The 957,205-nt window shown below is 38.0% G+C and overlaps 4 protein-coding genes, 1 long non-coding RNA gene and 1 pseudogene across 12 annotated transcripts; 4 read left to right on the top strand and 2 right to left on the bottom strand.

Moving 5' to 3' along the window:
- Window positions 1-150,366: 150,366 nt before the first annotated feature.
- Window positions 150,367-174,672, bottom strand: PUS7L (pseudouridine synthase 7 like). 4 transcript variants are annotated; one of them, XM_061129564.1, is made up of 9 exons: window positions 174,548-174,672; window positions 170,121-171,046; window positions 167,298-167,457; window positions 165,495-165,687; window positions 162,737-162,835; window positions 161,787-161,868; window positions 159,991-160,271; window positions 154,914-154,967; window positions 150,367-153,759 (listed from the first exon to the last, which is right to left on the bottom strand). In XM_061129564.1, the coding sequence occupies exons 2-9, from the start codon at window positions 171,031-171,033 to the stop codon at window positions 153,433-153,435; spliced, it is 2,109 nt and encodes a 702-aa protein (XP_060985547.1). In that variant the 5' UTR covers window positions 171,034-171,046; window positions 174,548-174,672; the 3' UTR covers window positions 150,367-153,432. The 4 variants fall into 4 exon arrangements, with proteins under 4 accessions (XP_060985547.1, XP_060985555.1, XP_060985540.1 ...); XM_061129572.1 differs by lacking the exon at window positions 174,548-174,672 and adding an exon at window positions 173,130-174,250; XM_061129557.1 differs by lacking the exon at window positions 174,548-174,672 and adding an exon at window positions 172,262-173,072.
- IRAK4 (interleukin 1 receptor associated kinase 4) lies at window positions 174,521-200,011 on the top strand. 2 transcript variants are annotated; one of them, XM_061129583.1, is made up of 12 exons: window positions 174,521-174,598; window positions 180,124-180,293; window positions 182,669-182,814; window positions 183,474-183,656; window positions 184,049-184,209; window positions 185,388-185,452; window positions 189,021-189,135; window positions 189,572-189,681; window positions 193,024-193,207; window positions 194,348-194,410; window positions 198,592-198,750; window positions 198,866-200,011. In XM_061129583.1, exons 2-12 carry the CDS (start codon window positions 180,133-180,135, stop codon window positions 198,899-198,901), a joined length of 1,383 nt encoding a protein of 460 aa, XP_060985566.1. In that variant the 5' UTR covers window positions 174,521-174,598; window positions 180,124-180,132; the 3' UTR covers window positions 198,902-200,011. The 2 variants fall into 2 exon arrangements, with proteins under 2 accessions (XP_060985566.1, XP_060985576.1); XM_061129593.1 differs by having other exon boundaries at window positions 174,594-174,714.
- Window positions 194,420-198,128, top strand: LOC133046687 (uncharacterized). Its single transcript, XR_009690543.1, has 3 exons — window positions 194,420-196,102; window positions 196,216-196,267; window positions 198,116-198,128. It is a non-coding gene; the product is annotated as an uncharacterized LOC133046687 (long non-coding RNA).
- A 14,759-nt stretch (window positions 200,012-214,770) lies between the features above and the next one.
- Window positions 214,771-227,645, bottom strand: TWF1 (twinfilin actin binding protein 1). Its single transcript, XM_061129535.1, has 9 exons — window positions 227,541-227,645; window positions 225,618-225,695; window positions 223,430-223,608; window positions 221,857-221,952; window positions 220,630-220,734; window positions 218,856-218,981; window positions 218,459-218,609; window positions 218,160-218,281; window positions 214,771-216,869 (listed from the first exon to the last, which is right to left on the bottom strand). Exons 1-9 carry the CDS (start codon window positions 227,563-227,565, stop codon window positions 216,699-216,701), a joined length of 1,053 nt encoding a protein of 350 aa, XP_060985518.1. The 5' UTR covers window positions 227,566-227,645; the 3' UTR covers window positions 214,771-216,698.
- Window positions 227,646-263,806: 36,161 nt separating this feature from the next.
- On the top strand, window positions 263,807-825,773 carry TMEM117 (transmembrane protein 117). Of its 4 annotated transcripts, XM_061129506.1 has the most exons (8): window positions 263,807-263,996; window positions 273,221-273,525; window positions 369,550-369,682; window positions 555,257-555,356; window positions 630,446-630,543; window positions 713,407-713,566; window positions 810,107-810,236; window positions 824,069-825,773. In XM_061129506.1, the coding sequence occupies exons 2-8, from the start codon at window positions 273,249-273,251 to the stop codon at window positions 824,713-824,715; spliced, it is 1,545 nt and encodes a 514-aa protein (XP_060985489.1). In that variant the 5' UTR covers window positions 263,807-263,996; window positions 273,221-273,248; the 3' UTR covers window positions 824,716-825,773. The 4 variants fall into 4 exon arrangements, with proteins under 4 accessions (XP_060985489.1, XP_060985496.1, XP_060985492.1 ...); XM_061129509.1 differs by lacking the exons at window positions 263,807-263,996; window positions 273,221-273,525 and adding an exon at window positions 508,314-508,384 and having other exon boundaries at window positions 369,567-369,682; XM_061129513.1 differs by lacking the exons at window positions 263,807-263,996; window positions 369,550-369,682 and having other exon boundaries at window positions 273,503-273,525.
- Window positions 825,774-928,455: 102,682 nt separating this feature from the next.
- LOC133042406 (E3 ubiquitin-protein ligase RBX1-like) lies at window positions 928,456-928,802 on the top strand (annotated as a pseudogene).
- The last annotated feature ends 28,403 nt before the right edge of the window (window positions 928,803-957,205 follow it).

Raw genomic sequence — 957,205 nt, 5'->3', positions numbered from 1 at the left:
TCCCTTTTCTCCACATCCTCTCTAGCATTTATGGTTTGTAAATTTTTTGATGGTGGCCATTCTGACTGGGGTAAGGTGATATCACACTGTAATTTTTAGTTGCATTTCTCTAATAATTAGTGACATTGAGCATCTTTTCATGTGCCTCTTGACCATCTGTATGTCTTCTCTGGAGAAATGTCTATTTAGATCTTCAACCCATTTTTGGATTGGGTGCTTTGTTTTTTAATATTGAACTGCATGAGCTGTTTGTATATTTTGGTGCTTAATTCCTTGTCATTTGTTTCATTTGCAAATACTTTCTCCCATTCTGAGGGTTGTCTTTTCATCTTGTTTATTGTTTCCTTTGCTGTGCAAAATCTTTTAAGTTTAATTAGGTCCCATTTGTTTATTTTTTGTTTTTATTTCCATTACTCTAGGAGGTGGGTCAAAAAAAATTTTTGTTGTGATTTATGTCAAAGAGTATTCTTCCCATGTGGAATCTAGAAAAATGGCACAGATGAACCTATTTGCAGGCAGGAATAGACACACAGATGTAGAGAACAGACATGTGGACACGACAGAGGTGGTGGGATGAGTTGGAAGATTGGAGTTGACACCAGGCTCCTCTGTCCATGGGATTCTCCAGATAAGAATACTGAAGTGGGTTGCCATTTCCTTCTCCAGGGAATCTTCCCGACCCAGGGATCGAACCCAGGTCTCCTGCATTGCAGGCAGGCGCTTTAACCTCTGAGCCACCAGGGAAGCCCACATATACACTACTATGTGTGAAATAGATAACTAGTGGGAAGCTGTTGTATAGCACAGGGAACTCAGCTTAGTGCTCTGTGATGACCTAAAAGGGTGGGGCTGGGGTGGTGGGTGGGAAGCCCAAGAAGGAGGAGATAGTGGTAATGTTAGTCACTCAGTCATATCTGACTCTTTGTGACCCCATGTACTGTAGCCCGCCTCTGTGGGCTACAGAATCTTCTGTCCATGGGATTCTCCAGGCAAGAATACCAGAGTGGATTTGTCATTACCTTCTCCAGGGGATCTTCCCAACCCAGGGATTGAACCCAGGTCTCCTGCATTGCTAGCAGATTCTTTACTATCTGAGCTACAGGGAAGATGCATACTTTGCAGAGGGACATCCAAATCATTTGGAAAGCTAATCTGATTTATATGTCTCATTATCACCAGGCAATTGTTCTGACTTTTGAGGAAAACACACGCTGCTTCTAAGAGCCTCCTCTGTTCTTTTCTTTCTTCATCCTCCTAACACAGTCTGTAGATCTTGTCAAGAAAGATTTACGGTAAGCAGAGTCTGTTGCATAAGACTGTATTGATAATAATATTTGTCTTTCAGAAAATACTGTTTCTTTCACTTAGCTTGTTTGAAACTGAGACAGGTCTGAAAAGGTGGCTGAGGTATAAGACAAAGTCATCCTAGGTGTCCATAAGTTTCCCAGCTGTTTTTTGAGAATAGGGAAGGGAGTGAAACCAGAAAGGAAGGTGATCATAAGAGAATTACTGAGAGGAAAATGAAGAGTGGGATATATGTGTATATACAGCTGATTCACGTCGCTATACAGCAGAAACTAACACAAAATTGTAAAGCAACTATACCCCAACTTTTTTTTACAAAGGATACAAAAGTGTCAATCAAAAATGACTGTAGTAAAGTTAAGAACTTTCATTAATCAAAAGATACCATTAGGAAAATAATGTGGAAGACATGCTTTGCAAATCGCGTGTGTGACAAAGGACTTGTTCTAAATATATACAGGTAAAAATTTTGCTTGGAGTTACAATAAAATTAAGAACTCCTGTTGGAGACACTATTAAGAGAATGAAAAGTATGGAAGAAATGATTTATAGTACATTTATCTGGCAAAAATTTGTAACCAGAATATATTAGAAAAACTTGATATAAAAAAAGACAACCAAATCTAAAAATGATCAAAATATTTTTAAAATATTTGGTTAAACAGTATATCAAAATAGCCAATAAATGTAGGAAAATGTGCTCAACGTCATTAGTCACCAAGAAAATACAGATTAAAAGAGAAAAACACACAATTTTAAAATTACACACTTTATCACATACCCACAGAATGGAAAGATTCAAAAGATGAAAAGTACCAAATGGTGATAATGACTTGATATACTCAGACACTGCTGGGGGTGCAAAGCCCTATGACCATTTTAGAAAGTTCTGAACATATGCATAGTATATAACTCTTGAGTATATTCTCACAAGAAATGCATTAGTGAATTCAAGAAGAGACATAAGAGACATGTACAAGAATGTTCACAACAGCACTATTTTTGCAATAGCCAAAAATGATAAAATACCACAAAATCAATCAACAGTAAAATAGATCAACAGATTGTGATATATGTGTCTAGTGGAATGCTAGACAGAATGAGGATGTATAATCTACAACTACATGCAATAACACAAATGAATCTCACCAAAACAATATTATTTAAAGAAAGACTTAGAGCCCCCTCCTCCCAAAAAATAGTGCATACAAAATTATTCAGTCTATTTGCAATATACAAAAGCAGACAAACTAGTCAATTTTATGAGAAGTGAGAAGTGGCTAATTTTCAGGATGGGGAGAATAAAGATTGAAGTAAAGATGCATGAGGTTCTAAGATGATGGTGCCTTTTTATTTCTTGATCTTTGTTCTAGTTGTACAGGTAGTTTGTGACATTTCATATATCTGCAATCTTGTGTATTTTCATATCATAATGACATGTATCATTTTTCTGTGTATATGTGATGCAATACATTCTATATAGACATTTTTAGAGTAACATGTTACTATAAAGAAACTTCACTATTTTTTTGCTATCTGGAAAAAAATTTGAAAGAAGTTCAGGTAATTAAATATTAAAATAATCTTTTAAGATAAATATTTAATTCCAGACACAGTGTAATCCAAAACTAAAGTCATAACTAGAAATCTCACAAGTCAAAATTGTCAGGAAAATTCTTATAAAAATAACTTCTGTTGGTTGTATAAACATTATAGGATTATTTGATAGAAGTATTTTGGACACAATGGGTTCATATTGAATACATTAACTGTGTTTCTATAGAGACAAATAATAATAGTCCATGAAAAATGGAATATAATTGGAAGCATCAACTGCTTTAAAAGGATGTAAGTTTTTCAAAACAATTACACAATTGTTTCTGTTTAAATGGCCTTTATAATTGGAATTCTTCAAAGTATTATGAATTGATGTGTCTTGCTCATGAAAGTTGGTCTTTTGGTCGAAAATTATTGAATGCAAGTTCTTGATTGTTTGTAGTATAAAGATACATATAAACAAAATGCTTCCTTCTGGACTTAAGTAATATATTGTTCATTTTGCTAATGAGACAAAATTCGAGCAATCTATTAGGGATAGAAAACGTCAGGAAAAATTATTTTCACTAAGCTTTATTTAAAATCCTACAGTAGAGAGCAAAGATAGACTACATTTAGAAAAAGTAAAAATAGCTTTCCTCTAAGGCGGTGTTAAATTGGAAATGAGCACTGTGGCATACAACCAGTAGTTTTTCACCAGGGAAAATAATGGCAGAAGATCAGAAAACACAGGAGCCATTCTTGAAGTTTACCCCGGTGACATGATTGAACGCCAAAGAAGCTGAAATGCCACCCAGATGGAGTGAAAATAAAGCAAGGAACCTTCAGCAAACCAATGAAGGAAAGGATGTTATCTTCCCAAGGGCAGAAGAAGAAAGAGTGCTCTTACCCAGGCCACCTTGAATTACAAAACTCTGGAAGCAAGGGAAGAGCTAATAATACAACTCCGTTCTAGCTGGGGAGGTGCCTGGAAACCCATCAGGCCAACAAGATGATGATCGAGTGTTTAAATATAAGACTCTACCAGTGTGTTTGCAAAAAGCCAAGTACAAGCCTGCACTCAGGAGAAAATGACTCTGAGCAAAAATCCATCTAGGCATTTCATTTCAACATACATTGTCACATTTTTCAAAAATTATAACCATTTATTTTATAAAAATGTGGACTAGTTAGACAGATACTCAAGAACAATGTCACAAAAAAAGAGCAAACATGTCAAATCTCTTTACTTAGGCTTTTGAGGTCTCTGTGTATTTTCTTATCAATAAATTATGAAGACAGGACTGGATAATTTTGGTGACCATTTACAAGCCTAACATTTTATGTCTCTGTAATTTTATGACTTAAAATAAAATATAAAAAACACACAATCACCAGGGAGTGAAAGAGTTTGTGGGCTAAAATAGGTCAATATGGATATTAGATCTTCATTTTAAAGGAAGGGTAGCAAAAATGGACAGTGCATTTGGGGATATAATACAGGAACTTGAAGAAATTCTTTACTCCTTTGTGAAACAAAATATGGTGGGAACCAAAAGCTAAAACCAATATTTCACCAGTGCAGGTCTGGTGCAGGTTTGTGCAGCTCAGATGAATTACATGTAGTCAACCAAGTTTCACAAACTCATTGAAGTGAAAAGAATGTATTTCACAACCATTTTTGAGATGTTTTATAGAAATAAGATTCCTGCACACTGATTTTTTTAGTTCCATCCTTTTACACTGCACACAAATACAGAAAGAGCTCCTTTAACTATAAGGGTAATAAAAACTGAAACAGACTCAACAGAAATGCAGGATCTCTGTTACTTCATATACTCATCTGTGTAAACTGAGACAGAAAATGTATTTCATGTAAAAGCATGACGTTTTTACAGAAAAGTTAAGAAAGACGTTATGAAGCAAGTATAATTCTATATTATTTTCTGGTTGTTTGCTTTTTCCTAATTTTGTCTGCAAGTGCCGGAAAAATGCTTGGAAAATGTACGTTTCAGAGCCCAGTTACGAGTCATATAAGAAAATCACTTTACCTGTTTTATTGCTACATACATTTTATTAACCCATTGCCCAAGTTACATATTTTACCAGACTTACTCCCAGTTGAGTAGTGAATGTATTGGAAATTCAAATACATGTTATGGCCTCCACTGGGGACCTTAAAATTTCTTTTGTAGTGGCTCCAAGAAAAATTCTTTAAAACTTATTTCAATCTGTTTTAAGAAACAGTAATAGTCCCTATCACATTGTGCAGTAAAAGCAAATATGTTTTGTTTAATATTTTAGGTGAAAATATTCTTATTTTTAGAACTGTGAGCATAACCTATCTATCTATCTACCACATAATCTGCTTGACCAAAATTATCCAATGTATATAATTAAAAGATAAAACCATCTTCTGTCAAGCACAGCTAAATTAGATGAACTCTTAAAAATCATGTTGAACATACATCTTCCCAAGCGATTCTTTGTATAGCTTTTTTTCACTTATGTGGCTTTAGGTAAATACAAATGGGTGCTGTTCTAATTTTCCATTACCTTTGAGGTAATGCTGAGAACACACAAAGTTTGTAGTATCCAGAACAGAAATGCTGCTGAAACGCAAACCAGATATCATCTCTCACCATCGTTTTCTCCCTTCTTCCAGAAGTAAACAAGTTTTCTAACATGCCTGCTGAGCTTGAGCCATTTGAAGTTGGAAATTTGGAAAATACCTAGATCCCTATTTCCTTGAGTGAATACAAAGTAAGGAATGGTAAGCTAAGTTACATATTTTTGACAGTGGTTTTCTGCAATCTGGATCAGAGCTTAAAGCACTGAAATATTTGTTAATTATTCTTGATAGTGCTTTGTCTCATTTAATGTAAGCCAGAATAGGAGGAGCAGGGTGGTGAGCTCTGCCTATCTGTGAAATCACCATGGAAACCACATCTATGACTAATCAGTAAGAACAGGCAGGCATGATTTTGCACTTATTATTACAAAGCCCCACATGTGAACTTATTTAAATTCCCTCTCACTTTGTCTCTCTTTTGAGTTAAAACAATACTCAGGGTTTTATTTTTTCCAGAGTAGTGCCTGAGTGCCATGTAACCAGAGATCCCCAGCAACCTCTTCTCTCAAAATCTGGCCCAACATTTCTCAAAGCATATTGAAAACATCTATCACCTCTCACCCTCTGTCTCTCTTTCCCTCTCCCAATCTCTTTCTTTCACTCTGCTCTGCCACCATATCTGTTTTTTAAATATAGTAACAAGCATAGAGATATGCCCACCTCGGCATGTTTGGTTCATCACAGTTGGAATTGGAATAAAGAGCTGTTGGGATGGTTCTAACTGCTGTCTTAAACATTACAGCATACTAACACATATATATGGGATTTAGAAAGATGGTAATGATAACCCTATATGCAAAACAGAAAAAGAGACTTCTGCACAGATGTACAGAACAGACTTTTGGACTCTGTGGGAGAAGGCGAGGGTGGGATGTTTCAAGAGAACAGCATCGAAACATGTATATTATCTATAGTGAAACAGATCACCAGCCCAGGTGGGATGCATGAGACAAGTGCTCGGGCCTGGTGCACTGGGAAGACCCAGAGGAATCGGGTGGAGAGGGAGGTGGGAGGGGGGATTGGGATGGGGAATACATGTAACTCCATGGCTGATTCATGTCAATGTATGACAAAACCCAGTACAATATTGTAAAGTAATTAGCCTCCAACTAATAAAAATAAATGGAAAAAAAAATATCAGGACAGAATGTTGAAATATGATTCAAAATTAGATTGCTTAAGAACCAAAGTATTTCCAGAAGGACAGGTGTAGTCAAGGAAGAAGGTCAACTAAAATGAGGAGTGATAAATATCTATTGGATTTCACAGAAAGGAAATCATCGACGACCTTCATGGAGTCACTGATGTAAAACTGGAGTAGGATTAATGTGGAGGAGGGGTGAGGAGGTGCAGACAGTGAGTGCGGAATGAAGTTCAAATAACTTCTTTGCAAAGAGAGAATGGCATCTGAGAGACGTATGCTTGAAAAGGGCTTTGTTTTCTAAACGTTTCAAAGGCAGAAGTGTCTTGGGTATGTTCAAACACTAACAGGGTGGAGCTAGTAGAGAGCAAACAGTTGAAGACAGAGAAGTCAGAGGCAGGAGGGGATAGTATCCTGGGAAGAAGCAAATGGACTGGCTGTGGGCAGAAAGAGATACCCAGCTGGTAAAGGGTAGGTTATAACCCAAATTAACATCTCAGTGTGGTGGCAGGATGTTAAGGGAATTCTACATTCAGACCTAGACTTTCACCCTAAGGTAAGTAACCAAGTCACCTTCTGAAAAGGATGGTCAGGAAGCAGATGAGAGGTGTCAGGTAAGTTGAGAAAGTCTGAAAGGTTTTGGTCTTAATGAGGGCACAGAAGAAGAATCTGGGGGAGATATTCAAGGATGGCCAAGAAACACCAAGAAGCCACCTAAGGCTGGAGAGGAGTCTATGGTGGCATCAAACCCATGTTTAGGCCACTTTCTTCAGCAGGACCTAGTCACCTAGTAGAAAAAAATATTGGGTGGGTGCTAAGTCGCTTCAGTCGTGTCCAACTCTGTGCGACCCTATGGACTATAGCCCACCAGACTGTTCTCCATGGGATTCTCCAGGCAAGAATACTGGAGTGGGGTTGCCATGCCCTCCTCCAGGGAATCTTCCCAGCCCAGGGATCGAACCTGTGTCTGTTATGTCTCCTGAATTGGCAGGTGGGTTCTTAACCACTAGAACCAATTGAGGAAAAGTAAAGTGGCCTTCTAAAATAGTCCTAAGATTATATCGCCTCTTAGAAATTATTTTTACCAGCCTTAAAGACCTATTTAAATACATGCATACACAACCTTTTGGACGGCACACCAAATTTCTCATATTTCTAGGAATTAATCACTGTAAGTCTATTTGAGGCCAGAGATATGCCTTTCTGACACTGTGCCCCAGGATCTAACAGGGCCAAGCACATAGCAGACAATAAATGTTGATAAATATTTATTTAAATCACTGCTATGGGTTTTGCTATGAGATGGGTTTCTTCAATATACTGTGAAAACAAAACACCAGTCACTTGCCTTCAAGACCAAAAGAAATCAGTATAAAGTATCAGTGTAAAAAGATCAGTGTAAAGTGCCTTCCCTGGTAGCTCAGACTGTAAAGAATCTACCTGCAATGTGGGAGACCTGGGTTTGATCCCTGGGTTGGGACGATCCCCTGGAGGAGGGCATGGCAACCCACTCCAGTATACTTGCCTGGAGAATCCCATGGACAGAGAAGCCTGGCAGGCTACAGTCCATGGGGTTGCAAAGAGTCAGACGCAACTGAACGACTAAGCATGCACACATATCAGTGTAAAGTAAAAGAAGGGTAGGTTACTTACTGGCAAATTGCATGTGGAAAGACATACATGTACTTTTAGTTTATTACTAAAGAACATGATTTAAAAGAGATCCAGGTACATTTGCTAAAAGGAGATCATCATATTTAACTATTGTGTCAGGAGAAAGTAGGAGACAGTAGCCAAATGACAGAGGGCTGACCTCAGGGAATGCAATCAGTACAGATACAAATTTCACACCCTCAGTTGATGATCCATGGACTTAATCATGAAACCAGAAATAACAGTAGTTAGTCATTATTAAAATAACATTCTGGGTTATGTATTATGTGCCATGTTCTGGGCTCAGCACTTTAGATGAACTCTCTAATCTTTACAACAACCATGGGAGCCAGGCACAGTTAGCACCCTCTTTTTGTACAAAGGGAACTATACTTAGAGAGATAAAATAACTTGCTAATGAGTACAGATTTGGTAAGGGTCAGGGTTCATATTGGTTTAGCTCCTTCTGTCACCAGAGTCTACTCTCTTCCCCATGCTGTCTTCTTGTCTAGTGCAACCCTTCATTTGTCTAATGTGGAAACCAAGGCCTGGGAAATAAAGTGAGTTGTCTGTATTCACACACTTTGTTAATCATAGACCCATGAATAGAACTCAGGTCTCTTCATCCCTAGCCCAGCAATCTCTTTTCCATTCTTGAAAGCCATAAACCCTGATACATTAATTCCATATTAATGTAATTTCATTAATTCAAAATACCATAATTTCAAATACCACCTCATTCCAATTCATTGACTCAATGAACAAAATTCACCCTTATCTAAGTGACTGGATCCATTTTTTATCTTAACAATTTTGACCAAACTGAAATGGATCTAGTGTAATTCATAACTTAGGAACATATTTTTAACTCAGTTGAGAGAAATTCTGTCATGATAACCTTTGCTATTATTCCATTATTGTAATGTGAGAGCAGCAAGAAACAAAGACCACTATAAGAAGAATGTGGGAGAATACCAAAAATAGAAAAAAGCAACAGTAGGTCCTAGCACTTCATAGCAAATAAGAGGAAAAGTGGAAGCCGTGACAGATTTCATTTTCTTGGACTCCAAAATCACTGGAGTCTGCTATCACAGTGGCTGTAGCCATGATGCTTGCTTTTTGTAAGGAAAGTTATGACAAACAGTGTATTAAAAAGCAGAGACATCACTTTGCTGACAAAGGTCTGTGTAGTCAAAGCTATGACTTATCCTGTAGTCATGTACAGATATGAGAATTGGATGATAAAGAAGGCTGAGTGCCAAAGGATTGATGCTGTCGAACTGTAGTGCTGGAGAAGACTCTTGAGAGTCCCTTGGACAGCCAGGAGATCAAACCAGTTAATCCTAAAGGAATTCAACCCTGAATATTCTTCAGAAGGACTGATGCTGAACCTCAAATACTTTGGCCACTTGATGCAAAGAGCTGACTCATTGGTAAAGACCCTTATGCTGGGAAAGATTATAGGCAAAAGGAGAAGGGGGTGGCAGAGGATGAGATGGTTAGATAGCATCACTGACTCAATGGACACAAATTTGAGCAAACTCTGGGAGATAGTGAAGGACTGGGAAGCCTGGCATGCTGCAGTCCATGAGGTCACAAAGAGTGGGACACGACTTAGCAACTGAATGACAATAGTAGCTAATATTACTATGGTCAAGCAATAACCTAAGCTCTTTAAATTTATTATTCATTTATTTATTTTTTATTTTATTTATTTATTCATTTTTTACATGACTTTGATAGGTAGTTTCAAGCCAATTACTCAGAGAGAAATTAGGAGAAATGGCTGAGAACTCAGCTTGAATATATCCATTCTAAATTTAGAATGGTTTTTAGGATGTAGGAAAGAATAACAGGAATGCAGAAATAATAAAAACATTCATAAAAGTAACTCTGAATATGTGTGCCTTGGGTCTTCAGAGTAGAAGAGAATTAAGAATACTCTGATATAAATTTATAAATATATATATATACATATATATATATAAAACCCTAACCCTAACCATATATATATATATATATATATATATATATATATTTATAATCTCACAATATTGTCTCACAGAAGATGGGAAAAAATAGCACTCCATTTTTCAGTTCAAGGAAGTGAAGTACTGGGTGTTCCTGTCATGTATCTAAGAAACAGCAGACTCTGAATTTGGATCTTGCCTCTCTGGCTCCAGAGCCCACACTCTGGAGAACATTTCACTCATATTCATATTTAGGCATGTGCTGATTATGCTTGTTCACTCAGTCGTGTCCAACTCTATGTGACCTCATGGACTGTAGCCTGCCAGGCTCCTCTGTCCATGGGATTCTCTAGGCAAGTTTACTGGAGTGTGTTGCCATTTCCTTCTCCAACATAATGTGCTTATTTTCCTATAAACATAATTTAAGCATATATTTAGTTACATAAAAGAGTAGTAAATAAGCCTTCTACAGCATTCTTGAGTCTTCAGCTGAGGTCCCAAATCTGAGGTCAATGGATAAAAAGTACTATGCCTCTGATCTAAAGGACTCAACATAACAGGACTTACCATAGCTATTCTGGAAGTCATCACTTCTAAAAATCTATGGAAAAAAAAAAAAATAAATAAAATAAAAATCTATGGAAGATCAGGATAGAGTTTCATTAGAAATTCCCTAGGGGTTTTAGCAAGATGAATTCCTAGCAATGGGAGAAAAGAGCAATCATTAGATAGATGCCACCTGATGGAGGTGGCATCAGTTCAGTTCAGTCTCTCAGTCGTGTCCAACTCTTTGCAACCCCATGGACTGAAGCACGCCAGGCTTCCCTGTCCATCACCAACTCCCAGAGCTTACCTAACCTCATGTCCATCAAGTTGGTGATTCCCTCCAACCATGTCATCCTCTGTCATATCCTTCTCTTCCCGCCTTCAATCATTCCCAGCATCAGGGTCTTTTCCAATGAGTCAGTTCTTCACATCAGGTGGCCAAAATATTGGAGTTTTAGCTTCAGCATCAGTCCTTCCAATGAATATTCAGAACTGATTTCCTTTAGGATTGACTGGTTGGATCTCCTTGCAATCCAAGGGACTCTGAAGAGTCTTCTCCAACACCATAGTTCAAAAGCATCAATTCTTCAGTTCTCACATCCATACATGACTACTGGAAAAACCATAACTTTGAGTAGATGGACCTTTGTTGGCAAAGTAATGTCTCTGCTTTTTAATAAGCTGTCTAGGTTGGTCATAGCTTTTCTGCCAAGGAGCAATTATCTTTTAACTTCATGGCTGCAGTCACCATCTGCAGTGATTTTGGAGCCCCCAAAAAATACAGTCTGTCACTGTTTCCATGGCTTTCCCATCTATTTGCCATGAAGTGATGGGATCTGATGTCATGATCTTAGTTTTCTGAATACTGTTTTAAGCCAACTTTTTCACTCTCCTCTTTCACTTTCATCAAGAGGCTCTCTAGTTCTTCTTCGCTTTCTGCCATAAGGCTGGTGTCATCTGCATATCTGAGGTTATTGATATTTCTCCCAACAGTCTTGATTCCAGCTTGTGCTTCCTCCAGCCTGGCATTTCACATGATGTACTCTGCATATAAGTTAAATATGTAGGGTGACAATATACAGCCTCAACCTCCTCCTCCTTTCCCAATTTGGAACCAGTCCATTGTTCCATGTCCAGTTCTAGCCGTTGCTTCTTGACCTGCATACAGATTTCTCAGGAAGCAGGTCAGGTGGTCTGGTATTCCCATCTCTTGAAGAATTTTCCACAGTTTTCTGTGAGCCACACAGTCAAAGGCTTTGGCATAGTCAATAAAGCAGAAGTAGATGTTTTTTCTGGAACTCTCTTGCCTTTTCAATGATTCAACGGATGTTGGCAGTCTGATCTCTTGTTCCTATGCCTTTTCTAAATCCAGCTTGAATATCTGGACATTCATGGTTCACATACTGTAGAATCTGGCTTGGAGAATTTTGAGCATTACTTTGCTAGCATGTGCGATGAGTGTGGTAGTTTGAACATTCTTTGGAGGTGGCATACTCATAAGTAAAGGTAAACGGACATCTCATTCTCCCATTGTATGCCTCTTTCTAAGTGGATAAACCCCTTAATTCATCCTGGTATAATACAAGAGTGAAGTAGAAGAGTCCTTGAGAGAACCTAGTGAATCTCTGGAGTTCAGAGGGCAGAGAGCCTAGGTATGAGATGTACCCCTGGAGCAATGTGGCAGTGGTATCTGGTGCAGTGGCCTTTGGCAGCTAGCTGAGTAGAGAGAAGAGGGTGGGGTAGTAGGAAAGACCAACTTGTGTTTCCAGAGTTTGGTAGAACCTGGATGCAGAGCCCAGCTCTGGTGGACCAAACAAATGTCACTGAAGTAAGCCAGATCCTAGCCTAAGAGAGTTGTCTGGTTAGGGGGTAGGAGTCCAGCAGAGAAAGACTTATGTCAGCTCTGCCTCCAGGACAGAGCTTGAAAAGCTGAAAGTTGCCCTGAAAGATAAGCTGGAGAAAGTATCACCCATGACAGGGGATGTTACAATATGGAGGTCCTGAGACCATTGGGGGTGGGTCTCAGAGGAGCCACAAAAGAGCCTCCAAGAGAGGAAAAGAAGCATTCAGGCATCTCCTATAGAAGCCCAGGTCTTTTCCCCACTTTTTGATTGGGTTGTTTGTTTTTCTGGCATTGAAGTGTATGAGCTGCTTGTATATTTTGGAAGTTAATCCTTCGTCAAGTGTTTCATTTGCTATTATTTTCTCCCATTCTGAGAGTTGTCTTTTCACCTTGCTTATAGCTTCCTTTGCTGTGCAAAAGCTTTTAAGTTTAACCAGGTCCCACTTGTTTACTTTTGTTTTTATTTCCGTTACTCTAGGAGGTGGGTCATAGAAGATCTTGCTTTGATTTATGTCATCGAGTGTTCTGCCTATGTTTTCCTCTAAGAGTTTTATAGTTTCTGGTCTTACATTTAGGTCTTTAACCCATTTTGAGTTTATCTTTGTGTATGATGTTAGGAAGTGTTCTAATTTCATTCTCTTAAACATAGCTGTCCAGTTTTCCCAGCACCATTTATGGAAGAGGCTGTCTTTGCCCCATTGTATAATCTTGCCTCCTTTGTCAAAAATAAGGTACCCATAGGTGTATGGGTTTATTTCTGTTCTTTCTATCTTGTTCCATTGGTCTATAATTCTCTTTTTGTGTCAGTCCCATACTGTCTTGATGACCATGGCTTTGTAGTATAATTTGAAGTCAGGAAGACTAATTCCTCCAGCTCCATTCTTCCTTCTCAAGACTGCTTTGACTATTCAGGGTCTTTTGTGTTTCCATAAGAATTGTGTAATTTTTTGTTCTAGTTCTGTGGAAAATGCCATTGGTAATTTGATAGGGGTTGCACTGAATCTGTAGATTGCATTTGGTAATATAGTCATTTTCACAATATTGATTTTTCCTACCCAGGGACATGGAATATCTCTTCATTTGTTTATGTCATCTTTGATTTCTTTCATCAGTGTCTTATAATTTTTGTGTACAGTTCTTTTGTTCCTTAGGTAAGTTTATCCCTAGATATTTAATTCTTTTTGTTGCAATGGTGAATAGAATTGATTCCTTAATTTCTCTTTCTGATTTTTCATTGTTAGTATATAGAAATGCAGTTGATTTCTGTGTGTTGATTTTGTATCCTGAAACTTTGCTAAATTCACTGATTGACTCTAGTAATTTTCCAATACTATCTTTAGGGTTTTCTATGTACAGTATCACGTCATCTGCAAACAGTGAGAGCTTTACTTCTTTTCTGATCAGGATTCCTTTTATTTGTCTTCTCTGATTGCTATAACTAGGACTTCCAGAACTATGTTGAATAATAGTGGTGAAAGTGGACACCCTTGTCTTATTCCTGATTCTGAAGGGGAATGTTTTCAGATTTTCACCATTAAAAATAATGTTTGCTGTAGGCTTATCATATATGGCCTTTACTGTGTTGAGGTAGGTTCCTTCTATGCCCATTTTTTGAAGAGTTTTAATCTTAAATGGGTGGTGAATTTTGTCAAAGGGTTTTTCTGCATATATTGAGATTATCATATGGTTTTTATCTTTTAATTTGTTAATATAGTATATCACATTGATTGATTTGTGTATATTGAAGAATCCTTGCATTCCTGGAATAAACCCAAATTGATCATGGTGTATGAGCTTTTTGGTGTGTTGCTGAATTTTGTTTGCTAAAATTTTGTTGAGGATTTTTGCGTCTATGTTCATTGGTGATATTGGCCTGTAGTTTTCTTTTTTTGTATTGTCTTTGTCTGGTTTTGGTATCAGCGTGATGGTGGCCTCGTAGAATGAGTTTGGAAGTGTTCCTTCCTCTGCAGTTTTTTTTGAGATAGTTTTAGGAGGATATGCATTAGCTCTTCTCTAAATGTTTGATAGAATTCTCCTGTGAAGCCATCTGGTTCTGGGCTTTTGTTTTTTGGGAGATTTATGATCACAGCTTCAATTTCAGTGCTTATAAGTGGGTTGTTCATAATTTCTATTTCTTCCTGGTTCTGGTTCAGTCTTAGAAGATTGAACTTTCCTAAGAATCTGTCCGTTTCTTCCAGGTTATCTATTTTATTGCCATATAGTTGATAATAATAGTCTCTTATAATCCTTTGCATTTCTGCATTGTCTGTTGTAACCTCTCCTTTTTCATTTCTAATTTTGTTGATTTGTTTCTTCTCTCTTTTTTTCTTGACGAGTCGGGCTAAAGACTTGTAAATTTTGTTTATCTTCTCAAAGAACCAGCTTTTAGTTTTATTAATCTTTACTATTGTTTCTTTCATTTCTTTTTCATTTGTTTCTGCTCAGGTATTTATGATTTCTTTCCTTCTACTAATGTTGGGGGTTTTTGTTCTTCTTTTTCCAGTTTTTTTAAGTGTAAGCTAGATTGTCTGTTCCATCTTTTTCTTGTTTCTTGAGATATGATTGCATTGTCTGGCCTGCAGAGTTTTTGCTGAAAGATCAACTGTTAAGCATATGGGATTTCCCTTGTATGTTACTTGTTGCTTTTCCCTTACTGCTTTTAGTATTCTTCCTTTGTGTTTAGTCTTTGTTAGTTTGATTCGTATGTGTCTTAGTGTGTTTCTCCTTGAGTTTACCCTGTATGGGACTCTTTGTGCCTCTTGGACTTGATTGACTATTTCCTTTCCCATATTGGGGAAATTTTCAACTATAATCTCTTCAAAAATTTTCTCATACCCTTCCTTTTTCTCTTCTTCTTCTGGGACCCCTATAATGTGAATGTTGGTACATTTGGTATTGTCCCAGAGATCTCTGAGACTATCTTCAGTTCTTCTCATTATTTTTACTGTGTTGTGCTCTTCAGAACTTATTTCCACCTTTTTATTTTCCAGCTCACTGATTCGTTCTTCTGCTTCAGATATTCTGATATTGATGCCTTCTAGAGTATTTTTAATTTCAGCAATTGTGTTGTTTGTATGTTTATTCCTTAATTCTTCTATGTCTCTGTTAATTGATCCTTGCATTTTCTCTATTTTGTTTTCAAGGATTTTGATGATCTTTACTGTTCTTATTCTGAATTCTTTTTCAAGTAGTTTGCCGATTTCTTCTTCATTTATTTGGACTTCTGTGTTTCTAGTTTGTTCCTTCATTTGTGTACTATTTGTCTACCTTTTGTGACAGTGCACAAGTGTGGGCAGCTGTGATGGCGCACAAGTGCAGCCAAGAGGAGCTACCACACGTCCGAGGTAAGGAGCAGCTGGACTTTGCGGGAGAAGCCGTGAAGAGATAACCCACATTCAAGGTAAGAGAAGACCAAGTAAGACTGTAGGCACTGAGAGAGGGCATCAGAGGGCAGACAGACTGAGACCACAATCACAACTAGCCAATCTGATCACATGGACCACAGCCTTGTCTGACTCAATGAAACTAAGCCCTGCCATGTGGTGCCACCCAAGGCTGTCGGGGCATGGTGGAGAGGTCTGACAGAATGTGGTCCACTGGAGAAGGGAATGGAAAGCCACTTCAGTATTCTTACCTTGAGAACCCCATGAACAGTATGAAACGGCAAAAGGATAGGACACTGAAAGATGAACTCCCCAGTTCGGTAGGTGCCCAGTATGCTACTGAAGATCAGTGGAAAAATAACTCCAGAAAGAATGAAGGGATGGAGCCAAAGCAAAAACAACACCCAGATGTGGATGGGACTGGTGATAGAAGCAAGGTCTGGTGCTGTAAAAAGCAATATTGCATGGCAACCTGGAATGTTAGGTCCGTGAATCAAGGCAAATTGGAAGTGGTCAAATAGGAGATGACAAGAGTGAACATTGACATTCTAGAAATCAGCGAACCAAGATGGACTGGAATGAGTGAATTTAATGCAGATGACCATTATATCTACTACTGTGGGCAAGAATCACTTAGAAAAAATGGAGTAGCCATCATAATCAACAAAAGAGTCCGAAATGCAGTACTTCAATGTAATCTCAAAAACAACAGAATGATCTCTGTTTGTTTTCAAGGCAAACCATTCAATATCACAGTAATCCAAGTCTATGCCCTGACCAGTAACGCTGAAGAAGCTGAAGTTGAACAATTCTATGAAGACCTACAACACTTTCCAGCACTAACACCCAAAAAAGATGTCCTTTTCATTATAGGGGACTGGAATGCAAAAGTAGGAAGTCAAGAATCACCTGGAGTAACAGGCAAATTTGGCCTTGGAGCATGGAATGAAGCAGGGCAAAGGCTAATAGAGCTCTGCCAAGAAAACGCACTGGTCATAGCAAATACCCTCTTCCAACAATACGAGAGAAGACTCTACACATGGACATCACCAGATGGTCAACACCGAAATCAGATTGATTACATTCTTTGCCGCCAAAGATGGAGTAGCTCTATACAGTCAGCAAAAACAAGACCGGGTGCTGACTGTGGCTCAGATCAAGAACTCCTATTGCCAAACTCAGTCTGAAATTGAAGAAAGTGGAGAAAACCACTAGACCATTCAGCTATGACCTAAATAAAATCCCTTATGACTATACAGTGGATGTGAGAAATAGATTTAAGGGACTAGATCTGATAGACAGAGTACCTGATGAACTATGGACAAAGGTTCGTGGCATTGTACAGGAGACAGGAATCAAGACCATCCCCAAGAAAAAGAAATGCAAAAAAGCAAAAGGGCTGTCTGAAGAGGCCTTACAAATAGCTGTGAGATGAAGGGAGGCTAAAAGTAAAGGGGAAAAGGAAAGATATACCCATTTGAATGCAGAGTTCCAAAGAATAGCAAGGAGAGGTAAGAAAGCCATCCTCAGCGATCAATGCAAACAAATGGAGGAAAACAATAGAATGGGAAAGACTGGAGATCTCTTCAAGAAAATTAGAGATACCAAGGGAACATTTTATGCAAAGATGGGCTCAATAAAGGACAGAAATGGTAGGGACCTAACAGAAGCAGAAGATATTAAGAAGAGGTAGCAAGAATACACAGAACTGTACAAAAAAGATCTTCACGACCCAGATAATCACGATGGTGTGATCACTCACCTAGAGCCAGACATCCTGGAATGTGAAGTCAAGTGGACCTTAGAAAGCATCAATATGAACAAAACTAGTGGAGGTGATAGAATTCCAGTTGAGTTATTTCAAAGCTTGAAAGATGATGCAGTGAAAATGCTGCACTCAATATGCCAGCAAATTTGGAAAACTCAGCAGTGGCCACAGGACTGGAAAAGGTCTGTTTTCATTCCAACCCAAAGAAAGGCAATTCCAAAGAATGCTCAAACTACTGCACAATTTGCACTCATCTCACACACTAGTAAAGTAATGCTCAAAATTCTCCAAGCCAGGCTTCAGCAATATATGAACCGTAAACTTCCAGATGTTCAAGCTGGTTTTAAAAAAGGCAGAGGAACCAGAGATCAAATTGCCAATATCTGCTGGATCATCGAAAAAGCAAGAGAGTTCCAGAAAAACATCTATTTCTGCTTTATTGTCTATGTCAAAGCCTTTGACTGTGTGGATCACAATAAACTGTGGAAAATTCTGAAAGAGATGGGAATACCAGACCACCTGACCTGCCTCTTGAGAAAGCTGTATGCAGGTCAGGAAGCAACAGTTAGAACTGGACATGGAACAACAGGCTGGTTCCATATAGGAAAAGGAGTACGTCAAGGCTGTATATTGTCACCCTGCTTATTTAACTTATATGCAGAGTACATCACGAGAAACGCTGGGCTGGAGGAAGCACAAGCTGGAATCAAGATTGCCGGGAGAAATATCAATAACCTCAGATACGCAGATGACACAACCCTTATGGCAGAAAGTGAAGAGGAACTAAAAAGCCTCTTGATGAAAGTGAAAGAGAGTGAAAAATTTGGCTTAAAACTCAACATTCAGAAAACGAAGATCATGGCATCTGGTCCCATTACTTCAGGAGAAATAGATGGGGAAACAGTGTCAGACTTTATTTTTTTGGGCTCCAAAATCACTGCAGATGGTGACTGCAGCCATGAAATTAAAATATGCTTACCCCTTGGAAGGAAAGTTATGACCAACCCAGATAGCATATTAAAAAGCAGAGATATTACTTTGCCAACAAAAGTCCGTCTAGTCAAGGCTATGGTTTTTCCAGTGGTCATGTATGGATGTGAGAGTTGGACTGTGAAGAAAGCTGAGCACTGAAGAATTGATGTTTTTGAACTGTGGTGTTGGGGAAGACTCTGAGAGTCCCTTGGACTGCAAGGAGATCCAACCAGTCCATCCTAAAGGAGATCAGTCCTGGGTGTTCATTGAAAGGACTGATGCTGAAGCTGAAACTCCAATACATTGGCCACCTCATGTGTAGAGTTGACTCATTGCAAAAACCCTGATGCTGGGAAAGATTGAGGGCAGGAGGAGAAGGGGACGACAGAGGGTGGGATGGTTGGATGGCATCACCGACTCAATGGACATGAGTTTGAGTAAGCTCCAGGAGTTGGTGATGGACAGGGAGGCCTGGCCGTGCTGCAATTCATTGGGTTGCAGAGAGTCAGACACGACTGAGCGACTGAACTGACTGACTGACTGAGCATTAGTTCCTTGGTTGTCTAGGATCTTGGAGCCAGTGCTCCCACTACAAAGGTCAGGGCCTGATCTCTCTCCAAAGATCAGCCTAGGTCCAATCTACCAAGAGGAATTTCACCTGAAATGAAAGGGCCTTTACTTGAGTTCCAGAAGCCAGTGTATAAGAACACGACAGAGATATTTGATTCAGCGTAAACTTGGTATTGCCTGCCACATGGACAGGCCTCGTTGGACTACAACAGATGACTAGAGGGTTTCCCTGTAGTTTCTTAACTGGTCACCTTATCTTCAGTCTAGCAGTTCTTTATCCAACATTTACATTGCTTTAAAAAATACTTTTCCAAAAGAAATATTACTTCCTTGCTCTGACCCTTTTTTTAATGCTTGCTCCCTCCCAGTTAAGATTGAATTCTTCAGTATTCATGGAAGGGATTCAAAAATCTATTTTCTGTATTCATTTTCCAACATATAAGTATTTTGACGTGTATTTGGACCCACTATGAAGAGGAAAATTTTAATAGATCTCTAAGAATACATTTTGGCCCCACAAAGTTCTGTGGATCTGGACTTCTATTTCGCCAAACTTAGGAATGTCACAACTCTGTCTCTCAAGCTGAAATGCTTCCATAACCCTAATCAAAATCCAACCACTCTTCAAAGTTCAGCTCAAATATCATCTTTTCTTAAATGTTACCTGATTCCCCCAGTTGGAATCAGTTAGTCCCTGGTCTGTATTCTCCTGACCTTTTCTGTATTCTTTTCATTTTGATCTTGTTTCATTCTGTTTCATATTATAGTTAGCCATGTAGAAAGGGTGCAAGACAAAAGCCCCAAATGTACATTCACTCCCAATTTTCAATTTATCAAGAAATAAAAAGATGAATTTATCAGATTCCAGTTACAAGAAGATTCAAAGAGTCTGCTTGAACGAGCAGTGACTGAGACCTTTGAACAAGTCCAGGGTCAAGCGAACCTAGTTACCTATGAGGAGTGTGGCCTGCAGATGAACCTGAGTGAAGAGTGTGGAGGTGGTAAGACTCAGTCATGAAGTACCAGCAGACATGCACCAGGGACAAATCCGAAAGATCCATAATAAATGGCACCAGTTCCCAACACCTGGGCTTAGAAACCTCAGGAGAAGAATTTAAGAAATTGAGCTTATGAAAGGATTTTTATCTCCAGAGCACTGCAATGATGCTATTTTGGAACCAGTTGAGAGTTTTTTCATATGGTTTCCATGGGGGGAAGTATAGAGGAAGGGATAGTTAGGGAGTTTGGGATTGACATGTACACACTGCTGTATTTGAAATGGATAACCAATATGGATCTACTGAAGAGGACATCAAACTCTGCTTAATGCTGTGTGGTAACCTGGATGGGAGGGAAGTTTGGGGAAGAATGGATACATGTATATGTATAGCTGAGGTCCTTTGCTGTCCATCTGAAACTATCACAAGTGTTACTTGGCTACACTCCAACATAAAATAAAAAGTTTTTAAAAATTATTTCACTGGAGGGAAGAAAGTTATTTCTTATTTCAGCTGAAGGTGAGAGTGACCAGGGACAAAAAGAAAGTACTGAAAAGCAGGAGGATATGGGCATGATATCCGAGGGAAGATGACAAACCCTGAATTGTGATTTGGTCTTTCCGTTATGGGTGCCATGAGAGGCCAAGCAGCACGCGTGTGGGCTCAGTGTGTGAACAGGCACAGAGGAAAGGGTGTCAACAGACCACACGTGACTGTGATACCATGACATATCAGTAAGTGGCCTCTGACAAATTACAGAATTACTTTGGAATTAGAGAAAAAACCTCTTATGGCTATAGGGGGACACCCTAATGTGACAAGAAGCTTGAGTAAATCACTCCACCAGGGAAAGGGATTTGCATTTGAGTTCCACCTACTGCTCACTCCTATATTCCAAGACAGGAGAAACTGAAGGTCAAGGGTTACAGTTGGAGACACTTAATAAATGTCCATTAAATAAATAATAAGGATATTGTCATGTTCTGTGGAAGATCTCATTATCAGTTCTTGCAAAACAGTGTGTCTGGCAATTCTCTTTGTATCCTTAATTTTCTGTAGAGGGCTTCCCTGGTGACTAAGACAGTAACGAATCCACCCGCAATGCAGGAGACCTGGGTTTGATCCCTGAGTTGGGGAGATCCCCTGGAGAATGGAATGGCAACCCACTCCAGTATTCTTACCTGGAAATTTTCATGGACAGAGGAGCCTTGCAGGTTATAGTCTGTGGGGTCGCAAAGAGTCTAACTTGACTGAATGACTAACACTTTTAACCACTGGTGGTCCAGTGGTTAAGACTCCACGCTTCCACTGCAGGGGAGACAGGTTATATCCCTGGTTGGGGAACAAAGATCCCATATGCCTCATGGTGCAACCAAAAAAATAATTAAATTTGTTATTTGGGGTTTCCCTGGTGGCTCAGATGGTGAAGAATCTGCCTGCAATGTAGGAGACCTGGGTTCAGTCCCTCAGTCTGGAAGATCCCCTGGAGAAGGGAATGGCTATCCACTCCAGTATTCTTGCCTGGAGAGCCCCATGGACAGAGGAGCCTGGTGGGCTACAGTTTATGGAGTCTCAAAGAGTCAGATATGACTGAGCAACTGACACTTTCACTCTCACTTTCAGCCACTTGTATCTTTACCTGCTGAACATGCCCCTTTCCCCTTCCTCAAGTAAATGCAGTTCTTCTTTGATGGACCTGATCCTCCTTGCTCTAAGTTTTGATATTAGTGAGGCTGCCAGTCATGGGCACATGAATCAGGCTTGCCATTCAAATGGTTCCATTGTTTTAGCAACAGGGACTGGTAAGAAGAATTGACACAAGACTCAAATTTTGGTGAATCAGCATTTTTCTATAGAAATGTCATATGCGGAAGCAGGGACCCTATCTTTCCCCACAGTAACAAAGCTACCATGTTAACAACATTGGAGCTGCGGCTCCCAGCCATGTTCACGATCATGTGGAGAAAAGGCCAGCATGGAGGAGAAGAGAATGAAGGCCAGCAAAGATAAGCACAGAGATGTGTGTGTGTGTGTGTGTGTGTGTGTGTGTGTGTCTAAGAGAGAGAGAGGCAGAGACAGTAGAGAAAATTTTTATTAAGAAAATAGTAATTATATTTTCAGTGTACATTTTCTTCATTAAACATTTTCCTGCTGTTTAAACAAAAATTATTTTTTGAAGTCAGAAGAAAACACAAATGTATATAATAAAACACATATTGGGAGGACACATGTGAATGTTTATCATCCTTTAGCTGATCTAGTCTCTCCAGACTTGCCTGTTTTAGACTGTTTATTTCCACTCTGTCACCATGTGTGACAGTAATGAAGATTCTGGCTTTATAGTCCATATGCTAGAAGCTGCATTGTTTTCGGTAACACTCTGGGACCCCACTATAAATATTTAAAGCATGTCAAGCTTGTTATCTACAAAGGAGATTCCGGGTAAGAACTGAGCTCTAAAGCTCTCCTAGAACATTAGCATGGGTTGAGAGAGTCATTATAAATCCATAAAGCTTTGTAAAATTCAGGCTGACTTCTTATTTTAGAAGTTGTCTTTGATTTTTCTCATATATCTTTCTTTGTATATCCTGTTTCTGACTCAATAGCCTTGCTTAATATTTATAAAGGAGATCATCACACTGATTCTTAAAATCAAAGAACTTAAGGAAGAGGAATTTAAAAAAACCAACAGGGGATGAAAACTAAGCATAAAATAAAATGTTAGGGAAAAGTAAATCAAAATTGTCATGAACCACCAACAGACTTGAAATTTGAATTATTCAAAGCGGCACATTTTCTGGATTCCAGCTCTATGCTGCAAGAATTGGAAACAGAAAACAGGGGCATTGTTATATACTTTTCACTGCCAGCCTTCTACTGCCACCACAAAGCACCCCAGTTCTGTCCTGACTGCCAGTCGGCAAGAACCTTGCATGGAAATTAACAAGCAGAGTCCCTGGTTTTGTTTTTAAGTGATACAGGTTCACATTTAGATTTCTTCAGAAAGCCTACTCCATCCAAAATTTTACCCAGCAAATTTGTCTAATAATCTATCAGGGAAGACTTGCTTTAATCATTTGCTTTAACATGGGGCACAATTGCAAATATAAAGACTGGATATAATAAAGCAGTTAATTTCCAAAAGGTGGATACAGATCCTATCATTTCTGTCCAACTTGTGATCTTTAAATTGACATTGCAGCATTTATCCTAAGATCATTTAAGTAATAGACCATCTCCAAATTTCTTACAAATTTGCTGCCTCCCAACTCCATATATTTTTTGATAAAAGACTTCAGCAAAACACTGCAGTCATTCTTTTTCTTCTTCCCTTCTTTTCAAATAAACTTTAAAAAAAAATTTTTTTTTACCTTCACTTTCATAGGACTATTCATGGGATTTATTTCTTCATGAAAGCAGAGTAGTCTCTGTGTGGTTTGAAGAGCCTTGCCCACAATACTTTTTTTTTTCTCTTCTCAGACTACTTTCTGTTAAGTCCTGAATCTCTGGAAAGCCACAGTAAGGCTGTTGAACAATGCCTGAAAGGAAAAGAGGAAGAGAGAAAGCTGGAGTGGGTTAGTCACTGTCTTGGAAGGGCAGGCTCAAAAAGGGAGTGTCATGGTGATGTCCAGCAGAGGAACACCTGAAAAGATGTAGCAAAGGAGAGGTGAATTTTGTTGCAGACAGGTGAAGTTTTAAGTCAACTTTTTCACTCTCCTCTTTCACTTTCATCAAGAGGCTCTCTAGTTCTTCTTCGCTTTCTGCCATAAGGGTGGTGTCATCTGCATATCTGAGGTTATTGATATTTCTCCCAACAGTCTTGATTCCAGCTTTTTCATCCAGTCCTGCATTTCTCAAGATGTACTCTGCATATAAGTTAAATAAGCAGGGTGACAATATACAGTCTTGATGTACTCCTTTCCCGATTTGGGACCAGTCTGTTGTTCCATGTCCAGTTCTAACTTTTGCTTCTTGACCTGCATACAGATTTCTCAGGAGGCAGGTCAGGTGGTCTGGTATTCCCATCTCTTGAAGAATTTTCCATCATTTGTGGTGATCCACACAAAGGCTTTGGCATAGTCAATAAAGGAGAAGTAGATGTTTTTCTGGAACTCTCTTGCTTTTTCAATGATCCAATGGATGTTAGCAATTTGATCTCTGGTTCCTCTGCCTTTTCTAATCCACCTTGAACATCTGGAAGTTCATGGTTCACGTACTGTTGAAGCCTAGTTTGGAGAATTTTGAGCATTACTTTGCTAGAGTGTGAGATGAGTGCAGTTGTGCAGTAGTTTGAGCATTCTTTGGGATTGCTTTTTTTGGGATTGGAATTAAAACTGACCTTTTCCAGTCCTGTGGCCACTGCTGAGTTTCCCAAATTTGATGCTTTTGAACTGTGGTTTTGGAGAAGACTCTTGAAAGACCCTTGGACTGCAAGGAGATCCAACCAGTCCAACCTAAAGGAAATCAGCCCTGAATATTCACTGGAAGGACTGATGCTGAAGCTGAAACTCCAATACTTTGGCCACCTGATGTGGAGAGCTGAATCATTGGAAAAGACCCTGATGCTGGGAAGGCTTTAGGAGAAGGGGATGACAGAGGATGAGATGGTTGGATGGCATCACCGACTCAATGGACATGAGTTTGAGTAAACCCTGGGAGTTGGTGATGGTCAGGGAGGCCTGGCGTGCTGCAGCCCATGGGGTCACAAACAGTCGGACACGACTGAGCAACTGAACTGAGCTGAACTGAACTAGGTGGTGTAGGGATTCCCGGTAGTTCAACTGGTAAAGAAAGTGAAAGTCGCTCAGTGGTGTCTGACTCTTTGTGACCCCATGGACTATACAGTCCTTGGAATTCTCCAGGCCAGAATACTGGAGTGGGTAGCCTTTCCCTTCTCCAGGGAATCTTCCCAACCCAAGGATCAAACCCAGGTCACCCACATTGCAGGCAGATTCTTTACCAGCTGAGCCACAAGAGAAACCCAAGAGTACTGGAGTGGGTAGCCTTTCCCTTCTCCAGGGGATCTTCTCCACCCAGGAATGGAACAGGGGTCTCTTGCATTGTAGGCAGATTCTTTACCAACTGAGCTATGAGGGAAGCCAAAACTGGTAAAGAATCTGCCTGCAGTGCAGGACACCCCAGTTTGATTCCTAGGCTGGGAAGATCCCCCAGAGAAGAGCTACCCTTTCCGGTATTCTGGCCTGGAGGATTCCACAGACTGTATAGTCCATGGGGTCACAAAGAGTCAGACACGACTGAGCAACTTCCCCTTCACTAGATGATTTGGCCTAGGAGAAAGCATTACTACACAGCTTGGCAGAAAGAGCTTTTGTATAGTGTCCCCTTTTCTGCCCTTATTCCTGGTTGTCCATGTAACACAGAACTAGCCCAATGGGGGACATAGCCAAGATCCACCCCCTCAAAAGACTAAATGTCCACATTTCCAGTTTCCAACAGATCAGATGTAAGCAAACTCAGTACTATGCTTGTCCTAAATAATGCATGTCTAATGAAATAAGTTTGGAAGGACTAAAAGTTCCCACTCTATCTCTCAGCTAAAATTGCATACAGATGCTGCTCCGTGCCTGTATTAACTTGTAACTGTGAACAAATTATAAGGTTTTAAGATCACAGAAAAGTTTTTGAAGTTGAAAATAACCACCATTACGGACAAAATAACCTGTCACTTCTTTTAGAGTTCACGGAAATAAAATGTTGGTAAGAAAATAAAACATTCTGGCTCCATGCCAGAACATAACATTATACTCTCATGCACTTCTAAAGTGCTTATCTTAAGTGTCAGCAAGTGGTTGTTTGTTGAAATCCATATTCCTTAAGCATATTTAAGATCTTTTTGATTGACAACACTGAGTGTCTGTTATACATAAGATTATATGTTAACTTTGCTCTAAAGAAATAACATCCAAACCTTTATTTCATCTGATTCAAACTTATATTTATTTCAAAACCATCCACAAATCATGGAAAGACAAATATTTAATATATTTCATGAAAGAAATAACTATTTCCACTCTGTAATGTCATTATCATTTCCTAGTTTTGATTATTTGAAGCAAATAATACATACAGTTTAGAATCTGGCTAGGAAAATTTTATATTTCTGTCTGGATACTAAATCTAATAATAAGAATAAGGTTTTTAAGACATGTGTAAGTTCGTAAAAATGAGGCTTAATTATAATTTTATGCTGTGGTTTTAATGGTTTAATCATAGTGGTTAATCATAATGGTTTAATCATAGAGAATAAATAACCAATATGAAATTTAAAGGGAAGTGGTTTTTACCAACACTCTGGTTAATCAGAAAATGTGCAATGTTAGGTCTTAAAAAGGAGAAAACCCTGTTCTCTGGAGACTTCTCTTCTGCAGTTGTATTATACAGAGGTCTAAAAATCACTGAACTGAATTGCCCCAAGGCTCAATCCAAGCTTTTTGTTTGAAGGGCACACTGAGGGTAAATTTTTGAGCCTAATTATTATGCCACTTCAAATACACTCCTCCAGTGGGATCAGTGGAACAGAGCCATCCACAAACAAGTTGAGCATCTCAAACGTCTATCCTTCTGACCCTTTTTAGCTCCTCTTCCTGTAAGCCGAGCTATTCTGGCTTTTATTTTCTTTTTTCATCTTTCCTACATTCAAAGAGAAAAAATGAATGTGAAAGGAACTGAGTCACAGTACCAAGTTCTTGGGCATATATACATAAGCAGGTAGATAGACTCTCTCATACTAAGATATTTAAACTCTGTGTGTAGTTTGTTTCAAATCAGGGAAATAACTTTTCACTTTCAGTAGCAATATAGGGCCTATATGACATGTCATACATGCCAGGGAATTCAGTGTCTGACAGCACCTTCTGAACAGTAGAATTGATACATCAGACCATTTATCAAACATGTTATAATTTAATTCTGCCTTTATGTTCATAGGTCTAATGTTTTCGGCTAATTTGGTATTAACTGGTCTAAAGGTCAGGAATTCTAGATTTTACCCCGCCTTCAGAACTCTTTGTTACCTTGAGAAATTCATGTAAATGACCTGTTCTAAATCATTTGTTCCCTCATCTGTGAAGTAAGGAAGTTGTATCAAGTTCGTTTCTAACCTGTGGGTCAAAAACTTATTAAGGGCAATGAAGTTACTAAAAAGGTTCAGATAAATCAAATGTACAACTGAATAAACCCTGCTATCACACTAACACATGTATTATTGTTTCAAATGTATGCATATACTGTTGCTTTTAGTAGAATATAAATTTATTTAAAAGGCTTACTAAATTCAGAAAAGCATTTTGTTATTTTGCATTTTGTATTAATCATCTAACAGTAAAATTACAACTGAAATTATGTGAGAGGTCCTACTAAAGTATCTGGTGAAATCTGAGATTATGCCAACTCTGAAATGTTAAAAATCCTTGAAAAAAATTCCATGAAAAATTCTTAGGCTGCTCTTTGGAAGGGCTATAGTAATGTAAAAATAGAGCTATTGGGCACCTCTTTATCGTGTTTTCTGCCTCACTATTAAGGTGACTCTTTCTGTGTGTATGGCTGTCGATTCTAACCACAGTGCCTTCAGACTCCAGCTTAAACGAGGAATACCAAAGACCGGAAAGATGTCTATTTCTTTTTTTCCAGGAAGATAATCTAGCCTGTAACAACTGCAACATTCTTCTTTGAACACAAAGCTTAGGCTGTGAAATTCCATATTAGAAAATAGTTTTGAGACTTGACATGAGAAAAATGAAATAATTCCTTCAGAATAAAAAAAAGAGATAACATACTTTGTTGGAGAGATAATATACCACAGAAACAGGAAAAACTGTATACTATATTCATTGTAATGCTTTGGACATAATACACGTATTATATAAACATAGCTTTTTTTTCCTTTTGTTTTCTTTCATTAGTCTTATAATATATGTATCTAAAACTGAAAGTGAGCTGAAGTTCTTACTAGGGATACCAACTGATCAGTTATCAAGATAATCAGAGTAAATCTTTCCTTCTTTAGTTGATTCTTCCATACTCTTTATCTCTGTTGCCTATATACCCTCACAATCCTCTTAATGGAATTTTCTGTTGTTCACATCTTGCAAATATCAGAGCACGGGGATTCCTCTCAGCATCACTCAGAAAGTTGGTGCTTACCTACTGTCTACACTCTGATTTCCCACAGGTAGAGTTCACTTTGTCCCAGTGAAACTGCAAATTCCTACTCCTGATTGATTCCAGGTCACTTCCTACACAAGTCTGTTCTACTCTGCCATCAAAATTGTTTTTCTGAAATAGATTTGCTTATATTAACAGCTGCACCCAAGTTTTGAAACCCCATTATCATAAAGAGACATTCTGCCCTACTTAATCTAGCCTACAAAGTTTCACAATCCGGATGTGAACCTCCTTTTTAGCCACATCTTGAACCAGCTAAATCTTACTATTACACTATGATTTTTGTAACTCATTGTATTTACTCTTATACTTAGTGGATCTAAATTATTCTCTTTCTAAAGTCTCCCCGATCCTATGTCCCTGCCTGTCAAGCTTTTATTCTTCAATATCCAGAGTAAATATCCACTTCTTTGCAGCTTTGTGTTACTCCTTTCCCCTTGGGAGAATGAACTGAACCCTTTGTGCAATAGTAACTGAACATCTATGTGTGGTATCATACCAGATACTTTGGGTACCAATGTTTATAATGAGAAAAACTCTTGCCTTCAGTGAGCTTTCAGACTAGTAAGGGATACAGTTCTGAAAGAAAGAAATGCCATTTAGTGCATCAGTTCTATGACAAAAATCTGTACTCAGAATGGTTGAACACAAAGAAGAAGGTGATCAGTTCTAGAAGGGGGTAAAGGGGGCAAGGAGGAATAGGTCCAAAAAAACATCATAGAGAAGATAGTTCCTGAGCTGAATCTTGAAAACATCAATGGGCATACAACAGGGGATAAATAATAATCAAGAGGAAAGGGAGAGTCTATACATGCAGTCATTCAGTGGTTCATTCAGCCATTTATTGAGTGACCATGATATGTCAAGCACTATACTAAGGGTTGAAAACATAAAAATAAATTAAAATACATTCTTATCTTGTAAAAGGCAAGCAAGTAAAATAAGCAATCATATGATAATGGATACAGTAGACAGCCTGTAAAATAGCCTCATGGAACAACGAATCTGACTTCAATTTCATTTTGCTCTTTGATTCCTGACACCTCTCATGTTCTATTCTCCCCCTTTCCCTTCCACCCATATCAGAGCAAGACAGTGAGAAAGCCTTGGGGCTCCATCCACTGGTTCCGGTGGAAAAGTTTAAACTATCCAAACTCCTTTCCCGTGGGAACCCTGACCAAGGCCCCACCTCCTCACTATAATAAAAACTAAAGCCACTGTCTTCTCTCTTCTCTCAAGACATTCCAGACTGGCTTTTATGCCTGCCCTACTTTCTTCAGAAAGACCCCATTATGTAAGAAATAAACATTTTTATACCATCTTGGTGCATATGTGGTGTCATCAGTCTGGACATGCCAACCAATTATGGGTGGGATTTATTTATTGCTGCCACAGGACAATCACAGAACATCTTCAATGATCTCAGCCTGGGTGTTCCAGGTCTTGTATAATCCCCTCCATTTGAATGTGCGCTGAGCCTAGTGACTTGTTTCTAACAGGTGTATCCTATCACTTTAAAGAAGTTGTACGCCTCTGTGCTAAGCCGTGTCTGACTCTCTGAATTTGCGACCCCAAGGACAATATCCTACCAGGCTCTTCTGTCCTTGGAATTTTCCAGGCAAGAATACTGGAGTAGGTTGCTGTTTCTTCCTCCAGGGGATATTCCTAACCCGGGGATTGAACCCTCATCTCCTGCATTGGCAGATGGATTCTTTACCACTGAGCCACTTGAGAAGTCCCTTTAAAGAAGTTTTTTTTGTTTTTTTTTCCAATTTCTCCTTTATTTATTTTTTTTTCCCCAGTGGGTTTTGTCATACATTGATATGAATCAGCCATAGATTTACACGTATTCCCCATCCTGATCCCCCCTCCCACCTCCCTCTCCACCCGATTCCTCTGGGTCTTCCCAGTGCACCAGGCCCGAGCACTTGTCTCATGCATCCCACCTGGGTTGGTGATCTGTTTCACCATAGATAATATACATGCTGTTCTTTCGAAACATCCCACCCTCACCTTCTCCCACAGAGTTCAAAAGAAGTTAAAGTAATCCTCTGTGATTAGAATGCAAAAGACTTGTTTGCCCCTGCTCATTCTCTCCTGCTGTCTTCCTCAGTCTGATGGAGACCAGTTACCATGATGTGAGTTACCTATAAGGTCCACATAACGGAGAACTGAAGGAGGCCGGTGTCAGAAGCCAGTGAAGAACTAAGGCCCTCAGTCCCTCAACCTATGTAGAACTGAACTGGCCAAGAGCAAAGTCAGTGAGCTTCATAGTTGATCTTCCCCTAATTGAACCTTCATGTGAGACCACTGCTCTGATCAACACCTGTTACAACCTTGTAAGAGACCCTGGATAAAGAACCCAGCCAAGCCATGACCAGATTCCTGACGCACAGAAATTATGGTCCAGTAAGTCGCCTACATACGAGCCTTCAAGTTGTGAACCTTCAAAGATGGAAGCATGCTTTCCATCAAAGTCAGATGTGAGTGAAATTGCAGTTTGCCCTCCATCTTCAATTGCTGACAGTCCTTCAGCCCTACCATCTCCCACCTCCTCTCCCTTCTCCAGTCAGTAACTCTTCTTGCCTTTTCATTTGATGCCAGCTCCTGTGTGCCAGCTTTAGTACCATACTACTGTCCTTTTCAAGGTACTGTGCTGGGAGATTAAAAAAATGTTTTTTTGTGTGTATGTTTGTTTTTTATATATTGATGTTATTTGTGTGAAAAGTATTATAAACCTACTACAGTATGGTACTATATAGTCAATTGTGTTTGTTGGGAACTTAGTTGGACTTACAAATAAATTGGACTTAAGAATGCATTCTTGGATCAGAACTCATTCATATGTAAGGGACTTACTATATAATAAATGTTCATTCATTACAGCATACTAACACATATATATGGAATTTAGAAAGATGGTAATGATAACCCTATTTGCGAAACAGAAAAAGAGACACAGATGTACAGAACAGACTTTTGGACTCTGTGGGAGAAGGCGAGGGTGGGATGTTTCGAGAGAACAGCATCGAAACATGTATATTATCTATAGTGAAACAGATCACCAGTCCAGGTTGGATGCATGAGACAAGTGCTCAGGCCTGGGGCATTGGGAACACCCAGAGGGATTGGGTAGAGAGGGAGGTGGGAGGGAGGATCGGGATGGGGAATACATGTAAATCCATGACTGATTCATGTCAATGTATGGCAAAACCCACTATAATATTGTAAAGTAATTAGCCTCCAACTAATAAAAATAAATGAAAAAAAAATCTCAAAAAAATACCCACATATAAATAAAATGCTGTTAAAGATGGAAAAAATATATATAATTGTTCATTGTTTTAAGTCACTAGGTTTGGAGATGATTTACTAAACCTCAATAGGTAACTCATACAAAAGACTGTTACAGTGGTGAAAATACATAAAGAAAATATGCTACTTCTGGGCATAACGGGTAAAGCATGCAGACATGAGAAGCTTGGCAAATGTATGAAATGTGTTGCTTAAAGTAATTCAGCATCACTAGACTAGAGAGTCTGGAGAAGGCAATGGCAACCCACTCCAGTACTCTTGCCTGGAAAATCCCATGGTAGGAGGAGCCTGGTAGGCTGCAGTCCATGGGGTCGCTAGGAGTCGGACATGACTGAGCGACTTCACTTTCACTTTTCACTTTCATGCATTGGTTTCACTTTCATGCATTGGAGAAGGAAATGGCAACCCACTCCAGTGTTTTTGCCTGGAGAATCCCAGGGACAGTGGAGCCTGGTGGGCTGCCGTCTATGGGGTCGCACAGAGTTGGACACGACTGAAGTGACTTAGCACCAGCAGCAGCAGCAGCAGACTAGAGAGTCAGGGTAGGGTTTGTCTCCAGCTGACCCAGAGAGATGTACTAAACCCCGATAGGAGAGTGCACTCTGAAGTCATGGAAAGTGGAGAGAAAAGAGGCATTGAAGAATTCTAAACAGCAGGGCAACACGATCATATTTATGTAACTTGAGCCTGTGCTGTTTTCTTCCTCAGATTCAGATATGTCTGGACAGGTTTTTGAGGTCTAAGTGGTGCAGACCCTTAGCAGTCTGTTTGCATGAGTGATCAAGAAACATCCTGGAAAATAAGTCAATCTATAAGAAGCAAGCGTTCCTAGGACTCTTAGAGTCAGTGACAGAAGAGCAGTGCTTTAAGCTTAGCAACGCAATGTCTGCAGCTCTGATTATCCTTAATTCCTGTCCCTGTAGATTGATGCCTGAGGTTCAAGAAGAAAGAACTGTAGTGACGAGCGAGGAATCTATAAAACTATTTCAGGAACTTCCCTGGTGGTCCAGTGGTTAGAAGTCCAGGCTTCTACTGTAGAGGGAATGGGTTCCAACTCGGCCTAGGGGAAAGATCCCACATGCTGTGTGGTGTGGGGGGAGAAAAAAAACTACAATTAAAAATAAAATAAATACACTTTAAATTTTTAAAAAAAAATAAACAAAAGGACTGTTTCACAAGATTCCCATGAGAATCTCAGATCCCAAGACAATACCATCAAATCAACAGCAGTGGAGTCAGTAGATTTGGCAGGACAAAAGGTACTGGCTGCTTTGCAAGGACATTGGAGCCTTAAACTTTGGACACCATCATTGGCATCAGTGCCCTGGCGAGGACTCCAGATCTTTCAGCAGAAAACATTATTCTCTTTTTTCTTTAGGAGGTAGAACAAGGGAGAAGGAAAATAATGGATGACCAAAAGACCACATACTTCAGAGTATACATGGAATGCCACCAGCGCTGCCCCCCCCCACCAGGCTCCCACATTTGGAGAAGAATTTGAGAGATCTACAGGTTTCTCAATGGGGAGGGGTCAGTGAAATATAGAGAGGAATACTATTTTTTATTAATAAACTTTATTCTTCATAACAGTTTAAATTTATAGAAAAATGAGCAGTTAGTAGAGAGTTTTCACTGCTTTCCCCTATTATTAACATCTTACATCAATACGGTACATATATTACAATTAATTAACCAATACTGATATATGATTGTTAACAAAAGCCCATAGTTTATTCAGATTTCCTTAGTGGTTACTGTATGTCCTTTTTCTGCTCTATGATCTTATCCAGGACACCATCTAGAATTACATTTAGTTGTCACATCTCCTTAGGCTCCTCTGAGCTGTGACATTTCGTCGAACTTTCCTTTTTTCAATGACCTTAACAGTTTTGAGGAGGACTAGCCAGCTAGATTATAGGACTCTCCTTTATTGGAATTTTCCCGATATTTTCACATGATTAGACTGAATTTTGGGGAGGAGAAAAACTATTTTGATATTGATGTTGTGCATATATTTATCTCTACTACTTTGGCCTGGGAAATGTAAAATGTATTATATCTGTATTTCAAAAAATCACTACTATAGAAGAAACTTGGAATTGGGTCAAGAAACTAAACAGTATGACCAATTTGAAGACTATTGCAATGATTCAGATAAAATACAATAAGGATCTGGGCCAAGGAAACTTTGTAGGAAAAGAGAAGAAGGGAAAGATATGAGATGTGTACAGAATCTTGAAATGGCAGAATTCTCTAGCCAACTGTATATGGATAGAAGGATCCTGCAAAAGTGACTGAGAAGAAATGGTTCAAAATGGGACAAAGAACCAGAAAGAGCAGAGTGCAAAAGTCAAAGAAAGAAAGTTTCAGGAAAGATGTAGTAAGTCAAATTAACGAGGACTGATTTGATCTTTGGACTTGAAAATTAATAGGGTTTTTGAAGTCAAGGCAGCAGTATGGTTGAAAGGGCTCAGAGTGAAATGAAACTGAAAGTGAAAGTCACTCAGTCATGTCCGGCTCTTTGTGACCCCATGGACTATACAGTCCATGGAATTCTCCAGGCCAGAATACCAGAGTGGTTAGCCTAGCCCTTCTCCAGGGGATCTTCCCGACCCAGAAATCGAACCAGGGTCTCCTGAAATGGAGGAGGATTCTTTACCAACTGAGCTATCAGGGAAGCCCTGAATTGAATATAAGGAAATAAAAAAATAGTGTCAATATTCTAAGTGTTCTGATCCTAAAGGAAAGGAGAATGACCAGAGTAGAAGCTAGAGAGATACACAGAATGGAGGACATTTATTGATAAATAAGACAGGAGCATTTATTTGTAGACTGGGGTAGAAGGAACAAATAAAAAAGATCAAAAATATAGCAAAATGAAAAACTGGTCTTATAGCAGATGAAAAGATGGGGTCGTTCATGATAATAACAATTATACATACTGAGTATTTACCTAACCATTCCAGGTACTAGGGTAGGGCTTCAAAGCATTTTTTGTATTAACCTTAACAACACTCCTAAGGGGTAAATGTTGTGATTATCCTCATTTTCTGGATGAAAACACTTAAGCAGACAGCAGTGTGAGTCAAGACTTGAACTCAGGCAGATTAACTCCACCCGCTGCTGTCCATGGGGTCACACAGAGTTGGACACAACTGAAGTGACTTAGCATGCATGCATGCATTGGAGAAGGAAATGGCAACCCATTCCAGTATTCTTGCCTGGAGAATCCCGGGGACAGAGGGGCCTCTGGTGGACTGCCATCCACGGGGTTACACTGAGTCGGACATGACTGAAGAGACTTAGCAGCAGCAGCAGCCTAATCACTCTTATATACTGCATCCCCAAAGCCAAGGTGGTAGTCTGAAACGGCAGAAGAGGTATCTGTACCATGGGGCAAAGCAGCATATGTGGGTGGCATATGGTGGTTGCATAATAAATATTTGCAGAATGAACGGAAGAATAACAGAGTGCAAGTATAAATACATAGCTATCGGGGCAGGAAGTTGATGGGGGTCACACTTTACAATGCTGATTACATCAGCATTGATGAATTTGTAACACTTCATACATAAACAGTATAGCACTTGTTTCATTATATTACAAATCTGTATTTCACCTCTGTGTCCTCACTTACCTGAATCACACCTCCTCAGCAAGAGAGTGGGTGGGGCTGATCTATCCCTTGGATTCCCTAGGGCAGAACTGGAAAAGGTTTCAGAAGATGTCAGAGGCAAGGAAGAAGCAGAGCACAATGAGAAATTGAAATCCAATGAGTTGAAAATTGGCGGTCTCCAAACAGATGGGAGGAGCAGAAGCAGGTTTGGAATCCAAGAGTGTGTCGCTAGGGATTTGGAATCCTGGGAGTCAAGAGCCAGAGCGGAGGCCTGGAAAAATGATTTCAACAGATGTGGGCTTTCTTTCAGTCTTAGTTTCAGCTGTCAGTCACAGTAATGAATGCCCAAATTGGCTAGTTTAATGGGCTATGTCTTTGTTAAGCATAATTATGTCTCTTGCATACAGTGCCTGGCATAGTGAATGTGGTTTGAAGCTGATAGGATATGTGGAGGGACTGATCAAGAACTAGGAGAACTAGAACTTAATTGATAATTATTGTTGATGCATGTCAGTATTCCTCAATCTCTTCCTATTTCTGGACATACAGAATGATTATCTCTTGAACTTAAAGTTATCTGACTTGCTTTGATCAGTAAAATAGGAGTGGTAGCACTTAAAAAAAAACTGAATGGGATGGAACACTAATCATCTGTAAGTTTAAGCTAGAAATTTTGGCTGGAGTTCTTAGTGAATATTTAAATAAGCATATTTGAATTTGAACTTGATAATTATGCTGTAATGTCACTTGGATTTTCAGTATGTCCCTGGCTTATCCTTGGACATTATTGACATATAATATATAGTCCTATTTAAAATGATAAATGATTACCCTTCAAAGGGAACGATAATAGAACTGTAATTCATAAGTGTATTAATCATTCTCTCTAATTGCAGGTATTCACAGTATTTCCAAACATTTTTATTGAGAACATACGCAACCCAGATGCCTCTCTCTAGTCTTCAGGTTTCCTCAAGCATATCAGTTAGCATTTGATCAGGGAAGTAAAAAATGCTATAACTGACAAAGAATAAGGGATTTTTTAAACTAGGGATTGGTCCTTAAGAAATTGTGGGAGCTGATGAAGAATTTAATGGAAGATACTTGTGCATCTGATGATGGGTCTGAAGTGCCAGCAGGTCAACAGTGCCCACAGTCTGCCCACGTGTGAAATGGGAATATATGTGAGGGCAAAATGGGCAAAAGGACAAACTGGAAGCCACAAGGACAAAGTAGATCTCACATCTGTCTCCCAATGTCTGCAAACTTGAGATGTGGATGACCTGAAGAAAGGGCTCGTCCCCTTCTCCATGGCGCTGCACACCCTCCTGGCCCAGGATGCTAAGAAGCTAAAGGGAGAGTTGGGGCGAACTGCGGGGCTGCAGGCCAGTGATGGCCCGACACCAGCACATTGGGCCCGCAGATCAGCAACAATGAACTGACACCCTCCACTGACCAGAGCGTGGTCGCCGCTGCTTCACGAGTGCCTTCCAGTTTCTCCCTGGCCAATCCTAACCTCAAAACATGCTGAGAAGGAGTTCTTGGGAACGTTATTTTATAGAAGCTGAGTTGATACAACAGAGAATCACCACATTAAGCAATGCTAGTGTGTTCTGCAAATCTGTGTCTCCCCTCACACAGGACCTCCCCTGCTCCAGAGTTTTGCAGGTCACCTCCTTTTGCCTCCCAAGTATTCTGTGAAGTTGTTCTCTTAGTATCCTGTTCCCACTCTTGGGTAGGCACGGCTAAGTCACTACTGAAATTATCAATACCCCAGAGTAATGGAAGTATGTGTGACCCAACACTAGAAGTGGCCGAGGCCACCATGCTTCCTTTTATTTCCACCCAGCAATGGGAAACTAGATGTCAACATCACCTCTGGTTCCTAGATCAACCACCCAGAATACTAGATGAAGGAAGAAGAGTTCAAATTCCAAACTCCATATGGCTCACATGCAGCTTCTGTTTCTGCCTCAGCCTCACCCTCCCTCAAAGCTCCCATGGGTACATTAACAGTGAGAACACACACTTCTTCAGGGAGAAACCCCCTCCTGCACTCAACCAGTGTGCTAGGGCCCCGTGGCCCGGAGAAGGGAACAACAGCAGGCACCCCAGCATGGTTCTCAAAGACAGCGAAATCCACCTTAAAAACACTCTGTATGGGATACCAAAGTGAAGCCAGGTTAGGGTCATGCTTTCCCTGCACAAAGAGGAAGAAATCAGGTCTGTACTTTTCTGCTACAGTCTAGTCTTATGGACCTTGTAACAGCAATGTTTAGGCAAGAAGAAAATTCTCTCTTTCTCTCTCTCTCTCTCTCTCTCTCTCTCTCTCTTCCCCCAAGAGTTATCAGTATTTTTAGGCATTTGGAAACTTAAAAGCAGATTTGGTGGGAGGGAGGAGAGATTCTGTCTTCAAAGTGGAATGGTCCTGCTGAAAGTGTCAAGTGTTTAGTACTGAATAGAACCCCTGACATCTCAGTGGAAGCATTATCTTTCAAGTTCATGGTTGGGTCACCATTTCTTCCCAGGAACATTAGGGGATATTTGTCTTATACTTGTGTAAGTTAAGCTTGGCTTCTGGTGGTTCCCATAACCTCCACCACCAAATCAAAATCTCTTCCACTGGTGAATTGACAGCTCCACCTCCAGATGGAGAAAATTGTGAACAACATGTAAAGGATTCTTTCCTAGTTAAAAGAATTAAAAGTTCAGATATTCCATTGCCTTTTCAATGCACCTCCCAATGAAGGAGATCTGTTAGCCTCGATTTATGAAATACTTTTCTTGACAGAGAATTATAAGAAATAAATGAGACGTTGTCTCTTAGCAAAACTGTCCATATAAGTATCATATTAGTATTGTAAGTATTAGTATTACATATTACTCATAATATTGAATTCATATGCATGTATATATACAAATATATATGTGTGTATATGAATACATATCCTTATACATCATTGCTTACATATATCAGGAAGAAATAATTAGTTTCCATATTGAGCACATATGTTAAAAGGAAAGAAATTCATCTCTCCAGGGAGTGGGAAGGAGAATGGAAAAGATAAAGAAGTATTGAGTGAGGAAAATTTCAGTGAAATAAAACAGACACTCTATAAATTAACTGTAGCAAAATCTCATTTATATTCCAATTTTGGATCTACCAACAGACATCCTTGAATAGTCTATATTATCTCAAATAAACTGAAATAAACATCCCTTGACCTTTATTCCTACTGTAAAAATTACTAAAACTTTTGAGGACAATGAGTTCTACCAGTTTTCCAAGGTTTTTCATAAGAACAGATGGTTGTGTATTAATTTTTCACCTTATTTTGAGCTATTAAATCATAGCATGTGTTTATTATGCTTAAATGTGCAAAGTTGAAACAATGTTAATTTTTTCTTGGCATTTTATATGCTTCAAATGTATTTATTGTTTTCCTAAATAAGACTATTTCAGTCATATGGAGGAATCTCTGTATTTACCAGGTTTTTCGCATTTAGCAAATTAATACAGATAATAAATCATTTGCTTCATGTCGCTAATGAATTCCTTCATGTACCCATGACTCACTGATTAATTTTTGAGATCATAATGAGTGCCAGGTACTGTTCTAGACCCTGAAGAAACAGAAACAAATCTTAGTTTCTGATTCAAACAGATTTATTGAGTCTGTTACCAGTGTAGACATTTTTTCAATCACTACACAACGTAATCAGAGGTAAATGTAAAATACTGTGTGGTAAGGAAGTAACAAGTGTTCTGTGGAGAACAGAGAGAAGTTAGAAAATAATGGTACGATAGAGGTGATATTTTAACTGGGTATTAAAAGAGAGGTTTACACAGAAATAGTGGAAGACGGTTTTAAGCAGAGAATAGAACACAGTAAGTGTCAGGGAGAGTGGAAAAAAATCACGTGACCTGCTGGGTTGTGGCAAACAAGGCCCAGGGGAGAGAATGAGTTGCAGAGGGAAAGCAACCCCGCAGGTACCTTTGGAAAGGCATTCTGAAGAATTTTCACTTGGTCCTGTCAGCACAAGGCCCCTTAAGGACTGACATAGTTCAAATATTCAAAAAGTGAAAATCAAAGAAAATGATATAGAACTGATATTTTCCTTGGTATTTCTTATTGAATTTTAACTGGACATCATATTATACTATGTTTCCAATCAGTTTGGAAAAGGTCTGTTAATAAACTATATGACAAAGTTTCAAAATCAAGAAAGTTTAACTGATGCGAGTCTGGGAGAAAACTCAGAATAGGATGCTACTTTCAGGTGAAAGTTCTCTCTTTCTGTAGTTACAGTGTGGAAAGTCTTAGTCCTTACACTGTGGAAAGAATTTGACCTGAAATATTCCCTTACCTCCTGGAATATTCAGGAGACTTTCTTCCAGCTTATCTATCATTAGTGATCGTAAGCTATCTGTAAAAATATATTTATAATGACTCATCACTGTAAACAATGTAAATTAATATTTTTAAAAATGTAAGATCAATATATCTCTTTGGGGAATGGTATATGCATAGGAGAGATAGAAGAAATAACAGACAGGATTTCAAGGAGACTGACTTATCAGAAGACATGAGAAGTTTTGTGTGTGGACATTTATATTGTGATACAAAGTCTTTGAATAAATAACAAATAACTCCAAGCAATGTTTAAATTAATACCAGAAGCTAACACTATCTAAAAAGAAGAAGCAGAATTTCTAAGAGCTAAAATAAGAATGATCCTTTATTAATTTTAATTTTATAGAAAAAGTCAAATCTATTTCAACTTATAACCATTTACAGCCATTGGCTCTTATTAATTGGCATAGATATGGTGCACATAGTTGTTATTAGACAACAACTGTTATTATTAGACAGTATACTCAAATTTGTATCTTCATTCACCAGTTCTTTGTATACGTATATTCGTACACAGTAGTCTAATTACTATAATGTATTATAATTAGGATCTCTACTTGAACCAATTGGAGAAGTAATTTCTACCATTTCCATCTAAAAAATCACCACCATTCATGATCAAGTTCAATTGCATTTGAAAATACACTAGACCAGGAATTAAGAAACCATATTTTAGTACCCACTGTACTATTGATAATCCCAAGTAGATTGCTACAAGCTATTTCATCTCCTTCAAACTCCATTTTTCCAACTATTAAGTAAAACAGTTAGAAGGAAGATGTAGGTATCTTCCAGACCCCAGATGCAGATCCTGATATATAGCATTCATTCATTCATTTATTCATTTATTTATCCATTCAACTGATATTTACTGGGTATCTTGTCTGTGTCAGTGCTGGAGATATAGCACCTGGGATACAGCAATGTGAAAGACCATCAGAAGTCCCTACTCTCCTGGAATTTACATATTCATGATAGGAGATAAAAAATAAATCAACAAGTAAATGCAGTAATTTCAGATAGTTATAAATGCTGGTAATATGTTTAAGAATATCTGATGAGGAGCAAGAATTTGGTTTAGGTACTGTGTACAAATTGATGTACAATACGTAATGTACCTTACCCCATACTACTTCATATTTGAATAATAATGTTTCTTGCAATTAAATTTTTGTACCCAGTGGTATAAATAGCAAAAATAGCTTATAGACATCTTATATATTGTTCTTTATAGATTAGCTGCCGAATTTAGTTTTATGCTCAGTCGTGTTCAACTCTTTGTGATCCCATGGAGAGTAGCCCACCAGATAGTAGCCCTCTGTCCATGGAATTCTCCAGGCAAGAATACTGGAGTGGGTTGCTATTCCCTTTGATCCTTTTTGACACAGGGGTCAAAATCGAGTTTCCTGCACTGCAGGCAGATTCTTCACCTGCTGAGCCACCAAAAGTCTCTTTTAAAACATGATTATAATCTGGAGCATTTAGACAGATATTACCATGGAAGTAAAAAGATATTAAAGTGAAAAGGATATGAGAAGAAGGTCATTCAGTTGTTCATCCTTGGGGCACCATGATAGATCAGAAGGTGGTTAATATTTTCCATGTCCAGAAGGGCAGCACAAAGCTAGAATCAATACAACTGTGAGTTTCAGGCTTATTGATATGATTTTTCATGGATTATGCACACTTATGTTTCCATTTTTCTTTTATTAAATGACAAAAATATTTCCCTTTCTATTTTTTTTTTAATTTTTTTATTAGTTGGAGGATAATTACTTCACAACATTTCAGTGGGTTTTGTCATACATTGATATGAATCAGCCATGGATTTACACGTCTTCCCCATCCCAATCCCCGCTCCCACCTCCCTCTCCACCCGATTCCTCTCGAAACATCCCACCCTCGCCTTCTCCCAGAGAGTTCAAAAGTCCCTTTCTATTTTATATAGGAGACATAAAGACAACTTTATCATTTCCTTTCATTTGAAATGCTGCTTGCTACCATGTGCATATTGAGTTTACAAAAAATATGTTCATCACTGAAGGAATCAGTATGTGCAATAACAGTCAAGTAGAGCTTTGTTAAGATGGGTTTTGAAAGCATTCATAATGTCACTACACAGTGATTGTTGTTTTTTTTTTTTTAATTCAAGTATATGCTTTAGGTCATAAATAATCCTTAGACTTGTTTTTCTCTTAGCTGATTTGGTGAACACATTCTGTATTTTCCAAACAGGTCATGTATAAACTACTATAAATAGTACTCTGCAAAATGGAACAGAATTGTAAAATAATGGACCAGTAAGTCAAACTATGGATAATGAAAGATACTGATGTATTTGTTCACATAAAAGATTTGGAAAACAATGTTAAATATGCCCCAGAATTCCAGAGAGGAGTGGATGAGGACCTTCCCTTTACACAGACATCACATCCAATGTAAAAAAATTAATAGGTCAAATTGTACCTCCTTTAAAACAAAGATGGATAAGACTCAGAATGCTAATCACATCAATTTCTCAGCAGAACATCTGCTGCCTGAAGATGTTCTGCGCAGTGCAGTAAGACAGGAGGAATAAGCTGGAATTGGCCAGAGAACTATAGCAATGTAACTGCAGGGGGAAAAAAAAAAAACCACTCAGTTTCCAAAAGTGACAGAATACTTTGAGAAAGTACCTCTAAGTAAAGTCAGAGTTGAAGATACTATCCCTACTTATTTAGACCTAAAATTTCTCTTTCACAGTATGAAAATAACATAGACACATTTAAAGCATTTTAGATTAGATTGATTTACTTGTGCAAAGAGTTTTTAATCTCAAGATACATATTTTTCAATCTGTTTAAAACAGTACATAACAACCCACTGCAGTCCATGTGGTCTCAAAGATTCAGACACGACTGAGCAACTGAACTGAACTGCACACAGAAGGCTATTGTTTCAATAGCCTTCTTTCAATCTTTGAAACAATTATTTGGTAATTATAAGTGCTATGAAAATAAAAGAAAATGTACTGTAAGGTAAAAGCTTCCAGTCATACTAGGTATCCTGAGATATAACAGGAAAACTTATTCCAATGTAAAAAAATATATGTGACACTCAGAAGTGTCACACTGGCTAAGTCATTAGAAACGCATTGTTTCTAAGAGCATTGTTCCGGGTGCCATTGTCCACATAGCCCCATGACAGGTTTGGTGTAACTGTGTTGTGACATCCCAGCTTTAAAACAAGACATTTGTCAGCAAGTGTTTCTTTTCTTTCAGTCCTTTGCTCTTTGCTCGAGGTACACAAGCCCAGCTGTCACAGCACAAAGCTGTAGACAGGAAAATGGCCTGGATAACGTCAAGTCAGCCATGCCATGACCAAAGATGGGGGAAGAGCTGTCCAGGCACAGAGGCCTTGTGACTTGACTATGATCCTTTTCAGACTGATGCTGAAGCTGAAGCTCCAGTACTTTGGACACCTGATGCGAAGAACTGACTCATTAGCAAAGATTCTGATGCTGGGACAGATTGACGGCAGGAGGAGAAGGGGACGACAGAGGATGAGATGGTTGGGTGGCATCACTGACTCAATGGACATAAGCGGAGCAAGCTTCCAGGAGTTGGTGATGGACAGGGAAGCCTGGTGTGCTGCAATTCATGGGGTCACAAACAGTCAGACACGACTGGGCAACCAACTGAACTGACAATCCTTTTCCCTCTTGGATCAAGAGTCAATTTGTATCTTGTTTTTTAGATTAAGTATGAAGTATGAATTTATTCAGTGGACACACCACTTCTGCTTCCAATCTGAGAGAATGCATTTTGCTCTAGTGGTCCTGTGAGCCTTCAAATTGATGTGAATGGCTATAATTCTGTGCATAGCAGTGATCCTCAGTATATGGCAATAAGAGGCTACAGTGTATTCTTCCCCAAAAGTGGATGTAAAATAAACAAATTGTCCTTCTAATCTTAAAATAATATCCTGTTTCACTGGCATGCAATAGCAGGAGATTAGCAGAGACAATAGCGGAGACCTGACCTCTAACTGCATTAAATCTACAGAGCAAACAGAACACTTAAAATATTTCTAAAATATGAGAAAAATATGTCTTAACTCTCAGGGTATAGCCAAATAATACTTGATGGTTGACATAGTGCAACTTTACTTACTCTTTTTTCTTTTAATTTATTTCCACTGTCTTTCCCCTTTTACCCATTATCTTTTTTAAAGTGTTCTAAACAAAGTGTTCACAGGGATCTAACAGTGACTCAGCTTATATGCTTCCTTAAAAACAGCATAATTGCTTTTAACTCATAGCAACCCTTATTACTTTTTTAATTTTTTTTATTTTTTTTTTATTGTTATTATTTTTTTTTTCCCAGTGGGTTTTGTCATACATTGATATGAATCAGCCATGGATTTACATGTATTCCCAATCCCGATCCCCCCTCCCACCTCCCTCTCCACCCGATTCCTCTGGGTCTTCCCAGTGCACCAGGCCGGAGCACTTGTCTCATGCATCCAACCTGGGCTGGTGATCTGTTTCACCATAGATAGTATACATGCTGTTCTTTTGAAATATCCCACCCTCACATTCTCCCACAAAGTTCAAAAGTCTGTTCTGTATTTCTGTGTCTCTTTTTCTGTTTTGCATATAGGGTTATCGTTACCATCTTTCTAAATTCCATATATATGTGTCAGTATGCTGTAATGTTCTTTATCTTTCTGGCTTACTTCACTCTGTATAATGGGCTCCAGCTTCATCCATCTCATTAGGACTGGTTCAAATGAATTCTTTTTAATGGCTGAGTAATATTCCATGGTGTATATGTACCACAGCTTCCTTATCCATTCATCTGCTGATGGGCATCTAGGTTGCTTCCATGTCCTGGCTATTATAAACAGTGCTGCGATGAACATTGGGGTGCACGTGTCTCTTTCAGATCTGGTTTCCTCAGTGTGTATGCCCAGAAGTGGGATTGCTGGGTCATATGGCAGTTCTATTTCCAGTTTTTTAAGAAATCTCCACACTGTTTTCCATAGCGGCTGTACTAGTTTGCATTCCCACCAACAGTGTAAGAGGGTTCCCTTTTCTCCACACCCTCTCCAGCATTTATTGCTTGTAGACTTTTGGATAGCAGCCATCCTGACTGGCGTGTATTGGTACCTCATTGTGGTTTTGATTTGCATTTCTCTAATAATGAGTGATGTTGAGCATCTTTTCATGTGTTTGTTAGCCATCTGTATGTCTTCTTTGGAGAAATGTCTGTTTAGTTCTTTGGCCCATTTTTTGATTGGGTCATTTATTTTTCTGGAATTGAGCTTCAGGAGTTGCTTGTATATTTTTGAGATTAATCTTTTGTCTGTTTCTTCATTTGCTATTATTTTCTCCCAATCTGAGGGCTGTCTTTTCACCTTACTTATAGTTTCCTTTGTAGTGCAAAAGCTAAAATTGAAGGCATTTCCCCTGAAATCAGGAACAAGACAAGGGTGCCCACTCTCACCACTACTATTCAACATAGTGTTGGAAGTTCTGGCCACAGCAATCAGAGCAGAAAAAGAAGTAAAAGGAATCCAGATAGGAAAAGAAGAAGTAAAACTCTCACTGTTTGCAGATGACATGATCCACTATATAGAAAACCCTAAAGACTCTACCAGAAAATTACTAGAGCTAATCAATGAATATAGTAAAGTTGCAGGATATAAAATTAACACACAGAAATCCCTTGCATTCCTATATACTAACAATGAAAAAACAGAAAGAGAAATTAAGGAAACAATACCATTCACCATTGCAACAAAAAGAATAAAATACTTAGGAGTATATCTACCTAAAGAAACAAAGGACCTATACATAGAAAACTATAAAACACTGATGAAAGAAATCAAAGAGGACACAAACAGATGGAGAAACATACCGTGTTCATGGATTGGAAGAATTAATATTGTCAAAATGGCTATTCTACCCAAAGCAGTCTATAGATTCAATGCAATCCCTATCAAGCTACCAACGGTATTTTTCACAGAACTAGACCAAAGAATTTCACAATTTGTATGGAAATACAAAAAACCTCGAATAGCCAAAGTAATCTTGAGAAAGAAGAATGGAGCTGGAGGAATCAACCTGCCTGACTTCAGACTCTACTACAAAGCCACAGTCATCAAGACAGTATGGTACTGGCACAAAGACAGAAATATAGATCAATGGAACAGAATAGAAAGCCCAGAGATAAATCCACGAACCTATGGACACCTTATCTTTGACAAAGGAGGCAAGGATATACAATGGAAAAAAGACAACCTCTTTAACAAGTGGTGCTGGGAAAACTGGTCAACCACTTGTAAAAGAATGAAACTAGAACACTTTCTAACACCCTTATTACTTTTAACTCTGTTGCAGCAGGTCAATGAATATCTTATAATTGCTACATGTCCTTGAAATATTTTTTGTTAAGTGTTCAAAGACAGAGCACCAGTAAAGAATGAAAGAAGGAAGAATGAAGCCATGTGCTTGGGTGAAGAATGCCAGTTGTGTGGAAGTCCAGAATCAGCTTGCCTGATTGCTGCTTTGACACCTGCTGTAGAGACATCACTAGTCTAAAGAGATAAGTGTCCACATACACATGTCACCAATTTGGGGTAGGAGGCATTCGGCATCCACTCTGTCTAGCCACGAGAGCTTTGACTTTGTTGTTTATGATGCTGCTGCTGAATATACTTATAGGAAGGGAGTCATTTGATACTTACTGAAATATATATTAGTTTTAAAAGAATCCAAGTATGGGGGACCAAACAGTGTATTGAGCTAATTATACAGTATAGCTGCTGCTGCTGCTGCTGCTAAGTCACTTCACTCATGTCCAACTCTGTGCGACCCCATAGACAGCAGCCCATCAGGCTCCCCCGTCCCTGGGATTTTCCAGGCAAGAACACTGGAGTGGATTGCCATTTCCTTCTCCAATGCATGAAAGTGAAAAGTGAAAGTGAAGTCGCTCAGTCATGTCCGACTCTTTGGGACCCCATGGACCACAGCCTACCAGGCTCCTCCATCCATGGGATTTTCCAGGCAAGAGGACTGGAGTGGGGTGCCATCGCCTTCTCCAATAGGAACTGCAGACATGCTTTATTCTCTAATGGCTGCTACTGCCGCAGCAGCAAGCGATTTTCAGGTGGTGCTTATAAAGGTATACAGAACAAAGCGGGCATGTGGCTAAGCAAGTACATCATGGCGCCGATGGGCATTGCTCTAAATGATCTCAGCTGTTAGCATAACCATGCAAAGTCATTGTTTACAGAATGTGGGGTGACAGCAAGAGGACATGGGGAGAGAAGATGACCACCACCATCTTAGCTAATTGCTATTCCTCTATATGGTAGAAGTCAAATGTGCATTTTCTGAGGATCTCATTAATGCAGGTGTTCTCCCAATGTCAGCCTTCAGTCCTCATTAATTCTCAACTTCATACTCCCCATAGGGAGTAGCTTCTGTTCTCATTGCTTCAGTTGTATCACTAAACTCACAATCCCCAAATCTTCTATTCAACCCAGTCCTCTCGCTTGGACTTCTAACCCATGTATGAAGCTACCTTCCAAATCTCCCGCATTTGTCCTACTTTTCATCTCCAAATCCAAATGAGTTCTTCCCCCTGTGCTCCTTTATTCAGTGTATTTTGTCCATTGAATGTCATCATCATTCATTCAGTTATCAAGGTCTAGACTGCAGATTCTGACTTCATCGCTGCTCCTTCCCTGATATAATTATTCCCTGACATAATCAATCCTGGTAGTTTTTTCTGTTTCTTTAATATTGTATCTATATGAGATGATGGATGGCACTAAACCTATTGTGATAATCCTTTCATAATATATGTAATCCAAATCAATATATTTATACCTTAAACTTAAACAGTGCTGTATGTCAATTATATCTCAGTAAAATATATAAATATATCAAAAATTTGAAAACACAATACCAGCACAACCTACTTTTCCATTATTATACAGTGATTCCAGAAGCTATCGCTCTATTCATCATGGATGACAACATTTTATCTATACAACACTGAAGTTTCAAGGACACTAAAGTAGGAAATTTATACCTATGGCTGATTCATGTTGATGTTTGGCAGAAACCAACACACGTCTGTAAAGCAATTATCCTTCAATTAAAAATAAATAAATTAAAATTTTTTAAAAAAGAAAAAAGTTACAAATAAATAGGGCTTCCCTGGCAGCCCAGTGTTTAAAAATCTACCTGCCAATGAAGGGGACATAGGTTAGATCCCTGGTCTGGGACAATTACGTGCAGTAGGGCAACTAAGCGTGTGCAATACAGTTACTGAGCCCTCACGTTCTAGAACCTGTGAGCTACAACTTCTGAAGCCTGGGTGCCCCAGAGCCTGTGCTCTACAACAAGATTAACCACTGCGGTGAGAAGTCCACACACTGCAACTAGAGAAAGTAGCCCCCACTCCCCTCAACTAGAGAAAGCTCGTGCCCAGTAATGAAGACCCGACATAACCAAAAACAATAAATATATACAATTTTTAAAAATTACAAAGAAATAGACAAATAAATAAATAAAAAGAATCCATGTGTTTCATTCTACCTATGCTAAAGCAGTAGAGGAACAAGGAAATCCTAAACCCACTTGTGACCAGAAGACACTGATGCACCAGATAGGGAAATTTCTGGCTATGGTTAAAGCTCATGAGTTCTCTATTCACTTTATTTGGTTATTATTATCTTAGAAAAACCCTAATTCCAATTTCTTTATCCTTATGGACTCAAGAAGAGCTCATTTAATAACCTAATGAAAATTCGTTTTAATGCTGAGTTTCTTTGTTAGTCTGGACAAATTTTGTATGGCTCTATCAGCTTATAGAACTTGTCATTTTGGCCAGGTTAGGAAAAACTCAAACCTGTAACAATTAATGGTATTCAGACTTTTTTTTTTCCCATGAGTTTTGTCTTTCTTTTTTTTTTTTTTTTTTTTCCTTTCTTCTTTCATTCCTTCCTATTTTCCTTCCAATTACTTCTAAACCATTAATATAGTATCTGTTTGTTTAGAACCATTGTGCAATCTACACACTGAGGAGGTATAATATCAGAAGTTCCTTTGTACATTCTTCAAGACTGGTGACCAATATCCTAAGAAAAGATGACTCTAATTTTCCTTGTATCTGATGAAATAAGTTGGGACTAATGAATGTCAAAGGGTACGGATCAAGGGACAGAATATCCATTTGCCAGAATCATTGTAGGAGTTTTCAAAGGGCAAATCTTTGTGTTGGACCCAACAGCCATTCATAAGAAACAGTAGACATCTTTTTTTGTTGCTGTTGATGATGATCTAATGGTGGAAATTCCCTGCATACTTGCCAACAGTGAAGAAATGTTGCTTCAAGCAGGATTACTGATGCTTTTCCATTATAACACATAAGACTGCCAATGTAAAAACTTAGCTCAAATTTCCTCACCCCCCAAAGAGAGAGATCATGTATCTTGAGAGCAAGTAAGGAAAGACAGAAAGAGCATTAACTACAAGCTGGGGACTCAGAAAGCTAGTTCTGGGCTCTGCAACTAGCTTCATGTCCCGAACCCTCATTTCTTCAACTGTGAAGTGAGAATATTGGATTAGATGATCCTTAAAGCCCCTTCTGAGGCAGCATGGCAACTCACTCCAGTATTTTTGCCTGGAGAATCCCATGAACAGAGAAGCCTCAGTTCAGTTCAGTCACTCAGTCGTGTCCAACTCTTTGCGACCTCATGAATCGCAGCACATCAGCCTCCCTGTCCATCACCAACTCCCGGAGTTTACTCAAACTCATGTCCATCGAGTCAGTGATGTCATCCAGCCATCTCTTCCTCTGTCGTAGTGGGCTACAATCCATGAGGTCACAAATGGTTGGACATAACTGAAGTGACTTAACAAACCCCTTACACCTCTAACACCCTTTGTTCCATAATTCATCATGAAAACGATTTCAAAGAAAAAAATAACAGTGGGGTTTAAATAAAATAAATGAATAAAACAATGAGGAATATGAAGGATAGAGTGAAGAGTATGATGAAATAGCTCCAAACTCCTTGACTGAATAAATACAGTCTTTTAAAAAATGAGTAAATGAGATCGATTTAACTGACAAATTCCTGCAATGCTTATATTCTACGAGTGTTCTAAGTAAGGAGGTATTTTCCCACTGCAGATCAGAACCTCCTCTGGTAATGAGGCTGAATTTCAGCAGTGAACTTGAGATTCCACAGAACATAAAGGATGTGTTTTAGGGAGATAACATGGACTCCTAGGAGGACTTGCTAGAGAAGCAAATATTCCTTGTTCTGTTTCACAGAAGCTGCTTGGCACCAAATCCACAGGCCCTAAGCTTACCACTTGCTTTTCCTCATACTCTCTCCACGAATGAAGGGAGCCAAAGAAATAAAAAGTACCAGTGAGAGAGTTCTGTTACTCACCCCAAACTATAGGCTTATAGCTTGATAGAAAAATGTAGTTTTTAATTTTATAATCTCATTCCTTGAGTCTCAGGGAAATGAAAATTGAATGGGAAGGGTGTTTCTTCTCATTTTTTTCTTTCAGTGTAATCATTTTAGGAAAGTTACTTTGCAATGCCAATTTTAAAACTTTCTCACTTAACTGTTCTTTCATTTCTGCAGTGCCTAAGCAACTCCCAAAGTTCAAAGATCACAGTCCTTTACAAGGCAGCTCAGTATAACGATTATGTTCACACAGAGCAATGAACGGCAGTATTTCACGCTCTTTCAGAGTGGTAACTGTTGGCAGGGCAAAACTATTGGTAATCCTTTCCACAGCTGCAAAATCGCCTCTGTGTATCATAACGCTAGATCTAATGGCAATCAAAATGCACACTACCTTAACAAATCGATGTTAAATTGTATTGAGACTCAAAAATTCAAGATGACCGAAATTTCACATCCTAACATCAAAAGATCTTTATTTATTTATAGTGGGTGTTAAATTTGTTTGCAACCTTGCATGAAATATGCATTAAATTTAACTAATTTCATCTGACAGTAGTTTATTTGGCTAGGATGCACAGTACGATGTATGTGCCAGGAAGATTGCTATTTAATAAGTGGGAAAAAATGGAGCTCATAAATGTTTGTGGAGGACTGGAATGTTCTACACTAAGACTAAATTTCAGTGATGCATTATTTAAAAATTATAACAGCACTTTGGAATTTGAAGTGTCTGATGTACTGTGTAATATAAAACTGTGTACAAATACCCTCTGTTTTGAGACAAATCCATTAGCTTCAGCCTCTCCACTGCCACCCAGAGGAGTTAAAAATCAACAAACAACAGGAAACATTTCTCCTGAGTCAGTTAGGAGGAGAAACCGAGTTTCTTTAGGAGTTTGTTTTTGGAGAACATCAGCCAAAAGATAACAACAACAACAACAAAACTTTAAGGGAAGATTTCAAGTGACCAAGAGATCATCAACTGGAATTCAGACTTAACAAATGTGCAGGGGCATAGGGTTTCAAGTCACAGCCCGACACAGGTTTTCCTGGTGGAGGGCAGAAAATAGAGCATCTCTAAGCATGACCCATTACTTAAATGCATAAAAGCACTGACTGGAACAGCTGAGTTTTTTCAAAGCTTTTACCCTTCAGTTAGTCTGGATAAAGTAACTTGTTTTAAAGTTAATTGTAGGTTACTTTTAAATACAGTGTGAGGGGTCTCCAATTTATGATTCTCCTTTTCATTTATTGCGAAGATAAAAGTGGAGTGTGTGCGTGTGTGTGCGTTTCAGTTGAAAGGCTTTATAAATTTATGTCCTGAGAGTACCCTGATGGTCTTCTTAGCAGAGATATATTTTTGTTTTCTTGATACATTTCTGGGTAATTTTCCATTCTTTCTTCATCTTAATATGTTTTATGCATTTTTGGTCTTTTTGACACTCTTCAGTAGATCTTAAATAGGAAAGGTGGGATAAACTGCCCCAACTTTTTTAGTCTAATAAAAGATGCTTTCATAAAAAGGCAGTAAAATTCCGTTACTGTCTCTGTTCCAGGTGAAGGGAAGACAGAGATACAAATGTTATGGTTAATTCTTACCTTCCATGAAGTTTATGATTTAATGTATACAATAAATATTAAATATGTATTTCTTTATATACATGCTATATGTATTTAGTATACTTCCCTAAAATTAATATTTTAGCATCAAATTCTAGTTTTGTTTTTTTTTAAGGGAGAAACAAGTTTTGCTTTTGTTTGTTATAGAGTTACAGGGAATGTCTACTGATATTGTTTCATTTTATAATTAAGGTATATAAGTGAGGTAAATCTTCATATATTTAAAGTCTATAGTTTGATTAGTCTTGACATAGTAACTGGTTCCATGGTAAAGAATCTGCCTGCCACTGCAGGAAGTGCCAGAGACGCGTGTTTGATCCCTGGGTCAGGAAGATGCCCTGGAGAAGGAAATGGCAACCCGTTCCAGTATTCTTGCCTGGCAAATCCCATGGAGAAAGGAGCCTGGTGGGCTACAGTCCATAGGATCGCAAAGAGTCAGACACAACTGAGTGAGCATACACGCACATACACCTGTGAACACCAAGATCAAAAAAAGAAAAAGAAACATTTCCATCACCTCCAAAAGTTATCATGTGACCCTTGGTAATCTATCCCTCCCTTCACGCAGTCTCCAAGGAATCATTGATCTTTCTGTCCCTATAAATGAGTTTGCATTTTCTAGGGTATCACACAAGTGGAATTATAGACCATGTGCCCTATTTTATCCAGATTTCTTTCATGCAGCATAACCATTTTGTGATTCACTATTTATGTGTATTGATAATATCTTCCCATTTTATAATTTTATTTATTTACTTTTGGTTGTGCTGGGTCTTCTTTGCCTTGTGCAGGCTTTCTCTAGGTGCCGTGAGTGGGGGCTACTCTTCCTTGCAGTGCATGGGCTTCTTGTTGTAGTGGCTTCTCTTGTTGCAGAGCATAGGCTCTAGGCACAAATAGTTGTGACACGTGGGCTCAGCAGCTGTGGTCCCTGGGCTCTAGAGCACAAGCATAGGCTCAGTAGTGGTGGCAGCATGCGGGACAACTTAGTTGCTTTGCAGCATGCAGGACCTTCTCGGGCCAGGGATTGAACCCGTGCCCCCTGCATTGGCAGGCAGATTCTTTACCACTGAGCCACCAGGGAAGCCCAAAAATATCTTCCTTTTTACTGATGAATAGTATTCATCGTCTGACTATACAAAAACTTCTGGATTTATTCTTTGGATGGGCATTTGGGTTGGTTCCAGTTTGGGTCAGTTCTTCAAATCTTAGACATTATTTTGTGTGAGTTCTCATTGTGGTTTTAATTTGTATGTGTTTCCCTGATGATTAACAACTTTGAGCATATCATCTTCCATTAAAATGTTTGTCTGTTGCTTACTTGAAACATTTCTTTATATATTCTGGATACAGGTTAATGTTTTCATCTACATTTTCTTATAGAAATTTTATCTTTTTAGATTAGATCATTTAGATTGTTTTTAAACTAATGTTTATGTATGGTGTATAGTAAGGGTTGATTATTTTTCCCATTCAAACTCTTGTTTTGTTCTGCTTGTGAATGTGTCTATTTTATCATCAATAGCAAACTAACTACAGTAAGTCTGGAAATTTACTAGGGTAGATCCTCTAACTTTCTTCTTTTTTATGGCTTTGTTTATTCTAGATCCTTTGCATTTCCATGAAAGTTCTATGAAAATGTGTTTTTTCCAAAAAAATTAAAAACTGGAATTTTGATTGGGATTGCATTGATTTTATAAATCAGTTTGTGGATCTTAAGAATATTTGCCATCTGAAGATTGTTTTCTTGAAGATTATTTAAAGTATTCATCAATGATATTGGCCTGTCATTTTGGGGCGGGGGCGGGGGGGGGGGGTTGGAGTGTCTTTGTCTGGGTTTGGTATCAGGATAATAGTGGCCTAATAGAATGAATTTGGGAGTGTTCCAAACTCTGCAATATTTTGGAATTGTTAGAGAAAGATAGGTATTAGTTCTTCTTTATATGTTTGGTAGAATTCCCCTGTGAAGCTCCTCTTAACTTTCTCTGCCTCTATGAATTTAGGTGAAATAGTTGCCTATTTCAGTTCTTAAAGGGATGTCTTCCCGTGGGAGTGTTCTACAGGCCGTGTGTGCTCAATGGGTGGGAGGCCTGGATTTGATGAGGACACCAGTTATGTCTTTTTTCCAATTTCTGCAGGCAGCTATCACGGTGGGGTGTGGCTGGGGTAGGGGGGCTAGTCCTTGTGCTGGATATGAAGCCGGACTTCCTCTCTGCTTATCGGCCATCACCACCCTCCAGGGGTGGAGTCTGAGTCCAGTTGTTGGAGCAGAAGCCCTGAGCGTCAGGCTTGAGCTAGCTTTGTTCCCTTTAAGTTTGGGTTTTCCGTCTCCCCACACCAGGACCTTTGCCCCAGGCGAGGGGAGTGCTGAAGCCAGTGCCCCCCGCCCCCCACAGACAGAGGTCCAGTGTGCTTCTTGTGTAGGCATCTGGAGCTCCATTCATATGCAGCCTCGGGTATAAGCCTCTTTTGTCTCCCATCGCTGCTGGTCACTGCCCCTGCCTCTGCCACCCCCACCCTTTTGTGAAAGTGCTTCGCAGGACTGGCAGGGACCCGCGTGAAATCTCAGCCTGTGTCAGGAGGTTAGCTGTGGGAGAATGGCTGCCATCAGGGATTTTGGCAGCTTCTGCGGTGCTGCGTAAGCACCGAAAATGGCGGCTGCTCTACCCCAACTCCACCCCGCGGGCCGGCTCGCCTCTGCAGCCCACAGTCAAGTCTTTGCCCTGGTTCTAGCCCCAGATCTAGTGCCACACTGTGGCTTGGAGAGAGTGGGATTCGCTCCGCTCGAGCTAAGGTGTGCAGAGTGGTAGTCACGGGAAGCCCAGCAACTGCTGTGGAAGACCTCTCTCCTAGGAGCAGAGTCCAGCTTTCTCCAGCCTTTCTAATGACCCAGCAGTCCTTCAACCAGACAACGGGACTTGTTCCTAGACGTTGGACCCCAGGATTAGGATGCCCAGACTGTGGTTCAACTCAGCCACTCCCCATAATGGGTGTCTGCTCATGCAGTCTCCATTTTCCTACCAGGGGCCTAGGTCCCTATGTGGTTACTTTTCTTCCCTTCAGACACAATTTTGTGAGCATCTTTCTTTCTTTGTTTCTTTGTAGTGTTTACTTATTTATTTATGGCTGGCTGTGCTGGGTCTTTGTTGCTGATCGTGGGCTTTGTCTAATTCAGGTGAGCGGGGGGTACTCTTCGCTGTGGTTCAGGGGCTTCTGTCCTTGAAAGCGCAGAGAAGGGCTTCAGTAGTGGTAGCTCATGGGCTCTAGAGTGCTAGCACAATAGTTGTGATGCACAGGTTTAGTAGTTCTGCAATATGTAGGATCCTCCTGGACCAGGGATGGAACCCGTGTCCCCTACATTGCCCAGTGGATTCTTTAACCCTGAGCCACCAGGAAAGCCCAGGTGTATCATTCTTAAAGCCTTGGTTGTGTAAGAGGTCTGCCAGTTTGGGGTTGGTTTGCAGTGCGAATTGTTCCACCTGGAGATACATTTGTGATATGTTTGTGTGGGAAGGTGAACTCTACATCTTAGTCTGCCAGCTTGATGTCCACTTTTCCATATTTGTAATCACAGTATTTTCTTTATCAGATGTTTCTTTTGCAAATAGTTTCTCCCAGTCCCAGGCCTGTCGTCTAATTATCTTTATATCATTTTATGCAGAGCAGAAGATTTTATTTTCAGTGAGTCCAATTGATCAATTATTTCTTTCATGAATTATGTCTTTGGTATTGTATCATAAAAGATCATCTAGATATTCTCCTATATTATCTTCTAGAAGTTGTGTAGTTTCGCATTTTGCATTTAGGTCTATGATCCATTTTGAGCTAATTTTCATGAAGTGTGTAATGTTTGTATCTAGATTGACTTTTTGTATGTGGATGTTCAGAAGTTCCAGTACCATTTGTTGAAGGACTATTTTTGTTCCTTTTTTGTTTACCTTTGCTCCTGTGTCAGATCTCAGTTGACTATATTTAAAGAAGTCTGTTTCTGTGTTCTCTGTTCTCTTCCATAGATCTATTTGCTTATCCTTTTGCCAACACAACAATGTCCTGATTACTGTAACTTTATTGTAAGTTTTGAAGTTTCATAGTGGCAGATCTCTAACTCTGATCTGCTTCAAAACTGAGTTGACTATCCTGGATTTTTGCCTCTCCATGCAGACTTTTAGAATCAGTATGTATATATCCACAAAATAACTGGCTGGAATTTTGACTGGGAAAATGTTGAATTTATAGCTCAACTTAGTTAGAACTGACATCTTGACAATAGTTAGTATGTTTTACTATCCATGACCATGGAATATCCCTCCATTTATTTAACTTTTTCTTTGATATATTTCATCAGCTTTATAGTCTTCCTCATATAGATCTTATACATATTTTGTTAGGTTTATACCTAAATTATCATTTGGGGGAAAGCTAATGTAAACAGTAATGTGTTTTTAATCCAAAATTACACTTGTTCATCACTGATATATAGAAAACTGGTTGACTTTTGTACATTAACCTTTTATCCACACCTTTGCTATAATCACTTATTCCAGCATTTTTTTAATGTTCCAGCATGTTTTTAATAATTTCTTTCGGATTTTCTACATAAACAGTCATTTCATCTACAAAGACAGTTTTATTTCTTCCTTCCCATTCTGTATAGCTTTTTTGTCTTTTTTTTTTTTTTTGGTAACTTATTGCATTAGCTAGGACTTCCAGTGTGATATTGAAATGCAGTGATGATAGGGAACACCCTTGCTTTTCTCTTAATCTTAGCAGGAAAGACACATTTCTCCCAGTTAAATGTGATGTTAGCTACAGGGGAATTTTGTAGGTATTCTTTTTAAGGTAGAAGTTTTCCTCTATTCCTATTTTGTTAAAAGTTTGTTTGTTTGTTTGTTTGTTTTTACCATAAATGGTTGTCAGATTTTACTGCTTTTTCTGCATCTATTCCACAAAATCCTGTGATTTTTCTTTTTTAGTCAGTTATATGATGAATTTCTTTTCAAATGTTAAACTAAACTTGCATACCTGGGATAAATCCCCCTTGTTTGTGATGTATAATCCTTTTAATATGTTAGATTAATCTGTTAATGTTCTTGAGGGCTTTGAACTACTATTGGGTTACTGTCAATTTCTTTCTTCATGTTTGTGAATATTTACTTTATGTATTTAGGTGTCTTTATGTTGGTTGCATATATGTTGTAGTCTTTGTTTTCAAGTCTATTTTATCTGATATAAGTAACACTACCTTTGCTTTGTTTTTATTTTCATCTGCATAGAATACCCTTCTCTATCCCCTCACTTTCAGTCTGTATCCATTCAGCTATCTTTTGATTGGAGCACTTAGTCCATTAACATTTAATATAGCTATTGGTACATATTCACATGTTTCCACTTTGTTAATTGTTTGTGGGTTGTTGTTATAGTTCTTTTTTTGTTCATTTCTTCTGTTGCTCTCTTCTTGTGATTTGATGACTCTCTTTCTGTTTGGATTCCTTTCTCTTCCTTGTGTGTATATCTGTTACAGACTTTTGGTTTGTGGTTACCATGAAGGGTGTGAGTGTGTGTGTGCGTATGTCTTAAGTTTGAAAGTATTCTAACAACCCTGAATTTTCCTCCCCTTCCATTTACTGTTTTTCACATCATATTTTGCATATTTTCATTTTGTACATCCTTTAACTACTTATTGTGGATAGATATGATTTTATTCCTTTTGTCTTTTAACCTTCCTAGTAACTTTACTACTGGTTGGTCTCTGACTTTTACAATATGTTCACCTTTACCAGTGAGATTTTTCTTTTGCAATTTTAATATTCCTATGTCTGTGATTTCTTCTGTTTATACAAGTCCTTTTAACATTATTATAAAGCAGGGTTTGTGTTATTGAAGTCAGTTAGCTTTTGCTTGTCTATAAAACTTTTGATCTCTTCTTCAAATCTGAATAACAGCCTTACCAGGTAGAGTATTCTTGGTTATGAGTTTTTCCCTTTCATTAATTTAAATATATCATGCCACTCCATTGTGACCTACAGAGTTTCTGCTGAAATGTCAGTTGATAGCCTTATGGAGGTTCCCTCGTATGTAATTTGTTGTTTTCCCTCTCTATATTTAATTTTGTCATTTTAATTGCAATATATCTTGATGTGATACTCTTTGGGTTCTTTCTGTTTGGGACTCTCTGTACATCTTGAACCAGGATGTCTATTTTCTTTCCTAGGTTAGGGAATTTTTCAGCTATTATGTCTTAAAATAAGTTCTCTGCCCCCTTTTCTCTATCTTCTCCTTCTGGGACCCATATAATGTAAATGTTAGTACTCTCGATGCTGTCCCTAAGGTCTCTTAAAGTATCTTCAATTTTTTAAATTCTTTTCTCTATTCAGATGCAGTGATTTCCACTACTCTGTCTTCCAGTTTGCTGATCTGTTCCTCTGTATCATCTAAATCTACTGCTGATTCCTTCTAGTGTATTTTTATTTCAGCTATTATATCTTCAGCTCTATTTGGTTCCTTATATTTTCTCTTTGTTAAACTTCTCACTTTTTGTGAGTGGTAGTTCAAATCTTGGTTCAGTTCTAAAAAATACATTCGATGTTTGTTTGAGCCTGTCTACAGTTAAAAAAAAAAAAAGAGCCCAAGATATCTGCAAATTTATACACAGAATTAAAGTATCTCTTCTCTGGCTCTCTCTGCTTTGAGACTATCTCCTCATTCTCCAGTCCCCAGAGCCTCTTGCTAGTTTTTCTGATTATAAGGATGGACTTTCTATTGAAGATTTAGCCCCTCATGTATCCACTCCATTATATGCTGCTCTGTGACTGGGATCTACCCTTGCAAAGCATAGGAGAAAAAAAAGTGAGAAATACACCTTGTGTCTTTAGTTTTTAATCCATTCGTCAAAAAATAAACTTTCAGAGTTCTCAGTATTTTTTTCCCCTGATATTTTAGTTGTAATTAGTAGAAAATATGGCTTTAGTTGGCTTACGTAATCATGCTGGACACAGAAATTCCATCCTTATTGTTTAAATCAATGTTTCTCAAATTGTGGATCGTGACCACTTGTCAGTCATATACTAAGTGTAGTGGATGTTGATTCACATTTTAAAAATTAAGTGTGTTAGCAACTTGTCTAGATGATATCAGATTGCATCACATGTAGTAAAACTAACTTATCTCATAAAATTTTTACTTGCTTTTTATTCAACAAGAATTTATTGAACACCAGCCAAGTGTCAAAAACTGTTTTTGATCACGGGGAATATAGTAGTGAACATAATGCACAGATATGCATTTAAAAAAATTTTTATTTATTAGATTGGGCTCAGTCTTCATTGCTGTGCATAGGCTTTCTCCAGTTGTGGCAAGAGGGGCCTGCTCTCTAATTGTGATGCATGGGTTTCTCTTTGTGGTGGCTTCTCCTATTGTGGAGCATGGGCTCTAGAGCACATGGACTTTCGTAGCTGTGACTCCTGGGTTCAGTGGTTGTGGAGCACAGGCTTAGCTGCTCTGTGGCATGTGGAATCATCCCGGACCAGGGACCAAACCTGTGTCCCCTGCATCTGCAGATGGATTCTTAACCACTGAACCACCAGGGAAGTCCCAATGCATACTTATTTTTAAATGGGTTTGAGGAAAAAATATTTCTTAAAAGTTAGTTCACTCTATAGTAGTTAGACAAATAAAAGAAAAAAGTCCACCTTACCTGTCTAGTCTTGTCTGAAGGAATTCTTTGGGGAAAGTGGAAATTGTACCCTATCACAAGAGACAGAAATCTAAGCTTCCTAGGAGGTGATCTGCAATAACGTGGACCAAATAAGGCCTAAGAGCAATTTTACAATAGCTACAGTATAGGGTTTTGTGGGTTTGGTTTTTTTAACAGAGCTTACATAAACAAGCGTCTTTTCCTCCAAAATGTTTACGCTGATTGTTTTACACTGTTTGTTTATGAACATAAAGATAAAAGAGCTTACGTTATGTCATAGAATGGAAACCTAGAACCATTGTTGTTAAAGATTCTACTGCCCCAGAATCAGGAATCCCCTATTGACTACATTTAAGTTGCAGGCCCCCAACATGGTGCCTGATCTCTCTCTTTCCTCTCTCCCGTATTATCTTCTCTACTACTCACCATCATCACATTCCTGCTTATTTCTTATACAGGATGGTGTCAATTTTCCTTTCTTTAACTTCTTGTCTTCAACTTCTTGCCTCAGATCTGATAGTATGTCAACCTCAGGACCCATTCTACAGCCTCTTATCACTCTACCCTCCTTAAGCTAGAAAGGCTATTTTTCCTTTGCATCTGGAGTCTTGTCATATTATTAGGAGTTTTATTTTGGATCTGTACTTGGGAATGGAGCAACAGAAGGCCCTATTGTCCTCATATCCAAATAGTCCCCTTGACTGAAAGTAAGAGAATGAGAGTATGCCTTTCCCACTTCCAAAGCCTCTGGTAACTTATTGGACAGTCTATATGTAAGTGGATCAGAGATTCATATGCAGTCATGCATGAGAGTATATATCAATACATAGAGTCATACATGCTTTATCCTATTCAAATTTTGTTTGTTACAGATATGTTTGTTTTTAGTAGAAATGTTCTTCATTTATTTCTGATATGGCATTAATATTGGGATGGGAGGCATAGCACCCATTCCATACGAACAGTAGAGATCACTAAGGAACAGTTTCCTATATCCCACTTCCTTCACTCTTAATTTTTTTCTCAAAACAGCCCTAAGTCAGCCACTGCCAATCAAACCATATTGAAACAGGAGATAAATTATATAGTCCCTCTCTTCTTTTGTTGCTGTTCAGTTGTGTCCGACTCTTTGCAACCTCATGGACCACAGCATGCCAGGCTTCCCTGTCCTTTCCTATCTCCCGGAGTTTGCCCAAACTCATAGTCATAACAACAACAACAAAAACTTTCCCAGAAAGTTGTGTTTTTGCCAATTTTCACAAATAAATTTGCATTCCTGTAAGGTAATTGCAGAAAGCAATGTCCATTCTAACTTGTTCCAGTTTCTCTAGGCACCATTTTCAACCAAAAGAAAATTAACTGAGCATACATAGCTAAAGAAAATGCACATTTAGACAAACACAGTGATTCTTTTTAAAGAACAAATATTTCTTTCTAGTCTGCTTCTTAAAATAAAAAAGTGCAGATCTGGAAGCAATTTGGTAAATTTACTGCATGTAAATTATAATTAGCTTTAGACAGAAATCATTTGTTTTCCTCAAACGAGGTAGATAAACTCAAGGACAAGGAGATCAGGTTCAAATCTTAATCCCAGAGTTAAGTGAGGCAGAAAGAGACCCAAAGTGCAATGTCAACTATAAATATATGCTAGGCTCTTTGAATTACTATGTTACTGTCTACAGTGTTGCATTACTATTTTGCTATAATGAAATCTTACACATTTATGGCTTTGACTACACAGAGACTTTGTGAATATGATTACTTTAGTTCAATATGCTTGCATATAAAATTAGAATGAATTAGAGGTTATATACCATAAGCACCAAGCCTGAAAATGCAATATCAAAGTTGGTTAATTTGAGTGTTAGTGAATTTAAAAAGGACACTGTTCAAGGAGTAAAATAAATGAGTTGAAGCAGATATTTAAATTCTGCTTTACAAAAACGGTGCTGTGGAATGTCTATTCTATCAGACTCTCCCCAGGAGGATCTTCTGTCTCTCACAGCTTTTACTGGGTAAACAACGGACCATATGCTTTTAACTCTTCACACCACAGATAGCTAGATAGGTGTCAGCAAGTAACACTAAAGTAATCCAACATTAAGTCCACCGAAGTCTATAACATGATTTGGTATGAAAGACTACACAGGAAAAGTAGAGCTAAGTCAATCAGATTTACTGTGTCAAGCTGAAAATAACAGATATGGAAGAGAATGCCAGTTGGTGGTGAGCTGTGAAGCTGGAAGGTTAAGTAGACTCAAGACTAGAATGTGCATTTAGACAATGAAAAATAACCAAAGTTAAATTTTGAGAGGAGGAAAGAGAGGGAAAAGAAGAAGAAAAGCATAGAGAAAAGCAGATAATTGAGCAACACTTAAAATAGAAAAACTAGTTGTGTCCCTCTGTCCATCAAGGAGTCTGAGATATTGACTTTTCCTGGAGACATCCCTCAAGGATGAGGTTTTGAAAATTGTATCTGTATTAAAACATACCTGAGCTGGGCAGTGAATAAGGTTCAAAGAAGTTGTTGCCGCTGGCGACTACAGTGGCTATATCAGCCTGGGAGTTAAGTGCTCTGAGGAGGTGACCACAGCCACCCATGGAACCATCATCCTGCCCAAGATTTCCACTGTTCCCTTTTCTACTGTATTTTCATATATTCACTTTATAAATACAGCACTTTGCTTGGAGAAGGCCCAAAGTACCTCTATCCTCCTATTCTGGGACCCACTCCCTTGTGTCCCCTTGGAACTAATTGCCTTATCAGATATGCAGCTCTTCACTCTTTTCACTCAGCCTAAATATCAATATACCACCAAATCTCTCATCTTAGCTCTGCATCAGCACTGCATCTTCATAAAGCTGACTTGTCTTTTCCCTTCCTTTCTCAGTTAAGCATTTTGAAAGCCTAGAGATGTATCTATACTTCACACTTTTCATTAACCCTTCAGCCTACTGTGAGCTGGCTTCTCAAATTGCCAAATATAATCATCTTTTTTAAAACCTGAGAGGAATATTCTTTACCCCAGCAGATTTACTCTCCACTCTTTCCCAATTTGCTTGTTGCTCAGGGAAGCTGACCTGGATGAACCTCCTCCACTGCCCTTCTTTTTTCTTTTGGCAACCCGTTGAGTTTTGTCAGTGAGAGTCCCTGCAGGAGACCAGAATATGTATGGGAGGTCTATGTCAGGGGGTTCTTTTCTACAGCACAATCTCTCCATCTCTCTCTCTCAGACACACACATACATACTTGGTAATTACCCCATTTGAAGGAGCCAGTTGTCTCCTGGTGAAACTCTGACTGATTCAAGTGCTAAAAGTCTTTGTCAAAATTGTCTTACAATGGAATTTGGTACTCTTAAACATCTCTTCCTTCTAGATAATCTCCAGTTTTTGAATTCTTAATTTTTGACTGCTCATTCTCAACCCAGTTTATCCATTCCTGTCTCTATGCTGCTCTGCTGTGGCTGCTAAGTCGCTTCAGTCGTGTCTGACCCTGTGCGACCCCATAGACGGCAGCCCACCAGGCTCCCCCGTCCCTGGGATTCTCCAGGCAAGAACACTGGAGTGGTTGCCATTTCCTTCTCCAATGCATGAAAGTGAAAAGTGAAAGTGAAGTCGCTCAGTCGTGTCCGACTCTTAGTGACCCCATGGATGGCAGCCAACCAGGCTCCTCCATCCATGGGATTTTCCAGGCAAGAGTACTGGAGTGGGGTGCCATTGCCTTCTCCAGCTTTCTATGCTACTCTTTTTATATTGGTGTTTCCCAGAGCCCATTATGTTTATTTCACATTTTCACTAGAATAACCCAATCCAATCCCCTACCTTTAATACTCACCAAAACACAGTGTTTGGTTTCTAGTAGGCACCCAATACATATTTGCTATGTGAGTGATTGAACATGTACAATGATGACTACCAGATCTTATCTCTACTCCTGATCTCTCCCTTAATCTTCTTAATATGTATTATTAGTCTCTACTAATTGTCACAATTTGGATACCTTCACAAACATCAAAAACTCAACATGTTCAAAACAGGATTAATTATCTTTACCTACAAATCTTAGTTTTTGTGTCCCCTATCTTATTTAATGCAAACCTATCCACCCAATTGCTCAATTCATAGATATAGGTGTCATCTAAATAACCATCTAATTCCACACTTTGCTCCCTAAATCTAGTCAGTTCTACCATATTAAGTCCTCTCTTCTTCATACTTTGTTCTTCATCTGCTACAATTTTCATCAAGGACCTCATGGTCTCTCATCTGACTAGTGCAATGTTTTCTTATCTGTGTCTCCTTGATTCCTGCTTTATTCCTTTCCAAGTTATCCTGGAAACAGCCTTCAAGGTGATTCTTTTATGTTACTTGTCTACTTAAAGTGATTCAGTGGTTCTCATTTGCATGACCTTCTTGGTCATGGTAGGTTTCCTATCTAATTTTCAAGCTTTTTATCTTTTACTTCCAACATGTACTTTACATTAAACAAGTTGACAATACTCAAAATAACTCTTATTGTTCTTTTGGTTAGAATTTTCTCCTCAATTTTATCTTTTAAGCATCTTCATATCATCTAAAACCTAAAGTGATCTCCTCACTGATACCTTTCTTTATTCTTCATTCTTTTTACCTCTCTCTTCTTCTTGTCTTAGTTAATTCTTTGAAAAGTATTATTATAGCTCTGAATAAATTGTGTTGTCATTACCTATCTATCTGTCTCACCCAAGAGACTGTAAGACCCTTGAAGATATATCTTTACTTAGTTTGATGTATTGAATATAAGGCTTTCTTAAATTAAAAAATGCAAAAAGATAAAGGAAAACAATGGATTGGAAAGACTAGAGATCTTTTCAGAAAAATTGGAGATATCAAGGGAACGTTTCTGCAAAGATGACATGATCAAGGACAGAAAAGTCAAGGACCAAACAGAAGCAGAAGAGATTAAGAAGAGGTGGCAATCGCTTCTTGGCCTTTTGGCTTAGATCATGTGAAGAAGAGGTGGCAAGAATACACAGAATAACTATATAAGAAAGGTCTTAATGACCAGTATAACCATGATGGTGTGGTCACTCACCTCAAGCCAGACATCCTGGAGTGTGAAGTCAACCGGGCCTTAAGAAACATTACTAAGAACAAAACTAATAGAGATGTTAGAATTCCAGCTGAGCTCTTTAAAATCCTAAAAGATGATGCTGTTAAAGTGTTATATTCAATAAGTCAGCAAATTTGGAAAATTCAGCAGTGGCCACAAGACTGGAAAAGTCATTTTTTCATTCTAGTTGCAAAGAAGAGTAATGTTAAAAAATGTTTAACCTACTGTATAATTGCATGCTCATCTCACATGCTAGCAAGGTTATGCTCAAAATCCTTCAAGTGAGCTTTCAGCAGTACATGAACTGAGAACTTCAAGATGTACAAGCTGGGTTTCAAAGAGGCAGAAGAACCAGAGATCAAGTTGCCAGCATCCATTGGATCATGGAGAAAGTAAAGAAGCTCCAGGAAAACATCTCTTTCTGCTTCATTGACTATGCTAAAGCCTTTGACAGTGTGGATCACAGAAAACTGTGCAAAATTCTTAAAGAGATAGGGGTACCAGTCCACCTTACCTGCCTCCTGAGAAACCTGTATAAAGTTCAAGAAGCAACAGTTAGAATCATACATGGAACAATTGACAGGTTCAAAATTGGTAAAAGAGTATGTCAAGGTTGAATATTGTCACCCTGATTATTTAACATATGCAGAGTATATCCTGGGAAATGTTAGGCTGGAGAAATCACAAGCCAGAATCAAGATTGCTGGGAGAAATATTAACAACCTCAGATATGTAGATAATACCACTCTAATGGCAGAAAGTAAAGGGGAACGAAACAGCTTCTTGATGAGGGTAAAAGGAAAATGGAAAAAGCTGGCTTAAACTCAACATTCAAAACACTATGATCATGACACGTGGTCCCATCATCACAAATAGAAGGAGAAAAAGTGGAAGCAAAGACAGATTTTATTTTCCCAGGCTAAAAAAATCACTGCGGATGGTGACTGAAGCAGTGAAATTAAAAGATACTTGCTCCTTGGAAGGAAAGTGATGAAAAACTAGACAGCACATTAAAAAGCAAAGACATCACTTTGCTGACAAAGTTTCATATTGTCAAAGCTATGTTTTTCCAGTAGTCATGTACAGATGTGAGAGTTGGACCACAAAGAAGGCTGAGTGCTGAAGATGCTTTTTAATTGTGGTGCCAGAGAAGACTCTTGAGAGTTCCATGGACAGCAAGGAGATTAAACAAGTCAATCCTAAAGGAAATCAACCCTGAACATTCATTGGAAGGACTGGTGCTGAAGCTGAAGCTACAATAATTTGTGCACCTGATTTTAGGAGCCAGCTCATTGGAAAACACCTTGTTGCTGGGAAAGATTGACTGCATAGGAGAAAAGGGTGGCAGATGATGAGATGGTTAGATAGCATCACCAACTCAATGGACATGAATTTGAGCAAATTCCAGGAGACAGTGGAGGACGGAGGAGCCTGGTGTGCTCCAGTCCATGAGACTGTAGAGACTGGGACGCGACTTAGCAACTGAACAACAGCAACAATATGAATGGAATCCAATAATGGAATTCAATGAATTCTTCTTTCAATTTCTGCTATTCTTATCCAAGGTTTTCACGGAAATTGTCTTATGGGTTAAATGGTTTCCCCATCAAAATACCTAATCCCCAGAACTTTAGAATGTGACCTTATTGGGAAACTGAGCCTTTACATAGGTAATCAAGTTAAAATGAGATCATTAGTATGGGCACTAGTCCATAAGACTCAGTTCATTAGCGCAGTCGAGTCCGACTCTTTGCGGCCACGTGGACTGCGGCACACCAGGCCTCCCTGTCCATCACCAACACCCAGAGTCTACTCAAACTTATGCCCATTGAGTCCATAATGCCACCCAGTCATCTCATCCTCTGTCGTCCCCTTCTCATCATGCCCTCCATCTTTCCCAGCATCAGGGTCTTTTCAAATGAGTCAGCTCTTTGCATCAGGTGGCCAAAGTATTGGAGTTCCAGCTTCAGCATCAGTCCCTCCAGTGAATATTCAGGACTGATTTCCTTTAGGATGGACTGATTGGATCTCCTTGCTGTCCAAGGGACTCTCAAGAGTCTTCTCCAACACCACAGTTCAAAAGCATCAATTCTTTGGTGCTCAGCTTTCTTTATAGTCCAACTCTCACATCCATACATGACTACTGGAAAAACCATAGCTTTGACTAGATGGATCTTAGTAGGCTTTGTAATATGCTGTCTAGATTGGTCATAACTTTTCTTCCAAGGAGTGACTGTCCTTTATTTTCATGGCTGCAGTCACCATCTGCAGTGATTTTGGAGCCCCCCAAAATAATGTCTGCCACTGTTTCCACTCTTTCTCCATTTATTTGCCATGCAGTGATAGGATTGGATGCCATGAACTTAGTTTTCTGAATGTTGAGCTTTAAGCCAACTTTTTCACTCTCCTCTTTCACTTTCATCAGGAAGCTCTTTAGTTCTTAGTCACTTTCTGACAAAAGCTTTAGCATAGTAAATAAAGCAAAGGTAGATGTCTTTCTGGAACTCTCTTGATTTTTTGATGATCCAATGGATATTGGCAATTTGATCTCTGGTTCCTCTGCCTTTTCTAAATCCAACTTGAACTTCACATTTCACATACTGTTGAAGCTGGCTTGGAGAATTTTGAGCTTTGCTAGTGTGTGGGATGAGTGCAATTATGCAATAGTGCAATGTGCAATTGTGCGATAGTTTGAACATTCTTTGGCATTGCCTTTCTTTGGGATAGGAATGAAAACAGACCTTTTCCAGTCCTGTGGCCACTGCTGAGTTTTCCAGATCTTCTGGCATATTGAGTGCAGCACTTTCACAGCATCATCTTTTAGGCTTTGAAATAGCTCTACTGGAATTCCATCACCTCCACTAGCTTTGTTTGTAGTGATGCTTCTCAAGGCCCACTTGACTTCACATTCCAGGGTGTCTGGCTCTAGGTGAGTGATCACACCATCGTGGTTATCTGGGTCATGAAGATCTTTTTTGTATAGTCCTTCTGTGTATTCTTGCCACCTCTTCTTAATATCTTCTGTTTCTGTCAGGTCCATACCATTTCTTTCCTTTATTGTGCTCATCTTTGTATGAAATGTTCCCTTGGCACCTATAATGTTCTTGAAGAAATCTCTAGTCTTTCCCAATCTATTGCTTTCCTCTATTTCTTTGCATTGATCACTGAAGAATGCTTCTTATCTCTCCTTGTTATTCTTTGGAATTCTGCATTCAAATGGGTATATATTTCCCTTTCTCCTTTGCCTTTAGCTTCTCTTCTTTTCTCAGCTATTTGTAAAACCTCATCAGGCAACCATTTTGCCTTTCTTTTTCTTGGGGATGTTCTTGATCACTGCCTCCTGTACAATGTCATGAACCTCCGTCCATAGTTTTTCAGGCTCTCTGTCTATCAGATCTAATCCCTTGAATCTATTTGTCACTTCCACTGTATAATCATAAGGGGTTTGATTTAAGTCATACCTGAATGGTCTAGTGGTTTTCCATACTTTCTTCAATTTAAATCTGAATTTGGCAATAAGGAGTTCATAATCTGAGCCATAGCCAGCTCCTGGTCTTGTTTTTGCTGACTGTGTAGAGTTTCTCCATCTTTGGCTGCAAAGAATATAATCAATCTGATTTTGGTATTGACCATTTAGTGATGTCCATGTGTAGAGTCTTCTCTTGTGTTGTTGGAAGAGGGTATTTTGCTATGACCAGTGCGTTCTCTTGTCAAAACTCTGTTAGTATTCATGTCAATGTATGACAAAACCCACTGAAAAAAAAAAAAAAACAACTCTGTTAGTGTTTGACCTGCTTCATTTTGTACCCCAAAGCCTAATTTGCCTGTTACTCCAGGTAGCTCTTGACTTCCTACTTTTGCATTCCAGTCTCCTATAATGAAGAGGACATCTTTTTTGGGTGTTAGTTCTAGCTAAAAGTTCTTGTAGGTCTTCACAGAACTGTTCAGCTTCTTTCACATTAGTGGTTGGGGCATAGACTTGGATTATTGTGATATTGAATGGTTTGCCTTGGTAACAAACAGAGATCATTCTGTCATTTTTGAGATTGCATGCAGATACTGCATTCTGGACTCTTTTGTTGGCTATGATGGCTACTCCATTTCTTCTAAAGGATTCTTGCCCACAAATATAATGGTCATCTGAGTTAAATTTACCCATTGCAGTCCATTTTTAGTTCACTGATTCCTAAAATACCAGTGTTCATTCTTGCCATCTCCTGTTTGACCACTTCCAACTTGCCTTGATTCATGGACCTACCATTTAAGGTTCCTATGCTATATCGCTCTTTACAACATTGGACTTGACTTCCATCACCAGTCACATCCATCCATAACTGGGTGTTGTTTTTTTCTTTGACTCCATCTCTTCATTCTTTCTGGAGTTATTTCTCCACTCTTCTCCAGTAGCATATTGGGCACCTACCGACTTGGGGAGTTCATCTTTCAGTGTCATACCTTTTTGCCTTTTCATACTGTTCATGGGATTCTCAAGGCAAGAATACCAATAAGACTAGTGCTGTCATAAAAAGAGAAATTTTGGATACAGATACAGAGATGGCCAAAAGATGAAGTAAAGAGAAGATGGTTAACTACAAACCAAGAAGAGAGGCCTGGGCACATCCTTCCCTCACAGCCTTCAGAAGGTACCCACCCTGCCAGCACCCAGATTTTGGACACAGTAAATCTGTTGTCTAAGCCATGTGGTTCTTTGTTATGACAGGCATAGCAAACTAATACACATTGCAATTCAGCAGTTATTTCTATGCATGTTTGTCTATATGTTTTTAATTTGCCACTTCTATTCAATCTTTAATACCATTCCTGGATGCTGAGCAATTTTCACTGAGCTTGGAGTTGGCAGTGTTTTCATTATTAAATGTTAATGGTATTCAGTTAACTGAATATCTTTTTAACTTAGCGAGTTAAAATGCAACTACTAATGTATTCTTGTTATGTGGTGGTGGTTTGGTCACTAAGTCATGTCCAACTCTTATGACCCAATGGGCTGTAGTTTGCCAGGCTCTTCTGTCTGTGGAAGCATATCTCTTGTTATACTTCTCCTATCAAACTTCCAATGGATCTTGAAAATATTTCATTGCATTTAAATTCATAACTATATTACCTGAAGTTTATTTTGCATTGCTCTGGCTCTACTAGTTTTTTCACCATATAGTATTTTCCTCTTAGATGTTTCCCCTCAAGTTAACCAGTAGATGTATACCATATAACTCCTCTCTCTGAAACCATACTGCTGACTCATTTCTCAGATACTAATTGAGACCTTAAAGGTTTCAACAAGTTGTCCAAAGTACTGAGGGGCATCTCAAGGGGGGAGAGGGAGTGGGAGAGGGATGGATTGGGAGTTTGGGGTCAGTGGATGCAAAATATTATATGTAGGATGTATAGAAAATAAGGTCTTACTGTATAGGACAGAGAACTATGTTCAATATCCTGTGATAAACAATAATGGAAAAGAATACACACACACACACACATATATACATACTACTATAAACTAAATTTTAAAAAATAAATAAAATTTAGATAGTAAAACAAAAAAAAGAAGAATAGAGCCATCAAATGAAGCCTTGACTACAAAAAGCATGCAAACTAGTATGAAGGACAAAATAAATAAAATAGATCTTGAAATTATTACACATGTGCCCAAAGACATTTGCTATCTCCAAATACCAGCATATAATTTCATTAGTGACTCCTAGCTAAAATTGATATAATGATACAAGAATTGCAGGGTTGTTTTGACAATTAAATGAAATAAGATATCACAGAGAGCAGTATTATTGCCTGAAGTCCACAGATTCTGCATGTCTGTCTAGACTTTCTTACCTGCTCTATGACTCATGCTCACACATCATCCTTGAAGCACTCACAATTCAAAATGATACCTCAGCAAATATGTGTCACAGACTTCTGTTTTCTTAAACTTGCTCAGATGCCAAGAGTTTGCCCTATTCAAATGGCCACCATTTAAGCAACAAAGAGGGATTCAGAGGAAGGAGAAATCACACCTGATTGCATTAGAAGATCCTGGGTTAAATAAAATAAAATAGCTATTCATACAGGAATTTCATAAGTTTTAATGCATGAATGTGAATTATTAATACTTCAGAAGGGTTAAGTATTATAGAATTTTCCCAATGTATATGATCACTAAAGAGTTGGACATGACTTAGCAACTAAACAACAAACAACAAATATGATCACAAAGACCCTTTTCATGGAAGAAAACATGGTAAACTATTGCTCATAGAACTCCAGCCTGGCAATTTTGGCTTATAAAATAAATCTGAAATTCCTGAGCATAAAAATCTTTTCAATTTTGCTCAATTCTGTCTTTTTATTATTGTCTCAGTATCTTATTTTGATTATCTTCACTCTAGGTTTGTAACCCTCTCTGTATTTCCACAATTTTTTTTTCCTACACTGTACAGCTCCTGGGATCTTTGTTCTCTGATTAGAGATTAAACCTGGGCCCATGGCAATAAAAGCATTGAGTCCTAACTACTGGACCACCAAGGGATTCCGTCTATACTTTATGTTCTTATTCATGAAGCTCAGCCTGCCTTTCCTCCTCTCTGCACACCCTCAATCTTTGGAGCACATGAGAAAATATTTCTTATCAGTCAAGACACTGAAAAAAAAAAATCATACCTCTTTTTTTCTCTGAAAACTTCCTACTTCCTGTACACTCAGGCAGAATTATTTTTGCTCTTTATGTTTTTGTTGTTCAGTTGCTAAGTCATGTCCAACTCTGCAACCCCACTGACTGAAGCACACCAGGCTCCCCTGTCCTTCACTATCTCCTGGAGTTTGCTCAATTCATGTCCACTGAGTCAGTGATGCTATCTAACCATCTCATGCTCTGCCCGCCTTCTCCTTTTGCCTTCAGTCTTTCCCAGCATCAGGGTCTTTTCCAACAAGTCAGCTCTTCGCAGCAGGTGGCCAAAGTATTAGGGCTTTAGCTTCAGCACCAGTCCTTCCAATGAATATTCAGTGTTAATTTCCTTTAGGATTGACTGGTTTGATCTTGCAGTCCAAGGAGCTCTCAAGAGTCTTCTCTAACACCACAATTCAAAAGCATCAATTTTTCAGTGCTCAACCTTCTTTATGGCCCAACTGTCACATCCGTACATAACTACTGAATAAACCATAACTTTGACTATTGAAATTTCCTACATTCCAGCATATTTCATGGGTAGAAAATTATTTGCTTGTGACTATTTTTCCTTATTAGGTTGCTACCTCCTTAGAGACAAGAACTGAATTGAATTTCTCTTTCCATAGCTAGGACTCAGCACAGTTGCTGGCCCATGTAGTATCTCCTCAATCCTTACAAATGAAACAATTAGATAATTGAAGCTAAATAATACAAGTGCATAGAATTCATCAGTCAGGTTTTGACTGTCAATAATTACCACCTAGCAAGTGGAAACTAAAAAAGGGAAAGTTAAGATCTGAGTGGGAATTGTAGAGAAGTTGTAAATGTCTGACTGAAATAGCTGGTCATAGGAAGCAATCTATAAAAAGAAAGATGGAATTAAAGAGATGATGAAATGAGAGAATTAAAGGAAGCCAAAGGATTCAAGAATCAATGGGTACTCAATGCAGGTTCAGTAGGTCCCCAAATTAGAAAGATAAAGCATTTCAAGTCAGAAACGTTAATTTTAGAGCTTAAGATTTAGAAATGAAGATAGAAATGCAACCCAATGCTTGCCTCTTTACAGAATGCATAAAAGTTTGAAGAAGCTGCAAAAGTTAGGATTGATCAGTGAAAATTACAGGAGAGGCAATTTCCAACTTCACTGTAAGTTGCCAACGAAGAATTATTCAAGCAAGAATTATTCAAGCTCTGTGTAGCTGGTTGGGGAAAATAGGATGGACATGTAAAATACTCCTGGAGATGGTGAGACGCCAATGTAATATATATAAAGTGGAGATAAGTACACTGTAATCTAACTACTTATGAAAGAAGAGAGGTTGTCCTAGAAGTTAATAGATGGTGTTATAGACAATATGAAAGTGAAAGTCACTCAGTCCAACTATTTATGACTCTCGTGGGCTGCATTGTCCATGGAATTCTCCAGGGCAGAATACTGGAATGGGTAACCTTTCCCTTCTCCAGGGGATCTTCCCACCCCAGAAATTGAAACGAGGTCTCCTGCATTGCAGGTGGATTGTTTACCAGCTGAGCCACCAGAGAAACCCAAGAATACTGGAGTGGGTAGTCTATCCCTTCTCCAGTGGATCTTACCAACCCAGCAAACTAGGGTCTCCTGCATCTCAGGCAGACTCTTTACCAGCTGAGCTACCAGGGAAGCCCATCTATATGAAGACGATAATAAAAGACAATGGTATAAACCTCAAAAAAGAGAAAGATTGTTTATTGATAGTGGCAAGGAGAATGTTGTTTTCTTCTTCAGGCCTGAAGAATTACACAGAAGAGGAAAATAATTCAGTTCAAGGGTCAAGGGCAAAAGAAGCTTATTAATGAGGCTTCTCTGAGGAAGTGAGAATTGTCAGTGGAAAGAAAACATGCAAATATACATAGCAAAATATTAGCAGGTTTGTGTGCATTGACAATGACAGATTTACTTAGGTGAAGCTGGAAATATTTTGTTATTGTGTATTAGAATGAAGAACTTGGAAGTGAATTTTTGCCTGTAAATGTACAGTGCAAAATAGAAATAGTATTCAAATACTTAATAGTAAACTTTAATAATTTTTGTTTATAAGTTACCTTTTGGTGTCTTGTTTTAAAGTCAAAGTACTTAGGTCCCTTAAAATATCTGAGGTTATCCAAAAATCTGTTATAAAAGCATTTATCATAAATGTAGAAGGGACACTGACAAATTGGGAAGTGTTTCTGGTAAATGTGACTAGGTTGAAAGGATCCAGGAAACAATGCTACATGAAAAATGATTTTGAAGTATCAATATATAATCTAGAAAAGTCTGAAGCAGAGGCATAATATGTCCCTTCACACACTTAAAGGACCTTTCTTGGAGAGAGAATAGACATCTGTAGACTCTCAGAAGATAGAAAAAAATATTTATCTATAGTAGTATCATTCCTATAGGCAGACTGGAACTTGAAAAAGAGAACAAATTAACTAAAATTTTTAAATTTTTTTTAAAAAGAAAAACTAGAAAGTAGCCAATAACAAATTGGCTATCTTGTAGGGTAGCTGGCTTCCTGAAGGGCGAATTGTCCAACAAAAAAGCCAAAACATGAGGGTTACATTATTATATGTTATTACATGGTTCTTGCATTGGAAGACAGATTAGATGACGGCTGGAGATTCATGACATTGTACAGGAGACAGGAATTAAGACCATCCCTAAGAAAAGGAAATGCAAAAAAGAAAAATGGCTGTCTGAGGAAGCCTTACAAATAGCTTGGAAGAGAAGAGAAGCAAAAATCAAAGGAGAAAAGCAAAGCTATACCCACTTGAATGCAGAGTTTCAAAGAATAGCAAGGAGAGATAAGAAAGCCTTCCTTAGCGATCAACACAAAGAAATAGAGGAAAAGAATAGAATAGGAAAGACTAGAGATCTCTTCAAGAAAATTAGAGATACCAAGGGAATATTTCATGCCAAGATGGGATCAATAAAGGACAGAAATGGTATGGACCTAACAGAAGCAGAAGATATTAAGAAGAGGTGGCAAGAATACACAGAAGAACTATACAAAAAAGATCTTCACAACCCAGATAATCATGATGGTGTGATCACTCACACTCACCTAGAGCAAGACACCCTGGAATGTGCAGTCAAGTGGGCCTTAGGAAGCATCACTGCAAAGCTAGCGGAGGTGATGGGATTCCAATTGAGCTATTTCAAATCCTAAAAGATGATGCTGTGAAAGTGCTGCACTCAATATGCCAGAAGATCTGGAAAACTCAGCAGTGGCCACAGGACTGGAAAAGGTCTGTTTTCATTCCTATCCCAAAGAAAGGCAATGCCAAAGAATGTTCAAACTATCACACATTTGCACTCATCTCACACGCTAGCAAAGCTCAAAATTCTCCAAGCCAGACTTCAGCAATACATGAACCGTGAACTTCCAGATGTTCAAGCTGGTCTTAGGAAAGGCAGAGGAATCGGAGATCAAATTGCCAACATCCATTGGATCATACAAAAAGCAAGAGAGTTCCAGAAAAACATCTACTTCTGCTTTGTTGACTATGCCAAAGCCTTTGACTGTGTGGATCACAATAAACTGTGGAAAGTTCTGAAGGAGATGGGAATACCAGACCACCTGACCTGCCTCCTGAGAAACCTGTATGCAGGTCAGGAAGCAACAGTTAGAACTGCACATGGAACAACAGACTGGTTCCAAATAGGAAAAGGAGTACGTCAAGGCTGTATATTGTCACCCTGCTTATTTAACTTATATGCAGAATACATCATGAGAAACACTGGACTGGAAGAAGCACAAGCTGGAATCAAGATTGCTGGGAGAAATATCAATAACCTCAGACATGCAGATGATACCACCCTTATGGCAGAAAGTGAAGAAGAACTAAAGAGCCTCTTGATGAAAGTGAAAGAGGAGAGTGAAAAAGTTGGCTTAAAACTCAACATTCAGAAAACTATGATTATGGCATTCGGTCCCATCACTTCATGGCAAACAGATGGGGAAACAGGGGCTGACTTTGTTTTTTTAGACTCCAAATCACTGCAGATGGTGACTGTAGCCATGAAATTAAAAGATGCTCACTCCTTGGAAGAAAAGTTATGACCAACCTAGACAGCATGTTAAAAAGCAGAGACATTATTTTGTCAACAAAGTTCCGTCTAGTCGAGGCTCTGGTCTTTCTAGTAGTAATGTATGGATGTGAGAGTTGGACTATAAAGAAAGCTGAGCACCGAAGAATTGGTGCTTTTGAGCTGTGGTGTTGGAGAAGATTATTGAGAGTCCCTTGGACTGCAAGAAGATCCAACTGGTCCATCCTAAAGAATCTCAGTCCTGGGTGTTCATTGGAAGGACTGATGTTGAAGCTGAAACTCCAATACTTTGGCCACCTGATGCTGACTCATTTGAAAATACCCTGATGCTGGGAAAGATGGAGGGCATGATGAGAAGGGGACGACAGAGGATGAGATGGTTGGATGGCATCACCTACTCGATGGACATTGGTTTGGGTGGACTCTGGCGGTTGGTGATGGACAGGGAGGCCTGGCACGCTACAGTTCATAGGGTTGCAAAGAGTTGAACTCAACTGAGTGAATGAACTGAACTGAAAGTTCCATTTAAGCTCAACTTCCCGGTTCAATAGTACTATATGTTTAGAAATCTATTTTACATTTTAAGCAAAATTAAATTAAGTCAAGAACCTTATGGAACCAAGTACATATTTTACAAGCTCCATTTTACTTTGGTGAAATATTTAAGCAGGTTGAAATATAAATAAGTGTTTTTAAAACACACTCGGTTTTTAAAAGAATATTTTTTCAACCATGACTGTTTTGTAAAAGAAGGAAAAATATTAGTGACTTATGTTTATTAAATGGATTTGAAGGACAGTAACTCATGATTCACTTAAATGAATTCAAAGAGGTTGACTAATGTTTTTATACGTTCTGTCTAGACTAGAAGCTTAAAAAACACACCTGTGACTCCCCAAGCCTCTGCTAAATTATGTCTGGTAAGACAGTTTTGTAAGAAGAAAAACTCTTCACCCACAATACCCACAAGTATGAATCTATAGATGGGAAGCCGAGAGTCATCATTGCATGTGACTTCAGCAGAGCTTCCCAAAAGCTTTTGGCCTTTGTGCAAATATGCAGAATGAATATTCCAGCAGGAGCTTAGGGAGGGCTGATTGTGGGAAGGAAAAAAAGTGTGAACCATCTGTTAGTTTCCACTCCATAAATTCTCACCACCCTTCTTCATAAATCAATTCCAGGGGCCTTGAGTCTTTCTCTCCCCTGACACTCCCAACGTTTGAGGGTCTCTCTTTCTCCTAGTTTAACATCTGAGAAAGACTGGTGTTCAATCAATAATGCTGAGTGTATTCATTGTGTTTTAAGCTAAAATGCAATCGATTTCTTTTATTTTATCTGATTGGATAACTACTGATTTATTAATCATTGGAAACTATTGGTTCTAAGATTGCCACATGATAGAAATGAGTAAAATAATCCTTTCAGTCATTAAAAATATTGATAGCAGTTTTTCAGCTTTGGTCTTCAGAGGCTGAACAGTTATATCCAAGAAATTGTACTGGTTCTTCCCAATTACAACTGTAAAAGGGGTCTGAAGTCCACTTACACCACTTACTTTAAATCACCCATTAGTTCCAGAGGCATCTCTGTGACTTAATAAATGAGGCAGACAGGCAAATAACTAATACAATAGAAGACAATACAATAAAATCTATTGGGAGCATTTGAACAAATATCACAAAGAATTAGCATTTGCATTGTACATTAAAATCAAACAGGGTTTTGGCAGAAAATGTGAAAGGAAAAGGAGGGCAAGAAGGTAAGTGAAGGAAAAGTTGAAAGAAAATTCACAGAAGCTTAGAAGTAGAAACATGTTTTAAGAACAAATCCCAGAATGTAGACTCTTTGTTCTTGGTTTCCTACAAGTTTTTTTTGTTTCTCTCTCCCTCAGGAATTGTTCAGCTAGGATGGACACAGCATTGCACAAAATAGGTCTGCAGGATCTAGAAAAGGCTTTTCCTCCGCTGTAAATAAACTTGTCATCCAAAGGGAAGCATGAGACAAGGGTATTAAGTATCATCAATGTTAATATAGATATCTGAGCACTTACCACTGATTCCAAGAGTCATTCAGAGGTAGCAAGCTTCCTCAGTTTGATTTGCTTATTCTTCTTTTACCATTTATACTCTCCTAGTCCCTGAAATTTTCTCAAATTGATAAGTTCAGAGGGAACAAAAGATATAATCAGATCGCAGTGTACTGGAGCTTTTTTTGCCTCTCAAGTGAAATGAAGGGGTTGACATAGAAGGTCATGAACACTCTTTCAGGTTGTAATGCTGTTGGATGCTACAAGTACAAATGTAGTCAGCACTTAATCCATCTCTCTCCTTTCCTCCCTCCTATTCTCTCTTTCTTTCTCAGTCGTAAATGTTTATTTTGTACAATAAAAATGACATACATTTTTGACAACAATGATTTTTAAAAACTACTTAATCTTTAGGCTCGTCTGACATTGTTATACAGAGGCATTTTATCCCTAAGTGAATATTCTTATAGTATATTTACATATTTAGCCTACTGATCAATATAAAAATATATGTCATGTATACATGTGTATGTGTATCATGGTACACGTATAAATCGGTTGTGAAGAGAGTCTATATAAAAAAGTGAAAGTGAAACTCGCTTAGTCATGTCCGACTCTTCACAAGTCCATGGAATTCTCCAGGCCAGAATACTCGAGTGGGTAGCCTTTCCTTTCTCCAGGGGATCTTCCCAACCCAGGGGTCGAACCCAGGTCTCCCGCATTGCATGTGCATTCTTTACCAGTTGAGCCACCAGGGAAGTCCCTAATACAAAATGGCTAATGTCAAATGTGATCAACATCCCCATTCAACCCAGAAAGAATATGAGAGTTTGCTCTGAGAAAGGAAAGTCTAATAGTTAATCATCTCAGTAGCGTTCCTAAGGCTCATTAGAGCTCCTCTTGCCTCCAGGACTGTGATTTAGAGCAGTGGTTAGATCAAATGCAGGGATTTTATTCTAATGGACACTGATCATTAGACTGACACTGACCATTAGACTAATACTTTAACGTAACACTTCCTCAGTCTTCACAGAAAAATTAAATAAATTTTTAGCACCCTTGAAGAAGTGGCAATCCTGAATCCAAAGTCCACAAGGGCTCCATGAAACTTTCAGAACTGGTTTCAGCAGGGTTGAGACATGTAAGTATAGTATAAACCCAGGCCCAGGCACTCTACTTCCACTTAGAAGTCCAAATACTCACTTCTGGGAGGCTGGACTCCACACTCTCAAAAGAATTCTGATTTGTGCTGCTTCTTAAATGCTGAATGTTTGGAAGGAAGGTGAGAATTGAACTATGCAAAAGTGAATATGCTGATCTAGCCCATTAAGTAGAAACACCCTGGAAGGTTGGGAAAACACAGGCAATAATAGGTTAAACAGGTCATACAAAATTAATCTCAAATAATTTTGTATTTCATACAAGTAAGGACATTTCTCTCAATCATGTTAAATGTAATCAAGAGTACTAGAGTGGGCTGCATTCCCTTCTCCAGGGGATCTTCCCAAACCAGGGATCAAACCTGGGTCTCCCGCACTGCAGGCAAACGCTTTACCGTCTGAGCCACCAGGGAAGCCCTGTTAAATGTAACTAACTCATTAAAACTATTTGGATAATATGGTGAGAATATTTGGATAATATGAGAATTAATAGCAGCAGACTAGACTGTAACAAAATGAACCCTTACAAAAAGGTACAGGATAATCTGTTTATAGGAAATTTCATAATCTGCAAGAAAGATTTATTTAGTAATGTCTGTACCACTGTAGAAAAAATCATATGGAAATCCTCATTCAGCAAATCTCAGTAGTCCAAATACTTGTAGATATATTAAATTTTCTGTCTCATTCAGAGTTTTAACAAACTTTGCCTTACATTCTAACATCTTGTATGTAGGTTAATAATATATATTCCTGGAGGAGATATTTAATTTTCACTAGAGCACAGCAAAAAAAGATTTTCTAATCAAACAAACCACACTATAAACATACCCTTGAAATTAAACTGAGCAAATTTTATAGACTTATCGAATTAGACAAGCCTTTAATTATAACAGAACTATTACTTCTCTGATGATTAAATTATGAGTTGTCAGCATTTCCTTACATTTAGTAATTAATAACTTGATCAGGAAATTTTACTTTCAGCTAAGGCTTGAAAAGGAAAGGCCATAATTTAATCATAACAGCAGTAACAACAACTTCATCGAAGATGCAACCAAAATTCCTAGAATTTTCCAGGAATTCAGTTTTTATACCTTTTTCAATGTTATCCATTTCAGGCTCATATTGGTTAATTTTAGGTTGTTAGTACTTGATACAGGCTTCTCCCGCACTTCTGTGGCACTAAAGAACCCAAATTCAACACACTAAATGCAGGAGACTTCAATCTGATCCCTAGGTCGGGAAGATCCCCTGGAGGGAGGGCATGGCAACCCATTCCAGTATTTTTGCCTGGAGAATCCCATGGACAGGGGAGCCTGATGGGCTATAGTCCACAGGGTCTCAAAGAGTCAGACACAACTGCAACAGCTAAGTATGAGCGCACAGAACATAATTCAAGCTGTGCTCATATGTCATTCATATTAAAAATCAACTTTAAAATAACTTCAAAAATAAGATTTTTATGTTTCCATTAACATTCTGTACACAGAAATGGTTAATAGTGACAAAGTAAAACTAGTAAAACTATATTATACATAGTGATTATGGAAAATAATAGATTATCAATTTGGTATTTCAAAGTCACAACCAATGTACTATTTCCATCTGTTGGATCGTTTATTTGATGAAACAATTGGCTTTTGAGCTTTTGTTTTAAAAAAAAGCATAATCATATGACAAAGTCAACATGATATTTGGAACACATTACTGTAATTTTTAAGGCAAGACTAATTTTAAACTTTAAATTACAAAATTATTTCGAACCATTTGAATTTCTAGGAAATATATATTTTTTAATTGCTTGTGAGTATGTGATAAATTACATATTCTCCCAGAGAACAATTGAAGTATTAGCTACATGTTTTAAACTAGTTTTCATAAGGATCAGATTAAACATTGAATAATAGAGGAAGGACTTCCCTGGTAGCTCAGCCGGTAAAGCATCTGTCTACAATGTGGGAGACCTGGGTTCAATCCCTGGGTTGGGAAGGTCTCCTGGAGAAGGAAATGGCAACCCACTCTAGGATTCTTGCCTGAAAAATCCCATAGACAGAGGAGCCTGGTAGGCTACAGTCCATGGGGTTGCAAAGAGTCAGACACAACTAAGCAACTTCACTTTCACTTTCAATAGAAGAATGATTTTATGTCCAAAGGTAAGGAAAATTATTTTTCAACTTCTCTCCTTTAATACCATAGTGAAAGTGAGTGTCTTAAATATTATTAAGTACTATCTTACAGAAATATTAGCTGTCTTACAGTCATATTTATTCTGTCCCACAGTTACTTTAAGAGGGTTTTCCAGGCTGCTCAGTGGTAAAAGAATCCACCTCCCAGGGCAGGAGATGTAGGAGATGCCAGTTCATTCCCTGAGTTGGGCAGATCCTCTGTAGGAGGAAGTGGCAACCCACTCCAGCAATCTTGCCTGGAGAATCCTGTGAACAGAGGAGCCTGGCGGGCTATAGTCCATAGGGTTACAAAGTGTCAGACACGACTGAGCGACTGGACACGCAGAGATGATAACTCCAAAATGGTGACTTAAATATCTAAATCTTAAAAGTTTGTGGTTAAAATTTAAATATGGTTGCCCTAAATTCTGAAACTATAGTTATTTCAGACAATTGAGTGAATTGCCCCAAATCAGTCATTGAATGGTCCCATGTATATGGAAATGAGATACAGAATTCATGCTCTCTTCCCAAAGTTTGCAAATGTTTCTTGATTACGTAATTCAATTACTTAGCAGTTTGGAGGATTAAGATGGTAAAGAGAAAGCTGCAGGAAGATACTTAAAAATATCCCATGCTAAAAAGATTATGTGCTTTAGGCTTGACAAATGTGAAGTGACATCTGCTGACCCTTTTGTAGAAAAAGATAAAGGAACTGGTTCATCAAGGAAAAAAAAGAATTCTTACCAGGAACCAGTGAGAAGAATGACACATCACCAAAAAGAAGCAGGGCTAAGCAAGTGATACTGCTTTAGGAGATGAAAGGCAATGGTTTTTAATGGTTTTTAATTCATTTTATTAATACGTAGACCACAGATAAAGAATCTTCTAGATCAAAGCCTAGAGACATAATGGAAACTAGTTGAATACAACTAGATCTAAAAACATCTGTCAAGGGCTTAATGTGCAAAAATGAAATACTTTGGTTCTACTAGATGATCTTTAAAAACTCTTTCAGCTCTATTGTCATATAATATTATATTATGAAACAAAAACCAAGAAGACATGTATCCTTTCATGCTAGTACTTTTTAATATTGGGAAAAGAAAGTGTGCCTTGCCTAGCCATGAAAAACTGGGCTCTGGCAAATGGCTGTAGCATAAGAACTTTAAATTACACAAGATTTTTGAATGCTGTTTCATTTTCAGGCAAGACTGCCTAAATTTTAACATTCAAATGTGACAATTATCAGAGAAAATGTTCACTACTTTAATGTTAATTGGATCATTGATCATCTATTAAAATTTGTCAACTAACTTAAAACTAACAGGCTCATATCTCTCTAATATTTTTTTCTCTATGTTAAAATTGCTTTACACATATAGCAAAGGATCCTATTAATGGTTGTTACCCACCACAGAATGAATAGGTAACTTTAGTGAAGACTCACTTAAGTGTGGGAGCCATGGTCCCCATTATTCTATCCAAAGGATAAGTTACTTGAAAGAGATAGATCTTCCTTATTCTGTGGAGAATCACTTACACCATCTCCCTTAGTTATGTAAATGTTTGCTTAGCCATGGTCCTGTCAGAAATATATGATAAAAGCATTTTTGGTTCTGAGGAGTTTTCTTAAAAGCAAGAACGTGTGCTAAGTCACTTCAGTTGTGTCCGACTCTCTGTGACTCTATCGACTGTAGCCCGCCAGGCTACTCTGTCCATGGGATTCTCCAGGCAAGAATACTGGAGTGGGTTGCCATGCCCTCCTCCAGGGAATCTTCCCCACCCTGGGACTGAACCTTTGTCTTTTACGTCTCCTGCATCGACAGGCAGGTTCTTCACCACTATTGCCACCTGGGAAAAACTACCCCACTCAAGTGTGGGAACAAGTTAGTTATGTGGGGAGATCTGGCCTTCAAGGAGGCCCCAGGATACTTGTAGAACCAGAAGACTCCAGAACTATGCTAAGAAGGAACTGGAGCCTTGGAGAGGGAAAGATTGATCCTTTGCACTTCCTTCTTAAAAGAGCTAAAATACTGCAGCCTGGGGACAGGCTGGAGAACGTTCTTTATAGCTCAGGAGGAGCAGAGTATGTATGACAAGCTCGGAGCCCTAGGGATGCTAGATGTGTATATGACCTGAGTGATGAGCACTGGGCAGCCTATCTATATACAAACGGGCAGATGCTTATTTTTGCCAGAGGAAGTGTTTTCACTGAGAATTGTCAGCCTTTCTGATTTTTTTCAGAAAACCCAGGAATATTCGTGTGAAAACTCTGTTTCCAAATGAAGCCAATGAATTTATGATTTTATTAAAACATTGTGAAGGGCCATACAAAGCAAGTCTACAGGTGGATTCAACTCTGAGTGGGGGCAGGGTGGAGGGGGTTGGTCTCTAATGAAATCAAGTCAAAACAAGTAAGAACAGAGCCACTGAGAGTGTGGCCTGAAAACAGCCACATTTATGTGGAAAGCTTTAGCTTAAAAAATTGCCTCCCCTGAGTTCATTTCCACTTCCAAGGTCAGTCCACATGATCTTAGTCGCTGCTGCTGCTGCTGCTGCTAAGTCACTTCAGTCGAGTCTGACTCTGTGCGACCCCGTAGACAGCAGCTCACTAGGCTCCACCATCCCTGGGATTCTCCAGGCCAGAACACTGGAGTGGGTTGCCATTTCCTTCTCCAATGCATGAAAGTGAAAAGTGAAAGTGAAGTCACTCAGTCATGTGAGACTCTTAGCGACCCCATGGAATGCAGCCTACCAGGTTCCTCTGTCCATGGGATTTTCCAGGCAAGAGTACTGGAAAAAAAAGAATACTGGAGTGGGGTGCCATTTCTTACTCCAGGGGGTCTTCCCAATCCAGGGATTGAACCTGAGTCTCTTGCCTCCATTAGCAGGCAGATTCTTTACCACTAGCGCCACCTGGGAAGCCCCACGGTCAGTTCACAGCCAATGACTAATCTACAAAGAATATAAAGATCTAGCCTCCTAGTGCCAACCCCGGATAATCTGAAGGACCACTTCAGTTCCAGAGCCTCCCCTGAGACTATCACTGGGGCCATAACATAGCTCAACTTGTTTCTCTGCTCACTTCTGTTTCTGTCACCTCCTTTTTCCCCAGAAGAATACTCCCTAATACTTATCCCATATACTAATCTCTTTTGAGTTCCTGGGGAACCCATTCTGAGATATAGATAGAAATAAGAATGATTAATTTTTGTGGATTTCATGGGCTCTTTTTTTTTACATTCCTGAGAAAATACTACTTAGGGAAAATTTTATAATACAAGTTAAGATGACAGTTTTAGAAATTGGTTTTGGAGTCTGAAGACTATTTGGTTTAGATTTAAATGATTCTAAGAGGAATTTTGGAAGATAAAAACAATTAGATTATTGTTTTCAATAATTCTAGATATAGAATACTGAGTTCGATTCCTGGGACAGGAAGATCTCCTGGAGAAGGGAGATCTCCCCACTCCAGTATTCTTCTCTGGGTAATCCCAGGGACAGAGGAGCCTGGTGGGCTATAGTCTACTGGGTCCCAAAGAATTGGACACAACTTGAGCGACTAAGCATGGACAAAGACATTGGTATAAGAGTATAAGGTTGACTTTTCAAAGGACACATTACAAATTTGAGGTTATGTCATAGAGCAATTTTGTCTAATGTACCAAGGAAAGGAAGAAATTTGCCTAGCCTTTTTATTTCCAATAATCTGTAATTTTACAAATAGACTTAATTGTATAAACTTATAATTGGACACACTTCTTGGATTTATGTTTAATTGGAGTTTTATAGGAGAAACTGATAATTAGGCAACTTAAATATAATTTCCTGAAATACTTTAAGTTTGTTTTTGCATCCTGGCAGTTTGAATGACCTTTGGTCAGATGGTATTTTCCTCAGGAACTTCCCAGAAATACTTTCTTTGAAAGAAATTGAATCTGTCTACTAATTGTGTCATTTAAATTTATTTCTTAATTTGTGGAAACAATTTTTGAAATTTTATGAAATGATGTTCACTTTCATAGCTCCTAGAAATGCATACTTTTTTCTAAAATGTTAAGTTCTGTCTGCAATATACATTTAAAAATGCAAAAAAAAAAAACATGCCCTTAAAATCATGTCTGCATTATCAGTTTAATGTTGATTTTAATTGTAATGCCTAATCATGCATCCATTCTTCTAATTAAAATAATGATTAAAACATGTTCTGAAAAATATATTTTTATACTTTGGTTTAGAGCAGTAAAGGTATGACTTTCTTAAAATATGGTGATTGAACTCTTGGACTATTTACATATTTGTAATATTTATGAATAATTAATTCAGATGAGATTGAATAATAAAATGAACTCCACAGTGGAGTTAAATTTTTATCACAACGTTGGATATACCATCCCATAAAAGAGTGAGACTGCTGGTGTGTCATGGAGAACACATGGATTTCACTACTTAATAGCTTTCTGAATGTGGGCAATTTACTTCAATTCTAAACCTCAACTTCTTTATACAGAGACTGTAGCTCACAATATGATGGTGAGATTAATTGGGATAATATTGATACAAGGAAAACGCTTAGCACATAGAAAATACCTGGCCCATAGTCAAGATTTTAAAAATTATAACAATCATTAACGTTTGCATCAGAACATCTAGATTCCTGTCTCTATCATTAGCTATGAGTCCTAAATCCTCTAACTTGGATTTTTGTCATGAGGAATATGAGGAATTAATACTACCTGGCCTTCTGTACAAGGTTGTCTTGAGGATTAAATGAGATAGTAGATATGAAAGGGAAATGTTTATCACAATGATTCTAATTTTTCAGATGAGGAAACTAAAGGCTAATTATTGGAAGCAAACTGTCAAAGGCTACATTTCTAGCAAGTATTAGAGCCCAGATTTGAAACCAAACCTTCAGTCCCTGAACCCAGGACTTGGTTCAGTTCATTTTATCACACAGCTGCTTCTCATAAAGTTTTCTTGCACTTTCTTTGCATAGGCCAGCTTATTCCCAGTGCCTGGGGTAGGATTAAGCCAAAAAAAGAAGTGAAAGAGCCTCAGCTGCTGGGGTGAAAGGGCACAGGAGTGGAGAGTAGGGACAGCTAATATACTAACCATTCTGTTAATAGTCAGTTCTATTAATAATAGAACTAATAATAGTTCTCCCAGTATCCTGAATTCAATGCTCTGAAGTCAATCTTTGACTTTCCCTTCATCACCCACAGTTGTGTTTCCAAATCCAGCCATTTCTTCTTTTAAAATGATTCTATTATCCATCTTTTTCTCCCCATTTCCACTGCTACCATTTCTACATATTGCTTTATGCCTAGATACAACAAACAGCCAGATAACTTCCTCTGCCAAATTACCCTCAGCAATATTGCTAGACAACTCTTACAAAGACTTCACGTATAAGAATTGTGAAAACTGGGATTATACAGGGATGGGCTGGAGCTGGCACACACCAGCTGGCAAGACCAGACTGTGCACATTTCAATTCTGAATTCAGTGTGAGTAGCTTGAAGCTGGCTATGGTGGGGGTATTTATGCCACAGAAGTCAGTGAATATTATTAATCAGGGCCCATTTCTCCCCCAGACAGCCAGTTGTTAAGCATTTAGCAGCCCTGACTACATCTGACATATCCACTCCTTATAGACCCTCTGAATAGTACTAATAAATACATATACTAAAGAAATTAAGGGCTTCCTTGGTGGCTCAGACAGTAAAGAATCTGCCTGCAATGTGGGAGACCCAGGTTTGATCCCTGGCTCAGGAAGATCCCTTGAAAAAGGAAAAGGCTACCCACTCCAATATTTTTGCCTGGAGAATTCCATGGACAGAGGAGCCTGGCAGGCTACAGTCCATGGAGTCACAAAGAGTCAGACACGACTGAGCAACTAACACACAAAGAAATTAAGTAAAATCACTCAGCTCCTCAAAAATATATACATGTTTATTCCTCACAGTCCATACTCTAACTCTGCTGCCTAACTTTCTAGACCTGTTTGATTTGGTTCTTTCTTACATGGCTAACCTTTTTTATTCTTCTGTAAGACCCAAGCCCCCACTGGCATTGGCATGATCTATGATGAGCCCAGTCCTTGGTGCCAGTACTCATGCTCTGACTCCCACATAGAAAGATTTCTCTTTCTCCTACTTTTCCAACTTTCTATTATTCTCAAACATTTTGATCTCTATAGAGTTTGTCCATTTATTTGGCATGTATTTCCTTTGTATTCTTTCATTCCTGCTAGTTTTATTTCTGGAGCTATAGCACAAATGGTTTGCAAACAGTGTCTATGTGGTTGTTTGTATTTCCAGAATCAGGTAACTTGTAGTCCAACTCAAGAAGCTCAGCTAGCCCAGTGGTTTCCAAACACTTTTCTGTGGTCTGATATTATTGTTCTGGTTCAAAACATTCTTCCAAGATAAATACTGGGCTTCTCATTTTTGAAGCAGTTGGTGGCCCCATCGCGCTCACAGTCCTCATGTGAAGAGAACCAGTGAGCCCCCTTCCTGCAGCCCTCAGTGGCCAGTCACCCCAGCATGTAACTCAAAGTATGGTGTGGACTGCCTCAGTTTTTCCATAATATTCCTAATAAAGTAAAATTGATTTTTTTCTAATTTTGGTCAGTGTTCTCATGTGAAATAATATTTTCTAAGTTTAACTATGAAAAAACTACATAATATGGGAAAAAGATTGGAAGAATAAGTTCTGCTTCATAATACATAGTAAAAAATAGATTCCCAAATTGACAGCTGTTCAAAAAATAATTACACATAGGAATGCCTTAAATATGTTATTATATTATATATTTATCCATTTTAATAACATTTGCCCTTTGTGTGCCCCATATACAATGTGAGTGACACTTCCTGGCTCAGTTCAGGGCAATATGAGGTTTATAAGGAAGGACTAGTAATTCATCTGCAAATAAGACCCTATTCAGACTGTAAATGGTTGAATGCTTACAGTGTGGTTTGCTAAAATCTCAAAGGATACAAAGATATTGGTTTGGCCAAAAAGTTTGTTTGGGTTTTTCCATAACGTCTTACAGAAAAACCCAAATCAATTTTTTGGCTAACCTAATAGATCAGAAAATGTTCTTTCCTCACACGTTTTACCATCTAATGAGGGAGACAGGCCAGGAGGCTACACAGTAACTGTAAAGTGAAGAGCTCACCATAAGTTCAGATTCACCAGGCCATCTTTCTTTTTTCTTTTTTTTTTTCACTCAAAATAATCAATAAACTCACCATCATTTATGGAGATGGAGCACAATTAGGCAGTTAGGAACACAGATGGAAGAGCTGGAATGTCAGCTCCATTGCTAGAGGGTTTATGAACTTTGCCAAGTTTTCTCAGCCTCTGAAATACCTACATTTCCTCCTGAGGAAACTGTGGGAAATAAAAACAGTATCTACCTCGTAGGGGTGTTTGTTGTTGTTATTCAGTCCTAGGAGTGTTAGGAGGTTCTAAATAAGTTAACATTAGAAAATGTTTAGCACAAGGCCTGGCACATGGTAAGTGCTAGATAAATGTTGATTAAGTACCTATTGTGGTGCTTAGAGTTTTTTTTTTTTTTTGTCCTGTTTGGTTTATCATTCTTAACATATTTTATCTATTTAGAAGAGTTTAGTTATTTTATGTTGATTTGGGTTCATTTGGGGATAGGATAAAGGAACATAGAGGAGAGAAAAGCATCTATATTTGTGTCATTGCTTTTCTTCACCATCAGTAGAATGAAAATGTAGTTTCTGGTTCTGGAAAAAGTGTAACAGACACTGGAGGTCCGTCACTTCCTGAAAACAACCACGTGCAAACATTTTTTTAATTGAAATGAAAATGAAATCCTTTCAGTCATGAAATTAAAAATTCTTAACCAACAGGTGAGGAAATCAAAGTCAAATTTAAAGCTAGGTGGGAAAAGGCTTGAATTATGTTCCAAATTCCATTTGCTTCTACTGGATTAGATGATTTACAACAAAAACTGGAAATTTCAGTGGCTCATAAACAACATAAAATCAAGGCTTTAGTGTATCTCATAATTATCTTCTGCAGTCCAAACACATTGACAGAATCAGTTCAGTTCAGTTCAGTCACTCAGTCATGTCCAACTCTTTGTGACCCCATGAATCACAGCACACCAGGCCTCCCTGTCCATCACCAACTCCCGGAGTTTACTCAAACTCATGTCCATCAAGTCGGTGATGCCATCCAGCCATCTCATCCTCTGTTCCCCTTCTCCTCCTGCCCCCAATCCCTCCCAGCATCAGGGTCTTTTCCAGTGAGTCAACTCTTCGCATGAGGTGGCCAAAGTATTGGGGTTTCAGCTTCAGCATCAGTCCTTCCAGTGAACACCCAGGACTGATCTCCTTTAGGATGGACTGGTTGGATCTCCTTGCAGTCCAAGGGACTCTCAAGAGTCTTCTCCAACACCACAGTTCAAAAGCATCAATTCTTCAGCACTCAGCTTTCTTCACAGTCCAACTTTCACATCCATAGATGACCACTGGAAAAACCATAGCCTTGACTAGACGGACCTTTGTTGGCAAAGTAATGTCTCTGCTTTTTTTTTTTTTTTCCAATTATTTTTATTAGTTGGAGGCTAATTACTTCACAACATTGCAGTGGGTTTTGTCATACATTGATATGAATCAGCCATGGAGTTACATGTATTCCCCATCCTGATCTCCCCTCCCACCTCCCCCCCCCCCACCTGATTCCCCTGGGTCCTCCCAGTGTACCTGGCCCGAGCACCTGTCTCATGCATCCCACCTGGGCCGGTGGTCTGTTTCACCATAGATAATATACATGCTGTTCTCTTGAAACATCCCACCCTCACCTTCTCCTACAGAGTCCAAAAGTCTGTTCTGTACATCTGTGTCTCTTTTTCTGTTTTGCATATAGGGTTATCATTACCATCTTTCTAAATTCCATATATATGTGTTAGTATGCTGTAATGATCTTTATCTTTCTGGCTTACTTCACTCTGTATAATGGGCTCCAGTTTCATCCATCTCATTAGAACTGACTCAAATGAATTCTTTTTAATGGCTGAGTAATATTCCATGGTGTATATGTACCACAGCTTCCTTATCCATTTGTCTGCTGATGGGCATCTAGGTTGCTTCCAAAAAATAAAAGAACAAACAGACAAATATGTAATCATAAGGGTAGATTTTAATACACTTAGCAACTGATGAACAGGACATACACAACAAGTGGTTGACCAGTTTTCCCAGCACCACTTGTTGAAGAGGTTGTCTTTTTTCCATTGTATATCCTTGCCTCCTTTGTCGAAGATAAGGTGTCCATAGGTTCGTGGATTTATCTCTGGGCTTTCTATTCTGTTCCATTGGTCTATATTTCTGTCTTTGTGCCAGTACCACACTGTCTTGATGACTGTGGCTTTGTAGTAGAGTTTGAAGTCAGGCAAGTTGATTCCTCCAGTTCCATTCTTCTTTCTCAAGATTACTTTGGCTATTCGAGGTTTTTTGTATTTCCATACAATTTGTGAAATTATTTGTTCTAGTTCTGTGAAAAATACCGTTGGTAGCTTGATAGGGATTGCATTGAATCTATAGATTGCTTTGGGTAGAATAGCCATTTTGACAATATTGATTCTTCCAATCCATGAACACGGTATGTTTCTCCATCTGTTTGTGTCCTCTTTGATTTCTTTCATCAGTGTTTTATAGTTTTCTATGTATAGGTCTTTTGTTTCTTTAGGTAGATGTGCTCTGCTTTTTAATATTCTATCTAGGTTGGTCATAACTTTCCTTCCAAGGAGTAAGTGTCTTTTAATTTCATGGCTGCAATCACCATCTGCAGTGATTTTGGAGCCCAAAAAAATAAAGTCTGCCACTGTTTCCACTGTTTCCCTGTCTATTTGCCATGAAATGATGGGACCAGATGCCATGATCTTAGTTTTCTGAATGTTGAGCCTTAAGCCAACTTTTTCACTCTCCTCTTTCACTTTCAAATAGATAGGTACAAATACTTTTAGAAATTTGCCCAGAGTCTAATTGGAAAATGTATTGGAACAATAACAAAAAAGACTTTGGTGTTTGCTGCATTGTCCTTATACTAAGAGAGAAAATAAGAACCAAGATACACAATAATTATGTACCCACCTTTGACATATTTAAAGGAGCAATTGACCCTTTATATGTTGAGATAGACACATGCACATTGTTCCATAATTATTTATTTAGGGATAACATAATGGTTATTTTGACTTCTTTTTTGTTTACTTTTTTATCCTATTGATATGAGGCAGACTTTTCATGTAAGAGGAATCCTAATCTTGAGTCGTTGGCACAATCAAGCAGTTATAATCTCCTCTCACTTTCAAGATTAAATCTGCATATTTAATTTCTGCCACAACTCCCTACCTGTTAGAAATGATTCTTTTGAAATGTGATCCAAAAAATAACTTTCATTGATTTCATGTGAAGGTACTAGAAAATGCTGTAATAAACTGTCTAAAATAACTTCTTAGAAACTCTGAGCAAAATAGACAGCTTTATTTTTACAAAAGCCATTTTAAAATACAGGAAAAAGAAAAAGTGATTCCATGGAAGTACCTGAGGTATAAAGTGAATCTATCTCTCATTCTTTTGCTTCTTACCTGCTGAGATTTTTTTAAAAAATGAAATAATAGCAATTACATGATTAACCCTAAAGAAAGAAGAAAGGGCTAATAAACACAGGAAAATAAATAAAAATATATTTAAGTGAAATATACCAATAATTAACAATGTAAAAGAACTAAATACTGCAATTATAACTCAAAAATCACTAGAATGAATTAAATAACAACTAGGTTCCAGAATCACTGTGGATGGTGACTGCAGCCACGAAGTCAAAGATGCTTGCTCCTTAGAAGTAAAACTATGACAAATCTGACAGTGTATTAGAAAACAGAGACATCACTTTGCAATGAACAACAACATATGCTTACAAGAGAAACATCAAAAAACACATAAACATCCAAAAATATTGTTTTTAAGTAGATAATATTATACCACACAAATATAAACTGTAAGAAGCAATATACTTGCATTGCTATACTTATGTAGCTGAATCAGACAGAATATACTTTAAGGCAGAACCTTTACTAGAAATAGAGACATTTCGTTATGGTGGAAGTGTAAGTCCACCAAAAAAAAATGTAAAATTCAAATTTTTTATGCACATAGTAACATAGCCTCAAAGTATATAAAGCAAAATTTGACAAAAATTAAAAGGACAAACAGACAAATATGTAATCATAAGGGTAGATTTTAATACACTTAGCAGCTGATGAACAAGGACATACACAGTGAAGTCATAGACAATTTGAATAAGACATTTATCAAATTGACCTAATTAGCATAACATCTCACCTCAAACTTCAGAATATGCATTATTTTTAAGTGTATATAAAACATTGACCAGACTGACAATATGCTAAGTAACAAAGCAAATCACAACAAATTTAAAATAATTGAGTTCTATAGGACTAAGCTGGAAATCAATACCAAAAATACCATTTTTAAAACCCCAGATACTTTGCACTTGGGAATACACTTCTAAATAGCCCATGGGTTGAACATGAAATATACAAATTTAAAAAATATTTTGAGCTGAATCATAATGAATGTATGATATTTCAAATCTTGTGTTATGCAAGTAGTGTGTGAGTGCTCAGTCGCTCGACTCTGCCACCGTATGGGCTATAGACTGCCAGGCTCCTCTGTCCGTGGGATTCTCCAGGCAAGAATATAGGAGTGGGTCGCCATGCCCTCCTCCAACCCAGGGATCAAACCCAGCTCTCTTGGGGCTCATGCATTGACAGGCAGGTTCTTTACCACTACCGCCACCTGGGAAGCCCCATTATGCAAGTAATGCTGTGCCTCAAGGAAAGTTTGTTGTTAAGTGCTTATATTAGAAAAAAGACTAAAATAGATTATCTAAGTATCCGTCTTAGGAAGTTAGGAAAAGGAATAACAAATTAAACCCAAAGAAAGTAGAAGAAAAGAAATAATAAAAATAAGAGCAGAAATCAATGAAATATAATAAACAAAACCAAAAGTTTATTTTTTGAAAAGACTAATAAAATTTGTAAATCTCTGAGAAGATTGACCAAGGAAAAAGAGAAAAAGATACAAATTGCCAATAACAGGAATGATTTCTATTTCCTACCAATATTTGAAGACAATAAAAATCATCAAAATATTTATGCCGATTAACTTGAAATTTTAAATGAAATAGAAAATTTCTAGAAAAACACAACTTATCAACACTGACAAAGAAGTAAAAACTTAGAGTCCTATATTTCTAAATATACGTATTTCTACATCATTACATGAATTAAATAATAATAAAAATCCTCTCAGAAAGCAAAAGGAAGGAGAAGTGAACTGGTGAACTGGTGAATTTTACTAAAACATTTAAGAAATATTAAACTTATCCAAGGGCTTCCCTGGTGGCTCAGTTGGTAAAGAATCTACCTGCAATACAGGAGACCCAGGTTCAATCTCTGGGTCTGGAAGATCCCCTGGAGAAGGAAATGGCAACCCACTCTACTATTCCTGCCTAGAAAATCCCATGGACAGAGTAACCTGATGGGCTATATAGTACATGGTGTCACAAGAGTCAGATGCAACTTAGTGAATAAACCACTACCAACAAAAACTTTATCCAAACTCTTCTCCAAAATAGGAAATAGGAAACACTTCCCAACTAAATGAAATTTGATTAAAAAAAAAAAAGAATGATGAAAATATTTTTAAAAATAGCTTGGGAAAGTATGCATCTTCAATAAACTTTAGATATAAATACACTTTTATGGTTTTTAGAAATTATTTTTCCTTGTCCTAATTTTGAATTTTAAACAGTTCAAAAAGAAACTGCTTCTTGGTGTAACTCCATTTGTATTAAAGGAATAAAGGAATTCAGGTCTTCTAAGTATTTGTTTTTTATTTCAACACTTCAATAAGTATTTATTTTTATTATTTATCTCCTTTCTTTTTACCTTCCCTTCTGAAGGTGGGCTTTTCTCTCCTGTGTACAAAACACTCAGTTACCTTCATCCCTAAAATTCCCCCTCAGCCCTATAAATTCCTGGTTCCCTAGCCTGTCTTTAACCAACTAGATTTGAAAAATGAACCCAATCTTCCGTCTCTAATTTTTCATATTCCATTTTGTCTTTCAGCCTCAGCAACCTGATTTCCAACTGCACCATCCCACTCAAATTGCTTTCAGAAAAGTCACCAATAAACTCCAAATTACTGAATGAAATCTAATCTTTCTGTCTTCATTTTTTTCTGGACCTTTCTGCTTCACTAACTCTACTCACTTCCACAGCTTCTCGACTTTTCTCCCTTGACAATAACCGCTTCTGGCTTTCTAATCATTATGTTTCTTTGGCGCCTTCCTCCTCTGACAATATATTTCTAAATAGATGCTCTGTTCCACTTTTTAACATATGCAATATTCTTATTTATCAAAATAATTTGCATATCCACAATTGCTATGCTAAAGCTTTAAAGAAACATTGTATTTTTTAAACTGGTTGAATATTGCCTACTATTTTTACTGCAAACATTCTTATTACCAAAAATTTAAATATTCTGTAAAGCTAATGTATGTTAGTATGTTATCACAAATTCTAATTCAGTGAATTTACCTGAAAATGAATTAATTAAAATTGCTGCCAACTCCACCTTCCATTAAGCTGAAACATTCTAAGTAATTTTGATGCATCTTAATGAGTTGTGTTTTGAAAGCAGAAATAGCTACAAATTTAACGCCTATCTTGCTCATGTTTTAAAAATGCGGGATCACCTTTTTGCCTTCAAGATAAATCACAATTTTCAGATTTTAGAAAATGAGTGACAAGGCTAGTAAGCTATCTGTTACTTTCTCTCAAACCCATGAAGAGAAACTTGATAACCCCTACAGCTTCAACCTCATATACAACATAGAGACTGGGATACCTTCTTTCTAGAAAAAATTCACAATTGGCCCTTTCTACACCAATAAGAACAAGATAGTAATCTTCGCCTAATAGCCCAAAGCCTTTCCTTTGTAGTCACTTTGGTCTAAATTAAACAACATATGAATATACAAATCAATAATTGGAGCTTGAGTACCACGAGAGTCCTGAAAGATGGTAGAAAATTAGGGCTTCTCTACAGGAAAGTATTAAAATTAACTTGTCCCTTTGGGTCAAAAAGTTGAGGAGCAGTTTTTGCATTTGTCAAACACTTGTCTTGGATTATAGTGAGCTATTCACCTCACTGTAAACTGTCAGTACATTAAATGTATTCTCAGATTAAGAAGAAAATGTAATATGCTAATTACCATCTGTTACCAAACCAAACTTGGGTTTACTTGCTCAACTTGCAGCAAAGCCAGTTTACTGATCCTAGGTTGTAATGAAGGAAAGTACAACATTTATTGTAAATTCAAACAAGGAGAACAGGCAGCTAATGCTCAGAATACTCAAACTCCTAGATGGCTTTCAGGGAAAGCTTTATAAAGGCAAGGTGAGGAAGTGCATCCCAGGGTACCTGATCAGTCCGTGGACATTCTTCTGATTGGTTGGTAGTGAGGTAACAGGGTGGTATTTTGGGAGTCAGTCCTCGACTCCAGTCAGTCTGGTTTTATGTATTCATTGTCATCATGCAGTTAGCTTATTCCACCTGGTATGATTTAAATATCTGCAAAACAACCCAAGGATTTGGCTCAGGACATTGCCTATAGCCCTTCTTGAGGAGGAACCAAAGGTCCTTGATTTTGTTTTATGGTTGAACTATTACTGTTTTGTCTTTCTTGTCTGCTTTCCCTTGTTTCTTCATTTCCCACTTCTGTGATTAAATTTGCTCTTTGGAGCTTGGAGACAGCCTAGGAGTCTAAAGCCTTTCTGCAAACAAGATACAGAGGACACAAAGATTTGCCCCCATGAAGGTCCCTCAGGGTCCTGCTCTGGTAAATTCCCTGAAATCATCATTTACAATCAAACTGTAGAAATTTACAAAATAGTAATACACATGTTGAATTCACCCAAATAAATCATTTCAATTACTATTTGTCTTTGCCTATGAATTATAATCCCACAGGGTCATTCATTGACTTGTCCCATAATTTGCAGCCTACTGGTTAATGATCTAGTCTACAAAATCAGAGAACACCAACCATTAAAATATAGAATTCTTGTTTTAAATTATCAAATCTTTCTAAAAATAATTTAAAGATGTTGTCTAATGAAAAAGTATATTCTTTAATCTTTAGCTGAATTTATCTCTAATTCTTATATAATCCTATCATTGAGTGAACATAAATCATTAAGGTATGGAAATTTTCTAAGTAGGAAAGAAGTCATGAATGAAAAAGAATTTGTGTGGAAAAGTTATTCTACTTGCAAAGGTAAAGTTAAGCTTTTAAATAAAACTTCATGTTTTAAAGGACCTATGATTAAATTGAAATAGAATCTGTAATTCCTTCATTGCATTTCAATTTAGATAAAATTTATTCACCAAATATGAGGTCTTTTAATTCTCTCTCCCTATATAAAATACCCAGCAGCCGCTTAAGCCCTTTAAGTCACTGTAAGAGAATGGATCTATGAGTCCAAGTTCGATGCATGAAACAGGGCACTCAAAGCCGGTGCACTGGGACAACCCAGAGGGATGGGATGGGGAGGGAGGTGTGGGGGGGCTCGGAATGGGGACACATGTACGCCTGTGGCTGATTCATGTCAATGTATGGCAAAAACTGCCACAATAGTGTAAAGTAATTAGCCTTCAATTAAATAAATTGATTTAGAGAAAAGAAAGGGAAAAACAAACAAAAAAGAATGGGTCTGTGAAGGGCAAATACATGCAGTGGCACATAACCAGATCCTAGGAAGGAACTCAGTAATTCCAATTCAGATAAGTCTTAGTAGAATAAAGCATGTTTTAAAAATGCTGTTGCCTTTTGAAAGGTCCACATCTCATAAGATAAAGATAGAATAAAGGATGCCGTAACAGTGCGTATGATGTCTGCCTAAGGTAGATTTGAGCATTTACAAGAGGCTTTTGGACTATCTGCTTCCCATTAGTGACAGAGCAAAGCCCAAGAGGCAGTACCACCTCTGCCTCCCTACCCACTGCAGTTCACCCCTGTCAATCTTCTCCGCAACACATCGCTCTCCTAACTGACATGAATAGGAGGGCTCCACTATGAAACCCTATCTTTTGACAATGGCTTTCTGCAAATCAAGCAGAACCAGGATAAGATGAATGAGGCAGGAAAGAAAATTGAATCAGAGTATCATTTTGCTAACCCTAGCCTTGCCTTCTTTCCAACCCAGGTTTCTTGTCTGGCCCTGAGCACAGAAGAGAAGGGGCTATATGTGTCTAGGGTTTCTTTTCATACCCTTTCAACTCCCACATTCTTCTCTCTCCCCATCTTACTAGTCGCCACACCACAACTCCCTTCAAGGCAAATCCCTGTTTCCCATTAAAAAAGACTTTCTCAGGTTTTGACTACCAACAAACTCTGAATTCTTCCAAAATGGCTAAATTGAAGTAATAACTGTAATAATTTAATCCATTCTAATGGAAATAGATAGAAAAGCCTGAAATCGCCTTCCATCCTCCTCAAATAAACACATTTTAGTAATAATTTGGAATAGTAAAAGATACTTTCTGGCCAAATAAAAAAGGAAAAGATAGGGAATTACACGGAACATGAATATCTTCTCCTCTTTTCTCCTCTTACAATATAACTTACATCTTTTCTATTAAGGTAGGCATGCTGTTGTAGAGAAGCTAAATACTAGAATTTTTTTTTCTTTTTTTCATTTATTTTCATTAGTTGGATAGAGAAGCTAAATACTAGAATTTGAAACCCTCTCTGTAACTCACAAAGTATATTTCCTAGAACAAGTCCTTATTCGTAAAACTTAAGTTCATCAACTATAAATGGAGTTTAAAAATTATCTAATCATAGAATTGTGTGGGTCAGGTTGGTTTTATGTAAATCTAACAAATCTTATAAAAATAAAAACTTTTCTTTTGTAATTTAAATAGTCTTGTCAGAAACCCCACTGGTGCCATTATCTGTGTCTGACTTATGGGACATAAGGATATTTTTTCTAGTTTTAACCAGTAAGCAATAAGATTCTTCGCTGCCACATTTTAAAATTTATTACAGTTTTCACTCTTTACAACTGAAAACATTTCCCTAATGACTACATGTGATACATGGTTTATAATAAATAACCAGGCAAGAATAACTAAAAGCAAAATCTTGGCATGTGGCCAAGCTGTCATCATTGAAACTGGGTTTAGCTTATGTGAAGAGAAATGGTTGAATTTCCAGACAGTCCAAGAGCAGATATACATTGTCCATATGCCAGGCAGGCAGCAAAGAAATTAAAGCTTAGTAATAATATACCTGCAACCTCTGGCATAACTGTGGGAAACATGGAAGAAATAGAGCAGATGCACTAATTCCAGGAAAGCTATTAGAAAAGAAGAGGTTAACACTAAATAAAATGTTGGAAAGTCATAATGTGGAAACATAAAATCATGAATAGTGAGTGATCAAATCTCTCAGCAGTCACAGTAGTGGCCCATGGTTAACACTTGACATGTAGCTACTATGAAAAGCATACAGGCATAAGCTGACCAATACAGCAAAGCTTACTAAGTATAATCACCTATTTTATTTTAAAGTCTCTGGCAATCATTTCTTCTCACTGATTATTAATCTAAATAGTTTCTTAGGCAAGAAAAAAGAAGTACAATGGCTGGTTAGCTCAAGGGAACACAATCCTAAAAAAAACAACTAAGAAGCAGATATCTTGTAACCATTTTTGATATTGCTAAAAGAGATAAGGATAATTGTATCCCCTTCAAACATCTTTCTTGTTTGGAACACATTCTTCACATTAATTTAAACATCTGTAATCATGTTAGATGCTGACTTCTGGCTTAAAAAACAAATCTATTATAGAAAAACATGATTCCATTCAAACGTTAAAGTAGATGAAAATTTATTTTTGAAATAGGATCTCCTTCACTATCTCTTATTTCCATGGTAAAATCACTTATCTTGAAAGGTCATGAACTCTTTTTATAAGAAAAAAGTTCATGAGGATTCATGTCATCATCTGTGACTCATTATCTTTCTGAAAACATACTGACAACTTTGCTTTGACTATGAGAGATCATTTCAACTATTGTAAAAGGATAGATTATAATAAGGCTAGATTAATGAAAAATGTGCGTGTAAAAAAGTTTCTTATAGCCTTTTTATAAAAATCAGATTGTGTTTAGATAATATAAATCTTACTTTTATATCTTATATCCAACAACTCCAATGTTAAAAATTATTGATTTTTTTTCCTTCTTATTTCTTCAGGTAGAACCTGAGGCCAAAGGATCTCTTCCATGCTAATTTCTGCTCTTTGAGCTATAAATACTGTCATACTTATTGTGGGAAATGGTTGTGTTCTTCTACTGTGAAATTTTAGGTTAATTACTTGAGTGCATTAAAAAACTAATGATTTACCAAAAATAGTGATTTTCTCCCAATACATAAGAAATATATCTCTTCAAATCTTGAAAATATACAATAAATTTGCAGATGTCTCAGGGAGAGAGAAAAGCTGACCTGGTGGATTATAAAGCAGAACAGCTATGAGATTTGGGTAGGATGACAGAGTTTAAAAAAATAGAATTAAGAAACAAGAAAATCAATAATGACACCACATCAAGTAAATATGCATTATTCAAAAATTCCTAGGATATTAGAACAGTGCAAATGTGGCCAAATAAAAAGCCAGTGGTCATCAAACACTCTCTTCCAACAACACAAGAGAAGACTCTACACATGGACATCACTAGATGGTCAATACCAAAATCAGATTGATTATATTCTTTGCAGTCAAGGAAGGAGAGGCTCTGTACAGTCAGCAAAAATAAAACCTGGAGCTGACTGTGTCTCAGATCATGGACTCCTTATTGCCAAATTCAGATTTTAATTGAAGACCATTAAACCATTCGGGTATGACCTAAATCAAATCCCTCACAATTATACAGTGGAAGTGACAAACAGATTTAAGGGATTAGACCTGATAGACAGAGAGCCTGAAGAACTATGGACGGAGGTTCATGACATTGCACAGGAGGCAGTGATCAAGAACATCCCCCCAAAAAAGAAAAGCAAAATGGTTGTCTGATGAGGCCTTACAAATAGTTGAGAAAAGAAGAGAAGCTAAAGGCAAAGGAGAAAAGGAAAGCTATACCCATTTGAATGCAGAGTTCCAAAGAATAGCAAGGAGAGATAAGAAAGTCTTCCTCCGTGTTCAATGCAAAGAAACAGAGAAAAACAATAGAATGGGAAAGACTAGAGATTTCTTCAAGAAAATTAGAGGTACCAAGGGAACATTTCATGCAAAGATGGGCACAATAAAGGACAGAAATGGTATGGACCTAACAGAAGCCGAAGATATTAAGAAGAGGTGGCAAGAATACACAGAAGAACCATACAAAAAAGATCTTCATGACCCAGATAACCACGATGGTGTGATCACTCACCTAGAGCCAGACACCCTGGAATGCGAAGTCAAGTGGGCTAAGGCCACTTCCCACTTGTAGGAAACATCACTACAAAGAAAGCTAGTGGAGGTGATGGAATTCCAGTAGAGCTATTTCAAAGCCTAAAAGATGATGCTGTGAAAGTGCTGCACTCAATATGCCAGAAGATCTGGAAAACTCCACAGTGGCCACAGGACTGGAAAAGATCAGTTTTCATTCCAATCCCAAAAAAACGGCAATGCAAAAGAATGTTCAAACTACTGCACAACTGCATTCATCTCAAATGCTAGCAAAGTAATGCTCAAAATTCTCAAAACCAGGCTTCAACAGTATGTGAACAGAAACTTTTAGATGTTCAAGCTAAATTTAGTAAAAGCAGAGGAACCAGAGATCAAATTGCCAACATCCATTGGATCACCAAAAAAGCAAGAGAGTTCCAGAAAAACATCTACTTCTGCTTTATTGACTAAGCCAAAGTCTTTGACTATGTGGATCACAACAAACTATGGAAAATTCTTCAAGAGTTGGGAATACCAGACCACCTGACCTGCCTCCTGAGAAATCTGTATGCAGGTCAAGAAGCAACACTTAAAACTGGACATGGAACAACAGACTTGTTCCAAATTGGGAAAGGAGTATTGTCACCCTGCTTATTTAACTTATATGCAGAGTACATCATGCAAAATGCTGGACTGAATGAAGTTCAAGCTGGAATCAAGATTGCTGGGAGAAGTACCAATAACCTCGGATATAAAAATGACACCACCCTTATGACAGAAAGTGAAGAAGATCTAAAGAGCCTCTTGAAGAAAGTGAAAAAGGAGAGTGAAAAAGTTGGCTTAAAACTCAACATTCAGAAAACTAAGATCATGGCATCTGGTCCCATTACTTCATGGGAAATAGATGGGGAAATAATGGAAACAGTGAGAGACTTAATTTTGGGGGCTCCAAAATCACTGCAGATGGTGACTGCAGCCATGAAATTAAAAGACGCTTGCTCCTTGGAAGAAAAACTATGACCAACCTAGACAGCATATTAAATAGCAGAGACATTACTTTACCAACAAAGGTCTGTCTAGTCAAAGCTATGGTTTTTCCAGTATTCATGTATGGATGTGAGAGTTGGACTATAAAGAAAGCTGAGTGCCGAAGAATTGATGCTTTTGAGCTATGGTGTTGGAGAAGACTCTTGAGAGTCCCTTGGAAATGCAAGGAGATCCAATCAGTCCATCCCAAAAGAAATCAGCCCTGAATATTAATTGAAAGAACTGATGCTGAAGCTGAAACTCCAATACTTAGGCCACCTGATGTGAAGAACCAACTCATTTGAAAAGACCCTGAAGGCAGGAGGAGAAGGGTACGACAGAGGATGAGATGTTTGGATGGCATTACGGACGCGATGGACATGAGTTTGAGTAGGCTCCGGGAGCTGGTGCAGGATGGGAAGCCTGGTGTGCTGCAGTCCAATGGGGTTGCAAAGAGTCAGATAGGACTTAGTGATTGAACTGAACTGAACTGAGAATGTAGTAAACCTTTTGTCTTTTTAGGAAGGTCAGATTAAAAATATATCTAAGGCCAAAAAAATATCACAAATTACAATTACACTCTACATTGTTAAAGGAGATTTAGCCTGATATGTCCTTACCTTTGTGACACTGATATTAAAAACTGTCAAGACTATGTGGCAGAGGAGATCCAACACAGAAATTTCTAAATGCATTTTAATGGAAGCTGTTATATCATAATTATGATATTAGAGGTAACTTGTTATAGGTTAATAGAGCATTTTTTGGCAGTCAATAGATATACGAGTTTTAAATCTTAAAAATAAAAGTCTGATAGATATTACAGTCAAGAAGTATGAAATGTCCAAGATTTTACCCTACCTGAAGCTAATAAATCAGTCTGTCACATTTTCCTGGATGCTTGTGGAAGACAGGAGTCTCTGGAGTAAAAGACGAAGTTCGCTGCTAACAGCAATAGCAGCGGGCTATATATCAGCCTTTTTCCTGTGTCCTTGAGCCCCATCTACGTAGGGTGATGTACAGAGAGCCAGTGATGTCTGCACATGTGGTAGGTTACATTACAGGACTGAAATCCTGAGCTTAGGGAATTCAAATCTATCATAATGGGCAGGAAGCCTGTCTGACCTTCTACCAAAGAATAACATATTTTTACATTGACAACAAAGAAATCTGCCTTTGCTTTAAGGGAGATACTATTTCTATCTCCAAGGCTATTTGCTATACTAGGTGTCAGCAAATTTTTTTTGTAAAGAAAACGGGTAGTAAATATGTTAGGCTTTGCAGACCATCTGGTCTCTGTTGCAATTACTCTACTGTTGTTATTATAGTATGAAAGCAGAAATAGACAATATGTAAGTAAATTGATGTAAGTTATAATAAAACTTTATTTACAACAACAGATGGTGGACCAAATTGATCCATGGGCCACATCTGGTGTAAAAGCATCCTTCAAAATTAAACAAAGTCCAATCATATTAAACAAAGGCCAATCAGTGTCTCTGCTCACAAGTTATACAAAAAAACTGGAAGCCTCCCAATGTTATGAAGCAGTTCTCAGCTCTAGTTTAAGGCTAGATATTTTAACTATAATAATTCCCCTACATACAAACCTTCAGGTTGCAAACTTTAAAAGATGTGGACATGTATTCCAGCCCTTGCATGTCATACTGTTGTACGGTACTACTATACTTTTCAAATAACTGTATCACAAGATTAAAACTGTTTTCTTTATTTTTTGTGATTTTATGTACGTATTATTTGTGTGTAACGTGTTATAAACCTATTATGGTACTGTTAGCTGATTGTGTTAGTTGGGTACCTAGGCTAACTTGTTGGACTTATGAACAAATTGGATTTACCAATGCATTCACAGAATGGAACTCATTCACAAGTAGGAGATTTACTATATTTATATATCTTGTGATACATACACACACAAAGATAATGATATATCAGAGAAAATATCACTGAAAATGACTGTATTAGCTGACCAGTCAAACAAATGTATTCAGTAACCATATACTGAGCATCTACTATGTGCCAGATTTTATTCTATGTGCTGAGATGCAAATGTGAACAAATCAATAGAATTTCTATTATAATTGCAGGAAAGAGGTTTTGAACAAGTGAGCAATTTAAGTGTAAACAAGTGCTCTGAAGAAGGCACTTAATGTGTAGAATGACTTAATATAAAATTTATCTCACTATATAGAATTAAGACAAAATAAACAGACTTATGCATATAAAATAAACTGCTACATGACAGAAGAAACAAATGGAGAAAGTGTGGCAGAGTTAATATGCAGCACTTGAAAACTGGCAAACAAAATGGAAAATAAAACTAATTTTACCTCAGTAATATATATGTCTAGATTAATAATCTCAAAAAAATGTAAGATATCTGAGAACATGAAGTATATACGTCAGGTTGTAGGGAAAGCTCTTCTTTCATACATTTTCAATAGTATATGTCCATACTGAAGGATGTCTGTATGAAGATATTGTATATAGCAGCAAAAATTAGAAATAAGTTAAACATCCATAAATAATAGGATAGATAAAATGTGGTACATATTAAAGGTGAAATGCTGTAATTTAAGAAAATAGTGTTTTAAAATTATATCAATGCAACTTCATCCCAAAAAATTTTTAGTAAAAATAAGCCAAGTTGAAAAAATGATCAGACTAGCTTTTTAACATTTTGGGTATTACACACAAAAATGTCCTACATTTTCTATGGATGTATTTGTATTGAAAGGTAAAAGGTTGTTAAAAGGAAAACAAACTAAACATGGTTGACGTCTAAGGGAATGTAGAAAGAGCTGGAATTGGGAGCAAATATCACATGGGATTTTAACTTTATCAACAACATCCTAAATTTTAACTTAAATGGTCTATATACTCATATGGTCATAGGTTGAACATGCCCCCCCAACCAAAGATATCAGATTTTAATCCCAGAACCTATAAATATTCTCTTATATGAAAAGATACTGAAGGTGTGAATTAACTGAAAATTTTGAGATGAAGAGATTATCTTGGATTATCTGGATGAGTTCTAAATGCAATTGTAAGTGTGTTTATAGGAACTTTCCTGACAGTACAGTAGATAAGAATCCACCTGCCAATGCAGGGGACGCAGGTTCAATCCCTGGTCCAGGAAGATTCCACAGCCACAGAACAACGAAGCCTATGAGCCCGCATGCTGCAACTACTGAAGCCCATGTTCCTAGCGCCCATGCTCCTCAACAAAAGAAGCCATCACAGTTAGAAGCCCACACACCACAACTAGAGAGCCTCACTCTCCACAAGTAGAGAAAGCCTGCAGGCAGTAATGACCCCACACAACCATAAACAAAATTAATTAATTAATTTTTAAGTGGCTAGACCATTTTATTTAAAAAAAGAAAAGCATGTTTATGACAGAGAGGTAGAAGAGATTTAACACAGACACCCAAAGATGGAGGTAATAAGAAGATAGAACAGAGGTTTGAAGAGGCTGACTTTGAAGACTGGAGAGACACAGCCACAAGCCAAGCAATAGCAGCCACTACCAGAAACTAGAAGAGACAAGGAATGGATTGTCACCAAGAACATCCAAAGGGAACATAGACCTGAAACTATCTTGTGTTTTTGGCCTGGTGGAACATGTTTCAGACATAGGTTCTGGAGAACTAAGATAGAATAAATTTCTCTCATTTTAATTCACCCACTTTCTGCTGATTTGTTACAGGAGCCACGGGAAACTAAAACTAAATACACAAAGGGAAAAGACCAAAAAGAAAAAGAAAAAAATCCCCCAAAGCCAAAATGTTAACGGCTATCAGTTCTGGGTCATAGGTTAAGAGTAATTATTCATTTCTTCCTTCTCTGAATTTTTAAAACTAAAAAAAGATACTGATAAACATCAAGACAAGGAAAATGCAAATCAACTCACTCTATGAAACTGTCAGAGGATTAGAGCATTTAGAAAATTTTACTTTGGAGCCAAAATTTTCAATTAGGGTATTACCTGTAGAAAATCAGTTTAAAGATTACAAAAATGAATTAATGTCACTCAATCTATGGCATAGCCTCTAAATTAATGTAGTTCATTCACAATTTCAAAGCCTCTGGTATACCTCAAAGAAAATCTAGGTTCTCTGGCATATTCTCCAGGTCTCTTGGTTATTTCCAGATACCTTCAAGTTAGCATTCTGCAGGCAACAAGCTCAGTCTAATAGAGAGCCTGAGGCTTGGGTTCAGAGAGCCTGAGGTTTGAGCTAAGCTTATACCTCTGTATGCACTACCTATGCTGGAGGCCGCTGTCACTCCTTGGCTCATAGCATCATCACTGCAATCTTCATAGATATATTTTAAATAATTGGTTACAAAAGGACTCCACACTGTCTCAAGACTCTACCTGAGAAAGTGCCTTTCATAAAAAGGCAAGTTTTTTCTTGCCCATAGCCCCTTTCATGATAGCCATTTTCCTCTTTATAAGGGAAAACATAATTCTCATCCATCCTGAGTCTTATTATAGTATATTGTTTCAGGAAATACACTTAGCATGGATAATTATCTATGGACACAAACTAATTAGTAGAGCTAGCAAAATTTCCATCTTATTAAGAGATACATTACCAATAAAAGTTTATTTTTGTATTTACCATTCATTATCAAAATATATGTACTTTATCAGTTTTATATTCATAATAATCATAATGAAAACTTAAACTATTTTTACTTAAAAGTTGTATGGTCACAGGACATAAAAATCTAAATTCCAATATATATACATATTTTTATGGCAAATAAGTATGAGAGGGGAGTGTTAGTTTGGGTCTACAAACCAGGAGCTTGAAGAAACCAGAAGCTTTTATTGTTGTTTAGTCACTCAGTCGTGTCCGACTCTTTATGACACCACAAACTGTAGCCCACCATGTCCATGGAATTTTCCAGGCAAGATTACTGGAGTGGGTTGCCATTTTGTTCCCCAGGGGATCTTTCTGACTGACGGATCAAACCTGTGTTTCCATGTCTTCTGCATTTCAGGTGGATTCTTTTACACTGAGCCACTCTGGAAGCTCATAAAACTTGTCATTTATTTATAAAAATTAGTTGCATTCACAGAGAAAAATTCAAACTTTATAAGCTTGATGTAAAATGTTACTCGCTTTTCTTATTTGAGAAAAACAGATCAAATCAAAGAGATCTCATTTTCATAATACCCTCATCAGTTCAGTTCAGTTCAGTTCAGTCGTTCAATCATGTCCGACTCTTTGCGACCCCATGAATCGCAGCACACCAGGCCTCCCTGTCCATCACCAACTCCCGGAGTTTACTCAAACTCATGTCCATCGAGTCAGTGATGGCATCCAGCCATCTCATCCTCTGTTCCCCTTCTCCTCCTGCCCCCAATCCCTCCCAGCATCAGGGTCTTTTCCAATAAGTCAACTCTTCGCATCAGGTGGCCAACATATTGGAGTTTCCGCTTCAGCATCAGTCCTTCCAATGAACACCCTGGACTGATCTCCTTTAGGATGGACTGGTTGGATCTCCTTGCAGTCCAAGGGACTACCAAGAGTCTTCTCCAACACCACAGTTCAAAAGCATCAATTTTTCGGCACTCAGCTTTCTTCACAGTCCAACTCTCACATCCATACATGACCACTGGAAAAATCATAGCCTTGACTAGACAAACCTTTGTTGGCAAATTAATGTCTCTGCTTTTTAATATGCTGTCTAGGTTGGTCATAACTTTCCTTCCAAGAGGTAATCATCTTTTAATTTCATGGCTGCAGTCACCATCTGCAGTGATTTTGGAGCCCAAAAATATAAAGTCTGACACTGCTTCCACTGTTTCCCCATCTATTTGCCATGAAGTGATGGGACCAGATGCCATGATCTTAGTTTTCTGAATATTGAGCTTTAAGCCAACTTTTTCACTCTCTTCTTTTACTTTCATCAATAGGCTTTTTAGTTCCTCTTCACTTTCTGCCATAAGGGTGGTATCATCTGCATATCCAAGGTTATTGATATTTCTCCCAGCAATTTTGATTCCAGCTTGTGCTTCTTCCAGCCCAGCGTTTCTCATAATACACTCTGCATATAAGTTAAATAAGCAGGGTGACAATATACAACCTTGATGTACTCCTTTTCCTATTTGGAACCAGTCTGTTATACATAACAAATTATTGGACACATCTGTACATATGGGTACACTATATTCTTAGAATATTTTTACAAGTAACTTAAAATCTGATTTGGCAAATCATTCAACTGAAAAGTATAGAAGAGCTATAATTCCATATGATTGTAATTATTCTTCATATATTCTAAATATTTACCCCTTCTCTTACCTGCTGGTGATTTAGTCACTAAGTCGTGTCTGACTCTTGTGACCCCATGGAATGTAACCTGCCAGGCTCCACTGTCCATGGGATTTCCCAGACAAGAACACTGGAGTGGATTGCCATTTCCTTCCCAACCAGGGGATCTTCCAAACCCAGGAATTGAAACTGGATCTCCTGCATTGCAGGCGGACTCCTGTGCCACAGGCAGACTTTACCAACTGAGCTATAAGGGAAGCCCTTATCTTACATAGGATTTACAAATATTTTCTATCATTCCATAGGTTACCTTTCAATCTGTTGATTGTGTCATTTGATGAACCCATGTTTTGAAATATTGATATATTCCCATTTGTCTATTTTTATCAAATAAAATCAGTCACCGGTGATGACAATGATTTTTTTTTTTAATTTGACACTAAAAGCAAAAGAACAATAGTGAAAAGAAACAAAAGGGACCATTTAAACTAAAAAGCAGAAGATTTTCACAGCAAGGGAAACCATCAAACAATGTAAAATCAACCTGGAGAAATGTTTAGGAATCTGTTTTCTGATATGGGCTTACTACCCAAAATATATCAGTACCTCATGCAACTCAATAGCCAAAACACAAAAAGATTAAAAACTGGATGGTGGACCTGAACAGACACTTTCCCAAAGACACACAAATGGCCAACAGGAATATGAAAATATGCTTTAACAAGGACTAAAAATCCAAATTATTTGGAGAAAAAGAAGAAAGAGGGAGAGAAGGAGAATGAGAAAGGGGCAGGAGGGCTGGATTGGTTGTGCCCAATCCCGAGAAGACACAGGATCGGTTCAGTTCAGCTCAATCGCTCAGTCATGTCTGACTCTCTGTGACCCCATAGACTGCAGCACACCACGCCTCCCTGTCCATCACCAACTCCTGGAGCTTGCCCAGACGCATGTCCATTGAGTCATGATGCCATCCCACCATCTCACCCTGTCGTCCCCTTCTCCTCCTGTCTTCAATCTTTTCAAGTATCAGGGTCTTTTCTAAAGAGTAAGTTCGTCGCATCAGGTAGCCAAAGTATTGGCTTCAGCTTCAGCATCAGTCCTTCCAATGAATATTCAGGACTGCTTTTTGGAATTTCAGGAGTGGTTTGATCTCCTGGCAGTCCAAGGGACTCTCAAGAGTCTTCTCCAACACCACAGTTCTAAAGTATCGGTTCTTCGGCACTCACCTTCTTTATGGTACAACTCTCACATCCATACATGACTGCTGGAAAAACCATAGCTTTGACCAAATGGACCTTTGTCGGCAAAGCAATGTCTCTACATATTTAATATGCTATCTAGGTTTGCCATAGTTTTTCTTCTAATGAGTAAGCATCTTTTAATTTCTTGGCTGCACTCACCATTTGCAGTGATTTTTGGATCCCCCAAAAGTAGAGTCTCTCACTGTTTACATTGTTTCCCCATCTATTTGCCATGAAGTGATGGGACCGGATGCCATGATCTTAGTTTTCTGAATGTTGAGTTTTAAACCAACTTTTCCACTCTCTTCTTTCACTTTCATGAAGAGGCGCTTTAGTTCTCCGCTTTCTGTCCTAAGGGTGGTGTCATCTGCCTATCTGAGGTTATTGGTATTTCTCCTGGCAATCCTGATTCCAGCTTGTGCTTCATCCATCCTGGCATTTCACAAGATGTACTATGCGTATAAGTTAAATAAGCAGGGTGACAATATACAGCCTTGATGTATTCCATTCCCAATTTGGAACCAGTCCTTTGTTCCATGTCCGGTTCTAACTGTTGCTTCTTGACCTGCATACAGATTTCTCAGGAGGCAGGTGAGGTGGTCTGGTATTTCCATCTCTTGAAGAACTTTCCACAGTTTCTTGTGATCCACACCAAGGCTTTAGCATAGTCAATGAAGCAAAAGTAGATGTTTTTTTGGAATTCACTTGCTTTTTCTATGATTCAACAGATGTTGGCTCTTTGGTCTCTCTCTGGTTCTTCTGCCTTTTCTAAATCTAGCTTGAACATCTGGAAGTTCTTGGTTCACATACTGTTGAAGCCTGTCTTGGAGAATTTTGAGCATTACTTCGCTAGCGTGTGAGATGAGTGCAATGTGAGGCAGTTTGAACATTCTTTGGCATTGCCTTTTTTTGGGATTGGAATGAAAACTGACCTTCTCCAATCCTGTGGCTACTGCTGGTTTTCCAAATTTGCTGGCATATTAATTCAACAACCTTGACTATATGAAAGCAAAACTGTACATGTACTGGCAAAAGGGCTGAGTTCTCCCAGCATCAAGAGAACTGACCTTAGATTTTTTAGCTATTCATTTCAATTTTCTATTGCTTAAGCACACAGGTCTCTCTGTTTGCTTTTCTTATTTGATGTATTTGCTATTCTAAAAAAAAAAAAAATCTCAGAAAAGAAATGTAGATCTAGTTTTAATTTTGCTCTTGCAAAATAGTTCATCCTCCAGACTTTATACTTTGATACTATAGTCAAACTTCTCTGTCTTTAGGAGAACAAACAAACCAAATTTACAGCCTTATGGATGTTTAAGGCTTTAGGAATACTGAGTGTTTCATTAATCCTAAACACTGCATTCAAGTATCCAAACATCTTGAATTATAAAGGGCATTTTTAACAGGAAGACAAATAATTACATTACCTTTAGTCTGGGCATTTGATCAAGAAGTTTCCTGTCACATTTAGGCAGGAATTTCTATTTAGATTACTAGTCAGATAGATGCCCTATCATCTTTTTAATCAAGCTAACAACTCTTCAATCAAGGTTTCAATGAAATCAAAACACATATAGGAACACACATTTTATAAATAGGAAAAATGCAGGTCATGACACAGTACAATTAACTCTTTGCTCTTAGGGGAAAGGCTCTCATTGTTTCTTTAATAAAATTTAAAAAGTAAATTAAAAACCACTATAATTCATTTCAGGTATATCTTTCAGGCATACAGCAACATGGTATTAGTCTATAAAGTAATTTACAATCTATGCATATTTGATAAAAAAGCTTCCTAAGTACTCTTGTGTGTTTTTTTAAATGATACCCTCTCATCTTTCTTTAGCTGCATGGATTCTCTTTTTTTCCCCAAAGTGCTCCATCTATGAAATTTTATACTCAAAGTCAGATTACGTAAATCATGTATTTCTAGCAGTAACTAGTCAGAATACAGCTAATCTTTTAGCTCTCCCACTGCTAGACCATGGCAATACTGATTAAAAAAATAATATAAAATAAAGGCCTTCCCGTTTTGAAGATTGTCCCTAGCTTCACAGATGCTGAACTGGGAGTTTGAGGCAGAAGTGCTTGCAGGTAAATGGAAGAGTGAAATAATGCTAATTTTGGTGTTTCTCTAAATATATCAACACTCTCGCATCAAGACATAGCCCAGAGTGTGTTTCCCTACCTCTTAACCCTTAACTAATTCTTAGCGCCAAAGATCCTGTGGCCTGGTTTCTATTGAAAAGTTGTTTAAAAATCCAGAGAGATGAAGTGTTTTCTTTTCTAGATAAAATGTTTAAATTTTTATTTAAAAAAATATTATTATTCTCTAATTTAAATAAACACTCAGGTAATTCTTAACTTTGAAAAGAAATTTAATTATCAAGGACAAAAGCTCCCTCTTTTTGTTGAAAAGCTGAACAAGTTTTCTACTGTTTCTTTTTAAGTGGAGGCCTCTCATAATGTTCCACCCTCAATAAGAAAACTCTGGGGTGGACCCATCAGCTCTGGGGACATCATTATTTTTCAGGATGATTGGTGATTAACAAATGCATTATATCATCAACTTGCATTTATTAAGTGCCCAAATGAACATAATGTTATGCTGCATGCTGTATGAGGCAAGTTAAATACACAGTCTCTACCCTCTAGAAGGAAATTATTTCTATTTATCAGATAGCAGCATGATGTAATCCATGGAGCATTGAATGAGAGCAGATTTTATTCATGAGAGTATCACTAACTGAAATATATCCTTTAGCTACTCCTTAGGCAAAAGAATGAAGAACTAGAAGAATTACTCCTGTTTTTTGTCTAGGTGTTCTAATAATGACTCTAAATCTCTGCTTCATATCACAAAGGGATAACCTAGCTACCTTAAAATAAAATTTAGGAAAATTTCTATTTTATCTGGTAAATTAAGGTGATATAGCAGAGATTCCCAAAGAGTAGCAAACTTGTCATTGTCTAAAAATAATTTTAGGGAGTACAAAAAAAAAACATTTTAATAATAATAAATTTATAGTAATACATATTAGAAGTGATTTATGTATTTGCTCCCTAAATCTTTGATATAAAATTTCCTTTTAGATAAATTTATTTAAGTTTAAAAAATGGTTATATTTTTTAAAATATGTTAAATGCCATGGAGATATGACAAGTCATGAAGGCAAAAAGGAAGACGATTAAGTTTGGGATACATTGGGTTAAAGTATGAACTTAGCATGTAAGTAGCAACAGAACAATACCAAAATAGTCTGTCTGGACTTTCACATAAAATTGTCTTGTTCAAAGTTGTGATGTCATTTTTTTTCATAGAAGCATAACAGCTAAAATATCATGCAATACAAACCCATCAAAACTGTTCATCAAATAATTCACAATTAACACACTGAGAAAATAGATACCATTCCAACTACAATATTATAAAAATTATAAAATATTTAGGATAAAAAATAACAAAGGAAAAGCAAGAGGTGTTCTGAAAACCAGAAAACACCATTGAGACATACTAAAGACCTAAAAAAATAGAAAGGTACCCATTGTTCATAGATTGGAAGACTTGATATTGTCAAGATGCAATATGCCCCAAATTGATCTATAGATTCAATGTAATTTTGGGAAATTCCCCAGTTGGCTCTAGGGAATAAGTAGACAAGCTAATTCTACATGGAAATTAGAAATTAGAAAATTTACATGGAAATTTTAGAGACCCGGGATAGTTAAAACAATCTTGGAAAAGAAGAAACAAGTTGAAGAACTCACATTTCCTGACTAAAATTACTACAGATTTACAGTGATCAAGACAATGTGGTGTTGGCATAGCTAGATGTATACCATTGGAATAGAATGCAGAGTCCAGAAATAAACCCTTACATGGACTGATTTTTGGCAAAGGTGCCACGAAAACTCAATGGCAAAAGAGTAGTCTTTTCAAAAAGTTTTGCTGGGACAAATGCAAATCCACATGTAAAAGAAGGAAGTTAGACCCACCTCATGGTGGTGGTGGTGGTTTAGTTGGTAAGTTGTGTCCGACTCTTGCGACCTCACAGACTATAGCCCGCCAGGCTCCTCTGTCCATGGGATTCTCCAGGCAAGAATACTAGAGCAGGTTACCACTTCTGACCCACTTCATATCATATTCAAAAATTAACTCAAAATTCACCAAAGAACCAAATGTAAGCACTAAAACTATAAAACTCTTAGAAGAAAACATAAGCACAAATCATTGTGACCTTGATTTAGGCATTGGCTTTTTAGATATGACAGGCTTCCCTGGTAGCTCAGCTGGTTAAGAACCCACCTGCAATGCAGGAGACCCCAGTCCAATTCCTAGGTTGGGAAGACCCACTAGAGAAGTGATAGGCTACCCACTGTAGTATTCTTGGGCTTCCCTGGTGGCTCAGCTGGTAAAGAATCTGCCTGCAATGCAAGAGACCTAGTTTTGATCCCTGGGTTGGGAAGATCTCCTGGAGAAGGGAATGGCTACCCACTCCAGTATCCTGGCCTGGAGCATTCCACAGACTCTATAGTCCATGGGGTTGCAAAGAGTCGGACACAACTGAGACTTTTACTTTCACTTTTAGATAAGACACCAAAAGCACAAGCAACAAAAGAAAAACAAAGATATATTAGACTTCACCAAAGTTAAAAACTTTTACACTAAAAAAAAGAAAAAGATAGTTAAAAAACAACCCATAGAATGAAAGAAAATATTTGTAAAGCATATATCTGATAAGAAATTTGTGTCTAGAATATAAAGAATACTTAACTTTAAAAATAAAAAGACAAACCACCCAATAAAAAAAAATAGCCAAGTAATTTGAATAGACATTTCACTAAAGAAAATATATAAATGGCCAACAAGTAGATGGAATACTGGTCAACATCATTAATCATGAGAGAAATGCAAATTGGAACCACAATGAAATGCCACATCATACTATAGAATAGCTATCAAATAGAGAGATAATAAGTATTGGCAAAGATGCATAGAAATCAAACCCTCATACATTGCTAGTGGAAATATGAAATGATGCAGTTGCTTTAGAAAAGTTTGACATTTCTTCAAAAACTTAAATATCGAGTTACCATATGCTCCAGCAACTCCAATCTTAAGTATACAACCAAGAGAAATGAAATACTATGTCCACATAAAAACTTACAGATGAATGTTATAGAACCTAATAACCAAATAGTATAACTAATCCAAGTGTTCATCAGCTGATGAAGGAATAAACAAAATGTGGTATATCTATACAATGAAATATTATTCAACCACAAAAAGAGGTGAATTATGAAACTGAAATACACTACATGTTTAAATACGTTGAAACCTTGAAAACATTATGCTAAGTGAAAGAAGCCAGAGACAAAAATACACATATTGCTTGACTCAATATATCAAATGTTTGAAAAGGCAAATTCATACAGGCAAAAAGGAGACTAGTGATTGCCAAGGGTTGGGATAAGGGACTGATTGGGAGTGATGGCTAATGGGAATATGGTTTGTTTGGGCAAAGATGATGATGATGATATTCTGGAATTTGATAGTGGTAATGGTTCTATAACTTTTTTAATATATGTAACAAAGTATATTTTGTATTTTATATTTTAAAAGAGTGAATTTTATGGTATATGAATTATCAGTTCAGTTCAGTTGCTCAGTCATGTCCAACTCTTTGTGACTCCATGGACTGCAGCATGCCTCTTTAAACAGTATATATAACTAAACTAGTAGCATTAGTTTCCATTTTTAAAAATATGCATTAGCTTTGTTTCTTGTTTCCCTAGAATGTTGTTCAAATAAAAATAAGCCAGAGTCAAGTACCATGAATATATAACTAGTCCTTATTAGTTTCTTACAGCTGCTATAACAAATTACCAGAAACTTTATGGCTTAAGATAGTCAAAATTTATTCTCTCATAGTTCCAGAGCCTAGGATTTCTAAATGAACATTTTAGGGAGACCATATTCCCTCAGGAGGCTCTAGGGGAGAATCCTTTCTCTTTTGCAGTATCTGGTGACTGACTATGCTCCTTGACTTGTGGACACATAATTCTAATATTTGCCTCCAGGGCCACACTGCTTTCTCCTCTTCTGTGTATAAGATTCTTCACCTCTCTCTTACTGGTCACTTGTGATGACATTTAGAGCTTATCAAGATAAAGCAGGATAACCTCCCTATCTCCCTTTTTCCATAGAAGGCAACACTCACAGGTTCCAGGCCTTAGCACTTGATATGTTTGGGAGAAATTATTCCATTCATTCTACCTCCAGTACATTGCAGCATTGATAAGTTTTAGTACATGAATCTGACCAAACTCCAGGAGATGATCAAGCACAGGGAAGCCTGGTGTGCTGCAGTCCATAGGGTCACAAAGAGTCAGACATGACTTAGCTACTGAACAACAACAATAATATAATCTACCTGCTGTTGTGCTATATGAGAGTATTACTTTAAAAATTCATCCTTTTTGGAATCTAGACTGCAAAAGAAGTAAACCTCTCACTGTTTGCAGACGACGTGATACTATACACAGAAAACCCTAAAGATGCCACTAGAAAATTACTAGAGCCAATCAATTAATTTAGTAAAGTTGCAGGATATAAAATTAATACATAGAAATTCCTGGCATTCCTATATACTAACAATGAAAAATCAGAAAGAGAAATTAGGGAATCAATCCCATTCACCATTGCAACAAAAAGAATAAAATATCTAGCAATAAACCTACTTAAGGAGACAAAAGACCTGTACACAGAAAACTATAAGACACTGCTGAAAGAGATTAAAGATGACACAAACAGATGGAGGGATGTATCATGTTCTTGGATTGGAAGAATCAATATTGTGAAAATGACTATACTACCCAAAGAAACCTACAGATCCAATGCAATCCCTGCCAAATTGCCAGTGGCATTTTTTCACATAACTAGAACAAAAAAATTCACAATTTGTATGGAAAGGCAAACGATCCCAAATAACCAAAGCAATTTGGGAAAAAGGAATGGATCTGGAGGAATCAACCTTCCTGACTTCAGACTATATGACAAAGCTACAGTCATCAAGACAGTATGGCACTGGTACAAAAACAGAAATACAGATCAATGGAACATGATAAAAACCCCAGAGATAACCCACACATCTATGGGCACCTTATCTTTGACAAAGGAGGCAAGAATATACAATGAAGAAAAGACAGCCTCTTCAATAGGTGATGCTGGGAAAACTGGACAGCTATGTATAAAAGAATGAAATTAGAACACTTCCTAACACCATAGACAAAAATAAACTCAAAGTGGATTAAAGACCTACATGTAAGGCCAGATACTATAAAGCAGAGGAAAACAGAGGCAAAACACACTTTGATAAAAATCACAGTAATATCCTCTTTGACCCACCGCCTAGAGTAATGCAAATAAAAACAAAATTAAGCAAGTGGGGCATATTTAAACTCAAAAGCTTTTTCACAGCAAAGGGAACTATAAACAAGATGAAAAGATAACCCTCAGAATGGGAGAAAATAATTACAGATGAAGCAACTAAAAAATGATTAATTTTCATAATATGCAAGCAGTTCATGCAGCTCAATACCAGAAAAACAAACAACTCAATCAAAAAGTGGGCAGAAGATCTAAACAGACATTTCTCCAAAGAAGACACAGAGATAAAAAACAAACTCATGAAAAAATTCTCAGCATCACTTGTTTTTAGAGAAATGCAAATCAAAACTACAATGAAGTATCACCTCACACTGGTCAGAATGGCCAGTATCAAGAAACTACCAATAATAAATGATGGAGAGCATGTGGAGAAAAGGGCACTCTCTTGCACTGTTGGTGGAAACTGATACAGTCACTATGGAGAACAGTATGGAGAGTCCTTAAAAAATTAGTAATAAAACTATCATATGACACAGTAATCCCACTAGTTGGCATATGCCCTGAGAAAACCATAGTTGAAAAAAGACACATGTACCCCAATATTCATTGCAGCACTATTTACAATAGCTAGGACATGGAAGCAACCTAGATGTCCATCAATAGATGAATGGATAAAGTTGTAGTACATATATACAATGGAATATTATTCAGCCATAAAAAGGAATACCTTTGGGTAAGTTCTAGTGAGATGGATGAACCTAGAGCCTATTAAACAGTGTAAATAAGTCAGAAAGAAAAAACAAATTTCATATATTAATGCATATATATGGAATCTAGAAAATAGTACTGATGAACCTATTTGCAGGGCAGAAATAGAGACAGACACAGAGAACAGACTTCGGACACAGAAGGGGAAGGAGAGGGTGGGACAAATTGAGAGAGTAGCACTGAAACATATACATTCAGTTCAGTTTAGTTGCTCAGTTGTGTCTGACCCTGCGACCCCATGGACGGCAGCATGCCAGGCTTCCCTGTCCAACACCAACTCCCAGAGCTTGCTTAAACTCAAGTCCATCAAGTCGGTGATGCCATCCGACCACCTCATCCTCTGTCTTCCCCTTCTCCTCCCGCCTTCAATCTTTCCCAGCATCAGGGTCTTTTCAAATGAGTCAGTTCTTCACATCAGGTGGCCAAAGTACTGGAGTTTCAGCTTCAACATCAGTCCTTTCAATGAATATTCAGGACTGATTTCTTTTAGGATGTACTGATTGGATCTCCTTGCAGTCCAAGGGACTCTCAAGAGTCTTTGCAACACCACAGTTGAAAAGCATCCATTCTTCAGCACTCAGCTTTCTTCATAGTCCAACTCTCACAACCATACATGACTACTGGAAAAACCATAGCTTTGACTAGACAGACCTTTGTCAGCAAAGTAATGTCTCTGCTTTTTAATATGCTGTCTAGGTTGGTCATAGTTTTTCTTCTAAGGAGCAAGTGTCTTTTAATTTCATGGCTGCAGTCACCATCTGCAGTGATTTTGGAGCCCAAAAAAATAAAATTTCTCACTGTTTCCATTGTTTCCCCATCTATTTCCCATGAAGTAATGGGACCAGATGCCATGATCTTAGTTTTCTGAATATTGAGTTTTAGCCAACTTTCTGACTCTCCTCTTTCCCTTTCATGAAAAGACTCTTTAGTTCTTCTTCACTTTCTGCCATAAGGTTGGTGTCATCTGCATATCTAAGGTTATTGATATTTTTCCCAACAATCTTGATTCCAGCTTGTCCTTCATCCAGGCTGGCATTTCATGTGATGTACTCTGCGTATAGGTTAAATAAATAGGATGACAATATACATTACCATATGTAAAATAGATAGCTAATGGGAAGTTGCTATATAACACTGGGAGCTCAACCTGGCACTGTGTGACAACCTAGAGGGGTGGGATGAGGTGGGAGGTTGGGAGGAAGGTTCAAGAGGGAGGGGACATATGTATATTTATAACTGATTCACATTGATGTATGGCAGAAACCAATACAATATTGTAAAGCAATTATCCTCCAATTAAAAAAAATTTTTTAAATCCTTTTTAACAGCCATAGCAACATTTACTTATTCAGGCAAAAGCTGTCTTCGTAAAAGTGGTCCTCTTGGAGCAAGTACACTCATTACCACTCTACTGCTCTCGGTCACTGTATTTTGGGACCATTTCTTGGGAATGTCTTTAGGACCACTTTATAAGTCACCAGGAAAATAACCTTACTATTGTATAAAATTACACTCAGTATAGCATTATCTGCCTTATCCATACTACTTACCCCTAGATAACTTCCAGCTCTTTTAAAATATTAAATTTCTCTGTATAGCTCTGTTGATTTTACATATTCATAGCAGAAAAAAAATTTAAGGAAAATTATTTCTCATCCTAGTCAAAAATGAGCTGCTTGGTATATTATAAATCCACACATTTTTCTGTGCAAGAATATATAAAAATATTATCAGTCACACATAGTCTTCTGTCACTAATAGGACAAATTATTTAAGTGTAAGTTATTATTATTGCTAATTGAATTATAACTTACTTTTTAATTTAAATATGAACATGTTTCCATGCTAATATTAATATACTAATATATAAAAATATTAATGCAAATTAATATTAGTGGTTGCATAATTTCCATTCTTGATTTTACTACAATTTATTTAATCAGTGCCTTGTTAGAAATTTGTGTGGTCCAGATTTTCTTCTACTGTTATCACTATGAGGTAATAAGCCACCTCAATTGTAAATCTTTATAAAATTATGCAGTTATTTCTTTTAAAATACTTGTGGAATCTAAAGAACAATACAAATAAACTTATCTACAAAACAGAAGAAACTTCAGAGATGTAGAAAACAAATTTATGATTACAAAGGGGAAGAGAAGGAGGAATAAAGTAGGAGTTTGGGATTAATAGATACACATTACCATATAGGAAATAGACACATATATAAACAAAGATTTATTGTATAGCACAAGGAAATATATTTAATATATTTATATTAATATCATTAATATATTATATTAATATAATATATTAATATTATGATATATTAATATCATAATATCTTATCAGGGCTTCCCTGGTGGCTCAAGAATCTGCTTGCAGTGTGGGAGACCTGGGTTAGATCCCTGGGTTGGGAAGATCCCCTGGAGGAGAGCATGGTAATCCACTCCAGTATTCTTGCCTGGAGAATTCCCATGAATAGAGCAGCCTGGCAGGCTACAGTCCAAGGGGTTGTAAAGAGTCGGACTCAACTAGGCAACTAAGGACAGCACAACATTGCAATATTCTATCATGAAAAAGAATCAAATATATATAAAACTAAATTACTTTGTTCTTCACCTGAAAGAATATTTTGTTCTTCCCCTAACTCAATATTATAAATGAACTACAACAACAAAAAAATGTTGTTAAGTATGTAGAAAAGAAATTGCTGAGACAAAGTTTGAAATTTTATACATCTTCCCAAATGGCCACCTATATTTATCTCTGAAATACTGAGTGCCAAGCATGTCCCTAGCTCTAGAAATAGTGTTCTAAGAATGTATGTGTTGTATATGGTATGATAAAGTCAGTGTAGCCACAAGAAGAAACAAAATGAGGCTTGGAAGGAAGTTTATTATATTCACAGAGAGCGGAGTTACCATATGCCTCTAGAGTCACAGGAGGAAGTACCAGTGTCAGTCAGGACAGGGGTCCCCAACCCCTGAGCCATGGACTGATACCATCTGGGCCACACAGCAGGAGGCGAGTGGTGGGTGAGTGAGCAAAGCTTCATCTGTATTTACAGCTCCTCCCCATTGTTTGTATTATAGACTGAGCTCCGCCCCCTATCAGGCCAGTGGCCACATTAGATTCTTATAGGAGTGCAAACTCTACAGTGAACTACATATGTGAGGAATCTAGGTTGTGAGCTCCTTAAGAGAATCTAATGCCTGATTATCTGATTCTTCATTATGTTGAATTGTATAATTATTTCATTATGTATCACAATGCAATAATACTAGAAATGAAGTGCACAATAAACCTAATGCAGTTGAATCATCCCCAAACAATCCCCACTGACCAGTCTGTGGAAAAACTGTCTTTCACAAACCTTGTCCCTGGTGCCCGAAAGTTTGGGGACCACTGGGTCAGGAAACAAAAAGCACAAAAGGAAGTGCTGGCTAGAGCCTTTATTGGGATTTTCTTGGGACAGGCAAGATGTGTACAAGATTGCCAAGATGACTGTACTCAGATAATTTACCCTCTGTTAGAATGGATACACTCTAGACAAATAAATAAAAGTATGATTTGTGTTTAAGAGAGGAAGTACAGGGTGTTTTGGTTGCCTAGAAAAGGAGGCTCTCACCATCTAGGGTTTCCAGGAATGCCCCACTGAAAGGTGTTTAAATTAAGACCTTGAATAGTAAGGATTATGCAGGAAGATTGGAAATGATACAGTTGATGAAACAGGGGCAAAGTAGGAAATAATTGGATTTTCATTTTGTAGGAAACAAATGGATTTGAATAAGACTATTGTATATATATCAAATAAAGGTTAATATCTTTAATATGGGTAGAATTCTTACAAATAAATAAGCAAAGCTGACCATATCAGGGGGATCAGGCAATTTACCAAAAAAGAAACTGAAATGTGAAATATTTTAGAAGTAATCAGTAAATAAAGATTGCAATTTAAAAAGTGAAAAAAATCTTAAAAATTATTTTGCATGTTGTACTAGAAATGCTTTAAAATAACTAGGATTTATAATTGGAAAGGGGTACTGTGGGTAATTTGCAACCCGCTCCAGTGTTCTTGCCTGGAGAATCTCATGGACAGAGGAGCCTGGCAGGCTACAGACCACAGGGTCACAAGGAGTCAGACATGACTGAGCGACTGAGCACAGATACCCGCACTCACTGTGGGTGATGATGCACAGTGCCTAGAAGCTTGGGCTGGAAGCTATATTGCCTGGGTTCAAAACTCACCTCTCACTTATCACCTGTATGATCTTTGGCAAGTTTAATCTCTCTTAGTTTCAACATATATAAAATAATTCCAGTACAACCTCATGAGGTTATTGTGAGGTGAGGATTAAATATTAAATAATATGTATCAAGTGATTAAAGCAGCAGCTGGTGCCCAGTAAATTGCTGTTGTTATTTTGTGACCCTGCCCAGTGATTTTATGTGGTACTGAATCCAAATACTGAATCGTCACAGATATCTGGGCTCATTTTCCATCGACTTGTCTAGTCTTACACCACACAATAGCACTTAATTTCATAATGCATATTCATATAATACATGTTAATTGCTGAATACTTATGTTAATATGTTAAAATATATGCTAATAATAGGATAAATTCTCTGGTTATCATTCTAATTTTGAAAACTTTTCTGGCTATTTTTGCATGATTTTTTTTCCCTAAATGTCCTTTAAAATCTTTTAAAATTTTTCAAATTCCAAAGTAAAATGCTCCAAAAACAAGGCATGGAATGAACTTAATTATAGATGAATGTGGAGAGAGAGTCCTCCTATCTATGTATGTGCTATTTTTCTTTATTTTACTCTTTCATCTTCCCACATGAATACAACCACGATAGTATGATTTTGTACGTTTTTTCACATAGGTCAAAGAAACAAAGATCTATGTGCATGCATGTGTGTTTGTGTATAGTATATATATATATATATTTATACACAAACACAATGTATTTATAAATCAAATTCTATGGGAAATTCCAAAACAAGTATTTCTATAATGTAGGAATAAGCATATCACTTCCAAAAATAACTCCATTAAAGGATAAAAGTATTTATTTTAAAGTAAAAATCTATTTATCTAAAAATTAATCCCATTTCTTTATAATTAAACTGTATTTCAATAACCAATATGTATAAAGTGTTAAGAAATTCTGTTTTTGAGTGAAAAGCCCTGCCAGTTAATCTGACAAAATTATCATATATATCCACACACATCAACACACCCAACTTTGTATTTCTTAATCCAGCTGTGAGTGCTCACATGTTGTACATGGTTATAGTCATTACATTTCATGGCATTTGAATTTCTATATACTTGAAATATTCTGTTTAATCAATACATACAGAATGAAGGGACACAATTACGATGGTTCTTTACAATGGGAAAATTATCCATTAATCATTCTCCTTCCAAAAAATCAAAGTCAAAAACACCTTACAATCTCTTATTATAGAGAAAACAAAAGGGCAGTTTCTAGATTCCAGTATATGGACCAAAACAGGCTCTTCAGCAAGAGTCCTAAGTCTGGGCCAGACTGCCGAACTTCTATTCTGTGAAATAACAAATTCAACACTTAGCCCAAAAAGTTCATTAAGTCAAATAGAGGACCAGGTGAGGTATAACACAAATCAGTGGCAAAAACAGCACAAAGTATAATACATACTATAAACAGCCCTGTGGACAAGCAAAGGCAAACTTACCATGAAGCTGAAGACACTTCAGGGCCTTGCCCTTGCACTGGCCACCTCCAAGACCCCAGAAGCTGCCGAATCACTGTGGTCATATGTTCACTTGTTTTATTTATGTTTTTTACACTTTTTATTTATATTTTTTAAACTTTTAATTATTTCTTTAATTTTCTTTTTGACTGTGCTAGGTCTTCGTTGCTGCACACTTGGGCTTTTCTACAGCTGTGGTGTGCAGGCTTCTCATTGCGGTGGCTTCTCTCGTTGCAGGGCATAGAGTGTGTGGGCATCCATAGTTGTGCATTGTGGGCCCTAGAGCACATGGCATGGGCTTAGTTGCCCCATGGCATTGGGGAATCTTCCCAAGCCAGAAATCAAACCCATGTCCCCTGCATTGACAGGCAGATTCTTAACTACTGGACCACCAAGAAAATCCTATTCACTTGTTTTAAACTTATAAAGGTATTTTGCCTTCTGATTCTTAAAGAACCCCCTCCTTCCCCTACTGACTATCCATCTTAGGGAATTCCCTGGCGGTCCAGTGATTAAGACGCTTTGTAACAACATGCAAACTCCAGTATTCTTGCCTGGAGAATTCAATGGACAGAGGTGACTGGTGGGCTACAGTCCGTGGGGTCGCAAATCATCAGACACGACTAAGCAACTAACAGCCTTAACTTAGGGAATTCCCAGGTGGTCCAGTGATTAGGGCTTGGTACTTTTTTACTGAGGAGGGCCTGGGTTCAATTCCTATTGGGGAATTAAGATCCCACAAGTCTACATATATATATATATATTCTTTTTATTTATTTATTTATTTTGGAGACTCTTCTCCCCTAAGTGTAGAGGATCTTCACTCTCTTGGCTTTGTTAACACCTCATCACTCTTGGACACATGCATCCTGTCCCCTCCAACCCTGGTACCCAAACAAAAGGAGAAGCGAAGGATAAATTACTTTTAATTCATTTAAACTTCTGCTCAAAAAGGAATAGTTTGGGGAGAAGCGAATTTTATTGCACAAAATGTTAGTGACCAACAAATAACACTTGTGTACTACAAAACCCATATCGACTTTTTAAATTCCTAGTGATGGTAGAGGAAGAGACCAAGAAAGCCCTCTTTGTATTATCGTCCCCTCCTTGTTCTAAGACATGGATGCTTCCAGAGGCAAAGAAAGGAAAGGAATGTGCAGTAGATGCTTCAAACTGTCTGTAAAGTTTTATTTTGGTTACATTTTCATTGCAGGAGAGGTGAGAAAAATGTTAAGATTAATAAGGAAACATAACCATTTAATAAATAACATCAGTTGGAAAATAGCCTTTGAAAATTCAGTCTTTTCAAGTGAAAAAACATTAAAAATCCTCTCAGCTTCCCTCCCCAGAGTAAAATATAAATCAAGCAGAGCATTTCTGGGGGGAAAAGGTGTAGCACATTTTTCATATTTTGCAAATGCAAGTGTAAAAGAAAAAGAAGACTGCGGAAAACAGGGTACTAATAATGAAGTAAGAGGTCACCAAAGTTGAAACATTCTTGAATTAATATTCTCTTTACGCATAGAACATAAGTTACTGGACATTTCTTCCTCATTTCATAATTTATTCATCAAAATATGCAAATATCAAAGAAATGCAAAATCTAACATTGTTACAGTCAGTATTTGTTGTAAATATTTGTCTGCAACACATTTACATCTTCTTAATTCTTTGAGTTTTTTCAGTTGAGCTATAGTTGATTACAATTATTAGTTTCAGGTGTACAACACAGTGACTCAAAATTTTTATAGATTAAACTCCACTTAAAGTTTTTATAAAGTATTGGCTATATTCCCAGTGCTGTACAATATATACTTGTAGCTTATTTATTTTGTACATAGTAGTCTTCACTCTAAATCCCTTACCCCTATCTTGCCCCTTCTTGCCTTCTTCTCACCACTGATAATCATTAATTTGCTCTTTATATCTCTGAGTCAGTTTCTTTTTTGTTATATTCACTAGATGGTTTTATTTTTTAGATTCCACATATAAGTAATGATGTACAATATTTTTTTTTTCTCTGTCTGATTTATTTCACTAAGCATAAAACCCTCCAGGGTCACTCATACAGGTACAAAGGAAAAATTTTCATTTTTAATGACTGAATAAGTATTCCACTGTACATATATATACCATACTTCTAATTCTCTTTGATGCTAGCCCACTGGCCCCTAGCTTCTGTTAAATGGTGTTCATCCGAATTTCTAGTTCATCTGATCTGCTTCAGGCAACTGTTTGTTCTCTTCATTTTTCCCCCATACTCAAAGCAATAATGTAGAAATATAAAATTACTAAAATGTTACTGTACTATGAAGTTTTATTTTAACTTCAGATAACTTTGAGCAGTTCTTTATACTTGACCTAATTTGGTATACTAACAATTAGAAGTTCTAGCTAATGTTACTCTTTTCACTTATTTTTTGTATGTTTAATTCCAAGTATATTTCAACTGCAAAATTGACATAATGCATAGTAGGTTATAATATATAGCCTTATTGTGATTTTTATATTAAAATTTTATAATAATATATTAAAATTTTGTAATAATCCCTAAATGACTAATCAAAGAAATTAAATATTTCAATTTTTATTGTTTCCAGAGAACCCTTAACCTAAAGTAACTCGTGCATGGTGGCAGAGATTCCTCCTTGCCTATTTACTCCCCTCTCCTCGTTGTTCAGTTGATAAATCATGTCCAACTCTTGCAAACTCATGGACTGCAGCATGCCAGGCTTCCCTCTCCTTCACTATCTCTCAGAGTTTGCTCAAACTCATGTACATTGAGTTGATGATGCCATACAACTATCTCATCCTCTGTCACCACTTTCTTCTCCTGTCCTCAATCTTTCCCCAAATCAGGGTCTTTTCCAATGAGTTGGCTCTATGCCTTAGGTAGCCAAAGTATTGGAACTTCAGTTTCAGCATCAGTCCTTCCGATGAATATTCAGTATTTATTTCCTTTATTGGCTGGTTTGATCTCCTTTCTGTGCAAGGGACTCTCCCAAAAGTCTTCTCCAGTACCACAGTTCAAAAGCACAAATGCTCTAGCGCTCAGCCTTCTTTATGGTCCAACTCTCACATCTGTTTGTGACTATTGGAAAAGCCATTGCTTTGACTATATGAACATTTGTCAGCAAAGTGATGTCTCTGCTTTTTAATACACAGTCTAGTTTTGTCATAGCTTTCCTTCCAAGGAGCAAGTGTCTTTTAACTTCATGGCTGCAGTCACTGTCTGCAGTGATTTTGGAGCCCAAGAAAAGAAAATCTGTCACTACTTCCACTTTTCCCGCTTCTACTTGCCATGAAGTGATAGGACTAGATTCCATGATCTTAGTTTTTTGAATGTTGAGTTTTATGCCAGCGTTTTTACTCTCCTCTTTCATCTTCATCAAGAGGCTCTTTAGTTCCTCCTCACTTTCTACCATTAGAGTGGTATCAACTGCCTATCTGAGGTTGTTGATATGGTTCATGTACTGCTGAAGCCTAGCTTGAAGAATTTTGAGCATTACCTTGCTGCTTGTGAACTGAGAGCAATTGCGTGTTAGTTTGAACATTCTTTGGCATTGCCTTCTTTGGGATTGGAATGAAAACTGACCTTTTCCTGTGGCCACTGCTTAGTTTTCCAAATTTGCTTGAATATTGAGTGCAGCACTTTAACAGCATCATCTTTTAGGACTTGAAATAGCTCAGCTGGAATTCCATCATCTCTACTAGCTTTGTTCATAGTAATGCTTTCTAAGGCCCACTTGACTTTACACTCCAGGATGTCTGGCTATATGTAGGTGATCACACCATTGTGGTTATCTGGGTCATTAAGGCTTTTTTTTTTTTTTTTAATGATTCTCCTGTGTATTCTTGCCACTTCTTCTTAATCTCTTCTGCTTCTTTTAGGTTCTTGCTGTATCTGTCCTTTTTGTGCCATCTTTGCATGAAATTTTCCCTTTGCATGAAAAATCTCCAATTTTCTTGAAGATACCTCTAGTCTTTTCCATTCTATTGTTTTCCTCTATTTACTCATATTGCTCACTTATGCTTTCTTATCTCTCCTTGATATTGTCTGGAAATCTGCATTCAGTTGGGTATATCTTTCCCTTTCTCCCTTGCCTTTTGCTTCTCTTCTTTCCTCACCTATTCGTAAAGCCTCCTCAGACAACTGCTTTGCCTTCTTGCATTTCTTTTTCTTTGGGATGGTTTTGATCATTGCCTCCTGTTCAGTGTTTTGAACCTCCGTCCATAGTTGTTCAGGCATACTACCTACCATATCTAACCCCTTGAATCTATTCATCACCTCCACTATATAATCATAAGGGATTTAATTTAGGTCATACCTGACTGGCTTAGTGGTTCTCTCTATTTTCTTCAATTTAAACCTGAGTTTTGTAGTTTGGAGCTCATGATCTGAGCCAAAGTCAGCTCCAGGTCTTATCTTTGCGGAATATGTAGAGCTTCTCCATCTTCGTCTGCAACGAGTATAATTAATCTGATTTCAATACTGACCATCTGGTGATGTCCATGTGTAGAGTCATCTCTTGTGTTTTTGGAAGAGGATGTTTGGTATGACCGGTGTGTTCTCTTGGCAAAATTCTGTTACTCTTTTCCCTGCTTCATTTTGTACTCCAAGGCCAAATTTGCCCGTTATTCCAGGTAACCTTTGACTTTCTATTTTTGCATCCCAGTCCCCTATGATGAAAAGACATCTTTTTTGGTGTTAGTTCTAAAACGTCTTGTAGGTCTTCATAGAACTGTTCAGCTTCCACAGCATTAATCACTGGGGCATAGATTTGGCTTACTGTGATATTGAATTGTTTGCCTTGGAAACGAACAGAGATCGTTATGTTGTATTTGAGATTGCACCCAAGTACTGCATTTTGGACTCTTTTGCTGACTGTGAGGGCTACTCCACTTCTTCTGAAGAATTCTTGCCCACAGTAGCAGATATAATGGTCATCTGAATTAAATTCTCCCACTCTGGTCCATTTTAGTTCACTGATTCCAAAAATGTTGATGTTCACTCTTGCCATCTCCTGCTTTCCCAGGTACAATTTACCTTGGTTCACGAACCTAACATTTCAGGTTCCTATGCAATATTGTTCTTTACAGCATCAGACTTTACTGTTATCACCAGACACAAGCACAGCTGAGCTTCATTTCTCCTTTGGTTCAGCCTCTTCATTCTTTCTGGAGCTATTTCTCCACTATTCCCCAGTAGCATATTGGCCATATCAACCTGGGGGCTCATCTTTGGTGTCATATCTTTTTGCCTCTTCATATTGTTCATGGAGTCTTCTCTTTCTCCATAACTAAAGAGCTTTTGACATTTTGGTTGGACTTATGGATGTCCAGAATATGAACCATATTTCCTGGTCTCAGTTGCTCAATGGGCAAGTGACTGAATTCTAGCTAATAACACGTAAGTTTCTTTAAAAATATTAGGCCATACCTTTTGATCCTCTCTTGGTCCTTTTTTCCCTTTCTGCCTTGAAAACATTTGTATAGCAGCCAATCTGGATAATAAGCAAACCTTGGGAATGGAAATCTGTGTATTACAAAGCAAGATAGAAGGCATCTAGTTCCCAAACACCTTGCAAGATAAATCTCTTCTACAGCATTGCACTGCCCATTTTAGAAATTTACTTGAGAAGTAAATTAATTACTTTCTTATTTAAACCATTGTTATTTGGGTTTTCTGTTACTGGCAACTGCACATTACCATATCCGACATTGGCTATTGCACCAACTAATTTTCTTGAATATTAGTGTTAAGTACTGAGATCTCTCTCTACCATGTATGGGCTATTAAAAATATCAGTGCGAGGTGCTAAGTCATCTTGAGAGGGACAGCATTTCTCCTCACACATAATGTGCAAGTTGTAGAATGACTAACTGGAGTACTTAGCCACAGTTTAGATAGAAATAAAAAAGGTGGAGTTTGCAGAGACAGAACTAGAAATGTGGTCGTAAGAGTCATCAAGACTGTGACTAAAGAAGATCTAAGCAGGCAAAGATCCAGGTCAACAAAATTAGCAAAGGTAGACTGGAGTTGGCAAGTACTAGGACCCTGATTAGAAATCAGTAGATCAGGAATATGTGAGGATTTGAAGATACACTAGAAGAATGACACCTAAGATTAGAGATTCTGGGCCATAGAAGATCAGAGACTCACGTCAAAGAGCTTAGCACAGCGGGCTTTGTTGTTGTTGTTTAGTTGCTAAATCATGTCCAACTCTTTTGCAACAGCATGGTCTGTGGCCTCCCAGGCTCCTCTGTCCATGGGATTTCCCAGGCAAGAATGCTGGAGGGGGTTGCCATTTCCTTCTCCCTAAAGGGCTTAGGTTTCCATTAGAAGGCTTTAAGCAAACAGTCACGGATAATCAACAGTAAAAATGAGGTCTATTATTGAGCTGAGGAGTCTGTAATTTTAGGGCTCCCCATATGTTTAACACAGGGCTAGAATTTATCTCATAACAAGTGACTGATCTGAAACTTCAGATACCCTTGGCTGGGAAGAAGGTATAAAAGAATTAAAGAATAAAGATATTCTTGATACAGGGATCCAAACTCCAGGTATGTTAGATTTTCTTGAGCTAATTTATGAGCATGATAGGATTTTATGAAATACAAGATCACAATAGTTGTCATGAAAATGTAGCCTCTCAATCATGTCTGACTACTTATGACACCATGGATTGTAGCCTGCCAGGCTCCTCTGTAGCATACTCCGGGCGATACTGGAGTGGGTAGCCATTCTCCTCCAGGGCATCATCCCGACCCATGTATCAAAGTCGGGTCTCTTACATTGCAGGAAGATTCTTTATTGTTTGAGCCATCAGGGAATAGGACCCCTTAAAGTCAAGAGATAAGCCAATTTAGTGAAGACCATGGTGTGACACTCTCACTCTGGTAGAATTAAGTATTACTGACTAGTCTTGCATTTTCTCAAGCATAATGCATAAACTATATATATCCTACATGGGAGCATGAAATAAGACAATTTGGTTTCATATATAAGAATGTGAAGTTTGTTTGTTTGTTTGTTTTCCTTTTTGGCTCTAGGCCTGATAACTAAACACTGAAACTGGAATAATCTAAGAAAGAGGTCGAGGCAACTTGGATCATCACATCCACCATGTTTTCATGCTGCTATGAGAAAAAAAAGCAATCAACACACAGAGATAGGCAATATCCTGATTTTCCTACAGAGATAAAGAGACAGACAGAGATAGAGAGTGACCAGCAGAGAAAGAGACAGAGGCTCAAATCTTTAACAGATACTGAGCCCCACATTTACACCAAAATCAGCTTATTTATTTTGATGCAATTTACCCAAGTCTTCACAGAAATTTCTACCTTACTCAAATTTTACCAACTCCTGAAATTCTATCATATTTAAAACAGAATAAAATCCTAGTTTTTAAACTTTAGATTGATAAAAAATGAAGAGGCAGAGATAGGGTTATTTTTCAATCCATATAGTTAGAGAGTGAACTCTAATTAACAATATGTGTGTGATTAACAGATAAATTTCAACTCGTTCTGCTACAGTGAGAAGAGAAAAATAGTAAAATTTGAACAAACAGTAGATATAGAGATAATACTATAAGAAAATCAACAGAACAAGATTCCTAAAGAGAAGAAAGAGAAAGAGAAGAAATCTAAACTAAAGGGGTAAAATTACAAATGGGCTTTCAGACAAGCTGTAAGTACTCCAGGCAATGAAGGATGATTGAAGACTGGAATTAAAAACAGATTCAAACAACAAGAAACATATTTTGTACAGAGGGACGTATGTAATGGCTCAAGGGAAAGAAAGGAAGTAAGCGATGGAGCAGTGAACATGAAAGAGTGATTCACTCTGCAGTCACAGCAAGGTGATCAAGAGATGAGGTTAGAAAGCACAAAATGACTTTTCAAGTCAAGCAGGAAATTTCAAATTAATTTCAGGGTCCGATTAGACATAGTGAAATGGTAGCTGATACAAAATTAATCCTCTCCTGTTCTTGAAAGTCTTGAAGTAGGAAGAGGGAAGTTTGTAGGGAAATGAATAGGGAGAAGTTCAAAGATATTAACAGTTATTTATATGTAAGAAATGCCCAAGTATGAAAAAATTTTTAGCAAGAGATAACTCATCAATCACCTAATTTAATACTATCAGTATGCAAAGTACTGTGGTCCAGATGAATGCCCTAAGGTTCAAGGCTTGGTTCCACCTCTTACATTATCATCTTATGCAACATCCTTGTTTCTTTGAATGAAAGGATCTTTGTCTATAAAATGAGGATAATAATGTATATTTAATAGAATATTATCAAGATTAAATCCAATAAATTGTGCTCAAATGCTATGTAAATAGTACATATTATTGAAAAATAGAAGTGGACATTTACTTTACAGTGGTTTTAAGCAGCAGAAGAAACAACTTAGAGAAGCTGTCTTTTGCTGTCAGGAAAATAGAGTGCAGGGATCCACTCAAAGCAATGTAACTAAAAAGTCTGTGATCCTAAAATACTTAGCTCTACTACCTCAGTCCCGGATCTCAGGGACTCTGCAATCTAGTTGAGGGGGAAATATGTGGAATGTTAAATAATGAGACAACAGAAAAAGAACTATCACAAAGAAACCCATAATTCATATCAGATGAGTGTTAGAGATACAGAGGTTTATGCTGGAACATTCTTAGAAGAACTTCCTGGAAGAGAAAAGATTTGAGCCACGCTTTTAGAATGATTGGAATTGACTGATCAAATGAGGAATAAGAAAAGAAGAAAATGGAAAAATAATAAGGCTAGAAATATAAAGCATAGATAGTCAGATTACTTAGCCAGTCTATGTTAGAGAAAGAGGTAAAAAATTTAAATGTAATAGAAATGTTAAATGTTGCTTACATGTCATTGAAACAGAGGAAAATAGCTGCAAATAATAATTTAACTCCAATATATAGAAATGTTAGATATAGAACTTATAGAATAATATAAAATAATTTTCTATTAATTATTAATTAATAATTAATTAGTAATAATTAATAATTAATTCTATAATTCTATAATTATATTAAAATAAATGTCTACAGGAGGAAAAGGGGATGACAGAGGATGAGATAGTTGGATGGCATCACTGACTCAACGGACATGAGTTTGAGTAAGCCTTGGAAGATGGTGAAGGGCAGGGAAGCCTGCATGCTGCAGTCCATGGGGTCGCAGAGTCGGACATGACTGAGCGACTGAACCACAACAAGAGGATATACTAAACAGAAACCAAAAAACAATAAAAAAAAAATGTAAGCCAAAATGAACACAACCATAATCTTGATAAGGCTGTATTTATTTAGACAAAATTTATTGATTTAGGCAAAATAATACTATAACACTAAAAAATAACATTATTTTAAAATATTACTTCCGGATTTTAACGCTTATTTCAGATTTAAGGTTTAGCAAATTACGTCCAGTTTCATTAAATGCTTGTTATCATTGGCCTTAAAAAAAGAGAAGTTAGAAAGAGAAAAGTTGAATCTTAGGACTTTTTTTATATACTATTGAAAAAATTGATAAATCTTACCACAACATGGTCTTACAAACTATAAAAACTGCATTGAGTCATCAACTCATTTTGAAAGCTCTAAGTTGAAACTCAAAAAGTAGAAACACAAATGTAACATGTGTGAGAGAAAAGGAAAATGTGCTTAAGTTACAAGGTGCTTCTAGGGAGCATGGAACTTAGAACAATTCCTGCTATCTTCATCTCTCTTCATCCCTCTTCTTCACCCTTTTGGCTCCTGCTGAAACTGTCACAGGGAATGCTGTTGCGTTAGAAATGTGAGCAACACTGTTTAAGTGGTCCCTGGGCAACTTTGGGGTGAGAACTTACCACATTGTTACCAAAACATTTTTTCCACTAAAGCATTTCTTATGAAAAATGCAAACAGTCTCTGGCGGGAGTAATACATTCCACTATTAAAACTGTGATGAGCATTTCTTTAGCAGCTTGGCTATCTGTTTTTCTAGTAGGACTTGTAGTCCTAGAGGATTTATTTGCAGGAATGGGAAGTGAGGAAGACCTTGGCATGGCTTGTGTATTATTTAGGATTCTTTAGTAACAAGCAACAGAAACCAAACCTGGCTAAATTAAGTCAAAAAAAAAAATAATGATATGAGTAGCATACATACCCTTAGGGAAAGCCGAACAAGGTCGGAAAAGTGGAACCAGACAACCCCAGAAGGTCTTCCCAATCCCGTGTGACCATAAATGCTCAAACATAAACAAGTTTTTTCTATCTCTCATTACCTCACTCAAGTACTCTGTTCCCTGGACAGCAACTGATTAGTCGTATTAAGACGCTTACCTTGCTCTTGACACTACTGGGGAAGGTTAGAGGAAGTGTTTGGCAGGAACAGTCAATGAACTTCTTTGTTTTCTGTAGGAATTAATCAAGCACTTGGGTTTCCATCATGGCAATACTTCACACAACAAAAGGTGGCTAATGTGAAAAGAGCAAATCAGAGTGCTATTAGGAAAGGGTAATAGAGTCTGGCAGCCAAAAAAAAAAGAAAGAATCAAATATTGAGTGGCTACAACAGAAAATTTCTGTGGAGGTTTTTCAAGTGAAGCAACCCTATAAACCAAATGGTCTAGAAAGAAATAACAGCTTCAAATGCATGTTCACTCAATACGTAGAAAATAAGTTATTAAAACAACTCAATAATTGCTATTTGAGTATTGGCAAAAATGATTGAATATAGAAAACACTTAGAAATCAAAACCCAGTAAAAATGGAATGCCAAATAAAGATAAAAGCTAACTAAAAAGAAGTTTAATGGATATTCTATCCTTTAAAAAAAAATACTACCTTTAAACACAAACTCTGGAACTAGCCTGATTTTATGACTCTGAAGGAGCTACTGTATCTCAAATAAATTGTATAACTTTGTATGCCACAAATTGTTTTGATCCCACAGACAATCCAAAATTCTAGTGGCATATGTAACATTTACAAATTGCCATGTAGACCTGGGGTACCTGCATGGGGTCACTTCTCCTATATTTTTCAATTAATTCCTTAAGCCCATATCTGCCTCTTCAGTAATGCAGCATCTCTCTTTGGGATCCTCCTTTCCCCTGAACTCTCCAAAAAACCCTGGCTTTACCCAGTAAAAAAGGGTATCTTCCACTCTGAAGCAGAGAGCCGGTTCTGCTCTTGTTTCTTTATGCTACCTGGTGCTACTGTTGAAATCTAGTGCAATAGACAGACTGTGTTCATATGACGCACACCCCTGTTCAGGTAGCCTCAGGTCAGGAAAAAAGTATGAGCTTTTCACCCAGGGAAAACCCCACAAAATTTGCCCCACACTTGATTCCTGAGTCACACAGGGCTGTTTCCATTCTTTATCACATAAAGGACCAGAATCACTCTCCTTTTTCTTTTCCTTAAGATGTGGGGGTATTTTGCTTTTAAATTCTACAAACTCAAAAACTCTTATTACGTCCTATTCCTCCTGAAAAGAAGTCTTCTCAAAAATTGTCCTAAGGACAGAAAAAGAGACACAGATGTATAGAACAGACTTCTGGACTCTATGGGAGAAGGCGAGGGTGGGATGATCTGAGAGAACAGCATCAAAATATGTATATTATCAAGTGTGAAACAGATCGCCAGCCCAGGTTGGATGCATGAGACAAGTGCTCAGGGCTGGTGCACTGGGATGACCCAGAGGGATGGGATGGGGAGGGAGGTGGGAGGGGGGATCGGGATGGGGAATACATGTAAATCCATGGCTGATTCATGTCAATGTATGGCAAAAACCACTACAATATTGTAAAGTAATTAGCCTCCAACTAATAAAAATAATTGGGGAAAAAATAATAAAAAAAATTAAAAGAGCGTAAAAAAAAAATTGTCCTAAGAAATGATATGCTCAGGTCTCCGGGGCATTTCCACCCCTTCCCCTAGCCCCACCCCACCCACCCCACCCACACCCACACACACACACACACACACACACACACACACACACACACACACACACACACAGTTCTGAAGGAGACCACTTTTAATGTCTGCAAAGCAATTCATCAACCTAAGGGAAACTACCCAGCTGATTATAATCACTTTCAGCTTCTCTATTGAGTCTATGTTTTCTTTGAAATCAGATTTAACCACAATTTCCTTACTTTATATTTGCTAAGAAATCTTCAACTGTGAATACCCATGCTAAGTTAGTTATATGAACTCCCATTAACTGAATTCTCAATGCATGCAGAATAGATCCATGGTCTTTAGGGCCTTATATGATCTGACTCATATCATCCTGAATCTTAACTCATACCATGTAACCCATAGCCCCAGTAACATTAGCGTTTTTTTCCCCTTGAATATGCTAAGCTCATTCATATCCTGCTCAATGCCTTCCACTCTGCCTTTCCTATGAAGGCTTTCTTTTCCATGACTCTTCAAATGTCCTATCTAACTCCTACCTTCTTAATTTCAGTGTCACTCAGAGAGTCCTCTCCTGAAGTCCCTCTGTTCACTAATTCCACCGCTTGATCATTTCTTGTCATACTAAAGTTATTAAAATTTGCTTTTTTACTTCTCTATTGTTTGCAACCTCCCAACTAGAAGTGTCCTTCTCTGTCTTGTTTATTGCATTTCCAGACCCTAGAAAAGTTCCTTAAATACAGTAGGCATTCAATAAATATTTTTTTTAATAAAATGAACTAATTTACATGAAACATAACTTTTTTATAGCTGTTCCTTTATTTGTGAAATGGAGATGACATCTGTGATTTGAGGACTGAATAAGAAAAGAGCTTATGAGTGCTGGTATAGTACTGCTACAAATACATATTAGAGTTGTGCATAAAATATTAGAAAGGGAATTGAGAATTTCTTAAGCAGTTACCTACCAGGTTATGGGCTCCTCAAGGGCAGGAATTCTATCTATTCCTGCTATCACTGTATATTTCATGCTTAGCATAGTGTTTGCAACTAAAGAAATATTTGTTGAATTAAGAGATGACTCAATTAAGTGAGCACAACTTCTCTCTGTTTCCAGAAAGACTTGCATCCAGAAGGAATAAATTTAGCTGTAATCCTTCAGAAGGAATTATGCCAATATTATTGTGCTCTGTTCTTCATTTGTTCCTTCATAAGAATCATTGAGGACCTACTATGTGCCACACAATGTGTGTAAGATATGAAGGATACAATGATACAAGTAAGCCAACCAATCAACAAAAAAATATTGCTCCTGCCCTCATGGATGCCATTATATGATGAGACATTAATCAAATAATCACAGAAATAAATTTATAGTTTCTTTTTTTTTTATTAGTTGGAGGCTAATTACTTCACAACATTTCAGTGGGTTTTGTCATACATTGATATGAATCAGCCATAGAGTTACACGTATTCCCCATCCCGATCCCCCCTCCCACCTCCCTCTCCACCCGATCCCTCTGGGTCTTCCCAGTGCACCAGGCCCGAGCACTTGTCTCATGCATCCCACCTGGGCTGGTGATCTGTTTCACCATAGATAGTATACATGCTGTTCTTTTGAACTATCCCAACCTCACCTTCTCCCACAGAGTCCAAAAGTCTGTTCTGTACTTCTGTTTTGCATATAGGGTTATCGTTACCATCTTTCTAAATTCCATATATATATGTTAGTATGCTGTAATGTTCTTTATCTTTCTGGCTTACTTCACTCTGTATAATGGGCTCCAGTTTCATCCATCTCATTAGAACTGATTCAAATGAATTCTTTTTAATGGCTGAGTAATATTCCATGGTGTATATGTACCACAGCTTCCTTATCCATTCATCTGCTGATGGGCATCTAGGTTTCAAATGAGATAAATGCTGGGAGTGGACTTGAGTTACTTTGGAAATATGCATAGCTATTTAAAACAGATGTTACAAAAGTTTCTCAGACAGAATATATACTTTGGATATTAAAGAAGATAACTTTTTGAAGAGAAAGCTGGATCCAAGAATATACAATATAAATTAAAATTTTTGTCTCACCTACAAAGTTTACTAAATTAACTATAGAATGATTTGCATGTTCAAATATTGTTTACAAGGAAAATTTCACCTAACTCTCTTCATCCTTGAGTTTGTCAGTTGCCTTTAAAAATTACCTTCATCCAGAATGCCTCCTTGTGCTGTAAAAATGAAAATTTCCTCTTCTTAATGTTTTGAATGCCTAACTTGATATTAAGATTATGACTTCAATTTGATATTAAAATCATGACTTCTTCTTTATGTTTGCATTTGCCTTTGCTCACAACTTTATATTCAACCATTAAAAACATTTGTCTTAGGTGAGCCTGTTGCATATAGCATAAAAGCACAAAGAGTGATATTTTCCAAAAAAACACTTCTCTGGGATTAAGCCAATATAAATGTACTGATAAATGTTTTGGGCCTCATTTCTGCTCCAGATTACTGTTTAACTGAAAGTTTGTGTCCAAAACCAAGATGGAGTTAGACATGCAAGAGATGACCAAGGATACTGTCTCTGAAAGCTAAGGTGAGAGGAAACAGAAATAGACTGGAAAAGCTTTTAGACCATGGTACAGGTCAGAAAATGGAGAAAAGAGGAGAAAGGAGGGACAGCTGGTTAGGAAAGAGCCTCAGGCTAACGCAGCTCCCTGAAAACTTTATGACCAGTCCAGAGAGAGTCTTCAGAGAGACTGCCCATTGAGGGGTCTCTGCTATCCATGTCATCCAAGCCACTGGCTGCAGTTGCAGACAGAACATGTCAGCTCCAGTGCGTCAGCACGTTCTGAAGATGCTGCAGCTGGAGGTGACAGGCTAATAGCTTGTCACATGGCAGGGTCACTTTTGAAGGGATAGCTGAGTGAAAGAGTTCAGTGACTGCCACAGACATGCTATTTTACTCAAATGTAAAATACTCATACTTAAATGTAATCCACATACTTAAATCTTAAATGTATACAGTCTAATGAGTTTTAACAAATTTATAAATCCCATTTATCCCATCCCAAATAAGATGTAGAAGCTTTCCTTTACACAAAAATATTCTCTCCTGGCCTTAGATCCAACCTCCCTCCCTTCTGCCCCCACCGCACACACATACACACCAAAACACCAACTGTTCTGAGTTTTATTACCACAGTTTATTTTGCATTCTTTGAACTTCATATATATGGAATCACAGCACATGTTCTCTTTGTTCCTGGCTTCCCCCATGCAATACAATACTTTTGATATTCATAAATGCCTTTGCATGTATCCTAAAGTTTTCCTTTTATTGTCTGAATACACCACCATTTCTTTATCCATTTTCCTTGTACAGATGTTTGGGTTGTTCCCAATTGCTGATTATTACAAACAAAGTCACTGTGAACATTTTTGTACAACATTTTGTAAAATTTTGTGGATGTATATTTTCATTAATCTTTGATAAATATTTAGGAACTGGACTGCTGACTCATATGATAGGATATGTTTAAATATATGAAAAATTGCCACATAGGACTCCAAATTATTTGTGCCATTTTTTACACAGTTGGCTGTGTTTTGATTATTATTTCATTAAATATACACACCAATTTGGGATGATCTGACTTCTTAACAAAATTGAGTCTTCCACTCAATGAATATCATATCTCTCTTCATTTTCTTAGTTTTTTTCCTCTCAGAAATATTCTCTTGTTAATGACATAGAGGACATGGAAGCATTTGTTAAACATATTCCTAAATATTTCATGTTTTTATGCTATTGTAAATAGTGTTGTTTCTAAAATACCACTGCTCAATTATTTATCACTATTATATGGAAAAAATTTTGACTTTTGTACATTGAGTTTGTGGTTTGTGAACCGGCTAAAATCATTTATTAGTTCCAGTTATTTCTTTTGTTCCTGTAGACTTCTTTGTATTTTCTAGTATGAAATCATATTGCCTTCCAAAGATAAAAATTTAATTTTTCCTTTCCAAACTTTATGCATATCTCTTCCTTGCTTTATCCATCCATTGCTAGAATGTCTAGTATAACAAAAGGAATGAGTGTAGATATATTACCATTTTTTTCTGATCTTAACAGAAACTATAAGATTTCACCACTAAGTTTATTCTTTATTATGACTCATATTTTCTGGCTTCATTGACTGTTTTATTTTTTAAAATTTCATCCCCAGTGTTATGTATAAAGGATCATCAGTATTTTTTAGATAATTTCCCAAACAGTATAAGTTCCTTCCTAATTTGGCTGTTGGAAAGAAAGGCTGTTTATTCTGAATCTTCCTGGGGCTTGAGTTGTTCTGAGGATAGCCCACAGTTTAATTAGAGTGGGTTTACTTACCCTCAGATATGGAAATAACATGGCTGTCTACTATCTATTAAGAACTCATGTCACCCCAGTACTAAGTCCATTGCACTTCCTGGCATACAGAACTCTTTCATAATTCCCTAGAAAAGCATAATTTTTATTTTGTCCCAGATTTCCTTGTCATCACAAACACAAAGGTTTTGGGCATCTTAACCACCAATACTTTGTCATTTCTGTGTGTATGTAAGTCTTTGAATATTTAGGAGAGTTCAATTTCGTTCTCCTTACCTTTTTTATCCCTTATATTCTTCTACTTGTCTACTGTTTTTGATACTTGCTCCAAATTCACCTTCATTTCTCTGGTGGTTTTGTTTTTGTCTTCTGCACCTTTTTTGAAATCTGCTGTCTCAGGTTTCTTCTCATCCTCCATTTATCATGTCTTATATTTCCTATGTTCTTTTCTTTCTTTTTATATTTCTTTTAATTTTTTGGCCACACCACATGGCATGTGGAATCTTTAGTTTCCCAACTAGGGATTGAACCAGCACCCCCTGCACTGTAAGCATGAAGTCTTAACCACCGACAGGGAAGCTCTTTATATCTCTTTTTTGTCTTCTTTCATAGAAGTGATTGCTTTACCAAAAAAATAAAAGTATGTGTCACAGTTTTTATCTTCTTTAAGGTCACTCTTTTGCAGACTGTTAGTAAATTTTGCTTCTCTTTTCTACACGGTTATCTTTTTTCCCCCACATATTCATCTTTGTATTGAGACTGTGACAGTTTTCTTTGTTACTCAGTATTGAATGACTTGAATTTTCTTGGGCCAGTTATTTGCAGGAGGTTCTTGGTTAGGAGGGTAAGGCCATAAAATGAAAAAAAAAAAAAAAAAGGAGGGTAAGGCCAGGATAATCTTCCCTGATTTATGACTCAAAGATTCTCTCTTCTGTTTCCTACAAATATTGATACAACAACATTATTTGAGATGATTTTTTTAGCCTCAAACCAGGTTTGGCAGTATTTTTGCCACCAGCCTACCTACTGAATTTTTCTCTTTAGGGTACACCCCTCATGTTTAGAAAAAGCATTTCTTGCTGTTTTTGAGATCTGCTGTTACTGAACTCTCTTGTCACTTTTTCCCCGCACTTCCTACCGTGCAACTTTTTTCAGGTCTGCTGCTCTTGCCAGTATTTACGTGTACTTTAAATTTACTTAACATATTGTTTGCTGATTTTAAAAAATGCTATTTTCCTTATTGCATATTGCTATGATTTCCATTCAGGAGAAGGGTGAAAAAGCCCAGTTACACAACCACATTCATATCACAAGTCACCTGAAGGTGTTTTGGCAGAGACTTAATGACTTATAAGACTTAATGTCTCTTGGATGACATTAAACCCAATTATAAAAACAGTAACTGAGGATTTAACTGTTAAGTTCTCTAATTTGCCGTATTAAATACATGTGAAATATTTCCTAATAGCTCCAACTAGGAGAAATTCTATTCCACTGCAATTACTAGAGCAATTAAGCTGATTATCAAATTGCTTTACTTGATTTGTCACCTAGAAAGTGACTGCATGATAAAAGTAAACATTCTAACACTTCAGAAACAGGCAGAGAAAATTCTGAAATAGTCCCCAGCTTTCCTTAGAGCACTGAAACACAGAGAATACTCAGTAGAGTTAGATGAGTGACGAAGGGGTTATAAGTACTAGGATATATTTCACTGTGAAATTAGAGCAGGCATTGAAGTTGACGGCTGTCTCCTACTGAGTTTTCTTCTGGGAATACTAAGAAACCATCAGTACAAAGGTCACAGAAGTATCTTATGAAGCCAACAACATGACTTTTTGTGTCTATGGAACTGATCAAGTCAGTTGTCAAATGTAGACTGAGAGCATGGGGGCATGAACCAAAGAGAAAGAAAAGTAAAGGAGAAACACAAGGAAATAACTATGAGTAGTCATATTTATAGACATATATTTTCTAATATTTTTTGTTTTTAACATGGCCTTTAAAAGGCAGAATCATCATACACTCCTCCACTTTCTCTGGCTCTATATAATATAGTGTTACCAGTCTCTTCTTTCATATGTAGAAAATATTTGTATCACACTAAAGTAGGCTAGAAAGAATTCAAGAGTATGAATTAATGAAAAAAATTATTCTCTTTATATAAATATAAGAAAAATAAAATACACATACTATGGAAGACAGTAAGTATTTAAAATATATAAAGGTTAAAATATTTTCAAAACTTTAATAAAGAATTTGAGCTTGCTTCTCTAATCATGTCTTAATCATGGATTTTGTGTGTGAAATAGCAACATCCACACACTTCCTGGTCAAACTTATGATTAAGAGAATAATAAGTGACAGTGTATAGAAATAGTAAATACTACATATATATATATATATATATATATATATATATATATACATTTTGTGGGGGAATTTTTAATATTTTTAAATCTTTTACAATCATTCAAACTTTCAGTTCAGTTCAGTCACTCAGTCATGTCCAACTCTTTGCAACCCCATGGACTGCAGCATGACAGGCTTCCCAATCTATCACCAACTCCCAGAGCTTGCTCAAACTCACGTCCATTGAGTCAGTGATGCCATCCAACCATCTCATCCTCTGTCATCCCATTCTCCTCCCGCCTTTAATCTTTCCCTGCATCAGGGTCTTTTTCAATGAGTCAGTTCTTCACATCAGGTGGCCAAAGTATTGGAGTTTCAGCTTTAGCATCAGTCCTTCCAATGAATATTCAGGACTTATTTCCTTTAGGATTGACTAGTTTGATCTCCTTGCAGTCCAAAGGACTCTCAAGAGTCTTCTCCAACACCACAGTTCAAAAGCATCAATTCGGTGCTCAGCTTTCTTTATGGTCCAACTCTCACATCCATACATGACTACTGGAAAAACCATAGCTTTGACTAGACGGACATTTGTCAGCAAAGTAATGTCTCTGTTTTTTAATATGCTGTCTAGGTTGGTCATAGCTTTTCTTCCAAGGAGCAAGCGTCTTTTAATTTCATGGCTGCAGTCACCATCTGCAGTGATTTTGGAGCCCAAAAAGATAAAGCCTCTCACTGTTTCCATTGTTTCCCCATCTATTTGAAGTGAAGTGATGGGACCAGATGCCGTGATCTTAGTTTTCTGAATGTTGAGTTTTAAGCCAACTTTTTCACTCTCCTCTTTCACTTTCATCAAGAGGCTTTTTAGTTCCTCTTCACTTTCTGCCATAAGGGTGGCATCAACTGCATATCTGAGGTTATTGATATTTAACCTGGCAATCTTGATTCCAGCTTGTGCTTCATCTAGTCCAGCATGATGTACTCTGATATAAGTTAAATAAGCAAGGTGACAATATACAGCCTTGATATACTCCTTTCCCAATTTGTAACCAGTCCATTGTTCCATCATATATTCAAAGTTTAAAATGCTTGAAATCATTTTTGAAGGAATTAACTCTTCCTATTTTTCTTTAAAAATTCAATGTTAAAATTTTTCATGACAATAGAAATGATTCTTGAATCTAATCCAATGTCTCTTATCAATTAATCACACAGCTCTAATCTGAGGAGCACACATTGTTACAGCAGTCCTCCAGCACCTAGTTTGGATGTTATGACTGTTTTTTATTCTTCTAGTGATCATCATAGACATTATACCACATCTTTCCAATTCATCAAAAATTAAAGTCAATCAATATATTTATCCATTTTTACAGATAAACTTACACTGTTGGTACATTTTAGTTCCCTCCCAGGTGATATGTTTTAATTTATCATCTTTTTTAACCTCGAAGATATTATAGACATCAGCATTTTATCAAGTCAACGCTTGGTTTTATTTAACTACATATTTACCACATTTTTTTGTTCATCACTTGTTGCTCTACCTTAGGCTTTTCATTTGGGATCTTCTATCTTCTGCTTGAGGATTATTTTTAATTTCTTCTGGTGATAAGCTTTCTGAGTTATTTCAATATATTTCATCACTACTCTGGAGTTAGCTATCATACCCTGAGAATAATCTTTACCTGGATGTTTTTAAGATTTCTTTTTATTACTGATATACTACATATTAACTATTATATATCTCAAAGTGGCTTTATTTTTACTATTTGGGATTTATTGGACTTCTTAAATCTGTATTTTACTGTCACATTAGCTCCAGACAATTCTCAGTTACTATCTGTTGAAGTGTTGTCTTTACCTTATTCTTTCTTTTTTTCAGATTCAACTCCTTCAGATTCCAATTAAATGCTTTTTGATTTTCTCACTGTAACCTTCATGTCTTATCTCTGCACTTTTTTGTTGTTGTTGTTAACCCCATTGTTCCATTCTGGATTTCTTTAGGCCTATATTTCAGTTTACTATTTTGTTATTTCATATCCTAAAGATGAGCTATGAAAGTTGCACTCAATATGCCAGCAAATTTGGAAAACTCAGCAGTGGCCACAGGACTGGAAAAGGTCAGTTTTCATTCCAATCCCAAAGAAAGGCAATGAAAAAGAATGTTCAAACTACCACCCATTACACTTATCTCACACGCCAGCAAAGTAATGCTCAAAGTTCTCCAAGCCAGGCTTCAGCAATACATGAACCATGAACTTCCAGATGTTCAAGTTAGATTTAGAAAAGGCAGAGGAACCAGAGATCAAATTGCCATCATCCATTGGATCCTAGAAAAAGCAAGGGAATTCCAGGAAAAAAACTACTTCTGCTTCATTGACTACGCTAAAGCCTTTGACTGTGTGGAGCATAACAAACTGTGGAAAATTCTTAGAGATGGAAACACGAGACCACCTTACCTGCCTCCTGAGAAATCTGTATGTGGGTCAAGAAGCAACAGTTAGAACCAGACACAGAATAACAGACTGGTTCCAAATTGGGAAAGGAGTACATCAAGGCTATATATTGTCATCCTGTTTATTTAACTTATGTGCAGAGTACATCTTGCAAAATGCTAGGGTGGATGAAGCACAAACTGGAATCAAGATTGCCAGGAGAAAAATCAATAACCTCAGATACGCAGATTATACCACCCTTATGGCAGAAAGTGAAGGGGAACTAAAGAGCCTCTTGATGAAAGTGAAAGAGGAGAGTGAAAAAGTTGGCTTAAAACTCAACATTCAGAAAACTAAGATCATGGCATCTGGTCCCATCACTTCATGGCAAATAGATGGGGAAACAATGGAAACAGTGAGAGACTTTATCTTCTTGGGCTCCAAAATCACTGCAGATGGTGACTGCAGCCATGAAATTAAAAGACACTTGCTCCTTGGAAGAAAAGGTATGACCAATCTAGACAGCATATTAAAAAGCAGAGCCATTACTTTGCCAGCAAAGGTCTGTCTAGTCAAAGCTGTTTTTTCCACTAGTCACATATGGATGTGAGAGCTGGATTATAAAGAAAGCTAAGCGCTGAAGAATTGATGCTTTTGAACTGTGGTGTTGGAGAAGACTCTTGAGAGTCCTTTGGACTGCAAGGAGATCAAATCAGTCAATCCTAAAGGAAATCAGCCCTGAGGATTCATTGGAAGGACTGATGCTAAAGCTGAAACTCCAATACTTTGGCCACCTGATGGGAAGAATTTACTCATTTGAAAAGATTCTTTTGCTAGGAAAGATTGAAGGCGGGAGAAGAGGATAAGAGAGGATGAGATGGTTGGATGGCATCACCAACTTGATGGACATGAGTTTGAGTTTGAGCAGGCTCCAGGATTTGGTGATGGACAGGGAATCCTGGCACGCTGCAGTCCATGGGGTCGCAAAGAGTCAGACATGACTGAATGACTGAACTAACTGAACTGATTTTGCTTTCGATTTTGTGTACTGTTATTAAACTCATTTTATTACATTTTTCACTTCTAGAAAGTATATTAGTTCTTTTTCAAATATGCTAGATAGTATTTTAATTTTCTTGTTTCCTGCCTATTTTCAAGCTTGATTGTTACTTCTTTAAAAGTAGTCAACATGAAGCCCACGTCCAGAATTTTGAAGGTCTATTTATACCATCTTTTGCTTCTGCTGACACTCATGCATGATGTATTGCTTCTTCTTCTTTTTTTTTTTTCTGTGCTGCTTAATGTCTGAACATAAATGGGAAACCTGGGATAAGTTTCTTCAAGAGAACATTTGTGCTAGCTTCTATGACATGGAGTCACTATCACTTAAGTTCAAACCAAGTTCATGGCTTAAGAGTCTCTGGATTCTATAAGAAAAAGTATCTGGGCTTCAGCTTTGGCTCCATGTTTTACCCTTCTCAAGTTTCTTAATTGCACTCTATCTCTGTGCCCTCATCTATAAAATAAAAATAACAGTACTTAACCCACAGGTAAGCACTTACTGGTAAGATGTAAAATGTTAAACACATAGTGCTCAATGATTAAAATCCCATTATCATTATGTTCCCCCAGGTTGCTTTAATGTCATAAAGCATTAGAAATATGCATGCATATTCAGAAATGGGAAGAAATTAATCACTAGTCAATAAGCAAAGTGCACTGAGGCACTTTGCACTAGAAGCCAGCAGAGCAAAGTACTTATCACCACGGGCTTGAAAACAAGGAGAGCCAGAGTAAATATTCTTTGAAAACTAGGGTAAGTTACTTAACCTCTTCAAGCCCTAGAATCTTCACTTGTAAAATGAGAATGGTTACATTCCCTGAGAGCTGGTTCTGAGTTGTAAGCGAAATTCTGCAATGCATTTAATATTTAAATCAAAAGTGGTTATTTTATAGGTAGTGATGACAAAGATGAAGAGATTAAAATTACTTTGGCAATTCACGCAGAAGTGGAAAGTCCTTATAAGGAGTTTCAATCCTAATACTCTAAATTTTCTGTGAGGATAAACGACTATTTTAGAATTTTCCTGAGACACATATACTTACCAAGTAAATTTACCTAGGTGTAAACTTTTAAGCCTGCTACATATGAGGCATGGATGGGTACCTGAGGTATAAAAATGAATGCCCTTGAAAATTTAGTATAGATGACCAGATATTCACTCAAATAAGTATAACATGGTGTAGGACTGTTGTAACGACACAGATTTCACAGATGAGACATTTATTTAGCCTAAACAGAGAGGAATGGGGAGGTTGAGAGGCAAAACATGAGAAAACTTGCTATATTTAGCAAGGAACAAACAGAACTTAACCAAAAGGTATGTTTCACAGAACAGGAGGCAGATGACACTTGAAAGATAATCTGAAGCCATACTGTGCAGGTCTACATGTGCTGTGTTTAGGAATTTGGATTTTCATTCCATTAATACTGGGAAGCCACAGAAATGTTATATGGTCTCAACACAATGACAGGATCAGATTTCTACTTTTCAGGCGGGGGAGGAGGGTAACTGACATTAGTATACAAAGATAGACCAGTTAGAGTGAAGAATGGGGGCAGTCAGTTAGAAAATTATAACAACAATCAAAACGAGAGACAATATGTACATTAAAAACACAAATCATCAAATGCTTCATATGAAATTAGTTTTCTCTTTCAATGCCTTGGAAGAATGCTCTTAGAATCAGAATAGCTGCTTCTGTTTGTCCATTGGTTTCTAAATGTAAAAAGTACATTGTTATTATTTACATATCATAAAATCTATTAATTTCTCTTAAGATATTTCACGGAAAAACTAGTTTCCTTTTGAAAATCATATGCAAAAAACCCAGCACATTTTATCATAGCCTAAGGAAATTATAAAGTTTCTGTTAATAGAAAGAGTCTTAACCTTCCCTTTTCAGAAACAAACACTAGCCCTTTATGACCAGGGGTGGGGGTGGAAACAATAAATCAGCTAAGATTAAAACCCTATTGTAGTGAAAAATTCAGAATTCTGACTTAAAGAGTCTAAGAAAATGGCAGTGAGGCTCACCAGAAAAGGGTGACTTGGAATCAAAGCAGAAAGAATCGAGTCCCTAACCCTCTCCACTCCCCACTCATCTTGTTGCTCAAACACTCTCAGCTGAGGAGTGACCAGTTCTTTGTTCTCTTCCCCCTAAAAACAACCAAATAGCTCTTGTTTTGACTCCGTGATTGAATTTCTCCTTTGTAACAGAAAATATCAGTAATTGAGTGGAGTATTTAGTAAGGAAACTGATAAAGGAAAGGCAATTTAATGTTTCTTTTATTTTGCCCTATTTTCCAATGTCTAAATATAAATAATTTCATGGGTATCGTGATTTCTCTCCATAAGTAAAATTTTCCTTTAGTAAGATAGGGTCTGTGTACACAGGCAGAGTAAATTAGCTCCTGCCTCCCAGTTGCTGAGAAAATGAATTGCTTAAGAAGATTAGAGTCATTTTCTTTACTTAAAGGTATTCCTGATAGCCCACACTGAAATTACACAAGATTAACTCCATTAACACCATTTTCCATTCTTTAAACTAGTAGCTTTCTAGAAGCAGCATCTAGACTGAATAGTTCAAAGCATATTTTAAGAGAGGATCTCACAATGCTCAGAAATGCTAATAGAAGTATCATTTAAGGATTCAGAATGTGGTGCTGAGAGGTCAAGAAGCCCATTATTGGTCCTACAGTGAGCCGGAAGTGATATGCAGACACCGCTTGTTTCTCTCTTCACCATCTAGTGGTCTGCATACTCTTTTTGCAGATGGCATTTCAAATCAAATGATATTGTCAAGGATATCCTTGAAAGGCAGGGATATTACTGATTTGTCTTTCCCCATTGCATCTTACAGAGTGCTGTGAACTTAGGGGCATGTTTTGTGGCCTATCAAAAATAGGCAAAGGGAGAAGGGCTTAGGAAAATAGATTAAAACAGTACCATGAGACATCAAGCTATCCTTAAGAATCTCTCTGAATCTGAAAGCAAAATCTATAGCACAGGTACTACATTTTAAACTATTTGTATTGGGAATTCCCTGGCAGTCCAGTAGTTGGGATTTCACGATCTCACTGCCGAGGGCCTGGGCTTGATCCCTGACCCAGGAACTAAGATTCCCACAAGCCATATGGCACGGCCAAATAAATAACTAAATAGATAAATTAATTAATAAACTATTTACATTAACCACCATTAGTATCGTGAAAATGTACAATGCATAAATTTCTGTCTCTCTAGTGATATATTGGCTTGAGCAACCAGATCATTCTGAAAAAATGCAATCACAATCCCTCAATTTCCTCACCTTACACTTGCTGAAATTTCAGTACTCTTTAAATATCCTTCAATTTCAGAAGTAAATAAAGAAAAAATACGACAAGTCCTATTTTTCTTCCTCTCCATATCTCCCTCCACCTCTTCTCCTATCCCAGTATTAACGCAAGAAAGTTTTCCATTGTCATATGCAGCTTCATTTCTTCTTTGTCTCTTAAGGGTAGTTCTCAGGTGGAAAATATTGAAGAACACTGACCCAGATAGTTCTTAAAGATCTAAATTTGAAGGAACTGCTGAATTCCCAGATTTAGAAATATGTAATTCTTTCTACTTATAAAAAATAAATAAATCTAAACGTGTGTTGAATTATAATCACTTTATGCTAAGACAGAGTCAGATCAGACCTCAAGGGAAATTCATTAGCCATTCAATTATAAAACTTTCAACAGAGAGCCCAGTAATGTAATATTAACTAAAATAACACTAGTTATATTTATCAAGAATTTGCTAGGTGCTTGACACTGTTCTTAGTGTTTCATAAGATTTTCTAAAACAAAATCCCTATCAGTACAATTTTAAGATACGACATGTAATCATTAGTACTTGTGCTTATAATATATTGAATTTGTGTATTTTTCATTATTTTGTTTGACGCTATACTGTCCTGGACTAGGAAATGATTACTAACATTATTTCACATCTGACATCACAACAGAGAAATTCAGTGGGTTACTAAAGTTACCACACTAACACAGTGACAGGCCCTCTCTGAGTTCAGGTACTCTATTTCCCAAATTTCAATCATTCATGTATTGCTGTTTTAATTACTGCTATATCTATACTAGTAGTTGCTTATTACCTTTACATCAATTTCCTCTTTTTAAAATTAAACTTATTTTTCAAAGAAACATCAAAAAAGTGGAAAACCAATATTATTTGCCATAAAAAAATATGTACCTAGAAAAATAAAGTCAATAAAACACAGCAGTATTATGAAATTCTCATTAGATATTATGGCCTAGTGGTACTCTTGGGCCTAGGGCCTGCACTTGCTCTGTTCAAAAGGTAAACCCAGCAAGTGAGATGTAAATGTGAAACAGTCACCTTTCTCCTTGTCTTAAACAGAACGGTTGATGAAAAGGTTGGAAGAGTACTGAGAAAACAAAGCAATTTTCTCACTGTACTTTTTATGAAATGTAATATTGTACCAGGTATCATCTAAAGAAACTTTCAATAGCCTATAATGGTGTTGCCTATCATTCAGATACAAGTCCCCAAATATTCTAGAAAACACCCCAAAATGATTTGGAAGTTCCCTAAATGGTCTCTGGGGTTGCACAGAGTCGGACACGACTGAAGCGACTTAGCAGCAGCAAATGATCTCCTATTACTTTTATTTTGTTCTCAGAATCTCAAAAGTAATTTTCTTTCTCTCAAGACATGCCCCAATATGCCTATTAATCAATATCAAGAAATATTAAGTTGGTAGAAATAGAAATTATTATTAACCAAAAACTTGTTTTCAGAAGGCAAATATTAAGGGGATGAAGGCAGTACTGATCTAGAAGCATAATAAAGTTCAATCAAATACCATCTTGCTTGAACTTGAACAGGTCAGTAAACCACTCAGATATTTTCTCACTTGCTAAAACAGGGAAAACACTACCCACCTACAGGTTGGAAACATGGATTACAACAAGAGGAGTGGAAGTGCCTGTCACAACACTCAGCAAATGTTGCTTGGATCAAAGTTGCATATGACTTTATTATAACTTAAAAAAAATCAAAGTGTTTTTATCTTAATAAAAGACCTAAATTTGTTTTACCTTAGTAAGCCTGAGTCACTCTTGCTGTTTCAAATATTACATTGAAGATTAAAGCTAATCCGAAGATTCTTCTGAGAGCCTAAAATGCTCCAGAAAAACTGCAAAACCCTAAGTGACTACTCTTCACTTGGTCCAAAGTCTATTATTCAAGTCCTTACTGGGAAAAAAAAATAGAAATTAACATGGCAAATATTGATAGTATATTAAATAATTTTCCACATGAACATTATCTGAATACATTTTATGGTAACTTGAAATAAGTTTAGTGATCCTTTCTTTACACAGGGCCAAAGTGCTAAATACATAGCTAAAATTATAGTGCCACCTAGAGGCAAAGAAAATACTGTCAATGATGACACACTTTTAATGCTTTCATATTTTCTAATTGCTACCCAATGTTTAAAAGAAAATTGGGATTTAATTATTTAGTAATTCACTTTCAGATTATATTTACAAGATATAATTTACCATATAAAAATTAAAACATTAATTGCTACCTAATACAGCATCATTTCATTTTCAATGAACATTAGGTAATAAAGGTAATTTTGAAAATCCACAGTATAACAATCTGCAATTTTTGTGTCCTGAATTTATTAATTATTAAAATATATAAAGACAAAACAGGAACCTTCTAGTATTAAAAAAATCCCAAACATTCTATGATCTTAACAGAATGACCTTTTCATTTCTTTCTGTTCCCTTCCAAACTTGGATTTGTGGACATTTATTTAACAGCAACTAAGTGCTAGGCACTTTTCTAAGCTGCTTTACATACATTAACTCAGAAAATCGTCACAATAATCCTAAGAGGTATGTTTATTACCATCCCTGTTTTTATAGAAGTTGGAACTGAAACACACACTCGTAAGGCAACACTGCTGTAAGTGGCAGAGCCAAGCTTCAAACCAGAGTTTGTCTCCAGTATCCATGTTTTTAATCACTATTCAGAAGTGCCCCCCCCCCGTGTAAAAGCTGCATTTAGTGTATACACTCCATTTGTGTTTTACATATACTTTTGAGGGGCAATATTTTCTCACATACATAAAACCTTCATGTTTAATACCTACATGTTTTGCAATCAAACTGTTCCATCTCATTTTACTTTAGGTTAGCTAATGCTGGACTTTCAAACTGATTCTTTCTATATATAAAAATGTTACACTAAGCAAATTCACATTGCATATAGTTTTTTTCTTCTTTTAAATTTTATTTCTGTATGTTAATATATCCAAAATGGTTTCACTGACCTAAATATATAAAAGTACCACATTACTAACATATAATACTCTCTACAGTATTTTAAATTTAAATCATTACGTAATGCTACCAGCAATAAAAGAATGCTCAGATTTTTCCAATCAGTACATTCCATTTCCTCCCCAATTCAACTGATATAAAGTGGTTAAAGAGATTTGTGACATGGAATAGTTAAACTAACAAATATTTAGAATTGAAAAAGACACAGTACCCCAATGTTCATTGCAGCACTATTTACAATAGCTAGGACATGGAATCAACCTAGATGTCCATTGGCAGATGAACGGATAAGGCAGTTGTGGTACATACACACATGGAGTATTACTCAGCTATAAAAAAGAATGCACTAGAGTCAGTTCTAATGAGGTGGATGAAACTGGATCCTATTATACAGTGAGGTAAGTCAGAAAGAGAAACACAAAGACAGTATATTAACGTATATATATGGAATTTAGAAAGATGGTGATGATGACCTGTCTCTCTGAAAGAGACACAGATGTAAAGAACAGACTTTTGGACTCTGTGGGAGAAGGCGAGGGTGGGATGATTTGAGAGAACAGCATTGAAACATGTATATTACCATATGTAAAACAGATGACCAGTGCAAGTTCATTGCATGAAGCAGGGCACCCAAAGCCAGTGCTGTGGGACAATCCAGAGGGATGAAGTGAGGAGGGAGGGGGGAGGGGGGAGGGGGTTCAAGATGGGGGGACACATGTACACCTATGGCTGATTCATGTCAGTGTGTGGCAAAAACTATCACAATATTGTAAAGTAATTATCCTCCAATTAAAATAAATAAATGAATACAGTTAAGACATATTTAAATTTCAGAATGGGTAAAATGTTTTCTTCCTCTAGAAACATTAAAAAGGTGGAGATAATTCTATTAGTTGTTGTTTATGAGGTTGGTGCCATCTTGATTCCTTAAATGAGCCTCAAAAAGAATCAATAACATTCAGTCACTAGTAAGTGTCAGAGCTGGAGTCTGAGCACAGATCTGACTCTAAAAATTTATGTTCTAGATGACAGAACAAAAATTACAAAAAAGTGGGGGGTCAGTATATGTCAAAATAAAGAAACTGTATAAAAATGTATTTCAATGTTCATTAAAAATCATTTATTTAATAAAGGGGATATCATACTAATACTACCCTGGAATCAGTTCAGTTTAGTTCAGTCGCTCAGTTGGTCCGACTCTTTGTGACCCCATAAACCGCAGCACACCAGGCCTCCCTGTCCATCACCAACTCCGAGAGTCCACCCAAACCCATGTCCATTGAGTTGGTGATGCCATCCAACCGTCTCATCCTCTGTCATCCCCTTCTCCTCCTGCCGTCAGTCTTTCCCAGCATCAGGGTCTTTTCAAATGAGTCAGCTCTTCGCATCAGGTGGCCAAAGTACTGGAGTTTCAGCTTCAACATCAGTTCTTCCAATGAACACCCAGGAGAGATCTCCTTTAGGATGGACTGGTTGGATCTCCTTGCATATCATATTAATAAATAGAGAGATAACATTTTCCTGAAGTACTATTCTGATCAATACTTTCAAAAATAGAAAAGAATGGCACTAATTAACAAAATGCTTCATCTTTCTCTCCAACCATATGTTTTCATTACAACTTAGTTTAATCTACATTTTAAGCAAGGAGTCTGGGGATATAAACATTACTCCTAAAGTTTTTCTTTAATGTTTCCTTCTATAATGTTATCTTGCAGTATGCTCCTAATAGTCCAGAAAGATTTTAACTTTTATAGCACAGAATAAAGGTCATTGAGACATTAGATAATAGAAAAAAACAAAGGCTTTGGAGTCTTAAGTTCAGATCTTGCCACTTACTAGCTATATGTCCTCTTCAATGTGAGCATCAAATTCCTACTTCATTGGGATGGTGTGTAATTAAAGGAGATAACAATGATAAATCTCCTAGAACATGGTAGACACTCAAATTTTAGCTCCCTTTTCACTTTCCTTTAAAAAGTGGCACACACATGACTATATCAAAGGTATCAGTTTTAAAAGTCATGCTTCATTATTTCCCTCAGACAAACTGTAGCATAACACGAAGCATCAAGATCAAAAGAGATCAAAAGGGATAAAGTTGCTTCATCAATGTGGGAACCTTCCTTCTTGACATCAATACCATGGTCTTCCATCAGCTGGTATGAGAGATTACAGGGATGTTTCAAAATCTTCCTATAGCACCCTGGAACATTCAGTTTCAGGGTAGGTATTTTAAATTTACATGTCTGTAGTCCATCTCTGCTGAGTACTTCCTGGTACCACTGCCCTAATTTGTTTTTAGGGTACTGAATGTTGTATCCAAGCACTGGAAGAACCACCTATGCAAGGGAAAGGGGGAAAAAAGGTACATGAAACAGCCTTCAGAAAAATATATGATCATTTCTCTTTTTTTTGGCCACCCTGCACAGCACATGGGATCTTACTTCCTTAACAAAGGATTGAACCCGCACCCCCTGCAGTGGAAGTATGGAGTCTTGAACACTGGACTGCCAGGGAAGTCCATATGCAATCACATTTTAAATTTACTTCTATGACTGGGACTTGACTATGTAAAAACACACTCAGAACACAAACATTACAATCGGTCTAAAACAGGCTACTGAATACTATACTATTTTGATTCTTTTTAATGCTGCCAGGCAAAAAGAAGAGCTAACTGAAATCAAGAAGGACTCTTAGTTAACAAGGTAACCAACTCAAGTCAGATATTGTTTGACAAATTGCTGCTAAGGTATAAGAAATGGAACAAGAAGTTGAGGTACATCTAATTACCCAACAGATTTAATCTTTGTGCAGTCACACAATGCTAAAAGCATATTCTTTCTGGAACAAAAAGAATAATCCATATACTGCTCCATCACATAAAACTTGACAATTTTACATTTTCCCTGCTTACTTATTAATAAAAACATGAAAGCACACAAGAAGCTGCAAGATTAATTTCTATTTTCTCAGCTGCTCATGAGTAAACTACATTTTGTGACTTCTAGATATTTTTCCTTTAACTGGAACCAATATGTAGTCAGGAAAAGGCACAAGGTAAAAAACTCAAATACACACAACATGAAAATTTCAAATTCATTATGCTCATTGGAAGAAGCCAGACACAAAAAATCACATATACTTTATGAATCCATTTCAATGGCATTCTTTCAAAGGCAAAACTATAGGACAGAAAATAGCTGAGTTGGGGCTGGGGCAGGGGTGAGAGGTGACTACAAAGGGGCACAGGAAGTTTGAGGGAGACAGGAAACTTCTTTATCTTGATTCTTGTGGTGGTCATATGATTGTCTACATTTATCAAAACTCATAGAACTATAAACTAAGAAGTGAATTTTATTATATATAAAGTATATCTGAATAAAAAGTGGTAGAAAAAAGGAGATGGGGAGGAGAAATGGTTAGTATACTATCTTTTCAGCACAATGTCTACATTTAAATCTAAATGATACTAATTTTTAAGCAAGTTTACCTGATGTATCGCATATGTGTTAGCTGATTCCTCTTCTTTGGTTACTAGATGAACCTATTTTTAAAAACATGATGAAAAATACAGATGATTCTCAAATGTTCCAAATTCCCTCAACTTTTCCTAACTCTGTTATGTATAATACAACTTCTTAACTGAATATACTCATACTCAAATAAGATCTTTTCACAGCTTGTTTCTATAGGAGCAGACTACTTAAAAATGAGAATGATTGCTTTAACCCGATAACTGCAGGGGAAACAGACTGGGGCAGCTTATCACTCTGAAGCAACACCTTCACCTCAGTTACCAATCATCTTTTTCTAAATCGCAAAGTATTTTTTTTTATTACACTGAATCAAAAATCTGTTTCCATGAAATCCCTCTCCAACCTCTGTCCCCAGCAGGTATCATAATACTCTACGAGAACTAGTGCTTCTCAAAATGTGTTTCATAGACTAGTAATAATTGTCACACGTACACGAGAAAAAAAAAGAAGTGAATGATAAGTTTGAGAAATGTTGCTCTAGGACGCAGAATAAATAATTTTGATTTCTCTGAGACATGAAAGCTCAAAAGTATAAAGGCAGCTACCATCACTCCATGAGGATTAACACAGTCTCATTTTCCTAAAGCATTCACCATATAATGCCTAGATCTTCTCTAAACTTGCTTGCTTTCCCAATTCTCCCTACTCAGATCAATAATATCCCTCCATTTTGGTTTTTCATTTTGGGTTTATTTGTTTGTTTACATGTTAATTACCCATTTTAACTGCTGAATTCAGAAATGGACGTAATACTCTAGATGTGATCTGACCAAAATACATGGGGCTATGATCTCTCTTGCATCATCAATTCCAGCTCTTTGCCTTTCACAAAGTCATAACCATTCCTAAAATACTACAATTTAAGCAATTTGTGAAAACACTGAACAAACATTTTCAAGTACAAAACACTGTAGCTCTCTTTAAAGAGCTCCCTCCATGCTGACATCAACTGATGAATTAACCATTCTTTTGTCATATGGCAGCTCCACAAAGATGAATTCACCTGATTTTCTCATTGTGTAATTCACATTTCTCCATCTTACTCACAAAAAAATTATGAGAATCTGCCAAGTCACCTGAAATTAAGCTACATCTGTAGGCCTAGTACTCTTGCCTGGAAAATCCCATGGACGGAGGAGCCTGGTAGGCTGCAATCCATGGGTCCGCTAAGAGTCGGACAAGACTGAGCGACTTCACTTTCACTTTTCACTTTCATGCACTGGAGAAGGAAATGGCAACCCACTCCAGTGTTCTTGCCTGGAGAATCCCAGGGACGGCAGAGCCTGGTGGGCTGCCGTCTATGGGGTCGCACAGAGTCAGACACGACTGAAGTGACTTAGCAGCAGCAGCAGCAGTAGGCCTAGTAATTCTATCAAAAAGGGACTCAGATTAGTTTCCTATAGTTTCCTACAATTTTTAATGTAGATGCACAACATGAAATATTCTACAAATATTAATTTGTCTTTTCCTTTTCTGTATTTTCCATATTTTATGTCCTGAGCCTCCAATTCTTGCCTTTTCTTTTCTCAGTGCTAATTAATAAAGTATAAATAATCGATTTAAAAAATACAGATACCTTTTGCTGCTAATAAAAGGAAACTGTAAAATGTGAAAGAGAAAATGTTTTCTTTTCTCCTATATCTCCTGAAGGAAAAGCAGACAAAATCCTGATCACAAAAATATGCTTGCAAATGTTATCTGGAACAAAGTCTTATCAGACACATGCATTATGAGACACATAGATTATTGCTATATCTTGTCAAAGTAAACTTGAACTTATGAAAATCTGAATTAGAAATGGCTGACTTACTAAATAATGTGTTGCCAAGAAATTAAAAGGACATGTTTTCTGAAAAGTATTAAAAATGGAATCAACTGACATAGCTCTTCTTCCATTTATATGAGGTAAAATAAAACCTAAGCTGCTGCTAGATTTCTTTTTATGCAGTTTCAGAATCTGTGTCTCAGTTACATGACCATTCTTAATGAAGCTCCTAGTGATCACTTTTTTTTTTCTCTTAATTTTTCTTAGATTTTATTGTTTGACTGTGCCGGGTCTTACTTATGGCACGCCAAGATCTTCGATCTTGCTGCAGTGAGCAGGATCTTTATTGTGGCATGAGAACTAGTTGCGGTATATGGAATCTAATTCCCTGACCAGGGATGGAACCCAGGCCCCCTGCCTTGGGAGCACAGTCTTAGACCCTGGATCACCAGGGAAGTCCCTCACTTTCTTATCTAAATATTCACAAGCCATTCATTTAATAGAATAGTAAAGCAGATCTCTTTGTTCTGGCTCACTCATCACTCAGCCTTGACTCCTTTTCTGATAGTGTATCTGCAATTTCCTGGGAGCTTCCCTCCCAGTTCTTGATTGTGGTCTGGGTGGGATGGTTGCAGGAAGGAGCTCTTGGAACAGAGGCTTTGCCAGTCACACACAGCAGTCCACAGTAACTGGTCTGGGCACATGGAATACAAACTAAGCCATTCTGAGACTCAATTCCATGGCTTTGACTGAAACTGTTAGGAAATAAAGGACTTCTTTTCTGAAGAAGAAACAGAATGGATCTAACAGAGGGGAAAGCAGAGCTGAAAGATGAAGAAAATGAGATGGATGATTTAGGACACTGTTTTAGCCCCTTGATACAGCTGTACCTGAATCAATCATGGACTTTCAGTTATGAGAGCCAAGAAATTCTTGTCTGCTTTCCTTAAGTTAGTCTGAGGTAGGCTTCTATCACTTGAAACAAACAAACAACAACAACAAAAAATCCTAACTTACACATCTAAAACTCTGCCGTTAATTTAGATAAATCATCCTTTATGGTAAATTCAGAGTCTATTTCTTCTCCATTTTTGAGAAATAGGACCATGCCCTATCTCCACATGTTGATACTTTTCTATACCCCATGATTTCTCTAGTAGAGACCAAGCTGGGCTAGGAATCAGACAACTAGGTCTTCTGAATTCTGCTACCTACACCACTTAACCTGTCTCCTCTCCAGCCTGGGTCTCAATTTTCATTTCTATGAAATTGGAATTAGAAAAGAAGTGTCTGGAGAGGGTGTGGAGAAAAGGGAACCCTCTTACACTGTTGGTGGGAATGCAAACTAGTACAGCCGCTATGGAAAACAGTGTGGAGATTTCTTAAAAAACTGGAAATAGAACTGCCATATGACCCAGCAATCCCACTTCTGGGCATACACACTGAGGAAACCAGATCTGAAAGAGACACGTGCACCCCAATGTTCATCGCAGCACTGTTTATAATAGCCAGGACATGGAAGCAACCTAGATGCCCATCAGCAGATGAATGGATAAGGAAGCTGTGGTACATATACACCATGGACTATTACTCAGCCATTAAAAAGAATTCATTTGAACCAGTCCTAATGAGATGGATGAAGCTGGAGCCCATTATACAGAGTGAAGTAAGCCAGAAAGATAAAGAACATTACAGCATACTGACACATGTATATGGAATTTAGAAAGGTGATAACGATAACCCTATATGCAGAACAGAAAAAGAGACACAGAAATACAGAGCAGACTTTTGAACTTTGTGGGAGAATGTGAGGGTGGGATATTTCAAAAGAACAGCATGTATACTATCTATGGTGAAACAGATCGCCAGCCCAGGTGGGATGCATGAGACAGGTGCTCCGGCCTGGTGCACTGGGAAGACCCGGAGGGATCGGGTGGAGAGGGAGGTGGGAGGGGGGATCGGGATGGGGAATACGTGTAAATCCATGGCTGATTCATATCAATGTATGACAAAACCCACTGGAAAAAAAAAATAATAATAATAAAAATAAATTAAAAAAAAAAAAAAAAAAAAAAAAAAAGAAGTGTCTAAAATATTTTTCTCCCCTTAAGTTCAATGATTTTATGATGTTACATACAAAAGCACTACTCAAATCCCTTCATTAATTTTTAAAATATATTTTTGAGATATAATTAAGATAATGATGAATAGTCTCCTCTTTTGGCATTACAATGCTATGAAATGAATTTCTTTATGTGATTTATGGAATTCAATTTCATTATTTAGGTCAAATCCACAGAGATTAAAATACCATAAAAATACTAGTTGGAAATACCAATATCCAAAATATCCAAAATACCATAGAGGAAATGGAAGGGTCAATTTTATAAGACAAATTATATTTCATTAATATAAATATCTCTAAGATACTGTTAAGAGAGAAAAAGACAAATTGTAAAACCACACTTATATAAAAGAAATGACATTTCATATCCTATATAGCATTATTATAGAAATTTTATTCTTTTTCCTTTTCATAGTTTGACTTTCGAGTCTCAAAATTCTGTATGTTTTCTTCATTCTTAACGAACAATAAAAATCTACTTTCTGTGGATATTTATGGGAAAGCATAGAAAATGGTCTAGAAGGAAATATGCCAAAAGAGATTGATTTTCTGACAGTGGCAGAGGAAATCACAATAAAGTGGTGGCAGGAATGACATCTCCATCTGCACTGTTTTGATTTTTATTTTTAAGGAGCCTGTTCCATGCATTGGGTGGGTGGTCAGTTGCTCAGTCTTATCTGACTCTTTGCAACCCCACCCTCTGTAGCCCACCAGGCTCCTCTGTCCATGCGATTCTCCAGGCAAGAATACTGGAGTGGGCTGCCATTTCTTCCTCCAGGGGATCTTCCCAGCCTGGGGATGGAAACTGTGTCTACTGCATCTCCTGCATTGGCAGACAGATGCTTTTACCAATGAGCCACTTGGGAAGGCTGATTCAAGAACTGCTTGTGTAGTTTTCTAAAGAACGTGTTCTTTTAAGGAAGGCTTACTATCTTTATAACTCTCACTTCACACCACTGACCATTTTTATACTTCTATTTAATGACATGTTAAGTGTCAGCTGTCAGCAGAGTAGAAGCCGATGACCAAATACAAGTTTTAAAAAAAAAAAGCATGTTTAGTTTTAAATTTTTTCTAAAATAAGAGTTTCTGAAAATAAGTGCTCCTTGTACATAACTACTCTTGATGAAATGATACTTACTTTACTACTCGGTAACTGCTCATTGTCAGTATCTTCATCCAAACAGACCAAGTCACCCTCCACAACTCTTGAGCCATAAGTTGCAAGTCTGTAAGATACTGCCTCATTCCAGATCTTGCTGCTGTATGCATGAACGTAGAATATGCGCATAGAATGGGGGAAGGAGAACCACGCCTGGATGCAGCCCTCCTCTGTCACGCCAAAGCGGTGCAGTGACTCTAGCAGTGCTCTCTCCCGAACTTTGAATTCGGGCATCAGTGAAAGTGTGCCTTTAGCATCCTCTGAAACAAAGAGATCAATCAGTTCCTTTTATTCAAAGGCTAGTTATTAAGAGCTTTACCACACTCTCTAAATGAATTGAGCTATCCTGGGAACCTGAATATGAAGATGAGGCTCAGCACCACCTATAAACCAGAGCTACATTTGAAGAGGTTTTTGTTTGTTAAAAATCATTACTCTTAGTTCATTCACTTTCCCTGCTTTAAAAAGAGCACATTAGTAACTCCAAATTCAAGATGGAGATGAACTAATTTGCAGTTATTTAGAACATTTTTTTAAAAGCATTATATAAGTCCCTGAGCTGAGATTTTTAAAGAGCTATTATGGACATTTTACAGAATTTTTTGAATAAGAAAGGGTTGACATCTGGATCCTTCAAGTATACCATTCAGTCTTTCTACTATTCAGCATGCTTTTTAAAATTAGATTACTGGACTCCATGGCAAAGCTGCTTATTCAGGTAGGGCCTTGGAGTAAGCGCTTTAACAAATGCACCAGGTTTCTTGCACACACTAAAGTTTAACAATCACTGCCATAAGGAAATTATTTTCTCAGGACCCACAATAGATGTAATTTTGAACTTTGTTTTAGTATTACTTAGATTATTCATAACAATGTGAAATGCTCATATGGATTACAGATTTGGGTGTGGCACAAAAATATTTTTCACCTATTAATCATTATATATATAATATGTACATAATTAAAGATAATGGAGATATTAGAAACTGATGTCCTTTATTTCTATGCAAGTGAAATTTAATATGCATGTATATGTTGATCATATATTTAATGAATCTAAAATTTTATGGTTGCTGTTACTACTTACATACACATAATATTTACTCAGTATTCAGAATAAGCCAGGCACTGTTTTAAGAGCATTAAATCTATTATTTTATTTAAATATTAACAGTCTTTTAGGTATCATCATTATTAGCTGTTCAATTTGCAGGTGAAGAAACTAAAGCAATGAGGCTAAATTACTTGCATGAGACTATATGCTGGGAAGTACTAAAGTTGATTATTAAACCCATGTAGACTGACTCTAGAACCACACTCATAACAAATTTTTTTTAGTGCTTCTCATTAAGTATTCTACAAATACTGAGCTAAAGTTTTCAAAATTAGCAATCAGGGCTAAATGGAGACTAGATCAAAAACAATGCACAAAGTACCAGATGTAACAAATATACTTTTATTTAGTTTATTTTTCAGTCTCCTGAGTGCAGGGAATTATACTTCTATCCATGCCAGTTTAGAATTGGGACTTCTGTCTTTTTTGAGGATTTAGGCCAAGAAAAACTCACAAAAACCCCTCACCCAACCCCGAAGCAAGAGTTATACAAAAGTCCCACAAAAATGGAGTCCCTAGGGCACATAATAAAAATGCTTAAATATACAATATATTACAGTCTATTTCTTATCACATTTATGTTGTAATGAATGCTATCCTGATGATATAACACTTATATATCTGCCTAGCTATATACGAGGTAAAGAAACTTTTAAAGTACCAGTCTGAAGAAAATATTTCTTTGCTCTATTTACAGGATCATCCAAATCTTCTGGTGTAAAAAACAATTTTACAGCCTTCACCTTTAAAGACCAAACAAGCAAATATGCATTAGATGAAAGTGACAAATTACTTACTTAAAAAAAAAAGGTACATCTTGATAGAATAGGCATTTAACATGATATTTGACATGACAATTCTATCTTTAAGCATTCTTAAGCTAAACAATTTAGAATTAACCTCCGGTGCAAGGCAACCTAATACACAGATTTAAAATCTTATGAACTGGAAAAGTGGACACACACCCATAGATCTTATTCTGTCATTTTTTGCCTCTATTATAGAAGTAAGAACACAGTATTAAGTGATGACATAAAACTCAGGCTTATCCAACACACACAACAAAAAAAGGGGATAGAACAAGCATAGGCAAGTGGCAAGTCACTAATTTCATTTGCGTTCTCAAGTTTCAGAACTCTTTGTCTTTGGTCTTAAAAATAAATTTTTAAAAAAATAAATGTAAATAAAAGTTTTTAGCATTCCCAACTTTAATATTTTCTTTTAAAACATAAACAGATTAAAAGATGTTCCTTTAAAAAAAAAAGATATCTACTAGTTCCGGTATTTTATCACTGTCTCCAGTACTACAACTTATTTCTAAGTATGCATCTTAGAGGAGGAAAGGATCTTAAAACAGGGCATTCAGTCTAGCCTCCAATTCATTCTTCTTTTACACTATTCATTCATTCAAACAAATATTATTCAGCACCTGCTTTGCTAAAAAGTGACATCATGAACATAGTGGCTGCTCAATAAACGTGATGTAATGTACAGTACATATATATGGGGGTATACATACATTAAATGCTGGGTTAAGAAAGCAATGAGCTGGCTCATGTAGTAAGTACATCTGACAAAACAGTTAAGTTCATATCTTTTCAGAATCCATACCGTTTCACTCTTCAGCAAAGCCAATCCAATTTGGTCTGTGTGAACTTTCCTTCCCATCCCAAATCTCTGTGGTCCATAGTAATTCACAAACCCTTTATTCTATAAACACACAAAAAATCAGTTAACTAAAAATATATTACTATAGACTCATGTCTGTGTCCTCCCAAAAGTCACATGTTGAAACCCTAACCTCCAATGTGATGGTATCTGGAGGTGGGGACTTGAAGAGATAATTAGATCATGAGGATAGCGGCTTCATGAATAGGATAAGAACTCTTTATAAGAAAAGGTGGCGGAGCTAGCCAACTCTCTTTCTACCACATGTGAATACAATAGGAAGACCAGGCAGGTATCCTGATCTCGGGCTTCTAGCGTCCAGAATTATGCTAAGTATTTTTCTCTTGTTTAAAAATCACCTTGCCAATGGTTCTTTGTTACAGTCTCAAACTAAGATAAATAAATACAATTATTGTGTCAAAATATGTAACCAAGTCTTTGTCTTTATTGTAATAAAAGAACCCTGTAATTGGCAATACACACACGGATACCAAGTGGGCTGAGAAACACTATATGGTTAAAGAATACAAAGGAAAAAAAATAAATGATTGAAAATTAGAAAATAAGTGAAAAAACTTTAAAAATATGTGACTTTTCATTCCCATTACTGAGGCATTTTCTGGCATGTGGGACTCTTCGTGCTAAAATCAGGAAAGTTCCGGGAAAACTGGGGTGAATTGGTTACCTAGTACTGCATCTGTTCTGATCCCTGAAGCTCCTTCTGATTTCAGGGATTCAGCTGTCTGCAGATGCTTGAAATACGAAGCAGATTTATTTTCAAACCCAGCAAGTCCTGGCTTTTTTGTGTATAATGGTTGGTTTTTTGATGATCTCAGTTTCTGAAAGTCTGGGCCAAGACAATGGCACAGCATCACTTCAGTAGGAACAGAAAATTGATATTTACTACTGCAACCATTGAGGACAATGGTGGATGGTTAAACATGTCCTCACAAAGCAAACAGGCCCATATGGTTTCCTGAAAGACAAAAGAGCTCTCTACACTCACTCTATGGGGGGAATATATTAATATATTCATTCAATGATGATTATCAAGCACCAACTTCAGGACTGTTCAATAAACGATGCAAATAAAAGATAATCTGTAATCAGCATGCTACACAACGAATTGCATCCTGACCTCATGCCACTAAGATCAACTGCAGATAGAATAAGTAGCCCTGTATTAAGTCTCACAGTTAAATACTTTTAACTATTTCAAATTTGGAAAAATAACATTAGACAATATCCTAAAAACACCAGAAGAGTTTTAAGTATCCCCGCCAAGTTATTCAGGGTTGATTACAATAAAATGTTTATAGCAATCCGAGTTATAACCCTTTAAAAAAAAACTCCAAAGATTTCTTATTTTCAGGACTTCTCAGGTGGCTTCCCCTCATCATAAGAACTAAAGGACAGTTGGCTAAATCTAAGTTTATTCCTATGGAGATTTAAAAATGTATATGAATAGGTACCAAATGAAAGATGGGCAGTAAATGACATCAGAGTTCAGAAAGCCCCACTCCCTTTTATAAGAGACATCTTTCTAATAGTTTAACAGGGGGAAAAGAAAAAAAAAAAAAAAAAAGAATCTTAGGTAGGTCTAGAGAAAAGGAAAAAATAACTATATGAGGATTTTAAATATCTTTGGGGAAAATATTTTCCTGACTGTTAGGTATAATAGTGATTAAAATCTGGTTTCTGTTTGTTTTCCTGTTGGAGAGGCATAAAATTGTACGAAAAGGTCTTCGTGGTCAGAAACTTGCAGCAGAGTTTCTCAATGTTAGTTGTGGAGTAGAATCACTTAGGGAGATTTTTTAAAATGCTAATGCCTAAGCTATATCCCCAAATTTCCTTATTCAATTAGTCTGGGAGAAAAAACAGATTGAGAATTTCTCGTCCAGATCAGGAGTTGGCAAGCTATTTAACTGGCCCACAAATCAAATCTGGCCCTGTAACCACTGTTTTTGTATATAAAGTTTTATTGGAAGACAACCATGCTCATTCATGTGTATAGTTCATGGATGCTTCCACACAATAGCACTAGAGGAGCTGCAACAGAAACCATTTGTCTACAAAACACGAACATTTCTTTTCTGGCCCTTTACAGAGAAAAGTTTGCTGGCCCACAGTCTATATGATCAGAATGAAGGCTATGGCTATATGTGCACATTTAGATGCCCAGCAAATATCATTTTAAAACTTACAATAAGTAATTTTTTTACTGTATGAATGATAAAATGTATATGATCTGCCATTGGCATACATTGAAACAAAATTCAAAATTAGATTGAAAAGACAAAACATTCTGAAAAGTAATATAAAAACTATTTACCAAAGATTTCTGAAAAGAAACGCTGAACAAAGTCTCCCCCCAAATTAATCTCTTTGCCTGTAATACTACTCTAAATGGCAGACGCTTAAAAAAAAAAAAAAGAATCTGTCCTTTTAAACAGATAGATTTTACCCTTCCAACTGGGGGAGTCTATACAACATTTTAATTACACTAAAGTTTTCTTTTTTTCAATACAAAGATATATACTAAGAAGAAAAATTAAAAATAAGTAAAATGGACCCAATTATCATTTTTTAAAAATAATTATACATACACATAAAAAGAAAATATACAAAAGAAAAAATTTCCCTTCATATCTCAATGTAAATAAAGATTTTCCTAAAATACTCTACAGTGCAGTTTTCTTACCTTAACATTTTCTATTGCCTCCAAAATTCTCTCTCTCAGGTTTGCAGAATCATTTATTTGATTTTTTAGATTTCTGATGACAATATCAAAGTGATTTCCTTTGAGCTGACCAAGTCTAAGGGAATCCTCTACAGACCGAATGTTAAACACATTCATTCTTTTCTTTTCAACTTCTTTTTCAATATTTTTCAACCTATAAATGATAAATCATTAATCATTTAGATTCAGTTAACTTTTACATTTAAAAAATGGTTTGTGTTTAAACTAATGTTAAAAATTATTAATATGTTCAAAATGTTAAAAATGTCAAAAATTAATTTAAAATAAAGTTTAAATGACAGATGGCAGACAACCACTTATACTGGAATACTGAAAACCTGGGGGGATTATTTCAAAAACATATCTTTCATTTATTTCAACAAATGTGCACTAAAAACCCTTTATCATAGAATTATATTAACAGAGTTATTCTAATAACTGGAACACATATTCCTAATGTTATCACTCTATGTAGCCTTCTGACTTCTCCTTAGTTCAAGTGATAGAACCTCTTAGCTGTTCTTTGCTCTTCTGTCCGTAGACTTTGCTCTTTTCCTCCTCAGTTTTTCTCCAGTGTTACCAAAAAACCACAAGCGCCAGAGGACTTTCCTAAAATTCTGTTCTGAACACTTCTTTACTCAAATTTTCAGTTCTTCACCAATATTAGATTCCAATTATCTTATCCTAACTTTTAAGATCCCATAAGAACTGATGTAAATTTTTCTTTACATCTATATTTTCTGTAGTCCTTAAAGGAACCATCTGCTTTATCAGGCAGACTGTTTAGCTTACAGGCCCTCCAAAATATCTTCAGATTTTCTGCATCTGCTAAAATCTTACTATTGGTAAAGGGTAATTAAAATTCCATATCCATAAGCCAAATCAAACTACTCTTTCCTCCTAGAAATTAATAAAATATTTTGTCTTTGGTAGTTAAAAAACAGTTTTTAACATCTAAATACCTTTCAACATCTAAAGTCATTCCTTCTTAGTACAGTACACTTCTTGACCACAAAGACAAAATCATAAACATTTTTCTGCCCCTCATATAAGAACTTAAAAATATCTACCAGAAAATAGGACTTAAATATCTGATGACTAAAGATTAATATATTTTAAATATGTCAAGTTAGGCAGAATTTTAGTCCAATGATTCAACTTTTTTGAACTTTACCTTAAGGAAAGCATCCACAAGGCACAGATTTAAGTGTAATAAAATTAATCACAGTAGTATTTATAGTGAAAAATTGGGACAAATTTCTATATCGCAAAATAGGGGAATGTTAAACAAATTAGTCCATATAATCAACATGACTTTGAAATATTTCATGACAAAAATTTTCATTAAAAATACAATTTTATTTTTATAAGTAAAATACAAATTACATATACAGTACGATTTTCACATATATAAAAAAGGCCTCTGTAGCATCTGCATATATCATAGTCTCTGAAAAATGTCTGAAACAGACCAAAATGTTTTTGTGGTTATTTCTGTGTAAGAGAAATTTTAGTGACATTTAATATATTTTTATATTTTTCTAAATCTTCTACAATAAACATGTATTACTTTTACAATAATAAAAGTCTATTTAGAAGATAATTATACTATTAATGCAGAATATGCTGCTCAATAAGCCTATAATCAATTACTATTGATAGTGAGGTTAATATGCTCCCAGCATTATTCTCAGTTTTTAACCTAGTATTTATTTATTTGATGCAATAAGAAAATAAAGTTCTATCCTTTAAACATCTTATTACCTCTCTGGTGTTACTTTTCTAACCACCATTGCTTGATAAGTGATGGCTTTCTTGTCTTTAAGTCCTGCATAACTAAAATCCGAAGGAATCACGCCAAGTTTGACAGCTAAAAAACCAACTGCTTCAAACATTTCTAGATTTTCTTTTTGTAGGGTAAAAGCTGAAACAAACAAAAAATCCTCAATTACAAAAAAAGGCAGCTAAATACATCATTTACATTCTTAGCAAACTGACAGATCATTATAGTGAATCAAATCATTAATTTAGATGAGTATTTTTTAATCAAAATACAATCAGTAAAATACAAACCTCACAGATTTCAGCTCTCATTCTTAAAATGCTAGTTGGTTCACTAAAGGCTTACAGAAAAAAAAATCCACATTCCCTGATTAGGCATTCATATTGGCCCTAATCCACCCCTCCAGTCTGTACTTGGGCTATCTTATATATCCTATAATTGTAACCCAGAGAACTTGTCACAACCCTTGGATGAACTAAAGCCTTCCACTGCTGTGGACTTGTGTGCATTGAGGTCCCTTGTCTAAAACACACGCTCCCTTCATTTATTATTTGCCACACTTCTTTTCATGCTTCAAGATCCAAGGGCCACAGCAATTTTGCCTCAAATTCCTTCCAGGTCCTCAAGGCTGAATGCTCCCAAAGTAGTGATCATGTTTGTTTTATTGACCATCACACCCTCAGGCTAACACATAGTAAGTATCCAAATATTTGTTGAATAGATGAAAACACGCACGTTACAAGGAGTTGATTACTTAAACCTACATGTCTTCGCAAGCTGTCATTATCTACATCATGACACTGAACACCATGCCATAATTTCTCTCTGTAAGTTTATGTACCCCGTAGACTGGGAGTTCCAGGCCAGGAAATCAGTAAATAAAACAGAGCTTGTTGCCTCATGGTAGATCCTTCAAATGTCTATGAGATGAGAAGATGAGAATGAGATCGCAAAAGTGGAAGGAGGAACAAGCCCAGTAACAATTACCACTAAGCATTAACCCCCACTCCCGCCAACTTGTCAGCCTATATAACCTGCCAACATTGACAGTAAGAAAATATTTCAGTCCTCGCTGCACCATAAACATATAAGACACTTCAAAGGACTGCCCTCTTCCCTCAGATCATGGAAAGGAAATTCAAAGTATTCTGCAGAATAATTTCTATTTTGCTCAACTCCTGTAACCATCATCAGGAGCTACAAGAGTCTCTCTGAAGAGCACTCTAAGAAAAATGAACATTTAACATAAGCCTGACTCACGAAGTAGAAGGGTGTGAAATCTATCTATCTCTGAATAAACGAAATAGCTAAACAAAAGCTTATAATATCTGTTCTTTAGAAATCATGTTTAAAACAAAAGAAAAGAAAGATCTATATGTTCTTTATATCTCTCTATGAAGAATCTCTAAAAACATGGAAACAGCAAGTTTCAAAAATATGCAGGGTGTGTATTATTTATGAAAAGTTTTAAAAATCTGCAATAATGATTCGATATTTGAACATATTATAAAATGACCACCACAATAAGTCTAGTCAACATTTATCACCACACGTAATTACAAATTTTTTTCCTGTGATGACAACTTTTAAGATCTATTTTCTGCAACTTTCAAATATACAATACAATATCATTGACTATAGTCACCATGCTATATAGGCTTCCTGATGGCTCGTTGGTAAAGAATCCAAAGGTTTGATTCCTGGGTCGGGAAGATCCCCTGGGGAAGGAAATGGCAACCCACTCCAGTATTCCTGCCTGGGAAATCCCATGGACAGAGGAGTCTGGCGGGCCATAGCCCATGGGGTCCCAAGGAGTCGGACACGACTTAGTAGGCCACAGCCAGACGGATTGCAGAGTTGGAAACGACTTAGAGACAAAACAATAACAATCATGCTGTCTGTACACTATATTCCAGGACTTATTTATTTTATAACTGGGAGTGTGTACCTTTTGACCACCTTCATCGATAAACATAAATTCATATTTTTAAAAATTCATTTTAAATTGCCAATAAGTTAAACATAATTACAACATAAGCAAAACCTGTTTGAGATCCATAATAATTTACAAGAACTATCCTAGTCCTGGAGCCCAAACTTTGAGTATCAATTAGCAATAATGTGAAAAAAAAACTAATAGTATTTTAAATATACCAAATCTATGGAAATAGACAGACATCACTAAAATATAAGTTTAGGAAGAGCCTGGCTAGGAATTGCAAACTGTGAAAAACAGACCAAGAAAGTGTATTACATAGAGTAAAAATCAGAAACTGATATCAGGGCTTAGAAATCTCTCAAAAGCTCTTTTGATGATAATAATGAATGCAAAATTTCAAGAATCTTTTCTTTAAAAGATGGACAGTGTCAAACAAAGGAACTCCCTGAAAGTCTGCAGGATTCTTTCCATCGGCTATGAAGTCCGGCTGTTCTAGATTACAAGGTATTCTCTTCACTTCCCCAAGTACAGCAAACATATTTTCCTTCTCTCCAAATACTTAAGGTAAGTTTCAAAATACAAAATCAAGATTCACCCCCGTGAGATTTATTGAACAAAGTAATTCTTTAACTTTATACATTTGTGACTACATTAACTATAAACATGTGTTAATCACACTTCCATCAATAAGGTTAATATTTTACAACTAGTATATTTTGAAAGGCTTATCTTCCACTTAAAAAAGGACCCATATATTGTTTTCAGGATCCCTCTGGACATGTCTATTTAATTCATTTGAAATTACACAGATTTCGCGCAATTTTATCTAAGTTTACCTAAGAAAATGGTAGTGATATTAAGTTACCTGTGTAAATATCTTTTCTTCCCTGGCATTCATGAAGAGACCTCTTCCAGTGTTTGTGTGCTTTTACCCGAAATCTTACAGTTATCACTACATTTGGATTATCAGCACTGTAATTCAGTTCAGGAAAGGATTTGGTTTCCACTAGATTTCCAAACTTTTTGTTGACAAAATGGTGGACAGCTTTCCTGTGTTCTTTGTTTGTATCAGGTTTAAAGGTAAATTTGGAATTTTCTTTCTTTGCATCCAAATATTTAAAAAAGTCAAATGCTTCCTCTTCAGATACCAAGTGACAAAGTTCTTTATACTCAAGATTTGGTCTTACAACAATTTCACTGTTTTTTCCTACAGTTATTAAAAAAGGAAATTTCTGCCTAATAGCACTATGCAAGGTAGCCCTCTGGTTCTTGTCAAGGATTCTGCCTAACGAGAATTCAGGAGATGGTCCAATTAGCTCAGTTTGAGAGTCCCACTTCTCTTTTATATCACAGGCAAACTGATTCAGTAATTCATTAGTTTTTTCATCTAACAAGGAGCCTAATACATCAACATTTTCTTCTTCACCTTTGGAAGTTCTATCTCTGACAGTATCTTCCTTTTCTGAACAAGGCACAAAATTGTGGTCATCACTGGAGCTCCCAGCCAAAGTACTGACTTCTTGATTGCTTGTCTCTTCAAAAGATAAAATCTGAAGATCTAGTTTTGCTTTTTTAGCTAAATTATTTGGCTCAGGTAGTACTTTACTAACATTGTAAACAGGTTTGTCACTGGCTTTATTAACTAACTCTCCCTGTTCATCAATCTCAATAACAATGAAGTCACTTGGTGAGCTTTTTATGGTGCCATGAAAACCAACATGATCAGTTATGAAACACAAAGAACTAAATCTGATTCTGAAATCTGTATCCTCTTCCATTCTTGAACAATGCCTACAAAAGAAACAGAGGTGATCAATTACCAGGAAGAAAAAAAATCTGGATAACAAAAAAAGAAATAGGTTTGCAGGATTTATTTAATTCTGCTTCTCTCTCTCCCTTCCAATTCTTAGTCCCCTTAAATAACATTACTAATTTATTTCTATATATCATGTGTATTTTGACTCTCCTATACCAAGATGGCATGTCTGGTGATTTGCATCTTGACTCTTCGCCCACTCCAGGCTTTCATATATTAAAATTCCAGGATTAAAATGGGTTAGTTTCAAGTTCACTTTTAAAATATCATTGGTAGACCAACAAAGAAGAGACTAGAACATACATTTTTTTTTACAATGATTTGTCTGAACTCCATCCCTGAAACCTAAAATTTCCAGTTAATTTCAGAGAATCTGTGACTAGCTACTTATATAAGGAGGGATAGGGGTAGGGAAAAGGCTGAGGAGAAGACAGGAAAAAAACAGTCCACACTGACATATAATGAAGTTCTAAAAACAATCTGCAGGATTTCCATGGTGGTCCAGTGGTTAAGACTCCAAACTTTCAATGCAGCGGGCACAGGCTTGACCCCTGGTCAGGGAACTAAGATCTGCTGGGCATGATTCCGAGGCACATGGCCAAAAAAAAATAATTAAATAAAACCAACATGCAATGTGATTAGGCTTCAAGGAAGGCTTATGTTAACCTTGGACCTTAAACCTTCATGAAAGCTCAGATACAAACTTTTTCAGTTGACCCGTAAGAAAATTACAACCATCTCTCTCTGGCATCAGAGAGAAGACACATTTACAGAGCTTCTTGAAATAACCTTCACTCTTCGCACAACCCATGGCTACCACATGGGGTTTCAGGAAAGATAAAATGCCCAAGGAACTGGTACTGCTCCATTCTTTGTGTTCATCACGCTCTCCAGGTAATACATCATCTGGACCTGCATCCTATTTCTACAGTGTATTCTATTCATCTGAACCAATTTAGAAAACCACTTCTACTCCATCCTTTCTGTCACGTGGAACTCACAGAAATTTCTTAATATTCTACTTTCCTAGGAAATAAATAGGATATATTTATTTTTCCTCATCTCTTAATTTCCTACAGTTTCTACACAGACTCCTCAGTTTCTTGCCTGAACTGAAACCTGGCTATTCCCCTCGGGCTGCTTCTTCTGTAGTCCTTCTATGTGACAGCTATTTTTCCTTTCATACCCACCTGGGGACCTGGAGGTTGTAAATATTTTCCTTGTTTGCCACTGCTCCTTCCAAACCACTTCTTCCTCCTCTACCTCCTCAAATCCCATTTCCTTTGAAGTTCATGCCATCAGGCTGTACTATTTGCTGCCACCCTCTCTCTGGTCCCAGGACAATTCTTCTTCACTCACTAATGACTTTAATACCTAGCTTAAAACCTACTATCCAGCATCACCTCCACGACCATCCACATGGATGATCCATTTAACATCACCGTCCCTCAGTTCCTTAATCTCAACCTCAAATCTTCCACTTTGTCTCGATCTTAGCTTTGATTTTCTCATCACCAGAAGTTGCATCACCTTTAAGCATCTGGCTCTCTGATTACTCCTACTGTCCGTTCATCACCTCTATTTTAATACATCCATTCCAGAAATTCTTATACACTGTGAAGGCCTCTAATCTCTGCTTCTATTAGTAGTCCACCATAGTCAATTTGCCACATGGTAACCAGAATGATGATTTAAAAAGGTAAATTAAATCATATCACAACCCCATTTAAACCCTTTAATCACATTTATAATAAAATCCAAATTACCCACCCTGGCTTCCAAAGACTTCTAAGATCCTGAACTCTGTTCTCCAAATTTATCCTGTACCCTTTCCCCATTATCCACTATACTCCAGCTACACTGGTCTTCTTCAGTTCCTTTATGCCAACTGTTCCTGTTGATTAAATCAGTCTCTCTTCAATAATATCCTTAAAGAGATCTTCCTTGACCAATAATCAGAAGAAACCAGCAAGTCACTATTTTTCATAAAATCTTATTTAATTTTCTGCATATCATTGCTATTTAATCATTTTACTTCACTATTTACTATATACTTACCCCAACTAGAATGTTTGCTCTATGAAAGTAAGAACCCTGTCTGCCTTATTCACTGATTATCTCACAATTAGAACAGAATCAAGCACATAGTAGGCACACAATCAAAACTGATTATTGAATAAATAAAATCACTAGTACAAAATAAGAGCAGTAAGAGTGAAGAAGAAGAAAGATGGGATCACTTTTGCCTAGAATAATCAGTAAAGCATAATGCAAGAAGTGGCCACATTTTCAAAACAGTTCAGGAGACAGAAATGAGGCAAAGACATAAGCAAACTATGCAACGTGTTAAGAAAAAACTGAACAGCCCAGATACAGAGCAGGAGGACAAAGTGTTTTCTAGCACAATTCTGGAAAATACGGCCGGATTAGTGCCGAACTAGGTAAAACACTTAATGCCCTGTCAGGGGCTTAGAATCCATTCAGTGGTTAATCGACGGCCACTGGAAGTGTCTGAGCAGAAAAATAACACAATCCTAAACGATGTTTTAGTAAGATGACTGATAGTACTGAGCAGGATCAATCTAGTTGAACAGTTAGAGGAGATCGAAAGCAACAAGACGTGATCAAGAGCTCAGCTGTAGGAAGAAGATATAAAAATATTCTGAGCGAGTGGCAAAGGAGAACAATTTGAGAATACAACGATGAGGGAATTACAACCAATCATCTTAGTAAGAGTGGAACCGTGCTGAAGGGCAGCAAGGAATCCACCTAGAGTTGAGTTCCCATGCAACAGATGTGTCGGTAAGCCTGCCGGGCGGACATGGAGAAGGCAGTTTGGCTGACCCAAGGCTTGGGAATTCGGGTTGTGGCTAAGGGCAGAGTCTAGGAAGATGTTAAAAAAGGACAGTAGCTCCTCCTGCTCCTTCCACCGCCAAAGCTCCACCTAATTCACTCCTACTTCCTACTTCTGCCACCAACCGGCAGGACTGTCTCCTGCAGCACAGACTTGAGGCGCTTTCAAAAGCACCCCCGACACAGCCATTGGCTCCACGGGCGTCTTCTCCTCCCCCATCCCCGCCTAACTCAAGGCGCGATACTAGCTCACATCGCGCTCCTCTTGGGGACAGAGGGTCAGGGTCTCAATGCCAATGCTGTCATCGCCCCCAGCACAAGCCCACGTGGCGCCAAGAAGCTCAGGCCGCTCTACCTCAAGTCCGGCTGAAGGGTTTCCTCCGCACCTCGCCGTGCGCATGCCCGGAAGCCATAAAATAGCTAGTCTCCGACAGAGAGTATTTAAAGGGACAGGCTCCCACTTAAAGAAGCGCCTTTCTGGGATTTTTCACGCAGTGGAGCGGCCAGGAAGAAGCACTAAGAGAAAGGGGGCGGAGCGGGGGCGGGGCATGGGCTTGGGGCGGGGCATGGGCAGGAGGGGGCGGGACCTGACGGATTGGGCACGCCCCGGCCCTTCGTAGTACCTGGGTCCTGAGGTCGCTGGCTCAGCCCCGCGGCGCCTCGCGCCGGGACAGGTAAGGGGTTCCGGACTTGCGCGCCACCTTCTCCGCGAAGTGTCCGAGGTCTGCGCCCTGGCCTCAGGGTTGTGGAGGGACTGCTCGGAAGGAAAATCGACTTCTCTTCGGCCCAAGTGAGAAAAGTTAGAGGGGAAGTAGGTTGCATGGGCAGCGCCTGCTCCAGGATAAAGACTTGGGTGGGTCCCTAGGGATTAGAAAATTGGTAGGACCGGTGGAGGACCGTGGGGCGAAGAGAGGCGTCACTCGGTGGCTCTGTCGGACCTCGCCTCGAGTTTCTCAACTCCCGGGCTCTGTTCCGAGAACCCCGTTTACGAAATGAAATCTCTTTTCCTGAGAACCAGGAAGTAGGACCAGCAACCAGCAAAGATGCTGTCCGCGTGGAAAGCATTCTGAACCCCCACAAGATTCTAATTAGCTGGTTTCTCAGGCTTCCGGGAAATTAGACAACGGAGCGGCATTGTCAGCACGTTATCTGATGGGGAAAGTGTACCGACAGCCTGGAAACAGAGGGAAAACGGGATGAAAAGCAACCTCAGAAAGCATTTTAGCCATTTAGGATGGGATGCTGGGAAAGATTGAAAGCAAAAGGAGGGGTGGCAGAGGAAGAGATGATTGGATAGCATGACCGACTCAGTGGACATGAATTTGAGCAAATTCCCAGGAATAGTGGAGGATAGAGGAGCCTGGTGGGCTATTTGGGGTCGCAAAGAGTGGGACGGGACTTAGCAACTGAACAAGTGCCTCAAAAACGTCTCTGCCTAAAGAGCTGAGAGCAGAGAATATTCAGATTTGCCTTTTCCCTTTCTGGGGGTAATCCTTGAAGAGACCTGTCAGAAAGTTAAGATTTCTTTTTTCTTTTGTTTGCATGCTAAACGTTCATTTGACGTTTGCTTACCCCTGTCCAAACAAATCCTGAACTTCCAGGCTAAACATGCTCCTTTCACAGTCTTCTCCATCTTATTGTAAAGGTCAGGAAGCTTGTTCAAGCCAGAAACCTTGGTGCCAACTTCTCACCTTTCATAGCAGCATGCAGGATTCTGTGTGACTTCTGAGGTGTCTACCTCAGAAAATATCCATCATCCTAGGAATTCTGCCTTCTTTGCTACCACTCTGATGGAAGCCACAAGCACCTCCCACCTGGATTATTGATGTACTCACTTAATTGATCTCTTCCTGCTTCTCTGCCCTTATTTTAATATGTAGTTTATTCAACAATAATTTAAACAGTGATTAAACACAATAATTTTCAGCAGCAGTCTCCAATGTCCTTTTAAGACACGAGTATAGAGCATGTCTGTCCTCTTCCGAAAATCTCCCCTGTCTTCTCGTCTCCCTCAGAAGATAGAAATGAAGTAGGACCTTAGGGGACCTGGCCCCATTACCCCTCTCTTCTATTCTGCCTTCCTGCTCCCTATTCTCCAGTCTTACTGTCCCCTTTATGGTTCCTCAGTGAGCCCATTCCAGACCCTTACATTCTCTATTGTTTTGCCCAGAAACTTTTACCACAGATATCCCAGTGGCTAGCTTTCTCATTCCCTTAAACCTTTAATCCCATGGCACCTTACTGAGGCCTACTCTGAGTACTCTATTTACAATTAAAACCCCTTCTGTTATTTTTTTTTCCCTTTTCATTTAGCATCATATAAAGACTTCCCAGTGGCGCTAGTGGTAAAGGACCCACCTGCTAATGCAGGAGACATAAGAGACTTGGGTTCAATCCCTGGGTTGGGAAGATCCCCTGGAGAAGGAAATGGCAATCCACTCCAGTATCCTTGCCTGGGATATCCCATGGACAGAGGAGCCTGGTGGGCTACAGTCCATGGGGTCACAAAAGAGTCAAACAAGACTATAGCGACTTAACAGAGCACAATATACTGTAGAGTAAATGCTTATTACCCATCTTCATCTATTAGAATACAAGTTCCATGAATTCAGTTAATTTTTTTTCTTATTTTCCTAATGCTTTATCTCCAGGGACCTGGATCAATATCCAGCACAAAATAGAGACTCAGTAAATATTCATTAATGAATAATATTTTGGTTTTTAAAAAATATATCCAAAATGTTTCAGATTACTTACCATTAAGTTAAATTGATTTTTGAGGATGGTATTAATATATTATGTTTAATTTATGGCATATTAGCAAACATCCCAATTTGAGAAGGGCAGCCCTGTATAACTTATTCGGTCTAGAAGGTATCACAGGCTTTTGTTCATAATGATGGTGTTGGGTTGTCCAAAAATGGACAACCACTTTTGATCTAGGTAAATGGTTATCTACAATACTTTACTGAAGAAAGCATGGGAGTGAATAATGTATTTTGGGAAGATTATAAGCGTATTAAGGATACTGTGCTTAGTAACATGACTGTCACCATGAAAAGCTTAGCTGTGTTCTCATACCTCTTATTTCCACTTCCTCTCCTTCAGTTGCCTTTCACTGCTGTTTTGAAATTGAGCCTAATTAAAACGCTGCATGTTTCTTTTTTTTAAAATGTGACATAAAAATAACTTCTGCCTTGCAATAATCATCACTACATTTTCTTTGATCACTTATTATTGATAGGATTAGGCATCTTTTGATTTTTAATCTATACAGAAACTCTTAGATATGACCATCTCCAGTTTTCATATGAAGAAGCCGAAGTCCAGAGAAGTTGAGTTATTGACACTAGTCACAGTTGGCTTGTGGAAGAGCTACATTAGAACCCGAAGCCTTCTTGGGAAATGTCTTTCTACCATGCACTCATTGCTCCACCAAAACTGTTCTTAAGTCACCCAGAGGTCTTTTGGTTTCCAAATTGAGCACACCATCAGTATTTATCTGATCTCTTAGGGACTTTTATACCAATCTATACCCCATTCTAGAAATCTCTGGTATGCTACTCTCCTGGTTTTCTTAACTTTCATGACTTATCAATACTTTTTTTAAAGTTTCTTTTTTTTCCTCTTCATTCCTCACAGTCTTTATATTCCTAATAGGCAGGCCCATATTTCTTGATGCTTCAGCCAACTATTCATACATGAATATGTGAGAATGCTCATACGTGAGGATTCATTACCAAAACTTCTACCCTAATCTCCAGACTGTATATTTAGCTACTTAGTGCCAGCTTCCCCAGATGGTGCTAGAGGTAGATATTTCACATTTAACGTTGACCAGAACTGAACACGGGGCAACCCACTCCAGTATTCTTGCCAGAAAAATCCCATGGACAGAGGAGCCTGGCGGGCTATAGTCTGTAGGGTTGCAAACTTCTGAGCGAGCACGCATGCAGAACTGGACACATTATTTCCTCTATCATCTACATAATTACCCAAGCCAAAAAAGTTAGGAATCAGCTTGTTTTCCTCAGTCTCCCATCTTTCTAATGTTGTGATTTTTCTCCAAAATTTTTGAAGCTGTTTCTTCTTCATTCCCTGACTGAATGCTGTATTAAGACTTTCATTTCTAGATTATTGTAAAGTTTTCAAACTGGTCTCTTTCCTTAATAGGCACCCCTTCAAGTTTTATCCAGAGGAATCCAGTTAACCGAATAAGATCACTTCCCACCTTTCCTTAAATTGTTCAGTGGCTCCCCTGTGTCTTTTAGTATGAAGTTTAAATCTACCATTGTAGTATATGAGGAGCATGATGACTTGGCCCTGCCTACCTCTCCAACTTCATACTTTACTGCTTAATGACATGTATCCTAGGGTCCAGCCATAGCAAACTCCTGGCCTTAGCCTAACCGGTGCTTTCCCATGCTAATCCTGCTGCCTGGAATTCCCTTTGGGATTTATCCTCATTCCTTCCAACTACCCACCCACCCAAATCTGTCTTCAGACTTCAGACTCTTTAGACTTCCTTCAATTGATGCTTCTCCTCATGGCCCCATTAACACTGCTCACACTTCTTGTAACATTTATACTGAGTGTAAATAGTTATATCCCCCATTAGACTGAGAAGCTTGAAAACAAAGATTTTCTCATCTCTGTAGCTCCTGTCACTTAGTGCAAAGCCTGACATGTATCTTTATTAAGTGTATGAATGAATGAAAGGAAATGACTGGTCTTTCTAGAAAAGAGAATGACATGAACAATGAATTGAATTAGAGAAACAGGGATATATGACATGAATTTGGAGTCAGACATGGGTTTAAGAACTAACTTTCACTTACTACTTTCATGAAATAGAGATGCCAACCCTGCCTTAGTCACTGTGAAGATCAAGTGAAATATATAAGTTACCTAGCATGGGCAAGAAATTCATTCATTTGTAATACTGAATACCAATTTCTGGGGTATGCTAGTAATTAGTTATATATCAGTGAATAAAATGAACATTACCTCTGAATTCATGGAGCTTATAGTCTAATGGCGGAGACCATTATAAGCAGCTAAACAAATAAATATATGATTACAAACACATTGTGCAGGGATGAAACATAATTAGGTTGAGAGTAGGTAGACCTCCCTAGATGTGATCAAAGAAGGCCGCAGAGAAGAGACTGCCAATATAGAGCCTAAGACACAGGAGGACTTCTTTCTTCTTACCCTTTTGTAGCATCTGAATTCATACCACATGAATCTAGTGTTTACTCCCAAATTAATTATATTGCACTTTTAAAATAAAAATATGTAAGGGAGCAGGAGAGTAATTGATAGGAGAATATTTAAATCTCCTTGTTTTGATTCATTAGAAGGAAAAACCACTGGCCTGCTGAGAATGAGTGAGGTAGAAATCAAATACATTATGGGGAGAGCTAAAGGTGTGAAATAGTCACTCGGGAGGATGAGCAAAGGCAAGTGAAAGGATAAACAGCAGTGTTGAAAAGGGGTCCCCTAAATTTGTACTCACACCAGTCTGCTCAGTTACTGGGTTCTCCACAGCTACATTCAGCAATGCTGGTATACAAGAAAAATTGTGAGGTTTGTCCCTAGCTACAGCTCTCCAGGATGGAGTAGAAGAATAGGGGACTGAGCAAATAAAGAGTAGTTAGGTGGTAAACCACAGGGTTCACCTTAGTAGGGAATGAATTATAATCAGGCAAGTCTGATGAACTCAAAAATTGTGGCAGAGTCAAGGAAGAACATGTTACATAAAAAGGTAGTGAATAGACCATCTTTGAATGCAATACAAATTATTTCAGGACTTTTTTTTTTTTAACTTCTACCAAAGAATGTTGCATAAATATTTACTAGTAAATAAATACTAAAATATTTTAAATTGAAAAATATTTTTCATAATACATTTGATTCCTGAATATGTTTACACGAATTTTTATGAAAAAGTATACTTGTTGCACCTTTTTGTAAATTTCACTTAGAAAATATCAATGTCAGAAAAAAATAATCCTGTAATTTTTAATTAATGTTTAGAAGTGGAGGAAGACTAAAATATCAATGTCTTGACCTTGGAGTTTTCCTTTATTACAGTGTAATAAGTTGCCAGCATTTCCTATGTTAGAGCAAAGTGTGATGTATAAGCTTATACATGTCATCACTAAAGCTACTGTAAAGAGAATTTTCCATATTTTAGGAATAAAAGATGAACAAACCCATAACAGCATCAACATATGTGCGCTACCTCAGTCTTGGACTAATTAGAAAGTTGTCTGATTTTATTGATCCTCAAGAAGGATGGAAGAAGTTAGCAGTCGCTATTAAAAAACCATCTGGTGATGATAGATACAATCAGTTTCACATAAGGTAACATAAAAATCTTTCTCTTTTTAAAGTCTTACATCACAATTTAGAATGATTAATAGGTACAAATACTGTCTAATGCTGCAGTTCAGAAAAAAAACCTCTCTCTAGGGGAGGTAATGGTAATAAATCTCCCCCTCTTTTTTTGTGTGTGTGACTTTTGCTTCACTTTCCAGTATATCAGCCAGGTCAATACTGTGATCTTGCAAGTAAGTTTTTATGGTTAAATTCATGTATGAGTCTCTAATGCACTTAAATGGCATATTTGGGAAATTCTTCAAATTGATGTTTTAAAGTTGCTTGTACATGTATACATCTGTAAATCTTAGTTCTTACCCTGGATTTTTCAACACTATCTTCAGAAAAATTCCATTCTATTTGTCTCTACTTGATTCAGTGTGAGATATAAGTACAAATTTTGTTTTTGTCAGTGATTCCAGCCCAAACTTATGTCAAAATATGTCTCTGGAAGCAAAGGGAAATAAATTTATGTGTGACTTTCAGCATTAACCTGAAAAAAATCTGAAACTTTAGTTTTCATTGTTAGTCCATCCAGGAAATGTTTTCTCATGTGAAGGATGAGCATCTTAAATTATTTGGAGGAAGCTTCAGTTTAAACCTCAAAAACCATTTTTATAGACAGTTTGTTGATATTAACTATTAAAGACCTTGGGAGAAGGGACTTCCTTGGTGGTCCAGTGGTTAAGAATCTGCCTTCCAAAGCAGGGGACGTGGGTTTGATCCCTGGTCGGGGAACTAAGGTCACACATACCAGGCATGGGGTAGTTAAGCACGCGTTCAGCAACTACTAAGCTATGTGCTCTAGAGCCTGTTTACTGAACCTGGAGAAGCCCGAGCACCGTGATACAGCACAGCCAAAAAACAAAAAAAAAAAAACATTGAGAGCATAGTTGAGGGAATGAGGAGAAAAGACTCTTCTTTACAGAATAATGGCAGCAAATATTGAAAGAATGAGAGAACTAAAAAATTACCAGTTTACAAGTACCAGTGAGTATTTGGTGATGGAGGGCTCATCAGTGAGTGCTGAAACGCCAAGGCAAAAGGGTGTTGACGAACAAGATACCCACATGATTTCAAAGTGTATTCCACAGATGATTTATGAATTGCAAAGGGGAAAGGTGCTTTTGCAGAGAAAAACATCTGCAGTACACCTCCTTAACCAAGTAATCCAACTGGTGTCATCAGCATTGGTACAGACTGCCGTTATGTGCCCCCGGATGTGATGCAGTCTAAAGGACACATTGTCATCTATGCAATGTTCTTACCAACAGTTTTTCATCTGAATTTAATTGTGAGAGAGTCATCAGACAAACCTAGACTGTGACAGTTCTACTACACATCTGGTCTAAGTTCTGTAAAGTGAGCACCCAGACAGAGATGAAGAGGGAGAGGGTGAAGCACAAACACGGTTAAACGTTACCTGGTCATTCGGTGAATCTAGATGGTTGCTCATGGTATTATCCTTTCAACTTTTCTGTAGGTTTCAAATTTTTTGAAATAAATGAATTTTCAGGAAAAAAACAGGGAGAGCTAAGTTGTTTAGGTTTTTAAATATTACTTTCAAAACTATTGATAGTTATTTTCTTTTTTATGTTTTTTTAATTTTTACAGTGTTGTGTTGGTTTCTGCCATACAACGCAAATCAGTCATAATTATACATATATCCCCCCTCTCTCTTGAGCCTCCCTTCCTTTCCCCCATCCCTCTTCTCTAGGTCATCACAGAGTGCCAGACTGGTCTCCCTATGTTATGCAGCAACTTCTCACCAACTGTTTAAAGACATTTTTCATGAAAAACTGATCTGTTTTTCCCTCACTTGAAATGGAATATAGTTAAGATCCAAGGAATAATTCTCCAAGTGTATGTATTCTCTATTTCTTTAAGCAGCCTGCTTTATTAAAAATCACATGGCTAGCAGTGTTAATAAGTCATGTAGGGAACTAGTATAGCTTAGCACGTTGAGAGTACACCTGTGTATTCAGTGAGATAGCAGCTTGAAATCTCAGGTTGTATATAAGTTTATTGGCTGTGTGACTGTGGACTGCTTACCTCTCACGCTTTCTCTTTAGTACATTAGCATGACATTCACAGTGTCTTTGAAAATCATATGAGTTCATGTTTTGCATCCTGTAGCCCACTGTAAGTACTGAGTGTCTGTCAACTTATCAGCACCTTCAGCATCTTTTCTTCCTTCTGCCCGTCTTTCCTGTTCTCTAATTCTTGCTGACTCTCCTGCCCCTTTCTTTTTTTAATCATAGGAAGTGCTGTGGACAAGAAGGGGACTGAGGGAAATAATACCTACTTATGTGTTAACTCTGCTTACATACTCATCTTATTTCTCTGTTACTTGCTTTAAGGAGATTTGAAGCATTACTACAAACTGGAAAAAGCCCCACATGTGAATTACTCTTTGACTGGGGCACCACAAATTGCACAGTTGGTGATCTTGTGGATATTTTGGTCCAAAATGAGTTTTTTGCCCCTGCAAGTCTCTTGCTACCAGGTAAACTGAGTGTGTCTACAGTATCAGTGACTGGGATGGAAAGACAAGTGACAGAAATAGGCATGTTTCTTCTCTTACTTTTTTATCAGAGTAGATGAACCTTACCCTTTAAGAGTCTTCATTCTTTCAACTCTCCCCAACTCTTTAACAAGCACCCCAGATGCTGCAAACTTGCTGCTGAGAAAATCCTGAAGCTGGTAAGACTTCAGGATTCAGTCTAAATGTGCAGTTAAAGTCAGGTAGTTTTATGCCAATAGGAAGTTTGCTTTTTCCCTTTGATGCTATTTACACCAGTAGTTCTCACCCTTCAGAGGGCATAAGAATCACCTGGAGTTCTTGATAAACATGTAACTTCCCAGGCTTTACTCCAGACCTCATTATCAGAATTCTTGAATTAAGTTCAAGATCAATATGTTAAAACAGGTACTTCAGTGCTTCTGCTGCAGGTGGCTTATAGGCCACTTTTTGGAAACACTGCCTTGCCCATCCTTATCGAAATTTACAAATTCTTACTAGGTAAATTCTTATGAGTGCTGTGAAAATATGGGGCTAATGGGTAGCAACTAGAATGATGTTAAGTAAATTGAGTTCCTAATTTAACTTTTTCACAAACATTTTTTCTTATGTAACAACAACTTGTATCTTATTTCACTTGTTAGATGCTGTACCCAAAAATGTTAATACACTGCCTTCTAAAGTCACTGTAACAGTTCAGCAGAAACCAAAGCCCCTCTCTGGCAAAGACAGGACATCTGTGATATCTGATGAGAATCTTGAACAAAACTATGTGCTACCTGACTCCTCAAGTCCAGAAAATACAAGTTTAGGTTTTAGTGATACACGTAAGTAATATTTACCATGCTTTCTGCTAGTGAGTTTGTCATAAGACCATCACTGCTTTAAAATAAAGCTCTTCTTTTGTCTATATACTCTGGCAATAGCTCTTCTGTGGTCTTGTTTTCCTCCTAATTTATTAGGCGGCGTCTTCATTGTTTTACTGTTATAGGTGAGTAGATGTAATAGGACATTTACATATGAACAACCACAGAAGCTGTGAAAAAAAAAATGTAAATATTGACATAGTTTGAAAGGATCATTTTATAAAGAAAATAAGTGACTAGAGTTTAAATATTTGCATAGGTATGAGATATCCAAATTGAGAAAATACTGGAATTACAAAAACCAATTTCTTTTTTAATGAAGCACTCTTTTTCTTATTCTGTTGACATTACAGGTTTTCACAGTTTTTCATTTTTTGAATTGAAGGATGTCACAAATAACTTTGATGAGCGGCCCATTTCTGTCGGTGGTAACAAAATGGGAGAAGGAGGGTTTGGAGTTGTGTATAAAGGCTACGTGAACAACAGGACTGTAGCAGTGAAGAAGCTTGCAGCAGTAAGTTATATTTTCTGGAAGAGAAAAACTTACAGGAACAGTTGTTCCATAGTGTGCTGTATGTGAGTGCGTGAAAGTTGCTCAGTCTTGTCCGACTATACAGTCCATGGAATTCTCCAGGCCAGAATACTGGAGTGGGTAGCCTTTCCCTTCTCCAGGGGATCTTCCCAACCCAGGGATCGAACGCAGGTCTCCTGCACTGCAGGCAAATTCTTTCCCAGCTGAGCCACAAGGGAAGCCCAAGAATACTGGAGTGGGTAACCTATCCCTTCTCCAGCGGATCTTCCCGACCCAGGAATCAAACAAGGGTTTCCTGCATTGCAGGCGGATTCTTTACCAACTAAGCTATGAGGGAATAATAAATATTAAATTAGTCTTTAGGAAACATATTATTTCAGTGTGTATTTTCTCTCAGTAAACATCATTCTAAATTGGCTGTTCTTAACATTTAAAACCTTGTTGAAAGCTACAGACACTCTCTACAAGAATGTAGTTGTTGAATACAATTATACACATAATTTGGGGAGATTCATAAAATAGAGAAGCCAAACTCTACACAATGCTCCATGTATAATCAATATTAAAACACTAAGATTCTAAGAAAATTTTATAAAAATATCTTCCTTACTTACTTTTCTCATTTAAAAATAAAGTTTAGAAAATATTGCAATAAAAATTTTTAAAAATTCTCATCTGCACCCTTTGTTCACATTTCTATTAGAATATCTTATATTTTAAATCTATTATTATTCTAAAATATCAATACAGTGCATTTTTTTATAATAAAGATCCCTTTGTCATATATGTTGCAAATACTTTTACATGTTCTGTTTTTCTTTTCGCCTTCAAAATTGCTTGTGTTTTCTGACACATTGAATTTTTTTTCAGAATGTTTGTACGGTAAAGTCTCATTATTTCATTTTGTTCCCATAATAACTCGCTGAAGTATATATAGTTACATGAGTTATATGGTTTTCTTCCTTCCACTTAACCAGCCATGAGACCTTGAGCAAATCACTAATATTTCTAGTTCTCAGTTGCTTATAAAATGGGGAGAATGATGACTTACATATTTTAAAAAAGCAGGACCTGCCAGATGATCTCTTGTACCCCTTCTAGCTTTAGGAGCCTCTGGGTTATTGTATGGTATTATATTGTATATTATTTTATATTTTTAGATGGTTGACATTAGTACTGAAGAACTGAAACAACAATTTGATCAAGAAATAAAAGTAATGGCAAAGTAAGTTACTTTGGCAGTATGGTACCATGGAAGAGAGCAGGACAAGAACGGACCTATTTCTTTCCCAGAGTGTGCCATGAACTGGTGATATTTTCAAATATAGTCTAAAATAGTTTAATGAACTTGACAGAACTTTGACTCTACAATTCTATGGCTACATATACTCACTCATATGTGTGCAGATTAAATAGCAGTCGTTATTCTAAATCATGGCAAAATTATATGGAATTTCAACTATCTGGATAGTTGATAATGGAACTATCATTCCATTATCATGTTTTCTGTTCCCCAAATTTATGAGCAGTAAATGATAGTATATTATATATACACATGTATGTATAAATACATATTTATATATTAATATATACATGGCAAATAGTCCATTTGATATGTTAACACCGTAAACCAGGGAAGTGTTATATGCAAAAATGTTTAGAAGCCATTGACTCAGTACGTTTGAAAATTGTCAGAAAGAGAAGGAAAAACAAATTGGGAAATTTATTCTAATAATTATAGTGATTGATACCTGAGTATAAGTTGTTCAGTTACCAAATCGTGTCTGATTCTGTGACCCAATGAACTGCAGCACACCAGGCTTCCCTGTCCTTCACTATCTCCCTGAATTTGCTCAGACTCATGTGTATTGTGTCAGTGATGCCATCCAACCATCTCAACCTCTTGCCCTCTTCTCCTCTTGCCCCTAATCTTTCCTAGATCAGGGTCTTTTCCAGTGAGTCAGCTCTTCACATCAGGTGGCCAAATATTGGAGCTTCAGCTTCAGCATCAGTCCTTCCAATGAACATTCAGAGTTCTATTTCCTTTAGGATGGACTGGCTTGATCTCCTTGCTTGATCTCCCTCAAGGGACTTTCAAGAGTCTTCTCCAGCACCACAGTTTGAAAGCATCAATTCTTCAGCACTCAGCCTTCTTTATAGTTCAACTCTCACCTCCATACATGATTACTGGAAAAACCATAGCTTTGACTATACAGACCTTTGTCGGCAAAGTGATGTCTCTGCTTTTTAATATGCTGTCTAGGTTGGTCATAGTTTTCCTTCCAAGAAGCAAGCATCTTTTAATTTCATGGCTGCAGTCACCGTCCACAGTGATTTTGGAGAAAATGAAGAAAATGAAGTCTGTCACTGTTTCCATTGTTTCCCCATCTATTTGCCATGAAGTGATGGGGCCAGATGACATAATCTTAGTTTTTTTAATGTTAGTTTTAAGCCAGCTTTTTTACTCCTCTTTTTCACCTTCTATACAATAGACCAAAAACTGTAATGCATTAACCAATTGTTATAACCACAGTTGTTGTAAGCACCCCCAATACACACACTTTTTTTTTCCACTGAGATACAGAAACATTAAATAACTTTATCCAAGGTCACTTACACATAAATATGTGGGTTTCAAATCCAGATCTGTCTGACTCCAGAACTTGTGTTTTTGAAATAAATAGGATTTACCAATTTATTCTCATTAGACCCATTGTTATAAATTACCAACTCTAGTTGCTTAACTTCAAGAAAGAAAGAATAGATTGGAATTAATTTTTTCAGTAAAAATAATGTACACTGAAAAAAATAAAAAGACTGTTCAGGATTTGTTTTTTCTACCCCTACCTCCACTCTCCAGTCCTAAAAGTAATTTGTTCAAAATAGATAATCTGGAAAATACAGGAAAATATTCATCCCTTGAATCTATCACTCAGAGATAACCACTGCTAGTATTTTGATGTACTTGCTTCATGATGAGTGTGTGGCATTTTTTCCATGTTGAAACATTTTAAATTATTGCATAACATTCTAGCATATATACAAATTATGTTTTATTTAATCATTACCCTTCCACTTATGTTTCTAATTTTCAGTATTACAAATTAAAACACCTTTAAATCTCTTTGTACATAAATATTTAAGCACAAATATGCTTTTTTCATCAGGAGACAGTCCTGGAAGAATTACTGGTTCTGAATGCATGAACTTTTTAAAGACTTTCTAAGTATTTGTCTAAATGACTTTGTAGTTATAATAATTTGGTGGCTCAGATGGTAAAGAATCTGCCTGTAATGCAGGAGACCCAGGTTCAGTCCCAGGGTCTGGAAGATCTCCTGGAGAAGCGCATGGCAATCCCCTCCAGTATTCTTGCCTGGAGAATCCCCATGGACAAAGCAACCTGGTGAATTACAGTCCATGGGGTCACAAAGAGTCAGACACGACTGAGTGACTTTCACTTCACATACTTCTACCAGCAGTTTATTGCAATTTCATAACTGCTACCACACTACCATTAAATATTATTGCTGTTTTTAAAATAAATATCAATCTCTGGCCCTTACTAGCAGAATGACCTCAGCCAAGTTTCTTGTCTGTTTTCTCATCTGTAAAATGGGATAATTATTTTAATAATGAAATGTTTCTTTAAGTTATTTTAAGGGTTAAGTAAAACAAAGCAAGTAAATCGAGTACCACATGCCTTGTTAGTATAAACTCAGCAAATGTTATCTACTCATTTTTAAAGTGTGCCAATTTGGTGGAAAACAGAATACTTGCTGTTTTAATTTGCACTGCATAGAATATTTTCTGGGCTCTCATATTTGTTGCTGTTTAGTCACTAAGTCTTATCTGACTCTTCTGTGACCCCCATAGACTGTAGCCTACCAGGCTCCTTTGTCCATGGGATTCTCCAGGCAAAAATAACTGGAGTGGGTTGATGTTTGCTTCTTCAGGGGATCTTCCTGGCCTAGGGATCGAACCTGCATCTCCTGCTTGGCAGGCTGATTCTTTACCACTGAGCCACCAGGGAAGCCAGAGGGCTCTCATATATATTTGCTCATTTAATTCTCACAGCATGTATGTTACATAATAGGCATTGTTACCCACATTTACCAGGGAAAGTTGCCAAGGCTCAGTGAGGCTGTTAACTTGTGAAAGGTCACATTTCCAGGAGGTGGCAGAGCTGTACTTTAAACTTAGGACTCTGAGCCCAGATTTCTTTGTATTTACTGTTCCATAGATGCCTGCAGTTTTGTTACATGTCACCTTATTTAGTCTTATTACTCTCAAGTATATAAAGAAACTCAAATTAGGTTATAAATAACCAGGTACTAGTAAAGATCAAAAATGTATAAATTAGATGTAATTGAAAATCAGGTATCTGTAAATCAGTGCTTTGAATGTGTTTGAGAATTCTTGAAAGGGTTGTCATACACATTTCAACACACTTCTTGAAATCCTGTTTGCGCTATCTTTAAAATTATGTGAAACAAAGGTAAACACCTACCTAGTTCTTAACCAAACTATTATATGTGAATTATTGAGCTTTAATTTTAAAATCAAAATTATGTTGATTAATATTGACTGAAAGGGAACTGTTTACAGAAAATTATAAACAGTTGTAATAAACACATATAAAGATTTAGAAACATACGTATCACATTGCAATAACGTATAGCATATAATTATTTCTTTCTCTTTTTTCTTTTAAAGCTCTAAATTGAATAACATAACCTTCAGGTAAATATGTGTATATATCATAATAATTTTGGATGGAAAATTATTTGCCACAGGTGTCAACATGAAAACTTAGTAGAACTACTTGGTTTCTCAAGTGATGGAGATGATCTCTGCTTAGTATATGTTTACATGCCCAATGGTTCATTGCTGGACAGACTGTCTTGCTTGGTAAGATGTTTTTTTATTATATTGTTTGGCTTCCTGTTTCTGTGTTGGAATTCTAATATTTTCTCTGTGACAGAATCTTTTAAACTGTATTAATATCCTACTTTGTGAAAACTATAGAGTTGTCATGTAAACAATTGGAATTCCCTTTCTATCAGGTGATAATCTAAAATGTAAAATTATCAGTCAAGGCTAGACTTTGAAGATGCTCTTATATATTTTTATTGTTTGATAAGAAATGCTAATTTCCATTTGATCTTATTTAGCAGCAGCGGCAATTATTGTTTAACAACTTAAAAAGTGGTAGTTCTAAATTCTTAGCAATGTAATCATGTGGTCAGTAGCTGCTTAGAAGAAATGTTCTGTTATATATTTTCTGTAGATTTTTTTTTTTATTCTCCACTTTTATTTTTAATTGGTTTGTTTCTTACTTCATAAGGATGGTACTCCCCCACTCTCTTGGTACATGAGATGCAAGATTGCCCAGGGTGCAGCTAATGGCCTCAGTTATTTACATGAAAACCATCATATTCATAGAGATATTAAAAGGTAAATGCTGCCTTTAAAAAGCTTTTGGAGAACTGTCTTTAAAGAGTAATTTTCTCTCTTTCTATTCACTATTGACATGAACTTCTTAACCTGGAACATGCCACGAAAGCTTGTCTCACTAAGGACGTCTATAATCTCCCTTATTTCAAACCCAGTGACCTATTTCTAGTACTCATCCCAAGTAACCTGTGTTTTTTTTGTTTGTTTTTCACAGTATGTTATTATGTTCTTCTTGTCAGAATTATTTTCTGGATCATCACTCTATTTTGAATCACTTTCGTTCTTCATGAGTACATTTCAGTTATCTTCCTTGTTATGTATTTATTTAATTAACAAATATTAATTGAGCATCCACTATACAACAGGTACTATGGATGATATAGTTAGCAAAAGTAGCACTTGGAGCATCTGTCAGCAATCAGATAATCACAAAATAATAGTAGAACTTTAGTGTATAGTCTATAGGATTAATATAAAAAAGAGTTCCCTGAGAAAATTATACTTAAGCAGAGATCCGAAGAATGAACAGGACATAAGTGAGTACAATTTGAGGACAGCTGTAGAATATGGGGAAAGAGTATTCTAGGAATAAAGGAAGCACATTTGTGAGACCAGTGTTCAGAGGGAGCATGATGGGTTACAGGAGGTTAAATAAATGACTGAAGTGCAGAAATTGAAGGAGTGATTGATAGATAAATAAGATAAAATTATAAAATAGGCAGAGAGCTTAGCCCTGTGTAGGACCTAATAGACCAAGATAAGAGCTTTAATTTTATCATAAGTATAATCAAATGCCATTGAATAATTACAAGGAGGAATGTGGCATCATAGTTAAGTTTTGAGAAGATCACTTTGGCTTGAGAATAGAGACTCATTTGTAGGAAAGGGTAGCTTGGAGCCTGTCATAGAAGATTTGGTGGTAACAGTTTATATGAAGAAATGTGAACAGATTCTTGCTTATTCTTGGCTGCAGGGTGGGTGGGTGGCATTCAGGGAGAGGGACACGTCAGGAATGACAGCAGGATTCATGGCTTCCAGAACCTCATTCTGGAATCGTTGTGGCATGATTCACTTACAGAGAAAGCAATGAAAGAGGACAAGGTTGGGAGTGGAATATGTGAGTTCTCTTTTGTACATGTTGTGTTAGAGGTTCCTTTAAGATACAGAAGTGAGTAGAGATGTTAATCAGTGTGGCGTACATGTTGGAGCTGAAAGAAGTCTGAGCTGAAGATATCTATTTGTGTGTGACTTATGTATAGGTGTTAATTGAAGAGCTAGCATATAGTTGTCTTAACTTTAAGAAAGATATAGATTAAGAAAAGATTCCAAGATTTGTCCTGAGGAACTTTAAGACTTAATGGCCAAGTAGAACAAAATGAGTCTTAAAAAGTAATCTAAGAAAGTATGCAAGGAAGCTGAAAACCAGGAGAGTGTGGTATCCCTGAGAACAAGGAAAGAGAGTTGCCTGAGAAGGATTAGTCAAAATTTTCAGTTGCTTTTTAGAAGTCAGAATGAAGGCTGAAAAATGACCCATTTAAAAAAATATTTAAATGAGGCATTTGATTAGTGCCATGAAGGTCATTAGTGACTTTCAGGAGATCTGTTTCCATGTAGTAATTGGGTCAGAATTCAGGTGGTAGTGAGGAGAAAGTGAAATGTGAGTATAGACAAGTCTGATGAGACACCTATTTAGCCCATGAAGGGGGATAGCTGGAAATCAATGTGTCATTCAGCAGACTTTTTTTTTTTTAAGATGGCAGACACCAAAGCATGCTTTTATGCCTGTGGGAAGAGGGACGTGATAGAACAGAAGAGAAAAGTGAGATAGTTTATAGAATATGGTTCCTGGGAATGTAGAAAGGAGTCCAAGTAGAGGGATCGGGCTTAGGAAAGAGAAGGTACACCCTCTCCCATCCATTACTCGTTGGTGTATTCTAACTGATGTGTATTCTAATTGAGTCCTACCTCATTGTCGCTTCTGTTAATCCTGCATGTTCTTGCTGAGGGATTTGTTGACTTCAACTGTTACCTCCGTGTGGGTGACTCAGACCTGTATCATTAGCCTCCAGTCCTATATTTTCAATGTCTCTAGACCAAATCACCCTACTACAATGTTCCATAGCAGTTCCTAAGTCAACATGTTGAAAGTCAAATTCATTTCTCTTCCAACCCAAATTCTTCCCTCTGTGTTTCTTTCCTGATCAAGTGAAGTCAGTATTCATCCTATCTTCCAAGCTAAAGACTTCCTCATTCCCCATACCATACAAATTACAAGGTTCTATTGAGTGTACCTCAAAATTTGCACCTCCTTTTCTCCCCAGCCTTCATTTACACTTTCACTATCTCTTATTTGCTTTTTTACAAACTTTTCTGGTCATCCTTTAACTGGTCTGTGCCAGTTCTTGTCTATGCTCTAATATACTGCCAGGTTGTGGTTCTAAAAATCAAGTTTGATAACATCAGTTCCCCACTATGAAACATTTAGCTGGCGTCCTGTTGCTCCCAGGATAAAGTTCAAGTTCTCCTCACATTCTATTGACACCAGTTACTTCAAATTGATCATATGTGTTTTTGTTTTCATCACTGTGTCCATGCTGTTCCATTTGCCTGAAATGCATTTCTTTGCCTCAGTAACCTCAACTTCTAATAATCCTTCAAGACTACACCCACTTTTCACCTTCTCCTTGGAGTTTTCTGCAGTTCTTCTGCACACACAGTTGTTCTCTCAGCATTTTGTACCTACTATCACCATTAGGAGTTTTTAAAAATTATTTCTATACCTTTGTCACAGACAAGATTCTAAGATTGTCCCCATGCCCAGCACTGAGCTTAAATACTGTAACACATTGCGGGTCTTGAATAAAGTTTTGTTGGATGAAAGTATGATTGTATGAGCAAATGCATAAAATAAATGAATTAAGATCTTTTAGCCATATTCTTTCCTCTTCAAAAGATTTCAGAGAGAGTACCCCCTAAGAAATGATACAGTTGAGATACTCTGGTTGGAAGTTTGTTTTTAAGTGAACTGAGAAATTTTAGGGGAGGCATTAAGAAGGGTGCTTTAGCATACTTTGAGGGAAGGTACTCCATAATAAATTATTTGTAATAAAAATATCACTAATGTGAAGAGTTTTACTTTACTTTTTTTTCAAATTTTCCTTACAGAAATAAAAAGGAAGACAGTCTTATTCTTCTTTAGCGATAATCCTTAATCCAGATTTATTTACATAAATTCAAGCTTTTATGATGTGTATTATAAAATGGTTACTCTGTAAATACATACAGTGATACACCTTTCTAAGGAACTGTTTGATTTGTCTAAAAAGAAAAACTGTTTTTCAGTGCAAATATCTTACTAGATGAAGACTTTACAGCCAAAATATCTGACTTTGGGCTTGCACGGGCTTCTGAGAAGTTTGCACAGACAGTCATGACTAGCAGAATTGTGGGAACAACAGCTTATATGGCACCTGAAGCTTTGCGAGGAGAAATTACACCCAAATCTGACATCTACAGCTTTGGGGTGGTAAGTTTCATATAAATGTATTTATGTATACATGTAATGGGCTTCCCAGGTGGTACTAGTAGTAAAGAACCTGCCTGCCAATGCAGGAGGTATGAGATACGGGTTTGATCCCTGGGTCAGGAAGATTCCCTGGAGGAGGATATGGCAACTCACTCCAATGTTCTTGCCTAGAGAATCCCATGGACAGAGGAGCCTGGTGGGCTACAGCCCATGGGGTCGCAAAGAGTCAGACATGACTGAAGCAACTTAGCATGCATGCATACACACTTATAATATATTATTATATATATTATAAATATATATATTTTACTATCTATATAATTAGTAACAATAATCATTCTGGTTGTACTTGTGAAATTGAAATAGAATATTTTGAATACACCTGTGTTGCTTAGCTCTCATATGTAAAGATGTAAATTGCTCACTTTAACCTCTAGTTAAATGAGAAAGTGATAACTTCTCTGAATTTGTAAGGCTTTTAAATTGATTTCTGAAATTACTGTAAGAAATATTTTTTTTGCCACATGAATTATCATGAAACTTAGTATATAAATTGTGTCCTACAGTATGCATTTTAGTGTCATATTTTAAAGAGGAAATTTTTGAAGGAAATATGTTGTGGCACTTTCTGATCTATCAGTTTGATAATAACCTTTTATGATGGCGTAAGGAGTGGGGTGGGAGTGGTTGAGAATTGGAAAATCCTTTATCTTTTACGCTCATTTGTGTTTCCTTTATGGATGTCTACTGTCATAACACTGTGAAGTTAAGGCACAAGTTCCTAGGATATGCCTGAGGTTTAGAAAATAGTATTCTCCTAAAAGCCAGAGAAAGTTATACTTGTGAAGTATCTTCTGCAAGGCAGAAAAAGAGTATGTCCAGAACACATATTTAGGGAGCTGATTGTTTAGTAAGTTGCCAGGATTAAAGAACTGCGTGTGGAGTTGGGTGGGTTCTGAGGTGTTAGGGAAGAAAGGGTGGCAAGAAATGACCACAGCCTGTGTTCTTTCCACTGTCATGCCTAAAAGGCATAATGCAGTGTGTGGAAATGGTTCATCAGATTTCATAATCAAGTGCCATGTTCCTTCCAGTTTCTATATGTTGTCTTGAGTCTTACTTTGAGTTTTACTTTCTTCTTAGGTTTTACTAGAAATAATAACCGGACTTCCAGCTGTGGATGAACACCGTGAACCTCAGTTACTGGTAATCGAAAGATTTCACTTTTCTAGTTCTTGTCTCTTTCCTTTATAATCTAAATTTATGTAGATAAATTTGGCATCTGGAAATGTCATTTTCTATTGGCAATCTTTCTGTTGGCAATTACATAGTGGCATATGGAAAAAGCATCAATTATTTCTAATCTCAGCTCTGCCATGAAATATTTGTGAAGCTTGGAAAAGACACTGATATATTCTATGTTCTAGTTTCTTTGTAGCTAAAATCACAATGAAGCTGTATGATTTCTGAGATCTCCTCTAGTGTATTTTTATTTTGTTACTTTCATGGTGATTACTAACACCATTTTCAGCTTAGAGAGGAAAAACAACATTGCTTCCTTTGAAATTTGTGTCAGACTAGAATTGCTAATAAAATTCTTTCTCCATCGCTCTTGTGGAATATTTTTTAATGAAGTTATTATAGAAAATTTTACCTGTGTATTATATAGGGATTCATTGACAATTATATAAATAGACTAACTGAATGCTATAACTACAGGAAAGTTATGCCATGCCTAGTTTTCCTGTATAATAAATTTTAAGAACTTACAGGGTCTTATAAAATAAAAAACTTACATAAATACTACCACATATGTTTTTCATAAAATTATTCAAATACCTCAATTCAGTTCAGTCACTCAGTCATGTCCAACTCCTTGCAACCCCATGGACTGCAGCACTCCAGGCTTCCCTGTCAATCACCAATTCCAGGAGCCTACTCAAACTCATGCCCATCACATCGGTGATGCCATCCAACCATCTCATACTCTGTTGTCCGCTTTTCCTCCTGCCTTCAACCTTTCCCAGCATCAGGTTCTTTTCCAATGAGTCAGTTCTTCACATCAGGTGGCCAAAATATTGGAGGTGAAGCTTCAGCATCAGTCCTTCCAATGAACACCCAGGACTGATCTCCTTTAGGATGGACTGGTTGGATCTCCTTGCAGTCCAAGGGACTCTCAAGAGTCTTCTCCAGCACCACAGTTCAGAAGCATCAATTCTTCGGTGCTCAGCTTTCTTTATAGTCCAACTCTCACATCCCTACATGACCACTGGAAAAACCATAGCTTTGGCTAGATGGACCTTTATTGGTAAAGTAATATCTCTGCTTTTTAATATGCTGTCTAGGTTGGCCATAGCTTTTCTTCCAAGGAGCAAGCATCTTTTAATTTCATGGCTGCAGTCACCATCTGCAGTGGTTTTGATGCTCAAGAAAATAAAGTCCCTCACTGTTTCCATTATTTCCCCATCTATTTTCCATGAAGTGATGGGACTGGATGCCATGACCTTAGTTTTCTGAATGTTGAGCTTGCAGCCAACTTTTTCACTCTCCTCTTTCACTTTCATCAAGAGGCTCTTTAGTTCTTTGTCACTTTCTGCCAAAAGCTTTAGTGTAGTCAATAAAGCAAAAGTAGATATCTTTCTGGAACTCTCTTGCTTTTTCAGTGATCCAGCGAATGTTGGCAGTTTGATCTCTGGTTCCTCTGCCTTTTCTAAATCCATCTTGAACATCTGGAAGTTCACAGTGCACGTTCTGTTGAAGCCTGGCTTGGAGAATTTTGAGCATTACTTTGCTAATGTGTGAGATGACTGCAGTTGTGCGGTAGTTTGAGCATTCTTTGGCATTGCCTTTCTTTGGGATTGGAATGAAAACTGACCTTTTCCAGTCCTGTGAACACTGGTGAGTTTTCCAGATTTTCTGGCATATTGAGTGCAGCACTTTCACAGCATCATCTTTCAGGATTTAAAATAGCTCAACTGGAATTCCATCACCTCCACTAACTTTGTTCATAGTGATACTTCCTAAGGCCCACTTGACTTCGCATTCCAGGATGTCTGGCTCTGGGTGAGTGATCACACCATTGTGGTTATCTGGGTCATGAAGATCTGTTTTGTATAGTTCTGTGTATTCTTGCCACCTCTTCCTAATATCTTCGGCTTCTGTTAGGTCCATACCATTCCTGTCCTTAATTGTGCCCATCTTTGCATGAAATGTTCCCTTGGTATCTCTGATTTTCTTGAAAAGATCTCTGGTCTTCCCCATTCAATTGGTTTCCTCTATTTCTTTGCATTGATCGCTGAGGAAGGCTTTCTTATCTCTTCTTGCTATTCTTTGGAACTCTACATTCAAATAGGTATATCTTTCCTTTTCTCCTTTGCCTTTAGTTTCTCTACTTTTCTCATCTATTTGTAAGGTCTACACTGACTTTATTCTAATTTCTGTGTTCTAATGGGACAAACCACTCTGACAAATTCAGACTTGTGTATACCAGATTATTTCCCTAGAACAAGGATTAGAAAGTCAAAAGGTATAATATATTTTCTCTAAGGCTTCATGCCATATTTTTAAGAAAAACCATTAATGTAATGTCTCTATATTATAATATTGCTACAGATATCCCTTATATAAGTATATATTATAAAGCTTTCCATCGGTTCTTGGATATGTATAATGAATATTGAAAAGTGAAAGTGAAAGTCGCTCTGTCATGTCCACCTCTGCAACCCCATGAAGTATATGGTCCATGAAATTCTCCAGGCCAGAATACTAGAGGAGGCAGCCTTTCCCTTCTCCAGGGGATCGTCCCAACCCAGGGATCGAACCCAGGTCTCCCACATTGCGAGCAGATTCTTTATCAGCTGAGCCACAAGGGAAGCCTAAGAATACAGGAGTGGGTAGCCTATCTCTTCTCCAGTGAATCTTCCCAACCCAGGAATCAAATTGAGGTCTCCTGCATTGCAGGCGGATTCTTTACCATTTGAATATTACATGGTATCTAATATTTTACAGTAAAGTATATATATAAAGCCTCCAATTATTGTGAGAAGTTAATATTTTCATAATATTTCATAATATTTTATACACTGTGAGTACATGCTCAGTCATGTCTAACTCTTTGCAACATCATGGACTGTTAACCCACCAGGCTTCTCTGTAGCACGTTGTGAAATTTTGTCTTTATCAAAGAAATAGATCCTCTGTTCCACTGGTTATTGAAGGTCAGGAAAGAAGCCTGGGCTGGAGTTACAGTTTTTGAGCCATTCATGTAAAGGCATACATAAAGCTTTGGATGTTGATTGTATTATACAGAGAAAGTGTATAGATTAAAAATATAGGAGGGAAAAAGATTACCACCACAAAAATAGGACTTTCAATGACAGGTTTACTCTCTCATAGTTCTGGAAACCAGAAGTTGAAATCAAAGTTTTGTCCAGGCATCATTCCCTCTGGATACTCTAGGGGACAGCCTTCCCTTGCCTCTTCCAGCTTCCAGTGGCTGTTGACATTCCTTGACTTGTAGCCACATCCCTCCAGTGTCTGCCGCTGTGATCACATTGTCTTCCCCACTGCGTGTGTGTGTGTGTGTGTGTGTGTGTGTGTGTGTGTGTGTGTGTGTGTGTGTGTATGTCCGTGTTTCTTTCTTACACCGATGTTTATCATTGGATTTAGGGCCTCCCTGGGTAATCCAGGATGATCTCATCTCAAATTGCTTAACATAATTACATCTGCAAAGACCTTTGTCTCCAAATATAGTTACAGTCACAGGTTCTGGGGATCAGGACTTGGACATTTCTTTTGCGGGACCACCCCTCAATCACTACAGCATTCTCGTTGTCCACCTCTCTCCTTATGCGGTACCTTTTCATCATGGCCTTGCCCCCTTTTTCCTCCTCCCTCTTTGTCTTGATTCAGCAATCTGAGTACCCATAGAGCAGTGTGCTTGTGCAGAGAGGAGGATCTACATTCAGAGTTGGAAGTGCGCCATTGGGAGCGCAGCAGAGGAGCAGACCTCACTGGGCCGGAAGCCTGGTAAGGGCTGCCAATGAGCATGTGAGAGGAATAGACAGAAACGGAAAAGTCAGGAGGCAGATGGCTGAACGTTTCTAGGAAGGAGATATGTATGGATGTATTAATATAAGTAAGTAAGTAAGTAAGTAGAATTTGTCCTAGATGTCCTCAGTTCTTAATAAGGTTACAACAGCAGACAGTAAATACGAGTAAATGTTATTATAATGTAGATTAAATAATTAAAATGTATTATTTTATAGCATAGTAATATTAATTCATTATACATATAATTTATATTTACTTACAAATACATTTATGAATTTACCTGATTTGTTTCTCTTTTATTTGAAGCTTTTAAAGTTTTAACTTTTGCCTTAAAGCTAGATATTAAAGAAGAAATTGAAGATGAAGAAAAGACAATTGAAGATTATATTGATAAGAAGATGAATGACATTGATTCCGCTTCCATTGAAACTATGTACTCTGTTGCCAGTCAATGTCTGCATGAAAAGAAAAATAAGAGACCAGACATTAAGAAGGTATTAATTTTTACATGTATTTAAAAAGTGAAGGAGGTGGGGTTTGTCATTTTTTCCCACGTGTACATTTCCAATCAATTATTTAATGCATTTGTTTTCTCTTTCTTTATAAAAGGTTCAACAGATGCTAGAAGAAATGACAGTTTCTTAAAACTTTACTGGAATAGACTCTTGGATTTTTATATACAGTTATCTAAATCATTTTTTAAACTAAAGTTTTTTTTTTGTAAGTATTCTTTATCTTTTATAAGGCAGCATGGTGAAATGCAGTGGTTATTAAAGCTTTCGTAGAACTCACATATAGAGGACAAACAGTAGCAGAACCGCTTTTGCAACACTTAACCCAACTTTCTTAGAGTCACTCTGAGTTCTTACAGTAATCCCTGAGATAACTCCTCGGAATCTCAGCAAACACGGTTTGAAAACTCAGAATTAGCTAAACAGAGGATAGGACTATAGGGTGAAAAGACCCTGGGCTGAAGGCTGACTCTACTGCTAATTTTCTGTAAAGATTTGGGAAATGTCTTAGCTGCTTTGAACCTTATTTTTTTCACCTATACTGTTGAATTAATATCTACTGTGCCTCTCTGACAGGTAGTCATGATGCAGAGTATGTACAAGCACTTTGTAACTTGTAAAGGGATATAAAATTTAATGTTTATATAAATAATTATAAAATCCTATTATAGTTTTCATTTGTTTATAGGGTCATGTTCACAGTGTGCTATTAGCAATCATTCATCATAAGCCAATTGTGCCCTGATGATACTCCCATGATAATGTGGCCATTATTAGCATATATTATGTAGCAAATTTGAAGGTGTTTTGAGATGCGGTTAAGGTCCCTCATCTGCTGACTTTTGAGTATCAACAAGAAGATACTGTTTTGGGGGCCTGACCTAATAAGGTTAGCTCTTACAAGAAGTCTGAGTGATCCTCCTGTGGATCTTGAGGTAAGCTATCATGTTGTAGGAAGGCCACATTGGCTATAATCTACTGGTAGCCTCTAGGAGATGAGAGCTACCTTCCAGCTATCAGTCAGCAAGAAAAATCTGGAACCTTGGTTGTGTAATACCAAGAAACTCAATTTTCCAAAAACCTGAATTAGCTTAGAAGAGTACTTCAAATTTCAGATATTACCATAGCCCCTGTTGACACCTAAATTTCAGCCTTGTGAGACCCTCAGTAGCAAACATGGATTTCTGTGCCTGGACTTGTGACATACAAAATTGTGAGATAATAAATGAGTTGCTATAAGCTACTAAGTCTGTGATATTTTTTTTTTTTAAGTCTGTGATTTTTTTTATGCAGCAATAGAAAATGAATATAGATATCCCCATGATTCTCCCATGGGGACATTCCACCATGTTCATAGGTTATGTCCACAATACCAGGTTATCTGCAATTACTCATTCATTCAGTAATCTTGATATCATTAGTCTTTCATTAACCCTCTCAAAAGAAGAATGGGCAGAGTGAGCTATAGTACAAGATGATTGTCCTCTATACTAGACTTTCCTAAATGCTTTCTTGAGAAACAAAGATAGTACACTTTTCAAATCACCTTTATAAACTAAGCATTTAAGCAAAAAGAAATGTTTGCTAGTGGAAAAGGAAAATAAATAAAATCACTTCATAACAGTCTCACTGGGAACCCACATAATTTGAGGTACAGTATGGCTTATAACTGAAAATTATGCTGTTTGAAAATATAATGAGAATTTAACTATTTCTTGAAATAAAAAGGTAAACGAGGAGCCAGGTTTCAAACCCACTCTCATATTTAAGTCTATGCTGTTAACCCCTCAGCTTTCTCTCTTTCTCCTCACCCTTCCCCCACCTCTCAACTAACTTATCTCATGGTTATTGGGATCCCAATGGTGCAATCAGTTTTCCTCCTAACTATACAGATGCTTTCTCACACTGATTTTTTTCATGATTGCTTTTTTACACAATTGAGTCTATTCTTAACTGAATTAGTTGGTCATCTTTTGCTGGTAACTTTAATTTTTATTCATGTCATCATACCAAGCTGGCTTGGTATCATTTTGGATAATATCTTCCCTAACATCAAGCTTCTGTGCAGCAGTCTTTGTCTAACCACCTCATGCACTCTTGAGTGGATTTTCCTCTGTGTCTTTGACAGTTTATGGATAAACAAAGATGTAAAAGAGACAGGATGTGTCTGAGTTTATTTATCCTGCCTTTGGCAAAGGAGTCTTTGTCTGCAAAATGAAAGTGGTTAGAAAGCAAAAATAGGATTAAAAAAAAAGAGAGAAAAGAAAAAAACAAATGAAGCCTGACTACCTAACCCTTCCTTATTTGTATTTGTTTTAGTATCGTGAAGTTGTGTTAAATAGTATTAGCTTCCTAAGAAATATTGATTTCCGGTTATCCTTTATCCTCCCTGTGGCACTTGACATTTTAATTGTCTTAAATTTTTTGGTGTACATCTTCTGGCCTGAGTGCTGCCAGAGGCAAAATATGTTTGTTTAATCCATTCCATTTGCATTGTCTCCTGGGATCCCGTCTGCAGCCTGAGGCTGGCTGGGAATTGGACTTGAGAAGACTGGCTTGAGTTAGATCCAGAATCATGTGTGATCCCATCATGAGTTTATTGGAATTTGTGTTGCATGTAAGGCAATCTTTTCCTGTTGTAAATCTTCCTTTTTTTATGTACATATATTTTGAAAAATATGAATAAACATGAAATTTAAAAAAAAAAAAAAAAAAGGATGCCTACAGTATAGATGTAGCAAGCTCTGTGTTGTATGCAGTTGAGATTTCCCACACCATTGGGACCTTAAGGACTGTGAGATAGGTTGTTTGAGAGGTGGGGGAGGCGTGGGAAGGAAAGACAGAAAATGATGCTCTACCCTTCAATTTCACTGTAAAGAAATTGTCCATTAAACCTGGGATCTGGGTTGTTCGCTAACCACCTCTTCAAAGCATGAATTTGCTCAGGAAATGGGCTTTCAGAGAGAAGAGAAGGATGTGCATTATTAGCTAAGACCCTGTCTCTCCCCAGGGAAAGAGCCAAAAGGTAGCAGAAATGATGTTCTTAGTTTCATAAGATTGCACAGAGTACCTGATCTGCTCCGTCACACTCAATCTCTTTTAAGTTGGCTTCCTCCACTGTGTTCTCTGAAAGCTCTCGTGTGGCAGGTTACCTTTCCTTTACCCTCTTTATCAGTCAAATAATTTCATAAGCATCTACTTTGTACTCAGCATTTTCCTATATACAGGCCAGTTGCCTGATGTGGCTTGGCTGATGTTTCAGGAAGTTTTCTTTGTTGTTGACACTGCTTAATGCTTTCCCTGGATGATCTGCTTCCATATCCAGAACAGTCTTACAAGAAAGAGTCTATTAACTGTGATTTACAAAAGAAAAAGCAGGCAGAGAGAGGAGAAATGACTTGTTAAAAAACACACAACTAATCAAGGGGCAGAGCGGGGATGCTCACCCCACTTCCTCAAATTCTAAAGCCTGTACATTTTATGACTATCAAATAGCAGAAAAGTGAATAGGAACTCCTCCGCCACTGTTCTTCCCATGAACAAAGTGGATTCTGTTGAGGAAAGGTAAACAAAGAAGAAAACTGCTTGGTCAAATAAAAACGAATGTCATTGCTTGGTTAAATAAAGACAAATGATATTACTAATCAGGTGAGCAGGATCTCCAATGATGCTGGGGGAAAAAAAAGGAAATCATTTATTTTCAGAAAAACACTAACTACACAAATATAAATTCTTCTGAGTAAAAATGCCAAGAACACTAGTGTTGTCTTCATCTTAAATAGGCCTTTTCTAGTTTGGCTGGCATTGAAATATTAGAATTTGATCTTTAGTCCTCCAGAAAAAACAAACGAACAAAAAAAAGCATATGTATAAAATAGCATGTATGTAAGGACTGTTATAGACTGTGTCCAAACTATATTAAAAATTTTACATGAGTAACCCATTTCACTGATTTTGGAATTTTCACAGTATAATTTGGTAGATATTTCTATTCCATTAAATGGAATTGATATCAGACTTACCAAAATTAGATATGGCTTCTCTTTCAGGATACGACTGTATATTAACTATTTTGAAAGCAGCAGTATAGTAAATCCAAGATTCCAAAGCAAGATTCCACACTGTTTCGTGGCCGATGGTTATGTGCTATATGATGGACCCCTGAGTTTGTGTGACTCTTAGCTCTGGGAATGAATGACAGAGAGGTTGCCCTCAACTTGCAGCTGAACAGGACTTGACTAAAGTTCTGAGAAGAACAATGTAATGTACAAGCTCTTTTAACTGTTTCCTCAAGGCAGAATTTAATGGCCTGTAGTGACATCTAGTCGAAGCATTTTATTAACTGCCTTTGGAATATGCTTCCCCCTAATCTTTTATAGAAACAAAAAATCAGACAGATTTTTGAAAGAACTGTTTGGTGGAGACTTTGATGTGAACTTTTCATGTTGCCTCCAACAACTGGTTGTGCAAACCAATAAGTAATGAGAGCAGGGTTGAGAACCAGTGGCCTGCCCCATTACCAGAAAGAAAAATTGCTTTTTTCTCTGTATTTTTGACCCATTGAATTTTGCCAACTAGCCAACTAAATTTTTAATTCTAAATTCCTCTAGGTTCTATGAGGAACAAGCAGATAATAGAAAAAAAAATAGTCAATGTTTTTCTTTACTTTTCCTGACATAGAATTAAGACCAATTTAAGACATTCTGAAGTATTTACTGGACTTCCCTGGTGGCTCAGTTGGTAAAGATCTACCTGCAATGCAGGAAACCTAGGTTCGATCCCTGGGTTGGGAAGATCCCCTGGAGGAGGGAAAGTCTACCCACACCAGGCAGTATCCTTGCCTGGAGAATCCCAGGGACAGAGGACCCTGGCGGACTGTAGTCCATGTCTTCGCAAAAGTCAGACCCAGCTGACCGACTAAGCAAACACAAAGCATTTATTGCTCTGTTCACCTTTTGGTTCTATAGCTATATAAAATGACTATAGTTCCCAGCTATCTATAATTCCTTTTTTCACTTTCAGAATAAGCATCAGTTCAGTTCAGTGACTCAGTCGTGTCTGACTCTTTGCAACCCCACGGACTGCAGCACTCCAGGCTTCCCTGTCCATCACCAATTCCCAGAGCTTATTAAAACTCATGTCCATTGAGTCGGTGAGGCCATCCAACCATCTCATCTTCTGTCATCCCCTTCTCCTCCTGCCCTCAATCTTTCCCAGTATCAGGGTCTTTTCCAATGAGTCAGCTCTTCACATGAGGTGGCCAAAGTATTGGAGTTTCAGCTTCAACATCAGTCCTTCCAATGAACACCCAGGACTGATCTCTTTTAGGATGGACTGGTTGGATCTCTTTGCAGTCCAAGGGACTCTCAAGAGTCTTCTCCGACACCACAGTTCAGAAGCATCAATCTTTGGCTCTCAGCTTTCTTTATAGTCCAACTCTCACATCCATACATGACTACTGGAAAAACCATAGCCTTGACTAGACAGACCATTGTTGGCAAAGTAATGTCTCTGCTTTTTAATATGCTGTCTAGGTTGGTCATAGCTTTAGTCCAAGGATCAAGCATCTTTTAATTTCATGGCTGCAGTCACCATCTGCAATGATTTTGAAGCCCAAGAAAATAAAGTCTCTTACTTTGTTTCCCCATCTATTTGCCATGAAGTGATGGGTCTGATGGCATGATCTTAGTTTTCTGAGTGTTGAGTTTTATGCCAACTTAAATAAGCAACAAAATAAGCATATGTTCTATTTTTTTTCCAACTTTATGGCAGTATAGTTGAAAAAATTGTGTATACCTAAGGTGTTCAACATGATGCTTTGATATACAGCCCTCAGTATCCCCAAGGCATTGGTCCCATGGCCCCATGGATACCAAAATCCATAGATTCTCAAGTCCTTTCTATAAAATGACATAATATTTGCATATAACCTATATACATCCTCCTGTATACTTTAAATTGTCTTTAGATTACTTATAACATCTAGTACAATGTAAACATGATGTAAATAGTTGTAAATACAATGTAAATAGGTAGGTAGTTGCCAGTGTGGCAAATTCATTTTGCTTTTTTGACACTTCTGGAATTTTTTTTCCCCAAATATTTTCACTTCATAGATGCAAAACCCATGGATAGAGGGGCCCAACTGTTCATTGTGAAATGATAACCACAGTCAAGCTAATTAACACATCCACCACCTCACATGGTAACCTTTTTAGTTATTTTGGTGTGGTGAGAATAATTCAGATCTAATATTTTAGCAAATTTCAAGTATATAATGCAGTATTACTAAGTTTAGTCACCATGCTGTACTTTAGAGCCCCCAGACTTACTTATTTTATAATCAAAACTTTAACCCTTTGACCAACCTCTCCCCATACTCCTTCTAAAGTTTGTATTATCCCACTATAAGAATGGACAGATAGGATTGGCTTTTTAATCACTCAAATTCTAGTCTCAAAAATAGTATGGAGGCAACCATAATGAATCTCCAAAATGAATGCTCAGATGAAATTAGGAAAACATGAAATATTCTCACCTAAAACAAAAATCATTAAATTCAACAAGTATTGATTGTTTTCTGTGGTACAGGCACTTAAAAAAGCAATGTATATATCCAAAGTCCTTGTTCTCAAGAGAAATTTTTTGTTCAGATAATGATAACATACAAGTAAATAAATAAAACAGCATCAGGTAATGAGAACTGTTAAGAAAACTTTAACACTATGGGTTGTCATAGACTCCCTTCACAAGGAACATTTAACAACACCCAAGCTAAAAAAAAAAAAAAGGAAAGAGAGAAAGAAAGGAGGCTACCAGTGTAAGTCTCAGAAGTTACTAGAATGTACTGTAACTTTAACAAAGATAATTGAAAAACCTAAACTGAATCAGTTTTTTGTTTTTTTTTTTACATTACTCTGTGTTATCAGAGACCTCTGGGTCTCAGTGAGCCAAGAAGACTTTGTTATAAAGTTTCTACTACTAATACTATCCTGGGAAAGGAATACTGTGTTTCAGATTATGTCAGATGTTTTCCTCTACTGGCTATTTATGCATCAAGGTAATTTGGAGGAGATAGTGGTTAAGGTCATCTATTCTGTATGCCTGTGTGCTCAGTTGTTCAGTTATGTCCGAGTCTTTGCAATCCCATCGTCTGTAGCCTGCCAGGCTCCTCTGTCTATGGGATTTTCTCAGCAAGATATACTGAAGTGGATTGTCATTTCCTCCCCCAGGGGACCTTCTTGACCCAGGGATCGAACCCATGTCTCCTGCATCTCCTGCACTGGCAGGAGAATTTTTTACCATTGAGCCACCTGGGAATCCTTTGCTTTGCACGAATACCATGTTTATCTGGCAGCCTTTGATTTTGATTTTTTGGTCTGGGTTCACCTTTTGGAAGATAATGTACAGTGACAAAGACTGTTGTAATCTACATATGTTTCTACTGTGGAATGATTTTTTTTTTAAATTTCATTTGTTTATTTATTTTGGTTGCATTGGGTCTCTGTTGCTGTGAGCCGCCCTTCTCTAGTTGCGGTGAGCGGGGGCTCCTCTTTGTATTGGTGCACTGGCTTCTCAATGCGATGGCTTCTCTGATTGCAGAGCACAAGCTCTAAGCACACGGGCTTCAGTAGTTGCAGCATGTGGGTTCAGTAGTTGTGGAACACAGGCTTAGTTGCTCTGCGGCACATAGAATCTTCCTGGAACCGGGATCAAACCTGTGTCCCCTGCATTGTCAAATGGATTCCTATCTATTGTGCCACCAGGGATGTCCAGAATGTATTTTTATGATTAGGAAAATCACATTCTAGTTTATAATGAAGTATTTTGAAAATTTAGGTAGTATGAATTAAATCTTCAGAGACTGATCATCTCAGGCTATTCCACAATACTGATATCTAAACTCTAGATTGTGACAGGCCCCTTCTTCTGCTACAGACATTCTAACAGCCAGATAGTGTCTTTACCTCTTTTAAGAATTAGAAAGGAGCTAACAGTATGGTGGTAATCATTTTGCAAGATGTAAGTGTATCAAATCACCATGTTATACACCCTAAACTTACACAATGTTATGTGCCAACTTTATCTCAGTAAACCAGGAAAATAAAAGAATTAAAAAGTTAAATGGAGACCTCATTCTTAGCCCATCCTCTCCTTTATAAAATGTGTTAATAATGATAGAACTTTTATTGTCAAGAAATCATATCCCATTATATATTTTAGACAAAGACTAACATCCTTTATAACCATAACAGAGTTTGACTATTATAAGTTAATGAATATTGACCTTAAAAATATTGACATGCTAACCAATATCTGTTTAAAAATAATATCACTTCCATTGTTGGCATTCATTGGTCAAATATTCTTAAATCAATTCTTACGTTAGTGAAGGGAACATGCTATTACTTACTCTGTTAAGCATATTAGGAAGCCCTGCCATACCAACATTATTCTTTTGCCAAGAAAGATTAATAATAGCATCAGCCCTTGAATATTCAGGCCTAGAAAATGACAAAGGAGCTTTAAAAATTCTTCTCCTCGTAGAAAAAATAAAGGCCAGCAAAAATGGTCAGAATTGACTTTTTCAGAACTGGAAATTAATGAAAGGCTTGCAGCAGCCCCATGAGCAGTTATTCAAGGAAAACAGCTGAATCTCAATAAAGACAACAAACTTTGTGGCATTTTAATTTACCCTACTCCCATCCCCTGCTTCCTAGCTCAGCAGTAACTTTAAAAAAAAAAAAATAGCCCACATTTTTGGTACCAGAGGGAACAGAACAGAACTGGAGTTCTTCACAGCCTGATTTTGAAAGAACTACAATTGTTTAACGTGTCTGGCGGTTCCCTGGAAGGCTCTCTTCAAAGGTTCATCTCTATTTGATGTGACTAAAGCTAACATATCACTAAAAGCGTTTGTGTGGAGTCATTGTCAATACCATTTATTGGGAAATTTATATATCAATATAGTATAATTTATTTATTTTTTTGGAATGTAATTTCTTTACAATGTTATATTCGTTTCTGCTCTACAACATTGTGAATCAGTAATATCATATGCCCTGTCTGTTAAGCCTCTCTTCCGCCTTCCCATTCTGCCCCTCTAGGTCATCACAGAACATCAAAATGAGCTCCCTGTACTATACAGCAGTTACAGGGGAGGAAGGGGGTGGGGGGTGAATTGAGGGAGTAGCATTGATTGATATATATATATAGTTTAGTTGCTAAGTTTAGTTTGCAACTAAGTCGTGTCTGACTCTTGCGACCCCGTGGACTATAGCCTGCCAGGCTCCTCTGTCTAAATCGGGAAGCTGGCAAATGTTTTAATCACAGCTGCCTGAAGTGAATAACCACTGGTGCAGACAATAGGCTAAAATGCTTCAAAGGAAAAACTGAGGGAGAAGACCTCCATTATGGCTTTGAAAGGTCTTTGACACATTCTTAGGGACGCAGAAAGCCATGCACATGTGTAAAGGCCATGTGCATGCTCAAAACATCTGTGATGGCCTAAGCTCTAACCTCTGGCTGACCTTCAGGCTCTGGACAAGCAGGAAGTGAAAACTAAAGCAGAGTCTAAACTGCCTGGCTGAGTGTGGAGGACGTGTCTCAAGGTGCACACGGGGCCTGTGGCAAAAACTGGGGGAGTTATCAGTGTCAGACATTAAGCAGTCTTTATCCATTCATCAGCTGATGACTAAGCTGAGTTGAGATTTCGGTGGCCACATATCATGAAGAATACAAACTTTGCAAAATTAGCTCATAAAGTCACTAAATAAACAACAACTCAAACAATTAGCAACAGCAACAAAACCTTGGGGAGTAGGCAATGTCCAGAGTTTCCACATTATATTATATTAAATTCCCAGCTTTCAATAAAAGTATACTAGACATGCAAGGAAACAGCAAAGTATGATTCATATCTGGGGAAAAAAAGGTCACTCGAAACTGTACTTAAGGAAGCCTAGATATTGTGCTTACTAGACAAAGATTTTAAATCAGCTATTTTTTTTTTTTTTAATCAGCTATTTTAAATACGTTCAAGAGCTACAGGAAACTGTGTATAATGAATTAAAGGAGAATGTGAGAACAATGTCCTACCAAATACATAACATCAGTGAAGAGATATAAATTATGAAAAGAAGGCAAAGAGACATCCCAAAGTTGAAAAGTACAATAACTGGAATGACAAATCCATGAAAGGGCCTAACTAGATTTGAGCAGGCAAAAAACAAAGAATCATCAATCTTGAAGAGAAATCAGTTGAGGAACAGAAAGAAAAAGGATGAAGAAAAATGAGCAGATCCTCATAAATCTGTGGGGCAGCTTCAAGGTGACCGAAGTATGTATAGTGAGAGTTCCAGAAGGAAAGGTGTGAAAGTGCTAGAAAGAATATTGCAAGAAAGAATGGTTAAAAACTTACTAAACTTGATGAAAAACATTAGGCCACTCAACCAAGAAAGTAAGAACTGCAAGTAGGATCAACTCAAAGAGATCTTACTCCCAGATATATCATAATAAAGACAATCGTTAGAGCTGCAAGAAGCAAGATATTTAGCAGATATAAGGGATCCTCAAAAAGATCATTATCTAATTCTTCAGCGGAAAACACAGACATTCAAGGACTGAAAGAAAGAGTGTCAACCAGTAATTCTAACAAAACAATTCTAAAGTACTGAAGAAAATAAGACATTGATAGATAAATGTTGAGAGAATTTATCAGAAGAAAATCTGCCCTTTGAGAAAAGAAGAAATCCTTCAAGTTGAAATGAGAGAATGCTAGAGACTAACTACAATCCACAGGAAATAAATAGAAATAAAAACACCAGTAAAGGCATTATACACATAAATGTAAGAGGCATCACAAATGTATTGTGTGTGTGACTAAACCAAATGATTATAAATGTCATAAAGCAATAATTATAAATCTGTGTTGGTAGACACACAGTGCATAAAGATGTAATTTATATGACAATAATAGTTCAAAGAAGCGGGCTGGTACAGATCTACACAGGAACAAAGTTTCTGTATATTATTGAAATCAGGTTTATATTACTTGAAACTAGATTTTTGTGTAAGTTGTTAATTGTAATCCCCAGGATACCACTAAGAGAATAACTTAAAAAATATGCTAAAAGAAATGACAAGGAAATTAAAATATTATCCAGGATATATATAAATATGTGTGTGTATATCTGTATATATAGTCCTTCAGTTCCTCCACTAATGCTTTTGTGTTAAATATATATTTATATATAGGATAATATATAGTAATGTTAATATTATATTGATATATAATAGTCACAATAAATATATATTATCCCTAATATTATATTATAATACATAATAAGTATATGCTTTCTGGGTGGCTCAGTGGTAAACAATCTGACTGTCAGTGCAGGAGACTTGGGTTCGCTCTCTGGTTGGGAAGATCCCCTGGAAAAGGAAATGGCAACCCACTCCAGTATCCTTGCCTGGAAAATCTCATGGACAGAGAAGCCTGGTGGGTTACAGTCTGTGGGGTCGCAAAGAGTCAGACAGGACTGAGTGACTTCACTTTCACTTGAGCAACTAAACAACAACAATCCTCATAACAATCCTATAAATTTGATAATATTATCCACATTTTATAAATGAGGGGATTGAAGTAAAGTAACTTGCCCAATATTACACAGCTAGTAAATTGCAGAGCTGGAATTTTAACTCAGACATCTGACATCGTCTGTGCACTTTTCTATGCTGTCTGTCATCATATTGATCATAATCATCTTCCCTGTCATTTGTTGAGGGCTAACTGTTGTGCCAACATCCGTTGGATCATTGAAAAAGACAGAGAGTTCCAGAAAAACATCCATTTCTGCTTTATTGACTATGCCAAATCATTTGACTGTGGGATCACAACAAACTGTGGAAAATTCTTAAAGAAATGGGAATACCAGACCACCTGACCTGCCTCTTGAGAAATCTGTATTCAGGTCAAGAAGCAATGGTTAGAACTGGACATGGAACAACAGACTGGTTCCAAGTAGGAAAAGAAGTATGTCAAGGCTGTATATTGTCACCCTGCTTACTTAACTTATATGCAGAGTACATCATGCTAAATGCTGGGCTGGATGAAGCATAAGCTGGAATCAAGATTGCCGGGAGAAATATCAATAACCTCAGATATGCAGATGACACCACCCTTATGGCAGAGAGTGAAGAAGAACTAAAGAGCCTCTCTTGATGACAGTGAAAGAGGAGAGTGAAAAAGCTGGCTTAAAACTCAACATTCAGAACCTAAGATCATGGCATCTGGTCCCATCTGCTAAGTCACTTCAGTCGTGTCCAACTCTGTGCGACCCCATCCCTGGGATTCTCCAGGCAAGAACACGAGTGGGTTGCCATTTCCTTCTCCAATACATAGAAGTGAAAAGTGAAAGTGAAGTTGCTCAGTCATGTCCGACCCTTTGTGACCCCATGGACTGCAGCCTACCAGGCTCCTCCGTCCATGGGATTTTCCAGGCAAGAGTACTGGAGTGGGGTGCCATTGCCTTCTCCGTCTGGTCCCATCACTTCATGGTAAATAGATGGGGAGACAGTGACAGACTTTATTTTTGGGAGCTCCAAAATCACTGTAAATGGTGACTGCAGCCATGATATTAAAGGACGCTTACTCCTTGGAAGGAGAGTCATGACCAACCTAGACAGCATATTAAAAAGCAGAGATATTACTTTGTCAACAAACATCTGTCTAATTAAAGCTATGGTTTTTCCAGTATTCATGTAATGGATGTGAGAGTTGGACTATAAAGAAAGCTGAGCACCGAAGATGCTTTTGAACTGTGGTGTTGGAGAAGACTCTTGAGAGTCCCTTGGACTGCAAGGACATCCAACCAGTCAATCCTAAAGGAGATCAGTCCTGAATATTCATTGGAAGGACTGATGCTGAAGCTGAAACTCCAACATTTTGGCCATCTAATGTGAAGAACTGACTCATTGGAAAAGACCCTGATGCTGGGAAAGATTGAAGGCAGGAGGAGAATGGGATGACAGAGGATGAGATGGTTGGATGGCATTACTGACTCAATGGACATGAGTTTGAGTAACCTCTGGGAGTTGGTGATGGACAGGGAGGCCTGGCATGCTGCACTTCGTGGGGTTGCAAAGAGTTGGATACAACTGAGTGACTGAACTGAACTGAACTATTATGCCAAGCATTATGTCTACAGCAGGATCACATTTAATAGCTCTATAATGTAGGTCTATTTTTTTTTCTTATTGAGAAAATTGATGCCCCCAAGTTTAAGTAATTTCTCACTCATTTTCATTGTGTTAGACAGCAATTCTGCACTCTTCCCTAGACCCACGCCCTTTGCAATATACTTCTGTAATTCTTCCCATCAAGAGGTGAATTTCATGTCTCCAGTCCTCGGATTCAGAATGGCCTTGTAACTTGCTGTGGCCAATAGACTGTGGACAAAGTGATGTATCAGTTCCAATCCTGGGTCTCCAGAGCCCCTGGGCACTACTTTTCTCTTTTCTGTCTCTTGAATCATTGTCCGCTGCCATGAGAACAAGAGCCAGGGCTAACAGGCTGCTGCTGAGACCGTACTGAGCAAAGACATCTCAGATGACATCATTCTAGACCAGCCAACCTGCAGCAGACCCCAGCTGTGAGAGAGGTGAGCCAACCAGGAGAGTGGTGGAAAATAATTGCTATTTTAAACCACTCCATCTGGGGGTAGTTGTAGCCACCATTAGTATGGTAGCAATACATAACTGATGCAGTCATGTAGCCAGAATGTGACAGCATCTCCCTCTCTCACACAAATACACACACAAAGACATGACCTGTGTGCTCTGATCCACGCAGCTTGATAATAGGAGACTAAGAAATTAATTTAACCCACCTCCATTCATGAAGCCATGAATGTGGAGGGGGCACAAGGAGACCCCCTGCCCTAGCATCAGAATTGGTCGAGTAAAAAAAAGAAAGAATTGGTCAAGTAGGAGGGAAGAGAAGGGGAGGGGCCTCAGAGAACTTTCCAGCCTCTTCAAACTAAGAGACATCTCTGTTTTCCCATCTCAGTTCCTTTCTTAAGAGACCCACCCCTCAGCCTGTCCCTCCTTCCTTCCCCTCTCCCTCACCCAGACCTGGCGGATCCTTCAGACCTCTTCCTCTTTCACTTTGCTGGCGCGGGTGCTATTTGTATGTGGAGAGTAGGTCTTTGAAGTTCCTGTTCTTTTCCTTCCCAAGTCTCTGGGGGTGGAAAGGTGGAAGGGATACCAGTTAACAGATTTTTAAAATATAAATAAAGGTTTATAAGATACTACAGTCTAACTGAATTCTAGCAAACACAGATGTAATGGATCAGCACTAGCTGTTGAGTAGAAATTGGTCTTTGGTCTTCACAGAGCAGTCCACTCAGGAATGGGTCAATACTGGAGTTTCCTGGGGTAGAAACCATGGTCTTCTGAAGGCAAGAGGCCAGGTCAGTGCTAGTGACATTTGCCCTGCCCAGAAATACAGCAGTGGAGGCCAGTGCCCCCGTGCTGAACCTATCACTGCTTCAATTGCTCCTTTCCCCACTGTCCAAGGAAAGGCAAAATCTCATTTTATTTATTCAACAAATGAAGTGTCCACTATGTCCGAGACACTGTTCCGGGTGCTGAGGATGTATCAGTGTAAAACCCATCAAACTTGTATTTTAGTGGAGACAAGCAACATAGATACATGTTTCTTAAGTGCTTTGAGGAAAAATAAAGCAGGATTAAGGTGTGAGGACAGGAAATACAGTCAGACTTGGGAGGTCAGGGAAGACCTTTCTAGACAGGTGACACTTGAGCAGAGGCCTGCATTAAATGAGGGAGGAAGGCACGTAGATCCTGGGAGAGAGGGTGAGGAACAGCAGTTTTCCTGAGGCAGCAGCCACGTGCTTGGTCCTTCGGCAGTCCTGCCAGCAGCTGAGTCGATGGGACTGATCAAGGGATGTGGAGAGAGCCATGGGCCAATTATCACCATTAATCATAACCACTATAGACCAACAGGTAGGAATGTTTTGTGGACTGGAGGGAAACATTCAACTTATATCATCTAAGGAAAACTGTATCCTGGTCATGGCTACCCATGAATCATTTGTGGAACTGTGATTCCTGGGCCCACCTACTCTTTATCAAAATCTCTGGAGATGAAGCCCTAGAATCAGTGTTTTGTTTTGTTTTTTTTAAAAGAAACAAAACCCCTCCAATCTTTCTAATGTATGATCGTATATGCAAAGAAAACACGTGAAAGGATGTATATACCAAGCTACAGTATAGGAACCTCAGGCATAAATGAGCAGAAATGCCTTTAAGAATTTAACTTTTTAAAACAGTTCTCAAAATTAGCCCTTTTAATGAAATTCTGTCTTGGTAAAACTGCTACCAAAAACATCAGTTTGTAACATAGCCCTAATAAAAAGGATCAATTTGATCCTTTATTGCAAACCAGAATGCACTCAGTATTTGTTGGATGAATGTCTCATAACAGCTTACTGTCAAGTCTGTTGGTCACCTTACCCTACTGGGTTGCTGCTATCACAGTAGAAATTAATAATGGCATTTATTATTGCTGCAGTAGTGGGAAAGTTCTCATCTATTAAGCACTCTATTGATACAACCTGCTTAGGTTTCAAACTAGTTAAAATCCTTTTTGATTTAGATAGGTTAATTAACAAACAGATGAATGGATTTCTAACCCATCAACAGGTATCGCATTATTTGAGTGAAAGTTGCTCACTCATGTCCGACTCTTTGCAACTCCGTGGACTATACAGTCCATGGAATTCTACAGGCCAGAATACTGGAGTGGGTAGCCATTCCCTTCTCCAGGGGCTCTTCCCAACCCAGGGATCAAACCCAGGTCTCCCGCATTGCAGGTGGATTCGTTACCACCTGAGCTACCAGGGAAGCCAATTGCATTATGTAGACTTATCCAAACATTAAAAAAGAAAGGTTATACTAGAAAACCAACTTAGGACGCAATTTAAAGAGAAAAATTTTATTGCAATATAAAACGCACTTATAAAATGTCCACAGAAGGCATTCTTCACTGCTATATAAATTTACTGGGAATACTTTATTCACTTTCTATTGTGATGACATCACCTAAAACATAAACGATGAGTTATACTCTATAACAAATGCATCATTGATTTTCAACAATCATTGGTTTAATAATTAGTTTAAGATTATATAATCACATCTATATTCTGGAATGTCCACTTTCATGTAGTGTAATAGAGTTTAAGAGTGTAATTGCACATGGATGGTATAGAAAAACATTCACTACTAAATTATTTTATACCATTATGACAGGTTAACATTCTTCCTGACAGAAAATAAGAGCTTCAGCAGCTTGGTCTATAGTCAGCACAGTTCCAGGATTCTCAATGCAGTAGTGTGCATGTGTTTGTGTGTGTGCACCCACCGAAAAACTTAACTCTTTCGTGAAAAAGTGCAACATTACCGTCAATTATTTTGCATGTTTAAATATGCAAATATGATTATTTGTAAACAAACAAAACCCCACACAAATACTCTTAATTCTAGAAAAAAAAAATCTGTCAACTCATAATTATTCTAACATGCTTTAGTTGAACACACATTGGATTTCTGAAAGGTGCATATATTACCTTAGATAATAAAGTGTAAAAATGACTTTATTTCATACTATGAAATGTGGATGTCTAATATTTGCTTTATGCAGCATTTAGATTAAGAAATTCTAAATCCTGGATCCCTACAATTCACTTAGAAAAGTCCTCAAAATTATGGCTCTTGCAGCAGGTTTATCAGATTACACATGATGAAGTGTTCTAGCTCCCTCTATTTCAAGTATTGAAGAAAATGAGGCTCAAAATCTCTGGAGGTTGTAACTAAAAATGTAAAGCTTTAGAAAAAAGTTAAATGTTTTTGAAATAAGATATAAATTGAAACATAATTTATCTGTGTTAGGCTGATGAGTACTAGGACTTTAAAATAATTTTATTAAATCTGAACATTCACTCAAAAATGATAAAGAACACAATTTGCCTATTAGTGCATGGTTTTAGAGAAATCAATCATGATGTTTAAAATGTTTTTAATATTGTTGACATCAGTTTTGTTTCCTTTTGAATATTAACTTGATATTCAATTAAACATAAATATTTTGCCTCACACTACATATAACGAAATGACTTACTTTTGAAATAGAAAAGATTTTATAGCACTAGAATGAGAATTTAACTAAAGTTATTTAAACATGTCTTTCAACATCATCAGAAGTCCTACAGTATAGAAAATATCTAGTACCCTTAAGGTTTCAGAGTGAGCTGATCTTCTGCAATTTTAAAGCCATTTAAAAAACCAGAAAGTCAAATAGAAAAGACTGCTGCAATAAAGCACTGTTTCTAAACATTGCAGATATGACCCCATGGTCTGAGTGAGCACTGCTCTTCAGAGCAAGCAACTTTCCACTTTTCCCTAGGCACATGAAGTTTTCAGCTTAGAAAATAACCTAACCTGGTCCTTAACATATTCATTAAGTGGAATGAATATTTTAAGGTCTTTCTCCCTTTAAAAAAAAAAAAGTATCACCAAACAGTAATAAGACTTGCATCTTACTTTTAGACATTAGCCTTTTCTGGAATTGGCCCAACTGTATAAAATTTTAACAATTATATGAAAAGTGTGGAATAGTCACTCTATGAAAACTGTGATGAAATTAAACATCATTATATTGAACTCTTTTCTAGATTTAACTCAGAAATCATAAGTCTTCTTTAACATTAATATTATAAACATACAGAAGTGAAAAGTGCTAATTTTCAAAAAGTACAATTTTCCCCTCTACTATATATCAACATGGAATGATTTCAGTTCTCCTGTACTAAAAGCTGGACTTTTAAAAAACTAGTGTTATAATAATTTTAATCAGTAGTAGCTTCAGTTTCAGCTGGACCCCTAATTATTCTTCGAATTCCTCTTTTTCCTGAAGGGCCTTTTGGTTTTGCAAAACTTTGTTTATGTGCATGCTGCTTGGGATGTACTTCTTCATAAAGGAAGTCTGCAGTCAACTCATCCCCATTGTCTATCTCGATCTGTAAGAGGTGAAATTAGCAAAGTGTGATGCAGTATGAAAAAACACAACATTCAAAACCTAATACAAACAACGTTTGCAGGTGTGAATGCTCACAGATAAATACATAATACCCATTCCAGCAAGAACGAACCCAGGACCATATGAAAATAGTTCACTTGAATCTTTTTTGGGGGGAGGAGGTGGGCGCTAAATGGAGTTGCCTGAATATATAATCCACTATATTTATTTTCTATTTGGTCCTTTCTTCTCCAGTTTAACGTTTAAAAGTAGTATAGTAGGAATCATCACTCAAGCTGTTCTGCTTTAGTACACTATATATTTTCCAGAAACATTACTAATGGCCCCTTCATCACTTGGGTCACTTGAAATCACTCTGTTACACAGGTTGGCAAACTGTGGCCTGCAGGACAAATCTAGTTCAAGTTACGAGTGTGTTTTATATTTCTAAAGGGTTGTAAAAAAAAAATAAAATGATAAAACAAAAATATATGACAAAGACCATATGTGGCCTGGCAAAGCCTAAATACTTACTATCTGGTCCTCTGGTAGAAAAACTCAGCCAGCCCCTGCTATAGAAGGTGATTCCTAAGAACTTTAAAAGCTCTTAAAATGCTCAGTACCTAAAACACTGGTAATTTGTAAGGACCTGTGTTTTAAGAGTTGAAGGGCTCAAGAATAAACCATATCTCACCTGCATTTAAGAAAACTTGTAACTTAGTTCCCCAAATTTATGTTATGCCCATTCTCTCCTTTCCCAACAACTGGAAAGATTCTCAACATCCCATGACTTAGTCATAAATGAAGACTGTGGTTTCTTACTAATAAAGTCTTGAGAAGATCAGAAATATGCAGCTTTAGTAGCACTGTCCAACAGAACTTCCTGCAATGTGGACTTACTCTCAAAATTCGGTGCCAAATACAGTGCCACCAGCCACATGTAGCTAAAATGAGCACCTGAAATGGGGCTAGTGTTTCTAAGGAACTGAAATTTAAATTTCATTTAATTTTTATTTGTATTTAAATAGCCACATGTACCTTGTGGCTAAACATTAGATCTACAGGGAGGCTGGGATCATAATAGACCATCCCCAAGGACTTAAGAGGATTTCCTAAGGATTCATGATAAGAACAAGAAAAAAAAAAAAAAACTTTTCATTTACAAATTACATCATGAATTACATGAAAAACAATAAAAATGTAATAAAAATTGAAGAATTTTAAATAGGTATTAAATATATCAATAAGATAAACTAGGTAAAATAAATTCGATAAATAATTAGGTAATTACCTTTCTGATGACATCCATTTGTAGTTGTCTTTCTACAATCTCTAGCAGAGGGCTCTTGCAGCTAGAATACAGCATTCGTTCTCTTATACTGCATGTGTATCCAGGCATTGAATAAATAAAAACTGTAGATTAAAATAATAATAAACCAATTAGCAGCAATATCAATTAAAGCAAATACTAAATCTTGTAAAACTACAACTAAGCCCTCTGGCCAAGAAATAAGAAAAAATATAGTGATGAAATGCCAATCAGCAAACAAAAAGCAACATGTTAAAAAAAAAAAAAAAAGTGCCATATACCTATAGACTCCAAATAGTCTCCTTCATGGGAATGTTTATACAGAAAGAAATGATAACGTGCTGCATCTTTGGGAATCCTCTTTGGCAAATCTTTTAGTTCTGTATTTATTGTGTTGGCCAAAATTATAATTTCATTTTTTATATCTATTTCCTGTCAACAGAAACAAAATACTTATTAAAATAGATACACAGAAATTTAAAATTTATAATTAAAAAAACAAGGAGATAAGGAGAAAGTCAATAATTTCTCTTTTTCCAATGAAGATATTTGCTTTTGTAAGTTTAAAAACAATGGATAAAAAATAAAGATTTAAAATCCATTAAAAACAAACCTTATATTAATATAAGCCAAAGGTACCAAAGAGAGAAGCCACTTCATAATAATCATGTCTCTTACCAATTGCACATAGTTCAGCTGTCTGTTATTCAATTTTTCCAAAGCTTGAAAAGCTTCTCGAGAAATAGGAAACGCTACTCCTTGTAGTGTTTGATGCTTAGTGTCCACACTCACGTCACTCTGTACCTAGTATGACAGATTCAATTTACTGATGAATTTTAGCATTAAGCATTGTCATATGGCAAAGAAAACCTAAACTCTACAGAGTGAGGCCATTCCACCCTTTTAATAGAATTAATTCTGCCCATTTTAATATAATGAAAAGTAACACTTAAAACACTATGAACTTAAAAGGGCAAACTGTTCACATTTGTTTCAGGTTCTGCTAGCACTGTGTCAACATGCAGAGTGTATGCCACATTTTGATGAAAAAGCCAAAAGTGAACATTTGAGTGAGTGTGCAATGTTAGCAGGGCTCTGTTTATATGTTTGGTTTGGCACAACTGCCACGAGCTATACAAGCTCTTTGAAGTATCTTCAGATTATACTTTTAATTATGACATTTTACTTGATAAAACTTATGACCACTGTGATATAAATACAGTATGTGTAAACTTTGTTCCGCTAGACATAAAGTGCAACACAAACGCCATGCAGAGTTGCAAGGAGTACAAACAATATACAAAGACACAACATAGCTCAACAGTTGTACTACTGCAGAAGTTCCAGACTTAAGAGCTTTCGTTCCTAAGAACGTGGTGTGCACGTATTGGAAGAAGAGTACTTCAAGAAAGCTTTCAATGCACATATTTAAGACTTTTATACTCAATAAATGACATTTTAGTATAGGGTCTCATTTGCAGTGTTGCAACAAAGTCAAAATTGAAAGTTTACTTAAAAAAAAAAAATGAATGGAGATTCTACAGCATAAATGGCATTGGATAATGAAAACATTATAGAACATATGCAAATGCATACCCCAATAAGATCCTCTGGGTTCTGATTGCAAGGAATAAAACAAACTATCAAACTTGTTAAAAAAAAAATCATGTAAAAATCCATACTCCAATAACTTGAGTTAAAATAATAATGATAGATCCTTGCTATCAGGTCAATATAAATAATATTCATTTTCCATGATTCTTATTAGTCTGTTACTCAGACAAGTGAACAGTAGTTTCTGCTACTTGTTCTTTTCTGTAAAATTCCAGTAGAACTACAGTAGCTATTCTAACTTAAAATTGCTGCAGTAAACACATTTAAATGATAAATTATAATATGGATAAAATTTATTGACTCATATGCCAAACAAGTACTCCTATAACCATCTCCCATATGTATATATATGTGCACACACCCATCCAGGCAGTGCCCATAGACAACTTACAGAGCCTCTAGAAATCCTAAACACACTATAGCATATATGTTTTACTCTCTTTAGTCATTAGTATTCTCTGAAATAACAAAACAAACCTTCCTCAGGTAACCTTATTAGATATTATATCCCTCACACTATGTAAGTAACATATACTTTTCCCTTTTATTTAGTATTCAAAGTATAAAATTAAGGAAAGCTGTACTTCTAAAAGGAGGATTACTAATCTAACCCATACGTTATAAAGACAGGAAAAAGCTATTTATGAAACTGACAAGAAATTTAATATTCACTTCCAACTTTTTCTAAAAACACATTGAACACAGTCTTGTCTCTAAACGGAACAGAATGTTAGCTATTCAACTTATTTATTCTCTAGTTACCTCTTCATCTAGTAATTAAAAATTACAATAGTTTTAAGCACTTAAAATCTTGCAAGATTTCAAAATGGTAACATACCTCATTAATTTTAATCTGTCGTAATTCTTCTTCAGCTGCAGTCAGCGGGGCAGGAGAAGACTGTGACAGCAAGTATTTTTTATACCCATGTAATGATACATCTTCCTGTAAGCACAGAAATTGTTACTAGCTGTGAGGCTACTTTAGGAAAAACAAAATTATTAATTTAACAAAAAAAATTTTAATTGACAATAAATGGTAACAAGAATCTTACTACTCTACTTTAAAAAATGTTCTATTCTACAGTTTTCAGAAAGTTTTAAGGGGAGTAGCTATGCTTCATTTCCTAAAGCTTTGTAATTACTACTCTTTTGTATGTGTAGTGGTGGAGACACATGATGAACCTGATCATGCTTCAAGTCTACAGGACAATTACTACTAACCTTCTGGGGAAGCCTTCCCCATAATTATTTAATAATCAACATCCTCAGATTATGAATTCTGTACTGTAATGACATATAATTATTTATAGAAAATAATTATAGTTCTTATTTAAAAGAAAAATTACGTCAAATAAATTTACTTCTCATCAACATTTTGTGGTTTGGAAGAAACTAGAATTGAGAAACCAGACCACTGCACAATTAATGTGAATAAGGAAGCATTCCCAGCTAGTCTTGTGCTCTAACCATCAGAATGTATTACTCACTGAATCACAATAAAAGCTCTGAATAACAACAAAAAATTTTTTCAAAAAATATACTGTAATTTTCTTAATTTGGGGGTATATGTAAAAATACATGTATTTACCATACAAATTTTAAAATGAAATAAATTCTTAATCATAACATATATATTAATCAACAATTACCCCAATCATCAATTTACCTCTCAATATTCTAGTTTAAATAATAGTTATTGCTTCTATATTATGAGTATTAATGTCCAAAATACCTAAAAACTACATTTCTTTTAAGTAGTCTCTCATTTTTCTGAGCCTATTACCTTGTCCTTAAAATGAAAAGGTCGAACTAAATGAGGGGTTGAACTAAACGATCTCTAAGAGACAATCTAGCCTTTGAAGACTGAGATGTCAACATATTTTAAAAGGGTGAGTATTGTATGATGTCTCAGTTAATGTGTACATCATATGAAACAATGTTTTCTCTTATTCTTATGTTTACAGATTTACCAATCAGAATTCACATTAATTAACCTATTACCTAGAAGTTCTTTAAGCATTTTAACTGCAACACACAGACTCCATATAAAATATAAGTTTTGTACCTTTACTGTTCCAAACACTTCATCTTTAATGTGGCCACCTCCAAACTCCTTTTTCAGAGTTGCTCTTGTTGCTGCATACAACATTTTTTGACGAACCTGGTAATTGTGAAAGTTTACTTGTAACTTTACAGGTGAAAACTATCATTACAAAAATAGCATTTAATGAATGTATTGAAACCGTCAAGCACATTAAAAATAAACTGTGACAATGTCCATCAAGTTTAACATGCTAAAACGTGTGTATACAGATAGGCATCATTACTTTGGCATCTAAAACATCAATAGCTACTAAGGTAGATATCAACTTATAAGTCATTTTTCAAAAAGTAGAAAAAGCTAAATTTTACAAAATCCTTCATTTTTTCAAAGTATAAAATGAATTCAAGAATTAAAAGAAGCTACTTAAAACACTACTTTAAAGTCATTGAGATAAAGTAATCTTGATAGTGACATTTTACTCAAAGCAAGTCTAGGTGAGATATTACTAATTAAAAATCAAATATTCACGGCATAACTATGGCATAAAACATTCTATGAAGGACAAAGATGAAAAGAATTACAAAATATACTATTATTAAAGAGTCTGATATTTATAGCATCTATGGGAAACTACTAAAGATAACTGCCAGCTAATAGAAATCATTTCATAATTCTGCACTGTCAAATCCAATATTTCTTTCAGACAAGATATACAGAGTTAAATAGGAGGGGATGACTTTTGAGAATGATATCTACAAAACTTTAAAAATTTTTTTTTTCTATAAGAGAGAATTAAGTCTTTAAAATATTGGGCTGTATCCATATATTAATTTTTTTGTTCTATCACTTAAGGGCTTCCCACATAGCTCTCCTGCCTGCAGTGCAGGAGACCCGGGTTCGATCCCTGGGTCGGGAAGATCCCCTGGAGAAGGAAATGGCAAAACACTCCAGTATTCTTGCCTAGAGAATCCCATAGACAGAGGAGCCTGGCAGGCTATAGTCAATGGGGTTGCAAGAGTTCAAGAGTCGGACATGACTTAGTGACTAAACCACCATCACTCAACTTTCCTAAAAGAAATACTTATCTGTATGTATGCTCATCACCTGAATGGTAGCTATTAAGAATTTCATATAATGTTCAGTTAGTTCTGTAAAAATTATATGTTATTATGCTCAGAGCAAAATAGTAACCTTTATTCTTCAGAGGTCCAGAGAGTCATTTATAATAGCCACAAATTTTTTAATTTAAAATCAATAATAATTCTTCTGATTTCAATCAAGGTCAATATTTCTGAATCTCAGTAAATTATCCCTGGTTCTACATTACCAATCCAGGGATGTTTTTCCATCGTCATTCCTTTCTATGAGAAAGACTATTGCTTCTTAACTTTTTCTTGGCCTAGGAATATTTCAGAAAAAATTTTTCTAGCTTTTAATGTTAAAGTGAAAGTGAAGTCACTCAGTCGTCTCCGATTCTTTGAGACCCCATGGACTGGGCTCCTCTGTCCATGGGATTTTCCAGGCATGAATACTGGAGTGGGTTGCCATTTCCTTCTCCATTTAATGTTAAACAAGTTACCAAAAAATTACTTACATGAGAATGATCAGGAGACCATGCAATGAATATCCATTCATATCCTTGGGCATTCTGAGAATCTAACCTGAATAATACATAGCATGGTTGTTTGTCCTCCAACAGGGGTAAAACAAAGGAATCATAATCCTGATCCCAGGAGTCTGAAGGCTCCCTACACGACCCAATCACAAGTTTCTCTGTGAAGAACAATTTTTAAGACACATAAATGGTTTGAAATACCAAATGGTAGAATAATGAAAAATAGAAGAATAAATTAATATGTAATTATTAATTGCTCTAGTCACATCAATATACGAAAAGGACCTTGGCTGTAACAATACAATATATAGTAGTATATAATACAATAGTAGTATATATGAAAATATAATATAAAGTAGTATTAAAAACATGTAAAAATTATGACCAGCACAGGTAAAATAATGTTATGAAAAACACAAGAAAGGAACATACAAAAATGATTGTAAATAGCTGAGTTGGATGGTTGAAGAAAGGGTAGTTATAGTCTACTTTCCAAATGTTTGTTATAAAGTATCAACAGAATGTATTTAACTAAGCATCCTACCACTCAAAGGTGTAATATCTGAAATTAACATTGAGTTGCACAGGTAAGAAATACTAAATAAAAACAGGTTTAGCTCCTACTTGTCCACAGTACTACAAATTTAAAAATCTGTCCACAAGCATAAATTGGTACAGTCACCTTGAGACATTATTGGGAGAATCAAGACTGTACTCAGCATAGAGAATCTCTTGCACATATACAAAGGTATTCACTGCAGCACTATAAAATAACAGTGGAAACTGAAAATAGCCCATATGTTCATCAGTAAGAGAATGGACATAAAATATGTGGCAGTCATAAGATAAAATTCTATTCATATTTAAAAAGAATTAATGAGCCTCTATAAAACTAATTATAAAAATAATATTTATAGAAAAAGAAAAATGATAATATTTACAGAAAAAGGAATGATGCAGAAAAAGACATCAGTTCATGTGAACTTAAAAACTCAAACATAGCACTATATGTTATTTAGGGATTGCACACACAAAAGAAGTTCCTAATATAGTTTCCTCAGAAGGTCGGAAAGTACAGTTGTTTAAACATCAAATTACAAAGAGTTTGAAGCAAATATGATAAAATGTTAGCAGTTATTAATTTAAGAAGAGATGAAAGTATTTGTCATTTATTCTTCATAATTTCCTTATTTAAAATTTTTTCTCAAAAAACCAGAGAAGTGACAGACAAAATATTGTCATTTTTCTGTTGTAGAGATGTGAGTTATATCAACTTTTCCATTTTACTTACTTAAGTAAGTCAATTAGAAAGTGGTAACACTTAAAAAATTTTAGTTCAATAGTTCTAAAACAGGCTACTTTACAGTATATGTTTATTCTCATTGCCTGTATTAACATATGTAGAACTGCATATTTTTCAAACTATTTTAGTATTTTTAACATATAAGAGAAACTGGAAACCAAATTAGATTTACTTCCAGTTTATGAAAGAACAAGGTATTTTTCCAAAGCAAAATATTTCAAGGTAATTAAGAAATTAGGCCAATGGGATGTTTTATCATATTCATTTGAGATTAAGTAATTATAATTTAATTATTCACATTCAAACCAGCCAAATTAAAAGACTGTCCCACCCAATTAATTTCCCTGCTTACAGCTTTATTTTGAAAGGATCAATTTACAGTTTATTATATTCTCAGAACTTTTTCCCATAACGAGAAAAGGGAATCATTTCTACAGCACACATTACAATCAAGTTGAGAAAACAGGCAGTTTAAAACCCTTTCTTTCTAATCAAACTAACTTTATTGAAAAATAATTCACAAATAACTGTTTATTTTTCAGATAATTGGCTGTTACTGATTTTCATTCCAGAGATGCAAGCACTGACATTGGATACAGAGCAATACAGAAAGTGAGACACAAAAAAGTGAAAGAGGAAGATGTCACACCAAAACCAACATCTTTTTGTTTCCCTGATGGTCAACTACAGAATTCAGAAGGTAAGCAGGGGCCTTCAGGAAATGCCCAAAATATAGAGGATCCAGGTTAACCAAAGGCAAGCTCTGAACCTGCTTCATATTTATTAACAGGCCAAATCACTGACAATGATTTAGCTTTAAAACATAACACCCAATAATTCAAGAACAAAAAATGTTTAACTAACCATTTTCAATAGATATCTTCAGAAGTCTGTATTTTCCATTTCTTGCTCTGGCAAAGATATCTTTAACATCTTCAGTTGCTGTGCAAAAAGATACAGAAAAGTAGTATTTATGCATTAATACTTTCTAATGCTACAATAATAATGCTAGTTGAATAAGGAAAACACGAAATACAAAGAAAATATCTTGAGTATGCAATATTTTCTTATTAACAGTCATTTAAATTATAAAACTTAAAAGGTATACCAGACACTGAACAGGGCTTTTGTTGCTGCTGCTGTTGTTCGGTCGCTAAGTCACGCATGTCTAACTCTTCTGCGATCTCCTGTTCCGTAGCCCGCCAGGCACCTCTGTCCACGAGATTTTCCAGGCACCATACCAGAGTGGGTTGCCATTCCCTTCTCCAGGGGATCTTCCCTATCCAGGGATCAAACCTGCATCTCCTGCACTGGCAGATCGGTTCTTTACCACTGAGCCACCAGGGAAGCCCCATATACAGCTAAGAGACATAAGTATGTTTTAAAAGTGTATTAATTCTAACCTGTTCTAGCTTTGTTAGAATTGGGAATGAATATATTAAAGTTTCTCAAACCCAATAATGAACAAATTACAAATCTGAGAAATACCTAATCGACTGTTTGAAAAATGCTGAAAATCTGCTTTCATTCTCTTCTGGTCCAGTTTCAAGTTTATGATAAATAAAAACACCTTCTTCATCAATTCATTTTCTACATTTTCATGTTTAAAGATGACAACAAACGTCAAATGCCCCATCCTGATTGGAGTCAATAAAATTCTTTGAAGTTTATACTTCTGGTCACACTTTTCTGACTCGTATTTCTCAAAAAGCTGGAGTAATCTCACTGAGCAAAGGTATACTTAATAAGCTATCCCTTGTGCTATTAAAACTTCAATTTCGTTCTGACTTTGTTCTTGGGGTGTTTATTGACAGCAAGAACCACATTTAATAGTGCTTGCTATTAGACTCAAGCATCAAAGTCAATAATTAGATATCCATGCATCAGAACTAACGCAAATGAAAGAGTGCTTTTAGATTTGAGACTATTTTGCTTTTCTTTGTGTGTGCAGGAGGAGGTATGGGGTGGTGTCAAAGACTCACGAACAAAACACAACTAGATGTTCATCTGGGGAAAAGATTCGTTGTCTATTAACAGCAAGACCTTGCGTTTATACTAGAACTCGTTAAATGATCGCGAGTAACCCCGGGACATATTATTTGATTCTGATGAGGTGAGAGCTTTCAGACTGCCCATTTGCAAACCAGGAAATAACACAGGTCAATTAAAATTGCACATTCAACTGCTTGAATGGGATAATTACACGATGCCACACAGATCAGACTTTTCAGTTCCCTGAGGAGCACCTAACAACGACCGAGACGCCTCCTACTCAGGATACATACAACGGTGCGGATGTTCCCATTTTGGAAGAAAGCGCGGAAGAGTTTGGGAAGCATTCTTAGTAGAAATGAAAAAGATTCCCGCATCTTTCTTTTTATAATTCAAATCCTGTAACAACTCTTCTGGACCGTGAAAAAGAAAACTCGCCTGTCACTCGACAATAAAAGGACCCCAGTGGCCTCCACGGCTCCAGGTCTTCCCAACCCGTCAAGTTGGGTTAAGGTCGGCTGCGGCTGCAGGCACGCCCCCTTCACCCCGGCCGCCGCCGGACCCACTTCCTTCGCTCGGCGAATTTCGGGTCCGTCCGCAACGTGGCGGCGGCCGGGCCCCGGCAGGGAGGGAGGCAGGCCGAGAGCGCCCGGGACACGGGAGCGCAGAGAGACTCAGAGGCTCGGCTCGCCCCCGACACCTATTCCCAGTGCTTCGGGCCCGACTCCGGCCCCGCCCGGCCTGCCCGGGGCCTCCGGGGAGCCCCTTCCCCAAGGGCAGTGCCGGCGCCGTTACCTTGGATGCCGGTCTGGTGGGACATGGCGGCGGCCGCGGGCTCCCGGCTCCAGCGCTGAGTGCAGCGAGCGGCCCCGGCCGGCGGCTCCAGGAAGTGGCCGCTCCTCCGCCGGCCCCGGCGCGTCATCGGCCTGCGACCCACCGCCGCCCCGCCCCGCTAGGCCCTCGGCGTCCTCGCGCGCCCCCGTCCCGCCGCCTCCGGTCACCTGGACGGTCTCCCAGCTGCGGGACTGCAGGTCCACGCCTTCGGCCCTCAAGTCCCGCTACTCCAGCCTTCTGCCGGGGGTCACTGTTTCCGGGGTCTACCGCCGCTTCTCCGGCTCCACCACCGTGAAGCACCCCAGGACTGGCAAGATAGCTTTCCCTTGTGGGGTCTGCCCTGCCAACGCCTTCCTCTGGTTCCTCAAAAGGATGCTCAAAAACGGAAACGAACGTTTTACTGAACACATGTTTTCAGCTTTAAAAATATGTGCAAGATATCCTTCTTGGTTTACGCTTTTGCTGTGTGTACAATTTAATGTAAAGGGTCCCGCTCCTCCCCATTTTAAAAAAAGAATTAATAGGCAGTTTCCCATCAAAATTTGAAAGGCTCTTAAATTAATTTCAGACTTACCTTTTCTTTCTTTAGTTGGGCACATTTAGAGACAAGGTTTTCCTTTCTCTTCATTCCAAAAAGAAACAGCCAGTGAGAGTAAAAAGATGAGCTGACTTGAGTACTCCTCTGTGGTCAGGTCCATCATTCCAAACTAATACTGCTCTGTTTTCTATTGGTCCTTTATTAAGGTGACTATTCAAGATTTATTTGGGAGGATAAAGTTGTAGCATATTATTAAAAACTATTTCCATTCTGTGCTTTTATGAGCATGTGTTTCCATTTCTAAGGATAATTTATTTATTTTTTAAATTCCTGGCTGTACTGGGTCTTTGTTGCTGCCCATGGGCTTTCTCTAGCTGTGGTGAACAGGGGCGGGGGGCGGGGGGGGGGGGGTGGGGCTACGTGTAGCTTAGTTGGGGTGCACAGACTTCTCATTGTGTTGGCTTCTCTTGCTGTGAGGCACAGGCTCTAAGGCGCATGAGCTTCAGTAGTTGCAGCATGCACGCTTTAGGGTGCTCAGGCCCCAGTAGTTGTGGCTCATGGGCTCTAGATTGTGAGGTCAGTAGTTGTGATGTGCAAGCTATAGTTGCCCACAGCATGTGGAACCTTCTTGGACAGGGATCGAACCCCTTTCACCAGCACTGGCAGACAGATTCTTATCCACTGTACCACCAGGGAAGTCCCTTTAAGGATCATCTTTGTAGTTACTTTTGTACTACTTTTCTAGGACTCCTGGATTGTAATTTTCTAGGTAGAAAGCTAGGTCTTTTATTTTTAGGGCCTTGAACTGACAACTATAAAAACGCACAATCTGATTATCAACAAATACTTTGTACAGACCAATAGTATAAGTACAAGTTAACAAAATCACTATTGAAATGTGACATATTTTTAATTAGCAGGTAGGTAATTGCTTTGCTTAATGGGGTTCACAGCAAAAAAAGATTGCTGTGTTCTGTTCCTTGTTTTTTAGGCTCTATTTCTCAAACACATCTTCATATTTTGGAATAAGCAAAATTTAATCTGAGCTTTAGAAATTGTTTGGATTTAAGAAATGTAAGGAGGAGTTCCATTCTAACCAAATTCTTCCTGACACGACAGTTCACCCTGATTTACCAGTTTTCATAGCATTGTTGAACACAGAGAGTGCCTCTGCAATTTTCTGACTCATGTTCTGGCGAGTAGGGAAAATTGCTTAAGGAGGTTGACATTACTCAAATGTACAGATGAGAAAAATTAATTTTCCCATATTGATCCTTAGAAAAGATCCCTGTATGTTCAACCCTGAAGAGGAGGAAAGTTCAGGTAGGTTGGATAAGACCACCATAGCATCTGCCAGATAATGCTTTCTTTTCTACCAGTACAGTAGTTTGAGTTAAAACTGCAAGGAACTTGTCTGCACTGTTTATTAAACAACAAAGTTCCCCTAGCAAAACAGGAAATCAGAGGAGGGAAGATGTTTGTTAAGATGTGAACAGCATGGCCAAAATGATTTTTTGTTTTTAACTGTCCATCAGCGTTTCTGCATGTAGTCAGATAATTTCCTTAGCAAATGGATTCTTGATGCCTTCTTTGGATGTTGTTTTATGAAAATGTTTCTGGTCAATATTGACAGTACACTTAAATGTCATAATTTATTATGTCTCATGATCATTTCAGGTTAGGTTATTGTACTAACTTTAGAGAAACGGTTTATTGAGCATGTAGAGTGCTAGTGGTACTTGTATTTACCTATTTAAGAGATTAGATTATGATAGAAATCTTGTTTGGTTAATCTCTCTTGCTTGCATCTTTAATATGATACCAATTACATGACTTCTCATCTTTTTTAAAAAACTGTGATAAAATACACACAAAATTTACCATCTTAATGATTTTTAAATGTTCAATTCAGTCATGTTAAATACAGCCGCTTGTTATGCAACCAATCTCCAAAATTCTTTGCCTGTTGCAAAATTAAAACTTCTTATCAACATTAAATAACTTCCCATTCCAACTCAACCTCCAGGCTCTGGCTTACATCATTCTATGTCTGTCTCCATGAATTTGACTGTTTTTAGTACCTCATATAATTGGAATCATACAGTAGCTGTCTTTTTGTGATTGGCTTATTTCACTTACCAAACTGTCCTCAAGTTTCATCCATGTGTAGCATGTAGAATTCCTTCCTTTTAAAAGCTAGATAATACTTTAGTGTGTGTATATACCATGTTTTGTTTATCCATTCATCCATTATGTCTTTCTTCTTGTTAGCAAAATCAATTGTATTATTCTCAGATATTTTTATCAGTTTCCTGTAGTTACTAATTAACAAATTAGCACAAAGTAGATGGCCTTACACAACAGAAATTTATCCTGCCACAGTTTTAAAGGCCAGAAATCCAAAGTCATAGCTGCCGTCCCTCTTGAGGCTCTAGGGGAGAATCTTTCCTTACTTCCTCCAGCTTCTGGTGGCTGGTGGCATTTTTGTGGCCCCATCACTCTAATCTCTGCCTCTGTGGTCACATTGATTTCCTCCTCGTCTGGGGTATCAAATCTTCCCCTGCTTTACTTTCATAAAGACACCTGCCATTGGATTTAAGACCCACTCAGATACTCTTGCCTGGAAAATCCCATGGACAGAGGAGCCTGGTAGGCTGCAGTCCATGAGGTTGCTAAGAGTCGGACACGACTGAGTGACTTCACTTTCACTTTTCACTTTCATGCGCTGGAGAAGGAAATGGCAACCCACTCCAGTGTTCTTGCCTGGAGAATCCCAGGGATGGGGAAGCCTGGTGGGCTGCCGTCTGTGGGGTCGCACAGAGTCGGACACGACTGAAGTGACGCAGCAACAGCAGCAGCAGCAGCAGATATTCTTGCTTGGAAAATCCTGTGGATGGAGGAGCCTGGTAGGCTAAGAGTTGGGCATGACTGAGCGACTTCACTTTCACTTTTCACTTTCATGCATTGGAGAAGGAAATGGCAACCCACTCCAGTATTCTTGCCTGGAAAATCCCAGGGACAGAGGAGCGTAGTGGGCTGCCGTCTATGGAGTTGCACAGCGTTGGACACGACTGAAGTGACTTAGCAGCAGCAGATAATCCAGGATGATTTCTTCATTTCAATAAACTTAATTGCTGCATCTGCAAAGATCCCTTTTCCAAATAAAGTAACGTTCACAGGTTCCAAAATTAGGATGTGGACATATATTCTGGAGTGTTGTAATTCAGCCATCAGTCCACTATAGATCCCTGAGGCTTCTGATACCCTTGATGATTGCTTCTTCTTGACATACTCCTTTTTCTCTTCTTTGACCCTGCACTTAACTGATCTTCTTCTTAACTTGGCTGGGCCACAGTATCCAGAGTATTATTGTCATACTTTAGTCTGTATGTTACTGTGAGGATGTTTTGGGAATGAGATTAACATTTAAGAAGGTAGACTTTGATAAAGCTGATAGTCTTTCATAATGTGATGGGCCTCATCCAATGAGTTGAAGACCTTATTATAACAAATACTGAACTCTAGAGCAAGAAGAATTTCTGCCAATCTGACTGCCTTTGGACTTGTATGGAAACTTCCCCCTGAATCTCCAGTCTGTGGGATTACCTCATCAGAAATTTTTGTACTCGTCAAGTCTCCACCATTGCCTAAGCCAATTTTAAGCCTAAGCTTAAAATAAATATCTCCTTTCATGTATACATACATCCTGTTGATTCTGCTTCTCTGGCGAACCCTAATACCCTTTAACTCCTCTCTCTTCTTTACCTCCTTTGTCAATATTTGTGAAAAATGAATTAATTATATCTTCATCAAACTAGCCCTACTTTAGACTTCAGTACTTCTCAATGTGATATCAAAACTTAAAAGCAGGTCCTTCTAACCTGCCACACAGCTGCCTCCAGACCTTGGAGACCTTGCTTATAATAATCACATCGCAGGTATCACACACAAAATTAACATAGTTGTTATTTAGTCCCTAAGTCATGTCCGACTCTTGTGACCCCATGGACTGGAGCCTCCCAGGCGCCTCTGTCTATGGAATTTCTCAGGCAAGCATACTGGAGTGAGTAGCCATTTCCTGCTCCAGGGATCTTCCTGACCCAGGGACTGAACCCAGGTCTCCTGCATTGTAGGCAGATTCTTTACCAACTGAACCATCAGGGAATCCCTCACTTATACATCTTTCAACTTGTCACATCCAATTATCTTCCAGTTCTTACAGACTCAGCTGGTTTTGCTCCTGAAAGCAGAACCCATTTTTAGGTTCCCTTTTTTTTTTTTTTTTTGTATTCCTTTTTTGTGTCTCGTTGCTCTACTCTTCTTACCTTCCCTTATTTTCTATATTGGCCCTATATGAACAAATCCACACTCAATTGTCAAGTTCATTTCCTGAAATGCTTTTCTGACTGGTCAGTCTCCCACATGCTGATTTTCATTGCCTCTCACTGCTTATAGAACATGGTCCAAACTCCTCATCTTGGCACCCAAGGCTCTCTGCAGTGTCTTTCCTAACAGTGTCCTATGGCCCACATTACATGTTGTCTTCTGCTGTTTTACTAATCTGGAAGACAACCCCTCACTCTCTAGCTATACGCCCAGATTCCGCTGTCTCTACGTTTTAAAAGTTAACCCATCCTTTGGAGTCCTATCAACCTCCATGAAGCCGTTTTTCAATCTAATATGTAAGAAGTCTTGTGTCTTCAAATACTTTTAGCATTTCATGTGTCTTTTCTAGCACCTCTCTTTTTCTAGCACCATGTCGTCACAGATGTATGTGAACTGACCCCAGTCTTCCTATTAGACCATGTAGTCTAAGGACTTTATCTTGCTGCTTTTTGCATCTCACATGTATCTGTTATTCATTCATTCAATTGTCCTTTCATTCACTACATTGTTTCTGAAATTGGGGATGTAATCATGATCACTGTGTTCTGTAAACATTTCTGGAATTTAAAATATCGTGATGATTTTCATTTTACATGTGGAAATGAATGTTGCTAAGTCACTGATCCTCAGTGGAATTGCAAAATGTGAGTACTGAGCAGTTTCTCAGGGATGTTCTTTTAGGTTATCAAATCATGTGATTCTTTGGTAATTAAAATGATTGTATATCTACTCAGTAAAACAACTGTTTGGAGACAGTTCCACTTAGTTCATCCAATTTAATGAAATTTCTTTTGAGAAATCTGTATTGTAATATTTTTCTTTTAAAAACCTTTATTTTTATGGTAATTATGTTTTCAGCAGTGACTACTCAGTTAGAAAAATTGCATACTCTAATGCTACCTCTTTCTTTAGAAACTAACATATAAAACAGTGGCACCTTATTGTTGGCCCTGTCAAATTATGTGTTCTTATTATTTATATATATGAATCCTCTGCTCTAACCATGAATATTTTCCCACTTTTTCTCATCTATTTTGTCTCCAGTTGTTTAACATTTATCAGAACTGTCATAATACTAGATTTGTAGAACAGTTTGATTTGTATAACGGTTTAAAGTTTTAAGGGGCTTCTCTGGTGCCTCAGACAGTAAAGAATCTTCATGCAATGCAGGAGACCCAGGTTCGATCCTGGGGTCGAGAAGGGATCCCTTCTCCAGGGATCCCTTCGCCCCTGGAGAAGGGAATGGCAACCCACTCCAGTATTCCTGCCTTAAGAATTCCATGAACAGAGGAGCTTGGCGGACTACAGTCCATGGGGTTGCAGAGTCGGACATGACTGAGCGACTAACACTTTGACACTTACAGTTTTGAAAGAAGACAAATAGCCTTGTTTGAGCACTGAAACAATCCTGTCTGACAGGCTGAATGATGTATTCTCAGGTTTTATTTTTTAACTTTCAGAGATTTGAAAATTGAAGCATAGAGAGAGGAAGTCAGCAGCTTTCAAGATGAGGGCAAATGTTTCTAAGAGACAGAAACCATTTAAGACAATGTATGCAAATAACAAGATTTATTATAAGGATACAGGGCCTGGCTTCATTTCTGCTTCTCTCTTTTTCTCTCTCTTTCCTAACAGGATCTCTCTATGCACTCAGTGATAGAGTATGGCCACTTACCCTTCCCAATTGACAGTCACAGTTCTAGCCACGTGCATAGATTAAATAGTTGTTTCTAAGTTCCAGATTCCTAGGGGAGCATATGATTGAGCCTGCTTGGCTCAGGCATCAAATCATCCTGGGCCAAGTTGGCTAGTTTAGCCAATACACACTGTTCCATGAATGAAATACAATTACTATAAGAGGGGAGATGCATCTTGGATTTGACAGTCTTAGAATTTCTGCTTTTTAAAATTTGGTGGAGCTGGTGCTTAGAACCTCAGTTAGAAGTCACAAACTCATAGCATCCCAAGGACAGTTAAACAACATAAATGAACAAAAAACAGATGGAGGCTGCAGGACCCAGATGGAGCACTGGCTCCATTGAAAGGGAGCTGCGACTACTCAGTTTCAACTGACTGATGCTCCGTGGGAGTCTGGGCCCTGATAACCAATCTTCTGATTTTCAAGTAAACTCGGAAATTGGGATTATATAAAGGTCCTGTTTAAATTTTTTAAATCCCAAATGAGTGAGAAAACAAAAGCAAACCAAAATCTGTGACTGTGGGTCATGGCTGACCTATCTGCCGGTAGTTTAAGACTTCTGACCTAGATCTGTCTGGTCAGTTGTCACATAATGACATGTAAGCTCTCACATCCTCCATGAAGTTTTTATGCAATGAAAGAGAAAACAATGTGTACATCATTAATGTGTATAGTCCATGCGTTTGTGTATGCTGGGCATACAGATAAAGCATAAAGCATCATTCATCTACCTTGTCTCTGAATGAGAAACGTGATGAAAGCATATCTTCTTCACTTTGTGAGATAATTTATTATAAAGAGCTGCACTATTTGCTTTAGGCTTTCCTAAAAAAAAAGATGATGCTGTGAAAGTGCTGCACTCAACAGGCCAGCAAATTTGGAAAACACAGCAATGGTCACAGGACTGGAAAAGGTCAGTTTTCATTCCAGTCCCAAAGAAAGGCAATGCTAAAGAATGCTCAAAGTACCGCACAGTTGCATTCACCTCTACGCTAGCAAAGTAATGCTCAAAATTCTCCAAGCCAGGATTCAATAGTCTGTGAACTGTGACCTTCCAGATGTTCAAGCTGGTTTTAGAAAAGACAGAGGAACCAGAGGTCAAATTGTCAACATCCATTGGATTATTAAAAAAGCAAGAGACTTCCAGAAAAACATCTATTCTGCTTTATTGACTATGCCAAAGCCTTTGACTGTGCGGATCACCACAAACTGTGGAAAATTCTGAAAGAGATGGGAATACCAGACCACTTGACCTGCCTCTTGAGAAATCTGTATGCAGGTCAGGAAGGAACAGTTAGAACTGTACATGGAACAACAGACTGGTTTCAAATCGGGAAAGGAGTATGTCAAGGCTGTATATTGCCACCCTGCTTATTTAACTTACATGCAGAGTACATCATGAGAAATGCCGTGCTGGATGAAGTGCAAGCTGGAATCAAGATTGCCGGGAGAAATATCAATAACCTCAGATAGGCAGATGACACTACCCTTATGGCAGAAAGTGAAGAAGAACTAAAGAGCCTCTTGATGAAAATGAAAGGGAAGAGTGAAAAAGTTGGTTTAAAACTCAACATTCAGAAAACTAAGATCATGGCATCTGGTCCCATCACTTCGTGGCAAATAGATGGGAAGCAATGGAAATAGTGAGAGACTTTATTTTTGGGCTCCAAAATCACTGCAGATGGTGATTGTCGCCATGAAATTAAAAGACATTTACTTCTTGGAAGGAAAGTTATGACCAACCTAGACAGCATATTAAAAAGCAGAGGCATTACTTTGCCAACAAAGGTCTGTTTAGTCAAGGCTATGGTTTTTCCAGTAGTCATGTATGGATGTGAGAGTTGGACTATAAGGAAAGCTGAGCACCGAAGAATTGATGCTTTTGAACAGTGGTGTTGGAGAAGACTCTTGAAAGTTCCTTGGACTGCAAGGAGATCCAGCCAGTCCATCCTAAAGGAGATCAGTCCTGGATGTTCATTGGAAGGACTGATGCTGAAGCTGAAACTCCAATACTTTGGCCACCTGATGTGAAGAACTGACTCATTGGAAAAGACCCTGATGCTGGGAAAGATTGAAGATGGGAGGAGAAGGGGACAACAGAGGATGATATGGTTGCAGGCCTCACCGACTCAATGGACATAAGTTTGAGTAAACTCCAGGTATTGGTGATGGACAGGGAGGCCTGGCGTGCTGTAGTCCATGGGGTTGCAAAGAGTTGGACATGACTGAGCAACTGAACTGAACTTCCTAGAGAGCAAACCTTGTTTTAGGAGAAAAAAGCCATGCAGATCTATATGTCCCTGAACAAAAATTTTAACTTGAACCTCATTTTTCTCTTACACCAATATCAATGTTTCATGATTGTCATGGATATATGTTTTTATAAAGCTTTTGACATATTAGGTGCTCAACATATGTTAGGCTTCATATCTGCTAGTCAGAATTAAGTTCAACACAGTACTTATTTTTAAAGCATACAGTATGAAACATGTAGTATGTTTCAAAATAATGTGATTAAAAACAGGGCAAGTAAAGTAATACTGAATTTTCAAACATCAGAAGCACTGACCCAATGTCAGTTTCTTATGAGTGCTGCTCAGTCACTTCAGTCATGTCTGACTCTTTGTAACGCTATGGACTGAGTCTGTCAGGCTTCTCTGTCCATGGCATTCTCCAGGTAAGAATACTGGAGTGGGTTGCCATGCCCTCCTGCTGGGGATCTTCCCAACACAAGGATTGAATCTGTGTCTCCTGCACTGCAGGTGGTTTCTTTACCCACTGATCCACCGTGTTTTCTTATACAGGTCCATAAAACCACAGTATCCCTAACTGCTTTGTCTTATTTATATTTCCTTAGAGTTATACAGCATCAAATAAGAAAAAGAAAAACTTATAAAAGAAAAATAAGGGTTAGGCATTAAGCAACTTTTTCATGCATGTAATTATAACCCCCTACAATCTGTAATAAATACCTGGCAAGATTGCTAGAACTTTGAACACAGTAGAGTATATTACAGAAGATTCTTCCATTTCAGTGGGGCTCTGTGTTTGAATGAGTCACCAAGGAAACAGAATAGTTTGGGTTAAAGATCAGTTCAAGCAAATAATATCTCTTTGTCAGTCTCCCTGAGTGAAATCTAGGCTGAAGTAATCTTACGCACTTTGTAAGGAAAGAAACAGTGAACACTCAGGTCCAAAAGAGCTGTTTATAATGATAAGGATCCATATTGGAATCAAAGTGCAGGAAAGCACCAAGCATCCAGCTTTTTAATGCATTATTTACAGTGGGATTTTCACCCCGGTTTGAAGAAGTGCCTTAGCAACGGGACCTTGAACCTCATTCTCATTATCTCTAATGTCTTTATGTGGGTAGGATGGTTTAAATGGCTAATGGGAGTTTTTGCAGACTCCTTTGAAAATAAAGTGCTCTCTCTTTCTTTCCCTGTTTCTCTGTCTTTTCTAGTGATTCTAATTAACCCCTAAAAGCTCATCTAACATTTAGCTTTCTAACATGAGAAAGCCTGTCTAATACTAATTCCAAGATGGGGGACAACCATCTATGTCCTTCTAAGTACTTTGGTAGTTGCAACAAGAGGCAACTTCAACATTTCCATATTAGAGGAATTTAGGGCTGGAATCTGCCGTCTGGCTGGAAAGCAGTGCAAGGCATTGTGAAGTTGAGCTTACTTAGCAGTCGGTTTTATGCTTGTGTATGTTTATCTGTGTGTGAAATAAATTTGAGAAAACTGTTCATATCAAGTAATTGGGGGAAGGGTGGAGGTGGAGCTGAGCAAGATTATGGGAGAATTAAGGCCTCTTCACCCACATCCTTAACTACCCTTTGGAGGTGTGTGAAAACCATAGTTTCCTGGTTGGAATCCAAAATGGATTAACCTTTTACTAAGTCCAGTTGCATAGCAAAGACTTTATACTAAAGCTTCAGTGCATCTATTCTGTTTTTTAGTGGTAGACTAAGTCCCATGTGGTGGCTTTATTTAGGGATGTTAGGGCATTAACTAACATTTTATATGTTAATGATGGGAACAGTCATACAATGAATTCCAGGAAAGGGATTGTTCAAAAGTCATTAAAAGAATTATATTGGATCATATGTATTTTTAATGCATTAATAATATATTTTGGTGAGACTGATGGGTATTAGACAATATTCTTCCTTAAAAGAAAGTTCAAATTTTATTGACATGGCTAGGTACCCAGATAAAATTTACATTTCCATCTCCCTTCCAGGTTGATGTGACTTTGTGATTAAATTCTGGCCAATGAGATAGAAAAGCTATTGGGTGAGTCTTGACAGGCTTCTTAAACCAAAGCTAAATAGCTGGTGATAACCCTTTTTAATTTCCCACTTCCTCCTGTTTCCTGCTAGAATAAGAATATGATAACTGAAGTTTTAGCTGCTGTATTGGACCTGAGGTAACCTTGATGAGAAAAGCCACAGATTTGGAGAGCTGAAAAGAAAGAGAGGAGCCTGGGTTCCTGTTGACTACGGCTTTCTCGTATCAGACCTAGAATGCCTCCCTTCAGAGTTCCTTTACGTGTAAGAATATTTAAGCCACTGTTATTGCCAGTCTTCATTATTAGCAGCCAAATATATTTCATAAGTGAGACAGTTCGCCTCACCAAAACTATTTCGTTTAGTTCACTGAAACCCAGGATAGCAGGTTTGTAAAGTAAGAGGTATTGTTATCCAAATTCCTTTGGTTCCTGAATTTTGGATAACAATTAGTGAGAATTTGGAAAGCAAGGGATACAGGTAGTTTTAAAGTGATATTATCGCTAGTTGGTGTTCTACATGCTCTGTAACCACAAGATGTGTCTGTGTGTTAATCATTCAATCTTGTCCAACTCTTTGCAACCCCATGAACTGTAGCTCGCCAGGCTCCTCTGTCCATTGGATTCTCCAGGCAAGAATACCAGAGTGGGTAGCCATTCCCTTCTCCAGCCAGGGGAGTCTTCCTGACCCACAGATTGAACCTGGGTCTCCTGCATTGCAGGCAGAATTGAGTGGAATGGGACCAAGGACTCCTCCGAGACGTGAGGATTCATCCTTTTTCTTTCTCTTTACTCACTGCCATGCAGCATATTTTAATACAAGTCAGGTGTACCTTGGATTTAATACAGTAAAAGGAAAGTTAAGGGTAGATTGGTATACCAGAGGTATACTAGCTATACTTTCTCTGGTATACCAGAGGAAGAAATGGCAAATTCTTACTTTTGTGCTTGCTATTCAATTATTAGGTTGGCCAAGGTTTCACTGGTTAATAGATCCTTCCATGTACTTCTCATTCCTACCTGCCAGTCCGTCACTAGCCCTTTTACTTTTTTATGTTTTTCTGGCTATGCTGTGCAGCTTGTGGGATCTTAGTTCCCCGATCAGGGATTGAACCCTTGGCAGTGAGAGTGTGGAGTACTAACCTTTGGACCGCCAGAAGATTCCCTGATGAATCTTATTTAAATTGGTTTACTTTGATCCTAGGGCTGGGCTGGTCTCCCATTAAGAAGCTGACTCTGCCACTTGGTTCCCAGGTCATTCAGCTTCGCTGTAGAACTGTTCTACTTGGAGTCACATGAGTCACTGGCTCAATGTCCATCCCTGAGCCGACACAATAATACTTTTACCAGCCTTCCCGATGATGCTGGGTTTCATTCAGGCTTTCTGAACTTGTTTTCCTTCTCACCTTTCATATCCTGAATTTTTTTTTTCCTGCCTCAGAAATAATATCCCAGCGTATTTCTTCGTACTGTAGCCCTTTGCCGTGGCAGCTCACATGAGCCCACAGCAGTCCCATTGCTCCTGTCAGGGTTCATTAGGCTCCCTCTCAGAGAAGCTCATTTCACAGCCCTTATTCTCTAGCTGTTGTTTCTTCCTGAACCATTCTTTCACAGGATGACAGGACAGGTTCAGTTAAGTCACAGTTCACTTTCCCTATCTCTAGACACAGTAACCTCCAACCCACTTTAACTTTGATCCTGTTCATTTTTTAAAGTTGTTTTTCCTCCCTCCTTCTAGCCTTTTACCCCATCTGCCTTCCTTCCCTTACTTCCTCATATAGCCGTTGTCAGTGCCCTGATGTTTTCATGTCACTATCCTAGCTTGTTAACAGTGAAGAGAAATAGAGATTCCCCAGTGGATCCCCTGGTAGATTCTTATTGTCGTGGCACATCTTAGATGTTTATTATGGTGCTAGAATAAGCGTTGTGCACTGCAAGCCCCGTATTTGCTCAGCCTGAAGACTGAAGGGCCTAGACTCTGAAAGAGCCAAGTTTCACGAGTAGCGGGAGCTTACGTGTCAGAGGTGAGGTCCTGGAGTAACATCTACCACGGACAGCAGGCAGGATATGCTGGCAGTCTTTGCTACCAGGGAGGGATGAAGTTATGGGGGAGCTGACATCAAGTTGACTCTTCAGTTACCAGGAAAAACAGTGGAGGAGCAGGCCCCTCACCCCCGCCTTTGATAAGCTATCATGGTGGAGACGTTCTGATCTAAAGATAGAAATACCTCTAGCTGGGGCCAAGAGCAAGTATGTTAGCATGTACTAATTAGGCTTTATGTTTAAAGAGGAAAGGTCATCCCTGTGAGTAGGGTGTAGGTGAGGTAAGGTCTGGTCAAGCAGGAATGGACAAAGAGCAAGAAAACAGCCACCTTGGGTAACCTAATTATATGGTCTTCAAGAGTATATAGATCTTTCTGTTCTACGATTCAAGTCCAGAAGATAAATACATTGAGATAATGGTAATGGGCATGAGAAAAATACAGCTCAAAGTGAGGTAAATTACATTTTAAGAATTTAAAGTCTGAATGTGCATATGGGAGGCTGTATTTCCCAGAGGGGAAAGCTCTGGTTTTAAGCTCTCATCCATGACTGCTTCACTGTGTGATGGCAGTGAGACACTGAAGCTGCTCAAGACATTGAGAAAGTGAGATATCGAAGCAGGTAAGGAAGGGTGATTGCCCTGTAGTAAGCTTTGAGCTACAACAGAGCCCCAAGTTGTTTTGGTACTTTCTTATTTTTGCTGTTTTTTTTTTTTTTTTTCCCCTTTCTGTTCTCACTGCTGTCCTCTAACATTGCAGTAATTTTGTGATTCTCCCCTGGTTTCTCTGGAGGGTGTCTCATGCGAGCCTACTGGTGCTGGGCCCTCTGCTCTGGACCGTACCACTCCTTCCTCCTACCCGGTGAATTTGTCCAGGCTGTCACTTGTTCACAATACTTGCCAGGTAACCGGAAGCCAGTCCGGTAAAGTAATTCACAGCAAGGTACTCGTTCACAGATTCATTAAACATTTACAGAGCCGTCCAGCTCCTGGGCTCAGCGTGAATGACTGACCAGGGCTGTTCAGCTGCATTATCAATGTATCCTGTGGCAAGCTTGGGCTTCGGATCAATCAGCCTGGGTTTGAATCACATCCTGTCACTTGCTAGATATCATCCTGAAAAAATTTACTTAGCCCTTCTGGAAGTCTCACTTTCCTCATCTGTATAATGGATACAAGACTATGATAACTCCTTGCAGGAGTTTTGGGGTTTTAAGGACAACTATATACAGTGGCTAGCTCAGAGTAGATTTTAAAGAAATAGTGACTTTAATGATATTATTGGTTATCCTTTCCAGATATCATTTATGGGGACCTTTAACACATTAAGTTTGGATGTAAATTGCCAGTGCCTTAGCAATAATGAGAATTATAAGTCATACATATAACAGGTTGTGAGAGACATTTAGGGAGTCAGAGTGTTTCCCCGCCTCCCACCCACACCAGTTGTCTCAGTTCTGACACTAGAATACCCAAGTATCAGCTGTCTGAGGAACTGAAGCGGAGTGGATTGCTGAAGACAGGAGAGGTGTTATACACAGAAGTATGTTTTCTAATGAGGCAGCCTGGCTGTAAAATGCCCGGAAACAGCAACAGCAGATGATGAAGTGAAAAACAGGTCACTTGTTTGGAGTCAAGGTGTCAGGTAGCATGCAAGGTGAAGAGCCCAAAGCCATAAACAGTAACAGGCTGTGAAAATTGCTACCGCAGCCGTAAACCAAATGGCTGCCTTCCCACATACACCCGATGGGTAGAACTGCTGGTCATGCAGTGTCTTTTTGCCACACTTGCACACATGCAAAACAACACCATCAGCCATCCGCAGCATCATTTTGAACAGAGGACAATGCTAAATCAAGAGACCAGACAGCTGGTTATGCAAAAGGGCAGGAGGGCAGAGCAAAAGAAAGTGGGAGTAAAGCTCTCCATTTATTTGGTTTGCCACCTAAATGTGTGTTGTACTTTTTAACTGTTTATGGCTTCAAGCTATAGTGTGTCAAATTTCAGGGTGCCTAAATGAGACATCTGCTTGTTTGCAGATTCTTAATACATTGAGTAAGCCTTCTACTGTGGTAGGATGCTTCTGTGTTGTGAAAAAAATTTATAAATACTTAACTCTGCATGCAGGTTGTAAAGGATTTTAAACTCAAAGCTGGGGGCTGCCACTTCAGATGGCATTTGAGCAGTCATCTGGGATTGTCAGCTTTGAGGGAAGGGAGGAGGTAAACAAAATGCTGTTTGGATGGTGAGGGATAACAGTGGGCTGTGCGTTCTGCCCCATTACATGCACCGTCATCCCACAGTTCTCTCTTCTACAGTATTCACCTCCTGCGCATTACCCATGACAGCCTAAAACTCTGGGGAGATGACTGAGATAGGAGTAGCTGAGGGAACAGCGATTTTGGTGAACCCTGGATTTAGAAGCTAGTTGCAAAGAAAGAAAAGACTTAGCTATCACATGGCTAGTGTCTTGCAAATTCTCCAAATTTCTTAAGCTTCTGAAACTAGCTACATTATGATTATTACTTTTTAAAAGTGACTTACCTATCATGAACTAAAGAGTTATTTAAAGTAACATATTAATATTGTTGAGCTTATGCCTCAGCCATGTCTGACTCTTTGCAACCCTTTGGACGGTAGCCCACCAGGCTCCTTTGTCCATGGATTTTTCAGGCAAGAATATTTGAAATAGGTTGCCATTTCCTCCTCCAGGGTAATGTTGCTGAAATTACTGAAAATAAATTTTCTGAAACCCAAACTGTGGTATGATGTTAGGATTATTTTCTCTGACGTCTGATATATGTTAATATTAATTTTATTGCAAAAAGGGTATAACTGAAATTTCACAAAACCTAAATTCATGAAGAGTTTAAAATAAATTGAAGTTATCTAGAAGCTAGGGACTGTGAAAGGATACAGAAATATCCTAGCTTCCCTAACCCTTTCAGTTGTCAAGGAGCACACTGGATTCTGGAGCATTTGAGCAGATAAAGGGCCTTTGAAAAGTCAATAAGTAAATGAATATAAATATTGGTTCAAATATGCTCTTTAAAAATAAGACTAATTGATTCAATTGAATAAAAATTCATATAACTTTAAGTTGCTGGAAAAAGCAATTTGTGTAGACAGTGTAACTGTTAACCTACTCTCAGCAAGTAATTTTAATGGATCTCTATCAAAGGCATTGGCTTTACCTGAAAGGATAACAAGCTGATAAGGGAAATATATTCCTGTTAGAGTTATGTTTAAAAAGTAAGTATTGAATAAAAATTCTTCTTGGAAGAAGAATCGAGAGTGGTTTAGGAGATACTCCCTTTGTTGTATGATAGAGAAGAATATGTACATGTGTTTATTTCCTTTTGAAGTCCTGACTTGACAAGGGCAAAAGTTGAGTGTATGGTCTTAAAGGACTGGAATGGGCTTAGGATTTTTCATGAATTTAGACAGCAACTAAGGAAGGCTTCCTCTCCTCCTGAAGGCAATGGAAACTATTTTAATAATTTAGAGTCAATGAACAAGGACTACACCATTCTTTTGAGCTTTTTTAAAAGTTATTTTTCAGACTATAAATTACGTTAGTATATGAACACAATTGTCTTGGGGTATTTTGGATGGAACACTCATTAAATTGTTTGATTCTGCTTAGCACCAGTGCAGAATTTATAAAAGCACAGTTTTTCCTAAACTCAGGCTGAATGTTGAATTATTTCTTTATTTCCCATTAGCATAAAATTTACTTATATCAGCGATATTAATGCAAACATAAGAGTTTTATTCTTCAGAGAGATCTAAATTTAGAGCTGCTTCTCAGTTTATCTCATGAGTGATGATGTTATTTAAAAAAACATAGAAGCAAAGAAACTTTATGGCCACTTTGCCTTATCTTCTTAAAGATGTGTACTTAGAGAACAGGTATATGCTTGCATTTAATTAGCAGCTCAAAAATACGGGAGAAGAAGGTCTTGCTTTTCAAAGATGCCTCTTTAATGAATTTGTAGAATCTGAAGTCCACCTTAAGAGTGCACTTAGGACTTAGATTTTTTCCTTACTTGCATTTTAAAACTTGCAGATAAGGTTATACAAATAGATTCTCACTTCTACCCATTTATGCATGATTAGTTCTAGATATTTGAGTGAATCAAAACTTCTGTGGGGAATAAAAGTACATAAAAGTATGTGCTGACATTTTTCAACATTACATAATGAAAAAAAAAATGAGCTTTTAAACAAATGTTTTCTAATTTATAAGGAATCTACGCTCCCTCCTCTCCACCTTCAGTTCAGTTCAGTTCAGTTGCTCAGTCGTGTCTGACTCTACGACGTCATGAATCACAGCACGCCCGGCCTCCCTGTCCATCACCAACTCCTGGAGCTTACTCAAACTCATGCCCATCGAGTCGGTGATGCCATCCAGCCATCTCATCCTCTGTTGTACCCTTCTCCTCCTGCCCCCAATCCCTCCCAGCATCAAGGTCTTTTCCAATGAGTCAACTCTTTGCATGAGGTGGCCAACATATTGGAGTTTCAGTTTCAGCATCAGTCCTTCCAATGAACACCCAGGACTGATCTCCTTTAGGATTGACTAGTTGGATCTCCTTGCAGTCCAAGGGACTCTCAAGAGTCTTCTCCAACACCATAATTCAAAAGCATCCATTTTTCGGCACTCAGCTTTCCTTATAGTCCAACTCTCACATCCATACATGACCACTGGAAAAACCATAGCCTTGACCAGACGGACTTTTGTTGGCAAAGTAATGTCTCTGCTTTTTAATATGCTATCTAGGTTGGTCATAACTTTCCTTCCAAGGAGTAAGCGTCTTTTAATTTCATGGCTGCAATCACCATCTGCAGTGATTTTGGAGTCCCCCAAAATAAAGTCTGACACTGTTTCCACTGTTTCCCCATCTATTTGCCATGAAGTGATGGGACCAGATGCCATGATCTTAGTTTTCTGAATGTTGAGCTTTAAGCCAACTTTTTCACTCCTCTTTCACTTTCATCAAGAGGCTCTTTAGTTCTTCTTCACTTTCTGCCATAAGGGTAGTGTCATCTGCATATCTGAGGTTATTGATATTTCTCCCGGCAATCTTGATTCCAGCTTGTGCTTCTTCCAGCCCAGCATTTCTCATGATGTACTCTGCATATAAGTTAAATAAGCTGGGTGACAATATACAGCCTTGACGTACTCCTTTTCCTATTTGGAACCAGTCTGTTGGTTAGCCTTCTCTTTTTAATTTTTTATCAGTTCTCTTAATCTTAACATTTTAATACCACCTTGGTGGGCTCAGTTCAGATTTTGATTTATTTTTTAATGGAGTGAGAAATAGAAATCAGAGGGATATATATGTCCATGATATTTTAAAGAACTACATATCTTCATAATATCTCTCCATTCTTGATTTTTTTTCATCACTTTCCCTTTCCTGCCTTGTCATTTGTTCTTTCAACTTGAATTACCTCTCAGTATGATGTTTCCTTAATTCCCCATAATGAACCATATACATTGAGAACACAAGGGTAACATTAAGCCAAAGACTGAATTGTAGGGGGAGAGGCAGCACTAGGTCACGGCCACTGATTAAGTCACTAAACAAGTTGGGGGAGGAGTCTTTGTTGAACCAGTTTGTTGACCTAATCATTCACTTTCTATGAAGTGGTGTAGACACAGTCTATGCCATGCTTTTACTTGTTTTTTTCTTAACTTTAGCGAAGGAAAAAAAGAATACGGGCCTTTACCTGTCTCTGAGTCTCTATCTACTGCATGCAGGTTTTTCTGATTTTCAATTCTAAAGCTTGATTGGTGGCAGACTCCACTGAAAGACGAACTTCCCTATCTTGTTTCTTGGAATAGTGTTGCATTTCCCCTTATGATATTTCAGAAGGCATGTTTGATCCAACAGCGTTGATTTTCTCTATTATCCTAGTTGTGACTGGGCGGTTAAATTGAAATATGCCTCATTACAGCACATAACTCTTTAGGCTGATGGGGACTTCTAGAAAGAGTAGTATTGTCATTCTAATCATTTTGTGGTCCTTTTCTATATGGAAGCGATCTAAGCTTATATTTCCCAGATAAAGGCAGTTGCATAAATATAGTAAGATAAAATTAGAAAAAGAAGAAAAAGCCTATGTTTATCCATTGCATATTTTTCAGATATTCCAGCTCTCTGGTTCTTATAAGCATGTAATTAAAGGAATCAATGTAGAATCAGTGCATTGCTGTAGAAAAATAAGGAACAAGCATTCTTTATTTTGCAGATGTGCAATTTCATGCATCTTGCCCATGTTATTGTCCTCATAATCAAAAATCACTGGGAGGAAGAGCACTGCTCTCCCATAAATATAAGACAGATTAACCTCAAATACACAGAGACAAATAAATGATTTAAATCTTTACCAAACCTGTCTATCTATGAGATGTTTAAAAAAACAAAATGAATAAAATTTGCATTTATTACCACTTGGTATAAATTATTTAGAACTATAGAATCTTACAGATTAAATAAGCTCAATTGTCTGTGTGTCCAATACCCCTATTGTTCACATGAAGAAATCTTGTGTATGTATGTTAGTAAAAGTGCACATAAGTACATGGAATTCCAAACCTGGGTGCCGTGAGGTCCTAAGGAACAGAGATTTATGAATTTATCCATGGTGATATAGATTGGCAGATCTGTATTGGCAGAGCTGACTAAACCCACCTTTCTTGGCTCCCTTCCTTTCTTTTTATTTTTTTTAAAGGGATGTATCTTTAAAAAAATTTTTTTTGTTTATTTTATTTATGTGGCTGCACTGGGTCTTAGTTGCTACATGTGGGATATTTAATTGTGGTTTGTGGGATCTAGTTCTCTGATAAGGGATTGAACCCAGACCCCCTGCATCACAAGGAAAGTCCCCTGGCTCCCCTTTTAATTCTCCTTTGTCATACTTCAAATGTGATTATTTGCAAGACTACTGAATTATTAAATCACTGTGTTTCATTAGTGGGGAAGGACAGGAATTTGGACCTCCTCAAGGAAAATAAATTTTTCTAGTAATTTATTTTGTGTATTTCTTAAATGTCAGCCATGAGGTTATAGAAGAAGACCATGGTGGGTGAACTAGATGTGGGTGTCCCCATGTGGGTGTGGGCTTAGCATGATTCTGTTTGTCTCTTTCATGGGACAACTACAAAGAAGTAAAAGATGATGAGCCTCATAAAGTTCCATAAACTTTAAGAGAGCTGGGCATTTGTAGATATGGAACTGATACTCAAGAATTCAAGACTTCTCTCTGAGCACACAAGATTCAGCCCACATGCTTATGTGTATCTTGGTTGTTGTTTAGTCACTAAGTTATGTTCAACTCTTTTGAGACTCCATAGACTGTAACCCGCTAGCCTCCTCTATCCATCGGATTTCAGAGCCAAGAATACTGGAGTGGGTTGCCATTTTTTCCTCCAGGGAATCCTTGCAAGCCAGGGATTGAACCTGTGTCTCCTCCTTTGGTAGGCGGATTCTTTACCACTGAGCAACCAGGGAAGCCCCATGTGTATCTTTACGAAGGGACAACTGTGAACTGATTTCTATGAGAGGCCAGCTGTGGAAAGATAGCCACATAGCTGTCTGGGTTGTGTGAACCCAGATAATCACCCACACTCACATTAAAACAAGATTTTTCTTTTCTTGCTCTTAGTCCTACAGAGAAATTCATATGAAGTAATAAAAACTTTGGTTTTGTAGATTTGGGTAAATTCATGATTACTGCTTGTTCAGTAGTGATAATATTGTAACATAAGCCAGTTACATGATAAAACTGACTTTAATAATTTTAAAAATGGCTATAATTAATATTTATAAAATTCTTAAAGGTCTAAAGAGCACTGTAACATTTTTTTATTATGTTTAACAAATATTTTATGAAAAAGTTATATGGTATGATATTTTGGAAATAGAATCTTTTTTATAAGTTCCCTGGATTTACCTCTCTTAAATGCAGTAAATCTATTTAGGGACAAGGCATTCATACACAAAGCAACCTATGGGTTCACAGAAAAGAAAACAAATTAATATAAAATAATGTACAAGTAAAATATTATTAAAATATTCTTTATTTGTAATGATAAAATTCTTTGCATAGTAATCTTGTAATGTCACCTGTTACTACTGTGAGTCCTATGTCTCTAGGCAAAGCTAGTGGTTCATAGACTACTCATTCCTCAGGTTCCATGTTGTAATAGAATGATAATACTGGTCTTTTTCTTTAAAAGATGAGCTTATATAATACATCTTATGTAAGATAATGCTATCTTAGTTGTTTCTACAGTACACAGTAAATGCTTGCTAGAAGAATGAATTAAAATATTGTTTGAAGTGGTGATCCATTAAAATTTGACAATCTATTTATGTACAGAGAATTCTATTCAATAGTGGTAATTATAACAATATTAGATCTATTGTACAAATTGAACCCATAAAATATATTAGAGAAACTGAGTGAACATCATGGACCCCAAGGGGTTGATGAACTTTTCCACTAAAATTTTGGTGAGATATTCATATAGGAATTTTATTGTAAAAATGTGAGACCTTTCATGAGATCTGTTATCCCTAGAAATGAAACTTATAAAGAAAATAATGGATGTACCAGAATATGCCAGATATTTTATTATTTTGTTTAGTTCACTGTGTTCCATAACTTACATATTATTAGCTAAATATTTTAGATAAGAATATCTGTTTTAGATAGAGTATATAGCAAAAATAAGATTTGAACTCAGGCCTGTCTATCTATTAATAACTCTAAAACCTCTACTAATCTTTTCTTTATTATACCTATTTACTCAAGGTAGGAGATGAGATGGTCAAAAACACTCTTTTGAGTAAGGCAGAAAACTATCGCAAACAAAATTGTATGAATAAGTTTTATTTTGAAAAATAAATATTTAGAACAAAATTTATTTTTTGTGTACTGATGACAAATAGTTGAAACACTTTCCACATCAGCTTAAATGCTAATTTTCAAGTTTTTCCCTGTTATTGCAGATAGAAAACACTTTGTGCCAGCTTAGCAGTTTTAAGTGACAAATTAATTATATTAATATATATATCCTCCCAGCACTAAAACACTAAAAATTATATGCAGACGTCTAGTATTGCTTTTTTCAAAAATAGTGACTAATTCATTAGCTGGTATTTGTGGATTTAAGGGAAACAAGAGATTTGAGGAAGTTCATTATCACAGAGTAGGCCGTGCTTCTCAAATTTCTCTTACCGAACCCAGCCTTCCAGGGACCTGAGGAAGCTTTCTGGTTCCACACCAGCGCCGCTCCATCCCAAAGAAGAGTGATTTACTGAGGGGAGGGTTCATTCCGGGGAACCCAGGTGTCGCTGATTTGCGGTGGCAAGGAGCCTGGCCTTGCTATAGAAGGCAGTGGTATCAATGTCGGTGTCAGACTTCACCTTGGCCTGAGGTGCGTGCTGCTCCCAGGACAGCTGCCCCACTTCTCTCCATGTGACCTGAGATGTTGGTGACTCCAGCTCCAGGAAGTGGCCTGTGCAGCAGAGGATAAAACCAGAAGGTGAGGGAGGGCCTGTTTTATGTGATTTTCCTATCTCTGTGCCATGCTCAGGGGGCTGGGGTCAGTGACAAGAGGTACTTGGAATTCGAGGGGACTGGTATGCAGAGGGTGGGGAAAACTGAGAGGATAAAGCCCCTTGATAGAGTATATTATAGGACTCAAAATGACTTCAGAGGTCAGGGGTCCAGGCAGGTAACTCAAATGACTAGAGAAGGCCATTTTGGAGCAGCTGTTTTGCCATTTAAGAATATAGGCGCAGCAAGGCCAGTTTTTTAAGTTTTCTGACAAGCTAGGCATTCATTTTTTCAAATGTGAAATCTATTTGTTTTTAAATATTTGCAACTAAGTTAGAATTTTTTGTTTTTTTGACCTCCTTATGTGGCATGCAGGATCTTAGTTCCCTGACTAGGGATGAATCTGTGCCCTATGCTGATGGAATCACAGGGTCCTAGTTGCTGGACCCCAAGTTAGAGTTTTAGAGTAGTGTGAGGTCAAAGAAACTAATTTAACAGGCCTAATTCTTCACCAATTTGCAAGCTTTGATATAGGGCAACTGTTTGGAACTCTGGAGGGATAGGACCTGCCACATTCCCTCTGATAGAGGGATTTCATTGGTCTGGGATGAGTCCCAAGCATCAGGTTACCCAAATGTGAAGTTGAGGTTGAGCCCTACTCACTTAATAGGTGGCATGAAGTGATGGAATTCCAGGTGCTGCAAGGCTATATCAACAAGGCTTCCCTGGCTGCCTTTTCTTCTGCATTCTCTTATGCAACTTCATCAACAGAGCTATAACTTCAATAATTCCCTCTATCTATGTTTCTCCAACTTCAATTGTATATAAGAATCACTCAGGAGCTTATTAAAATAGAGATTACTAAACACACTGCAGGAGATTCTGATTCAGTAGGTGGGTTCTGGAATTTGCTCTTAACACTCACATTAGTTTACTGTAACACAGATGGTCTGGAGACCACACTTTAGAAACACTGACTCATAATGGATACTGTTGGCTGGCACATCTGTTATTTCAGTCTGAGTTTCTTGCCTAAGTTATAGGTCTGCATACACAACTGCCTGCTGGAAATCATCATCTTTATCTGGATGTCTCAAACTTATTGTCTGAATCCAAATGTATTATTTTTCTAAAGCTTGCATGCACATTTATTTTTTTATTTCCTAAAATGTGTCATCATCAACATAGTTGCCCAAGCTAGAAATCTGCATTTGTATCTTTGGTGGGTAGGGACTAGCATTCAGGAAGCAAGGGTATATGGTGGGCAACGGCATGCCACCAATCAGCTGCTTTCCTATCCAGTTCTTTGCCTTGTCTGCTAACTATCCTCATGTGGCTTTCTAAGTGTAACCTAGTTCTTCTGGGACAAGCCAATAATAATAACAACTTTATTTATTGAGGTTTACTCTGTGCCAAGCACTATTCTAAGTGTTTCATATGTATTAACTTAATCTTTTCTTGAAGCCACTGAATTCTGTCTAGTGTTTGGCAGCTCCATAACATCATAAGGCTAAATCTGCTCCCCATCTAACCAGTTGCCAACTGGGATCTTCTGCTTCAAAATAGATATTGTCATCTTCTTCCCACAATCGTACCACTCACCTAACTACAGATCCCAGGACCTAGGATCCCTGCTAGAGATCCCCCTAGGATCTAGGATCCCAGGGATATTGATGGCTGCCTGAATTGAAATCATTTTTAACTATGGTGTAGTAAATCAGGTTGCCATGTCCTCTAAAACAGTGCAGTGCTAGAGTTGGGAGGGCATTCAGAGATTGTCCAGTGCAATTTCCTTATATTACAGACTTGGAAACTGAGGCTTAGGAGCTTGTAGTGGCTTTCTAAGGGTAAGAAAGATGTAGGAGAGCTGGAGATCAAACCCCAGGTTTCTGTTTCTGTGTCGAACGCTAGAATGCAAGTTCCCATCATTCTACGGGAGTTACATGATACAGGGGAGTTTTGCTATTATCTGTATCTGCCTACATGTAGAATAGTGCCTGGAACAGTGCAGTGATTGCAAATATATACACCACAGATGTATTGATCTATGCTAGGTTGGCAACACAGAAAACCCCTTTGACATGAAGAACTGTCGCTATGTTGCAGGAATATTATGTTTAATGTAGTATGTGGATTACTTAGCACCTCTAGCAAAAATGCAATGAAGGAAATAGACAGAAGGTTGTGGCAGCAAGGACCTACCTTAATTATTCTGCACAAATGTCCCTCAAGAGAAATCTGCTCTGGCCACCCTTTCTAAAATTTCCGTATTTTTCTCCATGCTCTGATTCTGCCTGTCTTTCTTTTTTTTTTCCATTGAAGTGTAGTGGAATATTGTATTAGTTTCTGATGTACAGAGCTGTGATTCAGTATGTTTACAGATTATACTCCATTAAAAGTTATTACCAAGATAATGGCTATAATTCCTTGTGCTATGCAGTTATCTTCTTGTTGCTTATCTATTTTATATATAGTAGTTTATATCTCTTAATCCCATACCCCTAATTTGGCCCTCCCACCTCTACCTACTTTTCTTAATAGCATTTCTCACTACCTGAAGTTGTATCATTGTGTTTACCACCTATATACTCACTAAAAGAAGCTATATGAGAGCATAAGCTTTGTTTTTTTCACCACCACATCAACAGAAGTATCTGACACAGTAGAATTTCCTGAAAATGATGGTTTTACATTTTGGAATGGAAACTTAAATAACATTCAGCACTTTGGCATTTAGAGGCATAATGCTGCTAAGTCACTTCAGTCGAGTCCGACTCTATGCGACCCCATAGACGGCAGCCCACCAGGCTCCGCTGTCCCTGGGATTCTCCAGGTAAGAACACTGGAGTGGGTTGCCATTTCCTTCTCCAATGCATGAAAGTGAAAAGTGAAAGTGAAGTCACTCAGTTGTGTCCAACTCTTAGCGACACCATGGACTGCAGCCTACCAGCCTCCTCCATCCATGGGATTTTCCAGTCAAGAGTACCGGAGTGGGGTGCCATTGCCTTCTCCGAGAGGCATAATGTACCTCTCCAAATAGAAGCAAAAAAGACGCAGGACTGTACAATGCTGGAGTCATAATGTGAGAGATTGGATAACATTATTCAGAGGGATATTTACAAAAATTACTTTATCATTAAGTAAATGACTTCTCCCATGTATTTTTACCCTATATTGGAGGAATAACCCAGTACTGCAAGTAAAACCATGACATTTGGACAGGGGATACTTGCTTATTTGTGAATACAAACATAATAGGTTGAATTCCTCCAAGATTCAGATTCACTTGGTAACTCAGAAGTGATTATATTTGAAACTAAGGTATTTATAGTTGTAATTAGTTAAGGATCTTGAAATGAAATCATGCTGGATTTGGGGCAGGTCCTAAATTCAATGACTGTATCTGATTTATTTATATTTTAAAAAGCTTTTCATCTTATATTGGAGTATAGCTGATTAACAATGTTGTAGTAGTTTCAGGTGAATGGCAAAGGGTCTCAGCTATATATATATGTATATATATATGTATGTATACATGTATGCATTCTCCCCCAAACCCTCCTGCCATCTGGGCTGCCACATAACACTGAGCAGAGTTTCATGTACTATTCAGTAGGACCCCATTGGTTATCCATTTCATGGAAAACATATATACACGTTGATCCCCTATCTCTCCCCCCGGCAACTGTTAAGTTCATTTTCCAATCCTGTGAGTCTGTTTCTGTTTTGTAAATAAGTTCATTTTGTATCATTTATTTTTAGATTTCACTTATAAGGATCCAATGACTCTATCTTTATAAGAGAAAAGAGAGGAAGACACAAAGACACAGAAGAGAAGATGCCATGAAGATGGAGGCAGAGATCAGAGTAATAGAGCTGACAAGCTGAGGGACACCGGGAACCACTAGAAGTTTCAGGTAAGAAAACATTCTCTCCTAGAGTCTTTGGAAAGAGAAGATCCTGATGGCACCTTGACTTCAGAGTGCTGGGCCCTAGAACTGTGAGAAAATAAGTATCTGTTGTTTTAAACCACCATTTGTGGTAATTTGTCACAGCAGCCTAAGAAATGAATACAATGAAGACAGGAGATAATTTGCTTATTGTAGATAGAAGGATGTGGATTGTACCATATAAATTAGTCTACAATATTTTGAAGTTAAGTATCATAATACCTAGTTCACTAAGTGAAGATAATGCTCTCTATGAGACTTATCCTTTTAAAAACATTAATTAACTTTTATTGAAATATAGTTGATTTACAATATTGTGTTAGTTTAATGTGCACAGCATAGTGATTCAGTATTTTTGCAGATTATACTCCATTGTAGGTTATTACAAGATAATGATTATAATTCCCTGTGCTATAAAATATGTCCTCGTTGCTTATGTTTTATGTATAGAAGTTTGTATGTTAACCTCATACTCGCAATTTGTCCTTTCTCCTCCCCTCTTCCCTTTGGTAACCACAAGTTTGTCTTCCACATCTGTGGGTCTGTTTCCATTTTGCATATACATTCATTTGTATTTTTTAATCCACATGTGAGTTATATCATACAGTCTTTGTCTTTCCCTGTCTGACCTATTTCACTGAGTATAGTATTATCTTCAAGTCTAACCTCATAAGGCTCCAGCATTCTCTTCTACAGTGTACAGGCCCATGTCAGGGATGTGCACGCTCAGTCACTCAGTGGTGTCCACCTCTTTGCAACCATATGGACTATAGCCCACCAGACTCCCCTGTCCATGGGATTTTTTCAGGCAAGAATACTGGAATGGGTTGCCATTTCCTACCCAGAGGATCTTCCCGACCCAGTGATGGAACCTGCATCTCCATCCACATTGCTGCAAATGGCATAATTTCATTCTTTTTATGGCTAAAATTCCATTGTGTACGTATACCATATATTCTTATCCATGTGAATTTTAGGATTATTTATTATAGTTCTGTGAAAGATGTCATGGATATTTTGATAGGGATTGCATTAAATTTGTGGATTGCTTAGGGAAATATGGCCATTTCAGCAATATTAATTCTTCCAATCCAATAGCATAGGTTATCTTCCATTTTTTATATCATTTTTGAAATCCTTCGTAAGTGTTTTATCATTTTCAGAGTATAGATCTTTCACCTCCTTGGTTTATTCCTAGATATTTTATTCTTTTTGATGTGATTTAAAAAAATTTTTTTTTTTTTTTAATTTTCTCATTCTGATATTACATTATTGGTATAGAGAAATTCAGCCTTCCCACGTGGTGCTAGTGGTAAAGAAGCCAGTTGCCGATGCAGGAGAGTTCAATCCTTGGGTAAGGAAGATTCCCCTGGAGAAGGAAATGGCAACCCACTCCACTATTTCTGCCTGGGAAATCCTATGGACAGAGGAGCATGGTGGGCCACAGTCCAAATGGTCGCAAAGAGTCAGACATAACTGAAGTGACGGAGCACATACACACATACAGAAATTCAACAGATTACTATAGATTAATCTTGTATCCTGCAACCTTACTGAATTCATTTACTCTAATAGTTTCCGGGTGGAGATTTTAGGGTTCTCTATATGGAATATTATGTCATCCTTAAATAGTGACACTTTTACCTGTCCTTGTTTGCACAGACTTATCTTTTTAATGATATCCTAAAACTCGGAGGAGTGGGCCAGGCAGGCCTCTGGGCTGAGCAGCTATGATGGAAGAGAGGACCTAGGCACTGAAAAAAAGGCTTGCAAAGCCCCTCCTTATCCTTCCAAAAGTTGAGACAGTCGAGGGTGGCGGGGATGGCTCCCCTTAACCCTTAAGGGAGGCAGGGAGAACAATCCTTCTAGTCTATGGGTAGAGTTAAGCTTCTGTTTTTCATTTCATGGCTACATGAACACATGGCTATTGTCTTAAAATACAGAAGTAAATCATTTTCATTTCTTAATTTTAAAAATTCCTGCTGCTAATTATTTCTCTTACCTTTTGTTTTACTCTCCCATATCCTATCTTCCTGCCCTGAGGCTCTTAGCACTAAAATAACTGGAACTGAAAAGTCCCTTTTCCACAAACTGGCTTTCCCTACTTCTTCAAAGACTTTATTCAGTACCGCATACAACCTGTTCCTGTGAATGGGCCATAGCGTTCCTGATTCTTCCAGCTTCTTCTCCATATCCCTTCTTCCCACTTTCTCTCCTACTGATCTTTTCTCTCTTTCTCCCCTGCTTCAGTGTGTACTGACTGAAACCCTTATGAGTAATGAGCATTGTTTCTGTGTATTCCCCTTTGCCTGGAATTTCTTCCTTCTCCCTTTTCTGCTTATCTAAATTCTCTTTATCCTTCATTGTTTGCTTCAAACATCTTCTTCCATCTGGTGTGATACAGCAATTGCTAAGGATGGCTTTTTTCTCCATTTCAAATTTCTATAGACCTTATGGTCAGTTAAATGCATTTGGCTTTCATCACATGTCTCCTTTCATTAGTATTTATGGTGATTTTAATCCATCTCTTGTCTGCTTATTTACATCCTGAGTTTCCTGAGGAAACAGACATGCTGTGTTTATCTTTGAAACCTCAGCACCTTGCAGTGCTTTAATGGGCTAGTTGCTTTGGATAGGTTTATACATTGGGTGGTGTATTTGATACTTTACATGAAATCAAGAGGGGTTTTTTTTCTTATTTGTTTCTCTTTCTTTTGTATTTTTTTAAATTATGATAACACATTTGCAGGAGACTTGGAAAATACAGAACATAGTCACATATATTCCACTATATATTACCATTATTTTTAAGTAGATAAATTAAGATTTGTAGTTGGAGTTTCAATATCAAACTCAAAAATTAACAGAATGAATATTTGGAAAAGTAGAAGGATATAGTAGATCTGAAAAGCACTATGAACCAATTCAACATAGTTAAGATTTATACAATTTTCACACAAGAGTAGGATACAAATTCTGTTCAAGTTCCCACAGACCATAAACCAGGAGACATTGGAACATTTCTAGGGACATAAAACAAGGTGCAAAAATTTCAGGCTCTAAAGGTATTGAAATCAAACAGAAACTGTTCTCTTATCACTGTGGAATTTTGTTAGAAATCAATATCAAAAGATATTTGAAAATAACCCACATATTTTCAAGTGCAATGTGACAGTTACCAAGAGAGATCTTTGACTTAACTATTGAAAGCCTCAATAAAGTTAGAAAGCTGAAAAAACACAGAGGGTGGTTGCAGGGAAGAAAACATTTAAATGAGAAATTAGTATCAAAATGAGAAATTAATATCAAGGATACTTAATAAAAAACATGTATTTGGAAGTTAAATATCCACTCTAAAATGATAGGTGTATCTAGAAGCTATAACAAAGAAAATTAGAAAATATTTTAACAGAATAAAAAAGAAAAGAGAATTTATCAGAATTTGTTGCATGCAGCTGAAGCTGCTAATCAAGAGTTTTGAAGTCCCTCAAATCTAGTCTCTCCCCCTTGGGCTGTCTATGAAACCTGTCTAAGTGGATCTACTGGAAACAGTCTGAAGAAGAAAAAAAAAGGCCATTTGTTTTATGAGAAATGAAGCAGGAAGAAAGTGAAGGTCAGCTCAAAACTTCCCAAAGGTAAATTTGCCATTTGAAACCAGCAGTCACATTCCTGTGGATGAAGTCATCCCCAACCTCAGTCAAGCGCTGCTTCCTGGAAATGAAGGACTGGTCAGTTCTTAGGGCCTCTGTATATGTAAGAGTGGGTGTGAGGCAGAGGGGAGAGATCAAGAAGCGGCAGGAAAAAACAATGAAAGTGAGTGGGCAGTGAAACAATTGACCCTCTCTGTCATCATAGCAGAAATGGCTCTTTGAAGGAATTGCTGCATTTATGCAGATTCTTCAGGATGGGCGTGAGACAGGGCAGATGCTGGTCAGCAAGCAGGTGACAGCTCTAGTCTTCCTATGACTGCTAGTCTACACGTTGTTTGCATGACTCTTTTGTTTTAAAACCTGTACAGAAAAATCCCTCTGCCAAGCCCTTTATAGGCTAAAGTGGGGGCTAGGTGAATCAGTCATTTGGTAAAAGAAACTCCATGGAAATATAAGCAGGGCAGGGAGGAGATAAATAATTATGATAAGAAGAAGATCATTATGGAGAACTTAATATGAACCAGGCCAAATGTTAAAAGTGTAAGACACATTATTTAATCCCTCTAACAACCTGTAAGGCAAGTACTACTAATGTATAGAGGTTCAGGAATTTGCTTATTATCACATTGCCACTATCTGGGCAGAACCAGGATACCACAGCAAAGGCTCTAATGGTCCAAGCAGTAGATATGTGATGATCATCTTTCCTCAAGCAAAATTCAGGACATGCGGACTAACTAAAATATATCAGAGTACACTGGGTACCATGGGGATAGACATTCACAGTTAGGATTGCTGAGAAGAATCCTGGCAATAGAGTCACTGGCCTTTAAATACCAGAAGAAAACTATGGATCAGCTTCAAACTTCTCTTCTTGCCTCTTTGGCAATAAGGAAATTATGCTGTTTATGTTTGGAATGTGCAATTAATATCATCCTGACTGACCTATTGGAGGTTAAAAATAGTTTTGCTTGGAGTTCATCAAATCATTGATGAAAGGATTTCCAGATACACTTGGTATGGATTACAGATGCTTCCTCCTATAGTTTCCTTTTGGTTTCAAAGGTCCGTTTAGAGAGGATCATTTGGTCTGATAAAACGTTTTCACCAAATTTTGAAATGTATATTGAATTTGTCTTTTTCTTTTTTTTTCAAATGGAGTATAGCTCTATTATTAGTCTAATGGGATGAGGTAAACAGTAAAACATCATCTCATGTGGTTACTTCTAATTTCTGCACTCGGTTGGATTTTACAAAGAAATTACATGTAAACAAGACACATTTTAAGCCTGTCTATCGGCAGGGTTGACTCTGCTTGAGGAGGTGGAGTAGGCAGATGATTGGAGAGTTTTCATTTGAGAGTTTCCTACTTTCACTATTTCTATCATTGCCCAGACATTGTCTGAAACTGGGGTCAGTTTGCTGCCTATAAAGAAAAGAAATGGAGTAGTTTGGTTAAAATATGGATGGGCTAATGGGAGATACATAGCCCTGCTATCTTGGCTTCTTTCTGGGGCTATACCATTTTCAAACACTGCTGGCCAACACTAGAGAAATGATTAATTTCTATGAGTAAGCAATCATCATCTGTGTACTGGACCAATAGACTCTGACCTGAAAAAAGGTTTTCATAGCACAATAAAGTTTGATGGGAAGGAAGAATGGCCTTTATTGAGCACCCATTATGTAACTGGTATTGTATAGGTGTCTTATACAAACTAAGGCATTTAAAACTCCCAGTAGGTCTGTGTGGTAGGTAGCAACTGGGATGGAAAGTGACTAGAGAATAAGGATAACAGTAACCTAAGGATGAAGAAAAGAAGCCCTAGGGATTCTTATTGTAATTTTATAGTAGCAATTTGCTCAGGGTGTGGCTAGGGTTGTAGTGGAACCAGATTCAACACCAATAGTCGCTATTCCAGATCTCCTAACTGTAAAAACCCATATCCCTTTTGAGGTACACAGGAGGAAGTATACGATGAGAGGTTGAAATGTGGGCTGATGCGATCCGTTGACTGGTTTCTGATCCTGACCCCACCACTCGGACTAGTCATGAGATCCAGTGTGAACTGCGCCATCTCTGTGTGTCTCTTTCCTCAAAGGCAACATGGAAGGGAAACTAACAGCAGCTATCTATCTCACAGGCCTGTTGCAGAGATTTCAACATTTTAATACATGAGATGGGTGTGGTGCACAATAAGCCTTCCATAAATCAAGCTTTTATTGTTGCATGTTAGTGAGAAAGATCAAATGTAGAGGCTATTGCCCTGTCTGGTTGTTAGGGCTGAACTGGAGATCCTGGGTGGCTTACCAAAGCAAAGAACACAAGCCTCTTGATCAGTGGTAAAAAGGGAACATTGTTATTGAAGAAAATTCTGCTCATTTCAATATTTTGCCTTGAAGTGGTTCTGGAGAACTGTATTGTTTAAAGCTTGAGACCTCTCAGTTAAGAACAACTAGTAAGCATTTGTTAATCTTATTCTTAAAATTATTATTAAAGGAAGCCAGACCATATGTTAAGAAGATAGGGATTTAAGGTAGGGTAACAGCACCATGTAAAAGAGGGCAGACATTTCAGATTAACTGAAGTTCATTCTAGTAGACACCTGTGTAATGCAACCAGTCATAGAGTGGAGCAAGTTCTGTCTCTCAAGTAATCTGATGAGAAGTTGCTCAATGATTTTCACCCCATTATCCTCTGAAATACAATGTGTTGTACACTCTGTCTTTCAGGGATAGGAAAAGTGCCTTTTGTTTTCATTTGGCTTGTTTTTGGGGGTGGGGTAGTTAGTAAGCCACAGGCCTCAGCATTATGCTGCACAGTTCTTGAAGTTTTAAGATTTTCCAGTTTTAATTGATTAAAGACTTCTTGCTCTAAATGAAGATGTAAGGAAAATATAACACATGGTGAAGATAAGGAGAAAAGGGAACTCTATTACACCGTGGGTGGGAAGGTAAATCAGTGCAGCTACTATAGTAAACAGTTCCTCAAAAAAAAAAAAAACCTAAAAGAAAAATTAGCATATGATCCATTAATCCCACTCCTGGGTATATATGTGAAGAAAGCAAAAACATGGATTCAAAAAGTTACATATACCCCAGTGTTCATGTACATGTTTAGTCGCTCAGTCGTGTCCGACTCTCTGTGATCCCATAGACTGCAGCCTGCCAGGCTCCTCTGTCCTTGGGGATTCTCCAGGCAAGAATCCTGGAGTGGGTTGCCATGCCCTCCTCCAGGGGGTCTTCCCAACCCAGGGATCGAACCCAGGTCTCCCACACTGCAGGTAGATCCTTTACGGTCTGAGCCACCAGGGAAACCCAATGTTCATAGCAGCCTTATTTACAATAGCCAAGACATATATGGAAGCAACCCAAGTGTCCATCAATAGATAAAGAAGATGTGGTATATATTTACAACAGTAAACTACTCAGCTATAAAAAAAAATAATAAATTTCTGCCATTTGCAACAGTGTGGTGAACCTAGAAGGGTATTACGCTTAGTGAAATAAGTCTAACAAAAGCAAATGTTGTATGTTGTCACCCCTACATGGAGTGGAATCTAAAAAATAAAGCAAACGGATGAAGGCAACAATGACTCAAAGATATAGAGAAAAAACTAGTGGTTACCAGTGGGGAGAGGGGTGGAGGGAGGGGAAACATTGGGTAGGGAATTAAGAGGTATAAACTAGTATGTATAAAATAAATAAGCTACAAATATATATTGTACAGAACAGAGAAATATAGCCCTTAGTTTATAACAACTTTAAATAGAGTATAATCTGTAAAAATATTGAATCACTATGCTGCACATCTGAAACCAATATAATATTGTAAATCAACTATAGCTAAAATATAGGACTTTCCTGCTGGTACAGTGGCATATATATGGCATATGGTGTGTGTGTGCTCACTTGTTCAGTCATGTCTGACTCTTTGCAGCCCCATGGACTGTAGCCCACCAGGCTCCTCGGTCCATGGAATTTCCCAGGTGAGAATATTGGAGTAGGTTGCCATTTCCTACTTTAGGAGATTTTCCTGCCCCAGGAATCAAACCCCCATTTCTTGTGTCTCCTGCATTGGCAGGAGGATTCTTTACCTCTTTGCCACCTGGGAAGCACCATATACAGCATATGGAGCTCATGTTAATTAGTTACATGGTTTAACAAGTTTTTTTTTTAAATATAAAAGGATGGTAGACTTGAATGGTTAAACTGTGGAATTAATCTGCTATTTATTGAACCATTACCATAACTCAGTATGTTCAGTATTGAGGATGCAGTGGTAAGATTTAGTCTCTGCCCTCAAAAGCATTTATAGCTTAATGGGGGAGGAAAAGACATAAAAAAGTACAGCAAATGTAAAAAATGTCACAGTAAAATGTACAAAGTGCAAGCATAGGAAACAGCTCTTCCTGGGAAAACATGTGAAAGCTTCACTATGCTGAGAGTTCAATAAGATGATCACAAACTGACTACAATGGGGATTTATGTGGTCATTCTCAGAAGCAGAACAAATGTCAAACAGTGAGAAGTATGGCAGTAGACGCCCAGTAAACCCTGTGTACACTAGCTACACTGCAGGACTTGGGAATGGCTCTCTCTAGCCCATTTCAAAATCTGCTGACATCTCAGCTCTCCCTCTTGCTGCCCAATCCATTCCTGAATCATGCTGATAGTCCAGGAGAGAGGCTATTCTCCTCCCAAGTTTGCTACTGGAAGTAGCTATAAATTGTCCCATTTTCCATTTGACTAGACAAACTAGTGACCACTTCCATTAGCATGGAATATCAGTAACCCTGACAGCAGCTTTTAATACATTATAAGCAACCTGTAAACTGAGGCAGCAGTTGTTATTGGGCAGGGAGAGAAACAAAGGCCACACATACATACAGTAGGAAAGATGGTCCATCAGGAAGAAAGGAACCGGTCAAATGTGGTCAGAGGGTCTTCCTCCTGCATGCTGCAAGTGAATCATTTAAGCACCACAGAATGTTAGTTTTCTGAGCCTCAGGCTGCAAAACTATGTGTATACACATATACATATGTGTATATGTATATACTCGAGAAGGACATGGCAACCTACTCCAGTACTCTTGCCTGGAAAATCCCACAGTCGGAGGAGCCTGGTGGGCTGCAGGCCATGGGGTCGCGCAGAGTCGGACATGACTGAGCGACTTCACTTTCACTTTTCACTTTCATGCATTGGAGAAGGAAATGGCAACCCACTCCTGTGTTCTTGCCTGGAGAATCCCAGGGACGGGGGAGCCTAGTGGGCTGCCGTCTATGGGGTCTCACAGAGTCGGACACGACTGAAGTGACTTAGCAGCAGCAGCAGCATATGTATATACACATATACTTCTATATACAGGTGTGTGTAAATGTACCTATGCATTTATATGTGTATATATTAATATATATGTATGCATGTGTACATTTATCTGTTCATTTCTATGTGTGTATGAATGTGTGTGTGTGCTTATAAACATGTGTATACATGTGTGAATATATTAGCGTGTGTGTGTGTAAGCGAGAGAGAGAGAGCAAGAGAGAAACCAGACAAGCTGGAAAGTAAGTTTAAGACTTTTTCACATCCTCTGGTCTCTGTCTCTCCCCATCCCCACTCCTCCACACCAATAGACAAAAGCAGAAAGGATGCCCTGTGACCTGACTGCATTAGAAAGTTTGCAGCTCTTAGGAGGACGTTCCACCTGGGAACCTCATTGGTTCCCCGCAGGATGGTGGGTTTTATAAGAAATCTCCGATTCCCCCGGGAAGGGACTGCTGCTGACCGGCTGGGCTGGAGCGCGGCCGCCCCCGGCCGCCACCCCCACTGCTCTGGGTACCAAAGTCGGCCCCCGCTCGCCGCCGCGCGCTCTGCAGAGGAGGGCCGGGCCGGGCAGCTCGGCCCCGGCGCTCGGCCCGCGGCGCGGGCGCTAGGGGAGGGCGCGGGAGGGGAGGGCGGGGGCAGGGGCGGCGGGAGGCCATGCCTCCAGCTGCGGAGGCTGCCGCACAGCTGGAGCCGGCGCGGTCATCGGCGCGGCGCCGTCGCCCTCGCGCGCCCGCTCTCGCTGCCCGGCCCGCGGCCGGCGGACTTTGCGGAGGGCGCCCGGCGTAGGCGGCGGCGGGTGTGGGCCGAGCCGGTATTTATAGCTCGGTGACAGCAGCCGCGGCAGCGACGCCGCTGGCCCGTCTCGCCGCGCTTCCCAGAGAGGCCGCGGGCGCGGCAGAGGGCTTCGCTCCCCCGGGTCTCCCGAGTGCGGACGCCCAGAGTCCGCGCGGCCCCCTCGGTGAGTACGCGGCCCGGGCGCCCGGCGCGCCTACCCCGCCTCTCGGTCCCGCCGCGGCGAAGCCCTCCCGGCCCGGCCGCCCGCAGCCGCGCCGCCGCCTCGTCCCTGCGCGCGACTGCGGCCCCGGCCGCGGCCCCCGGCCGGCTGCCCCGCGCCGCCTCTCCTTCCTTCCCGGGGCCGGCGTGCCGAGGGGTCGGCGAAGTGGCCGGGAGGGGAGCGCGCACCTGCCCTCCTGAGAAAGGGCGGAGGAGGCTCGGGGGAGGGCTGGGGCGGCGGTACCCTCCAACTCCGGGCTCCGGGGGGTGAGGGACGTCACCGGGGTGCACGGCGAACTTTCCTCGCTCCAGTGATTCCTAGGATGCGGACAGAGTGAAAGCCCCAGCATGGTGCGTTAATGAAATTAACAGGTTGTAGTTCAGGACTGTTCTCCTTAAAAACAAACCCCCCCCCAGACCGCACAAAACTTGAGCGCTTTTGAGTGTTTACTGCCTTCATCATGATTAATGAAGCTGTTTATCTGTTCCTACTTTTGACAATGCCAGAGGCCCACAAGTGTGTTTGACCCATGTGGGTCCACTTTGGCTCCCTTATTCATTCTACCCGCTGTGGAACAATAGGCGAGTGTGTGGGTATGAGGGATGCTAGTAAACATCACATGCTTGTTTTAGTATTTATGTGTAGATAGAAGTCTCATGATTGACTAAGTGTTTTTTTGAGTTAAAGTACATTGAATACATGTGTTTTCCCTCTAGTTATAAATGATACGTTGTTTGAAATCCAGAGAAGGACTTCTAGGAAGATTTCGGGGTTTTGTTTTGTCTTCAGAATAAAGTTCTTCCAGTTTTTTGAATGTAAAGTGTAGTAAGAGTCCCTGTAAGAGCTATTTCTGTTGTGAAACACTAAATTTTTGTCATGTTTATACTCTCTAACTCCATTCTTCCTTCCCCAATCTTTGTATTTTAAAGGTAATTATGGATTTTGACATTTTGGCTCAGATACTTATTCTCACCCCACTCCACCTTCATCTGAGCCTTGTATTCAGAAACCAGTACTTGTTTATTGTATTTAATTTGCTTCTTCAAATTGTCAGTCAGTTAAAAAGCAATTTTGGATATGAGTAAATTTTATTTTATTCATTAACTCTTACTTTTTTTGGTGTTGTGTCTGGAATATGATCATATTAATTCTTTATCAACACTTGTCTCTGAAGAGACAATCTGAATATTTTAAAAGAATTAATTGTTTATTATTTTTCGACTTAGGACTTGAGAAGGCTGTTTTTGATGGGAAAATTGGCTAATGTCATGTTTAGAGGGAACCCCAGACCTGCTCTGCTTTCAGGTTTTTCTATTTTAAAAACTTGCATTGGTTCAGTGCTTTGTTATCCCAAAGACTGGAGGGTAATAACAAGGAAAAAAAGTAATTTAAAAATTGGAGCAATGTGAAGAGAAAGTGTAGGAAGTGATTTATGGATGTGATCCTCTAAATTAGCTAGGGTACCACAAGTATAGACCTGATATCTGTGCAAAGCCACTTATAGTGGTTTCATTGATTGACTTAAAAGGTTGCTTTTTATTTAAAAGGCTGTGTGGTCTCTTGTATTGGACTGAAAATGAGAAGTTCCAACTTTACTTCTGTTGTTATTGCTGTTTGTATTTTTAAAACCTGTATTAAGCACTCGCATTACATAAAATACTATGTTATTTCCTCATGCTTGCCTTTTCATCTAACAATTCAAATAGTAAACTAAGACCTATTCTTACCTCAGGACTGGTCCAGGCAAATATATATATTTGGTTTTCTCACCTTCTGCCATTTCTCTTTTTACAGACTTGGATATCACATTCTCAAGAGTCTGCTCTGTCTGGTATAGAATCTTCAGTGCTTTTTTTTTCCCTCACACAAGTCTGGTCTGTTACCCAACTGTCATCCACACATTTACTTTTTCACTTATTCATCCATCAGCAAAGATTTTTTTGAGTGCCCCGTAGGTGTAAGTCACCACCTAGTTCCTACCCTTGCTTCCTTCCCATTGGTATTTTTTAGGTTACCCTTTTCAGTGTAGCGAATACACAATAATTGACTTTGGGGTCATAAAGAGGTGGTTCTGCCTGCTTCCCCCAGTTGGGAGCTGTATGACCTTGGGCAGATGACCTTTTAAAAACTCTGTTTCTTCACTGGTAAATCCAAAGGTTGGGTCTAAGGGCTGACTGAGATAATGCATGAAAAGTACTTGCCAAGAGCCCCAAATATAAAAAGCACTCCAAAATGTTAGTCATTATGTCACCTATATCTGCTCCAGAGGTATTCATCTCAGGAAATGCATTCCCTATCTCAGGAAATGGCAAATCCATTCTGGGGTTTGTCAGGCCATGTCCACATCCGGTCCATCAGTACATCTTGTCATCTCTTCTTTTTTTAATGTATCCAGAATCTGGTACATTTCCAAGCATCAGGCAGAGTGGTCAGATTGTGTCACTCTTCTGTCCCCCATTTGCACAGAGAGAAGCCCATGTGGTAGGATGGCCTCAAGGCCTGATCAGGATCCTGCCTCCCAGATCTCTAGTCCTTTCATACTCCCCTGCACCCACATACTGTCCAGTCACTAGTCTCCTGGCTTTTCCTTAAATGCTCTAATCATGTGCAGCACAGGCCTTTCCCTTTGTCTGGATCATTCTTTCCTCAGATGTCTGCTTGCCTGACGTCCTTCTTACACGTCTGCAATTGTCACCTGATAGACCTTTTTAACTTCCCTGACACCCCATGTGAACTTTTCCTTTTCTCCATCAACTTGTAACTTTCTAAAACACTGTCTGTTTGGTTTATTCTCTGTTTAATGTCTTTTTCTCTCAATCTAGATCCTAAAGTTCAAAGCAAAAGGGGTGTGGTTTGTTAGTAACCTTCATGTGTAGGCCAGGGCTTGTCACAAATATGCAACAGTGAACATGTGAGTAGTGACTAGTGAACAAATGAATGATGAAATCATGGAATTAGTATGGAATTAGCAAGTCTGGACTTCACCACTTTCTATGTATGATTTTGGACAAGTAGCTTGAGCTTTCTGAGCCTCGTTTTCAATATTTGTAAAGTAGGATGATATTCATCCTTTGTGTTGTTATGGTAAAATCCCGAGACACTGAGAATAGCATATAAAAACCACTCAGTAAATGTAATATAGAGTTGATGTTATTTCCATGCTCATGTTTAATGGGAATGACCAGGAGTCACTTGCATTTTAATAGTGGTCCTCAGGTAAGGAAGTGTCTGAAAGTGACCAGGCACTTACAAATGAAATCCCCTTTAGTCTCCACTGCCAACCTGTGAGAAAAGTATTTTCGTTAGGATTCTGCTGGTGAAGAAGTGGTATCTCAGAGTGGTTAGGGATTTGCTCAAGGTCACTGAGGTAGTGAGTAGCAGGTAGAAATTTCAGGTAGAAATGGACCATATTTCTCCCTTCACCATTTGTTTTGCCTTCCTGATGCTTTTGATCATTTGGGTAAAGTCATTCTAATGATGTGATTTCACCCAATAAAAACACTAAGAGGTAAAATGTGATATAAACATAGGCTATTGTTATTTATCTTTTAAGGAAATAGTATTAAATAATTTAAAGCTCTGTCTGCCCTTTTGATAGACAACTTTTGAAGTGATTATTTCCCAGGGAGTAAATGAAATGATTGTATCAATAAATAGTGTTCTGTCAACTGCAAAGAGCTTTGCATACATTAATATAATACTATATAGCTAGGTAACTGAAGAAAATAACCTTTAACTTTGTCTTGTACTAAAACAGCCAAGAAGTATCCCAAACACAGCTGTCTGCAGCACAAAGTGCATACCACAAAAGACAAAGTACAAGGAGTCTTTTTAACAATTATTTTTCAAGAAATTAGATTCAAGGTGCTGAAATAAAGTTCACACTTTTGGCAGGGTACAGACATGGTTATCTTTAATAAGCCCTTTGACAAGAGCTAAGAAGGATTTCAGGTGAATTTTCAGACAGAAATACCAAGGAGCTTCAAAACATTTGGAGAAATTCTTTTTTTTTAATCCTAGCACAGTGCTGCACAGTGCAAATGATGTTCATTTTACCTGGTTAGGTATCACTAGATGCTAAGACCCGCATTAGCAGAGCTGGACTTTGGGGGCACTTGGCTAGTAATAATGTCTTTTGTATAGCATAATTTTTTAGTTCATCAAAGACTTTGCCACATGAACTCATACTTTTTTTTTTTTTAATGGAAGTGATACACTCCATCTTGCTCATACTTATCATTATGCATAAAGCATCACCCGAGCCAGGGTTCCTGCTGAGGGAAACATGAAATTTGTACTCTTGAAGTCCTTGAGAGTTTCACTTATTTGGAAAAACCCCAGTAAGTCAAGAAGGCAGGGTGCTTTGGTCCAATCAGGTAAATGATTAAAACAATTATCAGGGCTTTGATGTTCTCCTGGTCCAGTACTTGATTATCTTTAATGTAAACTGTTGGAGCTGCCTCCCAGCGAGTGTTGCCGTTTTCATCATGCCTCTTAACCAGTTTGTCATTTTCCAAGTAGGCGGAGAAATCTTTCAAAATCCTGCTGCAAGCAATTGTACTGCTCTTCTGCTTTGAAGACTTTGATTCTGTAGTCTCTAATCAGTAAAATAAAGAACACTACTTTTGTGTAATCTTCCTTAAAATAGCCCCAGATTATCCTTAATTATCTGAGGGTGCCCCCAAGTGCTGTGTGTGTTCCAGCCACACAGAACTACTGATAGATCTCTCTGTCCCAGACGTCCTTTCCTGTGCCTTTGCTGAGCTCCTCCTCCCAACTTGCATGTAATTACCTACTTTCCACTTTTCCATTCTTAGCTGTTAGTACCAGGTGAAATGGGGCTTCCCTGGTGGCTCAGCTGGTAAAGAATCTGCCTGCAATGCAGGTGACCCAGGTTCAATCCCTGGATTGAGAAGGAAATGACTACCTACTTCAGGATTCTTGCCTGGAGAATTCCAGAGACAGAGGAGCCTAGTGGGTTACAGTTCATGGGATCCAAAGAGTCGTACACAGCTGAGCAACTGACACTTGCACTTTACTTCACCAGGTAAAATACTGGCCTGTAGTAAAATGCATGACATTTCTGATACCTACACTAAATACCAGTCCCTCTAGAGTGTAAACCATGACTGAAGGCCTATGGATTATCAGGCAGGGTGGAAAGTTTCAGCCTGTCACTGCTGTTATGTGAAAGCAGCGGCTTCCAAGATTCTGATGGTGGCATCTATCTCATGATTTTATTATTATGAGAGGAAATTGAATAGTGTGAATTAGTCTAGTTCTCAGAGGTGCAGTGTTCTGTATAAGTAGAGTTGGAAAATCCGAATAAATGTCAGTGATGCATTGCAAAAGGACAGTCAGATCAACTCAACTACTTATACTGATGCTCAAAGGAGAAGGGAAAAAATTAGAGCAATCCTGGTCAGTCACATGATCCCAGTGCTTTCCAATCATGGTATCAAGTCAGTTTGAATAGTAACAGTAGATTCATTTATCTTAGAAGTACTATGAATCTTTAATATCAATTGGCCTTATTATTAGGAACTTTCTAAACAACATGAAAAAGGCAAGATTTTGGAATCTATGTCTTTGTGTGGGGAAGATGTAGTATAGAATGTTGAAGGCATGTGGCTTGAATTTGAATCCTGGCTCTGGCATAGGTTTGTTCTGTTCTTTGATGCAAGCTACTAAACTCAGTTTAAACATTGCTTCCAATAGAGTATCTCTTCATTAGGTTGCTATGAAATTTGAATGAGATGTTTGTAAAGCCCTTCAGCATGGTGTCTGCGAAATGGTAAGTCTTTAGTAAGTGTTAACCTTGGTAATAATGAGACAGTGCAGAAACTGGTGCTGAAATGGGATGGTAGCTGTGGGGATGGGGTTGAGGGTGTATCAGTGCTCGTTACTGGCCCATCATTCTTGCAGTCTTTGGATTCAGCCGCTCTTCTCTTTCCTTAGTGGAAGGAATGGCAGGTTGCTCTGCCTTCCTCTCATCTCATTTATACAAGGGGGCTTCTCTTTTGTAGTTCCACTCAGTTTATCCAGTTTATTAATTGCCCACTATGAGGCCAGCACTGTGCTATGCCCTGAAAGTAAACAGCCCTTTCCCTGGGGACTTTGTGATCTAGGGAGGAAGACAAAAACATATTATTTCACCAAGATCTGCTAAGAGCTAAGATAAAAGCACATTTACTTAAGATAAAAGCTCAATATGGAAGCAGAATTGAATTTTAAAAAATTTTAAAAATGTTTTTAGACTGTGTATACCGTGTAGCATAGTCAGTTTGAACAGCCTAAATCCTGGATTAACAGTACAGTCACCGAACGTTTGTACTGATTATCAGAATGCTTTATGGGAAGTACAGAGGGGAAAGCAGTTTTGGTGGTCTGGACAACAGGCTGATATCACTAGGCAAACTTCTGTCAACCTCCTCATGTAGGGAGTCAGGAAGCAGAGATGAGCACTGTTGTTGTTCAGGTTATGTAAGTTTTGAAATTTGGGGCCCACTAGGATACATTGATTCCACTGTGGAGTATGAGGCAAGAATATATAAACATGTTTACCATAAAAGAAAAAGACCAGATGATCCCATTTACTCGGCTAGTGTCTAAGTCACTGAGTCTGTTAGGGGAGATGAAGCTGTAAACATGATTGGAGATATATTTGGAAACACTTCCAGATTTGTTGGGGTGTGTTAGAGAGCTCAAGGGCCAGGGATGGCTTTTGATTCAAGTTCTGGCTCTTCTGCTCATGGATCTGTTAATTAAATAGGCAGCACCTGCTCTGCTCCTGTGTTTTCTTTTATCAGTGTTATTATATGAGTTTATTCGTGGCGGCCCTGGATCTTGATTGCTGGGCACAGCCTCTCTCTAGTTGCGGTAAGGCGGGCTGCTCTTCATTGCAATGCGCAGGCTTCTAGTTGTGGTGGCTTCTCTTCTTGCAGAGCACAGGTTCTAGGCACACAGGCTTCAGTAGTTGTGGCTCCTGGGCTTAGTTGTGCGATCTTCCCAGACCAGGGATGTAAGCCATGTCCCCTGCATTGACTGGTGGACTCCCAGCCACCGGAGCACCAGGGAAGTCCCTGCTTTGTTTTCTTACCATTCATAAGGGCGTGGTAGTAGCGTGCATAGCTTGGCTGTGGGAGTTAGGACCTGTACTAAGGCGGGATTGTTGCTCAGTACTACAGTTCTCTCTTGAGACAATATAAATATTGGAGAGGAAGAGCTACCTCCAAATTTTTTTGAATGTTGTAACTCAGTTTGGACATGTGGAAATGACAGAGCCCACAAAGCAAGATTCTGAAGTTAAAAACAACAACAATAAAATAAATATATGTCTGCTTTCCACAAAACACTTATTTAAAAGTGAATCAGAGTTATATGTATTTAGTTGTCTACATCCGGCTGCCTTGCTTGTATGTGGGTGGCGAAGGGAGTTGATGGGGGAACCACACCAGAATTCCTCACTGGTAGGAGAAGTTTCAGAGAAACTAACTTCTTAACTGACGGCCCTGTCCAGTTCTGATGGGCATGTAGCAACTATTTCTGCTTCAGGACTCATTGGCCTTGAGGTGTTTCTGTGTATTCTCTTCTAAAAGTGGTGTTTGGACACTTCCAAAGATTTTGCATGAAATCGAGTTGACAGCTGGCCCCTTCTGGCATTCTTGCGTATTGAATACTGTGAAAATGCATGATGTTTGTCTTTGTTCTTAACCACTTTTATCTGCTTTCTTTGGTGTAAGAACAATGTAGGTCTGTAACTGGGTGATGAACCTCACATTAAAAAAAAAAATTGCCATCCGTTAGTGATTTGAGTTCCAGCCCTTAAGAACAGATATTTCAGAGTATTTATGAAGAAGGAAATTGCTTAAAAAGTTTTATGAATACAAGGCACAATGACTGTTTGTGTTGTTAAATTTTCCTGCAAGTCTTTTTGTGTGTTTCCATAACTTTTCTAAATAATTAAGCCAAGTCTTCATTAGCTTTGATTGTGGTCTTAATTGATATTCATCAGCCCAGAATGTTGGAGTGGAACTTGGGAGGCAGCCTTGGAGCCTATTCTCAGATCTTCTATTGACTTCAAGTTAATTCAGGCTTGTGACTTGATCTTTGTATCTTTAGCTACATGTAAAATGAGAATTTTATTATTATAAATTTAATCGGCTTTATTGCTGGATAAGAAAAGAGTTACAACTTAGTCTGAGCACCAAATGGGCTCACCAAGACTGAACCCCAGAATTAGATAAATTAGTCATCCAGTTCCAGCCCTGGAGGACCCAGAAAGGTTTTTGTTCTTATGGGCAGACTGGCCCCCAAAGAGGAAAGAGAGAGGAGCTGAGCAAGACTTAGGGGTGGGGCCTGGGTATCAGCATTTTAAGAAAGCTTCTGTACTTGAAGTGCACATCTGTGTTAGGGCCTAGCTCTTTAGGCATGTTACATATTTTGCAATGCCTCTGGACCCTTGCATAAACCTAGGTTAAGCATCTGTACATTCTTCACTGGGAAAAAAATTCTATCGATCCTCCAAACTCCAATTTGAATATGTCCTCCTCTGTGAAATCTTTGCCTGCCTTCTCAGTTCGCACAGAGTTGCCCAAGTTCTCCTGCGTGCAACTATTCTGCCAAAGACTTAGCTATTTCATGAAACTTATTCTGTGCTGAAATTATTTGACAAATAAGACTGAACATTTTTACAAAAGTCTGTACATGTGCACACATTTTTCAATGTAAAAAAAAAGATCTGAAAGTATATGGCACAAAATCATTAAGGGATCTTAACTCCAAGGAGAAGGATTTGAGCAGAAGAGGATGTTTATTTTGTGATAGTTTGTGATCAGTTTACCTCTGTGTTTCTTTAATTTTTAAATGATCAGTTTTATGATTAAACCATAAAAATGATAATCTAAATTAGGAAGAGTCATCATCCCAATGTCAGACCACATTCTGCCCTCTCATATCCGTTTCTGTCTCCCTACTCTTTTACTTCGCTTATATGATCAGAAGTATGATGAGATAACAGGGAAGGGACAGTATTTTCTATTCAGCCTCAGACTTATCTTGGTACCATAACCAGGAATTGGTCTTTTCCAAAGCCCTCTTTATTGAGTTGTTGTAAATCTGAACAGATAACAGAAAGAGAGGGACTACTTGTTTTTTTGCTCTAACCCTGTGTATCTTTTCTCATGCAGGTAACCTGTGGAAGTGAAGTTGTGAAGGATGGGTAAAGACTTTCGTTATTATTTCCAGCACCCCTGGTCTCGCATGATCGTGGCTTACTTGGTCATCTTCTTTAACTTCTTGATATTTGCGGAGGACCCAGTTTCTCATAGCCAAACAGAAGCCAATGTTATTGTTGTTGGAAACTGTTTTTCATTTGTAACAAATAAATATCCTCGAGGAGTTGGCTGGAGGCTTCTGAAGGTGCTTCTATGGCTACTTGCCATTCTCATAGGACTAATAGCTGGCAAATTTCTATTCCATCAGCGTTTGTTTGGTAAGTACCCATGAAATGTAATGTAGGTAATTATTAAATTCTATTCTCCAAGATAGAGCTTTGTTATTTCCAAATGCCAGTTTAGAATGCATTTCATTTGCCTTCCAGCGTTAATTTGCTATGTGCTGTGGTAGCTCTGGCTCTTCAGGTATTCTCTGTTGAATGGTATACTTGTCTATGGCCTGAGGAATATTAGCATGCAGTAAAATTAGTTCTAAACTTAATTAAAAAAAAAAAGGTGTTACATCTAAAATGAATGTGTGTGAAATCTTACTTAAGAAAGATGTGTAAATAGCTCTTTTCCCAGAAGTAGTACCTAAGTGTGATGTCATAAAGGGTTTGTAAATCATAAACAGAATGATTCCATATCATTAAAGTAGGCTAACCATTGCCCATATATTTACACCTATTGTTCATTCAGGGAATTAGAATGGGAACTCTAACTTGTTACTTCCATTTCTTTCTTTTTTGTTTTTATAATTTTGAATATTGGTTCTAGATGTTTATTTTGAGCCTTCTGGTCAACCAGAGACCAGTACCATAGTAAGGAATCTCTTGGTAGTAAGCAACAGAATAAGAGACTAAATTAGTTTATGTTTAAAAATAACTTACTATTTGGATTTTGGGATATTTCACAGAGACCAGGGATAGAATTTGTTTTGATAATTGCGATAAATGGAAACAGGGTCTTGAATTCTATCTGGATGATGAGACAAAGGATGTTCTTTGTCTCAAATTCTCTATCATATTTGATTTATTCTCCTTTCACCCTGAAATTTATTCACCTTTCATCCACTTAGAGTGTCTTGACTCTTGTTCCTGAGTTTAAACTTAGGTTTAAACAAAGTTGACTCAGTTTGGGTGTGGTTCCTACCTCTGGCCCAAACTATTTTGGCCAGGAGGTGGGTACTATTTATTCAACAAATTCATTGGTTACTTATTATGCCAGGCACTATTCTAGACTCTGAATCAAAAACGCAGGGTATCTACTCTCATAAACACATCCTACAGGAGGGAGAAAGGTTCTTATCAACTAAATGTATAAAATGCGAAGAGGTGGTAAGTGCTGTGGGGGAAAAGAAAGTTTTAAATGCTTCTGGGTCAGTTAGGAAGAGAATTTAGCAATGAAACTTTGAACTTAGCAATTATAAGATCATGGGTAACTTAGTGTGGGTATTTTCAGTCTGGAGGTTTGGTTAGAAACAGATGGCAGTGGTTTAGGAAATAAACAAAAATATATGTACCTACATACACATAATGTTACATATTATATTCTTCTCAATCTCTGCTCCTCAAACTGTAGCCATCTGTCTCTATTACATAAACATAGAAAATGTACATCTTTTATATTTATTATAAAATATGTGGTTTCAAGAAATTTGATGAGGAAATGGGAAGTAGCTAAAACTGGAAAAGGGGCCAAGGGGAGATTTTGTTGTTATTTCAGGTGATGGTGGTTTTATTTGAGAGGTGAGATTAATTGATCTGCATGTCATTGTGGGGGAAGAAGTTAGACTGAAGCACAGGTAAAGATATAGAAGGAAGACAGTATCTCTGAAGGTTTCTTTGGTTTGTGACTTAGGACCCAGGCACAAATAGTGGTCTTAGGACAGTAAGAGAGACTTGGTTCCTCAGAGAGAGTCATGAGTGAGATCAAGGTTGGTACTCTAGTAGGTACATTTGAGGCAGAGGAGTGGAGAGGTGACTGTCCTCCCACCTGGAGATTTCTGTTTCACTGTGAGGAAGGAAGAGCTTAAGATAAAGATGGAGGGATTGATGAACAAGGGGCTTAAGAAAGTGTTTTGTTTTTGTTTTTTTTTAAAGAAATCTTATTTATTTATTTGGCTGCATCAGGTCTTAGTGCATGGGCTTCTCTCTAGTTGTTGCTCATGAGCTTAGTTACCCTGAGGCATGTAGGATTTTGGTTACCTGACCAGGGATCAAACCCATGTCCCATGCATTGGAAGGTGGATTCTTATCCCAGAAAGTAGTCAAGTTTGAAGGAGTTTCAGTAGGGAATGTGGATGTGAGCTGACTACGACAAGGGTTACTGATGATTGCCGAGGGCTGCGGTGGTTAGTCACTATACATCTGAATGGCAGCAGTCTGAATAGTGGAGCAACTTTCTCTGTGAGAGCTCTGTCACCTGGAACAGAATTTGAGTGATTCATCTGTTTGGGGAATGCTCAGGCTTGCTGTATTAGAAACAAACGATGGAAAACAAATGGAGAGTTCTAGGGAAAGAGTTATTGATATGATTGGCAGAGGGTTCTGGCTGGACGTGGAAAGGAGGTGGGGAAGACAGTGGTTTGGGAGGAGTGGACAGGGGCCTGAAGATGTGGATGAAACCTAACTGATGAACAGGTACTCCTGTTCAGAGAAGGGGAAGGACTGATGGGTGTGGTAAGATGGCATGTTGTAACAGAAGTACAGCTGTGCTTTAGTGGTGGTTCCCAACTAGGGTGTGTTCTGAAGATAGTGGGTGCTAAAGTTAAATGGAGAGATGGGTCATTGACACAAAGGATAACTAGGAATTGGATATGCGCTGGGCCATCCACTGAACATTGAGCAGGTGTGGTGTTATGATACTAATCACATGGATATAAGAGGTCAAGAGGAAGGGTAAGCAGGAGATGATCAGTTTTCAAAGATGGATGAAAGGTGCTGGACAGACAGAACAATAAATGTCAGTTATAAGCAATGGCTGCATGTATCTGTAACCCATTCCATAAATTTGCTCAATATGGAAAACTAATGCAAATTCAGACCAGAATATCCAGTTTTGTCTGGATTATCTGCCTATATTATAAAAAATTGAATGAAAATCATAAGGTGAAAAAAAAATTATAGGTGAAGGTAATGGTTTTAATAATACAGGCAGATAATTTGGCTTTGTAATTATTACATTTTGTTAAGTTACTCTATTGCAGTCTTATCTCTTATACTAAAATTACATTTAATTATGGCTTTTTAATTCTCTTACTGATATAATTCACCCCTGAAAAAAAAATCACTCTAGATTTCATGTAGTTTATTGACTACAAATTATTTTAAAATAATGCAAAAGTGTGTCCTTGGTTTTTTTTTTTTTTGCTTACAGTAGGTAAGATTTTATAGAATAGTCAGCTTTCTCACTTCTATTTGGTAAGTTACTTTGTTCTTTTCTCCCCTTATTAAAAGTCTATGAAATTATGTGGGGTATTAGAAAAGGGATAATAATCTTCAGCAACTGTTGGTGATTACTGGATAAGATAACTGGGCTCCTGATTTAATTTTTTAATGAACTCCAGTCTCCTCCTCTCTTTCTCCATGGCAGTTGTTTCTTCCTTCACTCACAAACTCTTATTGGTCATTTGCTCCTGATAGTTCTCTCCTCCTTCAACTCATTCTGGATTTTGCTACTAGAATGAATATATATATGTACATACATATATATTTATTTTACGTGGGTAGATGGCTCCTATCAGCTACAGAAAAAAATCGGAACTTCAAAGCACATCATTGTCTGCTCTTGCCTGACTTGTAACTGGTCTCTTTCCACGTGCCCTGGGTCGGTTTGCTAGTTCTCAGACCTGCTGTCTGCTCTCAGCTCTCTGTCCCTTTGCATGCGTGCTCTCCTCTGCTCATCATGCTTGTCCCCTTCTTGTTAATTTGGCCAATTTCTCTTTTTCCTTCATATCCAAGTTCAAGTATTGTGTTCTCTGTGACACTCTCTCTGACTCCCTCCTATGAGATGAAGCTGTTTTCTCTCCAGCTCCCACTGTGTCCACTGGCACCAAAGCACGTTCAGGAGGGTACTCTGGAACCGAAAGCCAGGCAGCCCTGTGGAAAGAGCCCACATTTTAATGCAGGCACACTTGTTGTCCTCATGGATTTGGAATGTGATGAATGTTTTCATCTTTGTTCCCCTTTGTACATAATTCATTTTTTAAAAAGGCCATATTTAAACCTTTAACAACTTGTAGATGCAAGCTTGTGGTAGGTGGTGGTAATGGTGATGATGGTTGATGTATCTTAAGAGGTATGGGATTATTCAGTATAAGCACAGACACTTTTGTTATAGAAGTGGGAATGCTTTACAAAATGATCAAAATTATTGTTGACCAAGTAAACAGTTTCTTTTTTTGTAATTCTCTAATGAAATAAAAATAATAAATAGAACGTCTCTACCCCTTTCATTTCACTCATTTGTTGAATTTCCCCTCATTTATTTTATTATGAAAAGTCTCCTCTTAGTATATTTCAGAAGGCCAACACAATATTGCCATTTTAAAGTGTGTGTGAGGAAGAGTGAATGATGGTATGAGCACACAATTTAATCCAGTTCATTGGTTATAAATCTTATTTTTATGAGACATGAAAATTATAAGCAATTTAGTTCATAACATGAAACCCTGTCATGATTTATAGTTTGTAGTGGGATTTGTCCTAAATAAAAATACCGACCCTTGCAAATTGGAAACTGCTTTTTATCAGAGACAGAGATGATTACATGCATGGAAAACTGTCGCCTCTCACCTGTGCTGTATGACTGGAATAAAATGAGAGAGTTGGTTTTCCTCCTTATTAGCACTAACCTTGTAAGATTTCAGACTGGTCACAAATCCCAAATTTCCCAAATGTAGAACATAATTTAAGAGCACATGTGAAATCAGAATTAATACATTTCAATTAAATTTCTTTAGGTTTAACACAATCTTGTTGAGGTATTATATTAGGATTTACAAAAATTGGATTTCATTGGACTATCAGCTTGTACTTTTCCAGTGCCTCTGTTTTCCATTTTTCTGGATGATGCCATTGTTTAAAAAACTAAGCATGAATTTAAATAATATCTTTTATAGGATTGTACATTTGAGATATCCATGAATAGAGAAACCTAAAATTATTATGCCTGTAAGACTTATTATGCCCCAAACTCGGGGAGATGTGAAGGACAGGGAAGTCTGGTGTGTTGCAGTCCATGGAGTTGCAAAGAGTTGGACACGACTGAGCAACTGAATAACAACAAGAAGACGTATAAAAAGGGGAACTTGATTTTTTAAACTTATCCAAGAAAGTTTTTTATTCCAAAAAAAGGCACTGAAATGATTTACAAAGCATTTATGTTTAGCACATATGTTTTTAGAATAGAAAATCATTCCATAGAATCAAATATGTTTTGATTTCATGAGTTTTGCTACCTTGTAGGTTTTGCGCTTTCTTAGAGGCTGGACACGACTGGAGCGACTTAGCAGCAGCAGCAGAGGCTGAGCAAAAGGGAGTGTGTGACACATTATGTAGCTTTGGATATCAGAAATGATGCAAATTGCATTTCATAGGGGAAGTTTTCTGTGCAGTAAATTCTAGAATTTCTTGCCCTAAATTCTTGCAAGGAGTTTTTTTTTTTTTTTTTTGGTTTTTTTTTTTGTTAGTTTGTTTTTATAGAAAACACTGGATGATGAGGTGGCAAGGGCAGAAATAGATTTCATATTGTGTTTTAAAACGAACTTTCTTAAAAGTTTAGAGTATAACTTTTAAGCCTAAAAGCAGTTCTATGATATTGTATTCCCTGAAAGGAATTCTATGAAAGGCAAAAGTGATCAGTCTAAGTAATGCCTTCTGGTTGAATAGCTTTATCTAGGGATGGATATTAAAACATCAAGATTGTGACAGACTTATGCCTCAAACAAACCACTCCTACTATTTGTATTCCTTTGTTTCTTTTTGTTTTCTAACATCTGCAGAGAGCCTCTCTATTAGTTGCAATTTTCTTTTTAATTTGGATGAAGGGCAGGCAAAGTGGATGAAGTGAAGGTCCACTAAGAATGAACTGATGGGATAGTGTATAAAAATGACTCTGGGCCTGTTAATATTGTGTAGTTCCTTTTTTTCAAACATACATATACATAATTATTTGTATAAATTATTTATTAATTTTTTATTTCCTAGCCATACCATAAGCCTCACAAGGTCAAGACTTATACTTTGTTGCTTATTATTTAATCCTCAGTGCCTAAAACAATGCCTGGAACATAGTATTATTTGATACATTTGAATGAATAAATACATTAATTTTTTCGTCTTTTACATGTTATCTTTGCCAGTGTTGCCTTTTTATTGTAAGCTATAGAAGAGTATTCATTTGTTCTATTATAAGATATCAGACATGGTCCCTGCTCTCAGGGAATTTAAAATCGGGTTAAAGGTAAGATGCATATGCATGAAAAATTAATTACTCTGATAATACAGGAAATGCCTATCAAGTATCAGATGAATAGAACAGATAGAGCTGTGGGAATTCAAAAAGGGAGGTCACAGTGGACCAACAAGGGGAAAGAAAACTGCTGCCAATGTGAGATTTAAGGGAGTTTGAAACATGAGTGAGTTTAAAATGATCAAATATGAAGCCAAGGATTCATTACAGATTTCAGGTCATGAAGTAGATGGTGTAGGCAGAAGAGATGAGAACTCTTTTTTAGAGTGGAGGAAAACTGAGGAGGTCTTACTCATTTTGACTGGAATGAACGGTTTGTGTTAGGAAAGAACAGGAGATGCAGTGGAAAGGTAGGCTGAGTCTAAATTCTTTGTCTTATACAGTGGTCTCAGACTTTATCACTGCAATATTTGAATCAAGGAAAGTATCCAAACAAGATGGGAGATGATGACAGGATTAATCTTGAAACAGAATCTACTGGAAATTGGAGAGGGAGAGATTAGGGGAGTAGAAAGAAGTAGGAGAAGTATTGATGCTTTTGAACTGTGGTGTTGGAGAAGACTCTTGAGAGTCCCTTGGACTGCAAGGACATCCAACCAGTCCATCCTAAAGGAGATCAGTCCTGAATGTTCATTGGAAGGACTGATGCTGAAGCTGAAACTCCAATACTTGGCCACCTGATGCGAAGAACTGACTCATTGGAAAAGACCCTGATGTTGGGAAAGATTGAAGGCAGGAGGAGAAGGGAATGACAGAGGATGAGATGGTTGGATGGCATCACCGACTCAATGGACATGAATTTGAGTAAACTCTGGGAATTGGTGATGGACAGGGAGGCCTGGCATGCTGCAGTCCATGGGGTCGCAAAGAGTCGGACACGACTGAGCAACTGAACTGAACTGAAAGGAGTAAGAAAGTATTTTGGGAGCCTCGTGTTTGGGACTTCTCATTCAGGCCAATTTGGCATAGGGGTGAGATGGTGGGCAACAGAGTGGGAGGTACTGGAACCTTTTGCAGCTTCCATAGCTAATGAGATGTGAGGAGATGAGAGTAAGGGTGAGGTAATGGGGATCTAGGAAAGTTGGGATGGTTGACTAAGGGAGTGATAATCTTATTAGAAAAAGAAAGTCATTAGGAGAATCCAGTTAGAGTTCAGTAAAGGATAGGTTCAGGTCATGAGAACAAAGGTGAAAGCTAACTTACCTTGACCCATACTCAGTAAGCACAGATTGGATTCACTTTTCTTAATGCAGGCCCACCACTGCTTACCCAAACCTGGAGACCAGATGTGTTTAAGATTTCAGTGTTTGTACTTATGTTAATATTTAGTAGGTTCCCCTATGGGACTGAAGAAATACTCCATCATCAAATACATCAGCATATCTGTAATGAATGTATATGTAGTCACATGAAGTGGTATAAAGGCTATAAACACCCTCAGATCAGCTCAGGTTAGGTTTTGCTGCTAAGTTTGCTACGAAGTGAATTCAATCAAAAGGTTGAAGGCAAAAGGAAAAGGGGGCAGCAGAGGATGAGGTGGTTAATTAGCATCACCAACTCAATGGACATGAATTTGAGCAAACTCTGGGAGATAGTAGAGGACAGAGGAGCCTGGGGTGCTACAGTCCATGAGGTGGCTGAGAGTCGGATGCAACTTAGCAACTGAACAGCAACAAGAATTCAGATTTGGTCAGGTCTTGCCAGTAAATCAGTTGCAAAGATGGAGACTTTTGGTTTTAAGAATTACAAAAATTGGATAATGGATCTGTACTTGACTATAAGCAAAGTTTCATATAAATCTTTGTTTTCCTCAAGATATCTATCTGCATAGAAATCACAATTCTTTTTTCAAAGGTTGTAATGAAAAAAGTAATGATTTGACTGATAAGAAACAAAAGAAAAATACATGTTGAAGGTTTCTTTTTCTTGTGTTTATATTATGCAAAATATTAAGAGTTTGCTGTCTTCTGTGTACCTAGGTCTGTTTTAGTTTTAAACAGGAAGTTCTAAATAAAGCATTCTCAAAACATCTAGAAATTTGAGGAGACAAATTCTAGGAATTTTTTTCCTTTCATTTTATTTAAACAAAAGTCTGTCATCTATAAAATATCAAGTAACTCAACAATGTTTTGTCACTTAATGGATTTAATAAAGGTAAAAGCTTGTTTATTTTCTGTTGTCTTAGCTTTAAGTCTAATTTGAAATTTTTTTCTTTGTATTTGAGTTATACATATGTTTTTATCATTTCAAAATAGAAAATATTCAGACGTTTCAGAAAGTGTGGATAAGATAGTCCTCAGGATACAGGACTGTCAATAAATGAAGGAACAGATTTAATCAGATATCTCATAAGGAAAAAATTATTAATTTAATGCAATGATGTGAATATGACCCAGTCTCTTTTGTGCTAATTTGAGATCTCAATAGCTGAATGGTATAAATGACCCTGAAAGTTGATAGTAACTATCCTGATAGTTTATAGGACATTAAAAATATGTATATTTATTATTACCCAAAGTGATTGTCTGATTGACTTGTTTTTAGTATTGCATTCTCAGATGCTAGGTCCTTCATTTTGGAGGAGAACAAATGCCATACATGTAGCCAAATGCTATTTACATAGAATATCTAAAGTTTTCAACTTTGTCTTCTCAAGATACAAGATCATGTTTGATACTCATGATGGATACTGTTTAAATGTTTATCACCATCTTTGTTCTCAACCAGTATATACACAATGCCAGAGTCTTCATTTTTCTAGACACTTGAATTGTCAGCACACAATTTCCTTTTGCAGAGTAAAATAATTTTAGAGTCAGAGTGACCACAGAGTTCATATTGAAGAAAATGTTACACCATTGTGTGGAGTGGCATTTAATATGGGAGGAAAAAAGCAAGGTTTTTGATATGTGAAGTTAGGAAATGTAAGCTGGGAAAATGATTGACATTTAGCATTAAAATAACCCCCAAGAAACACCCCTCCTCACAGGGGAATTTGATGTTTGAGAGTTATTAAACTTGGCAGCCCTTTCCAAAAAACTTCTCCTATTACTTTAATGTTCTTCTCTGTCTTTGAGCAGGAAAGGAAGGTGAGGTTGGAGATTGCAAGTCTGTGGCCATTTCTTCCCACACCTGCCTCTTAGGTGCCTTCCCGTAGTTTGCAGTTTAGCCAGCTGTGCATCCATTAGCACCAAAGGGTGATCAGCCGCAGCTTCCAGTGTGTTAGGATCCTCTGGCTGCTCTGCTTCCCATAGGACAGAGGATACAAACACTATAAAAGATACCTCAAGGACTTAACTAAAACCAATTCAGTTTAGGACATGGTAATTAAGCAATTATTAACCAAGTACCTTTCTAGGTACTTTTTTACTGTACTTGGTAGAGATGAGTCATTCAGGGGCCAAGGCACTCTTTCCTTTCCAGAGTCAATAGTGGCCTCCACTTTCTCTTCTCATTTCCTACTTATGGGAGGTAATGGTAGAAATTTCTTATGAAAGCAACTATCAAATGGAATTGATTGCAGCAGAGAGACGCCCCCCCCCCCCCCCCACACACACATGGTGTTAAGAGAAACTGCTTCCACTGATGAGCGAAATATAACTAGCCAGTTAAACAATACTTAGTAAACTTTGAAGTGAAGAGTGCTTGATCACTTTTCATTTAGAATCACATTGCTGAGGTTTTGTTTTTCAAATAGTAAAATAGCCCTGGGTGGGAGAGGAATGTGATTTGAAAGAGTACTGACAAATAAAAAGTTTTCCCTTATTTGTTTCTTTTCTCTTTTATTAATACCTGTACCTTAGAATCATTTCTTGAATGTTTTTATTTTTTTACTGGGTCGAAGTGTTATGCTAGTTGGGAGGGTGATGAACTAACAGAGATGTTAACAGTTGACATCCTTGGGAGATCTAGGTTCCAAGGATAGGTGCTGGTGGATGGGAGAATGCTGGAGAGTGTTCTGATGTGGTAGGTGGGTTGCTGTGCAGAATTCTAGGTAGAAGAGGAGAAGAAAACCCATTAGAAAAACTGGAGGAACACAGGGAATCAGGCTGGAACATGAGGTGCACAGCCTTGCCAAAGACAAAGTGTAGTAGTTCTCAGTGGTAGACCTGAAACTGCACGTTTGATTTTGAATATCAGTGGTGGTTGAAGTAGTCCTCTTGTTCTCGGTATTTTTCTCATGGCTGAGACCCAGACTTATTGCTGATGGATAAACAGAAATGTTCAGGGTTGATTAGCTTGGCTCCAAGGTCACAACAATAGCCAGCTGTAAAATTGGAACATAAACTGAAGTCTTCTGGTGCCTGGACAGGCGCCTATTCAGGTTCCCAGATGGTGAACTGACAGCCTCGCCTGCCTCAGGACTGGTTTTTGCAGGGCCACTCCCCATGGCTTCGTTCCAGTTTGCCCGTGTGCAGGGATCTTTCCTGGCACCTCCTTCTGCCTGACCAGCCCTCTCTTTTGGACAAAAAATGTCATTTAGCTGATCCCGCAGAATGTCATGCAGTTTCCAGGGAAGAGCCTGTGGTTGGTGCTGACCTGGAAGATCTGAGCACGATGCTATCTGCTTATGCAGCCATCAGTAATCTCACAGCCTTGCTGGACTTCACTTCTTCCCCAGATTCCAGAGGAATGTGATCACATGTCAGGATTTCCCTAGGCTTGTCTGTGCTTGTGTGATTATTTGTGTGTTCTTCAGAACATGCCCATTGAAATGGAGAGACTCGCTAAGAGTAAGTGTGTGAGCAGACATGTAAACTTGGGAGAGTGAGTCAGAACTTCCCTTCCACCAGCCCCGGAGTGTTTGCATCGTAAGTTGAATATTTGTTTGTAAATTTTAAACTTCACATTCTCCTGCTGCTGCCACATTCCTGCAGACACTTGACCCAGGTGACCAGGGGCACCAGGGTGAGGAGGCTGGCCTCTGCCACAAGTCCCTCTTCTTGAACTCCCTGGACTGTGACCTGGTGACATTCAGTGAATGCATGCTCAGTTGCTAAATCATGTCTGACTCTTTGCGACCCCGGGACTGTAGCCCACCAGGCTCCTCTGTCCATGAGATTCTCCAGGCAAGAATACTAGAGTGGGGTGCCATTTCCTCCTCTAGGGGATCTTCCCTACCCAGGGATCTAATCTGTATCTCCCTTATTGGCAGGCGGATTCTTTATCACTGAGCCACCTGGGAAGCCCTAGTGGCATTCAAACACACCAGTAAAATCCATCACACGTTTTGTGTACCTGACCCTGACCCCCCTGTAAAGGTACTTGCCCATGGGTCCTTACTCTCCGCTCCCTGCCTGGCTGGTTGAGCCTGGTCCCTTGGCCTCCCATGCCCCTGTCCCTGTGTGGCCCCCTTGTGGCATGCAGTGACTGTCCCTCTAGAACATGTGAGTATAATGTTTTCCTGTGTCTCTCCTTGTGTTTCCTCTTGTGACTGCACCTGGCTGACCATCTCATGGGAGAATATAAAATGGTGTTTCTTGCAGCTTCTTGACCTATCCGCTCTTTCTTCCTGTGTGAACTGTACCATTTTCAGCATCATCAGTAATAAACATCATTTGCAAAGGACACTGCTAGATGCCACGAGACATTGTCTTTTAGGAGGTTGCAATGAGCTAAGAGATTAGACACATATATGAAAACATAGCTGTACTATAATAGCAGTCCCAGCATGTGAAAATTGCCTTGTAAGCAAGATGGGCAGTCTATTTTGAGGGGTCTATTCTAAACAGAACAGTCTATTCTAAACAGAAATGGTTAAAAAAGTCTCTGTAATAGAATTCGAAATTCACAGGGACCATAGAATCTTAGTGTGAATGGACTTAGTGAGAGCATCCTTTTTATATTTTCAGCCAGCATTTGAGCATCTCTAATAGTGGCAAACTCACCATCTCTCAGGAAGTGTGTTATCTGACCACATTTGTACAACAGTTCTTGATTCTGAATCTGAGTTTTCCCTTGCACTTCTGGTAGAATTCTACTGGATGGAGGAGGGCATTCCAAGCTGGAACAAGCACTACTGGATAGAGGAGGGCATTCCAAGTTGGGAATGGTTTTGATAGAGTGAGAATCTGCAGCAGCAGATGTGAGTTGACTGGAGGCAGGAAAGGGAAGTTGCAAGGCCAGTTGTGGAGAGTATTGAATTTAAAGTTCAGGAACTTAAAATTTACTTTGGAAACATAGCAAGTCATGGAGCATGTCCAGCCCATTTTAATTTTAAATTACACAGGTAGTATAATATTGTAGTGAGGAAAAACCCCAACCCCCAAAATATGTGAAATCAAAGAAGAAAATCAAACATTTTGATGACAAGATGACAAGATCAAGATACTGTTGTAGGAAGATGAACACAGGATCAGTTGGCCCTGAGGCAGGAGGTATGCTGCAAGGGCTCGGGTACACCTGACCTCAGATAAGCAGGGCTTGGTTTAGAAGTGGCAATGAAAATGGAGTATCAGGGAAGGACGGAAGAGAGGGTGTGAGGGAAGTCCTAGCCCGCTCACTCTTCTTTTCCTTTTAAAATAAAATCTTCATTTTAAGTACTTCTGTTTCCTGAGTCCATGCCCCATCATTTATTGAACATAAAACATATTGATCTATTTCTAAGATTGAAACTTAAATTATCATTAGATCACCCTACCTTCTTTGCTCAGTTTGCTGAAAGAAGTGAATGTATTTTTCTGGTTATTTGTAACATTAGAAGACCTTTAGGAAAAAATAGATTTATGCTTTTATATATATATGTTTGTGTTTGTGTGTGTGTGTGTGTGTGTGTATAAAGCTGTGAAGACACTTACAGCATTGAATTTCTGTTTTGAAGCTTAGTGTTTGCCTGCTCTTGTCTATCTTTTTGAATCATGCTCTTTGACTTGTCTCAATTCACTTGAAAAGTATAGCAGCCTTAATTATTTAGGGCTTGATTTTGTTTGTTCAGTAAATGCTTACCGAGCATTGTCTTGGCTCTGGGGATCCAGCATTGAGCAATACAAAGTCCTTGCCCTGGTTGAGTTTACATTCTAGGGGGAAAAATGTACAATAAGCAAGTTATTACATATTGTGTCAGAGGGCAGTAAATTCTGTGGCAACAAATAAAGCAGGAGATCTTTAGGGAGAGGCCTGGGAAGTTGCTGAAATTCCCTCTCTGTAAAGGTGGCATTTGGGCAAAGGCCTGAAACAGATGAATGAGAAACCCAAGAAGCTTTCTGGGGAGGAAACTAAAAAAGAAGAGAGCAGAGCAAGCCCCAAGGCAGTAGGTTATTTTGAGTGTTTGATGAACAGCAAAGAGGCTGAGCAGTGTGAGCAGAAAATAGGAGTGGGGTTGACATGTGCTGACAAGATTACAGTCATGTCATTGTAAACAGTCCTCCCTTAAGTAAAAGGGAAATGCTAATAAGCAGATACATCAGTGTAGCTTTAAGAATTTAGTTCCTAATATAGTTATACTGTATTTAAAATCGGTATTTTAATGAAACTCTTGAGCCCTGCTGCTTGTTTACTCTGAAATACTGCACAATCAATGACTTTTATTCTGTCAATTTCTTTACTCTTCTGAACTCCCCATTTTGCTCCTTTATGGGGGTACCCACCCCCCTCCAGTGGGATATAGAAAAGAAGAAAGCTGCTTTTTTCAAAGGATGGGTGAGTTTTTAAGTAATTTTAAAGGCACTCTACTCTGCCTGGCGTGCTGCAGTCTGTAGGGTTGCAGAGTTGGACGTGTCTTAGCCGCTCAACACCAGCTCTTGCCTGTTCGTATGCCTCTGCCGGCAGTGTTAACTCTGTGCTAGTGTTTTTAACAGTACAGGGGAAAGACATTACTGAAGGCATCAGTTGTGGGGCAGTCCCAGCTGTCTGTCCTAACTCTCATATTTCCCCCATAGAGTAAGAAAAAGCATCTTTTTTTTCTCTTGGGATGAATAGATGTTCAGTCCATATTAGGGGGTGGGGTGTTATCGAGCTGGAGGTTCACAGCCCTTCCCAGGTTTTTTCTGCTTTATAACCCCAGCCATAAGTCTGTTGGTTTAATCACATGAAAAATGACCCTACTCATTTATTCCTAGGTTGTTTTCCTGCTTCTATTGAGAGCCTAAACAGATCACTGAATTTTGTAAACATAAGCGTTTGTTTAAACCAAGACAGAGAATTTATTTAACAGCCAAATTCTAGATGGTAGATTAAATTGAAAATGAAAGAAGACTATTTTTACTCTTTCTCAGAAAACTACCAGCAGTGGGTGGAGGAAGATTTTCAGACAGAATACTTTGAGCAAATCTAGATTTTCTAGTCTTAGATAACCAAGAAAGATTAATAAAAGAGATGTTACATGTTCCTTCAAAAGATATTCCTAGTGTGCCTGTTATATGGGAGACCCAAATCTAGGCACTGGGGATACAATGGTAAGTAATAATAGAAACAAGAAATCAAGATTCTTATTCTCATATGTCATATACTCTGGTGGGGTATAAACAGTTGTGGTCATTCATGCAGTTCATCAGATGTTTCTGTCTCACCCTTCTCCATTGGGATTGTACTTTGTGGTCTTGTGATTAACTCTGTGATCACTCATGTTATTAACACTAACTAGTTAGTTGTAAGCAGGCATGGGGTGTAGCACTTCTGATCTAGAGCATTTGATTGCATGTGCAAGACCCTCCAGCTTTGTTTCCTCATTTCCTGAGCAAGCAGCAGTCTTCCAGGTAGCTGCTGCTCAGAGTCCCAGAGTGAAGGCAGTGTGGAATAGAGCTCTTAGCTTTCCCATAGTGGACATGTAGTTTGGGAAAGGAATAAACCTTTGTTGTTTAAAGCCATTGAAATTTTGAAGTTGTTTGTTGTCATTGCATAACCTGACTGATATAGTAATTTAAAAATAAACCCAATTTTACAAAGAGATAATTTCAAATAATGCTAATTATATAAAGAAAACAAGGCAGAGAGCTAATGGAGAATGCTTGGGGTGTGTGTGGGGCCTGCTTTAAATACAGTGGTCAAATTAGCTCCCTTTCACTAGGTTAGATTGGAACTAAGACCTGAATGGTGAGAGGGAGCTAGCCAAGGGAAATCTTGAAGCAGTGCACTTCAAATTAAAGGAACAGCAAATAAAAAATCAAAAATTGAAAAAAATCTCTTTTGGTATGCTTGAGAAACATCAAGGATGTTCAAGGAGGCTGAGGAGGGAGGAGGAAGAAGTAGGTAAGATCTAATGTTGTAGGACTTGGTAGGTCATGATAAAGAAATTTTATTTCATTTTAAGACTAAGCCAGCATAGGGTTTTGAGCAGAGAAATTGCCTTACCTGACTTAGGTTTTTATAGTGACTATTTGGATTGCTCTGAAAAGGATGGCTTTATGGACGAAAGAATGAAAGCAGGGAGACTAACTTCTAACTGGTAGTTAGGTGATTGCTTGCTGTATTGGTCCTCATGAAAAAATATGATGGTTTGATTCAGGACGACAGTAGTATGGAGACAGAGAGAAGTGGATGGGATTAGGATGCATTTTGGAGGTTGATCCTGTATGATCTGATGATAGATTGAATGTGGGTGATACTCATAAGATTTAAAGAGGGATCGTGTGTGTGTGTGTGTGTGTGTGTGTGTGTACATTTTTGAGCAACTGGATAGATTGTGTTGCTACTTAATAAGGTAGGGAGATTGGGGGAATAAAATATTTGGATATGAAAAATCATGTCTCTGTTTTGGACACACTGATTTTGAAATGCCTATCTATAATCATATTTATTCAAAACACATTGAATGTGTTTGAGATTCCAGTTCTAGTAATATGCAGTAGCTTATATCAGACTAACTTCCCTGCAGATAGAAATTCTAACTTTTTATGCTTCCTCCTCCCCCAATACTACTATTTTAAGGCACTGGAGAATTACCAAAAGAAGGCAGAAACAGGAGAGGAGGATTTAATCATGATAAAAGGGAGCCATACTGGTGAGATCCATGTATATATAGCTTTAATGCTGAAGGTATTTCTGAGTCTGTTAAGTGGGGGAAGAGCAATAACTCCGGTAGAAAGACACAGTTTTTTGGATTTGAGGATTCAGAATATGCCATTCAGGGCTGATAGAGCAGTTGCAGTGTAATGAGGGAAATCCTGGGAAAGTCATATCCACAGAGTGGCATGCCCTGTATTTTATGTGTAAACTATGCTTGAATGTACTCTGAGCTGTACATTCTGGAGGAATCTTCAAAAATCCAATAAAAGTACTATAGCTGGTGGGTTGAAGAGCTGGATGGAGATTTTACTGACTGTCCACCACTGGACAAAAAGTTTGGAATTTGAGTCCTGCTAAGTTAGAAGAAAAGAAATGCAAAAGAGCAAAATGGCTATCTGAGGAGGGCCTACAAATAGCTGAGAGAAGAAGAGAAGTGAAAAGCAAAGGAGAAAAGGAAAGATATTCCCAGTTGAATGCAGAGTTCCAAAGAATAGCAAGGGGAGATAAGAAAGCCTTCTTCAGTGACCAATGCAAAGAAATAGAGGAAAACAACAGAATGGGAAGACTAGAGATCTCCTCAAGAAAATTAGAGATACCAAGGGAACATTTCATGCAAAGATAGGTTCAATAAAGGACAGAAATGGTGTGGACCTAACAGAAGCAGAAGATATTAAGAAGAGGTGGCAAGAATATACAGAAGAACTGTACAAAAAAGATCTTCATGACCCAGATAATCACGATGGTGTGATCACTCACCTAGAGCCAGACATCTTGGGATGTGAAGTCAAGTGGGCCTTAGGAAGAATCACTACGAACAAAGCTAGTGGAGGTGAAGGAATTCTGGTTGAGCTATTTCAAATCCTGGAAGATGATGCTGTGAAAGTGCTACACTCAATCTGCCAGCAAATTTGGAAAACTCAGCAGTGGCCACAGGACTGGAAAAGGTCAGTTTTCATTCCAATCCCAAAGAGAGGCAATCCCAAAGAATGCTCAAACTACAGCACAATTGCACTCATCTCACATGCTAGTAGAGTAATGCTCAAGATTCTCCAAGCCAGGCTTCAGCAATACATGAACCGTGAATTTCCAGATGTTCAAGCTGGTGTTAGAAAAGGCAGAGGAACCAGAGATCAAATTGCCAACATCTGCTGGATCATCAAAAAAGCAAGAGAGTTCCAGAAAAACATCTATTTCTGCTTTATTGACTATGCCAAAGCCTTTCACTGTGTGGATTACAATAAACTGTGGAAAATTCTTTAAGAGATGGGAGTACCAGACCACCTGACCTGCCTCTTGAGAAACCTGTCTGCAGGTCAGGAAGCAACAGTTAGAACTGCACATGGAACAACAGACTGGTTCCAAATAGGAAAAGGAGTATATCAAGGCTGTATGTTGTCACTCTGCTTGTTTAACTTATATGCAGAGTACATCATGAGAAACGCTGGGCTGGAAGAAGCACAAGCTGGAATCAAGATTGCCAGGAGAAATATCAATAACCTCAGGTATGCAGATGTCACTACCCTTATGACAGAAAGTGAAGAGGAACTAAAGAGCCTCTTGATGAAAGTGAAAGAGGAGAGTGAAAAAGTTGGCTTAAAGCTCAACATTCAGAAAACTAAGATCATGGCATCTGGTTCCATCACTTCATGGCAAATAGATGGGGAAACAGTGGAAACAGTGTCAGACTTTATTTTTTTGGTCTCCAGAATCACTGCAGATGGTGATTGCAGCCATGAAATTAAAAGACGCTTACTCCTTGGAAAGTTATGACCAACCTAGAGAGCATATTAAAAGACAGAAACATTACTTTGCCAACTAAGGTCCGTCTAGTCAAGGCAATGGTTTTTCCAGTGGGCATGTATGGATGTGAGAGTTGGACTGTGAAGAAAGCTGAGCGCCGAAAAATTGATGCTTTAGAACTGTGGTGTTGGAGAAGACTCTTGAGAGTCCCTTGGACTCCAAGGAGATCCAACCAGTCCATCCTAAAGGAGATCAGTCCTGGGTGTTCCTTGGAAGGACTGATGCTGAAACTGAAACTCCAATACTTTAGCCACCTCATGCAAAGAGTTGACTCATTGGAAAAACCCTGATGTTGGGAGGGATTGGGGGCAGAAGGAGAAGGGGATGACAGAGGATGAGATGGCTGGATGGCATCACCGACTCGATGGACATGAGTTTGAGTAAACTCCGGGAGTTCGTGATGGACAGGGATGCCTAGCGTGCTGCGATTCATGGGATCGCAAAGAGTCGGACATGACTGAGCGAATGAATTGAACTGAACTGAACTGAAGTTAGACGAATTGGTAAACATCTTGGGCTTTCCACTGAAACTTCAGAAGGGCTGCCCCTTAGAAGGCTGTATCCTAGGGCTATGCGGTTTCTCCAGACCTGAGGAGGAAACCAACATAGACCTATCCTATCCAAGTATAAAATCAAACCTACAGAAGTTCAAGATAATTAGTCAATAATTTAAGTGAATGGTTGAACAAGAAATCAACACTCTTTAGAGGAAGATAGCAGAATGCAGAGTCTCTACAATGTATCTGTATAATGTCCAGTAAAAATAAAAATTGATTTTATTTACAAAAACAAAACCAAAACCCCAGCACAGTTTTACCCATAGTCCAAAGAAAAATAGAAACAGAAACCTAGATTGCCTAGAACTCAGTTAGCAGACAAGGATTCAAAGCAGTGTTTATGGATTGTTGGTTGGCAGGTAGGATAATACAAAGAAGACCACTAGGAAGTTCATAATCAAACTGCTAAAACCAAAGATAAAATGTTAATCTTGAAAGCAGCTGGCGAATAAAGTCATATTTTATGTAGGGGAATAATGATATGAATGATAGCTAACTTCTTGTTGCGAACAAGACCAGAAAATATCTTTAAAGTACTGAAATAAAAATTTCAATCCAGAATTCTACATCCAGCCAACATACATTTCCAAAATGAAGGTAAATAAAGACATTTCTCTCTAGCAGACCTTCACTATAAGAAGTGCTTAAGAAGCTTCTTTAACCTGGAAAGCAGTGAGAGCAGACAGACACTGAAGTCTACGGGAGACTGAAGAGTACTAGAAATCACAAATATGGGGATAGATTGGAAGACTGATTTTTTAACCTTTATTAATTTCTTTAAAGCTGGATGTATAAAGGAAAAAATACAATATTATGAAATTTTGTAAAATATATGACAGTAATAACACAAAGGATTGTGGTAAATGAAACTATACTGTAGTGAGATTCTCATATTTTACATGAGTTGGCACCGTGTTAATCTTAGACTACAGTAAGTTAAGAAGTCATGTTGCAATCTTTAGAACAATCACTGAAAAATAATACAAAGAGCATAGGTGAGAAATCTAAATAGGAAGTAAATGAAAATTAAAAATTTTTGATTATGCTAGAAGAAGACAGGAAAGAAGTAGCAAAGTATACAGGTGGGGTAAGGATAAATCAAATAGCAGAGTGGTAGACCTATATCCAATGATATCTATAATTAGATTCTATGCAAAAAGGCTAAACATTCCAATTAAAAGGCAGAGTTTGTCATTACTGAATTTAAAAAGCTTTATCCAAGCATGTGCTCACTGTTTGTAAGAGATGTACTTTAAGTATGAAGGCATAGAGCGATTGAGGTTGACAGGATGCAAAATGAATATATCATCTAAACAGTATATGAAAACTGGTGTGAATGTCTTACTATCAGACGGAGTAACCAAGGCATATATTTCAAAATGATGAATGGGTCAATTTCATCCAGAAGATACAGCAAATATATATGCACCCAAATATAGAGATTCAAAACACCAGAAACAAAAACTAACAGAATTAAAGGGAGGAAAGCAAAACTATAAATATAATTGTATAGATTTATTGTTCTTTTCATAATTTACAGAATTAGAATATTTCATAAAAATATAAGCTATTTTAAAACTAATATCAAGCATCAAACAGAAACCATCAGAATATACATTCTCTTCAAGTGGAATGGAATATTCACCAAGGTTTATTCTTCTCTAAGGAAAAGGGAGAATCAAGGATTTTTTATTTATTTAATTTATTTACTACTTGGAATGTTCAACAAGTTCAAGTTAATTTCAGAAGATACTAATACAGAGTATGTTTTCTGATCACAATGGAATTATAATTAGAAATAAACAAAAACACATAGCACTCAATGCAGACAGGAAATCAGAAGAGATTTGAAAATTTAAAAACATGCTTTAAATACCTATGATCAAAGAAGAATTTAGAAGGGAAATTAGCAAATATTTCTAACTGAATGATGATGAAAATATAACATCAAAGTTTATGGGATATAACAAAAGTAATGCTTAGAGGTAAATTTATATTTTAAATGCTTATATTAGAAAAAAAACAAAGATTTTTAATCATTGCATTAAGTTCCCATCTTCAGAGGTTAGGAAAAGAAAAACAAACAAAAAATAACTAGAAAGGAGAAAATAGTGAAGATAAGAGCAGAAAAGAAAGAGAAAAAGGACAAACAATGGACAAAATTAACAAAGCCAAAGGTTGATTATCTTGAAAAAATAAGACTTGAAGTTACACTAAGACTGATCAAGAAGCAAAGATAGAAAACAGTTTACCAATATCAAGAATTAAAGAGGGAATATCACTACAATTTCTAAACATGTTAAAATACAGGGAATATCAATTTATTTATGCCAATAAACTTCCCCCAACCCCCACAAAAGCAATGGATAAATTTCTTAATAGACTTAGTTTAACAAAACTGAAATAAGGATAAATAATCTGAATAACTTTTATATCGATATAATACATTGAATTCATTATCAAAAGTCTATCCACAAAGAAATTTCTTGGGTTAAATGTTCCCATTTCTTGTGGCCTTGAGGACTTGGTGTTATTCTTTATGCAAAAGAGAGATTCAAGGATTTATTCATTCATTTATTTAATACTTGTATAGTAGTTATGTGCCTGGCATTGTTCGAAGCACTTTACAAATGAGAACAAAATGTCAGATGTTTATGGTGGTAAGGACATGGAGAGATGAAGGAGAATTTCAGGAATTCTACAAATTCTACCTCCTACAAATGTGTTGTATAACGTAACAGAACCTGGCTGTTTTCCTCCCCCAAGTGACAGACACTTGTGGGCAACTGAATCATGCTTTCCAATGTCTACTCTGATACTGTGATCAGTCGGTCATTGTCTTATTCTCATTTTCTTTCTGCATGCAGAATAAAACACAATAGGTTAAAGTCTGAAATATGAGGCCCAGTGGTCTTCCTTTCTGTTCCCTGTTCTTGCCTCATCATTTTCTGCCTTTCGAAGTCATGCTGTCTGTTCCCTTACATCTCTACATGTCAAACCTTATCTGTTCATCACAGTTTATTTCAAATGTTGCCTCCTTCCTGATTTGTCTTTGTACAAACCCTTTGCATATTGCACATTGTAGGGATTTAATAAGCATTTCTTGAAGCACATGAATAGATGAGTGAATGAGGGCAGATGTCTATTATGTTAGATGATTCAAAGAAGCAACCTTCTCATTGCAGCTTCATCCTCATTGGTATCGTGCTTTAAGACTAAAAATTAACTCTGAATAAAATGTCTAGTTTGGCTGCACAACAGTGACTAGTGTTTAATATAGCTGTTTAGGCTGTTACAGAGCAATTTTGCAACACTTGAGAGCAGGTTGACTTGATATTGATTTGATTTTATAATGTATGTCAACAAGAAGTTAATGTTTCATGAAACATTAGTTAGAGGTATTTTTCTAAGCATTTATGAGGGATATGTTTTCCCTGTGTTCAGAGTACAGTACTAGGTCTTATTGGATCTTCAACAATTCATTCAGGTGTTGTTCTGATAGAAAAAAGCACCTTATCAGCTTTCTAGGTCCTATCTTAATTCCTTAATTCCTTAGTCAACATATTTGTTTATTATTAAATATGTAATTGGGATTAAATCATAAGTGGTAATTTCTTAAAGACTTGATGCAAATGAGTATAACAGTCTTTGCTATTTCATGGGGTGAGTTGTGACTAAGGCTTTTCAAAGTTCCCTATCTTCAGAACCACCTGCCACGTATACAAACCACAGGCTCATCATTTTCCATTTTTGGCTTACATCCTATAGTAATCAAGGATTGGCTTGAAAACAGTATTGGCACAGACAATCTTTATGAGCACAGATACCATTCTAAAAATAAATGAAAAAATTGTCGTAGAAAACCTGTGACTAAGGCATTGTACCTGTTTGGCCAATGGAGAACACAGTGACACAGCAGGTATTAAGAAGGAAGAAAATTCTTTTAGGCATCTGATTTGCTAATTTTTAGTTGAAAATTCCAAATACTTCTCATTTACCATGTATGACTGTTTTAATGTTACCAGAGAACTAGCTTACTCAAGAGTGAAAGATTATAAATCATTTTATGACCTACTTGAAGGGGTTGAGCATGATTTGTTGACAATCCCCCAGTTGCAAAGGTACTTTTGAATCTTTCCATCTTTAAATTATGACATTTAAGATAATAATGAGTTTCCCTACTCTACCGTCAAGTGTTACAGTGTGACCTGCTCCATGATGCAAAGAAATAATGTCATGAAGTAAATTTAGCCATCTTTGAATTCTTAATATCCTTGCAAGCATTCTGCAGTTTCTGTAATATCCACAGATTATAACCTACTTTTCTTCTTGTGGTTCTTTTTTGTCAAAGAGAAAGAAGGAAACAAATGACGATACAATTGAGGTATTTTACTGCATTGGAAAATATATTGAAATAGAAGATCATAAAGTCAGAGTCTAAAATGTAGGGGCAGTAGCTGAAGAGGGTGGAGGAAGACCAGTAGGGAATTCTTCAAAGATGCCATGGGAAACAAACATTTAAGAAGTGGGTGCTCAGTAGAGATGGATGCTTAAAGAAAGACAGAAGATGTCGCAAATAAAGAGTCGTTAAGTGTGCCAATAGTTTAAAATAGAGACGGTGTTTGTTATCAAAACTGCTTCTATTTTATCCTTTTTATGGAATGATAATGCTTTATAGATTTAAATTCTTAGAGTGTTATCCTTCAGTTTAAAAATGGAAGAAAATCTTACATTTCTTTTTAAAGAAGCTTCTTAGTACAGTATAAGCTGGCACATTTAGCAAGGGCTGTGTAGCATAGGAATTATTTAGAAAGTTAATTATTTAAGGATCTGCTTTAATCAAAACCTTTTCATATATGAGAGTATATCTATATATTTCTGAAATCTGTTAACTCTAGTGTGTAATATGAAGGAATCAAGCTCATCCAACACATTCAGATGTTCACAGTTTTGATGAAGCTCTAATTTATCAGTTATTTTTCATATCAAATTTAATAAAAAGTTTGAATCTGCTCTTGTTTTTGCTTATCATGGATATTAACTAAAATCAGACTTACACTAAAGCAGGAAAACATTTTGGTTAGTTTTATGTCATTAAAAAGAAGCTGCTCATTTTCATTTTAATCTTTTAAAGGTTTTTTTTTCTTGCTTTACTTTTCTACTCATTTTTACGGTATTCTTTTTTTTGTTAGCTTTTATTCCTTACCTTTTTTTGTCACTTCCTGTTTCATTCTGAGAGTTTGTCTCTTCTTGCCTTTTACCAAGATCAGTCCTTGAGTTTCTGCTATTTTGTTTTTGTTTCTTGCATGCTTTTTATTCTGCTTTAAAGTTATCTGCATATACTTGCTTTTGCCTTTATTTCTTTTTATTCTTTCAATAATTTTTCGTTATTTATCATTACAGCCAGTAATGAGTTATCATTGTTTTTGTAGTAGCTTACTTTTACTCTGAACTGAAAATTCCATGCATATCTTCACTCACTGTCCTTTCATCTGTTTTGACTTCTTTTCATTTCTTTATTTTACTCTTGTTTTCCTATCCTGGTTTCTCCCACTTTAGTACTTGTTGGTGTTTTTTCCTTTGGACTAATGGACTAAACTTTCTTAGTTCATAATTCTGTAGGAGGGAATGAAAATACTAAAGATTAGAGAAACTTAGTGAAGACTAAAGAGAACCTTTTGCTTTTCTGTCACAGTAAATAAGAAGGTATTATGGACTTTGTCTCTTCAGGGGTGAGAGGCCAGAAAGACTTAGCAGCAGTAGTAAATCCTGGAAGATAGCTTCATCTTGTCTGTTTCTCCAATCTCTATTCCCTCTTCTTGTTTTCAATCTAAGCAAGTTTTTGGATAGTTGATCCTGCACTCTTCGTGTTCTTTTTAATTCGACTTGTTCTTCAGTTTAAGTCCTTTGTTAGTACTTGGCACACAAATAACACACTGGACATATCAGTTGAGTTAATTTGAGCTCCTGTCTAATGTACTGGCTTTTTGTCACCACCTAAATACACACCTAAACCTCTAATTTCTGGAAGGGTAATGGTGATACCAAATTGGATCTTGTGGGATGGAGTGATGCCAGGATGGCCTAAACTCTCTGGGGATCCAGGAGGGAATTATGTTTTCTCACTAGTAAATAACATTTGATATTTGATAAGTTTTCTTTCCTGGTTTCTCAAGTAATGGAAGATCCCCAAGGGAGCTGGACTGGTTAATACCAACTGTGTTAATTCTTCTCTGTGAAAAACAAGTTACCTTCGATCATTTATTAGAAACAAGTTGCACCAAAGTATTATATAAATGATGTATTTTTTAAAAAAGAAATACATATAGTTTATTTGTATCATTTGCTAAACCCCAGGACAAGGGGTTGAAAGGAATGATGGGGAAGAATACATGTATGTGTATATGTGGAGTGTTTGTGGTATGGTGTACAAGGTGTACATAAACAGAGTTAGAGTCTAGTAGGGTAAGAGGATAAGCCAAAAGGGCTAATCTAAGGTTTCTAGGAGATCCAGTAGCTGTGTGTCTCCTACTAGACATAGACCTGGGTGCTCAGACCTGTGGACCAGATGTAACTGAGTTTTAACTGGAAATCCACATCTTTTCTTCTGAGATATGTTACTGCTTTATGCTTCAGTAGCTCAGGTAATTCAGTTTGGTTTCTGTGTTTCTCATTTCCATTCTAAAAGTCATGCTGGATTGTGTCTAATAGAGTTTCTTTCATAATTCATGTCTCAATCTCTTTATTTTATTTGCTCTTTCCCTTGACTGTGATTTTGGCTGGATTGATCATCTAGCTGCTTAAAATTCAAAGAATCTAATTTGGGACAGGGCCTAGAACAAAAGCATTTTGGGCTGCATTATACATTGTTGAAAAGAAGAGTGACAAATTATCATACCATTACTGAATTTGGGTAACAACGGGCAAGGGAAAAAACTGTGAGGAGGCCATTTTGCCTTGTCTTCATGTCTCATTCTTTTTTCTTTCCCTTATGTATTACTTTTTCAGAATGATGTGCGTCCACAGACCCAATCCACTGGAGCCTCTGCCTTTAGTCTCATTTGGTAAACTTACTCATGTGGAATAATTTAAACAGCTTAAACTTTTAGTCTGTTCAAATTCAAATACCTTGTTGGGGTAGTTTTGATTGACTTGGTCCCTTTGGGTAAACTCATTATTTCAGATTTCCTCTCCCTCTCCAAAATGTCATCTTGAATTATGATAGAGGAGCATGCCTTTCATGATCTGCATGGTGTCCAGTGGCTCATCCTGTCTCCGTGGCCTTGTCCCTTTCATTCTGGTTCTTGTTTGTCTTGCATGTATGGTAGATTAGCAGCTGATAAAACTCATGGTTTGGTTTCTCTTAGATTATTCAGGTGTGGCTGATTGGGCTCCCTGGGTCTTTGACTGGTTCATCTGCTGGCTCCTACCCAAAGCATTCCACCTCTTTCTCACCATGGCTGACCTCAGCCAGGTTTGGTCTGTCCACTCAGTTTCCTTTGGTGGTGTTCTGTCATCTCTAGGGTCATTCAGGAACTTAGGCTGATCTTCAACATATGGTTCTCAAGGGCACTCCTTTCACTTATATCCAGCTGTCAGATAGAGGACAAGAGGATGGAAAAGGCATGCTGTATTGTGCATATTTGCTCAGTCATGTCCGACTCTTTTTGACCCCATAGACTGTAGCCCGCTGGGCTCCTCTGTCCATGGGGATTCTCCAGGCAAGAATAGTGGAGTGGGTTGCCATGCCCTCCTCCAGGGGATCTTCCCAACCCAGGGACTGAACCCAGGTCTCCTGCATTGCAGGCAGATTCTTTACCAGTTGAGCTACCAAGTAAGCCCCTGGAAAAGGCATAATTCCTCTGCTTGGAAGTGGCACAGATTATTTCTGGTTATATTCTATTGGTGGGAATATTGGAATCTTAAGATCTGTCCTGTTTGTCCTATAAATTTGATTTTCAACTTGAAGTATGTTTATTAAAAAACAGTTGTACTCTGACCTATTGATTGGAAGAATCTATTCACTGATGTCTCAGATGGTAAAGACTGCCTGCAATGTAGGTGACCTGGGGTCAGTCCCTGGGTCAGGAAGATCCCCTGGAGAAAGGAGTGGCTACCAGCTCCAGTATTCTTGCCTGGAAAATCCCATGGACAGAGGAACCTGACAGGCTATAGTCCATGGGATCATAAAGAGTTGGACATGACTGAATGACTAATACTTTCAGTGTCACACTTTATACTTCAGAAATAAAACTGGCTTTATGTAAACATATGTTTGAAAATTTATGGGACTTGTAGCAACAAATAGCTGAAATCTATGTGAATGACAACAAATAAGAAAAAGTTGAATAAAATGTGGACTATCCATGTTACATAGTATTATGTAATCATTAAAATTATATCTGTTGACCCACAGTGATGTCCATGATGCTAAGGGAGAAATACAAGTTCCAGAATAATGTACGTGTAATTTTGTGTTTATAAAACCAAAAAGCACACACACATATATATACATATAATTACTTTGTGCTGTGCTTAGTCACTTAGTTGTGTCCGACTCTTTATGACCCCATGGACTATAGCCTGCCTGGCTCCTCTGTCCATGGGGATTCTCCAGGAAAGAACACTGGAGTGGGTTGCCGTGCCCTCGGGTTGCCGATTCCTCCTCTAGGAATCACACTTTATATGTATATATTTAAAATTTGTTTGAAAATAGAGTTGTGAAAAGATATACTCAGCTTTTAAAACATTATCTTTTTGTCACATGTTACAATAGGGAAATTTTACTTTTGTAATAAAAAGTTAAAATCAGGAAAACATCACAGCTCTGAGAAACCACTATAACTTTTATGCAAACTACTTTCTAGACTAGAGAGCTTCCTGCAGTCCCTAGAGGAATTTCAAAGCTTTGAAGAGTGTGCCCTGAAGTCGGGATGACTTTTATAGTTAACTTAATTGTTATATTATTTTACACAGGAAAACAGCTAAACTGTTGGGATTTATCCAGTTATTGATGTTCTCAGAAAGACTGCTGAAAAAACCTGCTTACATCCTGGCCTGGTTCATGTCAAGCAACCAGTTTTTCAGAAGTGAAAATAGTGGATGAAATAGCAGAAGTGTATCAATTTAGGAAGTTTTTAGAACTAATCTATAATTTTTGGTAGATAAATGGGAGGAACAAATTTTGTAGCAGCTAAAAATATGAGAATCAAATAGGGTGGAAACAATAAGATGTAGCTAAATTTGTGCTTTTGGTAACTCACTAGGTTTATGAGATTTTGATTGAAGTTTTATTTTTACATAGGAAAACAGTAAACAGTTAAAAGGGAAAATTTTTTGTATGTTTTAGAAATTTTAAAGCATGGTATTGTAGAAAAATCATTTTCAAATGAGACATTTTAGTAATTTAAAGAGCAAAGTACCTACTTTATTTAAAAAAATAAAATTGGTTATTGCTCATGGATAAGAGTTTGATAATTGGAAGCCCCTGAAGATACAGCACAGTGACTTATATATAATAGATGATCAGTTTAGAAATGTGTACCAGTGATACTCGATAGAAATGGGTCCCTGGAAAGCTGTGCTTATTCTTGATTAGCCAAAACAAAATATATTTGAGCTGAATTATAAATGATGATCATAAATGCTAGTCATACATACTGACTCATGAATAAGTTTGTCAAACATTGTTAGATTAGGGATCCAAACACTAGAAAGTGAAAAGTGAAAGTGAAGTCACTCAGTCATGTCCGACTCTTTGCGACCCTGTGGACTGTAGCCTACCAGGCTCCTCTGTCCATGGGATTCTCCAAGCAAGAATACTGGAGTGGGTTGCCATTTCCTTCTCCAACCAAACACTACCACTACATTATTTTAATATGGTTGTGTTTCAGATGCACATATAAATAGATTTATCCAAGGTATATGTTGAAATTATTCCTCTCCTGTAAGAGTTTCAGAATTTAAACTCTAATCGAACCCTGGTCTCCCATATTGCCGGCAGATTCTTTACATTCTGAGCCACTAGGGAAACTCAAGAATACTGGAGTGGGTAGCCTATCCCTTCTCCAGCGGATCTTCCCAACCCAGGAATCGAACCCAGGTCTCCTGAATTGCAGGTGGATTCTTTACCAGCTGAGCTACCAGGGAAGCCCCCATATGAGACATAACATAGGTTAAATGAATAAGGCAGATTTTTATCTTATATTTTGTAAAACTTTATAATCAATAAACTTTAAAGCATTTTTATTCAATAATTGTAAGGCATTTATAAAACTTTATGAACAAAAAATTTAAAGTACTCAATGAAATTGGTAAAATGGAAATGAAAATCTTCCATGGCGGTTGTTGGTGACACCATATATATCAGTATATAATTCTATCTATAATCCCATTGCTAGCTCCTCACATTGGTGAGGTCAGTGAGGGTAACACATCTCTCTGAAGCAAACTTTTACAAGCTGTGCCACTACAGGACCCCAAGCAGGAAATAAGTTACTTTTGCTATTTGGTGAGGCAAGTGTATCTGCAGTTAACACGCAGAGAGGGGCAGTTCTTACCTATTCCTCGTTACAGGTCTGATGTGGGCAATGGCTTTTCCATAGAGAGGCTGGATTCTGAATCATCATCTTTCACCCATTTGTTGTATTTTAAGGAGATCCCCGACTCCTCTCTGCAGATTTCATCAATGTATATTTTATCAGTATGCCCAGGTTAAAACATTCACTTATTCAAGTTTATCTAATTCAGCTAACTGTTAATTTGTTCCTACTGCATTCGGGGTAATCTATCCCCAGGCCTTTCTGTGTTGTCTTGAATAATTGAGAGCCTGCTGGTACACAGAGCCACATTGCTATAGAAGCTGCTGCCAAACCTCCATGGCTCGATTTAGAGTGATTCTGGCTGGCTGGAAAAATTGTACATGAAGGTTGTAACAGACCTTGAGAAAGGAAATCTGTTTTACCAGAATAGAAGAATAATTCATATATAAGGAAAATAAATGAAAGCTTCCTTCAAGTCACTGGAGTGCCTCCCTCTAGTGTCTGTAACATTTTTCAAGTGGCATTTTACTTTTTACATTCCTTATTTCATCAGCTTTCAGTAGGAGACTTTCTGAGCCTTAGTTTTCTCATTTATAAACTGAAGTAATAACTGCCTTCAGTTCTACAGTTTTGTGAAGATTAAGTAGTTAGAGGGATGTAAAAGCTCCTATAAATTTGTGTGCCACTCCAAGGCATTATTTTCTCAGTTTTTTTTTTCTTTTTATTACTTTGATAACTTCCTGAACTATATATTGATACTACTACTTGAATATAACATGTAACTAACCATGTTACATGGTTAGAGGATTATTAAAAATTTAATTTCTCACTAACTTGAATTTTTATCTTTTATTTTTTTCTGTGCATAAAGAAAATCAGCCTGCAGTCACTGATTTCCAATTTCAAAATTGTCTTGTAAAATTAAGTAGCTGAGGCTTTGCAGAAGCTTGGGGAGCATGAGGAACTGCAGATGAGTGCCCACTCGTTCTGGATGTTCAGATCCTAAGGAAAAAGTTGTATTGCCCAATTTCAGCTAGTTATGTCTTGGAACTGGGCTCAGAGGGCCCCTGAAGACTTGCCTGCAGGCCCAGAAGCAGTTCTTTCCTTCAGGCACTTTTCCATTGAGCCACAATGTGTGACCTCTTGCTGCTGCAGGTTCACAAAGAGATTGTATTTCACTGTGCTCATAAACCCATCTTGTAAAAGAAACAAGGTTGTCTTTTAAACTTGTGCTCCTGTTGACAAGAAAAATAAAACCCAGCCTACTTTCAGGCAGGACTCTAGGTCCTTAAAAGGATTCTTAGCAAAAATGAACAGTTTCAACTTCTCTTATGTCCTCATGAGAAGTCAGTCCTTTTCATTTTTGTTGAGAATACTTTTGTATCAACTTCCCATTCTTCATGTAGAAGTGCAACCTATTATGAAAAAAAAAAAAAGAATCAGGATTGATAAATAGGCCATTTATGCTTTTTTTCTGTCTGGAACTAGAAAGTTCCAACTATCAGGGCTGGTTAAATAGAGAGTTCTACAACCCATAATGAAAAGATGCTTGTTAAATTTGCTTTTTAATCCTTGATCTTTGTTTTTATTATTATTATAGGCATGACGTGTAATACCCATCTTATGTATGTGTAAATTTTCAACTATTTGCTCTGCCGTATCTTCCTAAATATTTTATACCTGGCTATGTCGGTAACAGATATTATTAAATAAGGGTAGGATCTATTTTGGGCTTCCCAGGTGGCCTTAGTGGTAAAGAACCTGTCTGCCAATGCAGGAGACATAAGATATATGGGTTTGATCCCTGGGTCAGGAAGATCCCCTGGAGGAAGGCATGGCAAGCCACTCCAGTATTCTTGCCTGGAGAATCTCACGGACAGCGGAGCCTGGCAGGCCACGGTCCATCAGGCATGGTGTCAGACACGACTTAAACAACTTAGTGTGCACAAGTTAGTCTTCAGTTCAAAGCTTATGGACATGAGGGAATTTAGATCAATTATTTTTATATCATTTTTAAAAAGAAAGCATTTGTGAATTTCTTTATGTCAGTAGTGAGGGTAAGAAATAATCTATTTGCATTTTTGCTTGTATATATTATTTGACCCTCAAAAATAGGCTGAATGTTTAACTTTTTAATTGTAAATTGTTTGGTTAGATTCTCTCTCTTTTTTAGAGCAGAGAAAGGTTTATTGCAGGGCCACGCAAGGAGAATTGGTGGCTTATGGCTCATGTCAAAAAAGCTGAACTCTCGGATGATTTTCAGGGAATAATTCTTTTGGAAAAGATTTGGGGTGAGGGCTGCAGGGTATGTGACATTTTTCTGATTGGTGGTGAGGTAATAGGGCAGTGTTATGGGAATCTTGTGCTCAATCTGTAGTTATAATCACTCACCTGGGTGGGGGCATTAGTAGCTACATGTGACAGTTGAACATCTGAAGTGAGGCTGGTACAAGCTGAGATGTGTTGGATGTTGTAAAGTGCACACCAAAATGAACACAGAAAAGATATAAAATGTTTCACTAATAATTTTTACATTGATTGCATGTTGGAATGATATTTCAGATAAATTAAGTAAGATATAGTATTACAATCAATTTCACTCTTAATTTTTTTGATTGTGATTGCTAAAACATTTACAATTGCACATAACATTCTTGAAATGGTGACATTACAGAGATGGATAACAGGTTAGTGGTTGCCAGGGGGTATGTATTCCCTTCAAAGTAAAAGTTATTTAAAATTTCTCAGGGGACTTAAAGTTGTCCTATTCAGCAAATTAATTTTTTGGTTCAGTAAATGTTTGAGAAAATCTTTTGTTTGCATCATATTATTTTGATACAGGGGATACGCAATCCTTGCTTTGAGAAATTCACTAAAATGCCACATAGGAAGCCTCTCATATGGAATTATAAATTGTTAAGCCATTTGGTGGGGAAAATGACCCACCATGTATGAGAGGCTCAAAGAGAGACAGGATATAAAAAAATAAAATAAAATACATGTGAGATTCTCATACTTCTATTGCACAGTACTGCTCTAAATAGTTTTGATACAGTTGTATTATGTTTAGCTCCTTCTCTTCACTGAGTTCCCTCATTTTACCCCTGAATTTGAAAGCAATTTAGGGAGATGGGCACTTTCCAAAGGCAGTAATTTTCATTGTTTCACATCAAGAATTGTATTATTTCAAGGGCTTACTCATTTCTTAGAGGTTAGCTATTCGACTTTAAATTCGCTTTGGGTCAGAGAGCATGAGCGTTCCGTAGTTCATTCAGCTGTGTACAGAAAGGAGGCTCTTCTTAGGGACAGGGCACCGTCTTGTGGAATGTACTGAGTATAGCAGCTTATTTCAGCCATCAGTTGTAGATTTTAAGATCCTGGAATAGTCAAGTAATTTATTTCAGACATTTGGAGAAAGAAACTAAGACCAACAATAAAGATGTCCACTTCTCTGTAGCATCTTCATTCATAACTAGGGCTTATTTAAGTTCTGGGACTGATTTTTCTTAGTTATGTGATACTGAAGTTGAGACAGAATAATAGCATTCTGATTTGGTGTGCTTTTTAAAAATATAAAGCTCTCATTCAAGTTCTTGAGCTATTTTTTCCTTTCTCAAATTTCCAACTGAGATATTTGTATCTTATTATAAAAAGAGTTCTATATTTTTGCCCTTTTTATTTGCAAAACAAAGAGTGCTTAAATTATTTGATCCAAATAAGTAAGCACTGTTGGATAATGGAGGGAGAAAAGATTCAAACAATTTATATTAAATTCTCTGAAACTGATTTTAGTTATTTGTAGACGTGAATTTTAAAAAGGGAAGCTATTGAAAGAGTCTGGTTCATATATTTATTATTTTTTAATGTTTCTTCTTGATGTATCATGTGTACATATAAAGATTAATTATTCAGTTTATATCTCTTCATCATCCCATTTCATATTCAAAGCCTGTCAAAAATAACTGCCAGATCACTGAGATATTAATACTGAGAACAGAATAGATTTCTCATGATTCAAAATTATAACCAAGTCTAGCAGAACAATTAGTAGATGAGGCAACATCCAGCCTTTCAGCTAACCAAAATTCTCCAAAGCTTTTATTGCCTTTTTAAGTTGATATAAGAGAAACTACATATAAAGAGTGGCTAGGAGGGAATGGGTCATTTTGATTTTCCTTTCATTTGGAGACCCTAGCAGCCTGTTTCTAAAATTTGCTTGTTTTATACATATTACATTTTTTGGAACCCAACAATTATATGAAAAACCATTCTGATTATGAAAATCTAACACAGATACCAGGACAGTTCAAAACCAAGGAACTAGCCAACCAAATAAGTCATAAGAAGGAAGCATAAGGTTGGCCTTGCCACATTAGAGAATGGAGACGTAAGTTACCCAAATTGACAACAAGGAGCTGAAATAATTGTTCCCTTCTTATGAAAATATTATTGCCATTTATTGCTTTATTAATTAAAAAGCCTTCCTAAATTTCAATGTGGGAACAGACTTTAAAATCACTATTTAATATTGCATAGTATTTATTTACTAGATGGATCAGTTCTCAATGGAATAAGAATTTCATTTTAGCTCACTTTCCCCAAAAAATCAACTTTTAAATTTACAATATTAGTTTTAATGATGACGATTGTTCAGTTCTGTGTAGCATTTCCAGAAATCTATGCTTGTTTCGTAGCCTCTAGTAAAAGTTTCTGTTGATGAGAGACCTTGACCCATGTCCTTTCAGGAGAACTATATATATTTTTTTTTTCTTTTTTTGGTAAAGAATCCATTTCAGTGGAGTTTTCCAAGCAACTGTTTCCACCATCTCCCATGTTCTTGCTCCTTTCCTACTGTTTTTGTTTTTCTATCCCATCCCCTTTGTGAAAGCGAGGCAGTGAGCCAACAGACACCTCATGGATTAGTAGCAATCTCAGTCACTTGAGCGCAGGGTGGCTGGCTGGCCTCTTTTGGCGTGCACAATTCAGCTCTGTGTGTGTTGGTCCTAGTTAGGGCAGGCTCTGTAAGGACACTGTTTGAGATCAAGGTGCCCCGTGCCCAGATAGGCTTGTTGTTGACACGTGAGTGCATCAAAGAGAACAGGATGCGGCTCCCCCTCACTGTTCCCTTGCTCTTGATAGAGATGGAAGGGACTCACCTATTTTCAGTGAGGAGGTGAATGGTTGCCCCTGCTGTTGTTCTCTGACATGACAGGAAGTTAGGACTACTGCTTGAAACAAAGCTAGAATCCAGTTCTCAGGAGGAGATTTCCTGGGAGAAAGTGTTATTTGGTATCTTGTAAATAGCTGTTCTCTAGGGAGAGTAATGATTAGTGCAGGCTAAGAATAAAGAATGTACTTTTCTGCCTGCTACTTTCTGCAATGTACACAAAACTGATTAAAACAGATTGTTGGAGGTTGCTGTTTCATGGTGCATGAAAGCATCATGAACATTTGAACAGTTGGAAGGCAACCTTTGGTGACAAATATAGGGGCTTCTACAAGAAACTAAACTAAATCTTCTCTTTAAAAAGGTGTAACTGGAGTCTGTTTAGTGTTTGGTCTACTTTGTGACCAGGACTTTGAGCCAGTGTAGACATGGGAGCTCAGAGCAGGGGCCCTCACAGTTCTGATCCCACCAGATCTAATGTGCTGCCTCTCACTGCCAGATCTGGAGGACCAGAAGGAATAGCAGAAATTACACTCATTTGGGATCAGAGGTGAGGGCTGCTGTAGCCTCACTACACTACAATGCCCAGATAAAGGTCAGTCTCCTCAAGGATGACAGGGGCGAGAAGACAGATTCCATGGACTAAGCATGGAAGCAAGGGAATGTGGGACTGAAGAGCAGAGTGAAGAGCAAATTGGGGATTAAGGATTCCTTCTTTCTGCTCTGCAGGCTGTGGTCTCCAAGATGACTCTGTGTCTTTGTATTGCTGGTATGCCAGAGGTCTGTATGGGGCAAATCTGTAGAAGAAGAGTAAAGCAAAAGAGATCTTACGGATTAATATAAATATCTATATGCAGGAAAACTAAGTTAAGTATTGATTCTACCTCTTAACAGATGGGTAATCTTGAACAATTTACTTACTTTCTCTAAGCATCATCAGTTTTGTATTGCCAAAAGGCATAATACCTACCTCATAATGTCTTTTTTTTTGAAGATTAAATAAAATATAGTATGTAAAGATAATCCAAACTGTACCTGCCATATTGTAAATGCTCAGTAAGTGCTAAGTGACTATTATATATCAGATTCTATATAGTATGAATACTGCTTTCTCATACCCTAATGATCAGCTGTATTATCCATGAACTATGCACATGATTCGTAGTTGCATGCTCTTAATTATTAGGAGTTTGTATCATCGGTGTAAATGCATGGCTGTTAAGGGAAAGCAACTCTGAGCTCCTGCCCCGTTGCTAATGAGTGGAGAGAAGGGAAGGGGGATTTGTCCAGCTCTTACTGTGTACTTTTGCATACATCCCCTTAGTTTACTTCTGCAACAATTTGGTGAGATAGGTGCTATTATCTTTTTTGTTTATAGTGAAGAAACTGGGAATCAAAGCGTTTTAAGTTGTTCAAGCTCACATGGATTAATGGTGGAACTGAAATAGTGGTTTTAAAAGTCAGGTGTATGCTTTTGCACTTTAATCATATTTAATTTTTTTTAATGAAAGAAATTTAGGAGGTGGATATACTTTAATAACCACTTTGATAAAATTGTTTAAAAAATAAGTGATACATAGATTCTATTTACATTTCATTCTTAGAACGACAGGTAAATCATTCACCTTCCAGGCAACCATTGGATGAGAGTGGGGAAGGGAGCAATTCCCTGGGTGAGGTAGCTCTTCATCAAAGGACCATTCTTCGAGAGGGTTGAGTTGGAGCTGGTGGCTGACAGCATTCCCAGCAGCTTGGAAAACAGATCCTTCAGTTTTGAAGGGGAATCTGGTATGTTTTCCTAGCATCCATGATACTTCTGGTGACATGTAACTTAGAAAAAGGAGAAAAGTAACATTTAATATGGGCTTCCCTGGTAGCTCAGTGGTAAAGAATGCCCCTGCTAATGCAGAAGACGCAAGAGATGTGGTTTTGATCCCTGAGTCAGGAAGATCCCCTAGAGTAGGAAATGACAACCCACTCCAGTATTCTTGCTTGGGAAATCCCATGGACAGAAGGGCCTGGTGACTACAGTCCATGGGGTCACAAAGAGTCAGACACAACTGAGTGACTGAGTACACACACATGGAATTATTTCCTATGTTCTGTTTTCCTACCAGTTATAAACTGTTTGAAGCTTAATTTCCTTTGTTTCCCTTTCAAATGGTAACAGTTCCCTTTCCAACTTCTATCCTAGGTTGACTGTTTCCACACTTTAGTTTTGCTTTGAAGACCATTGTTGAAAATCTGTTAATAAATCTCACGCCAAGAAGTGTAAAATAGTGTAAAATTGTTTTCCTCTCCAGGTTAAATGAAGGTCATTTGTATGTCCACCCATTCTGGATGGATTTTTTTTTTTTTTTTTTTAGTTGGAGGCTAATTACTTCACAACATTTCAGTGGGTTTTGTCATACATTGATATGAATCAGCCATAGATTTACACGTATTCCCCTTCCCGATCCCCCCTCCCACCTCCCTCTCCACCCGATTCCTCTGGGTGTTCCCAGTGCACCAGGCCCGAGCACTTGTCTCATGCATCCCACCTGGGCTGGTGATCTGTTTCACCATAGATAGTATACATGCTGTTCTTTTGAAATATCCCACCCTCACCTTCTCCCACAGAGTTCAAAAGTCTGTTTTGTATTTCTGTGTCTCTTTTTCTGTTTTGCATATAGGGTTATCGTTACCATCTTTCTAAATTCCATATATATGTGTTAGTATGCTGTAATGTTCTTTATCTTTCTGGCTTACTTCACTCTGTATAATGGGCTCCAGTTTCATCCATCTCATTAGGACTGGTTCAAATGAATTCTTTTTAACGGCTGAGTAATATTCCATGGTGTATGTGTACCACAGCTTCCTTATCCATTCATCTGCTGATGGGCATCTAGGTTGCTTCCATGTCCTGGCTATTATAAACCGTGCTGCGATGAACATTGGGGTGCATGTGTCTCTTTCAGATCTGGTTTCCTCAGTGTGTATGCCCAGAAGTGGGATTGCTGGGTCATATGGCAGTTCTATTTCCAGTTTTTTAAGACATCAGCCACACATAGTGGCTGTACTAGTTTGCATTCCCACCAACAGTGTAAGAGGGTTCGCTTTTCTCCACACCCTCTCCAGCATTTATTGCTTGTAGACTTTTGGATAGCAGCCATCCTGACTGGCGTGTAATGGTACCTCATTGTGGTTTTGATTTGCATTTCTCTAATAATGAGTGATGTTGAGCATCTTTTCATGTGTTTGTTAGCCATCTGTATGTCTTCTTTGGAGAAATGTCTGTTTAGTTCTTTGGCCCATTTTTTGATTGGGTCATTTATTTTTCTGGAATTGAGCTGCAGGAGTTGCTTGTATATTTTTGAGATTAATCCTTTGTTTCTTCATTTGCTATTATTTTCTCTGAATCTGAGGGCTGTCTTTTCACCTTGCTTATAGTTTCCTTTGTAGTGCAAAAGCTTTTAAGTTTCATTAGGTCCCATTTGTTTAGTTTTGCTTTTATTTCCAATATTCTGGGAGGTGGGTCATAGAGGATCTTGCTGTGATTTATGTCGGAGAGTGTTTTGCCTATGTTCTCCTCTAGGAGTTTTATAGTTTCTGGTCTTACATTTAGATCTTTAATCCATTTTGAGTTTATTTTTGTGTATGGTGTTAGAAAGTGTTCTAGCAAACAGAATCCAACAACATATTAAAAAAATCATACACCATGACCAAGTGGGCTTTATCCCAGGAATGCAAGGATTCTTTAATATCTGCAAATCAATCAATGTAATACACCATATTAACAAATTGAAAGATAAAAACCACATGGTTATCTCAATAGATGCAGAGAAAGCCTTTGACAAAATTCAACACTCATTCATGATTAAAACTCTCCAAAAAGCAGGAGTAGAAGGAACATACCTCAACATAATAAAAGCTATATATGACAAACCCACAGCAAGCATCACCCTCAATGGTGAAAAATTGAAAGCATTTCCCCTGAAATCAGGAACAAGACAAGGGTGCCCACTCTCACCACTACTATTCAACATAGTGTTGGAAGTTTTGGCCACAGCAATCAGAGCAGAAAAAGAAGTAAAAGGAATCCAGATAGGAAAAGAAGAAGTGAAACTCTCTCTGTTTGCAGATGACATGATCCTCTACATAGAAAACCCTAAAGACTCTACCAGAAAATTACTAGAGCTAATCAATGAATATAGTAAAGTTGCAGGATATAAAATTAACACACAGAAATCCCTTGCATTCCTATAAACTAACAATGAAAAAACAGAGAAATTAAGGAAACAATACCATTCACCATTGCAACAAAAAGAATAAAATACTTAGGAGTATATCTACCTAAAGAAACAAAAGACCTATACATAGAAAACTATAAAACACTGATGAAAGAAATCAAAGAGGACACAAACAGATGGAGAAACATACCGTGTTCATGGATTGGAAGAATCAATATTGTCAAAATGACTATTCTACCCAAAGCAATCTATAGATTCAATGCAATCCCTATCAAGCTACCAATGGTATTTTTCACAAAACTAGACCAAAGAATTTCACAATTTGTATGGAAATACAAAAAACCTCGAATAGCCAAAGTAATCTTGAGAAAGAAGAATGGAACTGGAGGAATCAACCTGCCTGACTTCAGACTCTACTACAAAGCCACAGTCATCAAGACAGTATGGTACTGGCACAAAGACAGAAATATAGATCAATGGAACAGAATAGAAAGCCCAGAGATAAATCCACGAACCTATGGACATCTTATCTTTGACAAAGGAGGCAAGGATATACAATGGAAAAAAGACAACCTCTTTAACAAGTGGTGCTGGGAATACTGGGCAACCACTTGTAAAAGAATGAAACCAGAACACTTTCTAACACCATACACAAACTCAAAATGGATTAAAGATCTGGATGGATTTAAGATAAAATTAGTGTCTTTTTTTCATCAGGTTTTAGGCCTAGGGATAAGGACTTTAAGGATTATTTTATTATGAATATTATTAAATAAAGCTGTGATTCAGTTCAGCCCAATTAGATATTATGTTACATATATTCTAAGAGTATTTTAGATTCATGTCTCTTTTTTTATCTGAAGAGGAAATCTGGGTAGAAAGAGAGTACTTTTAGTTACTCTCATTGATTTCTTAATGACTTTCCCGGAGAGTTGATCATGGACCTTACCTCTTCTCTTCCTGGGCCATCCTCCTCTAAACCTAGCAGCCTCTTACTGTACTGAGGGGTATGAGATAATCATTTTTGATGCCTCTCCATCCTCCCATATTTAAAGCGTTGTGTGTTTCTCGTATGACCTCTCATCTTTCTTGAGTAGAAGAATACATACCTTGTGTTAGGTCTCTTCTAGATGCTCAGAATATGCCAAAGAACAAACACTCTGAAGTCCCTGACCCCACTGAGCTCACAGAATAACTTACATATGTACTAAATAAGTCCTTATTTCCATTCTTAATTCCATCTCTTAAATATTTTCTTTGGAAAATACCTATTGCATCTTCAAGCTTTCTATATGTATACTGATATTCACTTTAATATACATATGTATGTATGTATGTATGTGTATATATATATATATATGTATATATATATTTATATTACAGTTAGGCTACCCTAAAACCACAATACTTTCTTAATTTTTCCCTCCATTGTCTGAGTAGTTTGCATCTAGTATCCCATTTTCCTTAGTTCTCCATTCCCAGTAATCTTGTAATCTAATATCTTATCTTAAAAGTTTGCAATTTTTTTTCTGGGAAATTACACTCACATATTAATCTCTTTTAGCTTCCACTGCTGCCACCTTGCCTTTTTCTTGGACCATTGAAGCAGATTCTTTCCTAACTGGCCTCTTTGCCCATAGTTACTTCAGTCCTCAAGTCCAGTTTATAAGCTGCTGGCAGAATATTCTTCATTGGGAAGTTCCCCGACACCAGCTCCAGTTTTGATGATTCACCAGGACTCAGAGACCACAGTGTGTACTATTCAATGGCTGTGATTTTGTCAAAAGGATACAAAGCAAAATCCAGGAGAGGAAAGGCTATGTGAGGCACAAACCTGGGAAACCAGACACAAGCTTCCAGAGTTCTTTCCCAGTGAAGGCATGCAGAACACACATAATTCTTCCAGAAAGGAGTTGTAACAACTATGTGAAGTGTTGCCAATCAGGGAAGCACATTAGAGACTCAGTGCCCTGAGTTTTAATTGAGGGCTGGTCACATAGGCACTCTCTGCCTCTGGCGCATATCCAAATTCCAGACTCCCACAAGGAAAGCATACTTTTAGCATAGTCTTATTATTTATGCAAACAGTTTATGATGAGACAGCCTTATTAGTTATAGATGATGGGAACTCTTCCAACATCCAAATTCCCATGTGTCAGCCCAGGGCCAGCTTTGTCAGCTGACCTTTCTAAAGATTGCTGTTCACGACTGCTATATTAACTCTTTTCTGCACACTCCTCCTAAAGAGTAGCTGTGATGTCCGTCATTCACTAAAAGCTTAGTAAATATCTGAAATGCATTACATACAGTGTTAGGTATTGGAGATGCAGTTGTGAGCAAAATAGATAAAATTCCTATTTTGGGTAACACAGCATCAGGTGGTAATCAAGGTTATGAAATACAATAAAGCAGCTTAATGAGATATAAAGACCAATGAGATAGAGTGGGTGCTATTTTAGATGGAGTCACAAGGGAAGTCCTGTCTGAAGAAGTGAAATTTTAGTAGAGACTCAAAAGAACATCTAGGCAGAGAGAATAGCCAGTGAAATGCCTAGAATGAAACCACCACGATTAATGTAGCTGGAGAAGAATGTGAAAGGTGAGAGAATAGAAGGAGTTAAGTTTGAAGATATAGTAACTGGATTATACAGGCTCTTTTCAGAGACCATGGTAAGAAGCTTGAATTTTATTCTAACTGTGATGGAAATTTCTTAAAGCTTTTGGAACAGTGAATAACATAATCTAACTTATATTTGTAAGTGATCGTATTAGTTGCTGTCAAAAACTAGGGCAAGAGTGGAAGGACACTCAGTTCTAAAAGTCTTAAGATGTCTTGGAGGGTTGCACTAGAGAGGGAGCTGTGGAGTGATGAGAAGATATTAGGACACTTTACTTCTTAAGAACTGCAGTCACCCAGTGGCTACAATATGCAGTTCTGATATCTTACTTTGGCCTTCAACACATTTTTTATCTTGAACCAGTCTTACTCCCACTAAAAATTTCTCAAAATTTCCTCTTATATATTCGATATTTATTTCAGCATAAGTCTCTGCCCATTAATTAAATATGATACATTTCCCCTCACTTTCATGATTGATTTTATACTCAAGTCTTCTTATGAAAAATTACGGTCCCCTTTAACTGTTCTTTTGCATCCACATGTTACTTATTCTTCAAAACTCCTTTTCTATGAATGCTTCCCTATTTTCCACTTTGGAATTGATTTTTCTACTTTATTTATTTATTTTTTTCACTACTTTATTGCTACCTAAAAAATCTACCTAAACTTGGTGACTTAAAATACCAGTTTTACTTTGCTCATGATTTGTGGGCCAGAAATGCAGAAAGGGCTCTGCTACACCATTCATCCAATGTGCCATCAGCAAGAGTTACTGGGACTCGAGGATCCATTTCCAAGATGGCTAGTTGACTCCCTCAGTGCTTCTTGGCTCTTTTCCATCTCCACATCCTTCATCCTTCAGCAGGGGCATCCATTTTTAGGTCTGATTCTTATAACTGTGTCTGAGGTGTATGGAGAGAACTTGCCATCCTCATATTACAGATGAGGACCAGTCAAGAGAACTTCTGGCAGATATAGGCCTGTAATTTGTCCTGTTCATTTCCAGGGCAATGATACACCATTTGAGGTTTAATGCCTAGGCCCTCCATAGGATAGTCATAAATCTACCCTTCCGTTTATACCTCTCACTATACTTTTAAGTGGAGTGGCTCAGATGGTAAAGAATCTGCCTGCAATGCAGGAGACCCGAGTTCAATCCCTGGGTTGGGAAGATCCCCTGGAGAAGAGAATGGCAACCCACTCCAGTATTCTTGCCTGGAGAATCCCATGGACAGAGGAGCCTGGTGAGCTACAGTCCATGGGGTCACAAAGACCTGGACATGACTGAGTGACTATGCTTTCACTTTTCACATGTTAGGTACTGGGTATTCTTGTCTTATCAACAGACTGAAAAACTTTCTCATAATTTTGCTGATATTTCCCTCTAGTTTCTTTTTATTTATACTTATATTAAAATACTAATATAGATTGAGATGCTACTTTGTGAGATACAAAGCACTAGAGATATAAAGGTGAATGGGAAATGTTCCTCACCCTCAAGGGATTCTCATACTAGCATTTAGAGATGGTGTCTCCTAGGTGGGGCCTCATCCCTCTTTCACTTCCTTTTCCCATCTCTTGTTAAAATCCTTACTCATTTTTCAGATGTCAGAAAAAAATGTCACCTGCTCTATGAAGTCATTTTTGTTTCTCTGGTCATCTTGTCATTTTTATATTGTATGTTTTGTATCATTCACAGTTTGTAATTGTATGGTTGTCTACAATTTCTTTGGGTCTCCTACTCTATTGATATTCAGCAAGAAGCAAAATTTGGGCTCAGTTTATAGTACCTAGTATGATATATGCACCCCTACCTGTTGGAACACTGATGACTTTCTAACAGCTACTTCCAGTTTGCCAGAAACAAACATATCTTTTTTGGTCCCTGCCTCCTACACAGGAGAATTCTGCCTCAGCCATGGCCTTTGCTGAAGGCCCTGGTGACTATGATTGTCTCCAGGGCCTGTGATCATTGTCACCTGTGACTTCCCCTTGCTGCAGTTGTTTGGACTAGGAAAAATGCACATGACCCAAGGCTGATGAACTCATTAGCTGAACTGCAGCTTATCAGCCTTTCAGATTTTCTAATGAGTTTGCACTTAGACTGGAAAGTTTCCATTTGTGGTAGATGTTTGCCCTATAATTTAATACGTTTTTGAGTCAAACGACCATATTGGTCTGTGCCCAAAGAGAGGGACAACAATTGGAGACTCTGAGAGTGTGGCTTTGGTTGTAGTTGTTCCACAGTTCAGTTTCCTCTAAGTCTGAACTTCACTTTATAGTTTCTTTCTTTATGAGATTGCCTCTCAGATGACCATTGATATCTTGATCTCATGGTCTTGATCTCATACATTCACTTGAGTATGTTTTGCAACCCAAAATGCTTTGACCAAAACATTGCCAGATTCAATCTTTTTTCAATCCACATTTTTCTGTCTCTCACTACATTTTAAAACTGATGGACCACATTCTGAAAAATGTTATGTTTTCCTTGGCTTTTAAAACATTGATTATTTTAACTCCTCCCTCACCTGACATCTCCTTCTGTGTTTGCCTTTCTTTTTGTCCTATGAAATACAGGCATTCCCAGTGGTTTTTCTTTTGGGTTTTGTTTTCTTTGCTCATACTTTCCTCTTGTTTTTCTGTTCCCATGGTATCAGCTGTCATCTCTATGAAGGTGACTATTAAATATACTTCATACACACATGCACACAGCCTTCATAGTCTTGACTTCTAAATTCCACTGTTTGCTTATGGGCATATGAAACGTAACTAGTCAAAACAGAATTCTTAATCCTTCCCTCCAGATGAGTTCAGACAGCTACTGGATAATTTTAAAATTAATCTTATGAATTTGAGTCCTCATGACTTTCTTATTCTCTTTTAATAGTGTTATGTTTCTCTTAGTAACGTAACAAGAATGTTATTTATACACTTCTAGGTTTTCAGTGTTAATCTAGACTTTCAGAATACATTATGATTAAGAATGATTGACCACAGACCCTACTTGAGTCATAATTAATAAGAGTAGACCCTACTTGAAGTTCACCTTTCTAGACCTGGCCTTTATCTGTCTACTGAGTGGGAGGCTATTTTCATCTCACCTGTAATCCATTGTATATGTCTGGGATGTAGGAAAATAGTGACCGCAGAGTCACAGCGGTGAGTTGACCTTGTTGACCTGATGCAGTGTCCGCCCGCAGTTCTGTGTGGGTGAGAGCGCCGTGTGATGTTGGTGTTGAATGACTGACTTCACAGCGTCCAGCACACTAGTTCTTTGTGCTCTACCAGACTGCTCCTCTTATACAACACTTCTCTTGAAACTCAACTCCTGAACTGATTTGTTAACCTTTGCAGTAGAACCAGACAGTCTGAGACCTGCAGAAGGTAGGATTGACTTCAAGATGAAAGCGGCTTTACAGGTAGTTGGGAAAGCAACCTATCTGACTAATTCAGGAACTTCCAGATTCTTAGTCCTGCCAAAGAAGACAGCAATCCTCTTCCGCTTGGCATGGAGCAGCTGTCAGTGAATGAGTATCAATCAAATATATGTGATAACTGAGCATTATATCTGTTATCAAAAAGATCTTGAGAATGAAGCCTCTGCCCCCATACATGAAACTTTCAGACTAATGAGAATTCAATGCAAGGCCTAATTCAACCACATGAGAGAGTTAATGATGGTGCTGTTTTTTGAAACTCATATTGCTTGAAGTCGGGTACCGAGTATGTTTAATTAAGAAACTGAAAATATTTTCTTTAGCTCCAGTTGAAGCCATCCTAATAGTAATGAACTTTGTAAGGCATGAAGAGAAAGTTGGATTGTGTAGAGCACAGTTTCCTGAATGTCTTTACTGATGGGTCCTCTGTCTAGACCACAGTGGCAATTTCATGATTTGTGCAAGATTCCAAACTGTCTCCTGGACTATCAAGAGACAAACTTATTTTCAGTGTATGTTAGAGAATTTTATTGTGAAACACATTGGTAGTCTATATTTGCATTTTGAAGTAGCAGTACGAAACAGCCTTATTTCCTGATCATTCTGAATAAACAGAAATTTACCACATAGTGAATTTTGCATATTGGACTCATGTGGAAAACTGTTTTGCAATGAATAGAGGCTAATTTAATGAATAGAAGACCTTTGAAATTCATTTTAGGCATATTTTTACCACATTTTAATTCTTTTTTGAAGTGAGAATGTACAAAAATCACTAACTTCCAGCGGCTGTAAAAATAGCTATCATTATCGAGCACTTGCCCAGCGCCTAGCACAGTTCAAGGTACTTTATAGTTGTTCTATCTCGAATTAGTAGACTCATTAGCTAAGTAGTATATTAGAAAGAAAATGAGCTTTGGGGGCCATCAGAGCTGGATTTACCGCTGTATAGATGTGTAACCGTATACAGCTGTTTTTCTTCTCTCTGGAGAGGTTTGTCATACCGTTCATGTGTACTTGTTTTATCCTCATATGTATGTTCATATAAAGCTGGTCAAAATCAACAGCACTCAGTAAGTGTTTATATTTAATCCCTGGGGTGAGAATTGAATGTGAGTTTTTATTTTGAAATTTGGAGCCCACCTACAGTTTTCTCAATCTGTTCTCAAGTTGTCTGATTTCTGCTAATAGCAGTAAAAATCTAAAAAATCTACTGGTGGGATCAGACAGCTGGAGCTTGCTACATTGTATTACATTTGAATAAGGTATTTAGATACAGTGTTTTTGGTGTATTTGTTTGCTTGCCTGCTTTTTTCTTAAGATCCTTAAGATCTCTGCTGGGCCTTAGAGTTCTAAGGATAGGAGCAGGTAATATACAGAGGCAGATTAAGAAGTTACAGACTGAGTGTGACTCTTTCTGGGAAACCATCCCTGTTAACAAATGAAAAAGAGAAATCAATTAGATTCTTTATTATACTTGAAGATACTCTCATGCTTTAAAAATAGTTTGTATTCTTTATATTTTTCTAGGTTAAGAGCAATACTTAGTATAGAACTTTTGATATCTATAGAACCAAATGTGCATGCAATAGAGAGGAAAGAAAATTAAATTCATCTACCATTCTACCCTGTTGATGGGAAAGATTGAAGACAAAAGGAGACGAGGGCAGCAGAGGATGAAGTGGTTAGATAATATTACCAACTCAGTGGACATGAATTTGAGCAAACTCCAGGACATAGTGATGGACAGGGAAGCCTGCCACGCTGCAGTCCATGGGGTCGCAGAGTTGGACACACAACTTAGCGGCTGAACAACCCTTCCACCAGTCTTGCCTAACCATATTACAATTTGGATCCTGATTGTTTTCCATTTTATTTTTATAAGATAACAATTTAAAAAGACTATATTGTTTCCTATCATACAGCTATCCTGTAATTTATTGAGCCAAATTTCATTGATTACATAGGTCATTTTTTTCTGTTGATATAAATGAGGCGTTTCTGTGTATAAATCTTTGCCTGAATGTCTAACATTTTAAGGGAAGACTCTTAGGGAATTATTTGAGTCAAAATAATTGAATTTTTTTAAAATTCTGAAAACAAATCATACAATAGCGTTTTGAAAAGGATGGAACAAGTTGCATTTCTGCCAGTAGCATAGTAGAGTTTTGTTTTGTTTTGTTTTGTTTTTCCCCAGATGCCTTCCTTTTTAACAGTATGTTGGTGAATTTACAGTTGGTTTTGTGTATCTTGAGACAGAGTCTGGCATGGCAGTGCTCAGTCCGTTGGACCAGAGGAAGTTTAAGGAGTCTGAAAGTTGGAACTAGACATGCCCTTGAGTGGAGGAGGTTGAGGTTGGGATGGGATATGGGACCAGGACATAACTACAGACATTGGGAGGATGTCCATTCAGGAAGGTGCTCTGTTGTATACAGAGTGCAGACATAATGGTTTTATCAGGACAGAGAACCAGGCACAGAGGGATGTGAGCAAGAGACCTAGTTACCACATCTAAAGGATCAATTGGGACTAGGTTTCAGGAACAAGCCAGAAGTCTAATTGTTAAAACTTTGCCAAAGGATCAGTTATCAGAGTTGGACTAAGAGTAAGTTTGACTTGATATCTAGTGCCCTACATTGAGCCAGAGTTTGTGTCTCATGAGGATGCTATTGGTCCAAAGCCTAAGATAAGACTGAACATCCAGGAGAGATTAAGTGGCTCCTACTCTGCAGAAAGGAGCTATGGGGTTGGAGCATATTGGAAGCAGACAGACCACAGTAATATCACTAAAGGTGACTATCAATGTTTTAGAAGACGTTAGAGAGATATATGGTGATGTAGAGGGGCCAGACCTAGATATAGTGCTATTTAACACTTCTCTTAAATTGATAAATTAGAGAACAAGCCATTCACTATTCAAATGACATTAAATAAAAATAGTAGCTTGTAATTTGGGAAATTAGATTTCAATATTATCTTGAAAAACTGAGTAAATAATTAAAACCCAGCAGTAGCTTGGCAAGGACAAATGTCCAACAATACCTATAAATAGAAAAACAAGTGCTACCAATAAATTATTTCTACTCAATTACAGACTAAAGGATTGAAGACCTTTATTTTCTAGTTGACCTTTTCTGGAAAACTCATGAGCTATTAATGGATTTTTAAATTGAGACATTAGTAACTTTAGTCTTAGCAGTTTTAATATCTCCTGAAATGTACTGGATTTTGTAGTGTTTGGTTACATTTAGAACAAGAATAAAATATGTATCAGACCTCTCTTTGGTGCCAATTGGCAGGTACTTTTTAGAATAAGTATTGTATTTTTTTGGCTCGACATCAAAAGAAAGTGGATACCATGAAATTATGAAAAGGAAAATCTGGTTTCTCTAGTGCTGGATGGGAAAAGGTCACTAAACAGTACTGATTACTGCTTCTGCTGCTGTTTTAATAAAAACTTCTTAAGAAATTGAGTGTTGAGGGCCTGAGGTCAATTGAGTACAAAAGGGAGTTATTGAATATAGAGCAGAGAAAAATACAAATTAGCTGAGGAGACATTGGAATGAGTCATCCCACTTTTTATAAATGGAAATATCAGTGCAGCAGGAAATTTTATTAGGATGATTTTCATGTGTTGCACTAATAGTGTGCTTTCAGTTTCATTTAGAAATTTTATAATACTTGAAAGCTATAACCCACTGATGTGGATTTTTAGATAAAGATGAAAAGGTTAGTGGTAAGGGAATGAGGGGACACTTATAGCCTGAGATACGGGCTTTTCAGGAGCCCTAACATTACAGAAAATGGAAAAATATCTGACATAACTGTGCTTTTAAAACCAGTTTCTGCCAGGGGGCTCTTTTACTTGCAGGTGATTCAAGCCAAGCAACCCTCTTTCTGGCAGCTCAGCTCAGCCTTGGCCACTTACATGCCTAGCCATGGGTATCTGGTTGTCTGACCTCTTGAAACAGGAATCCTATCCTTTTTAGTCTTTCTGCCACCAAGAGTGGTTGAATGAGTGTTAACTTCTGCCTCAGTGTCTCCTTTATGTACTCAAGTACCATTCTTCTGTTGTCTTAACTTCTCTTCCACAAAAGCTGAGTTCTTTAATCACTATCATATTTAATAATTATGCATTTACAGAGTATTGTGTTTTATCTAAGTGAATGCATGATCATCTTACTAAGTAATATAATTTAAGAAAAGAAGCAATTCAGGTTTTCTGAAATCAGTTTACCTGAGCAATTTAGCATCCTCACAGATTAGAAAGGATTATTTAAAATTATTTTTTCAAAATCATAGACTAAACCAGATTCTTTAAGTTGTTCACTAAAAGAAATTTTATTTCCTTAAAAACAACTTTTTAATTTAAAATCCTTTGTGATATTAGTGTTTTAAATATTTTCATCTTTTAAATGGGAATTTCTCAGTATACCCTGGATTGTTGGCAACTATTTATAATGTGGACAATTGGTTTTTAAAAGATTGGGAAAATGTCCCTTTCATTTGTGAGTGAAACAAGCATTGAAATTAGTGGAAAAAGTCATGGTTAGACAGAGAAGGCATTATCCTGTTTCTAAATCTAGATGGCAGAGGAGAATGTGTTTGAATCAGAAAGATTTGTTGATGATGACTTGATTTTAGAGTTGCCACTGAATTTCTATGGCCTGAAGAAAAATCTTTACTCACCAGGGAAATGATTTTCAGTTCCACCTGCATATATTAACCTACATTTAACTTCAGGCCTAAAGATTGCGTGAATGCATTAGATTACCTATAGCATGTATTAAAATAGATTTTGATAGTACTAGTCCTAGAGTCCTCACCATGTCCTTTCATAGGAGAGGTCCTGGCCAACCCTTTTGTACCATTTTGTCATCCGAGCTGGGTGTCTTAGCTTCCATCTCTCTAATCCTTTACCCATCTGAAGATGGAAAAGCAATCATACAGCTAATACTCTCTATATCCAAGAAAACCAACTTCTCCTTGTCATTATACCAAGCAGGTTAGTCCCTTTATTATTCTAGTTTCTTCATTCCAAAAATAGCATTTGCTTCAGTATTTGCATATCAAAATCTGTTTTTTAAGCCTCTGTCTCTGTGTGTGTGTGTGTCCAGTCTCAAGATTTCTAGCTCCCTAAAATTTGCAGTGAGATTTTCAAATGGTGGCTTCAGTTGATAGGCATCAGATGAGTTTCTTAGTACTCACATTAGAGTACTTGTTTTTCTCATCCCCAGTATGTACCCAGTTGAGCTTTTGAGGCATGTGATGGGAGGGTTCGATGCTATAAAGAGCAATATTGCATAGGAACCTGGAATGTTAGGTCCATGAACCAAGGCAAATTGGAAGTGGTCAAACAGATGACAAGAGAGAACATTGACATTCTAGGAATCAGCGAACTGAGATTGACTGGAATGGGTGAATTTAACTCGGATGACTATTATACTAGTACTGTGGGCAGGAATCCCTTAAAAGAAATGGAGTAGCCATCATAGTCTACAGGAGTCTGAAATGCAGTACTTGGATGCAGTCTCAAAAATGACAGAATGATCTCTGTTCATTTCCAAGGCAAACCATTCAATATCACAGTAATCCAAGTCTATGCCCTGACCAGTAATGCTGAAGAAGCTGAAGTTGAACAGTTCTATGAAGACCTACAAGACTTTCTAGAACAAACACGCAAAAAAGATGTCCTTTTCATTATAGGGGACTGGAATACAAAAGTAGGAAGTCAGGAAACACCTGGAGTAACAGGCAAATTTGGCCTTGGAGAACGGAATGAAGCAGGACAAAGGCTAATAGAGTTTTGCCAAGAGAACACACTAGTCATAGCAAACACCCTCTTCCAACAACACAAGAGAAGACGAGAAGACTCTACACATGGACATCACCAGATGGTTGACACTGAAATCAAATTGATTATATTCTTTGCCACCAAAGATGGAGAAGCTCTATACAGTCAGCAAAAACAAGGGACCAGGAGCTGACTGTGGCTGAAATCATGAACTCCTTATTGCCTAATTCAGACTGAAATTGAAGAAAGTGGAGAAAGCCACTAGACCATTTAGGTATGACCTAAATCAAATCCCTTAAGACTATACAGTGGAAGTGAGAAATAGATTTAAGGGACTATCTGACAGACAGAGTGCCTGATGAACTATGGAAGGAGTTTCGTGACATTGTACAGGAGACAGGAATCAAGACCATCCGCAAGAAAAAGAAATGCAAAAAAGCAAAATATCTGTCTGAGGAGGCCTTACGAATAGCTGTGAAAAGAAGGGAAGTGAAAAGCCAAGGAGAAAAGGAAAGATATACCCATTTGAATGCAGAGTTCCCAAGAATAGCAAGGAGAGATAAGAAAGCCTTCCTCAGTGATCAATGCAAAGAAATGGAGGAAAACAATAGAATGGGAAAGACTAGAGGTCTCTTCAAGAAAATTAGAGATACCAAGGGACCATTTCCTGCAAAGATGGGTTCAATAAAGGACAGAAATGTTAGGGACCTAACAGAAGCAGAAGATATTAAGAAGAGGTAGCAAGAATACACAGAAGAACAGTACAAAAAAGATCTTCATGATCCAGATAATCACGATGGTGTGATCACTCACCTAGAGCCAGACATCCTGGAATGTGAAGTCAAGTGGGACTTAGAAAGCATCACTATGAACAAAGCTAGTGGAGGTGATGGAATTCCGGTTGAGCTATTTCAAATCCTAAAAGATGATGCTGTGAAAGTGCTGCACTCAATATGCCAGCAAATTGGGAAAACTCAGCAGTGGTCACAGGACTGGAAAAGGTCCATTTTCTTTCCAATGCCAAAGAAAGGAAATGCCAAAGAATGCTCAAACTACAGCACAATTGCACTCATCTCACATGCTAGTAAAGTGATGCTTAAAATTCTCCAAGCCAGGCTTCAGCAATACATGAACTGTGAAGTTCCATATGTTCAAGCTGGTGTTAGAAAAGGCAGAGGAACCAGAGATCAAATTGCCAATATCTGCTGGATCATTAAAAAAGCAAGAGAGTTCCAGAAAAACATCTATTTCTGCTTTATTGACTATGCCAAAGCCTTTCACTGTGTGGATTACAATAAACTGTGGAAAATTCTTTAAGAGATGGGAATACCAGATCACCTGACCTGCCTCTTGAGAAACCTGTATGCAGGTCAGGAAGCAACAGTTAGAACTGCACATGGAACAACAGACTGGTTCCAAATAGGAAAAGGAGTATATCAAGGCTGTATATTGTCACCCTGCTTATTTAACTTATATGCAGAGTACATCATGAGAAACGCTGGGCTAGATGAAGCACAAGCTGGAATCAAGATTGCTGGGAGAAATATCAATAACCTCAGATATGCAGATGACACTACCCTTATGGCAGAAAGTGAAGAAGAACTAAAGAGCCTCTTGATGAAAGTGAAAGAGGAGAGTGAAAAAGTTGGCTTAAAGCTCAACATTCAGAAAACTAAGATCATGGCATCGGGTCCCATCACTTCATGGCAAATAGATGGGGAAACAGTGGCTGACTATTTTTCTGGGATCCAATAATCACTGCAGATGGTGATTCCAGCCATGAAATTAAAATATGCTTATTCTTTGGAAGGAAAGTTTTGACCAACCTAGACAGCATATTAAAAAGCAGAGACATCACTTCATCAACAAAGGTCCGTCTAGTGAAGGCTATGGTTTTTCCAGTAGTCATGTATGGATGTGAGAAGTGGACTGTAAAGAAAGCTGAGCACTGGAGAATTGATGCTTTTGAACTGTGGTGTTGGAGAAGACTCTTGAGAGTCCCTTGGACTGCAAGGACATTCAACCAGTCCATCCTAAAGGAGATCAGTCCTGGATGTTCATTGGAAGGACTGTTGTTGAAGCTGAAATGCCAATACTTTGGCTACCTGATATGAAGAACTGACTCATTGGAAAAGACTCTGATGCTGGGCAAGATTGAGGGCAGGAGGAGAAGGGGACGACAGAGGTTGAGCTGGTTGGATGGCATCACTGACTCAATGGACATGGGTTTGGGTGGACTCTGGGAGTTGGTGATGATGGACAAGGAGGCCTGGCGTGCTGCGGTTCATGGGGTCACAAAGAGTCAGACATGACCGAGCCACTGAACTATCTGATGGGAGTGTAGGAGGCAGTCCTGATGAGGAGTGGGGAGCAGGATCATCTTCCTTCTCTTCCTCACAGACTTCATGGGTCTAGAGTTTTCTCCCACTACAGTGCTCTTTTTACATCAACTGTTAAATCAATTCACATATACTTTTAAAACCACTTGTTTTTTATTCAAGTATGTGTATAAGAATAACATCAGAAAAATGCCATGTCTCGACTTTTTCTATGTAGTGTAAGTGTGTTAGAAATAACCTGAAATGTTCATATTAGAGAAGGATGAAGACTAATTTGTCCACTTAATTTAATAAAGTTACTTAGGCTTGGAGCAAAAACTTTCATTTTCCATGAAGATTTCCATGAACTCCTGGGTCTAGCTCTAACATCTTATTCTTTATAGAGAAGGGAGTGAACTCTGCCCCCAGTCTGTTCTTATTGACAGTATCGTTTTTTGTTCTCTGCATGTTTTCTTATGATCCTCTACTCCCAAATCCCTAAAAGTTTTTCTATTGCTTTTGTTCAGATCAGATGAGTGAATATAGTTAAGAAAGTATACTTTCTTAGCAATATCATGCTCATAATATCATTTATTTCTTTATTTTCATGTTGTGGTTACAATGATTCTGTTCATTTTTACCAAATATTTTTACTAGCATGTTAAGCATTACATTGTATTTTGGAACTACCTTTTCTACCTAAACAGTATTTTCTTTATAACATCTTTTCTTTTTATTTGTATTTTACTTTTACTATTTTATTTCTGTTAATACTTATTCATAGTTGATCTATGCATGCTGTTGTTATTCTGCTGCTAAATCATGTCCAACTCTTTGTGACCCTGTGAACTGCAGCTCGCCAGGCTTCCCTGTCTTTCACTATCTCCTGGATTGCTCAAACTCATGCCCATTGAATCAGTGATGCTCTCCAACCATCTCATTCTCTGTCATCCCCGTCTCCTCCTGTCTTCAGTTTTTCCCAGCATCAGGCTCTTTTCCACTGAGTTGGCTCTTTGAGTCAGGTGGCCAAATATTGGAGCTTTATTTTCAGCATCAGTCCTTCCAATGAATATTCAAAGTTAATTTCCTTTAGCATTGACTGAGCCCAAGGGACTCTCAAGAATCTTCTCCAGCATCACAGTTTGAAAGCATCAGTTCTTTGGCACTCAGCCTTCTTTATGGTCCAACTCTCACATCCCTACATGACTACTGGAAAAACCGTAGTTCGACTATACAGACATTTGTTGGAAAAGTGATGTCTCTGCTGATCAGTACACGTTAGATGAATTATTATATAAAGATGGTAAAATGGAAGCTCCATGAAGACTCGGATTTTTGTCTGTATTTTCAGCATTTACAAGAATGCTCAGCACATGGTAGACACTCAATAAATATTTGTTCAATGAATTAAAAATGTGATTTCCCCCCTGCCCCCCTTGGTTAATATTATCCTTAAGGTGCTGAGGTTTTGGGGGCTTCCCCCCAGTGGCTCAGCAGTAAAGAATCCCAATGTAGGAAATGTAAGAGATGCAGATTCGATTCCTGGGTCTGGAAGATCCCCTGGAGAAAGAAATGGCAACCCACTTCAGTATGCTTGCCTGGAGAATTCCATGGACAGTGGAGCCTGGCAGTTTACAGTCCATGGGGTTGCAAAGAGTTGGTGAGACTAAGCACATGTGTGTTTTAATGGTGGTTTTCCATGTGATTTTCAGTTAATATGTAGCCTTTCGTCTCCTGTATGTCCTCCAAGGAAATTAGTCTCATTTCTTTATATTTTCACTTCAACCAGAAATAAACTTCACAGTTTAAGTGTTTACCAGTCATTGTTTTTCACTATGATTTTGAATAACTTATCTTTCCCTACTCCAAGGAAAACTTGGCATCATTGAAATTATTCACAAAAGATGTCCTAGGCTTTGAAACATTCCAAAAGAAAAGTTCAAAAAATGTTTTGAGCAACTGGAAATGTTTTGAGAGATGGAATTCTTTTTAAAAGCTCCAAGTTTGTCGTTCTTAACCTCACTGGGGCCACCAATCCTTTTGAAAATTTGTTATCTATCAAACATCCGACCCTGCCAAATGGACTTACCAACATTTAACACACACACAGTGTGTTTGCCTTAATAAGCCTCTGAAAGCTTATTTGTTGCTCAGATGGTAAAGAATCCACCTGCAATGCAGGTGACCTGGATTCGAAAGCTTATTCATGAACTGTCTATGGGTTCTTGGACTCTGGTTAGATAACCTGACTTCAAGGGCATAACTGTAATACCAAACTTCAAATCTTTGAGCTCAGTGTCATTCTGATTCATCTTACACCACAGAAAAGTGCTTTATGCTTAATAAATATTAAGTGAAATTGTATCTAGTGATAAAAAAGTCATAGTTTTATGATCATATTTTAAACTTTTTACTATCAACGTGTTTACAGAAGTTAATAAAATTTGTCTTGGGTATTTGTCCTGTCATGTTGTAGTGTAAAGGACCTAATGATGTCCAAGGGGAAGAGAGCTAACAGAAGGACTTTTCTTTATGGAAAGCTGGAACTATCTAAGTGGCATTTGCGTGGGAACTGGACACAGAGGAGCAGTAGCAGTTAGAGGTATACTTGACCATGTGCAACTGTTACTTTAAATCTAAGACCCAGTTGTTCTCTTAAGTTTATGAATCTTACCCATTTTTGCCACTGTGTGACAAGTTGCCATGACTGCTTGACTATATTATCTCTAGGAAATCAATGTAAATTGGATTTGTGCAAGGCACATATACTTTGATATGAGAATAAAGGAAACTCTTGACTTCTGTTTTTCATTAAGCACTTTGTTCACTTCCATCATGGCAAAAAGAAAAATAATTATTTGTTTATAGAAATACAATTGAGAGCAGCAGTATTGCAAGTTAGAATATTAAATATATCTTGTCAAATAAGATAAAAGATATCATGAAATCTTCTATTTATAGTGATGCATTTCAATAGACTTAATTTTAATTCTCCCATGTTTTGAGGATGTTAGGTATAAGTACCCAGATTTGGAAGGTAGAAATGCTTTATCCTTTTCATTGTTTCTCTGGTGCATCCTGGGGTAGACAGGGGAACACAGGAGAAGTTTTGGGCTACATTCAATTTAGTGCAAACCCAGATCCTGCAACCTCATGTGTAATTGATGTGTGGGAGAGTGGGAGCCAAGAAGGAGGGTAAGGAAAAGATAGGTTTGGAGGGCTTGGTGCTAGCAACACTTACCTACAGAGGAAAATTGGAGTTAGTAAACTTGTTCTGACTCTGATTTGGTTTTACTCCTCTTCTTCTTCATAAGTCTTTTATTCCCCTTTTCCTACCTGCAGGTCTCTTAAGAATCTCAATGAAAATGAACACACTCCTCATTCTTCCTTGAGATTGTGATCACTTCTTATTCTTCCTTGCTTCAAGTATGATATGGTGATTACATGAACTAACTCATTCATTTCTCAGATCACCATGGAGCTCCTACTGTGTGTCAAGCACTGTGCTAGGTATTCGGTGGCGAACAGAAGAGACACAGTTCCTGCCATTGGAGCTCTAGGCCTCTGGTTAAATGTGTGATAGAGAGAAACATGGGGAACTGTGTGTTACCCTTACGGTCTCAAACTGATAAATCTCCATGTGGAAGGGTGCCAGGACTGATGAAACTGGGCAGTAGTAGGGGCTCATCTTTATTCTTCTTGCACTCATTCATGAAATCAACTCAATTTTAAATTGACTCTGTCTAAAAAAAATTGGGATATATGGGAATGTTGGGATCAAAAGGAGAGGAAGCTGAAAGCTTCAGATAGTAGGAATTTGCTCTTATTTGACTTGTTTATAATGTAACAGTTATGGATCACTTGATAATACTCAGTGATGTAAATTCACTCCCCCCTGAAAATATAAACTAAAACCAATTATACATCGGCATATCAGAAAGTATACAGCATCTCCTTGGGGAGTTCCTTCTCCTCCTGAGTTGCCAAAGAGCCCCAGCAGCTTATACTGTAAAACGATGGTCTGATTGACTTTCATCCCCAAAGCAAAGCACTGATACCTGAACAGTGTTATCGCCATTTCTTTTTCTGCTTCCACACCCTGTCAGTATTGAATGACAGTCCCTCTCAGGCCCACAGGCAGCCCTGTTCTGCACCGCCCTCGGGGTGCAGGTCCTCCGCATTGTCCTAAGAATGAGGTTTGGCCCACCCCTTGGTGACCTTTACTGAAGGAACTCCACACTTAGGTTTCCGCTTCGGTTAGTACTCCCGTGACCAGCCGTTGCCCCCGGGGGTCCAAGCACTGTGACCGGTGGCTGGAAATGGAGGACAGAATCACTCCTCTTCTATAGACCCTGGACATCTTTGGTTTATTAGCCCACAGTTCTCTTTGCCTCACCGTAATTTTGTTTTCTATAGCTTTATTGCTCTTTTTTGTCCCCTGACCAATTAATCTCCCTAACTTCAAATTCCATTAGTTTTTTGTACTAATTAATGTACATTCTGATCAACGATAACTCTGCAAAGCCAGACACTCTTGCTTGATCACAAAAGGATTTATTGCCCTTTGTCCTAGGATACTGGCTGTCTACTAGCCCTAGAATTGTCTAATTAGAGGATTGCTCAGGTAAGGGGGCATAAAGAATTGTTCACTTTCGTTATTAAAAGAAAGAAAAAAGAAGGAAGAAGAGGAAAGAGGGAAGGAGAGAGGAAGAGAGGAAGGAAGGAAGAAAAGGAGGAGAGGAAGGGAGAGAGGAAGGGAAAAGGAAAGAGAGAAAAATCCGGTAATGTTTACTGAATATATATTATATTCACATAGAAGGGGAAGTGAGGGTAAGGAAAAAGTTTTTTAAATGGGAGGATGTGATCACAATTCACTGTTGCTACTACAGACATTGTTACTTCCTGCCCCCATCACTAACAATTCTATTTGATGTAGAGAAAGAACTGCCATGTCCATTATGGTGAATAGTGCCAGGGAAAGGGTGAGGACTGGGTAAGGAAAAGGGGGAGGCCAAATTTATAGCTGCTACTAACTCATTCTTCTTTTTCCAGCTATATTTTGGGGCAACCTGATTGTACTGATCTCTTTGGCCATCAGAAGAGGGAAAGCCTGGAGGGAGAAAGGTTCAAGGGGAAATGGAGACGTGAGGGGGGATTCCCTGTCCCAGCTGTTTGCGCTTCACTGCCAAATGTTTTCAGTGACTTTAACTCAAACTATGTTAAACTTTTTATTTTCTTAAAAAAATTGCTTCAATTATTAAGCTAAAGTAAGACTATTGTATAGAATTTAGAAACTGTAGCAAGATTCAGAGAAGAAAGTTTCTCTTGTAACCCTTTCATCTAGAGACCACCTGTGTTAATATTTTGACATGTTTTCTCTGAATAAGCACGCACTTAGACTGTCTATTCAATATTTATCACAGTCCTACCCGTTCCAGGCCATTAAACATCATTTTTACACCCACCTTAATGGCTGCATGATTTTGTCACTTTATTGCACCCTGATATTGGTTGAACATTTAGGATGTTCATGAGATGCCACCTTTTTAAACTAGTTACATCACTCCAATGTGAACATCTTAGCCCATACATTTTTCTACATTGTTAGAAAGGAGAACCCAGTGAAGTGTTTGGCATCACTGCTGCTGGAATATGTAACTGCTGGGTCCTGGTGGGGCTCTCCCTACAGTTCCTGGGACTGAAAAATCAAAGATTATCTGTAGCAATTTTCCCACTCCCTCACAGGACTCATATGTTCCCCAGGGCTGAAGGGGCTAAACCATAAGTCAGGTAGATATACTGGGCAGAGCCTCTCCTTCCTTCTGATTTCTTATTGTCATAAAATAGATGCAGGCTTCTTCTGGCTGATACAATTTCAGTGTTATGCCCAATGCTTCTTGCCTGGAGATTCCCATGGACAGAGGAACATGGTGGGCTACAATCCATGGGTTGCAAAGAGTTGGACATGACTGACGCGACACTTCCCTCTGCAGCTCCTCCTAGTGGCCCATCCTTCTTTGCTGCTATAATTAATCCAAGTTAGGGTTGGCGCTTCCCAGAGCATATTCATATTATCTGAAACCACTTTTAAGACCTGTCTATGCTTAGTTGTAAATGTGGTGAGTTGCATACAGAGATCGAATGTGATTCACTGATGTACAGATAAAATAATAACTCACCTTGAGCACATGCCATGTATCAGGTACTAACAATCCCATGATACAGTTAATATTATTACGCTCATTGGGCATATGAAGACCCAGAGGTGGGGTGGGGTTACATAGCTGGCTGTAGGTCATCCCAGTGGGCAGTAAGTAAATCAGAATTCAAGCCTTTGTGGTCTGTTTCTTGAGCCCTCACCCTTACTCATCAATTCAGTTCAGTCGCTCAGTCGTGTCTGATTCTTTGCAGACTGCAGTCCGCCAGGCCTCCCTGTCCATCACCAACTCCCAGAGTTTGTTCAAACTAATGTCCATTGAGTCGGTGATGCCATCCAACCATCTCATCCTCTGTTGTCCCCTTCTTCTGCCTTCAATCTTTCCCAGCATCAGGGTCTTTTCCAGTGAGTCAGCTCTTTGCATGAGGTGGCCAAAATATTGGAGTTTCAGCTTCAGCATCAGTCCTTCCAGTGAACACCCAGGACTGATCTCCTTTAGGATGGACTGGTTGGATCTCCTTGCAGTCCAAGGGACTCTCAAGAGTCTTCTCCAACACCACAGTTCAAAAGCATCAATTCTCCAGTGCTCAGCTTTCTTTATAGTCCACTTCTCACATCTATACATGACTACTGGAAAAACCATAGCCTCACTAGACGGACCTTTGTTGGCAAATTAATGCCTCTGCTTTTTAATATGCTGTGTAGGTTGGTCATAACTTTCCTTCCAAGGAGTAAGCGTCTTTTAATTTGATGGCTGCAATCACCATCTGCAGTGATTTTGGAGCCCCCCCAAAATAAAGTCTCTCACTGTTTCCCCATCTATTTGCCATGAAGCGATGGGACCAGATGCCATGATCTTAGTTTTCTGAATGTTGAGCTTTAAGACAACTTTTTCACTCACCTCTTTCACTGTCATCAAGAGGCTCTTTAGTTCCTCACTTTCTGCCGTAAGGGTGGTGTCATCTGCATATCTGAGGTTATTGATATTTCTTACTTTTCATGATGATAATATTCATCATGTATATAATAAATATATGTGTATAATTTTTAGTTTAATTTACTTTTTTAAAAGTTCATGGGCTAAAATAAAACCAGAACATTTCATAATTCTTATCAGAATTTTTAAGCCAATTATTTTACTTGCTTCTCATATTAGGTTTCTTTTAAGACTTTTATCAGGCAAAAAAGCAAAAAGTTTCATGAGGACTTTTAAATTCAGAATGTTTCAGCTTGAGTGAGGAGTCTCAGCAATGCCCTTGTCCTATTGTCTGGTTGTATAGACTTAGGTTGTGATTTTAGACCTTGGCTGGTTGAGGTTGATTTAGATTTCTGCTCTGATCTCTATTCCAGTCTCTTGGTCTGTGGCACTGAGTCATCCTCACTGGTTTGATAGATATCTTACTCTTCTCTAGTGGGGAGGGGAATCCTTCAGTTTCCATTTCTGCTCCACCAGAATACTCTTATCAAGGACACAGGCTGTGATAAAACATAACTGCCAAACATACTCACATTGTTTGACAAAATTATGGCCTCCATGGTGCTGTAGGACTCCTGGCAAATCATAGACCTTACCAGAGACATCATTCTGCCCTTGCCCAAGCATTTCTTTTTTATTTTAATAATAAGTGACTGTGCCCTTTTTGTTTATGCAGGCTCCATCTGGTGTAGTCTGATGGAGGTTGATGGTTATTTTTATGTCATCAGCAATCATATTTTTTGTTCCATTTTTAGAACATCTCTTGCAGGCATTTTGAAAAAAAAAAAAAAAAACCTCTTTTTTAACTCATCGCCAAATTCCTGAAAAGGTTAACAGCAAAGTTTTTCAGCGCCAGCCTCACTTAAGAATTAATCACTGCCTAAACAAAAGGTTATTTCACCATGCCAATCCTTTTGTTTGGCTTTGTATAGTCGAGTAGTTAATTAGAAGCTGTTTCTGATTCTGTATTTCAAGATAAATGCTTTCTGGACTCTAGACCTGTTCTTGGATTTTTTTTTCCCTCCCTTCTCCCTTTCTCTGTCTCTCTCCCTCTCCTTCCTTCCTTCCCCACCTTTTTCTTTCTTCTTTTTTTAAACTAATTTTGATACTTGCCTGGTGCAGTCCTTCCTTCATGTGGGTCTGTTTGCTCTTGATTCTGTGTCAGCCTCCTGTACACAATTTTTTTTTTTCCTTTTGGCTGATCCACATGACTTGAAGAATCTTAGTTCCCAGACCAGGAGTTGAAACCGCATCCTCAGCAGTGAAAGCACAGAATCCTAACCATTGGATGGCCAGGAACACTGGGGATTATCCCGTGTTCTGCTGAGCTCACAGCTGTCTGCCTTAGCCAGCGCTCAAAGCCACTGCATCATTCTCACCCTGCTTCTGGAAATGCTTTCTTCAGTCTCAGATGACTATCTTCACACCAAATTCTCTTTCCTATCTTCATTCTTTTTAATTTCTACAAAATTCGATACTGTTCACCATACTCTCCTTGATATTTCCTTGTTTGATTTTCATAGTGAATGTTAGCTACTGTATTACTCTGCTTTTTCTTCTTTTTTGTCTCCATTTTTGTTTCTTATCTTCCAGTTTCCTATAAGTACTAAGGGAACTGGATGACATAGCTGTTTCCATGATTCAAAAACTCAAGCTTCTATGATTCAGACACTGGAGAGCATGCTGTGTCCCAAGCCCTCCTTTCCATTCTTTTCTTCTTTCCTCAACGGATGCTCTCTCTTTCAGTAACTTTATTTACTCTGTAGAATTCACTGATTGGCTCTGACTTGATGAAGTTCAAGTTTATATCTTTAGGTCCAATGGCACACATGTTATTTCTATCTCTTTTAGGACCTCTCCATTCTGAGATTTTTACTAGAACCTTGGGTTTCTCTCTGACAGCTGTCCATCTCTGCATCCTTCTCCTGCTACTGCCATTACCATTTCCCAGGTTCCTGAATTTGAAATGCTGAAACCATTCTCTGACCTCTGTCTCCTTTATACTCAATAGGCTATCAGTTGCCAAATTTTTTAGATTTTATCCCTTAAATGTTCTGTGCCTCTTCCTACCCCCTCCTTTTTTCTTTCTTTTTGCCATCATAGCAATTCAAACCTGTACTCTTTCAATAGCATCTTAAAATCTATTCTTTACAATGTGGATAACTTTGTATGAATGTATCTTCTGAAGCATAACTCAGAGAATGCCTCTTCTCTTTTTGGAAACCCAGTTATTCACTGTGTTTAAAATGAAACTTAGATAAAATAATACTTAGATGTTTGAAGTCTCCCACAGCCTGACTCCGGTTACCTTTCTGCTTTCCCTCCTGTAGCCTGCTTCCTTTATCTCATACTGCATTTAAACTATTGTTTTTGTTAGTCACTGATCTGTACTTGCTTTACATATCTTTTACTCCTCGTGTCATTCATAACTGGGGTCTATGACTCCTGTTATAATAAACCTGCCCACTTTTCCATCTTTTATTATGCTTTAGTTGGTTCTCTTAAAATAATGTCTCTATCCTTATTGGAGCTGTATAGAATTTTATGTTTTTTTTGTGCTTTTCTTACTTAGCTCTGCATTATTCCCATTTGCTGATCTGTCAGTCTCTCTTTACTCAACTACCTGTCAGTAGCCTAGAAGCTTCAAAAATGTAGCACATTGTTTTCTTTCTGATCATTTCCCCACAGCACATGCATACTTCAACAGAGAAGGTAGTTAATAAATACTTGGTGGATGCATAGATGAATGAATTATATTTTGCTCATTTTCCAATATTTTGCTCATTTTCCAATGCTTGGTTTTGTTTATATACAGTTTCTTATGTTGAAAAATTATTGTTTTAAAAGAGAAAGAGATTTGTAATCTGATAGAACTAGCTTTAGATTGCAGATATCTGATTTCTTGCATGATCTGGGACAATTTATGTAATTTTTCTGAGCCTTTACTTTCTCATCTGTTATTGGGGAAGAATCATATGTGGTGCTCACTATGACATTTGAGTGAGATACTATGTGAAAGACCTTGGCAAAGAGAAGAATCAGTAAAAGTTTTACTTTCCCCACTCTCTTCAATTCTTTCTTCTTTTTTTTCTCTATTATCATATTATCATGTTACTGTTTGTCTCATCTCCCCAACTAAATGTCAGGTACCTTGAGGGAAGGAACAGTTTTTATATTCATATCAGCAGTTAAGACTAGGCTCTATGTAGAGAGTTGCTCAATAAATATTCATTGGATAAATGAGGTTTACCTCTTTACTCAGTTGACATTCTTTCCATTCGATGGCTTTTTTATATTGGCTGCTTCTCCATCTTTTCCCCTGTTTGGCCTCTTTCCTCTTGTTATTCACACATCTCCCAAATTGCACACTCATACTTTTAAGGTAAGCTTTCTTCCTGAACTCTACTGTTGTTTTATTATTCATTTGCTAAGTTGTATCTGACTCTTTGTGACCCCATGGACTGCAGCTTGCCAGGCCTTCTGTCCCTCACCATTACCCGGAGTTCGCCCAAGTTAATGTCCATTGAATCAGTGATGCTATCCAACCATCTCATCCTCTGCCATCCTCTTCTCCTTTAGCCTTCAGTCTTTCCCAGCATCAGGGTCTTTTCCAATGAGTTGGCTGTTTGCATCAGGTGGCCAAAGTGTTGGAGCTTCAGCTTTAGCATCATTCCTTCCAATGAGTGTTCAGAGTTAATTTCCCTTAGGATTGACTGGTTTGATCTCCTGTCCAAGGGACTCTCAATAGTCTCTACTGTACCTAGTCCTAAATCTTTCTTTCTCCAAAGTGCCTACACTAGAACACCTCTTGTGAACAGGACCAGAAAAAAGCACAATATGGAGTCTTTTTGTTGGATTTAACACTGAATCAAATATATCTCACAAACTTTGGTTTCTCTCAACATTTACCTAGTTATTCCTTTTCTCTGGTGTTAGAAAGCAGTATGCTTGCAATGGATTCTGTCAATAGGAAGGACTGTATATTTAGAGAATGGCGCATTAACTTCATTGTCTGTAGAGGTTCATTATGAGCCTAATTCTTTCGAATTTTTGTTTGAACTTAAGGACTTTTTTGATGATTTCCTGATGGTGATGGAAAATAGAGAATGCTACAGAAATTAACATGCAGGCAAATCTAGCCTTATTTTTGCCTCTGGTTTAATTATACTTAATCATTTAAATGTCTGTGGGATTTTTTTTAAGTAAAGGCATTACAATAAAGTGATGAATTTGGTGGATTTATGTTAGCATGACATCGTCTTAATATTATGTTTCAGTTGGTCTAGAAATCAGCTTTGCTTTGAAGTTTTCTTGGTTAAACCATGTTGATTTATTAACCTCCCCTTTGCTTAAATTCTCTGAATCTCGTTATTGTAATTCAAACAGCTGAGGTAGTTTACATTAGTATAAAAGTTGAAATTCATGAAAATATTGATTGGTGTCTGAATGGTTTTATTTTGTCATTTTGTAGGGTATTTAGTTATTCTAATCACTGATGTTTTTAAATTCTTTAGAAGATCCAGGAAGAAACACCCCTCATCTCTGCCCAAGTTCCAAATCAATTAAGAAGTAAGACATAAATATTATGGTGATCAAGATATTATTTCTATTCTGGAATACTGTAAACTGAAGAGTATGTGTAGCTTGAATCTGCAGGCAAGGGGACTTCTCAACCCTTAACTGTAGAGTTAAGCAGGCTTCCCAGTCCCAGGCAGTACTGCACTGACATATCTCCCCTGGAGGAGCAGAGCAGAATTTGTTGTGCTCTCCAGAAGAAACCAGATCTCTAGAGAAAAGGCAGTAAACAATATATGCCAATTTTCTTCTTCCAAAATGATCAGTCAGAGAAGTCACTTCTGCCCTGTAAGTGGAGACAGGTTAGAAGTGGTGTAGCCAGTGGAGCATTCTCTACCTGGAAGGAAACAACCTGGGGTAGGGAATAGACATTCCCTCAACAGTGTTAATCATCTTGTGATAATTTGGTGGTTAGGAAAAATGGTATGAACAATGAAAATATATTTGTCTTGGAATATTTAATAAAAGGAATAGCCAAGAGTTCATGTATTATTTTGCATTTAACAACTACCTAAAAATATTTTTTTTCATGTATTTGATGTGCAAATTAGGGTGGCATCTGGTCACACATTTGCAATTACACAAATGATTCCCAATATGCTCCTGTAATAGGTATCACTGTTTTATCTAAGTCTTAATGATAAACCACAGTAGCATCTAGCCTGTTACAATATCAGTATTCATCATCACCAACACGTTGTAAGTTATTACTTCCCCTAGACACTGAGAAATAACTATTTTCAAGTCTGTACCAGAGACTAACTTAAAAGAGCTATTTGGAAAGATTTTCCTACCAGTATCTCTGAAACTGTTGGTTTGCATACTTGATTAAAAACAAAATTTCCTGTCATAATTTCAAGTTGATAGGCCATAAAAATAGTTAGTTTCATTTTGTATAGTCATGGAACTGCTTTGAGGACAAACAGTTCTTTGAATTGAAAGTATCAAGAAATATACCAATATTCTAACCACAGATTTTCATGCCTTCACATACAGAAAAAAAGAGTCAGTAATATTCTACAGTGATTAAGTCATAGAAACAGTTGTGATGTTCAGGATGGGAAATAAATTTGCATATACAATTTTGCATATATATTAATATTTAATATACAGATATTAAATATTAAATAATCTCCATCAAACCTTATAATAAAGCTACATAAATAACTCTTTAATAAAATACCTATAACACAGCCTTGAAGTCCATAACACTATGTATGTATCCACATATTATATAAGAACTAAATAAAAAGTGGATTCTATGGAAGTAGGACTTCAAACAAGAATGGAACAGTGGATTCTAATGGGTTGTATATGTTTAGCTCTTTTCTATAAAATGCATTTTGTTGCCTATCCAGAGTGTGATGTGGTTCCTTATTTGTTTTGCTTGTTTATTCTTTTTATATCAGAGATAAATTGTAAACATTACCAAATTAAAACTTAAAAGCAATATTGCTTGCATGCTCAAAGATAAAAAAGTACCCCTAACAGCTAAATTATAATGTATTATTATTCATTCAGTTTGCATGGACACTGAATGAATAGGTCCTTTAAAATAGCTAATCCTCTAAAATAATAACAATGAATAGATCCTCTAAAATATAGACACACATAGATCCTTTAAAATAACTCCTATATTTTTTATTTTATTGGTAATATATGAATCAAAACACTAAAAGGTTATAAAATATGGTAAGAAAATGACACATCATGTGAATTATAGTAGCGATCAAAAGAAAATATCATTAGTGACATTTTCTACACAAAGGTTGCCTTTAAAATTACTCAATTATTTCAAGACTTTCATGCTGTGAAGATTCTTTCCACAAAGTTTCTTTTGCTCTGTCATCATAATGTCAAACACTTTGTTAAGGTAAAGTAAGCATTATTTTCTATTTTGTGATATTAGATCTTTCATCATAAAATCATATATCTTATTAGGTTTTCTTATTTCCATGCTTCAGATTCTCCAGTGGCCCCTATTAGCTGTCAGAATAATTACACAGCTTAGAGTTTTCATTGCTAGGTAACAAACTATCCCAAAATTCAGAGGCTTAAATCAATAATAAATATTTTTGATGTCACAGTTTCTCTGGGTTAGGAATTTGGGAGGAGTTTGACTGGTTACACCTTGGGATCTCTCAGGAGGTTGTGTGAGTGTTTCAGCCAGGGCTACAGGCATGTGAAGGCTGCCTTGAAAGTTTTCTTCCAAGATGACTCTCTCAAGTGGATGGTGAGTTGGTGCAAGCTGTTGGCTGGAGCCCTCAGCTCCTTACCACTTGACTGTCCCCAGGACATGACAGCTGATTCCCCTAGAGTGAGCAATTCAAGAGAGAGACCAAGGTGGAAACTGCAGTGTCTTTCAAACCTGGTCTTGGAAGTCACTTATTGTCACTTCAACAATTTATCACCTGTCAAACAAGCCAGTCACAGTTCAGTGTGGGAAGATTCTACAGAAGGGATAACTGGCAAGAGCGGAGACTCGGGAGGAGCCATCTTTGAGTTTGCTGTCACAATTTACCAATGTTTACTTTGGTTAAAAGTATTAAATTGGATTAGAGGGTCACATTTATACACTCTGGGAAACAGTGAAGGACAGGGAAGCTTGGCGTGCTGCAGTCCATGGGATCGCAAAGAGTCGGACACAGCTGAGCGACTGAACAACAACAGAGGGTCATATTTATATGCATAAAACAATTTCGCTGGCTCTTTGAAACCTCTAATTTCTAAGCTGCTTTTTGTACACTTTTTATTTTGTATTTACAAAATACAATTACTTTGTATTAGCAATGTGATTAACAGTGCTCTGGTAGTTTCAGGTGAAGAGTGAAGGGACTCAGCCGTGCATATTCGTGTGTCCATTCTAGCCTTCTTCTGAATCTCAAACATTGATTTCTTCCAGTCCCCTGGGGCGTATCATAGAGGCTGATGAATCTACATTTTGTTTTACTGCCTTCGTGGATGCCCACTGCCTGGAGGTGGGGTGGGCTTGGGGCTGGCAGAGGCTGGTGCTTCTGTTGCTATGGCTTCATGTTGTAACCTACTCAGTTTGAGATCCATGCCTATCCTCTGGTTTCCTAGTGCTCCCAAAATTATAACCTCTCAAACTGCTAAAATAAGGATGAAATCCATGAAATCCTTCCTCTTTCAGATTTGTACTAATTTCCACCCAAGAATGGAAAAAATGTTTCTATTTGCATCTCTGAATTGCATATTATTTTATTCCTAAGTACCTGAAGAGCGTGATGCTTCTGTGTCTCACGGGGCTTATACTTGGATTCATGGGCTGAGCTTCATGGTAGTGTGTACCATGATGCTTTAGAAGCAGTGTTGTCTTGCCTATTTCTTTTTATACTCAGCTGGAATATTTCAAGAATATAAAGTTATTTATTAGAATTTTTTCCTTTAAATTCATCAGACCTCTCTGAATCCCAGCTTTAGGCTCAAACTAGTCACCTGCCGCAATCTGCACAACATGGTATGTGTTAAACAAATGTATCCCCAGTACTTTTAGGAGCTGCATAAACAATATTTTTGGAAAAAATACTGAAATTAGAAGATTGTTAACCTATGTGCTATGCTGTGCTAAATTGATTCAGTCATGTACGACTCTTTGCAACCCTACAGACTTTAGCCTGTCAGTCTCTTCTGTCCATGGGGATTCACCAGACAGAAATACTATAGTAGGTTGCTGTGCCCCCCTCCAGGGGATCTTCCTGATGGAGGGATCGAACTCTCATCTCTTACATCTCCTGCATTGGCAGATGGGTTCTTCAGGACTAGCACCACCTGGGAAGCCCTTGTTGATCTTTGTGGTCATTAAATATACGTTGAGAAAAATGAGATTTGGTTTTGTATATCTTGGAATTATTCATTGGAAACACCTGTCAAGGTATCTTTGGTACCATAATGAAATATTTAAATTTAAAATGGGCAGCGTGAAATTCTTACCTAAACTCAGGAAAAAGCACCTGGCATATCCCTCCCAAATATGGATAATTGATTTTTCCTACATTTTATGTAAAGTGCTATGTAACTATAGATTGAGCCCTCTTTTCCCCTCTTCTAACTGGATGTTTGTACCAAGCTTGTAGCCTATAGGATTTTAGGAACTGCAGTGCTTAAGTTCTTCTGAGAAATTTTTTTCATAAGCTATGAAATATGTCTGAGAAAAAATAACAACATCTGAATTTCCAGTTTAAATTAACATTAGACATCTTAGTCAATATTTACTCTCTTAAATAAATATTTTAATGAACTATAAAGTCCTAGAGGAAAGAATTTTTGAAAGATTGAAATTAATTGTTATTTGAATGTTTAAAAGAGGTCCTTATCAAACTGTCTGGATATGACATTCTCTTTATAGAAAGATATTTGAACTAAAGAATTTTTTTCATGGTTTTAGAATAATTCAAGTTTTATGCTTCCTTAATCAGTTTTGGCACATTAAATATTTTTAAAAAATGTGTTCATTTTGTATCCCATTTTTTTGGTGTTTGTGACTATGTGCCTTTTTCATTTCTGGTACTTTTTCCAGCCATTTCCTTGTTTTATTCATTAATCTGGTAAGAGAGCTGTCTGTTTTATAAAATGTCAACATTTTTGGCTTTGTGGATTCTTTGTATTTTATTTTTACCTCCAATTTAATTATTATTTGTTCTTGTCTTTGATATCACCTTCCAGGTATATTCTCTTTTCTTTATGTTGAATATTTAATTTATAGAGGTTCAGGCCTCAGTTCAGTTCAGTTCAGTCGCTCAGTCATGTCTGACTCTTTGCGACCCCATGAACTGCAGCACGCCAGGCCTCCCTGTCTATCACCACCTCCCGGAGTTCACCCAAACTCATGTCCATCGAGTCGGTGATGCCATCTAGCCATCTCATCCTCTGTCTTCCCCTTCTCCTCCTGCCCCCAATCCCTCCCAGCATCAGGGTCTTTTCAAATGAGTCAGTTCTTCATATCAGGTGGCCAAAGTATTGGAGTTTCAGCTTCAATATCAGTCCTTCTAATGAACACCCAGGACTGATTTCCTTTAGGATGGACCTCTTTGTGGTCCAAGGGACTCTCAAGAGTCTTCTCCAACACCACAGTTCAAAAGGATCAATTCTTCGGCGCTCAGCTTTCTTTATAGTCCAACTCTCACATCCATACATGACCACTGGAAAAATCATAGCCTTGACTAGATGGACCTTTGTTGGCAAAGTAATGTCTCTGCTTTTTAATATGCTGTCTATGTGGGTTCAGGCCTGCTTTTGTAATGTAAGCAATTGGTGACTAAATTTCCCATTTTGTAATGCTTTTTTTGGTATTCTACATATTTGATATGGAATTTTTTGGAAAGAAATCCTAGTGTAATTTAAATATTTGAAAACTGCCTTTTGGTACAATTGTTTATCTGTGTTTTCCTGGGAAAATGTTTTAATACCAGGGCTGCTGAGTGGTTTTCTCTTGTAGAGATTTTTTTTTTAATCTCCTAATTTGTGTAAAAGTTGTACCGCATTTTAGTTTACTGGATAAGCTTAAAACAGTATTGTAGAAAGCTTATTCAAAGCTATCCTATGTCTTCAAATATTATAGAAAATGGAAAATGTACAAGTAAATTCTGTTGAAAAAAAATGTTCAATTCTAAATATTTCTCCGCTTTGGTTAGAATTTTTGTTTTATGAGTGAATTATTTTGAAATACGTTTTAAAATTTTCTGAACTGTGAGATATAAAAATCATTAACTTTTTTTATAGATTGCTAATTAATTATATTGTGTTTGGAAGTGTGGTCTGTGTGATATCTAATCTTTGAATTTTGCTAAAATTTCTTTTGTAATATAATACATGATCAACTTGTAAAGTTTCAATTCATGTTAGAAGAGTATGCATTCTCTAATTGCTATATGCAGAGTTCAATATGTCTATTAATTCAAGTTTTAATTTTATTATTCAAATATTCTGTTTGTTTGTTAAAGTTTGTTGTCTACATGACCTATCAATAAATATCAGAGGGATGTTCAAATCTCATACTGTGTAATAGTTTTCTTAATTTCTCCATCTAGTTCTATCAGATTTTGTTTTATATATTTTGAATTTATCTTACATGATGTACTATGCCGGCTTGAAGATTATTATATTTACCTGGAGAATTTAATGTTTTTCACTGTGTAATATCCTCTTTAGTCCTAATATTATTTTTTCACTTAAAATCTATTTGTCTAGAATTCATACTCATTCTAGCTTTCTTTTGGTTAGTTTTGTCTGATATACAATTTTATACCTATTGCTTTCGACCTTACTATATTCTCATGTCTCTCTTGCAAGCATTCCATCTTTGATTTCATTTTTCTGTCAGTTTTCTGTCTTCTAACAATTATTATACTATATATGATCAATATATTACTTTTATATTGTGATCTGATTCTCCCACTTTTTTGTGTTTTTTCTTTTTTTTGGTTTCTACATTCTTTTTTTTTTTTTTTTTTTATTGTTAGTTGGAGGCTAATTACTTCACAACATTTCAGTGGGTTTTGTCATACATTGATATGAATCAGCCATAGATTTACATGTATTCCCCATCCCGATCCCCCCTCCCACCTCCCTCTCCACCCGATTCCTCTGGGTCTTCCCAGTGCACCAGGCCCGAGCACTTGTCTCATGCATCCCACCTGGGCTGGTGATCTGTTTTACCATAGATAGTATACATGCTGTTCTTTTGAAACATCCCACCCTCACCTTCTCCCACAGAGTTCAAAAGTCTGTTTTGTATTTCTGTGTCTCTTTTTCTGTTTTGCATATAGGGTTATCTTTACCATCTTTCTAAATTCCATATATATGTGTTAGTATGCTGTAATGTTCTTTATCTTTCTGGCTTACTTCACTCTGTATAATGGGCTCCAGTTTCATCCATCTCATTAGGACTGATTCAAATGAATTCTTTTTAATGGCTGAGTAATATTCCATGGTGTATATGTACCACAGCTTCCTTATCCATTCATCTGCTGATGGGCATCTAGGTTGCTTCCATGTCCTGGCTATTATAAACAGTGCTGCGATGAACATTGGGGTGCACGTGTCTCTTTCAGATCTGGTTTCCTCAGTGTGTATGCCCAGAAGTGGGATTGCTGGGTCATATGGCAGTTCTATTTCCAGTTGTTTAAGAAATCTCCACACTGTTTTCCATGGCGGCTGTACTAGTTTGCATTCCCACCAACAGTGTAAGAGGGTTCCCTTTTCTCCACACCCTCTCCAGCATTTATTGCTTGTAGACTTTTGGATAGCAGCCATCCTGACTGGCATGTAATGGTACCTCATTGTGGTTTTGATTTGCATTTCTCTAATAATGAGTGATGTTGAGCATCTTTTCATGTGTTTGTTAGCCATCTGTATGTCTTCTTTGGAGAAATATCTGTTTAGTTCTTTGGCCCATTTTTTGATTGGGTCATTTATTTTTCTGGAATTGAGCTGCAGGAGTTGCTTGTATATTTTTGAGATTAATCCTTTGTCTGTTTCTTCATTTGCTATTATTTTCTCCCAATCTGAGGGCTGTCTTTTCACCTTACTTATAGTTTCCTTTATAGTGCAAAAGCTTTTAAGTTTCATTAGGTCCCATTTGTTTAGTTTTGCTTTTATTTCCAATATTCTGGGAGGTGGGTCATAGAGGATCTTGCTGTGATTTATGTCGGAGAGTGTTTTGCCTATGTTCTCCTCTAGGAGTTTTATAGTTTCTGGTCTTACATTTAGATCTTTAATCCATTTTGAGTTTATTTTTGTGTATGGTGTTAGAAAGTGTTCTAGTTTCATTCTTTTACAATTGGTTGACCAGTATTCCCAGCACCACTTGTTAAAGAGGTTGTCTTTTTTCCATTGTATATCCTTGCCTTCTTTGTCAAAGATAAGGTGTCCATAGGTTCATGGATTTATCTCTGGGCTTTCTATTCTGTTCCATTGATCTATATTTCTGTCTTTGTGCCAGTACCATACTGTCTTGATGAATGTGGCTTTGTAGTAGAGTCTGAAGTCAGGCAGGTTGATTCCTCCAGTTCCATTCTTCTTTCTCAAGATTACTTTGGCTATTCAAGATTTTTCGTATTTCCATACAAATTGTGAAATTCTTTGGTCTAGTTCTGTGAAAAATACCGTTGGTCGCTTGATAGGGATTGCATTGAATCTATAGATTGCTTTGGGTAGAATAGCCATTTTGACAATATTGATTCTTCCAATCCATGAACACGGTATGGTATGTTTCTCCGTCTCTTTGTGTCCTCTTTGATTTCTTTCATCAGTGTTTTATAGTTTTCTATGTATAGGTCTTTTGTTTCTTTAGGTAGATATACTCCTAAGTATTTTATTCTTTTTGTTGCAATGGTGAATGGTATTGTTTCCTTAATTTCTCTTTCTGTTTTTTCATTGTTAGTATATAGGAATGCAAGGGATTTCTGTGTGTTAATTTTATATCCTGCAACTTTACTATATTCATTGATTAGCTCTAGTAATTTTCTGGTAGAGTCTTTAGGGTTTTCTATGTAGAGGATCACGTCATCTGCAAACAGTGAGAGTTTCACTTCTTCTTTTCCTATGTGGATTCCTTTTACTTCTTTTTCTGCTGTGATTGCTGTGGCCAAAACTTCCAACACTGTGTTGAATAGTAGTGGTGAGAGTGGGCACCCTTGTCTTGTTCCTGATTTCAGGGGAAATGCTTTCAATTTTTCACCATTGAGGGTGATGCTTGCTGTGGGTTTGTCATATATAGCTTTTATTATGTTGAGGTATGTTCCTTCTATTCCTGCTTGCTGGAGAGTTTTAATCATAAATGAGTGTTGAATTTTGTCAAAGGCTTTCTCTGCATCTATTGAGATAATCATATGGTTTTTATCTTGCAATTTGTTAATGTGGTGTATTACATTGATTGATTTGCGGATATTAAAGAATCCTTGCATTCCTGGGATAAAGCCCACTTGGTCATGGTGTATGATTTTTTTAATATGTTGTTGGATTCTGTTTGCTAGAATTTTGTTAAGGATTTTTGCATCTATGTTCATCAGTGATATTGGCCTGTAGTTTTCTTTTTGTGTAGCATCTTTGTCTGGTTTTGGAATTAGGGTGATGGTGGCCTCATAGAATGAGTTTGGAAGCCTACCTTCATCTGCAATTTTCTGGAAGAGTTTGAGTAAGATAGGTGTTAGCTCTTCTCTAAATTTTTGGTAGAATTCAGCTGTGAAGCCATCTGGTCCTGGGCTTTTGTTTGCTGGAAGATTTTTGATTACAGTTTCGATTTCCTTGCTTGTGATGGGTCTGTTAAGATCTTCTATTTCTTCCTGGTTCAGTTTTGGAAAGTTATACTTTTCTAAGAATTTGTCCATTTCATCCAAGTTGTCCATTTTATTGGCATAGAGCTGCTGGTAGTAGTCTCTTAGGATCCTTTGTATTTCAGTGTTGTCTGTTGTGATCTCTCCATTTTCATTTCTAATTTTGTTAATATGGTTCTTCTCTCTTTGTTTCTTAATGAGTCTTGCTAGTGGTTTGTCAATTTTGTTTATTTTTTCAAAAAACCAGCTTTTAGCTTTGTTGATTTTTGCTATGGTCTCTTTAGTTTCTATTGCATTTATTTCTGCCCTGATTTTTAAGATTTCTTTCCTTCTGCTAACCCTGGGGTTCTTCATTTCTTCCTTCTCTAATTGCTTTAGGTGTAGAGTTAGGTTATTTATTTGGTTTTTTTCTTGTTTCTTGATGTAAGCCTGTAATGCTATGAACCTTCCTCTTAGCACTGCTTTTACAGTGTTCCATAGGTTTTGGGTTGTTATGTTTTCATTTTCATTCATTTCTATACATATTTTGATTTCTTTTTTGATTTCTTCTATGATTTGTTGGTTATTCAGAAGCGTGTTATTTAGCCTCCATATGTTTGAAGTTTTAACAATTTTTTTCCTGTAATCGGGATCTAATCTTACTGCACTGTGGTCAGAAAAGATGACTGGAATGATTTCAATTTTTTTAAATTTCCAAGACCAGATTTATGGCCCAGGATGTGATCTATTCTGGAGAAGGTTCCGTGTGCACTTGAGAAAAAGGTGAAGTTGATTGTTTTGGGGTGAAATGTCCTATAGATATCAATTAGGTCTAGCTGGTCCATTGTGTCATTTAAGGTTTGTGCTTCGTTGTTAATTTTCTGTTTAGTTCATCTATCCATAGTTGTGAGTGGGGTATTAAAGTCTCCCACTATTATTGTGTTACTATTAATTTCCTCTTTCATACTCGTTAGTGTTTGCCGTACATATTGCGGTGCTCCTATGTTGGGTGCATATATATTTATAATTGTTATATCTTCTTCTTGGATTGATCCTTTGATCATTATGTAGTGTCCTTCTTTGTCTCTTTTCACATCCTTTATTTGAAAGTCTATTTTATCTGATATGAGTATTGCAACTCCTGCTTTCTTTTGGTCTCCGTTTGCGTGAAATATTTTTTTCCAGCCCTTCACTTTTAGTCTGTATGTGTCTCTTGTTTTGAGGTGGGTCTCTTGTAGACAGCATATATAGGGGTCTTGTTTTTGTATCCATTCAGTCAATCTTTGTCTTTTGGTTGGGGCATTCAACCCATTTACATTTAAGGTAATTATTGATAGGTGTGGTCCTGTTGCCATTTACTTTGTTGTTTTGGGTTCACGTTTATACAGCCTTTCTGCATTTCCTGTCTAGAGAAGATCCTTTAGCATTTGTTGAAGAGCTGGTTTGGTGGTGCTGAATTCTCTCAGCTTTTGCTTATCTGTAAAGCTTTTGAATTCTCCTTCATATCTGAATGAGATCCTTGCTGGATACAGTAATCTAGGTTGTAGGTTATTCTCTTTCATTACTTTCAGTACGTCCTGCCATTCCCTTCTGGCCTGGAGGGTTTCTATTGATAGATCAGCTGTTATCCTTATGGGAATCCCTTTGTGTGTTATTTGTTGTTTCTCCCTTGCTGCTTTTAATATTTGTTCTTTGTGTTTGATCTTTGTTAATTTGATTAATATGTGTCTTGGGGTGTTTCGCCTTGGGTTTATCCTGTTTGGGACTCTCTGGGTTTCTTGGACTTGGGTGGCTATTTCCTTCCCCATTTTAGGGAAGTTTTCAGCTATTATCTCCTCGAGTATTTTCTCATGGCCTTTCTTTTTGTCTTCTTCTTCTGGGACTCCTATGATTCAAATGTTGGGGCATTTCACATTGTCCCAGAGGTCCCTGAGGTTGTCCTCATTTCTTTTGATCCTTTTTTCTTTTTTCCTCTCTGCTTCATTTATTTCCACCATTTTATCTTCTACCTCACTTATCCTATCTTCTGCCTCTGTTATTCTACTCTTGGTTCCCTCCAAAGTGTTTTTGATCTCATTCATTGCACTATTCATTTTTAATTGACTCTTTTTTATTTTTTCTAGGTCTTTATTAAACATTTCTTGCATCTTCTCAATCTTTGTCTCCAGGCTATTTATCTGTAACTCCATTTTGTTTTCAAGATTTTGGATCATTTTTATTATCATTATTCTAAATTCTTTTTCAGGTAGATTCCCTATCTCCTCCTCTTTTGTTTGACTTGGTGGGCATTTTTCATGTTCCTTTACCTGTTGGGTATTTCTTTGCCTTTTCATCTTGTTTAGATTGCTGTGTCTGGTGTGGGCTTTCTGTATTCTGGAGGTCTGTGGTTCCTTTTTATTGTGGAGGATTTACCCAGTGGGTGGGGTTAGATGATTGGCTTGTCAAGGTTTCCTGGTTAGGGAAGCTTGCGTCAGTGTTCTGGTGCGTGGAACTTGATTTCTTCTCTTTGGAGAGCAATGGAGTGCCCAGTAATGAGTTTTGGGATGGGTCTATGTGTTAGGTGTGAGCTTGGGCAGCCTGTATGTTGGCGTTCAGGGCTATGTTCCTGCGTTGCTGGAGAATTTGCGTGGTATGTCTTGCTTTAAAACTTACTGGCTCTTGGGTGGCGGTTGGTTTCAGTGTAGGTATGGAGGCTTTTGGACGGTCACTTATTACTTAAAGTTCCATGTAGTCAGGAGTTTTCTGGTGTTCTCAGGTTTTGGGCTTAAGTCTCCTGCCTCTGGATTTCAGTTTTATTCTTCCTGTAGTCTCAGGACTTCTCCAACCATACAGCACTGATAATAAAACTTCTAGGTTAATGGCGAAAAGATTCTCCCCCGTTAGGGACACCCAGAGAGGTTCACAGAGTTACATGAAGAAGAGGAGAGGGAGGAGGGAGATAGAGATGAGCAGGAGGAGAAAAAGGGGGACTCAAGAGGAGAGAGACAGATCTACGCAGCTGTCTGTTCCCAGAGTGTTCTCCTTAGCCCAGACACCTACAAAGATTCACAGAATTGGATTGGGAAGAGAAGGGGAAAGGAGGAAATAGAGGTGTTCTGAGGTAGAAAACAGAGAGTCAAGATTGGGAGAGAATAATCTTCGGTTTAAAAATAGGGCTTCTCTTTTTTTTTTTTGTAAGGTTATAGTATATTGAAAATGAAAATTAAGGAGTAGTAGAGGAGTACTAGAGGACTTTAAAAGAGATAAGAGAAAAAGAAAAATAGAACATAGAAGAGAAAAAGGAAAGAAAAAAAGAAGAAAAAAGAAAAAAAAAAGAAAAAGAAAAGAAAAAAAAGGAAAAAAAAAATTTTTTTCCCCTAATTAAAAAAATCGTAAAAATCTATGAAAATGAAAGTTAAGGCGTAATGGGGGAGTAATAGGGAATTTTAAAGGAAAATAAAAGAGAAAAAAAAGAAAAAATAGAAAAATTAAAAAAAAATTTATTTTTCTTACTTAAAAAAAAAAAAAAAAGTAAAAGTATATCTAGGAGTTTCTCTGGAGCTGTTGCGGTCAGTGTGGGTTCGGCTCAGTTTCAGATAGCTCCTCGTTCCAGCTTACACTTCTCGCTATCTGCAGGGCCCTTCCGGTGTAATCTGTTAGTCCCTTCTGAAGGTTCCCTTTGTTTATTTGGCTTCTGTTTGCCGGTCTCTTCAGAGCCTCATTTCCGCCCTGACACAGGCGGGCGGAGGTGGACTCTTATTCAGGTAGCTAGTTCCGTCGCTCTGCGGGGAGGGGCTGGCGCCGCGGGGCGGGGCTGGCGCTGCCGGGAGGGGCTGACGCTGCTTTCTCCGTCTGCGCTGCTCAGGCTCCCGGCTGTTCTATATGGAGCGCGCCCCGCGCTACGCGAGGTTCCAGCCCTCGGGTGTTCCACAAAAGCGCGGAAGGAAAAGCTGCGCCTGCTCTCAGTGCCTTCCCCGTCAGAGCGGTCCAGGCAGCCAGGGGCTCGGTGGGCGCACTCTCCCCAGGTGTGGCGCGCCCCCTCCCTTCCGCGGACCCAGCCTCAGTTTCCGCTGGCGCCAGTCGGGTGCGCGCGCCTTCTGCCCTCCGCGTCCCCAGGCCCCGCCCGCGCCGGTAGGGTGCCTGCGCCCTGTGTCTCACCGCGACCTTCCCCTCCCCCTGCCTCCTGCCTCCAGCGGGGCTGGGCCGGTCCGCAGCCTGCGAGCTCCTCTCTGGACCCTCTCGGTCTCTTTGTCCTGCGAACGGCCGGCAGTGTGTTCGGGCCGGCTAATTTACTCTCTCTCCTTTGGTCTCCCACAGTTCATGTTGGCAACTCACAGAAGCTCCCTCCGATTGTCCTCAGGGCACTCAGGCCCGGACCCTACCACAAGCAATGCCGCCTAAGAGCTCCCGGGACGGATCTCCGTCCTTAGCTCTTTTGTCTCACTTTTTATCTTTTATATTTTGTCCTACCTCCTTTCGAAGACAATGGGCTGCTTTTCTGGGCACCTGATGACCTCAGCTAGCGATCAGAAGTTGTTTTGTGAAGTTTGCTCTGCGTTCAGTTATTCTTTTGATGAAATTGTAGGAGAGGAAGTGGTCTCCCCGTCCTACTCCTCCGCCATCTTCGGTTTCTACCTGTGTTTTTTCTATTATGTAACTTTTCCTTATTTTTGTCCTTTTTTGGGAAGGGAGGATAAACAAATTTTGTCCATTTTTCTGTTTCTTTCTCTTTTCTATCCCTCCCCTACTCCTCCTTTGGTTTATAAACTATACTTTCAGTACCTACCCTTTTAGTGTCTATCCTTGAAATATCACTATTTCAAGTAAAATTTAAAAACCTAGCAACTGTACAATTAATCAATATTTTAAACACCTCCAAAATGAAAAATTATTAGAATGTTTTAACTAAAGTCAACAGTTTCTTGTATGGGATTGTTGTTGAGTATTCTGTTCTTTTTTAAATTCCATGAAGTAGACATTAATATTTTTATTATACAAACATTGTTTAGATTTGATATGTGTTGATCAGTTTCTTTTCTCACCATTCTTTCTTGTCTCAGCTATTTCTTTCTATGGAAATGAAGTCATTCCCAGAGTCAGGTTCATTTTCCTTGAAGTACAACCTTTACAAATTTTTTGAAGGTCTGTAGAAGATAAACGCTCTCAATTTTTATTTTTCCTTCAGTTTTTAAATCCTTATGACAGTTGTCTTTTAATTACAATTTTAGTGCATTTGCCCTCATGTAATTACCAATACATGCATGTTTAAATCTATCATTTTGCTACAAACTAGCTTTTTGTCTAATATTTTCTAAGTTCTTTTTTTCTTCCTCTTTGCTTTCCTTTAAATAAATAAAACAATTTTTGTATTTTATTTCTTCTCATTCTATTTCTTTGTTTATTATACATATTTTATTCTTTTAGTGATCACCCTGCAGTGTAAATACATAATTGACTTATCAGAGTCTGTCTTTGATTAATATTGCCAACACTTTACAAGACCTTTATAGCTTTTAACTCCATGTATCCCCTCTGCCTTTAGACATATTTTTGTCATAAGTTCCACATATGTGTTAAACCTAAATGGTTGTATAATTATTGTTTTATTTAATTAACTAGTTTATTTATTTTGGCTGCACCACATGGCGTGTGGGATCTTAGTTCCCTGACTAGGGATCGAACCTATGCCTCCTGAAGTGGAAGCATGGATTCTAAACCAATGAACCTTCAAGGAAGTCCCTTGTTGTTTTATTTTAAAACAATATTATCAAGGTATAATTAGAATACAATAAAGTACATATGTGTAAGTGTACAGTTTGGTAAGTTTTGACATATGTCTACATCTGTGAAACTGTCACCACAGTCAAGATAAATGTTTCTTCATGAGCTTTTGTAATTATTTTTTCTGATCCCTTCAAACTCAAGCAACTATTCTGCCTAGTTTTCATTTTCTAGAAACTTATATAAATGGGATTATACAGTGTGTACATATGTGCCTGCTGTTTAATTGATATATTGGTTTTTAATTTTAGTCATTAATTTTTAGTTTTTGACTTTCTAGTTGATTTCAAAAATAGATGCCAGTTCTTTGATAAAAATCATAATCTTTTAATCTATTCTCTTGAGCACATTAATTACAGTTATTTTGATTTCTATGTGCATCATTAACCACTTTATATTATCTGTCTTTTCCTATTGGGTTTTAAGTAATTTTCCTCATCTTATTTTCCTGTGTACCTATTTTCTTTAAAAATTTAATGTCAAAGATAATACGTGAAGAATTACATAGATTCAGGAAGATATAATCCTACTAGGGAAGATTTAATTTTCTTCTTCAATGCAGATAGAAAACGAGTTTTAGACCTTGGACTGGTTTGTTTCTGGTTTGTCGTCTTGTGTTATAGTCCTTTACGTACCACATCTGATATCCTGGACTGCATTCAGAGTTCCTGGTGTATTCTGATTTGGTATATCCTGAATTCCAGCTTTTGTTTCATCAGCATTATGAGACTACTAGAACCTATATTTAGGGATTTTCTTGTATCAGTTATTCTTCACTTGGTCTTACCTCTGTCGACTTAAAAAAATGTACAATGTGAAAGTTGAGAGCTAAGTTTTCTTTGGGGCAAAATGAGGACTGCAGTCTGGGAGGCAGCGCCTCAGATAGTGCTGGGAAACCATCCCAGTGAGGTATGGGGGGAGGACAGTAGATATGTGATTTTGGTGAAGGCGGAACACGTGCAATCAAGCGTTTATTTTTCCTGAAGTTTTCTACTAGTCTTGTGAAATTTTGCTGGTCATGAGGAACAGTTGTCACCATAAAGGATTTTAGAGCTTTTGTAGATGTGGAGATATAAGTATTGGGCTCATAAAATCAACTCCTAAAAACATCTATCTATCTGAAGGCCTGTCTTGCCAGTTTTTCTCTGAGCACAGAATGCCTCATCTCTGTTCTCAACCCTAAACTCCTTTCAAGGGTTGTGAAAATCCGAAGCTGCAGCAGCACATAATTTAATCCTTGTAGAGGTAGATGGCAAGTGCCCATGACAAGTACCAGTTTGTAGTTGATACTTCTCATCTACATAGTTTAGGTGTCAGCAAATACTCTACAGGAAATTGTGCTAGAATTTGGGGCTTACTTTCTGAGTCTTTCTTTTTCTGGTGGTTGGTCCCTTGTGTTCTAGTAGTATTGGTAGCCAGAAATTCAATTTCTGTCTCACCCAGTGATTGCCACTCAGATTATAAGCCACAGTGTTCCATATGGTCCCTGAAAATCAGAAAATCTCACAAGAGGAAAAGACAGCAATAAGAGAGGAGCACAGAGAAATGACTTCAGAGATTTGCAGATCTCTTTTAAGTCTTCAATTGAGTCATGTTGAGCACATACCTGTGAGGAAACCACTCAGGGTAGGGAAGGAACCACTCAAAAGGATCAGGGGTAAAATCCTTGGCTCTCATACAGGGCCAAGAATAGTTTGTGTCCCCACAAGTCTGAGAGGCAGAGCCTTGGAATTTATGGTTCATCAGGTAGAGTGGAGGAGTGATAGTGGGACAAAGTTAGCCCTAGATTAAAGGCTTCTTTGATTCTACCTAACAAAGCTGAAAAACTAGGCTCAATAGGATCAAATGATTTCCAGGTAACTTAAATACATCTCAGAACAAAACCCGAAAGTACTTAATGAGAATACAAATATATCTAGCAGTTAATAAGATGAAAATTCATAATGTCTGGATTTCAGTAAAAAAAATTATCAGGCATGCAAAGATGCAAGAATATATGACCCATGATGAGAAGAAAAATTAACTAACAGAACAAAGCCAGAATTGACACTGTCAGCATAATTAGCTAACAAAGGTATTAAAAATATTACTGTAATTCATATGTTTAAGAATGTAGAGGATGCTAGCATGTGTTGAGACAGCCAATTTTAAATACTTTATGTTTGGTAATTCCAAAATCTGAAGTCCTTGTGTGGTCTAAATATTCTATTTGCTGTTTCTGTCAACTCATGCATGGTAACATTTCTTTTTGTATTTGGTGAATATTAACTCTGAACTCACATTTTAATAATATGATCTATGGGAATTCTGAGGATTTAAATTAGGCTTGTTTTCCTCTAGAATACATTTGGGTTTGCCACGTTTGGAGTCCAGGAGACACTATTCTTTTAGGACGACTGTAGACTCTTTGGAGGATACTGATTTACTGTAGAGATGCAAGTTCAGTTCCTAATATGTAGTATCTCCATGCTTAACGTCATTTTCTTAGCTCTCTTATGGGCCATGGCCCTAAAGGAACACCAGATTTTAAATGTGCTCACTAGTACCTTTAAATTTTAGCTAACTATACTTCTTCCTTCCTGGTCCCTTTGCAATACATAAAAATGTACATTTGTTGTGTTTTCACAATTATATTTATATTACATTACATTTATAGTACATAGCCAGACACATAGTAGGTACTCAACAAATGTGTAAAAAATATTTTTATTGTGAAAAAATATTACCAAGAAAATGAAGAATTTTCCATATGAACTACTAATATGAACATCAAAATCTGTTTTTGTCTTTGAGTATGCCTTGTAATTTTTTTAATAGCTGGACATGATGTACCAGCTATACATAGACCTTTGGTAATATGGCAGTAAGATGTGGAGGAAAGGAGGCATTTTATAGTTCTGTAATTAAGTCTCACTTTTCAGTGAGCCTATGCCCCTGTACTGAACCTCCATATGCTTTTTAGTTATCCCACGGTTCCCTAAGGTGGGAGAGGATAGCTTGAGAGGCCTGGAGTTGGGCATTTCCTTTCCTCCAGATCAGTTAGATTCTGATTGAAATTCAGCACATTAGGTGTGGTGAAGCAGCTTCTCCTGAGGGCAGTCCTTGTGAAGAAGAATAGAGTGTTCTGGAGCATTTTAAAAATGAGCTTCCCTCCCACCCCTGCCATGGCTAGGTGTCTGGAGTTTTTAACTTTCAGTCATGCACACATGGAGTATTCTTGCCTGGAAAATCCCATGGACAGAGGAGCCTGGTGGGCTATGGTACCTAGTGTCACAAAGAATCAGATACAGCTGAAGTGACTTAGCATAGCACTTGTACCCACTGAGCTTGCAGCACTAATTACAGTTCAGGTTTTCCTATGCCAGCCCTGCCTGGTTTCCAAGGCAGTTTTTTTGTGTTTTTTTTTTTTTTTTTATAAGTTTTTGCTGTAATCAGCTGTGACTCTGTACTCACCTGTCTGCCTCTATAATGGTTTGACCTCGCCTGTGTTACAGGTCTTAGAAAAGTTATTGAGTTTTCAGTCTGTTCAGCTTTTTGCTTAAGTGGCTACTTCCAAGCTTCTTATATCTGGAATTGATAACCTGTTAATAAATTTTTAGCTCCATTATTTAATTAATCTGTAAGTGGAATGGGTAGAAAAATAATGAGTTTGCAAATACATGCAACCAGTCTCAACGAGTTAGAGGACTTGTGAATGAGAGGAAATCTTTGAATGAAAACCAATTTCAGAATAGAAGGCAGAAGTCATGTATCAGTTCAGTTCAGTCACTCAGTCATGTCTGACTCTTTGAGACCCCATGGACTGCAGCACGCCACACTTCTCTGTCCATCACCAACTCCCAGAGCATACTCAAGCTCATGTCCATTGAATTGGTGATGCCATCCAACCATCTCATCCTCTGTCGTCCCTTCTCTTCCTGCCTTCAATCTTTCCCAGCATAAGGGTCTTTTCAAATGAGTCAGTTCTTTGCATCAGGTGGCCAAAGTATTGGAGGTAAAGCTTTGGCATCAGTCCTTTCAATGAATATTCAGGACTGATTTCCTTTAGGGTGGACTGGTTGGATCTCCTTGCAGTCTAAGGGCCTCTCAAGTATCTTCTCCAACAACACAGTTCAAAAGCATCAGTTCTTTGGTGCTCAATTTTCTTTATAGTCCAGTTCTCACATCCATACATGACCACTGGAAAAACCATAGCTTTGACTAGACGGACCTTTGCTGGCAAAGTAATGCCTCTGCTTTTTAATATGCTGTCTAGGTTGGTCATAACTTTTCTTCCAAAAAGCAAGTGTCTTTTAATTTCATGGCTGCAGTCACCATCTGCAGTGATTTTGGAGCTCCCCAAAATAAAGTCTCTCACTGTTTCAATTGTTTCCCCATTTATTTTCCATGAAGTGATGGGACCAGATGCCATGATCTTAGTTTTCTGAATGTTGAGTTTTAAGCCAACTTTTTCACTCTCCTCTTTCACTTTCATCAAGAGGCTTTTTAGTTCCTCTTCTCTTTCTGCCATAAGTGTGGTGTCATCTGCATATCTGAGGTTATTGATATTTCTCCCAGTGATCTTGATTCCAGCTTGTGCTTCATCCAGCCCAGCATTTCTCATGACGTACTCTCCATATAAGTTAAATAAGCAGGGTGACAATATGTAGCCTTGACATACTCCTTTCCTGATTTGGAACCAGTCTGTTGTTCCATGTGCAGTTCTAACTGTTGCTTCCTGACCTGCATACAGGTTTCTCAAGAGGCAGGTCAGGTGGTCTGGTATTCCCATCTCTTTCAGAATTTTCCACAGTTTGTTGTGATGAAGTCATGTATGCTGCTGCTGCTGCTAAGTCTCTTCAGTCGTGTCCGACTCTGTGTGACCCCATAGACGGCAGCCCACCAGGCTCCCCCGTCCCTGGGATTCTTCAGGCAAGAACACTGGAGTGGGTTGCCATTTCCTCTAATGCATGAAAGTGAAAAGTGAAAGTGAAGTCACTCAGTCGTGCCTGACTCTTAGCAACCCCATGGACTGCAGCCTACCAGGCCCCTCCATCCATGGGATTTTCCAGGCAAGTATACATGGATACAAATAATAGGAAACTTGGGGTACATGGTAGAATTTTGGCTCTTGGCTTTATTTTGGCTTCCCAACCTTCCCAATATGTATGGTTGTGGTAGGGCCAGTCCCTCCTGTCCCATCACCACCTATGATCAGGGAGCCAATGTCTGAGCCTCATATTGATCAGGATTGCTTGGAAAAATGGATCAGCCTTCAAGGGATTAGTCTTTTGACAGTTTAACCTTTCTTTTTCAGTTGGATCAATAGAATGCCCAACACTAAATTAAAACCTAGTTTAAAAGTATAAATGTTATTTTTTTTTTCAAAGCTGGTGTCCATATAATAATGATGATGCAAAAAAATTAATAATAGTGATGATACTGTCATTACAAAAGGAAATCATCCCTGAATATTCATTGGAGGGACTGAAGCAAAAGCTTAAGTTCCAATGCTTTGGCCACCTGATGTGAAGAGCTGACTCATTAGAAAAGACTCTGATGTTGGGAAAGCTTGAAGGAAAGAGGAGAAGGAATAAGCAGAGGAAGAGATGGTTAGGTGGCATCACCGATTCAATACACAAGAATTTGAGCAAACTCTGGGAGATGGTGGAGGACATGGTCTGATTCTCCTTTCCTTGTAGAACCTTTTGAAATGTACATTATAATGCATGTTACAATACATACATTATACTTATAATGCATATCATGATTTTTAGTTTCATACGCAATTATGTTTCAACTCACCATATTTGATTTTCTGTCAAACTCAATGAATCAAAAATATTTTCTGTGTAAACACCTACTTCTAATAAGGAATGATAGCCATCTGTTCAATGTTTTTAAATTCTTAGTACACTGAAGTAAGAAGATTTGATCTAAATATTAATAAAATGGTGTCCTCAGGGTAGAAAAGTTTCATCATTTTATACTTATTATATAAAATTATGTTTGCCTAACTAGAATAGCCTTCATCCTTAATGATATTCTGGTGTGTTTTGTTTTATAATTTTCTTTGTCGGGGTCCTATCCATGGACTAAGTCTCTAATTGTTGTTATTTTTATTCTGTTAGCATTTTAAAATTAATATCATTTTCTTATAAACTATACATTTATACAAACCAGTCATGAATTCTTCATATACTTATTTTAGTCTTATTAGAAGTGAAGTTCAATTAATTTTAAGTCTCTGATCCAATTTCATTTTACACTTTATCCTCTTCTAGACCTAAGAAATAGAACATATTAATTGTCAAGTATGCTAATATTTAAAATGTTAAATATTAATGTTAAAGAATCTTATCAGTGTGTTACTTTGGGTTCATTTTATATTTTAGAGAGGCATGCAATGATAGATAAAATATAAGAAGTAATACTTTGTCTTTTAACGAGTAAGACTAATTTCTTTTTGTAGCCTAAAGACTTTTGAGTTAGCAGACTTTGACCTAATCTCTCATTTAACAAAACAGTCCTCAAGATAAAAGTCATGTAACCCAACCCTTTACACTGTGCTTGACTATCATTGCATGCATTGTCTTCACTGGAGGAAAATTATCACCTCCTGTGAGAATCAATCCTGTAAGCTCTTCTGGCTATTACTCCAATATATGAAATGTTTGACAATGAAGGAGATTTCCTAGAGGAGATCATGTCTGACCTTAATTTTAAGGTCCACAGGAAATATAGGTGTTATTCAAGTGATGGAGGAAGAAGAATACCCCAAGCAGAGTGTTCAGCATGAACGTAGGAAACTGATGTCTGTTTAGTGTTGATGTAACTAGAGGGAAAGCTGGTGAGAGAGGAGAGATGAGCCTGGGTCAGGTCAAGCAATGCCTTCTATACCATGGTAAGGAACTTGCATTTTATTCTTTAGGTGAGGAGTGGTCACTGAAAGATTTAAAGTGAAGGGGTAGTATGACCATAGTTATGTTTTAGTTAGCTCTATTGTGGGTGGATTGAGATGGGAAAAGAGGCTGGAGTAAGGAAGACCAGTCAGATTTTTGCCACAGTCCCACTGCAACAAATTAAGGGAGAAGAGCATGCATGGAGGCTTATAAAATAATGAGACTGTTGATGGAAATGGAAGGTGTGCAGGAATCAAGAATCGAGAATGAATCTAACCTTGTCATTTTGAAAATGATAAGATGATGAAGTCAGAAGTAGGGGTGGATTTAGGGATGGGAAAGATCAGATTGGAGTCATAGGTAAACTGTGTGCTGGGACAAGAGGTGGAAATTTTGAATTCTTTTATTTTTTAATTAACTTACTTATTTATTTTTTGTCCGTGCTGGGTCTTTGTTGCTGTGCTCAGACTTCCTCTAGTTGCAGCAGGCGGGGGCTACTCTTCTGTGGTGCGCAAGCTTTCCAGTTGTAGTGGCTCCTCTCCTTGCAGAGCACAGGCTGAAGATGAGTGAGCGTCAGTGGTGGTGGTGAATAGGCTCAATATTCACGCATGGGGGCTCAGTAGTTGTGATGCTTGGGTTTCGTTGCCCCGTGACATGTGAAATCTTTCCAGACTGGGGATTGAAACCGTGTTCCCTGCATTGGCAGGCAGATCCTTAGCCACTGGCCCACCACGGCATCCTGGATTCTTTCTTGTATACTGAGTTTGAATCAACAGTAGGACATCCAGGAATACAGCGGGTAGGTTGTTCTTCCAGTCTGAATCTCAGGAGGAAAAGTCTATGCTGGAGATACTGGATATTAAACCCACAGAGTGAATGAGACTCTGTAGGGCTATGACAAAGAGAAAGACTGAGGACAGACCGTGGGGAATATTGTTGTTTATGTGACAAGTGGAAGAGATGCCCCACAAATGGATGAGAATAAAAAAGAAAGTAGAAAAAGTGCAAGGAATATTTGGTGCCAGGGAAACCAAAGAAGTAGAGTATCAAAAAGGACAGAGTGGATAACTGCTGTGTCAGATGCAGCCTGTAAATTGAAGGCCAGTTTATTTCTACTATATTTGGCAATGGTGAGGACCATTACCATTTGCCAGAACAATTTCAATAGTGCTTGCATTGTATGTAAGACCTCATGATGGGGACTGATGAAGATTACTCTCTTGAAGTCTGGATGAGAAGGGAAATTGTATGGATGATAGTTCAAGGACATGAGGTCAAGAAAGCACTGTTTTTAGGATGGACTTAAGAAGCTTAAGAGGCAGAGGGAAGAAAACCCATAGAGACAGAGATTGGACAGAAGAAGGAGAGAAAAGATGGTTGGTGAAACAAGAAACTCTCCCCAAAAGAGGGGAGGCTGTGGTTTTAAAACACATGTGATGTTTTTGCAGGAAGAGCACAGAGAAAAACAAAAGAAGACGGTAGGAATAGCAGAGAAAGTAGATAAATGGATGGATGGATGTGAGTGGGAACAAAGTTGAAGGAAGTCATATTAAGTGGTAGCAAAATTTGCTTGAGGTTGAGACTAAGGCCACATTCTGAGAGTGAAACTGGCTTAGTAGGAGCTTTGAGGTGTAATTTAAAATGGATGTGTTGATGTGCAGTGCTGTGGTAACAGCAGAAGTTGAGGGTCTTGATTATGTAGTAGTGCATCAACCCACTGGTGTATCTTTTCCCACAGAAGTTTACTGAAATTGGAGAAAGCAAATTGTAGCTCTGAGTCAGAGTTGGGGTTTTGTTGGGCAAATATCAAATAAATCTAGGGTGCACACGAAACAAGGGTGCTGGGGAGAAGAAAGTATGATAAGGAAACAGGAGTTTAGTGCTGAATAGGAGGGAACAGATCTCAGAACATGGTTAATTGGGATCTCAGGACATGGTTAATTGATGGGGAGAAAATGGGGAGGAGGTGAAGCTTAACCTACAGGGCTCCACAGGGCTCAAAAGGTGGGTGTAGTTTAGACACCAGATTTACGATGACGGGGGTTTTTAGTTGTATAGTGGAATATTGTTTGCTCATTTGTTTGTGTGTCCCTTCCTTTTTTAATCTATTGGACAAATATTTATTATTTGAAACGTGCCATGTGTCAGCGCCATGGAGACACCAGTGGTGAGGAAGACAAGCATGGTCCTCACTGTTTGCAACTTATACACAGGTGTGGTGCACGCACCACAGGCGGTAAGCTTCACAGTCTTGAGCATTAGGTTTTCTGAGGTTGAATTATCTGAGAGATGACTACGTCATCACCAACAAGATGCGTTTCCCTGCATATTGTAGAATTTTTTGGAGGACTTGATGGCAGATCTTAATTTTCCTTCCAGAATCTGCCCATCAGTATTTCATCCAATAAAAATATTTTACTGTGTGTTCTGCTGAATACTGGGGACATAAAGAAAGATAAGAAATAAAGATTCCACAACTTGGACCATTATAAACCCCATTCATTCTTTCTTACCTTCTCAGAGCCTTTGATTTACTGATCATCTTGTATCTGGTAAGACAACACTAGCTGCAGTAATAAAATCCTACAAAATATAGAATGACTATATCTCACTTGAATGTCTCACTCATATAAAGCCCAAAACATGGCAGATACTTCTGTCTGAAGCAGTGATTCAGGGACCCACGGACTTTTCCTCGTAGGGCTCCACCTTTTTCAACTTGTTTGCAATACTTGCCTTGCATTTGTGGATCAGTGTAATGCTAGGGAACTAATTTTGTCTGGCTCTGGGAGTGAAGCATATGACATAGGCTTAGCTAATCATTGCTTTTCATAATTCTCGCTATGGTTATTGGTTCAGGATCCAAACAAGCCCAGGTAGAGTTAATCACATGATTTTCTTGAGAAATGCTCCCACAAATCATTTCTCCCTAGACAAAAATGAAGACACATTCCTCAGGATTGCTACAGTCATTTTAAAATTACAAAAATTATGTGCAAATGTGTTGAAGGAGCTGGTTAGGATGGGACCCCACCCTGAAGAATGAGCTGGGAAACAGAGATAAATCAAGCCTTGGTCCGTATTGTTTGAGTGGGGGATCAAGCCTTTCTTGAAGTCATATTATTGTTTAGTTAAACTAAATCTACATTATTTTCTAAACATTTATAGTAAGGAGAAAATTATTTTTTGTTCAGGGAACAAATATCTTTTTTTTCAGAAAATGTGAGAAGCCATAAAGATCAACTTATTATAATTTAAGCTGATACTAGTTTTCTGTTTTATTTATTTAAATTTTACAATGGTATCTATTTAACATATTTTTTCTCTTTTTTTCCATTTATTTTTATTAGTTGGAGGCTAATTACTTTACAATATTGTGTAACACCATTTTTGGAGTACATCAGAAGCCCAAGTATTCCGTAGTGATAAAAAGCAAGGGTTTGGAACCATTGTTTTTGTTATTGGCAACATAGAATATTCTTACTGGTATGTAGGTTGCCTGCTGTGCTGACTTTGATTGAGTTTTGACTGCAGCAAATTAAATATATTCCTTTAAATAACTGCAAATTATGTATATCTGTATGTACATAATTATATACATATTATGTACACAATGTATATTATGTATATGTATACTTAATGTATGTATACATTATATGTATGTATACATTATATGTATATTATATGTATACATTATATGCATGTATACATTAAGTAGTTGCAGATATAAATTATGCGTGTAATTGACACATTGTATATAGGAGATTTTGGAGCAGAAGACTTAATGAATAGTAGTGTTAGCTTCAGTTTGGCATCTTCTTGAGGAAAGTGCCTCCTTTCATATTTCCTGGTCAGGATAGTATGTGTAATGCCACATTTTCTCCTCTAAATTAAATATCTTGCTCAGACTTCCTACTTACTGAGGTGAACAGAGAGTACAAAACTGGTAATTTTTAGAGCATCCTTTTTATCTCTAAAATTTAAAGCAGTCCCAAGGCTTATTGAGTCCTGGAAATAAACCCTTGAGTCTGCATTCACCTTTCCTTCCCCTCTCCTATTGCTGCTTCGGTGATGGTCTTTGGCACAATGATGCCATCTAAAAGCGTGTAGGTTTGCAACCTCAGGAACTTGCTGGTGAAATCTGAAACTGGCCCTGTACAAGGAGGGAAGGAACAGACCAAAGTATGAAGCAGACTGCTCCAGATTGGTAGGCTTAGCAAGCAAAGGAACTTATGTGTGAGGCTTGTCTTGAGTGGTCGCAAGACAGTAGATCTCTGCATCTACACACCAGAATCAGAGGTTTATACAGAGGTCTTCAATGGGTTCAGTCATATAGTCCATCCTAATGGTCTCAAAAACACGTTTCTCTCTTAAGACTGTGTTCTTGGAAATGGTTTCCATTAGGGGAACAGTGTGGGCTTCCCCAGTGACTCAACAGTAAAGAGTCTGCTTGCAGTGCAGGAGCCGAAGAAGATGCAGGTTCAATCCCTGGGCTGCGAAGACCCTTTGGAGGAAGAAATGGCAACACACTCGGTATTCCTGCCTGGAGACTCCCATGGACAGAGGAGCCTGACGGGTTACAGTCTGTGGGGTCGCAGAGTTGGACACGACTGAAGTGACTTAGCCTACAAGCACAGGGAGACAGTGGGCAGTGTATATCCCAAGCCCAGGATCGGGGGCGAGGAAACTCTCACTGCCCGGGTTCTGTTCCTGGGTCAGCCAGCAGTCATGTCCTCTTGATGACCTCCACCAACAGACTGCTGGAATCCTCCCCGGGCTGCTGTGTTCCTAATGAACGTGGGTGACTGCTCTACTGGTTGCTCTTCCCTTGAGGCCAGCTCGGTCTCTTTACTTGAATTCCAAGGCCATGACCCTTGATGCTTTGACCTTTACCAGCATCCATGGACTCAAACCCAAGTGAGGTTCTGCCACCTTGGAGACCAGAATCTTTGTATCCTCTCTGAATCTAGAAGCCCTCTACTCAACCTTGCTTCAACAACTTCCCAGGAGTACCCCCATCTCTTAACTGGAAGCACAAATGCTTCTCCTTCTCCTCTTAGTTTAGCTTAGTCCTTCTCCTCCGAGGTTGTTTAGTTTATTTCTTTGTTCAAGGTCTCCTGCTGAAAACTGCTTCTAAAGAAAAGGGACCCAGAACTTAGCATACAAGTCTGGCTGTGAGGTAAAGAGCAAATGTTCCTTTCTGTTCTTTTGCTGATGAGAACACAGCAACAAAAACAACCCAAGAAACAAAGTAGTTTCTCCCTAATTCTCTTACACCTATCTACTTCCATCTTCCACAATACATGTGAGCTCATCATATGTTTTAAAATTAGCTTTTAGGTCATTATCCTTGTTAGAATCTTATGTTTCCTAGTGGTTCTAAACCTACTGTATCTTCAGGAAAGATTCTGAGATTCTAGGCTATTTCGGTACTTTAAACAACATTTGTGACAGTTAATCACTGTACCCTCCAACCCTCTCTTCTAACGCATAGGCTTGTGTACCTCTTTAATGCTGCCGATCATTTTAAGATTTGTTTTCCAATTACCTTGACCATATCAAAGGTGATGGCCCGTACAGTCCAAGACACATTTTATTAGTAACATAAACATACAGTAAGATTTACAAATATACATATGATTAAAAGTCATTTATCACCTTGTCAGTGATGTATCCCTCTTAGTGATGTCTTATTTCAGTTGACTGTTTTAACTCAGGTATCTCCTGAATCTCCTCTGAAGAAGAGTGTTAAAAAGTTCTGAGTTCTTTTACCTATATGAAAGGTGGCATATAATTTACTGTCCAAACCGATACACTTCAGAAAGGAAGGGGACGCTCTAAATAATTATGCCAGGACAAGAGTCACAAGCCACTGCTGTCCCAGGGAAACCAGATGTGTGGTCACACCACAGGGTGGAGATAGGTCACTTTCATGTGATGTTCTTAGGTAACTCTCAGGTTCCTGGTTTGATTAAATTGATGGGGAGTCAACTGATGACAGTCTGTGTGTACATATTTCTAGCATTAGGATGGTCACTCAATGAGTTAACCTTGAAGTAGGTTATGGGAAATTTTTTTTTTAAATATGATTTGACTCAACATTTGGGTCACTCTGGTTCTGCCCTTAATATATTGAAGCTCTTTTATTGTGTGTTTCAAGTGAATTGCAAGTCGTGTTAACCTGCCATTTTGTTATAATGGCTGTAATGACTGAAATTAGTGCCAGGCAATGAGTTCGGCAATGACAGCATAAATGATCCTGTCACATCTCTCGTTTTACTAACTCTTTATTATTTCAGTTGCCATGTACAGTTAACCCACTGTATTTTATTTGCAAAGCACTCTTGAGTCTTTGACTTTTAAAGTATATCCATTAGTGACATTTTTGACATATGCATATGTTAAGAAAGAAATTCACATTTTAATTTCAAAGAACTCTAATTTCTGGTCTTAGCAGTTCTTCAACATATCAACTGCTGAATTAAATAAATAGATCAAGGCTGAAAGACTTGCAGCAAAGAGAACACTGAGTCCATCAGTCTAAAATAAGATCACATTTTTCATTAACTGCTCAAATGATGGCTGACTGAACATCTTCCTGACCTGCTCACTGCTGTACCTCTAGCCCCTTGATCCGCAGCTGGCATGTAAGAAACACACATTCAATATTTGTTCAAAGAATGAATGATATTCTTTGCAGTTTGCTTTAAGATATTGGTGGCATGGATTTTTCACTCTCAAGCATTCTCTGTTTAATATCTATTTATAATATTCCTGACAAGGTGTTGTGTGGAGACTTGCAATTCCCTGGATTTCTATAATTATTGATTCAATTATCACAAGTTGTGTAAGGCTGTAATTTGCAGCATCAGTATTCTTTGCTTCAGTAGAACATTTTCCACATTCTTCTCTCAGTTATAATTCACTTTCCCTCTGACTTTCAGATTTGTCCTTTGCTTCTCTTGTACAGGCCAAGAGACCAGATGAGGTAACCAAATCTCCCATATTTGCTCCATTTAAAGTTTTAGCTGGGGTAATGTTTCTGTTGGCCTGGTTTCCAAATGAAATCTAAAGTGCTCTTTTAGTAAAAGAAAGGGATGAGGGAAAATTGGTTAAATCTTAAAAGATGATTTCTTCCTATGCTCAGAAACCTATGTGAGAGCTACTGTCTGTTCCTAGAGAGATATTTTCCAGATGGAAATATATATATATATTTTCCCATAGCTTTGACATATCATCAAAAAGAAATATTTTCTCTCATGGAAAATTTTACTATAAGATTTCAGACCTACCCTATTTTAATTGTAGTTCCTATATGTGCATCATCTCTTTTCTCATTATTTGGATAAATTTTCTCTTAGGAGAAACCAGGATGGCCTATGTTTATTTTTTCTTAATCTTGTTTGTTTTTTTAAATCTTCCTCACCTTTCAGGATACTAGTGCTCTCAGTTCTCTTTATCATAAATCAAAATATTTATCTGGCCTATTTGTGATACCAGTAATTTTTACTTTAGTATTCATCTTAATACATTTTCCTCCTTGAAGTATTTGCATTTTAACATTTTCTCTTTTTTTATTGAAGTGTGGTTCATGTAGAGTATTATATGTTATAGGTATAAAATGTAGTGTTTCACAGTGTTTAAAGGTTATGCTCCACTTATAGATGTTATAAAATATTGGGCATATTCCTTGTGTTGTACAGGATATCCTGTAGCTTATTTTATACATAATAGTTTGTACCTCTTAATCCCTATATTGCCCCTCCCCTTTCCTTCTCCTCACTGGTAACTACTAGTTGGTTCTCTCTATCTGTGGGTCTGCTTTTTTCATTGTTATTATGTTTACTAGATTGTTTTATTTTTTAGGCTCTACATATAACTGATATCATACAGTATTTATCTTTTGGTCTGACTTTTATTTAGCGTAATACCCTCCAAGTTCATCCATGTTATTGCAAATAGCAAAATTTCATTCTCCATTATGGCCTTATTCCTTATGTATGTGTGTGTGTGTGTATTCATATGTTGATGGACACTTACCTTGTTTCCATATCTTAACAATTGCAAATAATATTACTGTGAACACTGGGATTCATGTATGTTTTTGAGGTAGTGTTTTTTGGCTCATTTGGTTATATACCCCGGAGTGGAATTGCTGAGTCAAATGGTAGCGCTATGTTTAGTTTTTTGGGAAACCTCCATACTGTTTTCCATAGTGACTGTGCCAGTTTACCTTCCCACCTGTAGTGTAAAGGGGTTCCCACATCCCTGCCAACATTTGTTATTTGTGTTCTTTTTAATAATAGCCATTGTGATAGATGTGAGATGATATCGCATTTTAGTTTTGACTTGCATTTCCCTGATGATAAGTGATACTGAGCATTTTTTCATGTGTCTGTTGGCTATCTGCATGTCTTCTTTGGAAAAATATCTATTCAGGTCTTCTGCCTGTTTTTCAATCAGGTTATTTATTTATTTATTTGATGTCCACTTGTTTGACCTATTTATATATTTTGGATGTTAACTCATTGTCAGTCATATCATTTGCAAATGTTTTCTCCCAAGTTGTCATTTTGTTTTGTTGATGGTTACCTTTGGCTCAGTCAGTTAAGATTCCACCTATAATGCAGGAGATCTAGATTCGATCCCTGGGTCTGGAAGATCCCCTGAAGAAGGAAACAGCAACCCATTCCAGTATTCTTGCCTGGGGAATCCCAGGGACAGAGGAGCCTAACAGGCTATGGGGTCACAAGAGTTGCACACGACATAGTGACTGCACCACTTCCACCTTTTCTCTGTGCAAAAGCTTTTAACTTTAATTAGGTCCCATTTTTTATTTTTGCTTTTATTTCCTTCAGTTTAAGAGACAGATCCAAAATTGCTACAATTTTAGTGAGACAGTATTCTGCTTGTGCTTTCCTTTAGGAGTTTTGTGGTTTCCAGCTCTACATATTGATCTTTAATCCATTTTGAGTTTATTTTTGTGTATGGTGTTAGGGAGTGTTCTGATTTCATTCTTTTATGTGTCGCTGTCCAGTTTTCCAAGCACCGCTTATTGAAGAGACTGTCTTTTTTCCGTTGTGTGTTCTGGCCTCCTTCGCCATAGATTAATGACCATTCTCTCCATTTTTAGTAATTATCTTTGTAAACAGATATTAGGCATGATTAGAAATCATGTTTTGCTGGGAACCACACTGACTCCATAACACATGTGCATGCTGCCAGACCCCACACACTTGTGCACCAGCCTGTATGTGGAATGGATATTTTAGCTACGAGTAAGGCTAGTAAGCCTTCTGACTCTTATGATAGAGACTTCATTTTTACTGTTTACATTTTCATGTACTTTAATATAAGTGAAATTTACCTATCATTTGACCAGTACTGGGAATGGGCCTGTGGGAGCAAAAGGGAATTAAGAATTCATGTAACATGTTTACCATTTGCCTTACTTAAGTAGTTTCAGTAAATGAACCAAAAATATGTTTCTGAAATAAAAAAATATAAGGTAAGTGTTCTAATTAATCTTATTTTCATGCCAGCATAATGAGCGCTCTCTGTACTAGATTTTCATGCTAGTATTTGCTCTAGGATGATGAGGTGGAGATTGTCTTGGACTTCATCATTTATTTACAAAAGAGCAATAAGGACCTTAGGTAGTAGTTTCTCTGTAAGACAAGTGCTAGGGTCTAAGACTTCAGAATACTAGTGAGATAAAAGAAATTAACTAAAACAAAGCAATGCTGTATGTATTTTGAGTTGCAATGTACACTGATGTCCAATAATAATTACATTGCAGGTCAGTTGCTCCGGTTAAAAATGTTTCGTGAGGATCATGGATCATGGATGACAATGTTCTTCAGCACAATTCTCTTTCTCTTCATCTTTTCTCACATATACAACACGATTCTTCTAATGGATGGGACAATGGGGTAGGTTATCTTTCGCCTTTCTCCTGTGGTGAGTGTTATATTTGAAACTCGTAAGAAGTCAGTAATTTTTTAGTTTGTGGTAGCCTGAATCTTCATTATGAATTTTCTATCTTAAAATATATTTATGAATTTTTCTTATGTAAGACATGTAGAGTCTTTTCTCCAAGAAGCTTATAGCATTTTATAATACTTACATTGTGTTCCTTATTCTTTAGGTCTTCTCTTGGGGTGGTTTGAGAGCAGGTAGTAACCTTACTATAGAGACAGAATATGAGAATCAGGAAATCTTGACTTGTTTATAGTCACACAATCAGTAGAACTGTGCTGAAATGAAGGTCTCCACGTTTACAGTTTCACTGCTCTACAATGCATGGCTAAAAAAAGTTTTTTTTTATACTGGTGGCATGTTTTTGTTTTTGTTTTTTTTTCAACTCTCTGGCAGTTCCAACAGAGAGACCTTTGTTATAAATGGGCCATTTTAAAAGTGGGCCACCGTGTATTAAGTCCAGGGTTGTAATCTATACTTATCAAATCACTAATCAAATCACCATGGCATGAAGATGTGCTAACAAGTAGATTGTAGATTTTTTTAAACTTCTCCAGTTATTGGTTCGCTCTTTTTAAGTTTTAAGGGCACAACACAAGGAGAATGGCTTAATTTACAGCGTTAAGAATTCGATTAGTGACAATAAGTAACCACCTTAGATATTTGTTGTGCACTGAAACAGTTCCTAAGGAAAGTTTTGATCTATTCTCCCCAATAGATTGGGAAGCCAGCTAATACCCTTTTCTTCTAAATGTAGTAAAAACACTTCTGTCGACCAGCTCTATAGTGCAATTGTTTTGATGTTATGTATAGATTTTAGCCACTACTGTTCAATGCTGAGAGGGATAGCTCAATTAAAACTTTATTAGTTTTTCCCCGCACCATTAAAGGAGATGAATAGTCAAGGAAAAGCAGGTATTTCACAAGATTTATACTTTAGTCCGTACTCACAAGCGGTAAATTCAAGAATGTGATTGTTTAATAGATCAAACATTCAGGCTTTAGGAAGCTATTAAAACCCATCATCTGTTAGTTATTTCTTGGGCTTCAAATGATGCCATTCATACTGGGTCTATTTTTAAATAGTGGAATTGCAGATTCTAACCCATGGCTAGTCAGAATAAGCCTCAGCTTTAGACCAGTACCTGTGTAATGAAACGGGTAATGGTGTTCTTGGAATTACCTAACCCAGTTGAAAGTCTCTGAATGGATGCATGTATATGTATGGCTGAGTCCCTTCACTGTTCTGAAACTATCACAGTGCTGTTAGTTAATTGGCTATACCCCACTACAAAATAAGTTTTTAAAGAAAAGTCTCAGGAGAATTGTACATTCTCACCCCTGGGACCAGAAGTGGAGGGGATCCATGTAAAACTTACTTTTTCTAAGCTGTTGCTGGAAATAAAATTTTAAATACCACTTGAATATAAAATATATCCTTTGCTTAGAAGTTGACTTTTCATTTGATTCTACTCTTTTTTTTTAAATGGAACTAAATGAGGTCTGTGATAAACAGAAGTGCTTATTCTGAAGAAAGAAGCAGATTTAAAAGTAATAAATGCAGCAATGCAGATTCCCTGGCACATTGTAAAGCACTCATAGCTAATAATAAAGCTAATTTTAGTGAGAACTAGCAAGAATCGACCACTCAGTAACAGACCTGAGTTGTTTCAGACCTCACAAGACCCCTCTAAAATAGGTATTTTTATTATCTCCATTTTACAGATCAAGAAACTGAGGACCAGAGAGGTTTCATCACTCAAGCAATAATAGAGAAGGTGTTGAGCCATTAACTAGTGAATTCTAGTAATACAGCCTGCCTGAAGGCTAGCACACATTTGAGGGATGGTTGATCCTGTTGTTCCAACACCATATGGAACCTTTCTTTGTACTTTTATCATTCAAACTGAATCTGAAAATTGAAAGAAGTAGTAGGTATGTGCAGGAAGAGAATAGTTTAGAATCTTTATGTGTATCTTAAGTACAATGGAAGGTGATTGTCTTTTATTCTCAGACTAAATATAGTATTTCATATTCTTCTGTAATTCTTGAACTCTTCACCAATAGGCTGCATCTTTGTTGAAAAGGATCTTTTCTTGAGAGGACATTTTTAATGGTACCACTGAAAAAGAAATCCAACCAAAGGAAAAATGGTTTAGTTCTGCAGATTAAAGAATTAAATCTCCATTTATACAAGATGTATTATAAATTATTTTGACATATGTCATTTGAACTAGTGAGCACTTTAATGTAGGACTGCAAACCTTGAGGAAAATCAGTTCTCAGAGCAGGTGGATACCACTGTGCCTTTGAGGTAGATGTTCCATGTTATCGGAGGCATTGCTTCTCCTGTTTAAGGCAGGGAGTGATGGAGCCAGAGGGTACAGAAAGGATAGCAGGCTCACAGATATCATGATTGACAGATTTTCTATCAGAGGATTGGTAGTGGTAGAGAGGAATTCAGGATTCTTTACCCTGTATCTGATTTGCATTGAAGATTCTTATGTGTACTGGTCTGTAGATCTTTCTAGGAATATTGGTCTAGAACTGTTCCAAAGAGGACTTCAAGGATTCTCTATGATGGCTAAGCTTTTGTTGATGTAGTTTAGAACTCCTTTCTAGAACAGAATCTGTTAGGCCTACAAAGAGTGAATTTAGGATTTAAGACAGGAAAAAAAGATGTTTCCCTAGAATGATTTGCTTTTTTCCTCCACCCTGCACCCCAATTTTATAATTGATTGTAAATCTAGGCTGAACCAGAGTCCCTTGATCCCTTATTACCAGGAACAAAATCCCTAGATTTATCTGATCAGAACCTCAATAGTTTTAGCCACAGCTTACTTGATAGTCAAGTTGCCTGCTCCTAGAGTTCTCTTTGCAATGAATTTCTTGAGGTATATACTCACTCATGGCTTCAGCTGCCTGTGGGGAGCTAAGCTGAGAGGCAATGAGATGAAGGGGGTAAGAGGAGAATTAGAGATGGGCTTAAGGGACCCAGGTTCAGACAATCCCTGTTCCTCTCATCTTTGATTCTGCTTCCACCGCTCCATGTCTCCTGCCACCGAAGTGCTGCTGTCGTAACCTCTTTTTTCTTTAAGTCACCAAGATGAAACTAAATTCATCTTTCATTAATGTGTGAGGTTGTAGGTGAGGGTTCTGCTGCAGAGAAGGCTCTCAGCCTGGGCAGAGTTTTACACCTAGACCTTTTATAAACAACTTCCTTTTTACAGGGTGGCCGACTAGCTAACCTGAAGCCTCTCCTCCTAAAAGACATTTAGAGACGCTTAAAAATTCATAACAGCCTTAGACCTTTCCCCCTCTCGTTTCATATTATTTGTTTATTTTTCTTTTTTATATGTGATTAACACTGACTGATTGAAATATAGTTGGCGGGTAATATTATGTCAGTTTCAGATGTACTGCCTAAGTGATTTGGCATTTGCGTACATTATGAAATGATCACCATGATAAGTCTAGTAACATCTGTCCCCATACAGAGTTATTACAGTATTATTGACCATGTTCCTTATGCTTTATATTACATACTTGTGGCTTATTTATTTTATAGCTGGGGGCTTGTACCTCTTAGTCTCCTTCATCTATTTCACCCCCATCACCTCCCTCCCTTCTGACAAACACCTGTTGTTTCTCTGTATCTGTGACTGTCTTCATTTTATTTTCTTGTGCCTTTGTTTTGTTTTTCAGATTGCACATAAAAGTGAGATCATACAGTGTTTGTCTTTCTCTGACTTATTTCCATTAGTGCAATACTCTCTAGATCCATCCATTCTGTTGTAGTGGCAAAGTTCCATTTATTTTATTAAGATTAACATTCCATTGTATATGTAATACCACATATTCTTTATCCATTCATATATGGATGGATATTTAGGTTCTTCCCATATATTGGCTATTAGAAATAATGTTGGGCAGTGAACATAGGGGTGCATATATCTTTCCAAATTAGTATTTTTATTTTTGGGGTATAGATACCCAGAAGTAAAAATGCTAGATCATATGGTAGTTCTATTTTTTTTTCTTTTGAGGAATCTCCATACTGCTTTCCATTGTGGCACCAATGTACATTCCCACCAACAGTGTACAAGGGTTCCCTTTTCTCCACTTCCTCATCAACACTTGTTATTTATTGTCTTTTTGATGATAGCCATTCTGACAGGTGTGAGATGATATCTCACTGTGGTTTTTTTTTTGTGTGTTTTTCTGATGGTTAGTGATAATGAGCATCTTTTCAAGTGCCTGTTGGTCATCTGTGTGTCTTTGGAGACCAAATGTGTATTCTGGTCCTTTGCCCATTGTTAAATCTTTTTTTTTAATGTTGAGTTATGTGAGTTCTTTGTATATTTTGAATATTGACCCTTTATCAAATATATTGTTTGCACATATCTTCTATTCAGTAGGTGGCCTTTTCATTTTGTTGATAGTTTCCTTCCCTGTACAAAAGTTTTATAGTTTGATGTAGTCCCATTTGTTTATTTTCACTTTTGTTTCCCTTGCGTGAGGAGACAGATCCAAAAAAAAATTGCTAAGACTTATATAAAAGAACATACTGGCTATGTTTTCTCCTGGGAGTTTTATGGTCTCAGGTCTTACACTTAAGTCTTTAATCCATTTTGAGTTTTTGTGTATGGTTTGGGAAAGTAGTCCTGTTTTATTTTTTTGCTTGTAGCTGTCCAGTGTTCCCCACATCCTGATAGACTCCTTATGAATGCATAGTTGTGCTTACCCAAAGATCAAGAAAAACCCTGAGGCCAATAATGAAGAAGGATCTGAACACCAAGACAGTGAGTCTGTGAAGTGACACTGAGGCAGTGACTTAAGGACCTGAGTTTTAACTTTCACGTTGGGATTAGAAACAAGGAACTCGGGTCCTATAAGTGAGAAGCTGAACTGGAAGCCTCCACGTTAGATGGTCCTGCAAGCTGCCTCTGAGAAAAAGGTGGGCTGGGAACACATGGCCGCTGGCCCAGGGAGCATCTTGGAAGTTTGATTTAGAGCCTTGGGTGGAACACAGAAAATCTGCCAAGAACTCATAGCCACAGGGGTGACTTACGGTTTTCACATACATTTTCTTTTGGATTTAGAACACCCGCCAAATCTCCCTGGCTGCTCTTTTCTCCCAATTTGAAGTTTCTGCTTCTCTCTGGAGCACCTCCGCACCCCCAAATAACTTCCAGAATGCTTCTGTTGGCTTATACAGAGCAATTTAGTTCCCTCTCTCTTCTCAAATTGTGTCCACTTTGATTTACTGGGGCTTTTCGTTTCATAACCAAAATCATACTGCTACATGTTCCAATCAAGAGAACCAGTGCTCTAAGATGAATGCTGTTGTTCTCAGAAATGAAGGGGCTGCGGACATGGCATTTTGCTGTGCTTTAAAAATAGCAGTTATCCTTTCTCCTTTCATTCAACTGTGTATTTAATTAACTTTCTCTTGGGAGAGAAACACAAAGATGCTCAAAGATAAATGGGGGCAAAGCAATCAACCAAGTTAAAATTAAGGTTATGTAGTAATCACATTCCATAGTATGCTGCCTTGTTTACATATAAGACTGAAGCCTCACAGCAGTGAGGCATAGATGGGAGAGAAACAGGAAACCCTTTTCTCCTATAGTTATAGGACTTGATTAAAAATGATTCCAAATGAATCTCTCTCCAGTTTTTTAAATTACGTGTGTTCATTAGGTGTGTCAAAGCCAATCTATTAGAAATTCTCTGTGGGCAGAAATGGAGGGCTCTGCTCTGGGTCCAGACTGAGGGTCTCACTAATAGAAACCGAGTGAGTCACGTAGTGCTGGGAAGGGTTTTCGGTGTTTGGACACTTCAAACCCCTTTAACGTTGTCTTTCTGAAGAGCTTCTTATGCATGGAATTTTTTTAGAATTGGAAGTATTAAGCCCTAATTTAGGGAATGCTTACCTGGTCTTTTCAGACCCCTCAAAGGTTAACACACATGGTGTTGTTCATTTGCTCAGTCCTACTCTTTGTGACCCCTTGGACTGCAGCATGCCAGGCTTCCCTGTCCATCACTATCTCCCAGAGTTTGCTCAGACTCATGTCCATTGAGCAGGTGATGCCATCCAACCATCTCATCGTCTGTTGCCCCTTTCTCCTCTTGCCCTCAATCTTTTCCAGCATCAGGGTCTTTTCAAATGAGTCAGTTCTGTGCACCAGATGGCCGAAGTATTGGAGCTTCAGCTTCAGCATCAGTCCTTCCAATGAATATTCAGGACTGATTTCCTTTAGGATGGATTAGTTTGATGTCCTTGCTGTCCAAGGGACTCTCAAGAGTCTTCTCCAGCAACACAGTTTAAAAGCATCAATTCTTTGGCACTCAGCCTTCTTTATGATCCATCTCTCACATCTGTACATGACTACTGGAAAAACTGTAGCTTTGACTATATGAACCTTTGTCTATAAAGTGATGTCTCTGCTTTTAATATGCTGTCTAGGTTTGCCATAGCTTTTCTTCCACATGTGTAATGTGTGAAAAATGAACTGGTGGGAAAGCAAAGCATTTGTACCAAGATTGAGGCTTATATTTTTTTGGGCTCCAAAATATCACTGCAGATGATGACTGCAGCCATGAAATTGAAAGACGCTTGCTCCTTGGAGGAAAAGCTATGACCAACCTAGACAAAATATTAAAAAGCAGAGGCATTACTTTGCCAGCAAAGGTCAGTCTAGTCAAAGCTATGGTTTTTCCAGTAGTCATGCATGGTTGTGAGAGTTGGACTATAAAGAAAGCTGAGCACCAAAGAATTGATGCTTTTGAATTGTAGTGTTGGAGAAGACTCTTGAGAGTCCCTTAGACTGCAAGGAGATCCAACCAGTGCATCCTAAAGGAAATAAGTCCTGAACATTCATTGGAATGATCATTCATTGATGATCCAATGAATATTCATTGATGTTGAAGCTGAAACTCCAATACTTTGGCCACTTGATGCGAAGAACTGACTCATTTGAAAAACCCTGATGCTGGGAAAGAATGAAGGTGGGAGGAGAAGGGGACGACAGAGAATGAGATGTTGGATGGCATCACTGACTCTATGGACATGAGTTTGAGTAAGCTCTGGGAATTGGTGATGGACCGGGAGGCCTGGCATGCTGCAGTACATGGTGTTGCCAAGAGTCGGACACAACTGAGTGACTGAACTGAGCTGAACTAAGGCTTATATATAAAAAGATTCCAAAAAGGACCACTTGATGGCAGCAAAGGGCACATTTTCATCACTCACTGCCAGTTTTCAGTGTATCACAGGCAGGCTTACTCCTTTGAAAAGAAGTCTCCTCCCTCTTCTGAATTTTTGAAACTTGGTGTTGAAATATTTGCCCTCTCAGTGGTTAATGGCCATTTTAAGAAATCCACATAGTGAGCTCTCTAATAAGTACCTGTTTTGTGATGTGTTTGGCCCCTTTTATGTTCTAAAGCAGGTATAATATAGTGTATATAAACATCTCTATGCACACATACACTTCTATGTTTATGAACTTATTCCAGTGTTACAAGGATAAATATTGTGTTTAGGACTGAAGAAATGAGACACTTGACTCACTGATAAAAAATTCCTCCATGAACTAGAATAAGTGTCTAAAGAGTACATAGTCTTTAGGGCAGGATATGAAGAAGCTGATGTTTTCTAGTGTTAATCACAAAGAAATGTTTTATTTTTCCTGATAGAGAGCCTTTTCCAGGGGAGTTTTACAAATATTAATTAATATGTTAATATGTGTTGAGTATTGCAATGACAGAATTTGATAAATAAGACTCAGTAATTCAGGCAATTTTGAAAATGGAGGTAAGAACTAGGTGGTGGGTGTGATGACAGTGGAAGAGACTGTCTCTCTCTTCTGTTTTCTTTCTTTACATTTTAATAAGAAATTGTCTGGAGCACTCACTGAATGAGCACGGTGAGCATTGTCCATGAGGGTTTGTGGTAAGGACAGTTGGTTGAGGGGAGTCGACAGGAGGGAATATTTGAAATGGACACTGTTTTAAAATCTAAGATGCATGGCTTGTATGTATAGAGGGGGCAGCAGAAGCAAGCAAGGATGAATCAGAGAAACAAGTGAGAGACTGGCCTAGACTTGTCTGTAGGTTGCATGAAATCATTCAAGATCTAATAATGCTTTGTAAAGTCCACATGTGCAGCTGCCCAAGGCCTTTGCCTGTCACCTTCTTATCCTTTTTTTTTTTTTAAACAATGACCATACTCTGGTTCATCAGGGTGTGCACACATTGCATCAGAAAAGACTCAGCTTCTGTTGCCAGGGATGTAGGTTGCAGCCCAATATAAAAAACCGGGGTGAAATTTTTTACTCCAGGCAGTACTTTTTTCTTTACTAAATTCACTATTTTTAAAACCTTCACTAAAGCTTTAGTTTCCTTGATCAGACTTCTTTCTAGTCACCAGTAGTCTAGAAGTAGGAGCCCTGTTACGTGTTTTTATTGTTAAGAACTGTGGTTTTCATTTGCTTTTCAAATACAAAGTTGGGAGACCTACTGGTAGCTGCATGCTATGGAAGGAGTATTTTTGTGAGTTTGTTTATCTGTTTTGAAAGATGATTAATTTATTTTGATAAAATGACAAGAAAAAATTTAAATAGTCTTTAATAATGTTAAACAATACAGTTTTCCTATAACCTAAACTGACAAAACTATTAAGTGCAAAGCTGTCCATTTCAACTGTAGTAAATGAAAAAGGGCCCTGAGACTCCTTTCAGTGGTATGTAATAAAACATTGAATTTAGGGATGGGTAAAGGATGGAGGCCTGGTGAAAGGTTCAGGAGCTGGGGCAGGGAGAAAGCCTAGCTGTACGAGGCTTTTAAGGAAGCCTGGAAGTGCTTGAATCAATAGCTGAAAAGCCTGATTGGCTGCTAATATAAGGCTGAATGCAAATTCTGCTGGAGTGGTGCTTTAGATAATTTGTTGGCTTCACTCTTAATTAGGCTAAACATTGACTTGCTTGTACATTTAATTCACTTTAATAGCACAATTAATTACTAAGGCTGGGAGGGAGGCACAGAGCTGGTTGCCTGGAATGGACTGGTGAGAAGAAAAGCTGCAAATGAAGACTGAGTCTGGTCAAGGGGGCTGACCTAGGGAGGGAGGCTGGTGAGAGAGACAGAAAGGGAGAAAGGGAGGGAGACTGAGAGAGAGAGACAGACAGACTTATTTAGCCAGAGGCAGTGTAGTAACAAGACTCAAGTGGCTGCTTTTAATACCATTGGTTGCACATTACTTAGTTTTGATAGTATTAATATAAAGGTAAAATAGTGCAGTGTGTCTAAATTGTCGCAGGTTTACCTCTAGTGTTGGTTAAATTGATAAAATTTTAAAACATTAATGAAAACCACACTCAATTTTGCATCCTTATTTAGCTCAGTTCAGTCACTCAGTCGTGTCTGACTCTTTGAGACCCCGTGGAAACATGCCAGGCTTCTTTGTCCATCACCAACTCCCAGAGCTTATTCACACTCATGTCCATCGAGTTGATGATGCCATCTAGCCATCTCATCCTCTGTCGTCCCATTCTCCTCCCTCCTTCAATCTTTCCCAGCATAAGGGACTTTTCTAGTGAGTCAGTTCTTCGCATCAGGTGGCCAAAGTTATGGAGGTGAAGCTTCAGCATCAGTCCTTCCAATGAATATTCAGGACTGATTTCCTTTAGGATTGACTGGTTTGATCTCCTTATTATTCTGTTGCATCCTTATTACTCTATGGGAGTGCGTTATCATCTGTCTAGAATTGACACTGATTTGACACACAGGTGTTCTGTGATCATTGTTCATAGTTGCTTATTTCAACTCTCTTGTTAGTTTATCAGCTTGTTATTCTTGTTGTTTTTGTTGTTCAGTCGTTCAGTCATGTCTGACTCTTCATGACCCCATGGACTGTAGCATGCCAGGCCTCCTTGTCCCTCACCATCTCCTGGATTTTGCCCCAGTTCATGTCCATTGCATCAGTGATGCCATTCAGCCATCTCATCCTCAGCTTGTCACTGGGGAAGAATTCTGACCCAGGAATCAGATATCTGGATTGTACCCCATCTTAGTTACTTACTGGCAAAAGTAACTCAAAAAAGTTAGTTCCTTTTTTTTTTCTTTTTTTTTTTTTAATAAATAGGTTGTTGTGAGAGGATTTTTATTATATTACTGTTATCACCTTCCTCATTATTATTATTAATCTGGGGGAAACGCATGCTTCTAAATTGGAGTAACAAGCTAAATTAAACATAAGGTTGCCAGAAATCTTGGTTGCCTTTAGTTTTGCTTGGTATGGAAGGCAATGTGGTGTAGTAGAAAGAGCATGGACTTTTGTCCTGACACCCTTTAACTGTGTCACCTTAGGTAAACTTTACTTACTGAGCCTGAGTTCCTCCAACATAAAATGGGGATATGTGTACCTACCTTTGTGTTGCTGTGACAATCAGAGATAACAAAACAGCTGATGTGGTGCCTGCTATCTGATGAGCTCCTGATAAATGCAAGCTGCTGTTAGAATAATTGAAAACATAACACTTTAGTTTCTCAGATCTTTAGCTCTCATTAAATATCAGTTGTTATAATAACAGCAAGTACTTTGGTTAATATAATGAAGTGATATACTTTATGGCAATGATCTTACTACATTGTCATCAATTATAATAATTACTATCAATTTCATAAAAAATACCCAAATCAGTGTTTGGCACCTGTAGGTTTTCAATAAATATTAGCTCCTATGTCATAAAACATCATACATAATCACAAACTTACTTGATTTAGAAGTGAAATCAGTGCATGTAATACATAGCACCTGGCTCAAATGCTTTTGGAACACATCTTTATGAATGCAATAAGCTATTCTTTTCTTTGTTTCTCATCAGTGATGCTCAAAGACCAGTCCTGATTTAAGCAACATATTAAATGAATGTTCTTACCCAATTAAAAAGATACTGTATTGCATCATTTATAATAAAAGATCAATAAAATAAAAAAATTTGAAGAAAGTAAAGGGGTATTAGATTTTAACTTATATTTTGTAGCCTATTATTTTAATTATCTCTCCTTAAAAATGCATATTTTAAAAAATTAGGAGGATGGTTCCTAGGTATGTTGAGAAGTGTAAAATATTAAACATCATGTGCAGTTAATAGGAAAAAATATATATTGCATATAAAATGATTGTATTCATCTAGCAAAAAAAATAATAGATTTGTTTGATTCATCTCTTCATATACTATTTTTAATGTATATTATGTTATTGTAATATATTTTAAAATATACATTATTTATAATAGATATTATTCAATATACTTCTATACATATGTATATATATAAATGTTAATTATTAATCAAATCTATTTATTAGTTAAGCCATTTACTTTTATTAGAAAATTTGATGTGCAAACTTTTAAAGTTAGGCACCTAAAATAATTCACTGATGATAAAGTTATGAGTAACTACCCAGGGAAGAGAAATTGTAGCAGTATGTATGTAATGAAGCTTACAACTATCCAGGGAGAAGAAATTGCAGCAGTATGTACAAAATGAGCCTTCCAAAGTTATCTTAATTGAATATGTGGATGTATATAAAACTGAGGAATAATTAAGATTTTGTAGGTGTTAAGTGAGCAACAGATGTGATATTTATGTGGGGATTATGTCAAGTTAATGCACATACAAGGTTCAGAAGAAAGGAGAAAGCTAAGTCAGCATCTTAATTTAAGTGTCTGGAGAGGATGGCGTTGATTATCATTTCCCTACACTACCTACAGGTGAGTCAGCTTAGGGTAAATTGATGAAAATTCAATAACCTAAACTAGTGAAGAAGCTAAATTTGTGCACCCATTTGGTGAATTGCTTCCAGGAAATTTGCTTATTACTTAGACCCTCAAGCTGTGGGACAGTTCTTAATTAAAATTCACAATAGCCATTTCTCTTTATGTTTCTTAGGAACAGGGTCTCAGACAAAACCAGACTATTGACATTGTTAATTTTCCTGAACTTGGCCTCATTGATTGAAAAATACACTTTTTGAGTACTTCGTTATAGTCCATGAGGTAGTAAAGAGTTCGACATGATCACTCACTCACTCACTTTAAGTAACCAATCACCAGTTATAGAGATTGATCTCCCTGGGATCAAAGAAGTTTCTAGAGCTGGTTCAGGAAGCAGGTTACAGACACATTCAATCATGGCCAGACAATGGGTGATGATGTATTACAAAGATAAGGTAAGAATCTTGGACTAGGAAAGCCAAGTCAAGGTCAGTAACAGGAGATTACCTGTCATGGTTGTAGACTAAATGTGTAGATTACTTAAGAATCAGCAACAATTTAAAAAAAAAAAATCTGCAACAAGATAGAGCTGACATCAGGAGTTTTGGGGAATCCAATGATCACTGTGGACCCTCTTCCCCAGAGTCTCAAATTTTGTGTATAATATGAGGAAGTTTATGGACTTCATTTTGAAAGCCATTGAAGTATGTGTCTCAGAAGTAGGAGACTAGATAGGAAACTCCAAGGAAAAGATCTTAAAGCTAAGATGTATCAGTCAGGGTAGATTAGTGTTTGTATTAGTAACAAATAAATTCTACTTAGTAACAAATATATCACATTTGTCCTTCCTATATGAAGTGCCTTTAATAGACTTCTCCACCTTCTAATGCAGCATCTTTCTTCCTGTGAAGGGAATAGATATAAAATGATTAAAAAATCATTATCTTGTAATTTGACATAAAAGGCATAGATGAATTTCTCATCAAAATCTAATACTCATTTGTATATGGTGATAATATTAGATGGTCAGTCAGGTTGTTAATGATTGATTAGAAGAGGAATCTATTTGATAGCAGGAAGGAATGGTACCAAGGTTCATTAGACTGATGGCAGCATGTCCTTGGTTCAGTTCTTCTTACAACTAGTATACCTACCAATTTGCTGAATGTATCCATTCTGAATGATACTTCTCTTGCTATGTCTGTTCTAAACACTTTGAATATCATCCCTGGTTAATAGAAATAAATGAGGTAAGTTAGTAAATTCAGGAGAAAAGACACAGGTCAGTGAGATCTTAGGAAGATATTGATAAAAGATATAATAAATCAGAGGTATCATGGAATTTTTTTTACATTTTAGGTGTACAAAATTGAGATGAGTCAAAAACACAGCTGGAATTCGATTAGTTAGTATAGAGGAGCCAACTGAGGCTGAACTTAAGCACTCCTGGTTTCCCTGGCAACAGGGCCCCCTTCCCAAGCAAGTAATATTTTAGTGTGAGTGAAGTAATAACTGGAAGTAGAAAAATATGTGTTCACGTCAACGCCTACTTCTGGGAAGGTTAGGGGAGGAGTTTGCTGAAGGCAAAGGATGAGGTCATGAGAGCAGAAGAATTTAAATTAAAAAATAAAAAAAAAGAATTAAATTAAGCTTGAGCTTGAAAGCTTCTGGACATAGCACTGCACATAGCAGTGCTTCTTCCTGACTTTGGTTGAAGCCAGGGTAGATAGTAAATCACATGGTTGCATATGTAATATATTATCTCTTCCATCATAGCCCAGAGAAAGTACTGGGCTGAGAAATGGTGACCTGTGTAAATTGGCTTGGATTGGAGCCATCTGCTGTATGGATTTCTCTGCCTGCTTTTATATGTACTTACCCAGGAAGTTCTCATTTGCCCAGATGGATCAAGAGGCAGTCAAAACAGATTTGCCCATATATTTCTGTGAATTTAGTTTACTTCGTTTTTAATGTTTCCATAAAGTGCTATTTTTCTTGCCAAAATGTATCTTTTCAAATTCTGCTCAATGGTCTGAACCTTTTCTACTTTTGTTAAATACCAGTTGAATTTGTAGCACTGCTTGGAGAACTGAGAGCCTGGGAAGAGTCCACAATGGGAACCTCACTGAATTCTATTTTTCCTTCTCTGTTCCAGAGGAAAGTCTTGACCTTGATGTGTATATTGAGTATTCCTGGTTGGAACTTATTTTCAGCCAAGTTCTTGGGCTTCCCTTGTGGCTCAACTGGTAAAGAATCCATTGCAATGTGGGAGACCTGGATTTGACCCCTGGGTTGGGAGGGTCCCCTGGAGAAGGGAAAGGCTGTCCACTTCAGCATTCTGGCCTGGAGAATTCCATGGACTCTATAGTCCTTGGAGTCACAAAGAGTTGGACACTACTGAGTGACTTTCACTCTCTGTTATAATAAGGACCATGAGATTATTTGAAGATTAAAGATCTCATTGCTCTTTTCCAGGAATAAACAGATATCAGGTTAAAATGTAGTAAGAATGAGTTCATAGGCAAAAAATGAAGTGATAGGGATCCATATTCACAGTGAAGCCTCAGAAAGGGTCTTAGTGATTGGCAAAAAAAAAAAAAAAGGCCACAGTTAAGGGTTGACAGACAAATTTGATTCCATTTTCTGCACCCATGGCTGTAGTTTAAGGAAGTTAAAATCAGTTCCATTTTGCTTCGGGAAGTATTATGAAGCCCCATTTTTTTTCTTTTTTGTTTTAAAGATTTTTTGATGTGAACCATTTTTAAAGTTTTTATTAAATTTGTTACAATATTGCTTCTGTTTTATGTCTTGTTTTTTTGGCCACAAGGCATGTGGGATCTTAGCTCCCCAATCAGTTATTGAACCTTCACCCCCTGCACCGGAACGCGAAGTTTTAACCACTCGCTGGACTGCCAGGGAACTCCCGAAGCCCCATTTTCTCCTCCCAGATCCCAATAATAGTAAATAAGTGTCCAAGAATATGATTGTAGCTGTGTGTGCAATCAGCAGTCTCTGACATGGTCCCAGTGACCCTCCTCCTCGTATTCAAGCCCTTGTGTTCTTCTCCCCTTAAGTGTAGGTTGAATCTAGCGGCTCACTTCTAATGAATTGAGTATGTAAAAATGATGGGTTGTTAATTCCAAGATTAGACTTCTGTATTCCCTCCCCTCCCCTTCTTGCCCCTCCCCCATCTCCTCTTTTCCATCCAGTCCTTACTCTGGGGAACAAACTGCCCCATTGAGAGTTGTCTTATGGAGAAGCCCATCTGGCAAGGAGCTCTGCCAACAGCAGGCAGCAAGGACCTGAGGCCTGCCCATAACTACGTGAGTCAGCTTGCAAAACAGATCCTCCCCATATCAAGCCTGGAGAAGATTATAGGCTCAGCTAATATGGTGATTATTACCTGGGAGAGACCCTCAGCCAGAAGACCCAGGTAAACTGTGCTCAGATCCCTGAGCCACTGAAACTGTGAGATAATAATTATTTGCTATTTTTAAATTGCCACATTTTGGAATAATTTGCTTTCCTCAGTAGATAATACACTGTTTAAAACAGAGGGTTATATGTGATGAAAACATTCAGAAAGAACGCTATATACACCCATGAATGCATGCTCAGTCGTTCAATCATGTCCAACTCTTTGAGATCCCATGGAGCATAGCCTACTAGGTTCCTCTGTCTGTGGAATTTACCAGTCAAGAGTACTGGAATGGGTTGCTATTTCCTTCTCCAGGGGATCTTCCCAGCCCAGGAATCAAACCCACATCTCTTGCACCTCCTGTATTGGCAGGTGGATTTTTTAACCACACACACGCATCCAGAAGGGCCACAAAATCACTGTGAATGTATGGTAGCTATGAGTTTTTTTCTATGCTTTCCTCCATTTTACCTTTCTCTGCACTAATTTTATTTTCAGCTATGTTTTTCTGACTGTATTCTTCCAAGTTGATGGTAGGGAGATTTTAGAACAGTCCCAAAGAGATTAGCAAATAATTAATGGATAATATCAGGCACAGCATGAACAGTGTGAAAAGGTAAAAAGATCAGACACTGAAAGATGAACTCCCCAGGTCGGTAGGTGCCCAATATGCTACTGGAGATCAGTGGAGAAATAACTCCAGAAAGAATGAAGAGACAGAACCAAAGCAAAAACAACACCCAGCTGTGGATGTGACTTGTGATGGAAGTAAAGTCCGATGCTATAAAGAACAATATTGCATAGGAACCTGGAATCTTAGGTCCATGAATCAAGGCAAATTGGAAGTGGTCAAACAGGAGATGGCAAGAGTAAGCATCAACATTTTAGGAGTCAGTGAACTAAAATGGACTGGAATGGGTGAATTTAACTCAGATGACCATTGTATCTACTACTGTGGACAGGAATCCCTTAGAAGAAATGGAGTAGCCATCACTGTCAACAAAGAGAGTCCGAAATGCAGTACTTGGATGCAATCTCAAAAAATGACAGAATGATCTCTGTTCATTTCCAAGACCAACCATTCAATATTACAGTAATCCAAGTCTATTCCCTGACCAGTAATGCTGAAGAAGCTGAAGTTGAACAGTTCTATGAGGACCTACAGGGCCTTCTAAAACTAACACCCCAAAAAGATGTCCTTTTCATTATAGGGGACTGGAATTCACAAATAGGAAATCAAGAGATACCTGGAGTAACAGGAAAGTTTGGCCTTGGAGTACAGAATGAAGCAGGTCAAAGGCTAACAGTTTTGCCAAGAGAATGCACTGGTTGTAGCAAACACCCTCTTCCAACAACACAAGAGAAGACTCTACACATGGACATCACCAGATGGTCAGGACCTAAATCAGATTAATTATATTCTTTGCAGCCAAAGATGGAGAAACTCTATACAGTCAGCAAAAATAAGACCAGGAGCTGACTGTGGTTCAGATCATGAACACCTTATTGCCAAATTCAGACTTAAATTGAAGAAAGTAAGTAAAACCACTAGACCATTCAGGTATGACCTAAATCAAATATACGGTGGAAGTGAGAAATATATTTAAGGGATTAGTTTTTTTTTTTTTTAAGGGATTAGTTCTTATAGACAGGTGCCTGAAGAACTCTGGATGGAGGTTTGTGACATTGTACAGGAGACAGTGATCAAGACTATCCCCAAGAAAAAGAAATGCAAAAGTGCAAAATGGTTGTCTGAGGAGGCCTCACAAATAGCCGAGAAAAGAAGCTAAAGGCACAGGAGAAAAGGAAAGATATACCTATTTGAATGCAAAGTTCCAAAGAATAGCAAGGAGAGATAAGAAAGCTTTCCTCAGTGATCAAAGCAAAGAAATGGAAAAAAATAGAATGGGAAAGACTAGAGATCTCTTCAAGAAAATTAGAGATACCAAGGGAACATTTCATGCAAAGATGGGCACAATTAAGGACAGGAATGGTATGGACCTAACAGAAGAGGAAGATATTAGGAAGAGGTGGCAAGAATACAGAGAACTATACAAAAGAAGATCTTCATGACCCAGATAACCACAATAGTGTGATCACTCACCTAGAGCCAGACATCCTGAATGCAAAGTCAAGTGGGTCTTAGGAAGCATCACTGCGAACACAGCTAGTGGAGGTGATGGAATTTCAGGTTAGCTATTTCAGATCCTAAAAGATGATGCTGTAAAAGTGCTGAACTCAATATGGCAGAAAATCTGGAAAACTCAGCAGTGGCCACAGGGCTGGAAGAGGTCAGTTTTATTCCAATCCCAGAGAAAGGCAATGCCAAAGGATGCTTAAACTACTGCACAATTGCACTCATCTCACACGCTAGCAAAGTAATGCTCAAGATTCTCCAAGCCAGGCTTCAGCAGTACATGAATTGTGAACTTCCAGATATTCAAGGTTGTTTTAGAAAAGGCAGAGGAACAAGAGATCAAATTGCCAACATCCATTGGATATTGAAAAAGTGAGAGAGTTCCAGAATAACATCTACTTCTGCTTTATTGACTACACCAAAGCCTTTGACTCTGTGGATCACAACAAACTATGGAAAATACTTCAAGAGATGGGAATACCAGACCACCTGACCTCCCTTCTGAGAAATCTGTATGCAGGTCAAGAAGCAACAATGATCATAAATGAGTGTTGAATTTTGTCAAAGGCTTTCTCTGCATCTATTGAGATAATCATATGGTTTTTATCTTGCAATTTGTTAATGTGGTGTATTACATTGATTGATTTGCGGATATTAAAGAATCCTTGCATTCCTGGGATAAAGCCCACTTGGTCATGGTGTATGATTTTTTTAATATGTTGTTGGATTCTGTTTGCTAGAATTTTGTTAAGGATTTTTGCATCTATGTTCATCAGTGATATTGGCCTGTAGTTTTCTTTTTTTGTGGCATCTTTGTCTGGTTTTGGAATTAGGGTGATGGTGGCCTCATAGAATGAGTTTGGAAGCTTACCTTCATCTGCAATTTTCTGGAAGAGTTTGAGTAAGATAGGTGTTAGCTCTTCTCTAAATTTTTGGTAGAATTCAGCTGTGAAGCCATCTGGTCCTGGGCTTTTGTTTGCTGGAAGATTTTTGATGACAGTTTCGATTTCCTTGCTTGTGATGGGTCTGTTAAGATCTTCTATTTCTTCCTGGTTCAGTTTTGGAAAGTTATACTTTTCTAAGAATTTGTCCATTTCATCCAAGTTGTCCATTTTATTGGCATAGAGCTGCTGGTAGTAGTCTCTTATGATCCTTTGTATTTCAGTGTTGTCTGTTGTGATCTCTCCATTTTCATTTCTAATTTTGTTAATATGGTTCTTCTCTCTTTGTTTCTTAATGAGTCTTGCTAGTGGTTTGTCAATTTTGTTTATTTTTTCAAAAAACCAGCTTTTAGCTTTGTTGATTTTTGCTATGGTCTCTTTAGTTCCTTTTGCATTTATTTCTGCCCTGATTTTTAAGATTTCTTTCCTTCTGCTAACCCTGGGTTCTTCATTTCTTCCTTCTCTAATTGCTTTAGGTGTAGAGTTAGGTTATTTATTTGGTTTTTTTCTTGTTTCTTGATGTAAGCCTGTAATGCTATGAACCTTCCCCTTAGCACTGCTTTTACAGTGTCCCATAGGTTTTGGGTTGTTGTGTTTTCATTTTCATTCATTTCTATACATGCACTACAAAGGAAACTATAAGTAAGGTGAAAAGACAGCCCTCAGATTGGGAGAAAATAATAGCAAATGAAGAAACAGACAAAGGATTAATCTCAAAAATATACAAGCAACTCTTGAAGCTCAATTCCAGAAAAATAAATGACCCAATCAAAAAATGGGCCAAAGACCTAAACAGACATTTCTCCAAAGAAGACATACAGATGGCTAACACACACATGAAAAGATGCTCAACATCACTCATTATTAGAGAAATGCAAATCAAAACCACAGTGAGGTACCATTACACGCCAGTGAGGATGGCTGCTATCCAAAAGTCTACAAGCAATAAATGCTGGAGAGGGTGTGGAGAAAAGGGAACCCTCTTACACTGTTGGTGGGAATGCAAACTAGTACAGCCGCTATGGAAAACAGTGTGGAGATTTCTTAAAAAACTGGAGATTGAACTGCCATATGACGCAGCAATCCCACTTCTGGGCATACACACTGAGGAAACCAGATCTGAAAGAGACACGTGCACCCCAATGTTCATCACAGCACTGTTTATAATAGCCAGGACATGGAAGCAACCTAGATGCCCATCAGCAGATGAATGGATAAGGAAGCTGTGGTACATATACACCATGGAATATTACTCAGCCGTTAAAAAGAATTCATTTGAACCAGTCCTAATGAGATGGATGAAACTGGAGCCCGTTATACAGAGTGAAGTAAGCCAGAAAGATAAAGAACATTACAGCATACTAACACATATATATGGAATTTAGAAAGATGGTAACGATAACCCTATATGCAAAACAGAAAAAGAGACACAGAAATACAGAACAGACTTTTGAACTCTATGGGAGAAGGTGAGGGTGGGATGTTTTGAAAGAACAGCATGTATACTATCTATGGTGAAACAGATCACCAGCCCAGGTGGGATGCATGAGACAAGTGCTCGGGCCTGGTGCACTGGGAAGACCCAGAGGAACCGGGTGGAGAGGGAGGTGGGAGTGGGGATCAGGATGGGGAATACATGTAAATCTATGGCTGATTCATATCAATGTATGACAAAACCCACTGAAATGTTGTGAAGTAATTAGCCTCCAACTAATAAAAATACAATAAAATAAAAATAAAAAAAAAAAAGAAGCAACAATGAGAACTGGACATGGAACAACAGACTGGTCCCAAAGCAGGAAAGGAGTCCGTCAAGGCTTATTGTCACCCTGCTTGTTTAATTTATATGCAGAGTACATCAGGCAAAATGCCAGGCTTGATGAAGCACAAGCTGGAATCAAGATTGCTGGGAGAAATACCAGTAACTTCAGATACGCAGATGACACCACCGTTATGGCAGAAAGCGAAGAAGAACTAAAGAGCCTCTTGATGAAAGTGAAAGAGGAAAGTGAAGAAGTTGTCTTAAAAGTCAACATTCAGAAAACTAAGATCATGACATCTGGTCCCGTCACTTCATGGCAAGTAGATGGGGAAACAATTGAAACAGTGAGAGACTTTAATTTCGGGGGCTGCAAAATCACTGCAGATGGTGACTGCAGCCATGAACTTAAAAGACGCTTGCTCCTTGGAAGAAAAGCTATGACCAACCTAGAAGGCATATTAAAAAGCAGAGACATTACCTTGCCAACAAACATTCATCTAGTCAAAGCTGTGGTTTTTCCTATAGTCATGTATGGACATGAGGTTTGGACCGGAAAAGAAGCTGAGCACTGAAGAATTGATGCTTTTGACCTGTGGTGTTGGAGAAGACTTTGGGAGTCCCTTGAACTGCAAGGAGATCCAACCAGTGCATCCTAAAGGAAATCAGTTCTGAATATTCATTGGAAGGACTGATGCTGAAGCTTCACCTCCAGTACTTTGGCCACCTGTGCAAAGAGCGACTCATTGGAAAAGACCCTGATGCTGGGAAAATTTGAAGGCAGGAGGAGAAGGGGATGACAGAGAATGAGATGGTTGGATGGCATCACCGTCTTGATGGCGATAAGTTTGAGTAAGCTCCGGAAGTTGGTGATGGACAGGGAGGCTTAGCATGCAGCAGTCCATGGGTTCGCAGAGAGCCATAAATAACTGAGTGACTGAACTGAACTGATCAGGTACAGAGACTGTATAGTGTATCATATGTTGGATTTTAGAGGCACTATTCATCTTCTTATGGAAGTCAGAGATAATTTTTCTATGAATTGTCATAGAGAAGACCCTCAGTGATCTTCTTAGTGATTTTCTTACAGTAACTAGAATAATGAATTTTAGTGAGCTGATTCTTTCCCGGTGTCTCAGTATGGTCTTTATTTCCAGTCTTAAGGACTAATCTCATTGTAGGTGTGGCATCCAAGTGGAAATCATTAGTTTCCAAGGAGAGCTTATTACCTATTGGGCTTTTTCAACAATATCAAGCATCATGGCAAAAGTTTTTGCCAAATTTTTTTCCTGCAGATGGATGGTTTCTTTTAGACATAAAGTTCTACTTGTGATCAAGGAAAAAGCAATTGTCAGGTAATATCTTAAAGTTTTCTAGTTATGTAATTCCATGATTTGTTGTTAGACAACCTATTTTTTAAGTGTTTGTTACTAAAAAGGTGTATATTTGGCTTGAAAACCTGGTGAAGGAAGGTTAATTCAAGGCAACTTCTCATTCTGTTCTGACTATAGGGGTAGCTAAAACTCTGCAGGACTTTTCTCTTTCTTTAGAGCAGTGTAAATTCTTTGAGTCATCAGATTCCAGGTGCCATATACCACTTTAATTTAGGAGTAATTGCGTAATGCCCTTTAAGTTAGGCATGAGAAAGTACCTGTATTTAAAACTATTTCCAGACGTGGCAGTTTTTACGGCAGCCTGCACTTGAGCAAATAAGTCTTAACTAAAATCACCTAACACTTCCTCGTGAGCATTGTGTGACGCACTGATATATATGTATATCCTCTTAGCAGGAAATGAGTTTCAATTTTACTTCAGGAAGTAAGAATTATATTATAAGCAGAAATATAAAAAGATATGATAAAATACTTTCAGCTAGTAATGTCTTAGCATCCCTAATCAGAGAAAGCACAACAGAGCCATGGGAATATCCTTTTACTTTGCAGAATGAAGCAGAAAATTCATGTAATGGTTTCAGGTAAAGATGGGAGCAGATACTCTTTGTGATAGATGTCTGTTAGTGGGCTGCAATTTATTATCATGCCTTTAAAAATTAATTTAAAGTTATACCCTGCCCTCATATAAAACCCCCATGAGGTTTCTGGCCCTCACTTTGGAATTCTTCCAACCTGTCATCTAGCAACTTGCTGATTATTCTCTCTTACTCATGTGAAAGGCTTTAGCACGCATCTCATCGGCTTGCTGTCTGCTGTAAATCTTGCCATTGTTTGGGTGTGTCCAAAATCCACATTATCACCTATCACCTCCTGTCAAACCATCTGATGGATACTTCTTAGTCTTTATTTTACTTGACCTCTTCCTCCAGCACTTGGCACTTAGGATCATTTCTGCTTTTTTGAGATGCTATATATTCTTGGTTTCTATGTCCGTATACTCCCCTCTTCTTTTTATTCTCTCCTCTCAAGTACTGCTTTTTAGTTTTCTTTTAGCTCTCATCAGCCTTCTTGTATGAGATCCATCCTCTTGGCTTGATTGACAGTTCTTACGTCAGTAGTTCTAGAATATTTATCCCTTATTTTTCTTGTGGGATGCATATCATTTTAACTGCCATAAATATCCACTCAAGCATCTCAACAGTATTTACCCTTGATAAATCATAAATTGAACTCAACTCAAATCCCGCGCTGCAGCCCTGCTTTGTTCCATACAGTGAAAGGCACTATTGTCTAACCAGTTGCTGAGTCCAGACACTTAGGTACTGTTCATTCTTTCTTGTTTTTGCTTATTTTATACATATGACAAGTCACAAAGGTTCTTTGATTATACCTGCTAAATACTTCTCAAATGGATCTACTTAGGTCTGTCCTTACTGCTACACTCTTATGGTTTCTTCCTTGGATTCTGCAACAACTACCCCTTCCAATTCATTCTCCACACCATGGTGATTCCTCTTAAAATGCAGACATTCCTGCTTACAGTTCTTCAGTTTTCATTGTCTTCATAATAAAGTCCAACTTCTTCCATGGCTTAAAGGCTCAAAATAATATGGCCCCAGCTTACCTTGTCATTATGCTCTTTTGTTACTTTTGCCCAAAGACTAACTTCTATTCAAAGCGAACTTTTAGTTCTATAAATAGAACATTATCTTTTTCACCTCTGGCTAACTCTATCTATTCAGGTCTCTGCTTAGATATCACTTCCTCTTACAAAATCTTCCTAACACTTAAAGGTCAGGTAAAATGGTCCTTCTTTATATTTGCATAACTCTGTGAATCATCCATATCATAATATATTTACCACACTGTTTTAATTGCCTTTTTACTTGTATATATTTCCCATCAAATTACAAGTTTTATGAGGCTGGTAGTTTCTTTTAAATTTTTTTTAGTTGAAAATGCACTTTATTGACATTTGTGTACATTATGAAATGATCATCATTATAAGTCTAGTAATCAACAATGTTATTACAGTATTATTGATCATATTGCTTATGCTATAAATTGCATCCTCATTACTTTTAAAATTTTCTAACTAGGTGTTTGTACCTCTTAATCCCCTATACCTATCTGCATCCTCCCTTCTCCTATGGGAGTCAACTGTTTGATTCTGTTTTAATTTTTTGTTTGCTTGATTTGGTTTTCAGATTCCACATGTAAGTGAGGTCATATGACATTTGTCTTTCTCTGTTTAACTTACTTCACTTATCATAGTACCCTCTAGATCCATTCATGCTATGACAAATGGAAATATTTTATCTTTTAATGGCTGAATATGGTTTCATTGTGTATACAGATATCACATCTTCTTTATTCTTTTATGTGTGAACACTTAGGTTGCTTCCCAGAAGTGAAATTGCTGGATCATATGGAAGTTCTATTTTTCAATTTTTGAGGAACCCCCATACTGTTTTCCATACCAGCTGTAATTTACATTCCCACCAACAGGGAGCAGTTTTTCTCTATGTTTTCACCAAGACGTTATTTGTTACCTTTTGGGTAATAGCCATTCTGACAGATGTGAGGTGGTATATCATTATGATTTTGATTTGAATTTCCCAAATGATTGCTGATTACTAAGTGAGCATCTTTTCATGTGACTATTGGCCATCTGTTTGTCTTCTTTGGGAAAAAAGTATATTCAGGTCCTATGCCCAATTTTTAATCAGTTTTTTTTTTTTTTTTTTTAAATGTTGAGTTGTATGAGTTCTTTGAGTGTTTTGGACTTAATTCCTTATTGACCATATCATTTGGGAAATACCACCTCCCATTCAGTACGTTGTCTTTTGGTCTTGCTAATAGTTTTCCTCACTGTGCAAAAGATTTTTAGTTCAATGTAATCCCATTTGCTTATTTTTGCTTTTGCTTCCCTTGCCTGAGGAGACAGATCACCAAAAATATTACTAAGATTGATGTCAAAGAGTTTACTGCCTAGCTTTTCTTCTGGGAGTGTTATGGTTTGAGGTCTTACATTAAAGTGTTTAATCTGTTTTGTGTTTATTTTTGTATATGGTATGAGAAAGTAGTCTGGTTTGATTTTTTTGCACAAAGCTATTCACTTTTACCAGCATGTATATTTAAGAGGCTATCTTTTTCCCGTTGTACATTCCTGTCTCCTTTGTTGTAAATTAATTGACTGTGTAGTTTTGCTTTATTTCTAGGTTCTCTATTCTGTTCTATTGATCTGTTTTTGTACCAGTACCAGAGAGTACAGCTGATATCAGGAGCCTGGTACCTCTGATTTTTCTTTCTTTAGTTAGCTTTGGCAATTCAGGGTCTTTTGTGGCTCTATTTCCATACAAATTTTAGAATACTTTGTTCTAGTTCTGTGAAAAATGCCTCTGGTATTTTGATAGCGATTGCATTGAATCTGTAACTTGCCTTGGGTAGTATTATCATTTTATCAATATTAATTCTTCCAACCCATGGGTACAGTACATCTTATTATTTGTATGTATTATGTTCAATTTTTTTCATCAGTGTCTTATAATTTTCAGAGTACAGGTCTTTAACCTACTTTTTGTTATAGTTGTTCCTAGATATTTTCCTTTTTGATACAATTGTAAATGGGTCTGTTTTCTTATTTTTGTCTTTCTGATAGCTTATTATTAGTGTATAGAGATGCAACTTATTTTTGTATATTAATTTTGCATTCTGCAAATTTACTGAATTAATTGATTAGTTCTAATAGTTTTTGGTGATGTCTAGGATTTTCTGTGTATAGTATCATGTCATCTATGAACAGTGACAGTTTTACTTCTTCCTTTTTAATTTGGATTTCTTTTATTTCTTTTTCTTGTCTGATTGTTGTGGCTAGGACTTTCTATGCTGTGTTGCATAAAAGTGGCAAGAGTGGGCACCTTTGTCTTGTTCCTGATGTTAGAGTAGATGCTTTTAGATGGCTTTGTCATATAGAGCCTTTATCACATTATGTTCTATATCCACTGTATTGAGTGTTTTTACCATAAATGGATGTTGAATTTTGTAACAAGCTCTTTTTCTGCATCCGCTGAGATGACTGTATGATATTTATTCTTTATTTGTAAATTTGATGTATCGTATTGGTTGATTTGTGGATATGGAACCATCATTGCATCCCTGGGAAAGGTCCAACTTGATTATGGTATATGATCCATTTAATGTATTGTTGGATTTGATTTGCTAACATTTTGTTGAAGATTTCTGTATCTATGTTCATGAATGGTACTGGCCTGTAAGAGTGTGTGTATGTGTATATGTGTATCTTTGTTTTGTTTTACTATTGGCCTGGTGCTTTGAAGGTGACTTCAGTAGCATTCTTTCCTCTTTAATTTTTTTGAATTGTTTGGGAAAGATATTAACTCTTCTTTAAATGTTTTTTAGGATTCTTCTCGTAAAAGAAGTCCTGAACTGTTTGGATGTTTTTAAATTACTGATTCAATTTCATTACTGGTAAATGGTCTCTTCATATTTTCTGTTTTTTTTTTTTTTCCTTCTGATTCAGTCTTGGAAGACTGTCCATTTCTAGAAACTACTCATTTTTTCTAGATTGTCTATTTTATTGGCATATATAGCTGTTTGTAGTAATTTCATATGATCCTTTGTATTTTGGGGTTGGTTTTCAAGTCTCCTATGTCATTTCTGATTTTATTTCTTTGAATTCTCTCTCTCTTTTTCTGTTGGTAGATTTGGCTGAAGGTTTATCAGTTTTGTCTCTTCAAAGAACACAGCTCTTAGTTTCATTGAATGTTCTATTTTTAAAAATTCTCTATTTTATTTCCTCTTTGATCTTTATTATTTCTTTCCTTCTATTAGCTTTGGGTTTTGTTTTTCTTCTTTTTCTAGTTCCTTTAGATGTAAGTTTAGTTTGTTTATTCAAGATTTTTCTTGTTTAAGAGGTAGGCTTATAATGCTAAAACTGTCCTTCTTAGAACTTCCTTTACTGTGTCCCATAGATTTTAGAATGTTGTGTTTTCATTTTCATTTGTTTCCAGCTATTTCTTGATTTTCTTTCAATTTCTTAAGTGATCCATTGGTTGTTTGGTAGCATGCTGTTTAAATTACAAGTATTTGGAGATTTTTTTTCTAGTTTTTACATGCAGTTGATTTCTAGCTTTATACCATAGTGGTTAGAAAAGCTACTTGATAAGATTTTAATCTTTTTAACTTATCAAGTCTTTTAAGAAAATTAGCATGCTATCTATCCTGGGGAATGTTCTATGTATTAAAAATGATGTGTGATCTGTTGTTGTAGAATGGAATGTTCTGTAAATATACTTATTAATTCAGTCCAGTCTAATGTATCATTAAAGCCAATGTTCTGCCTATTTTCTTTGCTGCGATATTGACAGCACCTAGTGAGATGTCGACTGAAGTGACTTAGCAGCAGCAGCAGCAGTGAGATATCTGCCTCTTGAGAAATCTGTATGCAGGTCAGGAAGCAACAGTTAGAACTGGACATGGAACAACAGACTGGTTCCAAATAGGAAAAGGAGTATGTCAAGGCTGTATATTGTCACTCTGCTTATTTAACTTATATGCAGAGTGCATTATGAGAAATGCTGGGCTGGAAGAAGCACAGGTTGGAATCAAGATTGCTGGGAGAAATATCAATAACCTCAGGTATGCAGATGACACCACCCTTATGGCAGAAAGGGAAGAGGAACTAAAAAACCTCTTGATGAAAGTGAAAGAGGAGAGTGAAAAAGTTGGTTTAAAGCTCAACATTCAGAAAACTAAGATCATGGCATCTGGTCCCATCACTTCATGGGAAATAGATGGGGAAACAGTGGAAACAGTGTCAGACTTTATTTTTTTGGATTCCAAAATCACTGCAGATGGTGACTGCAGCCATGAAACTAAAAGATGCTTACTCTTTGGAAGGAAAGTTATGACCAACCTAGATAGCATATTAAAAAGCAGAGACATTACTTTGCCAACAAAGTTCTGTCTAGTCAAGGCTATGGTTTTTCCAGTGATCATGTATGGATGTGAGAGTTGGACTGTGAAGAAAGCTGAGTGCCAAAGAATTGGTGCTTTTGAACTGTGGTGTTGGAGAAGACTCTTGAGAGTCCCTTGGACTGCAAGGAGATCCAACCAGTCCATCCTAAAGGAGATCAGTCCTGGGTGTTCATTGGAAGGACTGATGCTGAAGCTGAAGCTCCAATACTTTGGCCACCTGATGTGAAGAGTTGACTCATCGGAAAAGACCCTGATGCTGGGAGGGATTGGGGGCAGAAGGAGAAGGGGATGACAGAGGATGAGATGGCTGGATGGCATCATCGACTCGATGGACATGAGTTTGAGTAAACTCCGGGAGTTGGTGATGGACAGGGAGGCCTGGCGTGCTGCGATTCATGGGGTCGCAAAGAGTTGGACACGACTGAGCGACTGAACTGAACTGAACTGAGTGAGATGTCTACCTGGCACATAATAAGTACTCAGTGAGCATTTGTTGATTGAATGGATTACTGAATTTTCTTTCTAAAAGATTTATTATTAAACAGGCTATAAAGGTGACAGAATCACAGACAGCTCCCCAGGTGGCACAGCGATAAAGAATCTGCCTGCACTGCAGGAGATATGCATTTGATCCATGGGTCAGGAAGATCCCCTGGAGTAAGAAATGGAATCCACTCCAGTAGGAACCCACTCCAGTATTCTTGCCTGGAGAATTCCATGGACCGAGGAGCCCAGCAGGCTATATAGTCCATAGGGTCACAAAGAGTCAGAGATGACTGAAGCATGCACAAAGGTGACATTTTAAATGATACTACAGTGAATGGAAAACATAATTCTCAATTGCCTAAATGCTAGCAGAGAATGAATGTCCAACATACAGGAAATCTTATGAAAAGTCAGTGGCATAATACTGTGGCATTAATTTACTCATCGAAAAGTAATATGCTGATCACATGTTAATGAGATAATGTTTTTTGAATGATTTTTTTCTAGGAGTGATGTGTCTATAGAACTACTGTGTTTACTACTGGCATTTTACTTATTTAGTTCTTTAGATTTAGTAAACCTTTCAAAACTTTTCAACTTGTCATATTTTGTCAGCTTTCCTCCATGACTGGGAGTTTATAGATAGGATGAAAATATGAAGCTGTTTTTCAGCCAAAAGTTTTTATTCCAGGTTAAGTGATGGATGCACACTTTTTCGTTTTACAACATTGATTATTTTTTTAAATTTCACATCTTTATAACTTGATATCTGTCTGAAGGTGCCAGATGCAAACATGGCTATATGAAACCAATTTTTAATTTTGATTCCTGTGTGATTTTAGCTTGCTTGATCATGGATGGTGTTAATGTGTGCAGGGCAAAATTTGAAACCTTGTGTGAGTCAGATAATTACAGTTAGTACTCCTCACTGAAGCAGTTCAAAGGATTTGTTTGTGGCCACTTTGATCACCATGAGCACAAATAGGGCATGTACTCTGATATATTTTCTGTGGTGATTCTAGATTTCTGACCATTTCCGTGGGCTCTCTTGTATTTTTTTTTCCTTCATGGAGAAATATAATTTTTGTTATAGATAAACATGTTTGGGAAGTGTTACATTTTTCTTCATCTATTTCTTGCTCTTTTTAGAAAGTGAAAGCGTACCTAGAGGAACCGAGCAGATAAGACCTTGGAGCTGGAATAATGGACAGTGGTTGCAGGTTTAGGGGATTTGGAGACAAAGTGACTGTAACTGGGCAAATGTAAGTTTTTCAATAAGACGGTGGAGCTTTGAGTTTTGGCTCTGTTTATTAGTTGTCAGAGCTCATGCAAATTGTTTAAGTCTTTAAGCTTCAATGTACACATCTGTAGACTACCTTTTAGATTTGTTTTGAGAAGCATAAGAGATGATGATGGATTTGAAAGTGTTCACGTAATGGAAAGTGAGGTAACCCTTTAAATGATGATATTTTGTTGTTGGCAATTTGTTTTTCACTACGTTTTGTTGTTGTTTAGTCACTAAGTCGTGTCCGACTCTTTGTGACCCCATGGACTGCAGCACACCAGGCTTCCCTGTCCTTCACTATCTCCTGGGGTTTGCTCAAACTCGTGTCTGTTGAGTTGATGCTGCCATCCAACCATCTCATCCTCTGTTGCTCCCTTCTCCTCTTGCTCTCAATCTTTCCCAGCATTAGGATCTTTTCCAGCAAGTCAGCTCTTCGCATCGGGTGGCCACCGTATGGGAGCTTCAGCTTCAGCATCAGTCCTGCCAATGAGTATTCAGGGTTGATCTCCTTTGGGATCATCTCTTTTGATCTCCTTTCAGTCCACGGGACTCTCAAGAGTCTTCTCCAGCTCCACATTTTGAAATCATTTCTCCACATTATAAAGTAGTTAATACTTTGGAGTGCATCAAGAGTGAAAATCTGAAACAAGACCAGCAGCCCTTTGCAATGGCATGTACTTTGGGACTGCCGTATGCTTACTGCTGCAGAGCTTTTCATTCAAGCCTACTCAGGCAACCTTGGGTCCTTGGTTTGGGATCAGTTTCTGAGACGGCATTATTCTTATTGAGATACTTCTTTGGATGCCTGGCATTTAAAGGATACTGCAGGTGAATTTGGTGAACTATTCCTAAATCAAGATTATGGTCCATTTTTATATGCCGTAACTTAATGAATTCTAATTTTAAAATAGTGATATTTGCTTGAGTACTGAGGCACCTGTGAAGCCAAAAAAAGATAGTTTTGCATAATTTTGTCAGTTTAGGTATACTGAGCAAGAATTCTTATGGATTATAGAAGAATTCTGTGTGACCTAGTCTTTTCCACAGAACCATTCTAGTTGTCAGGCAAGAGAAATAACGGTTTAATTAAACAGAGTAAAGTAACTTTTTCTATACCCTTCAGTCATTTGAGTTGAAGCCACAATTGGAAGAATTTCCTGCCTTTGTTATACTCTAGAAAGATCCGTCTGTGTCATCCTGTCTGACATCACATGAGACAGAACTGTGGCATTTCACCATCTTTTGTCATTAATCTCAGTGTCTAGAGAAGACCTGATTGAACATTTCTGGTTGAGTCCCAGTATTAAAGACTTTAAGTAAGCTTCAGAATTTTAAAATTTGATTTTATTCAGAAACTTTTTTATTCTATAGGAGAATATTGATGTTATTGTTTGTTTATTGTTTTTGTTTTGTTTTAACATAAATTTATGTATTTTAATTGGAGACGAATTACTTTACAATATTGTAGTGGTTTTGCCATACACTGACATGAATCTGCCACGGGTGTACATGTGTCCCCATCCTGAACACCCCTCCCACCTCTCTCCCCATCCCATCCCTCTGGGTCATCCCAGTGCACCAGCCCCGAGCACCCTGTCTCATGCATCAAATCTGAACTGGCGATTCGTTTCACATATGATAATATACATGTTTCAAGGCCATTCTCCCAAATCATCCCATCTTCGCCCTCTCCCAGAGTCTAAAAGACTTCTATACATCTGTGTCTCTTTTGCTGTCTCGAATACAGGGTTATCGTTACCATCTTTCTAAACTCCATATATATGCGTTAGTATACCATATTGGTGTTTTTCTTTCTGGCTTACTTCACTCTGTATAATAGGCTCCAGTTTCATTCACCTCATTAGGACTGGTTCAAATGTATTCTTTTTAATGGCTGAGTAATATTCCATTGTGTATATGTACCACAGCTTTCTTATTAATTCGTCTGCTGATGGACATCTAGGTTGCTTCCATGTCCTGGCTATTATAAACAGTGCTGCGATGAACATTGGGGTACATGTGTCTCTTTCAATTCTGGTTTCCTCGGTGTGTATGCCCCGGAGTGGGATTGCTGGGTCATATGGCAGTTCTATTTCCAGTTTTTTAAGGAATCTCCACACTGTTCTCCATAGTGGCTGTACTAGTTTGCATTCCCACCAACAGTGTAAGAGGGTTCCCTTTTCTCCACACCCTCTCCAGCATTTATTGCTTGTAGACTTTTGGATAGCAGCCATCCTGACTGGCATGCAATGGTACCTCATTGTGGTTTTGATTTGCATTTCTCTGATAATGAGTGATGTTGAGCATCTTTCCATGTGTTTGTTAGCCATCTGTATGTCTTCTTTGGAGAAATGTCTGTTTAGTTCTTTGGCCCATTTTTTGATTGGGTCATTTATTTTTCTGGAATTGAGGTGCAGGAGTTGCTTGTATATTTTTGAGATTAATCCTTTGTCAGTTGCTTCATTTGCTATTATTTTCTCCCATTCTGAAGGCTGTCTTTTCACCTTGCTTATAATTTCCTTTGTTGTCCTGTTGTTTGTTTAAAATGAAAGAATATGAAGCTGGAATTATTTTTTGGAAAGTAAACTTTATGATGGACTTACTGTATTTCTGAGTTCTTGATTCTTTAACATATTTTTAAGAGTGCTTAAATACACATTAGACTGACTGATACCTGATAGTAGAAGAATGCTTCTTTCTGTTTTCTTGAAAGAACTGAATTTCTGTTCTTAATTCTCTTTGTCTTCTTCATTGAGTAACTAAGATAAACAAAATTTTGATCTCTCCCTCTGTCTTACCTTACCTTGTTCCAGATGAACATTTTTGTTGTCTTTTATCCCAGTTATCATGTATTTAATACAGCCTCCTCAACTTTATTACAACATAGAAATAGATATTTCTTTTACTAGAAAACCTAAAAGTAAACAATTAGGTATTTTTGTATCTTTATATTCTTCCTCCCCAGCTTTACTTAGATATAACTGACAGAAGTTGTATTATATTTAATGTGTACAATGTGATGATTTTATATACATAAACACTCTAAAGTGATTACTAAAATCAAGTCAGTTAGCATATCCATCATCTTACATAGTTACCTCTTATTTGTGGTCAGAATCTTTAAGATCTACTCTTTTAGCAAATTTCAAATGTATTATATAGTCTTATTAATTTTGGAGAAGGGAATGGCAACCCACTTCAGTACTCTTGCCTGAAAAGTCCAATGGACGGAGGAGCCCTGTAGACTACAGTCCATTAGTCACCATGATACATACTAGATCTCTAGAATTTCTTCATCTTGCATAACTGAAACTTTATGCTTTTTGACCAATGTCTCCCATTCCTCATCCTCCACCCACTGTCTCCAAACCCCTGGTAATCACCATCTTACTCTCTGCTTCTATGAGTTCAACTATTTAGATCCACATATTGGTGAGATTGGGCTTCCCTTGTTACTCTGGTAGAGAATCTGCCTGCAATGCAGGAGACCTGGGTTCAATCCCTGGGTCGGGAAGATCCCCTGGAGAAGGGAATGGCAACCCACTCCAGTTTTCTTGCCTGGAGAATTCCATGGACAGAGCAGACTGGTGGGCTCTGGTCCATGGGGTCACAAAGAGTCAGACAAGCCAGCAACTAACACATAGCTGAGGTTATGCAGTACTTGTTTTTCTGTTGGTGGCTTATTTCACTTAGCCTGTTGTCCTCAAAGTTCACCCCATTGTTGCATATGACAGAATTTCTATCTTTTTAAAGACTGAATAATGTTCCACTGTATGTGTGTATGTATATACATATACACACACATATTTATATGTCCTTTATTCATTCATCATTCTACGGATACAATTTGGTTCTTTCCGTATCTTGGTTACTGTGAATAACGTTGAAATGAACATAGCTATTTCTTTAAGATAATGATTTTCTTACCTTTAGGTACATACTCAGTGATGGAATTACTGGGTCATTAATGGTAGTTCTATTTTTAACTTTTTGAGGAACCTCCATACTGTTTTCTGTAATGGCTGCACCAATTTACATTCCTAACAGCAGTTTATGGGGGTTCCTTTTCTTCCATATCCTCAACAACACTTGTTATCTTGTGTCTTTTTGATGACAGCCATTCTAAGAGGTGTGAAGTGATATCTCATTGTGATTTTGATTTGCACTTCCCTGATGATTAGTGATGTTGAATGTTCAAAAATATATATTGTTGAAGATTTGTGTGTCTTCTTTTGAGATTTTTATCCTTAATAATATTGATATGTCTGTTATTATTATGTCATGCTAATGAATAATGAATTTAATGCATAATGCGTAATAAATGTGTCTTCCTAACCTTTAGATCTCTAGACCATATTCATCATGCATAACTGAAATTTTGTGTGCTTTGACCAATATCCCTCATTTCTCATCCTATAATAATAATAGACTCCCATAATAAATTTAGGGGTAGTCTAAGGCCCAGGAAGTTTAGACAGGTCACGAAAATTTATGGTAACCCAAAAAATAAAAATGTCACCCAGCATTTGCCCTTAAATACTTAATAGCAGAGGAATTGTTGCTGCCTCCTGAGCATCCCGCTTGGAGCTACTGCTTGTCTACCTCGTAGCTCATCTCGAGCTTGTGACCTGGTTCTTCGGTTCAGTTCCTCAGTTGTGTCCAACTCTTTGCAATCCCACGGACTGCAGCACGCCAGGCCTCCCTGTCCATCACCAACTCCCAGAGTCTTCAAACTCATGTCCACTGAGTCAATGATGCTATCCAACCATCTCATCCTCTATAGTCCCCTTCTCCCACCTTCAATCTTTCCCAGCATCAGTATCTTTCAAATGAGTCAGTTCTTTGCATCAGGTGGCCAAAGTATTGGAGTTTCAGCTTTAAAATCGGTCCTTCCAATGAATATTCAGGAATGATTTCCTTTAGGATGGACTGGTTGGATCTCCGTGCAGTCCAAGGGTCTCTCAAGAGTCTTCTCCAACACCACAGTTCAAAAGCATCAGTTCTTCGGTGCTCAGCTTTCTTTATAGTTGAACTCTCACATCCATACATGACAACTGGAAAAACCATAACCTTGACTAGACAGACCTTTGTTGGCAAAGTAATGGCTGCTTTTTAATATGCTGTCTAGGTTGGTCATAGTTTTTCTTCTAAGGAGCAGGCATGTTTTACTTTCATGGCTGCAGTTACCATCTGCAGTGATTTTGGAGCCCCCAAAAATAAAGTCTGTCACTTTTTCACTGTTTCCCAATCTGTTTGCCATGAAGTGATGGGACCAGATATCATGATTTTAGTTTTCTGAATGTTGAGTTTTAAGCCAACTTCTTCACTCTCCTCTTTCACTTTCATCAAGAGGCTATTTCTTCACTTTCTGCCATAAGAGTGGTGTCATCTGCATATCTGAGGCTATTGATATTTCTCCCAGCAATCTTGATTCCAGCTTGTGCTTCATCCAGCCCAGCGTTTCTCATGATGTACTCTGCATATAAGTTAAATAGCACGGTGACAATATACAGCCTTGACGTACTCCTTTCCTGATTTGGAACCAGTCTGTTGTTCCATGTCCAGTTCTAACTGTTGCCTCCTGACCTGCATACAGATTTCTCAAGAGGCAGGTCAGGTGGTCTGGTATACCAATCTTTTTAAGAATTTTCCACAGTTTGTTGTGATCCGCACAAAGGCTTTGGCATAGTCAATGAAACAGAAGTAGATGTTTTTCTGGAATTATCTTGGTTTTTCAATGATCCAGGAGATGTTGGCAATTTAATCTCTGATTCCTCTGCCTAGACCTTAGCCTGGTTTTTATCCTTAAGTTGTCACTATAAAATCTCTAAGTAGGCTATGTCTTTGGTTCCATTGTTTCTCTTACCAGCCTCAAAATCCTACTTTTATTTTCTGTGACATCAAATGATAGGATCAGGAAGACTGGTTGTATTTTCTAAGAAAAAAAATTAGTTATATGTGTCCTTGACTAGGCATATTTGTTGTAGCTTTGAGGTCAAGCTCTGCTTCAAATCCTGCCTCTGATGCTTTTCTATCTCTCTTGTCTCTGGCTATAATAATTATAGATAATGCTGATTAAGACTTTACTATTTTCCAAGTGCTGTGTTACATGATTTCTATGTATCATTTTATTTAATGCTCATGAAAATCTTAGAATAAGAGTTGGCTAACAAAGCTTAAGTAGCTAATATTGTACTGGACACAGAATTCAAATGCAGGTTTTCTGACTCCAGAGAACCTGCAGTTTTAGCAACATTGAGTTTTCCCAGCTATAAAATAAAAATAATAATACCTGCTTTATAGGATTCATTTGGTGATTATTAATATAATATATGAATATTTTTTTCATTTATTTTTATTAGTTGGAGGCTAATTACTTTATAATATTGTAGTGGTTTTTGTCATACATTGACATGAATCAGCCATGGATTTATATGTACTCCCCATCCCGATCCCCCCTCCCACCACCCTCTCCACCCAATGATAGTCTGCTATAATGCTTCCTGTACACTGCATTCTCAACTAAACAAAGATGATTATTGCCAGAAACCCAGTGCCTTTATGATAGCGATTCATTATCTTATACTTAAAAAAGTACATAAAGTGTTTCAGTTTTAGGATTACAGGGAGAGGCACATGTTAAAAAGACCAGTAGCCAGATGCCCCTTAGCAATTCTAGCGGTGCGCTACGGGGCTCTGGGTCTTCCCCTGGCCTGTCAGCCTATCAGTAGTGTAGATGATGGTAACAAGGCTGAGAAACTGAACCAAATTAAGAATCCTTGGGCTTCCCATATGGTGCAAGTGGTAAAGAATCCTCTGCCAATGCAGGAGACACAGATTCGCTGGGTTGGGACAATTCCCTGGAGAAAGAAATGGCAACCCACTCCAGTATTTTTTGCCTGGAAAAGTCCCTGGACAGAGGAGCCTGGCAGACTACCATCCATGGGGTGGCAGACTCAGACACAACTGAGCATGCACATATTATGTACCCACAGACTCGAGTAATGGGTTGAAAGTAACAAGAGGAAAATTAGAGACAACTTTAGATCCTACACTTGGATTCTACCAGAAAAATACAGGCTGTACTTTTAAATTTTAAATTTATTTATTTTTTTAAATTGAAGGATAATTGCTTCAGAGAATTGTGTTGGTTTCTGCCAAACATCACCATGTATCAGCTATAGGTGTACATATATCCCCTCCCTTTTGAACCCTCCTCCCACCTCCTCCCCATCCCACCCCTCTAGGCTGTCCCAGAGCCCTGGTTTGAGTTCCCTGAGTCGTATAGCAGATTCCCATTGGCTGTGTATTTTACATATGGTAGTGTCAGTTTCCATGTTACTCTCTCTGTCCATCCCACCCTCTCCTTCCTCCCCCCATCCACTGTGTCCGTAAGTCTGTTCTCTAGATCTGTGTCTCCATTGATGCCTGCAAATAATTTCATCAGTACCAGGCTGTGCTTTTAATGAAAGCTTGTTTAGTAAAGCTCTTAAGGTTTCAGCTGACTGGAGGCTGAATGGGAATCACTAGTGTGAAATGACTATTAGGAGAGCTCATGCCATAATACGTAGAGCTGTTTTCCAAAATAAGGAAAAGAATCATACTCAAGCAGGAGCAGGCCACGTCTCATACATTTTGATCAGGTCTCATTTCATATACTAAAAAGTTAATCAGCCATCTGCTTGTACTTGGAGACCAGACCAAACTAATAAAGAATTTTCCGACTGTTTGATTCGAGGAACTGTTAAATCTGGATTTTAGTCCTGGGAATGTTATCTCTGTCTTCAAATACTTGAAGAGCTGTCATGTACAGTTGGGAGTAGTCTTAATCTTTGAAGTGCCAGAGGGACAGAAAAGAGAAAAGATGAATGAATCACAGTTATAGAGAATCAGATTGGGTTTAATATAAGACAGAGCTTTTAAACTATTAAAGCCATTTGAAACTAAAGGGACTGTTTTACTTGGTAGAACAATGAGTTAGTTCCCTGTCAGGGTTCAAACAGCTATTAGTAAACCACTTGTCAGGGAGAATCCTGAAAAGATTTTTTCTTTGGGTGACTGGTTAAACCTGATGACCTCTAAGGTCTTTTCTAAGTCCAGAATCCTTTATTGTTAAGAAAAAAAAGGAGACATTAATGTTTGCAACAGAGCAAAACATTGCCTCATAAAATGACATCTAAATGAGGAGGAATATGAGTTCTACTATGGAAATTACCTTTTCAGGAGAATTAGCTTTTAATTTTTAAAATTTGTACAATTTTAAAATTTATTTTATATGTAGTTTTACTTGTACTAGTTCACTTCAGTTCTGTCCAGTCGCTCAGTCGTGTCCAATTCTTTGTGACCCCATGGACTGCAGCACGCCAGGCCTCCCTGTTCATCACCAACTCCCAGAGTTTACTTAAACTCATGTCCATTGAGTCTGTGATGCCATCCAACCATCTTCTCCTCTGTCTTCCCCTTTTCCTCCTACCTTCAATCTTTCCCAGCATCACAGTCTTTTCAAATGAGTCAGCTGTTCGCATCAGGTGGCCAAAGTATTGGAGTTTCAGCTTCAACATCAGTCCTCCCAATGAATATTCAGGATGATCTCCTTTAGGATGGTCTGGTTGGATCTCCTGGCAGTCCAAGGGACTCTCAAAAGCCTTCTCCAACACCACAGTTCAAAAACTTCAATTCTTCAGTGCTCAGCTTTCTTTATATAAACAGTACTTTTAAAAAATCTACAAGTAGGAATATGAATTTATCATTTTAGGACAAAACTACAAATGTCAGGAAAATTGGGTCAGCTTAAATAGTTTTCCTGAAGAATACAATATTGAATTCAAATTGTCAGAAGGATCCAGGGTGAGTGTGCACCTAAACAAAGGGGAGTAGGTGCACAACTGTTTACTTACATCGGTTCTAATGCCTCCATCTCCACAAAAGGGAGAGGTTGCTAGACAGACTCAGAAGCCCATGAACAGTTCATGAACCCCATGAACAGTGTGAAAAGGCAGACTCAGTAGACCCATTGACTTGACAGCTGCCCTCTTTACTAGGCATAGAAAAAGACAGGTCTTACCAAGAAATGCACACTCTTGTTTTCTGGCCATTTCCCTTCTAATTTAATACACTTAAAAGATGGTACCTTGGATCAAGTTATACTTAAATCCAGTAGGCTTGTAGTTAGTTATTTTAAGATACTTTTATTTTTGCTTGAACCCTCTATGTATGCTTTACTGCCCAGATTTCTCATGAAGTACATTATTATGACCCAATCTTTAAATTTTTTATTTTATAATTAATTAAAAATTACAGTATAATTGATTTATAATGTTGTATTAGTTTCTGGTATATAACAATGTGATTCAGTTACATATGTGTGTGTGTGTGTGTGTGTGTGTGTGTGTGTGTGTGTGTGTGTGTATATATATAAACTTTTTCAGATTCTTTTCCATTATAACTTATTATAAGATATTGTGTATGGTTCCCTGTGCTATACAGTAGGACCTTGTTTATCTATTTTATATATAGTAGTTTGTATCTGTTAATCTGAAACTCCTAATTTATCCCTCCCCTCACCCCTTCCCCCTTTGTTTTCTGTGTCCCACCCTAAATTTGTTTTCTGTGTCTTTGCATCTATTTCTGTTTTGTAAATAAGTTAATTTGTATAATTTTTTTTTTTTTTGGATTCCACATATAAGTGTGACCCATATTTTTAAACTGCCTATTTTGATCAGGTTTCTATAAAGTATTCAAGAAGCCCAGAGTGAAGTCTCTTTTTAAATTAATGGTGAACTTACAGACTTCGAGACTGAGCTTATGGTTGCTGGGAGGCCGAAGGATGGGAGGAAAGGCTAGTTAGGGAGTTTGGGATGGGCATGTGCACACTGCGTTTAAAATCGGTAACCAGAAACAAGGACCTGCGGTACTGCACGTGGAGTCGGCTCCATGCCCTGTGGCAGCTTGGATGGGAGCGTGGTTTGGGAAGGAATGGATACATGTCTACATATGACTGAATCTCTTCACTGTTCACCCAAAGCTATCACAACATTGTTAACTGGCTATACCCCAATACAAAATAAAAAGTTAAAAAAATTAATAGTGAACTTATTATGATTTAATTTTTTACATCAGTAAAAATTTTTCCCTACATATACTTGACAAGTTTTTGAAATGCCTTTGTAATGTGTTTTCACTTTGCTCATACTAGGGAAAGGTCTCTATTTTCTTTTAAAAATTACTTTGTCTGCCAAGTAGTTTCTTCAGGAAAAATCACACCACAAATTCCTCAGCTGCAGTCTCTCCTGGAAGTAACCTGGAAGTAAAATAATCTTTCTTTTACTTCCCTTGTGATATCACCAGTCAGAAAATAGAGAGCATTTACATATTATTAATATATATTTTGTTTAGGAGCTCAGCCATCAAAAACTTGAGCTGCATAAATTCTTGGAAAAAAAATAACATTCTTTGACCCCATTTCCCCTGGCTAAGGATTTCTTAATGTGTATCTTTTCAAGCAAGTTCTTATTTTTAAAATCTTACTATAAAAATGAGAACGATGAAGTTGAGAAAGCTGCAGAATAAACCACCCTAAAATTGAGTGGCTTAAAGCCAACTTACTTAATAGTTGCTTAAATGAAATAGCCATTTTATTTCTTTCTGTATCTATGGGTCAGCAATTCAGGGTGGATATTCCTTTGCCCATCTCATTCAGCTGTAGTCTGACATGCTTTAGGATGACCTTACTCATACATTTGCTCATTTCTGCTGTCCGCTGGACCACAAGTCTGCAGCCGACTTGTACGGGCTTGTTCACATGGTGGCAGCATTTCAAAAGTTGCAAGAGAGAGTTCCTAGTAGCAGGAAGAGAAGTCTGATGAAAAAGCAATTTTTAAACCTCTGTTTGTGTCACATTTGCTTAAATCTCATTGGCTGAAAGAAGGCATATGTTGGTAAGGAAGCGGATGATGCAGAGTCATGGATGCAAGGAGATGTGATTAATTAAGTTGTTTCTATAGCCAGATATCATATTTGTGTGTACATTTGTTTTAATTTTTGATGCATTTTAATTTTTTATTTTTGTCAATGTAATATGAGTGTAGACTCAAAGTAAAAGTGTGGTGTGGACAGGAGGGAATAAAATATTAATACATTGAGAGTTCATGGTCCTAAGAACTTCACATACTTTATCTCATTTAATTTTGTGAGTTGGAGTGAAAAACTAAAATTAAGAAATACAAGATTAAAAGCCTTGTATAAGGTCACAGTTAACAAGTCTATGGTCTCAAAAAGCATTTTTTAAAAAAAGAATAGAAAATATTAGTTATGATACATATTAAGGATAGGCACTCTTTTATAAACTATATTTATTCTTATGTGTTGGTTCACAATGCATAATAACATTCTTGTAATGGATAGGTTTTTAAAAAGCTTTCAAGCCATTCTATTAGCCCATATGGCCTCCCTTGAGTGTATGAAACCAGAATGCTCATAACCAGGGGGATTTAAAAATATACTACTATTTCCCATTCCTGCTTTATCTGAAAGGTGTACCTTGACTACTATATTACATTGACATAGTGTTTTAATCAGGTGACGAGCACCTGACCTTTTCCACTGCAGTTAATCTCTTTTTATCAGCATCTACCAACATTTCTTTGAGACTTAAACAAAATCATGACCTTAGGAAAGATTTGATGTTCCAGAGTGGAAGAGATTAGAACATAAATTTTCCTTATTGATAAACCCTTTTAGAAACCAATAAAGAGCAAAAGAGGCATTGAAATAGTTTGGATGCAATACTGTGGTTTGAACTGAAACATTTGTTACTCAGATTGGGTGTCTGAAAGAGGTGCGGGGAGAGCCTCCTATCACAATCTATTACTATTTCTTTGTTAATCTCATTTTTCTTCAATCGTACAAAATGAAATGTTCATTTTAAAATCAGCACACATACCAAAATGTCTTCTTTTATTTGCAAAATGGAACCTTTCTGTTAAACATGGGAAGAGAAAGAGATTTTTAAGGAAATTAAGAGCATTTCTATTAGAAGTTTCTTGAACTGAAATAAGTTTCTGCTCAATGAGTTTATTTGAAGCTTCTCCCTTTGAGATTATTTTTTTCATACTTACCCAACATGAGTAAAAATTGCAAATTAATAAACTGGAAATCATTTGATAGAAAACAATAGAAAGAAAATGTTCATAAATTCTTACAAATCTCTGCATGCAAAGAATTCAAACAGTAACTTGAAATTCTCAAGAGTGCTTTAGAGATTGATTAGAGATTTTTTAGAGCCATCATCTTCTGTGCCCTCCAAGTAAAGTGTGGGCTGAAAAGTTATCTTAAAGTCATTTTATTGCAAGGAAAACAGCAGGATTCTTCCAGAGCCCAAATGCTAGTAAAATTGCAATGAAACATTGAAAATTACAAGGTCAAATCTTTATATTTATATGAAAGCAATATTCAGACAAAAAAGGTGATATTTTTCTAAAATGTGGCATATTCCAAAGAGACGTGCTGTGTGTGCGCTAAGTTGCTTCAGTTCTGTCTGACTCTTTGTGACCCTGTGGACCATAGCTGTCCACACTCCTCTGTCCATTGGGTTCTCTGGGCAAGAATACTGGAGTAGGTTGCCATGCCCTGCTCCAAGGGATCTTCCTGACCCAGGGATCGAACCCATGTTTCTTATGTCTCTTGCATTGGCAGGCAGGTTCTTTACCCCCGGCACCTCCTGGGAAGCTGCACGTTTTGACAATTACCCCCAATTTAAGAAATACTAATGAAGAACATAATTTTAAAGACATGACATTTTTTCATTTTAAAAATGCTTGTGAAATGTAATTGTGGTATGATTATTTCTTATTGAGTTTATTTTCAGATACTGCTTTGTATTTGGAGTATTGTTTTGGAAGGAAAGAGTCAGCAATGACAATCAGCTTGTAATTAGTGCAAGGTATGTCAAAATGTTTTTAGCAAACAAATGATAGAAACTGAAAATGAAGGTGATTAAAAGAAGGTAATTTCCCAAACAGAGCAAGATTAACTGAGTATAGAACCCCAGCAGGATTCATGTTTTGGCTCTTTGGGCCACACTTTTGACTGCTGATAAAATAAGCTCCTCTGTGCTGGACCCTGGAGAAGGTAGACAGAGGAGCCTGGCGGGCTGCGGTGCCTGGGGTTTGCAAAAGAGTCTGACACGACTGAAGCGGCTAAACAAACAACAACCTATGTGGGAAGAGGGCTCTGCAGGGGGCTCAGTGGTAAACAATCTGCCTGCCACTGCAGGAGACACAGGAGTTGCGGATTCCTGCCGAGCAACGAAGATCCCCTGGAGGAGGAAATGGCAACCTGCTCCAATATTCTTGCGGAAAATCCCATGGACAGAGGAGCCTGGTAGGCTACAGCCCATAACATAGGGTTGCAAAAGAGTCAGACACAACTGAGTGACTTGAGCACATGCCAGGAGAACAAACCCCTAGAAGAGATCCAGTGTGGCCACTCCGAATTGAAGGTCCTATAATTTGTTGGTTTAGGCTTCCCTGGTGGCTGAGCTGGTAAAGATGTGCCTGCAGTGGGGGAGACCTGGGTGCAATCCCTGGGTTGGGAAGATCCCCTGGAGACGGGGATGGCTACCCACTCCAGTATTCTGGCCTGGAGAATTCCATGGACTGTAGAGTCCATAGGGTTGCAAAGAGTTGGAAATGACTAAGTGACTTCCACTTTCATAATTTGTTAGTTTAATAATATTTTGTTATTTATACAATGTTATAAATCCATTACACTTGAATTGCAACTCACTCTCCCACTTATCTTCAGTTGTCATTTTGGAGTAACAGATTTCATCAGATAAGAGTAAGAGCCTTTGAATGAATACTTATATGTTTAGGTTCTTTTTCTACTTTGTGAAATTGTGCTTTTCTTATAAGTACCTTTACTGTTTGCAAAGTTATACCAAACAGTAAACAACCCAATACACAACCCCCCTTGACTGTCCATCATTTAAGCATAAATGAGTCAGTTTTCTATTAATCCATTTAACATTTTTTTATCTGATGTATAGTGGATGTATAATAATATGCTAGTTTCAGGTGTACAACATAGTGATTTGACATTTGAATATCCTATGATAAGATCCCCACAATAAATGAGTCACCACCTACACATCTATTATTAAAGTATTGTTAACTATATTCCTTATGCCCTTTATTACATCCCTGTGGCTTATTTATTTTATAACTGGAAGCGTGTACCTCTTAATCCCCTTCACCTATTTCACCCAATCCCCAAACTCCCTCTGCTCTGATGACTGCCAGTTAGTTCACCCTATCTATGAGTTTGTTTTGTTTTTTCATTTGTTTTATTTTTTAGCTTGCACATAAAAGTGAAATCATATGGTAATTTGTCCTTCTTTGTGTGACTTATTTCACTTAGCATAATACCCTCTATATCCATCCATATAACCATAAATGCAAATGGTAAGATTTCTTTTTAATGCCTAAGTAATATTCCATTGTGTGTATGTATATACATATACATGCACATCACATTTTCTTTATCCATTCTTCTATTAATGAACATTTAGGTTGTTTCTATATCTTGGCTGTTGTCAATAATGCTGCAGTAAACAGTGATGAATTTATCTTTTCAAATTACTGTCTTTGTTTTCTTTGGTTAAATACCCAGACATGGAATTGTTGGATCCTATGGCAACTCTATTTTTAATATTTTGAGGAAACTCTATGATTTTTCATTGTGGTTATACCAATTTACATTCCCAACAACAGTGCATGAGGTTTCCCTTTTCTCCACATCCTTGCCAGCTGTTGTTATTTGTTGTCTTTTTGATGATGGCCATTCTGATAGGTGTAAGGTGATATATCATTATTATTTTGATTTGCATTTCCCTGATAATTAGTGACATCAAGCATTTTTTTTCACATGTCTGGTGACCATCTGTATGTTTTTTTATTGAAGAAATGTCTATTCAGGTCCTCTGCCCATTTTTAAATCAGATTATCTCTTTGATATGGGGTTTTGTGAGTTCTTTGTATTAATATATTTTAGCTATTAAGCTCTCAACATATACATCTTGCAGATATCTTCTCCCATTAAGTAGGTGGCCTTTTCATTTTTTAATGGTTTCTTTCCATATGCAAAAGGTTTTTAATTTGATATAGTCCTATTTATTTTTGCGTTTGTTTCCCTTGCCTGAGGAGACAGATCACCCAAAGCGATTACTGAGATTGATATCAAAGAATTTACTGCCTGTGGTTTCTTCTAGGAGTTATATGGCTTTAGGTCTTACCTTTAAGTCTTTAATCCATTTTTAAAATGTATTTGCTTGTTGTTATTTTTATCTTAAGCTGTGTTGGACCTTTGTTGCTGTGCATGGGCTTTCTCTAGTTGCAGTGAGCAGCAGCTGCTGTTTGTTGCAGGGTGTGGGCTTCTCCTTGCAGTGACTTCTCTTGTCGTGGAGCACAGCCTCTAGCCCCGTGGGCTGCAGAAGCTGCAGCCCAGGGACTCAGTCGTTGCAGAGTGCAGACTGCGGTGCGTGGGCTCCATAGGTGTGTCGCAGGGCCTTAGTTACTCTGTGGCGTGTGAAATCCTTCTGGGCCAGAGATCAAGCCTGTGTCCCATCAACCGGCTAGCAGATTCTTATCCACTGTGCCATCAGGGAAGTCTGTCTTTAATCCAGTTTGAGTTTACTTTTGTATATGGTGTAAGAAAGAGATCCAGTTTAATTCTTTTGCATGAGGCTTTACAGTTTTCCCAGCAGCATTTACTGAAGAGGCTGCCTTTCTCCCCACTGTATATTCTCACCTTCTTTGTTGTAGGTTTAGTGACCATATGAATGTGGATTTACTTGTGGGTTCTTTATTCTGTTGCACTGGTCTTTGTGACTGGTTTTGTGCCAGTACCATATTGTTTTCACTACTAAAGCTTTGCACTATAGTTTGAAATCAGAGAGTGTGATCCTTCCAGATTTGTTCTTCTTTTTCAAGATTGCCTTTTCTATTCAGGGTTTTTTGTTTTTCCATACACATTTTTGTATTATTCATTCTAGTTCTGTGACAGTTGCCATTGATATTTTGATAGGACTGCATTGAATCTGCCTTGGTTAGCTGGCCATTTTAACAATGTTAATTCTTCTAAACCATGAGCATGGAATATATTTCCATTTATTTGTGTTGTCTTCATTTTCTGTCATCATTATCTGATAGTTTTCAGAGTACAGGTCTTTCACTTTGTGGATTACTTATATTCTTAGATATTTTATTCTTTTGATGCAATTGTAAATTGTTTTGATAATTTCTGTTTCTGATAGATTGTTATTAGTATGTGGAAATGCAATGTATTTCTGCACATTTTATATCCTGCAACTTTGCTGAATTCAGTAATGAGTCTAGTAGTCTTTTGGAGGCATCTTTAGATTTTCTATATATAATATCATGTCATCTACAAGTAGTGACTGTTTTACTCCTTCCTTTCCAATTTTGATACTTTTTCTTGTCTGATTGTTATGGGTAGGGCTTTCAATATTACATTGAATAAAAGTGGCAAGAGAGGGCATCCTTGTCTTGTTTCTTATGTTAGAGGAAACACTTTCAGCTTTTCACTGTTGAGTGTTATTTTAGCCTTAAGTTTGTGTAAATGACCTTTATTATGTTGAGCTATGCTCCCTCTATACCCATTTGTAGACAGTTTTTAGTATAAATAGATGTTTAATTTTTTTCAAAAGGTATTTCTGCATCTGCTTGAAAGATGCTTCTTATTCTTCATTTTATTAGTATGGTGTACCACATTGATTGATTGGCAGATATTGAACCATCCTTGCATCTGGGATAAATCCCACTTGATCATGATACATGATCCTTTTAATGTATTGTTGAATTTGGCTTGCTAATATTAATGTTTTGTTGAAGATTTTTGCATCTCTGTTATTCATTGATATTGGCCTGTAAGTTTCTTTCTTTCTTTTTATTTTTTCTTCTTTTTTTTTGGTTATGTCTTTGATTTTGTTATCAGACTGACGCTGAACTTTTAGGATGAGTTTGAAAGCATTTCTTATTCATGAGTTTTTTCTAATCTGACAAGGATGACTTTAACTCTTATTTAAATGTTTCATAGATAGCATCTGTGAATCTGTGTGGTTCTGGGTTTCTTGAGAGTTTTTGAATATGGATTCAACTTATTAGTAATTAGTCTGTTCACATTTTCTATTTCTTCCTGATTCAGTCTTAGAAGATTGTATGCTTTTCAGAATTTATCCATTTCTTCTAGTTTGTCCATTTTGTTGGCATATAATTGTTCATAGTAATCTCTTATGATCCTTTGTATTTCTGTGGTGTCAGTTGTAACTTATCTTTCATTTCTGATTTTATTTTGGGGGCCTTTTTTTAATGAGTCTGGCTAAAAGTTTGTCAATTTGGTTTATATTCAAAGAACAAGCTTTTAGTTTCATTGATCATTTCTACTGATTTTTAGTCTTCATGTATTTCTGTTCTGATCATTACTTTTTTCTTCTTTCTACTAACTTTGACTTTTGTTTGTTCTTCTTTTCCTAGCTCTGTTTGATGTAAGCTTAGATTGTTTATTTGAGATTTTTCTTGTGTCCTGAGGTAGGTCTTTATATCTGTAAACATCCCTCTTAGAACTGCCTTTGCTGTATCCCATAGATTTTGGAATTGTGTTTTTATTTTCATTTTCCCCCTGGTATCTTTTTTTAACTTTCTCTTTTATTTCTTCAGTGATCCATAGTTTGTTTAGTATTATATTGTTTATATTCCACATTTCTGTATTTTTTTTGCCATTTTTTCTTGTAGTTGATTTCAAGTTTCATAGCATAGTGGTTGGAAAGCTGCTTGATATAATTTCAGTCTTCTTAAATTCTTAAATCTTCTTAAGGCAGGAGGAGAAGGGAGCAACCAAGGGGTGAGGTGAGATGGTTGGATGGCATCACTGAATCAGTGGACATGAGTTTGAACAACCTCAGAGAGATAGTGAAGGACAGGGAAGCCTGACATGCTGCATTTCATGGTGTCACAATTAGTCAGACAATGACAGTGATTGAACAATGATACCAAATAATATTCATCCTGGGGAATGTTCCATGTGCCCTTGAAAAGAATGTTTATTCTGCTTTGGGTTGTAACATTCTGTATATATCTAATAAGTTGATCTATGTGTCATTTAAGCTTAATGTTTTATTTTTGATTTTCTGTCTGAATGACCTGTCCATTCATTTAGGTAGGTATTAAAGTCCCCTACTACTATTTTGTTTTTATCAAGTTTTCCACTATGTCAGAAAATATTTGCATTACATGGTTAGGTGCTTGTTTCTCTTTTTCTTCTCCCAACTGGCTTCATTAAGTCTGAGTTTGCATTCTCTGGTGTATAGGGGCCTTTCAAATAGTTTCTGAATTTCTCACAAAAGTAATTTTTCTGAAAATTGTTGCTGAATTAGTGTTTGGTGGTGGTTGGTGGTAGGATGAACCAGCTTACAGTTTTTAATTAGTTTCCTGGGAGTCTTGTGTGCCCAGGTCAGTTTAAAGAATAATAATCCAATGGACAAAAGTTGAATCTCATTTTAATTTGTTTTACTTCAGGTACTAATGAGTTAGAACTTTTAATACACTTAGTGACAGGTGTCACTAGTGGTAAAGAGCCTGTCTGCTAATGCAGGAGATGTAACAGACAGGGATTCAGTCCCTGGGTGGGGAAGATCCTCTGGAGAAGGAAATGGCAACCCACTCCAGTATTCTTGCCTGGAGAACTCCATGGACAGAGGAGCCTGGCAGGCTACACTCCGTCAGGTCGCAGATTCAGATGTGACTAAAGTGACTTAGTGTAGCATAACATTGGCTACATGTATTTCTTCTTTTGTAAAGTTAGGGTGAGTATACCTATTATCTTTTGAAAGTAAAGTGAGTTCATTTATCAGCCTACATTCTCTGATGATTCAGGGTTAGCCATTTCTGAGTACTGTCATATCTGCAAGTTACGTCTTTCTTGGCCTCCTCCAGAAAGTTGAAAATTAAAATTCATTTCTATATTTGGCAGGAAAATACATGGGTGTTTAAAAACGAGGTGGAACCTTGGTTTCAACTGTCTTTAATACCTGCAGTTAATCATAGAAAACCACCAATTTCAATCTCTCAGGATACTGTACCATATTCTAATTTTGTAACAACTAAAATAGTATACTCCTTTTCCATTAAAACTCCTTTAGAATCTTAGTCTTAGGAAAGGTATTAGGTGCTTTGGAAAACATGAACTCTTGAAACATAATGGAAAAAGTTTCAGTTAAATATCATCTTATAAATGAATAAAATAAGATACTCTGTGGTAATAGATCTCGACAAAAAGGGCACGTAAGACTCACTTGTTGGTTAAAAAATATAGAAGATGCCTGACAGTATTTGCAAAAGTGAGATACAGGTTTATATGCTTGTGTTATTTAACCCTTGGTTTAGAATTACTCTTCACAAGAGATAAAAGAGTGTGAGTTACAAGGTTCAGCATATATAACTTCGATACATGTCACATATTTTTCAATTTTTAATGACTGAAAATTGTCAGTGTCATAATTTATGATTATACTACAGTAATATATTAGTGTTTTATTTGTTGTTGTTGTTTTTAGGAAAGCTATTGCTAAATCACTATAGATTTGACTGAAAGCCTTAAGGTTTGATGAAGTATGATACATTATAATGCCTTTAGAAATTCTATAAAGCATTACACTAAATATTTAACAATAGCTTCCAGTGGAATTACATGGGACATAGGTTGGGAGGTCAATTAGAAGTTGCTCAGAATCATAACTGGCATTTTTTCAAAACTGTTGTATGTATTTTAGTGTTTGTTAAGTGTGATACATAAGTGAAAAATCATTCCTTTTTTTACTTATAAGCAACTTTTTTTTCCATTGAATTTATAAGTTGGGCATGGGAAATAGATGTCACCTCAGAACCAATGTCACTTGATAGTTAGTAACTATGTGAGGGTGATGTTTTCAAGAGGATTCAAATACCCTCTCTAAGCAAAGATGTTCAGTGGAAAGTATCATTTTCCAACAGTGTGGGGTGTTTACTGACCCTTCTGCAGGTGCTAATAAGATAGCAAATGTTACAACCAATTTTTCATTATTTGGTCCTTATAAAATATTTTGAAAATATATTTACAGATGGCAAGTTTACTGCTGCCAACTTTATTTTCATATTTCTGGGATGGGTTTTCAGAATTTGTTATTCTTTGGCATATGATTGTTTTATTCATTGCTTTCCAGTCACCGCTCTGATTCAGACCTTACTGGAATTGGAATTGGGCCGATGGCACTTTTGCAGTTATGCTTTCCTAATAACTCATTTGTACTTGAAATTTAGTTTTGGGTTCAAAAGTGTAAGGTCTAGAATCTCTCTACTGCTATATTTTCTTTAACTGTAATTTTATTCAATATTCTACAGTTTATTCTACCCATGGTTGGTTTGTCTATCCTTTTTCAAAGCCTGGTTGATTATCTGTGAATGTAGCTTAACATTTGAGTATTGGAGATTTCAGCTCTCACTTAGAAGATTCCAGTCAGATTGATGACCCCCTTTAATTTAAATATATGTATTTTCTGGACAGTTGTCTTCTCTGTTAGGGGATTCTGCACTTAGCTGCTTAAGTCTTCTAAAATGTCAAACTCTTTTTTAGCAAATGCCAGCTCCATAGAATGTGTTCCTCTATTTCTCAAGTAGTAGTGGTAATAATAATAACAATTATTGTAATCATTTTGATTTCCACCTAAGATTTTATTCTTAAGAGTCAACATGGAATGATTTACCTACATTTATGAACTTAGATATTAAAATCTCTTTTATCTTCACCATCAGTAGCATTTCCTGACTCCCAAAGAAAGAGATTTTTATTTCTGTATTATATCTGAATACCTTAAAGGCAATATGTTTGAATGAGATAATGGCTATATTATATACTTGCTCTCAGATAGCATTTTAGGCTATATCTCCAAAATGAGAAACATGCCCTTCGGTAAGATTTAACCTAGTATATAAATCAAGGCCAGTATATCCTAATGTAGAAGCTGATCTGTCTTAGGAAATGTTAATTGTAAGAAAAATGATTAAAAAAAAACAACAACACAAAACAGCCTCTTAAAGGCAATTCTTGGAATGAAGGGTGTTAGAGCAATGGATCATCACCCACTCAGTCTACAACTCTAGCTTTCCTGGCAGTCGTTAACCCTCTGCCCACTTTAAATACACATGACATAGGTAGACAAATGTAGGTATTGAGGGTCAAGCAAATATGAGGTCTTTTCTTGTGCAGTTTCAGAAATTAGATTTGTAAACTATTTATCATCCAAAAATGACTTCAAGGTAACTCCTTATTTCCTTTTAAAATACTATCATGAGATATTTCACTCTCTTCTGGAGTTTTAGAAGATGAAATTTAGATGAGTGCTTTTAATTTAAAAGGTGAGAACATTTAGAAAATCATCTTGTATTTAAATGTTTTTATACCTCACACTGTAAAAGTTTTGTATAATGCTGTATATTATATTAATTCATTTGTATGCATCTTTTAGTTCATTTAAATTAGTTAGACTTTAATCTGCTGGATCTTTGATTCAAAAATCTCAAAGTATCTTGCCTGTCTGTATGAGCTTATTATTTTTTCAGTATATCCTGGTGAGGTAGTGGTTAAGCATTAGTCCTTATTTTACAAATTAAGTACAAATGAAGCTGAGAGAGGCTTAAGCGACTTGCTTAAAATCCCAGAGCAAGTTAATAGCAGAAAAGCAATAAAGGCATAGTTCCCTGACTTGAGAAATTTCCCATCTTTCCTCAAAATATATTCCTAATTCCACTCTAAAATGCTACATTTTCTATGAAAATTAGCATATTATTACATGCCCAATGCTTTAGGAAATTAAAATGTACCTAAGAGGAATTTAATATTGATAAAATATCTCTTTTTCTCTGTTACACTTTGATAGGATTTCCAAAGAAATATGTGTGATGTAAGTATCCTTATGTATACTGGTACAGTAAGATATTTTCTTTCATCCAGTCATATGAGGAGCACTGACAAAAGGCATCAGAAACAGTAACCAGAGGAGAAAATGGTGACTCTAAGTGTGTTTGAGATTAATGGTAATTTTTCTTACTAATGGGGAGTCTTAAAAGCTCAGTTATTTTTCTGTTAACTAGCAGGTGTTTGTCCTTCAAACTCACTGAGTCATACAGTCCTTGAAATGTTAGTACTATTGAGGGCTTTAGAATTTTCTGGAAGCTTACATAGAAAGCAGGATTTTGTTCTAAAACATGCTTGACAAGTCATCACACAGGCTCTGCTTGAGCACTTTGGGAGATGAAAACTTGCCTCTTTTCAAAAAACATTGTTTCACTAGTGAATAATTGTAATACCCAATGCACAAATATTTATTGGGCACCATATATATATATGTATATATTAACCTGTATACAAATTTATTTTATATATGTTACATAATGAAAGAAATAGAAGATAATGTCTGATTTTGAGGACCTTGGCCAAGTTAGTTTCTGAACCTCATTTTCCTTATCTGAACCTCAAATTCCTCATCTGAACCTCAAATTCCTCATGATGAAGAATTGTTCTGAAGACAAAATGAGTCAAACATAAAACATATGGGAGAGCGCCTGCTACGTATAGTAAGTGCTCAATAAATTTCAATTCTTATTGTTTTTTGAAGAGAAACCAGAGTATCTAGATAGCGTATTAGAAAGCAGAGACATCATTTTGCCAACAAAAATCCATATTGTCAAAGCTCTGGTTTCTCCAGTAGTCATGTATGGATGTGAGAGTTGGACCACATGTTGACGTATGGCAGAAACCATCACAATATTGTAAAGTAATTATCCACAAATTAAAATACGTTAATATTTAAAAATGTAAGGCTGAGTACTGAAGAATTAATGCTTTCAAACTGTGGTACTAGAGAAGACTCTTGAGAGTCACTTGGATAGCAAGGAGATCAAATAGTTAGTCCTAAAGGAAATCAGATGGTAATTGCAGCCATGAAATTAAAAGACGCTTACTCCTTGGAAGGAAAGTTATGACCAACCTAGACAGCATTTTAAAAAAGCAGAGACATTACTTTGTCAACAAAGGTCCATCTAGTCAAGGCTATGGTTTTTTCAGTAGTCATGTATGGATGTGAGAGTTGGTCTATAAAGAAAGCTGAGCACAGAAGAATTGATGCTTTTGAGCTGTGGTGTTGAAGAAGACTCTTTTTTTTGAAGAAGAAGAAGAAGAAGACTCTTGAGAGTCCCTTGGACTGCAAGGAGATCCAACCAGTCCATCCTAAAGGAGCTTAGTCCTGGGTGTTCATTGGCAGGACTGATGTTGAAGCTGAAACTCCAATACTTTGGCCACCTGATGTGAAGAGCTGACCCATTTGAAAAGACACTGATGCTGGGAAAGATTGAGGGCAGGAGGAGAAGGGGACGACAGAGGATGAGTTGGTTGGATGGCATCACCGACTTGGTGGACATGGGTTTGGGTGGACTCCAGGAGTTGGTGATGGACAGGGAGGCCTGGCATGCTGTGGTTCATGGGGTCGCAAAGAGTTGGACACGACTGAGCGACTGAACTGAACTGAAAGGAAATCAGTCCTGAGTATTCATTGGAAAGACTGATGCTGAAGCTGAAGCTCCAGTACTTTGGCCACCTGATGTGAAGAGCTGACTCATTGGAACAGACCCTGATGCTGGGAAAGACTGAGGGGAGAATGAGAAGGGGAAGACAGAGGATGAGAAGGTTGGAGAGCTTCACCAACTCAATGGACGTGAGTCTGAGCAACCTCTGGGAAACAGTGAAGGACAGGGAAGCCTGGCATGCTATAGTCCATGGAGTCACAAAGAGTCTGACATGACTTACGGATGGTATGACAATTGTTTTCTATGTATAAGATGACAGAAAGAGAGAGAGAAAGTTATTTATTTGTTCTCCACCCCATTGCCTTAAGTCAGCCCCTCATCACTTCTCACTGGAACTACTGAAGTAGCCTCCACACACTCTCTCTGTTTCTAGCCTCTAACTTTGCAGTCCATTTTCCCACACAGAAACAAAAGAGAAATTAAAATGCAAACTGAGCATGTTAATCACCTTCTTAATAGTCACTGCTCTGCATATACATCAGTATGAACTGGTTTGTATGACTGAGAGTGTCCTTGATCCAGCCCCTAACTGCTTCTTCAGATTTATCTATACTACATCTGTCCTCTAACATATTCCACATTCTGAAATTTAGACGATACGTCTGCAGGTCTCCAGGTCTCCAGGTCTGGCCTTGGCCTCCATTCTACCCCTTGTCTGAGCTGCAGTACTGTTCCCATCACCTGACCCTGTTTACTTCCTTCCCTAAGGCGTTGTTCCTACTCTCCTGTCAAGATTCAATTTATTCACCTCCACCAATAAGTAATTTGATCTGTAAAGTGCTCTCAGAGACTTTTATTCCTACATTCCTACCTACTTACCACATGGGGCTACAGTGACTTTTTGTCACTTCCTGCCTCTAAACTCAAGAGCCTAGAGATCAGGGACCATGTTTTATTTACTTGTCTTTCTCTAGGGTCCTTTTCTTGGCACATGGTAGATACTCAGCAAGTGTATGTTGAATGAACAATAGACAACAGAGTGAAACTGTTGCTTCAAAAAGAGTGTGATAAAAGTTACAGAAAGGGAAGACTGTGCCCTGACTTGTAGGCAGAGAAAGGAGCACAGAGATGAAAGTACTTGAGCTGGAAGATTTTTCTTTCTGGAGTGGAAGGCATTCAAATAAAACTCCAGGGCATCAGTTAGTCAAACTGTAGTCCTTGTGCCAGAATGTAATCCCTACTCAACTACTTCCTACCTACTTCCTGTCAGACATTATACATCTATACAGTGGATATTATAATGATATCTATTACTATCAATATTATATACCACAGCTCAATTACATATATTTTAACTCTTTTGAGAGCTAGGTTAAGGAGATGTAAGTTGTCTTCCTAAGCCTGATGGTTGGGAACTCATATGAGTTTTGTATATCATTGAGTTTTGTTATTTTTGAGGACCAGAGATTGGAAAGCAAGCAAACAGGCCTACACATAAGCAACAACTAGTAAAGTCCAGGATTTTGGAGATCAGCAATAGCTACATGGTCCTGCCATCTCATATTTTTCTTTCTTTTTTCTCTAGTAGTACATTTCAGTGCTCCTTTTCCTGTTCAAGGAATTGAAAGGCTTCTATTTCCCTTTGTCAGCAGGAATATGTGTGTTCAAAGGAAATCACATTTTGTATTTACTTATCTGACATATGGTTGTTAGGAAGTGGCCTTTGTTAGGACTGGGAGAGAAGAAGAGAAGGAGAGGGGTTGGGATGGGGCTTGAAGGAGGAAAATGGAGTTTTGATTCGTGCCTGGTGTGTCCCAGTCCATATGTATATTGCAGGTTTTAGCTCATTTATTTCATATAGCAGTCCTGTTGTATATTAGGAGCAGCATCTTTGTTATAAGTGAGAAAATTGAGGCTTCAGAAATCAAGGAATTTGCCGAAGGTCACACGGCTTGCAAAATTGGCCTTTAACCTCATGTTTGACTCTGAAGCCTCTAAGGCTTTTGTTTAACCCCCATGAGATAACCATTTTTGAAAACTGGTGTCTTCTAAAGGTTTCTTTTAGATGCCCTAGTGTTTTTAAAGAAACTGATAGTACCATTACCAGATAAACTGAAGCTATTTTCCCACACTCTTTGAAGAGCTGGAATAGCCTTCAAAGAGGAAAGCAGCCCCAGTAGTTAGTTGTCTTCTCATTAGCTAGTCTAGCTGGTAGTCTGGACTATAGAATACTGAATGATCCTAAGTCCCAGGCTGTTAACTCAAAAATCACCAAAGCATTAGTGGTAGCAGTACACAGCCAGATGACACTGGCAACCTGTGGGATTTTCATGGGTCGTCTCTGAAAACTTCATCTTGTAGGTCTCTCTTTAAATAAGTACATGTTCTCCAGATAATTTCACAAATCCTATAGAAGGCACAAGAGAGTTAATAAAACTTCTGTCTTAGGCTCTAGGGTTGTTACTAGGGTGATAAACTAACTGGGTATGAATGTGTCTTAGATACAGCAGAATTTAATCTGAAACATATATGGAATAGATGATATTAAATCAGCAATAATAATAACAGAAATCTTTTATTGTTTGCCCTCTGTGTAAGTAATAATAAATCCTGTTTAAGAAAAAATGTAGTACAGTAAAACATTTTTATGAAAATGAAAATTATGATTCTGTTATCTATGAAAAACACTGTTAATATTTTAGTGCATTTTTTTACAGTGATTTTAGTATATATTGTCTTCTAAAATCTAGATTGTGCTATATATATATATGCAATTTTATAACCATTTTTACTTAAATTTAATGTATCCCATTTCACTGAAATGTATCATTAAAATTTTAAAAACATTATTTTATAATTATTATTTTTATATTTAAGGGGTTTGAAAATATAAATCTATGGGGTTTCCCTGGTGGTCCAGTGAATAAGACTGTGCTCTCAATGCAGGGGGCCCTAGTTCGATCCTTGTTCTGGGAATTAGGTCCTACATGCTACAACTTTAAAAAAAAATTTCCACATGGTGCAACAGTTTGAAGATCCTACATGTGGCCCCTAAGACCTGGTGCAGGCAAATATATATATATATATATTTATATATATATATATAAACATATAAATTTAGTGGGTATCTGTGAGATTTTCCTCCTAGCATCATCTTGTCTCCTATTCCCAGTCCTCCACTGGTATAGGAGAAACCACATTCTTATTTAACTATATCCCACTGGCTTATTTGGTTCGACTAGGGGTATGTACTGGCTAAACTCAGCTAATTGGAGTGCTTCCCCAGGAAATTTTTAAACTTGGAATTGCTCTGGTAGCTGAAACCCTGGCAGCTCTCATTGGCTTTGTTTGTTGGGTCCTGTGTACATTGGGTGTGCACAGTCGCTTAGCTGTATCTGACTCTTTCTGACCCCATGAACTATAGCCCACCAGGTTCCTCTGTCCATGGGATTCTCCAGGCAATAACACTGGAGTGGGCTGCCATTTCCTACTCCAGGGGATCTTCCTGACCCATGGATCAAACCCTGCATTGGCAGGAAGATTCTTTACCACTGCACCATTGTTGGTCTTAGTAAGAAAAAATTAAATTGACAATGCAGAGAGCAGATACAAGAGTCAGAAAAAAGGACCCCACCAGTATCTCTAGTTTCACTTGTTCTTGAAACTCATCTTTATTTCTGACTTCCCATGACCCATATGTTCTAACTTGATATTGATAGCCTGAGCTCATTTAAGCTGGGTTTCTCTTGCTTTCTACAAAATATTTTGACAAGCACATTAACCTTGGAGGTTATAGATGAGAAAACTGAGTCTGAGAGAGCTTAGGTAAGCTGGAAAATGGTAGAATTGTGATGGTACTCAAATATATTTGACTCCAAGGTTTGCACACTCAACAATGAACATTCATATTCCTGGAATGGAGATTTTCTGGAACTTATTTCCATATGTTTCTCTCCCACAAAAATAGCAGCAAGAACAGGAGAAATGATACATAGGCACCTGTTAATTTTAGTTTAGTTTTAATTTTTTATTTTTTTTTCTTTTCTGGTACAGGGACAGAGAACTGAATATGAAACAGTGAAGAAAAAGTGCCTTTGTGTTTGTGTTTCCCACCTACTCTGTTAATGTGGGCTTCCCAGGTGGCTTTAGTGGTGAAGAACCTGCTTGACAATGCAGGAGACGTAAGAGACATGGGTTCTATCCCTGGGTTCTCCAATATTCTTGCCTGGAGAATCCCATGGACAGAGAAGCCTGGTGGACCATGATCTATAGGGTCACAAGGAGTCAGACATGACTGAATGATTTAGCATAGCACCGCACAGCACCGTCAATGTATGCCCTGCCAGGAATGACCAGATTACTTCTCACCCAGCTGGGACTGGTTGTCAACTGCTTTGTTAAAGATACTTGGCTTCTTGTTTCTTCCTTTGCCCTCCCCATTTCCCCATAACTCTGAAGTTTTAAAGATAAGATCATCTATGTGGACCCTGTGATGTTTCATCATCATCATCACTATATCATCACTGGTGTTAATATTTGCTGAGTGATTGTCACAGGCCTGCAGTAATTTAGGCACTTGATGTTATTTTCTCATTTAATTTTTACTAATGAGACTTTTTAGGTATTTCTACCATTACTCTTCTAATTGATGCTGTTGCTATTGTTTTCTCCATTTTACATATGAGGAATCTCTTAATAGATACCTTTTTGAAGGTCGCATACATAATTGATGGAGCCCAGATCTGAATTTGACTCAGTCTTCTCTGAAAGTCCATGCTCATACTCGCTCTAATACTACTGCTTACAACCTGACTCATTTGAAAAGACCCTGATGCTGGGAAAGATGGAGGACAGGAGGAGAAGGGGACGACAGAGGATGAGATGGTTGGATGGCATCACCGACACAATGGACATGGGTTTGGGTGGACTCCAGGAGTTGGTGATGGACAGGGAGGCCTGGTGTGCTGCAGTCATGGGGTCTCAGAGTTGGGCATGACTGAATGACTGAACTAAACTGAATTGAACTGACAACATATTCGGTGGTAGGCATGGTTCCCTCAACTTGTATTGGGAAAGAGAGGGTGATAAGGAGACTGTATTCTTTTTAGTAAGGGCTTTCCTGGTGGCTCACTGGTTAAAAATCCACCTGCAATATGGAAATATGAGTTTGATCCTTAGGTTGAGAAGATCTCCTGGAGAAGGCAATGGCTACCCACTCCAGTATTCTTGCTTGGGAAATCCCATGGACAGAGGAGCCTGGCGGGCTACAGTTCATGGGATCACAAAGAGTTGGACATGACTTAGCGACTAAACAACAACATTCTTTTTAGTAGTGTGACTCACTGCTGGGCCAAAGGGGTCAGTGTTTAAAAGGGTTGTGGAATCCAGTAGTCAAGATAAGATCGAAGATAAAAATCCATCTCAACTGGTATAATATTCAGATCACTTTCAAGGAGCACAGTGGTTCTGCTGTAAATATAGGATGTAAATTACTGCTTGAGAATTACAGAGACAAGGTTATCCAGACATTGGAAGAGAGAAAGGCAAGGACTGGAAAGGTGGTCAGAGCTCCAGCCAAGAGTATAGCTGTCACTGCAAATCTCTGGGCTTCCCAGTTAGTGCAGTGGTAAAGAATCCACTTGCCAGTGCAGGAGACTCAGGAGATGCTTGTTTGATCCCTGGGTCAGGAAGATCCTCTGGGGTAGGAAATAGCAATCCATTCCAGTATTCTTGCATGGGAAATCCCATGGACAGAGAAGTCTGGCGGGCTACAGCCCATGGGGTCGCAAAGAGTCAGATACGACCACTCATGCACACAGATCTCTAGATTCAGTCAAAGAATTGAAATGCATTAGGAAACAAAGTGTGGTTGTAGAAACTGACTGATCCCAAGCAGGGTTGAATGGGAAAGTTGGAGAAGTGAGTCTGTGGGAGCTGTGGTGTCACTGCAGATGTGTTAGCGTGTAGGTATGCTGTATTAGCCAGGGTTCTTCAAAGAAGCAGAACCAATAGGAAATACATATGTATACATATGAGAAAACATAAAAACTAGGTATGATATATGTGATAAAACATATATATATATATGTAAAAATGAGATTCGTTTTAAGGAATTGGCTCATGCGATTATGAGGCTAGGAGGTTTTATGGTCTACTCTCTATAAGCTGGGAAGCCTTCTGTGTAAATTCCAGCCCAGACCCAAAGGCCTGAGAACCAGCAGGGCTGATGGTGCACGTCTCAGCCCAAGAGTACCAGCCTGATGCCCCGGCTGAAGCAGTCAGGCTGGGAGAAGAGATTCTCCCTTCCTCTGCTGTTTTTGTTCTATTCAGACCTTCAACAGACTGGATGGTGTCCATCCGCGTAGGGGAGGGCCATCTGCTTGACTGAGGCCAGCAGTTCTGATGCTAGTCTCATCAGGAAACAGCCTCATAGACACATTCAGAAATAAGGTTTAAACTGAGCACCCCATGACATAGTCAAGTTGGTACATAAAATTATGCCAGACAACAGCCACTAGAAAGACTAATTTTAGAGTATATCAGCCAATGGGCAAGACCAACGATTTGGAGATTAGCCAACCCTTGCTTGCTGCTTGCTGACTGACCTTTAGCAAATTATTTCACCTCTCTAAGCTTGAATTCCCTTATCTGCAAACTGAGGATAAAAGTATCTATCATATACAGTAGCTAGGATGCCTGATCAACTTATAATTTACATGTAATAGAAGGCTATTTTCAAATATTAAAATGAAAATTCTTTGGTTTAAAGAAGTGAGAGTAGGAGGAGAAATATGTTAGGTTCTCCATAGGAACAGAACCAGTGGGGGATGGAGTGAATGCACACACATGTACACGCACATACCACACATACATGCCACAGACACACACACACCACACACACACCACAGACATACCACACACACACCACACACACATATACCCCACATACACATACCGCAAATATACCACATACACACACCACAAACCCATACCACATACACACACCACAAACCCATATACACACCACAAACATACACACACACACACACTCATGCATATACACTACACACACACCACAAACATACCACACACACCACACACACATATACCCCACATACACATACCACAAATATACCACATACACACACCACAAACCCATATACACACCACAAACATACCACATACACCACGCACACATGTATGCCACACACATGTGCACCCACACACACCGCACACACCCCTGTACGCTACATACCACTGCACATACTCAACCAAGGATTTTCTCATGTGACTGTGAGTTTGAAATCTGTAGAGTAGGCCGGCAGGCTGGAATGTCTTAGGCAAGAGCCGATGCTGCTGTCAAGAAATAGAATTTATTCTTCTTCAGCAAAATGTCTATGTTGCATTCAAGGCCTTGGAGAAGAATGCATTAGATGAAGCCCCCATACAATATTGAGACTAAGGCAACTGATTTTAGATGCTGACTATGTCTACATCTACAAAACACCCTCATAGCAACACCTAGAATAGTGTGTGAGTAACTGGGTTATTCAGATTGACTCAGAGAACTAACCATCACTGGAAGTGAGACAGTAAGACATCTGTGGATGATGGCCACTGAGAATGCCCAGGAGGCTTTGAAGGGGCGTAGCACAGGAAGAAATGTCTCCTCAAACACACTCGAGGACCTTGAAGAAGGGGAGCCCTATGTATTACTCATTGTGTACAGCCTGGGAGGTGGGAATCCGTGCTCATTAGCCTTTTCGTTCCTAGAACATAGTGGTCGCAGAACAGAAATTATTGCAGGTAGATGGGTCAAGGCAAGTGAATGGACAGGCAACCTTATAGAATTCCAGTGGGAACTCCGATGCAGAGAATAACAAATTCCTTTCTGCTCTTGCCTCTGACAGTGATGTGGACATGTTCCCTCCACAGGTCAGGTGAGATGGGGAGGATGAGAAGATAAGAAAGATGAGCAGAAGACCTTAGACCTGGGCCATTGAGGAACTGCATTTATCAGGACTAATATGAAGTTTCTGCTTCCAGGCAGAATATGAGTTAGAGGTGGGAATTTCTATCGCAGCAAAAATGAAGTGATATTTTTGCACACATGGGACTATAGACTAAAGCATTGTAAGCACAGTACTTGGCATAGTGCCTGTCATATAATGAGCACTCAATCAAGCAACACTAACCGTAGGAGTAACAGTATAGCGGTGAGCGGTGCTAATAGAGAAGTGGGCTGTTGGAGACGGTGATGGTACTAGTGACGTTGGTGCATGGATTACCAGTCTCAGGGTGGGCTCAGAGACTAGATGGACCGGGGGCGGGTGGTGGTGTTGAACAATGGCAGTGACGTTACAGCTTATCTTGGTCTCGGATATGTCAGGGTTCTATGTGGAATTTTTCAGAACACTCATCTACCCTTACCCTCCACCTGCAGCCTCATACAGTGTCCTAGTGAACCTCTGATAGTGACGGACATGTGTCCTTTCTTTCAGGTGTGTAGGTGTCAGCTGGAAGTCTGAGAGCTACACAGATTTCCCCTCATTTATTTACCTTATTAAAGGTTGAGGCAACTGTCCCTAAGGGCTCAGGGTAAAATTAATTGCTGGGACTGAACCCAGGCCCTCTGCTACCCAGTAGTATTTCTACCATACCCCCTCACTTCTCCTCAGGAGAAACACACAGCCACTTATGGCATGTAAAGGGCACATCTGTATATGCATTGAAGGAAATCAAAATAATGAAAAAATATGTAGAAATATACCGTTGGAAGAATACGAGGTTCAGTTTCTAAAGCTCAGCTCCATGAAACTTAAGCATAAAATATGAACTTTTCATAATGATGTCTACATTTGGTGAACAGTATCCTTCAGGAAGTCTTGAATATTTAGAAAGGGAAACTTCATAGGAAATTCTGTTTTTAGTGTGGTGGTGACGATAAGCTGCATTCCAGGGAATCAGATTGATGACTAGCAAAGTAGTCATGGTGAAACGGACTCGAACATTACTATTTAGGTTTCACAGAAGATGATATTTTGATGTCCTGAGGAAATATACATCGGGCTTAGTGATCCTTGTTTCTCAGACTTCTAGGAAATTGGTAGAAGTGACTTTCAGCAATAATCTCCAGGTTTTCTTGAAACAAGAACCTGAGAAAAAATAGTCGGGACCACTGTTCTCCAGTAATTGAGAGCAATCCCCTGTGTAGATTCACTTTACATAGCACACAGCAAAGAGCTGGATAAGACAAAGGGTGATGATGAATCAGGCCCCGAGTGGACGCAGGAACCATCCATCAGTGCTTGGGTCTCTTCTCTGACATCCCTGCTAAGCCTTCTTCATGTCTTTGCTCAAATGTCACTTAACCACTGAGGCCTGTTTTGGCCTTATTTAAATTCTATCCTGACTCATCTCCTGTGCTCCTGAACCCAAATATCCTGCTTGATTTTTTTGTTTGCATGGTTTATCATCTAACTTACTGAGAATTCCTTCATTTATTGCATGTTATGGGTTAGATTGTGTCTTCTTCATAAAAGATGTGGTGGAGTCTTAATCTGCAGAAGAATTAAGACCTCAGAAGGTAACCACTTGGAGAGAGGGTCTTTATAGAGGTAATTGAGTTCAATGAGATCAGTGGGCAGGCAAAATCCAGTATAACTGGTACCCGTGTCACAAAAAGGGAAGAAAGAGACACAGAGATAGACACACCTGGAAGGACGGTGATTGAGAGACACAGGGAAGAGACAGCTGTCTGCAACCCCAGGAGAGAGGCCGGGAACTGACTCCTGCCTTACGGTTCTCGGAAGGAAGCGACCCTGCTGACAGCTAGGTTTCAGACCTCCAACCTCTGTAATTGTGGACAATCCATTTCTGTTCTATAACCCACCCAGTTTGTGGTACTTTGTGATGGCAGCCCTAGGAAACTAATATAGTATGTTTACTATTTAAGGTGTGTTTTATTCTACTGGAGTTATAAACTCTAGGAAAGCAGAGATTTTTCACTCTTTTGTTCACTGATAGATCTCAAGCATCTATAGAGAACAGTTCAGTTCTTGGAACATAGTAGATGCTCAATCAGTGTTTAAAAATATGAATGAATGGGTAATTAGGCTTAAGCACGAGTAGTCTTAAGGAGCTTGCTACCTGTATCATCAGGTGGATATTACCGTCTTTTTTACAAAGGTGAGGAAACAGATGCCTAAGATCAGGCTGCTCAGAATCATCACAAAACTTAATACAGATTTTCTGAATTTCGCTTCCAATTAAGGTCAGTATTTGATCTACTATCACAGTGGCTCTCAGCTGTAGTTTGCATCAGAATCACCTGCAAGGTGTGTGAAGACCTAGATATTCAGATTGAGACAGTGTGGGGGGTGGGGCCTGAGAATTTCTAACGCGTTCCCAGACGATGTTGGTGCTGCTGGTTCTGGAGGAGCACTCTGGAAACCAAAGTACTATGTAACAGCCAACTTCGTAACCTAATGACATGGTAAGTATAAGTAGCTCAATGCATAATCAAAAGCTATGATACATTACCCATTACCATGGGTTGTGTATCTTCTGAAACCTGATTAATCACCTAGATGTTGCAAGGAAAACAAACACTTGTATTTCCATTCTTGGTTATTACCGTTTTTTCTTTCTTTAATGTTGTGCTTTCATGTTGGCTCTCTTCTTTTTTCCCTCATTTTCTTTGTTCTCTTTACTGTGATCTTTCTTTCAAAACCCAATTTGTTGTATTGTATCCTGTGAAATACAGTGATAAGTATGTGAAAATAATATAATTTAATTAAGCTTAAGATAAATTATCTTTCATTTAGCCTGAGGACAGCACAAAGCCTGCTATAGTTTCTATTATTAACTTCACTTCGGAGGTTTTATTTGTTGAGGGGTATCTGAAAAACCATGGAGACTCAGTTCAGAAAAAAGCAAATTGGGCGACTGCAATAATAATGTTTAAATCAGAGATCTGAGATTTTAGACACAGGTGATGAAGTTATCATGGAAAACATTTTTCCCCTTTGGCTGTTATTACTCTGTAACTAGCTTTAACATTTGTATGGGAATAGTGCATCATCCGAAGAAAGGAAACTGGACTTCAAAAAAACAGAAAATAGAAAATTCAAACCAGAAAAAAAGTCTGTCTTAAATTGCTTGTTGTGTCCATACTGATGTTCTTAATTAAATAGAACAAAACCGAGGGAGACCTAGATTAATTCCTCCAATAAAATATTTTTGTGTCATGATCAAGTGAACAGTGATCAAATTTTGAGTGTATAATAAATTCAAATGATATTTACTAGTGTTTCTCAGATATGAAATTCTTAAGATTGTATGGTTCTGAGATTTCTAAATACATATAGCCATTTCAAATATGGGAAAGGATTTGCTCAGAGAACTTTTTCATTTTTTTTGGTGTGTGTTGAAATGGCAATTAAAACCACTAGAGGGCACTGTGGATAAACACTTGTACCAAAGAGATCTATTCAGGAGCTTCAACTTGTCTGAATTTGATAGTACAGGAAGTCTTCAATTACCCACATGTACTGTTCCAAGATTCTGTTTTTAAATTACTACTTTGGAACTCAGAATGCAATTTTCTCATAGAATCAATAAAAAGAGTAGTGATATGTTCCTAAGTTAACCCCTAATAGTCCATTGAATACACATTGTAACTGAGATTTATTGGCTGTACAAAAGTAAAAATAACAAAACAACAGAAAAGCCCCAGTAAAATTATTCAACTCATTTATACGTCATGGGGTTAAGAAAAACTGAATGTAGAGGTTTTTGAGGGGCGAGGGGTCAATTTAATTACAGAAGCCCGCTGGCTTAGAAATATTACAAAGCTGCAATCTCGGCTCCTTCCGAAATGATGGAACAGAAATCGTCAGCAGTGAGCTGCTAATCTGCGGGTGCCCCCACTAGCTAGACAGCTAGCACTGGCCCCCTCTTCCCTTCTGTTGTGGCTGAGGGTGGGGTTGACTGTGTTCTGCTTCACTGGGAGCCAGATTAGCTACTTTGCTTTCTGATGACCACTACTTATGGGCCCTCTGCATCCCCACCTGGTATTCTTCAGGAGCATTTCTTCCTTTTTTTTTCTTCTATGTTAACAGGCAGCCATCTGTCCAGCCAGCTGTATGCGTGCAGCTATTTCCTCTTGGCCTCAAGCTAGTGAGGGTGATTTCTTTTAGCACCTGTCCTGGATCTAGTTTCAGGAATTCATTCAGCTCACGTCCCAGGAGGGCGTGGGGCCACCCCCTTGGCCGCAGCAGTCTCCCGTCTGTCCCTCTGTCCCCTGCACTGGGAATGGTTCCCTCTGCCACTTTTGTCCCCTAACTTAATGACTATTTCTGTAATATCCAGTTTTCTTTTCTCTAGGGCTTTCACTCCATTAGTCTACATTTTCAATCAGTAAATATTCTAACCTAGATGGGAAATAGCACCATTCATCCCTCTCCTCAGAGTTGAAAATCAGTTTTCTTTATTCTCTTCAGAGCTCATGGGGATGAAGATGGAGGAAAAGGGTGAGCAAAATGTCTGAAGATGTGTGGGTGAAAGGCTCTTCCTCTCTGGATGGTAAACACCATAACCGCCCTCAAAATTTAGGTTGTGTCAGTATCACCTGGGAGTGCTCATCAAAAATGCAAGTTCCCAGAGGTGTGGAGTGAGAGCCAGGAAGCATCCTCAATGATTCTGTGTGATTCTGAGGAGGGTGGTATTCAGGCCACACGCTGATAAATTATGCAGCAGGCCCTCCATCCTCAAGCCTCTTTCACGCGAATGTGTTGTGATTTCAGAGTGCAATCTTTTGTTTATGGGTTTTTGTTTTAGGGCAGCACATGTGTCACTATCACCAAGGAGACAGGAAAGGTATTTAGTTGGTTTGTTTGGTGAGGTTATGAAAAAATAATGTTTAGTGAAGATGGGCATCGATCTGATCTGCCCATTTAGGAGTATGCGTGTAGCATTTCCACTACACTTTCTACAAAAGGGGAAAGCATTATTCATGAAACCTTCTCCATGTATGTTCTTTTTAGATGATAAATAATTGAAAGTAAAGGTTGGCATCAGTATGCCATCTCAGGCTTTTCTTTTCCTTCTTTTTTTTAAGGGTAATGAGGAGACAGATGGTGTTTTTTTCTATAAAAGCCAAATAAAAAGAAAAGAAAAAAAAAACACCCCTCCCAAATCTCACAGTTGTGGAAGCAAGTCTTACAGTTTCCAAAAGCAGATCTCAGATCCTGCTGGCCCCACCTTAGCCCCCAAGGACAGTGAATTTCATGAACGGTAGATTTACATATTCTGAATATATGTTACTGAATTGACTAAACAGAGGGGGTTTTGGTTGAAATCAGGTCTTTCTAAGTACACAGAAAATAAACATCTAAGAAGTGAGAACCAGCTGTGTCCAGGTGAATAGTAGTGGCTACATTTCAAATATGCTGAAGTTTAAATGAGTAATAGAAATTACACTACCCCCCATACACATATCAAAATACTGTTTCATTTTAGTGCTTATAGCCTTTCACAACATCAAAAGTAACATTATTACTTAAATGGAAGAAAGAAAGCCATTTTGTTTTGACAAGACAGATGATGGCAAAAAAATTCCAACTCTGCTGCATCATTTTTAAATAGATCATTGAAATGACAGCACTTTGATTTTTTCAGTGTTCTTTTTAACATTTGACAAGTCTAAGCGCTTCTATCTACATAAGTCACATACTAATTAGCAATTAACCACTGTTATTTAATTAGACTATCTAGTTGGTGGATCACGCGTTAATCATTCCCAATTTGTTGTGTGCTGGCTGTTTGTGGTGACTGAGACCGTTCTGCTGGGCTTCGTTTCATGCTGTGAGAGGCAGCTGTGCCCAGACACAACCTCTTTCTGCCTTTGTCTTGAATTTACAGAAGTAACATCAAAATGTGTGGAATTGTGCTAACCCTAGCTAGTCAAGTAGACTTCCAGAAATGGTTACAAAAGACAAAAAGGAGAATCTGCTGATTGAATAAAGGAAGAACCGTTTCACTGAAGAGATTCATTATGTTTTCTTCAGTCCTAAGCATTGGATTTTCTCTCAGATCATTTGAAAATGACATGTATGCTTTAAGGAAAGGTCAAAATTGTATCTTACACTTACTGAATTTGTGGAACTATCTGTACAATAAAAACTCAAATTTTCAACACTTTTCTAAAGCTTTTGGTGAGTAGGGTATATTGGATGAAATATATTTGAAAGAATTTTAATTAGAAATGGCCAGAGTAATTTAGAGACACTTATTTTAAGAAAAATGTTATGATTAGACTAACTCTTTGTATTTTTATTCTATTGGTTGTTATATAAATGGGGACTTCTGCTATTATGAATTCTTTCAACAGCATATAATATGTCTTGAAAAACAGCTCGTAGGGCCTTATCAATTATTTTATCCAGAAAATACTCTTGATAATTAACTCTCCCCTCTTGTAGCTGCACTTAACCAAGAGTAGACTTCATCTAAGTCAGTGGTTCCCAGCTCTGGGCAAAGGTCAAGGAAGAAGATGATTTATGTATCCTAATTACCTGTGGAGGTTTCTGCTTGTTTAATTGTGTTTCTGTATGAAAGACTGTTGTTTCTGGTGGGGCTTTATCATGAAAGGTAGCCGTTTTTTCCCCCCAGATGGTGGGACAAGCTCATCTGGTGTGACGAGACTCATTGTTCCCCCAGAATGTGAAACATGCCAAAACCTAAGGCAACCATCATTTCAGGCAAATCTGACAGCAGTCTGACTTCCCTGAGTGACTGCTTACTGGCAGTTCTCAGCTGGAAGATCCATTATATTTCCCAAGCATGCGCACCTGCAGCAGCCCTGAGAGGGAGGCAGCGTAGAAACCACAGCTTTGAGAAGGTGTTGACTCATTCATGTTTGCACGGTTAAAAAGCCCTGGAATCAGGACCAGGACCCAGTTTTTTCCTACTGGTCTGGAAGTCTCTTCACTGTATATTTCTCTACCGTCTCCTCATCTTCCTTTTCTTCCTCTTTTATCTTCTTTCGGATAAAGGCATTTAAACAAAAAAATTCAAGTTTAGTGTGGCCATTATTTTAAGTTGTATGTAATGATTTGGTTCATAAACATAACTTGTGTTAACTTTTATTTCTTTAAAATGGCAGGTTCATCAATCAGCTTAAATATGTATAGATTATCAACTAGTTAAGTGTTACCTTTTATGCTGCATGCATTCCTAATTATTGAAAAGTGGAATTATATCTCTGGAAGTATTTTAATAAAGGTTCTGTAATCATGAATAATGAACCCCTCTAGCTGCTTTGACTTTTCTCTTTCCATGTATAACCCTCAACTTCAGAAAAAAAAAGCTTCTTTGGAACAGAATGAAGCCTCTCTTCTGTAAGCAGAATGAGTGCTGTTACATTGTGATAGAAGTTGATTGGTGATAATACTCAGCAAAGAGAAATCCTTCCTCCTCTACCACTCTGTAGCACAGGAAATATTTTAGTTGCTAATAAAATTTCCTTATAAATTTGCAGTTATTAGCTATACTAATTAAACATAAATTTAGAATTAAGAACCAACTGGGATTAAAGAATTCCAGGTCTTTTGGACAAATCCAGTGATCAGATCTATAATATATTCGGTAAGAGAAACAGCTTACCTCTTTTTAAAAAAGATTTAATGCAATTTTTAAAGGTTGCTTTCCATTTGCAGTTATTACAAAACATTGATTATAGTCTCCATGTTGTATGTACATCCTTGAGCCTGTTTTACACGCAGTAGTTTGTATCTGTAACTCTCCTACCTCTATATTGCCCTTCCCCCCAATTGGTAACCACTAATTTATTCTCTGTGGGTCTGCAGCTTAACTCTTTCAGTGAACATGCAAGCTTCTGTGTTAGCAGTATTCAGGTATCATAATCAATGAATCAGTTACTTCATGTTTTTAATTTACATGGAGCCCAATCTGACAAGAATCCATGTTCTTGAAAGAACACATGGTGTTCTGCTTCATATTACTTTTTGTATAGTCTTCCTCTGGTCAAAGACCAGCTGTGAGATTTATAAAGTGGTAGCATGGCATGGTAGAACTCAATAACTCATTTTGAATTCAAGATTCCTGACTTCTAGTCTATAATTGCTTACCATCTAGTGTTGTGATTTTGGGACATCATTAACTCCCATCTGTAAATGGAAGGAATTGGCCTAACATTAACATTTATGCCTTTTAATCCTAAAGTTTTATGTGAATATTTAAGCAAATATGCTTCAAACTCTGGGCAAACTCCCAGGCTATGAATGCTGATTGAAATCTGGGACTAGGGAGTTTCCATTTAAACTCTAATGATTTTACAAACATTCTTGAGTTCTCAATAGTCAGGGTATTTTATGGATATTTTTAAGGAGTTGGCAGTTTGCTAAAATTAGCTAGCAGCTAGAACTCAGCCTACAATCTCTGCTGTGTTTAGGAGAATGCTGAAAACAGAACAGAGGCTACGATACATAGAAATGGCAAAATCCAAAATTGTTCTTCAGTTTACTCATCCGTTTGTTAAACCAAAAATGTATGCCATGATTTCTAGTGATACTGAGGTTGGTGATAGAAACTACAAAGCTTGAAAAACCTAGACGTTTCTTTTTTTCTACTCAGAGTCTGAAATCAGAGGAAAACTTATCAGCTCGTTTGTTAAAAATATAAACAGGAGGAGAGCTCATGTATTTAATTTTTATTCTTTTCCACTGCACGAAGTAAATGACATTTAGTCTTTCAAGCGGAGATTTGTATATTATTATGTAAATGACCCAAAGATGGCATCTGTGTACGTATTAGCCTAACAAGGCCTCTATGTTCACATCATAGCAGGCTGAGATAGTTAGCTGGCATCAAACTCAAATTCGCGTACGTTGGGTTGCTTTCCTCCGTGTCCTGTGTGTTCCTCCTTGGGTTTATCCTGCCTGGGACTCTGCATTTCCTGGACTTGGGTGACTGTTTAATTTCCCACATTAAGGAAGTTTTCAGCTATCATCTCTTCAAATATTTTCTTAGGTACTTTCTTTCTTTGTCCTTCTGGGATGGATACCTATAATGCAAATGTTGGTGCATTTAATATCCCAGACGTCTCTTAAACTGTCTTCATTTCTTTTTATTCTTTTTTCTTTATTCTGATATGGGGCAGTGGTTTTCACCATTCTGCCTTCTGGCTCACTTATTTATTCTTCTGCCTCAGTTTTTCTGCTATTGATTCCTTCTAGTGTATTTCTCATTTCAATTATTGTATTGTTAATCTCTGTTTTTTCTTTAGTTCTTCTAGGACTTTGTTAAATAGTTTTTGCATCTTCTTAATCCTTGTCTCCATTTTTTTTTCTCTGATATCTTGGATCAGCTTTATTATTATTATTTTGAATTCTTTTTCTGGTAGTTTGGCATTTTCTAATTCACTTAGTTGTTCTGGGGTTTCATCTTGGTCCTTCCTATGAGACATATTCCTCTGCGGTTTCATTGTGCCTAACTTTCGGTGATTGTGGTTTCAGTTTCAAAGGTTGCAGGATTATAGTTCTTCTTGCTTCTGCTGTCTACCCTCTGGTGGATGAGGCTGTCTAAGAGTACTCTTGCCTGGAAAATCCCATGGACGGAGGAGCCTGGTAGACTGTGGTCCATGGGGTCGCTAAGAGTCGGACATGACTGAGCGACTTCACTTTCACTTTTCACTTTCATGCATTGGAGAAGGAAATGGCAACCCACTCCAGTGTTCTTGCCTGGAGAATCCCAGGGACAGGGGAGCCTCGTGGGCTGACATCTATGAGGTTGCAGAGTCGGACAGGACTGAAGTGACTTAGCAGTAGCAGTAAGAGGCTTGTGCAGGGTTCCTGACGGGAGGGATTCCACTGTTGGGTGGAGCTGTGTCTTATCTCTCTGATGGACAGGACCATCATCAGGAAGACTTTAAGCAGCTGTCTGCTGGTGGGTGGGGCTCCCTGTTAGTTGTTTGACCTGATTCATCTCAGCACTGGAGCTACAGATTGTGAGGTGGGGCTAATGGCAGCCTCTAGGAGTGCTCATGCCAGCGAATATGCCCCAGAATTGCTGCTGCCACCGTCTTTGTCCCTGCAATTAACCACAGTCACCCTCTGCCTCCACATGAGACCCTCAATACTAGAAGATAGGCCTGGCCAAGTCTCTTACAAGGTCACTGCTTTTACCCCCCTGGATTTTGGTGTGTGCCCTCCAGGAGTGAAATCTCTGTTGAGGAATGTGAGCATATTATGGAAGCAAAATGTTTCAGAGTAGATGATACTCCATTCTAAAAAGCCATTAGGACTTTGGGAATAGTTTAGCATTTCTGTGAAAGACAACTCTGAAAGTAAATAGTGTGAAATATTAAAAAATATAATATTAAAAAATAAAAATCCCTCTAATGATCAAAATAATTCTCATATGTCCATTTTTTATGGTTCATGTACACATAGTCTTCACATATATTATACTCATACCACGAAAATATTACCCAAGTACAGAGATGAATTTATAAAAACCAAGGAGGCTTCTTGTTATAATTTATTTTCTAGACAATGAATTGCATCAATGAGTTCTAGTATCTAGTAAAAACTACAAAAGAAGAAACAGATTAATTATAAGATTACAGTTCACTGGCTCAAATGTGATGCTGACTTTCGTGCTTTAATTCATGTTGGTTTGACAAACTCGATCCTCTTAACAGAAACAACAGACTGTGCTTGAACACCAACAGTAAGGTGACTTAGTCTTTCAAAAGCTGTCCTCATGAGGACAGGAAGCCCTTTCCAGAAGATTAGCATGGTAAAGTGGGATCAGAATGCACAATGAACTATTGACGTTTACTGTTTGTGAACCAATGCACAATACTGCTAAGCACAGCTATCAGGAGATGTGTGCAGTTGGTCTAGCACATGGCATTAAAGGGGTTACAACAAAGATAGAGCAACTAAAATAAAGACGTTAATTTGTACATCTACTTAGACTATATGCTGAGCCACAGAAATGCCAGTGATGGAAAATGAAGTCAAATAAAATAGGGTGACCTGGAAAATGTATACAATAAAAATATTATTGCTTGGTAGGCAGATGTGAAGGAGAACACTCCTCAACCTTGCAGTGTTGATTTCTGTAATGAATGATTTAGAGAGCATGGATTGACCATATGCACTGATAAAAGCAAATTATTAATAAAAAAGCAAGGAGATTATTTAATGTCTATTATATGACACACATAATCTTTTGGGGAAGAAAGCAGGATACAGCTGAACAAATGCAAGGAGGGAAATGAGGGAGAGAAGGATAGAAGGAGAGAGGGAGGAAGAAAGCGAAGGGGGGAAAACAAATAACAAATGAAAAGAAGTCAAGATATTATGGTGATTGAGAGGCAAATTTACCCAAACATTTCTTACTAGACTTTTCTTAACATATGGAAAATTAACCATTATTCAGTGTAGGTATAAAATATATACATACACATATATGTATATTTTTGGATATATATATATATATATTTATATGTATGTGTGTGTATTATATGTATATGTACATATGGCTTCCCTGGTGGCTCAGTTGGTAAAGAAACTACCTGCAATGCAGGAGACATGGGTTCGATCCCTGGGTCAGAAAGTTCCCCTAGAGAAGAAAATGACACCCCACTTCAGTATTCTTGCCTGGGAAATTCCATGAATAGAGGAGCCTGATGGGCTACAGTTCACGGGGATGGAGACATAACTTAGCGACTAAACCACCACTCTCTCTCTCACTCTCTCTGTGTATATATATATATATATATATATATATATATATACAGATTAGTTAAATTTCTGTTATAGCTAAAAGATGAATAGGTTGCTCCACCACTTATATAATAGGACTCTTATATAGTAACAAAAAGAGTGAATGACCTTGGATAAATAAGTTGATTTTGCTAGGCTCTACTTTCCTCTTGTAGAGAATGGGGATTGTAACTCTTAAATGGTTGTAAGGAGTAGATGAAAAAAATGCCTGTAAAATTTGACGTACATTAAAGATTTAATTTTTCATCAACATTAGCACACAATGAGGGAGAAGGCAGGTGAGCAGATACAATTTAGGAGCATTTGATCATCATAAGCAAGTAATATACGTAGATTCAGGCAATGCTGGTTTTCATTTAGGAAGGAACTAGAAAAGTTGAGATTTGTTTAACTTTTCATAAATATTCATCCTTGTTAGGCTTCCCCTTCTGAGAAGAAGGGGAAGCCTAACATAAAAATAGGCAGAGTTGAGACTTTAACTCATGTGTAAATTTAGGAAAACAAACTATGTGGGTAAATGAAAGATACGGAGAAATGAGTAAATGTTAAAATTGAATTTACCTATTTAAAGGTAGAAAACAAAGATGCAGAGAGAATTTCCTCTTTTTTTTCATTTCTCTATTGATATGTGTTAAAAAGGACTTTTCATGAGTTTAGGAACATTTAGTAATGAAATACTGGGACAATTTGTGAATTCAGATGTTGTATTTTAGGAAAAAAGATGATGCTGGCAGCCTCAATGATGCTGGAACATCTCATTTTTTATTCTACAAAATTTGTATTAAAGAATCTTCTTTCTTTGCGAAAGGAACATTTCTAGATTTCTGAAGTTTAAATATGGTAACAGATGGTGTTTCAAATCTTCTGTCAATTATGTATGTGATATAATTCCAAATTTAGATTCATTACACAGCTGCAATTCTGACTGAAATATTATAAAATTCAGGTTCAGTCAGAGGGATATCCATTCCCACATGGACCACTTGTATATATGTTTGGAGGAAATTTCAGATTGCTCGGGTCACCTGTCCTTCTCTTCAAGGATGATTCCCAGAGTGGTTACTCTTTAGTTGCCAACACAAATCAGTGTGAGACCAAAACCCTTGTCCACCCTTTGCATGATAAAGCATATTGACTAGTGTGAGGCTGTAGGTGACCCTGTTAGTCTATGACTTATCACTTCTTGGCTTGTGATTTTTCTGACTCTTTCACTTGAATGAGAAGCACTGGCTTTTTCCTTACTCTGGCTGTTTTCTAGTTGTCTATGATGGTATTCCTTTGTTTGAAGCTTGCCCATATGTCCAAAATAATACCATAGGCTATTCTGATTTTATACTTCTGCTGCTTTGGTTCCCTGCTGCTGCATTTTTCTTTCTGTCTTTCCTTATAGATTTAGACTGTAATCAAAAACCTGAGACCACTTCATGACCTTAGCACATGCTGTCCTATATACCTCGGGTGCTTTTCCTGAGGTTTCCATGTGTCTCTACTTATGTGTCCCATTCTCAGAAAGACATTCCCTGTCCTTTATATCATTCGTTCCCACTGATGGTTCCCACTGGTTCCCACTTCCCACTTGCTTCTGTTATTTTTTATTTAAGTATTGTGTTTTTTTGTAGCACTTATCACAGTTTATAATTGTTCTTGCTGTTGTTTAGTGGCTCTTTGTGACCCCATGGACTGTAGCATGCCAGGCTCCTCTGTCCTCCACTATCTCCCAGAGTTTGCTCACATTCATGCCCATTCAGTCAGTGATGCCATCCAACCAACTCATCCTCTGCTGCTCCCTTCTCTCCTCCCCTCAATCTTTCCCAGCATCAGGGTCTTTACAGTGAGTCAGCCCTTCGTATCAGGTGGCCAAAGTATTGGAGCTTTAGCTTTAGCACCAGTCCTTCCAATGAATATTCAAGGTTGATTTCCTTTAGCATTGACTGGTTTGATCTCCTTGTTGTCAAAGGGACACTCAAGAGTCTTCTCCAATACCACAGTTCAAAAGCATCAATTCTTTGTCTCTCAGCCTTCTTTATGGTCCAACTCTCACACCCATACATGACTACTGGAGAAACTATAGTTTTGACATAATTTATAATCATTTATTACATATGTTACTTAAAAAATCTTTCTTTCTTCTCTACAGTATTAACGTGGGTACCATGTCTACCTGGGACATTTTTATATTCTCAGACCCTTGAATAAGATATCCAGTTATTTTCTTTTCCATTTATTTGACATGCTTTAAAGCTTGTAAAGAAATTATAAAATAGTAGAACTCCCAGATATCTAGATTCACTATTAATATGTTTGCTGTATTTGCTCTATCATTTTATCTTCATATAACCCATTTTTATTATATGTAGACCTCCAAATACTTTGACTTACTTTCTAAAAATGTCTCTTTTAAACACTTTTTTGTTGTTTATAAACATAAGACAATTGTAAAAATCGGGTCACTTAACACTGATATGATATTAATGGTTACTCCACAGTTCGCATCCAAATTTTGACATCAGTTCCATTAACATCTATCATGGCAATTGTTCTATGAGTCCAGGATGCAAGTCTTGATCATGCATTGCATTTAGATACCACATCTTTCTATTCTCCTTTCATATCAAGTCCTTAGCTTTTTAAAAGCTTGGCACTTCAAGAAAGGATAGTTCAATAGTGTTGTTGAGTATCTGTAAATTTGGGTTATCTGATGGTTCCTCATGATTAGATTCATTTTTGTCAAGAATGTTACCTGGGAGGTGTTTCTGGCTCACTGCATCATATGGTGAGGCACATAATGTCAAACTCTATGTTTTACTCAAATTTCTTTTTTTTCTGAAAACAGTTAAGTTCTAGTCTGTTAGCAAATTTCAACTATACCACCAATGTTATCAACTATAATCACCAAAATTATATATTAGATCCTCAGATCTTATTCATCTTATAGTTGAACATTTGCACCCTTTTACCAACCTATTTCCCTCACTCTCTGGGCCTTGGCAACCACTTTTCTACTTTTTGTTTGTATGCGTTTGACTTTTCTTTCTTTTTTAAGATAATAAATATTGCCATGCAGTAATTTTTATCACTCTGGCTTGTGACATGCATGTATGCATGCTAAGTCACTTTAGTCATGTATGACTCTTCACAACCCCATCAACTGTAGCCCTCCAGGCTCCTCTGTCCATGGGATTCTCCAGGCAAGAATACTAGAGTGAGTTGCCATGCCCTTCTTCAAGGGATCTTCCCGACCCAGGGATTGAACCTGTGTCTCCTGTCACTCCTTCATTGTAGGCGGATTCTTTATCTCTGAGCCACCAGGGAAGCACCTTGGCTTATTTACACTTCCATCAAATTTCTTAACAGTGAATGGTGGCGAGTTACATTCTAGAACTCCGGACATACTGTTTGTCAGTATGCCTTACAAGTGGTATTCATGAAATTGTTGAAAACTAGAGATGACTGATGTGTGAATCCAGGCCTCTGGGCCCTCTGTCAAGTCTAAGTTAGATGTTACACACTATTAGCTTTTCTTTTTGTATTTGAAGTGTACCCTTGTTATTTACTGTCAGTAAGCTGTATGATGAGGTATGCTGCTGTGAAGTCACTCAGTCCTTCCTGTCCAACTGTTTGTGACCCCATGGACTGTAACCTGCCAGACTCCTCCTTCCATCAGATTCTCCAGGCAAGGATACTGGAGTGGGTTGCCATTGCCTTCTCCAATGATGAGGTATAGGTTATTGTTATTTTAAAAAACACACATTTCCATGCATGTGTCTATGTCTAGAACATAGGCATGAGGTAGATTAATCAATGAACCAGTGAATCAGTGTTCAAGGTTAGATTTATGCCATGGTATTATGCCAGTTCTGAAAATCGATCCTCTGATTGTCTCCATAATATGTCCTTGGTAGAACCATACCATGTCATGTCATTAGGGCATTTCCTGATTTTCCTCACACATTTTTCAGTAACAGGTGAAATAGCTGAGTTCTTAAAACTATGGAGTGGTTTGCTCAAGGCCACATACTGATGTGATTGGGATTTGAACATTTCTTTAACAATGACTTCCATATTTGGGGGTAATTCTCTTAATCTCTTCAACAGAAAGGATTTTCTAAATGTAGAAGCATATTTTGACATCAGTTTCTAGGTTTCTTCTTTCTCCTTCAAGGATGACTGAATAGAATCTAATAAAAATGCTTTTAATGTAGCTCTTCTTGATTGGAGCTGGGTAATGGACTAGATGGGGTTCTGCCAAATAGATGTACTCAACTTGCCTTCAGTTTAAGGATGCTGGTGATTTTCTCAGGATGGAGTCAAAGACCATTAATAGAACTTGATGTTTTCTTCCGTTCAGTGGAGAAAGATGTACTGATTTTGCTTTTTATTCTCATCTACCTTGTCAACAGCAAAAATCATTTGTGTCATTATTGTATTATTCATTCTTTTTCTGATGCTGTTAATCTTAGAGCACTGTGTGCATTTTAAAATCCCTCAACCAAAGAAAGATAAGAAAAATAAGGAGATGGAAAATGCATTCTTTCTTAGGAAAGGGGTTATACAGCTATTTCCTGCTTTTCTGAAGTTTGCTTTACACCACTTCACTTTAATGAAAGACCGACATCAGTACTTGTTTTCACTAACCGAAAGAAATCTTGCTTTTGTGAGGAAGGTGAAAGTGAAAATAGGGTTTAGGGTTTGTTCTGTTGCGCTGAGTCATTATGGAGACAGCACACCCCACATCATCATGAGAGCTGCTGCTGGACTCCTTCCCTGGGATCCATGGGCAGCATCTCAGCATCAAGCTGCCATAGCTTTGAGATGTGTCTCTGGGCATTGGTGCTTTTTTTTTTTTTTTAATTGTTTTGTCCATCCATTAGCAAAATATGTCCTAAGGTAACTACTCCTTCACTTTGCATTTTTTCAGCTTTTGAAAGGTTTCATAGGAACTCTACTTTTAGATAGTGGGAGAAACCTGTACTTCCACTTATTACATTATGATAGATTTTATATCAGAGAAATCCTCCTGTTACAAATGTCTAGAAATGCTGGATAAGATACAGCCAACAATGTTACTAATGTAATTAGTAGCTGTGGCCATAAGAAAGTAAAAGAAATTCACAGGGACCAAACATTGAGAGTGATGAAAACAGGGGCTCTGTCCTTGCTTTTAGTTGTGTCATGGGTAAATCAGTGACATTTGGCTTTGCATAGTATAGTATTGGTATTAGATTTGAATACTAATAGATATTAATAATAAAATAATGATTTAATCAACATAAATAGTAGTTGTTAAATTAGTCCAGATAAATTAAAATATATGTGTCACTTTTAGTGCAATTAAGTTTATGATGACTGCTCCTAAAGTCATGCAGATGCAGAATTTTAAGTTTTTGGTAGCTATGGTAGATTATAGTCTTGGATTGAAGAACATTGCTAAGAAAGAAGGCTCACATCACACTTTAGTGATTGAAAACCTACCAGGGCTGTTGATTCCACAAATCACACTCAAGTCAAATATTAAAAAATAAAAATGAATGATTATTTTATATTTTGGAAAACCTAAAAAATCAAGAGAATTCCAGATAAAAAATCTACTTCTGCTTCATAATCATTTGCTTTTCCTCATATATTATCGCATATACATCCTTTTTGATGAATATATTATTTATTTTTGCATTTATGGAACTTAATATGAAAAATGTATGTCTTAAGACTTGCTTTATTTCACTTAACTATTTGTCTGAGATGTATCTATATTGTTGTTCATGACTAAGTTCTATTCATTTTCACTGCTGTATTACATTGAGAAAAATACCACACATAATTTGTCCTTTCTGCTCTTAGTAGAAATTTTGGTTGCTTGTAGTCCTTTTGCCATTTCAAACATGGTTGATAAGAACATTTTTGTACGTGTCTGTGGACATGTATACAGCTAGAAAATATGTTGCTGTTGTTCAGTTGCAAAGTCGTGTCTGACTCTATGCGACTCCCATCAACTGTAGCACACCAGGCTTCTCTGTCTTCCGCTATCTCCCGGAGTTTGCCCAAATTCATGTCCATTGAGTTGGTGATGCTATCTAACCATCTCATCTTCTGCCACCCTCTTCCTCTTTTGCTTTCAATGTTTCCCAGCATCAGGGACTTTCCCAGAGAGCCAGCTCTTCACATCAGGTGGTTAAATTATTGGAGCTGCAGCATCCATCCCTCCAGTGAATATTCAGGGTTGGTTTCCTTTAGGATTCATTGGTTTCACCTCCTTGCAGTCCAAGGAGCTCTCAACAGTCTTCTCTAGCACCACAATTCAAAAATATCCATTCTCCTGTGCCCAGTCTTCTTTATGAACCAACTCTCAACATCTGTACTTGACTACTGGAAAAACCATAGCTTTGACTCTACGGACCTTCATAAGCAAAGTGGTGTATCTGCCTTTTAATATTCTGTTTAGGTTTATCATAACTTTTCTTCCAAGGAGGAAACATCTTTTAATTCCATGGCCACAGTCACCATCTGCAGTGATTTTGGAGCCCAAGAAAATAAAACCTGTCTCTGTTTCCACTTTTTCCCCTTCTATTTGCCAAAAAGTAATGGGAATGGATGCCATGATCTTAGTTTTTTGAGTGTTGAATTTCAAACCAGCTTTTTCAATCTCCTCTCATCACGAGGCTCTTAAGTAGGAATCAAATTGTAGGTTGTAGGTTATGTGTATTTCCACTTTGTCAGATACCACCAAATTATTCTCTAAATTGCCTGTTCCAATTTACACGTCTATCAGCTGTGGATCAACTTTTATTTCTTCACCTTCTCATCAAACTTTTAAACTTTTTCCCATCTCGTAGATATAATATGATACCTCCTTGGGGTTTTAATTTTCATTCCCTTGACTATAGATGGAGTTGAGTGTCTTTTTATGCTTAGTGATGTTTCATATTCTTCCATGGAAAATATATTTGTTGCCCCTACTCCACATTTTTGCCATTGAATTCATTATCTTATTAAATTTTTTATGAGTTCTTCAAGTGCTTTGGAGGTTAATCTTTTTTTCTAGGTATATGTGTCATTAATAATTTCTTTAAATTTATAGTCTTTTAGATATTTTATTATGAGACATTTCAAACATAGCAAAACTAGAGATTAGTGCCCTGAGCATGGGTACCATTGCTTTGCTACAATAGTATCAATTTTCTCTTGGTGTATGCTGTCTAGTTTGATCATAAGTTTTCTTCCAAGCAGTAGCATCTTTTAATTTCATGGCTGCAATCACCATCTTCAGTGATTTTGGAGCCCAAAAATATAAAGTCTGCCAGTTTCCACTGTTTCCCTGTCTGTTTGCCATGAAGTGATGGGACCGGATGCCATGATCTTTGTTTTCTGAATGTTGAGCTTTAAGTCAGCTTTTTCACTCTCCTCTCTCACTTTCATCAAGAGGTTCTTTAGTTCTTCTTTACTTTCTGCTATAAGGGTGGCATCATCTGCATATCTGAGGTTATTGATATTTCCCCCAGAAGTTTTGATTCTAGCTTGTGCTTCCTCCAGCCCAGTGTTTCTCATGATGTGCTCTGCATATAAATTAAATAAACACGGTGACAATATACAGCCTTGACATACTCCTTTTCCTGTTTGGAACCAGTCTGTTGTTCCACGTCCAGTTCTAACTGTTGCTTCCTGACCTGTATACAGATTTCTCAGGAGGCAGGTCAGGTGGTCTGGTATTCCCATCTCTTGAAGAATTTTCCACCGTTTGTTGTGATCCACACAGTCAAAGGCTTTGGTGTAGTCAATAAAGCAGAAATAGATGTTTTTCTGGAACTCTCTTGGTTTTTCAATAATCCAGCGCATGTTGGCAATTTGATATCTGGTTCCTCTGCCTTTTCTAAAACCAGCTTGATTATCTGGAAGTTCCTGGTTTATGTACTGTTGAAGCCTGACTTGGAGAATTTTGAGCATTACTTTACTAGCATGTGAGATGAGTGCAGTTGTGTGGTATCCATTGTTGGCTATCATTTTAAACATAGCGTGTTACATGCCCATCCCAAACCCCCTCACTACCCCTTCCTTCCATCCTTCACCCAGGCAGCCATAAGCTCCTTCTTAAAGTCAGTGAGTCTGTTTCTGTGTTGAAAGTTCATTTGTGTCATTTCTATTTGGATTCTCTTATAGCTTGTTTTTCACATTTTTGGTTGTTCTGTTGATACATAAAAGGTTTTAATTTAATGTAGTTGAGTTTATTAGCTAATTTTCTCCACATATTAATGTGTTTATAGTTCTTGTTTAAGAAATCCTTTGTAGCTGAGATCATGAAGACATTCTCCTATCTTTTAAATATTTTAAAGCTTTCTTTTTTCACATTTAAGTTCTTACTCAATTTGAATTAAATGTTTATGTATGGTATGAGATATAGGCCTGATTTTCTTTGTTCATTCATTTTCTTTTTAAAGAATGACTGTTTGTCTAGTAATACTAGGTCCCTTATGCCCTTCCCATCCAGTCTTTAATGCTATCGCTAGTATATATCAATCCTCCAAATTTGTGAAGATGTATTTCCAGGTTCTTTATTCTAACGTGGTCATGTTATCTTAATTACTATAACTTTATAATAAATTAGCATTAGTAAAGCAAAAGCTCTCAACCTTGCTCTCCTTCAAGAATCCTGACTATTCTTGGAGCTTTGCTCTGTCTTGTAAATTTTAGAGTTAGGTTATTAAGTTCTACCAAAAACTTTTGAGCTGTTTATTGGCATCACAATCCATGTATAGAAAGATTGGTGGTGAAATTATATATTTCAAATTTGGAGGTTAAAAACATGAATGTGTTATATTATTCCACTTGTTTAGTTTTTTTTTCCCTCTCTTTATTCTTTTCTTTAATTTTTTCCTTCACAATGAGGTTTCAGTTCAGTTCAGTTGCTCAGTTGTGTCCGACTCTTTGCGACCCCATGAATCGCAGCACGCCAGGCCTCCCTGTCCATCACCAGCTCCTGGAGTTTATTCAGTGAGGTTTAGCCTACTTAAAATTGTAATCCTCTTTTACTTGCATAGTGTTTAACCCCATATTACAAATTGTTAGAAGTGAGAGAAGACTTTTATCTGTTTGGTTATTTCCTAAAGATACACAGTAGGTACTCAATAAATTAATTTTTATAATATCCACCATAAATAGCATTTATATCTTTTGATAGATTCATTCCTTGGTTCAGTGATTTCCTGGTAAATGTTTCACAGTAGGTTTTCTGAGCTTAGGGGAGAAGAGGAATGGTTTTTAGAGATTGCTGATATTCATGGTATAAATTATCCTACCATGGCCAATTTCAGGCTATGGGGTTGGGTACAAAGTTCCTTCAGTTTTTAAGTAAAAATAAAAGACCCATTTTTCACTTTCACCCAGAACTTTATTGAACAATGTATTCACCATTTTCTCCCCCAACTTCTGCCATTTTTCAGGCAATTTCATAATTGTATGTCTTCAAAACTTTTTCACTCTCTGAGCAAAGAATGTGCCTGGGAGCTTTTTACAGTCTTCCAGAGAATTGAATATTTTTCCATTAAGAAACTTTTGTAAAGACTGAAATAAATGGAAATCCAAAGGTAAAATGTCTGGTGAACAGGTGAATGAATGAGAATTTCCCAGCCTAGTTGGAACAGTTTTTTGCCCGATCATGTAAGAAACATGTGGTCTTGTGTTATCCTGGTGGAAGATTATGTGTTTTCTGTTGACTAATTCTGGACACTTTTCATCAAGTGTTGTTTTCAGTTGTTCTAATTGGGAGCAGTATTTGTTGGAATTAATCATTTGTTTTTCTGGAAGGAGCTCGTAATAGAGGACTCCTTTCCAATCCTGTTGGGCTTCCCAGGTGGTGCAGTGATAAAGAATCTGCCTGCAATGCAGGAGACCAAGGTTCACCCTCTTGGTAGAGAAGATCCTTTGGAGAAGGGAATGGTTAGCCATTCCAGTATTCTTGGCTAGAGAATTCCATGGACAGAGAAGCCTGGTGGGGCTACAGTCCATGGGGTCGCAAAGAGTCGGATGTGACTGTGTGACTAACGCTACTACCCTTCCAATCCTACCATATACACTCCATCACCTTCTGAAGACCAGACTTTGCTGTGGTTGAAGTGAAGTGTCAGTTGGTCAGTCATGTCTGACTCTTTGCCACTCTATGGACTGTAGCATGCCACAAGCTCATCTCTCATGGAATTTTCAAGGCAAGAATAGTGGAGTGGGTAGCCATTCCCTTCTCCAGGGGATCTTCACAACTCTGGGTCTCCTAAATTGCAGGCAGATTCTTTACCGTCTGAGTCATGCGTGGTTGGTGGTGGTTTATTTCACTTCTCTTCTCCCCACAATCTCTTCCATTACACATTATTGTATAATATCCACTTGACATCACCCAGCAGTTTGTTTTTAAAACAAAATATTTTTGTTATGTTTAAGTATAGAATTGCATGCAGAGATATGGTCAAGAAGGTTTTTTTGCTTAACTTACATAGAACTCTAACATCGAAGCAATGAACATAACCAAGCTGGTGCAAATAAGTTTTGAAACTTGGTTTGGATATTTTGAATATGTCAGCTATCTCCTGCATGGTATAATGTTGATTGTTCTGAATTAATGTCTCAGTTTGTTAGCTATCAACTTCAACTGGTCTGCCTGACTGTGGAGCATCATCTAGTTAGAAATCTCCAGGACAAAACTTTGCAAACTACTTCTGACATGTTTAATCAGTCATAGCACCTTCTCCATACACTAAACAAATGTGTTTTTGCATTTCAGTTGCATTCTATCCTTTCTTGAAATAATAAAGCATAATATGCCAAAATGTTGCTTCTTTCCTTCCATCTTCAATGTTAAAATGGCTACACAAAGATTCACCAATTTTGAGAATTTCTTTAATGCATACTGATATGACAGCTGTCACAGTACAATCTAACAAATTTATTTCAGTGAAATTAAAGGCAACTAAGCTCTACTAGAGCCAGGTTATGGAAACACCTGAATGAACTTTTTGTCCGGCCCAATATTAATGTGAATGTAGAACTGGAAAGAGATGTGAAGTAACACACTATTGTGTAGTATTCCACCAAACAGAAATAGTAGATGTAAATAAACTCAAAGTCACGAATGATTGCAAAATGTAATAATGCAGCTAGGTATTTAATGGTATGCTTATATATTTTAACAATGGCTTTAACAGTTGACTTGCACAATTCTTGAAAATTTAGCGATGAATTTTTGCAAGCTGTACATAGTGACTGCAGAATACCACTGTCAAGATTCTTTATGTTTCGTGTGACTGTTCTAGATATCTTTTCTCACTTTGTAAAATTAAGTTTTCTGATACTTTTTTGTTGGTATATGGGAATGCAATTAAGTTTTATATAATGTCCTTATATTTGGCAAACTGATTATAGTCTATTCTTAACTGGAATAATTTATATGTACATTCTTCTAGGCTTCTTTGTAGACAATCTTATCATCGATAAATAATGACAGCTTTATTTCTTCATTTCCAGTCCTTATACATTTTATACCTTATTGCTCTATTATTGCATTGATGTGAACCGCCAGTACATTTTTGTGGTAATGGGAAGTCTTTTTCTTCTGATTTTCAATGAATGCTATAAGATTTTCTTTCTTTTTGATATCTTCTTAGACAAAAGCTTTGTATTATTCATAGTTATATGAGAATTTGTTTCCTTTTTTCATGAGTCATATTAAATTTTATATGATTATTCTGTGTCTATTGAGATGACCATTATATCAATACTATGTAACAAAAAATGTTTAACTTGCTAGTAGTATTTTGTCACATACCTAGTAACACAGTATCACAATACAGGGAACAATGATTGACAGAAGTAAAAGGAGACATGGAAAAATAAGTACACAGAAAAAATAAATGTATGTGAACATAATTACATACTTGATCTACTGGAAGAAAATAGAGCACTCCATTGAATAATATAAAAATACAGAATATTCTCAAGTCTCATGGAATGTTTACAAAATTAGTCACTTAATAGGTCAGCTATAAAACAAGTCTCAGAAAACTTTACAGAATCTATATCATGCAAGCAATTTTCTTTGACCACACTAACCTTCTTAACTACCTTTGAGTAACATCTTATTTATATTCCATTTCACTCATTCTCCTTTTAGCCACATGTAACTTGACTTTTAGTTTATTCATTTTTTTTTTTTTTGCATTTATCATTGTAGTTTTTAAGTCCTAAAGTTTTATTAGATTTTTCAGGAAATCTGCCAAAGTTTGTTTACTTATATTTAATGATCTCTTAAAATCTTGGCCAAAAAATTCTTTATATTAGATTACATGCTGAATATAATTTCAACATTTTTGTATGATTTTACTGTTGTTTTCTTCTATTTCTATATTCTGGTTGCTTATTTCCTCATGTTAATATAATATAGACTCTTGAACTTAGAATCGATGGAAGTTTTTGAGTTTTGCATTTAAACTGCTTTACTGCAGAGAGAAGGTGAGTTTGCTGCATGCATTAACTATAGCCTCTAGCAATCTTGTATTACTTGATATTAATATCTTGGCTTGAGATTTTTTTTTTTCATTTATTTTTATTAGTTGGAGGCTAATTACTTTACAATATTGTAGTGGTTTTTGCCATACATTGACATGAATCAGCCATGGCTTTACACGTGTTCCCCATCCTGATCCACATAAATATTGTGAATTCAGTCTCCAAATCCCTTACCTCTGTCTGTGTTCAAGACAATTTTTCTTCCTCTCATTTCCCTCTGTAGGGTGTATTTTATTTTCTAACTCATTATTTTGTAGAGAGTACTGTTGTTGTTGCTTAGTCACTCAGTCATGCCTGACTGTTTGTGACCCCATGGACTGCAGCACGCCAGGCTTCCCTGTCCTTCATCATCTCCCAGAGTTTGCTCAAATTCATGTCCATTGAGTTGGTGATGCCATCCAGCCATCTCATTCTCTGTCATCCCCTTCTCCTCCTGCCTTCAATCTTTCCTAGCATTAGGGTCTTTTCCAACAAGTTAGCTCTTCTCATCAGGTGGCCTATAAGTATTGGAGCTTCCGCTTCCGCATCGGTCCTTCCAATGATTATTCAGAATTGATTTCCTTTAGGATTGATTGGTTTGATCTCCTTGCTGTCCAAGGGACTCTCAAGAGTCTTCAGTCTTTCCCAGCATCAGGATCTTTTCTGATAAGTAGGCTCTTCACATCAGGTGGCCAAAATATTGGAGCATCAGCTTCAGCATCAGTCCTTCCAATGAATTTTCAGGGTCTACTTCTTTTAGGATTGACTGGTTTGATCCCCTTGTTGTCCAAAGGACTCTCAAGAGAGTATTACTTTTTCAAAATTTTCGCTTTTGTTCAGGAGTCTCTAGTTTTACTGGCTAATTTTCATACTCCATTGGCTTTGTCTACAATTCCTTACATGATTATACACTGTAAAGCCCAAAGTGCTAGGCTTTCAGGGAAAAATTCTAAATTGATCAAAGTGTACCATTACTGGGTATAGTTGACATATTTTGTTTAGAATATTTGTGTTTTTGTCCATAGGTGAAACTGACTTCTGATTTTCCTTTTGCATCAATTTCTTTTTTTTTTTTGGATCAATTTCTTATCAGAATTTAATATCAGTGTTACGTTGACCTAAAATAAGTTGAGAAAAGTTCCCTTTTTACCTGTTCTCTGGAAGAGTTTGTATAATGATTTTTTTTTCTCTTAATGTTAGTGGTATTCCTCTTTCTCTTTTCTATTCTGCTTTCTCTTTTGTATACATTAAAGGCTATACATATTCCTATACAATTATACAACAGCTGTAGAAGAATCTGACACATTTCAGTGTATATTGTCACTTGCAAATCTTTTTTTTTTTATCCTGCTGTTACGGATTAAAACTGTTTTCATAGCATAACATACAGGGCAAAAATAGAGGTCACAGTTAAATGAACAATAAGCATTTCAAAGCATCTTCTACTCCTGGCAAGGTAGTGTGCTCCATTGGTTAAGAAAATTTTTAACATGGTAAAGTCATACCAGTTGGCCAAAACCGTGCAAAGTGTATTTGTCCACACTAGCTGTTAATGGCTGTGAGCATGAACATTCAAAGCATGGGAAATATAAATACACACCATTTGGGGTGTTTTTTTTCTGGAAAAAATAACACTTCCAAAATAAATAGTATTATAACCAACCAGAATCTCATAGGAATGATGTTTAATGATGTACTGATGTTTGCCTTTATATTCTTTACAGCTCTTGGCACAGTACTGATATTTGAGTGAACAGTATTAGAAAATGTATATTAAACAGTGGATAATTCCATCCTAATTTTATTTTATTTTTTTTTATTTTTTTATTATTATTATTATTTTTTTTTTCCAGTGGGTTTTGTCATACATTGATATGAATCAGCCATGGATTTACATGTATTCCCAATCCCGATCCCCTCTCCCACCTCCCTCTCCACCCGATTCCTCTGGGTCTTCCCAGTGCACCAGGCCGGAGCACTTGTCTCATGCATCCAACCTGGGCTGGTGATCTGTTTCACCATAGATAGTATACATGCTGTTCTTTTGAAATATCCCACCCTCACATTCTCCCACAAAGTTCAAAAGTCTGTTCTGTATTTCTGTGTCTCTTTTTCTGTTCTGCATATAGGGTTATCGTTATCACCTTTCTAAATTCCATATACATGTGTCAGTATGCTGTAATGTTCTTTATCTTTCTGGCTTACTTCACTCTGTATAAGGGGCTCCAGCTTCATCCATCTCATTAGGACTGGTTCAAATGAATTCTTTTTAATGGCTGAGTAATATTCCATGGTGTATATGTACCACATCTTCCTTATCCATTCATCTGCTGATGGGCATCTAGGTTGCTTCCATGTCCTGGCTATTATAAACAGTGCTGCGATGAACATTGGGGTGCACATGTCTCTTTCAGATCTGGTTTCCTCAGTGTGTATGCCCAGAAGTGGGATTGCTGGGTCATATGGCAGTTCAATCTCCAGTTTTTTAAGAAATCTCCACACTGTTTTCCATAGCGGCTGTACTAGTTTGCATTCCCACCAACAGTGTAAGAGGGTTCCCTTTTCTCCACACCCTCTCCAGCATTTATTGCTTGTAGACTTTTGGATAGCAGCCATCCTGACTGGCGTGTAATGGTACCTCATTGTGGTTTTGATTTGCATTTCTCTAATAATGAGTGATGTTGAGCATCTTTTCATGTGTTTGTTAGCCATCTGTATGTCTTCTTTGGAGAAATGTCTGTTTAGTTCTTTGGCCCATTTTTTGATTGGGTCATTTATTTTTCTGGAATTGAGCTGCAGGAGTTGCTTGTATATTTTTGAGATTAATCCTTTGTCTGTTTCTTCATTTGCTATTATTTTCTCCCAATCTGAGGGCTGTCTTTTCACCTTACTTATAGTTTCCTTTGTAGTGCAAAAGCTTTTAAGTTTCATTAGGTCCCATTTGTTTAGTTTTGCTTTTATTTCCAATATTCTGGGAGGTGGGTCATAGAGGATCTTGCTTTGATTTATGTCGGAGAGTGTTTTGCCTATGTTCTCCTCTAGGAGTTTTATAGTTTCTGGTCTTACATTTAGATCTTTAATCCATTTTGAGTTTATTTTTGTGTATGGTGTTAGAAAGTGTTCTAGTTTCATTCTTTTACAAGTGGTTGACCAGTTTTCCCAGCACCACTTGTTAAAGAGGTTGTCTTTTTTCCATTGTATATCCTTGCCTCCTTTGTCAAAGATAAGGTGTCCATAGGTTGGAGAATCCCTGTGTTAGGCCCTATCCATGTCTTTATTTCTTTGCTTGTGAGAAGTTATGTGTGAGTACTAATAGACAAGTGTATATGTATTCATGCATAAAATATGGCCTTAAAATTACTTTACAAAATTATTCATCTAAAGTTTCACATTGCTTGTAAAAATAATGTTTCACAACACACATTCAGGTATAATTTGAAGAATTAAATAATAAATAGATGATTACAGTTTTGCAGAGTATTATTGTGGGATTCAGACTAGAAAGAGTGTAAACACCTGACATTTTTATATTTTTAAGGATTAATCAAAACATTGTGTTCAAAAATTATATATTATAAAACACAATTAAAACTATGGGAAACATAAAGGAAACGGAAACAAAATTTATTTTAAATATAGTTATACCATTTAAGAAATGTTAGAGTGTAATCATTTGTACCCTCATATAAAATGAAAGGCAAAAAAATTAACTTTTGATTTTTGTTACCTTGTAAATAAAAAACATTCCAGAGCAAATGATGATCAATGCTCAGTGAATAATAAAGCTTTATTAGGCAAGTTTTACAAAAAAGTTAACTGGAGTCAATATTTGATCAGCCAGAGGGATAGAGGGACAGGTAAGTCAAAGCAATCATTAGTTCACAGTTCTACTGCAGAATGAAGGCAGGTAAGGTGTGGAGCTGGAGTGAAGAATTGTGGAGGCCCTGAAAAGCTAGGAACCCAGCAGGGGCAGAGCTGCTGGGTAGGTGCGGAAAACAGACCGCAGCCTGTGTTTGCTGGATGGGGCTTTCCAAAGGGCAGCTGAAGCAGTGAGAACTTAGAGCAGGTCAGTCTACCTTGCTGACGTTAGGTACTGAGAAGTTGATACGTAGATAAACCTCTGTCCTGATTGTCTCCACCAGCTCTTTGTCCCCATCTCTCTGAATTTGTTTTTGCCTCTCCTTTAAAAATCTTTTTAAAATCTAATATTGATGGCACAAGCCTATTTTGAAGCACTGTGCTTGCTAGGTACATTATCTCAAGGAACTTTCAGTCTGGTAAGAGAACCCTTCAGAGATCTGCTGCTTAATAATATAGTTCTAAAGAGTAATTTCTTAAACCATTTTTATCTGTCACCTTTTGTTTCACAAAGGATGTCTTATATTCCCTTGAGTTAAGAATTTACATCAGTAAAGAGTGAAGATTTAATCTTGCTGACAGCCCCAGGACATTCAAGGGCGATATCACCCATGTTCTGGGAAGTTTAGGAGTGAGAGTGATGGCATGTATTAAAGACATTCAGATTGCTACTTCTTCTCAATGAAAATTTATTATTTCATTATTCCTGAGCTTTTATTTATTACGATCCTTGGGATTTGAGATAATTGAAGACAACAATAATAATCCCTTTATGTGTTACATACTGTGGAGTTGAAGGATTCCCAACTGTATCGCAGACTTCATACAAAGTCCAGGGTGGGGAGATCTGAAATGGTGAAAGAAATGCATACACACACACACACACACACACACACACACACACACACGGATGCCCTTGATGTCCTGAGGGGAACTTGCAGTTTTAAAATATGATAAACCCTGTGGAATGTTAGAGGTGTTGCAAACCCTCCCCCACCCCCAGCTAACAGGAGCTATAGCAATTTGATGCTAGAGGGAGGATAATAACAATGATGATGATAATAACAGATAATATCCACATTTGTTCTAATGAACAACAGTAGCAAAAGCTATGCTATACACACACACACACACACACACATATATGCAAGGAATGTCAAACCTCTTTTCATTTCTCAGGAATAAATGAATAATAAAGTAAACTGGAAGCCTGGAGGTATAATAATTAAAAATTATTGTAAAATTGGACCCTGGGAGAACTAATGTTGTAAGAGGAAATTTGAGCATTATGTATTCTTTCGCTACATATTTCCCTTCTTGTCAAGTGGAAAATCAGGTAACCACTTAGAAGCATCTATGGTATTTGGATTTTCTATAATCAAATTACTTGACAATAGAAATCATATCATCTTGATAAAGAAGCTGAAATCCATAAAATGGTAACTAATGACTAGGTGAATGGGAGCCGTGGTGAGACAGAGTTGGGGATAATGTGGGGGCATTAGTCCCTGAATGGCCATGTCCCACATGTTCCCCACTTATTATTCAAGTTAATAGAGAAGCAACTAACCTGAATATATAGTAGGAACTTTAAAAGAAATCATATGGACTTAATCATTCTCTGCTTCATCAATATGTTTTTAAAAATTGACATTCAGTTGGCAACCTAATGTGATACATTAATGAATGGCACCATCACTGCTGTCAAAATAATCTGGATTCAGATACCAGCTCTGTCCCAAGTCAATATGGAATACTGGTAAATTATTTCATTTTCTCAAGTTTCAGTTTCCTTATCAAATATAAAGATGAAAATAATAGTACCCATAGTTCATAGAGTTATCGTGTAGATAAAATGTGGGTGGCACATAATAAAGCAGTATATATTAGCAATGCTGGTAAATTTATAGGAAGACATTTATATCACTGAATGATTCATTTCCTTCAATATGTTCAAGGCATTTTGGGGGCAAGGTTCTATGGGATTTGTTCACCCATCCAATATAATAAATTCATTTGGCTACTTCTAGCCCTCCTTGGAGCAGGCTCATTGGGTCAGGGGCAATAATCAGACCCCCCACTGTGCTTAGTGGAAAGCCTCTCTCCTTCTGACTCGGGTTGCTTCAGGCTGACTGTGGGAAATAGGCAGTGGTTGGCCTCTTTGCTTCATCACCTAGCACTCTGATTTCTTTTCCCGATTTTCTCAGCTGCCTCTGGCTCCTCCGGCAAAGGAAGGGCAGAGAGGTAGGAAAGTCATACTTGACTCTAACTGTCATGGCAAGCTCTGTTGGCACACGCTGGGTGGTCATGAGTGCTCTGTGTTTCCTTGAAGACCCTGATGCAGCCTTGTTGGGAATTTCTCCCTTGTAGTTCCCTTGATGTGGATTTCTCTTTCTATCAATTCTGGTTCCACCCTCATTTCCCAGACACTTCTGGTCCCTCCATTCTGTCCCAAGGACTTTCTTGGCTAGAATCTAAGACACCTCTTGTTGGCCCTCTGAAGCATGTCCTTTATCTGACCCAGGGCAAAGAGCTACAAAGCCTTTAGCTTAGCTCATTCTGCAGCTGCGGTCTGTCCTCAGTGCAAGGAGCACTCTCAGCGAGGCTGTCGAGTCAGGTAGCCAGAGTCTCTTCCTTGTTAGATTTCTCAGGTGTAGACTGTCTGTGTCATCTTAGTTCTGGAAAACAGGTATGAATCTCTCAGATTCTGCTTTCCCAGGGCTTAACATTCAAGAACATCACTCCCTGATCTCAAGCAATACAAAGAAAGAGCTCTTGTAATTTGCAGCCTCTCATCTCAGTCTCTCCTGCCTTAGATGTGGGTGTCCAGTTCTGGGTTGTTGAGAGGTTTTTGATCACCTCCTTTGTAAGGTTTCTTTGCTGGTCTCTAACACTAACTGGGCATCCTGTAATTTAATTCAATTCAATTACTAACTATCCTAGTCAGCACAGGCCCTACAATTCAAGGGTCTGAGTTCCACATGCCTGTTCTCATTTCAAAATGCTAGCTGCAAGTCCTCTATTCCAATGCTGTCTGCACTTCTGTCCAATTTGGTTACAAATTCAGGAATTTCAATACTCCCCCTTCAGGTTTGAAAATCCATTAGAATGACCCAGAACTCAGGAAGGTGCTATACTTACAGAGACTATTTTATTAGAAAGGATACAAATGAGCAGTCAGGTTAACTTGATACTTAGAGTAGCAAGTTCTAGAAAGCTCCTGAGCACAGAGCTTCCAGGCCCTCTCCAGGCACATACCTACAGAACACATCAGTATGTTCACCAAGATCTCCAGTCCTCAGTGTTGAGAGCTGTCATCTAGATTTTAGTTCATTGATGTGATTAATTCATTGGCAATGTTATTGAACTCAGTTTCTAGTCCCCTTCCCCTCCCTGGAGGTTGTGGGGTATGGTTGAAAGTTCTAACCCTCTAATCCTGCGGTTGGTTTCTCTGGCAACCAGGCTTTCCATCCAGAAGCTACCTGGCCATACCCCTTCTCCCCCACCACCATGGGTCACTTTGCTAGCGTAAACTTCATATGGCCCAGAGTGGCTTGTATGAGAAACAAGAGGCTTAGGAAACCCAAAGATTTCTGAAACTTTGTGTCTAGAGCCTGGGACAAAGATCAATTTTTTTTTTTTTTTTAATTACACCATCACCTTGAAATTTGGGAGTGATTGGTGCCTATTGTTTAAAGCCCCAACCAGAAGTGAGACACGAAGAATCCCATTTTACGTTCTGTTAATAGTGAAATTGCAACAGAACCATGCTGATGTAAATGTTCGTTCATATAGCAGTGTGACCTTTACATTTGGGTGAGACCAATTTCAATGTTTTTGGAATTTTGTAATCATAAGTGGAAGAAATGATTCAGAATAAAGCACTTGCTGAAAAATGACGTCCTTGATAACTAGTGACATGTTTTTAATGTTTGCTGCGAACACCATGAAGGTTCTACATTTGGTGAACCAATTTGAATAGAGATTCCCTGGGCACCAAAGCATATATTGAGAAGAATATTTTATTATTTTGAAAGGTTTGTATTTAGAAAGAATCTATGTGCCTGTAAATCTTAATCAAGGATTAGAAAGGAATAATTTATCTGGTAATTTGTAAATTTTCAAACACGTCTGAGGGAACTAGTCTGCTTTGACTTTGAAGAACGCCTTGGGGTCATATTGAGACTTCTCAAAAGGCTGCCCTTTTCTATAATCTGAAAATTGATTTTCTTGCAAATCTCCCTGAATGTATGAACAATCAGTTTTGAAATTCAACTGAACTGCATCAAAGGGTTGGTTATAATAATTGTGAAAGCTGCATAGAGAGGTTATCTTAAAAACCAGATGTCATCTTTCAAAAAAGATGTCATAATATAATTTAGAAACTGGAATTCTTTGCAAGAAATGTTTAAAGATCAGAAGTACCTGTTATTACTTGGAGCACAAAGTTCTGTTAGCTTTTAGGCTTATGAGTTAGACTGTGTGATGAATGATATTTTAGATAACAAAAAGATTGTTGAGGTAGACCTGTCCTATCCTGTGTGCCCCTAAATACCAGCATAGTCTGTAGACCAGCCACACCATGAGCTAGCCTGTGTGAACCCTGCTTAGATATTTAGCAGATAGCCACATGTAAAACTGATGGTGATCGTCAATCAAATCCATTTCATCTGCCTTCACTCATCAGTGTTGTTTTAATTGTTGCTACAAAAGACTTGCATGTCCTCAAATGGGCACGTCACCTACATAAGAAGGTGTTTACCTGAATTGTTTTCAAGCAACTTGGAGTCAGTTATGTCTAGTTTGAACTGAGCTGGTTAAGACTGGATAGGATCTTTGACCCTGCAGATGGGTACGAGTGAGTGTCTGCTCGGTGACCTTTTGAAGTCAGGGGGCCAAAAACTCCACCCTCAGATCTTGCTAGTAAGCACCTCCTTTTTTGAACGTGTAGAGACCTGTCACTTAGCTACACCCCCACAGAATGACAATTATTGCACCCGTTTCCAGTCACTTTTCCCCACACTCCCCGCATTCCCCATACTTTAAACCTGTTTCTTTATTCTTTATCCCATAAATACCCCGAGCACCTTGCTTTCAGGGAGGCAGATCTGAGGCTTGTTCTTCTATCTCCTGGCTTGACTGTCTTGTGAATAAACCCTCTTTGCTGCAAACCTTGGCATCTCAGCCATTTGACCTGCTGCATATCAGGAAAATCAAGCCTGGTTTGGTAATGTATTTATTACTCTATTTATAATAGGTAGACAATGGTATGGTTTAAATTCATGCAGTTAACCTAGAAAACAACTTAGATGAAGGCAAGTATAAATCTATGATACAGACTAATTTACAAAGTTAGCAGGAAGCTTATTTTGTAAAGACAGAAAGATTCAAATTAGACACATGATTAAAAAATTTTTTTTAAATCTCTACTGATTATTTATATCTATGACATCTTTTTTTCATGAAAATAAATGCACATTTTGGGAAAGAATAAACATTTAGCTGTTGAGAACAGTTTTTCTACAAATAACAGAAATTCACTGTAGAAAAATTTTAAATATGGAGAGTCAAAGATAAGTTTTAGGAAAAAAGTCTAGTGAAAAGAGCGTGGATGTTGGAGCAGAACCCTTGAGTTCAAATTGTGGTGTGTCCACTTACTAACTGTGTGATGCCAGGGGGATTTGCTAACCTCTTGTGTTTGATGTTCCTCATTTGTAAAGTGGTAACAATAATAACAACGTTCTTATAGGGTAGATGAATATTAAATTAGTTGATATCTGTAAAGTGTTTAGAACAGTGTCTGAAATAAATTATGTGTGTGTGGGCTATGTTGCTTCGGTCGTGTCCAACTCTTTGTGAGCCTATGGACTTTAGTCCACCAGGTTCCTCTGTTCATGGGATTCTCCAGGCAAGAATACTGGAGTGGGTTGCAATCCCCTCCTCCAGGGGTTCTTTCTGACTCAGAGATCAAAGCCATGTCTCTATGTCTCCTGCATTGGCAGACGGATTCTTTACTACTAGAACCACCTGGATATTGAGTGCTTATATAAATGTATTTTAAATAAGTTATATATTAATACACATGCTCTTTGAGCAAAAATTTTGTCCTACTGTATATCTTGATCCTGTTTTTTTCATGTATGTTACCATTTTCATGTTTTAATTATTTTATGCAGTTCAATTATTAAACAACAATTTATTACACATTTAATCCAAAAAGTATATTACCTGTTATTATACTTTTAGCTTTGTTGACTGAAAGAAAATACACAGTATAAAAGCTGTGAGTCAAGTCTGTTGAGTGTCTTAGTGAAGACTGTAGCCCAGGAGACAGGCTCTCAGAGAGCTCTGAGAAACTGGTCAGAAGTGAGGGGTGAGGTCAGTCTGCATGGGATTTTGGTGAAGGGGTTCTGTGCAACCGTGCACACATGCCAGGTGAAGATTGCTGCTGGTCATGAGTGATAGGTATCTTAGTTAATGATTTTAGTGCTTTTCTAACTATGAGAAGGTGCAAGAATCAGGTTCCTAAAAATTTCCCCCTGAAAACTATCTGAAGACCTGTTCTGCCAGTTTTCCCAGAGCACAGAATGCCTTATTCCTGATCACCACCCGGAAACTGCTTCCAGTGTGTGTTGAAGGTCAGCAGCTACAGTAGCTGATGACTGACTTTGTTTGAACCACATGACAAGTGACATTCTTTTGTTGGCAGCTTGCTTCCAGCGTTTTATTTTTTAAAACAAAATCATAATCTATATTAGTGGCAGTCATGATTTACAGGTGGCATGGTTGGTAAAGAATCTCTCTGTCAATTCAGGAGATGCCAGAGACACGGGTTCCATCCCTGGGTTGGTAAGATCCTTTGGGAGAGGAAATGGTAACCCACTGCAATATACTTGCCTGGAAATTCCATGGACGGAGGAGCCTGGCTGGCTGTAGTCCATGGGTTTGAGATAACTGGACACGACTGAACACCCATGCACTGATTTTAGGATAAGTTGTAAGAAGTGGAATTATAGATGCATACATAAAAACACATACGTGAGCATTTTAAAATACATTAAAAAATTGTTTTTTAAATGTCCCACTAATTTTCTTCCCAGAATCAGAGAATGAGGTTATTGCTACCCCCTTTTAAACTTCAGTTCTCAAACTACCTGTTTATGTCATGTGGGAAAGATGTTTCCAACACAAACTTTATCATTTGTCAAACTAACATTTTAGCTTAAATTTTGACCTCTTTTCCTTCTAGAGATTAAATTTTTAAAGTTTTAATTACACTTACTTGAACAGAGAATTGGAAAAAAATTTGGAATTTTAAGCAGTTGTGGGTGTTAGAATACAGCTTTTAAAAAGTGTATGTGTGGCAACTTTAGCAGATAGCATGGACTTGAGCTTGATTGTCTCTTTTGTATTTTAACATAAATTTATACTTAAAAGACCGCTGTAGAAAAGTGCATGACACAGGAGGAAAAGTGAACAATAGGTTGTCCATTCAACCTGATAACAACAACTAACACTTGAGCCAGGCACTAACTGATGTGTATGTATGAATAAGTATAACTATAAATATACATAGCACATGTATTTTACATAATCTCAAGTCTTCATAGCTTTCTGGGACAAGTTGTATTATTATCCCAGTTTTGAAGACCAAGAAACTGAGCTACAGAGAGGTTTTGTAACTTGCTCACGTTTCCATAGTTATAAGTGATGGAGTCTCACAATTTAAACCAGGGATTCTGGTTCAGACTCTATGCTCAACACATATTACCTTTCCAAATCCCTTAAACCAGGAATCAAAGACAAGAAGGAAGCCACAAATTTGAAGTTTGGGGAAAATTGCCTTCAGAAAGTGGAGCTATAAATGGAGCCTATGTTGTGATTTCAAGGATTGAGAAATAGCAGCCTTGTTTAGGTGACCGAAGGCTCAATGAGTCAAGTATGGAATAAGGCTTGGACTTCTCTTGTGGCCAAGCTGGTAAAGAATCTACCTGCAGTGCGGGAGACCTGGGTTTGATCCCTGGGTTGGGAAGATCTCCTGGAGTGGGAAAAGTCTACCCACTCCAGGATTCTGGCCTGGAGAATTCCATGGACTATATAGTCCTTGGGGTCACAAAGAGTCAGACACAACTGAGCAACTTTCACTTTCCCTTCACTTTCATGGAGTGAGGCTTGGGTTGCTCTTAAGGTTGGCATGAGCTGTTACACAGAACAGACACGAGCAGGTGCCTTGTGTAGGGTGGAGGAATGGATTTCTCAGCTTGATCAAAGCCAAGTCTCGGGACTGTGAGTTATCTCAGACTCTCCAAGGGAAAGCCAGAGAGAACCTGTGCCTAGGAATATAGAAAGAAAAGGCTTTAAATAATGATTCTTTCATTTATACAGCTTAAAAATTCGTATATTACTTTGAAGTGTTAAATGTGGTTGCTGTACTATGTGACCCGCTGACTCCATTAGAAATGTAAGCTACGTGTCTAAATTACCAAGTTGGTAAGGGTGTTTTCTGAATGAATCACTTATTCAACAAAAAGTTTCTTGGTCACCTACTATGTACCAGTTACAGTCCTGCTGCAGTTCTGGAGATTTATGCCTAAATAAAACAAATATAAACCTTGCTTTTAAGGAACTTCTAGTGGGAGGCAAATAATATGCAAATGCACAAGATAATGACAGATCAGACAGGGAATAAGTCATTTCAGGAGTTAACAAGGGGCTCATCGAAACAATGCTATGTGAACTCCCCCAACATAAACTGCTTGTGTACAACACTCATATCTTGAAAGAGAGTAAAAGATGTTCTCCTCTAAATCAGCATATGGTGTCAGATAATGTCACAGTGGTTCTGAGAGAAAATTTGCCATAAAAAGTCAGTGCTAGGACTTTCCTAGTGGTCCAGTGGTTAAGACTTCACCTTCCCTTGCAGGGATGCGGGTTCAGTCCCTGGTTGGAGAGATGAGATCCCACATGCCTCATGACCAGGAAACTAAAATATAAAACAGAAATAACAATGTAACAAATTCAGCAAAGACTTTAAAAATGATCCACATCTGTGCTACAACTTTTTTATCCATTCATCTGTCAGTGGACATCTAGGTTGCTTGATGCCCTTGCTATTGTAAATAGTGCTGCAATGAACATTGGGGTATGTGTGTCTCATTCAGTTATGGTTTTCTCAGGGAGTTTTCCCAGTAGTGGCATTGTGGGTCATCTGGTAGTTCTATTCCTAGCTTTTTAAGGAATCTCCATACAGTTGCCCATAGTGGCTAGATCAATTTACATTTCCACCAACAATGCAAGAGGGTTCCTTTTCTCCACACCCTTTCTAGCATTTATTGTTTGTAGATTTTTTTGATGATGGTCATTCTGATCCGTGTAAGATGATACCTCAATGTAGTTTTGATTTGCATGTCTCTAATAATGAATGATGTTGAGCATCTTTTCATGTGTTTATTAGCCATCTGTATGATGAATGGCAGAAACCAACACAATATGTAAAGCGATTATCCTCCATTCAAAATAAATTTTTAAAAAAATGATCCACATAAAAAAATCTTTAAAAAAAGTCTATTAAAAAAAGTCAATACTATGATTATGTGTTTTGGGTAAAAAGGTAAAATATACATGGCCAGCTAATAGATTAGAAAACTGAATATTTGTCAAAAAAAAAAAGACAATTGCAATGTAAATTATTGAGGGCAACCTGAAGAACACTCTTCAGAGTGTTTAGAGATCTAGACTCTGGGCCAAACTCTGCCCTTGATGAGCTGTGTGACTGCAAGGGAATCCATGAACTTCTCTGTTTCTTGGTTTGTTTATCTAGAAATAAAATTATATGTATCAAGATAAAACTAAATAACAAAGCTTGCATGAAGCTGATTTGTTTTACATTAAATGGTGTCAGTGTTTTAAGCAGTAGTGACTGAATCTGGTCTATCTAATGCCTTTATAGGCTTCAATTCATAATGTCAGGATTTCACCAGTTTTTCCAATTTTGTTTAACCAAGGTTGTTCTATGTAAAAATAAATCATTGCTGAAACATTTATTTTATTCCAGTTGTGTTGATAATAAGCCATTTGAGAGCAGCTGTGTTTCATTGTTTATTTTGATTCAATATTTAATTTGGAGAAAACCAACAATATAAAGATGTAGGAAATAGAGGTGCTCTTTTCTAGAACAGTCATCATACTTGTTGTTGACATCATTTACTGGACAATTTTAACTCGCTCAAAATAATATATTCACTAAGAATCTCAGCAGCCTCTAGTCAAAAATGAAAGCTCACTTATACAACAAGAGATAGTCAAATCAGTATGACAAAATCTGAAACCTATATTTTCTCACTGAACATGATCTTCTATAATCACAACGGAAAGCTATTTCACCAGGTATTACCCAGGAAGGCACTGGTAGGTAATATTACCTGAATCAGTTTTTCTATGCTTTGAATACCAATGTAATCACTTTCTTGGGTTTTTGTATTTTTCTCCACTATCCATTTAAAGATGAACCAAGCACTGGTTCTTATTTTCAGGATACTTCTTCCTTTACATTGTTTCAAGCAGTTGGCAAATTCATATACTGAAGGAGTAAAAGTTGTCATGGTGATTTAAAAAAAAATCCACATAGCTACATTCATTCTAAAAAGTGTTCCTTCTTTGGCAGGGATTGGTTTCTGTGATGTACATACAGTTATTGCAGTAAACTGCAGTTGTGGATGTGAAGCTGTGTAGATTCATATGCATTCAGCTTTTAGATCTTTCCTTCAGCTTTTCTTGGTTCACTGTATTGCCAATGTATTTTGTACATTCTCCTTTGTCAGTTTTGCAGATCAGAGAAATCTTTGTATGAACTAAAGAAGGAAATAATGTATTTCAGTTTATTCAGAGCATCTACAGTATAGAAAGAAATTAGAATAACAGATACATTTATAAGGAAATGGCTTATTGATATCCACCTTCTTATCACTTTATCAAAATCTCTTTAAGATAAAGATAAAACATACAGATAGCTGTGGAAGAGTTATATATCACATTTTTTGCCAGAGTCCCCATTATTCTGAGGAGAGAAGCTCATCGTTTACGACAATTCTGTCAATCTTTGTACTAGCAAATGTATTTCAGTAGTTCAGAAATACGTGATAACCTTGCTCTTTCCGTTTGGGGAGGTCCTTACTTAAAAAAAAGAGTTTAAATGAGTCATGGCATCGTTTTGTAAGTCGTTTGCAAAAGTTTGCACCATTTTGTCTCTTGTCACATTGAAGAAATAAGGCATATTTTTCGTGTTGTCAGCAAATCACTCTGTGACAGGCAAGTACCTACATAGTGTATACAGCAACCTTCTCTAATGGATTGCATGCCCCACATAAGAACTTGCAGTGTGCTCATTAAAATTACAGCAACAGAAAAAGCAGAATAAATTGCCACCAAGTATTTGACTATGACATTTATGTGTATTTCTTCCTGACGTGCCTATGGGCATGTCACTGTAAATTGTCCATGAGGATCGTAGTGACAGCTTTATGGACTAAAGTTGCAGACCCATCCTCTCACTCCTCTAAATGGTGACAGTCTAAATAAGAAGAACATAGTGAGAATAGCTTATATGTTGCTATACAATTCTGTTATGGCACATTTTAGCAAGGGCTATCCCAAGTAACTTGGGGATCTGAGACATGAGAAAGTAAGCATCATCAAATGATTTCCAATTATGACAAATATGAAGGCTCCTAGCCCTGGAACAATTACAGGTGCAACAATGGTATCTACTTTTTAGGATTGTTGAGAGGATTAGTGAAAACTCCTAGCCCAGTGACTAAGATATAAGAGACTTCATAAATATTTCATTTTTTCTTCTTTTCTGGCATTGTCCCTCTCTTCCTTTAACAAACTATGTAAGGGAACTCATATGAGGTGCAAAAGTGTGGTATCAACAACATCCAGTGCAGTCATTCAGGGGGAAAGTTGGAGCAACTGAAGAAGAATCAAGGGAGGGGCAGTCTAGTATTTGGAGGGGCTGGGTATGTAAGTTAAAGTTGGAGGAAATGCAGAAATTATTCTGACAAGAGGCCCTGCAAGAGCAAAAACTGCACGGCAGGGGTTCACTTGATGTTTCTGACAGTCAGTGGAGGAAGAGCTGAGATTGGAGGCTAAAGGCAGAGGGCTTCAGCCTGATATACCCAGAAAACTGTGGACTTCATCTTCTCGCCATTGGGGAAGTAGTTGAATAATTTTACTTGCTAGAACAGTGGTGACATTTATAGAGAAACGTTTGTCTGAAGAGGAGCTGTTTTCAAAGGTAGGAGGATTATTCACTTTTAGATATAGGAGATTTTAAGAGAAGAAGGAGGCACAGTAGAAAGTGTAGGGCTGTATATATCAAAGCCATTTAGTTAGTTTTTAGAGACATACACAGCGATAGAGAGACACACATACATAAAGAAACACAGAGAGAGGTACAGAAAGGGAGGGAGGGATGGTCAGAGGGAGAGAGAGACACACAGGCTGACAGGCAGAAGAAGAGGAGGAGGACAGGACAAAGAGGGGAAAATACAAGGGCTTAACTAACTTAGGCATGTGCTCGCATTTAGCAGATGGGAAGAGGCAACACCAGTAAAAGAGAGTGAAAGAATGGTCACTGAGGGAAAAGGAGAAAGAAAAGCAGAAAATTGTCTACTGTGCTGGGAGGGATGACTTTCTTTTTACTAGGTTCAGTCACTGTATGGGTGACTTTAACTCACTTTATTTTTATAACAACCCAATGAAACACTATCACCAAATTCCAGAACAGAAAAAGAAGCCTTTATAATAAGGAGGTTGTTAAATAAGGCCATCCATTCGCTTTTTAAGTGGCAAAGTTGAATTTGCACCAGGGATTATCTGACTACGAGCTCTGCTTTTATGACCACATCCCCAAGGCGAGAGTTCAAAGAGGAAGGTTTTTAGTGGTTCTGAGAAGATACCCAAAAGAAGAAAATTACAGAAACCCATTGGCTTTGTTTGTTAAGAGGCCTTTGATGAAGGTCAAGAAAATAGTTTCAATTGAGAACTGAAAAGATTCATTGCATGGGAAATAAGGAGGAGTTCATGGTTAAAAATCAGAGTCTGAGGTCCTCTATTCTCTGGGGAAAGTGGGCAGTGCAGGAGAGAAATATGATAGTAGGTCTTTGGTGTCTGGAATCAGAGGAAGGTTTTGGGTAGTGACATGAGAGCATGTTATCATCTTAGCAGCTCATATAAGACCATCTTTGTAAGATAGGAAGAACTTCTCTGAGAAGATGATTGAGAGAAAGCTGCTGGAGCTTGGCTGGGCTATGTTTTATATTGGAGTGAAAAAAAAAAAAAGTACTCTGCAAGGTAAATTAGGGAGAAAGAGGAAAGGCTTAGTCTCAGCTCTTTCGAGTTGGTGGATTTCCTGGCAAGATATGACCCTTTGCCAGGGTCAAGAAAAGAGACTGAGAAAAAAGTGTGTTTAATGGAGGTTTTTTTTTTTTTTTTTTAGTGAAAAATCTATGCTTCATATGACATGACACCTCCTGTTATCCTTACACATGTCAGTAAAACTACAAAATTCAAAATATACTTGCTACTATTAGTTGTTTTTTTTTTTCCATTTATTTTTATTAGTTGGAAGCTAATTACTTTACAATATTGTAGTGGTTTTTGTCATACATTGACATGAATCAGCCATAGATTTACATATATTCCCCATCCCAATCCCCCCTCCTACCTCCCTCTCTACCCGATCCCTCTGGGTCTTCCCAGTGCACCAGGCCCAAGCACTTGTCTCATGCATCCAGCCTGTTTTTGTTTTCTTGTAAGATTTACATCACTGTTTGTAAAGTACTGAAGTAGTCATTTCATAAGGAGGAGGGCCCATATTTCATGAGCATTTCATTTGTTATGGTTGTTTCATATTGCTTTAAGATTAGTCGAACTAATAAACTTCTGGAGTAGAAGAAGGAAGTGGTAGAGAGAAGAGATCAAAGATGTAGTGTGAGATTAGATGGACTCAAACAGGTGTGAGGAAGCACAGTTGAATGTTGGACTTTGAGGAAGGCAAAAGTTTTGGCCCATATGAGTAAATAAGTGAATAAAATGATTGCTAAGGAACAGAGAAAGATAGTTTCCAATGCTATTGCATTAGTTTTATAAATTTTTCTAGCAATGTTGCCTTTTGAAGTACAAATGGATAAAGTCTAGGGGTATATTTAGGTAAGGACTATATGTTTCCTTCAAGTGTATCAGGAAGGTATATGACCGTTTTATTAAAAAAGAAATTTCCACTAAATGTAAGTGTCTTAGGGCACCTAATAATTTAAGTGTCTGTGTAGGTGTCCATATCATTTATGAAATACCTCCATTTTTTGCTTATGAGACTCTACCCTTGGTGGAATAATCCAAATGTCATCCACCCTCTGTATTGACTACTTCACAATTTTGCTCTTATGAGCTCTATTACATATGTTTCTTGTCATTTTCTCTACCTATTGACCCTTAGAAGGTGAACTTTCATGTTTAAAGTTCCACTGAAGGGATGGACCTGGGAGGCATGGTTTTAACCAGATTGAATCTTCTCTGGACTTCAACTGATTGGAATACGCGAGTCCCCTGACAATGCGACAGCTAAGCTGTACTTACTTGGTGACTTATGATCCATGGCCTAGCAAGAAAAGATGAGCTGGGCTGATATGTTTCTCTCTCTAGAGAGTATTATTTGATAAATGCTGTGACAAAAAGCTTCAAAAGGTTACTGAAATTCAGGAAAGAATGTCCTGAAATTTACTTGTGGCCATAAGGGTGGGGTAATCATGACTTTAGGTCCAGTTTCTAAAAGGGCTTTAAGATGTGACCCTAAAATATGATTTTAATACTTTGTTTTTAAAAAGCATTAACTCTCCTACTCATGGATCAAAGGGTGCAGTGCATCTTGCTCTCTGAGCTCTGATGTCCTCTCCCTTGAACAGTTGCAACATTTACCTGAAACTGAAACAGTATGGCCTCACTTCCAACAGAAATGACTGTTCTCAGAACTAGCAAAGAGACTCAGACTGCAAGTACTGTCTCCAAGAATCTTTGATCATTTTATTCACTAAAATATGAGGACTGTATATTAGTATTTCTTCAGTATAGATGTATTTCTATTTTGAAGCAAGAGGGAGATTTTTAAGAGTATGAAAAAATGCTAAAGATCCATTAAATCCCTCATTGACAGTTTGTTGTCTTGGCATAACCTTGAATATTTTATTAGCAAGGCCAGTTTGCTTTCAAAATGCAGTCTTACTGCTCAGAGTAATCTCTCATAGACTAGCCGGTTTAAAAAAATAGTTGTTATGCAGTTAAAGAGGACAAAAAATTGTCACTTCTGGTTTTATTTCTTCACTCTGTATATTGTTCTTACTTCATTTCAGTTTTGGGAAATATAATAAGGCCAATTAAAATTCTGTGCAATTTTCTGATGTTGTAAAGGTTGCATGACTCCAAGGGAAGAAAGTGGCTAAAGGTGGTTGCTAGGAGCAACCAAAGAAGAGGCTGTAAATTAATAGGCTTGCTCCTTTCAAATATGGCATTAGTCAGAAGGAAGGAGGGAAATTTAAAATAATTTCTTAAAGGAAAAACTGTGTGGTAGGGAGATTAGTAATATATTTGTATGCCAAGATGAATTTATGGGCCTCTTGGGAGCCTCTTCGAAGGGATTGTTGGGCGACATTTCTGAAGAGAGACCTATGACTTACTTGCTGGATCAGAAAAGAAAACCACAGAGCTTGAGGTGATTCTCTAAAAAGAGAGATGATGAGGAACTTCTGGAATGAAGCCAAAATTAGATATTGGGTGAAGGTTTTTCCTAACAGCCATGGAGACAAGGTCAATCAGTTGGCATTATTTCTGTTTTGCTTTGGAAAAAGTTTAAAGAGTTTCTGCTTAAATTTGATGCTGATTTTAAGTTAATTTAAACACTAACTGTTTGCATAACATGTATGTTTTTCACTGGAGAAGTGTTTGGAAGCTCATGCTAATTTTTCATTTCAGTAAAGTTTAGGACTTGTGATTTAAGTCAAAAACAATCCATGATTCTGCTACTAACATGCTAAAGTCACTTAATTGCAAGAGTATTTTGTCAAATGGCCCTTTGAAGAAGCTGTGTGCATGTTCTGCAAGTCTATTGGTGAAGATTTCTATGAAATGTGTTGTAATTCATAGGTATAATGACTCAGGTGATGAATCCATTTTTAAAACAGTGTTTTCTGTCCTGAATGGTATGATTTCCGATGTGATATAACAAACTACTCATTCTCTCTTCAGTTTTAAGCAGTAGTAGGCTTATGCTTAGTTGAGTGCACAACTACAGAATCCCTGTTATCTTAGTTTTAGTAATATAACCTGATAAAGATTAAAATTAAAAATAACAGTAAACTATAAACTCCACGGGTCTTCCCTGGTAACTCAGCTGGTAAAGAATCCGCCTGCAATGCAAGAGACCCTGGTTCGATTCCTGGGTCAGGAAGATCCCCTGGAGAAGGGAGAGCTACCCACTCCAGTATTCTTGGGCTTCCCTGGTGGCTCAGATGGTAAAGAATCTGCCTGCAATGTGGGAGACCTGGGTTCAATCCTTGGGTTGGGAAGATCCCCTGGGGGAGGGTATGGCAACCCACTCCAGTATTCTTGCCTGGAGAGTCCCTGTAGACAGAGGAGCCTGGCGGGCTGCAGTCCATGGGATTGCAAAGAGTCAGACATCTCTGAGCGACTAAGCATAGCACATAAACTCCTTGAAGCAGAGGCTTTGGTTATTTTCACCATTATCCTCAGTGCCCAGAATAGTTTCTGGATGTTTTTTGAGTCCAATGCATGTTTATTTACTTTTCAAAATATGATTGACCTACAACAGTTATGTTAGTTCCTGGTGTACAACATCATGATTCCATATTTCTATACATTACAAAGTGATCAACATGATAAGTGTAGTTACCATCTGTCACCATACAAAATTATTACAGTATTACTGACTATGTTCCTCATGTTGTACATTTCATCCCTGTAATTCATTTGTTTCATAACTAGAATTTTGTACCTCTTGATCTTTCTCACTTATTTCACTCAAGTCCTAATCCTCTATTCTGGCAACCACCTGTTTGTTCTCTGTATCTAGAAGTCTGTTTCCTTCCTGTTGGTTCATTTGTTTTGTATTTTAGAATCCACATATAAGTGAAATCATAAGGCACTTGTGTTTTTCTGTCTAACTTACTTCACTTAACATAATACCCTCTAGGTCCATTCATGTTGTCCCAAATGGCAATATTGCATTCTTTTAGTGGTGGAGAAGTATATACGCTATGTCTTCTTTGACCATTCATCTACAGCTGGGTATTTAGATTGCTTCCATATCTTGACTATTGTAAATAATGTTGCAGTGAACATAGGGATGTATAAATCTTTTCAAATCAATGTTTGTGTCTTCAAAAAATGTCCAGAAGTGTAACTAATTTTAATGAAACTCTGTACTGTTTTTCATAGTGGCTATACCAGTTTACAATCCCAGATGCAGTGCACAAGTGTTCCGTCTCTCCACACCCTTACCGTCACTTATTATTTGTTGTCTTTTGATAATAGCTATTCTTATGGGTGTGAAGTGGTATCTCATTGTGATTTTGATTATATTCACCTGAGGATTAGTGATTTGAGCATGTTTTCATGTATCTGCAGGGCGTCTGTGTGTCTCTGAGAAAATGTCTATTCAGGTCCTTTTTTAATCTGGTAGTTTTTTTTTTTTTTTTCAAGTTGAGTTTTATGAGTTCTCTGTATATTTTAAATATTAACTCCTTATCATATAGATTGTTTACAAATATCTTTTTTTGTTTAGCGGGCTGCCTTTTCATTTTGTTGGTGGTTTCATTCATTATGTACAAGCTTTTTAATGTAGTCCCGTTTGTTTATTTTCAGTTTTGTTTCTCTTGCCTGAGCAGACAGATCCACAAATATATTGCTAAGACTAGTATCAAAGTGTACTGCCTGTGTTTTCTTATAGGAGTTATATGATCTCAGGATTTACATTTAGGTCTTTAATCCATTTTGTGTTTGTTTTTGTATATGTTGTGAGAAAGTGGTCCAGTTTTGTTCTTTCACATGTTAAGCTGCCCAGTTTTCCCAACACCATTTATTGAAGAGATTGTCTTATTCTCATTGTATATTCTTGGCTCTTGGTCAGTTGACCGTATAACTGTAGGTTTACTTCTGAAATTTCTATTCTGTTTCATTGGTCTACCTGGCTGTTTTTGTGCCTGTACTATACTTTTCTTGATTATTTTAACTTTGTAGTGTACTCTGAAGTTAGGGTTCAGGATACCTCCCGCTTTGTTTTTCTTCCTAAATGTTTTCATTATTTGGGGTCTTTTGTGTTGCTGTACCCATTTTAGAATCATTTGTTGAATTTGGTTTCTTAATATTTTGCTGAGGATTTTTACATCTATGTTCATCAGTGTTATTGATCTGTGATTTTTCTTTTTATTGGTATATTTGCCTGATTTTGTTGTCAGGATGAAGCTGGTCACATAAAGTGAATATGGAAGCATTCCTTCCTCTTCAGTATTTTTGGAATAGTTTGAAAAGTATTGGTGTTAACTCTTCCTTAAATGTTTAGTAAAATTCACATATGAAGTTGTCTCATTCTGGACTTCTGTTTTTGGAAAGATTTTGATTATTGATTCACTTTCATTACTGGTAATTTGTTTGTTGTTTTCCTCCTATTTCTTCATGCTTCAGTCTTAGAAATTGTACATTTCTAGGACTTCATCAGTTTCTCTCGGGTTGTCCATTTTATTGACATATAATTTTTCATAGTAGCCTCTGGTGATCCTTTGTGTTTCTGTGGTGTCAGTTGTAACTTCTTTTTCATTTCTAATTTTATTTACTTCTGGCTAAAGGTTTATCAAATTTGTTTATCTTTTCAAAGAAGCAGATCTTTGTTTTGTTGCTAGTTTGTTTTTAAAGTGTCTATTTCATTATTCCCACTCTGATCTTTATTACTTATTTCCTTCTCCTAACTTTCAGTCAGTTTTGTAATGTTTGGCATCATCGTTTACGTCTTTTTGTCTTGTGTATCCCTTAACTACTTATTGTGGATATAGATGATTTTTACTAGATTTGTCTTTTAACATTCTTTCTAGCTTTGTATGTGGTTGATCTACTACCTTCCTGTATGTTTGTCTTTACCAGTGAGATGTTTCCTTCCACAATTTTCATATTTCTAGTGGTTTTTCTTTTCTGATTAGAGAATTTACTTGTAAAGCTGATTTAGTAGTGCTAAACTTGTTTAACTTTTCCTTCTCTGTAAAACTCTTTATCTCTCCTCCACATCTGAATGATAGCCTTACCTGGTATAGTGTTCTTGATTGTAGATTTTTTTTTCCCTTTCATCATTTAAACTGTATCATGCCACTTCCTTCTAGCCTGCAGAATTTCTGCTGAAAAGTCAACTGGTGGTCTTATGGGAATTCCTTTATGGATAACTAACTACTTTTCTCTTAGTTCTTTCAAGTTTCTCTTTTTGTCTTTAATATTTGCCACTTTAATCATAATGAGTCTTGGTGTGAATCTCTGTGTTTCCTGCATGTGGATATCTGTCTCCTTTCTCAAGTTAGAGAAGTTTTTAGAGAACTTCAAAAATTCTCCCCTCTTTTCTCTCTTTTTCTTCTCCTTCTGGAATCCCTATAATGCAAATATTTTTATGCTTGATGTTGTGCTGAAAATCCCTTAAAATTTCCTCATTTTAAAGAACTTTGTTTTGTTGTACAACTTGGGTGTCTTCCACTACTCTATTCTCCAAATTGCTGATTTGTTCCTCCATATTTTTTTGGTTATTGTATTCTTCAGCTCTGTTTGGTTCTTCTTTACATTTTTTCTCTGTTGAACTTCTCACCGTATTCATCCATTTTCTCCCAAGTTTGTCAAGCATTTTGTTTTCATTACTTTGAAGTCTTTAACAGATAGCTTATTTTCATTTAACTTTGTTCTGTTGGGATTTTAGCTTGTTTCTTTGTTTGAAGTATATTCTTCTGTCATCTCATTTTGTCAAAATTCTGTTTTTAATTCTATATTTTATGTAGATTGGTTATGTTTCCTGATCTCATAGAAGTTGCCTCATGTAGCGGACAGCCTCTGGGGCTCAGGAGCACATTCACTCTGGTCATCAGAGCTTTAGGGGTCCCCCTATGTGGATTGTGTGGGCTTTCTGCTGTGATGGGGCTGACGACTGTGGGCACACTGGTTAGTGAGCCTGGGCTCCTGCCGGGTTGGCTGTCAGACCCTATCTCACATGGTAGTTCCTGTCCCTCTGGTGGGCAAGGCTTGGTCCCAGTACATCTGGCTGCAAAACCTGGAAGCCTCAGGGCTGGAAGTCAGCCAGCTGCTGAGCAGATCTGAATCCTAGTTTGATGGTGACATGGGCCAGGATGTCCTGGGACTGGTGCTGGCCTGGTGGTGGGTGGACCAGGTCCTACAGCAGCTACCAGCAGTTCCGAGGGGGCTCAGAGATGTTGCCAGCTTGCTAATGAGCAGAGCTGAGTCCCTGCAAGACTGGCTGCTCAGCCCTGGGGAGTCCCAAGACTGGTGCCAGCTGGCTGGTGGGTGGGTAAGCCCCTGCACTGACAGACTAGAGGGAAGACTCCTAAATGTCACTTCCAGCACCAGTGTTCTTATGGTAGAAGAAGTTCCCCAAAATGTCTGTGTCCTCATGAGGAGTCCCAGTTTCCTCCTACATCTCCATGAGGCTCTCTAAGATCAGCAGGTGGGTCCAACCCAAGTTCCATATGAATTACTGCATATGCACTGGGTCTCAGAGTGTGTGAGATTTCCTATGCACTCTTTAATGACAGAGCCTCTGTTTCCTATAGCCCCCCGGCTCTCCTCTACAAAAGTTCCTACTGGCTTTCAAAGCCAGGTGTCTTTCCTATTTAAAACCACCAGGCTGGTGAGCCCAGTATGGGCTCCTGGCACCTTAAGGAGAACCTCTGCAATTGTGCTTATCCTCCTGTTCATGTGTTGCCTGCTATACTGGGTCTTGATTATATTGGGGTACATGTCTTGATTATACCAGATCTTTGTCCCTCCTACCATCTTATTGTGCTTCTTTTTTGAATCTTTGGTTGCAGAAAATCTTTTCTAATATTCAGGTCATTCTCATCAATAGTTGTTCTGTAAATATTGTTAATTTTGGTGTGCTTGTGAGAGGAGGTTAACTTAGCGTCTTATTGCTGTACTTCTTGGCCACCCAGTAATTATTTCTTGAAAAAAAAGGATTGATAGTTCATAGAGAAATGTATATATATGATTATATTTTTATTTAGATTAAAGTTAAAACTTCAAAAAATTTATAAATCTTATTTTGTAAAAATCTATGTAAATCATTCAGGGTAGGGGACTTCATAAAACCTTTTGAACTGAAATTTTCCTTAAAACCAAGAAAGAGTTTATATGGTAGGCAGTAGAAATGAGATAAAGAAGAAATCCCACTCTTGCATACATAAACAATTATAGCTGAAATTCAGTAAAGTTGTTACTGAGTCCAAGTTCATAGTGCTTACCTTCTGATAGGCTAGTAAAGTGAGAAACAAGTTGTTAGGGCAAAGAATAGTGACTTCATGTGGAAAGCCAGCACACTGGGAAGATGGTGGACTAATGTCCCAAAGAACCATCTTACCTAGTTAGAATTCAGGCTTCTTTTTTTTTTTTTTTTAATTTTTTTATTAGTTGGAGGCTAATTACTTCACAACATTTCAGTGGGTTTTGTCATACATTGATATGAATCAGCCATGGATTTACACGTCTTCCCCATCCCAATCCCCACTCCCACCTCCCTCTCCACCCGATTCCTCTCGAAACATCCCACCCTCGCCTTCTCCCACAGAGTTCAAAAGTCTGTTCTGTATTTCTATGTCTCTTTTTCTGTTTTGCATATAGGGTTATCGTTACCATCTTTCTAAATTCCATATATGTGTGTTAGTATGCTGTAATGTTCTTTGTCTTTCTGGCTTACTTCACTCTGTATAAGGGGCTCCAGCTTCATCCATCTCATTAGGACTGGTTCAAATGAATTCTTTTTAATGGCTGAGTAATATTCCATGGTGTATATGTACCACAGCTTCCGTATCCATTCATCTGCTGATGGACATCTAGGTTGCTTCCATGTCCTGGCTATTATAAACAGTGCTGCAATGAACATTGGGGTGTACGTGTCTCTTTCAGATCTGGTTTCCTCAGTGTGTATGCCCAGAAGTGGGATTGCTGGGTCACATGGCAGTTCTATTTCCAGTTTTTTAAGAAATCTCCACACTGTTTTCCATAGCGGCTGTACTAGTTTGCATTCCCACCAACAGTGTAAGAGGGTTCCCTTTTCTCCACACCCTCTCCAGCATTTATTGCTTGTAGACTTTTGGATAGCAGCCACAGGCTTCTTTTATACTAAAAGGGGAGGCAGGTAGTTGGTTGTTACAAACTTCTTGGTGTCAGAATCCTTTGTTCTTGCATCTGTCTAGGCTCATTAGGTCATGATGTTCCTGTAAACCTCTGAGATGACAAATACTATTCTCTGTTCTGCAACTCTTTGTTGTTCAGTTGCTCAGTCTTGTCCGGCTCTTTGCGGCCTCATGGACTGCCGCACACCAGGCTTCCCTGTCCTTCACCATCTCCCTGAGCTTGCTCAAACTCATGTCCATTACTCAATGGATGGTGATCCATTACTCAGTGATGCCATCCAACCATCGCATCCTGTCATCTCCTCCTCCCACCTTCAATCTTTCCCAGCATCAGGGTCTTTTCTAATGAGTCAGCTCTTTGTATCAGGTGGCCAAAGTAATGAAGCTTCAGCTTCAGCATCAGCCTTCCAATGAATGTTCAGAATTGGTTTCCTTTAGGATTGACTGGTTTGATTTCCTTACAGTTTAAGGGACTCTCAAGAGTCTTCTCCAACACCTCAGTTCAAAAACATCAGTTCTTGGGCATTTAGACTTCTTTATGATCCATCTCTCACATCCGTACATGACTACTGCAACTCTTTATGTAAATGGAAAAGTGTTACTCCTTTAAAGGTCAGAGCCTTGAGAATGGACTATCCTTTATACTTTCAGACTGTAAGCAATATTCTTAACTTGTAGGAATAGCAAGAGTATACAAAGGTTAAAATCAAAGAAATGGACCCAAAACAGAGTCAGATATATTCATCCCTATTACAAGGTGGGGCAGCAATTTACATTGTTACCCTTGTTACATGGGCCCTCTCTCCATGTTAATGAGGCTATAAAGAAAACATCACATGCAAATGAAGTAAACAGTAAATAAGTTTTGAGATCCAATTAGTATCTTTGAGAATGATGGGGGGCAGAGTCTGGCAAGGGTTTCAGGGATAAGTAAGTGAGATTATGGGAATGGGCCTTAACTTTAGAAGCAAAAGATGGTGTTCAAAGCATTCTCTGGAACTGTTGATCTTCCTACTCACTTGGTGAATCAGCATAAACAAGCTAACTATTTTGAGTTACTTGTGTCACCCGTTCTGATTTGAAGCCATTGCTTAATTGAAGGCAACCCCAGGCCTTGAAGAATATGGACTGTAAATATTTAGTGCAAACAGTTTTGTAAATTGACGTGAGTATCTAACATGTAAATTGGCATGACAGCCAGTTGTCAGAGTTGTTTTTCTTGATTCTTACCAGGGAGTTTGAGCCCACCCAAAGGATTTAAAATAAGTAAAATGGGGAATCACCATTTAAATTTCTACTCCTTATGACTTTTAATAATGCTTATTTATGTAATGGTTTACTATGTATGTGGCTTGTTTTCTAAAGTACCTCAATTTTTTTTTGGATGTCATTATGGCATAAATAATAATTTTTTTTAAAATGTTAATCTTTTTACATTTCAGAAAAGAATAAACCCTCAAGTATTAAATCAACTTTTTGAGTGAAACCTGTAGTTTTTGGGAAATATATGAATTTGTATTAATTTTAAACATTACATGGTTAAGTAAAACAAGGCTAGGCAGTGGAATTTTTTGCAATTTGGGTAGCAGAAAGGGCTTACTTAAAGGTAATAACATTTTAACAGAGACCTGGCAGAAGAAAGGGAATGAGCCTGGCAGATATCGATGGGAGGAATGTTCAGGCTGAGAAAACTAAAAAAAAAAAAAAAAAAAAGTCTTGAGGTAATAAAAATGTACTGCTGTGTTGAGTCAATACCAAAGAGTAGAACAACTCAGAGGAAGATGGCCAGCAATGAGATCCATGAGTTCAAAGGGCAGGGTGGGTAGGGCTTTTTTGGGCTTTGGGTGACATCCCTTTGGGCCTTTGGTGATAGATTATGGCTTCCCTGATAGCTCAGTTGGTAAAGAATCCACCTGTAATGCAGGAGACCCAGTTTCGATTCCTGGATTGGAAAGATCCACTGGAGAAGGGATAGGCTACCCACTCCAGTATTCCTGGGTTTCCCTCATGGCTCACCTGGTAAAGAATCCACCTGTAATATAGGAGACCTGGGTTCAATCCCTGGGTTGGGAAGATCCCCTGGAGAAGGCAAAGACTACCCACTCCAGTGTTCTGGCCTGGAGAATTCCATGGACGGTATAGTCCATGGGGATCACAAAGAGTCTGACATGACTGAACGACTCTCACTTTCACTATGGACAAGAATCGAGTAGGAGATGGTAACCCATTCCAGTATTCTTGTCTAGAAAATGCCATGGACAGAGGAGCCTGGCAGGCTACAGTCCATGGGGTCCAATGAGTCAGACATGACCAAGCGGCTGAGCACACACACATGGACAGCAAAAGATGTCACTGACTCTCACTTGTTATTTCTGGCACCTAAGTTTATTTTTTTTTTCATTTATTTTTATTAGTTGGAGGCTAATTACTTTACAATATTGGATGCATGAGGCACCTAAGTTTAGAATTGTTGTGAGAAGCCTGGCTTCTCTTCCCTGGCTGATGCATTGCTATATGCATCCAGCCTCTTCCAGTGAGACACTGCTGAAGTGCACCTGCTCTCGCTGAAGGGTTGTGGACTGTAATCACTCTGTAGCTTTTTTTCCCCTTGGTTACACAAGATCTGAGCTCCTTGGGGCAATGCAGAAAGTTAAGGAGTATGGAAAAACATTATTCTATAGACAGAAGAGGCAGAGTCAGTCTCCTGGTCTGTGACACAGTGGAAGAGTTGCTGAAAATTCATGGATAGAATGTTTTTTTTGGAAGAAACGTTTAACATGCACCAGGAGAACTTTTTGTAAAGGCAGTATCTTTTTATTAATTTTGTGAATTACATGATTATTTTATAAAGATAACAATTGCCCTTTGTCTTTGACTAAGTCTGTAGTTTTCTCTTGCTATAAGATGTGCTTGATGCTGGGTTTCTGAGTGGTTCTGAGAAGCAGAGCAGCCGCTCTCTGTGTCAGAAAAACATTTTTCCTCCTGTCTCAGAGTGGACGTAGTTGGCAGGGGCTCATGTAGCTCTTCAGCCTTAGATCCATCTTCTGTCCAGGTGTGCATTCACCCTTCCCTTTCACAAGGCTGATGCTTTATCTGAGAGACCTTGGGACTGAAATAATTAATAACCCAAGGCTCCAACTTGGCTAAAAAAGAACAGCAAGGCCCTCATATTAGATATAAGGAATAAAAATGTAAAAAACTATAAGGAATGGAAATTTTAACTTATTTATAATATTGAGAAAGCAAACTACATTTAATCCTTTCAACAATGTGTGAGATATTACTATGTTTTACTACTATTTGTGTTTTACAGGTAAAGAAATTAAACCATACAGATGATTAAATTGCTTAAAGTTACAACCAATAAGCAACCAAAAACTGAATTTTGGATGCAAGCATATTTTACTCATTTAAATACTAAGTTTTCTGTGTCATAAACACTCTGGCAGAAACAAACAAACAAAATGACTCTAGAGAAAAATTAGAAAAGGTGGTAAAATTCAAGGAAGTCTCAGGGACCGAATTCAGAAATAGGTAATCCTATAATTATCCTATAAATGAGATTTGTCATGGCCTGTTTTAAGGTCAGTGTGGTTGGGTCGCAAACATCTATGTGCTTAAAAATCATTTAGAGAGTTTCTTTTAAGATGCAGATTTCTGGACTGTAACCCAGAGACTCTGGTTAAGTGGGGGTGAGGCAGAGTCTGGAAATCCCCACTTGGTAAGTATCCAGATAATGTTGATGCAGATTCTCTGCAAAAACATTCTGAGAAATATTGCTCAAAGTGGAAATTCACTAGTCAGAACAGCACCAAGAAATCAGGAGGCTTCCAGTCTCACATCCAGGAATTGAGAGAAAACAGACTGATGCACTGCTCACAGATGAAAATAAACAGGTTTCCTCCAATAGAGACTTTTCCCATTTATTCCAATCTGACTTTGAGAATAAGAGAAGGTATAAAAGAAGTAAAGTAACTCCCTTTTTAGGTAAGATTACAAAAATTTAAAACAAATGCAGAAGAGGAAAATGTACAACATATTTATTATTCCCTCCCTTATTTTCATTCTGTAATTTTTTATTTCACTCACACAGCCCGACACACTAGAAGAGATTCTCAGAGGAAGTTAAAAATACTGCTCTTGTCACTAACAGACTTCACATCCCTGTTGCTTCTTTTTTTCTGAATCCTTAGTAGAGAAGGGTATCTTTTGTCTCTTGCCTTTTTTCTGACAAAAATTAGGTTCCTGGGCTCTGCATTACTTTTGTGATAGATTCTTGTCTCTCTGGCTAAATTCACTAGATCTGCATTGAGGCCAATAGTTTAGGTCCCTGGGATGTCTCTCAGGCCTGTCACTGGGCTCAGGTTGAGCAAGGGCTTTGTTTTAAATAGGGAGCTCAACCTGGCAACACAAAGAATAAAAGAGAACAAAAGTCCCGAGGCTGTAGTCTTGAACATAAGTTTGTTCCGTCATTCAACAAATGTCTATTGAGTGTTTATTGTCTGTCGGATATGTGCTGGGTGTTAAGCTGAGAAATAATTTACGGTTAAAAGAACTGATTTAGAAAACCTCATTGTCTTTGGTTTCCTGTTGAAAAACCTTTAAAATTTGTTTATCTATTCTGTATTATAAGCTTATCTAAACATATGATTAAATTACCTTTGAGCATTTATGATGCCTGTTATCTGGAAAATTCTATTTTCTGTGCCTGGAGAACTCTATGTATTTTGGGGTCATGTAAAGAAGAATAGTACTAAGACCATAGACTTAAAGAGTCAAACCAACTCTGGGTCATATCTTGCTTTTGATTCCTGTTAGCAGGGTGAACCCAGCTGAGTTATTTCTTTCCTCTGAGCCTCACTTTTGAAAAATAATCTGTAAAACTTTAGAGGCTTTCTGAAGAGTAAATAAAGAATATACAGGATTTGGCACATATTTAGTAGTTAATACATTTCAGTTACTATTATTATTGGGGCTTCCCTTGTGGCTCAGATGGTAAAGAATCTGCCTACAATGCAGGAGACCCGGGTTCGATCCCTGGGTTCAGAAGATCCCTTGGAGAAGGGAATGGCTACCCACTCCAGTATTCTTGCCTGGAGAATCCCATGGACAGAGGAGCCTGGTGGGCTACAGTCCATGGGGTTGCAAAGAGTCAGACACGACTGAGTGACTCACATTAACACTATTATTATTGAGATTTTCCTAAAATCTATGAGGAGCCTATGGTATAGACAGGGACACAGATACGTCTTTAAGGGTGAAAAGCAAGGCTCTGCAATGAGCACCATGGGTCAGGACAGCACCATCTGCTGTGGAGATGGTGGCTGGGAGAGGTGTTGGGAGCAGCCTCCTAGAGCCAGTCCCCACCATGTGGTGTGGACACAGCATGATGCCACCCTCTGGCTCTGTATTCAAATCGATCTTTAGTATGCAGTTCTTTATTTTGAGCTACACAAATCGAGAAATATTAAAAAAGCAAATAATAGAAGAAAAAGAACAATTATTTTTGTAAGGGAAAGTTAAAGGATGTGTGATTATTTTAATCTAGGAACATGGGTTCTTAATAGAGTTTCTGGTACATGGACTATTTTGGAAAGGCAAGAAAAAATACAAGACAAGAAGAAATCTAATGATAGAACTTTTGTTTTTCATTTTTATTGCCTTCTCATGCCTCACGAAGGAATTACAGGAAGCAGGTGCCAATTAAGTATGATGATGAATGAATGTTGATGAATGAATGAATGAATGATGAATGAATGTTATTTCCCTCTTTTCTGACTGATTTTTGCATCCAAAGCCATTAAACAAGAACAATTTTTGTTAAAAACAGCTTATCTGGAATGAGAGGACTGGTAACCTTTGAAGTTATACCAGTTGCATTATAGCCAGGGTGATCAAAACATCTGTCATTCAGAAGGGGATACTTTTGAGAATAAAAAGGGATTCTTTATTAATAACTAAGCTGAGATGCATGTCAACTGGGCATATACAGGGTAAATTGAATATATAGGCAGTATAATGATAGTTTTTATTTATTAAATATCCATCATTAGTTGTTTCTTAATTAATATCAGAAATAAATTCATAGATCCTATAAAACTAAGCTTAAAAAAACTCAGTCATGCAAATGCTATGAGAAAAGTTAAATGTTTAACATGAAGGAAAGAAATGAAGATTAATAGTTATTGAATGATTATTTATTAGGCATCATCTCACTCAATCATAGATATAACACCCAGAGAGATAGATAAATTCCTCAAGGTTTCATTGCTAGTAAGTAATAGATATAAATGAGGTTTTAATTTCAGATATCTCTGACTTGGGATTTTATCAAAAACTACATCAACAGGTTTTGTCTTAAAGCAGAAAGATGTTTAATAGCTGCATTTAAGTAAAAATTGTGATTCTTAAAATAATTTACAGTGTCTCAGAAACAGCAATATAATTTCAGAGGAAGAGGTAAATTGAATCTTTCTATGAAGGTTAGTGTCTCTCTTCCTGGAATCCTTCAGAACATGGGAGCACCCCTAATTTTGAGGTAATTTAAAACAAAAATATAGAAAGGGATGCAAGCTACTTTCCATGTACACTAATGCATTATTTTTTCCTCATCCATTTCTTCTATACTCCAAATGTCCATGCAACTTTCCCAGAAACGGAGTATTTTTAATTTACCCTTGCTTGTGCTTTCCCCTTGGTGCTAAGTACTGAGTTCTTAAACTGGCTCACTGGTGAACTTGTCTCTGTGTAAGAAAGTAGACCAAGGCTACTTTGTGATTCCCATCTTGAACCTGAGCTGTGCTGTCACATCTGAAGGGTGATGGTGATATTGCAAGAGGACTAGAGATCCCGGTGACCTTGAATCTGGGCACATAATGCTGGCTATAGTCAGACCTCTGTTTTCAAATCTCTGTGTTCAGGCATGCAGTAGCTGTGTGGGTTTGTGTAAGTTCCTTCACTTCTCTGTGCAGGGCTGGCTTCAAGGATGCGTAGTCTGCAGTTACTCAGCGCCTGGTCTCAGGAGGACTCCTTTGTTCTTGTTCAGTTGCTACGTCATGTCCGACTCTTTGTGACCCCATGGACTGCAGCACGCCAAGCTCCCCTGTCCTCCACTATCTCTTGGTTGCTCAAATTCATGTCCATTGAGTTGGTGATGCTATCTAACCATCCCATTCTCTGCCACCCCCTTCTCCTTTTACCTTCAGTCATTCCCAGCATCAGGGATTTTTTTTTTTTTTTTTTTTTTTACAGTGAATCAGCTCTTCTCATCAAATGGCCAAAGTATTGGAGCTTCAGCTTCAGCATCAGTTCTTCCAATGAATATTCAGGGTTGACTTCCTTTAGAATTGACTGGTTTGATCTCCTTGCAGTCCAAGGGACTCTCAAGAGTCTTCTCCAGTACCACAATTTAAAAGCATGAATTCTTTGGTGCTCAGCCTTCTTTAAAGAGGACTCTGCCCTTGGTTTAATTCTCTGCTGTCTCTATCTTGAAATTTGTAGTATTTTTCAAACACAGAGCTTTTGCATTTTCATTTGGCACCAGGTCTCACAAATTATGTAGCAGATCTTGTTTCTAATCCTTATTTTATTATTTTGTAAATTTATAAAAAATTTTAATAATTTATAAAGCAGGGATAGTTTTCTTCATCTTAGGGTGCATGGGCTCCTCCTAGGAAAGGGCATGCCAATGGGAAGGTAGAGTCAGGCAGTGAGCTTAATCCAAACTCTTTAATTTATTAAGGAGGAAGGTTGAACTTGGTCATCACATGGTGTTGACTGCTCTCAGTGTCTTTTGGTTTAGCCAGCTGTGGGCATGCGCCATGGGTGGGGGCAAATAAAAGTGCTTTTTTAAATGAGAGTATCTAGAAGACATTAGAAGCATAAGGCAAAGATGCATGGAACCATGGTCAGGTGGTATGGCATGATAATTAGGGAGAGTGTTTCTCTTTATGCCAGCAAAATTGGGCTGTGGTCCCACCATGTTGGTGCTAGCATCTTTTGGCATCAGGGTCATAGCTTAGGGGACTGGCATTGGCCAAGTGCCAGGGGCAGTGTTGACAGTGGTGATAAAGTTTCCTTTGAGGTTTTAAAGGGCCTCAAAGAGCAAGGAGCAAATACACTCACAGCCACTACCACCATGAAAATGAACTGACATTATCCTGGGAGGAAGTGGAGGAGAATAGCAGATGTCAGGTTCTTCCTTAGGCACTGTATGAAAAACACAGGTGAGAAATATTCTGCACATGCTAAGAAATAATTGGAATGGATTTTGTAAGGGGCTAGAGGTACTTTAAAAGCTAATGAGGAAGTGGCATCAGAGAAAGGTGGGTTGTTGAGAAAATTAAGACCCTATTCTGAGTTATTGTGGTCTGTGACATATAGGTTACCTTGACAAATGAGCCTCCTTTATTTTGTTAATTAATGTTGGGAATAATTGTATTTCGATTATGTATTTAAGGCAATGTAAGTGAAAGTGTTAGACATTCAGTTATGTCTGACTCTTTGCAACTCCATGGACTGTAGCCCTCCAGGCTTCTCTGTCCACGAAAGTCTCCAGGCAAGAATCCTGGAGTGGGTAGCCATTCTCTTCTCCAGGGAATCTTTCCAACCCAGGGATCAAACCCAGGTCACCTGCATTGCAGACAGATTCTTTACTGTCTGAGCCACTAGGGAAGTCCAATAAGGCCATGTAACATTCTAGCAAATCATAATCTGAACACCAAAAGCAAGGGAAAATAAACCTCAGTAGAAATGTTACTAATGCATCCCTTCTTTATAAAAAATAATAATGGATTGTTACTGTGGTGTTTAGGAAGGTTTTTATTTCTTGCTAACACCTCACAGCTCATGAAATTAAAGGCCATTTAATATGCAAGTGGTGGCTCAGATGGTAAAGAATCTGCCTGCAATGCAGGAGACCCTGGTTTGAATGTTCTGGATCAGGAAAATCCCCTGTAGAAGGAAATGGCAACCCACCCTAGTATTCTTGCCTGGAGAATTTCATGAACAGAGGAGCCTGGTGGGCTTCAGTCCATGGAGTCTCAGTCACACATGACTGGGTGACTAATATTCAAGTGAAGTGACTAATATGCAAGTATGCAAGTGAAGAAATTCTGTTCATAATCCTACATTTATACTGTGGAATTAAATATGGATAGCAAATCAGCACATATTCCCAGTTAGCCAATACTGCTATATAGTTGAGTAAGCAGTGTCCACAAAAATATCTTAATTTCTGGTAATGCATAGATTAAAATAGTTGTCTTCTTAATAGATGAACTTTGTGGTTGAGAGCAATGAGGACGAAGAGCTGATCATGGAAGACAGTACTTTCAGAGATTATTTCTATAGTTCATTAATGTGTCAACATTCGAATTATAGGGGTCCCAGAAGAAGAAGAAAGAGGGAAAGGGCCTGAGAAAATATTTGAAGAGATCATAGTCGAAAACTTCCCCGACTTGGGAAAGAAAATACTCAGGAAGTGCAGAGAGTCACATACAGGATATACCCAAGGAGGAATAAATGCACCAAGACACATATTAATCAAACTAACAAAATTTTTTTAATAATTACAAGGAAAGAGCTGACCGTGGATTCACTTGCCCAATGGAAGAGAGAAAAACAACAGAAACAAAAGCCACCACCCATTTCTAGGAAGGAAAGTAAAGACAGGACTTAAAATATTTGTTTGATACTTGGTACAGTGTATTTAAAAAAATGTAACACTGAGAAGCAGATTTCTCAGCCTGCAGTGCCTGCCATGGAGAAGAAATATGCCATTTAGCAAGTACCTCGCCCAGGTGTTTTTGCTCCTACCAGCTGGCAACTACAGAATATAACACCATCTTATACTCACCAGGAGACATTACAACAAGTTCCTGGGGAGTTAACAAATAGAAAATATCCAGGCATGCTCAGCAGGAATGAAGCTTTAATATTCTTAACCTGCTGAAGGCAGTGGAAAGTGTTCATTAGAACAGTTGCTTAAATAAGTCACATTTATATCGCCCTCTAACCTATTTCTTTACTGAACTATTCTGAAGCTGGCATTTAAACAGGTATAACAACTTGCTGCAAACAGGTCAAGAACTCTGCTCTGAATTTTTTATAAAATTTGGAGAGTTTTGTTTGCATTTAATGTTTGAAACATTTTGGTTGATAGCCTATGTGAGAGTATTTGCCGGAAGACTTTTTGGGGGGCTTACTTTGGAATGGTCTGAGCTAAATTTATCACTTAGAAACATTAAACAATAGCTTGAACTATATACTTTCTAGTCCCCAAAGTGACCAGTACAGTGTCATGCTTTAGTCCTGAGCTTTGTTAATTCACTGCGTCTTTATGTTGATTTGAAGAGAATGACTCCTGGAGGATTTTGTTCTCATTTTGAAATATCATCTGCTAAATTGCCAAACTATGCTATAAACATTTTTTTTAAAAAATGAAGATTACCTTCTAAGAACAATTTAGAAACATTAAGATAATTTCACTTGTAGTTGTGACCTTGAAAAAGTTGCAAAATGTTACTGCTTCGTGATTTTGGCAGAGTATTTCAAACCAAACTAATGATTCCAGCAGCACTATTTTATTATTCAGTTTGCTAACAATTCCAGGTTCCTGCTACATATCTTAAATTTTCTTATTCATAAAAAGTATTTTCTTCTCATAGACATAGCTTTAGAAATTTTCTGATACTGAAATATGTTGTTAAAATACACAAACTCGAAATTTGAGGGACAAAGCTAGTAATTCAAAAGAAATGTAAAATCAAGAGACAAAATTCAGAAGGGAAAATTGTAGGAATTAAATCACTGTAACTTCTGTGTTGATAAAAACTCAGAAAAAAGAAATGTTGTAATTACTTGAAATGTTTAACTTTAATAAAGGGAACACCATTTGTTTAAAAGACATGTTCATACTCTTAGCCCCCTTATTTTCCTTCAAGGAATGTTTTGCCAGAGCATTCCTTTGGAGCAGAGAGATGCACCAGCTATCCATAAATATTTAAGATCTCACAGAATTATCCGATTTCTTGTAGCAGTTAATAAAACTGTATCAAATAATTTAAAGTAGATAAGCTGGCTGAGAATAGATGCCATGCAGTACATATGAAAGAACTATTTAACATTCTAGGGAAGTGGCTCTCCTCAGCTGGATATTCCATTTTTACACTGTTTATCACACACAGCTGGTTCATCCATGGTGGGTCATTTGTGATGTACTCAGTGAAAACTCAAGAATGTATGCATGATTGGATGAACCACAGGGAAGGCACTTTGACTCAACTTACAATATATTTGCTTCTACATGTTTCATTTCTCGTGTTTAAAGATATATCAAGATATTTTGGATAAGGCAGATCTGATGAACTCAACATCAGATTTTATAAGACCAAAGGGAGACATTGCAATATTCATCATCCTCAGAGAGGTACTTTTAAAAATGAATTCAAATTAAATGCAACAAAGGAGTTTTTCTTGGAAGAATATTGAGGTTTGGTAATTCTATCCAAAGTACAATTTTAGAACTTTTAAAGCCATATAGGAAAGACAATTTTTTTTTTTCAATGTCATCCAAATGCTTTCCAAATAATTTTTGGAAAGAGGCTTTTCTTAAAGAATAACTTTATATTCTTACTGAACTTCAGGTTCAGTAAACTATGGCTCATGGATCAAATTCCGCCTAGTGTGGTATGACCCATGAGCTAAGAATGGTTTTCACATTTATTTTAAAGTTAACATTTATTAAATAGGTATTCCATACCAGGTGCTACATGTCTTAGCTCATTTAATCTTCCCTATCCTTTAATGAGTTTAGCATTAATTATCATAGTCCACACTTGTCAATGCGGAAACTGAAATGGAGAGAGCCAGAGTTGCCCAGCTAATGAGGGTCAGAGCCAGGAGATGGCAGTTTGACTCCAGAATCTGTGCTTTCAACCTTCATGCTACAACACCTCTGAAACACAAACTCCCTGATCTGTGCCCTTTTACCACTTGCTTTGTCCTTATTCCTCCGTAGTTCACTCCAGACGTCTTTGGCTCTAGACAAACTCTTTTCCATTCCTAATGTATCTTCCAATCCATGCAGGCTGTGGATTGTCACTGAAATTTGCCTTCTTCACTGAAATACTCTTAACCCATCTCTGTCTTTCCAAGTCCTGCCTGCCCTTTAAGAACTGTCACTAGTAATAAGCAACTGGAAAAATGCTCTTTTTATTAACACCAAAACGTTTAGCAAACAACTAAACAGAGGAGATATTTACAGAATCATAGGAGAAAATTTGAATAATTTGACTGGTATTCATGTATTTACATGGTTGAAAAAAGAGAAAAATAATATTTCCCGATATGTAGAGATTATGAGAATGCAATTTCAGTGCCCATAAATAGTGTTACTGCACTATAGCTATGCTCATTCATTTATGTATTGTCCATTATATATTTTTTGTTGTGTATGGATGCTTTTATGCTGAAATAGTGGAGTGGGGCTTCCCAGGTGGCCTAGTCATGAAGAACCCACCTGACAATGGAGGAAGGAGATGGAAGAGATGTGAGTTCGATCCCTGGGGTAGGAAGATCCTCTGGAGGAGGGCATGGCAACCCACTCCAGTGTTCTTGCCTGGAGAATCCCATGGACAGAGGAGCCTGGTGGGCTGCGGTCCATAGGGCTGCACAGAGTCAGACATGACTGAAGTGACTTAGCACCCACTCATGCAGTTGTTGCCACAGGGACAATCTGTACAAAGCCTAAAATATTTACTATTTGGCTCTTTACAGAAACATTTGCCAACTCCTGTTCTAAATTAGTTTCTGATTTTGATCTACAATGGTATACTGAAAAAGTACATCGTTTTTAATAAATTTGACTTTATGGCATAATTATTTTGGCATAATTATTTTGTCATAATTATTTATGAGCTAACATTGTGAATGAATAATCATAACATGTTTGATTGCACTAGCATTTGCATGACATGTAGTAGGTTCCCAGTAAATACATAGTTTTGAAGACATGTTTAATTTAGTCTTATTTGTCATCTCCCTGAAGCCATTAATTGCCATAAATTTGAAAACAATATATTTGTGAAATCACAAACCATATTTGTGTCTGATTTAACTCAGCTAAATGTAATCCTAATTAGATGCATGGTGTTCTAGCGTTTCTTGTTTCCAATTCATTTTTTATGGTTCCTCTGTGCCATGCAGTATTAAAAATATATGCAAATCTCTGTGACTGTTCTCACTGAGAGACAGAATTTTCTGTGATCTGTACTTGTCTATTTATACATAAAGAAATTGATTTGTAAAGAATCAATAATTAGATGGCCTTGGAATATAAATCTTAGCTTTCTGCTGTAGAACGGCTTGCTTCTGGTTGACACTTCTCTAGGTTCTGAGTCTGAGCCTTCCACAATTATTGATTATAATTATTTTTAAAGTTACTGACTCTCTTGTGACTTCTTTCAAGGCTGGAATAAGTCCAAAATGCAAAACTTCTGAGGGAGTTAGTAAACAAATAAATCTCTAATCCTATCAAGCAGGTGCTTTACTGGAAGTTGTGCTTATTAGAAACAGTGTCTCACAATTCCATTAATAAAGTCACATCAGCATAACGCAATAAGTCACATGTACAACAGTGAGGTTTTGGAACCAGAGCCAGCGTTACCATGAGAGGGAGTGAGTTGTATAAATCTTAATCTGAGAAACTATTAAAACCTTTTAGAACAGACAGGGATATGAGAAAAAGTTTCCTAGGTAAAGATTGACTTCTCTTTATGAAATAGTAAGCTGTATATTTGAAATATAAGATTGTTTGGACAAAAATGACTATTTGCTTACATGTAAAATAAGTAGAATAATTCTCTTAGAATGACATTGAACCATATTAATCTTTATTTCCACTGATACAAAATAAAAAGCTGTATTCATACCATTTATTATGTCTCCGATAGTGTAGAAAATTTGAGTAAGAGTTAGAAATGAACTCAGCAGTTAAATTTTTAAGAGTCTCCTAGTCTAAATTCAGTTTTTTCACTAGGAAAATTTGAAATATAATTGATACTTCTGATCACTTTACATGATCGCTAAGTGTGTATGAAGGAAATATTTTCTATAAGTTCTATAGCTACTGTTTTCCATAGGTTTTCTTTTTTCACATTAATCTGTCACTGACTCAATGGACATGAGTTTGAGCAAGCTCTGGGAGATGGTGAAGGGCAAGGAAGCCTGGCGTGCTTCCTGGCATGCAGTACATGGGGTCACAAAGAGTCGGACAATACTGAGTGACTGAACAACAATGAAATGATAATTATGTAACATGGTGTTACATGTAAATCTTTAAAGAGTTTTAAATATACCAATTTACAAATACAAAATAATGCATGTAACATGCAGGTATGTAATATGGCACAATGATATAAGGAACACCACTGCCCACATCAAGAATCAGAGCACTAGTATCCTGGATTCCTTCAGACATTATTTTGAATTTTGTGTTTATTATTCCCATGCTTTTATTTTAAAATAGTTTTACAGGGAATTTCTTGGCGATCCATTGGTTAGGACTCAGCACTGTTACTTCTGAGGGCTTGGGTTCTATCTCTGGCTGGGGAACTAAGATCCCACAAGCCATGGCTCAACCAACAAAAAAAACCAGTTTCATGTATCATAACTACCCCCCCCCCCCGACTATTGTCAATATTGCTTATCTTTGAACTTGTTTTATAATTTATTTTTTCTATCCATGATACTGTATCTGGCACTCTTTCATTCATTTTCTCTGCAGTAAAATATTCCACTGTGTGAACATGCCACAAGCTGTTTATTCATTATCCTATCTTTGGACATTTGGGCAAGTTTGTTTTCTGCCTTATTTTTCACTGTGCTGCTATTAATGTTAGTGTAAGTGTCTTCTGACATTTGCAAAATTTCTTTGTGGCATATAATGAAGAGTAGTTTAAGCATGGAAGATCATAGCTTATCCAAATAATGACTTTACTATATAGTGCCAAATTATTTTTACCATATGGCACGTTGTTTTTAAAATGCATATACAGATCTATTACTAGCAACATTTGATTTGATCTACATCCTCACTAGCGCTTGGTATTGTCAGAATTCTTAATTTGTGCCAATCTATTGTGTGTAAAATGATATCATTATAGTCTTGATTTTCATTCCCCTAATTACTAATAAGAATGAATATCTTTATATTTTTATTACTTTTTCATATTTCTTCTTTTATATGTCTTATCATGCCTTTTGTCCATTTTCCCCCTCTCTATTGGGTTATTTGTCTTTTTCTTATTGGTTTTTATTAAAATCCAATTTAAAATTATTCTCTCCACCAAAAGAATGCTCATTTCTGATTAAATATTCTGTTGAAAGGTAGATACCAGACTAAACCATATATATATATTATATTATATAGATAGTAACCTATATATATATACACATATATATATTAGCTGGAAATATGTTTATGTTTTTCAAACCCAGAGCTAAAAGTGAACTTTCATCCTAAAGCCTCTTAATTCTAATATGTCTATTATTGGGACAAGTTGAGTACTAAACTTGGCTTGACACTTTTATTTTATGCTAATTAATTATCATTTATATTATACCTGGTACTTTGAAAAGTCTTCCAATATTCATTGAATTAAAAAGTTCATCATGATAATTATTTAGGTCATTGCTATCATATCTGTAGGTCATTTTTATTTTTAAAGCCCTTCCTGGTAGTATGTCATTATGCCATTGTCAGTTATAACATTGTATCAATATAAAAGTTACTTAAACATCATTGTTAATTATTGTATCTATTTAAAGTGCAACTTTAAAGCCAAATTGTGCTTTAAAGTGATATTTCAAATGTAAGAGGAGAATCTATTCCTTGAAGTATGAGCTTTCATTCTTTTCTTCATCCTTATCGGAAAAGGTCACTATCTGGAGATAATTATTCACTTCATCTTTCCTACCTAATGTGATGACTTGAATTCCCAAATGTCTTTTCTTTTTAGAGCTCCTCACTGTACCTCAGGCCCCCCATGCTAAGTCTAATTTACTCGTTAACTTCATATGTTTACAGTAGCATAACAATGACTGTGTTGAATTACATGCTGAATATATTCTCCATGCTGTTGCTTTCTGTATAAAAGAGAACTCTATTTTGCTGGTATCATCAGACATTTAAACCAGTGTTCCCCAGGTAGGATGAGAGTTCATCTTAAATCCAGTTTCTGAGAAGTAAGGATAAGCTGGAACCAAGATTGCCAGGAGAAATAACAACAACCTCAGATCTGCAGATGATATCACTCTAATGGCAGAAAGTGAAGAGGAACTCAAGAGCGTCTTGATGAGAGTGAAAGAGGAAAGTGAAAAAGCTGGCTTAAAACTCAACATTTAAAAAACTAAGATCATGGCATCTGGTACCATCACTTCATGGCAAATAGATGGGGAAAAAGTGGAAGAAGTGACAGATTTTATTTTCTTGGACTCCAAAATCACTGCGGACTACTACTGCAGCCATGAAATTAAAAGATTCATGCTCCTTGGAAGGAAAGCTATGACAAACCTAAACAGCATATTAAAAAACAGAGACGTCACTTTGCCGACAAAAGTCCCTATGGTCAAAGCTATGGTTTTTCCAGTAGTCATGTATAGAAGTGAGAGTTGGACCATAAAGAAGGCTGAGCGCCAAAGATTTGGTGCCTTTGAATTGTGGTGCTGGAGAAGACTCTTGAGAGTCCCTTGGGCAGCAAGGAGATCAAACCAGTCAATCCTAAAGGAAATCAACCCTGAATATTCACTGGAATGACTGATGCTGAAGCTGAAGCTCCAATACTTTGGCCACATGATGTGAAGAACCAACCGATTGAAAGAGGCCCTGATGCTGAGAAAGATTGAAGGCAAAAGGAGAAGAGGGCAGCAGAGGATGAGATGGTTAGACAGCATCACCGACTCAATGGACATGAGTTTGAGCAAACTCCAGGAGATGGTGAAGAATAGGGAAGCTTGGCATGCTGCAGTCCATGGGGTTGGAATAAGTCGGACACGATTTAAAAACTCAACAACAAAGGAAACCTTATATGAGATAACTTCTCTGAGACTTTTGCTTCTGTTACTATCTAATATTAGCAGAACTTCTGAAAATTACATTCAGTAGTTGCTGTCTGTGGGATGAATACATGCCATGTGTAAGGTACCAGGAAAGATATATGGAATACAAAGAATGATAAGGGGCCCCCTGGACAATACTTTAGAAACTGCTTGTATAAAATGTGAAGTGGTAATAAATATTTGTAAATTATTAAACTTCACAAATTATTATGAAGTTTGCAATGCAGTTTAACAAATATTTTGCATTTGACTTCCCCACCAATAATACTGTGAGATGTCATTGTGCAGGTAGGAAAAAAAAATTACATTCAGGAAAATTAAGTGATTGGCTCAAGGGAGCTCAGAGTAAAATTAAATTCAGTTCTTGCAATTGCAGAGCCTATGCGTTTTTCATTATAACATATTTCCTTTCATACTTGTGTAACCTGAAAATTCTCCATGAAACTAGGTTAGTTGAGTTCAATCAGGTTCCAGCACACTCTCTAGAGCATCATTCGGTTGGAAGCAGATCTGAGTTCTCCATGTAACTTTAGAGATATCCTGTGATATCTGATTTAGCTATTGCTGGGTGACACTTGAGAGGTAGATTTTGTTCATGGGTAACCCACAGATTTGGAGGTCTTTCTTATTTGGATCCTGGGATTGCATCCATCATGAGTTTTACCTCTGAATGTACGTTTACATGTACATTTCAGAGAGGCCTGATAGGCATAAATAGTAATTGGCCACTACTCAAGAGTCAGTGGATACTTCACAGACTTGTTAAACTTCCCCTAGGCTGACCTGTAGCCCCAGCACTAGACTCAAATGACTGATGGCCAGGAGCAAAAGTATCCAATACCATTTCTCTGGGAGCTGGCCCTGGTGTATTTATCTCTTTGGAGGACTGCACTTTCTATGCTGTCTTTAAGCTTTAACCTTTGGGCAAATCAAAATAACACCATACACCCTGTAAATCCAAAAGGATGGGGTCAAAGACCATTCTTTATCTCTATTGCTGCTCGGGGCTTTGATTCTTCAAGTAATAAACATGAAGAAAATATGGATCACAGGTGTAAGGAACACAAGTATGTCCTGGGTAAGAAACTATACATAACAATGTTAAATTTTCTTTGAAGTGAATGGAAAGGAAGGACAGATTTATAGAAATGGTGTAAAAAGCTGATGGTTTTCCTTTCTCTGCAGTAAATTTATCTAGTTATATGAAAAATAATGACTGCTTTACTGAGATTAAAAAAATAGTAATATATTCTTGACTATGTCTTTAATTTGATTTACTTATCTGCTAAAACAAAGCAAAACAAATGATAATAGCTATCATAATAAAGCTCCTTTCTACTGACTGTGAAGAGAGAGTCCTCATTTCTCCACTTGGCATTTAGGTGCTTTGTTATTCTTGTACCCAACTCAAAACCACCATTTCGACATGGTCAGCACTTCTTCAAACAATCACCCTACCACCAGGGGGATCTCTCTATTACTTCAACCCACAGATGCCCACCTCTGTACTTTTGTTTGCTTGGTTGTCTCAGCTCAGAGTGTTCCTCCCTCATTCCTTCCTTCCTTCACTGGCTTCTGCTCATACTTTGAACCCTTCTTTACTTTGCCAGCGCAAAGCAATCTAGAAGAGTAGGGGTTGACAGACTTGTTCAGTAAAGACAGTAAATATGGTAGGTTTGGTGGGCCATAAGGCCTCTGTTGTAAATACTCAATTCTGCTATTGTAGCACAAAAGCAGTTTTAGATAGTATTTTTAAAAGTGAGCATGGCTATGTTCCAATAAAATCACATACAAATAATTTATAATAATTATTTATATAAAGGAGCCATAGTTTGCAAACTCTTGTCCTAAACATCTATTGTGATTTACAGTCATTTGTCATGCACTTTCTTTTTTTCTTACTGTTTCATGTGTTTATCCAATACTTATCCAGCTAGACCATAAGCTCTATGAAGACAGTCTTATCATTCTTTGTTTTCCATACATCTTTCCTGGTACCTTAAATATGGCATATATTCAGATATTTGTGATTTATTTAAACATCCTTTTAAATTGAGTAAAATGCCTGATTCCATCTTTACTTGCATTCTGTTGCCTTTTTGTGTGTGTGTGTGTACTGTTGGCTCAGAAGGAAAGAATTCACCTGCAAAGCAGGAGACAGAGGTTCAATCCCTGGGTCAGGAAGATCCCCTGGCAGAGGAAAGAGCAACCCACTCCAGTATTCTTGCCCAGAAAATCCCATGGACTCAGGAGCCTGGTGGGCTGCAGTCTATGGGGTCACGAGTCGGACACAGCTTAGAGACTGAACTATCACCATCACCACCACTGATTTTTGATTGGTTGGTTGGTTATGTGTTGGTTCTTTGCTGTGTGTAGGCACCAACCCATGCTGAGATGTAGTGTATTGCCTCTCTATGGTACAACATGTATTACAGATCAGGATAAATGCTTCGACATGTATTCTAAGAAAAGATTTTATGACTTACTTGCTGACAGAATGGTTACGATGAGACCTTTCGCCTAGCCTGCCAACACAGCCCTAATTTCTTAGGAGAACAGAGTATCACAGGTTGGCCTCCTGATAGAAAGCCTGCTGAGTTTCACCATTTAATAAAATAGAGTACACAGTGCAATTTGTACAATGTCAAACTTCAGAGAACAATTTATAACAATAATGTTTCTATTTACAGCATGCCACTAAGGAAGGGACAATAAAATGTCAAGTTTGACAATGCCCACTGATGGATGTTAAGGTCAGAAAGGAAAAGATTTCTGTTCTCAGCATCGCAGAGTCAGTTGGCACAAAAGAGGGCAGAATACAATCAACTTTGTATTCTTTTCAAAATTCAAGGCTTTGGGAAGGACAGCAGTCAAGATGTTATTTACCCAAGAGAAGCTTGAGTAGAAAAACCAGAAACAATTGAACATTGCATAGCACACGGTTTTTCTCCTCTCTGCTAACCTATAAAAAGTTCTGATAAATGTAGTCCAGTCGTCAGTTTTTATCCATGCCATGCTGTAACCATCTATTTGGATATGTTAGCTGATCCTTGCAAATGCTATACCCACATTTTCTGGCAACAAAGATGGGGCCTGAGAAGATTAATTATAAGCCATGAGATTTGTAGAACTGATGAGGGGGCAAATACAACCACCCCAAGTGACAGGGAATACTGAGCTTAGATGACTCATCTTGGAATATGAATTAGCATGATTCACTAGTAGCAAAGAATGGTTGGGCTGATCACAGTGAAGTATCTGATACATGTCAGCTACCTCTCTTTATAATAAAACAGCCCAAAGCTAAGTATAGTAGTAAGTCCTTCTCATACCACAGTGTGTGGGATTAAGCGCTCAACTTTGTGTAGGCTGTTGTTGCATTCTGGATTCTTCACATACGATAAAATTGTAGAATTTCTGAAAGTTTATTTCTCAATCACATCTCTTATCAAAATGTTGCTGTTTCAACCTACGGTACAGCTCAGGGAACTCTAATCAGTGCTGTGCGGTGACCTAAATGGGAAGGAAATCCAAAAAAAGAGGAAATCCAAAAAAGAGAGCTGATTCACTTTGCTGTATAGTAGAAATTAACACAACATTGTAGAGCAACTATACTTCAATGAAAGTTAGTTTTTAAAAGGGTGTTGCTGTCTCAGAGTGACCCAGTGGGCAGTGGAGCTCGGCACTGTGGCCCAAGTACCAGGCAGGGCATGGAACCTGGACCTGGAGGTTTTCCTGAGTGACTGGTGATGAAATCAGCTCACCCAGGAGGTGGAGGAGGATGTGCTGTAATGCTGCCTTCTGTAGATGACATGACTTTATCAGCACTTAGGGAACACCCAGAGGCATTGCAATTGCATCACCTTTTACCCCACGCTTAAGAGTGTGGTATTGCCAAAGGAATAGCCACTGTGGAAGCCAACTCTTAGGAACAAGAAGTACCGAAATCATTCAAAAGTAGGCAGACCACATAGAGAACCAGACAACTCAAGCTGTGTGGAAGAGCTTCATCACTATCCACATAGAGATTGAAAGACTGAGTTTTACTTACTTTTTTTTTTTTTCTATTCATAGCTGCTGAGCTTGAATACTGTGCCAGGGGACAGACGTGAACAGAATCAGACAGATGTTACCTCTGGGTGCTTTCCAGGCGGCTCAGGGATAAAGAACTCACCTGCCAATGGAGGGGCTCAGGCTCGATCCCTGGGTCAGGGAGATCCCCTGGACAAAAAAATGGCAACCCACTCCAGTATTCTTGCCTGGAAATTTCCATGGACAAAGGAGTCTGGAGGGCTACTGCCCAAGGGGTCACAAAAGGGTTGGACATGACTGAGCAACTGAACCAACAAAACCGTGTGCACATGGAGCCTGTATTACAACCAAGTAGCTTTGTGATTGTGATATCTTCAGGTGCTGCAAAAGAGTAAGGGTACTTTGAAAGTCTGTGATAAAGGGAATTGACCTGACCTAGTGTGAAGAAGGGTTGGGGGCAGGGAAGTTCCACTGAAGCAATGACATTTACAAGTTGTCATCTGAAAAATGATTAGAAGTTAGACTGTCATGGGGGAAAGAAGAGAGGACAAGTGTTCCAGAGAGAGGGACAGCCTATGAAAGTTCAAGGTGAGCATGATCTACAAAAATGCTGGTATGGCTTTGAGCTGGATTAGGCTAAATTGCTTTTTTCTGAAGAAAGAATAACAACAGATTTTCTCATATTATCCAAGTTAAATCAATGATTCCCAATGTCCTAAAGTATCAAGCCAGAAAATTCTTTTCTTTATCATTTTAGTATTCTAATTGTTACCACTTTCATCAATCCCATTTTTGTCATAAATCCTGCAATTGTATAGTTTTTATTAAGTTTATCAAATGTTTTTACATATATCATTCAATTCTCACAATTAATATGAGTCATAGAGACCAGAATACTTTTCTTTTTTTTAATTAATTAATTTATTTTAATTTGAGGCTAATTACTTTACAATATTGTAGTGGTTTTTGCCAAACATTGACATGAATCAGCCACGGCACACATGTGTTCCCCATCCAGAACCCCCTCCCACCTCCCTCCCCATCCCATCCCCCAGGGTCATCCCAGTGCACCAGCCCTGAGCACCCTGTCTCATGCATCGAACCCGGACCAGCGATCTGCTTCACATATGATAATATGCATGTTTCAGTGTTACCCTCTCAAATCATCCCACCCTCGCCTTCTCCACAGAGTCCAAAAGACTCCTTTTCATCTGTGTCCCTTTTGCTGTTTCGCATGTAGGGTCATCATTACCATCTTTCTAAATTCCATATATATGCATTAGTATACTGTATTGGTGTTTTTCTTTCTGACACTTGACTCTGTATAATGGGCTCCAGTTTCATCCACCTCATTCATTTCAGTTCAGTCGCTCAGTCGTGTCCGACTCTTTGCAACCCCATGAACCACAGCATGCCAGGCCTCCCTGTCCATCACCAACTCCTGGAGTTCACCCAAACCCATGTCCATCGAGTCAGTGATGCCATCCAACCATCACATCCTCTGTCGTTCCCTTCTCCTCCTGCCCTCAATCTTTCCCAGCATCAGGGTCTTATCAAATGAGTCACCTCTTTGCATTCAAGTGGCCAAAGTATTGGAGTTTCAGCTTCAACATAAGTCCTTCCAATGAACACCCAGGACTGATCTCCTTTAGGATGGACTGGTTGGATCTCCTTGTAGTCTAAGGGACTCTCAAGAGTCTTCACCAATACCACAGTTCAAAAGCATCAATTCTTCTGTGCTCAGCTTTCTTTATAGTTCAACTCTCACATCCATACATGACCACTGGAAAAACCATATAGCCTTGACTAGATGGAACTTTGTTGACAAAGTAATGTCTCTGCTTTTTAATATGCTGTCTAGGTTGGTCATAACTTTCTTTCCAAGGGGTAAATATCTTTTAATTTCATGGCTGCAGTCACCATCTGCAGTGATTTTGGAGCCCCCAAAAATAAAGTCAACCACTGTTTCCATTGTTTCCCCATCTATTTGCCATGAAGTGATGGGATTGGATGCCATGATCTTAGTTTTCTGAATGTTGAGCTTTAAGCCGACTTTTTCACTCTCCTCTTTCACTTTCATCAAGAGGCTCTTTAGTTCTTCACTTTCTGCCATAAGGGTAGTGTCATCTGCATATCTGGGGTTATTGATATTTCTCCCGGCAGTCTTGATTCCAGCTTTAGCTTCCTCCAGCCCAGTGTTTCTCATGATGTACTCTGCATATAAGTTAAATAAGCAGGGTGACAATATACAACCTTGACATACTCCTTTTCCTATTTGGAACCAGTCTGTTGTTCCATGTCCAGCTCTGACTGTTGCTTCCTGACCTGCGTACAGGTTTCTCAAGAGACAGGTCAGGTGGTCTGGTATTCCCATCTCCTGAAGAATTTTCCACAGTTTGTTGTGATTCACACAGTCAAAGGCTTTGGCATTGTCAATAAAGCAGAAATAGATGTTTTTCTGGAACTCTATTGTTTTTTCAATAATCTAGTGGATGTTGGCAATTTGATCTCTGGTTCCTCTGCCTTTTCTAAAACTAGCTTGAACAACTGTAAGTTCATGGTTCACGTATTGCTGAAGCCTGGCTTGGTGAATTATAAGCATCACTTTACTAGTGTGTGAGATGAGTGCAGTTGTGTGGTAGTTTGAGCATTCTTTCTTTGGGATTGGAATGAAACTGATTCAAATGCACTCTTTTTAATGGCTGAGTAATATTCCATTGTGTATATGTACCACAGCTTTCTTTTTTTTTTAATAGAGATTTTTATTTTTTATTTTTGAACTTTTTTCTTTCTTTTTTTTTCATTTATTTTTATTAGTTGGAGGCTAATTACTTTACAATATTGTAGTGGTTTTTGTCATACATACAGCTTTCTTATCCATTCGTCTACCGGTGGACATCTAGGTTGCTTCCATGTCCTGGCTATTGTAAACAGTGCTGCGATGAACATTGGGGTACACGTGTCTCTTTCAATTCTGAGACCTCTTTCAGTACTTTTCAAGGGAAATAGAGGGTGTCAGCACAGACATCACAGTTACATTTCAGGCCAATTCTGATATTTACAGTGAAAGTCAGACAGATATATACAAAAATCAATTCTAATTTTTCAGCTCTACTATAGGAGGTTCCTATTTTTTTCTGGGGAGTTATAAATCAACCCCATCATCATTTTTTTCATTGAATATGATCTTTTAAACATGTCACTTCTTTGATGATTAGTGATATTGAACATTTGTTTTCATTTACTATTGACTATTTTTGTGTCTTCTTCAGAGAAACATCTGTTCATGTCTTTTGCCTATTTTTTTCCTTTATTGAGATATAGTTGATATTTAATATTAGGTAAGTTGAAGGTATACAACATACTGACGTGATACACTTTATATGTTAACAAATGATTAGGTGTTTGCCCTTTTAAAATTAGGTTTTATTCTGTTTTACTGTAAGAGTTGCTTATGTGTTTTGGATATTAACTTCTCATCAGATATATGGTTTCTGAATTTTTAAAAAATTTATTTACTTTTAATTGAAGGATAATTGCTTTACAATATTGTGTTGGTTTCTGCCATACATCAACATGGATCAGCCATAGGTATACATATGTCCCCTCCTCTTGAACCCCCTTCCCACCTCCTACCCCACCCCACCCCTCTTGTTTGTCACAGAGCCCTGGTTTAAGTTTCCTGAGTCCTACGGCAAATTCCCACAGCCTTGGTTTGTGAATTTCTTCCCCCTTCCTTGGGTGCCTTTTCACTCTGTTGATTGATTCCTTTATTGTGCAGAAGCTTTTTCATTTGATGTAGTCTCACTTGTCTATTTTTGCTTTTGTTGCCTGTGCTTTTGGTGTCATATCCAAGATACTATTGCCAAGATCTGTGTCATGAAGATTTTTGCCTCTGTTTTCTTCTAGGATTTTTGCAGTTTCAGGTGTTAAGTTTCAGTTTTAATCTCTTTTGAGTTGATTTTTGTATATGATGTGTATTTTTCTTTCTTTTCTTTTTATTTTTTTTTTTTTTGCATGTAGAAATCCAGTTTTACCTGCACCACCTGTTGAAGAGGCTATCCTTTCCCCATTGGGACCTTGTTGAAGATCAGTTGACCATATATGTGTAGATTTATTTCTGGGCTCTCTATTCTCTATATGTTTCATTTATTTTCATTTCTCTAGATGTTTCATTTGATCTCTATATCTGTTTTTTTTAATCACAATTCTATTCTGTAAGACCATAGTGAGATGTCACGTCATCACAGTGAGGACAACCATTATCAAAAAACAAGAAAAAGCAAGTGTTGGTGAGGAGGTGAAGAAAATGGAGAACTGTGCACTGCTCGTGGAATGTAAAATGCTGGAGCCACTATGAAAACAGTTATGGAGGCTTCTCAAAAAAATTAAAACTACAACTTATCATATGTTTCAGCAGTTCTACTTCTGGATATATATCCAAAAGAATCAAAATCAGGATCTGGAAGAGATTTGCCTTCTCATATTCATTGTAGCGTTTTTCACAGTAGCTAAAATGTGAATGTAAGATTGATGTCCATTGATAGATGCACGGGTAAAGAAAATGTGAGATACACAGATACATGCACCTCCCACCTCCCCCTTCCCCCGCACACGGGGCTTTCTGGTGGCTCAGTGATAAAAGAATCTGCCTGCCAAGTAGGAGACAGAGATTCAGTCCCTGCGTTGGGAAAATCCCCTGGAGAAGGAAATGGCAACCCACTCTAGTATTCTTGCCTGAGACATCCCATGGAGGGAGGAGGCTGGCAGACTTCAGTCCATGGGGTCTCAGAGAGTTTGACATTGACATGTACACACACATGCGTGCACACACACACACACACACACACACACACACAGGAGTTCTATTTAGCCTTAAAAAATGAAATCCTATCATATGCAGCAATATGGATGGATCTTGAAGGAATTATGCCATATGAAGTAAGCTAGTCACAGAAGGAAAAAATACTATATGAGTCCAACTATATGAGATACATAAAGTAGTCAAAGCAGAAAGTAAGATGGTGATTATAGAGACTAGGGGCAGGTAGAGAGGGAATGGTAGTTGGTGTTCAATGAGTGTAAAGTTTTAGTTAGGCAAGATGAAGATATTCTAGAGATCTGTACAGCATCATGCTTATAGTTAAGAATACTGTATTATACAGTGAACAATTTGTTAAGAGGGTAGATCTCATACTATATGGGTTTTTTTTTTACTCAAATGTTTGAAAAAAGAAATATAATTAACTCATTACTTTATATTGGATGCTGTGTGTGTGTGTATGTGTGTGTGTTAGTCACTCAGTAGTGTGGAACTCTTTGCAACCCCATGGACTGTAGCCCACCCATCTCTCTATCCATGGCATTCTCTAGGCAAGAATACTGGACTGGGTAGCCATTTCCTTCTCCAGGGAATCTTCCTGACCCAGGATTGTACCCAGGTTTCCGGCATTACAGGTGGATTGTTTACCATCTGCACCACCAGGGAAGCTGATATTGGATGCCACTAAGAGACAAAACCATCTGAGGGACAGAGATGTGGAATACATGTGAGAAAATGAGTTCTTCTTGAAAGAGGACTTATAGACTGGATGACCACTTAGGATTCCTTTAGCTATGGGTTTCTATGCTATAAGAACACTTCTGTTTGAAGAAGTGTGAAGTGGTTTGCATATCATTAAGAATGCTGTCTCTAGTATAGGGATAATTTAGTAATGCTAATTTACTAATTAATATACTAGTGGCAGTATTTCAAGTGCTGTGGATTAAAATAAAATAAGGAGACTGAAAAGCAAAGCGCAAAAGGATCTGCTTTAGCTCTGTGGCATTTATGATGTATTATGGCCCTTGTTTGATACATGACTGTAATAAAGCGTTGCCATTCAATTAGAGTAAGTTAAGTTTAAAATTAATATTGTGCCTATGTTTGATTCCATTTAAAGGGCTGGAAAAAGGGAAGAGGATTTTGCACCATTCACTATGCATTAGCTTCAATGACAGACTATAAATCATAGTAAGTCATGGGCCTCTGCCCAGTTGTGATCGCTGTGTGGTACATGTCAATGTCAAACTTTAAAAATGTGCACCTCAGTTAGAACGGCATGCATTTAGTAATTGGACAGAAGTAAGTGGAATGAATAGGAGGTTAAAATCTGGCCCTTTAGAAATGTTTTGACACTTCACCCAGGAGCCTGCATTTATTAATAGTAATGGTTTCTAAATTTTTATTTTGGCCAGCTTGCTGATTATATAGAAAGCCCTAGAAGAGTGATGAAGGAAATACATTAGTAAAAAGTATTAAAAATTATCTTTGACATCTCCAGCATAAGGAGCAAGATCAGATGGTTGATGAAAGAGCTTAATTCAATCAATAGGAACATACATTTTAGATTTTTTCTTTCTTGTTCGATATTTAATTCTTCCTATTCGTGTTATGAAGATACATCAAGAATTCCATTATTACTAAGAAAATTCATCCTGTGGGCATACATTTTGAGCTTTGAATTTTGAACTTTCTCAAAATTCACTTATTAGCAATTAAAGAACAGAAGAAATTAGAGGAATAAAGTACACACCTGTGTAAGTATATGTATATAATATATACTCAATTGAAGAGAAAAGCTTTGAGAAGGAATTAAAATTTCAAAATTCCTACTGTGTCAGAGATTCTGCTAGACAGTAACTAATTGATAAACAACCAACAAGTATTATTTGCTTGAGAATATATGACATTGTTTAATATTCATTTACCCTCACATTTTTATATTAGTTGTATGATATCATCAAGATTGGTTAATTAATTAGTTACATTATTGCCATGCTGATCAGCTTTGTTTTTTGGTGGATGATGATAAGACAAAAAATACATTATTCAGGCATTGAAGTCAGGCATTGGATTCACTGCATCACTACAGCTTGTTCTTTCTGCGTCTGCAGTGTGGTAAGCAGCATAAAGGAACAGCATTTGCCTATTATATACATACCTATCCCACCAAAACAAACATTACACAGCCACATACCAGCCTTTTAATGAGAGTCTGAGCCTGAAACATCAACATATTGATTTGCTTTTTTCAGTTTAATATTTTTTTCTGGCATTTTATTTATGGAATCTTCAAGTCAGACAATGCCTTGGCAACATCGTTGAGAAAAAATAAGCAAACTCATCCAGTGATGAGGATTGGGAAGTCATCTTGCATAAAATTTGCATTGAAGATGGTTTTGAATGAGGGGATGAATGATTGACAGATAGAAATTTGATGGGATAACATGGCAATAAGTAGGAACATGAGATGAGAGATAGAAATTATTTATTAGAAATAGAGTGGAATGGAGGTTGGATAGTGAGTATATGTCAGTACAGGAGTAGAAATGAGAATTTAAAATGGGCTCTTAGATTCAAAGGAAAGTTGAAGAAGAGCAGCACTGGGGATGAAGAGGAAAGAGAGAAGAAAAGACTCAATCCCACAGTTCCCGCTTACTTCCAGTGTACATGTTAATTCCCATGACTCAAAGATGGCTTCTAGATCTTCACTAGTGGCCAAACTGGAATTATGTAAACCAGAAATAATCTGGAATAGGTCAGAGTGAGTGCTTATGATGCTTGGGGACAGTTCAGATATGCATCCATAATGAATTTTGAAATAAAGAATATAAGCTATCCCTCCTAAGAGTTCATATTTAATAGATCAGAGCAGATATGGGTAAAGTCATATTTAGAATAAAATTTCCCTGGGTCAGCAAGTTCTACAATAACCTGATTGGATATTAATGTATTTGAAAATAGAATGTTTATTGGCTAGACTTGCAAACATAGAAAAAGGTGAGTTGAGTTCATTCAGCCCACAAATCTAGACTGAATGCCTGCCAGACACCAGACATAAGACATAGTGATGGACAAGAAGACAATGGCCTTACCCCCACATAGGACTTATAGTCATTGAAGTCACTGTTGGAATGATGTGGCTGAGCCTTGTCCAGGAGAGAGGATTTCAGTGATAACCCTTTATCATTGCCCAGAGCACCTCTCCTTTGAAGACAGAAGCAGCAGGTACTTTTGTTTTTTATTACTAAAGAACTGAATTATCTAACTGATGTTGCTTGAGTTCATGTCAACCATACAGGTTTCTGGTCATAATTTTGTTTCCCAGATGTGTCTGCTGATAGGGAAAGAATACACTAGTTGAACAAACATGAGGACTTTGGTCCTTGTGATATTTGTGTTTCCCTTTTGAGATGTGGACATTAGCATTATCTGTATTATTAACATATTATAATATATTACAACCCCTTTGGGATGGAGCCCTTCTTAGACTGCTGCCAAAATCAGGTTGTTGAGTCTTGGAGGCTGGGGGCCAGACCGTATACTATCGTCAGTCTCTCGGTCTCTTGAGAAATAGCTGGATTGGCTACTTGGTGACATCCAATATTTTTGGTTAGCTATTCTTGTTCGCTCTTAACATTTCTGGAAGGAATGGATCTTGTTCAGTTTCTTCAAATAATACAGAGCATGGGTTTGAGAAATGTTACTTTTAAATTAGCCATGGAATAGGTAAGCTTGTCTTTTCTTGCTTCCTCTTAGTGGTTCCTGGTGTCATTCCTTGATCTCACCTTATCCCAGGCATTTCCTGCCTCAGGTGTGGCTGGCAAAGGGCCAGCCCGTCATCTTATGTGTGTTTCTGCTGCTCAGGGATCAGAGTGGTCTCTTGATGTGTTAATTTGCTTTACTTTGTTTCAGGTCCATCTGCCTAGAAATCTGCTGTTATTTGGTTATAGGCAAAGCCAGCTTCAGGCTATATATTTTAAAAAAGACAGAAAAGAAAACCTGAAATTATCTGCCCTTTTTTAAGGAGATTGTAAGTAGAGCAGCCACTAATTATCCTTTAACAAAATGTCTTGTTCTGGTATCAGCATTTTTCTTTCCTTCTTACTTTTTAGAACTTTCCAGCACAAAATACTTAAATAGGCTTGTGCCTGATGACTATATCTGTTTTTACCATTGTCCTCTGCAGATCTCAGTGATATTTTGCTTTTATTAACCTAAGTATTATGATAGTTCACAGTGGACTTGGTTGAAAAGATTACTATTAGCACTGTACTGTTTTCATCCAAATTTGAAATGGGAACATGAATACTTTTCTTTTATGGTATATGTACTGGGGTATTTGTTAATTATTTGTCATTACTTAGGTTTGTGAAAAACAGTGACATAACAGGATGTTTAAAAATTTAAAAATCATTTGATTTTGATTTTTTTTCCCCCCAAACTAGTAGTAAACTTTCTTTCCATGAAATATGGTGAACCTGATAAACAGAGAAAGACTCTAGCTGAAGCCTGGAAGGACAGATGAGTTTGGTGGAATCCTGGCTTAGAACTCCATACAACACAGTTTTGAAATCTAGAGGTCAGAATTTCAGTGTCAGATGTTATTGGTGGAGACAATGAATATTACTTTGCCATATGTATATGGAACAGAACTTTGAAAAAGTCTACCAAGAAAAACTGGTATTGATAGAAAGGCTAAAATGAACCTAAAAGCCGTTGCAAATTGGGAGCAAAGGAAGAATGTGCCATGAGATGAGGGCCGTGAGATGAGATGACACTGCATTAAGGGGAATGCAAGTTACAGATTGTAGGAGAACATTGGAATGCAGACTGTAGAAGCTTTCAGGAAGTGTTTAATACTGTATTAAAATTTGAAAGATTCTTTTTGAGCGCAGCAGTCAGGCATAGCAGGACTCCAAAAATAGCAACAGAGTTCAGCTCAATACATTTATCCTCTATAATGGGCCAGACACAGTGCTAGGTACTTTGATATTATATGGTGTACTGAAAATAATGTTGAAGCTAAAAACTAAAAACATGGGTTATTTCATACCTCATAAACATGCCAGATGGGAATCACTAGCATTCTATTACCTGCTAGTATATGGAGTAATGATATATAGTGACCAGTAGTGTTAGAACTGAGATTTATTCTTTGTATTTGTAGCACGGGTCATTTTTTTCTGCATGGGCAGTGCTAGTTAGAGTTTGGAATATACAAAAATATCTATACATGCCAAGACAAATAAATTCCATTTAAATATCTAATCATCCCAGATTTATTGCACATATTAATGCTTAGATACAGCATACCGTAGGAGTGTTTAGTGCCAATTCACTCTATTTTTAGCTAAGGCTCACTCATTGCCAAGTTCTGATGTGTTTTCATCCATAAAAATGTAATGCTTGATGATACTTTGCTCATGTTTTGCTTCTTCTCTTCGACCTGTAACTTTTCCCAGAGCAAAACTCCTCTGACCCTTCAGTTTCCTTCAGATTTCCTCACCATCACTGTGAGACTCCCAGATTGGATAGTTTTTCTCTCTTTTTCCTTCTGACTCAGCCCACTGCAGTTTGTTTGGGCTCCCACTGCTCAGAACAGGCAGCCCCTGGGGTCACCACAGCAACCCGCCAAGCTCAGGCCCTGGAGCTTCTTGGCGGCCCCGGGGCCGCTCTTCCCGTTCTCCTCCAGCTTCTTTGACTGCTTGCTCTCAGTCTCTTCCACGGGTTCTCCTCCCTCTGTTCATTAATGGCCCTTGCATGTGGATTCACATCTTCCATTTCTATAGCATTTGCCTTGATTTGGGACTCATCACCTCTCACCTAGTGCGTTTCAGGAAACACTGAAAGTCCTAATTATTGGGCACAAACCTCTCCCACCAACTCCAGATCAGACTATAACGGTGGCCAGAATAGTCACCCCTTAAGACAAGCCGAATTCTCCACTCTATCAAAACATACATTGCCCAATGAAGAAAACGAAAGTCCTCACCAAGGCACACATAAGCCCTCTTGGGAGGAGGATAGGCACTCTGTCTATCAGATCTAATCCCTTGAATCTATTTCTCACTTCCACTGTATAATCATAAGGGATTTGATTTAGGTCATACCTGAATGGTCTAGTGGTTTTCCCTACTTTCTTCAATTTAAGTCTGAATTTTACAATAAGGAGTTCACGATCTGAGCCACAGTCAGCTCCCAGTCTTGTTTTTGCTGACTGTATAGAGCTTCTTCATCCTCGGCTGCAAAAGGTCTGTCTAGTTAAAGCTGTGGTTTTTCCAGTCGTCATGTATGGATGTGAGAGTTGGACTATAAAGAAAGCTGAATGCTAAAGAGTTGATGCTTTTGAACTGTGGTGTGGGAGAAGACACTTGAGAGTCCCTTGGACTGCAAGGAGATCAAACCAGTCAATCGTGATACTGGAAAAGATTGAAAGCAGGAGGAGAAGGGGACGACAGAGGATGAGATGGTTGGATGGCATCACCCACTCAATAGACATGAGTTTGAGCAGGCTCCGAGAGTTGGTGATGGACAGGGAAGCCTGGCGTGCTGCAGTCCACGGGGTTGCAAAGAGTCAGACACGACTGAGTGACTTTATTGAACTGAACTGAAGGCACACGAGCCTGCCGAGTCAGGCTTCCCTTCTCCATCCCTGCCTCATGTCCCTTCTCTCTCCTCTCTGACGGAGACTGACACCTCTGAACTCCTGCTCCTGCCCATGTATCTGTCCACTTACCAGTCTGAGTCTCCAGTAGCTTTAATCTCTTTATGCCCTTTTCCCCATCAATGACAGTAAGGGTAACTGCAAAGTCTGTATTAAGAGGAGATTGTGATGGCCAAAGGAAATGTGGCCTGTGTAACTGGTGAATTTCCTCCAAGCACGGTACAGTGATCTGTACCTGTTCCTTGTGGCTCCTGTTTTTAGATCACTCTGAGGTGGGCTTGAACGGATTGGCAGAGGATGCTCAGGAAACCAATAAGGATAATTAAAAAGCTTAGAAAATTAGAACCATGGAAAATAGGTAAAAGAATAATTATTCAGCCACGAGAAAAAAAAAGCCTAAGGGGAGATATAAGAGTGAAAAATTATTTCCTAGAGAATAAACACAGACCATCCTTCTTTAATATTGAGAAGAAAAAACAGCAAAGCATGTAGGATTTATATTTGCCATAGGAAATTTGTATTTCCCAGGTAAGGGATTGGCTATGTAGAATTGTTTATTCCTGAAACTCCCCAAATTTGTTTATCTATAGATCTAAAAAGATATATTTACTCCCATCTAACCAGTTTAGGCATGAAGTGGCCTGCATGCAGAGAAGTAACTTAGGGATCTTGTACAGTCCCTTTTCTCTCAGTAATCTGTCTCTTTTTGCCCCTATTCATCTCTCTGAATGTCTCTCTCTGGCTTCCTGTCTCTCTATTTCCATTTCTTGTCTGTTTTTCTATCTCTTTGTTCTCTCCTCGTTTTCTCTCTACCTGCCAATATCTCTGTCCCATCCTCCAGCCCCAATATGCAGTATAAGCAAATGTTTTTCAGAAATGGTCCAAACACTACTATTCTACTCTTCTTATCTCAAATTCATTGTGGTTTTTTGGTTGGCATTATAATATTTGGGGTTAGAGGAAAATTTCTATTTCTGTAATGAGTTGAGGGCTAAAGAATCTGCCTGCCAAGCAGGTGATGAGGGTCTGATTCCTGGGTCAGGAAGATCCCCTGAAGAAGGAAATGGCAACTCACTCCAGTATTCTTGCCTGGAGAATCCTATGGACAGAGGAGCCTGGCGGGCTACAGGCCACAGGGTGGCAAAGAGTCAGACACGACTTAGCGACTAAACAATAGCAGCGATGAGTTGAGGACAGAAAAGTTTTATGACCACTTTCTTTGAAACTTTCTGTTGCCACTTTTTTTGGATTAAAGTTTTATGACTACTTTCTCTGAGATCTTCTTTTTCCTGCCATGTAGTTACTTCTTTTAGCAAACTTCATATCTTTTCCTTTTGAGAAGCGTTTTTTCTACAAATTTTGAACAGAGCATTTGACCAGAGAAGTTCCTGTATTGCCTGATATTGGAAATCCAAGGGAAGGGGTATTAATCATGGAACTGATCTGAGAAACACAGAGCCCTGCTCACCTTTGACCAAGAGTTTTGCAAGATCCCGTCTCTAACCTCTGGGATTTCATAGATTGTAGCTATTACAGTGTCTTTCTTATGTGTGGGTGTCCCTTCTTTCTTTTATTGATGCTTGTGGTGTTCTTTGTCTTTCAATAATGTCACCTCATATTTATTCCCTATGATTTTTTTTCTATTCTCTTTCCTTTTTTAGTTTTCAGCCTTTGGGACAGATTTCCCCTTAGCTTTTTATGAGATTGACTCTTCATGGATTGACTTCACTAGAATCCTATCACTTGGCAGGCCAATGGATCCCACCACCTACTTCTAGAATCCACATAGCAATGAGGTGACAGATGTTAATGCTCGTGTTATTTGTGAGAGTCATACGGCTGAATTGATACAACCATTTTTCTTTTGTCCTGAGCCAAGACAGTATTTCATCCTTGACTTTTTAAAAAATCTGGTGTTTACCAGATTTTAGAAGTTAAAAGGTAATTTAATTTTGCTCCTTTTTTTTTTTTCAAACTAATTCATGTCATAGTTGAAGAGAACAATCTAGTGTCCAACATCACAGGTATACTGTGACCCAGCAAACCCCAGAAGTTGAGCTTTGTAATATAAACTATAGGAAGAAGAGTGAAATTGGCACTGCTCTTAAAATGTGGAAGAGAAGAAATTAAGACAAAGGAAAGGATTGGTGGTCACTGTATGCCAGATGTGGAGTTGCCAGTGTATGAATAACCATTCGGGACTGCTATTTCAACAGGTGCTACCAAAAGATAGCTGCCCTGGAACAGTTATTGGGAACTGAGTGTGAATAATGCTGCTATAAGGTAGAATTCTTAGTTAGTAATATTACCTGTAACTGCAAAATTAAGTCACTTAAATTATAGCTTTGGGTTCCCGCCCTCCATTTATCTCTTCCTTTACTTTTAAAATTATTTTGAGCACACACAATCAGTTTAATCAAAATTATATTATTTAAATGTTTTCAATTAAGTAGTGTTTAGGTTGCATTTTTCATGTGTGTGCCACAAACATTTATTGAGCCAGTATCATTTGCTAGGTGTTACTAAAATATCTTATTTATTTACTCACTTAAATCCCACAAAGGCCCTATGATTTATATTATCTTAATTTTAAATGTATGAAAGCAGACACAATTTTCTAAGAGGGTGAATAACTTGCTTTAGGTCAGACATGACTATTATTGACAGAGACTAAGATTTTTGGGAACTGGACTCCAGTTTTCTTTCTGTTATACCTTCAGTTCGGTTCAGTCACTCAGTCATGTCTGACTCTTTGCGACCCCATGGACTGCAGCACGCCAGGCCTCCCTGTCCATCACCAACTCCCAGAGTTTACTCAAACTCATGTCCATTGAGTCGGTGATGCCATCCAACTATCTCATCCTCTGTTGTCCCCTTCTCTTCCCGCCTTCAGTCTTTCCCAGCATCAGGGTCTTTTCAAATGAGTCAATTCCTTGCATCAGGTGGCCAAAGTATTGGAGTTTCAGCCTCAGCATCAGTCCTTCCAATGAAATATTCAGGACTGATTTCCTTTAGGATGGTCTGGTTGGATCTCCTTGCAGTCCAAGGGACTCTCAAGAGTCTTCTCCAACACCACAGTTTAAGAGCATCAATTCTTTGGCACTCAACTTTCTTTATAGTCCAACTCTCACATTCATACATGACTACTGGAAAAACCATAGCTTTGACTAGATGGACCTTGGCTGGCAAAGTAATGTCTCTGCTTTTTAATATGCTGCCTAGGTTTATCACAACTTTTCTTCCAAGGAGCAAGTGTCTTTTAATTTCATGGCTGCAGTCCCCATCTGCAGTATTTTGGAGCCCCCCAAAATAAAGTCTGTCACTGTTTCCCCATCTGTTTGCCATGGAGTGATGGGACTGGATGCCATGGTCTTAGTTTTCTGGAAGTTGAGTTTTAAGCCAATTTTTTCACTCTTTCACTTTCATCAAGAGGCTCTTTAGTTCTTCTTCACTTTCTGCCATAAGTGGGTTAGCTGTTCCAATTGGTCTTTTGTAGTGAATGACAATTATATATTGTTATAATATTGAGTAACAATTATAGAATATATATCTGGAAAATACAATGGAAATAAGGAAAATTTCTTCTCTTATTTATATAATCCAAATTAATACTTGACATCAAATTAATCATTGACAGAATGATATTGAGTATTTTGCTTGAGGAATAAAAGATGAGTTCTAATTATAGATAGAATATTTCCTTTATCAGATTTCGAGACCGTTTAGTCCCATTCATAGAAAGGTAGACTTTCTTTTGTGAAACAGAACTTATACAGTATTTTACTTATTATGCTATATCCCTTTTCTCTTTTTTAGGCTATTTTACTACTAGCATTGCACTGATCACTTAAGGTATCTTCCTTAGATGGCAGTCAGAATGAATGATTACATGTCTGCCTATCAATAAAGTATAATAAATTTATGATGGTATAATAACACACTAACAACGGCAGACATACCACGTTTAATGAATATATTTTAGGAGTCAGATAAGAAGCAAACTTTCCCCTGTTCCTCAGGGATAGTAAGATGTAGAGTGAGAATTTGAATCTGGATTTTCATGCCTCCAGAGCTCAGAGTATTAACAGCTACCAAAAAAAACAAGGAAAAAAGTCATTTTAGGAAATACAAATTTTTTTTAATTTAATTTAAAAAATACTAAAAATTCAAGAACTCTTTGGACATCTGCTCAATCCACATAGTTTCTTTGAAAAAACATTAATATTAAAATTAAAATGAACTTTTATAGAACAGTCTTATTTTCTTTGTGAACAGATGGCCAGAATTATATCTATGAAACTTTTTTTTTTTTCATATTCTGGAGACATGATATGCAGTGGTTGTAGCACAGAGCTTATAAAAGTTCTCATTTCTTACACTGAACCAATTTAATAATATGACAAAATGTCATTAGTGTCTGAGCTGACTTTTAGGGGCCAAATAGGTCTTTCAGTATTTATTTGAGTCTATAACTTTATTTATTTTTCATTCTGACACTTCATAGTAAAATAAGTAAGATCTCAACAGTATAAAATGGACAAAAATCTTCACTCACAGATGTGTTTGTTGAACTGTGATCAATGCATTGACCAGATAGAATTTAAAAGGAGTAGTTGATCCTTTCTTTCTCTTTATTTGTCCCACTAATCACTTTTGCCAAAGGGGACATATTTATTTAGTTGTTTCTATTTTAAAGAAAAACGGCAACTTCCTCTTCCATATTTCCTTCTTCTTCCTCTGCATGATGGCAGTCAGGAATTAAGCCGTTGCTAGTGCTTGCAGATGAGCCGCTATGCAAATTGCACTGGTTTGTGGCAAGATAAAACTCATAGAGGGCTCATCTCTCCATCTAGGACTGTTTTTTTTTTTGTTTGTTTGTTTGTTTTTAGCAATGTATTGGATGAACACAATAACTCAGAGGATTCAAGAGTACAACTTGAAGAGGACAACTCTTGAATAGTTGAGCATATGCCTAAATCAGGTCTTGAATCTGCTTGACCAAAGAAACTGTTCTCACATCCACTTCTGGTTCACTCAGTAGCCTCTGAAAGTAATTTACTCTATACTTTGTTTCCCCTCTAGTCAGTAAGGCTAATCATACTTACCACACACCTCCTTCACAGCAGTCTTCTGAGATTAATAAAAGAGTGTCTACTAAGCATCATGGATGCTGAAAAGTCACTGCCTGAGTAGTACTAGTAGATGGCGTAAAGGGTAGAGGTGGGAACACATTACATTCTTCTAAGTATTATGTAATAAAGCAAACACTATTATTTGCTATTAAATGCTGCTTCTCCCAGATTCGTACATGGAGACTTGTAGCCACGCTAGTTTGGTTTTTTTAAAAAAAAGAATCTGAAACAAGCCATGCATAAAATACCTCTCTAGCCTTCAACTCACTGTAGGATTTTCTTTTTAAAACTTTATTCTGAATAAATCTTCAGAAAAATAAAATGAATCACATCTTCTCTTACCTTGCAGAGCCAGGTGCGTGAGCTGTTTTGGGGTTCATGAATAATGTAGCACATCTGTCACCCATTCCTCCTTTTGCACACATTGCAGACATTCCTAATCCCATAAAGTCCACCCCTACCTGAGTAAAGAGACCCTTAGACTTCTGCATAACTCAGTGCTGTGACCAGTCTGTCAGACTTGGGGGTGAATCAAAACCTTTATCATTCCTCATCATATTATTGGAATTTTTTTAAACTAAAGTCATGCAACTTTATTTGGTGTCAGATGAACTAAATCTCAGATGTACATGTCTCCCTTCCAGTTTTATTCTGTGACATTGGGTTGTTTCTATAATTTTTAAGTCTGGGTGTACTTCTAATACAATATTCTTTATATTCTTCACATTCTTTCTGATTGATTGCCTCATTCATCTACTCACTGATTAAGTAACATTTGTTGACCCACTGCCACATCTGAGTTAGTGCCTCTGCAGGAAAGTAACTTAGAGAAAAAAAGTCATGTACAAAAATAGCCATGATGCAGGATAACGTGAATTCTGATTCACTTCCCTCCATTAGAAACACAATTGCGTGTCTCTCCTTAAGCCTATGAGGCCTAATTATCAGTTTGTCTTTCTGTCCTTTTATAGCCAGGCTTTTGGAATTAAAGTGAATGCCTGTACTCATGGTCTCCTTTTAATTTCTTCCTAAATATGATCAGACTCACTGTATTCTAATATTTGCCTCTACTCAATAAATCATATATTTCTGTTGAGGTCAACAATGATCTGAATGTTAAATATATGTTATATTTCAACTCACCTCACTTAAGTATTTCATACTGTCAATTATTTTTTCTTTTTAAAATTTCTTATTTTGTTCCATTTTCTTGAATTTCTTGTTATATTTCATTGTACTTAGTCACTCAGTCATGTCCGACTCTTTGTGACCCCATTGACTGTAGCCTGCCAGGATCCACTGTCCATGGGGATTCTCCAGGCAAGAATCCTGAAGTGGGTTGCCATGCCCTCCTCCAAGGGATCTGCTCAACCCAGGGATCAAACCCAGGTCTCCCACATTGCAGGTGGGTTCTCTACCATCTGAGCCACTAGGGAAGCCCAGGAATAGTGGAGTGGGTAGCCTCTCCCTTCTCCAGGGGAACTTCCTGACCCAGGAATTGAACTGGGGTCCTCTGCATTGCAGACAGATTCTTTACCAGCTGACCCAGGAAACCCTATATTTCATTAGTATATGCCAAAGTTTTTCTGTCTCTGGACAGATTCTATCTCTGGGTCAGTCATCTCTTTAGGCAGCGTGGATTATTTTTCCACTTCCAATTGTTTTGAGGTTGATATTCTTGGGATTCTCACCTCAGTTCCTCTTTCTTTTCTTTATGGAATTTTACCCACTTTTATAACTGTGAAGAACAAACTGTACCTCTAACCTAAGTGCTCTTACATCCTTCTCTGCATTCCAGTACAGACTCATATATACAGCTACCTATTTTGCATGTCTCCAGTGTTCCACAGGCAGATAAATCTCAGCTTTTCCAATACTGAGTGTATCTCCTTTTTCACATGTGCTTCTCTTCCTGTATTTTCTAATTTGATGAATGGCACCACTGCCTGCTCAGTTGCTGAAACAGAAATACAAAAGTTTCTCTTAAGTCCATCCTTTCTCTTAGCATCCTCAACCTGCAAATGAGGAAATTGTCGGTTCTTGTTCCTTGTTAGCTTTGACTGTGTCTCTGCCTCCTCCTCTCTGCTACTGGTTCCTTAATCAGGCCTGTCTTTCAACTAACTCATTTTAGCAGTCTCCTGACTAGTCAAATTGCACCTCATTGTGGCCTTATCAATCAAGTCTCCATGTTGCTGTCAGCTTAGTATCAATAGAATACAAATTGACATCTGATATACAAGCCCAGGATCAGTGAAAGCCCCCTTTACATTCAGGATTAAATGCAAACAATTCTTTCTTCAGGATCTAGTTGCTACCTGCATTTCCATCTTCATCTGTCATCACTCTGATCCTCTCTATGAATTAGCCCTTGGTTTGGGCTTCAGTTTCCTTGCACTTTGAGCTCCTTGAATGCATCATGACCTTTCTTACCTAGTTATTCTTGCACCTGAAATTCCCCCTGTTCCTCTTGGCTTCCTTAAATTGACTCATACATTGAATTTAAATTCTGATACCATTTCTGCATTAAAGCCTTCCTTGAGTTATAGCTTATTTTTTAAAAATTATAGCACTTTCTGCATAGCATTGTAATTGTCCTCTCTAATCTTTAGCTGTCTATCTCAGTGCCTTTTACTATTCATAACACATGAGTTGAATCAATTGCACCATAATTGGTTCTGTCCCCAGTATCTATCCACTCTGTCCCAGGGCTTCTGGACGTACCCTTGACAGAGTTCCTCTGCCTGGGTTTGCTGGTGCATTGGCTAGTGGTAAACAATATGCAATATCTGATCCTCAAGTCACTAGGAGTTTGAGACAAAACCAGGCTGTTTTGCTTTTGATTAGTGAGGGAGAGAAAGATAAAAGAACTATGAAATAACTTCCCACTTAATTTAGAGCATCATTTTAATGTCATCTATATTGAGCATGCAAATCTTTTATCTTTGTGGTCAGTCATTACTATTCACTTTACCATGAAAAATATCAGAATGATACTGTTTGACTTGTTCAGGTACTTCCTGCTTCTTCAAGTCAAGAGATCTTATCAGTAAAATGTCTTACTATATCTTTGCATTATACATTTATTGGGGCGTATTGATTATCAGTTGTCTTCTTTGAAATCATTGTATAATTTATTTTTATAAGTTATTATCCATCTAGTTATCTATCATCTCTCTAATCTTCTGCCACATTTTATCCTTACCCACATCTTAATATTTTTATTTAGAAAATATGTAGAAAATATATTGGAAGGAAATTGTAATAGTTGTTGTGAATAATGAAATGTCAGAGCATATCTTCCCTCCAATCTTTAATGCTTTTTGTTTTAATAGTGAACCTTTTTTTACCTTTATGATTAAAAAAACAGGAAGAAAATCAACAAAATAGAGGGAACATATATAAATATGAAAAATAATAACATTTTATATTCAGACCAGTCTCTTTCTCAGAGAATAATGACCCAAATTCCTTTTTAAGACTTATTTAACCAACAACAGTTCATTAAGTGCCTTAACCAAGGGGGAAAGTGCTGTGATTTAGAAGACAGAAAACCCAACTCTGCTTTAGAAGCTAGAAGAGGACAAGGAAGAGAAACTGATACTGGAGCTTTATTTCAAGAGATAGGCAAGAGTTGACTGCTGAAAAGATAAAGGAAGCTGTTTCAGGCATAGGGAACAGCCTTGTGTAAAATCTCACAGAACTAGAAAAGCAAGGAGGAGTCAGTTTGGCTGGAGATTACTATGCATATGAGCCGGAGAAGACTAAAAAGATTGTTTGCCAGGTAATTTTGTTCATCCATAGATTTTGGTAGGTATTGATGAAAGGAAAATACTTTTTCTTTTTTTGGAACTTAATTTTTTTATTTGAAGGATAATTTCTTTACAGAATTTTGTTGTTTTCTGTCATACATCAAAATCAGCTATAGGTACACCCATCTCTATTCCCATCCCACCCTTCTAGATTGTCACAGAGCCCCTGTTTGAGTTCCATGAGTAATACAGCAAATTCCCATTGGCTGTCTATTTTACATATGGTATTGTAAATTTCCATATTACTCTCTCCATACATCTCAGTCTCCCTTGTCCCCTCCCCCCATGTCCATAAGTCTGTTCTCTATGTCTGTTTCTCCATTGCTGCCCTGAAAATAAAGTCATCAGTACCATCTTTCTAGATTCCATATGTATGTATCAGTGTACGATATTTATATTTCTCTTTCTGACTTACTTCACTCTGTATAACAGGCTCTAGGTTCATCCACCTCATTAGAGCTGACTCAAAAGCATCCCTTTTTATGGATGAGTAGTATTTCATTGTATGTATGTACCACAGCTTCTTTATCCATTGATCTGTTCATGGATATATAGGTTGCTTCCATGTTCTAGCTATTGTAAATAGTGCTGTAATGAGTTTTGGGGTACATGTGTTCTATTTCAGTTTTGGTTGCCTCAGGGTATATGGTAGTTTTATTCCTAGTTTTTTAAGGAATCTCCATACTGTCTTCCATAGTGGCTGTATCAGTTTACATTCCCACTAGCAGTGAAAAAGGGTTCACTTTTCTCCACACTCTCTCCAGCATTTACTGTTTGTAGACTTTTTGATGATGGCCAGCCATTCTGACTGGTGTGAGGTGGTAGTCATTGTAGTTTCGATTTGCATTTCTCTAATAATGTGCAGTGTTGAGCATCTTTTCATGTGTTTGTTAGCCATCTGTATGTCTTCTTTGGAGAAATGTCTGTTAAGGTCTTTTTCCCACTTTTTGATTGGGTTGTTTGTTTTTCTGGTATTGAGTTCTATGAGCTGCTTGTGTATTTTGGAAATTAATTCTTTGTCAGTTGTTTCCTTTGCTATTATTTTCTCCCATTTTGAGGGTTGTCTTTTCACTGTGTTTGTAGTTTCCTTTGCTGTGAAAAAGTTTTTAAGTTTAATCAGGTCCCACTTGTTTATTTTTGTTTTATTTCCATTACTCTAGGAGGTGAGTCATAGGAGATCTTGCTTTGATTTATGTCATTGAGTGTTCTGCCTGTTTTTCTCTGTTTCTGCTCTTACATTTAGGTCTTTATTTTATTTTTGAGTTTATCTTTGTGTATGGCATTAGGAAGTGTTCTAATTTCATTCTTTTGCACATAACTGCCCAGTTTCCCCAGCACCACTTATTGAAGAGGGTGTCTTTGCCCCATTGTATATTTTTGCCTCCTGTGTCAAAAAACCCACAGGTGCATGGGTTTATCTCTGGACTTTCTATCTTGTTCCATTGATCTGTATTTATATCTTTGTGCCAGTACCATATTGTCTTAATGACTGTAGTTTTGTAATATAGTCTGAAGTCAGGAAGGTTGATTTCTCCAGCTCCATTCTTCTCTCTCAAGACTGCTTTGGCTATTTGGAGTCTTTTATATTTCCATATGAATTGTGAATTTTCTTGTTCTAGTTCTATGAAAAATGCCAATGATAATTTGATAGGGATCGCACTGAATCTGTAGATTGCATTGGGTAATATAGTCATTTTCACAATATTGATTCTTCCTACTCAGGAACATGGAATATCTCTCCATCTGCTTATGTCATCTTTAATTTCTTTCATCAGTGTCTTATAGTTTTCTGTATACAGTTCTTTTGTCTCCTTGAGGATTCCCTGGTGGCTCAGACAGTAAAGCATCTGCCTGCAATGTGGGAGACCTGGGTTTGATCCCTGGGTTGGGAAGATCCTCTGGAGAAGGAAATGGCAACCCACTCCAGTACCTTTGCCTGGAAAATCCCATGGACGGAGGAGCCTGGTATGCTACAGTCCATGGGGTCACAGAGTTGGACACTTTAGGTAGGTTTATTCCTAAATATTTTATTCTTTTCATTACAAAGGTGAATGGGATTGATTCCTTAATTTCTTTTTCTTATTTTTCATTATTAGTATATAGGTATTTCTGTGTATTGACCTTATATCCTGTGACTTTGCTGAATTCACTGATTAGCGCTTAGTAATTTTCTGATAGTATCTTTAGGGTTTTCTATGTATACTACCATGAGATGGTTGGATGGTATCACCAACTCAATGGACATGAATTTGAGCGAGATCTGAGTGTTGGTGATGGATGGGGAAGCCTGGTGTGCTGCAGTCCAGGGAGTTGCAAAGAGTCAGACACAACTGAGTGACTGAACTGAACTGATCATGTCATCGGCAAACAGTGAGAGTTTTACTTCTTTGCCAATCTGGATCCCTTTTATTTCTTTTTTTTTTTCTCTCTAATTGCTATAATTAGGACCTTTAAAAATATGTTGAGTAATAGTGGTGAGAGTAGACATCCTTGTCTTGATCCTGATCTTAGATTGAATGCTTTTAGTTTTATACCATTGAGGATAATGTTTGCTGTGGGCTTATCATACCTGGCTTTTACTATGTTGTGGTAGGTTCCTTCTATGCCCATTTTTTTTGAAGTGTTTTTATCATGAATGGTGCTGAATTTTGTCAAAGGCTTTTTCTGCTTCTATTGAGATGATCATATGGTTTTTATCTTTAAAATTTTTAATCTGGTATATCACATTGATTGATTTGTGGATACTGAAGAATCCTTGCATCCCTGGAATAAACCCTACTTGATCATGGTGTATGAGCTTTTTAATGTGCTGTTAAATTCCGTTTGCTAGAATTTTGTTGAGGATTTTTGCATCTATGTTCATCAATGATATTGGCTAGTAATTTTCTTTTTTGTGTGTTGTCTTTGTCTGGTTTTGGTGTCAGGGTGATTGTGGTCTTTTAGAAGGAGTTTGGAAGTGTTTCTTCTGCAATTTTCTGGAAGCATTTCAGAAAAATAGGCATTAGCTCTTCTCTAAATGTTTAATAGAATTCTCCTCTGAAGCTCTCTGGGGTTTTGTTTTTCGCGAGGCTTTTGATCACAGTTTCAATTTCAGTGTTTGTAATTGGGTTGTTCATAATTTCTATTTCTTCCAGGTTCAGTCTTGGGAGGCTGAACTTTTCTAAGAATCTGTCCATTTCCTCTAGGTTGTCCATTTTATTAGCATTTAGTTGCTCATAATATTATCTTATGATCTTTTGTATTTCTGTGTTGTCTGTTATACCTCTCCTTTTTTTATTTCTAATTTTGTTGATTTGATTTTTCTCCCTTTTTTTCTTGATAAGTCTGGCTAAAAGAGAAGGGAGGGAAAAGCAAAAATGAGCGGGTAGAAAAAAAGGTGACAAAAAAGAGAGAAAGAGAGTAAAGGAAAAATAGAAAAGCAAAGATAAATAGACATATTTGAAAAAGATTTATATATATTCAGCAACAGCTACTGATAGTAAGGAACTATAAGAAAGGCAGTTGAATATATCAAAACACAATCAGAAAAATCAGCAAAAAAAAGGGTGAAAAAGAAAAAAGAAGTCTTTTTGAAATCTTTTTTTTAAAAAAATGAATTTTTTTAAAACAAGAAAAAACAAAGAGGAAAACTCCATAGCATCGCAAAAGGCTAATGTGAAGGTAGAAATATATAGGGGGAATAAGCAGTGTGATTTATAAGAAAAAAAATGTTCTCAAGGTCTTAGTTCTTCTTGGTTGTGGAGTCTGCCCCTGTGGATGGGGTTGGGTTGGTGTTCGGTGATGTTTTCCTGGTTGGGGGAGCTGGTGCCTGTGTTCTGGCTGATGGAGCTGGATCTCGTCTCTCTGAAGGGCAGCGCAGTGTCCAGGGTAGATTTTGGATTGATTGTGGGTTCAGTGTGCCTGTGGGCAGTCCTTCTGGCTTTGGCAGCATTAGGCACTTCTATTTCCACAGCCGCTTCAAAGTGGCCCTCTCAGCATGTCTTCACTGCTGCCAGCCTGCTCCTTATCCCTGGCATCATTGCCAGTGCTTCTGTTCCCTGATCCTGCCCTTTGCTGCTGGCCGAAGCTTGCTAGGTAGGGACCTGTGTGGATCTTTTCTTGTCTCCCTGACCATGCCCTCTGCATCGTGGAGACTTGTGTGGGCTTCCCTCGGCCCCCTGAGCCTTCCCTCTGTGTCGCGAGGCTAACGCGCACTTGGCTCAGGCTCACGGGCCTGCCCTCTGCACCTCACAACCTGTGTGCACTGCAGAGGTTGGTAGGCCACCCCTCTCTCGGCATGCCGGCCTGCCCTCTGTGCTGCGAGGGTTGCGTGTGCTGGAGAAGTTTATATGCCTCCCCACTCTTGGCACCGCAGGCTGCAGGGCTTCTATGGGCTTCTCCCCATTCCCCGAGCCTACCATCTGGTTGGGTCCACAGTCTGTGAGCTGTTCATGGGCTGAAAAGTGCGACTTTTCTCTGTTTTCTGCCCTCTAAGTCCCTGCTTTGCTTGGTTTTCCAAGACTCCACAGTTTTCCCCCTTGGGCCCACCTGCAAGGGAGCTTCCCAGTGCATAGGAACTCCTCCTGTTTCAGGACTCCCTCCTTACCTCGTGGCACAAGGTCCCAGCCAGGATTTCTCCATCTTTTTCCCTTTTTATGTCTCCATCCTCTTTCCTACCTCATTTCAGGGGGCTTAACCCGCCCCCCCTGGAGGCATGGGGTCTTCTGCTGTCACCTAGAGGTTGCTTTGTAGTAGTTGTTCCATATCTTGATGAGTGTTTGATGTATTTGTGGGGAGGCTGGTGATCTCCCTGTCTTACTCCTTGGCCATCTTCTTCTGTCTTCTACTTTTTCTTTCTTAGTTAGCCCTAAGTAAGTATATCATATGCAGTATATCATTTTATGCAATATATCATTTTGTTAAAATTAACATGCATTGAATTTTTTTCTTCAGGCTTTATTTTCCAGGTATTAGTACTATTTTTTAAATTAATTTTTATTGGAGTAAGTATTTTGGCCTGGAAAAATCTCCTGGACAGAACAGCCTGGCAGTCTGTAGTCCATGCGGTTGCAAAGATTCAGATATGACTTAGCGACCGAGCATGCATCCGTAGTTGCTTTAAGTATAAAATGGATAACTAATCAGAACCTTTCCACTTCTTTAAACTTATCACAGTTTATTTGTATAACCCTTCTTTGGATGAATCTCGTTATATTTTTGTTTTATCACAAGTAGTTTCATATTTGTCTGTAGTTTTAAAGCACAATTCTTGCATTTTATTTTTCCCATTTTCAGGCATCATTGGGGAATATAAAGCAGCCATTAACAGAGTGATTCTCACATTTCTAAAGAACCTAAAATAATATTAAACTGCTCATCTTGACTCATAATTCATGTTTGTTCCATAGTTAATCTTATGGGAAAACTTACTCCAAAGTGAATAAGAGCAGTTAGGGCAGGGCTATATTAATTTCTTTTACTCTACTTTGAATGTAGTGGTACCAGGCACATCCCCTTGTGATCACAGCTCATTTCAACCAGAAGGTTTCTAATTTAATAAATTCTGGTTTTGTTAATCATCAAAGGTATAAAATCATGTCATCATATGCTGTGTGCTTTTAAATCAGTGATTCTGAAGCAGATTGTTCTTTGATATTTCCATCATTTTTTCATGAACTGGCATCAGGAACTTTGGCAGCTAAAAGAATTCAAGCACTCTGAGCAGAGTTTAGATGTCTCCTGATAGTGGGATAGTCACAGTTATTCTGAATGAGATTGACTATTATTCTGAATGAGATTGGTGAGCACTCAATCTAATAAATAAATGAGGGCCTTATTTGAAGTCAGGAGGTTGTAAATGTTTCCTTTTCTTAAGCTCCAGCTTTCATCATTTTTCATCTGTCCAAGTGTACTTAAATGTGTCATTTGGTGCTTATAACTCTTAGGGAGCTTACAATTTTTAGAATATAGCTTGCTTTACAGGGGTCCTTTGTAGTGACCCCCAAGAACCTTTGTAGATCAATGTGGTCGTGATGCTTGCCCAAAATTGCCTTCCAGACCACCAGGAGTAGTGTAAAGAGGCCTTAGCTACAGTGGTGGTTTCCAAGTCTGGCTGAGTGTTAGCATGTCCAGGAAATTTAAAAAAATGCTGATGTCTGCAGCCTACACCAGCTTAAGTCAGACTCTGTTGGAAAGGAGTCCAGACAATGATGTTTCTTAAAAGCTCCTGGGGGGAGTCTAGGTGTGACAGAGACTGAGGATGAGTTGAGCATGGTCAAAACTAAAGAGTGGAATGGGCATGCTCACCTATTAGCCATGGTGAAGGACCTGGGAACCAATGTCAGTCTGAGCAGAGAGGAAGAGGCAGGCATAAAGTCAATATATTGATGACTGGAGGGCTTGAAGAGGGAACATTCAAAGCAGATGGTAGGAGAAGGGGGCCGTGCATTACCTGGTTCCCTTGATGCTGTGTTCGCAGATCAGGTAAAACTGTATTGCAAAGAGACAAGTTTGGGGAAAAAGGACAATTAGTTAAAAAGATAACAAATACTTGAAATTTGTAGAAATAGTAGTTTTTCTCTCTGCTGTCTTCTGTTCTCAATTTTGAGGGCAGCTGATTTGCATGTGGATTGTTAGACTAACTAAAGCCACTGACAACTTTGTCAATGCAATGTTAAGTAAAAGGTCCATGTGCTTGGTTTTCCTTACAAGTGTGCACTTAATGCATTGCCTATTAAAATCAGGTAAGGTTCACCAGGCTCCGACACTGATTTTCTATTTGGAGATCTCCCTGGGGCCTGTTCTTCTGCTCATCTGAAGTGCTCCTAGCATGCCCTCACTCTAGCTACAGGAGCTAGATGAAAAGCTAACTGTATGTGTAACCAGAGGGTCTACTTTTCATCTCAGGCATTGCTCCCAGCTTCCCTTGTGCCTGCCTACGGACATGGTCTGGTTTTGTACTTTGGTGACCATGTTTCTATTAAATCTCCTCCCTGGAGCTGCTGATTTGATTTTTTTCAATTGACTGAGCAACTTTAAATACACCTTAGTTATCTGTTAATCCTTGATTTAGAAACCCAGTTCAGACTCTTGACTGCTCAGCTTCACTTCCTGGATTCTGGTTGTTAGGACACATACATGGCAACCAGTACTAAAAGGCTGAGAGGTGTGTCCCATGTCCTCTTCTGCCCTGTAACCAACCAGTTCACAAGGACTCTATAAAGATGTCTAGAAGCATATTTTTGAGCATGAATAATACTCAAATGGAACTCATTATAGATTAAGGTACAGGTCTGGGTTCTTGGAAATTGAATTAAAATGTCAGAACTACTGTACTATTTCAGTATTTATTCAATATTTTCAAATGATAAAATATTAAAGTTTAGCTAAATCAGTATGGACTTCTCAGAGTATTGATGAGAAGTATCATCTATATTTCATGAGATTCTATTTATATTTTTGTGTGTATTATGCTGGGAAGAGTAGAGGCAATGCTACAAGGATTCTGTGTTAAATTCTAAATTTACAGTTATAGAGATTTTAAAATGTTGTATCAGATATTGATGGAAGTTATATTTTTGAACATAAAAACAAGTCCATCTATAAAAATTGGGAATATTACTTCTGTGCTGGTTTGTTTTATGTGTCAACTCAGGTAAGCTCTAGTAACCAGCTTTTGAATCCATACAAATCTAGGTGTTGCCATGAAGGTCTTTTGTAGATGTGGTAAACAGCTGCAATCAGTTGACTTGCAGTAAAGGAGCATACTTTCCAGAATGTGGGAATCCTCATGAAATCAATTGAAAGGCCTTAAGAGCAAAAACATCTGGAAGTTCACGGTTCACGTATTGCTGAAGCCTGGCTTGGAGAATTTTGAGCATTACTTTAGTAGCGTGTGAGATGAGTGCAATTGTGCAGTAGTTTGCGCTTTCTTGGGCATTGCCTTTCATTGGGATTGGAATGAAAACTGACCTTTTCCAGTCCTGTGGCCACTGCTGAGTTTTCCAGATTTGCTGACATATTGAGTGTAGCACTTTCACAGCATCATCTTTTAGGATTTGAAATAGTTCAACTGGAATTCCATCCCCTCCACTAGCTTTGTTCATAGTGATGCTTCCTAAGGCCCACTTGACTTCACATTCCAGGATGTCTTGCTCTAGGTGAGTGATCACACCATCATGATTATTTGGGTAGTGAGGATCTATTTTGTACCGTTCTTCTATGTATTCTTGCCACCTCTTCTTAATATCTTCTTCTTCTGTTAGGTCCATACCATTTCTGTCCTTTATTGAGCCCATCTTTGCATGAAATGTTCTCTTGTTATCACTAATTTTCTTGAAGAGAGCTCTAGTCTTTCCTATTCTATTGTTTTCCTTCATTTCTTTGCACTGATCACTGAGGAAGGCTTTCTTATTTCTCCTTGCTGTTCATTGGAACTCTGCATTATCTTTCCTTTTCTCCTTTGCTTTTCGCTTCTCTTCTTTTCACAGCTATTTGTGAGGCCTCCTCAGACAGCCATTTTGCTTTTTTTCATCTCTTTTTCTTGGGGATGGTCTTGATCCCTTTCTTCTGTACAGTGTCATGAATCTCTATCCATAGTTCATCAGGCACTCTATCAGATCTAGTCCCTTAAATCTATTTCTCACTTCCACTGTATAATCATAAGGGATTTGATTTAGGTCATAGCTGAATGGTCTAGTGGTTTTCCCCACTTTCTTCAATTTCAGTCTGAGTTTGGCAATAAGGAGTTCATGATCTGAGCCACAGTCAGCTCCTGGTCTTGTTTTTGCTGACTGTATAGAGCTTCTCCATCTTTGGCTGCAAAAAATATAATCGATCTGATTTTGGTGTTGGCCGTCTGGTGATGTCCATGTGTAGAGTCTTCTCTTGTGTTGTTGGAAGAGGGTGTTTGCTATGACCAGTGCGTTCTCTTGGCAAAACTCTATTAGCCTTTGCCCTGCTTCATTCTGTGCTCCAAGGCCAAATTTTCCTGTTACTCCAGGTGTTTCTTGACTTCCTACTTATGAATTCCAGTCCCCTATAATGAAAAGGACATCTTTTTTGGGTGTTAGTTCTAAAAGGTCTTGTGGGTCTTCATAGAACCATTTAACTTCAGCTTCTTCAGTGTTCCTGGTCGGGGCATAGACTTGGATTACCATGATATTGAATGGTTGGCCTTGGAAACGAACAAAGATCATTCTGTTGTTTCGGAGATTGCATCCAAGTACTGCGTTTCAGACTCTTTTGTTGGCTATGATGGCTACTCCATTTCTTCTAAGGATTTCCTGCCCACAGTAGTAGATATAATGGTCATCTGAGTTAAATTCACCCATTCCAGTCCATTTTAGTTCACTGATTTCTAAAATGTAAGTGTTCACTCTTGCCATCTCCTGTTTGACCACTTCCAAGTTGCCTTGATTCATGGACCTAACATTCCAGGTTCTACGCAATATTGCTCTTTATAGCATCGACCTTGCTTCTATCACCAGTCACATCCACAACTGGGTTCCCTTCTTTCTTTCTGGAGTTATTTCTCCACTGATCTCCAGTAGCATATTGGGTACCTACTGACCTGGGGAGTTCATCTTTCAGTGTCCTATCTTATTGCCTTTTCATGCTGTTCATGGGGTTCTCAAGGCAAGACTACTGAAGTGGTTTGCCATTCCCTTCTCCAGCGGACCACATTCTGTCAGGCCTCTCCGGCATGACCTATCCATCCTAGGTGGCCCCACACGGCATTGCTTAGTTTAATTGAGTTAGACAAGACTGTGGTCCTGTGATCAGAGTGGCTGGTTTTCTGTGATTGTGGTTTCAGTCTGTCTGCCCTCTGATGCCCTCTCTTAGCGCCTATCGTCTTACTGGGGTTTCTCTTACCTTGGACAGGGGGTATCTCTTCACAGCTGCTCCAGCAAAGCGCAGCCACTGCTCCTTAACTTGGGTGTGGGGTGTCTTCTCACAGCCGCCGCTCCTGACCTTGGATGTGTGGCATATCCTCTCGGCCGCCGCTCCTGACCTTGGGTGTCAAGCTCACAATTTTTAATTAAAATGAAAAAAAAACAGGAGCTTCTAATTTGCATCCACTGAACCATCGAAGAAGCAAGAGAGTTCCAGAAAAACATCTATTTCTGCTTTATTGACTGTACCAAAGCCTCTGACTGTATGGATCACAATAAACTCTGGAAAATTCTAAAAGAGATGGGAATACCAGACCACCTGACCTGCCTCTTGAGAAACCTGTATGCAGGTCAGGAAACAACAGTCAGAACTGGACATGGAACAACAGACTGGTTCCAAATAGGAAAAGGAGTATGTCAAGGTTGTATATTGTCACCCTGCTTATTTAACTTATATGTAGAGTACCTCATGAGAAACGCTGGGCTGGAGGAAGCACAAGCGGGAATCAAGATTGCTGGGAATAATATCAATAACCTCAGATATGCAGATGACACCACCCTTATGGTAGAAAGTGAAGAAGAACTAAAGAGCCTCTTGATGAAAGTGAAAGAGGAAAGTGAAAAAGTTGGCTTAAAGCTCAACATTCAGAAAACTAAGATCATGGCATCTGGTCCCGTCACTTCATGGCAAATAGATGGGGAAACAGTGGAATAGTGGCTGATTATTTTTTTTGGACTCCAAAATTACTGCAGATTGTGATTGCAGCCATGAAATTAAAAGACGCTTACTCCTTGGAAGGAAAGTTATGACCAACCTAGACAGCATATTTAAAAGCAGAGACGTTACTTTTTCAACAAAGGTCTGTCTAGTCAAGGCTATGGTTTTCCCAGTAGTCGTGTATGGATGTGAGAGTTGGACTATAAAGAAAGCTGAGTGCCAAAGAATTGATGCTTTTGAACTGTGGTGTTGGAGAAGACTCTTGAGAGTCCCTTGGACTGCAAGGAGATCCAACCAGTCCATCCTAAAGGAGATCATTTCGGGTGTTCACTGGAAGGACTGATGCTGAAGCTGAAACTATAATACTTTGGCCACCTGATGCAGAGAGCTGATTCATTTGAAAAGACCCTGATGCTGGGAAAGATTGAGGTCAGGAGGAGAAGGGGGTGACAGAGGGTGAGATGGTTGGATGGCATCACCGACTCAATAGAAATGAGTTTGGGTAAACTCCAGGAGTTGGTGATGGACCGGGAGGCCTGGTGTGCTGCGGTTCATAGGGTTGCAAAGAGTCAGACATGGCTGAGTGACTGATCTGTCAACTGACTGAAGAGCAAAAACGGGTTTCCCAAAGAAACAAGAAATTCTTCCTGATGATTGCAGCATCAATTCCTTCCCAAGAAGTTCCAGCCTACTGGCCTGCCCTGCAGACCTAGGCTTTCCAGTTCCCACAATTGCACAGGCCAGTACCTTGAAAGAAATCTTTTTGTTTCTGTATATTTTTATGTGCTTGTGTATGTATGCATGTCTGTCTTTCTAAGTCTTTTTATCTGCTGTCTGTCTATCTATCTGTTTTATCTATCTATCATCTCCTACTGGTCTATTTCTCTGGAGAACCGTTACTGATAACAGTTTCCCAAATGGAAAGCATTTTGAAGACATGAAGTAGATAACATCCAGGTAAATGCTAGGATACGGAAGTTGGAGATTATCGTTCTGATGCTCCCGTTTCAGTAAAGTATTTTAAAAAGCAGATGGTGAAGGCTATGCAACGCCTTCCGTGATACAGCCCTGGCTTCCTGGCCTCCCTTCCTGTCTCACTGTGCATCCAGCAGCAGCCCCGAGTGGCCCTTGCTGCTCCCTTTAACACGCTTGCTGCTTTCATTTCTCTCTGTCTTTGTACATCTGCTTCCTTCTACTTCAAACGCATCTTCCCTCCTCTGTCCCTCTTCTGTGAAGCCTGCTCTTCCCTGGCCCCTCTCTTTCACACCAGCAGAATTGGGAGCCTCTCATCTCTGCCTCTCCCCTGGTGTACAGCATTGTCCACATAGGACTCTGTTGACTTATTTGCATGTTTTTTTTTTTTTTTTTCATTTGCTGAATGGTAATGACCATGTCTTGTTCATGTTTGTATTCCCACCACCTCACACAGTTCCAGGCATATGGGAGGTGTTCAGTCAGTATTGCCCGAAGAATGAATAAGTAGCTGACCCTCTCTTTCAAGTTAAATTGCAGCCTGGGAGGCATTTTTAGTGGCTATTTTTTAGGGTTGGATATACTCCTTTTATCTGAAGTGGCTGAAGAGAAGTCTCTAGGCAGACAGACCTTTAATTCCTACCCAAAGCCTATGCTTTTAGTGTTTGTGGAGGGTGATATATACACCAAGCAGATTTAAGCTGATTGGGCAGAAATCTCTGGCATTGTATATTGGTGGCATGAATGCTTCACAAACTCAGAGTACAACTTCGGTCCTGATTTATTTTAACTTTTCAAATTTATGACTTGAGACTCTTTCTGCATTCATTAGCAAGGAGTCCAGTCTCCCTTTTAAAATTTAACCTACCCAGTTCAGTTCAGTCACTCAGTCATGCCTGACTCTTTTTGACCCCAGGGACTGCAGCACACCAGGCCTCCCTGTCCATCACTAATTCCTGGAGCTTGCTTAAACTCATGTCCATCGAGTTGGTGATTCCATGCAACCATCTCATCCTCTGTCGTCCCCTTCTCCTCCTGCCTTCAGTGTTTCCCAGCATCAGGGTCTTTTCCAATGAGTCAGTTCTTTGCATCAGGTGGCCAAATTATTGGAGCTTCAGCTTCGGCGTCAGTCCTTCCAATGAATATTCAGGATTGATTTCCTTTAGGATTGACTCGTCTAATCTTCTTGCAGTCCAGGGGACTCTCAAGAGTCTTCTCCAGTACCACAGTTCCAAAGGATCAATTCTTTGGTGCTCAGCTTTCTTTCTGTACCCAGTTGACCTTAAATTTTGTGCCTTGCCTGATCCAATGTGCGGTCCCTGGAGTCTTTTTCAAATGTGAGCCATCAAGGAAGCTATTGATTATTCTACTGTTCTTGGGTCTAGCTGCCATGTAGTATGACATTTGAAGCTTGTACCCACATCATTAAACACACTCCTGTCCACTATGCCTTGGAGTCCACCCTGGCCCAGACTCCACCTGGGCCGTGAGCATATCCCCCTTCAGAATGTTTAGAAGTTTAGAAGAGCTCCCATCAGTCACACTTTGCTGGCAGGTTTGGTTTGGGGAGGCCTCGGGATTCTGTCCTACCCCTGGGCAACATTCACATCCTTCACAAGCCTGTGTCCTACTCCTCTTGAGGAGGAGATGGACCCATTTCCTCCCCAGTAACCAGCTCTGCTTGTCAGGGATCTTGGAGAATTTTTGCAAGAGTCTCAGAGGTTTAATATGCTCTTTCCTATTCCCCTTCCCCAGTAACTTTCTTATCTTAGTACGTGGAACTTCTGGGAAATTACCAGCATGATTCTTCCTGGAACCGAGAGAACATGTGCTTTGAGGTGACTTTCTGCTTCATCCCTTGAAATCAGTGGAGCAGATCTCCATGTTTATGAGTCTTTCAAATGACACTTGATTTAATCTCTACCTTATCAGGCATTATGGATGGCAAAATGGTAGTCCTTGCATTTGATAAGGCTATATCACCACTTTTCCATTAAGAGATACCAAGAAACATGGTTAGTTAAAAAGCAGAAAGCTGTTTAAAATGCAATGCCTTGTGGAAGAAATTCAAAAACAGTCTAAATTCCAAATGTGAATTGTCCACAGGCTCTGAAACAGGGAGAGTAAATTACCTTGTGGGTACTCCATGTCCTTTCCCACATCATTAATTTTCAGCTTCATCTTTTATGATTCCTTTATATTGTGCTTGCTCTAGCCAAGATAGTTCACTACTTGCACTGCTCCAATACATGCAGACTTGCTCATATTTCAGGAATTTTCTGTTGTTCTTCCTCTTCCCTTTGTGGGACCTTCCAACTCAACCTAAAACTAATTTTTCTTTTGCTAGCCCAGTGTTTCATCTATGACAGTAATAGCAACCATTTCTTAATCTTTTCTATAATAGCAAGTACTTTCTTTTTGGTAAGATTTTTTTAAATATAGAAATAACATACCTACATGAAAGCATATAGAACACACATATATGTAACTTAATTATTGCTTGCATGCATGCTAAGTTGCTTTAGTCATGTCTGACTGTGTGATCCTACGGACTGTAGGTCGCCAGGCCCCTCTGTCCATGGGATTCTCCAGGCAAGAGTCCTGGAGTGGGTTGCCATACCCTCCTCCAGGGGATCTTCCCCACCCGTTTATCAAATCCAAGTTTCCTGTATCTCCTGCATTGCAGGCAGATTCTTTACCACTGAGTCACCTAGAAACCCAACTTTTATGAATTAAATATTTTTAAGTGACGCCCATGTTATCCATGTTATTACCATTTGTATTAAACAACAACAACAAAAAAATTGCCAGCACCTCAGAAACCCTCTGACTGCCTTTCCTAATAATAAACTTCTGTTTCTCCAAAGTAACCCATATTTCACTTGTATGCTCTTTGCTTTTTTGCTTTTCTTTGTAGTTTTACCACTTAGAATACTTCCCTAATCACTGTAGTTTCATTTTTCCTGTGTTTTGAGCTTTATATACTCATAATCATACAACATGTTCTCTTTTATTTTTGTCTGGCTACTTTTATGTAAGTTTCTGAGCTCCTTCCAGGCTTTCTATAGTAGTAATTTGTTCATTTTTGTTGTTGAATAGTCTCCATTGTATGACTGTGCTGTAATATATTTATCCATTCTTCTGCTGATAGACATTCATGCTGTTTCCAGTTTCAGGCTATTGTAAATAATGATACTATAAACATTACTGCTCATTTCTCTCGGTGCCCATGTACACATCTGGGCCTGGAATTTTCCTGTGGAAAACTTTCTAATTATAAATTCAATTTTGTGAATAGATCTATTTTTTAAAACTCTTTTTTTGTTCCTATGTACATTTTGGGTATTTGTTTAAGTGTTTTTCTACTGTGTTAATTTCATCTAAATTTCATAAAATGCCCTCTTATTATTTGTTTAATATCTACAGGATCTGTAGCAATGCCCCTTTTAAATTTGTGACATGTTTACTTTTCAGAAATCTTTATCTGTACCTTCTCTCTTTATATTTGACCCATCTTGCTAGAGAGTTATCAGTTTTATGTCTTTTCACAGGACCAACTTCGCTCATCTTATCTATTGTATATTTCCATTTTTTCTTCCATTTAAATTCTAATTTTAGAATTTTTAAAATTATTTTTATCTTTTGGGGGTTTATTTTACTACTTTAATTTCTTGAGAAATATTTTTAATTCATTAACTTTTAGCATTTTTCTTTTTTAATATATTTATTTAAAATTGAAAGTTTAAGCATGACTTTAGGTGTATCTCATGATATTTTGTATTACTTTCCAGTTCAAGATATTTTCTCTGTCCCACTGAGATTTTGATTTTGACTTATATATTACTTGGATTTGTATTTCTTAGTTTCCAAAGATCTGGGGATTGTCAAATTATCTTTTTATTGTTGATTTTATGGTCTAGTTACATTATGGTCAAAGAATATCCTCTATGTGATTCAGTCACTTAAGAATTTTGAGATTTGCTTTGTAGTCTTGTTTATTTTCTTTCATTTTCTTTTTGAAAATGTTTGCCTGTTTATTTCCAATATGTTTAATATTCTTTGTTGCATTAAAAGAATGTATATTTTGGACTTATGTATATGTGTGTGTGTGTATTTGTGTGTGTGAATGTGTCTGTTTTTTCTTCCATTATATTAATTTACTTTAATTCCTAAATTTTGATGGCACATTGTATCTTCCTGATGGGTTTAATTTTTTGTCATTAGTAAGGCTCCCTCTTAATTTACAATAATATTTTTGCCTTAATTGATGTTACTATAGCTATACCAGATTTCTTTTTGTTATTGTTTGCATGTTGCTTTTTAAACATTTTTTACTATTTTTCTTTGAACACTTATGTAGTCTTAGTTTCAGTTGTACTTTTTGTTTGTTTGTTTGGTTGAGTTCTTTTTGACATCTGAGACCTTAGTTCCCTACGTGTGTGCGCGTGTGCCAAGTCGCTTCCGTTGTATCTGACTTTTTGCGTCCCCACTGACTGTAACCCACCAGGCTCTTCTGTTCATGAGATTCTCCACGCAAGGACACTGAAGTGGATTGCCGTGCCCTCTTTCAGGGGATCTTACAGATCCAGGGGTTGAACCCACGTTTCTTGTGGCTCCTGCATTGCAGTCAGATTCTTTACTGCTGAGTCACAGAGGAAGCCCCTGGTTCCCTGACCAGGGATCACATCTGTGCCCCCTGCATTCAAAGTGTGGAGTCTTAACCACTGGACCACTAGGGAAGTCCTGTTGTATTTTTCATGTGCTGTGCTTAGGTGCTCAGTCATGTCCAACTCTTTGCAACCCCATGAACTGTAGTTCACCAGGCTCCTCTGTCCATGAGATTCTCCAGGCAAGAATACTGGATTAGGTTGCCATTCATAGACAGCATATAATTGAATTTTTACTTTGCATATCAGGAAAGTATTTTTATTCTATCTGTACACTTTTTCTCTGCTCTGTGTATTGTCTATTTCCTCTAAGTACCTCATTTTTATTTAGTTTTGAGCTTTTTTGTTGTTAAAAATTTACCTCAAATACATGGTAATGTGTGAAATGTGTTCATTCTCGGTAGTGGGCAAATAGAAGATGATTGGAAAGTCTCTGTGCATAGACAGGCTTGTGACCAGTAAGATTCGAGTAGAAGGGGATTGTGGTCTATGGGAATTGGCTTATCTCATTGGGTGATCTTCAGCTGTTAATGACTTTTGGGGGAAGGGCAGAACTGGTCAATTTTTTTGAGATGAAACTTTGTCTTTAACCCATATAAACAGTATTTTAGGTAATGGGACTCACTGTTTAATATTAAATAATATAAATTTTTGGCTTCTATTTTCATTAACATGTCTAACTCTGCTTGAATTTCTCCAGATATTGCTAGCAAATGTCCTTCTTAGCTAGGTAAGACACAAGTAATTTTCTGTGTTTATTGGCTGGAAGAAAGTAAATAAACTACTTATCATGCAGGATTTCCAATCCTATTTTAAGTTCCATCCTTTCCCTCTGTCACATCCAGAAATACTGAACCTCCTCCAGTCCCTGAGTATTGTCGAGGTTCAGAAACAGAATTAGGTTCTTCCTTAATATCCCCAAAGAATTTCATACTACAGGGCATGTTGAAACCATCATCATCTCTCAATCTGCTTTATAAAAACTTTATTAATATTTCTCATTTTCTGTTATCTCTTCTCCCACTTTGCAAGTTTATTCTTCTCTTCCTATACTGTCATATCGTTTGAGTTTGGTGAGGAGAAGCACATCTTCTCACTCCACCAAGTTCACATGCAGTCCTGCCTCTGAAGTACTGTTAATGTATGGCACCAAAGAGCCTCCTGGAAAATAACATTGAATAAGCAGTTAAAACAAGGATATCTTGCTTAAGGACAATGGGCAAGTGTTGAAATGGAAGGAATTATGTGAATAAATCATAACATATTTTATTCCTGTCCCCATGGATTTACATGTGAACCCTAAGGTGAGAGAAGATAATTGCAAACCATCAATATAATAATTTCTCTGATGATTAGTGATGGTGAGCATTTTTTCATGTACTTATTAGGCATTTGTGTGTCTTGTTTGGAAAAATGTCTATTTTAGTCTTCTGCCTATTTTTAATTGGTTGTTTTCTTTTTTGATATGGAGTTGGATGAGCTATTTATATATTTTGGATATTAGCCTCTTATTAGATGTATCATTTGCAAATATTTTGTCCCATTTAATAGGTTATCTTTTTGCTTTATCAGTGGTTTGCTTTGCTATGCAAAAATTTAAGTTTAATTAGGTTTCATTTGTTTATTTTGCTTTTGTTTCTTTGCTTTAAGAAATGAACTTAAAAAAATATTGCTGCAATATTATGTCAAAAAAGTGTGCTACCTGAATTCTCTACTAGGAATTTAATGGCTTCTGCTCTGGTATTTAGGTCTTTAATCCATTCTGAGTCCATTTTTGTTTATGGTGTGAGAAAAATCTTCTAATTTCATTATTCTACTTATTAAACAGACTGGCTTTTCTTCATTGTATATTCCCGCTTCCTTTGTCATAGATTAACTAATCATAAGCATGCATGGCTACTGTGAGTGCTAAGTTGCTCAGTGGTGTCTGACTCTTTGCAGCACCATGGACTGTAGCCTGCTGGGCTCCTCTGTCTATGGGATTCTCCAGGCATGAATACTGGAGTGGGTTGCCATTTCTTTCTCCTGGGGATCTTTCTGACCCAGGGATCAAACCAGCATCTCCTATATCTCCTGCATTGGCAGGCAGGTTCTTTACCACTAGTGTCACCTAGGAAGCCCATCAATCATGTGTTGGGTTTATTTTTAGGCTCCTTTTATGTTGTTGTTGGTCTGTCAATCTGTGTCAGTTTTTGTGCCAGTACTCTGTTGTTTTGATTACTGTCATTCTTATTGTTGTTTAGTCACTAAGTTGTGTCCAACTCTTTTATGATTCCCTGGCCTGTAGCCCACCAGGCTTCTCTGGCAAGGGGATTTCCCAGGCAAGTATACTGGAGTGGGCTGCCATTTCCCTTTCCAGGGATCTTCCTGACCCAGGGATAGAACCTGTGTCTCCTGTATTGGTAGGAGGATTCTTTACCACTGAGCCACCAGGGATAGCTTTGAAGTATTGTCTGAAGTTAGGGAACATGATATCTCCACCTTTGTTCTTTCTTTCTCAATATAGTTTTGGCAATTTGGGGTCTTTTGTGGTTCCACATAAATTTTAGGATCACTTGTTTTTGTTTTATGAAAAATGTCATGGGTATTTTTATAGGGATTGTATTAAATCTGTAGATTGCTCTGGATAGTATGGGCATTTTAATAATATTAATTCTTCCAACCCAAGAGCATGAGATATCTTTCTGTTTCTTTTTATCATTTTTTTATTCCCTTCATCAAAACTTTTATAATTTTCAGAGTATAGGTCTTTCACCTCATTTATTCCTGGGTATATTATTCACTTTGATGTGATATTAAATGGGATTGTTTTCTTGCTTTCTATTTCTGATAGTTCCTTATTAGGGTATAGAAAAGCAACAGATTTCTGTATACTAATCTTGTGTCCCACAATTTTTCTGAATTCCTTTATTAGATTTAATAGTCTTTTTAGTGGAGTTTTTCAGGTCTTCATGGAGAAGGAAATGGCAACCCACTCCAATATTCTTACTGGAAAATCCCACGGATGGAGGAGCCTGGTAGGCTACAGTCCATGGGGTCGCAAAGAGTCGGACATGACTGAGTGACTTCACTTTCACTTTTCACTTTCAGGTCTTCTATATATATATATATAGCATCATGTCATCTTCAAATAGTGACAGTTTTAGTTCTTCCCTTCCAATTTGGATACTTTTTACTTCTTTTTCTTGTCTTATTGCTGTGGCCAAAAAATTCAATACTGTGTTAAATAGAAGTGTTGAGAGTAGACATCTTTGTCTTTTTCCTGATTTTAGAGGGTAGGTTTTCAGGTTTTCACCATTGAGTATGATGTTAGCTGTGGATTTGTCTTAAATGGATTTTGTCATGTTGAGATATGTTCCCTCTACCTAAACTTTGAGGAGGATTTTTATCACGAATGAATGTCGAATTTTGCCAAATGGTTTTTCTACATCTAGGTATATGGTCATCTAATTTTTATCCTTCCTTCTGTTAATATGATGCATGCATGCTCGGTTGCTTCAGTCATGTCTGACTCTTTGTGACCCCATGGACTGTAGTGCACCAGGCTCCTCTGTCCAAGGGTCTCTTCAGGCAAGAATACTGGAGTGGGTTGCCATGCCCTCCTCCAGGAGATCTTTCCTACCCAGGGATCGAACCTGAGTCTCTTAGATCTCCTGCATTGCAGGCAGATGCTTTACCACCAAGCCACCAGGGAAGAAGTCCTATTAATATGGTATATCACAGTATTTGATTTGTGTTTATTGGACCACTCCCACATCTCTAGAATAAGTTGCACCTGATCATGGTGTATGAACCTTCTTATATATTATTTAATTTGATTGCCAATATTTTGTTAAGGATTTTTATCTATACTCATCAGAGTTATTGGCTGGTAATTTTCTTATCTTTCTTTCCTATTTTTTATTTCTTGGTAGTGCCTCTGTCTGATTTTGGTATTAGGCCTCCTAGAATGAATTTGGGAACGTTCCATGCTTTTCTATTTTGGGGAATAGTTTGGGAAGAATTGGTACTAGCTCTTTATATGTTTGGCAGAATTCTCCAGAAACTAGAATTTTGGTGCAGTGTATACAGAATTTTGGTGCAGTGTATACAGAAATTGAAATATAATGTTATACTCATGAAACTTATATAATGTTATAAGCCAATGTTAATTAAAATAATAAATACTGAGCATTTTTCCATATTCTCTGTGGGTGTTTGAAGCTTTAGGGTATCAGCAGCACTGTTGATATTAGGACGTATTGGAATAGAAATAAGGTAATAATGTGGGTACATTGATGACTGATCTCAGAATTGGAGAAGGTGGCATAGGGCACAATGACAGAATTACAGTGTACCTTTGGGTCTTGACACACACACTAACAACATGAATAGTTGTGGTAACAGCTTTAGTGGACATCAGTAAAAGAGAGGATACCTTTGGTACCATCTTTGACATCTGTATCACCTGGAAAAAAGTTGCTAAGGGTACTAGTTCTAAAAGCACAGATGAAACTATGAAAACTCTTTGAATTATTTGGGAGAAAATTGGATGGACTTGAAATGTTCACAAGTGGGTGAAAGTGTGGCCTTATTTCCTTTTCTTGTTACCGTAGGCTGGGGTGGTATAACCTGTGAAGCAAACATTGTAAAAATCAGAAAATGAAATTCTTATTGTTAAATCAAAAGAAGTTATATAATTAGTGAAATTGCAGAGCAAATTTATAGGCCAATAAGATTGATCTCACTTCTAAGTTGAAGCACATTTGATAATAATTTGGCATCCATAATTAGGCTGAAGAGATGCCCCATGAGTGAGCCTGACTCTTAGACTGAGGGTCCAGGCCCAGAGATGTTGAGGGCAAAAGTGTGTGCTAGTTGACACATCAGTAGGGTTTAACATCTGGAAAATATTTAAGAGTCCTGTATTTGCTACCCTCAGTCATCCATACTGTTGGCAAACTCAATTCCAGACTCCTCTCACAAGCTTCTGTGAAACTTTCTCAGCTCTGTATTCTTTACTATGATGTCTACTTAAGCCTATCTTTTTGTTACCTTCTCCTGACACTTTGTAGGAGACTTGTGAAAATCTTTGATCTGTCAGAGATGCAGCCTCTGCTCTAAGCTACACTTTCTCTGTCTTTGTTTAGTCTTTTGTCAACATGTTTTATTTTAAAATCAAGCTCCCTTTACATTAGCTGTCTAAGAGATATAACCTCTTATCTACTTTTTATCTGTTAAATGCACAGATACTCTCTGTCACTCAGTTGACACCCTCTCATTGTGTGTCCTGCATCTCAATGAGACATATTCAACATACTGGTTTTAACTAAAATATGTATATACATTATTTTTAACTGGGGAGAGGAATCTTATTTTAAACTTTAGCACATTTAGAAAATGTGTGTATGTAAATAGTACATTGACATTTAAACAAAGCTCTCCTCATTGTCTGGAACAGCATCATAAAGAGTGGGCACAATACATTTGTCCTTGTTCTTTTTAGGAGGAGTCTGAAAACTAACCTAAGTCTATCAGCCAAACTGATGATCCTTTACCTGCAGCACATTTAGTGGCATTCCTTTCTAAAAGGAAAAAAAAAAAAAAGTATTGTTAAAACTGAACAAAATATTCAAAACTGCATTTTTAAGCTCTAAATTTTTTACGTGGAGAATGGTTAAGGGCTTCCAGGTGGAGCAATGGTGAAAAATTCACCTGCCAGTGCAGGAGATGCAGGAATCGTGAGTTTGATCCCTGGATCAAGAAGATCCCCTGGAGTAGGAAATGGCAACCCACTCCAGTATTCTAGCTTGAGGAACCCCGTGAACAGTATGGAAAGGCAAAAAATATGACAGCAGTATATGAGCTGACCAGGTCAGAAGGTGTCTAATATGCTACTGGGGAATAGTGGAGGGCAGTTACTAACAGTTCCAGAAAGAATGAAGCTGCTGGGTCAAGCAGAAATGGTGTACAAGTGTCTGGTGGTGAAAGTAAAGTCTGATGATATAAAGAATAATATTGCATAGGAGCCTGGAATGTTAGGTACATGAATTAAGGTAAGTTGGACGTGGTTAAGCAGGAGATGGCAAGACTGAACATCAGCATTTTAGGAATCAGTGAAATAAAATGGATAGGAATGGGTGAATTTAATTCAGATGACCGTTATATCTACTACTGTGGACAAGAATCCCTTAAAAGATGGAGTAGCCCTCTTCTACAAAGCTACTCAGAAAGAGTAGAAAGCTGAGTGCCGAAGAATTAATACTTTTGAACTGTGGAGTTGGAGAAGACTCTTGAGAGTCCCTTGGACTGCAAGGAGATCAAAATGCAAGGAGTCAGTCATAAAGGAAATCAGTCCTGAATATTCATTTGAAGGACTGATGCTGAAGCCGAAACTTCAATACTTTGGCCACCTGATGCAAAGAATTAACTCATTGGAAGTGACTCTGATGCTGGCAAGGTTGAAGGCAGGAGGAAAAGAGAATGAAATGACAGAGAATGAGATGCTTGGATGGCATCACTGACTTAATGGACATGAGTTTGAGCAAGCTCCAGGAGTTGGTGATAGACAGGGAAGCCTGGCGGACTGCAGTCCATGGGGTTGCAAAGAGTCAGACACGACTGAGTAACTGAACTGAACTGAGCCCTTATAATCAACAGAAGAGTCTAAAATGCAGTATTTGGGTACAGTTTCATAAACAACAGAATGATCTTGGTTTATTTCCAAGGCAAACCATTCAACATCCTAGTAATACAAGTCTATGCCCCAACCATTGAAGCCAAAGAATCTGAAGTTGATTGGTTTTATGAAGACCTACAAGACCTTTAGAACTAACACCAGAAAAAAAAGATGTCATTTTCATCATAGTGGATTGGGATGCAAACATGGGAAATCAAGATATGCAGAATAACAACGGAGGTGAAGAATAGATTGAAATTTGGCCTTGGATTACAACATGAAGCAGGGTAAAGGCTAACAGAGTTTTGTCAAGAGGCTAGGCTGGTCATATAAAACATCCTCTTCCAACAACACAAGAGATGACTCTACACATGGACATTACCAGATAGTCAATACCAAAATCAGATTGAGTTTATTCTTTGCAGCTGAAGATGGAGAAGCTCTATACAGTCAGCAAAAACAAGACTGGAAGCTGTGGCTCCTATCATGAGCTCCTTACTGCAAAACTCAGGTTTCAGTTGAAAGTAGGGGAAGCCACTAGGCCATTCAGGTATGACCTAATCAGATCCCTTATGATTATACAGTTGAGGTTGTTAGTTGCTCAGTTGTGTCCAACTCTTTGCGACTCCATGGACTGTAGCCCACCAGGCTCCTCTGTCTGTGGAATTCTCCAGGAAAGAATACTGGAGTGGGTTCCCATTTCCTTCTCAAGGGGATCCTCCCAACTCAGAGATTGAGCCTGGGTCTCCTGCGTTGCAGGCAGATTATACAGTGGAGGTGATTAATAGATTCAAGTGATTAGATCTTACAGACAGAATTCCTAAAGAACTATGATTGAAGGGTCATAACATTGTACAGGACGCAGTGACCAAAACCATCCCCAAGAATAAGAAATCCAAGAAGGCAAAGTAGTTGCCAGAGGAGGCTTTACAAATAGCTAAGGAAAGAAGAGAATCAAAAGGTAAGGGAGAAAAAGAAACATATCCTAACTCAATTCAGAGTTCCATAGAATAGCAGAGAGAGATAACATGACCTTCTTAAATGAACAATGCAAAGAAATAGAGAAAATAGTCAAAGCTATGGTTTTTCTAATAGTCACGTATGGCTATGAGAGTTGGAGGCGAGGTGCCAAAGAACTGATGCTTTTGAACTATAGTGCCAGAGAAGACTCTTGAGAGTCTCTTGGACTTCAAGGAGGTCAAATCAGTCAATCCTAAAGAAAATCAATCCTGAATATTCCTTGGCAGGACTGATGCTGAAGGTGAAACTCTAATACTTTGGTCACCTGATCCAAAGGGTTGACTCACTGGAAGAGCCCCTGATGCTGGGAAAGATTGAAGGCAAAAGTAGAAGGGAGCAGCAGAGGATGAATTGATTGGATAGCATCGCCAACTTAATCAACATGAATTTGAGCAAACTCTGGGAGGACAGAGGAGCCTGGCATGCTGCAGTCCATGGAGTCACAAGGAGCAACTGAACAACAAGAACAACTCTCAGAGGATAGAATGTCATCACCAGTAATCACTGGGCTTTTCTTCGTTCAGCCTCCTGGAAAGAGATTTCCTCTTTCTCTCTTTGAGTCTTGATTCTAAATTACCAGGAAAGGGAAAAATAGGATATCAGCAAATTTGGTTGTGACAGTATGTGGGTGCCTGCTAGGTCGCTTCAGTCATGTCTGACTCTGTGTGACCCTATGCACTGCGGCCTGCCAGGCTTCTCTTCCATGGGATTCGCCAGGCAAGGATACTGGAGTGAATTGCCATGGCTTACTCTTATTAGAGTGTATCTATGTTCAAAGCCTGCCCCTGTGACTCTGTGGACTGCGGAAATGTGATAATGGGTTGAAGAAATTATTAGACAAGAGGTGCTGGATGATAATCCAGGAAGTGATACCTAACTTTGGGATGCTATTTCTTTCCTCTTGGAAACTTTTGAGTTTACAAATACTGGGTCCATGATCCAGAAAATAGGGAGACTATAGGGATTTACTTAGTGAGTAATGAACTATGTCAATTTACTTAGTGAATATGAGCTATGCTTTGGAGAAGGAAATGGCAACGCACTCCAGTATTCTTGCCTGGGAAATCCCATGGACTGAGGATCCTGGTAGGCTACAGTCCATGGGGTTGCAAAGAGTTGGACACGACTGAGCGACTTCAGTTCACTTTATGAGCTATGCTTATGTAATATAAATTCACGTGCTACAAGAAGGGCTTCTCTGGTGTCTCAGATGTCAAAGAATCTGACTGCAGTGCAGGAGATCTAGGTTCAATCCCTGGGTCAGGAAGATCCCCTGAGAAGGGAATGGCTACCCATTCCAGTATTCTTGCCTAGAGAATTCCATGGACTGAGAAGCCAGGTGGGCTATAGACCATGGGGTCACAAAGAGTTGGACATGACTGAATGACTAAGCGCACACACAGCGCATCATAACTGTTTCATAATAGATATGCAAATAAAGGATAGATCTCTGACCTACTAGCTCCCTTTTCCAAAATAATATAGTGGTCCAGAAAAGAAAAAAAATGGGGAGGTCAGACAAGATGGCAGAGAAGTAGGAAGTAGAACTTGCCTCTGTTCACAGAAACGATGAAAATATATCTACAAGTGGAATGAATCACACAGAACAGCTACTAAGCACCGACAGAAGACGTCAGATGCACAAGAAGATAAGAAAATTCTCACATAACTGGGTAGGACAAAAGAAAAAGAAGGAATCAGAGTGGGCCTGTGCCCTGGGGGAAGCTTTATATCCCTTATTTCATGTAATCCTCAGGAAATCCTTGTGAGGGAAAGATATACTTATTCTCATTCTACAGATAAAGGAATGGATTATTATCAAACTAATCATTTATCCCAGGTCACAGAGTGGGATATTGCCACTCCAAATACTCCAATATTGCCAAACCAATACTTTCTGGTTCTAGGACTCCTGTGCTTCTAGTATACCATTTTAATTCCCCAGAATTTACCATAGTGGCAGTGAAGAATCTATAATAAGGTGAGGATGATCACAGGGAAACAAGAGGCTACTGTGTAATTCAGATTAGAGATGGTTATGAACAGAGTTAAGATATTGGTAGCAGTGATGACAGAAAAACAACATAGTTTGAGGACCTATTAGAAGTAACCTTATGAAAGGTTACATTAGATTAACCAAACGTTGAGGGTAAAAGAGAGGGAGGAATTGATGTTATACTAAGGTTTCTGTATCTACTACAAATGAATTTCACTGAGTAGCCTTAAGCAAGACAAGGAATGAAAGGAAGAGTTGGTATAATATGAGTGTGCCAGCAGTCAGGGTGGGTTTGTCCAATAAATACGCCATCTGCAGTCTTATATATCTTCTGTGTAAAAACTAGAGATAATGAATAGCTAAAGTTGGGGAATTTGAGTTGGAGCTTTACTTGTAAACGTTTTTAGGTCCAGATGCACTTTTAGTCACTCTAGACTCTTCCCTGGTGGCTTAGTTGGTAAAGAATCCACCTGTGATACAGGAGGCCTGGGTTCGATCCCTGGATTGGGAAGATCCCCTGGAGGAGGGCATGGCAACCCACTCCAGTATTCTTGCCTGGAGAGCCCCGTGGAAAGAGGAGCCCAGTGGGCTGCAGTCCATGGGGTCACAAAGAGTCGGACACATGGCTGAGCGACTAAGCACAGAACTCAGTCTCCTTCTGACAATTGTCTGCAACTGTTGTCACCTTCCAGTGAATTTTGCTCCATAGCTTCACACCCTAGGTCTTTCCTGAAAAGTTCATACACATGTATTGATCTCCTTCTAAGTTTTTCAATAGTCAAGAAGTAGAAATTTTGAGAAGAAATACTAAAATGTGGTTATTTGGATAATAGTTGAACAAGTGGCTGGATTAAAGACTTTTAATCATTTCATTACAAACAAAAAATCTAAGAAAGGCTAATATCATAATACGTTTAATTTCTGGCATTTTATGTGGACAGATTTTCACCTTAAGCCTTAAGAACACTTAGAGTTTTTAATTGAGGTCCATTGTGTTTAATACAGGTCTGTACTCATGTTAAGTCAACTCCTTATCCATGATTTACTTGTCTGTGAAGCCCCCAATCTTGTTTATGTTGCCCAAACATGGCTGAGAGAAACAGCTGTGACATTGTGAATCCAGCTGGCCACAGATGGATCTTCAGTGAAGCATGAATCCATTTTGGGTTGGTGATCTATGTTTACTGCCTCTTGTTAAGCTTTCAGAGATTTAGCTCCTAAATCACCTGGCATTGACTGAATCCACTTATATATAAGTAATAGACTGAAGTAAGCTGGAGCCTTTGTTGCTTGTGCTCAAGACTCTCACCTGTAGGGCCAATTCTTTACATTATCATTTTATTGACTAGTTAGTCCACGTTAGAGTCTGTTTAGTTTATGGCCATTTAGCGCATAAGTTTCATTAGGTGTAATAAGCTTAGTAGCTCATGTTTTGAGGTTACGATGATTATGAGCCTTTCCAAGATTTTGTTGACATTTCCACATTTATGTTATGGATTTGACAGTTAAACTTGAAATCTCAAGGAGGGGGGAATGAAGTTGTAGCCTGAAAAGAAATTCTTTTAGAATTTTTAGAGAAAATATCAATGATAAATGTTTACCTGCAAGGCTGATAGGAGTGCAGGCACTTTTAGATCTATGTACGGATAACCAGTTAAAGCACAAAGCAAAACAAAGATGTATGAATAGTTGAAATAATTAGCTAAAACTGAACAAAACTGAAACTGTAACAGTGGCTTCTAGCAAATAAAATTTAATTTTGAATCAGTATCCAAAAACTCTTGAGCGTATAAGCTCCATAACTTCACTTTTTCAGAGTCCAATGTGATATTCAAACTGGCCAGAATTGCTAATATAAATATATGCACACTGTGTCCTTTACAACCTGAGTAGGAAATACTATTAAATGTTAATAGATATGCAAATCTGTGAACTCATGGTTGAAAGTTTTTATGGCAGGTCTGCCTATTTATAATTCTACTTTACATTTGTCCAGAGCAGCAAAATTTAGAATAACTGCTAAATTTTTTGATACAATATATTCTTCTTTAAAAAAAGCTTCTCTTGTGTCTCAGTGGTAAAGAAGCTGCCTGCAATGCAGGAGACACAGGAGATGCGGGTTCAATCCCTGGGCCAGGAAGATCCCCTTGAGGAGGAAATGGCAATTCACTCCAGTATTCTTGCCTGGAAAATCCCATGGACAGAAGAGACTGGAGATTTTTAAAATTTTGTATCAGGCATTAGCTGATTTATAGTATTGTTAGTTTCAGGAGTACAACAAAGTGATTCAGTTTTACATACATCACTTCCTTTTCAAATTATTTTTCCATTTAGGTTATTACAGATTTTTGAGCAGAATTCCCTGTGCTGTTCAGTAGGTCCTTGTTGTTTATCTGGTTTAGATATTGTAGTGTGTATATGTCAATTCTAAATTCCCAATTTATCCCTCCCTCTCTGCCTCTTATCCTTGGTAACCATAAATTTGTTTTTACATGTGTGGCTCTACTTCTGTTTTGTAAATAAGTTCATTTGTATCAGTTTTTCTTTTAGATTCTGTATATAAGCCATATCCTATGATATTTGTCTTTCTCTGTCTGACTTTACTTAATGTAATAACCTCCAGGTCCATCCATGTTGTTGCAAATGACATTATTTCTTTCTCTTTAATGACTGAGTAGTATTCCACTGTATAATATGTACCACATCGTTTTTATCCATTCATTTGTCAATGGACATTTAGGTTGCTTCCATATCTTGCATATTGTCAACAGCACTGCAATGAATATTGGGGTGCATATATCCTTTCAAACCATGTTTTCTCCAGATATATGCCTCGGAGTGGGATTACTGCATGGTAACTATATTTTTAGACTTTTAAGGAAACTCCATATTGTTCTCCATAGTGGCTGTACCAATTTACACTCCCACCAAAGTGTAGGAGGATTTTTTCCCATACTCTGTTTATCATTGATTGTTTGTGGACTTTTTGATGATGGCCATTCTGACTGATGTGAGATGATATCTCTAGGTAGTTTCGAATTTTATTTCTCTAATATGATTAGCAATGATGAGCATCTTTTCTTACGCCTGTTTGTCATCTGTGTGTCTTCTTTGGAGAAATGTCTAGGATAACTAATAAATTTTAAATATCACTCTTCACTTTTAAATAATTAATTTATCCTTAATTAAATTCTGTGCGCTATTTCCTCTGCTTTATCATGGCGTCCAGTACTCACCACGTGCCCACAGCCACAGAGGAGGGACATTCTCCTGTTTTATGCTGTTGTATCTTTCTACGTGAATATAGGATAGTTATTCTGCCATCAAGGAGATACAAATGTGGTTGGAGAAGTGAAGTAAACACAGAAAACAATTTGAAAACATGTAATAGTTCTTCATGTCAATCTTATTTTATTGCTATTTTTAGGGTTTAGTATATATAGGTTTACTTGTGTAATATACCAATAAATATGAATAACTTGGGTCACTTTATTAATTCATAAATTAAGCAGATGTTTACTGATTACTTAGCACTTGTAGGCAGTGCTCTAGGCTCTGGGGTATCAACAGTGAAAAGAATAGATAAAAATGACTTACAGTCCTCCTGGAACTTATGGTCTAGTTTTAGCTATTGTTTACTCTCTTGGTTTTCAGGATCTTGATAGGATCTTGTTTCTTGACATTCTAGTAACTTTTGATTGAATGATGGATTTTATAAATAAAAATAGATGATATTTTATTCTTCCTGAAAAGGTTCAGTTTCTCCTCTGTTAATTGCAAAGAATAGAAGCTGATCACCTTAATTCAGTCATGAAATGGACTGGATAAGTGTTGATTTACAGTTTCAACAAGGACCCATACATCACGGGTTTTCTTTAGTCTTTCATACCCTTGTATATCCTGGGCCATTCTCTCAGAATGTTCTGAACTATAATAGTTTCCTCAGCATGAAGTAGCCAGACCTCTGCTATATTTTACCGAGACTTTCTCCCACCCAAGTCCTAACCAGGCCCAACCCTGCTTAGCTTCTGAGATCAGACAAGATGGGGTGCGTTCAGGAAGGTATGGCCACAGACTATAGAGACTTTCTGCTTAGTCTCTCAGCATTCCTCCTGCACAAGTTCATAAGTTCATAATTTGGCAAAAGTCTTGAAGACTGGCTGTGTATCTTATTCTCTTCTCAGCATCTCCTTTCTCACAAGAATCTTGGCTCCTTAAATTTCAAACATTGCTTCTTTAACCCACTGAGACTGTTCTCTGCCCAGGCAAAAATCCAGGTTCTTGTCTTGCCTTGCATGTCGAATCAGCTAATGTCCCCAGAGAAAATACAGTTAACTTTTCCATAATGCTCGCCAATCTGGTATCTTGGTTTTTCTTCTCTTCAGTGCTTCATCAGCTCTTAGATGACTTTAAGCAGATTTGGGGAGTTATTTTTATATTTTGTTTAGTTTTCTTAGGGTTGTTTTTTTTTTTTTTTTTTTTTTTTTGCTGGATCATTGGTCTGTTGCATGCTTACTATCTCATCCTTGTTTTCAGAAACTGAAATAGAAGAATTATGCCTTCTCTTACATGCATCTGTACAATCACAAAGAATGTAGCCAGGAATTTCTATCCTAGCCCAATGTATTCTGGAATTAATTGGCAGAGTGAACAGGTAGAAATATAACATTGAACAAAATCTTCAAAGCAAGTGTCATTGAAAATGCTGGACAATTAACAGAGCTAATATTCTTTAGTACCCTGAGTCCAGTGACCAAGAGCTGCTTAGATGGGTGAACTCAGTATAAGTGGGAATGTAGAAGTGCTGATGGTAGCTTTAGGGAGTTGTAGCTTCTGGATGCTTCTCTTGGCTTCTTATTATGAATTATCCTCACAGAAAGTAATCCTTGATTGTCATTGTCTTATTAAAATACTGGAGAACAGAGATGTTCTTTGTGCTTTTTGTATCTCCACTGACAGTTGTAGGAAGAAGGTATAGCCCAGTAGTTAAGTACATGGATTTGGGAGTCAATCAAATGTATATTCAAATCTTGTCCATTTATCGGATGCTCAAACTTGAGAAAGTTGCAAAAACTCTCTAAAGCCTTCCGTATCTTTGAAATGGAAATAACAATACATTTCATTGTTCTGATATGAAAGTTGATGGGGACTGTGTTTTTAAAATGCTAATAACAATCTCTGGCACATTGCTAGCATGCAATTTTTGGTAGCTAAAGTTTTTTGGTTTTTTTTTTTTTTTTGGCTACTATGGAAACACATAGAATAAGACCCAGAATTTTGAGATGAGACCTTAAGATATTTACATAGCCCCTCTAAAGTAAGTAGATGAAGCACATGGGAAAAGAGTTGTTTTAAGAATTCATGTTTGTTTTTTGTTGTTAAATATCTGTGTATTTAAATATCAGATTAAAAAAAACTATCTTCAATAACTCCAGAAAAAATAACTGAATTGGAAGCAGCTTTACTCTCAATGATTTCAAAAATGTGCTTCTTCATAGTTTCAATAGATAACTAATGAATATTTATCTACTGCATATTGTTTTAAAGTTAATCTAAGAAGAATTATGTTCAATGGGTACTCTAAGTTGTATAGGTATTATCATGTTTAAGAAAAGGAACATTTAAAGTAAAAGAAAACTGAGTAAAAAAAATACTTAGAACTTAAAAATATGTACAGATAAATTTGGCTCCTAGGTACCATTCATTAGTTAGGTGCTATTCATTGGGCAGGGTAAGTGATATTTTTGAGTCCCAGTTTTCTTAGTGAAATTACAAATGGGAAAAATGATATTTATGATTTTCTTGGCTATCAAATGAGAAAATGAAGATGCTTAATAAGCAATAAGCATGATCTTATTACCTGTTTTTAATAGTCGGGTGTACCTTTGAACCTTTCTTTGAGCTGTGAGGAATATAAACTTGTGTTTAATAGCAAGCAAACAATAACTAGTTATGCCAAAAGAGTGATGAAGTGGAATCTGGCCATTGCTATTAAATAATAATTTAAGTCATACATATTTAAGTAAAATTTTACATCACTTCCCTACGTGGAAATTTTTTTCTCAAATCTTAACTTTCTTCTGAACATTATTCAGATATGACATTATACTTAAAACTTACTCCCAGCATCTTTTCAATAGTTCTTACTTTGAGAAGACAGAACTGGAGGAAAGTAAGCTCTTCTCTTTGTTTCTAGTTACTCTAATTCAGGAATTGTTTCTGCTCCCCTCATACTTGAGTGAGCATGGAATGATGCCTTTGCTTAGTATTTCTGTTTGATTTTCCAAAAGCTGTTGTCAGTCCTACAGCTCAAAAATGAAAGGCACATGGTAATTGGTGTAGCCACAGTCAGTTTTCAAATCTAACTGGAACTGACCCAGACACCCTCAGAGCTCCTCTTAGCCTTTCAGATTTATAAGCACATCTGGTGAGACAAAAGCAAGAAAGTTTGTTAAAAGGGGGAAAATTCCCTTTTGAGTGTTGCTGAACCAGAAAGCTTTGACTGTATGGTTCTCTGAGTCTGGACAATGTCTTGTGTGTTTGTTTCCACAGAGCATATATCATTACAGACTATATGGGCATCCGAAATGAAAGTTTCATGAAATTAGCTGCAGTAGGGACCTGGATGGGGGACTTTGTCACAGCTTGGATGGTAAGAAATTTTAACTTCACCCACTTCAAATGTCAGATGGAAGACATGCTCACAATGTTATACACACTATTTTTCTTTTTAAACCAATAGCCTCATGAATTATTTTATTTCATGTTATATTTCAAATAACATTCCAAAGTGAAGAAAGAAGGATCTTGTTTTCATGGTTAGCATTATTGCATTTGTGCAAAGCCCTCAAACATGAGAAAGTCTCATTTATTTCACCAAATTTAAACAGTCATTTCAGTAACAGGCTTGTTAGATAATCCAAGTCCAGTTATCCCTAGTTTTCCAAACAGTAAGTCACTGGAAATGCTGAGCTATCATTGTTGATCTTTCTGTCAGCCCAGCCCCTTTTGAACATAGCAGTGCTGTTTATTTTGTTACATCATTCCTCTGTCCTCCCAAGGGTTAAAGATACAGTTTTATTTTCTCAATTAATGTGAATTGGATTTTATGCAATACACACTATTTTTCATGGTTTAGGACAGAAGTTACCTCGCTTGCAAGGGGAACAAATTCATGAGAAAGACAAATCTAGAGATTATATACAATATCCATTACCTCAGGAAAAAACATCAATACAATTATAGTACTAAGGATGACTGTCTACTGAGATATATTTATATATAATGTATGTATATATGTGTGTATATGTATATGGATAGACATGTATGTATGGATATGTATGTATGGATATGTATGTATGTATATATATACACACACATGTGTGTGGGACATACACACTCATCAAATTAATGGAAAACTCTTCTGGGAGATTTTAAATAATTTTATAAGGATTGTTTGCTTGATTTGACATGTACACTTTTAAAGTAAGAAATACTGTTCAGGCTGTCTCATAAGACATATGAATATCTTTAAGGACTTTAAAAATGATTTTCTGCATTTCTTTTCCTCACTGAACCTACTAACTTAATGGTAACTAAGGCGTTCTGAGAGTTATCTCTTTTAGTCTCTTTTGTGCCTTATCAGTCTTTATGTCTGCAGCAATTAGACAAACCATGTTTCATGCTGGGCTCATCTGCCAGGAGAGTAATTTCTGTATTTAACCACTGAGTTAATTAAAGACACTATGTAGCTTAAAGGCTCTGGGTCCTATAAGTTTATAAGAGTCTCAGAATGCAAAGAGCATTGTTGTTATTGTTTAGTCTCCAAGTCTTGTCTGACTCTTTGTGACTCCATGGACTATAGCCCACCAGGCTCCTCTGTCCATGGCATTCTCCAGGAAAGAATACTGGAATGGGTTGCCATTTCCTTCTCCAGAGATTTTCCTGATCCAGGGATTGAACCTGTGTCTCCTGCTTGACAGGTGGACTCTTTACCATTGAGCCACTTGGATTTATAAAAATGGAACACTTTAGCATTCACTGACACCTTTCATAATTGTATTTAGCCCTAATTAGCTTTATTCAAATTCATTTACTTAAAAATGAGAGGACCTACCAAAAGAAAGATCATGCCCAAGTTAAACACAGCTTGGCAGGGACATGCCCTATAGATGTGTTCCTGATACTGCAGGGAGATTGTCATAACTGTTACTGCCATTTCTGTTGATAGCTTTGCTTCTTACCTGAAATAGGTGTTTTCAGGGTACAGGAAGCAGTTATTTCTTAATAGCAACTACTGTCATCATTTTGCAAGTGACCATAAAAGTATCAAGTGACCATAAAAGAGTTTGCCTAGCCTGTTTTTGAACTTCCTCCCTCCTCTATTTAATTTTAGAATGTTATCAGAACCCATTACCAGATGCTTTCCATTTTATTAACTTTAAAATTGAAATTTGAAAATGTTATTTGTTTGTAATCACTAGAAATAGGAATGAGAATAAGCTAGACATTAAGACCAGGCAGCCTCATCTGTTTCCACTGGGAAAAACTATTTAAAATGAAAGACCAACTTTAAACTCATAATTTCCTTAAAATCTGAGGTGATGCCTTTTGGAAATTTTTGCATTAATTGCGGATTATGATTTTGATTCATTTTAAGATGGCTACTTAATAAAATGCAAAAGAGAACTGGATCAGTTCAGAAATTTGGATTCTCTAATCTTGCCACCTATGGTTTGACCTTCCACAAATAATATACAATCTTTTGAGCCTTAGTTTGCACATGTCTTGAAAAGGATTAATAGTTCCTATTAGTGCTTCTGGTTTTTTTGTGAAGATTATGTGTAGTTCTGGGACCAGACTTAAAATGCTGATGTGTAAGGGAGATATAAATGCTTTATTGTTACTGTTCATGTTTTTGAACCCCCATCCTCTTGGCTGGTCCCAGTCCCTTGAAGTAATGCAAAGGAAGGTCACCGATCCAAACCTTAGGCTTCAGAGACTTTCTATCCCTCCTGTGAAGCTCCAGGAGCATAAGAATCCCACCTTATCTCAGACCTGGGGTCCAGGCATTTGAAATTTTCTACCTATGGCCCATGCTAGAGCAGATGAAAACAACAATATGGTACATTTCCTTTTCACCTCTGCCTGACACGGCCCCTTACCAAAGACAGGGGAGAAGCCACAGACTAACGAGACATAAGATCTGTTTGAAGTTTGCAGGCTCAAGTCAACCATTCGACACATAAACCATTTTCTTTTCCATGATGACACTGTTATTTATTTGTGACCCAATTCCACCCAACTTCTCAGACTTTCCCACAAAATAGTGTTTCCTAGGCCAGGTAGGGGTTTCCCAGTAGTATAGTGGTAAAGAATCTACCAGCAATGCAGGAGATGTAGGTTCCATCTCTGGGTCAGGAAGATCCCCTGGAGAAGGAAATGGCTACCTGCTCCAGTATTCTTGCCGGGAAAATTCCATGGACAAAGGAATCTGGCAGTCTGCAATCCATGGGGTCACAAAGAGTCAGACACAACTGAGCGACTGAGCACACACACACATACACAGGCTATATATAGCTCTGCCCGTATTTACTGGTTATGTTATTTTTTATAATTAAACTATTTTTCTTTGGAATTGTAAGGTCGGGTGCAATGTCCGGGCAGCGCTGAGAGGCAAATGCAGGGTACGACTTTGACCAAAGACCTTTAACCCTTCCTGATTGGATTTCTACCAGGCAGTCTTCTGCCCTACTCTTGTGGTTTAAGGGAATACCAATAATTCCACAGTTCAATCTGTAGTCTTTCTCTCCATCAACCGGGTTATCTTCAGAGTTTCTCTTAAATTTACTACTTTAATTTCTTCTATTTCTACTAGCTAACCTTATAACTTTTTACCTTTTCCTATACTGTAGATTAAGACTAGATTGAGAGTCAAGAAAACTGTGTTACAGGTTTAAGCCAGCAAACCTTCTGAGGTCTCTCCTCTCTTCCTTTCTGTAAAGCAAGGAAGAATCAAAATCCCTTTCTGCTTATGTTATCTGAAAAATTGACCTTTCCCCATTAGTCACAGGGACAGAGATGGGGAAAAAAAAAGTTTTCTCCTGATTTGAAAGTTCAGTCACACAGAGAGGATTCCCAGAGCACATCATTTCTATTCCCATTTCTATTCACTGACTAGGCAGTACGTTTCCATATAAATATTTATATGTCTACATATGTGTGCATTGATAACATTTAAAAAAATAATAGTTTTCCTCATGAGAGGAGCCTAGGGAAGCTTTGACCTTCATTTGTTCAAAGAATTCTCATCATGAAATGAATACCAATGATGAAGGTGACTTGTGGAAAAGCAAGTGGTTATTTACGTTTCCGATAAAAGTATGCCTTTCAATATACTTGAAAAATAGAGAATTTTTCTCCAGTGGAAATAATTCAAAAGTTTTCCTTGGTTTTAAAAGGCACATCAGAACTAATGTAATCCACAGGTGAGGCCAATATGAACCAATCCGGCAAAAATCTTTGGCCCTCACACTAGTGAGTGTCAGGCTCTGCTCGGTTCAATTCCCTGGCAGTCCTGGCTATTCCGGGCTCTGTGGTATGCCTTGGGCAGAGGACAATGTGTCAGGGCTAAAGTTGCTATTTTTTTTTTTTTAATTAGGATAAAAGAAATATATAAAATGACCAGTTATTTAATTCAGCATTGAGCCGGCCCTTTGTGTTAATAGTTGCAGAGACACAAAAGCAAAACCACAGGTGTCGTCTGTGACACCATGGCCATCTATCCCCATATTTGCCCACACTCTGTGCCATTTAGCAGGGCGTTGAGGAGGGTCAGACAGTCCCACAGCACATGGCTTCAGCTTGACCACCTCCCCCTTTGAAGGACAGGTCGCAGCTCTGCCGAGGTATAAAGTGACAGGAGATAAGACACGGTGATGGTACCTGCTTCTGTCCCTCACCAGAAGAAAAATTACTTCCTGTCTACCCATACCTAAATCATCATCCTTTCCCTCAGCCCCTGATACCTCCTGCTTTGGTGACTTTCTTTTACAGCAGTAGTTGGTACATCGCTCGTGATAGTCACAGGGACATCACATTCTCGGTTTGAAGTTCATGGCTGTGGGGAGGTGCTTGCGTGGGTGCTAAGTCGCTTCAGTCATGTTCGACTCTTTGTGACCATGTGGCTCCTCTGTCTATGGGATTTCTCAGGCAAGAACACTGGAGCGGATTGCCATTTCTTTCTCCAGGGGATCTTCCCGACCCAGGGATCGAACCCAAGTCTCTTCGTCTCCCACACTGGCAGATAGGATTTTCCCACTAGTAGAGAGGTGAAGAAGGATAAAAATAAAGTGAAGACAGTTGTGATGGTAAGCACTAATGTCATGATAAAGCACCCTACATCATAAAACCACGTACTGTGTATACGGGCATTCAAAAAGGTGCTCAAGAAATATTTATTGTGGGAATAAGGAGATATATTATAAGAACAGATAGCAGTAACTTCTTTATCTTCTTTTCTTGTTCAGTTTTGTCACTTTGTGTTATAAAATGGGCATTTTAAAGTATTGTAAAGGTGGAGGGGAGAGAGCTGTACTGTTTGGGGCACTTTCATATACCAGCTCTCTTCCCGCCTTCCGACAATAAGGCTGTGCACTTCCTCCTGCTGAGCCTGTTTCCATAACCAGGAGGACATGAGCTAGGAAACACCCTTGAATGGAAGTAATCAATTGTTTTTAAAATTTTTATTAGAGCATAGTTGATTTACAAGGTTGTGGTAGCTGTAGGTATACATACAGCAAAGTGCGTGTTACACATATATCACTCATTTTTAAAATTCTATTTCCATATAGGCCGTTACCTATTTTATATATAGTAGTCTGTATATGTAAACCCCAATCTCCCAATTTCCACCCCCACCCCCACCCCTTACCCCCTTGGTTTATTTTCTACATCTGTAGCTCTATTTCTGTTTTATAGATAAGTTCATTTATATCTCTTTTTTTAGATTCCACATATAAGTGATGTCATCAAATTTGTCTTTCTGTGACTCACTTCACTCAGTATAACATATATACATATATATATATATATATGTTCTTTTTAAGATTCTTCTCCATTATAAGTTATTACAAGATATTGGTTGCAGTTCTTTGTGCTATGCAGTAGGTCCTTGTTGGCTATCTCTTTCATAGAGCATGTGCTTAGTCGATCAGTTGTGTCTGACTCTTTTGCAGCCCTGTGAGGGTCCTCTATCTGTGAAATTTTCCAGGCAAGAATCCTGGAGTGGGTTGCCATTTCTTCCTCTAGCGGATCTTACCAACCCGGGGATTGAACCAGCATCACTTGCATTTCCTGCATTAGCAGATGGGTTCTTTCCCACTGTTACCACCTGGGAAGCCTCCAGTAGGAGTATGTTAATCCCAAACTCTTCGTGTATCCCTCACTCTTTGCCCCTTTGGTGACTATAAGTTTGTTCTCCATGTCTTTACGAGTCTCTCTGTTTTGTAAATAAGTTCAAGTGTATCATTCTTCTGAATGGTGATGTAACCTTTTATACAATACACAGTCTTTGCCAATATAAAGATTGAACTTCTCAGATCCCACCAGAAGGTTTCTTGAGTGGTCATTGTTACTTTCAGGGGCATAGTTCTGCTCCTGGGGGCAATGGAAGAAAACTAGGTTGAGAAATATCCCTTCAATCACTTAAGCAGAGAGCTTTTACTGTACTATATAAGACAGAAAATTGGTTAAACTTCATTGGACAGAGGCAGGAATAATTAAAGAGTGCTATATACTTGAAAATAATTTATACTTTGGGGTTAGTGTTTATTTAAAAATCTAGAGCAGAATAGAGATGAGAAATATCTTTGCAACATTCAACAGTGAAGTATTCTTTCTGGCTTAAACATAGAAAATATGAAATAAATTTTGTAATTATGAACACATACTGAAGCTTGGTGAGTTTTTCTATTGTCCCATGTTTATTGCATGCTTATTAAGGAAAGGGTGTGAATATATATACTATTTTCATTTCACCAAATTAGTCATACTTTATTTAGTTCAAATTTTTCTGTTATATACACATCATTATTTTGAGGACTAAGTTTGTCAGTGAATACTAACCTGGAATATAGCTAACATCACATCTAGCTTGTTATTCTTTTTGAAACTGCATTTATTAATTTGTATTATGATCAATGCCAGTTTTCTAGTTATTTCTTTACACTGATATTTCAAAATGACAGAATAAAGAGTATAATTGAATTGATTTAATATCTAAAATTAAGTAGCAATAATAGCTTTACTGAACTTCAAAATAAGAGAATTTAAACTGTGAAACACTGAATAGAAGGACCACAGTCAGCAAACTCATTGAACAAGTATATATGAAAACTGAAGGGAAAAAATCAGAAACCTGTGTGCAGATTTAGAAGCAGCAAAACTGGATGAAAAAAAGGAATGGTTCAAGATTGGGAAAGGAGTACGTCAAGGCTGTATATTGTCACCTTGGTTATTTAACTTATATGCAAAATGCTGGGCTGGATGAATCACAAGCTGGAATCAAGATTGTGGAGAGAAATATCAACAACCTCAGATATGCAAATGATACCACTCTAATGATAAAAAGTGAAGAGGAACCAAAGAGCCTCTTGATGAGGGTTAAAGAAAGAAAAAACTGGCTTAAAACTCAGCATTCAAAAAACTAAGATCATGGCATCCAGTCCTATCACTTCACAGCAAATAGATGGGGAAAAATGGAAACAGTGGCAGATTTTATTTTCTTGGGCTCCAAAATCACTGGATGGTGACTACAGCCATGAAATACTTGCTCCTTGGGAGAAAAGCTATGACAAACCTAGGCAGTGTATTAAAAAGTAGAGACATCACTTTTTTGACAAAGATCTGCATAGTCAAAACTATGGTTTTTCCAATAGACATGTACAAATATGAGAGTTGGACCATAAAGAAGGCTGAGTACCGAAGAATTGATGCTTTGAATTGCAGTGCTGGAGAAGACTCTTGAGAGTCCCTTGGACAGCAAGGAGATCAAACCAGTCAATCCTAAAGGGAATCAGCCCTGAATATTCATTGGAAGGACTGATGCTGAAACTGACGCTCTAGTATTTTGGCCACCTCATGGGAAGAACTGACTCACTAGAAAAGACCCTGATGCTGTGGAAGATTGAGAGCAAGAGAAAAAGGGTGTGACAGAGGACAGGATGGTTGAATGGCATCACTGACTCAGTGGAGACTTACAGCAGAGACCATGGATATCCTGGAGATAGTGAAGGGCAGTGAAGCCTGGTGTGCTGCAGTTCATGGGATTGCAGAAAATCAGATATGGCTTAGTGATTGAACAACTGTTGGAGCTGGACCCAAGAGCCCAGCATCACTCTGAGATTTTTCTGTTTTGCTCTCTCTGCCTGTTCATTGAGGCTATTTCATGACTGTAATCTACTCCATGCTTGTTAAATGTACATTGCTTTTCATTATTTTATACAGTGAAATTGGAAACTGGATCAGTCATTTAAATAAGTAATAGCCTATCTTTCTATGAAGATTCTCTCTTAAGTGAGATACCACAGTACATGGTATGCCAGTGATTTGGAAGCACATTGAGGAAATGCTCTTCAGGGAAATCTGTAAGGAGATGAGAGAAGCAAGGGAGAGCTGGGGAAGGAGGAGGGCAAAGATGTGGTCATAGTCCCGGGTAGTCTATCCTTGGCTCGAACCACTGGGCAGGTTCCTGGGAATTGGAGTCTACCACTAGGTGAAGCGGACGTGGGTGGGACACACCATTGACTCTTAACACAAAAAACCCAAGAACATTATACTGAATGGCACCCGTAACTGTCAAAAAACATCGTCAGCTCACTTGATTATTTGACTGAAATGAAAAACCTAAGGGAGGAAATATTTTTTACATTTCCGTTTTATTCATTAGACAATTTAGAGGGAACCAAATATGGTCATTTTGACTTTGCATGTATAAATATTTTAATGTATCTATAAATATTTTAGCATTGTGTTTCATGTTCCTTCAAAATAATAAGTTCTTACTAAAAAATTAATAAGACTGGAGAGTCTAACCTCCTATTTTCTGATAGCATCACAAATGGTGATCAAGAGTCTTTCACTTTTTAGGGTTCTTGGATTTTTAAAGTACTAACAGAATATGATGTTAAAAAAAAAAAAAAAAGGATTTCTGAGTAAAATAGATTGTAGTATAGAATATAGATATTTAAGAATAGAGGCACAAAGTCCATCTCTGCTGTAACTCTCCTAAGCTCAATATCTATCAGAAATTCCATAGTATGTTTTTTTTTTTTTTCATTTATTTTTATTGGTTGGAGGCTAATTACTTTACAGTATTGCAGTGGTTTTTGCCATACATTGACATGAATCAGCCATGGATTTACATGTGTTCCCCATCCCGATCCCCCTTCCCACCTCCCTCCCCACCCCATCCCTCTGGGTCTTCCCAGTGCACCAGCCCTGAGCACTTGTCTCATGCATCCAACCTGGGCTGGTGATCTGTTTCACCCTTGATAATATACATGTTTCGATGCTGTTCTCTCAAAACATCCCACCCTCGCCTTCTCCCACAGAGTCCAAAAGTTTACACTATGTATGTAATTTATATTTATTTATTAAAAATTTATGGAATACATTATTCTAAGCATATGAAAGGTACCAGGAAAGTGCATTGGATTGATCTGAAAGACACTATGTACATCTCTTATAGAGAGACACTCCCACTAGAGGCAGGAGATGCTCACATTCATCTTTTCCATCCGTAGCTTAGTTTCAGCATCTTTTCATTATATTATATTTCTATTACTTGGTTTGTACTTCCTCAAGGCAGGTGTCCTTTTTGTCTGCACATTTGTTGTGATTTTACTAACTCAATATTCCACACCTTTTAGAGCACCATTTATCAATCATTTGCCTGAGGTTTAAATCAAAGCTAGGAGACATTGGTATTTTTCCTCTGAAAGTCTATTATATAGTGAAATGAATGCTGGTTATTAATATTAGCTCAGAACCCTCAAAATAGAAGCTATGTGCTTCTTTATGTAGTAATTTTGAAAGTAGTTGGATTATTCCTCTTTTACATTTTTTTTTAGTTTAGTGCCTTTCCTGTGGGTCAAGCACTATTTTGTGTATGTGTGTGTAAAATTTCAGTTAGTTCTCAATGCTTTCAATTACTATACTATCCTGTCAAGTGTAATACATTTCTTGAGGGTATTTAATCGTAAACATTAACAAGACATGGAATATAGCTTTTGTTGATTTGAGACTTTTTTTCTGCCAGTGTGTCAATAAAATTTGTTTAATTTGTCATTAGTTGGGAGAGGGGAGTGTGTATCTTTTTAGGTACTAAGTGATAAGTACATCACATCTCAGCCAAGCTAATACTTTTAAACTTTAGAAAATGCAGACATTTTTCCTGTTCCCTTTTAACAAATATAGATGCTTGAAAGCATCTTATTTCTGAGACTGGAAGAAAGTAGAGTAATAGTTTTATGTGATATTTTTAAGATAGATAATTCAGTTCCTGATTTTTTAAGTCCCAAGTGTTTTGTTTACATAAAATTGTTATCCTATAGCAGTTGTTTGCCCCAAGGATTTTTTGAGCAGTAAAGATTTTTTATATTCACAGTATATGTTGCATTTATAGTTAAATGTTCTATAAACATCAAAATGAAATTTATAGCAGTGAAGTGCTAGTACTTATGTTTCATTGCTGTTGTTTATAAAAGCTCGTACATCATATTTCAAGAGACTGAAGTAGTTGAGTGAGCAGAGGGAATATTTTGATAACGAATGATTAAGTAAAACCATGTTTGCCATATATTCTTCTCTGTTCTTATATATCTGAAATCTGACTGGGAAATAAAGAACTTCCTTTTGCTCTTTATCCCAGACCTGAGCTTGACTCCAGTATCCTTCACTAGACTACCAGTTGATCAAAGAAATACCTTATGTAGCTTCCTGAACATGCTACTGCGCAAGGAAAGGACTCAACTGTGTATACAATACTAATGGAACTTATCGGTTAAGTATAATATAAAATAAATGACCTTTGACATTTATGAAGATATTAAATGGAACAGAAGATTAAGTTCACATCAGTTGTTCCGTTAATGCTAAATACCAGGGATCACAGAAGGAAAGTCAGGATACCACCCATACCAACATAAGAATTCCAAATTATTCTTGACTACTTGGTGAGAATATATTTTATAACTATTACCTAAATGAGTCAGGTGGTTGAGATGAAATAGGAAACCTGGAGAGTAACCTTCCATTTTCACTGAAAAGAATAGCACCTCTCATAAAGGTTTTAAAACACATCATGAAAAAGATGCTGTGAACCTGTAACTATTGAAGAAAAATGAAAGCCAATAATTTTCAAGATCTGAGTACTTTTTCCCTTGACTTGTCATATAATTATCCTAATTTCTATTTGACATTTTCAGTTTCAACTAGAGGTGACAAAATCAATGGAAGATTTTTGACAAATCCAAGTGCAGATTCAAAAAACCATAATGCATCTTATTTTGCTTCAATAAAGATTAGCAGAATGAATCAACTTTCTGTCTAACCATATGCTAGATATCTAAGTTCATTTATTCATTAAATGAGTATTTATATAGTGACTTAGTACTTTACTGTGACTGCATGTTCAGTCGCTTTAGTCGTGTTTGACTCTTTGCGACCCCATGGACTATAGGCCACCAGGCTCCTCTGGTCATGGAATTCTCCAGGCAAGAATGCTGGAGAGGCTTCCTATGCCCTCCTCCAGGGGATCTTCCTGACCCAGGACTGGAACCCACATCTCCTGTATCTTCTGCATTGCAAGTGGATTATTAACCCCCTGAGCCTCCTAGGGAGTCCATACTTTACAACCTTATTATATAATGCTTTTGAGTGTTAAAAGGGGAAAAAGGATAATTAAAATTATAAAATTGTTGAAATATTCTTTTTACCAACAAACTGGATTTACTCTTTTGGTAGAGATATAAAATGTCTTGTCAAAGACCATTTAAAAAATAATTTTTTCTAAAATACAAAAATAACATATATTCATGTATAGTAAAGCAAATATATAGTTTACAAATCTTTTATTTTGATTATATGAACACTTAAAATACAAGCAGAATTATTATTCTTGGTACCTATTCACATATTTTACTTTCTTAATCTTGAAAGTCTCTAAACTCTCTGTCCTATGGACAGAGTCTGGCGGGCCACAGTCCACAGGATTGCAAAGACATGGATGCAACTAAAGTGACTTAGCATACATGTGCATAGATCATATTTTGAGAAAATATGTTCTCTAGTGTCAAAAGCCCTGTGAAACTAAGAATGTATTCTACTAAACAGAGGATTGTGCAATTTTATTTTTAGCACTATTTTAGCCCGAACATTTCCACAGACACCATATTTTTGCTACATTCCTACTATCTTTTTATTTTTACAAATATTTTTACATGATAAAACTCATGAACTAAGTTGTCTCTAAGTGTAATTTTAAAATAGTTTACCAAATTTTGATGCTGCAAAGTAACCTAAAACACTTCATTCCTTATTCATTAATCTCACCTATTAAATACATATTAATAGTAAGCAACTACAGGGGTTTCCCTGGTGGCTCAGTGGTAAGGAATCCACCTGCCAATGTAGGAGATGTGGATTCGATCCCTGATCTGGAAAGATCCCTTGGAGAAGAAAAGGACAACCCAACTCAGTATTCTTGCCTGGAAAATCGCCATGGACAGAGGAACCTGCAGGTTAGAGTCCATGGGATCACAAAGGGTCAGAAATGACTTAGCAATTGAACAACAAAATCACCTACAGAGTAATAACAAGTGAGTGATGAAGTAAACAGAATATGTTAAATATTATAAAATGGAGTTCTAATGTCATTGCATTTAGTGTTAACCTCCTCTTATGAAAGGAATCTCCTCAGTGCCTTGCCCCAGCCAGCCCTTCACAAGACTTGCTGAGTTGGTGGGTATTCATGCTGTGTAGAAACTGTTGTCCTACACCATCTTTTAGTCTATTCAGATCTTCCCCACCTTCTTTCAGTATCCTGAGTCATCAGTTTGTGGTGAAGTTTCAGTGAGTGACAGTGGCTTTCTGTGTTAAACTTGCATAAACAATAAATACTGGAGTTTCAACTTCCAATGCTCTGAGGGCCAGGCCACTTGAGTACAGTGTGAAATATCTGGTATGAGATAAAAGGGTATGCAGTAGCAGGGTGGAGGAGAAGCTATGTTGAACCAGAGAGCATATTTCCACAAAGAGACAAAAGAATTCAGTTTAGTGCAAAAATACCAGGAATGAGGAGACTGTAACTTCAGCACAAATTCTACCCACTTGCCACCTGCTTCTTGCTTTCTTGAAACTGCAGACTGACACATGACATGAACACAGAGAGACGGGTATGAGAAGTGAACTCTGGGCAGGTGCCATTTTGGAACATCTCAATCACACCTCCTAAAGTGATCCATTCTCTAAGGGCTGGTTCCCCCTGTTTGGTGATGGACCACTGACATGTAGTGGACTCAGGAAGTGCCTATGCTCTGATCACAGCTGATGAGAACAACCCAAGTCCATGTACCACTTAGCGCTCATCTCACCCAAACAGTGAAGGCTCAAGTAGGCAAAAACAGTTTCCCAGTAACACTTTCTCAAGTGTTAATGAAACGCTTGTTGTTGAGGTCAGGCTCGCTATTACCAGCACGGGTGCCAAGAGACCTACCAGTCTTGCTGGATTTGTTGACTGACTGACTAGCTTTGACTCATCGCAGGGAAACAGTGTGCGGGTGGGTACCTAATGAAAATGCATTGTGCAGATCTTAAGTGAATGTAAATATCATTAAGGTGTCAATATCTATAAAGCTCTGAGGCAGTTTCTAAATACCTACAATGAACCATGCTTACTGCTTAATTGGTAGCCCCAATCAGTTTTTTTATCTGCATTTCACAAGGCAGTGTTTCCCAAATTTGTCTTTACTTTGGAGTCTCCTGGAGTGCTTCAAAGACGACTGATGTCTGTGTCGACACGAAGGGGGCTTAAATTGTCTGGATTGTAATCTGGTGTGGGATTCCTCCAGCTCTAATGTGCAGGCAAATTTGGGACCATTTCTCTTAGGTGATCCCAGTAAGTTTGATGTGGGAGTATTTTGACATATTCTTTGGGGTCATAAGATATTAAGGCTGAAGGGAATCAAAGTAAGGAATCTTGTGTTGCTGCTGGGAGACTGTCCAAGACAGGGATGAAGCAGGGAGTGAAGGCAGAATGGGTGAGGAGAGGGCTGGTCTCACTGAGCTGCAGCACCGCAGAGGCACACACAGTGCCGCAAGGTTATGTAAGTGCTCAGTACATTTCCCCTCACCTCCACTGGGGTATGTCTAGAACTTGATTTAGGCTTCTTACAGAGCAACTTTGACTTCCTTCTGATACACACAGCAGACTGTCCTGAATGTACACCAGCTTTGCTAAAAAGCTAACCAGTAGCATCTGCCTTGGCTTTGGAACAAATTATTCAAGAAGTCTGCCTCTCCAGAGAGGACAGTCATCCCCCACCTCCTCCCAGTTCACAAGATGGAGAAGGAGAGTCATGTCATCGTTTTGCCTATTCTTATAGAGTATCTTCTACATAAAGTTTCTTTTAGCCCACACTCCCACCAGCAAATGACCCACTCCCCCAATTCTCTTTGTGCTTTAATTTGATTATTTACTTCTCATTAAATGTTACTAAGTATTGTTGCATTAAGTATTGTTGCCATTTGCTCAGAGGGTGGGTTACTTTTAATAATTATTGCTTAGAGAATATGACTGTGAACTGCTGTGAGATAAAGATGAAGCAGGTGGAATTATGACTGTTCATATTGTGTTACTTAATTTAAAAATTATAGTGTTTCATAAATGAGAACATCTTAAAATATAGTCTACAATTTGCATTTTCTGAATGAAGACTTTTTTTTTTTTTACTAATTTTAACATCTTTTTATTTTTACTATACTGTACTGTCATTCCCACAACTAAGCTAAACTGAACTAACATCAAGATTGTATATTCACTATTTTACACTTTTTTTTTTAAAATGAGGTCAGCCTTAAGTAGCTCACTCTAAATTATAAATATGCATGATGCTAATGTTATATCATTTGCTAGAATCTCCTTTGCTTATAGGAATTAAGATATGAATTGCATGAAATATGTTTAATGATGAAAGCTCCCACTGAAAGGCTTATATCCTTTAACAAATAGTTGTCTGTCAGCTAAACTTTCCAAATGATGATAGGGCTATCTTGAGTAAATAAGAGTTCATATTTACTGAAATAAGTGATTAAAAAGTAGCATTGAAGAATGCTGAATCTTAAAGTGTAATCTTGATGCAAAGTAGATAATTTAAAACTTTAACTGCCATCAAACTTAATCTTATAATTTTTCTCTCTTATTTCCAATAGTATTGGAATTCCTCTATCAAGATTAGAGGCAAAAATACACTCATTTTAAAAGATTTCTTGCCATATATTTTTAGTCCTGTTTATTTTAGTAGGGTCCAGGTTGCAGATTTTATGAAAATACTAATTTTATAGTCTCTAAAATGGATTATATGTTAAAAAAAAATTATGAAGGGAGGAAGTTTGGGCTAAATATGCCACTCAGGAAGCAAACTTGAGAAGCAGATGCATAAAGATGACATTTTCCTAGTCAATGACAATTATCAAGAGCCTCTCATCTGATTTTCCTGCCACATTATGTTTCCACAACAGTTCATTGACTTGTCTATAAAAGTAAAGCTTGGAGTCAATTAAGGTGTGACAACAAAGGAATTCAATAGAAAACCCAGGGGAATCAAAAGATAAGGTAAGTGTAGATTTTAATTCGGAAGATTTGAGACAACAGCTGCACAAGAACAACAGCTTTTGATGCGAAGTGGATCTTGACAGAAGCTCAGATCCCTGATATTTCAGTCCTGTTCATTTGTCAACATAAAGGCGAGAAGAGAGTCTTATGGGATTAAGCAAACTCCATGGCTAAAAATATGGTTTGACATTTCTTGAATGCACTTGACAAGACTCCACATAAAATTATATCAGCATTCTTTCCAGTTAAGAGAAGATTTTTAAGGGAGGCCAACTTTTTAAATTCAAATTCAAGTTTCATTTTGGTTGCCATGACATCTTAAGAAATTTAATCCTATATTGTTCAGTATTAAATGTTGCGTATAGGGTGGTTGAGTATAGGTGGAAAATAAACTTTAAAAATGTTATTGTAAAAATTAAATTGCATTTGGACACTTTTAAAAGAATAAGCAAAGCCTGAAAAAGTCAATTACAGAGATTCTACACGATAGGAAAAGTGATTATTGACCGTATTGTCAATAGCTGCCTGTGACTACCCTGCTCTCTGGTTTCCTTGCTGCGGTACATCTGGCTGACAGATTGTGGCTAATGCGCAAGCAGAGAAGAAAGGTGGTGGGGAGGAGCTGGGGTTGTAGGATACAGGATGCCAGCAGCCTGAGAAACGGGGCGATGCCTATGTGATGGCCAGCACTGGGGAGGGGAGAGGGTCTGTGGTGAAATTCTGTCGTGATTGGGGTGATTGGAAGTCAGGGGTGAATGAAAAATATTTAATGGAAAGCAGGTACCTGTCGAGCCTCAAAATGCTAAGAGCTTCTCTTCATATATATTTACCGTCTTACGTTACTGCCTTAAAATCTCTGCCTTCTTCAATTGTCCATCCCTTCAGAAAATATTATTTGTCAGCTGGTTAGATTTGAGGTCTTATTCTCTTTTCCTGCAGGAACAACATACTGCAGTGTCCAATCACATTATTTACTTTTAAAAAACCTCTCTCTCTCTCTTTATTATTTTAAGAAACAAAAGCAAAGTCAGATGGTTTAGTTTTCTAAAATGAATGCAAAGGTGTGAATAGTTAATCAGGCTGAAACAATTGCAGAGCTGTGCTTTTGAAAGCTTACCAAATGTTAGCCCCACTTTCAATGTTAGCATTTTCTTCCCCCCTAAACAGTGGGTCCATAATTTTTAATGAAGGCTTTACCCATTCATCCTTGAAATTCATAAGTATAATGTGCAGCCAGATAATCACACGATTTGGTATCAAACTGTGAGTCATGTAATTTCTGCATGCCTATGAATTAGCCCTTGATACCCTCAAATTTCAGTGTATTTCCTGTTTTCCCTAAACATACCATTGAAAGTAAAAATGCTGCCAAAATTATTATTAAATTACTTATAGATCTGTTGCAGTCATCAAAAGAATGAACTTAATTGGGATGGTTCTTGAGATACTAAAAGTGACTTGAAAAAAGAATCCAAGCTACCAGATTGCCTGGTGAGAAACAAAGTGCTGCTGTGGAGATGACAGAGAAGGTACAGAAACGAATGTAGGCGATTTAGAATAATGTGCGTCTCCACCCGGGTTCCTAGTTTCAAATCAGAGAGCGGATGAGAGCACAAAAACCCTGGCCAATGGAAGACTGCGAGAGAAGCGGCAGATTGTAAATTAGCAGGACCCTGCCACTAACCTGAAAAACAACATGACATTTCCTGAAGGTGTTCCAAGGATAAAAATAAAGGCTGAGCGTGTGTAAATATCCAGGCTACTCCCTGGAATAAGGCTCATGCATTTGCAAAAGCATTAACTCTTTTAAATCACCGAATCAGTTATCATCTTGGTGAGCATCTAAGTTATTTTGGTCATGTACTTCTCTCTCTATATATATACGTATATATATATATATATATATATATAGTGAAAAGTAAAATATTAGTTGTTCAGTCATTTCTGACTCTTTGCAATCCCATGGACTGTAGCCCACCAGGGTCCTCTGTCCATGGGATTTTCCTGGCAAGAATACTGGAGTGGGTAGCCATTCCCTTTTTCAGGGGCTCTCCTGCATTACAGGCAGATTCTTTACTGTCTGAGCCTCCAGGGAAGCCTCCAAATGAGTGATAAATATATTGGGCTTCATCCCCAGTTCCTGGGTAAATTTGAATTAATCCCGAGCTGGAGCACTGGAAACTGTTATTTGCAAATACTACAGTTACCATTTAGAAATATGTATATGACCTAAGTTTTCTTTTGAGAAAAACTACCCACCTATATTTAAAAAAAAAACTGCCTTGACAAAAACAGTCCTTGTTTGACTAATCATTTTGTTTCTTTAAGTGATGAACGTATGCAACGTTGGACCCTTGATGAGTCAGAGTTTCTCTGTGGATACATATCTATGTTTACGCGCTGTTAGAACAGAAGTCATTGTATATAGGAATGTTGCTTTGAAGCAATATTTGCAAAACATGCAAACTTCTATATCTGTATTTGGAAAAAACAGGTTTTTTGTTGCTAATATATACATACTATATCTATCTATATATATATAGATATATAGGCTTCCCAGGTGGCTCCATGGTAAAGAATCCACCTGGCAATGCAGAAGACGCAGGAGATGCAGATTCAGTTCCTGGGTTGGGATGAGCCCATGGAGGAAGTCATGGCAACCTACTCCAGTATTCTTTCCTGGAGAATCCCATGGATGGAGGAGCCCGGTGGGCTGTAATCTGTGGGCCCACAAAAAGAATCAGACACAACTTAGTGAATAAATAACAACAATGTGTGTGTGTGTGTATACGTAATTCATTTTAGAGGAAAGATAATATATAAAAATCCAAGTTTCTTCGTTTTCCCTTACTTTAAAAATTTTTCAGTTTGGAAAATAAATTATAAAAGGAAATGATTGGTTAAAGTGCAAAATAATCCATCAATGAGTATTATTTTAATGAAAACTGTTACTTATATTTAAAAATTTTGAGTTGTACGTAATTTTCTATGAATACAACCACTGACTAATATTGGATTTTATTATACTGTTTATGAAGCTCTTCTGTCAGCTCTCTGATTCTAATTGGTGATTCCAAAGAAATTATTGTAGTTGCCATAGTAACAACAATCATATGTAAAACTTATTGTGCTCATGTGCCGGAGCCCCTTCTAAATGGTTTCAGTGAAAGTCTCTCAGTCATGTCCGACTCTTTGCAACCCCTTGGACAATACTATTCATGGATGTCTCCAGGCCAGAATACTGGAGTGGGTAGCCTTTCCCTTCTCCAGGGGATCTTCCCAACCCAAGGATCGAACCCAAGTCTCCCGCATTGCAGGCAGATTCTTTACCAGCTGAGCCACCAAGGACGCCCAAGAATATTGGAGTGGGTAGCTTATCCCTTCTCTAGTGGACCTTCCTGACTGAGCAATGGAACTCCGGTCTCCCGCATTGCAGGTGGATTCTTTACCAGCTGAGCTACCAGGGAGGCCCAAAAAATCTTGTTTGAGAGTGAGCATTACATATCCCCTTTCATAAACCTGATCATCTCCCCATTGTTAGTAAATTAAGGTAACTTAAAGTGAAAGTTGCTCAGTCGTGTCCGCCTCTTTGCAACTCCATTGACTATACAGTCCATGAAATGTTCCAGATCAGAATATTGGAGTATGCAGCTGTTTCCTTCTCCAGAGCATCTTCCCAACCCAGGGTTCAACTAGGTCTCCCACACTGCAGGGGGATTCTTTACCAGCTGAGCCAACAGGGAGGCCCATGAATATTGAGTGGGTAGTATCCCTTCTCCAGCAGATCTTCCTGACCCAGGAATCAAACTGAGATCTCCTGCATTGCAGATGGATTCTTTACCAGCTGAGCTAACAGGGAAGCCCAGAATGTTTTAAATCTACTGATGTATTTAAACCCAGTGCTAAAATGTAGATGTATTATTGCTCCCATTTTACAGTTGAAGAAATGGAGACATTGTATGCCAGAGATTACACAGTTATTAAGTGATCACAACCAAGAAGTTTCATAAGCCTTGGGCAATGGGATAATTATGGTTATTGACTAACATCTCATTTACTTGACACCAAAAATAGAGTTTTCTCCCACTTAATATTTAATGCAAATAAAAGTTAATTCCTGGAGGTTTGTGATTGTAATTGTGCTTTGATGAAAATGTTTCTGAATGTCTCTGTCTTAATAAAAAATGATAGAGATAAGTTAACACTTTTTATTCATAGTGAAAATATTGTTGAGTTTGCCTAGGGCTGGGTTTGGATCTCAATCCTATTGCTTAGGTGTTACATGATATGAGCCTCAGTTTCTATATTAGTAAAATGAACTGATACCTACATCCTTGTAAAACAATTAGCGTGGAACTTGGGCCATCATAAATGCTAGCTGTTATTATTTTTATTACCTTAAAAACTTCATTTCCTTAAAAAGAAAGTGAGTGTAATGTCTACTTTGTAGGGGTTTTGTGAATTAAATCACCTAAAGCAATTAGAGAAGGAAGAAATGAAGAACCCCAGGGTTAGCAGAAGGAAAGAAATCTTAAAAATTAGGGCAGAAATAAATGCAAAAAAAACTAAAGAGACCATAGCAAAAATCAACAAAGCTAAAAGCTGGTTTTTTGAAAAAATAAACAAAATTGACAAACCACTAGCAAGACTCATTAAGAAATAGAGAAGAACCAAATTAACAAAATTAGAAATGAAAATGGAGAGATCACAACAGACAACACTGAAATACAAAGGATCCTAAGAGACTACTACCAGCAGCTCTATGCCAATAAAATGGACAACTTGGATGAAATGGACAAATTCTTAGAAAAGTATAACTTTCCAAAACTGAACCAGGAAGAAATAGAAGATCTTAACAGACCCATCACAAGCAAGGAAATCGAAACTGTCATCAAAAATCTTCCAGCAAACAAAAGCCCAGGACCAGATGGCTTCACAGCTGAATTCTACCAAAAATTTAGAGAAGAGCTAACACCTATCTTACTCAAACTCTTCCAGAAAATTGCAGATGAAGGTAAGCTTCCAAACTCATTCTATGAGGCCACCATCACCCTAATTCCAAAACCAGACAAAGATGCCACAAAAAAAGAAAACTACAGGCCAATATCACTGATGGACATAGATGCAAAAATCCTTAACAAAATTCTAGCAAACAGAATCCAACAACATATTAAAAAAATCATACACCATGACCAAGTGGGCTTTATCCCAGGAATGCAAGGATTCTTTAATATCCGCAAATCAATCAATGTAATACACCACATTAACAAATTGAAAGATAAAAACCATATGATTATCTCAATAGATGCAGAGAAAGCCTTTGACAAAATTCAACACTCATTTATGATTAAAACTCTCCAGAAAGCAGGAATAGAAGGAACATACCTCAACATAATAAAAGCTATATATGACAAACCCACAGCAAGCATCACCCTCAATGGTGAAGAATTGAAGGCATTTCCCCTGAAATCAGGAACAAGACAAGGGTGCCCACTCTCACCACTACTATTCAACATAGTGTTGGAAGTTTTGGCCACAGCAATCAGAGCAGAAAAAGAAGTAAAAGGAATCCAGATAGGAAAAGAAGAAGTGAATTAAATCAATAGAATTGTATATGCTATCATTTCTAAGAGCTTCATTTCTAAATGCATATGTGTGTGGTATACTCTAGTACAGTGCTTCACAGTTAAAATTCAATAAGCATATAAATTAAATGGGTTAATGCAGACAAAGCACTTAGAAAAATGCCTAGCACATATGGCACATAGGAAGTACTTACTGCCTATTAGTTACTGTTATTGCTATGGTATCATTTAGTTTCCATCCTTTAGTTTGTGCTCCTGTTGTATTTATTCCCTATTCTCTGTTGATCTATGTTTGCTGCTGCTGCTGCTGCTAAGTCTCTTCAGTCGTGTCCGACTCGTGCGACCCCATAGACGGCAGCCCACCAGGCTCCCCCATCCCTGGGATTCTCCAGTCAAGAATACTAGAGTGGGTTGCCATTTCCTCCTCCAGTGCATGAAAGTGAAAAGTGAAAGTGAAGTTGCTCTGTCGTGTCTGACTCCTAGCGATCCCATGGACTGCAGCCCACCAGGCTCCTCCGGCCATGGGATTTTCCAGGCAACAGTACTGGAGTAGGGTGCCATTGCCTTCTTTGTGATCTATGGTTAGGATAGATTAATTCATTCACAAAATTTTGTTATTTGTTTTCATTTGCTAAGTCATGTCCTACTCTTTGTGACCCCATGGACTATATCACGCCAGGTTTCCCTAACCTTCACTATCTCCTGGAGTTTGCTTAAATTCATGTCCATTGGATTGGTGATGCTATCTAACCATCTCATCCTCCACTGCCCACTTCTCCTTTTCTTTTTTTTTTTTTTTTTTTTTTTGCTTTATAAGAGTAATGCCTTTATTAAAATAGTTGTTTATTTTTTTTTTTATTTTTTTTTATTATTATTTTTTTTTTCCAGTGGGTTTTGTCATACATTGATATGAATCAGCCATGGATTTACATGTATTTTCAGTCTTTTCCAGTATCAGGGTCTTTTCCAATGAATCAGCTCTTCACATTGGGTGGCCAAAGTATTGGAGCTTCAGCACCAGTCCTTCTAATGAATATTCAGGGTTGATTTCCTTTAGGATTGACTGTTTTGATCTCTTTGCAGTCCAAGAAACACTCAAGAGTCTTCTCCAGCACCACAATTCAAAGGCATCAATTCTTCAGGCCTCAGCCTTCTCTGTGGTCCAACTCTCACATCTGTACATGACTACTGGAAAAACCATAGCTTTGACTATAGGGATCTTTGTTGGCAAAGTGATGTCTCTGCTATTTAACATGCTCTCTAAGTTTGTCATAGATTTCCTTCCAAGCAGCAAGCATCTTTTAATTTCATGGCTGCAGTCACTATCCACAGTGATTTTGGAGCTCAAGAAAATAAAATCTGTTACTTCTTTCACTTTTCCCCCTTCTATTAGCCATGAAGTGATGGGACAATATGCCATGATCTTAGTTTTTTGAATGTTGAGTTTAAAACCAGCTTTTTTCACTCTCCTCTTTCACTCTCATCAAGAGACTCTTTAGTTCCTCTTCAGTTTCTGTCCTTAGAATGGTGTCATCTGCATATCTGAGCTGTTGATATTTTTCCTATAAATCTTGATTTCAGCTTGTGATTCATCCAGCCTGGCATTTTGCATGATGTACTCTACATAGAAGTTTAAAAAGCAGGTGACAATATACAGCCTTGTCATACCCTTTCCCAATTTTGAACCAGTCAGTTGTTCTGTATCCAGTTCTAACTGTTGTTTCTTGACTGGCACATAGGTTTCTTAGGAGGCAAGTACGGTGGTCTGATAGTCCCGTCTCTTTAGGAATTTCCACAGTTTGTTGTGATTCACACTTGTTCCAGATGATGTGTTAGATCCTTATCACCAAGATCTATAATTCAAGAAGGTGAGAATTAAGTGGTGAGAAAGGTATTGAGATCTGCTGTTGGTTTGAGGTGTCTATGGGTCATCCAGGTACAGAAGTGAGTCAGCAGTTGAATACAGAAATTAAACTGGGCTCTAAACAGCTCTTTGGGAGTCATCAGAATTTGCCTATTCTTTGAAACATGAAAGAGAATTTAAAGAATAAGAAAAGGAGTATGCTGTATTTGAGCTCCAGAAAAATAGACTTTGTTTTCCACTTGTTATTTGTTGTATTAAGATGGAGTGAATAAATTCATAGATGATGTTATGATAGTCCTCAGACTGAATAAATGCTGATCACTCAGAGACCTGAGGACCTGTCCCATTTAAAACATCTCTGATGTCATCTTGCCTCTGTTTCATAAATGGAGACAAATGTGCACCTAGTTGTGCAGTCATCTCCATGGGTATTATAGACTTGCCTTTCTCAAAATTGAGCATTGAATCATAGCTTAAAAACAAACAGCCTTTTCCAAGTTATTTTTGTACCCTAGGGAAATCTTCACTGATGCTATCTGTATATTTTGACTGGTCAGCAGCACTGGATAAATACATGTAGTTAATTTCTGCTTTGCCATTTTATGGATTAAAGACACTTCCTGACCAGCCTCAGCCCTCTTTTCTGGCTCACTTACATTCTTACAGAGGACCAGTTGAAGAAATAAGCTAGAAAACTTTCGAGATGGCTTGCTACAAAGTTTACATGTTGCTCTTGGGAGAAAAAGAGAGCAATTTAGCAAATTCATAAGGTTTGCATTTAAACAGAAGTCTAGATACCAGCACATTTAAGATATAAGATTAAAATTCTTCAATAGTATGGGCATCATTTTTGAATTGCTCACCAAGGCTTTTTAAACATCCTTATACCTATGTCTACAAGATGATTCTATGACATAACATTTAGGGATATGGAGAGCTTAAAAAATGCTCTAAGATCATTTTTTTTTTTTAAGAAAGAGCTCTACATTTATCTAGTCGTAGAATAGAATTTCTGTCTTTATTGGAGTCTGCATTTCTGAAATGATCTTTCATGGAAATTTCAAGAAGGTAATAGAATCAGTCTGTAAATAAGCTCTTATCTTTGCGTGCTTTGCTTTAGAAGCAGTAGGTAAATGTGTGACACCTTTGAGAGTACAGTGATAAAGATTTTTGATAGCCATCAGTTTTGTGAGCATTTATAGCATTGAGCATGAAAAGAGAAAACCTGTCTTTATTTTACTTAAACTAGAATGATGATTAGAAAAACTATTTCATGACTCCACCCAGAAGGAAATGATGAGCATCATTAAGCTATATTAATTTCAAACATTGTTGGATTGCCATTGATTAGCTAGTATTCAGAAATGGGAGCTCTAAAATGTAACATTCTATGTAGCATCGTGATTACTTTTATGTTTTAAGACAAATCTTCTAATGGTATTTAGCATCATTGAAGCCACTCATCATAATTCACCAAGTCACCTGGATTTGTTTCTGAAGCATTTTCTTATTTTCACTTAGCGTTGAGCCCTAGATTGGAACAACCTCTTGTTTTTCTCCCTTCTCAAATGAGAAGAATCCCAAGTTAACTGAATTGACTCCCAAGACTCCTGGGAGCATGAGCAGGAGCTAGGGTGGGTTTGGGCATAATGTCTCCTCTGTAGTCCTTGGAATCCACAATGGAATGAGGGAGACTAGAGAGATCTCAGGACCAAGGGGTCAAAATGTAAACCAAAGCCACAGAATCATACCATTCTGAGCAAAGGGGCAAAAGCCCTAGTCAAAGACAATAGGATGGAAATGTAGAATAATAGTTTTGACATGGAAAGAGTAACCTAAGAAAATTCCTTAATAAAGAGATTTCTGAATTAAGAGACTGGCAATTTTAGCTGTGATTGAGTGGGCAGTTAGAGCAGCAGATATGAATACAGTGACCCTGTCTGTATTCTGAGAATTGCATAAGCTAAGCAATTCTGGATGTTACATTAAACCACCTTCATGGTTAGTAGCACTAAGAACTTAAGTTGAGCTTTTTTTTTTTTAAGTGCATCTATAAAAATGAATATTTAGGAGAGGTATATCAGTAAATTTTGTGGAAGAAGTGAAGCTTCACATTGTCTTTGGAACAGAGTCAACTTGAATCTCCTTACTAAGAATAGTCTACTGGGGAAAACCAACCTAAACATTGAAAATGCTTGCATTTGGGCAAGTTGTCTGTATGGGGTGAATTACACAAGACCCATTGGTTTCTAGATGGACAAATCAAATTATCTGAAGTAAACATGTTATACTACTTAAGTGGTCATGCTGCTGTAAGCCTTGCAGTTAAAAAATTATTAGCCCTCTAGTCAGACTATGTTCACACAGATTTAAGCATTCTGCAAAATCTTCCTTATTGAGTGGTTAAGCGCAGTTTCTACACAGAATTCTCCACGTTGTCTGTCTTTGAAATTAGCCTTCTTAGCCAAATTTACAAGGCTTCTTATCAACCATAGAAATAGCTTAAAATATACCCACAGTCTGTCAAAACTTAAAGCTATAATTTTTTATTCCATAGTAGTATTGTATCTAGCCCACTGTAGTTAACTGATAAATGCTTGTTGAAGGAACACTCTTCTTATAAAAATTGCCACATCTCTTGTAAGATTTTTACACCTTTCTTCTACTTGAGTTTCCCAAAAATTTGGGATCTGTACAATAGGATAGTTCCTAGAGGATTTTTTTGAATGGATTTTTATCTAAATTCATGTGCAGTAAAATGTACTTTGCTATACTAAACGTGAATTTGTTGTACACCATAGGAAATATCTCCATGGATGATTCTGCTGTCAAATCCTCCAGCATAACAATACTGAATGCACTGTAGTCCTGCTAGATTATAAAACTTATTAAATTTTCTTCCCCCTAGAGACTAATACACTTTTTTGATATCTGGGTACACTCTTCTTGCCCCATTGTATTTGATATTTACAGTGTAGAAAATTATAGACTCTGAAATCAGATAGTTGGGGTTCTTGCTGCAACTCTGCCACTTCCAGTTTGTGGGACACTGAGTAAGTTACATAGCCTTGTTGAATCTAATTTCTTTCCCAGTGGGGTAAAGAAAGTGATGTATACAGATACACATATCTGATGTTGCATTACATAATACAGTTCACAGTATGCAAATACAGGTGTGTAGTTCAGAGCCCTACACAGTTGGAGCTAGAAGATAAGATTTATCTCCTCTTGAAAATTCTTAACTGTCCTTTTATTTCCTAAGTTCCTATACTGTTAGGCCAGATTAAAAAGTCTCAGATCTGCAGCATCAATGGACCACCCTGTTTGCTGTCACAATTAACCACCTAAAACATTTTATTTGTACAAGAAATATGTGGGTGTTACTGAAACAACGGAAAATAAAAAAGGGAAAAAATTCACTCATATTCCTACTACCTGAGAAAACCATGGTTAATATTTTATTTTAAAATTTTATGCCATTTTACATTATTACAATTACATTTCTGTGTTAATCACTTAGCTAACTAACAATGAGCATTTACTCAGTGTTACCAAAATCTTTTCAATGACTGCAGCATAACTCTGTGTGGTCGTAATCTAGTTTGTTTACATTCTTTCTAATGTTGTGCTATTCTAAATAATGATGCATGTTTTGCGTGAAGCTTTTTCAATTTTTTCATGTTACTTTCTTTTTTTTTTTTTTTTTTTATTATTATTATTATTTTTTTCCAGTGGGTTTTGTCATACATTGATATGAATCAGCCATGGATTTACACGTATTCCCAATCCCGATCCCCCCTCCCACCTCCCTCTCCACCCGATTCCCCTAGGTCTTCCCAGTGCACCAGGCCGGAGCTCTTGTCTCATGCATCCCACCTGGGTCGGTGGTCTGTTTCACCATAGATAGTATACATGCTGTTCTTTTGAAATATCCCACCCTCACCTTCTCCCACAGAGTTCAAAAGTCTGTTCTGTATTTCTGTGTCTCTTTTTCTGTTCTGCATATAGGGTTATCGTTATCACCTTTCTAAATTCCATATACATGTGTCAGTATGCTGTAATGTTCTTTATCTTTCTGGCTTACTTCACTCTGTATAAGGGGCTCCAGCTTCATCCATCTCATTAGGACTGGTTCAAATGAATTCTTTTTAATGGCTGAGTAATATTCCATGGTGTATATGTACCACAGCTTCCTTATCCATTCATCTGCTGATGGGCATCTAGGTTGCTTCCATGTCCTGGCTATTATAAACAGTGCTGCGATGAACATTGGGGTGCACGTGTCTCTTTCAGATCTGGTTTCCTCAGTGTGTATGCCCAGAAGTGGGATTGCTGGGTCATATGGCAGTTCTATTTCCAGTTTTTTAAGAAATCTCCACACTGTTTTCCATAGCGGCTGTACTAGTTTGCATTCCCACCAACAGTGTAAGAGGGTTCCCTTTTCTCCACACCCTCTCCAGCATTTATTGCTTGTAGACTTTTGGATAGCAGCCATCCTGACTGGCGTGTAATGGTACCTCATTGTGGTTTTGATTTGCATTTCTCTAATAATGAGTGATGTTGAGCATCTTTTCATGTGTTTGTTAGCCATCTGTATGTCTTCTTTGGAGAAATGTCTGTTTAGTTCTTTGGCCCATTTTTTGATTGGGTCATTTATTTTTCTGGAATTGAGCTGCAGGAGTTGCTTGTATATTTTTGAGATTAATCCTTTGTCTGTTTCTTCATTTGCTATTATTTTCTCCCAATCTGAGGGCTGTCTTTTCACCTTACTTATAGTTTCCTTTGTAGTGCAAAATACTTTCTTAATTGAGATTCCCCAAATTAGAACTTTTGAACCCCCTACATGTGTACTTAACTCTTTTATTGTGGTAATATGTACATAACATAAAATTTACCATTTTCTTTTTTTTAGTGACATACCATCAGATTGCCAAGGCAGGGGCAAAGAGTCATAAAATCTAGTGTTGGCAGAGATATGTAGAAATGATAATTTTCATACATTATCAGGGATATGTCCATTTTTATAAACTTTTAAGAAAGCAACTGAGGCACATATCAAAATATTAAGTGCACTATTTTTTGATTCAGCAATTTCAATCCTAGAAATCTAGCCTTCAAAGATACTTGCACATTGCAAAAAAAGTATATATGCTAAGAATTTCACTGCTATGTTGAGTATTTTAAGGGCCAAAAATTGAAAATAACCCAAGTGTATATCAGTAGAAAAAGAGTTAAATTATGATATGTTCAGATTTTATAATATAATACAACCATTAAAAAGAATTAATTAGGGATACATATGCCTTCATGGAAACTCTTCCATGATGGAGAATGTTAAAGCATATGAGCTAAAATATTAAAAGTTAACATTTTTTAGTTATACACTTCGGTGGCATTAATTCACATTTTTGTGGAACCATCACTACCCATTAATCTCCACCACTTTTTCATCTTTCCAAACTGAAACTCTATATCCATTAAATAATAACTTCTGTTCTTTCCTTCACCCAGCCCGTGGCAAAAACTGTTCTACTGCTGTGTTTGTGAATTTGACTACTCTAGGTTCCTCTTATAAGGATCATATAATATTTGTCTTTCGTGACTAGTTTATTTTACCTAGCGCAATGTCCTCAAGGTTCATACATGTTGTAAGCATCCACTGGAGTTTCTTTCCTTTTTAAGGCTGAATAATATGTCACTGCACGTATATACTCTCTTTTGTATGTCTGTCCTCCCATTGATGGATATATGGGTTATTTCCACCTTTTGGCTAATCTGTGGCTGTGAATGTTGGTGTACAATACCTCTTCAAATCCCTTCTTTCAGATATTTCTCCAGAAGTGGAATGTCTGTATCATATCATAATTCTGTGTTTCATTTTTGAAGAACCACCTTGCTGTTTTCTAAAGCAGGAATCTATTATTTTGAATTCCCACCAGCAATGCAGAAGGGTTCCATTATCGCCAACAGCTGTTATTTTCTGTTTTTTTTTCTTCTTCTTTTTCTTTTTTTAAAACTTTTTTTAGTAATAGTTATCCTATTGGATGTGAAGTATTTCACTGTGGTTTTTATTTACATTTCCCTAATGATTAGTGACGTTGGGAATCTTTTCCTGTGCTTATTGGCTATCTGATATCTTCTTTGGAGAAATGTCTGCTTATGTCCTTTAACCATGTTTAATCAGATCGTTTTCTGTTATTGGGGTTTGCCTGGTGGCTCAGATGGTAAAGAATCTGCCTTGCAATGCAGGAGTCATGGGATTGATCCCTGGGTCAGGAAGATCCTCTGGAGAAGAATACTCCAGTATTCTTGCCTGAACCCCATGGACAAAGGAGCCTGATGGGCTATAGTCCATGGGGTCACAAAGAGTCAGACAGGACTGAGTGACTTTCACATTCACTTCCCTGTTATTAAGTTGTAGAAGTTCTTGATATGTTTTGGATATTAAACCATTGTAGATATATGTTGTGCAAATATTTTCTCCCATTCCATGAGTTTCCTTTTCACTGTTGATATTGTCCTTTTAATACACAAACGTTTTTAATTATGATGAAGTACAATTTATCAGTTTTTTGTTTTGTTGTCTGTGCTTCAAGTGTCATAACCAAGAAATCATTGTCAAACCCAATGTCATGAAGCTTTTCTCCTATTTTTCCCCCTAAAATTTCAATGTTTTATTTAGTTCCTATATGTTTAGGCTTTCTATTTATTTTGAGTTAATATTTGTATGTGATACAAGGAAAGGGCCTGACTTCACTCTTCTGCATATGATGTTCAGTTTTATCAACACTGTTTGTTGAAAAGACTGTCCTTTCGCTTTTAATGGTCTTGGCACTTTTTTCAAAAATCATTTGACCATATATGTGAGGTTTTATTTCTGAACTCTCTAGTCTATTCCATTGGTCTCTGTCTGTCTGTGTGACATTATTGTATTATTTTAATTGCTATAGTTTTGTAGTAGTTTTTGAATCAGGAAATATAAGACTTTACCTCCATTTCTCTTTTTAAAATGAAGTTTTAACTGAATTTTTATATAGACATATGCACATTCATTTCAGGCCAACAAGGTCTAAAAGAACCAAGCATGATTCTTTCTACCTTCTGGAGGGAAAACTGGTAAAATTCATATCCTGATGGATCGATGCACTCTTTTCCCTGAGTTAATTTTTTTTGTTTGTTTTAAACTATTTATTTAAAAAATAATTTTAGGCTGACAAAAGAGTTTCAAAAATAATACAGAGAGTACCTTTCTATCCTCCAATCTACTTCCCCTAATATTAATGTCTTATGTAACCATAATTCATTTATATGAAAGAGAAAATTGACGTTAGTACAACATTATTAACTAAACACAGATCTTTTTTGAATTTAATCAATTTTTCTGCCAATGCCTCTTTCTGTTCTAAGATTTCATCCAGAATCCCACATTTTCTCTTTGTAATTGACAAAAAATAAAAAAAAAACTTTGAGGATATAACTTTGTTGTTGTTGTTCTACAGCACTAAGTCATGTCTGACTCTTTGCAACACACCAGGCTTCCCTGTCCTTCACTATCTCCTGGAATTTGTTCAAACTCATGTTATTGAGTCGGTGATGCCATCCAACCATCTCATCCTCTGTCACCCTCTTCTCCTCCTGCCCTCAATCTTTCCCAGCATTGGGGTCTTTTTTCCAGTGAGTCTGCTCTTTGCATCAGGTGGCCAAAGTATTGGAGCTTCAGCTTCAGCATTAGTCCCTCCAATGAGTGTTCAGTGTTTATTTCCTTTAGGACTGACAGGTTTGATCTCCTTGCCATCCAAGGGACTCTCAAGAATCTTCTCCAGCACCACAATTCTAAAGCAACAATTCTTAAACCTTCTTTATGGTTGAACTTTCACATCCATACATGACTACTGGAGAAATCACAGTTTTGACTATATGGACCTTTGTCAGCAAAGTGATATCTTTGCTTTTTAATCCACTATTGAGGTTTGTTATAGCTTTCCTTCCAAGGAGCAAGCATCTTTGAGTTTCATGGCTCCAAATATAACTTTAAGGCAGCACAAATATTTCTATTTCTCTTCAAACTTTTGCCAAGTATTTTTAGCATCCATTAGTGGATTTTGCCTGAAACAATTATTACTGTGGTATTTGCCTAGTGGTAATTTTATATTTCCCTCATTTCCTTTTACATTCATTGATTGGACTTCTTTCGAAAGGAAGAACTATCCCTTCTTCCCCCATTTATTTATTTAGATCACATTTTTTAAGCCTCTTAAAAAGAGGTACAGTTAGCTAACTTGATTCCTAAGAGATTTCACCCAAATTATGCTTATTAGCAGTAGTATTTAATATGTAATAAAACCGTTTTGCTCCTTCAGTGGGCTCACACGTCTCAGGACTCCCCCAATTCTAACATTCTCTATTTTAAAATCTGAGCACTATGATAGAGAATATCAGGGGATGGTAGCTTAGAGGTATTGGTTAGAGATAGTAAAATATTTGCTCAGACCAGAAGTTTGAGGAAGAATCAGGCAGAGAGAAAATGGGGGGAAGAGTATTCCAAACAGAGGAAACAGTGTGCGCAAAGACCTGAAGCCGCTAAGTCACTGGTGGATTCAGTGAACTCAAGGAAGACCAGTGTGGTTGGAGCATAGTGGGCAAGGCAGAGGTGCTTAGGAGATGAAGTTGACTGGTAAGCAGTGGCCACATCAGGCAGTCTTGAAGACTGTTTGAAAGGATGACTTTTGCACTAGGAACAGTGGAAAACCATTGAGGGACAGTTTTCAGAGGTTGTTTCAGCATTGTGAATTCTGTTGCTAACTGTACTTATTTCCTAGGGCTGCAATAACAAAGAATTACAAAATAGAGGGTTTAAAAATAATTATTCTTCCACAATTTTGGAGGCTAGAAAACTGAAATCAAGGTGTTAGCAGCACCATGTTCCCTTTGAAGACCTTAGGGTAGGATCTTGCCTTTTGCTAGCTTCTAGGGGCTCTAGGCATTCTTTGGCTTGTGGCCTAATACTTTCTCATTTCTGCTTCCACCTTCACATGACTGACTTCTCCCCTTGTATCTTTATATCTTTATATAGTAGCCCTTCTCCATCACCCTGTGTCTCTTTCTTCTTCCTATAAGGATGTCAGTCATAATGCGTTAAGGGCTAACCAACCCTATTCCAGTGGAACATCTTAACTAACTACATCTATGAAGATCCTATTTTCAAGTAAGGTGACATTCTAAATAAGGTACTAGGGGGAAGGATTTCAACATTTCTTTTAGGGAGACATCATTCAACACATAATACTGCCAGTATTTCTTTTTCACTTTTGCATACCCACCTATATGGTAAATTTTTGTAATTTTCAAAATCTCTTTTGATCTTATATTATTAATGTAATAACTTCATGTATTTTGCTCAGGATACAAATTCAAAGTACTTTTGCAATGAAATTTTATAGTTGGAAGTCATTTACCCTGATGTTTAGTTTGATTGCCTTCTTTTGAGTAACAATGTGCATTTTTCCATACATTTGTGAGATATATGTAACTTCATGAATTGTCTGTTTTGACACTTATCCTTTGATCACTTAGAACACAAGAATTTTTCCTGTTATTATCTATAAGTACTTAATATGGAAATTATATTAATTTTCATCTGCTGTATTTTCTGCACAAAACATGCCAATTTGGTTTTAGTACTTTAAATATTTTTTTTTATAAAATGTTTTGTTTGGATTTTGTTATATGTTTCAGTGTTTTTCTTTGACATTTCTTTTCAAAATGCATAGACAAGAGCGTAGAAGATCCTCCTTTATCAAGAGGTCAGATTGAATAAGCTCCCCGTATTTTCCTCTAGTTTTCTATGGGTGAATTTTCTTTAAATTTAAAGATCTTTAATGTTTATTTTTCCTAATTACTAAGATGATGCAATCCATATCTACTTATAAATGTAAAATAAGTGGTTAGTGTTTAAGAAAATTTAGAAAAGTTTGAAGGAAAAACATTTTTCCATACCTTTATGACTTGCTGGTAACTGCTTTTAACTTTTGACTTGTTTATTTTCAGGCTTTTTTCCATGCCTGTATTTTTAACCATATTGAATAAATCTCGGTGTAAAATTTGCAGAGTCTCAGTTTTCTTAAAATTATGATCACAGCATGTTATTGAACATACTTTGTAAATATTTTTCAATCAGTTGGTTCATTGGCTCAGTCATGTCTGACTCTCTGTGACCCCATGGGCTTCAGCACACCAGGCCTCCCTGTCCATCACCAACTCCCGGAGCTTGCTCAAACTCATGTTCATCGAGTTGGTGATGCCATCCAACATCTCATCCTCTGTCATCCCCTTCTCCTCCTGCCTTCAATCTTTCCCAGCATCAGGGTCTTTCCCAATGAGTCAGTTCTTCCCATCAGGTAACCAAGGTATTGGAGTTTCAGCTTCAGCATCAGCCCTATCAATGAATATTTAGGACTGATTTCCTTTAGGATTGACTGGTTTGATCTCCTTGCAGTCCAAGGAACTCTCAAGAGTCTTCTCCAACACCGCAGTTCAAAAGCATCAATTCTTCGGTGCTCAGCTTTCTTTATAGTCCAACTCTCACATCCATACGTGACTACTGGAAAAACCATAGATTTGACTAGATGGACGTCGGCAAAGTAATGTCTCTGCTTTTTAATATGCTGTCTAGGTTTGTCATAGCTTTTATTCCAAGGAGCAAGCATCTTTTAATTTCATGGCTGCAGTCATCAGCATCTGCAGCGATTTTGGGGCCACTCCCCCTGAAAAGTGTCTCATTGTTTCCATTGTTTCCCCATCTATTTGCCATGAAGTGATGGGGTCGGATGCCATGATCGTCATTTTTTGAATGCTGAGTTTTAAGCTAAATTTATCACTCTTCTCTTTGACTTTCATCAAGAGGTTCTTTAGTTCTTTTTCACTTTCTGCCATAATGGTGGTGTCATCTGCGTTTCTGAGGTTATTGATATTTCTCCCGGCAATCTTGATTCCAGCTTGTGCTTCATCCAGCCCGGCATTTTGCATGATGTACTCTGCATATAAGTTAAATAAGCAGAGTGACAATATACAGCCTTGATATATTCCTTTCCCAATTTGGAACCAGTCCATTATTCCATGTCTGGTTCTAATTGTTGCTTCTTGACCTGCATACAGGTATTTCAAGAGGCAGGCATGGTGGTCTGGTATTCATATCTCTCGAAGAATTTTCCACAATTTGTTGTGATGCACACAGTCAAAGGCTTTGGCATAGTCAATAAAGCAGAAGTAGATGTTTTTCTGGAACTCTCTTGCTCTTTCGATGATCCAGCAGATGTTGGCAATTTGATATCTGGTTCCTCTGCCTTTTCTAAATCCAGTTTGAACATCTGGAAGTTCATGGTTCACATGTTGTTGAAGCCTGGCTTGGAGAATTTTGAGCATTACTTTGCTAGTGTGTGAGATGAGTGCAGTTGTGTGGTAGTTTGAACATTCTTTGACATTGGACTTTCTTTGGGATTGGAATGAAAATGAACATTTCCTGTCCTGTGGCCACCGCTGAGTTTTCCAAATTTGCTGGCATATTGAGTGCATCACTTTCACAGCATCATCTTTTAGAATTTGAAACAGTTCAACTGGAATTCCATCACCTCTACTAGCTTTTTCATAGTGATGCTTCCTAAGGCCCACTTGACTTCACATTCCAGGATATCTGGCTCTAGGTGAGTGATTACAGCATCATGGTTATCTGGGTCACAAAGATCTTTTTTTGCGTAGTTCTGTGTATTCTTGCCACCTCTTCTTAATATTTTCTGCTTCTGTTAGGTCCATACCATTTCTGTCCTTTATTGTGCCCATCTTTTCATGAAATGTTCTCTTGGTATCTCTAATTTTCTTGGAGATAGCTCTAGTCTTTCCCATTCTAATGCTTTCCTCTATTTCCTTGCACTGTTCACTGAGGAAGGCTTTCTTATCTCTCCTTGCTATTCTTTGGAACTCTGCATTCAGATGGATATATCTTTCCTTTTCTCCTTTGCCTTTTACTTCTCTTCTTTCCTCAGCTGTTTCTAAGGCCTCCTCAGACAACCATTTTGCCTTTTTGCATTTCTTTTTCTTGGGCATGGTCTTGATCACTGCCTCCTGTATAATGTCACAAACCTCCATTCACAGTTCCTCAGGCACTCTATCAGATCTAATCTCCTGGTCTATTTGTCACTTCCACTGTACAATAGTAAGGGATTTGATTTAGATCATACCTGAATGGTATAGTGGTTTTACCTACTTTCTTCAATTTAAGTCTGAATTTGGCAATAAGGAGTTCATGATCTGAGCCACATTCAGCTCCTGGTCTTGTTTGTGCTGACTGTAGAGAGCTTATCCATCTTTGGCTGCAAAGAATAAAATCAAACTGAAATTGCTATTGACCATCTGGTAATGTCCATGTGTAGAGTCTTCTCTTGTGTTGTTGAAAGAGGGTGTTTGTTATGACCAGTGCATTCTCTTGGCAAAACTCTGTTAGCCTTTGCCCTGCTTCATTTTGCACTCCAAGGCCAAATTTTACTGTTACTGCAGGTATCTCTTGGCCCCCTACTTTTGCATTCCAGTCCTGTATGATGAAAAGGCCACCTTTTTTGGGTGTTAGTTCTAGAAGGTCTTGTAGGTCTTCATAGAACTGTTCATCTTCAGCTTTTTCAGTATTGCTGATTGGGGCATAGACTTGGATTACTGTGATATTGAATGGTTTGCCTTGGAGATGAATAGTGATCATTCTGTTGTTTTTGAGATTGCACCCAAGTACTGCATTTTGGACTCTTTTGTTGACTGTGAGGGCTACTCTATTTCTTCTAAGTGATTCTTTCCCACAGCAGTAGATATAATGGTCATCTGAAATAAATTCTCCCGAAGCCCTCCCATTCCTTAAAGATTGCCAAATGTACTATTGTACAGATACTTTACTAAAGGAGTCAGAGGCCCGTCGGCCAAATCCACCCTACTGTTCATTTTTGTAAAGAAAGTTTTATTGGAATGTAGCCACACTCATTTGTTTCCATATTGTGTGTGACTTTTTGTGGTACCTTTGCAGAGTTGAGAAGTTATGACAAGTTATAAACACCAAAAATCTTAAGTGATTACTATCCCTTTCACAGAAAATGTTTCTAAACTCTGCTCTAATATACTTTACTATTCTTTGAGTTTTGCAACCTAAATTGTTTACTTCTTTTGACTTAATATATAACATAGCGGTGAAATTTTGCCTATTACATTTTTATTTATCTTTAGTTTTTTTAGGTCAGAATATGAATAACTTTAATATAGTCATTTGTTTATTCTTTCCTTTATTCAACAAAGATATATTGAATGTATTGTTTTATAACTAATGGTATATTAGTTTCTGGGGATACACTTACAAATAAGATATACATGATCTATTCTTTAATAGAGTTTACAATTTAACAGAAACATATATATCAAAATGTGTTGAGCATTTAGACAAACATTTTGATAAGCATTATACAGAACTTATTTAATGAGATTATCATACATCAGAAAACCCTGGCTTAAACTGAGGAGATCAGGACACTTTTTTTTTTTCTTAATGGTGGCATGTGAAGAATGAAAATCAGTCTTTGGGTGGAAGAGTGGCATTGGCAGCAAGAATATGGAACCTCAGGGAGAAGCAACAAAATGAAAAAATCCAAAGAGAGATTCAGAGAAGTATAAGGCCCTTGAAGTTTCAGGATTCTGCTTAAAGTGCAGGAGTAAAAAGGAGCAAGAGCTGCAGAGATTGAAGGACCAGCTCTCAAAGACTTTTTTTTAAGGCTATGGTAATTGTCTTGAATTGTAAGTGTATAAGAAACTATTTAAGCAGATTTGCTCACAACTTTAGCAGGAAAATGGAGACTGTTTTGGAGAAAATGAAGTGTCAGTGCAGAAATATAGAGAGTTCAGGCCAGAGAAGATGGTGATTATGGTAGAGACAGAAAGATGGGAGCATTATTTGAGAGGTAGGTTGGAGGCTGTGTTGAGAAAATGGTGTGATAACTGGTGGTGGGCTCTGAAAAGGGGGAAGAGCCAAGGATGACCCTGGTTTCTGGCTTATAAATCTGGGAAGATCTTCATGTCATTCAGTGAGACAGAGAGCACTGGAGAAGGAGGAATTTATTGGGAATGAGGATGGGGATTATGATGTTGAGTTTGAGAGGGCTGAAAGATCCTGAAGGCTCATTACTTGGCAAGAGTACATTGTTGGAGATACATATTTCGACATCTGTGGCCAACAGATGATTATAGACGTCGTGGAGGTTGGTACAGTGTAAAGTGAGGTGAACATGATAGCTTAGGAAAAAGGTCCAAGGAACATCAGGATTTGGGGCTAGTTCAAGAAGATATAGTTATCAAAGATAGATTAATAAAAGCTCCAACACAAATGAGAGTAAATCAGGAGAATAGTATCATAAATCAAAGGACAGAGAACTTTAAAAGGAAGAAGTGACCAACAGTGAGAAATGTTGCTGAGAATCACGCAAGCAAAATACTGGAAGATGGATTACTGGTTCGATTGAAAAGGATGGTCTTTAGGGATACGTATGAAGTTAGTTCCATTGAGTATGATATAGAAATGACTTGGAGATAATTGGGCTAAGTGGGAGGTGAAGATAAGGAACAGTATGTGTATGCTTAGTTGATCAGTTGTGTCCGACTCTTTGCAACCCCATGGACTGTAGCCTGGCAGGCTTCTCTGTCCATGGGGATTCTCCAGGCAAGAACACTGGAATAGGTTGCCATGCCCTCCTGCAGGGGATCTTCCCTGGGATCGAACCCAGGTGGATTGCAAGTGGATTCCTTACTGCCTGAGCCACCTGGGAAACCCAAGGAACAGTAAGTGGAAATGATTTATTAAGATGTTTGTGAAAAAAGAGAGGTAACATGGAAGCTCAAGAATGAGGTGGAACTAAGGAAAGTTTTTTGTCTGTTTGATTTTTAAGAAAGAAGAAATTTTATCTTATATGTGTTCCAAAATTTCTTCTTGAGCATTTTACTAATGTGTGCTTCCACCACTGGCGTGTGAAAGTGCTTGCCTCACTTGGGGCTAACTACAGTAGTAGAATTTAAGCTCTGCTAGAGCATGGACTTTTTAAAAAGATCTTTTTGTTCTTAGCTGTACATGTAACACCTAGAATGTAATGTTTGGTGCATGGTAGGTGTTCAATAAATTCATCTGTGGAATGACTGAATGAGTGAACCGCACATTGTTGTGAAACTGAGATATGTAATTCGTATCTCATTTGTGCTTAAGTGTGGAAGTCTTTGTTAGCTAGTAATCCCGTGCATAGACATCCCTATTCAACTTTGAACTCCTCAGTGGATCTATGGTTTGTTAATCTATGGATCCCCATCATCTTGTATGTAGTTTATCACCTGTTGTTGTTCACTTGCTAAGTCATGACTGACTCTTTGCGATCCCATGGACTGTAGCATGCCTACAGTGTCCATCCTCCACTATCTCCCAGGATTTGCTTTCATTCATGTTCATTGAGTCAGTGATACTATCTAACCATCTAAAAGTTTATCACCCAATAGGCCTTAAACATGTTAGTTCAAGTTCAGAATGACTAAATTTCTGCCTTACGTTTGTTGGGTGGGAGGTGTACAGAAGAGAGTTCAATGAACAACCTAGACTCCAAGGGACACTGAACAGAGGGCTTGTTTTCAGCATTTTAACCTTGGTTTACTAAACTAAAAGGAAGTGTTTTTTCCTTTAAAAGTAATTCTGTTGGAAGACTAAAACTGAGTGGTCTTTACTTTGCCAAAAAAGGTCCATCAAGTCAAAGCTATGGTTTTTCCAGTGATCATGTACGGATGTGAGAGTTGGCCTATAAAGAAAGCTAAGAGCTGAAGAATTGATGCTTTTGAACTGTGGTGTTGGAAAAGACTCTTGAGAGTCCCTTGGACTGCAAGATCAAACCAGTCCATTCTAAAGGAAATCAGTCTTGACTGTTCATTGGAAGCACCGATGCTGAAGCTGAAACCAATACTTTGGCTACCTGATGCAAAGAACTGACTGATTGGAAAAGATCCTGATGCTGGAAAAGATTGAAGGCAGGAGGAGAGGCATGACAGAGGATGAGATGGTGGGATGGTATCAGCAACTCAATGGACATGAGTTTGAGCATGCCTAGGGAGTTGGTGATGGACAGGGAAGCCTGGTATGCTGCAGTCCATGGGGTCACAAAGAGTCGGACATGACTGAGCGACTGAACTGAGCTGACACTTGACTCCATAGTCATTTCACTTTCTGCCTTGTTCCACTACTGAAATTCTAGTTGGTGATGGAAAGAATGTTATATAGTGATCTCAACATAATTAAAATGCTGCCCTCAAAGAATTTTATAAAACAACATAGGAAGAGAGTGACCAAGTTAAGAAGGGGAAAAATAGCTACTGTGAACTCTGGTACAGTGTAATGGAGGACCAGCTCAGAAAGCAAAGGGATCTAGTTAAGTGTAACTTGTAAAATACCTAAGGCTTATCACATAACTCATGTTGACAAACTTGTATCCCAGCTGCATTTCTCAGACTTAAAAGATTGAGTTATAAACCATTAAAGAGATGCAAGTAGCATTTTCAGTAAGAAAGCCCATTCCTCACTGGTTTCTTGTAGAAGCTTATAATGCAGTACAGACCATTTTAGGAAGGAGACAATGCTTTAGAACACAAAGATACCCAACTCTTTGGGGGCAAAATGGTCAGTTACCTAAATCTGCAAACCTTGCTGGATGAACAGAAATATACTGGGCAAAATATTGAACATCTGTCTTCCTTTTCTTCTTTACACCAAAGATTTACTGTTATAGATCATTTAAGGCTTAATACCAAATGAATAATCGCTTGGCAGTCCCATCACCTAAATCTTAAAGCAATCTACCCTTTCCACATGTATAATCACAAACCTTGAGTGTAACAGAAATGTTTATATATTTATAACTTTTCTGTGTTCTACATTTGCCTGTGGCTGTGATTCTGCAGGTAACATGAAATGGACTGTTGCAAATTTAATTAATGGTTGCAAGCTGGGTATACTCAGTCAGAAACCCCTCACACTTCTTTTTCTTAGATCTTTGCATCCCCTGATTCACTGTGCCTCAGGAAAGTTATTAATAATTCAGTATTCACACCTTATAAAGTGAAGACTGATTGAGCTATGAGTTGATTAAAATTTACACTTATCCATTTAGTTGTGGTTTCTCAGTTTTTTTTTTTGTTTGTTTGTTTGTTTCTCAGTTTTGAAAGAGAATGTCATGATGATGTTGTTGATTTTGATTATCACTGGATTGTTGCCTACAACTTTGCCAGTGAATTGTCTAGGATAGGCTTGGATGCCTCCAGTGATGGAGTTCTCATCACCTCATGGGGAAACCCTTTCTAGATTTTGATAAGTCTGACTATTTGAAAACTTTTCCTTTTAGTGACCTGAAATCACTTCTCTTAAGCTTATATTTTTGGATTATTGCTCCAACTGTTGCGGACATACCAAAACTTCCTATTATATATTTAAAGGTACATGACATAATTCACCTAAACATTTTCTTCTCAGGGCAAACAGCTACAGCTCAAATCATTTCTCAATTGACTTGACTTCAAGATGGCTTGATACCCCAGTCAGTATTTTGTCAATATCTGCCTTGAAATGTGGATTTTGCACTATAAATCATTGTTCCAGCTATGGCCCAGCCAACCCAGAAAATAACTATACTATCATCTTTCATGTTTTAGATACACTAGTAATTTAGGCCAAGATTACATTTGTTTTTAATAATCACATCAATTTATTCATTCATATTGAATGTACTGAAAATTATACTTTGTTACATAGGCTACTGTTAAGCCATGCCTCTCCCATTCTAGTTTGTTTATTGCCTATGATGATAGAAATTATATTTAACCTTATTTAATTCTAACTTGTAAAATCTAGGACATTTCTACATTTTTAAAAAATATATGCTTTGATCATTTTTTGTAATCTAGTCTGCTTATTCTGCCAGTGCCCTGCCACCCGCTGGTTTGAATCATAGAACTGTATGTCATCCAGTTCCTTGACTGATATATTAAACTTCAGCATTCCCTCTAGGTGGGTGTCATTTCATTAATCAAACTCTTTGGATAAGGTCATTCAACCAATTTCAAGCCTGTAAATACACATTGTTATGAGTATGTGTAGAAATGTGAGAAATCCTAAATAAGATTCTCAAACCTCCCATATAAAAGATGTAATATTTTAATTATCCTTGATAAACTATGCAGTTCTTCTATCTTATTTTTTTTTACCCTTAAAAGACAATGACATAGCTACATCTCAAAATCTGAGAAACACTTTAAATGGAACAGAGTATGTAAATTGCTTGGCAAAATGCCTGGCACATAGTAAGTAGTCAGTTAAGACTGGGTAGCTTCATCACTGTGTTATTTAGGGGAACATGTGCAGCAATACCAAATAACTCCAAGATTTTAGTACCATATAACAGTCAATATGGGCCATGCTGGCTGGCAGGTCACTTTCTTCCATGTTATGATTCAGGGACTTGGACTCTTTCCATTTGGGAAAAGATACCATTCCTTGAAAATCTCATTGTCTTCTTTATCTAGGTAGAATATAAAAAGGAGGTGGAGAAAGCATACCCACTCATAACTACTATCACCTAGAAGTGAAATAAATCACTTTAACTCACATTCCATTGGGAACTAATCAGATGCTTCACCCAGATGCAGGAAGGGCTCAGGAAACGTGGCTTCTAGGTGAGTGACCACTTCCTGGTATTAACTTAGCCCTGGGTAATATGCACAAGCACACATTTTTGGTGAACAGGTTCCCAGCACTGCCTCAATTGCCACCTTATTATCATCAATATTCCCTCATTAAATCACATGCATCTCATGTCCCTCTATCTTGTCTAGTAAGATATGTCAGCAAAAATGACAGAAAGAACTGCCTGACATTTCACCATGTCCTCTCTATGTATTAAAAGGTTTTGAGGCATGATAACATTATTACAAACCCAGAAAAGAGCCTGATAGATAATTCAGGCACACACACCCTGACATGCCTAGACATGCAGCTGTTTGAAGGTATCTCATAGCCTGGTTGCACTGTTGGCAAAGGCTTGATGAATTGGCCAGTGGCACCTCAATCTTACACATAGAAAGAATTTCTTTTGATGTCTAATTAAACAAAAAAAATCCTCTTCCTCCAAATGTTTAAGTGAAATAACTTTCTACATCTATTAGTTGCCTACCCTATCTTATTATATACGCTTACTTTTTTCATATTTAGGGTATTAAAAGACTCCAGTGGACATCGTTATAACCATTTGTAATCAATTATTGTATGTTTTTTCCTATGTAGGATTGTATGATTTAGTATACTCAGAAATATACAAATGAAAAAACAAAGCATTGCCAATAATCCTCAGGTAGAGACAGTAACAGTTTAAATTCTGGTGTATTTATAATGTTTTTCTCATTCATATGAGAGAACTATTATTAATGACTATGTTACGTTATTTGGTAAGTATAAATATGCAGTCGTTCATCCAAGCATTCCCTGTTATTAGGTGCATGTCCACATGGTTGCTGTTGCATGTGCCATAGTATTGCAGTCTGTTTCCTGAAACAGGTAGAGGGCCTCTGCCCTGTGATATCATGGCTTTGGGGTCATTTATTTGTTGCCCACTTCTGTGTAACATGGTGCACAGGAGAAAAGAAGCTGATTGATGTTTGAGATTAATCAGTGTATGGGCTCTCTTGTTCATTCTCAGACCTACCCTAATATATACAGATAAGCTCCTATATTCTTACAGTGTTATTATTAGTGTCTTTCCTCACTTGCCACCTATCAACCATTCTAGCAGATGGCAGAAATTTAAAAAACAGGTCACCAGAAGGTTCTGCAGCAATATAAGCCAGATAATGATATGTATCCAATAAGAACTTCAAAGGGCATTTATGCAGGAAGAATAAGAATGATCAGCAGATGATTGGCCTAGAATCTCTGCCAAGACCTCCACTTTGTGAAAAGGGCCTTTGGGAGTTGTGATAATGAGGTGTGGTTAGGATTTTGACGTCTGCTGTTACAATTATCATGGGAAGTCCTAGTCCTTCCAATACCAGCACTGACAGCTGAGTCAAGCGATCACTGTTGACTTGCCTTCCCACTGAAGCTTATGCCTCAATGAGAGTAATCAGAACATTTTCTCCTTCAGAGATGTAGGGTTGGCAAACAAAGAAAAGTTAAATGAGAGCAGTGTTCTTCGCTTTACGACTTGTTTCTTTAATTGATAGCCAACTTAGCAAATTCTCTCTGAGCTGTTAAATGCTCATGAAAAGATACAGAGAGAGAGACATGCGTGTGTAAATTGCTTACCTTCAAACCTCTCCATATGCTGTCTCACACTTCACAAATTTTTCTATGTAACAGGATAGGTGAAATGAGAATTATTCACTATCATAATAGCCTATTTTTATAAGAAACATATAAATCTAGTAATTTTCAAAACTCTGTGCGGTTTAACATACTTTTGAGTAGCCACCTTGTATATTGAGGAAGACTAATTTTACTGTCCCTAATAGAAGGACTACCTTAGCATCCTTCATTTTATAAAAACTCTGTGGTAGAAAACCAAAAGGAAGAAAGTTAAAAATATAAATAAAAAAGTAAAAAATAAATAAATAAATAATAATTACACTAGAAAAGCAAAAGTAATTTCATCTCCAGTCTCCCAAATCATTACTACTCCGTGCCCAGTGCTTCAGAAACACGTTAAATTTCCGTTCATGAGAGTAAGAATCAGTAGTGGTTCTCTGGTGGAATGAAGGAATTACCATTTCTTTAAGCATGCCTGACATTCGCTTCAGGAGTGATTTGAAGTGAGAGAACCTGGGAGTATATAGAAAGTAATCTTATATTAAACCAGCAGTAATTTTATATTTAAGCATCCTCATTTAATTCTGAAGGCAGTCAAGTTTTCTAGTACATATTAGTTTCTTGCACAGATGGACTCTCACTGGGGAGGCTTCTTAAAACTCTTTAATGTATATGTGCTTTTTAATTGTATGCAGACTTCTATATTTGCATATTTATATTCCCCATATCAAGCTAATCTAGATGGACAGAAGTAAATAGGAAAAAAATATAAAGGTCATTAGAATCTTTAATATTTTCTCTGGTTCCTTTAATCTATATGTTTGTTAAAGCAAAATTCTCATCTTTTTCTATTTTTCAAAAATACATTATTTTGTGTTATATGCTAAAAAAGGAATTTTGGCTATATATAGTTTTCTCATATTATGCCCTTTAGAGCTAATGTTGTTAGCCTAATATTTATATTATCATTTAATCATTTATCAAATATTTCAAAATCAATGAAAGGCAAGGGCCATATATTTATAATGTTTGGTCCTCAGTAATTTTTTTTTTACTTTATATTTTATATTAGAGTATAGCCACTGGAGAAGGGAATGATAAACCACTTCAGTACTCTTGCCTTGAGAACCCTATGAAAAGTATGAAAAGGCAAAAAGATATGACACTGAAAGATGACCTCCTCAGGTCAGTAGATGCCCAGTATGCTACTGGAGATCAGTGGAGAAATAACTCTAGAAAGAATGAAGAGATGGAGCCAAAGTGAAAACAACACCCAATTGTGGATGTGACTGGTGATGGAAGTAAATTCTGATGCTGTAAAGAACAATATTGCATAGGAACCTGGACTTTTCAGTCCATGAATCAAGGTAACTTGGAAGTGGTCAAATAGGAGATGGTAAGAGTGAACATTGACATTTTAGGAATCAGGGAACTAAAGTGGACTGAAATGGGCAAATTTAATTCAGATGACCTTTATATATGCTACTATGGGGAAGAATCCCTTAGAAGAAGTGGAGTAAATGGAGTAGCCCTCATAGTCAACAGAAGAGTCCAAAATGCAGTATTTGGGTGTAGTCTCAAAAAAGACAGAATGATCTCTGTTCGTTTCCAAGGCAAACCATTCAATATCACAGTAATCCAAGTCTATGCCCCAACCAGTAATGTGAAAAAAGCTGAAGCTGAATGGTTCTGTGATGACCTATAGGACCTTCTGGAACTAACACCAAAAAAAAAAAAATGTCCTTTTCATCATAGGAGACTGGAATGCAAAAGTAGGAAGTCAAGAGATACCTGGAGTAACAGGCAAATTTGGCTGTGGAGTACAAAATGAAGCAGGGCAAAGGCTAACAGAGATCTGCCAAGAGAACACACTGGTCAAGCAAATATCCTCTTCCAACAACACAAGTGATGACCCTACACATGGACTTCACCGGATTTCAGATTGATTATATTCTTTGTAGCCGAAGATGGAGATGCTCTATACAGTCAGCAAAAACAAGACCGGGAGCTGAATGTGGATCAAATCATGAACTCCTTATTGCCAAATTCAGACTTAAATTGAAGAAAGTATGAAAAACCACTAGAACATTCAGGTATGACCTAAATCAAATCCCTTACAATTATACAGTGGAAGTGACAACTAGATTCAAAGGAGTAGATCTGATAGAATGCCTGAAGAACTATGAACGGAAGTTAGTGACATTACACAGGAGGCAGTGATCAAAAGCATCCCCAAGAAAAAGAAATGCAAAAAAGCAAAATGGTTGTCTGAGGAGACCTTACAAATAGCTGTGAAAAGAGAAGTGAAAAGCAAAGGAGAAAAGGAAAGATATACCTATCTGAATGCAGAGTTCCAAAGGATAGCAAGGAGAGATAGGAAAGCCTTCCTCGGTAATCAGTGCAAAGAAATAGAGGAAAACAATAGAAAGGAAGAAAGCTAGAGATCACTTCAAGAACATTAGAGATACCAAGGGAACATTTCATGCAAGGATGGGCTCAATAAAGGACAGAAACGGTATGGACCTAACAGAAGCAGAAGATATTAAGAAGGGATGGCAAGAATACACAGAAGAACTATACAAAAAAGATTTTCATGACCCAGATAACCACAATGGTGTAATCACTCACCTATAGCCAGACAACCTGGAATGTGAAGTCAAGTGGGCCTTAGGAAGCATCACTATGAACAAAGCCAGTAGAGGTGATGGAATTCCAGCTGAGCTGTTTCAAATCCTAAAAGACGATGCTGTGAAAGTGCTGCACTCAGTATGTCAGCAAATTTGGAAAACTCCACAGTGGCCACAGGACTGGAAAAGGTCAGTTTTCATCCCAATCCTAAAGAAAGACAATGCCAAAGAATGTTCAAACTACCGCACAATTGCACTCATCTCACACGCTGACAAAATAATGCTCAATATTCTCCAAACTAGGCTTAAACAATACATGACCTGAGAACTTCCAGATGTTCAATCTGGATTTAGGAAAGGCAGAGGAATCAGAGTTGACATATGCAACATCTGTTGGATCACCGAAAAAGCAAGAGTTCTAGAAAAACATCTACTTCTGCTTTATTGACTACACCAATTGTTGTGTGGATCACAACAAACTGTGGAAAAGTCTTAAAGAGATGGGAATACCAGACCACCTTACCTGCCTCCTGAGAAGTCTGTATGCAGGTCAAGAAGCAACAGTTAGAACTGGACATGGAACAATGGACTGATTCCAAATTGGGAAATGAGTATGACAAGGCTGTATATTGTCACCCTGCTTAACTTATATGCAGACTTATATACATCATGTGAAATGCTGGGCTGGATGAAGCACAAGCTGGAATCAAAAGTGCTGGGAGAAATATCAATAACCTCAGATATGCATATGATACCACCCTTATGGAAGAAAGTGAAGAAGAACTAAAAAGCCTCTTGATGAAAGTGAAAGAGGAGAGTGAAAAAGCTTTCTTAAAACTCAACATTCCAAAAACGAAGATCATGGCATCCAGTCCCATCAATTCATGGCAAATAGATGGGAAACAATGGAAACAGTGAGAGACTATTTTCTTGGTCTCCAAAATCACTGCAGATGGTGACTGCAGCCATGAAATTAAAAGACACTTGCTCCTTGGAAGAAAAGTTATAGTAACCTAGACAGCATGTTAAAAAGCAGAGACATTACTTTGCTGACCAAAGTCCATCTAGTCAAAGCTATGATTTGTCCAGTAGTCACATATGGATGTGAGAGTTGGACTATAAAGAAATGAGCACTGAAGAATTGATGCTTTTGAACTGTGGTGTTGGAGAAGACTCTTGAGAGTCCCTTAGGCTGCAAAAAGATCAAACCAGTCAATCCTAAAGGAAATCAGTCCTGAATATTCACTGGAAGGACTGATGCTGAAGCTGAAGTTCCAGTACTTTGGCTACCTGATGTGAAGAGCTGACTCATTGGAATAGACCTTGATGCTGGGAAAGATTGAACACATGAGAAAAGGGGACAGCAGAGGACGAGACAGTTGGATGGCATCACCAACTCGATGGCCTTGAGTTTGAGCAATCCCCAGGAGCTTGTGATTGACAGGGAAGCCTGGTGAACTGCCGTCATTGGGGTCGCTAAGAGTCAGACACGACTGAACAATTAAACTGAACAGAACTGAACTGAATATCCAGTTAACAGTATTGTGATAGTTTCAGGTGGAGAGCAAAGGGGCTCAGGCATACATATTCATTTATCCATGTTCCTCCAAATCCCACTCACATCCATGCTGCCCCATGACATTAAGCAGAGTTCCCTGTGCTATATAGTAGGTCTTTGTTAGTTATCCACTTTAAATACAGTAGTGTGTACCTGTCCATCCTGAACTCCCTAACTATCCCTTCCTCCCACCCTTCTCCTCTGGTAACCATGAGATCATTCTTGGCCAAAAAGCATGTGAAATGATGTTGAACATCACTAATTATTAGAGAAATGCAAGTCAGAACTACAGTTGAAGTATCACCTTACACCAGTCAGAATGGCTATCATCAAAAAAAAAAAAAAAAAAAATCCATAACAATGAATGCTGGAGAGGGTGTGGTGAAAAAGAACCCTCCTACACTGTGGTGGAAATGTAAATTGGCACAGCCACTGTGGAAAACAGTATGGAGGTTCCTTAAAACACTAAAAATAGAGCTATCATATGACACTGCAACCTTACTCTTGGGCATATATCTGGAGAAAAACATGGTCTGAAAGGATGCATGCACCCTAATGTTCATTGCAGCTCTGTTTACAATAGCCAAGATCTGGAAACAATCTAGATGTCCAACAACAGAGGAATGAATATGGAAAATGTGGTACAGATATACAATGGACTATTACTCACCCATTGGAAAGAAAGAGATAATGCCATTTGCAGTAACATGTGTGGACCTAGAAATTGTCATACTGTGTGAAGTAAGTCAGGCAGAGGAAGAGAAATATCATATGATAACACTTATATGTGGGATCTGAAAATAAATGATACAAATGAACTTATTTACAAAGCAGAAACAGACCCAGAAATGTTTTTCAAAATAATACTATGTGCCAAGGAAAGTGTGAGGGGGTTCAGGTTGAATACACTGGGATCTGTAACCTAGAGGCACTCATAGTCTAATGGGGGACATGGGCATATTGTATTTGTGCTGGATCTTGGGTCATAAATAGAATTAAACCGAACAAAGAAGTAGGCAGCTTCTCAGGCAAAGCACTATGTCCCAGTGTTTGAAAATCAGTTGTCTGCTGCCCTTAGAAACCACAGTGGACCATTAGTATATGGTTTTTGAGAAGGCTGCTTCATGTAAGGGTGTCAATATGAATGTATTGAACACAGAGATGCTTTGTGAGATCCTCACTGACTCATTCTGGAGCTCTAACCAATGATTTACTTAGCATTGATCTGTCTGTCCATGAGGTCTAAGGAAGAATCAATATGCTAACTTTCTATTTCAAGAGGCAGCCGATAACATTAAATCCTTTTTTTAGGTGGATCTGAGAATTGCTTAAGAAATGAAGTAAAAAAAATCTAACCTAGTGTTTGGGGAAAGAACTTGTACATAATACCTCTTCCAGGACAAGTTTGAAAGGTGTATTGTACAGTAAAATAATTATGAGACACCTCATGAGTCAGGAAGGCTTACACTCAGGCCTTGAAGATCACATTAAATTGCTGGGGCAATGTGAACTACTTACATATCCATATGTAATTTTATTTCTTCCTGATTTGGGCTCCTCTTTTAGGCCCGTGGTTCTGTTTTCTCTTGCAGTAACTTTAGTTATCTTCCATTTGAGCATCTAATAAACGACTTTGACTTTGCTTTTCTGCTGACCGTTTGCTGCTAATCCTGATTCAGTTTTCCTTCTTGTTTTTCTGATACTGGTTTTCCATCTTACTGCATCTTAATGGTTAACTCATTCAAGGGCCCCTTAACTCAGTAAAGAGAATCTGAGAGTTATGGGTGTTTCATGGTTTTTAGAGCAACTCAGCCCTACTTGTGGCGTTTCTAACTAAGGAGACCAGCAGACCTTATGACGAGCCTCCTTGTTCCTGTTGCTCTGTGTTAAACATCGTGCACCTTCTGTCCATTTTGCTCAAATGCCGCCGTCTCAATGAAGCCTGTCCTTTTCCCACAAGTACAATTGCAGTCATCCCCATCTTGGGCTGCTACTTGCCCCTGGCCCACCCATCTGTCTTACATGCTTCTGTTTTTCTTTTTTCCATGTCGCTTATCAGTTTATAATATGTAACTTTTTCATGTTTATTGTTTAAATGTTTCTCTCACTAGGAAAATTCCTAGGACAGAGGAACCTCAGGGCTACAGTCCATGGGGTCACAAAAGAGTCAAACAGGACTTAGCAACTAAACACCAACAGAATGTTAATACCATAATTTTTGTTTGTTTCATTGATGTAGCCCAATAATCTAGAACAGTGTATTAGGACATTGATAATTCTTAATTCATGTTTATTGAATAAATGAGTGAGCGATTCCCATGTCCAGTTCATTGCCATAATTAGGAATGGATTTATTTTACATTCTCAGTACTTATTTCAAATAGCTACTTGCTGGAATCTTCCTTTCAGTCAAGTGCTGCTACAGAAAATGATTTTCCTCTGTATTGAATGAAAAGATTTGCTATCACTGTGAAAAATACGTAAAGGTTTATGAGAATGGTTTTGATAAGCTAGAGATGCTAAAAGAATGTTAGATTTTCTTCTATAGAACAGTATACTCTTGGACATAAAGGTATTTACCTTAGGCTTATGTTATCATGAGTATGAATTTTGTTAAGTTGTTTGTAACATACAAAGGGATATGACAACATGCTATACCTGAAATAAAAATTAAAATATCATCTTATTACTCCTCAGAACAACAAAAGAAATCTCAATAATCTGCAATGCTTAAATATCTCGTTTGTAAAAGGGAAAGGGAAAAAGGTCCAGAAACCTTAGATAGGCAAAGAAAAGCAGTAATATGCTGCTGTTCTTCAACACAAGGAAAGAACTTAGAAATACTATCAAAATTAACTTCTCTGTATCACTATAAGATGATATAGAAGTGACTTTAGAAAAATTAGTTTTTATGAATAAAAATCCAGAGTTTAAATAATTTCTTCTGAAAGAAAAAAGTGACATACTAGATAAGATGGCTGAAAATGTGTGAACTTCTGGGGTTACCTGTTCTAAAATGAAAAGCAACCTAGCATGACTTTTTTTTTTTTTTTTCAGTTATTTTTATTGGTTGGAGGCTAATTACTTCACAACATTGCAGTGGGTTTTGTCATACATTGACATGAATCAGCCATGGAGTTACATGTATTCCCCATCCTGATCCCCCCCTCCTACCTCCCTCTCCACCCGATTCCTCTGGGTCTTCCCAGTGCACCAGGCCCGAGCACTTGTCTCATGCATCCCACCTGGGCTGGTGATCTGTTTCACCATAGATAGTATACATAGCATGACTTTTTGACAGAGCTTCATAGAATTATGCTAAGAGCTTGTTAAATTGCTCAATTAAAGGAACAGAGAAGACAGACAGGACCAGCTGTAGACCAAGCATTAGTCCACATCAGCTGTGTACACAGTGTCAACTACAGAAGTGTCCAGCTAGGGAAAGTAATAATAGATAATAGATAAGATGGCCACTCAAAATACAGAATTTAATGAAATGAACAACCCACTTTCATGATGTTCTAATACTTCTAAAATCTAGAAGTCCAAAATGCTTAAGTTTTGATTTTCAATTTTGGATTTGGGGAGTGGTTAACTTAATGTGAAGCATTCTTTTTTGTTGATTTTCTTAAGTTATTAAACAAATATGCTCAGTCATAACCTCATGGACTATAATCTGTCAGGCTCCTCTGTCCATGGAATTTTCCAGGCAAGAATACTGGAGTGGGTTGCCATTCCATACTCCAGGAGATCTTTCCAATCCAGGGATCTAACTGTTTCTCTTATATCTCCTGCATTGGCAGGCAAATTCTTTACAACTAGCACCACCTGGGAAGCCCTAATTAAGTCAGATAGAAAGACATCACTTTGGTGGCAAAGGTTTGTATATTCAAAGCAATGGTTTTTGCAATAGTCACGTATGAATGTGAGAACTGGACCATAAAGAAGCTGAGTGCTGAAGAATTGTTGCTTTCAAATTGTGGTCCTGAAGAAGACTCTTGAGAGTCCTTTAGACAGCAGTGAGCACAAGCCAGTCAATCCTAGTGAAAGCAGCCTTGAATATTGATTGGAAGGGATGATGTTGATGCTCCAATACTTTGGCCACCTGATGTGAAGAGCCAACTCATTGGAAAAGACCCTGATGCTAGGACACATTGAGGGCAGGAGGAGAAGGTGGAGACAGAGGATGAAATGGTTGGATGGCATCACCAACTCAATTAATGGATGTGAGTTTGAGCAAACTCCAGGAGATAGTGAAGGACAGGGAAGCCTGGGGTGAAGGGAAGTGCTGCAGTCCACGAGGTTGCAGAGTCGGACACAATTTAGTGACTGAACAACAAAAGAGCAAAAATATTGTCTTCAAAAATATTTGAAATCACAGCTCTCATAACACGGGTGTATAGAAAATCATTTGTAGACTTTGGAAAAGATACTCAGTCCTGGATTCTACTTCAGACAAATAGAATCTGAGTGCCCTGGGGTGAGACTCAGCAAGCCTGTGACAGGAACACTACCTAGGTGATTCTGACGCCTGTTGTTGGCTTTTGTCAGGAGGAGAGCCCATTTGTCTACATAAATCTGTGGAGAAATGAAAGGAATAAATTGAGTAAGAAATGGATGAGAAATACTTGTTTCAGTTACACACTCCTGAGATTTGTAACTCTTTATCCACAATTCCAAAATCTCAAAAGCTTTGAAAGCTAAAAAGGAAAAAAAGATTTTAAAACTCACTTCATGGCAAAACCTACATTGCCTTCATTTTTTGGCAAAACCACATCTGAACTGACATGAGGCTCTTTGTGTCCTTTATTTACACCAACAGTTGTGAAGACTCATGTGTTTTGTTACAGAAACACAATACGTTTTATTGTGGAAGTGATACCTGATAGACTGTATGTCTACCACATTTCCCTGCTAGAATCTGAAGAATTCTAAATTCTACAATATATCTGGCCTCAATAAATTTTAGATAAGAGATGATAGACTTGCAAGGGCCTCAGCTCACATTTTGTTCTGTCCTGCAGTGAATCAGTTTGAGTATATTTCTACTTACTGGTTCTAATCTCCTTGAGGACAGGGATTCTGATATGCTTATTTTCTTCAATAATGACCTTACGTATTGGATCACTTAATAGTATCTTTTCCTCCAAGCCTGTATTAGTCAAGACTCACCAGAGAAACAAAACTAATAGGAGATGTATATATACACATTGAAGATATATGTCTGTGTGTATATATGTATGTGTATATGTATATGTATATGTATATATAGTACATATATATGTACTATATATATAGTACATATATATACAGGTGAGGTATATATATATATATATATACACATATACATATACACAGGTGATATATCTCTGCATGTAGGATATATATATATATATATATATATATATATACATATATGACACATACACACACATAGGAGATATATATATATATTATATACATATATTATATGTATATAATATATATATATATATACATATAATCATGGCATCTGGTCCCATCACTTCATGGCAAATAGATGGGGAAACAATGAGTGAGAGACTTTTTTGGGAACTCCAAAATCACTGCAGATGGTGACTGCAGCCATGAAATTAAAAGATGCTTGCTCCTTGGAAGAAAAGCTATGACCAACCTAGACAGCATATTAAAAAGCAGAGACATTACTTTGCCAACAAAGGTCCATCTACTCAGCCATCTAGTCAAAGCTGTGGTTTTTCTAGTTTTCATGTGTGGATGTGAGAGTTAGACTATAAAGAAAGCTGAGCACTGAAGAATTGATGCTTTTGAACTGTGGTATTGGAGAAGACTCTTGAGAGTCCCTTGGACTGCAAGGTGATCAAACCAGTCCATCCTAAAGGAGATCAGTCCTGAATATTCATGGGAACGACTGATGTGAAGCTGAAGTTCCAATAATTTGGCTACCTGATGCAAACTGACTCATTGGAAAAGAGTCTGATGCTGGGAAAGATTGAAGGCAGGAGGAGAAGGGGACGACAGAGGATGAGATGTTTGGATGCCATCACTGACTTGATGGACATGAGTTTGAACAAGCTCCAGGAGTTGGTGATGGACAAGGAAGCCTGGTGTGCTGCAGTCCATGGGGTTGCAGAGTCAGATATGACTGAGCGACTGAACTGAACCGAACTGATAGGATATATACTGGAGTGGGTTGCCATTTCCTTCTCCAGGGGATCTTCCCAACCCAGGGATCGAACCTGGGTCTCTCGCATTGGAGGCAGACGCTTTAACCTCTGAGCCACCAGGGAAGAATATATATATATATATATATATATATATATATGTATATATGCACATAGATATATATATGTACACACACACAGGATATATATATAGGATATATGCATAGGATATAGGATATATATATATATGCATGTAGGAGATATATATATATGTGAGAATATTTATTATAGGAATTGGTTCCTGAGATTTTGGAGGCCAAAAAATCCCATGATCTGCCATCTGCGAGCTGAAGAGCCAGGAAAGCCAGTGGTATAATTCAGTCTGAGTCTGAATACCAGGGAGTCAGAGAGTCTGAAAGCCAGGGGTTCACTGATGTAAGTTGAAAGGCCTGAGAACAGCGGGCCATGGTATAACTCCCAGTCCAAGTCCTAAAGGTCCAAGAACCAGGAGCACCAATGTCCAAAAACAGGGAAAGATAAATGTCCCAACAAGAGTAAAAAAAAAAAAAATCACCTTTCTTCCACGTCATGGTCTATTCAAGGTTTCCATGGACTGGATGGTGCCCATCAATGGAGGCTTATCTTCTTTACTCAGCCTACCAATTCAAATACTAATCTCTTTTGGAAGCACACTCACAGACACACTCATAAATAATGTTTCATCAGGTATCTGTATTCCCTTGCCCAGTCAAGTTAGCACATAAAATCACTCACCTCAAGGCTCACAACAATCTTGTGAGGGACACAGGGCTTATTATTCTCATTATTAGGATGAACAACTTGAAACAAGTCAGTGAAGTATCATAGCACTTAGTGGAAGCCACAGAGTTAATGATCAGTGAGTATTTAGTAAACTGAACATTGCTTTAGATTGAGTTGAAAAAGCAGCTGAATTGTTTTCCCGTATGTAAAGAAGTGCATCAGTGTGTGGTTGTCAAAATTTTTAAAAGGAAAAATTTAATAAATACTTGTAAAATAATAAACATTTTCCAAGTCTTTTGATGAAAAATAAATGAGTCAGTGGATACACATATTATTTTATTTATGATCAGAGTCAGCTGTCACATAAAGGGGGATGTATAAGGGTGAGTTTGACACTAAATTGAGGCTCTAAAATGTTTCTTCCTAATTTTCAGATTTAATACATTAATCACCCCTCTTTTATACAATTTCCTCAAATCATATTTTCAGTTTTAGTGGACTAGACCAGTAAAAGTGTTAGTCACTCACTTGTGTCCAACTTTATGTGACCATGGACTATAGCCCGCCAGACTCCTCTGTCCATGGAATTCTCAAGGCAAGGAGTGTGTTGCCATTCCCTTCTCCAGGGATCTTCCCGACCCAGGGATCAAACCAGGGTCTACTGCATGGTAGGCGGATTCTTTACCATCTGAGCCACCAGGGAATGGGTTAAAAGGGAACAGGATTATCATGTGTTGACATCACTCTCTCTCCAGCAGCAGAGTCTTCAATAGAATCAAGGGCCACATATAGCATTTAAGATCCTTCGCACTGAAGCTTGGGCCTGAGTTTCCTGCTCCGACTCTTTGTCTCTCAAGGATATGGTAGATGTTCAGTATTTTCAGTCTTTTCTAAAGGGGATTGTCATTTTCCAAATGTTAAGTGTCAGGGAAGGGAGCAGATTAAGAATAAAATGGCTTACTTTGACAGTAATACTAAATTGTTCTGTGCATGTCATGAATCTTCTCTGTGTCTGCTTCCCCATTTGTTAAATGAAGAGTGTCCAACTATTGAATGGCTATGGACACATGTAAGCTGATGTTAATAAGAGTGCTCTGCAAATTATTGTATATTTAATGTAAGTGAAGTATTGGTTGAATGCATTGACTAAATAAAGTATGCTTCTACAAAAAGTTCTAAAAATAGATGGTAAATTGTGTGTTGAAGTAAAACATCATTAATATTAATGAAGTAGACACAGGGCACACTGGCTAACAGCTTGGACTTCAGAATCGGACATACTGACATTTAGTTTCCATCTCAGCTCTGCCACAGTGTGACTCTGGACCAGTTATCAAGCACCTTCTGCTCCCCATACTGGGAATATAGTAATGCCAAGATCATGGAGAAAATGCATCTTAATTGACTGTCAGAAAGCATATATTAAACTCCCAAAGATATAAAGCGAAAACTTGATAGCATTTTCTCTGCTTCATATCAATTAAGATAGAAATAAGGTATGTGTGGGAAGGCGAGGCATTTCTCCAGTGTCTCCAGCTTTGTACTTATAGACTTGAAAACAAAACAGAGAACCTATGAGTTTATTTGTCTTTGCACCTTTGAAAATTATTAAATATCTTTATTCATTCTAGAATTAATTATTTCTAGATGTTAGTTATGCCTTTCTAGGATTACAGATGAGAACTTGGAATATTTTAAAATGTCATGTTCTATGTGAGGGTGATAGAAAAGGTGTGGATAAATTTAATTGTTACTAGAAATATGGTGAGGCAGCTGAATAAACTAGGGAAGAGGCTAATATAGTTTTGCCAAGAGAATGCACTGGTCATAGTAAACACCCTCCTCCAACAACGCAAGAGAAGACTCTACACATGGACATCACTGGATGGCCAACACCAAAATCAGATTGATTATATTCTTTGCAGCCAAAGGTGGAGAAGCCCTATACAGTCAGCAAAAACAAGATCGGGAGCTGAATGTGGTTCAGACCATGAACTCCTTACTGCAGAATTCATACTTAAATTGAAGAAAACAGGGAAAGCCACTAGACCATTCAGGTATGACCTAAATCAAATCCCTTACGATTATACAGTGGAAGTGACAAATAGATCTAAGGGACTAGATCTGATAGACAGAGTGCCTGATGAACTATGGATGGAAGTTTGTGACATTGTACAGGAGACAGGAATCAAGACCATCCCCAAGAAAAAGAAATGCAAAAAAGGAAAATGGCTATCTGAGGAGGCCTTACAAACAGCTGAGAAAAGAAGAGAAGTGAAAGGCAAAGGAGAAAAGAAAGATATACCCATCTGAATGCAGAGTTCCAAATAAGACAGCTTATTAAATTTGCATCTCTAACATCTCCTGCATTATAGGTGGATTCTCTACCTCTGAGTCACTGGGAAGACCCAAACTCTACCATGCAGTCAAAAATTACAAAAGACATAAAAAAACAAGTAACAGCAATAAATACAACTAGCAGAAACAGACTCATACAAAGTTTAGTTTTTAGACTTTTCCATATAGAATATAAAAAGATATTTTCCAATAATACATTCAAATAAATAAAGAAGAAATTGAAAGTATAACTAAGGAATGAAAGACTGGATAATTTGAAAATGACCCAAACAGAAATTTTAGGAATAAAAATATATAATGATTGAAATGAAAATTTTAGTTGTTGAATTAAAGAGCCTATTAAGCAAAGATAGATAATTATAATTATTAAAGTATAAAATACATCTGAAATATATTTTCCATAATGATGTACAGAGAAATAGAAAACATTTAAAAGAAGGTAAAAGATATGAAGTAACAAGTTTTTATGTGCCTCTAATCAAAATTCCAGAATGTGAAATAGGATGGATGAAGTAAGATTTGAAGGAAAAAAAAGGTTTCAATTTTCCCTAATTGTTGAAATTATGAATTTTCAGCTTCCAAAATCACAACAAATTCAAAATTTTCATCCCTAGACAAGTGAGAGTGAAAATATATATTATCAAAGGAAAAAATATCCTTAGAAGTAACAAGAGAACAAAACAAGTTATCTGAAATGACAGATGGATGATTTCTAACCAGCAACAAAGGAGTCCAGGAGAATATCTTCCATGTGCTAAAAGAAAATTAGAACAGCATGCATTGTAAAAGTTGTTTTGTAATGAAAGAGCCAAGTAGAAACTTTCTGAAAAAGTAAAAGCAAACTTTATCTTTACAAAATCCTACTAAAGAAACTTCTCAAGGCAACATTATAATTAAGATGCAAGAAAAATGATTTTTTAAAAAGCAAACAGATGCTAGAAGGGATAATGGACCAAAAAATGTTTAATATGCTTTTAAGTATAAGCAAAAATGACTGTGAAAAAGTACCAAAATGACTTATTTGTTAAAAATAGGCAGGTGATAATCAAAGCCAAATAAAACTAAGATTCTGAACAAATTAGCATCTAAGTGGGAAGGAGTGATCAGAGTTCAGTCACTGTAAGTTCATTGAATTGTTTGGGAGTAGAGTGGTGATATTGATTAACTATATTTTACTTTTTTTCTAACCTTATTTTTAAATTGGAGGATAATTGCTTTACAATGTTGCTGCTTTCAGCTGTACAACCGTGTGAATCGGCTATAAGTGTACATATGTCCCCTCCCTCTTGAGCTTCTCTTCCCCCACCCCATCCCGCCTTTAAGTCATCACAGAACAGAGTGTGGAGCTGAATTCCCTCTCCTACACAGCTGCTTTCCTCTACCTGTTTATTTTACACATGAGAGTGTATATATGTCAGTGCAACTCTCAATTCATCCCACCCTTTCCTTCTTCCACTGTGTCCACAAGTACATTTTCTACATTTGTGTCTCTATCTCTGCCCTGCAAGTAGGTTCATCAGTACCATTCTTCTAGATTCCATATACATGCATTAATATACAGTATTTGGTTTTCTTTTTCACTTACTTCACTCTGTATATCAGGCTCTAGGTTCATCCACTTCAATGCAACTGACTCAAATTCTTTTTTTTTTTTTTTTGTGACTGAGTATTTTTGTATACAGGGTAAGCTTTCTAGGGCAAATTCCTAGTAAACAGAAATAAATACTATAGCATCCTAATCAATGGAGAAGAAAGAAATGAAATACAAATAAAAACTCAAATCAATCTGAAAGATGCTTTCAAATTATGGTGCTAGAAAAGACTCCTGAGACTCTCTTGGACTGCAAGGAGATCAAACATGTCAAGCCTAGGAAATCAATCCTGAGTATTCATTGGAAGGACTGATTCTGAAACTGAAGTTCCGATACTTTGGCCACTTGATTTGAAGAGTTGACTCATTGCAAAAGACCCTGATGGTGGGAAAGATTGAAGGCAGAAGGAGAAGGGGGCAGCAGAGGACGAGATGGTTACATAATATCACCGACTGAATGGACATGAATTTGTGCAAACTCCAGGAGATGGTAGAGGACAGAAGAGCCTGGTATGCTGCAGTCCACAGGGTCAGAAAGAGTTGTACATGACTTAGTAACTGAACGACAATAACAATCTGAAAAAAGGCAAAAATGAAGGAAAAAAAGAAAAGTTGAAGCAATAGAGGATCAAAAATGAAGTGGTAGATATAACTTATATTAGTGAGGACAATTAGTTTTTAAAGGGCAACACTGACAGATTAGGTTAAAGCAATTTTAAGCTATGTGCTGTGTATTAGTTTTCTGTTTCCACACATCTTATCACAAACTTAGCAGCTTAACACAAAATCACATTGCAGATTTCTAAAGGTAGACATCTACATGAGCTGTACTAAGCTCTCTGTTTCAGATCTCACAAGTCTGAAATCAAAGTATTGACCATCCTAAGCTCTTACCTAGAAGAGGTGGGGAAGAATCCACTTCCCAGCTCACTGAGTTTGTTGACAGAATTCTTTGGATCCAACAGGCAAGGATCACTGGGGATCATTCTTAGAATTCTACCTTGCTGTTGTTCAGTCGCTCAGTCGTGTCCAACTTTTGTGAACCCATGGACAACAGCACACCAGGCTTCCCTATCCTTCATCATCTCTCAGAGCTTGCTCAACTCATGTCCATTGAGTCGGTGATGCCACCCAACCATCTTGTCCTCTGTCATCCTCTTGTCTTCCTGCCTTCAACCTTGCCCAGCATCATGGTCTTTTCTAATGAGTCAGTTCTTTGCATCAGGTGGCCCAAGTATTAGAGCTTCAGCTTCAGCATCAGTCTTTCTCATTAATATTCAGGACTGATTTCCTTTAGGATTGACTGGTTTGATCTCCTTGAAGTCCAAGGGACTCAGTTCAGAGGCACAATTCAGTTCAAAAGCATCAATTCTTTGGTGTCAGTCTTCTTTATGGTCCAACTCTTGCACCCATACATGACTACTGGAAAAACCATAGCTTTGATTAGACGGACCTTTGTTGGCAAAGCAGTGTCTTTGCTTTTTAATATGCTGTCTGGGTTGGTCAAATCTTTTCTTCCAGGGGGCAGGCATCTTTTAATCATGGCTGCATTGATTTTGGAGCCCAAGGAAATAAAGTCTGTCACTGTTTCCCCGTCTATTTACCATGAAGTGATGAGACCAGATGCCATGATCTTTGTTTTTGGAATGTTGAGTTTTAAGCCAGCTTTTTCACTCTCCTCTTTCACTTTCATCAAGAGGCTCTTTAGTTCTTCTTCACTTTCTCCCATAAGGGTGGTGTCATCTGCATATCTGAGGTTATTGATATTTCTCTCAGAAATCTTAATTCCAGCTTGTGCTTCATCCAGCCTAGTATTTCACATGATGTATTCTGCATATAAATTAAATTAGGATGGTGGCAATATATAGCCTTCACATACTCTTTTCCCAATTTGGAACCAGTCTGTTGTTCCATGTCTGGTTCTAACTGTTCCTTCCTGACCTGCATACAGGTTTCTCAGCAGGCAGGTGAGGTGGCTTGGTATTCCTATTTCTTTAAGAATTCTGTCTTCCACATGCTGTTTTCGAGACTCACACCTCAAATATAAAGAAAGAGAAATTTTGAAAGTAAAGGAATGGAAAATATGTACTAGGGAAACACTATCCAAAATAAAATTGATATAATTGTGTCAATATCAAGCTAAATGGATGTTTGGAAGGGAAAATAAGGCATTTTTAGGGTTGAGAAGAGTTACGACGTTGTGATGAATAAAATGAATTCACCAGGAATGTGTAACAATTTTAAACTAATATGTACCCTATAACATACCTTCAAAATTTATAAAGGAAAAATTGACAGAATTTAGTAACTGATACATCTACCATCATAATATCAATACATATATTTAAAAAAGAGATACTGAAAATGAATAAGTATTCAGTATTAATAACTTACGGTGATTAAAAACAGGAGAATCAGTTTTAAAAGATAAGGAAGAAATATATGAGCAGAGATTCATATAATAAAGACTAAGGTACTATAAGAGAAATTAAAGTAACCAAGAAAATTTTGAAAGCCTAATAAAATTTAAAAATTTTTATGAGATTAATCAAAATTAAAAGAAAAAAGGTACAAATAAGCCATATGAAAAATGAAAGATAAATGAGCAATAGAGATACAGTAAATATTGAAGTATAACTGTATGCTTTATTCTAGATAAATATCAGCAAAATGAATGAAAAAAGCCAGATACAAGAAAAGCACACTATATTATTCTGTTTATAAATGTACAATATAGATAACTAAACAATATTTTATTATATTTATGGTTACAACCAGATGATGTAAAAGCACAAAGAAAAACAGGAAAATGGGAATTATAAATGACAAAGTTTAGAACTGTGGTTACCCTAAGGTAATTTGACTAGGAATGAGTACCTAGAGGGCTTAAAAGTCTTTGTTTTTATTCTGTTTTTTCCAAGGTAAGTAGTGGGAACATGCTGTACTGTTTATTTGTATTCTTAATGCCATAATCTACATAATATGCTCTTTGATATAAATACAATTTTTAATAATTTTAATTAAAGCATCTTAAATATGTAGCTGCATGTGACATATTAACAACAGAAAACAGCTGGGTTAAAGGATACTTCCTGCGTTTAATTTTAAAATATGCCCTAAAACCAATATTTTACTTGTATTAGAAATGAAAATACTTAGTTTTACTTTTATGAGTGCTGAGATAATAATCCTATTGCAAAGATGCACATTTAGGTCACTGTTATTGAATTCTGAGCTTGCTGTTACGTCACCCAAACATTCAGTCCATCTGTCTTCAGGCAACAATGGAGCATAGAAGTAATGCTTGCTTAAACTTATAAGGTGTGTTACTCAGTGGCTGCCTTACTTGATAATCTCTCAAATTTATGGAAAATATGGACAACTGATGAAGATGTTTATGTCAGATGGTTGATATAAGATCATTTCCTTGGACTTACTATTTACTAACAATAGGAATGTTAAGTCAACTGAACTTTTCAACCTACTGGTCTGGAGATTTGTCACCTATCAGAGTTGACTGAAATATTTTAATAAATTTTGTGCCAGCAATATGGCAGGCTATATAATGGTGCTGGGTTTGGGAGACTGAGCCAGCTGCATTGGTTCTCTGTTTAGAACTAGCTTGTCATAGACATATCATTCGGAAACTAGAGTGCTGAGGTCCTTAAAATGACTTTTATTTTCCCTTAGAGGAGATATTTGCTCTTTCTATGCTATAAGGGCTGTTGATGAATAATGATTCTTACAATCACATTTCTGAAAGCATCTTTTCTTTGTCTTTCTATCAGCCTTCCATTCATATGTACAATTATAAAGCTATCGTAACATGGCCTATTTTGTATAATTAATTTCTCTAGTAACAATAATACCTATTTTTTAAAAATAAGGAAAGTCTGGAAACTGAAAGCTACTTATTCTTTCAAGTCACAAAACAAAAATAAATGCTTCACCATGTAATATTGAGCTACTGTCATTTAATAATTTAGCCACTCATAAGGAATAGCATGTCAGAAGATAGTGTAAATATTTTTCTGTTGGCTTCTTGCTTAGAAAAACCAGTATTAATTCTCATTCTTCCCATTTTTTTCTAAATTATAATTCAGTGTGGTAGACAGCAAATTGTACTGGGGCGCATCATATTTATTTTGCATCTGTTAACACACTGTTGGGAACTCTGCAGACCTTGCCTGGGAAGGTACTTTTAGATTGTCTCTATTTCTGTATTCAGGTTATTCAGGTATCTTTTTCTAAATGCTTCTATATTCTGAGACATGCCTAATTTCCTTACTTAATAATAAAACAGCCCATGACTCATTGTAAATCAGTAGGGATCCAGCAATAAGGTGCAATACATCACGAAAGCAGTGCAGCTATCATTGGAGATATTAAGCAGGTGCATTAATATTCATGCTCTATGAAATCCTGGGTGTGCTTCTAAAAAGCTGTAGAATACATTCCAGGTTTAATGTTCACCAATAGATGTTTGCCAGTGATTTTCAGATAACTCTTGTAGCAATTCATTCAAGGCATCACTAGGTAATTTAGAAAACTTTCATCCTTGGTTTCCACTTACTTAATTGTATACTCAGCTCATGTACCTCTGCGAACATGCATAATCCTTCCTGGTTGGACTTTGGCTCTTTCTTTTTCTCAACTGGAAGTGCTGTGGTATAAGGCAGATTGTATGTGAGTATCTGTGTATGCATTATGGTGTGTGCGGTGGGGGTCAGATGGCAGTGAAAGGGAGAAAACTGCATGCATTATCCTAGATGGTACAGTATTTCCCTAGTGTCAAACAAACACATTTAGACTTTGTTTCCATATGAAGTGACCTATGAGTGAGGATAAGAAAATAATACTTTGCTATATGGGATGCAAAGATACCAATAAAACAGGAATACCACATAAAAATACACAGGCTGGGCACTGTTCATGTCCAGAGGCCACCACACACCCCCACCCCGGAGTTACACAATGTATCCACACCGCAAATAAGGCACATGAAAGTGTACTCCTGTGCACCCTTTAAAGTAGATGACTAGTACATGTCCTTATTTAATTTATCTATAAATTTATAATAAACCAAATATGTTATGCACATGGATAATGTTTGGTAGCATGCATCTTAGACTGAATATCCTTCTTGTTTTCAATTGTTTTTGATTTCTTTATTTTTCCAGACATTGATAAAGATCTTTTCCACCTCTTTTGGAATCTTGACTATATATCTTCTGTGTCTTCCTAGCTTCCCAAGCACTGAAGGGATAGGGTTGGGAAGAAAAGGAATATTCTACCATCCAGAGAAGAGTGGATGGTGAGGCTTAAAAGTAGTCAGCAGTCAAACATCAAGCAAAAAAAAAAAAAAGAGTCAGACCCCTTACTCCAATTCTGATGATGGTGGGAGAAATTTGGGGATATATGGCTGCAGTATGAACATGGACTTCCCATCAATCTTCTTAGAAACATAGAAGTAAAATGAACATTTTCAAGAAATACTGGAGCCTTGCTCACCATCTTTTCCTCCTGTCCAATTTAAGTGCTGACATTTCCTGGTTTCTGACCAATGACTCTTTACTCACTGCCATGCTCATGTTACTCATAATGATAAGCAGTCTTTCTTCTTGGCCTGGGTATGTGAAGATTCACTCATTTTGATGTTGGCTTTAGCTATTGGTAAATCAGTGTGTCTTGAACCATAATTCTGTGGGCAACTAAAGCCCTCAAAAATAGTTCCTTCAATATTACAAATTGAAGGAACTTTGTAACTTTTCATCCTGTCCCTGAATGAACCACTGTAGGGAATTTCAAAGCACATGCCAAAATGTGGATTTGCTTGGTATTGAATATTTGGCATTAGTTGACTATTTATGCTTAGTAAGTACCAAATACTGGCTTCTCATAATTCCATCGAAAGAATTTTGTACAATTAGTATGTACAAATTAATAAGTGTGGTATACCTCAATCTAAATAAAAGTAGCATCAGTAAAGTCAGGGGAAGGATATTGCAGCTCTAGTGGATAATTATTACATTACTGATCATCTCAATTTACTTTCTTACTTGGACAAGGAAGTAAGAAATGAACAAACAAAAGACAAATCTTGGTCATAATAACAATTATACAAAGACATTTCTTCAATGTATGACAAAACCCACTGAAATGTTGTGAAGTAATTAGCCTCCAACTAATAAAAATAAATGAAAAAAAAAAAAAAGAAATAGTTGCAGAAATCCACGAAGATCCTCATGCACCGTGCCACATGCCAACAGCATATGTGCTGCTCGGTCACTGCAGTTGTGTCCAGCTCTTTGCGCCCCGTGGACTGTGGCCCGCCAGGCTCCTCTGTCCTTGGGATTCTCTAGGCAAGAATACTGGAGTGGTTGTCCTGCTCTCTCCTAGGGCATCGTCCCAGCCCAGGGATCAAACCTGCGTCTCCTGCATCCCCCGCATTGCAGGAGGATTCTTTACCCAGTGAGCCACTTTGGAAGTCCCTGCTGATGGCATATTTTGCTCTAATTTTCATGACATGAGAAAACTACTGGAAAATGATTAGCATTATTATCTTTAAGAGATGAAAATTATTAATGCTCTTACAGAATGCTTATCATTCCATCAACTAAACACTTTTTCAAATTTCACTTATCTGATAGATATAGGTAGCCAGATAGCCTAATTAAAATTTTGTTGCATATATACTATATTGAATATAAAGCAAAGCTTTTCTTCAAAATACTAAGAAAATCTTAACCTGCTTTATGTTCAAATAGCTATAAAATCACATATTGTGTTTAATTATTTTATTTTGAATAAAGTTGTATTTGGGGAAGGCATTAATCCAAAACAATGTTAAATAAAAGTGAGCTTTCAATGTTATTTAGGTCATCTGACAGATGCTATTAAAAAAGGAGACAAGTATATCACAGATGTAGTAATTTTTTTTGATGGTCTCAAAATTGCCAAAAATACATATCATTGTAAGGAAGCCTCTTAATAATCACTTTATTTTATTTTATTTTATTTTTATGGGATAAAAATTTTTTTCCATTTATTTTTATTGGTTGGAGGCGAATTACTTTACAATATTGTAGTGGTTTTTGCCATACATTGACATGAATCAGCCATGGATTTACATGTATTCCCCATTCTGATCCCCTCTCCCACCTCCCTCCCCACCCCATCCCTCTGGGTCTTAATAGTAACTCAATAGTGAACTCAAAATGTAGAGTATAAGTATCAAAGAGTCTAACTTTATCTTAAAGAGGAGTAAATCAGATGCTTCATCTGTGATGGAGGGTTGCCAAATGTAGTGACAGTCAGCCATGTTTCAAGATAGCGCTAAGTGGAGATATGATGGCTCCTGATCTCAGGCTCAGATGGCAAAGGACAATTCTCCAAGGTAGGTGGTACTCCCTGAAAGGCCTGAAATACTGGTGATAGCTTACTTTGAATGGTGTTGCTGGATTTGTGGTCTCCGAGGGGGATTTAACAGTGGGACCAAAGACAGGTCTCAGTCACTCAGAGCTTTGTGCAGCAAAACTTTTATTTAAAGTGACAGGAGAGAGAAAACTTTTGACATAGACGCCAGAAGGACGTAGAAAGAGTCCCCACCCTCATTAGTTTAAGCAGGCCCCCGCCTTTTTTTTAACTTGTGGGGGGTCCTTGCTAGCCTGCATGAGCCTTATATACTTCTCAACCAGCTGCTGAGAATAGATAAAAAGAATATCTCAAGGTTTGTAAAAATTCCATCAGATCCTTTCCCAGGGCATACATCAGATAATTTTTTTTTTTTTTTTTTACATCAGATAATTTTGACGCAAGATTAGCCAGGGAGAATGGGTTCTGGGTGAAAGTCTCTGGGTGAGATATACTGTTGCTGTGTAATCAGGGGGACAAGTCTTGAGAAACAGGTTCCCAGGCAACATTTGTTACAATTAAAATCATTAGCATAGAGCCTAAGAAAAGCATTTCCATGAGGAAAACCTTGTGTGTAGTCATTAGTTCTGGACCTAAAGAAAGGCGAGTTCTTGGGCAAGATACATTGTGCACAAGGCTTAAGGAAAGCATGAGTGAGAATGGTCACTTCCTCCTTAAAGGCCTTGGACCTCCTGCCTAAGCTTTAACTCTCTCCATGGGGATGGGTGTTTTGATTGGGAGAGGGCTCTGCCACCCTTCAACATGAGCCTCTTGCAGAATGCTAGTCCGGGAGCAAATCACATCATTCAGATGGCAATCCATTCCAAAGGAGCCAGTAAGAGAATTTTGTTATTAAGAATAAAAAGGAAGAAAATAACAAGAAAGTCCAATAATAGTTGAAGGATCCACCACCAGAAAAATGATGCCACAAACCAGAGGAAAATTTTGATTAAAAAAATCTCAGTGAACTAATAAAATTAGAGAAATCATTTTCTTTATAAAATAAGGTTTCAAAGCAAGCATTTAGAGGAAAAAAAGAGAATTTAGAGAGGGTGGTGTAAGACAATAGAAGATGAAATAAGAGATGATAGGCTCAAGGAAGGACATGCAGAGGAGAAAAAGTAGAAGAATGAAAGTCAAATTGGAATCTCCAGAAACATTCATCAACACACCCAAAATCATAGTACAGGATATGACTGAGGGAGTAAAATTGAAAAGAGGTGTAGACATCGAAGACAGAAAAAGTAAAAGTATGCACCAAAGACTTAATAGAATAAAGACAGACTTGAATCTTTAGACTTTTAAAAGGCAAGTTGTGTCTAGAAACGAGACAGACAACAAAAACTTAGCAAAATTATTACACTTTTAAAAAAAAAGAATAAATACTATAGGCTTCCAAGCAATAAAAAAAATCCAATTAACTTGCAAAAAAAAAAAAAAATGGGGAAAAAAATTCAGGCTCCAGTGTTCTGATGTTTCTCCTTGGTATCACTCAATAGTGTTGGGGTCACGAAGAATCAGACATGACTGAGCGGCTGAACTGAGGGCTGATTCACATTGCTATATGGCAGAAATCAACACAATTTTGTAAGCGATTATCCTTCAGTGAAAAATAAATATAAATTAGGACTTCCATTGTGGCAGTAGATAAGAATCCACCTGTCAGTGCAGGGGACATGGGTTTGATTGCTGGTCCGGGAAGATTCTGTATGCCGCAGAGCAACCAAGCCCATTCACCACAGCTACTCAGCCCATGTTCTAGAAGCCACAAGCCACAACTACTGAGCCCATGTATCACAGCTACTGAAACCTGCCCGCCCTGGAACCTGTGCTCCACAACAAGAGAAGCCACTGCAATGACAAGCCCAAGCACCTCAACGAAGAGTAGGCCCTCTCACTACAAGTAGAGAAAGCCTGCTCAGAGCAATGAAGACCCGCACAGCCTAATAAGATAAAATTTAACACATATGAATATTAAAAATAAGAAAACAATGCCCTCAGTTCTAAGGAAAACAATTGTGATTCAGTAACTTCATATTCCATCTAATTACTGTGTGTGTTAGTAGCTCAGTCATGTGCAACTCTTTGTGACCCCACGGACTGTAGCCTGCTAGACTTTGTCTAAGATCACGACATGTGGTTCCCACACTTCATGGCAAATAGATGGGGAAACAATGGAAACAGTGACAGACTTTATTTCCTTGGGATCCAGAATCACTGTGGATGGTGACTGCAGCCATGAAATTAAAAGACACTTGCTCCTTGGAAGAAAAGGTTTGACCAACCTAGACAGGATATTAAAAAGCAGAGGCATTACTTTACCGACAAATGTCTGTTGTCAAAGCTACAGGTTTTCCAGTCGTCATGTATGGATGTGAGAGTTGGACCATAAAGGAAGGTGAGTGCCAAAGAATTGATGCTTTTGAACTGTGGTGCTGGAGAAGACTCTTGAGGGTCCCTTGGACTGCAAGGAGATCAAACCAGTCCATCCTAAAGGAGATCAGTCCTGGGTGTTTATTGGAAGGACTGATGCTGAAGCTGAAACTCCAATACTTTGGCCACCTGATACAAAGAACTTACTCACTGAAAAAGACCCTGGTGCTGGGAAAGATTGAAGGCAGGAGAAGAAGGGGATGACAGAGGATGAGATGGTTGGGTGGCATCACTGACTTGATGGACATGAGTTTGAGCAAGCTACAGGGGTTGGTGATGGACAGGGAAGCCTGGTTTGCTGCAGTGCATGGGGTCGCAAAGAGTTGGACATGACTGAGCAACTGAACTGAATTGAAGTGTAGAGAAAGAATTTGGTTGTAGGCTGCATTGTTCTCATGAACCTCCCCAAAGAATGTATTGTAGAAAAAAGTTCAGGCATTAGACATAGTGGAAAAACTCTAGCTATAGTGCTGGAAAAGATGGTTGAGGAAATTTGTTTGCAGGACTAAGGTAAAAAAACTACATGGCTTCTGATTAGAGACCAGAATGTACATGTATTCCCAAACCATAACAACATAGAAATGATATATGATGTAAGAAAGTACAATATTCTGATGTTCTCATCTGTTTTAGATGAGGTGAAAAGGTATCATTTAAAGATGGTAAATAAAATAGGGATTTAAGATATTTTGCAAATCAAAAAGTTAATAGGAAAAATAAAATAATAAGTACTATAAAGGGATGGAGGGGAAGACAGCAGAGGGAGAATAATCAGAAAAATAATTTTATCAACATTATAGTCGGGAGTAAATAACATTGAAAGAAATAACAAAATACATCTATTAAAGGAAGTTTAATTATAAAGATAATCAGAAAAAATACAAACCTTTTTATATTTCAGTAGTGTGTGTGTTTTTGCTCAGTAACTCGGTCATGTCCAATGCTTTGCGACCCCAATGGCTGTAGCCCACCAAACTCCTCTTTCCTTGGAATTTTCCACATAGGAATACTGGCGTGAGTAACCATTTCCTACTCCAGGGGATTTTCTCAACCTAGGGATCAAACCTAAATCTCTAGCATCTCCTGCATTGGCAGGCATTTCTTTACCACTGTGCCGCCTGGGTAGCCCATATTTCAGTGAAACTGAAAAGTGAAATTGAAGTCACTCAGTTGTGTTCAACTGTTTGTGACCCCATGGACTGTAACCTACCAGACTTCTTTGTCCATGGGATTTTCCAGGCAAGAGTACTGGAGTGGGTTGCCATTTCCTTCTCCATATATTTTAGTAGAACAGTCATAAGATATAGGAGAGAAAAATAAAGGAAGAAATTATTTAAATAGCTTTGCATGTTCTGTTGTATAATATTCAAGGTATATGGTTAAATAGAGAGAAGTTTCAAATGAAAATGCCAAATTTTATGTGTATATTTGTTCATTAATACCTTTAATGTATATACTTAATAGAATAGCACTATATCCCTTATATAATACTTCACTGCATAATAGCTATATCAAGAGATATAACCATGTAACTACAGTTATTGTTATTATGTTTTGATATTGTATCCCTAATAAATCAGTATTTTTAGTAATATCACATGCTAAACATAAAACTGTATGTAGTACCTACATTTGGAGAAGGAAATGGCAACCCACTCCAGTGTTCTTGCCTAGAAAATCCCATGGACGGAGGAGTCTGGTGGGCTACAGTCCATAGTATTGCAAGAATCAGACGTGAACTTAACGACTAAACCACCACCACCACCTACTTTTGAGTACCTACATGTATAATTGGGCTAAGAAAATGAGACTGGAAAAGTTGGGGAATGTTAAAATGCAAATGAATCCTCAGTTATATTACACAAATCTTCCAGGAAACTGTCTTAGATTGTTGCAGCCTTTTGTTGCTGACCTCCATTGCCTTACTTTTTAACAGCAATTTTAAGCTATAGCATATTTTTAACATTATAGGATATTTTTGTCATTTTCTAACACTTCAATGTATGATAGTCTTGTCTTTATGGAAATGATGATTTGATTGTCAATCCCTTTGACTCCAAATCCAGTTATTCAACACAGTCACAGGAAGCAGAATGATTGGGTAGAAGTTCCAGATATCAATCACAAAGCATCAGTTATTATTATCACACCTGTTAATATGTATTATGTGCCCTTAGATGAAGAACAGTGGCTCAGATGGTAAAGAATCTGCCTACAATGCAGGAGATCTGAGGTCGACCCCTGGGTCGGAAAGATCCCCTGGAGAAGGAAATGGCCACCCACTTCGGTCTTCTTGTCTGGAAAATCCTGTGCACAGAGGAGCCTGGCAGGTTATAGTCCATGCACTGTGCAGCTAACAGAGAGATGATGAAGAAGAAACTGAGACACAGAGAGGTTGATTATTTTGCCCCGAATCTAAAGCTAGTTAGAGATAAAACATGGATGAGAAGTAGGGCAGGCTAACTGCTGAACAAAATATTAATAGTACGTTAGTGTGACCCTGCTCACTAATTTTTCTTTCTCTGTGGACAAAAGGTGGGAAATAATGACATAAAATTGGACAATTGTTAAGAAAAGTACATCTAAGAGTTTTTAATCCATTACGTTCACTAGCAAACGTAAGGTATTACTGACATTATTGTTATTTTCCTGCTGCCCTGTTACGTCCACATCACATACACTCAACTTCACACAGGAGCTAAGTTCTCACTTAGATTCCTGTAGAGATTACTTTCTTTCATATTCAGTGGATCAGATGGTAAAGAACCTGTCTGCAATGCAGGAGACCTGGGTTCAATCCCTGGGTTGGGAAGATCCCCTGAAGAAGGGAATAGCTACCCACTTCAGTATTTTTGCCTGGAGAATTCCATGGACAGAGGAACCTGGTGGGTTATAGTCTATGGGGTTGTAAAGAGTTGGACACAGTAGAGCGACTAACACTTAACACTGATTTTAAAATTTGATATTCATCTACCTCTCTATAAAAGTAGAAATACAATACAGAAGTTCATGAAACCAGAAGTTTTTTCTTTGAAAAGATCAATAAATATAACAAACTTTTAGCCACACAAACTAGGATAAGAGAGAAGATTCAAATTACTAAAATCTGAATGAAAGTGGAGGCATTACTATTGATTCTACAGAAATAAAAAGGATTATCAGAGATTATTATGAACAACAATACACCAAAAAATGGGATAATCTAGATGAAATGGAGAAATTCCTAGAAACCAAAACCTACCAAAACTGCATTATGAAGAAATAGATCTGTAACTAGTAAGAAAACTGAATCAGTAATCAAAAATATCCTAACAAATAAAAACCCACTGGACATAATGGTTTCACTGGTGAAATCTACCAAACATTTAAAGAACTTAAAAAAAAATAAAAAGCAACACGATATTCATGTTTCTGGTCAGATTGCACAGTGAAAATGAAAATGAAAATGAAAGTGCTAAGTCTCTCAGTCATGTCTGACTCTTTGTGACCCATGCACGGTAGCCTACCAGGCTCTTCTGTCCATGGGATTCTAAAGGCAAGCATACTAGAGTGGGTTGTCATTTATCAAACCTTAAAATAAGCTTGTATTCTACTGAGTAAGACTACCTTCAAGGCATAATGCAATAAGGAACATAATGAAGTTCTAAATTTTGTGCCAAGACCTAGTAAAGAGGAAAGGGTCAGGGAACAATTGTGAAACTCAAAGAGTTAAAGAAATATCTCTCAGCTTAGAAAATCCCACAATTTCAAATTCTAATAATCTTCCTTAGATAGAAGCATCAGCAAGTTTTGCATTGTATTTATGTTACACAGCAACCATTTTTTGCATCGTCCTCAGCGCCCCCTTTCCTGCATCTTTTCCCACAAAGACTGTCCTTGACCAACACAAGAAATGAATTTGATTTCTCTAATGCAGAAGGTAATTGGATTTTTCTTTATTGAATGCATCCCTTTAATGACTGTCTCTGCTCCTGCCAATTTAGCTGCAAGTGACCTGACATTGATCTGATGATATGACTTAAAATAAAGAGTTGGAGCTGGGGGGTGAAAAAGACCAGCTGTCTGGCATCAGAAAAATGTTCTTTGCCTCATCTTGCCACTTTCCTGAAAAAAGCCTTTATCCTTGAATGTCATTTTTACAAAACATGCTGCTGTAATAATTAGTGTATATCAGCAGATTGCCTCCTTCTAGAAAATATAATAAGTATTTCCCAGAAAGTGCCCTGGAGAAAACATTGAAAATTGAATAAAATCCACCCAGTAATCATTCTGTACCTTGAAAATATTTATTACCATGCAGCCGCTTTCTGAAACAGGATAAATATTGCTGAACAGAATTAATTAAATCTGTTACAAAACTGGTGAAACATGAAATATTTATTTAAGTATTTATTTACTTAACCTTGAGGTTTTGTAAAAAATAAAATTTGACAAGAGAATTGTTATTCAAGACGGTTGTGAAGGAATAGTGGATGAAGTCATTATATTTGGAAGAATAGCAATTCTTTCCTCAAGGGGAGTTAAGATATAAAACATTTTATGCCCAAGAATATATGGAATTTAAATGTCTCTGCTTTTGTCTTTACTCATTTTCTAGTAAGCATGTAACTCACTTGATTCATGGTTCCCTTTTATTCTATCATCTTCCCTTTGTTCATTCTGTTAAACATCATGAATCTTTTTTGATTGTAGATACAATCTATAGGCAGTAGTCTGAGTGAGAAAATAAAATCTTGTAATTGTAAAGTGTCATGAAGAAAATAAATAATAAATAATAAAGTCATTAATAAATAAGTCTCCTTTAAAAGTAGATGAAACAAGTGTTTTTCCTTTTGAATTCGTAATATTACTTGCATTCACAATTACCAAAGTCATTAACAATTTAAAGAAATGAACTGAAAGTTTACATTAAGACTACTTATGCTTGAATCTTCAGATTCAGTAATAAAACCACATCACACAAAGTTGGTATAAGCCCTGAGTTAGACAAAGGTATAATAAATTCAGTGTTACTCAGTGACAGTCCATGAACTTGCTTTGGCTCTCATCAACCAAGAGAAGCTTGGGAGTTCTATCCAAGAAGTGATATTGAAAATAGACTATAAAGAAGAAATGAGTGACTATTTCCTGGACACTGGGCTCCTCACTGTCTGTTCTGATTGCATCTTAATCACTAGCATGCCGGTGAGTGTTTCTAGAGACCATTTCTTAGATATATAGTACGTCATGATGGACTTGCTTGAGAACTGGGGTGCCTTCCACAGAAATTCTAGTAGTATTGAAGGGGTCACTGATCCAGAAGACATCCTCCCTCCACCCAGTCAAAATCTTTCATCATAAAATGATTAAATCTCACCCATTCCATTCCAGTCAAATCATTGTTGGAAGTCACACTTAAATGTAATGTTAACACTTTAAAGAGCAAGAAAAAGTATATTTTAATGGATGATGAAAATGCTTCCTTACTCAATTCAGTATATCTCATCCTATATATTTTCTTAATTTTGAATTTGTTTTGTTTGAATTTGAACTCTATCAATTAAATATATAATTAATGAAATACTATTCTCTTAAAAGAAAGGTATATTTTGTGGAAAAAGGAACATGTGTGTGTACATACACAAATACATTTTCTTTTATTAGAAAAAGTAGATTCCCCATCTCTATAAGCTTTTTAAAAATACTTTTGTAGTAGGTTATTTGCTTATGATTATTTTTAATATTGGCTGGAACTATTAATAGGAGATGTGGCCAGTGAGCAGTTTACTTTGTTAATGCATTTTTGTGCTTTTTAAAATTGAAGTATAGTTGATTTGCAGTATTATATTAGTTTCAGGTGTACAACATAATTCAGTATTTTATAAATTATACTCAATTTAAAGTTATTATAAAATATTGACTATATTCCCTGTGTTGTACAGTATATCCTTTTAGCTTATTTATTTTATATATGGGAGTTTGTACCTCTTAACCTCTTACCTCTATCTTGCTGTTAATGCATTTGTGAAAACAAGCATGCATTTGTATCAATTGATTTCCTTGTATCTTCTTTGAGCAAATATTTTGAAGTCTTTTATGTAAAAGATTCTTAGACATTAAAAGGGAAGCAAAGACAAATCTTCCCCTTCAAGAATTTTAAAATGTAGAGAAGAGAGGGGAAATGGTACATAAATGAGTAAAATAGAAGGTGGAAAGGGATATGTGATGTAAGAAGGAGGACTGAAGAACCACAGCTGGAAGGAACAGGGAAAACATCACAGCGGTGATGTGACTTTACCCACGATGTCAGGATCTGTGCGTGTGAGAAAAAGAGGTGGAACGTTTTTGAGAAAATGCTGGATAATTAGAATACATGTACTATAAAAAGGGCTCAAGTCATGGGACTTCCCTGGTGGTCCATTTTTTAAGAATCCACTTCCCAAAGCAGGAGACATGGGTTTGGTCCCTGATCTGGGAACTAAGATCCCACATGCCTCGGGGCAACCAGCGCATGTGCCACAATTAGAGAAGAGCGTGCATGCCACAAGATCACACGTGCTGCTACTGAGACCTGAGGCAGCGAAACAGATAAATAAATATATTTTTTTAAAGGATTTGTATCATTGAAAGGGAAAAGGGAGAAAAAAGACACCACTATTTTGACTAGTAGTATAGGTAAAAATCTCAACACATCAGGAAATATTTTAATTTTGGAGTTTCTGATTTAGACACATTTTAAAAGAATATGACATTTAATTTAAATATTGTGTTTTTGTTTCTATGGAGAAGTTAACAGTATCTTAAGATGTTTCCTTATATAAGATCATCTGGATGGATGTTTTTAAAAGAATATCACTATTTGATATGTTGAATGACCTTAAATATGCTCATTCATTATGTAAAGTCAAACGAACTGTGAAAACTTTTAACTGAAGGAAATATACCCTTGTAATTTTTGTCTCTGCAAGTGTTCTAATGTTAAAATACATATTTTATTCTTAGCAAAATGTGGATTTTTAATATATATATATATATATATATATATACATATACATATATATATATATTAAAGCTGAATGGAAGATTTATGAAAGTGCCTAAAAAGTTTATTTCATTGTTGCAGGTCACGGATATGATGCTTCAGGACAAACCCTATCCTGATTGGGGAAAATCTGCAAGAGCTTTCTGGAAGAAAGGAAATGTTAGGATCATTTTATTCTGGTAAGAGACTGTTTCATTTATTGACTGTCTTGCCTCATTCACAAAGGACTTGAGTTGGATTTAGTTTTCTTTACATATATAGAATTCTATCTAGAAAGGCATTTCTGGTCGACACTATACTCCATCATTAAAATGATGAAAACCATTATTCTAACTAATCACTTTGTGCCTGCACATTGTTGCATATACCCATTTACAAGAGATACCTTTACTAATATAGTTAAGCAACTAAGATTTTATCAGGGGTAAGTAGGTTTTTGACTCAGTAAAAATAAGCTAGAATATTCAATGAAGTCTGATATAAAATTCAGTAAATGCTGAATTTCCAGCATATTTGACAGGATGTAATTTTGCTTTGAAGAAATCATACAGGGAGGGAAATTCTCTACAGCTCACATCTGGCTCATTGGCACTTCATTATGTAATTTCCTTTAGTTGTCCAGCCCAATTATTGCAATGAGAAAACAATCCATGTCTTATGGAACTTTGATTTTTTGCAGAGTCAATGTTATTTATATATATTTGAACAAGCTTAGACAGAAATGGTAGGAATACAGAAACAGCAAGAAGGGCACTTCCCCAGGCTGTGTGACACTGCCCAAGCGCGGGGATTCAGCCTGATGTGTGAAAAGTTACCTACTCTGACACTCAGAAGCCTTGTAATTGATGATAATTTGAACTTCATAAATTGCATAAAGTGCATGCTGTTTACCTACATTTCAGAAAGAAAAAATAAAATCTCTTTATTCTTGGATTTAATTCAGAGGGTTTATTTTTTTTTTTTTTCATGTACAGACTACAAAAATCATGGTCACTAAGTACTTGGAGGAAAGTATACACTCTAAGCTATCTTTATGCTTTAGCAATGTTACTAAATGCTGCTTTAGATATATAGTATTTTGAATTCAATTATTAGCAAGTAAACAAATATAGATTTTTTAATAATATAAAAATGAATATGATTTTGTAGATGTTTATTCACAACTTGTCTCTATGAGTCAAGTGTGGCCTATTTTTATGATGCATTTAACTTTATATCTTTTCCTATTTGTAAGCTCCCCATGTTGCTTGACCCGATAATATATAATATAATAATTATAGCATGTATTTACTGAAGGTATGTTTTGCTCCAGTCTCTGTGCTGAGTATTTATTCATTTCATCCTGATAATCCTATAAGTGTTATTACTATAAGTATAGGTCTCTGACTTTAAGGCTCCAGTTCTTAATCTTTACACTAGACTATCTCTAGAAAAACCAAGGATACATTGGTGTGCAAATTCCAAATGATTATCCTTAATCATTATTTAGGTAGTGGTGCTAAATTAGAGTGTGAAATTCTGGAAGATCATTCTACCCTATAGAATTCTGTACAGGGATTTTAAGAATCATGATTTAAAAGGAGATAAACTCAAATATCGGAAGTGTTTATGGGCTATGTCTCTTTTAAAATATCCATTTACTGTGAGGGATTTCCCTGGCAGTCCAGTGGTCAAGACTTCATGCTCCCATTGTGGGGCACATGGGTTCAATCCCTGGTCAAGGAACTAAGATCCCACATGCCCCTTGGAGTGGCCAAAAATAAATAGCTAAGATAGATATTTATTTTTTAAAAATCCATTTACTGTGTTTACAGATATTTTGTATTATTAAATGTATCTTCAGAGGCAGCCTGTTGATTATTTGCAGGCTGCGGTTGCAGAGTCAGACACAACTAAGCAACTAACACACACTTTGTTTATTAGATAATGTATTTGAGAGAGGATTTTTCGTTGTTATATTTCAGAGCATGGAGAGCATAAAACAACTGGAGGAAAATTTAAATAGCCCTTTGAACATGTTTTTTCCTATTTTATCCATTATATACAGTCAGATTATCTTGACACCAGCATTCATGGTTTTTAAAAAAGGAAAATCTGACGTAAAAAGGTGAACAAGGAAATTATGTGGGAAGCAAAGAAATATCCCTTTTTGTTGCTACTTTTCAGATAAAAGGGATTTAGCAAGTATAAAGAACATTTGTTTTTTTTTAGCTCTAGGAGATAAAAATATAGAAATCATTGGCAAGGTTTTAAATGAAATAAAAGATAGTATTTACATACTCTGTGTCACCCATTCAAAAAGAAGTGGTTTTTTTTTTTTTTTTGGTTTTTCCCTGGTTAAGGAGAGATGAATTCATGTAAAGAAAAGAAGAAATCTGTAGTAAAGAAATTTTGCAAAGGAAAGCATTTATAAGTTGCAGTGTGATTGTGTGCCAGAGTTTAAACATTACAACATGCAATTATGTTGTGGTAAACTTACCTTTTACCTATACGTAGCTGCTTTAACTCACATTTCTGAGTCTGTCAGAAAGTATTTCATTTGCAACTATCTGGCTAAGTTCTTCCTTGATTCTTAGTGATAAATGTTTCTACGCCAGAGGAAATGGTTCTTTCTTTCAGTAAATGTGCAAAGGTATATTTCATGGGCCTTTAAGCCTTGCAGGAGACTCAACTGTGGTAGTTTTGAACATACTAAATGCAAACGGACAGACTACAGAACTACCCTTCCAAAGCCCCATTCCCAGGCCTTTTGTTAACTACAAAGAATAAAAATTTAAAATCTATATCTTAAATTAATGCCATAATGTGTATGTGATCAGTTGTGTCTGATCTTTGCAACCTCATGGACTATAGCCTTCCAGGCTCCTCTGTCCATGGAATTCTCCAGGCAAGAATACTGGGGTGGATAGCCATTCCCTGATCCAGAAATCGAACCTGGGTCTGCTGCATTGCAGGATAATTCTTTACATCTCAGCCATCAGGGAAGCCCCAAGTTAATGCCACATACTGTTCTATTTTCCAGAGGGATGCCCAAAGCCCATTTTCAATCACCTGTATCTGAAGTAAATGTGTACATAAACATGGACATAAAATAACAAGTAGTATAATATTTATGTTAGCTTCTATCTCCCTGCTTTATTTACACTCTAGAGACACAATTTATATGCTTTTGAGGGAAAACAGGTTGCAAAGATATTTCCCAAAGTCTTATATTAAAAAATAAGGGAAGACACTCTTCTGTAATTAGTAGGAGAATCAGTGGAAGAAGAAACTGGGAGAGCTGGTGGGTCATTTGGGCTTCACAGATACTTCAGTTCCTTGCCCTGGAGACACATTAAGAGGATTGCACTTTTCTGAGCCCTCTGATCACATGACTTGTTTTGACCAATTAAAATGTGAGTGGAAGAGACATGCATTACCTCTAAGTAGAAGCATTTAATTGCCAATGAGAAGCATTGCAAATGGCTCCTTTCCTGGTAGCCACGTGGAGTTTGTGTCTAGCTGGAGCCCTTGTCATTCAGGCTCCATCAATGACCAGAATAGAGCCAGCATGCTTAACACATGTAGTGTGAGTAAGGAATAGGTCTTTGCAAATGTTAAGCCACTGAGATTTGGGGATGTTTGATGGGGCAACAAAAACCAGCCTGTCCTGATGTATGCTAAAAAGTGGAGTGCTGTCACAGCAGAAAGTGAACATTTTTGTCTTAAGAGCTGGACAGAAAATGGCAAGGAAACCAATGATGGAGGCTAGAAAGCTGGCAGTGAGGATGTTATAGTGCCAAAGCATTTGGTAAAAAGCCTGTGGTTAGTTAGATGCTTAGACTTGGAAAGCATAGTGTGTGGCTGTGTGTGTCTGGGTACAACCGACCTCTTCCATTCTACTATGTTGCATAGAAGAGATTGCATTTCATTTTTTCTGTATTTAATGATTCAGTTCAGTTCAGTCGCTCAGTCATGTCCGACTCCTTGTTACCCCATGAATCGCAGCATGCCAGGCCTCCCTGTCTATCACCAACTCCTGGAGTCTACTCAAACCCATGTCCATCAAGTCGGTGATGCCATCCAGCCATCTCATCCTCTGTCATCCCCTTCTCCTCCTGCCCCCAGTCCCTCCCAGCATCAGGGTCTTTTCCAGTGAGAGAGCAGAATATGGACTGCTATAATCTGAATGTTTGCATCCCTCCAAAATTCCTATGTCCAACTCTTGATGCCCTGTGTGATGGTGGGACCTTTGCGAGATGCTTAGGTGGTGATGGTGGTACCTGTAGAAATGGGACTAGTGCATTTTTAAAAAAGACCATAGCCCATTCTACCATGTGAGGACGCATTGAGAAGGCACCAGCTATAATTAGGAAGGAGGGCCTCACCAAACTCGACCGTGCTGACCTTCATCTTGCACTTCCAGCCTCCAGAATTGTGAGAAATAAATGTCTGGTGTATATGTGTCACCCAGTGTGTGATACTTTGCCATTACAGCCCAAATGGACTAAGATATGAGTCCATGAGTCTAAGTCCCATGAAACAGATTTAGGTCCAAGTATGAAAGAATGCCCTAATAACATGAGCCTCTGAGTGCTGAATGAGCCTGCCTGATGTACTGCTAAATTCCCCATCAGTGGAAGTATTCCTGCTAAGACTACATAATCCTTCAGGGATGCTATACAGGATTTTCACAGTGAATGAGAAAAAAAGGTAAATCACTTAAAATTTTCATCAAACTTCAAGATTCTCTGACTCTACATTTTTAACTAGAAAAGTACTGCATATTGATTTTTAATAGAGAGGATACTAATTATAATTTAATATGTTCTGTATAATTCCATCATCATTATAGCAAAATTTTTGCAGTAGACAATAATTCATGAAAAGTTCCAGGGGCAACTAGAGTATGCACAGTTTTTTGCCTCACTTCCCAAGTAATAAATTAGCCCATATCTTTTCTCTGGATGGATTTTGTCTTATTGCCTTCAGCCTTCCTTCCACCTCAACATGTCTCTTTATGCAGTTGTATATCTTTAATTAATATCTGCCTCTGTGAGGAAAAGTAGAACATTTTTAGCCCAGGTCATGTAACTGTACCTATTGAATCAGTCACCTTCACTTTATACACTACACTAAGTTAACAGGCTCCATTTAAATCTTCACAGTGGATGGATCCAAGGATATGCTTCACCTGATTTTCTTGCTAAATGTTGAGTTTCCTACTGCTGGATAAATAGATGATTGATGTTGCATTACTGTTTTGTCAGACTGATGTGTTATATCACTTGGTGATTTTCATGTAAAAAATAAATTTTATATTTATGCCTTAGGGATTTAACTCTCAATCATATATTTATGCCTGGGCATTAATACCCATGCCCTTTGAGACATAATTTTGCTGAATTAAGAAAAAGTCTTATTCTCATTAACTTATTTAAGTAAATGCTTAAGCACTGGTTACAATATGGTTAGAAGTGGTTAGCAGCACAACTGGAGCAGGTTGCCTGACTTTCAGTCCTGGCTTTATTGCTCACCATTATGTGTCAGTTGTTACTAGTTTGCTTTACCTGGTATTATGGTATGTTATGGAAACAATGGCAGCTTTTATCTTCTTGGGCTCCAAAATTGCTGCGGATGCTGACTGCAGCCATGAAATGAAAAGACGCTTGCTCCTTGGAAGAAAAGTTATGACACACCTATGCATGCTCAGTTGCTCAGTCATGTCTGACTATAGTCCACAGGCTCCTCTGTCCATGGAATTTTCCAGGCAAGAATACTGGAGTGGGTTGCCATTTATTTCTCCAAAGAAAAACCTAGACAGCATATTAAAAAGCAGAGACATCATGTCTGACAAAGGTCCCTATAGTCAAAGCTATGGTTTTTCCAATAGTCATGTATAGATGTGAGGGTTGGACCATAAAGAAGGCTGAGTGCCAAAGAACTGATGCTTTCAAGTTGTGAGCTGGAGAAGACTCTTGAGAGTCCCTTGGAAAGCAATGAGATGAAACCATCCTATCCTGAAAAAAATCAACCCTGAATATTCACTGGAAGGACTGATGCTAAAACTGAAGCTACAATACTTTGGTCACCTAATGCAAACTGGTGACTCATTGGAAAAGACCTTGGGAAGGATTGAGGGCAGGAGGAGAAGGCGGCAACAGAGGATAAGATAGCTAGGTGGCATCACTGACTCAGCGGACATGAGTTTGAGCAAACTCAGGGAGATAGTGAAGGACAGGGAGGCCTGGTGAGCTGCAGTCCATGGGCTTGCAAAGAGTTGGACACAAATGAGCGACTGAACAACAGCAGATGTTACAACTGGTGTTATGAGCACCAGGTGCTCTCTGTGATGCTGAGAATACAACTTTAAAAGAGAAAATAAGGACTCTGACAGCATGTTGTTCTGTCCTGTGAGAAATATGGTGGTAGGAGGAAATACCTACCAAGGTAAAGTGTTGTGATGTAGTTTGAGGTGAGCTATAGGGATGGTTTATCTAGGGGTGAGATGTCATCCGGGATAAGGAGTAGCCAGAAACATGATGATTCGTTAGGTGTGTGAGGTGAGGCAGAGGGAGCTCAGGGTATTGTTGAGTGGTTAGGCTTGAGCCACTGAAAAGCTAATTATGGTACTCACTGAGACAGGAGATCCTGGTGGAGGACTGAGTCTTAAGGAGAGGTGTAGTGAATCTAGACTTGAGCATGTTGAACTTGATGTACCAAATGAGATACCTAGTATGCAGTTCTCTATATGGATATGAAGTTAAGGAGTGATGTCTGAGACAAAAATACAACTAATGTTTATATTTTGATTTACATTTTTATACTTTTGTAGATGTCATTATCTACATATATACAGTGTTTGAGTTGATGTAGAATAAAAAGAGGGCTTCCCAGGTGACGCTAGAGGTAAATAACTGCCTGCCAAGGCAGGACTCGTAAGAGAGTGGGTTCAATTCCTGGGTCAGGAAGATAACCTGGAGGAGGGCATAGCAACCCACTCCAGTATTCTTACCTGGAGAATCCCATGGTTAGAGGAGCCTGGCAGGCTATGGTCCATAGGGTTGCAAAAAGTAGGGCACAACTGAAGTGACTTTGTGCTGTGCATGCATGCGTGCGTGCACACACACACACACACACACAGAGTGAAAAGATCTCCTAGAATAAACCTGCAGAGCTCTTTTATTTAGGAACAGGCAGAAGAGGCATCTGCAGAGAAGATAGAGAAAGAGGGGACAAAAAAGAATGAAAATTCCAAAAGAGGTGTGTCATGGATGCCAAGAAAAGAGAGAATGTCAAGAGACAGTAATGTCAACAGTGAAATGTTGGTAATATATCAAATAATATCAAAATGCAAAGTGTCAGTGGGACTTCACTCTAAAATTACCATCAGTGATGAGCTTGACAAGAATGGTTTTCTGAAATGTTGCTGATAGATTCCAGACTTGTACCTCTCTTGTATCAAGGGTCAACCCATGTTTAGAAGAGGAGGAAAGAGGAACAGTGAGGAGATTCAGAGGATGAGAGAGAAAACTAGAGGAACATTTATATTTAAAAATTAATATTTCCAAGGAAAATGTAAATGTAGTTTACTGGTTTGGTTATTAATGTATTTGTTTCATCCAGAGCATATTCATTTTCCCCCCAAGAGATAGAGCTCATTTCAACTTATTTGCTGCCCAGGTATTGAATGAAAAGCTCTTAAATTCTGTGGTGACAATTTACTGTTTGTTATTCTCATGTTTTAGTAGGAAGATAGAGAATAAATAGTTAATAGGGTTTTAAATTAAAAAATCTTTAAAGGTTTAAAGAAATGTATTAAAGTCAAATGGTGACTCAGTTCTCTGCCTATTTCTGCTCAGATCACATTACTTGAGAGAATGACAGCATCTTACTGTGTCCCTAGGACTGTGTTCCTGGTACACAGTAAGCATTGAATATACCCTTGTCGTGTTGACTACTTTAGTGAGGACTGTCAAATCTACGATACTCTGTGACATTACTGAAAATTTCTTCAGACAGAAGACTTCATTGAAAATGATGAGGATAATTAAAAGTATTTTGACTTTTTGATTAACTGATGTGTTTATAAGAAGACTGATAGTGCGTAGGAATTTTTTTCTGAAAAGTGTTTAGAAATGTTTATTTTCAGTTTTATTTCAGTTAAAAAATCATCTTACTTACAAATTATGTGCTTTACCTACACTAAAAAGTCAATTAAAATAGCATGGGATATGTTTCTACAGTGACTTAACATTAGCCACACACTGACCCTGAAATTTTTAATTTTAGGATCTTCCCCTCATCTCTTAAAGGTGAGTTAAGTTTAAGGAAAAGGAATTCAATAAACTGGTGTTATCTTACTTACTAGTACTTCCCTCTTATGGGGCTTCCCAGGTGGCCCTAGGGGTAAAGAACCTGCCTGCCAATGCAGGACAAGTAAGAGATGTGGGTTCTATCACCGAGTTGGGAAGATTCCCCTGGAGGAGGGCATGGAAACCCACTCCAGTATTCTTGCCTGGAGAATCCCATGGATGGAGGAGCCTGGCAGGCTATGGTCCATAGGGTCACAAAGAGTTGGACACAACTGAAGCAACTTAGCACACATGAACCTCCCTATTATAGGTCTTTATTTTAATTGCTAAGCCTGGAATAGCAACCCTGAGTGAGCCCAGGAACAATCCTTTGACTTATAAATCTTTGAAAGAAAATGCCCGTTAATAATGGGTTGGAAATACTGTGTAGTTTTTTCTGTGTAACAGTTATTGGTAGAACAGAATTATTCCTCTGCAGTTTTAAATTTACTGGTCAAATGGAGTACTCCCCTGGACTGGGAGGCCTAAGTCATACTTATTACATTTCTAAAGTATAGGTCATGTTTTCTAAGGTCCCTGAGTTCACATATAATAGTATAAATGCACAAAATTAAAATAGAAACAATAAATTCTAGAAGAAAAAAAGGAGCATTTAGCCAAGTGTAGTGACTCGATTCATCTCAGCAGTGTAGGAACCCTTGCCCATCTTTTCCTTCCTTCTCATGAATGTGCCCCATCCCACTTTCTCTAATAGAATAAAAATGCAAGTCTTTCATATTAACAAAGCTCCAAGTATTTCTATGACTCTACCTATTAGAAAGCCCAAATATTATCTTCATTCTTGCTATTTCCCTAATAACTGTTAGTGGAATATTTTGAGGTGTTTATCTTCATCCTGTGTATATATTTATATACAAAGTGCCATAGTACAAATGTCTTAAACTGTCTTTGCTAGCATAATAGTCCTCTTTTAAAAAAAAGTGTTTGTTTTTGTGGGCTTTGGTCAAAACCTGCCTGTTAGAATTAAAGTTTCCTATTCAGGAGATAATTAGTATATCAGAAGAGCGTCAATCTTTATTTAAATCACTTGCATCATAACTGTCCTTCAGCTTTTTGCAGGCTGAACACCACCAAAGTCCCAATGTCACCAAGTACAGCTGGTTATTAGCGCCCATGATTCATTTTGGTCCACATTCAGTGCTGAGATGGGTGAGTCACTGTTGGAAACTCACAATTGATTGGTTTTCAAACCAGGATTGCTGCTAAATAATACTTCAACTTTCTCTGCAAGGCAGATCTTTTACTGTTACCAACTGGAAATGAATCATTGTTTATTTCATGAGCCACTGATCAGAACTAAGGCAGTTAAAGAATACAGGGCAAGGTTCACCCAAGACAAGGTGAGGCCTGTGACAGTCCCCACCCATGTTCGGTTTCTTTCTTCCTGAATTCCCCCCAGAGGTTCTGGCTCCTTAATGCCAGCTCTTGTTTTCAGAATATCCTTTTCCTACATTTTCCCCTGCTGGGCAGATCTCCCTGTACCTTCTCTCTTTAGAAGAAGGGATGGATGCATTAACCATGTTAAAGACTGAACTGCTTTGATGCTTGTTGTTGCACCTGGGAAGCTCTTTGATGAACTAGAGATAGCATATATGGGCAAGTGTTGGATCAGATGAGACTAAGTTTATTCTCACATGTGTATTTTTAGCCTAAAGTGAAATTGGAAGTTGCTCAGTCATGTCTGACTCTTTGCGATCCCGTGGATTTCTCCAGGTCATGGAATTCTCCAGGCCAGAATACTGGAGTGGGTAGCCTTTCCCTTCTCCAGGGAATCTTCCCAACCCAGGGATCAAACCCAGGTCTTCTGCATTGCTAGCAGAATCTTTACCAGCTGAACCACAAGGGAAGCCCAAGAATACTGGAGTGGTGGAGTGGGTAGCCTATCCCTTCTCCAGCGGATATTCCCGACCCAGGAATAGAACCAGGGTCTCCTGCATTGCAGGCGGATTCATTACTAACTGAACTATCAGGGAAGTCCTTTATTTACCCTAAAGGTTAAATAAAATCTGATTACAATGGCTGGGCATATGAGTGACCCACATTTCAGAAACCAAACAAGAACCAGTGTCTCCATGTGTAAGCTGGACAAAGCTTTGCTATGGAGTGATCAGCAAAACATGCAAGCTTGTTTCATTCATTTATTCATCAGACGGTAAAGAATCTGCCTGCAATGCCGGAGACCAAACCTGGGTTGGGAAGATACCCTGGAGAAGGGAATAGCAACCTACTCCAGTATTCTTGCCTGGAGAATTCCATGGACAGAGGAGCCTGGTGGGCTACAGTCCATGGAGTCACAAAGAGTCGGGCATGACTGAGTGAATAACACAATATTGACTGTATTAGGCATTCTACTGGGAATGCAACAGTGAACAGGTGCAACAACAAACATTTAAACGTTCTGTGATTCAGATAAGGAAGGGGAACTTTTGCATATGGGTATTAGACATTATATTATTTTCTTAAATATAAAACATCATTTTAAAAAACTTTATACCAGTATTGTTGTTGTTGTTCAGCTGCTAAGTTGTGTCCATCTCTTTGTGATTCCATGTACTGCAACATGCCAGGCTTCCCTGTCCTTCATTATCTTTCAGAGTGTGATCAAACTCATGTCCATTGAGTCAGTGATGTCATCCAACCATTCCATCTTCTGTTGCCCTCTTCTCCTCCCACCCTCAATCCTTCCCAGAATCAGGATCTTTTCCAATGAGTGGGCTCTTCACATGAGGTGGCCAAAGTGATCTTCAGCATCCAGTGAATATTCAGGGTTGACTCCCTTTAGGATTAACTAGTTTGATCTCCTTGCTGTCCAGGGGACTCTCAAGAGTCCTATCCAACACCACAATCTAAAAGCATCAAAGCATCTTTGGGCCTCAGCCTTCTTTATAGTCCAGCTCTTACCTCTGTACATGACTGCTGGAAAAACCGTATCTTTGACTATTCTTTTCATTGTTATTTAGAATAAGAATGAAACTCCAGAAAACCACTTTCTCTTCATTTTTTAAATTAGTACATATGTGTTGCATGGTCCCTCACTTTGTACAGGGCCTTGTATTTTAGTATTTACAAACTTCTGAGTTTTATAAATGGATTGAGGAGCTTTCATTTTCAGAGGATGTGTGTGGTTGGGGAGGAAAGATTTGGGATGCCTGAATGACACATCAAAATTTGGAACAAAATATACTTCAAGAGGTAAATAAGAATGTTAAGAGAGCTTAGAGGTAGGAGACAGATGTTACATGGGCATGTATTATAAACTGAATGCCTGTGTCTCTCCATAACTCATACGTTGAAACCTAATCGCCAGTGTGATGGCATTTGGAGGGAGATCTTTGAGAGGGGTTTAGGTCATGAGAGTGGAGGCCTCATGAATGGGGTTAGTGCTCTTAATAAAGAGGCCCCAGATTGCTCCCTCACCTCTTCCAATAAGTAAGGACAATGCAAGAAGCTGACTGGCATTGAGCCAGGAAGCAAGCTCTTCCCAGACTCTGAATCTGTGGGCGTCTTGATCTTGGACTCTCCAGACTCCAGAACTGTGAGAAATACATTTCTGTTGTTTATAAGCCAGTCTATGGTATTTTGTGATAGCAAACCCACTAAGACAGCATGTCCAACATAAACAATACTTTAAATATTTTGCTGATTTGAATTACAAATCTTATGTTTTTATTTTGTAATATTTATAGCCTACAAAATTGGGAGAATAGTAAAAAGAATTCCTGCATACCTTTCATCCATGTTCCTTAACTGACAAATTTTAAAAACGTTTGCTTTATCATTCTTTCTCACTTGCTATATAATTAGGTAAGGATAATGTATTGATATTAATTTCCTGATTTGGACAATTAGACAATAGTCATGTTAAAGAATGTCCTTCTTTCATGAAAGGACAAGTACTCTATTGTATTTCCTAAAACTATTTTCTTTTAAGAAAGAGTAATATTTTATTTCCTAAAACAAGGATATTTTCTCACACAGTTCAGGTGTCAAAATCAGAAAATTAACATTGATACAATATTTTATTTATAGGCCTTATTCCATATTCACCAATAGTCTCAATAATGTCCTTTGTATGAAGAGAGAGAGAGGGAGATAAAAAAAAAATTAAAATTAAAAGATTATTTTGTTTTCATCTGGTTTAGTACTCATTACAGAAATATGCAATATATTTATTTGTCAAACCTCTTTAGAATTCTTTAGATGCATGTTCTTTTATGGATGCTGAAATAAAATATTTTTATTAATCTTTGAAGATTGATTAGAACTTTTTCAAGATTGATGAGCTTTAGATAGCACATCACATTATGAATATTTTCTTATAATATGTACATTTAGAAATTGAATGTATTCTTAGTATAACACATTTTCAGCTTCGTTCAGTGAACTTTTGAGAAGTAAATGCTGCTATCTGCCAATCTTCTTTAAACCTGTCCATATATTTGTTTTATGTAGTTCAGAATCAGCAGTACTTTAAGCAAGCATTCAATAAGCTGCTAAAATAGATTCCATGTTGGGCTCAAATTGTGGAAGAGAGAGAAAACTTGTATTGGATTTCAGCTCCCAAGATCCATGCAGTTGATTTGGACAAATCAAAACGCTAATACAATGATTGCAGGTCACATGAGATGGTTCATCAACAGAAATGATCTCATGCTGAGCATGAGTTCCATTTGGAAATAGAACATTACAAAAGAGGATTAAGGTTGTCACGGAAATAGTCCCAGAGGAAATTGAATCTAACTAGGCTCTTGAAGAAAGCAGAAGTCAAGAAGAAGCACAGAGAACCAGAACCTTCAGATCATGGAAGATTCAGCAAGAAGAAAAAAAGAGTGCTTGTGAGAAAATTGGAATAGTTAGCATTCTCACGTCCAAATGGGTATCTGGCAAAAAGAAACTTTTTGTATATGAATAATCTTGTCATAGGGCCAGGGTTTCAGAGGAGGAACTGTCCATAGTTCTTAGAGGCACTGGGGTGAGCTTCGCATAGTGACTGAGCCCATGAGTTACACACACACGTGGATTTACCTGAAAGGGTAAGGTTGTCTCTCAGGAACTGCCAGAGGCCTATTGACCATGACTAGGCTTTAAACTCAGAGCCAGACAAGCAACAGTGTTGGCCTGATGCTAAGTCCCTGGGGGGTTGAGTTGAAGATAATTAGAGGCCTCTAATCTCTAACGAGAGACAGGGATTTATAATTTAGGCTTTTATTCCCATTTATGTTAAGAAAGTTGGCATTTTTTGTGGTTTTCTTACAATGTTCCTCCAACTGTGAGTTCAAGGAAGGGATCATGTTTTGTTTTGCTCGGTATTCCCAGGACCTACTGGCTATTTAATAAACATTTGTTCAGGAGTTTTCTGGTGTTCTCAGGTTTTCCCTCTTACACTGTTGGTGGGAATGCAAACTAGTACAGCCGCTATGGAAAACAGTGTGGAGATTTCTTAAAAAACTGGACATAGAACTGCCATATGACCCAGCAATCCCACTTCTGGGCATACACACTGAGGAAACCAGATCTGAAAGAGACACGTGCACCCCAATGTTCATCGCAGCACTGTTTATAATAGCCAGGACATGGAAGCAACCTAGATGCCCATCAGCAGATGAATGGATAAGGAAGCTGTGGTACATATACACCATGGAATATTACTCAGCCATTAAAAAGAATTCATTTGAACCAGTCCTAATGAGATGGATGAAGCTGGAGCCCCTTATACAGAGTGAAGTAAGCCAGAAAGATAAAGAACATTACAGCATACTGACACATGTATATGGAATTTAGAAAGGTGATAACGATAACCCTATATGCAGAACAGAAAAAGAGACACAGAAATACAGAACAGACTTTTGAACTTTGTGGGAGAATGTGAGGGTGGGATATTTCAAAAGAACAGCATGTATACTATCTATGGTGAAACAGATCACCAGCCCAGGTGGGATGCATGAGACAAGTGCTCCGGCCTGGTGCACTGGGAAGACCCAGAGGAATCGGGTGGAGAGGGAGGTGGGAGGGGGGATCGGGATTGGGAATACATGTAAATCCATGGCTGATTCATATCAATGTATGACAAAACCCACTGGAAAAAAAAAATAATAATAATAAAAATTAAAAAAAAAAATAAAAAAATAAAATAAACATTTGTTCAGTATCTGATGCCAGAATAAATGAGTACAATCTTCTTTGGTAAACAAAACTAGGGCCTTCTTATATTTTTTTAGCAGAGAATTGCCCTGGAATGAGGACATCCTGGTGTAGGGGGACTCATCTGTACAAGTAGTCCCAATTTCGTCCCTTGAGATCTTGCCCTTCCCTCGGGGTTCTCTCATTTATATTCTTGCCACCATCATCACAACCTTGGCCAAGCATGATAAGAAACACATTTTTCATTTCTCTTTGTCATGGTTAATGACTCCAAAATGTTCAGAAGACCAGTACAAAACATTAAAACAAAAAGTATTTTCAGAATGTGAAGATGTCATAAACACAGTCTGGTATCGAACATACAGGTCTGTGATCCTCTACCATCTCCTCCATTCAGTTCAGTTCAGTCACTCAGTCATGTCTGACTCTTTGAGATCCCATGGACTGCAGCACGCCAGCCCTCCCTGTCCATCACCAACTCCCGGAGCTTCCCCAAACTCGTGTCCATTGAGTTGGTGATGCCATCCAACCATCTCATCCCCTGTCATCCTCTTCTCCTCCCTCCTTCAATCTTTCCCAGCATCAGGGACTCTTCCAATGAGTCAGTTCTTTGCATCAGGTGGCCAAAGTATTGGAGTTTCAACTTCAACATCAGTCTTTCCAGTGAATATTCAGGACCGATTTCCTTTAGGATGGACTGGTTGGATCTCCTTGCTGTCCAAGAGACTCTCAAGAGTCTTCTCCAACACCACAGTTCAAAAGCATCAATTCTTCAGCACTCAGCTTTCTTTATAGTCCAACTCTCACATCCATACATGACTATTGAAAAAAAACATAGCTTTGACTAGATGAACCTATGTTGGCAAACTAATGCCTCTGCTTTTAAATATGCTGTCTAGGTTGATCATAGCTTTTCTTCCAAGAAGCAAAAGTCTTTTACTTTCATGGCTGCAGTCACCATCTGCAGTTATTTTGGAGCCCCCCAAAATGAAGTCTCTCACTGTTTCCATTGTTTCCCATCTATTTGCTATGAATTGATGGGACCAGATGCCATGATCTTAGTTTTCTGAATGTTGAGTTTTAAGCCAACTTTTCACTCTCCTCTTTCACTTTCATCAAGAGGCTCTTCAGTTCTGTTTCACTTTCTGCCATAAGTGTGGTGTCATTTGCATACCTCAGGTTATTGATATTTCTCCCAGCAATCTTGATTCCAGCTTGTGCTTCATCCAGTCCAGCATTTCTGATGATGTACTCTGCGTAGAAGTTAAATAAGCAGGGTGACAATATACAGCCTTGACGTACTCCTTTTCCTATTTGGAACCAATCTGTTGTTCCATGTCTAGTTCTAACTGTTGCTTCTTGACCTGCATACAGATTTCTCAAGAGCCAGGTCAGGTGGTCTGGTATTCCCATCTCTTGAAGAATTTTCCACAGTTTGTGGTGATCCACACAGTCAAAGTCTTTGGCATAGTCAATAAAGCAGAAGTAAATGTTTATCTGGAACTCTCTTGCTTTATCAATCCAACAGTTGTTGGCAATTTGATCTCTGGTTCCTTTGCCTTTCCTAAATCCAGCTTGAACATCTTAAAGTTCATGGTTCATGTACTGTTGAAGCCTGGCTTGGAGTTTTGAGCATTACTTTGCTAGCCTGTGCAATTGTCAGACATTTGTACAATTCAGAGACCTTTTACCTTTTCTATCTGATATTCTGCCTGATTCTTTGTGGTTCAGGCCACCATATTTCTAACTGGAGTCTTCTGAATGAGTCTGGCACAGGGTTACAATTACTTTTCCAGTTATGAGTCTGAGTTATTGTCAGACTGTGGTGATTGATCCAGGATTGGTCTTGACCTCTAAGTAGCTATTATCCTACCCAGAGTATTATATATGAACCATGACAGTGGTGATTTTGTTGCTAAGCCATGTCCAACTCTTGTGACTGCATGGACTGTAGCCTGCCAGGCTCTGTTATACTTGGGATTTCCCAGTCAAGAATACTGGAGTGGGATTGCCATTTCCTCCTCCAGGAGATCTTCCTGACCCAAAGATTGAATCTGGGTCTCCTGTATTGCAGGCAGATTCTTTACCACTGAGCCACCAGGGAAGCCCATATATAAACCATACAGGAGCCCATACCTCCCTAGGAAAATTAGCTCCAGCCACAGGGTCGCAAAGAGTCAGACATAACTGAGTGACTTTCACTTTTTCAAGTCCTTTTTATATACTTTCAACCATATAAACTTTTCTGTTATTACCTCACTATTGAAATATCCTTAGAAATCTATTCCAAAATTAGTATCCTGTATTGAGTGTTTCCCATGTGGCCAGGATTGGGTGTTCACTGTCATCGTCTCATTTAATCCACACCACCACTCTGAAAGGTAATTATCATCATTATCTGAACTATAAAGAAAATCTCTGTCTTACAAAGGTAGTGTAGCTAGGGTTCAAGTGCAGGCTGGCTGATTTCAGAACTTGCACAAAATCACACTGAGCATCCTCACTTAATCCAAAATTTTAAGACATTTAGCACAGTTAATAATTATTAGTCACATTTTCACAAATAAATTGTTGTAACCTTTTCTTTCTTCTTGCAAATGAATTTGGGTTGATAAATAAAGAGACAAGTCCAAGAATCCTTTGAATTTATCTACTTTTGTTCTAATACCCTCATATTATTGACAAAGAAATCAAAATAAAAATCAGTTCAGTGACCTGTCAAGGTAACAAAATTATTATCTCTATGCCAATGAACACTCAGGACTATTGGTTCCTTGTTTAATATACTTTTGTTTCCTATTTCACATTGCTTCTCTATATTATTTTTTTAATTGATATAATTTAGACTAAAAGAACTTGCTGATGATTGGATATGTTAAGGTAACAGGTCATATAAGCCAATAGTAATAATCAGAACATTCTGTGTAGTTTAAATTAGTGTAATTGTATATCATTTTTTCTCAATTATAGGAATTAGGCAAGAAGAAGATGTACAATATGTAGTTTAATATGCCAATAAAGCATGATGTATTAACAGAACCATCACTGAAGTGTTTATATGAAAAGGCAATTGCTGTTTTTCTTATTTTATCTTCAGGAATTTCAAGGACTTCATTTCTTTAAAACATATTTGCAAGGTTGAAAATAAAGATTACAGTTGATGTCCTAAAAGCTGGCACTAACAACTACAATAAAAATGCAGCATTTTACTAGGGGACACTAGAAGTGTGAAGATATTAAATATTACAGCTAGTCAAAGGACCTTCTCCTTGGAAAATAGTGAATTTAATATTTCTGCAGAAAATATGCCAGAGAGAGAGAATAATTCAGCACTGATTGCAGGAATAAACTAGATATTCAAAGTTCTTGAGATTCTAAAACTCTGTCATTCTATGTAGATGATTTCCTTATCTAAGCTTATCTATGTGTTTGGACAGACACGAAGAGTTCAGGATATTGATTAAAGCAACTCCAAGTAATATTGTAAGGAAATGTTCATTTTAGCATGCCTATTTTATGGAAAACTATCCAGCCATTAAAAGCTGTGCTTTGGCAGGATATTTAATGACATGAAAGGTGGAGATGAATAAAAAAGATGCTGATCTAAGTAAATGTGGGAAACTGTTTTGATTGGGAACTGAAAAACCAAGAAAAAAGGAGCTAGAGATAAATAACTACTTATTTGGTAAAATTATTTCTCATGGGGATATGGGTTAGTAATTCTGAGCCTGCTTCACATGCCTACTGGGGTTGATCAATGAATAAATGAATGGTGCATGGTTTTCAGTGGATTTCTAACTGTGGAATTGGAAAGTTAGGAATCAGCAAGGTGGGTGGGTGAGATTACAATGAGCAATGTGGTACTAGATTAGAGTCAGAAATGTCAGTATAAATTCATGTTTAGCTTAATATAAAGACAGATGTATACTTACAGAAATAATTTTAGGTACATTTGTATATATGGGTTGGAATATATACATATATTTCCTGTTCTGTACACTGAGAGGGCTTAAGCAGAATGACACTCTGGTAGCAAAAAGTACACCTAGGGACCAAGTCTTGGTTTTTAATGTTGCTCTTCAATGAAAGAAATCACGTTACTTTGGAGAAATGGTTGACCCTAGATCTGGGTCAGATAATATGTAAAGTGATCCTAGAATATCTTGAAGTATACCAGAATTTAAAGTTAAACTGAAAGTGAAGTCGCTCAGTGGTGTCCGACTCTTTGAGACCCCATGGATTGTAGCCTGCCAGGCTCCTCCGTCCATGGAATTTTCCAGGCAAGAATACTGGAGTGGGTTGCCATTTCCTTCTCCAGGGGCTCTTCCTGACCCAGGGATCGAACCCACGTCTCCCGCAATGCAGGCAGACACTTTTACCATCTGAGCCACCTGGGAAGCCCTGGGAACCAGAAGTTAAGGAAGTAAAAACAAAATAAGAGGCATGTCAAAGGGACTCATGAGTCAATTTGAAAGAGCTTCTAATGACCAAAGTTAGAATAATTTGATCAGCAAAATAAATGAAATAGTACTGGGTTATGATTCAAAGTATCAAATAAGTATTCATGAGTCCATACCAATATTGAATAGACATAAATGATTGAATGGGTTTTTCCAATGACTCAGTGAGTGAAGAATCCACCTGCAGTCCAGAAGAAACTGGAATCATGAGTTCGATCCCTGAGTTGGGAAGATCCCTTGGAGGAGAGCATGGCAACCCACCCCGGTATCCCTGCCTGAAAAATCCCATGGAGAGAGGAGCCTGGCAGGCTACAGTTCGTAGGGTCACAAAGAGTCAGACACAACTGAGCAACTAAGCAAGCAATCAAGTGATTGAATAAATAACTGAAGAAGAAGATAGAAGTCTCCCATGCAGAAGAATTCTGAATAATTTATGGAGAAACTCCTTCCTTCAAGATAGTGAAGCTCAGCTGCTCACTCATTGAATGCAGGCTGAAGTTTTTGTCTTGCTTCCAAAGGATAAAGTAAGAAAAGGGTGAAAAAAGTCACCTGCCAGTGGAAAACTCTGGCAAACATAGCCCCAGCTCTGTGTTCCAGCTTAACGTCATCAGTCATGAGCCATGTTGGTAGCATATAGATTGACCCCATACATCCCTAAAATGCTGTCCTGTTAAAAACATTTTATATTTACTTGGGCTTAGTTTTTAAACACTGTATCATCATAAGATCAGAAAGAAGAAAAGGCCATTTATCCCCTTTTCTAATATTTTGAGGGGCCTTCTACAAAATTGTTAAGTAAACTCAGTTGTTTATGGGAAAAGATGCCTCTTCCGGATGACCTCCTGGCTGTAGCAGCCACAGGCTTCATATGGCCAGTGTTCTAGCCTTACAGTAAGATTCTAATTATGGACTTTCTGTTTTATTTACTGATCTCATTCCCATCTCAATGTAGAGATATCTCAAACATACATATGTTATAGGTAGGTAAAGAAGTTAGACTATATTGTGATCTCTAGCATGCCTTCCTTATAAGCCTGCTTCCAGTTACTAGGATTTATAGGTTTGGGAGATCATAAAAATTTTTTTTAATTACTAATTATGATACTCCTGAGACTTTGAAGCTAAATGGTCACTTTTAAAGGACTCACTCTTACTTAAAAGTCTGTCTGTTTGGGGTTAATGTTCAATTTTTTCAGATCTCCTTTCCCCTCTAGACTTTCTTGCTTTACTTGATGATAGAGGAGAGGAAAGGCTCTGTATCTTTGCTGATCTCCACAGTAGAGTTGCCGATTTAGCTTTATCTGTGGACAGAGATGACTGACATACGATTAATTCTGTCTGACCTTTTAAGTCTTTTTCTACTTAGGGATTCCATGTGCTTTTTTCCCACTCAAGTCTCAACAGCCCCTTTGTCTTGATTGCAGACCTGTGCTGTCCTCTCCAGGAGGTATTTGGAGCAGGTTTAATCTCTTATACATAGTCCTACCCCTCTATGGTGTCCAAAAGCTGTAACAGCATTCTTTTGAAAGAAAGACCTGCCACTTTCCTTGGACTACAGCCAGGGAAACCCTGATATGCTTGAGTACTTTCTTTTTTATGTGGTCATTTCTACACATCACTGCTTCCTCCTTAAAGTGGACCCTGGTTGTATAGGGGGGTAGGATACTTGCTGTCTGGTCTTTTCATCTGTCTTCTATCTTTCTTTTACTTCTAATACTCACAGCTGGAAAAGCCAGTTTCTCCTATTTCCATTCATATTGTATCCATCCTGTATTATCTCTACTCCACTGTTCAAGACAACCAGGGCTCTTTATAGAGGAGCCCTGAGATAATAGAAACCAGGAATTGCCAAGGATGCCGAGGATTAAAGTATATTGGCTTAATCAGTCAATGTTAGTCGCTCAGTCATGTCTGACTCTTTGCAGCCCCATGGACTGTAGCCCTCTAGGCTCCTCTGTCCATGGAATTCTCCAGGCAAGAATACTGGAGTGGGTTGCCATTCCCTTCCCCAGGGAATCTTCCCTGACCTAGGGATCGAACCCATATCTCCCACATTGCAGGCAGATTCTTTTACTGTCTGAGACTCCAGGGAAACCTCCATAGTTTCAGAATATAATCCTCACTGCATCTCTGCCCTGGCCTTGCGTGCATGCCCTATGCTACACTTCCTAGGAATTTAAATCTTTTCAGAATACTTTATTCTGTAAATCATGTGTGGTGGTTGTGGATCCAAGAAGGTGCCGAAACTATGAACTTTGGGGAAAAGTCATGAACTGCAAATTTGAAAATTCTCCTTGAACTTTCATTTAGTCCTCAGTCCCTGGGCCACTCCCTAGGAATTTCTTTATACTAAATTATTCTTATTCCAGCATTATAATGCCAGCATTCCTGTAGATGACTTGGGCCCTTCAGCTGTGTTAAAGAACCCTCAGTCTCCACCCCAGACCTTCTCTCCTCATGAGTGGGGGGTAGGTCTACCTTGACCATCATTTGGAACTTGGTCCTTCAGTTTTTATGCATTTTTAAAAAACACGTATTTCAGTGTCTTTCTTACCACCAAAATGAATATTTACCTATGTTTTATACATGGTTCCAAACAAAGGCTATTAAAATATTCTGTTTTTCTCCAACTTGGCACTTACTTTGCTGCTAAGAATATGCCACTCTTAAAATTTTTTTATTTAGAAGATAATCACTTTACAATATTGTGATGCTTTTTGCCATACATCACCATGAATCAGCACTAGGTATCCAAAGTGTTCCCTTCCTCACAAACCATGAGTTTCCCACAAGTTTTAGGGCTGTGCCTCCTACCATTCACACGAGTTTCACCTTAATTAACTAGCTCAGAAAGAAATACCGAGAAGCTTCTCGGTATGATTGCCTCCCTCACCCTGCCAGTTGGTTGGGCCTTTTCAGAAGATGAGGACTTCCTGGGATGTGATCCATCACCCTGGCTGTCAGCACACCTCCCTTGCATCTTACTAAATTTGTACTGTTTACAAAGCTTAGTGTTCATCTGTTTTTGATAAATATTCTTCTCCCCATGACCTACTCCTTTTGCTTTTCTTCTTGTGCAAGGAAAACACCTGCAACTTCATTCTGAAATCTATTACCTGCCTTTGCCTTAACTCCCTTATACATTACATACACAAGTACAACACCCCTGCATGTGCACACACATGCACACACACTTAGGTGCACACACATTCTTTGCACACACAGATGCACCTAAACCCACACATATGTATACTCACAGGCAGACACATATGAACATATATTGAATTGATCATAGTCCTTGGTCTATGACAGTTTTATTATTGATTCATGCAATATCATCTTTATTCTACACAACTAGATAAAGTCAGTCTTAGACTTTATGGATCTCAGTCATTGTCAGTCTGCCTGTGCTCTGCTGCGCTTAGTCGCTCAGTCGTGTCCGACTCTTTGCAACACCATGGACTGTAGCCCGCCAGCCTCCTCTGTCCACGGGGATTCTCCAGGCAAGAATACTGGAGCAGGTTGCCACGCCCTCCTCCCAGGGGATCTTCCCAACCCAGGAATTGAACCCAGGTCTCCCGCATTGCAGACAGTCAATCTACCTGAGAACCCACAAAGTACAATACTTTACATCGGCCTCTTTTTCCATCTGCCTCAAATCTACATACTCTTTGACCACCTTTCTCTATGCTGCTTCATCTGTGCCACGTCAAGAACAACGGGCAGCCAAGAATCAGTAATTATTTTTAGAAATATTTTTTTTTAATAAAGTCTTAAGTTAAAAGGAAATTTCCTTTGGCAAAATTTCAAGTATTAGAAGGCATGTGAAGTAGGATTTGGAAGTCACTGGCAGCTTCATTTTTGGTTCTGAAACCCTACTGTGTAAGTGTGATCCCCCAGTCCCTTTGTGAAGCTGGCCTTTCTGCTGAATATTCTTTTAGTAACCAAACCATGCCAGAGGCTATGTGATTCCCTAAGATAAATCAATGAGTGCAGCTGTCATTGTCGGAGAAGTGGAGAATTTAAAAAACATCCCCATAGCTTTGTTCTCCACAGGCTCACTGCATTTCAGTCTTTCTCAGCTCTCCCAGGTCATGTCTCCCCAACATGGTCTTCCAGAGAAGCTTAGGGCAGAGCAGCCACCCGGACCACCAGGCTTCCACCTTCCCTGCATCCATAAGGGATGGGAATGCTGAGCTCAATGCTCCAGGATGTGCATGTTTCATTCACATCTGCAGCTCTGATGAAGCAGAATCACTGCATGCTGTACGCTCTCAGCACAGCATTGCCATGTGTCTTGGTGTGGAGTGCTAAATGTGCGGGAGGGAAGGGAACAGGAACTGTATGTTGAAAGAAAAATACTTTGCTCAAATGAGAAAGAGCACACCACTTCTAGGTTTCCCCTCACACTTCTGAAATGCTGGCTGAGATTCTCTTGTATTGTGAAGCAACTTAGTACTTAATGAAATGAAATTTGAGTATCAGAGAAAGGAAGTGACAGGCCAAAACACTGCCATGAAACCGCATTAAAATGTACTTGGCGTACATTTGAATTACCCCAGTTGCATTGCAAAAATAGGGCAGCAATAGAGTTACTGGAATTAAAAGAACAGAACGTTGCCAAGGTTGAAACTATCAACAGCAATTTAGTGTCTATTTTTTTTAATCCTCATGAATAAATGAGTTTATATTTTCTTTTGTACAAGGTATGTATGTGTCTGTGTGTGTGTTTGTGTGTGTGTATAAATCCCATACTCTTCAGCTGGATTCTAGTTTCACACAAATGTTACATGAAGACAGTTTATTATTTGTTACCATTAAAGCAATTTTAGTATATAAATATCTTCATCAGTGATTTTACCATGGTATAATTTTTTATGCAAAATATTGTGGTGCCAAGTGAAGGTCTCTGAGGTTAATGAATTGCTCACTTAGCATCATTGCTTATAGTAAATCTGTCCTTGCTGTAGAAGACTCCAGTTAAGTGATCCCTGATTATTTATCTACACTGCAGCAATAGTCTTTAACAAAATTGTGTCCACAGTGGATTGAATTTACTGGACTGGATTGGGAGAAGGAGAAAGGATACTAATATCTCTGAGACTGTACTGCAGTTGCTGTTTTAAATATATTATCACACTTAAGTTTTGTGAAACCCAATGAGCTAGATGTTATTATCCTTGTTATACACAGGAAGAAACTCAGGCTTCTAACTAATGTCATAAAAACAGTTTTAAAAACACATACTTATGTTTGTTTCACTTTATCATGGTGCTTTGAGAGTTCCCTGGATGGCAAAGAGATCAAATCAGTCAATGCTAAAGGAAATCAATCCTGAATATTCATTGGAAGGACTGATGTGGAAGCTGAAGCTGAATACTTTGGCACCTGATAAAAAGAATTGATTCATTGGAAAAGACCCTGGTGCTGGGAAAGATTGAGGGCAGAAGGAGAAGGAGATGACAGAGATGAGATAGCTGGATGGCATCATTGACTCAATGGATATGAGTCTGAGCAAACTCCTGGAGATAGTGAAGGACAGGGAAGTCTGGTGTCCTGCAGTCCATGAGGGTCACAAAGAGTCGGATACAACTAAGTGACTGAACAACAACAATGATGGTACATATACATTCTATGTCTATACAGTGCTCTACATATTTAATGAAAGAAATAGAAGAATATGATGTAGCCCCCTTCAAGAAGTCCTTTTGTCCTTTGGGGGAACCTCCACATTTTCCCAGAGTCACGTGGAATCACTGCCAGTGTTGGCTCAGAACTTGGCCTTATACACTTACTGTAGTTTGTTAGGATACCATGGTCATCTCCTCCATGTTAGTGGGCATTGGGCTAAGATATGGGCTCTGTTTCTGGATAAGAACAGGATGGAGGGCAGATATAAAGATCACTGGAAATGCCCTTCAGTTCAGTTCAGTTCAGTCGCTCAGTCGTGTCTTGACTCTTTGTGACCCTATGATTCGCAGCACGCCAGGCCTCCCTGTCCATCACCAACTCCTGGAGTTTACTCAAACTCATGACCATTGAGTCGGTGATGCCATCCAGCCATCTCATCCTCTGTCGTCCCCTTCTCCTCCTGCCCCCAATCCCTCCCAGCATCAGGGTCTTTTCCAATGAATCAAATCTTCACATGAGGTGGCCAAAGTACTGGAGTTGTAGCATAAATAGAATGAATTATTTCTTTCTGAACAAGTTATAAAGGCAACCAACAGACCCTCTGGCTTTAGTATGACCAGTTCAGTTCAGAGCTCAGTCATGTCTGATTAATACTTTAGTATCTGATACTAATACTTTAGTATCATAGATTTTCTTCTGCCCTGAAGTGCAGAGAGTTTGCCTCACTTAAACTCCAGTGAAATCAGTATATATACTGAACTCAAAACATAGATATATAATATAGATAATACACGTGTTTTATATATATATATATATATATATACACACAAATATCATATACATGTTTATGGACTGAATATATCTCTCCAAATTCATATTAGAAGTACTAACCCCCAATACCTCAAAATTTGACTATAAGTAATTAATAGTATTTAAGTTTAAATAGTTATCAAGTTTAAATTAAGTCATTAGGATGGACCATATTCCAATATGACTTATGTCCCTATTAGAAGAGGAAATTAAGTCATAGATACATATAGGGTAGATCATGTGAAGACACAGGGAGAAGATAAAGGAGAGAGGCCTCAGAAGAAGCCATCCAATAACTTCAGGGCTCCAGACTTGAGAGAAAATAAATTTCTGGTTTTCTTGCCAGCTGGTCTGTAGTACTTTGGTATGGCAGCCCTAGCACATGCATAATATACATATAATAAAAAATTAGCCCAACTGATCCCAATCCCCAATGAATTTTATTAATAATAATAAAGAGTTAAATAATACAAAAATAATCTAATGTCATAGATTTTTGCAAAGGCAGTTTCTAAGGTCTAGATGCCGTTGGCTCATTCCATGTCATGTCTAATCTCCCACATGTTCACCATTTGCATTACAGAGGCACAGCTATGGTTGATTTGCAGAAACATGACCCTGGGGCACTTTATTATTTGCAGCCATGGAAGAAAAGATTCAATCATGTTTAGTCTATTATACTTACGAAAGCAAGAAATGGATTATTAGATTTTTCAAATATTCACAAGTTGGAACAAAATGGCTTTGCAAGTTAGCTAGAAATTCAGTTTACTCAGACAGCTTTTTCTGCCTAATCATGTGTTCAGTTCAGTTCAGTTGCTCAGTCGTGTCCAACTCCTTGCAACCCCATGGACTGCAGCATGCCAGGCCTCCCTGTCCATCACCAACTCCCAGAGTTTACCCAAACTCATGTCCATTGAGTTGGTGGTGCCATCCAACCATCTCATCCTCTGCTGTCCCCTTCTCCTCCTGCCCTCAATCTTTCCCAGCATCAGGGTCTTTTCCAATGAGTCAACTCTTTGCATGAGATGGCCAAAGTATTGGAGTTTCAGCTTCATTATCAGTCCTTCCAGTGAACACCCAGGACTGATCTCCTTTAAGATGGACTGGTTGGATCTCCTTGCAGTCCAAGGGGCTTGCAAAAGTCTTCTCCAACACCACTGTTCAAAAAGCATCAATTCTTCGGTGCTCAGCTTTCTTTATAGTCCAACTCTCACATCCATACATGACCACTGGAAAAACCATGTGTTAAGGAAGAGCAAACTTTCCTGAAAACAAACCTTTTACTTCCGCCTATATTTGAACAGTAAATCTAACATACATACTTTGTGTCTCTGGTGTGCTTTGCAACCTGTAAAGGACCTTTCAAAGATTGTCTCTTCTTCGGCAAGACCTTCCAGGGATCTGTTTGATCTCATGTCGCCCAGCTTTCCCTCTGTTACAGCTTTCTTTGCACCATCATGCGGTCTGTTTACTTACATGTTGATCTCCAAAGCAGCAACTGAGCCTGTTCACATTTCTGTTCCCAAGACCCAGCAAGGTTCTGACATATGGCAGGTGTCCAGTAAATAATTGTGAAGCTTTGTGAAGCTTCTTATGCCTTTTCAGAAACACTGATTTTACAGCTGAAGAACCTGACTTTCGGAAAGTTTTATTGACTAGTCAGGTTAAGGAGAGACAAAAACCAGACACTGGGATGGGCAAGGTAATGATATGGGAGTCCTAGTGGGCAGTCAGAGCCTGAATCAGTTTAGGTGTTAAGATTTTGTTCTAAGGGAGATGGAAAGTCACTAGACACTTTTAAACAGATGCACAATATGATTTCATTTATATTTGTAAAGATTTCCCTAGCTGCTAAAGGAAAGAAAGAGACCAATTAAAAGGACATTACAAGCATCCTTAAGAGAGACAGTGGTGGCTTCTCAGGGAGCAGCTGAGGTGAAAAGATATAGCTTGATGCAAGATGTATTTTGGAAGGAAAACTGTAAAGATTTGCAGACATATCAGACATGGGGAGGTTATTTATTAATTTGGTAAATATTTATTACCTGTTATATGTCAGTAACTGTTTTAGAAACTGAACAGATACGAGAAAAATCAGATAAGGTACCTGGTAAACCTGCAGTAAGGTGAAGTTATACGGGTAAAACTGAACAAGCAAGCAAATAACTAAAAAACCCATAATGGTTTTTGCCATAAAGAAGACAAAACAGGGTGATGACCCAAAGAGGCCACTTTGCACTGTATCATTAGGGAAATTCCCATGGGTCCTTAATTAGAGAACTTAGTGACAAGAAGGAGCCAGCCATATGAAGATCAGGAGAAAGCATTCCATGCATAGGAAATGGGTCATGCCAAAGCCCTGAGATAGGAACAAGCATGCCCTGTTCTAAAAATAGAAAAAACCCAGTGAGGCTTGCAGGGAGAGAAAAGGTTGTGGAGAGTCCTTCAAAATTACATAACCCCAACAGGCAGTAGTGGACAAGATGTGGTTTGGAGTCTGAGGGTCAGAAGGCCACTGTGAAGTTTCAGTCAATATTTAAAAATAGTCATTCTAGTTACTCTGTAGACAATGAATTGTAGGAAGGTAATATGAAAAACAGTGACCTGGGCAAGACCTGATATTGGCTTGCACCAAAAAAGGTGGTGATAGAGATAGAGAGATGTTCATAGATTCAGGATACATCTTGGAGGAAAAACAGACATGAGGAGGCACAGAGAGAGATGATCCAAGACGACTTGTAACTTGTATCCTCGAGCACCTGGACAGATAATGATACCATTTAGAGATGGGAAATTGGCAGAGAAGCAATTTGGAGGAGAGAATCAAGATTTCTCTTTAGATAGGTGTCTTTCAAACATCCAAGTTATTATGTCAAATAAGCTGAGGATCAGAGAATGAAAAAGGAATGTTACTTCCAGAGTTTTTGGAAGTGAGCAATACAATATTAAACATCAAGTTGAGATGCCCATTGAACATCATGTTGGAGATATTAGTGAGACATCCTAGCTTATATAGACCATTCTACCTTAAACGAATCAATACCAAATAAAAGAAAAAACCCAAACTCTGTATTTATGAGTGATTGGAGCAACACCACCCTGACTTCTCATAGGTTGAGACAAGGTCATCGCTCCTAGTACATAGTAGTGAGAGAGGGACATGGACTTACTGAGCTCAGACGGATGTACCGTGCTAGAGGAAGGGCATATCACACAATTCATGCACATTGCATAGGGATTCTAGAGTGGCTCACTTCCAGATTACTCCATCTCCCATTTTTCACTTTTTAGACACCATCTTTTGACTCCTCCTAGTCCCTGGGAGCCTTTCCCACACTTCTGCCTCCTGCCTTGTAAAGTTGGTAGAGACCATAGATATGCTTCTATATCCAGCAACTGCACTGTTTATAAGATTTTCTTTGGGAACTACAATTAGTGTTTCAACACCTAACAAATGTTCACTACACTGAAAAAAGTGTATTGTAATTATATGTGTGAGCATTGGGGGAAATGTTGTTCTTTATTTCAGTGCTTTTAATATGGAGCCACATTCAACACACAATAATTTCATAAATTAGTGGAAATGTTTACTTCTAAGGTTAACATAAACCAGACTAATTTTACATTTTAAAAATCCTCATTTGTTTAATTTTGTGAGCTCTTAACTCTGCAGCTGCATGTATGTGCCAGTGATATGCTTTTCCATACATCATCTAAAAGCACCCTATAATTGTCATTCCAGATTTAGATTTGGTGTCAAACCACTCTTCTGACCTGAGCAAGGTGTTTTTATGCTACCTAATTGAATCACCACATCATTTCTGGAGAGTAGTAATGTACAAGTTTCATAAATGAGGGCATTCCTGATGGCTGATGTGGTAAAGAATTTGCCTGCAATGTGGGACAACTGGTTCAACCCCTGGGTCAGGAAGATCCCCTGGGGTAGGAAATGGCAACCCACTCCAGTGTTCTTGCCTGTGGAATCCCATGGACAGAGGAGCCTGGCAGGCTTCAGGCCATGGAATCACAAAGAGTCAAACACGACTGAGCAAATAACACTTTCAACACTTGTACATGAGTAAACAAGAGTGGTCTGGTCCGTGAGTTGTTTGATATCATATAGTGAGTAAGTAGAGGAGCTGACACTCATTCCTGCTTTTGAATAACGATCAGGTTAAATTGGTTTCAAGTTAATTATGCCATCTTGCCCTATTATAATTAGTCTTTCAGTTTGCTGTTTGTCCAGTTTACTGAATCACATGGTATGGTTTTCTAGAAATATTTACTTTCACTCACTATTAATTTTCATATTCCCAAAATACAAAGTATAAAGCAAATGATGGCTCCAATTTCTCTCCACCTGGGTTTTACCTGAGATTCAGATTTATGAAAGAATCATTAGAGCAGAACCTCTATTGTTTCGCTTTTATATTCTCAGTGCCTGGAACAGTAGACATCCAATAAATATGCACCAAATGTGTGATTAACGCAGTTGTTTACTGAATATCTCATTTTTAATATTCCAGAGTCTCCCAAAGGGAACTTTCTATTCTATTCTGCTCTTTTTCCCTCCCTTCCAGCCCACCTCCTGTCTTTCTGTCTCTCTCATTCTCTCTCTTTCTGTATCAGAATGGCACTATCATCAATTTACTTTTATTTTTCTACTCATCACCACTATATTCAATAATTCATCAAGTCCCCAAAATTCTTCCTTTTTGTAGCTGTGGAATCTGCCCAGTATTTGCTATCCTTTCTGCCATTTCCCTAGTTCAGATCGTCACCCTTTTTCTTCTGAAATACTACCTAACTTGCCTTCCTGCCAATATCCTTGCTCACTCTTAATCCATTCCTCACTCAAAAGCCAGAATAAAATGTCTATTTTGTTTAAAGCCTTTCAATGGCTTCCATTTAATATGGCACTTATGATAACTTCCAAAAATTTTAATAGGATTTCAAACTGAATCCAATAATATACTGAAACGATCATCCACCATGATCAAGAGAGTGATTTATCCCAAGGATGTAAGATTTCCTCAGTATCCACAAATCAATCAATGTGATACACCATAGTAACAAACTGAAGAATAAAAACCATATGATCATCTCAATAGATGGAGAAAAAGCTTTTGACAAAATTCAACACCCATTTATAATAAAAGCTCTCCACAAAGTGGGAATAAAGGGAATTTAACATAATAAAGGCCATATATGACAAACCACAGTTAACAAACACCATTCTCAACAGTGAAAAGCTGAAAGCATATTCCCTCTAAGATAAGGAGCAAGGCAAGAAAGTCCATTTTCACCACATTTATTCAACATAGTTTTGGAATGGCAATCAGGGAAGAAAAAGAAATAAAAGGAATACAAATCAAAAAAGAAAAGTAAAACTGTCACTGTTTGCAGATGACATGATGCTATTCGTAGAGAATCCTAAAGACACCACCAAAAAACTATTTGAACTAATAAATGAATTCTGTAAAGTTGCAGAATACAAAGTCAATATATAGAAATCTGTTGCATTTTGATACACTGATAGCAAAATATCAGAGAAATCAAGAAAACAATTCCCTTTACATGGGTATCCCATAGCATCCAAAAGAATAAGATACCTTGGAATAAACCTACCTAAGGAGACAAAAGACCTTTACACTGAAAACTGTAAGAAGAAACTGGAGATGACACAGATGGAAAGATACACCATATTTTTGTATTGGAATAATTAATATTATAAATATGAATATACTACCATGGTAATCTATAGATTCCATGCAATCCTTATCAAATCACCAATGGCATTTCTCACAGAACTAAGACAAAAACTTTCACAATTTGTATGGAAACACAAAAGACCCCAAGTAGCCAAAGCAGTGGTAATAAAAATGGAGCTGGAGGTTTCTTGACTTCAGACTATACCAGGATTTCAAAGTCAGTTTTATGAAACTTATGTTTGACTCTAGCTTCATCCCTTGTCACTTCCCACCTGCAGCTCCCTTGGCACTGTTCCCTCTAGCCATGATGAATGTTTTTGATTTCCACATGACTTGATACTATCACTTGCCTTTGTATCTTTATACATTTTATCCCCTCTGCCTGGAGCACTTAAAACCTTTTTTTCTTTAAAATTATGAAATAAAATACACCCAGAGAAAAAGACTTAAACATAATATATTATATAGTGAGTAATTATAAAGTGAATACCTGTGTATCCTCTACTAAGTCAAAATAATAATAATAATAATATAACGTCCCAGAGGCCCACCAATGATTGTTTCATGTTAAAGCCTCCTTATCTTCTTCCCTCCACAGCCAAGTTAACCACTATTTGAATCTTATTTCCTTGCTTAAAAAATAATAGTTTACCAATCACACATGAATTTCTCAACAGTCTGATTTAGTTCTTTCCCTTTTTAAGATTTATGTAATCATGCTCTATATTTTCCTTCTTTCACTCATAATTATGTTTGTAAGACTTAAACATGCCTTGGTGAGTGTCTCAAGTTACATTCATGTGTCAGTTCTCTGCTTCCCAGCAAAACTGAGATTTGTGGCTTAGATGGTGGAGAATCTGCCTGCAATGCAGGAGACCTCGGTTCAGTCCCTGGATTCCCTGGAGAAGGGAATGGCTACCCACTCCCGTATTCTTGCCTGGATAATTCCATGGACAGAGGAGCCTGGCAGGCTTCAATTCATGGGGTCGCAAAGAGTCAAATGACTGAGCGACTTTAACTTTTCACTGAAACTGTAGATCAATCTGTGAAGAATTCACACTGTAACCATTTTGAATTCCATTTCTTGAACATGGAGACATTTTCCTTTACTTGGGTCTTTTTAAAATGCTTCTCAGTAAATAACACAATTTTGATATGTTACAAGGCACTTCGTATTTTTGGATACTACTGTAAATTATGGTCTTTTTGATAGTTTCATTTTATTTTTTTTGCTGTACATGGAATAAAACTAGATTCTATATATTGATTTTGTGTCCACTTTGTATCCATCAAGCTTAATAAATTCTCTTGGTAAATTTTAATGATTTATATTCAAGTTATCTGGGTTTTCATGAACAACAATAGTTTTTATGTTTACTTTTTTCAGTCCTTACACCTTTTATATCTTTTTTGTGCCTTACTTTGATGACTAAAACCACCAGTACAGCACTTGAATAGAAGTGAGAAGAATTGAGTTGTTCTTGATTTCAATAACATCTTTATTAAATATGATAATTGCAGTAGGCTTATTTGTACTTTGCCTTTATTAGATTAATAATTTTTTTTTCTATTCTTAGTTTACTTAGAACTATATTATGTATGGATGTTGAATTTCATAAAATGATTTTCTGCACTTCTGAAGATAATAATTTGATTATATATTTTTTAGTTAACGTGATCCATTACGTTGATTGATTTTCTTATGTTCTATTCCTTTGAACCTCAAGTACACAGAATTAGATTAATCATAATTCTTGAGTCAGGACACTAACATCTCTGGCTCTTTCATGCTCACCTTAGGTATTTACATAATTATTTTAATTGACTATTTGTAATAATATATTAAGTTTGTGTAGCACTGCCATGAAAAGCAACACTGTTTCACTCACAAAAATTGACATTTACTTACAAGATCTGCTTCAAATCCCCCCTTGCCCACCCAAGCAAAATATAATTGTGAAATCTTTTATTTTCTTTTTGAAACATTTTATATCTTTTTTATTTGTATGAAAAAGATATCATGGTGACACTTTTTCACATAATATTTTATTGCTTAAGTTTACCCATATATTGCATGTATATATAATTATCTTTTTGGACTACTGAATGCAATATATTGTGTGAATATAGCATAATTTGTTTATTCTCACTTGGAAGAACATTTGAGGGTGTTCCAAGTTATTTTACATTATTCACAGTGCTTTTATGAACATTCTTGTACATTGATTAATTTTCTAATATTAAACCAATCTGCATAATCTTGTATATATACAACTTATAACAAAATTAATTATATATATATACATGTGTATGTATATATTGCAATATATCCTTGTAGCTTTTTTATATCTAATAGTTTTTAGTTCTTAATCCTTTACCCCTGTGTCATCCTTTACTCTTCTCTCTCCCTGTTGATAACCACTAATTTTTTCTTTGTATCCAAGTCTGCTTCTTTCAAAAAAAATATTCATTAGTTTGTTGTATTTATTTAGATTCCACATAAAAGTGATATCATACACTATTTGTCGTTCTCTGTCTGACTTATTTCGCTTAGATAATGCCCTCCAAATTCATCCATGTTGCTGCAAAATTTCATTCTTTCTAATGGCCAAATAGTATTCACTTGTACAGTTTTACCACATGTTCTTTATCCATTCTTCTGTTGATGGATACTTACGTTGCTTCCATATCTTGGCAACTGTAAGCGATGTTGCTGTGAGCATTGATTGAGGTGCATGGATCTTTTCAAATTATTGTTTTTGTTATTTTGGAAATATACTCAGGAGTGGGATTGCTGGATCATATGGTAGTTCTGTTTTTAGTTTTTGGAACTTTCATACTGTTATCCATAGTAGTTTCATTAATTTATATCCCCATCAACAGTGTACAAGAGTTCCCTTTTCTCCATATCCTTGCCAACATTTATTCTTTCTGTTTTTTTGATGATGGCCACTCTGATAGGTGTGAGATGATACATCACTGAATTCAATTGTTAATACTTCTTTAGGATTTCTGCATCTAGGTTTACACATATTATAGACCTCTATTTTTATTTTCTTATACTGCCCTTGTGTATATATTCTGGTTATGTTAACATTGTAGAATAAGTTGGGGATTACATGCTCTCTTTCTATTCTCAGAAAGCATTTATATAAAACTAGAATTTTGTTCTTTTTAAATGATTTCATTTTAATTAAATAATAATTAATTTTAGTAAAATTAATTATTTTACTTCTTGAATATTTGACAGAACTCAGTGAAGGCATTTGAGTCTAGAGACTTTCCTGTGAGAATGTTTTCTTTGCGTTAGTTGCTCAATCACATCCGACTCTTTGCGACCCTATGGACTGAAGCCTTCCAGGTTCCTCTGCCCATGGAATTCTCCAGGCAAAAATACTGGAGTGGGTTGCCATTTCCTTCTCCAATATTTTCTTTGTAAATATTCATTTTCTTTTATTGTTACAGGCTGATTGATCTATAGTCACATTTTAAGTTTTGTCTTAAGTTTGTTATGATAAATTACGCCTATCTCAGCATTTATCCAGTTTGCCCTATGTTTTCAAATTTTGTCATAAACTTGTTCTTAATATTCTGCAAGATTTGTAGCTATGATTCTTTTTCATTCCTGATATTACTTATGTGATTCTATTTTTTCCTTTGTCATTCTTTCCAGTTTCTGAATAGTAGTATCTTTTCAAAGAACCAGCCTTGTCTTTGTTAATCCTCTGTTTTTACTACTGTATAGTTGTTATACAGTATTATGTTTCAGGAGTACAACATAGTGATTTCACAATCAAATACATTATGAGAGTGTCACCATGAAAAGTCTAGTAACTATCTGTCACCCTACCAAATTATCATAACACATTGACTATATTTCCTACTCTGTATATTGTATCCTCCTGACTTATTATAACTGGAAGTTAGTATCTCTTAACCCTCTTCACCTTTTTCACATTCCTCTCTTGTAACCGTCAGTTCATCTGTTTCCATTTTGTCTTTGTTTTGGTTTGGTTTGTTTTTAAGATTCCACATAGGAGTGAGGTCATACAATGTTTGTCTTTCTCTGTGTGGCTAATTTCACTAAACATAGTACCCTCTAGCACCATCCATGTTGTCACACATAACAAAATTTCACTATTTTTTTATGATTGGGTAATATTCCTATATATATATGTGTGTACCACATCTTCTTTAATCATTCATCTATGGAAGGGCATTTAGGTTGCTTCTATATCTTGGCTGCAGTGAACAGAGAGGAGCATATGTCTTTTCAAATTAGTATTTTTGCGTTTTTTAAATACCCAGAATTACTGGACTGTATGGTATTTTTATTTTTCATTTTTGAGGCATCTCTATACCGTTTTCCACAATGGCTGCACCAATTTACATTCCCACCAACAGCGTATGAGGTTTCTGTTTTCTCCATATCCTCCCCAGTATTTGTTATCTTTTTGATGATAGTCATTCTGACAGATACGAGGTGGTAGCTCATTGTGGTTTGCATTTGCGTTTTCCTGATGAATGATGATGTTGAACATTTTTTCACGTATCTACCACCTATTTGTATGCCTTCTTTGAAAAAATGTCAATTCATGACCCTTGCCCATTTGTAAACCAGTTGTTTTCTTTTTTAATTGAGTTGTATGATTTCCTTATGTAATTTGAACACTAACTCTTTACCAGATAGATCATTGGCAAATATCTTCTCCCATTCCGTGGGTTACCTTTTTGTTCAGATAGTTTTCTTCACTGTGCAAAGGCTTTCTGGTCTGGTGTAGTTTCATCAGTATACTTCTGCTTTGTTTCTCTTGCCTGAGGAGACAGATCCAAAAACATATTGCTAAGACCGACGTCAAATAGGACATCATCTATGTTTTCTTCCAGGAGTTTTATGGCTTCAGGTCTTCCATTCAGTCTTTAACCCCTTCTAAGCTTATGTCCGTGAGTGGTGTGAGAGAGTAGGCTAGTTCATTCCTTTGGAGGTGGTAGTTTGGTTTTCCCAATGCCACTTTTAGAAGAGACTCCTTTCTGGGTATGTTCTTTTGTCTTTTTGGTTGTAAATTAATTGTCCATGTATGGGTCAGTTTATTCCTGGGCTCTCACTTCTGTTCCATTGGTCTATCTGGCCGTTTTTCTCACACCATACTATTTTGATTACTATAGCTTGAGGTGGGTATAGTAGGCTTCCCAGTGACTCTGTGGTAGAGAATCTGCATGCCATGCAGGAGACACAGGTTTGATTGCTGGGTGGGGAATATCCCCTGGAGAAGGAAATGGCAATCCACTCTGGTGTTCTTTTTTTTTTTTCATTTATTTTTATTAGTTGGAGGCTAATTATTTCACAATATTGTAGTGATTTTTGCCATACATTGACATGATTCAGTCTTGCCTGGAGAATCCCATAGACAGAGGAGGTCTGTGGGCTGCAGTCCTTGGGGTTGCAAAGAGTTGGACACAGCTAAGCACTCATAGCTTGAGGTAAAGTAATTTGAAGGCAGGAAGAATGATACTTCCAGCTTCATTCTTTTCTCTCAGTGTTTCTTTGCTATTCCAGGTCTATTGTAGTTCTGTACAAATTTTAGGATCTTTTGTTTTATTTCTGTAAAAAGATTCATTGGGATTTTGATAGGGATTGCGTTGAATCTGCAGATTTCTGTTGGTGGTATGGACATTTTAACAATGCTAATTCTAACACATGAGCTCTTTCCATTTGTACCTTCTTCAATTGCTTTCAACAATGTCTTACCGTTTTCACAGTATAGGTCTTTCACTTCTTTGATTAAGTGTATTTCTATGTATTTTATTCTTTTGATGCAATTATAAATAAGATAGTTTTCTTAATTTTTCTTTCTGATCATTACTTGCACTTAAAATACTGCGTACATTTCTATATTAATTTTTTATCCTGAAACTTTACTGAATTTATTTATGAACACTAATAGTTTTTTGGTAGAGTCTACAGGGTTTTCTATATGTAAGCATCATGTAACCTACAAACAGTGACACTTTTACTTCTTTTCCAATTCAAATGGCTTTTATTTCTTTTTCTTACTTGATTGCTGTGCTTAGGACTTTCAATACTATGTTGAATAAAAATGGCAAGTGTGTGCATCCATGTTTTGATCTTAATCTTAGCTGAAATGCTTTTAGTATACACCTTTAAATGTATTGTTGAATTCAGTTTGCTAATATTTTGTGGGGGATTTTTACATCTATGTTCATCAGAGACATTGGCCTATAACTTTATTAATTTTGCAGTGTCTTTTTCTGGTTTTGGTATCAGAGTAGTAATGACCTCAGAAAATAAATTTCCTCTACTTTATTTTTTTTTAATAGCTTGAGAAGGATAAGTATTAATTTTATTTTGAATATTTAATTGAATTCACCCATGAAACCCTTTGTTCCTAGGCTTTTGTTTGTTGGGAGTTTCTTGATAACTGATTTAATTTCATTACTAATGAAGTTGTTGGTCTGTTAAAATTTCTATTTCTTCCAGATTCAGTCTTGGAAAACTGTATGTCTCTAGGAATTCATTAATTTCTTCTACATTGTCCAATTTGTTAGCTGCTAGTTTTTCTTAGTAATTGCTTATGATATTTCGTATACGTGTGGTGTCAGTTGTAATTTCTCATCTTTCCTTCTGTTTTTATTTATCTGGGCCCTCTTTTTTTTTCTTTTTTCTTTGAAGAGTCTGTCTAAAAGTTATCAATTATGTTTATCTCTTTGATGAACCAATTCTTAATCCTATCCCTCTCCTCTATTATCTTTTTGTCTCTGTTTCATTTATTTCTGCTCTGATATTTATAATTTTTTATTCTACTGTCTTTGAATTTTATTTGTGCTTATTTCTCTAGTTCCTATGGTTGAATTATTTATTTGAGATTTTTTTCATTTCCTGAGGTGGATTGGAGTTGGTTTTGCTGCATTCCATGATTTTGAACATTATGTTTCTATTTTTATTTGTCTATAGGTGTCTTTTGACTTCCTCTTTGGTTTTCTACAGAGATTCATTGGTTATTTATTTTCATGTTGTTCAGACTTCATGCATTTGTGTTTTTGGCAGTTTTTTCTTATAGTTGATTTCTAGTTTCATAGCCTTGTGGTTGGGAAAAATGCTTGATGTAATTTCAGTGTTCTTGAATTAATTGCAACTTATTTTCTATCCTAATATATCATCTATCCTTTAGAAAGCTCCATATGCACTTGAAATGAATGTGCATATTACTGGTTTAGGTGGAATGTCCTATGTGTATATATATATATATATATAGATAGATAGATATAGATATAGATATATTATCTGTTAAGTTCACTAGACCTAATATGTCTAATATGTCATTTAATGCCACATTTCCTTGTTGATTTGCTGTTTGGTTGGTCTATTTATTGTTAGTTCAGTTCAGCTCAATTGCTCAGTTGTGTCCGACTCTTTGAGACCCCATGGACTGCGGCATGCCAGGCCTCCCTGTCCATCACCAACTCCCGGAGTTAGATCAAACTCATGTCCATTGAGTCAGTGATGCCATCCAACCATCTCATCCTCTGTCATCCCCTTCTTCAGCTGCCTTCAATCATAGCATCAGGGTCTTTTCCAATGAGTCAGTTCTGTGCATCAGGTGGCCCAAGTATTAGAGTTTCAGCTTCAGCTTCAGTCCTTCCCATGAATACTCAGGACTGGTTGGATCTCTTGCAGTCCAAGGGACTCTCAAGAGTCTTCTCCAACACCACAGTTCAAAAGCATCAATTCTTTGGCACTCAGCTTTCTTTATGGTCTGACTCTTACATCCACACATGATTACTAGAAAAACCATAGCTTTGACTAGATGGACCTTTGTCAGCAAAGTAATGTCTTTGATTTTTAATATGCTAAGTTGGTCATAACTTTTCTTCCAAGGAGCAAGCGTCTTTTAATCTCATGGCTGCAGTCACCATCTGTAGTGATTTTGGAGTCCAAGAAAATAAAATGTCTCACTGTTCTGTTGTTTCCCTATTTATTTGCCATGAAATGATGGGACTGGATGCCATGGTCTTAGTTTTCTGAATGTTGAGTTTTAAGCCAGCTTTTTCACTCTCTTTCACTTTCATCAAGAGGCTCTTCAGTTCCTCTTTTCTTTCTGCCATAAGGGTGGTGTCATCTATATATCTGAGGTTACTGATGTTTCTCCCAGCAATCTTAATTCCAGCTTGTATATTAGTTAGGATCATGTAAACTCAGATTTACAGAAACCTAAGATTAACAGTGGCTTGAAAGACGCCAGAAGTGAGCAATCCAGGGTCAGTACAATGATGCGTGATTTGCAGATTTTCAACATTTTCACATTCTGCTTCACTGCTCTTTAGCATTGTAACTCATAAGCCAGGGTAGATACTGGAAATCCAGTTTGAATCTTCACATTTCAGTCTGTGGGTAGGGGAAGGGACCAAGTAAGCACACGCATCTCTCTCTCTTCTTTTAATGGCACCTCCCCAAAATTGCACATATGACTAATATTGACATCCAAACCGCCTAACTCTAATTACATGCCCACTCTTGGTTTGCCTGCCAAGTACATATGGAATAATCACATGTTTATCCCTTTGGAAAAGGAGGGAACAGACTGCAACAACTTGTGACCTTTTTTTCCTCTCCAGTTTCATCTTCCAGTCACTCAGTTCTCCTGGAATCTATTGCTAACTACATTTTGTATCATTTTAGAAATGATGTGTGTGAGTACATTTATATTTTATACATATATACATGTATATATTTAATTGCTTTGTTTATTGTATACTAGTGTTATGAAATATGTTATAGACATTTGTTCATCACATGCTTTTTGTTTAATAATATATTTTTTATATATTTCCACATAGCATAGATGAACCATAATTTACTTAAACCACTCCCCTTTTCATACACATTTATATGTTTTCAAATGTTGTAGTGAGTATTTTCTTAACATATATTATTTCATATTTGTATGAAATAGTATATGTCACTAGAAATGTAATTATTATGCTAAATGGCATATACACTTTTAATTTTAATAGGTTTAATGAATTTATTTTTTTGGAAGTTGTGCCAAATTGCACTACCACTGGTAATTTATGAGATTATTTGATAGTTTGTATTTTATTAGACATTTTTACCAACACAGCATCTTATTGGAATTTTTAATCCATGCCTTTGTCAGGTTAAAAATGGTGATTCCTTTTAGTTTTGATTTTTATTCCTCTTAATTTGATGGTATTGATAATTTCCTTTTTATTTGGTAATGGTGGGCTTTTGTGGGTTTTGTGGTGGGTATTTTGCCTTGCAGAAGTATTTTATTTTTATGTAGTTTAACTTATCAGTCTTCTATTTATCACTTCTAGGATTTGTATTACAATTAGAAAGTCTCTCCTGCTCTGAGATTATGAAAAAAGGTTTTCTTCCTTCTTCTGGTAGTTTTATGATTTCAGTTCTTTGTGCTTAAGCCTTTGATCAATCAGGAATTTCTCTTGTTTTAGACAATAAGTTAAGAGATCTACCATTATTTTTTAGGCTGAAAATCTTGTAGTCCTACCACTGTCTGTTGACCAAGCCTTCTTTCTCTCACAGATATGAGATACGTCAATACTTATAGTCTAATCTCTGAACTCTTAAATTTTCTTTAGTGATGCACATTTTTCTCCCTTCTATCAGTACTAAATTGATCAGGTTGTCCATTTTATTTACATACCGTTGCTTATAGTAGTCTTTTATGGTCCTATGTATTTCTGTGGTGTCCATTATAACTTCTCTTTTTTCATTTCTCACTTTCTTGATTTGGGCCCTCTCCTGTTTTTCCTTGATGAGTCTGGCTAAAGGTTTATCAATTTTGCTTATCTTTTCAAAGAACTAGATTTTAGTTTCATTGATATTTTCCATTGTTTAGTCTATATTTCATTTATTTATACTCTGAAAAAATAAGCTGTATTAGTTAGTGGAAGTTTGTACTTTAATTTTTTTTCATTTTCTGAATTTTCTTGATTGTTTTATCTACTTTAGATAAAATTAAAACAGGTATTTTATTTTAGAGTGAGCTTATGATACTTAAAAATCCTATTCACATCTTTATTAAGAAACTGTTCTCTTTTTACCAGTGACTCTCTCCCTTCTTTGCTTTTCTTGTTTTGCATATAGTACAGAAATCCCTTTTTTGACATCTTTAACATTCCCCTGAAGTCATCTAGTCACATTTTTTCAATCAATAGTAGATAACTGTAGAAATTAAAAGTCCTTAATATTCTTGTGTCGATCTTTGATTTTTAATTCATCTTGTGTCTTTTTGTTCATTGTCTTTTCAATACTGGCATTATCAGATATAGGTCATATTAGAAGTAATGTCTTCATAGAATATGCAGAAATAGCCTCTAGGTTACTTTCTTGTATAATTTAAAGCCGGGATCAATTAATTAGAAGGCCATGACTGAGAAACCCTGGAGAGGACTCTATTTGTCATTACTACCTAAGAGTTTACATATTACATTGTCAGGTTAAAAATCAAATTAAATACTAAATAGGAATGAATTCAAACCATTTATTTTTTAAATTTAATTATTTAAGGGAAAAACTGGGGGGAAACTAAGAAAGTACTACTGAGAACTCTGGATGTAAGAGCGCTAAAATGAGCACTTTTGGTAGACATGATTATTAGGCGAAAATGGTAGTAGGAACAGGAAAATGGGACTTTCTATAATCTCAATTTAGCTTACATTCTTAGATGGAAATGACCTTGTAAAAGAAATTTCTTACATGTACACTGTACATAGCATTTCTATAACTCCATATGTGCTGGGTCAAAACAATCAATGCATCATTTTGTAGAAAGTGCTTTCACTCATTCTACGTTAGTCTAGAGGTTTAAGAAGTTTAATTTGACCACAGTCTGTAGGATAGCAAAGAGGTGAATAAATATGAAAATTATAAGATCAGTTTCTCAAGTTGAACCACATAAAGTTAAAATTCATTAGTTCTATTTTATCTTAATAACATATATATGAAGGTATAAATTTTGCCCGGGGGGGTAATGTACACTTCACCATTTTTAAGTCTGTTTATCAAAGAATGTTATGAAATATTTAGCTTTCTTCCTTGAGTAGAACTAAATCATATTGATAACATAGTCTGTGCTTCAGCTTTCTGTTTCTGAATTCAAGAAATTTATGTTTTCCCTCTATAAATATATTTACCACATGAAGGAGAGCTAGAAACTGGCAGAATAAGATATTAATATAGCCATAGTGTTTATTCCCCCTTTAAAGAAGACAGCGTGCTTTTGCATTGAAAAATCTATTACAGCTTTTTTTTCAGCCTCTGTAACTTTGTTTGCTGCACATTGTGTTTTAAAAAGTCAATTCAGACAAGATGTTTAGTGTCACCATTTCAACATGCCATTTTCTCCTGCTACAAGGAATTTAAATGACAGTCATATATTTTGAGCAATTTCTGAAAACACACTTTTTCTTTTAAACTATACACAAACTCAATTAGCGTGCAGGTCAGTAAGTGGGAAGGCATTTATAGACTCAAATCATTTTGGGTTAAGGAGTAGACACCCTGAAAGCTTACTAATTAATGGAATGGAAATAATGCTTGGAACCTCTCCAAACAGTAACAGTCTCAATGGAGCAATTAAATATGTATGAAGAATGTTTGCTGAGAAGTTCAAAGACATCAACTGGGGGTTTATATTTTTGTTTTAATTTATTCAGCACCTTCCAGTGAGCTGATGCCTGATGGTCTAAAGACGTTTCTGGGCCCCTGTGTATACTGTATCCTGCACGGAGCTTTGACTGACAATCAGTCAGAAACAATGTTTATTTTAATCATTTAAAGAAGTGCAAGAGAGGAGGGAAAATAGGAGTTTGGGATTAGCATTCAGGTACCTAGAACTGCCTCATGAATAAATTGGGCACTATTAAGAGTATGCCAGACAATCTTCAGCCCATTTAATTGAAAGTATTGGCATTAGCAAAACTCCCATTTCTGCTCACAGCAGTGGCATTTAGGCCTTCAAATTATAGCTCACTTATGTTATTGCTGTAATCTGTATCTTCAGATCATTACTCTTCCCTCTCACAAAGGGAAGTCTGTGTGGTAGTGACTAGCTGCACTTTATGTCCTTAGTGAGAATGCAGCTATTGTAATATTACTGATTAAATCAACTATAAAAGAGATTTTTGCAAAAAAAAAAAAAAAAAAAGGCAACAGAATGAGAAGGCAATATTTTCTTCTGTGCTCTAGTCTTTTTTTAATTGCAAGAAACATAAATATATTTAATAGAGAAAGGTTGCTTTGTTCGTTTTCCTGGGGATTTCTGTTCAAATGTATGTGGGGCTATACTCATAATCTCTCATTGGGCATTGTTGCTCATTATTCTAGGCTGCAGGAATTGAAATTATCAAACAACTGCAATCCATATAATGGGCAAAATATCCAAAGACGGTCAAGGTTTTGAGGGGGTCCTCAGTGGCATGATCGCTCTGCTGGATGCCCCTACCGTTTCCCCTTTACATATAATCTCATCCTGGGAAAATGGCTTTACAGGGACCAGAGCCATGCTCCAGAGTGAGTGACAGCTCTGAGGAGGAGCCATGAAGCCCAGGCATTCGTCATTGAAATAGATTTACAACATTTATTTAAGGAAAAAGCTGAAGCATCACCATAACTTAACTGGATATAAAATGAAAACAGACCTTCCAAAATGAAAACCTGAAATCCCAGGGAGGCATTTAAACAGTGGTTACTGACAGTTCTGTCATGGCCAATTTATAAGCTGTGAAAGTGCCCTGCTTTCAAAGCTTCTTTTAGAACCCTGGCATCTGGGGCCTATCAGCCATCAGTTGGATGCTTTTCTTACACTGAGGAAATCCTAAAGGTGCTTATAAGATAATAGATTCAGCTCCCCTGAGACCTGGCACTTAATGGTCTGTGATGGCAACATGAGACCAAGCATAGTCTGACCATTGTCGCAGATCACCGAGGAAATGGTTCATAGCTCTGTCACGTATATATAAAACTGTAATTAAATTATCAAATAATTATAACTATTGAATAATCTTATTTGTTGACACTGAATCTACCAGCACTCCTAACTAATCTTTTAGTTAGTGACTCTGTACTCTAGGTGGTTAAAGAAAATGGTGTTAAAGATATTCACCTGTAGGTAAGTCAAGCATTCATTTCTGAGGTCACAGACAAGTAAATAACAAAGGAAAGCGTCTAGCACTAGCTTCTTAAAATGCTGACTGGACCAGATCACTCTCTGAAACCTTTACTCTCAAAATACTAATATGACACCCAGAGATCATCCCCACCCCAGGCTCACCAGCCCCTGCCTTCAGCTTCATTACCAACAGCAACAAAAAAACGCAGCTTCACAGCATAGTGTTCAAGGCTTTATCAGGCTCACCACCATTTACTGTTTGCATCTTTAAGCGTCTGTAAACCAGCTTACCTGCCACCTGCTCACAGGCACACAGGCTTTCCGTGCTCTCCTGGGAAGTGGGGGATGTGGACCATGTTCCACTCTCCCTAGAGGGCCTTCCTCCCTTTTCCAGTTAGTCACCTTCATACATATCCAAAATTCATCTTAAGTGCCATTTTTTATGGAGTCCTGCTCCATCTCTGTTATTTAGGACTTTTCATTTTCACATCTCTTGATTTGTCTTTACTTTATAGTACTGCCTCCTAGTCTTTGAGTTGGGTGTTGATGGGGGCTTGATTTACACTGAGATGAAACACCTTTCTCAGTTGAAAGACTTAGAACACTTTGTTTAACCTTCTGAGCCTCACTTTTTCCACAGGGTTGTAGAAAGCATCTAAGGGTGTTTGACACTGGGTAGGCATTAAAGACTTTTAAGGAACTGTCAGACTCACCTACCTCTGTCCAAAAAAATATATTTGTTGTTCTTCTGCAAAGTGAGAGCAATAAAGGTTATTGACTAGGATTTTATGGTTGTTGCTGTTGATAGTTGTTACTTAGCAAAAAGAAGACAACAATTAACAAAGAGGAGAAAGAGAGGGAGAAGAAGGTGAAGGAGAAAGATAAGAATGCAGTCCTCTATTGAGCCTCTAATTAAAAATTTAAAAAAAAATCAGTGCTTGTAACATAAATGTCAAGAGCCAATGCATATTTTAAATGTTTTTTATTGTGGCAAAATAGAAAATATAATGTAAAACACACTGTTTTAACCATAGTTAACTGTACAGTTCAGTGGCACTAAATACATTCACATTGTTGTGCAACTCTCACCCTGACCTATCTCCCAAAGTTTTTACTTTCTTAAACTGAAGTTCTCCTGCCAGTAAACACTAGCTCCCCATTCCTCCTTCCTACCCATCCCCCGGCTTCTGGCATCTACCAGTATACCTTCTGACTCTTTGCATTTGACTATTCTAGCTACCTGGTATAAGAGGAATCAAATAGTATTTATCTGCACCTAATGCATTTTTGAACTATGGTTTTAAATGGTATGTCTAATATTACATTTATATCTTTAAAAAATTGCCCATCAAAATACAGGAAAAAAATAAATGACTGAGAATTTTTTAAACTTATTTTTTATTGAGAAAATTATGGCATGTCATATTGTATAAGTCTGAAGTATGCAATGTGTTGATGTGATACATTTGTCTATTGCAATATGGTTACTTTTTCACATTGGTAATGAAACATTAATGAATAGGGTGAGTATCTGTGCAATAGAGAGGTCATATTTGACCCGATATATTATCTTTTTTCAATTATACAGTTAAAACATTCTCATGTTAGCCCTAGAGTTAAAAAGCAGATGCAAATATTAGCATACACATTGCTGAAATTTTCACCATATTTGGAAAGGATATTCAGGGTGATCAACTTAAAATGTGGGCTCCTATGGTTTATGCACAATTCATTCTGCCCTAAGGAAGCACCTTAAGGCAAGAAGCAGCCATCTTCTCAAGACACTGAAGCTAGAAAACTAGAGCATAACCATGTTAAGGGATGGAAAAAGTCTGGAAATAGGGAATGAACCAGTTGCTATTAAACACTATGCTAAGAAGCCTGCAATTATTTTTCCTATAAATAATTAGACAGTGGGTGGTGAAGGTGGGAAGGCAGTAGACTTACATGAGCCTCCCCACATTCTAAGCCACAAGAGCAGAATTGCTGAATTTCAAGTGTTGGTTGTGAGGAGCTCCTTTTCCTAAAGACAAATCTATGTAGTGGGCTCAAGGAGACTAGAAACTGCGATTGTTTGCACGACTCCATTAATTCAGCAGGAAGTTCGTATTCTCTAGGCACTTCATATGTTGACTCCATATCATTCTCATGGCGTCTGTGTGAGGCTGACATTGTTACCCACACGTAGGCCGTTTGAGCAGACAGATTAGGTAATTTGCTTAAGGCCACACACTGGTAAGTGTAAGAGCCACAATATCCACTGTGATTTCAGAAGGCATAAAAGCCATTCTGCTATACTGACACCTTCTACATGAACCCTTACAAATACACAGACACAATCAAAGAGAAGCATTACAAAAACATGAATAAAGGTCTTGTCAGTAGAGAATCTTGGAAAATGATCTTGGGGAAAAATTGTCTGGTCCTCCTTTCTTTCCTTTTACTCCATTTGACCAAAAAGAAAAAAGAGAGAGAGGCAACAATTCAAGTAAGGTAATAGTAAAGTGAAGTCACTCAATCGTGTTCGACTCCTTGTGACCCCATGGACGGTAGCCTACCAGGCTCCTCCGTCCATAGGATTTTCCAGGCAAGAGTACTGGAGTGGGTTGCCATTTCTTTCTCCAGAGGATCTTCCTGACCCAGGGATCGAACCTGGCTCTTCTGCGTTGCAGGCAGACACTTTACCATCTGAGCTACCAGGGAATCCCAAGGTAATAGTAACCATTATGAAACAAAAAATTAAAAGACAAAGATTAGAATGGCTTATGAATAGTTAAGTAAACTCAACAAATTTCTAATCATCAAAAGAAATAAATCACAAGTCAAAAGACTGACATATTGACTATATATCTGTGTATATTTGCTTATATATACATTTTCAATAGAAAATAGTTTTAAAACATTTTAAATGATTGAAGGAAATGATTAATATTCTTACTAAAGAATCAATCAATTTGAAAAACACTGTGAAAATGAAGTTTATAGAAAATACATAAAAATAACAACATGTAAAATTAACAACTTGATTATTTTTTTTTTTAATTTTTTTTTTATTATTATTATTATTTTTTTCCAGTGGGTTTTGTCATACATTGATATGAATCAGCCATGGATTTACATGTATTCCCAATCCCGATCCCCCCTCCCACCTCCCTCTCCACCTGATTCCTCAGATATTCTAATGAAAACTGCAGGATACCATCTTCACCCATCAAATTGGCCTAGATATTTTTTAAGTTTCTACTGTATAAGATAAAAATAGACACTCATACACTGCTGGTGACGAGTGTAATTTGAATCAACTTTCTAAGAAACAACTTTTAAAATACAGAAAGTACCCTTAAATAATCATAACTTTTGATTCAGTAATTATTCTGCTTGTAAAAGTATAAGTTAAGAAAATACTAGATATTAACTAGGGTGTGTAATACTGACATATTAGAAACAAATAGCAAGTCTAAATAAGCTAAATAATTTTTTGTCATGGAATATTATTTAACATTAACTGTTTAGCTAAAATAATATTTTTGAAGAACATTAACATTTTCTGATAAAAATACCCACAATGTAACAAGTTTAGTGTAAAATCAGGATACAAACTTGGAAATGGCTTAATCATAGTTTTGTAGCACACACATGTGGGCACATGTATTTGCACATACACAGGTATGCACATATAGCTACAAAAAAATACTGAAATGAAATACAATCAAAGAATTACAAAACACTAGCATGAAATCATCCATCAAATTATTATTGGAGTAATTTTATTTTCTATTATGTGCTTTTCTATAACTATGAGCATTAAAACATAATTTTAAAATGGAAAATATGTTTTGGAAAACCATCCTTTCATATTTCAAAATGAGGATACATCACTGGATACTGATGATCACTGCAGCATTGTTATTAAATGAAGTGTGCTATTGATCACCTGACTTAGGGAGCCAATCCAGATAATACCTTAGATCCCCAAGGGCATTTGATATTACATTATTCATTTCAGTCATTTATAACTCCAATTACATTGCTGGAAACACTACTTAGGGGCATCTTTGTGGTCAGCAGTTTTGAAAAAACTTTGTTTTCAAATTTATACATACCTTTGCTGCAAAAGGTCCATATAGTCAATGCTATGGTTCTCCAGTAGTCGTGTGTAGATATGAGAGTTGGACCATAAAGATGGCTGAGCACCAAATTGACACTTTTGAACTCTGGTGCTGGAGAAGACTCTTGGGAGTCCCTTGGACAGCAAGGAAATCAAACCAGTCAATCCTAAAGGAAATTAACCCTGAATATTCATTGAAAGGACTGATGCTAAAGCTTAAGCTCCAATACTTTGGCCACCTGATGTGAAGAGCTGACTCACTGGAAAAGACCCTGATGCTGGGGAAAATTGAGGGCAAGGGGAGAAGGGGGGCTACAGAGGGTGAGATGGTTGGATGGCATCACCAACTCAATGGACACAAGTTTGAGCAAACTCAGGACAGGAAAGCTTGGCTTGTTACGAGTTCATGGGGTCACAAAGAATCTGACATAACTAAACAACTGAACAACAACAATATACCCACATACTATGTATACACCTATATGGACATATAAAGATAAGATACAATTTATCTTATATATAAAATTTAATATATATTTGTGTGTTCATATATAATAAACAACATATATGTTTTGAAGAAATAGCATACCTTTTCTGGTTTTTTATTGCATTTCTGCACTTTTAAAAATTGCAGCCACAGGCAGCCATATTTAAAGCTCTGTTGGTCAGTTATATAGAATCTCATTATTATACTTAAAAGAAGTTAGTATTGAATGTGGACCCAAAATGTCATGTTTTAACCTTTTAAATATGAAAAAGGAAAGAAATATGCAATCACATATTTCAATAAAGCTAAATTTCATTTTCAGCCTCATCTCATTATTTATGATTTGATCAGAATTGCAAGATGAAATTACTCTTATAAATAATACATGGGTATTTCATGTGGATTTTGATGTAGATTTATTCAATGTAGAATTTTAGTGCCTTATATTACCATGCATTCTTGCATTTTATACCAAAAGTTATGGCCAGTAGTAATATAATGCATTAGAATTTAGTATGATGTCACAAACCCCAAAAAGAATTTACAGATACAATTAAAAAGTAGAAAATAACATAGGCTTTTATTTTACTTGATTTCTGCTTCTGAAAATAGCATTATTTGGATTAATAAAATACCAATGCCTTTAAAGCATTTTCATTATCTTTAAAAATGCACAATTTTTTTCTACAAGTTATTGAGTTTTACCAGTCCCAGCATGTGATGATAATTTGTTTGGTATTAAGTCTTTTTCAAAAGAGTTTATAACTTGGACATTATTTGGATAAACGGCCCTGTTTTATGCATAGCTTTTTCCTATTTCCAAGTCTGTGGCTGGCTCCTGTTGCCCCTGACAAATGGCCCCTATCCATCCTAGTTAACCCTTCCTCACATAAAAGAAAAGGCTTCCCAGATGGTGCTAGTGGGAAATAACATGCCTGCCATTGCAGGAGGCACGAGAGACTCAGGTTAGATCCCTGGGTCGGGAAGATCCCCTGGAGGAGGGCACACTCCAGTCCCCTCAAAGAGCCCATGTCGCTGGAAGAGAAGGGAAGGGAATGTTGGACACCCATGAGACTCTCCTGTTTCTCAAACACCACTCCAGTCTGGACACCACTCGACTCTCAGTACATTGGTTCTACTCAGTGAAACAGAACACATCATTCAGGAGAGACTTTTTGTTTTGCATGTTCTTCTCAGAACAAAGAGTTATAATATGCAATAAGGGGGAAATCCATGAGAAAATGTGGTATTTCTGTTTTCAATAAAGTATATATTGTGCACATATATTTTTCAGTTGAGACAAAATTCTTTCTGCTATAACAGTTCTTAACTTTCTTAACTCATTGCTGTTCAATCATAACTTTGTTAATTTTCATACTTTTCTTTAGTATAATTTGTATCCCATAATCTTTAAAATAAGCAGATTCAGAAAACCTAGAGGTTATTAATGCTTCTTGTTGTTCAGTTACCCAGTCATGTCTGACTCTTCATGACCCCATGGACTGCAGCACACCAGGCCTTCCTGTTCCTCACCATCTCCTTGAGTTTGCCCATGTTCATGTCCATTCCATGTTTATTACCTTTAAATAAAGAGAAAACATAATTTGAAATGGAGAGGCATTGGTCAAAGGGTACCATGTTTCAGTTATGCAATATAAATATGTTCTGGAACTCTAATGTACAGCATGGTGACTATAGTTAATTTATTATTTTGAAATTTACTGAAACTCGGTCTTAAATTTTTTCATCACACACAAAGAAAGCAACTATATGAGGTCAAGGATTTGTTAAGTAGCTCAATTGTGGTAATCATTTCATAATACATGTGTTTATCAAAACATTACATTGCACACCATAAATATATACAATTTTTGTCAATGTGTTGCTTAGTCACTAAGTCGTATCTGACTCTTTTCTGACCCCATGGACTGTAACTCCCCAGGTTCCTCTGTCTGTGGGGTTCCCCAGGCAAGAATACTGGAGTGGGCTGCCACTTCTTTCTCCAGAGGATTTTCCCCACCCAGGGATGGAACATCTGTCTCCTGCTTTGGCAAGTGTATTCTTTACTTCTGAGTCACCAGGGGAGCCCTTTTGTCAATTGTTGGAAGAGGGTGTTTGCTATGACCACTGCGTTCTCTTGCGAAAACTCTATTAGCCTTTGTCCTGCTTCATTCTGTACTCCAAGGCCAAATTTGCCTGTTACTCCAGGTGTTTCTTGACGTCCTACTTTTGCTTTCTAGTTACCTATAATGAAAAGGACATCTTTTTTGGGTGTTAGTTCTAGACAGTCTTCTAGGTCTTCATAGAACCCTTCAACTTCAGCTTCTTCAGCGTTACTGGTTGGGGCATAGACTTGGATTGCCATGATATTGAATGGTTTGCCATGATATTGAATGGTTTGCCTTGGAAACGAACAGAGATCATTCTGTCATTTTTGACATTGCATCCAAGTACTGCATTTTGGACTCTTTTGTTGACCATGATGGCTACTCCATTTCTTCTAAGGGATTCCTGCCCATAGTAGTAGATACAATGGTCATCGGAGTTAAATTCATCCATTCCAGTCTATCTTAGTTCACTGATTCCTAGAATATCGACGTTCACTCTTGCCATCTGTTTGACCACTTCCAATTTGCCTTGATTCATGGACCTAACATTCCAGGTTCCTATGCAATATTGATCTTTCCAGCATTGAACCTTGCTTCTATCACCAGTCCCATCCACAACTGGGTGGTGTTTTTGCTTTGGCTCCATCCCTTCATTCTTTCTGAAGTTATTTCTCCACTGATCTCCATAGCATATTGGGCACCTACTGACCTGGGGAGTTCATCTTTCATTGTCCTATCTTTTTGCCTTTTCATACTGTTCATGGGGTTCTCAAGGCATGAATACTGAAGTGAAACTTCAGAATACCGATGGAAACTTAATTACCTTTTTACTAAGAATATCTTGATTTAGCTTAGCTTTGATATCAACTCAGTAGGTACTGAAGCATTAGGTAGACATTTGTGAACAAAATAAATCTGTGGCATCATGTTTGATGTTAGACAGTAGTACAAACCTTTCCAAAGCTTAAAAGAAACTCCATATTCATTCCATTAAGTTTTTAAAAATACGTGTTTATATTTTTCCTTTGACATTAGCTCTTGTTACCTTAGGCAATTACTGTCTAATTGTCTACTGTCTAAAACCAAATAATATGAACAGACATGGCTTCATTGAATAATGGTTGTTCTATTTCTTTGAATAGTTTGAAAGACGTGTGGCTCATATGGCTGATTATGAAGTTTCATTCACTTATGAAAAAAAATTTTCTTTCCTGATGACATATGGTGTGTATTCTAGGGAAATATTTTTAACATTAAGGCATCACCGGGAAAAAAAAAAGATTAGAGTGTTTTGACATTTCTTTTATTTAAACTCTTAGAGGAGAAAAATCAACCTTGTTAGATGAAAGAATCAATATTTATTCCAACCCTTTTGAAGAAACATTAAAGGTGGGTTCAAAACATTTGTAATTACGTTTTACCTTGGAAAGCTTTTCACAATCCAGTAGTCAATGTTTCTTTTAAGGCGTCTCAATGGAGAAGATAGATTTCCTCGAGAATCGCATATACAAGAATTAACAAACACAAAGCAGTGGCTGTGCTCAGAAGCTGCTGGAATGTTGAGATGAGTATTGATCAGTTAAGTCTCTCATCCGAGTGTTTCATTAGTCTGCATTTTCCAGCATGGGGCCATCAGGAAGAAGTGGCTACTGAGTTTGTGAAATATGGCAGTCCGAACAGAGATGCGCAGTCAGTGTAAAGTATACCATGGATATGAAGGATTTAGTAAGAAAAAAAATGTGAAATATCAACCCCCTAAGTTTGTCTTGATTATAGGTTGTAGTGATAATGTTTAGATACATTGGAACTAAATGTATTATTAAAATAAATGTCACCAGACTTCTCTGATGGCACAGTGTATGAGAATCTGCCTGCCAATGCAGGGGATACAGGTTTGATCCCTGGTCCAGGAAGATTCCAAATGCTGCGGAGCAACTAAGCCTGTGCTTAGTCGATCCTGTCTTCCAGGACCTATGAGCCACGGCTACTGAGGCCGCAGCAGTAACTTCTGAAGTGTAGCACTAGAGCCCATGCTCCGCAAGGAGGCGTGCATACCACGAGGAAGAGGAGTGCTGCAACTAGAGAAAGCCTATGCAAAGCAACAAAGCCCCTGTGCAGCCAAACATAAACAAATAAATACAGTTTAAAAACTAAAAAAAGCTAAGAGTCACCTTTTCACTTTTTTATATTTGTTTTTTAATTGAAAGATAGTTGCTTTACAATATTGTGTTGGTTGCTGCCATATATGAACATGAATCAGCCATAGATATCCATCTGTCCCTCCTTCGTGAACCTCCCTCCCACCTCCCACCCCATCCCCGCCACCCCAGGTGGTCACAGAGCACTGGGTTTGAGCTCCCTGCGTCATCCAGCAAATTTCACTGGCTGGCTAGTTTTGCATATGGTCATGTGTCTGTTTCAATGCTGCTCTGTTTGCCCCACTCTCTCCTTCCCCCACTGTGTCCACGAGTCTCTTCACTGTGTCTATGTCTCTATTGCTGCCGTGCAAATAGGCTCATCAGTACTATCTTTCTAGATCCATGTATATACATTTATATACAATGTTTTTGTCTTTCTGACTTACTTCACTCTGTGTAATAGGCTCTAGGTTCATCCACCTCTTTAGGACTAACTCAAATGTGTTCCCTTTTATGGCTAAGTAATATTCCATTGTATATATGTACCATATCTTCTTTATCCATTCATCTGTTAATTGGCATCTAGGTTGCTTCCATGTCCTACCTATTGTATTATAAATAGTGCTGTGATGTATATTGGGGTATATGTGTCTTTTTAAATTATGGTTTCTTCAAGGTACCTTTCACTTTTTTTAATGTGGCTATTAGAAAATTAAATTTTATGTATGTGGCTCACAGTTGTGAGTTGTATTATATTTCTGCCTTTGTGTACAGAACATTTGAGTGAAAACATGCTTCACTATTCATGTCCAAGTTATTTTCTTACTAAATTACATATGAGGAGGAACTGCTTTCTTAATAGCCTGAGCTGGGTCCTTCTATGAGGAGTCAAGCCTTATACTCATTGTTCTAGTTATACAATATGGCAGCCTACAATATGAATCCCTACAATGTCCTGGGTGAGTTACATAAATTAACACATTTACTTTTCTCAACACACAATGATATAGTTATTAACTAATCCTAGGTTTAAATGAGGAAACTGAATCTGCGATGGCTTAAAAACTTGCGTGATATTATAGAGTGACTAAGTGTTTCAGTCAGGATTCAAAACTAAATTAGAGTCCTTATAGCCCTTTTTTTTTTTTTTTTTTTTTTTTGTGAACTGGTTTTCTTTCTTCTATCTCAAGGCTTTCCAGGAAATCTACTAAGATATTGACTTGTATCAAGGTGTGATGCCAAAGAAGTGTATTAATCTTTGGGGGTGGTGATCATGATTAGGATGATTATGGGCAACAGTTATACCAGATTTCTCCAACCTTAACTGCTCTACAAGTTGTATGTAGTTAAATATGTAACTTCAGGAACAATAAATCATGGTGTTCACTGAGATGGGCACTTTGATATTTCTGTGCACATGTATCATTATAATGTTTAAATAATAACAGTGCTCATATTAAAAATTAACATTAGCATCTTGGAACTAAAATTATTTTTTAGAGAGAAAAATGCATTGGAAACTAAATATATACTATAAAAACTCATCAAACTGTATATACCCTTGTCCATATCTAGTGTTACTAATATTTGATGAATAATGAAAATTTTTTCTTTATGAAAACATTTTAAAAACTAACATGAAAATTAGGAGAAGGAGGCAACAGAGAATGAGATGGTTGGATTGCATCACCGACTTGATGAACATGAGTCTGACCAAACTCCAGGAGACAGTGAAGGATAGGGAGGCCTGGTGTGCTGCAGTCCATGGGGTTAGAAAGAAACAGACACAAAGTTAGCAACTAAACAACAACAACATGAAAATGATTACAGAGGTACATGACATTTGAGAACATTTAGAATATTGTGTTGACTCTTGCATCAGGTAGGTTATTCTGATTTGCTTTACTGGTCAGCATTGTCTGTGGGACATCTTCCCGTATCAGCTTACCTGGCCAAGGTAGGGACTGATGGCCGGCTTCCCTGGTGGTGCTTGTGGTAAAGAACCCGCCTGCCAGTGCAGGCAGATGCGAGAGACACAGATTTGATCCCTGGGTCAGGAAGATCCCCTGGAGGAGGACATGGCAATGCACTCCAGCCTTCTTGCCTGGAGAATCCCATGGAGAGAGGAGTCTGGTGGGCTACAGCCCATAGGGTGGCAAAGAGTCGGATATGACTGGAGCGACTTAGCACACACACGGGGACTAGTGGTACCTGATGTGTTTTTCCAAGGCACGTAGTGCTGTCCAGAAGACTGGCCTTGGCCACCAAAATAATCCCACAGTTATCTATGGCTAGAGAAAGGTAAGAAAACACATTCTTAAGCAATTTGTAGTCATTGCTGTGTTTACAATGAGAACTCTTATGAAATGGTGCCTTATAAATTCACTTGTGATTTTCTGACTTCTCTTCTGGCTGGGAGAGGTCTAAACTTTTCCTCAGATTGTGCCTTGATCACCAGGTACACAGATATAAAAACTCCTTTAATATTAGATGAGAAGCCATATGACATCAAAAGAAATTGTACCTAAAACATGCTATAATTGTTACTTATCAAAAAGAGGTCCATAGTAAGAAAAAAAAAATTCCATTTTGTAGGCGCTATCTAATACTGTCTATTTTCAAACCATTGGTCATATTATCTATTATTATCTCCTACAATAAATACAAAAAAAAACTGTACATTATTTCTTATGTGGTGTTTGGGGAAAATACTATTCAGAGTGAATTCATTTTTAAGCTGGCTATATTGATGACGATTATTTATGACAACATGTACTTCAGTTCAGTTCAGTTCAGTCTCTCAGTAGTGTCCGACTCTTTGCAACCCCATTGACTGCAGAAAACCAAACTTCCCTGTCCATCACCAACTCCCAGAGTTCACTCAAACTTATGTCCATTGAGTCAGTGATGCCATCCAACCATCTCATCCTCTGTTATCCCCTTCTTCTTCCACCTTCAATCTTTCCCAGCATCAGGGTGTTTTCAAATGAGTCAGTTCTTCACATCAGGTGGACAAAGTATTTGAGTTTCAGCTTCAGCATCAGTCCTCCAGTGAATATTCAGGACTGCTTTCCTTTAGAATGGATGATTGGACCTTGCTGTCCAAGGGACTCTCAGGCATCTTCTCCAACACTACAGTTCAAAAAACATCAATTCTTCAGCGCTCAGCTTTCTTTATAGTCCAAATCTCACATCCATACATGACTACTGGAAAAACCATTGCTTTTACTATACAGACCATTGTCAGAAAAATAATGTCTCTGTTTTTTAATATGCTGTCTGGGTTGGTCATAACTTTTCTTCCAAGGAGCAAGTGTCTTTTAATTTCATGGCTGCAGTCACCATCTGCAGTGATTTTGGAGCCCCCAAAATAAAGTCTCTCACTGTTTCCAATGTTTCCCCATCTATTTGCCATGAAGTGATGGGACCAGATGCCATGATCTTAGTTTTCTGAATGTTGAGCTTTAAGCCAGCTTTTTCACTTTCCTCTTTCACTTTCATCAAGAGGCTCTTTAGTTCTTCTTCACTTTCTGCCATAAGTGTGGTGTCATCTGCATATCTGAGGTTATTGAGATTTCTCCTGGAAATCTTGATTCCAGCTTGTGCTTCATCCAGTCCAGCATTTCTGATGATGTATCCTGCATATAAGTTAAATAAGCAGGGTGACAATATACAGCCTTGACGTACTCCTTTTCCTATTTGGAACCAGTCTGTTGTTCCATGTCCAGTTCTAACTGTTGCTTCTTGACCTGCATACAGTTTTCTCAGGAGGCAGGTCAGGTGGTCTGGTATTCACATCTCTTGAAGAATTTTCCACAGCTTATTGTGATCCACAGAGTCAAAGGCTTTGGCATAGTCAATAAAGCAGAAATAGATGTTTTTCTGGAACTCTCTTGCTTTTTTGATGATCCAACAGATGTTAGCAATTTGATCTCTGGTTCCTCTGCTTTTTCTAAAACCAACTTGAACATCTGGAAGTTCATGGTACATGTACTGTTGAAGCCTGGCTTGGAGAATTTTGAACATTACTTTGCTATTGTGTGAGATGAATGCACTTGTGTGGTAGTTTGAACGTTCTTTGGGATTGCCTTTCTTTGGGATTGAAATGAAAACTGACCTTTTCCAGTCCTTGGTCACTGCTGAGTTTTTCAAATTTGCTGGCATATTGAGTGCAGCACTTTCACAGAATCATCTTTCAGGATTTGAAATAGCTCCACTGGAATTCCATCACCTCTAACTAGGTTTGTTCATAGTGATGCTTCCTAAGGCCCTCTTGACTTCACATTCCAGGCTGTGTGGTTTTAGGTGAATGTTCACACCATCATGGTCTCTGTATCATGAAGATCTTTTTTGTATAGTTCTTCTGTGTATTCTTGCCACCTCTTCTTAATATCTTCTGCTTCTGTGAGGTACTTCAGGCTACACAAATTTAGAAGGAAAAAAAAGGACAAATATCACTTCATGGATAGAGTTTAGTTTAGCTTTTTTTAAACTATCTTGCTTACTTCCTGACTTCCCACTACTTTTACAGTGAGAAACCATAGGCTAATTATAGCCCCATCTGCTGGAAGAGAAGCAGATGGGCATAAATCTTGAGGTTAAGCATCTTAATCAGACTCCACAAGTAAAAAGAAAAGATTTTAACAAGTTGCTTTAAATATATTCTGGTTTGTTTTTATGAGTTGCAGATTAGAATTTATATAGCATATACTTCAATATACTAGTATCTCTGTTAATTGGATGAATTGGGTTCTTCACAGTTTGTCGTGGAATTTTCATTTAGTAGTTATATACATGATTACAAAATTATACTGTTTACTGTCCTTAAAACATAAATTATAAAAATATAAAAGTACAAAAACTTACAAGTAGAACACATTGATATTATTTAGTAAAGTTGATCCACAGCCTTTACTATATATTTCCCTTTACTAGTGAGATTTTTTTACTTCCCTATAGATATTGATTTCTTACTGAAGACCCTTTAGCATTTCTTTTAAGGTGAGTTTAATAGAGGTGAACTCTTTTAACATTTCATTTGTCTAAAATATTCTTTATCTCTCCTTCGGTTCTAAGTAATAAACTTGCTGAGTAGAGTATCCTAGGTTGCAGGCCTTCCCTTTCAGCAATTTAGTTTATGTATTGTTTTTATTTTTTTCTTGTTGTTGGGTCGCTAAAGTAATCTCTGACTCTTTGTGACCCCATGGACTGTAGCCCACCAGGCTCCTCTGTCCATGAGATTCTCCAGGCAAGAGTACTGGAGTGGGTTGCCATTTCCTCCTCCACCCTTTCAGCAATTTAATATAACATACACCTCCTAGGGGTACAGGTCCCAACCTGATTGTTTCTCATGCCTCTCTGCCTGATTCTGTGTGTTTTTTGTTTTAACAAGAGGTTTTTTTTGTGTTGTTTTTTTTTTTTTTAGCAAGAGTTTTGTTTTTGTTGTTGTTGTTGTTTTTAGCAAGAGTTTTTTAGCAAATCAGTTTTCAGTGAGAACTGCTTCACATATAGATGTATTTTTGATGTGTTCTTGGGGGCAGGTGGACTCCATGTCCTTTTAATCCACCATCATGTTTTCCACCCACCATCCCCCAGGGAAATCAGGGTAGATATTATCTTTTTCTCACAGATGAAGACACTGGGGCTAGAAGAGGGTAAATAATTTGCTTATTATCACATAATTGGTAAGTAGTAGAGTTGTGATTAAATATGCTGCAGCTGCTGCTAAGTCACTTCAGTCGTGTCCAACTCTGTGCGACCCCATGGACTGCAGCCTACCAGGCTTCTCCGTCCATGGGATTCTCCAGGCAAGAGTGCTGGAGTGGAGTGCCATTGCCTTCTCTGGTGATTAAATATAGGTCTGCCTAATTTAGAAACTAATTTTCCATACCAACACCATTGATCAAAATATCAAAATATAATATGGAAAGTGCTTAAAATCTGAAGTTTTTGGTTCCTATAGAATCAAAATTCTGGAGTTTTGGTATCTTAGCTAGAAAGTCTTTTGATATCATTGAAGATTTGGCCTGTTTGGTACCACATTTACTTAAGGCGTATATTTGAAAAACTTAATGCTGCAAATGTTTGTATTATTGTTATGCAAAAAAGTCATATAAAAAAGTAAAGCTTAAGGAAGCAGTCCAATTTAATCATAGGACATAGACAGAAGATACTGTGGTGTTCAATAACTCCTGCTGTTGATATTAAGCCATTTAACTGGTTAAAAAAAAAAAACCACTGTAATTTTCCCAGTTGAGTAGTAAATTGAAAAGTAGGACTGTTTGAAAAACCTTAACATGTGCCAGCCTTTTGAATGGAATTTGGAACAAAGCCTTATAGTAAAGCTCAATTAAAAGCAAGCCCCTCTGAATGAAGTTCTGGAATAACATTTTTTTTTTTAACTTTGCACCCCGTGAAATTCACCTTATTGTAATTCTTTATTGATTTGAGTATAAATTACAAGATAATGACTTTTATTCAAAGTTGGAAAATTACCTTGTTTAATGAACTGGAATGTAAACAGCCAATGTTTTGCTATTAAAAGAAAATCCATAAGGGCTTTATGTAAAATAGAAACCCTTAAGGATTAATATAAATGTGAGCCAACTTCTTCAGGCCTTTCCCCAAACATTTTTTATACTACAGACAAGTTCTGTCTTAAAAGTAAAAAAAGTATTATACTGACTAGTCAATATTCTAAAATTTGAATGTATCACAAATTTTTCAGTTTATCACACATGCATATATTATGTAATGTGTATGTATATGTGTTCCAATTTCTATAAATTTGAAAATAAACTTTATTTTTTGTAACAGGAAATTGTAATACTAAAGAAGTAAAAACTCAGTTTTCCTTTGGAAGTAGATGGTAGGGATTGAACCCAGGTCTCCCCCATTGCAGGCAAGATTCTTTACCAGCTGAGCCCCAAGGGACGCTCAAGAACACTGATGTGGGTAGCCTATCCCTTCTCGAGCGGATCTTCCCAACCCAGGAATTGAACCAGGGTCTCCTACATTGCAGGTGGATTCTTTACCAACTGAGCTGTCAGGGAAGCCCAAAGAGAAAGTGTTAGTCACTCAGTTATGTCCGACTCTTTGCAACCACATGGACCATAGCCCGCCAGGCTCCTCTATCCTTGGAATTCTCCAGAGAAAAAGACTGGAGTGGGTTCCCATTCCCTTCTCCAGAGGAACTTCCCAACCCAGGGATTGAACCTGGTCACCCGCATTGGAGGCAAATGCTTTACCATCTGAGCCACTAGGAAAGCCCTTTGTTCACTCAATGAGACTGAAAGAATATAGAGAATTCTGTTCATTCCTGTTGCTTCCACAAATGTATATGCTTGAGGAAGATGAAGGAGGTAGCTTGTCTGAGGTACAAAGGTAATAGTTATGGATACTTTATAGCTCCCAGAGTAAAGTTTAATGTGGTTTGTGTTCCATTTTGTACAATTTTATAGCAATTAATATGATATACCACTATTTCCATGAAATGAGATTCATTTTTAATATTGCTCTCTTACTAAATGAAGCAGTTAACTGCAAGAATGGATGCTGGGAAAAATCTCTTGACCAGAATTTGTGTTAATCCCTGCTCTGTTTTATAAGTAGTATTTTTTATTGAAATTGTACTTTGTAGAAAGCTATGATATGTGCTCTTTCACTGAGAGGTAGTGGCATTTATAAGTTAACACTTTAATTTAAATAGGCTGGTGTTTGAAATAGATAAAATACTTTCAATTTGGGAAGTTAATGATATGGTAAAATAAATTTAGAATTGCTTTTATGTATACCATAAAGTTTTTTTAGAAATGTAATATTTCTCTGTATGTTTGTTTAATATGATTTCTTATGCAGTTTAGAAAAGCATGAGATCAGTTCTGCATTTATTATTTTAAGCATTTCTTGAATGACATGGCACCTTTAAGGCAAGATAGTGCCATCTAGATAAGATGGCTAACCCTGGAGATAATTGGCCATTTCACTGAGCTGCCATCACTGGCGCAATAGCTTTTTTGGACTTATTTGTCATTGTGCCTCTCGTAAGGAAAAAATAATGGAAAAACATGTTAATGTACATGAAAAGCATAAATGGAAAATGCACATATCCCTTCACTGGCTAAAACAAAATAGAGTAATCAGGCCATATTCTTGTAGTTCATAATTTATTTCATTGAAGGTGCATTTTATATCCTGGAGGATCACATTAACATTTTCAAAGTAATTGTATTGTTTAATGTTTTACAGCATTTTAATTTTATAATTAGAATCCATGTTTTAGGCTCTAAAATGTTACTTACTCAATTTCATGGCTTTCTAAGGAATTTTCAGTATATCTACAAACAAGCTAACACTGACTATGTATATGAGCTATACATAGTTAATATGATAGTTAATATGATATGATATGATGGTTAGTTACTATGATAGAGATATCAGTTTAAGGGTGATTGAAAGTGAAAATATTAATTGCTCAGTCATGTCCAGCCCTTTGCAGCCCCATGGATCATAGCCTGCCAAGCTCCTCTGTCCATGAAATTCTCCAGACAAGAATACTGGAGTGGGTTGCCATTCCCTTCTCCAAGGGATCTTCCCTGACCCAGGGATTAAACCCCAGTCTTCCACATTGAAGACAGATTCTTTACCATCTGAGCAACCAGAGAATTATGAGGTGGCATATTTTTCTTTCTGAATATATTATTTTTCGTCTGTTTCCTATTCATTGTTTCTGTTTCTTTTGTCTACCTGAAAGGTCTACCACCAGCTGGAAATTCAGAATTCAATGTGGTCTCCCACCACCTTGATTTTGTAACTATTAATTAAGCTTCACCCTTTGGCATTTGTTTTCTTCACAAATCACAAATGTGAACATTGAGCCATTTGCTTCAGAATGACCCACTAGCAGTGCTATTTCCCTGAAAATCTGTTATCTTAACTCTGAGGCTCTGGGAACATGGGGCAGTGTTTCTGAGAGGAAGAGGTGTGTGTGTGTGTGTGTGTTGGTGGGGCCGGAGTCAGAAGCCCACTCAGAGATCCCTCAGATGAGAATTACACTGATGAGGAGATATAAGGGAAGTCATAGAAGAGAAGAGAATTCTCACCTCATTGTTGCAGAGGAAGTGAATGACGCCATGAACAACCTTTATTATTTAGTGTATATGTGTGTGGGCATTACTCAGAGAACAACAGAAATTTGACAAAACAGGTGATTTTCTAGCTAACATAAAACCAACAAAAGAACACATAAAGATGTGCTTTGACTACATATTGTCAATTTTATTTACATATTTGTAATACCGAATTTCACCATGTGTATGGATATCCACTGAAGGAACCTAAATAAATAATAGTAATAATAGTAACTAGCATATATTAAAACTAGCAATATTTTTAGCATTGTAAAAACATTACCTTGTTAAATCCTCACAACAACCTTATGAGTTATGTACAGATAATATAAGTCGTTCCCAAAGTGACCGAGTTGGAATTAGAAGCCAGGCAGTATAATTGCAGAAAATGTGAGATGGGGATAGTGGATGATGAACACACAGATGAAAAACAAACAACAGAAAAAATATCAGCTTTGCAAAGATGTCTTCTTGAGAAGTAAAATAAAATGACATGAAAAAGAATACTTGGGTGACTATTTTTGATTGGGAGTTCAGGGAACACTTATCTGAGGTTTAAGCTGAATACTGTATGATAAGAAACCAGAAAAGCAGAGATGAGAACAAGAATTCAAAGGCCGCAAAGCAGGAAGGAACTTGGTGTGTCTAGGAACACGGAATAGACCAGAGTGAAAATGGTACCAGATGATATTGGAGATAGGAAAAGGTAAGATCATGTAAATAGAAGGTACGGTTTTGGATTTCCTTCCAAGTATAATGAGACACCATCGGAGAAGTGAGTAATACAGCTTGGATTATGTTAAACAGGCCATTTTGGTGCTCCGTGCAATGTATCATAGAGAGTCAAGAATTACAAGCAGTAACTAAGCGTGTTCATGTAGTCCAAGTGAAAGAGGACAGTTCTTTAGAGTGTGGGTAATGGACACAGAGACAAGTGGACACATTCAGGATATGATTTTGTCTTTTTTCAACCTTTATTATTATTTCATTACTGAAGTGAAATTGACATAAAAATTTAATAATTTTAAAGTATACAACCAGTAACATTTGGTATATTCAAAATGTACAATTATCACCTCTATTCAGTTCCAAAACATTTGCATCACCCCAAAAGAAAATCCTGTACTCATTAAGCAATTGCTCCTCATTTTTTCCTCCCTTAGATACTCACCAATCTGTGTTCTGTCTCTATTTATTTACCTATTCTGGATATTTCATACAAATGGAACCATATATGTAGCCTTTTATGAATGATATCTTTCACATAATATTTAGGTTTGTTTATGATGTATCATTTATTGATAATTTGTTACATTTTATTGCCAAAGAACATTCCATGTATGGACAAAACACGTTTTGTGGGGATGTCTTTGGCAGTCTAGTGGTTAAGACCTTGCCTCCCAATGCATGGAGCACAGGTTTGATCCCTGGTCAGGGAGCTAAGAACCCAAGATCCCACATGCCTCATGGCCAGAAAACCAAAACCTAAGACAGAAGCAGTATTGTAACAAACACAATGAAGATGTCAAACACACACACAGACACACACACATACACATTAGTCAACAGTTGTCTGCCTTTCTCAACAATTTACTTCATCTGTGCTTTGGTTTTAGTGTTCTTCATTTTCTAGTTTCTTAACGTGCAAAGTTAACTTACTTATCGGAGATCTTTTTAAACATAGGCATTTACAGCTCTTTTTCTGTAAATAGTCCATCTGATAAGATTTTATTTGCTGTGATTTTGGTTCATGCATTTTGAAATATTTTGCATTTTCCCCTGCAGTTTTTCCTTTGATCCATTAGCTGTTTAGGAGTGTGTTGTTTTATTTCTACATATTTTGAATTTTGAGTTCTATGTGATTTGTATATATTCTTTTGCATCTTGCTGTTTTTACTCAGCGTTGCATCTCTGAGTTTCCTCTGTGTTGGTGCTCCATGCTGCACGCTGTCACTCAGTCATGTCCTACTCTTTGTGACCCCACGGACTGTAGCCCTTCAGGATCCTCTGTCCATAGAATTCTCCAGGCAAGAATATTGAAGTGGGTTGCCATTTCCTACTCCAAGGCACCTTCCTGATCCAGGGACCAAACCTGCATCTCTTGCATCTCCTGCATTGGCAGGTGGATTCTTTACTACTGAGCCACCTGGGAAGCCTGTGTTGTTGGTGTGTGTTACTTATTTTCATCACTGCAAATATATATTTGCATTAATACAAGGTAGTTTACATATCCATAGAATTAGTGCTGCCTCTAATTATCTTTTTGTTAGTCATTATGATCAATTATGCTAGAAATATTCTAGTGTCATTGCAAGAACTGTGGCTTGTATACTATGGGCATTTTCCATTTTATTACATAGCAGTAAATGGTTTTCCAAAGTGGTGTAACAGTTTAAACAACATAATTCAGTTCACACTGCTCCATATCCTCATTGATAACTTGGTATTGTCAGACTCACATTTTTGTCAAACTAGTAGGTGTGTGGAAGTATTTCTTTGCAGTTTAAATTTTAATTTCCTTGAACTTTAATTAGTAAGAGCACAATTTCATATTAAGATTGACCCACAGTTTTCCTTTTGTTTCTATCTTTGTCAGACATTAAATGAATTGGGAAACTTACTCCTGTGTTATATAATAATATTAACTTTATAGAAGTCTGATGCCTAAGTCATGATTTCTTCTGCTCTCTTGTCTGGCATTTAAACTAGAATGGTTTTGTGGTTTGTGATATGATGTTTTATTGCCCTATAACTGATACATGCATTATGATAAAGACAAAAATTGAAGTGGCACCAAAAGACTTAAAAAGCACACCATTACCACCTCTAGCCCCACTCCTCACAGTGGCCATTTAAAACTCTCCGTGTTTAATTCTTCTGTTTTTTCTAATCCTAAACAATTGTATTGAAAGTGAAACGGTTAATCTCTCAGTCCTGTCAGACTCTTTGCAACCGCACGACCTGTAGCCTGCCAGGCTTCTCTGTCCATGGGATTCTCCAATCAAGAACACTGGAGTGGGTTGCCATTTCCTCCTCCAGGGAATCTTCTGGATCCAGAAATCAAACCCTGGTCTCCTGCACTACAGGCAGATTCTTTACCATCTGACCCATTTTTTAATTGTATCAACTTTAAACAATAATAACAACAAACTATCAAGACATAGCAAATTTACTCTCCTATACTTTCCTGGTGGCTCAGATGGTAAAAGCACCTGCCTACAATGTGGGAGACCCAGGTTCCATCCCTGGGTCGGGAAGATCCCCTGGAGAAGGAAATGGCACCCCACTCCAGTACTCTTGCCTGGAAAATCCCATGGATGGAGGAGCCTGGGAGGCTGCAGTCCATGGGGTCGCTAAGAGTCGGACACGACTGAGCGACTTCACTTTCACTTTTTCACTACCTTCTAATGCCCCTCCAGTGCACTCTGCAGTGTTTTGTGTTTATTTTCTTAGTGTTGGTTCTTCTATTTCTCTCCTTTAAATAATGGCCCCATGTTTCTCTGTACCTTTTTGCCCTTCCACACTCTTCAAACTTCTATCAGCTACATTATTTTTTTTATACTGTTGAGGTTAATTACACACTTGTCATTGGAACTGTAATTGCCTTCCATGTTTCTTCTATTGATTCAGACCAACATTTGTAAACCCACTAATGATTTTTAAATTATATGTTGTATTTTAAATTTGATTCCCTGAAGAATCAAATAAAATGACTGATCATGCAATTAAGGCAATGACATTAAATCTGACATTCAATGAAGACCATGTAACCAGTACCAATGTCAGACAGATTCTCTCTTTTGTACTCGAATAGCTGCCCAAAACCATGGATAGGAGGAGAAGAGAATAAAGAGAATTCTATCAGGCTTATTCCCACTGTACCTCTCTTCCTGTTTTTCATACCTGCTGTCTCCTTGCTTTGAGCTCCCTGGAATGTTACTGAAACAAAGGCCTACTAAGCCTTTGTCAGTGCCTCTGCTCCGGCTGCCTTCATTCTGAACCACACATATCCAAATCCAATTATCTTCTTCTGAAAATTTATCAAAATCTTTCTCCCTCATATTCTCCTTGCTATTACGGATTTTCTTCCATTTGTAGATCATCACTAAAACATCAATGGGATTTGAAGTGGTTAACAAAAGAACACAATTTATCATCTTGATGTAAAAGATGTTTATCTTTGGATATCCAAGAAACTACCTAAAATCTTTAATAGGTTTCTTAATTTTCAGCTAGCTGGGGTTTAATATTTGCTAAAAGTCCATAACTACACCACTACAAAAAAGGCTATTGGTAGAAAAGGTAAAAATTAAATGTATGACTTTTGATCCTAAAATAGCTTTCCAAACCTATCTTTTCAAATAGCCTTAATCTATGCTTGTTTTTACATTTTAAAGGCAATAATCTAATCATTCTTTAGTCTTATTTCTCTAAATTATTCAACAGGTATTCAAGGATAAAGCTACTATATATATATATATATATATATATATATATATATATATACACACACACACACACATATTTTTTCAAGTTCTTTTCCATTATGGTTTATTTATTAGATGAGCCAGCAAACTTAGTTGCTTCAGTCATGTCTGACTATTGGCAACCTATGGACTGTAGCCCATCAGGCTCCTCTGTCCGTGGGATTTTTCAGGCAAGAATACTGGAGTGGGTTGCCATTTCCTCCTCCAGGGGATCTTCTTGACCCAGGGATCAAAGCCTAGTCTCCCTCATTGAAAGCAGGTTCTTTATCATTGAGCCACCAGGGAAGTCCTATTTATAAGATATAGAATGTCATTCCTTGTACTATATAGCAGGACCTTGTTTTATCTAATTTATACATACATATATATATATATGTTATATATATATATGTTAGTTTGTATCTGCTAATCTCAAACTCCTAATGTATCCCTCCCCATTCCCTTTCCCCTTTGGAAACCATAAATTTGTTTTCTATGTCTGTGAGTCTGTTTCTGTTTTGTAAATAAATTCATTTGTATCAAATTGTAGATTCCATGTATAAATGATATCATATGGTAGTTGTCTTTTTCTAATTTACTTCACTTAGTATGATAATCTCTAGGTCCATCCATGTTGCTGCAGTGGCATTATTTCCTTCTTTTCTGTGGCTGAGTTTTTTGTCTCTATGTATTGTACTGTGCAGAGACATTACTTTGCCAACAAAGGTCCATCTAGTCAAGGCTGTGGTTTTTCCAGTAGTCATGTATGGATGTGAGAGTTGGATTGTAAAGAAAGCTGAGCCCTGAAGAATTAATGCTTTTGAACTGTGGTGTCTCTTGGACTGCAAGGAGATCCAATCAGTCCCTCCTAAAGGAGATCAGTCCTGGGTGTTCATTGGAAGGACTTATGTTGAAGCTGAGACTCCAATACTTTGGACATCTGATGCAAAGAGCTGACTCATTTGAAAAGACCCTGATGCTGGGAAAGATTGAAGGTGGGAGGAGAAGGGGATGACAGAAGATGAGATGGCTGGATGGCATCACTGACTCGATGGACATGAGTTTGGGTATGCTCCGGGAGTTGCTGATGGACAGGGAGGCCTGGCGTGCTGCAGTTCAGGAGTCGCAAATAGTCGGACACGACTGAGCGACTGAAGTGAACTGAACTGATTGTACTGAATTTGAGCTTCAGCTCTATGGCAGCATTCCCCAATCCCACCTCCTCTGTACATCTCGCGTCTTCTCAAAGTGGCCCGTCTGGGGTCTGGAAGCGGGAAGAATGTAGGAAGAAAGAGTCCCCACTAGCTAGTACCAACATTTTAGCCTCCTATATCCCACAATGAACAGTTTGAACTATTATCGCAAACATAAGAATAATAGAGGTTGGACATTTCTTTTGAAGGTTCCCATCCATTGTACTATAATAGTGCTTATTGGGCTCATGCAGTCCCAACATCTTGTTATCACACACACAGTTAAATTCATGTGACATTGTCAGTGTTGAATGATCTATGCATGAGAAAAGAATATAACATCTAGCAGTGGAAATGAAGGAAAAGGGATGACCTTCTAAAATCTCTGAACTGGAAAGGAAGGCAGAATGGTACTAGAGCCTTTCTTTCTTAGATGAGGAATGGATGGCATTAGAGAGCTAAGTACCTAAACTGTAGCTTTAAGGAATGAGGACGGTAGACTGAATAAAATGCACAAGTTTGAACTGAATGAGTTCATTTTATTTATTAAAAAAAAAAAAAAAAAACCTCTCCCTTTGAAAACTACCTACCAGAGACTCTTGCATCTCAGATCCTTTAAATGTTCTTGAAATTATCATAATATGATGATGTTTTGAAAATCACCTAATTTCATTAGGTCAGTGGATGATACTTTCCAAGTCTCCGTTGGGCCAAATCAAACATTTCTGTGCCTGTACAGGCCTGAACAAGCATACCACCAGCTCCAGAGTGGATGGCCCTTTTATTTCATAATGCCACCAAACAAAGCACAGAAAATTATTGCCAATGAGAAATATGGGTTTGTGTATTAAACACATCATCTCTAATTAAAAAAAAAAAACATTTAAGTCTTATAATTCAAAAGAAAATTTCCTTAGCTATTTGAAAATGAGATAATATATAGTAGCTTTATCCTTGAATACCTGTTGAATAATCTGGAGAAGTAAGACTAAAGAATGGTTGGATTATTGCCCTTAAAATGTAAAACAAAATATTTAAAATTTTCATTTATTGCACATATATCCCTCACAGCATTGTAAATAGATAAGCCAGAATAGCAAAGTGGCTGAGAGCTTGGGATTGAAGTCAGAGATGGACCTGTATGCATGCTCAGTTGCTTCAGTCCTGTCCACTGTTTGGAGACCCTATGGACTGTAGCTCGCCAGGCTCCTCTGTTCATGGGATTCTCCAGTCAAGAATGCTGGAGTGTGTGGCCATGCCCTCCTCCAGGCGATCTTCCCGACTCAGGAATCAAACCTGCATCTCTTACATCTCCTGCATTGGCAGGCAGGTTCTTTACCACTAGCACCAATTGGGAAGCCCCAAAGTAAGAGATACCCTGATTCAAATCTAAGCTCCCTATTTGATTTAAATCTAAGCTTTGTAATCTTGGGCAGATTACTTAATTTCTGAAAGTCTAGTGTTCCTTATGCAAAACGAGGTGATTAATAGTACTTACCTCATAGAATTGGTTATATGAGAATTGAGTGCAATAGTATACTATCTAATACGTTATAACTGCTATTATTATCATTTACTTCTCCATCATCATAAACATTGTCGCCATTTCAGAGATAAGAAATTAAGCCTTACTCCTGAGTACACATAATTAAGTACTCTAAGCTATGACCATTTCTTCTCTTTCCTTTGACAAGGTTTCTTTTTAATATATATGAAGAGCTTCTCTCATGGAGTAGATCCTGACTAATAACCTTTTAGAGCAAAGATAGTTAAATTTAACTAAGAGAAATTGCTTTTAGGTATTAGATGGCATTTTAACACGCTTGAATGCACTTTGAAAGCATCTTTCTTTCTTGTTACATTTTAAGAAAAGACATTGAAAGAACCTTCCCTCTACAATTATTTGTGCATTTGAAGACAAGTAGCTGAGCCAAATTTTCTTCTAAGGCTAATTTTGTTTTTTTTTTTTTAAATTTAAGTGAGCATTTTCCTGTGAATAGATGTTCCATGGCAGCCTGAATTTATTTTCCAGATTGGATAGGTAATGATTTTGACTGATCTTAATTATGTCAGCTATCAAGAGCTAAGCATTTCTATTCTATATCTGGCCTGGAAATATTTCCAGTAAGCAATTATTTTAGGATTCCAAGAATGCTAAATTTCTACAGCTGTATTAGTTTTCTATTGCTTCATAACACATCACCACAAACTTAGTGTCTAAAAAAACAACAACATTTTTTTCTTCTTATAGTCTGTAGGTCAGGTCTGGTATTATGTGGCTGGATTCTCAGCTCAGGCTTTAGACAGGTTGTCAGCTGGCTTCTCATCTGGAGACAGGGTCTCCAAGCTCATTTCTGCTGTGGGCAACTTTTACTTCCTTGTGATTATAGGACTAGCATCGCCATTTCTGTGCTGTCTGCCAGGGTGCATCCTGCTCCTAGACAAGAATGACCCCCTCCATTTCCACAACAGAGTAGCCTCCCTCTCACACTGCGGAGCTCTCCATTTCCCGTTACTGCCTCTAGTCTCTGCTCTGAAAGAGCTCATGTGGTTGGGTTAGGCCCACCCAGATAATCTCCCATTTGTTTACCCCAAGGCCAAGTAATCAGTAATTGTCATTAAATATGCAAAAATCCCTTCTGATATGTAAAGTAATATAATCACAAGAATGATATCTCACAATATTCATAGGTTCTGCCCAGACTCAAAGGGAGGAGATTGTACAAGGACAAGGATCATTGAAGGTCCTCTTAGATTTTGCCTGCTCCCAGCACCCAGCGAAATATCAGAGGGAATATAGGTTTCTGTGGCTCTCTAAAGAAAGACAGCTCATAATCTGTTCTCACGCCAACTTTCTTTCCATCTTCCCTATTTCAGTAAGTATCATCCGGGTTTAGCATAAGTTCTATTAATTTTCCTTTCCAACATATATACATATATATTTTATCCTCTCTATCATTATAACCATACCATTCATGCTTTACTGCAGTTGTCTGTGTTCTATTCTTTTTCAGTCTGTGCTTCAATTTCCCTCCAGGACTGAAGCTATTCGGCAAAATGATGATTTTGCTTGAGATATTTGAGTAAATGCCAATAAAATTGTCAATTACTGGTTAATTGCAACCAAATATCTTAAGTTGATTTTCCAGATAATTTCCTCAATTGTCTCTTCCTCTTTGCTAGTAGAGATCCTGGGAGCAGAACACAAATTAGGCCCACGTCTGAGTTTACATCCAGTTTTGCAATTTTCAAAGGAGTCTATATGTTGAAGAAAAAAAAAATGTCCTCAACAGTGGTCCATCTTCAGTCTTTATCCTGTAAAACCTCTACCTAGTATTTGGTGTTTTGACCACATATTCATTCTTGAAATTATCTTTCTGGCTTCTATAATGCTTCTTTGGCTGCCCTGGGTCTTCATCGTAGCCCTCTGGTTCTTCATTGCAACTCTCCTTCCTTTCTGATTGGGCTTAGCTGCCCTCTGTCTTGTGGGATCTGAACCTATGTCCTCTGCACTGGAAGGGGGATTTTTAACCACTGGGCCACCAGGGAAATCCCCTGAAGTATTGTTTTATTTGGATTTTTTCGTATATCATGTCATATGTCAATGGCCTTCTCATCCTCCAACGTTCTCTGGGTATACATAAAAAGAGATGATCCTCAAGATTCTGTCATTGACTGTCTTTTTTTTCTTTTTCCTTTTTTTATCTGAAAAATCTTATTAAGCTTCATGTCTTTAACAATTATGGGTTCTTACATTGGCTCAATGATAAAGAATCCACCTGCAATGCAGGAGATGTGTCAGGAGCCATGGATCCAGTCCCTGGGTGGAGAAAATCCCCTGGATAAGGAAATGGCAACCCACTCCAGTATTCTTGCCTGGAAGCTCTCACTGTACAGAGGAGCCTGACAGTACATGGAGTCACAAAAGAGTCAGACATGACTCAGCAACTAAACACACATTTTAATAATTACTTGTATTTGAATTAACCAAAATCCAGGGCCTGATCTTTCCTTGGCCCAAATTCCTATTTCCAACTGACTATTGATCATTCCTATATGGATGTCCTACCAGTCCCTTAAACTCAACAAGGTATTTAAAACAGGATACAAAATATTTCATTCCTGCTTCCTTTCATATTTCTCACTTCAGTGAATGACTTCACAATCTTTTTAGTCACACAGTCTAGAAACTTTGGAAGTATCTGTCACTCTTCCTAAATGTTTCACTACTGCCCACTGCTACTATTTCTATATTTTCTTTCAAATTTGCCTTTTATATGCAATATCCATTCCACTATTGCAATCTACTCATTTTTAGGTCTAATTTCATTAAATGTCCTAGCTACTTTTCATACCTGAATAAAAATAAATCAAATATTCCTGAAAACTTCCATAGCAGCATGGTTTTTGCTTAACTTTGTATTTGTTTGTATATGTTGCCTTCCTTTAGCTGGTGATAAGTTCCTTAAAGGCAGAGATCATTCCTATGTCCCTTCACTTTATGTCTGTGCCACACATGCTCGAATATTTCTTGAATTTTCTGCATCCATGCATGTGTTACAATATGACTTTCTCATTCAAAAAGCAACGCTATTTGTCATTCTTGTACATTACCTGAAATAGCATTATTTTCTCAGGGAGCTATTTAAGTTCTTGATAAAATTGCACTTTTACACAGCTTCAGAATTTTCCACTGAGTTGACCAGACAAGATGGATGACCTACTTTTCAAATGCCAGCAATCTACTGTTAATTAAATCAAATTTAGAAGTTGGTTCTCTGATCACTAGTGCTGACATGCTCTTTCCCTCTTTTTTAGTAAAGTAGTTTTTTTTTCTTTCTAGTTTGTCCTGAATTATTTATAAACAAATCAAAGATTCTTCACAGGTTCCCAAGAGAAAATAAATATATATCTGCAGTAATAAAGCTTTAGATGTTTTTAAAATCTTTTCCATTAGAATTCAATAATGGAGCATGTCTCTTATGAATCCTAATATTAATTTTTTGATCTTTCATTGTGACATGACATAATTTCCTTTACATATTTTTGTAAGACTGTTGGGAATTTTCTATTCCTGTGGTCTATTTTGTCATCTTCTTTCACAGAAGTATTTTATGTTTGTAATATCTGCTTTCCTAGCTATTATATTATGTGTCCAATGTCTTTGAAAAGATTCTTTCTTCCAGGGGTACTTCAGTCCTGAAAGCATTCTTCCCAGTGGACAGTCTCCTAATAATACATCTTCTTCAAGAGATATTTGAAAAGATACTGAAAATATACTTTGGGCCTTGGCTTGACTTATGTAAACATCTTGGCTTCAACAAAGTCACATAATTTTACCTGAACCTCCATTTTTAACCCAGTATATAAATTCATCCTAGTTTTTAAATCAAATAAAGCATACTTGGGTTCTGCTTACCCCATAAGATCCTAGTTTCTCTTCTTTTTTAAAAAGTAAATTTAACAGGAAAACATGCAACATGGTATATTTAACTTAAAACTTCTGCTTGGCATTTTTAAAAGTCAAAAATATGTTTGGAATATCATAGCTCTTATTTTATTTTCATTAAACAAACAAACAGGGGTATAGTTCTTGTTGGTATTATCTGTAGTTAATAGGCATTTATGTATAGCTTTATCTTTATTACCACTTTCATTACTGATTTGTGGTAACATTTTATACCTGAGGTAACAATTAGTTGAGTATGTTTCACATGCTTTCTTCTGTTGGATTGGTGAATTATTTAGTATGTACATGGTAATTCACTAGGAAGAAAAATTGAGTTGGTGAGTTTGCTAAGAGACAGAGAATTAGCATGCCCGTTAGGTCCATGGAACCTAATTTTGCATTGCACAGGCCTCTTCGTTTGCTCTGTAAATACTGGAGGAAGTACCATCAGTCGCAGAAGTATCTGAGCTTGGGGGAGGGTGGGGAATAAGTACTATTTACTCCACTCAGTTCAGGTCAGTTCAGTCGCTCAGCCGTGTCCAACTCTTTGCAACCCCATGAACCACAGCACACCAGGCCTCCCTGTCCATCACCAACTCCCGGAGTCCACACCAACTCATGTCCATTGAGTCAGTGATGCCATTCAACCATCTAATCCTCTGTCTTCCCCTTCTCCTCCTGCCCTCAATCTTTCCCAGCTTCAGGGTCTTTTCCAATGAGTCAGCTCTTCGCATCAGGTGGCCAAAATATTGGAGTTTCAGCTTCAACATCAGTCCTTCCAATGAACACCCAGGACTGATTTCCTTTAGGATGGACTGGTTGGATCTCCTTGCAGTCCAGGGGACTCTCAAGCGTCTTCTCCAACACCACAGTTCAAAAACATCAGTTCTTCAGCACTCAGCTTTCTTAATAGTCCAACTCTCACATCAATACACGACCACTGGAAAAACCATAGCCTTGACTAGACATACCTTTGTTGGCAAAGTAATGTCTCTGCTTTTTAATATGCTGTCTAGGTTGGTCATAACTTTCCTTCCAAGAAGCAAGCGTCATTTAATTTCATGGCTGCAGTCACCACCTACAGTGATTTTGGAGCTCAGAAAAATAAAGTCAGCCACTGTTTCCACTATTGCCCCATCTATTTGCCATGAAGTGATGGGACCAGATGCCATGATCTTAGTTTTCTGAATGTTGAACTTTACTAGACTAAATCAATTGATTTATCCTTACTTTTTAAAAAAATATCAGTAATGTGCCAGTCATTGATAATTAATAATGGATGACACAGCCCAAATCCAAAGAACTTTGCAGCGTACTAAGTAATTTTTTCCTAAAACATGTGTTTTGTTCCACATCTAGAATTATGAAACACAAAGAAACTAAATTGATTTCTTCTGACCGAAACTAACTATGCTCTGTATCAATAAGCTACTTTTAAGTACCTCTGAATAAACTGACATCACTCAGACACAGCTAGAGAAATTCAGGCCAGTAAAAGGAATGTGGCCATTTCATTTGCCACCTCTTATGTCAAAATTGCCAACGGCCAGGATTCCACATTAAGTTGCAATGGTTGGACACTGCAGAACTCCAAGGGGCATTGTTTATGTATATTAGCATGCCAGGACCCCATCCACATAAATTACAATCTGCATGGCCAGATGACGCAACCCAGAGGTGCCTTTTTCAACCACCTCTTTCATGCCCTATCAGAAACAAGAGTTGCTAAGTAGCTTCTTCGTTTCAACTTGTTCACTGCTTTTTGAGCTCCTGCTGTATTCAGGGCATTTTTCTTCATAGAATAATAGAGAGATATAAAGATAAATAACACATAAACATATAGTTTAATGGATAACATTAAAGTCTAATGATTTACTTTACCATCTCCAAATCCCAATAGAGCCACAAACAAGGTAAGTTTAATAACTGCATCTTGTTTCACAGGATCCTATCTTAACACATGTGTTCAGGTTGGCCAAGAACTGACTGTAGCATTTCCTTAAAGAAAGCCACATGAGAAGCTGTGCCCTTTCCTTAGGTCACTAAGCAAGCATCACCTTTATGTTCCCTTGGGGTGCTTTTTGCTCCTAAGAGTGGGAAACAGGAAGGACACGAAAACCATTTCTTTACAGACTTCTCAGGAGCAATCTTGACTTCATTAGCTAGGTGAGGGTGCTGAGTAAACCCATGAATTTCAGGATGAACTGGCTTGAGAACCCAAGTGGTGATTGTTTTACTCAGAGTTGCAATGGTAACATTGATCATTAAAACAAGCAAAAGGGAAAGTGTCAGGATTCTCTCATGGCCATCTCTCAAGTCACAACTTCTGTGTGCTGGTAGTTGGTGTTCCAAATAGAGCTGGATGTTTAAACTGGCTCTCAGTTTTACAATGGAAAGTGAAGAAGAGTATTCTTCTGTTTATGCCTGCTTGTTTTATTTTCCCCTCTAAACAACATGGTGAGAAATAATGATTCTAAATCATTTTAAATTCTATTGTCATGTCACATTTCATTTTATGTGTTTAGTACTTTAACATATGAAATCTTAATTGTAAGATTAAATTTGCTATCTTGATCCATGCATTCATTCTTTTTTTATAGTGATAACATTAAAACTTTCATTTTTAATAAGATTCACAGATTTTTATTTTCTTGTGAGAAATTATAAAATACTATCTGACTTGCTTTGATTGAGCTCCAATGTTTTAACACAAGTACTATAGAAAAATTAAAGTGATTTTTACTTCTTTTAGCCATTATAGTAATTGTGCAACATAATCAGAAAAAAATATCATATTCATGACTGGAATAAAAGATTATAAACATTTTAGAACATGAGTAATGGCTAATCTATTAAAACATATGAAAACATATTTATTATGTTCAATCACATGAAATTGCTATTTTTAGTAGGATAAAACATGATCAAATTTTGATGATTTTGTTTTACTCAACATATAATATACGAGTTAGGAGATTCTCTACATCCCTGCTTCCTGGTTTAGTCAAAATGAAATTGTGTGATGATTAACACGGAGTTAGCCCTCTGTGGATAATCCAAGCTCAATGCCAATTCTTCTCTCTCTTGATTTAATCTCTGATTTCAGGCTATTTAACTGTGTAATAAGTCTATCTTACAGTGGCTATGAATGGAAGAGGGAAAGAAATGTTAACTAATTTAGTTACTTAAAATAGAAGTTCAGTAGTTTTTTAAAAATCAAGAAATTAGAGTGAAAGAATGGTTAAAACTATGAATTAAAAAACAATTGGGGAATTATCTTGATTCATTTACATGAACTACTCTGTTTCCAATCAACATACATAACAGATATTTGAGTAGATTATAAAGTATGTTTCCAGATGAGATCCAGATGATATTAAATTTTTTAGCATATCTGCAGATTTTTAGCCAAAGAGAGAAAGTAGTTTACTACAGGACAAGTCCTGGCTCAGAGTCAGTTCTCATGGTAGTTCTGTCCCTGGCAGTCCATGTGACATGAACAAGTTCCCTAACCTCTCTGGAAGCATTTAATTTTCTCATTTAACTGACAACTCATAGTGCACATATAAATTCACAATTCCATAGCAACCCTGTGGTTCCCAGGAGCCCACCCCAAAGACTGGTAAGCAGTGAATTAGAAAAGCTCTTTTAACCCTTCTTGGTCTCACATTCTAATTCCTATTAATTTAAGAGGAGTTAGCAGCAATTGAGGAAAAGCAAACACACTGGAAATTTGAAAACATGGAAGTGAGACTAACCACTTGAGCTGATAATTATGTATGAGCTCTTTCTGTTTGACTGGTGGCCAGAAACCAGAGACAGTGGAATTGATGAGCCAGAATGTCCTGCTGCTGCTGGCTGCAGCTTGAAAGGAAATAATCCAGATAATTGTTTAATTGGATGCTATTTAAAAAGAGAAGTTGGAACTCCCAAGAATCATGATCCAGAGTAAACATCTTTTCAACCATATTGGTTAAATAAAAACCAAAGGATGCTGCATTGATGGCTAGCATCCATGAGGTTCCATTTTCACTTCCATTTTCACTATCCCTTTTTAACCATTTCCTGTCAGTTCTTGTTAGAGGTTCTGCCAGTTTTACTTTTCAATGTTTAGTATTCCTGGATGATATCCTTCCAACATTATACTTACATTAATAATAAAAATGGAAAATGAGTTATATCTTAGGTACAGATCTAGTAACAAGAGGGTAAAATCAAGTGCTTCAAATGAGAGGCAGTATGTACAACAGTTATGACACAGACTTTCATGAGTCAGCCTGGGTTTGAGTCATCTTATATCTTTTATTTTATGTAGTTGGTAAAATCCATAGCACATGTTCAGTTAACTGAGCTTTCTCTGACTCAGTTTCTGCACTTGCAATTTGGAGTTAGCCAATATTGGATTGTAGTAAGCATTATACACACACACACATAGGAATTATACTGGTTAATTTGTGTAAAGCTCGTATACCAGTTCCTGACACGTTGCAGGTGGCATGACTGTAATTTTTTGTTGTAGTTTAGTTGCTAAGTTGTGTCCGACTCTTTTGTGACCCCATGGACTGTAACACACCAGGCTCCTCTGTCTATTGGATTTCCCAGGCAAGAATACTGGACTGGGTTACCATTACCTTCTCCTGAGGATCTTTCCAACCCAGGGATCGAACCCACGTCTCCTGCACTGCAGGCAGATTCTTCACCACTGAGTCACCTGGGAAGCCCATGACTGTAATAGTAATTTGTTATTGTTACTGTTTCCTTCATAGAAGTTTCATGTAAAAGTGACTATTTTTGTATAACCTAATAGAGTCATGGCTCTTTGAAACTGGTGCTTTAACTGAATTATCATAGCATGGTAAAATCTATCAATTTTATGAGGTGGCTCAGAAAAACAAACCACAAGCAATAGTTTTGCTTCCACAAACTGTCTATATCTTATCTATATCTACATAAGGCATTGAATGTAATTTTGGAGGTGGAATAACCAATTAATGTATTTTGATCCTCTTTTCCTTTTCTTTATTCCATCCTCTTGCCTTTATTTTTAGAGCTCCTTCTCTGAGCTGTATGCATTCATATTTAATGATTGCCATTTTTATTCTTTTTGTAGTATTAAATATTAAATATCAGGCAGAATACTTCCTTTAATTTCTCTTTGGAGTAATAAAATAGTATCAGTAACTTTCTCTTGAGATCTGCAGCAATACTCTTTGTCAAAACAGAAGTAATTAATAAAACCAGGAAAGCATCTATGAAAAGCTCTTGGAAAGAGTATTATTATTTACTGGGTAAATAAAATATATCAAATAAACTAAACATCTAAGACATGAATTGGTATAGATTTGGTCTCAGGAAGCTCTGAGACATTCTGCTCTCAGGAAGTTCTGTAGAGCTCTGAAGCTCTACAACAGACATTATGATAAATTCTAATTACCAAAGAGTTTTAATGATTAATTTTAATGACTTTATTCACAGTGATATTATTAGCATGAGTAAGAATGACTCCTTTGAACGGACTGTGGTTGACAAGGAAAAGGGCTATAGGGGAGGGATGAATGGGGAGTTCAGAATTAGCGATGCAACAATTTTATATAGAGTGGATAAACAACAAGGTCCTACTATATAGCACAGGGAACTGTATTCAGTACCCTGTGATAAACCATAATGGAAAATATGAAAAAGAATATATATGTATATGTGTGTGTGTGTGTGTGTGTGTGTGTGTGACTACATCACTTGGCTGTACAAGTGAAATTGACACAACATTGTAAATCAACAATTCTTCAATAAAATAAATTTTAAAAACAAAATAACTCCTTTGTGAATTTTGTAATAGGTGAGACTTGTGATTACTCATCAAACACTTATTTTAAAATCTCTGATTTTGTCACATAAAAATATGCCTCTGCATTAATATTTAATTTACAGTATCAGTTTACATCCTTAGACCAATGAAGTAACAGTAAATATGAATTCCTATGTAATCAACTGTCTTCACAAAAATAAGATTTCAGGTGTCTCTTGGGGAAAGTGTACCAATGACATTAAAAATACTAACATGAAACAAGTGCTCGGGGCTGGTGCACTGGGAAGACCCAGAGGGATGGGATGGGGAGGCAGGTGGGTGGGGGGTTCAGGATGGGGAACACATGTAAATCCATGGCTGATTCATGTCAATGTATGGCAAAAACCACTACAATACTGTAAAGTAATTAGCCTCCAACTAATAAAAATAAATGGAAAAAAAAAATACTAACCTATCAATCATAGGCTCAGACCAATAGGATGGATGCTGGCCTTAGAGCTGAAGTAACCCTGTTTCACCAAGACTTCACCGTCTTGTCCTGGATAACAGGAGGGTGGGGGAGCCTTGTGAAATAGGCAGAAAAGGACGAGCTTGAGAGAATTGGGATCCCAACCATTTACCAACCTGTATCAGACAGGGAAGCCTGGTATGCTGCAGTCTGTGGGATCGCAAAGAGCTGGAAAAGACTGGGTGACTGAACAACGGTCATACAGTGTATACTAAGAAGTATATATATTCATAGCATCCTTGTGAAGCACACATATGAAAAGCCAAGAGTGATGAGGAAATACCTTTATTACCAAAAAAGAGCTTCAAAAAATAGTCAATATCTATCTGTTCTTCATGAAAGTTGTTATATTCCTATTGACAAAAGAAATTGTAATTTAATTCAAATTTGCTTAAAGTTTTTCAAACTCAAGAAGACAAAAACAAATTGACTTAAAATTTGTTTAAAATTCCATTGTTCTTATGTTTGACTATATGATATTTGCAATTTCTTTCTGTTGTAGTTTAATAATTATTTAGGATTTATCTCATGCTCATTTAATCCATTTGGATTTCAGGAAACGCTCAAAAGATGTTCTAAACAGTAGCATAGATAATTTTTAACTTATACTTTGGAGATAACAAGTCAAGTTCTTTAGAATCTGCAATTTTAATAAATTTTAAGAAATTTTTATTTTCTAAAATTTAAAAAAAAGTATCTTTTCTATTCATAGGGTAAAAATTTAAAAACGAGTTTATTATATTCATTTTCTCAAAATATAACCTGTTCCAAATAGAAAATTGTAAAAAGGAAACTCCAAATTTCAGTTTAGAAATTTGTATTTTGTGCAATTGTTAAGAGAATTCTGGGATGGTTCATATTATTCCATTTCTTTTCTCTATTTTATTTATTCCTTTACGTTAAAATTATTTTCAGAATATTTTTTCTTTTTCATTTTTCTTCTTATAATTCAAAACAATATCTTTGTACAAAGATCACTCTGACCAGTTTTCCCAGCACCACTTGTTAAAGAGGTTGTCTTTTTTCCATTGTATATCCTTGCCTCCTTTGTCAAAGATAAGGTGTCCATAGGTTCGTGGATTTATCTCTGGGCTTTCTATTCTGTTCCATTGATCTATATTTCTGTCTTTGTGCCAGTACCATACTGTCTTGATGACTGTGGCTTTGTAGTAGAGTCTGAAGTCAGGCAGGTTGATTCCTCCAGTTCCATTCTTCTTTCTCAAGATTACTTTGGCTATTCGAGGTTTTTTGTATTTCCATACAAATTGTAAAATCCTTTGGTCTAGTTCTGTGAAAAATACCGTTGGTAGCTTGATAGGGATTGCATTGAATCTATAGATTGCTTTGGGTAGAATAGCCATTTTGACAATATTGATTCTTCCAATCCATGAACACGGTATGTTTCTCCATCTGTTTGTGTCCTCTTTGATTTCTTTCATCAGTGTTTTATAGTTTTCTATGTATAGGTCTTTTGTTTCTTTAGGTAGATATACTCCTAAGTATTTTATTCTTTTTTGTTGCAATGGTGAATGGTATTGTTTCCTTAATTTCTCTTTCTGTTTTTTCATTGTTAGTATATAGGAATGCAAGGGATTTCTGTGTGTTAATTTTATATCCTGCAACTTTACTATATTCATTATTTGAACCAGTCCTAATGAGATGGAGGAAGCTGGAGCCCCTTATACAGAGTGAAGTAAGCCAGAAAGATAAAGAACATTACAGCATACTAACACATATATATGGAATTTAGAAAGATGGTAACGATAACCCTATATGCAAAACAGAAAAAGAGACACAGAAATACAGAACAGACTTTTGAACTCTGTGGGAGAATGTGAGGGTGGGATATTTCAAAAGAACAGCATGTATACTATCTATGGTGAAACAGATCACCAGCCCAGGTGGGATGCATGAGACAAGTGCTCCAGCCTGGTGCACTGGGAAGACCCAGAGGAATCGGGTGGAGAGGGAGGTGAGAGCGGGGATCGGGATGGGGAATACGTGTAAATCTATGGCTGATTCATATCAATGTATGACAAAACCCACTGAAATGTTGTGAAGTAATTAGCCTCCAACTAATAAAAAAAAAAAAAAAAAAAGATCACTCTGAAAGCAGAGGCTCTATTACATTGGCAGATTGCATTTCCACTGCCCACATTTCAGATTCACTTTGAATATCAATATTATAGACCAATTTAAGTATTTTCTTTAAAACTTTATTTGATAATTGTTACAGTTTCAACAAATATTCTTTGAACTCCATCTGCATATAATTATGTAAGATTTTATGGAGGCTACAAAAATATGTGAAAGAAAAATCTCAGGCCCCTAATATCTTATGGGCTTCCCTAGTAGCTCAGATGGTAAAGAATCCACCTGCACTGTGGGAGGCCTGGGTTCGGTCCCTCGGTTGGGAAGATCCCCTGGAGAAGGGAATGGCTACCCACTCTAATATTCTTGCTTGGAGAATTCCATGGACAGAAGAACCTGGTGGGCTACAGTCCATGCATTCACAATGTCGGATATAACTGAGCAATTAACACACACAGTATCTTATAACTAGGGATGGGGGAATCAGACATTGTGTGACCTGGATAAGTCACTAGGCCCCAAGTGATCTGTGATATGAGTCCCATTAGAAGAGGCTATGCATTCAGCATGTAGAAGTGGTTCCTCTACAGAGCTCGTCAGGCTTTGGGGATGATGAAGGAGACCCATCTATCTATATCCTCTCTTTTGTAGGATGATCATGGAATTCAAGGACTTTATTACCCATCTGCTTTATGTATGTCTGCCACCTTCAGTAAAACAATGTATATATATAATGAGAGTTACAACCAATGCTCTCTTTGGAATATATAGTGCACTAAGTTGGGCTTCCCTGGTAGCTCAGATGGTAAAACGTCTGCCTACAATGCGGGAGACCCGGGTTCGATCCCTGGGTCAGGAAAATCCCCTTGAGAAGGAAATGGCAACCTACTCCAGTATTCATGCCCGGAAAATCCCATGGACGGAGGAGCCTGTGGGGGCCCCAGTCCATGGGGTCGCAAAGAGTCGGACACGACTGAGCGACTTCAGCTCAGCTCTGCTCAGCAAGTAAGGTTATTTATAATATTTTGTTGTAATTATTTGTATTATAATCAGTGCCTTATTTTTCTTTAGGAAAAACCTTGAAAGAGATACTATCATACCTTTTTCTAATTGCTTTTGAAAGAAAGCTCAAGTTGATTCTTTTTTCATCTTCCTTTTGGGGCCTATGCCTTAGGATAAGTACTTGGAAAAGGGTAGATGTTTAATACAGCAGATCATGTGCACTCCCCACTGTTTATATTATTACTCTAATGTTCTTTACTGTCGTGTTCTTTGCAGGACGGTTCTTTTTACTCTGACGTCTGTGGTTGTACTTGTCATTACAACTGACTGGATCAGCTGGGACAAACTGAATCGGGGATTTTTGCCCAGTGATGAAGTTTCCAGAGCCTTTCTGGCTTCTTTCATCTTGGTCTTTGACCTCCTTATTGTAATGCAGGTGAGTGTCTTTGTATTTTCTTCCTCTCCTGAAGCCACCCCAGGCGTTGTTCTCTGTATTATAAACATTATTCAGTGAAAGGCTCCATAAAGCTAGAGAAATGCATAGTTTACAGTTGCTATTAATGGCAACTTCTCTCATCATATTTTCAGCACTTTTACTGGGAGTATAAGCCAAATGGGCTTTTATGAGAGGGGCACCAAAAAGTCATTGTATGACCATTGCAAGGTGGCCCTGGAAACCATACAGAATGGTTTTGTTTTTTGGCCAAAGCTTCAGGGGAAAAAAAAAATCACTGTCATTTAGTAAATGGAAAGCTGCAGAGATGAGGATGATATAAAACCAACGAAGCCAGGATAAGCAATTGCCAAAGCAACTCAGGGTTTTAGAGCAGTTGAAATGGAATAATATAAAAATGCTTTTTCTGGTTATGGAAATTATCACTGTCTTTCAGTATTCACCGGAGATCATTCCATTTTTGTGTAAACAATATTTCTGCCCTGCTTAGCAACAGATTGTTTGTACAGTGGTTTTGTGCTAACCAGTGCTACTCATGTAATCTTCTGGTGTGAGTGCTTTGGGGTCTTAGGGATGTTCCTTTGAGTCAAGCAGAAAGAGACATTAACTATTACTTGGCACTTTGTCTTGTTCATTAAATGTCCATCCACTTGCTAGACATTTTCTCACTGCTTTCATAAGGCATTTTTGTGTTTTCCTCTCCAGAGGCATCGTAAGTCACCAGAACAAAGGCTCCATTGCTGAAGGGGAAATAAACTTCATTATGTTCAGAATTTATGTGAGATTTCACAGGATACTAGACTGGTTTTTCTCATTTCTAGAGGCAAAGAGATGCCTTTATAAAAGATATTCTTTAGTGTTTTGAAAGAGAATAACAATCTGTTTTGCTTTGTGGTTATTGTTGTTGTTTTTGAGGGGGGTTAGGTTTTTGTTTCTTTGTTTTGGTATATAACATAGCCCAGGCATGAGACTCAAGATAGTTCTTAGGATATATTAAAATTTTGTGCTGTGCTTAGTCACTCTGACTCTTTGCAACCCCATGGTCTGTACCCCACCAGCCTCCTACGTCCGTGGTGATATTCTGGGCAAGAATACTGGAGTGGGTTGCCATGCCCTCCTCCAGGCGATCTTCCCAACCCAAGGATGGAACCTAGGTCTCTTGCATTTTGCAGGAGTATTATTTACTGTCTGGGCCACCAGGAAATAGTATTATTTTAATGGATGAAAACTTAAAATACATTATTGTTTTTAAAAATTACATTGAATTATTGTCTCATCTGAAAATTAACATACATCTTTTTTATTTCCTGTGTGATGGTTTAGCGTAGTGAAAAAAGCCTTTAAGGAAGCCCTGGCAAGGTTCCCTGTCTCTCACTTGCTGTGGGACCTCCTCTGGATGTTTATAATATTGAGTTTATAGCACTTACACAATAGTGTGTCATGCGTTAGTTGTTTAAAGACTATTTTTATTTTCTTTCATCTAACACTCCTCTTAATGAATATACTATCATTTGTAAAATATCGACTTTGCCCAAGTGACCTACCGGTACCTCTTGAACCCATCTTAGTGTCAGAAGTATCCATAGCCAGGTAGACCATTATCTTTTCATTTGTATATGTGAGAGCATAAATGTCTTGATTTTATACTACCATCCACCACCTTTCACCTTCTTTTGTAGTTTTAATTATTCTTCCAATAGGTTCACTAAAATCAGGGATTGAAGTGGGAAAATGTAATGTTACAATTTGCAGATGTTATGGGTCACTCGAAGAGTATTTAATAAGAGAGAGATGGAAGGAAAGATAATCAGATTTATGCATGCAGAGTCAGCAGGATTTGGAAGGGAAAGGCATTCTAGATGCAGGAAATGGCATGAAAGTGTGGAGTCAGTAAATCTGAAGTGTTCAGAGTGGCCAGAACACCTTGACTGAAGATGGAGAATTTCTGGGGAGGAATGTATCAGTTTGGACTGTTTGAGCTACAAGTAACAATAACCCTGCCAAGCCAACTTCATCAAAGGAGAAAGGGGGAAATGTGTGGCTGCATGATGAGGCTGTCCTGCAGAATTAAAGAGGAGGTATGCAGCAGCATTTTAGTGGCACGTGAAAGCAGAGACTAAAGTGTAACAGGAAGCCCAGACCACGCTCTGATTCTCCAGCTCTCATCTTTTTTTCTTCACTTCTACTTTCTTACTCTCTTTTGCTGTAAAGCAGCTTTTTCAGCTTCCCAGTTCACATGGAAGAAGATGGCCACAGTCAACACCTGAGAGGGTGACCGCTCTCTGGCTGTTGGGTCTAACTCTGGATTCCAGGGAAGGAGTAGCAGGGACTGGATTGTCCTGCATCCACCTGTGTCCTGTTGGGAGTGAAGCAGTCCTAAAGACAATGGGGGAGAAGTTGGGCCTCAAAACCCAGATTAATAAATATCTAACACAAGGAGGAGTCGAAGATGAGGCCCCCCAGAGGAGGTCTGATTAAGTTCTTTGCCCTCTGCCTCAACCCTTAGTAAGCCAGCCAGGCATACTGATTCATCACTTGCTATGTCTCTTGAGGGCTTCCCAGATGGCTCAGTGGGTGAAGAATCTGCCTGTAGTGCAAGAGACACAGAAGCTGAGGATTCAATCCCTGGGTCAGTAAGATCCCCTGGAGAAGGGCATGGCAACCCACTCCAGTGTCCTTGCCTAGAGAATCCCATGGACAGAGGAGCCTGGCAGGCTACAGTCCATGGAGTCGCAAAGAGTTGAACATGACAGAAGCGGCTGAGCACGCATGCCTCTTGTAGCCTTATCTTTCCTTCTCATCCTCTGCCACCATTCCAGTCCTGACTCCTCTGTACTATTGTAAACTTATCTCCAGTTGAACCTTCTGCCTCCAGATGTCTCTTTGGCCCATATGCCCTATACAACTCACCCTCCTAAGCTTCCAGTCTGAAACATCATGGTGTATATGTCAGTTTTCAACCAAAAATATTGACAGTGACTCGCATTGTCAAAGAGTGAAGTCCGGACTCCAGGCGCTCTCTCAGTGCCCTGTGTGGTCTGACCTTACCTATTTATTCTCTCACATCTCTGATCTGGCTCTGCCCCAGCCCCGAGGACTGCTGCCTGACCCCAGCGGCTTTATTCCAGGATGTCTGTGATCCTCTGTTTCTTTCCCAGATCACGTCTCTCTCTCCTGCTCTGCCTGTTTAGACTTGACCATTGAATACCATTCCAATGCCCCCTCATTAAAACCATGGGATGACTTCTTCTTTGCAACTCCTGAAGCACATTTTACCCAACCTGCAAATCAGCATTTCACCTTTTCCTGCTTGGTAGAGCATACGCCGTTGCTTATAACTATCTATCCCTGGAGCCTCTCTAGCACAGAGCCTTACATGTGCAGCGAGAGACTCAGAGTAATAACTGTTTGATGAAGATAAAGTAGTGGCATTTTGGCACCGAGTTTCATGCAAACTTGGTCCCCGTCTGGGAGCATCATGTTGAAGTTCAAGGAACTAGTACATGTGGTGAGAGAGTGGATTTAAGGAATCAGAGCCTCAGAAGGCATATATATTCAAGCTTTTAAAAATATCTAACACAAACGTCCTAACAAGTCCATAACCAACTAAGCTCTGATCTAATCCACTTCATATCCACATATTTCTAACAAAAGAGAAATAGAAAAGTAGTAAAATTGCTGGAAATGGAGAAGTAGTTTTACTAAAAGGTTTTGCCTCATTAGAATTATTTAAGTGATTTAAAAGTAATCGATTCTAGGCTTTTATAATGGTAGGAAAATTCCACTTATACAATTGAAAGATATTTTAATGTTTGGTTAAAAAAAAGAAACCATTAGAATCTTATAGTATGGCTATAAAGATTTTAACAGAATTAGTAGGCCCATTCTGAATATTTTCAGAGAAAGTACAATTATTTATTTTTATGACTTTTAAATACATTTTTGTGAATACTATTTGTTGTATCACATTTTTCTGAGTTTTAGTAAATTTGCTAGAACTAAGGCATAAACAGATGCCAATAAACTATAACATGACTCATATAAATCACACGTTACTGTAGAACACAAGAAGTAAATTGTAAAGAACACTCCCTCTGAGGAAATCTTGTCTCAAATTTGTTTCTGTCATTTAACTTTTATATACTCCTTAAATTCCTTCCTTAAGTATTTAATCTGCAGTTATATTCCACCTGGGATTCCCTGATGGCTCAGGTGGTAAAAAAAAAAAAATCCACCTGCAATGCAGAAGACCTGGGTTCAATCCCTGGGTTGGGAAGATGCCCTGGTAGAGGGCATGACAGCCCATTCCAGTATTCTTGCCTGGAAAATCCCCATGGACAAAGGAGCCTGACAGGCTACAGTCCATGGTGTCACAAAGAATTGGATACAACTGAGTGACTAAGCACGTATATCCCACCTACTCATCGTTCTGCTAGATTGAAGAAAAGATATACCTAAGACATATAAGAATTAAAAACATATGTTGTCCGGTAAGCAAGGGATTCCCAGGTGGTGCTAGTGGTAACGAACCCATTTGCCAATGCAGGAGATATAAGAGATGTTGGCTTGATCCCCGTGTGGAGAAGATGCCCTGGAGGAAGGCATGGCAACCCACTCCAGTGTTCTTGCCTGGAGATCCCATGGACAGAGGAGCATGCTGGGCTATGGTCCAGAGAGTTTCAAAGAGTCAGACACAACTGAAATAACTTAGCACACACACACACACACACACACAGTAAGCAAAGAACAAAATGTGTCTTAGGGGTTCACCAAAAAAGAAAAATAAACAAAAGAGAGATAGCAGTGTAGACAGAACAGTAGGGAGAAGCTTCAGAGAAGAGATTAAATTAAGACAGGCATCTTGAATTTTAGAAGTCAGAACAAGGAACAAGAAAAATTTTCCAACTAGGAGTAGTATTGTAGTCATCAATGTGAGAACTCAGTTTTGTTCTATTAAGATAAGAAAACAAAACAAACAAACAAACAAAGATAAGAAAGCATTTAAAAATTCATTTCTAGTGTTCATCTTACCAGGTGCTGGAGACAGAGGATGGGGGAAAGGAGATCAAAGATCAGTAACACAGTGCATAGGAGTCTGTAGCTGCAGAGAGGAATTCGCAATTTAATGGAATAGATTTGAGTAGAGAAATAGAGATATTTGAAAAAGACTATATTTAGATGAATTATTCAGGTTGAAAGTAAAAATTCCTGCCTTGACACTTTTAAATTCAACTAACCCCCCCCTCCCAAGATCTAGTTGCTGATATGAAGGCTTTAGGAGAAGGAAATTCCTCTTCATAAGCTAGAGAACATTCTCAGGTTTTTACTAGACAAGAAGAGAGAGTGAGTGAAAGAAGGGAGAGAAAGGAAGAGAAGGAGGAGGAGAGGTGAGAGGCTAGAAAGATAGATATAGGCAGGAGTGAGTGGAGGAGCCAGTAAAATTTTCCAGTGTGTGTGAGTGTGTGGAGGTGGGCAGGATTAGGCACTGGTGATGACCACAGAGGCCAATGATGCTGTCAGTTCAGTTCAGTCACTCAGTTCTGTCCAATTCTTGGCAACCCCTTGGACTGCAGCACACCAGGCTTTCCTGTCCATCACCAACTCCCAGAGTTTGCTCAAACTCATGTCCATCAAGTCAGTGATGGCATCCAACCATCTCATCCTCTGTCGACCCCTTCTCCTCCTGCCTTCAATCTTTTCCAGCATCAGGGTCTTTTCAGATGAGTCAGTTCTTCACGTCAAGTGGCCAAAGTATTGGAGTTTCAACTTCAGCATCAGTCCTTCCAATGAATATTCAGGACTGATTTCCTTTAGGATGGACTGGTTGGATCTCCTTGCAGTCCAAGGGACTCTCAAGAGTTTTCTCCAACACCACAGTTCAAAAGCATCAATTCTCCAGCGCTCAGCTTTCTTTATAGTCCAACTCTCACATCCATACATGACTACCAGAAAAACCATAGCTTTGACTAGATGGACCTTTGATGGCAGAGTAATGTCTCTGCTTTTTAATATGTTGTCCCAGTGGGTCATAACTTTTCTTCCAAAGAGCAAGTGCCTTTTAATTTCATGGCTGCAGTCACCATCTGCAGTGACTTTGGAGCCCCAAAATATAAAGTTTGCCACTGTTTCCACTGTTTCCCCATCTATTTGCTACAAAATGATGGGACCAGATGCCGTGATCTTAGTTTTCTGAGTGTTGAGTTTAAGCCAACTTTTTCACTCTCCTCTTTCACTTCCATCAAGAGGCTCTTTAGTTCTTCTTTGCTTTCTGCGATAAGAGTGGTATCATCTGCATATCTGAGGTTATTGATATTTCTCCCAACAATCTTGATTCCAACTTGTGCTTCATCCAGCCCAGCGTTTCTCATGTACTCTGCATATAAGTTAAATAAGCAGGGTGACAATATACAGCCTTGATGTACTCATTTTCCTATTTGGAACCAGTCTGTTGTTCCATGTCCAGTTCTAACTATTGCTTCCTGACCTGCATACAAGTATCTCAAGAGGCAGATCAGGTGGTCTGGTATTCCCATCTGTTTCAGAATTTTCCAGTTTGTGGTGATCCACATAGTCAAAGTCTTAGGCATAGTTGATAAAGTAGAAATAGATGTTTTTCTGGAACTCTCTTGCTTTTTTGATGATGTCAACAGATGTTGACAATTTGATCTCTGGTTCCTCTGCCTTTTCTAAAACCACCTTGAACATCTGAAAGTTCACAGTTCACATATTATTGAAGCCTGGCTTGGAGAATATTTAGTCATTACTTTGCTAGTGTGTGAGGTGATATATCTGTTGTTAAATTTTCATTTATTCTTAGTTTATCATAAATGCTTTGCATAACTGAACTCTGATGGATTGGTGTGGGAAGATTAAAAAACTGTTGAGCTTCACAGCTGGATTGGTATAGCCTAGCATCAAGATAGCATCTGTTGAATAAAGAACCCCGGAGGTGGAGGAAGTCATAAGTTAAATTGCTGGAATTTACAGGTAAATGCGGGGAGGTTTTGAACACATATGTGTTTCCTTGAACTTTTCTTCTCTTTAACAGCGTGTGCTTTAGAAATCTTCTCACTTCACCTTGTGTGATTCTTAGATATATATATATGTGTGTGTGTGTGTGTATATATGTATGTATGTATGTATATATATATATATAAAATATGCATATAGATAGATAATATGGATTAAATATTCATTGTATATGTAATAGCTTTATGTATTTCAGGGTGATGGGAGAAATCTTTTAAAAGAGAGACTTTTAGAGGGAAAAAAGAAAGATTCAAGGATTATATTTTGGTGAATACGTGTGAAAACACTGTTGATGCATCTTTTCAATGCTTCTCTTTCTTGTAATTTATCTATGCACCTGCCTATTACTTTCATACTTACATACCTACTTTCCTCCTATAACATGTGAGCTCAATGAGAGGAAATGTATTTTTTCATTTTCACAGCTAATTCATGTTCAGTACATTGCAGCTTTACCATAAATACTTTGCTGAATGAAAGAGTAAATAAAGGGATGAACATAACATTATTTCCAGAAAGTCGAAGAATATGAGATTTTTCAAGAAGTAAAATGTTTATGAACAGCAGGAGAATGAACCATCAATACTATCAGATTAGGTCATTTCCACTGAAGTATGATCCTACAGTAATTAAATATCCAAATAAAAATCTGAATAAAATGCTCAGTTAAATATTAAAAAGGACTCTTTGGTCTAGTTGGAAAGCACTTAAAGAGAAGTAATATTTCCTGGAAAGTAATTATTAATGCACTGAAAAAATAATTATGAAGATTACATTCAACAATCACTTCACTGAATTACATTTACAAATCTAAATTGTATTTCTTTTCTGTCCCATGAATAATTGACTATTTAAAAAAATAGACATTGTATCTTTTGATAGACTTTATTTAAAAACTCTGTTCACCTGACTTTGGTAGGGCACTTGTTTTGAGAGTGGAATCAGTTCCTTTAGAACATGGGGCAGAGCAACAAGCATGAAGCTATTTTAATTAACTAGCCATAGTGTTTTGACAAGTTGGCATATATTTTTAGGATGAGTTATTTCAACTGTTTTGTTTACAGCTTACTTAGAAAGGGTTGTTTAAATGTCTGTCCTCCAGTTTTAGCATCTTCTTCAGCTTTGGGAATACTTTATATAACTTTCTTCAAAGTATTTAAAACTCCTCTTCACATTTGTTTTATATCTTTATTTTCCTTATGCAATGTCTACACTCCCATTTGAAGACACAGTAAAGGTAATTTCTGTGATAGGTCGACATGATGACATGAAATAAAGATTTATCTTTTAAATAATACCTAGATTAACTATAAATGCTGGTTCTCTTCATGATATGTGTCTAGGAGATCTAATCACAGCTTTATTGTCCCCATTTTGTGCTTCTGACATCATTGTTGGTCCAAGTGGATAATAGAGACGTTCAAGTTGTAGCCCCATTTAAATGCTTCAGACCCCGAGGTATTTTGTTTAAAAAGAAAAGTTAGAGGATCATCTCAGAGGGGAACCTCAATATGTTAATTAGTATTCCCAGAAACTGGTCTCCAAATAGCAGACAGACTTACCATAAGTCATGTCCATGCAGCATGACGGAGGCCAACCCAGCAGGTAGGAGGTGCCAGAGAACAGATTTTGGCAGAAGGTGATAGGTAAACTGGAAGCATTGGGGTTATCAGGCCAAATAAAATTTAGGATTCAATTACAGGTATATGACAAACACACTCACTCGAAAACAAAACTAATAGTCTGGTTAGCATATGAAATAGATCACAGTTTTGAAACAAGCAGGAAGATCTATGAGGGATTATCGTGAGCAGGAAAGATCATGCAAGTCTTTTTGGATAATGTGGGGGAGAATGTAACTTGAAGGAATTATAAGATTTGTTTAAGCAAGTGGAAAATAGAGACATTCAAGTTGTAGCCCCCTTTAAATGCTTCAGACCCCAAGGTATTTTGTTTTTTAAAAAAAAGCTAGAATATGATTTTTTAAAACTAGGAAGATATAAATTCTATGCTATTGCACTTGAGCAGTAATTTTTTCAAAGCCACACTGAGGCAGCAAAACAGAACTCCGTTAAATTAGTATTTTTCCAGTGGATGCATTGTTTTCAGGTGCTGTGGAATGATCAGTGCTTGATCATCACTCCTAAAGAGTGTTCCAGCCTTGGACCCTACCCATCTTTGTGCATATGTATCTGGTTCTCCCTGGACCTCATGTATTGTGTTGCCACTTGTCATTGCATCAATTATACATGATAAAACAAAGTGTAATATTGAAGACTAACACAGTCAGTCATTTCATCAGACCCTCAGCTTCACTGGGGCAAGTTTCAAACTGGAAGTATTATACTACAGGTCAGAGTTTTATAGGTTTGTTGGAGGAGGTGATGAAGAGGATGTGACCCCACCAGTTGACCCACAGGTGGGATCTAGCACTTGAAAGGCTCCTCTCTGCTTCTCTGTGTTTGTATATCTCCTGTCCACATCATTCCCATAGTGCAAGCCATTTTCAAAGGAGCAGTCTTGAGAGAGCAAAGTGTAGTTGAGACCATGTGATAGGTAGTTTCTGAGTCAAAGGTCCATTAACTTTGGAGTTGGACATGCAAGATGAGCCTTGAGGAATACTGGGTAGAAACTAATGTAAAAGGCTAGCATTCACTGAGCACTTACTATATTCTGGGCAAAGACCTGGATGCTTAGGCACACAATATCTTATTTAATCTTCTCAACCCCTCCTACAGGATTGATAGTGTTATTGTCTATAATTTAACAAATGAGAAAAGTGGGAACTGCCCAAGGTACACAGAGTCTGACTTCAGCAGAATTGGGATTTAAAAAAGCACAACTGTTATGATTCCAAAGTCTATAGTTTTTTCAGATCTTGTAGTATTGTGCATATCAAATTAATTAATATACACAAATATACTCAAGTAATGTCCAAAGCAAAGCCCTTGACATATAGCAGGAAGCTTCGTGAATGAAGGGAACACTCCTGCAACAGGCTAGAGGCAGGACTCTAAAGTGTGATCTTGGTTAAGTCACTTCATTTTTTCTCATCTACAGCGTGACAATGTTTTCCTGACCCATGTTATTTTTATGATAGTCTTAAAAAGGTACTTGAAGTGTGATATTTTTACATATTAAAATTATATAATCTGGTTAGAGGAAAATAATTTGGTTAAGAAGTATTTCAGAGTTATTTTGTGAATTACAATTAATCATTTAGGCTTCTTTTGATCTTAGCTACGTGGCTCAAGGGTAAAGAATGTGCCTGCAATGCAGGAGAGTCAGGAGACGTAGTTTTGATCCCTGAGTTGGGAAGATCCCCTGGAGGAGGAAATGACAACCCTCACTAGTGTTTGGCTTTTTTTTTTTAATATTTATTTGTTGATTGGTTGATTTTCTAATTGCTTTACAGATGGTGTTGGTTTCTGCCAAACATTAACATGAGTCAGCCATAGGTGTACATATGTTCTCTCTCTCCTGAGCCTCCCTCCTCTCTCCCTCCCTATTCCACCCCTCTCAGTTGTTACAGAGCCCTAGTTTGAGTTCACCAATCATGCAGCAAATTCCCATTGCTTATCTGTTTTACATATGGTAACATATGTTTCCATGTTACTCTCTACATATATCCCACCCATTCCGTCCTCCCCCTGCAGCTGTAGTTTCTGAGTCAAATGTCCGTTCACTTTGGAGTTGAACATGCAAGATGAGCCTTGAGGAATATTGAGTAGATAGTGGCTCAAAGTCCAGCCTAGTCTAGTTATCCTAGAGATTGGGTCCATTACCTGGAGCCCATAATAAGAACGTTTTTTAGTGGAAATGACAAACAAGCTATGAAGAAGGGCAGAATTTGCAATGTAAACAAAACTGGGCTAAAAAGAAAACAAGGATGAAGAGAGAAAAGGAGGCAGGGAAACAGAAAGTGTCAAGAAGTCTGTTCTCTATGTCTGTGTCCATTGCTGCCCTGCAAGTAATTTCATCAGTGCCATCTTTCTAGATTCCATATATATGTGTTAGTATACAGTATTTGTTTTTCTTTCTCTGACTTATTCCACTCTGTATAATAGGCTCTAGGTTTATCCACAGCATTAGAACTGGCTCAAATATGTTCCTTTTTATGCTGAGTAATATTTCATCATATATATGTTACCACACCCACAGCTTTTTTAACATTCATCTGCTGATGGACATCTAAGTTGCTTCCATGTTCTACCTATTATAAATAGTGCTGTAATGAACATCGAGGCACATGTGTCTTTTTCAATTTTGGTTTCCTCAGGGTATATGCCTAGTAGTAGGATTGCAGGGTCATATGTTGGTTTTACTTCTAGTTTTTTAACGAATCCTCATACTGTCTTCCATAGTGGCTGTATCAATTTACATTCCCACCAACAGTGCAAGAGCGTTCCCTTTTCTCCACACTCTCTCCAGCATTTATTGTTTATAGACTTTTTGATGATGGCCATTCTGACCGGTATAAGGTAATATCTCAATGTAGTTTTCATTTGCATTTCTCTAATAAAAAGCAATGTTGAGACTCTTTTCATGTGTTTGTTAATCATCTGTACGTCTTCTTTGGAGAAATGTCTGTTTAGGTCTTTTCCCCACATTTTGATTGGGTTGTTTGTTTTTCTGGTATTGACTTGTATGAGCTGCTTTTATGTTTTGGAAATTAATCCTTTGTCAGTTGTTTCATTTGCTATTATTTTATCCCAATTTGAGGGTTGTCTTTTCACCTCATTTATAGTTTCCTTTGCAGTGCAAAAGCTTTTAAGTTTAATTAGATCCCACTTGTTTATTTTTGTTTTTATTTCCATTACTCTGGGAGGTGGATCATAGAGGACCTTGCTGGGATTTATATCATAAGAGTGTTCTGCCTGTGTTTTCCTCTATTTTATAGTTTCTAGTCTTGCATTTAGGTCTTTAATCCATTTTGAATTTATCTTTGCCACACTAGTATTCTTTCCAGGAAAATCCCATGGACAGAAGAGCCTGAAAAGCTATAGTCCATAGGGTTGCAAAGGGTTGGACACAACTGAACTACTGAGCACACATACACACAGAAAACTATAGTAATGTGATGATATATAAAGAGGCTGAAGTCTCAGTGTATTGCCTCCATAATCTGCTAATAGAGATGTACACTAAGGGGATGATTGAAACCCTTACCTGTTTGGAAGAATCACCAAAACTTACAAAAGTGTGAATTCTCTGACTATAGGGAGATTGGCAGAAGTTTCTCATTTAGAAGTATACAGTGGGGCCGAGGGATCACTAGGCATTACAGATGATTCTTGTGACTCCAGTTACCTGGGAACCACTTAAAAATGCAGATTTTCAGGTCTTCTTGTAGCTAGAGGATTTGGCCTGTGAATATGAGTTTTTATTTGCTCAAATGGATTTCTCTGAAACTGATTGTTCTAAGGTAATGCCCTAGTTATAAGTTCTGTAGTTACTACCATTCAGATGGCTATGCATAAAATTACATAAAGGAACCCCAAGAAAATTCACATTGCCAGATGGTACTCAGAATTTATCACATTTGATGAAGTTTGGGGAATTATTCTGAATTTTGCATTTCCCCAATAAAAATACATCATTCTTGTGGTGCATATTGTAAAAAACTGAACAGTTAACATTAAATATGTATGTGTTGCATTTTTCTCTAATTTTTTATGAAAATATATTTCTTAAATATCCCTTTGCTAAAAAATATATTTCTGAGATACTTACCATTTATTTGTTTAATATTTGTTTGATAGCTGAGTACATTTAATTGGCAAGTTGAGAAGAATAGAATAGCATGAAACCAAAGAAGTATACATTTCTCAGTTTTATAATACATTTCTACATAAAAGTGTGCCTGGGGAAAGCAATGAAAATTGGTTGTTTATAATTATTTTCATTCCTTCTAAAGTGACTAGGTGCCAAGGAATATCTTTTGTTTTAATGAATAGGATGATGGATGCAAAATTAGGAAACTCAGGGACGTAGAGGGGCTTCCTGCATATGCAGTAGGATGGTAGGAGCCAGGAGCTTAGAAGGAGTTGTTGGGGGGAAAGAAAGAGAGAAGACATAGAGACGGCAGCTGCTACAGGTAACAGAACTTAGGAGAGAGAGAGGATTTTCTGGAAAGTTTGGTTCTATCATACGCAGTGTTATATCCAGCTTCTCAATGAAATTTCAAAATATACATAATATTCTCTAATCCTTTTGGCATTATTTTCCCCCTGTCCCATCCTCCTATTTTCAGTTCAAGATGGGCTTCTGGGCAAGATTCAGGGAAAGGACAAGGTCATGGAGGCCAAGATATATTCTGATTATACACATATGAAAATAAGTGGGTCCTTACATGTAATGAGTAAGTGCAGAAATAAGATCGGATGGGGACATTCACTTTATCTTATGACTGCCTGTTAATTATTGAATATTTGAAATTCTTTCCTGTTTCATTTCCATGGGACTACCTATTAGCACAAAGACAAATTATATGTTTCTTTCCTCTCACGGCCTTGATATATCAGTATACCCTGAGGTTCTTCCCTAGCCTCTTTATCTTTTTTCCCAGATATTTTTCCAAGATAGTTTCCTCCCCATCATGGCATAAAGTCCTCCATTTAAGCTGGTCTTTCTCTAATCTTTCTCAAATCTAGATGCCTCTGCTGAATGTCAGATTTGGATATCTAACTGCCCACTACCTATATACTCCTAGGTGTTCCATGAACTTCTCTGGGTTTTAAAACAAACCAATCATGAATCCCTCAGACTACTATCAACTTAGTCACTCAAGTGAAAAAAAACCCCAAACTAGAAAATATAAAACATGTTTCCCTCTCACCTACCTTCCAGCCAACAGTCAAGCTTAAGCCTTCTTTTTGCTAAACATCTCTTGAATTTGTTTCTCCTGTACACCCTTATATAAACCTCTGCTTCAGTTTATGTGCTCAGTTACTTCAGTCATGTCCAACTCTCTGCGACCCTATGGACTGTATCCTGCCAGGCTCCTCAGTCCACGGAGATTCTCCAGGCAAGAATACTAGAGTGGGTTGCTGTGCCCTCCTCCAGGGGATCTTCCCAACCCAGGGATTGAACCCGTGACCCTTATGTCTTCTACACTGGTAGGCAGGTTCTTTACCACTAGTACCACCTGGGAAGCTCCTGCTTCAGTTTGGGTTACCATCAACTTTCACTTATATGAGTACAATACCGTTTCTCTTTTTTTAGGCTTATTCCATTTCTCCAAAATAATCTTTTTCACATAAAAATTTGATCCTGAGAATTCTTCAAATTTTTCACACACTACTGGGCTTTTTATCATCTAATCCATGCCATGCTGCTGGCTTCTTCCTGGCCTTCACCCTCCCTTCCCTCCCATCCCCCACCATTTACAGCTTCAGTTCAGTTCAGTTCAGTCCAGTCGCTCAGTCATGTCCAACTCTTTGCGACCCCATGAACCTCAGCACACCAGGCCTCCCTGTCCATCACCAACTCCCAGAGTCCACCCAAACCCATGTCCATTGAGTTGGTGATGCCCTCCCACCATCTCATCCTCTGTCGTCCCCTTCTCCTCCTGCCCTCAATCTTTCCCAACATCAGGGTCTTTTCAAATGAGTCAGCTCTTCGCATCAGGTGGCCAAAGTATTGGAGTTTCAGCTTCAATATCAGTCCTTCCAATGAACACCCAGGACTGATCTCCTTTAGGATGGACTGGTTGGATCTCCTTGCAGTCCAAGGGACTCTCAAGAGTCTTCTCCAACACCACAGTTCAAAACCATCAATTCTTCTGTGCTCAGCTTTCTTTATATTCCAACTCTCACATCCATACATGACCACTGGAAAAACCATAGCCTTGACTACACAGACCTTTGTTGGCAAAGTAATGTCTCTGCTTTTTAATATGCTGCTGTTCCTTTAATTCTTAAATACCTACTGGTTACCAAAACCATGATGTCTTTGTTCATGGTGCAGGCCTTTGTGTGTCCTCAGTGTGCATGTTTGGTTGTCCTTAGCCATCTTGCAATCCTCAGCTTAAATGCAGTCTTCTCTGTGAAGCCTCATCTGCCTCTCTCAGATAAACTTAAGTGGTTCTTTTCTTATATGTCCATGGCAATTTTTATAAATTTCAATTAGAGTTACTCCCCTATTGCATTGTGTTTATTCATTTGTATGTATATAACTATCTCACTATTTGAAAAGTTGTGAGAATTACATGGCATAGTTAAGTCAAATATAGAGAATATTCAAGAGGTGTTGGTTAAACCCAGACCAGCACCTAGATCAGTACCTGACAAGTCACTGGGACTCATTAATCATGTTTTAAATGAAAAGTGTTACAATATTTACAAACAGAAGCAATTTTATTATCTTTTTAGGCTTTGGGGCCAGTGTACTTTTATGAGCTTCTTATAAGTTTTCTACATGAGAACTGTATTTCTGTTGATCAAAAATCAAAATGTTTACTTTTACAGGGCTTCTTTAAGGTCCTGTTGACATTATACAACTTATACAGTAAATGTGGTGTGGGTTGTAGAAATATTTATCATCTGATATTTTGCAGGGCACAATCATTGTAGACCCAGAGTAGAGTCTTTGTTCTAACTTTACTGTGTTTTTCCCTGAGCCCATTTTTCTCTCAGGTAAACTCTTCTAGCTGAAACTGGTGTCCTCCATGACCACCATTAATGTACCACTTATAGACAGCTAGAAAAGAGGCTGAAAGAGTGGGAAAATGTGGTGCTATGGTTGTTCCTCCCTGTATTATGAAATAGGTTAGAAAAATTGTGATTTAAAAGTCATCAGAGAGAGATTATGAGCATGACAAACCTTTTTTATTTTTTATAATTCCTGGAAGAAGGAAAAGAGGTAAGAATATTATGACTGAGCCTTGACTTAGCAGAGGGGCTTTCTTGAGAATGGAGTGATAGATAAACAACGACTTGCTTTCTCATTAGGAAAAAAATGTCTGTTATTGTGGGTAGGAAGACTACACAAAATGAATTAATGCTTAAAACTTTAAAAGCTCTTAATCCTAAATATAGTCATAAAGAATCCATGATAATTTATTAATTTATAAAAATAACAATCATCTGTTTTCAACCCTTTACCACATAATGTTAATAATGACATCAGTCTGCTTGGTATTTAACATAGAATCACTCAAAGGTTCAAACTTAGTAACAAACATACCTTTAAATATATGTTTACTATATTTTATAATAAAATTATGCTATATTTATTTATAATAAAATTATATTATAAATGAAAAGTTATGGTTTATTTTAATGAGGAGAGGGGAAAATTGTAGATTTTAACAAAGTGGGAGAACTTGAAAAAGGAATTCTAATAAAATGAGATGTTCTAACTGGAAAAATATATAGCTGTGTGAGATACAGTATAATGAAATATAAAAAGATAATTTCATTAGAATACAATTACTTGACATTTATGAGACAAGCCTTGTCATTTTGAGAAGACTCTAAACTTAGCATCTTCAGCATGGTCCAGGTGTTAATTCTGTCTGCATTTGTATGATTAGCAGCTCAGAAACCTTTTCTGTCTGACTGCTAGAATTCTGTTGTTAATACAATGTGTATTTTCTGAGATGGTCCCCAAAAAATAAATACCTAATGAATAATGAAACTTCTCTAAAATTATTGATTCCCAGAGATCTAGAGTGTTGAAGCACTCCCACCTTTTGTGTTCAAATTCATTCGGACCCATTATCTCAACACTAAAATGGCTTTCTGATGCCCTCATCCCTCAATAAGAATAAGTCTGATGTGTTTTTGAATGTTTTAGAAAATTATTCCCTTATCTGAACGATTATAACTTGCTTTTGAGTCAGAAAGAGTAGATCATCAGCCCCCGAACTTGATGGAGGAGGGCCAGTGTAAATATTTTCTTTCTTTTGAGATCTGTTTTAAAGCTGTGCTTTAAAGGGAACTTGCAAATCTAATTAATATACAACTGTAGTCCCATGATGCACAGTAACCTATGGGGACATTTTAAAGTCAATCTGCCAGAAAGATTATGATCATTTATACACCCCCAACAGTGACTGAAGATACCCGGTGTGGTAGGCAGAATAATGCACCCCAGCGCGCACACACACACACACACACACACACACACACACACACACCACACACAAAGGTATCCACATCTTAATCCTTGGAACCTCCAAGTATGTTAAGGTATACAGCAAAGAGAAATTAAGTTTGCACTGGAATTAAGGTTTCTAATCAGCTGACCTTAAAATAGGGAGATTTTCCTAGCATACCCAGGAGGGCCCAATGTCATTACAAAGTCTTTAAAAGAGGAAGGCAGAACCAGGATAGCGGCTTGAAAAAGAGTTGGCCCGATACTGCTGGCTTTGCACAAAAAGGAAGGGAGCCAATAAGCCAAGGAATGCAGGCAGATTCTAGGATCAGAAAACAAGGAAGTGGATTTTTCCTAGAGCTTCCAGAACAAAGACAGGCCTGCCAACACCTTCATTTTAGCTCCATGAGAACCATTTTGAAATTTTGACTTCCAGAACTATAAGATAATAAATTTGTGTTGTTTTAAGGCATGAAGTTTGTAGTAGTTTTTTAGTAAGTAGTGCTAGAAAACAAACATCTTTTTCCAGTCTTTGTTAATATGGGATATTATTGCTCTTCTATATCTTTTTGCTAGTTCATAGGTCAAAAATACCTTATTGTGTTTCAGTTTTTTAAATTATTCGTAAGATTGAGCTTATTTCCTTCTGCTAGATATTTGATCAATACTAAAATTGTTTTATGAACATCACGCACATGAGCTGATACTATTCATTAGGGAGGTTCTAGGTTGTTTTTTTTTTTCTTACAGATTTGTTTGATCATTGTTTCATTTTTGCTATTGTTGTCTAACACATTAAGAAAAGCATTTGCTAAGTTTTTAATCAGGAATTTGTGTGTGTGAGTGCTAAATTGCTTTAGTCATGCCCGACAAAGGCTTTAGTCATGCCAAACAACAAAGGACCCCAGGCAAGGAAGCCCTCTAAGTGCCTGCATGGGCAGAGCTAAGGAGAAACACTGGCCAAACAGGCCTTCTGATTGCCAGCTATAAGAGGCTCTAAAAAAGACTCTGATAGGGCTATAACTCCTATAGTGGAAGCAGTCCCTACCCCTGCACACTGCCTCCATCAGGGTCCCCCCAGGCCAAGCAGCTGCACCAGCTTCTCACTCAACTCTCTCTGGGGCAGAGCTGCCACAGGCAAAAAAAGCCTGATATCTATGCGTGCAGGGTCACTTCGGTCGTGTCCGACTCTTTGCGACCCTGTAGACTGTGGCCTGCCAGGCTTCTCTGTCAGGGAGGGCTGTTCTCCAGATAAGAATACGGGAGCATATTGGCCAATACTGGTCGCCAGAAGGGAATCCTTTTAGAGCACTGTATTTCCTGCTGCCCTAGCCAACAGCTCCACCCCTGCGACCCAAGCAGCTGCACCACCTCCACACCTGGCCCTCACAGAGGCAAACCCAAGTCCTCCAGGGCAGCCTCAGGAGCAAACCCCAGTGGATGACTCACATGCAGAGATGGAAATAAAACCACAATTGAAACCCAGGGGCAGTGTGACTAAGGAAGAAGGCCCAGAACCTTCCCACCAGCTGTACAAGCTGAAGATTAAATTCACAGGATCAACTATTCAACTAGGCAGACTCTGTGTCTGTGGAATATATAAAAGGTCATTGAGAGCTCCCTCAAAAGATGCACTAGATCTGATGGCTGTGGACAATGGAGGCAAGAACACACAGAAGAAGGACCAGATTAGAATCTGAGCTGCCCCCATAGCAGGTCCAGAGACCAGCAGTGTTGGAGGGCATCTTAGGGAGGTGAGGTGGACTGTGACTCCCAGCGAGGGAAAGGACTCTGAGAGCAGTGACTCAAGAAAAACATTTATTATTCTTATGTTTTGACTTGTTCTGTAGATTCTTTTGGATTTTTTTTTTCTTTTTTTCCCTCAAGCCTCCCCCACCCCCGCCCTGCTGTCGTTGGCGTTGCCGATTTTATTGGCACTATGAAATCTAATTAAACTTTTGAGCTTTTTTTTTTTTTCCCCTTTTTTTTCTCAGTCACATTTTTTATTGTTTTTATAAACCTCTGCCTCTATGTTGGGCTTTTGCAGATCTGGGGAGTTTTCCTTTTTTTCCCTGTTTTTCTTTCTTCTTCTGTTTTTCTTTTCTTTTCTCTTTGTATAATTTTAACTTTTAATTTTTTAAAATCTATTATATTTTCTCTAGATTTATTCCTTTGTTTGCCTTTCCTACTGTTCTTTTCCCCTTGAGGTTAATCTTTAATGTATATAAATCTTCATCTACCTCTATTTAACTTTGCATATCTATTATTTTTGTTTTCTTTCTTTTCTGTCCTCTCAACATATTTGTTAGTTTTGTTTTCATTGCTTTACTCCCTACTTGGCACCTTGCTTTAGTTTTGTTTTCCAGTTTGTGCTTTAGTTACTTTTGTTCTTAACTGGTAAATATAATTTTTTATTACCTTTGCTGGATCAATCTACTATATTTTTGTTAGACTGTTTGACTTTGCTCATGAGTGTATATGTGTATGTGTATATCCCATTATTTTAATTCTCATTTGCCTGATTTTTTGACTTCCATTTGTCTGGGGTTCATCTTTGGTTTCTTATTTTTGGATATTTGTTTTAATTTCACTTAATGCCATAACAAACCACTTGTGGAGTCTTCTTTACCGACCAGAGATCAAGTCCTGAGCCTTTTGAGTGGGAGCACTGCCTCCAAGACCCTAGACTACCAGAGAACTAACCATACGGAGTATCAGATAGTGAGAACTCACACAAAGGAACCACCAGAATACAAGACCCAGCATCACCCAACCGGCAGTAGCACCCTGTGCAGGACACCTTTACCTAAATAACAAACAAAACAAAAATACAAACAGTAGACAAGATTACTACTTCACTCAGACTTTCCCATCAGAGGAAAAACAACCAAACAAAAACTCCGCATAAATCTCACCCCTACGGGAAGCTTACACAAACCACTGGACCAACCTTAGGAGGGCAGAAATCAAAAGGAAGAAAGAATTCAACCTTGAAGACTGGGAAAAGGAGACCTCAAACACAATAAGTTTAAAAAAATAATGAAAAGGAAGAGAAATACTACAGAAATGAAGGAACAAATAGAAGCACAAAAGTTCAAACAAATGAAGAGAAAATAGGCAAACTAAGTGAAAAAGAATTCAGAATAATGATAGTAAAGATGATCAAAAACCTTGAAAACAAAATGGAGAAAATGCAAGAATTAATTAACAAAGATCTAGAAGAGTTAAAGAATAAACATGCAAAGACAAACAACACAATTATTGAAATTAAAAATACTCTAAAAGGAATCAATAGCAGAATATCTAAGGCATAAGACTGAATTATTGAGCTGGAAGATAAAAAAACTTCTGAAGAGCAGAATAAATTAAAAAGAATGAAAAGAACTGAGGATAGTCTCAAGAGACCTCTGGAACAATATCAAAAACACCAACATTCAGATTATAGGGGTCCCAGAAGAAGAAGAGAAAAAGAAAGGGTATGAGAAAAATTTTGAAGAGATTATAGTTGAAAATTTCCCCAACATGGAAGGGGACATAGTCAATCAAGTCCAAGAGACACAAAGAGTCCCATAAGGATAAACCCAAGGAGAAACACGCCAAGAAACATACTAATCAAACTAACAAAGACTAAACACAAAGAAAGAATATGAAAAGCAGGAAGGGAGAAGCAACAAGTAACATACAAGGGACACCCCATACACTTAACAGCTGATCTTTTAGCAGAACCTCTGCAGGCCAGAAGGGAATGGCAAAATGAATTTAAAGTACTGAAATGGAAAAATCTACAACCAAGGTTACTGTACCTGGCAGGGATCTCATTCAAAATTGATGGAGAAATAAAAAGCTTTTCAGACAAGCAGAAGTTAAGAGAATTCAGTACCACCAAACCAGCCTTACAAAAATGTTAAAGGGACTTATACAGTCAAGAAATACAAGAGAAGAAATTAGATCTACAAAATCAACCCCAAACAATTAAGTTTTCTTAATTTTTGCCATTTTTGGCAACAGGAACATATATATCAATAATTGCTTTAAATGTAAATGGATTAAATGCTCCAATCAAAAGACACAGACTGGCTGAATGGATATAAAAACAAGATCCATATATATGCTGTCTACAAGAAACCCACTTCAGACCTAAAGACACATATAGTCTGAAAGTGAGAAGATGGAAAAATATATCCCATACAAATGGGAAGCAAAAGAAAACTGGAGTAGCAATCCTCATATCAGACAAAATAGACCTTAAACTAAAAAAGATTATAAGAGATAAGGAAGGACACTGCATAACAATCAAGGAGTCAATCCAAGAGGAAGACATAACAATTATAAATATCTATGTCAGAAACAACTGAGCGACTTCACTTTCACTTTTCACTTTCATGCATTGGAGAAGGAAATGGCAACCCATTCCAGTATTCTTGCCTGGAGAATCCCAGGGAAGGGGGAGCCTGGTGGGCTGCCATCTATGGGGTCGCACAGAGTCGGACATGACTGAAGCGATTTAGCAGCAGCAGCAGCAGCAGCATGCACCCAACATAGGAGCATCTCAATACATAAGACAAACACTAATAGACATAAAAGGAGAAATATACAGTAACACAATAATAGTAGAGGACTCTAACATGCCACTCACACTAATGGACAGATCATCAAAACAGACAATTAATAAGGAAACACAGTTTTAAATGATACATTACATGAGATGGATCTCATTGATATCTTCAGGACATTCCATCCAAATGCAGAAGAATACACCTTCTTCTCAAGTGCACATGGAACATTCTCCAGGACAGCCCACATCTTGTGTCACAAATCAAACCTCAGTAAATTTAAGAAAATTGAAATTGTATCAAGCATCCTCTCTGACCATAACACTATGAGACCAGATATCAGTTATCAGATATCAGACCAGATATCAGATATCAATTAAAAGAAAAAAGCTGTAAGAAAAACAAAGATGTGGAGATTAAACAACACGCTTCTAAATAACCAACAGGTTACTGAAGAAATCAAAAGGGAAATAAAAAAATTTCTAGAAACAAATGATGACGAAAACACAAGTCAAAACCTATGGTATGCAGCAAAAGTAGTTTTAAGAGGGAAGTTTATAGCAATACAATCCTACCTCAAGAAACAAGAAAATCATTAAATAGACAACCTAACTTTATATCTAAAACAACTGGAAAAAGAAGAAAAACCCCAAAATTAGTAGAAGGAAAGAAATCATAAAGATCTGAGCAGAAATAAATGAAATAAACAATAGTAAAGATTAATAAAGCTAAAAGCTGGTTCTTTGAGAAGACAAAGTTGACAAACCTTTAGCCAGACTCATCAAGAAAAAAAGAAAAATCAACAAAATTAGAAATGAAAAATGAGAGATTACAACAGACAATGCAGAAATGCAAAGGATTATAAGAGACTATTATGATCAACTGTGTGGCAATAAAATGGATAACCTGGAAGAAATGGACAAATCCTTAGAAAAGCTCAATCTTCCAAGACTGAACCAGGAAGAAATAGAAATTATGAACAACCTAATTACAAGCACTGAAATTGAAGCTGTGATAAAAAAAAAAAAAAAAAAAATCTCCCAAAAAACAAAATCCCAGGACCAGATGGCTTCACAGGAAAATTCTATCAAACATTTAGAGAAGAGCTAATGTCTATCTTTCTAAAACTCTCAAAATTGGCATAGAAGGAACCTACCTCAACATAGTAAAGATCATATATAATAAGCATACAGCAAACATTATTCTCAATGGTGAAAACCTGAAAGCATTCCCCCTGAGATCAGGAACAAGACAAGGGTGTCCACTATCACCACTATTATTCAAAATAGTTCTGGAAGTCCCAGTTACAGCAATCAGAGAAGACAAGGAAATAAAAGGAATCCTGATTGGAAAAGAAGTAAAGCTCTCACTGTTTGCAGATGACATGATATTGTACATAGAAAACCCTAAAGATAGTATCAGAAGATTACCAGAGCTAATCAGTGAATGGAAAAGTTACAGGATACAAAATCAATGCACAGAAATCACTTGCATTTCTATATACTAACAATGAAAAATCAGAGAGAGAAATTAAGGAATCAGTCCCATTCACCATTACAACAAAAATAATTAAATACCTAGAAATAAATTTACCTAAGGTGGCAAAAGAACTGTACACAGAAAATTATAAGACATTGATGAAAGAAATCAAAGATGACATAAACAAATGGAGAGATATTCCATGTTCCTGGGTAGGATGAATCAATATTGTGAAAATGACTATACTACCAAATGCAATCTACAGACTCAATGTGATCCCTATCAAATTACCAATGACACTTTTCACAAAACTAGAGCAAAAAATTTCACAATTCATATGGAAACACAAAAGACCCCAAATAGTCAAAGCAGTCTTGAGAAAGAAGAATGGAGCTGGAGGAATCAACCTTCCTGACTTCAGGTTATACTACAAATCTACAGTCATCAAGATAGTATGGAACTGGCACAAAAACAGAAATACAGACCAATGGAACAAGATAGAAAACCCAGAAATAAAGCCATGCACCTATGGGCACCTTATTTTTGACAAAAGAGGCAAGAATATACAATGGGGCAAAGACAGCCTCTTCATTAAATGGTGCTGGGAAAACTGGACAGCTACATGTAAAAGAATGAAATTAGAACACTTCCTAACACCATACACAAAGATAAACTCAAAATGGATTTAAGACCTAAATGTAAGACCAAAAACTATAAAACTCTTAGAGGAAAACATAGGCACAACACTCGACATAAATCAAAGCAAAATCCTCTATGACCCACCTCCTAGAGTAATGGAAATAAAAGCAAAAGTAAACAAGTGGGACCTGGCTAAACTTAAAAGCTTTTGCACAGCCAAGGAAACTATAAGCAAGGTGAAAAGACAACCCTCAGAATGGGAGAAAATAATAGCAACTGAAACAACTGACAAAGGATTAATTTCCAAAATATGCAAACAGCTCATACAGATCAATGCCAGAAAAACAAACAACCCAATCAAAATGTGGGGAAAAGACCTAAACAGACATTTCTCCAAAGACATACAGAAGGCTAACAAACACATGAAAAGATGGTCAACATCACTTATTCTTAGAGAAATGCAAATCAAAACCACAATGAGATATCACCTCACACCAGTCAAAATGGCCATCATCAAAAAGTCTACAAACAATAAATGCTGGTGAGGGTGTTGATAAAAGGGAACACTCTCTCACTGTTGGTGGGAATGTAAATTGATACAGCGACTATGGAAGAGGGTATGGAGATTCCTTAAAAAACTAAGAATAAAACCACCATATGACCCAGCAATCCCACACCTACGTGTATACCCTGAGGAATCAAAAATTGAAAAAGACACATGTAACCCACTGTTCATTGTAGCACTATTTACAATAGCTAGAACATGGAAGCAACCTAGATGTCCATCGACAGATGAATGGATAAAGAAGTTGTGGTATATATACACAGTGGAATATTACTCAGCCATAAAAAGGAATGCATTTGAGTCCATTCTGATGAGGTGGATGGACCTAGAACCTATTATACAGAGTGAAGTGAGTCAGAAAGAGAAAGATAAATGTCATATTCTAACACACATATACGGAATCTAGAAAAATGGTACTGAAGAATTTATTTACAGGGCAGCAATAGAGAAACAGACATGGAGAATAGACTTATGAACATGGGGAGAGGAGAGGAGAGGGTGAGATGTATGGAAAGAGTAAGATGGAAACTTATATTACCATATGTAAACTAGATAGCCAACGGGAATTTGCTTTGTGGTCAGGAAACTCACACAGGGGCTCTGTATCCACCTAGAGGGGTGGGATGGGGAGAGGGAGGGGAGGGAGGTTCAAAAGGGAGTGGATATATGTACACCTGTGGCTGATTCATGTTAAGGTTTGACAGAAAACTGCAAAATTCTGTAAAGCAATTATCCTTCAATAAAAAAATAAATTTTAAAAAATGTATTGACTTTATTCCATTGAAATACAATTGATTTACAGTATTGGGCTAGTGGAAAGAGGGCTTTCAACTTTTCATTTTTCAGTATTATGCTGACTGTGGGTTTGTCATTAAAGGCTTTTGTCTTGAGGTATATTCCCACTATACCCACTGGGGAGAGTTTTTATTGTGAATCACTGTTGAATTTTTTTTTTTTTTTCAAATGCTTGCTTTTTCTGCATCTATTGAGATGATGTGGTGTTTGTCTTTTCTTTTGTTAATGTGCTGTATCAAGTTGGTTGATTTGGATATGTTTATCATTTTTGCAACTCTGGAATGAATCCCACTTGATCATGGTATATGATCCTTTTAATGTATTGTTGAATTCAGTTTGCTAATATTTTGTTGAAGATTTTGGCATCTATATTCACCAAATATATTGGCCTGCAATTTTCTTTTTTGCAGTGGGTTTGTTTGGTTTTGATATCAGGGTGATGGTGGATTCATAGGATTATTTGGGGAGTATTCTCTCCTCTTCACTCTTTTCGGGTAGGTTGAGAAAGATAGATATATGTTCTTCTTTGTATATTTGGTACAATTTCCCAGTGAAGCCATCTGGTTCTGGAGGAGTTTTTCTTTACTATAGATTCTACTTCACTTCTAGCTATTAATATCTTCAAATTATCTGTTTCTTCTTGACTCAGTCTTAGCAGAGAGTTTGTTTCTAGAAACTTGACCTTTTCTTTTACATTGTCCAATTTGTTGGCATATAGCTGTTCATAGTATTCTCTTACAATTTTTTTATATTTCTGTGGTTATTGTTGTTGCTCAGTCACTAAGTCAAGTCTGACTCTTTACAACCCCATTGACTGCAGTATACCAATCTCATCTATCCCTCACTGTCACCTGGAGTTTGCTCAGATTCATGTCCATAAATCAGTGATGCTATCTAACCTTTGACACCCCCTTTTCCTTTTGCTTTCAATATTTACTAGCATCAGGGTCTTTGCATCAGATGGCCAAAGTCTTGAAGCTTCAGCTTCAACATCAGTCCTTCCAATGAATATTCAGGGTTAATTGCCTTTGGGATTTACTGGTTTGATCTTCTTGCTGTCCAAAGGACTCTCAAGAGTATTCTCAAGCACCACAATTCAAAAGCATCAGTTTTTCAGTACTCAGCCTTCTTTATGTTCAACTCTCACATCACTGGCTACTGAAAAAAAACCTTAGCTTTGACTATATAGACCTTTGTTGACCAAGTGATATTTCTGCTTTTTAATATGCTGTCGGGGTTTGTAATAGCTTTCCTTCCAAGAAGCAAGTATCTCTTAATTTCATGGCTACAGTCACAACCTTCAGTGATTCTGGAGCCCAAGAAAAGTAAATCTATCACTGTTTCCATTTTTCCTCCTTCTATTTGCCATGAAGCAATGAGAATGGATGTCATGATCTTAGGGTTTTTAATGTTGAGTTTTAAGACAGATTTTTCATGCTCTTCTTTCACTCTCATCAAGAGATTCTTTAGTTCCTCTTTATGTCATTAGAGTGGTATCATCTGCATATCTGAGGTTGTTGATATTTCTCCTGGCAATGTTGATTCCAGCCTGTGATTCATCCAGTCCAACATTTTACATTATGCACTCTGCATGTAAGTTAAATAAACAGAATGACAATATATAGCTTATTGTATTTCTTTCCCAATTTTAAATCAGTCCATTGTTCCATGTCTGGTTTTAACTGTTGCATCTTGACCTGCATACAGGCTCTCAGGAGACAGGTAAAAATGTTCTGGTATTCCCATCTCTTTAAGGATTTTCCTTAGTTTATTGTGATCCATAAAGTCAAAGGCTTTAGCATAGTCAATAAAGCAGAAGTAGATGTTTTGTTTTTTTTTTTTTTTTTTTTTGGAATTCCCTTGCTTTTCTATGATCCAAAGAATGTTGGCAATTTGATCTCTAGTTCCTCTTCCTTTTCTAAACCCAACTTGGCTATCTGGACATTCTTGATTCATGTACTGCTGAAGCCTAGCTTGAAGGATTTTGAGCATAACCTGCTGGCATGTAAAATGAGTGCAACTGCATGGTAGTTTGAACATTCTTTGGCATTGCCCTTCTCTGGGATTGGGACGAAAACTGACCTTTTCCAGTTCTGTGGCCACTGCTGGGTTTTCCAAATTTGCTTACATATTGCATGCAGCCCTTTAACAGCATCATCTTTTAGGATTTTATATAGCTCAGCTGGAGTTCCATCACCTCCACTAGCTTTGCTTGTCATAATGCTTCCTACAAGGAAGTCAAGACCCACCTGACTTCACACTCCAAGATGTCTGGTTCTAGGTCTATGACCACACCATTATGGTTATCCTGATCATTAAGAACTTTCTTATATAGACCTGTGTATTCTTGCCACTTCTTAATCTCTTCTACTTCTGTTATATCTTTAATGTTTCTGTCCTTGATCATACCCATCCTTGCATGAAATGTTCCCTTGATATCTCCAATTTTCTTAAAGAGATCTCTAGTCTTTCCCATTCTATTATTTTCCTCTATTTCTTTGCATTGTTCATTTAAGAAGGTCTTCTAATCTCTCCTTGCTATTCTCTGGAGCTCTGCATTCAGTTGAGTATATCTTTCCCTTTCTCCCTTGCCTTTCACTTCTCTTCTTTCCTCAGCTATTTGTAAAGCCTTCTCAGCAGTCGTTTTACCTTCTTGCGTTTCCTTTTCTTGGAGATGCTGTTGGTGACTGCCTCCTATACAGTGTTATCAACCGCCATCCATAGTTTTCAGGCACTCTGTCTACCAGATCAAATCCCTTTTATCTAGTCATCACCTCCACTCTATACTCATGAAGGATTTGATATAGGTCATACCTGAATGACCTAGTGGTTTTCCCTACTTTCTTCAACTTAAGCCTGAATTTTGCAATAACGAGCTCATGATTTGAGCCACAGTCAGTTCCAGGTCTTGCTTATGCTGACTGTATAGATCTTCTCCATCTTCGGCTCCTAAGAATGTAATCAACTTGATTTCAGTATTAACCAACCAGTGATGTCCATGTATATAGTCATCTCTTGTCCTATTGGAAGAGGTTGTTTGTTATGACCAGTATGTTCTCTTAACAAAACTCAGTGTTTTCCCTGCTTTATTTTGTACTCCAAGGCCCAACTTGCCTGTTATTCCAGATATCTCTTGACTTCCTGCTTTTGCATTCCTATCCCTTATGGTGTATAGGATATCTTTTTGGTATTAGTTCTGGAAGGCCTTGTAGGTCTTCACAGAATTAGTCAACTTTAGCTTCTTTGGTATCAGTGACTGGAACCTAGACTTGAATGATTATGATTTGCCTTGGAAATGAACTGAAATCATTCTGTTGTTTTTGAGATTGCATCCCATTACTGCATTTTGGATTCCTTTGTTAACAATGAGGGCTACTCCATTTCTTCTAAGGCATTCTTGCCCACAGTGGTAGATATAATTGTCATCTGAATAAAATTCCCCCATCCCTGTCCATTTTAGTTCATTGACTCCTAAAATGCCGATGTTCATTCTTGGCATCTCCTGCTTGACCATGTCCAATTTACCTTGATTCATGGACCTAACATTCCTTCCAGGTTCCTATGCAATATTATTCTTACAGCAGCAGACTCTACTTTCACCACCAGACATATCCACAACTGTGAAGCATTTCCTCCTTGGCCCAGCTGCTTCATTTTTTCTGAAATTATTAGTAATTGCCCTCTGCTCTTCCTCAGTAGTATATTGGACACCTTCCAACCTGGGGGGCTCATTTTCTGGTGTCATTTTCTTTTTTTCTTTTTTTTTTTTTAGCTTTTCATACTGTTCATGGGGTTCTCATGGCAAGAATACTGGAGCAGTTTGCAATTCCTTCTTCCAGTTTACCATGTTTGTCAGAACTCTTCACTATGACCTGTCCATCTTGGGTGGCTCTGCATGACATGGTTCATAGCTTCATTGAGTTACACAAGTCCCTGTGCCATAACAAGGCTGTGAGAAAGGAAGAGGATTTCTGTAATATTTATTATTTCCCCTCTTTCATTTCTTACTTTGTTTATTTTGGGTCCTATCTGTATGATTCTTGGTTAGCCTGGCTAGACATTTGTCAATTTTACTTTTCTTTTCAAAATATCAGCTCATGGTTTTGTTGATCTTTTCTATTGTTTTGTGTTTTCTATTTATCACTTCTCTGATCTTTATTAAATCCATCCTTTGCTGATCTGGGGCTCTGTTTGTTCCTCTTTTTCTAATTATTCTTGGTGGCAGATTAGGTTGTTTTTTGAAAATTCTCTTCTTTTTTCAGGAAATCCTTTTGTTGCTACAAACTTCCCTCTTCAAACTGCTTTTGCTGGATGCCACAGATTTCATATCATTGTGTTTTCATAGTCATTTGTCTCAAGGTATTTTCTGATTTCCTCTTTGGTTTCATCATTGAAGCATTGATTTTTAGTAGAATGTTGTGTTATCTCTATGTAATCATTTTTTTCTTCTTTTTCTTTCTGCAGTTGATGTCATATCACATCATTGTGATCAGCAAAGACACTTGAAATAATTTCTATCTGCCTAAATTTGATTTCCATTTGCATGAAATACCTTTTCCCATACCCTCACTTTCAATCTATATGTGTCTTTCTCTCCAAAGTGAGTCTCTTGTAAGCAGAATATTACAGGTTCTTTTTTTTTGTTTTAATCCAATCTGCCACTCTATGTCTTTTGATTGGATCATTTTGTTCATGGGCATTTAAAGTAAATTTTAATAAGCATGTATTCCTTGTGATGTTAAACATTGTTTTCCAGGTGATCTTGTGGTTGTTCTTTCTTTTTTTTCTTTTTTACTTTTTTCTTTTTGTGATTTGATGGTTTGTATTATGCTAAAGTTCCTTTTAGGGTTTTGTGAATCCATTGTATCTTTATGATTTGTGGTTACCCTGATTTTCAAATTTAACCCATAACTGTATCTACTTGCTTTAGGTTGATAGTCATATAAGTTGAAACACACTCTAAAAGATCTATATTTTTACTCCTTCCATATTTTGTGATTTTTGATGTCCTATTTTACATCTTCATGTTTATCCTTTTGATGTTAATTATGCTTATAATTGCTTTAAAATTCTTGATTGTCTTTCAATCTTTGCCTTGAAATTTAAGTGATCTTCAGTCCTTTTATATATTTGCCTTTCATATTGTCTAATGTGGGATCTTTCCTATAGATTCTTGCCTATTTTCTATTCAAGAAGACCTTTCAATATTTCTTTTAGAGTAGGTTTAGCATTGCTGTATTCTTTTAGTTTTTGTTTGTCTGAGAAATTTCTAGTTTCTCTTTGTATTCTAAATGATATTATTGCTGGATAGAGTATCTTAGGTGGCAGAATTTTCCCTTGCAGGATTTTGAGTATATTCTGCTACTTCCTTCTGGCCTGCAAAGTTTCTGTAAGCACATAGCCTCATGGGAGCTCCCTTGTAACTGACTTTTTGTTTTCTCTTCCTACCTTTAGAATCTTTTCTCTCTTTTATTTTTTAATTTTCTATTTTATTTTGGAGTGTGGTTAATTTACAATGTTGTGTTAGTTCCAGGTGTATGGCAAAGTGATTCAGTTACACACATACACATATCTATTCTTTTTCAGATTCTTTTTCCATATAGGTTGTTACGAAGCATTCAGGAGAGCTCCCTGTGCTATGTAGTAGGTATAGTAGGTCCTTGTAGAGTCCTCTTTATCTCTTACTTTTGCCATTTAATTATGATATGTTTTGGTCTGGGTCTGCTTGAGTTCATCTTATTTGGGACACTACATGCTTTCTGTAGGGCTTCCCAGGTGGCTCAGTGGGTAAAGAATCCACCTGCAATGCAGGAGACGCTGTTCGATCCCTGGGTCAGGAAGATCCCCTGGAGAAGGGCCTGGGAACTCACTCCAGTATTCTTGCCTGGAGAATCCCATGGACAGAGGAGCCTGGTGACCTACAGTCCATAGGGTCTCAAAGAATCAAACACAAGTGAAATGACTGACATGTCCACACATGTTTTCAGTACCTGGATATCAATTTCCTTCTTTGGGTTTGGTAAGTTTTCATCCATAATTTCCTCAGATACATTTTTGATCCCCTTTTCTCTTTCTTCTCCTCCTGGAGCCCCTATCACACATAGGTTGGCACACTTTATATTGTCCTATAGATCTCATATGTTACTTTATTTTTTGTCTTTCTGCCTGCTGCTGATTGGGTGGTTTCCATTATTCCATGTTCCCAATGACTTATTCATTCTTTTGCATTATTTAGTCTGCTATTCATTGCTTTAAGCTCACTTTTTATCTTGGCAGTTGAGTTGTCTAATTTTGATTGGTTTCTCTTTATAGTCTCTAGTTCCTTGTTACAGTGATCAGCATTTATGTTAAGAATCTTTCTTTAAAAAAAAATCTTCCTTGATTCCTTTAGCATTTTTATTACCCCCTTTTTAAACTTGGCATCTGTTAGACTGATGAGACCTATTTTACTCTTTGTTCTCTCAGGGAATTTCTCTTGTTCTTTTGATTGGGAGTAGTTTCTCTGCTTTTTCCATTTTACTTAAGTTTCTATGTCTCTATGAGTTTAGGAGAAACAATTATCTAATATGATCTTGAAGGACTGTTTTTATGTGGGAGCACCCCTCCGTAGGGGCTTCCCAGGTGGTGCTAGTGGTAAAGAACCTGACTGCCAGTGCAGGAGATATAAGAGGGGCAGGTTCAATCCCTGAGTCAGGAAGATCCCCTGGAGGAGGGTACAGCAACCCACTCCAGTATTCTTGCCTGGAGAATCCCATGGACAGAGGAGCCTGATGAGCTAGGATCTCAAAGAGTTGGACACAACTGAAGCAACTTAGCATACATGCACACACCCCTGCATAGACCGTGTGAGTCCAATATTTTTGATGTGAGGGTTGTTTTTGGTGTGGATGCCTGCTGTATCTTTCCTCAGAGTATGCTGGCTGTTATCCCCTTGATAGGGGCTGTGATTGATTGGTGTATGGTGACTAGAGCCTGAACTGGATGTTGGGCAAGGTCTCCTCTTCATTCTGTGGCTGCCATAGGTCTGCTGGGGTTAGGGTTGGCTCCCCAGTTGGAATAGAAGCCCCCAGATCTGGCTCCAAGCTGCAGTGTGGGGTCAGTGGAACTGGAGTACCCCTGTAGGGAAAGGAATGGCTGAGTACACCTCTACAGGGTCTGTCTCTAGGGTGTGAAATTCTGTGATGCTGCCCACCACTTGGTGTGTACACCAACAAAATCTGCTACTGCTGGACCTGCCCTTGGATCCGTTCCCCCTAGCAGAGATGACGATCGGCTCAGATGTCAGCCCTGTTCCATCCTGTTTGCGCTCACAAAGCTCGCTGCCACTGGAGCCAGGCCTGGTGATCTCGCAGACAAAGGGGTTCACGGCAGACCCATGCCCTGTCCTGTGCCCAGTGATACTGGGGCTCCTACGGTGGCCCTGCATCCCACTCTGCACACATTAACAATGATGGCCCGGGACCACACTCTAGGCCCTTCTGGCTGTCTCTGTGCAGCTAGACTGAGTCTTCTCCCAGGGACTATCCACTAAAGCCTGAGTTTCAGCGCCTAGCACCTGTGCATATCAGCAGTCCTGCCCATCTTTTGTTTCCAGTTTGGAAGTACAGTGACTGGCAGCCATCAGTGCCCGCCCGTCCCTCGGGGCAAGCCAGCACTTGCACCCTCTGTGTGAGCAGATTCAGTCCCCACCAGGTCGCTATCTGTCCTTGGAGGCCTCTCACCTAACAGAGGGGGTTCCCTGAGCAAGGGAACATTTCCTGTTTCACAGATCTCTTCCACAGGCACAGGTCATATCATAATTAATGTATTATAATTTTATCAGTGATGGTATTAACAGATTCCCTATTGTTAAACGTTTGCTTCCATTTTATTACTATTTGTGGTGCTTCAATGAACATGACACAGTGATTATTTCCTTGAGATAAGTTCTCAGAAGTTGAATTGCTAGGTAAAAAGTGTTGCATGTTATAATGACTTCTAATATGCTTAGCTAAATTCCCCTCTAGAAGTTATTTTCTTTATAATCCCATAATGAGCACCAGAAGGTGACCACTCACCTCAACAGCAAAGAATATTGGATTTGTATTAATAGTTTCCAATTTGATTGGCAAAAAGGAGTATTTTATTTTTATATACATTGCTTTAATTACATATGTCCATGATCATTAATTCAACTCTTAAAACTTGGATTTCTTTTTGACTTTCAGCAAGATAATACAGAACTGTAGATTCTCCAACCACCTCAAGGGGCCTTAGGTAGCATAGTCAACTATAAACAAAAACATCCTTCTGCATCCCTCTGCAGTGAAAGATGAATATCCACAATGAGTACAACATACAGAGACCATCAATACCCTCTCTTCTTGACAGGTTTTACCACCAAATGAGCTCAAGTCAGATTAAATTTTACTTCTGTATCAATGCTGGAAAAAATCTTTATTTTCAGAGCTTTTCTACTTCCATATTGAATATAAGGGATGGTAGACATGAAGTCAGGATGGTCATTTTTTCCTTCTCAATTGGCTATTTATATTTATTCTTTTTATAATTTGGTTGTTCCCTTTTTTAAGATGCTTACTATTTTCTTCATTGGCTGCAATTGCTATCTGCACATTGAAGATATTACCTCTTTTCTTGTTATATGTATCATAAATATTTGTCCTGAGTTTTATTATTAAGATTATTTGCAGGTGTTGTCAAGCTTGAGTCTGCTCAAGACTCACCTGGTATATCTGCATGTGGTGAGAAGTGGCTGTGTGTGTGTATGCATGTGTGTGTGTGTGTGTGTGTGTGTGTGTGTGTCTGTGTGTGCACATACATGTTTGATGAAAGTTCCTGAGCACTGCTCATAGAAAATACAATATAAAAGGTAAGGATAAGATTCTGGAGTCTGAATCTTAGAAGGCCCAAATATGATTCTGATGCAGGTAACCAGAGACTCACATTTTTGTTTGTGACTGAGTTTGTTCAGTTTGCAGCTATTTTCACTTTAGGTCTGGTGAAATCTATCAATCTTTTCCTTTGTGGGTTCTGCCTTTCATCCTAAACTGTGGGCACTGTGTTTCAAGAGACATTGACAAACTAGAGAGCTTGCCCAAAGGTCAACAACCAGGATATTGAGAGAAGCAGAATGACAGAGGAATGATGGAGGGAATGGGATGTTTGGCTTAAAGCATAGACTTTAGGAAGGAACATGCTGGTTATCTTCCACTGACAAGTGGAACAAAGCATGTAGCCATTCCCTGTTGTACCGGAAGGCTGTACAAAGAACAGCGTGTCAAAATTCAGAGCATCAGATCCATCTCCCACCTTGAATTTCCTTTTACACAGTGTCTCTCATCATGTCACTTCTCTGGAATCTCTTATAGCGCTGGTTGTCTTCAGGAGAACCCTCAGTGTCCTATGAGAGCCCTCCCAACCCCAGCCTCATTTGACAGCCTCACACTCACTCCTGTGAGCCCTTTCCACAGTCATCAGTGTGCTGCCCAAATAAGGGCTTGAATTTTCTCAAAAATCTACACAGATTTGTGAGTCTTTCCTCCTTCTCAAACCTGAGTTTCACAAGTTATCTGATCTATTAACAGATAGATCTTCCCTTCCTTCTGCCCTGAGCCAGATGGCCCAGAATCCTTGGGATTTCATTTCTTACATGACCTTTTTCTGAAGTTTCACCACTATGACCCTCTCAGAAAAAAGTCATTGAAACACTCAAAGATGTGTTTATCTGCTCTTGCATTTATTAATATGTAGTTAATATTTATTAGGTATAGGCTAGGAACTGGGGCTACAAAGATGAATAAAGTATATATCATTTATTCTAAGATTCTCAGCATCTCTGAAAATAAGAATTAATGAAAATTAAATGGAAAAGTTCAATGAATATTTAAAAATTGGAGAAAGGATCACAACTACATAATTCACATTTCCACAGTTACTGAAATTCGAGTGAATTTATAATGCATTCAGATATAAAACTATGTTTAAGAGGAAAAGTATAAAAGAAAATAATTAAATTTGCCTGACTTATATAGAAGAGTAGCAGCATTGTATTCTGAATCAAACGCATAATTTTTGCCAAGTTGATTAAGTGGAAGATGTTTATGCTTCCGTTGGAAATTTGATTGGTGTTATACAGCATGTTAATTGAAAGACATGCTCATTTTTACTTGCTTAGGAATCCTTACAATGTTCAATAAAGCGACTGCATGTTTTTGCATAACAAAAGAGAATGTGCATAGTTAATCACTGAATGTCTTGGGATAATGAGCATGTTACATATTTTAGCATCTGTTATATTTATATTTCATTGTGGCCATTAATGGATAATTTTCCTTTCCGCTGTATAGAAGAAAATTTTTTCTATTGTTGCACAGCAGTTTGAAGTAGGAGTTGTAGTTTTTCTAGAAGCAAATTACTCAAGCGTATTACTGTATTTGGAGTCAATCCTTTCAGATATCAGTGTGCTGTGCAGCTGAAGTTCCGAGTCAGTAAGAAACCCACAGTTGGGGGTCAGAAGCTCTCAATATTTTAATTCCATATCTCCACACTTTCAGAGTTGACTAGAGAGCTGTCATGAAATGCCCATTAAGGAAAGTGTATTCCTCAATATTATACACATGAGTTAATTAGCCAGGCCCAAGACTGAACTTCTGGGAAAAGTTCTGTGAACTTCTGTGAGAAAAAAAAAATGTGGTTTTCTCTGTAAAGCAGTGAGCCAGCTAAATAATTTCTAAATAGTAGACTTGTCATCCTAATGCAGCTTGACATTATCTCTAGTTGATCAAAAACCCAAGCTTTTTCTCAAGGTGATTAAGAACTCTTTTATACTTTGACTATGAACATCTTGAAAGTTGATACTAATTGTATTAGCTAAGGCTGATTTCCTTTGCAAGTTCCAGAGCAGTGCAGGATGCACTAGAAGGCGGAAGCCATCATAGTTATCTTAGAATCACCACCATTTGGCCAATGTGATGCAGTAAGAGTTCCCATAAATATGTATTGAGTTGAATTAACTTCATTTGCCATGGATTATGGAAACTACCAAGAATTTCAGCAAAACTAACACTGTCAGTTCTACGTAGAGTTTGAAGCTTTAAGGAACAGTGCATTTTATTCAGCCAGTAAGTAAATGTAGCTATGAGAAAACTATTAGCTCTTGCAGTTCATTCATTCAGCTACTTAGGGAAAACTATTATCTCAGACTAGACATTCTAATACTAGCCAGGCAAATTCTAGCCAGGCAAAACAAATGTCATAATCAGTGTTATAATCCCTAACTAAAAGATACCTTTGCTTGAGGTATGGAACATTTTTCCCTAATGTGCATCTTGAATTTTGGCTACCATTTCAGCTCATTTGTTTTCAGTGAATTCTGGAATCTTCCTTTCACAGAAAGATCTTCTCATTACCAGGAGTTCAGAGACCATTAAAAAGCCCAGTGTTATGAGGTAAAGGAAAAGTCAGAAACAGTTGTTAAAAGAAAGATTATAAACAAAGTCTGTTGCATCCATGATGCCTTTCCTCAATGACTCTTGAAATCAGAGTGAGTTGCTTAAGGAATTTGGGGAAATGAGATGATGTCAGAAGTAAGAAAATATATCTTAATATACATAGACACAATTGCATTTCCAAAACTCTAGCTTCTGCAGATATGTCACAGAGGCTGCTGAGGACGTTAAAACTGGTGGTAAATGGAAGTGGGACTATCCCCCTCAATCAGAACACCTTCCATTTTGTTGCAGATTCCTATACAGTATCTCTCAGAGTTTCACTGTTCAAAATATTTGAACACCACACCTCTAGAACAGTAGACAAATGTAATTTTAAATTATTTATGAAGAAGTGTAAGGGTTTTGAAAAATCAAGCTGCAAACATACAGAATAGAGACTTAGTAACAATCAGCATGAAAACATCTTATTGCTGAATATGAACCATCACCTTGCTATGGCTGCCCATAAACAAACAAGCCAAAAAAACTTAATAGGAACTAGGGCTAACAGAAATATCAGTTCAAATTTGACATGAGAAATTCAGTTCTAGTCTGAACTGCTCAGCTGACTTATCCATAACTGTGTTCAGAAAAATTCCTGTAAAACTGGAACATTTTCAGAAAACTTATCCCGGATAGTGAAGATAAATACAAAACCTGGAAGAGAAAGTTTTAAACCAAATTAATTTTCTTAAAATACTGAGACACTAATATAAGACAGAGATTTTTGTCTTAAAGACAAAGTCCTTATCCTTATTAAGAGATGGAATTGAAGTTTTTAAAATTCAGACTATGAGAAAAAGAGAAGAGAAGTCCATGATGGGTATGAGTCATAGCTTGGTTTTTTTTGTAATTTTTTTATTGTGGTAAAATAATGATGACATAAAGTTGACCAATTTAACCATTTAAGTGTACAGTTCTGTGGCTTTAACTATATTCACATTATTGTGCAATTGGCAAAGACTCTCTCTGTGGCCGGGTTCCCCATGACTCAGCGGTAAAGAATCCACCTGCAATTCAGGAGTCACAGGAGATGCAGATTCCATCCCTGGGGTTGGGAAGATCCCTGGAGGAGGGAATGGTAACCCACTCCAGTATTCTTGTCTGGAGAATTCCACGGATAGAGGAGCCTGGTGGGCTACAGTACATAGGGTCACAAAGAGTCGGACACAACTGAAGTGACTTAGCGTACACATAGCACCCACTCTCCTTGACCAGAGTCTAATCAGGCTTCTCTAAGAGCTCTCCTCTGCTAGACTTCCTGCTTTGGCCTTATCCTCAAACCTGCCTAGCCCTTTGTAGCAGAAATCCTACTATGTCATCTTAGAGTGACTGCTTGACCTTTATCTAATCACCCCTGACTGCCTTCAAGAATACTGTTAAGTTGGTTTAGTAAGAATTCCATATCCTTGATGTATTCTCTTAGTAATTTTCCATCCACTGACACCACCTCCCACCCTCTTACCCAACCACTCTGCTCCTTAGATATGAATCCCCATTGGTCTCTACTGTATTTAGAGTTGAGCCCAATATCTCTCCCCTATTACAGTGGTATTGGCACCTACTGCAATAGTTTTGAATAAAGCTTCCCTTTTAATAGCATCAGAATATTTTTTTTGCTAACACAATCATCACCATGATCCGTCTCCATAATTTTTTCATGTGAAAGACTGAAACTCTATATTCATTAAACAGTAACTCCTCATTCTCTCCTCACCTCAGTTCCTGGCAACCACTATGCTGCATTCTGTCTGTATGAACTTGACTACACTACATATTTCATAAAAGTAACATCATATGATATTTTACATTTTGTGACTGGTTATTTCACCTAATACAATATCTTCAAGGTTCATCCATCTTGTACCACATGTCAGAATTCCCTTCCTTTTTAAGACTGAATAATATTCCATTGAGAAGAATCAACTCATTGGAAAATAACCCGATGCTGGGAAAGATTGAGGGCAGGAGGAGAAGCAGGTGACAGAAGTTGAGATAATTGGATGTCATCACCCACACAGTGGACTGAGGTTAAGCAAACTCTAGGAGATAGTGAAGGTCAGGGAAGCCTGGTGTGCTGCAGTCCATGGGGTCACAAAGAGTTGGGCAGAGTTAGCTATTGAACTACAACAGTATTGCATTGTTTGGATATGCCACATTTGTTCATCCATTCATCCATCATAGAAACTTGAGTTACTTCTACATTTTGGTTACTGTGAATAGTGCTGTTGTGAACATGGGTGTACAAATATCTACATGAGTCCTTTAAGTTATCTTATATATATAACACAAGTGGAACTGCCATATCATATAGTAATTCTAATTTAATTTTTTGAGGAACTACCATATAAATTTCCGTGGTGACTGTACCAGTTTCAGTTCTGACCAATAATGCCCACGGGTTCCAGTTTCCCACATCTTCTCCAACACTTGCTATTTTCTGGGTTTTTTTGATAATACTCCTTGTAATGGGCATAAAGTAGCTTTCATTTGCATTCCCTAATGATGACCCATTCTTGTTTTTCTTTAAAGTTATGAACATTTTTGTATCAGTTAAAAGAAAAGCTTTATTTCCGAGTTATTTGGAGTTCTACCTCCTAATAACCCTAGGATCCCTCTAACCTCCTAAGTTCCTATACTGTAAGACACCTCTGTCCAATAGAAATACAATGTGAATGATCTATATAATTTTAAGTTTTGTAGTAGCCATATTTTTAAAAGAAACATATAAATTAATTTTAATAATATATTTGAATACAATATATCTAGAAAACTATCATTTTAGCTTGTAATCCATATAAAACTTAAGGTGTTTTATATTCCTTTTTCATGCTAAGTCATTAGTGTGTAGTTTCTACTAATTTGCTGTTGCTGTTCGGTTGCTCAGTCATGTTCAACTCTTTGCTACCCCATGGGCTGCAGCATGCCAATCTTCCTTGTCCTTCACCATCTCCTGGAGCTTGCTCAAACTCATGTCCATTGAGTCAGTGATGCCATCCACCATCTCTTCTTCTGTCATCCCCTGCTCCTCCTGCCTTCAATCTTTCCCAGCATCAGTGTCTTTTCTAATGAGTCAGCCCTCTGCATCAAGCAGTCAAAGTATTGGAGCTTCAGCTTCAGCATCAGTCCTTCCAATGAATAGTCAGGACTGATTTCCTTTAGGATTGACTGGTTGGATCTCCTTGCAGTCCAAGGGACTCTCAAGAGCCTTCTGCAACACCACAGTTCAAAAGCATCAACTCTTTGGTACTCAGCCTTCTTTCTTAGTTCTACTAATAGCACATTTCAATTCTTACTGTCCCCATTTCAAATACTCAATAGCCCCATGAGTATTTGTGGCTATTAGCCCCCAATAGCTAGTGGCTACATATTGCACAGGTCTAAGCTCTTGATTCTAATTAAATACTCACTAAAGTTAGGAAAAATTTGAAGACAAGAACAACCAATTATCAATACATGGAAACGGTGGGAGACTTTATTTTGGGGGGCTCCCAAACTCACAGCAGATGGAGACTGCAGTCATGAATTTAAAAGATGCTTGCCCCTTGGAAGAAAAGCTATGACCAACCTAGACAGCATATTAAAAAGCAGAGACATTACTTTGCCAACCAAGGTCCATCTAGTCAAAGTTATGGTTTTTCCAGTAGTCATGTATGAATGTAAGAGTTGGACTATAAAGAAAGCTGAACTCCAAAGAATTGGTGCTTTTGAACTGTGGTGTTGGAGAAGATTCTTGAAAGTCCATTGGACTGCAAGGAGATCCAAGCAGCCCATCCTAAAGGAAATCAGTCCTGAATATTCATTGGAAGGACTGATGTTGAAGCTAAAAATCCACTACTTGGGCCACTTGTGAAGAAACTGACTCATTGGAAAAGACCCTGATGCTGGGAAAGAATGAGGGCAGGGAGAGAAGGGGACAACAGAGGTTGAGATGGTTGGATGGCATCACGGACTCAATGAACATGAGTTTGAGTAAACTCCAGGAATTGGTGATGGACAGGGAGGCCTGGCGTGCTGCAGTCCATGGGGTCACAAAGAGTCAGACACGACTGAGTGACTGAACTGAGCTGAACTAATACACAGAAATCCCGTATACATGGGCAGCTTGTGGGTAGATGAGGACATACTGCCACCTCGCCACAATCCACATGTTGACCACACATATTCCTGCCTGCTGCCAGTCACAGATCGAAGGAAACCTCTTTCTGGACAATAGCAGCCAGAGGGTCTCCATTTTGTTATGATACTGTAAGGTGACAGTACTATTTTATACTATTTTACATTCCTTTAAAACTCACAGTATCTCAACTAAGCTAAATTGTAAAATGTGGTTCAGCTAGTATGAACCACAAATACTTTGATTGCCCAGGAACCAGTATATAAACAAAGTTTGAAATCATACCATTTGTGAATTGGTCAGTTTCTCTATAGAGGTGACTTCTTCAGCATTTGATTTGTAGATCAAATAAAGGCTAAAGGCTACTTTTGCCCCTATTGGCATGCTTTTTAAATTTTCTTTTTCCTCTGGACAAATTTTAAAGTTTTTGCTGAATTTGCTACATTATTGCTCCTGTTTTATGTTTTGGTTTTTTGGCCATGAGGCATGTGGAATCTTAGCTCCACAACCAGGAATTAAACTGGCACCCCCTGGATTAGAAGGTGAAGTCTTAACCACTGGACTGCCAAGAAGTCCTGGCATGCTTATTTTAAGTTTTCCCCTTCTTTTTTCTTTTTTTCCAGTAAACAGTGAGTCACAGAAGTGGTACCATTCAAATTTCTTGATTGTCTAGGTGTCTTTTTAATCTCTGCAGAAGCAAAGGCACTATACTTTAAATACAACACCATGGGTACCAAATCAGAAACTGTCACATGACATATTAGATCCTGCGAGATCCTTGTCAACTTTAATAATAGCAATATTTCATAAGCCAAGAGTCCCCTCTGGGGCCAGCCTAACACTAATAGCTGTTAAGTTCTAGCCCATTTCAGTGTTCCTCAGGGTTTCATATGTGTTTCTTCTATGTTCAGCCTGCATGCCAAACAGTTAAAGAGCTTTTAAACAATTAAGAAGGAACCTCTTGTCAATTTAAGCTTAACTGTTGACAGTTTGGATCACAGGGTAATTGCTCATGAATTAATGATGCAGTGAGGTTCATTGAAATTGAACAGACAGTATTGACTACCTTTCTATGCTTCCTATAGAAGTCAACGTTTTTTTACTACTCACAGTGTCGGATACCCTTTCTTGTACACTGGATTTCTCCCTCCCATCCAGAGGGAAGCTGTCTGGGGACTAGATCCCAGCCTGCTGCCACTCTTCTGTCCCTCAGGGCATCCAGCTCCACCACAATGCTCAGTGACACTTACCCATGGGCTGAAAAGGAAATTTTTCATCCTTATCACCTTGGGCACATGGGTTTTACCTATGCTTCCAAAAATAGATTTAGCTCATTAAAGTCATATTAGTTCAATAATTAAATGAATGCCTACCAAGTATCAACTCTGTGCTGGAGGGATCACACTTACTAACTTATCACATAAATCAGGCACTGATGTTCTTCTGTTACATGTATGTAAACTGAGGCCCAGTGAAGGCACACCCTGCATGGGTCACTTACCAGCCCTAGTGCAATGGATACGCATGGAACATCTCTGGGCTCTGGCTTCCCTGATTTAAGTGATGGGATCAGCAACACTGCTACCAAGTGTTGCTGTAAGAAATAAATTATGTAATGTTTTATTTTAATCCCTTTTCTTCTTTTCTTCAGTTTGCAGAAATGGAATAGGTTTTTGCAGAGCATTTCACTTCTTAATAGAAGGTGAAAAAAATATCTCCTCATTTAGACTAAAGAGTCAGTCTTTCACTGTGTTATACCAGATTGTTCTGTATCAAAGAACTGGGCCAAATGAAAATAAAACTAAATGTGCTTATTTAAGGCTATCTTTAAATATTTTTTAATAATATGACCACTGATGAAATTGTTCTGTAGAAACCTATTGTACTCTAAGTTAAAATTTAGATCCCAGCATAATTAATATATAGGATCTCAGGCACTAATATAATCCTATGAAATTTCTTTTAGGCAGAATCAATTTATAGCTAAAGGCTTATAAAAATGATATTAAACTACATATACATAAATGTATGTACTTGGACTTCCCTCATAGCTCAGTTGGTAAAGAATCTACCTGCATTGCAGGAGACCTGGGTTTGATCCCTGCATTGGGAAGATCTCCTGGAAGAGGAAATGGCAACCTACTCAGTAGTCTTATCTGGAGAATCCCATGGACAGAGGAGCCTGGCAGGCTACAGTTCATGGGGCTGCAAGAGTCAAACACAACTTAGTGAATACCCCACAGTTCAGTTCAGTCACTCAATCGTGTCTGACTCTTCGTGACCCCATGAACTGCAGCACACCAGGCCTCCCTGTCCATCACCAACTCCCGGAGTCCACCCAAACCCATGTCCATTGAGTCAGTGATGCCATCCAACCATCTCATCCTCTGTCGTCCCTTTCTCCTTCTGCCCTCAATCTTTCCCAGCATCAGGGTCTTTTCAAATGAGTCAGCTCTTCGTGTCAGGTGGCCAAGGTATTGGAGTTTCAGCTTCAATATCAGTCCTTCCAATGAACACCCAGGACTGGTTTCTTTTAGGATGGACTGGTTGGATCTCCTTGCAGTCCAAGGGACTCTCAAGAGTCTTATTCAACACCACAGTTCAAAACCATCAATTCTTCTGTGCTCAGCTTTCTTTATATTCCAACTCTCACATCCATACATGACCACTGGAAAAGCCATAGCCTTGACTAGACAGACCTTGGTTGGCAAAGTAATGTCTCTGCTTTTTTACATGCTGTCTACGTTGGTCATAACTTTCCTTCCAAGGAGTAAGCATCTTTTAATTTCATGGCTGCAGTCACCATCTGCAGTGATCTTGGTGCCCAGAAAAATAAAGTCAGCCACTGTTTCCACTGTTTCCCCATTTATTTGCCATGAAGTGATGGGACTGGATGCCATGATCTTAGTTTTCTGAATGTTGAGCTTTAAGCCACTTTTTCACTCTCCTCTTTCACTTTCATCAGAGGCTCTTTAGTTCTTCTTCCCTTTCTGCCATAAGGGTGGTGTCATCTGCATATCTGAGGTAATTGATATTTCTCCTGGCAATCTTGATTCCACTTGTGCTTCTTCCAGCCCAGTGTTTCTCATGATGTACTCTGCATATAAGTTAAATAAGCAGGGTGACAATATACAGATTTGATGTACTCATTTTCCTATTTGGAAGCAGTCTGTTGTTCCATGTCCAGTTCTCACTGTTGCTTCCCGACCTGCATAAAGATTTCTCAAGAGACAGGTCAGGTGGTCTGGTATTCCCATCTCTTTCAGAATATTCAATAGTTTATTGTGATTCACACAGTCAAAGGCTTTGGCATAGTCAATAAACCAGAAATAGATGTTTTTCTGGAACTCTCTTGCTTTTTCGATCATCTAGCAGATATTGGCAATTTGATCTCTGGTTCCTCTGCCTTTTCTAAAACCAGCTTGAACATCTGGAAGTCCATGGTTCATGTAATGCTGAAGCCTGGCATGGAGAATTTTAAGCATCACTTTACTAGCACGTGAGATGAGTGCAATTGTGCGGTAGTTTGAGCATTCTTTGGCATTGCCTTTCCTTCTTTGGGATTGGAATAAAAACTGACCTTTTCCAGTCCTGTGGCCACTGCTGAGTTTTCCAAATTTGCTGGCATAGTGAGTGCAGCACTTTCACATCATCATATTTCAGGATTTGAAATAGCTCAACTGGAATTCCATCACCTCCACTAGTTTTGTTCGTAGGGATGCTTCCTAAGGCCCACTTGACTTCACATTCCAGGATGTCTGGCTCTAGGTGAGTGATCGCACCATCATTATTATCTGGGTCATGAAGATCTTTTTGTATAGTTCTTCTGTGTATTCTTGCCACCTCTTCTTAATATCTTCTGCTTCTGTTAGGTCCCTACCATTTCTGTCCTTTATTGAGCCCATCTTTGCATGAAATGCTGCCTTAGTATCTCTCATTTTCTTGAAGAGATTTCTAGTCTAGTTTCCCGTTCTACTCTTTTCCTCTATTTCTTTGCATTGATCATTGAGGAAGGCTTTCTTAGCTCTCCTTGCTATTCTTTGGAACTCTGCATTCAAATGGGAATATCATTCCTTTTCTCCTTTGCTTTTCACTTCCCTTGTTTTCACAGCTATTTGTAAGGCCACCTTAGACAGATATTTTGCTTTTTTGCATTTCTTTTCCATGGGGATGGTCTTGATTCCTGTCTCCTGTCCAATGTCACGAACCTCCATCCATAGTTCATCAGGCACTCTGTCTATCAGATCTAGTCCCTTAAATCTATTTCTCACTTTCACTGTATAGTCATAAGGGATTTGATTTAGGTCATACCTAAATGGTCTAGTGCTTTTCTCCACTTTCTTCAATTTCAGTCTGAATTTTACATTAGTGAGTTCATGATCTGAGCCACAGTCAGCTCCCAGCCTTGTTTTTGCTGACTGTATAGAGCTTCTCCATCTTTGGTTACAAAGAATATAATCTATCTGATTTTGGTGTTGACCATCTGGTGATGTCCATGTGTAGAGTCTTCTCTTGTGCTGTTGAAGAGGGTGTTTGCTATGACCAGTGCGTTCTCTTGGCAAAACTCTATTAGAATTTGCCCTGCTTCATTCTGTACTCCAAGGCGAAATTTGCCTGTTACTCCAGGTGTTTCTTGACTTCCTACTTTTGCATTCCAGTTCTCTATAATGAAAAGGACATTTTTGGTGTGTTAGTTCTAAAAGGTCTTGTAGGTCTTCATAGAACCGTTCAACTTCAGCCGCTTCAGTGTTATTGGTCGGGGCATAGACTTGGATTACCCTGATATTGAATGGTTTGCCTTGGAAATGAACAGAGATCATTCTGTTGTTTTTGAGATTGCATCTAAGTACTGCATTTCAGACTCTTTTGTTGACCATGATGGCTACTCCATTTCTTCTAAGGAATTCCTGGCCACAGTAGTAGATATAATGGTCATCTGAGTTAAATTCACCCATTCCAGTCCATCTTAGTTCACTGATTCCTAGAATGTTGACATTCACTCTTGCCATCTCCTACTTGACTATTTCCAATTTGCCTTGATTCATGGACCCAACATTCCAGGTTCCTATGCAATATTGCTCTTCACAGCATCGAATCTTGCTTCTATCCCCAGTCCCATCCACAACTGGGCGTTGTTTTTGCTTTGGCTGCATCCGTTCCTTCTTTCTGGAGTTTTCTTCACTGATCACCAGTATCATATTGGCCACCTAACGACCTGGGGAGTTCATCTTTCAGTGTCCTATCTTTTTGCCTTTTCATGCTGTTCGTGGGGTTCTCGAAGCATGAATACTGAAGTAGTTTGCCATTCCCTTCTCCGGTGGACCACATTCTGTCAGACCTCTCCACCATGACCCCTCCATCTTGGGTGGCCAGACACTGCATGACTTAGTTTCGTTGAGTTAGACAAGGCTTTGATCCATGTGATCAGACTGGCTAGTCGTCTGTGATTGTGGTTTCCGTCTGTCTGCCCTCTGATGCCCTCTCTCAGTGCCTACCTTCTTACACCGTGGATGTGGGGTAGGTCCTCTCGGCCGTGCTTCTGTGCCATCCGTCACAGCCGCCCTGCTTCTGTGTAGTTCTGTGGTGACTACACCACCACTATACATCAATGTAGAATTATTTCACTATGGAAATATTGATATTCCATTTATATTGAATACAATTTATTTCTAGCCAGGCATTTGAGTGTGTATATACATAGTTTCAACTAATATCAGAGGATTTTAAATATCTGTAACTTTAAATTATCTTAAAAATAATTTTGTGTAAAGGTATACCTTTTCAGTTGGAACTGATACTAGCAAATTTAAAATAGGTCTTTGTGTATTGACAGTTTTTTTTTATCATGTTATATATATTTTTACTATAATTGATAAGTGTGATAGATTACTAAAGAGTGTTGCTTAATATTTTCAAACCAAGAAACAATTGTGTTATCAAAAACAGCTCAGGCAACTTGCACATCTCTCACCTCTCTGAGACTGTTGTTCATACTGGAAGTGTCTTTGATCAACCACTCCCAGGTGTCTTGCTTCAGACCGCAGGGTATCAATATCACTTGCTTGACAAGTACCTATTAAATGCCAACAATATGCCAGGTCTGGGGCATTAAATGTGGTAGATAAAAATGGCATTGCCCTTTTAGAGCCTGGAATCTAGTGGCAGAACTAGATATTAATCAATGAAGTATAGAAATATATACAAAAGAACAAACTATGGTGATTTTTCTTATGGAAAAGTACAAGAAGATATGAGAATATTGAAAGGGGGGACCTGGTATGGTCTGTGGAGCTTGATTACAGATTACCTCTCTGACCAATCAGCTAGGTGAAGAAGGTGCTATAGGGAAAGACATCGGACTTTGCATGGATATAAGCTTGATTTTCAAATATGTCTTCCTTGTCCTGAGGTAGGTTGCTGAAATTATCTGAAATCTCAATTTTCTCATTTATAAAAGGACTCTCTTGTATTTACCTCAACACAGTTCTTGAAGACTGTAAACTAGATTTGTTAGTGCCTGGCATACAATGAGCACTTAGTAAATAATAGTGTCCTTTCTCTCCATTGCTCCTTTAATGACAAACTTTTTAACACCTAAAAAAATTTCATTCTTCTTCTTAAATATTCTTACAAATTCTATCCAAGTCAAAGACAGGTAATTACAATATAGAATTTTACCTGCAGTGGAAATACTGGTGTTCAATTTACCACATTTTATTTCAAGTCAAGTGTTTGACCAGGAGTGTAATTAAGGGAATGGATTCATTGACTTCAGGAAAATAGCATTATACATATCATTAGCTTGCCTGAGTAAAGTCATGTGTCTTAATGGAAAACCCACCAAACTAAGAGCTGGGAGAATGTGATTGCAAGTGAGATGTTGAAAAGTCAGGGTGCAGCTCTGGGCCTCAGGCCAATTCCAAATCCCTTTTAGCTCAATCATCATAGGAAGCTGAAAAATTAAATTAGGGCCTGTTTCACATGATTGACACTTATTCTTTCTGGGATTCTTAGCTTAAGGGTCACCTCCTCTGAGAAACCTGCTCTGACTGCCTAAGGTTTGGTCTATCGTCAGTTCCCTGCTGCTGCTGCTGCTGCTACTGCTAAGTCGCTTCAGTCGTGTCCAACTCCGTGCGACCCCACAGACGGCAGCCCAGGAGGCTCCCCCATCCCTGGGATTCTCCAGGCAAGAACACTGGAGTGGGTTACCATTTCCTTCTCCAATGCAGAAAAGTGAAAAGTGAGAGTGAAGTCGCTTGGTCATGTCCGACTCTTAGTGACCCCATGGACTGCAGCCTACCAGGCTCCTCCATCCATGGGATTTTCCAGGCAAGAGTACTGGAGTGGGGTGCCATCACCTTCTCCATGTCAGTCCCCTCAGCTCCCTTAAAAGAAAAGGCCACTGTTTACTGCATGTGTGTGCATAGGACTAAACCTTCCCACACTGTGTTCTCTGTGAGTGGGCGAATAGTGCCCACCTCACATCTGAGCTTGATACAGTGCCCGACATTTAACAGGCACCATGCTGCCGAGAGAGTATTTGGTATGTCACCTAAGACAGAAAAGATCACCAATTACATGCCTAGCACCATAAAAATGTTGTGAAAAACCACATCGACTGAACTTTCACCTTAAGGAAGTTATAGTTAAGTGAAGAGAGCAAGACTAAAACACAAACAAAAATCAGACACTATAAGAAGGGCATCGTAGAATGAGGTATGTGCCATAAGTTCTTCATGGAGTCCAAGAATGGTCATGGGGAAGACGGAGTTTTGAAGACTGAAATAGAGTTGACTGAGGGGAAAAAGGAACAGCAGAACGCATGGGAAGATAATGAGTATGTCCAGCAGGATGCATGGGGGTTAGTGGTGGGAACTGAAGCCTGAAGTCAAGTTATGAAGGGTCTTGAAAATCAAGAGGAGCCATTTACAATTTTTAGAAGTTTCATACATATGATTTCATATAATCCCATAATAATCCTTTCTTAAAAATCCTCTACTAATATTCCCCCCTCTTACTCTCCCCTCAGGGAACCACTAGTTTGTTCTCTGCATCTGTGAAGTCTGCTTCTTGTTTGTTTTCTTCACTATTTTTTAGGTTCCATATATCATAAAGTGGATATCAAGTGATATTATAAAATGATTTGCTTTACTTGTCATGAAAGTGAAAGAAAAGTGAAAGTGTTAGTCGCTCAGTCATGTCTGACTCTGTGACCCCATGGACTGTAACCCACCAGGCTCCTCTGTGCCCTCCAAGTCCATATATGTTGCTGCAAATGTCAAAATATCATTCTTTTTATGGATAAGTAGTATTCCATTGTGTGTGTGTGTGTGTGTGTGTGTATGGATATATACTACATCTTCGTGCATTTTTCTGTTGATGGACACTTAAAGTGCTTAAATACTTTGGCAATTGTAAATAACACTGCTCTGAACACTGAGGTACATGTAACTTTTCAAATTAGTGTTTCTGGAGTTCTCTGGGTATAAATCCAGGAGTGGAATTGCTAGGTCATATGGAAATTCTATTTTTACTTTTTGGAGAAACCTCCATAAAGTTTTCCGCAGTGTCTGAACCAATTTACATTTTCACCAGCATAATAAGAGGGTTCCCTCTTCTCCATATCCTTGCCAACGTTCGTTATTTGTATTCTTTTTGATGATAGCCATTCTGACAGGTGTGAGGTAACATCTCATTGTGGTTTTGATTAGCATTTCCCTGCTGATTAGTGATGTTGAACATCTTTTCAAGTGCCTAGAATTTAAAGAATCCTTCATTCAAGAAAAAGAAAGTTCACAAAAACCATAATAAAGGCAAGTTAGGGGAAGGTTTAGAAGGAAGGTGATCACAATAAATAATGAGTCAGTTGAGTGGCCTTATCTTGTATCTGGGAGAAACTTTTGACAGAAAATTAAATAGGTGAGCATTACCTCACTCAGCCATGTCTGACTCTGTGATTCCATGGACCGTGGCCCCACCAAGCTCCTTTGTCCATGGAATTCTCCAAGAAAAAGTCCTGGTGGGTAACTATTCCCTTCTGCAGTGGATCTTCCTTACCCAAGGATTGAACCCGGGTCTCCTGCACTGCAGGCAGATTCTTTACCGTCTGAGCCACGAGGGAAGCCCCTTTGAGTGCAGTATGGGAACAAAAGAAAGTTGTTATTGTTCAATCACTGGGTCATATCCAACTCTTTGAGACCCCATGGACTGCAGCATGCCAGGCTAGCCTGTCCTTCACCATCTCCTGGAGTTTGCTCAAACTCTTATACATAGAGTCAGTGATGCCATCCACCCATCTCATCCTCTGTCATCCCCTTCTCCTCCTGCCTTCAATCTTTCCCAGCATCAGGGTCTTTTCCAGTGAGTCAGCTCTTCGCATCAGGCGGCCAAAATATTGGAGCTTCAGCTTTAGCATCAGTCCTTCCAATGAATATTCAGGACTGATTTCCTTTAGGTTTGACTGGTTTGATCTTGCATTCCAAGGGACTCTCAAGAGTCTTCTCCAACACCACAGTTCAAAAGCATGAACTTTTCAGTGCCCAGCCTTCTTTATGGTCCAACTCTCAAATCCATACATGACTACTGGAAAAACCATAGCTTTGACTATATGAACCTTTGTCAGCAAAGTAATGTGTCTGCTTTTTAATATGCTGTCCAGGTTTGCCATAGCTTTTCTTTCAAAGAACAAGCATCTTTAATTTCATGGCTGCAGTCACCATATGCAGTGATTTCTGAGCCTAAAAAACTAAAGTCTGTCTCTGCTTCCTTTGTTTCCCCCCCTATTTGCCATGAAGTGCTGGGACCAGATGCCATGATTGGTTTTTTGAATGTTGAGTTTTAGCCAGCTTTTTCACTCTCCTCTTTCACCTTCATCAAAAGACTCTTTAGTACCTGTTCACTTTCTGCCATAAGGGCAGTGTCATCTGTATATCTAAGGTTATTGATATTTCTCCCAGCAATGTTGATTCCAGCTTGTGCTTCATCCAGCCTGGCATTTCACAGAATGTACTCTGCATATAAGTTAAATATGCAAGGTGACAGTATACAGGCTTGACATACTCCTTTCCCAATTTTGAACCAGTCCAATGTTCCATGTCTGATTCTAGCTGTTGCTTCTTGACCTCCTTACAGGTTTCTCAGGAGACAGCAAAAGTGGTCTGAGATTCCCATCTCTTTAAGAATTTCCCACCGTTTGTTGTGATCCACACAGTTAAAGGCTTTAGGGCAGTCAATGAAGCAGAAGTAGATGTTTTTCTAGGATTCTCTTGCTTTTTCTATGATCTAGAGGATGTTGACAATTTGATCTCTGGTTCCTCTGCCTTTTCTAAATCCAGCTTGTACATCTGGGAGATCTTGGTTCACATACTAGCTTGGAGGATTTTGAGCATTACCTTGCCAGCATATGAAATGAGTACAATTGTGCAGTAGTTTGAACATTCTTTGGCATTGCCCTTCTTTGGGATTGGAATGAAAACTGACCTTTTCCAGTCCTGTGGCCACTGCTGAGTTTTCCAAATTTGCTGGCGTATTGAGTGCAGCACTTTTACAGCATCATCTTTTAGGATTTGAAGTAGCTCAACTGGAATTCCATCACCTCCACTAGCTTTGTTCGTAGTGATGCTTTCTAAGGCCCACTTGACTTCACATTCCAGGATGTCTGGCACTATGTGAGTGATCACACCATTGTGGTTATCCAGGTCATGAAGATTTTTTTGTATAGTTCTTTGTATTCTTGCCACCTCTTCTTAATATCTTCTGTGTCTGTTGGGTCTGTATTGTTTCTGTCCTTTATTATGTTTTTTGCATGAAATGTTCCCTTTATTTCTAATTTTCTTGAAGAGATTTCTAGTCTAGTTTGCTCTAATCCCTAAAAGAAAGTAGGGATTAGAAATATAAAGAGTTAAGGGATAGAGGGAAACAAACAAACAAAAAAACCCACTCAATTGATTGAGAATTTATACCAGCCTGGCTCAGACTTTTTTTTTCTTGTTTACTTTACATCAGTTGTGTTTAAATATTTTAATAAAGAAAAAAACCTAGAGGCCCATACACTTGACGGGTTTGGTAATGTGGGCCTCTGGTGGCATTGAACATGAAACTAACATGCTCATAATAAAGTTTCTAGAAACTTAGGGTAGATTCTTAGGATAGTACATACATGCTAAGTCAACTCAGTAGTGTCCAACTCTTTGTAACCCTGTGGACTGTAGCCTGCCATACTCCTCTGTCCATGAGGATTCTCCAGAATACTAGAGTGGGTTGCCTTACTCTCCTCCAGGGGATCTTCCAAACCCAGAATTGAACCCGTGTCTCTGAAGTCTCCTGCATTGGCGGGTGGGTTCTTCACCACTAGTGCCTCCTGGGAAGCCCTCTTAGGATAGAACTAAATCTAAAAGAAGTAAGACAATGTAACAAAGTCATTTTAGAATAATACTTTATATTTAAATCACATTCTTATTATCTAACTCATGCCCATTTCTTTTACCTCATTGATCATCATAGCAGTTCAGGCAGGTAGAGTAGCATTTGCAGAAGAACAGATACTCGGAGTGAGTTAATGCAGAGTCAGGATTAAAAGGAAGAATTTCTGAATTTCAAATCTGTATCATTAAAGTTAAAACTAAAATTTATTAAATGGTAACAGTGTTATGCGTGCATGCTCAGTCACTAAGTCATGTCCCACTCTTTTGTCACCTCACAAGGAACCCGCCAGGTTCCTCTACCCATGGAATTTTCCAGACATGAATACTGGAGTGGGCTGCCATTTCCCCTTCCAGAGGATCTTCCCAACCCAGGGATTGAACCTGCATCTCTTGCATCTCCTGCATTGGCAGGCAGATTCTTTACCACTGCATCACCTGGGGATATGTTTTCTATAAATAGAGTGAATTTAAGACATGGCAATCAACATGTTTAACTTAATTTCTTGAATTCTGTTAGCTGTTTCATAATTTTTGGCCAGAGAACAATGCTAAATACTTTAGGGTAGTCCATGTAGTATATGTGCTGAAGAGGACTGGTCCTGGGCTCAGATTTGCTGGGATAAACCCTGATTCCCATTTACTAATTTGTTATCTTATGCAAGTTTCTTAACCTCTGTAAGTCCTATTGTCTTTGTCTATAAAAAGTGGATAATAATAATAATAAATTTTATGATTATTTTAAAATAGGAGAGGAGTAAATAAATGAATTGATGGTAAGGAATAAAAAGTTCTCATGCAAGCAAAACCACTGTTGTACATATATTTTGTACATAGGTACAGACATACATGTATTTCCTATTTGCCATGAACTACTAATTTGTATTTTAGGACATGTATAACCCATTTCATTTTCTAACCATTCACCATAGAAATGACACAGTTAGTTTTTCAGGAAAATGGAATGCAAGCTTCTATGACATTTTACTGATTTTTAGTGATCTGTATTGATTAATGAAGCTTTATTGGAAACCAGAAGCAAATAATTCCTAGATTCCTGGTTTTAGGTTTTAAAGCATTCCATTAGGCATTGGAAAAGTGCCTGAAAGTTACATTTTAAAGGCTTTTCTTTTTAAACCAAAGCCTTTTCATTTTCCCAATAAGGTCTCTATGTAAAACGTGATATCACTCATGAGTAAGTACATGTTGGTAAGTACATGAGTAAGAGTACTTTATGACTGTACTTTATAAATGCTTAGATTTAGATATTTCTTCCTTGCCCTTCCTCCCCTCTCTCGCTGCACTCCACAGTTGTTACAAAATTATTTATTCAAAACAGTGTGAGTAAACTTCAACAAGACCCACTGTTGGCTAGAGCAGTTTTTGCATGCCCAGAAATTGAAGCTGCTGACAGGAGTAGTGCTATGAATTGAAACACGTGAGAAGCAAGATTGAGCTTTTAAATTATTATTTGAAACTCAATCCCTTCAGTAACTTCTACTCCTTTCTGCTATGTATAATATTCCTTTGTGGTTGTGGAAACTTGTAGAAAACACCTCGTGGAATCCAGTAAAATAAGAATGTGACAGAGCTGCTGGGAGGGGCTAAAGAGGTACAAGGAGGTGTAGGGGGTGATCCCAGTTCTGGTCAGTCATAGCCTCCATCCTTCAGAGCCACCCTCTGCTATAGACTGGAAACCTGACTCCCTGTTTCGAAAGGACCAAATCACACATTTGTCTGAAAAGGAAAATAATGTATCTTCTGATGGAGATGAGGACAACCAGCCTTGCAAGAGATCCTTGGGAGTCAGAGTCACAGCATGTATGCCATTCTAACACCCACATTTTCGCATCTAACTGCATCTCAAAAGCCAGTGGATACACATAATACTTTATTCCTATATTCTCTTCACCATTAAAATGATTATTAAGTTGTTAGTACATCTTATAATTGAGTTTATGCATTTACTTTATGTGTAGATATATTTATTATATTTATTAGATATATGCTTTATATGGGCACATAGACATTCAAAATATTTTGGCATTGAGAAGTACAAAATAGTTTGGACAAAATTGTATAAATTAAGTGTTGACAAATATATGTGCAGTCTAACAATATTTCATTCCTTTGCAACTGACAGAACAGAGAAGGGAGCAATGAATGATTAAGAACCACTGATCTATGATGGGGAAATGCTGACAATATTTAAAGTAGATAAATTTTTTATTTTAAGGGATGCTATAGGGGTTACATTAGAACTGAGGTTTGTAGAAATTTGTTTTTAAAATATTTTTATGAGAAGTATTTTTTTTTAATTTATTGAAACAATTATTTTATGAAATGGGTCTTGACCTCCTAGGAAATTGTGAATTATTTGAGAAATTTAACACAACATCTTGATCTAAATTAAGGTGAAGAAATGTTGGATAAGTGTGAGCATAGTTTAGTGGGTTCAGAACTGATTGAAGATTGGACTTAATATTTTAATTAAAAAAATCAATGTCAGTCTTTAATGTGATTTCTAAAGGTTTGCAACAGGCTTTTATTTTTAATCCTCTCCTATTTAACTTCTTTCTAAGTAAATTGCATTCTGGTCAAATTTACAGGTGAAACTAACTTGAAAGGTATAGATAATATATTGGATTATAAAACTCTAGGCCATATCTAATAAGATGCAACTTAACAGAAGTAAAAGGTGGCTTCTGCTCTTTAAAGACACACACGTGTGTGGAAAAGATGGTGGAAAACAGGTTTTAAAGTAACATGTATCAATATAGAACATTTTTTTAAAACAGTGGATGAATAGTGGATATTTATTTACCATAAATTGGCTTTCAAAGCAGGAAGCTAAAGGAACTAAGATGGAAAAAATAGACCATAAAATTATAAATGAGAAGAGCAAATAACCATGAATATAGAGCAAATTAAAGGAATAATTTCAAAAGTATTTCAAAAGCATTACACAAATACATTTGTATATGTGCACATAGGCATACACGTTTTCAAAAGCCAGCAACATACTTAATGACTAAATATTAGAATTCTAAATGCATTTCCTTTCAATTTAGGAGCAAGATAAAGGTATTCTATCATTAGAATTGGTTGGCAGATAACAGAGCCATTCTAACTAATAGTGTTTAGATACGGTCACATGGCAGAAGTGATTATGAAATGATTTGAAGACTGTGGAGCAAGATCTAGGCTTAGCTTGCAAGTCCGTCACCCAGAATTCCAGTCTAGAGCTGGCCTGCCAGGAGAGCTGCTGCCACCATTGGGATTACGAAGTAGGGGAAATCCAGCAATCCCATCAGCTGGCTCCATGACCACACCATCTCAGGTATGACCTATGGCAGCAAAACAAGTGCTCTGCCCACTACCTCTCCATACCTACAAAAGAAGGCATTAGATACAGGGTCTCTGTATGATTGAGGAAACCTCAGGACGTCTATGACGGTGCTCCTGGTTTGTAGTATCAACAGACCAGAAGCATGGCACAGTTTGCCTCACTCCCACTCTCCAAATCTCATGAGGAGACATTTTCTTCTTCTCAGTGTGAGCTAGATTATAGGTCAGATCTAAGCCTGAAGTGACCCTAGAACTAAGCTAGAGGCTTAGTCTCCTAGCCTCTAACAATCAATAAGTCATTTTAAAAAGAAAATGAAATGGCCATGATTGGAACGATCTAGAACATCTACCATACTATTATTCCATTGCTCAGAAAATAGTAGCCAATGAAATTAACCAAGAGAAAGAAATCAGAAGTATAAAGAAGGAAGCAGAATTATGTTTTTAGTTAGTAGGGTCATATGCTCAGAAAACCAAGAGAATCAGCACAAACAATACTAGAAACAGTGTTAGAAATATATTTGGTTTTAAAATTAGTATATAGAAATCACATAGCTTTTCTATAATCAGTAACCATTTAGACAATACAATAAAAGAAGTTATCCCATTTACAAGTGCAACTACCACAACAAAAGATATAGCAGCTCCCATAAAGTTAATAAAAATGTTTATGTGAAGAAGGTCTTGAAACTTCCTGCTAGAAATATATATAACTATATATAATAAATATTAAAATTCTGGTGATATTGAACCTTGCTATTCAAAGCAGAACATGATTTTATATTGCTTTTTCTTATATATATTTATAAATTATATTTGGTATAAACATAATTATTAATATATTTATATATAATTAATAATAAATATAATATACAATTCCTATATAATTAATAATTATATATAACTGTTTCTATAATATTTATGTAATTATATAGTAATAATTATATAAATGTTTATATATTATATAATAATTATATATAGTAAACATAGAATATAATGTATATAATTTATATAAATATAAAGATATATTTATAAATATATATAAGAAAAAAACACATTCTGTTTTAAATAGCAAGTTTCAATAGCACCAGTATTTTAATATTTTTAATCATGTATAAAATATATAAATATATAACACATGTTTTACAGTATATATATATATTTTTTTTTTTCCCCAAATCAACAGGACTTTTTTGGACCTGACAATTCTGCATTTAAAATGAAAAAATACATGTGCAAAATTAGCTGTGAATATCTGAGACAGATATTAAAATACATCATGAAACCATAGCTAAAATAGTTTCTGCATTAAGAAGTAATAGAAACTCACTGGATTAAGATAGAGATTTAGAACACATCTAAAAGATATATAGAAATAACCTAATGTATAATGAAGTTGATATTTCACATCAGTGGGGAAAAAATAAATTATTCAATAACTGCTGAGGTAACAGGCTAGGTGCTTGCAAAAAACATAATAGAATTGGCTCTCAACCTAAATATTTAATACCAGAATCACTTCTAGGTGAAATAAATATATTAAGGAGAAAAATGAGTAAAAGACATAGTTGATAAATGTAAATGGGTAATAAACATTAAAGGAGATTCAACTTCACTCATAACTTAGAAAAAAAACAATTAAAAAAAAAAGATGATTCATTTTTTGCCTATCACATATAAAGTCCATAGGACCTCATTTATGAACACTGTAATCTGGCTGTAATTTCTACTTTTCTGGAAAGGCTAGCCAGTATCACCACAACTCTATTTTAGCACATTTGTCTACTCACTTTTTAGCCAATTTCCAGCTATGCAAGGCCTTTCCTGTTAAAATATATGAGGCTTGAGGAAGAAACAGCTCAACCCTCTCATCTCTAGCCATTTAACTACTTAGCTGTGCATGTAAAGAATTTGTTTTCTTAAGAGATACCATGTAGTTGCCTTTGGTGGGGATGGGGGGGGGGTGCGGGGGAGATGTGGGCTAGAGACTTTGGAGGAGGGGAGGGATTGTTTTTAAATTAGAGGCATTTATATGCCTACAGGCTTCCCTGGTGGCTCATAGGTAGAGAATCCACCTACCAATGCAGGAGATGCAGGTTCAATCCTACATCTGGGAAGATCCCCTGGAGAAGGAAATGGCAACCCACTCCAGTGTTTTTGCTGGGATAATCCCATGGACAGAGGAGCCTACTGGGCTACAGTCCATGGAGTTGCAAAAGTCAGACACAACTTAGCAACTAAACAGCCACCACCACATATGTCTATAGGCATGTTTGAATTTTTGACCATATGCACGTTTTCGTATTTTAAAAGCAGCATAACATCTAGAACAGGCTTGGTGTTTGTCACACTCTTTCCTGAGGGGATGAACTGGGTTGGCATTGGGTTCAGATATAGGCACTACTTTCTAAGATTGGTCTGTGAGCTAGCCAGAACATGTTAGAAAAAGTAACCACATCACAAAGAAGTTTGCAGTCTTGCCAGAACAGGCATCAGGATATGTTATATAGTTAGTTGAATGAGGAACTGGGGTAAATTACAGCAGTGGTCATGAAAGAGAGTCTGGAAAAGGAATGAAAATGTGTTGGCTGTGGGCTCAAGGGATAGGATGGCGTTGGGGAGGATATTAAAGGAAATTGGACTGATGGAAGAAAAAAATGCTAAGCAGCAAGGCTCTCTGAGGAGGCTGCTGTGGTCAGTAGTGAATTCTCTCATTCAGAAAGCTCTTCAGGACTCAGCCTCCTGTCAGTCAGATAAGGGGAGCCAAGGGATAGAGATCAAGCTTGGGATTCTACAGGTTCACAGACATAGAGAACAGACTTGTGTTTGCCAAGGAGGTTGCGAGGTGCAGAATGGGGGGATTGGGAGTTTGGGATAAGCAGATACAGACTGTTATACACAGACTGGATGAATAGCAAGATCCTACTCCATAGCCCAGGGAACCAATTCAATATCCTGTGATAAACCTTAATGAAAAAGAATATGAAAAAGAATGTATATATGTATCTGTACATGTATATATATATATGCATATATATATATAGATATATATAGATATAGATATCTCTGAATTACTATGCTGTACAAAAGAAATTAACACCACATTGTAAATCATGACTATACTTCAATAAAATAGTTGTAAAAACTCAAGATTCTTAGAGGTTATCCTAATCCTTCTGGTATTCACTGTTGGTAAGAGCCCTTAGATATTTTAAAAGATAAAAAAGTTCTATATAAGAAAACAAGCTTAAAATAGGTCATAAAGCTAGCAGTCAGCCAGCTAGTCTCTCAAGAACTCTTCTGGGGAACCAGCTCTTTTTGTTTTGTTTTTTTTTTTCCAGTGATTTTTTATTTTTATTTATTTTTTTTTTAATTTATTTTTAATTTATTTTTTTAAATTTTTTTTTATTAGTTGGAGGCTAATTACTTCACAACATTTCAGTGGGTTTTGTCATACATTGATATGAATCAGCCATAGATTTACACATATTCCCCGAACCCTCTTACACTGTTGGTGGGAATGCAAACTAGTACAGCCGCTATGGAAAACAGTGTGGAGATTTCTTAAACAACTGGAAATAGAACTGCCATATGACCCAGCAATCCCACTTCTGGGCATACACACTGAGGAAACCAGATCTGAAAGAGACACGTGCACCCCAATGTTCATCGCAGCACTGTTTATAATAGCCAGGACATGGAAGCAACCTAGATGCCCATCAGCAGATGAATGGATAAGGAAGCTGTGGTACATATACACCATGGAATATTACTCAGCCATTAAAAAGAATTCATTTGAACCAGTCCTAATGAGATGGATGAAACTGGAGCCCCTTATACAGAGTGAAGTAAGCCAGAAAGATAAAGAACATTACAGCATACTAACACATATGTATGGAATTTAGAAAGATGGGAACCAGCTCTTTAAAGCAGAACCACAGCAGATTGCTAGTCATGTCTAAAGGCCACAGGACCACTTTTATCAACTTTTCCATTTGGCTTTGCTATTTTTTCTAAAGGTTAGCCAGCTTTACCACATCTTAACATCTTGGAAAATCCAGGGAACACTCCCTTCTTTTCAGCTTGCTCCCAGCTGATGGATTTGAGACAGCTAGCTGCTTGTAAGCAGCAAGAGGAGGTATGACCTTGGAGCAAAGGTGGTAAAAGCAACTTTGGTCTCACCTTCCCTTGCTCAGACCACCAAGTCCTGAAAGTGAATGTTTAATACCCTTGGGAAGATTTCTGGCCTCTGTTCCAAACAATTACTGAACTAATCTAAATTACACAAACACAGACCATTTATCAAGGTCAGCCTGCAACGATTTGCATATCTAGGCAATATATTCCCAGTACAAAGGGTGAGCAGGGGATAAATAAAGCAGAATTAAGGTGCTGATTCAGTTCAGTCACTCAGTCGTGTCCAGCTCTTTGTGACCCCATGGACTGCAGCGTGCCAGGCTTCCCTGTCCATCACCAACTCCTGGAGCCTACTCAAACTCATGTCCGTCAAGTTGGTGATGCCATCTAACCATCTCATCTTCTGTCGTCCCCTTCTCCTCCTGCTGATTAGTCAAGGAAAAAAAAAAAAAAGGTGCTGCCTAGTCAAAAAAAAAAAAAAAAAAATCATTACATACTTAACAATGGAAGAGTTAGCTGGTTACCTGAATGATATTTTATTAGTATGAGGCAAAAACGTGCTTTTCTTCTTTTATAATAACCTAAGAAACAGAAACCTTTGCAATTTAGATGAAGACACTAAGATTTTGAAGGATGTTAACATTGTTGACAAATAAGGGAGAAGTGAAGAAAAAAGAGACAGCCAGCTTGAGGGAAGTGGTAAAAGAGACAATATTTGCAACCCAGAAATCAGTTCCAACTCTCCTTTTCAGGCCTTATTTCCTACAATGATAAGCAGATTCTCTAAAACTTAGTGGTTGTCTATTAATAGCCCCTGATTAGAACTGTGATTCTCCTCCAGTTCTACACATTCACCTAAAAATATTGTTGGTGGTGGTGAATTTCAGGTTCTTCCTTCATCTCAAAATAGTTGGGAGATGAAGCAGAGAGGTAAAGTGAAAATTTATTTAACCAAGTATACACTCTTAGAGGGAAAGCGGGCAGGCAGATGAGGAGCTGCCACATTGAGTTTCTTTGGCAAGCTAGTTATGAGGGGCATACAATGAAGGGGAGGAATACTCACTGGTGAAGGAGGAGTTTGGGGGTCGGCTTCCCTAATTTTCATCCCAGCTCCATTTTCCTGAGGGGAGGAGGGATTTCTGCCCCCATTAGCGTAAATCAGAAATATCCTGGGCTTCCCTGGTGGCTCAGATGGTAAAGAATCAGTCTGCAGTGTGGGAGACCTAGGTTCGATCCCCGGGTTGGATAGATCCCCTGGAGAAGGGAATGGCCACCCACTCCAGTATTCTAGCCTGGAAAATTCCGCAGATAGAGGAGCCTGGTGGGCAGCAGTCCATGGGATCCCAGACTGTGGGATCACAAAGACTTGGACACAGCTGAGTGACTAACACACACGGAAGTGTCATGGTGTTGGTGCATTATGAGTAAGGTAAGGAGAGCACTGTGAGCAAAAGCTTACTTTTGGACTTGAGAGACTCCCACCTTCCCCCACCTTTCTTTGCTACTCAAACCCTCATCACCCAATTTCCTGTCATTTCCTGCTTTCCTTTGTCTGCCGATGAGCCCCCAGTGTGTGATTTCCTGCCACCTGGCCCCTGCCCCCATTTCTCTGCTGGTATGTAACTATCTGCTGGCTGTAACAAATTCACATCAAAAGTTAATATCAAATAAGTCCATCCCCCCAAAAAAGTGTTGCATTATATGTTTCACTTATGTGGATACCTAGAGTAGTCAAATTCATAAGGGCAGAAAGTAGAATGGTGGTTGCCAAGGGCTCAGGGGGCGGGACATAAAATAGAGAGTTATTATTTTGTTAAATACAAGAGTTTCAGTTTGGGCAGATAAAGTTCTGGAGATGGATGCAAATGAGGCTATGCACCAGTGTAAATGTACTTAACTCTACTGAACTTAAAAATGTTTTAGATGGTCAATTTCATGTTATTTTACCACAATTTAAAAGAAACAAAAAAAGTTAAAATCAGTAAATGATAATCAGTAAGAGATTCTTACAATGACTGGCTTTAAATGTTCACGGTTTCTCATGTGCTGTGTCATGATCTCTCTGAAATAGTATTTTTGGTGGGAAGAGCTTGGCACTAAGCTGATCATCCTTGAATGTGTCTGGTAGGCTGTGAGTCAGGACCATGTCCATGGCCTTGACAGGGAGTTTGAAAGCCTGATAGAATCACACGGGGAGGGCAACCTGGATTGGGAGGTTGCCTGGCTTGGTCGGTGCTGAGCTCAAGGGCAATGAGGGGAAAATACTAAAGCAGGTCTTAATTTAGAAGTAGGAGAAGGCAGGCTTGCTTTCAAAACCACATTGACAATGTCCCAGAACTATAGGTAACTAATTAATGACAACTGAGAACCAAAAGTTATGATGAAAAGCACATGTCTGCTGCCCTATCTATTTTTAATAACAGAGGCAATGAGTGGTTTTCACGTCCTCAGAGGAAAGCCAGCTGGGAGTATGATTTTCACCACGTTGACTGAACAGGCCTCCGGAGTCAGCATCATGACTGCAGTCTGCACAGTCACACGGGTCCTGTACTCAGAGGATTTGCACTTGGTTTAAGGCTCTGCTTCGGGGGTCTCGAAATTTCTCATACGTTTTGAACCAGGGATAATATTTCACTTTGTGCTGAGGTCCACAAATTATGTAACCGGTCCTTCTAGAACATCAAACTTCTACCTAGGTTAAAATATCACCAGTAATGCAAAGAGGTAGATGCACAAGCCTCATTTGGGCAGATAAAGGCATATCACCAAAAGGACTGATATTGGTACAGAGTCTGGTGGGGTCAAATAAGGATCACAGACAGTAAACTGTGTAGTATTGTATAGTGACTCGAAGCATGCTTATGGGGTCACTGCTAGGGACAGAGCCCTCATTACACAGTCAGGCAGCTGCACATTTCTTTTCATTAATCTTCTACTCATGCCATCAGTACTTCAAGAAGGAGATCCTGGATGCAAAAAGGCCAAGGTTCTGTCTCCTGCTCCCCTAGCTGTTAGGAGTCCAAGTATGCTCTGCTCACCTCACAATAGGCCAGTGAATCTGAGAGATGAGGTGTCGAGGTAAGGAATAGTGACTTGACTTGGAGAGCTGGCTGACGAGAAGATGGCAAACTAATGTCTCAAAATAATCATCTTACCTGGGTCTGGATGCCCTGTTCTTTTATGGATCAGAGATAAGGGGAAGTGAGGAAACAAAAAAGCCATTAACCTTGCAAATACCTCCCAGAATAGCAAGCCTCAGGCAGGGGGGGTGTCAGTTGCTTCCTTCCTGCCATCTACAGGCGACAGGGTTCTGAACAAAGGCACTTTAACAGTCAGGCAAAGGGGCAGGATTCTCTGAGGCAAGCCATTATGTTTGATTATAATAACAAGAGTAACCAAAAGCAAGTTAAAGAGCCAATTCCAATATGGAGTCAGAATTGATCTCTCCCTGCAACACAGGGACTGTGAGTTGCTGGATCCCCCTTACCTCCCACCAGGATGTCTTTTATTTACTTTGCTCTTGCCTCTCTTGCTATTATCTTTCACGTTAGCCCCCAGCAGAGTAGCCTGCCCAGATTGGCTGCATTAAACCAGTCATTGGTGGTGGGGGTGGGGGTGGGGAGGTCAGACCAAAGATTTCAACTAACTGGAAGCTGGGAAGGGAAATGGGATTTCCAAGCTGCAAGCTGGGACTTCAGGGCTGGGTGAAGGACAGAAGGAAGAGAGGCGGTACCTTGGGTGCCTGGTGCGGTGGGAAGGAAGATGGAGCCACGTCGAGGGCTGTCACCTGAGGAGGACGGCTGTGTAGTGTTATGCCCCATGTCCAAATCCCCAAGCGGGAAGAGAGAAAGCTTCCAAGACAATGCAACTCGCAAAAAAGGGAAGTTTATTGCTGGCTCGAGTCAGGGCTTACTGCCGCAACCAACGCAGTGGTGCAGGGTCAGAAAAGCGCTGAGCCCGGGCTGTTACCCAATTTATAAGGTGTGCATAAGCAGTTGGTAGCTGGCTTAAGTGGATTGGTTACATGTTTGCAAAGTAATCTTATTGGCTCAAACCTTCGCGGGCTTTTTTCAAACTTGGGCGTTCGCGGGCTTTTCAGCTTTCCCCTGATAGGTTCCCTTTTCCTTACTGTGCGCATATTGATTGGCTGGCTCCAGGTGGCCTGATGGTCATGTTACCCTGGAAAACCAGGCCTACTCCTAATCTAGGCTGCCTGTCATGGTGCAGCCTCACATGTAGGTGTTCACTAAGCTATGTCGTCTGGAGGGAATTGTGTTAGCTCCAAATTTCAGCTCATTTCACCGGCTCCCCTTTCTTCAATGTGTGTTCTCCTCAGTTTCCTTTTTTATGTAGAATGGTGGAGAGAGCAGCACCTTGATTTCTGTCTGACCTCAACTCATTTTCCAGAATTGCCACAGAGCAGATGGAGCATTTTGAGTATGTTATGTTACCTCTCAGATCTGTTTACATCTTCTTAATTTTATAAAACAGATGAAACACACTTTCATAATATTACTGTGACAATTAAATAACGTATGTCAAATGTAGAGCACAAAACCTATCCTAAGTGACTTGTATCTATTGTTATTATCTGCATGATAATTGTCATACAGATAGTGAAGGACTGAACACAGACCAGACAGACTAGTACAAGTCTTTAAGGATTAAGGTGAACAGAGAGCTGATTGTGATTCATTTACATAGTCAACATATCATGATTATTACTTTATTTTCTGTTAATGTTATTTTTCAATAAAGATGTAATTAATTTTACATTTTAAAATTGAAAGTATACTGAATAGTGAGCCTGGTACTGTTAATTGTCTCTTTTTTTTTATGGTTCTGCAAATAAAATGACAATTAGGGACAATATAGCTTCTTATCTTCTACCAGATAATTTATCTCACTTGTAGAAAAACAGAATATTTTAAAGGTAAAAGGGACCTCACAGATCATCTACTAACTAAGGTTTCATTTTTTAACAAATGAAGAAATTTAGATCTGTGAAACTGTGTCCTTTATAGCATTGAATTACTTTCTTCTAAAATTCTATCCATTCCATAAAAATAAAATCATTTTGTTTGTTTAATTTGATTACCTTTAAATAAGTTAACTTACATCATTTCAATCTAGGTCTTAGCTGGAAAGCAAGACTTCTATTATTTGTTCCCACTGCTCTCCTTTTAGTATGCTCTAGAAAAGATTATTTTGGACAAATGTTTGGCAGTGTATTTAATTTATAAATGACATGTTGATTTAGTAATGGTGGATGCCACTTGCAGTATTCCATGTGGGTGGATCTAAATTACCTTAACTGCACAACTTTTAGTTCCTACATAATGATGCCTGTACTGTGTCCTTCACTCTTTAAATGGATTAATAGGGTTTTGGTCATCCTCTGCATTCAAAAGGCAGAGTGTGGTTGTCCATAATCTCTTCTTCAAAATACACAGGCAATGTGCAGCACACCAGATGCGTGACAGAGCCTCTTCCCCTCCTCTGTCTTCCTCTTTTTCCTTTTCTCAGCAGTCAAAGGACTCATAAGTCTGTTTGTCTCTTAGACTCTTGCACACACTGCATGATAGTTGAAGTTGGAGCAGCAGGACATGCTTTGTTCTGTTTTCCAGGCTGTGTCACTTCTGCATATGTTGCTGCGTTGCTCTTCATTGTGTCAAATGCAGCTTGACCAATTTCCTCCAGAACACAATTTGAGTCAGCAGAGTGATTTCAGAGTTGAGTGCCTACTCTAGCTGACAGTTTATGTGAATTTTAACTGAGTTTTCCAACACAGGGGGAAAGATGCAATAGGCCAAATGTAAGTAAAATCTTCAGTTCACCGAAGTGGTTGTCCCTTTGCAAATAGTTGTATTAAGTAAGCATATCATTGAAAATAATGTCCCTCCAAGGGATGCCCTGTGAGAAGAGATCATTTTAGAAGCCAATGAATTAATTTTAATTGCTTTTTCTCTGATAAGGACATTGATTTGCCATTTCTTTAGACAACTGAATATAATTTGTTAATTTTATCCATCAAGATTTTTATTCAGTCTGTCTTTACATATACACATAGACACAGACACACACACACACAAACATAGTATGTGTATGTGTAATCTTGTAATTAAATCACTCTTACCTATCCTGTAATATTTTATTCCATGGTGAGTAGTTTTCTAAATTAAAAGTTTGAAATTTTCCCCATAGGTAACAGATTCTGGAAGGATTTCAAAGCCATGCATGTTAAACCTCAGATGTAGAAATAAATTTGAATTCCAAAAAACTCACAAATGTGTTAGAATCATAAAAATCTCTGATGTGGACCCAAGAATACTCTTGGGCTCAAAGGCACTTAAGTTTTAAGTATTCACAGAGGAAAAAGGTATTAGTGTCTCTGAATGATTCCTATCTTGCAGCATAACCTCACAGTTTTGGTAGCATGCTTAAATATGTATTTAATTGCAAAAGAAACTCTCCACATAAACCCCAAACCCTCCACACATGAGCACAGGAGAATTCTGAAGAGACAGTCATCAAGGTAATTAGTTAATTTTCTTATATCTGGCTCTGTTCCCAAAATAATTTAGGGTCGTAGCATTCTTCAAGTAAAATGTCACTTCCCTCTTAGGGAAATTTGTGTTTTGCTTAATAATTGAAATGCTTTTTCTTACAAGAGTTACCAATCATTGAACTAAAGTGACAGGACAACATTTTTTAAAGCTCAAAGAAATAGTAAATAAAAAATAATAAATAAGTACAAAAACAGTAGCTGTCCCTATCATTAGAATTTTTCCATAAAATGTTTCTATAGTCAGCTCTAAGAGCAACGATTTCAAATCAGCTGCATATTAGAATTTCTTGAGCTGTTAAAAAAAATACCTATATTTGAATCTCACTGTAGAGTGATTGAGGTGCTAGTGGTAAAGAACCCATCTGCCAATGCAGGGGATATGAGAGATACAGCTTCGATCCCTGAGTCGGGAAGATCCCCGAAAGGAGGAAGTGGCAACCCATTCCAGTATTCTTGCCAGGAACCTAGGATCACATAGGGATCACATAGGGATCAGTCCATGGGGTCACATAGACTTGTACACAACTGAAGTAACTTAGCACACAAGCAGACAGAGTCACTGAAGTGACTCTCTAAGAGTAGTATCCAGTGAGTCAAGCCTGAGCATCATGGCCTCAGAGGGATATGTTTATGATTTAGTGAGAGGGTTAATCACAAACAGGGACCAACAGAGTAATAGAAAATACTTGACTCAGCTTCCAGTTAGAATCTTATATGGGCATTGTGTTTGAAAAACAAAAAGAGAGGGACCTTTGGGAGTTGTGTTTGGGAGGCTATAAAAAGTGTTTTTATGGAGATTTTCTTAAAAGAACAACAATATTTAACACTAAGGACATCTCAGAAATTACGAAAGCATAGTTTAAGATAGAACACAGGATAAAAAGTTCATAGTGCCTAGTAGGTGATGGTATTAATTATTAATTACCACATATATAAGTATATGCATTATATCTAACTTTGTATTTATTGAATTTATATCTCAATTATTTTCTTAAATTTTCTTTGGACTGTTAATGCTAGACCTAGTTATATGAAAAAGAACAAAGGGGAAAGCATTTTATTTCAACTGTAGTTCTTGTTTTTAGATTAAGAAAAGGAGACTTTTATATCTTTGGGGTAATTTGTGCTGATGACAGCAAAGATCAAACTAAAAAATAAAAGAACCCAAAACACAGAAGGAAGCTTGAAGTAAAGCATTAGGATTATTTCCTAATTTCTCTGACCTCATTTCCCGTCAGAGTTCATGTTTCTCTACAAGGCTCACTTCGTCATCCTTAAAGGGTGCTGTGTTTGCTAAGGAGCTGATTCCTTTACACCCTAACTTGTATCCCTAGGTTTAAAGTCTTGTGCCAGTGAGACAATAAAAATTTGGGGGTGAAAGCCTTTCTTAATCACAGTGAGTACTGAAACTATATTATTATTATTAGTCAAATATACATTGGTAACAGAGATTCACTGGTATAAGAATTCAAACAAGCTGTATTTTTGCCCCTCTTAAAATACCATAGACTGCTATCAATGATACATCTCCTTACCACTTTCAAAGGCTTAGATCATAAAGTGTGAAGGAATATCTTCAAACTTTTGCAAATCTGTGTTTAATTTTTTTCCATGAAAGTTAGTAGATGATAGATCAATTTAACTCATTCTTCAGGCCCTCTGTTACACAAATTTTCTATTGTTTGTTTAAACAAACAATAAGTAAATTTATTTATTATAAAACATGCTAAAAAAAAGTCACCCATTCAGTAAAATATGAATAAGGTAGTTATTTTAACAACTATGAAAACTGGAATCAGGTTGTCTGGGTGTTTTAGCAGAATTCATAATGGAGAAAATTAAGCTCGTTTAGAATATGTTGGTTTAAGCAGTACAAGTTGTTTCTTTCCAAGTGCTTGTAATATCCCTCCATTATTAACCACAGCCTGGCAATTGACATTCCTGTCAGATCAGAGTGCTGGGTGCTGTTCTATGTCTCGTTATGTGAGAATACATTCTAGAATCTACTTTTTAGGTTCCCAGAGAAGTGCTGAGCACTCTTGGAAGTAGCATCCTTCTCCCCCTGAGGACTTAATCTGTCATTTTTTCCCTAACTTAGTAAAATGCAGCTGCCTTATGGAATAGATTCAGTCACTCACTCATTCTTTCAATTGATTTTTTATCCTCTTACTCTGTACTCAAAACTATATCAGGCATTAAGAACATATAAGATGAATAAGACATAGTTCTTGCCTTCAAGTTATTACAATGCAGCAGAGGAGAAAGACCAAATCAGCCAACTTGACATAGGCAGGGTACTCCTAGTAAGCAGGGTGCTCCTAATAGACAGTGTGCTTCAAGACCATAATGGTCTTGGCTTCAAATGTCAATTTAAGGAAATGAAAGACAGGTAAGATAAAGTAGCCAATCAATGGGTTATGTTTCCAACTGACCCAGTTTTTATCCAAAGTGTATGTCCATATCATTGATACTTTCTTAAAAACTCTCAGTATCATTTTCTCTTTCTTCTAAAAATAGTTCATTTCTGGGAATAACCTATCTTCTTTAGGAAAGACTTGCCTGCCGTACTTTTTAAAATCATTCAAGGCATACAAATAAATTCGGATTCTGATACAGAAATCTGATATGAGTCACACAGGGAAAAAATAATTATCTTTTACTTGTGGATTTTTAATAAAAATTAAAATCAGGCTATTGCTTTTGTCAAAATTCAAGTGAGTTTATAGCAATTAGAACATAGTTTGGAATATTTTCTGACAGTTCATCCCAAGTGATTTCTAAAATCAGAACTGCTTTTAGAATGACATCCCTATTCTCTACACAGCACTGAAATTGGTAGATATATCACCATGGCATAAAAAAAAAAAAAAAAAAAAAATTGAAATTGCATTTCCCAAGCAATCACCCTCAGTAAAGCCTTTTCTGCATTGGGGTCATTTAGGAGACTAGTGAACAGATTTATCTTCTTTTCATTTTTATTTACTTTACTTGCCTTTTCCCCTTTTGTTTCTTAAGACAGATATATATATATATATATGCTTGATAACTAAAAGCTGAAAAAAGAACATTTTCCTGAAAAGAAAGCTAAGTGTTTTTAATTTGGGGAATAATTTTTAGTAGTATTAAGCTATAAAGAGGAAGAGTCATAGGAAGAAATTTTATGTCATCTCAGTTCTTTTGAAAATTCTATGCAGAACCATAATCACTGGGAAAAGCATGAAGTTAGAATTAATCTGACCAGCACACTTATATAACTTTTTATTAGTATTAAAAATAATAAAATCAGCAGACCCAAAGTAAATGGACATACAGTGCTGTTTTTTATTATTATTTCCAAAGGCCGAGGAAACTAAAATTTCATGCATGATATTGTAAAACTTAAATGATGCACAATAATTTGAAACATGAGTTTTTTCCTTATATAACTTGGCCTTTTCAGCTCTATATATTTGTTTAGAAATCTGTATCTTTTGGATTATATTGCTTTACAATCAATGATCAAGTTCAAACTTGTGTTTGAACTTAGTAATGAGATAGTGTTTTGAATTTGTCAAAATGAATGTCTAAAACAAAAAGAGATTTAGTTGTGTTTTATCTGAAACTTCCTTTCCACTGGCTATTTGGAAATTACATAAACTCTACCTAGTTATTCTGTTTGAGACATGTGGCATTACCCATGATCACCCAATCTGTGTTTCCCTTGAATCAGCTATGATCAGATATGTGTGGAGAGCCCTGAGGGACTGGCTTATGAGGAGTTCATTTGTATGATGGACTGGGGAGAACTGGGGGAAATATCCATCCTGTGGGGGGAATAGAGGAACTTGATAGACTAGGCTATATATAGCACCACAAGAATGGAGTGCATAGAACAGAAAGAATGCCTGAAGCAGGAGGCTGCATCAGCCTGAGAAGGAGCAGAACTGAAAACACTTTAAACAGTTATTAGCGGGAGGCAAAGCCAGCAGTTCTAGAAATTCTAGGCTATTGAGAATCCTCAGTGTCTTTCCAGTATTTTCCTAGCAGGTTCATGAACATTATCTTCTGTGGTCGATGTCTGTTGTAAGTCAGGGGGAAAAAAAAAAGAAATGGAAAAGGCAGATGCCACTTGGTAAGAGAGAGAACCAAGTTCATGTGCAATTGTGAGACTCATTGGTCAACTTCCCAGTAATAGTGTATGTGTGGTAGAGGGTGGGGGATAATAAGGCAATTTTTTAAAAATAAAAGGTCTTGAAATGCCTCAATATCCTTTTCTTCTGGAGATGCCTTGGGGAAGACAGATGAGTAAGAAAAAAATGATAGTAACAAGATTACATGTAAAACAGATAAAGGAAAAGAACCACATTCATCAAACAACAACAAAATTAAACCCAAATGTAAATTATAAAGGAGAAAAGTGTAGTTAAATTAAGCTCCTTTCATTCATTCCTCATTTATAGTATTGTCTTTTGAATGAGTTCATGGAGTCAGCAGAATTAGCAGAAGAGGTATCCTCTCAGTGCCTCACTTGGTATTCAACTGAGTTCCTTTAAACAATTTTCTTTTGTTTATTTTATTTGGAATATTTTTTTCTAGTTTCTTTTCAACTTTGACCTCTTCCCCAAGCTGTAGACTGATAGACCACTTGACTTCTGGACACTGCCACTGAGTATCCCATAGGAGTCTCATACTTGACATCAGAGCTTGTTTTATGACCTTGCCGTTGTCCCCCAAATTGCTCTACCTCCTATATTTTGTGGTTGTTGTTAATGATGTCACCATCTATTCAGATTCGATTTTGTTTCTTCCATACCTTTGGTTCTTATATCCAATATATTGACATCAATACCAACATTAATTTTTCAAATCTCTCTTCCTATCATTGGCATCATCATGCCTTGCATAGACTTTTACAGTAACTTTTTAGTATAAGACTCTCCCCACTCTAATCATTAATCTTCCTACATTATTGCTACAGTCATCTTCTCAAGGACAGATTTGATCTCGTCATTCATCAGCTCCAGAATCTCTGTTGGCCCCACTGCATGTTAGATAAAGTCCAATCTTGGAAATGTTGGAAATAAAGCCCTTAGCTGGTCCCCCAGCCCCATCCCTACCACTCAGTTTCACCCACACTGAACTTCTCACCCTTCCCTGCACAAGCCTGGACCATTCACACTTATTTCTATGCTCTTTGACAATCGCTTTAGTTGACAGAATGTTAACCATCTTAGTCATCTTTTCAACAGAGGATAAAGATCACCTTCTCTGGGAAGCCTTTGTAAATGCTCTCAGGCAGGATACTCTGTCCTTTGGCATTTTACTTTCTACCTGCAACATGCTGCTGCTGCTGCTGCTGCTAAGTCACTTCAGTTGTGTCCGACTCTGTGCGACCCCACAGATGGCAGCCCACCAGGCTCCCCCGTCCCTGGGATTCTCCAGGCAAGAACACTGGAGTGGGGGTTGCCATTTCCTTCTCCAGTGCATCAAAGTGAAAAGTGAAAGTGAAGTCATTCAGTCGTGTCCGACTCTTAGCGACCCCATAGACTGCAGCCTACCAGGCTCCTCCATCCATGGGATTTTCCAGGCAAGAGTGCTGGAATGGGTTGCCATTGCCTTCTCCGTAGCACTGCCGTATTTGATTATTTTTCTATCCTGGCGTCTGTGTCCCATTAGACTGTGAGATCCTGTAGGAGAGAGAAGTATCAAACCTGTGTGTTCCCAGAGCCTCACAGGGAGCCTACACAATACCTGCAAAGTGTTGGCTAAACAAATGAATGAAGAAGCAAAGCGTAGTGAAATGACTTAAGTCAGAGGAAGGACACTTACAGCGGTTTCAGAAAGCAGAACAATGGAGGGCAGGATCTAGTTAAATGCAGAGTAGAACATGCTAAGTGTCGGAGCTTTTTTTTAGAAAGTAAAAGTGTCCATTTTCTACAAATGCTCAGAAAGTGATTGACCACTCATGAGCAGCTGGCTAAGGGATTTGTACATGAGATAAGGGGTGGCTATACTAAATGACCTCTAATTCAATTCAGAAGTTGTGTTATTCTTCCTTAGTAACAATGCCTCAGATCATCTGATGATTTCTAGTAATCAGTAACAGCTGAATTATAACCCTGGTTCTGGGAGCTTATTTCTCATAAATAATTGAGGATGCACTCAGTTGGAACTCAGCAGAGCCAGGGAGAACAGTATATTAAGCAAACACAAATGACACACTCTTTTTTAGAAGGTTGTACATAAAAATGAAAGTATCATGTTTTTAACATTGCAGGAGTGGGGTTTGCCTTTAGTGCGCTCAGAGCAGGGAGCCACTTCCTCCCTCTCCTGCCTCGTAGGGATTGGCATTAAGGGACATTGGCCTGCATTTGGATTGAGTCCAACCCTGTCTGCTTGTGGTAAATTGTAGCTCTAATATCTCTGTGGGTTTTATAAAACATAAATAATTATAATACATTGTTTTTATATAGCCTCTTTCTCTATGGAGTCTAAAGTGCTGCACGGATGTGTTATCTCATTAAATCTCACGGCACACTGGGGACATTGAGAGAATGCAGGTGATATTATATCCCCTTTGAACCCAGAGCTGAAAAAGAATTGCTTCAACGAAAAGTAAATAAAAGCATGATTGAATAAAAGCAAGATTTATAAGACAATATAAGGTTAGAGTTTAAAGAAAGAAATTGACTATTATAATTAAAGAGAGATTTTTTTAAAAAAAGGAATTGCTCTGAAAAATGTGTGTCTAGAGTATGCCTATAAATATTTCAGCTATGAAATTAAAATAAAATGTGAACACTTTAGAAATTTGAAAAACAAGGGCTTTTTAAACCATCTGTAATTTTACCACAATAACAGAACAAATTTGGTATATTATCTCCATATTGCTAGTTTTTAATTTGGATTTTTATTTACTGTATATAGGCAAGATTATACTTATAGTATATACTCTATTTTATAAATTATGTATTTTTAACTTAGCAATATGTCATAAAGTTTGCATAATTATAATTCTGAGAAGCTTATACAATTTTCCATGGAGTGATATGCCATAATTACTTTTACTCTTCTATCTAAGTTTGTTTCTATTTTTTCATTAGATTGGGTAATAATAAATTGAAACTATGCCCAAGGTTTTTTTAAGTTATTTCCTTAGTAGAAAGATTTCCACATGCAAAATTATCAGATTAATATGGATGTATAAGTATGTTATAACAAGTCTATATAAACATACTCCAAAATTATCATGTAAGTCAGAAAAAGAAATAGTAAGAAAATAAATCTGTCTAAAGACTTACCATGTTTATAGGTTGGCAGAGCAGCCACTTTAAAAGCGAAAAATCAATTTTTTGTCAACATTCAAACAAGTGGTTTGATTTTATATTTCCGAAAGTTGACTCAAAGAAAACACAAATTTGTACCAGATGGAGGAAAATAGATTTACTTGGATAGAACAGATAATTTCTCTGCCCTTTTAATTTACATGGCCAAATGTTCTCTGAAAATAATTAGGTGTGTATGTGAATACCAATACCTAATGTCCCATTTCAGGGAGGTAAATAAGATTGTGGTTTTCTTATTAATTATAGAGGCATTGGGGGAAATGATATGCACATAACTGTTTTCAGTGGTGAGTTTTTATATGGTTATCTGATTTATGCCATTGTCATTTACCGAAGGAATTATCTTGACTCAACGATAAACAATATTGGCTTTGGTTAACGTAAACATTAAAAAGTGTTGAAATGTGATGTAAATACTGGCCAAGGAAACTGCCGGGCTGATGTTACTCTAAATAACCATCAATCTAAATGATAACTTGAGTATGAAATCAATACTAGCTTAAATATGGTTAAGGCATATAGCATTAACCATGGACTTGGGAATCCTGAGGTTTTAATCACTTTTCTCAGTATTCTTATGGATCTTAACTCAAATGCCCATGTTTAACTGTTTTATAGTTGAAAGCAATGTTGCAAATTGACTTAGGTTTATGTAGGACACCAAAAACATTTCTACTAGCTCACAGAAATTTTGCAAAGCATTCACATTTTTATAGCTTTAGCAATAGTGTTCAAATAATATGCATTGAACATTGTGGCAGCTCTATAGGTTGCATTTTTTATTTTACTACGTATTCTAGTAAGAGGATCTATCTTGGGGAAAACAGAACTTACATCAAAATGTTATAAGAAAAGAGGATCTGGTGAATTGACCAAGATGGCAGAGTAGAAAGACCCTGAGCTCACCTCCTGCCCTGGACACCCCAAAATTACAACTGTTTAAAGAGCAATTATCTATGAGAGTGACCTGGAGAGAAGGAGAAAAGAACTTCTACAGCTAAAGATAGAAAGAAGGAACCACAGTGAGATAGGAGGCATGGAGACACAAAATAGTCAAGACCCCCCCCCCCCCCGCCCCGGTTAGGTAACACATAAATGAACATTATTGCAATTGCAGAGGTTCTCCCCAAGAACTGAAGGGTCCAAGATCCACATCAGGTTCCCAATCCTATGGGTCCTACACTGGGAAGGCTGAACCCCTAGAACATTTGGCTCTAAAGACCAGTGGGGCTTACTTTCAGGAGAGCCAGGGGGCTATGAAAAATACAGACTGTATTCTTAAAGGGCTCACAGAAAATCTCAATGCTCTGTGACCCCAGGTAGACACAGTGATTTGAAAGCAAGCTGAGTAATACACACTCATTGATCTTGGAAAGCCTTTTGGATAGGGAGGAAGCAATTCAAACGCCCTGGGACATAGAAACTCACAGGAGCCATTTTGGGGAGCTCATCCTACTACAAAGACATGGGTGCCATTAAGCACCATTTTGGAATCTGCCTTCTAGCTTACTAGCTCCAGGAGCTGGCTCTGCCTACCAATACCAGTCCTAGGACACTGCAGGTCTATCAGCTAGCTGGGCAGGGACATAGCCCCACCCACCAGCAAGCCAGCTGTCTTAAGACTCCCCAAGCCCCCAGTTGTCATAGGACCAGGTCTTTCCCACCAGAGAGCCCAGACCCAGCCCTATCCACTTGCCAGCCAACAGTCACTCCAGAAGCCTCAGGATCCTGCAATCAGAGACCCCAGAACACAGCTCTGCCCACCAGTCAGCTGGCACTAACCATAGAACTCCCTGGGTCCTAAAACTACTTACCAGCAGGCTTAAGTCAGCTCTGAAACCTCTGGGCCCTGTAGCCAGAGACCGTAGGACCCAGATCTGCCCACCTGTGGGCCAGTATTAGCCCCAGGACTAAGCCTCAGCCACCAGCCCCAGGACTAGTGAAGCTCTACAGCCAGCCATGTCAACACATAGCCCATCCTCTAGCAGGCTGGTGCTACCAGGGATGCTGGTGCTACCAGGGCCTCAGCCCTACCACCTAGCAGGTTAACACCAATTCTGGAACACCCTGGAGCTCTTAGCAAGTCGTGTCAAGATCTGGCTTCACCAGCAGATCATCAGCTCTGTCATGTTGGACCCCTCCCCTTTCCCCACCTACCCCCCATCCAATAGCAGGCAGACACCAACCATGCAACCCTTCCTCCACCATGGTCTCAGGACCTCACAACTAGCAGCCATTCTAGGACCCACCTCCACCCATGAGGGGGTCAGCACTTGCCTTAGGACCCCCAGCACTCCATAACCAGTTGCTTCTGGGCCAGCCTCAGGACCAGGATGCCCTTGACAGTGCAGCCAGATGCACCAGAACCTATTCCTGCCCACCAGCAGCTGGCAGCCTCCACAAAGGCAAGGTCAGATAGGCAACAGATCAGTGGCCAGCTTTTCTACCACACTGCCCACAGTAGTCAGCCCACCACAGCAGAAAGACCCATATAACCCACATAGGAGGACCCCTAAAACATATAGCTCTGATGACCAGAGAGGAGCGCCCTGCTGGGTCCCATAGGACATTTCCTACATAAGGTCATTCCTTCATATCAGGAGATAAAACTAACAGCAAATACAAAGAAATAAAAGCAGTGAATTAAGTAAAATGAGGTGACAGAGAAAAGTATGTTCCAAATGAAGGAGTAAGATACAACCCCAGAAGAAGAATTAAACAAAATGGAGATGAGCAAAATACTTGAAAGACAGTTTAAGGTTATGATCATAAATGTGCTCAAAGAATTCAAAGAAGAATGGATGAAAAGAGTAAGAAGTTAGAAGTTTTTAACAGAGTTAGAAAGATGTGAAAAAGAACCAAACAGAGCTGAAGAATAATTTAACTAAAAGAAAAAAAGATAGAAGAAATCAATAGTAGATTAAATGATACAGAGGAACAGATCAGTGAACAGAAAGAGTAGTGGAAATTACTCAAGCAGAATAACCAAAAAAAAAAAAAAAAGAGAGAGAGAGTAGATATCAACTACAAGAAAAGAATTGCAAAAATACACATATGGAGGCTAAACAATATGCTCTAAACAACCAATGGGTCACTGAAGAAATCAAAGAGGAAATTTTTAAATGCCTGGAAACAAATGACACGAAAACAAAATAATCCAAAATCTCTGGGATACATCAAAATCAGTTCTAAGAGGGAAGATTATAGTGATACAAACCTGCCTCAGGAAACAAGAAAAATCTCAAACAACTTAACCTAACACCTAATGAACTAGAAAAAAAAAAAAAAAACAAACAAATACAACACAAAGTTAGTAGATGGAATGGAAATCATAAAGATCAAAGGAGAAATGAATGAAATGGCTACTAAAAAGCAATACATATGATTAATGAAACTAAAAGATGGTTCTTTGAAAAGATATACAAAAATGTCTTTAGCCAGACTCATCAAGAAAAAAAGAGAAAGTGCCTGAAATCAGTAATGTCAGGAATGAAAGGGAAGTTACAACTGAAACCACAGAAATACAAAGGATAGCAAGAGATTATTATAAACAATTATACACCAATAAAATGAACAACCTGGAAGAATTGGACAAATACCTAGAAATGTACACTCTCCCAAGACTAGAAAAAGGAAGAAGTCGAAAGTATGAACAGACTAATTGCCAATAATGAAATTGAATCATTCGTTTAAAAAAAAAAAAAAACCCTCCCAACAAACACAAGTCCAGGATCAGACCTTTACAGGTTAATTCCAGCAAACATTTAGAGAAGAGTCAACCTCTGTCCTTTTCAAACTACTCCAGAAAATTGTAGTGGAAGGAGTTCGTCCAAACTCATTCTACAAAACCAGCATCACCCTAATAGTAAAACCAGACAAAGATATCACACACAAAAAAGAAAACTATGGGCCAGTAACACTGATGGACACACAGGCAAAAATGAACAACAAAATATTAGCAAACCAAATCTAACAATTAAGAGGTTCATACACTGTGATCAAGTGGGATCACAGAGATGCAAGGATTTTTCAATATCAACAAATCAACCAATGTGATACACTAGATTAACAAATTAAAGAGTAAAAATCATATGATCATCTCAATAGATGCAGAAAAACATCTGAAAATTTTCAACATTCATTTATGATAAAACCTCTCACAAAGTGAGTATAAAGGGAACATACCTTAACATAATAAAATCCATGTATGTCTAGCTTACAGCTAACATCATAGTCAATGGTAAAAAGCTAAAAGCAGTTTTTCAAGAGGAAGAACAGGCTAAAAATGCCCATTATTGCCAGTTTTTACCTAACATAGTATTGGAAGTCCTAGCCACAAGAATGAGACAAGAAAAATATAAGTAATCAAAATTGGAAAAGAAGTAAAAGTGTCACTCTTTGCAGATAACATACTATATAAATAGAGAATCCTAAAGACACCAGTAAAAAACTACTAGAACTCACCAATGAATTTAATAAAATTGCAGGATATAAAATTAATATACAGAAATATGTGGTGTTTCTATACACTAAATTATCAGAAAGAAAAAAAATCTAGAAAGTCCCATTCACAATTGCATCAAAAATAATAAAATACTTGGGAATAAAACTAACTAAGGAAGTAAAAGACCTGTACTTGGAAAACTGTAAGATAACTGATGAAAGGTATTGAAGGTAACACAAACAGATGGAAAGATACACTGTACTTCTAGATTGGGAAGTTGTTAAATTATCATAATACACAAGACAATCTTCTGATCCAATGCAATCCCTATAAAATACCAAGGAATTTTTCGCAGAACCAGAACAAATAATTTTAAGACCTTGAGTAGACAAAACAGTCTTGAGAAAGAAGAAGAGGCTGAAAGAAGAGCAATTTCAAATTATAGTGCAAGTTGATTTCAAACTATAGGACAAAACTATGGTAATGAAGACAGTATGGTACTGGCAGGAAAACAGACATACAGATCAGGGAAGTAGAACAGACAACCCAGAAATTAATTCACACTTATATAGGCAATTAGTCTTTGGCAAAGTAAACAAGAATATACAAAGGCAAAAAGACTCTTCAGCAAATAGTCTTGGGAAAACTGGACAGTTACATGCAAGACTTACACTGGACTACTTTCTCATACCATTTCAAAGTAAATTTAAAACCAATTAAAGACTTAAATGTAAGGCATGAAACTATAAATCTTCTAGAAGGCATACAAAGTATGCTCTTTGACTTCAGCCTAAGCAATATTTTTTTGTATATTTCTCCTCAAGCAAGGGAAACAGCAGCAAAAATAAACAAACGGGACTGTAACAAACTAAAAATCTTCTTCACAGAGAAGGAAACTATCAACGAAATGAAAGGGCCACCTACAGAATGAGAAAAGATATCTGCAAACAATATATTAAACAAGGGGTTCTATTTCCATCATTATTTGATTCATGCCCAACTTGTTCACAAGCACCGATACATTATAGTGTCCATAGGCTTTTTTCCACCATTGTATCCCAAGGACCAAGCAGAATACCCTCATAGAGAACTGAGCACTTGCTTTGCACAATATTCTCTTCTCTTTGTGTGGTTGGATCAATCCCATCCTCAGTTCTCAGATCAGGTCTCACCTCTTCCAGGATGCCTCCTGCATGGCCTCTTTGTTATTCTCTTTCTCAGTCTTCACTTTATTTCCTTCACAGCACTTACTAATTTTACCTCATTTCACCTAGTTGACTCTAGTTCTTTCATCATTTGCTCTCTCTGTATGTGCTATCATGCTCAGTCATGTCTGACTCTTTGCAACCCATGGGCCCACCAGGCTCCTCTGTCCATGTGATTTTCAAGCCAAGAATACTGGAGTGGGTTGCCATTTCCTACTCCAGGGAATCTTCCCTTTACCCAGGGATAGAACCCACATCTTGCCACTGTGCCACCTGGGAAGCCCTCTTGACTTAAGTTATTATACTTGAGAGTGGCATCTCTGTTGGTCTGTTTTGTTCCCTGTTGCATCCATAACATACATCACATTACCTGGTACCTTTCACTTGAGGGGTTTAATCTACCTAGAGATCTTCTCTAGCCCTCCTTACAGTAACTTCTCCTAGCCAATCATCCTAGCTTATTTTCTCTTTGGCACTAATCATTTTCTGAAGTTATTCTGTTTGTGTGTTTATGCTACATTCAAACTGTAAACCTCATGAAGGTAGAGCCTAGAACTAGATCAACTTGGAAATACTACTGTATGGCCAATGTGGAAAAGAGAGGCTGACACAACAAACTGCCATGTGTACAAACATTTAGCCAATAAAAGATGATGTCATGAAAGGAAAAGACAAGCTACGTTAAAAAAAAAAAAGCAGTAGTTAAACCAACACAGTAATAGGTCATTTAGAAGTAATATATGCTTCCATGTCCTGGCTATTATAAACAGTGCTGCGATGAACATTGGGGTGCACGTGTCTCTTTCAGATCTGGTTTCCTCAGTGTGTATGCCCAGAAGTGGGATTGCTGGGTCATATGGCAGTTCTATTTCCAGTTTTTTAAGAAATCTCCACACTGTTTTCCATAGCGGCTGTACTAGTTTGCATTCCCACCAACAGTGTAAGAGGGTTCCCTTTTCTCCACACCCTCTCCAGCATTTATTGCTTGTAGACTTTTGGATAGCAGCCATCCTGACTGGCGTGTAATGGTACCTCATTGTGGTTTTGATTTGCATTTCTCTGATAATGAGTGATGTTGAGCATCTTTTCATGTGTTTGTTAGCCATCTGTATGTCTTCTTTGGAGAAATGTCTGTTTAGTTCTTTGGCCCATTTTTTGATTGGGTCATTTATTTTTCTGGAATTGAGCTGCAGGAGTTGCTTGTATATTTTTGAGATTAATCCTTTGTCTGTTTCTTCATTTGCTATTATTTTCTCCCAATCTGAGGGCTGTCTTTTCACCTTACTTATAGTTTCCTTTGTAGTGCAAAAGCTTTTAAGTTTCATTAGGTCCCATTTGTTTAGTTTTGCTTTTATTTCCAATATTCTGGGAGGTGGGTCATAGAGGATCTTGCTGTGATTTATGTCGGAGAGTGTTTTGCCTATGTTCTCCTCTAGGCAGTCTATAGATTCAATGCAATCCCTATCAAGCTACCAACGGTATTTTTCACAGAACTAGACCAAAGAATTTCACAATTTGTATGGAAATACAAAAAACCTCGAATAGCCAAAGTAATCTTGAGAAAGAAGAATGGAACTGGAGGAATCAACCTGCCTGACTTCAGACTCTACTACAAAGCCACAGTCATCAAGACAGTATGGTACTGGCACAAAGACAGAAATATAGATCAATGGAACAGAATAGAAAGCCCAGAGATAAATCCACGAACCTATGGACACCTTATTTTTGACAAAGGAGGCAAGGATATACAATGGAAAAAAGACAACCTCTTTAACAAGTGGTGCTGGGAAAACTGGTCAACCACTTGTAAAAGAATGAAACTAGAACACTTTCTAACACCATACACAAAAATAAACTCAAAATGGATTAAAGATCTAAATGTAAGACCAGAAACTATAAAACTCCTAAGCTGGAGCCCATTATACAGAGTGAAGTAAGCCAGAAAGATAAAGAACATTACAGCATACTGACACATATATATGGAATTTAGAAAGGTGATAACGATAACCCTATATGCAGAACAGAAAAAGAGACACAGAAACACAGAACAGACTTTTGAACTTTGTGGGAGAATGTGAGGGTGGGATATTTGAAAAGAACAGCATGTATACTATCTATGGTGAAACAGATCACCAGCCCAGGTGGGATGCACGAGACAAGTGCTCGGGCCTGGTGCACTGGGAAGACCCAGAGGAATCGGGTGGAGAGGGAGGTGGGAGGGGGGATCGGGATTGGGAATACATGTAAATCCATGGCTGATTCATATCAATGTATGACAAAACCCACTGGGAAAAAAAAATAATAATAATAAAAATTAAAAAAGAAAAAAAAAAAACAAAGGAAAAAAAAAAAAAAAGAAGTAATATATGCTAAATTCCTACTCATCCTTCTAAATGGGGTTTAAAAAACAGCAGATATAAGACTGAGATGACCGGGGCTTGGCTCCTACTTTTCCACTCATATATTACAGTAAGTAAGTCAAATACCTTTTCTGAACCTCAGTTTCCATAACTGCAAAATGGGAAAAGGAAAACTCACCTTGTATCATTATTTTAAAGATTAAAAAAAAAATAAGGAAATGTATGTAAATAACTATGCTGGTGCAGAGCCTGTTTGATTAGCTCATTGAATAGTGGCTGTTTGTCATAACAGTTCATGTCTCAGTGCCTGGCTGGAGGGATGGCAAGCAAAATGTTCAATAATATTAGTAAAAGGAAATTCATTTCCTTACATTTAAATAACTTTAGAGGGCATATCTTTATTTTGGATCATAGAATGCGTAACCTATAGATCATGCTATATAATTGTCAGTGAGGGCATACTAAATCATAACCATTGACTTGAAAAAGAAAAATAGAAAAAATGTTAATTATGATCATGTATATTCTTTCTCATTGCATGTAATTGAGCCTCAGGAAGTACAATTGAAATCTTTCACTGATTTTGAGTTAATTAGTATCTCCTGTAGTTGCTTACATTATAACCCCCAAGCATTCTTTGTCTGTATTTTTCCAAAAAAGAAATATGAAGAAGTCTGCATTTCTGGCTAATGCAATCATGTATCTATATTTAAAGGCAAATGATACCCGATTCTTTGAAGTTCTTAGTATAGGTATTTAGTTGTTAAAGAGTGGATTTATTATTTAAAAGAGAAATGCAATTTTTAAAAACCTAGTATCTCTGAAATGAGAGTGGGAGTGGGGATCTGTCAGCAAGCTATAACTTTGTAAAACAAGTTGGAACCTTTATAAAACTAATTTCTGAAAATAGTCTATTACCTGGACAGTTTCATAATGATGTGGATTGGCCAACTTCTCCTCTAGTGAGAAGTAATAAATCAAGTGCACCTGGATTTATATAGGAAAAATAACATGTTAATTGATTTATCTATATGTGTTACAGATATCCATAAAGCAAAGCCTTTGGCAACTGCAAATGTAATAATTTCAAATTTGCCTATGACTCACCAAGTACAATTCAATGCTTGAAGGCAAAATTTTATGTTTTATGTTTAGTTTTTATGATTGCTTTCATGTAGCTTTTCTGTGCATTAAAAGTCAATTTTGAGAACCATAAGCTTACCAATTTTTACAAATAAAAATTTTATGAGATATTGTCCTGAGGTAGTATAAAATTATTTTCTGATAATTTTTACCATCTTCCCAAAGTTCATTGTTACTTTGTTTCCACAGGGTATTGTTTGTAATATTTCTAAATATGACACATTTCATTAGAAATCTAATATATTGCACAGAGCTATTATATGGGGCTTCAATCCCATAACATTAGTGATGTACTTTTCAATGTTGCTTGCACTGATAATTCTGTTTAAAATCAAATATCGAGACAGGCTTTAAATGGATTATTAATAACATTATATTTATAAAAATTGTGTCATCTTCTACCTATCATAATTATTAGCAAAAAGAATTAATCCTTGGAGAGGTTCCCAGAAACACAGTAACTTCAATGACATATAGAACAAGGAAGACTTGAGATAAAATAAAATAGATTTTTTAGAGAGTTATGCAGAATATATATATTTTTGTATTGTTGTTCAGTTTCTAAATCATGTCTGACTCTTTGCAACCCCATGGACTGTAGCACGCCAGGCTTCCCTGTCCTTCACTGTCTCCTGGAGTTTGCATAAACTCTGGCCCATTGAGTCAGTGATGCCATCCAACCATCTCATCCTCTGTTGCCCCCTTCTCCTCCTGCCCTCAATCTTTCCCAGCATCAGGGTCTTTTCCAATGAGTTGGCTCTTTGCATCAGGTAATCAAAGGATTGGAGTTTCAGCTTTAGCATCAGTCCTTCCAATGAATATTCAGGGTTGATTTCCTTTGGGATTGACTGATATGATCTCCTTGCTGTCCAAGGGACTCTCAAGAGTCTTCTCCAACACCACAATTTGAAAGGATCAGTTCTTTGACACTCAATCTTCTTTATACACATTACATAAAGTCATAATATATATATATAACCATATTTATATATAAACACAAGAAAGAAAGCTATAAAGATAATATGTGTTATGTGTGTTATATTGTTCTTATAGTTATCTTTCTCATGTTTTTGTGCTACCTTGAGTCACCTACGTAACACAAAATTTTATCACTTCATGATATGTCAAGCCATAATGCATTAGTAGCACAAATCTCACTGCTATACAACTTCCAAAGAAACATAAAAGTTGTGTCTTTTTAGGAAGTTGCAAAGTTTAATAGCCAACACTGAAGTGAAAGTGATAGTTGCTCATCATCATCCGACTTTTGTGACCCCGTGGACTGTAGCCTGCCAAGTTCCTCTGTTCATGGAATTCTCCAGGCAAGAATACTGGAGTGGGTAACAATTCCCTTCTCCAGAGGATCTTCCCAACCCAGGGATTGAACCTGGGTCTCCCACATTGTAGGCAGATTCTTTACCATCTGAGCCACTAGGGAAAAGTCAACACTAGTGGGCAAAAAATCGCCCCCAAATCCTGTTTTCTAGTACAGTGATACAGGAGTCTGCCATCAGAGTATGATGAAAATATCCTCAGATGAGAAAACTGAAGTGCAAAGAAGTTGGGAAGAGAGTATTCATTACTAGAAGTATTCTAAGTTTAGAGCCAAATCTATGAATTGGCAGTAAAAATTCTAAGATGGCCATAAACCATCTAGGGGCTTCCCAGGTGGCCCAGGGGGTAAAGAACCTGCTTGCAATGCAGGAGACATCAGAGATATGGGTTCAATTCCTGGGTTGGGAAGATCCCCCTAGAGGAGGGCACGCCTACACACTCCAGTATTCTTGCCTGAAGAATCCCATGGACAGAGGAGCCTGGCGGGCTACAGTCCATAGGTGGCAAAGAGTCGTACCCCACTGAAGCGACTGAGAACAGCCCAGCACAAACCATCCAGAGTTAAACGTGCACCTCAGCCTGCGTATTTTGCGGCCTTGTCAAAGACGTGCAGGGTAAACACAGACCCGCTGCCATTCTTAGACTTTGCAGTGGAAATGAGACAGGATTCCCTCCTCATGTGCTGCAGGTACCAAGATAATTCTAAGAAAATATTATTTCAAGATGAGCTACAACATACCACTAATGGGAAAGTTTTAATTACAGATGTAAGTTCCAAGGGAAATACACAGTGACATGACAATTGGCCTTTAGGTTCAAAGATAGTTGCAATGTTACAGCATAATGAAAAAAGTAATGAACAAGCTTGATACGATATAAAAAAAAAATCTCTGTAGTCAGACTGACCTGGGAACCAACCCTTTTAATACTGATTGTGCAGCACTGGGCAAGCTACTTGACTGTTCTCTGAGCCTCAGTTTTATTCCCTTATAAAATGAGAAAAATTTTCCTTGCCACATGTATTTGCATGTGGTTTATTGTGGATCAAGTGCTTGATACAGAGCAAGTTTATGATAAATGTTAGTTTGCTTTTCTGAATATAGTATGAAAATACAATCTTCTTAACAGGATTTTTTTCCTGTTAAATAGAATTCTTAATAAGGGGGATGCAGTGAAACACAGTGATACTGATTTAATTTCATCTAATCTTTTCTCTACCAGTTGTCTGTTGGACTATAATATGGGAGGAGTCTTGTGATATCACTGACCCTTATTGTCTATATCTGCAGAAGGAAGAGCATAGTTTATTTATTAATGCCATTTGATATTCTTTGAGAATAAATGCATTGCATATAGTTGGTATTCAATAAGTGTTGAATTCATTGAATTGGATGATACAATTCAATTAATAGATACAATTCTATGTGGAAGTAGCATAAGTTACTAGGAATTTCTTGTATAGACTTCACATTCACTCTAAAAGTGCTGAGTGGATTCTATAAACCAAGCCCACTATAGTCACCTCGGGCTTTTCTGAATGGAACATGTCAATATAAAGATAGGCAACTGCTGACATGCATGCAAGGCTTCTTTACCCCAGCTTGGAAACTTGTTTTTCAAAAGGACCCTGAGGGTGGTAGAATCACTCTGCTAGGTTTCCAACAAGTAAAACAATGTATTTTTGGTTTTTCTTGGCCAATGACCTCTGAACTAAAAATAGGTTCAGAAAAGTTAGATTCACTGAGGTATAATTCTCCAACAACAAAATGTATTTTGTTCTTTCCATCTCTCCAACCTGCCTCTATATATCTTGTTTTTCTAGCCTTTACTCTCTTACTTGAGGGTTGATAATTTTTCTCTAGAGCTCAGAGGATGAACACTCTTGACCTAAAACTCATTGAAGAAAGGCCTGGGATTTCTGGTAGTTCAAATCCATTGCTCTAAAGGTTTTACTTTCTGTTCATGTTATTGCCAGGCAGTCCAGGGGGTCAGAGGCAGACACTCTGTGACTGTCTTCTCTGAGAAAGATGAAAACAGAAGGAAATCACATTACTAGAGCAGCAAGGTTCCAGCCTATTGTTTCTAAAACTCCATTGCATTCTAGATACAGTAAGCTTAGCCTAGTGTTGTTTTGTTTTGTTTCAGAAAAGCAGCCCTCTTGACTTCACAAAGAGTGATGGTCAGAATATTTAACTACTGATACAGTGAAGGTATTGATCAACCAGAGTAGACAGCAGCTGTTAACAACCAGTGCATCCATGCTGGTGCACACATTAGCCGTTGCAGAGCTGTTGAAAATATAAAAAGGAAATTTCAGGTCTCACTCAGAGTCCCCTACTTGGTCCACATTGACTTTATTTTATACTAACACTAATTTATTTGAAATTAAAAGACTTGTAGTCTCTCTCCGGCCTCTCTACTCTGTTCCTACTAAGAGCAAAGCTCCTCATAAGAGATCTATAATTACTGTCTCTACTTCTCACTTCCCATTTTCTCTTGAACCAGGCAGTCAGGCTTTTGTCTCCAGGTTTAGCTTCCTCTGGAGCTTGGAGATCTTATCAAGATCAACAGTCCCGACATTGCTGCATCCTACGGTGAACTTTCAGTCTCCTCACTCAAACTTTCAGCTGCATTCAGGGAAGTTGACTACTTCTTTCAACACTTTTTTCACCTGACTTCTAGGATGAACTTTCTTTTGTTCTTCTTATAACATATGGCATTCTTATTCTGTTTTCCTTACTGGCTTCTCCTCTTCCAAATTCTAAATGTCAGTCTGCCTCAGTGTTCAGTTCCTGGTTGTCTTCTTTTGGCTTTCTGTACTCCCTTTCCAGATGATTTTACCCAGCTCTGTGGTTTTATATCATTGTGACTCCCACACCTACATCTCCCGTCTTTGTTATTATTATTATTATTATTATTTTGGCCATGCCACATGTCCTGTGGGATCTTAGTTCACTAACCAGGGATAGGACTCAGGCCTCTGCATTGGAAGCTCGGAGTCTTAGCCACTGGACTGCCAGGGAAGTCCCTACATCTCCAGTCGTGGTTCCTCCCCTAAGTTTCCCAACTGCCTACACAATACCTCTACTCAATGTTTAATAGCATATTCTAAATAGATCTCTAGATTTCTTATCCACCTCCCTATCTTCCACAAGTTGACTGGTTCCCCAAATTCTACCTTCTCAGTAAATGACACTGTCATTTACCAGTTGCTGGAGCAAATGGTAAATTCAGAAGCTCAGTTGGTGCTACATCAAAATACATCTTGATCTGAACACCTGATCACCATTGTTGAACCGCCATCACCTCACACCTAAATTACAACAGTCATCCTGTGTGCTGTGCTTAGCTGCTCAGTCACGTCCGACTCTTTGCGACCCCGTGGACTGAAGTCTGCCAAGCTCCTCTGTCCGTGGGGATTCTTCAAGCAAGAATGCTGGAGTGGGTAGCCTTTCCCTTCTCCAGGGGATCTTCCCAACCCAGGGATCGAACCCAGGTCTCCCGCATTGCAACTGGCCTTTATTCCTCCTGCAGCCAACCTACCACTTTCCACATCATTCACCTTCCTATACACCCCTTACATTCTTGCTGTTTCTTGAACATTTCCGGTTCATTTCCTCCTCAGGGACTTTGCATTAGCTCCTTCTTCTAGCTGATATCCTCCTCCAGAGATGTGCAGAGCTTGTTCTTTCATATGAGTCAGCACTCCATACAAAGATCACCCTCAAAGAAGCTTTCTTTTGACTAACTAAACTAGTACCCACCCCTACCTCACCGTGCTCCATCCCCTTAACCTGTTTTATTTTCTTTAGAGCATTTATCTCTATTTGACATCATACTGTATTTCTATTTGCTGATTGGTCTCTCTTCTTTTAGAATATATGCTCCATGAGACATTGTTGACAAAAAATTATGAAAAAGGAACCTATTCCAAGAAACACTAGAGCCCTTTACCTTAATCACACATCTGATATTTAGATCAACCTTATATCCTCTCTATTGTTTGTGAATATTTTTATATTGAATTACATTTATCCACTGATCTCCACTATTATTATTTTTTCACAGAGAAAAATGACTTCAATATTAAATTAAAATTTTACCAAGGGCAGTATCTACTCTTTTGACAGTATGCAATTAATTTTCCTATATAGCTTATAGAAGAAATTAGTCATCCAGACAATTGTATGTGACCATTCCTGGCAGCATGCATAGAGCCAGAACAGATAACTGGAGCACTGACATTTTATACCAAATGTGCAAATACAATAAAGCACAAAATAAGCAAGGGGTGTTACTATTGAACTGCAGCCAGTGTCTGAAAAATAACATGAAAATGTGATGCTCAAAAACTTTCTTCCACCAGACTTCACATTTTCCTCTTTAGGAAAGGAGTTATTAGGTGCTCTCAATTTTAAAAATATCAACTTATTATATAGCTAGTATTCATTCATCTTAAGGGCAAAGTAAGTCAAGTTGTTGTTTGATGATGGATGGAAGATTTTATCCAAAAGGATCTATCATTGAGTTATGACACCATGTTTGTTTAGTCTTTGCATTAGCTTCAGTTTTCAGCAACTTGTCCTAGTCAATGGTTTGCCGGCTCCCTACCCCCTCACCCCGACACACACGTAGGAGTCTATAAAACGTCAAGCATTCTTTCGGTGCATATTGGTGAACTGTACTGCCCTGGTGAGGGATATTGATTTCCCATTATTCCTAGAGGCCACATGATGCATTCTGTTAGCTGAAAACACTTACAAGAATGACTTTTATTTTGTCCTTTACCACATCTGTCTGCCAGGGCAGGACATCTGTAAATGAGGCCTCATGCTTTTCATCAGACATTCTTCCACCTTGGTGCTTAAAGGAATGATGCCTTCAAGCTGTCTAGATATAATAAAACTTATCTTAAAAAACCCACCGCTGTGGTGCCAGAACCTCATGGTAGTCTCTTAAAAGTAACAAACTACACTCACTTCTCAAATCTACTTTGGGCTTGACTTATTTGCTTTCTCTATGGGCACTAAACTGTTACTTAAATCTCATTGATGTACGTTGGCTTCAAAATTAGCCAGGGAAATTCCTATTGGCCTTTGCAAGTGAGAAGGATTACTGATGAAGAAAATACATTAAACCACACTATAAAATATGCCTTTAGGATGAATTAGATTATTTAAACAACAATTCTGAGAGTTTATCTGTATCTTGGAATGTGTAAAAATCTTGAGTCAACTTCTTTCAACATTTTAAGTAAGGATTTACAGTTTGACTTGGATTTGTCTTAGTGATGAATGAGATCTGCTATCTCTTCTACTCATTGAAAAAAGCCTACTTCAATCAAAAAGACAAGATTTCTCCCCAAAACTTTTAAATCTTTTAAATACCATAACTGACTCCTGAGAGAGAACTCCAAAAGAGTATGGAATTCATTTGCCCAGAGGGGAAAAAAAATGATGAATATTAGGAGAAAATGAGAGTATAACTTATAAGAATAGTTGTCAAAAGATAGCTGATGCATGTCAATGTATGGCAAAAACCACTACAATATTGTAAAGTAATTAGCCTCCAACTAATAAAAATATATTAAAAAAAAGAAGAAGAAGAAAAAAAAAAAAGAATTAACCTGCTGATCTTTCTCTTTTGTACATCCTTCATGTTTATTGCTAGGCACCTCTGATATTCATTATTACCTTGATCACCTTCCTAGTGTCACCCATTGTGGGAAGCGAGCCTCCATTTTTTAATCACATGTTGGTTTACATTCTCTCTTCTTGTTCTCTGACTTGGTTGAACGTGTCTCATGGGCTTCTTTACACTTATATGGGAATTAAAAGGGTGTCTTGGATCATCGCAACGAGCATTTTTACTAATTCCCCAAATAGTAACTGCCTCATTTCACAGTATTTAAATTTGACCACTTTCTTCCTCCCATTATATACTGTCTCCTTTCTTCTGTGATCTTTGGCAAATGACTTAATCTTTGGGTTAAAGGAATGATCTTTCAAGCTGTCTAGATGTAATAAAACTTATCTTAAAAAACCCACTGCTATCATGCCAGAGCCTGATGGTAAAGTTTCTTAAAAGTAATTACTGTCTGTGTAATTGTAATACACCTTGTTTATAGGGGAAAAAAACATTTTTTTCATTATAATGAATCTCAGTTTGATGTGTAATATTATTTACAAAACCACATATTTATTGCCCTGTTTACCTAAATTCCATTTACATGAAACCCAAAAGTAATTGCATATCTTTAACTTTCAAAGAGCTCCATTCATTAACTCATCAAGTATTTGAGTTCTTAGTATATAGTACAGGTATGGGGAAATGTAACAGTGAACAAAACAGGAGAAAATTCCTTATGTTCCTTGGAGCTTACATTCCAATGGGAGAGGCAGGTAATAAACAAACAAATAAGCAACATCTACTGTACGTCAGGGTTTCCAAGGATTTATTCAGCTAAGTGATACCATAGCAGTTTTGCCAATTAGGAGAAGCGTACTGGTGCTGAAAGAAATCAGGCACTTGAGATTCTTAATAAGAAGCAAAAATATCTTCCAAAGCATGAGTACAATTCTTCAGGCCACCACTGTTCACTGTCATCTCAAATCTTGTTGCTAGGACACGGTAAGCATAGAAAAACCAAGGACACTTTACAAGCTGGGGACATTTTGGATACAATAATGTTCTGATATTCACGGACCTATATTCAGTTCTGAAATAGGAAGAATGGAGAGTAACAAAGGGAAACAAGCAAATCTGTAAAGTTGAATTTTGAAATCATTTAAATCCTTATAATCTAAATGCCTATAAAGAGGAGATATGCAAATTATTACACTGAAGAATGGTATTTTTAATCAGTATTTAGGAATCTGTTGTCAATTCTATTCTAAATTGTTATCTATACTTTTGGCAATCTATTATCTAAATTGTGTCTTAGATTTCTCAAAAACCAAGTGGCCAGTCTTTAGCTCCTAAAATATGATTTTTGTTCTGATACCATGGTTTCATTTTTGCAAGGTAAAGTATTCACTGTTATTATATTTTTATCCTCTAATGCTTCTCTAAATACAAGTGGGGGCCCCTTCATTTGATTTGGGAAATTGAATGCTAGTTGGGGAATTCAAAACCATGTTGGTTTCAAGCTTGAGTTCCTCTGCACAGTACCAAGTGCTTTTCCTGGACCCCAGGGCATGTACCTCAATGAGAAAATGTGAGGAAATGATGAATCCAGGATATCTTGAGACTATATATTGAACAGTGTCCTGAAAGTCTATCCAGATGTGATCCATGAATAATAGAGCCACACTTGGATGGAATCACATTTGGACACATCAGTCCCAAATTACTTGTCCAAATGCAATTTGGACATCAGTGTTCAAATGCGATTTTTATAGCTATAAGCAAAAGCAAACCCTTGTATGTAAGAAATCTGAGTAGATATATACCATGACATTTCTCATTTATTTTTATATGGGAAATATACCCAACTGAATAAAACTTAGCTGTTTCTCATACATGAAGCGAGATACAAAGTTGGAAGTCTGTTCATTACCATAAGCTGATCATAACTAGAGTAGGGTGAGGGACACAATGTACTTAAATCATTCTCACATCACTGAGCCACAAATGGGACAGACGGCTGCAGGCGTTGTTGGATTTGATAGGAGACCATAGTAAGGAAGCTTTGAATTACTGAATACTGATAGCATTCCTTAAAGAACAGAGTAAATGAACATTTTATAATATAAAATCACAGGACCAACCTGTCTCTACCCCAGTCTTGGTAGCTGAATACATCTTGCTTCGTCATTCTCTTAATTCAGTGTTTTCATCTGATGTTCAAAATATAATTTTTAAAATGTATGCAGAAGGAAAGAACACCATGGCTCTCATAACATGTACATACAATCTGTGTGTGAAACTGCTATACATCCATAGTTTTGATGCCAAGAGAATCTCAGTACCTGCTAGTAATCTCCTGTTGGTCTAATCTCCCTACTCAACAGTCTGATTGGAAATCAGTGGCCTCTGGGACAGTTGATTAATGGAGAAAAAGTTACAGTTGATCTTCTTGGTCAAATTAGGGTTGAATAAAATATGAGAAACTTCTGGGGTTGGGGTGGGGAAATCATTTAAAGCCACTCATAGAACTGACTTTTGGCGAGAGATGAACATGCAATAACTGTTTATCAGTGATTCTCAATAAGAACAGGTATAGTGTACATGCCTGCTCAATTGCTCAGTCATGTCTGACTCTTTGCGACCCCATGGACTGTAGCCCACCAGGCTCCTCTGTCCATGAGATGATCCTGGCAAGGATACTGGAGCGGGTTGCCATTTTCTCCTCCAGGGGATCTTCCCAACCCAGGGATTGAACCCATGTCTCCTGTGTCTCCTGCATTAGCTGGTGGATTCTTTACCACTCTACCACCTGGGAAGCCCCCAGAACAGGTATAGCAGGTATAGATAATTCTAGTAATGAGTCAAAAACAGTTAAGGGTCATCAGTTTTCATAGTGAGAGGCAGCATAGCCCAGCAGAAAATATGTATTCTTTTGCCTGTGCTCTGCCATATGACAGCTACCTCATTTTCTCAGAATTTAACCTCTCTGAGGCAAATTTTTCTTTTCTGTACAATGAGTTAATAATTGCAAGATTTGGGGGTTATTTTGTATGTAAATATAAACATGTAGCTTAGGATGATGCTAGAACATTGCCAGTGCTTGAACGTTTATGATCCAAGTGTCCCTGGGTTTCTTTGGCCTTTGGTTTCACATGTTGCTAGGTGACCAGCTCCTGCTCCGAGGTAGTGTGCCTCCCCCGTCACAGGGAAAGTCCGCCACAGTTACTCCTGGAGGTCACTACAGCGTGAGACACACATTGCACAAGAAACTAGTTTGCTCCTGTTCTTCTGTCCTCCACTGAGGTCACTCACGTGTCCCTTTGAGAGAAATGACCTTCCCTATGGTCCTGCTCCTGGGGCCCTGTGGGAGGACTCTGCTGTGACCAAAGTCCCATCAGAGACCTCAGGAGGCCAGCACTGTGCAGTGGATGAGGGCAGGAGAAGATGACCTGCGTCCTTTTCCACTTGGACCCTGAAGAGCTTTGTGTGTGATTCTCCTGAAAACAGCCCTATCTGCTGCCTCTGCTTTCCTCTCAGGAACACTCTGACCTTGAATGATGCTGGGAAATCAGCCATGCTTGTTGACTATTTCTCTGTCTCTTCCCTCTGTCTCCAGCAATGTGCTAGTTGCTGTCCAGCCATTATATCACCTTCCCAAGAAGCCTGTGGGATTTGGAGATGAAGGTGGGGATTGAGAATATCATTCTTCTTCCTCTTTTATCTCCTATTAAAAAAAAAAAAATACCTGAGGTATCACTACCCTCCGATGCCTCCATTAAGATGAGCCCAAAATGTGTTGGAAATGGTAGCAATGCTTATTATACCATTCCATTCTAAGTCAAGGTCAAAATTTACACTGATTCAACAATGCGTCTGCAGAAATATACAGAGTAGGAACTAAACAAGGGGCTTCCCTGGTGAATCAGATATTTAAGAATCTGCCTGCAATGCAGGAGACCCAGGTTTGATCCCTAAATCAGGAAGATGCTCTGAAGAAGGGAATGGCAACCCACTCCAGAATTCTTGCCTGGAGAATCCTATGGAGAGAGGAGCCTGGTGGGCTACAGTCCATGGGGTTGCAACGAGTCAGGACACGACTGAGGAACTAAACTACAAAAACGAGAGTAGCAGGGAGAGGATGGAGGCAGGGAGTTAAAAGACTCAGGAAAACAGTGTTTAAAGCCCAAATCTGGTAATTTTGTTTATTTATTGTTTGGCTGTACTGGGCCTTCCTTGCTGCAGGGGCTTCTCTCTAGTTGTGGCGATCAGGGACTACTCTGTAGTTGGGGTGTGTGGGCTTCTCATTGCAGTGACTTCTCTTGTTGTGGAGCAGGACTGTGGGTATACAGGCTTCAGAAGTTGTGGCTCCTGGGCTCTAAAGCACAGGCTCAATAGCTGTGGCGCACAGGCTTAGCTGTGCATGTGAGATCTGAGGCATGTGGGATCTTCCCAGACCAGGGATCGAACCCATGTCTCCTGCATTGGCAAGCAGATGCTTTACCACTGAGCTTCCAGGGAAGCCCCTGGACACTATAAAGGGGGAATCTGAGAGACTTTATGTATCATCTCTTTTATTCGTTCTTTTCTTTGTTTTCGATTTCTTAGATGGTGTAAGATACTACTCTCACATTTCCCCCCAAACTCCCTGCCTTCATCTCTTTAAAAAAAAAGAAAAGAAAAGAGTGCCATCTTCTAGATGAAGAGGAAGACTTTCTCCTGTCCTCTAGTCTACTTTTGCTGAATGCCTCTTTCTATCTCCAAGTACAGTTGGGATATAATTAAGGAACTATTTGGAGGTGGGGGTGAGGATTTGATCCCAGTCTACAGAAATCTCTAGAGATTACTTTCAAACTAAAATCAATTTCATACCCACTAGAAAGCTTTTATTTCATGAGATGAAAAACTACACAAAAACACTCCAAGAACGTCTTTTCAAAAGAAAGGACACTTGCCCAATTGCTACCAAGAAGTATTCACTCCCCCCTTTTTATTTTAATTGAAGTGTAGTTGATTTTCAATGTTGTGTCAGTTTCACATATACAGCAAAGTGATTCAGTGATTCTTTTCAGATTTTTTCCATTAACAAGGAATTAAATATAGTTCCCTGTGCTATACACACAGTAGGTCCTTATTGTGTGACTATTTTATATAGATAGTAGTGTGTATCTGTTAATCCTACATTCTTCCTTAAACCAAGAAGTAAGAAAGGGAATTGCCCTATTGGTAATGTTTTATATTTCTTATCCTGGACTAGTGAAAGATTATCTGGTTATCATTGCCAAGCATAATTTTTTATGGCAGATGTCAGTATATTATAGCAGAGGACTAGATTCAATTTTAATTCTTTGCAAATGTCTTCTGAGTAACATAGAACAAGATGATATCAATGAAATAAAAAGTGCACTTTAATAAAATGCAGTAGTTCACAAGTATTATTCCAATCCATTTTCTACTAATATTTTAGATCAAAATATTCCAAATTCATCCAGCATCTGTGCTTTGGGTTTTCTGGATTTCCAAAATTACATGTCTGTTTGCTGCTGATATCTGAAAAACCAGGAGTGGCAAGACCAACAAGATACTGGCATACGCACCAATAGTAAAGGGTGATATTGCATCATTTTATTTTATATATTTATTTCTTATAACTGGCCTAAAGTTATCCATAGATCAAAAATTAATGAATATTGAAAACGTTCCTGATTACCACCACTTACATATTCTTCTTTCCTTTAACGTTTGTTCTCCCTTAATCAGAATTTGCTGCAAAGAGGGAGGTGGAATGGCTATGGAAACTCCTGAAGTATTCATGCACGCTATTATCAGCACACCTCTATTAGTTTCATATAGAGAAATCACAGAAAAATTTAACTTTTTATGTCAAAATAGTGGATTAAAATTTTAAAGTAATATTTTGTTATTTTTTCATCTCCAAGTTCTTTAGAAAATATTCACTAAATATAGAACTGTTTGTTAATTTAGTGATAATTTTATTACTGGAAATAAAAACATGGATTCAGCTTAAAGGTTTCTTCATTATTTAGTGTATTTCTTCTTCACATGCTAGTTATGGACTTTAATTTGGTGCTTCTATCCAAAAACCAAGAGCAGATGAGTCACCTAAAAATATCCTCATTTGCATCTTTTTTCCTTTCTTGTGAGAAGGAGGGTCATCCCACATGATTTTGCCTTGACAACAAGGAAATAACTAATGACAGTTTTGGAATTAATTCACTGTGCATCTCTCAGGCTAGCATGTCAGGCCCTCCATCATTTGGTTCAAATTGATGCTAAATTGCTAGAGAACAGGACAGAACATTTTGGCATTTTTCCATTCCATATAGTTGCTAGCACAGATGATTAATAAAACTCCCTTGATGTGAATTGAGGAACTTGGTTAAATGAATTAGATCCTCTTTGTCTTCTTACAGAAAATATGCTGGTATAAATTTCTTATTTTTAAAAAATAGTGGAACAAAAAATAACTAAATTACCCCATATTTATAAAATATGGATCACTTCCTTCCTATAAAAATTTAAGATCAGATCTCCATAATGAAAGAAAGAAACATATATTAATACACATCAATTCTGCATTGGTTTCTTATTATCGCATTAAAGAGAAAATCTGAGGATATAAGTTATGACTTAATTTTTATTTTGATTGCATACTGCTACCTAATGTTCATAAAACAACCATCACAGAACAAAACAGATACACCCAACAGCTGGCTGCATTTAAATGATTTTAAAATAAGTGCTTATAAAAAGTCAATTTTTGGTGTTTTGCTGCTTAGGAACGAAACAAATCACAGATATGTTGTCATGTTGGTTTTCTCTGACAGGACTGGGAATTTCCACATTTCATGGGAGACGTTGATGTAAATCTTCCCGGTTTGCATACTCCTCATATGCAGTTCAAGATTCCTTTCTTCCAGAAGATCTTCAAGGAGGAATATCATATCCACATAACAGGTAAAATTTCGAACATGATTTGATTGTCTCCTAGTTAGAGTCATGCTGGTTGATTTAAAAACGAGAATGGTAACAGTTTAGAAGCATCTGGCAATATAGTTGAGTTTTACTCACTTAGCAGTGCAAGGTGTTTCCAGATCAGTGTGGGGCTCTGGACCATCATTCTGGACTTAAGTTCCTGGTGCTTTAATGATTTCAGCTTCAGCATCCAGTGGGCAAATGGGAATAAAGAGAATGGGGAAAATGACTGAGAGAGTTTGTCTGTTTCTTAACCACCTGGCCTGGAAACAGAACATGTCACCTGCACTCACATTCCGTGAGGATAACCTAGTGAGATAGCCCCACCCAGAGTCAAGGAGAACAGAGAGACATGACCTGCCATTGAGCAGCCCCGTGGCATCAGGTCTTGTATTCTAGCCTAGGAATATCACTAGCTGTCTCTGCCACACTCCATAGGCCACTCTGCCTGGATTTTGATCATTAGATGGGGTTCTTTTTTTCACAACATACAGCTCAGTATATTTTTTCAACATGAATACTCTTTGTCCTTTCTTCTTCATTTGCTGCTGAGATCAAAACAATGGTATCCTACAGCTCCAGTCAGACCACGCGCCTTTAGGGAGTTCAGGCCACTTCTTATTTGATTGAGTGAAACTTACTGCTGTGGCAAGGCTCATGTTTGCCTCAAGTCATTCTCTTGTGGATCCTTAGATTATTCCATTTTCAAATGTGTCCTGCTCTTGAAATGGCTTGAATATGATTTATTATAATATTCTTTCATGATATCTCAGTCATTCTCATCTAAAAAACAAGGCTTCTTGGAGTTATGTTTTTAATTCTTTTTTTTTTTTTTTAGCAAGAATCAGTAAGCTACATAATCAAATAAAGAATGGCATTAGTTCTCAAGCTGTTCAAATGCAGGTAGTGAATGAGTGTGTTTTAAGGACAATGGCCTAGGATCCTACACCTGCTATAATAAAAACTGCCAAAGAAATCTGTGCTTACACGACCGTCTGTGCTGCCGAATAAAAATAGCCTGAGCACAGAGAACGTGAACATCTGAGTGCTGCAAAAAACCTTTGCTTCCCAACTTGAAGGCTGTTTTTTGCTTTGAGCATGAGGCGACCTTCCTAAATTGGAGAATGAGCTCATGAATAGGGAAGATATAGCAGGTTTCTTTTCCTATTCAAAATGAATGAGGCCCATCTATTAAATTTGCTGGGTAAATCAATCAATTTGAGTTCAGGTCACATAGTGTGGTTTCAGAGTCCCCACTTAATCTCTGCAGCACGCTGCCCTCTCAGACTTCTGAAACAGCCATCACACACATGGTATCATCATATCCCTTTGGGTGGGCTTTTGCCGGAACCATCTGTTCTTACTATCAGCTCTTGTCTCAGACCATCATGGCACTAATATTGTCTCTGACTATCAGAAGTCTTTTCAAAAATATCCTGTTTGAGTGCAGAACATCAAGTTTAAAAAAAGGAGAGGAGAGGTGGGGAGGGAGGCTCAGAGAGTCCATTGGCCAGAAAGGAAAATAAAACTGTTAAAAATATTTAATTCGGGGCTCTTATGCATAGCTTTGTCATATATGCTGTCATTTATAGACAGGGGTAGGGGCAAGTTTTGTGGTGCCCAAAGCTTACATAATTCAGAATGTTCTACTTAAGAATGCATATGTGTGTGCGCCAGTCACTTCAGCCATGTCTGACTCTTTGTGACCCTATAGACTGTAGCTCACCAGGCTCCTCTGTCCATGGGATTCTCCAGGCTGGAATACTGGGGTGGGTTGCCATGCCCTCCTCCAGGGGATCTTCCCGACCCAGGGAAACTGAAGAAAATCAGAATGTCCCCCCTTTTGTTTGGTCTCTGTTGTTCTCTTTGTTCTGTGAATCGAAAGAGGTTGCTGAAGCCATTCTGGAGTACCACCCATCTCCCCTGAAAGGCCTTTGACTTTACTTGATATTGTAAAATAGTTGTTTCCGGGCAAACCCAGGTAAAATCTCTAAAACATAGTGCACTGTGTTGTATTTTAATATGCTCAATAGTTAGTAGCCCATCAACGTCCAAGAGAACCACAAATCCTAGCTTGATAGCTTCCTCCAAGTCCTGCTTCTTTTTGTAGGGAGACCTTAATGCTTTCCTGGTCAGTAAATAAAGAATCACCCCTGGGATCATTAAGCATGAAACACTCTCTATCTGTCAATAGTTCTGAAACTTTAGTTTGTATGGGAATCACCTGGAGAGCTTGTGTTTGTAAACGATCCATCAGCCACACACCCAGAGTCGGATACCCCAGGTATGAGGTGGAGCCCGGAATCCGCCATTCTCTGGAGCACCACCGTTGATGCCTATGCAGGTAGCCAGAGGACCATACTTTGAAAAATACAGCTACTGAGAAACATTTCCTGTAATCAGAATTCCTCTCATTTTTTTCTCAGCATTTATGTAATTTCTATAAGCCTTATCAAACAAAACCCAAGGGGCAGAATACACATTTCAATAGAAATGGGGTAGGGACATCCCTGGTGGTCCAGTGGTTAAGAATCTGCCTTGCAATGCAGAGGATCTGGGTTCGATCCCCGGTGGGAGAACTAGGATCCCACATGCCACAGAGTGCAACTCAGCCCATGTGCCACAACTACGGAGCCTATGAGCTCCAGAGCCCCTGTACCACAACTAGAGACTCTGCGGAGCAATGAAAGATCCTGCCGGACACAACAAAGATCCTGCATGCCCCAACTAAGCCCTGATGCAGCCAAATAAATAAATAAAAATTTTAAATGGGGTAGTCAGCAAGAAAGGCATATCTGAGAGGAGTTAGAAAGTTCAGAGCTGGGGCCAAAACGGAGGAGGTCCCAAAGCAGAGCATGACTGGAGAAAGGTCTAGAAGAAGCTGGAGACAGGGCTAGAAAAAGATCCTACAGACTGCCAGACAGCTCTGTCTAATGCTTTCTCTGTGTTTGTTCTGCACCAGAAGAGCCTAGACAAGGATGGCTGGGATTCTTCCAGGGTCAAGGATGGCCTGATGGTCTCAATTATCATTTCTCTGTGATCTGGAAAAGACATTCAGTGCACGCTGAGGCAATGGAATGTAAAGATTTGGTGTGTAGATTCCAGCCCTGCTGCTAACTGGTGGCAGGGCCCTTGTCAAGCTCTTTAACCTCTTAGAGGTTCAGTATTTTCATCTGTTAAATGGGGACAGTGATGGTACTTATCCCATAGGATTGCAGTGAGGATGAAATTAATAAATATGTACAAGGCACTTAAAACATTGCCTGCCATGAAACAAGCACTCAGTAAGTTCTCACTGTTTTTACCTAAAGCTTTTCCTTTTATCCATTCAGAATCTGCTTTCCCTATAATTCAAAAAATACTAGGTAGCCTGAGAGAAGGCTCTGATTATTTATCCACTATTCTGAGTTCTTTGCTGTTATGTAAATAGCAGTTATGTTCTGAGTCCTCGAGAAAGACAAAGCTAGGAATTTAAAAAAAAAATCTCTCTCCCAATGAAATGCTCTATATGTGAGGGTTATCTGACACTGATGAGTTCCCATTGACATTTTAAAAGCCTTTAGGATTTGAGTATTTTTTAATCCTGATTCCTAGCTAGTTTTATTTATGCATGTCAGAAATAACTTGAATTGTTGCATCTGTTTAGCTCATCTGGATCCCCCCGACAGATGGTTTGCTGCAGTATGTATGAGCTTTCATTTTATAAGCTAAGCTACAGCTTATAAAAATAAATCATCTCTTTTCCAAGGGTGTGTTAAAATATTTTTTTCTGGGAATTTTGACTTCAGTAATAAAGGGGATAAATGGTTAGTGATTTGGTCACACTGGTGCCTTTAGCTCAAGTCCACTGTTCATTCTCCTAAAAGTAAATGCTAAATACAACCGTATACTTATCTCTTTCGCCCTCTTCCCTTTTCCCTATAAGGTAAGTGCAAAGATGGATTCAAAATATGATGTACTAAGTCTCTGGAGGCCAGAGAGGAATGGCCTCTCAATTCAGACTCAGAAGCTCCCCAAGTCCTATTAATGCCAATCCCGGTGGAAGCTCTGCCATCTGTCATCCCAGTCAGACAAAAGAAGTGTCCCACTGGTGGCCATCATCTGAGTAAATTAGGAGAGGGTTGGGGGAAAGGCCAGAAGGAAGGCCTGTGCATCTGTGAGGAGAGAATTCACACTACTGGCACGACGATGCCCATGGGAACCTTTCGGCAAAAATGGGAACTGTAGCAGTAAACAAGCCTCCCTAGGTCTGTGTTCTATTTCAGTTTCCTGAGCAGTGTGAGGGCACAGGTGCTTCACAATGGCGAGAATGTAGAAAATAATGCATAAAAATAATGTCCTTCATCTTATTTCCATAGGTGCATGATTTCTGGCAAATGAGTTCCCAAGGATTGTTTTTTAAGGAGCTCTCCTGTGTCAATCAGATCATGGAAAGTGCTGGCGAGGGCAGGCCAGTGGTCCGTCCAGCAGAATATTCTGTCTGGCAAAATTAGCAAGGGACTTGTTATAGGGAAATGCAATGCATCTTCTTCACCATGACAGTCCCCAATGATCATGAATTTATCCAAAGCGTACAAGGATCTCTTGCTAGTCTCTTAGTTATGAATTTTTCTGAACCTTTCCTGCAGCAATTTCCATTTCCAACACATTTGTGAAGCTCTAGCATTAACTGTTTACTTCTACTTAAAGCAGCAATTCCTTTTATTTGTCCCAAACTCATCTTCTTCAAGGCCATGGTTGCCCTGCCCATAGCCTGTTAGCTCTTGCTGCCCCTAAGCTGGTCTGTCCTGTCCAGACTGAGGTGTCCTGGGTTCATTTATGCATAGATCAGGGCTTTTGTAGTAAAACTCACATGCTTTTCAGATATTTCTCTTTATAGCCAGAAGACAGACTTGAAATATATAATTAATCATATTCTTTGAGACATAAATAGTTTGTTTTTCCCAATTTTCCAGACTTTATCTGATTTTAGCAGTATCTTAGAATTCACCAGATCATTGTGACAATGGCATTTGATTTGAAAGACTAGAACTTCACTCCTTGAAATTTTTCTGGACATAGTATTTCAGACTTTACTTATTGATTAATGGGCACTTTCTGACTTAACATGTGTCTAAAACTAAACTAGGATCGAGGGAATACAGAAATGAGCATAGCACAGTTCCCAGTCTCAAGAAAGTCAGAGTGTGATGGTAATCGAATTCAGTACAACTTCACATCCTTTTCTTTTGCTTTTCATCATCACAAGTTTCTACCTCTATTCATCATGTTGAATTATGTCCTAAAGGAGTAGTCTCCTACTTAAGAAAGTAACAATGACGTGAGAGGCATTTTGAGAAGCTGTATTCATTTGCTTTTAAGTCTTGAGATAATTTACTAACTCAGTTCTTATTAGTTCACAAACTTTTTAGTAAGTATCTTCAATTTGCTCAACCGTCTCCTCATGACCCAAGCGTTTAATGTGGTTCCTGGATATTCTTAAATTACCTGGTTGCAAGAGGGGTGGGGGAAGGTGGGGCCAGTGCTTAAAGAGCCACAAACTCAGAGTGCCCTGTTTACACTGATCAGGTCTGGAATGAGAGGATATTGAACATGGCCAGGAAACCTATTACAGCAAACTGTTATTTATTTAATTATACAAACCTCATCTTCTTCAAGGTCAAGGTTTCCTGTGATCACATAATGGATGCTGGTGACTTTGTGGAGCATGGCCCCTGGGCATAGAGTCTGCCCAAATGGTAACACCACTTGCTATAGAGGTGCTAACAGCACAACTCAACCTCAATGCCAACTGGCAACCCTACTGAGTAAAAGATTTTTTTTTAATATTATAATTGCATATTTGAGTCATGAAAGGTTCATTATAGGTGGAAACGTCAGCACATATAGTAGTTTTCCTTAGTTGAAAAAAAAACAACACTTTTCCCCAAACTCTTGTCATTTCCTATGCTAAAGTGAGGCTGATATTTAATGAAGAATTCTTTTAAAATTAACTAGCCCAGGGTTCTATAAGCTCCCACAAAGTAAAATGATAAAATTACCATGATAATATCATTTTTGCCAATCAGTAAGATTCATTACAAGCACACAACACAGGAAAGAAGCAATCCCATAACACCATGCAGGGATTTCTCATTAAAGGAGACAGTGAGGTATTTCGAGAAGGAGATTAATAGAAATAATGTATGGATTCTTACCCTTCCTCCTTGCTGATTTACATTATGCTATGTAGTTGAAACAACAGGGGGAAATGCAAAAACTCTCATACAATTAATGCCAAAATACCAAACCTCTTGTTATGGTTAGTTGACTGTACATTCACAACAACACACATGAAAAAATGGCAATAGAAGCACTGTTAGTCTTTTTTTTTCTGTGTCTTACACCTTTTCATGTGAATCATTTCAGAGACTCAAATTTATTCTTTATGGTAAACAGCACTTCTGAGAATATACAGTCTTTTTTTTTTAGGAAATCTTTCTCCATCTGAAAAATGTGTATTGCATCTTTTTTGCTCTAATGGTGAGATTTCCTGCTCCATCATAAAACATTAAGGTTTAGGTAGTGTTTATTTCATAGACTCATCAAGGAGACTTTTAGGACTAGGAAGAAATCTTGAGGGTTATATAACTCAACTCCTTCACTTCATAGACAAGTACACTAAGTTGAGTTGTCCCACTTGATTTTGCTTTCTAGTTTGTGGCATCTCATAAAAGTAATTTTTTAAAGAGGAAAGAACATTACGAAGGCAGCAAAACACTGTGTAGTGTCGGGAGCCGTTACGGGGGGTCCCGCCCGTGACGAGGTCATGAAGAAAATACCGGGTAGGCAAGGCCGTCCGGGACCCCATCCAGGACGAGGTCATGAGGAAAGAACCTGACAGGCAAGGCTGTCTAGGATAAGGGACCCTCCAGGTTGGCCTCGGCCTCTACCCCACCCTGTATCCTCCCCCCCTTTCTGCTGTTGTTCTTGTTTGCCCTGCTGCAGATTCTTGTGTTACCTGCCGAGAGCTCTCCTGCTCCTCTTTCACTGAATAAAGACCAACTTAAAAGCTAATTAATAAATCTCCTGGATGCTGGTACCCTATGAAGGGGCCAGGGATGAAGGAAATGCTTCCATTCAAACATTTTGCTGGCATTCTGGCTTGTTTGATAAATGTGTGATCTCATTGCACAAAATGCTCTTGATTGTTCTAAACATCCTAAGCACAGTACGCTAACAAAAGAAACTATTAAGCATAGGCCCCTTCGCGGGGTGAGAAAAGTTCCACAAATATGATAGCCACAAATGTGCCTAACAGAAAATACTTTAGATAGAGATTAGCTGGCAACTTCTTGCAGGTAGTTAACTTTTAGACTAAGAGCCTGTTTTGTGCCATATCTGCTGTTTCTGCAGTCCTTTGCATTTCTGTTCTGTAAAAATGTAATCCTATCTAGTTCCCATAGAGATGACGCTATTAGAAAGAAAATAGATTAATTATAAGAAAAACAGGGTCGGCTACTGAAGTTGCTTAAGTCACACCAGGTGCAAGCCATAAAATGTTAGCAGGCCTGAAGGCCAAATGATAAGAAAGACTCTTGTGAACGAAAAAGTATGTGGGTGACATCCAGTTTCTGTTGAAGGTCAAGTTGCTGTGATGTTTTGAGATGACCTGTGTGTAAGCAATATGCACTTCCCCCAAAGATGATGTTAAGGGTATAAAGGGGCTGTGCAAAAATAAACTCCAGACTCAGCCCCGAGCTTTGTCTCTCTCTCTCTCTCATTCGCCGACGCCGTTCATCCTGAGGGTTCCCCTGGATCCTGCTGGGGCTGGACCCCAGCAGTGTAGGAAAATGGAAAAAAGGACTGTAGAGAAAGATGGACATCCTTCCTCTATCCCGATGGGTAAGTGGAGCAGGAGTTATGTCAGGTGGGCAGGATGCAAAAAGTAAGAAGAGCCATTTCTTCTCTATTTTCAGCAGTTTCATTTTCAACTGAGCAACTACAACAGTGGGGGAAGGGCGAGGCTACATTCACAGAAGCAGAAAAGAAAATAAATCAATTGGAATCCTGCCTCATCTAATTCTCTCCCCTCTACACTTCCCCACCCCAACGTGGTCTCTCGGCTGTGGAAATGGAGTGGGGGTATGGGGAGAATGTATACCCTGCTATTTAGCTTCACATTTTGTGTGCGTTTCTCTGGACTAATACTACTGCAAGCTGTAGACAAATTATCAATTGCTCGGGATTTTTAACATGTTAAATATGCGGATTCACAATGCATATTTACATTTAGATACACACTGGGGCCTCCGGTAATTAGTTTGTGAAAGTAAAACTGTTAGTCGCTCAATCCTGTCTGGCTGTAGCCCGCCAGGCTCCTCTGTCCATTGAATTCTTCAGGCAAGAATACTGTAGTGGGTTGCCAATTCCTCCTCCAGGGGATCTTCCCACCCATGGATTGAACCCAGGCCTTCCATATTGGAGTAGATTCTTTACCATCTGAGCCAGCAGGGAAGCCCAATTGGTCCAGTGATATCTACCTATTAATGTCACTGCTCAGTAATTCATTCTGTTTAATCTAAACTGAAACACTGAGGGTATATCTTTGTTAGAAACCATTAACATTCTTTTCTCTCTACTTAGATCGTATATTAAGTGGATTGAAGAAGCAGAAAGAAGATATTGTAGAAATAATAAGACCCTGCATTTTGGGCAAACAATATATTTCAGAGAACTCTCAAATACCACTTCTCATTGTGCTTGCATGCATGCTAAGTTGCTTCAGCCGTGTCCGACTCTGTGCGACCCAATGGACTGTAGCCTACCAGGCTCCTCTGTCGATGGGCTTCTCCAAGCAAAAATACTGGAGTGGGTTTCCATGTCCTCCTCCAGAGGATCTTCCCAATCCAGGGTTTGAACTGGCATCTCTTACATCTTTTGAATTGGCAGGCAGGTTTGTTACCATTAGCATCACCTCACAGGTCCACAACTTTTCATTATATTCTGCGAAATGAAAATATCTCCTGCCATATTGATAAACAAGAAATGTCACAATCATCACCGATATCTGGCCTCCAAGTGTGAATGAGGACTGCCAAAACTGAGATCCAGCAGATGCTGCCACCCCCACAGTGATTGCTCAGGGGCTGGGGGATGCAGGAAGCAAGGTGAACAAGGAAGTAGGATTGGCCCAGATGGCTGAGGCGCAAAGGAAAGGAATGAATTCAGTGAGCCCAGAGGCTTGCATCTTCCCGTACATACAGTGCTAAATTCCTTAACTTGATACCTGATCTTTGATGTTCAAACTGCCTGCTCCCTTTATTGCAAACTTGTATATAGCCTGACTCCCCCCCCCCCCGCCCCCCGCCTCCTAAGAGCATTTTTCTCAGAGCTACTTCCCAGATTTAGAGTCTTAAACCATCCCTCCAAATGAAACAGCTCTCTACTTTCAGGTTGTGACTATATTTTTTAGTCGACAATCATAATAATCCTTTGAGGTGGTTTGAGGGGTGTCTGAATAACCTGTATGCAGGTCAGGAAGTAAATGTTAAAACCAGACATGGAGCAAGAGATGGGTTTAAAATTGGGACAGGAGTATGTCAAAGCTGTATATTGTCACCCTATTTATTTAACTTCTATGCAGAGTACATCATATGAAATACTGGGCTAGATGAAGCACAGTTTGTAATCAAGACTGCCAGGAGAAGTATCAATAACCTCAGATATGCAGATGACACAACCTTAATGGCAGAAAGTGAAGAGGAACTAAAGAGCCTCTTGATGAAGGTGAAAGAAGAGAGTGAAAAGCTGGCTTAAAACTCAGCATTCAAAAAACTAAGATCATGGTATCCAGTCCCATCACTTCATGGCAAATAGATGGGGAAACAATGAGAGATTTTATTTTCTTGGGCTCCAAAATCACTGCAGATGATGACTGCAGCCATGAAATTAAAAGACACTTGCTCCTTGGAAGAAAAGCTATGACCAACCTAGATAGCTTATTAAAAAGCAGAGACATCACTTTGCCAACAAAGGTCCAGATAGTTGAAGCTATGGTTTTTCTAGTGGTCATGTATGGATGTGAGAGTTGGACCATGAAGAAGGCTGAGCACCGAAGAATTGATGCTTTTGAACTATGGTACTGGAGAAGACTCTTGAGAGTCCCTTGGACAGTAAGGAGATCAAACCAATCAATCCTAAAGGAAACCAACCCTGAATATTCATTGGAAAGACTGATGTTGAAGCTGAAGCTCCAATACTTTGGCCGCCTCATGAGAAGAGTTGATTCATTGGAAAATACACTGATGCTGGAAAAGATTGAGGGCAGGAGGAGAAGGGGATGACAGAGAATGAGATGGTTGGGTGGCATCACTGACTCAATGGACATGAATTTGATGAAACATGGGGAGACAGTGAAGGACAGGAAAGCCTGGCATGCCACAGCACATGGGGTCACAAAGAGTCAGACATGACCGAGTAACTGAACAACACTGGTGTTATTCTCCATTTCACAGCACAAAAATTTGAATGTACATAGTTAACATATAGAAGGGTTTGGGGGAAGAGGACAGAATCATAGAACTGGAAGGCATCTATTTCTGTTAACTCAATTTGAAACTAAAATTGTTGAGATCTGGAGAGGTTAAACACGTTACCCACATTTTACTGAATATTTGATCCCCATCTGCTGGTGTCCAGACTGCAGTTTTTGTACCTATGATTCCCCTGTCACAAATCAGTAAACATGTGTTAGAGCAGAGTAATGGTATCCATGTCAGGCAACACATTCTTAACTGGTGTCTCCTTCCTCATGTCTTAATATATAGACACCAGGTCACTTGAGAAGTGACATAACATGATTTTTTAATGTGAATGTTTAGTGGTCAAGCTGATCCAGCACCATTCAACTTGGGTAGAGAAAATAATTTGAAAGTATGAAAAAAAAACTCTATCTGCAGGGTTCCTTCAGTTTGATCAATGTACATTCACGACCACTTTTATTCCCTGATTTTATTTTATTTTTTCCTTTTACTGTTATTCACTGAGCATCTTCTAGCCACCAGAAAAGCACCCTTCTCTAAGCTCCATGAGCATTCCTCTTTTTCCTTTCTGATTCTGTGGTGCTGCTTATGTTCAATTTCTGACATCATTACCCTAGAAACAGAAACCCCGTATGGGAGACTTCTCTATTCATGAGTTGATAAATGTGATCTAAACAGGGTTTTTCCAACGGGCCTTTGTGAACTCAGATGGTAAAGAATCTACCTGCAATGTAGGAAACCCGGGTTTCCTCACTTAGTCAGGAAGATGTCCCAAGAAGGGAATGGTTACCTCCTCCAGTATTCTTGCCAGGAGAATTCCATGGACAGAGGAGACTGTTGAGCTACAACCCAAAGGGTTGGGAAGAGTCAGACATGACTGAGAAATTAGCACTTTCACTTTTTTCACTTTGTGAGTCGGGAAGTTGATGGCCAGTCATTCAAGTTGAAGGACCTCTTCCCCTCCCCATAGCCTCATAACCCATGTAGTTCCCAAAAGGAGAAGTATGGATCTCCTACAACAGAGAAGGACCCAAAACCCCTCTTCCAACTGCTTCAATCACGAAAGCTACAAACTTAGTGCCTCTGTGGTACTGGATGAGAATCCCTGAACTTTTCATATCACCTATCTCTCATTTTGCTGTGCATTCTTTTCCTATGATATTCTCCATTCTTTCCCTTCTCTCTGTCCCCTCTCTTCCACATTAGCTGATCTTTTTCTGTACATTCTATCTGCAGCATAATAAAAACATATACTAAAAGAAACAACATTTTCCAAACTGTTCCCTGTCCTCCTTTTCTTTCTCGACCACATGAATTGCTACTTCCTTCAAAATCCTTTCTACAGAAGTTAGCACTCAATTTTTATTCCATTTTCTCAACATCTTCAGCTTTATGGTTTGTATCACTCCTTTGGCACCTCTTAGATGTGGCCTCTTATTATTATTACTTATCTGTTGATGTCTCTGTTGTATTTTCTCCCATAAGATGATAAGTTCCTTCTTTGAAGGCAGTGACATATGTCCTCAGGATCTACTAAGGTATCCTCCACAGAGTCTATTATGAATACAATAAATATCTGGCAATGATGCCCGCCTTTGTATTTGGTGGAATTTCTCTGGCTTGAGCTTTCTTGATTTATTTTATGGTTGATTCTGTTTTCATTTTGAAGATACAAGAGGGCAGGACTGGCTTGAGCTTAACAGTACAAGGTGTTATAAGCATCTTTTCATATCTGGAAATGTTTCCAGTGTCTCCACTTAATTTATAGTTTGGGTGTGCCAAATTAATCATTCAGGCAAGAATTTTCATTACAAATATTATAAACCCTGTATGGTTGAATGATTTTAGGACATTTCCCTTCCTGTGGTTTAAATAAATTCTCTTCATAGAGAAGTTGTACCTTTCCATGCAAATGAGGACATTATCATGACTTAGGCAAGGCTTTGATGATAATAATAGTGACAATTACTGAGTTCCTATTATATAGCAAATATTGTGCTTAGTATCTAATAATCTCACGAAATGTTAACCACTCTAATAAGTACTGTTATTTTCTGCTTGTAAAGAAATTGGAGTTTGGAGAATATAAGCAACTAACCCAAGTTAATGTAGCTAGTAGGTTTTGGAATCTAGACATATTTGCACCTAATAGGAGCTTGAAAATGTGTAATGATGATGATAAAATCTTTTCCTAACCTCCTTTCCTTACCCAAGGTCATATTTAAGCTATGTGTTCTATTGAAGTATGTATTACAAAATACGTGTTTACCAGTTTTAGTAAGACGTTTTCCCAAGAGCCTAGCTCTCATGTGAGGCAGTAACTTAATAATGTTCAATATCATTATTTTTAAATACAAAATAATTTTGACATAATATATATAATAATTATAACTAAAGCTTTTAGAATCTGTAAATATATAACATTATTTGCGATAGCAAAACTATGAGGTGTTACTAACACTTCATACTGTAAAATTTGGAACAAATAATAATAAAAATTGTAATGGAATATAGTATCCCTTCAAAGTTTTTCCACATTATCTCCATTTAAAGATGCAAAGATTTCACTAGATAATATGTCTCTAAATAATATCTTATTTATATAGGACTTTTAAATCCTACAAAGAAGTCATAGTGGTTATAGTCTCTCCAAATCATATCATCTAAAGCTTTGGTTATATTTATATGTCTGATGAATGGATTCTGTTCAATGAGAATTTGATGCAATTATTTTTAAAGTCTTGAAATGAATGCTCAAGGATTATTGATCTGAACCACATCAACTAATAATTTAATCAACAGGTCACCAACAAACAGCAATGTGAATTCAATTGATGCACTGTTGTGCTTACACTGCAAAATGATTTATTTCTTTCCCAGACATAATTATAAAACCATAGGAGATATTCAATCATATGTTGGACTTTTCTAAGAATTTTATTAGAACTTGTTTTTAAACCTTAATTGAAATGTTCTAGAGAATAACCTACATGAAACCCAATTAGAGTATAGTGGTGGTGCCTTAAAAGCCAGGAGACTTTGTCTAGTTAGTGTAAATACCATAAATTACTGGCTCTGGAATCAAGAGTTACATTTTCACATGCTTAACATCCATTTAGGAAATTCCCTTTGCCAATTGACTTAATGGCAGCATAGCACTCTCAAAAAATTAACAGGTCTAAAACATTAACAGTTTATGCTATAATACCATTATCTCCATTTTGTAGGAGAAAACCCTATTGCAGTTTTACCAGTCTTTGACTAATACACAGTATTTCTTTTTTAATGCAGGTAAATGGTTTAACTATGGAATTATCTTTCTCGTCTTGATTTTGGATCTTAATATGTGGAAGAATCAGATATTTTATAAGCCTCATGAATATGGACAGTATATTGGTCCAGGACAGAAGATATATACAGTCAAAGACTCAGAGAGTCTAAAGGATTTGAACAGAACCAAGCTATCCTGGGAATGGCGGTCCAACCACACCAACCCTCGGACTAATAAAACCTATGTTGAGGGAGACATGTTCCTCCACAGCAGATTCATAGGGGCAAGCCTCGACGTCAAGTGTCTGGCTTTTGTTCCAAGTTTAATAGCTTTTGTGTGGTTTGGATTCTTCATTTGGTTCTTTGGACGGTTTTTGAAAAATGAGCAAGGCATGGAGAAGCAAGACAAAACTTACACTCGCATGAGAAGAAAATCCCCCTCTGAGCACAGCAAGGACATGGGAATCACAAGGGAAAACACCCAGGCCTCAGTGGAAGACCCGCTGAACGACCCCGCCTTGGTGTGCATCAGATCTGACTTCAACGAGATCGTCTACAAGTCTTCCCACCTCACATCGGAGAACTTGAGCTCGCACTTGAATGAATCAACCAGCACCACTGAGGGTGATGGGGATCCAACGACTTCCAAAAGTACACCGACGAACTAGATCCACTTTTGGGGAAAGCACAAAGAGCAACCTGGAGTGTAACTTTCGAAGTTAGTCTTTCCTTTCGTAAATGTGAGGTTTACATAGCGTTAGGTAAAGAAATACAAATGATGCCACAACGGTGCTCAACATGCTTTTTCTAGGACTCATTGTTTTTTTCTATTTGTATTATTATGATACCTGTGCCTACAGTATATCTAACAGTCCTCTAGAGATTGCTTTTCACAGTTGCACAAGCTATTTACTGACTTTACAGCCTACTAGATTAGCTGGTTACCCGCGTATCCAATGTTCAACCATAGTGGTGCCTTGAGACATTAAACTTTTTAACTGTACCAGAAATGAAGCGTGGAACAGTTCTCTAACCTACGTCACATGGGGTTTTTTTTGTATACAATTATTTTGATCTCCACTTGGTGTCTGAGCAGGAAACAGATATAGCCAAGATGTGGTTCAGAAAGTATGTCTCGCTTTCTTATTCAGCAGTGGAGTTGGTGACTTTGACAGCTGGACTGCAAAGAAGCATAGTGATTACCTTTGAATTTTTATTGGCTTCCTGCCAAATATAAATACAGATGCAGAATTCAGTAATAGGAGAATGATAATTCAGCATGGGTCACTACTTGTGAAATGTGACTTTCTCCAACCAGTAATTGCAATTAGATGATAATATGTAATTATGTTTTCCTAATTACAGATAAATTGCTACCTGATTAAAAATCCTGCCCTTCACCTTTGGGACCAAAGGTTGAGAGGCACAGTTAGGTAAACTCTGAAGTTTATTGGCATTTACACAAAGCCCTAGAAAACCAAGGAACTGAAGTTTTAATCATGTGAGGGTTGTGCAGCCTACCATCTACAATATTTGTACATCTTTCTGTAAATATGGCTCTGGACAGTGAAAATTGAAAAATATATGCCAGCCCTGAGCAAGGGAACACCTCTAAAAAATCATGCCATGGAACTTTGTGAGGTAGAAAAGAAGATGCGCATGAAAAAGTCTGTTTATTGGCTTGTTTTGTGTGTGTGTGTGTGTGTTTGTGTTGTTTTCCTTTTTTTTTTTTAAGAACTAAACATCGCACATTAATAAATCAGAATTATAAATCAGTAATTATGTGGTCTAGTTGTTTGTTTATAATAGAAGGATCAATTGTATCTTAGTTTAACAACAGCCCTTTAAAAAAAAAACAACAACAACAACTCAAAGCCAGGCAAGCTACGAAATGGAACAATCCCAACTTGCTTTTAATTTTGTTCCATAAATTGTGGTTACATGTTTCTTGAGGGGGTTGAGGAGGATTCACTTTTGAGGCAAAATTATTTTCTTGTCACATACCAACATAGTTCTATTTTGTCTTTATGATTTTTTAAACCTCTTTTGTTTTGATCTATCTGCTTTTAAGCTTGCTTCATGTTGAAATTAGCATGCATAATAGAACTATGCATTTATCTGTCACTTGAGAGTCAGCTTTAATAAACATCTTTCTACCATTGTTTGCTCAGCAATTGGAACCATGCCCCTGCTGTTTCTTTTACCTTTAATAGCATGCATGGGGTACTTAGGAACATAAATATCTCTGACACTAAAATTGCAGAGATCAAGCTCACTATGGTAACCCATTGACCCTTCTGTGCAAAGGAACTTATCACATTATCCCTGATATGTAGGAACATTGGCCATTACCAAATCTCCATAGCATGGAGCATTCAACTTTTGGCTCTGGGACAAGTTGATAATGCCACTTAAGACTATATTTTTATTTTTTCTGAAAGTCATTGTCTTGTAGAATGAGGTAGAAATTGATTTAGAAAGCAGGTGTTATTATCTGTATGTAGTCCTTATTAAAACATTATTTGAGGATATTTACATGGCTCTTAAGGAAGAAGTACTTCATGAAGGAATCTTGTCAGCAGAGATAAGATAAAAAACAAACCAATCCATCAACCTTAGAGCACTATGCTTAAGTGATTTAGGGGGTTGACTGGAGAAACTGGATATCAGCTGATATGAAAATTTGTCTTTAAAGTTTCCATGAATTTTAGTATCAAATGGAATAATTTCCAAGGATGACATGTTAAAATAGTCAAACAAGATTCAAGCCTTCAAAGGCTTCCAGTATTCAGTTGTATAGACCACTCTTGACCTTTTCATCTGCTCTTGGGTCTCCCTCCTTTTGCTACTTCTTTTGTTGTATTGTACATTCCATTTGCACCTACTCCGACTAAAGATTAGGAAATGAAATAAAATCAAAGTCAAAATCACACCCATCCATGCTTAGTCTCAGATCTGGACTTGTATGTCACTGGGTTATGACTCCACAGACCTTTATGGATACCAAAACTTTTGGACTATCAAGGACACTTTAAAAATGTGTAGTAAATTCAGAAAATGGAGAGTTAAAAGAAGAGGATTAAAAATTACTAACCACAGTTCTAAAGAAAGCATAACAAATGTGATGATTTAATTGCTGTGATGCTTAAGGACTATAAACAATTATATTTCTACTGTTCAGTAATTATAGTATTTTCTTCTGTGCAGTGTAGAAATTGTACTAATTTGACATGATTTTAGTATCCTATATCACAGAGTACTTCATTAGCAGTTTAAACTGAAAATTAAATAAACACTTAGATTTATTCCTTATAATATATTCCTAGACATAAATCTTATCATCACATGCCCATTTAAATTATATAACCACAGTCAGTTATCTCATCTCCCCGTGGTGGCTCCTTATTGTGTTCACTTATCTTCTTGCACATCTAAGATCATCAGTGAATCCTGAATATTAAGAATTATTTCTTCTTCATATATTCTAAGAGTCCTCAGACACAAAATCCCCTGTCACCTTTATAGCATCAGACTTCACAAGTAGTGTCCAGTAGCACTACCGGCTAATAAGACAACAGAAAGTTGTTCAACACAGACACTCATATCTGAAAGTAAGAGTTGGTAGCACTGTCATATCTCATGACTGGGCTCTATGAGCAATTCTGTTATACTCTTTGGCTGTCTTCTGAGTCCCATGCATTCATGCTAAGTCACTTCAGTCATGTCTGACTCTTTGCAACCCTATTGACTATAGCCCATCAGGCTCCTCTGTCCAGGCAAGAACACTGGAGTGGGTTTCCATGTCCTCCTCCAGGGGATCCTGCCAACCCAAGGACTGAACCCACATCTCCTGTGGTATCCTGCTTTGCAAGCGAGTTGTTTACTGTTGAGCACCTGGGGAAAATAGTTTATGATGCCAACTGTATTACCTGACAGCCAAAATCTCAGCACCCTACCATTTCTTACCACTTACTTGTCCTCACTGCAAACTGACACTTCACTCTTGGGTTATCATTATTGTTCAGTCACTAAGTTGTTTCCGACTCTCTGCTACCCCATGGACTGTAGCCTGCCAGTCTCCTCTGTCCATGGGATTTCCCAGTCAAGAATACTGGTGTGGGTAGCTATTTCCTTCTCCAGGGGAAGCATCCCGACCCAGAGATCAAACCCACGTCTCCTGCACTGGCAGGCAGATTCTTTACCTCTGAGCCACCAGGGAAGTCCTCATTCACGGATGCTACTGCTGCTGCTGAGTCGCTTCAGTCGTGTCCAACTCTGTGTGACCCCATAGACAGCAGCCCACCAGGCTCCCCCGTCCCTGGGATTCTCCAGGCAAGAACACTGGAGTGGGTTGCCATTTCCTTCTCCAATGCATGAAAGTGAAAAGTGAAAGTGAAGCCACTCAGTCATGTCCGACTCTTCGCAACCCCATGGACTGCAGGCTACCAGGCTCCTCTTTCCATGGGATTTTCCAGGCAAGAGTACTGGAGTGGGGTGCCATTGCCTTCTCCCATTCTTGGGTATGCAACCCCAATCTGGTATTGTGTTTTTATTGACTTTTCTCTCTCAGATGGAGCTGTGACTTCCTAATCTATCTGGCCTGATTTCCCCCAGGTTTGTTCCGCAGAACCAAACTCTATAATCTATTAACCACTTCTGCCCTTAGGAAGGAGAGAGCAATTGAATTAGTTTTGCAACAGATAAACTGGCACTTTTCTTCTTTATCCCTATTTTTATTTTTAAACATGTTTGTGTACATGCAGTTATGATTAACGAGAACAAACATAGATAAGAGACCCAAGGTCAGGCATGTTTGTCTTGCTACCGTTCAGGCTGGACCAGGCTGTACTGTAACTGAACAATTAGAGAAGTTGAGATGTAGCATTTGTGGCTTACAAGTCGCTCTTGTTGAAGATAATTGGAAAATGACATGGATATTTATAACTGAAAGAGAAGGTTAGGCAGATGGTAGAGCATGGATGGAAACGCAGCAAGGAAGTCTTGGAAGCGAAAAATGGCAGTTTTAGTGCAAATGGGCCTTGAAACTTCAGGGAATGGAGGGAGGCTGTTGTCAAAGGAACTTCAACATGAAGTTATCATGAGGGCAGTACTGCTGCCTATTAGGCAGGAGACTCAGAAAGATGTTGAATACAACTGAGGGGGTGACGCAAAAGGTTGGATGGTTTCCTAAGCATCCTTACACTCAAATGATGCCACATCTGCCCCACGGAGTGTGGTGAGACCCAAAAGTGGGGGTATGGGACCTTGGAAACAAACTACAGACACAGGTGTTGGTGGAGGGGGCAACACGAGAAGAGAAGGACAAAATCAACACGTAGCAGTTGAAAGGCTGCAGCTTCCTTGATGAGAGAGAGAACAGACATGAGGGCGAAGTCTGTAGTGTATTATTAGCATATAAAAGCTGGCATCTTGTGAACAAAAATATCTTGCAGATCCTTTGGGATAGACATTCTGAAAATTTTTAGTGAGAAACACTAAAAATTTAGTGAGAAACACTAAAAAAAAGTTAGTATTATTACTATTTTAACACATGTAAAATACCACTGATTTTGAGTGTTAAGTATCAGTTACTTTACTTCAGAGACTATGAAACACATCTAATATATTTCATAGGCTTATTTCTAAGCTCTGTCCTCTAACATAATTTTTCATACGGTTTCAAGTTTTTTAACACCACATAGTTTTACTACTAGGTTTTTTAAGGGCTTAACCTGCATGATTGAGAAAGACCACTATAATTTACAATTCAGAACTACAGTAATAAAACAAATTTATAGATGTTCCTCATCTTAAATATTTTGTTCTATCTAGAGCTTTGTTCATTCTTCATATCAATATTATACCATTTTGATTATTTTCTATGTGCAAACAAATTACCCCATTTAATCTTCCCATTAACCATTAAGAGTAAGTATGGACTCCATAGACTGTAGCCCTCCAGGCTCCTCTGTCCATGGGATTCTCCAAGCAAGAATACTGTAGTGGGTTACCGTCTCCTGACCCAGGGATTGAACCTGCATCTCATGCATTGGCAGGCGGATTCTTTACCACTGAACCACCTGGGAAGCCCTAATTTAATCTCATAGATGATGAAATAGGTTCAGAGAGGTTTATTAACTGGCCCAAGATAATAAAGCTAGCAAATACAGAGTTAAGATTTGAACCCAAATTTGCCTGAATCCAATGCCCCATGATTTTCCGTTACAATCCTTCATAAAGATACATCTAAACTAGAGTATCTTTCAAACAGGATCTGTGGTGAGGATGACCTGAGAGGCAGTTGTAACACCATAAGATGCATGCTTTCTAGCAATTCTTATCGCTCAAGAACCTAAATTAAATAATTTCAAACAGCTGTCTGGAAGCAATTTGCAAGTTAAATCATATGATTGAAACAGGTAAGTTTGAATTAAATGGCATTCATTGCCAGGTGTTCTGATTTAAGCTACATTTATAGAACCACAACACAGATTTGTCCTAATACAATCTCCAACATTGGAACTGGTTTCTTGCATGATTTCACTTTCCTGGTGGGAAAGGAAAGAATGGACCTCTGCATATTTTAAATGAACCCTCAGGCAGATGCCAGAGTAATAATACGTAGTTATGTTAGTTAAACTATATAAAATGCTTAATGATTGGCCAGTTTTAGAAAGCATAATTTGAACATGGACTCTGGAAACAACCATATTTTGAAGTAATCATCCATAATTTATCATTTAAAGTCTTTACCAAGGTGAGCAAGCTGTATTGTAATAAACAACCACTGATCTTGAAAATATGACCCTTGAACACTATGAACTTTAGTTTCTCATCCATAAAATGGGAATAGCTCACAGAGATTTTGAAAAGAATAAGCTTACACTGCATGTGAACACATCCTGTGAACAGCAACAAGCCGTGCAGGTGGGAGGTAATGTCCCAGACCTGAGGTTCAGTTCCCTCCAGGGCTCATCTTTCAAGGGAGCTCGGGGGCTCCGCCTTCACCAGCAGCTCCAGACAGCATTGAACATGGTTAGCCTGTTTGTTCCCAGTTTTCTGTCTCTCTGTAGTGGTTTTGAACTCTGCAAACTGCAATGTAATCCCTTTTCACTTTTAACAGAAGTTCAGATTTCTTAGTTTGGAGCAAGTGGCTAAATTGTCTGAAATCAATGACCATAATCCCTTGGAGCTGCTGAGCCAAACTTATTCCTCAAGGTTTCCTCTGCTCTAGAGTTCTTCAATTATTTCCTTCCTTTTATGATTGCTTTACTAGCTTCTCCTATCGGGACTTTCTCATCGTGCCAGTAATCCACCACCTTTCATAAATCCTGAAGTGAAAGGGCTGTGTCCTCACATTTAAACAAGAGCCAAGACACACACCTGAGCCCCTGCCCTTCGGCATCTTCTGACTGTATTAGGATGCAGCCGAGGTAGCCATTTCTGAATCGGGGTGTTGCTCCAGCCTTGCCTATCAGAAAAAGCCCAATTGCATATCCCATGGCATTAAGGTGATGCTTCAGCCAAGCCGTGATGCTTCAAAGAATGATATTTAAAAACAGGATTGTGGTTTTCCATTCGGCTTAGAGACATTTGCCTTGAATACATTATTTTATCTGGATAGTACAGTTGACCTCAATCTAACCAACATGAGAAAAGATTTGTACTTAAAAATCACCCTTGAATGAAACAAAATGTGTTAAGATGGGAGAAGGAGCAATGGCCAAATCGAGAAAGACAACTCTAACAATTACTATTCAGATTTTTTTTTTTTTTTTAATTTTTATTATTATTTTTTTTCCAGTGGGTTTTGTCATACATTGCTATGAATCAGCCATGGATTTACATGTATTCCCAATCCCGATTTGACAATGATGAAATTACTATAAAACTATCTTTGAACAAATTATAATGTTCCTGAATTTTATGAGCAATATTTAGAGTTTCAAATATGCCAGAAAGCCGGCAGATTCTGCCATTTACATATCCAAATGGTCTCCAGTGGGAATAGACTGCATTTCCTTTGTGTCTCATAGGTCTTCTCTCCTACTGTCTGTCATTGTCATTGACAGCCACACAGAGATCTCATCGTCTCTCCCCAGGATGGCTGCACTGTTCTTCCCAGTGCTCGCCTTTATCCAGTGTAATCCATTTTCCACACATTAATGAAACAATCTTTCTAAATCTGGTCATATCACTTTACCTTTTCAGTGACCACTTATTGCTCAGTAGTAGTTTTTAATATTATTGTGCACAAATGCAAATTCCCCATGCCTACACATAATAGGATTTCATTTCTTGTTCGTGTTGCAACAGAATCAGGTGTCCACTGGGTGGCCTTCCATTCAGCCATTTGGGGATCCAGACATATTCGAACAATGGTTCCTTGACTCTAGAGTTTTCTGTGTCTTTAAAATGATGTCTGGTGGAAAAAGAGAGAATGTGCGGAAAATCTCACAGTAAGTTTTAAGAACAGACCTAGAAGTGCCCCACCTCACTTTCAGCATGTGTGTGTGCCCAGCCACTCTGTTGTGTCCAACTCTTTGTGACCCTGTAGACTATAACCCACCAGGCTCCTCCATCCATGGGATTTCCCAGCCAACAGTACTGCAGGGGGTTGCCATTTCCTCCTCCAGGGCATCTTGCTGACTTAGGAATTGAAGCCACATCTTCTGCCCACATCTCCTGCATTGGCAGGTGAATTCTTTACCACTTGAGTCACCTGGAAGCCCATGCCATTGGACTAAATTCTGTTTCAGGGTCTGCCTAACTACAAGGGATTCTAGGAAACACCTTTCGCTCCCTGCTTACAAAGGACAGGGGCAGTTTGTGTAATTTCTAGTTGAAGAAGCATTTACAAAATGTAAACCCAGTCGTGTCTCACATCTAGGAGTTCAAACTCAGTGGCTTTAGGATAGAACTGCCACTGAGCTGAGTTTTAAAAGCTCCAAAAGGGATTGTCTCACAAACATCAATTCAGGGATCATTGCTAAAGTGCAGAATTCTCTCTGGCACTAAAGACTGTCTCTGACTTCCATGCCCACAGGGTTCTGATCATCCATCCATGTTTAACTACTTACTACTCCCCTAGTGAGCCGCCAGATCACTCAACCCTGCTATTGCCAGTGTCTCCTTTTCCACCATGAGCCCTAGGATTAACTCAAGTATCATCTCTTTAAGGCTTTCTTCACCTTCCAAACTGAAAATGACTCCCCATACATGGCCAACTTTCATCTATCAAAGCGTCTTTAACATTCTCTTCCTTTATAGGTTTGCACGTCTGAATCTCCTATTCAATTATAAAGTCCTTGATCTTGCATATAGCAATGACTTGAGGAAAAATTTGGCTGAATGACTATATAGTGAAGCAGTGTACTTGTACTTGGAAATGTCTCATTTGAGTAGCATAATATTCTCAAATTCTCTGACCCCCTTGATGATAAATGTTGTAGGGGAATGAACTCAGCCAAACAATTTCTTTAAGTTAGGTGGGAAACAGGATACATTTTTGCATTTGAACTGGGGAGTGAGAGGTATACTCTCTACAGAAACAGAACTAATAGAACATATAGAAGACGTACAGCTATGTGCATATAGATATGAAGATTTATTATGAGGAATTACCTCAAAAGATAGTGGAGGTAAAGAAAGCCCACAGCTGCTCTCTGCAAGCTGAAGACCCAGGAAAGTGGTGATATAATTCAGAGCTCTAAGGCCTGAGAACCAGTGAAACAGATGCCACAAATCTCAGTACGAGGGCAGGAGAAGATGAAATGAGACGTTCAATCTCAATCAGCAAAGTAGGAAAGGAGAAGTGGACTGCTTCTTCCTCTGACTTTCCATTCTCTTCAAGCCCTAAGTGGATTGCATGGTAGCAAACTCTGGGCAACCATGGCCCTGGGTTTCCCTGTTGGCTCAGTGGTAAAGAATCCACCTGCCAATTCAGGAGACACAGGTTTGACCCGTGGGGTGGAAAGTTCCCTGAGAGAGGGAAGTGGTAACCCACTCCAGGGTCTTGTCTGGGAAATCCCAGAGGAGCCTAGTGGGCTACAGAGGAGCCTGGTGGGCTACTGTCCATGGGGTCATAAAAGAGATTAAACTTAGTGACTGAACAATAGCAACAATGCATGGCCCCTCAAGTTGACACATAAAGTTAACCAAAGTCTCATTGAAATGGAGTGTCACAATTGAGCCAGAAAATGTGTACAAACTCTTCCTTGGGTAAAGGAGGCTCAAGACAGGTGCTGAGAACCAAACCAGGACAAAGCAGAAGAGGCAATTAACACAAAGAGCAGCCAGTCAGAGTGGCAACTATATCCTCACCTGAATAGTCAGTTGCTTCTGCTACAGATTATCATGGGTGGGTTTACTGTGACTGATTGCATAGGCAGTGACATGATGACTGACCTTGTCTTCTGAGATGCTGGTTTTAGAAGAAAGGAAATACACCTAACTCATTCTACATAGGATTGTGAGCAGTTCACAGCTCTCTGCAGACCCAAAGCACTCGATGTCCACGGGAAGGATACCACAGAGTGAAGAGAGATGATGAAACTGATTTGCAAGATTTTACATGTTGTTCTCTGGAAGCCAAAATTAGAAAACAAACATGAAGCAGGAGCTCTAGGACTCAAATGAACAGTGATTATAGCGGTACTCTTATAACTTGTGTCTCAGAATTCCTTAGAAGACATTCACATATTGAAAACATCAATTATTCTTCCCATTTGAGATATGTAGTTCTCATAATCAATTGCTTTGAGTCAATGTTTAGAATTATTCATGAAAGAGTTATATTTTAGTGGCATTTGATGAGAACCAGCAGGGGCATCCATTAATTTGATTAGTTTTGTAGGGGCTAGAAGAAAAAACTGGCACACAGCCCTAACTGAATCAACTGTGCGGGGTCTAAGTGTAAGTATCTCAGCCAGCCTCACCAGCCTGAGATCCAGCGGAATGACGACTGTGTGGGGAGAAAATCATCAGGGAGGAGATGTCTCATGTCTTCTCATTCTGCTGCTTCGGCATTTTATCATCAGTCACCTGTTAGTGAAAACAGTGACAGATTTTATTTTCTTGGGCTTCAAAATCACTGTGGATGGTGACTGCAGCCATGAAATTAAAAGATGCTTGTACCTGGAAAGAAAAGCTATGGCAAACCTAGACAGAGTATTAAAAAGCAGATATGTCACGGACAGAGGTCCACATAGTCAAAGCTATGGTTTTTCCAGTAGTCATGTATGATTTTGAGAGTTGGACCATAAAGAAGGCAGAGCACTGGAGAAGTGATGCTTTCAAACTGTGGTGCTGGAGAAGACTCTTGAGAGTCCCTTGGACAGCAAGGAGACCAAACTAGTCAATCCTAAAGGAAATCAACCCTGCATATTCATTGGAAGGATTGATGTTGAAGCTGAAGCTCCAGTACTTTGACCACCTGATGTGAAAAGCCAACTCATTGGAAAAGACCCTGTTGCTGGGAAAGATTAAGAGCAGGAGGAGAAAGGGGCGACAGAGGATGAGATGTTTGGATGGCATCACTGACTCGATGGACATGAGTTTGGGTAAACTCCGGGAGTTGGTGATGGACAGGGAGGCCTGGTGTGCTGCAGCCCATGGGTCACAAAGAGTCAGACATAACTTAGCAACTGAACAACAACCTCATAATTCCAGGCTGTGAATGTATGCTGTATCATGCTCCAACCCACCATCACCCCACTTCCTGTTGTCTTTTCTAAAGGACAGAGTAGAGAAGTCTTTTTCTGAAACCCAAGGGCTCAAGTATGTGTCAGAGCCCAAACCTGAAAAGCAAGGAAATGAATTGACATTGAGGAAATTGAGAGTCAGAACTGAGGGTTTCATTTCCCTTTGCAGTTCATCCATTTGAAAGGGCCAAGGAATGATCTTTCAGGAAGGCAGAAAATGCTTTGTATCCAAGGGATCTAAGGTGAGGAGTGGCAGTGGAATCTGCTAAAGTTGGTACAGCACTGTCATGGTTCCAGAGCAATCTGTCCAGCTCGAAGCAGGAAGCTTCCCTGGGGGAGGCCCAAGCAGGGTTACAAGGATGGCTCAGGGCTTGGAGACTGGCCGGTTTGTGTTTGCTGGGGCAGTCGGCCTCCATGCAGTGGTGTGGGATTTAAGGAAGGTTACCAGTAGAGCTGGCCAGCAGGTGACAGACCAGGCTGTGTTCTGTCCCTGCCAACTGGACACACAAATACAAAGGGAAAAATTTCTTAATGCTCACCCTACCCCAAACAGGAGCTGGCTTATGAGAACACATCACACTGCTGAGGATGGCTCTCCTGGGATGCTGATAAATTTGGATAGGGGTCACTCAACTGAACAAGACTGAATCCACAGATGTGTCTGGGTTAGTTGTTTAGTTGCTAAATTTTGTCAGACTCTTTGCGACCCCATGGACTACAACACGCTAGGCTTCCCTGTCCACTATCTCCCATAGTTTGCTCAAACTCATGTCCATTGAGTCAGTGATGCCATCCAACAATCTCACCCTCTGTTGTCCTCTTCTCCTCCTGCCTTCAATCATTCCCAGCATCATGGTCTTTTCAAATGAGTCAGTTCTTTGCATCAGGTGGCCAACGTATCAGAGTTTCAGCTTCAGGATCAGTCCTTCCAATGAGTATTCAGGACTGATTTCCTTTAATGGCTGGTTGTATAATGGGCCATTATTTTATATAGAGTGAAGTAAGCCAGAAAGATAAACACCAATACAGTATACTAACACATATATATGGAATTTAAAAAGATGGTAACGGTAACCCTATATGCAAAACAGAAAAAGAGACACAGATGTACAGGACAGACTCTTGGACTCTGTGGGAGAAGGCGAGGGTGGGATGTTCTGAGAGAATAGCATTGAAAGAAGTATACTATCAAGGGTGAAACAGATCACCAGCCCAGGTTGGATGCATGAGACAAGTGCTCAGGACTGGTGCACTGGGAAGACCCAGAGGGATGGGATGGGGAGGGAAGCGGGAGTGGGGATCGGGATGGAGAACACATGTAAATCCATGGCTGATTCATGTCAATGTATGGCAAAAACCACTACAATATTGTAAAGTAATTAGCCTCCAACTAATAAAAATAAATGGAAAAAAAAAAAAAAGATTGACTGGATGGATCTCCTTGCAGCCCAAGGGACTCTTAAGAGTCTTCTCCAACACCACAGTTCAAAAGCGTCAATTCTTCAGTGCTCAGCTTTCTTTATAGTCCAACTCTCACATCCATACATGACAACTGGGAAAACCAAAGCTTTGATTAGACAGACCTTAGTTGGCAAAGTAATGTCTCTGCCTTTTAATATGTTGTCTAGGTTGGTTATAACTTTTCTCCCAAGGACCAAGTGCCTTTTAATTTCATGGCTGCAGTCACCATCTGCAGTGATTTTGGAGTCCCCCAAAATAGTCTTCTCCAGCAGCACAGTTGAAAGCATTGTCTGGGTTTACATACACAGATAACATGCAAGTGGAAAGGTTATCATGTATCTTAGTTCTAGCTCTGGTCCACTCCTTAAAAACAAAGCAAAACAACAAAGAACCTTGTTTCTTCAAATAGTTGTCCCCAAACACCAACAATACCAATAACGTTCTCTTAATGATTTGTGGTGAACTTGGAGATGAGCTGCCCACATCAGCAGACATCTCCAACTGTCAGTTCCCCAGGCCAGTCTCCGCTGCAGAGACACTTTGCCTAGGGACTCAGCCTTCCTGTAGCAAATCAAGTGCATTATTTTCTAAGTTAACCAAAAAGGAGTATCACAGCCTGGATGGGAGGGGCGTTTGGGGGAGAATGGATACATGTATGACTATGGCTGAGTCCCTTTGCTGTCCACTGGAAACTGTCACAACATTCCTAATCAGCTATACTCCAGTACAAAATTTAAAACAATTAAAAAGGAGTATCAGATTGCACTCACATGAATCAAACTGAAGTGCTTATTTACGGTGTTATTGAAGGAGAACTCTCTTACTCTTCATCAAAACATGGTCCAAAGAAATCTGGATCATTTAGACATCCTACAAAACTTCACACTGACTCATTTTACCAATGCTATTCTATTTGCAGGGCCGAATGAGCAAAAGATGGCTAACATACAGAAGGTCTTGGTAAGAGATATATGGGCCCTTAGAAAATACAAGTACCTGATACATTTGTAACATTTTCAGGGTCCAGTGGTTGAGAACATACTGAGACATCCCCTTCAAAATTAGTGGATCTACCACCAAAAAGAAAAGAAGAATCACAATGCCTAATATGATTTCAAATATAGTAACATAGCCCCAGTCCATATAGCAGGCAACATGAAGAGCTTCCAGATTTAAGTGGATTTAAGCTTTGATTAAGAAAGGACTGCAGCAATTTTTTAGGTGAGGAACAAAAAACTCTGCCACCACTTGGACCATAAGATCAACAGGCCCTATAGTGCCGGAGGCATCAGTGATGTGAAAAGAGGCTGAGTGGCATTTGTGCCATGTCCCACTGAGAAAATCACAGCAGTTTTCCTGGGTTTCTGGAGCAAGGCCATGCCATCTGCAGCAGAGTATAAAATATGTGTAAAACAACTCTTGACATGGGACTAGGCCCTCGTAGAGATGGAACACCACTTAACCATATAGCTCAAATGCTTATAAGCCAACTATAGGTTGGGTACACCCAGGAAGTGTTCACTGTAAGATAAGAGTGATACCTCTGGCTTCAGGCACAGGCAGGACCAGAGAGCATGTATAAGGATGAAAGAGGGTAAGCCAGACCCCATCCCACCACCATGGCATCTGCTGTGAACTGAAGGTTTGTATCTTCCCCAAATTCATATGTGGAAGCTTAATCCCCAGTGTGACAGCACTAGAAGGTGGGGACTTGGGAGGCAACCAGATTTGGATGAGGTTTTGGGAGTAGAGACCCCATGATGGGATATGTACTCTTACAAGGAGATAAAGATCCCAGAATGAAATCTCTCTGCCACGTGAGGATGTTGCAAGATGACAGCTGTCTCCAAAACTGGAGGCTGGCCCTCACCAGACACCAAGCTTGTTGGTACCTTGATCTTGAATTTCTCAACCTCCAGAAATGTAAGAAATAAATGTCTGTTGTTTAAGGCACTCCATCTATGAAATTTTGTTATAGCAGCCTGAACTATATATAGCTTCTATTATGATAGTATCCTTTCCTCATCTGTTTTTCAGATATGTGACAGATCCCAAATGACCAACTAAAAGGGAAAAAAAAAAAACCTCAGGCTTGGTTTATGGATGACTTGGCTTGGAATATGACGGTCAGCTGAACACCAAATCTAATATGGCTCATTAAGGGATGGCCTTGCGAAACATTGGAAAGAGAAATTCTTTCCAATGGGCAGTGCTGTGGTTGGTTTACCTGGTCATATATTTTGTGTACAAAGAAAAAGTAACCCATATTTGGAATGTATATAGACTTATAGGTTGTGGCAAGTGGCCTGGCAAGCCAGTCAAGGGTTGTGGAGGCATATGTATAGACATAGGAGTGATGAAGTGTTAAGGTCTTTGTACCAAATGCTAATAATGCTCACAGAAAGTATTCACCCTGAAAGAGAAATTAAACAACCAAATAGAAAAAAATAACTCAGCAGTTGATGTCAGCCTCTATCATTGGACATCCCAGGTTAAGGAAAAAAAAAGATATATATATATACACATATGTGTGAGTGTGTATGTGTGTGTGTGTGTGTGTGTGTGTGTGCATATATATGACATATGCTGCTTTCAAATCTTCTGTTTGTGTATTTGGGAAATTGCTGAGGCTGAGTCATCATGGGGCAAAAAATTGACAAGGAATAAACTAGAACAAGTAAGCTGGATTGGCAGCTTCCACAGGAAGAAACCTGAACTGCCCACTGAAAACATATGTTATGAAAGATGTTTTGTCCATCATAATCCAGAGATGTTTTTCAGCAAAATCAGTTAGTTTGTGCTCGTTAAGACAGCAAAAACAATCTGTCAGCCTGACCCTTCTCCACCATTTTCCTGTGAGCCTTGGGGCTGTCCAGAAGCTTTGGGGAGACCTGCCTACATGACAGTTGATTAGAATACTTCAGCAAGATGCTGCTATGAATAGGAATTCTTAAATAAAGCAGTGAGCTCCTTCCTCATTCTGCCTGGGTGCTCAAAGACTTTCTAAGGATATTGGGATGCTTTTTCAGAGAGTCTATTAATTAGGGAATGTTGGGTCAGATGTCTTCTTCCATCCAAAGAACATGTTTATTCCAGCATTGTGAGGTCAAAAAGCAAAATATAGAAGATTAGCAAAGAAACAGACAGATACATAGATGCAGCCTTATTTTTACTGCACTATTAATAATATTCCCTTTATTGAACAGATGCAGAAATATGTGATAATCCATGAAAAGTGAAAGTCGCTCAGTCGTGTTCAACTCTCTGGGACCCAATGGACTGTAGCCCGCCAGGCTCCTCTGTCCATGGAATTCTCCAGGCCAGAATACTGGAGTGGGTTGCATTTTCTTCTCCAGGGGATCTTTCTGACCCAGGTATTGGGAACCCAGGTCTCCTGCATTGCAGGCAGATTCCCTACCATCTGAGCCACCAAGGAAGCCAGGTGAGAATTCATTTATTCTAGTACCACAAAAGTTGATGCGTTAGGGTATGGATATTCATGAATACGAGATGATTAGGCAAGTTGTCTTCATCATTACCTCCTCAGTGTGGGCATCAGAAGAAAAGACGAGCAATGCTTCCTTAGGAGCCAATTATCTCCATAGACAGATGAGGAAGCTCCCACCCAGGGCATGCTTTCTAAGGCTTTCTTCTCCAAGTAGTGCGTTACAGAGCTTTTATTTTTATTTTGTTTTGCAAAACAAACTTATACACCAAAATAGCAGTCACTACACTAAAACCAAGCAGACCAGCCTAAGTATTCTGTCCTCCCCTAAATCTATAAACACAACACTTGCCAATCATGTGTGCACACACACAAAGTGAAACAATATAGCACAAAGTGATGATTTAGATTTTCAGATTATACAATGTTTCATTGGCAAGAGAGCAACAAATTGAACTTAATCATATTTTTTTATGAGCTACTCTATGAAACCTGTCTGGTTGATTGGATTATTGACCCATCATAGCAAAAAGCCATATCTTACAAAGCTGTCTATCTTAAAGAGCATCTTCAATAAATACATATTGATTGGATAAATAAATAAAGGAATTAATGAATGAATAAGTGGATAGATGAATGGAAGAATTAATGAATGCAATGTAAGTGGTATGAAAGCTTTACATAATATATGATAAAATCACATATTATGATTTTCATTTTCCTAACTAAAAACTTGCTTGCCCAAATTATCCAGAATCTAGTAACACCTCTCTAAAGTGTTCTCACTTCAATTGTTAACCTAGGTCACTCAGTCCTGTCTGCATTTGAGAGAAATGCCAAGTCCATTTTCATTATTGATTCCTCGTTGCCATATGGAGTTGCTGTTGGAAATTGGTCCCTTTTAGTCACAGGGGTTGATTCACACTGCTAAGATGACACCCTTAGGAATTTACAGCCTTTAAAAAGAATAGGCTCAAGAGGAATCCCCCGCTCCTGTCTTTGAGTTCCCAAAGTAGAGCTCTTTAGTTTATTTATCCTCGGTGTAGGGCCATTTTTTATACAAAGCACAATGCAGTGGACAGGATGCTGGAGTCTAAGAGTCCATCGGCCTTGGTGTCATAATGGACTGAAAGCAGTCCTGCCTCCAAAGCATTTTTAAACTTGGTATTGAACCTAGACTCTCCCTTTCCATGAGACTCATGCCCCTTTAGGGCCTACGTTGTTCCTTTTTGCCAGATAACTAACTAAAAGCGTGGGATAATATTGAATCTCAAAGAGGTGATGTAGATCTTTCTCCCTCCCAGGTTTCTGGGCCCCATATTTTGACTCTCCTTTACATATCAAGGGGAATTGAGAGGGAATTCCCTTGTCCATGACCAAATGGCCTGCTCCTTCTTCCTCAAGGGAAATCAGCCTTTACATAGAGCTACTCATCAGACTCTTATCTAAACACAAGAGAGCCACCATAGCAAAGGACCACAGCTGCTGCAAAAATTTCGAGTTCAGTCTCACCCAATACTGCACAGCCATGCACACAGTGACATGTGTTGAATCCTTTACTGTGAACCAGGCTCTTTTTAAAGCATGTCATACTCATTAGCTCATTTGATCCCCAGGTAATCTCTGTGCTAGACATAAGCATTGTCTCCTTTTTACAGATTAAGAAACTGAGGCTGAGGGCAGTTCAGAAATGTGGTGGGCGATGTTGCAGAACTAGCAAGGAGTATGGCCAGATTCAAGTTTAAAGGCATGTAAATTATCTATAGATACACAGTTATCACAGGTGAGCAAAGCTTGCTACCGCAACATCTCTTTGGCTTGTGGATTATTTTGAGATGAAAACACTCTAGATTCAAAAGACTTGGAGAAGAAACCTTGAGTTTATCCAGTTAACTGCCTAAAAGAATTCAGGTAGAGGGTCTGTTGCCAGAATAAAGCTATCACAAGTAGCTGTTGTTCAGTTGCTAAGTCATGTCCGACTCTTTGCAACCCCATGAACCGCAAAACACCATGCTTCCCTCTCCTTCAATATTTCCCGGAGTTTGCTCAAATTCACATCCATCAAGTTAGTGATGCCATCCAACCATCTCATCCTCTGTTGTCCCCTTCGTTCCCTGCCTTCAGTCTTTCCCAGCATGAGGGTCTTTTCCAGTGAGTCAGTTCTTCGCATTAGGTGGCCAAAGTACTGGAGCTTCAGCTTCAGCATCAACCCTTCCAATGAATATTCAGAGTTGACTTCTTTTAGGATCCACTGGTTTGATCTCCTTGCTGTCCATGGAACTCTCAAGAGTCTTCTCCAGTATCACAATTTCAAAGCAACAATTCTTTGGCACTCAGCCTTCTTTACGGTCCAACTCTCTCACCTGGATGTGACTACTGGAAAAATCATAGCTTTGACTATAAAGACTTTTTTCAGCAAAGTGATGTCTTTTTTTTAATACACTGTCTAGGTTTGTCATAGCTTTTCTTCCAAGAAGCAAGCATCTTTTAATTTCATGGCTGCAGAATATCACCAGAAATATTTGCAAAGAATATGGACTGGCTGTGGTGGAAGAAACTCCAGGCAGGGCCTACAGATCAGAGTCCACTCTGTGTCCTGTTGTCTCTGCCTGCCACAGCAAACATTTGCTTTTCCATCTCCCTGTGAATTGTCTTCTTCCACTTGGAGGTCTCAAACCACTACTCTTAACATCCTCTTTTGTCTTTTGCTGAAGATGGTATTTAAGGTGAGGGCTTTGGCCATCTTGGGCAAGTTTCTTAGTTTTCCTGGGTCTCTACCATGTATACATATCATTAAACTTCTGCTCGATTTTCTTCGGTTAACCTGTCTCATGTCAATTGAATTCTATGGTCAGCCAAAGAACCTAGAAAAATAGGTAACTTCTTCTTCCCTGACAGTATGTGTAGCCTGCTCTGTGCTGTACACTGACTTCACACCAGTAGTGCGATGGGAAGACAGCAGGAGGCCTGGGAGGGAGAAATCAGAGATCCTAACAGAGTTCGACTCATTCTTTTTGCCTATGCCATTGTGTTCCAGTGGTCACGTATGGATGTGAGAGTTGGACTGTGAAGAAAGCTGAGCACCGAAAGACTGATTCCTTTGAACTGTGGTGTTGGTGAAGACTCTTGAGAGTCCCTTGGACGGCAAGGCGATCCAACCAGTCCATCCTAAAGGAGATCAGTCCTGGGTGTTATTGGAAGGACTGATGCTGAAGCAGAAACTCCAGTATTTTGGCCACCTGCTGTGAAGAGTTGACTCATTGCAAAAGACCCTGATGCTAGGAGGGATTGGGGGCAGGAGAAGGGGATGACAGAGGATGAGATGAATGGATGGCATCACCGAGTCAATGGGCATGAGTCTGAGTAAACTCCGGGAGTTTTTGATGGACAGGGAGGCCTGGTGTGCTGCAGTTCATGGGGTCGCAAAGAGTCGGACAGGACTGAGCGACTGAACTGAACTGAACTGAATTGTGTTCCTTTACCATGGCCTTACAAACAGAATTTATTTTTCGTGCTTTCCCTGCAACATATAGAATTTAAAGTGGGGGAAGTCTCAGTACCATTGAATCAAATTTGATTACAGACATATTGTATGTTTCATTTTCTGCAACACTCAGAGAGAATTAACACACTTAAAATTCCTACATGTGGAAATGTGTCATTTCTTTGGCCAGTTTTGCTCTGATAGGATTTTTCTTTTTCACTTCTTTGGAAAACCAGTTTACTCAAATGCAGATCCCAGTAGGGGAAAAAAATGGAAAACCGCTAGTGAAAACCGCTTTTAGCTTTTGCTATACGCTTCTACTGGCAGAGGATTTTACATGATACCAAGGAAAAGCAAAGAATAAGTAAATTTGAAAAGGGATTGTTTCCAACGATCAAAATCCTCCTATTATGCATAGCTATATATTTTTGTAAAATGTCAGGATTTACATAAGCAAATTATTTTTCCTTAAAACCATCCCTCTTCTTGTATTACAGATCTTGCTGTTATGTAAAAATTAGTTTAAAATTCTTCAACACACGGTGATACAAAATGTGCATATTTGTTTAAAATATATTCTAGGCAGTAAGTGGTCCTGATAGGAAATCTCATTTCTAGGGGAGTCAGCTAGCAAGCTAACATTAGATCAGAAAGGTTGCACTTCAAAATGCTTTCAACAGTGTTCCAGTTACATTGATCTGAGCTGATCTTACTACACAGTATGATGAATGCCAGAAATCATCTCTTATTGGTGAAATTAGTAATATTTTAATAATATTTAAGTGATGAATATATTTTAACGATACTTCTCACTTTTGGATGAATGCAGAATAAAAACCTCACACATCTGGTGAAAGGCACTCAGAGAAGGCACTCAAAATTTAATCCCTACAGGACCATTGAGATCCAGACACCAAACCAGAGAATTCTTGTTTCCTGATGGTTACCGGAAAAGTGACCACATTCTGCCTCTAAAATATTGTTCAGTCTACCTCAGGTGAATCTTTCATGCAAGTTGTTTTAAGTCACTTAAGAGAACAGAGAGATGGGATGTTGATAAGATTACAAGACAGATTGCATGCACTCTTTCATGCCTGTTTAGAAAATATCTAATAAATGTTGACGTGGGAGGCAGAATTTTATCTAAGATCTGTTTTCATTATGATATGCTGCCCTTGATGCATAATACATAATCTTCATTATCTCAAATTTTTAGAGACTACATTTATCTATAGAAGCATCTAGAGGGATGCCTCATTCAATTAACTTAAGTCTGTTTGCATTTGTTTATTGTTAACCATTCATCTACTTACAGAAGCCGGAAACCTCAGCATCAACTTTGATATTATTCAATTTTTTAAAAAAATCTATTGAAACTGACAGCAAATCTAAACCTTTCTAAATACAGCTCAGATACCTTCTTCTCTACCTCCACTACTACCCACCCAGATTAACTTTTTATTATCTATCGCTTAGATTATTGCCACAACCTCCCACCTGTTTTTCATCATGATCTTGGCTTTCACATTTCTGCCATAATATTTCATAGTGTCATCCACTGTTTAGAAACCTTCAGTAACACCCCCCATCCTTCTTTTCCTTTTCTCAGAATAAAACAGAATTCCTTAAATTAGAATTCAAGGGCTGTCACCAGTTTACTGTCTGGTTTCATCTCATTCTCCAGTTCTCCCACAGTTGCACACGCCTGTCGGTCATTGCCAAGATCCTTGCTATTGCTCCTGGGGTTCCCTCTGCATAGAACACACACTTTTCCTTCTTTAACTTTCAAAGCTTAAATGTAAATGTCAACCCCTCCACTAATCTTCCTGATCCCCTTACTCAGAAATAGTCTTTCCCACTTCTGTTACCACATGTATCTAAGTTTAATAAGCACCATAATTCATCATTTTATTCTGCCTCCTCTACTAAATTTGAGTGTTTGAAGGCATGAATCACATCTTCATTTGATGTTCTTTATAGCACAGTGGTAGTATATATCCACCTGATACCTCTGAATTGCCTGCTATGCATTTAGGGCTTCTCTGATAACTCAATTGGTAAAGAATCCACCTGCAATGCAGGAGACCCTGGTTCGATTCCTGGGTGGGGAAGATTCCTTGGAGAAGGGGATCCACCAGAGAAAGGATAGGCTACCCACTCCAGTATTCTTGGGCTTCCCTTGTGACTCAACTGGTAAAGAATCTGCCTGCAATGTGGGAGACCTGGATTCAATCCCTGGGTTGGGAAGATCCATTCAAACTCAGTTTTAAACTTAGTGGTTTCTTAAATGTTTAATGTAAAAGCAGTGGCATTAACAATTTTTTTAATTAATAAACTTATTTTAATTGGATGATAATTACAATACCGTGATGGTTTTTACCATACAACAACATGAACTGGCCACAGGTACACATGTGTCCCCTCAACCCTGAACCACCCTCCCTCTTCCTCTCCCTACTCCATCTCTCCAGGTTGCCTCAGAGCACAGACTCTGGGTGCCCTGCCTCATGCATCGACCTTGCACTGGTCATCTCTATTACATATGGTAATGTACATGTTTCAGTGCTATTCTCTCAAATCAGCCCATCCTCGCCTTCTCCCACTGAGTTCAAAGTCTGTTCTTTATGTCTGTGTCTCCTTTGCTGCCCTACATGTAGGATGATGAGTGCCATCTTTCTAAATTCCATATATATGTGTTAATATACAGCATTTGTCTTTCTGGCTTACTTCACTCTGTATAATAGGCTTCAGGTTTATCCACCTCATTAGAACTGACTCAAATGTGCTAAGTGAATGTAGGAACCATGGTGGTGGTGGTAGGTGAGGAATAAGAAGGAGTTGTAGTTCCAGATTCTACACCTCAAACCCCAAGGTCCTGACCTAGGATCTAGAGCAAGCACTTTTAAACACACAGCCCAGATTAATTTTGAAGCAGATGGTTTCAGGATCACATACTGGTATATGAGTGGGTGGCAGGGCATGAACAAGGAAATGTTAAAGTGAGTCCAAGAGAAGAACTCCCTGGCACTGAGAAAGGAAACCTGGAGAACTAATGGGCAGAATGTCATTCTCTTTGGGTTCTGTGTCTCCACAGTTCAGCAATCAACCCAAATGGATGTTGTAGGGTTTCACTAAAGAGTGAAGTGATCTATGACCATATCCTTTCTTTTGAATTACTCTTAAAGGCCACCTGCAGGAATACATCAGTGTTGATTATTTCCTTATTTTGAACAGAACATGCCAGAAAGTAACAGAGTTTGGTATTTAAGTTGGCAAGTTGGTGGGTGGGTGGTAGAAGGAAAATCTAATAAAATCCCATCACTGCAGGCTGAAATGGTTTTTAACCAATCAGTGGTTGTTCTTCTGCAATCATTAATTCAAGTGCTTAAGCCCAATTGTAGTATAATAAGCAAGTGAAACAAATAAGCAGTTGATCGTTTAAATGGATAAATTTTTTGCCCCAGCTACAACATGTAAAGAACTTGGAGGCTCCCATCTTTACACCATGAGAAAACTGAACTAACTGAAAATCAATAACTTTTCTGAGATATGTCAGAGAAATTGAGGCCACAGGGGCAAATTGTCACCCTGAGAGTGGGAAAGACAGGTGACTACAGAGGATCCCAGCCAAACACAGAGAATCATAGGGGACATCTGCTTATCTGGATTAGGAGCTACTGGAGCCAAAAACTGGTAGGAGCACTTAAATGATAACTCTGGTACATTGCTAGAGTTTGAGTGTAGACCAGCTTTACAGTTAGAACTCTTGATGGTCCAGTCTTTAGGGCCCTCCACTCTTTCCTGGGTTCACCTTGTAGAATCCCCAAGTTCTCAAGATGAACAGCTAAGAAAAAATTCCCCTATTTCTTGCAGGGAGAGTGGGAAAGAAATCATTTTGAGAAAAATCCATTCTTTATAATAAAAATCTAATCTCTAAGCAAAACAGCTTTACCAGATCTTCATCCACCTGAGGGAAGAGTAATTATCCAACTCCAGGTCCTTCTAGCCCTTCTGTCTCACCTACAGAGAGAAAAAAGTAACTTTAGAACGTCTATAAACGTCACAGGTCAGGAACACAGACCCACTAAAAGGTTGAGAGTCAACCATAAAATTGTAGAATGTTTCTGGTCCCCCAAACCTCAGGATTGTATCAGTAGGGCTTCAGTATCATTATAATGGATTACAGCTAAAAGATCTGCAAGATACAAATTCTATTTAAGAAGCAGTTCTTTGGGAAACCCAAGACAAGAGAAGAAATATAAACAAGGACATTAAAGGAAACTGAAAAACTGAAGCCTCTGCCACCCACAGCTACAATAAGCACTAAACATGACCCAAGTCCCAGTTAGATTAGCATAAAACTTCACACTAGTTGCTGTATACCTCAATTCCCTTTATCCTATGCACATTCAGCTTTCAACAAAATATTACAAGGCATGTTAAGAGACAAGAATAAAACGCAGTCTAAAGAGAAAAAAACAAGTATAATAAACATACTCAGAGATGGCATAGATTTTAGAATTATCAGTTAAGGAATATAAATACTATGATTAATATATCAAGGTCTCTATTGAAAATGTGCACAACGTAGAACAGGTGGGTACTATAAGCAGAGACAAAACTCTACAAGGATAAACATGAAATGCTAAAAATTAAAATTAAAAGATAAAAATTAAAAGATAAAATGAAGAATGCCTTGATGGGCTCATCAATAAACTAAACACAGCCAAGGAAAGAATAAATAAACTTGCAGATATGTCATTAGAAACTTTCTAAGTAAAATGCAAAAATAATAATTAAAAATTTAAAAAGCTGAACACCCAGAACTGTGGGACAATTGCAAAAGATTTATGTACTTTTACACTTATGTAATTGGAATACAAGAATGGGAAAATAAAGCAGAAAAAATGTTAAAACTTACAATATTTGAGAATTTTCCAAAATCAATGATTGTGGGAAAATAAACAAGATGGCGCCAGTAGTGCTCCCTCGCCCCATGGGCTCTTGCTCTTGCCCCATGTTTTGTAGATAATGATTATGTAGCAGCTGAGATCACATATAGCACTGTGTACACACGTCACGAGGTATTCACCTGGCCATGGGCTGCTTTGGGCAGTATGCCTGTGTGAGCTTCGCCATGAAAGCCCTGGCTCTTGCTGCCCTGGGCTACACTGAAGCCATATCATGTTTTATGTTATATGAGGTTATGTTCCGGCTGTGTTTTGGCTGCATTATGGTTATGTTGAGGCTGCTGCTACAGCTCTTGTTTCAGCCAGGAGAGAGACTGTTGAGGCTGCCATGCCAGCCAGGAGAGAATAAACATTCTGCAGGTCCTATTGTTCCCTGAGTCTCCTTGCAGCCTCTTTGCTAGTTCCTTGCCTATCCTGGGTTCAGCAAACAGTGCACACAGGGTGAACAGCAAGACAATTGGTGTCACAAACAGGATCAGCAGTAGAAGTGGCACAGTCAGCGGGATGAGAAGCAATACAGTGATAGACGCCAAACCGCAGGTAAAGGAAGCTGAGAACACCAAGGACGATTAATAACAAATAACCAATACATAGACATATCAAAGTCAAGCTGCAGAAAAATCAAAGAGAAAGAGAAAACTGCAAAAGAAGACAGAAAAAAATGCCTAAAGCCAAAAGGAGTGAGGATAAAAGTTAAATTGGACTCCTTGTCAGAAAACCATGCAGGCAATAAGAGAGTGAAATATTTAAAGAGTTGAAAAAAAAAATCAGCTTAGAATTATATACTGAGTTAAGTTATCATTTGTGAGAGTTGGACTGTGAAGAAAGCTGAGCACCGAAGAAGTGATGCTTTTGGACTGTGGTGTTGGAGAAGACTCTTGAGAGTCCCTTCGACTGCAAGGAGATCCAACCAGTCCATCCTAAAGGAGATCAGTCCTGGGTGTTCATTGGAAGAACTGATATTGAAGCTGAAACTCCAATAATTTGGCTACCTGATGTGAAAAACTAACTCACTATGTGTCCATACGGTCTTCCCTCAGTGCATGCTGAGATGAGAGACACAGAGAGAGAGAGAGCATGAGGAAAGGAGGGAGAGGGAGAGATGGTGGGCTCTCTGGGATCGCTTCTTGCCAGCGCACTAATCCTGTTGATCAGGGTCCCACCCTTATTACTTCCTTTAACCTTAATTACTCCCTGTGAAGAGAAGGAAATGGAAGCCTGCTCCAGTGTTCTTACCTGAAGAATTCCATGGACAGAGGAGCCTGGCAGGCTACAGTCCATGGGGTCGCAAAGAGTCAGTCCGCATCATCAAATACGGTCATCCTGAGGTTTATGTCCAAAAAGTTTGTCTTATTTCTTTAAAAAAATTATTTAAATAGAAAAATATAAGTATATAATACATGTTGCAGTATGGTTGTCTTGTTTATCAGATCGTAATGGAATTTCTGAAAGATATTAATTCATAGCATATTACAGTCACAGGTAGAGTTATATAAAGAATGCTTTAGCCGAGTCTTCCCACTTTCACTCTCTGACTGCATGTAATAATTATAGTGGTGTTGCAGGAAGGAGAACTCCTTCCAAGGCCTGAGAATGGACTTATCTAACACTCAGAAATGAATTATCCAAGGAGACACATACGCTGACAAAGCCAGAGACTTTGTTGGGAAGGGGCACCCAGTGGAGACAGGAGGGTAAAGGGACCCAGGAGACCTGCTTGGCCATGTGGCTCACAGTCTCTGGTTTTACGGTAATGGGGTTAGTTTCTGGGTTGTCTCTGCCAATTATTCTGACTCAGGGTTCTTCTTCTTCTTTTTTTTTCATTTATTTTTATTCATTGGAGGCTAATTACTTTACAATATTGTAGTGGTTTTTGCCATACATTGACATGAATCAGCCATGGATTTACATGTGTTCCCCATCCCAATCCCCATCCCACTTCCCTCCCCATCCCATCCCTCTGGGTCCTTCCTAGTGGTGCATGCATCACTCAGCCAAGGTGGATTCCAGCAAGAAGGATGCTTACTGAACACTTAACTATGTTCTGTCACGGGACTATTAAAATCTCAGTACCTATGGAGTAGACAGTATGATAATCTTTAGTTTATTGTTGTTTAGTCACTAAGTCATGTCTGACTCTGAGACCCCATGGACTGTAGCCCGCCAGCCTCCTCTCTGTCCATGGGAATCTCCAGGCAAGAGTGGTTGCTATTCCCTTCTCCAGGGGATCTTCCTGACCCATGGATTGAACCCGAGCATCTTCATTGCAGGCGGATTCTTTACCACTGCACCACCAAGGAAGCCCTAATCTTCCTTTCACAGGTGCGGAAATTAAGGCAGGGAAGGATGACATGATGGCCCCAAGTGTCCCAGTTGGCAAGGGTGCACCTGGCATCTGAAACCTGCTGGTCTGTGTGTAAAACTCCGCATTCCATAGCCTCTGTCTCTATGCAGGTCCATGAAGTCCTCTTGGAAAAAAAAAATGTTAAAATTAAGGTTTCTCGCGAGTGTGAGATGCCAAACCCCATGCTCGCAGGCCCTAGCACAGCCGCTAGAGGGGCCCCAGCCTGTGCGACCGCCTCAAGGAGAAGAAAGGCCACGCAGAGCTGGCAGCCAGATCTGTCCCCAGAGGAAAAGCCATTGGGATGTTCTTTCAGGGACCACACAAAGAGTTCATAGCTGTGACCCGGGGCTGCCCTGTGACCTGAGACCCGGAACTATTTCTCTCTACCTTGAGGCCCCAGGAGAGATGCAAGTTCAGTTCAAGACCTCGTGTGACAGAGAGATGAGGACACGCAGTCATCCCGAGAGACACAATCGATAAGGACTGTCTGGCAAGAGTTATTGTTCCCCAGGAGTACCTGACCTCCTGATGAGCCAAACTAATTTCCTTCCCTCATGGAGAGAATTAGACTTCACTATTTCCAGAGAGTTCCAAGTAGGATTACTCTTCTTGTCTGCCCTCTCCTTCAACTGCCACTTAGAAATGCCTCTTCCCAGTGATCACATTGTTTAATTAAGAAGCTTCATTAAGCTCTGAGACAAGGCTGGGCCTTCCAGGAGGAGAGCATTTAGTTTTTATTTAGAGTAATTTGATTTTCTGTTTTAGAAATGAAAGAAAGAAAATCTCTATGTTTAACTGTTTAACTCACCTAGTAAAACCACCTCCCTTGTCTCCATTGCTAATAGAACTTTAATTTTTACTTTAGTGGCAAAGGGCACAGGCACTATATTGCTTTTTTTTTTTTTTTTTTTGGACTTATGTGATATTGGGGAAGTTACTTATTTGTGATTTGGTTCCTTCATCTACAATAACTAGAATAATAAGATTGCTGGGAGAACTATCAATAACCTCACTTAAGCAGATGACACCACCCTTGTGGCAGAAAGCAAAGAGGAACTAAAGAGACTCTTGATGAAGGTAAAAGACGAAAGTGAAAAAGCTGGCTTAAAACTCAGTATTCAAAAAACTAAGATTATGGTATCTGGTCCCATCACTTCATAGCAAATAGATGGGGAAACAATGGGAAAAGTGAGAGACTTTATTTGCTTAGGCTCCAAAATTGCTGCAGATGGTGACTGTGGCCGTGAAATTAAAAGACACTTGCTCCTTGGAAGAAAAGCTATGACTAACCCAGACAGCATATTAAAAAGCAGACATTAATTTGCTGACAAAGGTCTGTATAGTCAAAGCATGGTTTTTCATGTGTGGATGTGAGAGTTGGACCATAAAGAAGGCTGAGCACCAACGAATTGATGCTTTTGAATTGTGGTGTTGGAGAAGACTCTTGAGAGTCCCTTGGACTGCAAGGAGATCAAACCAGCCAATCCTAAAGGAAATAAATCCTGAATATTCATTGGAAGGACTGATGCTGAAGCTGAAACTCCAAAACTTTGGCCACCTGATGTGAAGAGTCGACTCACTGGAAAAACCCTGATGCTGGGAAAGATTGAAGGCAGGAGGAGAAAAGGATGACAGAAGACCAGATGATTGGATGGCATCACCCATTTAATGGACATGAGTTTGAGCAAGCTCTGGGAGATGGGGAAGGATAGGGAAGCCTGGCGTGCTGCAGTCCATGGGTCACAAAGAGTCATACAAAACTGAGTGTCAGAACAACAACCACCTCACAGGGTTATTTGAGATTTATAAGTTAATACAAGCAATTAGTGCAGCCATTCTGATTATTATCCATGAGGAATGGAAGTCAAGAAATCCACACAGGGTTGATTATGCTAACAATTTTGTATTTTATCTGTATACTGCTCCAGTTCAGTAAAGTTCAGTCGCTCAGTCATGTCCAACTCTTTGAAACCCCTGGTGTGCTGCAGGGAGAACTGCAGCACACCAGGCCTCCCTGTCCATCACCACCTCCTGGAGTTTACTCAAACTCATGTTCATTGAGTCGGTGATGCCATCCAATTGTCTCATCCTCTGTCATCCCCTTCTCCTCCCGCCTTCAATTTTTCCCAGCATCAGGGTCTTTTCAAATGAGTTAGCTCTTCGTATCAGGTGGCCGAAGTATGGACTTTCAGTTTCAGCGTCAGTCCTTCCATGAATATTCAGGTCTGATCTGCTTGAGGATGGATTGGTTGGATCTCCTTGCAGTCTAAGGGACTCTCAAGAGTCTTCTCCAACACCACAGTGCAAAAGCGTCAATTCTTCTGTGCTCAGCTTTCTTTAGAGTCCAACTCTCACATCCATACATGACAACTGGAAAAACCATAGCTTTGACTAGACAGACCTTTGTTGGCAAAGTAATGTCTCTGCTTTTTAATATGCTGTCTAGGTTGGTCATAACTTTTCTTCCAAGGAGTAAGTGTCTTTTAGTTTCACTCAGGCCAGTTCATTTCATCCCTCCTTTTCATCTATATGCTTTGTATTGATGACAGCTAATTCTACATTTCTAAGACCTTGCTCCTGAAATTTGGATTTAGATAGATAGAATGTACCTGCCAAATGTATATACTTGAACATCAGAAGCATTGAATTAATATGTTTAATGTGTCTAAGACTTTCCCACCATCATCACCAACTCAATAGACATGAGTTTGAGCAAACTCATGGGAGAAACTGAAGGACAAGGAAGCCTGGCGTGCTGCAGTTCATGCAGTCGCAAAGAGTCAGACACAACTTAGCAACTGAGAAAAAACAAAGACTCCCACAGGTCTTCCTATTTTATTGATAATCTACTTTAACCCCTTACATTAAAATTTTAGTATATAAACAATGTGAAGTAGTTTTAAGTTTTAAACAGTTTTACAAGTTAATTTCATTCTATGTCCTAAGGGGATTTATTAGTATTAGAAGTATCTCATCAGAAATCAAGCTTCAATCATTGTTACTAAACATTTGAATTACCATTATCAAAATCTAAGACCCTCAATTAATTAATTAGTCTAAAGTATATTAGAACTTTAAAAAAATAACTATTAAAATATGAATGTGTTCAAGAAAAATGACTGGCTAGGAATGTTCTACAGTCTTCACCTGCAATAACAGGGAATAAGAACCCAGCAAGAGCAATGGACAGGGAGTCCTGGCATGCTGCAGTCCATGGGGTCACAAAGAGTCAGACACAACTGAGTGACTGAACTGAACTAAAGAGCCTCTGGCTAACATGCCAACAAGGGGCATCTCCCCCTCCACACAGAACTCTGTAACCTAACCAGGCTAGAAAGCTGTCTGCCCCTTTTCTCAGAAAGCTCTGGAATCATTTATCCTACGCCTTTTCTGCAAGGTGCTGGTCAGGTGGCCAATGCAGAGTGTGGCGCTGTTCTTTTGTTGATTGTTCAGTTGCCAAGTCATGTCCAACTCTTCACGACCCCGTGGACTGCAGCACGCCAGGCTTCTCTGCCCCTCACCATCTCCCAGAGTTTGCCCAAGTTCATGTCCATTGAATCGGTGATAGCACCCAACCATCTCATCCTCTGTCACCCTCTTCTCCTTCTGCCTTCAATCTTTTCCAACATCAGGGTCTTTTTCAGTGAGTCAGCTATTCATGTCAGCAGTCCTTGTGCCTTTTGGCTAGTCAAGTTTGAGTTTTTAGTAGAATTTGACCTAATATTGGCTTTCACAGTGGCACACCATCCAGTAGCAAATTTGTGGCTAAGAGAAAGCATAGACGCCCATCTACCACTGCTCCACCAGAGGATACCATATTTACCAAATAAGCTGTTGTCTTCTGCCCTGCCAAACTGGCTTTAAAACAGTTTGCATCCATTCCCTATTTGATGACTGGTCCTACAGTTCACCCAAATGCTCAAGTAATGAAAGAAGACGTTATCCTAGATGATTTGCTTTCTCTGACTTCAGTTACTCCATCAGTCCACATACCTAGTCTCTATATCCAGTATGTCACTTCAACCATATCCTTACCAAGCGTGCTATAATTCAGAAGCTCTCCCTTTTTCCTGGAACTCTGAAAACACTTAACTTTCCCTTTCTTTCATCTTGCCATACCTTCTAACACATTCCACATGGCAGCCACTCCAATGTACTCACAAGTCTAACCTTATTCCTTATTCCACTGCCTTACACCACCAGCTTTCCTGGTTCTCCAGCTTACAGACAGCATATTATAGGACTTCTTAGCCTCCATTATCACCTGAGCCAATCCTGGTAATAAATATATATTGCAATATATTGCAACAACTTTGTTACCTGGTCTTCTGTCTCCTAGACTGAGGGTTTTAGGGTTTGGTTTTGGGAGTTTTTTGTAGGTAAGGACAGCATCATCCTTGTCTATCAAGCCCTAAACATAGTCTCCACCATGCTCTACTTGCTCTTTGAAGTGTTATTTTCATCTACCAACCCCCTCTGCCTCCTCTCTAAATCACATCTTTCCTTTTCAAAGAGCATTCAGAGAAGAAAAAAGTGAAGATATTTATCATCCTGAACATTTTCTGACCTCAAACTGACACCACTTTAACCAAAAACAACTAGACATTTGTCACTTTTTCTAACTGCCTTGATGATGCTGGGGTGAAAGAGGCACAGCTCCTTAGACCTTGCCCTGGACAGCTGGCAGGAGGAAATTGCTTACCAAGGCACAACAATTCAAGCTTATGCTAAAATCTTCAGCTAATGTCGTTCAGGAAGAAAAGGTTTCTGATGAATTTCTGCCGCCCAATCCATGCATAGAGAAATAAAGAACAGTAGCCAGTGTAATTAGCAAGCAGATCTTCCAGCAGCAGAATTTACACCTGGACATAAACATGTTCACTCTGGTTGGGATGAGCATTTGCTAAGGTAAATGCTCTTTGCAAAACTGTAAAGCTAATGATCTTGCACTGACAGCATAACCTTGAGCTTACTGCAAAATAGAATGCCAAGTGTAAACACTTAATGGAAGCAAACAAGCAATGATAATGGTCCCTCTTGTGACCTCCAGATTAGTGACACTTTGAGTGTTTTTGAGGTCAGTGGAAACACTTTCCTACTTGCTGGTAATTTTTTTATGCAGTTTTATGTATTTTATGATCTGACTTGACATGGATGAGAAGCACCTCTTCAGTCAGTGCAAGATGCAATAATTGCTTCTCTTCCTCTGATTTTTATACCCAGAAGCGGAAATGATCAGCCCTGAACTGCAGTAGGAGCTAGTTATTATTTTGAAATATCAATGAAGTCTATAGGTAAAATCATTGACACTTATTCTGCTGGATTAGGGACATTTGTGGAATTTATCATGTGTCAAGGTAGGGAACAGGAACCATGTGAAGAAAGCTGAACACACAAGAAACTTCCTCTCATTCAAAATTCCAGTAGCCAATCCTCACTGTTAAATAGATGAATGGCATAGTGAAAGAAACACAGGATATAGAATGAAAGGACTTGGGGATGAATTCTATCGTCCAACCTCAAATAAATTCAATCATTCTCAACTCCAAGTTGCCTTATCTCAAGAAAAGGTGGATAGTAATTTAGGGATTATACAGTTGTTATTAGAATAAAGTGAAATAATAATATATGTGAAACTGATTTGTATAGTACCCGGAATAAAGAGTTCAATAAATGTTACTGGGAAAATGTGAATAATAAGCATTCATCCATGCTTTAAATTAAATGATATCCATATTATAATACTTTTCTTTCTTTGTTTTTGCCTCCCCAACATCTTATTAGGTGATTATCACATACATTTTTATGTGATAAAGAGCCCAGTTAATTATTATAGGAGCCAAAATAGGAGATACACTCTCTACTTACTTCCAGAAAACCAGTAACAGGCATGTCACCCTATTATATATTTTGCTTATTTATCAAATTTATCATTATTTTCTACACTTTTTTCAATACCATAAGCTTCATAAGAAAGAGCACATTTATATATTTTGTTTGTGAGGAGATCCTCAGCACCTAGAGTGTAGCTTGACACACTCAAAAAACTCAATGGATTAGATATTTCTGCCCAAAATATTGCATGTGTGCATGCTAAGTTGCTTCAGTAATGTCTAACTCTTTGTAACCCCATGGACTATAGCCCACCAGGTGCCTCTGTCCATGGGATTCTCCAGGCAAGAAAACTGGAGTGGGTTGCCATTTCCTATGCCAGGGGATCTTCCCAACCCAGGGATCAAATACACATCTCTTATGTCTCCTGCATTGGAAGGCAGGTTCTTTGCCAAAAGTGCCAGCTGGGAATCCCCATATTATTGATTTATTAACAAATAATGCAGAAATTAAGGTACAGTTAAAATTCACACCAGTTGGTCAAGGTGTTCGGAGGAGGCACTCACCAGAGATGATGTCCACGAAAACCACTGCGCAAGCAGAGGAAGCATCATGCTAGAATCGTCAGTTTCCAGAGCCATCTAGGTTCCTGCCTGTTTACAAAGCCTGCTTTAGCAGATTCCCTTAAATCTTGCGAGCTACTTAATGTCCTTTCTGTTATTTATTTTACTGTTATTTTCTAAATGATTATTATCTTTTTTGGCCACACTGCATGGCATGCAGCATGGGGAAGTTTTATTTCCCTGACCAGCGATTGATCCCACACCCACCACCAGGGAAGTATCAATATCCTTTCTACAAATCCATTTTTTCATAAGGCAGATCTGATTCCTATTGCTTCCAGCTATGTGACTGATACTGAATTTATGCTTCTTTGGTGCCCATAGAGGAGCGATTGCTAAGATCACAGTTAGTAGGAACATTAGGACAGAAGCAATCCCATTTTGGTAGTGTCACATATGACTTGAGCTGACCACCCATATGTTTAATCATTAGCTGAACAACTGGGATGACAATTAGATACATTAGAGCCATGCTCTGCCAGTTTTAATAATTTTAAATTCAACAATCATATAACCATCACTGAATACCTGCAAAAATTGCCTAGAATTAGAAATAATTCTTGACTATAAAATGGTGACATTAACATAAGCAAAGATTTTTTTCAGACCATAAATAGTACTTACATAAAAGATATTTAAATTTTTGCTCTTTAAAATATGATTTTAAGAAAATAAAAAGGCAAGCAACAACGGCAAAAATATTTGCAATTTCTAATAAGTTATTTATATCCAGAATATATAAGTACATATGAAAATAAATTGATGTTAGTATAAATAATATATAAAACACTCTTACAACTCAACAATAAGAAGACAAGTCAGTTTTTAAAATAAGTAAAAGCTTAAATAGATATTTTATAAAAGAAGATATAAGAATGCCAATAAGCACATGAAAAGATGCTCAACATCTTTAGTCATTAGGGAAATGCAAAATAAACTCTCATACATTGCTGGTGGGAGTATAAATCATATAACCACTTTTCAAAGACATGTAATTAATCTTTATATAGATAAACAATGCTTATAAAATCCACCTCTTTGACCCTGAGGTATTTACACAAAATAAATAAAATCTTATGCCCACAAAAGGCACCCACACAAAAGCTCACTGGGCCTGTATTCAAAACAGCCCAAACTGGAAATGACTAAATGGTCCATCAGTGAGTGAATAGATAAAGAAATGATGGTATATCTATATACTTGAACACTACTCAGCAATGAAAAAGGAGAAACTACTGATACACAAAACAACATGGGTAAATTTCAAATAGTATACTGGGTAAAATCAATAAAATTCTAATGAGTTTGTATTATATGATTTATTCTAGCCCTATAATTGGCAAAGTAAGCTCTAATGATACAAATTTGATTAGTCATTACTTGATACAGGAATCAGTGAGGCAAGGGGGACTGACTGCCAAAGGGATGACAGACGTCCCTGTGGTAATGGAAATAGTCTATATCTTGATCGAGTTGGTGGTTGGATGGGGTACACATATGTCAACTCCTCAAACTACACAGTTACAACATGTGTATTTTATTATATGTAAATTTTTATCTCAATAAAATTGATAAAAAAGATAATTGATAATTTGAATACACAAAGCATGAGGCAGGATGTGGTAGGTGCTACCATAACAATACAAAGTTAAATATGAAAGGAGAAAAGAAAAATTATTTTCACCTGGAGAAGTTAGGCAAGGCCTAATGGAAGACACAGCGTTTGAGTGAAGGTTTTGGGTCTGGATGGCATTTCAATAGAAGACAATGGGGGAGACACATGGATAGAGTATGCATAGGAGATGGCAAAGAATCAGGTGTAGCTGAGATGCCCATTGTCTTTATTCATTAACTCAGCAAATATTTTATTGATGGCCTGCTAGAACCAGAGACTCCCATGGTAGATGATATAAAGTTCCTGCTTTCATAGATCTTACATTCTAACATGGAGACATATATAAAAAACAAATAAATTTATAATATACCAGCTGTGCAAAATATATCTGGGAAAAGGAGAAAGAGAATATAGGGGTGTGGATTTGGTAGCTCTGTTAGATGAGGTAGTCAGCAAGGATCTCTCTGAGAGGGTGACTTTTGAGCAGAATCATGAGTAAAGGACACTGCAAATATCTGGAAACGGGCTTCCCAGGCAGCACTAGTGGTAAAGAACCTGTCTGCCAATGCAGGCGATATAAGAGATGCGGGTTTGATTCCTGGATCGAGAAGATCCCCTGGAGGAGGAAATGGCGACGCACTCCAGTATTCTTGCCTGGAAAGTTCCATGAACAGAGGAGCCTGGCAGGCTACAGTCCACGGGGTTGCAAAGAGTCAGACACAACGGAAGCGACTTGGCACAGCAGGTATCTGGGGGAAGTGCATTTCAGACCGAAGGAACAGTTAATGCGAAGACCTTGAAGATGAAGCCTGACAGATGCACTCAGAGAACAGCAATGAGCAAGGAAGGATGTAGTGATCCCAGGGCAGGACCAATGGGGAGCATGGCAAAAAGTGATGGGGAGTGTGGGAGAGGGACAGAACTCAGAGGGCCTTTCTTCTCATTTATGTGCAATATGAACAACCTGAAGAGCTCATTAAATCTCTACATTTGGATTCAGTTGGTGTGGGGATAGGACCTGAGATTTTGCACTTCCAACAAGCTCATAGGTGATGCAATGATTGTTGGTCCACAGATCACTTTTAAATAGGAAATAGAGTAGCATTATCCGCCATTTGCCTCTAGGGGATCAAAAGCAGAGTCAGGAAGAAAGGAGTCTACTGAAATACTTTTGGGGGATAATGGTGATTTGGACTAAAATAGCTATGGAAGAGTGACAAGAAGTGGTTGAATTCATGATGTAGTTTTCAAATAAAGCTGAAAAGACTTTTACTGACAAATTTTTTTATGTGCTATAAGAGAGAGGTCAAAGATGACTCCAAGGATTTGGTCCTAGCAAATGAAGTATTATATGAATCTGTAGTTCAGGGGAAAGACAGACATGAATTTAGAAGCAGTGAGGACAGAGATGATACTTCTTGCCACGAGATGAGAGGAGATCATCAAGTGAAGACAGAGAGATATTCTAACACTGAGCCTGGGCATCCTCTGAAATTTAGAAGTCAGGAGACAGGTAGAACCAGTAAAGGAGATTAAGTGTAAATGGCCAGTGAGGTATGAGAATTGAGAGGATAATGTCCCAGAAGCCGAATCATGACAATTTTTCAAGAAAAGAGTGATCTCGACTTTCCTGGTGGTCTAGTGGTTAAGAACCTGCCTTGTGATACAGGGGACACCAGTTTGATCCCGGGGCCAGGAAGACCCCACATGCTGCTAAGCAACTGAGCCCATGCTCTAAAGTCCTTGAGCTGCAACCACTGAAGCCCACGCACCTTGAGCCTCTGTTCCACAATAAGCGAAGCCACCACAATGAGTAGCCCATACACCGCAATGAGGAATAGCACCTGCTCATGGCAACTAGAGAAAGCCTGCACAGCAACAAAGACCCACCGCAGTCAAAAATATAAAAATCAATCAGTCAATGTTTTTTTTTTTTTTAAAGAGTGATTCATGTGTTGAATCTGCCAATTAGTTCAGTAAGACGGAGACGGAGAATGGTCATTGGGTTTAGCAAGGTAGGGGCCACAGTTGATAAGAGCTATTTTATTGGAATGGTGAATTATAAAACCTGATTAAGGTGGGTTTTGGAAAGAATGAGAAAGGAGGAAGTGAAAACATTGAGTTTCTATGGTTCTATGGTGATCCTTTGGTAAAAGGGAGAACAGCAAAATGAGACATAGGTGGGAGAGAAAAAGCACCATGAGAAGAACTGTTATGAAGGAAATTATTACTTTATGCTACATGTTGCTAGGCATGACTCAGTAGAGAGAGAAAGATAAGGGATAATAAGGGAAAATTGCTAGATGTTCTCAGAGATGAGAGACTGAAGTAGTTAGAGCACAGATGGAGAGTAACTCAGAGTCATGGAAACAGGTGGGAGGGCAGAGCATAAGTGTTTAGATCTAGTGAGTAGGGAGCTACAATGTGACCTTGTAGATCTCCATGGAGTGGAAGGTCTTACTGGTTCAGATTTTGGGGTTTTTTCCCCCTCAATGAAAGAGAAAACATCATTAGGTAAGAGGGGATGAAAGGTGCTAGAATTCAGAAGGGAGAGGATAAGTTGTGACATACTTGTCTGAGAGGATGAAAGAAATGCTAGGGAAACACTGTCAGATTGGCAGACAACACAATGGTTAGTTTTGAACTGAAGAATAAAAAGTCAACATAGTTACTTGTTTTCCAACCATGACATAAACTGTGAGTATAGACCTCCAATAGGCAGAGAGTTGGCATTAACAGACTTCAGTCAAACCAATATGTTGCAGGAGGAAAAAGGCACAAAAGATAACAGTACACAAAAAGAAAAAATACAGAGATGGAATATGGGATGTAGGCATATAAGGAAAGAGAGTACATAAAAAGATGAGAAATACTGTGAAGGTGACCATTTGGTTATATGCCTCTATGAATAGAGTCACAGAATTTTGAAATGAGATACCAGAGACAGTAAACCAGTTAATAGATTATAATCGCTTCCCTGGTGGCTCAGACAGGAAAGAATCTGCCGGCAATGTGGGAGACCTGGGTTTGATCCCTGGGTTGGGAAAATCCCCTGGAGGAGGGCATGGCAACCCACTCTAGTATTCTTGCCTGGAGAATCCCCATGGACAGAAGAGCCTGGTGGTCTACAGTCCTTGGGGTTGCAAAGAGTCAGACATGACTGAGCAACTAAGCCCAGCACAGATTATAATCAGAGAGGAGTGTTGAAATCCATATTACTAAGGTTGTGCAGGCTTCCCAGGTGGTGCTAGCGGTAAAGAACCCTCTTGCCAATGCAGCAGATCTAAGAGAGTCAGGTCCCATTCCTGGGTAGAGAAGATCCCCTGGAGGGCATGGCAGTCCACTCCAGAATTCTTGCCTGGATAATTCCGTGGACAGAGGATCCTGGTGGGCTATGGTCCATAAGATCACAGAGTTGAACATGACTGAAGTGTCTTAGTGGGCACACACATGTGCAGGGAAGGTTGTGTAGTTATCAGCAGTAACATGTCCTAGGATTTTCCATGAGAGGGATGTGGCACAAGCACAGATAAAGATGAGAATATTGCAGAAGACATTAAGGAGCCTAGGGCCCACAACATTGGAAAGGTCATCTATAGGACACTTAAATCACCAAGATTTAGGACTAGATGGGAGAAATCCCCCCAGTTTGGTTGAGAATTTCAACAGTTGGTCATATATTTATGGCAAAGCTACCTTTGCGCTAACAGGGGGCCAAATACTAAAATAGTCATGAAATGGTGATGGGGTATAGAGGACTACAGAAAAAAAAAAAAAACATTGCAGGATATCACCTGGGATTTCTACAGATGTACGGAAGAAGGGGGAATGGTCTAGAAATAACAGTGAAGAGTAAGAAGGACACAGCATTTCTCTTGTCTGAAAGGGCTTCAAGGGAAGTGATGATTTAAGAGGAAACCTAAATTCAGTCAGAGCATGAAGGCCAAGAGAATATTCAAAGAAAAGGATGATGTGGAAGGGATTGTTAATTTGCTGAGGATTGGCCAGAAATATGAAGCAGGTTAATGCAAGATGGAAATGAAAATGTGAGCAAAGACCAGTCATGGAGAACTGAAAATAAGAGAGAGTTTCAAAAAACTACCAGGGAATACTAGGAAAAATTTAGATACAATTATAGAAAACTATCCTGATGAATAATCCTCCTGCAATGCAGGAGACCCTGGTTCGATTCCTTGGGCTTCCCTGGTGGCTCAGTCTGTAAAGAATCCATCTGCAGTGTGGGAGGCCTGGGTTCGAACCCTGGATTGGGAAGATCCCCTGGAGGAGGGCATGACAACCCACTCCAGTATTTTTGCCTGGAGAATCCCCATGGACAGAGGACTGGTGGGCTATAGTCTATAGGGTTTCAAAGAGTTGGATGGGACTAAGCAACTAAGCCCAGCACAGCATCCTGGTAAAATACAAATTTTCAAAATTAATCCCTTAAAAGAGTAAAGTAAATGATCAATTGCTCTGGAAGATTTTGGGGAATCATTAAAAAGGTACCATTAAAAATTTACCAGAGACAAGAGGTTATTCAAACTGGAGTTCTTTCTTAAAGAAAGCAATATTTTTCCTAAGCTATTATAAGATTTAGAGGAAAAAATAGAAAGCTCTCTAATTTCCTTTACTAAAACTGATTTTTTTTTAAGTCCAAAAAGTTTAAGCAAATATTAAGACTACATTTTAAAATATTATGACTGCATTTTAAAATCATATTTTATCTGCATTTCCAATAAGGGTTTTAAAAATATATGTTTGTAAAACTATTATAAAACTCAGGTTTCACTGCTCACTCTTCAAAAACAAATACTCTAGAGGCAAGTATAGGAAAGGAAAAGGTTGCTTTTCTTTTTTTGAACTTGTGTCCTGGAACCAACTCTGAAGACTCCACTCAGCCATGAAAGATTTTAAAGGGAAAAAAGGAAAATGATCTCAGTTAATTCTTGAGGTAGGAGGTCAGATTCTTTACCATCTCCCAGTGCGTGCAGGCTTGTTAACTCCATGTGATCTTTTTTAGATACTATCTCTTCACACTATCTGCTCACAAGATTACTGAAGGGGAAGTTGGGGACGTGATCTAGTCATCCATTAATTACATATTTTTTATTTCTGCTTCTTTAATGTAAGAAAAGAATCAACAGGTTAAGTGAGTCATCGTGTGATCAAAAGATTTGAAAGGTGTGCTTTGTTCAGAGGTTAGTTAAGCACAGGGTCACCTGGTATAAAGGTTAGTTAAAATATAGCTTTGCCAAAATGACAAGACAAAGGAACTTCTGCAAAGAGCTGCTTAGATTGTCATACATGATGCATTGTTGTCTTCATAAATAGTACTTTAACATTTTGCAATATCTTTGCTCTTTAGAGCTTTTAGCCTTAAATTCTCTTACCTGATACTGATATTGCCACTGTAACTTTATTAGAATCCTTTCATTTTCCATATGATATTACTTTGTTTTAAGGGTATTTCCTATAAGTAACAACGCCTAAGTGTATTTTTTTAATCAAAGTGATCATTCCTGTCTGTATTTTTTATTTTATTAACCAATGAATCAATCTGGCTGTGTCAGGTCTTAGTTGAATCACGCGGATATTTCATTGTGGTGCACAAATTCTCCAGTGATAGTACGCAGGCCGAGTAGTTGTGTGGACAGGCTTAGTGCTCAGCAGCATGTGGGATCTTAGTTCCCCAACCAGGGACTGGACTCATGTCCCCTGCATTGCAAGGCACATTCTTAGCCACTGGACCACCAGGGAAGTCCCCATTCCTGTTTCTAACAGAATTTATCAGGCTAGCCCCACCGAGTGCTATCAGTAACAGTGTGGTCTTCTTTTAAGTGCAGCTGATGTGAGTGACTGCTACGGTGTTTTGGTTTCCTATTGCTGCTATAACAAATTGCCACAAACTTGGTGACTTAAAACAGCACAAGATTATTACCTGACTGTTCTGTTGGTTAGAAGTCTAACATAGATTTCAAAGGGTTAAAATCAACGTATCAGCAGGACTGTGTTCCTTTCTTAAGACTGGTGGCTCAGACGGCAAAGCGTCTGCCTATAATGCAGGAGACCTGGGTTCAATCCCTGGGTCGGGAAGATCTCCTGGAGAAGGAAATGGAAACCTACTCCAGTATCTTGCCTGGAAAATCCCATGGACGGTGGAGCCTGGGAGATTACAGTCCATGGGGTCACAAAGAGTCGGACACGACTGGGCGACTTGACTTCACTTCTAATGAAGGATACTTACTTTTTCCAATTTCTGGAAGACCCGAATTCCTTGACTTATGGACCTTTACTCCTTCTTGAAAGTCAGTGCTGTGGCATATTTTTGACCATTCGTCTGTAGTAAAAACTTCCCCTGTCCATATCTTGGAAAGTTTCTATGGAAATGACTCATATGCTTAGACTGACAATCTAGAATCATTTTCCTATCTCAAGGTTCATCACTTAATCACATTTGCAAAGTCCCCTTTGCCATGTAACATAGCACATTCATGGGGATAAGAACATGGACATCTTTGGGAGGCTATTATTCTCCTCATCACACATCGTTGAGGTGCTCTGGGTCACCCAACCTCTTAAGGACTGTCCCGATCGCAGGGTGTTCCTTCTTTTTAATTATTATTATCTAGTATTCCTTTTGTGTGTCTCCAAACACTCTATTGTTAACTATTTAGATTTAACTATCCAAGTGCAGAACTAGTTGCTCAAAACTAATGCCTTTCCTTTTATACATCTCCTATCATGAAGTTTCTGTTTGGATCCATTTATATCTATTCTTGAGTGATTTTTCTCTGATAAGGTGGTAGCATGCCATATTCTTAGAATTTGTGTATCGTCAAATTTTTCATCCTAACTAGTGGAGAATTGGAGAAGGAAATGGCAACCCACTCCAGTATTCTTGCCTGGAGTATCCCAGGGATAGAGGAGCCTGGTGGGCTGCCATCTATGGGGTCACACAGAGTCGGACACGACTGAAGTGACTTAGCAGCAGCAGCAGCAGTAGTGGAGAATATCACGCTCAGAGATTCCTAGGTTGGAGTCATCTCTTCTCATCAGTCCTAAGGTTTTTTCCACTGTTTCTAGCTTTTATTGCTGCTACTGAGAAGTCTGATACAAAATTGGTTTTCCTTTTGAAGAGTTTTCATTGTTATTGGAAACTTATATGTTTTCCTCTTCTTTTTAGAGTTCAAAAATGTTACCAGGATATCCCTAGGTACATGTGATGTGATTTTTTTTTTTCTCCAATCCCTTCCTGGATCTCAGCAAGGCCTTCTAATCTATTGATTCAAGTCATTCTTGAGCTTGGGTGAAATTTCTTCTCACTCCTCTTCCTTCTCTTCTTCTTTAAATTATGGCCTTTCTTTTCTATATACTCATTTACCTTCTTCTGGAATTCCCATTAAATCTATGCTCTGTTTATTAAATCTGTCTTCCAAGTCTTTTACATATTCCCTGATGGTTTGCATACCTTTGTGTTTTTCCCCTGTATTTTGAAAAACTAAGTTCTCTCAAGCATTTTGGTTCTCAATAATTTCAATTCTTTTTTAATATTCATTTATTAAACATTTAAGTTGAAAATCAGTCCTTTGAGAGGCTATAATTGAATGTCTTTAAGGACACTGAATTTTCCTTAGAGAAGTTAATATATTTTGTTGCCATACATAGATATATTTACAATAGGGTCTTTAAAAAACTTCCAGCTACTTCTTGAGCAGCAGTATTCCCTTGTGTGCTACTGAGAGGACAGCAGTTTCTGTTGCTGTGGGCTAATCTGGAAAGTTGTCAGTCCCCTCTTGGGGTCCAAGAAGGACCGTGGCCTCTATTCTTCCTCAAGCTATGAAGCCTCCTAGTTTCCAATTTCAGGAGCGGAGAGGGCTCAGCCCACTGGGAAACTCCCCTGGCTTAGAAGGTGAGGCTAATAGCACATCCTTAGAAGAACAATCAAGAAAAGTGGTATTACTGTTGTTTTGTTAATTTTTTTTGAAAATCTGTGAATCTCTATGGACCAAGATCATCCCAGGATCAAGAACCTCTTTTCTTTCTCTAAAATGTGAATAATATTTCTGAAAGAAAATTATACATGTAAAAATGCAAAAAATAAAGTTAGATGCCCTGTGAAAAATATATGCACTTGATAGATGAATTATGTTCCCATATGTTCCTCTTCCTCCTAGGTCAAGTTTAAAAAAGATTTATCTTCTAGTTTAAGGCAAGCAAATATATGCACTTTCATATATATGAATTTATTTTATTTCCACAAAAAGACTCATGAACAAGCAGTATTCTTTAGAGATAAAAATGTTAATCAGAGTTTCTATGAAGATTTTACAAAATTCAGATTCAGACCTTTGATTCCAAGGCCAGTGTGTTTTCCACTATTCCACAGAATTGCCCTTACAATGTAATACCATGCCCTCTAGCTTCAAAGAACATCAATTTAAGGGCTGTCCATTCTGAAATCATTTATTAATATACATCTTTTGCAAGTCATATCAGCTATTATTTAATGACATGCAATAAATTTATGCTTGACTTTAGTTTATGAAAAAAATTCTGTTGACTAGTTTAAATATTATTTTCTGCCAGAATGTCAGTGCTACATAATTCTCCCATCTCCTTTTTTTTTCTCTAATGCCAGCCAGAAAATTTAATTCAGTGAAATTAAGGTCTAATTATGGCAATCAAATCATCTTGAGTAACTAATAACACTGGATCCCTTTACTTCCTAAATTTAAGGAATCTACTCTTACATTTTTTTATTGAAAGCATCATCAAATAATTTTGAATAAATAATTTTTAAAGTCCACAATAAATAAAAATGAGTTGTAACTTTCTGCAATTTTGACAGATATTTTAAGTGGCTCTGGGTCCAAAACTTACAGAACAGCCAGATTAGCTATATAACTTGGGGGGCAATTTGGGTCATAGATGAGGAGTAAAACAAACAGATAACTAAGCTGCTCTCCTTAAGAAATTAAGGAAAATTTGCTAGGGTTGGAGAAAAGTGATTTGGGGAAGAGAGACAAGGGAGAGGAGACTGAATCAGAGGGAAAAACGTATAATAAACACTGGAAGTGTAGAGCTTAGATAGAAGAGATGAACAGTGAAAATCCCTCAGGAGGTCTCATACACACATTTAGTCCAATCACCCTTGATGCAGAGTTCAGAGACTGACATGAGTATACACTCATCAACCAGCATCCTTTAACTCTCCTTCTGCTCCTGTCCCTAGACTTATTAATACATCCCTTGGCTCTTCATTACTGAAGTCACATCAATACTGCCACCAGCCACCAGCCACAACATCCCTCTGGAACATGGAAACTCCTGTCTCCTTAGCATTGTGATCTGTTACTTCTATCTTCTCCTTGCAAATACAGGCTGTTCTAACTTCCTATCTGTTTGGTGCTGGTCTCAGCCTATCAATAACCAATGATGCGACTGGATCATCCTTAGGTTCTTATTTTAATTGCCACAAAATTTACCAATGTATCAGGAGCTCTAGAGCTGGGAGAGCCCTTTAGAGTTGCCCAAGGTTGGAACAAGGACTTGAACCCTGCACAAAGGGGTGATATCTTTGGGGGATCACTTCAGTTCAGTCACTGAGTCAAGTCCAACTCTTTGCAACCCCAATGGGCTGCAGTATGCCATGCTTCCCTGTTCATCACCAACTCCCAGAGCTTACACAAACTCATGCCCTTTGAGTCAGTGATGCCATCCAACCATCTCATCCTCTGCTGTCCCCTTCTCCTCCCACCTTCAATCTTTCCCAGCATCAGGTCTTTTCCAATGAGTCAGTTCTTCACATCAGGTGGCCAAAGTATTGGAGTTTCAGCTTCAACATCAGTCCTTTCAATGAATATTCAGGGCTGATTTCCTTTAGGATAAACTGGTTTGATTTCCTTGCAGTCCAAGGGCTCTCAAGAGTCTTCTCCAACACCATAGTTCAAAAGCATCAATTCTTTGGTGCTCAGCTTTCTTTATAGACCAGCTCTCACATCCATACACAACTACTGGAAAAACCATAGCTTTGACTAGACGGACTTTGGTTGGCAAAGTAATGTCTCTGTTTTTAATATGCTGTCTAGGTTGGTCATAGCTTTTCTCCCAAGGAGCAAGCATCTTTAAATTTGATGGCTGTAGTCACCATCTGCAGTGATTTTGGAGTCCAAGAAAATAAAGTCTCTCACTATTTCTGTTGTTTCCCCATCTACTTGCCATGAAGTGATGGGACCGGATTCCATGATCTTAGTTTTCTGAATGTTGAGTTTTAAGCCAACTTTTTCACTTTCATCAAGAGGCTCTTTAGTTCTTCCCTTTCTGCCGTAAGGGTGGTGTCACCTGCATATCTGAGGTTATTGATATCTCTCCCTACATTCTTGATTTCAGTTTGTGCTTCATCCAGCCCAGCATTTCACATGATGTACTCTGCATATAAGTTAAATAATCAGGGTGACAATACACAGCCTTGATTTACACCTTTCCTGATTTGGAACCAGTCTGTTGTTCCATGTCCCATTCTAACTGTTGCTTCTTGCTTTCTCAGGAAGCAGGTAAGGTGGTCTGGCATTCCCATCTCTTTAAGAATTTTCCACAGTTTGTTGTGATCCATGCAGTCAAAAGCTTTGGCATAGTCAATAAAGCAGAATTAGATGTTTTTCTGGAACTCTCTTACTTTTTCCAAGATCCAATGGATGTTGGCAATTTGATCTCTGGTTTCTCTGCCTTTTCTAAAACCAGTTTGAACATCTGGAAGTTCACGGTTCACATACAGTTGAAGCCTGCCTTGAAGAATTTTGAGCATTACTTTGCTAGTGTGTGAGATGAATGCTGTTGTGCAGTCGTTTGAGCATTCTTTGGCATTGCCCTTTCTTTAGGATTGGAATGAAAGCTGACCTTTTCCAGTCCTGTTGCCCTGCTGAGTTTTCCAAATTTACAATGCCAAAGAATGTTCAAACTACTGCACAATTTCACTCATCTTTGGGGGATGAAGGAGGAGAAAGTGATAGAAGAATGAGTTACCAATCAATTCAATACAGAACATCCACAATCTTTTTGCTCTTTTGTCTTTGACTTGCTTTTTTCAATGGCAATTTCCATGTCATTTCCCCCAAATTTTAGTGGCAAAAAATAAAATATGTCATCCTAGGTAAATGCCAAGCTGATTTCCTTCCTCAGTGCCACAAATAGGAAAGTACTCAAAAGGGATAGCAAAGTCAGAAAAGATCATTAGTCAATGAAGATGACCTCCATATTGTAGGAGCATCATTCATTCTAATAGTCACAATCAAATGGTACATCTGCTTTAACCCATAGCAGAGGTTTTGAACTTATCACCTCCTCTTTCTCAAATTAGACCTTTGGAGACCTAAACAAATAATATAACAAATTGGAACTTAGTATAGAAAGTCGCTCTCAAAGAGCAGTATTGCATTCTCTGTTAAGATTTGCTCATTACGCCTAATTTAGAAATCTACACTCCATCTTCAAAGTCTGCACAGGCACAGACTACACCACAGAAATGGGTATTACTGAAACAATATTTCCCTCCATAGCACATCGAGCACAGATTCACAGTAAAAGGCAGTCTTATTCAAATGATTTCTGGTAATGGCACTTTAAATTGCATGAATGCTTTTAAATCTGGGACAAGCTATGTAACTTTGAGCAAATCACTTTCCCCCTTGTCTCAGTTTATCTATCTTAAAAGACACTGGGGGAAAGGGAGAAGCAGAAAGTTAATACCTGTTCTGTGCAACAACCAGGTTTGTTCTGAGGATGAACTGTGTTAAAGCAAACAAACAAACATAAAACCAAAATCTTATGTACATGATTTGCTCAATGGTACTATAGTATGATAGAGGGATTCTTAAACTGAGTGTGCATCGGAATTACTTGTAGTACTTACTTCAAATGAGATTTATAGGCTGTATTGCAACAGATTCTGATTCAGTAATTCTGGGATAGAGCCCAGAAATCACCCTTTGTAAAAACTACTCAGACAATTCAGATACAAGTAGTTCAGACCCACATGTGCAGAAATATTCAGAGCAGCATAATTGTGGCACCCATGTTGCCTTCCCCAGTCTTGGTTATTGGCACATGGCCATGGAAAATGGTGCTCAATGGTCCCGAGCCTCAGTTTCATCACATGAACATCTGGAATTAAATGGATCTTACTTGAAAGAACTGCACTAAGAAATGAAATGGATATTCTTTTTGAGATGCAAACCATCCTGTAAATGATTGTTAGTAGAAATTTATGTCATTACACTGGGAAAAAGGGAGTTTACCAGGAATAGGTGGATATATGGTTAAAGTGATACAGCTCAGGAAATGTCGGTGCGAAAAAGGCAGAAAAAGAACATAGGTGACATTCTTCTTGGAAAGGTAAGAGTAAGTAGTGACACAATGAACTAAAGTCTGGTTCTCCTCAAATCTGATTACTTCCAACAATATTCATTTTAATAACATTCCAGGACTATTCCTATTTCTGTATAGGAGTCATGACTTAACAGAGATGCATCTTTCATGATAAGCAGTATAAAAAGTGCAGCTTTTGCTCCATTGTAAGTTTCCACTAGTATATCCTGCCTTAAGTTTAAGAGTAGCATAGCCATATACTCACCAGGATGAATCAATTATGATCAAGTGCAAAAAATGGCTTCCAGCTCTGATTAAATCAACCCTTCATTATTCCTATCTCTGAAGTGAAGTGAAGTGAAAGTCATTCAGTCATGTCCAACTCTTTGTGACCCCATGGACTATATAGTCCATGGAATTCTATAGGTCAGAATACTGGAGTGGGTAGCCTTTCCCTTCTCCAGGGGATCTTCCCAACCCAGGGATCGAATCCAGGTCTCCCACATTGCAGGAGGATTCTTCACCAGCTGAACCACAAGGGAAGTCCATCCCTATCTCTAACAATCAGCAAGATTAAGTAAGTTAAAATTCATAATACATTTGGCAGTTATTTAAAATAAAAAACATAATCACTCTAACCTTGTACCTTTTGCCACGTGGAGACTGTTCAGATTTCTCTTTGTTAAATCACTACCACCCAGCTTTGTAGGTGATGAATAGCTTTCTTCCAATTACTTAGGTAGCCTTAACATTTACTGAGCACATTCAAGGATAGAAAGCTCTATGGAATTGAACTTGGAAGGAAAGCGTGGTTATAGATATACTCATAGCACCCTCAGTAAGGCCTTATAGAATCACAAGATCTAACCTTCAGAAGTTCTGCAAAACTGTCAAATATGGCTTGTAAACTGTGCATCTAAATAAGAAAAACATGTATTTCACTGTCAGGAGGATGCAAAACTTGACTGAGTCTCTTCCTGGACCTGTTCATCTCACTGAGGTTATAAATGGGCTGTTGATTTTTCTCCCTCCACACAGCCTGTTGAGGAAAACTAGGAGAGGTACCTGCTCAGTAAGAATCAGGCTAAGGTTAATATGCTATAAATATGAGATGCTGGAAAAGTTTTGACAACATGTAGCACTAATTAGTGAGCACCACTCAGAACACAAAGCAAGTTTCCATTATATGAAACATTTAAAAGTCTGTGTCCCAAATCTTATCTCAGGTTACTCTGCCATTAAGGGCAGTGCTGGACTAGCACACCAACTATTAATAGTACTTCCTTCTCGGCAAATAATGACGCCTTGAAAACATTCTTTCAGAAAATCACTGAAGAAATTTGGATCATTTTTTAGGGGCACGGACGTATAACTCATTAGAAGAAAACAATATCATGATGCAGAGAAAAAATGAATTGTATATAAAGCCATTGTTGGTTCTAAAATTGTCATATAAAAAATTCAGTCATTTTCTTTCTCTATACCAACATCAGGAAACCAAGTCTTGTGTGTGAAGTGAATGTTAGTCACTCAATCGTGTCCTACTCTTTGTGACCCCATAGACTGTAGCCCACTGGGCTGCTCTGTCCATGGGACTCTACAGGCAAGAATACTGGAGTGGGTTGCCATTTCCTTTCCCAGGGGATCTTCCCAAACCAAGGATTGAACCCGCATCTTCTGTGCCTTCTGAATTGGCAGGCAGATTCTTTACTGTCTGAGCTACTAGAGAAGAACTTGTGCTTATTGAGGAGTAATTAAAACTGTGAAAGGACCCAATGCTTGGTAACTTGAACATGGTAGGAAATCAATCAGTATTTCTGCACTCTCGAAATAAATTATTTTTTGCCTTTGATTTGTCAAATTGCCGTATTTATAGTAATAGATCTGTTGAGACCTTGCACAAACAGCTAAATGTTATTAATTGGAATTAATTTAATAGGTCATAGTCAGTTGAATGGATCAAACAACTTCTATAGGATGATGACGACCAGTGTTCAAACTCCAGGAGAGAAATCTCAAAGCAAACTCAGTTTCTCTCATGACCAAGTCATTGGATTGCTCTGAAAAAGTCCTTATTGTTATAAATTGGAAATTGTGTTTTATGTGAGCCTACATGGTATATAAAAGTGTTTTTACAGATAATTTCTACAAACATTTACAATTTTTTTTCAAGAACCATTAGTCTGCAAATAAGTGTATTTAACCCATTAATTGCCCAAACTTCTTTAGCCTTCTTAATCATGAATGAGACATTAGAGTGAGGTGAGCTCTGGTTTCAGATTGCTGTGCTTAATCCTGGTTCTGCCCACTTACTAGTTGTAACACTTTATAATGTTCATTTCAGCTAACTATGCCTCAGTTTCACCATCTGTAAAGTGGGCCTAATGAGAACACTGTTGAAAGGATTAATTATTTGCACTAGTTCATTAACTTAATTAATAATGTGGACTTCCCAGGTGGTGTTAGTGGTAAAGAACCCACCTGCCGATGCAGGAGACATGAGAGATGTGGGTTTGATCCCTCAATCAGGAAGATCCCCTGGAGAAGGGAATGGCAACTCACTCCAGCATTCTTGCCTAGAGAATCCCATGGACAGAGGAGCCTGGCAGGCTACAGTCCATAGGGTCACAGAGTCGGACATGACTGAAGCTGCTTAGCAAAATCGCATTCATGCTCAAAGTCTCTAAAAAGGAGAACAAAGTAAGCATTTATAAACGTTAGTTATTATGGTTATTCATGGTGATGGTGGTTTAGTTGCTAAGTTGGGTCTGAGTCTTGTGATCCCATGCACTGTAGCCCACTAGGCTCCTTTGCCCTTGGAATTCTCCAGGCAAGAATATACTGGAGTGGGTAGCCCATTTCTTCTCCAGTGGATCTTCCAGACCCAAGGATCAAACTCAAATCTCCTGTTATAGTTGGTCTTCTGCATTGCAGGTGGGTGTTTTACCACTAAGATAGTTATTCATGATTTATTTTAATACAGAAGTAACTTGGTCCTCACACGAGCATATATATAATTGAAATAAATTGAGTGAAGGCAAGTCAAAATGTATATATGAATCCATGATCCGTAACTTGATTTTGATCAGTTCCACCTTTTGGTTTTCATTTTACTAGACTCTAAGTCTCAGAGACTTATTTTGGAAAAAAAACTTATTTTGAAGATACCTTTATTATATTTCAGAATGATCAACCCATAGCTATATAGGGATTTTTGTGGGATCATTTGGGTTAACTGTTTGCCAATTTTCTGAGCTTATGAAGAGTGGCTTTTGCTCTTCTGGGTCATAAGTTCCCAATTCCCTTCAGAGTTAATGGTGCATCCAAGTGCTCAGTAGTCACCTTGATTCCCCCTCTTCCTCATATTCCACCTCTAATCCATTAACGTTGATACTTTTGTATTTCTGCTTCATCTATTAATACTTCCATCTCTCTCCAGAGCTACCATCTTCCTCCCAAACTGATAATATCTCTTTCTCCTTTATCTCCAGTCATATTTACCTTCTATATTCTTTAGATATTCAGGGCTTCTGTATTTGCTGTTCCTGTGTCTGGAATAATTTCTATTTGAACATCTCACAGGGCTGTCACTTTCTCAGCTATGCTATGGGCTGAATTGCATCTCTCTAAAATTCATATGTTGAAGCCCTAGTTCCCAGTGTGATGGATTTGGACACCAGGCCTTTGAAAGATAATTAGATTTAAATAAGATCATGAGAGTGATGTCCTCATGATTGGTTTAGTGCCTTTATTAAAAAAAGCCACCAGAGAATTTGCCCTCTCTCTTTTCCCACCACATGTTGCTATTGTTTGCTGTTTCTGTTGTTAAGTCGTGTCTGACTTTTTGTGACCTCATGGACTGTAGCCTGCCAGGCCAGCCTCCTCTATCTATAGGATTTCCCAGGGAAGAATACTGGAGTGTGTTGCCATTTCCTCCTCTGGGGATCTTCCTGACCCACAGATTGAACCTGTGTTTCCTGCATTGGCAGGCAGATTCTTACCACTGAGCTGCCTGGGAAGCCCCTCCCCACCATGTGAGGCCATAGCCAAAAAGCAGCCATCTGCAAGTCAGGAGGAGAGCTCTCAAGTGAAACTGAGCATGCTAGCACTCTGATCTCAGATTTCCTGCCTCCAGAATCATGAAGAAATAAATTCCTCTTAAGTCATCCAGTCCACGGTATTTTCTTATGACAGCTCAAGATGACTAAAACAATTTCCTATACAGCATATATCACAATCCAGATTTATCATGTTTATTTGTTCAGTAGATCAACCCTGAATATTCATTGGAGGGACTGATGCTGAAGCTGAAGCTCCAATAATTTGGCCACCTGATGTGAAGAGCTGACTCATTGGAAAAGACCCTGATACTGGGAAAGATTGAGGGCAGGAGGAGAAGGGGGTGACAGAGAATGAGATGGTTGGATGGCATCACCGACTCAATAGACATGAATCTGAGCAAACTTTGGGAGACAGTGAAGGACAGAGAAGCCTAGAGTGCTACAGTCCTACAGTAACAAAGAGTTGGACACGACTTAACAACTGAAAAACATAAAGGCCAGAGCTTTGTCATCTTATTCACTGCTCTACCCAGCAGCTAGAATATTGATGGGCATGCACATAGTAGATACAAAAGAACAGTCTTTGAATAAATGAGCAAAGATGTGCAGATGAGACACTTTTCCAGATGTGACATCTTTCCTTCAGGGAACATTACTTGTGGGGTGAAATACCAAAGTTTCAGTGAAAATTTAGTTTATAGCCTACTGAGTTACAGATGGTACCCCATTCCATTTCTAGGCAAAGAGAAACGCACCTCAGACAACTAGTTGCATACTAAAACTGTCCTAAAGTATAGAATCTACACGTGAGTCTCAATACTCTGTGGCTAGGATATTATTCTTAGAGCAGGGAGGCCCAATTTGGCAGTGTAAGTCTTTTCATTTCCCTCTGGAATCCAGGCTTGACTAAATACTTCTGGAAGACTAATGAGAATAGGCATAACATCAGTTTACTTGCTTTGGGAACTGAGAGTAAAGTCCTTGGGGAAAAATGTTAACCCAAGGGAATAGAAGACTGAGGTTCGTAGTTCAGACGAAGGAAAAGCTAATGACAAAAGGGAAGAGCCACTTGGGGGTTGGACGTAAAGTTTCTAACCCCCTCCTAAGGACAAAGGAAAGGAGAATAGGTCAAAAATCCAAAGGCACCTTGAAGAGCTATTTCATTAATATACGGTGGAACGTCTGTATCTTACTGATAGCTGTTTCTTAGTGAAATACGGTAGAGACAGTGGGAGCAAAAGACAGCCCTTCTCTGTGGCCTGTGATGAGTGTGGTTTGTAGGACCATGAAGGGTGGATTTCCCATTTGTAATTCTTGCTGGAGGACAGTGCAAACCCAGCAGTTCCACTGACCAGAAGGGCAAACATCCGAAGTGGAGATACCATTGTCTTGGTGAATTTACTCATCTTTGGCCTCAATGGCAGCAATCATTTCGTCAGTGCAGGGCCAGACATGGCAGCAGAGAAACAGTCTCCAAAGACTCTTGGATGATTGCAGGTTTAATTAAGGGGGCCTGTTAAGAATGGAGAATTGATTCTATTGTTGGAATTCTAATTTCTAGCTCCAGGCTATTGTAGTAGATATTGCATTTCTGGCACATAACATCAATCTTCACTGGGACTTTGGTCCTAAGTCTTGGCAATACATGGCTGTTTAATAAATCAACTCTGATATTCTATCTTACATGTTGACTACCCTAAAATTATTCATATAGTGCTTTAGAATGTACAAAGTCAATCCACCCAGCAACTCAGTAATAGGGGTAAATTTTGGGGTTTAGGGAAAGAATTCAGTAAGCTCAAAGCAAAGAGCCATGAACTTCATTTTAATTCCTAGTTCTTCTTAATCAGACTGAGAAACTCAGTGTTTGAAGGCAAAATTTCTCATGGTGCTCAGAAAATGGGAACGATCTCACTCTCAGTTGTTTCCCCTACTGTCCTAGAGTACCATTCAAGACCTCAAGAGAAGATGAGAATTCAGTGAGATACACTAGCATCAATGGGATGCTGTCCTCCACCCCCACCGCCTGCAACGCCCCCATTTCATTCAGGCCTGCCTGACCCCTGAGCAACCTTCAACAGGTCATTCTGAAGAACAAGCAGAAGCTAGCTGCAATTAGGCACAGAGGCCTTCTGTCAAAAAGAAACTATATTCAGGCTCAGGCTGTCTTATCTTGACTTTGTAAAAGTGATATAAATATGAAATGTTAAACCAACCTGACCTTGATGTTCACATGTTACAGAGAGTATTGTACAAAATATTGTTTTCATTCTGACACTAAAAAAAATTTTTATTGCACATATTTTCACTAATTGAAAGGAGGGAGTGAAAAATTATTATATATGTAATTTTGCCCAAAGAGGAGAAGTGTAGCATCTAAGTCCATGGTTTTCTCCAATTTTATTAGGATCTTTCATTGCACAGATGAGAAAATTAAAGATAAAAGAGATTTTATACTCAATAAGTGACAAAACCAGGCCTCTAAATCCAGAATTATCTTCCTCATCTTAGGAGGGAGTTGATTTGGAACTCCAAGCTAGCTCACAATTATGAAGCTTTCCCTCAGACTCTTTTCCCCAAAGGAAGATGACTAATAGACATTGAGTTGCTTTCTTCTCAAATTGTCATTATTTTTTTTTTTAACCTAAGCATCAGAGCACCAACTGGCTTTTCAGTTATACTTGTCCATCAATGTGTTCTTATTTCTACGGCAAGGGTTTCATCTTTAGTCCAATCTATGTCTAGTGCTGACATTCTGATAAGTCTAGAATACTTGGGCATGGCACTGATGGAAGTCTCTTCACAGGGTCTGAGAAGGCTCCTGGAAACATATTCATAAAAAGGGGAAAAAGGAAGCAGGCATGACACACCTCAATAAAGCCTTTGTCATTGAAAGAGAACGAGCATCTTGAGTACATAGTGGTTGTCACTCAAATACATCTCCAGCCCGGATGCATGTCTAGAGAGAGAGAAAATGATAACTAAAAACTGAAGGAGCAGTTTTACATAAAAATTCTGGATGTGCTGGTGTACAGGCAACGCTGCTTGGGGACCCCTCCGACAAATTCTAACACAAGGGAAGAGGCGTTCCAGCCCCTGTGCTTTTATCTACTGTGGACCAGAGTGCACTAGCAATAATGCCTGGGGGAGCAATGGAAGAGTTTACTAGAAGATTATTGTGCCCAGAGGGATCTTTGGAACCTAATGGAGAAATAGCAGAGTCCCAAGGGGGCTTAACTGTCTGTGAGAACACTTACAGCAGTGCTTTGGGTTTCTTAGAACTACTTGAGGGTGAATATTGCAAGAGTTGAATCTACAAGTGGGTAAAACGGCCAATGAAATTCATTTATAATAATTATATTTTTAAGTGATTATAAACAAGAAAGTGTGTGTGTGCTCAGTCGTGTCTGACTTTTTGTGATCCCATGGACTGTAGCCCACCAGGATCCTCTGCCCATGAGGTTCTCCAGGCAAGAATAATGGAATGGGTTGCCATGTCCTTCTCCAGGGAATCTTCCCAACCCAGAGATGGAACTTGTGTCTCCTGCATTGACAGGAGGGTTTATTTACCACTAGCATCACCTGGGGAAAACTTTCCCTACTTTAACTTCCATCTTCTGAGTATTTAGATGAAGGTGGAATGGGGGAAGGATAGAGATCAGGGTAGAGATCAGAAATGAGGCACTCTGTACTCTGGAAAAACTGGCAGAACAGGCCTTCAGATAGATATTTTCAGAGGAAATTTTTTTATGAACCTGGTTTCTTGCATCTTCCCATACTGAGCAAAACACTAAAACCATTAACTAAGATTTCTGTTCCTCTTGACTAACAGCAACCTTCTCCTGAGGTGTGAGCTTAGTTGCATGTACCCTTTTTGCCAAAATCACATATATATTGACCATCCCCCTTACCTCTTCTGAAGTTTTTCAGAGCTATGTAAAAGGTTGTCTCCCAGGCAATCAGTTCAGTTTAGTTCAGTCACTCAGTCGTGTCCGACTCTTTGAGACCCCGTGAACTGCGGCACGCCAGGCCTCCCTGTCCTTCACAAATCCTGGAGTTTACTCAAACTCATGTCCATCGAGTTGGTCATGCCATCCAACCATCTCATCCTCTGTCATCCCCTTCTCCTCCTGCCCTCAATCTTCCCCAGCATCAGGGTCTTTTCCAATGAGTCAGCTCTTTGCATCAGTTGGCCGAAGTATTGGAGTTTCAGCTTCAACATCAGTCTTTCCAATGAACACCCAGAACTGATCTCATTTAGGATGGATTGGTTGGATCTCTTTGTAGTCCACGGGACTCTCAAGAGTCTTCTGCAACACCACAGTTCAAAAGCATCAATTCTGCTGTGCTCAGCTTTCTTTATAGTCCAACTCTCATATCCATACATGACTACTGGAAAAACCGTAGCCTTGACTAGACAGACCTTTGTTGACAAAGTGATGTCTCTGCTTTTTAATATGCTGTCTATGTTGGTCATAACTTTCCTTCCAAGGAATAAGCATCTTTTAATTTCATGGCTGCAATCACCATCTGCAGTGCTTTTGGAGCCCCAAAAGATAAAGTCAGCCACTGTTTCCACTGTTTCCCCATCTTTTTGCCTTGAAGTGATGGGATTGGATGCCATGATCTTAGTTATCTGAATGTTGAGTTTTAAGCCAACTTTTTCACTCCCCTCTTTCACTTTCATCAAGAGGCCCTTTAGTTCTTCACTTTCTGTAATAAGGGTGGTGTCATCTGCATATCTGAGGTTATTGATATTTCTCCTGACAATCTTGATTCCAGTTTGTGCTTCCTCCAGCCCAGCGTTTCTCATGATGTACTCTGCATAGAAGTTAAATAAGCAGGGTGACAATATATACGTACTCCTTTTCCTATTTGGAACCAGTCTGTTGTTCCATGTCCAGTTCTAACTGTTGCTTCCTGACCTGCATATAGGTTTCTTAAGAGGCAGGTCAGGTGGTCGGGTATTCCCATCTCTTCCAGAATTTTCCACAGTTTATTGTGATCCACACAGTCAAAGACTTCAGCATAGTCAGTAAAACAGAAATAGATGTTTTTCTGGAACTCTCTTGCTTTTTTGATGATCCAGCGGATGTTGGCAATTTGATCTCTGGTTCCTCTGTATTTTCTAAGACCAGCTTGAACATCTGGAAGTTCATGGTTCACATATTGCTGAACCCTGGCTTGGAGAATTTTGAGCATTACTTTACCAGCGTGTGAGATGAGTGCAATCATGAAGTAGTTTGAGCATTCTTTGGCACTGTCTTTCTTTGGGATTGGAATGAAAACTGACCTTTTCCAGTCCTGTGGCCACTGCTGAGTTTTCCAAATTTGCTGGCATAGTGAGTGCAGCACTTTTACAGCATCATCTTTCAGGATTTGAAATAGCTCAACTGGAATTCCATCACCTCCACTAGCTTTGTTTGTAGTGATGCTTCCTAAGGCCCACTTGACTTCGCATTCCAGGATGTCTGGCTCTAGGTGAGTGATCACACCATGGTGATTATTTGGGTCATGAAGATCTTTTTGGTACAGTTCTTCTGTGTATTCTTGCCACCTCTTCTTAATACCTTCTGCTTCTGTTTGGTCCCTACCATTTCTGTCCTTTATTGAGCCCATCTTTGCATGAAATGTTCCCTTGGTATCTCTAATTTTCTTGAAGAGATCTCTAGGCATTCCCATTCTATTGTTTTCCTCTATTTCTTTGTATTGACCACTGAGGAAGGCTTTCTTATCTCTCCTTGCTATTCTTTGGAACTCTGCATTCAAATGGGTATATCTTTCCTTTTCTCCTTTGCTTTTCACTTTTCTTTTCACAGCTATTTGTAAGGCCTCCTCCGGCAGCCATTTTGCTTTTTTGCATTTCTTTTTTTTGGGGGGGATGGTCTTGATTCTTGTCTCTTGTACAATGTCATGAACCTCCATCCGTATTTCATCACATACTCTGTCTATCAGATCTAGTCCCTTAAATCTATTTCTCACCTCCACTGTTTCTCGCAGGAGCACGGTGGCTGCAATGGCGCAGGACCAACCACGACTGGCTGAGAGGAGCTACCCTGCGTCCAAGGTCAGGGGCAGTGGCAGAGAGGAGCGACCACACCTCCAAGGTAAGGAGCAGCAGCTGCGCTTTGCTGGAGCAGCCATGAAGAGATACCCCACGTGCAAGGTAAGAGAAACCCAAATAAGACGGTAGGCACCGAGAGAGGGCATAAGAGGGCAGACAGACTGAATCCACAATCCCAGGCTATAGTAGTCAATTGTGGGTTGTTTTGTTCAACAACCTTTAGGGAGATAACACATCCCCAAGCCATTGTGGGTTCAAAACGTCAGGACCTTCCCAGATAAAATCTGAAACTGGTCCTCATACCTGGCATGCAAAGAGAGTCCCAAGAAAGAGACAGACCATTCCAGATGTGGAGTTGGCAGGTTTGATAAGCAAGGTAGCTTACATATGAGACTGGTCCTGGGCAGCCAAGAAATGAATAGATTTCCACCCAGGTAGCTGCCAGAATTTTAAAGGTTTAGATAGAGGCCTTGTTGGGATTCAGTCACATACATCATTGAGATAGTTTCAACAACGTGTTACTCCTAAAGTCTGCATCCTTGAAAATAGTTCCCACTGTGGGAACAGTGGGCAGAACATTTCCTCTAACACCAGGAGATTGAGGTGAGGAGCCCCTGATTGTCCAGCCAGGTCCAGCTCTTCAGTCAACTGGTGGTCATGTCCTCTCGATGACCTCCTTCTGCAGCCACAATCTTCTAAGGTTTTTAAAAAGAATGTACTTTGGCCATCTGATATGAAGAGCTGACTCATTAGAAAAAAAAAAAAAAACCCTGATGCTGGAAAAGACTGAAGGCAAGAGGAGAAGAGGACAATAGAGGACAAGATGGCTGGATGACATCACTGACTCAGTGGACATGAGTTTGAGCAATCTCCAGGAGATGGTGAAGGACAGGAAAGCTTGGCAAGCTGCAGTCCATGGGGTCGCAAAGAGTCAGACATGACTGAGCAACTGAACAACAATGGTAATATATGCAGTTGTCTATATCCACTGCATGTCCATGCAGTTTCATGGTTCTGTGACACCTGCCAGTTCCCGAGCCCATTTCTTCTACTAGGGTTTTAGCCAATTGTAGAAATGAGAATTAAATGTAAGTATAATAATAAAGCAATAGGTAGGAACCTAATTCAAAACAGTCCAACTGATTCTAATCTCAGTTCAGTTCAGTTGCTCAGTCATGTCCGACTGTCTCAGCCACTGGAGAAGCTCTCCTCTAATCTATTACCAAGTAAATCAGCTAATATAGTCCCCCTACCTAATGGGAATTGATGGAATCTTAGAGTATTCTTGGCATATTTATGTATGTTATGTTAATGTGTAGTGAAGTGAAAGTTGCTCAGTTGTGTCCAACTCTTTGTGACCTCATGGACTATACAGTCCATGGAATTCTCCAGGTCAGAATACTGGAGTGGGTAGTCTTTCCCTTTTCCAGGGGATCTTCCCAACCCAGGGATTGAGTCTCCTGCATTGCAGGCAGATTCTTTGCCATCTGAGCCACAGGGAAGCCCAAAATTCAGCATTCAAAAAATGAAGATCATGGCATCTACTCCCATCACTTTATGGCAAATAGATGAGGAAACAATGAGAGACTTTCTTTTTGGGGGTTCCAAAATCACTGCAGATTGCAACTGCAGCCATGAAATTAAAAGACGCTTGCCCCTTGGAAGAAAAGCTATGACTAAGCTAAACAGCGTATTAAAAAGCAGAGACATTGCTTTGCTGACAAAGGTCTGTCTAATCAAAGCTATGGTTTTTCCAGTAGTTATGTATGGATGTGAGAGTTGGACTATAAACAAGGCTGAGCACCGAAGAATTGATGCTTTAACTGTGGTATTGGAGAAGACTCTTAAGAGTTTCTTGGACTACAAGGAGATCAAATCAGTCAATCGTGAAGGAAATCAGGCCTGGGTGTTCATTGGAAGGACTGATGCTGAAGCTAAAGCTCCAATACTTTGGCCACCTGATGCAAAGGACTGACTCATTGGAAAAGACCCTGATGCTGGGAAAGGTGGGACGAGAAGGGGACAACAGAGGATGAGATGGTTGGATAGCATCACCAACTTGATGGACATGAGTTTGAGCAAGCTCTGGAAGTTGGTGAAGGACAGGGAAGCCTGGCATGCTGCAGTTTGTAGGATCGCAAAAAGTTGAACATGACTGAGCAACTGAACTGAACTGATGTTAATGTGTGTGTAATATATATATGTATATATGCAAAGTTATATATATTTTCATTAGTATATACATGCATATGTATTTCAATGTATTTTAAAGATCGTATCTCCATTTTCTCTATCAGCTCTTTCAACAGTGACCATATTTGACTCTTCAGAACTCTTTCCATGGAATGTTATTATCAGGTTTGGGGGGTTTTGGTTTTAATGGATATACCATTTTGGTCCTAGGTTAACGGAGCTCATGCTATCCCACTGATTATTTTTTAAATTCACAAATCTATCAAGTTAGGACATTTTAACATTGTCAGAAAGAGGAAGAGGAATAGAGATCATGTGCTTGTTTTTTAAAAAATAGCTTAGATTTAAAAACTAGCTTAGATTTAAATTTAAAAAATAGCTGTAGATTTTAGAAATTGCTTTTTAAAATGAAAAAATGCTTAGGTCTGGGCATTTGTACAAGTACAAATGTGAAATTATAATGGGCAAGGTGAAATGGTTCAACATGGATGCATTAACAAAATCACAAGTCAAAATTACCTTTAGATTGTGTGATCCTTTTGTCTGCTTTCAGGGAAGAAGCATTAGATAAGGACCCACATCTTATCTTAAAGGAGACATAAAAAACTTTGACCTATGGGTTGAAAATCTACGTTAGAACAAAAATGTTCTATTCAAAGCATTTAAAATATTCTGAGTTTTTCTGATTGGGTTTCAGAGGATTCTCTGTTTGAGATTGTAATTGATGAAGTCTTTAGTTTCATCTAACAGGGAGAGATGCTGGTATTCTCTTAGCCTCTGAAGATAGAGAAAAGAACAATGAGCTGAAAGGAAAAGAATATTTGCAGGCCAGACTCTGCCATCTGCTCAGGTAGCATAATCATGAAACATCTAATAGACATTTTACTCTGTAATTTTATGGCAAGTAAAGTTGGTGAATATTGGTGAGCATGTTGTAATAGTAGAAATTCAATTACTTAGTAACAGTTGACCTTGAGTTGGATACTTTGCTTTTCTGAGACTTAGTTTCTCATCAGTAAAGTGGAAAAACAAAAAAGTTATCTTTAAGTATCATTAATTTGTGAGGATTAAAGGAGAAAATGTTCATGCAAGTTCTCCTTTACACTCATGGAAGTTCAAGAGTATAAAATATCTTTGATGAAAGGTACACTCAACAATCAGTGTATCCCCACACACAGACAAACAGAAAGGCTCAGAACCTTCCAACAAAGTAGCAGTGAGGAAGGAAAAGATGGAGGGATGGATAGTAGCAAGAAAGAGAAGAAGACAGGAGAGAAGAAAGAGCTCAGAAACAGTGACCGATACATCATTAGCATATTGGATAGGGTATTTTACACATTGGAAGAAAAAGAATCCTGGAGAAACACCCCATCATGGATGGCAGAGGGCAGGCAAGACATGGCAGCCATCTGCTATCAGGGGAAGAGGGAGGTTATCCGTTGTGAGGGAAACTGATGGCTGGTTGTCTCAGTGGTTACCAGCAAAGCCAGTGGAGGAGCACGTACCTTACTACCTCTTTGTAAAACTATCACAGTGAAGATATTCTGATCTGAATATTAGAACAGTCGCTAAATGTGCAGAGGGCAGGAAGGCAAGGAGGAAGTTCAGTCATGTGAGTAGGGTGTAAGTGAGGCAGGGGCTGGTTGAGCAGGGGATGTACAGAGAGCAAAAGAACAACAATCTTGGGTGGCCTGATCATAGCAGAAGGAAGGAGGGTGGGTAAGACCAAAAAAAAAAAAAAAAAAAAAGGAGGGAAGGGAAGGAACAAATCAGCCAGTCTAGCTGATGACACATGCACGCATGCTCACGCATGTTCAGGCACTGTCATGTCCGACTCTTTGTGACCTAGGGAATGTAGCCCACCAGGCTCCTCTGTCCATGGGATTCTCCAGGCATACTGGAGTGGGTTGCCATTCCCTTCTCCACAGGATCTTCTTGACCCAAGAATCGAACCTGGGTCTCCTGCATTACCAGCAAATTATTTACCAACTGAGCTATATGGAAGCCCAAAATAAGAACATTCTATTAATTCACTTGCCATGACTTTAGAATTTTTTGAAAATAAGCATAGGTCTAGTTTGTTCTCTGTGGATATATCTTTCTAAGAAAATTAATAATAAATATAAATGAGGTTACAGGTGAAAAAGAGTTTATGCCTCTTCAGAATAAACTTTTCAGGATGTCCTCAGGCTCTTCAGCAGTGTAAATAATTGACACCTAATTATAAATCATTTTGATCTGTTCAAAAGTAGGTCCCAAAGGGCTGCTGCTAAGCAATGGTTTTTTTTTGACTGCTTCCAATTATTGTATTAATTAAAATTTAATTGGACAACCAAGCTCACTTCAATTACTTAATTAATTAATCAGCTATCTAATATAACAGCAAACCAACAGCAAAACAGTACAATTTTACAATTAAAACAGACAATATCAGATTAGCTTCCTCGGGACTACAGTGGTGTTAAGGCAGTTGCATTTACTTTCATATTTTAGCCCTTTAATTCTCAAATCTTTCACATTTGTAATCCTCCCACTTCTTATTTGCTGCTGCTGCTTAGTCTTTCAGTCTTGTCCAACTCTTTGCAACCCCATGGACTATAGACCACCAGGCCTCTCTGTCCATGGGATTTTTCAGGCAAGAATCCTGGAGTGGGCTGCCATTTCCTTCTCCAGGGTATCTTCCTGACCCAGAGACAGAACTCACGTCTCCTGCATTGCAGGCAGATTCTTTATCTGCTGAGCCAACAGGGCAGATTGCCTCTGTCAAATCACAACATTTCTGTTTGTCTTCAGTTTCCTGGTGGTTTAGAGGGTAAAGCGCCTGCCCACAATGCAGGAGACCCGGGTTCAATTCCTGGGTCAGGAAGATCCCCTGGAGAAGGAAATGGCAACCCACTCCAGTACCCTTGCCTGGAAAATCTCATGAACGGAGAAGCCTGGTAGGCTACAGTCCATGGGGTCGCAAAGAGTTGGACACGACTGAGGGACTTCACTCACTCACTCACTCAGTTTCCACATCCAAGCTCAAGGCATGTTTGTTCAATCAGCTTATTCATAAATGTTTGAACTTCACCAAGATATGTCATTTGGTTGAATTATTTACAATAGAGAGAAAGGCAAGAGACATTGTGACTTTCAGGCCTTATCCCTGATTTTAAGACACAAGAAGAACTAATATGAGGAGCCTGATTAATTTCCACAGCACTTTGCTAGTCTGTTTAACTTTCTAATTCTCTTTAAAACAGTAAAAGTGCTTGGCCTAACAGTTACTTTCTTTCCAGGAATCCCTTAAAAAAATCTAAGGTGTAAACAAAATTAGTGAGTTTGAACAATTTCAGTTCTTTCTGACTTTTCATGAAAGCTTCTGATCTATTAAAATGTCAGGAACAGTTCTGTGTCTCATCCAGATCTCATTACAGATGCATCCATCTGAGCATCAGTCTCACTGTGATGTTTTGCTTTGGTCACAGTGAGAGTGTTACCAAGTCCAAGCCAAGTCTGCTCGCCAAATGACAGACCAATAATTGGGGGTCAAGGTGTTGAGGAAGAAATAGTGACTTTATTCTGAAAGTCAAGCATCCGAGAAGATGGTGGACTAGAGTCCTAGAATACCATCTTTTCAGGGTCTGGATGCCAGTTTGTATAGAACAGAGAAGTGGAGGAGGAGAGGAAATAAAGTAAAAAGGCAGTAAGTTCTGCAAAATATCCCCTGGTTTGACTAGCCTGGGAGAATGGGTGTGTTAATTTCTTGGTTCCTGCAGCCATTCACAAGTGGGCAGGGTCAGGGTATTTCCCTGTGAGCTGAACAAAGGCACTTTAGTTTAACATTCAGGCAGGCCATTATGTATACTTATAGCTATAGAGAATATCTTTTTAGTGATTATAGTGATTTAGTGATTATATCAAAAACAACAAAAAGCAAAGTTAAAGAAACAGATAATACATAGAGTCAGATTTTGTTCTTTCCTGTTACAAGAGGAGAAATGAAGTAGGAGAAAGGGATTCTCATGCAGGGAATAGTCCTTCAATACAAAGGGGAAACACTGGAGTGGAAGCTAGGGCTTGGGATGACCCTGCAGACCAAGTTCCTTGCCCATCCCAACCCAAACAGCACAGCAGCAAACTCTCCTCCCCTTGTGCCAACTCTATCTCATTTCCTTCCCCTATGTGGTGTCCCGAGGAGGAAAGAACAGAAAAAGAAAAACAAAAACAAACCAAGGAGGGCCTTCAAATGCAGGAACACACAAAAAATAGATCCTTATCGTCCTTCCCTCTCCTGTTATAACTATTAACAGATTTCAGGTCCTCCTGAGCAGTATAACCTGTCTCCCTTCCTATCCCATAGGGAGAAGGTATTGGCCTTACTCTTGAATGGGGTATTGGCCCCATCCAATCAGCAAATGACCCACAAAGACCTCTATCCCACTCCTTGTACCCTGGGTATAAAAAAGGACTAAGGACCTCTGTTCAATATCGGTTCTCCCTTGAGCTTGGCCCGGCTGTTCTAACAGCATCTCCCATTCCAATAAACTTCAATCTCCTTTCATTTTGCCTCATGTCTGGAAATTCTTTTCCAACCTGCGTATGCACCAAGACACCCCCGTCATTGCTCTCAGCAAATAGTCTTCTCTTGTTGCCATGAAGTGCTAATTTTGGGACCCACTCCAAGTGTGCTTCCGCAGTAGAACAAATAAAACAATCTTGAATAAGTGTCAGAAAGTTTTGGAATATTCTTAGAGTAATTGTACATAAAGTGGTTGCTGAGAGGACAGGAACTATGGCTTTCTTTTTCAATTTTTCTTCCCTTTTCCAGCATCCTTTATCATACCTGACACAATTTGGAGTTCTAATAAATGCTGGATGAATTAATGGATAAATAATCTTAAAGTCACCACAGAAAGAAGCTTTGTTCACAGAGTCTGGCCATCACTCTTCCATTTCTTTTTGCCTGTTCACATATCCTACTGTTTCAATAAGTGCAGTCAATGTGGAAACTATGTAAATTACCATAATGTTAATTCTAACTCACATTTTATCATAACCAAGATGAAAATAGATTCATAGGGAATTAAGACTGACTTGCATAGGAATTTAAATCTATTCTGAAGCTAAATCTATTCAATTTAATTCTGAAGTTCAGGAGGCACTTGGCTGAACTCTGAAATCTGATATTTTATTAACATTTCCTGGTAGCTTTCAAAATGTTACCCAGCAGTCAGGCAAGAATCCAAGATTCCTACTATGGCTAATTGAAAATCTGCCAAAGCCAGTGGTCACTCTTTGAAAGTTGTAAAATGCATTATCAGTTCAACATTGTGGTTTTCAAATTTTAGCAACCAGTAATGACAGACTAAGTAACTTGGATCAGCTCTGAGGACTGTCACTGAGAACAGCTAGGAAAGATGGACACAAGATTTAAAAAAAAAAAAAAAAGCTGCTTAAATGTTCAGAGAAATAACAGAGTGAGGAATATCAGGCCAACACTGGCAAGAGAAAGAAACCCCTAATGGCTGGTTCTGCCCTGGGAACATTTGCTGATCCTGGTGAGGTGGCTGAAGACTAAACAAAATTTTCACTGCCTTAAATGTTCACAGAGCTATTACAAAACTAGACAGCATATTAAATAGCAGAGACATCACTTTGCCAACAAAGGTTTGTATAGTCAAATCTATGGTTTTTCCAGTAGTCATGTGTGAATATGAGAGTTGGACCATAAAGAAGGCTGAGTACCGAGGAACAGATGCTTTTGAACTGTGGTGTTGGAGAAGACTCTTGAGAGTCCGTAGGACAGCAAAGAGATAAAACCTGTCAATCCTAAAGGAAATCAACCCAGAATATTCATTGAAAGGATTGATGCTAAAGCTGAAGCTCCAATACTTTGGCCACCTGATGCGAAGAACTGACTCACTGGAAAAGACCCTAATGCTGGGAAGGAGGGGAAGCGGGTAACAGAGAATGAGATGGTTAAATGGCATCACTGACTCGATGGACATGAGTTTGAGCAAACTCTGGGAGATAATGAAGGAGAGGGAAGCCTGGCCCTGCAGTCCATGGAGTTGGATGTGACTTAGTGACTGAACAAAACCAATCAGAAGAAAGCCACACACCCTACAGCCCTTATCCCAAATTTTGCCTATAAAAACTCCTCCTCCCAAAAGCACCAGGGAGTTCAGGGTTTTGAACACAGCATGAACTACCTGTTCTTACTTGGGGCTTCAAGAAACCTTTCTCTCCTCTAAAGTCCAATGTTTCAGTTTATTTGGATTCCTGCAAGTCAGGAACATGATGTTTTATTTGGTAACAAAAACATCTATATCACTCAGAAAATCTAATTCTGAAATTGCAGTAAAATGATCCCTGAATATTAATACCTCCAGGTACCTGTAGAGCAAATAAAAATTTTCCTGAAGGAATACATTGTTTCATACCTTGAATTATTTTACAAGTAGTTTTTCAAATCAAAGTCACACACGGAGTCAAAGATATAACAAAACAGTGAGGAGATAAGACAATGTGACTGAGATCAGCAAAACAGAATAGACAGGGGAACATTCTGAGACTCCAGAGAACATGTAGGAATTATCAGATACCTTGAATTTCAAAATCACTAAAGGTAATTTACTAATAAAATTAATCTAATTTCAACAAAGAGTTGTGCAATAATCTTCTAGATAAATTTAGTAACATAAATACCAATAGTGCATAGCTCCTACTTTCAGAGAATTTACAGCTTAGTCATAGCAAATATGTACAGGCAGACTTGAAGATACTGCAGGTTACATCACAGACCACTGCAACAAAGCAAATATCCAAATAAAGCCAGCCACATGAACTTTTGGTCTGCCCGTGCATACAAGAGATCCCCTGGAGGAGGGTATAGCAACCCACTCCAGTATTCTTGCCTGGAGAATCCTATGGACAGAGGAGCCTGGTGGGCTACAGTATATAGGGTCAGAAAGAGTCAGACATGACTGAAGCGACTAGCATGCATGTGTTCATGCGTGTAGCCTGTGAAGTATGCAATATAATTATGCCTTTAAAATTCCATTCTTTAATTTTTAAATATTTTATTGTTAAAAATGGTTAATTAACATCTGAAGATGCAAGATTTTCACAGACCTACAATTTTTAAAAAGTTCAATATCTGTGAAGCAGGCAATAGACAAAGCACAATAAAACAAGGTATTTTTTTTCTTTTTATGTATTAAGTATTTTTATGGAAGGAATGCTAGGCCCTAAAAATAAAATAGCACAAAAGAAAAGATGCAGGCAGTTTCCATCCTCATTAACCATCCATACACGTGTGGGAGAGCACATTTATCAAAGAATGTCGATAATAAGAGCAAACCAGCCCATGCCTCTCTGAAAGAGAGACAGATACTGCTATGTGGGTAAATGTTAGAAGCAGGAGAATTGACTGAGATGAGGGAAGAGGAGGCTTAGTGAGAAAGTAATGACTGGGCTGTGGAGGAACAGTAGAATTTTACTGTTATCTTCTCCAATGACTACTTGAGTACACATCTCCGTGACTGAAAACCTTTAGCAACTCTGCATCCATGGTAAGATAAGCTCTATGTAACAGATGATACATCCAATTTGCAGTACAGATGGAAAAACACGTCCACCCAGTCCGAGTTAAAATTTTATTTAAGGGGTCCTATAGCAAGAAAGGGATGGAGGAACATGGTCTGTCTTTTATTTTTCTCGGATCCCTCCTCTCTTTCTCTTGCTTCTAGCTCTAGGCTATGGGCTGGTGAAAAGAGACTGAGAAAAACAAGAGGTCAGAGTCATTTAATCACATAAGGAAGCCTGTCTTTCTTCACCAGCCGTGCCCTCCAGTAGCAGCAGCCAGATGCTGGCTTTCTTGTGAAGCATTTTTGTGGGCTCCTCAGAGAGATCTCCACAGTGTACTATTCTCACAGGGGGTGAAACATTCTCTTGGAAACCTATTTCGGACTCTTCCATGTCCCTCACCCACCTGCTTGACAGCACTTGCCCAGCAACTCAACACACGGTGTCTTATCCCTGAGGCATCCTCACCCTTCCTTGGGTGAACATCTGTGAGGCACATTTGACCACCCTGAAGCTGGGTGAGAAACCAGCCCTCAAGTTCTCCTTGCTCCTGGCCTTGTTGCCTGAATGTGGAGCACTGCATATCTTCTCATCTCCAGGGTTCTCTGGTCAGGAAATATCAATATATGCAGCCTGTAGGTCTATGTATGTTTCCCAAGAATTCTTTCCCCTCTGCTGGAAAAAGCCTAAGAGTTTCTGCAGTTGAACAAGCATCAGCATAGGGGTAAAATGCTGGCTTCTTGAGGTTTTTGCTTTTTTGTTTTTGTTTTTTTTTTTACTTTTAATTTATTTTTAATTAGAAGATTAACTACTTCACAATATTATGATGTTTTCTGCCATACACCAACATGAATCAGTCACAGATGTACATATGTCCCCCCCTTGTTGAACCTCCCTCCCAGCTTTCTCCCATTCTCGCCCCTCTAGGTCATCACAGAGCACTGGTTTGGTGTTCCCTGTATCATGCAGCAAATTCCCACTGGCTCTCTCCTTTCCATAGGGCAATATATATGTTTCAGTGCTATTCTTTCAAATCACCCCAACTTCTTTCTTCCCGACTGTGTCCAAAAGTCTGTTCTCTATGTCTGCATCTCCTTGGCTTCTTCTTTATGCTGGCACTCTCAGCCCTTCCGAATGTCTCTTGATCATTTATCCTGTCTCTCTCCACCTGTCTTGCTTTTTTCCTGTATGGGAAGAGGAAGAGAGGAAAGAAATGCAGCGCACCTTTCCTCTAAGCACATGATTCCCTGCCATTTCAGTCCTCTCTTCAATAAACTGGACTCTTATACAATCTGAAAGGAGTGGGGTGGGGAGAAACAGTGCTTTGGACTCATCTTAATAAGATCTCACAAGGTCTCTATTGCTCCTCTTAACAACTGCCCTCAATTTTGAGGCTTTAGACAAGATTGTAGAGAACAAGAATTATAGTCAACATTCTGATTTCCTAATTATGACTCAGAAGAAGTCAGTCTGATTCTCTGATGACTTCTCAGACCTTTCCTCAGACTTCTATACTACCAAAACCCTTGACTTCTTGCCACGTCCCAAACATGGCTTGTTCTTTCATGCCTGCCCCAAACTACTGCCATCTCTGCTTGAAATCTCTGTTGTCTCCCATCTGGTCAGCCAAATTTCTATTGATCTTTCAAGAGAAAAGTAGGGGTCTCTTCTGTGAAAACAGTCTCTTTTGTTGTCCCATTGCTTCCCTATATGTATGGCATATATTAAATTATTAAATATGGCAATATTAAATTAAAGAGTAAATATTGAAATCAACCAAATTTTACCAAGGGATTAAAATCTCTGTCCTTCTGGAGCTGAGACTCTCATTCCCACTAGTCTAGGAGCTCCAAGAGGGCAGAAGGCATATCTTAGTTAATGCATGTTCCCCGAGACAAGCAAAAAACCCTTAAGGATTGAATGGTAAGTGAATGAGTTCGTGAAATAGGTGTTGTCAAAGGAAGAATACAGACATAAAGAAAACATAATGGGAACACAGAAGGGAGAGGGAATCTCACTGAAAGAATCAGGAAAGCATTTTGGAGAAAGTGATATTTGTTCTAGGCTTTGAAGGAAGGTACTATGGGTTGAACTGTATCCCCTAAAAATACACATGCTGAAGTCCTAACTCCCAATGCTCTGGAATGTGCCCTTATTTGGACCTGAGTCATCGCAGATGTCATTAGTTAAGGCGAGGTCATGCTGGAGTAGGAGGGATGTGTGCTGCGCTGGGCTTAGTCGCTCAGTCCTGTCCGACTCTTTGTGACCCCGTGGACTGTAGCCCACCAGGCTTCTCTGCCCATGGGGATTCTCCAGGTAAGAATACTGGAGTGGGTTGCCATGCCCTTCTACAGGGGATCTTCCCAACCCAGGGATCGAGCCCAAGTCTCCCGCGTTGCAGGAAAATTCTTTACCATCTGAGCCACCAGGAAGGATGGATGGGTCCCACCTAATGTATATGACTGTGTGTGTGCTTAGTCACTCAGTCCTGTCTGACTCTGCCCATGGGGATTCTCCAGGTAAGAAAATGGAGCACATTGCCATTACTTCCTCTGGGGGATCTTCTTGACCCAGGTATCAAACCCCAGTCTCCGATGTCTCCTGCATTGGCAGGTGGACTCTTTTACCATTGAGCCACCAAGGAAGCCCCAATATATATGACTGATGTCCTTATAAAAAGGGGAAATTTGGACACCGACATGCATCAGGGAAACACCAGAGAAGATAAAGGCAGAGATCAGAGTGGTATCGCAGAGGCCAAGGAATACCAAAGGCTGACAATAAACCATCAGAAACTAAGAAAGAGGAGTCTTGAACAGATCCTTCCTCAAAGCCTTCAGAAGAAGCCAATCCTGTGGACACATTATTTCAAACATACAGCCTCCATAACTTTGAGAAAGCAAATTTCTGTTGTTTGAGCCACTGAGTCTGCGATACTTGGTCATAGCAGCCTTAACAAAGTAATGCAGAAAGAGAATTTAATCAGGTAAATAAAGAAATGCACACTACCCCTGGAACAACACTTAGAGGGAGAAGAATGCTGGGTGTATCCTCAGGAGTGGAGCTGATATTGCATGAGCCAGGAGGCAAATATACTGTGAAAGTTAAGATTGTATCAGGAGATGGGACCCCAACTGCTGAAGGCCTGGAATGTCATGTTGAAAAGTTGTGGGGCTTGAAGGCTTGAGTGGGAGGTGTTGGTGGGATTTTTGTTCTGTTCTTACTTTTGTTTTGTTGGGTTTTTTATTTTATTTCGTTTGTTTTAAGTAATAGGGACATTTCACACATTGTTAAGTTGAAGAGAACTTTATCAACCATAATTTAATCACTCATTTAATCAATAAGCACCTGTTGAATGACTGTCACATTGCTCTAGGCACTGAGAATACAACAGAAGGAGAGAGATAAAAAACATACAGAACAAAGAGTTTTCTGAGGAACCTCCACACTGTCTTCCACAATGGCTGTGCCAACTTATCTTTGAGAGGAAAACAAGTACCATATGATATCACTTACATGTGGAATCAAAAATATAACACAAATGAACCTCTCTATGAAACAGAACAGAATCACAGAGAACTGACCAGTGGTTGCCAGGAGATGGGGGTTGAGGGAGGGGTGGAGGTTGGTGTCAGCAAATGTAAGCTTTTATGTATAGAATGGATAAACAGCAAGATCCTCTTGTATAGCACAGAGAAGCATATTCAATATCCTATGATAAACCATAATGGGAAAGGATATATTAAAAAAAATGTCTATATATGTACAACTGAATCACTTTGCTATACAGCAGTAATTAACACAACATTGTAAATCAACTGTAATTCAATTTAAAAAAATGTCAGTTTGAGATAGCAGTTGTGTGTAATAAGTTAGGGAAGATAGATAAATATATGTCAAATAATATTATCAATTGAAGAGAATAAACCAGCTTGGAGAGATAGAGTTTGATAGTGAGGGAGGGGCCGGGGGAAGGGGATGATTGAGGCCGGTGCACAGGGAAGATGTCCCTGAGAAGTGGCACTTGAGATCTGCAGGAAGTGGGAGCAAGCTGGGCAGCATTTGGAAGGTCAGCAGCCCAGCCCTTGGCGCAGGGGTGGGAGTGGTTGGCCTGTGCCTTATGGTGTCTGGGAAAACAAGAAAGCCGGCGTAGCTGCCACACAGTGAGCAGAGAAGAGAGTTTTATTTAATTTTTTTCCATTTATTTTTATTAGTTGGAGGCTAATTACTTTACAATATTGTAGGGGTTTTTGCCATACACTGACTAGAATCAGTTTTAAGAGATGCAAGTCAGAAATCTTGGGAAGAAGTGAGCAATAACAGGGTATAATGGTAAGAAATAACTAGAGCTTGCTAACACTTGGTTTTTGCTCTTGGAATTGCACATGAAAAGGTGTGGCCATTCCCTAAAGAAATTCTTAATCTTCGTTGCTTTTTATGCCTCACTTGCAATAGGTATTTCAATGACTTTTAAGATATACTATTTTTTTAAAAAAACGAAGAAAACGTGCTCAAAATCATTAGAAAAATGCAAATTTTAAGCCCAGTGAGATGTCATAACACACCTTAAATATGTAAAATCTTTATTTGAAAAAAAAAAAAACAATGAGAACAAAGGCAGGAAGCACAAGTCAATGCCAATTTGTAGAGGATCTTAACTGTCACATGGAGAAATTTGAACTTTATCCTTTAAGAAAATGTTTGAGATTTTTTAGAAGGGTAATGATTTGATTTTAAAAAACAAAATTTTATGCACAAAATGGTTAATTTAATAAAAATGATATAATACAAAAATTTAATTAAAATCATGATTTTTTTTTTTTTTACTAGAATCATTCCTTCTTTTACTAGGGTGGAAGTTTTAAAGTCATTAAAAATATTGAAAGTAGGATAAATAAGCACATCGAATTGCCCAACTGACATGTTTAAAAGTTGGACCACATTTAGCTTGCAGAAATTCCAGGAGTGTGTTCTATAGTTTGAATAATTCTACAGGACTTTCCCCTCAGTAACATTTTTACTTTGTATGCAACAAAGATTGGTGACAATTAGCTCCAGTATTAACACATAATCAAAGACAATAATTTTAGAAATGAAAAAGTATGGCCATTCCAAACTGATGACTGAATTCAGTCAACACCCAGTATTCAACTCCTGCTCTGGGATGGCTGCCACCCTTCATGCTACTGCATGCAGACACTGAGGGTTTGATGACACATTCTGCTCTTCCAAGTGAACAAAAGCATTTTCAACATTGCTGGATGTATGGTTAGCGCATCAAAACGTAACTGTTGGATTTTCACTCCAAAAGAATGCTGAATTATTAAAAAAAAAAAAAAGCACTCAACTTGATTCTTTTTCCCCTGCAACACATCTTTTCTCATAGCTTTTAATGCATAGGAAGCCTGGAAACTTTGCCAAATGTTTGTATACGAAATGTTCTCAACATCTTAAGAGTCAAGTCAGCAATAGAGGTGATTGGATATTTACATAATTAGAAAACATGGTCAGAATTTAAATAAATCATTATAGGCACTGTCTCCACTGAAAGCCCTAAAGCTCCCACTCAGCTTCTAATTAATGCAAAGGGAAGAATGTCACCAAATTACACACCAAACTCCAACTGTAATCAGTACTCAGAAATGTGGAAGAAAGTGAAGCTGCTCAGCCGTGTCCTACTCTTTGCGACCCCACAGACTGTAGCCTGGAGGCTCCTCCGTCCATGGGAAATCAGTACTCAGACCTCAGTCAATAACCTGGCCAATTCCAAATTAGAGAGAAACTATACTTTGCCGGTATCCATACCTATTATTTGATTAACATTTACAATTAAGAATGAGTTCATACAGTTCTCTGGTGCAGCATGAAATGTTTTATTTTTCTTTCTTTGGAGGCAGAAAAATTTGTAAGAGACACTTTAATATTTTTTCTTTCATGATTGCCCCCAAATCTTGGCTAAAGCAGGGAAAATTAAACTTGGTCTTATGCTCTAGTTGAAAGGACAATAATCCATTTCCAACTTCCCGGAGGTCTGAAATCTAGCCACGGTGGGAAGACTGACAAATTTTATCTAAATTGCCATTTTTCAAAAGCTTGCTGCAAACGTGGTAGGGGAAAGCTGTCCCCTCCCAGTTCTCACCGGTATATAAATAGAACATACTCTCATTAGGATTTCATTTTAGATTCATTGGAAAAGACTTGAGTTTCACTTTTGAAGTTTCTATCTAACCAGGTATAAAGAATATCCATAGGGAATTAGAAAATATTTTCGTAAAAAAGAAAATGAAACTAAATACTGCTTCAGTCTAGGTGTCATTAACGTCAGCTTTTCTTTTTCTTTTCATGTCTTCTCTTGACTAGGGAAAGCAAATGATTTAAAACTCTTTATGACCATCATTCTCTCTTCTATGTATTAGAAGACAGAATTCATCTGTTTGAATTAGAAAGATGACACCACTGGAGAGGATCTTAGAGTTTATCTAGTTTAACCCCTTCACTTTAAGAACCATTGCCCAAGGAGCTAAACAACTTGCCTTTGGTGACATAGTAAAAAGAACTGCCCTGATAATAATACAATTCTGAGATCCTGATTTGAAATTTTCTGTTCAAAGTGAAATACTTAAGCTCTTAGGGACTGAAGTGGGGCTTCCCTGGTGGATCAAGTGGTATAGAATCTGCCCTGGGTCAGGAAAGAATTTCCCCTGGAGAAGAAAATGGCAACCCACTCCAATATTCTTATCTGGAGAATTCCATGGACAGAGGAGCCTGGTGGGCTACAGTCCAAGGGGGTCACAAACAGCCAGACATGACTAAGCAACTAACACTTTCACTTTAGGAACTGAACTACATGTCAAAACTCCCACAGCCTCATGGTCTCAATGAGGTAGGATAATAATGCCTCCAAGAGATCAAGTCTGAAATATTTAAGCATGTAAGTATTTCATAGAAGTTTAGCTATTATTGTCAAGAAATAGTTTCTGGATGCTCACACATATTAGCACTTACATGTCTCTATACTTATGATACAAAGATTCTTCAAAGCTCAGTGCTAGGAGAAGAACAATTCCTTAGCTACAAAGCCACATGGAAATTTAAGAACACAGAAAATATAGTGTAACAACACAGCCTCATCATCCTCACTGACATTAAAACCAGAGTATCTGCCATCTCAGACATCATTTGCTGGCCTATTTTAAGGATACCTGAGATTCTGGCTCAGACTGTGTTGCCAGGAGCTTCCCTGGGGACCGAGGCAACCCAAAGCAGCCAACCATGTGTACACTCCTTAAGGACTCTGTGTGGAACTCCTTTCAAGGCTTTGGTCTGAGCCTGAGCTGAAGACAAGGCACAAGCTGATTCGTGCAAACACACAGCACCACACTCTGGGCTCACCCAGTGGCTCAAGCAGTAAAGAATCTACCCGTCAATGCAGGAGACTCAGGACATGTGGATTTGGTCTCTGGGTCAGGAAGAGCCCTTGCAGGAAGAAATGACAATTCACTCCAGTATTTTTGCCTGGAAAACCTCATGAACAGAGCAGCCTGGTGGGCTATAGGGTCTCAAAGAGTTGGACACAACTCAGCAAATGTGCACAATGACACCACTACACTCTCTTCTTCTCTGTGAGTGCTTAATCGCTCAGTTGTGTCCAACTCTTTGAGACCCTATGGACTGTAACCCTCCAGGCTCCTCTGTCCATGGGGATTCTCCAGGCAAGAATACTGGAGTGGAATGCCATGCCCTTCTCCAGGGGATCTTCCCAACCCAAGGATCAAACCTGCGTCTCTTATGTCTCCTGCCTTGGTAGGCGGGTTCTTTAACACTAGTGCCACCTGGGAAGCCTTCTATTCTTCTATTTTTGCCTAATTATATCAGATGTGGGATCCACAGCTGAAGGAGGAGGAGGAAAGAAGGAAGGGACACTATTTCTAGATCTGGACACCCTTCCTTTCCACTCTTCAGATTCTAGGTCTTCATAGCACACATCATGACAGTTATTAAGCAATCACTGATTTAAAGTCCAGAATGTGGACATGAAAATGCAGACCACCTACTCGTTTAACTAACAATCACATGCATTTCACTTCATTAAGTCCATTAAATGTGTTTCCTGCTTATTTTCCTACTGTTCATCTGGGATGCAAAGAGCTGACTCATTTGAAAAGACCCTGATGCTGTGAAAGACTGAAGGCAGGAGGAGAAGGAGACAACAGAGGATGAGACAGTTGGATGGCATCACCGACTCGATGGGCATAAGTTTGGGTAAACTCCGGGAATTGGTGATGGACAGGGAGGCCTGGCGTGCTGCAGTCCATGGGGTCCCAAAGAGTCGGACACAACTGAGCGACTGAACAGAACTGAACTGATTTAAAGTCTATGGCTGTGCAAGACTATGAGTTCCATAAGAATAAGAACTATATCTGACGTTTGGTTTATTGCTTTTCCTCAGTGTCGAGCATAGTCCCTGACATATAGCAGTTCTCCAGGAATTGCTGTTGAGTGACCCGATGCATGCATGAATTCTCTCTGCTGATAACACATGGAGTGGCCTCAGGTACTCTCCATACAAACATGGAATGAAGGAGTAAAGTGGGTCGGAGGAGGAAAGTGAATGAATATTTATTGAGTATCCCTTTTCCTCTATGCATTTTTCCTATACTACTTCAGGAAAATCTTACCTTGTAAAGGGTGACAAGAAAATGCAAACCAGCTACTTGTTTAACTAACAGTCATATGCATTTCACTTCATTAAGTGCACTAAATGTGTTTCCTGCTTACTTTTCCTACAGTTCATTTGGGAGTACTCAAATTTGGAGTCATTTTAGTGAAGCACTAATTAACCAGTTAGCAACTGTCAACTTTCTTTCCCTCTCTTTCTCTCTCTCTTTTTTTTAAAGCTCTCCAGGATTCATGGATTCTTTTCTATGTCATTTCTGTCTAGGAATTGGTTTATGTATGTGGACATCCTAGCTCTCTAAATTCAAGTGGAAAATTCTTTCTATTTCCTCCTGTTCCTTGAAATAGCAATCCCAACTGTGTCCCAAAGTCCTTAGTTCTCTTGTAAATGATAGTATGGGGCTTCCCAGATGGCATTAGTGGTAAAGAACCCACTGGCCAGTGCAGGAGATGCTGGTTCGATCCCTGGGTCAGGAAGATCCCCTGGAAGAGGGCATGACAATCCACTCCAGTAATCCCATGGAAAGAGGAGCCTGGTGGGCTACAGTTCATAGGACCACAAAGAGTAGGACATAACTGAAGTGACTTAGCACATACATAACACAGATGATAGTATTTACTCCCCTCGATATCCTCCCCATCCCACCAGGAGAAAAAAAGAGAAAGGTATAGGTAGACTGTATAAGAAAATAGAGAGGCCGAAACAGTTTCTAGTTTCTGTTCTGTTCTGTCCTATGATACATTTATATTGATGATAATAATAAAATTTAGCCCAAAGATGGTTGAGCTGCAATTAAAATGGCAGAAGTGGGACTTCCCTGGTGGTCCACTGGTTAAGACTCTGAGCTTCTGCTGCAGGGGGACAGGTTCCATCACTGATCGGGGAAGTAAGATACCACATGCCACTTGGAACAGCCAAAATAAAATGTCAGCAGTCATTTCTTGGGAGCTCAGAGCAGAGCACTCATTGAGGAAGTATCTCATTACCCAGCTCATCTAGACAGACGTGGGTTCTGGGGACTCTGCCACGTATTAGGTCTGCAACACTAAAGAAGTTACTTAACCTCATTACACTTGATGCCTCATTTGTAAAATAAGGATAATAATAGTGGCAATTAAATTAGATAATGCATACAAATTGCTTTTCACAGTGCGTGGTATGAAGCTAAGTGCCAAATAAAAAGTAGCTCTTATAAGTATGTACTCAAAAAACATTTATTGGGCATTGTTATATAGGAGGCATAAAATTCAAAGTTGGGGGTGTAAACACTTATTTTTCTTCTAGACTTTAAGGCCATTTAGGCATAGAATTATTTTGAGAAAGAAGTACTCTAATTATTACACTGATGTCTTATATGTATGTCCCATAGGAAGGGCCTCTAATCCCACTTGGCCAGGATTCATAGACACATAGACACATCAGATTGTTATCATTTATCCAGTTAATTTAGGAGTGTATAAATCTAATGGATTCATCAAGATAGTGTGAAATTAAGCCAGAATAATTGTCTAAATGAACTGGGAAATTGTTGACAATCCAAAGTGGATTTTTTGGATACCAAGCATTTGAATATCCCTCTGAGCATGGGGAAGGCCCCTCTGTGCGTTAAGTGCAGGATCTCCTGACTGGGGAAGAGCAAGGACTTGGAGACTACCTCTTCTTACCCTCCAGCAACAAACATGTGACTTGGACTTTGAATCTTGAGAGAACTGGGCAAAAAGGCAGGGATAATTGATACCATATTTCTAGAAGGAAGGTTGTAAGTCTAAAGGGTCCAGTAGTGGTGGTGGCTGCATAAAATCTTTAACTGGACTGACCTATGGGACCACCAGTTTGTGTTTCTTGATGCCAAGTCTTCTTGATTCTCGTGTATTGTTCAAGCCTGATTTTCCATTTTTTTCCAAGGATTCTGTGAGCTCCCCAAATCCTTCCTATAACTTTTTTGTTTGTTTAAGTTAGCTAAAGTTGATTTCTGTTGCTTGCAACCAAAAGTCTAACGGAAATACTCTTCTTTTCTTTGACGAATAGTTCATGGTGCTCTGCTCTGATCTGAAGCTAGGGAAAATCACCTTTTCTCCTGTCTTGGGAGTATCTACATATGCCTGGAGGGGAGACACTTGAAGGGTTGCAGAAGATGCTTCTGATGAATGCAGGAGAAAAGATAAAAAAAAGATAGACTGGGGATATAAGGTATTTTTTAAGAAAGCCAATAGTGATTTCTTTCAGGGCTTGAGTCCAAAGCAGTAATTGTATTTTCATGTCAGTTCTGATGACTTTGGGGCATAAACATGAATCTGCTTAAAAATACATACTCACACACCAGGAAAAGCCTCCAGGAAAAATTCTAGTTACTTAATACATTTAAATTTTAAAGTACAAATGAGTAGTTAAAGATGAAAATATAATTACATCAACTGATAGCCAGTAACAGCTGTTAGTAGACCTGCAGATACCACATTTAATTTTTATAGCCTTCATCTTTGCTGTGTCTATTCTACCCTATATAATGGAGACATACCAGAATATGAGTTTCATTTCCTCGAGGCACAGATTAGACCCTTTTAAGAGTGATAGGGTGGCCAATTGTCAGCCTGCTATTTGTCTGGCCGTCCATCTTCAGGAATTTTCCTTAAGTACCTTTGAGAGAGAACATACCTTAAGCCCTATGAGCTACCCCATCTAATCTTAACAAGGTAGTATGTTGTGTGGGGGAGCAGAGCTATGAGCAGAACCTCACTCCAGTCAGCCCCATTGCCTCTCAAGGCCTCAGTTACTGCCCCAACTTCTGCCAGATGAAGAGCTTTGCTCACTTATCTGGAAAGTCTCCTGAAACTTTAGCTTTGCTAGAGATCACATGCTACTTTAGCAGCTGAAATTAAGAATAGGGCTCAGAATTGGAGCAAGGAAACAGAGAAAGGAAGAAAAAGAGGGACCCTGACAAGGAGGAAAATAGTTTTAGCATTGCACACGGCACGGCAGACAGACACAGGAAGTGCTAACGAAGAGAAGAGGTCCAAAGACATTGAGAAAGTCTTCCGTTCCAGTTCTCACCAGCTTCCCATCCTCACTCTGAGAACTCTCTGAGCTGCATTGGTGGGATCATGGATGGTGCTGTAACTACACTACTTCAGTCCTCCCTTCCCCTAAGGTGGCTCCGCAGAAACCAACAGCTTGTCTGAGCCCAGCTTGAGCACCTGAGATGCAGTGGAAGGAAGGACAGGCAAACCAAGGTGGTCAGCACCCAGGCTCTACCACTGAAAATCTAATAGAATTTGAGCAAATCATTTAAACTCTCTAAAGCCCTTGTTTCCTCATCTGTAGTAAGAGGATAATTACACTGCCCTGTAAAGTTGCAAAGATTAACAATATATTTTTTAAGTTGCCCAGTGTTGTAAAATGAGCAATCAGTAACCAAAATTATTGTAATGATTGCTATAACTATAATAGTTATCACTGTCATGTCTGTCCTGCACAACCATGGCAGTCCTTGGAATGGGAAGTCTCTGAAACCGATTTGTGGATGTGAACCTAGGTGACACAGAGAGATTACACAGAAAGGACTCTCAACTAATCCAAGCTGAGTATTAATTGGAATAGAGACAGTTCCAGAGAGGAATGACCAGGCTCCAAATTGTCCCCAAGGAGTGCATCCTGAAAAAGTAGCGTGAAACCAATAGCTCAGCTCCAAAGACAGATGTGTACCACTCTGTGGTGAAGCACGGCTTATCTCTCCTAATGCAGTCATTGTGGAAATGAATATTCTGTGAAGATGCTCTGTGGGAGGATCAAATGAGGTAGTATATGAGAGGCACTTGAGATTCTAGAAACAGGGTTACCTGAATACAGCCTCCTTCCTCTTCTGAGCGACTCTGAACTGTTTAGTTCCGTATTCAAGCAGCTGCCATAAGTTACTGGCAAGTAGGAATTAAGGGAGTCTTGAGTTCTGTTGTGGTCCTGGGAGAAAAAACCCAAGGGGCTTCCTCTCCTGTGGTCTGGGTAAGCAATTGCTTAATGGCATGGAGCCAAAGAGTTAGTACTTCAGCCGATGAATACAGATTAAGATCTGTGTATGGATCGCTAGGGTAAGGTCAGTGCTGATCCTACCTTACTGAAAAAGAACAATAGAACTTCCAAACAAACAGGGAGCAAAAGATGGAATGAATAGCAAACGAAATAAAACAGCAATAGTTTTTAAAAAGGGAAAAAAGCAAATTGTGAGAAAAAAGAAGCAACAAATTAAAAGGAAGAAATAAAATCAAGTATATCAATTATTACCCTACATGCCAGTGAAAGGTTTGAGGACAGAAATTGTTAGACTTCATATATTTTATATATTATATTACTCACTGTTTATAACTAACATGCGTGTGTGTGTGGTGTGCAGGCTTCCCTGGTGGCTCAGGCTTTAAAGAATCTGCCTGCAATGCAGGAGATTTGGGTTCGATTCCTGAGTCCGGAAGATTCCCAGGAGAAGAGAATAGCAACCCACTCCAATACTCTCGCTTGGAGAATCCCATGCTCAGAGGAGCCTGGCGGACTACAGTCCATGAGGTCACAAAAAGTTGGACACAACTTGACACTTAACACTTGGACTTTTCATTGTTTATAAGTAACGTGTCATGGGGTCCACGACATGAGGTCACAAAGAGTCAGACACAGCTTGACACTTAACACTTTGACTTTTTGTTGTTTATGAGTAACATGTATGTGTGTGTGTGCGCACGTGTAGTAGCTTCAGTTGAGTCTGACTCTTTAAGACCCCATGGCCTGTAGCCTGCCATAGGGTTTTGTCTGTTCCAGGTCTTCTCTGTCCATGGGATTTTCCAGGCAAGCACACTGGAGTGGGTTGCCATGCCTTCCTACAAGGGATCTTCCTGACCCAAGGATTGAACCCATCTCTCTCACGTCTCCTGCAAGAGCAGGCAGGTTCTTTACCACTAGTACCACTTGGGAAGCCCTACAAGTAACCTACATAAAATAAAATAATAATGCAATTATTTTATTAAAAAGGGACACAGATGGATAAAGAAATACCAGTCAGTTGCAAACAAAAAGAGCAGCAATATTAATGTCACTCAAAATGGAATTTAGGGTTGAAGATGCTATGCAGATTAAAGAAAATAATTATTTCACAGAGTTTCAATAGGGAAGTACTAAGGGAATGGACAAGATGGACATTTAAATAGATGATAGACAAGGATTTTCCAAAATTGATGAAAGATACTGAGCCACTCATTCAAGAACCCCCATCAGAATAAATAGGAAACTACATAAAAGTCTATCACAATAAAACAATTTAAAAACCAAGACAAGAGAACAGCATTTAGATAGCCAGGGCCATACTTTGACTGCTTTAATATGACAGAGAGATGATAGAAGCCAGAAGACTATGAAGTGATATTTTTTCATATAAATAGAATAACACATACACACACAAATGTGAAGGGAGGGAAACAATTAAAAGTTCTAAACTTGTAATATTACAGCCAGCTAGGGAAATGGGGAAAAGTAATCGTTTTTATTATATTGTAATAAGTCAAGTTTTCTCGCTGGTTATACAAGGAAAAAACAAGTGTATGCTGTTTACTAGATATATGCTTTAGAGATAAGATTGATGACAAAAGGTGGGAAAACAATCTATAATAGAGACACTTAAACCAGTGATGGGGTCACCATCAGATGATGTTAAGATGGTTTAAAAAAAAAAAGGAGCATTATTAGAGATGAAGAGAGACAGTCCATAAAAAGAAAATAATAATTCACAAGAATATATGAATCTAATAACATGGTGAGAACAGCCACTGACCCTCCTGATGGAGAACTTGGCTTCACCCCACTAAGACCAGCTGATGGAACCAGGGTTAAGTATGGGGTATGGAATCTTACTGCTAGAGGTATTGCCCTCTCTGCCCCTAGTATGAGTTACTCTGACATCTGGGGGTTGACTAAAGATTATTATTGTGTTTATAGTGACTATTTCTTAATAGAGAGAAACTTGGGATGGAGGCTAAGAAACCCTGGGTGCTAACTTACACCATGTAGAGAAATTTTCAATTGGTGATGGATATAGCCCACTGTTAAGGAGATGACACAAAAATCTCTTCTTTGCCTTCAAGCAGCTTACAGTCTGGGGAAGACCAGCTTGCAATACCAGACATAGCATGATAAAAAATGGTAGATGTAAAAGCATGCAAGACATACAATGCTAAGTGTCACAAACAGAGGTAGAAATAAAGGCCAAGCTGAAGTATGAAAAATTGAATTAAAAGTCACTAATATGTAACTCCATGGCTGATTCATGTCAATGTATAACAAAACCCACTGCAATGTTGCGAAGTAATTAGCTTCCAACTAATAAAAATAAATGAAAAAAAAAAAACAAAAACCAAATGCAGAGTGATATAAAGCCAGGTTTTTATTTCACATCAGGTGTCAGGATTGCACAAGTTTAAAGTGCAATAATACCATATCTCCATGGGGACTATTAGTCAGCACATCACACATACTTGAGTCTTGCATTTAAAAATGACTTGAAATCTATTTCTTAAACTATGATTTAACAAAAAGAAACATGTGGAAGATTAAACTGTAAAAACTTGAAGTTCCTGTGAGACCCTTACTTCATGCAGTTTTCTATGGAAACCACCTTGTTTAGAGGAAGAGTCAATGCATACCTTCTCCCCTGAGCTTTCAGTAAGACTGCATCTCTTTGGAAGGGATGCAAACACAGGGCTCCCACTACTTTCAAAGGACTGACATATGGAGTCAACTCAATAGGACAAAAATAAAACAGTTGAGACAACCTGCAGCTTCCCAAATAGCATCCTGCAAGCCCCTCCATGTGAAAATTGCAGGGCAGAAATCCAAAGAAAGTATAGATCATTCAGAAAACAACTGGTAGAATAATCATTCTATTTAATTACCACAGTGCCTGATGTAAAATAGGACCAAATGATCCCAGCATTCTCCTTTCCCATCTACTGAATATAAACACAGCTCATGGCTCTCAGTTGAAGATTGTAGCCTTACATTCCCTGCAGAGGTGGCAGGCCAATCGAAATTCTTGCATAGCAAAAATTACACTCAGAATAAGACCAGGAACTTCCAGATGTTCAAGTTGGATTTAGAAAAGGCAGAGGGACCAGAGTGCAATTGTGAGGTGGTTTGAACATTCTTTGCACTCATCTCAAACACTAGCAAAGTAACGCTCAAAATTCTCCAAGCCAGACTTCAACAATATGTGAACTGTGAACTTCCAGATGTTCAAACTGGATTTAGAAAAGTCAGAGAAACCAGATATCAAACTGCCAACATCCACTAGATCAACAAAAAAGCAAGGACTTCCAGAAAAACCTCTCCTTTTGCTTTATTGACTATGCCAAAGCCTTTGACTATGTTGATCACAACCGTGGAAAATTCTTCAAGAGGTGGTAATACCAGACCACCTTACTTGCCTCCTAAGAAATCTGTATGCAGGTCAAGAAGCAACAGTTAGAACTGGACATGGGACAACGGACTGATTCCAAATTGGGAAAGGATTATATCAAGGCTGTATATTGTTACCCTGCTTATTTAACTTATATTCAGATGACATCATGCAAAATGCCAGGCTAGATAAAGCACAAGTTGGAATCAAGATTACCAGAAGAAATATCAATAACCTCAGATATTCAGATGACACCATCCTTATGGCATAAAGTGAAGAAGAACTAAAGAGCCTCTTGATGAAAGTGAAAGAGGAGAGTGAAAAAGTTGGCTTAAAACTCAACATTCAGAAAACTAAGATCATGACATCCAGTCCCATCATTTCATGGCAAATAGATGGGGAAACAATGGAAATAGTGACAGACTTTATTTTTTTGGTCTCCAAAATCACTGCAGATGGTGATTGCAGCCATGAAATTAAAAGCCGCTTGCTCCTGGAACAAAAGTTATGACCAACCTAGACAGCATATTAAAAAGCAGAGAACAGAACTTTGCCAACAGAAGTCCGTCTAGTCAAAACTACAGTTTTTCCAGTAGTCATGTATGAATGTGAGAGCTGGACTATAAAGAAAGCTGAGCACTGAAGAATTGATGCTTTTGAACTGTGATGTTGGAGAAGACTCTTGAGAGTCCCTTGGACTGCAAGGAGATCCAACCAGTCCATCCTAAAGGAACTCAGTCCTGAATATTCATTGGAAGTATTCATGCTGAAGCTGAAACTCCAATACTTTGGCCACCTAATGCAAAGAACTGACAACTGACTCACTGGGAAAGACCAGAAGGATATGACAGAGGATGAGATGGTGGATGGCATCACCGACTTGATAGGCATTAGTTTGAGCAAGCTCTGGGAGTTGGTGGTTGACAGGGAAGCTCCATGTTCTGCAGTCCATGGGGTCACAAAGAGTCAGACAAGACTGAGCGACTGAACTGAACTGAACTGAACTGAACTGAACTGAGAATACTGGAGTGGGTTGCCATGCCCTCCCCCAGGGGATCTTCCCAAGCCAGGGATCAAACTGGGGTCTCCTGTGTTGGAGGCAAATTCTTTACCATGTGAGCCACCAGAAAATCCCACTACCCTGGTTACCCTGTGAAAAATAGACAAAAATTGGATAAGAGCTGAGGTTGGGAGGCCAAAGATATAGGTTATTGCAATACTTGAGGCAAGAGGCAGTGGTAGCTTAAACAAGGGTTGTAAGTGTTGTGGTCACTCCATTGGATGTACCTCTGTCCAAAACTGACTTCAGATTCAACCATGATTATCAGCCCACCCCTTCACCCCACCAACACACATTAAGAGTGGGCATGGAAAAGCTTACTACTTATATAACAGGGATTGTGGAGAGAACTGAGTAGGCATCCCGAGATGGTCCAAATATGGCTTAGAGCAGGAAAAGGACATTGCTTTAGGCTAGTCAGAGGGGGACTGAACTGAGGGTTCCCACACGTGGTTTGCCTCTTCCCTGGTGCCAAAGGAGGGAGAACCACCTGGGGAAGAAGGGCAAGAGGGAAGGGTAAGTAGTCAAACATCCAAAAATTGAGTCCCATTCTTTATTATTGATACCTAATGGGAGAGGCAGTAAGAGGAGATCAGATTCTGGAACTCCTTTTAAGACTGAGGTATAATATTTATACTTGGAATGGAACCTGGGATGTTCCATTCCAAGGAAAAGAGAGAAGTTAAGGAGTTATTTGTCTCTCACTATATCTTAGCAAATAACAAATTTTTTTTTTTTTAAATTGGCAAGAAAGTTAGTTTATTTTGTTCATGGGGCATCCCCCCCAACCCCACTTCTATACTGAAGGATGTCCTTTACTTTCATTTAATCCTCTCGAACTCCCCCAACCATTTTCTCTGTAAAGTAAGACAGTGCTCTGCAAACAGGAATGTTTAAAACATACTTATGTCCTGGATTAAAAGAATCAATTTTGTGAAATGACTATGTTACTTTAAATAATTCAATGCAAGTTCTATCAAATTTACCAAGGGCATTTTTCACAGAATTAGAACAAAAAGTTTTGCTATTTGTTTGGAAACACAAAAAAACCCTGAAGAGCTAAAGATATCTTGAGAAAGAAAAATGGAGCTGGAAGAATCATGCTCCCTGGGGTCACACTAGACTACAAAGTTACAATTATTAATTCAGTAAGGTGCTGGTGCAAAAAACAGAAATATAGATCAGTGGAATATGGTAGAAAGCCCAGAGATAAACCCACACAACCATGGTCACTTATAACCTATGACAAAGGAGGCAAGCATATACAATAGAGAAAAGGCACCCTCTTCAATACGTGGTGCTTGGAAAACCAGACAGCTACAGGTAAAAGAATGAAATTAGAATACTCCCTAATACCATACACAAAAATAAACTCAAAATGGATTGAAGATCCAAATGTAAGGCTAGATACTATAAAACTTAGAGGAAAACACAGGCAGAACACTCTTTGACAGAAATCACAGCAAGATCTATTTTGACCCACCTTCTGAAGTAATGAAATTGAAAACAAAATAAGCAAAGGAGACCTAGAGAAACTTAGGAGCTTTTGCACAGCAAAGGTAATTATAAACTAAATGAAAAGACAACTCTCACAATGAGAGAAACTGACAAGGGATTAATCTCCAAAATATACAAACGGCTCATGCAGCTCAATAGCAAAACAACAACAACCCAATCAAAAAATGGGTGGAAGACCTAAATAGACATTTCTCCAAAGAAGACATACAGATGGCCAATAAACACATGAAAAGATGCTCAACATTCTTAATTATTAGAGAAGTGCCAATCAAAACTGCAATCACCTCACACCAGTCAGAATGGCCATCATCAAAAAATCTACAAACAATAAAATCTGGAGAGGGTGTAAAGAAGACAGAATCCTCTTACCCTATCAGTGGGAATGTAAATTGATACAGCCGCTATGGAGAACAGTATGGAGGTTCCTCAAAACACTAAAGATAGAACTACCATATGACCCAGCAATCCAACTATTGGGCATATACCTTGAGAATACCATAATTCAAAAAGACATATATACTCCTAGTGTTCATCACAGCACTATTTACAATAGCCAAACCTGAAAAAAACTTAAATGTCCATCGTGGAATAATGGATAAAGATGTGGCACAGTTCAGTTCAGTTGAGTCTCTCAGGTACGTCCCACTCTTTGTAGCCCCATGGACTGCAGCACACCAGACTTCCCTGTCCATCACCAACACCCGAGCCTACTCAAACTCATGTCCATCATGTCAGTGATGCCATCCAACCATCTCATCCTCTGTCATCCCCTTCTCCTCCTGCCTTCAATCTTTCCCAGCATCAAGGTCTTTTCCAATGAGTCGGTTCTTTGCATCAGTTAGCCAAAGTACTGGAGTTTCAGCTTCAGCATGAGTACTTCCAATGAATAGTCAGGACTGATTTCTTTTAGGATTGACTGGTTGGATCTCCTTGCCATCCGAGCGACTCTCAAGGGTCTTCTCCAACACCACAGTTCAAAAACATCAGTTCTTCGGTGCTCAGCTTTCTTTATAGGCCAGCTCTCGCATCCATACATGACTACTAAAAAACTAGTTTTGATTAGATGGACCTTTGTTAGTAAAGTAATGCCTCTGCTTTTTAATATGCTGTCTAGGTTGGTCATAGCTTTTCTTCCAAGGAGAAAGTGTCTTTTAACTTCATGGCTGCAGTCACCATCTGCAGTGATTTTGGAGACCAAAAAAATAAAGTCTGTCTCTATTTCCGTTGTTTCCCCATCTATTTGCCATGAAGTGATGGGACCAGATGCCATGATCTTAGTTTTCTGAATGTTGAGTTTTAAGCCAACTTTTTCACTCTCCTCTTTCACTTTCATCAAGAGGCTCTTTAATTCTTTTTCACTTTCTGCCATAAGGGTGGTGTCATCTGTGTAGCTGAGGTTATTGATATTTCTCCCAGCAATCTTGATTCCAACTTGTGCTTTATCCAGTCCAGGATTTTGCAAGATGTGCTCTGCATATAAGGTAAATAAGCGGGGTGACAATACACAACCTTGATGTACTACTTTCCCAGTTTGGAACCAGTCTGTTGTCCCATGTCCGGTTCTAACTGTTGCTTCTTGACCTGCATACAGATTTCTCAGGAGGCAGGTCAGGTGGTTTGGCATTAGCCTCTCTTTAAGAATTTTCCACTGTTTATTGTGATCAACACAGTCAAAGGCTTTGGCCTAGTCAATAAAGCAAAAGGAGATGTTTTTCTCAATGATCCAGCAGGGCAATTTGATCTCTGGTTTGTCTGCCTTTTCTAAATTCAGCTTGAACATCTGGAAGTTCACCACTCATGTACTGTTGAAGCCTGGCTTGGAGAATTTTGAACGTTACCTTACTAGCATGAGAGATGGGTACAATTGTGTGGTAGTTTAAGCATTCTTTGGCATTGCCTTTCTTTGGGATTGGAATGAAAACTGACCTTTTCCAGTCCTGTGGCCACTGCTGAGTTTTCCAGATTTGCTGGCATATATTGAGTCCAGCACTTTCACAGCATCATCTTTCAGGATTTGAAATAGCTCAGCTGGAATTCCATCACCTCCACTAGCTTTGTTCGTAGTGATGCTTCCTAATGCCCACTTGACTTTAGACTCTAGGATGTCTGGCTCTAGGTGAGTGATCACACCATTGTGGTTATCTGAGTCATGAAGATCTTTTTTGTTATTTTTTTTTTGGTGTATTCTTGCCACCTTTTCTTAATATCTTCTGCTGCTGTCAGGTCCATAACATTTCTGTCCTTTATTGAGCCTATCTTTGCAGGAAATGTTCCCTTGGCATCTCTAATGTTCTTGAAGAGATCTCTAGTCTTTTCCATTGTATTGTTTTCCTCTATTTCTTTACATTGATTGCTGAGGAAGGCTTTCTTATCTCTCCTTGCTATTCTTTGGGAGTCTGCATTCAAATGGGTATATCTTTCCTTTTCTCCTTTAGCTTCTCTTCTTTTCACAGCTATTTATAAGGCCTCCTCTGACAATCATTCTGCCTTTTTACATTTCTTTTCCTTGGGGATACTCTTGATCACTGCCTCCTGTACAATGTCACGAACCTCTCTCCATAGTTCTTCAGGCAATCTGTCTATCAGATCTAATCCCTTGAATTTATTTGTCACTTGCACTGTATAATCATAAGGGATTTGGTTTGGGTCATACCTGAATGGTCTAGTGTTTTTCCCTACTTTCTTCAATTTAAGCCTGAATTTTGCAATAAGGAGTTCATGATCTGAGCCACAGTCAGCTCCCAGTCTTGTTTTGCTGATAGAAACCATAAAAAGGAATGAAATAGTTGCAGAAATGTAGATGGATCTAGAGACTGTCATATAGAGTGAAGTAAGCCAGAAAATGAAAAACGAATATCATATTATAGTGCTTATATGTAGAATCTAGAAAATCAATACAGATGAACTTATTTGCAAAGCAGAAATAAAGACACAGATGCAGAGAATGGATGAATGGATACCAGGGTGGGAGGGGGTCAGATAAACTGGGTGATTGGGATTGACATTTACACACTGCTTGGTATAAAACAGGTAAAAATGTGCGAACCTCCTGTTTCACATAGGGAGCTATACTCAGTGCCCTTTGGTGACCTAAATGGGGAGGAAATCCAAAAAAACGGGGCATGTATAGCTGATTCACTTTGCTGTAAGTGGAAACTAACATAACTTTGTAAAGGAACTATACTCAAATAAAAATTAATTTTAAATGCTTATGGATTGAAAACACTGTAATATAGTATTAGGGTATTATGTTGACTTAAGATTAGATGCTACCTTGTTTATCACTCAAGTCAAACACTGATGTTAAACAAAATTTTCTTAGATAACCTAAATTAGAACACTGAGATTTTGTATCACTTTTTATCACAGATCTATTTAAATTTCTGGGATATAAAGAATTTTTTACTTACAACTTTTGTTTCAAAAGATACCTGTTATTATTTCATAACTAATTAAAGAGACAGCTGTGCTATAATAAAAGTGTCTTAAAATTCTGGGTTATATTCCCATTGTCATAAACTAGGGAAGTATGTGGTCCCATGGACATCAGTTCTGTTTTCTGAATCTCATAAGGAAAACGAAGAAACAGGATTCAAAAATTCCCAGGATTCTTCAGTGATGTCATGTAAGTGTTGACAGCAAGTTTAAAAGTTTCAAAAACATTTAAACAGTTGTATGCATCCTCACAATTACTTGTAACAAAACTCTTTACCTTTGTCTTGCCAAATACAAGTGAAATGATTTTATGGTTTGAGAAACTGAGAGGAAATATTTAACTCCCAAGTGAGGAATGTTTGTAAGAATTATTTTTAAATAAACTTTTTAATGAAATGAAAATATATGTAATACATGAAAAAACATATTTAATGAAAATATATGTCTATTGTTGAAAATAAGAAAACCACTAAACAGTACAGAGAATATTTAATAAAAATTTGCAAACTGACTGCATTCTTCATTCCTGATCTCTAGAGATTTAGAAAGAATAAGGTCAGTAGAATCATTGTTATTAAAATTTAGCTTTCAAATACTTTGCATACCTATAGTCCAGTGTTTTATTGATAGGTTACTCATTTGAAATAAAAAAGACTATAAAAAACTTAAATGTAAGTTATATAAAGTCACTGTGACCCTGGATTATTAATATTAAGTTTAAAAATATTGATTAACACTGTCAAAATTATGACTATACATTAATTATCCCTTGTCCAAAGAAAATAAATTTTTGTACATAATTTAAAATAAAACAATAGAAAGATGGCCAAAGTCATATAAACCTTTAAATCAACTCTTTTTTTTTTTTTGACAGCCAAAGAACCACTTTCAAAATTGATGTAATCTGATTTAGAAAACAGCTCTATTTCAGATATTACAGTCCAGTCCTGCTGCAATTTAAATGTCACTAGTGGCTATTTGCTATATCCAATGCTCTGTTCCATGAGAAGAATCTCAACCTTCATTTTTAAAAAACTTTTTTATTTTGTATTGGAGTATAACTGATTAACAATGTGATAGTTTCAGGTGGACCGCAGAAGGACTCAGCCATACGTGTACAAGTATCAGCTCTCCCCCAAACTCCCTTCCATCCAAGCTTCTACATAACACTGAGCAGAATTCCTGTGCTATACAGTAGGTCACTGTTGGTTATTCTTTTTAAATATAGCAGTGTATACCTGTCCATCCCAAACTCCCTGGCTATCCCTTCCCCAAATCCTTCCTTCTGGCAACCGTAAATTCATTCTCTGATTCTTTACTTCTGATTTTAAACCTTAATTTTCGCAAAACATGCCATATTTGTTAATTATTTTGATAATTCAGTTCCCAATTCATTTGCTTTTTAGTTGATTTTGTGGCTCTGTCCATGGTACCACAGACAGCTTTTTGATGGGAAAGGCAGTGGCCACTCATGATTATATGCTTAGAACCTTGCATAAAGCTTGATACCTGTAAGGATTCCAACAAATGTTTGCTATTCAGACAGTGATTGGTAAGTTCAAATAGTGGTTGGAAACCAAATCACAAAAAAGTAAGTCTAGTCCTTTGTTCTGATGTGTGCTAAGCAGTTCAGAAAGACTGTAGTGCATTGTGCATACTTGCTCAATCGTGTCCGACTCTTTACCACTCTTCAGAATGTAGCCTGCTGGGTTCCTCAGTTCTTGGGTTTTTCCAGGCAAGAATACTGTAGTGGGTTGCTATGCCCTTCTCCAGGGGATCTTCCCAACCAGGGGTCAAACCCACATCCCTTGTGTCTCCCACATAATGTGTGAATTCTTTATCCACCAAGCCATCAGGGAAGCCAAACCTTAAAAAGACTAATTGAGTTGTATAAGAGCAACTTTAATATTCACCAGAATAGAAGATTTGTTGCCAAAGTAAGAAGATGGGGAAATTTATCAGCATATCTGAGGACAGATGTATTCTGTTTCACGGAAATAAGAATGAATCAAAGAGAGCTGGGAGCCAACTTAGGTGAAAATATATCAGGCCTTTATGAAGGCTAGAAAGGAGCTTTTTCTTAGGGAAATGTATAGTTTATATGTGGTTTATATTTTATTTGTGTTTAATTTTATCTATCTTACAATCAGGTCATTTTTTAAATGCCAATACAGCTCAGCTGTGCTGAAGGTTGTTGTTGTTTTATTGTTGTTTTTTCTCATTGGACCATGGTTTAAAGAGTAAATATGGCAATGATAATGGAAGTGAGGAAATCCTAACAGAAAGATTCTAATCATTTGGCAAGACAAAATATCGCTTGGGTATTCTTGTCTCAGAGCTTCCCTCTATTCAAACCTTGAGAAATTCATGCTTAATGATAAAGGTCAGAAAATGGGACTGATACAAATAAATAAAATAAAATTTTCTGCAGCAGAGTTTATATCAACTTGTATAACTTACTTCTTATCTTAGCTCTTATATTTCAATGTCCACCACCAATCCTCAGCCATATAAAAGTTTCTTGGGATAATCTTGATCTTAGCCAAATGGGATTTATGCACTAGCCTAGTGTTCTGGGCTTTAATTTTAAGTTACCTTATAGTAACTTGACACTAAATATGCATGCTGATTTTGATAATTTGGGTTTTGTTCTTGTTACTAAGACCAGCTTTTACTTCAATACCCACTTCACTTACTTAATTGTAAGGGGCTTAGAAAATTAAAACCATGCAAAGCCAGGCTGTGTTCCAATAGAAAGTACCAGAGTCATTTCTAGGACATAACTTGAGGGACTGTCTGTGACCAATACTAACTCAGAGCAACTTTGAAACACAACATAGGATCACAGAGTGGCCAGCCTAGTGGGTAAGGCAAAGAGGTGAAAATCATAGTATTCAGAGATTTAGGTTGGTAAATAAAATTCCAGGCTACTTATATCCAATGCTTGTTTCTACACCCTGAATGTTCCTTTTCTTTTTTAAGCCCTAGTATACCATCCGAATGGCTGTGAAAAGAAGAGAAGGCAAAAAGCAAAGGAGAAAAGGAAAGATATTCCCATTTAAATGCAGAGTTCCAAAGAATAGCCAGGAGAGATAAGAAAGCCTTCCTCAGTGATCAATGCAAAGAAATAGAGGAAAACAACAGAATGGGAAAGACTAGAGATCTCTTCAAGAACATTAGAGATAGCAAGGGAACATTTCATGCAAAAATGGGCTCAATAAAGGACAGAAATGATACAGACCTAACAGAAGCAGAAGATATTAAGAAGAGGTGGCAAGAATGCACAGAAGAACTGTACAAAAAAGATCTTCATGACCCAAATAATCACCATGGTGTGATCACTCACCTAGAGCCAGACATCCTGGAATGTGAAGTCAAGTGGGCCTCAGAAAACATCACTATGAACAAAGCTAGTGGAGATGATGGAATTCCAGTTGAGCTATTTCAAATCCTAAAAGATGATGCTGTGAAAGTGCTGCACTCAATATGCCAACAAATTTGGAAAACTCAGCAGTGGCCACAGGACTGGAAAAGATCAGTTTTCATTCCAATCCCAAAGAAAGGCAATCCCAAAGAATGCTCAAACTACCACACAATTGCACTCATCTCACATGCTAGTAAAGTAATGCTCAAAATTCTCCAAGCCAGGCTTCAGCAATACGTGAACCATGAACTTCCAGATGTTCAAGCTGGTTTTAGAAAAGGCAGAGGAACCAGAGATCAAATTGTTATCATCTTCTGGATCATCGAAAAAGCAAGAGAGTTCCAGAAAAACATCTATTTCTGCTTTATTGACTACACCAAAGCCTTCGACTGTGTGGATCACAATAAACTGTGGAAAATTCTGGAAGAGATGGGACTACCAGACCACCTGACCTGCCTCTTGAGAAATCTTTATGCAGGTCAGGAAGCAACAGTTAGAACTGGACATGGAACAACAGACTGGTTCCAAATAGGAAAAGGAGTACATCACGGCTGTATATTGTCACCCTGCTTATTTAACTTATATGCAGAGTACATCATGAGAAACTCTGGGCTGGAAGAAGCATAGCTGGGATTAAGATTGCCAGGAGAAATATCAATAACCTCAGATATGCAGATAACACCACCCTTATGGCAGAAAGTGAAAAGGAACTAAAAAGCCTCTTGATGAAAGTGAAAGAGGGGAGTGAAAAGTTGGCTTAAAGCTCAACATTCAGAACACTAAGATCATGGCACCTGGTCCCATCACCGCATGGGAAATAGATGGGGAGACAGTGGAAACAGTGTCAGACTTTATTTTGGGGGGCTCCAAAATCACTGCAGATGGTGACTGCAGCCATGAAATTAAAAGACACTTACTCCTTGGAAGGAAAGTTATGACCAACCTAGATAGCATAATAAAAAGCAGAGACATTACTTTGCCAACAAAGGTCTGTCTAGTCAAAGCTATGGTTTTTCCAGTGGTCATGTATGGATGTGAGAGTTGGACTGTGAAGAAAGCTGAGCACTGAAAAATTGATGCTTTTGAACTGTGGTGTTGGAGAAGACTCTTGAGAGTCCCTTGGACTGCAAGGAGATCCAACCAGTCCATCCTAAAGGAAATCAGTCCTGGGTGTTTGTCGGAAGGACTGATGCTGAAGCTGAAGCTCCAATACTTTGGCCACCTCATGCGAAGAGTTGACTCATTGGAAAACACCCTGATGCTTGGAGGGATTGGGGTCAGGAGGAGAAGGGGATGACAGAGGATGAGATGGCTGGATGGCATCCCTGACTCGATGGGCATGAGTTTGAGTAAATTCCAGGAGTTGGTGATGGACAGGGAGGCCTGGCGTGCTGTGATTCATGGGGATGCAAAGAGTCAGACATGACTGAGCGACTGAACTGAACTGAACTCATACCATCCAAGCCTTGAAGAATGACAAGCCTCTGGAATTTTTACCTTGATAAAAAATAGTAACACGTTTTAGTGCTATACTAATTCATTGGGCTTCCCTGGTAGCTCAGCTGGTAAAGAATCCAAATCAGGAGACCCTGGTTTGATTCCTGGGTCCAGAAGATTCCCTGGAGGGGGATAGGCTTCCCATTCCAATATCCTAGTGCTTCTCTGGTGGCTGAAGACTCCCCAGGGACATAGGTGCCTGGTGGGCTATGGTCCATGGGGTGGCAAAGAGTTGGATGTGAGTGACTACATGCAGCATAGCATACTAATTCATTGTTCAACAAATCTTCACTGATGGTTCATTAGTTCATAAAATGGTTTATGTAATTATAATTGACTGTCAGGCACTGTTCTAGGTGTGATGATTCCAACATTAAAAGAAAAACAGTCAAAATTATCTGCCCTTAAGAAGTTTATACTTGGATGGCCTTCCCATATCTATCAAATTTTCAGTTCTTCTACTAAGGGTCTATGGTTCCTGCCTAATGGTGTTCTCTCCACCTGGAAGCAATGGTAAAAAGGTTTACTGTGATCCTTGATCCTCTGATGTGTGTGCTGGGAAGGGAGGTGGTATAGGGAAGCAGCAGTCTAGCGTACTTGCTGCCCAAATGTCAACCCAGGATCTCAAGGTCATCTTGATGCTATTAATGAATCGTCTCAGAAAAACATCCCTATACAGTGAGAAAAGAATGTTTCTAAGCGATAGAAACAATTGTACTGCTCTAGAACCAACTGCTGTGTGGTGCTAACATTGGTATCCTATTCTTTATTAATCACAGTTGAGTTTAAGAAACAAAAACAGGGTATTTTAAGCAGGAAATGAAATGAGACAGAGAATTAGATGCCTACAAAATAATTAGATATTATATGAACAGATACTTTCCTCTTTGGGCCTCCAGTAGCATTCTAGAACTGTAAGTCAACGCTGGAACTGTGCCAGAAAAAAGGGACCCACTATTACCTCAGAAACTTCCACTGTTCAACACACAGAAAACTGGGCAACAGAAAATGAAATATTACCTGAGAAAACTCATGACCATAACTTTGCTTGAGAGCAGAAATAGCCAAAAAAGGGTAGAGAGATGGCTTCCACTTTGCTTTCACCCTCCAAATTTTCAGCAAGTTCATTTTAAATAGTGGAATAGTTTGCAGCCAGAACTCTAGCTACAAGTCTAAGAAGGCAAAATGCAGGCTGAGTGAACCCAGTTCATGTTATGCAACATCCACTTTAACCTCCAAGGGGAATTTATGAAAGTACAGACTCTTAGACTTTCACTTGATCTAATGAATCAGTTTCTGGGTACCAAAACAGACATACTGAAAAACACTTACCCAACAGATTCTCATACCTGGGAACACTGGGGGGAAAATTAATTAGAATGATCAGGATGAGACCTAGGATACATAGTCATATTAAACACATCTAGAAAATAGTTTTTAAATGTGTGATTTTAAAAGAAATGCTGAGCTTTGCTTATATGATTTAATTTTATTGGTCTGAATCTATTCTGAATCAGAAAGTGAAATACTTACCACCTCAGGTAATTGCTCACTTCACAATGCCAAATGGAAAAAAGAATTCTTTCCTTAGTGTTTTGCTTTCCCTAGTTCTCCATGCAATTGGACCAAATACTGACAATTTGGTGGCTATATTCTATTACAGAAGTTTGCCCGATGCTCTCTCTGTGGGTATTTCAAAGTAATGTCCTATTCAGACCTCAAAATGTATTCTTTTCTAGTTTGCAGGCAAGGAAAAGTTTAGCATCATTCCAAGGGATGAGGAATTCCTCATTTAGCACAGCAAAAAAAAAGCATGTTCTTTCTTCATCTAAGTGAAGATTTCCATTGAACAAATGATACATTTGGCTTCTGATGATCAATTGATTTAAATGCATTAGATTACTCAGTTCAAAAATAAGTGGGAATTTATAATTCACAGAGAAATATCAAATCAACCTTGCATATAACCTTCCTCACAGTGCCTTGAACAATGTCGGCTGAATTAATGAAAGATGAATTCCCTGTACTGATTTAATACTTTGCTAAGATAATGCATCTGTAGCTTTTTCCCAAAGTGACTTAGTATTTCCTGGTAATTCTCATGGTTTCTGAGGTTTCCTTAAATGTGAATTTCAATCATATTTAAAAGGTTGTTTTAGTCATGGTAAGTAGCACTGGTTGTTGCAACAAACAACCCACAAACCTTGGTGGCTTACCACAGTGAAGGTTAATTTCTTATTCAGTGGTCCAACTGAGCATTGAGTGATCAGCTCACCATCTAGCGATTAGTATTCTAGTCTCCTGGTATCTGATAGCTCAACCTCTTCCATATCAAAGTAAAAAACATTTTCTTTGAAAGGCCAGAGAGTAAATATTTTAGGCCTTGCCAGTCAAGAGGAAAAATCAAAGATATTATATAGGTATTTACTGAGCAAGAGAGAAAATAAATTTCAGCAATTATTGTTCTGATAAAATTAAAAACATAACTAAGTATAGTTCTTTGTAATACAAGCCTCCCAATGAGAAAAAATGGATTATTTTGTTGAGGGATACAATTTTGCTTAATTGAGGCTTAAAATTACTTTTCCTATAATCAAAATAGTTGCAAACATGCTCCAGTTAATGCTACTCTGTATTAAGATATTTTTTCATATTTCATCTTTTCACATGACAAGTTCTGCCAATACCAATATCAATCCATGAGTGTATGATTTTAATTGGCCATATTCATATCTTGAAAGATAGATTTAGTATTCTATTAGATTCTTCTCTTGTCTTTTAACTTGTCATTACATTGCAAACTAATCACTTCTGATGAAGATTAGAAGGAAGCTCCTCAACTGATCAACTGTACAGATTTTGAAATGAGGAAATTTTTGTACTTGCATTGCGATATCAAAAATATTGCTGCTACAGGAGTCTGAGCTAGAAAAGTATATCACTGAAATTTATGTGGGAATGGAGATTTGGTTTTTGTTTTAAATTTACAGCACAGAAAGTGTATAAAGCAGCTTGACTAGGGTGTTATGGAAATGACTTCACAGTGTATGTGTTTCATACATAAGTGGCATTTTGCCTTCAAATTCTAGGTTTAATTCAGTAAACATTATCAATTCTGCGGAAAAAGTGGATTTCCAAAGTAATTTAATTTTTGACAATAGTGGCTGAGCACTGCTTTTCTTATTCAGGAAAATTTCAATTTTGAATCTGTTTAATTTGGCAGTAAAATATTAACACTACTAAACCACCAAACTACCATGTAGTAGGGAAATGTAAGAAATCCAGTTTCTATTCCTGACAAAAATTTATGGAAGTGATAATGGATAAATCCATGAGAACAAATGGGATATATTGTTGATACTTCTGTTTCAACAACACATAATAGATTCAAATATTTTCTGCAAAGACTTTGCTCATAAATAAGACAATTAACAACCATAGGCTTTAAATACTTTTTCACTATCTTTGTTAATTTGTCCACAGAACCTTTGTCTGATCCACACATATTTTTACCATCATCAGTTGTAACACATCTTAGAGGATTCCACTTCATGTTGTACTGAATTAATATTTTCTCAACTTCTCTGGAAAGATACTCACATGTATTTCTACTCAGATGATTCAGTATCTTAAAACTCTACATCCAATGAGCAACTGATAGTACAGGTAGTACTTACTTATCAAGAATCAAGAACAAACCACTCAAAATCATCTATGTTGTTATTAATGTTTTTGTCAACTCTTGATGTTATTTCTGTAGGGTAAGGGAGTTCGAGAAGGCAAGGCTCGGAAAAACAACGAGACCAGCACTTTACAGGAACAGATCACCTTTAATGAGGCGGGAAGGGGCAGTAGTCAGATTGGTGAGCAGCTGCACTAACCCAAGAAAAGAGTAAGTATATATAGGCATATATGTGGAAATCTACTATCTTAAGGGGGTCTGTTCTTCTCCAAGGTTGTTTGGGTTACTTACCTCTTAAAACAGCTGGGGCAAAGAATTCTGGAGATAGGCCAGAGGCTGGGACTTGCTGGGAGTTGGATGTAATCAACCTTAATGTCCATTGTTTTTTCTTCGGGTGAGAGAGTTCTTTTGTTTTGTATAGAATGGGGGGGAGGACCCAGAGGGGAGTTTTAACGCCAGGCTATTTTGAGCCATGTAACTTTCCTTCAGTTTCCATCATCCTTAACTTTTTGAGCAACTGTTCTCATCAAAAGGGTAATAGCTTTGAATTATTTTTTTCTGGAAGTATTTTTTTCAGCCACAATCAAACACAATTTAATTAACTCAACATAAGGAAACAGCTTTCTTGCTTGGCTAACAAATGAGCCATTGGAAAATTTATTTAGGTTGCAACCTAATTATTTTTTCTTTACTTTTGTGAAGAAACTCTACTGTGTTAAGGTATTTTGTTTTAAACTTTCTAAATTTTCTGGACAGTATTTTCCTGTCAGTTGGGAATATTTCAGTGTGTGCTCTGTCTGGTAATATCAAGACATACAATATCAGCTTCCTATTGCTGCTGTAACACCACAAACTTAGTGACTTAACACAACACAATTTATTATTTTGCAGTTCTGGAGATTAAAAGTTCAAAGTGAGTCTAACTGGCTAAGATCAAAGTCTATGTTCCTTCCAGAAGTTCTATGGGACAATCCAGTTCTCTGCCTTTCACAGCCTCTGTATGCATGCGTTCTAAATTGCTTCAGTCATGTCCAAATCTTTGCAACCCCATAGACTGTAGCTCACCAGGCTTCTCTGTTTGAGGCAAGAATACTGGAGTAGATTGCCATTCCCTTCTCCAGGGGATCTTCCTGATCCAGGGATTGAACCTGCATAGCAGGATTGCATAAAACCCTGGAACCTGCAATCCAGGGTCTCCTGAATTGCAGGCAGACCTTCACAGCCTCTGGAGGATTCCTTGGCTCGTGGGTCGTGGCCTCAGCCAGCAATTACATTACTCCAACATTTACTTTCATCATTCCATTTCCTCCTCTGACTGACTGTCTTGCCTCCCCTTTAATAAGGACCATTGTGATTACCTTAGAACCACTAGGATAATAATGGTCTCAGTGTCTTTTTGGAATAATGAGATTCTGGACCAGACAGCCAGAACTACTCCAGGTCTTCCATTAAGGGATTTTAAAGTGTGCATTTTTAACACTACAGGGAAATAATTTAAGATTTTTTTTGTGTTCTTAGTATGAGAGGTTATTGTACATTACAAAATTGGCATAAATTGTTTTGTCAAAGGGAAAGTGTTTCTAATGGTGTTTCAGTGTTTGTATTGATAGAAAGTAAGTTATTACTTTGTACTAGATGGTTTGGCCACTGAGAGAATACTGTATTGCAAAGGAAGTAATCTTATTTCTTAAGACAATAAACTTATATTTTAACAAGTTCTCCACTTCTGTTCACTGATTTCTAAATGACTTCATGTTTCAGGCTGGGAATTGAGAAGTAGTTTGAAGTAGGATAGGTAAACCTCAGCATATAATGCACTCAGCTCAGCTGCAGCATTTAAATTATACATTTAAAATCCTTTTTTACAGACACCAAAGCAAAAAATATATCTTTCTGGGTTGTAAACCTGCATATAGTAATAGCATGATATTGTAGAGCTAATGTTAAATAAAACCAAAAAGTGGGATGTGCAGAAAATAAGATTTGGTTAATTTGTGGACTCATTTCTATCTTTGCCTTTAAATTTTTTTAAAAATATTTTTTATTGAAGGATAATTGTTTTACAAAATTTTATCATTTTCTGTCAAACCTCAACATGAATCAGCCATAGGTACACATATATCCCTCCCTTTTGACCCTCCCTCCCGTCTCCCTCCCCATCCCACCCTCTAGTTTGACACAGAGCCCCTGTTTGAGTTTCCTGAGCCAGACAGCATATTCCCGTTGGTTATCTATTTTACACATGGTGATGTAAGTTTCCGTGTTCCTCTTTCCATACAGCTCACCCTCTCCTCCCCTCTCCTCATGTTCATAAGTCTATTCTCTATGTCTGTTTCTCCATTGCTGCCCTGTAAATAAATTCTTCAGTACCATTTTTCTAGATTCCGTATATATGTGTTGGAATACAATATTTATCTTTCTTTTCCTGACTTACTTCTCTCTGTATAATAGATTCTAGGTTCATCCACCTCATTAGAACTGACTCAAATGCATTCCTTTTTTTTGGCTGAGTAATAGTCCATTGTGTATATGTACTGTACCTACTTTATCCATTCATTCATCTGTCAATGGACCTCTAGGTTGCTTCCATGTTCTAGCTATCATAAATAGTGCTGCAATGAACAATGGGATACATGTGTCTTTTTCAATTTTGGTTTCCTCAGGGTATATGCCTAGGATGGGATTGCTGGGTCATATGGTGGTTTTATTCCTAGTTTTTAAAGGAATCTCCATACCATCTTCCATAGTGGCTGTATCAGTTTACATTCCCGCCAACAGTGCAAGAGTGTTTCCTTTTCTCCACACTCTTTCCAGCATTTAAATTGTTTGTAGACTTTTTGATGATGGCCATTCTGACCAGTGTGAGGTGATATCTCATTGTAGTTTTGATTTGCATTTCTATAATAGTGAGCGATGTGAGCATCTTTCCATGTGTTTGTTAACCATCTGTATGTCTTCTTTGGAGAAATATCTATTTAGTTCTTTTTCCCACTTTTTGGTTGAGTTTGTTTTTCTGGCATTGAGTTGTATGAGCTGTTTGTATATTTTGGAAATTAATCCTTTGTCAGTTGTTTCATTTGCTATTATTTTCTCCCATTCTAAAAATTGTCTTTTCACCTTGTTTATAGTTTCCTTTGCTGTGCAAAAGCTTTTAAGTTTAATCAGGTCCCACTTTTTTACTTTTGTTTTCATTCCCGTTACTCTAGGAGGTGGGTCACAGAGGACCTTGCTTTGATTTATGTCATCAAGTGTTCTACCTATGTTTTCCTCTAAGTGTTTCATAGTTCCTGGTCTGCCATTTAGGTCTTTAATCCATTTTGTGTTTATCTTTGTGTATGGTGTTAGGAAGTGTTCTAATTTCATTCTTTTGCACGTAGCTGTCCAGTTTTCCATTTATTGAAAGGCTGTCCAGCACCATTTATTGAAAAGGCTGTCTTTGCCCCATTGTATTTTCTTGCCCTGTTTGTCAAAAATAAGGTACCCATAGGTGCATGGGTTTATTTCTGAGTTCCCTTATTTACAAAGAATCTTGTTTTTCTGACAGGATTTATTCACACTGTTGTGCCCTTGATTTGATGTACAAAATGCTGTTAATCTAAACATTTATAAATAAAGTCTTGAATAGAGATTAAATTTTAACTTACCTATTGCAAGACACTTAAATTAGTTGCATCTGCAAAGTCCTTTTTTTCCCTTAATATTTTTACTTTATGTATGCAAAGTTCCTTTTGACATGTAAATAACAAATTCACACGTTCCAGGGATTAGGGTATGGATATCCAGGGGTTGACTTCCCTGACAGCTCAGTTGGTAAAGAATTTGCCTGCAAAGCAGGAGACCCTGGTTCGATTCCTGGGTCAGGAAGATCCACTGGAGAAGGGATGGGCTACCCACTCCAGTATTCTTGGGCTTCCCTTATGGTTCAGTTGATAAAGAATCTGCCTGCAATATGGGAGACCTGGGTTGGATGCTTGGATTGGGAAGATCCCCTGGAGAAGGGAAATGTTACCCACTCCAGTATTCTGGCCTGGAGAACTCCATGGGCTCTATAGTCCACGGGGTTGCAAAGAGTCGGACATGACTGAACGACTTTCACTTCACATTTGGGGTTTGGGGGGTGGGGATTACTTTGCCTACCCAACTAAAAGGTCATTGGGAAAATACACAATGCTTTGGCACCTGATTTGATAACGAAATAACCCATACTCCACTATGCCTTAAACATGCGCCATATGAAGTCCATCAGTTTTGACCTGATGAATATGCACAGTTAGTGGAAAAAAAAAAAAAGTTACAGTACAGTGATATAGATCACTGTCAAAATGGTGTTGTTATAACTGCATCATTGTGATGTAGAATGCACTGAGACAGCCAATGGGTTTGAACTGAGGGTACCACACATGGCTTCTGCTACAGATTCAACTCTGCTATAATATAAAAGCGGGCATTAAACAAGACAGAAATGAATGTGAATGTGTCCACTAAAACTTTGTTTATGAACATCGCCATGTGTACGCTCAGTGTTGCCTGACTCTTTGTGACCCCATGGACTCTAGCCCGCCAGGCTTCTCTGTGAGTGGATTTTTCCAGGCAAGAATATTGGAGTAGGTTGCCATTCTCTTCTTCAGGGGATGGTCCCAACCCAGGAACTGAATGCATGTCTCTTGTGCCCCCTGCATTGGCAGGCGGATTCTTTTACCACTGCACCACCTGCACACTGGAATTTAAATTTCATATAATTTTGAACATTGTGGAATACTATTACTCTTATTTTCAAAAATAATTTTAAAATGTAAAGCCATTTCAGCTCATTTGTTGTTGTTCACTCACTAAGTTGTGTCTGACTCTTTGCGACCACATGAACTGCAGCACACCAGGTTTCCCTGTCCTTCACTATTTCACTGACTTTGCTCAAACTCATGTCCATTGAGTCAGTGGTGCTATCCAACCATGTTATCCTTTGTCACCTCCTTCTCCTCCTGCCCTCAATCTTTCCTAGCATCAGGGTCTTTTCCAATGAGCTGGCTCTTCTCATCAGATGACCAAAGTATTGGATTTCTGTCTCAGCATCAGTCCTTCCAATAAATATTTAGTGTTGATTTCCTTTAGGATTGACTGGTTTTATATCCTTGTTGTCCAAGGGATTTTCAAGAGTCTTCTCCTGCACCAAAGTTCGAAAGCATCATTTTTTCAGCACTCAGCCTTTTTTATTGACCAATTCTCACATCCATACATGACTACTGGAAAAACCATAGTTTTGACTAGACAGACTTTTGTCAGCAAAGTGATGTCTCTGCTTTTTAATATGCAGTCTAGGTTTGTCATAGCTTTTCTTCCAAGGTGCAAGCATCTTTTAATTTTGTGGCTGTAGTCACCATCCACAGTGATTTTGGAGCCCAACAAAATAAAATATGTCACTGTTTCCACTTTTTCCCCATCTATTTGCCATGAAGTGATGGGACTGGATGCTATGATCTTTGTTTTTTGAATGTTGAGTTTTAACCCAATTTTTCACTCTCCTCTTTTACCTTCGTCAAGAGGCTCTTTCGTTTCTCTTTGCTTTCTGCCATTAAAGTTATATCAGCTACATATCTGAGGTTGTTGATATTTCTCACAGCAATCCTAATTCCAGCTTGTGCTTCATGGAACCCAGCATGTCACATGATGTGCTCTGCATATAAGTTAAATAAGCAGGGTGACAACATACAGCCTTGATGTACTCCTTTCCAATTTTGAGCCAGTCTGTTGTTCCATGTCTGATTCTACATGTTGCTTCTTGACCTGCATACAAATTTCTCAGGAAGCAGGTAAGGTGGTCTGATAGTCCCATCTCTTTAAGAATTTTCCACAGTTTGTTGTGATCCACACAGTCAAAGGCTTTAGCGTAATCAATGAAGCAGATTATTATTATTATTTTTGGGAGGAATTCCCTTCATGGTTGAACAAAAAAAAGCAATCAGGACCACAGAGGGCGTGGTTCCAAAATGGCAGCAGTGATGGGTGTGGACACCCCAAGTGGCACCATGGACAACATAGGCAAGAAGGGCTTTGAAGTGAAACAAGTGGAATGCAATAGCTTTGGGGGCCTGGAATATTGTGGTTGATGACCATGTCATCTGCAGGAACCACATTATGATCATTCCATAAAATGTTGAGTTAACCAGGTATCTGCAACTTCTGAAGAGTACACTGTTGCATCAGGAATCCGTGACCATGATTTCATTTCCACTGCTTCTCCTGCTATCTCAAACATGGTAGGTGTGTCCACTGGATGACAGAGTGGGAATTCCAAAAGTATGGGCACTAGAAAAGAATTCTTGCAAGTTCAATTGTTTCATTATTCATTTAATGATTCACCCTGTGCATGCTAAGTCACTTCAGTCATGTCTAACTCTTTGAGACTCTACTGACCATAGCGCATGAGGCTTTTCTGTCCGTTGAATTTGCCAGGAAAGAATACTGGAGTGGGTGGCCATGCCCTCCTCCAGGGGAACTTCCCAACTCAGGGATGGAATCTAAGTCTCCTAAGTCTCCTGCATTGGTAGGTGGGTTCTTTACTACTAACACTACCTGGACTGTCCCTTAATTATAAAACAGATAGAATTCTGTTTTTTGTGCTTTGTCTATTCAGTCTGCTCTTCCTGTAGCCATATTATATTCTGTGTCAAATGAAATCCAGTTCGTGTCTCTTATATTTGCTATATCTTGTATTTGGAAAAGTGAACATTAAATAGAGAGTCCCCTGTTCATAGGTTGAAAAGCCAACCTTTGAAAGAGAGATTTTTTTCATTAGAGCCAGAGCAGAAGAGCAGAATTGTCCTGTGAGCACATTGCTTGTCACAAGGAAGCCAGGTTACTGATGGCAGTCTTGGCAAGTCCCGTCTCTGTTCCAAGGGTTCCTCCTATATAAAGTGGCTTCTAAGGGCTAAATGACATCAGGTGGACCCAGAAAGAGGCTTTGTAAACTGTAAAGTCACTGTAAGATGTAAACATTTGTATGACATGTTGCTTTCTCTTCTTAGTTTGAAAAAGTAAATTTGGAAAAAAAATTAATATGTAATCTTGGCTAGCTAAGAGCAATTTATGAACTTAGGTTGAAAATTTATATCATTTAAATTGAGTTAATGGGAGAATACAAGTTTCCTTCCCCACTGCCACCCTTTGCAATTTCTTTAAAATGTCTTGCCCATAGCAGGAATCACCCTTTCTGAAACTGATTCAATGACTATATAGTCATTAACTGAGAAAGTACAGTTTATTGCACTAGCTCTCAAAGTATTGGGGCTTCCTGCTTAGCTCAGTTGGTAAAGAATCTTCCTGCAATGCTGGAGACCTGGGTTCGATCCCTGGGTCAGGAAGATCCTCTGGAGAAGGAAATGGCAACCCACTCCAGTATTTTTGCCTGGAGAATCCCATGGACATAGGAACCTGGCAGGCTACAGTCCATAGGGTCACAAGAGTCAGACATGACTTAGCACTATCTTTCTTTCTTTCTCAAAGTATGGTTTGAGGACTCTTCGGGTACTGAAACACTTTCAGAAGGTTTGTGAAATTTCTTTTCCAACTGCCTGGCTGTATGAGGTTCACTTTTCCCTATATTTCAACCAAAACATGTTCAAATGAAGCTGACAAGAGACCCCGTCTGTCTTCTATTAAATCAGATATAAAAGGCAAAAATGCTACTGATCTAATGATTTGTTTTTTCCTTTTAAAAAGTTACTTTTAATAAAAATATGTTAAAAAATAGACAGCAATATTTGGCCTGTGGGCTGTTGTTTTCTACCTTTATTCTAGGCCTTTCGAGGCCTCCATTGCAGGATGCTATGCGGACTATGCCTAGAGTTAGACTACCTCACTTCTGCTCACATTCCATTAGCTAAAACTCAATTATCTGATCATACCCAACTGAAAGGGACACTGGGAAATGTAGTTTTTCTATGTGTCCAAGAAAAGGAAATGTGCATGTTGCTGAACATTAGTATTTTCACCTTTGCCTGCTTTTCCTGGTAACCAAATTTTCATCCTCTCCCAGTTTCCCACATATAGATAATGTATGTGGGATCTAGATAATGTACGTCCTCTACAATTTGTCAGGGACAGTTTGTCATAGATTTGTGACTATGCTACTTAGTGTCCATCCCTAGTGTCCACCAAAAAGAATAGTTCCATTTGGAAAGGTAAAACAAGGAGGCACAGCCATTACTCATCAGGGGGGGTCCAGCTGGACAAGTGTTGTGAAGGCTCCTAACCCAAAGAGCCGGGGAAGATCTTTGATTCTTCTTGAGTCAGCTGTCTGGAAGGAATTCTTCTGTGCATTGTTCTCTGTGCCCCCCTGACTCCATCCTGTGGAATTTTCTTCCTTATTTCTTCTCCGCATTGGCATATCTGAAGTGGGCTGTGCCTTCCTTGGGGCTGCAGAGTTTTGTCAGCCCACTGTCTGTTGTTGTTCAGTCACCCAGTCGTGTCTGACTCTTTGTGATCCCATGGACTACAGCACGGTAGGCCTCCCTGTCCCCCACCACCTCCCAAAGTTTGCTTAAGTTCATGTCCATCGTGTTGGTGATGCCATCCAGACATCTCATCCTCTGACGCCCTCTTCTCCTGCCCTCAATCTTTCCCAGCTTCAGGGACTTTTCCAATGAGTCAGCTGTTTGCATTAGATGACCAAAATAATGGAGCTTCAGCTCAAGCATCAGTCCTTCCAATGAGTATTCAGAATTGATTTCCCTTAAGATTGACTGGTTTGATCTTACTGTCCAAGGGACTCTCAGGAGTTTCTCCAGCACCACAGTCTGAAGGCATAATTCTTTGTGCTCCACCTTCTTTATGGTTCAGCTCTCACAAATGTACGTGACCACTGGGAAGACCATAGCCTTGACTACATGGAAATTTGTCGGCAGAGTAAAGTCTCTGCTTTTCAACACACTATCTAGGTTTGTCATCACTTTCCTGCCAAGAAACAATCATCTTCTAATTTCATGGCTTCAGTCACCATCCACAGGAATTTTAGAGCCCAAGAAGAGGAAATCTGTCACTAGTTCCATCTTTTCCCTTTCTATTTGCCATGAAGTAAAGGGGCTGGTGGAAAAGGAAATGGCAACCCACTCCAGTGTTCTTGCCTGGAGACTCCCAGGGACAGAGGAGGTGGGCTTCCGTCTATAGGGTTGCACATAGTCAGACACGACTGAAGCGACTTAGCAGCAGCAGCAAAGAGGCTGGATGTCACGATCTTAGTTTTTTTTTTAATATATATATTTAGCTTTAAGCTGGCTTTTTTACTCTTCTCCTACACATTCATCAAGAGGTTCTTTAATTCCTCTTTGCTTTCTGCCATTAGAGTGGTATCATCTGCATATCTGAGGTTGTTGATTCCAGCTTGTAGCTCAACCAGCCCATCATTTCTCATGATGTACTCATCATATAGGTTAAACAGGGTGACAGCAGACAGCCCTGTCATATTCCTTTCTCAATCTTGAACCAATCAGTTGTTCCACACTGGGTTCTAACTGTTGCTTCTTGACCCGCATATAGGTTTCTCAGGAGACAGGTAAGATGTTCTGGTATTCCCATCTCTTTAAGAGCTTTCCAAAGTTTGTTATGATCCACACAGTCAAAGGCTGAAACAGGGGTAGATGTTTTTCTGGAATTCCCTAGATTTCTCTATGATCCAATGAACATTGGCAATTTGATCTCTAGTTTTGGTCTCTTCCTTTTCTAAACCCAGCTTGGACATCTGGAAATTCTTGGTTCGCATAATGTTGAAGACTAGCATGCAAGATTTTAAGCAAGACTTTACTAGCATGGGAGATGAGTACAATTGTCCGATGGTTGGCACGTTCTTTAGCACTACCCTTCTTGGGAATCGGGATGAGGATTGACCTTTTCCAGTCCTGTGGCCATTTCTGGGTCTTCCAGATTTGCTGACATACTGAATGGTATTTGCATCATCTTTTAGGGTTTTAAATAGTTCTGCTGGAATTCCATCACATCAACTAGCTTTGTTAACAGCAGCGCTTCCTAAGGCCCACATGACTTCACTCTCCAGAATGTCTGGCTGTGAGTGACTGATCACACAATCATAGTAACCTGATTCATTAAGATCTTTTTGTACAATTCTTCCATGTATTCTTTCCATCTCTTCTTGATCTCTTCAGCATCTACTAGATCTCTACTGCTTCTGTCTTTTTTTGTGCCCATCTTTGGGTGTAATGTTCCCTTGATATTTCCAATTTTCCTGAAGAGACCTCTAGTCTTTCCTTTTCTGTTGTTTTCTTCTAGTTTTATATACTCTTCATTGAAGAAGGCCTTCTTGTCTCTCCATGTTGTTCTTTGGAGCTCTGTGTTTAGTTGGATATATCTTTCCCTTTCTTCCTTGCTTTTCCCTTCTTTTTTCTCTTCAGCTATTTGTAAAACCTCCCCAGATAACCTCTTCGCCTTCTTGCTTTTCTTTTTCTTTGGGATGGTTTTATTTGCTGTCTCCTGCACAATATTATGGACCTCCCTCCATAGTTCTTCAGGCACACTATTAACAAGATCTAATCCTTTGAATCTATTCGCTACCTCCACTGCATATTCATAGGGGATTTTATTTAATTTGTACATTGCTTCCCTTGTGGCTTAGCTGGTAAAGAATCTGCCTGCGATGAGGGAGACCTCAATTCAATCCCTGGATTGAGAAGATCCTTTGGAGAAGGGAAAGGCTACTCACTCCAGTATTCTGGCCTGGAGAATTCCATGAACTGTATAGTCCATAGGGTCGCAAATAGTCGGACAAAACTGAGTGACTTTCACTTTGCTGGCCTAGTGGTTTTCCCTGCTTTCTTTAGCCTGAATTTTTATATGAGAAGCTGATGATCTGAGCCACAGTCAGCTCCAGGTCTTGTTTTTGCTAACTGTACACAGCTTCTCCATCTTTGGCTACAAAGAATGTAATCAATTTGATTTCAGTATTGACCATTTGGTGATGTCCATGTGTAAAGTTGTTCCTTGTGTTGTGGAAAAAGTTTATTTGCTATGACTAATGCATTCTCTTGGCAGAATTCAGTTAGAGTTTATCCTGTGGGAGATTCTTCCTTATCTCTTCTCCTTATTTGCACATCTGAAATGGGCTGTTCCTTCCTTGGGGCCACAGAGTTTAGTCAGCCCACTGTCTATCAGATGATTGTTTTATGTTGTTTAATTACAAGCTCCCTTTGACCACCCATGTGGTTTCATGTGCCATGCAATTTCCTGATGACCAAAGTTTCAGGTCTATTTGCTGGCAATCAGTACCATGTGCCTGCTACCATACCCAAAGATGCTTTCCAGATATTGATCTCTAATCAGCTTGATTTTATTGTTTGATCCCTCAAATTGTCTTTTCTTAATTTAATGGTGGCTAAAAATCATTATTAATATGTGTGGTCTCTGGTGCAAGACTTAAGTCACTTTGATCAGCAGAAGTTTGGTTACTCAAAACCTTTCTCAATCACATCACTTACTCTTTGGGCTCTAGAAACAAAGATATTCCCAACCCTTTGATGGCCCACATTTTTAGACTTTTTCTATTGCCTCTCATTTCCATTTATAATGTGGGCAGTTTTTTCCTGAGTTCATTTCTTTCTTGTAATAACCTGCCAAATGTGGACAACACTAGTTTGTATCTACTAACATTGTTTTCTAACCTCTTTCCCTAGAGTTACAATTCAGTAAGCACAAGGTCTGCCTACCAAATTATTTTTGGTAACAGATTTTTGCAAATGTCTTTTCCATAACACAGTACTTTCCTTATTTTCAAAGTGCTGACCACTTTCCTTCCATTTCCACTGGAAAATTTAAGTATTAGGCCAAGTGCAGTAGCAAACAGCATTAAAATCTCAATAGCTTAACAATTCAATATTTTTCTCATTCGTATCAAAAGACAATTTGGTGTTCGATTTGAGCAGATTTCTATGCAGTCATTCAGACTCTAGTCCCTGGGAGGGGATTTGAAAACTATGAAAAGTTTTAAGCTTTTCTGAGAAGCTCCTACAAGGAATGAAATAGGAATTCAGATACAAGAGAGGCACTTGTGCATCTCAGGAAAAAGTAAACCAAAACTTAGACCTAGATAAAGAGCAAGACTCACTAGATGCCACATCCCAGAGAATTGGGCTAAACGTCTTCAAGTATCTCAATTCTCCTAGGATTGATCAAGAAACTATAATCAGCAGGGAGGCGTACACAGGCCTCAGCTGTAGGATCTAGAATGCAACAGAGAAAGGACTCAAAGAGATGTTACATCTCACCCAAAGAATATCCTAGTGAGAGGGTAACAGGCAGGAAGGCCAGAGGTCCCCACGTGGCAGGAGGAAATAAACTGTGAGGGGCAGATGTTTTTTTTTTTTGCTTCTCTACACAAAATTAAAAGACGCTTCTTTTAATTCTGTGTTGAGGACACCTGGTTCTGCCTTGAGCTAACCAATGTGTTTTTCTTATGTTAATGAAACTATGTATTTGCTTTGGAATTTGCCTTTCTTTAAAATGGTTCCCCCAAGACGAACTTTTTCTTTTTCTTTTCTCAAACCTTGGGCTGATAATGGCTCAACAAACCAGCATCCCTGTCAATTGCTTTATGCCTTGGGGATGACAAGACCTTGTGTTTCCTATCTCAAAAGTGCATATTGTGGGAGAGGGGCCTGGTCAAACTCCCTCAGCCTTGACGTGTCCCTCTTATCTGACCAACAGCTTTCTAAATGACGTAAAATGCCTTGCTAAAACTAGCAAGGGGGCACTCTTTCTGTCCCCTTCTGATGTCTATGTCAGAAGCTTTCCCTATCTCTATTATACTTTAATAAAACTTTCCTACACACAAAATCTCCAAGGAGTCAAGCCTCATCTCCGACCCTAGATCAAAATCCTCTCCTCCAGAGGTCACAAATTCTGGTGTAACACACAGCTCTCAGCAGCAACCTTTCACTAGCATGACATGTAGGTTGACCAGGACCTGGGCAGAGCTCTTGCTTTCAAAGTGGGAGTTCTCACCCTTTTCTTGTACTGTTCATCATTTGCATTGTAACCATGGGAGCTGGTTTAAACTTAGGAGTAATTTTCAATTTCTTTTGGAAATTATTGGTAGGAAATGACAACCCACTCCAGTATTTCTTGCCTGGAAAATTCTACAGACAGAGGAGTCTGATGTACTACAGCCCATGGGGTCGCAAAAAGTCAGACATGACTGAGCACACACACACACATCAGTTCTTTTAATCAGGATTAATTGTGTATTCAGTCCTATGGTGAACCTTCTTTGGTTTTATTTCTTTTCTAAGTTAAAAAGTCACTAATCTCAGGGACTAAATTATATAAATATAACCTAAAAATAAAAGAATGTATTGACAACCTTATACATTAGACACTGTTGATATGACAATATTGTTAGAATACATTCCCACTTTTTAGGAAGTGAGCTTCACCAAGATTCAGTTAGTAAATGACAGGGCAGGGATGTGAGTTCAGGTCTAACTCATTCTTGACTTTTAACAACTTTCAGAATATTTAAGGGAATTTGGAGTAACTAGTCTTGGCTGCTGTTTAGTAACACCAATATGGAGGTATCTCTGAGGACATAGACTAAATAAGAGGTACCTGTAAAGGCTGGCACTTCCTTGAGTTGGGGTAATGGCTTAGGACCCTGTACTGATCTAGCTAGCTGGTGAGTGGGACAGTTCAGAGAGAAGTGGGTAGGACTGGCCTGCAGTTGGCAACATTTTCTTAGGGTTTGTGTGCAGAATTTATATCCTTCATTTGCTCCAAATGAAGGGAAATTCTGATGCTATTTCTAGGGATCTCAAGAAATCTAAACCTATCCCTCTTACAATTTGGGTAGTTAAAAATCAGGTTGTTCTGTAATGTTTCCCAAACTTTTCTGAAATGATGACCCGAAGCCTTTCTCTGTAGGGCTTTGGCTGAATTAAAAGCCCTCACGGGACAGCCCTATGGTACAGCTGCCTCATCTCCAGAGGGTCCAGGATGAGACAGGGCTTCTCAGAGCCCTACTGAGCTAGATTTTGCAGCTGCCTGCAGGCTCTGAAGGAAGAATTTCGTGTTTGAATAATAATGTATGTCATGGGCTCAGGAAGAGAACTGTAGAAAGTATGACATGTATTTGCTAACGGGGAAAGATTGACTCTCATTTGAGGGATCTGAATAAATGAATATCTCTTGGGAAGAAAATTCAACAGAATAATTGGCAGCAAACTAGTGGCTTTAGGCTGCAGTTAAAGGCTTTTTGTAAAGGATTTAGAAGTGAGATTCTTCTACCAGTCTCTTTGGCACCTGAGAATAATAATAAGTGTTAGAAAAAATACAGTTATTGCATACATACATTATGTCTAGTACTGTGCTAGATACTTATAAATAATCATTACATCCTCACAAAAGCCTTATGATGTAGGCAATACTGTTTATTCCATTTGTAGGTGAACATCGTTAGGCTGTAAGGTCTACAGTAGACATCTGAGTCTGCTTCCCTGGGTTCCAAAGTGGTAACTCCACTTAGCCCAGAGATTAGGAAAAATAAACTCACTTGTCTCTACATGTCAAACTGGGAATGAAACTTGTAGGTGCTGGGTATGCTTGGCTCTGTCCCCCATGATTGGTGAATCCTTTAACATGTGTGACAGTAAGGTATTTATAAATCTTTGGAAAGGTAGAAGCCTTTCTATGGATGTAGATGCTCAGCTTTAATTGATTTGAATGAACAGATTAGAGAGTTTGAGGCTAAGGGAACAGGGAGGCAAGTTCTACTTCAGTGAGCTATGTGTGTGTTCAGCAAATGTGGTCTCTTTCACTTTGATTTTTACAAGAATACTTTTGGAAATTTTTTTTAAAAATTTATTGGAATGTAGTTGCTTTACAATATTGTGTTAGTTTATGCTATATAACAAAATGAATCAGTTACGAAAATACATGAAAGTGAAAGTTGCTCAGTCATGATCGACTTCTTGGACCCAATGGACTACACAGTCCATGGAATTCTCCAGGCCAGAATACTGGAGTGGGTAGCCTTTCCCTTCTCCAGGGGATCTTCCCAACCAAGGGATACAACCCAGGTCTCCCGCATTGCAGGCGGATTCTTTATCAGCTGAGCCGTCAGGGAAGCCCAAAAATACTGGAGTGGGTAGCCTATCCCTTCTCCAGCAGATCTTCCGGACTCAGGAATCTAACCAGGTCTCCTGCATTGCAGGCAGATTCTTTTCCAACTGAGCTTTCAGGGAAGCCCATACAAATACATAAATACCCTTTTTTTTGGATTTCCTTCCCATTTCTGTCACTGTAGATCCCTAAGTAGAGCTTCCTGTGCTACATAGTGGGTTCTCATTAGTTCCTATTTTATAGGTAGTAGTGGGTATGCGTAGATCCCAATCTCCCAATTCATCCCCCCCCCCCTTTCTTCTTGGTATTCATACATTTGTTCTCCATGTCTGAGCCTCTATTTCTGATTTGCAAGTAAGATCATCTATATCATTTTTCTAGATTCCACATATATGTGCTACCATATATTTGTTTTTCTCTTTCTGACTGCTTAACTCTATATGACAGCCTCTAGGTTTATCCAAGTCTCTGTAAATTGCACAGTTTTGTTCCTTTTTATGGCTGAGTAAACGTCCATTTTATATATGTACCGTATCTTCTTTATCCATTATTCTGTTGGACATTTAGTTTGGTTCCATGTCTTGACTATTGCAAATAGTGCTGCAAAGAACATTGGGGTACATGTATAATTTTGAATTATGGTTTTCTCTGGATATATGCCCAAGAGTAGGATCTCTGGGTCATATGGTAGTCCTATTTATAGTTGTTTAAGGAACCTCTATGCTGTTCCCCGTAGTGGCTATATCAGTTTATGTCCCCACCAACAGTGTAAGAGGGTTTTGTTTTCTCCACACCCTCTCCAGTACTTTCACAATATTTATTTTTCCAAGTCAAGAAGATGGTGTATTTCTCCATCTGTTTGTGTCATCTTTGATTTCTTTCATCAGTGTTTTCTGAGTACAGGTATTTTGTCCCTTTAGGTAGGTTTACTTCTAGGTATTTTATTCCTTTTGTTGTGATGGTTAATGGAATGGCTTCCTTAATTTCTCAGAAATTTCTAATTTTTCATTATTAGTTTATAGGAGTACAAGAGATTTCTGTGTATTGATTTGTTAACCTGTAATTTTCCCAAATTCATTGATAAATTCTAGTAGCTCTCTGGTGGCTTCTGTAGGATTTTCTATGTATAGTATCAAGTAATCTACAAACAGTGACAATTTTATTTCTTTTCCAATTTGGATTCCTTTTATTTATTTTTCTTCTCTGGTTGCTGTGGCTAGGACTTCTAAAACTATATCCAATAATAGTGGGGGGAGTTGACATCTTGTCTTCTTCCTGATCTCACAGAAAATGCTTTCGCTTTTTTCCTCATTGAGAATAACGTTTGCTGTGGGTTTTTTGTTATGGTCTTTATTATGTTGAGGTAGTTTCCCTCCATGCCCACTTTCTGGAGAGTTTTTATCGTAAACGGGTGTTGAACTTTATCAAAAGCGTTTTTTGCATGTATTGAGATACACATAGGCTTTTAATGGTGCTTTGCTTCTGTGGCAGTCCGGGTGTCTTCCACAAGCTTTCTGAGTTACAGGTTCCCTCATTCCTGTCCCCTCAGGCTGTTTCCCTCAAGCAGCAGTCATCTTCCCCGGCTTACTCTCCAACCCCCACAGTCCCATTCCCAGTTCCTATGCACATTGGTGGGCACATATTTAAATATTTCCCTTTGGGGTTTTGGCTTCAAACCCACTTTTATTCAACTCTCTGGACTCCATGTGAGTTAGAACTTCTTTTCTTTCCCCTTAGCCTAAGATCTGAGTTAAAAGCCAGCTATAGACAGAATCTGGTCCGAGAAGGAGATAAGAGCCTCCTGAATTCACCTCCTCCCATGGGACCACTAAATTTATTGCATAATAGCAGACTCATAGATCAATGGAACAAAATAGAGAGCTTACAAAGAAACCCATGGATATATGTTCAATTGACATGACAAGGGAGCTAAGAATGTACCATGGGGAAATGATAGTCTCTAATAAGTGATTTGGGGAAACCTGACAGCCACATGCAAAAGAATAAAACTGGACATCTATCTTATTGATGTTGTTTAGTTCCTAAGTTGGGTCTGACTCTTTTGCAACCCATGGACACTAGCCTGTCCATGGTTTTTCTATGGGATTTCCCAGGCAAGCATACTGGAGTGTGTAGCTATTTCCTTCTCCACCCTTATCTTATACATAAAAACCAACTCAAAATGGACTAAAGGTTTATATTTAAGATGTAAAATTGTAAAACTCCCAGAAAAACACAAAAGGCTAAGTTACTTGACCTTGGTCTTGGCAATGATTTCTTGGGGCTTGAAACCAACAGCAAAAGCAGTAAAAGGAAAAATAAGCAAGTTAGGCCACCTCAAACTAAAAAGCTTCTTTACTGCAAAGAAAACTACCAACATAATGAAAAGGTAAACTTTTCATTATGAGAAGAGAAGAAATGAGAAGAAATATATGCACATCATATATATAATAAGGGGTTCATATTGAAAATAAATATAAAGAACTCACACAACTTAATAGCAAAAAACAGAAACATTTGATTAAAAAATGGGCAGATGATTTTATGAATATTTTCCCAAAGAAGATATATTGATGTCCAACAGATACATGAAAATGTGCCCAATATCACTAATGACCAGGGAATTGCAAATCAATATTAAAATCAGATTTGACAGCAAGGGTATCAAACCAGTCCATCCTAAAGAAAATCAACCCTGAATATTCATTGGAAGGACTGATGCAGAAGCTGATGCTCCAATACCTTGGCCACCTGATGTGAAGAGCTCACTCACTGGAAAAGTCCCTGTTGCTGGGAAAGATTGAGGGCAGGAGGAGAAGGGGGTGACAAAGGATGAGATGGTTGGATGGCATCACTGACTCAATGGACATGAGTTTGAGCAAACTCCAGGAGAGAGTGAAAAGCAGGGAAGCCTGGCATGCTGCAGTCCGTGGGAGAGCAAAGAGTCAGACACAACTGAGTGACTGAGCAACAAATGACCTCACACCCATTAGAATGGCTATCATCAGAAAGACAAATTTTGGCAAGAATGTGGAGGAAAGGGAACCCTTAAGTATTGTTGGGAATGTAAATTGGTACCATCTCCATGGAAAAGAATATAACATTTCCTCAAAGATTTAAAATAACCTTGTGATCCAGCAATCTCACTTCTGAGTGAGATTTCAAAGGAAATGGAAACAGGATCTCAGATATCTTCATTACCCTGTTCACTGCAGCATTATCCACAAAAGCCAAGATATAGAAACAAACTTTATGTTTCTCAATGGATGACTGGATAGAATACATATATGCATATGTATATATACATATATATGTATGACTATTATTCAGGCATGAAGAAGAAGGCAGTCCTGCAGTTTGCAACAACAAAGATGGACCTTATGAGCAGTATGCTACATCAAACAAGCCAAACAAAGACATACACTGCATGAAGTTTAAAATAAAATATCAAACTCATAAAAGCAGAGAGTATAAAAATAATTACCAGTGGTTAAGGAATGGGAGATATAGGGAGAAATTGGTAAAGGAATATAAATGTTCAGCTATAAGATGAATAAAATCTGAGTATCTAAATACATCATGGTGACTATAGTTGAAAACAACGTGTCATGTAATTGAATTTGCTAATAAAGTAGAACTTAAATATTCTTTTTCTCTTTCTTCTTCCTCTTCTTTTTCTCCTCCCCTTCTCCTCCTTCTTCCACCTCCTCCTCCTTCTTCTTTTCCTTCTCTTCTGTCTCTTTATGTGTCTGTATATGTATGTGCATGCGTGTATGTGTATGTGTATGCACACACACACACACACACATATATATATAATGAATGTAATGTACTACATTACAAGGCAAAGGCAAGATGGCCGAGTAGAAGGACATGCGCTCATTTTCTCCTGTGAGAACTCCAAAATTACAAGTCGCTGCTGAACAACCATGGACAGGAGAATGTTGGACCCCACTAAAAAAAGACACCTCATGTTCAAGGGCAAAGGAGAAGTCCCAGAAAGGTGGTAGGAGGGGCAAAATCACATTTAGAATCAAACCCCATACCCACCATATTTGCTTGGAGGGCTCAAGCAAAATCTTGTGCATACCAGGATCCAGAGACTCCACAGAGACTGAGCCAGACCTGTATTTGAGTCTCCTGTGGAGGTACGAGCCAGCAGTGGCCTGTCACAAGGGAAAGGGGCTCTGGGGGCAGTTACCTGGGTACACAGCCTGTGGAATAAGCCCTCTTGGAGGAGGTCGCCATTAACCCCACCACAGAGCCAGTGAGCAGATGATCCACAAACTGCAGAGCAATTTTTACCAAAGAAAGTCTTGCACTGTTAAGAAAGTTCCAGGACCCACAACAGGTTTTCCAACCTGGGGATCAGGCAAAAGGACTGAGAACCCCCAGAGAGTTTGACTTTGGAGGGCAGGGGGATTTGATTACAGAACTTACACAAGACTCGGGAAACAGACTATGGGAGGGCACAAACAAAATCTTGTCTGCACCAGGACCCGGGAGAAAGGAGCAGTGAACCCACAGAGGCTGACCCAGACTTACCTGTGAGTGTCTAGGAGTCTCCAGTAGAGGTGTGGGCCTGCACTGGCCTGCTAGAGGGACATGGCGCACTGGGTGTGGAAGTGTGTGCACAGGACCTGTTGAAGTAGGTCACCATTATCTTCATTTCCTCCTCCATAGGTGTTTGGCCTCAAGTCAAACACCAGGGAGTGAACACAGCTCCACTCATTAACAGAAAATTGGATTAAAAATTTACTGACTATGGCCCCAATCATCAGAACAAGACCCAGTTTCCAACACAGTCAGTCTCTCCCATCAGGAAGCATCCATAAACCTCTTATCCTCATCCTTCAGAGGGCAGACAGAATGAAAACCACAATCACAGAAAACTAATCAAACTGATCACATGGACGACAGCCTTGTCTAAATCAGTGAAACTATAAGCCATGCTGTATAGGGCCACTCAAGATGGAAGGGTCAAGATGGAGAGTTCTGACAAAACGTGGTTCGCTGGAAAAGGGAATGGCAAACCACTTCAGTATTCCTGCCTTGAGAACCTCATGAACAGTATGAAAAGCAAAAAGATAGGACACTGAAAGATGAACTCGCCAGGTCAGTAGGTGCCCAATATGCTACTGGAGAAGAGTGGAGGAATAACTCCAGAAAGAATGAAGAGAGGGAGCCAAAGCAAAACCAATGCCCAGTTGTGGATGTGACTGGTGATGGAAGTAAAGTCTGAAGCTATAAAGAGCACTATTGCATAGGAACCTGGAATGTTAGGTCCATGAATCAAGGCAAATTAGAAATGGTCAAACAGGAGATGGCAAAAGTGAACATCAACATTTTAGGAATCAGTGAACTAAAATGGACTGGAATGTGTGAGTTTAATTCAGATAACCATTATATCTATGACTGTTAGCAAGAACCCCTTAGAAGAAATGGAGTAGCCCTCATAGTCAACAAAAGAGTCCAAAATGTAGCACTTGGGTGCAATCTCAAAAATGACAGAATGATCTCTGTTCATTTCCAAGGCAAATCATTCATAATCACAGTAATGCCAGTCTATGCTCCAACCAGTAATGCTGAAGAATCTGAAGTTGAACAGTTCTATGAAGACCTACAAGACCTCCTAGAATTAATACCCAAAAAAGATGTTCTTTTCATCACAGGTGATTGGAATGCAAAAGTAGGAAGTCAAGAGATAACCTGGAGTAACAGGAAAATTTGGCCTTGGAGTACAGAATGAAGCAGGGCAAAGGCTAATAGAGTTTTGCCAAGAGAATGCACTGGTTATAGCAAATACCCTCTGCCAACAACACAGAAGAAGACTCTACACATGGATATCACCAGATGGTCAACACCAAAGTAAGATTCATTATATTCTCTGTAACCAAAGATGGAGAAGTTCTATATAGTCAGCAGCAAGAACAAGACCAGGAGCTGACTGTGGCTCAGATCATGAACTCCTTATTGCAAAATTCAACTTAAATTGAAGAAAGTAGGGAAAAACACTAGACCATTCAGGGATGACCTAAATCAAATCTCTTACAATTATACAGTGGAAGTGACAGATTCCAGGGATTAGATCTGATAGACACAGTGATTGGAGAACTATGGACGGAGATTTGTGACATTGTACAGGGGGCAGTGAGCAAGACCATCCCCAAGAAAAAGAAATGCAAAAAGGTAAAATGGTTTCCTGAGGAGGCCTTACAAATAGCTGAGAAAATAAGAGAAACTAAAGGCAAAGGAGAAAAGGGAAGATATACCAATTTGAATGCAGTGTTCCAAAGAATAGAGGGAGAGATAAGAAATCCTTCCTCAGTGATCAATGCAAAGAAACAGAGGAAAACAATAGAATGGGAAAGAATAGAGATCTCTTCAAGAAAATTTGAGATAATAAGGGAACATTTCCTGCAAAGATGGGCACAATAAAGGAGAGAAATAGTGTAGACTTAACAGAAGCTGAAGATATTAAAAAGAGGTGGCAAGAATACACAAAAGAACCACAAAAAAGATCTTCCTGACCCAGATAATCACAATGGTGTGATCACTCACCTAGAGCCAGACATCCTGGAATGTGAAGTCAAGTGGACCGTAGGAAGCATCACTATGAACAAAGCTAGTGGAGGTGATGGAATTCCAGTTGAGATATTTCAAATCCTGAATATGATGTTGTTGAATTGCTGCACTCAACATGCCAGCAAATTTGTAAAACTCAAAAGGGGCCACAGGACTGGAAAAGGTCAGTTTTCATTCTAATCCCAAAGAAGGACAACGCCAAAGAATGTTCAAATTACCCCACAATTGTACTCATCTCACACACAAGCAAAGTAATGCTCAAAATTCTTCAAGCAAGGCTTCAACAGTACATGAATCATGAACTTCCAGATGTTCAAGCTGGATTTAGAAAAGGCAAAGAAACCAGAGATCAAAGTGCCAACATCCATAGTATCATCAAAAAAGCAAGAGAGTTCCAGAAAAACATCTACTTCTGCTTTATTGACCACACTAAAGCCTTTGACTGTGTGGATCACAACAAACTGAAAAATTCTTAAAGAGATGGGAATACCAGACCACCTGACCTGCCTCCTGAGAAATCTGCAGGTCCAGAAGCAACAGTTAGAACCAGACATGGAACAACAGACTGGTTCCAAATCAGGAAGGAGTACATCAAAGCTGCATTTTGTCACCCTGCTTATTTAACTTATATGCAGAATACATCATGCAAAATGCTGGGCTGGATGAAGCACAAGCTGGCATCAAGATTGCTGGGAGAAACATCAGTAACCTCAGATACTCAAATGATACCACCCTTATGGCAGAAAGTGAAGAACTAAAGAGCTTCTTGATCAAAGTGGAGAGGAGAGTGAAAAAGTTGGCTTAAAACTCAACATTCAAAAAACTAAGATCATGGCATCCAACCTCATCACTTCTTGACAAATAGATGGTGGAACAATGGAAACAGTGACAGATTTTATTTTGGGGGGCTCTAAAATCAATGCAGATGGTGGCTGCAGCCATGATATTAAAAGACAGTTGCTCCTTGGCAGAAAATCTAGGATCAACCCAGACAGCATATTAAAAAGCAGAGACATTACTTTATCAAAAAAGGCCTGTCTAATCAAAGCTATGGTTTTTCCATAGTAATATATGGATGGGAGAGTTGTACTATAATGAAAGCTGAGTGCTGAAGAATTGATGCTTTTGAACTGTGGTGTTGGAGAAGACTTTTGAGAGTCCCTTGGACTGCAAGGAGATCAAACCCGTCAATCTTAAAGGCAATCAGCCCTGAATATTCATTGGGAGGACTGATGCTGAAGCTGAAACTCCAATATTTTGGCCACCTGACAGGAAAAGACCCTGATGCTGGGAAAGATTGAACCCAGGAGGAGACGGGGATGACAGAGGATGAGATGGTTGGATGGCATCACCGACTCGATGGACATGAGTTTGAGTATGCTCCAGGAGTTAGTGCTGGACAGGGAAGCCTGGCGTGCTGCAGTTCATGGGGTTACAAAGAGTCTGACATGACTGAGTGTCTGCAATGTGTTAATTAACAAGAGGTAGAAATCCTTTCACAATGTAAACATATGGCAATTCATTGTGATACACATTTTAAACATATTAAATTTTTTGGGTCAATTATACCTCAATAAATCTGGGGAAAATCTAGAGCATAAAATTATTAATAGAGATTCTATTCTATGCTAACCTCTGCACTGTTTGAAAGCTTAAGATGAGTGGGACATGAATCCTCCTTTCAAGTATATTCAGTAGGAGTAACTAATTCATTTAAATAAAAGTAATCTGGAGTAGGAGAGGAATTACTCTTACTGAAAACTGAAGAAAGAATAAGATTTAACATCTAATATTTTCCAGACAAGTATAATTTCTTAAGGAGAAGAATAAGTAAAAGCCATTCTATGTTTTGGAAATAAAGCACATAAAATTAATGATGATGATGATAAAGTTGTCTAATAAACTTTCCACACTCTTCATTGCTTCCATACTCATACCTATCCCTATGATGCTCATCTTTGCATTAGAACAAACAGAATTAAAAGAAATTCTGTAAGGTTTATGGCAATCAGATAAGAAAAAGAAATGAAAGAAATCCAGATTCGAAAAGAAATAAAATTGTCAGTTTGCAGATAACATGATACTATACATAGAAAATCCTAAAGATGTCACCAGAAAACTACTAGAGCTAATCAATGAATTCAGTAAAGTCACAGGATACAAAATTAATACATAACAATCTTTTGCATTCCTATGCACTAATAACAAAAAATCAGAAAGAGAAATTAAGGAAACAATTTCATTTACCATCACAAAAAAAGAATAAAACATCTAGGAATATACCTACCCAAAGGGACAAAAAGCCTTTACTAAAAAAAACTATGTGACACTGATGAAAGAAATCAAAGATGACACATGACACAAACAGATGGAGAAATAAGTATTAATATTTTGAAAATGATTATACTAGTCAAAGCACTCTATAGATTCAAAGCAATACCTATCAAATTACCAGTGACATTTTTCACAGAATTAGAACTTAAAATTTTATAGTTTATATGGAAACATGAAAGACCTTGAATAGCCAAAGCAGTCTTGAGAAAGAAAAATGGAGCTGGAGGAATCAACCTCTCTGACTTCAGACTATACTCTAAAGCTACATTAATCCAGACAATATGGTGCTGGCATAAAAACTGGAATATAGATCAAAGGAGCAAGATAGAAAGTCCAGAAATAAACCCATACACCTACAGACCCTTTATCCCTGACAAATGAGGCAAGAATATAAAAAGGGGGAAAGACAGCCTTTTCAATAAATGGTTCTGGGAAAACTGGACAGCTACATGTAAAAGAATGAAATTAGAAAACAGGAATTCCTAACACCATACATGAAAATAAACTCAGAATGGATTAAAGACCTAAATGTAAGGCCAGACACAATAAAACTCTCAGAGGAAAACATAGGCAGGACACTCTGACATAATTTGCAGCAAGATCCTTTTTGACCCCCTCTCCTAGAGTGATGAAAGAAAAACAAAAATAAACAAATTGGACCTAATTAAACTTAAAAGCTTTTGCACAGCAAAGGAAAACATAAATGAGATGAAAAGACAACCCTCAGAAGGAGAGAAAATATCTGCAAACAAAGCAACTCACGAAGGATTAATCTCCAAAATATACCAGCAGCTTATGCAGCTCAGTATCAAAAAGGCAAACAACCCAATAAAAAAATGGGTGGAAGATGTAAATAGACATTTCTCCAAAGAAGACATACAGATGGCTGATAAATACATAAAAGAATGCTCAACATCACTCATTCTTAGAGAAATGCAAATCAAAACTACAATGACGTATCGCTTCACACTGGTCAGGATAGCCATCGTCAAAAAAAGCTACAAACAGTAAGTGCTGGAGAGGATGTGGAAAAAAGGGAACTGTCTACTACTACTGGTGGGAATGTAAATTGATACAGCCACTACAGAGAACAGTATGGAGATTCCTTAAGAAACTAAGAATATCACTATCATATGACCCAGCAATCACACTACTGGGCATATCATCTGAGAATATCATAATTCAACAAGACACATGTACCCCAGTGTTCATTGCAGCACTGTTTATAATAGCCAGGGCATGAAAGCAGCCTAAAAGCCCATTGACAGATGAATGAATAAAGAAGATGTGGAATATATATATATATATATATATATATATATATATATACACACAATGGAATATTGCTGTCATAAAAAGGAATGGAACTGGATCACTTGTAGTAATGTAGATGAACCTAAAGTCTGTCATACAGAGTGAAGTTAAGTTGGAAAGAGGAAAATTATATAAAATACTGTATATTAATGCATATATACGGAATCTAGCAAAACAGTACCAAGGAACTATTTGCAGGACAAGAATAGAGATGTAGACATAGAGAGTGGACTTGTGGATGGGGGGAAGGAGAGGGTGAGACAAATGGAGAGACTATCACAGACTTATACACACTGGGAGTGAAAGTGAAGTCGCTCAGTGGGATTCTCCAGGCAAGAATACTGGAGTGGGTTGCCATTTCCTTCTCCAGGGGATCTTCCCAACCCAGGGATCGAACCCGGGTCTCCCACATTATAAGCAGACGCTTTACCGTCTGAGCCACCACGTGTAAAATAGACAGCTAGTGAGAAGCTGCTGTGTAGAGCAGGGCGCTCAACTCGGTGCTCTGTGATGACCCAGAGGTGAGGTTGGGAGGGAGGCTTAAAAAAGAGGGGAGATATATATATACACATATATATGCATATATATACACATATAGCTGATTCACTCTGCTGTACGGCAGACGCTAATACGACATTGTAAAGCAATTATACTCTAATATAAAAAAATAAAAGAAGAAAGAAAGAAATTCTTTAAGGAAACAGAATACTGTCTTCTCTCAGAACAGTGACAAAGTGGTAGTTATCAACTGTAACAGAAGGAAGAGTAACTTTTAATAAAAGTAATTAAAAAAAACATAAAGTAACAGGTAAGCAAAACAGTTCACTTTTGATAAAAGTCAAACTATAAGCAGCTTTCCATGAAGGAAAATAAAGGCAGATAAAATTCTGTAAAGATTGACATGTGACACATATAGAATAATGAAAACTAACATTCAAAAAACATGAGCCAAATGTGTTAATTCAAACTCTTGTGTTTCTTGTCAGTTGTCACCTAACGAAGTGTTTTACTGGTGTCCTGCTCAATGAGAGTGAGAATTACACCAAAGTGATAAGATTCTGTTTGTATCGGTTTTGCTTCATAGTTAAAATATTTCAAATTACTAAAATAAAATCAGCCTGTTTTATTCATAACAGACAAAGTTAACTTCCTTTGGAATATATTTGAGAGATGATAAAATGACACACAAGGATCTGTACTGAGAAATGTATTTAGTAGAGACGAAAAGCCCAAATTACTAGAAAAACTCTAGTAGATTTGAATTTGAAGTAGAAAATACATGTGATTGTATTCTTTATGGAATAGTGAAATACTACCAAACAGAATACGATTTTATACATTGCATATGCTGTAAGAAAGACAGTTTTGTAAACACACATGGGAGAATATAATTTGAATATGAATGTTCTCTTTTTAACATAATAACTTTTTATGAATTTAAAATGTATCAGAAGAGTTCAGTTGGTGAGTTGGGAGAGAAAATTTTTTCTTCTCTGTAGAATAGAGATGTTCAGTAAAAGAGTCCTAATTTATAGTCTCAGGTCCAAAACCAAGTGTGTCTTTGGCTGGAGCGATTCCTCCTGGAATATGTTGTTTGGTTCTGGGCATGACACGTACTCGGGTATATGAACAAAGGAGGACATCTAGACGAGAACAACTGAGATTTCTTTTCCTCAAGACAGATTAAAGGAATTAGAGGATTTAATAGTGGAAGAAAAGGGTTTAAGGGGACTGTTTAAAGAGGAGTTAATATGGCCCAGTGAGTAGAATTAAGACCAACATGACATAAATTAAGCTGAAATTTAATAGTTCTTGGATAGTTTCTGGAGGTGGAGAGTTCCACATTTATGGAATGTGCATAGGGAGCTATTTGGAGATATAATAATATGAATTTTGAAGAAATATAAGAGATTATAAAAGTAACCATCAGTGATACATATTGAAATTCTTTATACTAAAAATGAAAATAAGTAAACTATAAAAAGTAACAACATTTTGAGAAAAACATTGGTAAAAATTTGTTCAAGGACTTCCAACAATTACACATATCTTTTTATAGTTTATCTTATGTGTAAATAATAAAAGCAGGCTCCCCAGGTGGCTTGGTGGTAAAGAATCTGCCTACCAAACAGGAGACATGAGTTTGATCCCTGAGTCAGGAAGACCCCTTGGAAGAGGAAATGGCAACCCACTCCAGTATTCTCACCTGGGAAATCCCAGTGGACAGAAGAGCCTGTTGGGTTATAGTCCACGGGGTTGCAAGGAGTTGTACACGACTTAGTGATTATACCACCACCACCACCAATTGACTAGACTTGGGGCTTCCCTGACAGCTCAGCTGGTGAGGTATTTGCCTGAAGTGCAGGAGACTCCAGTCTGATTCCTGGGTCAAGAAGATCCGCTGGAGAAGGGATGGGCTACCAATTCCAGTATTCTGGGGCTTCCCTGGTGGCTCAGCTGGTAAAGAATCCACAGGCAATGCCGGAGACCTGGGTTGGATCCCTGAGTTGGGAAGATCCCTTGGAGACAAGGCTCCCACTGCAGTATGCTGGCCTGGGGAATTCCATGGACTGTGCAGTCCATGGGTTTACAGTCAGACACAACTGAGTCACTTTCACTTTCACCATCCATTGATCAAAGCATCAGAGATATGTGAACAAAGGACAAATGTAGAAAATTACAATGCCTGCATAAGTTTAACCTCACTTATTAAAAAAATTAAAATTAAAGCAGCAATGTACCATTTTACACCTATAAAAAACCACAAAAGAAGACTAAAATTAAACTGATAATATTCAGTGGTGGCATATAACATTCAATGGTGGCATATAAGTTGTTTTGAAAGTAATGGCATATAACGCCAGTGGCACTGTTTCCTTGGCACAGCCTTTAGACAAACAATAAACCAAACTGAACCAAGATAGGGATAGAGGATTAAGAGTTGTGAACTACTGTGTATAAAATAAATAAGCTATAATGACATATTGTGCAACACAGGAATATAGCCAATTTTATAATTGCTATAAATGAAGCAAAATCTTTGAAAATTATGGATCACTCTGTTGTACACCTAAAACTTACATAATGTTGTACATCAAATGCACCTCATTTAAAAAAAGTTAAACCATGCCATTAGAATAGTTTATAACTTGCTTCATTAAATCTATTGTTAATAATACAGTCTACAGACTAACATAGTTTTACAATATATGCATTGCAGCAGTATCTGTAATAGTAAAAAAGTTCAAAGGAAATAAACTATATTTCTAACAAATCAATGAAATATTTAACAATCATTGAAATCCTGTAAACATACAATAATATAAATTGTTTATAATAAAATGCTATGCAAGAAGTGGAATTAAAAATACTATGACTGCATATGCAAATATTTGACAAAGAACAAAGAAAAATAAAAGAAGTCCCAAAGGTGGTAAGGTCATGTAACTATTTTTTCTTTCATTATTTGTCTTTAGGCTCAGTGGGAAAGACTCTGCCTGCAATGAAAGAGATTCAGGTTTTATCCCTGGGTTGGAAAGATCCCCTGGAGGAGCAAATGGCAACCCGTTCCAGTATTCTTGCTGAGAAACCCCATGCACAGAGGAGCCTAGCGGGCTATAGTCCCTGAGGTTGCAAAAGAGTGGAACAGGACTCAGCAACTAAACCAAACAACAAAGGAGTAATATTGTATTTATTTACATACATAATTAATAATAGAGACCTTGTAGGTGTTACCGTGTATATTCATTTAAAGCCTTGTTTCCACAAATCTTGAGGCTTCCATATGTACATGTGAGAAACCAACTGGCTTAGTTTTTATAGATATATAAATAAAAACACATTTAATCAATTTATAAATTCATTTACCTGAAGAGATTCCCTGGTAGCTCAGATGGTAGAGAATCTGCCGGCAATGCAGGAGACCCAGGTTCGATCCCTGGGTTGGAAAGATCCCCTGGGAATGGCAACTCACTCCAGTTATTCTTGCCTGGAGAATTCCATGGACAGAGGAGCCTGGCGGGCTACCGTCCATGGATCACAAAGGGTCGGACACAACAGAGTGACTAAACACACACATAGCAATAGATAGCGCTATTCTGAAATATTGGAAATATATGGAATAAAGCAATAAACAGACATTACCAACACAGGTATGCACACTGGGTACCTGACACCCCTCTTCAACCTCTAAAAGACAACCACTATCCTAATTTGATGTTTGTCATTTCCATGAATTTAAAAATATTTATATTTGCATAGACATAATACATTTTCACATTCAAAATTATTGTGTGAATACTGTTATGCTTTCCTTTTTTATTTGGATCTTGTTTTTTCTGAACATGTGTCTGAGATTCATCCATGTTTCTAAATGTAGTTCTTATTCACTTTCATCCTCTAGAATATTCCAAAATATAAACATATCACATTTTATTTACAACTGATTTCACAACATTTGAGTGATTTCTAGAGCTTTCTTGCAAATATGCTATTATGAATATTTTTTCCATGTCTTCTTATATACTTTTACAAGAATTCCTATAGAACAATGCTGTCCATTAGAACTTTTTATGATGATAGAAATATCTTTGTGCTGTCTATAAAGTAGCCACTAACGACTAGTCACAGAGTGGCTATTGAGTCCTTGAAATTTGCTCATGCAACTGAGGAATTGAATTTTAATTTAATTTTAATTAATAGCCAAAAATGACCAATGTCTACTGTATAGGACAGTGCAGCTCTAGATCATAAACTCAGGAGTACATTCTGAGTCATGACAAGTGCACACCCTCAACTTCAGGTATCACAAAACTGCCCCCAAAGTGGTGTGGAGATATACATAATGTATAATACATACTACTGGTGTGCAAGGCTTCAGGTTGTTTCACATTCTCACCAACAACTGGTGTTATTCTTTTTAATCTCTATGATTTCTAAAAATATTTTGTTATTGTGGTTTTAAAATAAACTCATCTGATGACTAGGGAGCCCAAGCAAATGTTCACAACATTTATTAGCCATTTTAGGGTTTCTTGTGTTGTGAATCACCTCTGTATGTCTTCTGCCCATTTTTCTATTGGATATTTTGTACTTTTCTCCTTTTTAGGAGTTTTTAAATACATACATTCCAGTTACCAGTCCTTTGTGATCATATATAAAGCCAATATCTTTCCCAGCCTATTGCCTGTCTTTTCATCTACTTCATATAGTAGAATTTAACTATGACTTTATGATATATGCCTTTTGAGTTTATTTTAAACCATCCCAAGGTCAAAAAGCATTCTCCTAAAATCTCTTCATAAATTTGTTTTGCTTTTTATATTGAGGTCCTTAATCTATGTGGGATTGATTTATGTGAAATAAGGCCATAATTTTATGTTTTTGCTTTTCCATAGGCAATTTCCACATGCTCAATTCTTCAGCATAACCTCTGTTACATATGAAACATCCATTTGTGTATGGGATGCTTTCTGAAGTCTTGGTGCTGTTATATATTGACCTGTCTTCCATTTATTCCCATAACAATGACTCAATTTCTATAGCTTTATACTCTTGATATATGGTAGGATACCAACATAGATGATATATGAAATATAGATAAATGATATATGTTCTTCCCTGCCCTTAGATATAATTCTTCAAAATATTCCTGGCCATTTGCTCTTCAATAATAGTTTAGAATTTTTTTTTTCTTTTTAGAACTACTGGGGAGAATTGACACTTTTTTAACACTTAGTTTTCCTACCCATTTTTTTTTCAATTAAGTAGATCTCTAATGTTAAATGTTTCTTCCTTCTCACCCTCAACACTACCTTCCTAGCCTATTATCATCATCTTGTTGGAAATTCTGCAGCATAAATGTACCTCCTACACCCATGCTCAGCACACCCCCTCACCCTGTTCACTTACCTCGTCTTATTTATTCTCCACAAATGGCCTAGGTTAATTGTCATTAGACTATGTCACAGCTATGCTCAAAACTCTCTAACAGCTTCCAAATCACAAAGAATAAAAATGCTAATTGCTAACGATGGCCTAGGAAGACCTATGTGATTTGGTCACCAGCCACTTCCCTGACCACATCCTCTGTAAGTCTCAGCTTGCCCACTCCACTCACACGGCATATAAGGATGCGCCCATCTCAGACCTGTTCACACACTCCCTTGGCCTGTCATTCTCTCCCTGTGATGCGCAGATGCCTCACTGCCTCACTTCATTCCAGTGTTTGCTCTGATGTCACTTTATCTTAGAGAAGACTTCATCCCCACCCTATCTACACTATCGCCTGTCCATATCACTACTCCACTCAGCTTAATTCTTCATTGCACCTATCTTCCCCTGGCATAGCATCCACTTATTTAATTCTCTGCCCCCCATAAGGATGTGAACTCCATGAGCAGGGCAATATGCAGATGCTTCCGCTCTGTCCACACTCTACACATTGCGGCATCTATACTGTTGCAGTGAAATTGGTTCATTATGCAAACTCTTCAGGCAGTGCCTAGGTATATTCTAGGATTTCAAAAAGATTTGTTCACTGTGGTTTTTTATTTTTCCACAAGACCATGAATTTCTTTTGATAAACTTATTCCTGAATTCCTTATATATTTTGAAGAAAATTATGTTTTCTGGTTTTCTGCTTTCCCTATTTATAGCTGTTTTTTTGTGAAAGAGAAAGAAAATTAGTCAAAAATAAACTTGTTACCATTTCTATTTCTACATCTAGTCACACTCTGAGTCCAGAGTGTTTTATTAAAGCACCTAGCACTGGAGATAAAAGGAGAGCATGTTTTAAGTGCAATATTTTGGGGGTGACGGTAATATTATTGTGCCATTTGTCATTCAAAATAAAGAAGAACTTAAGAATCTGCCATGCAAACAATCTCTTGAACCATGATTTAATCCCAGCACAAAGATAAAAGGCTTGGAGGAGTTGCCACAGCCTCTTGGCAAATACAAGATATACAGGAAACTGAAACTCAAACTATCTTATTCCAAACTCTTCCAATGGTTCTATTCTTTGCCAGTATATTTCACCACAGATCCAGAACCATTGTAGCTCAAAGCTCTCCTGCTTTTCTACCTATATGTCTGTTAAGTAAGGGCAATTATTCTGCAAAGAGGTAACAATTCCTTTATGGAAGATACTGAATTCTAGGGCAGAAAACGGTCCATCAATATTGAAAGGTCAGTAAGAACACAATGAGACAACTTGACCGCAACAGAGTGACTACACAGTGGGAGTGTTCAGTGAATGAAGTGTATACAGAGCATAACATTCATTTATTGCCTTCAGGGATCTTTCCGGCATGAATCTCTCTGAGATTAATCTACCACTGTGCCACTAACACTTTACATTTGAAAAATAAGAAAAACAAAAATCTTGCTCTAATAAAGGTTGATCTTATCAATGCTCAGTGCTAGGTTAACAGAACTGGGACCATGCAAGTGTCTATGGGACCTGTTGATCTCCAGAGGAATTCTTAACTAGTCAGAAACATGGAGCTTTTGGGGTAATCCTTAGTGACTTGAAGCTTATTTTTTATTCCGCACATGTAATCTCAGTTTTGTTCAACTGAATAACTTCTGCTACTCCAATATACAGAGAATCGATTGCTGTTTTAGAGCTTTGATATACCATCCATTTTTTAAGGCCAATTATAAGGTGTCTCAACTTTGTCTTAACCAAGCTACTGGGAGATGAAAGGAGTTAGATGATATTGCTTGGATCATATTGAACAATAATATGTGATTCTCCTTACCACTAGATAAGGCAAAGGAAATAGCAATATGGTAGTCTTTCGAAAAGGATGACAAATGACATGGATTATCATTCATGAATGACCAAAGAATCATATTCAAATATTCTTGTTTTTTTTTCTTTCAGAAAAGGGAAAATAAAGGAAATGTAGTAAAGACTTTTTCCACCAAAGGCTGCTCTTAAAAGAGCCAAGCACCCCCAAATTAAATTCATGCTTCTTGGTTCTCACTTCCCCACAACATTGGCATAATTCAACCATGGCATTTTGCCAATTATCTCCAGAGTAAGAAATAGGGCATTTAACAACCTCTTTTTCAAAGAACAAAGTCCTTAAGAAGCAATTGATTACTGCTCGCCTGGGTAAACAGCAATTCTCCTGAGTATCTATTATTTATGGGATAAACCTTGAAGTAAAAAATTCAATCTGAACACATTTATTGCTTTAATAGTCCTTGGAAGAACATAATCTTATTTTCTCCCTCTTTTCTTCTCAATGTTATGAGTTCTCTTTCTTTCAGAAGTCTATAGAAACCAGGCTCTGAAAACCACCAATACACTCAGGGCCCTACACTTATGACAGAGTGGGAGTGTGCAATTCCAGCTTGTTTCTCCTTCTAGAAGGCATAAAACATCTAACTGATGAGTATATCCAAGTATATGGATGTAAACTGTGAGTGTGGATACAAGTACACACACATGCAAATGCACATATTTCATACTTTTCTCAGAAAAGCAAGTATCAATAAAAAATATTTTTATGGAGATTTATATGAAATCCCAAATCTATATAAGGAAAAAATATGTGGAAAAACTTTCAAATTAATATCTTTTTGGAGACTAAATTGCTAGTTTCCACAGTAAATAATACCTGCTCAAAATAAACTTTATGCTTTGCTGAAATTTTTAGTCAAGTATAAACAGGCTGCAGAAAAAAGCATTTATAAGTCCAGGGAATACTGAGAGATACTTGAATTGACACATTCAGTAAATACTACATATGCCAAAGTATTAAGACATTTATAAATTATCCTTTAGCTCGGCTCCTATGAGGTTATTTTCATAGCAATGGGGGAAAGGCAGTTAAATGCCACTTTACCTTTTCCATAGCTTGTGGGAGTTACATCTTGTCCACTTCCATTCTTTCCTTTAAAGAAGTCTCTATGCAACTAAAACTTAATAATATTTGTGTTTCTTTTTCACCCTAGTGCAAAACATACGAATAGGGCAATATTGTATTTACCATCACTATTGAGCATCTGTAAGTTTACTTTTTCCTCCTGAGATTCTGGTGCATCAAAAATTTTAACATGTAATATCATAATCCCTCCTAACATTGGGATTCTTTAAAGTTTTATATCAAACTGTGAAGGACGAATTTTTGAAGAGATTCCCAACCCTCACATACTCCTTTCCTTATGGACATCAGTCAGAGTCCTGGCAGGAAACAGATGGCACGCTCAAGCTGGCTAATTAAAGAGAGTTTAACAAAGGGACCATTTCTAAAGAGGCGAAAGGAAACAGGGAAAACAAGAAACTGAGCAGGTACCCACAAAGACAAAGCAGCCAGAGTTGTTATCATCCCTAAAGCCAGAAGAAGCAAA

The sequence above is a fragment of the Dama dama genome, chromosome 3 (genome assembly GCF_033118175.1).
Source record: "Dama dama isolate Ldn47 chromosome 3, ASM3311817v1, whole genome shotgun sequence".
Taxonomy (NCBI): Eukaryota; Metazoa; Chordata; class Mammalia; order Artiodactyla; family Cervidae; genus Dama; species Dama dama.
This window is presented reverse-complemented; position numbering and strand designations above follow the sequence as displayed.

Coding starts and splice junctions, on each gene's coding strand:
- PUS7L (XM_061129564.1), bottom strand. CDS start 171,033: ATGGAAGAGGATACAGATTTCAGAATCAGATTTAGTTCTTTGTGTTTC. Junction 161,869..162,736: donor CTTTGCTGAAGAGTGAAACG/GTATGGATTCTG, acceptor TGGTCTTTAAAG/GTGAAGGCTGTAAAATTGTT. Junction 153,760..154,913: donor ACACATATGCGATACATCAG/GTAAACTTGCTT, acceptor TCCCTTGCATAG/GTGGTTCTTCCAGTGCTTGG.
- IRAK4 (XM_061129583.1), top strand. CDS start 180,133: ATGAACAAACCCATAACAGCATCAACATATGTGCGCTACCTCAGTCTT. Junction 182,815..183,473: donor TGCAAGTCTCTTGCTACCAG/GTAAACTGAGTG, acceptor TTCACTTGTTAG/ATGCTGTACCCAAAAATGTT. Junction 194,411..198,591: donor ACCGTGAACCTCAGTTACTG/GTAATCGAAAGA, acceptor TTTGCCTTAAAG/CTAGATATTAAAGAAGAAAT.
- TWF1 (XM_061129535.1), bottom strand. CDS start 227,565: ATGTCCCACCAGACCGGCATCCAAG. Junction 218,982..220,629: donor GACAGATTAAAATTAATGAG/GTATGTTACCAT, acceptor CTGTCATACTAG/GTACAGAGTGACGTGAGTGT. Junction 218,610..218,855: donor AGCTGAACTATGTGCAATTG/GTAAGAGACATG, acceptor TTCTGTTGACAG/GAAATAGATATAAAAAATGA.
- TMEM117 (XM_061129506.1), top strand. CDS start 273,249: ATGGGTAAAGACTTTCGTTATTATTTCCAGCACCCCTGGTCTCGCATG. Junction 273,526..369,549: donor ATTCCATCAGCGTTTGTTTG/GTAAGTACCCAT, acceptor ATTACATTGCAG/GTCAGTTGCTCCGGTTAAAA. Junction 810,237..824,068: donor ATATCATATCCACATAACAG/GTAAAATTTCGA, acceptor TTTTTAATGCAG/GTAAATGGTTTAACTATGGA.